Here is a 1,012,119-nt window from a genome sequence, read left to right on the forward strand (position 1 = left end):
TGAAAACATATCTGTAATCAATAAGTCACTAACAAGTTTAATTCTTAATAGGCTCTTCTCTGTGTTGTTTCACATGCAGTTCCATCCCTGCCCATCAGTGCTGTAGAAATATCAGCCAGTCTCGGGGGGTCTGTATGCAGGAACAGGCATAGTTGAAATCTGATTGGGTATAATTTTCTGAAGCCTGTACCTAATAATAACATCACAGCACAGCTCTGTCAGAGACAGGGACATTGAGTATAAACTTTATTGTGAAAACATATCTGTAATCAATAATCATTATTCTTGTCAGTAATCAATTCCTTCTCATCAGTGTAACAAATTTCCTGTCTTGTTTCACATGCAGTTCCATCCCTGCCCATCAGTGCTGTAGAAATATCAGCCAGGCTCGGGGGGGTCTGTATGCAGGAACAGGCATAGTTGAAATCTGCTTGGGTATAATTTTCTGAAGCCTGTACCTAATAATAACATCACAGCACAGCTCTGTCAGAGACAGGGACATTGAGTATAAACCTCTATAAGATATGACAACCTGCAACAATTGGATGTATGAGATGTTTTATTGTTTTTATGTTTCTGTATTTTTCAGGTTCTCTCTTGTTACAATCTCATTGCCCTGCCACATGTTCTATGATTATATGCTCTAACAACTTATCTGTAATCAATAATAATTTTTCTTGTCAGTAGCTCTTCTCATCAGTGTAACAAATTTCCTGTCTTGTTTTGCATGCAGTTCCAAATCCCTACCCATCAGTGCTCAGCCAGGCTCGGGTCTGTATGTAGGATGAGTCAAGATATTTGTTTGAAATCTGCTCTGAAGCCTGTACCTAATAACAGCATCACAGCATAACTCTGTCAGAGATAGGGACATTGAGTATAAATTTAATTGAAAACATATCTGTAATCAATAAGTCAGTAATCAATTCTAACAAGTTTAATTTTCTTCTCATCAGTGTAACAAATTTCCTGTCTTGTTTCACATTTCCAAATCTCTTCACATCAGTGCTCAGCCAGGCTCGGGTCTGTATGCAGGAAGAGGCAAGATATTTGTTTGAAATCTGCTCTGAAGTCTGTACCTCATCACAGCACAGCTCTGTCAGAGATAGGGACATTGAGTATAAATTTAAATATATTCAGAACAAACCTCTATAAGATATGACAACCTGCAACAATCTGGATGTATGAGATGTTTTGTTTCTGTATTTTTCAGGCTCTCTTGTTACAATCTTGTTTCTCTCTGCAACATTGCCATCACTATAATAATATCTGCCACATGTTCTATCTAACAACTTCATAATCGATGCAAAAAAATAAACCTGAAAACATATCTGTAATCAATAATAATCTTGTCAGTAATTAATTCTAACTCATCAGTGTAACAAATTTCCTGTCTTGTTTCACATTTCCAAATCCCTGCCCATCAGTGCTGTAGAAATATCAGCCAGGCTCGGGTCTGTGTGCAGGAAGAGGTAAGATATTTGTTTGAAATCTGCTTGGGTATAATTTTCTGAAGCCTGTACCTAATAATAGCATCACAGCATAGCTCTGATAGAGAAGCAGCCATTATAAATATACATATAATGCAGATATTTGTGAAAACATTGACAGGCAAGACAGTGACCCTGGAGGTAAATCCAGAAGACACTGTTGCTGCTTTATAGCTGCTGCTGATAATCTGATTCTGATATTATCCACCATTGTTCCTATATAAACGTTTCAACATACGTTGATATGTTTTCAAATTTATTTTTTTGCATCGATTATGAAATTGTTAGATAGAACATGTGGCAGATATTATTATAGTGATGGCAATGTTGCAGAGAGAAACAAGATTGTAACAAGAGAGCCTGAAAAATACAGAAACAAAACATCTCATACATCCAGATTGTTGCAGGTTGTCATATCTTATAGAGGTTTGTTCTGAATATAATTAAATTTATACTCAATGTCCCTATCTCTGACAGAGCTGTGCTGTGATGAGGTACAGGCTTCAGAGCAGATTTCAAACAAATATCTTGCCTCTTCCTGCATACAGACCCGAGCCTGGCTGAGCACTGATGTGAAGGGATTTGGAACTGCATGTAAAACAAGAAGGAAATTTGTTACACTGATGAGAAGAAAATTAAACTTTTTAGAATTGATTATTGAGAATTATTGATTATAGATATATGTCCCTATCTCTGACAGAGCTGTGCTGTGATGAGGTACAGACTTCAGAGCAGATTTCAAACAAATATCTTGCCTCTTCCTGCATACAGACCCGAGCCTGGCTGAGCACTGATGTGAAGGGATTTGGAAATGTGAAACAAGACAGGAAATTTGTTACACTGATGAGAAGAAAATTAAACTTGTTAGAATTGATTACTGACTTATTGATTACAGATATGTTTTCAATTAAATTTATACTCAATGTCCCTATCTCTGACAGAGTTATGCTGTGATGCTGTTATTAGGTACAGGCTTCAGAGCAGATTTCAAACAAATATCTTGACTCTTCCTACATACAGACCCGAGCCTGGCTGAGCACTGATGGGTAGGGATTTGGAACTGCATGCAAAACAAGACAGGAAATTTGTTACACTGATGAGAAGAGCTACTGACAAGAAAAATTATTATTGATTACAGATAAGTTGTTAGAGCATATAATCATAGAACATGTGGCAGGGCAATGAGATTGTAACAAGAGAGAACCTGAAAAATACAGAAACATAAAAACAATAAAACATCTCATACATCCAATTGTTGCAGGTTGTCATATCTTATAGAGGTTTATACTCAATGTCCCTGTCTCTGACAGAGCTGTGCTGTGATGTTATTATTAGGTACAGGCTTCAGAAAATTATACCCAAGCAGATTTCAACTATGCCTGTTCCTGCATACAGACCCCCCGAGCCTGGCTGATATTTCTACAGCACTGATGGGCAGGGATGGAACTGCATGTGAAACAAGACAGGAAATTTGTTACACTGATGAGAAGGAATTGATTACTGACAAGAATAATGATTATTGATTACAGATATGTTTTCACAATAAAGTTTATACTCAATGTCCCTGTCTCTGACAGAGCTGTGCTGTGATGTTATTATTAGGTACAGGCTTCAGAAAATTATACCCAAGCAGATTTCAACTATGCCTGTTCCTGCATACAGACCCCCCGAGACTGGCTGATATTTCTACAGCACTGATGGGCAGGGATGGAACTGCATGTGAAACAACACAGAGAAGAGCCTATTAAGAATTAAACTTGTTAGTGACTTATTGATTACAGATATGTTTTCAATTAAGTTTATACTCAATGTCCCTATCTCTGACATAGCTGTGCTGTGATGAGGTACAAGCTTCAGAAAATTAAACCCAAGCAGATTTCAAAATTTTATGTACCACTGCAGGTATCATGCCTCTTCCTGCACACATACCCGAGCCTGGCTGATACTTCTACAGCACTGATGGGCAGGGATGGAACTGCACACATACCCGAGCCTGGCTGATATTTCTACAGCACTGATGGGCAGGGATGGAACTGCATGTGAAGACAGGAATTTTTTTACACTGATGAGAAGAAGAGCCTATTAAGAATTAAACTTGTTAGAATTGATTACTGACAATTATTGATTACAGATATGTTTTCATGCATCGATTATGAAGTTGTTAGCATAGAACATGTGGCAGATATTATTATAGTGATGGTGCAGAGAGAAACAAGATTGTAACAAGAGAGCCTGAAAAATACAGAAATATAAAATCAATAAAACATCTCATACATCCAGATTGTTGCAGGTTGTCATATCTTATAGAGGTTTTGTTCTGAATATAACTATATTTTATTGATTCCTTCTGTATGTTGTAATCTGAAAGCACCCTGTCATCCTCAAGCTGCTTGCATGCAAATATGAGCCTCTGTTGATCGGGAGGGATTCCCTTCTTATCCTGTATTTTCTGCTTTAAAGCAGCAACAGTGTCCTCTGGATTTACCTCCAGGGTCACTGTCTTGCCTGTCAATGTTTTCAAAAATATCTGCATTAATGGCTGCTTCTTTATCAGAGTTATGCTGTGATGTTATTATTAGGTACTGGCTTCAGAAAATTATACCCAAGCAGATTTCAACTATGCCTCTTCCTACATACAGACCTGAGCCTGACTGATATTTCTACAGCACTGATGAGCAGGGATTTGGAACTACATGCAAAACAAGACAGGAGAAGAGCCTATTAAAAATTAAACTTGTTAGAATTGATTACTGTTATTGATTACAGATATGTTTTCAGGTTTAGATTATGAAGTTGTTAGCATAGAACATGTGGCAGATATTATTATAGTGGTGGCAATGTTGCAGAGAGAAACAAGATTGTAACAAGAGAGCCTGAAAAATACAGAAACATAAAATCAATAAAACATCTCATACATCCAGATTATTGCATGCAAATTTCAACTACAAATATCTTGCCTGTTCCTACACACAGACCCGAGCCTCGCTGATATTTCTACAGCACTGATGGGCAGGGATGGAACTGCATGTGAAACAAGACAGGAAATTTGTTACACTGATGAGGAAAAGAGCCTATTAAGAATTAAACTTGTTAGAATTGATTACTGACAATTATTGATTACAAATATGTTTTCATTGAAGTTGTTAGAGCATATAATCACAGAACATGTGGCAGATATTATTATAGTGATGCAGAGAGAAACAAGATTGTAACAAGAGAGCCAGAAAAATATGTCCCTATCTCTGACAGAGCTATGCTGTGATGCTATTATTAGGTACAGGTTTCAGAAAATTATACCCAAGCAGATTTCAAACAAATATCTTGCCTCTTTCCACACATAAACCCGAGCCTGGCTGATATTTCTACAGCACTGATGGACAGGGATTTGGAACTGCATGCAAAACAAGACAGGAAGAGCCTATTAAAAATTAAACTTGTTAGAATTGATTACTGACAAGTTATTGATTACAGATATGTTTTCAGGTTTATGATGTTAGAGCATATAATCATAGAACATGTGGCAGATATTGTTATAGTGATGGCAATATTGCAGAGAGAAACAAGATTGTAACAAGAGAGCCTGAAAAATACAGAATCAATAAAACATCTCATACATCCAGATTGTTGCAGGTTGTGATATCTTATAGAGGTTTGTTCTGAATATTTTATTGATACTCAATGTCCCTATCTCTATCAGAGTTATGCTGTGATGCTATTATTAGGTACAGGCTTCAGAAAATTATACCCAAGCAGATTTCAAACAAATATCTTGCCTCTTCCTGCATACAGACCCGAGCCTGGCTGTGATGGGCAGGGATTTGGAACTGCATGTGAAACAAGACAGGAAATTTATTACACTGATGAGAAGATCCTATACAGCATATAATCATAGAACATGTGGCAGATATTATTATAGTGATGGCAATAGAGAGAAACAAGATTGTTACAAGAGAGCCTGAAAAATAGAGAAACAATAAAACAACTCATACATCCAGATTGTTGCAGGTTGTCATATCTTATAGAGGTTTGTTCTGAATATCGATACCCAATGTCCCTATCTCTATCAGAGTTAAGCTGTGATGCTATTATTAGGTACAGGATTCAGAAAATTATACCCAAGCAGATTTCAAACAAATATCTTGCCCCTTCGTGCATACAGACCCGAGCCTGGCTATGATGGGCAGGGATTTACACTTGCAGCAAATATTTATTTACCTTGATTGCTGTCTCTGCTGAAATAAACAGGGCTGCCTGCTGCGAGTTGATTCCCAACTGCCGGATTCCTGTGCCTGAAATCACACTGAGAGGCTGGACAAAACTCTCCCACAGTTGCATATGTCATGCAAATTATTCTGCCACAGTGCCTCAACAATACAATCATAAGTGCAATCTCTAAATTTTTGCCTTATAAAATACATGACAAGCTCATTCAAATATATATAGTTGGAATATGATACAAACTCTGGATTGAAATCTTCACCACTGTACAAATTCCCATTATCAGTTGTAACAAATTCAATCTTCTTATTTTTAGATATCTTGTTAATAATTTTATTTGAATATTTATAATGTCTCCAATTTAAACTCTGAGATGCAATCATGGGCATCCTATACTCAAAACAATGTTCATAGCAATTGTTGAACCAATAATTGTCAAACAATTTCAACCTTAAATTATAATGGCACCTGTCTGTATAAAAATTAACAAACAATCCGAAAATTCTCTTGTACTTGTTGTATACAAGCCTTTCAAACTTGGTGATAAAATTGAGATAGAGGCATTGGAATGGCCTGTCACTGGCAAGCACCCACTGCATTTCAGTTTCATTTTGCACTGTAAACAGGTCATACTCGGACAGGCCAAAGAATCTAAGCTTTAAATCATCAACAAGTGACTTAGATTTTATGTATTTTGAAATACATCTTCTCTCAAAAAATCCTGAGTCAAGATTATCCATGCAATTAGATAGGATACACACTGCCTTCTATAAGTTAATTGCTTGCTGCTGCTGCTGCCTTGTATTCCTGAGAAACTGCTTATGTGCTCAGAACTTGTTGTACCTGTTAAACAAAAATAAATATTAGAATTTTGTTATGTTTATTATATAAAATTTCTTGGGGTTCAACTCAAAATTCTATGCTTAATAAAAAATATCAGTTGGGTTCAGCAGTGTGTTTTGTATATTTAGTGTGTGTGTGTGTGTATGTGTGTGAATATTTTTGGCTTTGGTATTTATATAAAATTGCTTGGGGTTCAAATCAAAACTCTATACTTAATAAACCTATGACAGGTTGTACAGGATAGCCTACATGCACAAAGATAGAATAAGTATTGATCCACTGAAGCACTGACCTTTCACAATTGCATGTCTGCACAGGCATGTCGTGATGTGCATGGAAAGGCATTGACCTAATGCCATGTGTCATGTATTGATCTTGTATAACAAACTAGGGAAAATATAAACCCTTTGTTCAATATATTAGAAAATTCTATATATTGAATCAAACAAACCTATAATTCAATTTATACAAATCTGCTATATTTAAAAAAAATAAGAGGAGCACTGCAACAACACATCTGTACTCCTCAGCCACTCTCACAATACTAACTGATATGTAATACAAAAAGCTCTTGCATCATAATTTGTTGCACAACATAATGCAAAAGCTCTTGCATCATAATTTGTTGCACAATGCAAAAGCTCTTGCATCATAATTTGATGCATAACATGATGCAAGAGCTTAGTTTTAGGTGTGGGCAAAAAAAATATCAAGAGGGGCATATTTTTAACAAGCTGATGGACAACAATCTGACAGAAGTGCCTTTTGTAAGTGTGGACAAATCAATCTGAGGGGCTCATCATTTCACAGGAACTTCCCGAGGGCATTTTTACAAAAATCTTGGATTAGACGGAGTACCACACTTGAGCAAAAAGCTCATATGGGCATCTTGAGCAAGTTTTAAGTGTAGCCAAATCTGCCTGAGGGGGGTTCATCATTTATCGCGCCAATAGTAGCATCAATTACACTACTGATGCGTATTATAATTTGGGCCTAACATATAGGTTAAATAATGATAACAGCGCTTTAATTTCATTGAATTCTTTTGCAGTTCTCATAATGAACCCAAGTTTTCTATGCGCGTTATTAACAGTCTTTGTGATATGTAACTGAAACGATAATTTATCATCGAACACTACACCAAGATCGTTATTGAGTTTGCCCTGTCTATTTGTGTGTGTGCTATTTCGTAGTTATAGTGTATTGGGGATTGCAATCGGGTTAATGTTACGGCCCTGCATTGCTTATGGTTTAGCTTAACTTTTTTTTTTACACCATGCGTTGAGATTTTCAATATCCTACTGTAATTTAATGGAATCATCTTCATTGTGAATGCTCCTATAGAATTTTAAATCGTCAGCGAGTAAGAGTTTCTCGGAATTTCCAAGCTGTTTTGGTAGGTCGTTAATTAATATTAAATACAAATAGGGACCAAGATTAGAACCTTGAGGTACGCCTGAGCCAGCTACAAATTCATGGGAACAGCAACCTTGAAAATGTGCGTATTGTTTTCTGTTTTTGAAATACGAGCACATTAAATCTATGAGGGAAGAGGAGAAGTTATAAAATGCTAATTTTTTTAAAGAGAATATAATTGTTTACAGTGTCGTTCGCTTTGCAGAAATCTGTGTATGTAACGTCTATCTGACCTCTGTTGTCAAGTTCAGTGGAAATGAAGTTTGTAATTTCTACGAGGTTCGTCACGACTGATCTCTTTGATACGAATCCGTGCTGGTGCGAGGAGAGAATTGGTTTTACGTGAACAAAAAAGGGTTTATAAAGAATCTGTTGTAATAGTTTAGCTGGCGCAGAAAGTATCGCAATCGGTCTGTAGTTTGAAATTTAAGATTTATCTGATGTTTTTGGTATGGGACAAATTTGGAAAAATTTCCATTATCTGGAAATCTCGATGTTTGTATTACAAGGTTGAAGAGTATGTGTAGCGGATATTTTACACTTTCACCACACCCCTTGATTACGTAGGGGGGAGGGATAAGATCAGGCCCTGCCGTCTTTTTAGGTTTAAGGTTCTTTATTGCTTCTTCTACTTCAGCGATTGATATATCCTGTAAATTTAGAGAAGATAGAAGGGCGTCGGTTTCAGACAGAGGGATTGGTGGTGCGTAACAAGATGGTTCCTGTACGTAAACAGAGTGAAAGTGTTTTGCAAACGCTTTGGCAATTAAGTTGTTGTTGTCGAGTTCTTGATTTTCATTACAAATAAGTTGTGCGTATGACGGTCGTTTCTTATTCCTCATGAAGGAACAGAATTGCTTCATGCCCCTGTTTTAACACTAGCTTCAATGCTTTTCAAGTAGTTTGAGTAGTTTTTTAGTCTGGTTCATATATTTTTGAATTTTGCTGCATGCATTTGAGTATTCCTTACATTATGCTTCATTTCACGATGATGTTCTGCTTTTAATGTCAGATCCCTTAATCTGTCGCGTGAACCAACAAGGGTAGTGGCGAGAGGAGGGGGATGAAAAAGGAATGCAATAATCTAACACGGACGTGACGATCTGATAAAAATTTTCAACGGCAATATTAACGTCTGAGCACAATTTTAATTCTTCCCAATCTATCGAAGTAAATTTTTTATACATACTGTTAAAATCAACTTTCCTAAAATTATAGCGTTTCTCGTTTGGTTCCGGATTTTTTGTTTTACAACGTACATGACTTAATTTCAAATATAAAGTAGGGTGATGCTTATCCTCAGAAACGGACAGAGGTTCTTCTTTGGACAATTTTATGTGGTTCAGATTTGTTAGTACTAGGTCAAGCATTTTCCCATAATTATTCCTAATATTATTTTTGGTTTTGTAGACCAGTTAGTTGAAGTAAGTTACATTATGATTAACAGGTTTTATTGTTGTTTGATACTTTGCAATCTGTATCGCGAATTTCCGGAATGTTAAAATCACCAATTATCAGTATCGGACTCCCCGGTGGGCAGTGTATAGTTATACAGTTGAAAAGAGAATCATACCTACTGCGCAGTATCGGAATTAGGAGGTACATAAATTGTACATATATATACGTAACTACCAGAAATGGTTCGATCTTTAACTATTATAATATCAATATTTGGATCATCTATTAAACATTCTAGTTGAATCGCAATAAGTTCCCTTTTGATTCCAATCATTACACCCCCTCCCAGGATTTTGTTAGTTTGCAAAGATTTACGATCGGCTCTGAATACATTGTACCGGTCATCCACGTTTCGGTGCAAATGGCTACATCATAGTTATTGGCGTTTATAGCCACGTAAAAATCTTTAATTTTATTACGTAAGCCACGAACGTTCTGGTAGACAATATCCAATAAGTGTTTTTCTCGGACGTGTGTCATTATTCTGGCAGCCTACAGGGTTTAGAGTGTGTATATTTCTGTTCGGTTTATTTTTGAAACAGGAGTTGAATCGAGGATCTCAACTGTCACTCACTGATAACATCTTACCGGTTTGGATCTCCTGGGCATGGCTACGTTGACCATCTCAGCGGGGGAGGGGAGGTCTCCGAATTCTGCGAAGTTCCATGCAACCGGGGGAAGCAGACGGCTTTTGCGGTAACTGGGGCGACACTAGAACTGCCGTGGCAGGCGGACGAAACTCGAATTCCAGGATTTGCGAGAATCTCGGAACTTGTGTGAATATCGGGAATTATGAGAATCTCGGAGAGCCTACGCGTTACCGACGCACCGAGTTTTGAATTTAACTTGCAAGGTCTTTATATCGTCGAACCTGCAGTGAGTTTTTTTTTATATAGTGTTTGCCGATTTTCCTCGAGTTTGTTTGTTCTTTGGTAGATTTGTATCTTTCAAACATGTTACGTAATGCAGCTTGAAGTCGAGAGTTCTCAACGTTTAAAATTTCCGAAGATCTGGCGAGGTATGTACGATAAAAATTTATATATTTTTTTCTATGTAGAATTAGTTTTCAGAAATTTATCTAACTCTGAAAGTTATTTTTACAACTATGCGTGATACCATTGAACGTACAGTAAAAATAATATCTATTTTGCCTAATTTCATGTTCACCTCGTGCTTGGACGTGTACTAGCTCGAAACAGCCTTTCTTTCTAGTAAAAGTCGAATCTTGCAACAAAATTGAGGGTGGGCTTATGTTTCCGTTATTGTCTAAAAAGAAAGCTGTGTGTACAGTCACGGTACGATGTAATTTTTGAATAAATGCCAAGTGTTTCGTCTGTTTTATCCATAATTGCACCACGTAAAAAAATACAAAAAAAAACTGCCTTGTATATTTCCTCTATCATCGAAAGTTGCATATATTGGCTAATTTTAAATTCTACCATGTATACTTGTGTTTAGTCAAGGCTTGCATGAGATGGTGATAATGAAATTGGTTGTGTGATGCTTTCTGCAAATTATCTTTACACATCTCTCTCTACTTTTGTGCCCAGCTTGCAATGTTGGCTTATGATGCAAGGAGGAACAACTCCCTCATTTTTCAACAAAAATGGAGAGGAAAGATGTTTGTGGGCAAACATATGTATGGTAATCTGGGGGAATTTTTTATGTCTTTGTAATTAAATTAATTATTATTTGTGCTATGTGCTTGACTTTTTAAACTTCAAAACTAATAAACATTTGTTCTTATTTTCAGATTTGCAACTGGTTACCAACAATCAAAATGGAGGATGCAATATCTGCTTCCCTGCTTTTACTCTGAAGTGGCACTTCACAACTGTTCCCAGTTTAGATGCAGCAGTTCAGTTTGAGCCACAACCAAAATATTTCAAGACAAGTGATTTATGTACTAATGACATTCCCCTGACAATGTTTAAAGGAGATCTCAAACTAATGCACATGTGTGATGTCCTGCTTGGCACAATCGAGCGCAGCGGTATATAACTGCAGTGAAACTGTTCCGAAATAAATCTTGCAAGATCCCTGCGTACTTACTTGCTTAACAAAGATGAAAGATTTAAGTGAATAGAAAAAAATATAAATGTCAGTATCAACATTATTAACGATTAGTGAAAATATGTTTTGAAAAAAAAATTGTTTTTCAGTGATTTGATCAGTTTATGGTGAGACAGATTCCTTGCAGTGGGAAAAAAATAGTGTATTCTATTTCTAGTTTTATGCCATACCCCAGTTTTTGTCTAATGCTGCTAAATAATATGAATGTTGTTGGGGGGGATATGTACTACAGGTAAGTTATGTGAAAACAGTCCAGGCAGATAGTGAAGACATTTTTTTGTCCCAAGTGAAAATAAGTAGTTTTCCCAGGTTGTGTAAATGATGTGCTAATGATGTATGATGTTTACCCAGCATTGTGAGGACAATCAGTTTCTACTTAAAATCAATAATTTTGAGCATTTGTGTCTGAAAGCCAGTTGGTATGCCTTGCTTTTTGAAGGACTGTTTAGTTTACGGAGTGACTACTTTCACCCGGTGGTGAAGCTAGCTTTTGAGCAATTTTCACCAAATTTTAAGCTGCATGTCAGGGTGTCTACCAAAATAACAAATCTAAAATTTTTGACCTTATTTTCCTTTTAGCATGTATTTAATCACGCCCTACTTAGGTATGGTTGGAAATTAAGAAAAAGAGATATTTTTATTCAATGAAAAACTTCTACAACAAGGCTGGTTAGGATGAAAACTGAAGCTGTACTTTAACATGAGATTTAGACTTGCTTTAATTATTAGTGCTTCAGACTTCATCCTGGATGGGGAATGGCCACATAACTTTAAAATATTTTTACAAACCTTTACGCATGCAACAATGCAATTCGGTAAAATTTTCAAAGCCGGGAAACTGGTTTCTTCAAATTTACAGGAGAAAATACTTATGTAATTGAGTTTCTGTAGACTTGTGATAGGTCGTACAAGTGTTCTTTCTCATCGGTAAAGTTATTTCACCGTTAATTCATGTTTGTATGCGAGTGCTAATGGAACCTAACCTAACCTCGTAGGCATACCTCGTCCCCGTGATGGTTCGTGTGGCTATCGTGAATTTTTGAGGCTAACGTCAATGGTTTTTGGGTCTAACATCAACCATCCAGGGTAGCCCCAAAAATTCACGATAGGCCCACTAACCATCACGGGGACGAGGTATGCCTACGAGGTTAGGTTAGGTTCCATTAGCACTCATTTTCACAGAAAAATACCTACGAAAGGGGAAAAACAAGGAAGATTAATTAATATTGATTGGTGGACATATGCATGTGCATCATCTACAATCTGGCTTGGCCTGCTAAATGGACATGTGTATTCTTTAATTGTTGATGTGTTTGAAGCTTACAGTGTGCATTTGCTATCATTGTTAGGTTAGGCAGGTCAGGTTTATGGCTATTAGCATTAAAATTACTTCTGTAAATACTTTCCAACGCCTGATCATGTAATTTCTGGTCTTCAGCACTGTATACTATTCTCTCTATCTGGTGACGCACCCACTTTTAATTTAAAATAAATTCTTAGGAGTAAGTTCAGCAACACTTCTTTTGTTTTTAGTTGAACAAATTTCTTTCTGCTGTCATGGGCAACATTATTGTAAAGAAACAAATATATATTTTTTTCTGAAATCGGACTGAATATTTAAGTAGTATCCATCTGCGCCAGTGGCAGTTTTTTTTTCGTGGGTGTTCCTTTATTTGCGTATAATTAAGAACTAATTTGCACGTGTTTTAATTAATTTGTATGTACTTAGAACTAATTTGCACGTATTTAGAATTCATTTGCACGTATGTAGAATACTTTACATTTATGTATTTGCATGTTTATAACTTTTTATGAATATATAATTATTTATTTTATGAAAAATATGTATATAGAAGGTAATTAGAGGTACTAAACGCTATGCATATGGTTTTATATTCATTACTGCAAAGTATGTAATGTATGAAATGTTAATATTAATGTTTATAATATTGAAAATAAGTTTTCTATGGTTTATGAACCGCTATGAACGGTGGTAATGGCTGTAGGTACAGGTCCAATTACGATTGGGGACGGTCCCGGTACGCGAACCCGAGATATGTAATATTATTAATTAGTACTATGCAGTAATTTCATCATGTTATGAAACACGGTGGTGCAACACGCTAGACAGAAGACGGTGAACTCCGCGCTCCGCGCTGAGGGTAGACGAGAAAGGAATTTTGGGGGGAAGTGCGTTCAAGGTCAAATGACGTCACAACGTCAGAACAAAGGAAGAACCCGGTTGACCAATCAGAACCGGTTTTTTCAAGGTTAACCAGTACGCAAGAACAGGGGAAAGCTATGCAATACTGTAGTAAGGCAGGGGAGGGATTCAACCAGACAACAAAGGATGTCTGGAATGCACAGCAATGGTCAAATCTCTGAAGCTATGCGTCGGTTCTAGAATCGGTTTCTGCCGCCAATTAATATTCCGTTCAGGTTTGCCTTCAAGGCACAGGACGCTTTAGCGCAGGTTTTTTTTATCTGTACTATGAAGAAGGCAGAGCTATTAGGGACGGGGCCTACAGTTTTCACCATTTGCTTTTATTACGGGGTAACAAACCTAGGACCCTTTGATTATTGATTTAGGTAGTAAATTTATGTTACTGTGTGCTATTTAATATAACATTGAGTTTATTTTTTTACCAAACTTTGACTTTATGTCAAACATTTTCACAGCTTATCCTTATTTTTACCAAAATAACACTATTTATACTATTCAGGCAACATTTTTTATTAAATTTTGGACTCACAAAGACATTTTTTCAACTTTTAACTTATTATTTTACAACTTTATGTTAATTTTTTTACCAAAATAACACTATTTGTACTATTCAAGCAACATTTTTTATTAAATTTTGGACTCACAAAGACATTTTTTCTACGTTTAACTTATTATTTTACAACTTTATGTTAATTTTTTACCAAAATAACACTATTTGTACTATTCAGGCAACATTTTTTATTAAATTTTGCACTCACAAAAAACATTTTTCAATTTTTAACTTATTATTTTACAACTTTATGTTAATTTTTTTACCAAAATAACACTATTTGTACTATTCAAGCAACATTTTTTATTAAATTTTGGACTCACAAAGACATTTTTTCTACGTTTAACTTATTATTTTACAATTTTATGTTAATTTTTTACCAAAATAACACTATTTGTACTAATCAGGCAACATTTTTTATTAAATTTTGGACTCACAAAGACATTTTTTCAACTTTTAACTTATTATTTTACAACTTTATGTTAATTTTTACCAAAATAACACTATTTGTACTATTCAGGCAACATTTTTTATTAAATTTTGTATTTACAAAGAGATTTTTTCAACTTTTAATTTATTATTTACAAGTTTATGCCTATTTTTTACTCAAATAACACAATTCTATCTGTTCAGGAAAGACTTTTAGTTACATTTTCGACACACAAAGTGTGTGTTCTCAACTTCTATCTGTTTATTTCACAAGTTTAGGCTTATTATTACCAAAATAACACAATTCAATCTGTTCAGGAAAGACTTTTAGTTATATTTTCGACACACAGAGTGTGTGATCTCAATTTCTATCTGTTTATTTCACAAGTTTAGGCTTATTATCACCAAAATAATACAATTCAATCTGTTCAGGAAAGACTTTTAGTCGCATTTTCGACACACTAAGTGTGTGTTCTCAACTTCTATCTGTTTATTAGGCTTATTATTACTCAAATAACACAATTATATCTGTTCAGGAAAGATTTTTAGTTACATTTTCGACACACAAAGTGTGTGTTCTCAACTTTTATTTGTTTATTTTACAAGTTTAGCCTAATATTTACTCAAATGACACTATTTATATTATTCAGGCACCATTTTTATTACATTTTGGACTCTCAAAGACACACACACACACACACACACACACACACACACACAGAGAGAGAGAGAGAGAGAGAGAGAGAGAGAGAGAGAGAGAGAGAGAGAGAGAGAGAGAGATTTTCCAAGTTTACAGGATTATTCTCTAGTTTACTCAAATAACACAATTTAATCCAGTCAAGAAGGATTTGTTATTATATTTTGGATGCACAAAGAGATGTTTTCAACTTTTTTACTGATTTTTTGCAGGGTATGTATTAATTTTTATTTATTTTGTTATGTATCATATATACATTTACAAATTTTTAATTTAGAGTTTAGTATTTTTTTTTTTTTTCAAAAACACTAAAAAAAGTACTTTTAGCTAAAATGTAATCTACAGAATATATTATTATTATTATTATTATTATTATTAGGGTTTACTGATTTCCACTATGCTATTTTTGGTTCTGTATTTCTATATGTATTTATTTAGGGCAGGTTACGCCTGCCACGTAGGAAAGTTTGTTTATTTTAGAGTTTGCTGAGTATTTTGTTACTGCTATACTAGGTAAAGTTTTCTAAATATACCAGATAGAGCTCTATATACTTTTGTTTTTGCTGTTTGGAGATGATGCGATCAGCATCACTCTCCATCTGCTTTTTATTTTATGTACCCAATATTATTTTGAGGCTTAGTGAATTCTAGAGCCTATTTATACAGGAGAGAGGAGAGAGGACTTGAAAATTTTGATCTCAGACAACCCACAACTATTTGTCAGAGTATTTTAAAGGATATTTTATACTTATTATGTGCCACTAGAATATCAAAGCTTGCTTAATTTTTATGTCTGTAACGTATTTATTGTATTTCTAGCTAAGGCTTACTGGATAAAGTACACGAAATGTTTAACATTTCAACTATTTGCTTTTATACGAGGGCAATTTTTTAGTGTAACGAAAATTATGATGTGTCTATGAGGTCTGAAACCCCTTTACCGAGGGTCCATATTTGGACGCTTACTAATATTGTTTTTTCCCCTTACATATAACAATTTAACAATATAATTACAATACGAAGTTAACAGACGGCTTAGGGGCCTAGGTCCACTTTCCAAACTTTTTTCTATGCTAGAAGAATAATTTAGCTTTATAGCCTTTTTCAAGGTATTTTTGAAGTATTACTGGTGTTTTGGGTGCATCAACACTTGGGTTATTTCCATTTGGTTTATTATACGAGGCTACAATTACTATCTGAACACTGAAATCCTCAGATTGAAACTTAAAGCTTAGGCTGTAACTAGGGACTTAGCATGTATATCGACAATTTATAGGACAACACGAACCTTACAAAGGATTATAGGTGACGTACGACCACACGCCAGAGCTTTGTTAATCTGCAAGAAGCAGTTGCAACTAATGCTATGAGGATATAATGTTAATTTTTCATTGTTTCACAAGAATGCTAACTTTTATACAACCAATATTTGCTTTTTCAAGTAACTACATGTACCAGAAGCACACATGCCAACACTAACTAGATTTTGATTTATACTATCTCAGGTGCTAAATGTATCAAGAACACTGATTGTATATATTTTTGAGAATCCAACTATATCAGGATTTTTCTATGTAAGTATATTTTTATTGACTGGCTTATTTAACAGATCAAACAGAAAGACGGCAAAATTCACTAAATGTAGGTGATTGCATGAAAATAACTAGATCAAGGGGTGACCAACAGTGAGCTGAATGTATATATAGAGGGTTGCGCTCTATTATTCTCACCTTCGCTGGATTGGCGAAGGAACGCACTTGTGGGCGGTAGAACCTGAACGGGCTCCACCATGGCATCGGAGACTCGAAGCAGATGTTTTGGAGGATGAACCCAAGTAGGGTCATAGGCGCTACGACCAATTTGGTCATTGCTTTTTATATGAGGAACCAATTTGGCCCACTCCCAAAATTAACTTAGATTGCTTATAACTTATGAAATTTGAAGTCTGCACAAGATCCGATGACAAAATCTAAAATTGTAACAACCCTGGACAGATAGGTTAAAAGCCTAACGCTATACTAACTAAACTATCTGGGCACAAGGTATTCTTTTCTTGAAAAGTTAGTTATGTTAAGAAATATATTGAAACATCTGAGAACACTTTTGGTCTGGTTCGACAGAGAAGGAGACAACATTTCTAAATTTTTACAGACTGGGTGTATTTTTCCACTATAGAGGCCTTCACTATATGTAATTCGAAATGCTAAAGTTCAGCTAGCTTCCAAAATTGAGGTAAAGATTGTGTTTGGCGAGATTAACAAGTTACAATTATATCCAGTTACGGACAAATAAAGCTAAAACTCTTAGATTTACTGTACTAGCCAAGTTTTAGTAACATTTTCTTCACTTTAGTACAAATATCAAAGAAATAGGTATATTTTATTTATAATTTGACAAAATGTACTAGTATTTAATTCACAAAGTTAGGTAAAAAACAGTATTTTTTAAAATATTGTTACTGCCTTCAAATTTTATGTTATTTAGCCACTAACAACTGGTTTACACTGCTTGGCATCCTTTAAATAGGAAAAGAAGGAATTATTTGTTTAGTATTTTTACTACTTTATATTTATTTAAGAAAACAATTCGACAGTTTAACTTAATTTTAACAAATTGTTACTAATTTATATATCAAAGTTATGTTATTTAGAGTGTATGAAGGCGTATAAAGTTAATATTTGTACTTATCAGTTCAACTAACAATTATATTTTACACACAAAAGATAATGTTTACAGTTAAATTACTTGAATCAGAGAATAATATTTTACAGTAATTGAGTCATTCAGCACTAGTCAGTACTTTTATGCATCAGAAAGTTTTCTTAATTTTCTATTACGCATGCTATTTTGGGCTATTCTTAAAATGTATTTCTAGGGCAATCTGGTTTAATTTTCTGCTTATAATGCAAAGTTGACAGTTTTCGCACAATGCATTGTACATTTGTTATATTCTCTACTTACAATCCAAATATTGTGCTTATTTAATGTATAACTAACTAACTCTCTAGCCTTCTTAAACCTGAATGTTTATGCCTGCAGCAACACATGCCTTTCATCTGTCCCTGTCCTGAGCAACATCTATATACTCCTTTCCTTCCTTACCAATTTCCTTTAGGTCCATCTCTACATTATCCCTCCATTTCTGTTTTCGTCTTCCTATTGATCTTTTACCATCAGGTTTCCCAACAAGAATCCTGTATACTCTTCTTTCCTCTCCCATTCGTACCACATGATCTACACACCTAAGTCTTCTTGATTTAATCATTCTAATAATATCTGGACATGAATACAAATTATGTACTTCTAAATTACGTAACCTTCTCCACTCATTTGTCTCCTCATCTGTTTTAGGCCCAAATATTTTCCTAAGGATCTTATTTTCAAATAGTCTCAATTTATGTTCCTTTTTCAATCTAAGGGACCAGGTTTATTTACTGTATTTAACTTTTATTTTTTGTAATTAACAAAAATTAAAAGCTTATACTGTAGTTATTATATCTTTTTCTATCACCTTATTTTGAAATTAATATTATTAGGTATAGTCTTTGATTTATAACTATATTGCTTTTTTATCAATTTATCTAAGAGTACACGCAGACAAACACATGTGTACACACTTTTCTGTAAATAGACAAGCAATCCTTTTTTCAGTAGAAAATTCCAATTACTAAAGTAAGCTACATCATACGTAGTACATAAGAAGAGCAAATTAACATCATCAGCAGTAAACCATCATGCAACTTCTACCTGCTTAAACAACTAAGTGAGTATAATTTATCAGAAAAATGCCTACATTTCAGCCTAATTTACCTCTACATTAATAATACTACCAGAATACTAAAGCTACAAAAGTGAACACTAAGAATAATGTTCAGTATAAAGTATAGGGCATCTTGCAAAGGATTATTACTCCCTACATCTACAAGTTAACAACAATTATTCTAAATACTACGAACTTGGACAAAATATAGTCAAATACACAACACAAGAAGGAAAATAATTACAAGTAAAACAGCAGACACTCAATATCTCAAAACAATCATGTAAAAATATTCTACAACAAACTGCCTCATAACATAAAACTGCTAAGTCCCCACAACATATACAAATACAATCAATAAAAACTACTTGAAATGGGAAAACTGACTACAGTCTCACAGACTTGATGTAAAATAACAGCAAAACTTAGAAGCATGCACAGTCAATAGTGCTCAATTTGCATACAGTTCACATGCAAACTCTCATGAAAATGTTCAAAACAGTCTCCCAGCTCAGTTCTCATCTATACTTGGACAACAAAATCCTGCAACAAATTCTCAGAAATCCTACCTTTCCTACCCTTGCTTAAATAGCTAAAGTGCAATCTTCATACTAAAATATTGAAAAAAGGCATATCTATTTACAGAAAAGTGTGTACACATGTGTTTGTCTGCGTGTACTCTTAGATAAATTGATAAAAAAGCAATATAGTTATAAATCAAAGACTATACCTAATAATATTAATTTCAAAATAAGGTGATAGAAAAAGATATAATAACTACAGTATAAGCTTTTAATTTTTGTTAATTACAAAAAATAAAAGTTAAATACAGTAAATAAACCTGGTCCCTTAGATTGAAAAAGGAACATAAATTGAGACTATTTGAAAATAAGATCCTTAGGAAAATATTTGGGCCTAAAACAGATGAGGAGACAAATGAGTGGAGAAGGTTACGTAATTTAGAAGTACATAATTTGTATTCATGTCCAGATATTATTAGAATGATTAAATCAAGAAGACTTAGGTGTGTAGATCATGTGGTACGAATGGGAGAGGAAAGAAGAGTATACAGGATTCTTGTTGGGAAACCTGATGGTAAAAGATCAATAGGAAGACGAAAACAGAAATGGAGGGATAATGTAGAGATGGACCTAAAGGAAATTGGTAAGGAAGGAAAGGAGTATATAGATGTTGCTCAGGACAGGGACAGATGAAAGGCATGTGTTGCTGCAGGCATAAACATTCAGGTTTAAGAAGGCTAGAGAGTTAGTTAGTTATACATTAAATAAGCACAATATTTGGATTGTAAGTAGAGAATATAACAAATGTACAATGCATTGTGCGAAAACTGTCAACTTTGCATTATAAGCAGAAAATTAAACCAGATTGCCCTAGAAATACATTTTAAGAATAGCCCAAAATAGCATGCGTAATAGAAAATTAAGAAAACTTTCTGATGCATAAAAGTACTGACTAGTGCTGAATGACTCAATTACTGTAAAATATTATTCTCTGATTCAAGTAATTTAACTGTAAACATTATCTTTTGTGTGTAAAATATAATTGTTAGTTGAACTGATAAGTACAAATATTAACTTTATACGCCTTCATACACTCTAAATAACATAACTTTGATATATAAATTAGTAACAATTTGTTAAAATTAAGTTAAACTGTCGAATTGTTTTCTTAAATAAATATAAAGTAGTAAAAATACTAAACAAATAATTCCTTCTTTTCCTATTTAAAGGATGCCAAGCAGTGTAAACCAGTTGTTAGTGGCTAAATAACATAAAATTTGAAGGCAGTAACAATATTTTAAAAAATACTGTTTTTTACCTAACTTTGTGAATTAAATACTAGTACATTTTGTCAAATTATAAATAAAATATACCTATTTCTTTGATATTTGTACTAAAGTGAAGAAAATGTTACTAAAACTTGGCTAGTACAGTAAATCTAAGAGTTTTAGCTTTATTTGTCCGTAACTGGATATAATTGTAACTTGTTAATCTCGCCAAACACAATCTTTACCTCAATTTTGGAAGCTAGCTGAACTTTAGCATTTCGAATTACATATAGTGAAGGCCTCTATAGTGGAAAAATACACCCAGTCTGTAAAAATTTAGAAATGTTGTCTCCTTCTCTGTCGAACCAGACCAAAAGTGTTCTCAGATGTTTCAATATATTTCTTAACATAACTAACTTTTCAAGAAAAGAATACCTTGTGCCCAGATAGTTTAGTTAGTATAGCGTTAGGCTTTTAACCTATCTGTCCAGGGTTGTTACAATTTTAGATTTTGTCATCGGATCTTGTGCAGACTTCAAATTTCATAAGTTATAAGCAATCTAAGTTAATTTTGGGAGTGGGCCAAATTGGTTCCTCATATAAAAAGCAATGACCAAATTGGTCGTAGCGCCTATGACCCTACTTGGGTTCATCCTCCAAAACATCTGCTTCGAGTCTCCGATGCCATGGTGGAGCCCGTTCAGGTTCTACCGCCCACAAGTGCGTTCCTTCGCCAATCCAGCGAAGGTGAGAATAATAGAGCGCAACCCTCTATATATACATTCAGCTCACTGTTGGTCACCCCTTGATCTAGTTATTTTCATGCAATCACCTACATTTAGTGAATTTTGCCGTCTTTCTGTTTGATCTGTTAAATAAGCCAGTCAATAAAAATATACTTACATAGAAAAATCCTGATATAGTTGGATTCTCAAAAATATATACAATCAGTGTTCTTGATACATTTAGCACCTGAGATAGTATAAATCAAAATCTAGTTAGTGTTGGCATGTGTGCTTCTGGTACATGTAGTTACTTGAAAAAGCAAATATTGGTTGTATAAAAGTTAGCATTCTTGTGAAACAATGAAAAATTAACATTATATCCTCATAGCATTAGTTGCAACTGCTTCTTGCAGATTAACAAAGCTCTGGCGTGTGGTCGTACGTCACCTATAATCCTTTGTAAGGTTCGTGTTGTCCTATAAATTGTCGATATACATGCTAAGTCCCTAGTTACAGCCTAAGCTTTAGTTTCAATCTGAGGATTTCAGTGTTCAGATAGTAATTGTAGCCTCGTATAATAAACCAAATGGAAATAACCCAAGTGTTGATGCACCCAAAACACCAGTAATACTTCAAAAATACCTTGAAAAAGGCTATAAAGCTAAATTATTCTTCTAGCATAGAAAAAAGTTTGGAAAGTGGACCTAGGCCCCTAAGCCGTCTGTTAACTTCGTATTGTAATTATATTGTTAAATTGTTATATGTAAGGGGAAAAAACAATATTAGTAAGCGTCCAAATATGGACCCTCGGTAAAGGGGTTTCAGACCTCATAGACACATCATAATTTTCGTTACACTAAAAAATTGCCCTCGTATAAAAGCAAATAGTTGAAATGTTAAACATTTCGTGTACTTTATCCAGTAAGCCTTAGCTAGAAATACAATAAATACGTTACAGACATAAAAATTAAGCAAGCTTTGATATTCTAGTGGCACATAATAAGTATAAAATATCCTTTAAAATACTCTGACAAATAGTTGTGGGTTGTCTGAGATCAAAATTTTCAAGTCCTCTCTCCTCTCTCCTGTATAAATAGGCTCTAGAATTCACTAAGCCTCAAAATAATATTGGGTACATAAAATAAAAAGCAGATGGAGAGTGATGCTGATCGCATCATCTCCAAACAGCAAAAACAAAAGTATATAGAGCTCTATCTGGTATATTTAGAAAACTTTACCTAGTATAGCAGTAACAAAATACTCAGCAAACTCTAAAATAAACAAACTTTCCTACGTGGCAGGCGTAACCTGCCCTAAATAAATACATATAGAAATACAGAACCAAAAATAGCATAGTGGAAATCAGTAAACCCTAATAATAATAATAATAATAATAATAATATATTCTGTAGATTACATTTTAGCTAAAAGTACTTTTTTTAGTGTTTTTGAAAAAAAAAAAAAAATACTAAACTCTAAATTAAAAATTTGTAAATGTATATATGATACATAACAAAATAAATAAAAATTAATACATACCCTGCAAAAAATCAGTAAAAAAGTTGAAAACATCTCTTTGTGCATCCAAAATATAATAACAAATCCTTCTTGACTGGATTAAATTGTGTTATTTGAGTAAACTAGAGAATAATCCTGTAAACTTGGAAAATCTCTCTCTCTCTCTCTCTCTCTCTCTCTCTCTCTCTCTCTCTCTCTCTCTCTCTCTCTCTCTCTCTCTCTCTCTCTCTCTCTGTGTGTGTGTGTGTGTGTGTGTATGTGTGTGTGTGTGTGTCTTTGAGAGTCCAAAATGTAATAAAAATGGTGCCTGAATAATATAAATAGTGTCATTTGAGTAAATATTAGGCTAAACTTGTAAAATAAACAAATAAAAGTTGAGAACACACACTTTGTGTGTCGAAAATGTAACTAAAAATCTTTCCTGAACAGATATAATTGTGTTATTTGAGTAATAATAAGCCTAATAAACAGATAGAAGTTGAGAACACACACTTAGTGTGTCGAAAATGCGACTAAAAGTCTTTCCTGAACAGATTGAATTGTATTATTTTGGTGATAATAAGCCTAAACTTGTGAAATAAACAGATAGAAATTGAGATCACACACTCTGTGTGTCGAAAATATAACTAAAAGTCTTTCCTGAACAGATTGAATTGTGTTATTTTGGTAATAATAAGCCTAAACTTGTGAAATAAACAGATAGAAGTTGAGAACACACACTTTGTGTGTCGAAAATGTAACTAAAAGTCTTTCCTGAACAGATAGAATTGTGTTATTTGAGTAAAAAATAGGCATAAACTTGTAAATAATAAATTAAAAGTTGAAAAAATCTCTTTGTAAATACAAAATTTAATAAAAAATGTTGCCTGAATAGTACAAATAGTGTTATTTTGGTAAAAATTAACATAAAGTTGTAAAATAATAAGTTAAAAGTTGAAAAAATGTCTTTGTGAGTCCAAAATTTAATAAAAAATGTTGCCTGATTAGTACAAATAGTGTTATTTTGGTAAAAAATTAACATAAAATTGTAAAATAATAAGTTAAACGTAGAAAAAATGTCTTTGTGAGTCCAAAATTTAATAAAAAATGTTGCTTGAATAGTACAAATAGTGTTATTTTGGTAAAAAAATTAACATAAAGTTGTAAAATAATAAGTTAAAAATTGAAAAATGTTTTTTGTGAGTGCAAAATTTAATAAAAAATGTTGCCTGAATAGTACAAATAGTGTTATTTTGGTAAAAAATTAACATAAAGTTGTAAAATAATAAGTTAAACGTAGAAAAAATGTCTTTGTGAGTCCAAAATTTAATAAAAAATGTTGCTTGAATAGTACAAATAGTGTTATTTTGGTAAAAAAATTAACATAAAGTTGTAAAATAATAAGTTAAAAGTTGAAAAAATGTCTTTGTGAGTCCAAAATTTAATAAAAAATGTTGCCTGAATAGTATAAATAGTGTTATTTTGGTAAAAATAAGGATAAGCTGTGAAAATGTTTGACATAAAGTCAAAGTTTGGTAAAAAAATAAACTCAATGTTATATTAAATAGCACACAGTAACATAAATTTACTACCTAAATCAATAATCAAAGGGTCCTAGGTTTGTTACCCCGTAATAAAAGCAAATGGTGAAAACTGTAGGCCCCGTCCCTAATAGCTCTGCCTTCTTCATAGTACAGATAAAAAAAACCTGCGCTAAAGCGTCCTGTGCCTTGAAGGCAAACCTGAACGGAATATTAATTGGCGGCAGAAACCGATTCTAGAACCGACGCATAGCTTCAGAGATTTGACCATTGCTGTGCATTCCAGACATCCTTTGTTGTCTGGTTGAATCCCTCCCCTGCCTTACTACAGTATTGCATAGCTTTCCCCTGTTCTTGCGTACTGGTTAACCTTGAAAAAACCGGTTCTGATTGGTCAACCGGGTTCTTCCTTTGTTCTGACGTTGTGACGTCATTTGACCTTGAACGCACTTCCCCCCAAAATTCCTTTCTCGTCTACCCTCAGCGCGGAGCGCGGAGTTCACCGTCTTCTGTCTAGCGTGTTGCACCACCGTGTTTCATAACATGATGAAATTACTGCATAGTACTAATTAATAATATTACATATCTCGGGTTCGCGTACCGGGACCGTCCCCAATCGTAATTGGACCTGTACCTACAGCCATTACCACCGTTCATAGCGGTTCATAAACCATAGAAAACTTATTTTCAATATTATAAACATTAATATTAACATTTCATACATTACATACTTTGCAGTAATGAATATAAAACCATATGCATAGCGTTTAGTACCTCTAATTACCTTCTATATACATATTTTTCATAAAATAAATAATTATATATTCATAAAAAGTTATAAACATGCAAATACATAAATGTAAAGTATTCTACATACGTGCAAATGAATTCTAAATACGTGCAAATTAGTTCTAAGTACATACAAATTAATTAAAACACGTGCAAATTAGTTCTTAATTATACGCAAATAAAGGACCACCCACGAAAAAAAAACTGCCACTGGCGCAGATGGATACTACTTATTTATGCTGGCAACATGCATTCAGTCATGTGTTTGTTGCTTTAAAAAAATGCAAGACACCAATGAAATGATACTTAAAGAATATGGTCACCCAATTTTTTTTATTGACAATGTTCTATGAACATCACCTACAGTACTAATTCATGTTGTAAACATCTTTTTAAAAATCAGTATTCCATGGTCAATTTCCATTTTTTAATATTTTTACCTAATCAGTGGTGGTTGATTCATGATTACTGTTATTGACTTTGTAGGGGAGGCAGATTAATACGAAAGGCAGAATGCCTGGTTAGAGGTTACCGAGGTTCCAGCTTGTTTAGTGGCCTGGACGGTCGGACATATTCTCAGTCTGATAAAGAGCCAGCCAAACTGAACAATACATTTTACAGTGTAGTATGTGGACGAGCCCATGGAGGTAACTGCTAATTAGTAACAGTAAGTTCTTTTCTGAACTGTGTTGACTGCTGGTGTCAAAAAAGCAGTTTTTTTTTGTTTTTTTTGCAACAAAGTGAAATAACAAACTTTGCATGCAAATTGTCACTGGTTCTTATTTTAATTGCTGAAATCCTGTTTTTCATATTTACTTTAATGGTGACATATTAGCAGTAATTATTTCAAATTGAATGGGATTTTTCAAATTCAAAACTTGTAGCAAAAATTGCAGTATAAGCACCTCCACAAGTTGTAATGTAATATCAAGGGTATATTTTTCACAAGGGATGATTATTAGGTCCTGTGTTAAGCAGTGTTTTGTGTGAATTATAATAGCTATGTGTTTCCTTATTTTAAAAATAAAATCGAACTGTTACGTTAACTTGTCTTTTTTTCCCCAGAAGAATAAGTTCTTTATGGATGGATATTGCCGCTCCAATGCCAAAAGCACGAAAGTACTAAATCTTACTTTTGAGATGAAAACATTTTAGTCAATATCCCAGATTATTAATAACTTTTGCATTTGATTAAATGTTGTCATTGGGAAAATATGCACCCACTTGTGACTGTTTATTACACCATGTAAATGTATCAACAAATATTGATGAGAAACTGCACTAGGTTAAATAGTCAAAATTTGCACACTCGTGGTTTTGGCATTGAACGACAATATGTGTTGCGTGTTGCAATATGTTCTGCATGAGGTTAATATATGATATAAGCGATATGTTGATTTTAAGTTGATATGATTATAGGATGGAAATAAAAATGTGCAATACACTTTGCTTCTTATGTTTTGTTCTCTGGCATTGTAGTTCACAATTATGGAATTTTGTTTCATATAATTGCCCCATAAATAACCACAATTTCTAAAAATCTGATGTAGTGATAGCAGTTTTGGTCAACTGAAGAGAAATTGTTATTCGTTTCAAACCAATTGTATAGCATAGAATGTGATAATTGAGAATCAGAGTGGAACCATGATTAATATAATGGCGGAGTAGCTAGGTATACATATTTTCACTTTCTATCCTTCAGCATCAAATATAAAAAAAAATACATGCAGATGGAGGGGGAGTAATTTGGAATTATTTAGGTAGGAATTGCTATTTTTGCTTTGTTGCATTACTGAAGGTCTGTCAGCAAATTAGTTTTCAAAAATTTCTCTTCTTTCAAAAACCTCATTCCAAATTGTGAGAAAATATTTACAATTCCTTCTCGGAAATTCAAGTTCCATCTTTCTGTGGTTTGTTTTCAGTGAAACAGATGAGGGAGAGAAATTTTTGAATAGTACTTTGCTGGCATGTACCAAAGGCCCAGTGCACTTTTTTCACAGCAACATATTTCAAGCGAATCTTAAGGAGCTGCCGTGAGAGAACACCTTAGTGATCAGCATCTATGGTAAAAAAAAATTTCAATTCATGCCATAATGTGTGCTGTGAATAAACTGTAGAGGTGAGTAACATGAAATATCTGTATGAATTCTGTTTTGAAACTGGTACCAACTATGATGTCAATTGCAGTTTCTCTTGCCTTGATTCCAGAAGTACTGCATTGATTTTTGCAAGTGCAGTTGGATGTTCATGTAATTACAGGTATCAGTAGACAAGGGACTGAAACCTATCTTGCCTAATACTTTACAAAATTTTCATTTCCCCCACATTTTATTTGTGAGTGCTTTCATCAAATGCAGTGATTTTCTGTTATGAGCATGTTTCACCTACGTCACAAACTATTGCATTGTCTCTTTGAGAAGCCATTATGGAGGCCACATTCAAGCAAGTGGGCTGGAGATTTGAACCTTATTGATGATGTACTTGGTACAATATTCACATTCTTGAATCCTGAATTCAATGCACTTTTCTGCCATTATAGTAATTATTATTCATTATATATAATGTTGTTCAAACAAGTTCACTATTTTTTCTTACACATGGCACAAAATTGGCCATGAACATGGTGACTGTGCAAATCCTGGCATCACATGAAACCCACCTGTTGAATCCTGTAATTTTTTCATGATAGATTCTGCTAGTTTTTGCAACTAGTATGATCAGAAATTGCATTCTGTTACTAACGTAATGTAATGGAGTCTCAAATGTTTTATTTTACAGTACAGTTCTGCAAACATACAATTTTAGTCTGTACAGTTTGTTGTAGGTTTTTTTTCTACCATGTGTGAAGATACACATACTAAAGTTCAAAACTACGAAATCCATACTCTTGGTTAGGGTTGCCAAATATCCTTTATTGTGCAATTTCGTTTTGTTCCTGTGAATAATTATATATTATTTCAATGTAATATGTAATGTGAATTTAAATGTATGAAATATATCACCTGTGTGTTAGTGTAACTGGTTTTTATGTACCCGTTCTGTGTGCAAAAAGATAAATATGGCAACCCTTACCTTGGTGTATGTGTAAGTATTTTCTTCATCTAGAATATTTCTTGTGCAGAAAAAGAAAATTGAACACATTATGAACAGAATTTTTCGGAGAAATTTAGCTATTTGTTTTTGCCTAAAAATGTATTTTAGGAACTCATTGAAGACAAAGGATTATTCTTATTACTTTTCACGAAATTCTAATTAGTTAATAAAAATTAATTTATTTGTCTACAATATAAAATATTGGCCTATTTCTTCGAACGAAAAAGGCTTTCTTTGCGAAAATGGAAACGCAAGCAGACGATCGGTGGTTCCGAAAGCAAGCAGACGAATGGTGGTTCAGGGATTATGTGCGTTGCCATGGTAACGGCATGACGAAACCATGTGACGTCACGCTCCCGGCGATACTAGCGCTGCAGCGACAGGCGGAAGAAGCACGCTAGCAGACGACAAATGATTTCCACGGGAGGTATAGGAACATTCCCATCTGTAAAACCTATTTCTAATCTGGGGTTCCATGGTTCTGGAGGGTGTTCCACGGGGAAAAGGAGTGGAAAGTAGGTCGATGACCTTCAGCGGATGCACTTGGGGATGGTCCATTTGGTTCGTGAGGAGGAGCAGGTGAATTGTCCTCCAGATCATGTAAGTCGTACTTCTCGTTGTCCACTACTAAATGGCGGAAGCTCAGATGTGCCCTGTGTCCTTGCCTCCGTGCGTCGTGCATGTACGGCAGCAACTTTTCTCTTTCCCGCCGAACCTACGAAGAGTAATCATTGGCAATATTTTGTTTTGTTCCTTTCAAGGCTGTCGTATTTCTGATTATTTCCTCTTTCTTGTTGTACCGTAAAAAACGACACACTATGGGACGGAGGCCTCGTGATCGCTGAACGTTCACACGATGCGCTCTCTGGATATCGACATGATGGCGGGTCGCTTTGTGTTTTTTTTTTCGACGATATCTTTCACCTTTCGTTCCGAACGTTCCAGTCCTCTCTGGCATCTTCCTACACACCACAAAACACGAGGTTCTCTCTCCGTCCTCTGTTCTCCTGATCGTCGATTCTCTGTTCCAACCAGCTTGTGTAATCGCTCAGGTCGTTCACACGCTTTTCCAGAACATCTGCATAGTTTTGCATGTTGTCAACTCTCAGCAATATCTTGTTTAAAGTGTCCCCGAGTTGCCGAATTTTGTTGCTCAAAGCCTTGTTGCTCTCTTGGAATTTAGACTTGAAAACCTGAATCAAAGTTTTCAGCTCTCGTAGATCATCTCCAAGCCCTGGTTTCTGCTCAACACTTCCCACAATGAGTAGAGTTAGCACCACAAAACCATATGCAAGATGCACTTTCTGAAGACCGCAGTTCTGTTTTATTTTCGAAACTTTCGGGCGCGCTGAGGTGAAATACATGCCTATAGCCAGGCGCCACTGAACGGTACCCACACCCATCGTCCCCGGACATTTCAACCAGAGGAGCTCAACAAAAACACGTCCGTCCTCAACGACTTTCACTTTCGAGTTGTATTGTAGTAGTATTTGAATAAATTTACTCTTTCTTTCTTTGAAATGTTATACCAGGTCAATGTGCAGCCTATTAATACGAAAAGATGGGTGTTGATTATTAATATTAACTTGTAATATACAGCGTGAGCACAAAAACACTCCCTGGTTTTGTAAAGGTATAACTTTAATACCAAAAGTAGTATTCTACAGAAATGTTCACAGTAGTTGTAAAAACTCATAAAGTTTTCGTGGTGTTCATTGGAATTACAAATGCTCAATGTGCGCGCCACCTGTTACGCGGGAAACATCGAGACGATAATCCAGCTCCAACCACACATTCTCAAGCGTATCCGGTGTGATGAAGTTGACAGATGTAATGATGCGTTCCTGAAGATGATTCAAGGTTGTGGTTAGCGGAGGAACATAGACCTGGTCCTTCACGAACCCCCAAAGGAAAAAGTCACAAATTGTCATGTCCGGTGATCGTGGGGGCCACTTGCATAGATTTTGATCATGGGGTCCAGCTCGTCCTATCCAACAGTGGGGGAGGTTGTCATTCAGAAAGCTGCGTACAGATTGATGCCAGTGTGGGGGCGCATGTTGTAGAATGTAGTCACCTCTCTCTGCAGCAAGTTGAGGAATTAACCAGTCCCGTAGCATTATTAAGTAGCTTTCACCTGTGATTGTTGGCCCCTCAAAGAAGAACGGACCGTACACTCGACGCTCTGACACTGCACAAAAAACATTCACCTTGGGTGAGTCACGTTACACATCAAGAGTGGCATGCGGATACTCGCTTCCCCAGATCCTAGCATTATGCCTGTTCACTTTTGCACTCAAGTGGAAGGTCGCCTCATCACTAAAAATGATCTTTGTCAGAAAGGTTTCATCGTCCTCCATTAAAGTGTGGATAGTCTGGCAAAACTCAAGTCGCTTTACCTTGTCTTGCGGATATAACTTTTGAACCAATTGCAGCCGGTACGGGTGAAAACGCAAACGCTTCCGTAAAATCTTGCTTACGGTAGTTTGTGACACCTGCAAATGCCTGCTGGCTTGACGTGTTGATTTTCTGGGACTGTGTACAAAGGCTTCTCGCACACGCTCCACAAATTCCTCAGAGATGTACGGTCGGCCAGAATGTTCTTTTCATTGATCACAAATGCATCCTCTCTCAACAAAAGTTTTATGCCACTGCAGAATGGATTTGTGTGTAGGTGGATCAACATTAAACTTCCGTTTAAATGCACGGTGCACTCTCACAACACTGCTTTTTCTAACACGCACCAGCTTCTTTGCTGCGGAGTGAACGCCTTTTTCGATGTTACTGCCCTCTAGCTACCGAATTCACAACTAGCGATTCTGAAAAAGAAAGATATTAAAATATTTTGAGTTAACTGAGCTTTGGATATCAATTTTATCAAAATATTCAAGTAACGATTAATTTTATGACATCTTGAAACCAGGGAGTGATTTTGTGCTCACGCTGTATAATTGAAATTGGGTTTGATTGTAATTTTATTTGCGACAATTGTAGAAGACAAATGAAGAATTGTCGATAGGGTTGATAGGGGATATAACCCCGTTTTTTACCCACTTTTCCTTAGAAATAGCTGGAATACACCAAATCATGGTGAAACTATGTGCTACCAGAGAAGAAGTTATGAACTACGTCAATACTAACTTCTGAAAAAGGTCATATTCTATATTTGGGCATTTATATACCTACACCGCACTTCACACCAGTACAGAAAACCAGGTTTATAAGATAGTAGGATGTTGGTCAAATGACTTTACCTCCTATGTAGGTACCTTGCAACACCCACGATGCAGAATTTCTTAATCAAAAGTCAGGTAATCCATATGCTTAGCCTCCACCTTAGATAATGATATTGCCTATACGCCCAGATTCGCAAGCATTAGCAAATTTCAGCAATAAATAATGACGAAAACCCACCTTCACCATGGAGAGGGTATAATCAATAAGTTGCAATTACTGTGAGTGACTATAGGGAAAGTATGGTTTATACCATGCTGTTAAAGTTTACAGCGCGTTCAACCAAAGCCTTACCGTAGATTAAACCTCCGTTAAAAATAAAAAGTATCCTTGCGCCTTACTTGAAGAAAGTGGATGACAAATTTCCCCAAGGGCTGCAAAGATCGGTTTTCTGGGAAGTATGCTCGGTTGAAGCACCTTTGAACTTGATGACGTATCAGCCAGTATCAGGTGTGGTTTTCCTTCTCACTTCGCCATTCCCCGGGGAGGCATATCTTCATTTGGTCGCCCCTGTCGCCTCTACTAAAGCCGTCCATATATCATGCCTACGCTCTGACGTAGCGGGGAGTGGGGATCCCCAATGATAGAGGAGGGTGGTGGTGTTTTAGGGTAAACAGCGACGCAGATATGAGCCACGAGGAGGCAATATTAAAGTAAATATTTTTGAGAGGAGACCGTTTTTCTAACTTCTCTCCCCCGTGCTGTAGCCTGGAAAAGGTCAATATTGCCACCGTTCTTTTGAATATGAAACATGACGTGCTCTCCCCCATTTCTTTCCAATCGCTAAACCTTCGAATTGTGTGATCTCTGCAGTAGACTCTTTTTAATTCGAACTCCAAGGCGACACGAAATACGTTCGAATTATCCAAGATCTGAATTGATCCACGTTCGAATTAAAGAGAGTCCACTGTACTTAGATTCAAATTGTCCCATTCTCGACGACCACTTTTGGCTTATTACGAATATGAGGATGAGTGATGATCTGATGAAATTGATGAAGGATGAACACCCATGCCAGGGTTCGAACCCAGGACCCTTGGTGTCGTAGCGTCCTGTGTTAACCACTCCAACGCCGAGGTCGGCACATTCTGGATGAGACGAATCAGAATCCAAGGCATAAATAATCATCTCATCATGAAGCACAGGGGAGCTTTCACACTCCAAAATGTGAAAATTATACTTTTATTTACTCTTAAACTAATTTTTCTAGCTACTTCTATTTTACTAATTTTACGTAGCTTTTCTGCCTCATTAGGCTAATCGTGGCGGTAGAGATGTAAGATGATTAGATGAAATTGATGCAGGGGTAGTACACCATGACTCGAATTTTATTTATTGTGAATCCATTACAAGCCGAGGCGAGCATTGAATCATTTTCAAGTGCAATAGTCTCCTTTTTTCTGAAAATGATTACGAACTAATTTTCTTCGTTGAATTCAATAGTGCGTCTTTTCTATAACCAATGTCACTCATTCAATGTTCTCTGTGAAGGTGAGGGGGGAAGGGTGATGGCGAACCTTGCGGATGAGATATCTAAAAGTAACAAAGCAAATCTTCATACGAGGACGCTGAACCACAATTGTCTGGCCGATAATGTTATCTCTTCATTAGTTGCACAGGGCCTCCCCGATAGCGCAGTTGTAGCGTCTTCGCCTTGTAATCAAGGGGTCCCGGGTTCATACTAATTGGAGGCACATAGTGGTTCGGATCCCACTTTAAACTGTAGGTCCAGTCCTGTTTAGCCTTACTGTGCATAAAGTGAACTTATAACACAAACTCAATTAATCATCAGCTACAGCTACATCTAGCCGACGGGTTAGCACATCTCGCTCTGACGCCAAGGGTCCCGGGTTCGAATCCCGCTCGGGCTTGGTCGTTTGTGAATGTCCATTCATCAATTTCATCATTTCATCATTCATCCTCATCTTCGCAAATTAGCCAAGAGGCACAAAACGCGAAGTAAAATAAACTAAATCAATTAATCAATCAATCATCAGCTACAGGCTCAGTTGTTGCACCTGGAACAGCCATTCAGTTGTCACGAGTCAGAGGCATCATATCCGATGCACAGATTGGGTACAACATTTTCCGTTTATTTTTCGTGTAATCCCCAGACACGTAACAGAGGTGTTTACCATCCGGAGGGCGACCATCATGATGGAAGACCTCACCCTTGGGGAAACTTGTGAGGGTGAGGGAGGTTATTTAAAATGAACACCTCTTGGTCAGATGGGGAGGAGAATGAAAACATCCCTTTCTTGCCGGGAATACTTGATTCTACACCCTCCCCATTAATTCTCATTGGGTATAAGCTGACGCGTCAAGTAGGGGAAGCGGGGGCTAGTTGCAACAGGGGTAGGTTGCAACACTGTTAATATCGCCTCAACGTGAAGAGTTGCGAGAACGAACTTGCCCTTCGCGCATGCGCATCTTGTGGAGGAAGAAACGTTCTAGATTGTTGGTGCAAGCGAGCTGATAACAGTTACAGGAAATAAGAATTGTTGTTTTCAGACTAGGTGAGTAAAATTTGAATAATTTATTTTGAAGTGACTGGTGACTAGGACAAGTAACTGTCGTTGACTATGTAGCTATTAATGATACACATGTACTTTCACCTGTAAAAGAATAACACCCATGATTACAATGAGATTCATGTTGAAGACATTTTCGTCCTTTTGTTAAGTAAAGTGGGTGAGGGATAAGTTGCAACAGGTGGAAGGGAGTGGGTACAGTGTATAGAGTGGGACGGGTGGACATATTTCAAGAAATGTGCGAAAGAAGATGCGTTTTATGTCTGTCATCATTGTCTCTCAGATTAAAGAAAGTGTTTCTTTTGTTTGTATACTCCTTTATCTAGCGTACATTTATAAACCACAAATATGCTAAATTTAGGTCTAGGCCTACTTGAAGTTTAAAATATTGTTACAATGTCAGCATATGTTGAACAGTTTCTAACATAACTTCAGATCGTTTTTTGTAGCATTTGATATAAAAATTAAGATTTTTTTGTTCTTACTTTCATTTATGTTTCCAAGTGTTGCAACAAAAGTTAAGTGTTTTAAAATTTTAAATTTCCAATAAAAGGACATGAGTGTCGAGGTTCTCAAATTTTCTGTGCAAGTGGAATGTATCCCGCCTTTCAACTACAAAGTTTCGTGAACGTATGTTGAAAAGCAAAAATTATACAATTTTTTGAAGTTCAAAATTTTAAAAGTGTTGCAACTAGCCCCCGCTTCCCCTACCTGTAGGTGTAAACGTAGCTCCAATCTTGTTCTCCTGATGTCCTTACTTCTATCATTGCGCTTTCTGAACAACATAACCTTGTTGCTTGCATCAACATATGCACACAGCCTGCTCCAATGTTTCCATGTGTGATTTCCCTTTCCATTCCGGCCTACCGCATCGCTTTGAAGGATGATGACTTCTTCTGATCTCTCTCCCATTGAACTGGTCCGGATGCTGCGGTATCATCTTGCAGCTTCTTTCACCATGCGCCTGGGCCCACTATCTGTTTCCCGCTCTTAGGAATTTAATGGCATTCATGTAAGCCGCGTGGAGGTGGGGAAGTTCCCCCCAGATCCTCCAAACACTGACATTTATGGCTCCCTATATAAAAATCTGTTTTTTTAAAGATTCCCTTCGTGAATAAGGAAAAAAGGGAGAGAGAGAGAGGTTGGGTTAAAGATGGGGAGAAGCCGCAAGATTCAAGTTTATGAACGCGAAGAGCTTCATGTTGCCAATGGTCTTTCCAAAAAAAAATGTAAAAAAGAGGTGGGTTACGTTCTCTCCCCCTTTTTCTAATCCCCGCCCCTTTTTTAAAGGGAAAGGAAAAACAATATACAGCGGATGGAGACTTAGATCCGAAAGCTTCTGAGCGCAATAAACTCACATTTCCTTGGATACCTCCCCTTCACGGAATTCCCCTCTGAAGAGGTTTCAAGACAGAGAAAAATGGATGATAAGTGCTTCTTGTACTCAGCTATTAAGGGAATTGGGAGATCATAGTATCGACGCGGTTATGCACTATACCTGAGGACATAATTAGGGTGATAATTTGACGGTGCAAGCCGTTTCTACAGAATACTGAATCTCACGGTGAGACATGCTTCTTCGTCAATATCATTGAGTGCATTCTTGACGGCATTTGCTCAAATGGTACGGTGATTTCTCTAAAACATCGTTTCTCAACCTGTGGACCCACTGCTGGGTTCTGAGTGGGCGTTTGGTGTGTCGATAAGTTGGGCTTGAAAATTATATGTACTGTGTCTTAAAGACCTATTACATTGAAATCATTAAGATATAGTGTTTAGACAATTTTAATTCAACCCATGTTGTACGTAGTCTAAGCTTTACATTTCTGTTATTCGCGTTTTCCTTATCGGCTACAGCCGGATTGCGCACACTTTTCCGGTTTTATCAGTGGTATCTGATAAGCCGTTGACAAGCTGTCACAATGTAGAGGATTGCGCACAAAAAATGAGGCTATGTTGTCAGATGTAAAATGTTCTCAAGCCGTTCTCACTTCTCTTGTGTTTGTGTGTGTGTATGTGGACTTGCACGTGTGTTTGCAGTCATTAACCTAACCTTACCTAACTTTTGAGTTTGAGTAAATTGGTATGGTTTACTATTTTATTTCTAATTTCTCTCTCTCTTCTTGTCTAAAGGAAAAAACAGTTTTGCGCACAGACTTTAAAGCTATCAAAGTGGCAATGTTGGATCAGAATCTGTGCGCAAAACAGGTCAGTGAGATTTGTGCGCAATCCTGGATCTAAAGTGTGCGCAATTCGGTTGCGGCGCTTCTTATCGGCATCTCGCTGATGTTCAATTCAAGGGAATCAGATATATGTCGTTTTCGTTTCGGTCGCGGCAATGAGTTCCTGTGTGTCACGTACATGTCGACTTAAGGTGACGCTTGGTATTTTCATAATTTCACATTGATATTGTGACTGCTTGGATTACAAAGCTAACTGCGTATGAACAAATAGATTGCGGCTGTTTTAAGACTTCACTGGATTTCTTTTAAATTATGTATTTACTTTTCTAGAATGAAGTATGTGTAATTTGTTTAAGGAAGCGTAAGAGAGGGCTTCGATGTTAGCAAACGTATGATTGTAAACTAGCTGCACACATCTACAAGTAATTCTGCCGGCGCCCATGCTTATGGTTCCCATGAAGTGTAATATCCTTCAAGGTGGGTCCTGAACTGAATAAGGTTGAGAACCACTATTCTAAAAGGCACATTTCAGTGTTTCCAACTCTATTTTAATTAGCACAGACGACATTACCCTATAAAAGCACAAAGCGGACTTAAAAAGTAGTGCGAGCTCTGACGCTTATAAACTAATGACACTACTGTGCAATTACATATCAAGAGAAACAAATATAAACTTTTTACATTGTTCAATATAGGTGAAAAATATAATTAAATCCATGTACAAGTTAATGATGATACCAAGTAGGGTTTGGAGGCGAGTTAACGTGCAAGTTTTAATAGTAACTAAGGTTAACAATGCATTTAAAACACACTGAATAAAGCGTAGGTTTGAACAAAGCATAGTTGTAATGGTTTGATTCAAACTTCTCAGTTAATCTCGTTACACGCTTGTACATTTGCATAGCATTGAAACATTCAAAGAAACTTGTATAATACCAAAATGTTAATTGGGAATTTTTATATTTTCTGATGACGTCATAATCATAGTTGAACGATCCTAGTGTATTAACCTGCATGCAATTCACTAATAGAAGTCTGTTAATAATATGTTTTCTCCAGCCCTGGCCCATATCCATGGTAACGGTTGAAGTTTTTGCGTGCGATGACGTGTAACCGGCCAAGTGAATGCATCACTTCAATGTGAAGTCACGTGAAATGACAGAACGACAGTCAGCAGTATGCACATATTAAACACCAGAACAAGAACAATGTCTAGATGAGGATGTGTACTACAGGCTGTGTAAAAGGAAATACGATAGCCACTAACGCCGTCAAACGGTTGGGCGGGAACTTTACGTCACATACCTTGAAGAAGTAATAGGGTCTGAGCTGATTATGTCCTTTCCGATTAGTCCACTCAGAATTAGTTCACTTCATCAAATGATTTACTTAATCTCATTAATTTACATTGTCGAGTTCATTATGTGTGTTCTTTTTTGTTTAGGTTCAACATCTTCTGCGAAGAGAAAATTATGCTAATTTCTTTGTTTTCCTTGTCCTTGTACATCCAAGCTCAAGGAAGTCAGTAATAAGGTGTGTTATATACAGTGTACACCTATAGATTGAATTGTATCTTCTCCAAATATGATGTATCAAGAAACAAACTGCCGGAAAACTAAGTGAGATGAGTGTACAGTGTCTCTCAAAAGTTTTAGGACAACGACATTTTAAACTAGGCAACCCAATTTACACAAGCCGTTGGTGGGTTGTGTGCAGAGTTAGGCTCAATTTCAGGGTTGCCACATGCACAATAGATATTTATAAAATACGCGAAAGAAATATAAACAAGTATTATTGTATAAAATTATTAAAAATATCACTATTATATCGCAAATGACAAAATTCTTTCTGAAAGAAAAAAAAAGGATTTCTAGTATTTCATCGCTGATGAGTCTACAGTAAGGAAAAGAGGTGAGAGGAAACGAAAGGTTACAAAGGAGAGGAGAAAGAGAAAGCGAAAGGAGAAGAGGAAAAGTAGAGGAGAGAAGAAAGATAGGATAGACGAGGAGAGGAGATGTAGTGAGAAGAATGGGAAAAGATTCGAGGGGAGATGAGGAAAAAAGAACAAAGAAGAGAAAAGAGGAGGAAAACGAGAGGAGAGGAGAGGAGGAGACGAGAAGAGGGAAGTGGAGAGTAGAATAAAGGAGAGAAAAAGAGAAGAACGAACAAGGAGAGAATAGTGCAGTGGAGTCGGAAATCTAAGACAGGAAAGGAGATAAGAGGAGTGGAGAAGAGTGGGATGGAGATAAGATGCGAGAAAAGTAGGGAAGGCGATATGAGATAAAAGCAGAACAGAAAGAGGGGAGAGAAGACGGAGAAGGAACTGGAGAGAAGAGGTAGTTACAGAAAATATCGTCTGAGCGTCAAGAATGGATGCGTTGGTCAAATTATCGACATGAAACATTCAAAAACATTTTGAAATATATTGGAGAATATATATGAGATCGGTGCGAAATGCCTTTTGGCTGAGTTAAGAGCAAATTAAAATCTTCCATGTAAGATCTTTGATTTTACCTGCGATTACACCACTAAAAAAATGAACGTAATTTTAAATATTTATAAGAATTATTCAATTTTTCTCCACTTCTCGGTTCGTTGAAATGGAAATTTTGTAATTCAATATTTCCCCTCCCCCCATCGTTAATTCCAAACTGAATCATTCCGTTTCACACGGCGTGGACAATGAGCACAATGGGATATGTCTAAAACTTACGAAAATTTTCTGCCACCGGAAGGGTTTGAACCTACGACCATCAGATTGACAATCCTGAACGGTAGTCACTACCCTACAAGCTTCAGCTCCTTAAACCAGGTAGAAGAACCACTACACCACTCCTTTACCTTCGAATGAAACAACATTTTTTAAAAAGTATTCTGTCCCTCCAATATTGTAAATGTCGTTTGGTATACGTGTAGTTGAACTTTTACTTTATTTTTGATTTGCTTTCTTGTAGTATAACCGATATCTTCGAGAAATAATTTTCGAAGTGATTAAAAACGAGAATATTGGTAGTTGTGAAAATGCGAGTTATTTCTTCTAACTTATTATTGTGATTAGACATTACGTACTAATGGAAAATATCTAGAGGCTTGAATATTACAGGACGATGTTCTTTTCCTGTGATACTGTAACAGACAAAATGCTTGTTTACTGATGCAAGTCTTGTGTCCAGAACAGTCTTATGAAATGTATTTGCTGTTGCGTAAGATAACACGAAATAATTACACCGTGTGCGAACTACCAAATCTGTGCAACGTTATACGTAAACAGTAAACAGGCGGAAAATTTTATTCATAAAATCACTTCACATTTGACAGTGTTAGTCAAGAGAGACTCGTGGGACACGGTGTTAAGGTGCTGGACTAAATCCATCTAATTTTTCTTCCTCGAAGAACAACAATTTCTAAGGAAGAGCAACTTGGTGATCTTTCTTATTTCTTTTAAATCTTACACTTTCCTTTAATTGGGTTAAAAATAAATAACAATATTGCTTGCATTTCTGTCATTGACGTAGACCAGAGAGAGAGACAGACAGACAGACAGATATTACAAAATAGTTCAAATAGTGCGAGCGCCATTAAAAAGTCATGATAATTCTATGTTGTACTTAGAATTATTCATACAATAAAGAACATGTCTAATTGTGAGTTAACAAAAAAAACAATAATAAAGAGACATTTTCGCATCACGATTGCAGTTCGAAAAAGTCGGGACAGGGATTGAAAGTAACGCACTGTCCTGACTAAATCTGTGAATCGGACGTCTGGTAGCCTTGCATCAATGATTATAAAACTAAAACCACCCAATATTGCAGCTTGAAGACTTTTGCGCAAGAAACAGATTCATTTATACAAAAGCAAAATTGAAATTTTTACACATTTCAAAAATCGAAGATGTTATTTTCGTATTTATTTATTTATATGTTCACATTTAAATATTTTAGGGTTCGAGGGGGAGGCATGGCCCACATGGCCCCTCCCCTGGGTACTGACCTTACGTAGACAGTGGAAGAGAAATTTTGGAGAACCTTTCTATTAAATTTAGTATTTACATTCACCTTATGCTCAGATAGGTTATACCGTTTATTGACAATCGTGAACTTTTCGTTTAATAGATAATATTTGGTTTTAAACGACGGGAGAACATTGGTCGAATTTCCTTTCTTGCTCGTTTGAGAGAATATATACTACAATAGCAATCGCGTTCGGAAACCGTGAAAAATATGACTTGGTTTTCAAAGGCAGACAAGCTTGGTAGTCTAGCTTGCTCGCGATCAAAGTGACTCACTCACGCTATTCAAAGCTGCTTCTTATCGCAAACAGTGTGCTTCGATGCACAGTGTCTGCACCCAGCACGTTACAAGTGACCAGAGTCGAATTTTAAAATGAAGGTAGGCACCAGCTCAACATGCAATAGTTTAAGTGATAATTCCTGACAAACAAAAAACCGTATTGAATAATTATTGGGATAGTAATAAGTGTATCCGCTCCTTTTTAACAATGTAAGCTCGAAGACAATCTGTATTCCATTTATTTATATTGGCAACTTGGTCAACCGGAGGTTATTTTATCGCCTTCGATAATCGAATTGTCTGATCGATTATTTTTTGTTTACCCAGGAACATGCCCCATAGGAGATTTCCGAGACCGGGTTACGCTACTCACTCGTAGCTCCCCAATTTCTTCACGATGGAGGGTTGCTACCGGTCCCATACACAGGACGCGAACCCAGAGAGTGAGCATAGGCGGACTCGAATCCATGCCGTCCTGCAGTCGGAGGTCACGGAGGAGGACTTTTCTTATTTTACCTTTGGCTAATCGCGACGATGAGGATGAATAATGAATAGAAACATAAAGAAGGTCACGCACAAAGTAGAGGACGATCTTCAACCTCTTAGGTGACGAGTTCAAGCCCTAAATATGAGGATTTCAACTTTAGACGACCTCAATTTCAAAATTATAAACAAAGTGCCTACTTACACTAAACTTCTCATCAAGGCCAAAATAGTTTGTAACTGTGAAACTACCCCTGAATACAAATTGACATTTTTTTCCATGTGAGTAAGAATTAAATGTGTGGCATACAGAGATAGATGATACCTTTTGAGAAACATTTAACTGTACCCTGTCCCAGCATCTCTGGAGCAAAGCCGTGCATAGCGGAAGAGAAGTGGAGAGAGGGGAGAGTGGATCGAGTGGACAGAGTTAATCAGTGCACGCTGCTGGGCAGGCTGGTAACTGCAGTGGCTTTCCTCCCTCCACGCAATCCCATTCCTCTCACGTGTTCATCGCTGCTCAGATACTTGTTTTCGTTCACCTGCTCCAGACATAAGTGGGACAGAGTGTAGTTCGCATACATGTAGCAAGTAAAGAAACTTATCCCAGAATGAAAATTCCACATAGTTTTAAAACGTTTGTTTAAGCAATGAATAACTGGAAACGAATCACACATAATTCCCTTGCCAAAATCTAGTGGTCGAAAATTAATTTCAAGACATTTCATATCTATTCAATATATTCCAAGTTATAAGGAACTATTTCGTAGATGTTCATGAAACCGTTATAAAATTACAAATAAAATATATTCACAAGCTTAGATATACTAATACGAAGAAAGAAATTCAGAGTTAAATTTCAAATGCATGTGTATAAAGTAATTCTAGAAGTACAGAGCTATATCTGAGTATTTAACTTCTTTTTTGCAGATAACGTTTACAATATTGAGGCGACAGAATAATTAGAAACAGTAGCTCCAAGAAAACAAAGGGCGTAGTGTATTGGTTAGAGTTTTGAAAGCATTACGGTCCCACGTTCGATCCTCCATACTAGATGTTCCTTAAAAAAGAATCCCTTCCATTAAACAAGAGCATGGTAACATTATTTGTGATAGCAGTATATAGTGGCTCCATTGGTCTGCATATGGAATTTATATAAAAAAATAAACAAATAAATGAATTGACACAGTTCAATGCGATATTTTTATATTGATGAAGGAATTGGGAGCATAAAAGTCGAAACATTAATTTGCCTCAAACATCGCTCAGAAGCTCGCAAGTTGAACGCTCATTCACCCCACATTCCACCGGATGCAGAGCCGAGCAACAAGAATTTTCCACTCGGCTCTGCACAGTCAGCAAGGCAACGGCCCTCGCCAGCGGTGAGTGCACCTCCACTGTAAATTTCCATCTGCATCCAGGGATACCCCAGGTGCACAGTGGAGGTGCAAAGTCCACCTACCTATGACTCAAATCCAATGTATAAAACCGCTGGAGACAGTAAATCGATCTCTCACTTCGCTCCAATATCACCACCAAACTGATCGACGAGAAGAGGACGACGGCCTGCTGAGAGATCGCGACAGCACGAGGCGGCAACAAGCGAGAAGTCCATAGCAGTCCGGATTAAGCCAACCGAAGAATCTGCAAGAATAAAACAAGTCGCCGAATTGCCTGCCGTCTCTTATCGTCATCTTCGATCTCTCCAGCGGACACCTGTCACCGTCGCCGACGCCAGAAGCCGAGGGCCAGACCAACAGCAAGGGGTGAGTAGCGTTCAACAACACAGGCTCCCAACAATCCTTCATCAGCCTCCTTAAGGGTAGAGGTGGTTAGCCAAGTCAAACTTAAGACCTACTGTATTTATCTGAGCTACGTCCCGGCGTGACTCGATCCCGTACCTTACCCGACGTCACGCTACATGGTGGAGATAGCCGGCTCCACTCCGTGGATTTCCATAAAATTTTAATTTTTTTTTACGTCACTCAAAACCCCATAATCTAAAATCCCCGCCGCACACAGCAGCAACCCTAGAAATTCTTCTTTTTCGATAATACACTTCGTATTATAAACTCCCCACTTGTAATTTTTTTTTCTTCCGCTCACTATCTTTCATTTCTTGTGAATAAGTGCATAAAAATTCCCCCTCCCTAAATTCGCATGAACGAATCCCAAATTATTCTTCACGAAGAGCTAGACCGTTCTCTTGATCAGATTCTCTCCTTAGCCTCCGCTATTAATTCCCCCGCTCCTTCTCCCCGAATAACCAGATCCAAGGCTCAACATCCCGATTATCCACAGTTTCTAGGTGGTCTAGAAACTCCCAAACGAAAAAAGAAACACCCAGAACCCCAAACCAGTACACCTAAAACTAACACCCCTACCACCATCAATCCTACCACTATCAATCCATCCCCGTCAAGAATGTCCGTAAATATACCCCATGGCTTATACCCCGCCCCCTTCACAGGAAAAAACCCTCAAGAAGTTGAGCAGTTTTTTGAAAAGTTCGACAGTATTGCGGGCGCTTTGGCGTGGGAGGAAAATAAAAAACGCGAAATGTTGCCATTGTTCCTCGCAGACATAGCGCTCACATTTTTGAACGATCTCAAGAAGCAGCCAAACTTCAACACCCTCACCTTTCCGCAAATCAAAAAAGAATTAATTTCATTATTTAAAGGCAGTCACTTAGTCAGCATGCCCATCCAAATTTTATTAGAGACAAAGCAGGAAATTAACCAGCCCATTCATGATTATGTAATTCGCAAGAAAAATCTCGTCCTTCAATTCTTCCCGCAAGCGACGAATCCCCAAATCCTTTCCTATGTTGTGTCGGGACTTCGATCTAAACACATCGCTGCGATAGGAGACAAAGAGTTCACCGACACAAGTTCTCTTATTGCACATCTGCAGAATCAAGAAAGGCAAGACATGCTGATTCAAGCTAGACGCAATGAGGAACAAAGTGAAGCGATGAAACTGATAGATGCCGCTAAGTACATGCATTCCATTTACGCAACAGCCTCCCCTCAGTTTCCCAGCTGTACGCAACCTCAGGTCAGCAACACGCATCCTTTCCCCACACCTCAGCCTGCTTCGTCATTCGTGACGTATTCCCCCCCTACCCCCCTCCCGCAGATCTCTCAAGCTCCATACAACTTTCTTTCGCAGCAACCTTATCAAGTAACAGCAGCTCTCCCGACCAACTCGTGGCAGGTCCAAACCACGCCCACAGCCTCTCCTTCCCTCCCCTCAAGTCAAACTCCAAACACGCAGTCTGCTAGTTCTCCCAGCGCGGCCGTTTCCCAGTCTTGCAACGCAATTTTGCCATCTGGCGGTTCAACAGCGAACCAACTAGATTCAGTCACGAACCAATTGCAAACCTTGACATTAGAAAATAAAGTTGAAGCGTTGTGTCACACTGTCCAGAACCTGGCAGATCAAATACAATCAAATAACAGTAATCAATTTCAGACCCGGCCTACTTTTTACGGCCAGGGGAATGGTAATCGCAGAGGTTCTACTCGCGGCATGAGACGTAATTTCAGATCTCGAGGTGGAAATAACAATTCAGCCGGGGGGCGACAAAATTCACAGTTTTCGCAATGCCAGATCTGTTTCCGTTCAAATCACTCTACCAGGGACTGTTTTTATAACCCAAACAATGAAAACAAGGACGATTTAAACTGAAAAACCGTGTGAATCGATGGGACGGATCCACACGCAAGACAAAATTTGACACAGTTCCTATCCTTGAAAAAAACAACCTATTCTTCATTCAAGCTCATGTAAATAATACCCCCCTAGAAATTATGATTGACAACGCAAGCCAAATTAGTATTTGTCCTCAGCATTTAATTCCACCCAATGCAAAGAAAATTCAAATGCACAGCATTATTAAAGGCGTCACTGGCAACAGACTTCCTATCTCAGAAATTGTAATACTCCCCCTTCACATAGGAAGATATAGGTACTCCCACCCTTTTAGGGTTGTGCAATCCAAAGAATTACCTCCTCTCCTTGGCAATGACTTCTTGAAGACACAAAATTGTGACATTTCACTTAGTACTAACCTGTTAACTCTTAGACGCTTAGGCCATATTCCGAACTATAACCTTCCCACAAAATCACACACCTACACCATCCCTGATGTAATTTTTTCTAAACTACACCCTACTAGCAACCAACACAGTTTAGTAACAATCCCAGAAAATGTAACCCTAAAACCTAGAACCCGAACATATGTTCCAGTTTCCATCACTCCCCCCCTCCCCCACAATATCCTACTCACACCCTCTCAGGAAACACTCCTTACATACAATATCCTCATACCCCATGCTCTCCTTAACACTTCTTCCCCTCTGTTACTAATTCATAACCCCTCAGAGAAACCAGTCACACTCAAATCCAACACCCCACTTGGCCAAGCAACCCCATGTGACATTCTAGTAGACATGACAGACACATCCAACACTGATATGACTACCACGACATACGCATGCACAGAAGACAATACAGACAACACAAGACTGAAGGAAAGTCAGAAAAAATTTGACCCATCTTGCATCAGTATTAACCCTGACTTATCAGAGGCAGACAAACAGAAAATCATACAGTTAGTATTTGATTATGCTGATGTTTTAGCTTGGAAAGGCGATAAACTCACCACAACCCCAATTTATGAGTACGACATTGACATTGGCAACAATCACCCTCCTTATATGAGACAATACCCCATCCCTTTGAATCTTAGAGAGCAAATGAAAATTGAGCTTAACAAGCTCTTACAAGATGGAATCATTCGCAGGTCAGAAGGTAGTCCATTCCGACACCCAGTTCTCTTAGTGCGCAAGCGAGACAATTCGTTCCGCGTGGTGTCTGACCTTCGGGCGCTGAATAAAATTATTCAGCCCTCTTCTCTCCCAACACCTAACATTGATAACATTTTAGCAGACATGGCAGGCAAGAAATATTACACAACCCTTGACCTTAAATCGGCATTTTTTCAGGTAAAATTAACAGAAAGGTCAAAGAAGATGACCTCATTTGCAATTAGTAATTGTGGAAATTACGAGTATGAAGTACTGCCAATGGGATTGAAGACAAGTAGTCAGGTCATGAACAATGTAATGTCTATGGCTCTATCTGGCATAGATAGTTCCGAGATATCAGCATATACGGATGACATAATTTGCTACACAAACTCAGTTGACGCAATGCTACAAGTTTTACATAAAGTCTTTGCTAAATTACGTGCAGCCAATTTGAAACTAGGGCCAAATAAATGTAAATTTTGCTTTGAGGAAATTCCAGTCTTAGGCCATCTCGTGTCACAAAAGGGATTTAAAATTTCTGATCACATCCTGCGTGCAATCAAAGAATTCCCTCCACCTAAATCTAAGAAGAATTTGAAATCTTTCCTAGGCATATGCAATTTCATCAGACGCTATGTACAAGGGTTTGCGGAACCCGCAGAATGTCTGTTCAAATTACTCAAAAAGAAAGTAAACTTTCATTGGCATGAAGAGCATCAGAAAAGCTTTGAGGCATTAAAAGACAAAATTATTTCCGCACCCATTCTTAGACCTTATGACCCAAAGCAGACTTCATGCGTATACATCGACGCGTCATACCAGGGTATGGGCGGTTGTCTTATGCAGAAAGATACTGATGGAATACTGCATCCGATAGTTTTCTGCAGCAGACACCTTACAGACACTGAGAAAAAAGCAGATGTCTTTTCTCTTGAAATTGCAGCAGCCTTTTATGTCCTAAAATCATTCAAATTCTTCTTAATCAACACACCCTTTATAGTTTTCACAGATAACCATGCATTGTCTTACCTTAGAACAACAAAACAGTTGTCCGGGGTCCTTGCTCGAAGATCACTCTTCTTCCAAGAGTTCGACTTTCAAATCCACCATATCCCATCATCACAGAATGGTATTGCTGATGCATTATCGAGGAATCCTGTAGACCCAGCCCCTTCCTTGCCCAACAACACAGCACAAGACACTTCACTTGACACAGACGAGGTGGACATACTAAATCAAGTCTTCATGTTACAATCCGATGACTTTGACATAGGTACGGCACAAAGAGAGGACCCATACTTACAAGCATTAATCAAAATTCATGAAAACCACCCAGATGCCGATCACAAATTAGAGAAAACAGCCTACTCATTTGTTCTTGACAACGGAATCCTTTATAGGAACACTAAATTCTCACCAGGTTATAGAAGACAGTTATGTATTCCCCAAAAACTAAGAAAAGAAGTGTTTCAATTAATTCACTGTAACAAAATGATGGCCGCACATCAAGGTGCTGCTAAAACATACTCCCATCTCTCTTTACGCTACTATTGGCCTAATCTAAAGAAATATGTGTACGCTGCAGTACGCAAATGCACTGAATGTCAAGTAGCAAAAAGAGCTCACGGAGCCGTACAACATACACTGCAAACGAGCCCACCCGCTAGTCATCCCTTTAGCCAAATACATATTGACGTGTGTGGACCACTGACTTCAACCTCTGACACAGGACACAAATATTTTCTATCCGTTGTTGACAATTGTACCAGATTTGCCATAACTACAACCCTCCCCAACCATGATGCCAACTCAATAGCTAACGCCCTTGTCTCGCATGTTTTTCTCATTTTTGGTCTTCCAGAGACGATTATGCTTGACAGGAGCTCCCCCAACTGTAGCAAATTAATACAGGAATTATCCAAAATTACTGGTGTCACATTAAAATTTGTTGATACCGCTGCCCACTTCAGAAATGGTGTAGTCGAATCATCTTTTCACTACTTGAAATCCATCATGAAAACTTATGTGGTACAAAAACAAGGTAAATGGCATGAACTTTTGGCTAGCGCGACCCATGCCCACAATGTAAGTACACATCTTGGCATGAACAACTCCCCCTATTTTTTGCTATTTGGACAACACCCTAGGTTAATTGCAGATGCTGTTCTCCCTACTAATCCCAACACCACTATCCACTCTAATGAACAGAGAATAGAACAACTCCAAGCCGCTCGAGAACTAGCACACAAACATTTAGCAAAGCGATTTGAGCAGCAAAAACAATGTGCCGACAAAAAGACACAACAAACAACCTACTCCCCTGGACAATTAGTGTATATTTTGGACACTACCCCTCATCCCCACGTACCCAAGGCATTTTCCTCCTCCTACAAATTTCACGGGAAAATAATTTCACAAAACGACGCCAATTCCTATTTGGTGGAATACACCGATGGTCGTGGCAAACTGAAAACCGATGCTATCACGATTCACCGTTTGAAACCAAGACACCTTGACTCGGACGAGTCTGTCACTTAAATATTCAATTTTTCCATTTTTCACCGTTGCACAGTCCATTCACACCTTATAAATAATCTTTTCGCACCCACATGTCAATATAATACTTGTATTTTCGCAATTTTTGTTTTCGCAACGTGATTTTTTCACCAAGCCGCACACAAGAACGAGCACATGTAAAAACGGAAGTTCCGCCATTTTGATTCACGTAGTACCCTCTTCTTCCTGTTCCCTCCTCCTCCACACTGTACACATAAAAGAGTCGGGAATTAACTTTAAAGCAAGTTCGAAGACTAAAATAAACTTTTAATATTCCACAAAGTAATAATAATAAAGAAGTAGAAAGTAAAAACGGCCAATCAGGAACGTAGTCTCTCAACTGACTACTGGTTGAGTACGTGAATTTTCCACTCGCGATTTTTTTCTGTCTGCAGCAAGCAGATTGTAAGAAAAAAAAAAAAAACTCGCACAAGTATCTGCGCATGCGCGACCTACCCGTAGACGAATCTCGCACAGCTGACGATTTAGTAATCGCTTCGGCTCGAGCAAATACATCGCGGAGCGCAAAACGTAAACAAATGGTAATAAAATACAAACAAATAAAAATGCAGAAGTTTATATTATAAACTATTCAGTCTCGAGAATCTCTTGCATTACAATTTGTTAATCCTTCTTTTTTTTAATTTTTCATTAGTGATCTTTTACCTTTTTATTTGAGTAGCTTACTCGGAAAACAATTTTTTTTTTCCATCACAAATCTCATGCTTAATACATATTTTTTTTTATGCAAACTCAGTTTTAAAATTGTCTCTTTGTCCCTTTCAGGGTTCACTACCGACAATGGCAGTAATGTTACTACTTTCCCTTTTTTCCCTAATTTTTTCGGTCACCACTGCGACTGAACATGTGAAAATTATCTCGGGAATTTATCTGAAAGAACTACCAGGAACCATCCCTTATCATTATACCATCCCCATCTACTACAATGTGAAATTACAAATGCCTAAACCCCAACACTTCCCATCAACACTACATAATGCCATGTGCAATAAAGGTGAAGAAGATTCCAACCAATGTAAACTTGCGGTCCAACTCCAAAATTTTCATTCACACCTTTTTTCACACCTTTCCCTCTTCACACGACCCACCCCCAACACTTCCGTAGTTAGACAAAAGCGTGCACTCCTTGGCTTTATCAGTAGCATTGCTAACTATTGTTGTGATTTTGCCACTACTAAGCAACTAGAACCCCTATTCCAAAATGCTCATGAAGTAAAACAAACGATATCTAACATTAAATTACAACTGCAAGCTAATCATATTTTCTATCAAAATTTAACTGGTGAAATTCACTCTTTCCAACATCAGATTGAGGATGTTTTTACTGAATATGCTAACCACTCTGATAGTTTGGCTAGAAATCAGGAAGCATTGATTAATAAACTCAAAAATTTAACAATCAAAGATGCACATCAAGCACAGGCATATCTCATCGAATTTATGACCCTAACCTTGCAGCTTAGCCAATTTTTCACCCTTTTTGAATATGAGAATACCATTAGCAATTGTAAACATCATTTTCTCTCTGAACATGTTGTATCTAAAACAACACTGCACCGAGACTTGAAAAAGATTCAAAAAAATATTCTTCCTACTGGATTTGATATAGCGATTCCTCTCACACTTATTGACATGTATTATCAGATACCACTGTCCCAATGCAGAATTTCTGCTGATGCTGTCAATATTGAGTTGAAAGTGCCTATCACTTCCACTCAGAAGAAATATACACTTTATTTAGCAATCCCTGTCCCCTTTTCATATCAAAATTTAACATGCGTAGTGTCACATAATCCATCGTATATCGCCATTGATGATTCTCATAATGTTGTCACTATTAGTGGTACAGACCTTGAAAATTGTCAGGTCCATACACAGAAATTGTGCCTTCTGCCTTCTCACACAGGAAGACACGATGGGCTCAATTTCTGTTTTTCCAAATTGATACAAGCAACAACCGTGGCTGATACGATGAATGGGTGTACCTACACATGTCACGAATCCCACCTCACTGATGTGGTCAAATTAGATTTAAATGTTTATGCAATAATTAATCCTCCTCCTACCATCACCTTTTTTTATGCTAATGGCTCCACTTTACATTATAATCTTACCACTTTTCATGAACCCGGTGCAGTATTGTTACACGTGGCTTGCCGTACAGATGTACTTATCACCCCCGATATCAAAATTCATGCTATCTTTCCTTGCGGTTTCGATCATTCAACAATCCACCGAACCATTCATATCCTTCCTGCTGCCTGGACTAACAATCCCAATTTTCTACTCGACACCCATTATAAAATTTCCCCACTTGTGAATGCAACGGCTCTTTATCATAAACAATGGACATTTCATATCCCTCACCTTAACCTCTCCCAATATAAAGTTCTTGACATCCCTTCTATAACTCCACTTTACAGACATGCGGATTTTCCTATCATTATAATTTTTGTCTGGCTCACATGTCTCACTGTAGGTGTCATATACCAATTTAAACTTCTCCACATTCCCCTTTTCTTATGTTTTACTTCTAAGGCTCGTGCACTTACCCCTCATGACCTTGTAAAATCTCCTGCACATACAACCTCCTATCTCTTCTTAATTTTCATAGCTCTCCTGCTTCTTTGTATTTGCATTACTTACATGTACTTACGTCTAAAACGTCACACTTCTTGCTGTTCATGTTGTCACCGGCGAACCCCATCTCCTCCTAAGACATGTTCCGTCCCTATTATTAGTCCTCCTATTTCCTTAGCTACTATATCTCAACGTCCCGCACATTCCCCACCACCCCCTCCCACTCTTCGTCAACTTACAACTCCCACTCGCTTAGCTCCTCCTCTTCCCACACGTATCACTTTCAATGATGGCTACTGTCTACCCACCCCTGTCATTTCACTTATGTCACCTTCGCCTCCAACCTTTACTCTTCCGCACTTAGGCGAACACCTTTTATTATAACTTCCCCTTCCCTACGCTTGTCGGCTCCCCCTTGCACAACGTCACCATCTGGCCATACTACACTCACGGCGTTTCTCAAGCATCTCTTCGGCAGTTCCGCATAGAGCCAGTCACCCAGCAGTCGGTCAGCGAGGAATCATCATGGCGCAGCAGTCATCCTGGAGCAGCTGTACAAGCAGCCAGCCAGCAGCCATCTATTGCAGACACCATGCAGCCAGCCAACCAGCGGCCATCTATTGCAGACACCATGCAGTCAGCCAACCAGCGGCCATCTATTGCAGACACCATGCAGTCAGCCAACCAGCGGCCATCTATTGCAGACATCATGCAGCCAGCCAGCCAGCAGATATCTTATTTCAGCTCATCATGCAGCCCGCCAGTCGGCCAGTGGACATCATGCAGACACCATGCAGCCAGCCTACCAGCTGACATCTATTGCAGACATCAGCCAGCAGCCAGCCAGCCAGGAGTCTTCCCATCGCAGCAATCATACAGCCAGGCAGCCTGCGCATATTCTATTGCAGACATCCTATTGCAGCCAGCCAGACACCATGCAAACATCATGCAGCCAGCCAGCCAGCAGATATCTTATTTCAGCTCATCATGCAGCCCGCCAGTCGGCCAGTGGACATCATGCAGACACCATGCAGCCAGCCTACCAGCTGACATCTATTGCAGACATCAGCCAGCAGCCAGCCAGCCAGGAGTCTTCCCATCGCAGCAATCATACAGCCAGGCAGCCTGCGCATATTCTATTGCAGACATCCTATTGCAGCCAGCCAGACACCATGCAAACATCATGCAGCCAGCCAGCCAGGAGCCTTCCCATTGCAGCAGACATCATACAGCCTGCCAGCCAGACCCGTGCAGTACCAGCTATACCGACAGCTCCAACTTTTTTTTTTATTTTTATTTTTACACATTATTATATACAGGGTTTTTATTTTTCTTTACTCAATGTACCTTCAATTATTATTTCAAATATACTCTCCATAACCATCTCTACTCTGCTTCGTAACCACTCACAGTGGATACATCTTGGCCAGGGGAATGATGAAGGAATTGGGAGCATAAAAGTCGAAACATTAATTTGCCTCAAACATCGCTCAGAAGCTCGCAAGTTGAACGCTCATTCACCCCACATTCCACCGGATGCAGAGCCGAGCAACAAGAATTTTCCACTCGGCTCTGCACAGTCAGCAAGGCAACGGCCCTCGCCAGCGGTGAGTGCACCTCCACTGTAAATTTCCATCTGCATCCAGGGATACCCCAGGTGCACAGTGGAGGTGCAAAGTCCACCAACCTATGACTCAAATCCAATGTATAAAACCGCTGGAGACAGTAAATCGATCTCTGACTTCGCTCCAATATCACCACCAAACTGATCGACGAGAAGAGGACGACGGCCTGCTGAGAGATCACGACACTACGAGGCGGCAACAAGCGAGAAGTCCACAAGCAGTCCGGATTAAGCCAACCGAAGAATCTGCAAGAATAAAACAAGTCGCCGAATTGCCTGCCGTCTCTTATCGTCATCTTCGATCTCTCTAGCGGACACCTGTCACCGTCGCCGACGCCAGAAGCGGAGGGCCAGACCAACAGCAAGGGGTGAGTAGCGTTCAACAACACAGGCTCCCAACAATCCTTCATCAGCCTCCTTAAGGGTAGAGGTGGTTAGCCAAGTCAAACTTAAGACCTACTGTATTTATCTGAGCTACGTCCCGGCGTGACTCGATCCCGTACCTTACCCGACGTCACGCTACAATATATAAGATCATGAATTATGATACTCTAACGATAATTGTGTACTGCTTCAAAGACATTGACAAATATTAATGAAATAACTATTTATATGTGTGGCAATTCAGGACATGCTAATTTTACCCCTTTTCCCACTTGAGTTCAATGCAAGGATGCAAGGATGTGTAAAAACTTCAATTTTGCTTTTGTATAAATTAATCTGTTTGTTGCGCAAAAGTCTTCAAGCTGCAATATTGGGTGGTTTTAGTTTTATAATCATTGATGCAAGGCTACCAGACGTCCGATTCAGCGATTTTGTCAGGACAGAGCGTTACTTTCAATCCCTGTCCCGACTTTTTCGAACTGCAATCGTGATGCGAAAATGTCTCTTTATTATTTTTTTTTTTTTTGTTAACTCACAATTAGACATGTTCTTTATTGTATGAATAATTCTAAGTACGCAACATAGAATTATCATAACTTTTTAATGGCGCTCGCACTATTTGAACTATTTTGTAATATCTGTCTGTCTGTCTGTCTCTCTCTCTGGTCTACGTCAATGACAGAAATGCAAGCAATATTGTTATTTATTTTTAACCCAATTAAAGGAAAGTGTAAGATTTAAAAGAAATAAGAAAGATCACCAAGTTGCTCTTCCTTAGAAATTGTTGTTCTTCGAGGAAGAAAAATTAGATGGATTTAGTCCAGCACCTTAACACCGTGTCCCACGAGTCTCTCTTGACTAACACTGTCAAATGTGAAGTGATTTTATGAATAAAATTTTCCGCCTGTTTACTGTTTACGTATAACGTTGCACAGATTTGGTAGTTCGCACACGGTGTAATTATTTCGTGTTATCTTACGCAACAGCAAATACATTTCATAAGACTGTTATGGACACAAGACAGTCCTGTGCACTGTACTCCAGTGTGGAGGGGAGGGAGAGAGTGGAGCATGCTCTCTTATAGCCCGAGTTGAACGGAAGAGGAGGAAGGTGCGCGGGGACTTTTCGACGAACGTTCTTTTTCTTGTGGTCGCTCTTATAACTAAGGGGAACTGTGATTGGTCATTCATCTTTTTTATCACTTCTTCATCATCTCAATTGACTTAAATGGCCGGAAGAGCAAAGTAAATTTATCAAATATAAATGCAAACACGTACAGTTTAATAAATAACCAAAATAGAATGGGAAATTAGCAGTTTGTATTTTTATTGCTTTATGTGAATATGTAGGGGAAAACAAGAGGGAATTGTACACCAATGGCTTAAGAAATGGTAGGCGAATTGCCCATCACCATTTTCCTGCAGTCTGTTTTCCCCAATCTGGTGATCACAAATTGAAATAAGCAGAGGACAACATCTGCTTTCCATTATTTAAAACAACACAGGATGTAGAACAAATAAAATGAAAATAGCGATGGACAATTTGCCTACTATTATCTATCTCTTCAAGAATAAAAATACATCTAAATTTAGAACCACACTAAAGAGCTTGCTAATGTAACATTTGTTTTATAGAAGATTATTTGTATCACATTTTCCATTAATGGACATTAACTTTAAAACTTTTTCTTATTATTACGAAATACATTACTTCTTAACTTTCTTAAAGTATTATTGTTTTTACTAATTTAATAGATATAACTAGACTATAGGTTATTTTTCTTGTATTCAAAATTAGACATTAATATTATTGACATATCCCATATCATAGTGAAACTTATACTTGTATGATCAAGTGAATGGAAATCAATAAATTAATCTTTGTAGTTGGCTGTACGCTTTTAAATTTTGTTTTAAATTAATGTTTCAATAAAACTATATTTCTGCCCTGAAGAAAGAAAAGTATTGACGGATTGAAAGTATTCCAGTCAAAATTTATGTGTCTTTACTCTTTACAATTCATTTAACTCCATTACATGCCCGGCCATGAGTAATTATCCTTAGGAGCGCACAATTCCTCCACCTTTCTCCAATTCATATTTCATATGATTGTTAAGGACCACTGCTGCGAGGCTTCATATTGCAAATAATTCACGCTATCTATTATCACGATTAATACTACTATTAATTTTCATTAATTTCTACATAATTCCCACATAGGTATGAGGATGAGTTTAAATAAATATACCTTGTATCATCTAAAACTTAACTTCTGACATGCAAATGAATGATACTATCATTGCTTCAAATGTTCAAGTTATGAAATATCAAATGTTTTGCTTCTTTGCACGGCATAAATATATGATTAGCGGATGAGAATGTGAATATATTTTACATTTTATAACAATTAACAGTTTGTCAGAAACATAAGTGGAATGCAAATATCATCATTTGTTAAAATGAAAACAAACAAACATGGCACAGTGAATTTTTATTTGCTGTGAAATGTATTTAATCAATTCATCGTTCATCCTCATCGTCGAGCGTAAACTAAAGAAGGGGCGTAAGGGATAACCCTTCCACATAGTATACCCAATTCTCAACCTAACGTCCACGGAGTACATATCCTGGACTGCATTTTTCAGACTAACAAGGCTATGGTGTTTGGACCTACGGCTAGTATAATCCTCGTAGGACTGTGTGTGTGCTGTCCCGTGTTTTGTCCTTATGTGATGCACACAAAATTTTAGAATCACTCACTCACTCTAAACTAAAGAAATATCACAGTGTAAAATAACATAACAACACAACTTAAATAGCAAAAATACAACTTTTCTGGATCCCGACCAGTCGGGAAATATCGAATGGTCATTTTAAAACTGTATTAATTCTTGACGTTTTCTACATTGCAAGTGTCTGGAACTTATCGGAAATTGTTAGTTTTCATTCCATAAATGCAAAGACAATCACTTAAGATGAAAATGACGTGTAGAATTTGAGATTTTCAGAGCCTCGGGAAATTTCGTAAATTTCCCGTCCCGAATGTCGGGATTTAAAAAAATTCCCGTTCCGATCAATAATATTCTGTCCCGCATAACAATAAGTACCCATCGATATTTATTTTCAATTTGTCTGAAGCCACAAAATGTAAATGGGTGGAAATGCTCATTTGTGTACTCGACTTCGTGTGTTCAGTTTCTGGCATGGTTTCCCATCTGCATAGTGCAACACTAGCTCTTAGATTTGGAATTCATTTCATGGATAAATTCACCTCTTACCGTCGTTTCGTCATCACGAGTAAACAACGGATTGGCCCAACCTATACTTCTAATAACCTTGGTTTTCTCGTTGTACTGAAATTCGTTAGAAATGTTAATGTTGATTCAAATAATTTATCAAGTTTGTTTTGTATTGGAAAATTTTAAATCATGTCATCATTATAAGATATGACAAAATCATAGGAATACAAGAGTCAAACCGCGAGTATACAAACCGAAAGATTTCTGTCTCTGAATTCATTCTGGTTCATATTTTCCACGCAGGTCCGCACCCATGATTTTTAGGAGGGGGTGGGGGCAGATCCGAAAATGTGGAAAAAAAAGAGTAGATCGGAAATGTTATTGACGTATTAGATGTGAACTTCAATGATATGGTTGAATTGCAGCTTGACGTACAATTATAGAGATGCAATATTATGGTCCAAATTAACGGATGAAAAATCAACTCACCGATATACCCCCTTGACCCGACAATCAGCACTAAAGTCGCTTACAGACAAAGGCTGTCACACGGCGTACAGTTTGGTGCATATTGCTTACATTCGAATGGTACTGTATTTCGCAAAATTAACAATGTCTTCAAATTCCCTTCCATTTTCTTCCACCAGCACAATTCAACAGCCATGGTAATTTTATGTTTAGAATGGGTGTCAGGGCTTGCCCTTTGCGAAGACACCAAAATGTCATGCTCCCTTCAACGTCGTACACCCTATACTTGATTTTGCAGACTAGCGAGGCACTGGCGTCTGGACTCACAGCCAGTGTGTTTGTGTTCTTCTTTCATCTTTTCATCTATTTAATCTCATTACCATTCATCCTCATCTTCGCGATTAGCGAAAGTTGCAGAAAAGCGAAGTAAAATAAACTAATGAATCCATGTTGAGAAATTAATATATTTATAAATTAAAAAATACGTTTTAGTAGTGATTATTATAATGAAAAACATGTCTAAATGTAAGTTAGCCAAAAAACCCGGGACATTTTCGCATCAAGGCTTTAGTTCGAAGAAAGTTAGGACAGGGATTAAAAAGAAATGGGCTGTTCCGATTAAATCAGAACGTAGCCTTCAATCAATGGGAATACAATTAAAATTTCCAAATATTGCAGACTGTCGACTTCTGGAGTCTACCTCTCCCCACAAACAAACCATTCATTTATGCAAGGACAAAATCGAAATTCTTGCAGAATCTGAAATATCGTCAATATTATTTTCATAGGATTTATACAGAGCATTCCCTGACATTCGCTACGAGACTCGGCGGCTATCGGCGCCGGTGAACGGGGTCCGCGGCAGTCGCTAGAGTCGGCTATTAAAATTAGTTTTCATATTGTGTACTAACCTTGACTACAGAAGGTATTGCAAATGATGTCCCTCTGCTGCAACACATTCCTGGCATCTCTGGAGGAAATTGGCATTTACACGTGCAAGTTCGTCTACTGTAATTCTCCCAATTTCTCATACAATACTCTCTTTTAACTCACGGATGGTGTGCGGATTGTCTTTGTATACTTTATTTTTTAGATTTCCTCATTTTTCTTTCCACTTTTATTCAGAACTGACCCTGTTACTCTAAACGTTTTTACGAGGTTTAATATAGTGGTACTATGTGGAATGGGAAAACCAGGAAATTTCGTTGCAAAACGTCGTCACACTTCTCCACAATTCCTCTTTCCGAAGTAACACTCGACAAGATAAATCCTTTGTTGTAATGTAAACTTTTGAGGTGCCATATTAAGCCCTAATCTTCAACACACGGACACGACACAACACAACTTCCGAGGGAAGATTATACTGTCGTCAGTCTGCAAAGTCAACAGAAAGGGAAAGAGAGCGAAGGCAGGGAGAGCGAAAAAAAACAGACTGTAGCGTGTGGTGTAGCGTCAAATCATCGCCGACAAAACATCGCCAACAAAACATCGACGGTACAAAACATCGACGGTACAAAACATCGACAGCACAAAACATCGACAGTACAAAACATCGACAGTACAAAACATCGACAGCACAAAACATCGACAGTACAAAACATCGACAGTACAAAACATCGACGGCAAAAACATCGACGGCAAAAACATCGACATCAAAAACATCGACGGCAAAAACATCGACGGCAAAAAAAATCGACGGTAAAAACATCGACGGTAAAAACATCGACAGCAAAAACTTCGACGGCAAAAACATCGACGGCAAAAACATCGACTTCAAAAACATCGACGGCAAAAACATCGACGGCAAAAACATCGACGGTAAAAACATCGACATCAAAAACATCGACGGTAAAAACATCGACGCCAAAAACATCGACGCCAAAAACATCGACGCCAAAAACATCGACGGCAAAAACATCGACGGTAAAAACATCGACGGTAAAAACATCGACATCAAAAACATCGACATCAAAAACATCGACATCAAAAACATCGACGGTAAAAACATCGACGGCAAAAACATCGACATCAAAAACATCGACGGCAAAACATCGACATCAAAAACATCGACATCAAAAACATCGACGGCAAAAACATCGACATCAAAAACATCGACGGTAAAAACATCGACGCCAAAAACATCGACGGCAAAAACATCGACGCCAAAAACATGGACGGCAAAAACATCGACATCAAAAACATCGACGGTAAAAACATCGACGGCAAAAACATCGACATCAAAAACATCGACGGTAAAAACATCGACATCAAAAACATCGACGGTAAAAACATCGACGGCAAAAACATCGACGGTAAAAACATCGACATCAAAAACATCGACGGCAAAAACATCGACGGTAAAAACATCGACGGTAAAAACATCGACATCAAAAACATCAACGGCAAAAACATCGACGGCAAAACATCGACATCAAAAACATCGACGGTAAAAACATCGACATCAAAAACATCGACGGTAAAAACATCGACGCCAAAAATATCGACGGCAAAAACATCGACATCAAAAACATCGACGGTAAAAACATCGACGGCAAAAACATCGACATCAAAAACATCGACGGTAAAAACATCGACATCAAAAACATCGACGGTAAAAACATCGACGGCAAAACATCGACGGTAAAAACATCGACATCAAAAACATCGACGGCAAAAACATCGACGGTAAAAAACATCGACGGTAAAAACATCGACGGCAAAAAAATCGACGGTAAAAACATCGACGGCAAAACAATCGACGGTAAAAACATCGACGGCAAAAACATCGACGGTAAAAACATCGACGGTAAAAACATCGACGGTAAAAACATCGACGGCAAAAACATCGACGGTAAAAACATCGACGGCAAAAACATCGACGGTAAAAACATCGACGGGAAAAACATCGACGGGAAAAACATCGACGGGAAAATCATTTTTTGACTAAGTTTTCCACACTAATAAATTCATATCTAATCCCGAATATTTTGAGATGGGCTACCCTAAATTATAAAGTGTTTCAGTGAAACGAACAATGTGTAATGAGCCAACTCAAGTTGCGAACTTATAGTGCTACCGTGCTACCAATGTATACTGGTCATTGTTGTAAGAACGGTCCGCGAGGCCGAAACACGCCCTCTCAATAAAGACGTTATTATTATTATTATTATTATTATTATTGATAAAATTACAAAGAATGAGATTGCGCAGTGAACGTGATTGTTTAGTTTCTGGTAAACATTTATCACCTCTCGCCGGCAGCGTTTGTGGTCGGGGGAAAGGGAAAGGAAGGCTCCTCCGTGTCAAACATGAAAAGACCACCGACTATTGTTATTTCTTGTTTATTAGACGCAGGAGACCGAAAGGACCAATATACAACTTGACTTTTCTGTAGTGACCTTCTTTCGGTTCATGCACTGGTACACACCGTGTGCAAGTAATATAACTGCCCCCTTGCAATATTGTCTTGCCCCCTTCCTCTCCAGACATTTTCCCCGGGTGTCGCACGACGAAGCGCCTTCACTGTGTATCAGTACCGCTGTTGTATTTGAATCAAGGTGTCCGAGGTTCGATCGCCGGTGGAGGAAAGTGGCACAGTGGTATGGATTCTTTAAACTATAGGTTCAGTTCCGATTAACCCTTCGTGGGTCACAAGAGAAAAATTATCTTGTTGATCGCCCACGGTGCCAGAGACCGGGCTCTTGATATAAGTTAAATGAAAGGTCTAACACACCAAATCCTCAATTATTACGATTAAATATATATATTGTTTTTTGTTATAAATATATTTGCAAACAATTGATATTGTATAAAACTACGAATTGCATATTTCAGTTTCTAAAAATAAATATACAGGACAAAATAAATAACATTCCAAATACCGAAAATTTCAATGTTACATGTGCACCCATAAAATAATATTAATAATAATAGTTTTAAGTCCTCTTTATGCACAGAGAAGTTAATCGGGACTGGACCCAAAGTTTAAAATAGGATCTGAACCACCATGTGCTTTCACTGGGTATCGAACCCGTGACCCATTGATTACAGGGTAACACTGCGTTTCTTGCAGAGACAATTGGAAAAATTAGTTTCTTTTGCAAATAAAGTAATTGGTGATTGAAAGTATTTTTAAATTTTTCACTGCACTCTTACAAATGTTACAGTGATGGGTATCAATGACCATCTGAATCAAACTGTCAATCTAGTGAGTCATTTTCCCTCAGAATATTCGCTCTTATTCCCTTATGTCCAACTCATCAGGGACGGCGTTCCAGGCGGGCTAGGGGACAAAACATCTCTGGCTCCCTTCTCCCCAAGATTTTTATAGTAGGTTAGACGCATTTCGACCAAAAATAGGAAAAACTAGAAGTTTTCTCACTCAATATTTTCCATTAACAAACTTCCATTTGGCCAATCATAATTCACCAAACTTGCTACAAAAATTGAATCACTATTATTAGGAATAGGTGTAACAGGTGCGAAAATAATTTTTATAAGTAGGAGAACGTTCAACACCTAACGAACCTTTAAGCTTCATTTTCATTAGGGTGACCAGATGTTTGTTGACCAAAAAGAGTATAGTCTATAGGTTGAAGGTGCGCATTCACAAAACATAAAAATAAAACGAAAATAAGGGTGGCTATTTGTTATTCCTTCTATTATAGTCCCTATTAAATAGGCCTACACTCTACAGATTCAAATTACTTATGGGTCTAATGTAATTAGCTAATTACAAATACTTTCTCACCAATGGCACCATCGTTCATACTTCTGGGATGATTTTGCTTTCGTGAGTATGTTTTAAATCGTACTACATTGCTAGTCCAAACTCTTCACAGGTCATGTATTGAATTTCACTTTCATTACTTGTTCTAGTATTGACACCAGGAGTGTACTTTTTCCTCTCGCCAATAAGTTTTAATAACACTGAAGAGTCTTTCACAACCAACATTTGTACCAGGCAGAGTAAACAAGAATTTTATAAGAGGCACAATCAGTGCCGGATCTACAAACATTGCCACCCCTGCAAAATATTACCAAAGGCCCCCTTCTACCTACACGCGTCCAACTCAAAAATTTTAAATGGGAAGGGGGTTAGTTATGTGTTTTCTCACAACTGGAAAATGATAGGTACATTTGTTACAATCACGCAGTCGCAACTTTTTCCTGTTTTAAAGATTGGTTGAAGGAATCTTTACCCCGGGGTGGGTGATCTAAGATCGGAATTGTTCCGGCTTTGCCGCTGCATAAAGCGGCTCTAGGGCCACCCAGCCTCAAATCAAATGGTATGGGGGGGCTAAAGGCGGCTGCAGCATGGTGCTGATCACATATCACCTCCAAGATGGCCGAGATCGATAATATGTGGGGACCTACAACCCCCAATTCCCTAAATGTGCCTTCATGGCACGATGCTATATGCATAGGGAACTTTAACTTTACCTGTAGATATTGTATTCATTTCTGTACCCCTGAGTAACTCTACGTTTATTTTTTACATATGCGAACCCTGTACTATGTCAATGGCTGAGGGCCCCCTAAAAGCTTACTTGTCTCCAGGGCCCCCCCTCACTGCGGGGTCTTGCGGATTGTAGATCCGGCACTGGGCACAATCACTTTTAAATTTGACCCAGCCTGTACTAAATCTTTGCACACTGACCTCCACTTACCCATCATTGTTTCTCCCCCCCCCCCCCAACCTTCAAGATGTTTTTCAACGGTTTTTGAAATTACACAGTAAGTTTCAAAAATATCATTATCATTAAATTCCAATGAATTTGAAATATGTTTTGCTTGTTGATGGAATATGAAAATGACTCTTGAAATTGTTCATAGGAAATTCTTGAGTCAAGGAGTAAATACTTCAGTTTGTTGACATCTTGATATCTTGACATTTTCCGTTCTGTGGATTTTAAGGCATTTTTACGCGTAAGAGTATATTTGGGGATTTTTGCAAGTTGAAAAGAGTATAGAGTATATGAACCTCTAAAAGAGTATAATACTCTTAAAAAGAGTATGTCTGGTCACCCTATTTTCATAGGCGTGCGCACGGGAGGCAAAGGTGGCCGACTGTCTCCCCTAATCATGAGAAATGCAATGTAATCTTATTGCAGTTATAATATTAAACTCTAAAAGAATGTTACCTTTTTTTAAGTCGATACATGTCCAAGCAACTACGGGAGAATGGGTTGCTTGTATTACTTTTTGTATAATTGAACTATTCCACTCCGTTTTCTAGGAAATTTCTTGTAATTACACTCACTCATACTTTATACGTTAGCTGTAAGTTGTGAGCTGTGTAGCTTAATATGGCTGGCGAATAAATGGCTCATACTTGGAAATTAATAAATTATGTGTAGTTGTTTTGAATCTGAACCTGAGAGATTAATTTAAAGTCACATATAATTTAAACAGTGTGATCTTTTTTTAATAATGCAATACATATATAGCTTAATTGCAAGTAGTCCAACAAGGCATGGTATCTTCGAAAGCATCTTAAGAGATGCAGGATAGAAACTTATTCCTTTAAAGATCCTATCTGTAACAAGATGGGCTTGCTGTGCGTAAATATTTGACATCAGGAAATAGTCTCAAATACAAAAGTAACTGAAGTGAAGGCAATAGAAGAGGACTGCTTTCGCAAATGAGAATGGCGGAAGCAGGGGGGGCATTGGCAGTCTAAACTTTTCAGGTTTATTAAAATTTACAAGTCAATGGTAATTTTATTGACCTCTTCGGGCCAGAGGAGCAATTTTTATGATTTCACAAAAGTGACAGTTGTTTCACAAAATAAAAATAATCTTGGACGCTATTTTTATGGCCTAGAAAACTTTTTAATCCTCCCCAAAAAAGTTAAGGCGGCAAGTTCGATTGTGACCCCCTAAAGTTAGATTCCAAGTTACGCCCATGAACGTGGATAGAGAAATTCCTCGTCAAACAAAAAAATAGATAATACGTGGCAAAATTATGTCTAAATGTGGCGGCAATTGGTTTCCAAAACTGGGGGAGGGGGAGGACAAGGACAGTTTACTTCTTTCCCTTGGCACATAAGGTTTAGCATAGTGCGAGAGAAAATGTGGCAAAATGTATGAGATGGTGCAACTGTCCCTCCACGCCCCCATAATCTCCGCCACTAGTTAAATGTGAAAGAACATTTTTCTACTTTGCAGCAAATCATGGGTTACCTTCGTAATGGGATTGGTAACTGGAGGTTGAGTGCTGTATTTATTCCCTCAAATGTAACAGTTATTTAACAAAATAGTCCTGGATATTATTTTTATGGGATGGAACAACTTTTCGATTCTCGATTAGTGCAGTGGCGGCGATTAGGTTGGCATGGGGGTGCAGATGCCCCCCCACCACTTTTTGCCCCTTTTGCCCCCGCATTATGCTAAACCGTATGTACGAAGAGAAAGTAAATTGTTTGTCCCCCCCCCAAAGTTTTGTAACCCAATCGCCTCCACTGCATTTAACTGTTGATGAATAACACAAAGCTTATAAAGTTCGTTAAAGGAAATTTAGAACGTTTCAACCATTGCAAGCAGTTGCTGAAGGGTTCTTATTGCTAATTCCCTTCCATATCACAACAGTAGTGAGCGGCGTAGGATTGTAGCTTTCCGTAGTTCATAAATTCGGAACTTTCTGAACTGAAACGGCCAAATCCAATTAACACATCACTTAGTGTCCTTAATAAAGCTTTCCTTTAATTTAGAAATTAATAAATCATAATTTTAATATTCTCTTCACATGTAGCTCTTCTGCTTTCACATGCTGGAATCGAAATGGCCTACTATGACAGTGCACAAATTATTTTCTGACCTCAGAAATGAGGTTAATATAAATCCAACCAACTAAATACTGCAATACGGTGCAAAAATCAGCACGCTTGGGGAATGTAGGCATACTCCTAAGACTCCGAAGAGCATTAACTTGCCCAAGCGTGCTGACTCTTGCACAAATTGCAGTATTTTATAGTGGAATTCGAGCCACTTAATGAAATGTACCCCCACCAGGGATCGAACACGGGTACACTTGGTTACAAGGCAAAAGTCTTATTGCCAGACAACCTAGGTGTGGAACTCAATTTTAATATTTCTAATTCATAGTTTGTTAACTCCTTGATTTCATAACGTCGTATTTCTCTCTCTCGGAATTTTTAGTGATAAGGATATACGTATACACTGCCTTTCACAGCCGAGGTGGCCGTTGGGCGGCGGCTAGTGCGACGGAAAGTAAGAGCACATCTGCCGGCATTTAAACCCACAACTGTATGCTGACCTTGACATTGGACACGTCCCTGCTTCAGTATCCAGACAGCTGTTGTCCAGTTTGCACGTGTTTGTGAAGTGTTAAATTGTTAACAAGTGTTTTAGATTGTTTTGTTTTAGTTTATGTATTACCAGTTCTTTCTGCAATCTAATAATGCCACGCTATCCGTACAATTTTAAACAAGGAATTTTTATATACGACTCTTACGTCATTACGAATTCTTGTAGTTAAGTGAGAATGCGTATTGCAGCAGAATTACCAGATGTTTCTGTTTCACACAGAGACAGTGATCTGTTACTTGTGATCAAATTTAGGAAAATGGGGTCTGCTCTTGTTAAGGTAAAACGGCACGTGCTTACTGAGGATAAAATAGACAACGTTGGAACATGATTGAAACATACTCCTCAGAAATCTCTCAGACGCCTTGCACAAGAAACAGACATATTTCTAACGTCATCGTGGCGAGTTTTATACCGGAAGCCATATATCAGAAGAATTGAAAGAAAATGTGAAGAAATAAATTGAAGCAATTTCGAAAGAGGAACTGATACGTGTTAATGAAAATTTCTTATAAATATGTGGATGCAGGAGGACATCATTTCAGACACAAGTTCTAGATCCGCCTATGTGTATGGCGACAACCTGTATATTTATGTCTAACACAAACTACTAGCAAAAAATTACAGCTAAATTATTCTCCTTATTTTCTTAAGTTCATATAAGGCTGTGTATTTTTAAAAATAAAACACGTTGTTTGTTAAAAACCCTTAATGCACAATCTACATTTGTGACAACAATTCTAGAAACCCTTCTGGTGTGACTGGTAGAATTGATATCAGTTACAGATAAACTCTGATGTTTGTGAGAGACGATGTTTTGAAGGCTTCTGTCCAGTCGCTGTCACAAGGGGTCTGCTGTGTGAAGATGGGCGGGGGAGGTAAAGCAAATGGGCCCTCAGTCGGTTCGTACCATAGTCATAAAGGAACATTTCTTCCACATCCACAATATAACGAGCATACAACTATCCCGTCTATGAAGTTAAAAGCAGCAGAAGGAAACATGACACTTCGCATTGTTTACGATTCCATTGTTTGAGCTTTGGGGCAAGAATCAGGTGCTAATAATAATATTGTTTTGATGTCAGAAGGTGCGCGTGCAGCCCGAAATTATCGAATCAATGAAAATACCGCTCTTGCACAACAACCATGGCTGATAAGAAATCTAAAAACAAGATCGACCAATGTAGGCATGTTTGGTCGAAACAAAGAAGAGCTGTAGCTTCATGATGCTATTATCATAACACTAAATCCTATTCATGAAGCGAATCAATATATAAATTTCACCTGGGCGAGTTGAAGTTTTAGCACCGCTCTACTTTCCACCCTATTACTCACCCCCATCTTTCTACTCTGCTCCTCCTACTTTCCGCCTTCCTCCAATAATAATAAAACATGACTGCATTATAAATTAACAGTTTTAATGACAAAAAAATAGCGGTTTTTGGTGTCGATGTTTTTGCCGTCGATGTTTTTGGTGTCGATGTTTTTAGCATCGATGTTTTTGCCGTCGATGTTTTTGGCGTCGATGTTTTTGCCGTCGATTCTTTTGGTGTCGGTTTTTGGTGTCGATGTTTTGCTGTCGATGTTTTTGGCGTCGATGTTTTTGGTGTCGATGTTTTTGCCGTCGATGTTTTTACCGTCGATGTTTTTGGCGTCGATGTTTTTGCTGTCGATGCTTTTGCCGTCGATGTTTTTGCCGTCGATGTTTTTGTCGTCGATGTTTTTGGTGTCGATGTTTTGTACTGTCGATGTTTTGTACTGTCGATGTTTTTGGCGTCGATGTTTTTGCTGTCGATGTTTTTGGTGTCGATGTTTTTGCCGTCGATGTTTTTGCCGTCGATGTTTTTGTCATCGATGTTTTTGTCGTCGATGTTTTTGGTGTCGATGTTTTATACTGTCGATGTTTTGTACTGTCGATGTTTTTGCCGTCGAGGTTTTTGCCGTCGATGTTTCTGTCGTCGATGTTTTGGCCGTCGATGTTTTTACCGTCGATGTTTTTGTTGTCGATGTTTTGTACTGTCGATGTTTTGTACTGTCGATGTTTTGTACTGTCGATGTTTTGTACTGTCGATGTTTTGTACTGTCGATGAAATGTAGGCGATGTTTTTGTTGTCGATGTTTTTGCGTCGATGTTTTGACGTATAACCGTAGCGTGTGACTGTCGCGGACCCCGTTCACCGGGAAATACAAACGCTGACGCCGGGCTGTTTGCCGCCGACTCTCGCAGCGAATGACAGGGAATGCTCTGTAGGTTCACATTAAAATATTTCATAGTTTGAGGGGGTCATGACCCCCTTGAACCCTGGGTACGGGCCTGCAATCCCTCTATCCCTCCAAGCTTCGTATCCTAGACGTCCCAAAGAGCTCAATTATCGCGAATATTTTATTCTACGCATATTTCGCACTACAGTCACGTAGTTTCCACTATTACTAAAGAAAATAAACAGTTTAAAACAGACAGCCCCACCTGAAATTTTGAGAATATTTTCAAATTAAAATCCGATAACCATTTTTGTTTCCAACATCTTTTGAAACGAATGTTAAAAATTGTAATTAGGAAATATTTTTTTGTACAGTCAACGGCAAAAATAATGGTAGGCAAATTGTCCACAGCTATTTTCACTACTTTTTTTATTCTACATCCCGTGTTGTTTTAAGGAATGAAACTATGTTGGTTCGAAGCAGGCATTGTTCTCTGCTTATTGAAGTCTTTATTTTAATTCACTGTCATCACATTGTGTAATACAGACCGAATGAAACTGGTGGTGGACAATTCGCCTAATGTTTCTTTCGCCGTTTGGTGTACGTATCCCTTCCCTACCTAGAACGCATCTATGCAGTGATGCAGGGTACTTTAGTATTATACGGATTACCTCATTGCATTGCTCAAGTGATTTATTTCTTTGTGTAATTGTTTAATCGACATTCATTATGATAAGTACCTAACATAATCAAATACAGTGTTCCTATTCTTTTTCTTTTCCAGAAAACAGATGGTCTGAAATCAGGTAGTCCGTATAATGCTAAAGTACCACCTAATCTACCAAGGGAAAGTAAACTGTCCTTGCGCCCCCCCCCACCAGTTTTGGAACCCAATCGCCGCCACTGCAGCTGTGATACAATTCCCTAGTAAACGTCTTGTGATGGTTCCTTGTGAGATGAACTACATGACGATTGATGTATCAATTCCTAAAAGCTGACAGGTTGGTTATCACTACGTCTCCGAAGTTGAGGAAAAATCCATTTTTTCCCTAGTGTCCGAAGACGAGGTCCAACATAATATATGTTCATTTTGGGTCATTGTAGGCCAGAAAAAGGTGGGTTTTATTTGTCCTTTTTTTTGCCCTTTTCGGCGTTTTTTGGCTTATTGGTTCTTTTTTAGGTCTTATGGCTTTTTTTTTGCAACTTCACCTTCTTTCGACTACGTTTTTACTGCCCATTCTCAATTCGAATTATCATCAGTTCATCGCCTCTTAAACATATATTTGAACCATCCCTGAAACCAGAGAAAAAACATTTTTGGACTGAAAGATGAATTTCATTCGTATAGTTTTTTCGCACTGTGTGTTATTAATTAATTAATATTAATTAATTTGGATCACATTTATACATCCTTTTTCCGTTTTAGGTCCTTTTTTGATATTGTTAAGTCTTTTTATAGTTCATTGTTTTTGGCAATTTATAGATCTTCAACTTCCGAGCAATAGTAATAAAAATATTAACAAGTTTGCCCTTAGCTGAATTCCATCCATAAGTAATAGTTTTTCACACTACCATCCATTGCGAAAAATTGTTTCAAATAATTTGTGCATCGACAGTGCACTTTGTAAACGTAATTTGTTATTTCGACTTTGTCAACAATGTACGTTACAGTTTCAGTATTGCCGCTTGCATGTACCGTGCGTTCATTTCGATCTGCAGCCGAGAGATCGGGAGAAGCGTGGCGGGCGGCGCTGACGGAGATGCCGACATTTGCGGCCTGTAATGCCCGCTTATTTTTATGGACATATGCAGACAATTATATAAATATTGCAAAAAACGAGCACTAACCTGTGTTATAACACGCAAAAGTTCTTCTGTAATTCATCCAAGTTCTGCTCTTATATACACAAAAAAATACGCTTTAGAAACGATGTTAAGAGCCACAGATAATAAAACATTTTAATCATAGTTTTGACCAGTAACGTCCTGCTTAAGTTTATATCCTTGAAAGAGTTTTGTGCAGATGGGGATCGTTTGGAGGTTTTGAATGTGCAACACTGTATCAAGATTACGCTGTAAAAGAAACCGTTAAAAGTCAATAGTGTTCGTGAGCTTCCTTGCAATCCGAAATCTCCGAGCTCGAGTTTTTTGTTCCTTCGCGACTAGATGAAGACAGAGTTGTAAATATAGTGGCGAGCAATGTAAACCAAGAGCGTGTTAATTTCGTACTGTGCGCAAGAGTGTTATTCTTGGTTACTTGCAGTTACTTGTTTGTGTTATTGTAGTGTGTATGTGTGACGTGTCAGTGAGACGATTGGAATGACAGCCGCAAGATTCACGTTAGAACAAAGATTTTTTTATGTATGACACGTACCTACGTGAAAACAAACTCGTGTCGAGACGTGTGTAGGTAATTTGTACAGAAATTCCCATGCGTTTCAACTCCACACAGAGATACGGTTAGACATCTTGTCCTTTAAATTACGAGAAACTGTATCGTTAAATTTTAAAACACCTAAGCAAAAACGACGGATTCTAACCGAAGCAAAACTCGATGATATTGGTGCAGCGTTAGAACGTTCTCCAAACAAACCTCTACGCCGTGTTTCACAAGAGGTGGGCGTGTCAAAATCATCGGCACATACAGTCACTAAGCTACTAAAATTAAAACCATACTCTTATAACACAGGTTAGTGCTCGTTTTGCAATATTTATATAAATGTCTGCATATGTCCATAAAAATAAGCGGGCATTTCAGGCCGCAAATGTCGGCATCTCCGTCAGTGCCGCCCGCCACGCTTCTCCCGATCTCTCGGCTGCAGATCGAAATGGACGCACGGTATTATAATAATGCGAATTTGCAAAGGGTGAAGGCGAAGATAGGATGGCTCGGATATCATTCTACTTTTGCGTTTCTAGCCAGCAGTAACGGCGACATCTGGTAGCAAAAAACAAAAACAAAGTAACGTTGCCAAACTGAACACATTGATGTTTCATCTGATTGATTTGTTCCGCTTTCGAGTGCTTTTCCCTTCCTTCATTTACCTCTAATTGAATTTATCGCGTGCAAATACAGTTACCTACCAGTATTCGATGTTTTTTGCTTCGCCATTGCAGTTTTTTTTATCAACTCCCGCCGTTCAGCCATTCTTCTTGTTTGTTTGCACGCCAATGCTCTTCAACTCCCCCTACCCTCCTTTGTTGTGCTCGAATTTTTAACGGGCCTTTTAACTTAATCTGGCATAACAATCCCCCCCTTATCCCTCATTGTTGCTGGATAAGGCTTCAATCCTGTTAATAATGTCAGGTTCCTTGTTAATCACAGTGGTCCACATTACTCATTGTTAACGAAATCTACCGGTAATTATTTATGCTCTAAACAGCATCATTTCATGTAATCAATTGTTTACTACAAAAGCCTCTGCGGATTATTTTTAAAACAACGGACTATTTTACTAAACGTAAACGTTTCATAGAACAAAATATGATGTTTTACATTAAGAACAATGTTCTACAGGGTGTTTACAATTATGTATGAGCAAAATTCCTTTACATTTCCAGGTTTCCCATACCAAGAAACCTAGTCATTAGGGCAATTCATGTATTTAAACATGTGTGTAAGAGAGTCTCCATACTTTATACAAACACTACACTTAGAATCCCCCTTAACTAAGATTTTTTTAAGAATTATCACTTCACACATTAAAAGTAACAATGAGAATTGCAAACTGAACAGATATTAACTTTAGAGTATGTGGCGAGCCCTTATGTAACGCTTGCCACAGATTGACTAATTTTGACTGTAAAAAATCATAAGAATCGTAGCATATATTTTAGTAATGTATGTATTACACCTAATTTCTACCAAACATCACTCAAAAAATTGCAACAAGGAAGTAGTACATTCAAATAATAGATATCTACTTGAAAATAGTCCAAAACATGAACTCTATTACTACAGTATTTAAAATTCCTAATGTAACTACTGGTAATATTCAGTATTTAAAACTGAAATGTAGTTTGAACACAACAAATTAAAAATGTCTTGCTTGCCTCTCTTCTCTTTGTTCAAAAACTTACTATTAGTGCACTGTACTACTACGAAAAATGTTGATTCTTCGAGAAACACTGTAAATTTCCCTGACATTTTCAGGAACAGTAAATTCCCTGAGTTTTCCAGACTGATAGACAACTGTTCTATTTAATGTAGCAAAAGCATATGCACGTTTTCTCCATCAGTTTCTATTTCTCTTCCCTCTGGCTTTCCCCTCTCTCTGTATGTGGGTGTGGCTCAGCTTTTTCATCCTATCTCCCTTAACTAAAGTTGCTACATGTCCCGGATTTTCCGGGACAGTCCCGGAATAGTATCATTTGTCGTGTTGTCCCGGTGCACTAATGTCCCAGAAGCGGATGAGAAAGCAGAAACTATCATGACAATACTTTCATGAATTTCGCTATGTATTGATTACATTCCTATACAAGAATCCATTATGTAAGAAACAAAATAGTTTTCTGAAAATTGTTTAAGTCTTTAATTTTTGTGACTTTCGTTTGCAAAAGCATGTGTTCTAAAATTAACTATAGGGGTGTGTTTTTCAGTTTCCTCCGTGACCATGAAACTCTTCCTAAAAATCGTTATCATTCCAATCCGCCCCCCCTCGCAAGGAAAAAGGCTTTCGGTCATCGCCGTCCCGGGATTTCACTTATGAAATATTGCAACCCTGTCCTCAGTACACTTCCTTCTTACGATGACATGTCAACGTGATCTCAATATCTCTACCTTCGATTTAACCCCCCCCCCCCTTTTACATAGGCGTAACTTAACGGGGGCAAGGGGGACACTTGCCCCCAAAAAACTTTCAGGTTGGTTAAAATTTACAAGTTAAGGATATTTTTGTTAACATCCTAAGACCTGAGGAGCTAAGTAATAAATAATAATATTTATTCGCAAATTATCCTGAACAGAATTCGACTCTGCCCACCAAAAGCTAAGCCTCAAGTTCGTACCTGCCCCCCCAAGTTAAGTTCCGAGTTACGTCCATGCCCCCCCCCCCCTTCGAATGTTTCTACAGTAAGCCTTAGTATTTAGGGGAATATTAAAAATAACAAAATCGTATAAAATATTCCTCCGTCACCACTATTTATTTCAGTCAGCGTCACTTTTAACGACAAAAAAGTACAGACAAAGAAACTCGCATTATTCAACAATTACTAGCCCTGAAACGAAGCACCCTTTTCTAAACTAGAACAACAATGGTCTTACATGCTTGTTAATTGTTGCCATGCATCTCTCCTGAAAGTATGCAACAGTTCTAAGCACATGGAAGTAGTCCCTGTGCTCTGTGCATTCCTGCGTTTGCAAAAGACCGTGAGGGTAACAAACGGCCAGCAGCAAGGACATCCTCTGAAACATAGACTCGCATTCTTAGGTTGCAAATCACCGTAACGAATTAGTACGGACCGTGGCGCACGTGTGGGAGAGATTCACTGGTATTACTGCGCTCAATCTTTAGTAGACGTGCGAGCACACACCGCTCTGCGAAGTAGGGCGTTCCAATCCATTTAGAGTTAAAGGAAAGCACTCCAATCCTTGCAGCGACAGAAAATGGAAGTGGTATTGGTATGTGAAGAGGAACTCGTACTCCTATGTCCATCTTTCTTTGCTTTAAGTACCAAATGTACAGTGGGATCCATAAGTATTACCGTGCAAATTGTCCATCACCATGTTCATGCACTTTATTATATGCAGAAAAAAATTATAAATCTTTTACGCTGCATCTCGAACATAAGGTGGGGCGGTTATCCTTCCACAATGTTATTGTTTTATAAAAACTGTTTTAGGGCTCCATTCGACTATGCTGGTCCCGCTTATGGTGGGGCAAACACAAATCTTCTCAATGCCTTGGATGTACTGCAAAGACGGGCTCTTCGGGTCTGTCTTGGCGTGATGTCATCAAGACCTAACGTGAGCGTTTATCTAGAAACTAACGAACAAGCATTATACCAGCCACGAAAAATTTTAACGATACAATATCTTCGCGAAACATGGTCGAGACATTTCCACCCTTTCAATAAGAGCTTCGCTATTCAAAGACAATGGTATATCGAAAAGGATTTAACTTCTACTCCCATACGTTATATTTTCTTATATTGTTATTTAATTGATCCCGAAGCCTACCACCTCACCTTCACGCACCACTCATCTCTCATCTGACAATTCCTACTGAATCACATGTAGAGATACACTACGATAACCACGGCAGACATGAAAATTATAAAGAATTGTGGCCTAATTTCACTTTTATATACACTGACGGTTCAAAATACAATGATGGAGTTGGTTGTGCATTTTATGTCCCGTCGTACAATGAAATTAAAAAAATTACATTACCACAAGATGCGTCAATATTTTCGGCTGAGTGTTATGCCACATATCAAGCGCTCTTCTACGTTTTAGAACTAAGAATTAACCACTCCCTAATCCTCACTGATGCATTGAGCGTCTTGCAGGCTTTGTCGAGGCTTACAAGTTAACAACACTTGAATGCTTGATTTTCTGCACGATGCAGCATATTCGACAAAAAGGACAGAAAGTGGTTTTCAATTATATTCGGGCGCATAGTAATCAAAATATATACCATGACATAGTAGATGCAAATACAAACAAAAAAGCGAGACCCCAGGACTATGTAACACCTCTTCCATTACCTTATACAGATCTCTTACCCAGAGTAAAATATAAGTTACAAAAACAGTGGGAGGAGTGGTGCAAAATAGAGATACAAAATACCACATCCTATAAGTGGCGGCATGCTCAAGCCAGAAATCACAGACCTTGGTACCAAAACATGAATCTACCTTGGGCAGTGGTTGTTTTTATATTAAGAATGCTTACAGGCCATGTGTTAGTATTTCAACATTTGGCTCGTTTAAAGATTGTAACTTCCTGCCAATGCGGAAAAGCTAATCAAACACTTAATCATTTATTTTTTGAATGCCCCTTAAGACAACACCGAGACTCTTTATGTAAAAACTTACAACATGCACAGGTTCCATTTCCGATATCCTTATCGACATTAATATCTGAACCTCGCACTGCAGTTATTTGGATTCTTTATAGTTTCGCTAGAGAACATAGGTTTACAATATAAACAACCATGATGATCCACATGACAATTTAAATCAATAAGACCTAGAAAGACTGTTATACCATAACAACAGAATGGACTACAACATTGTAACGATTGATAAATTTTGGTAAATTTCTTTATTATTCAAATTACTTTTCGATAGCCCTCGTATAAATTCTTTTGTAGTCTAATCTTTTTGAATGTATATTTTATCCTTGTTAAAATTTGTAACGCAGTTTCTGCCAAGCGGAAAAGAACGCAAAGCAAGTTGAAGCTTGCATTCTTTTTCTTTCTTAACAACAATGGGTTCTTTTTCGTTCGGCGCTGCGTGGTTTTGTAAGTAAGTTTTGCTGTATTGTGTTTCTCGATATGCTGTTTTTCAACGGGGTAATTGTTTAGGCTAAAAATAACTTCCAGTAAGTCCAAATCTTTTGTTCAGGGAAGAGAATTGCGCAATCCCGCGAGTATAAATACGAGCCGTTTCGCTGGCAAAATGATCAGTTGATCAGTATATTCTGGAATCTTTAGGTGATTAAATCGCTTGTCGAGGTCCAGGGCTGGGAGAATACGGGCGTTGTGTGGGGAGTGGCTGGTCAGCTCTCCCTTCCACAATGTCCGAGGTTTTCCGTAAGCCACCTTTCAGGATTTGTGCTGGACAGCATGATCCTTAAAGGGGATTTTGGCAGGCTTATAAATAATTAATTCAAATATAAATATTTAATCTTAATAATTTAAACTTTGAAATTATTCGTACATTTTAAATTCTGTCGGAGTTAGCACTGGTCAGTGTGGCTCCGATGTAAATTCAAATTAAATAAATTATGCTCATCGAAGTTATACATCCTTCTCGTCGAGTTAATTTTTATGCTAAATCATTCTGAATTCTCCTGGTCAGGAGGTTCAATTAATTAAAAGTTTGTTTCTTGTTACTTTAATCCGAGAGCATACCTCTGGTCAGAGGGTGCCTTTTAAATCTCATAGCTTATATATTTTCATGTCCGTTTTAAAGTTTGAGTATCCGGAAATTTAAGGAAAGTTTATTGGTTTCTCTTATTTAGGTTATTATTTGATGTAATTTTGAAACAGTTATAATACAGGTAATGGACAAAATAATATGAACACCAATGCAATTGCAGAAAACTTGTATTAGTAGGGGGTTGGGCCCCCCCTTGCCTGAATGACAGCTTGTATCCTACGTGAGATAGACAAATAAAGGTTCTGTACAGTGTGAACTGGAATACGTACCCACTCCTCGCACAAAACAGTCTCAAGTTCCGAAAGTGTCATTGGAGGTGGAAACCGATTACGCACTTTGGCCTCCAAAATACCCCACAAAGGCTCAATGATGTTAAGATCGGGGGACTGTGGACACCAGATGAGATGTTCTACCTCATCACTGTGCTCGTCAAACCATGCATCAACGCACCTAGCAGTGTGAATAGGGGCGTTATCATCTTGGAAGATGGGGCATGCATCGGGAAACAAAGTCTGAACCATGGGATGGAGGTGGTCACCCAGGATGGTGCAGTACTTCTCTGCGTTGATTCTCCCACGCAGGACGACAAGTGGGCCAACACCATTCCAAGATATAGCCCCCCAAACCATCACAGACCCCCCACCATGTTTCACGGTAGGCACTAAGCAGTCAATATCAAATGCTTCAGCAGGAGTTCTCCACACATAAACACGTCCTGTGGTCTGAAATAATGTGAAAGACGATTCGTCTGACCATATCACGTGTTCCCATTGCTGCTGTGTCCAATTCTTGTGGTCTTGGCCCCACCTTCTTCGTGTCACTGCATTACGTGGAGTCACCAACGGTTTGGGGATGGCAACTCTGCCATGAATGTTCACAGAATGCAGCTCCCTTTGAATGGTTTTCGTTGATACAGGGTCCTGGAGGTGATTGTTCATCTCTGCGGTTATCTGGGACAGTGTTGTCTTGTGCTTTCGAGTCACTATTCGCTTCAACACACGTTGATCCCTGTTTGATAACTTTGTTTTTCGCCCACTATTCTCCTTTGCAGACGTTGTCTTTCCATTTTGTCTGTAGGCTGTCAGAACAGTTGACACTGTGCTCCGTGCTACACCAACAAGTGTAGCTGTTTTTGTCACAGATGCTCCAGCCAGGCGGGCTCCTATGATCATGCCTCTTTTGAAGTCTGAAAGGTCGGACATACCTGCATTTGACGGATAGCTGACTGCTCGCATGCAACTCTCACACCAGCTTCTGATAGACTGATATGTTTGCTTTCATCGCCACTAGATGGTTGAAATCTCTGCTGAGTGTTGTTCCTTTTCCACGACGGCGTATATAGGCCTTTGCAAACCACGGTGTTCATATTATTTTGTCCATTACCTGTAGGTGACCGGTCGAGTATATGTTTTTCTAGAAATTCATTTAATGTAAAAGTCTGTTGTTTTGCTTTTGCAATGTGAGTAGCCAAAAAAGATAGACAGAGTCCCCTATTATGTTAAGGAATTCCACGTGGACATTTGTAATTTGTGGCCGAGATATGTCTTTGATGTTGGGTAGAGAAAGGCTCCCCTTATATTTTGTTATGAATGTTTTTGGAGGTTGACCCTGAAGATGGTGGTTTACCTCATGAGTTCTAGAGAACATAATGCAGATGTGAAAATATGACAAAAGCACGAATAGAAATTTACGGAAAGATGTTATGCAAATTTTTCTTTGGTTTTGGATAATAGTAATTTTGTCGACCTTTAGTTAATAATTTGTCACCCGTTTATTGAAATCAAGTTACGGCTGTGTTAGTTCTATGATGGGATATGGACATGTTATACAAGAGAGTGCTCTCTGGGTTTTATGTTTACTCTATAGCAAGTTTCAGTCTATGTTATGGAAGTCGTTATGATCTAAATTTTATCTCGGCATTGTTGTAGTTTTCCTTTTGATCAGAAGTTTGTATATTTTTTTTTAACATAACTATGTTTGAATTTGTGAATAAGTTGATTAAGGTTTAGACGGAGAACCTTCTCTCATGTTAATTTTGGAAAGTTTATTGGAAATTTGAGATGTAAATAAATTTGTAATCGTTAATGGGTATTTCCTTATAGTAAATTTGGTTTATAAGTACAAATTACTGGCCTCCTCTTGGTTTGATGAGGTGTCCCGCCGTCACTGGTCAGTGAGGCGGAGGCTTTATCAATCCATAAGATGTCAGTTTAGATTATGCTGATTTCGCGCGCGACTCGCATGCGTATCCTCACTGGTCAATGGGATGCAGGTGCGATCACGATGGAAGTTTAAGCGTAAGGAAGGTTACCTTTTTTTAGAGTTAAGGTTCTTGGTTAAGTAAACAAATTATTTTTTTTTTATTAATATTATTCAAAAGCAGACCCTTACCCGAACTTTGGGATGCGGGCTCTCATGCCCCGCAGGAACTGAGAATTAGTCGTGGCATATATTATAACAGAAAGAGAAATGGTAGGCAGCGACGCCCGGTCTTGGTCTTTCGAGGGGACCGGGCCGGTGCGTCGTGTGCTAGGCAACGTGTGCCAACCAAGCTTAACTTTGCAACATCCAATAAGTCATTAGTGATGCGAAGAAAGTGAACGATATTCAACAACAGTTTGGATCATTTATAATAGTAATAATACCTGAACTCAGCAACTTTGGCTAGAAATCTCAAACGCGGTGTGAGCCAAAAAAGAAGAAGAAGCACTTTATTTGACCCAATAAGAGCTTCAAGAATTAAAACAAAACTCAAAACAAGCTTTTGACAACTTCTGCACTAGCATTCATAAAAATACATCGCTTAAAAACACATACGTAAGAGAAAAATTAATGAAAATAGTCATGGACAACTTGCACGGTAATACCCATGGATCCCACTGTACAATCAGTGTGCTGTAAGTGTAATCGGCAGGGAACGTGTTTATATGTATACAAAAATGTTAGCACCATGAAAAAATTCATTCAAGTATAAAGGCCGAATCACACGGAACTGGATATCCAGTTAGTTGGCGTTGAACTGGCTACCTGACCGCTAGAGATGGTTGACTGCCTGGCTGCTTGACTGGTTTTGAGGTATAGGCCATGTTCTAATTGCTACTGGCTTTCCTCGACTGGATTCTGTGGAAGAGCCAATGACAGCAAAGTTTGGCCATGTGAAAATAATCTGTGAATTTGCAATGGGAAGTTTTGTCGGTGGTTTCCGAGTGTTCTTTGTTTCTGTTTAGTTTCTCTATAACAAAAAAGTAGAGATGACGTGCAGTGAATTCGTGTTCAGTTCATTAATATTTAGGTATTTAGGATTTGTACGAGACAAATATGATTACCCGAAAATGAAAATCCTTATTATTACAAGTGTATTAAAGGTTTGATTTTTTTTAATGAATCCTGCGAATATCATATATGAATATGCATACCCAAGTTCATTAAAAAGCTTGTACCATATTTTTTTCGAGCCAATTTCTAGTCCATACTTCTATGTTTTAATAAAAGCACAAAGTAGTATATTGTCCTACAACATCATTCAAATTGCTCATCCATCTTTACAGATTGTCTGCTCTACGCAATGTCTTATGGGAACAAAAGTCTATCGACAAGTAGCAGTACGCGGTAACAAATATCGTGTGAGGCGAAAACTAGCAAATGGGTAGCCAGTCCAGCGCCAACTAGGGCATTCCTACTGGAAATCCACTTTCGATTGTTTCGGGCTTAATTCCCGGTTTTGAAAGCGAACTTGCCAAAAATTCAAGAATGCAAGCAGATGCTTTCTCTACTTGAACCTTACAAATTACCGCCTCTCAACACCCACACACATACACACACAAATATGTTAACATATAAAGGGTCTGTGTGATTCCAACATATCCAAAAATCTAATTCAATTAAATGGTATATATAATTAAAATATTTAACTTAAGATGCGTAGTTTCAATTTAACATTTCGCTTACTCAGTCTCGAAATACATCTACGAACACAAGTCTTAGATGTTAGGGGATATACTATTCTACGAAAAATTATTAATCAACTTCAAGATATCTTATCTTCCAATAATCTTCCGTCCGTCAGATTGTTCTGCAAAGGACACCAAAGTAAACGGAATGAGAGAATTATGCTATATTTTCCACGTAATTTTCTTCTCCACGATAAAAATAAATGCTAAACTGTGGAATACTTTCCTCAGGACATTTGTATAAATTCAGTGGGATTTGGATTAGTAAAAGTTGCAATTTTCACGTCCAGGGAGAAACATTCACGCATAATTCCCGGAATTCATGGAATTCCCGGTGCGTAGACACCCTGTAGATATATATATTTATTTATTTTAATCAAAATATGAAACTAGATATGGATTTGCAATTGAAGAGTACAGGGAAAAACCTGTAGTTTTGTATCGTGTAACTGTACTGACGAGAATCTCGGTAAGTCCTGAGAAATGTGGAGGTTTAAAAATGGTAGACACTGGGAAAATAGTGAGTCTTGAAAGGCTGAATCTGTTCTCGTCATAACAAGAAAATGTGACTTATCAGGTTTTCCCCCTGAACTCTTTAATTGTGAAAAAAAAAAAAATTTCCATTAAGCAAACGGCTGATCTAGCTAAGTAAAGCATGCTTACATGATTTTGATTTGATTTAGTTTATTTAACGTCGCGTTTCTGCCACCTTGGTAAATCAGTAAGATGGAGATGAATGATGATAAAGCGACACAACAAATGCCGTGGGTCAGAGCTTATTAGGCTTATATGAGATCAAATGTAATGCGAATTTCAAATACAAAATGTGCTTTGCTTTTTTGTTACGTAAGCAATTAACTACCAGACTTTCTTTTCTGAAACGTGAATCTCGTCCTGCTGTCCCTAAAGACTGATTTGTGTTGCTGAAACTGCATTTAGTATCGCATGAAGCAATGGCAATATATTTAAAACAATCCTCGTCATATTTTTTGGCTCACATCGCCTTTTTTTGGCGATTTCTAGCCAAAGGTGCCAAGATGTAGTATCATTATGCATGTTCCAACACATTGATACCGTTCGCTGTGTTCAGATAGTCATGTCCTTCATTATAACTTCGTGAATGCAGTTGTCCTTTCTGGTATTACGAGGTCATGTTCTAGTAGATATGTTTACATTGCGATATTGTGTTTTCAGGCGTGTAGCTACATAGAATCCACATGACCGCAGTACGAGGTTTAGAGATTAACGTTGATATGGATACGGGAATAATAAAATAATCAGCGGATATCACGGGGAAAGCTTGAGCTTGCATTCTCTATTGTTGACAAGAATGCTAGAATTACAGATCGATTGTCTATTGTCAACATTTAAAATAAACATAGTACAAATGAACGGAAAACCTTTGTTATTTTAACACAATAGCAAGAGCATGAATATGGAATACGTGATAACACCATTAATGAAAAACTCAATATGCCGACCAAGGCAGTAATTTATTTTATTATAAAACATAAACTAAACGTAACGTTTCAACCTTCTACCAAGGTCTTCTTCAGACTCTGCACCAAGTACAAATGTAACAAGGTACCAAAACAAAACGATATATATACGCAAACATTACTCCCCTCCAGACTATTAGAAAGTTGTTCTGGAACATTCTAGCAGGTGGCTTTCCCTTGTCAACTATACTTTCACCTAAAAGGCTAAACATATTTTCTTCCATCTAGAATGTGGTTGGACTCTTTATCTCACGCTATTTTTCCTTCATTCTTCTTCCTTCTTGTCTCCCCTTTCTCTCTTGTCCTTTCCAATCTTTCTAACACCTTCTTCCATTCTTTGCCCGACCCTGTGGCCGAGTGGTTAGCACATCGCGCTGCGACGCCACGGGTCCCGGGTTCGAATCCCGGTCGGGCTTGGTTGTTTGTGAATGTCCATTCATCAATTTCATCATTTCATCACTCATCCCCATCTTCGCAAATTAGCCAAGAGGCACAAAACGCGAAGTAAAATAAACTAAATCAAATCAAAATCAAATCTTCCATTCTTTGTTTATCTTCAGTCCCCCATTCCAGTTCATTGTGTCTTCTTCACCTTTCTTCTCTATTTCCTTGCCCTCCTTCCATTTTCTCACTAGTATTATCTTCTTCCTTCCTATCTGCTTAGCCTCATCCCTCTCTATATCGTGTCCTGTTTCTCTCGTGTGTTTAGATATCTCATTTTCTCTCTCTCTTAAGTTGTACATCATCCCTATGTTGTTCAACCTGTCTTTCAGCCTCTTTTTCATTTCCCCTATGTACAACCTCTAACATTCTTTACATTTCACTTCGTAGATAATCCCTTACTCTTCCTCTTCTCTGTTTTCCTTTTTCTTGTTTGCATTCTTCGCTATTCTTAAGATGCTTCTCCTTTCATTCCTGTAAGTTTTAATGCCCGCTTTCCTAAGCACTTTGCATATCTTTTGTGTGGTCATCCCCATACTCCTTATTCCAAACCTCCTCTCTTTTTCTTTCTCTTCCTCTTTTTCTTTCTCTTCCAATTCTCCCCTGCCACTTTTCTTCCTTCTTCTGCTTATGTCCAGTCTATTATCCTTCTCATAGTCATTCTTTTCCAGCTGTTTCCATAGGCTATTTATTTTGCCTTCTTTTTCACATTCTTTCGTGCATATTTTCTTGATTCTTGATTCTGATTTCTAATAGTCTGGAGGGGAGTAATGTTTGTGTATATATATCGTCCTGTTCTTGTACCTTGTTACATTTGTACTTGGTGCAAAGTCTGAAGAAGACCTTGCTAGAAGGTTGAAACGTTACGTTTAGTTTATGTTTTATAATAAAATAAATTACTGCCTTGGTCAGGATATTGAGTTTTTCATGGAATACGTGGTGAAGAATATTTGAAAATATGAAAGTACATGTACAAATAACTAACTTTTGGACAAGAAACTGATTGATTGATTGATTTGGTTTACTTCACTTCGCTTTTCTGCCACTTTCATCTCATCGAGAAGATGAGAATGAATTATGATATCGTGAAATTGATGACGGGATACTCATAGAGTACACCCGGGATTCGAACCCGGGACCCTTAGTGTCGTAGCGCGCTCTGCTAAGTTCTACGCCACGCAGAACGACTTGGACACGAAAGTAAACGATAGCAGCCGAACATAATTTAACAGATTCATTGATTTTCAGCCGCCAGTTACAAACTCTTGGGGGATATGTTCATCTTGTGACAAACCACGTCTGATGTAAGCAGAGTTGCTAGATCCCCTAATAACGCACTTTCGTAATTCCAATCCGTCCTTTCAGTTTATTCTCCACATCCTCTCTTGCTACCCTTTCACGTTTATGTACCCCACCCCTTTCCTCTTTTTCTATTCACATGCGGGTTTTTCATCCAGGTCTCATTATCATACGGAGCGAGCCGACTGATCGTTAAACCTCACTCCTGTTTTTTTTAACCGTTCCTACAAATTGCAATGGGAACTATCCTACGGGAACCTCCAATTCAGCACCCGAGGGAACATAAAACAGTCACACAAATTTAATCTACTAAGTAATTTCGGTCTTAGTCTTAGCAAGGGTTTAATAACCTTTAGTTACAAATCCTCCCCCACGTTTAACCTTTTTATGTTGCCTGCTTTACCGGTAGGGTTGCACTGCATGGATTCAAAGCTTTTATAACGATTTTAAAACCACACCTCTCCTACATCCTGAGCCAGGATTGAAAACACAGGACATTTTGCAGTATATATCCCCGATAAAGCAGTGCTATGATTAGGTATTAACTAGTTCATTATATATTTTATCCTGAAATGGTACATAACACTTCAATCTATGTAAATAGAGGTGCTGTAGGTATATTTTCTACGCCCATATATTTACACAACAGCGAAGACATATCGCACGAAAATTCACTTGAATGCTTTACAAAGAATTGTAAACAGACGAATTTGAATAGTGATTTTTCGAAATGAAATATATATTTTTAAAGAGGTAAAGGGTTACTTGGTTCCATTGGAATAATAAATAAATCGGCTACTTATTCTTCCTTTCTATTATTTCTAACTATTTCTCCTTCTCTTATCTTCTTTCTAGTTTTATGTATTTTTTGTTTGGGTATCTCCTTTCCTTCCCATTTCTGTTTAATTTTCTTCTATGATCTCTCCCTCTCGAGCATATGTCATTCATCATTCTTTCTCTCGACGAACTTCTGTTATTCTGTTTTCTTCTCTCCTTCCCTCTCTGTCTCACATCTTTACTTCTCCCTCCCATTCCTCTCTTTCTCTGCCTTCTTTGTTTTCCTTCCTTTATTTGCCACCTCTCTGCCTTGTTTCCTGAATTTACACACTCTTTCCCCTTCTCTCTCTCTCTCTCTCTCTCTCTCTCTCTCTCTCTCTCTCTCTCTCTCTGACTCCCTTCTTTGTTTCCCTCCTTTATCTATCTCTTTCACTCTTTATTTCACTCACTTCCCTGTCTCCCTTCTTTATTCCCTTCCCCTTATCTCTCTTTTCTCTGCCCTGCTCTATTCCATCTCTATTTACGGCATTTTATCTCTAGTTTCTCTGCTTGTTTCTTTACCTCTCTCTCTCTCTCTCTCTCTCTCTCTCTCTCTCTCTCTCTCTCTCTCTCTCTCTCTCTTTTCCTATGTGTCTGTCTCTCTTCTATGTATCCCTCTATTGGTCTCTTCTTTTTCGCTATCTTGATTCTCTATTTCACCCCCTCTCTCTCGATCTCCCTCTGATGTCTCTCTATGTTTCCCTTTATATATTTCTCTCTCTCTCTCTCTCTCTCTCTCCACCATCTGTCTCCCTTCTTTTTCTTGCTCCATTTATCTCTCGCTTTCTCTACCTTCTTCATTATTTCTCTGTGTAGCTCCCTTCTTTGCTCCTCATTTATCTATCGCTTTCTCTGCATTGCCTCTTTACTTCTCTCTTTGTTCCCCTCCAATTATCTCTCGCTTTCTCTGCCATACATCTTTATATCTCTCTCTGTATCTCTCTTCTTTGTTCCCTTGATTTATCTCTCGCTTTATCTGCTTTTCTCTCTGTCTCTCTTTTCTTTATATTTCGCTCTCCTTTCTTCTTTATTTGACTCTTTTGTTTCTCTCTGTGTGTCTGTTCTTCTCACTTCCTTTCGCCCCTTTTTTCTATCGCTTTCTCTGCTTCATTTCTGTCTCTCTCTTTCACTTTCTCTTTTTCTTTTTGTTCCTTTCTCTCCCTCTACGTACGGATCCTATAACTTTCTTCCTCTCTCTTTCTCCACGCATAAACCACCGAAGAACACGATTTTCGGTTTAGGCTTCCTGGGGAAATTTTCAGTGAGTGCCCGTGCTTAAGATCATCTCGCTGCAGAAATAAGATACTTAAGTATACAGCACCAAAGGACACCTTATTAACAGAAAAGTCACGGAATAAGAGCTAAAAGGACACCTTTGCTTAAGATCCAGACTTGTGCTATAGAAGATGGGTTTCTCGCTTACCAGCCCCTTGTCATTTCTCGAAGGATTTTCCCAGAAGAGGCAATTCTCCAAAACCTCTGATTGCGTCACGCCCCTTGTGTGGCTTCCAACGGAGCTAAAAGCAGCATAAAGGACGCCTCCTACGCAACAAAGAGGCAAGAATCCCGCCATTGTTGAGGGACTGAGAATACAGCGCAATACAATGGGGGAAGAAAACAAACAAGCTTCCATATCGAGGTGCAGGAGAATATGGTCTCATTCACAGGAATCAAAAAAGAACCGTCTTCAGAAAATCGGCGATCTTTTCAACGAGCGAGAATGGCTTTGGAAAGGTGTCTCATGAAGCAGGGTTGCCAACCGTACAGAAATTATACGCAGTCGCCAATTTTAGTGTTTCTTCAGCCAATGACGTCCACGCCAGCGGCTAAAGCGAAGATGAGGATGATGGGATGAAATTGATTAAGGGACGCTCATAAAGAATAGCTATGTCCAGGCCGGGTTTCGATCCCAGGAGCCTTGGCATCGAAGCGCAATAATGCAACCACTCCATCAAGGAGGTCGACTCTTCCTATCTCTAAATATACATGTGTTCTCTCATTCGCTTAAATATCTACTTCCCAAAGAATCGAGCAGTGAGACTAAGATGAGGGGGGGGGTGTTTTAGAGGACCTAACGGACTTCAACCTCCCTTCCACGCTATCAGAATATGCACTGGAATCAAACAGCATTTTGTTCGGCATCTCTTGCTGACTTGCAAATGTATCGATATATCGGAATCGACATTCGAAAGATATCGATATAGGCCATAGGTGCCGACTCCATGGGGCTTGGAGGGGCTCGAGCCCCCCAATGTTATCGATGTGGGGGCAGACCCCCCCAAATAATTTTGCTTCAGAGAATCTAATGTATTATTTTGCTTCTCTTGTAAAGTTTACTCTGAATTGTGCCACATGAACTTAACTTTAAATACACATTTTGAATGTTCTAGACCATCAACTTTGGGGGGCTGAGACCACTAAACCATCAACTTTGGGGGGGCTATGACCAGATACAGCAAAATACATGACTTATTACTATATACTAAGTATATAATTATTATGAGTATTGTTAACATTTTTACTAAAAAGAGTTTCAAAAATAAGATGTGCATGAAATAGGAGAGTGGATGGGACGTTCGGGCTACAAATGGCTCTCACATGACATTCAGAATGAGATCATTGATATATTAGGGAGATCTGTTTTGCGCTCCGTGGTAGCAGATATTAAAAGTCGGGAATATTTTGCTATTATGGTTGACGAAACTTGCGACATATCCATCCGTGAACAATTGACATTTTGCATTCGAACTGTAAATGAAAATTTTAATATTTTTTGAGGAATTCATGGGCTTTTACGAGATTCCGAACACTGAGGCCAAAACTTAAGAAAGGGAGGCAGGGAGTCATTCATTAATTTATTTCAGTGATCAGAGCCCCCCCCCCCAATAATTTTGACAAGTCGGCGCCCCTGATATAGGCCTATTGACGAGATATGAACCATCTTAGGGGCACATCATCTTAGCTGGCAACACTAGCAGTCGACAGTTTGTCAACAGACGCATGCAACATGTGCCCAAGGATTGGCCACGCCTTTATATTAAAGAACAAATTATAATTTTGTGCTCACACAAAAGGCGGGAGCTCTAAGCATTTGATTACGCGGGAGCCATTAAAGCCTCCACAAGACCCTCCCTCTAAATACGGGGCTGCTTCTTTGTCACACAAGCCTTCAATTTCTCCACAGTCTACGAAGCAGTCCGCGTAAAACTTTTAACGGAAAGCCTAAATACCTATTCATTACACTTCCAGCCAAGAGATGGCACCACTGTTTCGAAACCCTTCAGAACGGCGACGAAAACCGTAGGAGGAATCTCCCGGGTAATAGCCATCCCGATTTCACCCTGAAAGAAGTGATCTTTTGGAATAAGGTTCGACTGGGAGCCCTAAACCGAAGAATATAGGATTTTAGCTCCACCGAAAGAGAGTTCCCACTAGCAAATCTGGGTAATTCAGACTACAAAGAGCTGACGCGGACCTCCGAGAAACACATCCTATAATCAGAGAACGGCCTGGAGGGAAACTGTCTGGATCAGCGGGAGAATTAACTGGAAAAGGGAAAACCCAATTCTCAGCTCCTTTCTTGACGAACCGCACTCCACCGTGAAGATGTCAATGGCCGCTCTGGCATTAACGCATCAGAGTTAGGTTTCTTTCTCCAATCAGACGTCGCTATCTTCCTCCAAAACACACAGATTCATTCTCCCATAAAAAGAAGAGAATTGCTCATTTGCAGCTGCAATGAGCCATGTCATCTGTGTTTTCTTCGTCTGCCCTCTCCAATACGTGTCTGGGGAAGCTAGACGAGATGGAATTTGCACCAGCGTAATTTCCTAATTCCAGGCTTATTGCGAAGGCAATCAGAAACAGTTAAAACTTAAGAGAAGAAAACTTTCAGTGCTGGATTTGAAAAGTTAGGTAATGCGTCCTGTAAAATAAAACGAGAACAATTGTCTGCGCTTGCAATCTTCGTCAACAACAGCTTGATGTTATTATTTCTACAAAAGTCTCTAACTTGAAACATTTTTACAGGACCCATAGCTCTGTAACCGTTAGAGATGACGTAAAAATTGTAATAATGACAAGATTTTTTTAGTATGTAATACTTAATGAGCCAAAGGAGGATGAGTAGGTGATAGAGTAATGCTCCAACAATTACCTCTACATTCCAGCAGGTCAAACCTCTGTTGCACTACACTAACTTAGCTTAATCATAGCATGTAATAAAGAGTTACATTCTGACACCCTTGGCTTATAAATCAGGCAGTTCTTTGCCGAAGTGTTCACATTAAATCAAATTCCTTCACCATCATATGCCATCGGGCTTGCCCTCACCGTCACGACTCACCCAAGCCATCGCCCTTTCTCATTCTTACAAGTCTTCCTGAGAGTGAGATCTGACCACATGAGTGTCGTCATCCGGATGGTGAACATCTATGGTCTTTCGTCGCCTCTCTTCCTTGCGAAATGCTCCAATTCAAGTACATGCATTCCACGAGACCGGATGTGGTGTACAGCAGGAAGCAAGAGTCCTGCACCAGAATCCCTAAACATCTACAATAATTCAGTGTTCTTCAACTTTTGTTTGAAATGTTATCTCGACATTACACAAAATGGGAAAAACTGACAATCGTTTCTCATAGTTGAAAATGCAGAAACGTTGATCGCTGGTGGGTTATTGCTGGCCAATAGAAAAGTAAGGTACGTAAAGTTTCCAGCACTTTGCACCATGCCATGAAGCATATAAGGGGGATGTAGGGGTAGGGACACGCACATTCTATCGATCTCGGCCAAGTTGGGGGTGATGTGATCAATACCACGCTCCGGCTGCCTTTACCCCCAAGGGTTAACCCCAGGTACCCATTTCATTGAGGCTGAGTGAGCCCCAGGTTCGATTTAATCAAAATTCCGACCTTAGATCACCCACTCCGGGAATCGAACCCGGGTCTCCTGTGTGGCAGTCAGACGCCCTACCGACTTAGCAACGATATAGTTGTCCTTGCAGTACAGAAGCGGGAGAAATAATCAATGACAATCAGCTTAAACGTACTCGCACAAATTCCTATAAAAGCACTGGCAGCGATTAGGCGCAGTTCCCCCCCTCCTTTATGGCCTCTTAATGCTACCCTACCAACAGAAAATTAACTCTTCTTGCATTCCCCCCAGTTTTGGCACCCAATCGCCGCCACTGTTTAAAAACATTACCGAATTTACTTTCTCTATTCGATTTGAGGGGGAAAGAATAGATATCGTGTTAATTTCAGATGGACTTAACATAGGGAACCACCAGAAGGAAGCCCGGGTAGGTGACGTGACTGCTTCCGTCACAGAGACACGCGGACGGCCTTAGAACAGGGAAAGAGTGTCTCAATTAGTACCACCGTCTCTGCAAAATACGCGTCAGTGAGAAGAAATTACGTTGGGAGACTAATTAATTGAAGAAACAACCTCTTTTGTTAAAACTCATTAGTCTAAATTGCTCAGGAAACAGGCTGTGCAATTCTCTAGAATAAGTTTCCTCCTCGTCCGCTTTCAACCTTTCTTCCATTTTTTTCTCTTAATGTGAAAGCTGAAATTAAGGAAGTATTTTTTTCTAGAATGCTGAGAAGAGCTTTGAAATGTTTCTATGGAGATTTCAGACTTGCAGATAATTAAAGGAACATCTTTCTTGTTCCCCTTCTTCCCAGAGGCTGTAACTTTGATTTGCAGGGTGCTTTCGAACTGATCAAGTAATTGGAACGCTGTGCGGCTGGGAATGTCCTGGATCGACTTCATGGTAAGTATATTTCAAACCATTGATGCAACACGTGCGTAGAATGTCTGGAAGTACATAAACCAGCTCTCTGTTCAATTTACAGCTTACGTTCCGGTAGTAAATTAGGTTCGAATTCGAAATAATCCACGGTTGGGTCGTTCTCGCACATTCACCGAGCATATCTTATACACACATTCGGTACGAGACTCTATCTCCGATGCCTGCGCAGCTTTAAGAAGGCTACAGCGCATGTTTGTGCGCATCCTCCATCTGACATCGTATATGACTTCCCATTCGCTGCTTTACGCTCTTCTGCGCAGATTGAGGCTACGGCGCATGCTTCTGCGCATCCTCCATCTGACGTGGCAGAAAAGGCACCTCCCATTCGTCGCTTTACGCTCTTCGGGGTAAGTGAAGGCTACAGCGCATTCTTCTGCGCAACATCTGTGAAGTTTTCAATAAATTCATTAACTTTGGGAAAGCAGGATAACTTATCAGAAGTCAAAACTATTTTACAGCGTTTACAAGTAATGTAAAGGCTGCTTTTGCACAGTAGGACATCTAGTTATCACAATATGTATTCTGAAAGTAAAATAGTAGTATATATTCCATTTTTATTTAAAATTTGAACGCCTTTGGATAGGCAGAACAAATTTTCAGACATTATAAAAATATATACATGGGAATTTTAAGCAAGACCAGAGACAACTATTGTACGCTATTGGATATAAAATTTCAACTTTCAGTTTCTTCACTCTACTTTAATAACCAGTGACGTCACTTTGAGTTGAGTGAGGTTGGTTGGTTCCTTGGTTAACATGGATTTTCTTTTCGTCGTCCTGTCTCTCTCTAAGACACACACACACGCGCCGATCTCTCTTTCTTACTAAATCCTATCTTCATCTGATTATCGCCTTCTACGTTCGTCTGTTCATGCCTTTAGTTATATACACTTTCCTTCATCTGCTTATATGGTTCTCTATCTTTGTCTCTCCCTTTTCTTCTACTGTTTTTGTATCCATTCTTTCTTTTCTCTTCCTCAGTTCCTACCCCTTTCCTTATCTTTCTTTTAATTAGTTCATATTTTTGAGTTCTTCTTTATTCATGTCTTTACCTCCTCCCCTCTTATCCCCTTTCTGCCTGCCTGTTTCTATCCATTCCTGTTTCATTATTTCTCTTTTCTCTAAATCCACCCTTTCTCTGTTTGCTTTTTTCCTGTCTGTTTCTCTTTAACTAACTCTCTAGATCTCTTAAACCCGAAGGTTTATGGCTGCAGCAACACAAGCCTTCCCACTGTCCGTATCCTGGGCAAGATCAATACAATCTTTCCCATCCTTTTCCAGATTTTCTTTAGGTCCATCATAAAGTTATCCCTCCATCTTCGCCTTGGCCTTCCTACAGGTCTCTTACCCATTAGGTATGTTTCTCTTCACGTCCTATTATTCGTTTGCTCAACTAATTTTAAATCTACCTTTCTATTTTTTCTACTATTGTTCCTGTATCATTTTCTATCATTTCTCTTCCTCTCTCTTTCTCCCCTTCCTGTCTTCTCTTTCTTTCCATTTCAAGCATTCTAAATCACGAGTTTGGCATAAGATGCGGATTGTGGCCCTTTTCCGAATTTCAACATATTTCGTGCTTATGAAACGAAAAATACCACGAAATGTTAACATTTATTGTATTTCAGGTTTAAAAAATAAAATGTGCTATATTTACACGTGTATAAGGCGAACGTTTTCCAAAATTGTATTTAAAAAAATATCTACTAGGCGGGTTATACATGGAATAATTCCTCAGCTACATGAAACCACATGTAAATGGTAAATGCTATTCCCCACATACAAGGTGTCTCAAAAGTAATAGCGCAAACTGACACAGGTGAAAGTACACGATAATAGAAGCAAAAAAGTCTCAGTAAACATGGGTCTGCAAACTAGCCGTTTTCGAGATAACTGCGAACGTGTGGTTACAAGCCCCCACTGACTTCATTGGTTGTAAACGTCGTCCTAGTTGGTAAAATGCTAATAATGTGTGCGAATGTGTGGTTAGAAGCAGTCACTCATTGTATTTTGTAAACACCGAGAGCTTTACTCCTTGCGCGTTCCGAGGTTTGCTCTTTGTTTACAAAACAGAACATTTCCGAGAGATGGCGATGCAATCAAACAGACATTTCCGAGAGGTGGTACGGCTTGTAACCCATACATTCGCACACATTATTAGCATTTTACCAACTAGGACGACGTTTACAAACAATGATGTGAGTGGCAGTTTGTAATCACACATTCGCGATTATCTCGAAAACGGCTCGTTTCCAGACCCATGTTTACTGAGACTTCTTTGCTTCTATTATCGTGTACTTTCACCTGTCAGTTTCCGCTATTACTTATGAGACACCCTGTATTTGCACCATCTATCGGATAGGCTTCCATCACCGAGCAAAGCGACTAGGTTCTGGCGGGAGATCGAGTACTCACCTACCGACAAACGGAAGCCGTAACATCGCATTGTCGATCGAGATGTAGTGGAATATAACTTTCTTAAAAATCATTTCCAATGCATGAAACTGTCACGAACAGCCATGTGAAATATCGGGTGGGCTGAAAAGTTCGTAGGCTGACTCATAGATGGCGTTACTAGAATTAAATCCATGTGATTTTTACTTAGTACTAACCTTCAAAAGATACGTGTATAAATTTCACAGCTGCCGGATAATTAGTTCGTGAGATATAGTATTGTGAGTGAAGCAGCTTTTGTTATTGTGAAAAAATGGATAAAAAAGAATTTCGTGTGTTAATAAAGCATTGCTTTTTGGCGAAAAAAAATACTGTTGAAGCCAAGGCTTGGCTTCATAAACATTATTCGGACTCTGCACCAGGAAAATCAACCGTTGAGAAGTGGTTTGCTAAATTTAAACGAGGCGAAATGAGCATCGAAGACGATGCACGCAGTGGACGCCCCAAAGAGGCTGTTACCGACGAAAACATTAAAAAAGTCCACAAAATAATTTTTAATGATCGTAAAGTGAAGTTGAGCGAGATAGCTGAGACTTTAAAAATATCAAAGGAACGTGTTGGACATATTGTGCATGAATATTTGAACATGCGAAAGCTGTGTGCAAAATGGGTGCCGCGCGTGCTCACAATCGATCAAACGCATCAACGTTTTGATGATTCGGAGCAATGTTTAGCGATATTCAACCGTAATAAACACGAATTTTTCCGTCGATATATTACAATGGATGAAACATGGCTCCATAACTACACTCCAGAGTCCAATCGACAGTCAGCCGAGTGGACTGCACGTGATGAACCGAATCCAAAGCGTGGAAAGACGCAACAGTCGGCTGGCAAGGTTATGGCATCAGTATTCTGGGATGCGCATGGTATTATATTCATCGATTACCTCAAAAAGGGCCAGACCATCAACAGCGATTATTACATAGCGTTGTTGGAGCGTTTAAAGGATGAAATCACGAAAAAACGGCCCCATTTGAAGAAGAAAAAAGTGCTGTTTCATCAAGACAATGCACCGTGTCACAAATCAATGAAAACGATGGCAAAATTATATGAATTAGACTACGCATTGCTTCCCCATCCACCATATTCTCCAGATCTAGCCCCCAGTGACTTTCTCCTGTTTGCAGACCTTAAAAGAATGCTCGCTGGAAAGAAATTTAGCACTGATGAAGAGGTAATCGCCGAAACTGAGGCCTATTTTGAGGCTAAAGAGAAATCGTACTATAAAAATGGCATCGAAAAATTGTATGACCGCTATAATCGTTGTATCGCCCTCGAAGGCAACTATATTGAAAAATAAAATCGAATTTTGTCAAAAAAATATTTTTTACTATATTAGCCTACGAACTTTTCAGCCCAACTGTTACAAACTAAAAATACTAGTTTAAAATCACAATGAAGATATAATTTCAGGCATATTTGGAACAAAAATGTATTGAAATGAAAACGCGAATTTTGTGTATAACACCGAAAATTGATTAATTTGGTTTGTTTTAGTTCGCCACTTTTGACTAACCGCGAAGAAGAAGTTGAGTGATATTTGGTAGGCTACGGTCAATAAACAACCGGATTAAAGCCGTCAAGAAGCGAAATAAAGTGAAAGAGCGATGAGACTTACGGGATATGTAGGCCAGGCTGGGGTACGCCACATGTCTGCGAGACGAGTTCCAGACCGCGTCGCTAGGTGGCAGCACTGGCAGGGAAGGGAGGTTGTGTATGTGCATTTTGCCTCCAAGGCGCCAGTCAGTCATTTCAGTGAGGTAAGTCGCGGCGTTCACAGTGCCTGAACCAGATTGCAACCGAACTCGGCATTAGTCATGGTCATAGGCGTAGCTAGAACTTTATATTTGGGTGTGCACAAAGAAAAAAAAATGAGGTCTTGTACCTTTATAATAGCATATTTTGCAACACAATCACTTGGCTCTTTAACTGCACTGATGTTTGTAAAGAAATATAAATTCGCTAAATGACAGTGTTGAAAATTTCTGAATATATGTAGTAGAAAAAATCAAATTGCATAGAAATTACACACACACAAAATGTTCATAAATGTTACAAACAAATACATCAAAATACACATCATCTATAACAAGAGACGTCTGTGAAAAGGTACAATGTTCTTAAACTCATCAATAACTTCATTTACATCAATAGACGAAGCTTTTTTCTGTTCCACAAATAGCAAAAGCAGGGCTTCCGATCTACCCTGCATCTGAGTTGCTCTTAATTTAGTTTTAACTTGGGTAAGCTTGGAGAAAGCTCTCTCTCACACGTGCAGCTTGTGACAGGTATAGAAGAAAAGCGCTGCAGTACAGAGTAGAATGCAGTAAATATCTTCTTTTTCCAATGACATCAAAAAAATCGAAAAACTATAGACATTCGTTTCATCAGCGATAATGCACACGTTTGTACATACCAAGTAATGACATTTTCAACTTTTACAAACTGCCGTTTATTTTCTCTCTTATTGAAATATCTGTATTTAATTCTCTTTGATAAAGCAGCCCATTAGGGTCTGCCTAGGCACACCCGGCACACCCCGTAGCTACGCCTATGGTCATGGTACAGCATACACTATACTCGAAACCGACCCGCCTACTCATACACTTCCGTTCGGAACATGAACTCACCACAATACACATACGCTCGTAAATGTTCCCTGGTGTGTTGCCTTCTGCCGTCAAAAACTGTATCACGGATCGCTGAACCTTCTTTGTGGCACCTGACACTGTGAACGCCATGCCTCACCTCACTGAATGACTGACTGGCGCCTTGGAGGCAAATTACACATACGCAACCACCCTTCCCTGCCAGTGCTGCCACCTAGCGATGCGGTCTAGAACTCGTCTTTCAAACATGTGGCGTACCCCAGCCTGGCCTACATATCCCGTAAGTTTCATCGCTCTGTCACTTAATTAATATCGCTTTTACAATGCATTAATCCAGTTATTTATTGACCGTACCAAATATTACGAAATTGATGAAGGAGCCCTCGCAAAGAACACTTATGCGCAGGCCGGGATTCGAATCCCTGGCGTCGTAGAGCGGTGTGCTAACCACTTCACCATAACGTCAGCATAACAAATCAATTAGCATTACAGTTGCTGAGAATGTTTATACAGGCTGGTGGAAACATGGCAGAGACCGAAGACACATCAAGAGATTTACTGTTTTATAACGAAAGGGCATTAAAACCACAACGACTCTTTTTCAACGCATCATGATTGTCTCTTTTTCCCCTAACAGTCTCCCATCGTGGTATGTCAACTGTTGTTACACAGTGAAAGAACAGTTTCAGCTGTTTCTGTTCTGACGTTTTGTCCAGTTATTGCCGAGTTATAAATGACTGCGTCCCTGCTTCAACAGGAAGCCGTACGCAGCGCTACCAGAAAGTGACAAATAGGGTCGTGTAAGGTTGAACGTTATCCAGTGTTGCCAGATATGTGATATTATCTGTTGTGTTTGGACAGTGCCGTGTATCGTTTCCGTGGCGTTTGCTTATTCTTTAACTTTACGTCCCGGGTTCGAATCCCACCCGGACTTGTTTTATTACGAGTGTACCTTCATCAATTGCATTATATCATCACTCATCCTCAACTTATCGATTAGCGAAAAGTAGCAAACAAAACACGAAGCAAATTAAAGCAAATCAATCAATCAATCTTTAACCTTTCAAACAGGGCTCATTCTCCAGGAGGCCGTCTCATGTGACCAACTCCAGGCACTGGCAACACTGTGTGGGTGAGAATGTGTCGTGGAAGGTTGCTTCGGCTGTCCGAATCCGCAAGTGTGCCGTTACATTATTTCCCGTCCGAGTCGAACTGTTCTACGTGTTCGAATCTCTGTCTTTGCATAGGTTTTATTATGAGTGTCACTTCATAAATTTCATCACATCATCGCTCATCCTCACCTTAGCGATTAACAAAAAGTGGCAAAAATAACGAAGTAAAATAAACGAAATCAATCATTCGAACTGTTCCACAATAGCATAGATGCAGCTTTTCCCTCTAGATCTCAGTCCGAACGCCACTCACAGTTTTCTGGGACGCATGCGTACCATAGGAGGCAGAAGCTAGCCGCTGCCCTAATGTTCTTCATCTATTTACCACTTACATTAAAATGATAGCAGATGGTTTTATTCTTTTTACAGTTCTTTTAAATATAGTATTCGACTTTTAGTTTACTTATTCAATAAATGCTGCTTCTACAATGGTATAGATGCAACAGCATAGCTGCCGAGCGTAGCACTACCTCTCATCGAACTTATCATACCATCAGTGACGTGCATTCGGACTGTAAAGGCTAAAAAACGAAACGAATGATAGCCGCACAGAATCTTAGGAAACATAAGATACATTTTGTAAGTCCGTACTTCCTAACACTACAGTAAATTTTCTCACGTGTAATATTTCGACTATAATGCACAAAACAATAACAACTAATGTGTTAACCTTTTTATTTCAGAAAAATGTCCGCTATAAACTGTCACGAAGAAATTGTGAGCGTCGATTTAACTTATATTCACAAGCATTCCGCGCATCAAAAACAGTTTACCTTGTATTAAATTATCTTTAAGTACCAGAAATTCCAGTACAATTTTTTAACAAAGACCTTCACGTAATGGTTGTAAATATTTTATTACAGTGGAACGTGCCAATGAAAATCATGTTACCAAATAAATTTAATGATATTGAACAGAGGAAACTAAAATGGCAAAGTATATTAATTAAAGTCGCAATTGAAATATTATTATTTGTAGACAATACAGGGAGACAAATCTAATGACAATCAAATACATTTAAAAGAAGAAAGAAAATCACACTTTTCCTTTTAACTTTCTTGAAAAAAAAATAAAGCTGAAATACGATTAAATAACTCACGACATCTTGTGACGGAAAAATTATTCTAAAACATGGAAATAAAACTGCAACAATGATTAAAATTTTAATTTAAAAATTAGGTACTTTCCAGGTTTCCAAAACTATACTGTACATCATGGAAGGAGGAAGCCGTACTGTTCATGTCATGGATTCCTTGCCAGTGGGTGTGTCTGTATGCATGTGCATGTGAAAGGATTCATAATGCTCAATAGTTACTTTCAATTACGCTGGCGTGACGTGTACTGAAAGAGGATTTACATTGCAACATGTTTTCATTTCCTGTGACGATAATTCCATATGAATCACTAGATAATACTCTAAATACCTAAAATATTAAACTGAACATGTACATGCTCAGAGTAGACATGGTATTAAATTACTCTGGCGCCAGTGTAGTTGAAGTCCTGATTCGAACGCCAGTTTGACACAGGTCGAGTGGATGTCGACCGGACGCGTACCTGGTTTCAAGCCAGCACCTGTATTTTCTGAAAAGCGCTGTTGTCAGTGTTTAGACAGCCATTCATTCATTGCGACGTTATAATCTTAAGGTTTCCACATTGCATAAAAAAACAACACAATACAAGATAACGCAATCTCAACCTCACGTTAAGAAATCTAAAAATAAACTGAATTGGGAACATCTCATTTTACTCCACTATTAAAATGAACGCTATTGGCGGGGAAGGTTTTAAGGGAGTATATGGTGGGCTCCTCGCGCGTATCACGGAGGCTGTTTACTACTGTAACAGAGGGAACTGACCTTTCGGAACTTTCTTTGAAGTAAAGTGGAGTTCGAATCAGGACTTTACTATTTCATGTATTTCCAGATAGGGGAGGGAAGTGCCAGTAAAATCTTTTGAAGCACAGATATTTTTCCCCGAGTGCTAAGCATTTACAAGCCCCTCATACCCTTTTAAAGGTTGGTATCACTTATGGCACACCGTATTGAGCACCTTCGTCTACTGACGTCACCATAAATGTTCTCTTAACATAGATAATACATTTTGGTGACGCCCAGAAAAACCTCAGTGTATTTGTGGTGTATTTATGCAAGGAGCCCTAAACTTAACATGCCTAACCTAACAATGAAAGCAATCAGTGATGACGTCAGTAGACCTAGGTGCTCAATACGATGTGCAATAAATAAAACCCTCTGAAAATACTACTGAGACACTGACACACACAGTGTGTTTCACGCGGTACTTAGGTGCGTCTTCACTTCCAGATCAACTTCCGGATTGAAACTACCATAAGATTTTTTACGTCCCCAGTTCGCGAAGGAAGCAAGAGGGATCTGACACGGTACTTAAAAACTCAGTCTTGAATATGGCGACTGCACAAACACAATATACCACTTGACAAGTTTAGATGCTGATAACTGTTGAAAAAAAGGAAAAATAATGTTTTCTCCAACAAAGAATAAGGGAATGAGATCTGCACTGTTGAAAAGGGAGCATGTGTATGTTTTTTTTAAATATTTTTTTTTATTATTATTTTTTTTGTAAATATGAGCACATGTTCCCGTAGCGCAACAGCCCGTGAGGGGCAGGGCCTACCTACAGACTGCCGGACTCGCTACCACCTGACGAGGTGGGAGATTATCCAACAAGTTACGGGATGATGTGTGGTCAGCACGACGAACCCCCAGTGCTTGTAGGTTTCCATGATCGGGTTAAGCTACTCATTCGTAGCTCCCCAATTTCCTCTCGATAGTGGGTGGCCACCGGTCCCATACAAAGGCCGAAATCTTAGGAGAAAAATTCTTAAGACTTTTACAGTATTCCACCCAGTGGCGGCTGGTGGTGTGGCTCTATGGGTGTGCACTTCAGCCTTGGCTATTTATTTGTTTGAGTTTATTTTTTTGATCCACGCATAGAAAAGCAGACACGACCTACAGTTTAAAGTGGGATCCCAATCACTATGTGCCTCCACCGGGTGTGTGGCTGTTGTTATCAAGAATTAATTGAAGTTACTGCTGAATAACTTAATAAGCATATTGCAAAATCATTTTGGAATTAAAGCTACGTGGTTACTGTTACTTTGATGTCATTATATATGTATTAAATAACACATACAATAAACATGTTCTTTAACAGTAACTCTCAAAGTATTTTTAAAATAAGGCTATTATTTCTCTTCATCAAAACCATAAATATATACCATGACCATGATTTACATTGGAGCAAGGTGGAAAGTAGAAGCACCAGGATGGAAAAGACGGGGCAACACCTCGCCCGGATGAAAATTTTATCTGAAGCCGCTACTGCAAACAAGGTAGCCGATCCAAAGACAACATACAGAAAATCAGTTGTAATCTATGTAGCAGTTGTTTATTTCTAATGACCGAGTGACCAAAATAACAAAATCACGCGAAATCAAGAGAATAATAAAGTATGAAAGAAAATAACAGTACTCACTCAGTCCACACTGCCCTGCTTCGTATTTCAGATGTTTTCCCCTTCTGCTGTGTCTGTATTATTACTGCAGTCGCTGCGCGCTTTGTAGCTAACTTCCCTCCAAATATTCAACAACGTTAAATATTACGTTGTGTAGAGTTTTCCCTTTCATCATGAAATCAAACAATTTGCACTGAAATAGGAACGAACTTTTGACAGTGTAACAATTCTTGCAACGCATGAACTGGCACGCAATGAAAACAGCTGACGCCCGCGTTGATCGACTACAGCGCCATAAGGACAGTTTATTAACACCAAGCTGCTGCACTAAGCAAAGGCAATGCAAGTTCGCTCTCAGTTGCCCCCTCCTTCCTCCCCTTCTCTCTTTTGTGCCTGGCATACTCGGAACAACAGTGTGGGCGTAGATACCATAGAAGTGTCCCTTTAAAAAAATATTCCCTCGATTTACGATGATATGTGTGCTGCGTCCACTCCGCCACACGATCTCGAATGGAATGGGATTGCAACACTGCGTGAACACAGCACTGCTGGTGCTCGTCAAGCCCATAATACTGCAAGCTACGGGCGCCAATCCTTCTCTTTCCTTACGTCCTGCAAACAGCAGCATCTATGCGCACTGTCACTTGTGCGAAACGAACGAACCTCAGTCTGCAGTCACTCGTAACACGAAGATATGGTCGCCGATTGGGCGTGGGAACTTTTGATGTTTTGAAGGAGATAGTATTAAGTGAATAAGTATAATAAAAATTATTGCATTCAAGATTTATTTGGGTGTGCACGTGCGAATGTGCGAATAGGCAGAAGCCGCTACTGATGCCACCATTGTATTTTTATATTTTTAAGTTATTGTTCCATAACGTTTCCTATGTTCATTATTTTACAAATATTTGCATAACTTGCAATTTAACTATTTCTTGAAAGCTACTGTATTCAATAATAAAAGTATGCCATATTTAAGAAATTCGACCAAATGCAAAGAGAAAGAATCGTGCACAAGTTTGTAATGGTGTAGCAGCACACCAACAGATGTCTCTGCCTTAGTATATTTCCTCAACGATCTAATCTATGCTAATAAAATCATGCCTTGTGGTTATAAGAGATAAGATATAAAAGAAATTATGGGCTAATAATAGTAGAAATGTTAAAATTCTATTATTTCTACGTTCATATGTAAAAAGTGATCAAGACCCACACTCTATAAATGTAATTTTGTTCATGAGTAACTAATTAGCAATGCAATGTGCTGTAACTGAAAATAGTCTCTCACTAGGTCCTTTCGTCTGCTAATAAGAGTAGCCGTCCGCAAATCTCATATATTTTATTCCTATTATTACCCCTCCCTTATTCTGGAAACAGTTCTTTTCTAATACTTCTAAGTACAGGGTGAGGCAAAAGTCCAGCACCACCCTTTTAATTTGAAAACGGCTTGACGGAAGACGATGAAACTTTGGTTATGGGTAATGGGGCTGGGAGCACACCAGATGAGACCAGTATGCATCATGGCGGCTATCTTGAAAACCGCCATTTTGGAATTACCTCCAGATGAAATGCGAAGGGGTTCATGTGAGTTTTATCAGAAATAAGAATATGCAGTTATTTTTCACCTAACTTTATTTGGTGAGGATATTTTGACAGTTGAAGTTCACATTTGGTATAATGTAATGAGTTGTTATTTATTCGTTCCAGGTGATGTAACAAGGCGCCAACCCTCCAAGAACGGATTGAAATTGTTGTGATAAGTGGGGAGCGCAGTGCCAGGGTCGTCGCAGAGAATTTCAACGCCCAGCATCCAGAGAGATACGACGTCTCACATACCACGGCGTTGCGTGTGTTGCAGAAGTTTAAAGAGACGGGATCCACGCGCGACAGAGAACGTAGTGGATGGCCGAGAACCGCAATCGACGAGGAAGCAGCAACGGCAATCGTGGCATTCTTAGTCAAGAGCCCGAAACGCAGTACGCGACGTTTGGCGTTAGTGCCAGGAGTCAGTCAGAGATCCATACTCTGGGTGTTGCATTCGAACAAGTGGCCCCCGCCTACAAAATTCAAATGCAGCAGGACTCACTCAGTGGCCAGCCAGTTCATCGGACCTTATGCCCCATGACTTTTACGTTTCATCGTCCTCCGTTAAGCCGTTTTCAAATTAAAATGGTGGTGCTGGACTCTTGCCTCACCCTGCAGATGCCGAATAATATGGGTGATAGGCAACATCCCTGTCGTACTCCTCTCCCACGTTTTTACTTCACTCAGTCATATTTTCTGCTACTCTCACTTGAACTTGTTTCATTTAGTTTGCTAAGGGTCTCCTCTCTTTCCACTCTACAACAATCCTTTCCAATATCTACAAGATAGATCCAACTCACTCTATCAAGTTCTTTCTCCAGATCCAGGAACGGTATAAATTCCTTTCCTTTCTCTATGCATCTTTGGTCAATTTTCTGCAGTAATTCAATTGTATCTCTTGTATCTTTTCTGTTCATGAAACCAAGTTGTTGTTCTTCTCCTAATCCTCCATCAACTTACGCGCATAAGCGACTATTAGGTCCTAGTACGAGAATAATTTTCGCTGAACACGATATCTACCGTTCTGTCTGAAGATGGGCTAGAACAGTTGTCATTAAGCCTTTGGGCCAATTGCCTTTCCCATAGATTTAATTACATAAGCGCAAAGTAAAACCACTTTATTTAATCTCTTTTTTGTCTTGTTACACCAACTTCTGCCCATAAACACTAGTAGATACCTTCTCCCGGTCTTCTTTAGAACCCCTGGTTTCAATAAGACCCACTTGACTGCTTGACTGGAACAATGGCAAGGTATTGCCAAAGACCCGGGTTCGAGTGCTGGTCGAGCCTGCATTTTTCGGCTAAATTTATATTAAGAAGACGTTCTTTGCTACCTGTACCTTAGGTACATAGTTATTTGCTTGTGGGTCCCATTTTAAACTGTAGGTCCAGACCTCAGTAGCCTATATGTGCAAAAGAGTGGACTTAGAAAGAAACTGATTAATTTGATTTATTTTACTTCGCTTTTTTGCCAAAGAACAAAACTCAAAGCCACGTTAATTGCTTGAACATCATATTTTCGTTTAGTGTGGTTTTAAGTCGCCTTAAAAATCAGCCCAAGAAGAGGTATTCGTTTTTGCAGGTATTCACTGGCAACGCTGATTGGCGGAAAGAATCACCAGCATCTCTCCGAATGGTTCCTATGTATGAGTATGGCAAAAGGTCTTGTAGGGAAATTTCGAGTGGAGAATCACACGGTGGAGAAAAATTTATTACGCTCTAAACAAGTACAGTTCTGGGTTTTATCGTTCATTACCAGTCTGAAACGCGTATTGGGAAGATTTATCACCTTGTGCCGTTTCGTTAATAAAGGACGCTGGAGTCCAGCACTGCTGCTGGAACGAAGAAAGGGGGCGCTGGAAAAAAAAAAAGCTGTCACTGCATGGAAAAGCGGGGGAACATGGTAGTTCGGGAAGGGTGGAAATAGAAAATAAAGAGAAAATGGGAAGAAGCGATGGCGGAACGGGAAAAGTGAACAAATCAAATCAGTTCTTGTCATGTGACTATATCAGAACCCAGGAGCGTATTTTCTAGGCTAGCTAGGCTATCTGCGAAGCCTGAAGTCTAGAGAATAAAATACAAGAGAAAAGTCGATCAGAAATTGTAAGTAATATTATTCATATCAGTGATGATGATGATGATTCTGGAGTTGGCAACCTCATTTCTTATGAGTTGGTAACCTTATTTCCTATGAGTTGGCAACCTCATTTCCTATGAGTTGGCAACCTCATTTCTTATGAGTTGGCAACCTCATTTCTTTTGAGTTGGCAACCTGATTTCCTATGAGTTGGCAACCTGATTTCCTATGAGTTGGCAACCTGATTTCTTAGGAGTTGGTAAATTTATTTCTATGCCTAGAACCACGTGACATTGTGAGATAGCCCAGATCTGGGACTCAGTATACGCCACTGTCAGAACCAAAGTCAAGGAGGTTTGAACATGCTGAAAAGAATAAGTAAGGATACTGATGGGAAAAGTTCTGACAAGACTATTCAATTTTCGTTTATCGCATTCTTCGAAGCGTGTCGTATTTGCACTGAACGCACGTCCATGGAAATAGGCGGCTGGGTAGAATTGCGCTGGTGCCATATAGGAAAAGTATAGCGAGAGCGGGACAAAAGTCGCTGGTTCAGGCAGTGATGTGCGTCTACGCGTAAACAACGATCGTCTACATTCTACACGTAGACTATTTTATACACGTAGATGACGTAATATATGTAAACAACATGGCGAAAGGTGATAACTTAGCAAAGGGCGCCGTGGAATTAAAAGAAAATTATACTGCGTATCAGTTGCTGATGTGTGAGGAGAACTTTTCATACTCTTTCTTCCAAATTCGAACAATTTCTCATCTAGGAAAAAACATAACATAGGAAATATTCTAGTGTTTTATGGGGAAAAGACTAATTTTGCCTCCCGACTGCCATCTGTTGCTTCTTTTGCATACTATTTATCTTCTTCCATAGTTGATAATAGAAGAGAAGAGAAATTTTGTTGTAAATAGAATTCTTTTCAGTTCGTTAGGAACCAATATAGCTGGAAATGTCACTTTCTTTTCATGAAACCCTTGAAAATTAATTTTAATGCACTTTAGATTGTCTACGTATTCTATGTAAACTACAACCCAATGTAATCTACGCGTAGATTACGTGTAGACAACGCATGTAGACGTAAACCAGTCTACGGCACATCACTGGGTTCAGGCGCATTGTGTAAATAAGTCAACCGGGCTGCGTTGCCTAGTTCGAGCGTCAGACCGACCGATCTCTCTCCGGGGCACTTTCGTGCTATCCGTGACCTTTCGAGCATGCATTACAAAGATCGACTCTACAACGAGATCTTTCATTCTCTTAAACCTCCGAACACATGATCGATTGATTTCCTTTATTCTACTTGGCTTCTTGTGCCACTTTTGTCTAATTTGCGTAGGTGGGGATGCGTGATGATATGATGAAATGGACGAATGGACACTCACAAACATCCATGCCCAGGCTGAGATTCGAACCCGGGACCCCTGGCGTCGTAGCCGGATGTGCTAACCAGTCCGCCACGGGGGCCATCTGGGGTTATGCTCGGACGTGGCAACAGTGCGTAGTTTGCCACCCGCGTAATTGCATGGTCGTGCTTTTAGTGCCATCTGTGTCGAGGTGCAAAAGATTTTCCAGTTAGAGCACATCGCACCAGTTGGTCTCCCTAATCGCACAACGCGAGAACAAACTTGCGTTCTGACGTCATCGTGGAATGCTTTCATTGTTAGGCTAAATGCCTAAGTTGTTAGGTTGCGCTTGTTTGCTTTAGTTATCCTTGCTTATATAATACATTTACAGTGTACTTATGCTAGAGAACCAAACCTAACAGACCTAACCTAAGAACGATAGGCTATCCGCGTCTTACGTCAGAACAAGAAGTTGGTCTAGTGTTGTGCAATAAAGGATAATCTCCCACCAGTACTCATGTACAAAGTCATTCCACAGGTGGAATTCCACCGAAGAACTGAAGAATGCCGGCGCCACGAACATGGGTGGGGATAAATAGCGGGCGAGTTGTTTTCGTTCAATCACACTCAACCTTCAGCCAATGAACGCAGCTGTCATTCTCCTCGTCTACTCCACGTGGAGTCTCAGTCACATGACTGCGGATACGCTGTTGCCGTACTTTGCAACTTCAATGTGAAGACCGTGGGAAGGTGCTTGTGCGCGGAGGGACAAGGTGGCGTAGAGTAGAAGTGTGGCAACACTGTGGGTTGAATGTGATTGTTGCAGCTGGTGGGCGCGCTCCGTTGACTTCAAAGCCAGCCGGTCGTTAACGTAGCTAGCGCGTCGACTTTAGCTTTGGAACAAATGTCCTGTGCAAGTCCTCTTACAAGTTGCACTGTTAAGCTTTTTCAAGGGGCTGTTTACACCCATTTTTTAACTTTAAGGTAACGGTTTTTAGAAAAGAGGATTTTTACCTCTTATACTTTGAGGTGTACAAAATGGCCAGTCGTGCCGAAGCACCTCCAACATTTTAACTCAATCAATTAATTAATGAATTGGCTATACACTGTGGAAATTTGTGTGGCGTCACGCTGTATATGTTTTTTTCTACATTACAGGGGAACTAAACCTGACGCTTTTTAATCTATCTTCTATATATATACATGTACATATGTACATAGGTACCTGGGGGAAACCCTGGGGGGTAAAGGCGGTCAGGGGCGTGATGCTGATCATATCACTCCCACTCACGACCGGATCAAGAAAGTGTGGGGCGTTACCCCCACACCCCCTATATGCCTTCATGGTATGGTGCTATGCACAGGGGAGCACTTTACCTTTTTTATCTATATATATAAAAATGGACGTATGTGTGTGTGTGTGGGTGTGTATACCTGTTTATTCCGGCATAACTCTCGAACGCCTGGAGCAATTTCAATCAAACTTGGTACACATATCACTTGCAATCTGGATAAACGTATTTTGGGGGCAAGACACGCCTGGCACCCCTAGGGGTGGAGTGGGAAGGGGTGACATGTAAAAATAATTAAGATCGACCGATATTAAATTCCGCACAAACAGACATCCGTGAATCAATGCAATCCGCACAACGATAGTGTTTCTCGTGTTGTCTAACATTCAGGCTGTGTCGCGAATGGAATCCATAAGTTTTCGTGACATTCCCAGTGCGGTTAAAATTCAAGTTCCTCACCTATCGGCATGGGAGGGTTGAGAGGGGGCGAAAATTAAGATGCCACAAATGACCTAGATTAGTGTCGAATCCATAGTTTTCGGAGTGGCTAAGCTAATTGGTGACATTCACGATCACATTTAAAATTAGTTACATTTTACACTATAGTTAGAATTCATTATTTTCCTATCTAATACAAGATTGGGATAAATAAATAGCCTGGCAACGCCGGGAAATCAGCTAGTTACAAATAAAAACAAACACTTCCATGCAACGAAATCAATTTAATGCATGTTGAACTGTATCTCAAAGTATTTTAGGAAAATACAGCATGAGTAGCAGCTTAATACTATTTCTTGACAAGGACAGTTCATTTTTTGAATAGCAAACCTGTGACTGGAACCAAACGCACATAACGAGACTTGTTAGTGAATTCATGGGCGTCCACAGGATATTTTCCAGGAAGGGGCAAGCAAGGTATTTTTTTCCAGGGGGCAAACAAGGCATAGTTTTCATGTTCGTGCAATAATTAACGCATATTATTGTGGCTTAAATGAAATTATGGGTGTGAAATATATAATTTTTGGTTGCCTTTCATTTTCTAAGGGGGTCATTGCTCCCTTGCACCCCCCCCCCTTCCGGACGTCCATGAGTGAATTGAATACCAGTAGTCTCATTACACATCACGCTCCATACACTTCAATTGGGTTACAAGTATTAGAATAAATAAATAATATTGTATAATAAAGATTCTCATGAGTATATACCGACTTCAGTTTTGGTTTTGGGACGGTGGTCCACAACAACAGAACATCTTAATAGGGTCCGTGGAAAGATAAAAGGGAATCACTTCGCACTTTTAGGAAAATAGCGAATCAGTATACAATTTTATACCAAATCGCTAATTTTTCCTCCGCCAAAATGTAATGCTCGACCCTACTACATTACAGAAAATCAATTGACCATGTAAGGTCAGACCTGCATATCCCCCCCCCCCAATTTAATATCCAGTCCTCCACCAAAATTTCCATGCCAATATTAGGTTCACTCACTGATGGTATTGAAGAGTTGAATATCGACCTCCTCCAAATAATTTAATCCTTAATCTCCACACCAAAATTCCCACAACAGTCTAAGCGCAATAGTGATACTCAAGATTTGTATATCTCCCAACCTAGTGCTCAATTTCCTTACTTGATTTGGTGTTTTAAGTCCACTTTATGCATAGTAAGGCTAATCGGGACTGGACCTACAGTTTAAAGTGGATTCCGAACCACTATGTGCCTCCACCAGGTATCGAAACTGGTACCCCTTGATTACAAGATGACGACGCTACCACTGCGCCATTGGGACAAAGATTCCCGAACTGTAAACCTAATAAGGAAAATTAGTGAAGATATAAATGTCTATAGTCGAAGCAAAGTTACCAAATTGAAGAAGTTAAAGTGAAAACAGCTCCTCCCTCACTCATAAATACGAGCAATAGATATTTGTTTTCGATTTTATATATTCTACATATCCATAACCTTTGCTTTCTATCGTTATTCATTTAACAAAACGCATGACCAGGCATATTAACTTCAATTTTACATGAAACTGTACGTTTCACAGAGAAATGTGACGACCTAAAAACTACCGATGCAATACAAATGTTAATAGCTGTGTAACCCAATTCTGAAGACATGCGTTACCTCGGATCCTAACTGAATCTGTATATTCAGTCACAACTAGCTTCTGGGCATAACTAAGGATCCTTTTTGTTCATAATTTCTGCTTTGGTTCCGCTGCGAAACCAGGTCGCGCAGCGATCTATCCGCCGGGTGACGTCACACTTTCGTCAGGGACCACGTGATCAGGTATGGCCCCATCCTTCTCCTTCTAATAGTCTTGGGACGAGACAGGTGTTTATAAGTCGAGACATCACCAAAAACGTTCAGACCAGATCAAGAGCCTCATCTCGTCTCGGTACCATTCCTAACAGGAAAAGAACTAGGGTAGGGGTGAAACGAGAAAGAAAAACTACGGTAAAAGAAATAATCAAGAAGTGAGAACGCAAGCAAGAAAAAATTAGATACTAAGTCTGAGGGAAACAAGATAGAAAACTAGAAAAAAATTGATAGCAGCAAATAGGGGATACGATAAAACTAAGAAGGGGATGAATAGAGGCATTTCTTCCCAGGAGAATACGGGACAAACTAGCCTCCTTGTGAGCGCCAGAACGTGAGAACATTTTAAAGATCCCTAAAAAAACAGCTGCTTCCCGTAATGAAGCATTTATAAATAACTGAAATAAACTCTTTAACTTTTACATTCCCCAGAAGAGAAAAGAATGTTAAAAACTCCTCTAAAGATCTACATAATTAACAGAAAAAACGCCCTCTGTTGTTTGTCAGCTCAAAAAGAAACCTCGACAACAATTATTCCAAGTCATTATGGAAGTTCAAGAAACTCCATACCTAGACTCCGAGAAAGATTCAGAGAAGAAAAGAAACTTACAGAAAGATGCAGTCTGCTTTGAAAAAAATCTGCCTAATTTATGCTTACGTATCCGAAGAAAAAAAGACAAGCTTGAACATCAACTTGTTTGTTGTGAGGAAAATGTTGTTGGAAATACAATTCCATACGATAACGAAAAAGGTTGCTGGTTCTTTAGCATTTCGCTATTTTAAAACATACCTTCATTCCATTGTTAGAAGTTGTGTGCATTTTACAACATTGTATCGTTAAAATTTAACAGTTTGGTTAAAATGTAGGTTAGTTTTTTGTACGATAAATTTAAAATATTTTCTTCCATCCGTGCAATGATTGAATAACGCAGCCAGATGTCGGGTAGCCTCTGGCACGACCAATGTTGCCAGTACACCTCATAATTTTAAAAAAAACACAGTTTCCTTATGAATGTTCCACAATTAACCCCATAAATAGTCTCTAAGGTATAAAATGCATAAGCATTTATCGTTATTTTATCAGTTCCATAAATATCCACATACGTACACCATTAATACATATCGAAAATTTTCGCAACCGACTCCACAGCCTAACCTACCTAACCTATTTTTCTTTTCCAGCGAAAAATTTCAAATCTTTTCTACGACAGCAAAACTGTTAAATTTTAACGATAGAATATTGTAAATACTTTTTTATGCCTTTTTATGAATATTCTACCCGCACTGAACGTTCTTTGTAGAGAATAATTTTCTTGTTCAATGATTAAAAATATCAATATAGACAACGTTCATACCCAGTGTCTATCATATGGTTAATGCATTTTGTACAAGAGTTAAGTACGGTCAAACTCTCGGTTGCGTGACTTTTTGGACACCCTATATATTTATAAAAATTGAACCATTAATTAGAGTAACTGAGTAATGACCGTTAATACTTTGAAAACGGTCATGGTTACTTTTACGGTCTTCGATTCCCAAATTTTTACGGTATTCATTTAACGAAAATGTTTACACATGCGCATGTACATATACATTGTTTCAAAAGTAGCAACTCAGTTACTTATTTTGGAAAGAACTTCAGTTCGTTACTTTTAAAAAGTAACTTTATGTCACTTTCACCTAGAGGCCGTCAAACCATAATCCAGTATAGGGCGCCGAAATATGTAGCTACGGGGCTGTTACAGGCATAACTCATATTACTTAGCATAAATTGCAACGAGCCGTTGTTCTTCTTGCTTTTTTCTGACAACCATCTATACCCTGTTCCAGCTAAGTGAGAGCAGGGCCGCGCATATCGGTAGAGGAGGAGGAGGAAAATCGAGTGGTGAAAGCGCAGCGTTGCCAACCGTACGGTCCTGACAGTACATGTACGGATGTACAGTCCAGACCTTAGTCCGTACGCTAAATGCACGCCTTCTCAAAATTTGTTCTTGCAGTTTTATTCCTAATATTTCCCCTAAGAAATTCTTAAACCTACCGTAGGGACCTGGAGACAAAAATACGGTCAGTTTGCCACGTGCGTTCGGTATTGTCCCTTCCAAAAGTTTGCAACGCTGCATAAGAAATCGGATAACTCCCGTCGCCCATTACACAATCCCGTTTCTCTCTCTTTTCATTGGTGGAGCCGTCTCGCGTCACTACTTGCGCAAAGACTTGTACTTGTTCGCCTGGTCTACAGTTAACTGGTACTGAGTTTAATACAGTGCGTTCATTTTGGCCCTGGACCGACATAGCTCGTGAACAGCTTTGAACAACTCTTATAAGACAGGTTGGTACTCGTTATGCAATATAAATATAATTGTCTACATACCAGTGCGAAATAAGCGAGACGTTACGCGACGAAAATGCCGGCATCTGCGCCATGTTACGCGCTATCTCGGCCCAGAGCCAAAACGAACGAACTCTATTAATTAACATTACTTTTCATGTACGTAATTTCGCACACAAGATCGGCATGTTTTCGGGGAGATGTGCCAGGTGTTACGGCCAAACAAACAGTTACTAATTATGATAACAGATGGCGCCATGGGAAAATGAATCAAAAATGTTACAAATTTTTGACACTAGATAAGAAAGAGTGATAAGGAAACTCCAACAACATAAAATGTAATATATTATAAATTGTAGTAAACTCATAAATTATAAATAAGGAACTGAATGAAAAGAAAGACAGGAACTGTAGAGGGTCTTGAATATGAACAATTCAGTACTGATAACATTTGAGTGATGAGGAAACTCCAGCAACATAAAATGTAATATATTATAAAATGTAGAATAATTCAGTATTGATAACATTTGAGTGATGAGGAAACTTCAGCAACATAAAATGTAATATATTATAAGTTGTAGTAAACTCAGAAATTATAAATAAGGAACTGAAGGAAAAGAAAGAAAGGAACTGTTGAGAGTGTTGAATAAGAATAATGCAGTATTGATAACATTTGACAAGTATACTTTTAAAAATTCTGTGCGAACTAGTAGTGTTGCTAGAAATAAAACATCCATTGCAGAAATGAAAATTTGTTTTCTTGATAGGGATAAATAACCCTGAACAATTTCGGAAGTGAAGTGTGATTACTTGTGGTAAAACTACGAATCCTTTCTCTCTCATATAGATAGGTATACACATGACTGATTGTTTGATTGATTGTGTTGGAGGTTTAAGTCCACTTTACACACAGTAAGACTAATCGGGACTGAACCTACAGTTTAAAGTGGGATCCGAACCAATAGGTGCCTCCACCGGGTATCGAACCCGGGACCTTTTGATTACAAGGCGACGACGCTACCACTGCGTACACATGACTGCCGTGTAACGGTTAAAGTTGCTGTGCATGTTCAATATGCGCCATCTTACACAATGGCCTTTACGTGTCTTTAGGTGTCTTAGGTCCGGTGACTGTGGTGGCCATTCAACAACACCTTGAGAGAGTTAGGATTCAGAGATTTCTTTTGTGTGTGCACATACATATGTTACATAGAAATGTGCTCCTAAAGATGCAAGCGGTGACGTCATATCGCAGTACATTGTAGAAACAAAATTCTCTTCCATTTGGGAACTGCTCAGCTCAAAATTTAACAAGAATCGAGTCCAAATGAAGCTTGTGAACTGAAATATGGGTGTTTGGGGAAGTGAAGGAGGAATTGTAACGAGTTTTTGAAGAGGGCTTCAAAGTTTCCTTGTTTTTTCCTCAAATGAGAGGAAAAAAAATAGTATCGCCGAAGGACTTTCAAGGAAGTGTTTTTATTGCTAGAACGACTCTGGAGTTAATTGATATTTTCTTTCCTAATTGTTGAAATTAAAGTTTGGAAAGGGAAGTGCGATTGAAGTCGCTCTCTTACTATTGTTGAGCAGATGTTGAACGCGAGGAAATATTACACCCTGACTCTACTACCACGGAACGTGAGACGCCGAGACAAAACAAAAAAATTGGGGGAGGGGGTGGACAATAGCCAAAGAGTCAAAATTGCTGATCAAAACTTAACTGATCAGAATACAAAAACTCACAAATTTAATTGCAGTCTTTTGATAAATTAACATTTCAAAAGCGAAATTTGACTCTCTCTTTTTTTTAATATTACCTGGCATGGTCTATATCCGTACAGCTAGATGGCACACTTTTCACCTAAATACAAAACTAAAAGTTTGTGTATAGGTAGGGCTGCTTTCATTAATATTATATGCTTTAATTTTCTAATCCAAAACTCGTTGTTAAAATGCATTGTAAATAGACATAATAACATGTAGATGTGGCGACATCAAATTGGTTCCTACAGTGTCTTGCTATTGGAAATGGAAATATTAAATTGATATTATTCTCTACAGGCATTGGAACTAAATGCCTGTAGATATAGGCATTGGACCTAAATGCCTGTAGATGATTTTTCAACAAAAAAAAAGTATATTTTGAAATCCGGATTACTTCATTGAGAAAATGTTTTTCATATCGAAAAATGGAAAATCACAGGAAAAAATATATGTAAGCATAGGTCTAGCATAGTATCTGCAGTAAGTAATCTGCAGCTTCAGATTCAACGGAATATCAAATATCATAACTGTAGAGAGTTTTATTTAGGGGAGAGTTGCCGGAATTGGACCGTTGCCTAACTTGCCTATAGACGAGTATTTGAAACAGGTGAGTTGGCACTACTGGTTGGCGTCAGTGCCGTGTACAAATGACTGAATGGTCAGTCAAATAGAGACGTTCGACGAAGTAGGAGTGCTGTTATTGTGTTTCCATTGTTCGTGTTGCAATTATTGTGCTTCGGATCTTACGCTCTTGTGTAGACTAGGGGTAAATATTAAATGTCCTCTAGAATATTATAAAAGTGCCACTCATTAACCACTAACTACATGTGGTAAAACTATGGTTTAGTTGCGTATGTTCGTGTAGCATCATTTTTATTAACGGGGTATAATTGCCTACGTTGGACCACCACGTGTTTCCCAAATTGGACCGGGGAAAGTATGGTCTGTGGACAGAGATGGAATTGCAAATGGCTATAGCAGCATACAATAATGGGGACTGTGGCTTGAACGGTGTAGTAGAAGGTATGGTTTGTTTAGTTTTACAGCTGACCAAATATTCAACGTAGATGAGTCAGGTTTCACCACAGTCGACAAACGTCCACAAAAGATTGTAGCAAAGAAAGGAAAATCACAGGTAGGTGCTGTTACAAGCAGCGAACGTTGTGTAAATACCACAATGGTGTGTGCAGTGGGTGCTGCAGGTGTCTAGATACCGTAGACATACATACGTACATGCCTTTTGTGAGCGGTCCAAAATAAGCAACCTGTGGTCCAAATTAGGAAACCAGTTGCCTATAATGGACCGATGTCACTACTTTCGCATATGTATCATATTATATTGGTTCCTGCATTTTTTGTTGAAATACATATATGTAGTGAAAGTTAATAGCTTGTGCTTCTGATGCCTACAATTTCGTCCTTTCTCTGTGTTTTGTTTTTGATGCAGAAGCAAAGCAAAATAGTACCAACTGGTCCAATTTCGGCAACTCTCCCGTATTTTTTTCCCCACCAAAACAGTATTTCTGAGGAGTAGTGCGCATTGAAGCGCACAGCGATGTCCGTTGAACCGCGGAAACTGCCGGCTGGCACTGCGACGTAATACTTGTGGTGTAGCCGCTTTCCGCGAACAGCTTTACTCCGCCGAATAAAAATCTGTATAAAATCGGTTTCGCAATGTGAATTCACAATGATAAAGCACTTTAAAAACAGATGCAAAGAGCTGCAAAACAAGACCTGGAAATACGGATGTGCAACCTTTATTCTACCACACAATAATTCAGCCTTAGTACATACAGTGATAAACTGAAAACAGGTGCGGGCGTCCATTAACAAACCGAAACAAGCACAAATAATGCAAACAAACAAGTGTCAAGGTGGAAACGACTGATGATGTTTCCGTACAAAACCAACTCACTGGTTCACAGTGACTTAGTAACGTGTGTGACCTCCACGTGCATTATGAAGTACCCTGACACGTCGAGGCATCCCTGCTATGAGTGCATCAATGGCATCCTGGGAAAGAAGGTCCCATTCCATCTGGGCAATGTGAATGAGGTCCTGCAGTCGTTCTGGACGCTGTGGATGGCGAGAAATGGCAGTTTTCAACATCTTCCACACATGTTCGATGCAGTTCATATCTGGTGACTTAGGGGACCAGTCCATGCGGTGAATATCAGCCTCTCGCAGGAAGTTCGGTACCGGTGTTCTGCGATGTGGGCGTGCACTATCGTCTACCAACACAAATCCATTACCAAACTGGGCGCGAAATGGTTGCTCGAAGGGCCGAAGGACGTCCTCCACATACCTTGGGGTACGACGACCATACATGATGCCTACCCAAAACATGACTCCACCACCTCCAAATGCATGGACTTCCTGCACATGCTGATACTTTCCGCAACGTTGTTTTCGTCTCCAAACCCGTGTTTGTCATGTATCAGGGTGCATTGCTATCCGTTTTTCGTCGCTAAACATCACATGACGCCATTCTTGCAAACCCCATCTGAGATGCTGGAGGGCCCATCTTTGTCTCTCACCTCGATGGCGATTCCGTAGGGGCACACATCGCACAGGCCTGTAGGACCCTAGGTACAGTCATGGAAAAAAGTTCTTCCCCATAAGGCTTTAATAGGAGCAAGTAATGCAGGAGGGTAGGCAACACATATTACACCCTTCGATGATCGGGTGATTTTGCCTGTCTTAACACCGAGAAATGTGTTCCACGCGAAGGTCAACATGACAGGAAAGCAAAGAGGGTCACGTGACTATTGGTTACGTGGAGTGTTGTGCTTCTCCACGTCCCCAGTTCTTGATCCACATTGCAGAAAAAGTAGAGCTGCATGCAATATATGAAAATAGGTTGTTTTCAACTACACGCTTAATTATGATTTTCCCAATTGTAAATCTATCAGACGTGTCTCCCGATTTAGTCGGGACAGTCTTTTACTTTGAATTCCTGTTTGTCATAGGCGTAACTTGACGGGAGCAGAAAGGGCATTTGTAACCCCCCCCCAAAAAATCAGGTTTCTTAAAGCTGCTAAAACAGGAATTAAATACTATGATTTGACGCGTCCAAAAAAAGTATTATATTGAAAGATTTTTCACAAATACGTAGATAGCAATTTAATACTTTGAAAGTGTCTCAGATTTGTTTATTATGTCACATCTTAGTGTGGCACAGGTCTACTACAAAAGTGGAATTTCGTAACAGAAATATGAACCCACTCCTTTTATTTCGTAGCCGATTTCATCTTGAAACTGAAACTAAGAATATTAGTTAACAATGTCATTGGTAAACAATAAAAAAATGTGTTAGACCCAATTCTTTAATACCTTATCATAATCTTTATCGCAATTTTAAATTTTGTTGTAAGTCCACTTTATGAAAAAAAAAAAAAAAAAAGGTAAAGTTCTCACCTGTGCTTAGCGCTACGCCATGAAGGCGTATAGGGGGTGTGGGGGTAACGCCCCACACTTTCTTCATTCGTTCGTGAGTGGGGTGATGTGATCAGCATCACGCCCCTGACCGCCTTTACCCCCAGGGTTTCACCCAGGTACCCATGTCATTCGACGCTGGGTGGGCGCCGGGGCCGCTTCCAACGTTAGAAAAGTTACCGGGCTTGAACCGTCCGGGGATTGAACCCGGGGCCTAAAGCATGGTAGTCAGACGCGTTACCGACTGAGTCACCGGCACAGATAGACTAATCTGAACTGCATACAGTTTAAAGTGGGATCCGAACCACTATGTGCGATCACCTGGTATCGTACCCGAGACCCCTTGATTACAAGGCCTTACCACTACGCCATCAGTGAGGCGCACACAATCTTTCTATTTCGACCTTTTTAAACCTATATGTATCATATAAGAGGTTGTTTTACGTTGCTATGCCTCTATCGATTATATTTAGCCAGTATTCGAGCACATAGCATCAGGTTTCATAGAATATAAGCTTCTCTTCCATGTTTATGGTTTCCTGTCTGCAGTAGAAAAACTGGCAGGTTCCCATAGCTTTTCTTTCAATAGTCTTCCAATGGTTGCATATCATATCACTCAAATTTGATTCATTCGTTTCGAACACAATCCCCGATGGCGCAGTGGGATCGTGGGCGCCTTGTAATTAAGGGATCCCGGGTTTCGATACTCGGTGGAGGAACATAGTGGTTCGGATCCCCCTTTAAACTGTAGGTCCATTCACGATTAGCCTAACAGGACATAAAGTGGACTTAAGACACCAAATCAAGCAACCAACACAATCCCGTTATTGTCCAGATTATCGAATCCAGAGCCTTCGTCGCGAATAACATAAGCAGGAAGACAACGTGAAATAACCGAACAGAAACAGAATCTAAAACCTACATCGGATAGATTGGATTAAGTCGACGATACAGCACGGGTTCTGAAATGAAAAAGAATACGAAAGTTGAAGGACCTCTATACGCACCCACTTTTCCTCCACTCAATGGGGAAGATATCCTTCTAGCTGAGAAGCCTTTACGTAGGAGTGCCCTGAGGGAACTTCAAGGCCACGACGATAAAGTGCAATGACGGGACCAAAACATACGGCAGATAGCTGTGTTCCTCCTTATTTCGTACGCCATTGATAACTGGAACACGTGACCTCGTCTTTGGTAGAGCAGAAGCCTGCTTGCTTGCCACCACCCTTTAGTTCAGTGACCTTCGCCCGTAGTCAGCAAGAGTGAATGACTCACCATATACTTGTCTGTGAGGCTACACAAGAATAGATATTTCGTTAGTGGCTGTAAGTATTGTTCCATCTGCAGTTATATCAGTTAACATTTCAATAGTTTCCTTCCTAATGGTTACGTTAGTGATAAACATGTAAATTAGTTCTCGAGAGTGAACGTTTTATCTATTTGAACGGGGGATTTTTATACAGCCTGCATGTATTATTTTTTCCTGAAACAAGAAGAAATTCGAAGACGCAAAAAGAGTTGTATAAGAGTAGTTAACAAAAGGAAAAAAGAAGAAGAAAACGAAAATGTAAATGCTGAAATAAATTATGGTAGAGATCGAGTGAATAACATTTTGTCATGGGGCCTCCTCGATGGCGTAGTGATAACGTCGTCGCCTTGTAATCAGTGGATCCCGGGTTTGATACACGATGGATTCACATAGTGGTTAGTATCCCACTTTAAACTGAAGGTCGAGTCCAGATTAGCATATCTGTGCACCAAACCAAAACTAAGAAAGAAATTGTCACAGTGTAAGAAAATCTCATATTCAACCAGATACGAAAGAAAAGGGAATAATATATTGCAGGTTGGAGTTCACATCTGTAGCATCTAATCAGCACAATTATGAATCGCAACATATCGTATGAGATCCATTTTTATTATACATGTATGATAATATAAGAGAAGTAGAGGAAAGAGAAAACCAAGCGAAACACGGACGCCTTCTCCAGAATTTCAAATCTCGTTACATAAGGTTCTGGGTTGGAGTCCCGAACAGGCATGACTTTCTTGTTATTGCCCTTTTATCTGCTTCATTTCATCATAATTCATCGTTATGGTTTACCTGCAGGGGAAGAATTATGACAATAATTGCCAATACAAAGCCAATGACAAACAGAACAACTCGATTACGGAGATGCCAAGAAGAAACGAGACTTGACAGTTTCTCCGTCTCTCGGTTTGTCGAACTGAAAATTGCTCTTCCGTTCTCGGTCTCGATTAGTTAAATATAGAAATCGAAAATGTATGTGAATGAATATACATGTATTTTATATATTCCGGTTTTTTAGGAGATTTCGTGAGAGATGAAATAAGTACTCTTCCATCGTATTTATTTTTATAATTTTTATTCCCTGTTCGATGATCGCGACGATAAGGACGAGTGACCATTACATGAAATTGATGACGAAATAGTCAAACACCCCCGACAAGGACGGTACTCAAACCCGGGAACTTTGGCGACGATATCGAATGTCAATCACTTAATGAGCTTGACCACCGAGCCTGCTTAATGTTGTTTCTGTCAGGTAATTCGTAATAACTGTCAATATCCCACATTCACTATCATTTTCTTCATAATTTATCTTATTGTTGTGATTAACCTAAATTCAAAGAATTAGTTGAAAGGCAAACATGCAAGATTGAATGTCTCTGATGTTACTTCGTGCCGAATAATATGACGTGGTATTATGGTATGAATTTATTAATCATATAATATGCCTATTCATTCCATTGATTGATCCCAATTGAGCACACAAAATATGCTATAATGTCCACTCCATGGAGGAGTGGTTAGAATCTCGACTTGGGCGTGGGTGTCCTTGGTAAGTGTCCCTTCATCAATTTAATCATAGCATCACTCATCTTCATCGTCGCTATTTGCCAAAAGTGAAAGAATAGCAAATCTAAATAACAAACATCCAATCAAATCGAACATCTCTACCGATTTAATTCTATACGGTACCGAATTCCCACTTTATTACTGCATCTTAAGTCATTTTACAGCATCTCAATTGTTTTCCGATTCGAAAACATTTGGAATGTTGTTTTGTGCAGTTGATTGTGCATTGTTTCGTTGTTGGGATTGTTTAATTAACGTCGCATTAATTAGTTTTAGACCAATCGTGACGGGGGAAGCAAGAGCACAAAGAAAGCGAAAAAGACAAGGAAGAGACCACGGCTTTCATTAAAGATAGCATCCCGTGAATACAACTCAAGTGACTGCAGAATATTATGAATAAAATTTATTTCGCTTTTTCCTTTTATTTCTGTTTCAGTTATTTTACTTCGCTTTTCTTCTACCACTCGCGTTACTCGTGTCGGTGAGGAAGAATTATAAACTCGTGAAATGGACGATGGTACAAAAAAATATATGCCTCTCCCACGGTTCGAAACTGTCAGTACAAAATATTGTCTTATTTTTAAAATTTACGGGCAAATATGGTTTGTCACGTAGCAATTTTCGCTTATCTCTTTCTCAAGGGGTTCCATTGCCTCTCTGATGTCGTAGTGGTAACGTCTTCGCCATGTAATGAAAGGCTTCCGAATTCAATACCAAATAGAGAGGCATTTGGTTCGGATCCCATTTTAATCTGTAGGTCCAGTGAATGAACTGGACTTAAACAATTAACGTGTGGCATGTGGTCTGTGATGAGAACCATCATTTAAGCGAACCTTCTTGATAATGACTCTAATATCACTTGAAAGAATAGTATTTCCTTACGAGTAGCTCTTGTCAAGAAACCAGTTCCTGAAATTTTCTTCTGGAGGCATCGTAGCACCCAGCTGTTTGTTGTGGCTGGGGCACGAGTCATGTGACTCATGCTATCAAAGCTCAATCCTTCCCGAGAACTCGGAATCACCAGGCAAACTTAAGCGAATATTTTGTTATTTGGGTTGCATAAACAACAGAATTTAAGACGTTACGAAATTCTACGTCCCGTGGCCCAGGTATTTTTTTCTAAGACTGTACATACACTATACAGCCGATCGCGAACTGTTTGGGTCGAGACATGGACGCCAGATGCCCTTACTTCAGGAGCACCTACGTGTCGTTGTGTGGATATACTGGTCCTGCGCGGTGTTGTCAATCTTCGGCGACCACTCCTCCGTCGGTCACACACACCGTTGGTCTCCTTGAACAGTTTCCACATTTTGGATTTTGGATTGATCGATTGATTTGGTGTTTTAAGTCCACTTCGTGCACAGCAAGGCTAATCGGGACTGGACCTACAGTTTTAAAGTGGAATCCGAACCACTTATGCCTCCACCGGGTATGGAACCCGGGACCCCTTGATTACAAGGCGACGACGATACCACTGCGCCATCGGGAGGTCCCCACATTTTGGAGACTGCCCCTTGCGAAACCCCAACAAGGCGCGCTACCTCCGCCTGTGTACGACCTCCTTGCAGCAATGCCACTATTCTGGTTCGATGAAACTGCGAAATGGACATTGTGAAAGATCGTTCATCGTTAGACTCTTTCACTGCTCCGTAGACACCTCTCCTTACCGACTGAGTCAATGGCAAGGGTGCACGGCCAGAAGAAACGAATTGCAGGCAGCGACGTCTGTTGCCTTGTAATGCAACTACACAGGGTATGTATCTTTCTGCTGCCGTTCTCGTGTTTTTGCCAGCATTTGCCACCGCCCCTATTACATCCTTTGCTTAATATAACAATATTCCAAACTTTTTATGAGGAGTGTATATGTAGGACTACCCAATACCAAGAAAAACTTGTTCCGCAAAATTGCTAAAAACTGTTTTATGAGAAATTTTGGAAAACTGAAAATTAATGATTATGTTTAAAACCTTTCTGCCTGCACCATACTAAAATTTCACAACGATCGGAAAACCTGTTTTTTATTTACAATTTTTTTTTGTTCTCACGACGATAGAAAATAGAAGGCATACTTGAAAAAAATGGTTAGCATAGCAACCTAAATTTTGATGTAACTTGTTTTAACGTAGGTCTACTGGTTAATTTTTAATTGGAGTTCAAACTCGAACATTTATAATTTTTAATCCGATAATAGTTCTTGTTATAGTGCAACCACAAACAAAAAAATCTGCGCAGACCCGCCACTCCTGTGCACCGTACTCGCGCGTGGAGAGGAGGGTCAGAGTGGAGCATGTCATCTTATGGTCTGAGCTGAGCGTCGAAGGTTCCTTTCCTCGTGGTCGCTCTATAGGTAATGAATGAATTAATTAATTTAAAAAAAACAACTTTTAAACATTGAGTGATAGAAAACTTTCATTTTTTTGTAAGGAGGCCTCCTCAATTCTGTGTTAGTTAAGAGGCCTATCTCCATATTTTATGATGCGCAAAAATAGCCTGTGTGCTAATGTGTCCGTAATATCAAATCAATCAATAAATCAATTTTCCATCTCACGTTCTACATTTTGGAACAGCGTGTCCAAACTTTTTTTTTTTTTGCATGTAGTGATCTGGCAACCGAAAACACTGAAATAATTATGAATGACGAAATGCAATGAACCGTGGATGTTCTAAATTTAGCACTAGCTTCCTTGCCCTAGGCGATTCCACGAAAATCATTTCACCTTAGTATCCAGAGAAGACACATGGTTTGAAACAGTGTTGCCAATCTTAGCTCTTCCCCCGCGTTGCAAAATTTCGGTTTACCATTTTAAGTGTTGTAAAGTAACTGTTGATAATGTTACTTCTATTGTAAAATAGTAACTCTGTTACTGTTACAGCTACTTACTATTATAAAGTAGCTAGTGGCAGTTAAGATTTCTAAAAAAAACTTACTTCGAAACACTGCTTCCGGATTACATGTAACATCAAATGCCACAACTTATTTTATATAAAATTTTCATGGCTATGCAAACCCTCTTCAATTCTTTAAAAACACCTCAAGGCTTCCATCTCTCAAAATAACTTTCAAAACAGTTTAGGTCAATCAGTTGAAGAGTTAATGAATATGGTTTTACTGTCATAATCATTGGCGTATAGGATTTTTTTCGGGAATGGCTCCAATAGTATAGCTGAATAGTACATAACTGGTTTGTAGGGGGCGGCATACACAATATGATATTTCGTATTTTTAGAACTTTGCAGTCTCAAAACTTTTAAGGGAGGTATACATTTATCGGATTTCCCCGAGTTCTTCACTGCTTTTATTTGAAAATATTTATTTTCGCAAAATTTTCGCGGGACGTAGCCCCATCAGTTTCCCCTCTGCGTACGACAGTTGTCGCTGTTATTGTTATACTTATTGTGTTACATGTGCATGTGTGTTTTATCACGTTATTTTTAATTGTTATTCGTTTACACTGATAATAAAGTTATTTATAAATAAGTGTGTCTAGGATTTTTCAAATACACGGAATGAATGGGACACAAATGCACAGGAACCAAGGCGAAACTTTAATATAAAGAATGCAATTTCCTACAGAGAAGAAAGTTTGGTGAAAGCAGTAGCGACGTCGAGGATGGAGACGGATACGAAACAGAGTAAAATCGCCTTCGCTTCCGTGCAGGAGGGAGTTTCACGAAACACCCGTTGCAAATTTAACTTCCTTAGTTTCCTCGCGAGATGGCGTCCGTGTAGCTGGCAGAGAAATGACCGCATTTGTCTGTGACAAGACTGGAGGAAGTCGGTAGACATTTTGGATTGCTGGTGTCGCCTGATCCCTTGGCGAAAAGGGGGAAGGGTGGCAGAATAGCAGTGGGGGAAGAATGGTTGAGGATTCTAGATATGAAAAGAAATCTCGAGGGAAATTCCTGACACTGTCGGGTACTGATGAATGCAATAGAAAAAATACATGGACAGGATCTCTACAGACAGTGATCATTTTAATAGAGTAGCACCGCTACTTCTTATACAGTGGCATACATAAGTATTACCAAGAGAATGTCGTTGTATGTAATTTATGAAGTACAAATTTCTTTCTGTAAAACAATCGCCACGCCACTATTTAGGATGAGCAAATTGTATGATAAAATTAAACAAAAATCATAAAGTTGATTTCTATCTTAATATTACCGAATAAATAAAGGGTAAGAAAATAAAAACTTCACCAATCATATATTTATCTTTCTGATCCACAGTCTGCATATAATAATAATAATAATAATTGATATTTGTAATTCACATATATTCTTCTTTTGCTGCTGCTATTTCAGTTGATTTCTTATTTAGCGTCGCTTTTCTTCCTATTTAGGCTAATCGCGACGATGAAGGGTGATAATATGCTGAAATTGATGAAGAAACACGGAAAAAAACATCCAGGGACCCCTGGCGTCTTGGTACGATGTGCTAGCCACTCTGCCACTTCGCTCGGCACTATTGTGTTAATATATTAGTATTGTGTAGTATTATATATAATTTAATTATGATTTTGATTTTACATAACTTAATTATAAGCATTTTTGTATCATGTAATGTATATAATAAAAATAATTATATGCGTATAGCCTATGAATAAGTATGACACCGTACAGGTTTATATCGTATTTATATTTCCTTTTTAATTTTACTTATTGTATTGCCACTGTAAATGGAGATTTTTATCTGTCCAATGAAAAAATAAATGTCCATCACCAGACGTATTCTCTTTGTTTTACGCAATGAGAACTACAGGAATAGAAACAAATGACAATCTGTCGATAACATTTGCAAGAGCGTACGCAAGAACAGGATGTAATTAACATCGTAATGTGTCGGCATTTGTTATTTTTTCCTGGCTCCATACAAAGGGAAAATTATATAATTATAAAAATTCAGACCCGGTAATAATATCTGTTCAAAAATGTTATCGGTATGGCAATATTTTTGTATGAAAACAAAATCTGTGAAGAAAGAATGTTCAAATTCGTATAGGGTGATCTCACAGTTACAGCATACAAAATATATGCAGCAATTTGGAAAGAAAAATTAAACTAAATAACAAACAACAAAATTAGGCCAGAACAATGGTGTTTGAAATTGTCGCTCGTAAATAAATGCTATATTTGTACTGAAATAATTAATCGGAAAAATAAAGGAATTTAAATGTTCACTTTATTCATTATTATTGGATTTTCAAAAGGCATATGATCGAGTAAATAAACATAAATTATGGGAAGTGTTAGAACATTATGAAGTGCCAAAAAAAATAGTTCAGGCAATAAGGAGCCTTCATGAAACTGCGTTAGTAAAAATGAAAATAAATCAAGGACTTAGACAAGGATGCGGAATTTCGCCATTATTATTTATCCTGTACCTTGATAAAATAGTTCAGCATTGGAAATCTTTAAAGCCCTCAGGAATATACAGGGTGTTTCTAAAGGTCGTTTACAACGCTTGGGAGGTGATTCCTCACATGAAAACAAGCAAAAAGTGTGAGTTCCATTTTTACGGCTGAGGCTTCGTTTCTGAGATAGGAGCCTCGCAAAAGGTGACAAAGTGAAAGTCACACCTAACTGGGACGAATACTATCACAGATGGAGAGGCGGTTCCAAGGGGAATCGTATGTGCTCAGTCCTGAAGTCACTATGAAAAGTTCACTGCACGCATGCGCAATGGAGTCCTGAAAGGGATTGGGGATTTCCAGCAAGAACAATGCATGGAAAGGGTATGTAACGCAGCAAGAAGGATCGTGACAATGAGAAATGCGTTAAAGACAACACATCCCGACCTCAAACATCAAAACATGAGCACGGAACACAAAATCCGAAAAGTTGAGCACGGTTGCATACCCCAGTTACACGCGAGGAATGATCGAATCATGTCATGTGGCATACGAGAGACACATTACTGCACCAGGAGGAGGAAAAGAAAATGACAATATCAGATGATTGCGACAATGTGTATTTTTACACGCGACAACTACGTAATATCCCCCCCCCCACAAACACAACAAACAACAAATGCTACAATGTCTTACGCAGAGACAGTGCGTGTCACTGTACACCAACTGAAGATGTAACTTTCACCACACAAAAGGGGTGGGGAGCAATACCAAAAGTGTTCTCACTGGCATTTGCCGAGGACGATAATCACAGACGGTATTCAAAATTTCTGCCGTTCACTTCTATGCAGATGACAGTGACGAATCAATGATTGTCGTGTACTAGCAAACAAGCCAGGCGTGTCTGCTACCGTCGCGGCGGCGACGTTGATGCGAGCAACGAGGTCCTCAGCTGATGTGACAGGTGTGTCGTATATGAGGGTTTTCATTTCTCCCCAAAAGAAAAATCGAGAGGGTTAAGATCTAGCGACCTCGGTGACCAAGGCACAGGCTCATCCCTACCAATGAAACTATTGCGAAACACGTCATGCAGGAAATGTACATTACGATCGAAATGAGCTGGTGCCCCATCGTGTTGGTACCACATTTCTTGCCGCAGTGCCAAAGGTACGGTCTCCAACAGTTCAGGCAGAACCTCACTAAGAAATTCATGATACGTGCGACAATTCAGGCGAACAGGGAGAATGTGTGGTCCAATTAAATGATCATGTACTATCCCTCACCACACATTCACTAAAAACCTGTGTTGGTGATGGGCCACATAAAGTGCATGTGGGTTGTCAAAGTCCCAGACATGACTGTTTCCACTATTGAAGACATCCATCCTGGTGAAAATGACTTCATCTGTCCACAATACCTTTGCTCCGAAGTGAGGGTTTGTGTCCAGCTGATGCAACAACCATTGGCAAAACTCCATACGAGGGCGAAAGTCACGAGGTAACAGTTCTTGTACTTTCTGCAGTTTAAAAGGGTGCATTCCTTCCTCTGACAACACTCGTCAAACATTCACATGAGACGTGTTTCGTGCCCGAGCGAGCACGCGCGTACTGGTGTCAGGATGTTCTGCGACCGCTGTTAACACATCTTCTACAAACTGATGTGTCCGTACACTTCGGGGTTTTCCAACTTCTTGCCGCGGTGGTAACACTGACCCTGTTTCACGCAGTCGACTGTCCACTACCTGAAGGAAGGCGTGAGACGGTAAACGTCTATGTGGAAAGCGTTCTTCATAAAGACGCCTTGCCTCACGGCTATTACCACGTGCCTCCCCATACATGAGATGCATGTCTGCTAGCTGCTGGGTCGTAAACACAGCCATCTGTGTAACAGGGAGCTGAAACTGCAAAGTATCGTTTTTATTTAACACTGGCACACTGCACAAATTGGCCGTATCACCGTACGAACACCACAGACCAATTGTTGCGATACTTGACTTGCCCACTCCACAACGTCAACTTCTTTCAATACAACATACTAGTACTCTTCAATGCTTATGACAACCTAGAGCGAACTGCTGATCATATCCCAGCACCTGCAACACGACTGGGACGACTGCCGGAGAGAACCAACCTTTCGAGGTCCTCTCGCGGGTACAGCAGTCATGAAGGTCAAACGTAGATTACGAGAGCCAGACTTGCCTGCGCAGCGCCTCCAAAACTGGTCTCTTTTCGTCACAGTGATCGCATGCGAACACTTGGTATTGCTCCCCACCCCTTTTGTGTGATAAAAGTGACATCTTCAGTTGGTGTACAGTGACACGCACTGTCTGTGCGTAAGACATTGTAGCATTTGTTGTTTGTTGTGTGTGTGTGGGGGGGGGGATATTACGTAGTTGTCGCGTGTAAAAATACACATTGTCGCAATCATCTGATATTGTCATTTTCTTTTCCTCCTCCTGGTGCAGTAATGTGTCTCTCGTATGTCACATGACATGATTCGTTCATTCCTCGCGTGTAACTGGGGTATGCAACCGTGCTCAACTTTTCGGATTTTGTGTTCCGTGCTCATGTTTTGATGTTTGAGGTCGGGATGTGTTGTCTTTAACGCATTTCTCATTGTCACGATCCTTCTTGCTGCGTTACATACCCTTTCCATGCATTGTTCTTGCTGGAAATCCCCAATCCCTTTCAGGACTCCATTGCGCATGCGTGCAGTGAACTTTTCATAGTGACTTCAGGACTGAGCACATACGATTCCCCTTGGAACCGCCTCTCCATCTGTGATAGTATTCGTCCCAGTTAGGTGTGACTTTCACTTTGTCACCTTTTGCGAGGCTCCTATCTCAGAAACGAAGCCTCAGCCGTAAAAATGGAACTCACACTTTTTGCTTGTTTTCATGTGAGGAATCACCTCCCAAGCGTTGTAAACGACCTTTAGAAACACCCTGTATATATATATATATATATATATATATATATATATATATATATATATATATATATATATCGATGGGAATACAATAATACAAACAGCATTATTTGACCACGACCAGATATTAAAGCGAAGTAAATGATAATAAACTGTAAAAAAAACTTCCTAGAGTAAAAATAGAGATAAACGATAAAATAATTGAAGAGGTAACAGACTTGGTATATTTCACAGTTAGACAAAAAGACGATGAGAAAAATTAATAAAATATAATAGATTAAATTAAAATTTGAAATAAAGTTTTGGAGAAAAGAATTTCAAATTAGATAGCACAACAAAATTTCAAAACCGGATCTTCTATATGATAGCGAATGTTGGACTCTTCGTCAACATGATAAAACTAGAATAAGTTGTTAACAAATTAGATTTTTGCTGTCTTTTAAGTGGCGAGACCTTACGAGACAAAATTCGATGCGAAGAAATCCGAAATTAATGAAGCCGAGCAATGGTAAAAGACATTCAATATCAAGAATATTACTTAAAGTTGAATAAACATGTTCTTAGGATGCCAGATAGCCGTTTACCTCGAAAATTATTAAATTACAGGCCAAGAGGAAAAGTAAATTTAGGAAGACCATATCGTCGATGGAACGAACAATTTTTGTAGTCTCAGAGCGGACTTTGCTTACCCAGCCCTGCAAGAGGAAGAACAAAATCTTTTAACTTTTGCAATTCGAACCACCTGTGGAATTCTAAAGAGGAAAATGTATTGTCAAAGAACTTTTTCCCCACGTGCCTCATTTTTATCACAATCTTCTATCTCGAGCGAAGATTATTTTACAAAACCAAAACCTGAAAAATTGGCTGAAATCTCGATGTCAGGAGATTACTTCTGGGGCCTCCTCATCAACGATCTGCAAAAACATCCCCCCTCTCTCTTTCCCATGCACCCCCCCACCTCTACCTTCCAGCAGCTGGAGTTTCCATCCACTGACATCCATTAGGCGTCACATTACACTGGGCACAACACCTGCTACACTCATCAACAAAGTGGTGGCCTGGATTAGCCTGATAACTTCTCGGGCGACCGTTGACTGTGGCGCCAGCGTTCGCCGGGGGAGGGGGAGGTTACGGGCCCATCGTAAGTTCTATGTAATAGAATCAATACTCGCTGATTAGGTAGAATCCTTTTCTTTTCCCCCTCTCTCTGTTTCTCTCTATCTCCATTCCTTCCTCCCTCTATCTATCCTTCTCTCTCTGCGAAGTTCTCTCCTCCCCATTCTCTTTGTTAAACTTGCTTCCTGCCTCTTTCTTTCTCCGTGTGTGTATGTTTTCGTGTTTTTTAATTGTTTTGAGTCCACTTTATGCGCATATAGGCTAATCGGGACTGGACCTACAGTTTAAAGTGGGATCCGAACCACTATGTGCCTCCACCTGGTATCGAACTAGGGTGACCATAATGTTGACCCAAAAACGGGACATCCCAAGGAAATCAGTTTACAGCCCCCCCTGAAAAATCGGTTAGGCCTGATTACAAAATTATTGTTATTACTAATGTATTATTAATTATTATAATATGGCTCACATAATTGATACATCATAGCCAATAAATGAAATAAATACCGTTGTCAAGAGATACTATTATATTCTCGGTATGACTTACATTGTGTTTCTGGTCCCTCCTCATCAACCTTTGATGTTTGTCTTACGCTGAAGTTGAAGTCACAAAAATACTTTATTCTTCACCAATGGTTCATAAAACTCCCACGTATCCTTCATAACGCGAGCTTTGTCCCTCGAGATCGTGTAAAGAAAGATGCAGGAATTTAAAATCTTGTTGCAGGCCCGTATTAAAACTACATATACGCTTCTTGGCCATGGTTCTTCACTGCTCTACAAATCACGAAACACACACAATCTGCGACGCGAGCTTACTCACTCTCTCTCTCTCTCTCTCCCTCCCTCTGCTTCTCTCTTTTCTCTTCCTCTTTCTCTTTCTCTTCCTCTCTCTCCTTTTGCTTCTCTCTTTCTTTCTCTTCGACTCTCTCTCTCCTTCTGCTTCTCTTTCTTTCTCTTCCTCTCTCTCCTTCTGCTTCTCTCTCTTTCTCTCTCTCTCTCCTTCTACTTCTCTCTTTCTTTCTCTTCCTCTCACTCCTTCTGGTTCTATTTCATTCTTTCTTTTCATCTCTCTCCTTCTGCTTCTCTCTCTTTCTCTTCACCTTTCTCTCTCTCTCTCTCTCTCTCTCTCTCTCCTTCTGCTTCTCTCTTTCTTTCTCTTCCTCTCTCTCCTTCTGGTTCTCTTTCTTCCTCTTTCTCTCTCTCCTTCGGTTATACGTCAAAACATCGACAACAAAAACATCGCCTACATTTCATCGACAGCACAAAACATCGACAGTACAAAACATCGACGCCAAAAACATCGACGGCAAAAACATCGACGCCAAAAACATCGACGGCAAAAACATCGACGGCAAAAACATCGACGCCAAAAACATCGACGGCAAAAACATCGACGCCAAAAACATCGACGCCAAAAACATCGACACCAAAAACATCGACAGCAAAAACATCGACGGCACAAAACATCGACGCCAAAAACATCGACGGCACAAAACATCGACAGCAAAAACATCGACGGCACAAAACATCGACGCCAAAAACATCGACGGCACAAAACCGACAGCAAAAACATCGACGCCAAAAACATCGCTCTTTTTTGTCATTAAAGCCGTTAATTTATAATGCAGTCATGTTTTATTATTATTGGAGGAAGGCGGAAAGTAGGAGGAGCAGAGTAGAAAGACTGGGGTGAGTAACAGGATGGAAAGTAGAGGGGCTCTAAAACTCCAACTCGCCCAGGTGAAATTTATATCTTGATTCGCTCCATGAATAGGATTTTGTGTTGTGATAATAGCATCATGAAGCTATAGCTCTTCTTTGTTTCGACCAAATATGCCTACATTCGTCGATCTTTTTTTCAGATTTCTTATCAGCCATGGTTGTTGTGCAAGAGCGGTATTTTAATTGATTCGATAATTTCGCGCTGCACGCGCACCTTCTGACATCAAAACAATATTATTATTAGCACCTGATTCTTGCCTCAAAGCTCAAACAATGCGAAGTGTCATGTTTCCTTCTGCTTTCTAGCAAGCTGCTTTTAACTTCATAGACGGGATAGTTGTATGCTCGTTATATTGTGGATGTGGAAGAAATGTTCTTTTATGACTATGGTACGAACCGACTGAGGGCACCTTTGCTTTTCCTCCCCCGCCCACCTTCACACAGCAGACCCCTTGTGACAGCCACTGGACAGAAGCCTTCAAAACATCGTCTCTCAGAAACATCAGGGTTTATCCGCAACTGATATCAATTCTGCCAGTCACACCAGAAGGGTTTCAAGAATTTTTGTCACAAATGTAGATTGTGCATGAAGTGTTTTTAACAAACAACGTGTTTTATTTTTTAAAAATACACAGCCTTATATGAACTTAAGAAAATAAGTAGAATAATTTAGCTGTAATTTTTTGCTAGTAGTTTGTGTTAGACATAAATATACAGGTTGTCGCCATACACATAGGCGGATCTAGAACTTGTTTCTGAAATAATGTCCTCCTGAATCCACATATTTATAGGAAATTTTCACTAATACGTATCACTTCCTCTTTCGAAATTGCTTCAATTTATTTCTTCATACTTTCTTTCGATTCTTCTGATATATCCGTCGCGCAACAGCCCATGAAGGGCCTAGGCATACCTACCGACTGCCGGTCTCCCTCCCACGCTTTCCTTCGTCACATCTAAGCGTGGAGATCTTCAACCAGTACTGGAATAGTCGGGGGGTCAGCCTGACGTATCCCCAGCCGTAGGTCCCCGTGACCGGATTACGCTCACTCACTCGGAGCTCCCCAATTTCCTCACGATGGTGGGTTGCCACTGGCCCTATACGTAGGCCGAATAAATTCCGACCAGAGCCGGATTCGAACGTATGCCGTCCCGCAGCGAACGATCTCAAGACGAGTGAACGCCTTAACCCGCTCGGCTACGGAGGAGGACCTTCTGATATATGGCTTCCGGTATAAAAGTTTGGCAGCTCGCAACGATGACGTTAGAAATATGTATGTTTCTTGGGCAAGGCATCGGAGAGATTTCTGAGGAGTATGTTTCATTCGTGTTCCAACGTAGTCTAGTTTATCCTCAGTAAGCACATGCCGTTTTATCTTAACAAGAGCAGATACTATTTTCATAAATTTGTTCACAAGTAACAGATCACTCTGTCTGTGTGAAACAGGAACATGTGGAAATTCTGCTGCAAAACGCCTTCTGACTTCCCTACAAGAATTCGTAATGACATAAGAGTCGTATATAAAAATTCGTTGTTTAAAATTGTGCGGATAGCGTGGCATTATTAGACTGCAGAAAGAACTGGCAATACATAAAATAAAACAAAACAATCTAAAACACTTGTTAACAATTTAACACTTCACAAACACGTGCAAACTGGACAACAGCTGTCTGGATACTCAAGCACGGACGTGTCCAATGTCAAGGTCAGCGTACAGTTGTGGGTTTAAATGCCGGCAAATGTGCTCTTACTTTCCGACGCGCTAGCCGCCGCCCAACGGCCACCTCGACCGTGAAAGGCAGTGTATACGTATATCCTTATCACTAAAACTTCCGAGAGAGAGAAATACGACGTTATGAAATCAAGGAGTTAACAAACTATGAATTAGAAATATTAAAATTAAGCTCCACACCCAGGTAGTCTGGCAATAAGACTGTTGCCTTGTAACCAAGTGTACCCGTGTTCGATCCCTGGTGGGGGTACATTTCATTAAGTGGCTCGAATTCCACTATAAAATACTGCCATTTGTGCAAAAGTCAGCACGCTTGGGCAAGTTAATGCTCTTCGGAGTCTTAGGAGTATGCCTACATTCCCCAAGCGCGCTGATTTTTGCACCGTATTGCAATATTTAGTTGGTTGGATTTATATTAACCTCATTTCTGAGGTTAGAAAATAATTTGTGCACTGTCATAGTAGGCCATTTCGATTCCACCATGTGAAAGCAGAAGAGCTACCTGTGAAGAGAATATTAAAATTATGATTTATTAATTTCTAAATTAAGGGAAGGCTTTACTAATTGTTAATTGGATTTGGCTGTTTCAATTCAGAAAGTTGGTGGCTCAGTCGGTAACGCGTCTGACTACCATGCTCAAGGTCCCGGGTTCGATCCCCGGCCGGCTCAAATCCGGGAACTTTTCTAACGTTGGAAGCGGTCCCGGCGCCCACCCAGCGTCGAATAACGTGGGTACCTGGGGGAAACCCTGGGGGGTAAAGGCGGTCAGGGGCGTGATGCTGATCACATCACCCCCACACCCCCTATACGCCTGCATGGCGTGGTGCTAAGCACAGGGGAGCACTTTACTTTACTTTACCTTACCGAATTTAAGAACTACGGAAAGCTGAAACGTTCAAAATTGCCTTTAACGAACTTTATAAGCTTTGTGTTATTCATTAACAGTAGTGGTATTGACTGTACTATAAACTCAGGAAAGTATGAGCTTCTCTCATGCAGATTTGCTATACTTAAAACAAGCTCAACATGCCCATATGAGCTTTTTGCTCAAGTGTGGAACTCTGCCTAATCCAAGATTTTTGTGAAAATGCCCTCGGGAATTTTTCGGAAAGTATGCCCCCCTCAGATTGATTTGTCTATACTTACAAAAGGTACTTCTGTGAGATTGTTGTCCATAATTCTGTCAACTCTTGATATTTTTTTGCCAACACCTAAAACTACGCCAAGATACACCTACCTACACACATATATACACACACACACACACACACACACACACACATATTTATTTCTGGTTTAAGTTCAATTGGATACCAGCTTCAATTTGTTTATCTAATATTAAAACAATGTAATTCTTCTAGAATTGCTCCGTGACTCTCTCATTTCTTACATCATAAACATATGATTTTTCCCCTATGAGAATAACACTACATATGGTGTCATCTGGTAATGCCTCATGGAATTCACAGATAATTTTAATGTTTGTCCTGTCATTCACCACAACCTGTTTTCTTTTTGAAGTGTTGATGACAAACATGGGTCTCCGTGTCTTGAATTCATCTGGTGTGTAATACATGTCAGTATTGCCAGTAGTAGAAAACAGTAAACAAAATTTGCCTGTTTTAGAGATATTTCAAAAAAATAAGCAACAACAACAGAGCCATCTATGTGCAAATGTCTGAACTCGGTGAACACTTGGGAACAAGTCAATTTTTTTCATTATGTCAATATTTTTAACTCTTTTTGCCAGTAATAGGGAAATGGTAGTAAGGATTAGACAAAGTACTTTGGAGCCGAATATGCCTTTCTTAAGACGTCGTATATTACTAAAATATCTTTAATTCACATATTTCTCATACCGCCGTATCTTGTTCTATTAGGCCTCTTTAAGAAAATTAATTAAATTGCACAACAGCAAAAGAGGTACCAATAGGGCAAGCATACAATGATATGGGGATATGTGAATTGTTGGTTTCTTCGATTCAGATAAATGGATTGAATTGAAACTGGGATATTTTGCATTTGTTACATCCAGCTTGTTTGTTGTAATCTATTCATATATAAAATCAAGCACCGAGAGGGTATAAGATCAATACTTGAACAATATGTGCGCATGACGGCCCCAAAGCGGTGGGATCGATACTTGGCACGGGAGTCCTATTGCCTGCATTGAGTCTTATTAGCAAAAGCTCCGGCAGTCTTATTGCCATCGATTAGTTCCAGACAATTCCGCCGCCGCGCCGGGCTGCATGGCGCTGCGGTATGGATTGCATGTACGCTCAGCAGAAAAACGGGATACACTCAGAAGAAAGTACTTCGGCAAAAATGTTAGAGAATAGCTCATGTTTCTGAATGCACCCCCAACACACCCCTACCCACCCCTACCTACCCCCAACCCACCCACCTACCCACATCCATACATATTTACTTCCCGGTCCACTTCTATTGCATCATGTTGTACAATATTAATTGATTAAATGGTTATGACATAATGTGATGATGTGGTGTTTTCTGATTGGTTTAAATAAGCAGTGTTTCTATTGGCTCTGTAAATCTATATAAGCCAGGGCACAGTGCAGATTCTTCACCATTGCTGGATCGGCAGTGGAACCCACAAGTGGGGGATAGAACCTGAACAGGCTCCACCAAAGTATAGGAGACTTGAAGCATATAATTTGGCGGAATAACCCAAGTAAGGTCATAGAGACAATATACACTGATGCAGTAAAAGCCAATTTTTGGCAGGGGGGCCAAAGTGGTTCCTAAATACAAAATCTCAAGAACTAATTGACATAGAGCTATGCAGTTTTTTTGTCTGTACTGAACCCAACTGATCCAGCATAGAGTTTTGATTTGAATCCCAGGAAATTGTATATAAATACCAAAGCCAAAAATATTAAGTGTATACACACATAAACACATACACACACACAAAGCACAGTGCTGAACCCAACTGATATTTTTTATTCAGTATAAAGTTTTGAATTGAATCCCAAGAAATTGTATATAATAAACAACAACAAAAATGCCGAATCAAAAATATTGTAATCAATGCAATAAGAATATATCCAGCCCCAATTGGGCCAAGCACCAAAAGATTTGTAATCCAGACAAATGCAGAACTCCCACAAAAATATGCCCCAAATGCCATAGAAAATACAGCATGCAATACTTCACATATACACATAAAGATACCTGCTCTGCACAGTCATCAATACAACCATCCACATCTGGTCTGAAAAGGAAGCATGAAGCACCTGTTAATGCTGGACCTGCAAAGCAGCTACGCTATGCAGCACCTATCCGTAGCAGTTTTAATGGCCAATTAAGAGATCACTGTTTTAAATCAGAGCCAAGATGTGGTATTAATAATTTTTTGAACAGTGTAAATCCTGATCTGCAGGCAATTCTTAATGCACAAAATGGCTCTTATAAGCTCTCCCTCAAATTGTTTACACAATATAAGAAACCAAATGGCACAAAATTTACACAGCCCCACATAACAGAAACTGTACCGGTATATTCAAATGCAAATTCGGACAGAATAATAAGCAGGTTGATAGATCAATTAAATATCAAACACTCTGAATTTGCGGCAAAAGAGTCTGGATGGAGCCTATGCGGTTCATCACACAAGTTATATGTTAATATTTCTGAATTCAGTCCATTACAAGGATCTACATATTTGCCATTACCTGCAAATATTAAAAACAAAAGAGCCGTGGTTAATATAGAAAATACCGACCAGAAATGTTTTTTGTGGTGTATTTTAGCTGCTTTGTTTCCAGCTTCAAGAAATCCTCAGAGAATAAATTATTACAAACAACATGAACATCTTTTTGACGATGCAATGGAGGGTTTAGAATATCCAATGCTTGTTCAGAATATTGATAAATTTGAAAAAAAGGCCAGGCACATCAATGGCAAACAATTATCTATTAATGTATTTACTTGTTCCACTGGCAATTGCTTGATAGATCCTCTCAGAATCAGTACAATTGATGATGAATCTGCAATTCCGATTGATCTGCTCTTAATTGAAAAGGATGGCACTTATCATTACACTCTGATACATAATCTTCAAGCTTTAGTGAGAACACAACTAGACAAAACTCATACAATATTCAAGTTGTGCAGAAGATGTTTATCTGTATTTTATGGTCAAAAAATGATAAAAGGGGTTCGGGAAGAGAATGCAGAAATTGCTAAAAACAAGTTAATTGAGCATCTGAAATACTGTGGGAACCATAAACCTGTTCATATGGTGATGCCCAATCCAAGTGAAAATTGCAAATTCAAAAAGTTTGAAGCCTTGTTGGAACACCCAGCATATATTGTCTGTGATTTTGAATCGAACCTCAAATCTCTTGCATCCTGCAATCCAGATCCTAAAGAATCTTCAAGTACACCATACCAGCTACATGAACCTTCCAGCTTTTGTTATATAGTTATACGGGATGGTGTAGCTAGTGAGCCACACTTATACATGGGACCAAATGCCATCAAAGAATTTGCACATAGAATAGAAAATGAGTGCCGTGACATAGCATCTAAGATGTTATTAAAATCAAAGCCTATGTTGCCTTTAACAGAGGAACAGATTGAAGATTTCAACAATGCAGAAAAATGCCCGGTATGTGATTGTGAATTTTCAGATACAAATATCAAGATGAAACACCATTCTCATACAGATGGTAAATTCTTAATGGCCCTGTGTAATAGCTGTAATATTAAGATCAAGAGACCAAGATTTGTCCCCATATTTTGCCATGGTGCATCCAATTATGATTTCCATCATCTGATCAGGTACGAGGGGTTTGACAAGCAGAATTTAAATATTTTAGCTGAAAATGATGAAAAATATATATCTATTAGCAAGATAATTAAAGTTGATGGTGTTCCTATTCACATAAGATTTCTTGATTCTTACAGATTTTTATCTGCTAGCCTGGCTACACTGGCCACTCAATTACCTGATGATCAATTGAAAATCACACGTGCTTCGTTTCCAAATCAGGACCTGAAATTAATTAGGCGGAAGGGTGTATATCCATATGACTATGTTACAGATTTTTCTAAATTTGATGAGTGTTCCCTGCCACCACAAGAAGAGTTTTACAGCAAAATCAGAGGATCTGGAATCACTGATGATGATTATCACCATGCCCAATTGATGTGGAACAATTTAAAATGCAAGACATTTCGTGATTATCACATGGCATATTTGAAACTTGATACGACCCTCTTAGCTGATGTAATACAGGTATTCAGAAAATCTTCTATGCAAAATTATAAACTGGACCCAGTGTATTTTTTCAGTGCCCCGAGCCTAGCATGGGCCGCAACGTTTTTGAACACTAACATGCAATTGGATCTGATCCAAGATCAAGATACGTATCTGTTTATGGAGAAATGTATAAGAGGGGGGATGGTGCAATGTTCCCAGAGATATGCCAGAGCAAATAACAAATATATGCCTGATTATGATCCGGCACGGCCATCAAATTATATAACGTATTTAGATGCAAACAGCCTCTATGGTGACGCTATGATGAAAAAACTGCCATATGCAGGGCTTGAATGGGTTGAAAATTTCAATATTAAAGATCTTAAGAATTTTGATGACAGTAAGTATGGGCTGTTCTTAGAAGTTGATCTGACAATTCCTGATGATTTGCACAATAAATTTTCTGATCTGCCCCCAATTCCCGAGGTTCAGTGCTCACCTGGCTCTAAACAGAAGAAGCTCATGATGACACTGGAGCCAAAACAAGGCTATGTCATATATTACAAAAACCTCCAGTTCCTGATGAAACATGGTGTTCAAGTGACCAAAGTTGGCAAAGTCTTAAGGTTCAGGCACTCAGAATGGTTGAAACCATACATTGATACAAACACGGAGCTTCGAACATCTGCAAAGAGCCAATTTGATAAGGGCTTGTTTAAATTGATGGTGAATTCAGTGTATGGCAAAACTATTGAAAATGTCAGAAAACATACCGATGTTAAAATAATTACTGACCCCAGCCTGAGCAAAAAATTGGTTGCAAAGCCCAACTTCAATTATAGAAGAATTTATGATGAGAACATGGCACTTTTCAACATGAAAAAAACAAAGATTAAGTTTGATAAACCTATTTATGTAGGGGCTGCGATATTGGAATTGTCCAAATTACATATGTTAATATTGTATTATGATGTGCTGAAACCTTTTTATGGTGATCGTGTAAAATTATTGTACATGGACACGGATAGTTTTATTCTTGATATTCAAACAGAAGATGTTTATCAAGATATGTCACAGCCTGAATTGTTTCAATACTTTGATACCAGTGAACATACAATAATTCAACCCCACAACAAAAAGGTGCCTGGCAAATTAAAAGATGAGACACTTGGTGATGTTATTGTGAAATTTGCTGGGTTAAGTGCCAAGGTGTACACTTTTGAAACATGTAGTGGCGCTGTTGCCAAAAAGGCCAAGGGCGTTGGCAGAGTTACTGTAGACAAAGATCTTGAATTTGAAGATTATAAAAATTGCATCAAATCCCAGAATTCAATCAGAACATCAGAATCCAGAATTCAGAGTGAGGATCACTTGCTGACTAGCAATATTGTAAGAAAAGTGGCTCTGGACCCACATGATGATAAGAGATGCATTTTATCATGTTGCATACATACTCTACCTTGGGGTCATTGTGATTTGAAAAATGGAAATCAATGCCCAATTACAGAGCATGATTTGAAATAAATAAACATGCCTATGAACTTATTTGGGTTCAAAAAACAGGCTATTATGGAGCTGCCAACACCACAACCCTCTTCTGATATGCTGTCTAAACTGAGTGGCTTGTTAATTATTCATCTGAACAGCATATTTACAGATAATGATGATGAAACAGGCAAAACATTGTACATATTTAACAATAATTTAAATCATTACCAATTACCTGTAGGTGGGCAATTGCAATTTATTACAACCCCTGAGGGTGATGTCAAGATTTCAGTAGGGAGAAATATTTATAGAATTAAGCACTCAAACATGGTTTCTGGCACTGTATATACTGTTTCTGCTGGTGACTGCTTATATATTGAGGTCCCGGGATCATATGACAAGCTTATACCCTTTTTTATAGAATTAAGAATCAGATACTCTATAATAAATAACCATTAAAACAAAAATGCCTAATGATATATTTGGCCATACAAGACATGAAGATCACAGTGATGAGATTCTGATGCTTGATGTCAGAGTCAAGAAATTAAGAAGTGATTTACAAGCTTTACAAACTACACTCAATGCCAGTCTTCAATTAGAAATTACAAATTTGCAATCACAATGCATGGACCCTCTTCTTAAAATTGATTCCGAACTCAAAGTGTTGCTTCAGAAATATACTGATCTGGCAACATTAGATAATTTTCAAAGTTTAGAAGAAGCTGTAGCAGCTCTTCAAGCCAAATTTAAGACCCAGGCTAACAACTCTGAGCAATTGAAACAGCAATTGGAGGAGCAAATAAATAATGTCCAGGCACAGCTCCAAACAATTGTCAAAAGCATAAAATCACAAGAAGATTTTGATCTAGTCATTTCCACTCTAAGGGAACAGATTCAATCACTCCAAATACCTAACCTGGATCCTCTGAACAATGCCATAGCCGAGGTTAAAGAAAAAATTGAGACACTTGAAAATTTTATGAACAATTTGCCATCTTCTGATGCTTTGAATGCAATAACTCGGAGTGTTGCCAACATCAAGCTGCAACTTGAAACATATGAAGATTTTGGAAAAATTCAAAGTACCATAACCCATCTTGAAGGTACAATAGCAGCAGTGCAAAGTGATTTGGCAAATGTACTAGAATCTCGCCTGCCCGGTATTGTAGATACTCTTGTCAGTGTCCAGCACCAGATCACAAAGCTTGGAAACCTCAATACTGAATCTGAGCTATCTCATTTTCATCACTTGATTGATGATATCCAAACAAAACTTGAAATTTTACAACAATCAACACCCACTCAGGCAGATATAGCCCTGCTCCAAAATGCTATGCAAAATGTGGCTGATGCTTCTGAATTAAACAATGTAAAATTGGCACTTGAATCTTTGCAAAATACAGTATCAAATCTTCCTACATCACAGGAACTTAAAAATATTAAGAGGGCAGTGAATAGGATATTGAAATCAGAAGATATCAAGAATATCCAGACAGAGATCAAACATCTCACTCAGACAGTTGCCACTCTACCAACCAATCAACATATTAATGAACTGCATGCCCTGTTTGAGGATATCAGAAGACAGGTCCATGATCTTACTGCTCAAAATTCAAAATTGGCAGTTGTTGAAAATTTGCAACAAATTGTAGCTAATATCAAGCAACAGCTAGGGACCATGGAATCCAATCAAGCAAATGCTCTGTCTGTTTTTGCCACCCAGCTTCAAGAGATTGTGCAACAATACAAGAAACTTATTGTGGACATAAAAATCAAGCCAGGCCATGATGATGTTGTTAGGACCATCAATGAGCACCTTGAATCTGTAACAAGCAGATTGCTTACAGCAGAAAAAGAAATAACAGGCATAATCGAGAATCCAAAACATACAGTAATTCTTGAATTGTACAGCATCCCCAACAAAGAATATGATTCACCATTTACACCAGGTGGCAAAATATATATGCTGTCCCCTGCACAATTTTATTACCAATTTTTTGTTGGGGGCACATTGAGACCAATCAAGATCAAATATTGGCATCAGCCACAGGCACACCACTACCCCACCTTATCAATAACAAATGCTGAGAACAAAGTGAAAATCACCAGTGTAGAGTTAGAGGATTTTACAGACCCCAATACATTAGAAACATCTTATACTGAAGATGATGGCTCTCTGGAATTTCATATACAAATAGGGGACAAATTATATTTAGAAAATCCTGTAGTATCAGCTGCTGAATACCCCATAGTTGCAATATTCTTGTTTACATATTATGTCTAGAGAAATTATTGTTGATGAATTACACAGACAGGCCCGACATAATTTTAAGAGACTCCCAGTAGTCACAAAGGGCATAGATGATTTATGGCAGAGCGACTTGATTGAGTTGTCAAGTGGACAGTTGAAAAACTTAGACAAAATCAACAAGGGCTACAAGTATCTACTCACTGTAATAGATACATTTTCAAAATTTGCCTGGGCTGTGCCACTCAAATCCAAGACTGGGGCATGTGTTACAGAAGCCATCAGGACAATCATCAATCAGAGTGGAAGATCACCGCGCTATTTGCAAACAGATAATGGCAAAGAATTTTATAATTCAGTGTTCCAACAATTTATTAAAAGCCAGGCAATAAAACATTACTCGAGTTACAGTGATCTCAAGGCCTCAATTGTAGAGAGATTCAACAGAACCTTAAAAAATCTTATGTATAAACAATTTACACTTCAAGGTAATTATAAATGGCTTAATATTCTTCCAGAACTTCTACATAAATATAACAATTCTGTCCTTTCCACAATCAACATGAAACCCTCTGAAGTAACTTCATTTGATGAGCAAAAATTGATCAGGACTGTTTATTATCCTAGATACCAGCCAACAACAAGAAGGGCCAAATACAGGGTGGGTGATCAAGTAAGAATCAGCAAATATAAGCACTTATTCAAAAGAGGCTTTACAAGAAACTGGAGTACAGAATTATTTACAGTGGTTCAAGTTAAACCCGGGACCCTTAACACATATATAATAAAAGATCACCGAGGAGAAATTCACAAAGGCAGGTTCTATGAACAAGAGCTCAGCAAAACTAAACAGCCTGACACATATCTCATAGAAAAAATCATCCGCAGAAAAGGCAACAAGTTATTTGTCAAATGGCTGGGTCATCCGGAAAACAGCTGGATCGATGCAGACAAAGTGATAATATGAGCACCTGGGATGTTATAAAGAGGCTGCCAGAACCTGAACAGCAGAATAAGAGAAATGGAAAATTGCTGCCTGAAAATATTAGGTGTCTTATTGTTGGGCCATCTGCTTGTGGTAAAACTACACTAATGGTTGATAATTTTTTATTGGCACCCAACTGGTTAGACTGGAAAAACAGGCACTTGTATGTCTTCTCTAAGAGCTTGGAACAATTAAAATATCAGCAGCTGATGAAGCTATATGATGGATTGGATATTGCCACTTTTGAACCAGATGTTAAGCCACTTCATGAATGTCTCGATAATTCTGTTGTTGTGTTTGATGACATTATATTGGATAATCAAAACAAGGTTAGAAATTTCTTTACACAGGGCCGACACAAAAACATTGATTGCTTCTACCTGGCACAGACTTTTTCTAAAATACCGAAGCAGCTGATCCGAGACAACAGCAATTTTATATGTGTGTTTCATCAAGATCATACCAACCTCAAACACATACATGATGAATATGTAGGTGGGGACTTGAGCTACAATGATTTTTCCAAGTTTTGCAGCAGGTGCTGGAGCCAGGACAGTTATGGGTTTGTCACAATTGATATGACAAGAACACCCAATAGTGGCAAATACAGAAATAAAATCAACGATTTTCTAGACGTTGAGACGTATATAAATAACCATGAAAAGGCCAATCATTGATGATCTTAAATTAAGAGATTATCTTGTAAAAAGATTTAAGGGATGGAAATCAGAGAACCGGGGAATTTATGAAAAACACAAACAAGCAGAACAGCCTGTAATTGATGCTATTAATAATTTAGGTAAGAATATCAAAACTGTTACAGAGCAAAATCAAGATTTGATCACAGAGCTTGTGCCTGTAGCTGCTAGGAACATATTAGATTATCCATTCACCCCACTTTCCAGTATTCATACACCTAGTCCTATTGCTCCTCGAAGAATTGAAGCTACTCAGGATCCTATTGAATTGGGTCTTCTTGCTCAAAAATATTTAACCACACCTAAAGACAACAAAGATGAGGTGTTTGGCCTATATGCTGACACAGAGCTTGATGGTAGCATCATACATAGAATTGGCAATTTCAGAGTAACATTTATGGGAGATGATCTGATTGTTTATTCAGAATCTCGTCTCGGAGAAAAAGGTGCTTTTGTTAAGTACCCCGGAACACCTGGGTTGTGGGAACTGATGACTAGGAAAAGGCCTGGCAGCTATACAGATCAAGATTATGATTATTACAAAGAAATATTAATAAAATCAGATGCTCTATACCAGAACAATGATCCCACACAAAAAAGAGTCAAGTCTAGCAGTGGGGCAAAATACAATAATTTAATCAAGCCCATATGGTCACAGATCAAGACTGGCAGTGGAATCAAACAATACAACACCCTGCCTAAAGAATTTGTGTGGGTTGATGATGTCAGGAAACTTGTAGATAGGTTATTGGTGATAGCTGGGGAGGAAAATGCTGGCAACCACAATTTTTACAATGAAAAAGTTGGAATTATGGACATGATAAGCACAAAATTGTCTAATTTTATAGTGAATGACCCTAAGGGGATTGGATATCTTATAAAAATTATTAATACTCTACCACCTAAATTTTGGAATATTTCTGAGGGTCGGGGCCTGGTTAATGACATTATAAACAAGCTGCCATTTGAACTACACATTCCAGGCTATCAGTATTGTGGTCCCGGTACAAAATTGGACCATAGATTAAACAAAGGGGATCCTGGTGTAAATCCCCTAGATGCTGCTTGTAGAGACCATGACATAGCATACAACACACATTCTGATCTTGACAAGAGACATGTTGCAGACAAGAAATTAGAAGAGGCTGCATTTGGTAGATTTGTAAGCAAAGATGCTTCTTTGAGTGAAAAAATAGCAGCATTGGGAACCACCATAGCTATGAGCACCAAACAAAAACTGGGGTGGGGGTTGTGAACATGTATATAATAAACCTAGGATGAAGGCCAAGGGTGTTATGTATCAAATACCTTATGCAGGTCTCAAATCTCTTAAAACTATTGATAGTCTTTTAACCAAAAAGCAGCGCAAGAAAAAAAGCTCTTGTCTTGCAAAGGGACATGGTATGAAATTGTTGCTTAGTACCCCCCAATTAAAAAAATTACAGCAATCAAGAAAAAAATCACATGTGGGGGGTTTCATATTTACTATCCCTGCCATCTTAGCAGCTTTGGGGGCTGTTGGGAGCTTGGCTGGGGGATCAGCTGCCATAGCAAAAACAGTAATAGATGCCAAGAAGAATAGGGCAGAATTAGATGAGCAGAGGCGCCATAATCTGGCCATGGAGAAAAAAGGTAAAGGTGTTAAGAGAGCCATGAGTAAGTTTAAAAAAAACAAGAGCCGCTTACAAACCAAGATATTGAAGCTTTAATCAAGCCACTGGGCATCAAACATTTTAGGGGTGTGTACATGTCTGATTCTTTGCCAGAGCAACCACTCAACAAAGAGTGTGGCATTGTTAATTTGGATGAGTACAAAAATCAGGGCACTCACTGGATCTGTTATCTTAAATATTTAAACAATAAGGCATTTGTGTTTGATTCATTTGGAGGTGTTCCACCTGAAAATTTAATAAAATATCTAAATTCAGTTAATCTTTATTACAATAATGCCCGTGTTCAAAATTTCAAAGATGTTAATTGCGGACATTTGTGTTTATCTGTTCTTCGATATATGTCACAAATAAATAAACCATCAATTGAAAATTTTCAAAAGGCCCTGTGGTATCTGAAACATCATGGGGGTATTCCATCTCACCAGCCAAAATTCAATATTGAAACTCAAATTGCATGATGATATAGTGTATCCCAAAACAATAGCTCTCAGAGCATTTTATGGCATGTACTTGATACCTAATATTACACACCACAACAACAAAATTGCAGTTGGTGATCAAAATATTGTCATCACTCCAGGGCAATATAATCTGTCCACTCTAAATGCTCAATTACCCAGAGGTGTAGTGTTAAGTCAAAATTCTGTCACTCACAGAGTAGAGATTGTATCTGCTACAGAAACAGTGGATCTGGGTACTATAGGAGAGCTGTTAGGCTTTGAGAACAACACAAAACTTGAAGCAGCCATAAAACACACTGCTATGAATATACCTAAATTCTTAGCCATAGAGACTCTGAATATTCACTGTAATGTGGCCGAGGGTATGATCACCAAATCAAATGGCATAGGCACTCACAAACAAACTGGCATCATTGCAACATTCAAACCTAATTCCGAATTCATGGAGCCAATCATCTACAATCCATCCCCAACATTATATTTTCCTGTGTGCCATAATAGAATAGATTATATTGAATTGATGGTCACTAATGAAAAAGAAGAATTAGTTGATTTTGCTGGAGCCACAACAACTGCTATCATAGAGATTAACATTTAAATAAAAATACATACAATGGAAAATATTGAGAGTTATGAGCTACAATCATTCCCCCCAAACAGGAGGACATTTGCAAATTTAAATCAACCCAACACAGAAATTGAGGTTGATCTTGATGTAGGGGATGGCTTTATACACCCTCACAGAGCAGATCTATACATCAAATTTGATGTTGTAAAGCTCGATGGAACAGATTATCCGGCAAATTCAAATATAAGATTGGTGGACAATTTTGTGCCGCATCTGTTCTCTGAAATTGAGATCAGAAAGCATGGTGTTGTTATAAACAGAATAGATTATCCCGGCATTACCTCCACAGCTTTGGCAACTCTAAAATTATCCAAAACCGAAGCTTCTTACTACAAAATCGGTGGATTTGAGGCTGGTGATAAGATATTATCTAAAAATCATACAGTGCTGTTCCCCATGCGCCTTTTGCCAGGATTCTTCTCGGATTACAAAGATATTATGTGGAAGGGCGGGTTAAGAATCACATTTAGAAGAGCTGCAAATGATAATAATGCTTTGATGAGGTACAGCACATTAAACTCTACAGGGGAAGCTCTGCCTAATACCTTACCAGATGCAGGCAAATGCATTATTCAGACTATGGAGCTAAGAATTCCAGTTGTTGAATATGAGGCCAGTTATGCTCTTAAATACAAAGCAGATATAATAAAAAATCCACAGATTCCTCTGCAATTTTATACATATCAATGTGTACAGAAGCCCGCAACTGGTTCTTATTATGAGTTTGATGCTACAAATTCATTCTCCAGCATACAATACGACATGCCTGATTTTGTGGTGGTATTGTTTCAGACTGGAAGACACAACAATCAGGAAAAAAATTCAAGTAGATTTGATAACTGCAACATCAAGAACATATATCTTAAAAATGGCAGAAATGAGGTATTTCCTAGAGAAAATTACAATTTAGACATGTCCAAGGATGATTTCCTTAAATTATATGAGGCATTTTCGGCTTTCAAACGTGTTACTACTGGCAATACTGACATGTATTACACACCAGATGAATTCAAGACACGGAGACCCATGTTTGTCATCAACACTTCAAAAAGAAAACAGGTTGTGGTGAATGACAGGACAAACATTAAAATTATCTGTGAATTCCATGAGGCATTACCAGATGACACCATATGTAGTGTTATTCTCATAGGGGAAAAATCATATGTTTATGATGTAAGAAATGAGAGAGTCACGGAGCAATTCTAGAAGAATTACATTGTTTTAATATTAGATAAACAAATTGAAGCTGGTATCCAATTGAACTTAAACCGAAAGTAAATATGTATGTGTATGTGTGTGTATATATGTGTGTAGGTAGGTGTATCTTGGCGTAGTTTTAGGTGTTGGCAAAAAAATATCAAGAGTTGACAGAATTATGGACAACAATCTCACAGAAGTACCTTTTGTAAGTATAGACAAATCAATCTGAGGGGGGTCATACTTTCCGAAAAATTCCCGAGGGCATTTTCACAAAAATCTTGGATTAGGCAGAGTTCCACACTTGAGCAAAAAGCTCATATGGGCATGTTGAGCTTGTTTTAAGTATAGCAAATCTGCATGAGAGAAGCTCATACTTTCCTGAGTTTATAGTACAGTCAATACCACTACTATTAACAGTTAAATGCAGTGGAGGCGATTGGGTTACAAAACTTTGGGTGGGGGGGGGCAAGAACAATTTACTTTCTCTTCGTACATACGGTTTAGCATAATGCGGGGGCAAAAGCGGCAAAAAGTGTGTGTGCGGGGGCATCTGCACCCCCGTGCCAACCTAATCGCCGCCACGGCACTAATCGAGAATCAAAAAGTTGTTCCATCCCTTAAAAATAATATCCAGGACTATTTTGTTAAATAACTGTTACATTTGAGGGAATAAATACAGCACTCAACCTCCAGTTACCAATCCAATTACGAAGGTAACCCATGATTTGCTGCAAAGTAGAAAAATGTTCTTTCACATTTAACTAGTGGCGGAGATTATGGGGGCGTGGGGGGACAGTTGCACCATCTCATACATTTTGCCACATTTTATCTCGCACTATGCTAAACCTTATGTACTACCAAGGGAAAGTAAACTGTCCTTGTCCTCTCCCCCCCAGTTTTGGAAACCAATCGCCGCCACATTTGGACATCATTTTGCCAAGAATTATCTATTTTTTGTTTGACGAGGAATTTCTCTATCCAAGTTCATGGGCGTAACTTGGAATCTAACTTTACGGGGGTCACAATCGAACTTGCCGCTTAAGTTTTTTGGAGAGGATTAAAACGTTTTCTAGGCCATAAAAATAGCGTCCAAGATTATTTTTATTTTGTGAAAAAACTGTCACATTTGTGAAATCATAAAAATTGCTCCTCTGGCCCGAAGAGGTCAATAAAAGTACCATTGACTTGTAAATTTTAATAAACCTGAAAATTTTAGACAGCCAATGCCCCCCTTGCTTCCGCCATTCTCATTTGCGAAAGCAGTCCTCTTCTATTGCCTTTACTTCAGTTACTTTTGTGTTTGAGACTATTTCCTGATGTCAAATATTTACAGAAAGAATTTATGACTGTCGTAGCATTCGCACAGCAAGCCCATCTTGTTACAGATAGGATCCTTAAAGGATTAAGTTTCTATCCTGCATCTCTTAAGATGCTTTCGAAGATACCATGCCTTGTTGAACTACTTGCAATTAAGCTATATATGTATTGCATTATTAAAAAAAAAGATCACACTTTTTAAATTATATGTCACTTTAAATTAATCTCTCAAGTTCAGATTCAAAACAACTACACATATATATACACAATATATACTGAGCTTGAGCCTCGAAATCTCTTGGCTACAGTTAAACATGGAGGAGGTGGCGTTATTGTCTGGGGCTGTATGTCAGCCTCAGGTGTTGGAGAACTCGTCTTTATTGAGGAAACTATGGAAAGATTTGTCTATTTGGATATTCTGAAGAACAATTTGCAGCAGAGTATCGATCATTTGGGTCATGGAATGATTTTTACTTCCAGCAGGACAACGACCCTAAACATACAGCTGAGATTGTCAACATTTGGTTGTTATATAATACTCCCCACACACTCAAAACTCCACCTCAGTCCCCCGACCTTAACCCCATTGAACATCTTTGGAGCCATTTGGAAACCAGACTCCGAAAACATGACATAACAAGCAAGAATAGACTGAAAGAGGTCATTTTGCATGAGCGGCACAATATTACATCTGAAATAACCACGCCTCTTGTTCATTCTATGCAAAAGAAACTGACAGCTGTTCTCCATAACAGAGGAATGCATACTAAATTCTGACGACATGGTATTTGTTTCTTTCTTTTCTTCAAAGTGAACTTTTATGTTGGTGTATGAATACTTTTGTCCACCCAAAGAAGAGGGTATTGAGAATGTATTGTATATTATTTTTCTACAAGCAGCATCTCATATTTATTTTTGTTGTCAATATATTGTTTGGTGCATACATGGTACAGCATTAACAGTTTTGGCTTCCTTATTGTTTTCCTAGCTGCTGCAATTCGTCCTTTCGTCCTTTCAGTTCCACTGTATGATTACTTTTGTCCATCACTGTATATTAAGAGCTCGGTCTCTGGCACCGTGAGCGATCAACAATGTAATTAGTCTCGTGTGACCCACGAAGGGTTAATCGGAACTGAACCTATAGTTTAAAGAATCCATACCACTGTGAAACTTTACTCGACCGGGGATCGAACCTCGCACCCCTTGATTCAAATACAACAGCGGTACTGATACACAGTGAAGGCGCTTCGTCGTGCGACACCCGGGGAAAATGTCTGGAGAGGAAGGGGGCAAGACAATATTGCAAGGGGGCAGTTATATTACTTGCAGACGTTGGATATCAGTGCATGAATCGAAAGAAAGTCACTACGGAAAAGTCAAGTTGTATATTGGTCCTTTCGGTCTCCTGCGTCTAATAAACAAAGGAATAACAATAGTAGGTGGGCTTTTCATCTTTCACACAGAGGAGCCTTCCTTTCCCTTCCCCCGACCACAAACGCTGCCGGCGAGAAGTGATAAATGGTTACCAGAAACTAAACAATCACGTTCACTGCGCAATCTCATTGTTTGTAATTTTATCAATAATAATAATAATAATAACGTCTTTATTGAGAGGGCGTGTCTCGGCCTCGCGGACCGTTCTCACAACAATGAACATTATACATTGGTAGCACTATAAGTAGGAAACTTGAGTTCGCTCATTACACATTGTTCGTTTCACTGAAACACTTTATAGGGTAGCCAATCTCAAAATATTCGGGATTAGATCTGAATTCATTAGTGTGGAAAACTTTGTCAAAAACTGATTTTCCCGTCGATGTTTTTGCCGTCGATGTTTTACCGTCGATGTTTTTGATGTCGATGTTTTACCGTCGATGTTTTTGCCGTCGATGTTTTTACCGTCGATGTTTTTGATGTCGATGTTTTACCGTCGATGTTTTTGCCGTCGATGTTTTTGCCGTCGATGTTTTTACCGTCGATATTTTTGCCGTCGATGTTTTTACCGTCGATGTTTTTGCCGTCGATGTTTTTAACGTCGATGTTTTTGATGTCGATGTTTTTGCCGTCGATGTTTTTGCCGTCGATGTTTTTACCGTCGATGTTTTTGCCGTCGATGTTTTTGCTGTCGATGTTTTTACCGTCGATGTTTTTGGTGTCGATGTTTTTGCCGTCGATGTTTTTACCGTCGATGTTTTTGCCGTCGACGTTTTTGATGTCGATGTTTTTGGCGTCGATGTTTTTGGTGTCGATGTTTTTGCTGTCGATGTTTTTACCGTCGATATTTTTGCCGTCGATGTTTTTACCGTCGATGTTTTTACCGTCGATGTTTTTGCCGTCGATGTTTTTGATGTCGATGTTTTTGGCGTCGATGTTTTTGCCGTCGATGTTTTTGCTGTCGATGTTTTTACCGTCGATGTTTTTGGTGTCGATGTTTTTGCCGTCGATGTTTTTACCGTCGATGTTTTTGCCGTCGATGTTTTTACCGTCGATATTTTTGCCGTCGATGTTTTTGCCGTCGATGTTTTTAACGTCGATGTTTTTGATGTCGATGTTTTTGCCGTCGATGTTTTTGCCGTCGATGTTTTTACCGTCGATGTTTTTGCCGTCGATGTTTTTGCTGTCGATGTTTTTACCGTCGATGTTTTTGGTGTCGATGTTTTTGCCGTCGATGTTTTTACCGTCGATGTTTTTGCCGTCGATGTTTTTGCCGTCGATGTTTTTGGCGTCGATGTTTTTGCCGTCGATGTTTTTGCCGTCGATGTTTTTACCGTCGATGTTTTTGCCGTCGATGTTTTTGCCGTCGACGTTTTTGATGTCGATGTTTTTGGCGTCGATGTTTTTGGTGTCGATGTTTTTGCTGTCGATGTTTTTACCGTCGATATTTTTGCCGTCGATGTTTTTACCGTCGATGTTTTTACCGTCGATGTTTTTGCCGTCGATGTTTTTGATGTCGATGTTTTTGGCGTCGATGTTTTTGCCGTCGATGTTTTTGCTGTCGATGTTTTTACCGTCGATGTTTTTGGTGTCGATGTTTTTGCCGTCGATGTTTTTACCGTCGATGTTTTTGCCGTCGATGTTTTTACCGTCGATATTTTTGCCGTCGATGTTTTTGCCGTCGATGTTTTTAACGTCGATGTTTTTGATGTCGATGTTTTTGCCGTCGATGTTTTTGCCGTCGATGTTTTTACCGTCGATGTTTTTGCCGTCGATGTTTTTGCTGTCGATGTTTTTACCGTCGATGTTTTTGGTGTCGATGTTTTTGCCGTCGATGTTTTTACCGTCGATGTTTTTGCCGTCGATGTTTTTGCCGTCGATGTTTTTACCGTCGATGTTTTTGCCGTCGATGTTTTTGCTGTCGATGTTTTTACCGTCGATGTTTTTGGTGTCGATGTTTTTGCCGTCGATGTTTTTACCGTCGATGTTTTTGCCGTCGATGTTTTTGCCGTCGATGTTTTTGGCGTCGATGTTTTTGCCGTCGATGTTTTTGCCGTCGATGTTTTTACCGTCGATGTTTTTGCCGTCGATGTTTTTGGCGTCGATGTTTTTGCCGTCGATGTTTTTACCGTCGATGTTTTTGCCGTCGATGTTTTTACCGTCGATGTTTTTACCGTCGATATTTTTGCCGTCGATGTTTTTGCCGTCGATGTTTTTAACGTCGATGTTTTTGATGTCGATGTTTTTGCCGTCGATGTTTTTGCCGTCGATGTTTTTGCCGTCGATGTTTTTGCCGTCGATGTTTTTACCGTCGATGTTTTTGATGTCGATGTTTTACCGTCGATGTTTTTACCGTCGATATTTTTGCCGTCGATGTTTTTGCCGTCGATGTTTTTGGTGTCGATGTTTTTGCCGTCGATGTTTTTACCGTCGATGTTTTTGATGTCGATGTTTTACCGTCGATGTTTTTACCGTCGATATTTTTGCCGTCGATGTTTTTACCGTCGATGTTTTTGCCGTCGATGTTTTTGGTGTCGATGTTTTTGCCGTCGATGTTTTTACCGTCGATGTTTTTGATGTCGATGTTTTACCGTCGATGTTTTTACCGTCGATATTTTTGCCGTCGATGTTTTTACCGTCGATGTTTTTGCCGTCGATGTTTTTGCCGTCGATGTTTTTACCGTCGATGTTTTTGCCGTCGATGTTTTTGGCGTCGATGTTTTTGCCGTCGATGTTTTTACCGTCGATGTTTTTGCCGTCGATGTTTTTACCGTCGATGTTTTTACCGTCGATATTTTTGCCGTCTATGTTTTTGCCGTCGATGTTTTTAACGTCGATGTTTTTGCCGTCGATGTTTTTGCCGTCGATGTTTTTGCCGTCGATGTTTTTGCCGTCGATGTTTTTACCGTCGATGTTTTTGATGTCGATGTTTTACCGTCGATGTTTTTACCGTCGATATTTTTGCCGTCGATGTTTTTACCGTCGATGTTTTTGCCGTCGATGTTTTTGCCGTCGATGTTTTTGGTGTCGATGTTTTTGCCGTCGATGTTTTTACCGTCGATGTTTTTGATGTCGATGTTTTACCGTCGATGTTTTTACCGACGATATTTTTGCCGTCGATGTTTTTACCGTCGATGTTTTTGCCGTCGATGTTTTTGCCGTCGATGTTTTTACCGTCGATGTTTTTGGCGTCGATGTTTTTGCCGTCGATGTTTTTGCCGTCGATGTTTTTGGCGTCGATGTTTTTGCCGTCGATGTTTTTGCCGTCGATGTTTTTACCGTCGATGTTTTTGATGTCGATGTTTTACCGTCGATGTTTTTACCGTCGATATTTTTGCCGTCGATGTTTTTACCGTCGATGTTTTTGCCGTCGATGTTTTTGCCGTCGATGTTTTTGCCGTCGATGTTTTTGATGTCGATGTTTTTGCCGTCGATGTTTTTGCCGTCGATGTTTTTACCGTCGATGTTTTTGCCGTCGATGTTTTTGCTGTCGATGTTTTTACCGTCGATGTTTTTGGTGTCGATGTTTTTGCCGTCGATGTTTTTACCGTCGATGTTTTTGCCGTCGATGTTTTTGATGTCGATGTTTTTGGCGTCGATGTTTTTGCTGTCGATGTTTTTGCCGTCGATGTTTTTGCCGTCGATGTTTTTACCGTCGATGTTTTTGCCGTCGATGTTTTTGCTGTCGATGTTTTTGCCGTCGATGTTTTTGGCGTCGATGTTTTTGCCGTCGATGTTTTTGCCGTCGATGTTTTTACCGTCGATGTTTTTACCGTCGATGTTTTTGCCGTCGATGTTTTTGGCGTCGATGTTTTTGCCGTCGATGTTTTTGCCGTCGATGTTTTTGATGTCGATGTTTTACCGTCGATGTTTCTGCCGTCGATGTTTTTGCCGTCCATGTTTTTACCGTCGATGTTTTTGCCGTCGATGTTTTTGGTGTCGATGTTTTTACCGTCGATGTTTTACCGTCGATGTTTTTGCCGTCGATGTTTTTGCCGTCGATGTTTTTGCCGTCGATGTTTTTGGTGTCGATGTTTTTGGTGTCGAGGTTTTTACCGTCGATGTTTTACCGTCGATGTTTTACCGTCGATGTTTTTGCCGTCGATGTTTTTACCGTCGATGTTTTTGCCGTCGATGTTTTTGGTGTCGATGTTTTTACCGTCGATGTTTTACCGTCGATGTTTTACCGTCGATGTTTTTGCCGTCGATGTTTTTGCCGTCGATGTTTTTGGTGTCGATGTTTTTGCCGTCGATGCTTTTACCGTCGATGTTTTTGATGTCGATGTTTTACCGTCGATGTTTTTGTCGTCGGTTTTTGCCGTCGATGTTTTTACCGTCGATGTTTTTGCCGTCGATGTTTTTGGTGTCGATGTTTTTGCCGTCGATGCTTTTACCGTCGATGTTTTTGATGTCGATGTTTTTGCCGTCGATGTTTTTGGCGTCGATGTTTTTATCGTCGATGTTTTGTGCCGTCGATGTTTTGTACTGTCGATGTTTTGTGCTGTCGATGTTTTGTGCCGTCGATGTTTTGTTGGCGATGTTTTGTCGGCGATGATTTGACGCTACACCCTCTCCTTCTGCTTCTCTGTTTCTTTCTCTTCCATTTTTTTCCCCTCTCTCTCTCCTTCTGCTTCTCTTCCTCTCTCTTCCTCTTTCGCTCTCCTTCTGCTTCTCTCTTTCTCTTCCTCTCCCTCTTTCGCTCTCCTTCTGCTCCCTCTTTCTCTCTCTCTCCTCCTGCTTCTCTCTTTATTTCATTTTCCCTCTCTCTCTCTCTCTCCTTCTGCTTCTCTTTCTTTCTCTTCCTCTCTCTCTCCTGCTTTTCTATTTCTCTCTCTCTCTCCGTCTGCTTCTCTCTTTCTCTCTTCCTTCTCTCTCTCTCTCTCTTTCCTTCTGCTTCTCTTTTTCTTGCTATTCCTCTTTCTCTCTTTCCTCTCTTTCTTTCTCTTCCTCTCTCCCTCCTTCAGCTTCTTTCTTCCTCTCTCTCTCTCTCTCTTTCACCCTGTGTTTGTGTTTAAGTTACTCTACCCCTTCTCTCTCTTCCTCCCCCCTCCCCCTGGAAGTAGCAGAGAAAGTCTGCCGGAAAATATGAACACAGTTGTGTAGGGATTATCCTGTTGTTTTACAGGAATTGCTTTCACGGTTCCCATTTATCTGCATTAAGCTGTCTTCAGAAAACAGACGAACAATTAGTTAAATAATCTGCGAGAGTATGTACGATGGTTTTTCACGAAGACCAATGAGCGGATTAAGTGGAAAGGCGCAAGAGATGATAAATTACGCATCTTTCTCTTGTCAGGTGGTATAATAAAGTCTATATTCATTAATAACTATTGATTACTTAATTGTAATCAACCTGACTGTTTTCTTGATCACAAAGTCGCCTGGGGTGATCTGAACGCTTTGGAAGCCTTACTCACGATCTCCGGATCGAGTCCTGGCCTGAGTTCCTTTGTGAGTGTTCATTCATCAATTTCATCTAATCATCACACCTCATCATAGTGTTTTCCTAAGCAGGCAAAGGGTAGAAGTAAGCTACAGACATGCGCTAAGAATTCACGGTTGCCACTATTCTAATTTATTTTTTCTGTCCGAAAACATATTAATTTTATAGTACGGTATGGAAATATCATGCCAGCAGAGGGTTTAACTCCTGTTCCTTAAATTAAAATTATTATTAAAGTAGGGTTACAATTAAGCTTACAATTTTCTTTACATTGATTCTGAACTACAAAAACAGCTTTTTGCCCTACATGAATTAATATACAGTTATGCTATTTGTTTATAAGTATACATAAAATGGAATATTATAAATTTATATAATTGAAAAATATAAGAAATAGAATAAAATAAACATTTTTGCAGCTACGTTATATGAAGGAGGCAATGAGGTAGATGAGGCACAGTGTCAGTATTCATAGAATAATGTCCTAATCTGTTGTTTAAATTTGGCCAAATTTCTCTCCTTTCTGCAATTTACGGGTAGTTGATTCCACGCTTTACTTGCCAGAGATGACAGGGATTTTGATCCGTATCTTGCCTTGTTACATTTTGGTACTCGGATACTGTTGGTGTTGTTGGATCGCAGAGTGGAATAATGTATGTTACTAGATATCATTACTTTGTCCTTTAATAAGTGGTGGTGGGTGTTAATTGACTGGTGAATTTTTAGTAGAAATATTTTCGTCTGGATTCCAGCGTGGGTAATTGGAGCTCCTCTCTGCTTTCAGGTGAGGTCGTATGCGCCGTATTTCGTATGCTACGAATAGCCCAATTTTGCATTTTCTCTAGTTTCGTGGTGTTATTTCTATTAATATCATGAAGTACAGAGGAACAGTATTCAAGTAACGGCCTAATAAATGCTTTGTAGAACGCTAATTTGTGGGTAAGGTGTACATATTTGCAGACAAATTGAACTGCTTGATTCTAGGTGCTGCGCGACGCACATTTTTTTAAAATCATGCATATATCAGTCACAGTGGCTACGAAATAATAGAAGCAACGTAAAAACTGCTTGCAATATTAAAATATTATTTTATATCTTAGTCTAATTTATTATTAATTGCACTCAATTTATGTGAATTCTCCGTAAGAATACGAACCCCGAAGTTGTTCAGAAAAAGCTCTGTTTCTGCAGCTTTTTCAGGCCGAAAACCACCGAGCCCAACCGAATGCAGAGGAAGACGCTGCCAGCGGAAAACAATATTGAAACCTTCATATATGTGTTAATACGATGAGGGAGGATGAATAGTTACTACACTATGAACATATTTTAATTGAAATAGATTATTATAACTGTTTAACCGGCATCGGAGTGGTTGTACGCCTCATCCATCTCAAATTACAACACCAGTGTTGACAACTACCAAATTATATTAACACGATACTTACAGTGAGTTGCTGCACAAGAAAATTCAATAAATGGATGATTCTGATAAAACTTGGAGGTTTTGATAAACGCTCTTCTGCCGCAAGAGTTAAATCGTAAGTGCTATCTAACTCGAAATTCTACTTTTTTATTTATGCGACACATTTTTATGCTAGCATTGTGTATTCTCGAAGTGATAGAATGTATCCACGTGCATTGTAATAACCAATACTTCCATAATTTAATTCTTAACCCGCGATCGCTCGCGCTATTAGATAAAATCTAACAATTGCAAAACTTTTGTTATTTCTAGATTGTTACTGGAGGTAACAATGCGTTAAGGCTAAAATGCCTCCTTTCATGTCTCTACTTGTCAACACTGTAGCAAATGTTATTGAAATTGAAAGCGAAACCTTATACTAGCGGCTTTGATCCTAGCCGAGTGCATTGTTAGATTTTTTCTAACATGCGAGTCATCGCGTCACATTTCCAGCGAATGATTGTACAACAGTTTTCCTTTGGGAAATACCGCTTTCATTTATTATTCCGTCTGTGTACAGTGTAGTGGAAAGGTGCATTGGTTCTTCCAATCTGATGATTGTTGTTTTTGGGATTGTGTTATTGAAGAGAATAGCAGTAAAATGTCTGACAAACAAACTAAACAGTACATGATGTGGCTGGAAGAAGAAGACACAGATGATGTGGACATTGGACCTCAAGACACAGGTTGGGAAACCGATACAGACGTCCATCAGAACATGAGGAAGTGCATACCGAGACTGAACAGTCAGTTAGTGATTCTGATGATTCTGTGACAGTTTCAAGACATGTGAATCATGATACGTATCGAGGCAAAGATGGTTCAACAATATGGTTCAAGCAAAAAGCCCCACCAAGTAAAATCGCCAGACAGAATATTGTCACACAGTTACCAGGTGTGATAGGTGGGGCCAAGAATTTAAGTCAATTCTAGACTGTTGGGAACTGTTCTTTCCGGATTCTCTAATCACACGTATTGTCCAATACACAAACGTAAAGCTCAAGGAAATGGCACCTTCCTACTCACGTAATACACAGGACTGCCCTCTAACTGATTTTGAAGAAATTTCAGCATTCCTAGGAGTACTATATCTTGCTGGAGTAAAGAAGTCACAGCACCTAAATACAGATGAGTTGTGGGCCACAGATGGAACTGCACCAGACTTTTTCATCGCGTCAATGAGCAAATTAAGATTTCACACTCTTCTCCAAGTGTTAGGTTTGATGATATCACTACACGAGCACAAAGGAAGCAAGAAGACAACCTATCTCCAATTAGAGAAATATTCGATGACTTTGTTAGTGTCTGCATGAATAGTTACAGGCCAAGTACTTACACTACCATTGATGAGATGTTAGAAGCATTCAAAGGACGATGCAAATTCAGACAATACATTGCAAATAAACCTGCAAAATATGGCATAAAAATATATGCGCTCTGTGATGCTAGAACATTCTACACTCTAAATATGGAAATTTATGCAGGAAAACAACCATCTGGGCCTTACCAAGTTCCCAATGATGCACAAAACGTGGTCTTGCGATTAATACGTCCAATTGACAACAGCGGAAGGAATGTGACCATGGACAATTATTTTACCTACATACCTCTAGCTAATGAACTGTACACCAACCACAGGTTGACAGGTAGGAACTCTTCGATTGAATAAAAGAGAAATTCCACCGGAATTTTTATCTGTCAAGGAAAGGCTTGGAAACAGCAGCATGTTTGCGTTTGGAGAGAAACCATCTAATAATTGTCTCCTCTGCTCTTATGTGCCAAAGAAGAAACAGAAAAAAATGTTATGATGATTTCCACCATGCATAATGACGACGGCATTGATCCTGACTCTGGAGAGGCAAAAAAGCCAGAAGTGATTACTTTCTACAATCTCACAAAAGGAAGAGTGGATGTTGTAGATCGTCTGAAATCTGAATATTCTGTTTCAAGAATAAGCAATCGCTGGCCTCTCACAATATTTTTCAGCCTTCTCAACATTGGAGTAATAAATGCTCAGATAATTTACAAAACAAATACAGGCGACTTGTTGGCTCGTAGAAAATTTGTTACGCAACTTAGTATGATGCTTACAAAACCACATATGATGAGACGAATGCCAGTTCCAAATGTATCACTTCGTCTGAAGGAGAAAATAAAAAGTATTGCAAACATTGAAAGTCTGCCGAAAACTGAGAGAACTCTTGAATCAGAGGAAAAGTCCCGATGTGCCTATTGTCCCAAAAGAAAGAATCGATTCACATATCATTCATGTAGTAAGTGTTCCTCCCCAATATGTAAGGAACATACAGAAACAACTGTTTATGTTTGCCGTGAATGTGCTGCACAAGAAGTTGACTCTGAATCTGATTAGAAACATCCTCAATTATAAAACATTTTGAATTTGAATTTATACCAATAATAAATTGTATTTTAATGTGCTTATTTGCATTAATGTTTTAAATATTCATAAAGAAGAATGCTGTAACAATGTAAAATGATTTCAATGTTTAATAAAACATGTTTGATAAAATATATTTTGCAAATATTAAGTGATAACTGAAAAAAAAAACAAGTTGTTAGAAAAAATCTAACACGCGAGTTATCGCGTGACACATGAAGGCGCGAGCGATCGCGGGTTAATTTATCTTCAATCTAGTTCATTTTTCTTTCCTGCAAGCAATAATTTGTACAGCTAGGTTGGTATCACTTTTCTGTTAGTTTCAGAACCTTGCAGAATAATCTTTCACGTGTAGTGTGTTTGAGAGATTTCTTGCGTTTTGTATGTGTTGTGAATTTACCAAATCGAACATAAAATATTTTCAGTTGTATTCAGGAACTTGTAAGTAATAGTTATAATGTTTCTATCTCAATAAATAATTGTGAAATGATCGGCGAGGGGAAAAACAAATACTTAAAATACTGTTCACGATGATAAACATATTTTCGGTTTTACAATAGTGAGATGTGTCGTCACTGATTCCACTGAAGACATTTTAAAGCACGAGACGATAGCTGTAACATGATGAAGTATACATTATGGAAATATCCGTGTTATCGTATTAATTCTCTCTTCTACATCGTTATGGTGGCACAAAATTACCCTATATGTGAGTCTAATCTGAAGTCTTCGTGTCTGAATAACATCTTTAAAAACTTACTACTACTTTGGTAAACAGAAAATTCCAGCAGTGGGAAGATAATCCTCCCCTTTAACTAGCACCTTTCAAGAAGACTCCATTAGCATTTCACAATCTAATTGCTTACAGAAATACATATCATATTCATGAGTGTGTGTGTAGATATATATGTTTTACGCAATTATGTATCAGAAATCTGTTAACTTTGCAAAGACTTTTGGACTCGGAAAGAACAATGGAGGTTGACAACAAAAGTTATGTTAACAATGCAGCCGTAACTTCAACAGTTATATGAATGCGTAAACAATTCTTACACTACCACTTCAAATAGTTGAACGATTGTCCGCCAGATGGGAAAACCTACTATCGTTACTCTGCTGCCATCTTTTGACAGGAGGTAACACTACGTGTTATCCACATTGGTATATTCTATTGACGGAAATCACATTTTGGATTGTTAGAAATGTCAAAATTCGTGTACGCGGGGGTGATTAGTGGAATTTTTAATCCACCCTTTTAAAGAGGTACTTCTGTGAAATGATCACTCATTGATTATGAAGAAAAGTTTTTATTCTGATCTGATATATCCTCGAGCAAAGGCGCAACCACGAATTTTTGTGTGGGGTGGGGGCAAGTACCAGGATAAACGTACCAATAATAATAATAATAGCAATAATAATAATAATAATTTTAATAACATTAATGCTAATAATAATGTTATATTATATTATTATAACATTATTATTATTATTATTATTATTATTATTATTGATTTGCTTTATTTTACTTCGCTTCTTGTGCCACTTTTGGCTAATTTGCGAAGATGGGGATAAGTGATGATATGATGAAAATGATGAATGGACACTCACAAATATCCATGCCCAAGCCGGGATTCGAACCCGGGACCAACATTATTATTATTATTAGTAGTAGTAGTAGTAGTAATAATATCAAAGACGTTATTATCCTCGTAATATGCAAAAAAGGGGGTAGAAGTTGGAGCTAAAGCATTTGTGTTCTATCAAACGATTTTAATATTTTTTTCAACACGTTCAATTTCACATTAATAATGGAAAACAAGCACACAAACTATTTTTGAAAGACAGAAAATGCTTGATAAATGCGTTCCAAATATAATTTTTTTTACATTAACATGTATAACTTTCATGGAACATGGAGCGACGTGGACACTAAATTGTGTACATATTCAACGTTTCTTTAATAATATTATACATATATAACATATATTATTTAAACACATTACACAACCAATTCATCCATCTCACAATAAACCAACAGCAAAAATTACATAAATTGTCTCTCAAATGTGCAAGCTCCCTTTTCTCCAAACAATTGTTCATGTGTTTAAAACAAAATCAATTAAGACAAGTCTTATTTCTCTGTCTGATAATTTACAATGAATTACAAAGAAGAATGATAAAATGCGAACGAAGCGACGAAGAAAATTTTTGGATCCAATTTATTTGCAGGCTGAAATCAATATTGGTTTAATAGGACGCAAATGATTTCACGGGACGCCAATGCATTCTCTCTTTTACAACTTTTGTGCTTCCCCGATGGTGTAGTGGTAACATCGTCGCTTTGTGATCAAGGCGTCCCGGGTTCGATACCTGGTGGAGACACATGGCACAGTGATTCGGATTCCACTTTAAACTGTCCCGATTAAACTTTCTGTGCGTAATGCGGACTTAAAACCAAAAAATAACCCATCAATCTTACAACTTATTTTCATTTAGATCGTTCGGCGCCCAGGGTCGGCTCCCGCCGCCCCCTAGCTACGGTCCTGAACTTGATAAGACTAAGAAAAGCAGGTATTGCGAGCAAAGCGATTAAGAACATTTTACGATAAGTATTTTTATTTGCATCAAATTTGAAGTTCTGGGCGGTAATTGCCCCCTGCAAGTACACTTGGCCGTCAATGTTTCCCCCTTGCCCCCCTAGAACCCATTTCGTCCAAGGTTGGGGGGGCAATGCCCCCTGCCCCCCAAAGTGGTTGCGCCACTGTCCTCGAGTATTCTAAAACTCTTGGGCACGTTTTCCAGTTCTCAAACTTAGAATACGTAGCTATTAAATTACCTGGCTACATGTTCAAAGTAAATTGCGATTAATGCATTAGAAAGTTGCCTAGCGTAGAATACAGCTTCTATACATTTGCGTAAAAAAATTGTTTTCGTCCGATTTCCGTGGCGGGGTTAGGGCTCAAATCCTGGCTTGGGCACGGCAGTTCTTTGTGAGCGTACCTTCATCAATTTCATCATATCATCACTCATCCTCATCTACGCTATTGGCCGAAGGTGGCAGAAAAGTGAAGTTAAATACACCAAGTCAATCAACTATTTATTTACGTGCGCTTGTAAGTAAATAGCAAGTTGAGAAAATGTGTGGTGCTAAGATTAAATACCCTTGAACCTTAAATTATAAGTATGAACGTTAGTTTGTTTGGTACTATCGGGTGTTCCATTTACAACGCAACCCGGAGTTAGGGATAGGACAACTTTTGAACCGGAAGTTGTACACATAAAATCCTTATACCAAATTGAAGCCTTGTTCATGCATATATTTCTAAACCGGGGAACTCATGAGTGTTCACGCAGTGTTGCCAGATGTACCGGGATGTGTAAATGATTTTTTTTTTACAAAGCATGAAAAATGGCACATAACACACATGTACGGACATGCCGTCGGTAATTTGCAGTTTGGTTAGGTGGACTAGCTCGGCATCTATGGCAGTGAAAAAAGAAATGTTCATTTCTAGCGATAGGCAATCGGATGAGGCGTCTCTAACGGGGAACTAGGAAAATAGTCAGAGGCGTCTTCTGACCGCATGCGGTGCATGCTGCGCATGCGTCAATTGTGGGAAAAAGGACGGCTTGCTCTGCGGCGACATTAATGAGCATTTCTACATTCTAATTTCTTCATATAGGAGAACTATTTATTTTACACGAGAGCACTCAACTAAGCTTATATTACATTTCTTGGATCTGAAGTGAAAAAAAGTAATAATTCTTTTCTCACAATTGACGCATGCGTCACTTCAAATCCAAGAAATATAATATAATCTTAGTTGAGCGCTCTCGTGTAAAATAAATACTTCTCATATATGAAGAAATTAGAATGTAGAAATGCTCATTAAGGCTCCTTCATACATTGACGAAAACGCGCAGTGCAGACGTTCCGTTTTAAACAGATTTTTCAGTTACGAGAAAAGATAAGATCTCGGGGTTTGTTTTCTATCCTTCAGAAAATATGGCTGCGTAATTCCTACAAAGCAGAAATTTTAAAAAAGACCCTGCTTAATAAGTAAATTGGGTATAAAAATGGGAAAAACCGTAATTTTCACATGCAATTATCTCGTTAACCACACAAGCTTATGGAAAACTGTTTGTTGGGGTAATGCAATGTTCATTGTACTTGACATTAACATCATCACTGTAGAAACTCAGTTTTCTTATTTTGAGACTGTTTGAGGAAAACGAAACCCTTGCCAATACGTAAAAGTGTCCCTGCACTGTGGCGACAACTCGTGCAGGTAGTTAGAAGCGTTCTAAACTCCACCCACAGTAGAACGCGGAGGGGTACAACAAAATAGCTCGAAGACAAAACACGATCGCAAGAGACAGGGAAGTGTGCATGCGTCAACTGGACGTGTTCAATTGCAAAATATGGGTGACGGCAGCAAGTGTCTTTGGCGTAAGATGTGGGCTCCGAGAAAATCGTCTGCTGCAGAAACAACAATGAAGTTTCAAGCGCTACAAAATCGCCGGCAAAATAACTACGCAGACGTTCACGTATTGTGCAAGGGTTCAGAATGAAATATAAATAATACCTATCCGTTTACAACATCATCAAATGGGGAAGTATTTATCGCTTTTCATTAGACGTTTACATTGTACGTACGTAAACCAGTAACGTTATTTTGAGTAATTCAATTAAACCGGTCTCCTTGGCAAATATTACGCTATAATACGTAGAAGAAGTTAGCTGGGGGTCCGGACCTCCCCCGAAAGGATTATGAAGTACTAAAATTAAATAATGTAAATATACTCCTTTATCAATTTTTGCATATTCGATGGATAATTTCCTCTGAACGCGTATTGGAGGGAAGGATTATAGCTATAAATATAATACGGCTTTGAAGTATAGCATCCGAAATACTTATCAAGTACAACTATTTTTACTCTGAATATATTGGAAGGCAATGATTAGGATTGACATCATACGGCTTTGAAAGACATAAGGGATTTATTTGGGGCGTCTGGACCCCCTTCCCCAAACGAAAAGATTACCAAGTAATAAAATTATAACAATACTCGTTTAGCATTTGTGAATTTATTGGAAGGCAAGGATTATATTGGGATCGTACGGCTTTGAATGATATTACAAAACAAGGTTTATGCATACTACAACTCATAACGATATGTATACAATATTAATCAGAAACTTCACTGTATCTAACATTTATTTCGTTATGCAATAGTATTCAATTCTTCTTCTATTTGACATTAATTTCTAAACGAGGTAACCTTTGTATGTAACGTATGCACTGTTTGTGGCATAGTTGGAAGTGGATATTTCTGGGAGGCCTACACATAACGTACAGTAACAGATTTCACTTTTGTAAGTGTTTAGAGGCTAATTTCTTCATGAATTTGATCGTATTTATGTATTGCAATGCACAGGAGGCGTTTTGTATAGCAACAGAGAATATGTTTACCTTTGAGACTGATTTTGTCATATAAATTGTTCGTAATGTACTGAAACGCAGGTCACTTTCCAATTATTGTGAGAGTTTCGTTGTCATGTATTTGTTCTTATTGTATTACATAGTGTATCTACGTGCACTGCTGTTCATGAATTTTTAAGAAGCTCATTGTTTGTGTCCGTATATGATTTTTTTGTAGCCCACTAATTTTTTTACCTGTTTGTCAGAATTTTTTTCTTTTCTTGTTATTTGTACTTCAAATAAGCAACAATTGGAATAGTATACAGGGTGGCCAGACTCAATTGGGCACTTTTCGAACATTAGTAACCAATAAATCCAACAGCACACGGAAAAAATTGGAAAGTACATTTTGTTGTCGATAGATGGCTGCATCATACGGTATGCTGTGAACAAGGTTGATCGCTGGATTGGCCGTCGAGGGCCTGTGGAGTGGCCAGCCCGATCACCCGACATCAACCCACCAGACTTTTTCCTTTGGGGTTACCTCAAACACAAGGTGTACGCTAATCCCATTGACAGTGAGCAACATATGCGTGAGGTGATTGTTGCTTTGCGTCTACAAGCCTGTGTTGACTTAGATGGTGCCCAGGTCGACCACTATCTTGAAAATCAATGACATGTGTATGTGATTCCATTTTTGTAACAATTTTGTAGCCATTGAAATTGTTAACATTTGTCAATAAAAATAAAATAAAGGAAAAATAAAAATAACATCTAATCAAAAACTGCCTAATTGAGTCTGGCCCACCCGGTATATATACATAAGAAACTGTTACTTAAGCAAAAAAAAATAAATGTACCTCGAGAAAAACCAGTCTACTCCGTTCCCTGCGGTGTAGATGGCAATGTCTGTTCTCATCATCCCATTCATTACTCTTCACCACGAAATAAACTTTATCTGCAGATAATAATACGGAAAGACTACTAATTCAGTAGCGCACAACTTTGCTCTTCCAGTGTGGGCGTTGTAAAAACAAAGTTGTAAAACTACAATTTTAGCTAACGTGTAGTTAATTGTACATGATCAGAATGATATGTGTATATCTTATGGAACACTGTCCATTCAATGAACCTGTTGTGATCACTGACTGGGCAAACTGAAGAAATGTTTAATTCGTGCTCTGTTTTAAACTAATTAGTGTCACATCCAGCGAAAATATAAACAGTTCATATTATTAGATTACTATTGTTAATAAATGTTATAATAAAAACAATGTATTGCCGGCCCGCGTGGCGGAGTGGTTAGCACATCGCGCTACGACGCCAGGGGTCCCGGGTAGTGTTGCCCACGAGGCGAGACTTTGGCCTGTCATGTCTCGTGGAAGTCTCGTGGAAATGCTGTCTCGTCTCGAAAATATTCGTTTGTCTCATGACACATGGTCAATCTCGTCTCGTCTCGAATTTTTAAAAGCCTGTCCCGTCTCGTCCCGTGGACAACACTAGTCCCGGGTTGGAATCCTGGCCTGGGCATGGTTGTATGTGAGTGTTCATTCATCAATTTCATCATATCATCACTCATCACCATCTTCGCAAATTAGCCAAAAGTGGCACAAAAAGCAAAGTAAAATAAAGCAAATCAATCAATCAATCAAAAAACAATGTATTGTTATTATTACTATAAATACTAAAATCTAAACAATCTTCAAACACCTCGCGACAAAATTCTGCTTAAGCCAATTATAGTTACAATAATTGGAATTTCTATTTAGGAACTGTAGGTACAAAATAGGAATAGTTTTTGGTTTTCCTTTCATTGTTCTTTATGGAAGATTAGAAAAAGAAAGAGAGAGAGAGAGAGAGAGAGAAAGTGCCTTTTCCCCTCCCTGCCTCTCCCACATAATGATATATCCAAGATTCAAGACAGATGAAAGCGCGGCTGTGTTTACTATCTTCCATTTCATAAATGTTTGATAATCTTTTGTCATCAAATTACGGTTTTACTATCCATGAAAAATTCGTTACGTGTTAAAAGAACGATAATTCATGTTTGCTTTCTTCGCTCGCCTGCGCGCCAGATGGTCAACTGCTTCACAACAAAAAAATTTTCGTCCTTCCACCCTTGCAAGCGATTGTTTTGTTTCCCCTCAGGTACCCACCCCACCCCAACTTCTCTCCCGTCAGCCGTGAACAGTAAACAGCGAATGCCTACCTTCAACTATCTCATATGAAGATCCGTTTCCATGTGTAGGTAATCTTTTATACTTTTTTAAAATCATTTCGCCGTTACTTTGACATAACTTGTGTAGGTTCGTCAGGAACTATTTACTGTGTTGGAGCTCTACGAGGCAGTACAAGCTGAGACCCAAGAGAACTGTGAAGACTGCCAATCTCGTGACGTACTCTGTTACGTCAGAGATACGTTATAGAGTAAGTCACACAAAAACCAACCCACATGGCCCTCCTTTTTTTAACTTCTTCCTCAGATTCGACTTTCGTCAAATGTATGAAGGAGCCTTAATGTCGTCGCAGAGCAAGCTGTCCTTTTTCCCACAATTGACGCATGCGCACCATGCGTTCAGGAGACACCTCTGAAAATAGTTGATTTTAGACATTAAGACTGTGCATTGGCAACACTGCTGGTGTTTCAGTGCCACGAAAGGTGTGTTTCGAGACTGTATACGTCATGCAATTACTGAAAACAATAAAAAAGAAACTTGGACATTTTCTTGAAAATAGTGTTACTTACATGCACCTGGCAACAATGCGATAAGTTTGTTTCTTCATCCGAATATGTAATTGCTGTTAATGTTAATGAGAGTAGCTCATTGTGATAAATTCCTGATGCATCGCATGGTTGCCAGGTGCAAGTAAGCAACACTATTTTCATGAAAATGCCCAAGTTTCTATTTTATTGTTTTCAGTAATTGCATGATGTGTACAGTTTCGAAACACACCTTTCGTGGCACTGAAACACCAGCAGTGTTGCCAATGCACAGTATTATTTTCTAAAATGAACTATTTTCCTAGTTCCTTGTTAAAGACACCTTATCCGATTGGCTATCGCTAGAAATGCACTGCCATACATGCCGAGCTAATCCACCTAACCAATCTGCAAATTACCGACGGTATGTCCGTACATGTGTGTTATGTGCCATTTTTCATGATTTGTAAAAAAAATCATTTACACTTCCCGTTACATCTGGCAACACTGCGTAGACACTGCCCGACCCTGTGGCCGAGTGGTTAGCACATCGCGCTGCGACGCCAAGGGTCCCGGGTTCGAATCCCGGTCGGGCTTGGTTGTTTGTGAATGTCCATTCATCAATTTCATCATTTCATCACTCATCCCCATCTTCGCAAATTAGCCAAGAGGCACAAAACGCGAAGTAAAATAAACTAAATCAAATCAAAAAAATAAACTGCGTAGACACTAATGAAATCCAATCATTGTTCCTCGGTTTAAAAATATATGCATGAAACAAGGCTTCAATTTGGTATAAGGATTATACGTGTACCACTTCCGGTTCAAAAGTTGTACTATCCCCAACTCCGGGTTCCGTTGTAAATGGAACACCCGATACTTTTGGAAGGAAGAAATTGGTACATTTTATGACGTCAGTTTCTTGGCGAAAAACGCCCATGAAAATCCGAAGATATTTAAAAGCAAGATGAAAGAAAATCTCTTTGCAATCAATACCTCAGTACGAAAACATATTTGCTCTTGAAACCTAAATAAAAGAAAATTAGGTAAATATTCAATTTATGTAACTTACCCAGCCCTTCTCGGGTGAGTGCCTCATTGCCACTTAAAATAAAAATCACTTTTCTAATAATTCCTTTTTTTATGAACCGGAACTCTCTAACTTCTGTCATATCACACAGTCATAGAAGTGATATCGATCAACGCCCCTGTAAAAGTAATCGTTGCTAAATTTCTAAAAATGTTAAAGTGGCATTATGTGATTTAATACCAATCGAAATGTTGTGTTTACTTAATTTTCTAAAGATGTCGACACTGTTGTTTCTTCTAAAGAAGTGAAATAGTTGAGGCAAAGGGTGGCAGATGCGAGCAAAGCTGAGAGAAATATTAGCAGTTTCAATAGATGTTTTTTTAAGACCTTACATTTTCTATCGTTGAATTCAACTACAACCACCTTTATTTTAAAAGTTGTAGTATATGTAATTCATTAATTTCGGTCCATGGATAAATTTGGATTGTTTATTGTTCTGCAATAGACATTTTACTTTTTTGAGGCATACATCATTTAGATTGTAAATTGTTAAAAAATAATATAAATTTAAATAAGAAAACATAAGGAACGGCATGTAGTCAGCAGAGTCATTGTTCCGTACCTTTAAATGTTCCTTTATAATTAATAAATTAATGTGTTAATGATAGTTATTACATGCTAAGCATACAGCTCACAGAACATGCAATGTTCTCTCTGTTCCAGTCTCTACTGTTGCCAGAACATGCTATGTTTTTATCTTGTAAGGTAAAGGTGAAGTTCTCCGTGCATATTACACCGTGCAATGGAGGCACATTTAGGGAATGTGGGAGTAGGAGCCCACACATTGTAGATCTCGGCCATGTTTGAGGGTGATGTGATCAGCAACACGTTCCGGTCGCCTTTATCCGCCAGGGTTGTCCCCAGGTACCCATTGACTTGAGGTTGGGTGAGCATCAGAGCTGCTTTATGTGAGGACAAGGCCGGGAAGATTCCGATCTTAGATCACCACCCCGGGAATCGAACCCTGGTCTCCCGCGTGGCAGTCAGACACCCTTCCTCCTAGACCGGCTCTTTTTATAAATATATAGCCCACATAGGTAAGAGATGGGCATTCCTCCACTCTCACCATGTAAAGTATCCTCTGGACATGTCAACGTACCATGAAGGCAAAGGGGGTACGTGGACAGCCCCCTCCCCATTTGCTGGTTGCCGCCAGGTGCCCATTTACTTGAGGCTAGATGAACCACAGAGTCGCTTCATGTAGGGACATCCCTGGTAAAATTCCCCGCCTGTAATCACCCAAGCTCGGGAATCGATTGATTGATTTGGTATTTTAAGTCCACTTTATGCACAGTAAGGCTAATCGGGACTGGACCTACAGTCAGGGGCGGCGCGAGAAAATGTTAACCGGGTGAGCAGGATCCATATATTGATATATTAGGGTGAGCAGATATGAAGTACGCGTATATACATATGAATTTCACAAACATGCATTCTCTCTCCCTTTTTCCCTACATAATTATCTCCCGATTTCGTTTGTACGGTATGCGCCAAAATATACAGTACCGAAACTCGCGCACCTCGAACGCGCATGTGCGTTTGTCGATGGGGCATAGCTCCAGCCGCTCGTGTTCTCAGTAGTAAAAAGGAAGTTATAACTCGCTATTAGTGTGTATGTAGTGTTTCTTTCAGGATAAATAAACTCACAGATGACAGCAATGTAATGTTCGTCTTTTAATTTCAGTACTGTATATTTTGGCGCATACTGTATTTCATTCCCAATTTATTTTTGCTAGTGGTGGTATGTTTTCTTATTTATCCTTTACATACCTTTTTTCCTCTGCTTGTATCCCCCTCTCTCTCACTCTCTTTAACACACACACACATATAACACATATGCGAGCGCGCGTAATTCTTTCGTCAAATCTTCTAATCAATTTTCTCATCTGTATTCCTATATCCACTCCACTCTAGAAAAAGGTGGCGAAGCGATTCGATGCCGTCACCTACTAATAAAACACTTGGCGGGTCTTGGCCCTCACAGATGTATTGCTACTCAGCCCCCTGTCATTTCTTATGTCTTCCTGTGTCAGCCTTGGTATACTTTCCCAATTTCTCTCCCCTATAAGTCCCCCTCCCTTTCATTGTATATGTCCGTCCATGATTTCAACTGCTCACTGTGTACTTCTCTTTGTATACGGGATATATTGTCTTACCCCTTTTAGTTAAGAAGAAACTTTCTGCATACTGCTTATTAGGTGAACGTAGCGAATAAAAGCACGATTGTACTGTTTAATTCATGCGAAAATTACAAAACGTATGGAAGAAATTCTTTACCAATGTAAGAGGCAGCGAAAGTTATTAGGTTACAAGAAGTTTTATATTTGTGAAACCAGCGCCGCCCCTCGGAGAGGATCAAAGCTTCGCGCTACGTGGAGGGAAGCCGCCTAGCAGCAAAAGTATTTTAAATGTAATTTTAGCATACCCGGTGGAGGCACATAGAAGTTCGGATTCCTCTTTAAACTGTAGGTCCAGTCCCCATTAGCCTTACTGTGCATGAAGTGGACTTAAGAACTGTAATGTAACTTTAGCGTTTTAGATTTGGGAAGCAAATTATGCCAAAATTCGACATTTACAGTTGCGCAAGTTACAACTGCCCTCCATTATTTTCAAGTATTAACGTCCTTTACAAAACGATTTTTTTCGATAGAAGATAGCGTTGCGTGAACATTATATAGCTATTCAAGGATCGCGACAGAAAACAAGTAAACATCGACAACGGTGAAGATCTTATTCCCCATAATTCAAATGAATTATATTGAATATGTCGTTTTAATATTACGAGGTCCTACACTTTCTTCATCCAGTCGTGAGTGGGAGTGATGTAATCAGAATCAAGCCCCTGACCGCCTTTACCCCCCAGGTACCCATGTCATTCGACGCTGGGTGGGCGCCAACGTTAGAAAAGTTCACGGATTTGAACCGGCCGGGGATCGAACCCGGGACCTTGAGCATGGTAGTCAGACGCGTTACCGACTGAGTCACTACGACCAACTTCTACTTGGATCATTGGGTTTTCCAAATTGATATTATGCATATGAACTTTTCTTTTATTGGAAAAGTTTTAAAACATACAAAAAACGCGCAATTTATGTTCATTCTGCATTAAACTCTACCCCAGCATAAAAATAGAATTTTCACACAAGATATCGCTGAAAAATGGTAAAAATAACGGAATTTGTGCAAAATGAATATCGAGAAATTGACGCTATTACAGAAGCAATCACTTACCGAAGTGCCTCCTCGAAGGCGCCTTGTAATCAAGGGGTCCCGGGTTCGATTCCCGGGTTCCGTTGGAGGCACATAGTGGTTCGGATCCCACTTTAAACTGTAGGTCCAGTCCAGATTAGCCTTACTGTGCATAAAGTGGACTTAAAACACAAAATCAATCCAATCCAACTTACTGAGTAAATCTTCGTCTACCAATGCAGAAGAAGAGATACTCTATAGGAACAATAGAAATATGCACAGCGCTTGGGAAAACAAATATTTTTACATACTATACTGTGAATAGTATTTTACAAAAATTCATCAAATTTGTTCATGGTAACTAGCAATTCTTCTCTTGTTCATAGCACATTAAAACTCTTGGGAAAAGTTTCAATTATCGATTTATGGGGCAAGGCTCTTTCTGCCCCCTCTAAATTCATCAAGAAGTATGCACATTAAACAAAAAAAATATATTGTTGTCAATCTTACCCCTCCCCCTTGCGATGTTTGATATTTGTATGAAGTTGGCATCCTCTGGTTATCGCACTATAGAAATAGGACATACAATAACAAAACGCTACGATAGGGAAGCCTTGTCATGGATCGAAGTTCCTTTTCGTGTCATATGGAAGTAACGCGAATTAGGTGTTTTTATTTACGTGTTTGGTTTTTTTTTTTTTAAGATATTTGTTTTATCTTGTATGATTTTGTACTCCCCATCTCGGAAAACTTGCACCTTGACAATAGTCAGATATTCCACTACTACTCGCAACAGCAGTGAGGAACTTCCTACAGTTGAGTTTAATGTTCATTAAAAATTAAGAGCTCAGTGTGCATACACCAGGTTTGCTACTGTTCGCTATACTTGCTTGCTCGCGCTCCGCCAATAAACGACAGTCTGCCCCCTTACCTGCTGCTGAGGAACCTCGATCTTCCACCTACAAAGGGTCCGGCGAGGAAGAAGCACTCGCTTCCTCCCCGATTTAGCAAATGAACATTTTATGAAATGAAATCAATCGGTAGAAAGCTGGAGGTCACAAATGAAGCTCGAGCCATCGTTCCCAATCGTGAATTTTCTCCAACTTCTTCTTGATTGGTTGATCTATTGTGATTGATTTGATGGGTAAAATTCCCAAATGTTGCTTGACTAAGTAAATAATGGATAAATCAAGTTCGCAACACCAAAATAGCTGCATAAATTGGACATAAAACTACATAATTAGTTGCATTTAACATAGTTTAAGATTTGAAGAAGCAATATTCTTATCCAGGCTGGGAGGACTCCACGAACGTCGAACCACAGATAAACGTATTACAAGTAATATGTTTATCTCTGGACGAACCAATCAGCTTGGTCCACTCAAAAGTGGGTACAGTGTTGCAGCTAAATGTATACAAGTGATACGTTTGTCTGTTTAATTGAACACATTTTCAAAGTCTTTCCTCGGTCTGTTTACCATAACTTCCTACATCTTAAAGAAGCCAGGAGTCGCCACTGAGTCATAGAAGTATTAAGTGGGTCATGTTTCAAGTTTTAAAGAAGATATAAATTTGACAAGCAATATTTAGCAACATATCAACATATTTTCTAACGGTTTTCCTTATCTTACCCAGTAAACTAATATAAATACAAAAAGAGAGAGAGACTCGTTACATGATTATTTATGAGCCTTTCTAGTATCGACAATATTCTTTAAAAAATGTGCATGGAGTCAAGATACCTGTACACTCTTTCTTATTGAAGCATTCATATTTTCGTAAACACGTCTTGAATTTGTTGGGGTGGGCAATCGGGCGGACAGAGAAAATTTTGAGTGGGCGCTTGCCCACCCTCGCCCACCCGTCGCGCCGTCCCTGCCTACAGTTTAAAGTGGGATCCGAACCACTATGTGTGCCATCGGGAGGCCCTCTCGGGAAACGAACCCGGGTCCCCCGTATGGCAGCCACACGTCCTACCAACTTTTATTACTCTTCTAATAATATTACAAGTTACAAAGAAAGTTTAAGTTAGCATGATTTTTCTGTTGTATCCCTTCCGTTAACTCATACACAAACTTGTAGCAATTTAGCATAGTTATTTTTGTTTTGTACAATATTATGTGCATATTTAATATTCTTGTAATATAATACATAGTAAATTGAATTTCTGATGAGCCACTGTAAGGCTTGCCATTTAGTATTTTGGTAGTAGGCTATGGGTGTATTTAAGGGGTGGGTTCAACTGGTCCAAACCCACCCACCCCCAATTTTGGTTCACTAAAATTACTTGTTCTATCCGCTTGTTCATAAAAATTTCTTCGGACATATTTTATTTTCCTAAATTAGAGACGTATAGGACGGGATGTGGATGGGAAGGAAATTTCGTAATTTCACACACCAGATGGGACTGCAAAACAAATGTCTGCAATTACCTGAAAGTTTCGGAATTTCTACGATAAGAAAGTACATTGGGACTGTCAAACCAGTTACCATTTTTTCCCCTTGAGTCTCCTTAAAGAAATTTGGTTTTTAAAAAGCAGTGCAAGAAAACCAGGTAAACATCGTAACATTCTCAAGTTGTTTGGCAGAAGATTGTCAGAAAAGTATCAATACTAAATAACGTGACTTCGTGACTACATACACACACAATATTGTCGGGTCCAGCACCCCCCCCCCCCACCTCGCTCCCCAACAAACTTCCGGTCAGCAGTGCCCTGGATTTTCATGTATGAAATAAACCAACCCTAATCATACCAAAAGTTGAACCCTCCTCCCCTTACGTGAACTATATGTACGCCAGGGTTCGCCAAAGTGGCCCAACCCGAAAATACCCACTTGAAAAAACCCAGTGTTTTTTTTTAATTAACTTTGGTATTTCAATGATTTCTGAAATGAAGGAACGTCATGGATGTGTATATTAATGAAGACAGCATTTTAGATTCTTAGAATGCGATCACGACTGTCATTATAACTCGAGATTAATTTTGCTATCTAAATGAACAACACTTCTAATATTGAAATGAAGTAGAACGAAATATCAGAGCTCAGTACACCAATACAATCGTTTAATCTTTATTAAGAAATTATATAGGCCTATATTAAGCTGTAGATTCTGCAGGTACTTTAGACAAAGATTCCAATATGTATGTTGAACAGCAACGTATTTATGTTTGCTCAATATTGAATACAATCGTTACTGCAGTTTGTATACCAAATAGCATAGAATCACATGATTACTACATTATTACAATAACACAACTATTACGTTCTACGTAACAGTGTATTTGAAAGAAAAAATCTACTATCGGGAATACTATGTATACTATCGCTATTTTATTATGCTTGTGACTGAAGAGAATAGTACACACCTGCAATTGATCTCTTGATGCTTCTGACAAAAGTCGTAATGTATATTATATCGTAATGTATCAATTATTGCAACATCTGCTAATATCAATTCAAACATACAAAGTGTGCTATCCACAGAGGCACAGAGGTAACCAGGAAATCGTAAGAGAAAAAGGATAAAAAATAAACATTTCTATGGTTTAGCAGTTTGTTGAGGTCTGATAGTTGATATACCGGGCAGCGAAGATCTGTGGGTAGGTTGAGCGTCAATTACAAATGTGAATTATATTACATGTATTCATATTTTATTTATAAAAGCTCGACAAAACCCGAAAAAACCCAATTAAACCCGAAAAAACGATAAAACCCACCTGGGCCCATGTGTAGGCTAACGAGTAAGTGACATTTCAGTGAAAATATTGGAACATTTCGAGGCGCACACTTTGGGAACCGCTTGTCTATAGTATCATTTCATTACACATACGTACTACATAAATACGTGTTACTAAATTGTAATCTATAACTTTTACTATTTGTGTCATATTACCATGAACTAAAATATACCACAAAGCTTTGAGGAACTATTAATATTTTTGCCATACCATGTTTCACGCTTTGGGAGTTTGTTGCTCTACTTTCTTCACCTTCTACTGTTGTTCTTCACCTTCTTGATACAAGTTTTTGACTTGCAGGTTTTGTATCGTTCCTAGACGATAAACACATTCTACGATTGATGTTTCAAGCACAAGTCTTTGGTGTAGCTCCCGTGTTCATGGGCAAGGTCAAATGAATTGTGTCCACTATCAGCTGAAGCATTTTTGCTGTGCTATCTGGCTGTTGTACAGTCACGGACCCTTCTGGGTTGTAACGACTCTATTGAAGAAGCACTGAAGCAAGCCATCCATGTCTGACCACCAAGCGCCTTGTGAGTAGGCAACCCAACCAACATTGCAATTCTGCGGCTTGTATACCAGTCACGGGTATACATCTCTGTAAACTGAGTACTGATGCCAAAGACAAATACGAGATGAAGATTGTCGATCGTAATGTCTCGTGTTCTCGACATAGAAAAATACTCGGTCCACGTTACGTTCCATTATTTAATGTTGTTTGGGAACGAACCTGACGAACTGGGTTTATATTTTCGCTCCTTGCATTACAGTAAATTCCATATTTTACAATTATATTAATTCTTTGAACGAAAATAATACCTAGAACAACATCCAACACACGTTCACACCACTCTTGTCACACACATACACGTGGAAACACACAGACACAAAGCAAAGTTTTAACTTCCAAGTCAATGTCCAAATAACAGTAAACGGAGAAGCATGATGTGCGAAACATGGGATATTTCACAGAAAGAATGCGTCTATTTTTGACATACGTGGTTTTTTGTCATCCATTTCCCCTCGCAAAATGAATAGACAATGAAACAATTATCAGAAATTAAGATGCATTTGCTTTTTCAGGTGCTGAGGAAGGAAACAGACTGACTGGAAAAAATAAAAAGTAGTGTTATTGATAGTGTGTTGGTTAGCGTGCAGAGCTTTCATCAGCGTGGTCTGGGTTCGATCCCCACCATGGGCAAATAATTGTATTATTATCTAGCAGTGAACAAGTACAACCTTGGTGACAATGAAGTTCGACCAGAAAGGAATATGCGATGAAATGCACAGAGGCATAGGCGGTGGAATGGGTGACCCGCAGAAGTGACGCATGTGTGTAAGAGGAGGCGTATGAGCAGGCAAGAATCGTGATCCCAGCATGTTGCACCCAAGGTCACGTAAAGAACGAAAATGGGGAACTATACGCGTGACATTGAACTTCGACCAAGCACCAGACCCATACGGAAATTCCAGATAGTGGCGCATTCGACGGAAGCATGACGTCACGGACACGATAAGGGAGTCCGCCGTATATAAGCGCGTGCTGTGCACCGAGGAACCGCAGTGCATCATCACCATAGCCAGGGGCAAACCTATTGACAACACCGTGAGGAGAAGAGTGGTGGAGTTGCAACGTGATGGACTCAGTGAACGGGAAATAGGACGCCAACTGAACTTACCCAAGTCAACCGTCCACTGCATCATCAAACACCACCAAAATACGGGTACTACAGAGCCAGGTAAGGCCCCCGGTCTAAAACGCCTGCTGAGCGTGCGTGACCTACGGATATTTAGGCGCTATATCCAGACCAACAATCATGTTTCTGTGGCCGAATTACGACTGTGGACTCAAGAACGCTTTCACATTGAAGTGTCAACCAGAACCATTCGCCGTTACCTACAGCGATGCGGTTACCGAGTGTACAAGGCGAAACGTAAACCCTTCCTTTCCATGTTGAACAAAGGCAATCGACTACGGTGGGCACGAATGTACCGGGGATGGACATTTCGGCAGTGGAACAGGGTTTTGTGGACGGACGAATCCATTTTCAATGTTGTGTACGGGAAAATACGGAAAACAGTCATTTGTCGGAAGGAGGAACAGAATGAAGCAAAATGTTATGCACGTCGGGTACAGAAACCTGCGTCAGTGATGGTATGGGGATGCATGACGGCATCTGGGGTTGGCCCACTACACGTCTGTGAAGGCATACTGGAGCGGCATCTTCCCACAGTGCGAAGGCATCTGTTCCACAGGCGGCGTCTCATCTTTCAACACGACAATGCCAGGCCTCATACAGCGCGGCTGACAAGAGAATGGTTGACCCGCCATCACGTGCGAACTCTGCCATGGCCACCATCGAGTCCCGACCTCTCGCCCATTGAGAATGTGTGGCGTGTTCTTAAGCGACGTGTGCAACAGAGGGGAACCACGACAGTGGCTGCTCTTATCGCCTGCCTGCAGGAGGAATGGCACCGCATCGATGTGGAATACCTTGAACGACTCGTCCGCAGCATGCCCCGACGCATTGCCACAGTTATTCGCCGACGGGGCGGCGTCACACCATGGTAAACAGGATCCCCTCTAACAGTGGTCGAACTTCAATGTCACGTGTAGATGGACGAAAATGTTTTATTTTGTGTGGACACCATACATTGCTGCGTTGCAGCGGAAATTTATGTTTTCCTTTGTTCCATGTAGCCTGCTGAATAAAATATGTTCAGCATATGCATGTGTTCTCCTTCTTTCACAACGCACTCCTATATTTGTGACTGGTCGAACTTCATTGTCATTAAGGTTGTATATTATATTGTTTTCTAGGCATTTTGATAAAAGGATACACATCAAATTTAATATTTTAATCTTTCCTTTCATTCTTCTAATAGGTTCTCTATCACAAGGGATATAGAGATTCTCTATCTTGGCGAAGGATATCTTCTCAATGGTTCCGTAGCTACTATTCTCCAGCCCCTTCCACCCACTTGTCTTATTTATTTACTTTCTTCATATCTAGTCACGAAATACCATCAATCGAATGAAAACGCACAGATATAGTTAAAACAAGAAACACACCTCGAATCGAAGGTTCCAGGGTCGGGCTCTGGATTTTTTGCGAGGGTGATTATTCTGTGTGTATATTTATCATCTTGGTCCAAAAACATTCCTCACTATTCCCGTGATTAACCTAGGGAGAGACCAAAGCTGCAAACAAAAGTACAGAAAATGCAAGACACACCTGGCTACGCATGTTATACCTTGGGAATGAGCAATCTGAAAATAAACTTTCGTTTTAGTCAACTACTTACAAAAACGTTTCGTGTTCTCGTTTAAAGAGTTGGTATACAGCTACATCGCCCTCGCTAACATTATTTTCTTTCACATATTTTTAAAAGTTGAGAAACCTGTTGATATTACACTAGCACTTGTATTTATAACATAACAACAATTAACGACAATTTATTTGGATTGGATTTCAAAGTTTTAGTAACAGCTTCAACGTCTTTTTTCATGTGTATTATACACTTCCATAGGCTAATTATGATGATGTGAATGTGAATATGACAGTTTGTAAAACTCCAATATAAGAGCACATACAAATTCGGAAGGAAAGTCTTTTAATTGCCTTTTTTGTTTTCTACTACTGCCAACTGCCATACACAACAATAACAATCGAAAAAACAGGCTTTCTTTACATTTTTATGTTTGATTATAACTTTTTACGTACTTTACGCGTAATTCACGTGTCATGTAGCAAACCTATTTACGCGTAATTGCACAACCCTGGTCGGCAGGTACTAACGTTACAAGCCGAACCTCGAGGAGGATTGGTTAGCACATTGTGCTACGACGTCAAGGGCCCTGGGTTCGAACCCCGGCCTGGTCATGGATGTTCTTGCGAGTGCCCCTTCATCAATTTTAGCATATCGGGGGATGAAATATAACTTTGACATTCAAAAATTAAGTCTAAATCTCGTCTAGATTTTACAGAGGCAACCTCAAGAGCCTGAGTGGGCTGTTACGGATCCAAACCCAGTCTGGATTAGTAAATTTTATGATGAAAATACGATGTCCCAAACTGACTGTCCTGATTTAAGATTCTACTGCTTTTCACAGTTGTCGCTGATTTTATACTTTGCAGGTATAGTCCTCGAACTTCTTAAGCGCCCCCTCCCCCAAACAGAACAGGGAGAGAATGGAGAAGTTCCCTTGCTGCCTCGAGCTTCCTCCCTTCTTTTAACTTTCCTGACTTCATTGTTTCCTCCTGTACATGCCGCTGGTAGAGAGATTTCACACCAAGGCGACGAGCGACAATGAGCCAATCAACAGTAACGTTTCACATCGTAGCAGCCTGACAAGTGGCACAAGCCTGCGTTTGATTGGTGAAATCCTCAAGTAACACGTGTCGGCTGTTACAGTTACACAGTGTGAATTCTCTTATAAATATGCATGCCTATATTGCTGACAAATATGCCAAACGCAAAGGAAAGGGCAAACAAAGAAGTCAAAATATATGTAGTCACCGATTTTTATTGGCAATGATCTAGGAAAATCAAGTAATTCATGTAATATTCAAACAAGATTTTTAATGCGGATTACTAGCAAGCCATTTGACTTGGTTTACTGTGTATCTGTATGCCAACATTTCCGAGACTCATTCTAGCATTAAAAGCACTACACATTATCCATTGTCTAGTATTTTTGGCTATACCAGAGTGACTACTCACCGGGATTCTTTGAATTCCAGGAATTACACGTGAATTAGGTATTGGCTCCGGAATTCATGAGTGAATTCTATGTGTTTTTTCCTCCGTCGACGTGAAAAATTGCAACTTTTATTAATCCAAATTAATTCATACAATTACAAATGCCTCGAGACACGTTCTTCACAGTCTAGATTTCATTTTTATCCAGGAAGGATAAGAAAAAAAAAAGCTGCGTGGAAAATAAATCAGAATTCTCTCAAACAGTTTACTTTGTTAGTGTCCTTTGCAGAACAATCTATCTGCCAGGCAGAATATTTTGCAGGATTAGATAAAATGAAGTTGATTACGTAAATTTGAGTTTGGAATTCTTATACAATTAACAATTTTTCGTAGATTAGTATATTCCGTAACATTTGTGACTTGTGTTTGTGTCTAGTCCGAGTATGTGAAATGGCATGTGTAAACTCTACACCTTAAATTGAATATTTTAAATAGTGGCTACTCGACTAAACGTATCTTAAATGGTGCAACAATTAATTCTAGCAAGTCCCTTCATCAATTTCTCTTGTCATCACTATGATTAGCGAAACATGGCAGAGAAGCAAGGTCAAGTAAACCAAATCAATCAAACATGTCTATCTTGTAAGACCCAGTCCATACGAACCATATGTTCTTTTGACTGGATTTACCTAGAACAGAATAGTGAAGAATCCTACCAATCATTGGGACACTTCTAAAGTTATGATGATTATGCAGTGTGGTATTTAAGAAATTTCCAGAGAGGGGGATTTTACTGACTGTCTAGAGACAGCATGAGATAATGCTTTCAGAGATAGATATATATATAGATATATATAGGACCAACTTAACCACTTCCGTTCCCTAAAATTCACCTGGACACACTCCCCCAACCAGATCACCTTCCTGGATGTGGACGTGCACATCGAGGGAGGACACCTGACTACCTCCATCCACATAAAACCCACCAACCACATGCAATACCTACACTTCTCCAGCTCCCACCCGTTCCACACCAAAAAAGCAATTCCATTCTCTCTGGCCCTCAGGGGACAGCGCCTGAACACTTCACCCACCTCCCGCCAGAATTATAACCTCCGCCTACACCAGGCCCTGGTTAACCGTGGATATCCCTCCATCCTGGTCGCCAAGCAAATATCACGAGCTGCCTCACATACCACTACCACCAAGAAACCTGCTGCCACCAACCCACCTGCACTCATCACCCAATATCATCCCCACCTCAACAAAATCAGGCACACACTGCACTCTCTTCTCCCAATCCTCCACAGTGATCCCGAAACCAAAAACATATTTCCCGACAAACCCAGGGTGGTTTTCAAACGCCCCCCTAACCTCCAAAACATCCTGGTCCACAACACTCCTTCACCACACATCCAACACCCCCCTGCCCATAAATGCAACCGACCCAGGTGCAAGACCTGTCCCATCCTCATCACTTCTCACACCCTCCAGGTGCACACGGCCACTGGCAAATTTACCCTCCATCCCAAAGGGACCTGCCATGCCTCAAACCTTATCTACATCCTCACCTGCAACATCTGTGGTGATTTTTACCTGGGGGAAACATCAACGGCCCTCAACCTCCGCATCAATAACCACCGCTCCTCCACCCACAACCTGGACTTCACTGTCGCCGTCCACACCAACCACCACAACATCAGTTTCAACGACTGCTTCCGGGTAGCGATCATCCACCTCCTACCCCAACCAGCCAACACCTCTGTTCGCAAAAGATGGGAGAGGGCCTATATATCGGCCATGAGTGCAACCACTCCACCTGGCCTGAACAAGGCCACCCAGTAATGCCCAACCCTCACCCACCCTCCCAACTCATCCTACACACTCACAGTTTACGACGAGCCTGGTGACGAAACAGTGTTTTTTTCGTTCTACGCACCGCTTCTTCTTCAATGGGGACCTGGCAACTGCAGGACCCCAACTTCCGGTTCCGTCTTCTGTTTCTTCTCACACCGATGATGATATAAATTAGCGAAAATTTTGAATTTTCCTACTGTCCGGTGAGTGTTTCCTTTTACCTTATTTGATTTTTACTTAGCCCTTTTGGCCCTCCTTGCTTTTATCCATTATATATATATATATACACACACACACACACACATATATACACACACACACACACTCTTGTGTGTGTGTGTGTGTGTGCACGCATGTGTGCGCGTATGTTTTTAGCCGCTAGAAGAGAGGGGTTGGGGGGGGGGTATCTCGACAATTTTTGATGGTAAATGGGGTCACTCCACACTTCGTTTCATGTCACTCAACCCAAAAAAAAAAATCTTGATCAAAACACATTTTTAATAATTTCTTTAAAATTGCCATTTAAACTTGTATCTTCACAGACAGAAATGGCCAAGTCCACTTTATGATCTCAACAGCTAATGGGGACTAGGCACACAGTTTTTTAAGTGAAATTTTGACACCCACCCCCAGAAATCTAGTCTGGGACCTAACTTTTGGAGATCTGAATCGAACTTAGGCATAACTTGGGGGAGGGGGGCAGAATCAAAAAAGTTTTATACCCCATGAAAATAGCGCCCAAGACTATTTGGCTATGGTTAAATTTGCGAAATTATATAAATTACTCATTAACTTGCTTCTTTGGTCCCACGAGCTTAACACATTAGTTTGTTATTTCTGAAAATTTGTTGGGCAGGCAAGTTACACCTAATTGGTCTGCGACTCCTTGATTACAAGACAAGACAATAGCGATTACCACTACTGTATATCTATCATTGTGTACGTAATTTCATGATCAATTGTTGTTAGGGAACTGGCCAAGATAATGAATTGTTCAATATCGATTCTTCTGTACTTTTAGTCATGATATTTTATAAATGTGTTTAGCTTGCTGCAAAATTACAAAACTATCAACTTGGCAATGTATGCTGAAACAGAAAAATATTTCCAACAAAGGATACTACATTCTAACTCGCCCATGTGTTTTAATTCACTGATGTGGAAAGATGTGTGCATCTTCATCACTAGATAGAAGAAGCCATTGCCATGTAATTTTCCATTTCTTAAATTTTTCGTGGGCAACCAACAATCAAATGGAACTCACTACTTTAATACTCTAGCCTTCTTGTGTAGATGCACTTGCAAATTTTCAGAACCCATCCTTTGATGAAGACATCCTTCACCGCCGCCAGCTTTATCAGATTTCATTCATTTTAAAGGCAGAGCCCATGATATTGCAGAGTCGAGATCTCGTAATGCTCAATTTTCCCACTAACATTCTAGTTTCACAAAGATATCTAGCTCATTATTCTAAAAAAAGCACATTGCTCTTTAAAAAATGACTTCATAATGGGTTATTGCACTCGGGTAAAAAAATCCATGTAGTCTATCTTTGTGCAATGTGCACTATTGTTCCACTCATACAAATGCAGACATTGTTGTTTGGTAACTCATTTGTAACTTCCACATTCATTGCGGTGGCATTTTCCTGCTAAATTCCGTGGACAAAGAAGGGAAGAGGGTGGTGGTCTTTAACCCTGGCCACTTGTTTGACAGTTCCAGGAAAAGAGCCGTGTTTGAGGCCATATCTGTGTTCACCAAATGGAGAGTCCAGTTGTCTCACAGAAAATGTTGCAATTGAATGGGGAAGTGGGAAAATGTAACTAAATTGCTAATAATTTCTTGTTTCCCTCCTCAAATGTCCTTCCCCCAGGGATAAAATTTATCAAGCAGAGAGGGGGACACAAGTATCGAGAGGGGGTGAATTCCCCCATCCCCCTACAAATACCACACTGTGATTATGTCAACAGAATATTGATGAACATTGAACTGAGGATAAGGATTTCGAATAAGTTTCAATATTATAAAATGTTGTTGTTGTTTTAAGTCCACTTTATGCACAGAAAGGCTAATCAGGACTGGACCTACAGTTAAAAATGGTATCCGAACCATTATGTGCCTCCACCAGGTATCAAACCTGGGACCCCTTGATTACAAGACGATGACGCTACCGCTGTGCAATATTATAAAATGTGTTGTTAGAACTAAAATATTCCTTTTTCAAAGCCCTTCGAATCTTAGTATATTTTGATGAAAGTTGAAGAGAAGTTTGACATCTTGGATTGCTTCAGAGAAATGCACAAAAACATTGCTATTTGAGCCACTGTCATAATTACCCTAACTGTTGCCTACACAATGAACACCTGATTACCACAACAAAGGCCTTGGTCCACAACACATTGTTGATTCCTCTGATCATGGTCCCTCACCGTGGCCATGCAATCTAAGGCATCATGCTTTGGGCTCCGGCTACAAGACCTGTGCAGATTTGAGTCTCCTGGGGGAAGCGTAACAACTTTTCCTAAGATTTTGGCATGTGAATGGGAATGATGGCCACCCACCACATGAGGAAATTGGGGAGCTGTGAATGAGTAGTGTAACCCGGTCATGGAAGCCTACAACAATGACTGGGAGTTTGTTGTGCACACCACACGTCACCCCATAATTGGTTGAATGATCTCCCACCTCGGCAGGTGGGAATGGTAGGCACTGGCCCTAACGGGCTGTTACACCATGGGTTATTATTGTATTATTATTACTCGCACCATGTCAAATGTCACCATAGCTTTTAGACTTTATATAGAAACTCACCTCTTTCATGTTCTTTGTTAGAAAGCTGATTGAAGAATCATCAAGTTCTCTTTATTTTCATTTATAACACCATTAAGCCTTGTTTCCATGATTATGAAAAACTAAATATGCTGACCAAGGCAGTAATTTATTGTATTAAAAACATAAAGTAAACGTAACGTTTCAACCTTCTAGCAAGGTCTTCTTCAGACTCTGTATCAAGTACAAAAGTAACAAAATCAGGGCATTATATATACACAAACATTACTCCCTCCAGACTATTAGAAAGTTGTTCTGGAACTTTCTAGCAGGTGGCTTTCCCTTGTCAACTGTACTTTCACCTAAAAGGCTAAACATATTTACTTCCATATAGAATGTGGTTGGGCTTTATATCTCACACTCTTTTTTTCCTTCATTTTTCTTCCTTCTCCTCTCCTCTTTCTCTCTTGTCCTTTCCACTCTTTCTAACACCTTCTTCCATTCTTTGTTTAACTTCAGTCCCCCATTCCAGTTCATTGTGTCTTCTTCACCTTTCTTCTCTTTTTCCTTGGCATCCTTCCATTTTCTCACTAGTAATCTCTTCTCCCTTCTTATCTGCTTAGCCTCATCCCACTCTATGTCATGTCCTGTTTCTCTCGTGTGTTTAAATATCGCATTTATCTCTCTCTTATGTTGTACATCATCCCTATGTTGTTTCAACCAGTCTTTCAGCCTCTTTTTCGTTTCTCCTATGTACACACTCTGACATTCTTTACATTTTATTTCGTAGATAATCCCTTCCTCTTCTCCGTTTTCCTTTTTCTTGTTTGCATTCTTCGCTATTCTTAAGATGCTTCTCCCTCCCTTCCTGTAAGTTTTAATGCTCACTTTCCTAAGCACTTTGCATACCTTTACTGTGGTCTTCCCCATACTCCTTATTCCAAACCTTCTCTCTTTATCCTTCTCTTCTTCTTTTTCTTTCTATTCCAATTCTCCCCTGCCACTTTTCTTCCTTCTTCTGTTTATGTCCAGTCTATCCTGCTTCTCATAGCCATTCTTTTCCAGCTGTTTCCATAGGCTATTTATTTTGCCTTCTTTTTCCACATTCTTTAGTGCATATTTTCTTTATTCTGTCCTCCATATTCTTTTTAAAATTTCTTTTTGTCACCTCACTTACATAACTTCTTTTGCAGCAGAATACCCCTGCTGCACACTTCTTCTGATGTCAAGCGGTTTCAATTTCTTGTCCTCTCTTCCTTTTCATCAATATATCTAGAAAGCTTAACTTGTCTTCTTCTATTTCAAGAAAATATGCATGAAGGAATGTGAAAAAGAAGGCAAAATAAATAGCCTATGGAAACAGCTGGAAATGAATGGCTATGAGAAGCAGGATAGACTGGACATAAACAGAAGAAGGAAGAAAAGAGGAAGGGGAGAATTGGAAGAGAAAGAAAAAGAGGAAGAGAAAGATAAAGAGAGAAGGTTTGGAATAAGGAGTATGGGGAAGACCACAGAAAAGGTATGCAAAGTGCTTAGGAAAGCGAGCATTAAAACTTACAGGAAGGGAGGGAGAAGCATCTTAAGAATAGCGAAGAATGCAAACAAGAAAAAGGAAAACAGAGAAGAGGAAGGGATTATCTACGAAATAAAATGTAAAGAATGTCAGAGTGTGTACATAGGAGAAACGAAAAAGAGGCTGAAAGACTGGTTGAAACAACATAGGGATGATGTACAACATAAGAGAGAGATAAATGCGATATTTAAACACACGAGAGAAACAGGACATGACATAGAGTGGGATGAGGCTAAGCAGATAAGAAGGGAGAAGAGAATACTAGTGAGAAAATGGAAGGATGCCAAGGAAAAAGAGAAGAAAGTTGAAGAAGACACAATGAACTGGAATGGGGGACTGAAGTTAAACAAAGAATGGAAGAAGGTGTTAGAAAGAGTGGAAAGGACAAGAGAGAAAGAGGAGAGGAGAAGGAAGAAAAATGAAGGAAAAAAAGAGCGTGAGATATAAAGCCCAACCACATTCTATATGGAAGTAATTATGTTTAGCCTTTTAGGTGAAAGTACAGTTGACAAGGGAAAGTCACCTGCTAGAAAGTTCCAGAACAACTTTCTAATAGTCTGGAGGGAGTAATGTTTGTGTATATATAATGCCCTGATTTTGTACCTTGTTACTTTTGTACTTGATACAGAGTCTGAAGAAGACCTTGCTAGAAGGTTGAAACGTTACGTTTACTTTATGTTTTTAATACAATAAATTACTGCCTTGGTCAGCATATTTAGTTTTTTATTTTCATGTTCATATGTTGAAGAATATAACTATAAGCACTAGCCTGAATTTACAACGTGGATGCTCATAACTCCAAACAAGAGAATGACTCACTTTCACTTTAGAAAAGAAACAGAATTAAGTATATCATAAACACTCAAGAGAAACTGCCTAATTTAAACCAATGAATACTCACCATAAAAACAGCTCAAGTTCACTATACTGATATTTTATATGATCTGTTGACAGAATATTTTAATATCAAAAGTCCTGAAGCTTGCCAAAGTTTCTAGAATAACACTTGTACAGATTGATATCAACATATAGCATGTTTTAGGCTACCTAAGTTCATTTGACAAAGATCAACAAAAAATATAGCTACACTTGCACACAGGTGCCAACTTTTGAAAAACAATGTGTGGGCTCAAACACTTGAGTTATAAGTTCACAAAAAATCTCATAAATCATGTATGTATCATGGCATTAATGCAAAAATCTGTCATTTACTGATTTCAATAAGCACCCATTTTGAATCATAAATTTTACAATAATAATAACATGACAAATTATTGGGTGTTTCGAACCCTACAGGCACATGTAAGTTGGCACCACTACACTTGCAAGTTAGTACCATACTTATGGTTCCTTCTTATCAAACTTCAGAAATATTATAGAAAACACTTCATTTTAATATATAAAGTATCTTTATTTGTGGAATGAAATACTTACAGTGCACAGAGTAGACATACAAGAATGGACATTGGAATAGAAGATCAACACTGAACAACAAATCTTCTGGTACAGATAAATTAGAAAAAAAAGGGAGGTCTTATAAATATTTTAAAATAAACAATGTGTGTATTGTTTGTGTAATTAAGAACTACTCTTGACATATTTATATATGTCAATCTTACATGTTTCATTAAACTGCCTCAACAGACACGTGGTTATTCAATATAATATGTTCTCTAATTTAAAGTATGCTGTGCAACAGCCTTGAGCAGACAAGCAGCTTTATTGAGTAACATGATTTCAACAGAGTGACTCCCATCATCACTGTTTTCTGGCTTTCTGGAGAAGCCAAATATTTCTTTGAAGTAGCTGCCTAATAGCCATCAAAATGCTAGATTAACATTGAAATTCGGATGTCACCACCGATGTAATGCATTTTTTTAGAGGGGTTGGAATTGTAAAGTTGAACAGTGGCAGTTACACAATAAATTATTTTGTATATTTAGGTTGGATTTACACCTTTCGCTTTTTTCAAGTTCTTAATATATTTGAAAATTTAGATTTTCTAAAAATTTCTGGAGGTGCTGTAGCCCCATCAGCTCCCCCTCTGCATATGCCAGTGGTTGTCACCATTACTCAAACCCAGTACCTCTTGCACCACACCAAGAAAGGTAACCATTAGGCTATTCGGAAATGTACCATCCTATAAATAGAATTTGACCCACACCATTGCTGTGCAGTCTAAGGTATTAGGCTTTGGGCTCAGGCTATGGGATGCATGCTGGTTCGAGTCTCTTGGGGGAAGCAAAACAACTTTTCTCCTGAGATTTTGGCCAGTGTATCGGACTGGTGGCCCACCCACCATCGTGAGGAAATTGGGGAGCTACGAACGGGTAGCGCAACCAGTCATGGAAACCTGCAACAATGACTGAGGGTCTGCCATGCTGACCACACGTCACCCCATAAGATTGTCCGCCTCTGCTCAGGTATGTGGGAGTGAAACCGGCAAGTTGGTAGGTAGGCCTTGGCCTTCAAAGACTGTTGCACCACGGGTTATTTTATTATAAATAGGATTTATTAATACACATTACATTACATTCATTTTTTTTAATACTCCATACTTGATTTATTTTATGGTTATTGAAACTACACCCATTTCTGATGAATAAAAGAAAACTAATTCTTTTCAGGTTTCAAATGCATTCATGACCAAATACTTAGCACATTCCTAGTTCTTTGCTGAAAATAAAAATAATGTAGAGATATTAATATTTTTTTTAGGATTTTATATAGTTCTATATATAGCAAGTCAATTTTAGAGAAATTCATTCAGCACCGCCTGCAAGTTATTATAGGAATGTCTCAGTACCAGAAGATTACCTTGTTCAGTATAGATCAATAGATAACAAAAAATATATGTACACATTTTGTTGTTCATATCTAGAGGAAACATGAAGAAATGTGAAAACTATAACGTCCTTTTTTCTGAGTATTAGATCATAAAAAATCTGTTTTCATATAAAACATCCATTTTATGTATATATGTACATTAATAACCTTGGTATTTTTATAACAAACTATATGCATGGCATTTTTTTAAAAAAATGAATATTTGTTTGAAAATTTATAATACCTTTTTTTTTTGGTGTTAAAATGAGCAGAACAGTGTATCACGTCACACTTCAAATTATCACCAAGGAAGATTTCAAGACTTCTGCTGCAGTTTTTGTTTCTTTTAATATATATGCACAATTTTGAAAAACATAGCATGCAGTATGATCCGTATATAGCACCAAATATGGAATGCTTAGGTGGCAGTGTCATCAATATATGTTATACTGCTCATAAATAGTGTCGAACGTATGTATCCCTTCCACTTAAACAATTCTCGCTGCAACACAACAAAAATAAATAGCATTATCGTGCTGTGCTGTGTGTGTTTCCGTCATATTCATCATTTACGTACAGATATTTCAAAATCCTCTGTAAAAAAATGTGAAATTGTGATACTTTATCCACTTTGCAATCTTACATGTAAGTGTAAGTTTGTACAAAATGGTTCATTTCACAACAAAGGATAAATTTACATCTAACATGTGATACTGGCCCAAGAGGTGCAATATATATGTTTAGACTTTTATATTATCAGAAATATTAACTAAATTAAGAACTATTGGTGTGCATACTTTAAATTATTATTGCTAAGGATTAAATCATAATATATTAATGACTGTGCACAACTAAACAATACATTTATATTGATGTTATTATGTAAAGGTTTCCGTGCTTTTTTATTTTTGTTTTTTTCTGACAAAAATATTTGTTAGTGCACTACTTTAGTAATGTTCAGTTAATATTTGTTAGAGTATATCACTAAAGCATCTTCGTGGTTATTATTGAAGTGTGCCTTGAAAAACGTACAGGGATGTAGAAAATATTGAAATAAATTCGCTGAGAAAATCACTTTATATTTTTGTATATACTTTACACAAAATTATGTATTAAATGAGCTCTTGTTAACACAAACAGGAAAGTTAAGCATGTTAAATAAATAGAACGGCCCCTGTACCAGATAACAGTCTTACCATGATTCATTGTACCACATAAGAACCAACACAATATGTATAATATAATAACTTATAACTTTATACAAATCGCTGAAATAATGCAAGATAAACTATTGATATACATAAAGATTTGCAGGAAAAGTTTTTTTTTCTCCTTTTCATATATTACAAACTTACAACTTTAGCCGAAGTAGACATTATGTAAGCACCTGCAATATCTACTGCAATAAGATATACATTTTATACACCTTCCTCTTTCACTAAGATAAAAAAAAGCAAGAGGAATATAATATATTTTGATACTAACATTTAAGGTGCCTCGAGTGCACTTTCCTTACATTTTAACAGGAGAACATTCTTTAACTTACAACCATCTTTAACATAATTTCCTTTAATTTACATTAAATCTTAACAACAGCAATTAACATTATAACAAATTTTTTTTATCAGCGTTCCGATTCTTAAGTACAATAGTATCTTTATAAAATGACATTTCTTACTGCTACCAGAATCCTCATGTGCCGTGTACAAACATACGTTTAAGTCACTCTAGCCAATCACACATTCCAAATTCCCACCACCTTCAAAATAAAGCTGTGTATCTTTTTCCCTATAATACATGTGTTTTTTTTTTAATTAACAAGAATCAGTGTCAATTCTTTTTTTCTATACATATGCACCGCCACCACACATTCAACACCCTCGCTTGAACAGCCTAGCAGGTTAACAGACCAACCATCACCCATTAGGATATCAATGGAGCCGATCTGTCATTCGTTTTTGTCTTCTTTAATTTCACAGTTGCAAATGCATTTTCCCTGAAAAATATAAGCAGAACTAGAGAATATCTACATGCATGCTGAAGGGAAATATTATGCTATATACAAATGTTGATCAAAATAATATCGTTCAAGATTTTTCATTTGCCGTAAGTGCTAATTTTTACCCACACTACTTTGTGTCTACGAAGCAGTAAATGATGAAACAGTGTCAGAAATTGCGATGAAGTTAGGAATAAGTGAACGATATTCATGAAACTCAACCATATAGCGAAATAGATATTACAGTAGTTAAAAGAGCAACTAACTAATTAGCATGCATAAGAACATTCATGAACTGGTAGCTACTAACACCTGTTAGTAGTGTATCATGCTGAATTATCAGGCCCGAATATTGAAGCAAGACTACATCCTTTCATAGGGTGTGCAAATACCTCTCCTAGAATTTCGACAGACTACAAATTCTGCCATTATTTATTACACTGTCACTTCCTTCGTAGAAATAGTTCATTTATATTGGACAGATGCATCGATGCCCCAAAGGTCATACCAAGGACCGCACATGTTCCCTGTTCTTTCGGAAATTTGATCGAACCGAGACCCTCTCTCCGGTTTGTAGAGTCGTTCGTGGAGCTTCTCGCCATAGCTGAAGAGACCGTCACCCTCATCGTCGTCACCTAAATTCTGCTGAAGTTTTGCCTGTCGAAGTATCCTGCCTCTTTGCGCCTGAACCTGGTTTGGTATTTTTGCTGGATGCAGTTTCGGATGTGGTGGTGGTTTTGTTTTGGGTTGGTCCTGGAGCTCCATCTGCGATTGCTTGACTTGAATTGGTCTCTCCTTTAGCTGCTGTTCTTTGATCATGGATTGACGTTCTTGTACCTTTGAACCTACTTTCACCAGTCTTGTCCTTGGAAGGTAGTTTCTATCTGGATTTCCGTTCATTCCTTGTTTCTGCTGATTCATTGATCTAGTGTGATCGTTGACAACGATGCAGGATTCTACGTCAGCTAGATTGCTGTCGCTAGATGACCTGTTAGATCTCAGGCTACCATTGCCATTGGTAGCTTTATGACTCTTGGTGCTTCTCTGAGTCGTGGTGTCACCTTTTTGTTTCTCTATCGTGCTATCCTTCTTCATCAACTTGGGCTGTTGACCATCTTGTTCCATAAGCTTTGGGTCAGACACATCCACAAGGGACCTATGCTGCCATAACGACATACCTTCCATTACGATGGACTCCTTCGACCTCTTGAATTTCCATAAAGACTTCGTCCTTTTAAGTACCCCGTGTTTCTCATATGGATACTTCGCATAGCCAAGAGGCATCAGCTCGCTCTGAGCTTGCTGATGCGGTTCTCTGTTGCCATGACGACCCATTGTTGCCAAGTGGTCCACACTGGAGGACTGCCTCGCGGTCAGAGGGTGTCGGTTCAGCGTCATTGTTTCGGAGTTGTTCGCTTGCTTGTCTACGTCATCCCATAGTTCTAGAGCTGACTTGTACAGAAGCCATCCCTTCACGGAGGACATTTTACCAGTATTGTTGGCAGGGTTGGGTGAAGTTCCAGGACTTGAGCTGTTTGTTCTGCACGAGAAAAGCATACTTGTCTTAACAATTTATCCTACAACATAGTTTCTGTTCACCCATCACCGTTCATGCAAATTTCATTGATTGTAAAGTAGTTCCATTGTGTTAAGGTACTGCATATATTTTTACTTACTCCTAGATAGTGTGTTATCCTTTCAATTGTGTCATCTGAAACATTATCAAACTTGTCCCTAATTAATATGACTAATACTGTAAATATGGTGGCAAGCACATTGATATTAATATCTGGAACATCTGTACGAATATTCAAATGTAGAGGGTCAGTGTTTAGAATCAAAGTAAATATGAGAACCACAGTGTAAAAATATAGAAGTAAATATTGTGTTTCACAGTTATTTTTTTTTACTAGAAAAAATATAAGGATTAGTATAAAACTGACATGATTTGTTAACACCCTGGAAAGAAATAAACTTTGAAAATTCTTTTTGATTTTCAATGTTACAACAAGAGATAATGTTCCCTTAGGTATAATGATTTATGCATAGAAATTGAACAAGATAATGAAAACATCAATATATAAAAAACCCTTACTGGGAATGCAATCTATAGTTAATAAACATTCATCAGTGGCATTGAAAGGTATAATGATTATATAAATAAGAAAGACAGATAATATTATTATTATTAACAATACTAAGAAGAAAGTATTAAAATAACATAAGGGTCATTCCATGTCAAGTGAACCAAAATTTGGTCAATTTTGAAAGTGACCATCTCTGATTTTATTCATACTTAGTTGTTATGAAGTACCACCTAAGGTAGGAAAAACTGCAAAATTGCAGTGTATATATATATATATAGTAAAGCTTTTTTTAAAATTATTTTAAAATATATTTGAAATATTAAATTTAATGTTTTAAAAATGTTTAAATGTTTTTAATTTTTTTAACAAATATTTGTTAATAACTTGCCCCCACCCCCCTCAAAAAAAAAGCGAGACCCCAAGTTACGTCCCTTTCCTACATACCCATTATTTCACCATTTGGCCAATTTGGTAAACAACATAGTCCCTTTACAAATGAATTGAATTTACATTGCAATATTCCCGTGCCATATGGTTTTACCTAGTGTATAGTATTTGTTTATACATGTCAAGAACTATGATTCCATTGCAATTCCATAACAAAACTTCTAAGGCTTGATGTTGAAATAGGTTTGTTTCTACATGTATTTTTTAAAAAATTTCAAAATATAGGTTTTTGAAAAATTCGATTTTCAAAAAAAAAAAGTTTGAATGACCTTGACATGAAAAAAAAATCAAAAGTAGTCATTTGATATATCTAATTAAAGCTCATAGCAAAAGCAAAAATTTGATTCGTATCCCAACCTTCTACTTCAATTCTAGCTTGATTTATGACTTTTTTTGTGATTGCATGTGTGCGGAAAATTGTGCTTTCTTCCATATTTCAGAGGGTTCTAACTGGAGAACTACAACAGATAAAAATCTGAAATTTTGCATTTTTTCCTATCTTAGGTAGTAATTGACTTCATGACAATTAAGTATGAATAAAATTACAGATGGTCAGGTGTTTTTCATTGGTTCACTTGACATGGAATTATCCATAAACACAAAATAAATTATTAATTTCCACATACAAGTATCTTTCGACCAAATTATTTTAGTAACAATATGTGCAACACACATATGTTAGTTATTTGCTTGTTTAAAGAAACAAATTTAGATGTTGTTTAATAGAATCATTATTTAAATTAACTTAACAGTTCCGAGATCAACATTTGTGAGATCCTATGCACTTCTTGTATTAAATTTATTAATATAACTTTCTTAGCAAACAGCACTGTAAAAATACTGTCTAATATCTTTCGACATTAGCGTAGGTTAATGTCATTTTCACAATAGCCAGGTGTGTTGTTAATGATGGCACTTTTGAAACTTGCTTTATGGGCAGATTTACATTTGAAAATGTAATGGAAAATATTTGGATTACAAACATGATTATTACATTTTTAGGGGCAGATCCACCAGTATCTTGCCCTATTAGTGCACATTCTGGCATATACCAGGTGCTAACATTGAAACAACTTAATTTACAATCAGTTATTTCTTCCATTGTTTGGAAGCAAGCAGTTACTTGTAACAAGCAGGTACTTTTTTATGATCTAACTAGTTACTTTTTGGAATCAGTAACCGTAACTCAGTTTTTTAAAGCAATGAGTGAGTGAATTTGTAGTTACCTTTCTGTGCACTTCAACCAGTGGCGTGCCCAGGATTTTTGAAAGGGAGAGGTTATGTAATATTTCTTAGTAGTCAGCTCTCATATTGTAATATCTTCCTACCATTGATATTCTTTTTTTTTAGGAATACTAGGCCAAAGGGAGGATTAAAATCCCAACCAACCCCCTGGGGGGTAAAGGCGGTCAGGGGCGTGATGCTGATCACATCACCCCCATTCACGACCGGATCAAGAAAGTGTGGGGCGTTACCCCCACACCCCCTATATGCCTTCATGGTGTGGTGCTATGCACAGGGGAGCAGTTTACTTTTTTTTTTTACCAACTCCCTTGGGCAGACCATTGACTTCAACAATTTAACTTCTATTTATCTACATAAAAATGTATGTATGTATGTATGTATGTATGTATGTGTGTGTTTGTGTTTGTGTTTGTGTTTGTGTTTGTTTGTTTGTTTGTTTGTTTGTTTGTTTGTTTGTTCAGCAATAACTCTCGAACGCCTGGAGCGATTTCAACCAAACGTGGTACACGTATCACTTGCAACCTCGAAAGAAATACCATGAGGATAAGATACCCCCAGCACCCCTAGGGGTGGGGGTTGGAAGGGGTGACATGTAAAATAATCTAGAACCACCGATATTAAATTCCGCACAAACAGACATCTGTGACTCTATGCAATCTGCACAACAAAGTGTTTCTCAGGTTGTCTAACATTCAGGCTGTGTTGCAAATGGAATCCATAGTTTTCGTGACACTCCCAATGGGGTTCAACTCCAAGTTCACCACTTATCGGCATGGGGTGGGAGGGAGGGTGAGAGGGGGTGAAAAATAAAATGACACAAATGACCTAGATTAGTGTCGAATCCATAGTATTCGGAGTCACTAAGCTAATTCGTGACATTCACGATCACATTTAAAATTAGTTACATTTTACACTATACTTGTAGTTAGAATTCATTATTTTCCTGTCTAATACAAGATTGGGATAAATAAATAACCAGGCAATGCTGGGTAATCAGCTAGTAATGAATAAAATTGGTTTGCGAAAAAGAAAATGAAAATGCTATTTTCTGTGTTTGTCACACACTTTTTGGGTGGATTAAAATTTTGATAGAAACCGAAGCTGCATGCTTGTATGGGGTATAGAGCCCCTTTACTGCATATAACCATCTGTTATGATGCGTAGGTAAGCAGCCCTCTGAACCTACTGTTGGAAGAAGCTTGCATGGAAACTGAGTGGTAAGTTGGAAACAAAAAGTCATGTGTTGTTCAAAAAGCAGAGGAAATTGATCCTGGTTTCAATCCCTGGCGGAAGTACACTTTAGAAGCTGTCCTAAGTAGCCAGTTGCGGTGATTAGGGGGGTGAGGGACGGCAGTTGCCCCCGCACTATGATAAACCTTATGTACCAAGGGAAAGTAAACTGTCCTTGCCCCCCCCCCTCACTTTTTGTACATTGCCCCCACGTACCTTGACCCCCCTAGTTTTGGAACCTAATCGCTGCCACTGCGAGTAACCTTTCTGTACATAAAGTGGACTAAAAAAACTAACGAATTGAAAGTTGTGCTGCAACTTGCAAATGAGAAACTGATAATTGTGTGAACCACTGGAGGGAAATATAGGAAATATTGCTTAACATGTGTAACAATGGTAGAATTTTTCGAGGACAAAATGCTAATTTTTCAGAAATAGAAAAGAAATACAAATCAAGATGATTTTTTTTCTTTCATTGTAGGTTTCATTTGATGTACATTTTCTAGCCTCTGATAACAGTGTGCTATTTCTTATATGTATGTAAATAAAGTGACAATGAATTGAGAAATACATTAAATTCACAATGTATTTTGTTTTGTTAGTTTGTCTTGTTTGAATTGTTGTTTTAAGTCCACTTTATGCACAGAAAGGCTAATTGGGTCTAGACCTACAGTTTAAAGTGGTATCTGAACTACTATGTGCCTCCACTGGGTACAATGCATATGCATATTCAGAAATTCAGTTTATAGACAAATTACAAACTTTGAATGCAAGTGCAAGACTGCATCGTGGCATCGACTTGAAAAAAAATTTAGGGTTTTCCAATAAGAACGATATGATTTTACAATGAAATAAAATAAAAACTATTTCAGATACAACCAAATCCTTTATATTATTTTGGACCATAGTTTATTAGATTATGCTTTGAATAACACATCATTTAAGTGTCCACCTCGACTTCGTGCACGCGAGTGAATTTGATGAACCCAATTTTTAATGAATTTGTGCAATGCCTAATGTCACAAATGCAGCGTTCGATGTTCAATCTTAATGCATCAAGGGTTCGTGGTCTGTTTGCATAGACTATATATTTCAAATAACCTCACAAAAAGCAATCTAAAGGAGTTATACGGGTGTAAACCCAAGTTGTCGTTCTTTTAAGCCCTAATTCTTGAGCACGACGAGGAATCGATAAATTTGGAAACTCTGCAATGCTACCTCTTACATAATTTTTGGATAATAACCAAACGTTCTTGAAGCGTGTATTTAGCCATGATGAATTGTCACAGTATATTAAACACAAATGACAACTAGTGACAGTTATAACATTCGAAGCATAGTTGCCAGTTCATTTCAAAATCATATGTGCATGTGCTTGCTCATTCAAGGGCATGGGGTTCACAAGTATATGTACTTTGGTTAAAGCAAAGGCTTTATGTGACAATTTTTTCAAGAATAAGAGTGTTTTGAATTTTCTTGCTACATTTTCATATTTAAACATACCATAAAAATGTATTTTAAATGAATAAATATTAGCTTTATTATAAAGTATTATAGAATTAACTTGTCTTAGCCATTTGCCCACTTGCAGTTTATGTATGAAGCATACTGTACGAGTTATAACTTGTCTAGAATAATGTAACTGTGCAAATAACTTTGTTGCTTTTTAAAATTACTAACAGTAACTGTGTTACTTTCAATGAGTAACTTTTCCAAGTTTGATTTCTTGTGGAAATATGGTAAAGCATTCATGAGACTAAACTTACGCAAAACATATGTCAAATTGATGTTCAACTGAAGCCTCAAGCCCAAAAGATTGTCATGTGGCTGCATATACACTTGACCTTCTAGCAAAATCTATCCTACAATACATCTTTATCTAATTGTCTAACATGTCACCAACTATTCTTAAACTAAAACCTGCAAATTGTCACAGTTTCTATGTCCTCTTACCTTGGACTGTCTTCGTCCGAATAGTCTACCTCTGGCTGAGGGGGTGGATCGTTACTGAACCCGCTGTCATTACTACTGTGGAGGCTCACATTTCCAATCGCCCTCTTCGCATGTCCGGGAGCAAGTAGAGGGGATGTCACAGGTGGCGGCTGTCTTCTGTCTTGAGGGTGAGGTGCTGTGGTGGTTGGTGCTGGCACGGGAGGAGGGGGTGGTGGTTGGTCAGAATCACTCGTAGAAGTCGATGTAGCTTGACGTATCTGGAAGTTACAGGAGAGTTTGGCGTAAGGGTCAAATTAAATTTGTAGACACTAATAGTCATCAAGAGACAAGAGACGTGACAAAAGGCATGCAGAAAGTGGACAAGAGCAGGTTAATATTTGAAGACATCGATGCACAATGATTGATTAGAGTTGTATGTACTTCATACATCATCCATCATAGTACTACTCTGTGACACAACAGCCCTCTGTGGGCCAGGGTCAGCATGATCAGTGGCGTACTCTAAGAACTGGACCTGGTTTACTGCAATAATTCATATTTATTGTATATATTTATTATAGACCCCATTTAGATTAATTAGCTATAATAGAAGTAAAACACCAATTCAGGCAAGCAAGTAGAACAAAATCAAATTTTCCGGCAATTTCTGTTTCCCTTTTTACCTAAATTGGATCTGAATTCCCTTTAACCAAGGGAAATTTGCCTTTGTAGCAATACTCCCTCTGTCAAGTACAGCACAGAAAGCAGGAAGGAACAAGCAGTTTTCACCTGCCAACGCTGTTTGCAGCAGTGGAACTGACCATGAAGGCAGAGTTTATTAAATACCCACTTTCCCACTCTCTCTCTCCAGCTCCCTCGCCTCCCTGTATGCAATCAGGGAGAAACCGGATCATTAGAAGGGTGCAATGGAGAACTATCACTGGTGTAAATAAACCAGTCTTTAAATTCTTTAAATAATTTACTTCAAGTTTTGTATAGAAGACTGTTTTAATAGTTTGCACAATACATAATGAGCAATTACCCATAAAGCTAAATGCATAAAAATATGTGAAAAAAAGTTGGTGTACCAGTGGAAAACACGATAACATGAAGAATATGCCACTGAGTATGACTCCCATTGTCACTGGTTTCTAGCCTTTGAAACCAGAATCTGCTGCTATTACTTTCAATCCTGAAATTTTGGAGCTTCCTCTGTGGATCAAACACAATCCACATAAACAATGAAAAGGTTAGCCACTTAGCTATGCACGAGCAATGTGTCAAATATACTAAAATGAGGATTTCGCATTATACCGAAAGTCTGTGGATGATCCACTGTATAGAACTCGAAAGCATCTAAAAACAATGGATTGTTTTTTTTTTTTTTTTTTAAATTTGCTTCAATGAATTACCATAATCTTTAAATAATCTCTTGCAAAAACCTATTTGCCTATGACCAATTCAATCAATTTTCCATTATGTAGTATTTAATGACAATTTTACTATTTTCAATATGAGCATGAAACCATGCTTACGAATCTATGTACCTTAATAAAATAAACAGGTACACTGATACGTAAGCATGTTTTGTGTGTATATTAATATCTTACCATGTCTAAAGTCTCGTAACATTGAATTCTTTATTTCTATGTAATTATATCAATTTTAAATTTAAATGTATGAACTTAATATTGCTACTTAGTGTGCAAATTTAAATTCTAAAACACATTGATGCATATCATGATATACATGACTTGAAAAAAGATTCTTCATTCATTCAGATATATTTCATAAGAAAGAAAAATATGGTAACAGGTACTCAACAAAAGAAGAAATATAATGAATGTGATATGTAAAGAATTTCCAGTTGGGTGAAGGGGGGATTCCAGTAACATCTTAAAATATCAAGATCAGTGTTTGAGTTGAACAAAGACATTTTACATTTTCCATGTTCAGATAATTTTGACAAATGTTATGATTGACCTGACATAAGTCAATTCAAATGGCATCATTTCAAATGTAATAGAGAGAATGTGCACTTTTTAAGGTATGTTTATCAAAAGCCACATTTCATTTTTATTAAAGAAAAATACAATTTTGTGTGAATATAATTGAGTTACAAACATTTCTACTCTCCTCACAAAGTTTCAGCAAGCCAGTAGAACTTCCTCACCTTAAAATTAAACTCTAATATACTCATAAATTGTATTAACAAGAGGAGGGGGGATGTAAAGGGTGATATATGAGAAGATACCCAAATGTCACTCTCTTTTCCATGTAGTACATACACCCTGTGCTGCATTTTGCAGATTAATGAGGCTCTGACATCTGGATCAAGGGCCAGTATCATCATCTGAGGAGCTCATGTTATGTGCTGCCCATTTGTATTTGTGATTTTCCTTTCATTTACTTCATCCTAGCCCTAGGGCTATTAAAATAGGCTACATAAATAGCTATTTATACTCAACTTTATGATTAGCCAAAAGAGGCAGAAAACCGATGTAAATTAAATGAAATCAGTCAACAATAAAAATAAAGAACATATTTTCAGAGAGAAGGAAATTTCTTTCTCCGGTGCAGAATAAATTTATGAATGCAGAATTAAATGGGAAATTAAATGCATTGGGGTGGGGGAAGGGGCGTTCTCTCTCTCCTCCTTTCAGTTCCAACACTGTGTATATAACTTCCCCAATGAACTACAAATTTACTACCAGAGGTAGGGAAAATTTACCCTCATCTTCTGTATAAATACCATCCTGAATGTAGTACTTGTTAACTGTAACTTAAATGAATTAATTCCTGAAGCATTACTGGCAGTGAATGATAAATGGATTCATGGATGTCCACACGATCTTTTCTGAGTGGATACAAACAAGACTAGCATTACTCCCTCAAAAAAACACTCCTGCAGTTAGAAGTTATCATGTTCCTACAATACCCTATTAATAATAATTCAAATAAATTTCTGTGCCTGAAATGAAATGATATGTATGTAACATATCCTTTGATCATGACAGTCATTTTCTAGGGGAGCCGTGCCCCCTCTCCCTTTTCTCTTAGAACACCTATGAATGGATTCTCTCAGGATATGTTACAGGTCAGTTCCGGATATGCTTCCGAGCTTTCAAGATCTTAATATTTTCAATTATTCAATCACACTTTGGTTGAAGGGACTTCAATTCCTGAATATGAGAGTGACAGTAACTCTAGGAAGCATATCTGGAAATGATCTGATTGATGTACCAAGAAAATCTCTTTCCTTAATTGAAATGTTTTTCATTAATTTGTAAAATCTACATTGGTGTGCATCATGTAATGGCTTGTGAAAACAACAGTACATTTTAAAGAATACTTTTCTCATAACACACTTCAAGCTTATGGTAAAGGTGTGTGAATACAAGCAATGAATCTAATTCGCTATAGTTTTGGCAGTTACTCAACTATAGCATTACTATAATAAGCAGGCAAGCAGGGGCTGTTACCTTATTAATGCCAGTTACTCTCTGAAGCAGGGTGTCGCCAAACATAGTTACGGGACGGACTGGGCTTGTGGCAGGTAGGCTGGAATTACCGAATGATGGTGCACCAAAACTGGAAACTCCGTTCGTAGGTGTGTTGGGTGTCACATCCACGGTGACTATTCGCTGATGGTTGGGAGAACTGAAAAAGAAACCCAAAAGATTTCAGTAAAAATCTACCATCAATACCCAGATAGCACGAAAGCTTGTGGTAGCTTGCTTGTAGCTTGTATCAAACGTGCAGCTTTCTGTGACAAGCTTGCTGTAATTTTGGCATGTGGTAACTATTTGGCTTGATTCAAGCCTAATGCAAGCTTATAGCAAGTCTGGTGAAAGTTTACAGCAAGTTTGCTGCAAGCTTACAGCTTGCCATAATGTGCTTCCAGCAAGCTTGTTCATACATGAAAAGCTTTTTCCAAGCATGAAGCAAACTTACTGTACTATCTGGGTAAATTACTGTGCAAACAATAATGTTAGTAGCATAGATTTATCTTCATAGACATTATAAAAATTACCATTTCCATGAAGTTTGACACTTGAAGATACAGAATAGTTTCAGGACAGGTAGAATGTACCATAGCAATAAGGAAAGCCCCTGTATATGTCTCATGTACTATCTGCCTTCAAGTGGCAGCATCATTATATTTACAACCTGCATGTATAAGTGTGTATTGCAAGAATTGAAATATCAGATAGAGAAGTTAATAATTATAGCAATAGTTTCAGAAGAGAAAAAACAGAAACAAGATAACAGATAACTCATACCTTGGGCCAATATGATAATTTTCTGTACACACATGTATTGAGAAACATTTCCAGTAATGGATCATTGAACAATCTTCATCAAGATGTGATTGGTGTATAATCTCAGATCACATGACATATAACTGAGAGTAAAATGATTTCATAATCAGTTAAACAGTATTCAATTTAGTGTAAGGAATTTGCCGTCCAAGCACGGAAGAAAACCAACTTCCTGATATAACATTTTTCAACTGTTAATCCCATTGAGGTGGAAATTCTAGAGTGGCTGAAGGGAACAGCAAAGTTTTGACGTACTATTAGCTGTGAAGAAACTGGTTATTGGTGGGGAAGATCCATGTGATCTGCTTATAGAGCTGCATGATCCAAGTTGGCTGTCTCATTGGACAATGCGAAAAATAGTAAGGCAAAATTTCAAGTTCAATTTGACAGAGCAAATGACAATACTGTTCAGCTTTCCATCACTCTAACCTTTCTATATGATTAATCCAGAACAATAATGCAATAAGGTCCCACATGGTTATTTAGGTTTGAATAACACGATAAATTTATTGCTAAATTAGTTTCAACTTGAACCAAAATTTAAACATTTACTATCAAAATTACAAGTGTTGTTAGTAGCATTAAGAAAGAATGTAATTAGTTCATAGCAACAATATAAATGCAGGAACTAAACCAAGAAATCATTGTTAGATTATTCCTATTATATTATGAGCCTTTAAAAAAAAAAACATTCACGCAAGAGGTTACACTGTGGAAATCAATTAGATTTGAAAGCAAACGAAAGTCATATAAGAGGAAAACAAAAACAAAAATAAATAAGAAGCAGCTTACAACTCATGCCCAATTACTAAATGTTGTCTTCTCAAACTATCCTGAGATGGTTCGTCTATTTTGTTGGCGATATAGGTAGAAGAGGAACTAAAGAAAGAAACAGGTAAAGAAAAAAATCACATTCTAAAAGCGAGGGTATACCCAGAACAAAGCTGTGTACTAACTAACGACAGACACTTTCTGAAGTAAATCATTTTGATCTTAATTTTTTTATCTTGTAAGCCTTCTACAATGCAGAATTCAGCTTAATGCATTTACGATGATGTCCACTAATTTTATCAGATATTCTAAATTACATAGCCATATGACTCTAAAATACTTTAAAAAACTTCAACTTTGCTTGGTATTAAAATGAATTAAACTTATTATTGCTGAAAATAAATGAACAAAAATATGTAATTATGTATCAAAAAAGCTAGTTGGAAGAAAAGTTATACATTTTCACCCTTCAATCCTGGAAATTAAAAAAGAAACTCTCAGGTTTTTAAAATATTTGTCCCAAAATTCTATGACTTAGAATTCTATGTATCATTACATGAAAGGCAGTAAAATGAACCTACCTACTTGCAGGCTATCCTACATCTTTATTTCACTATGTACGTTATGGCCAGAATTAAATATACTAAAAGTTGGCAACACTGTACATTATTGGTATTTTGTGGAAAGTGAGGAAGCGCAGCTGCAGTGTGACATTGATTATTACAGAGAACAGTTGTAGTGAAAGGCGATACTCAATGGCCTTGAGTGTTTGAGAAAAGCTGTTGTTTTGAAGCAATGTTTCCGCTCATATGGAACTGGCCGTTGAGGCAGGCCACCAGCTGCAACATTGTGTGCTATGTTGGAGGAGATTTCTGGAACTTGTGCTCAAAAGTTCACTGCAAGTGCAGATGTTGACCAATGCATTAATAAAATTATGGTAATGTTTGCAGACCTGGAGGGTCATCATGAAGAATATTTGGTGTTGGATGGATTGTATTTGGAACATGTATGCTGACTGATCTCTCCATGTTCAAATGTTGTGTGTACAGTAACTGTTGTTGTGTTGATACATACAAGTGTTGATTCGGATGTTGTGTTCATTATACGTACTTACAAAATTAAATCAGTGTTGCTACGATTTTTTGATTATGAAATTCAATGACATTTCCATGTTTCCCAGTCCAAAAATGATTTTTTTTCCAGACATGTTTATCATCATAATTTTTTATTTTTAACCTTGTGTTTTTCAATTAAATATATAATTCGTTAACTATCATGAATATTCACTTTTAACATTTTTTTTTTTTTAGCAAATTTCATTCTACACACACAAGAACTTGTAAAAAATCGAAGAGTAAAATGTAAAATTACAATCACCTTCAAATGTATTGAGTGCTACAATCACTTGCATCTAGCCTTCAGGCTAAGGTAACAGAGGTGCCTTCAGTGGCAGTGATTGGGTTCCAAAACTAGGGGGCGCAAGGTGCAAAAAAAAAGTGAGGTGGGACAAGAACCGTTTACTTTCCCTTTGTACATAAGGTTTAGAATAGTGCAGGGGCAAAAGTGGCAAGTGCCCCCCCCCTCGCCCCTCCCCCTAATCGCTGCCACTGGGTACATTATTTCACCATAAGAGTTTTCTACAATAGCCCCGTCTAGTTGGCTGCACTTTTTGACACTTAGTGCAGTGCAGGTGTAACCAGTGTCAGAGTGGTGCAAGGAAATTACTTTCAACCAACTAGACTGAAAGCGGTGTTTAATTTCAGAATATTCAACAAATGCCTGTGCGCTGCTTTAAACAGTCATTTGATTAGTTAGCATGCACCACATGACCATACACCATACATACACGAGTCCAGAAGGTAGTGCAGACAGTAAATACACTACTTGACTCCAAATCAACGAACTAGATGCTTCGATGCAAAGAGAGTCAAATCGAGTCAAAAAGTGCAGCCAACTAGACGGGGCTACTATATAAACAGATCATATTGTCAATGTATTTTAGTTACAGAATCATAAGAATGAAAGAAACAAGTTTCTAAACTGAATCTTTTTTAGGAGTGGAATCAAAAGAACCAAATCCAGAAGTGGAAGTGAACTGCTTGTTCATTTTGCAACTTTTTCTCTTGCAGACCCCAAAATGCACATAAATTCTAGACGATCTGCAAAATTCCCTAACATTTCCCTGATTTTCCCCTGACAAGCCAAATTCCATGACATTTCCCTGTTTTCGAGACACGTACCAACCCTGTAAATACAGCAATACATGTTCTGCATTTCGGTATACTATATTTCTGACCATACAGTATGTCTTTACATGAAACTTTGAGGTATCAATTCTTATCAGAATATCTATTATTATGGCATACATAATAGGGAATGAATCTGGAAGGCATCTGTGATTGTTTATCCCTGTACATCTGAGGATGTAACTCCCAATTTTTCTATCACAGCAGAATCCTGACTTTTGTGTTTCAGAATTTTGCACTTTCTTACTTTAACTTCTTAAGGTTCGGTCGTGTCTACATAACTTGATGGGGGCCTCCCCCATGGCACAGTGGTAGCGTCGTTGCCTTGTCATCAAGGGGTCCCGGGTTCGATACCCGGTGGAGGCACAAGTGGTTCGGATCCCACTTTAAACTGTAGGTCCAGTCCCGATTAGCCTTACTGTGCATAAAGTGGACTTAAAACACCAACTCAAACCAAAATAACTTGATGACAGTGGAGGTGATTATGTACCAAAACTGAGGGGGGGCAAGGCAGACAAGGCTTAGCATTAAGAGGCCATAGGGCAGGGCCAAAAAAAATGGGGCAACTGGCTCCCTCTTGCCCCCTTCCCCCAATCGACTCCACGGCTTGATGGTTTGCTTTTGATGCTTTTTAATGAAGCATGCCACATCAAATATGCATGATTATCTATTGGTGGGATTAAACAACAAACAATAGTTTATACAGGGGCTACCTTCATCAGAAAGTAAGGTGCATTATAAATGTCATTTCACTAGCAAAAACAAGAAATAACATATGCTGCCATCTACGAGGGAGAATCAAATTAAAACCTTAAAAGTCCGACAAAAATTACAGGACAGACTGTACACAGCTCAAATTTACGTGAGGTATCGACTGTTATTTACAAAATGATCTCAAGGGTGCAACACTGATCGTGAGCTTCAAAGAGCCATTTCTGTCATTTTAAAGATTGTGCCTCCTTTACACAGTTGTGCCAGTGAAGAGGAGTTGTTTCTTCCCCTCTGTCAGTCTAAAACTTAAACAGAAATTTCTCGGTAAATGAAAATTCAATATCTCTGTGCATGCTTAGCACACCAGCAAGTTTACTAATGGAGGAGAAAGTTCGACAGTGGCCTCAGATCGCAGGAAGATGGGTGGAAAGTCCTTCGCAGTGGCTCATAAGTGACAGCTGTGTACCCCAAACACTTGTATGTTTTTTTAAGCTATACAGGCACTAACTCAAACTTGGAAATGTAGATCAACCCTACATACAGAAATCTACTAGATAAGACACAAAAACATATTAAAGTTTTTATTTGACTCTCACTCGTAGTAACTGCTTTTGTAATTTGTTTATTTTACATGGTTTTGCTTTCTAGCACTTCAGGTAAATTGCAAAGGTAAGGATGAACTATTTTTGGCAGAGAAAATCAAACAAAACCTATGTTCAGGCTGCAACTTTCTACTGGAACCTTCAGTGGTGAGATAGTGAGTTGATGACTCAATATTCTCAGCCACCAAGGCAAGAGACATGTAGTAGACAAAGTAGAAATCATATCCTGAGGTAGCGCAGCAATTGCTAAATATAGCTTATTCTTCTACTTCATTTTGTTCATAGTTACAATATCTCCCCATACATATTTTACCAGCATTTGAATTCAACATCTTTAAGCTTCTATTTAGTGTCTTACCATTGGCATCAAGAATCTAGTAGTGAATGTTAAACAATTAGTAATAATAATTAATTAATAATCCTATTTTCTAGATACACTGCATTATAGATTTGAATTCAGCTTATATAAATCTGTTTATGCAATCTTACTGACTTTTAAATGGATGGAAATATCATTTTCGAGACTATTTACCCTATAAATGACACATTCACTTAGATTCTGATATGCATAGAATATAAGCATAAAAAACATGTCACCGATATTACTGGCTATTTCTTGTATGCAGATGAATTTTCAATGGTAGCTCTTGCATTATATTAAAACTAAACAAAGGAACATAATGATTAATTAACATGATTCCCATGCTAATTAAAGATTTGATCTTTGTACCACATCTCATTTGCATAAGTATAGAAATTGCTAAACATTTAATTTTATTTTATGGTGTTCTTCATGTACAACTTAAAAAATAAGTCAATTGAAAATAAGCATTCTGGTAAAGTATCTTAAAAGTACAAGATAAATTGAAGAGGTTCAAAATAGCAAAATAACTGTAGGAAGTTTTCAAATAGATGCTAAACATAACACATTTATCAAAGTAATAACTCAAGAATTATGGTGATATGCCTGCATGTGTGTCAAATGTTCTCTAGTAATCAGATCTCAGTACTACATAAATTATTTGGGTAAGTTTGATGTATGCATAATACCTAAAGAAAATTTTTGCTACTAAAAATTGCACCATTTTAAAATACTTGGCAAAAATACTGTTCAAACATTGTTGAAAAGTATTATTTATGGATACCAACCTCACTGTGGACTCATCTTCGCTAATGATTAATTCTGTGTAAGCAAGAGGGAACCAACCAGTCCGCTGGGTTCGTAAGTTTTCTCCAAATTGCCAACCTTTATTCCGTTCACCTAAATTATTGAAAAATAAAATAGTAATAATTAGTGCAATACAATACAATCGGTATAAAGATCAAGAGACATTTGCAAATCTAAATTCTTATAAAGTAAATGTATAAACATAATTTGTGAATTTTAAGGAAATATCAGTAAATTATACCTAGGAGCTGAGGAAACAAAACACTGCATTTGGACATTATTCATCAACTTTTTAAGATTTGAAATTTAATTTTCTGAAATTTTAGGGAGCGAAACCCCCTGTATATCCAGTGGTGTACCAAAGAGGGTGGCAGGTGGGGTCATAATCTCATTTTGGTCCAGTATTCCTAAAAAGAGAATGTCAAAGGCAGAAAAGACGGCAAAAATGAGGGCTGACTACCAAAAAATTATGTGTAAAAACTCCCCCTTTTGAAAATCCTGGGCACACCACTATGTATATCTAAATCCCCGTGATACTAAAAACATACATATATCTTATTGAGAGATCAATGCATGTCTTCACTAACAAGGGAGGTTATCTAAGTGTCCCCCTCCGATTTCCATGAAACTTGGCAGGTGTAGAGAGGGGGCCAAAGGAAGAAATACATGTTTTTTTGTTTCGGCTAAAAAACTGTTTTAGGGGGCAACCTTCCTCAAATATCAAGATGAAGACAAATTGACACGGGGATCTGACCCCTGTGTCCTACTCAGATTTCCATAAAATTTGGCAGGTGTATAGAGGGGCCTAAAGGAAGAAGTACGTGTTTTTGTGTTTCAGCTAAAAAAAACGGTTTTAGGGGGCAACCTCCCACTCAAATGTCAAGATGAGGAGAAATTGAAGTGGGGATCTGACCCCAAAACCACGTAAATATGGCATAGGAAGAAACAGGGGACATAGGGCCCCTCTATACACCTGCCAAATTTCATGGAAATCGGAGGGGGACACAGGGGTCAGATCCCGACATCAATTTGTCCTCATCTTTACATTTGAAGTGGGTTTTGACCCCTAAAACAGTTTTTTTAGCCGAAGCAAAAAAACATACATTTCTTCCTTTTGGCCCCTCTATACACCTGCCAAGTTTCATAGAAATCGGAGGGGACACTTAGATAACCTCGCTTGTAAGTTAAAAGTAAACATTATTCTTATAAAAATATATCTTTGGATCTGTAATCTTATAATATCTCAATGGCACAACAAGTAGGTCTATGTTAAGCTACCCTTGATATATTGTGAGGGATGCACAGGGTCTAATACCGACAACAAAGACTTGCCAAGCTCTAAATTAAGTAGGGAAAATGTGTTTATTCTGTCTGTTAGTTGTTGTATGTCAGATTATACTTATGTAGGTCCATTGTGATGGTCGAGCACTCAAATCTGGCAATGAAGTAGGTTTCCTAATTTGGGTTTATGCATTTCTGACATACTTGAATGAACATTAGATTGTATTGAATTTATCTTCATCAGCTGGTACTAATAACCTTATTATTGCCCCGTAAACTTGCATTTTCTCCATATTTTAATATTACTTGTGTTTTTTTTAGAATAGTTGTCTCTTTATAGATGTTTTTGGCCTAACCAGAAACATAAATACATAGGGTTCGGCACGGAAAAACCAGTCTCATCTCATTTGGTCTGAAACTAAACTTTCTCCTACATTTATGTGCTTAAAAAACAAAAAGAGGTGTAGCTACGAAGGGAGGGGTCACGTGATGTGGCGAGATGGGGAGAGAAGTGGAATGGTTGAAAGTGGAAGAAATAATTTCAGACCAAAAAGTGAGAATGTCTGACAGTATGAGGGGAGCCAGATTTTCGTGCCCAACCCTTTATATGGATGGGATTTATCCAGAATTTTCCACTGGAGGAGGATGGAATGTTGCTTTTAGGGAGTACAAGGTTAAACTTATGCTAGAATGGCCAGAATAGAAGCCGTTCTCAAAAAAATTGATGGTATTGTAACTTTGGTGGATGTCAAGTGTGTGTGTGTGTGTGTGTGTGAATTAATCAAAATATATGAATGTGTATTGTTATGTGTCTATTCTATCAACTCTTGCGGTGTTAGTGTTATTATTATTGTTGTGTTACAAGTGGTAACATGCTTAGCTTGCAAATATATGTGCCCCACTATTAGTAATACTGAAAGTGGTAATTTTCTAGTATCATTGACTGGGTATAAAAAAAGCAGTATATTTGTACAATATTATTTCCTTCAATGTAATTTAAATTAGTATAATAAGAGCACAGAGTCTTATTCAAAATTTAATGTTGAACATTTCAAATGTTTCCTGAATCAAATTTGACACATTTTAAGAGTAAAGGTAAGTACAATGAACGAATCTACAATCTATAAAATTTGAATATTTTTCAAGGGATCAATAGCTCTGGCAAGAGAAACCATTGAGCTTGAAGGGACTATGGAATCAAAGAAAATTGTAGATGTGGGAAAGACCTGAATATCAAGTTTTTGATTTGAGTTCAAAAGAAAGTAAAAATACATTTGAAATCAATGAACAAGGGATACTTAAAGATTGCTCTAACATACTGGGTGAATAGGGTTGCTTAGGTACATACGGTGTGGTGTGTTTCAATAATATGCTTGAGTTTTCTGTAATGACATGTTTTCGAAAAGCGTGGAAGTAATCATATCTCTTGTTTATTCTTGTAAATTATCACTTCATTTGTATGTACTGAGAGACACATGGGGGAAAAATTGTTCCAAAGAGACCAGTAGTATTTGGTCTTTAAGCTTTTTGTAGTTGTTGGTGTTGATGTTGTTGTTTTAAGTTCCAGTAACGTTTAAGTCTACTTTATGCACAGAAAGGCTAACCAGGATTGGACCTAAGTTTAAAGTGGGATCCAAACCACTATTTGCCTTCAAGAACCAAACTCAAGTCAAAGCAACAGTCTTACGGACTATGCCATTGAGAACACTAGGAGTTTGTCACATGATAGAAAATTTCATATATTTCTTAGCAGTAGCTCGACTTGGAACAGGTACTGTTATGAAATTTTTATGGTAACACTATAAACTCTTGTTTCCATGTCAGAAAAACACTAAAGATGCTGACCAAGGCAGTGTTTATCATACACCAAAACACTTTACAAGAACATTTTACAAGTAATCTTTCAACCCTATGTTATTGAATTCCTCAAACTGGTTTGTAGTCTGAGGAAGACCCGGATATAGTGTTGAAACTTTACTTGGAATGTGTTCTTGTAAAGTATTTTAGTGTATCATAAATACTGCCTTGGTCAGGATCTTTAGTATTTTTGTTAATATGTTTCATTTTTAACGGAACAGAATAAGGGTAGTACATACAAATGGAAGAACTGTTTCAACTTAAACAAAGGGTGAAATAATTGGAAAAGTTTGAGAATCATTGTTCTGATACAAACCTAACAATGCTATGATATCTCCTTCAAGAAAGCTAAGTTGATTGTCACCACTGGATAGGTATGCATACATCGCACGTGCAAGCTGCTGTCCTCTGTTACTGGTTTCAGGAACTGCCATAGATTTTGGTCGCGTAGGTGTATCTGGATCTGTAAAATTACACATAAATAACATTAATATACAAGGTGGTACTTGAAGGGGGGGGGGGATGATAACCCTACTGAAAATTCTGTCTACTGTTTTCAGTAGATCAATGGGTGTTTTGAAATATCTACTGTTTTCAGTACATGAACTGTAATGCTCTTCTACTGCTTTTAGTAGTCCGACTGTGTCTACTGTTTTCAGTAGCTGAACTGTACTGCTAATGTTTTCTACTGTTTTTGGTAGTCCAACTGGTTCTCCTATCTTATGTAGTTGAACTGTACTCTTAATGTTTTTAGTAATATAATTGTATAACTAACATCTTTTATTGTGTTCAGTATATTGCTGTCTGAATACAGTACTCTTGTCAGTAATGAAAATTTTCTTATCTATACAGCTAAAAATGCAATGGAAAAATAATATAAACAACTAAAATAAATGTATGGTAAAGCATGTTGAACTTGCTAGTTAGGAATGCATTCACACAACAAAGAAATCAAATATAGAGAACACGTTTTTAAGTATGTAGCTACATTGTGGTTAACGCGCTTGTAGAAAATTGGAAAACATACTCTTTTATACATAAATTAACATAAAGTTCTTCATACATTCACACGAAAACAGCAAAAAATTAGTTTAAACGAAGACCTGACCCTCAATGCTTGAAAAACCAAATCAAGCAAACACAGATGGCTCCTTTCTGCAATTGCATTACACAGATATAATAATAACCATGGAAATTTCATGCTGAAAAAAAAAAAATATGATCATGTATTCAAACTACTAGCTGCTTTAAGGTTGAGTTATTTCTTAAGAGATAATTATAGTAATTTATTCATTAAGATATATCTAACTTCAGTAATATTCATTAGAAGAACAGTAGAAATTCAGTTCATGTACTGTTTTTTCAATTCACTTCCAAATCACTGAAAATATGGTGTCAAGAATTAATTTGTCTATTCCTGGAGTCAATAAATGATTTTATAATATATTGTAGCAAGTATTATGTATAATTATTTACATTGATTTTCAGTACAGTAGCCTTACTGCATAGTACAGTAGTCCTACTGTAGGGTAGAGTAGCTGTACAGTAGATCTACAATAGGATTTCAGTACATTTCACAGTACACAGTAGAAGACATTTGAAAACAGTAGAATTTGTCTATTGAAAACAGAAGAAATTTCCAGCAGGGTGGGTATTCCCTCCTCTGGTTGCTAATTTTTGTCATTTTGGGGATGGGAAACCATATACAAAACATATGTAACATCCTGTTGCGTCAAGAGTAGGTGCTGAAATCCCTTTCCCTACTGGAATATTTTCAAATACAACACTGTTAATATGTATCAACTGTTAGTGTGCTATGCATAGCAACAGTGGGGATCAGTAGCGGCTCGTGCCTAAAATAACAGGTGAAGAAGTACATTTATAGGCAATGAAAAACAAATAGTAAGTGTCAGTGCGCCCTCCACAATTTAAAACATCTTTTTTGTCTTCATCCGTCCATCTGGAAAATGGTGTCTGCAACAAATTACACACTAAGTTATTTACTGGGTTCATTGTACAAACCACAGCTCAACACATGAATACAGCACACGATAGGAAACGCGAAACACACACGCGGAACAAGATCTCACGAGAACGCAACGATTTTGCCACAACCACTGGATGCAATGTTTTCTGTCGACGAGAGAACTGCTGCACCTAGATGGCGACACCCGTTCAATTCCAACGCTAGGTGACGTCACCATTGCCATGACAACCGGCTAAAGTCTTCCGCAACCTGGCGGCGTCTGCTCTTGGTTTGTTTATGCTACGACGAACTCTTCACGTGCGTAGCGCCGAGCGGCGTATTATTTGAGTATTATCGTGTGAGTTCTGCTGGGAAATAGTTTAATTTAACAAGCAAATGAAAAATGTCAATATTAATTTGAAAATTAGGTGCAAACATCTGCACTTGTTGCACTCGGCCAGCCGCCACTGGTGGGGATGTGGTGGGCGGTTGCTCCCCCCCAGACTATTGTCTCAATCTAAGCCTTGTCTACCAAGAAAAAAGTAAACTGTCCTTGCTCCCCGACAAGCACCCAGCTTCCCAATTTTTAAATTTATTTATCATCAATACATAATGGAATAACTATGTATATCTATAAGGGTGAGTCAAATGAAAGGAGTCAGTCTTCCCTTAGGTCAAATGGTTTCGTCCAGTGATTTGGCAATCCATGTGAATGATTCAGTAACCCATAAGGTTGCATTATGGACTGCGAGGTACAGCGTATCCTTCATTATAGTGTATTTTAAAAGATCTGCATGACAATAGACACTCCGTGGTGAATTGTCTCAGGGGGGGGGCCTTGTTGCATGGCAATGCTAGGTCACATACAGCTAATGTCCACACACTAATGAAGTTCAATTTCGAAACCCTGTAGCACCCTTCCTACAGTCCAGACCTTTCACTGCATGACTTTCATGCTTTTTGTAATCGATAGAGGAAGCTGAAAGGTTGTAGATTAACTTCGGATGCTGACGTACAGGAGGCAGTCAAGGAAATTCTAACCCAACTACCAAATGAGCGTGAAATCAGTAGGTTCATTACACAGTCGATCAAATGTTTTATTGCTGGGGGGCCCGTATTTCTGACATATAAATTTGTTTTCCATCTAAACATCGTCTTGGCTTCATTTCAATTGACTCGTGCATGAATAACAGTGGTGCCAAGTTATAGGGGCCCATGAGGCCCGAACCACCCAATAATTTGTCTTATTATTACTATATCGGGTGACAAGAAATAACCCGTACTAATGTTTGTGATCATAAAGTTATTAAACCGAAACAATTGAGCAAAACAACACTGAAGAACAATGACATGGGACCTTAGGAACAAGATGTTCAACTGGTTTCGAAGTGGCCTCCCTGGGCGGCGATACAGAGGTCCAAACGGGCTTTGAAATGTTGGGCAATGGGCCGCAGGTCCTTGGGCGACAATCGGTTCCACTCATGACGCAGCAATTGCTTCAGCGACTCCAAAGTGTGGTGGCGTTTAGCACATACCCTGGCCTCCAAAATCGACCACAGACTGTAGTCCATTGGGTTGAGGTCCGGCGAGTAGGGCGGCCATTCCGTCGATGCGATGAAGTCCGGAAAATGGGTTCTGCACCACGCTTGCGTCATTTTCCCCTGTGGGCCGGAGCGGATATTTGCTGGAATGTCCATTGTGTATCGCCGAAGTGCTGCTGGGCTCACGGAAGGACAACGTTCTCGAGAATGTTGCGGCGGTACACTTCTTGGTTGCTTTTGACCCCTTGATCCACGAAAACCAGGGTCGTCTTGCCGCTTGCGCAAATTCCGCCCCACACCATGACCGACTGCAGATTTTGGCGGTGTTGGACGATGGCTGAGGTACCGGGAGCCTCTGCAGACCAGGTCCTGTTGTTTTGGTGGTTGTGCGCCTGCTCCACGGTGAACAGCTTCTCGTCTGTGAAAAGAATGCGCTACCATTGCTGACCTGCGGCCCGGAACTTCAGAGGGTGGCATCTTTTGAGTCGCAGGCGCTTGATTTCGTCCGTGTGAAGCTGAACTTTTTGGAGCTTGTACGCCTTGAGGTTGAGGTTCTTTTTCGCTATTTGCCGCACCGATTCGCGGTTGATCCCGATCTCACGGGCGACTTTTCTCATGGAGACCCTCGGATTTCGCTGAACTGGCTTTTTGATGATCTTGCGGTTCTGGGACGTGTTGATGGTAGGCTTTCTTCCTCTTCTGGGACGGTCGCCTTCATGGCCGAGCTCCTTGAATCGCCGAACTGCATCTGAGACTGTCATTTTTGGAACACCCAGCAAACGAACAATTTCATATTGACGCTTTCCCTGACGCCACAGTTAAAAAATTGCACTGCGTTTGGTTGACAGTCTGAAACACAAAGACTGTAATCGTTATGAAGCCGAAACAACAAGTACAGTTACAAAAGACTATGGAGAATCCAATAACACAACAATTATTTTGCTACGATACACTACATTCTTGGCAGGATACGCCAAACTTTGTACGGGTTATTTCTTGTCACCCTGTATTTGTTATCGTGATTTGTGTTTGACTGTTAATTGAAATCAGTAAATAATAATCATAATAAACAACAAATTATGTGAAGTAAGGATGCATTCTCAATGTGCATTGCTATTTGTATCATGATGCATGGAATCATGAGGACGATTTATGAGATTTCTTGTGAACTTTTAACTCAAAGTGTTTGAGCCCACCCAATGTTTTTCAAAAGTTGGCACCCCTGATATACAACTGTACTAACTTTCGAACTTTGCAGAATTTTAATGTACACCCTACCTGCTAGTCTGACCTCCCCCTGGTCCCCCTTCTATTTTTTTTTATTGTGTCACTAGTTGCTACTAAGAATGGTAATTTGTTCAAATTTGTAATTAAAATTAAATTACCAGTAGAAATATAATTATTGTATGAAATTTATTGTAACAACATTTACTGTGGTCACTAGCTTAAGCAGGACTTTTTTGGGAGGGGCTGGAAGTGTGAAGATGGACAAAAATAAATAGCTGCGTTCTATGGGGGGGGGGTAGAGGATACACAATGAAATATTTCGTTACCAGTTTTAACCGTCGTTTTAGGTTGTTGAACTACAAAAATGATAATCGGGGGGAATTTTTAAGGAGGATTTGCATTTATCCCGTGTTCCTTACTGCTTCCATTTAGAAAAGTTTATTTTTTAAATATTTCGGAGGGGGGCTGTAGCGTCATCAGCTTCCTCCTTGCGTACATCAGTGTGTGTGGTTGAGAAAGCTGAAGTCATTCATTACCTTTTGGTACGAAAATTCGTTTCTGCTGTCCAAGAAGTTCATTCTACGACCGCCAGAGAGCAGCATTGTATCAGTTGCGTTGCACTGCACTCTAGCGGCCCGTAGCGACACTACGATAAAGTGATTTAGCACCAGCAATGTCTTTCAAAAGAAAACCATACTTTTCCGATTAAAACATACCATGTGGCGATAAATATGGGTCGATCTTTTTTTTCTATCCTTTCCCGAACTAAATGTTTGTAAGTTCTGTAACGCTGCAAAATTTCTTCCCTTTTTCGACTGACAAACACAGCACAATTTAAAACACGCAATCCGTATTGCGAAATTGTAATAATGTGATTGTTCAAATATGCGAATGGCATGATAATGTGTGTATTGATTGATTGATTGATTTGGTGTTTTAAGTCCACTTTATGCACAGTAAGGCTAATCGGGACTGGACCTACAGTTTAAAGTGGGATCCGAAACACTTGTGTCTCCACCAGGTATCGAACCCGGGACCCCTTAATTACAAGGCGACGACGAATGTGTGTATTGAAGCCTTTCAAGAATACAAATAATTTCAAGAAAAAAACATCTGCGAGACAAATTAAACAATACAAGAATTATGCGGTAAGTTTCAAACTTGCATACAACACTACAGAAGACCTCAGCATAAACTGGACGGAAATAATATACAGAAAAAGGTTTAAATCTGGAGAATATATTGGCCAGTGGGCAGAATTGACATCTGACGTACTACATCAGATACAAGACAAGAATTTAGTGGTAATCCTACAGTAAATACGAGAATGACTGTATCATAGTATATATTGGTACACTTTAAACATACAGTTAACCTCAAAGTCGTACTTAAGGGAACAAAAAAGCTAACAGATGAAACACTGACCTTGAGCTAAGGAATGATTGGATGCCGTGAGGTTGAACTCTGATTTGGCCCTGGACAAGGGCATGGACCCTGTGACGTCGTTGATGGACCTAACATCCAGGCAGGAGGCGTCCATGGATTTTGTTTTCCTCAGTTGGGAGTTGATGGAGAGGCGGTCGTCGTCCAGCGCCCTGGGGGTGGCATAGATGTCGTCGTCTTGCCAGAACGTCACTTGCTGCAATGAGAAATAATATGTAAGCTTTGTGGTCAAACGGGAAGATTTTTAAAAAATCACAAAAAATAGAGAGGGCAAATATTAATTATTTTTTTAACATGAATGTACTGTACATGAGTGGAAATTACTAGTGTACCTGAAAAATGTTCATTCTTTTTAATATGGTGTCAGTAAGATGGCGTCCTTGGTTTTGCACACATTTTTCCTGCCTGTCCTCGATGACTATGACCCAGATAAAGAAACACTCTTCCGGCAAGATGGTGCAACTAGCCATACTGCCAGAGTGTCTATGGATGTGCTTAGACTCGCATTTCCTTGTCGTCTCATCAGCAGATTCAGCGATATTCCGTGCCCTGGCCGTTCACCCAACTTGACAGCTCCTGACTTTTATCTTTGGGGTTACCTCAAATCCAAAGTATTCAAGGACAACCCTTCAAGAACCAGAGATGATTTGAAGGAGCGAATTCGGCAAGAGATCCACAACATTCGTTGGAGATGCTATTCCAATGCGTGCAACACCAAGGCCACCATTTTCAAAAACATTTACATGTTTCAGGTACACTAGTAATTTCCACTCATGTACAGTACATTCATGTTCATAAAATAAATAATATTTGCTCTCTCTATTTTTTGTGATTTTTTAAAAATCTTCCCGTTTGACTGCCTCACCCTGTATATTCATAAGCAATTTCACAATACAGATTTGAGAATTTCCTCTCCTTGAAAATCATGACAAGTATTTATGCACAATAACAACAATATATGAAACCGTTCTCCATGGTGCAGTGGTTAACGTACCATCCATCGCTAGTGGAAATACAGGGCTTGAATCGTGATTGAGACATCTACAATAGCTGTTCAATAAATACGGTAACAAGACCTCTTACTCGTATGACAAGTTGCTCTATTTATTGAACACGCCTCGTATTCAGTCAACTCAATTGCTGTAATCATTTCGACCGCTCGTTAACAGCATGAATGCAAAAAAGTCAGGATATCAAAGCTTTCAGAAACTATCCTTATGGATCGGGAATTTTTATAGCAACTCACAACTCTACATACTAGAGTTGGTTTAGTTAGAGATACTGTAAGTCTTTCTATTTCTGCTTGTATTTTTTTTATTCAGCGTCCCTGTTCTGCCACTAATCGCGACGATGGGGATGAGTGATGATTAAACGAAATCGATGAAGGGACTTCCATGGGCAGCCGATATTAAAAAAAAAAACAATACTAGGAATATACAAGCCGCGGTAGCTCAGTCGTTAGTCGGCCCCCATTGGCGGAGTGGTTAGCACATCGCGCTACGACGCCAGGGGTCCCGGGTTCGAATCCCGGCTCGGACATGGATGTTTGTGATTGTCTGTACTGAGAAGTCCTGAAACAGAGATTTGAGTGAATGAAGTGTGATGGGGAAGCTTCCGCTTAAGGGTTTTCCTTTTTTAAAAAAGAAAAAAGGCGTTAGGGCGTCTGACTACCATGCGAGAGACCTGGGTTCGATCCCGGCGGCGGAGAACCGGGACTTTTTCAACCTGTTCAAGCTGCTCCGGCGCCCCCTCAGCGTCATTTAAAGTGGGTACCTGGAGGAAACTCTAGGGGGTAAAGGCGGCCAGGGGTGTGGTGCTGATCACACCACCCTCATCTTCGGTTGTGATCAAGAAAGTGTGGGGCCCTAACCCCACACCCCCTATACGCCTTCATGGCGTGGTGCAAAGCACAGGGGAGCACTTTACTTATTATTTTTTTCTTTTTTCTAGGAATATATTCTAAAGCAACACATATTGTCACATAGAATACATTCATAACCGTTAAAAACCTCTCAAATAGATCATTGGCTTGTGAAATAGGTAGATATGAAGTATAACAGGGAAGCAGAAACATATATAATGAAAATATATAAATCACCAAGAAGAGAATAACGTAAAGAATGGTCTCAAAGAGAAAAAAATGAAAAAGCTTTAAAAGTTTTAAAAATAATAATTTAAAGATTTATTAATTCAATTTGGAATTTGTAGGTAGATTCTGTTACTACGTTAATGGTTATTAAGTTCTCGAATTAATGCGGGCTATTCCCCACAGTACACCCACTTAAGCAGGACACTGGAGTTAACATACTCTATGTGATCAAAAGTATCCGGACACACCGCGAAACGTGTGTTTATCATAGAGGGCGACACAATACTGCCATCTACTGCGTGGAACACATAGTCAGCGAACTCAGTAGTCTGCAAACAGTGTGAGACAGCAGTATGGGATGGTCTGAGGAACTCACAGACTTTCAACGTGATCAGTTGGTTGGGTGCCACTTGTGTAGGAAGTCTGTGTGTGAGATTTCCACCCTCCTAAACATGCCTCTGTCCACTGTTTCCGATGGTATAGTGAAGGGATGTTTACAACTCAAAAGCGTGCAGGCCAACCTCCCATGTTGACCTCCAGAGACCATCGAGTGTTGAAGAGAATCGTACAGCATTATTGTCAATCATCCATCGCCACCATCACACAGGAATTCCGAACTGCATCAAGATCTACTCCAAGCACCATTACTGTTTGGCGCAAGGTGCGGCAACTTGGTTTTCATGGCCGAGCAACTGCCCATAAGTCAAAAATCACACAGACAAATGCCAAACGCCGCCACGTGTGGTGCAAGGAGCGTCGAAACTGGACCATAGAACATTGGAAAACCGTTGTGTGGAGTGATGAATCACAGTTCACAATGTGGCGATCCGATGGTAGGGTGTGGGTGTGGCGAATACCTGGTGAACAACATCTACCAGCCTGTATAGTGCCGACAGTGAAATTCGGAGGTGACGGGGTTACAGTGTGGTCATGTTTCTTCTGGAGGGGGCTTGGCCCCCTTGTTGCTTTACATGGCAATGTCACGGCACAAGCTTACGTTAACATTTTAACAGCTTTCATGCTGCCTACCGTCGAAGACCAGTTCGGGGATGACCATTGTGTCTTTCAACACGACCGAGCACCCGTCCATACTGCAGGGCTTGTGGGGGAGTGGTTTGACGACAACAACGTCCCACTAATGGACTGGCCTGCGCAGAGTCCTGATTTGAATCCCTTAGAACATCTCTGGGATGTTTTGGAATGCCGACTTCGTGCTAGACTACACCTATCCAAATCAATACCTCTTCTTATTTTGGCGATCGGCGAGGAATGGGCTGCCATTCCTCAGGAAACCTTTCGGCACCTGATTCAAAGTATGCCTGTGAGAGTGCTGTCATCAAGGCTAAGGGTGGGCCAACACTGTATTGACTGCCAGTGTTCCCGATGGAGGGTTGCCCAAACAAGTACTTTATTTTCAGGTGGGTGTCCGGATACTTCTGATCACATAGAGTAGGTCAACTGCTACTATTATAGATTACACTACAAGTTGGGTAATTGCAATACGTTTAATAATAAATACCGCAACAACATTGTTAGACAATAAACTTACTCGTAGTCTATTGGTAAACATGCTCTCTACAGCCTCTGGTAGGTACTCCCGCGTCTTCGACACTTCTTGCCATTCGTCTAGATGGCGCTGAAGCATGGAGCTCCCTTGTGTGTGAAAGGCCAAGTAGTGCTTCGCCAATGAGCATTGTCTTTCTAGAACAAACCCGTACCTTCTCCTCTCCTGTGTTATAGCCTGCAAAGAGAAACAAGCATTCATAGGTAAATTGTACCATAGACATGAAATAATACAGACGAACATATTGAATTTTGGCAATCGTTGCGCGTCCTCAGGACAAAACTCACACGTCCACTACTAGATGGCAGCAGTTGTCCCTTTACAGAGCGTGATTTCTTAAGGTTTGGATTGATCACGGCAAGAATCTTACCCAATCGGAACGGTAGGAAATCGGGTGATTCAAAAGATCAGTGCTGCCATCTAGTAGAGGAATCACATCACTTACTATAATTTATTAACTCAAGAGATAGAAGTGTGATAATCTAGTCAAAATAGAAGTACTATAGTGTCAAACTTAAGACCAATTATATCACAGGGTAAGCATAACTACTAGACCATGCAAACTAGATCAATGAAAAGGGATTTATTGTCTCGTTGGACATGGTTTCCGAAGAATCTTTTACTTGACTGTGTTCTACTGAGGACATATGTGTTCACATTGCACCAGGAAAAATCTTGAATGCTTGATTCGCTTTTCTGCCACTTTTGTCTAATCGCCAAGATGAGGATGAGTGATGATGAAATGATGAAGAAATACTCACAAAGAACAGTCATACCCAGGCTAGGATTCGAACACCTGACGTCGTAGCGCGCCTCCGCTACGGATGTTGGCAGTGTGCTGATAAGAGTTTGATGTACAGAGTGTATCAAAAAGGCTGACGAAATGTTACTGTTGGAAAATCCTTTATAGAAAATTAATTATTAGAGAGGGTGGATTAATAAGATTTTTGGAACTTGTTCCTATTATTTAATAATAATAAAAAAATTATAGTTAGTGTTTTACAATTCCCAATTGGTCCCAATTGTGATAGTTATTGAGTGGTGTGTCCCCATGTTATACGTCTGTAAACCAAGTCAATAAACTTTGTATTGTCCACTACTGTCACTTGAACAACACAAGTATACCCTGTCTCAGCTAACTGTGGAGCAAGCCCGCGAATAGCGTCAGAGAAGCGAGTGAAACCTAGTGGCCAGAGAATCAGTACACGCTGCTCGAAGGCTGATAATAGCAGTCAATCCCCCCCCCCCCCACGTGATCATTGGTTGGAGCCGTCTCGCGTCACTACTTGCGCAGACACTTGTTTTCGTTCGCCTTCTCCAGAGTTAGCTGGGACAGAGTATAGTCAAATATAAAGAACGCAAGGCACTATACTCTGTTCCAGGAGTCTGTGGAGCAAGTGAACGAAACGAAGTCTCGACTGATGAACGCGTGAGAGGGATTACATGGAGGAGACAACGCGACCGCATCTACCAGTCGTTTGCAGCAGTGCGCACCGCATTGATCCGCTTACTCGCTTTCTCCCCTTCTCCACCGTTATGCGCGACGTTGCTTACAGACTCATACACACTGTCCAGGGAAGCAAGCGAGCGGAAACAAGTCCTCTGCGCAAGTAATGATTCGAGAGGGCTCGGCCACTGAACGCGTGGGGGGGAAGTGGAGGGAAAAACGCGGCTGCAGCTAGCAGGTCTTGCTCCGCGCACTTGCTTTCTCTCCTCTACCGCTATGGTCCGTCTTGCTCCACAGATTCCCGATACAGAGTGTAGGACGGAATATATACTTCTGGCAGATTCAGACCAAAAGGATTTGGTTGCATTCGGTGGTTGGCGAGTATTTCGACTCCAGTGTGACAGTCCATACTAATCCACTTATCCACGAGGTTTCGTTTGTTCTACCATTTTCTCCCGGTACGTACACCAGTGTAAAAGTTCAACTGAAACCGAATCCGGCTATTTCCTTCATCGTTTGCCAGTCTCTCAGTGTTTCTAAGCAGACGAAGAAAAAGGCCGGAAAAATATGAGAGGACGAAAGAAGGAGAATGCATGAAGCATATGCGTTCTTATTCAGCCATTTGTTTCGCCGGCTACCCTATTTGTCGCTCCGTCTGCCCGGGATAGAGGAGTGGGTCAGGGGGAAGCTCGGCATATACTCCCAGAAGGCCCATCTCAGCAATCCCGAACAGAGGAGAGCAAAAAATCTTCTCTCTCGCGCCAAAGTTATCTGTCTTCTTCCATTCGCTGCAGCTTACAGGGAATACTTTCCAGATCCATCTCTGTCTCTACGTCTCTTCTCTTAGATCCTATCCGCTTTTAATCTGTTTCTTGTTTACCTTTCTTCTATCTCTTGCTTTGATTTTAATTTTTACATATTCTTTCCTCCTCTTTTTCTCTTCTTCTCCTTCTGCGTCTTTCTCTTGGCTACTCTCTCTTTCTCTCTCATAACTCTCTCTCTCTCTCTCTCTCTTACTTTTAAATTTCTCTTACTTTTACATTTCTCTTACTTTTACATTTCTCTTACTTTTATCTATTTCTTACTTTTACATTTCTCTTACTTTTACATTTCTCTTACTTTTACATTTCTCTTACTTTTACATTTCTCTTACTTTTATCTATTTCTTACTTTTATCTATTTCTTACTTTTATCTATTTCTTACTTTTACATTTCTCTTACTTTTATCTATTTCTTACTTTTACATTTCTCTTACTTTTACATTTTTCTTACTTTTACATTTTTCTTACTTTCATCTATTCCTTACTTTTATCTAGTCCTTACTTTTACATTTCTCTTACTTTTACATTTCTCTTACTTTTATCTATTTCTTACTTTTATCACTCTCTCTATCCCTTACTTTTATCTGTCTATCTCTTACTTTTATTTCTCTATTACTTTTCTCTCTCTCTATCTTAGAGGCGGCTTAAAAGCCGGGGGACACTCCCCCCCCTGATTAGGCCCCAAACCTTATTTCTGATTACATAAGCGTGGCTATTTGTTTGAGTTTTCTTAAAATCCACTTTATGCACACAACGCTAATCCGATCTGGACGTACATGGGCGTCCGGAAGGGGGGACAAGGGGGGCCGTGGCCCCCCCTGGAAAATGAAAGTCAACCAAAAATTATATATTTCACACATAAAATTTCATTTTAGCCACAATAATATGTGTTAATTATTGCATGAACACCATAAATTCAAATTAAAGCAATGTTTTCTTAGGGAACAACACTCTTTTGGGAAAAAATGTGACTTGTTTGCCCCCCCTGGAAAAAAATACCTTCCTTGCCCCTCCCTGGAAAAAATCCTGCGGACGTACAGTATAAAGTTGGATCGAAACAACTATAGTATGCCTCCACCGGGTGGGTGCTTGGCTATTTGTGTTAAAAAGAGTTGGATTTATTGCTGGCAAGAATTAATTTAAGTTTCTGATGCATAACATAATAAGTATATTCCGAAATCATGCAGCAATTCAAGCTGAGAGATTACTGTTATTTTGTGGTCATTATGCAGGTATTAAATAAACACATACTTACAAATAGCGTGTTCTTTAACACTTTACGCATTTTAAAAATAAGGCTATTTTTTTCGTTATTGAAACCGTAAATATATAACGTGGCCATGTTTTTTCTATTGGAGAAACGTGGAAAGTAGAAGGAGCAGGGTAGAAAGATGTGGGAGGGAGCAGAGTGGAAATTAGGGGCGCAAAAATCCACCTTGTCCGGGTGAAATATTTTATTCTGATCCGCCCCTGCTCTATCCCTTAAATACGCGACAAAACGTACCCACTTGATGGGACGGCATCAAAAATCATTTACCGAAATTACGATTTTCTCTAGTTTTCCTGATTTCCATCACACTTTATCCAGGCTTTGGACAGTTTCACACTGTTATTGGAATTTCCGCGTTTTGCAACCAACTATTCACAAAGTAATCAAAAGAAAAGAGTTAGCTTCGCTGATTTTAGGGCTTGAGAGAGTATTTCCAGCGATCCAACATAAACTTCCTCCGTTTTTAAGAAGGCCAGAGCGGCACACATGGGTATATAAAAACGGATTTTCTCATTCTCTCGATACTCGACCGAACCTAATCTAAGATATCAAAGTCGTAATGACTACTGAGGTAAAACGAATAACCTAGCTGGGTACTGGATAGCGCACCGTGTTGTAATGTCTGACATGTCAAGTTCAAGCGTTTTCCTTGAAGTGGTACGTTTTCTCGCGGAGTAAATATTTTGAAATTATTAGTGGATCCTTCACAGGTAGCTGTTCATCTGAGTGGTACGTTTCGTCGCGAAAACCAAAGTGGTACGTTTCGTCGGGACACCCTATCCCTTACTTGTAGACAGACAGAAGGGGAGAAATAGAGAAAAAGAAGAAAACAGGTAAATAAAGAAATGTAGAGGAAAATATAGTTAGTACAGGAGCACTGTACGAATTAAAATTTTTGCTTTGGGGGATTCCTACTAAGTGGTGTATTTGTCGTTTCATTTCGGGAGGCAAGTTTTCCTTGCGTATGTATTGTATACGTTACCAGTCAGTCAACTAAACTATTGCCTTGCGGTTCAAAGTGCTTAAAATATTGGTTCTAACTACAGCGCCTTGAATAACGTAGTGTGGAAAACGACCCAAGAAACTGGTTCCCCGAGACGATGACAAGTAGATGGCAGTGCGATCGACACACCGGCTAATTTTGTTATGAAAGTAATGCGGCTTAGTTAGTTTTTGGAATATATTGTGTAGATTTGTTTCTCTAGAAAGGCGGTAAGTGAATTGATGGAAACAGTTATATTTGTGGAGTGATTTGCAGTCACGAAATGGTATTAATTTACACAGAAAAGTAACATAAATACGTTTTATGTGCAACGCAACACGAGCATCAACATATCGCATGTGAGGCTGGACGTCAAACGTTGGATTGTGTACACAAGTTTATTTTTGTATACTAATAAAATTGAAATAGTGTCATGAAGGGGAAAAAATGTTTCGTGGCGTACATATTATGAAGTCATTTTCCCGAAATGCAGATATTCGAAAGAATTTAATTTCATATTCCATGGAGTTGAAATAGCCGATTACGATGTACCTTGTCATCTCTATCAACAAATTGCTTTACATTCGTGTCGATTGGTAAGTAGAACTTTGGTGTTAAGGACTGTGCATTTTTACTCGTGACTTGGCTGTAAAATGTCTACCTTGTACTTGATGAAAATAAACCGCAAATTAATTAATAATAAAATTAATTAATTAATTAATTAAAATAAACGAGTATTGTCTGTGCGAATTTCCATAAAAATAATATTTGTGACAATGACAATATTAATGAACCTTTCAGGATAATGCATACACAATACTAATTCTCGCAGCAATTGTCATGTTACGTGTTACAATCCATACCTATGTTTTCTTCCGTATTGTTAATAAAAAACTCAAGGACAGGTCATGATAGACGGTTCATAATATTCTTTAATATTTTCGCGACTACTGTACCAAATATCATAACAATTTTCTGATGCAAAGAAATGTTACAAAGAAAAGAATCAGACGTTGCAGCAAAAACCCCATTTACTTCCATTATAAGCAGTCGAGCGCTGTACCCCGGTGTCAACACCAGCGCCTCTAGCGGATTTCATTTTCCAGTGGAACCAGCGAGAGAGAGCAAAACCACGCCCTTTTCCACACTACGTTATTCTAGGCGCTGTAGTTCTAACCTAGGTCATAAAATCTTATGATACCATTTACAGGTAATTTACAAACACATTCCAAAGGCTCGTTTACATTAGTCGAGTAAACAGGAGAGTTACTGGGACGAATTACTGGCCTGTCTGCTCGACTCGACCCTTCCATGGCGAGTAGCTGTTTACACACTTTCTACTCGGCTCAGCCAAGTGGAATAGCTGCTGCAGCTGCTTTGGGCTCTTTTGACAGAATGAACCCAACGACGTAGTTGGCGATTGAAAAACAAAGCTCTGAAACTGTTTACACACTTCTTTTTTACGAGAAATGAATTGAATAATACACAAGGACATGTCTAGAAAGAAAACCAACTGCATTGATTTTTCTATTATCAATCGTTCTTGGTTGTGCGTAAAACGGAAATTCTTTATTTTCAATTTTACTTCTCCTACGCCAAACACATCAAGTAACAAACCCTGCACTTATGGCCTCAGTAGTTGTATTGATACTATTATAAACCCGAGAAAGTATGAACCCCTCCTCACTGGATTTGCTATACTTAAAACAAGCTTAACATGAGCATATGAGCTTTTTGTTCAAGTGTAGAATCTTGTCTAATCTAAGATTTTTGTGAAAATGCCCTCGGGAATTTCCTCAGAAAGTATGACCCTCTCAGATTGATTTGTTTATACTTACAAAAGGCACTTCTGTGTGATTGTTATCCATAAAGTTGTTAAAAATATGCCCCTCTTGTGGCCACACTTAAAACTGGCCATCCACACACATATATACACACACACACATACACACATACATATTTATTTCTGGTTTAAGTTCAATTTGTTTATCTAATATTAAAACAATGTAATTCTTCTAGAATTGCTCCGTGACTCTCTCATTTCTTACATCATAAACATATGATTTTTCACCTATGAGAATGACACTACAAATGGTGTCTTCAGGTAAAGCCTCGTGGAATTCACAGATAATTTTAATGTTTGTTCTGTCATTAACCACAACTTGTTTTCTTTTTGAAGTGTTGATTACAAACATGGGTCTCCGTGTTTTGAATTCATCTGGTGAGTAATACATATCAGTACTGCCAGTAGTGACCCTTTTGAAAGCCGAAAAAGCCTCATATAATTTGAGGAAATCATCCTTGGACATGTCTAAATTGTAATTTTCTCTAGGAAAGACCTCATTTCTGCCATTTTTAAGATATATGTTCTTGATGTTGCAGTTATCAAATCTACTTGAATTTTTTTCCTGATTGTTGTGTCTCCCAGTCTGAAACAGTACCACCACAAAATCAGGCATGTCATATTGAATACTGGAGAATGAATTTGTGGCATCAAACTCATAATAAGTACCAGCGGCAGGCTTCTGTACACATTGATATGTGTAAAATTGCAGAGGAATTTGTGGATTTTTTAGGATATCTGCTTTGTATTTAAGAGCGTAACTGGCCTCATATTCAACAACGGGGATTCTTAGCTCCATAGTCTGAATAATGCACTTGCCTGCATCTGGTAGGGTATTAGGCATAGCTTCCCCTGTAGGGTTTAATGTGCTGTACCTCATCAAAGCATTATTATCATTGGCAGCTCTTCTAAATGTAATTCTTAAACCACCCTTCCACATAATATCTTTGTAATCCGAGAAGAATCCTGGCAACAGGCGCATCGGGAACAGCACTGTATGGCTCTTGGTTAATATCTTATCACCAGCTTCAAATCCGCCTATTTTGTAGTAAGAAGCCTCTGTTTTGGATAATTTTAGAGTGGCCAAAGCCGTGGAGGTAATGCCGGGATAATCTATTCTGTTTATAACAACGCCATGCTTTCTGATCTCAATTTCAGAGAACAGATGCGGCACAAAATTGTCTACCAATCTTATATTTGAATTTGCCGGGTAATCTGTTCCATCGAGCTTTACGACATCAAATTTGATGTATAGATCTGCTCTGTGGGGGTGTATAAAGCCATCCCCTACATCAAGATCAACCTCGATTTCTGTGTTGGGTTGATTTAAATTTGCAAATGTCCTCCTGTTTGGAGGGAATGATTGTAGCTCATAACTCTCAATATTTTCCATTGTATGTATTTTTATTTAAATGTTAATCTCTATGATAGCAGTTGTTGTGGCTCCAGCAAAATCAACTAATTCTTCTTTTTCATTAGTGACCATCAATTCAATGTAATCTATTCTATTATGGCACACAGGAAAATATAATGTTGGGGATGGATTGTAGATGATTGGCTCCATAAATTCGGAATTAGGTTTGAATGTTGCAATGATGCCTGTTTGTTTGTGAGTGCCTATGCCATTTGATTTGGTGATCATACCCTCAGCCACATTACAGTGAATATTCAGAGTCTCTATGGCTAAGAATTTGGGTATATTCATAGCAGTGTGTTTGATGGCCGGTTCGAGTTTTGTGTTGTTCTCAAAGCCCAATAGCTCTCCTATAGTACCCAGATCCACTGTTTCTGTAGCAGATACAATCTCTACTCTGTGAGTGACAGAATTTTGACTTAACACTACACCTCTGGGTAATTGAGCATTTAGAGTGGACAGATTATACTGCCCTGGAGTGATGACAATTTTTTGATCCCCTACTGTAATTGTGTTGTTGTGGTGCGTAATATTAGGTATCAAGTACATGCCGTAAAATGCTCTGAGAGCTATTGTTTTGGGATACACTATGTCATCATGTAATTTGAGTTTCAATATTGAATTTTGGCTGGTGAGATGGAATACCCCCATGATGTTTCAGATACCACAAGGCCTCTTGAAAATCTTCAATTGATGGTTTATTTATTTGAGACATATATCTGAGAACAGATAAACACAAATGTCCGCAATTAACATCTTTGAAGTTTTGAACACGGGCATTATTGTAATAAAGATTAGCTGATTTTAGATATTTTACTAAATTTTCAGGTGGAACACCTCCAAATGAATCAAACACAAATGCCTCATTTTTTAAATATTTAAGATAACAGATCCAGTGAGTGCCCTGATTTTTGTACTCATCCAAATTAACAATGCCACACTCTTTGTTGAGTGGTTGTTCCGGTAAAGAATCAGACATGTACACACCCCTAAAATATTTGATGCCCAGTGGCTTGATTAAAGCTTCAATATCTTGGTTTGTAAGCGGCTCTTGTTTTTTTTAAACTTATTCATGGCTCTCTTAACACCTTTGCCTTTTTTCTCCATGGCCAGGTTATGGCGCCTCTGCTCATCTAATTCTGCCCTATTCTTCTTGGCATCTATTACTGTTTTTGCTATGGCAGCTGATCCCCCAGCCAAGCTCCCAACAGCCCCGAGAGCAGCTAAGATGGCCGGGATAGTAAATATGAAACCCCCTACATGTGATTTTTTTCTTGATTGCTGTAATTTTTTTAATTGGGGTGTGCTAAGCAACAATTTCATACCATGTCCCTTTGCAATACAAGAGCTTTTTTTCTTGCGCTGCTTTTTGGTCAAGAGACTGTCAATAGTTTTAAGAGATTTGAGACCTGCATAAGGTATTTGATACATAACACCCTTGGCCTTCATCGTAGGTTTATTATATACATATTCACAGCCCCCACCCCAGTTTTTGTTTGGTGCTCATAGCTATGGTGGTTCCCAATGCTGCTATTTTCTCACTCAAAGAAGCATCTTTGCTTACAAATCTGCCAAATGCAGCCTCTTCTAATTTCTTGTCTGCAACATGTCTCTTGTCTAGATCGGAATGTGTGTTGTATGCTATGTCATGGTCTCTACAAGCAGCATCTAAAGGATTAACACCAGGATCACCTCTGTTTAATCTATGATCCAATTTTGTGCCTGGACCACAATACTGATAGCCTGGAATATGCAGTTCAAATGGCAGCTTGTTTATAATGTCATTAACAAGGCCCCGGCCCTCAGAAATATTCCAAAATTTAGGTGGTAGAGTATTAATAATTTTTATGAGATATCCAATCCCCTTAGGGTCATTCACTATAAAATTAGACAATTTTGTGCTTATCATGTCCATAATTCCAACCTTTTCATTGTAAAAATTGTGGTTGCCAGCATTTTCCTCCCCAGCTATCACCAATAACCTATCTACAAGTTTCCTGACATCATCAACCCAGACAAATTCTTTGGGCAGGGTGTTGTATTGTTTGATTCCACTGCCAGTCTTGATCTGTGACCATATGGGCTTGATTAAATTATTGTATTTTGCCCCACTGCTCGACTTAACTCTTTTTTGTGTAGGATCATTGTTCTGGTACAGAGCATCTGATTTTATTAATATTTCTTTGTAATGTTCATAATCTTGATCTGTATAGCTGCCAGGCCTTTTCCTAGTCATCAGTTCCCATAATCCAGGTGTTCCGGTGTACTTAACAAAAGCACCTTTTTCTCCAAGACGAGATTCTGAATATACAATTATATCATCTCCCATAAATGTTACTCTGAAATTGCCAATTCTATGAATAATGCTGCCATCAAGCTCTGTGTCAGCATATAAGCCAAACACTTCATCTTTGTTGTCTTTAGGTGTGGTTAAATATTTTTGAGCAAGAAGACCCAATTCAATAGGATCCTGACTAGCCTCAATTCTTCTAGGAGCAATAGGACTAGGTGTATGAATACTGGAAAGTGGGGTGAATGGATAATCTAATATGTTCCTTGCAGCTACAGGTACAAGCTCCGTGATCAAATCTTGATTTTGCTCTGTAACAGTTTTGATATTCTTACCTAAATTATTAATAGCATCAATGACAGGCTGTTCTGTTTGTTTGTGTTTTTCATAAATTCCACGGTTCTCTGATTTCCATCCCTTAAATCTTTTTACAAGATAATCTCTTAACTTAAGATCATCAATGACTGGTCGTTTCATGGTTGTTTATTTATGTCTCAACGTCTAGAAAATCGTTGATTTTATTTCTGTATTTGCCAGTATTAGGTGTTCTTGTCATATCAATTGTGACAAACCCATAACTGTCCTGGTTCCAGCACTTGCTGCAAAACTTGGAAAAATCATTGTAGCTCAAGTCCCCACCTACATATTCATCATGTATGTGTTTGAGGTTGGTATGATCTTGATGAAACACACATATAAAATTGCTGTTGTCTCGGATCAGTTGCTTCGGTATTTTAGAAAAAGTCTGTGCCAGGTAGAAGCAGTCAATGTTTTTGTGTCGGCCCTGTGTAAAGAAATTTCTAACCTTGTTTTGATTATCCAGTATAACGTCATCAAACACAACAACAGAATTATCGAGACATTCATCAAGTGGCTTAACATCTGATTCAAAAGTGGCAATATCCAGTCCATCATATAGCTTCATCAGCTGCTGATATTTTAATTGTTCCAAGCTCTTAGAGAAGATATACAAGTGCCTGTTTTTCCAGTCTAACCAGTTGGGTGCCAATAAAAAATTATCAACCATTAGTGTAGTTTTACCACAAGCAGATGGCCCAACAATAAGACATCTAATATTATCAGGCAGCAAGTTGCCATTTCTCTTATTCTGCTGTTCAGGTTCTGGCAGCCTTTTTATAACATCCCAGGTGCTCATATTATCACTTTGTCTGCATCGATCCAGCTGTTTTCCGGATGACCCAGCCATTTGACAAATAACTTGTTGCCTTTTCTGCGGATGATTTTTTCTATGAGATATGTGTCAGGCTGTTTAGTTTTGCTGAGCTCTTGTTCATAGAACCTGCCTTTGAGAATTTCTCCTCTGTGATCTTTTATTATATATGTGTTAAGGGTCCCAGGTTTAACTTGAACCACTGTAAATAATTCGGTGCTCCAGTTTCTCGTAAAGCCTCTTTTGAATAAGTGCTTATATTTGCTGATTCTTACTTGGTCGCCCACCCTGTATTTGGCCCTTCTTGTTGTTGGCTGGTATCTAGGATAATAAACAGTCCTGATCAATTTTTGCTCATCAGATGAAGTTACTTCAGAGGGTTTCATGTTGATTGTGGAATGGACCGAGTTGTTATATTTATGTAGAAGTTCTGGAAGAATATTAATCCATTTATAATTACCTTGAAGTGTAAATTGTTTATACATAAGATTTTTTAAGGTTCTGTTGAATCTCTCTACAATAGAGGCCTTGAGATCACTGTAACTCGAGTAATGTTTTATTGCCTGGCTTTTAATAAATTGTTGAAACACTGAATTATAAAATTCTTTGCCATTATCTGTTTGCAAATAGCGCGGTGATCTTCCTGAATGATTGATGATTGTCCTGAGGGCTTCTGTAACACATGTTCCAGTCTTGGATTTGAGTGGCAAAGCCCAGGCAAATTTCGAAAATGTATCTATGACAGTGAGTAGATACTTGTAGCCCTTGTTGATTTTGTCTAAGTTTTTCAACTGCCCAGTTGACAACTCAATCAAGTCGCTCTGCCATAAATCATCTATGCCCTTTGTGACTACTGGGAGTCTCTTATAATTATGTCTGGCTTGTCTGTGTAATTCATCAACAATAATTTGTCTAGACATAATATGTAAACAAGAATATTGCAACTATGGGGTGTTCAGCAGCTGAGACTGCAGGATTTTCTAAATATAATTTGTCCCCTATTTGTATTTTAAATTCCAGAGAGCCATCATCTTCAGCATAGGCTGTTTCTAATGTATTGGGATCTGTAAAATCCTCTAACTCTACACTGGTGATTTTTGCTTTGTTATCAGCATTAGTTATTGATAAGGTGGGGTAGTGGTGTGCCTGTGGTTGAAGCCAATATTTGATCTTGATTGGTCTCAGTGTGCCCCCAACAAAAAACTGGTAATAAAATTGTGCAGGGGACAGCATATATATTTTGCCACCTGGTGTAAATGGAGAATCATATTCTTTGTTGGGGATGCTGTACAATTCAAGAATTACTGTATGTTTTGGATTCTCGATTATGCCCGTTATTTCTTTTTCTGCTGTGAGCAATCTGCTTGTTACAGATTCAAGGTGCTCATTGATGGTCCTAACAACATCATCATGGCCTGGCTTGATCTTTATGTCCACAGCAAGTCTCTTGTATTGTTGCACAATCTCTTGAAGCTGGGTGGCAAAAACAGACAGAGCATTTGCTTGATTGGATTCCATGGTCCCTAGCTGTTGCTTGATATTAGCTACAATTTGTTGCAAATTTTCAACAACTGCCAATTTTGAATTTTGAGCAGTAAGATCATGGACCTGTCTTCTGATATCCTCAAACAGGGCATGCAATTCATTAATATGTTGATTGGTTGGTAGAGCGGCCACTGTCTGAGTGAGTTGTTTGATCTCTGCCTGGATATTTTTGATATCTTCTGATTTCAATATCCTATTAACTGCTCTCTTAATATTTTTAAGTTCCTGTGATGTAGGCAGATTTGACACTGTATTTTGTAAAAATTCAAGTGCCAATTTCATATTGTGTAATTCAGAAGCATGAGCCACATTTTGCATAGCATTTTGGAGCAGGGCTATATCTGCCTGAGAGGGTGTGGATTGTTGTAAAATTTCAAGTTTTGTTTGGATATCATCGATCAAGTGATGAAAATGAGACAGTTCAGATTCAGTGTTGAGGTTTTCAAGCTTTGTGATTTGTTGCTGGACACTGACAAGGGTATCTACAATCCCGGGCAATCGGGATTCAAGTACATTTGCCAAATCACTTTGCACTGCTGCTATTGTACCCTCAAGATGGGTTATGGAACTTTGAATTTTTCCAAAATCTTCATATGTTTCAAGTTGCAGCTTAATGTTTGCAACACTCCGAGTTATTGCATTCAAAGCATCAGAAGATGGCAAGTTGTTCATAAAATTTTCAAGTGTCTCAATTTTTTCTTTAACCTCGGCTATGGCATTGTGCAGAGGATCCAGATTAGGTATCTGGAGTGACTGAATCTGTTCTTTTAGAGTGGAAATCACTAGATCAAAATCTTCTTGTGATTTTATGCTTTTGACAATTGTTTGGAGCTGTGTCTGGACATTATTTATTTGTTCTTCCAATTGCTGTTTCAATTGCTCAGAGTTGGTGGCCTGGGTCTTAAATTTAGCTTGAAGAGCTGCTACAGCTTCTTCCAAACTTTGAAAATTATCTAATGTGGCCAAATCAGTATATTTCTGAAGCAACAATTTGAGTTCAGAATCAATTTTCAGAAGAGGGTCCATGCATTGTGATTGCAAATTTGTAATTTCTAATTGAAGACTGGCATTGAGTGTGGTTTGTAAAGCTTGTAAATCACTTCTTAATTTCTTGACTCTGACATCAAGCATCAGAATCTCATCACTGTGATCTTCATGTCTTGTATGGCCAAATATATCATTAGGCATTTTGTTTAGTAGTTATTTATTATTGAATATCTGATTCTTAATTCTATAAAAAAGGGTATAAGCTTGTCATATGATCCCGGGACCTCAATATATAAGCAGTCACCAGCAGAAACTGTATATACAGTGCCAGAAACCATGTTTGAGTGCTTTATTCTATAAATATTTCTCCCTATTGAAATTTTAACATCACCCTCAGGGGTTGTAATAAATTGCAATTGCCCACCGACAGGTAATTGGTAATGATTTAAATTATTGTTAAATATGTACAATGTTTTACCTGTTTCATCATCATTATCTGTAAGTATGCTGTTCAGATGAATAATTAACAAGCCACTCAGTTTAGACATTACAGATTGTAAATCAGGAGAGGCTTGCGGTGTTGGCAGGTCCATAATAGCCTGTTTTTTGAACCCAAATAAGTTCATAGGCATGTTTATTTATTTCAAATCATGCTCTGTAATTGGGCATTGATTTCCATTTTTCAAATCACAATGCCCCCAAGGTAAAGTATGTATGTTACATGACAAAATGCATCTCTTATCATCATGTGGGTCCAGAGCCACTTTTGTTACAATATTTGAAGTCAACAAGTGATCCTCACTCTGAATTCTATTTTCTGATGTTCTGATTGAACTCTGTGATTTGATGCAATTTTTGTAATCTTCAAATACAAGCTCTTTTTCAACAGTTACTCTGCCAATGCCCTTGGCCTTTTTGGCAACAGCACCACTACATGTTTCAAAACTGTACATCTTGGCTCTTAACCCAGCAAATGCCACAATAACATCACCAAGTGTCTCATCTTTTAACTTGCCAGGCACCTTTTTGTTGTGGTGTTGTTGAATCTTTGTATGTTCACTGGTATCAAAATATTGAAACAATTCAGGCTGTGACATATCTTGATAAACATCTTCTGTTTGAATAACAAGAATAAAACTATCCGTGTCCATGTACAATAATTTTACACGATCACCATAAAAAGGTTTCAGCACGTCATAATATAATATTAACATATGTAATTTGGACAATTCCAATATCACAGCCCCTACATAAATAGGTTTATCAAACTTGATCTTTGTTTTCATCATGTTGAAAAGTGCCATGTGCTCATTATAAATTCTTCTGTAATTGAAGTTGGGCTTTGCAACCAATTTTTTGCTCCGGCTGGGGTCAGTAATTATTTTAACATCGGTATGTTTCCTGACATTTTCAATTGTTTTGCCATACACCGAATTTACCATCAATTTAAACAAGCCCTTATCAAATTCGCTTTTTGCAGATGTTCGAAGCTCCGTATTTGTATCAATGTATGGTTTCAACCATCTTGAGTGCCTGAACCTCAAAACTTTGCCAACTTTGGTTACTTGAACACCATGTTTCATCAGGAACTGGAGGTTTTTGTAATATATGACATATCCCTGTTTTGGCTCCAGTGTCGTCATGAGCTTCTTCTGTTTAGAGCCAGGTGAGCACTGAACCTCGGGAATTGGGGGCAGATCAGAAAATTTGTTGTGCAAATGATCTGGAAATGTCAGATCAGTCTCTAAGAAGAGGCCATATTCACTGTCATCAAAATTCTGAAGATCTTCAATATTGAAATCTTCGACCCACTCAAGCTCTGCATATGGCAATTTATCCATCATAGCGTGACCATAGAGGTTGTTTGCATCTACATACGTTATATAATTTGATGGCCGTGCTGGATCATAATCAGGCATATACTTGTTATTTGCTCTGGCATATCTCTGGGGACATTGCACCATCCCTCCTCTTATACATTTCTCCATAAACAGATACATATCTTGATCTTGGATCAGATCCAATGGCTTTTTGGTGTTGAAAAACATTGCAGCCCATGCTAGGCCCGGGGCACTGTAAAAATATACTGGATCCAGTCCATAATTTTGCATGGAAGATTTTCTGAATGTCTGTATTACATCAGCTAAGATGGTCACATCAAGTTTCAAATAAGCCATGTGATAATCACGAAATGTCTTGCATTTTAAACTCTTCCACATCAACTGAGCATGGTGATAATCATCATCACTGATTCCAGATCCTCTGATTCTGCTGTAAAACTCTTCTTGTGGTGGCAGGGAACACTCATCAAATTTAGAAGAATCTGAGACATAGTCATATGGATATACACCCTTCCGCCTAATTAATTTCAGGTCCTGATTTGGAAACAATGCACGTGTGATTTTGAATTGATCATCAGATAATTGAGTGGCCAGTGTATCCAGGCTAGCAGGTAAAAATCTGTAAGAATCAAGAAATCTTATGTGAATAGGAACACCATCAACTTTAATTATCTTGCTAATAGATATATATTTTTCATCATTTTCAGCTAAAATATTTAAATTCTGCTTCTCAAACCCCTCGTACCTGATCAGATGATGGAAATCATAATTGGATGCTCCGTGGCAAAATATGGGGATAAATCTTGGTCTCTTGATCTGAATATTACAGCTATTACACAGGGCCATTAAGAATTTACCATCTGTATGAGAATGGTGTTTCACCTTGATATTTGTATCTGAAAATTCAGAATCACATACCGGGCATTTTTCTGCATTGTTGAAATCTTCAATCTGTTCCTCTGTTAAAGGCAACATAGGCTTTGATTTTAATAAATTGTTAGATGCTATGTCACGGCACACATTTTCTATTCTATGTGCAAATATTTTGATGGCATTTGGTCCCTTGTATGAATATTCTTTAATAACAACACCATCCTGTACAACTACATAACAAAAGCTGGAAGGTTCATGTTGCTGGTATGGTGTACTTGATGATTCTTCTGGATCTGGGCTACAGAATGCAATAGGTTTGAGGTTCGATTCGAAATCACAGACAATATATGCTGGGTGTTCCAACAAGGCTTCATACTTTTTGAATTTGCAATTTTCACTTGGATTGGGCATCACCATATGAACAGGTTTATGGTTCCCACAGTATTTCAGATGCTCTTTTAACTTGTTTTTTGCAATTTCTGCATTTTTTTCACGAATCCCATTTACCATTTTTTGACCATCAAATACAGTTAAACATCTTCTGCACAACTTGAATATTGTATTGGATTTGTCTAGTTGTGTTCTCACTAAAGCTTCAAGATTATGTATCAGAGTATAATGGTATGTATCATCTCCTTCAATTAAGAGCAGATCAATTGGAATAGCAGATTCATCATCAATTGTACTAATTCTGAGAGGTGCTATCGGGCAATTGCCAGTAGAACAAATAAAAACATTAATAGATAATTGTTTGCCATTGATGTGCCTGGCCCTTTTTTCAAATTTATCAATATTCTGAACTGACATTGGATATTCTAAACCCTTCATTGCATCGTCAAAAATATGTTCATGCTGTTTGTAATAACTTATTCTCTCAGGATGCCTTGAAACTAGAAACAAAGCAGCTAATATACACCACAGAAAACATTTCTGGTCGGTATTTTCTATATTAACCACGGCTCTTCTGTTTTTAATATTGGCAGGTAAAGGCAGATAAGTGGATCCTTGTAATGGAGTGAATTCAGAAATATTAACATAGAGCTTGTGTGATGAACCGCATAGGCTCCATCCGGACTCTTTTGCCGCAAATTCAGAGTGTTTGATATTTAATTGATCTATCAAATTGCCTATTATTGTGTCTGAATTTGCATTTGAGTATACAGGTACAGTTTCTGTTATGTGGGGCTGTGTAAATTTTGTGCCATTTGGTTTCTTATATTGTACAAACAATTTGAGGGATAGCTTATAAGAGCCATTTTGTGCATTAAGAATTGCCTGCAGATCAGAATTTATACTGTTCAAGAAATTCTTAATGCCGCATCTTAGCTCTGATACAAACTGGTAATCCCTAAGTTGGGCATTAAAACTGCTACGGGTAGGTTCATGGCGTGGCTGTTTTGCTGCTCTGGCATTAAGAGGTGCTTCGTGCCTTCTTTTCAGACCAGATGTAGATGGTTGAGAGGGCAATGCAGAGCAAGTATCTTTATGTTTATATGTGAAATATTCCATGTTGTATTTTCTATTGCATTTGGGGCAAATTTTTGTGGGAGTTCTATATCTATCTGGATTACAAATTTTTTGATGCTTGGCCCAATTGGGGCTGGATATATTCTTATTGCACTGATTACAATATTTTTGATTTGGCATTTTTGCTGTTGTTTATTATATACAATTTCCTGGGTTTCAATTCAAAACTTTATACTGAATAAAAATATCAGTTGGGGTTCAGCACTGTACTTTGTGTGTGTGTATGTATATATGTATGTATACACTTAATATTTTTGGGCTTTGGTATTTATATAAAATTTCTTGGGGTTCAAATCAAAGCTGTATGCTGGATCAGTTGAGTTCAGCACTGTGCTTTGTGTGTGTGTGTATGTGTGTATGTGTATTAATAGTTTTGGCTTTGGTATTTATATACAATTTCTTGGGGTTCAAATTCAAAACTCTATGCTGGATCAGTTGAGTTCAGCACTGTGCTTTGTATGTATATGTATATATGACCTTACTTGGATTATTCCGCCAAATTATATGCTTCAAGTCTCCTATACTTTGGTGGAGCAGTGGGTTCCACTGCCAATCCAGCAATGGTGAAGAATCTGCACTGTACCCTGGCTTTTATAGTTTTACAGAGCCAATAGAAACACTGTAGGGGTATATTCAGAAACATGAGCTATTCTCTAACATTTTTGCCGAAGTACTTTCTTCTGAGTGTATCCCCTTTTTCTGCTGAGCGTACATGCAATCCCGACCGCAGCGCCTCCACGCTTAGGGGAGCGGAATTGTCTGGAACTAATTTGTAAAGGATCGCTGCTCCAAATATTGATCGACACGCCGGTGCTGGGCTCGAAATGAACTGATCGCTGTGCAGAAAGTATCGATCCCACCGCTTTGGGGCCGTCATGCGCACATATTGTTCAAGTATTGATCTTATATTTTCTCGGGGCTTGATTTTATATATGAACAGATTACAACAAATAAATTGAATATAACAAATGCAAAATATCCTAGTTTCTATTCAATCCTTTTATGTGAATTGAAGAAACCAACAATTCACATATCCCCATATCATTGTATGCTTGTCCTATTATTTCACTAATAGGCAATGTTCTCGAAGAGTCCTAATAGGCAATGTTCTCGAAGAGGCCTAATAGAACAAGATACAGCGGTATGAGAAATATGTGAATTGAAAATATTTTAGTAATATACGACGTCTAAGAAAAGGAATATTCAGCTCCAAAGTACTTTGTCTAATGCTTGCTACCATTTCCCTATTACTGGCAAAAGAAGTTAAAAATGTTGACATAATGAAAAAAATGGACTTGTTCCCAAGTATTCACCGAGTTCAGGCATTTGCACATAGATGGGTCTGTTGTCACGGAGCAATTCTAGAAGAATTACATTGTTTTAATATTAGATATGTAAATTGAACCTGGTATCCAAGAACTTAAACCAGAAATAAATATGTATGTGTGTATGTGTGTGTGTGTATATATGTGTGTGTATATGTGTGTGGATGGCCAGTTTTAAGTGTGGCCACAAGAGGGGCATATTTTTAACAAATTTATGGATAACAATCACACAGAAGTGCCTTTTGTAAGTATAAACAAATCAATCTGAGAGGGTCATACTTTCTGAGGAAATTCCCGAGGGCATTTTCACAAAAATCTTAGATTAGACAAGATTCTACACTTGAACAAAAAGCTCATATGCTCATGTTAAGCTTGTTTTAAGTATAGCAAATCCAGTGAGGAGGGGTTCATACTTTCTCGGGTTTATAATAGTATCAATACTACTACTGGCCTCATACGGCCGTATGTTCCTATAATCGACAAAAAATCCATGGACACTCATATTCACTTACAGTTCTACAAACTTTATGTTGTCGGACTTGAACCACCTCCTATTCATGGTTGATTAAAAAGAAGAAGAGAAAGCAAACTAGCAACATTCTATCACAACACAGACGCTACTCTACTCAGAAAGCCTTTTACATTGATCAAGTGGTCTGTCGACTTACACGCGAGTGAAAAAAAAAGAACTATGGGGGAGAAAGCAACTCGGTGGAGTCGCTGTCCAGTACTCTACCCAGTTGTTTACACGAGGAGTAGGTCGCTTTACAATACTCGCTCCAGCTACTCCCCCGTCTACTCGACCAATGTAAACCAGGCTTAAGAAAACCCATACACAAAAAGAGCTATCGAACTACACCGAAAGGTTGACCAAATATCTATTGCCAAGTTCAAACTTAACGCCCAAACTTAACTTAAACCTACCTACGACTTTCTTGTAAAATATCGGCACTATGCCATGAAAACTAAAGTGGAAAACAGCCTGAGGTCGCTCAGTATTAGAGTGTGTCCTCCTTTAATCCACAAGGCTGCATGCTTTCCGGCAGGGAAATCTTTGATGACTGAACCATTAATGGTTCCCAAATCATTTTTCTATCTGTAAGCAATATACAGGGTGTCTCATAAGCAATAGCGCAAGCTGACACAGGTAAAAGTACACGATAATAGAAGCAAAAATGTCTCAGTAAACATGGATCTGCAAACGAGCTTTTTTTTTACTGATCTTATTTGATTACAACGCCACCTCTCGGAAATGTTCCGTTTTGTAAACAAAGACCAACCTCGGAATGCGCAAAAAGTAAAGCACTCTGTGTTTACAAAATGCAATCAGTGACGGCTTCTAACAACACATTTCGCACACATTATTAGCATTTTACCAACTAGGATGACGTTGACGTTTACAAACAATGAAGTCAGTGGCGGCTTGTAACCACACATTTGCAATTATCTCGAAAACGGCTCGTTCGCAGATCAATGTTTACCGAGATTTTTTGCTTCTATTATCGTGTACTTTCACCTGTATCATTTTGCGCTATTACTTTTGAGACACCCTGTATACAGTGTATGTAAAAGTAAAAAAAAAGTAAAGTAAAGTGTTCCCCTGTGCATAGCACCACGCCATGAAGGCGTATAGGGGGTGTGGGGGTAACGCCCCACACTTTCTTGATCCGGTCGTGAGTGGGGGTGATGTGATCAGCATCACGCCCCTGACCGCCTTTACCCCCCAGGGTTTCCCCCAGGTACCCATGTTATTCGACGCTGGGTAGGCGCCGGGCCGCTTCCACCGTTAGAAAAGTTCCCGGATTTGAACCGGCCGGGGATCGAACCCGGGACCTTGAGCATGGTAGTCAGACGCGTTACCGACTGAGCCACCGCGGCCACAGTGTATGTAGCCACATAAACCTTTACAGCGTGTAGAGGTCATGTATTGAACACGCACAGTTTTGTAATTAAATATTGTAATCGACGCAACACAATAGGGGTATATCAGAATTGAAACGAAACAAGAATTTTGAGACTCTTGTTAGCGCCGCATAATTCTCAGTTCTAACCTTCAACATGTTCTGCTTAATGCTTTTAAATAATAATTCGAAATACATATAACTTAAATATAATAATGTTTAAATTATGATTATGTGGAACATCTTTACTTCAGAGTAAGGAACAAACATCTGATAAATGTTGATTGTATGCCCCGCGAATATTGTATGCCCCCAGGCCCCACAACTCCCTATGGCTGGCCCTGAAACAAAGAGAACCGCAAAGAAGAAACCATGATATCAGTTGGAACGCCTGATTTTACCCGTGTCACTGATTGATGCAACGGACACGCACTTGCAAAATGCTCCGGAAACTTACAACGTGAACACGGGACAGAAATGCGAGCATAACATCACCCGGAAAACACTTGTTAAGAAAGCAGACCTGCCACCAGCGGGGAATATACAACCGCGAGAATAACAACCCGAAAGGATAGATGTTTACGCAACGGATACAGCACTTTCAGCAGAAATTACGACCCCCAGAAAAGGGTTAAACAGTTGACAATCCCCCACCCCCCGGACAATTCGGATCCTCATTTTCAGCTCTTTCCCGTTCCTGCGCGTGATCATCGAATCCCAGAACTCCCTCCCGTCCTGATCCCAGCTCGTAATTTCTGGTAGAGCGCCGTAATCCTACACTCATATTGTATGGATTTCCGAAAACAAAATGGCAGAGAGAGAGAGAGAGAGAGATCCGCGCTGCATAGCCCTCTTAAGGACTAGACAAACAATAGCGAGCATCAACCCATCAGCTGAAATTATATCGCTATATCCCCTCCGACACCCCCTTCCTCCAGGCTCGAATTGTTCGCTGTTAATGCATTTGCAAAATCCCCCCTTTCTAATTCCGAGAGCGTAATGCTAAGACTGAAGACTTATGATGGAGATATTTGTGAATTCCAACCCCTTCCCTTGGCTTGACTAATTTTCACCCCACCGTAACCTTATGTTGCCTTACTTAACACCCTGAGATCTCTCTTCACGCTCAGAAGAGCATCGGGAAGATAGAGGACGGGATTAAACCCAGGATACTGCAAACAATCGGCATTTGAGTAACCCCTTCTTGTGCCATCTTTAGAGTCCTCGTCTCCAAGATAACGCCGTAGCAATTACTGCTTTTGTTGGAGTGATAATATTTATTCTCATCAGTTGCAGATCAGAAGCAACTACGTTCAAGAGAGCAGCATCTCAATTTCTGCCGCAGCTCATCTGCTAGGGTTCGATACTCAAGTTGTTCATCTAGTTGGCTTCAAGCAGTTCTTCAGTTCACATTAGTCCATACGGAATTCTCCTGTTTGTGTTGGCATTGTTGTGAGTTCCTCGTATCGGCTACATTAATATCAAGTTCCTCAGTTCGCTTTAGAAATTAGAAATTTTACGTGGTTTGACCAATTTAGATTTTCATTTATGTACAACAGAAAAAGTAGTGGGCCTAATATTGATCCTTGGGGAACTCCATGTTTTAATGTCTTTAGAGTGTATTTTCTTTCCTTTCCTTCTCTTTCGTGGCTATTTTCAAGACATTGCATTCTGTTTGATAAGTATGATTTCATAATTTCAAGCGCATTACCCTTTATCCCATAGTGTTCCATTTTAGAAATTAAAATTTTGTCGTTTACCAAATCAAAGACTTTCGTCAAGTCGTAAAATATCCCTAGAACTATTTTTTTTTATCGTTTGCACCTTGCAAGATGGATTCGATTAATGTATGTGTTGCACTTACCGTGCTTTTCTTTTCAATAAATCCATGTTGCTCATTTGATAATATGATGTGTTTATTAAGGAACTGTAAAAGGCGACGTTTTATTAACTTTTCTAGAATCTTGTTTAGCATATCATATAACGTTGGCGTCCATGCAAAATTCTTCATGTCTCATGAGTTTTACTATAAAGTTCTTCACCTTTCCCGTTGGCAATATAGGATTTCATAGCATCTAAATCATGACTAGCTTAATTCCTGTTGTTCCCTGTAGAACATAAAGTATCAACAAAGCATCTCCACCTGGTCCTACTGACAGCAATTCTCTTCACTGCACTCCAGCTCTTTCCCTCCTCCAATGACTCTTCGCCACGTCTGTCTAGGCCTCCCTCTCTTCCATCTTCCCTGCGGGTTCCAGTCTAGGGCCTCTCTCTCGACAGCCTTATGTTCCTTCCTCAACGTGTGCTCTATCCAATTCCATTCTCGCTGCTTTAACTGTATGGACATCTCTGTTTCTTAAGTCATTCTCCAAAGTTCTTCGTTTTGAATCACTTCTGGCCAAACGATATTCAACATTTTTCTCAGGTAGCGATGGATGAAGGTGTGCAGTTTAGAGGTGCTTGTCTTTGTTACGTTCCATGTCTCAGACCCATATAACAGCACAGACTTAACATTGCTTCGAAAAACACGAAGTTTTGTCCTCATAAGATATTTTCTTGTTTTTTCATACTGTATAGAGCCTCACAAAGGTGCCGTTTGCTTTCTACATACGGTGGGAAACAGCCTCTACAGCCCCCTCCGTCTTTTGCCACCACACTTCCCAGGTAAGTCGTAGCGTTCTACCCTGTAGAACGGGGGATCGAACCAATGGGGAAGTAGCTCATTCCCCAAATAATAACGCTTGCTGCGACAGCCCTAAAAGTGCCAGAGGTGGGGTAAATATCCCAGCATAAGTAATTAAGAGACATAACAGATGTTTTGTCCCAACCCTTCTGACTGAGAACGGCAGGTTACAGGAATAATGAATAACTTACACCGTTCTGTGCGAGTACCCTCTATTCCAGCAGCCTTACTCCTCCCGCGATGACCAACAAAATACCCTTTTCATCTCGATCCTCCTACTTTTGTTTCCTCTCACTCACCTTCCTCTTAAAGGTCGGCGTCCCGGCGCTTCCTGTCAAAATCGAGATTCAAGTTCAGGCAAGTCTTGGCATGATTCTATCGGCACCGCTGTGGTATGTTACGAAGTAAAGCTATCCACATTTTCAATAATCTCTTCACCGATACTAAACGGGTCTGTTTTTGTGGAGTTAATAATCTAAATCATGTTGGAAGTAAAAAGACAAGTTCTCAAGTATCTATAGATGATAGCGTATGCTTTAAATGTATTTATTATATGCAAACAATCTCTGTATGTCTGTCTGCCAGTCTCTCCATGTGAGGGGGGGGGGAGGGGAATAAGAGACCAAAACACTGAGTGTATACAGTTACGGACTGGCACGAGCTTTGATTCCCGCATTCCGAAAATATGGTTTTTGCTTGTTGGCATCCTGTCCCTTCCTCCAGAATTCTCTTCGGTTCACCTCGGGATCAATAACTCTTTGTAGACCTCTCCGCAAAGTGAGAGAGGGAGATAGGAAAGCGAAGCTAATGTGACGTCACTTGAAAACGTGACAAAAATGCAGTGCAAATAGCCCGACCCTTGAGTAAACCCTTTCTCTCCATCCAGCCGAGCCGTCTCGCAAAGAGAATTCCACCCACGACCCTTAACGCAGTTAGGAACCGCGGGTTGACCGCGAAATCAAATTGCTTCGGACCATTTTTTTTTAATATACTGGGATGGTAGAAATCGGACCCCTGCTTCCACGATATTGAAAAAGGGAGGAATTTCATGATAATTTAATTACCTTTGCGGTATCCTGTTTGCTATTGGCTATCGGATCAATTCGGTGCGTAAGAGGTTCCCAACGTCCTCGGTCACCACATCTTGCTATTATTACCATCTCCTGTAACCGAATATGTCCTGGAATGTTCGAAACGTCACAGCCATAGAAATTATCACATGCGGTTCGACATAATATTTTTTAGCTGTCTTCAATGCAAGCACGTGGATATAATCGGATATATTTAACACCTGAACTGTCACGTGTATCAAATTGATATACATGTCTCTTTAGTGTCAATATCAAGTTTCTCAGTTCACTTTAGCGACACTAACAAGTTCCTTGCTTCACTTTAGCGTCACTAACAAGTTCCTTGCTTCACTTTACAGTCACTAACAAATTCTTTGCTTCACTTTAGGACACTAACAAATTCTTTGCTTCACTTTAGCGACACTACCAAGTTCCTTGCTTCACTTTACAGTCACTAACACATTCTTTGCTTCACTTTAGCGACACTACCAAGTTCCTTGCTTCACTTTAGCGACACTAACAAGTTTCTTGCTTCACTTTAGCGACACTAACAAGTTCCTTGCTTCACTTTAGCGACACTACCAAGTTCCTTGCTTCACTTTACAGTCACTAACAAGTTTCTTGCTTCACTTTAGCGACACTAACAAGTTCCTTGCTTCACTTTAGCGACACTACCAAGTTCCTTGCTTCACTTTACAGTCACTAACAAATTCTTTGCTTCACTTTAGGACACTAACAAATTCTTTGCTTCACTTTAGGACACTAACAAATTCTTTGCTTCACTTTAGCGACACTAACAAGTTCCTTGCTTCACTTTAGAGTCACTAACAGGTTCCTTGCTTTACTTCTCCTGTCCTAGACCACGTGAATTAGATAGATACAGAACTTGCAGCAGCGTGTATAGTTCTCATACACAACTCGGCTTCCCCGATGGCGTAGTGGTTACGTCATCACCTTGTAATCAAGGCGTTCCTGATTCGATACTCGGTGGAGGCAAATAGGGGTTCGGATCCCACTTTAAACTGTAGACCCAGTCCCGATTAGTCTTACTATACATAAAGTGAACTTAAAATGACAACTCATTAATCAACCATACACAGCTCCTTTGAAAACAAATGCATGCATGAAACTACATTGTTACTACAGGTCGTGTATAATTGTTAGGCACACGACCTAGGAAAGAAGAATTTTAAAAAGTGTATTACAATGACGGTGTGCATAGAAATTATATTATCCATCAAAATAGGTCTGGCGCCATACAAGAAATTGCAAAATTCGACCTGGCAGTAAAAGTGTTAAGAATATTGAAAGAAAAAGAAGTAAAGTGTTCCCCTGTGCTTCGCAGCACGTCATGAATGCGTATAGGAGGTGTGGAGTTAGGGACCCACACTTTCTTGCTCACGTCCGAAGGTGGGGGTGATGTGATCAGCACCACGCCACTGTGGTTGCTAATTTTTGGCATCTGGGATTTATATATATATATATATATATGCAATTTATACGAGGTCCGTCCAGGAAGTAAATTTCCCTGGCGCCGTCTATAGAAAGAAACAGAATTTCAATGAAAATTTTTATTGGAACAAATATAGTAATTCTTCAGCTATTTTCAACATACTCCCACTGGAATTGAGACAATTGTCGTACCGTTGGTTCTACTTTTGTAACTTTGTGTCGGAACTGGAATAAGAGCCGCCATCTTCAACCGCTACTACGGTGCTACTGTGAGTTGTCGGGGAGTGCTGCATGTTGCATACGATTGCCACGTCATGCATCTCTCACGCTTGCGCACTAACCTCTCGCAACGCATGGCCTGCTATCTGTTGGCAATTCGGGAAACTTACTTTCTGGAACGGCCTCGTACAATTACCCGAAGATTCAAGAGTAGGTGATGGATTTTCTCTTCCCTATAAAAATTTCCAATACCAAACTGGGTCCGACTATTATGGCGATAGATGTTCAAACAGGATTTAAATCCGGGACTCTAGCATACCGTGCCATTGCTCTACCAACTGAGCTAACGAGCCAGTCTTTGTTTTGCGCTACTACGGTTTCACCTGTGTGCAATTTGTCTCATCGAGTCAAGGTGAATTGATTAAATCAGGTTGATTTAGATCGCGATTTAAATAATTCATAGAGTAATGTGCATAAGGATTTTGTAGATACTGAAAGTACATTAATCTCGTAATCATTTAATGGTGTTTATCAGGCTATAAGAAAGGAAAAGAAAGGAAACAAAGTATATATATACTAATGGGGTGAAGCTCATACGAAAGGAAATGTAATATTTAAACTCTAAAAACACTTAAATTAATCTTCATTTAAAATTCAATAATCTTTATAGGCAAAATTAGCAAACATTTTGTGTAGAATAATATACAAAATACTAGTCATGTTAAAAAGTTATTGGTGTCATTATGACATAACTGTAAATAAACAAGCAGCTGATATATTGTAAACTATAATTAAAATATTGCCAAAATTCATCTAAAAAAGACTAAAAAATATTTTGTTACAATTACTCAAAGTATATTCAGTGTGTTTTATTTTCACTGGAAGAAAAGATACTATTATACTTTCATTAACACACTCAACAAACATTTCCATAGTACGTATATTTGCATGTATTTTTTTAAAAAAATTTGCTTTAATCAAACTGTTAAAATACTTTACAGAGACTTTACTACAGAAAGCTTTTCTATATAAAAAACACATCTATATGAATGGTGCCAAAGACCTAGCAAGGAACCTTAAGCGTTTTCTTTTAAATTTAATAACCCGATAAAAATCATAATTTTTTTATCCACCCTGCAGTCAGTGCTACGCACCTGTATCTGTCGCCTTTGAATCTCTGATGACTAGGGCTAGGATTTTGATGCAAATGCATCTTTTTTTTGGTAAGGCAGAAACATTGCATAAGTAGATAGAAACGTGTTTTACACGTAAGTGAATAAATTGGGATGCCCTTGTTAGGGCATTTTTTTGCATTTTTTGACCATTTTTGGAGTAAACGTCATTTTGTAAACTTTTTAAACCGTTTAAGTCATTTTTTTTTACTTTAAAAAGTCATTTTATGCATTTTTCTACATTTTGGTGAAAGAAGGAACATTTTACATGCAAATGTAACCCTTTGAAGGAGAGACGTTCCCCACTCTCGCTCCTTGTCTTCAGCGCAGTTCTGAATGACTGTGTTTGAAGAAACAAAGAAATTCTGTGCAGGATTGTTGACACAAGCTGTTGTGTAACAATTGAGCTCAAACAATGTGATTTCCCCGTCTATCAGTAAATATATTGTCGCCAGACGGATTATTGTTAAGAAACAAGGGGTACAAAGTGTTGTGCTCTGTATCGGACATTTTGTCAATGTCAGGGAAGCAATTTGCACTCTATGGAATTGAAAGTGACTAAGCAGTAAGTGATATTTTTCATTTCAAGTACGCTCCTCTTGTGTCGGTGGAAGTCGAGAGAAATTTTTCCGTGTACAAGATAGGCTCTTTTGTCCGAAAACCGATAATCATTCACTTTTGAAAATTTGCATATGATTTTCGTTGTGTACTACAACTCAGCACTTAAAGTGTAATAGATGACAAAAAATGGCTAGGATTATTTCTATCTTTCACGCAAATTTAGTTGTTTAAGCACAAGTTAAATACATTTCTTCTTAATATCGATTTTTGTTCAACAATGTACAAGATTGAAGTAATTTGTCTTCGTTATAAACTAAATCTTTATTTAATCATTTTTATGTGCAAGGGCAAATATAAATTATTTGATAAAATCAGTTTAGTTATTTCTATATAGTTTAATATTGTAATATTATAGCAAAGTATTTCTTCAATAAAATATCGTTTTCCTATTGGCTGTTTATGTTAGGAGTGGGGGGGACCACGCTACGTGTTTTTGGCCATGTAAAAACTTCCACTTTGGCATTTTTAATTGTTGCCAACCTGAACTTTAGCTTACTATCGCTAATTAACATTGATGTGTTATATAAATTATCAGTTTTTCTTGTGTTATTTTATGTTATGAGTTTGTATTATTGTAAGATAGAACAATGTGTTATGCTGCGCCTCGCGCTTGAGGTAGGGAGTTGAGGTCTTGCTATTAACTGTGAAGGCGGTGCTAAATAAGTTTCTTATCACTGCCTGCGAGCGTGCATGACCCAACAAAATATAATTTTAACTTGTGCGAATCAGTACGTACGCGCGCGATTCGTGATTAAAGATTTCGGACATTTTAATTATAAAGTATTTGAATTTTATTTACTGTCACGTGTCGCAATTCGGTGGTTTCCTTCCTGGAGGAAGGGAGGATCGTCTTAATCCCGATCCCTGGGTGAGAACTGGTGCTCCCAACTGACCAGCCGGAGCAATGAGCGGTGTGTTGCCAATTCGGATCTCCATACCCTGGAGTTACGAGTGGTGGCACTTTGCATTGTTTTTGATATTGTAAAGTCTATTGGCTGTTCGGGGACCAGGAACTGACTTACGGTTAAATTCACGCTCGTTTGTCACTGGAGATGGAAGTTCTGGTGAAACTAAACCTGTATCTTCATGGAACGCCTTATCTGCACGTAGCGATAAGTTGGTCAATCGTTCACCAATATCTTTTATTGTGTCCATTAAGGTCGAGTGTGTTTCGTTGACCGTACTTTGCATTGACGGTGCCTGGTTTCTCCCAGTTGTATGTAAATTACCTGACGATCTGACACGCAAAGGAGATGAAAAATGCAGACTCGACCAAAACTCGAATCCGAGCCGTTGGCATACCGTGTCATTGTCTTACCAACTCGGCTACAGCCTGAGTTTTTGTCGGGGAGACTTTTGTATCATGGAACACTTTTAAAATTATTTTTTTTTTAAATTCTAGGTATTGACTTTTTTTTACGTGAAAAAATACTGGCAATATTTATTCAAGATATCTTTACAACTTCCTGTTTGTATTTTGCTACATTATAGTCATATTAAGGATAAATAAATAAAATATAATGATATGTAAAGTGTTCATGGTATAACATGGTCATGTACAGTCACGGACACTTCTGGGTTGTAGTGAATACATTGACTTTCAATGGAATCATTACAACCCAGCAGTGTCCGTGGCTGTACCATGGAACATGCCTTTTTGTGCCTTGGAACACAGAATGTAGGTTGGAATATGGCTGTAAAATAGCTTAAGTAAAGTTCAAATTTATTTGTCATTATAAACCAGTATTACATATACGAGGGTCGTTTGAAAAGTTCTAAGAATGGCCGACAGATGGCCGCAGTCCTGTGTCGGGAGGCAGGAACAGCAGAGCACGTGCTAGTGTAATGCAAAGTTGAGAAGATTGAGCACCGTGTATGATACAGTAGAATGAAGGCGGCAGAAATGCATGCCAATATGAACATGCTCCATGGTACACGATGTTGTGTGTTCCAAGATACAAGAGGACGCGCATTTCAACAAACATGGCTGCCCAAGCTACAGGTTACAATAAATTACTGAAGTTAGCATACGTATTTACTCACCAGATGATAAGGAATGCGCTATGCATGATGATTGTCACATACACGATTTCGTTTCTTGGTTAGAACACGAACTACAACCAATAAAATATTTACTTTTGGCATCGAGAAATTTGATTCGTCCAGGGAATCCAGACTTTGTAACCAACCAGAACTAATGTCAGCACTATCTATCGACATTCTCTACAACTTAGTTGAGTTTGAGTCCGCTACGTGGCAGCATCAGAACCAGTAAATGTTCCAAGGTACACTATACTCAAGGTACAACCGTCTCCGATACATTTCCTATGTGCACCACATTACAAGGTAAAGTTGATCCATCAGCATTTAGGAAGAACTAAGCACATTCTGTGAAAAGCAGAGAAGTGAAAAAAAAAAGAGTGTTGCTAACCTTTTAGACTAAAATTTATCTAGTGCCATGTGAATCTAGGAATCTCTGTTCATTCTCCTCCGTGGAAGTGAAAAATTCAAAATTTCAGAGCTAAAATACCCTGCGGACTTTATGGGTAACACACTTAAGGGGTGCAAGGCACTTTCTGCCACCCCCCCCCCAATTTACGTAGAGGGATACATATTTACACACATAAAATATTATTTATGCCAACCTTGACCCCCCAAAAAGTATATCTTACGTTTTTGCCTCTAACACACCATTTGCCGACTATGTGTGTTGAACAGAATATTGGCATCACGATGATTACTTTATTTATAAAGAAAATTAATATTTCTTTTCGTTTACATTTATTACAAAATGCTCTATGCTTTTACAGTGTAAACTGCAAAATGTTTGGTAAATATTGATTTTTTGCCTGATTACGAGTAAACACATTTTAATGTACTCTTATGCATAGAAGAACTTAAACACTGCAACCATCTAATTTTTCTCCAATTGGATGACTGGCTAAATTGAACTTCCTGGCTAACCAATAGGGTTGAGAGAGGAAACAAACAGGAAAATAATGACCTAACAGGAAATAATTGCAACACAAATGTTTTTTTGTGCCAGATTGTGCGGAATAGTATAATGAATAATATATTAAAAATTCGCCATCATAATGTTTGGGGAAAATCCGCCATCTTGGAAAATGGCGGCAAAAATTCACCTTAAAAATTAAAAAAAATTATAATATCTCGAAAAGGAGAGTTTCAGCCCAACGACACCCTCTCAGGACGCCACAGAGCTATATTTCAATGCATGATGTCTAATTCGTTGATTGAGCATAACTTAAAACAAAACATGTTTAGGTGTTCACAATTCCCAATTGTCAAAACTTTTAATTATCCGATTAACTTTGTGCGCCTTTTAAATTTTACTTACATCTTTTAGACTTTGTTCGCAGAATCCATCCAACTTTGATTTCTCTTCCTCCAGTATCTGCATGCTCTGCAAAAGAAAAGAAAGATATAAGTTTATTAAATATTCAAACAGCCTGTTTTTATTTTTACCTCTTTATATGTGGTCCTATAATGCTAAAGGTAACAGAAAAACATCCTACATGTGTCAAACATTGCGTAACCCGTAAACATAATATCAGCTTCGTCCGCTAGATGGCAGGATGTAAGTAACAAAATACAAGGTACACGATTTGCAAACAATAAGAAACACACAGTTTTATTTGAGAATCAATTAAGGAAACATAATAAATGTTATAAAATATTAATAATATCTGCATAGCAGTTGTTTGCAAAGAAATGATAGTAGACAGTACAGCTAAATTAATTGTAAAGAAATAATAATTACTGAAAGAATAATTTCGGATGTGAACAATACAAGATACAATCTATGGGCATTATTATGTACGGTTAATCAAATTATTTGAATAATCGAAATACAGGTGATTGCTAGAGAAAATAATATATATGAATAATCGAATGACCTTTTGGAAATTAGTGATTTTGATTATATAATATAAATGATTTTAAAGCGATTATGAATGATGAATGATTTTAAAGAATGTAAAGATTTTAAATGGAATATGAGTTATTTTGAACTAAATTAATCGATTGTGCTTGCGCAAGCGCAGTAATGGAAACTATACGTATAAGGAGCGGCTTGCTGGGATGAAATCATTCGAATGGAAGGTCTCGTACTGACAAGAGCTCTCCGCTTACAACTCAGACAATCTACGGCGCTGTTACATACTCAAACGTGTCCCCTGAGTGCTCGAGGGCGTTTAGTGGCGGGCTACTGATGTCTCCACCGGCGGTTCCAGGTTCGAGCCCAGACATACATGTCGGTGTTCCCCACAGTCGGTAAATCAGTTCCATGTAATCATCCTCGTCGTCACAATTGACCTAAATTCGAAGCAAAACGACGTAAAATAAATAAAGTTACAAGACTCAGTAGGTGTAGTTGTCCCCACTCTTTCCTATTTTTGGCCCCGCACTAAACTGGCTTTGCCCTTCCCCCTCCCAGTGTTTGCACCTAATCATCGCTACTGACAAGGCCCATTGAAAGATCACCGAATACAAGAAGAATAGTAGTGAAAAGCGCTGTTTCTGATCCTTGCTCCAATCTGACATTAGGTTGATTTCTCTCCTTAAATTGCATGGAAAATGAACCTTATGTACAGTCACCTCAGAAAGAAGTCCTGCATCTAATCTGATAATGCTACGCAATATAGTCCTGGCTAGTAAGGAAACATGTCCGAGGCCTCATTTCCACCCACACTGGCCACCTGCTTATCGCTTGAACACGATTCAAATAAGACCTTGAATGATCACGATCAACACAACCAACAGGAGGAGGGGGAGGGGGTGTTTATACCCTGTCCCAGCTAACCGTGGAGCAAGGCCGCGCATAGCGGCAGAGAAGGGGAGAAATCGAGTGGCCAGAGCGAAGCAGTACACGCTGCTGGAAAGGCTGGTAACTGCAGTCTCTTTCCCCCACTCCACGCGATTCCGTCTCTTTCGCGTCTTCATTGGTGGAGCCGTCTCGCGTCACTACTTGCGCAGAGACTTGTTTTCGTTTGCCTGCTCCACGGTTAGCTGAGACAGAGTATAGATTCGCTGAGATTCCCTGAGAAGCATTGACTCCCCCTCGATAGCCGAAGGCATTACGTAGTCGATTTTCAATCGTGCCACCAAAGTTCCCGGGTTCGATTCACGGCCTGCACATGGATGTTTTTTTGTGAAGGTCCCTTAGTCCATCCTGATAGTCGCGTTAGCCAGAAGTGGTAGAAAAGTGACTCTATATAACAAAAAACACAAATCCATTAGTGATGTGGTTGCAGATATTTTCACATATATAAATTTCAATTTGCTTGTGTCCACCCGTGAATGTGTTCTGATTTTATTCATAAGCGCCGGCAACAATACATCAAGTATAACGCATTTTTTTTAAAACCTGAAAACAACTTCATGCAGATATATAATCGCGACTGATCTACAGTTTAATACAGGATCATTTCACTGTAATGCAACCATAGTAGGAAATGAACCGAATATTAACAGCCATTAGAAGACGTGAGTTATGCTTAAGAACAAGCGGGAGGGGTTCCTGTCGAGACTTTTTTTGGTGCTACGTATGAGAAAAGGGTCGGTGGGTATTAAAACCGATTGATTGCTTTTGTTTGCTTTCTTCGCTTTTCTGCCACTTTTGGCTAATCACGAAGATGAGGATGAATGATGAGATATGGTGAAATTGATGAAGGGACACTCCTAAAGAACACCCATTCCCAGGCGGCCGGGAATCGAACCCGGGTCTGTGCTCTGCTCACCACTCCGCCACATAAATCAGCAGTGTGGATCAAGAGTTTGACATGCATTTCGATGAACGCGTGCGTGTCACTCTACCCCCTACCCCACCCCCTCGCACACACACAACACACCACGCTCACGCATTCACACACCTTATAATTTCATATCACGGGGCGGACATCGGTGTTGCAAGCGTACTGACTTGCTCCTTAATACAGGTCATCGAATGTAAGGAAGAAAAAAAAAGCTTCCTTTTTTCATTTGCTCTCGATATCCAGGAGTGTTCGCCTCAAGGACGTCCACATTACAGTAAGGCGATAAGAAAGTGTGTCTGTTGCTCCAATCAATGTTGGCTGTCTTGAGACCTTAACCTTTTGAGTCCCAAAGCCATTTTCACAAGTAAGCCTCACGATCCCGAGCCGATTTTCAGCAAAATGCAGAGTTTCAATTAAATGAGTGTAGATTGGAGACTAATTGCCCTAGAGAGATGAGTGATATACCGTTGTACGCGGAATGAACCAGAGATTCAGACTATTTGAAATTTAAGCAAATTCGGCGTATATATGGAAGGGAAAGGGAGAAATCCCCTGAAAATACTTTTTTTTTAAAAAAATGGGGTTTCGCCCCCCTCCCGCCCCCTCGAAAAGTACATGACAGTGTCAACATGCACATAGAAATTATCGCTGGCATGTAAGAAACAGAAAAATATTTGCATCATTGTCGTATGACCAATGTAACTTGAGTTGTACACCCAAAAGGAATGGTGGACACGCCACTGATTCAAGCTTCAAAATGCAGCGGTACCTTGAAATGACTATAGCTCAGAAACTAAATGCCCTAGAGATATGAAAGATATACCGTTGTACGCAGAATGAATCACAGATTCAGACGATATATAATTTATGCACTTTTGGGGTACATATGGAGGGGAAAGGGGGGAAATCCCCTCAAAAATACTTTTCTTTAAAAAAATTGCGTTTCCCAACACCCCCCCCCCCCCGAAAAAAATGTCAAAATGCACAAAATGCAAAATTTATGCAAATTTGGCGTATATATGGAGGGGGAATGGAGAAAAACCCCAAAAATTATTTTAAAAAATCGTAGAAATGTTTGAAATTTATATTTTCCCTTGAAAAGAGACGCAAAAGGGAAGTCCCTTTTCCCGCCTTTTCACCTCCATTTTCATGAAGAAAAAAAAGGTGTAAGAAACATTTCAGTTAAATACATGTGTTAGGAACAATATAAAAAAATCGAAATTCTAGCCAAAAATAGAAAAGTTATGACGTAAAAACTATGACCTTGACACAGCGTCTCGATCGAGACGCTTGGGACCGTGAGGCTTACTTTTAGATATCTCGATCGAGACGCTTGGGATCCAAAAGGTTAACCGTGGTTTTTCGTTTAGCCGGGGTTCCGTTCGGGAGGGGGAGGGTAAAGGAGTACTTGATGAGGCCAGTGTACCTAGTAGATTTGGACCATACGATTTCACTCACTTAAATCACTCGAAATGTATTCAAATCTATTCGGCAACTGAATGAATCCGTAATCGGATACTCTTTCTTTGCTGTAGCCGATTCGGATCAACCGATTAATTGGTTACAAATCGGCTACGGACAGTTTGAAAGGTTCTTAGAATAATCGATGATTGATAAAAAAGATTGAATATCTCGAAATATTAAAATAATCGAATGAATCGATTATTTTGAATCGATTATGCCCATCACTATTCCAGATTTGACGAAAACAAAGTGCACTGTAGTTAAATTCGGCAACTGAATGAATCCGTAATCGGATACTCTTTCTTTGCTGTAGCCGATTCGGATCAACCGATGAATCGGTTATAAATCGGGTACAGACAGTTTGAAAGATTCTTAGAATAATCGATGATTGATAAAAAGATGAAATATCTCGAAATATTAAAATATTCGAATTAATCGATTATTTGAATCGATTATTCTCATCACTCTTTCAGATTTGTCAAAAACAAAGTGCACTTCGGTTAAATCAAAATGGCACTGAGTTTTCCAGGCTGCTGGTTACTTATAGATGGGCTATATGTGCTTTTAATATGCAAAAAAAAAAATCATGCTATCTTAGTTTAAATAAATGTTGTTTTTCTTTAGAATTATTTTGTTAACACCATTTTTTGATTCGAGGACAAGCCTGGAGATAATGTATCGAGACGAGACTAAGACAAGAACGAAAAAGGCTTTCTCATTCATCTTTCCCAAAATTGATTTTGATTATTCTTTTTTATTTAGCGTCGCTTATCTTCCGATTTTGACTAGTCGCGACAATGAGGATGAGTGATAACGATGAAACTGATGAAGGGACACTCACAAAGAACACCCAAACTCAGCAATGGCGTATCCAGGGGGGTCCGGACCCCCCGCAAATTCCCTTCTTTTTGAAAATACTATTGCAGATTCAGGATACTTTCCGATGAGACACTTGATGGTGCAGGTATGCAAAATTCTCTGTGTGGATAAAGTAAAAAGGTAAAGTGTTCCCCTGTGCATAGCACCATGCCATGAAGGTGTATAGGGGGTGTGGGGGTAACGCCCCACACTTTCTTGGTCCGGTCGTGAGTGAGGGTGATGTGATCAGCATCACGCCCCTGACCGCCTTTACCCCTCAGGGTTTCCCCCAGGAACCCATGTTATTCGACGCTGGGTGGGCGCCGGGTGGGCGCCGGGTTTCTGATCTTCCAAGGAAAGTCTGCAAAGGACATTCACGGTGAGATGTCACAAACACTGGGAGATAAGTGTCCTTCATACAGCACCATAAAAACCTGGAGAGCTCGATTCACGACTGGACATTTCAGCGTCGAAGGCGAGGTTCACAGTGGTCGCCCTTCATCATTGACGGATCCGGCAACATGTGATGCTGTGCATGACATGATTCTTATGGATCGGCGAATACTAGCCAAGAAGATTGCAGAGATAATGAACGTCTCCCGAGAACGTGTAGGGTTCATCATCATGATGTACTGGACATGAGGAAACTTTCTGCCCAATGGGTTCCGAAATGCTTGAACAGTGATCAGTAACTGCAGAGAGTGAAGTCATCGAAGACCATTTTGGCCCGGTTTCGTGCTGGTGAAGAGGATTTTTTGGGCAGATTAGTGACTAAGGATGAAACGTGGCTACATATCTATGATCCCGAGACCAAGGATCAGTCCATGGAATGTCGCCACAAGTGGGTCACCCCCGTCCATCGTGAAACTGAGTTGTGCCTCCGCCATTACTACTTCAAACCTGAAAAATAGAAAGTAGCTATTGCGGGAGGAATATTATTTTTGCACCATAACATACTCATATTACACACTTTCAAATGAGATATGAATCGCGAATGGGAAACGATGGGAAGAGAGAAAAGCCAGGAACTTACAGCACCCCCTCGTACCAAAAACAAATATATTGCATTATGTACCAGACAATAAAAACAAACTATTGTCAGTGTGTGAAACTCGATTTCTAGAAAAACTTCACGTTTTTGTTAAATTTCTTCAACCTTGTCAGTTAAGTAGAGCTGTCCAAGTGAACCATCCCAAACAAGTGATCTTCTAGCCACAGTAACCTCTGCTCTTTTTTTTGCCCAAGAGACGAGACAGAAGTGATTCAGAAACTTCGGGAGATTTCAGATGAAGAGTCCAGCAAAATATTTCAAAATGCTTCTGAAAAGCTTCAACAATTCTGAAATTACGATAAAAAACGAGATAACTTTCCTCGTACATGCCATTGGCCTTGGGGGATGGACACCCCTGTTTGGAAACCCCCAAATTTTATTTCTGGATACGCACCTGCCCATCAGGCCAAGATTCGAATCCGGACCTCCTAGCGTCGTGCGCTATGCTAACCACTCCGCCACGGAGGTCAGTCCAAAATGTGAGTAGTTCATAGGTTGCTTGATGCTCTTCGCCCTGTTTACTCAGATCACAAAAACATCCTACAGATTTTTCAAACGCGTTTCACGCTCACACTACAAAATACTGAGGTTTTATGAAAAACCACCGTCCCGAAGGAAACGCCACTTTATACACAGGCGCAGAGGGTGGAAGGAAAAGGATTTCCCCCTCCCTCGCTATTGTCGTTCGTTTTCCAAGCCTCCTTTGTGCACCCTTGCCGTCCTCACCTCTTATTTTCTTCCCGTTGAGCGCTTTTCCGGGAGAACCTTTCGTCGATTTCCAAGCCCTTTTGTATCGCCTTCTGCCAGTCTGTGAGGCATTGATCCCACGATCTGCTTATTTCCGGTCTCTCTGAGCTCCCTTTTCCGGTTTTGAGAGTGACGGACCTTCCCGGAAAAAAAGGAAAAAACTGAAAAGAAAAAATGGCCTCTAACGCTTCGTGATTTTCCCGACGGAGAATCGAAGACTTATCCTCTCTCCTGTATAGATTTCTCGTTAACAAACCCTGATCCGAGTTTCGTCTTCTTCGTCTGCAACAATGTAAACGGGCAGGTGAGTGAGTAGAGGGGTGGGTGTTGTCATCGTGTTTTCGTTTCGCCACGCAAGCAGCTCCCAGCCCTTAACAACAGGTTGCGGATCAAAATCGTGTACTACATCATCTTTTCTGGATGCTAGAGATGTTGGAACACCCTGCTCTCCCCCCATTATGGATAATTTTCTACAAATGCAGTCTCAATCCTCAATCGGTGGATGTAATTCACTTCAAGATACCTCAAGCATAGAATGAAGGGTTGACAAACAGACGAATCAGATTATGCGAAATATATTTATATTCTGCTGATTGTGCATTCTCGCTGAGACTTGTGGGACAACTGCACAGTTTTCATACCACGTTAAAAAAAAAAAAAACTTAAGTTCTTCTGTTTCTTGTTCTCTTGAAATCTGTTGATTTATTGTGCTGTTTTCTATAAGTTAAAATATTGAATTTATCTTGTATTCGTTCACTCTGACACCTGTTGAACTACTGCACTGTTTTCTATGCTTCGTTTCTTCTGTTACTTGTTCTCTTGAAATCTGTTGAATTATTGTGCTGTTTTCCATAAGTTAAAATATTGAATTTCTTCTGTATTCGTTCACTCTGACACCTGTTGAACTACTGCACTGTTTTTCTATGCTTCGTTTCTTCTGTTATTTGTTCTCTTGAAATCTGTTGAAGCATTGCACTGTTTTCTATACTGCGTTTCTTCTGTTACTTGTTCTAATGAAATATGTTGAACTAGTGCAAATAGTTTATACTCTTGGTTCTTCTCTATAGCATCTGTTGTAGTGTTATGAGTTTCACTACGATCAGTGTTTCACTTTTCTGTTTTCCGTCACACATACGATTCGTTGTATTGGACTGTAGTCCCAGCTTTTCTTCTGTGAATAAATGACTGTGTTTCGTAATTGTAAACTAGACAATCAACTCGGACATTGACACAGGACTTGCCGACTGTCTGCACTGCCACTACGGTGGCTCCTTCACTCCGGTACTTTGCAAGACCTGCAAGAAAGTGCAGAATGAAAAGGAAACTACTCCTCCATGTAACTTGCTTTCCACGTTCCAATTAGCGAAAAAAAATTAGACTTCTGGCGAAGTAGTAGTGACTTGCAAAGCAGTTAATTGAAAATGGTTAACAGCCTTGCGGGGGGGTTTGCGGTCCCTCCGGCAGTGCGCCTCCTCGTCCCCGCTACATGCGCCTCGAGGCTTCCCTGTCTGTGGCAGGTGGTTGCGACGGTTTTAGAGGAATTCTTGTGCGTGGATAATTACCCGTTCTTCGTGTCGGGCCTTTATAAGTTGAGACGAGGGAGAAGACCCCGCAGGAAGAGATGTGTCTCCAAGTCTCTCCTCCTCCCGTGACGAACGCTGTTCCCTCTCACCCCTCCACGCCACTTCAATTGTTACTCCGCAGGTTCTGAAGTTGCAGGAGTGTGCTACAACGCCTCGGAGTTAAGATATTGCCGCAGCAGCCTGTGTTCCCAGCGATAGAGGCGCCTGTAACAAGTTTGTGCGTCAAAGGAAGAAGAAGAAGAAGAGGAGAGAGAGAAGGGAATATGCAAACCGGAAGGACTTACTGCGCCGTGATGAAAGGCTTTCTTCCCGGATTCTTGTCCAATTTTGAAACGCTGCAAGAGATTTTTCTTTACATGTATATATGCCGCTTCCTCTCATTTTGTTTCAGGCTCGTTTCCGCCCCATTCCTTCCCGGAGCTCTGTTAGCATTCCCTCGTGCACTGATGGAAAAAGTTGATTTCATTGATTTCCACTCCTCCTTCCTTTTCTTTTATCCCCCCCTACATCCCCGACCGAAAAGAAAAATTGCCTTTCAGCGTGTTGCTTCATATGTATTGATTTAAATCTGTCACATTCCGAACATATTTTGCTTTGTTCTCTTTTTTTCCAGTTTTTTCTCCTTTTTTTCCAGGGTAATATAAATATCCCTGATGCAGACTCCTTTCATGGAATTCTAAACAAATAAATACCCGTCACTCCTTAGGAGACGGTAAGAAATGGGTCAAACCAATTTATCAAGTTCCTTCTCTGGCATAGATAAACGAATATTAGCTCAATAGATGGCGCCATAAAAGCCATGCCAAACTCTCGTAGCAGCGCTATTAAACAAATATCTTACTGTGCAGTAATGCTCAAAAGTATTTCCAGTTTTTTTACCATTGTACTATATTAATAATAAATTTGCATCTTTAGGGAACAATATATGCGAGCAAAGCTACCAGAATTTCAAAGCTTTCGCATATTTGGTAGCTGCTATGAAATATCAGAAGATATCTCTACGTTATACCAATCACATAAGATAAATGCAGCCCTCTATGCAGCTCATTGTCGAGAGGTTCGATGACTGATGCGGCTATGTTCACGATGATCATTGGGTAAAACCATTGGCCAGAAAAAATAATTTGTTACACATCACCCATTCAGTGACGGCGCCAGCGTGAAACAAGGGGCTAACTAATACCGGCTAAAATGTACTTACTTCATACTTTTAGGGTATAATTTTACATATTTTACAATTTTACATATTTTGCAATCAGAACTCAAGACAAATCAATCAGATGTTGCATTTTGTTCCATCATATACAAAAGTACTTTTAGGAACGAATCTTTTATGGCAAATAAAATGCAATAATTATATTTTTTCTTTTCCTAAGCCATTATTAAGTGGAATAAGTGCTGCCACAACCTTTTTTAAATCCAAAGATTTTGCAAGCAAGGACAGAACAGATAGAGCACTCAACCTCTCGTCAGCAATTAGATTTCTGTTTGTTGCAAGCCACCGTTGAACATTTCAATAACACAAAGCTTATAAAGTTCGTAAAAGGAAATTTTGAATGTTTCAATCATTGCAAGCAGCTGCTGAAGGTCGTTATTTTGGCTTCCGTTCTGCCTCATAGCGTGCCATGACTCTAAACTGTCCAAATCACAACAGAAGGGAGCGTATAAAGATTGTAGCTTTTCATGCTTCAGAAAACTGGCACTAACTTAATAAACTTGGCATCAAATATGTGAAAACACCCTTCAATAGAAACTGTATTAATGATACCATTTTCTCCTCCATGATGAAATATCTTACTTTTCTTGTTCAACGACTGGAATTCAGAACTTAGGGCTAAAAATGGGGAGGATGTGAGAAATATCGTCCACTTAGGACGTGCCACTCTCAAGGAAGAAAAAATATTTTCGCTACAAATCCACCTCCACTACGAGACAAATATATTGACATACAATCAAGGAATATATATGTAGTTGCAACTCTTACACTGGGCATTTTGGTTAGAGAAGTGACTCCTTAAGATTATAATTTTTTTTCTTTTTTTTCAGAATATATTATGCTCTGAATATTGATCAGAATTGGATCAACAGTTTTACGAGATGTGCTTCAAAGATTGATTCCTCTGCACGGAATCGAATTTCGCCACTATGACGGTACTGCAGAATTTTTTTTTGTAGCATCACAAGTCTAGGCCTGCGAAGAATGAAATTGCCCAAGCGTGCTGAATTTTGCATCGTATGCAAAAATATTTACTTGATTGGATTTGTATATTGTATATTGTGGAAAGACTCAAGGGTTAAGGGCACAGAAGCTAATTGGATCGAGACCTACAGCTTATAGTGGAATCCTAGCCACTTAATGATATGTGCCTCCACTGGGGATCGAACCCGGGACCTCTTAATTTCAATGCAGCAGTATTGCTGCTACATAAGCAGGGCGGTGAGGTCCAATTCTAAAATTTCCAATTCTTAACATTTAAGAATTAAATTAGTTACTTTGTGTACTCCTTGATTTCTTAACGTCCTATTTCTCCCTCTTGAATATTTGCAACGATAAGGATAGATATAACGGTGAAAACAATGAGAGAACATCGATAACACTCATACCATTGTCGGTACTCGAATGAGGAACTAACAAACAGAAAAGAACGTTGACGGCTCTTTAGATGTTGAACGTTGTCCTACTTTAAAAAAATCATTTTACATATCTGTTAGATTTATTCAGAAATATAGCAATACAATTTATGGAGCCTAATAATGTACACGTTTAGCTGCAAATGCCAACAATTAAGAACAATCTCACAGCCACTGAATACGTCGTCCACCTACGAGGCAGGTAACAGATTTCGTAGAAAGTTTGGCTTGTACTCATGATTGGCCCATTACGTAGTATCAAATGGTAGCCACTGCTATCCAGGCATATCTGCATCTACCCCCCTCCCCTTGATTTTAGAACACATCGTATTAAAAGTAACTTTGCGATCTAACTGAACTAGAAAATATGCTTGAACATTGTACTTGCCTCAATGGATTTTTAGTAATGGAAAATGTAAACTTAAAACTACAAAAATCTTGGGGGGGGGGGCTACAGGGGTGGGGGTGAGGCTGGTTTTGGGGGCTTCAGTCCCCCACCCTAGCCCCCCCTGTAGCGCCGTTCCGGCACCAATTATAACTGAAGAATCAAATGAGCTTTTAATTTCTGATGCAACGTGTGGTTGCTACTTTGAAATGAAGGGAAGTTAGCAACGGAAATTTTGCTACATATGTGAAGCCTAAATCCAGTACACTTACCTGTACATGTCTGCATCATTCGCCCGAAGAACTCGATAAATTTCCTTGCGTTTCGAAATTTTTTTTTTGTTGACACCAAAATATCAATGCGGAATAACTCAAATTAAAAATCGAAATATTAAAATGAAGAAATATAAAAGTTTGAAGGCGCATCTCAGCAATGTCCTTCCACTTTCGACTCTGCTTCGTACTGGTCTCTTACCACCAGACTTTCCAGCGAGGCTTCTGCACCACTCGTCTTTTCTCTGGCGGGATTCATTGGCCAATCATTGAAGACTTCTTCATTTAATTGTTCTAATATCAGAGGATGAATATACAGCGTGTCCACAAAGTCCTGCTACCATTACAATGAAACATAGCTGCAGCGTGTATGGATGGAAATCGAATATATTCTCGACGTCCTGAGGGCAACTAACGGGGCGCATGTGGAAGTGTTGTAATTGCAAATAAAACTTTGAGAGCTGTAGAACACGTTGCAAAAAACCGCATGTCTTTATCTCTTATAGTTTAGGAGTTAAGTTTCATTGTAACGGTAGCAGGACTTTGTGGACACCCTGTATATTACGCAGTTCAGTACTGAGTGACCTTCTCCTCTTATTTGTTCCATCGCTTTTTAGGTTCAAATATTTTTCTAAGCAAGCCTTGCTATGTAAATTTACACTGCTGCATTGCTGACCATGAAATATACCTTTTTGGGTACGGCCACATATCTCTCTAAAACTTCCAGGGGGACTCTGTACCTCCAGTCTTGAAAGCCGTTCATTAGCAACTCCAGTAAATAAATGCTGATGGGGTGAGCGGTGAGAGTGGAGCCAATTTGAAAAGACGCGAAGAATTTGCTTCGGCTGAAGCTTCAAATTACAGGGATGAATTGCTCTTTTCCCAGTTAGCAATTCACGTGCCCCGGTGGCGGACACCCAGCGCTCTCCTCCCCCCCTCATCTTTACGCACCGCCGACTCCGAACCAACGCAAAACCTGACACAGAATTGATTACTGCGGTCCGACGGTGCCACCACGCAACAATACACCGGGGAGTATCAATGGCATGCAACAACGAGGGGAATTTGTGTGTTCTGCACGCAGTGGGGGGTGAGGGTGCATCCCAAGATATCCGAAGGCGAACACCAAGGACGTGTTTCATAAGAAGCACGCACCTTTGAAATGACACCAGTTGAGAAAGTTATGTTCGAGGCCTGTTCAAAAAATAGTAGCACAATTTTTTTTTCCCACAAGAGCTGCCAAAATATGTTCTCGTTGAGACGAACCCAAAGGAGAGAATAACGCCTTGAAATAACTAAACACAAATAGGTCAATGAGAGAGAGAGAGAGAGAGAGAGAGAGAGAGAGCGAGAGAGAGAGAAAATAAATTATCCAAGCATTTTTAAACAAGCCTCGTACAATAACTTTAGATTGTCTTTAAAAAAAATCTGCCTTTACGAGTAGCGCACTGCTTAGTGTCTTTGCCACGATGAGGCCCGATGATCGATTCGATCCGGGACCACTGACTAACTTCAACAAGCCTATCTGATCTTGCGTTTTGATCAGGCTTTGTTACGGCGCCTAGAAATGTGGGCGTGAAATAGTCGTTACCCACGCTCCTACCCACTCAAATTTTCAGAAATATTTCAAGTAGACAAAATCACACACACAGGTAAACAAAACATGAGAAAAAGAAAAATGCAGACATAAATTGATATAAGGAGATAGAGAAACAATGGAAGAAGGAAGGAGAGAGAGAAATAAAAATGTAGAGAAGAATAGGGAATGCAGGAAGATAGGCAAATATGAAGAGGAAGGAAGAAAGCTAGAAAGAAAAGGTAGAAGATAAAGAGATTGACAAATAAGATTAAGGACGAGTGAGGGAGGGGAAAGGAAAGATGTTTAGAAACAGATGAAGGAGGTAGAGAGAGGGAGAGGATCTTAATAGTCTTGAAAACAGAAATAGGAAAGGAGAGAGAGAGACGGAACGGAAAAGGAGAAGCAGCAAGAGAGAGAGAGAGAGAAGAAGAGGAAAGGTGTAGAAAGAGAGGAAGAGAACCTATATAGTTACGAAAACGGAGCGATTTTACAATACCGGACCCTTCTCCAATTTCGTCCATATTTCGCATACTGGCTAATTTAGAGCTCTTAATCACGAATCTGAAGTTAAAATTTGGCACTCACGTGTGGAACTTGCAAAATAAGGTGGTCAGTGATCGCAACCGACAATGCACAATTGCTCATTATTTTGTCAAGATTTTGCGTTTCGAATACTTAAAGAACGAAATATATATTCCTGATATTACTACGACCCCAAAATTTAACTAAGTTTGCCTAACCTAACCTAACCTAACCTAACCTTGCCGTGCATGGTTCGTGTGGGTTTAAGGCTAATAGCGACCAGGCACCGTGAAAAACTGTCAGTTTCATAGCACCTGAGCGACAAATTTTAACCACAGAATAGTGATCAAGTGTCCTAAATTAGTGAGTATGAAAAATATGAACGAATGCATCCGTATTACTAATATTTACCCAACCAAAATTGACTAAAAAATGGCTTTTTCCAAAGCAAAACTTACTGAAAAATGGACATTACTTCCTTCCTTCAAGACACCATCTTTCTCACATGAACAACTGACGAACTGAAGGCCTCACTTATCGCACAACACTCCATCAACCTTCTTGTGTACTGAACGCAACGTAACGGGTCTCACTTATCGCACAACACTTTAGCAACCCTCTGAACGCAACGTAACGAGTTGCGAACGTCACTTGTTCACAAGAGAAAACATGGCTTCTTCGTTGTTTATGTATCGACAATAACCGTGGTAATTCACAACGCTATTTTACAACTTCTACACGTTAATTTACAATTTCTACACGTCACCAACAAATCTTATCGGCAGATACGTCATCAGGACTCCATAATTAGTGAGTATTAGAATTATTAACGAAATTATGTTCTTTCTTTTGGTATTGTAAAATCACAACCTTCTACACGTTATTTTGAAAGTTCCACACGAGAGCGCCAAATTTTAACTTCAGATTCGTGATTAGGAGCCCTAAATTATTGAGTATGCGAAATATGGACGAAATTGGAGAAGGGTCCGGTATTGTAAAATCATTACCACGAAAACATAAAAAAGGAAGAAATAAATATAAAAGCAGGAGGGAGAGATAAGAAAAAGAAAATGTAAAAATTGATGAAGAAAAGAGAAAGATAATGTTAATATCCGTGATCACTGGAAGAAGGAAGAAGAATAAAGAGAGGGAGAAAGATAATAAATATAAAATAAGAAGGAAAACACAGAGAGAAGTAAAGGAAATTTTGTGTAGCAACAGATGAAGAAACAGAAGAGAGAAAAATCTTAATACCCAAGACCACTGAAAGAAAGTGGAATAATGAAAGAAAGAGTGTGAGATAGAAAGAGAAACAAATATAGAAATGTAGAAGAAAGAATAGAGAGAGAAAGGTGGAAATAGTTGAAGGAAGGAGAAAGAAGGCAATAGCCACTGAAACAGATCCAACTTAATTTTATTTTGTCTAGCCTAAATACATTTCCTGCTAACATAAATGGTGTGCCTAACTATATACTCTATGTCACTAACCTTCAGTTCCTTGTCTAGTGCTACTCCTGTCTTACTACTTCTATTCTTCTTCCTCTGTTTCTTCATCGTTGCCGCAGCTTTACTGTACGTCTCGTATCTCTGCTTGTGTTGGTGCATAAATTTCTTCTGTTCCGACTGAAAAGAGACGATGGTTTATATTAATTAAGAGCGAAATCGGAAAAAAAGTGCAAGGCAGAAAATGGATAATCAAAAATCACATTTCAAGTATAAAAACTTATCTTGGGCCACCTTCTCGTTGCTCCTTATTCTACCCTCTGGTCGCAAAGTCGTGTGCAATATAGCCTATTGTAACCAAATGTAACTACGCGATGGCAAGACATAGATGAATGGGCCTTTTGTAGCATCAGCCTTCGCGGTGTATCCAAGCGAAATCCTAATGCACAGTGAATTCAGACAGTGCAACCAGAAAAAAAGTTGAGAGAATGGCAAAACTAAAAGTAATATGACTGCAAGGTTCTTCACTGATGTTTCGGTGGCAAATCAGAACAATATTCTTCCAGATGTTTACAGCGGTTCCATTATTTAACCACACGTTTTTAGGTGGTCAAAACATTAAAAACTCGGTAAGAAAATGGACCGGGTGAAAAAAAGGTTACCGCTGAAAGAATAAAAGTAGATGAAGAAGATTGGAGAGAGTGAAAGAGAGAATAAGAATTGGAACATCATTCGAAGACGGAGAAGAAGGGAAAGTGTGAGAGAAGCAGAGGACAGGATTGGAACATAGTAGAAGGAGAGTAGTGGATGGGACAGAAAAATATGGAGAGTGTAAGAAGATAAATGATTGGAACATAGTATAAAAAGAAAAGGATGGAGAAGAGTGAAGAGGAGTGTGCGACAAAGAGGCACTGTTGAAGAAGAGTGGAGAGTGTAAGAAGTAAGTAAGAGTTGAAGCATAGTAGACAAGGAAGAAAGAAGAGAGAAAGATAGGGAGTGTAAGAAGAAGAAGAAGACAGATTGAAGCATAGTAGAAAGACAGAAACTCTGGGAAAAGAGAGGAATATGAAGATTGGAGAGTGAGAAAAAGTAAGTAAAGATTGAAACATAGTAGAATGAGAGAAATAGCGGAATAAAGTGGATAGAGTAAGAAGAGGAGAACAGGATTGACAGGATAGGGGAATAGTAGAAAGGGAGAAGTGATGGAAGATTATGGGAATATGAAGAAGGGTGGAAAGTGTGAGAAGAAGCGAGGGTTCGAGAAAAGTGGAAGACCAGAGAAAGATGTAGGAGAATGAAGAGTGTGATAAAAAAGGAGAAGGATTGATAGTTGAAAGAGAGGGTTTGTTGAAGAGCAGATGATGTAAAAGAGTGTGGAGTGTGTGAAGATTGCAAAGATTGGAACATAGTACAAGTGATGGAGAACGGAAGACAGAAGCTTGGTTTCTCTGTTGAGCCACCCAGAGACTGGAAACAGTGTAGGTTGATAACTACGAAGTGTATTAGTAATAAACAATATTTCTGTCCACAATTTATAGGATAGAAAGAATGATATTTTCTGGGTCGACATTTGAGTTTCCTAGCCTTACCTGTTACACTCCCTCCCCCTTGCCAAATCACAAGCTCGATCCTCTTGCGACCCCCGACCATGAAAACTGGTAATCATGCATCACAAGGGTGGATTAAGGTGGAGTCGTTGGGGATGAGGAGGGTTGTTTCAGAGCAGGAAAACTTCTCGAAGGGCTGGAGGTGGAGGTGAATTAGCCAAGCCCTGCACGACAGGCCTCATCACACAACGTGTTAACTTTGCATTTAAATTGGTTCTTTACCGAGGAAATATGGCAGGGAAAGAGGGGGTGGGGTGCCCCCCGGTGTTTGTGGGGGGCGCTTCTCCAAGTCAACGGAAAAGTCGCTCTTGCTTTGGAAAGAGAATAAAGAGAATTCTAAACTAAAGCTCTTTGATCGAGTGGGTAGTTGGGAACTTGATTTCCACCCCCCTCTCCCCCTCCAACATTCTAGAGCTACCTTTACAGGCTATATCAGTGATTCATGGGGGATGGTTGTGCCTCCACCTTGCTAACAGGAATCTCATTACATGGATGTTGTATCCAGGGTTGCCCCTTTAAGGTGGGTTAGGGTGGGTTCTATTCCCCCCCCCCTCGCAGTGAAATAATCTTTTCCACACAAATAGTCTACATGAGGAATTTTCACACCCATATATACACAGATGAAGGTAAATAGAGAAAAATTGCGAAAGAGAAATTGGAAGAAGTCATGGAGAAACACAGGATGAAAGAAGGATATAGAGAAACAGAAGTGAAAAGAAAGCATACGAGAGAGAGAAGGAAGTAGATAAAGATAGAAAGAAAGAAATAGAAAAACAACATTAAGGAAACGAGGAGAAATGAATGTTGAAAAGACATACAGAGAAAAAAGAAGAAGAAGAGAGAGAAAATACAAAGAAAGAAATACATAAAGGGGGAAGGAATACATGAATAAAGAAACAATTAAGAAGGAGCGAGAAAAACTGAAAAGACAGAGATTTAGAGAGAGAGAGATTGACAGGGATATGTAAAGAATGTGATAGTCAAACAGAGGAACAAATAAATAAGAAAGAAAGATAGAAGTAGAGAGATAGTGAAACCCAGGAAGCTATATGAAGAAATTGAGGCAGAGGAAGAGGAAGAAAGACAACTTAACTTCTCGTTAAGTCTCATATTAAATCCAAATAGTTAATCAGGACTTGACCTACGGTTTAAAGTAGAATCTGATCCAGTATGTGCTCTCAGCGGTTATCAAACTCGGGGCCCTTGATTACAAGGTAACGATTTTACCACTACGCTATTGGAGAGGTCCGAGGATAGAGAAACAGAAGAGGAAAGAAAGCAAATGAGAAAGGAATAGAAGTAAATAGGCAGACAAACAAAATTAAGGAAGAGGAAAAGAAAGAACTGAAAGGACAGAGGAACAGGGGAAGAAATAGGGAAAGTAAGAGAGGAAGAAGAAAAGGAAGAAATAGAGAGAGACGATTAGGAAATGGAGAAAGAAAAATAGAAGGAAACAGAAAAACTAAGGAAGGGGGAAAGTAAGTAGGGAGCATATAGATAGATAAACAAGAAGAAACAGAGAGAGATGAGGGAGAAATAGAGGAAGGAAGAGTAATGGAAAGATAACTAGAAATGGAGAAACAGAGTAAGAAATGAAGGAATGTTAGCGACCATGACAACCTAGTTAGATTCTAACTGAAGACATTTCGTCCACCTTTGAACCTCGCCCAACGTAACATTCTTGAGATACCACTTGCTGTGTTTGTTTCTTTCTGGTTGTTGTAGTCGGTTTACAATTTACTACCTTTAACTGTAATTTTCGCCATTCTAGCAGCTATTCGCGAAGAGGTTAGTGTAATGCGGTACGAAATAAGAGACCCCACGTCCTGGAAAAGGTCTGGACGTTTCATAATGATCCCACATCTACATAATCAGTCATCATTACTCATCCTCCCGTCGCGATTAAGCTTGTATGTAGAAAGGCGATGTGCAAATTACAATTCAGGCGGCTTTTCTGCTTCTCCATGAGGATGAATACAGATAAGACATGAACATCTTGGATTACAAAGATTCTGTGGAGCAAGGCTGCACGTAACATTAAAGTAGGGCAGAAAGGGAGTGGATCGAGCAAAGCAGTGCGAGCTGCTGCAAACGGTTGGTAGCTTCATTCGCGTTGCCCCCTCCACGTAATCCATCCCCATCATTGGTAGTCAGTACTTGAGCAGGGGCGATGTTTTCATTTGCTTGCTCCACAGACTCTTGAGAAAGAGTATATCTCTGCACACACATATACAGGGTGATTCAGCAAAAGCGTGCAAAAATGAAACAGGAAATAGGTGGTGCTCCACTGAACAATTTGAGATAGGGCACATATGGTCGGAGAAGCCAGCGTAATGAGATATGGGCTGAAACATGTCGAACTCTAGCATGTACTATGGTCCATAGGAATGACAAATCAGTGACCTGTATGAACATTGCTGACTTACAATGAGTATCAATATTTAGTGACATTGATTTACGCTTATGAGTTACATGCTTGACTTTTGGGAACTAGTTTCATAGCTTTGACAAACCGGTATTAACAACGAACAATTAAGCACCTCACAACAGTCGTTCAAAATGACCACGAGCAAGCAGAATGCAAGCATGACAGCAGTGTACAAGATTTTGCCACACCTTTAAAATATTCACATCACAAGCAGGAACAATCATAACAACTAATTCCATGTCCGAGTCCACTGGGGTCTGAAACAAGTGATTTGTGATATCCCAAGACGAGAAATGGACCAGGTTCAGATCAGGTGACCTCGCAGGCCAGGCAATAGAGCCTCTTCATCCAATCCAGCGAACAGGAGAGGTAGCATCCAGACGGTTGCGGACGCTGAAGTGAGGCGGTGCTTCATATCTCGGTACCCTTGGTTGCCAATCTCAATTTTTTTCAGTGATGGATCACCTATCTCATCTTACATTTTTGCTTGCTTTCACTGAATCAACCTGTATATATATATATATATATATATATATATATATATATATATATATATATAAAGTGGTTCACTAGGTCTCAACTTGGATGTTCGGTACTTCTCATATCTCGTCCACATTCCTACGATGATGAATGAAGAACTGATAAAGTACGGGCAGAAAGGAACATATACACCTTACCCTACAAACTAAAGAGTGTGTAGTTGCCGCTACGAACGCAATTCTGGTCGGCAGAACCTCGGCAACCTCCAACAAAGCGCGTGAACGCACGCATCGGAGAAGGAGCATATTTCTTACATCCTACAGACCGAGTAGAGACACTCCTTTTCCGCTACGGAAGGACAATTTCTTTCCTAGCAAATGAAATCAAGTTACTGGCAAAATCGGGATTTACTGTTCCCGGGGGAGGTGTAATCAGGTTGGCAAAGTGACCAACAGCGCCCGAGGGACGGTGAGATGGCTTCGAAAGATGGATTCAGGGGGTCTCTCTATCAGCGGAGAGCAGGCCTCAAATATGGGGGCGGGAGAGGCACTTCGACTCCGAGAAAGAGAGGGGAAAAAAGAGATGAAAACTGAGAAAGAAAGGAGGCAAAACGCAGAAGTTAACGGTAGAGAGAAGGAGGGAATAGAGAGAAGAAGAGAGGGAGAAAAGAAAGAGCGAAATATAGAGAGAGGGGCAGAAAATATATAGATGAGAAAACGAGAAAGATAGAGAGAGACGGTAAGAGATAAAAAACGAGAATGATGTGGTAGAAAGACATACGGAATGAGATAGAAATTGGGAATAGAGAAAAAGAGAAAGGAAGAGAGAGAGAGAGAGATAGGGTGGATGAAAGAGATTGTTGTCGTCTGTTTGAAGACAACATTATGCACTGAATTACTAATAATTGGGACTGGACCTACAGTTAGAAGTGAAATCCTAACCATTATGTGCCGCCACCGGTGACTGAAACCTGGATCCCTTGATTAAAAGGCGACAGCATTACCACTACCACTACGAAGACCTATAAATGTGGAGGGAAGTCAGAGGAAAAAAGTGAGAAGAGAAAGAAAAATAGGAATATATGTAAATAGAGAAATAAAAAGAGAAAGAAGGAAAGAGAAAGAAAAGAAACGAGAAAAAGTAAATAGAGAGGAGAAAAGAGAAAAAAGAAGCGAGAAAGAAGGGAAGAGAAAACGAAGAAAAGATAAAAGAAAAAGAGAAAGAAGAAAAGAGAAAAAGAAGAGAATACAGAAAGAAGACAATAGATAATAGATATAGAAGAAAAGAGAGAAAGAAGAAAAGATAGAAAGATGAAAATAGATAAAGATATGTAGAGATGAAGAGAGGGAGAGATAGAAATAGAGAGAGAGAGAAATAGGAGAAGAGAAAGAGCAAGGGGTAGAGAGAGATAAAGAGAAATAGAGAGGGAGAGAAATAGGGGAAGAGAAAGAGTAAGGGGTAGAGAGAGATAAAGAGAAATAGAGAAGAGAGAGAAATAGGGGAAGAGGGAGTTAGGGGAGAAAGAGAAATACAGAGAGAACGAGAGAGGAGTGTGAGGGGAGAGAGAGAGAAAAGATGAAGTGGCTCAGGGCAATCCGTAAAGCGAATCTTTCAATGATATATCGGACAAGGAGGAAGATCTTCCACCCCCTTCCCAGCCTCTCCACTGGAACGAATTCCCTTTTCCCCTCTGAGTTGATTTAAGATTTGCTCCACTGCAGAAGCACCTTACGGAAAACTCGTATCGGAACGTTTACTCACAGAAAAAAAATCTCGGACGGACGATTCTGGAATTATTAACATCGCAAAAGCGTTAGGATGAAGAACGATCCTGCTATCGGGAAATATGGCCGAGGGATTTCAAAATTCATAGAGGCAAGAATACGTTCTCAGTGTTCTAGCGTGTTTCCATGCGAGTTATGGAACGTCGCTGTTATATGTCTAAATAGATTTTAGTTTTGCGAAATGAGGATCTTCAAGGATGATGAATGAGTCTACAAACTTGAGTTAGAATGCACCAAGGCTTGCATACGTACTGTATATGCAAGTGCAATTGGGAGCGAACAAAGCGAATGGCTACGTCCGTGGCGTACACAGAATTTTTTTCCGGGATATGCTGCAATTTTTGGTTGATTTGGTGTTTAAAGTCCATTTTATGCACAGTAAGGCTAATCGGGACTGGACCTACAGTTTTAAGTGTGAACCGAACCACTATGAGCCTCCACCGGGTATCGAACCCGGGACCGCTTGATTACAAGGCGACGACGCTATAACTGCGCCATCGGGGAGGCCCTGGTGCCGCAATTGTAAATTTTGATACTTCATAGCTTCGTTTTGGTGGGGGAGGGAGGCGGGATTCACAAAAAAATATTTATTTCATTTGGAACTTTTCACTCTATTAAAATTGTACTAGTAGACGAAAAGGTTAATCGAGAATTTATATTTGAAAAAAAAAAAAAGATTTCGGAAGAGGCTGTAGCCCCTTCTGCTCCCCCTCCCTCTGCGTACGCCAGATCCTAGGCAGATCTGGTCGATTCATTTGCTTTATTTTACTTCGCGTTTCTGCAGCCATGATTAATGGACACTCACAAACAACAACCATGCCCAGGTCAGGATTCGAACCCGGGACGCTGTGATAACCACTCCGCCACGAAGGTCGGCTCGGAGCTGAGTCAATCTGCAGCATTTATGGAAGAGCGCTCTTGCATGCACGTGTACTGCAGAGCGAGCAGCGCTGCTGTAGCGTTGTAATAGGGAGACAGGAGGCTTCGTCAGGCGCGTTCCTGCAGTAGGAAATATCTTGTCATCTGATTCGTATAGCAGTGTAAACATGGTGCAGCATTGAGAGAGTAAGCTCACACCGCACGGCGCACTCGTTCGCCTCCACAAGTGAACGCGAGTTGTCCAAGCCACGGTTATGTCACATGAAGAGGATGGCAGAAGAATGGACACCCTAAGTTTTATCAAAGGATTGATTGATTTCGTTTATTTACGTCACTTTTCTTCCACTTTGGCTAATCAGTACGATGGCGATGAATGGTGATACTGTTACATTGATTGGATTGGATTGATTTAGTACATTTTACTTCGCTATTCCGCCACCTTTGGCTAATCGCGAAGACGAGCATGAGTGACGGTGTGACTAAATTGATGCAGAGACACATCAAAGAAAACCCATGCCCAGGTTGGGATACGAAACAGAGACTCCTGGCGTCGTGGAGCGCTATGCTAACTACATCGCCATAGAGATAAGACAAGATGAAATCAATTGCATGGGACGTTTATGTCATTGTTTGAAGATCATTCAACGGCACTATTAGACTGATGAAGGGACAATCACAATCGCACATTGATTGATTGATTTAGTTTATTTTACTTCGCGTTTTATGCCTCTTGGCTAATTTGCGAAGATGGGGATCAGTGATGAAATTGATGAATGGACATTCACAAACAACCAAGCCCGAGCGGGATTTGTGACTCCAGACGTCAGAGCCTCGTTAGTCTGTCTAATGCAGAACAGGGTGTACCACGTGGAAAAAACGCTGGCATCTGGATGCCTTACACCCTTAATATAATTATTTCTATCTCAGTTATTCTACCTCATCGCGACGATGAGGATAAAGAGAAATGGATGATTGGACAAACACAATGATACCCTTCATGCCCTTGTGCATAACATGGAGGGGGCTACCAAGGGGTTCACTTGACCTCCAGCCCTCTTGCACTCAATTATAGACCCTTCTTTGTGAGAGCCTCCCCGATGGCGTAGTGGTAACGTCGTCGCCTTGTAATCAAGGGATCCCGAGCTCGATGCCCGGTGGAGGCACATGGCACAGTGGTTCGGATCCCACTTTAAACTGTAGGTCCAGTCCCTATTAGCCTTTCTGTGCACAAAGTGGACTTTGAACAACAATTCAATCAAACCTTCGGTGTGACATTACTCCCTGTAGCTAATCAATGAAGCGACGAAGCTGCTGAACTATAGAATACCAATGCTTAATATTTAATTATTTTACTTTATTCTTGAGCTAAAGAGTAATATTTTGTCTGCATTCACTATTTTTATGTTGCCAGACCCTTTGACAGTACACACAAACCAGTAAAAAAAATCAGTCCTGTTACTTTTTGACACTACCTTCGAATTGTGACTGACACAATAGAGTAAGAGAACTCTTATTTTGTTCATTTACAAAATGCGAAAGAGGCACGACCTGTAATTCACTTTAAAAAACAGCACATTCCCTTAAATTTTAAATTACTTGGTGATAAGCGGAACATCGGGTTTATTTTCGCTGAAGAAAGAAAGATGGCGCAATAAAAAAGAGCAAAATATTTTCCAACCCAGCTGCGAACTTCTTCGTAAAGCTTCGTAACGCCACTTCGGTTTTTCTTTATTTTTTAAAGATGAATTTCGGAGAGGCGTTTTCGATCCTTCTCTCGGCCGTTCAATGGCCTCTTAAAACTGAGAAGGTAACGTTCTTACGGCGGTATAAGAGGTATTATGGACCTATTAATCTCCATTACTCACTTCTGTTCCATTTTGCAATCGCGTAAAACACCTGATGCCCTCGCCATATCCAGCGGGGGGAGGAGGGCCTTTGGATTCGGAGAGGCTGAAACGCCCAGAGCTATCTTTTCGGGCTGTTTTGCTGAGGTGGATGCGTTCGTCGCGCTGCACGGAGGTAGTGCACTAAGATGCATTTTAGCTTTCATTTGTCGCTCAGCGTGCGGAATTAGAGTAGAGGTTAGGATTCGATCACTCGGAAGCGCGCGGAGCTGCCGTGTTCAATTCAGTCAGGGTGATTGAAATAGACTAGAATTTCCTATGATTGTCTACACACATTACCAATCTGTCTTTCTCGCTATCTGATCTCTTCTTTTCCCACTCTTCATCCCTACCCCCTCTCTCTCTCTCTTTCATTTTACCTTCTTCCTATCTCTCCCTAAATTCTTCCCCTCTCCAGCCAATACCTCCCTCATTCCCTCTCTCTCCCATTCACTCTCATTCTTTCTCTCTGTCACTTTCATTCATCCTGCCCCTTCATTTTCTTCTTCCCCTCTCTCCGTTACTGTCATTTTTCCTCTCTCCCTGTCACTCTCATTCCTCCTCTCTATCTCTGTCACTCTCATTCCTAGTCTCTATCTCTGTCACTCTCATTCTTCCTCTCTATCTCTGTCACTCCCATTCTTCCTCTCTCTCCCTGTCACTCCCATTCGTCCTCTCTCCCCCTGTCACTCCCATTCGTCCTCTCTATCTCTGTCAATCCCATTCTTCCTCTCTATCTCTGTCACTCCCATTCTTCCTCTCTATCTCTGTCACTCCCATTCTTCCTCTCTATCTCTGTCACTTCCATTCTTCCTCTCTATCTCTGTCACTTCCATTCTTCCTCTCTATCTCTGTCACTCCCATTCTTCCTCTCTATCTCTGTCACTCCCATTCTTCCTCTCTATCTCTGTCACTCCCATTCTTCCTCTCTATCTCTGTCACTCCCATTCTTCCTCTCTATCTCTGTCACTCCCATTCTTCCTCTCTATCTCTGTCACTTCCATTCTTCCTCTCTATCTCTGTCACTCCCACTCTTCCTCTCTCCCTGTCACTTTCAATCTTCTTCTCTCCCTGTCACTCTCATTCTTCCTCTCTCTCTCTCTCTGCCAATCTATCATATTATCCTTTTCTCTCTCTATCAGCCTCTGATTTTCCTTCACCCGTCTCTCTCCTCTCCTGCTGTTTCTCAATGTATGTATTGTTGCATCTCTTTCCTTTCCACTGTCCTTTTTCCTATCTCTGTCACTACTCTGGCCAAGTCTCTCCCCTCTCTCTATGTGTGTGAGTGTGTGTGTGTGTGTACCAAGTGTCAGTCTTTCATTCTCTTTCTTTAATCTCCCCACCCTCTTTCTCAATCTGCATTTCGTTCTCTCCTTAAGACTCCGTTTCTCTTCTTCGTCAATCTCCGTTTCGCTCGCTAACACCTATCCTCAAAGCTACAGAAACCAAACTGCCTATCCCAATTGTCGAACTTGCCACGAAATTATCCAATCACACGAAGCGATCAAATGATTACGAAATAAGTCCCATGCTTTAGGAACGCCTCCTCAGCAAATAGCAATGGAGCTGTTGGAGAAACTTCTACCCTGTATTCGACGCCGTACGAAAGAGGCACCATGCACTAATGCTTCTTCCTCCTCCACTAACGACAATCAACGAACTGCCGAATCAGCTTTCCCCAACGTGACGCCATCAGAAAGCTTTCCGTTAAATTGCCTCCGGCATCCGAACGGAAGATGGAAGTGGGCATCTATGGAGCTGGAATTACGGAAACAGGATCACTTCGAAGGAAAGGACAGTAAGTGAGCGAGCGAGTAATTTCAGCACGGTGGTTAATGAGAAAGTTGTTCGCTTCTGCAAACTAAGAATGCATGAAACTCTGCACACTTCATCTGCGCCAGTGTGGCAAGAATACCGCCGCCATGTTGATTTTGCGCAGCGCCCTGTCACGCCGATGTTCTCAACAATGAAAACATAAAATTGTGTCTAATTGTCTCTTAACTGTTCGGCAAGCTACACTTTACGGTATAACGGCTTGGAAACTAATTTCAAATACCGTAAATGTGTGTAAAACTAGACTACAAAAGAACTTTTGTGTGGAATAGGTACTTTTGGAATACCAATTTGAAAGGTATTAATGTTATACGTAACGTGTTATGATTGGTTGAATTCCATATGTAACACGTTATAATTGGTTGAATTTTGAGCATGAGTTTTCTTTTTTAGTGTTCCCTTCTTCAGTTTCATTATGTCATCACTCATTCTCATCTTCATGATTAGCTAAAAGTGACAGAAAAAACTAAGTTATATAAACCAAATCAATCAATCAATCAATCAATCAATCAGTCGTTTTCTGGTGGAGGTACAGTCACAGGCAATAAAAATGGTACACCTAGATCCTGAAATACTCGCGTTGTGTGTGTCACAAGAAAGATATTCCGCCTTCATAAAAGAATTTTCTATAAGTGTCACGAGTTTTGGACGCACCCTGTCTTTTCAGACACCATAATCAGGGTTAAATCTAATGGGTAGCAACACTGCCTGCTTGGAGGCAGATAGAAAAAAAATTAAGTTCGCAAACAAATGTATCCAAGGGTTGCCATCCTCCGGGGCAGAGAGAGATAATAGTCGACTCCGAAACACCATCGATAGCGGTGCCGAGGCCTGACTGCAGACAAATGACGTCACACAACCTCTGACCGCGTCGAGATTTCCCCCGAGGTGCGCGAAGCTGCTGCGGAAGGAGAAGGGAAAGAAAGTGAAGACAAAAAGCGACGTTAACAAAGCCACGCGAACAGATTGGCCTCGTCTGAACTCCCCGTTGTCAAGACTTCGGCTTTAGAAGCAGCCGTCTGTGATACGACCGAATGCAAACTGAGATTAAGTTACGTGGTCTAAAACTGGAGGAGAGGGAACTGGGAGTAAACTAATAAAGGCTAAAAAATGTACAAAAGAAATAATATACAGGGTGTTGTCGTACAACACAAAGGGTAAACAAATGTACATATGAAAAAGTATACAGGGCGTACTCGTACTGCACAGACAAACATAAACGATTAGTGAACGCCCCCAAGTAAATATATACGGACCTCCCCACGGTGTAGTACCATTGAAGGCACACAGTGGTTCGGATCATACTTCAAACTGTAGGTTCAGTCCCAATTAGACTATCTGTGCATAAAAACAAACAACAAGAAGTACAACAGGACGTGGTTGTGTAACACAGACGAACAAAGGATAAAAAACTAGAGTAATGACGTCGTCGTACAACACAGATAAGCACAAAGAATAAACAAAAGTACACAAGCAAGAAAATATACAGGGCGTCGCCGTACAATACAGACAAACTACCAGAGCGTGTGGAGGACATCAATTGATTGATTCATTGATTTGCTATATTATATTTCGCTTTTCTGTCACTTTTGGCTAATGGCGAAGATGAGGATGAGTGATCATATGATGAAGCAACACTCACAAAGAACACCCATGTAAGTAAATACAGGGCATCATCGTAAAACACAAAGGCTAAACAAACGTGTACATAAAAAAATAAATATACAGGGCGTCAGCGTACAACACAGACAAAGTTTCACTACGTACAGAGGACATCAAGGCAAGAAACTTTTTCTTCGTAACGTTTTGCTGATTTCGAAGTTACCAACCCTCGAAGAACTGCATATTCTAAACTTGATGCTGTTCCCAATATCGCAATGTGGAATCTCTATCACACCCACCCCACATATGTTTTACCTTATATTTATACAAACTCACACATTGAGAGAGAGAAAGAGAGAGAGAGAGAGGGGGGGATGCAACTACGGATTTCAACATAGAGGTATTCCTGGGACCTTTTGTTTCTACCCAAATTAACTCCAATTATTTTCAAATCAGTCAAACAATATGCTGCTGATACTTACTACTGCGCAACGGGTATACAAATGAAAAGTTTACAGTGACATCTGTTGAACAATGCATGAAACTGACCAACGAGCACCTCCTCTTTAAAAAGCTGATAACATCTCCCTGATAAACCGAGCGAAAGGGGTTGGGTGAAGGGGGTGGGGGGTATTTGTAACGGGTTGTCATTTGTAACGAACAGCAGGGACAAAAATCCAATTGATAACGTTGTTTCTTTCTATCTTTTGTGAAACGAAACGCAATCAAGCAGCAATGAACAAAACTAACCTATCAAAACCAATCGGTCGCATATGCGTTTCATCCCAGTCCACTGAAGGTCTTTGCATTGAGCTGTGTTAATCAGCGATCAGCATGGAAAGAATCTCACAATGCAGCATGCACTTTTTTTTTTTGAAAAAATAGCGGATGAAGGGATTTTTATTTGCATATGAAATGGAAAAACCGTCTCTGTATTTCCATAGTTCATGGCTTTGCTTTTGGGTGCATTCAGAGTTTAAAGCGATATCGACCATTCCACACGAATCGCCAATAACAAAATTAATATTGGTTAAATAGAACTCCACGCTACAAGCCCTCTCTCTTTTTCATTGGGTGGTCAGCGCATCTTGTCCCATAGCCGCTGTTTTCTGGTTATCGAGACTGGAGCTAGCTTCTTCTATTCAAGTAGCTCTCCAAATGTCCCCACCATGATCTTGTGAACTCCCACCTGAAAGAATTTCCCAAGAAAGACACATCCAGTCACAGATCCAACGCCCTGAGTTGCAGTTGTGACAGAAGATGAGAAGTAGAATTAAATGTGAAGATAGACTGTGTTTTGTTATCGATTATGTCGTTAATGGAGTTTCTGTAACATGAGGTTATAATAAGTCATGTTGAAATTACCGTTTTTGCCTAAATAATGATTACTAGAAGTTGCAAGCAGTCCATCAATCAAATTGCTATAATTTCATATGCAACCCATCCTTTTCCCCCATCTCAATAGTATTTTTCTATTTGTTTATGTGTACCGTGCAGGTACAGCCGGGCATCGAACCCTGGACGGCTTGGTCCCCAACCGCCTATTGTTCGGCTTCAACCAAGCGGCCCAGGGGGGAAAGAGCTAGCCTGTACGGCCACAGTCATGTTGAAATTACCGTTTTTGCCTAAATAATGATTACTAGAAGTTGCAAGACTGGTGTATGCAGGATGATCCCATTAAATGCTGTGAGCGATCATTGGTTGAAGAAATCACGTCACTTTGCAGGCACTTGAGTGAAATTACAACAAACAGAACGAAATTCTTCACTGAACTGAACAGTCGTACTGTAATGTGGGCCAAATAGCATTAGAATGTATATTGGTCATCGTGTTGTGCTACGGTGACCACAGATGCACCTGAGCAGCTAGAAATAGTTTTAGTAACTTGGAGTAATGTATTGACGTCACCTGCCTGGACCCTAGACTACTCATATTTTTATTCTTGCTATTCTACGCTTACATGAGTTTCGTGGTTTTACCATCCAGTTTTTGTCACGTGGTGCACAGAAAAGTACCATATGAGTTCCACTTGAGTGTCTTCAGACCTGTCCGCACCAATTCACATTTCGCCATTAAAACAACAGTACTGACGTCATAACTCGAAAACTGCTATAGATGCCTATACCTGCTCGTCAGATTCAAGACTGATTTTTTCAAACCATCCGCTTGGCGGCGCTAGTAATCTTCAAAGATCTTTCAAGTAAATTCCTTTATTGAAAATACACCTTAGTAGTTGAAGTTCTTTTGACTTTTCAGAACTTCCAGTATCTAGGTATGCATTATGTAATAACACCTCATGCTTGAGAGAAACACTTCCAGGTTGCATGTTGTGTCCCGACGTCCGCCATCTTGAAACGCATTGGCCGATACCGGACCAGTCCTCAAAGGCATTTAGATGCTTGACAATTTCACTTCAGAAGCTTCAAATTTACGGAACTTTTTATGGTCACAGAATTGGCGACTTTTCCCCTTTTGTTTACTCGTAATACCAATTTGCAGATGAGTTAAGCCCTATCCTTTTTAAACAAAAAAGTAAATCAGAATCTGGTATGCCTAAACTGAAGGACGCAAACTTTCAAAATTATCTCCTTACTTAAGATTTGTGCCTAGTTGGATTGGTATATGATTATATGGAAACAATAGTATTGAAGCAAATCACACAGGGAGATCCATTTCTTGATTAGGGAAAGCGACAGTTTTTTTGAACGGCACTGCAAATTTACATCTCCATTTGCATCCCTGCCCCACAACACCCCTTTCGTTGTCTCGGTTTCTCTTCAGACAATGCAATCTGAGAAATGAAGAATCTGGTGCGTTATTTATGTCCTCCGAAAACAAAATCTTGGAAGAGAAAGAAGCAAAAAAAGATTAAGAATAGAAAAGGCAAAAGAGAATCGAGCCCGAAGCGCAAAAGGTGGCGCCTAGCTTAATTCACAAAGAGGAATTGTGATAAGCTCTTGAGAAAGTATGCTTCTCTCAAATGAGAGTGGTATCATCGGTAATTGGGGTAGGGGGGAGGAATTCTTGAGAAAGTCTTTGTCTTCTTTAGTACAACCACCGTTGGCGTCTATGTAATCTTCAAGAAACCTTTTTCTTGTAAAAGAAGAAAAGCTTGCGGTTTGAGGGAGGGAAGTTTGTACACGATGGCAAAAAGGAGAGGTAAAGAATTGGATGAATTGAATTATTTCAGCTAGGGACGAGTAGGGGGGGGTATTGTTGGCTGTTCCCATTAAGATAGCATGAATTATGTAGCGATTGTCTCATCTTCTCTTATCGAAAAGCAGCGCTTTAATGTATAGTGGGGAACTGCACGATTCTCCAAGAAATATCCATCTTAATTTAATGGGGAAAAGATTTACAGAGATGCACTATGTATGACGGCATTGGGGAGTGATTCTCAAGCCATATGGGCGACGGACAGTGGTGGAAAAAACTAATTCCTCCTTGAGCTCTGATACCAGTGTTCTGACTTGACCTGTCGTAAAATAATATTAGCCCATATGTACAGCCTAAAAGAGAATAGAGTTTAAAACTTCTCCAAAAAGCATTTTAAGACGCGGATTAATTGCTTGTAGTGGAGTTGGATTCGTGCATGCTCACCACCTCACACACACACACACATGCACGCACATACGAGAGACAGAATAAAGATGGAAGGTCAAGAGGGCGATAATGAGAAAGGAAATGAGACAGAGGAGAGGAAAAGAAACAGGTGAAGAATGAGAAAAGAGAATAATACAGAAAAATGAATTGGTGAGAGAGATAAAAGGAATAATTCAGAATAATATAATTAGATTGAAAGTAAAAATAATGAGAATAAGATGAGAGAAAGAGAAGTAAAACATGAGACAACTGATAATACAGAAGAAAGTAATTGGAGAGTATAAAAGAAATAATGAGAATGAGAGGGTAGAAAGAGGGAAAAGAAGGGAAGCATGAGAGAAGTAATAACACAGAATAAAGGAATTGGAGAGAAGACAGAAATAATGAGAATGAGAGAGAAAAGAGGAGAGCAGAGAAAGAGAGAAATAAGTAAAACATGAGAAAAGTGATAATGGAGAAGAATGGAATTGGAGAGAAAAAGAGAAATAACGAGAGAAGAGGGGGATGAAAATGATAGAAAGATAAAGAATGAAAATATAAAGAGGGAGAAAGAGAGAACAAATCAGAAAGAAGAGAATAAAGAGAAACAGGGAGAATAGAGTGAAGATAAAGAAAGCTAGAAAATCTAATAACAACCGAATAGGAATCTAGATGAGAATATTTTCCTCAGTCTTGAGTCTTCCGATACGAAGTTCTCTGCTGACGTCACTGGCCATGTACTTTAATCATTTTATGCTTGAATAGACTAATTGGGACTGAACCTACGCCTTACAGTGGGATCCGAACCACTGTGTAATTAATGTGCGTCCGAGAGTCGAACCTTAGACACCTTAATCACAAGTTCATAGCGTTACTACTATGCCCTCTAGGAAGCAGCAAAAAGAGTTACATGGTTTCAGGTACAATAGAGTTTATTTTATAAAAATGATTAAGCTACACCTTTAAGCCATTACATTATGACCACCTACCTAATGAGCTATCACATTATGTCCCAAGTCCCATGTGCAGCACTGTTGGATGAACCATGTGCTGTCAAACATTATCCCGGACATTACTGTTGTACCTGCGAGCGATTTCTCGCACTGAGGCCCTGCGGTCGCTCCGAACAACGCGCGACAGACTCCGCTAGCCTCTGGCATCAATGAGCCGCTGTCGACACATGGCTGGACGACATATCGTTGTTTGCCCATCGTTGCACCACTTTCAATACTTGGTCACAACAGCGGCAAGAGAGCAGCGAACAAGCCGTGCCGTTTTAGAGATGCTGGTACCAAGGTGCCGTGCCGTTTCAGGGATGCTGGTACCAAGGTGCCGTGCCGTTTTAGAGATGCTGGTACACTTCGCAACATGTTATTTGACCGCCCTGAAAAATTTCAAAGTCCGGAATTCGTAAATTTGGCAGCATAGCGCTTCAGAGCCAACTAAGAGTAGCCAACTTTGCAACATTTCTTCTTCCTGAATGAAAACGCTCGTGAATTTTTTTTTAATTCTTTCACATTCCATAAAGTAAAGACACCCTAAAGCACTAATAAAATACATGAGTAGACAAAAAAATGTTAAGTAGAAATACGAATGTTGAAAATATTTCAAGATTCCTCGCTCTGAATTTGAAAAGAGGTAAATTTATGTGCATTTTGAAACACTGAACAAGTTCTCATCCACTTGGAAAGAATTGCCGTCACATTTGAATGCAAGGAGGCAAATTCATGATGATTTTATACGAAATTTTTATGAAAGATACCTTGCACAACACCAAACGATTCTGCAAAGTGTGTCTTTTCCTTGGTTATTGGCGAAAAATGGTTCGAAACTCCGGCACAAGGTTTCTTCAACTGAGATCAACGTGCTTTACTGAGGTTTTCGTTAGAAATCTCCTGGAGTAGTTGGTTAGATGACAACACTTTTCATTTTTTACTGTTTTCGTCAAGATCGAAACATCGTAGGTTCAAATCCCACCCCTTCCTGATTATGTTTTCTTTTTTATTTACCGAATACGAAGTGTTGTAATAACGTAATATAAGATTATATGATATTACTGTAAATATTTATGCGATGCATACTCAGTGGCGGCGATTGAGTTCCAAAACTGATGGGGCAAGGTGTCAAAACTGGGGGTTTCCCTTGGGAGATAAGGTTTAGCATAGTGGGAGGGCAACTGTTCCTCTACCCCCCCCCCCGTCTAATCGTTGCCACTGTGCATGCCTCAAGTAATATTTCTACTAATGTTCTTAAACTTTCAGTGATTGGCAGGATGTAGGAAAAACTTATCCTTTCATTCAGCTGTCATAAGTTACGTTAACACATACGCGTATTTAAGAACTTATATGTCATTAATATCTGTTCTTAAACAGGATGTTGTAATCAAGGGGTCCCGGGCTCAACACCCGGTGGAGACACGTTGCTTCGGATTCTAGTTTAAAATATAGATCCAGTACCGAATAGTCTGTCTGTGCAGCAAGTAGACTTAAAACAACAATAGAGAAACATATACAAATCAGCGGCGTATACTCTGGGTCATCTAGGTAATAGCAGATGACCCGGCTGTATTTCTTTTTTTTTAAAAAAAAAAATGTATATATATACACATTTCTTCCCAATTTTCTTCCAAACCAATTTCGATGCATACATTTCCTTGCTTCCAGCGCGCGAATACTTCCAATCGTTTGCCGTCGAATGTCCGGGAACCTTTCTCCAGCCGGTGGAATGTCTACAAGGAACCTCACCCTGACGTCATTCCTCCCGCTTCCCTTGCAACCCTTGGCGAGGAGGGAGGAGAAAGGAAAGAGGGGGAGGAAACATTGCTTTTCAGGCGCGGTGATTCCGTGCCCAGGATAAGCTCCTTCTTGTGAGAGTCCACCGGTCGCACTCTCAACCTTCAGAGCCTCTCCATTCCCTCCGCTGAATAGGGAAAACATACCCGGTAGAGTGCGAAGAACAGGAAAACTGAATAACATGGGCAAACCAATTCTACGCTAATTTTCACTTTACATTTGCTTCTGTCTTGCTGATTTCTGTTACTTGAACATAAATTTATCAAAAGGGAAAAACTTAAATATTGAAGATGAAGCAAACTGAATTAAAATTCAAAGCTTAAGAAATTAAAGCACCTATTTGCTGACTCCCCCCAATCCTTGTATTTACAAAAATAGTGATTGTTTCTCCTCTCTAATCTTCAAAAGCAGCGAGAATACTTCTTTCACGGAACTGAATATTTTTTAAAGGGAAAGATATGAAAAATAAATTATATATATTAGTTAATTTAAGTTGCTATATTCCGCCTGTTTAGATTAATAGTGATGAAGATGAACGAATTAAACATAAACGAAAAAAACACATCAGGCACGTAACCAGGTGGAGGACTCGGGGGGGCTGAAACCCCCCCTCCCCGAAATCCTACAAATATCTAATTTAAAAAGTGTATAGTGATAATTAATTTTACTTCATTAGCAGGATTAAACACTTTGCATAATACGTTGTAATAATCTGAGATTCATCTTCAGGACTTCTAACCCCACTGTTTCAACTTTATGTGGCGGCTGCTAATAAGGGATGATCCCCATCCCGAAATAAAATTCTGGCTCTGACCTGCAATGATTCGAACTTTTAAAAACCTGTCATTTCGAGCTCGGAAAGGGATTTTTTTTTATCATTCATAGGGAATTTCTTTCTGAGCCAGGAGCACAACAACAGAAGTTTGGCGCGTGAAACTGAATGCGTGTAGTCGTTGGCTTCGTGTTTATTATTTATTAAGGTGTTAGTGTTTGTCGTGATAGTGCTGTGTTAAAGGGTAATGGATGTGATACAAGATTTGCTGGTGAAACCTTTTGGAACAAGATCTTTTCAGGAGAAGTTGCAAATTGTTAATACAGGTAGGCCAGTGTCATCGCTTGAACTTATTTCTACACACAAAGACAAAAATCGGGAATATGTGAGGCATATTCGCAAGCAAATTATGACAAAACACCATGGTTGACAGGAAGTATAAGTGTTAATAAGCTTTGCATTTTTGTTGGCCGTGCTTACTTTTCGGGGCTGAAAAGAATGTATGGACGCGTGGCTGATACTGTAATCTTTGCAACACTTGTGTCAAACATGAAAAATCCAAAAGTCACATAACTTCCTTTGTTAAGCTGCAATCTTTCGCAAAGACACGTATTGACGTGAACTGGACAAACAGCGTGCTTTAGATGTGGTACGGCACAAGTGATCGGGTCCTGGAGTAAGTTGAATTTTGCACTTAAATTAATATTGCGGGTTTTTATTTCACTAGTGCACGTCTTTCATTTTATATTTCACAGGCTGTTTTTTATAGCTTTATAATACTGTCTTGTTTTATTATTTGAAATTCTACACGTATAGTAAACTGCAATAACGAGAATTAATTGATTGTGATCGTAGCAATAAGACAAATATTCCGACACAATATTCCTAAATCCAATATGGAGCTTGACATAAATTGCACGGAAACTTTTGGAGTTTGAGGATGAAAAGGTCGGAGATTACCCACTCGTTAGAACCAGCATACACCACTGATACAAATAGAATGTTCTTTGCTTGGAAGTTACGAGTGAGTAGCGTAACCCGGTCATAAAAATCTTCTATAACGGCTGAGGGCTCGACGTGCTGACCCCACGTCACCTCATACCAGTTGAAGAACTCACACCTCTAGGTAGAATTGTGGGAAGGAGACTGGCAGTCGGGAGATAGGCCAAGGCCCTATATGCTCGTCAATACTCGTCAGAAATTCAATCAAATTCATTCAGCTGTGCGTCATAAGTTGTGTTAACACACATTATGAGTCAATAATAATAAGTTAAGAAATTGACAAGACGTTTCTGTACTGAAGGTAACTAGAGGTTGTTTTCTTGTAACGTCGTTACTGTGTCCAGCTCGGCATTGTGATTAAAATTACTCTATCTGCATGTTCACTTTCCTCTTACATAAGTTTTCCTTTCGCGAAAACATCGTTCCATAGTTTCCAGTTTCTCAATATATTTTTCTATGAAGTGTTGAATATAATTCTAGCCTGCTTTCCACAAGCTACACAACTTCTTCCTCTCTCTCTCTCTCTCTCTCTCTCTCTCTCTCTCTCTCTCTCTCTCTCTCTCTCTCTCTCAGAGGTGAAATGTAACATAATTTAAGAAGGCCATTGTTGCACAAACGATAAACGAACATGTGTTAAATTCGGTAAGATCAGCAGGTAAGGGAAGCTCGATTTTAGCTGCAAATCAGTGCCTTCGTTACAGGAAAATCCCCAACAAAGCAAGGAAATAACTAATGAATGGTTATGCTTTACGATCTTTAGGGTTAAAAATAGGTGATCTAAATCTTTAAAAGAAAACCGTTTTCCAGATAGAATAGGTGTATGCATGAATAGAAAACAAAAATTAAGATATTGTATTAGCTGTGGAGTTCATTCTGTTGTAGCTTTGTGGCACATCCGGTAAAGGCACCCATTTCCAGTTCCACTTGTGTCTTTGATTAGGGTTCGAGCCTCACTTCATCTGGATATTTTTATTTATATTGAGGCCTGTAAGACAATAATATATGAAAGGTTCCAAATTATTTCTTACACGAGTGTATTTTTTTTTAATTTGTTAGTCCTGAAAAGGACTGTTTGGGAAAATTGAACATTTATTTAATATCTTGTCCAGTAGCCACCTGCATCTATGACATGTCTCAGGCGTCGAGGAACGGATTGCACAAGATGTCGAATATACCTGTGCGAAGTGCACACTTCATTCCAGGCATTGTTGACGTGGTCAAATAGTTCATCACTTCTGCGAGGTGGTGGATCGGGCCAGCTTTCTTTCAAACATCGAACGACCTCGGCCCACATATTTTCAATTGGGTTGATTTCGCATCCCATGGGTGGCAAGTCAATTAGATGTATGTCGTTTCGTTCAGAAAACCAACGCTGAACGATGGCTGAATCATGGATGGAGGAGTGGTCTTGCTGGAAGTCAATATTTCCCTCGGGATACAAAGCTCGCACGCCAGGAACCATAACATGCTCCAAAATGTGCACATACTGTATCCCGTTGAGACGTCCTTCTATGCGGTGTAGGTCACCTCCGCCACCGAGAGATATCCAACCCCAGACAGGCACGCTCACGCGTCCACGCCGACGTGAGTTAGCAAAAAAATGGGGATCAAATCGTTGTCCTTGACGCCGGTAGACCAGAACCGGACCATCATTTGCAGTAGAAAATACTTTCTCGTCTGAGAAGATTACTCTATCCCAAATCCTATCAATATTTTCTTCAGCAAATGCTAGCCTATCAGTTCTGTGTGCATCCGTCAAGACCTCCTTCTTTGCTGCCCTTCGTGCCCGTAAACCAGAAGCAGCCAGCCTCCGCCGAACTGTCTGTGGGCAACCAGGAAAATCGGCCCTTGCCTTGAGTTGAGTGGCTGACTGGAATGGATTGGCTTCACACTCCGCTATCAGCCGATCGTCTTGCACTGATGTCGAAACACGGCCCCAGCTCTCGCGTCTTTTCCGTGATGCCTCACCAGTTTCTTCGTATCGAGCTCACCACCTCCTTGCTGTCCGTGCTGGAACGCCATACTGCTCGCCAGCTAAACCAGGTGACAATCCAGCTCCCTCGATCAAACCGATCACTCTTTCTCTTGTGGATTTGTTGTAGTGCTCCATTCTTCGCGAGGTTGAAGAAAGAAATGTTGCATGCCTCTGTTTAGAGCGTAGTTCAAAGGAAATAAGGTCTTCTATTGGTATAGTTAATCACGTGATGCTGCAGTTGGTTCAAAGACGACTTCCAATTACATTCAGCCATGAAAAGTTTCGTACGAATTCATACCAGAAAAGGATGTCAAGAATAATAAAATAAATTTAACCATTATTTACAATTACATTACTTTCATTTAACAAATAAATAAAGAATAATTATGACAAATGTGCTACAACGAGTGCTCTTTACATCCATGTGTAAAAGTATTTGGTATTACTAAACACGCACACACGTTCGGAACATCTGTAGCGTAGTTGTAACGTTTCAGACAAGCATACATCTTCTTACGTTCATCTTTTCTCTTTGAGGTATTGGTTCAAACCCGGCTCAGCTTTCACGTTTTTTTTTATGTAATACTTAGTAAAGTTTTTGTCACAATTTTTTCGTCCACAAAAAAAACAATAAAAACAATAATTAAACGATCTTCTCCCCAAAACAATAATTGCAACATCATATTTATTCACATAATAAATCTATTCCACTCATAAAATGGATTCCTTAGGGTCTTAATGCAACATCACCGAAACATTCAAGTTTCAATGTTCATGTTGGAAATTGAACAATAAACAGTTTTGGGGACACATTGCTTTATATAAAACCTCATGTTATTATAGAAATATACACAAGAAGTCGAATGAAAGTATGCGTAAGGAATACTCTTGAAACTCTAGAGTTGTAATCATGCGATTTGTTTTCATAGAGTAATCTGTTATATTCAAGGTTAATTATTTCAAATTTTTTGTATTCAGTAAATATCGTACTTCTGTGTTCACTTCAACAGAAAAGAAATTGAGCGGCTAGGATTTGAACCTGTGATCTTTCATTTTAGATAAAAAAAAATACACGTCTTACCAACTGTTCTACAAAGAAATAGACAAAAAGTTTCCTAACATGGTTGCGGCAACAACCACCTGCCAGTGCTCCAAACATTTCTTTGCCACAGATTGTGGATAAGTTCCTCTCTACACAAATGCCCGGTATTTTGCAGTGTATTTTAGCTCAAATTTTGCCTAAACTCATGCGAACTTTGATGAAGAGGATTTACCGGGATATCAACGAGGTTATTTCTGGATAGGCTTCCGAGGTTTCGAGAGCTCTTTTATCTTCAGGGATTGAAGGGATGACGGATAACGTGCTTGTTACTGGCAAGCGTGGTCGTAACTGCGATTCCTCATGCTGCCGAATTTTATTTTCGGAAGGAGTATGGCATCGGACGTAAAATATATATATACTGTTCTTGGATGATCTCTCTGTGTATATCAGGAGGTGGCAGTAATGATGAAGCGTTTAGAATTTTCGGAAACCATTTCAATTATATTACTGAATCACGTGCCACGTGGAATGGCAGAATCAAGTAACGTATAAGCAAGTCTGAGGGTGGCTGTTTTGAATATTGCGAATTTGGTGGAAAGTTCGTTAGATATACTTTCTGTTGAAATAACAGTATTATTTTGTTGAAATTAGACAAGTATTTTGGATATAAAGCAGTGCCGAATTAATGATCATTCTCAAGTTTTGCATTTATTAGATGTCACGTAATATATAAATAGTTATTAGTAGATTTTTATCGCATCGGCCTCGGTCGCAAAAGGTATTTACTTACGTTTATTGGGGATTTATTATTAGATTTAGATGCATTGGAAGATCGAAGTGAGGGGAACAAGAACAGTCATTACTAAATAAACGACATCACATAACCAATCTTAGCGAATTGAATACATTAAACTCTCCCGTTCGTTACAAAAATTCAATACATCAATGTAGTGGATTATTTCCTATTATAATTGTGTGTGTTTGTGTGTTAGTATTTTGAAATAATTAATATTTTAGTTGTGGAGTGAAGAGCGTACACAATACTTATCTTAAATTCCATTACTTGATTGATGATTTGGTTTAATTTACTTCGCCTTTGTGACGTTTTTGGTTCATCGCGAAGATGAGAATGGGTGATGGGATGATGAAATTGATGAAGGAACACTTACAAAGAACACCCATGCCTGACCAGGATTCGAACCCAGGATTAAATACCATTACCTACAGCATCCTGAATGCATATATATTATATGTAAATTAGTCATAATGTGTGTTAACTCAGCTTATGACGAATAGCTAAAATACAAAAAGTTTTAACCTTAAATCCTGGCAAGCAACTGAATAAGCATTAACCTTCTTAGGGAGAAAATGTGCAGAAGAGATATCCCTTGAAGTGTGCATCGGATATTTTACAGTGTTGAAATATCAATCGTCTCTGTTTAGCACACACACACACACACACCACAAAAAAAAAAAAGAGGGTGGGATTTGAACCCGCGACCTTTCAAGTATGTTGAAAAATATGGATACCAGCGTCTAACCAACTGCTCTACGTTAACTTAATGACAACATTCCCTTACAAACACGTAGATGTTTATGATAAAATCGATCTTCCTGTGTTCCAGCATGTTTTCTCCACAAGTCGTGAAATAAATGATTTCTTTTAGATCTGTTCGATATTGTGCAGGGCATTGTAAATAAAATGTCGCATAAACTCCTCAGAAATTTGCCTCTTTCTACTCAAACTTGATGGCGATTTACTCCAGGTGGAGAAAACCCCTGTTCAGTGTTTCAAACCTATGTGATATCAAGTCGAGCACGCAGAATTGTTACAATTTCGCACGATTCTCATTCTTATTCTTATTTCAATTTACTATTTCAGTTTCAATGTGTATTATATTAGCGATTGATAGTTTATAAGTTCATGGAATGTGCGAAATTGGAATCCTTTCACCGCAGCGTTTTTCGTCTAGTTGAATGACGAACTCAAAGTTGGCTACTCTCAGCTGGCGCTGAAGAGCAAAGTTGCTAAGTTTACGATTTTCGGACTTAGAATTCTTTCGGGGCGGTCAAATAAGAAGTTGAGAAGTGTACCAAGGTGCCGTGCCATCACAATTTGACCACTTATCAAACTGGGAGAAGATCAACCGTTTTTCCCATTCTGGTACCGGAGACACTTCTACAGCGATCCTGTAGACCTGCCCAATGTATACCATGCTGCCAGCGTGTCACTCTCCACGCTCCAGGCACATAAACTGTTCTCGGGTCGCGGTGGTCATAATGTAATGGCTCATCGGTGTATCTAATTTTTTCACATATGCATCTACATACAGAGTAAAACTAACGATCATAAAAAAGTTGTTAATATATACGAGGGGCGTTCAAATATTAACGAGTATATTTCTACGCGCAAGATCCTTGTGCAGCTGCCATTGGAACAACCAATAGGATTTCTCAGTAGTCGCGTGTATTCGTTTATATCGACTTCGTTCTTACAGAGGATAGAGAATAGGTGAATCAAAGTAAATAGCGCCAGTGAGCCACAATCACTACCTGTAGTATCTCACGGACAGAAACTATCAATGTACTTCAGAACATCTGCAGTCAGAACATGCACAAATACTTTAATTAAATATTTGCAAAATTGTAATGCTAAACTGGCAGGAATGTGATAACAGAAAACTGAATTAATCTGATGATTTATCTAAGTATATTCTTCTAGAAACATAATCTTACCTGCACAACTTTTGTGTCCTTTTCTAGGTTTGTTTCTAGCGGCACCAGTAGATCTACGTAGAACTTCTTCAGCTGAAAGTAACAAAAAAGAATAAACCAGTCAAATCGGTTGAAAAAGGCTGTATTTTACATTTATAAATAGTGAAGTTCCATTACCAGGTTGCAGACTATTAATCCTATGTTCCTTTAGCTGGGAGCACTGACCCCTTATTTTGCATACTACGAACTTTGCTAGGCAGGGATATATACGAGTACTAAAAACCTATAGCCAAATTTGATTTAATAGTACACCACAATATTGTTGAAATAATGATATGTTATTCGGGTATATTAAAAGTCCCCCCCCTTTCATGTAGCACCATGCCAAGAAGGCACGTTTAGGAGATGTGAGGGTAGGGCCCCTTACAGTCATGATCGCGGCCATTTTGAAAGTGATGTGATCAGCACCACGCTCCTGTTTCCTTTACCCTCCCAGGTTGCCCACACGTACCCATTGTTTTGAGGCTAGGTGAGCTCCAGAGCTGCTTTTAGATCACCCACCCTGCGAATCGAAGCAGGGTCTCCCGCGTGGCAGTCAGACGCCTTACCGACTAGACCACCGCGGCTCGTATTCAGGTATAATAATATATAAAATACTCGTCTCTATTGACAAGGTTAGGTTATGCAACTTTTACATTACACCCAGCACCATGGAAGTTAATTTTCAACTGAAAACACGTGGAGTATATTTCAACACAATATCGTTGATTTGATTATTGTTAACTACAGACTGTCCAAGGAGTCTTTGGGCCGCACATAACGGTAGAGAAGGGGAGAAAGCGAGTAGGTGGATCGAAGCAGTGCGCTTTGCGGTAGCTGCAATCGCTTTGCCCCTCTGTGTAGTACCTTTCCCTCTCACGCGTTCACTGACCGAGCCCCCTCAAATCACTACTTGCACGTCGCTTGCTCCATAGACTCCTGGAACAATGTACAATGTGTTCTGTAGCTTTAAATTTGCGTAATTTCTCTTATCTGCAGATTGAATAATAAACCATACACGAGACTGAAGAGTAGGTCTTCAAATTTATACAACACCTACTGCACGCACTCCACACACACTCTTAAATGCTCAATGTGGGCACGTTTCTTTACACGGACCATATCCAACCGATAGTCGAGTTCTTCCCACATTCTGATCATTGTATCCGGTGTACTGGCTGCAACAGCCAGTACAATCCTGCGTCTCACGACCCGATGGGTGATTACTAGATCTCGGATTTTAGTTTTTAACCTATATTTTTTTCCTTTGCAGGTAAATAAGAAATAAAAAGTTATATCGGCGTTTCATTAAACAACTCACGAAGTTTTATAGTGCCTAAAATAACCTATTTTGCTTGTTAGAACCTATTTTAGGTTTATGTGCCTAAATCAAGCCTTTTTAGGTTATTATATAGTTTTAAAGGTTTTACAGGATTTCTATGTCACACAGAGGCAATTGCTTTGTTTAGTCAGGAAGAAAATCTTGAAACGTGTTTGAAACGTCGAATTCCCTTCCTCCAAGCCCATGGTGATTTTTTTCATAGCTCTAAACAAAGCACTGGTGCCACTGTTACCTGTGTAATCCAAAGTAGTCTGATCTGTGTGGTCTTGCTCACTTTCGCATCATTTCGGTGCTTTGTTGCATTCACGCCTTGCAAACCAACATTTCATAATTGAAGTTTGCACCATTGACTATGTTTTTGTTGAAATATTATTTTCAGAGTTTGACTGTGGATAATACGAAAAAAGATTGTCGCCTAACTATACGGCGAAGAGTGGATTATAATAGCAAATTTCCAATGGTAAGTTCTGCCATGGCCGTAGGGTTAAGCAACACACATAACGTTATGCAAGATATAGGTGTCCCATTTTCATTGCCGGTGACTATACCTAGTCAACATTTTTTCAGGAATTTTGAAATATTTTAAGTTTTTTTGAACCAACTGCAAGATTTTCTGAGCCTAACGTAAGATTTTCAGGACCTATTTTAGGATTTTTAGAACCTATTTAACGGTTTTTAGAACCTATTTTAGGATTTTTGGAGCCTATTTAACGGTTTTTAGAACCTATTTAACGGTTTTTCAAACCTATTTTAGGATTTTTAGAACCTATTTAACGGTTTTTAGAACCTATTTTAGGATTTTTGGAGCCTATTTAACGGTTTTTAGAACATATTTAACGGTTTTTGGAGCCTATTTAACGGTTTTTCGAACTTATTTTAGGATTTTTAGAACCTATTTAACGGTTTTTAGAACCTATTTAACGGTTTTTCGAACCTATTTTAGGATTTTTGGAGCCTATTTAACGGTTTTTCGAACCCATTTTAGGATCTTTGGAGCTTATTTAACGGTTTTTAGAACCTATTTTAGGATTTTTAGAACCTATTTTAGGATTTTTAGAACCTATTTAACGGTTTTTCGAACCTATTTTAGGATTTTTGGAGCCTATTTTAGGAACCTAAAAGCACACTTTTTAGAACCTAAAAATCCGGGGCCTGGTGATTACTTACAGATTCACGTCAAAAAGCCGGCTGAACAGTAACGACTAAATTGCATTTCGCAGACCGCAGTACACAAACATATTTCTCCTGAGGAGTCGCCATCTTGAACACTAGCGCTGTCACGCGGCGGGGTGAAGAAACAACTTTTCGATATTACCAGAGAAAAATTCCACAATTAGTCATACGAACTACTGTACTTATAACTCTGATATTCTTTTATGTACACCCTGTATTGAGTCTCTTGACCAGTCTCGTCTTTGTAGCACAAACTATTTGGTCACAACTAGGAAACGAACCAAAGCACATTCCCGGCGTTAGGAATAACATGGAAACTTAACGAAATGTAATCTCGAACGCCTGTATTTACCCAGCTTCTTCCACTCCCCCGTGTATTCCCCCTTTCCACTTGATGATCCCCCCCTGCCTGAAGATATGATAACTTCTCTGGAGGAAATTCTCAAAATATTTACTTCTTCTCGGCCCCGGGATGTTTGCCGGTTGTAGATTTTCATTTGTTTCGCGAAAGAACTCTGCTCTGCGAGATCTAGGAAGAGAGTGTTGGTTCCCGCCACGACCAGAGTTCCTCTGAGGGAGAACCACGTGACTTCAGCTTTAATGTCCCATACGTGGTGGGTTGTATCCTACAGTAAAAGTAAAGTAAAGTAAGTGCTTTACACCACGCCGTGAAGGCGTATAGGGGGTGTGGAGTTAGGGTCATACACTTTCTTAACCACGGCCGAAGATAGAGGTGATGTGATCAGCACCACGCCCTTGCCCGCCTTTACCCCCCAGAGTTTCCTCCAGGTACCCACTTTATACGACGCTGGCTGGTCGCCAGAGCCGCTTGAACAGGTGGAAAAAATCTCGGTTCTTCCCCGCCGGGGATCGAACCCGGGTCTCTCACATGGTAGTCAGACGCCATAACGACTGAGCTACCGCGGATACAGCTAACAATATTCGTGTTAATAATTGGTACATACCAAAATCTCAATAGTTTAATTTATGATGTAGACAATTCACATTGAATGTTTGAAAGCACTAATCACGAACTTCCGTTGCGAAGTGGTTAGCACAGCGTGCTACGATGCCATGGGTCTCGGGTTGAATCCAGGTCTGGGTGTTCCTTGTGTCACAGCATCAATTCCATCATACTCATCGTCACGATTAGTCAACATTGGCAGAAAAGCTTGCCTCTGGATCAGCATGCTACCTTTTTTGAAACATGACCGCACAAATAAGATCTGTGTATTTTAAAAATACGGTATGCGCCAAAATATACAGTACTGAAACTCGCGCATCTCGAACATGTGGTTGCGTTTGTCGACGGGGCATAGCTCCAGCTGCACTTGTTCGCAGTAGTGAAAAGGAAGTTGTGTTGTGCAGTTGTTGTTGGAAATGGGTCTCTCGACCGAGGAAAAAGTATTCATAGTTGAGCATTATTGCCCTAACCTAACCTAACCTTAGGTTTCCTAACAGTTATGCAACCCAAAAGGCACGATTGTTATTTGGGTTGCATATAGACCAGTCACTATATTGTAACATCGTTACTTTTGTTCATCTTTTCATTTCAGTACTGTATATTTTGGCGCATACTGTACTTAGGTGCATATATTTTTTCAAAATATATCCCTTTGAATTCAATTTATCTGTGTCCCAGGAACGCGCGTTTGCAAGTGATGCTATATTTTACCATTATGCCAAACACAGGGTGCTAGGTGCCAAAGAAGTTAAAATTGTGCTAGGTTTAGCTCCATTATGCTAGGGTTGGCATCACTGTACCAGTTCGACAGGGTCCTATCTTACGGCGCAAAACAAAAGAATGTCGCGTCGCGTCCGATTTCAAGTTTAAAAATTGAGTCGATATCACCCGTTCCGATGTCGTGGTATTTCCATATTTTTGTCCATCCCCTGCATATATTAATGCCAGGGGCACTTATATACCCTCGCACCCTGCTCTTATGGCGACGCAAACGAGATTACACTATAGTTTTCTTGTCAGTATATCCCCACGAGCGCGACTGAGAAAAGACATACGCCCAACGTGGCGAAATAAGTGTTCCACGATTCTTTCGTAGCAGACGCACACAGCCCCTACCCTCGCCCTCCTCAGCAGCGGCCACTCAAGAGTTAAAGTTGATAATGCTGTTTTGAGTTAGTTTCCAGGCGGGGTGAAGGCAGTTACGGCACTTTTTATTGCAATTTTTTTAACGGCCAAATCCCTAATGTCACTTGCCTTAATAACGGTGAAATTTTGAGGTTAGAAAAATCACTAACTTTCGCTTCGAAGTTGGGGGAAGCGGCTTATTCGATGGTGCCACGTTCCCATCTCGACCTCTTCTTATAATCGAATTATAAAGGTTCCTGGAAGCAGACGAGGTTGTGTCTGGAGAATTTCTTTCCTGGAGACCTTGTAAGTGATTCTCTGCCATGGGGGTAATTTCTCTGTTGCGGGGAAAAGAGTTTGGTCTGAGTTTGCTTACGCAATCATCGTACAAAGGGATCCTCGAGTGGGTTAGGCAGTAATCACTGGAAAGGAAGTTTCAGTTTATCTCCACAGATGTCCCCACACTCTTATATACCTCTTGTGTGTATCATTATAAGTTTTGTTATACTCGGTCTCGCGAATCTGTAGAGCGAGGCCGCGCAAAACGGCAGAGAGGGGGAGAAAGCGAGTGGAGCGCTGGTAGCTGCATCCGTGTTTTCTCTCACTTACCCTCTCGCACGTGTATGCGTCGAGCACTCTCGAGTTACTACTTACGCAGAAACTGGTTTTCGTTCGCTTTCTCCAGCCATTCGCGGGACAGAGTGTAGTCGTTATTAGAGTGTAGTTTCTACGATATATCTATCTTAGAAAACAGCGGTGATGGATTGATTTGACTCAATGAAAGCTTGTTATTTAGCGTAGCTTTTCTTCCACTTTCGGCTAATCGTGACGATGAGGATGAGTGATATGATGAAATTGATGAAGGAACCAGGATTCGAACGAGGGACTCCTGGAGTCGTACCGTGCTGTGATAAGATAACTACCCCGCAATGAAGGTCGGCACAGAAGTGATGGGGTTCGATGTGCTAACTAAGAGTCATCCAATGAAAAAGGCAACGTCACATTTCTGCTTCTTTTGGCTAATCGCGGCGATGGAGATGAATCGTGGCGAGGAGAATGAAGGGATAATCACAAATACACGCGGACGACACAAAAGAAATCCAATGGAGTATTATACTGGTATAATTTGCACTTTGACGTATCGTGTTGTGTTTTATTCGGTGTGTTTCGTCGTGTTGTATAATTCGGTGTGTTTCGTCGTGTTGAATCGGTGTGCTTCGTCGTGTTGTGTTGTATTTGGTATGTTTCGTCGCGTTGTATCTGTGTGCTTCGTCGTGTTGTATCGGTGTGCTTCGTTGTGTTTAGTTGTATTTGATATGTTTCGTCGTGTTGTATCACTGTGCTTCGTCGTGTAGTGTTGTATTTGGTACGTTTCGTCGTGTTATATCGGTGTGCTTCGTCGTGTTGTATCGGTGTGCTTCGTCGTGTTGTATCGGTGTGCTTCGTCGTGTTGTATCGGTGTGCTTCGTCGTGTTGTGTTGTATTTGGTATGTTTCGTCGTGTTGTATCACTGTGCTTCGCCGTGTAGTGTTGTATCTGTGCGCTTCGTCGCGTTGTATCTGTGTGCTTCGTTGTGTTTAGTTGTATGTGATATGTTTCGTCGTGTTGTATCACTGTGCTTCGCCGTGTTGTGTTGTATTTGGTACGTTTCATCGTGTTGTATCGGTGTGCTTCGTCGTGTTGTATCGGTGTGCTTCGTCGTGTTGTGTTGTATTTGGTATGTTTCGTCGTGTTGTATCACTGTGCTTCGTCGTGTAGTGTTGTATTTGGTACGTTTCGTCGTGTTATATCGGTGTGCTTCGTCGTGTTGAATCGGTGTGCTTCGTCGTGTTGTATCGGTGTGCTTCGTTGTGTTGTGCTGTATTTGGTATGTTTCGTCGTGTTGTATCTGTGTGCTTCGTCGTGTTGTATCGGTGTACTTCGTTGTGTTGTATCGGTGTGCTTCGTTGTGTTGTATCGGTGTGCTTCGTTGTGTTGTATCGGTGTGCTTCGTTTTGTTGTGTTGTATCACTGTGCTTCGTCGTGTTGTGTTGTATTTGGTACTTTTCGTCGTGTTGTATCGGTGTGCTTCGTCGTGTTGTGTTGTATTTGGTATGTTTCGTCGTGTTGCATCGGTGTGTTTCGTCGTTTTGTATCGGTGTGCTTCGTTGTGTTGTGTTGTTTTTGGTACGTTTCGTCGTGTTGTAGCGGTGTGCTTCGTCGTATTGTGTTGTATTTGGTGTATTTCGTCGTGTATTTTATTCGGTTTGTTTTATCGTGTTATGATTTATTCCGCTCGCCTTGTCACGTTGTGTTGGGACCTGAGTTTTATAGGATATGTTATATATAGTGTTCTGTTAGTTAGGTGTGCAATGTTGGTTGTCCTTTGTAGTTTAATTTGTTGGGCCTATCTTGAATTTGTTTTCTTGCGGTATTGAAAACACAAAAATCACACAGATTCCTGTATTAAGTAATGGGAATTAATGGTTACATGAAGAATTGAATTATTTTATTAGTGGCACTATTCCCAACGTCAAACTCATGGAGGATAGAACCTTACAGTCTGACGTCACAAATCGACCACTCAGGCCTGCTAAGTGAAGAAGGTCATGCTCAGGATACCAAAGGATGAAAGTTCGTATATCCAACCAGTCATAAATAAATTCACACGAAGGGTTGAACGGTAAAGTTACCCAGAGAAAGATTACCTCCAGATTAGGATGGACGGATAAACAGGTTGGGGGGCTTAATTTTAAGTTAAATCATGTGTGCGGAGGAGGAAAAGGGTACTTAGGTGGAAAAAGAAATTGAGAAACTTGGTTCATTTATCGCCAGATATACAGCTCCCGTGCAGGGAATTTTTGATGCCTGCGGGACGGCCACGGGAAACGAGGGGAATTTTAAAGAAGCAGATTTTTCATCCCGTTTTTTCTTTTTTCGCGGATCGAACTTTCGCCCCCGGATGGTGCAGATGAGAGAAACAGCGAGGAAAGTATGAACAAAAGCGAATAATTAACTGAAGGATCGTTAGTAGAAGCAAGAAGGAAGAACATTGAAAGTTTTCATGTTCCGATGAGATTCTTGCTGGAGAGATATCCAATAGTGAAAGATTTTTTTTTTCTTTCGTGCCATGTTGTGTTGGTGAAGTTCTCCGAAAAATTCATACAGTTCTTTTCTCGCTTTCATGTTCTTCCTGGTTTCTCGTAACTCCGAAGTAACAAGAGGGGTGTGTGTAAGTTTTCACTATGCCTGGTCTCAATGGTCTATTGGTTAGCGATTTTCGAATTGATGACACCCCTGGTTTGAAACTGGGAATAAGATGGAAGACTGTTTTGAGGTGAGTGTGTCTTATCTGCTTCATTCATGCAATTATCAATTCTCTCTCTCCTTCCCTTTCTCTCTCTCTCTCTCAAATGTCCCTCCCTGCTTCTATATATTCATATTTCTTTTCATCTTTCTCTATTTCTTTGTCCATTTCTCATTTCCTTCTCTCTATGCCTTTTTCATCCCCTCTTCTCCCTCTGTGTCTATCCTCCAACTCTTTCTCTTCATATTCCTTTATCTCTCTCTCACCTACTTCTTTGTTTCTCGTATATCTTTACATTTCTCTTTATCTTTGTCTCCTTGAGCGTTTCTTTCTCTATATATTCTTTTCTTCTACCTCTCATCTCTCTATGTCCATTTTCATCTCCATCTCCTTATGTTCCGTTATATCTCTCTCTTATTTCCTTCTGATTCTATATCTTTATGTTTCTCTTCTTCTTTGTCTCTTTCCCTAATTCTTTCTCCTTATGTCTTTCTCTTCACCTCTCCCCTCTCAGTGTCTATTTTGATCTCTCACCTACTTCTTTGTTTCTCGTATATCTTTACATTTCTCTTTATCTTTGTCTCCTTGAGCGTTTCTTTCTCTATATATTCTTTTCTTCTACCTCTCATCTCTCTATGTCCATTTTCATCTCCATCTCCTTATGTTCCGTTATATCTCTCTCTTATTTCCTTCTGATTCTATATCTTTATGTTTCTCTTCTTCTTTGTCTCTTTCCCTAATTCTTTCTCCTTATGTCTTTCTCTTCACCTCTCCCCTCTCAGTGTCTATTTTGATCTCTCTCTATTCATCTTCCTTTATGTCTCTCTCTCTTTCTCGGTCTTACATTTATCTTTGTTGTTGTATCTTTATATTTTTCATCATCTGTGTCTCATTCTCCATATCTTTCTCTTTGCGTCTCTCTCCGAGCGTCTATCTTCTATTTCTCACTACTTTTTTCCTATTTCTCTCTCTCTCTCTCTCTCTCTCTCTCTCTCTCTCTCTCTCTCTCTCTCTCTCTCTCTCTCTCTCTCTCTCTCGGCAGTCTGCAGTGCTGGAAAATTATGTGAGCTAACCATAAATAAATGGTTCCACTGATCAGCTATTTTAGTGAAATTCCACAATAAATTAACCTCGAACAAAACAATACGTTTGTTTGGGAATACTCTAACAAATTGAAACTGCGTTTACTGTGCAAGGGTTATACGTTCCATAGGCACTAATCAGAAATTGATTGATTGATTTGCTTTATCTTACTTCTCTTTATGTGCCACTATTGGCTAATTTGTGAAGATGGGAATGAGTGATGAGCTGCAGAAATTGACGAATGAACACTCGTCCAAGCCAGGATTCGAACGCGGGACCTTCGGCGTCGTAGCGCCATGTGCTAACCACTACGCCACGGGGACCAGCTAATCAGAAATTTCCATTTCATTGTTTACAAAATCTATAAAAAGTTGAGACATGAGACTAGCTTTATTTCAATCGACTAACATATAATAGGCCTATCGGCCAATGTGTCTCGTACATACAATAGTGTGTAAGCAATTATTTAATGTGGAAAATGTTTGAACTGTAATACGTTATAATTGATCATCATTCTTTTGTTTGTAAAGATTTTTGTAGGAAAAATGGAAGTTCAGTCATCTTAAAATAAGTATGTAAGTTATGTATTAATTATTTATTACTGTGAATCCCTTCAATGATAATCATCCCCGAGAACCTGCATCCGCGTAAATGAACCTCTGTCTACATACGCTACGTTTAACAGAGAACTGGCTTTTCACGTACTAAATGTGAATCAGAGAACATTTATGTCTTTCGGTCAGCGAATTGCATATTTATAGCTTTGTTTACTCCTAAGATATCAAAGGTTAAACAGATAATGCCTACTCCTAACTTTTTTTTGTATCGGACATAGAAATACGCTGTGCAGACCGTTGTATTTTCAATCGTTGTTCATTACGATACTATTGATGAGGTGGCTTGTTCGAATATGTAAGCAAACAGATACGTTCTTGGAAAGTGGTTCCGTCATTCACCATTAAGTACAGAAAAGCGACGTAAAATAACAAAGTACAGAAAGCTGGTAAAAGTATATATTGCAGTCAAAGGGGATCACACTAATAAATAGTGCATTAAATGCAGGTTCGAATTTACGACGGGGAGGGGCTTGGGGGGTTACAGCCCAGAGCCTCCATCTGAACTTCGTACATGATAACAAAATGTTTCAAGTATATAAAAATATTGCTTCCATAACTTGACCTACACGTCGATTTTTGTTACGTAGCGTAGTTCGGCTAATAGCAACGATGAGGATGAGTGATGATACGGTGAAATTAATGAGGGAACACTCAGAAAGAACACCAACGGCCAGGCCGAGATGACGTGACAAGCCAGAAAATCGTGTGTATTATTTTAGAAAATAATTAAATTTGAGTAAAGTAACACTTATGGAATATTTCAAAAGTTAAAAATGACTCTACTGAAAAATTTACCGGACGTGGCTTGTCATGTTGTTACACCAAGCCCTTCATTTTGAACACCCCTCGTATTTAGCGACTCCTGCATAACAATGATACAGTACAGTGGAAATACTTTAATGCGGTGTACGCAAGGAGGAAAACAGATACTATCAGCCCATCCCCTTTAAAAAAAAACGGGCAAAAGACCAGCAAAATGGAGTTTAATCTCGTTGTAAGCTTAGGGCATATCACAAATTCACCTCACGGATACCCTATCTGGCGTGTAATTGAAAAAACCTACCGTTCTCCACTTAGGAATTCCTTTCAGCTTGCATGACCCTCTTCCGAAATAGGTCATTTTCTTCCTCTCCTCATTCCCGTTACACCTCTTTGTCAATTCACTTGCTTCTCTCCCCATTTTTTCCAGCCAATTAGGGCTTGATTTAATATAAGTTTCCAGGAGAAACATAGCCTTGTTGAACTGACCGAGAAGAAGGAAAAAATAAAGTAGAGATATCAGAATGTACAGCCGATTTAGGGAGTGGCGGATCCAGGAATATTTGTTTAATACTGGTTAACTCGTCATCAGTTATTCACGGTTCTTATTGTCGCAGTATTGTGAGAAATCTCTCTTATATTCCTTTATACTAGCTCAAGAGTTCTAGGAGGAGAGAGAGAGACTGGGGGAAGGTTGGGAGGGGAGAGAGAGAAACAGAGACACTTAGAAATGGCAACCATAATGGGGGTCAGTCAAGAAATTTTAAAATATAAAGTGGAGACCACACCCCGTCACATGCAATGTATTGTGACGCCACTAGATGGCAGTGGCTGCCAAGACATTGAACTGAGGGAAGTGGGAAGTCAGTGCGTGTTTAACAGTCGTGCAGGATGAATGTGACCCGGCATGAAGAGCGTTCTTATGTGAAAGCAGCCGTTCTCCGTGGAAGGAATGCGAGAGAATGTCACGTTGAACTTGTGGAAGCTTTAGAAAGCTCTACCATACCGAACTGCTGCGAGGTGGCCAGCAGCATTCGGGCGTGGAAGAGAAGCAACTGCAACATGCAACGTTAGCATATATCGTGACATTTACAATTTCTTGCCTGACCCGCATTATCGTGGGAAAAAATATTTGCCATGACTTTTGCTGTAACCCTCGTATATATAATATCACGTAGAGAGAGAGACGGGGAGGGAGAGAGAAGAGCAGTTCGAGATAGAGTGAAAGACAGAGGGTGTGAGAAATAAAGAGGGAAGGGGCGAATTGAGATGTGTAGAAACAGAGAGAGGGAAAGACATGAAAGATATGAGGGTAAGGTAGGTAGGGTAAGATAAAGTTATCCCTGTGCGTGTGCACACAATTGCCTTGAATGCATATGGGGTGATGTGAAGGTATAGAACTCCACATATTCTTGATCTCGGCCATAGATGGGATGATGCGATCAGCATCACGCCTGGCCGCCTTTATATCCCAGGGTTGACCCGAGGTACCTCTTTATACGAGGCCGGGTGGGCCTCAGAGCCGCGCAGAAACAACATAGAGATATGCAGAAAGGGACAAACAAAAAGAAATATAGAGAAAGAGAAAGTGATAACCACATAGACAGAGCGAGGGGGAAGAGAGTCAGAAAGGAATACAGATAGAGAAGAGAAAAAGAGGGGAAGAAAGGTAGGTTGAGTTATGTAGAAACAAAAAGAGGGAAACGCACAGAAGGAGAAAGAATCAGTGAAACAGAAAGACACACAGAGAGAGAGAGAGAGAGAGAGGGAGAGAGAAGGGGGGAAGGAAGAGACAGGAAAGATAGAGAGAGAGAGAGAGAGAGAGATAGCCAAGGGGATAGTGTGGAAAGGGCAGATTGAGATAGAGGGAGGGAGCAGAGAGAGACAGAGATAGAGAGAGAGAGAGACAGAGAAAGATACAGAGAGAGAGAGAGAGAGACAGAGAAAGATACAGAGACAGAGAATTTGATTTTGATTTGATTTAGTTTATTTTACTTCGCGTTTTGTGCCTCTTGGCTAATTTGCGAAGATGGGGATGAGTGATGAAATGATGAAATTGATGAATGGACATTCACAAACAACCAAGCCCGACCGGGAATCGAACCCGGGACCCTTGGCGTCGCAGCGCGATGTGCTAACCACTCGGCCACAGGGTCGGGCTCAGAGACAGAGAAAGATACAGAGAAAGATACAGAGACAGAGAAAGATACAGAGAGAGAGACAGAGAAAGATACAGAGAGAGAGAGAGAGAGACAGAGAAAGAGACAGAGAGAGACGGAGAAAGATACAGAGACAGAGAAAGATACAGCGAGAGAGAGAGACAGAGAAAGATACAGAGAGAGAGAGAGAGAGAGAGAGAGAGACAGACAAAGAGTAATAATGGCATAGGGAAAAAGACATAGGGGTGTATAATATAAAGGACATAGAGTGAGTGAGTGAGTGTGTGTGTGTGTGTGTGAGAGAGAGAGAGAGAGAGACAGACAGAGAGAGAGAGAGAGAGAGAGAGACAGAGAGAGAAAGAGTGAGAGACAGACAGAGAGAGAGAGAGAGAGAGACAGAGAGAGAAAGAGTGAGAGACAGACAGAGAGAGAGAGAGAGAGAGAGAGAGAGACAGAGAGAGAAAGAGTGAGAGACAGACAGAGAGAGAGAGAGAGAGAGAGAGAGAGAGAGTGCTGAAGCTTCTATAGGTCTAATGTTAAAAATCTCCTCCGAGTATAAGGAATAACTCAACGTGAAAGCCATTTATGTTCGCCAATACAGTAGCATGAATATGATCGTTTAAAAATGACGCATAGTTTCCTCAAAACCCTTTATAAATCAACCTTTCCCAATACCCTAAAAATAAGACTAGTATAGAAATTCTAACGAAGCAAGTAGAATATAAACATCTTTACATGCTATTTTATGCTACACTTCATGTAGATTGAGTCGAGTTAAGAGGTTATAAGAGCTGATATTACGGCACCCCATAACGCCATTTGGTCGCTACGACAAGCGGAAGAGACTCGGTAAATACGAGGCTTAATGTAGGAAAGTGCGTTCGCTGCATTTTTACATGAGAACCAACGAGGCTTGCTCTCGCATTAACCCTTACATTCGGGACGGACGCACAAATGCAACCTTGACGCGAAATAGCGCGCAAAGTGGGATAAAGTGCGTGTACGCACACGGGGCGAAAATGGCTAATGCTGACTCCCCCCTCCTTCCCCAGGGCCCCATTAGTTGCTCGCTTAATTATGAACCAATCGCCGAAGATACACGTTAATAGGTCACTGTGTGTGATGGGGGCTTAGTATGGCTTCTGTTAGTAGCTTGTTGATGGCGGGTACAAATGCTGATGTGAACTGGGGGAGACGATGAGAAAATATGCTGGATCTACCAGGAATATCGGTGTTTTACTGTATATGCTCGGGTATTTACATTTTCATATTCTCTCTCATTCCATCTATCTCTTCCCTCATTCTTCCATTCACATCTCTCTTCCCCTTTTTTCTCTTCCTCTTTCATTTTCACTTTCCCCTATTCTTCCACTGCCACACCCTCTCTCCTCATTATTTCTCTTCCCCTTTAAATTCACTCCCACTCTCTCCATCCCTCCCCCTTTCCTTCTCTCTCACTCACTCTTCCATTTTCGCTTTCCCCTTTTCTTCCACTGCCACACCCTCTCCTTTCATTTTTTCTCTTCGCCCTTTTAATTCACTCCCACTCTCTCCATCCCTCCCTCTTTTCTTCTTTCTCTCTCACTCACTCCTTTCCCTTCTCTTTCTTTCTCCCCCTTTTTTCTTCCCTCACTTTCTCTACCTTCCCGTCTCTCTCCTATTTCCTCTCCCCTCTTTCTCACCCACTCTTTCTCTGTACCAATTTTTCACTACCACTCTCTTTTACTTTGTCTTTCTTCACGATTTCATTCACTCTCTCTGTCTTTTCCTTCCACTCATTCCCTCTGCGTTTTTATATCTCTCTTCTTCCTTCATACTCGTAATCTCTCCTTTCTTTCTCTCCCTTTGTCCCTCTACTTCTCTTCCTGTCCTACTTTCCCCTCTTTCTTTCCCTCCAACTCTCTCTCCTTCACTTTCACCTTTTCTTTCACTCACTCATTCCTTCTCTTCAAATCTTTCTCTCCGAACCTTTCTTTCCCTCTCCATTTTCTTTCACAATCTCTCTGTCTTCATTTCCCTTTCTCTCGCACTCCATTGTTTTTTCTCTCGCACCATTTCAACCTCTCTATCTTTCTGGTATCGTTGTCCTTGGCAAAATCAATTCAATCTTGACCACCCTTTCCAGATTCCTTGAAGCCCACCTTAATATTGTTAATACTGTTCTTCAACCTTAGTCTTGTATTTCCTACAGGTCTCCTACCATCAAGTGTCTGAAAGAGAATCCTGTGAAATCTGTCTCATATGACCTGTCATCAGAGTCTTCTTGAATTAATTATTCTAATACCATTAGGAACTACTTCTTCACCTCTTTTAGGTGCTAAGGACTATGCTTCATATTTCTTTAGAGCAAGAGGAAACATTGGACAAAATTCTACAGGAAAATTAAAGAGATGATTACAAAGGACGAAATAAGCATAAACCGCACGGTCGAAACTACTCAATAGAATAGTGGCTAAAAGTATCGACTTATAATCAAGCAGTCCCGGGTTTGATTCCTAGTTGATGTACATTGCACAGACGTTCGGATCCCAATTTAAGCTGCCGCCCTCTGTGGCGGAGTCTTTAACACAGCGCGCTACAACGCCAGGGGTGCAGAGTTCGAATCCCGGGGCATGGATGGTTTTTGTGTCCCTTCATCAGTTTCATCATTTCATAACTCATTCTCGTCTTCGCTATTAGCAAAATTGGCACAAAAATTAAGTAAAAAAAAAACATTATCAAAACAAATCACTTTCCTAATTAGCCGAAAGTGGTAGAACAATTAACTAACATAAGTCAAATCAATTAATCAATAAATCAAAATCCACTTTAATCTGTGGTTCCAGTGTATCCCCGATGGCGTAGTGTAGCGTCGTCGCCTTGTAATCAAGGGGTCCCGGGTTCGATACCCAGTGAAGGCACATAGTGGTGCGGATCCCACTTTAAACTGTAGGTCCAATCCCGATTAGCCTTATTGTGCATAAAGTGGACTTAAAACACCAATCCAATCAATCAATGTCGATCCAGTTGTAAGTATAAATGAACATTGGCATAAATCTAACAGAAGGCACACCTCCGTGAAGGATCGGTTACAACGCCAGGGGTCCCGGGTTCGAATACGGGCCAGGGCATTAGTTCTTTATGGGTGTCCCTTAATCATTTTCAGCATCTTTGCGATTAAAAGTGCCAAATGTGGCAGAAAAGCGAAGTAAAATATATCGATCAATCAATCAATCTAACTGAAGGAAACGATGAGGAGTACATGCCATCAACGTAAGGGACGAAAACAGACGGGCCGCACTTATGGCACCAAACTCAAACACCGTCTTGACGTCAGGCTAAATGCTTTCCTTGTTAGGCTAAGTGTACAAGTGATTTGAACCTAAAAAGACAAACCTGACCACGAAAATATTCCGCGTTTTCGTCAGAGGATGAAATAGCAAAGTGGATGTGCAAACCAGTGTAACAAAACCGACGAAATAATAAAGGGAATGCCAGAAAATATTCGCAGCAAGGACGAACAGCAAGGCAGAGTCAGCAGAGGAGATCGAGGGAGAGAATACATGCAAAGAAGAGCAGACGAGTGGACAAGCAGAGGACGTTATAAACAGTTCATTATGGCGACACGGAAACGGCTGTCGTAAGGAATCACCGGCCGCGACAAAGGTGCGGTAACATCTTCCGCCCAGGGTTTTATTAACAGCGAGCCATAAAATTGGGATCCCCGGTCATTTTTCGTGCTCCGACGCCCATAAAAGCTGGCTGTCAAATCACATCACGTCGACGCAAGGGGCGAGAGGACGGAGAAACGATTTTTTAAGCCCGGCGATAGCGGGAACCGTGACAGAAGCACGCGGCCCTCATATAAAGCGAGAGGAAGGTAAAGTTTATATGAGACACTTCGAGATATCGATTACTATGTCAACTCGATCATGGCTTCGTCGTCGTATTTGGTTATGTCTTGGGAGGTTTTCAGAAGCAACTGACGCCGCCCGTCATATATCAGCCCGTCCTTCCCTTTTATTATTAAAGCGAAGGAATGATACGGTGGTAATACGTGCCCAGCTGGAAAAGCTTATAACGCACTTGAGGGGAATATGGCAAGAGTGGGTAATATGGGCAGTGTAGCCTTCCTGCGCATGCCCCGATAACGTCATGCGCGAAAGAGTCATCCATACGTTTGCTGTAGCAAAGTTTATACGGTTGTCGCTAGAGTGCAGCACTAGTTAGGTGTAATCTAAGGGTTCCAATGCTTACCTCGCCCTTTAACGAACTGCAGTTCTTTCTGGATTTAACTATTGTACTGTATTTTTGCTTTTTACGCCATCTTCATATTCAACTAACTTAATGGTGACGATTAGAAAGGGTAATAAATTGTAGAAACACACGGGAAAATTGTCAAAGAAAATTTATACATGTCTTCTGTATAATAGCTCGAACAGGGGTGAAGCAAATTATTAGGTCAAAACCGAAATACACTGATGTGATTTGAGTTTCTTGATTTAATTTCGCTTTTCTGCCTACCTTGACTAATCACGACGAGGAAGTACATTGCAAATTAGTGCACGTGCTTTAAATATAGGTAATATAACACTAAGACGAAATATTATTATTAATCAGCGACATTAAATAGCAAAAAATACAAGTACAAAATGCAATAATAATAATAATAATAGAAATAATAACAATAGTAGTAGTAATAGCAAAAACAAGCACCACCAGACTCTACGAAATTGCGTCCATATTGTGTAAGGGAGTTTTTGCTTTGACCCCCACCCCTTTACCGAAAATCAAGAGAAATCGGCGGCGCTTTATACTGACTCCTCTAACATTTTTCTCCTTCAATTGATTGTCATGTATCACGTTTTTCTTTGTATTATGAGTTAGATGGCATGCTAGTGACATTCCGAATCTATCATTACTTGGACTCAAAATTAGCGGATGGGGTGGAATGAACACGGTAAATATCTGTAAAAATGGAAATGGAATAAGCATGCAGGAAAATCTGTTAACAGGAGGCTGGAGTGAACAAGGAGTAAATTTTGTAAAAAAGGGATGGAATAAACAAGGAGAAGATATGTAAGAGGGAAATGGAATAAACACAAAGTAAAGTTATAAAAAAATGAATGGATCATACTTGGAGAAAATCTGTAAAAGGGGGATGGAATAAGCATGGAGAAAAATCTGCGAAAAGGGGATGCAATTGACATGGATACACACATGTAGAAAGGGAATGGAATGAACATGAAGAAAAATCTGTGATGGAGATGAAATAAACAAGGAGCAAAATATGTAGAAAGGGTAATGGAATAATAAAGGAGAAAATCTGTAAAGGGGGATGGAACACATACGAAGAAACATACGTTGGACTATAAAGACTTAGGGAGAAAGAGAGAAGAGAGGGAAGGAAAGAAAATATAGAAAGAAGAGAGTGGCGGAGAAACGAAGAGTGAAAGAAAAAGAGAGAAATAAATATATAGATAACAGGAATAAAAGGATGAATGGAGAGAGGGGAAAAGGGAAGTAGGAAATTAGAGAGAATAAGGAAGGAAATGAAGAGAGGGAGGGAGGGAGGTGTACTGAGTTAGACGAAGAAAGAAGGAAATAGAGAGAGAGACTGTGAAGTCCTGTGACGTTTTCCCCGTTCCCAGCGCTAGATACTTCCCTCCGCTTTCATTTGCAAGCAGGTGCAGATTATTACACAATATTTTCCAACAAGTGTCAGGATTTTAGCGCCGCTCACCATGTTTGGTTTCCTCGCACGAGACATTATGCCGGATATTAGAGCATGCGCGCCCAGGACGATGCAGAAGATGTTGCACATTTGGCAAATAGATTTTTTAAAAAAAAAACAGAGCTCTCGAAACAGGTTTCAAATTTGGAGAGAAGGTTCTAATACATGTTGAAATTAATGGAAGGAAAGTAGTGGGATATTTAAATTCAAGCAGCAGCAGAAAAATGCTGGTGTAGGAGCCTCGAGTGACGCTATGTGCGAATTAACACATTGACTGCCGTGTGTATGATATGTCATACACATGGCTTCTTGCTTCTGGGCCACGTGTATGCTACTCCATACACAAACAAGAACCTGATTCTTGGCCGCGTGTATGGAAACGCATACACAGTTCAAGCAAAACTATATGACTGTTAAATAGCCGCGGCGTACAGCTAAGATGGGGCAGTAATAAGTTTAATTTCTGTAATGTCTTACAAGAGTAAAAAAATCTACAAAACTTTATTTACGCTTACGTATTCTTTTCACTAGTACAAATGTATTGACAACTAAAAAAGAAGGGTAAATGTGTAAACACATTTTTTTTCTGGTTGGAATTCACAGCAAACGATTATACATTATGGAATACATTGCTAGTACATCATAATTCTTACAAAACGATTCGTTATATAACATTTTTTTGTAAACTTATGTTCCTTGTAGATATATAGATAGATATAAGGATGACATATTTTATACCGAACACTTTGGAAGTTCAATGATTTTTGTTGAAACACTCCCGGTCCCGGCACATAAAAGGATTTTTGGGACATTTGTCAAATACTGTCTTCACCCACCTGGCAAACTTCCTCCCTGTCGAGTCAGAATTTCCACTTCTGCCATAGATTTTGTAGCAGTGTTCACAGCGTCCTTGCTTCTTTCTTCCATTATCCCCTACTTTGTTTATCAAGTGATGAGTTTGAGTTTTTCTGCCTTGTTGCACAGGTAAAGTGAGTTTGCTGTCCAGGAGGTAATTGTTCAGAAAGAATATTTAGGATTACAAGTTTCCTGAATTCATTTATGTGTATGTTACGGAACTGGATGCAGTCACTGTAGAGAATGTAGGCATTCACGAGAGCCGTTCCCCATATAAATTCAATAATAACTTTCTTGTACCATTTTGTAGTCTTTCGCAGAGCATTCCCATATGAAGGACTTGCTAGTAGTGTAACCAATAATTGCGGTAGGCTTTCTAATTTCTGAACCACGTCTTTCTGTTACAGTTACCTCTTCAGCAGAGTGAGCTGTAGATAGGACTAACACATCTCTCTTATCTTACCACTTCAGAATAGTCACACCTTCCTGAGTTTCCATTCCTACAATATCACCTTTCCAAAATTTGTATTGAACAACATCTGCTGGCAAATATTTACGGTTAGACCTAATTGTACTGATCAGATGGGTATTATTGTCAATGGCAAGGTAAGCAAGAGGAACGCTGGTGTAATATTTATCTGTGTAAAGACGCCGGCCTTCACCGAGAAGATCTCTTACAAGCTGCAACATAAGAGTTTCAGGAACTGTCATGTTACCGGCCGTTTATATTTCCAACATAAAGAATAATGTTCCATGTATAGCTCCTGCTGACACACAACTTGAAAACTTTCACTCCGTATTTATTCTTTTTGGAAGGGGTGTACTGCCGAAATGAAAGTCTTCCCCGCCATGGTATCATACTTTCGTCGACACAATTTTTTCCCCTGGTGTGTATATTTCTTGGAATTGTGAAATGAGTTTGTTGGTGATGTTCGTAATTTTATGTAATCTATCATTAGGGACAGCACGTGAATTGTCTGCAAAATGCCACATTCGTAGAAGCAGTTCAAATCTGTTTCTACTCATTATACTTCGGGGAAGAGGAAAATCAAACAAAGCACTAGTGCTCCAGTAGTCTGATAATTTTGGTACTTTGATCGCCAAAAAAATTTAAAACAGCGTGATATTCGGAAAGAACAAGACAAAATGTGGTAACACAAAGTGAATAATTACGTGTATGAGATCATATACACGTGGCATACAACGTCAAATTGAAAACCTACGCCGCGTGTATAGAAATGCATACACACCACAAAAACGTCAACAATGGGCTTAATTTCAATTGTATTGAGATATTATACATACACATTTCATTCACAGTCGGTCAGTACCAAGAAAATCGGATTGGCCCAGAAGAGATACATTTTCAGTTACATGGTGGCAGTCAATGTGTTAAACCCTGCTTTAAAGGGAGGGGTTCCGTCCATTACTGAATTCAGGTGTTAGTAAGAAACGTATATATTTACAAAGATGTATCCACTTTATTCTTCAGGGGAGATAAATGCAAGGTGAAAATAATTAAAATGCGAGAAAATGTAGAATTCTGACGTTTTATAAAATGTTGCATTTATTTGAATCATAAAACTTGAATGTATAATGTGAAAATGTAAAACACGGGAACGTAAAATCGAGGTTACACTGTAGTATTGTTATTAAATGTAACAAAACATTAAATCCACGCATTCTTATTATATTTGCTATTTTTGTTCCAGAAAAAGTTATTTATTTTATGGAACCAATAATTAAATTATATTAATAATTGTTGCATATTTACATATGAATTACCAGAATATTTAACCTCATCACGATTGCGCGCAAGGACTTCAATTCAAATTTGTGATTGCCTTTAGCGGTTGTTCTTTAGAAAGCTGCAATTCTGTGTGGTTCTAGAAGGCATTACTGTGGATTGATTGATTGATTTGTTTCATTTTACTTCGTTTTTTTTACACTTTTGGCTAATTGCGAAGATGGGGATGAGTGATGATATGATGAAATTGATGAATGGACACTCACAAACATCCATGCCCAGGTCAGGATTCGAACCCGGGACCCCTGGCGTCGTAGCGCGATGTGTTAACTACTCCGCCACGGGGGGCCGGTACATTACTGTGGAGTGGCTTGTGTTGGCTGTGGAGAGAGAGATGTTGAGGAGGAGTAATGGGAAGAAGAGGAGAGAGATGTTGAGAAGGAGTAAGGGGAAGAAGAGGAGAGAGATGTTGAGAAGGAGTAAGAAGAAGAAGAAGAGAGATGTTGAGAAGGAGTAAGAAGAAGAAGAGGAGAGAGATGTTGAGAAGGAGTAAGGGGAAGAAGAGGAGAGAGATGTTGAGAAGGAGTAAGGGGACGAAGAGGAGAGAGATGTCGAGAAGGAGTAATGGGAAGAAGAAGAGAGAGATGTTGAGAAGGAGTAAGAGGAAATGGAAGAGGCAAACATAAAAATCGGAGTGAGAGATGATCAAAAAAGAGAGACAAGAGGAGAAAAGAAGGAGAGTAAGGACACAGAGAGAGAAGGAGGGAAAGAGAAAATCAGGCGACGTAGAGAAAGAATGGGGAAGAGGAAGAGAGAGACTCTGGGGAGGGAAAGAAGCAGCTATACAACAAGTGGTAACGCCATGTAACGTTTTATGAACCCAAAAACATTTTAAGTATACGCAACCGAAGTTATTTCTGGCCTGACATAAGCTATTGAATTTAACTATTATATACCGAGGAACCTTCAACGCCAAACCAACACAACCACTCAACGAACTCCAGTCATTTGTTTGTTTCCTTGTTTACCGGCATCATCACGTTTTTTTTTTTTAATGTGATAGAGTTGCAAAACTTTTGTACTTGCCAAGTCTATTAGTGTCTGCGTTCGGATGCTGTCAAAACTTATTCCTCCTTCCTGCGATATTGCATCGGTGTGTGTGAAGACTAATTGCTTGATTGCCACTTTTGGCGAATCGCGAAGATGAGGATGAGTGATGATATGATGAAATTGATGAAGGTACTTTCTAAAAGAACACTCATGTGCCCAGACCGGGATTCGAACCCGGAACTTCTGGCGTCATATCGCGCTGTGCTAACCACTCCGCCACGAAGGTGGGCTAAGTGAGTGTGAAGAGATCAATGCTTTTACATGATAGTTGGGGAGACTATGAGAAAAATAACCAAGAAGTAACTCTGCCGCAGTGCAGTTACTTTCGCAAGCAAACATCTTAACTCACCTCGTAGAAATTTGATGATTTAACCCTGTTAGGCGCGTGGGGTACCATCATTACGAGATTGCAACATTGTCAACTATACCGCACTTGAGTGCGGTATAGTTGTACACTGCGTAACAGGTTTCCCTGATTAATGTAGCAAGCCAGAAGCAATAACCTCCTTTGTCGGCCGTTACTCTCTCAAGCATTCAAAGAATGCTAGGTCAGTATTAAATCAATCCTCCTGGTTGATTGGAATTAAGTTGCTGATCAACTTGGATTAGGGAGCAATAACCAGGTGGTGGAAGAAAGGATAAGTTATTGTGTAACGGCCGACGTGGGGATCTTTTGCTTTGGATCGAAGAACGAGAAAGATCGGGGAGCTTGTGCGAGCCCGTATAGCGCAAGTCTAAGAGTCTTCTCCGAGGAACTATTCATCATCGAATAGACAGGTAACATCCTTCTCTAACCATGTTGATCTAAACTTGAAGGTATAAATCCAAATGCTTAATGTTGTGCCATTTCTAAGTGTGTAAAGTAACCTCTCGCCCATTACCATTAAGTTATCTGCCAAGGGCGAGTGCTCACCAGTGAGGATGAATGAATGAGAAAACTACATCCCCCAAGCATAATGGTTAAGATTCTTGGCTTGATCCCACAAACCTCAAAGTTCATTACGTGGATGGAGATGCTGGAATTTTCATTCATTTCGATTTGAAATAAATGAAAATTAAGAATCTAGAACCAGGATTTCAGTCATATATTTTTTTTTATTTATTTACGCTTGATCAGTTACGCTTAATCAGGACACGAAAGGATGAAACTTATGATGAAAATGTTAAATCATTAACTGTTTACGTACGCATTTGAAATAGAGAATTCATAAGGCAGTACACGTTTTTCCTCGGTGTTTGTTCTAAAACTAGTTGCGTAATGCAGTAGAAAATTGCAGCTGATCTTAGATGAAGATCTAAGAACGTTCAGCATGCATGCGCAGTATAATTCACGAAGTATTCCATACCTTAAAGATAGTTATAGGATTGGGGGTCAGGTGTATCCCACGCGTCTAAGCATGTTACAGAAAATGACGCGTCTAAAAGAGTTTTAAGTAAATCCGAATCACACGGAGTTAGATTTCCAGAAGGAATGCCCTACTTGGCGCTGGACTGGCATCTGCCCGGAAAGGCTGGCTGCTTGACTGATTTTGACGATCAGACCGTGTTCTAATTGCAACTGGCTTTCCCTGCTAGATTCTGTGAAACAGCCAATCAAAGCGGAAGCTTAGCCATGTGAAGATAATCTGTGAGTTTGCCACAGGAAAGATTTTGTCTGTGGTTTGCGAGTGTTGGTAGTTTTTGATCGCTTCTCGAAAAAAGAAAAAGCAAGAGAGCTGAAGTGCATTCGTGTTCAGTTCATTAATATTTAGGTATTTATGCAAAGCGCTGAGATTTGTAGGCGACAAATATGATTAGCCGATAATGAAAATCCTTACTGTTACAAGCATTAGCGGCCGGCGGCAACTATGATGGGTAGTGCCAACGTCATCAACAAAATAGAAAAAAAAACCTCCGGAATGCCCCCTCCTTGTGGTTGCGTAACTGACCAAGATGTTTATCCTTGTTTGGTAACGTGGAAAACAACATGTGTTTAAGTAATAACGTACTAATCCGATTCATCTTCACTCGCTAACCTATCTTTATACACTACAGGACACTTCCCTAAAAATATAACAATTACAAGAGGAAAGGAAAAATAACTCCTATCACCTCCTCCTCCCCCATGCACACGTATTCTAACTGGATGTCGAAAATATCTTTGTTATGAAAAGAAATTGTCGAAATGCCAAAGGAAACTCGCATCATAGGATTTTTTACTTTTATATTTTTAAAAAAGTCTGGATGGCCCTCTTGGTGCATCTTTCTATTATCAAAAATGTTCATTTAACTTTGGGAAAATATTAGGTTCGTTTCTCCAAAAGTAGTCAGAAATTACTTCCCCAACGGGTCTTACAAATCAGTCGTATTTAGCGACTTTTATCTGAAGGTGGCAACTGTGTCAACACTGCGAAAGTTCCCTCGCCGTGCCAAGCGAAGACGGACACGGTTTCGTATGGGCTAACCCCGCCCCCTGCCACTTTGTTCTCGGCTCATGGTGGAAATGTTCCTCGCTGAGACTTCTTCAACACTCTGCACGTGTGTCAACTTGGTTAGGTCCATGGGTTAGGCCAGCTCTTCCGCGGCACGGACTGTTGCTTCGCGAGGGTACGAACGAAACAGGTGGCGATGCAGTGAGGACGTTGGGGCGGTCGTCGCGTCAGCTTGACCGATTGCAAGATTCGAATCTCCTTGTCTGCAAACTATCAATGTATTCATTTAACTTTACTTGGCGACGTATGCGTTTCTTCCGAGGGTAGTGCCATGGCACGGTGGCTCTACCCCTTGAGCCGCCGCTGAAGTGTATTAGTTTATTATTATTGTTTTTATGAATGAATCCTGTATGGATATGTACACCCGAGTTCATTAAAAAGCCTGTTCAGTACACAATGATTACCATATTTTCTCTCGAGCCAATTTCTAGTCCATGCTTTTCTTAATTTTTAATAACAGCAGTAGCTCTTCTCCAACAAGGTTCTTCAAATCGTTCGTCTTGTCTGATCTGCGCAATGCCAAAATATACCGACAAGTAGCGTAACGAGTATCGTGTGAGGTGAAAACTAGCAGCTGAACCATTACCACACAACTAGTCCAAGTCCAGCTGGAAAATCCAGTAGAAGATCTATACTCTGTCCCAGCTAACTGTGGAGCAGGCACACGAAAACAAGTCTGCGCAAGACGGGAGAAGGCTGCACCAATGAACACGTAAGAGGAACGGAATTGCGTGGAGCTGCTTCGCTTTGGCCACTCAATTTCCCTCGCTTCTCTCACGCTATGACCGGCCTTGCTTTACAGTTAGCTGGGACAGGCTATAGCCTCGTGTAGTACAGACATTACTCTCCACAGCTATACAAGCAGTTAGGGGTAATTAAAGCAGCTCTACTTGCAAATGTGGTAGAATCACAGAAAACACCCGAGAATCTTAATCCACTTCTCTCTCCTGGAGAACACTACCATCCGCCACGCTGAACTGTTAATTCCCAAGATAATCAAAACAAACGCCTTTACCGAATCCAACCATTAATAACCACACTGCTTCATAATTACAACATAAATCTTTTACACCTTTTTGGGACTCGCTCGGGCATAAATTCCACGAAAACCACGAAGATTAATCAGCTTTCCCTGATTAATATCTTTCTTCCCGGCATGCTCAGCTGCGGAATATTTCGTATTTGCAAATCAACGCGTTACATAATCCCCCCCCCCTTTCCCTTCTCGTCGTAAGGTTTTAATGGGAATCGCGGATAAGAGTCTGGAAGTGGAGTTCCGCCAATCAGAAACCAGGTTTCATTCGTTTAATTTCTCCCGATCTGTCTCCGATCTTGAAAGTGATGATGCCCGGGCCGAGATGGGAGCATCTGTACGTACAAGAGCTGTGTGCTTTCAGAGCAGAGGTCAAACTTGAAGTTCAGAACTTAGGCGTAGCTAAAGTGTTAACTTTCACGAAGGGGTTCCAAGATGATATCGTGCATACTTCTTTCCCGCATGTCTTTCGATGCTGAACTTGATCTACTTTACTTCGCGTTTCTGCCACTTTTGGCTAATCGCGAAGATGAGGATGGTTGATGAGGGACACTGTTGGAATATCCATGCCCAGGCCGGGATTCGAACCCGCGACGTCGTAGCGCGCTGTGCTAACCATTTCGCTACGGAGGTAGGCTTTTCCCATATGGCCAAAGAATTCATATACTGAGGGGCGGTCTCCACGCTGACGTGGTGATAACGTCGTCGCCTAATAATCAAGAGGTCCCGGATTCGATACCCGGTGGAAGCACATAGTGGTTCGGATCATACGTTAAACTGTAGGTCCAGTCCCAATTAGTCTTTCTGTGCATAAGGTGGACTTCAAGAAGCTTTCAGACCGAAGCGACATGTGTCTCGTGGTTCGTTGGAGTTTACTTTGACGTCCACTTTATGCACAGAAAGGCTAATCGTGACAACCTGCAGTTTAAATGTGATCCGAACCACTTTGTACCCCGCCGGGTATCGAACCCGGGACCTTTCGATTACAAGGCGACGGCGTTGCCTCTAAGCCATCCTGGAGACCAACCCCACAAGTTGCACGTGTCGCTCGGACTGCGTCATTTTCCCAATAGCGTTTCTTGTTCATGTTCGCGCATGCTCTGTGAATGCTTTCTTTCAAGCAGCTTTGGGACCAAGCACAAGAGTGCGTTGGATTGGTGAAATCTTCAAGCGACACGTGTCGCTGGTCACTTCAGTGTGAAACTCCCGTTTCGCTTCGATTTGGAAGTTCCCTGTAACAAACTCAAATTTTGGGATAAAATGCCAAGTGATGAGTAAGGCTTCAGGGGAATTATAACTATTTTCTGTATTTGCAAGACACGTAAATAGGAAATCATACTTACTACCCATTAACAGAACAGAGTGTTTACACCAACGTGGACTGGTCTAAATCAGGTTGCTTTAAATCGCGAATTAAATCAAGAATTAATGTAGGTGATATTTTTTTTAAATCACTGACTTAAATCGCTTGAAATAAATAATTCATAGAATAATGTACATAAGGATTTTGTAGATGCCAGAATCACTTTTAGTGAAACTACATTGTTCTCGTAATAATTTAAAGAAAAGAAGGGAAACAAAATATATATACTGATGGGGTGAAGTTCATACGAAGGGAAATGTATATGTAAACAGCAAACACACTTACACTTCTCTTGATTTAAAATTCAATAATTTTTATAGGCAAAAATAGCGAACATTTTGTGTACAAAAATATACAAAATACTTATCATGTCTATATCATTAAATTGTAAATAAAGATGGCAGCTGATGTTTTTGAAACCATCATTAAAAAAAGTGCCAAAATTCAGCTACAGAGACTATAAAAATATTTTAAGTTACAATTATAGAATACATCCAGAATGTTTTATTTTGACTGGAAGAAAAGTTAGTGAATATATTATAGTTTCATTAACACACACAACATTTTAAGCGCGTTTTTTTAAAATAAAAATTTATTTAAATTTTAAAAATGCGATTTAAATAATAAATCATCAAAAATGATTTTTTTAAATAAAAAATTATGATTTTTATCCACCCTGTCTTAATCGCTAACAATAAAAATGAGGGAGTGTCAACTTACAATGTTCATTTGTTGAGACTGGATCTCCCTGTACACTTCGACTATCTGCATCAGGGCGGAACCTGGAACGAAAATGAGAAACAGAGATAAAATAAGATTTAACGCAGAATCGCAAGACTCTACGTCAGAGGTGCATACTGCGCATGCGTCAATTGTGGGAAAAAGGACAGCTTGCTCTGCGACGACATTAATGAGCATTTCTACATTCTAATTTCTTCATATAGGAGAAGCATTTTATTTTGAACGAGAGCGCTCAACTAAGCTTATATTACATTTCTTGGATCTGAAGTGAAAGAAAGTAATAATTATTTTCCACAGTTGACGCATGCGTCACTTCAGATCCAAGAAATGTAATATAACCTTAGTTGAGCGCTCTCGTGTAAAATAAAAAGCTTCTCCTATATGAAGAAATTAGAATGTATAAATGCTCATGAATGTCGTAGCAGAGCAAGCTGTCCTTTCCCCACAATTGACGCATGCGCAGCATGCACCGCATTCGTTCACGAGACGCCTCTGCTCTACGTCATGGCCAATGCTTGACTGTGTTTTTATTGAACAGACTAGGCAATGATTAACCAATCATACTCATCACACAGACACATTATTTTCATAAAAGATCATAACATTCATAAACAAACCTGGAATGACGATTTTAAATTTCAGTAATAAATTAGTCGGTAATTATTAACTTACGAGTAGCAATCAAAGTAACGTATATATATATATATATATATATATATATATATATATATATATATATATATATCGTCTCTATCGCGTATAGCGACAGGAATATCATTCTGAATATTGGGATAAGAACATAACTTAATACAGCCAATAGTTATGTTAGGTTCTATGAAGGGGAAGGAGAGAAGGAAATAGAGAGAGAAATGAGTGTAGATAGAGGAATAATGTGAAAGAGATAAAAGATAGAGAGAGGGAAGAGAGGCAGATAGAGTCAATATTTGAGACATTGAGAAAACAGAAAGAGAAGAAAATAACAAGAGACACAGAGAGCTAACTAACTCTCTAGCCCTCCGAAGGTTTATGGCTGCAGCAACACAAGCATTCCATCTGTCCCTATGCTGGCCAAGATGAAATCAATCTTTTCCATCCTTACAGATTTCCTTTAGGTCCATCTCAACCGTAACCCTCAGTCTTCGTCTCTGCCTTCCTACAGGTCTCTTACCATCAGGTTTCCCAACAAGAATCCTGTAAACTCTTCTTCCCTCTGCCAATTGTGCCACATAGGCATAGAGAAACAGACAATATAAGAAATAATGATATGAGAGAGAAAAGGAGAGATAGTGAGAATGCAGAAGAAAGAGAAAGAGGTAGTGAGAACAAAAAAGAGAGAGATAAAAATGCGAGATAGTGAGTACCAAGATAGAGAGAAAAAGACAGGATTAAGATAGTGAGACGACAGTGAGAAAGCGAAAGATACAAAATAGAAAAAGCAGAGAGAGGAAGAATAGATAAAAAGAGAGAGATGCAGTAGGCAGAGAGAAAGAAACAAAGGGAGACACAACAAGAAAGCAGAGAGTCAGATACAAAATGACAAGAGTGAGAATGCGGAGAGAACTGGACACGAAGAGAAATAGTGAGAACACAGGAAGAAATAGGCAGATGCAAGAAGAGAACGAGAATAGAGAGAGAAAGAGAGGAAGAGGATAGAGTTAACGAACCTGGTCGAGAGAGTGAGTGACTCATAGAAGCCAACCTTTAACAATTGAGGCAAATCATACCTGATAACATTTTATATTTTCCTCTCCTTTGAAATGCATCCAAAGAAATCCATTGCCAAAAAACCACGATTAGCCTATCTGACCCCGCCCAAAAGGGGGTGGATTTAAACACACAAATAAACGTTGTTCTTGAAAGCAGCACTCCGGCAGCTATTCGCTTGCCTACCTTCTCCATCCACAGAGTTCTCGTCAATTCTGCGCTCGAAGGGAAAGTACAGCAGAGACTTTAAATCGGGTTAAATTATTTAGCAGCGACAGGGAAAACCCACAAAACAGAAGGAGAGAGAAAGTGAGAGAGAGAGAGAGAGTTGGAAGCAAAAAATAGAGGAAGCTTGTTTCGGAGGAAGAATTACCATCAACTCCCGAAGAGACTTTTCAGCTGATCAACTGCGCTGATGTCCCACGGGATCATGTCATTTCTTTCCGGGAACTGTGCTCCTGGCGCGGGAAGAATTATTCAAATGAAGAATCCGGACAGTGTTGCAAACCTACGATATATATGTCGAGCTTTGGTAAAGTTAATCGTGTCTGTCAGATATTTAGAAGAAAGCTTGCTGTTTCGGAATGCATCCCATTCTACAAGGTGTTACATTTTAATAGTTTTCGGCTTGGTGATACAGAGAATTTGAGCAAAACTTCAATTGACAGGAAAATTCTTGGGAAGTAAAACAGCGCTGTGAACCAGTGATGTAATTAAGCGCATAAATCCAAGAAAAAGCATTAAATTTTGCCCCAAGGGCTGAAAAGTATTCTAGTGTTCCTGGCCTGGGAAGAAGAATGTTCGATGAGGGTCGGTTCATCAATTCTATCACATCATCACCCATCCTCATCGTCGCGATTGTCCAAAAGTTGCAGAAAAGCGACGCTAAATCCACTCTGTTCCGGGCCTTGCTCCACATATTCCCGAGTCAGTGTAGGGTAAGACAGGGCTGATTTACTTCGTGTGTTCCTTTATCTCTTTCATCCATACATCCTCATCGCGGCGAATAAGCTAGGAATATAGAATGGGCCTAAAATAAATGAAGAGAGAAATCAGAAGAGAAACTATGTAATGTTTTTTGAATTACTTAAGAGCGCAAGTTTAACAAAACGGGCTTTAAAATTTCTTCAGTTGCCTCACAAAACTAGATTTAAGTTGCAAAAGAGAATCAAGGGGTTTCTAGTTATTCTTACAAAAGTCTACATTATGCTCAGATGGGCTAATAGGGACGAGATATACACTTTTAAGTTAGTTCCGAACCACTGTGCGCTATGTCTTCACTAGGGATCGAACCTGGGTCTCCTTGGTAACAAGATAGGAGCATTACCACAATACAATCGGGAGGTCCTCATTAAGTTTACAAAGCATTCAAGTAAGGTGTATCTGTATCACGTTGTATAGATAACACATACGCGAGAGTTAAACAACGTGATTCTTATTGGTTGCTTCCGCATCGAACACTGACGTAAGCAGCAATACACTACAGCCTAATTGCAGCAAGAAGTTGACTAGCGATTCAAGGCTACAGCCGGCTCCATAATGATGTTCCACTAGTCAACATAGCTCTCATCCAGTCTTACTGCGGGCGCTCTATATTCTGGCAAGGGAAGTGGGTAACGACCAATCCGCAACAGGCTGTAGAACGAGGTGCACGTAGTAGTTCCTCCCCTCGACGTCGTAACTCTCGGCGCCACCGCTGCTGCGTATTCCTCGCTATCCACTTCCCTTTCCAGCATATAGAGCGCCCGCCGTAAGAGTAGAAAATATCTATAGTTGCGCAGAGAACTTGTTTTCCTTCGCCTACTCCAGAGATTTCCGCGACAGAGTGTAGTTTAAAACCATGACAGTTGGCAACACTGCATCTTGAGGGTTTTTTGCAAATGTACGGCAGATGTCGCCTCCGCATTGACTACGACGGTCTCTCAACATTCGACGATTCCTTATCGAGTCGCTAGGCCTGTTCCTTTGGCTTTTTCCTCCTCTGTCGCGAGGCGGCGGTTAAGAGAAGCAGGATGCATCACAGCTAATTTGATTATGGCTTCCTTGGTCTCTTCCAAGAGCATCCCCCCCCCCCTCCTCCCGCTAATCCTGCAACTTCTTCACATCTCCCCTTTTGGGATAGTCTCCGAAGGGTTTCGCTTCGCTTTTCTTACGAGAGAAGATCGTATTAGAGAGGAAAAACTCCGAAATGGCAACTGAAAAGTTTATTGTAGTAAAGAGAAGCTACAATTGGTTTCTTCAGTGCTCTGGAAGTTTTATAGGATATCCAAGAATAATTGGCTAAATTTCAGTTACTTTTTGGTAACTGTAAAAGTGCAAGTTTGTTCTTTTTCAGAAAATGTTATAAGGTATCCGATGGACAAATATTACTCAAACTTTGCTAACTGCAAAAGTGCAATTTTCTTAATTTTCAGGCAGTTTACAGGGTGCCCAAGAATAAATAGGCAAATTTGAGTATTGTTTGTGGTTTCATTTTTCTTCATTTTCAGGCAATTTTATAGGGTGTCCAAGAATGAATCGACAAAATCAACTTTACGTTGGAGAAACCGGAAGAAAACTCCTCCAAGCCAAATATATAAATTTGTCATAGCGAAATCATGATTCTGTTTCCAAGGTGTACTATCGCTTTTAGTATGTTTTCGATAGAAAAACTCAATGGAAGTGGCAACCATAATTCTGTGAGGCATTGCTGCATATAAATACGTAGAATGAAAATTGCCATTTTTCTATGGCACCATTTTGAATTCAACTTTAAAATCTTAAACGGAATTAGGGTTATTTGTCTACTATCATGTACAATATGTCTGGAATGACAAATGAGTGGAGATAAATAAAATATTTCAAGATGGCGAAAGAGTAGCATGACGGATCATAGATGGCGCTATTGTTGTAGATCGCAACAGTAATCAAGTGATTAATTTCACTTGAAGTCTTTTCAGAGGTGTTCGTAAAATAAAATACTTCTAATTCGCTCCTTTATAGGGTTTTATATAGTTTAAGCACTTTAGACAAATAAAACCTGCCAACTCCTCGAAAAGCTACAGCTTGCAAGAATACCCTTCTAAAATTTCCACTCCATTCTCAGTCCTTCACTTGTCCATTCATCCAATTGTCGTCACGTTCACTCTCTCGCCCTCCTCTCATCAAATTGTCACAGCATCTGTGAAAGATAGTGTCACAGCTAATTAGAGACGTAAGAGGAAGGAAAAAAGAGTGGAAAGAAGGTGTGAAGAGCGAGTAGAAGATTGTGGGAGGGGGTAGTTTGGGAACTTTTCTTCATTCCGGTCGCTCTTTGTCACTTCCGGGACCCGCTTCATCCGAGGAGACGCCTTCACATTGTCACCCGGAGTGTCAGGAGGCGGAATGGATGCTTCTCCAGCAATGTGAAAGATTTTTCTTCTCTTCCTCTTTTCCGGAAGGTGGAGGCGGATGCTGGAGACGAGGGGGGTTACGCAGAAGAAGCCAGCTGGTGTGAAAATATTTCCAAGCATTTTTTAAAGTGGGAATTGTAGCTTTCCTGGCGATGTGATTCGAACAAGTGTTCTCGTGCTGCCAGTCAGGTTAATTTGGCGTTAGCATCCACTGCTTTCATCTTCAGTGAATGTTGATTGGAGAACAAGTATAAGATTAAACATGTGTATATGAATCTACCGAGGTTAGACTGTCCTGTGATTGGTTCGCTCTGTATTCTGCCATGACATCCACCAATAAAACACATAGATTAGGAGCGAACCAATCACAGGACAGAATCTAATCTCCAATCAACAAAAGCTGATGAAGAGAGCAATGTATGTGCTCGAAACGTTGGACGCTAGTGCCGAATCAATTTGTCTGGTAACCTGAGAATACTTCTCATTTTTTTAACCTGATGTGGATGTCTCAGAATTTCTTGAGAAAGCTTCTATTTCGTTAGTCGTATTTGGCACTTGTACCAAATCTTTATGAAAACAAACATCGCTACAAGTATAATTACTCTATATAGCAGAGATCCCATTCATAGTGTAAACCAGAAATCCTTGTTGTTTCAATAAATTAATCAAAAGAGCAAAATTAGTAGCAACACATATTTTTAAAATGGCCCAAGGATTTATATTGATAGTTTCGTGATTCGTTAACACTGATCATAATTAAGAAACAATCTCAATGTTCAGACAATAGGCAACCATCATAGGCGTCCGGAAGAGAAGGCAATGGGGTTCACGCTCCCTTGGAAAATGAATGTCAACCTAAAAGCATATATGTCACACATATATATTTTCGTTTTAAGTCACAGTAACTTATGTTTATTATTGTAGGGGCATTAGAGGAACACGATAACTTCAAGCTGGAGAAGTGTTTTTTGAGGGAGTAGGGGAATATATAACTTGTTTGCTGCCCTGGAAAAATACCTTGCTTGCCACTCTCTGGGAAAAAGCACTGCCGACCTTTCAGGCAATGATCATTTAATTGACTACATTCAATAAATATCTCAAGGTTAACACAGCCATTAATTTTCAATTATTAACCATATATGATATAAAACTGGGTTAATTACAAGAACATATATCAGTTACACAGTACACAATTAATACATTTTACAACACACGATAATTATACGAATATGCACTGATATACAACCTAGCCTCTTGGCTACCGTAGTCTTGAAATAACTCGTTGGTAAAAGTAGCCCTTTTACAACGTGCACAAGACGTCACGTGATTATGACGTCATACAAAAAGAAGCAACTGAATAAAAGTGTTGCCAGCTCAGGTCAATCTTTTATTACCTCAACGAAATCGTCACAGACTTCCCAACAGTCATGCCTATCTGGTCAGAATTATTGAACAAATTTGGCATTGGCGAATAATTATTTGTTTGTTGCATTGTTTATACACCAAGGCTTGTTTACCAGTGTCTATTTCGTGTTCATTGCAAAATGTGTGTTAACATAAAGAAAAATGCCGAATGCTTTTTTTTCAGTGATTTACTGTTATTTGTTCGCAAAGAGAGAGTCAAGTGCGAGAGGTTTTGAACTGATTTTCGTAGACTGAATTGGTGTGTTCATATGGCAGACGACAAATTTGATTAAGACAAGTACTGAGGCGACGGGGGAGGGACCTAAACTGTGGCAGGAAGAAGCCAGAGCTAAGATAGGTCGTTAAATATTCATTGAAACTCTACTCTCTTCTTTTTCTAGATCGGCTCCAAAGAGAAAAGCGGAGGTTCTACGCTTGAGTAAAACCCTCAGGCCCAATCGTAAATCTAGAACCCTCTAGTTTGAGTTTTGGCAAAGAGAGGGTGTGACGCCCCTGCCATTCCAATTCACTTCCTTCTCACCAGGACAATTTTGCTTATTCCTTCCGCTTTAAACACAAGCGCACAATATTCATATTGTGCAACAATAATTCTGAGCACAACAATGCATGCAAGGACAGTTTAATAACAGTTTAAACTGTTCAATATTATTTATTAACACTTCATGTTACAAAAGTTCCGAATCAACAAAATGAAAAGCAAAATACAAGCTATTCCCACATAGCAACCTGCACAGGCTATCTTCACATTTCTTCCTTTTCTTCTCAACCTGGCTGGAATTGTAGTTATGTCATTTTAAGAGGGGGTGAGTTTCTCTCCAGTTCTTTACTACTTTCATTTGAAACACTCGATTTTGCAAAATTTCGTGAGGGTTGCAGTCCCATCAGCTCCCCCCGTGCGTACGCCACCTTGACCTCGAGTTTAGTCCTGGGTTCAGATTCCACCATCAGGAAAAACACAATGGTGCAGCTTCCCTTGGAAAAATAGGCTAAAATCCTAGGCAGGAAACAGGAAGAAGATTTACATCCCTCAGGATAAGAGAGCCCCTTCGCTTGCCGCCGCCCAGAAACGCGCTCGTGGGACGCGTGTGGTGCACCTCGCAGGATACAAGTGCTCCTGGCTGGGTTTCCAGTCCCCAGAAGACAGAGAGAGAATGAACATAAGGCTTCACGCTACAAAGAAACTGGCACGTGATTTAATTTTACGGCTGTCGTCACAAAAGAGGAGGCAGGGGGTGGGGGGATTCCACAAGCAGAAGCAGAGCTTGCGTTTTCCACGCTTGTCGCGACACTGTGGACCTTTTCCGGGCTACGCAACCTTGTGCACGATTATGTGCATCTCTTTTCAGTCTCTGTACCCACCCTACCTCTCCCCTCCTTTTCTTAGCGAAACAATGCAGTTTCCACAAATTAGCCGAAACCAACAAACAAAGCAAATGACTTGCAAATTTCTGCCGCTACGTTTCGGAAGATGTGACCGCAAAGGATAACAAGGGACCGGAGGGTTGGCCCTGCAAAGGGTCGGCCCTGCAGAGGACACATGCACAGGTCTTTGTGAATCTCGTTTGCCTAATTTGAAGAAAGACCAAGGCTTCTCATATTCGTTTACTATATTGCGTACGGGATGGTCGGGTCGGGAATGAGCACAATGAACAAGAATGGTAGAATTTCTCTGGTTCCGTTGTGACAATGTAAACACTACATGCACTAATATGTATTTAAAACTCGTATGGGTCTTGAACCTGACATAGTATTGATTTTTAATGACGTCATCTTCTCTGAAGAGGGTTCAGGAAGAATATGAAAGTTGTGCCTGGAATGGGATGACGTTCTTCACTTGTTAAAATACAGTAGAATCCCGATTTTACGTTACCGGATTTTACATTTTCATGTATTAAACATCCATTCTTGAGTCTCAAAGGAGAAACATGTTGATCCCATGAAAAACGTTAAATCGGCGTTCCACTCTATCACGAAAAGGCACCGAAAAGTCAACCTTACTCCCACGTACTATGCCCTGATAAATGCACTGTTACAGTTAGGTAAACGAGGTTCTGGCGCATGTGTCGTCCATATATTTTTGTGATTGCCTTTTCATCCACGTCATCTTACCAGCATTCATTCCGATCGTCGCGATTTCACAAGAGTGACAAAAACCAATTTCAGAGTTAACAGACTGACATTTTGGAAGCAGTTTTATTTATATTTTATGAATAAAATTTTTAATAATTTTACACACACACACACACACGCACACACACACACACACACATATATATATATATATATATATATATATATATATATATATATATAACCAGGATATTTACAAGTAGTCTTTCTTCGTGCATAGCCAAATTTCTTCAAATGTATTCTGCCAGAACTATATGCAAATGAATGAAGGCAACACATTGACACCTATGAATTTCGATTTTCTGAGTCAATGTTAGTGGAACAGTACTTGATGAGGTAGTTTCTTACAGACTAATTTTAGAGTTTAGGAACACATGTATTCTGTATTCGCAATCTAATGATGTTCTTTAAAACAACGTACAGGATATTGCTTCTCACTGATATCTTTTGACCATCAAGGTAGACATTTTTCTGGAATCACTCAACCTGCATCCATTATGTTTTCTGACTCGCACACTCTTTCAGATTTCTTTTCTCTTCCTTCTCTCTCATTCTCCTTTCCAATCTGTCCATTCTTTCTCGCTCACAATCACAGTGGAATCGTTGCTCAGCATTTCGCCCGACTGGGACCGTCTGCAAACGTGAAAACCTAAAAGTCCATCCTCTCATGAGCGCTCGGTCTAACAAGCAAACCGTCCACGAGTTCCTTTGACATTGCCCGACGACCGACCATGTATGCACGCCCGTCAAAGCGCGGGGGCCGCATTGAAACAACTTTATTAATGGCTCCCTGCACTTCCATCCAAACCATCCATTCAGACAGGACTCCATCAAGCTTCCTTCCATCCGACGGGGGGAGAGAACGGTTACGTAAATCATTCGAACAACAATGCTACTCCATCGCCGCATGACAAGGGACGTCAGAAAGTCACCCTAGTGCCTGCAGGCTGCGTCCTGTCGATTCCTTCCCTCGGGAACTCCACATCGCGTTCCCCAGGGCCATTAATCCAAACTACCCCCTCCTTGTTTGTACCTCCCTGATCATCGCGAGGGTTGGAAAACAACCGGGACTGAAGATTCGGCTCGGGGAATCGTTATGTAGAACAAGACTCTTGTGGAATATACTTGTCGGGTGTGGAAGTGGAGGAAGGGCCATTGAATAGGACCGCATGAGAGCTACGAATGTGCAATAACGTTTTATCCACAGCTGAACGTACGGCATGGGAGTGTTTACTTTGGCGATGCTTGATTGATTGATTATTGTACAGTGCCCTCTTTGTAATTCGAACTCCAAGGGGACAAGAAAAAATCGAATTATTTAAAATTCGAATTAACCAAAACACGTATCATTAAATATGATTTCAAGGGGAATAAAATGCTGTTCGAATTACAGAGTAATTCGAATTTTCAAAGTTCCAATTAATGAATAATTCGAATTTTTAAAGTTCGAATTAAAAAGAATCAACACATGGTATATTTTGCCCGTGACAAACAAAATTGAGGGCAAGCCCTAACAAGAAAGAAAAATATGTATCTCACAAACTTCCTCACTCAATTCTTAAAACTAATTCATTCATCCATTACTTAACAGGAACTAAAATCAGTGGCGGCGATTGCGTTCCAAAACTGGGCGAGGGCAAGTACGCTTTATTTTCCCTTGGTACATAAGGTTTAGCATAGTGTGGTGGCTACTGCCCCCACTCGCCTCCCTAATCGCCGCCACTGACTAAAACTACACTGTTTCCAAGGAAAATATCTCCTAGGACTGCTGAGGCTACAAAGTGGCATCATCATACACGAGGGCATAAACATGACAACACGACCCCACAAAGAATTATCCTGGCCGTGGGTCCAGACGACAGAGCGTTGTTGGCCTGCAAAAAGCAGTTACCGGGGTGTACTACGTGACTTTGGAGTGTCTTATACACATGTCACCCCTTAGACCCAGTGATGTGCATCTACGTGTAAACAACAATAGTCTACATTCTACACGTAGACTACTTTATACACGTAGATGACGTAATCTATGTAAACAACATGGCAAAAGGTGATAACTTAGCAAAAGGCGCCGTGGAAGTAAAACAAAATTATACTGCATATCAGTTGCTGATGTGTGAGGAGAACTTTTCATACGCTTCCTTCCAAATTGAACAATTTCTCACCTAGGAAAAGAACCTAACATAGGAAATATTCTAGTGTTTTATGGGGAAAAGACTAATTTTGCCTCGCGACTGCCATCTGTTGTTGTTTTTGCATACTATTTATCTTCTTCCATAGTTGATAGAAGAGAAGAAAAAAATTGTTGTAAATTGGAATCTTTTCAGTTCATTAGGAATCAATATAGTTGAAAATGTCACGTTCTTTTCATGAAATCCTTGAAAATTAATTTTAATGCACTTTAGATTGTCTACGAAGTCTATGTAAACTACAACCCAATGTAATCTACGCGTAGATTACGTGTACACAACGCATGTAGACGTAAATTTATAGTGTACGGCACATCACTGCTTAGACCGCATTTTGGAGACGCTGTTTAGTGTGTGTTCTTGCATATATGTGCTGGAGTGTTAAAGCTGTGTTTAACTCCACAGATACACAGAATAACTCAACTACAAGATCTGCCAATTGTGTGTTCCATTGGGTGTCACGTGGTCAGCTCATCGAGTCTCATCGCCTCTGTTTTCCGTCTTTCTAGGCCAGAGTACACTCACTTATCCTTCCCTCTGTCTCTGGATGCCGATCTCCGTGTTGGAGTAGTTAGAGCAGTGCTCTACGATGATAGGGATCACGGGTTCGAATCCAGGCCAGGCCATGAGCTTTCTTGTAAGTGCCCTTTATCAATTTCATCATATCATCCTCATTGCCGGGTTTAGCCCAAAGTGGCAGAAAAGCGGCGTGAAATAACCTAATTCAATCAATCAATCGATCTGTCTTTGGAATCTGTGGACGAAGGCCGCGCATAATGGTAAAGAAGGGGAAAAAGCGAGAGGTGGAGCAAAGCAGTGAGCGCTGCTACAAACGGCTGGTAGCTGCATCGGCGTTTTCCCGTTTGTGCACCCACTTCCCTCTCATGGCCCTCTCGTGCCAAGACTCGAACCGAGTCCCCGGCATACCGTGTCATTGCACTACCGAGCCAACCCTGTTTTCGCCTGATTTTTCGTCTGTTTCACCTGTGGAGAAATGTTCTCAGTTCTCAAGTCAGTGAACTTTGTTTCCATTTATGTTGCGTTTAATTTTAAGATTCACGGTGCGGAGAATACAACGCGCTTACAGTGCATTTGGCAACACTGCGTTTCTGGGAACCTCTTTTGCTTCGGCCGCGAGCAGCGTTCGGCACTTTCAGACAGGAAAGTAAACGATGTCAGCCGAACACAATTCAATTCTTTGCTGATTCAGCGCTTTTCAGCAGCCAGTTGAAGAATCGATACCGGATCAACAATGACATTTTGGAATTCTCTCCGAGAATCAAACCTGGGACCCATACGAGAACCCTAACCAGTAAATCCGTACCTTCAAAATGGTCCAACCAGGAAAACAGCGTTGGAAAATATGCGTGGATAGAAATCCGAATTGTTCCAGACAACTTTCGGACCCTCCCATGTCTTCAGCTGAGGGTAAAAAAAAGTACGCCTTATCTCCATCACGGACCAATGGTTGTAATTATTTACAGACGGTTAATTTCCCCGCCGCAAATTCACCAACCATTGATCATGGGGGATCAACGCCAGCCAACCAGAAGGAGGGGGAATCCAAGATCTCCTGGTGAGGCTAACTCACATTGTCGGCACGCACCACTCGTCACGTAGGAGAGGAAACTCTCACATATTCCACAACTGTCGGAAATAACGTTCGATGCCTTCTTCATCAATCGAAAGTATTACTGTGGGCAATGCAGATGGTGTGACACTAAAGTTCTAGGAATGGGTTATACGTCAGCTTTCCGCGACCGATTTCTCGGATTTTCCTTCCTTACCAATGACTCACCGATGCGTTATTTCATTATCATTTTACGTCATTAAATAGCTTGAATGTGTGCCTTAAAGTTAAAACAACTGTACGAGTTTAAAGAGGAAGAACCATTTTACGTTTTAATGGTTTCAATTTGAATTTCTGTTTTAAGTTTATGTACACAAAGACTAATCGGGACTGGACCTACAGTTTAAAGTGGGATCCGAACCACCGTGCCTTGTGCCTCCACCGGGTATCGAGGATTCGATGAACAAGGAATCATCTTGTAATAATAACCTGTGACGTAACAGCCCGACTGCCAGCCTCACTCAAACGTGCCAAAGTGGGAGATCATCTAACCAGTTACGGGGTGGCGTGTGGTCAGCACGACAAACCCCCAGTCGTTGTAGGTTTTCTACGACCGGGTTACGCTACTCATTCGTAGCTCCCCAATTTCCTCACGATGGTGGGTTGCCACCAGCCCTATACACAGGCCGAAAATTCCCGGAGACTGAAACCGGGATCGAACCCATATCGTCCAAAGCAAGGTGCCTTAGACCGGACGGCCACGGAGAAGGACTTAAGACAATTATTGCTATTAATATTAATTATTATTATTAAAACTTTTTAATATTTTCCATTTCCACAAGCTTGGATATTGTTACCAATTGTTTTCTATCCTAACATGAGTAGAGCACAGCGTAGGAGTAATTAAACAGATTTCTAATTAAAGCTTCAAACTTATTCTTCATCTTCTAATATATAAAAAAATGCAAGACTAATTTTGGCTTGTAATGACGCTTTGACGAAAAATTGGATGAATTTTGTTTCGATAACGTAAGAACAGCACTCTCAAAATATTTGTAAATGCAACCATGAATTTCAGACATTTTTATGTAAGAAGTCATGCTAGTTGACGTGTATACATATCTGGGATGAATATAACGCTCACCCTCCACCAACATCGTTACAATACAGAGCTCGAACAAGTGAGGGTTAATTCATCCTGCAAGATAAGACTCAGAAGCGACATCACTCCAGAACGTGCCAACAAGATGGCGGGAGGAATCAAACAATCGATTTCGAAAGAGTGACATAGTTTCGATGACCAACATTTGGACCCGTTCGGTCGTAAAGTACGCCGCAACGCGATTAGTACGGCATTTGAAACCGCGCTCTCGGGTTTCCAACACCCTGGATTCTGATCAACTTTCCGAACTTCCAAACCGAGAAAGTACGCGCCTGCGGTTAACGCGATTCCAAGCAAAATTCTCCTTGTTCTAGGTGAGGTTCTTCAGGGATTCCAGATTGGAAGGATAAGCAGGGGGGACTTCTCCCGTTTCTCCCTCATCCATTCCATGAACGTCAGCTAGATAGTCCTCAGGTGCGAGGTCTTCGCCAGATGGTGACGACAGCCAGGATTTAGAAGCGGGAAAATGGAAGGTTCCAATAGTACGGGTTCCGGAATCGGACCGGTCGATATGGTGAGTTTGAGACGATTCGTATACGTTATCCAAGCTTAGTTATGGCGAACGGTATAAAAGAAGTCCTTCTGGATGAGTCGTTCGTTGCTTTATTTGCGGAACGATATAAGCTGAACAAGCTAATCCACCGCACGTCCTTCCGAGATGAATAAGACCAGTAGAAAGCATTATATCCTTTACAGTTCGTTTGAGACTGCCGAAGAAAACACGTTTGCAAAGGTTATATCCATTTTAAAAATTTTCGGACATTTGATTGATTGATTGAGTTGGTGTTATGCACAGTAAGGCTAATCGGGACTGGACCTACAGTTTAAAGTGGGATCCGAACCACTATGTTCCTCGAATCTGGGACCTCTGGGTTACAAGGCGAGGACGCTACGACTGCGCCTACGGGGAGGCTCATATCTTCGGACATGTTCCAAGTAAATGTCATCTCGAAATTGCTTTACAATTACAGGGAAGCGTGTAAACATTTCAATATAATCTAAAATAGTTCAAGGTGGGCTCGGTTGCCGAACTTCGCACGTTTTAATATAATTTAAAGTACTTCAAGGTTGGCTCGGTTGCCGAACTTCACATGTTTCAATATAATCTAAATTAATTCAAGGTTGGCTCGCTTGCCGAACTTCACACGTTTCAATATAATCTACAGTACTTCAAGGTTGGCTCGATTGCCAAACTTCACATGTTTCAATATAATCTAAATTAATTCAAGGTTGGCTCGCTTGCCGAACTTCACACGTTTCAATATAATCTAAATTAATTTAAGGTTGGCTCGGTTGCCGAACTTCACACGTTTCAATATAATCTGGGGCAGTTCCAGGACGGCTCGATTTTCAATGTCTGTTCCGTTCTCGATCTTATCTCAAGTTGCGGATGCCAGCCTCGTTCTCAAGTCGTTTCCCCAGAAAATATTCTTGCATTGTGAGCAAGGAGTGCGTGGGTTCGATTCACGATGGAGGTACATAACAATTCGACTTCAATTTAAACTGAAGATTTAGTTTCGAGTAGCCTATATGTGAATGTGGATTTATACAAACTCTCGTTCTCGGGTGGTCTCGGTTCTAGCCGCGGTGGTCTAGTCGGTAGGGCGTCTGACTGCCATTCGGGATACCCGTGTGTCATTCCCGGGGTGGGGTGACCTAAGGTCTGAATTTGTCCAGCCTTTTCCCTGCATAAAACGGGTCTGGAGTTCACTCATCCTCAAATCAATGGGTACCTGAGAGCAACCTTGGAGAGTAAAGGTGGCCGGAGCCGGATCATTTTCAAAAGGGCCGAGATCGAGAATGTGTGGGTTCCTACCCCATATGCCTTACCTCGTTCTCGGGTTCGTTTGGAAGTCTTGATAGAAAAGTTTCACACTTGTCTCGAATATCGAAGCAATTAATAAGAAAATGTAAAAAAAAAAAGTTGTTGAAAGAAACAAGAGATATAAGCTGTTATACACCAAGAAATCTATAAAGCCTATAGAAGTTTTCACACGCATTTACGTTATGATATACTAAAGACTCGAACGACAGAAGAGACAATGCTGCGAAAGTTGGGTCTGTCTCTATTTAGAAAAACAAGACAGGTCGTGGTCTGGTGTTTGTATCATCCCAAAGTCATGTTATGTCGCATTTCTAATTTGGTTAGTAATTGCAACATCGAAGACTAGTGATGAACACATTGACTGCCACCGTGTAACTGAAAATGTATCTCTTCTGGGCCAATCCGATTTTCTTGTTACTGACCGACTGTGAATGAAATGTGTATGCATAATATCTCAACACAATTTAAATTAAGCCCATTGTTGAGGTTTTTGTGGTGTGTATGCATTTCTATACACGCTGCGTAGGTTTTCAATTTGACGTTGTATGCCACGTGTATATGATTTCATACACGTAATCATTCCCTTTGTGTTACCACATTTTGTCTTGTTCTTTCCGAATATCACGTTGTTTTAAAATTTTGTGGTGAAATGTAGCTCGTAGCTTCTGACAATTGTTATAAAATGATTTTGCAACGGTGTCAACTGTTACGATTTAGCAACAATGGCGTAAAAGTTGCATGTTGTGTTTCTGCCGCAATGATGTTGCAGATAGTGTTTTTTTTCCTCAGTGCTCTTGTGATACATCCCCTTTGACTAAGACCGTCGCCAACACTTGGCAGCGAGAATCATAAGAAGGAGAAGAAAAAGTAGATTCTGTTTATTGTCCTCTGTATTTCGTATGAGAAATGGATGAAGACCAGATTAGACTTTACCTTCAGGGTGATGAAGATTTCAGTGATATGAGTGGTGAAGACCTAAATTACGATTCTGATCTGGACCCTGAGTATTTTCCAAGTGATGCTTCTCATGACGATTCGGCTTCCTTAGGATGGGTGGACTTGGTCAAAGTACGAAAATTATCAGATTACTGGAGCACTAGTGCTTTGTATGATTTTCCTCTTCCCCGAAGTACGTATAATGACTAGAAACAGATTTGAACTGCTTCTACGAATGTGGCATTTTGCAGACAATTCACGTGCTGTCCCTAATGATAGGTTACGTAAAATTACGAACATCACCAACAAACTCATTTCACGATTCCAAGAAATATACACACCTGGGAGAAAAAAATGTGTCGACGAAAGTATGATACCCTGGCGGAAAGACTTTCATTTCGGCAGTACATCCCTTCCAAAATGAGTAAATACGGAGTGAAACTTTTCAAGTTGTGTGCCAGCAGAGGCTATACATGGAACATTATTCTTTATGTTGGAAATATAAACACGTCCGGTAACATGTCAGTTCCTGAAACTGTTGTGTTACAGCTTGTAAGAGATCTTCTCGGTGAAGGCCGGCGCCTTTACACCGATAATTATTACACCAGCGTTCCTCTTGCTTACCTTGCCATTGACAATAATACCCATCTGATCGGTACAATTAGGTCTAACCGTAAATATTTGCCAGCAGATGTTGTTCAAGATAAATTGAGGAAAGGTGATATTGTAGGAATGGAAACTCAGGAAGGTGTGACTATTCTGAAGTGGAAAGATAAGAGAGATGTGTTAGTCCTATCTACAGCTCACTCTGCTGAAGAGGTAACTGTAACAGAAAGACATGGTTCAGAAATTAGAAAGCCTACCGCAATTGTTGATTACAATACTGGCAAGTACTTCATTGACGTAAGTGATCAGTCAAGGATCTGCGAAAGACTACAAAATGGTACAAGAAAGTTATTATTGAATTTATATGGGGAGCGGCTCTCGTGAATGCCTACATTCTCTACAGTGACTGCATCCAGTCCAGTAACATACACATAAATGAATTCAGGGAACGTGTAATCCTAAGTATTCTTTCTGAACAATTACCTCCTGGACAGCAACTCACTTTACCTGTGCAGCAAGGCAGAAAACCTCCAACTCATCAATTGATAGACAAAGTAGGGGATAATGGAAGAAAGAAGCAAGGACGCTGTGTACATTGCTACAAAATCTATGGCAGAAGTGGAAATTCTGACTCGACAGAGAGGAAGTTTGCCAGGTGGGTGAAGACAGTATGTGACAAATGTCCCAAAAATCCTTTTATGTTTAGGGAGTGTTTCAACAAAAATCATCGAACTTCCAAAGTGTTCGGTACAAAATATGTCATCCTTATATCTATATATCTACAAGGAACATAAGTTTACAAAATAAATATTATATAACGAATCGTTTTGTAAGAATTATGATGTACTAGCAATTTACTCCATAATGTATAATCGTTTACTGTGAATTCCAACCAGAAAAAAATGTATTTACACATTTACCCTTCTTTTTTAGTTGTCAATACATTTGTAGTAGTGAAAAGAATACGTAAGCGTAAATAAAGTTTTGAAGATTATTTTACTCTTGTAAGGCATTACAGAAATTAAAATTATTACTGCCCCATCTTAGCTGTACGCCACGGCTATTTAATAGTCATATAGTTTTGCTTGAACTGTGTATACATTTCCATACACGCGGCCAAGAATCAGGTTCTTGTTTGTGTATGGAGTAGCATACACGTGGCCCAGAAGCAAGAAGCCATGTGTATGACATATCATACACATAACAGTCAATGTGTTAAATAAACTTAACGAGACACCCACAAAATTGCCTCATGCACGTCCGATTCAGTACAGCAAGGCCAGCAGTGCTAGCTCACAACATTATCGTGATCAAAATACTTATTCTTTTTATTTATAATTTTTCTATAATTATTTTCTACTATCTCAAAATAATAAATATATAGGCCTCCCCAATCCGTTTGTTTTCGAGATGGAAACCTATAGCACCATCTTGTGTGGACTTGATAAAACACCTGTGTATTTCTCCCAGCACCCTGGGCTTAGGGGAAGCAGGACATTAAAATGTGATACTTGACCTTGAACTGTCTAATAGCAGGCCAGTATCTATGCAGGAATGCCTCCAGATTTCTCAGCAGGGGCTGAAATACAGTCCCAGAACATCAGCAAAGCTTGCTGCTGTACGAGCTACCGCAGTGTTGCAAACTGTACAATAATTATCTACGTAGTATATTCTTGTATTTTTGAATGCTATTGCCAGCCTTGAGACACATCAGCGAAGCATCTTTAGAAATTACAATTAAAAGGTTTGGAGCACAGTAGACACACACAACTATGATTTTTAACACAAGAATAACATATTTGGCATACGGGTGATTGATCGAAATGAAACGTTTGCATACATTTAAAGCAAAATACATTTTTATGAAGAAATTATTTCAAAGGTAGATAAAGACTACTTTCCACCTTCAAATAGCCACCAATACATCATTTTGGGGGAAGAGAGGCCTTAAGGATTTTTTACTTCCATAATTTTCGTAGGACTGCTTCCCCAAGAATAAATGTCACTGCACGCCACTGCTAGTACAGGACTTGAACACAGAATCTACGACGACAAGCCACCAAAGTGACCATGTTACAGTGACATCTCTGTGCTGTAGGCAGTCCCTACCTTTGACCTCACACACGGCTACATCCAAATTCACCATTAAGAGCGACAGAGCGCCCCCCTTCACCCCAAGAAGCACGACAGCTGAATTCAAATACAGTCCCTCAGGGAGGAGGGGGCCGCAGAATAAGCAAAGGAAGCAACTGTAATTGGCTTCCCAGGAATTCCCGAGCGAAGCTGCAACGATAGGAAGACCCAACAAATGCGCTGATTGATTACCAAGTCTGGGGAGAAATAAACGATATCCGAGGAGCACGAGTCTATTGGAGGAATTCATCAAAGTACTACTGACCCGAGGAAGTGGGAGGGGGATGCTGATGTAATGAGTGTTTGCTCATGTCCTTGCCGAGAGAGCTCAACGGTTATCACCAGGAGGAGAAAGTCAAAAGACTTCGAGGCCCTTTTCAGTACTTTTCCTGTCTCGTGCACGTGAAACGAATGCTCCAAAGAGTCTTTTCAGGAAACTTGAGATGGAATGAATTGAAGAAAGATCACTCTCCCATTCAGTCAGAAGATTAGCACATTATACCAAGCCCCTTCTGAAGCCTTCCAGAGCGTGTTCAAATTTAAGACTCCTCACTCTCTTCGGAAATTCTAATTTGAGAAGACAACATTGATTTTAACGGGACAATGTTTATTGACTATCTTTCTACCTACGCCATCTTTGTAACTGATTAGCAGATATTGAATTATGATTTCTTTTTACTTTTAACCATAGTGTTAAGTGTGAAATATCGTTATGCTTTTGTTTATGTTTTATATTGAAATATGAAGTGTTCGTTGTTGAAGTTGTATGTTAAGCGGTGTGCAAGTAAATCTATTATTACATCTTAATGGATGATATTCAGCGAACAACTTCCCCCAGAATTCATTGCGCGAAATCAGGCCCGCTGCCATGATTCCGGCAAGCGTTTCAGAGCGGTTTGTAAACACAATTGATAAGCAGTTGATACAGTGTTTGTAGCAGTGATCAAGCTACAAATGTAACGATTATATACTAAATGTAGGCCTTCGCATTTTGCTTAGTATCGTAACAATGACGAAAGTATCTAAAAAGATATTATTTGCCACAAAACAACACTGAATAAAGGGTTGTAACATCCAAAAGACATGAAGGACTAGGGAGCCTTTTCCTCATTGAAGTAATCGGATCATCCCATAACGTAACGCATTCCCGGTGAAGGCACAGTTTTAACGATACTAGCCTATCGGAGTATAAATTAAAATTTTAAAAAAATCGTGTCGTGTAAACGATAAGTTATAGGTATGTTCCGAAGTGCAAAATTGTGTACTATTATTTTCAAAAGGCAGTAATACATCATTGTCGCTTTTTGTTTGTGTATTGGGACAGATATGCTGAAAAGTGTATACAAATATACTGCGAACGCATTCGCTGGTTCATAAACAACATTTCAACATTTTTTTTCTTGTGAACTTTATTAGAGATCGTACAGCAAACACACGTGTTGCAAAGCACCAGGGTATAAAGGGTAGTATACAATTCATACAACCCTCCATAAACACAGTACTTGCCTTTCAAATACGATTTATATCTCACCCTGGATTCGAAAAATCCCGCTATCTTAGCCACGGACGAAACTGTATGCAGGTATGACGTTCTCTCGCAATTAGTCCATAAACAATGGCATACACAACACACACAACGATTTAATTCACCAAATGGAAACTTCATTTGAAAATCTCGAATTATACGATTAACCTTTAGACCGCGGGGCAAGTTTACGGAAGTAACCAACCCCTGGTTCGCCGAGAGGCTTTTCACCGCGAATTATAAATTTGTTCACTTTTTGGAGAACATCGTAAGAACTCGTGCACTATGAGAGCAATCTACTTCGGATAACTTTTATTTTGCAGCTACAACATCAGAGCATACAACTGTGTACAATTCAAAACGCCGAAACGAGGGGGTGTTTGGGGGGCGGCGCGAATTTCAATTTTTTTAAAAAAAAAACAAAGATCTGGAGTTTGCCCTCTCTTCCCCCGCTATTTTGGGAAAACAACGCGAACTTGAGTCTTCTTTTCAAAGAATGGATGTTTCCCAAGGAATGAAACTTGTTTCATGTTCCTCGGTGCAATACAAGTTTGAAAAATGAGCCAAAATGTGAAACTCTGTTCTTTTTCAAATTCTTATCAAATGAACGTTGAATGCAGCAGACAGGCATTTGTTGAATCTCCTGGACGGTATATGGCCACGTGGTACGTCCTAACGAATCAATTGTACGTTGAATGCAGCAGAGAGGCATATGTTGAATCTTCTGGGCGATGTATGGCCACGTGATACGTGCTAATCAATCAAATGAACGTTGAATGTGGCAGACAAGCATTTGTTGAATCTCCTAACCGGTGTATGGCCACGTGATACGTGCTAATCAATCAAATGAACGTTGAATGCAGCAGACAGACATTTGTTGAATCTCCTGACCGGTGTATGGCCACGTGATACGTGCTAATCAATCAAATGAACGTTGAATGTAGCAGACAAGCTAACTCCCTAGCCTTCTTAAACCCGAAGGTTCATGGCTGCAGCAACACAGGCCTTCCATCTTTCCCTATCTTGAGCAAGTTCTATATACTCTTTTCCATCCCTACCGATTTCCCTTAGGTCCATCTCAACGTTGTCCCTCCATCTTCGTCTTGGCCTTCCTACAGGTCTCTTACCATCAGGTTTCCCAACAAGAATCCTGTAAACTCCTCTTTCTTCTCCCATTCGTGCCACATGGCCTGCCCACCTAAGTCTTCTTGATTTAATTATTCTAATAATATCTGGACATGAATACAAATTATGTAGTTCTAAATTATGTAACCTTCTCCACTCACCTGTCTCCTCATCCCTTTTAGGTCCAAAGATTTTCCTAAGGATCTTATTTTCAAATACTCTCAATTTATGTTCCTCTTTCAATGTAAGGGACCAAGTTTCACATCCATATAATACTACAGGCAAAATTACTGTTTTGTATATTTTAACTTTTAGTTTCTTAGATATTAAACGAGAAGACAAAAGTTTATGAAGAGAGAAGTAACATGCATTTCCTGAATTAAGCCTGCTTTTTTATTTCCTCTTTAATATAATTTTCATTTGTTAATATTACTCCTAAGTATTTGAATTTGGAAACTGGTTCAAACGAGTTGTTATCAATAATTAGATTTTTATTATTACCTAACACTTGGTTTCGGCCTGTAAACATATATTTAGTTTTATCTTTGTTAACTTCCAAACCTCTTTAGCAGTTTTGAAAAATATTTTAGCATTATTCTTAATTGTATTCATATCATCCCCCAGTAAGTGTACATCATCTGCATATGCTAACAGCTGAGTCACACCATTTAATTTTAGACCTTCTTTAGTTTCTTTTACCTTCCTAACAGCATATTCTAAGGCAAAATTAAAGAGCAATGGAGATAATGCATCTCCTTGTTTTAACCCATCATGAATTGTAAATTTGTCAGACATATTAATACCCACACGAATTTTACTTTCTGTTTCACTGGTGCATATTTTTATCATACTAACAAGCTTCTTAGGTATTCCAGACTCTACTAATATCTTATATAATTTATCTCTTTTGACCGAATCATATGCTTTTTTGAAATCAATGAATAGCTGATGAACATTTTGATTATATTCCCATTTTTTTTCAAGTGTCTGTCTGATGTGAAAAATTTGATCTGTAGTTGATCTGTACGTTTAAATCCACATTGATAATCACCTATAATTTCATTAGCATATGGGGTTAGTCTTGTTAAAAGAACGTTAGATAATATTTTATATGTTGTTGAGAGTAGAGAAATTCCACGGTAATTATTGAAGTTCATTTTATCACCTTTTTTAAACACAGGAACAATTATGGATTCTTTCCAATGTTGAGAGATTTCTTCTTTATTCCATATTAAACAAATTAATTTATGAATTTGACATATTAATAAATTTCCACCATATTTAATTAACTCAGCTGGTATTAAATCAATGCCAGGTGCTTTGTTATTCTTTAGCCTTTTAATAGCATCTTTAACTTCAGTCAAGTTAGGTTCTGGAACTAAAGGTTCTGCTGTGTGGACTTCATTTACTTCTGATTTATCTCCTACATGGACATTTAAAAGGTCATTAAAGTAGTTCTTCCATCTATTTAGAATATTGCTTGGGTCAGCTAGAAAATCACCGTCTTTATCTTTTATCAAGTTTACTTTAGGTTGCCACCCCTTTCTAAACTCATTTACACCTTTATATAAATCTCTGATATTTTTATTTTTGCTGTTTGTTTCAATTTCGTTAATTTTGCTTTTCAAGTAATCTCTTTTCTTTACTTCTAAACGTGCGGTTAACTTCTCGCTTTATTCTATTATAATTGTTTAGATTTGTATCATCACAGTTATTTAACCACCTAAGTCTAGAATGATTTCTTATTTCTATTAGATTATGACATTCATTATCAAACCATGGCTTACTTTTTATCGGTTTATGGTATCCTATACTTTCTTTAGCTGCTGATTTTATTGCATTACGTATGTGCTCCCAATTCTTATTTACGTCTGTTTCATTTATATTTTCATCATCATTTAAATCCTGCAAAACATGAAATCTATTTGACAGTTTAATTTGGTAATCTTTCTTAATTCTTTCATCAGTAAACTTTCCTGTATCAAATTTTAGAACTTTTAGTTTTGTTCCTTATGATTTATCACCGAGAGTCTTTCTCTTAATTTAGCAATTAATAAATAATGGTCACTGGCACAGTCAGCACCTCTATGTGTACGAACGTCAATTATACTAGTATGCCTTCTCTTATCAATGAGAATATGATCTATCTGATTATGAGTTTTACCATCTGGAAAAGACCAGGTATATTTATGGATATCTTTATATTTAAAAGTGGTACTTTTCACAATTAAATTCTTTGAGGTTGCAAAAGTAATCAATCTTATACCATCATCATTACTTAATTCATGAAGACTTTCTTTACCAATCGTGGGTTTAAATGTCTCTTCTTTGCCAACCTGTGCATTACAGTCACCTAACAGAATTTTCATATCATACTGAGAAAATTTATCAAAGACCTGTTCTAACTCTGCATAAAAATCATCTTTAGTTTTATCATCTTTATCTTCCGTTGGTGCATGTATGTTTATTAAAATAATTTTACACCACCTACCCTGTAAAACTGCATATGATATCCTATCATCAATAAATTCTACTGTTTTAAGAGCCGAGATAATTCTATTATTTATGAAAAAGCCTGTTCCAAAATTATGATTTTCAGTACCACCATAGAAAAAAGTATAATTTTTATTTGTACAATTCCCTTCTCCTGGCCACCTAACTTCCTGGACAGCTACTACATCTAATTTATACTTAACTATCTCATTAACTGTACACTGAAATGCCCCAGGCCGGTAAAGGCTCAGAACATTCCAGGTGCCTAATTTAATATCCTTATTCCTAACGTAGATCTTATCCTTAGTCCAGGGACCTCCCAAAGAAGTCCCCACCCGGAGATCCGAACGGGGGACTATTTTACCTCCGGAATATTTTACCTTGGGAACATCCATGGCCTTATGTTGCTGTTTCTTGACATTTTTTTTTACAGTGCAGAGTTGTCAGCTCTACGCCTAACCCCCAATATGAATGGAGGAACTACTACACAAGACAAACACAAACACATTAGACAGCACAATTGCTACACAAGATGAACACAAACACATTAGACAGCACAACTACTACACAAGACACACACGAACACATCACAACTATAACACAATATAAACACAAACACACCACAACTACTACACAATATAAACATAAACAAACTACACACCACAACTACTACACAAGACAAACACAAACATACTAGACAGCACAACTACAACAAGTGTATTTATATATATAAAATTATACTTTTTTTAATTTTTCCTAGTGTATCTATTTGGGAATCAACATCGCCCATCACCAGCGTGCTTGATTCTTACGAGGGAGGTCGTAGGTTTGATTCACCACCTAGGCAGGATTTTTTTTTCAGGAGTATATCGTTGACTGTAAAGTTTATCCACCGTGCTAAGAAGTTAACATTGGTCTCTGTATTTCACGAGAGGAAAGGAAATAGTAAGAGAACCAAATTTCATAATTTTTGAAGAGGACCCATCTGAGATATTTAATCCTGAAAACTGTCAAAATTCAATGAACGGCCATGTTTGAGCCCATGCTGTAAAAAAGGGTTGCATTGCTAAGCACTAATTTTATTTTATTTACAGACACCCTGCAGGCAGCTTTACACATGAAAAAAAATCAAGCCTTAGACTAAACCTCTTCATTGAAAGAATCAGGATTAAAAATCCAATTTTTTTTAACTATTGTTACCCCAATTTCCACCATAATTTTCGTACATACGATGCAATTTTAAGCAAAACAAGATTTTTTTTTAGTTTTTTTATTCCTTCTATCTCATTAACTGTACACTGAAATGCCCCAGGCCGGTAAAGGCTCAGAACATTCCAGGTGCCTAATTTAATATCCTTATTCCTAATTTAGATCTTATCCCTAGTCCAGGGACCTCCCAAAGTAGTCCCCACCCGGAGATCCGAACGGGGGACTATTTTACCTCCGGAATATTTTACCTTGGGACCATCCATGGCCTTATATTGCTGTTTCTTGACAAGCATTTATTGAACATCCTGACCGGTGTATGACCATGTGGTACGTGCTAATCAATCATCAAATGAACGTTGAATGCAGCAGACAGGCATTTGTTGAATCTCCTGACCGGTGTATGGCCACGTGATACGTGCTAAACAATCAAATGAACGTTGAATGTGGCAGACAAGCATTTGTTGAATCTCCTGACCGGTGTATGGCCATGAGGTACGTGCTAATCAATCAAATGAACGTTGAATGTAGCAGACATACATTTGTTGAATCTCCTGACCGGTGTATGGCCACGTGGTACGTGCTAATCAATCATCAGATGAACGTTGAATGCAGCAGACAGGCATTTGTTGAATCTCCTGACCGGTGTATGGCCATGTGGTACGTGCTAATCAATCATCAAATGAACGTTGAATGCAGCAGACAGGCATTTGTTGAATCTCCTGACCGGTGTAGGGCCACGTGATACGTGCTAATCAATCAAATGAACGTTGAATGTAGCAGACAGATATTTGTTGAATCTCCTGACCGGTGTATGGCCATGTGGTACGTGCTAATCAATCAAATTAACGTTGAATGCAGCACACAGGCATTTATTGAATCTCCTGACCGGTGTATGGCCATGTGGTACGTGCTAATCAATCATCAAATGAACGTTAAATGCAGCAGACAGCATTTGTTGAACCTCCTGACCGGTGTATGGCCACGTGGTACGTGCTAATCAATCAAATGAACGTTGAATGCAGCAGACAGACATTTGTTGAATCTCCTGACCGGTGTATGGCCACGTGGTACGTGCTAATCAATCAAATGAACGTTGAATGCAGCACACAGGCATTTGTTGAATCTCCTGACCGGTGTATGGCCATGTACGTGCTAATCAATAATCAAATGAACGTTGAATGCAGCATTCCCTGTTCGAGTGCTTCCTACATATGTTTCGAGAGAGCGCCCCTTCTCTGGCCTCCACGAACAAATTTATTATTATTTTCGGTAATGGGGATCGAGCCTACAATAGGTCTGTTATTTTTAGAACAAATCCGCGCTACAACCGATTCTGTAGTATTGAAAGACTCAGACATGGAAATTAACTCAGAATGTAAGAAATTGAACTATTCTGGAAAGAGGTGGTAGGAAAGAAGAAGGAATCAAGAAGAGAAAGAATGGTTAGAAAATTGACTAAGAAAGAACTGCCTACCGAAAGTTCTCTAGAAGTAATAGATAATGTGGAAAAAGTTACATCAGCTTACATGTGGCATGAAATTATCGACCTTCCGCTGTTTAGAAACGTGAGACACAAAATCGAAAACAACTAACAGATATATAAACTGCATTGTAGAAGCGAAAGTCTGAATGGCAACAAAAATATACACTATCTTTATTACCACCACGTTAAGCATTTAAACAGCGAATCATTCAATGCCGGTATGATTAATTATTCAACACCACATCGGCCTTAGGGCCACGTCTCTCGCAAGGGCATCATCTAAGTGCATTAATTACAAGCGTCTCCGAGAAATCTTCCCATCCACTCCGCCTTGTCGGAAAAAAGGGCTCTTAAAAATTACATTGTCGGTAAACACTTTGGGTCCCAAGATATTTGGATTGCAGAAAACCGTTTCTCTGCCGCCGAGCTACATTTCCCGGAGCCTCAAAGCGGATCCGACTAACCCGACAGGATCATTCGTTATTCCATTAAGGGAAGGCTATTTGTTCAGACGGGAGACGAAGAGGTGGACGCTCTCTCTCTCTCTCTCGGTTCGAATGAGAAGACGGAAGATAATTGTGCTCGGAGGTAAATAAGAGTTTCTTTGGCTTCTGTCCGCGGCCAAAGTCGGGATGTCACAGATGGTATCGTCTGACAATAAGGGCACATGCTCACAGGATAATTGTACGGATTCTGCAGTGACCTACAAAATTAGACGGGGGGCAGATTTACTCTGCTGCGACATCGCTGAAATCTCACCTGTTCGCAAACTGCATTTGTTAGGAGAATTACGACTATGTCTTTGCTCCTGGATGACAATGGTACAGTTGCCATTGAAAGGAGAGTTGACGCTTGGACAAGCTAACACTGCATGGAGGACGTTGTCAAGTAACTAACGAATCTGAATATTTTGTACGCTTTGGTTTCCAGTATGTGATACCGATGCATATCTTTTCAGCAGTCCAAGTTTAATTATATTGCCGAACGTTACGTTTAAGTAGAACCTGAAATAGTTCAAGTTCGACTATGTTGTCGAACGTTACGTTTAAGTATAACCTGGAGCAGTTCAACGTCGAACCTCTTGACGAACGTTACGTTTACGTTTAAGCATAACCTGCGTATCAATCCCTATGATTATATGTTTATTTTATTAAGTCTCTCTGAATGCTTCACGTTGACCAGGGCATTCACTTGTTTTTCAATTTCCACCATGCAAACCGCTGACTCTATAACCAGAAGAAACTACCTGTTTCCTGAATGCTCAGGAGGTTTGCATGACACAACACTGTGCATTGATTACATGCCTCAGAGGCTGAGACAACTGAGAGAAACAAGTGAATGCCCTGGTCAACGTAAAGCATTCAGAGAGACTTAATAAAATAAACATATAATCTTAGGGATTGATACGCCTGGAACATTTCAAGGTCGATCCTCTTGCTGAACGTTACTTTTAAGTATAATCTGGAACAGTTCATGGTTAACCCTCTTGCCGAACATTATGTTAAGTATAATCTGGAACAGTTCATGGTTAACCCTCTTGCCGAACATTATGTTAAGTATAACCTGGAACAGTTCATGGTCAACCCTCTTGCCGAACGTTACGTTAAGTACAACCTGGAACAATTCAAGGTCAGGTCTCTTGCCGAACGTTACGTTTAAGTATAACCTGAAGCAGTTCAAGGACGACCCTCTTGTTGAACGTTACGTTTAAGTGTAACCTGAAGCAGTTCTTACCGAAGGTTATGTTAAGTATAACCTAGACCAGTCCCAGATAGCACAGACAGCTTACTGGAAGCATGCAGCAAGCTCGCCACTGCAAGCTGTTAGATTGATGAAAGCTTGCATCCAGCAATCTACTTACCAGAATTGGAAGTTGCAGCAAGATTACGAAGGCAAGCATGATCAAGTTTGCCATAACTAGCTGCATGCTTACAGAATGCTAGAACTAAGCCACATTCTGACTTGCGCCTTTAAGCTAAAATTATTTTTCTCTTCATTGATAGCATAAATATCGCTATAATGCACATCGTACAGCAAAATAAAAAGCAATTGGGGGCCAATCAACAGGGTCAGTAACCAATGTTTGCTTTATTTCATTTTTTAAAAGAAATTTTCCTGCTACCCCTAAAATAGGTAATAGTTATGCTGGATAGTTCAATTCAATCAACTAATTGATCTCTAACTACACACTGGTAACGAATGATCAGGCTGGAAAGTTCATATGAAGTAACCGATTCCTGAGTAAGTGTTTCAGCTGTTTCTTTCGCCGCACATAGCTCCTGTTTGTATAGTCATGAATCAAAATGATTGGTCATGGGAGATGCACTTTTATTCGCTGCATTTTATTTTCTTCTCACCCTTGTGTCTTAATGTCCACATACCTTTCAAAGGGTATTGAAATACAATTTATCACTATATTTCTAATCAAACATATCATTATTTGTGTTATAAAAATTTAAGTTTCCTTTACACATTTTTGGCAATGCCATCTAGCGGCAGCTACAGGAAACATGAACATTCATATTTCACTTTATTATGAGTATATCTATTCTTATATTAATGGGTGTCTCTTTTCAATATTTCTTAAAAAATATATCCACACACGCTAAGTACCACATACTTAGGGTGACCAGACACATACATTCCAAAAAGAGGACAGAGCATGGTGAAAAAGGATGAAAAAGTCATAAAAAAGAGGACAACGCAAAAAAAAATGGCGACTCATTTGCCATTAGTCATAATTTCATTAATAAATAAAGTACCAACACTTTGCTGACATATAATTCTGAAGATTTTTTCAATAATTTGAAATTTCCTCTAGCCTTTAAGCATCGAAAGCAATCTCCTAATCTATTATTTAACACATGACAATCATAAGATATCTATACTTTGAAGCACAGAATTTTACTCTTTTTCTAATTCTTGGATATTAGAATGCAATATCCCCATAAGTGAATGCAAATGTAACAAGTAAACTTCGCTTAAACGTATTTCCAAGAACCTAATTTAAAATTTAGGTAGTTTGGATTGGGTCAAGAAATATGATTTTAATGCCACGAACATTTCTAGTACTCTTCAACAGCAGGGGAAACTGACAGCCACCTCTCACTATACCTCTGGCGGAGGGTCCCAGCCTGTGCATGGGTGTTCTTTGTAAGTGTTCCTTCATCAAAATCATCATATCATCGCTCATCCTCATCTTCGCGATTAGCCAAAAGTGTCAGAAAAGCGAATTAAAATAAATCATATCAATCAACCGAAAAAGGAACAGCTCAGATCACATGTGTTTCATAAGTTTCAGATTGCGAAGCAACGAGTTAGAATAATACGTACTAATGACTAGGGGTGTGCGGACAGAACTTTGTTTCGGGACGGGAAATTGTTTTATGTCCCGACGTTCGGGACGGGAAAAATTCGCAAATTCCCGATGAGGTCAGGAAATTTTCTGGACGGGAAAAACATTTCCAACGCTGTGGGAATCACGAAGTTCACACTTAATTTTGTCGTCAGTTTTTTTTAATAAAAGCTAACAATTTCCGAGAAGTGTCAGACACTTACAACGCTGAAAACATCAAGAATGAACCACTTTGAAAAATTACCATTTGGAAGTTCCGGACTGCTCGGAATCCCGAAAAGTCTGGAAATCATTTCTAGAAGTCGGAATCGCGACGGCAGATTTTTTAAACCGATCCCGGTACCGACTTTTCTGGATCCCACACACCCTTACTAATGACTCACTTGTCGGTCGGGAAAGTGATCGTGTTCAGCTCCTATGCTAGGTGAGCAGCATTGCTCGAATACTTAACGCGCCCCAACTGATATGATGATCGTTATGTGTGGAAACATTCTCTGTGGGGCACATTTGTTACGGTCGATTCTATACTCTTTCCAGAAAAGGAGGACATTTGATGATTTCTAAAAAATCCGCCCGGACGGCGGACAGACACTTAAAAAGTAGGACATGTCTGGATAAAAGTAGAGGACGTCTGGTCACCCTACACATACTTCAAGCTTGCGTCCAACTTGCCATATCAAGCTTGCTCCGACAAGCTACAAGGAAGCTATCGTAAGCTTGCCGCAAGCTTGTGTGCTATCTGGGGTTCATGGTCAAGTCTCTTGCCGAACGTTACGTTTAAGTATAACCTGAAGCAGTTCAAGGTCGACCCTCTTGCCGAACGTTATGTTTAAGCGTAACCTGGAACAGTTCAAGGTCGACCCTCTTGCCGAACGTTACGTTAACTATAACCTGGAACACTTCATGTTCAACGCTCTTGCCGAACGTTACGTTAAGTATAATCTGGAGCAGTTCAAAGCAACATTCACCCCCACGCCAGGGCTCGAACCTAGGACCTCGCCAAGACGCCAGGGGTTTCGGGTTTGAATCCCGGCCTGGGCATGGGCTTTTTTTTGTGAGTGTATTTTCATCAATTTCTTTGTATAATTACTCACCCTCATCTTCTGCCAAAAGTGGCAGAAAAGAGACTCAAAATAAACCGAATCAATCAATCGAAACAAAAACGTTCGATGACAATATCCTGAGGAAACAAATACTTAATTGAAGTAGGTTTGTCTTGTTTGCAGTCACCACTGTTATTCCATACTTCCTAAGGTTTTAGGGCATATTTTGAATATACCCTACAAGAAAATCTCTGAACTGCGCCAATTGTCTCTGCCCTGAAATCTCGGGCATAATAGCCTGTCTCTGCAACTACATTATCTTCGGAAATCTAGCAAAACATTTGGAATATATTTCAATGTCAATATATTTATCAAAGAACATATTTGAAAACTTATTTTCAAAACTAAACTTATTTGTTTTTGTTTTAGTGACTTCCTTCCGAATAGTATTTTAATTAAATCTCTCAACATGTCATTTCGGAGGTGACCCGTATTTGAATATCGGGCATACAAACTTTCCTATCTCTTTTAATAGAAGATTTGAGACGAACAACACCAAAGCTGCTGGGAGTCCAAATTCATATCGGCGATCGTGGATGTGCGACGTTTTCTAACAACGGGAGTATTCTGGTTCCATTTCGACCACCGCTGTGTAGGATTTGCGGCGAATCAACTTTTATCCCTCTTGGTTCGTATCTGTGCCCCCACCGAACCCATGCTTCATCAACAATCCCCACCGAGTCCCATTATTATTCATTGTTCGCCGAGAGGGCGCATCAGAACGCGTAGCGCCAATATTGAAGGGGAGGTTCGGGGAAGCATTATGTTATAATTAAGAGACGAATATTTACCAATTTGATTTCAAAATTCGCTATTTCGATTTTGACTTTGCTTGAGAATGTTCGGATATTAGGGTCTAGTTGAATCTTGTCTCTACTTTCAAATTGAAGTAGTTTTGTCTGTTGGCAGACCAACAACAGCTGAACCTCGTCCAGTCGATTCAAGCCTATATTCCGTATAAAATTAAATCCCGTTTCTAACTATGTGTATATATACATACTCTGCAACAATTAAAGTTAGGTGAAAACAAATGTCACAGTTGTTTTCCTGGTGAAATTCTAGCTCATTTTGATATGTCGCACGACCCTCTTCCCATTTAAATTTCTGAAGTTGAATTCAAGATGGCGGACATCAAGATGGCTGCCGACCATGCGGGTGACGTCAATGTGGTTCCCCCTTGGCCTGATAACGATTGGTTATCGCCATTTTCACGTCCCATGCCGCAGTGGCCTTGTACTGGGGGTGTTAAGTGACTTATTGAGCCACCCTGTACAGTATTTGTGTTGCCAGCTGCAAATATGAAATGTACAAAACTCAAGTTCGATTTAGTTCATAAACGTAATTTGAGAGTTCGTTTCTTGTAATTCCATGATCAACTATCCCATTTAGTACACTCTCTTTATCCTCACCTAGTAAGTAATTGTTTGCTGTCCTTAGCATGTGTATGTAACAATCGTCTTCACTTAATATTTTTATAATTGTTATGTATTCCCACTTATTCTCTCCGCTCTTGTGGATTTTTAAATGCCTATTGCACTCATCTAGTACATTATTATTGTCGTTCGGCTGATCTCGTGTACAATGGAAGGAGATTATGACGGTCGAATGAGTGACAGGTACCCCTGAAAGTTACTTTCAAGTCATTCGGACTCTCCTATAGGAACTCTGCTTGTTATGTTTATATGTTCAGGACGCTCCTATACAACGATCTCTTTCCGATCTTAACATTTTAAGAAGATCATTATCAACGCATGTAAATTATATTTTGATAAATTAAAAACGCTGCAAATATTAAACAAAATTATAAGTTGAAAGGATTGCTAAAATTTAAAGAATAATGGTGATATATTAGTTTTAAATTATGAATAACCAGAAAGACAGAAAGCTAAATTCTCCCCCAGACAGTTGAAAATTACTTGGCAACGAAATCAACAAACTCCTGCTATAAAAGCGAGAAATTTAGACAGAAATATCAAGACATATAGGGTCTTAACCCGTGTGTACTCCGCTCCCAAGTCCCTCCAAGTCTGGGTCTTAACCCGTTGGATGACGACATAGCTGTCTGAGGATCACTTCGGAAACCTGGAAGGGGGAGAGGTCTTAATCTAAGCCCAACCAGGACCCTTCGACTGATAATCACCAGCACAGCCAGTAATAAGGCGACCCAGGGTCTTAACCCAGGTACCTTTTTCTCGCCGCTAACAAGAATTTTGGTCTTTCCACAGGAAACAGCAGCATCAAGGAAATTTACTCAAAGCTACGTTTCTTGTAATCGCGGTATCACATAAAGCTGAGAATTGTGGTCAGAAAAAGCAGCAGCATCATCGTGAAAATTTAACCGATAAATAAAACAATCTCTACGAGGATAGAATAGATAAATTCCGACCTATATCTCTGGCAACGGATCAGGTGTTACCTTAGCCTTTAAGAAAGAGTCCGATACAAAAAGGTAACAATACCTGTGGTGTCCAAAGGAGCCGGACGCGGGTGAGTGACATGCGGAGAATGAAAATAGTGGATACATGATGGCAGTCCTAGCCCACATTAACTTTCTGTAGGGGAGCAGATGTTTACAGTTTTTTAGGACATGGTAAGGATGATGATCGTCGAGTAGCTTCCCGCCAAGCAAACCATCAACATCAATGATCATTACAAAACACCGATACTCCGTCGCCTAATACAGCTGAGAAAGAGGAAAATGGGGACGCCATGACAACGCCAGGCCGCACACGAGGATCCTCAAAACAGGACATTTCCAATCTTTGAGGTTGATTTCTCTTCTGCATATTCGCCTGATCTAATTGCGTCCTACTACGCTGTCTTCAGCGAAATGAAGAAACCTCTCCCCGGACAAAAATGTTCATCTGACGAACTTCAAACTTCTCTCCGCGAGTTTGTTCGGGTTATACCTAAGGCCCTGGCTTACTTTTGCCGTTCGCAAGCTTGCAGATCGCTGGCAACGGTAAGTGGACCTGGATGGTATGTATGTTGAACACGAAACGGCGTAATTTTCTGTTATAATCATCACCACTCTCATTATACAGATGGGCCTCCCGATGGTCTAGTGGTAGCGTCGTCGACTTGTAATTAAGGGGTCCAGGTTCGATACCCGGTGGAGGCACATTGTTACGGTTTTATTTGTTACGGCTTTATTCTTATCCAAAATGTTGAAAACTGCAACGCGGCTCTATTACACATTTGATGTTCCGCCAATCAGCGTTCAGATGCAGAGAGCGTTTAACCTGCATACAAGCAGATGCATGAACTGTCGACTACTGTAACTTGTAAATTATAAATTTTACTCTTTGTGAAACAAGATAAAAGAGAGGAACATATTATAACTTAACTTTTAAAACTGTATAATGATAAATGAACATATGTATAAAAAAATTAAAAGGATGAAACTGTATTATGATATGAAAAATATGTAATCGCCGGAGGTATAAAGGATACTATAGGACACTTCCTGTGTTGAATAGGAAGGAGATTACCTGTGTAGAACACGATATAGGGACTACTCTTCTGTGTTGAATAGGGAGTAGAAAACCTGTGTTGAACAGGTTTTTGCATTAACTGTTCCTGTGTTGAATAGGAAGAAGACAACCTGTGTTGAACGGGTTTAACTTTGCACTTCCTGTGTTGAATAGGAAGGCGACCGCCTGTATAGAACAGGATTTAGAAAACTCTGAACATAAACTTCTTTAATTCCAAACTTCAAAATTGTGGTTTACTCAACAATCCCGTATTATTACGAACTATATAAATTTTTTTTAAACAGTGAAACCCATCTATGGTGTTCGGAGGAACGTAACAACATAGTGGTTTGGATTTCACTTTAAACTGTAAGTCCAGTCCCGATTAGCTTTACAGTGCATAAATTGGACTTAAAACACCAAATCAATCAATCAATCATTATACAGATAAGTTTGAATCAATATTGACTGACCCTCTCTTTTCCTATTCAACTAAAAGCTTAACGTTTAATTGTGGGAAGTTATGAAACGTTGGCATAGTGTATTGAATTGATTGGTTTGGTTTATTTGACTTCGCTTTTCTACCAATTTTAGCTAATCGCGAAGATCAGGAACACGCACAAAAAACACCCAGGCAGGGATTCGAACCGGGATTCATGGCGTTGTAGCGCCCTGTGCTATCCACTCCGACATGGAAGTCAGAATAGGGTATTGAAAAAGCAAGATTGATTAATGGGAGCAAAATATCACGGGCAATATGGCTAACACTCGAACTCCACGTTTCTCTGCAACGTCACAGGCAAGGTGCGCAGATTGATGCGCGGTAGCCTCGTGACGCCTGCGCAGAAGGACGAAAATCGTGTTGTATGAAGATTCTTCATTGTTATCTCAACTCAGGATGTGTGGATGCATGCGCAGTGTTTTGAGAATCCTTTCTTACAATGTTATACGATACACGCTCATAGTACGTGTCAATAAGATACGTATGATTATCGACGACAGAGAAACATACCAATTCCACGTTGTGTCCTCTGGCAGTGTTGTACAGTCATCGACCCGTCAAGTTTCCTTTCAGCCGTAGCAAGAAGGAACACGGAAGATTAGAACCGGAAGTAGAGAGAGAGAGAGAGAAGGAAAAGTGCTGAAATCCACCGAGGGCTATTTTTCCGAACGCGACTAGTATCGGGTTTTCGCAGCGAAGTCGAATTGGCCTTCTGAGCTGGACAAATCCTCCGCAAACTGGAGGTGGTAGAGATTAAAGGAGGCTGAGGGAGAAGATTCGGTTGAAATGGGGAAAGACAATCTCGGGCTGACTTTAACCAGCTCGTGTGCCAAATCCGAAGCCAAAGCTCAGCTTGTAACGTTAGAAAGTTAGTTCGGCTTCTTTCGACCTGTCACAATGAAGTTTGAGTGACACTCTGTGTTTACAAATCTAATTTGTCCGTTTTGTGTTACCAAGGAGATATCGAATGGTTCGTTTGTTGATTTGAACAGATCAAGGAATATTAGTAAAATTGATGTTGATGTTTGACATGTTTCTCGACAGGTCGAATTACACAGCTAAATGTGAGGTATCGACAGGTCGAATTACACAGCTAAATGTGAGGTATCGACAGGTCGAATTACATAGCTAAATGTGAGGTATCGAATGTAAGAGATATATCGATTGTTCGTTTTCGATTGTTTAACTCCAAGGGGCACGCAGGATTTTTTTCTCAGGGACAGAAGTGCTCATGTGGAGTATGCTATTCCTCAGTTAAGAAAATGCTCAAACGCATTCCCAATTAGGATGTTTCACAAGTTGATCCATGCAGGCATCCCACTACTTTTCCTTAAACTGGTAAAGAATCCCCCTAGCCAGGAATTTCCAAATTGAGCACTAAAGGGGGAGGCAGAGTAAGATTTCATATCTTACCCTTCACTCAAAATATGTCATACTTTACCATTAAAAAAAAGAAAAAGAAATAAAACATAAAACTGAAATTGAATTGAAAATACAGAATATATACGATCTCGTATATATGTATGTGTGTGTGTGTGTACGTACAGAACTAATGTATCGAAATAAAATAGAGCTTGCATCTTTCGTGTTGTCATGTCCAAGTAAGCTAGTGTTATCAGTGACACACAGGCAGCGCCTAGCATTAAAGCAATCCTAAAGGACTTACACTGCTGCGGATCAAACTCCCCGATCCTGTGGTCTCACCTGAGTCCCTTTGTTGGGATTTAGGTGGGCTTACCAGCTTCCGGATAAGGTTAAAGGCATGTTCTCGTTTGACTTCTAGAAATGTATGGCGTGGGAGAGGATTGAGTACACACCCAACTCATAGCATCCCTTGACAAGAAACTTGTGGCTAAAGTAACCGCTGTGCCCTACTTGAACGCTTCATAATGGAAATACTTCGACACGTTTAAGCAAATTCGGTTGCTTCTGGTCGAAGCGCTTTCTAAGGTTCAAAGGGAAACCACAACCACAACGCTAACATTTGGTGTTGCTTTGCGACAACTATTGTAACGACCCCGGATCGTCACAAGTAAAGACGGATCCACCTCTAACATTGTTAGCTTCTATGATCAACTCTTGTAACTGTTTAATATAAATATCGTTAGTTCAAGATTGTAACGAACTCGGATCGTCCCAAGTAAAGACAGATCCACCTCTACGTATAATCAACTTTTGTAACTATTTAATGTTAATATAGGTAGTTCAATATTTTCCCGCTGGCTTACGCTAACATCGCCGACCGTATATAAGGGCGAAAGCTTGGCTGGAAAGTTAGTTAGACTCCATCTGCGGGCGAGAGAAGGTGTGCTCCGCTACTGCGAGAGATCAAACACCTAAAGGAGAGGAGTGCCCTCCGCTTATGCGAAAGTCCGAGCACCGAGGAGAATTTCTTCTCCGCTTTCGGGCGAGAGAAAGTGCCCTCCGCTAAGGTGAGAGTCCAAGCACCATAGAGAAGTTAAACTCCACCTTCTAGTGAACGAGATAAAAGGCCCTTATAATATTTAGTTTTGGCTTAATCCCACCTAATAATGGGAAAGTGTCTTGGTTGCTTTGTAAGAAACCGGTTGAAGTAAGAAATGTGTTTTTCCGTTTCCCTGCTTGTATATATGCATAGGATAATTTTAGTAAGATTAATGAGTAAGCTTCTCAGGGTACTTATTATTGTTAACCCTGGGTAGTTTTGTTTTTAAAACGTATATATATATATATATATATATATATATATATATATATATATATATATATATATTATTTTGTTAAGGATGTAATATAAACTTTCATCACCTGTTGAGGTAAAAGCTATTGGGCCCATTTCATCTGAAATCTTTGGAGAAGCTGTTTTAACACCCGATCCCTGAGAACTATGTACTCTCATCTCTCCACTGAAGAGACAGTTAGCATTATGGGTAAATTTATGCACATTACGAAATGTTGTCGTTCTCCGCAACGCGCTCGATTTCTTACCATATTCATTACGCAGCTATCAAAACTTTAAACACACTCTCAGCCTAATCTTTATATTTCCCGTGCACGTTCTGATCCGTTAGTGGTTAGCTAACTTGACAGGCCTCTCAAAGGGTGAGTGTAGTCAGCGCATTGAGTCTCATCAACGCTGTTATCTAGCTTTCTATAATGAAGTCCACTACTACTTCTTTTCTAAGAGCTGCCTAATTGTTCTTACATGCTGGACTAGCACCAACCAACCTTTTTTGATCCGCATTAGATATCAAACATGTGACCCAAAATACGAACCATACCCAAGTTAGTTCATTGCTGCAAGGTTCTTCTAGTTAAAGGATCAATTCCAGTAGATATATATTTCAGTAGCCTCTAAACTGTAGATCCTCTTGAGTAGCCTATTTGTACACAAAAGGGAGGACTTGAACTGACTTTTAACTCTAGCAATGTGTTTCTAAAGCAGCAACGTCTCATTCCTTCCTGTAAGTTTTTCAATGTTATTCACCCTTTTCTTTGCCTTCTCTATTCACCTCCCTTTGCGTAGAGCCGAAAGTAAAAAAAGGTTCGCAGGCGGATTTGAGCAGCTAAATATGGAGAAAAGAACAGACCCCAACGTAAAGAAGCGAGAAACGTTCTTTGTATCCCACAGGAATGCAGGGAGACCAGTTTTGAAAGCCCCGCATTAATTTAGAGGGTCAATTAAGACTTGGATAAAATGAGGGCTAAAGATAAAGGGGAAGAAACAGGAAGAGATGTAAAGAAGGAATGGGGAGAGGGGGTGGTTTTTAAGAACTGGGTGATGGAAATGAGTTATTTAAAGGGGGATGGTTGTTGGGAGAGGTATGGGTTTCGAGTTGCAGCAAGAGAGAATGTTTGTTATGATAATCTTTAACAGTTCATGAGACTCTTTACAATTTGCATGCACAAAATCATATTTCTATGCTTATAACATTGGTTCCATTACCTTGGTGAAATTATGTTAATTATGTTGTAACTGATTTTTGCTTTCCGAAACCAGGAACTATTTAAAATTGCGTTATATCGAAATAATGTAAAGCAGAGGATCACAACGACATCTTCCGTGCATAAAATAATTTTCCAAGTCTGTATCCTATGTAAGTAACTGAAATTCATAACAGTAGCATTTGTGCACATTTATTTAAAATAGTGATAAAACATTTATAGTTTGTTTACAAAATTATTACAAATTCATATTGTTATGCCAATTGAACAGCTTAAAACTTTCATTGAAACAAAGTTTTGGAGAAGAAAGCAATTTCAAAGTTATGTTCGTAGAAACTACTGCCATACACAAATTCCAATTTGCCTTTCTTTTTACTTGTCGACTTTATTCAATAACTGCGATGTTCTACTTGATGGACGTCTGTCACGATGTTGACCCGAGTTCGATTTTTGGGGATGTTGTTTCGTATTGGTGGAATGCTTACGTCAATATTTCTGCACAAGCTGTTATGAGGCTCACTATGATTCATATCAGCGGCTACATGGAGCATTAAGCTAGTCGGAGCGTGGTGCTGGTCACATTCGCTTCGGGAGGGAGGAATTTAGTTATTTTCCTGTATCAGCTTACTCGTGACTTTGAGACCTGACTAACGGTGAGTCCAGGATTCGTACCCACACGTCTCCTCAACATTATAGCGTTGCCAAACTGGACGATGACTTTAGGCACACCCTGTATTTGTTTTAGATGCAAATACGGTAACTTAGGATTCGTTTGGTGTTTACGAAAAAACAAAAATATAAACAAACCGAGAACAAGAAGAGTTTGAAATGTATTGTCTCTTCTCAATCCACTTTAAGACGTTGGTTTTCCTACTCTCATTCTTTGCAACTTGTACACTCTCTTCCTCCCTTCCCCATTCTTGGTTCTTGTTCAATCTCAAAAATAGTCATATACCCTTCTTATCAGGAGCTTTTCATTTTGGTCCTCTCGAAAACGACAAAGTCATAAAAGTGGATCCCTCGCTGCCAACCCAGCCATTGCAGTTTCCAGTTGGAAACGAGGGTGAATTTCATTACACTTCTTCCCCTCCCTTTCCACCCTTCAATCCCCAACTCCGTCTACCCTTGGAATCTTCAGCAAAAACCCAATATTTCGGACAATCTCAAGCCTGCAGAGATGGCGGTGCCAATAAAGCGATAGTGTTTTGTTTTCCCGCTTGTCTAATGCGCGGGAAACGATGAGAGCCCTTCTAGTTTTAAATATTTCACGAGGTTTTAAACATCAGAAGCAGTTAAAGCTGGTCTCGTATTCCGAACCCCCATCCCCCTTGTTCGCGGAGAAGGGAAAAAAAGCAAGGAAGTAATGAAAAAAGGAAAGAAAGGAGGGAAATGGAAAGTGGATTATTTCTTTTTTAAAAAAAAGAAAAATGATCGTTTATATGATGAAACTAGATTTAACTCGAAACGATGATAAAGGAAAATTATTTTCTTGCCAAGATAACGTTGTCATGAATAGCTACTACTGTAGAAAAGGGGATGGTAGAGTCGAATTACTTTCGGAACATCTCCAGCGGACTACGCGAGTCTGTCTAGCGAGCCCAGTGGGCGTGTAGAACCTGTGTAAGGGGCTTAGCGATAGGTTCTGGGTGGAGATGACGTCAGCGGCTCGCTTGGTTAATTGGCTGCTTCGAGAGCTGTGACTCGTTCCGAAGCTTCAAATGCATAACTGCCAAAGATGTTACGGAAATAATCTCCCTCTACGTGAGGATCTACCGATAAATGTCATTTTCTCCCCAGTCTTGATTTTTATGAAGTTCAATGTGCGTTCTCAAAGGACATTTTGCTCTCTGAACCAAGGATGGCCAAATCCGGGTAAAATTGTATCCGAATATCGAATACGTTTCTATCCGTATTTCAAGTATCCGGATATAGGATAGTCTTATGTTCGAATTGCCCGGATTATCCAGATATGCGAACAGCCCTGGTTATCCGGGTATCAGAATTGTCAGGATTATCCAGATATCCGAACAGCCCTGGTTATCCGGGTATCAGAATTGCCCGGATTATCCAGACATCCGAACAGCCCTTGGTTATCCGGGTATCAGAATTGCCCGGATTATCCAGATATGCGAAGAGCCATGGTTAACCGGGTATCAGAATTGCCCGGATTATCTAGATATCCGAACAGCCCTTGGTTATCCGCGTATCAGAATTGCCCGGATTATCCGAATATCCGATATTAGGAATTATCCTAATTATTCAGGTTCTATTCGCATTATCTAAATTGTCCGTATGTTCGAAATATCCGGATTATCCGAATATTGGGATTATCCAAAATATCCGGATATCCAAATGTGTGCATTATCCGGATAGTTTTATCGTTCATCCGTTTAATTGGTATTCACATATTCTTTTATTCGTCTCTTTCGTATTTTACCCCACGGATTTTCTATATACATATCCCTCACTAAATATGTTCTATTCGGACATCTGAATATTCGGATGTATAGATTATCCAGATATATTATCCGGACTTCGGAATTCTAATTCTCTGGATAGTCGGATAATCCGTTGCATCCGAAACGGATATCGGATATTTTGAAATCCGTTATCCGAATTTTCTGACCATCGCAACTTTCAACACGTCTCAAGATGTGGGATTCAATGTGTATTCTACAGTAAGTTTATTGCATCAATAATGTAATGATCGGGTAGTCATTTCGCCACTATGTCGCATTTTGAAATGATGATACAGGGTGTCTGTAACAAAACGTCCAGTTTATAACGACGGTTGCACCATTTTTTATGGCTAATTAACTCTGCAGAGCAAAAGAAAAGAGAGTTTCCAGGACATACTTACGAACTACGCAAGGAATCTGATTAACTCCTACAGGGAACTGATTAGAAGTTTAAACAGATTTACACACATTCCTATTTGCCAAGTGAACAAGACATGATCTAATTGGTAATTTTTTACGTCGCTTTTCCACTTCTTTGAGATAACTGCGGATGAAAAATATATAAATAAAATTGTAATTACATATACGGTATACAATGAATATCTGTAGAGCAGCAGTGGTTCTGTTCGTTCGACAGAGCATCTGATTGGCAAGCGGGAGAATCTGGTTCCAATCCCGGGTTGGGTTATTCCAGGTGGGACCTCTTCAAGCAATATCCGGCCATGGAGCGACTCTGGAGTTCACCCAGCCTCAAACAAATGGGTACCTTGCAAATGCCGGGATTCGAACCCTGGATCTTTGGCGTCGTAACGCGTTGTGGTAACCACTTTGCCGCGGAGGTCGGCCATAGTGCCTTTGCCCTATAGTACAGACGCCAGAGCCTCGTTAGCCTACAAGAAGCATTTGCCGAGCTTAAACTCCATTTATATAACTTGAGACCAAACTGGAGATTCGTCTTATGTACTGTGGTTGCTTGTTGCTCACTCTACGTAGCTAAGCACATCCCCCAGCTCCAGGATTTCAGGCGCGAATATTCCATGACAAGACCACTACGGCAACAACAGGACTCCCGTCGTACGCATCCTCCAGCATCCGACGCCCGTTTCGGTAACCATGGTAACACAACCAGAGAATTAAACCCTGCAAGCCATAAGCATCAGTACGATTAGAGTCAATAGCTCTGTCAGAAAACAACCAGAGAAACTTCTTCTCGGGCGCAGCATCCCTTTGCATCCGTGTGTCTCCAGCTAGCCGCGGCCCCTCCCCTCACTCCATTGTAGCCAACCCCTCGCTCCCTCAACGCCACTCTGTATGTGAACTGCTGGTGTGGGAGTTGGAGAAACCGTCCCTGGCAGGACATCTGGAAATACGGGAAGGATGGAGAATGTTGCCGCCGGATGGGATTGTGCGAAGTGTTTCCAACCTTCAACACCTTAAAATACCCACAAAAACGCAATACTCTCAACGACTTTAAGACAATGTGCAAGAAATGTATTTCAAAAAGTAAGTCGAAGCGACAGGCGATACATGTCGCTTGGGAAAGAGCCAATGAACAGAAACGTTTCACACTGTAGCGATATGTGTTTAAGGGGGAGAGGGACAATTTCCTCTAGGTTTTTCTCGCTGTGGCAGCTGCCGATCACTGTTGCCAACTTCGCTCTTTTGCAGCCACGTCTGGCTCTTTCGTGCACTCGTTTGGCTGTGAACTGTGGCACCCGCCCTCTGCCCACCTTGATGCCACCACTGGCTCCGGCCCATAAAGACCAACTTTTGCCATGAGTGTACATTTGCACGTGACGTGTTATTCACATATAGACTGCGTCACCCACACCCTCTTTCCTCCCCAGCTATTTTTATATATAAGCGCTGTGGCTAAGATGAAGATGACAATATTATAATCCGGGAATCCTTTATTTTCGATTTCATATGAACATCATTGGATTATTGAGATGGGTGATGCCGCCAAATCTAGGCGGTGAAAATTAAGAATAAATTGCCGTCACTTTAAAGCTAACGGTAATATCAGCGCCCAACCCCTCTGACACCTAAAGTTACCCTAGGAGGCACTTTATGCAGCCTTCGTTAATCTAGCTCCTTGAAAGTCATCTTTAGCTCTATTAATGGTGAAATGTAGATCTTTTATGCACATCAGGTTTGGCAACACTGCCAGGATGGCCGTATGAGGCAAGGATGAATGCATTAGGCTTATGGGACCATATTTTATTCGTTCTCTGGGGAATATCAAACATCAAATGAGTAGAAAAGTACATGGATGGAAAAAGGACACGTTGAACTATGTCATAGTAGTAGGAAAAGTCGAAACTCCTATTTGATTAGCCGTAACTTGAAGTTGATTTCCCATAAGGAATACATGGAATTCTGTAAATACTTATTAATCATATATTTCAAACATCGTGCCTAGCATACGAATCAACTTGAAAAACAGTTTCCACCAGAAATTCATACTATCTTGCATACTAAACCCTTTTTTAAATAGCAGTGCCCACTCCGACGATATTGAAATAAATGCACTACTAGTGCGTAATTGTCCCTCCTCCCCTTAAGCAGTTTTTAATAGACATCATGTTTTATTTTCTTGTTAAGAGCCCTGTTCCCAATTTGTTTTTATTAAGGGTTGTATCCCAGTATTGCGTGACGGGGAAAATAGTCTGTGTGTTGACGTACCCATTGTATCGATCGAACATGTACGTTTGCTGTTTGTGGTTTTTAGGGCATTATTGCATTTGTATAGAGCATTTCTTCTGTATTATGCATTAACATCATAGCCTTAGACATCACTTTACCCACCTGCCATTGAGGCAACCCAGACAGCACGTAATCTTGTGTCAAACTTACGATAGCTTAATGTGGCAAGCTGGATGCAAATTCGACGTAAGTACTCTGCAAGTCACTGTTGGCAAGCACTTTTGCTCTGTAGAAAGGCTACTGGTAGCGCCGTTGATCTTATGAACAACATATGTGCCAAGAGAGTCCCCTAAAGTGTAGTGACTAAAGCTGTCGCCTTGTATCCAACAGTCCCGGCTCCCAGGTTCGATCCCCCGGAGATTTTGATCCCGTTTTAAACTTTATGTGTTGTTCCCATTATCCCATGCCGGCAATAAGTGGAATTAATACAAAGAAAGTTCAACCATAGCTGCCAATTATATTGAAAATTCAATTCTAATAGATTCGTACTGTCGTTAGGTGACGAAATTTGTGCAAATGCAACCAGTAAGAATAATGCAAGCTTGCCTAGGCAAGTATGCTGTACGTTTGCTCGGGAAAGTTTGCTCCACGCTTGCACTGGAAAGTTTGCTGCACGCTTGCATGGGAAAGTTTCCTGCAACTTCAACTTTTGATCATTAGATAGCTGGATGCAAACTTGCAGTAAATATTCTGTGCTAGTCGAAACATTTTCTTTTTAGCTTCTTTTCTTGTACATTGGAAACCCTGTCCAGAGAGCACTCTCAAAGTCTGATATCTTAGGAAACCTCTCCAGATTCTCGCTTCCAGAGGAACGTAGGAGTGAGAAAGTGTTCCCGGGACGAGAGTTGTTTATGTATGCTTTCTTTTTCTCCCCTTCTTCTTAACTGGTAAACGATCCTTCCCCCTTCTTTCCACATCCTTCTACAACAGAAAACTAAATTTCTCCCCGCGGTATTGTTGTTATCCGGAGCGTTTCAAGATTGCAGAGTTTGTTCTTGTCTTAAGAATAAGAGAAATTAGTGTTTTTCGCTCCGTCCTTGAGATAATACGGTGGATTTAACTCGGTCTCCAGGCTCATAATTCCAGACGCAGATACATAAAGTGTTTTTGGAAGTGGGACATTAGGAAAGAAAGAGATGAACACGATAGATATAACCTTGGAGAGCATTAAGAGCAAGAAAAGAAGGATTAGAGATGAAAAAGGTGGAAAGGAACAGAAAAATGAACACAAGAGAGCTTCCTCGCTAAAAAGTGGACTCCATTTTATAAATTAGCTTCAGATTCTTCCTACGTCAGTGATAGATTAAAGAAAGTAACCTACCGTTAAGGTTTATTAAAAATAATAATTGTTATTTTCATCAGTTTATCGTTTGTTATATTTCTTCAGGCAATTCCCCTCTGTGTGTGCCAATATTTTAGTGTCAATTTCCATTTTTCATATTTCCATATACATTTCTTTTGTTTTTTATATTTGGACATATTTTCTCTAAATTGATTACAAGGGGACGAATATGTTCGCCACTATAGTAGCGGGGAGGCCCAGTTGTTGGTTGTAATAGTTTAATAAGAACACGAATTTCGATAGACATAATTACTGTATACAGGCCAGGTCTATTACTTTCATGCACACAGCAAAGACAGATATAACAATATTGACATACACTGCCAAAATTACAACTTATTCCATATCACTAATCAAAAAACGGACAAAATATGCACTAATCTTAGATAAACGACAGTTAAATTGTTTTCTTCATTCTTTCCGAACAACACAACACAACATAAATATAATTTGTACATCACAATTGAGGAAACAAACCAAGGAAGTCGACATATATGGATATCACAATTTAACTTCTTCTTTAACAAGTAGTTAACTTTTAACGGATGGTTTCCCAACTAATAATTCAAACTTGGCAGAAAAAATCGCGTCGCTGATAAGAAGCTACAGAGCTGCTACAGATCAACAAATCTGAAATCCATTGCTTTAAGACAGAGAGAGAGAGAGATAGAATAAGGGAGATTTAGCAGGAAAAGAGAAGATCTTGAAATTAATACCAGATGATTCAGAAAGTGGAAAAGAAGAGGCTGAATCTCCCGCTAAGAAGAGCAAGATTAAGAAGTATCCAATCATATCTGAGAAGAAGGACAAGAGACTCACTCCCTCCATCTAGCGAGCAGTAAGATAAACTCGCACGGTTTATTAGCAAGTTCTGTTTCTCTTTTATTGGCATAAGCAGTTTACGACCAACACTTTACATCCTTTCCGGGACGATCTTAGCGAGCCATTACACGAAGACTTCCTTAAAGCGGCGGTTCGTTTTACAACCCTTCTTCCGAGCAAATGAGAGAAAATTGTGCCGAATTTTCAGACTTCTATTTGAGCGGTGAAAAGGTTCGTTTCAATGCCTGCGAACACTTTTCTGGAAGTTCTTCGATGTGATTAACGTCCAAAGAAGGTATATTTCGGAAGCTTTTCTTTGCTATATCCTCCTTTCACGGTTCCTGTATACCGTTAAAAGTATGAAAAGAGGAGGAATGAATGCTGTAAAGAAATATTCATTTAAGTTAAAGTCTCATAGATGTCGCCGCGTTGAATTAGCATATTCTTTAGGTTTGAAGAGGAGAAAGGATTTATAAACTTCCACCACCTGAGGTTGGTTAAGCGAAGTTCCAATACTGCTACTTCTACAATTTAAAGAATTTTTATTTTATGTTTCTGAGCAATAGCAAGTGCTTTGTAATTTCTAACTCGCATTGCTCATTCATTGAGCTGCGATTATGAACTCACTATTCTCTGATCTCTGTTGGGAAATAGTTAAATCAAGTGTCTAGTTAGGGATCGGTTAGTTCATTGAACTGTCTAGCCTAACTATTCCCTATTTTGGGGAGTAGGAAAAAGTTTATTAAGCTCTTGCCTTGACTCATTCTCACCCAACAGGTCGGTAGGTGCCAGGGCTTGCTTCGAGTTGATACCGTCATGGAGATGAGACCTGCTCGAAAAAGATGTATTAAGCTGTTAAAATTAAGCCAATATTAACTACCAGCTTTAACTCTTGGTTAATCCAATGTCATTTGCGCAGGAATGTAACTCATACGAATACAGTGCATGTGTCAAAGCCATACCACTTAATGAAGTTGCTATTTAAAAGTTATGGGACTTTATTGTGGGCTGTGCCGCTACAACCAATACATTCCTGGACAAAATGACACCAGAACTAACAAGCATAACAGGAACTATTTCTCAGACATTGTTTACATTAACTTCGTTCTTACAATGGATGGAGAGTAGTGCGTGGCTGCAGTGAAAGAGGCCAGGATTCGATTCCAGGTGTGGCCAGGTGGTCACCAGCCCGCTCATCAATTTGACTTCATGTCAAATCAGGCAGGAGTTGACCCTCATAGTCACAGATTTTGATGTTATCTGGTATTCAGCTTTGTTTTGCTCCAAAATCGATACCTGTAGAAGGATTTGTCTCAAATACGATTATTACGAATTATATGAGGGCTGTTCAAAATGTCATTTTTTTTTTTTTTTTAGCAAAATGCTCTTTTCAATTAATTATATCTCAGGAACGAATAAATATACAGAAGCGTTCTTGAGCTCGTTGTAAAGAGGTAACACGGTTGCATATTATGAGATGATCAAATGTTGAAACTTTGTAAAATTTGAAAACACTGTTCAAATGTTCAAATTTCAAGTTTGAACAGCTCAAATATTATTTTTGGATATTTTTAACTACCATCCTTCCTCTTCATACTGAGAAAGTTTTATCGAGGTGTTTTCTGATATAAGGGAGAAAAATGAGATTGAAATTTGTATATTGGTTCCACACTTGTGAAGTTTAGTTCTACTGAAATTCAGAACTTTAGTCCTACTGCACACTAGATCCTGCATGCACTTGATTTCTAGGAATATCTATCACCCTAGATCAGTAACAATAAAATTCTCATTGATCTAGACCTCGTTATAACTGAACAGCAGTGACAGCGCTTCTAGTGGCGAATATGGTAAACAGTAACTCTGACTAGAAAATTCAGCACAAAGGAAACTAAAACATGTCGCACTAAAAGCAATCTGAAATCGGAGTAATTTTTCCTGGACATCCTGTATTATAAATCAAAGAACTGAGCGATATATCAGGTCACCCTGATCCATAGCGGAACAATAAATTGCAAAGGCCGTCTACATTGGCGTTTATGCCTTGTTAATGGAGCGATAAAGTTGAACAGCGATGGTAAAATATCATTGTACACGTCACGATAGGAGTAGCGAATTGGAGGAAATATCGCTTAAACATTAGCTCACAAGTGGGACCACTTGAAGTCAATATCGTGATGTTTATTGGCCATAAAGCGGTGCTCCAACAAGCACACACACATTCAACGTGGACATCGGAATCGGTGCATCTCAAGAGATTTATAGATAAAGTGTAACACTCACAGTGGCTAATTCGAGCGCGTAAGAATACCGGGCAGGAGGGAACTATTTGCGAATGCAAGTGTTTGTTAGCGTCCCTGGCAATTAAGCGAAACCGCCGCAGTGTGCGTGGCATGCGTAATTAATCCGCAGAATTTCGTGTGCGTTGGCTACTTACGCAGTTACATTATATTAGATTAATATACAGGGCGTCCAGGAAAAGTTTGCACTAATTTCTGATGGTAATCTTGAAGCAGATTCTTATTAGGTTATTGCAGGTATGCCTTAGTTTATTCATGCTTTCGTCACCTTTATCTTGTTTTATATTCTCCCAATTTTATTTCCCCGCTTTATCGATTAATTTCGTTTATTTTACTTCGATACTCTGCCACTTTGCGCTAATCACAAAGATGAGGATGAGTGATATTATGATAAAAATCATGAAGGGACACTCGCAAAGAACACCCGTGTCCATGTCGGGATTCGAACCAGGGATTTCCGGCGTCGTAGCGCGCTGTGCTAACCACTCCGCCACAGAGATTGGCATATCCACTTTAAAGCTAAGCACTTACTGCTTTATATCGCTCGTTCCGTATATTGTGACTTAGCATCTAATACCTTACCAGGTACTCCATCAATAATAACATGCTACGGAACTTGTACGGAGGACTTGCTGCTTACGAACGTATCCTACACGTTCTGAAGCGAAATATCTTGATTTACAGAATAAACATAAAGCAAGATGGTTTTAACCTCTTTTTTTTTTTTTTTTACCTTAGCACAAAAATTGCGTGGGAAGTTAGTATTTTTGTACGATAAATTTCAGCTCTTTTTGACGTTGATTGAATAACAACTAGATGTCGGACACAACTGGTACTGCCCTCTGACACGACCAAAGTTGCCAGTACACCTCGTAATTTCGAGAAAACATACGTTTTTTTGTGTCATAATTAACCCTAAAGATCGTCTGTAATGCATAAAATTATTGCAAGCGGCTCTATAGCTGTCTTTTATTCACGTTTTTCTTTACTGCGTACAAAAACTCTGTAACTTTCTTGGTTAATGTTTTAAAAATACTACAAAGTTACTACTTATTGCAAGGTTCATGTCTATCGCTTTTTGTACGAAAGTAACGTACTTAAGAAATTTCACTTGCGCGGCTTTTGACACCCTGCAGGTTTATGTTGTTCACGATGCAATATCCTTGGGCTCACGCGACCCGCATAACAGCTTTGCATCGGGTTGCAGAACCTGCAGGATATCTGTCACCGTTCTTGAAAAAACACGTTTCGGCGAGGCGTTGACAAGACGCTACACACGGTGCGACATCTATCGATGAATTTCGTCATTGTAGTGAAGACTCAAGAGTTTCCGTAAGGATCGAGAAGAGGCTTAAATGTGAACTTTCCGTACACCAACTCAGGTCTTAAACCCACTTTAAGGCCCAGTGGCTCCAACCTGTTGCGCTCAGCAGCAACTCCCAAACAAAGTTCCGGAGAGCTGCACGAAACCGCTTAAGCTCGAATGCAATTCTGTAGTTTGATCAACTCGAATTGAATCTGGATTTTAGAGACAGAGTGCATCTCCTCTTCGAAATCCGTGCAAATTAATGGGGAAAATTGCTTCGCCGAAATCGGTCCCCATCCTCCTTTTCCCCTCCCTTAACCCCCCACTCTTCTGCCAAAACCGCACCAATCCAATATTCCCTCCCACTCGCGTCCTTCCCCCTACCATTTTTCTAAAGCCACACGGCCCGTTTCCAAACTGAGCAAAGGGACAGCTATCATGGGATGCTGACCGTTTATGGCACCCGGTGGAATAATCCCAGAACACTCCCGCGTATGAGGTCGCGCGTTGCCATGGTCCAAACTTCTAGAACAACTCGACTTGAAGTCAAATTCGAATAGCAGGTTAGGGGATGTAGCAGAATTATTAATTGTTGCTGCATCATAATCATGATGAAAAACTGACCATTAAAAATGTACTATATCAAAGAATATTTTAAAATCAAATGCATCTTTCAGCATGTTCAATATCTGATGCATCTATGTTTGGTTGAAGCTACAACGTTTATCCACTGTTTTGCATTAACAAATGCATGGACTTTACTTTGTGTGGATAATTAATCCAAATTCTGAAGAGAGAATAACACAGATTTATAAAGCCTGATGTGGTAGAACACTAGAATATACGTAGATGGTACACTTTAATAAACCTTTTACATCTATAAGTGTTAACATTTTATGAAGTACGAGGGCAAATCGAAAAGTCATTGCCCCTATTTTTCAGTCAAAATATTAGTGCAAAGACCAATGTCTATGGTCTATGATTAGTGTGATTGAGAAACCGAGATATACATTCCATGCAATAGGTTTTTCTTGAAACGGTCCAGCGTTAACTCTCGGCTGCTAAGCGGCACGGCGCTGCTGTCAGTTTGCAAAGATGGCTGTAGTACTCAACACGTCCACGTCGTATGAGCAGAGAAGTGTTATTCGTTTTCTATGTAGCCCATCGAGATCCATAGGGAAATGCAGCCGACGTATGGGGACAAGTGTCTCGCTTTGAGAAGTGTGCGATGCAATGGTGGTGCAGTGAGTTCAAAAATGGCCGAGAAAACCTTCATGACAAGGCGGGGCGTCCTCGCTCACAACGGAAAACATTGCTCAGTGTCTTCTGAGATCGCCGAGGACCACTCCTGCTGGATTTCATGCCACGAGGTGACCCCATCAACGCTGACAGCTATTGTGGCACACACTGTCTGCGAGCTGTCAAGGAATTCTCGATGTGGACAATGTGGTTATCCTCCACGATAACGCCAGGCCTCTTATGGCGAACAGGACCATCGACAGACTTCAGTCATTCCAATGGGAGATTCTGGAGCATGCACCGTATAGTCCAGACCTCCTCAGAAATGATTTCCACGTGTTCGGTCCACTGAAGAGGTTCCTGGCAGGACAGAGGTTTATTTTCGACGACGACGCGAAGACCACTGTCCGGCGGTGGTTCCACGATCGACCATCGAATTCTACAACAGTGGCATCTCGAAACTAGTGGTGCGTTAGGACAAATGGCTGATGCGCTGTGGTGCCTTTGTGGAAAAATAGTGCAAGGTACATAGAACAATTCCTATATTTTGATTTCCCTGCATGTTTATTATTTCCACTGAAAAAAAATTGGGGCAAAGAATTTTCGATTTGCCCTCGTACATTAACATACCAGATCTCGCAAACACCCCCAAGAAATTACGAATGAGTAGCAGTTTTGGTACTATTATCGTATGGGGGAAACACCTACGAATCATATATTTCGGACTTCTTTACATTGCTAACGTGTTGCGGAACATTTCTTAAGGCGAAATAATGCATTTCTAACTAAGATAATGTTTATTTTTTCTATTTACGAGTACTTACTGTTACTTGTTGTTTCGAATCTGTAACACATTATAGCCGTGATAGCATACTCGTTTAGGGGGCGTTCTGAGAGTGTTTTGTCGATTTATGCAGTGGTGCAACCTCGTTCACCGGAAAATATCTACTTTCGTGCCCGTATTTGAAATTATGCTAATTCGTCGCATTTACGTGTAGAACTTGTAAAATAACCTTGCGATTTACCACGTTCATTGTCCATACACAGCAATTCGGAACCATCTTTCTTTCACAATTCGTTAATGCTCTTCCTTTACGCACAACACTCTTGCAACCTTGAATATTGATGTCAGACGAGGAATGCCTACGTGGTTAGGTTAGGCCTGTTAGGTTAGGTTCCATTAGCATAAATACAAAGAAAAAATAATATTTTCATTAAGAGACGCGTTACCTTTGTATTGCCTAACATGAAAAAGTTCTCCTGTGACGTCAGAACAAAATGTCGCTAGAGTGTTGTGCGATAAGTGTTAATGCTCTTCCTTTACGCACAACAATCTTGCAACCTTGAATATTGACATCAGACGAGGAATGCCTACGTGGTTAGGTTAGGCCTGTTAGGTTAGGTTCCATTAGCATAAATACAAAGAAAAATTAATATTTTCGCTAAGAAACGCGTTACCTTCTATTGCCTAACATGAAAAAGATTTCCTGTGACGTCTGAACACAATGTTGCTAGAATGTTGTGCGATAAGTGTTAATGCTCTTCCTTTACGCACACCAATCTTGCAACCTTGAATATTGACGTCAGACGAGGAATGCCTACGTGGTTAGGTTAAGCCTGTTAGGTTAGGTTCCATTAGCATAAATACAAAGAAAAATTAATATTTTCGCTAAGAGACGCGTTACCTTTGTATTGCCTAACATGAAAAAGTTCTCCTGTGACGTCAGAACAAAATGTCGCTAGAGTGTTGTGCGATAAGTGTTAATGCTCTTCCTTTACGCACAACAATCTTGCAACCTTGAATATTGACATCAGACGAGGAATGCCTACGTGGTTAGGTTAGGCCTGTTAGGTTAGGTTCCATTAGCATAAATACAAAGAAAAATTAATATTTTCGCTAAGAAACGCGTTACCTTCTATTGCCTAACATGAAAAAGATTTCCTGTGACGTCTGAACACAATGTTGCTAGAATGTTGTGCGATAAGTGTTAATGCTCTTCCTTTACGCACACCAATCTTGCAACCTTGAATATTGACGTCAGACGAGGAATGCCTACGTGGTTAGGTTAGGCCTGTTAGGTTAGGTTCCATTAGCATAAATACAAAGAAAAATTAATATTTTCGCTAAGAGACGCGTTACCTTTGTATTGCCTAACATGAAAAAGTTCTCCTGTGACGTCAGAACAAAATGTCGCTAGAGTGTTGTGCGATAAGTGTTAATGCTCTTCCTTTACGCACAACAATCTTGCAACCTTGAATATTGACATCAGACGAGGAATGCCTACGTGGTTAGGTTAGGCCTGTTAGGTTAGGTTCCATTAGCATAAATACAAAGAAAAATTAATATTTTCGCTAAGAAACGCGTTACCTTCTATTGCCTAACATGAAAAAGATTTCCTGTGACGTCTGAACACAATGTTGCTAGAATGTTGTGCGATAAGTGTTAATGCTCTTCCTTTACGCACACCAATCTTGCAACCTTGAATATTGACGTCAGACGAGGAATGCCTACGTGGTTAGGTTAGGCCTGTTAAGTTAGGTTCCATTAGCATAAATACAAAGAAAAATTAATATTTTCGCTAAGAGACGCGTTACCTTGTATTGCCTAACATGAAAAAGGTCTCTCCTGTGACGTCAGAACACAATGTTGCTACAGTGTTGTGCGATAAGTGACACCCATTCGGGGAAAATGGCTTGTTCCGTGGAGCTGCTGTTCTTATGGTAGGGTTACGTTACGTTAAGAAAACATAGTTTATTTCGTTTTTTTTTTATCGATTTCCATACTTGACCGCCAATTATTACATGCAGATTCGTGATTAGGAGGTCTCAATTAGTGAGTAGGCGAAATTTCATAGCAATTGGACAGTGTTCCGGTATTGTAAACGCGTTCCAAAAAAAATAATTAAAAAACGTGGTTATAGTGAAAACACGGCGAGGCTGAAACACTGGCTACGGGGTTGAATCATCTTAACACACGGAACATTGCACTCTCATTCAGAAAGCAAATGGCGGGAGCAGAAACAGCGTGTCGGACAGAGATTTTCGCAGAAAACAACACGCATTCACATTAAAATGGATCAAATCTATATTCGGGAACTTCCACAACGCTAAAGAAAATGATTTCCGTAAGTACTTTCTCCTGTAAATTTGAAGGAAATTTGAAGGAATCCGTTTCCCTCATACGATAATGTTACCGCAGTTTTCTCTCTGAAAGAACAATGACGAAAACTAACAACAGAAAAGATAAAACTTTTTAAAATTTCCAATTCTTTCCCCTTAATAGAAATTCTGGTAATTGTTTTCTCCATGCTTGCAAAAATGCTGCCATCTTCAGTCGAGGAATGTAAGTACGGTTGTTATTAATTCCTCGGGCTGTAGAAAGTATGCGGCATCTTCTGAAAATGACTTTTCGTAACTAACGGCGGGGAAAAAAAAGAAACTTCAAAGCGAGGAAGAAGTAATAATAGGTAAGAATCCAGATGCTCCTCTTTCCCGTTCCTTGAACATTTCGTTTTTAATAATCCCCCCACTGGGAACATTCAGGTTTTCTGAGCTATTTTTTTTCTTATATTAATAACTTACGGTTTCTGTTGCCAATATTAAAAGTAGATGGCAGTAAAATTCCTTTGTAGAACATTGAGTTTGTCTTCAGAATTCTTACCTGAAATCAAAAGAAACAACGTGATTAACATTTCTGAACAAAAGGGTTGAATTGTTACAAGTCATAAGAATTCAATACGAAAAGGAAATTTTCTTCTGATGCTACAGAGAGTACCAGAAGTTACATTAAATATTTAGCACTGATAATTAGTTTTTACTAGTTTTTTTCTGTTAAGACAGAACGGTTTGTTTAGTGATTACTACTTCGGTATGGTCCCAACACCTCTCACTCGTTTATTTCTTGATTTTTAACATTCGTATTTACCTATTCTGCATTGCGAAATATTCTTCAAGGTGGTATTTTGCTTTTTTAACGAAAAATAATTTGAATTTTTGACGTGAGGAGTAATTATTGTTCTTCTTTTTTCGCTTGCGAAACACACAATATGGTGAGACAGCTTGACTAGCGTGGTAGATAATCAGTGGGTATGCAGTGTTTCCAACCTTCTCAGCCGAAAAATCCCCACGAACCATACACGCGTAGCCCCACAAACCATGCACGGATAGCCCCCAATTCATGAATAGCCCCACGAACCATGCACGGCAAGGTTAGGTTAGGCAAACATAGTTAAAATTGTCATCTTCTTGCAAGACAACGGCGTGGTTGGAAACACTGATAGGGGGTTACGTCATCAAACGTAAGCAACATCTGGTTCATGTAGTGGAAGGAAATGGAAGCAACGGCAATTATTCGTCGGAATGACATTTCTGTTGAAAAATACATGAATTCCCGGTGAAATACATTCCACGATGAAATAAAATACCTCCACGAATTTCTAAATGATACAGAAACTCACTCATTTCCGTAAGTAGTTTCTTCTGTAAAAATGAAGAAATCCGTTGGGACCATATCGAAGTGTTACCGTTCATTGAACTCTCCAGCTTAGCTATTGCCTATTTTGGAGGGAGCAGGAAAAGGTTTATTATCCATTTGCCTTGACTCATCTCACCCAACAGGTCGCTAGGTGCCGGGGCTTGCCCCCGAGTTGATATTTTCCTGAATATGAGGCCTTTGTAGAAAAGGTTTATTTTCCACAAGGAAAGTTTTGTACATGTTGTTGTTTATCACACATGAAATCTTTCTGTAATCATTGTCAATTAATTTAATGTACAAAAACATCAATTTTACAACAATCCACTAATGCCCTTTTAATTGTCTTGACATGCATATTTAATATTGAGAGCTTCTCCTCTCGAGCGAATAACGTTCGAAGTGCAAAACGAGCGGCATACACTCAAAGCTCAGGCACGTATAACCATAGAGGAAAGTCACCAAAACTGACATAGGGCTCCTAAACCGACACACCACTATTTCACAGCCGAGAAGTCCTGACACTTTGCGGTAACAGGGTAAATCTATTCTTTAGGCTTCCAAGATAACGTGCAACCAGTGAAACGAGCGCTGCTGGCGGTTTTCTTTTTGTAGGAAGAGATTTTTGTTTTATGGTGATTTCAATACTTTTGTTTGTCTCTGCATAACACTATATTATTCATACTGGAAGGATGAGTAAATGTTTACATTTCTATCAGGTCATTGTAGATAGAAAAACGATTCCGAACATGTACTTCTTTTAGTGGTGAAGATGTGGTGTTTGTAAATTTTTGAGGTTATTATTATTGATGGCGTCGTTCCCTAAACCGACATACGTCAATAATTGAGTTCTCTAAACCTTTGCGCCAGATGAATATATCCTAGACGCTGATTGCATTTGGTGAAGGACGTTATTCTGAAGATACCAGTGGTGAAGAATCGATAATGTGTATCGTGTGCAATCCTTGGGCTCGTGTGCAATCCGCAGGTGCAGAACATGACCTATACGTCTGTGTTTTCTGTAAATGACTTTCCATTGAGGGCGAAATACAGTCCAAAGAAATTGCATTTGTTTCATGATGATTAAAGGAATTGCTTTATTCTCTAATAGAAACCATTTACATATATATTCGTTTGTGTTGCTTTATAATTGAACCGGTGAGACCAAGAAGGGAAAGATTCCACTTTTTGAACAAAATGGGCTGAATACTTTGAATACATATCAGAGCTAAAATAAAGGTTTTAAAAACAAACTATTTATGGAATACTGTTACTATGGTTATGATGAATAAGTTTGTAATTGTAAGTTTCTTCATCTGGTTTCTTTTTTTGGTTGTTATGAGGGTTCTTTTTTTATAGTAAGGTCGAGTGGAATCTTTCCCTTCTTGGTCTCACCGATTCAATTTAATTCCTAATTTAAACAGGCATGACGGTTTAAGAACCAATTTCCTCAGATGGCATAATTGTGCCTCTTGTGAAAAAAAACTATTTTGTGGAACAAAATATTGTTGTAATATACACTGTTACACAGCTTATGCTTGGACATGGAATTGATGCGTATTCCACTTCAGAAAATTCCTCCTCTACTACGAGTTAAGATCAAGACATAAAATGATATGTCGGATTCAGTGACTTTCCTCTAACTTGGCTGTGGTAGTGGACCCTCAAATATGGATCGTGAAGTAAAAGACACAGTGAAATTGAAACTTAAGTGAACATAGTCATCATCTCCATGTTAAAATGTAGTTTAGTCTATATTACCAATACGCTGATACATGAAAATGAAGGAGATGATTATGGGCTGAAACTGCCATGGCGGACAATTTACATGCATGTGTCTACGATTATTCTCATATCAGAATGATATTCCATTATAAACGCTTAAGGGTGGGAGACTCAAAATAGAACGAGGAAGCGAATGTGGTCCCAAGAAGTACTCTAATATATACGATGCTTTCTAAATTGCTTGAAAAATCTGTACACTTTACAGAACATTGTGGGCCTCTGCTAGAGAAAAATTATGGTTCCTCTTCTCTATATAAATACATAGCAAGGACTTGAACAACCCCCCTCCCTCCCCCCGGGGCTGTGTTTTCAGTGTAACCGATCGTGACACTTGCATATAAGCAGAGAGCTACTTTTTATTGACTGTAGATAGATGAACATGCATAAATGTGTGATTAATAACACATTTATCATTGTCAAGTTTTTTTTTTGTTTCGCATTAAAAAGGGAATCACGACAGCTGGCTGAGTAACATAATAAAAAATGAAGAGCACAGCCGCTTAACGCATCATTTAACACGATGCTTCGTATGCGGGTCTACGCGAGGTGGATGATACAGGAAATTTACCGAAGTTTACCACGCGACAGTGTTGCCAGCTATGATTTTTTATCAGAAAGTTAGGCAAGTCTACGAAAACGCACTGTTGCAAACTCGCTGCACTGATGTGTGCTCATAAAGTCACCTAACCTAAATGACTGTTGTTGGCCGACCTCCGTAGCAAAGTGGCTAGCACAGCGCGCTACGAATGGCCAATCGCTAGGATAAGGATGAGTGATGGTATGATGCAATTGATGAAGGGAAACTCGCAAAAGAACATGTCCAGGCCTGGATTCGAACCGAGACCCAGCGTGCCGTAGTGCTGTTGGCTAACCACTCCGCCAGGCCGTTATTTAAGTTACATCTTGGTAAGAGAGCGACCTCCACATTAGGGAGGTCCATCGCTACATAGGAACACAAGTAAAGGATATAGTGTATGACAGTTTAAAGCTTAACGCCCACTGAAACGCGGGGAAACGCGACAACAGAACTTCTGTTGTCTGCTTCTATTGAAATCAAATGGTTTAACGCCAACTACAGCGAAACTGAAGCGCGGAATTTGCGTGCCAGAAGTCTGCAGGTTTCTAGGGTGGAAATTTTCCGTTGACCGCGCCTCCAAATGCCCTCTCGTGTAATTCCGCGTCTCTTCGTTTAGCTTCGGCAAGCGTCGTGCTCGGCTCGCTGTAGCCTCGGAGGTTCGGGGTGGAGTGTTTCCGGCGTCTCAGTGGGCGATCAGCTTTAGACTATTGAAATACGCCGTGGGAAGCTATAAGGTATGCTATCAGTTATACATGGAAGACGTGCAAGGTTGCATAAGCACCAGGTGCTGATATTCTCTATCTGGCTTAGAAAATTGCATTTCTGGGCGTGTATTGACAAGTGTACGATAAAGATGCAAGAATCGAAGAAGCTGAAATGCAGTAACTGCACCAGTGCTACTGAGGGTGGTCTATCAAGTGACGAGACCAACCCTTGAAAAAGCACCGGCCCTTCTCAGAGCCACGTTACGGCGACTGGTCCTGAACCTCCCCTCTTTCACCCTTCTCCATTTTAGAAGGAATGACGGGGCAGGAGGGGGACATCTCTCCATCATCCTCTCAGTCTTCAACATACCCGGATCTTTCTTCCCCCTTTTTTTCGAGAGGATGACGCCGAGAGGGAAGAGAGGGGTGGGGAGAGGGATAAATGACTCCTACATTGTTCGCTTAAATAGGACCGTAATCCCTTTTAAAAAGCCACTCCGCCGCGCATACTAATGTCCATTTACCAACGCATGTACGAGGAACATTAAGGGGGGGCGGGGGAATGTAAAACGAATTCCAGAAGAGCTGAAGATTTCCCTGGAACTATTTTTTGACAGCACCGCTGCGTTGCTGGAGGAAATATGCACTTAGTGTCTAATAAAATAAATAAGATAGTTAGGAAGCGAGGAATGAAATTTTACACAACTTATATAATATTTTCCAAACATTATTAGAGACACTACACAATACACTGTGACATCACAAATGTACAACAGTAAAAAAAGCTTTACATTGTATCCATTTAGTACAGCTACATCAGTTTTATTTCCTTCCTTGTGTATTCTGCTGATTGTTCTTCTGTGTAGATATTTTATGGAAAACAGGATGTATAAAGTAAGACATAGACAAAAGATGAAAAATAGGAGTAGAACGTACAGTGGGATCCATGAGTATTACCCAGCAAATTGTCCATGACTATTTTCATTAATTTTTCTCTTACATCCTATGTGCTTTGAATTTTTGAAGCTCTTATTGGGTGAAATAAAGTGTACGAACATGGTGATGGGCAATTTGCACGGTAATACTCATGGATCCCACTGTCCACGAAAAATCCCATAGAATACAGCGTAGGAAACTCAATTTAAGTGATTTGAGGTGATCTTTTACATGCTTTTAATATGCTCAAGGTATTATTGTTATTTACAATGGTAATTGCTGATGCTAGGTTAGGTAACGTTAGTTTAAGCAAACGAAAGCAAATCCTCTGCGCAAGTAATGGGTCGAGAGGGCTCGATCAATGAATGGGTGAGAGGGGAAGTGAGTGCATGGAGGGGGAAACGCAGCCGCAACTACCATCAGTTTGCAGCAGCGCGCTGCTTTGTTCCACCCACTCGCTTTCTCCCCTTCTCTGCCGTTACGCTCGGTCTTGCTGCACAGATTCCAGAAAAAGAGTGTAGGTAAAGACATTTCAGTACTCGGAGTCCGTTATGACAAGGAGCTTCCCAGTATAATGCTGACGAACCGGGAATTTTCCTTTCACTCAACCAAAACGACAAGCTGCACGTGTCGCCTCGTTCTGGTGGCTCCGCATGCGCAGTGAATGCCCCCCCCCCCCCCCTCAGAGACTAAGAGGTTCCCACGTTGCTTAGGTGTGAAGGGCTTGCCTTGTCGCACACATCTCAAACACCTTTTTGATAGTCCCGCCCTTCGTCTTCTGACGTGAGCGCCGATTGCTTTCGTTGTTAGATCAGGCATCTTAGGTTTAAGATTCATAGAAAATACACTGCAATTTTTCGTGGTTTGATCAAAAAAGTTCTCTTTTAAGTCAAGAGACTTAAGCCTAACGTAAGGGTCCTGGGTTCGAATCCTGGTCGGGCTTGGTTGTTTGTGAATGTCCATTCATCAATCTCATCATTTCATCACTCATCCCCATCTTCGCAAATTAGCCAAGAGGCACAAAACGCGAAGTAAAATAAACTAAATCAATCAATCAATCATTAAGCTTAACGTGCCTAACCTAACAACGACGTCAGAGACAAAGGGCGGGGCTTGACCAAAAGGTGTGCGAGAAGTGTGCGAAACCGGTGTGAAACCCTCGCATCGCCTTGGTCTGAGAGCTGCTTAAAGTAATACAGCAACGCAAAGACAATCACGATCAATTTAAACTCGCTCTCAACATGTTACGGGTTACGAAAATAGTAACACCAGCTCAACTGCCAGTGGCTATTATCTTTTGCAAATGAGTTATTAATTAATTATAACATACTCGGCTAGTAATTAACGAAAGCCTGCACAGAGCAGAACGGTGTCAAATCGCAAGCAAGACCATCAATTTATTCCAACCATTCTCGAAAAATCCGAGTCCACAGAATAGAGGAAACATTGAAAATTATCCTCCCCCTTCACATACCGAAGGCCAGGCAGATTGATGGGGGCATTTAACAGGACGTCTCTTTTTACGTTAGGATTTTCGACCTTCATTGTTGCGTAGGTGCAAACAAACTCACCCTGTCGCTCATTACCCCCTCCCCTCACCCCCTCCAGAACCTGAAGGGCTCGGAACAATCCAGGTTGGCTGTAACGTGCCCTGGAGGGTGGTGTTAATTTTCACGCCTCGAGAGCGGAAGCTCAAAGCATATTTGGAATTCTCCCTCCACTTCCAGAACTACCCTCATACCCTTCTTTCTATCTGGAGTTCGCAGGCCGCGGGTTCATTTGAAAGCCATCTTCTCCATTGTTGCCCCGCGCTCATTGTTGGGTTTGACTGGATGGTTGGAAATTGCGTCGCGTGGTTGTGCGTGGGAGGAAAAGAAAAAAAGAGCAGGAGATTTTTGTTTTCCGTCGCCTCTAACAAGGTTATCACAGATCTGCTCTTTGCAGCATTCTCAATGTGTAACAGCCTGTATGAACAGGGTTGCCAACTGTGTGAAACAACATTAGCGGTTCTCGTGGTATAGTTGTTTAACAAAAACTGTCAAAAGCTGTGTCAGTGTATTTCATTCGCAGATAAGCTGAGAGTATTTGAAAAAAAAAATCCATAGAAAAATATTTGGATGTAAAAGGGATGAGGTGACCGGTGAGTGGAGAAGGTTACAAAATTTAGAACTGCATAATTTGTATTCACGTCGGGATATTATTAGAATAATTAAAACAAGAAGACTTAGGTTGACAGGCCATATGGAACTAATGTGAGAGGAAATAAGAGATTACGATTCTTGTTGAGAAGCCTGATGGTAAGGGACCTGTACGAAGGCCAAGACGAAGATGGGGGGGATAACTTTGAGATGGACCTAAAGGAAATCGGTAAGGATGGGAAAAATTGGCTTGATCTCGCCCAGGATAGGGACAGATGGAAGGCCTGTGTTGCTGCTGACATAAACCTTCGGGTTTAAGAAGGCTAGAGAGTTAGATTAGTTTGGACTGATGTGGACTGGACCTACGGTTTCGAATGAGTTTCAAATGATTTAATATGCTCATTCGGTTCTCCCTCTTTCACCAGGCTCGGTGGCTGAGCGTTGTCCGATGATCTCACCACGGAAGTTCTGGGTTTGGAGTACAGGTCCGAACTATAAGAAGACGCCGCTGTAATGCTGTGTGATATCCTGTGTATTGTCTACACATGTGCTGAGTGTTCCTTAACAGCCTCAGCTTTTAAATAGATAAAGGAATTTTTTGGTTCTCAGAGACATATATTGATTTTAGCTACGGTAAGGGGCTGGACCCGGTAAAATGTGACGGGTGCAAACAGATTAAGTGCTCACACACCCACAATTTTAATTTCAATCAATCAATGTTTGAGAGGAACCTTTCATTAATGTAACGTAATCATCCTCGTCGTCGCGATGAGTAAAAAATGGCCGTTAAGCGATGTTAAATAATAGAAATCTTTCCTGCCTTCGTCGGTTTTTGTAGCGTCTCCACGTCCTTCCTTCCATGGCCCACGGTCCGAATTTGAATTGCGTTTTTAAGTCCACTTTATGCACAGAAAGGCTTAACCACGAAGTCGGAATGGCGCTGAGACAAGTGTAGCTCTAGAAATTCGAGAGAGGATAGAGATGGCCTTGGACAAAATAGGAACTAGAACGAGACCAAAAACTTCGATTGATTGTTTTACGTCGCTTTCCTGCCACGTTTGGCTAATCGCGACGATGGAAATTAGTGATGATATGAAATTGATGATGGGACACTAATAAATAACACCCATGCCCAAGCCGGGATTCGAACCGGGGACACACATCATCGAGGCGCGGTGTGCTAACCACTACCCCACGGAGGTCGGCAAAAACAGACAACGAGACCAGGACAAAATGTACAAACCAATTATGCCTACAAATTATTTACGTGAATTCTCGTTTCAAAAAGGGCGTTCACTTTACTAACAAGTTTTCAAAACATCTACATTAAGAACTGATGAATAGCAGTATACGAGCTCGTATAGCTTAATAGTTAACTTAATTTTTGAACTGATATAGACAAATATTGTAGAACGTTTTAGAACATGAACAACATACGTTTGAATTAAATTAATTCATTTTTCAATTGTAATTTTGACGATGTTCGCCAAGGTGCTTAGCAGAGCCATCTTTACTTGAGAAAGGAAATCCAATGAATATTTCTTGTGTCGAAATACAAATGTAGCTCGGTATTAAGAGAGTTATGATTTGAAGGTGCAGGACCTTTCCAAAAATATAGCTGTTTTCATACAGATCGTTTGAGATATGTATTTTAGGACATGAAATAAAGTAAAATGAACACACTTTGTTGCACCTTTTCGTGAAATTAGCATACTTATCCCCCTTTTCACCCCTCTTTGATGCTTCAGAACCTTTTCCCTTCCTTTTCTGTCATGTTTTGTTAAAAATTGGGACAGAAAAATATATGATTTTCACCCTTCTTGATCTGTGTAAAATCCTATAGTCTCATTTTGTGGAGCAGAATGAGAACTACAAAATGGTATTGCAGCTTCAATAGTTCTCAAGATAATGCAGCAAAATCCAGGGGTGTCCACAGAGGGGATTTTTAGGGGGTAAGATTTTATACCAATTCTATATATCTTCACACAAAAATGGGGGGGTCGTTTCTTTGATTGACTTGTTATTGATTCTTAGTTAAGGTTATTATGTACAGTTTTTCTACTTTTGGGGGGGATTGCGTCACAGGCCTTGGGAGTATGGGCACCCCTGGCAAAACCTACGAGGGAAAACACAAACTTTAACAAAACCTATTCGGCAGAACAACAGTTCTCTATGCGGTCCGCGCGCATTATATACACAGTTCTCTCTGCGGTCCGCGCGTATTATATACAGAAGGCGCAGAAAAAGGGAGCATTGAATAAAGACATTTATCAGCACCTTTTTTGCACCTTTTTTGAAAACATTTTCAGAACCTTTTCCTCCCTTTGCCGACCATAATTTTGCACCTTAAAATCCTTTCCCTAGTAATAGTATTGAAAGTTGTGCTACGGATTTTGAAAGCAATACAGAGACGGTCAAGAAGATTCTTGAGTATGTATCATCCAACATAAAGACTCGTTTAACTCGCATTAAGCCCCACCAATGAAGTACTCTCATCCTGGTTGTTCGTAACCTTATATAAAATAAGTGGTGAAAATAACTTCTGCTTAGAAACTCATCAGCAAACTGCAAATTGAATTTCTGGTATGTTTATTTGACCAATAGTCATAATCTTGATTTTTCATTAAAATGGCAAAATTCTACTTTCGTGGTAACTTTTGAGCGAGATGGTGCAGACATTATTTTGCTTTGTGTGTTTATATTTGTACGTATAATTGTCTTGCTGCAAATGTGACTTCACTTGTCAACCAGAGAATCTTTTTCTTTCTACAACAATGTCACATAATCACAGTTATATATATCTAACCAACAAGTTAAATTACATACAATATGTTTGTCCCCACGCAAAATCCCTTTCTTGTCTCACGGTCTTTGCCAATTAACTTTGCCAGTAACTTCATAATTTATACACTACGATTGTCTCGGTTTCACAAGTGATTTGTAATTTGATTTTATCTTTGTTATTTAGCGTCGCTTTTCTGCCACTATTGGCTAATCGCTACGATGATGATCGGTGATGAAACGATGAAATTGATGAAGGGACACTCACAAAGAACACCCGTGCTCAGGCCGGAATTCGAACCTAGGACCCATGGTGCTGTAGTAATGTGCGATAATCACTCAGCATCGAAGTTCAGCAATTTCACAACCGACGTGCAGAAAGATGACGATAGAAATTTAAACACACAAAGTAAAACAAAGCTAGAATCATCTCACACAAAAGTTGTCATGAAAGTAAGATTTTGCGATTTTAAAAAAAATGTCACCAACAACATAATCGAGGTTATGACGATTTGTCATACTTAACGTATGTCGCTCATATATGTAGATCAATCACGATGAATATGAAGGCTGAATTGTAGCAAACAGATGACGAAATTAAATCTTGTACATTTCCTGGTCACCCTGTACACACTGGCTACTTCGTACCTCTAGGCAAAAATTTCTCGTCTCTGCGACTGGACCCCATTAGCCCGGGATTCAATCCAAAACTATGATTTCAGACATTGGACCTTAGATTTTTTGGTCAATTTGTTGTTGATCACTCTGTATATCTGCTAAGTACTGTAAGCTCCCTCGACTTCTTCCTATAAACAGCGATGGAGATGCCAGGCTGAAACCAAGGACCTGATACAATTTGATCTCACACGTTCTTCAAATTTTCGGTCAAATATTTGTTGGTCACCCTGTACACACTAGATACTTCTCGCCTCTTCTTGAAGGAAAAGGACGCGCAACACATGTGGCGTGATTAGGTAGGGACACCGAGCAACATAATTCAGGACTTGGCCCCCGACAAGCAATTTAAAAGGTGGAGAGTTTTGTGTGTCTCCAAAGGACGGAGCTTTGTAAATATTTAACGCGGGACTCCTAATTCGGAGAGCAAGTATCAGTAAACGCCACCTGGGCGCGTTGCCTTGGCAACCCGAGAAGATACCTTGGCCTCGAGACCGTAGCACTGACGGGATCTACAGCGGGAGGGTGGAGAAAAAAGGGAAATACCTTGCGTCTCATGCGAGGAAAAAGTTCCAAGACAATGTTGCGAGAGTTAGCCGTGCATTTGCAGCAGGGTCAACGAGTAGAATCTGGGTTGCGGAGGGCAACCATGCACTAAAAGGTAGGGAAATGGGGAGTAAAAAGGCAGAGAAATGGGGAGTAATGGGATAGGGAAATGGGGAGTAATGGAGTAGGGAAAAGGGGAGTAATGGAGTAGGGAAATGGGGAGTAATGGAGTAGGGAAATGGGGAGTAATGGAGTAGGGAAATGGGGAGTAATGGAGTAGGGAAATGGGGAGTAATGGAGTATGGAAATGGGGAGTAATAGGGTAGGGAAATGGGGAGTAATAGGGTAGGGAAATGGGGAGTAATGGAGTAGGGAAATGGGGAGTAATGGAGTAGGGAAATTGCGAGTAATGGAGAAGGGAAATGGGGAGTAATAGGGTAGGGAAAAGGGGAGTAATGGAGTATGGAAATGGGGAGTAATGGAGTAGGGAAATGGGGAGTAATGGAGTAGGGAAATGGGGAGTAATGGAGTAGGGAAATGGGGAGTAATAGGGTAGGGAAATGGGGAGTAATAGGGTAGGGAAATGGGGAGTAATAGGGTAGGGAAATGGGGAGTAATGGAGTAGGGAAATGGGGAGTAATGGAGTAGGGAAATGGGGAGTAATGGAGTAGGGAAATGGGGAGTAATGGAGTAGGGAAATGGGGAGTAATGGAGAAGGGAAATGGGGAGTAAAAAGGCAGAGAAATGGGGAGTAATGGGATAGGGAAATGGGGAGTAATGGAGTAGGGAAAAGGGGAGTAATGGAGTAGGGAAATGGGGAGTAATGGAGTAGGGAAATGGGGAGTAATGGAGTAGGGAAATGGGGAGTAATGGAGTAGGGAAATGGGGAGTAATGGAGTAGGGAAATGGGGAGTAATGGAGTATGGAAATGGGGAGTAATGGAGTAGGGAAATGGGGAGTAATGGAGTATGGAAATGGGGAGTAATAGGGTAGGGAAATGGGGAGTAATAGGGTAGGGAAATGGGGAGTAATAGGGTAGGGAAATTGCGAGTAATAGGGTAGGGAAAAGGGGAGTAATGGAGTATGGAAATGGGGAGTAATGGAGTAGGGAAATGGGGAGTAATGGAGTAGGGAAATGGGGAGTAATAGGGTAGGGAAATGGGGAGTAATGGAGTAGGGAAATGGGGAGTAATGGAGTAGGGAAATGGGGAGTAATGGAGTAGGGAAATGGGGAGTAATGGAGTAGGGAAATGGGGAGTAATGGAGTAGGGAAATGGGGAGTAATGGAGAAGGGAAAAGGGAAGTAATGGAGTAGGGAAATGGGGAGTAATGGAGTAGGGAAATGGTGAGTAATGGAGTAGGGAAATGGGGAGTAATGGAGTAGGGAAATGGGGAGTAATGGAGTAGGGAAATGGGGAATAATAGGGTAGGGGAATGGGGAGTAAGAGGGTAGGGAAATGGGAACTTAATGGTGGTGGAAATAAGAGTAGAGAACTGGGAAATAAAAGGGCAGAAACATGGGAACTACAAGTGTAGAGAATGGGCACTAAATTCAAGGAAAATGCGTACTAAACGTGGAGGAAAATATGTACTAAGAAGTTATGGCAATGGATATAAATCAGAGGGCAGTATGCAGCCAAAGAGGATGGAAATAAGTAATTTAGGAGAGGAGCAATAGGTAATATAGTAGAAGGTATATGGAGCGCTCACATTGAAGGAAAATAAGCACTAGAATTGGGAGGGAAAAGCACTAAAATATGTGTAAAATAACAGCTCCAGAAGATCTTTGGCTTGACGGCTTTAGTATGTTTCGCTTACTGAAAAACCAACAGTGCGCAATTTTTACACCACTTCTTCCACTACAACACAACTGATAAATAAAAAATATGTACGACATTATATGTTCAACTTCACGTAGGAAGTAACAAATGTCTTTTCCCCGATGACGTCACGTCACTTACGTCAGTGGAACAGTCTAATCACACTATAACGCTATACTCTAGCCTAATGCTTTTCCGAGCGAAGAAAAAACTCGCTCACTGAGCAAACAAGATAATAGACGTTATTCCCGGTGCCGCAAACGCAGTTTCAGCCATCATAAAAACAGCCATCGCCAACCACACAATTCAGCAACGACTCCATTACAGGTCCCAACGAAGCAACGCAACTTCCGCTCAAAATGAAGACCTTAATTATTCACACCGCCATGCTTTAACGCCTCGCGCACATAATCACACTATTAGCACCTCTATTATTGAACATATTTAACGGACGCGTGTGGCTGGCATCCCGGGGGACCAATAACATCGCAACCAAAAGCGGTCCTTCATCTGTTTAAAGATATTATGGCGATAAAAGGGAGATCAGCTCACCCGAAGGATGCTATCTCGATGTTCTCTATTTTCCCCGAACGCAATCTACGTTTTGTTGCCAATAGAAACCCTTCTCTTTTCTTCTGTTAAGGCTCAGTAGCGGAGGCTGTAAACTAGCAGAAATCGGATTAGCTCCTGAAGGGGGGGGGGGGGAGAAAGAGGGGGATGATTTGTAACGTTGTGTTTTTTTCATTGTTTTCCTGGACAATGAATCACCGGAAGCATAATGCTTAGTTATGGGGAGTGGAGGAAATCGGCCGTTTTCATTTGGAGATATTAACTTCTCGGACCTGCGTTTAACAGCTCGGGCGCTTTGCGGGGGAAGACAGGATACAGGGAGGTTCTCTCCAGAAGGGAAACTTGTTAAGAATTTAAAACAGATTCGCCAGCGTGGTCAAAACGTTGTGAAGTTTTTTTTGTTTTGATTTTTGAACGATAGCCGGACAACTGAGGGGTCTAGTGAGAGAGGGAGCTATGCCACAAATCTTGAAAATTTTATTTTTTGCCATTTTCAATCTTCTCCTACCATCTGTCAAGTATCATGTGAACTACAACCATGTGGCATAGCTCCCGCTTGTTCTGCAGCAGATTTTCTGAGTTCTTGAATACGTCCTCATCAGCATTTTGAGTGAGGGAAGGAGCTATGCCACTTACTGATGGTGTCTGCAATAGGAGTGGCAGATGTTGTGTTGCAGTAACCGGTGCAAGATTTAACATCAGCCCTGAAGTTAAAACATCTCATGGCAATAATGCCTTATATTCCTCCAGTTTTTCATGGTGTTTACCAAAAACTAAAATCCACAGAAACAATGGACAGTGAAGATCCTCCAGAAGACATATGAAGTTGTCTTTATGTAGATCATATGTAACCCTGTGAACATGATTTACACTCATGCAAAAGTATTTAAGCCTTGTTCAAAGTATTTGATGTGCTAGATTGATTTTTCCACATGGGTATACTACAACAATATACCATACATGTTCATAATAAATGGTATTTATATTGAAATTCATATTTTTCCTTTTGAATAATTTACCTAACAAAATGTTCAGAAAAAAAATTACCCTTTGTTATACAAATTATGACTCAATGCAATGCTTTAGAAAACTCAATTTACAAGGGTTGGATAAAAAGTAATGGCAACACTGCTGTCCCGTGAAAGGGGCGAGTCACAGCGCCACAACCGTTTCGTGGTTGATAAAGGCATGTCAGACGAGGAAGTATAGTGAGTGGGGTGCGATTGTATGTTATTCAGTCAAAAACAGCAGTGCTCTGAAGCAGAGGACGAGAGTGCAAGCGCCCTAACAATATGTTTAGGCAAGAAGAACAACGTCTCTTAGGCAGACGGTCAACGCAGCCTACTACTGCACCTTCTTGCAACACCACCTTCGTCTCGCATTAAGAAGGAAGCGACGGCACGTTCTGGTACGGTGTGCCATCATCCTGCTTGACAATGCAAAGTGTCACACTGCGAACACTGTGACGGCGCTCCTGCATCACTGGTAGTGGGAGGTACTGGAACATCCGCCGTATTCACCGGTATGAGACCGTGTGATTACGACCTTTTTGCCAAAATGAAGGAACCACTGGGCGGGAAGCACTACGACACGCGCGAAGCCAACATACGTGCTATAGGGCGGTCACTGCGGGACATCGACAGAGATGGACGCGCTGACGGTGTACGACGCCTGCCATACGTGTGGCAGAAGGTAGTAGAGATGGGGGGGCGATTACATTGAAGGAATGTAACACGTGCTCCTCTGCCAATACAGTCAAGTAGCAATTATGCCAGTGTTGCCATTACTTTTTATCCAACCCTCGTATTTCAATTTCTTGTCAAAGTGGCATAGCTCCCTCTCTCACTAGACCCCTCACTTGCGATGGCGGACAATTGCGATGAACACAGAAGTGAAAGGACGGGTGGACAATTGCGATGACATTTTACATCGTCTATCAAATTGAAGGGTGACTTAACACTCCGTACAATACCTCTTGCAAGAGAATTATGTGAAATACTGATATTTTCTGCTGGGAATTTGGTTCAATCAAGTTTTTGAACATGAGCTAGAGGCAACAGACACCTTTTGAAGTGGCCCGTTTTCTCATATGTGCGATTACACTTTCCAACCCTCTCGTCGATTTTAATGTCACGCCTCTTCCTTTTCTGACCTTCTAGATTAAGTTCCATCCGCATGTACTTGTTGTTGGTGTCTTCAGCTTGGCTCTTGAGGCAGGCCAGAACTTCATGAAGTTTTGGATGCGGTCTTCCAAGCCACCTTATTATTTTGTTGTTCCAACCTTCTACAGCATTGTTAGTTCTGTGGCTCCTTTGGTTAGGTTAGGTGTAAAATGAACTTCACCGTCAAAATCATCGCAATTATCCGTCATTTTGGCTTCATAGCAATTGCCCGCCATCGCAATTTTCCTAGATTATTTTACACATGGGAGCGATAAAAAAAATTATATTCGGTGAATAACCGCTGGATTGATGTGAAAATGCAAGCAGAGTTGAATAAAAACCGTTTAGACAATATTGTTGATTGATTGATTGGTTGTTTTAAGTCCACTTTATGCACAGTAAGGATAATCGGGACAGAACCTACAGTTTAAAGTGGGATCCGAACCACTTGTGCCTCCACCGGGTATTGAACCCGGGACCCCTTGATTACAAGGCGACGACGATACCACTGCGCCATCGGGGAGGCCCCCAGACAATATTGTATTTGTATTATTGTTATTTAGCACAGTTTTTCTGTTGCTTTTGGCAGATGGGGACAATGAGAATAAGTGATTATTAAAGGCGATGGCGCAGTAGTAATATCGTCTTCTTGTAATCAAGGGGTACCGGGTTTGATTCCAGGTGGAGGTACATGGCGCAGTGCAGACTTTGTACTCTTTAACTATACCATAATAAATGTCTTTTGTTGCTATAAACGGAGTTTTAATGTACTTTCTACTATTCATTTAGGTTATTTCAGTTAATCCGAACTTTCGTTAAACAGGTCAACTTATTTCCCATTAGTCCGGATTAACGAGGTTTTACTGTATATTGTAATATTTATGTATGCATTGTTCTATCGTACCTCACAAAACTTGCATAATCATGTACGCCAATCTCAACATCCTTGCGTGAATCTCCTGCTCAGAATGGTTTTGTGTGTGTGTGTGTGTGTGCGTGTGTGTATGTGTGTGTGTGTGTTTCATATTTTTGTGTCTCTTCTTGATTTTTTAAAATCTTGTATTTCTTTTTGATTTCTTATCTTTGTATGATCTAGTTTATGTACACAAGATGAATGTATAGACGGGGTTAGGTGTGAGTTAGGTGAGAGAACAGCCACAGGCTGAACCTTGTCGTTTAACAGAGAAAATTTGAATTTGAATTTCATCATATCATCACCCTCATCGTCGCGATTATCCAAAAGTAGAAGAAAATCGCAGCTAAATATCACCGGAAACTTCAGTTGCGCGATCGTAAGTCGACCATTTAATTCGCTCGGCTCCTATTTTTCTTCCGATTAAAGTCTTACATGAACTATATTGTCCCCTTTAAAACAGCACTATATTAACTTATAAAAACGTTTTGCTTTCAAAGCTGGGTCATTCCATACAATTTCGACCAACCCGTGTCGCATCACCATTTTTAAAATTATTAATATTTTATCCACTTATTTCTACATCTTTTAAGTGTTCAAAACCGACATTGAATTTTTCTTTCAGGCTTGCGTTTTGATCTGGCAGCCATTTTCAATCAACGCCGTGCGGTGATTTTAGCGTTTTCAGAACTTTAAGAAAATCGCTGTAACTTCTGTTCTGCCAAATGTAATGATTCAAAAATCATTTTCTTCTAAATTAAATACTCTTTCTTTTTTTGCTGCCAGATTAATAGTTTCCATGCTATGCTACAAGAAATCTGAAAGATTTTTTTTCATAATTTCTCATCTTTGGGGCACAAAATAATCATGAAGGGGTTAACCATATTTCTTATGATTACTGTGCGCTGCCGGGTAAGTCCGAAAATTATTAAACATATGAGGTGTCTACAAGCTTCCAGAAATTGAAAATTTTGAAAAATAAAAAAAAATAAAAAAATAAAAAAAATATCACAATCTTGTCAGCAAGATGATAGAACTACATCCTGTGTCGGGAATCTCTGCAGGAGGCGAACGAAAACAAATCTCTGTGCAAGTAGTCACTCCAAAGGGCTCAACCAATGACAGCGTGAAAGGGAAAGTGAATACACGGAGGAGAAAACGCTGCTACAGCCACCAGCAGTTTGCAACAGCGCGTACTGCTTTGTTCTAGCCACTCGCTTCCTTCCACTTCTCTACCGTTCTGCGCGAGCTTGCTCCATAGGTCCCCGAAACAGAATATATATGTAGTACGTAAGCTATCTCGTAGGTAGAAACTAGTCAATTCATCGTCCATTGGGTGGTTACTACATTGCGCTACAAAAGTCACGGCAAGGGAGTTCATTGTGAACGCTCCTTCATCATTTAAGTCCACTTTATGAACATAATAGCTAATCGGGACTGAATCTACAGTTTAAAGTAAGATCCGAACCACTATAGCCATCTACCGGGTATCGAACCAGGACGCTTTGATTACAAGGCGACGATGCTACCACAGCGCAACGGAGATATCCCTGCCCCTTCATCATCCTTATCTTCGCGATTAGCCAAAAGTGGCAGAAAAGCGAAGTTGTGTAAACCAAATCAATCAAGCCAACTGTTTTCACGAAAAAATACATTTTACGATACGGCGTTTCCAGGAAATGAACCAATTGCGCGGTAGATCAATATAAAATGTATTCTGGATATAAATTATGCCTGTCCTATAGTTGAAGTAGTATATGAAATTAGTTTCAGTCTCTCGAAGCAAGATAAAGAAGATGGAGTCGAAGTTAAAACTGCGGTCAGAACTCGAAGGTAAAAAAAACTTCCCTTCAAAAAGACCCTTATTCAAGTCAGGTGAACCGTCCTGAAGCGCATATATCGCGGTTGGAGGGAAGAAATCCTCGATCTCTTCCCAAGACTGATTTTACGAAAGCTTTCTCCTCCTTCTTCTTCTTATGCAGGGGGAAAAAACATCCCTCCAGCTTCTTTTCCTCGAAGATGACACATTCCAAGCCACAAACCCAACCCCCCATTCCAGGCGGATGCTCCTGGAGAGGGATGCAATCAGCCTTGGGGTTCCCGAGGGAAGGGATAGGCACTGAGACACTTCATCTGTTCCCGTTTCCAGTCTTCTCCTTTTGCGGGTTTCTTTTATCTCTTGTGGTCAGTCCATCATTCTCAGATTGTACGGTAAGGGGCAGAAATGGTGGCTTTTAGGTACCCCTAGTAGATAGACAACCCGAATTACACTCAGATATACAGGGTTGCATATTATGCTAGGATGTAATTTTAGACCGACTTTCCGGATTAAGACTGCCACACTTTGAATATGATATTAAGTAAATAAATTGAAAGTAAGGTATGGAATGGGAAGACAAACTCGACAAGTATTATTGATAAACAAATGGTGTGGTACAGTTGTACGTATAATTACTAAATTCAGTACAGCTCAGCGTGTACTCCTCTGGCTGCGTCGAGTATATCTAGTCAGTGGTGAAACGTGACATTTTTACGTAATCCTCGCAAGACTTGCCAAACGCGAGGGTTATTAACCAGGGGGAGGGTGGGTCCATATTTCTCCACGGTAAATGTCAAGTTATTGCCTATACATTGTAAATGCTCACTGCAGTAAAATAGGCCTCACGACTAGAAAAGACAATTTATGCTATCCCATAAGATGAGAATTATGAAATCTGATTACCGGTAATTGGTATTCTTTTTGTAATTAAATATAACAAATTGACATGCACGCATTACAAAATACGTAAATATAAAGGCTACAATATAGCATGTTATTGCATTTTATTTTTGATATCGCTTTTGTGAATTGCCAGTTTTATAGTGTTAATAACATTAGCAATATTGCTAATAACATCAAAAATGAAAACCTGGAATCAAATGCTTTGCAGACCGTACTACATTCATGAGCAATAGGACAAAGCAACAACGGTAGAGATTCGCACAATTCTGCGATGAGCTGGTCCGCCTGACACCATTGCACTCAACAGGAAAACTAGCGGGACGATTGAGCACGGGAGGGTAGAACTGGGTTCTCTCGCGTATTTAGTAGCTGTTTCATGCTGTCGCTTGGCTTATTTCTCAAATATGCGAATATTCTGACTTATTATGTACTTCTCTAAAATATTTAGAACCATAAACAAAAATCCTCAAGAGATGGCGCTGTGTGTATTGCATACGATTTTGTTTTGCGTAGATCTATATAAACAGACTAATGAACACACTTAACATATAAATAATAAACATTCAAATATAGCACAACGAAGGTGGAGCTATTAAAGTATACGGGACAAGGAGCAGAATAGAAAAGAAAACTAATTGAATAAATAAAGACAGAAGGGTTAATATGTAGATATAAAATCGAAGCCAGTAATGTAGATCTGCACTAAAGTCACTAACTTCGGATAAAAAGCTATCTAGAAAATACGGAAAAGAACAAAATACTCGAATGTGGAACGGTTTATCCAGTTAGAATTAAAAGGAATGATCATAGACGAGAGAAATGAAAATAAAGAACACATTGGAAGAAGGCCTCTGAAAGAAAGGATAACGAGGAAAGCGAAAAACGCTTTGGTAAAAATCCAAAAATTAAAAAAAAAAAATCGCATGAAAATCAGAGCCCGCGAAAAGAAGCTCTAAACAGAACAAAAAAGGTAGAAAATGATGTAAACGGAATCTGGATGGTAAAAAACTCATTAAAGTATTATTACCAATCATGTCTAATTCGATATCAATGCTTTTCAGTATTCCAGACTTAAAAGGTAACCGAAAAAACGGGAAAACAAGAACAATGGAAAAGGCGGGAAACGAAACAAAGAAAAAATACAAAAGAAAAGAGATTCATTATTTTTGCGGTTAAAATTTAGGGTTAAAAATGAATAGCACACCTTGTGCATGGAGAATTTAATTAGAAAAAATACACCGGAACAATCAAGCGTGAAACGATTCATGGTGAACAAAAATTGGAAGATAAAAATGGGTGAAAAAATAGTTTTTAAAATTCTCGCAATTCAAATACATAATCAGTGCTATTTGTTATCAGCTGAAGCTCTGATTGAGGTTGTAGAGAGGATGGAAAAATCTGAAACAGATGACTCGACGGAAAATGTTTTAAAAAAAATACAAGGGAGATACTACCCCCTCACTCCAACGCGAGACCTAAATCCGAGCGGCAAAAAAGGGCGGGAACTCGAGGGTATGCACTAAATCAAAAGAGCGAAATGTTTCAGTTTCGAGTTTCGAGAGGGCTCCAGAACGAGAACGAGCGTGGGGCCGGATGAAAAGAGGAGTTGTGAGAGAGGAGTGGGGAGGAGGGAGCCCCCACTTGTTCCCGCGTAGAAAGAGGGGGTGGGAGGATTTGTGACGTTCTATGAATAATTCAAAATTTCCCCCTCTTTTGTTTTGAAGACGTATCTTGTAATGTCCCCACGTGTTACTGATGTCGAGTTCTGGGGATGGAAAAAAAAACAATAACATCGCCTGACAACTTTGTTCTTTTTTAATAATTTCTCCCCTTCCCTAAACGAAAACTGAAAATTCATTTTTAAACAGACGATTCCCATGTGGGAGAGGGGGTGAATTCCCTTACTCGTTCAGGATTTGTGAAAACTGACACTTTTTCTCTTTCTCTACCAGACCTATTGTTTTCGAGACAGCAAACCCCCCACCCCACCAAACGTAAGCTGCATTGCAAAGAAGAGCTATTATTCCAGCGGAACCAGATGTCAATTTAGACTAATTACAATCATGTCTTCAGTATAGATTTGTCCTTTTGTTTACAAATTATCTTGAACAATTTTTATCGGAGTGAATAAATCCGTGCAGAAAAATATTGCTCAATAAAAAACTCATTGAATTCTGAATTTCCTTTGCAGCACGTGTTTCATCGTATTGTGTGGTGGCACGTTGAGAAGTCGACTCATGACCTCGCCAGCTCAGGTTTCAGGTTCGAATCTCTGCCTGGACACGGACGTTTCGTTCTGAATATTAATTCCTTCCACGCGATAAGTCGAAAGTGTTAAAAAAAAAGCTACACTGAATAAGACGAATGCAAAATGATTATCTTTTTACAGCTTATCGCGCTGCGAGGCCAGAGGTGCTGCGTTACAACCGCAGATGTGGAAACGCAAGGTAAAATATTTTACATAGTTTTTACTGTGTCTTTATACAGGGTGTCTCATAAGTAATAGCACAAACTGACACAGGTGAAAGTACTCGATAATAGAAGCAAGAAGGTCTCAGTAAACATGGGTCTGCAAACGAGCCGTTTTCGAGATAATCGCGAAGGTGTGATTACAAGCCGCCACTGACTTCATTGTTTGTAAACGTGGTCCTAGTTGGTAAAATGCTAATAATAAAGTAAGAAAAGTGACTCCCACAGTACGATTAGACTGTGTACTGATTTTATCCATCCAGTTTGATTACAACGCCACCTCGCGGAAATGTTATCTTTTGTAAACAAAGAGCAAACCTCAAACGCGCAGGGCGTAAAGCACTCGGTGTTTACAAAATGCAATCAGTGACAGCTTCTAACCACACATTCACACACGTTATTAGCATTTTACCAACTAGGACGACGTTTACAAACAATGAAGTCAGTGGCGGCTTGTAATCACACCTTCGCAATTATATCGAAAACGGTTCGTTTGCAGACCAATGTTTACCGAGACTTTCTTTGCTTCTATTATCGTGTACTTTCATCTGTGTCAGTTTACGCTATTACTTTTGAGACAGCCTGTATTAATTGCAGCGATAAATTGATAAAATAAGTACGTGAAGATTCGTAATGAAAAAGCCATGATTTACTTAAGGACCAGCTCGTTGGGCTAACCACTATACCACGAAAGTTGGTCTCGAAAGAGGAAAATAAATTAAGGAACAGCAACAATTAAATTATGGTAGAGTCCCTAGAATATGAAAATAAATACTGCGAAGCCTGAGGTTCCAGGTTCTAATCCTAGTCAGACATGGGTGCATCATGCTCTTTGTCCCATTATCCATTTTATCATTTCAGCATACATCCTCATCGTCACAATTAACCCAAGAAGTAAAAAGACGTCGTAAAATAACCAAATGAGAATAAAGGAAGGAAGAGTGAAGTAAAGAAAAATCAAGAAATAAAACAGAATGAAGAAAACAAAATGAGATAATGGAGAAAGAAGAGCTGAGTGAATTGAAGGGAACATCTTCCATAAGAAATATATATATATATATATATATATTGTTATTTTATGCAGCTTAGTGTAACAGTGGCGATGTACAGTCACCGACAATAAAAATGGAATACATAGAACCTGCAACACTCGCTTCCCTGCAAGGAAATATGTGTGTTCTTAACTATATGGCAACGAGTGGATTTTAATATCAAATTTTCAGTGGCAATTTCTGCCACCTCCGTAGAGTTACGCAACACCCATAACACTTGGCTGGGAAGCGATTATTTCAGGATCTAGGTATCCACTTTTTATGGCTGCTGACTGTACTTATTATGATTAGTTGTAATCGATGAATGAAAAGACAATCACAAAGTACACCCGGGTACTTCGGTGGCGGCTGGCGGACGATTCGTGAAATGAAATATCCCCTTGGGATCGCCAGAACAACCGCGAAGGGGATTTAGCGCGAAAGTTAAATTTTCACGGTTGTATGTTTCGCGCATATTCCTTCGGAGTTATTCCATTAGCGTTCAATCCGTTTCTCGCTTACTCTGTTTCGTTCTAATTCCTTTCGCGCTTAATCCGTTTCGCGGTTGTTCCTCTCGCTCTTAATCAGTTTCGCGGTTGTTCCTCTCGCTCTTAATCAGTTTCGCAGTTGTTATTTTTGCGTTTAATCAGTTTCGCGATTGTTCCTTTCGAGCTTGATCTGGTTTTCAAGTTTGGTTTCGCGCTTAATCTGCTTCGCTGTTGTTCATTTCGCGCTTAATCCGTTTCGCGGTTGTTCATTTCGCGCTTAATCCGTTTCGCGGTTGTTCATTTCGCGCTTAATCCGTTTCGCGGTTGTTCATTTCGCGCTTAATCCGTTTCGCGGTTGTTCATTTCGCGCTTAATCCGTTTCGCGGTTGTTCATTTCGCGCTTAATCCGTTTCGCGGTTGTTCATTTCGCGCTTCATCCGTTTCGCGGTTGTTCATTTCGCGCTTAATCCGTTTCGAGGTTGTTCATTTCGCGCTTAATCCGTTTCGAGGTTGTTCATTTCGCGCTTAATCCGTTTTGCGGTTGTTCCTTTCGCGCTTAATCCGTTTCGCGGTTGTTCCTTTCGCGCTTAATCCGTTTCGCGGTTGTTCATTTCGCACTTAATCCGTTTCGCGGTTGTTCATTTCGCGCCTAATCAGTTTCGCGGTTGTTCATTTCGCGCTTAAACCGTTGTTCAAGTTTGGTTTCGCGCTTGATCTGTTTCGCTCTTGTTCTTTCGCGGTAATTCAACCACCCCGCTCCTCGCATTCGGACACGTGCCGAGAAGAGTCACAGCACAGGGATCAGCACAAGAAAGAAACGAAGCGCCGGGAATTATTGCATCCGACGACATCGGATCGCGGAATTGCCCGACAAAATTGTCACGCTCGTTGTTTCTTCCCCTTCCCTCAACTCCCAACTTCCAAATAATTTGAGGCAGAAAAATTCCGCCCTGCGTAGCAATTTCGCTTGCGTATGCGGAGTTATCAAATCTCTCTCGCTCCCGCTTCCATTCGTCACAGCGCCCATCGCCTCTTTCCCCGGCTCCAATCTTCAACGCCCCCTCTCCCCTCTCCTACGCCCCCCGTTCTTCGACACAAGCAACAACATTAGGTCTAGCGGCAAATAGCGGCATCGCAGGCTATGGCCCATTTCTTCCTCGGATGCACGGGTCAGATAACCTACTCGGCCCAATAAATCGTTGCCAGGGGACCTCTGTGCCTTCTGGAAGAGTCTCCGGAACGACGAGGGCTTCATCTTTGATCTCGCCTAGCGACTTGTGACGTCACTGCCAGTGCCAAGTGTTGCCAACTACATTCGATGAAACGGAGTTTTGGAGGATTCTTCATGCTACATGGCAAAACTGTACCGGATTACTATACCCTGTCTCGGTAATCTCTGGAGCAAGCGAACGAAAACAAGTCTCTGTGCATGTAGCGGCGTGAGACGGCTCCACCAATTAACACGCGAGAGGGAAAGGGATTGCGTGAAGGGGGGAGCGACTATAGTTACCCTCCTTTGAGCAATGTGTACTGCTTCGCTCTGCCCACTCGATTTACCGCATTCTTTGCTGCTATGCGCAGCCTTCCTATAGAGATAGCCGGGACAGAGTATAGGCTATATTTGAAGCCCGAAGCAGACGTTCAACGCTCTGCTGCGCAACATGCGGCAACACTGTCGCCGTAAGCTCCACGCTTTACTCTTAACTAGGGATCGTCAAGAGAAAAGTTCTGCCCTTTTAAATCTGACTTACCTTCCTCCTAAACCAACATAAATTACCCTCTTCACAGCAACACATCTTATTCCATAAAAACTCAATATGCTGACCAAGGCAGACATTTATTTAATTTCAAAACATTAACTAAACGTTACATTTCAACCTTCTAGGAAGGTCTTCTTCAAACTCTGTACCAAACACAAATGAAATAAGGTACAAAACAGGAAGATATATATATACACAAAAATCACTCCCCTACAGACACAAGATTATTAGAAAGTTGTTTATCTGGAACATTATTTTTCAGGTGTTCCAGCAGGTGGCCTTCTCCTGTCAACTGTTGTTTCACCTGACAGGCGATTTAGATAAACATTTCCTTTCATCTGGAACGTGGTTGGACTCCTTATCTCACTCTTTTTCCATATCCTTTCTTTCTTCATTCCTCTTCCGTCTTCTCTCCTCCTTCGCTCTTGTCCTTTCCACTTTTTCTAACAACTTCATCCATTCTTTGTTTATCTTCAGTCCCCAACTCAAGTTCATTGTGGCTTCTTCCCCTTTCTTCTTATTTCATTGGCCTCCTTCCATTTTCTCACTAGTATTCTATTCTCCCTTCCTATCTGCTTAGCCTCATCCCACTCTATGTCATGTCCTGTTTCTCAGCGTGCGAATTAGCAGGGTAATGCCAGAGATTTCCCCCATAATATATATCCCGGCAAAAGAAAATTGGACTCAAATCATTAAGTATATACTGCAGCCGTGTGGTTTAAAGGACACCATTCTGCAACTGACGAACCGCGCCGAGTCGAGACAACAGCAGCTGTATTCCACTTAGGTTTTCATGACATAATGCTGCTATTCTACATGTATTAAGATGGTAACAAGATACTTGTAAGTAGATTAGATGGACATTAGGTTTGAACTTGGCAATAGAAACTTGGTCAAAGTTTTGGTATTAATTCTTGGAAAACTCTTTTGTGTGCGAGTCTAGGTTTTTTAGAAATATTATTTATTTATTTATTTATTATTATTATTACTGTTTATATATTAAGTATAAATGTTATCATAAGATTTAATATCCTAGGTTAGAACCTGTGTTATAAGGTACTTGGAATCGCAAGATGATAGTTTAGTTTAATGACTGGTAGCATACAGAAGTTGCAAACCCAAGAAAATAGACCTCCCAAAATGAAGTCACATATACGCCACTAAGTGGTCATCCCCCACCCCAAAGCAAAAAGCTTAATTCGCACAGTTTCCCGAACCCTCTGCATTTCAATGGGATGAAGCTCCGCTCCGCGCGGATAGCTTTCGTTGTTAGGTTAGGCATCTTAGGTTTGAGTTGATGTTTTTAAGTCCACTTTATGCACAGTAAGGCTAATCGAAACTGGACCTACAGTTTAAAGTGAGATCGGAACCACTGTGCCATGTGGCTCTACCGGGTATCGAACACGGGACCTCTTGATTACAAGGCGACGAGGCTACCACTGCGCCATCGGGGAGGCCCAGGCATCTTAGTGCTTTTTGCAATACATACACTTCATTGTTTCGGGTGTTCACCAAAACGGTATTATCTCTGCTGAGAGACCTAAACCAAACAGGGCTAACCTAACAACAAAAAGCATTTAGCCTGATGTCAGACAGACTAAGGGCGGGGCGTGACTAAAAAGATGTTTGAGCACTGTGTCTGTGTAATAACTGAGACCCCAATTGAACATGTGCAGGCGTTTTCATGTCATTCCTCCGCACACCCTGTTTCCTAATCCGAACACACCACAATAGACAATTTCCTACATGAGATAACCCATCCTGGAAATCAAACCATGAGACTCTCATCGTAGTCGAACGCTACATCCAGGGCATCCTCATCCAAATCTATAGACACTCACGGGCGCGCGCACCTCAAGAACTCCATCTCCTTTCCAACAACTCTGTACCGATTTCATACTCAAAACTGAAGAAATTAGTAAAAGCAAGCAAAACGTAATTGATCTTGCCCAGGATAGAAACAGATGGAAGAATTGCGTTGCTGCAGCAATAAACCTTCGGGCTTAGGACTGTCAGAAATTTAGTCAAGCAGCCAGAGTAGTTTATGTTGCCAAAATCTTTGACGAGCCGATTCACAAAGGACATTTTTTCCATTGTCCTTAAAAGAAATGCTGAATTGGCAAGAATTATAGCTCCCATAAAACAATAACGTTTAAAAGGTTTCAGGTCGTCGAGACAGGGAAGAGAGAGAAAGAGAGAGAAATGGAAAGAGGGGCAAAGGAAGGACAGGAGAGGACACGGAAAGGGAGAATAGAAATAGAGAAAGAGAGAGATGGTTTGAGTTTTGTTTCAAGTCTATTTAATGCTAAAATAGGATAATCTGGACTGGAAGTACAGTATAAAGTAGTATCACAACCAGTATGTACATCCATCGTGTATCGAACGAAGAACCCCTTGATTACAAGGCGACGACAATACCACTACGCCATCGAGGAGGTTCAGGGATCGAGAAAGAGAGAGAGAAAAAACAAAGCGAGAGAGAGGAGAGAATAGGAAGATAGAAAAGAGAAATAAGAGAATGGAAGAGACAAAGAGAGAGGAAAGATTAGAAATAGAAAGAGAAGAGAGGGTGGAAAGAGAGAGAAAGTAGAAAAATAGAGAGTAGAATAGGGAGGAGAGGATAGGATGACAGAGAAGGGGAGAGAAAGAGTTGAGAATAGAGACAGAGAGGGAGTAGAAGGAGAGGAGATGGTAAAAAGAGACACAAGTTGAGAGAGAGGAGAGGATAGAAAGATAGAAAAGAGAGAGAGGAGAGAATAGAAATACAGAGAATATACAGATTGAGAATAGAAAGAGAGAATGAAGAGAATACAAGGAGAGAGAGACAGCGAGAGAAGAGAAAATGGAAAGAGAGAAGCAGAGGGAGGATAGGAAGCCAGAAAAGGGAGGGAGAAGAGCATAAAAAGAGACATGAAAGAATAGAAATAGAGAGAAGGAGAGAGAGCGAGAGCGAGTTAGCAACATTGGAGACCCTGGTGTAAAAAAGTTACACCGTCCCACGCACACTTCTCACTGAAGGCAGAAAGAACATCTCCCAGCCATTGCCTTTTTCTTATCGTAGTCCACCAAACAGAGCCATAAGCCGTACAAGCTCCACCCGGAACCCGGAGGACTCCGGGAATGAGTTTTGCCCCGTAAATACAGCGGCACTGTTCTATTTTTCCCCCACTTCTCGTTTATCGCTGTCGGAGAAATTGTACCCAGATCGCAAACGAAGATTTCCAAGAAACTGGCAACCATTCGACTCATCTATAAATGCCCAAGATGGCTGCCAAGCTCGAAGCAATTTGCATTTTACTGCCATCGCAACGGACGCAAAGACTGACGACGGTTAAGAATAAAGTGACGTAATTCATGCAATATGACGTACAAAACGGCAATATCAATGACGTAATCGAGACGACTGGGTATGCAATTTGGCCTGGTGCGGAGCCAAGTTAAGTGTTCTTTCAGCCGTGGGTAAATTTCTACTTAAAATCCATTTCTTGCACGATATAGCTGCGTTTCTGCTTATTGCATAGATACGTGGTCGCCAGGATCTATTTTGCATAGCTTTCACAAGTCTTATTAAGTTCTCGCGAAATCTACATGGTTTTTCTGGTTGAAATTTTGAGGCAACTTTAGGAGAGTTTACGCTCAGTTAAGGAAAGCACAGACACACTGGAAAATATGTTCGTTTTCGTGAACAAGTTAGCCTATGTTGGCTTTAGTATATTAGGCATATCGAAGTTAAAAGAGAACGTACTTTTTCCAAATGATGGTATTTTCACCACCTTCATACGTAAAAACAGTAGTAAGAAACTATTTTTAAATTTGAGTTTTTGTTCTAAGTCCACTTTATGCTAATCGGAACTGGACCTACCGTTTAAACTGGTATCCAAACTACTATGTGCTTCCAGCGGATATCGAACCCAGGACCCCTTGATTATAAGACGACAACGTTACCACTACGCCATCGGAGGGACCCTGCCAGAAACTAGTCTCAACACGCCACTACCGTGGAAACTATCCACCCAACCTCAGTTGCAGAGTGGTTAGCAGGGACGCCAGGGTTCCCGGGTTCGAATCCCGGCTTGGGCACGGGTGTTCTTTGTGTCCCTTCATCAATTTCATTATATGAACACCCATCTTCATCGTTACGATTAGTCAAAAGTGGAGAAAAAGCGACGTAGAATATCCTAATTCAATCAATCAAACTATTGATTTTTAAATATGATAATTATGTATGGGCGAAATAGTTCTCCTTTCACACACACACACACAGACAGACACAAAACATTAAAAAATTGAACTCTCTCGACATAAATTTGTTCATAAATATAAAATTTTGAGAGTAACAGTACGTGAAATTCTCCTTTCGAACAATATCAAACAAATTGTGTCTTTAACAGAACCTACTTTTTAGTTAAGGTATAAGAAACAGACCAAGCTAGCAATTTTGACGAAGTTTGTTCTCTGTAAGCAGAAAAGTTCAACCAAACTACCAATTGTGACTGCAATTTCGTTATTGCAAGCGGAACAATTGACTTGATCTACCAATTGTAAATACTATTTCTTTTTTTATTGTCAGCATATGCATCAAACGAACTACCAGTTGCAACTTCTAATTGATCATTGTTGTTGAAACATCTCAATCGAATTGCGACTAAAATTGGGTTATTATAAGAGGAACACCTGAACAGAACCTCGTCCCGGCTACTATTTGGTTATTGTTATCGGAACACCTCACCTGAAGTACCAATTTCTACTACTATTGCGATTGTAAGTGGGACACGGTAATCTACACTCTGTCTCCGGAATTTCTACAGCAAGGTCGCGCAAAACGCACAGAAGGGAAGGAAGCAAGTGGACGAAGCGAAGCAGTACGCGTTGCTGGTAGCTGCAGAAGCATTTCCCTCCTCACTTCCCGTCTCACTCGTTCAATGGTTGAGCCCGCTCGAGTCAAGACTCGAACCCAGTGCGCGGTGCTGCAACGGCTTGTAAGTGAATATGTGTCCCCCTCCATGCACTCACTTCCCCTCTCGCGATTTCACCTGTTTTGTTTCGCTTGCTGCAGAGATTCGCGGGACAGATTGTAGCTACCAATCGCTATGCCATCGATACCCTGTCCCAGCTGTAGCTCTTTTCAGTTCTTACGGCGGGCGCTCTAGAAGATGGCAGGGGAAGTGGGGAGCGGGGAAACGACCAATTCAGCACGATAAGAAACGTAGCGGCCAGTAGAACGAGTTTTACGTAGTACTTTTTTCGGCCGCGTCGTATCTCTCGGCGCCACTGCTGTTGTCTGGTTGGTCTGTTTCGTAATCCCCGCTCTCCACTTCCCCTGCCAGCTTCTAGAGCGCCCGCCGTAAGAACTGAAAAGAGCTATAACTGTGGAGCAAGACCGGGCATAGCGCCAGAGAAGTGAGAGAAATCTATTGGCCAGAGCAAAGCAGTAAACGCTGGTGGGAAGGCTGGTAACTTCAGTTGCTTTTCCCCACTCCACGCAAATCCGTTCCTCTCACGTGTTCATTGCTGGGGCCATATCACGTCACTACTTGCGCAGAGACTTGTTTTCGTTTGCCTGCTCTACAGTTAACTGGGACGGAGTATAGTGCATTGAACTGTGAAACTATATCTTCCAACTATTTATGAGTTTTAATGCAAGAAAAGACAAAATCGATTTTCCGTGGCTCTTCATACGGTGCAAGTTGCCGCAGCCAGAGGGCTGCATATCGGTCAGAATCGCTTACTAGGCCCGCCTGGCTGGTCGGGCGGGCGAGTAAAACTATATACCTGAGTTTTGACCCGTCAAGCATCGAAAGCCCACGGGTAACTGGAAGGCCTTTCAAGACGAAGCTCGCTTATCTTCAGCGAACGCTCATTCCGGTTTTGCACCGTCTCCAGATACATGAGTCACGCAGTCACCGTTACCAACTTTTAGATTCGAAACTGTTCTAGGAGCACTTAAAATGTTCATCACTTTTATCAATTTGAAATTGCAGACATTTATTCCTTGCTAGAAAACATTTGTATCACTCACACCCAGTGGCGGCGATTGGGTTCCAAAATTAAGGGGCCAAGGTGCAAAAGTGGGGGGGGGGCAAGGACAGTTTAATTTCCCTTGATACATGAGGTTAGTGTGGTGCAAAAGTTTCAAAAAGTCGGGGGGGGGGGGAGAGGCAACTGCACTCTCTCGGCCCCGCCCCTAATTGCCGCCACTGCTGACACCTGTAAAGGAGTACGAACCAAGTTTTGTAAAAAGTGCCATCGTAAATATTTTGGACTTTGTGTTACTGGTGGTTGTTCTACATTATACTTTTGCGGGAGGTAGGGGGTGCTCCCCTATAGCGCAGTGGTAGTGTCGTCGCCTTGTAATCAAGGGGTACCGGGTTCGATACCCGGTGGAGGCACATGGTGGTTCGGATCCCACTTTAAACTGTAGGTCCAGTACCGATTAGCCTTATTGTGCATAAATTGACTAAATAAATGAATCAATCAAACAGATTTTCTCTCTGGTGTAATTTTGCCAATTCTGATATCTACAAATTACTTGTGTACATTATTCTGTAATTTTATTTAAAGTGATTTCAATAAGTGATTTTTTTAAAAATAGAATTCCCCAATTTAAATTTTGATTTAAATCAAACCACCTTGCTTAACAGAAAGCTGGCTTCTGGGTAGCGAATGATACTTTTACATTAGATCTTGTCCTTTCTCGTTCAAGAGTGAGATTACTGAGTCCGGTAAATTTGAGCTGAATCATGCCATTCGACACTACCTTCCAGAAGTTTTTCCTAAGTTTCAATTTTGAGAGAGATGTTCTTTTTTCGTGGTTGTTACTTGAAGAGTAGTTAAAAAAACAGAAGGCCGTACAGGATACAGAGAACACTGGAAGCTAGTGTAGAGCTATCAGGAGAAGAAACTTTGCGAAAAACTTGATTTCAGATTTAAGCACATTCCTGAAACGTAAAACTTTATCAGGATATTCTGAAGATAACTCATCTTCGTGCCCGTTACAGAGGGCAATAGCTGTATCTGAAGTTGTAGGAACGAAGGAAGAACTGCTAATATTATCCATACCCTTCTTCAGTTTAAAACACCCGAAGCATTTAAATGCCCCATACTTTGCTCCGTGGCAGTTTGAGGTGCTTTATCATTAACATATTAAAATCGTGTAGGCTATGCAAGGTCACGAGACAGAAGAAAAGCCAAGACAAAGCGCTTTCTATTCAAGAAAATAATAATTGGATAAAATTGTCCAAGCAATTTTTGCGTTAATGTTTCACATGAGAAATGAGAATTGTTTTGACTTTTTTGGGACCCCTTAGGCTTAGAGCTCCCGCCCGCCTCTGATTTGACGTATTCATTCAAATTATAACGTTAAACTAGAATATAAAGCCAGATAAAAAAATGTTTTACTTTTATTGCCCAAAAAAATTAGCCTTTTCTACAGTGCGATCGAAAAGTCCCCGCACTCATACTTTGAAAATATGCTACGAGGTCAGTAGGCAACATGAGTTGGCAACGTTGTTAGTAGTGACTGGTATGACCTTGAAGAATGCGATAACGTCCCGGGAGAGCTGCACTGCTATTACAGTCAGTGGTGTAAGTCATTATTGTGCAGTCGGTCGACAATGCCTTTTAAGCGAGCGCAGCGAATCGCTTTGTTAGAAGCATATTTTGAGTGTAAGACATACAGAGGTTGTGTGGAGAAATGGAGACGTCTATTCCCTGATGATCCGGTGCCAGGAAAAAGTGCAGTGTATGATCTTGTTCGCCGATTTCGTGAAACAGGCTCAGTGCATGATCGACAACGAAGTGGAAGACCCAAGGTCGTCACACACGAATTCCTAGAGAACGTGAGTCAGCGAATGGTGCAATCTCCAAGAAAATCTATACGACGTTTGTCACAAGAAGTTGGAGTATCATATGGATCCACACAGAAGGCACTGAAAGTAGCCAAGTTTCACCCATATCGTGTGAAAGTCGTCCAGGAGCTGAAAGCGTTAGATAAAGATAAGCGTATCAAGTACTGCCGGTGGTTCCGTGCTTTCACACGCAACAATGTGGCCATTCTCGATAAAACTTTTTTTTACCGACGAAGCATGGTTTCATCTCAGTGGATACATCAACTCACAAAACACCCGAATGTGGGCAACTGTAAACCCACATGCCCTGCATGAAGTACCGCTACATTCTGCAAAGGTCGGTGTCTGGTGTGCCATTTCGCGACGAAGGATTGTTGGACCCCTGTTCTTTGAGGACACAGTGGATGGCGATGTGTACAGGGATTTGATGCAACAATTCGTGGCTATGTTGGGAGAGGATGAGCGTGAATGTTGGTTCCAACAAGATGGGGCAACGTGCCATACTGCAAACGACACAATGGCTATGTTGCGCGAGTTTTTCGGGAACCGCATCATCCCCAAAAATTTGTGGCCCCCTCGTTCCCCCGATCTCACGTCCCCCGATTTCTTTCTTTGGGGGTTCCTGAAAGAAAGAGTATATACACACAACCCTCGCACATTGGATGAACTCCGACAAGCAATTTCTGGCACTATTGCTGCAATTCCAGCGGAAACATTGAGGAAGGTGTCGCGGAACGTGTGTAAGCGTGTAGACATGTGTTTACAGGAACATGGCGGCCATTTTCAACACTTCCTATGAACTGGAAACCAAACACTACTTTGTAATGTCCATAGAGAGTGCAGCATAACCTCCATTGTGTGTTTATGTGATTATGTTCTGTTTGTGTTGCGTTATGTTTGCGTTTTGGAAACTTTTTCCTCATGCGCTTAAAGTTATATGTCATCTTGTTTGTGTTTTACCGACCGTTGCCATTACAGTATACCTCACTTTTGGTTTACATTTATTTTTCTGTGTAGTACAAGGACTAAAGCATTTATATATGTATTCCTTTCGTTCCCATGTGTATTACTTTCTACACAATAAATTCTTAAAAAGTGAGTGCGGGGACTTTTCGATCGCACTGTATCTTTCTCACTTCCATTTATTACGTTTTTCGTATCAACCTCATAGGACGCGAGGCCCCTATATGCGCGAGGCCCAGGGTGGTCGTCCACTTCGCTCACCCCTTGCTACGCCAATGGTTATACAACCTCAAGGCACCTGCGCCTAGCAGAAATTCAAATATTTCCATGCGTAGTGAAATATAATGGCCGTTGGCAACACTGACAGTAGTGCTCGCCGTCTACCTGCAAGAACTACATCGGGTCTCACGGGTCTTCTTAAGACCCGGGTAATAGAAAAGCCTGGCAGGCATCGATGCCTGTGCACAACTGTGACGTGAAGCTCGCTTGTGCGATATCGAACTCCTGGGCTTGACGTGCGTGTTGCATATTATTGTAGGCGCGCCTCCTCGCAGACGGGTTTTTTCCGGGTCTTGTGCAGGTCTCTAGCCGCAGCAACCGCAGCGCATCTTCTGGAACCTCCAAATGCGCTCAGCACAACCGAATCAACACACATGACAGTGTCTAAGAGCGTCACCTCCCTCAGGATTCCAAGACACACTCAGCGCTCCGCTTTGTCAGGAAGCGGTACAGAGGGACCCGCCAGTCGGAAGAGATTAATCCTGGGCCCCGGGAGCGTCAGGATCCAACTTCCTTCGGGAGACCTTATTATCTCGCTGCTTGGCTGAGCATTGCTCTAATAAGGCCCGACGCTGAGAGATGAGTAGATTTAACAAAGGAATCTCTTTCCATTCCTTCCCCTCCCATTCGCAGCCTGGAATGTGCCGCAAACTATAAGTCACCTTTCACGGAGAGATAATGATTCATTACAAGTCTTGGATAATTTGTTCGCAAAAGTTTTCACATTTTCCCATATTCTCTTCACCTGAGTCGTGCCATCAACGAGAGCATATCCCAATTCGTTTCCACAGGCGCCAACGACGGGAGGGACAAGTCAGCTTTTACCTTCAATTGGTCGAATTAGTGTGAGAGTAGTGTTCGTAGTGTGTGTGTGTAAAAATTTGTAATGATTTTCAACATGTTCATATCCTGGAAATGTGAAGCTGATATCGCGTTGCGATCCATGACCTACCATTGATGACGTACCATGTAAGCAAAGAGCCTCTGCATCGGCTTTCCTATAAGAGGGTAAAGGTGCGGGATATTGAACGAATATGGTTATATCGCGTGGAGGTTTTCGACATTCTGATCCTTGGAAAGTCTCGTTTTTCAATATTTCCATTCCTTATGTAACGTCAAAACGGTTTTGCAGCGATTTCATCATGGGGCATCTTGGATTCATGTCACAGGCGCAAGTCTGAAGAATTCGGATGATCGATTCATGTCACAGGCGCACGTCTGATTTTTTTTTCTTTTCCTTCTTATGATTGACTTGTGCAATGGGAACATTTGCAATTGCGATATGTTATTTGTGTGATATATTGGCGGATTGGACATTTCAGACATTGGATTTCATTTATGCGACTTTAGAAATTCGAAATAATTATTTCTTTTTGGCAACTGCAGGCCGTAAAGGGGAGGGTTTTATTTTTTCTAAATGACTTGTGGGATGGGATAATTTGCGACTTCTTATTTTTATGATGGGAAGTGAGTGGAGGGTGGTATTCTGTGGAAAAGGACAACAAGGACTTTCAACGTAGGAGTTACTTCATTTTTGAACTTACAGATTGAACTTCGACCCGCAATTCAGTGCCTGGCCTTGGTAAAAAGAGGTAAGTTACCTTCTTAGGTTTAATTTTAGCCTTCATTTTTCGTAGCTTCATGTGTCAATGCGGAAAACAGTGAGAAATAGTGTTGGGGGCAGGTGACTCCGGCCAATTTCTAACATGCCTTTAAAAGGAACTCTATAGATAAAGGCGGGGCCGCGGTAGCGGTAGGAGGCGGTAAGTCAATTACCTCCGGGGCGGAGCCCGGAATCGGTGGGAAATTTGGACTCAACAATTTCAAACGACAAAATCTCAACTATAAACGGCTGTACAGTCGTAAATACTTCTTTCCGCGCTCCATTTTTTTTTATATTCACAATTAGGATCACATAATCATCATAATGAAAGAAAAAAATCGAGGGTGTAGAATAGGGTACCCGACCCCTTCAGGATACTCAAGCCCTATTTCCGGTTACCAAACACATTATATCTGAAAGCATACCCAAAATGTCAATAGATTCTTTAGGAAACTGAATTAAGTACATTACTATTGCCCCTTACTTCGGCTACATACGAAGCGACCTGACTATCCGTTAATCCGATATAATGAGACTGGAGTACAGAGTCACATGCTTGTTGAGTTACAAGATTAGTGATTTTGGAAACAATCAGGTTGGCAACACTCACGAAAGATCCCCATGCGCTCTGTAAAACATTAAAACGAGGACTGCGCTCTTCCCTTTGCTTGACGAGGGAGCAATAGCAAAGCCTTGAGAGCTCCGGCTTGAATTGGTCCACGAGTCTGGAAGCTACCCCGTGTGAGCATTACTGACAGTGTTTCCAACCGCAAATTCTTATCTATCCCCAGAACAGCACGTTACAGTTTGGTCAAGCTAGCTTCGTAATTACAGTAACGCACAACGTTGCAAAAACGTTGAGAAAAATCTACTCTATGGCGAATTTTATACAGAGTTGGACACACTTGCGAAAAAAGCGACGCGAAGTCTAAAGGTTCGGAATATAATGCGGGGGTTGGTTTCCATTTGTATTTCCATACGTGCCATTCCCAGTTATTTATAGCATCTTGGAAGTCCCTGTTTCAGTTTTCCCACCCCTCACCCCCAGGCAAACCTACCCCACCCTGCAACCACTATCCAAAGAACCCTTCACAGCCAGCGAGAAGACAGGAGAAACTTAGGAAAAAATGGAAGGACGGGAGAGAAGAAATGGGCGATAGAAGTAACGATTTTTTACTCCATACTTCGCCACGAAAGGGTTGCAAGAAAGGGAGAAGGAGGGATGTAAGATGAGAGAAAACGTTTATCTATAGAGGAACTGGGATGAGGGCACTTTCAAGAAGAGAATATCGGAAATGTATGTGTGTATATATAGGCTCCAGTATTTCAGAGATATTGCAGGTTGTTCCAGATACACATCCATCAGAGATAAAATTCTCCTGCATCCAAGATGCTACGATCTCCTCTTTCGCCGACGATGTGCTGTATAGCACCACAACCTGAACAGTATTCCTCTTTCTCTTGAAATAATATCCATAAAAATATAAATAAATAGACGAGCAACGCCCATTCAGCAACGGTTGAGTGTACTCTGAACATAACTCTAACGCCGGTTACTAGATGGCAGCACATGACTTTCTGTTTGTAAGTAAAGTATGAGTTAGGAGGTTTGGTTTTGAGATTATTCATAAACTAATAACTAGTTGACCTAATTTCTAGATTTTTTATGTTAATTTGACAAGCGACAATGTCTGAAGGATAACAATGCATCTTTGTTGCTGTGAGCAATTGAGATTGGCAGTGAGCCATGGTTAAGACCTATCCACACAAATGCTAAACTGGGCATAATATCTTCTGTTTAAAGCATATCTCGATCACAGCTTACATCGGGAATCGAAACAGGAATCTCCTTGATTACAAGGCCACAGAATATAAAGGTTGTCAGTGTGGTCCGATCTAGCTGAACCAAAACTGATTTTCGGTGACATTTTACCAAGTAACAGTGTGGCTTTGTTATTTAGTTGCTACGGCTTTAGACTTCCGTAGACTTTTCATTGGCTTTATCTTATACAGACACGGTATCATTTGTAAATCGCGACGATGAAAATGAGTGATGATATGATGAAACTGATGAAGGAACGCTTACAAAGAACACCCATACACAGCACGGGATTCGAAACCGCGACCCTTGGCGTCCTGCGCTAGCCACGGAGAAACGTGTTTGAGTCGGCCCATGCGCGCACATAAGAGTGTACAGGGGGGCCACTCTAGGACCATGATACAATTCAAGTATAATTCCCGGTTTTCAAGGCAAACTTTCCAAAAATTCAAGGATACAAGCAGATGTTTTCTCTATTTCAAACTTAGGTATTAACGTCTCTCACCAACCACACACAAACACATTCACACAAATATATTAACAATATAAATGGTCTGTGCGATTCCAGTGTATCCAAAAATTCTAATTCAATTCAATTGAGCGGTATATACCGGGTGTCCCGGAAGTCATTCCCTGATTACAAACTTTATTCATATCAGCTATATGCAAGGTAGAGATGTGAAAGTGGTGCCAAAATGTTGGAAAACTAACCAAGTTTTTTTGTTGCAAGTTTGAGTAACGTGGCTGTAGTGTAGCAGTGTCAGTGCCCAGAAAACCGGAAATGTTCACAAATCAGGAAAAAGCTCAGCATGTCCTCTGGTATCACGAGACACGGTCACCAATAACAGTGCAGAGGAACTTTCAAATATACAGAATTCTTTCGTCTAGAATATCTGCCATCAATAAGTTGGTATTTAAAAAATTTAATTTATCTTCATTCCCAAATCCTGTCAAGCCCAAGAAACATTGTATGGAATGATGCCACCCGATGTCAAGAGAATTAATTCCGAATTCCTTGGCACTGACACTGCTACACTACAGCTACATTACTGAAACCTGCAACAAATAAACTAGGTTAGATTTCCAACATTTTGGCACTACTTTCACATCTCTACCTTGCATATAGCGGATATGAATAAAGTTTGTAATCAGGGAAAGACTTCTGGGACACCCGGTTAATCTAATTTAAGGTGAAGAGTTTACATGTGCCAGACTAGAAGTGCATCTATAAACACAAGTCACAAATGTTACGGAATATAGTAATCTACGAAAAATTGTTATTTGTAGAAGAATTTCAAATTTAGCTAATCAATTTAAAGAAATCAACTTCAAGATATTTTATCTTGTAATAATCTTCCGTCTGTCAAATACAATTGTAGCTTGTTCTGCAAAGGACACTAACAAAGCAAACGCATTGAGAGAATTTTATTTGGCTTTTCCCTCCTTGATAAAAATAAAAACTAAACTGTGAAAAACTTGCCTCACTATGTATGCATAAATTCAATGAAATTAGGATACTAAAAAAGTTGAAATTTTTCACGTCTACGGACAAAAATTGAAGCAGAATTCACTCATAATTCCCGGAATTCAAGGAATTCCCGGTGAGTAGCCACCCTGGTGTACAGAGCGAAAAACTTTATTACAAACATCTCTGCACATGTAATATTCCTCGACATGACGAAACCAGCGCCATATTTATATTTTCCACATGGAAACAGACACCAGTAACGCACAAATTAATCACAACGATACGAATTAGACGCAGAAGTTTCGTAACAGCATTAAGCACTGAACCCATCTTCTCCGTACGAAGCTACGATCAGGGCGAGGATGGAGCATTCATCTTGTTTGACTGAGATGGACAGGCGCGATTAATAGCATGTCTCATTGCGCGGGAACGAGTTTGATCCCCGCTTAAACTTTGTTTTAACAAGCCATAACTGCCATCTGTCATGCCGAGGCGAGAGGGTTGTCTTGTCGCCGATGAAAACTTCCCAATTCCCGTAACTAGGTTACAGCGATACAACCGGTCTCGTTACCAAACAGAATCGCTTTGCAATGCAAAACGCGAAAAAAGGTTTGCTTGTAGAGACGGTTGCTTTCAGACGATCGAATTTCCTCTCAGAGAGAGAGAGATCGTTGAAATTAACGCGGATCTAAAAGCTTGAACGTACATTTGGCTTTCAAATACGTTTACAGTAATTTAAAGCCGGTTTCTGATATTTAATATTTTCCCCTGTGACCTTGTTTCGCTGCCAAGAGCCATAGAAAAACGCCCTTTTATACATGTACGCATCCAGACAACAAGATTCACGGTTACCACTGGCAAACGTTTCGTGGTTTAACAACAGAATAAATAAATGTCGGTAGCAACCGTGAATTTGTGATACGTAGCTGCATACGTACAGAATAGATGCTGTTTTCAGAGTGTAAGGTAAAATGTAGAATTATCCTATGCTCACTGCACCTTACCATGAAGACATACGGGATGTGGAGTTAGGGCTCCAGATCACGATGATCTCTGCCATTTGTGGAGGTGATGTGATGAACACCATGCTCTAGCCACCATTATCCCTAAAGTTGCCTGGAGGCTAGGTGTACTCCAGAGTAAAATATATCAACCTTAGATCACTCACCTTGAGAATCCAACCGTGGTCTCCCGCATGCCAATCAGACTCCCTAACGACTAGACAACCGCAGCAAAATTGTTTATCTTGTTACCCTACACTTGTGAAAGAAGTTGGTGTTACATATATACAGGATGAAACGAAAATACGAGTCAAAACTTCAGGAATGGATTCCTCATATGCAAACAACGAAAAAAAAAAAAAAAAAAAAAAAAAAAAAAGGTCCTATCAAAATGGGTAAAGAAAAACATAATTACTGAGTAACAAGACTTTCAAATACTATCGTAGCTTACCCCGAGCCAATTGGGAACTTATTGGTGCATGTTTTAATACTACCAAGACGAACATTCCATGTTTCAGCTGTGAGGGCTTTCAGATGATTGTACGTGGACGATGTAGTGGCTCTGATGCTTACGTTCTCTCTCGTGGAGAGGGGGAGATCTCTTGTGCAATGCCTGAAAACCGTTCAGCAGAGACGTCTCCTGAACGCATGCGGTGCATGCTGCGCATGCGTCAATTGTGGGGAAAAGGACAGCTTGCTCTTCGACGACATTAATGAGCATTTCTACATTCTAATTTCTTCATATAGGAGAAGCATTTATTTTACACGAGAGCGCTCAACTAAGATTATATTACATTTCTTGGATCTGAAGTGACGCATGCGTCAACTGTGGGAAAAGAATTATTACTTTCTTTCACTTCAGATCCAAGAAATGTAATATAAGCGTATTTGCTCTCTGGTCTAAAATAAATACTTCTCCTATATGAAGAAATTAGAATGTAGAAATGCTCATTAATGTCGTCGCAGAGCTAGCTGTCCTTTTCCCACAATTGACGCATGCGCAGCATGCACCGCATGCGTTCAGGAGACGCCTCTGCCGTTCAGCAATAAATTGTAATTAATTCTTGAATATATTATGGATATTTTGCATATTTTCCATAGACTCTAAGAGCTAACATCACATGAACATTTACGAATAATTCTTAAGGAAATGTTCTGGATAGTTTCCAGAGTCTGAATCGAATGATTTAATGAACTCCGCTGTCGATATGGCTAGATACAGATTAGCAACCGCCTCACTCGCTGCAAAAGAAGCATCCTTCTCCTTCTCGGCACACGTCGCTGGAGAAAACGATAAATCCGATCCAACTTTCCCGCCTCTTAAACCAGGCAGAGAATAAGGCCGTGCGAGAGGAAGAAACGCGATACGAAGTTACGAGATTGGAACGAAATTGGGTGAGACGGGGCCGAAGGAAGAGAGGGTTTTGATGGGATTCGATTTCGATTCCTTCGTTAAAGAAGAAACCGGCGTATGATACCCGCACCGCTTCATAACCGCAGCATCCGAACGCCCTCGTGGACCAGCTTCGAGTGTGCGAGAACGATGCTACAGGCGCTGGGAGAATCTTGCCTCCGCTCCTTAGAAGAAAGAGGATTCTCCACGACGTTCTTTCCTCGAGATTCTTCTCTGTGGAGCCGCCTGCTAAACCAATTTCCCCGCTCCGTGCTTTTAAGGTGGCTCTCCTTCCAGAAATGGGCCGTTTCTTAAATGAGTAGCAACCACGAGGATCGTAGATTCCCCGGCTAAGATTAAGAAAAGGAGAAGCGTGAGATGAAGAGGATGGAGAGCGAGATAGAGGAAGAAGGTTAGGTTTAAACGCGGAGAGAAAAGGTGGAGTACCGAATGTATCACTCCGCCGGAAAAGGATTGCGCCTTTGTGAGCATAAAAACAAGTAGAACTACTCTGAAACCGAAAGGAAAACCTTACGCGTGGTGCATACTGTTTCTCGCAGGGGACGTTGAAGCTTTCGCATGGATTGAATGCGATTCTACTGTGGTCTCTGAAAGAGAAACGCACGTTAGAAGTTTAGCAGAACGTTGCTTGTCTTATAGTGCTATAGTTTCTGCCACGTTGCCAATGAGGTAAGATATGATGCACATAGTAGAGGAACTATTTCTCTACGACCTCCAGGCACATATGAATATACTTTTATCGCTTCCCCCCTCAATTATGATAATAACAACAATACAGATGAATGGTGGATCGATATAACAACTAACTAACACACGGCCTCCGTGGTGCAAACCAGAGGTTGTGGATTCGATCCTAAAAGGCATTCACGCTTCATTATGCTTGTTTCTTCATCTGATTCACCATTCATCACTACGCTGCGATTACTCCAGAGAGGTAGAAAGTGATATAAAATTATCACAACTACGAACAAAATGACAAACGTTGTCTGGAATCTGACCAAAGTGTATTGTGCTAATCACAACAAGGCAGAGATCAGAAATCAACTGTAGATGCTCATATAGATATCTTCTGTTCTCTTTGGTATTTCAGTAATTGGGTTGTTCTACAATCAGCCTTCAAACGTCCTGCTACAGTCTTCAATTTTGCCTGTCTTCCTCTCGTCATTTTACTCCATATATCTCTCTTATCTTCTACATATTCACCCTCAAATCCTCTCTATTTACAATCATTCTTTCCCAGTCTCTAATCTTCACAGTCCTTGAATCCCTAACATCGTCCCCATCTACCTCATTGTTGGTCTTCCTCTCTTCCATCTTTTATGTAACTCTTCTCTTCATATTATTCTCTTACGCAAAGAAAAGGTGCTCTCTCGAAACATCTTAAAATTGTAAAAAAAATAGACAATAGATAATCTTTAATTAAGATGGCGTGTTAACGAAAGTATAATTATATGCACTAAGTTGAAATAACAATACTGCCAATAATACTTTGTACTGCACTCTCCGACATTGATCACATCATTCCTTCTTCAGTTTCTCATATATTTGAACTGAAATAAATATTCAAAGATTATAAATCAATACTTGAACGTTATCGAGCAAGCTTCTCATTATCCGGAAAGCTACACTCTGCCCCAGGAGTCTGTGGAGCAATTCGGCGCATAACGGTAGAAGGTGAGAAAGCGAGTGGAAGGAGGAAAGCAGTGCTGCAAACGCCTGGTAGCTGTAGTTGCGTTGCACCCTCTATGCAATCTCACCCCTGACGCGTTCATTGGTCGAGCCATTTCGAGTCACTACTTGCTCCACAGATTCCTGGGGCAGAGTTTATAATTACCCAGCAAGCCCAGGTACTCAACAACCTGTTGGTGAGCATTAGAGACTGAAGATTGCTTAAACCTTCCAGAATAGGCACATAGCTAGGGTAGCCAGTTTAAATTTATCGACTCCCTAACCATGGCCAAAGTTAGGAACAAATAGGACCAAGAATATACACCAGGCTTTCACAAGTATATACGAGTTATACACCTACATACTTGACGCGAACAAACCCAACCTTAATTACAAACTATTTAAGCCGAAAATAATTAAACACCAGTATTTGTATTATTTTAACTGGTTCAAGTCTGAGAGAATCTTGTACGTTTTCCAAATACATCCACGACTTGGTAAAAGCACTGTGTCTGCCATCTAGTGAGAAGAAGCAGAGTTAGTGTTACGGAAGCGCATCGTTTGACGAACACAACCTGTTCCTCTGTTTTCCCTCATGGTTTCGAAGCTCGCTATTGGCGCAACAGGTAGACAAACAAATGCTGATGGTAAACATATTTTTTACAGGCTGCTTTCCATATTCCCCTCCATCCGAAACATCAGAACACAAAAGGGATTGATACATCGTCTCGATGCTTGTAGGCATTGTTGTTGATGCTTTTCAGAACTTGGATCGCAAATTCGATACTCTCTAGGGAGAGCATCTCCGTTCTTATAGCTTACCATTCTCTTGCAGATCGAAGATGTTTCTCTTTCGTCTCCCACTGGGGGAAAAAAACTGGGTTTAAGGTTGGAGCGCGAGCATAGGCAAATCCGATAAAGGAAAAGGGACGCCGAAATAGAATCAGGTTTGATGTGTTTACCCTTCTCCTCTACGCAAACGAAGCAGTGGCTGCAGAAAATGTGAAAATCTCGGGAGGTCACATGGGCAGTGTTGCAAGGTGCTCTCCTTTTTACGTGAAGAAAGACACATTTTATCACTTCTTTCCTTACTCTACACGGTTCATATTATTAACTTTGATGAATTTGCAGAAAATTTTGGATCTTTTCAATTGCTAGTTTTCGAGGTATCGACAGCCGGCCTAGGTGGCAAAGTGGTCATCATCACTCAACCTCATCGTCGCGATTAGCCAAAAGTTGGAGAAAAGCCACTTTAAGTAGCAAAAATCAAATCAAATCGACATATCGACAGGTGAATTTTGTTCGATTGTTACCTCTCAAGGCCGGACAAACCGGCTGAAGTAGTTGGGTGTTCTTTCATTGAGCTGTTATTGGCAGGTCTACCTGTTCACCAAATTTCATCTTTGTCACTATTGCAGTTTCCGAGATATCGATAGTTGTCCGACGGACAGGCAGACGGAAGGGCACGACATCGCACAAGGGTACTTTTAACAGCCTTTGCTGATTGGTAACCTGAATGATCAGATTTGGATTCATGTTGGCCAGGATAGGAAAGAATGGGAAGAGGCCTGTGCTGCTTAGAAGTGTCTAAGGGTTAGTCAGTTAAGATTAACCATTAATAATGTTACTTTCGTTAAGCTAAACAAACCCCTTGGATTAACAGCCCATTGAGGCAAAGGCCTACCAACTGGCCTTTCGTTTGGTGCTCTTTGAGTCCCATCGCCGCTGTTTTCTGACTATCAAGACAGGAGCTGTTCCCTCTTGCTTTCAAATAGCTCTCCAAATGATCTCACGGATTTTGGAGCTCCCACAGAGAATCTAACCCTGGACCATTCGTAACAAAGGGAACTGAGCTAACCATTCAGTTACGCGAAAACTCGTAGTATTTTCATTATTAGTAATAGTTTATAAAATCCTTACAAAATCTACACTAACTTTTCTCCTGTAATGGACATACGTTTTACATAAGCATGCTTTTAAAAAAATAATTCTATCTCAAAGCAGTAGTTAATGCACTTGCCAATGTTCATACGTGGGTCTCCCCGATGGTGTAGTGGTAACGTCGTCGGCTTGTAATCAAGGGGTACGGGTTCGATATCTCGTGGAGGCACATAGTGGGTCGGATCCAACTTTAAACTGTAGGTCCAGTCCCGATTAGCCTTACTGTGCATAAAGGAAACTTAAAACGAAAACTAAAAAAAACGCACTCCAAAGTTCCATTGATCTTTTATATTGTTTACGTTACTTTCATATTCTTCCACTTTTGAATTGCGACGATGAGGATGAGTGATGAAGGGACGCTCACAAAGGACACCCATGCCCAGAACGGGATTCGAACCCTGGAACCCTGGCGTCGTAGCACGCTCTGCTAACCACTCCGCCACGGTTCCGATGTATTTTTCAGTTTCATCAATTTCACAAAATTACCATTCATTGTCGTCGTCGCGATTAGCCAAAAGTGGCAAGGAAGCGGCGCAAAATAAAAAAATATATAACGCTTTGACGTGTCTATCTTACCCCGTGCAACAAACTTCTAGCGGGTAGAAACTCTTGACGTAATCCACCAATCGAAATGCACGGTGCTACAACGACCTGGTGAAATATAGTCGACTAAAACTTCGAGAATGTAATTTCCCGAAGCGCAGCAACCAGCATAGCATCCTTGGCTGGCGGGCTTGCCTAACTCATCCATCCTTCACTTTGCTTCGAGGAAAGTTCTCTCTGATGCAGCGAAATGTGACAAAATTTATGGCGAAGTGTGATAGCTTGTTTGTCGTCTCTTGCGCTTTATTGCTCAAGTCTTGTCCTTGGAAGTTGCATAAAAGATGTTTTTCGCTACGGAACAGTTTTTAAAAAGTTGAAAAAAGATTGCTTCCCCCTTTTTCACTGTTCCTATATGTTTATATTACTGCTTACAGTCGTTGGATATTGTTATGGGTGCATTTCTAGAGAAAAATAGGAAGTTTTCGTAATAACCTATTGAAAAATGCCGCCTCAATGATGTCGACTACGTTGTTTCTAGGTTGGAATCATAGACATGGTATGGATGTGTCTCACAAACTCGATAGAATGTCTCTATGATGCTCTATCAGGGGCCCAATATAACAAGCACATAACACGGCTTCTGACCGATGTTATTCAGGGTCCCAACACAACAAGCACAAAATCGACTGTTTTTGTAATGCTTCTTCAGGGGCCCAAAATAAAAAACATAAACCACGACGCCTCCTCCATGCTCATTCAGGGGCCAACATAATAAGCACGGTGTCTTTGTAATGCTCTATCAACGGCACAACATAATGCGCTGTGTTTTGTTTGTTCTCTCATCAATTTAATCTCTCTTTCTTTCGTTTACGGATATTTACGTCGCTTTTCCAGCCAGGATCCGAACCTAGGACACCTGGTGTCGTTGCACGCTGTGCTAACCACTCTGCCACGGAGGCCGGGTAAGGCTGCATAGTACAGATAGCTTCTGTCAGTAAAGAATGACAAAAGAAACAGAGATACACGTCCTTACAATCTGATGTATTATGTAACGAACCCGTCTCGTCACAAATTAAACGAGTCGCACCTCTATTTTCATGACCATTCTAAGAATATAAGAATTTGAGATTTATCTAAATTTTAAAGATGAGTTCCACCTCTATTTTGGGAAACTTATTTTAGGAATATACTTTTATTAGTTTATTACTTCTCCACCCGTTTTCGCTAGTGTCGCAGACCCTATATAAAAGACAAAGCTTAGCTGGCAAGTTAGACTCCGCCTGCGGGCGAGAGAAGGTGTGCTCCGCTACGGCGAGAGACCAAACACCAAGAAGGGAGTTCCACTCCGCCCTCGGGCGAGAGAAGGTGCGCTCCGCTAACGCGAGAGTCCAAGCACCACAGGTGAGGACTCCGCTTTCGGGCGAGAGGAGGTGCGCTCCGCTCCGGCGAGAGGCTGTAAGCCCATAGTGTAATATTACTCATGAATGACGTATTGAGACTCAATAGACAGGTGACTCCGGAAGGTTATGCCATTGGCTGGGCTTCTGCGCTGGGCGAGCGAGAAGTCTAGCGTGGCAGATCCTTGCCGAATGAGAGAGACTTTGGACGGACTGGACACAGGCTGGACAGGCTGAGTATACTGCATTACCGTCTATCACCCTTTTGGGGCCTGCATGGCCGGTGTAATTTACCTAAAGTTAAGGGAGTTATTTTGAGTTCTTAAAAGAGCAAGAAAAGGAATTTGTTTTTGTTTTAATTTTTAGGTGGCTCTGACTCGTGTAGCCGTTACTTACTGACTGGTGACAATCAAATGGGACGAACTGTACTAGTTTAACGGGGATATAATCCATAAAACTTTCTGTTGAGTTAACTAAATTTGGAAAGTATAAGTAATAATATTATTTGTAATAAAGAATATGTGTTAAAGAATATTAAGTTTAAATTGTATAATTTAAGTACCTAATATATGATCATTACGTTCCACTACGCCGATAAGACAATCCTCGTCGCACTTCTGTAGTATAAAAGGGGAAACAAGAGACGTAGAGGATTATAAGGCCAAGCACTTCAAAGGAGACTCACTTCGCCACATCAGGCGAGAGACCAAGAGTAGTAAGGGCTCCATCTTCGGATGAGAGAAGCTGAGCTCCGTCTCCGGACGAGAGATGAGGTTGGACTCTGTCCACGAGTCAGAGAATCCGCTCAATCTTCGGATGAGAGATGTTACGCTCCGTCTCAGGACGAGAGAAGTGAACTTGGCACAGCCAAGGACACACTCCACCCTCTGGTGAGAGAAGTGACAAATCATCTTTTCTTTACTTCCTCCCCCCCACCATCCTCCAAAATTTATATTATTTTAGGAGATACTTTAGTAACAGGTTTCAATAATGTAAACGTTTGGGTCCCTATGTATCTAGGTAAATTATGAATGGACTGTGTTTATCCTTTGTATTAATTTAAACTCGTTTGTTTAAGTTTTTCTTTCTGAACTTTGTTGTTAAATAAAATTGTATATGTTAAAGTCAATCCTGTGTATCGCTCTGGTCAAGCCTTTGGCGCTACCCTTTCATCTGGCAACATACACCCGAACCCTGAGAACAATTAAGAGTCACATGACACCGCTGGAGGAAAAGGTTAGCATTATGGGTAATCTTGAAACGACGGTAGTGAGAGAGAGATCTAAGTCTATGCCTGTGTATGCCTGCCTCAATTAGGCTGAGGACGACAAAGGAAATTTTAAATTAAATACAGCGTGTTTCGCTTGGAGGGATCTAGAAATAATTGGCAAATTGAAGTGCAAATAATGGTTCATTAACACACCCTTTTACATACCTTGATGTAGAAAACATTCGAGTTTAGGAAAATGGTCAATTCAACTCTATGTGTGCGCCGTGAGTTGCCATGCAGACATCTAAAAGGTCCACATTCTTCCCGTTGTGTCACGTGTCTGTTGCTCTACTGAATAGTGCCAGGCTTGTTCCCACATCACACATTGTCGCGCATGCGCCAGCACGTTTATTCACTATTGGGTGCATAAACGCTGAGAGATTCTGTGTCTTTTAAAATGAAAATCACAACAATATCTTCCTCTGTTTTTAAACGGTGAGCATTTATTTCTCGATCCCTCTAAGCGGAACACGTTGTATATAAAACGTAGCCAGTGCAAAAGCGTTAGGTTTCTCGTGTCCCGTTTTCTTCACCAAGTTTCATCGTTGTATGTCCAACAGTTTTAGAGTTGCTGAACCCGACGTAGTGGTAAATAGACATTAGAATCGCAACCGAATTCTCTTTGCAAGGACGACTGTAACTAGAGGAAAAGTCCCCCAAACCCCTTCTCTTTCTCTCAGCATACGTGGAGCGACACATGGTGCACGGGAAGCGATTCCCCTCCCACTTTCCCCGAGATCAAAATGATCGGAGATGAACGGGCATGAAGGATGAGGCTGCGACTGGAAACGGAAAATGACGTAGACACCAGCTGTGACTTGAAACGAGCGGGGAAAAAAAGAGTAGGGGAGAGTGGAAAACAACGAAAAGAAAAGAATTGCTAAAAAGAGAAAGGAAAAAAGCGAAATCGAATTTTATGTTCGCGTATGCAGCATCGATTCTCCCTAATCGTGTTCAATCTCTCATTGGCTTAATAAAGAAAGAGACGGATAGAAAGGGAAGTAAAAAACAAGGAGAACAAGGGCGGGAAAACGACAATGAAAAGCACCGGGAGCATTTGGCGCGCTTTTGTACACAAGGAACAAAAGAGAGTGAGAGGGTGAAAAGGTAACGTTGAGACAGTTGAAGAAAAGAAGTGACGGCTAAAGAGAAGGAGACGAAATGAGATTCTTTTCTCAAAGAGGATAAGAACTTTAGAGAAAAAAGGAAGGAATATACAATAAAGGGAAAAGAAATCAAACTTAAGAGAAACATGAGTATTTTTTTAACGGTCCCCCTCTCACTTCATGCATATGCACGTCTCTTTCAGGCTTGAGACGTCGGTGTTATCTGAAATTTCTTGCGGATCGGGGACGATGAAATGCGTCTTTAAGTCTTCTTCTTTTGGTACAAGATCTACAAAGGGGAGAGAGAGAGAGAGAACAAAAAAGATGAAATTTGCGAAAGAGCAGGAAAACCAGATGAAAGAGATAGAGATTTTAAAAAAAAGGGGAAGATGTGCCGAAAGAGATAACTCATTTCAATTTAATTTTTTTTAAAGGAACATGATGAATATCTTTATAAGGATGCTGTGAGCATCCCGAACGAGATCTCGTCTTGTTATCGTTTCTATTTCGATACGAGAACATGCTCTTAACGGAAAACGGGGATGTTTCTGTACTTCCGAGGTTGTGCTTGTAACTAACTAACTAACTCTCTAGCATTCTTAAACACGAAGGTTTACGGCTGCAGCAACACAAGCCTTCCATCTGTCCCTATCCTTGGCAACTTCAATCCAATCTTTTTCATTCTTCGTCTTAACCTTCCTACTGGTCTCTTACCATCAGGTTTCCCAACAATAATCCTGTAAACTCTTCTGTCCTCTCCCATTCGTACGACCTAATAATATGTGGACATGAATACAAATGATGCAGTTCTAAATTCCACTTTCTCCACTCACCTGTCTCCTCATCCCTTTTAGATCCAAATATTTTTCTAAGGATTTTGTTTTCAAATACTCCTAATTTATGTTTCTCTTTTAATGTAAGGGACCACGTTTGACATCCATATAATACTACAGGCAAAATTACTGTTTTGCATATTTCAACTTTTAGTTTCTTAGATATTATACGAGAAGATAAAAGTTTATGAAGAGAAAGTAACACGCATTTCCTGAACTATGTTACTAAGATTATTTTTATGCTTTTAGGCTAATCGCGACGATTGGTTGATTGATTTGGTGCTTTAAGTCCACTTTATGCACAGTAACGCTAATCGGTACTGGACCTACAGTTTAAAGTGGGATCCGAACTACTATATGCCTCCACCGGGTATCGAAACCTGGACCCCTTGGTTACAAGGCGCCATCACAAGGGACATTCAGGCCGGGACTAACTTCCATGGGGTGATCGAAAGTCGACATCACTATAAAAAGTCAACTGGACTGTCTAAGGCCGTGAATATTCGCTAATTCTAACTGCTGTAAAAAAAACTATCATGACAATATTAACGGCCACTGTATAATTAAATAAATTAATGTAATTGAAATGGATTTACTGGATTAGTTTTAAGAAAATATTTATGGTACTCACGATAACTAGGATTTTGTTTTGGAAGAGGCTGGAATTGTAAAAGGATGAAAGGACAATCACAAACACACATGGTCACAATCTCATAAACAATTCAACTTGCCATGGGTCCAGACATCAGAGCCTCGCTAATTTGCAAAATGCAGTCCAGGATGTACTACGTGGAAGGGGTGTTGACACTTGGGTGTCCTCAGAAAGGGTTCACCCTTACAAACCGCCATATCAGTTGGAGAAATGCTCTTACAGACTCAGGAGAACATCTCATCTCGAACCAATCACAGAAAAAACTCAGCGCCAGTTCTCTTACAGGAAAACCATATATTGTGATGCATATTCAGCTCAATTAGACAAGTTGAGACCAGCCGGACGCAAACAGAGCTCTCGATTCCCCAAGGTTCGGCGAGGAGGCAGGAAGAAGAAGTCCCCTCACCTCAGGGAAGCTGCATAGATTAAATTATGCAACTTGCTTCTGTCACTCTCAGCTCCGCCTCTGCATTAAGGCTGTTGTTCGGGAGAAGCCCCAAGAGCAGGCGACATCAGGGGGTTAACCAAATCCAATTACCCAAGTTTAAAGCAAGAAGAAATTTCGGTCACCCCGAGTTCGTTATTGAGGTACGGCAGGGGACAAAAGTCCCTCGCTTTCTCCGTAAGGCGTGGAGGGTACGTTCCGGAGCTGGTAAGCTGAGGAACATCTTTGAATAATTATCTGGATGTTAGTGATAATGGTTCTAAATTAGCGTGCAATGTTAATAGAACATTATCCATTGTAGCAGGGAGACAAACTGGTCAAAACTTGTCACTTCGTGGGAACGTCACCGCCATAAGCGGCAAAACTATTTATCTGAAAGAGATCATCATGGAGAGTTAAAAAAAAGTGATGTTGCCAACTTCGCAACCTGGGACAGTGGCCGCCATATTGGATTGAAAATGGCGGCAGGTCAAATACCCTTAGCCTGCTGTTTATCATGACAGAAACGTTACTATGCTACACAGACTTGCAAAACTGGTGTCATTCGAAAGAGAAAACTCCAACGAAGTATAAAATTGCCATTAATTTTAAGTTTTATTGTTACCCGTTGAATATAGAAACAAAAACTTCCAAGATAAATATTTTTCTTGCTCTCGAAATTGTATTTTGTTTCATAACATTGTAAATATCAATCAGATCGAAAATATGGTTACGATAAAAAGTACAGTACAGGTTTTCATGATTATGTTGCAGGTTGTTTGAGGAAGTTATCTTTCTTAGTTCCGAAGTTATGAATCAAAACATATTTGTCGGCGTTGTATTATAACGCAGATTTTTAACCCGGCATTTCAGACTCTCCAGTTCAGTTTACCAAGATATAACGAAGAAGACACATAACCTATTGCCTAATTCTAACACTACATTTCGAGAGAGCAATACTTCCCTCGTATTCAGGTGAAGGATGTAGGGGGTGACCCTTTTCCTGAGACATCCAAATCTCAACCTCTGTTCCACGTAGTACAGCCTGGACTGCAGTTTGCAGGCTAGCGAGGTACTGGCGCCTGGAATCGTAGACAGCAAATTTCTCTGTGGAGCTGGTGTTGTGTCGTCCCTATATGTTTGCCATTGTCCCTTCATCCATCTCATGACCTATCATCACTGGCGTATACAGAGGGGGGCTGTTGGGCTACAGCCCCCTCCGAAATTTTGAGAAAATCAATATTTTCAAAGAAAAGCAGTGAAGAACTGTGGGGAAACTACAGTGGTAAAATTAAAATCTTAAATGACCACCTACTGCCAGTTTTTGGAGTAGAAAGCTCTTAATAAACTAATTATCTTGTTGTGTATACCGTCCCCCATATAATACAACTATCTACTATTCACCTTTACAATTCCAGCTCCTGCCGAAAAAAAAATCCTGCGTACGCCAGTGTCTATCATCCTTATCCAGCATAACTCCTTTACATTTTATAGGGGGCGTAAAGGCTCGGCTGGATATTTGGCACCCGAATGGGCGATTTTTTTAAAAAAATCCTCTCCATTCGAAAAACCGCTGTGATATTCCAAAATATGACAAATTACATGCGTTTACAATTCCATCTAGAGCATTGACGTGAAATTTCATGTAGTTTGCTTTCACTGTTGCCTAGATGATTATGTAAGTCTATTAAACTATTGATAATATCTAGACAACAGTGAAAGAAAACTACACGAAAATTTACATCAATGCTCTAGAAGGAATTCTAAGTGCATGTAATTTGTCATATTTTGGAATATCACAGCGGTTTTTCGAATGGAGAGGATTTTTTAAAAAAATTCGGCCATTCGGGTGCCAAAGGTCCAACCGAGCCTTAAGGGACTTCTGACGCACCCTGTATATTTGTATTCCTTGCACTACAGAGTAACAATTAATTAATGTCAATATCTTAATGTACACCTTGTATGTTGTGGTTAGCACAGCGCTACGGCGTCAGAGGTCTCTGGTTCGAATCCCGACCTGGGCATGGGTGTTCTTTGTAAGTGTCCCTTCAATATTGCAACGACCCAAGTTTTGTGGTAGCAAAAGACTTATTAGTTCTGTTTATGTTCATTTAACCAAATGTTATTCGTTCATTGTATAACACGACATGTATGGTCAAAGTAGATTTCAAGTGTCATCAGTCGTATAGGAGGGTCCGTATGGTCATATGATAATTTTCTGTGCGAGGTTGGCAACTCCGCAAAATTAAGCGAGTTGGTAACGATGGGAAAAGTTAGAGATTTTCTTGCTTCCTTGGAGTGAAGTTATAAAAACAAAGGAAATATGACATGAATGTAAGTTTACGTTTGTGTCATTACGAGTCCTTTTGTGATAATATTGTGACTATTTTATGGCTTAAAACCTGTTGTAAATAGCAGAGCTGGAATTTAATTAAAATATTGGCCTCTGTAAGGTTTGTGCAAACTAAGTATCTTCGTGGAAGTGTCTTTTAAACGTATGGAGTCTGTGTGCTAGTTGCTAGTAAAGCTATTGTTGTTAATAAATTGTTAATTATGTGATATTAAGACTATTACTTAAACCAAGCAAACTCTGGATGTAGATGAGGGCTCATACTACTAGCCGACGTGTAGCCAAAAAATTAGGATCCAGAAAACTACCAGATTCCATCATTCAAAAAGCACACCGAAACATTTGGAAAACAGATTCCGTTCAACCCGGAAGAACCTGTCAATTTACATCTAATTTCACATTCAATCACGAACATTCTACACAGCATGAAAACGGGCGCGCAAGAGACAGGACCGTCGAAAATTGTTCATGTAATTGTAAACGACAAGCTAATAGACAGATAAACGGATTCTGGTGCAAGCCGTGAATGCTAAATTTCTATAACTAGGGGGATAAACACACAACGCCCTAACAACCGATTGCTCTTCCGTTTAATCTATTGGGCAAACAGCAATGCATTACGTAATTGTTTCCACCAATGCAAAAGGGTAGAAAAATATGCTTATATTGTATCCTGCTGCAGGATAACGCTATTGGCTGGTCAGAACCAATCTATCACCATGTTGACAAATCTAAAGTACTGTTTTTCTGGTGTTTTATGAATTAAACACAGTTCTGAGCAGCGTTTTATGCATAAATGTCCAGGTGCAGAACACGAACATACATTATCGTGCAATGTTATTAGACATTTTCCATTGTCTAGTGCTATATATCTATTCCAACACTAGGCTTCGAGAGAGCTCCTCATCTCTCGTCTTCAGGCAAACAAATTTCCTTCTTGCCGCTGGTGAAGGTCGAATCTACGTCAAACCTGTGGTTTTACTTCAGATCCAACAACTCCACGGAGACACCTGGAAAAATGTTATCGGTTGAAGTTTCGTTATGGTTTAAACGGTTATCGGGTAAAATTATAGTCCGGCTGCCTTATCCGAAATCATGGACAGAAGTGCGCATGCGCCAACTGTACTCGTTCAGTGTCAAAATAGGGGTGACGGCAGTAATCACATACATCTGATTACAGGCTGGAAACAATGCGCTTTTGTTTGAAGCAGCGCATAGTCCTGGGACTAGCAAGATGACAGAGATGCACATTAGAGCTTGTTAAGTTTTCATTATTATGTACTTGTAGAGTCATAGTTAGTAAACTTAAACATTGTAATCGTGCGTGGTGCAATGACTCACAATCTTAAAAAATAGTTGTTACAAGTAGAAATATGAAGGAATGCTCGCCGCCATGTTAGTATCACCCCTCTCTACGAAATTCTTGGCTCAAAGTTGACCAATATAAAAATGCTCACATTTCCGGTCTGGTATCTGGCGGTCTGTTGCAGCAATGGCATTTTGGGAAGGCAAGGGTTCCGTGAAAACAGTTTGCTGTGGAAACATCAATGAAGTAACTAGAGATATGTTTCAAATCATGGAAGAGTTCAGAATGAAAATTAAAACAAGCAAATCTATATAAACGAAATATGACAGTGTAGTTTGGCTGGTGCTAGTATTGTCTTCCCTGGCTGGACTGTACCATTTATCTGCAAGGTTTTTCATTTTGTAATGCATGATGCTTCATGCTTAACAAAATTTCTTATGAATAAGTGGTGTTCTTCGCGAGTTTTGTTTTGTTTTAAATAGAACTGCATGAAGTTTTGTATAGAAATGCCCGTTTCTACATACTCCATATTTTCTACTCTCCAAAGAGAGATCGTAAAATATTACCGAAAACAAAAGTGAATCTGATTCACACATAAAAAAACTTATATGAGCATGCATCTACTATCCAGCGATTCTTACCAACAATGGTCCATGCAATATGCCAGCTGAGTATGCACTACGCCAGAAGATATCTTCATGACGTCATGTGCTGCCAAACTGGACTAGGACCTAACTGAAAATACGTTCCTTCAATACTAATTTGTAATCATGTTTACTAACTATTGTGTTAACTTGTTAGTATCGAAAATATATTTTATTGTTACTGTCATTTGCGCATTACAATGGAATATTCTATTAATTTATTACCCATATTATTATTAATGTAAATGAATATATATGGAAATAAAAAGTTGAAAACAGTATCTACCAGACGACAGTGAGATAACCCGGGATAAAGAAAAACAAATGGCCATTTGATTTGATGTCCTGAAATTCTATTGGTCAAGCCTAATCCCACCTCAGTAACTTTCCATTTATAACTTTCAAGGGCGACAAATTAATCTGGAACTAGATTTCTGTGTTAGTTTTTTTTTTTTTTAAAAAAAAAAAAAAAAGCTCAATAAATTGTTGGCCGAAGCTATTTCGGCCTGAAATTCCTGCAAAATAAGAGATAGAAATAAAGGAATATCAATATACTTAAGCTGAAAACAGATCTTGGAACTTTTATTCTGCTTGAGATACCCAAAACGTATTTGTAAATTTATTTGAGGAAATCAACATATTTCTGAGTTCCTATTTGTGTGCATATCTTATAATTGACACAACGTTTCTTTCTCAATATCTATTAAGTCTATACCAAGAACTCTCCTATCTTTGCATGAAGAGATTTCTGCACTTTCTTTCTCCCACATATCCCTAAATATTCCTCTCCGTCCCTTCTTTCCTACCCTCCAGTTCTTACTTACCCCATCGCATACATCAACCCTCGGTAGGGGGAAACGAAGGGCTAAGTTCGACTCCTGCCCTTCAGAGCTCAAGGGTAGTGTTCACTTTTCCATTACGTCCCTTCTCTCAATGTCACGTTATCTTTTCCCAAATCCTCCCTACTCCATTTTTCACTCATTTCTTCCACTCCTTTCTCTCATCTTCTCCCGTGTCGTCTTCCTTGCATCCGCCTCTTTAACTTATTCTCTTCCTCCCCTTCTCCTTTATCGTCCTATTTCACGTGCCGTGTCAATCAAGAAGCAACTCCAACTGGTCCATCTCCTTTGCCTTCTATCGCTCCTTCCAATCCATCCTATCAGTCTTATAAAACTCCTCAGTGCAGAAAAATGCTTAGGGAAAACGCTTTCTACGCTGCTTGTCTGAAGCAGCATCCCTTGCGTGGCAGTGGTGCCAACTATTGCGGCAAGAAAGATCCAGGTGTGTTTTTTGGAACATTTTCAGGCACGTCATGTTTTTCTACAGGGAGTACCGATCAGATGGAGGAAATCTGCATACCTGCACAAAGTGGCTCTTAGGTTTATCCAGCCTCAAATCAACGGAAACATTAAGGAAATTCCTGCCTATATAAAGGTCGACATGAGGCTTGTGGTCTACTTTCAATCTTTCCAATGGAGTTTCCGGGTTCGAGCCCGGCCTAGGGCATGGGTGTCCCTATATCAATTTAATTTAATCATCAGTATCGTCGCGATTAGCTCAAATTGGCAGAAACATGACGTAAAAATAAACAGCAAGAGTCTCCTGCTGATAAAATCATCTTCACTATGGTTGAGATGGGAAATGTGTGGAAATGCCTCCATTCCCCTTATGTGCCTTCGTGGCGCGGTGCAACGTGAAGTCACCTTTCAACTTAGGCATAGACAATTCCTACTAAAACTATTGAAAAAGTATGCACACGTTTTCGATAGTTAAGCAAGGTGGATTTTTGCATAACGTAGCCCCAAGATTCCCAAAAAGTTCTGAGATATAAATTTGTTGATTGGCTAATTGATTTTAAAATTATGGGCACTTCAGCACAAAGGCAATTTGTGCCCATCCACACGATACGGGAATGAGCCATTTAGTTGAAAAATTCGAGAAAATAAATTATGTCAAATTTTTTCTCGCTCTAAAAACAATTCTGTTAGACTTCTTGTGAAAATCAAAAACTAAACGTTGTCCGAGTGTAAAATCTCTATGCAGTCGGGTGTAAGATACCCAAATCTCCCCACCATCTCTTGCACGTAGTACATCCTGAACTGCATTTTGCAGACTAACGAAGCTCTGGGGTCTTGACTTTCAACCAGTATAATTCTCTTGTGTTGTATCCTGTCCAGGGTGGATTGGTTTAAATCAGGTTGATTTAAATCCGGTGATTTTTTTAAAAAATGTATAGAATAACATACATAAGGATTTTCTAGATATCAGAAACACTTTTGAAAGTACATTAATCTCGTAATCATTTAATGGTGATTATTAGGTTCTAAGATAGGAAAATAAAGGAAATAAAATATATGTACTTCTGGTGTGAAGCTCATATGAAAGGAAATGTAAACATAGGATATTTCTTGATTTAAAATTCAATAATTTTATGGGCAAAAATAGCAATCATTTTGTTTAGAAAAATATACAAAATACTCATCATGTTAAACCATAAATAGTGTTAATATCATTAAACTGTAAATAAACATGGCAGCTGATATTTTTCAAACTATCATTTAAAAAAATCCAAAATTCAGCAACAGAGACTACAAAATATTTAAGTTAATATTTTAAGTTACAGTTATAAAGTAAGTACATGCAGAATGTCTTAGTTTCACTGGAAGAAAAGTTATTGAAATTATTATTAGTATCATTAACAAACTCAACAAACATTTCCATAGTAGTTGCAGTAACAGAAAAATGTATGTTTACGTATATTTTTTATTTGCTTTAATCAAACTGTTCTAATATTTTAGAGGGCCATTCATTAAAAAAGGCTTTCTATAAAAACATGCATGGTTTTTAAAAAAAATTAAAAATCGATTTAAATCAAAGAATCGACGAAAATGATTTTTTAAAATAAAAATCATGATTTTTATATACCCTGATCCGGTCCATAGGTATTTTTGTTTGACCCAAAGTGGCAGAGCGCCAAGAATAATAAATCAAAGCAAACAATTTTCATGTTTATTTAAATGCTGAGGGTGTAAAAGGGCATGTAATAACAAATAATATAAGTAATATAATAAGTAATAACAAACCTAGGATAACACAGGACCCCCAGTGGCTGTTGTTGCAGGTGTGAGAGCCTAGATTGATTGATTGATTGATTCACTTGTTTTATTTTACTTCGCCTTTGCGAAGATTGGGATGAGTGATGATATGCTGAAATTGATTAATGGACACTCACAAATATCCATGCCCAGGCCAGGATTCCAACCCGTGACCACTCCACCACGGGGCCGGCGTCAGAGCCTAGTGTACATGAAGGAAGAGTATACCAGGGTGTACTGGTAAGAAGGCCAACCCTCATATTATTATAACCAATATATATACTCAATCCTACCACTCACTGACATAAATGTTCTCCATGAAGGAAGCCCCGAAGGCAAAAAATGCCCGATTACGAACCCCCATGAAATTGTCCCAAAAGACAGAGACAATTTTAAAAAATCGCTCACTTTGCCCTTTTCTAAGGGTAAAAATGCCCTTTTTTGACATTCTTAGCAACCGTTTCCACGGTATTTTTTTGCAGCACACATTGTTCCCTTCAATTCTTAATTGTCTAGCTACATTATATTTCTCACAGATCACACACAGATGAATCAACTCCTGGTTTTGAAAAGGTGCCTTAAACAAGGCTGACATCTACAGGAGTTCCAGTCCAGATACAATTATATATTGATATACTCAATGCGAAAATATCTACATCGTGCTTGTATTAACTAAATGTTTACACGTATTATAACAAACAATTCTTTAGAGTTTGCCGTGATTGTTGTTGACCATGGAAACGGACGTTGCTAGGGAACTGAAACTGCGGTAACTTGAATTTCCGTATTTCAAAATATGAGCGTCATAATTTATTACAGAGGCAAGGTAGGAATTTGCGAAGAATGAAGGAAAACAAGTTTACAAATGTGAAAATGACAAAGGACGTAAATATTGCTTTTTCAACGTCTTGTCGCTGTTGAATTCGTTTATACAAAACATCCAACTATCTTGAAACGGACATTACTTAATCAGTTTATTATTAAGAATATAGACATTTTTTAATATGTTTAATATTTGTACCATATTAGAGTCCGTACATACATAACGTTATGTTCAAAACTTTTCAAATAAGCGAACCACGTCGGCGAGCGAACAAGACTGCGCGAGTCCTTGATATAAATTAGGATTAGATAGGCATTGGTAGAGGAAGTCACTATTTCTGCATGCAAAAAGTACCCTATTGAAAATTCGGGGCATTATCTATGCATGTTGCATTTCACGGTTAGTTGTGTTCATTGGTTGGTTGATTTATTTGTTGTCTTAAGTCCACTTTATGTACAGATAGGCTAATCGGGTCTGGGTCTACAGTATAAAGTGCGACCCGAACTACGTGTGCCTACACCGGAAATCAAACCCGGGACCCCTTGATTACAAGGTTATGAAGTTACCACTACACCATCGGGGAGGCCCTAGTTGTGTTAATGTATTATATTCTTATGTTCATTTCATTTCTTCATTTCCTTATCTTATTTTGTGACATTTGATTATGAATGTATGGGTAGAAGTTCCGCTCCTTGGATCTTTATGTATAACACACTACAAATCAACAAAATAATTAAAGAAATGAATGTTATAGAGGTAACGGTCGAGAGAAAACACACGCGCGGTTTGAAACCTCCAATCGTAGTCAGTCATGTCTCGATATAAGTCTTACGTAGATTTTCTGCACGCAATTTCATCCTGGTGTAAAATGCAGCGAGTTTGATACACTGAAATGGCTCCAGAACGAGGAAGCACTCCACCCGTCTGCTTCTTGATATAGATTCCTTTCGAATCGTGTTCCTATTAATGCTGAAGAACGGTTTTCAATCAAAGTCAGCAAAGGACACTCTTCCATCCCCCCCCCCCACCTTTTTCGCATTCTTTGGTGGCAGAGGCCGATATTTCGAAGCGACGTGGTGCTGCAGGGGTTCTTATCTGTCAGGGTGAAAGAACCCCCCCTCTCTCCCCCACCCGAGTTAGGGAAGAAGAGGTGGATGGATTCGGGAGTCCCATAAATGTTGGTCCAAGTCTCCCACAAATAGGGGTTGATATGCGTACAATCTTGCTCGCTAGGGCGTGACAAGGGGTGTTCTTGTAAGGCGTGTGGACCAATCCACCCCCTGCAATTGACTTTTGCAGCTGCAGAATTGAAAAGGAGCTCAGTTTATGGCCCCAGGGCAAGATTTTGAACGAGCGTGCCCCTTCCCACTAGAGACAGATAGGAAAATAGAATAAAAAATCGATGTGCTATTTACTAAGCCTATGCCAGTTTATCCATAATGATTAAATCAAGAAGGCTTACATGGACAGGCCATGTGGCACGAATGAAAGAAATGTTTACAGGATTCTTGTTGGGAAATCTGATGGTAACGGACCTGTAGGAAGGTCAATACGAAGATTGAGGGATAACGTTGAGATGGACCTCAAGGAAATCGGTAGGGATGGAAAAGATTGGATTGATCTTGCCAAGGATAGGGACAGATGGAAAGCTTGGATTGCTGCAGTCATAAACCTTCGGGTTTATGAAAGCTAGAGAGTTACTTAGTGTGTCAGTTTATAAAAGCGATCAAGCCACGGTGCTACACGCGTAAAGAGCCCAACTCGTATGTGGAAAATACGGGTTCGAGATCCGAGATAATTTCAAGTTGCCGTCCCTTGGAATCAAGGGGTTCCGGGTTAGATACAGTGGAGGAACGCAGTTGTTTCGGATCACTATAAACTATAGGTCCTGTCCGGATTAACCTATAAGTGCATAAAGGAGACTTAGCCTTTTTGATTACCGAGCTCATTTTGCTATGTAACTCTCCGTTTCCCGGGCCATTTTGTTTTAGCAAAATGCAGAGTTTCATTTAGATGACTGTAGATCGGACGCTAATTGCCCTAGACGGACGAATCAAGTACCGTTATACGCGGAATGAACCATAGATTCGGGCTACATACAATTTATGTACATTGAGTGTATATATGGATGCGGTGGGAGGGGAGGGGGATAATTCCAAAATTTCTGAAAAATTCCCCCTCCGCCCCAGGACAACAAAGTACAGGACATTGTCAAAATGCACATGGAAATGATCGCAGGCATGTTTGGAACAAGAAAAAAAATTCACTATTATCATATGAGCAATAGAACACGACTTGTACCGCCCAAACGACATGTCTATGCGCCACTGACTCAATTCCAAAGAAGCCGCCTTTTTCCCGCCATCTCCTTCCTTTTTATGGAAGAACAAGGCGTGCAAGAGTCCTTACGGTGCAGTATATGTGTTAACAATAATATACGAGGTGCATACCAAAAGTACGTGCCGTTTTGTTCTGAAGTCAACATTTCTTATCTTTTCAAGGAAATAACTATGACATCGGAGACTTCCAATCCTTCGTCTTCAAGCAGTGTCAGTTTTGTGTGTAGGTGGCAGTAGTTGAGTGACAGTGCCTGAAGGAGTAAGACGTGTTTCTGATACTGCCTGGGGAAATGGAATTTCCACTTGAAGAGCAACGAGTAATTGTGAAATTCCTTACCGCAGCTGGACGTTGTGCAGCCGATATTCATCGCCAACTGGAGGCCGTGTGTGGTGATAGTGCTCTTGCAGAAAACACTGTTAGGAAGTGGGTGCGTGAGTTCAAAGATGGATGAACGAGTGTGAAAACGAGCAGAGGTCTGGACGTCCGAAAACAGCATCAACTGATGCTAACATTGACCGTGTTGAACATTTTATCATGGAAGATAGGCGTGTCACCATGCAGGAGATTTGTGATACCCTGGGGCTAACAATGAGAACAGTAGAACGAATAATCACCAAAGATTTGTGCCTAAAGGAAGTTTCCTCTCGCTGGGCTCCACGATTGCTTAGTGACGATCAAAAAGATGCTCGCGTTCGATCCAGTGTTGCAAATTTGACACGATTCAGAAGGGAGGGACGCCATTTTTTGGACAGTATTGTGACAATGGATGAAACACAAATTCCATTATTCAATCCAGAAACAAAAAGACAGTCGATGCAGTGGAAACACACGGATTCACCACCCCCGACAAAATTTCGTCAGGTTGCATCAATTGACAAAGTGCTATACGCAATCTTCTGGGATTCCCAGGGAGTGATATTGTCTCATCCAGTTCCCAAAGGTCATACAATTCCAGGCGAGTATTTTCGTAAACTTTTGACTACAGAATTTTTGCCGAAATTGACTATGAAACGACCACAAATGGCTAATGGCAATTTCATTCTCCACATGGACAATGCACCGCCACATCTTGCTAATGTTGTGACCTCATTCTTGGCTGACCACGGTTTTGAACTTCTGACACATCCACCATACTCACCAGATTTAGCCCCGAGTGAGTTCTGGTTGTTCCCAAACCTCAAGAATTCTCTTCGTGGACGCCATTTTGCCAATAGATCATCCCTGGGAAGTGCTGTTTTCCAGTATCTAAAACATACCTCCAAATATGACTATGCCACATGCTACACAAAATGGACTGAGCGATGGCAACTATGTATCAATAAAGAGGGAGAGTTTGTTGAAAAATAAACACAGGTTATTTCATTGTATTTCATTTCTCTTGAAAATTAGAACGAAACGGCACGTACTTTTGGTGTACACCTCGTAAAAGAAGAAGATTCGCAATTCCAGCGAAAAATAGCGACATTATGACGTAAAAACGAGGAACATGATAAGGTATCTTTTAAAAGATAGGTGGGACACCAGGGGTTACAGGAACCTTTTAAAAGATAAAGAAAAGGGTACAAAAAATCAAATCAAATTGGCCTGCCGATGGCGGAGTCATAAGGTCGTCCTCTTGTAATCAATGCATCCCGAGTTCGATATCGGATGGAGCCACATAGTGGTTCGGATCGGACTTTAAACTGAAGATCCGATCTCGATTAGCCTACGTGTGCATAAACTAGACTCAGAACACAAACTCGATCTTAGGTTGGCATTTTGCATCAAAATTCCTGAATAAGCGGATGTGGAGTTCCTCCTATAAACAAATCTGTGGTAGTAGAGTCTAACAAAGCGTGGTGCTAATCACATCATCACCACTCTGGCTAAGCTCGACAATGTGTGCACCTTCATGGCTCGGTGTAATAGACATAGCGCTGACCTCAGTGGGCGAGTGGTTACTGTAACGCGCTACAAAGCCTGAGGTCCGAGGATGTTTGTCCAATCATCCATTTCCTGATCGTCGCGATTAACCCAATACGTAGAAACGCAACGTAAAATAACTGAAATAGAAAGAAAAATAATGCACGGAAGAGAACCATGCCGTTGCCTTCTATTTTCAGTACATTCACGCGTAAAGTACATATCGCTCTGTTCTCGTACAAGCTAATCAATAAAAATGTTCGCAAATTACAAATACTTAAGGTAACACGTAATCTACTTTCCTTTGGTATATTTCTCAAAGATTCTTCATTAGTACATGCATAAAGTAGATCAAAAACCACCTTGCCATCACGAAAAATTCTTGACCAGTTGCTTACGAGTAATATTCTACTGTTGTCATTTTAAGTCGCTTTTCATAGTAGTAGTTCACCTACCATTAGGCACGAGAGAGAAAGAGAGAGAGAGATTAGACAGAAAAAAAGAGTGTAAAAGAGAATACAGAGATAGTATAGAGAATAAAAGTAGAGAGGATAAAAAATAGTAGTAGAGAGAAAGAGAGAGAGAGAATGATAAGGGATAAACAGGGACAGGGAGAGAGAAATAGAGAGTAAATAAAGAGAGAGAGAGAGATTAGACAGAAAAAGAGTGTAAAAGAGAATACAGAGAGAGAGGATAGAGAATAAAAATAGAGAGGGTTAAAAGAAAAATAGTAGTAGGGAGAAAGAGAGAGAGAATGATAAGGGATAAACAGAGATAGGGAGAGAGAAATAGAGGGTAAATAAAGAGAGAGAGAACGATATATAGTGGGGAGGGGAAAAGGGAGGGTAAATAAAGAAAGAGAGAGAGACGGTGAGACAGAGAAAAAGAAAGAGTTAAAGAGATAGTACTAGAGTGAGCAAGATATAGTAGAGAGAAAGTAGGAACAAATATAGTAGAGAGGGAGATAAAGAGTAGAAAGAGCAAGACAAAATCGCACTCTACCAGCAAGTTCGTAATTAAATATTCAACCCCCCCCCCCACCCCCCAAAAAAAAATCAGTACGTTTCACGTACTACGGCAAAGAGTTTGGTGAAGGAAAGTAAAGGTCACGAGACCGGTGCGTTCCAGGCAGCGCAAGGTTTCCAGTCCCACCTCTTGAGGAGCCTTCGATAACTTCAAACACATCCGACACCGCTGTGCAAAACCGGAACCTGTGATTCGGCGAGAGGAAAGGAAGTTCATACTCGCTTAGTTCCGGACTTTGACCGGCTTCTGGTCGCAACGTTTCCGCAATATGACACAGGCATCATCTGGTGGCAGACAAACCAGTTGCTTTGAGGCTGCCACGATCCTGAAAAGCCACACAAAACAATAGAAGCCGGTCGCGCAGTGTTGCCAACGGACATATCTGTAACATCTCCACAATTACAATTTTACCTAGATCATCCGTAACTAAAATGTACATCGTTGCACAAATTAATTTTGTATGCAGGTCCGGTTCTCCTTAGCGAATGGATTCGCATCTATCTCGCCCTTTACTGTGCATATCATTGTCTTCTTTTTTGCTCAACAAAAGGCCCTACGTCTTTACCATTTTGAGTTCTTGCTTTTTTTAAGTATTTAGGCTGTGTCAGAGAGGTGCAAGACCTTACTTGAAGTGAAAATACTTCAAGAATGGTCTCGCATTCCAGGCTCGAAGCCTTGGACTGGAAGCGAATTGCACTTCGCCTGCAGCGCCAAATACGACCAGTAGATAAAACTAAGAACACGCTGTTTCTCCTGTGTTTCACCATAGAAATCAAACAGATTTGTAAAAAAGTTATAATACTTACATCTTCACCCAATAGAACTACAACCAACACCTAGCTGAAGTCGACTTCCATGATTTCAAAGAAGTGAACAACAAGCGAATGAGTATCGTAAACGAGTATACATGATAGAGTACTAATACTATACCCTGTCCCAGCTACCTGTGGAGCAGGCGAACGAGAACAAGTCTCTGCGCAAGTAGTGACGCGAGACGGCTCCACCAAAGAACAGTGAGAGGAACGGGATTGCGTAATGGAGGGAGGGAGGCGACAGGAGTTGCCCGCTTTCCATGCTACGCTCTTTGCCCACTCGATTTCCCTCCCCTTCTCTGCTGCTATGCGCGGCCCTGATCCATAGTTAGCTGGGACAGAGCATAGTTTCTTTCTTAATGACGTAACGATGTTAGTTTTTTATTAATCGCTCCGTGACACCAGCTTCTTTTTTAATTAATAGTTTGGCGATATTAATAATAAGTAGAAATATATATTTTTGTTAATGACGTAGTGATATTAGTGTTTTTATTAATGGCGTAGTGATACTAGCTTTTAGATGTTGTACCATTTCTACTTGTTAGCATGTTGACTGCCACTATAGAAGATTTATTGATTTCCTTTATTTTACTTCGCTTCTTGTGCCACTTTTGGCTAATTTGCGTTGATGAGGATGAGTGATGATATGATGAAATTGATGAATGGGCAATCACAAACATCCATGCCCAGGCCGGGATTCGAACCCGAAACCCTTCGCTGCGTAGCCACTATAGAAGAAAAAAAGCCTGGAGCCACGATGTTTTCTTACATAAATATAATAAAAACGTTGAAAGATATGTTTCTTGATGATTAGATGATAAATTGTTATTTTTAATATTTTATGTGCGCGAGTCATGTGCACGCTTCAGCCACGTGCGTTATATTTGACTCAGCATACTTATTGTTTTTTCAAACATTATTGTTTTTTCTGAGTATTGTTATTGTTTTTTCTGAGCATTGGGTCTTTTGTTGTTTGTAACATGACTCTGCCATATTGTATCGATATCGTTCGAGGACCTGGCCAGCAATAATTCAAGGTCAGTTGTACCGGGTGGCCAGAATTAAATAAAATAGTTCAATTTTCCGCCACCAGGTTGAAATGTGGCGCTGTAGTTTCACTGCTCCAATTGGTTATGGGTTTACCTTTACCTTGCAATCTTGCAACAAACGAGAGATTATTTTCTCGCAACTTCCAGCCACTAACAATGTCTTTCTGATTAATAACTCAGCTAAATCACTTAACGTGATAATATTCATTATTACAGCGCCACATTTCAACCTGGTGGCGGATAATTGAACTATTTTTTTTATATCGCCATCCTCTTGACCATGGTCTGCATAGTGGATTCACCAGATTTCAGAGTTCTACGATGCCTCAAACAGGCTACAGAGGGCTCTGAGTTGGGTAACTTCAATTCTGGCCACTCGGTACAATCTGATAACAGTTCACGATTGAAAAATGTTTCTTTGTTTACTTCTCAGATTTAAGTGTATATTAATGTCACAAATAAACATATAAGACCTTTATGTACATCTATTCATCCATGCATTTTAAATTGTTTGTATTAATTGTAACAATAACAGCACCACTAAATGAGATTTCACGAACCATCTGCAACATTTTGTCCACGAGGCCACTCTTAATGTAAAATGTATGTTATAGCATGGTAGCGTGAGTTGCCGCTGCACCACGAGGCTCCCAAGGTAAAGAGACGTGTGAGATAAATACGCTTCACGAGGTCCCGGGCGTAAAACTAGCGAGAGTTAAATACAAGTCACGTAGCAGCTAACGTGTGACAATTTTTTAGGTGGAGTAATGTGGCTTGACGGCTTCAGGTTCTCTACGCCCGATCCTTATGGTATTTTGAAATAACGTTTCTTGAAAGTTAATTCGATTAAATCAAATATTCCACAACACTACTTAACCTAACCTGATATGCTGGCTGACCAGAGATCACTGTGATATAATCATCACTCTTGAATCACTGGTGAAAAAATTCACGGCCACTAAACTTAGTGGGAAACTATGTGGGTTGGCAACACCTGATGTGCTGGCTAGCCAGAGATCACTGTGATATAATAATCACCTTTGAATCACCAGTGAAAAAACCACGACTACTAGACAACCTAGAATTAGTGGGAAAACAATGAGGGTTGGCAACACTCGACGCAATCGTTCCTAAAACTCTGAGCGACGTCTCCCAACTTGGTCCGGCCAGAAGCGAGTGGCGGCCCGCGAAGAGAGAGATAAAAAAAAAGGAGGGAGAAAAAGAGGCCAGACGAAGTTGGAACAAAACCAAGCGGTACCACACTCCTTAATCAAGCCAGCAGCAGCGACACGAAGCGGTGAAAACAGCAAGCAAAAAGGGGGGATTCCCGGTTCGGTCTCATTGTCAGGACCACGCGCCAGAGGCGTTGAGGTATGCGCTCCCTTACAACACGTTTGCTAGCAGATGGGTCGCGGAAAAATTACGGAAACAAGAAGTTGGGAAGCGATAAATAAATTACGACAGGACGAAGCAATGGAGAAACGTATTAAAAAGGAGCGCACAAAAGGGTAGACGGAAGCAAAACAAGAGAACTGCAGATAATAAACAGAAAAAGTTTTTTTTTTAAATAAAAAAAAGTGAGTGTTTGAGAAGAAATAAAAATCATTGAAAAATAATACGAATGTTATGGAAAAAGAACAGAAAATGGCTTGTCAAAAATATTTTGAAAATAGGAGGGCCACTATTTATATTTTGAGCCTTGGCAACACTGATTGAAGTTAGGCGTGATTTGACGTTTGCACGGAATCGTCTGGCATTATTGACCATAACGTACTTCAAATGTTTTGTCAATAGCTTCATTTGTGTTGTTTATGTTGCCTTGGAGATTGCGCGACAACAATAAAATGGAATTAACTCGAACATTTTCGTACCATGATTTTTTACGATTTTCGACGTGGATTATCAAGACAAGAGTGCATCGATCAACTTACTTCCACATTTGGCGATGAAGCCCCATCCTTTGCCACTGTGAAACGCTGGTATAACGAATTTAATGGCGGCCGCCATTCGCTCACCGACGAGATTCGCGAAGGTCGTCCAAAATCAGTTTTTGTTCAAGAAAACTAATACTGCAAGATCGTCATGTGACATACTGTGAGACTGAGGCAACCATAGGCATTAATTTCACCAGCATATGTAAAATATTACATGATCATTTAGCTGTGAGAAAGGTATGTTCTCGTTGGATCCCACACAATTTGACAAAAACTCAAAAAGACGCTCGCGTCAATTGGTGCAAACAAATGCTCAATAAATACAATCGTGGTGCTTCAAAAGACGTATATAAGATTGTAACAGGTGACGAATCATGGATATATGCATACGAGCCGGAACGTAAACAGCAGTCGACTGTATGGATGTTTCAAGATGAACCCAATCCAACAAAAGTTGTTCGCGCTCGAAGCACATCGAAACAAATGGTCGCCTGTTTTTTCGGGAAAACTGGTCATGTGGCAACTGTGCCTTTAGAGGAACGTAGAACGGTCAACTCTGAATGGTACACAACAATTTCTTTGCCAGAGGTCTTCGGTCAAATACGGAAAACAAACAAACGCCGTCGGATCATTCTTCATCAAGACAATGCCAGCTGTCACGCATCTCGTCTAACAACCGACTTTATGAACAGTCAAAAAATCGAATTGATGGGTCATCCGCCGTGCAGTCCTGATTTGGCACCCAATGACTTCTTCTTGTTCCCGAATGTCAAGAATAAATTGCGTGGACAACGATTTTCGTCGGCGTTGATGCGTTCAAAAACCATATTATGGAGGTGTCTCAAGAAGATTGGAAAAACTGCTTTGACAAATGGTTCGAACGAGTGCAAAAGTGTAGTGACCATAAAGGAGAATACTTCGAAAAACAATAAAGCAGTTTTCAATGCCAAATTCCTGTTTTTTCATTGTTAGGCTCAATATATAAATAGTGACCCTCGTAATACACAAATAATTCAAATTCGAAAGAGGGAAATTTCTCCTGGGAATGAAATAAAAGATGACTAGAAAAGATAACTTAGAAAATAAACTAGACACACTTAAAAGAGTCATGTTTGGCTTGAGTTGGTGTTTTAAGTCCACTTTATGCACAGTAATGCTAATCGGGACTGGACCTACGGTTTAAAGTGGGATCCGAACCACTATCTGCCTCCACCGGGAAGAGAGTCATGTTCTCGTCATCAAAGAGTCGTGATTCGAATCCTGTCCACAATCCTCATCGTCAAGATTTTAGTTAATGAGGTAGAAAAGTGACGTTGATTGAACGAAATACAAGTACTGCAAAGTACACATGAAGGAGAACTTGTAAAGAATTATTGAAACACAGAAAATATTCCGAATATATAACTAGTAAAACAAAAGTAAACTAAAAATATGACCAAAAAACTAAGGATCAACAGAGAGTTATATAGAGAAAATGGACGACTGAAAAGAGATAAAATAAATAGTTTTACATCTTTTGACAACGTAATTGGTTCAAGACTTCACAGAATTGCCGTAAATGACAATGTGCAATTGGCACACGTCTCCATAAAATTCACCTATTGATAATGTACAATTAACCGAAATCTTCACAAATTTGGTCCAGTCGACAATGTACAGCAATAAAAATATGACACCTAGACCCTGAAATATTCGCTTCCCTGCAAGGTGTTATGCGTATTGCCTAACTCTAAGGGAGAAGTAGACTTTAACAGCAAATTTTCAGTGGCAACATCTACCACAGCTGTAGAGTTAAGCAAAAACACATAAAGCCTTGCAGGGAAGCGAGTATTTCAAGATCTAGGGGTCCCACGTTTATTGCCGGTGTGTGTACAATTCATTGAAATCCTCGCAAAATTGCCCCAATTGACGATGTACAATTTACTCAAGTCTTAAAAAAAATGCCCCAATCGAAAACGTAAAATTGACTCAAGTCTTCACAAAATTACCCCAATCGACGATGTACAATTGACTCGAGTCTTCACAAAATTGCTTCAATTGACGATGTATAATTGACTCAAGTCTTCACAAAATTGCCCAATCGACGATGTACAATTGACTCGAGTCTTCAGAAAATTGCTCCAATCGACGATGTACAATTGACTCAAGTCTTTACAAAATTGCCCCAATCGAAAACGTAAAGTTGACTCAAGTCTTCACAAAATTGCTCCAATTGACAATGTACAATTGACTCAAGTCTTCACAAAATTGGCCCAATCGACGATGTACAATTGACTCTAGTCTTCACAAAATTACCCCAATTAACAACGTACAATTTAAGGCAACCTGTAGCCAGATAACGAGAAAGTAAGGAGAGAACGAGAAACAATGATGAACACGTCTGTGTAACATAATAGCTCGCGGAAATGAATCTTATTTCCCCTCTCGGAAGGAGTCACCGCCGTTTCATCCAAAGAGCGTCATTTCCCGCCAAAATGTCTAGTTCCCGCCTGAATGACGTAAGAGGGTAGGGGCTACATTGGATGGGGTAATTTATAAAGCGAAAAGAGAGCGGGCCAATTCAAACAGCCTATAAGACGAAGCGGAAATAATAATATCAGAGTAAATATATCCAAAAAATGCAAATTTTCTGAACTTGCCTACGAGATACGATTTGATCAATTGTCAGACGACCGTTTCAAACCACGATATATATTCGTGTCTGTGCTATGCACCCGTCGTTACACCGGGAGTAGGTTATTTATTATATTATTACATTCCATGTAATTTTCTTTCTCTATTTAGATGAAACGTTGTGCTTATATCACTAATGTATATTCTTCCATTTGCAGTTAATTTTTCTTCTCTGCTACTTCGCTTTTTATTCCAAGCAATGTGACGTTTAATAATTGAAACAAACCCGCCACTAAGTAAGGAAAACCCCCTTTGATATCCCCCGTGTAAGCTGGGAGGTTGTAAAATGGAAGTTGAATATAAAGAGTTCTGGATAATTCGATCCCACTTTTTCTTTAACTTGACTGTACAACTTACCCAAGTCTTCACAAAACTATCATAATTAACAATGTACAATTGACTAGAGTCTTCAAAAATTGTCCCAATTGACAATGTACAATTGACTCAAGTCTTCAAAAATTGTCCCAATTGACAATGTACAATTGACTCGGGTCTTCAAAAATTGCTCCAATTCACAATGTACAATTGACTCAAAGTCTTCAAAAATTGCTGCAATTGACAATGTACAATTGACTCAAAGTCTTCAAAAATTGCTGCAATTGACAATGTACAATTGACTCAAAGTCTTCAAAAATTGCTGCAATTGACAATGTACAATTGACTCAAAGTCTTCAAAAATTGCCCCAATTGACAATGTACAATTGAATTAAAGTCTTCATAAATTGCCACAATTGACAATGTACAATTGACTTAAAGTCTTAAAAAATTGCCACAATTGACAATGTACAATTGACTTAAAGTCTTCAAAAATTGTCACAATTGACAATGTACAATTGACTCAAAGTCTTCAAAAATTGCCCCAATTGACAATGTACAATTGACTCAAAGTCTTCAAAATTTGCCCCAATTGACAATGTACAATTGACTCAGTGTTCAAAAATTGCCCCAATTGACAATGTACAATTGACTCAAGTCTTCAAAAATTGCCACAATTGACTCAAGTCTTCAAAATTTGCCCCAATTGACAATGTACAATTGACTTAAAGTGTTCAAAAATTGCCCCAATTGGCAATGTACAATTGACTCAAAGTCTTCAAAAATTGCCCCAATTGACAATGTACAATTGACTCAAAGTCTTCAAAAATTGCCCCAATTGACAATGTACAATTGACTCAAGTCTTCAAAAATTGCCACAATTGACTCAAGTCTTCAAAAATTGCCTCAATTGACAATGTACAATTGACTCAAGTCTTCAAAAATTGCCCCAATTGACAATGTACAAGGTGACCACAATTAAAGTTGTCGCATCAGAGCCTTATGGAGCCTGTTCGAAGCAACGGATTGCGATGAAACTTGGTAGAGGCGCTATGGAGAACATGGGGAAGTGAATGCTGATTGAAAAATAATTCAAATTTCCACCACCAGATTTAAATTTGACGCTGATATATTGTGCCAAGTGATCAACATCTAGGGAAACGCTTCACGCGACCAATGATCTCACGCTTCCAAAGGACCATTCACGTTATCCATCGCCATCCGTTCATCTATTATATTCTCTGTTACTAATACAATTCTTACAGTTCTTATCGTTACACGGTAGCTGTAATAATTTCCATGACATTCCCAAGACTTGATATTTCTCGTCGCCCTTAAAGCATGCTCCATGCTTCTGGAAAATTTATCGTTATTTTTTCACACTGGCAACTGTAATTCTCGTTTCTCTCTCTATACCAAATGCGTAACGTGGCGAACAGTCCATCTTTCGATGATCACGGCTGCTCTGTCTATTTCCCATAGCAGCTAAAAATTTTGTGGTAGAATATTTCGATATCGTCTATCCAACACACTACATAGCAATCCGAGCTGCGGGGCAACACATGGGCAGTTTTCCTTGCGAGTTGAAAAAGGAATTATTCCAGTTATGGTTATAAGCACCACACTTGTACGAGGGTAGTTTGAAAAGTAAGGTAAACGAGGCAAAGATGGCAGCACCATAATCGAAATCGATGCACGGTCGATAAGTTTGATCCTTCAAACGAGCCCCTACAGAGTTTCAGCCCAGTGCGTTGTCAGCGTTTTGATTATAAAATGATTTCTCCTGGTCTGCAAAATAGCCGTTCACAGCATGAATCACTTCATCGTAATCGGAAAATCGTTGTCCTCCGAGCCATCTTTGAGGTTAGGGAACAATTGGAAGTCATGGGGAGCTAGATCGGGTTAATAGGGTGGATGATCCAACAATTCGGACTTACGTTCATGTATTTTAGCTATAGAAACCATTGACGTGTGAACAGTTGCATTGTCCTGGTGGTTTTGTCTATTATTTTTAAAACGCTTGCACGTTTACCTGCTACGCGTGATCAAACAATAACCTCACAACGGACTAGGCTGAAACCCTGCAAGAGATCGTTTGAAGGAGCAAACTTATCGACCGTGCATCGATTTCGATTATAGTGCTGCAATCTCTACTTCGTTTACCTTACTTTCCAATCTACCCTCGTATGTCCCAGACACACCTACGTACCAGCTAGAAATAAACTAGACAATGGTCACTGTCTAAGTAAGAGTTCGTGCTTGAATAGCAGTATGAGGAAGTTCATGTTTCTGTTATGACCGCCTGACACGTAGGCTATATGTTCTGTGCAAAGTCCCGATCAGTCAGGAAGAGAAATATCATCATGTATTGGAACCTTATCACACGCATCATCTTGCCGCGCGGCTCTCTGAGCAGAATTTCCTGGCCCACAAGCAGTGATGTGCCGTACACTATAAGTTTGCGTCTACATGCGTTGTCTACACGTAATCTACGCGTAGATTACATTGGGTTGTAGTTTACATAGACTACGTAGACAATCTAAAGTACATTAAAATTAATTTGCAAAACTTTCCAGAAAGGAAAGTGGCATTTTCAACTATATTGGTTCCCAAAGAACTGTCAAGAATCCAATTTACGACAAAATTTCTCTTCTCTTTTATCATCAACTATGGAAGAATATAAATAGTATGCAAAAACAACAACAGATGGCAGTTATGAGACAAAATTAGTATTTTTTCCATAAAACACTAGAGTATTTCTTATGTTAGGTTCTTTTCCTAGGTGAGAAATTGTTCGAATTTGGAAGGGAGCGTATGAAAAGTTCTCCTCACACAACTGCAACTGATACGTAATATAATTTTGTTTTACTTCCAAGGCGCCCTTTGCTCAGTTATCACCTTTCGCCATGTTGTTTACATAGATTACGTCATCTGCGTGTATAAAATAGTCTACGTGTAGAATGTAGACTATCGTTGTTTACGCGTAGACGCACAACACTGCCCACAAGGAATCGAGTGGCACCTACGCAGTACTACAATCTGACAGAAGAAAACTCAACACCCTATTACAGGATCATGATGCCGTGCGCCAATCCAATGTATGCTTTCTGTACTGCAAGCTGATATGCGTAATAAGAACAATAGAATAAAGAAAAACCAGACTTATCTCCTAGCTTAAATTAGGATTAGTTAAAGGTACACTACCGCAATTAGAGCACCAACTGAGGCACTTCACAGCATCCTTCAGGAAGTAACATACCTGAAACGAGAAAGAAATTAAGGAATTCATTATCGGCGTCAATATTAAAGAATCTGTAGCATACAAGGTCGTATTTACGGAGGTGGACTGGAACCCCCCCCCCAAAGACTTACCAAAGTACCAGAATTAAATAATAAGAATATACTTGTTTAGCATTTATTGGATAATCTATGGTTATAATTTCCTCTTATTAGAAGGCAAGGATTGGGATCATATGGCTTTGAAGGACAGTACCAAAGATTTTTGCTTGCACACTACTATTTATGATAATTAGGGAACGGATTTTAAGGTGTAGCACCTTTCCAAAAATATAGCTGTTTTCATACCGATCATTTGAGATATGTATTTTAGGACATGCAATCAAGTAAAATGAACACACACTGTTGCACCTTTTCGTGAGATTGACAGATTTATCCCCCCTTCTACCCCTCTTTTGATACTTCATCACCTTTTTCCTTCCTTTTCATGTTTTGTTAAAAAATTGGACAGAAAAATAAATTATTTTCTCTCTTCTTGAGCAGCTACATAAAATCCTGTAGTCTCTTTTTGTGGAGCAGAACGAGAGCTACAAAATGGTATAATATAATCATTACAGCCCCAATAGTTCCCAAGATAATGTAGCAAAACCCGCGAGAAAAAACACAAACTTGAACAAATCCTATTCGGCAGAACCACAGTTCTCTACGCGGTCCGCGCGCATTATATACAGAAGGTACAGAAAAAGAGAGCATTGAATAAAAGCAATTTATCAGCACCATTTCTGCACCTTTTTTGAAAACATTTTCGAAACCTTTCTTTTCCGACCATAATATTGCACCTTAAAATCATTTCCCCAATAAAAATATGCACAAAATAATAATCAGGAACTTTACTTTTCGCCAACTGGATCTAACATCCTTTTTTATTCAATATGTAAACAATCTTCATCTATTTGACATTAATTTCATTGCCAAGGTATTTGTTTTGATACAAGAGTTTCAGCGCCATTCAAATCAAGCTAAATAAAAGTATTAAACGAAACAATTACAAGTAAAAACGCTTTCGCAATCGTTCCGTCCATCTGCTGAAAATAACATTAATGTTCAAACATGCAACGTTACTCCAGGTTAGCCCCAAAACAGAGCGTGGTTAATATCGGATGGCGCATTAACTTCACAGCCCTCGAACGTACCATCGAATATTAAGCGTAATCAATTTAGAACGAGAGGAACCCTCCCTCGCACTATTTGCGCGCTGGACAGGGTGTTTAAATAAAGGCGCGCAGTTGTGAGAGTTAATTACTTGTAGCAAGGGAGGCCGATTGCCCCACGAAATGAAAGTAACTGCTAGGCAGAACGGCAAACACACACGGCGTTCGGTGTTTGCGAGGAAGTTAACTGTGGTCATTGCAAACAGGTTACTAGCAGGGAAGAGGATGTCCACAGCCCGAGGTTCAATGTTGAGGTCACTGGGTGGGGAAAAAGAGGGAGACTTTGCACTGGGATTAATGTAAAAATTCGATCCTAACAATCGTCCTAGCGTGGTGAGTGCGAAGTCACTGTGTTTCATCTGGTTGAATACTGGTTGTGGTATTCTCTATTCAACAGTGGAAAATAGTTAATAGAAGATGCAACTTAAGAGATATGGTTAGCAGAAAGCTGAAATGTGGACACAGAACATGTAAGAACAGTAGAGAGAAACTGTTTTCATCTATTACGCAGTCTTGTACGTCTCCTTACGCTTATCTTCACGTTGAAGATGAATGATGGTTGGGTGAATTTGCTGAAGGGACACTAGACCATCTTACTTTAACTAGCAACTATATCCTGTTCCAGCTAACTGTGGAGCAAGCCGTGTATAGCGTCAGAGAAGCGAGGGAAATAGAGTGGCCACACCGAAGCAGTAGACGGTGCTGGGAAGGCAGTCGCTTCCCCCCACTCCACGCAATTCCGTTCCTCTTACGCGTTCATTGGTGGAGCAGTCTCGCGTCACAACTTGCTTCTTGCTTCTATTATTGTGTATTTTCAACTGTGTCAGTTTGTGGTATTACTTATGATACACCCTGTATATTGACAGAATAGGAATAGTTTCATAAATAGATTAGATAGACGAAGGTACAAAGCAAATGCCATACAACACAAACCCTACAGACGGTTATACTGGCGCCAGAGCCTCGTTTACCTTCAAAAATGCAGAGATGTTGACACTTGAGTGCTTTCGGAGAACATCAAGGCCAGCCATGATGTTCCAAGAAAACCATCCTTTTATATTACCAATGATACGTGATACTCATTTCCTTAACCTCACACGTAAACTTCTCAGTGTTTTCTTAACCCAAAGTTTTTGACTTCTCCAAACTTAAACTCTTGAATGCAATACAAACTTTCTGTTATTCCACCTATTAATATTCACGCGAGGCATGACAGACGGTAACCATGGCAACAGACGCACCTCTCCACCCCACGTTCTGGAAACTTGGGAGTTGAGCAACTTTCGAAAGACAAGAATCTCTTAGCGCGTTGCATTCCGCAACGGAAAAGAGCTAGACCTACCCCAGGAGCCTTTGTACTTTAATGATTTGATGGGACTAGAAAGGTAGGTGGGGAAAGTGAACACCACTCCCCAGGTTGCTAAGGTCTGTTGCATTCCCAACAGAGTCCGAAAAACAGGAAGTTTCCCCTTGAAGCGAAAACCTGGTTTAGAAATGCGCGTGGAATGTGCATCAGTGAACATTAAGGACTGTGTCAAAAGCTTTCTGAAAATCAGGGTGAACTAAACTAGAAAACCGAGATCAAGAGCAAATGAGATGAGAAGTCCCAAATCTAAGCAGAGGCGCATTCATAGAATGCATAATTTAATTAGAAGAGCAAGTTATACGTTCCAATCGCTGACCACCGGTTACAATTACAACTTTCTCCACTAGATGGCAGAGATGTAGTTTGTTCTCCATTACTTCCATGTCCAGAATGTAGCACCAAAGTAGTCATGTTTTTTTTTTCCAATACTGGATTTAATCTCGCAAACAATCCAAAGTGTCCGAAACCGTGCTTTGCAGGCAAACGAGCAGGTGTAGAAAGCAGACATCCTGCCATCTGTTAGAGAACGATGGAAACACTTGCTTCTTGATGCTCAGCAGTTGTGAAGTGCATCTTCAACGTCTATCAATGTGGTGTTCTTAGAATAAATATTATTTTGTGAAAGACTGGAGGACATGTCAAATAACTAATGTAATTCTGAATATTAATGAGGAACTTCATCAGGAAGTAAAACCTCCAGGGAGAAAAGTAAATGCATGATTGATTTTGTTCTTTCACTTCAGTTTTCTGCCAGATGAGGACAAGTGATGATATGATGAAATTGATGATCGCTCATGCCAGAAGCCTGGATTCAAACAATTGTTGTGAATACTAAATCAAAGTTATCAGTACTGCTGATATTTTTGTTTAGAGGATTTCAATTAATTTCTCCCCCTTCCTACAATCTCATGAAAAATCAATTACAGAGTTACATAAACTCGCCCACTTGTTAGTTAATTCGAATTGACCTGAAGATGTTTTTAGCTTGGCAGACTATTATCAATTACAACAAATTGTTTTCATTTGAATATATTTTCCATAAAAGCGCGTGTTAAATTGGAATAAGAATGACAAAATAGTTACGAATAGAGAAAACTGCACTAATTGTGTTCAACCCCTTTGTCCTCGTGATTACTCATAACAAAGAAATACAGGCCACATTGGTTAAATAATATTTGATTCGGCTCCCGTAAACATCTCTTCGCTCATACACAAAGTTATCATTAAGAAAACTGCTGTAGACATTTCGAAATAGTGCTAGTCGCAACATGTGCGACATCATCCGAGTAGCACTTTGCTTAATATCATATTATAGGTATTTCTTTCCTGCTTCGTTGCATCCTTCCTTCGAATACACCTTCTTATCTTACGTCTCTAAAGCTCTGCAAAGTGGTTTTTCCTATATGCTAATTCTCCATTTTTTATTGTTTTCGGCTAACCTTCCAAAATTGCGAGAACGCGGAATAGCGTTTCCCTTTGTTGGCAGCTTATCAACCACCATAGCAACCGGTTGTATACAGCCAACATGGACGCACCCATGCGTGGGACTAGCAGGCGAATTTACCTTCGTATTGTGTGCTAGAAAACGAAAAAACTTCATCAGTAACCGTTCTTCATAGACATTTCCAAAATTTGCCTAAGAAGAATGTGCGTAGAAACGTGTAGTTTGTGTACCAAGTAACTTGATGAGTTGGCCTTTCATGTTATATTGATAATTGTGAAGTACATTCATTTCAGCAGTCACAGGCATGTTCTCTTTCTGTACCATTCAATTTGAATTACCCTGTATATCAAATATTTTTTAAGCACTAAAAATGAGGGTTTTCGCCTTTCCCAAGCATCAGGTTATAACTTGATGCAATTTTGCAGTGGCGTACTCAGGATTTTCGAAAGAGGGGTTTGTATATTAGTCAGCCCTCATATTCCCATCTTTTCCTGCCTTTGTCGACCTTTTTAAAGGAATACCGGGCCACCCAGTAGATGAGCCGACGTACATTTCCCTGAGTCAGCAGAAATTTGACGTGCCTGTTGACCTCGAAGACGTCCGGCAAAGAGTCCCGTGGCGATGTGGAAGGCGGGGGAGGGGAGTAATTGACATGTGATGTTGTTTCTTGGTGTATGCTAACCTAACATTCACCCCCTCACCCCTTGAGCACGCCATTGAATTTATGTATATCGTTTGTAAAGTTAACGCCAAAGTGCATTCGATGATAAACGTGGGTATTTTTTCCCATGGCGAACTGCACTTTAATGCATCAGTTGGTGCACCTTCCTGCATCATTTTCGATGATGCACTTAGACAGTTGGTCTGATTAATTTGCTTTATATTACTTCGCTTTTTATGCCACTTTTGGCTAATTTGCGAAGTTGGGGATGAGTGATGATATGATGAAATGGACAATGATAACACCTTAAAGCCTTGTTTCCATGATAATCAAAAACTCAATATGCTGACCAAGGCAGAAATTTTTTTTATTCTAAAACATAAACTAAACGTTATGCTTCAACCTTCTAGCAAGGTCTTATTCAGACTCAGTACCAAATACAAATTAAATAAGGTACAAAACAGGAAGATATGTACATATATATATATATACACACACACAAATATCACTTCCCTACAGACACAAGATTATTAGAAAGTTGCTTATCTGAAAAATTCCTTTCCAGATGTTCCAGCAGGTGGCCTTCTCCTGTCAACTGTTGTTTCACCTGACATTTAGATAAACATTTCCTTTCATCTGGAACGTGGTTGGACTCCTTATCTCACTCTCTTTTTCCTTATCCTTTCTTTCTTCATTCCTCTTCCTTCTTTTCTCCTTCTTAGCTGTTGTCCTTTCCACACCTTCTAACACATTCTTTTATTCTTTGTTTATCTTCAGTCCCCCATTCCAGTTCATTGTATCTTCTTCCCCTTTCTTCTCTATTTCGTTGGCGTCCCATTTTCTCACTAGCATTCTCTTCTCCCTTCCTATCTGCTTAGCCTCATCCCACTCTATGTCATGTCCTGTTTCTCAGCGTGCGAATTAGCAGGGTAATGCCATGGATTTCGCCCGCTGTGTGCATACATATGGCATTTCTATCTCTCTCTTAAGTCGTACATGTGTTTTAAAATAAAATAAATTTCTGCCTTGGTCAGCATATTGAGTTTATGAAATGGACATTGATAAACATCGAGGCCGGGATTCGAACCCAGGACCCCTGGCGTCGTAGCGCGATGAGCTAACCACTCCGCCTCGGGGCCCGGCTCACAGTTGGTCTGAGTTACAGACTTAATGCATTTTTTGTTTCAGCTGGTGCATTACTTTTATGTGTGTACGCTCCCATGTGTGAGGTTACCATTTGTTCAACCCCAGAAGAGCACCACATGTGGGAAAATATCTGCTGATGTCTGCAGATCCTACCAGGAAATGAAATTACATCTTGGAGAACAGTGGCAACACTGGGGGGGTTGTTCGCATCCCACCCGTCTTCTCTATTTCTTCTCCTCGGTTCTCAACAAAACAGGGTTTTCCTTTTTTCCTCCCTTATTCCCAAACCCCCGCTTCCCATTTCGCGGACCCCGTCTCAGGAGTTTCAAACTTTTGAATGAGATGGAATTGGCAGAAAGAAGAAGTATCACCAAGCAGCCAGCGCCTCCCGTGACGAGGGGGAAATTGATTTATCTCCCGTTATGACTTTAGGTGGGGCCACGGGTTCGACAGCTTCCAAAGCTGGAGATCTTTAACTTGCTGCTCTAGTAAATTTCTTTGAAAATGCGTGGAATTTTTTTTAAAGTACGAGGAAATTTCTTTGAAAATGAGAGGAAATTATTTAAAGTGTGAGTAAAATTCTTTCAAATTGAGAGGAAATTATTTGAAGTACGAGAAAATTTCTTCGAAACTGAGGGTAATTTCTTTAAAATGCGAGGAAATTATTTAAAGTGTGAGTAAATTTATTTGAAAATGAGAGGATTTTCTTTAAAGTAAGAGGAAACTCTCTGAAAATGCGGGGAAATTTTTGAAAGTAAGAGGAAATTTATTTCAAACTAATGGTAATTTCTTTCAAATGCGAGGAAATTCTTTAGAGTATGAGTAAATGTCTTTGAAAATGCGGGCAAATGTTCTAAAGTACGATTAAATTTCTTTGAAACTAAGGGTAATTCCTTTGAAAGGCGAGGAAAGTATTGAGTGTGAGTAAATTTCTTTGAAAACGAGAGGAAAGTTTTGAAAGTAAGAGGAAATCTCTCTGAAAATGCGATAAATGATCGGATGCACAAGGACAATTCGAGAAAGTTTTTAAAGTGCAAGTAATTTTTCTTGAAAATAAGTGATTTTTTGAGGTACAAGAAAATTTTTTTGAAGTGCGAATGAATTTCTTTGGAAATGCGAGGATTCTCTTTAAACAATCACAAGAGGCTGTGCAGGCTTTTGGATGCAAGGGGACGACGCAGCGAGAAATTTACGATCCTGTCAGAATCTTGGTGATGCTGATGGTTGGTGATGCAAGATGTCTTTGGTAGAATCTGCCCTGGATATTAAATCGTAACATACCCCAGCGTTGCGGGTAGAATAATGCCAAGACTTGTCTGAACTTGAATCTCGATCTTGTTAAGGAGAGTGGTTTCGACAGGAAGTGGCGGAACGCCGACCTTAAGGGGAAGGTGAGTGAGAGGAAACAAAACTAGGAGGATCCAGATGAAAAGGGTGTTTTGTTGGTCATCGCGGGAAGAGTAAGACTGCTGGAATAGAGGCTAGGCTACTCGCACCGAACGGGGTAAGTTATTCCTTATCCCTGCCGTTCTCAGTCAGAAGGGTTGGGACAAAACATCTGTTATGTCTCTTAATTACTTATGCTGGGATATTTACCTCACCTCTGGCCCTTTTAGGGCCATCGCAGCAAGGGTTATTATTTGGGGAATGAGCTACTTCCCCATTGGTTCGATCGCCCGTTCTACAGGATAGAACGTTACGAAATCACGAGTAAATTAAAAACCTGAAGTTCTTGTTAGGGCACAGCTGATGTGGCTAAGTGGAGCGCTTGCTTGAACGAAATAGTATTTTCTTTAGGTACATTTGTGAAACAACACCGTATGATGATGATGAGTTTATGAATGCATTTGCACGTATGTTTGTTTTGCACCCTTCTAAGTGAACGACGAAAACCTTATCTAAAATCGTTCCCTTAAAGTTAAAAAAGGAGTGTAAGTTAAATGTGCAAGGTTTTAAAGAGATCTACACAGGAAAAACACAACACATTAAAAAGGTGACGATAGACTAAAAAAATCCACACGGACAGTGGAAGAGACCAGTTCTTCTGATTAAGCTAGAAACGTTTCCTAAAGCACTGTCATCATCTCCCAACATAGATGATAAACAGTTTGGAAGATTCGAGAAGAAATGCCGAACACGTAAAACAGCATTCCAACACTGTATGCAGAATTGCATTTCTTTTGTGCACATTTTTACGTTGCCACAACTGCGGGGTGCGAGTGGCTCGACAGTGTCTCTGTAAACTGTAATGGTATAGTGGGGTTAAGCCACGATCGCGCGAGATGTTTATAAGGAAGCTGCTGAGCGGCGATCGCAACTTCAAGGTTAAAGTGAAAACCCACACTATATATCACAAATACTATTTTTGTGTCGCCCTTCTCGCACGAGAATGCAGGAGTCTACAAGCAAAGTCGACGAGAAGCGCGAGACAAAGCCCTGCAATAAATGTACACCCTATATATATATGTATATAAAGCACACACAAAATTAAGGGTCCGTCAACGAATAGCACTCTGTGCCTTCTCCGTTGAGTTCATTCACACTCTCAATTACAATATCCCACTCTTGCTGTTTTGTCTTGCACCCACGTAAATACTAAATTACCCAGTAGTACCTTGATATAGATCTATGGTCACCGCGTGACGCGTATCTCGTGCGCGTTTTTATTTTGCTGGGGCACAATAGATTTCAAATAAGGTAAAAATTACAATTACTATGTTCAATCATCAACAGCGTATTGCATTGCACTAATATCATGTATTTCATAATTACAATCAACACGTAAAAATAGCCCAATATCAACAAGGTCGACTTAAGTCAAATACTAATTTTACAAGAGACGTGCGTCCACGTCAAAATTCCAATAAACACGTCCTGCGTGTATAAATTTAACCGACTTCAACCATTCATTCCATTAACAATACGTATTCAATTCGTACATTGATCTTTCACTCGACCCATTCAAACATAAAGATTTAACAATTAACGATACACTACAGCTCATGCGTTTACTACAAGCAAGTTTTCTTTTGCATCACGCTGATTTACTTTTACATTAACAATTTTGCATTTTAAACAATATTACCCCCAATTCTCCTGATTCTTAATGCTACCGTGGAAAAAGGTGGAAATGTGCAAAAGGAACAAACGTCCCGAATCAATTAATAAAGGGGAAATGAAGGTTCGTAAATTTTGCTTTTGCGACGAGGACTTCAACTCGACGCCCCTTTTTGACTACCAGGTCAAATCATCAAATACCAGCCTAAGGAACGCATCACAAGATTGGCAATAACTGCTATACTCGTTCGCTGCACAAAAGGTTCACTTGTTATGAATCACTTACAAAAACCAGAATCTTTAGCGACAAAAAAATAGTTTTTTTTTTTTTGAGCCAAAATATCAAGTAAGAATTAATTTGTTCTGTTCCCACCAATTTTAACGTGTAATTATCTTTCGTTAATTCACTTAAGCGTTCAAGGCGTCCAAAAGGTGGCACGCAACAAGGGGAAAAAGGTGGGGAGGAAAACAGAGTGCAACAAAAGTTTTACGCGCAATGCTTATGCTTGATTAAAGGTAATACGACGTGGAACGTCTGCACAAATAAGTTATGTTCATTATCACAGCAGAGAGAATTTACGTACCTACGCCAAACCAACTTTGTCCTCAAAGTCCTTGCAATACCGCTGCCCTATTCATGCCTTTGTCCTCTATGATATTGGCCCATTCCACAAATGGCAAAAAGAAGAAGCTTCCGTCCGTCAATAAGGCACGCTGGGCACGTCTCTCGCTGGCTAAGTTGTGCGAAAGGAGTTTAACCTTCGCGTTCCCGTCGATTCAGAAGTCGTTGAAGCAACTGCCGAGGTGTTTTACGTCCTCAGCGCTTGTACCAAGTCTGCCGCAAGAGGCAGCACTGGTCACTGAGCCATCGAGGACGAACGGCCTCTGATGGCGGAAAATTAAACTAATATTTTACGTGAAATTTTCCCAATATGTAGCGTTTGTGATATGTGGATATAAAAACGTTACAAATTCCCCCAGACTCCCCAAAAAATATATACACACCCCAAAATCCAAAAGGAAACAAAACAAAATACACAGAATAACCTGAACAACATATAAAAACATTGTTGCGATTAATACCAAGTTCTTTCAGGAAGGATCTAGTCCCCCTTAATTGATCCACACTCAAAATTCACAGGCCTAAAACTTTTAGATTACCAATTTTGAAAAATAGTCACTGAAAGGTTCATAATGATGCATATAAGCATATGAAACATGATAAGACGCATGTCGACGACAAAAGCACCTTACACCGTGTTCGCCTCCCGGTCGAACACCTAGATGTAACACTCTGCACGACAAAACTGTAGAGTAACAGCACACATTGCCTCTTTTGCCGTAACCAAGGTAATCCGTACACATGAAGATGGAAGGAAAAAAACTCATAACCATAACACTGTAGAAGGTTGGCGGTTCCATTAAGTTTCAGGTAGCACACACATATCCTCGTAGAGTAAAAACATAGAAAGAAAAAAAAGGAATGCAATCAAAATCGAGATAAAGAAGGAAAGAAGAAGGAAGAAATAGGAAAGTTGAGGAGGAGGTCACTACTGGAAGGAACAAGGAGATAGCATTATTACAACAGTACGGAGAATTAGGAGTTACCATAGGTCATAACAAGTAACAAATTTCATTCGAGAGAGCATGACTTCTCTCGTACATAGAAAACACACCAAAATAACATCAACACACTTAATTCAATATCAATGGTTATACAAGACACGTAGAGATATATATAGGTCCACTATATTATTAACCAAAGATTATATACACATATATATAGATACACCCATATCCAGTAACAAAATGGATTCGACGTCCATCAAATCCAAACAAATGATTTTATGTAAGGTAAACAAAAAGATAAACAAGTTATGTATATCTCGGCCATGCAATGTTGGCAAGTCCTTAAAAAAGGAAATTGATGGCACTAACGCGCGCCCAATCTTGCACGGGGGTAGGAGACTGGGGTAAAACCAAGCCACGTACAAAATCCAAGGTTGAAGGTGACGGTGGAGGTAAAGGGGGCGGCATATATGGAAAAGGTATGGCTGATGTCATTTCGCTGAAAAAAGGTAAAGACCCAAGCACAAAACAACAATATAAAGATGTATGTGTACAAGGGAAAAATATAACCAATCTATCCAATCTATCAAAATATGAATAAAGGGGGGGGCACCAGAGTGAGAAAAGAAAAGGAAATGATTTATTGTTAAAACAAGGAAGGTGAGGGGGTACAAATACAAATGAAAGGAAAATGGTAAAAAACTATTCAAAGTCCCACCAGAACAAGTTATAGCAAGGCTAGTGTTCACGCCCCAAATCAAAATGCCCAAAAGGCACAAGTAGAATTGTGTTGCACTATTAACCACTGTTTAGTATATCACGTATGTCAAATGCGCTACTGGCAAATGTGGGTACCGGAGATCAAATGCTCCGCTGTTAATTTAGTACCACACCTAGTTACAATTTTCACAAAAAAAAAATATTATTGCAAAACAGTAAATATGTTAAAGAAAAAAGGATGAATTGCAAAAAAAATCAATTGACTCAAAGCTGGGGGGGGGGAACAATTGGGGGGGAAAAAATTTTTCAGAAGTTGTACGATAACAATAGTAATGTTGCTACAACGGATCAAATGGAACGATGCTCTGATACCAAATTTTGTAATGGTATAGTGGGGTTAAGCCACGATCGCGCGAGATGTTTATAAGGAAGCTGCTGAGCGGCGATCGCAACTTCAAGGTTAAAGTGAAAACCCACACTATATATCACAAATACTATTTTTGTGTCGCCCTTCTCGCACGAGAATGCAGGAGTCTACAAGCAAAGTCGACGAGAAGCGCGAGACAAAGCCCTGCAATAAATGTACACCCTATATATATATGTATATAAAGCACACACAAAATTAAGGGTCCGTCAACGAATAGCACTCTGTGCCTTCTCCGTTGAGTTCATTCACACTCTCAATTACAATATCCCACTCTTGCTGTTTTGTCTTGCACCCACGTAAATACTAAATTACCCAGTAGTACCTTGATATAGATCTATGGTCACCGCGTGACGCGTATCTCGTGCGCGTTTTTATTTTGCTGGGGCACAATAGATTTCAAATAAGGTAAAAATTACAATTACTATGTTCAATCATCAACAGCGTATTGCATTGCACTAATATCATGTATTTCATAATTACAATCAACACGTAAAAATAGCCCAATATCAACAAGGTCGACTTAAGTCAAATACTAATTTTACAAGAGACGTGCGTCCACGTCAAAATTCCAATAAACACGTCCTGCGTGTATAAATTTAACCGACTTCAACCATTCATTCCATTAACAATACGTATTCAATTCGTACATTGATCTTTCACTCGACCCATTCAAACATAAAGATTTAACAATTAACGATACACTACAGCTCATGCGTTTACTACAAGCAAGTTTTCTTTTGCATCACGCTGATTTACTTTTACATTAACAATTTTGCATTTTAAACAATATTACCCCCAATTCTCCTGATTCTTAATGCTACCGTGGAAAAAGGTGGAAATGTGCAAAAGGAACAAACGTCCCGAATCAATTAATAAAGGGGAAATGAAGGTTCGTAAATTTTGCTTTTGCGACGAGGACTTCAACTCGACGCCCCTTTTTGACTACCAGGTCAAATCATCAAATACCAGCCTAAGGAACGCATCACAAGATTGGCAATAACTGCTATACTCGTTCGCTGCACAAAAGGTTCACTTGTTATGAATCACTTACAAAAACCAGAATCTTTAGCGACAAAAAAATAGTTTTTTTTTTTTTGAGCCAAAATATCAAGTAAGAATTAATTTGTTCTGTTCCCACCAATTTTAACGTGTAATTATCTTTCGTTAATTCACTTAAGCGTTCAAGGCGTCCAAAAGGTGGCACGCAACAAGGGGAAAAAGGTGGGGAGGAAAACAGAGTGCAACAAAAGTTTTACGCGCAATGCTTATGCTTGATTAAAGGTAATACGACGTGGAACGTCTGCACAAATAAGTTATGTTCATTATCACAGCAGAGAGAATTTACGTACCTACGCCAAACCAACTTTGTCCTCAAAGTCCTTGCAATACCGCTGCCCTATTCATGCCTTTGTCCTCTATGATATTGGCCCATTCCACAAATGGCAAAAAGAAGAAGCTTCCGTCCGTCAATAAGGCACGCTGGGCACGTCTCTCGCTGGCTAAGTTGTGCGAAAGGAGTTTAACCTTCGCGTTCCCGTCGATTCAGAAGTCGTTGAAGCAACTGCCGAGGTGTTTTACGTCCTCAGCGCTTGTACCAAGTCTGCCGCAAGAGGCAGCACTGGTCACTGAGCCATCGAGGACGAACGGCCTCTGATGGCGGAAAATTAAACTAATATTTTACGTGAAATTTTCCCAATATGTAGCGTTTGTGATATGTGGATATAAAAACGTTACAAAACAGACACACGCAGTCGCAGGAACTAAGTTAATTTCCCTCAGCTCCTGTAGTCAGCATCATGGGGACTCCAAAGGTCCGCACTGGAACCATCTCAGGTGGGCAAAAGAAAGACTAACCACCGGATATAGGTTTCATCTCGTTTTAATAATGTAATTCAATTTGTGTACATCGGGATAGGGGCTCGAGACTGAGAAACCGGGTAATTGCGGGGTTTTGTATGTGATAACTTCCTAGATATCCGCCTGAGAGGGTTCCTAATTGATTGATTTGTTGTTTTAAGTCCACTTTATGCACAGTAAGGCTAATCAGGACTGGACCTACAGTTTAAAGTGGGATCCGAACCACTATATGCCTCCACCAGGAATCGAACCCGGGACATCTTGATTACAAGGCGACGACGCTACCACTGCGCCATCGGGGAGGCACAAGAGAGCATTCCTAAGAATTTTACTCAATATAGAAAACCTGCGGGGTTTGAGCGACTCAACACTAGGCATCAACCCACGCAGGCGTGGATACCAAGAAACAACTCCTTTTTCAATGAAATTTCGGCGTATTTATACCCGATTTCTGTACTTTCGAACGACTGACTAGCAAGTTATGAAGACAATGAATTTCTTAAATTACATTAAAATATGCAGTTTATACATACGTTGGATTTGATAAATTATCCAAAAGGTATCTGATACATCTTTTTCAGTTAACGAATACTTGTACATCGATAAGTACATATAAAATTAATAACTTTCGCCATTAGTTTCTTACATAAAGGTTAGTACATCAGCATCTTTTAAATTTTAATTGGCGTTCATTCGATTACGTCATAACATTTAGTTTATCGGAGCAATCAACTCTACTCGTTTGGTTATAACATATCTTTTAGTTTTCAACTTGGCACCTTATACAATTTAATTTTTCTTTCTTTCTTTATAAATGATTTAACAAATTTATCAAATTAAGCAAGGCGTAACGGCATTTTGAATGCATTGAATGAAATCGCATTTTCTTTGGATTAATTTTGAAGTAATGCATCAAATGTGTATTTGATTCGGGTGTAGCTTTAAGCACTATATCGATCAAAGTTGCATTTGTTTGGGTACAATTTGAAACAATGCATTGAATGAAATTCCATTAATTTGGGTACATTTTGAAGTAATGCTTGATTGATTGATTTGCTTTATTTTACTTCGCTTTTTGTGCGACTTTTGGCTAATTTTTCGAAGATGGGGATGAGTGATGATATGATGAAATTGATGAATAGACACTCACAAGCATCCATGCCCAGGCCGAGATTCGAACCCGTGACCCCCGGCGTCATAGCGCTGTGTGATAAACACTCGCCACTGGGGCTGGCTTTCTGAAGTAATGCATCGAATGTGCATTTGTTTCGTGTACACTTTGAAGCAATGGACAGAATGGAATAATCCCTTTGTTTGGGTACAATTTGAAGTAATGAACAGAATATGTATTTGATTCAGGTACAGTTTGAAGCACTATACTGATCGAAATTGAATTTACTTCGGGTACAATTTGAAGCAAAACTCAGTTTCTTGAACATGTGAAGCAATATACTGAACCCAAGTTCTGACGTTTAAGGTGCAGGATGATAAAACTATGTAGTTTTTTTTCCGGCACCGGAAACGTCAGGTAGGAAGCATCAACTTTAAAGGGAAAGGCTGGGAACATTAAAGGTAAGAGATCCAGAATGGTCCACGCAGCATCTCTCCCATATCAGAAGCGACCCTAACGTACATTTCTGGTCGATGCATCAGATATTAAATTATTATAATGCCCCAGACTATAATCCCGTGATACGAGTTGGCGGCTTTTGTGATCAAAGCAGCATCGACAGCAAAGGATGCTTATCTGTCAGCATTGTCTCTGTGTCGCGTACCGGAAGCAAAGCTTTGTTCTGGGTTCCGTGCTTTTCCGATCGAGAAATCTGGTACTATAGGGCGTCAATGGATCGTTTGATAGGACGAGGAGGCTGGAAAATTGATGGACTGGCTTCTGCAGCAAGGTTTGTGTTGCAGACAGCAGTTGGAGAAGGAAAGAAAAAGATGAACGAGTCCAGCTGTTAAGATGCGGACGTTGTGTTCGAGATATTGCATGTTCGCATCTTCATGGTGATTCATCAGTGCTTTTCTAGTGACTCTAAACGAATGCTGGGATGGTAACTACAGTGAAGAACATCAACAATGAAACACCACAAATCATCGTATGAGAATCAGAAAAACGTAACTTCAAAAATGCTGTTTTCGGTTCAGATCGACATATCTTCAATTTTAATCCTTAGCAGTAAGGTTGAGTCATGTATCTCCAATTTACTGACTTTGTAAGAGTCAGATATACAGGGTGTATCATAAGTAATAGCGGAAACTGACACAGTTGAAATTACGCGATAATAGAAGCAAAAAAGTCTTAGTAAACATGGATCCGCAAACGAGCCGTTTTCGAGATAATTGCGAATATGTGGTTACAAACCGCCACCGACTTCATTGTTTGTAAACGTCTTCTTGGTTGGTAAAATGCTAATCATGTGTGCGAATGTGTGTTTAGAAGTAGTCAATGATTGCATTTTGTAAACACCGAGTGCTTTGCTCCTTGCGCGTTCCGAAGTTTGCTCTTTTTTTCCATCCTGTTTGATTCCAAAGCCACTTCTCGGAAATGTTCTGTTTTGAAAACAAAGAGCAAACCTCGGAGCAGAGCACTCTGTGTTTACAAAATGCAATCAGTGACGGCTTCTAACCGCACATCCGCGCACATTATTAGCATTTTATCAACTAAGGGTGTCCCATAAAGTGCGCAACTTTTGAATCTGGTGCCATTTTTTATATGTTTTGTTGGCAGCCCTGTTCTTATCATTTCTAGTATCTACTATCACTCCGATTTGATTAGCAGTTGTTGCTTTCTTTATTGTTGCAGGTGTTGCCATGGAGCGGTTCACAAATGAACAGCGCGTTTTGATCGTGAAAACTTATTATCAATATCTTGAAAGTGGGGCCGAGACGGTAAGACGACTTCGCGCGGTTTTCGGAAGAAATGAAGCACCCAACAAAACCTATGGTTTCAACAGGATGGTGCAACATGCCACACCTCACGTGAAACACTCGACATTATCACAGAAAAATTCCCGGGACGAGTGATCTCACTGCGAGGTGACCAGGAGTGGCCTGCCAGGCCCTGCGACCTTACCCCTTGCGACTTTTTTTGTGGGGTTATGTCAAGTCTCAAGTGTACGCTAACAAACCGCGTACCATTCAACAACTGAAGGCAGAAATCATACGCATCATTGCCGACGTCATCGAGCGTGTCAACACATGCCGACCCAGTGGAGGTGGTGATATGACAGACATTGTTTTCCACTATTAAATCGGAGATGTTATTGAATGTAAATATATAAAAATATATGCATTTTCATTGATATGTAACTGTTTTATTACTTTTTTAAAAGTTGCGCACTTTATGGGACACCCTATAGGACAAAGTTTACAAACAATGAAGTTGCAATTATCTCGAAAACGGCTCGTTTGCGGATCCATGTTTACTAAGACTTTTTTGCTTCTATTATCGTCTACTTACACCTGTATCAGTTTGCGCTATTACTTATGATACACCCTGTATTCGTAAGAATACATGATTTCCTCCCTCCTGTAAATTTGAAAAATTGGAGTTCTCACACTACGAAATATTAATTGTTGCCAATTTGTAACAGCTGTAAAGGAATGTTTTTACTATTTTAAAGAAGTAAATTTCTTTTTTTTTTTTTTACGAAGCAAGATACTTATATTTATAATACTTACTGTTTGTGTTAAATTCAAAATTCAAGTTAACAATTTTTACAACATTGAATCATAATTGAAGGGCTCGGGTGTAAAAAATAGTAAGTGATATTTTTAACATTTTTTAGTTACAAATTAAGGTATATGTTAAGAATACCGCAAGTATCTCCGTTTACTTTAAACTTCGGCATACTCACTAATTTTGGCCTCGTAATCACGAATCAGCAGTTAAAAATTGGCGGTCACGTCTAGAAATTGCGAAATAAGCTTGCAATTACCACTATGCAATATCATGGAAACCATGTTTCTCGCATGTGAGAAAATGGCGTCTTGCGCAAAGTTGAAAAATATGTTTACACCACGAACCATTCACGTAAGGTTAGGTTAGGTTAGGCAAGCATAGTAAAAATTAAAGGTAATCGTAAACATAGTTTTGAAACGCTAATCATTGGAAAAAATAGTTGTTTTCTTCATAAATCAATGGTGTTTACTCCGTTCACGGACCCACTTTTTTCGCAATTTCTATACGTGACCGCCAAATTTCAACTGCAGATTCGTGATTACGAGGTCAAAGTTAGTAACTATGCCGAATTTGAAAGAAATTGAAGATACTTCCGGTATTCTGTATTTGCTCCCAAATTAAAATGTCGCATCCTTCAATATTCGAGTGAAATTGACGTGTAATACAATTTGCATTGGACTCGGTGAAGCCCTCTGAAATTGGTGAACACAACAAGAAAATAATTTATCTACAGTATAGCTTCTAATAACATTTTTCCTTAATGTACTCAGAAAAGACCAAGGTAACAGTTTCATACATCGGAGACACATTTCTTCAATTTTACACAAGAAACTACTTACGGAAATGAGTTTTTTCAAGGTTTACAACGTTCGTCTAGGTATTTTCTTTCATCTGGAATATATTTGACCGGGAAATCATGTATTTTTCAAGAGAAATATCTCAGCGACGCACAATTGCCGTTGCTTTCATTTTCTTGCCCTACTACAACCGGATGCTGCGTACGTTTGATGACGTCAGCCCCTGTCAGTGTCTCAACCCCCTTTTTTGTTTTACTATGCTTGCCTAACCCAACCAAACCTAACCTAACCTTATCGGAAATGGTTTGTGGGGCTATCCGTTTATGGTTCGTGGGGCTATCCGTCAGCTACCCGTGCATAATGTATAATTTCCACCTGTGACGAACATGATCGTAGGTATTTTTCGGTGAAGAAGGTTGAAACACTGCATAACCACAACGTGAGTCAAGATGTGCCCACCATACTGTGTGTTCCGGAAGCGAACAATAATAAAAAAAGTACTCGGAATGTGAAAAATTGCGTTTGTTTTCGTGTAAAAAGCATAATGGCACCTTGAACTATGTTCCGCAATACACAATTGGTAAGTAGGAACCATGGGAAACACAAAATATGCGATTTTAATGTGTCTCCGATCTATGAAACTGTTACCAAGACCAAAATGTCACTTACCATATTTTTCACCCCAGCCCATCAATTCATACTTTTTTTACTTTTGCTCAACTCCACCCAAAACTAAAAGGCAAACAAAACAACATCGTAAGAAGCAGCTGGAACAGAGTTTTCAAGATGTACATACAAAGGTCATCACGAAATTAATGCCGCCTCTGCTGTACAAAGGTTTATGTGAATGAGAAACAATTGCAAAGTTTGTATGAAAACAGATACACATGTTGGGCACCTACTCGTATTAAGGTTATTCAAAATATTGTCCTTTGCTTTTTTTTACATTTCCGCCACCGTTCAAGCGAATGCCGAAATCCGTTCTGGAAAAAAGGTCGGAGGTTGTTCTTTGACCCCTGCATTCATAGCAAATGTAATGTCTTCCACGTCCTCGATGGGGCTAAATCAGGACTGTAAGGGGGTTGCGGCATTACTGATTACCCCATTTTGGCGATGCCTTATGACAACCCTCTATTTGCATGAAGTGAATTACAGCTCTTTGTTTTCTCTGCTATTCATGTTGTCTATTTAGTTACCCGCAAACGAAAAATTGTGTGCATTGCTAACATATCGCGTTATATGTGTGTGAAGGTACATTGTAATCCGATAACAATATGAGGAGTTTTTAAGGTGGATACATTAATTTCGGGATGACCTTTGTATATAGTAGGCAAGTCACTATTCTATGACATCATCAGCTTCACGTTAAAGTATTAAATTTGGTTATATTACGTCGCTTTTTATACACTTTTAACTACTCGCCACGATGAGGATTAGTGACGATAAGGTGAAACTGATGTAGGAACACTCACTCGGGATTCGAACCCATGACCCCTGGTACAAATATATGAAGAACGACTAGGGGTTAGTATGTGGGAGTGAGGTTGGCATCGGTAGGTAAGCCCTGGCCCTCAAGGGCTGTTGTGCCACGGGTTATTATTCCACGTCTGAAGTGCCCTCAGAGTAGGCTGCTAACGGCTTGTTCTCCGCAAAGGTAAGAAGATTTCACACTGATAAAACCGAGCAACGTAACAAAGAGACGCACTAACTTTTATTTGATCAAAAGCGATACAGTCCACTCTTTCGCTACAAAGAGAAGAATATCCCGAAAAACGTGCGGTGGAGCCGAGGCGGCAATCCAATGGTTCATTGGTGCTAAACGGAACCACGTGCACCAGTACTAAGAAACATCATAGTCGACCACCAAAGCCTCGGTCACTGGCCTGAAGTCATCGGCTCCGAACAGTACAAAATCAACCAGCAACACCCCGCAGTTGAACCATCCGAACACCATCGCCGGGAGCACCATGCGGTGCTCATCCAATCTCGAGTGGCACAGGATGCACATATCGGCAACGTAGCCAAAGATGCACAGGAGCAGCAACACCATGGTCACTAGCCTCGGGGTCCTGTGGCCGATGAGAAGACAGAGCGCGACCATCACGAAGGCCACCAGCGTTCCTCCAACGAGCTGGTACTTCCAGGTGGCGTTGGTGTCCTTGTCGTACGCGTAGATGGTGGCGCACGTCAGAGCCAGCAAGAACTCTACGCATCTAAAGGTGAAGAGGAGATGTTGCGAGTACATTGCTTTGGGAATTCAACGATCTACACTTCCTCAAGCATGTATCGCTAGCGTTACGAGCTGAACCTATTGTGTTGAAGCTATTGCCACAGTTTCCATGGCAAGGATCCTATTGTTTTGTATGTTGTAACATACTATACTGATCTTTAGAGCCCGGAAGTTCAGGCGTTTATTTTCGTTAAAATAGGCAGGCAAAAAGGCATTTATAATGTGGTAAATAGGCACTAAAAATGAAAAAAAGGCAAAATAAACCGAAAAAAGGCACATTTGGAAGTCGCTTACTTTTATCTATAATTTCTGGCAAAAAGTTAAAATCTAAATTGGAAAGAGCATTTCAATTTTCTCCGTCTTGATTGCACATAACTACAAGGTGCTTTTTAAGTTCTAAACATTCATTGATAGTCGTCTGTCAGAGAGAATGTTTTTCATAATAGAAAATGATCTTTCTACTTCGACAGAAGTTATTGGAGCATACATATAACAAGCTAATGTACCTGGACTCATTTTGGTAACAGCATTTTCACCTTTTAGAATATCACAAATTGTTTTCAATTGTTTCAAGTCCTCATTTGCACTCACTACCCGTTAGCACTTTTCAGCTTAACAACTTTTCAACTTCACTTAACAGCTCACCCCTTTTCTCCTCGCACTTCCATCATCTGCTGCATAGATTCCTCGAAGATTTTCATGGATGCTATAATTGTAATTGTCTCTGGCAATGCACCATAATGTGCAAAAGTAAACTTGAATAGCACAGGAGTTTTTTCACTTCACGAATTGAAGTCGCTTCATTTTCTGCAAGAGCATCGATCACCTCACTGATTTTTTGAAGGTTGTTAGCATAATATATAGCTGCTGATATCCAGGTTCCCTATCTCGTCAAGACTGGTTGCTGAGGTAAACTAAGCTCAATCGCAACTTCCTGAAATTTTCGGGTTCGAGAGGGAGATTTCGGAAATATTTTCTTTGTGTTCGAAATCAACCTCTCCACTTCAGCAGTCAATCATGCACAAGAAAATGTTAACCGAAAGGCAATATCCTAACTCAGATGAAATACTTTTTCCTCACACTTTTCTCCTTCAGCAATGTTGAAACATGCGTGAGTTCAATATTACTTAAATAAGGCGAAAATTATTCACATAATAAACGGAAGAAAAATAAATGCCAACAACGTTTTTTGGGAGAAAAATAATTTATATACACATTTTTTTTAAAAAAAATGTCAAATTTCATTGAAAAAGGCAAAAAAGTCATTATAATTAAAAGTAGGCAGCGGGGTCTCAAATAGGCAAAATAGGCAAAATGAAAAGGCTTCAAAAACATTCGAAACAACATAAGAAACGTATATCCGGAAAATTTTTATCAATATATGCAGTAGATAAAAAGAGGCATTTTGCCAAACTTCCGGGCTCTACTGATCTTCTTCCTAGAGTAACCTTTTGATTACCGAGCCCATTTTGCAGGTAAGCCCCCGGTGACCGGGCCGCTTTTTAGCAAAATGCAGAATTTAATTTAGATGACTGTAGATCGGAGGCTAATTGCCCTAGACAGGCGAATCAAGTACCGATATATACAGAATAGATTCGGACTATACACAATTTATGCACATTGAGTGTATGTATGGATGCGGGGTGAGGGGAGGAGCCGGAAAATTCCAATATTTCTGAAGAAAAAATAGGCCCCTCCCCTCTCTGGACAACAAAGTACAGGACATTGTCAAAATACACATGAAAATGATCACAGGCATGTTCGGAACAAGAAAATAATTGCACTATTATCATATGAGCAACAGAACACGACTTGTATCCTCGAAACGACATGTCTGTACGCCACTGACTCAAGCCTCGGATTTCAGCGAAATGCAAACTTAACTTGAAACGACTGCATATTGGAGGATAACCAGACGGATGAATCAAGCACCGTTATACGCGGAATGGATACATTTCCAGGGACGCGCAACACTGCTTACGCCGACATATATATGTGTTAACCAAACAAATCGCAATTCCAGCGAATAATAGCGACAATATGGCGTGAAAACTACAAACGTTTATAGATACGTGGTCACCTGGGGTGGTGACCAAAAGGGTAAAGAAGAAAATTTTGAATGACTGGTTCGATTTGTGTCGACATCAACTTGTAACAGTTGGAAAATCATACAGATCTTTTGCTGAATTCAAGCCATACAAACCATGGTTTCAACAGATCAGTGGTACCAGAAGTATGTATTAATTAACAGACTGAGATCGAGTCATTTATGTATTACCTAACATTTATTTAGAATTGGAATAAAGAACAATAAGAAATGCGAAAGTGGTTGGGAAAGTGCACACTGAAATGCCTAAAATATAATAGGATGGGATAGGTAAACATTTTTAAGAAAATGTAGCACACAATTGTAAAGGGGAACGTTATATTTTTTAATCTAATGCCTATGATATAGGGGAGAAAGAGGTAAGAATATTTTTAAAGTAAAATAATTATGTATTTTTTATGTATGGACAAAATGTATAATGGACAAAAACCGGCTTAAAATACAGGGCGGCTCAATAAGTTACTTAACACCCTCAGTACAAGGCCACTGCGGCATGGAACGTGAAAATGGCGATGACCAATCGTTGCCTGGCCAAGGGGGAACCACATTGACGTCACCCGCATGGTCGGTAGCCATCTTGATGCCCGCCATCTTGATGCCCGCCATCTTGAATTCAACTTCAGAAATTTAAATGGGAAGGAGGTCGTGCGACATATCAAAATGGGCTAGAATTTCACCAGGAAAACAACTGTGACATTTGTTTTCACCTAACTTTAATTGTTGCAGAGTTAACAATACCACAAAGTTATAACACATGCTCAATATGACGTCCCTCTTGCGCAACACACACATGTAATCGTCTCTCCCATGACCTTACCACATTCTGAAGAACCTCAGGAGTTATTGCAGTACAGGCATCCACAATACGTGTGCGCAAGTGAGCCAGATCCCTGATTTTCGTAGCATACACCATGGCTTTCAGGTGTCCCCAGAGGTAAAAGTCCAATGGTGTCAGGTCAGGTGAGCGTGCAGGCCATTCCACAGACCAATCCAGTGGTGAGGGAATTGTTGATCCAGGTACTGACGGACTATCATCCCATAGTGCGGTGGAGCACCATCTTGCTGGAACCATTCAGGATAGCTCCCATCCTCGGACAGTAAGGATGGTAAGATCTGCTCCCGTAGCAGAAGCAAGTAGCCCTCTGCATTTAAGTTGCCCTCAATGAAAAATGGACCAACAAGTCGGGAACCCCAAGTACCACACCACACCATTAGCTTCCCGCCTCCCGTCACCTTGCTGGGATCTGTCCAATGTGGATTTTCGGGTGACCAGTACCGCAGATTTTGCTTATTCACCTCTCCCGACACATAAAGATTAGCCTCATCACTGAACAGAATCTTGCTACCGACGGCAGGATCACGTTGCAGTTGTGCTATAGCCCACTCACAAAACTGCAAACGCCTGTCTGGATCGTCCTCACTAAGGTGCTGCTGCAGCTGTATCTTATACGGATGCCAGTGGTGGTCACGTACAATCCTTTGAATGGAACCCCTGCTGACACCGCTTCCCAGCGCCAGTCTCCATGTGCTACGGGTTGGGGACTTTGCAAATGATGCCAACACCGCTACAGCAGTACCCTCATCCGTGGCTGTTTTCGGACGTCCATGTCGCGGCTTGTCATCCACAGATCCAGTATCTTGGAACTTTGCCAGCAACTGGCTGACGGCCACATGTGACACCGGTTGTCTTGCAGGATTGCGGTTATTGAAGTCTGCGGCAATGTCACGCGTACTTCTCTCCCCTGACATCAATATGATGGCAATCCGTTCCTCACGTGTTAGTGGCATTTTCGTTCAGATCAGTGAAAAAGGAAATATGCTACTCTTGACACGATCAATTCACATCATCACTCTTTTAAACTTTTATGTAAAGACAAAACACAATCGTAATTCCCATGCCAACCAATACTACAATATATGTACATACCGGTAAGTCAATATCCGGACATTTTCAGTGATTGGTCTAACAATAAATACTACATAATCACATACTAACGATTATTTGAACAATAAACATTTAAGCAAAAATTAAAGGACGTGTCACTCTCCCATGCGGAAATCGCCCTTAAATTTAAAGTTAGGTGAAAACAAATGTCACAGTTGTTTTCCTGGTGAAATTCTAGCCCATTTTGATAAGTCGCACGACCCCCTTCCCATTTAAATTTCTGAAGTTGAATTCAAGATTGCGGACATCAAGATGGCTGCCGACCATGCGGGTGACGTCAATGTGGTTCCCCCTTGGCCTGATAACGATTTGTCATCGCCATTTTCACGTCCCATGCCGCAGTGGCGTTGTACTGGGGGTGTTAAGTGACTTATTGAGCCACCCTGTATATTACAATTATATTACAATAGATCCAAAATAAAAGAATTAATGAGCTGAACAATCAATGCAATGATCGCTTCGGATTAAATTTTCTACAAAGGCACCAGAACCGTACGCTTAAAGATAATTATTGGAAAGTTGGCAGAAGCAATGATCAATTACAGGAAAACTTGATACAAAATACTTCTTAATTCAACCAAATATACCTAAAGAACTTTGATATCAAGATAATAAACTTTCAAGAAACTCTAACAACACTTCTTAGATGCAGACTAACCCTCGCCCCGAAGGACTTATACACTAGGAAGACTGTGACATCCCAATGCTACCAGTGTGATGCAACTGAAGGAACATAAGATCATATAGTAGATATTTTTTTTTAAAAAAAATAGCTGTCTTTTCGGCTTTCTGAAATCCTCCCATAGTCGTAACATCTGCTGTCAGTTTCTTCGGTGGGAGATCGCTCTTCGTGAACCACGTGAGAAGTTAAGGGAACAGGGAAAGCATGATTTAGACGTGCTTGTGCTGTTCTACAAAATCTGCGATGAAGATCATAGAGATAATAGAGAAACTAGAGGAGCAGGTCCCATTAAAAAAGAGCTGCGCATCTTCAGGATATAATTTCAAAGTCCTCTCCTAGATGGCAGGTTTGTCGCAAAGCGTTTAGAGGTAATTTTGCAATTCTGTTGAAAATTATTGTTCCTTACAGTTCTACATCCTGATGCTGAAGGGTTCTGGGATTAGCCTTCTAGATCCTCTGTGGTATAAACCCATGAGTGTGTTGTTTGAAGTGACGTTTGTGGAATCCTTCCTGTGTCTGTCGCACTGCTTTCGTATATGGTGCAGTGTGAGTCAGAGTCGGAACATGCTACTAGTCTGTCAGGGTCCACGATGTTGCAACTGTGTGCGAACCAAACTTTTTAAGGAAGGGGACGATGTCCTCCATTGGTGGATTAAAGTTTAAACAGAAAGAGCACATTTTTCAAGGAAATGTTTTTTTCTTTCTAAGGGTACATGAGGCTGTATTTGGCAATATACATCCTGGTGACCTCATCCGCCACATTGCTATCAATACACAAGGCGTATTATGAATCACCATTCACTATTTCAGATACCGTGTATGGACCCACATTCAAACTTATATTAATAATTACTAAAGATAACTATACTTTTCTAGCCGGTCCCGTGGAAGAGAGATTAGCACATTGCGCTACGACGCCAGGGGTCCTGGGTTCGAATCCTGGCATGGGCATGAACGTTTGTGAGTGTCCATTCATCAATTTCATCATATCGTCACTCACCCTCATCTTCGCAAATTACCCAAAGTGGCACAAAAAGTAAAGTAAAATAAAGCAATCAATACTTTTTTTACTTTAATACAAAAAGATTAAATATTAAAAAAAGCTCACTTCCTTTCATAACTATATTTCCCAAGAGTTCATTCTCGCGTTTCGCTTTCACGAAGTGTTTTTCTTGTTCTACACAAAGTAAATACAAACAATACACACTGAAACAAAGGTGTTTATTCTGTAAGGGCTTATAATTTGAATTTTAGTTTTGAATCCATTTTACGCACAGACAGGCTAAGCCGGACGGGACCTACAGTTTAAAGTGAGATCCGAACCACTGTGTGCCTTCATCGTTGATCCAATCGGGTGACTCTTGATTACAACGCGACGACGTTACAACTACACCAGATACTTTCGTAAAGGTCACCTTTTACACTCCATACATTACAAAGTGACACTACACTCTGTCTCAAGAATCTCTGGAGGAAACAGACGAAAACAAGTCTCTGAGCAAGTAGTGACTCGAAAGATTTCGACCAATGAACACGTGAAAGGGAAATGAATGCATGGAGGGGAAAACGCGTCTACAGCTACCAGCCGGTGCTGCTTTGCTCGGCCTACTCGTTTTCTCCCCTTGTCCCCCCTTTTGCGCAACATTACTCCACAGTTTCCTGAGAGCGGGTATAAGGTGTGTTTATACTTTATCGACAACAACACTCACGTTAAAGAATGCTGCGTGTTTCACCTTAGAAACAACCATGACTATTGTCAGCCGAGCAAGGAAAAAACCTCCCATCTTCGAAGACGAAGACAGAAACAGGCAACTTAATCCCCTCTTTGCGGAAGACAGCTTAAAAAACAATATCTCCTGCTTCCAATTTCCTTCGGCAATATGGGGGGCCATCTCCCCCCTCTAACCCTCTTCTCGGTAAAGCTCAGAATCGGCTACTTAAAAGAATAACGACATTCTCAAAGCACCCCCGCGAGATTTAGTGTAATCGTACCCCCAGTGAACATTAGTCCTAATAGCCTGCCCTCAAGGTACCAGCGCTTTCCACCCCTCCTCGAGATCCTAAATTTTTTAAAACGGCTTTTCAAACGTTCATTGGGACTGCTTATGTGCGTCACGGACAATGAGAACGAAGGGAATTTTTTTTGAAGGAATAAATGGATTAGAATTCAAGAAAAGGGTGGGTGGAGTGAAGCCTTGTGAAATGAAGGTAATGGAATTCTCACGACTCACATTTGCCGGCAAATGTCTCCAATTCTAGAAGCTACGGAGGGGAGGGGAGCAGCTGTGAGAAAAACTAAGGTCGAATCGAACAGTTTAAGTTGTGAATATTGACAAACATTTCGATCCAGGACCGAGAAATAAATACAGAGTGTTCCAAAATGATTGCCCCGGTTTAGACTGTTATTGCTCTTCACAGGTGTCGCTGGTTTTTGAGTTTACTCTGCAGGTAAGTTGATTCCGTCTACAAGTTCCTGTTGTAGTTCCGAATTCGCCGGTAGGAGCGCTGTAGCTGCTGAATCTAAAATAGCGTCGGAACGGGTACGTTCTATGGCTGGCTGTGATAGAATCGAGTTTAAGAGTAATACACCCACGGACATTTATGCGAAATTTAGGCAATGTTCGGGGAAGAGAAAGCTAGATAATACAGAGTTCACGCCACACAGGCCTTTGCACGCAGCCCGAACGACTAATAAAGGAAGGAAAACTAAGATTTCATGTTCGAATGTGTGCTGTGTTAGAAAATAAAATCACCGAAAATTGTGCAGCGAATGTTTGGAAAGCGACACCACATGTGCAGTGTGCACGCATCAACCAGAAACGCTGACCAATGAGTAATGGAAGATTGAATGCCGGTTGGAAATTTGGCATGTCCCTGGAGGTGCCCATGTTGAGTGCGTAAAGTGAAGACTGTATTGCAGTTTAAAACTTTATACCTATGTACATTGTTGTTTAAACTCTGGGTTTGTATCTGTATTCAATATAAAGTTATAAGCATTTGAAATCAGGGAAATCATTTTCGGACACGCTGTACATTTATAAGTAAATCGAAACTAGATACTCAGTTCGAGCCACTTAACAGGAATTTGAGCTATAAATAGACCTCATGCTTAAATATAAGTTTCCACATTGAGGAATTTTAAAGAGTAATATCTATAAGTGTTTAAGGTGATACATATTGTTTGAGGCAAAATGTATAAATTCTAAACAGGGTTAGCACATATGTTCCCGATCTGAAACGTAACGTTGTTGGAATAACCAAAAGGCTTATCTGAAAAATCGCGTAATGGAAGCGTATATCACTGTAAATTAAAGCGTATGTGCGTGACCTGTGCGGCGTCCATGGTTTTATAGCTATCGGCAGAGCTCGTAAAATCCTATAAACTACAGGCGCTATTCAAAATAGCGATTTTTGAGATACGTCGTGCGTTTATTCCAACGATCATAATTACACACGTTTACTAATTCCAGGATAGAAAGATAAACCCAAAAGGTTTTTTGTATGCACTGTTCGCCAGTAGAACCGACGTTAGAGAGCATTGTTTCTATCTAAGACAAAAGAGCATTGTCACGTTCACAAATAAAGGGTGTCTCAAAAAGATTGGACATTTTGGAACTGAGGTTTAGAGAAGAGAATAAATAGTTGCGAGAGATTTAATCATAGAAATTAATAGTGCAGAGGATGCCATTACAGCATTACATACCGCTGAAAAGATGGGCAGGTATACGTCTTGAAGATGGCGTGTAAAAGATTACGACCATTTCTACGCAAACATTCCTGCAGTCGTCGAGGGGCATCCTGTGTAACTCGACGTAACATCTCCACAGGAATCTGTGCGATTTTTCAGTTATAGCAGGTCGAGTCTAAAAGATCCGTGAGAAATTAAACAAGAGACCAACGTGATGAAACATATTCCGTGAAAAATATATTTAAAAACCAAGCAGAAAATTGTCAATCACACCGAGTTAACAGCTGATACATACAGGGTGGCGCAAGAAATGATCCCCATTTTTCTTGTTTTGTTTTTTCACATCTGGGATGAGGAATGACGTCATGTGTCAACAGCAGTTGCAGTGGTCATTGGAAAAGTCGCGTGATGAAATGTGACTGAGGCGTTACCGTGCACATTTCCATACTCCGTGGGCTCCCTCTACCAAAACGATCCACCAACTGCATGAAAAGTTTGGAATAGAAGGAACAGTATTGGAATCGAAGCGCGATCGTCCCAACTTGTGAGTTCGCTTGAGAATATTGAAGCTGTTTTAGTCGCTATGTAGAGGTGTCCCGGCAAATCGGCTAGAAAAGCAGCAACGCAACCAGGGATATCGAGACGCTCTGTTCAACGGGTTCTTAAAAATGATCTCCATATGTATCCGTACAAGATTATCGTGGTGCAAGAACTCACAAATGAACACAAACAGCAGATTGATTGATTGTGTTAAGTCCACTTTATGCACAGTAAGGATAATCGGGACTGGACCTACAGTTTAAAGTGGGATCCGAACAACTTGTGCCTCCACCGGGTCACAAACAGCAGAGAATGGCCTTCATTCATTGGGCTGAGGACAAAACGACGTAACACTGAACAACGTTAGGTGTTCTAACGAAAAGATTTTCCGAAAAAAGACTCAAGATTTAATGAAAGAGAACACGGTTCAAGCTCGCAGTGAAATTACGAAACTCATTTGCCGTAGGGTGATTGGTAACATTGGTGTTCGCTTGAGGTTACCAATAACAACGGTGGTTATATTGAGCATGTATTGCAGTAGTACATTTTCCCAAAGTGTAACCTTTTTTGTGATATAGTAAAACCTCGTTAATCCGGACTAATTGGGGGGGGATAAGTTGACCGGTTTAACGAAAGTCCGGATTAACTGAAATAACCTAACAGTACAAAGTGCATTAAAACTCCGTTTATAGCAACAAAATACGATTATTATGCTGTATTTAAAGGGCATAGGCCTAAATACACTATACAGTACAGTACAGAGTCTGCGGGAAACAGAATTTCATCAGTGGTTGATTTGTATTTTCTTTGGGAATTTTTCTTGTTGACTTCTAGCCACATTTATAACCTTGCATTCTGCTTTTTCTTGTCCTTTGCCTGTCCGGATTAAGCGAAGTCCGGTTTATCGGGGTCCGGATTAACGAGGTTTTACTGTATATATTTCACTGGAAGCTTATTTCTAATACAGTTTTTTATCCAAGAACAAATTGTGGGATTACTCCGTGTGCCACCCTGTATGAATTCAATTGAAACATGTACTAGTGATGTTCTTCCCATTATCCTATAAGTTATTTCATCCACTGTATCAGTTCGTCTACGTCGCCGTCATCGAACTAAGCGGTAAAAAACTAATGCAAAATAACCAAAACACAACTTAAAAAGTCAGTGTTAAATTCGCTGAATGCGTTGGTCTTTTGCTGGAAAAAAGGCTTCAGTTAGACCCTCAGATTCTGGAGAAAACCTTTAGGTCGACCAAACTTGCTGTGGTCATCGTGAGGCCAAGACGTCTCCAAGAAAAAAAACCTTCCCATCAGAACGTCCCCCTTGGTTCCCACCCTCTGTCTTTTAACATGGAAGGAGCACGTCCCCTCCTTTCCATCTCCCATATCCCCGGGAGGAGAATTTGCAGGGGAAAAAGATTCCTCAAAGTTTGCTCCGAAACCGCTACAAGCGCTGAATCTCTGATGTAATGTGATTTCCAGCAGATAGGGATTTGGAAAAGACCCCCCCCCCCAAGAGCTGGTGTCGTCCACGCCTCCTAAGGAGCAGAATCTTACATGGCTGAGAAGTCTGCAAGAAATATCCCATTCATGCCGTATTTTGGAAGTTTTTCTCGCACCGTTCTTTTTCTCTTGGACGAAATCCCATCATTCATAAAGTTTTCTCTCCTTCTTGTCTGCGATAATGGCTGGATTCGAAAGAGATTCTTTCTCGTTCGTTCTCGGAGCGGCTCGATGGTCGTCGTGAATCGATAAGGATTCCGGATCGGGTCCGAGAGAACGTTGATCTTTATTTGGAGAAGCTTACCCTAACAAGCGATGAGGACTTGTGTGGAAGTATGCTCTAATATTGATTAATACTGCAAGGAAATCCAAAAGAAGATTTTGTCTACGAATGAGGTTTCCTAGCCAAACGCCATATATGAAGCTGCTCCAACACGACGTTTCAATGGATAAAGCAAAGGTACTTGTTCAAATGAGAATTTCCTGTACAAACTGTTTGCAGAAGATTACTCGAATAAGATCTACTAATGGATAACTGTGAATAAAACAGTCCTAAGAGAAGATTTTACTGTTCAAAACGTTTACATAAAAGAGTCCTAACATTTTGCTGTTCAAAGAGTTAATATAAAATGTCAGAAAAAGATTTTTCTATTCGAAAACTGCACACGAAACTATCTGTATAAGATTTTAGTGTTTAAAACCTGCATATAAAGTTACCTGAATAAGATTTTACTGCTTGAAAGCTTCTCATAAATAAGGTTTTAATGATCAAAATACCCGTGCAAAAATGCTCGACTAAGTTTTCACTGTTTGAAAACTACATATAAAACTTATGTGGTTCATTTTACTTCACTTTTGGCTAATCGCGAAGATACGGATGCGTGATGATATGATGAAACTGTTACTCACAAAGAACACTCATGCCCAGGCCTGAATTCTTACCCGATGGGCCCTGATGTCGTAGCTATGCTAACTGCTCCAATAAAACTGTATAATACAAGAGGGATGTATGAAGCTGTTCTAATACGATTGGGTATAAAATGCCCAAATATGGAACAAAGAACTGCATGTGAAACTATTCGTATGAAGTTTTACAGTACAAAAATTGTCTATTGAAGCGTATGAATATGATAATGCTATGCAAACGATTTGTAATAGCTCCAAAACAGGGTGGCCACACTAGGACCAAGATAAAATCCAAGAATAATTCCCGGTTTTCAAGGCGAACTTTCCACAAATTCAAGGATACGAGCAGATACATGTTTGCTCTAAACCATTATTTCGTATTACCACAAATATATTAACAATATAAAGGATCTGTGGATTCCAATTTATTCAAAATTGTAATTCCATTAAATTAAACTCAATGTACTGTATTTAAAATATTTAATTTAAGGTTTGGAGTTTACAGGTGCCATTTCACATACTTAGACTCGAAATACAAGCACAAGTTACAAATACTAATCTACGAAAAACTGCTAATTGTATAAAACTTCCAAATCAAATTTACGTAATCAGTTTCAAGATATCTTGTAATAATAATAATCTCCAGTCTTTCAGATAGATTGTTCTGCAAAGGACACCAAACAAAGTAAAAGGATTGAGAAAATTATATTTTCCACGTAGGTTTCCTTTTTTTCATTCCTAGATAAAAACAAAAGCTAAACTGTGAAAAACTAGATTCACTGCAATAATAAATATGTAATTATAAAGTCAATAGTGTTTGGATTAAAAAAGATGCTATTTTCCATGTCTATGGAGAAAAATTGACGCAGAATTTCTGGTGAGTAGCCACACTGTAAAAACATTGATGAACAGAACTATGTTCAGATGATGAATATACCCACGGTAATTATTGAAGTAAAAACTTCAAACCGTAACCTAGATACCAAAACTGCATTTAGTACAGAATGAAGTGACTCCCAGAACTTTTCGAGAGAAGGGTGGACGGACGAATCCAAGTAAGGTTTCTAGCAGACCAGCTTCAATGACAATTTTCATCTATTGCAGTTCGAAAGCCATCAATAGAATTCGGATTGAGGTTATTGCGATGGGCAAATTTTAGATATATAAAGACTTCACTGTGGGCAGTAAACTAAGGCAGATGAGTTACCATTGTACTATTCCCCGTCCTAGTCCTAGTGGAGCTCCGGCAACCAATTCCGGGTTCAATACTCCAAACTCGAGGATCAATTTCGAGAACAAAGCACGTATCTTTGCTTTGCGTACGTGAGATGAAGGATTAGAACGTTGTAGCCTCCTCTCCGTCCCCTCATTTGAGGGTTTAAGTTTCGTCCTCCCGATTTGCACAACAGAGGGAAATCTGCCCATATTACTCTTGCGCTTCCACCCCCCTCCCTCCTTTGTACCCCCCCCCCCCGCAAAGAGCCACCCCTCCCCCTCCCAATCTCCCGACGGAAAACAACCCGCCGCACAAACGCCGGGGCCAATATCAGACAGCGGCCATGCGGAAACTTTGGAAACGGATCGAGTGAATACCTTTTGGGAGCCGAATTTTATCAAGGACGTTCTCCTGGAACGGAGGTAGAATCTCTGATCTTCGACGACGACAAACACAGGGATGCTGTGGAAGGAGGGAAAGGGGTTTTGGGGGAGAAGAGATGGGGCGGAAGATGAAGGAGGAGAAGCACACAGAGTTTGCAAAAGCGAAAAAAAAACTTCAATGCTCGCCGCTCAAAAGAGTACTGCCGTTGGACATTGCTAGCGGACCCAAACCAATTCCATCAAAACCCTCGGAAGTCCAGCCATGCACTGAAATTTCTGGTCCGTTTTTTATATATATATATATATTTATCTTCCGAGCGGAAACCTAGTCAGCAAAATTGCAGAACGTTGCGGACGTTTTTTCCATCTCGAGCCTCCTCGGACAACAAAGAGACATGAAAGAGAAATCTCCGAAAGTATGCGAGTTGATTCCGTGTTCAGAAGTCAAAAGGACGAAGGTAATTTCTTTCTGTTGCAGATTTGGGTCTCCAGTTCCATGGCAATACATTTTAGCACAATTGTTGCGTTATATAACCAATTCTCAAATCAATGTCTGTTAGAAATATGGGTTAAAATATATAAAAGGAAGGTATAAAGTGAAAACTGTCAACAACAAGAACAAAGCTAACACAAATGTCACGAAGGACATTTGATGTTTGTTTTTAACCAACGAGTCACGCACACCTCCTCCACTCGTACGAATTTCTACGAATCACTCAGCTCGGCAGTAGTAAAAATTCACACGAGTCTCACAAGGCTTCGGCAGAAGTACAAATTTATACGAGTCTCACACGGCTTCGGTGGCAACACAAGTCCTCACGAGTCACAGACTGCTTCGGCAGCAGTACGAATTCTCACGAGTCACAGACGGCTTCGGCAGCAGTACCAGTTCTCCCGAATCTCTCGCAGCTTCGGCAGCAGTACGAGTTCTCCCGAATCTCTCGCAGCTTCGGCAGCAGTACGAGTTCTCCCGAATCTCTCACAGCTTCGGCAGCAGTACGAGTTCTCACGAATCTCTCTCAGTTTCGGCAGCAGTGCGAGTTCTCACGAATCTCTCACAGCTTCGGCAGCAGTACGAGTTCTCACGAATCTCTCACAGCTTTGGCAGCAGTACGAGTTCTCACGAATCTCTTACAGCTTCGGCAACAGTACGAGTTCTCACGAACCTCTCACAGCTTCGGCAACAGTACGAGTTCTCACGAACCTCTCACAGCTTCGGCAGCAGTACGAGTTCTCACGAATCTCGCAGAGCTTCCGCAGCAATACGAGTTCTCACGAATCTCTCACAGCTTCGGCAGCAGTAAGAGTTCTCACGAGTCTCGCAGAGCTTCGGCAACAGTAGGAGTTCTCACGAATCAGGTGGCTTCGGCAGTAGAACGAGTTCTCAGGAAACAAACACAGCTTCGGCAGCAGTACGCACGAGTTTTCACACAGCTTCAGCAGCAGTACGAGTTCTCACGAGTCCCACAGAGCTTCGGCAGAAGTAAGAATTCAGACGAGTCGCACACGGCTTCGACAGTAGTGCGAGTTCCCAAGAGTCTCGCAGAACCACGGCAGCAGTGCAAGTATAGTGTTGGCAGAATACATTTGTAGAAATCTTGCTATACCAGAAGAAATACTACTACTTGCAAATTTTCTGCGTTATATTTCTTCATTAAAACTGCTTGTAAAGTGTCATTGTGTTACCACTGGAATCGCTCCAGGACTCATTTTAAAAGAACAGTAAAATTAGCGCAAAATAACATGTTTTCCTTTCTAAAGGCAATGTGGTTATAAAGCAATTAATAAAATGAAAGATAAAATAGACTGTTGTGTAAAGAGTCAATTGCTTTGTAACGAATTGGATATCCAAATAGAGAAAGAAAACTTATTCTGCTGATGGTTTTAAGTAAAACCGCAACACTGAAGAGAGACTGCAAGAACTAACTCTTATACAAGTTTACAACTAGGCTGGAGAATGGTCAGAGCTAAAAGGGGAATGTTGCAGTGTGATGGAGGGAACAACCATCAGTCCCCACACTGTGACGTCTTCCCAGAGTTATTGCGTCATTTCCGTCCCTTCCTGCGGATCAATGGAGGAGTCAAGAGGGCGGCATACCCCCTACGCCCAAAGATAGATGACGTCATCACCTCACTAGTAACTTCGGAGAAGGGAGCTTCGTGAGGAAAGACGAGAAAGGGAGATGAGGATAGGAGGCGGGAACCAAAGCGAGGAAGCATAATGTGATGGAACAAAGGAGGAAGCAGTTTCCGTACGAGAAGACCAAGGACTGTTGTTGACAGAGTGGACGAGAGAAGGTTTACGACTCGAATCATCAGAATGATATCCGAACTGCTTATACGCTCAGCATCAGAAGTGGTCGTAGATACCCAGAGGAAAAAGGTGTTATCCTGAAGACAGGCAACGTCGTGTGCATCGCGTTAGGCTTGGTTGCATAACCCGTAATGATAAAACTAACAGAGCTATGGATCTAAACCTTCAAATGAGGACTAAGTAGATTCTGAAATTGATGAGAAGGTGGAAAATATATACAGGGAGTTCCGGAAATCTTCAATCAAACTGACAGGGTGGATGGAGACCGACCAAAGTACCAATATAAGATGAGGAACCTCGAGAAACTCGTCATTAAAAAGTTTTAAGCCAAAACTAATTGGAGCTGCTTATGACAGTGGGATAAGACTACTGAAAGATCCGGCGTGTAAATTTAGTACTGGCATTACTACCGTGTATCGTAGCACTCTAAGGCGAAAACATTACAGTAGTTGCTCGAAATGGCGGCCCCGAGCGTCGACGACAGCGTCGCAAGAAGCTCTGACATCCCTGGAGTCCTTCTGACAGAAGGAATTCTTGCCTGCAGAGGGTGCAACCCGGCAGTTGCTTTATTCCACTGTCACGGGAAGCTCCATCTAGCTGTGGCTTATAACATTCTAGTGACGCGTTTCCGGACTGGGACTTCTCATCTGAAATTTCAGCGTTCCCGGGTTCGAATCCCAGGCTGGGCATGGATGTTTGTGAGTGTCCATTGATCGATTTCATCATATCACTCATAATAATCTTCGCAAATTGGCCAAAAGTGGCACAAAACGCTTAGTAAAGTAAAGCAAATCGAATCCATCATCTGAAATTGGTACTTGAGTCAGTGTCCATCCACCCTGCCAGTTTGATTCAAGATCACGAAAACACCCTGTGTATATATTGTAAGTACATGCACCGACAGAATTAGAGTGACAAAAACTGGCGTGTACGGTACACACTCTTCCTTACACCCATATGTGTGTGTGTGTGTGTGTGTGTGTGTGTGTGTGTGTGTGTGTGTGTGTGTGTGCGAGAGAGAGAGAGAGAGAGAGAGAGAGAGGGGGAGAGGGAGATTGAATAGCTGTCTTAAGTCCACTTTATGCACAGAGAGGCTAATCGGGACTTGACCTACAGTTTAAAGCGGGATCCGAACCACTATGTGCCTCCACCGGGTATCGAGACTGGGACCTTCGATTACAAGGCGACGACGTTACCACTACGCCATCATGGAGGCCTATGTGTGTACGAGAGAGAGAGAGAGAGAGAGAGAGAGAGAGAATTATCTCCACTGATACGTTCATCTCGTCTTTGTTAGCTTCTTAAAGCGTGAAAATACCAGCTAAAGTTCACCAACCCTCGTAGCGTTACATAATATGAAGTTCGCCGAGGTTGCAGGAAAACTGACTCTCCTCGCATTCTCCGGACGTTGAGCGAGAGGGAGAAAGAGTGCAGGTCAAACACTGCATGACGTTTCGCGTTATTAACACGTGCCATTAATTACTCACCCCCTCAGCGAGAGAGCACACACGCAGCACTGGCACACACACGCTCGCAACCGTTAAACACCCGTCGTCATGGTGATCATCAACTTGCAATCGCCCGGTTGCAGCTTAAAGAGGTGGTCCATCAGGAGGGATGAGAGTCGTAGCACCAGCACTTAAACGTCGCTCACTCATCTCCGGACGAGACCCCGGGGTAACAAACGAGCCTGATGTTTCGCTGGATGAAATCTCTTTAATGAGCTCATGACGACCTGTGCGAGGTCGCTTAGCCATGATGGAAACCTAGTCAAAATGTAGACTGCCCTACGCAAGAGGGAATTACAGATTTAGAAAATATAATTTCTCAGAAGGGAAGTACAAAATTCTCTGCTATACTATATTACTCTAGTAGAGGCGGTTCAAGGTCAAGCTTCTATCCCACACACTGGACTGTTTCTTTACACGTTTCCTCTCAAAACAGTGCCCTGGTTTCAGTGAGCAAAATTTACAATAAAGCTTTTATACTCTGTAATCTGTCGAGGAGCACCAGGCACAGTCGTAGAGAAGGGGAGAAAACGGCAAGGTGGAACAAAACAGTGCGCGCTGCTGCAAAAGGCTGATATCTGCAGCCGCATTTCCTCTCCATGCATTCACTTCCCCTCTCGCGTGTTCATTGGTTCGAGCCCTCACGAGTCACTACAGTACTTGCGCGGAGGACTTGCTTGCGTTCGGCAGCTCCAGATATTCCCTAGACAGAGTATAACTATAGAATTTCATGTGACCAGTATTATCAGTACCACTCTGTTACATAAACATTCTGACAGATGGTACAACAACAATGGAAGAGGGGAGGGAAGATAAGGCAACAATAGTTAGAAGTTGCTGATTCTTAAAGTGGGAAGCAGATGATTGGTTGGTTGAATTGGTGTTTTAAGTCCACTTTATGCACACTAAACTGGACCTACAGTTTAAAGTTGGATCCGAACCACTATGTGCCTCCACCGGGTATCGAACCCGGGAGCCCTTGACTACAAGGCGACGACGCAACGACGCGCCATCGGGGAGGCCAAGGGGAAGCAGAAGAGCATGACCTTTACTCACATGTTAAAAATAAACTTTAACAGAGTAAAGAATGTGTTTAAACACTATGATTTAAGTTATATGTTTCTCACGATAATCCTATATTATTTATAATTACAACTTCACCTATGGCGCTGTAGTAGCAGGGCTCATAGGCACGAGAGTAGGCGAAACGAGAGGAGAAAACAAATGACTGTCCACTTTAGTTCGTCAGTTTGCAGTGGACATTCTTATCTTCGTTAATCTGCATATGATTTACATAATTTTATGCAAAACGATTCTGCTTCAAAATAATAGTAGTTGTCTTCTTATATTATAATCTAATATTTTATTTGGATTATACTGTAGGTCCATATTAGATATCTAACGTTGCATGAGCCTGCACGATGTTGCAGTGTAACGTCGTTGCCTTACAATCAAGGGATTCCGGGTTCGATACCCGCTGGAGGTGCATTGCGGACTTGAAACTAACCGCAGCATCTAAGCTTGCATACTCAACGAGCCGAAATGGTCCAGTCAGTAACGCATATTTCTGCCACGCGAGATGTTGGGAATTTTACCGACGGAACAGCCCTTTGATTTATTTTACCTCGTTCTTCTGCCACTTTTGGCTAATTGGGAAGATGAGGATGAGTGATGATGAGATTGATGAAAGGTCAATCACAAACGCAACCCCGATGGCGCAGTGGTAGCGTCGTTGCCTTGTAATCAAGGTGTTCCGGGTTCGATCCCCGGTGGAGGCATAGGCCTATAATAGTTCGGTCCCGATTAGCCTTACTGTGCATAAAGCGGACTTAAAACACCAAATCAACCAACTAATATTCTGCTTCCCACTTTTATGAATCGGCAACTTCTAAACATCGTTGCCCTCTCTCCCCTCCCCTCTTCCATTGTTGTTGTACCATCTGTCAGAATGTTTATGTAACAGAGTGGTACTGATAATACTGGTCACATGAAATTCTATAGCTATACTCTGTCTAGGGAATATCTGGAGTTGCCGAACGCAAGCAAGTCCTCCGCGCAAGTACTGTAGTGACTCGTGAGGGCTCGAACCAATGAACACGCGAGAGGGGAAGCGAGTGCATGGAGAGGAAACGCGGCTGCAGATACCAGCGTTTTGCAGCAGCGCGCACTGCTTTGTTCCACCTAGTTGCTTTCTCTCCTTCTCTACTGTTGTGCCTGATGCTGCTCGACAGATTACAGAGACAGAGTATAAAATCTTTATTGTAAATTATTGCTCACTGCAACCAGGTCACTGTTTTGGAAGGAAACGTGGAAAGAAACAGTCCAGTCTGCGGGATGGAAGCATGACCTTCACAAGATTCTCGTTGGCCGGCAAGACTGCAGTCACCGAGGTTTGCTACGTGGAGTGATTTTTAGGTGAATTCCAGTAGGTCAGCCCTTACACATATCCAGTTTTTGAGGGAGACGGCATCCGAAGGAGCAAAATATTGCCAAGAAAATTCGTTTTCCTGGGCTTCTTTACAGACCTCGCGCCATGAAAATATGGCTGTCTTTACCTAACCGTAAACACACCTATCACGAGAGATCTTTCCATCCTTCTATCCCGGCAATGCTTTGTTCCCCGGGCGCGATATTAAAGCGCCTCCCTTCCCGGTCGGAATTTCCCAGCTCATTAGGTTAAGCAACATCCCCCGAGCTCATCACGGCGCTTTATTCATACGAGATTGCCTTATTACAATTTCCGCCCCGGCACGAGAGAAAGGAGGAAAGGAAAGCAATAAGATGCGCATTTGCCAAACTCCCATCAGCGAAGGTGAGGTGCTGCTCCTCTGCGCCAAAACAGTGTCATCACTCTTTCCCCTGAGTTCACAAAGGGAGCGGGCGAAATGTCGTCACCGGTTAATGTCACGCGTTGAGGAAAAGAGGAACGTTGAGGGGGGGGGGCTTCTTCAGGGCTTCGTACAAAAATATACATGTTATGCTTTAATCCAAGTTTACCCAAGGGGCTGTTGATTTTTCAACTGTTAACATTTTATAAAAATAATAAAAAATGACATTGTTCCCTAGGGTCTTCCTAATGTTTCTGTATTACTTTTGTTCATAAAAATATAACTAACGTAAATAGAAGGCAAAATGCACTTCTTCCTCTTCTTATGGCGTCACAGTCCACTGATGAACCTTGGCCTCCTCTGTGATTTGTCTCCATCTCCCCATGTCTTTTGATTCGGGATTCCGTCCCTTAGACCAGTTGCTTTCACCACAGCTCTTAAGCCTGGTCCGCCCTTCTTTTGCTAGTTTTCGTCCGCCCCGGTTACCCGGTATACCCTCCATATCTTGAATCGAACCATTAGGAAATCTAAAAGCAGAGGACAAATTCTGAAAGTCCAAGACGTGAATGGAATGGAATAAGTTGCGAATCCTGCTACTTATGCAACCCAACAAACTGTAAAGCTGGTTGGGTTGCATATGGGTAAGGATGATTGTAACAGTCTATAACTTGGATGCAAGCATGCTACTTGTAATAAGAATAATTTTGGTAGGTTTCCAGTTTTCACGTAGCTCTCCATTTGTTCTCACGATGCTGAATCAGCACGGACAATTTAGAGCTACTACCGAGGATCAAACCCGGAACAGAAGGAGAAATAATTCAGCTAAACAAGAGCCATACTTCCAGTGTTACAGAGATTCTGCCGGCCTATGTGCTGGACTGGTAATCTTAACGTGCTATGAGACCAAACGTCCAAGGTTCGAACCCTAAGGTAGAAAAGAATACGTAAATTAACCGAAATAGGAAGAAAGGAATGTAGTAGATGAATAGAAACTAAGCAATAATGATGATAAAAATTCCCTGCGTGGATAGAAGAACTAAACGAAACGGAAGGCAACCCTCACTAGAATTCCCGAATTGGAAATTTAAACCTGTTCAGATTAATAGATTCCAAGCTCCAAGAGCTTATTCATGACGTCTAAGGGAGACAGACAAACCGAGGCCGGCTCTGAAGATATTCTATTTGGAGGACTGGGAGAAATATCTCCATGCAACGTCAACATCGGTCCTAAGATGCGTTTTCAGAGCATTACGTCCCAGCCGCCAGGCTGCTGGCGAACTGAGCGTGGCTGGAAACTTAGATCTGCCTTTCCCGCCTCTCTCTCCTCCCTAATGGGTCTGTTTACACGATATGCATTTGATCAGTCGGAACAGTTCGCGAACTCTCCACGGGGATGCAAAACACCTTTAAGAGATGTTCTGGGTTAAGTGGGAAACTGTGGTAGCAAGTTATCGAGCTTCATAAGATTACATATGTATTGGGAGAGCGCTTGCTGTGGAGTATCCTGTACACCCGTTTCATCTACAGTTGCAAATGGGTTCATATCGCAATTCGCCATTACGTAGTTCTTACTGCCACATACGATTAGACAGCAAACTACCTTCTGCTTCTGAATGCACTCTAAACTGTCTTGCTTAATGCATACGAATCTATCGTACGCGCAGTGGAAGATTCAGGTCCTAGAGGTATACGTAATTGCCATGAGGCAGTTATGCTTTAAGAATGTACGGAAATAACAGTGTCACAGTTAAACCAGGTAATCAGTGTCTATCAGACACTGTTGCTTATATTTTTTTGTCACATACTCCAAACGATACTTCCTGCGAACATGATATGTTTTTACTTTTTTCTCTCTTTTTCTCATTTCACAATATTTGACTATGTTTGATTAAGAAGGTCAGGCGTAAACAAATATTTTCCATTTCACTTACGTAATCGGGCAAGCAGTGTCTGTCGGACACAGTGTACAAACAAAAGTTGTAATATTATTTGAAAATGTATTAACAAATGTTTAATAAAAAATAAAGTATTTAATAAGACATCACATAAATTTATTATTAACGTTAGAATAGAAAACATGAAAAATATATGAGCAAATAAAACAATTACCTCACACTCCCTTCCGGCCTAACATGTTTCATATACTATGCTGCAAAAAAATGCAATTACGATGATGATGATTACAAGAATACAAGAATTATGGACATAACAATGATGATTAGGTTAAATATCATGTTACTCGCTTATTTCCACAGCGATGAAACATAAAAATCTCGCATTGGAAGGGCAAGATCCATTTAAAACAATGCAGTGTCCGACAGACACTGCTTGCCAGGACACGTTACAAAAATAGCTTGCCCGGATAAGGGTTAAGGCGAATATATTTACATAATTTATATCTATAATTTCTATTTCCACATAGATAAATATTTGTTGGTAAACTCGCTGCAAATAAGCTATTGTCTCGTTTCCATTTGCCAGTTTGATTTGTGACCATGGAACAGAACAACCAGTAAATTAAATGGGTCCATCCCCTGTGAAGATAACCAAAATACATAGGTAATTCCGAAATTAATGCGTCGTCTGCAGTAAAAGAAATTATGTGAAGGAGGAACATTTGGAAAGTTTGTGTCAAAATAATGAAGGAGTAGTCCACTTTAACTATAAAGTGTTATTGCTAAAATGTTTAAAAGTTACATCAGAATATAACAATACTTGTTAGTAAAATACAAGAGAGAGTTTTTCACACAATATTAGTACAAAAACAGTTGAAACTTCAAATTTTGCATAAATTTCAGGATAATTGGACTCCGCGAAAGTATCATCGACCTCACGAAAACGCCGGAAACGTATCTGCCGCTATTGGTAAATCAAATCCAACCGATATTTTCTGGTAGCAATGTCACTGATAACGACTAATATCGATACATCGGCATCGACTCAGTCCTACTTTAAACGCAACATATTGCAAATTTACATTTCTTTCAATCCATCATATTTCATAAGAGAGCAGAACATTACAATTAATCAATTTCTAGCTTGCAATTATTTCACTGCCCTAACGGTTCCTTTCAACGGGTCACTTTTTATTAATTGTTCCTAATTTATGCTACACTGAGCTATTTTTGGAGGGTCTATGGGTCTCTACCAAGTTTGTTCTTTATAACCCTAGCAGTTCCGGAAAGTTCGGTGGTAATTGACTCGAACGGACGGACAAATAGTCTCTGAAGAGTGCCATTGTCATGTGTTGCTCATTGAAACCCTATAAAAATGTTCTACCTGTACGTCACTTCTTAGTATTACAGACCAGCTCCATATTGGAGAACATGCAATTTCAGTGTTTCCAACTCCTGAATCGCTGAAAAAAGGCTACCGTCAGAATAAAATAGATCTAACTGCTCCTAGTTCTTTATCTAGGCGACTTCATTGTCCTAGCTTCATTTCCAGAATCTTCCGTCTTCAGTTCTCCTCATATTTTTCTTTACTTTCCAATACGTGATCCCCCTCATCTCGTATTGCCAAGGAAAAAAGCATCTTATTTCAAGTTAGCGAGAGATGCGAGGGGGGTGCATATTAATTCGTCTCCTCGTCTGCTCGATTGCTGCACACATCTCCTTTGTTCTTCCCCAACAGAAGCTATGGAGGATAACAAACCCAGCTGAGCATGAAATTGCATTGAGGCTTCTGCCTTCAACAACATAACGCAAGTCCCTGCATCAATTTATTGCTCCTTTATTCCTCTTACATCTTCCCTGTTATTTTTTTTCATCCTCTTCTCGAAATGTGCTTTTTTATCATTTCTGTAATTTTTGTTTCCTCTTTCCCCTTCCTGGATCCATCTTTCTTTTTTCTGCAAGACGATATTCTTTATAAATATTTATTTAATTCAAGGATTCTTCTTGTCGTTCTCGTAAATTCTGTTTCCTTTTACCGTTCTTTTCATTCGAATGCAATATTACCATAAGAAACAATTATTAACCTTCAGGAACATGGACGTTCCTATAGCTTATTTGTCTGGGGCACAGCACTATATGGCTGTGACTGAAGTTAAGACAGAAAAACTGGAGACCTTCGAAATGTGGTGGTATAGAAGAATATTGAGGATCAAATGGACAGACAGAGTAACATATGAGGGTGTTCTGAGAAGGAATGGTACATGTGATTATCGCTGATATCTGAACAAGACCAGATTAGTTGTGTTGTAGAGCATAAGAAAAGACAAGTGGCCCAATTTGACATACCGCATTGGCCCGAAAATAAGCCGCACATTTTATCCAAATTTCAATTGTGAAAAATTAGGATGCGTCTTATATTCGCGACATTAAAAAATTATGACATTTCGTCAAATCACACGCTGTTAAAAATGTGCTGATTTCTCATTTGAAATAACGGTAATGCAACAATAGCATTGTAGAAACTGGCCGCATTGTAGATACCATAATGTTATCCAACAATAGCATTGTTGTTTCTAACTGGGCATTGTAAAAACTGTCGGCATTCTTGATAACGTACTCTTGGATTTCATTAAGATTGTGTTCGTTCTTCTCTAAGCTTATACGGGTATTCATTTCTACTGAAGTGGATCTACAGGTTTGTCGCCAATATGAACGATCGTGTGGAGACGAAAGCATCATCATGCCTGGGAATAAGGAGTAGTTACGATGCAAGTTTCAAACTTGCAGTTGTTCGTTACGATAAAGCCACAAGCAACAGAGAGACCGGAAGGAAATATAGACTTGACGAATCTAATGTGCGACGTTGGTTTGCTGCTGAGCCGAAACTGCAAAATGCACTTTCAACGAGATCTTTCAGGGAACCAATTTTCTTTTCTTCCCTCGGCTTATATTCGGGTATCATCTTTATATTCTTTTGGCTCCTTCAAATTTTAGGGTGCGGCTTATAATCGGAGGCCGGGCCAATACGGTATTATTATGAACTACAGATCGCGCAAGGAGAGGGAAGGGGTGCGTATGGTTATCAAGGAAGTGAAAACCTGATACAGAACCCTTACTCTTAGCTGTATATTAGACGCGATTGCAAGCTGTTATGTGCGCAATATACACAATGAAACAAGCTCTGATCGTTGCAGGATTTCTTCGGTATTTTGGAAAAAACGTCAACTAATAGTTTTCGAATAGATTAAAAAGCAGCTGTTTTAAGAATTGTTATTGAAGAGTAATACGAATGATAGATGAAGATAGCATTGGTTGGTTAGTTTATTTTATTTTACTTCGGTTTTCTGCCACATTTGGCTAATCGCGGAGATGAGGATGAATGATGATAAGATGAGATGGATGAAGGAACATTTGCGAACATACAGGAACGACACAATAAAATCTCTGCAGAGGATTATCCTGGCTGCAGGTCCACGGCATAGCCTAGTTAGTATGCTAAATGCAGTCCAATGCTACTTCGTGGAAAAGAGGTTGGCATTTGCGTGTTTTCGGAAAGAGGAACCCCTTGCACCCCTAAATGGATAGCGACTTCGGTAACGATCCACAGTTCAAGTAGGAAAAGTCACTTCTAGAAGGACATCATTAGATAATTGTCAAGAAAGCAGTAATTCTTCTTTGGGCCTCCCCAATGGCGCAGTGGTAGCGTTGTCGCTTTGTAATCAAGGGGCCCCGGGTTCGATTCCCGGTGGAGGCACATAGTGGTTCGGATCCCACTTTAAACTATAGGTCCAGTCCCCCAATTACCTTTACTGTGCATAAAGTTGACTCAAAACACCAAATTAATCAATCAAGCCGTAATTCTTCGAACGCTCTATCGCGACCAAAAGAGGGAAGATACAATTTCCTTAAGAATACTTTGCCGATGAATGGAGCCAGTTGCAAGTCTTCTAAAACATTCAGTTGGTGACCTGAGTGATAATAGGCACGTTCCTTTCTTGTCACTCTACTTATACTTGATTTGATCATTTAGCGTCGCTGTTCCTCCACTTCGGGTTAATCGCCACGATAAGGATGAGTCTGATGAAGGGACACTCGCAAAGAGCACCCACGTCCAATCCGAGATTCGAACCCGGGATCCCTGGCGTCGTAGCGCGCTGTCCTAACCACTCCGCCAAGGAGATTGGCCACACTCTATTTATAGTCTATCTTACGAGGCCCACAGCTCCTATGCTTTTTTACACATAGTAGCAGCCATAACGTCTGTAGAATGTATATCTCGATATAGAGTCTATCAAACACACTACATAGAAATCGGAATTTTGCGACAACACTTGCATACTCTCTCTCCTGTAAGAGACGCTCATACTAAGCGATGTCTCTTCAAGGAGGATGCAGGATGGTAGAATATATCCCATGGAGTACGCGACACAAATCACTAAGAATGTAAATTACGAAAGTGACCATGAAATTAGGACATTTGCATAAGATAATAAGTGGAGAAATAGAACAACACCATAATACAAATCTGCACCATCTGGTAAATCTTCCATAAAAATTAACTGAACAGGAAAGCAACACGGAGAAGAAGGAGCATACAAACCAATCTTAAGGTTAAGCAAAGACATTTCCAGAAAATGAGTGTCAGGTTTCTTATATGAAATATTTTTCACAGATGATCATTGAAATTTAAAAAAAATACAGTGTAGCTATTAATTTCTGTTTAGATTTATAATTGGCTTTTCGTTAGATAAAATTATACTGTACAATTCACAGTCTCATTGTTCTTGGCTATGTAACAGGAGTCAAATATCAAGGAGCCTTACAATGATTAGTGCATCTAGAAGTAAGGAGTGGTCTTTTGAGAAGGTACCCAAACGTCAAAATTTCACATACTACACGCCGGTAAATGAAACGTTGGAGGTCAACGAGGTTATTCTGTGAGGACCTACAGTGAGTATTCCTCTGTAAGGCTGTGTGTTGTTCTGTGTTTTGATGCTTATATGAGCTGAGCGTCCTTTTACAGCCTCAGCTTTTAACTAAGTATAGAGCACATTGCGCTACGACGCCAGGGGTACAGGGTTCGAATCCCGGCCTGGGCGGTTGTTAGTGTCCATTCATCAATTCTACCATATCATCACTCATTCTCATCTTCGCAAATTAGCCAAAAAGTGGCACAAAAGGCGAAGTAAAATAAAACAAATCAATCAAACAACTAGGGAAGGAGATTTTATTCCTCAGAGGGATTGTTTGATTGGTTTATGCTAATAGGCATACCCTGTAGGTCACGTGCCCCCTCCCCCCGATGACGTAGAGGTAACGTACTCTCTTTGTAATCAAGAAGTCCTAGGTTCGATACCCGGTGGAGGAACAGTGCACAGTGGTTCGGATCCCACTTCAAACTAGGCCTCCCTGATGGCGCAGTGGTAGCGTCCTCGCCTTGTAATCAAGGGATCCCGGGTTCGATACCCGGTGGAGGCACATAGTGGTTCCGATTCCACTTTGTAACTGTAGGTCCAGTCCCGATTAGCCTTACTGTGTATAAAGTGGTCTTAAAACACTAAATCAACCAAACAACCCACTTTAAACTGTAGGTCCAGTCTCGATTAGTCTTTCTGTGCATAAACCAAGCTCAAACAAACAAATTGTACAGGATAGCGAAAAAGTCAGTTTACCCATAGCTTACACAAATTCAAGTGAGCAAGAAAATCTTACGAAATATATATTTATTTGCATATAATTAGAAATCGAAGGTGTAATTGCTTCTCTGTGCCCCCCCCCCCCCTGTAGGTGCCCTTGGTCGTCAATGTTTGTCTCCTTTCCCCCATACAATTGACTTGTGTCGAAGGTTGCTTCGCTTGCAATACCTTCTTTACTCAGTTTCGTCAAGTTCAGAGCCATAGCTAGGGAACGGCGGGAGTCGCCAAGCGATCTAAAGGGAAAAAAGTTGTTAAACAGAGGATACCGTGGCATCGTGAAATTATTTGCCCTATTAAATCAATATTGTTTTCAATTGCAAAAATTGGATCTAAATAATTTAGCCACAGACTCAACTGTCGACAAAAGAATAACTAGTGCACTGTTGCCAGTATCACACGACAATGTTCTCAACCGTATACCTAAAATAATATTACTTAGCACAATACTATTATCAAAGTGTTTTTGGGGTGAAATGAATTTTGCGCCCCTGGTATAATGTCACGGATGGAAATAGCCCAAGGCTGACGTATCGAAATTTTTCAATTCCAACCATCCACCCATGCATCCAAAAGTAGCCATCCACCTCTCCAATACATGCAAGCTCCACCAGCACAGCTGCAAGATCAGTGTTATCTCAAGCCCCCTAAATTCACCCAGCATCCCTTTCGATAGAGAAATTTCTCATGAAGTCACACGAAACTTTGGTTTAAAAAATTCAACTCCCCCTCAACTTTCCTCCTTTGCACTCCAACAACAACACCTGCTCGAATATTCCCCCAGTCTCTCATTAACCAGTTCGAGAGGGATATTTCCTCCCCCACGAACACAATTATTCAAATCGGAGCCTCCCCCTACCAATCGCGTAATCCCCTCATCAGGACCTTTTCCATGCCACAGCCCCGGTACCATTATCAGCATCCTCAACAAACCGATCAATGGCGCTTAAAGGCATCAACGTTCCTGAAAATTTCTTCAAAGCTTGTGCGAATCCGGTAAGAACGTTTAAGGCGGTGGAATAAATGGAGTATTAATGGTAGAAAGATGCAAGAGGGGAAAAAAGAACTGTACAGAACCTTTACCAACAATAGTCGCAGACTCGAGCTCAAAAGGTTAACAGTGGCTTCTGACGAAAGATATGTAAATGAAATAGAGAAACAAGTTCCATGCGGTAAACGCTGAGCAGCCTGAGGTTGCCGAGTACGATCGCCGCTAATAGATGGCAGCACGGGGAATGTGAAGAAACTAAGCTAAGAAAGTGATGATTGTAAGAAACAAACGTGGCACAAAGAGACAGAAACATGAAGCAAATTCGCAACATAAAGACAAAAGGAAGTGAAGAAATAAGTATATATCCTTGATGCATACCGTCACTACATAGTTCCGCATTTCTTAGTCCTTTTTAGGAAATATTGTTTGTCACGAGTGTCATGGTATACAGTAATACAACGTTGCGACTTATGCAAGAGCTTTTAGCTTTCGTTAAACAGAGTATACATTATGTTTATCAAAAAAAGAAAGAGGGATGGGGAGAAAGAGAAAGAGGGATGGGGAGAAAGAGAAAGAGAAATGAAGAGAGAGAGGGAGAGATGTGTCCTCAAAGAGATGTGGAAGGAAGAAAATAGTCAGAGAATGATAGAGAAAGAGAGAAAGATCCTATATTAGGTTCTCTCAAAGAGAGATGGAGGAGAAAGAAGAAAAAGTGAAACGGGGGAGAGAAAGAGAGGCAAGGAGAGAAAAAGAGAGACAAGAATATAAAAAGAGAGAGACAAGGAGTTAAAAAGGGAGAGACAAGGAGTTAAAAAGGGAGAGACAAAGAGTTAAAAAGAGAGAGACAAGGAGATAATAGGTGAGAGAGAATGAGATAGAAAGAGAGAAGAGAAAAATATAGTGAGGAGAGAAAATAGAGAGACAAGGAGAGAAAAGAGAAGGAGAGAAAAAGAGACAAGAGATAAAAAGAGAGAGAATAAGAGAAATAAGTAAAGACAGACAAATAGAGTGAAAGAGAGAGAGAGTAAAGAAATTAACACTCAAGGACCTAAAATGGAAAAAAGTTCAAGGAATGAACCTCTTCAGTTCCAGAGAGGTGTGGAAACAGGAAAAAAATGGGAGAGGGAGTTATGAAAGTAACGCAACTCTTGAAATCAGAATTTCTTTGATGTTCTTTCATCTTTCTAAATTGCCTCGGAGGCGTCTAGAACGTTCGGTCAGGTGGACTTCAAGGATCATCCGTGGAGACCCTCAGAAACACGCCACTCAATTGGCAGGGGAGAGCTTTCGCAGATGTCCTGCTGAGAACCTACTCTGGAAGAAAGATGTGAAGAAACTAATGGAGAAAAGGGAGGGAGAATTCAGGGGAACCATTTCCCAAGCATTGGTAATCTTTTTCCATAAGCTGGACAAACGTAATTTTCCCAGGTTCTTTCAGGTCTATAGAAAATGCAATCTTCATGCTTTATAGTATTCCGTAGTCGGTTTCTACCTGAAAAGGTCTCTCATAGCTAGGTGTTTCCTGTACGAATTTCATTCTTGTTTTCAGTTTTTTCAGAGAAGACAATGGTGAAGACGTCGATGACCAACATTACGAACTCGGATTCAGATATGTCTTTTGTGGTGTATTACCTACAGGGGTGCATTACGATACTAACACTCTGGTATAGTTTGTGAACAGAGCGAGACAAGTGACAACAATAGCCTGCCTGATGAGACAGCAAATATTATGGAATATTGTCACCAAATTCCGTTCTGTTATAAGTCACTTCCGTTCTCATGCGAAATATTGAAATTACCCGCCGTGCTTCCAATATGGGGCTGTTACCTACCGTGTCAAGATCTGCAGAAAACTTAATCTGTTGTAATTGATGTTATAAGAAAGACATGTATCATACACCAACCTATTGTCAATTAGTTCCTTTATTTCTTGCAAACTTGAACGTATCCGCCATTTTTCAACATGGCGCACTTAGCGAAAGGATGTTCGCCGGTAACTATTTGATATGTTGTTAATAATGTTATAAAGAAGCTAGGGTGGCGCACGAATAGTTTACACATTTAGATTGCAAATTTATTTTTAAATATTACATGTGCATATTATGATATACAGAATAGTCTATCCGTGGAAAGTTTTCTCACTGTATCACATGTTCAGTATGACCCCCGTTTTGCCGAACAACCTATTCAAGGCGGGTGCGCATATTTCTTACAACTCTACGGCACATGTCTTCGTGAATATCACCACACAACTGAACTATCCGACCTCGCATTTCCATAATGTTTGCTGGCTTTAACGGGAAGAGTTTTTCCTTTAAAAACCCCCACAGGAAAAAGTCACAGGGATTTAAATCTGGGCTTGAAGGCGGCCAGAAGAAACTTCCATTGTGTCGATCAGGATGTCGATTGGAAATCACTCTATCACCAAAAACTGTGTTCAAAAAGTCCAACACAACATTGGCGGTGTGAGGGGTAGGTGGGGTGAGGTGAGGTGTGAGGGCTGCGTGTCATGGTAACTCGAACAGCCTCAATGTTTTCTTATTTCACGGTGGCTTCTTCCTCGAACGTACGGCACAAACGAAGAATGGTGTTTCTTGCTGGAACCCATCGTGTTTTGAAATGAGCTCGAAATTTCCGTTGCGTACTTGTAACGCTCTTCGTTTCTGCATACAACAGGACTGTTTTGGCGCGCTGCACTGACTGGCGGGAAATTGATGTGTTTACTAGACCATCCCAGCCAACCCAGCGATAGGCCGCCTACCGGTATTTCCAAGGACTACCGAATGCGCTTGTGTATTGTTCAGCTCCGACCACAGTTTATTTTTTTAAAATATAGATTTGAAATGTGTAAACTGTTCGTGCGCAACCCTGTATGTACCGAATTTCAACTTGTTATGAATTATAGTTCCCTTGTTTCGTGAAAACTTTCATTCTCCGCCATTTTTCAATATGGTGGACTTAGGGTACGGGTGTTATTAATGCTATAAAGATGGTACATAGCAAATTTCAGCTTGTTATGAATTAGTTCCTTTATATTTCCTATTTTGACTGCACTATAATGGAGCAAGCAATATTGTTCTAATACCCACAGAGTGAAGCTTTGAGGAAGTATCGAAAGTGGTTAAGTGCATCACATCAAAATATTTGTTATTTAGTGTCACTCTTCTTCCACGTTAGGCTAATTGAGACGATAAGGACGAGTAATATTATAAAAATGATGAAGGGACACTGAAAAAGAACACCGGGACTCGAACCTCAGACCCCTATAGTCATTAGCTGACTGTGCTAACCACTCCACTACGGAGGACGGTTATTCTTACAATGAATCAATTTTACTGCACTTAATGCATAGATACTATCAATAAGACTATCTATAGATACTACTGGATGTTAGTTACCGAAATGGGGAATTCAAATAGTGAGTATTGTTCTAGTGTAATATCATGAAACAGGTCACTTAATTATATTAATTAAAGGTCAAATTTATTGTGATTATCTATAACCACAGGCATATAATTCCCTGTTTTTTCCTCGCATCTTATCCTTTTACTTATCCTCTGTCTGACTTTCTCCCCAAGTTACTAGTTTTTCTATCCGTATTGATCTATATTTTATGTTCAGATTTTTCTCCATATCCTCTGTCTTTTTTGTCTCTTAATTCATCTATTTCTCTTTCCCCCATCTCTATATCCCATCTTGTCTTTCCTTCTGTGTTCCTCCTCGTCCTCTTTCTATCTTTTCTTACTCTCGATTTCCTCTGCTTTTATCATTTTCTATCCTCAACTCTCTTTCTCTCTGCTATCCACCTGTTCTTCTTCTGCTTTTTCATTCTATTTCTCGCTCTCTATGTCTCTATTATTGTCTTTCTTTCTTTCTCTCTCTTTCACCTAGTATCGTTCTTTTATTTTCATTAACTCTTTCTGCCTCTCGCAGTCTTCATCTATAATCATCATTATCTCTCTTTCCCTCTCTCTCGCCTGTGATATTAATTTTCATTTTCAATTCTTTCATTCTCTCTGTCTTCGCCTATCTCTATCATTATCTTCCTTTCTATTTCTCATGTCCTTGCAATATTTATTTTTCCTTTTCCATTACTTTACTCTCTCTTTCTCCCTCCCTCTGTTTTCATCCATCGCTCATTTTCTCTCTCTCTCTTTTTATCTCCACATTCTTCAGGTGTTTTCTCTCTACATATTCTTCTCTCTCTCTGTTTCCCTAATGAACACCCACGTACTGACATCATAGTAATAGGTCATTTGCTCACTTTCTGTCGATCAATACAGCAACCTTCTGCTTGTCTCGTCGCCAGATCGTTCAAAAATCGACAGCAGCTCAGAACGATTTCCCGTCACACCGGAAGAGAAGCACACAGAGGTCAGGACCAACCATCACCGCTTTCGGTTTTAGAAAAATAACCGGGCATTAGAAGCGAAAGAGTTTCTCCCCCACCCCCATTCATCCCCTTTAGCAACAGAGGGAAAAGAGGAGAAAAATATAAACCCGAAAAAAAAGCGAATAACGAGAAAATACCAGACTCCATTTGCCGTCAATACAACAACCCAGTCACGGGCGCTCCAAACTGAAAGCAATTTCCTGTCTCCGAATGTAGTTCCAGAAAGGAAAGAGCGAAAAAAAAAGTCGCGGGTGCTGTGTTGGGTCGAAGGCTTGGAGGAGAAGCTGAGGTGGACGCGTGATGATGCGTATGCAATTGTGCGTGTGTGTGCGTCTAAAGGGAAAATGTCACGATCTCCGTTTCCCGTGATATCTTCGGCGAGGGAAATCAAGACCGTTATACAAGAGGTTCCTTCAGTTCTCTGTGCACAGCGCTTGGCTTGGGATAGTAATGAGGCAAGCTTGGATCTCTACAATCAGTAAATGTGTACTATACCTAAGGCTCTATCAGAAATATACGAGGGTCATTGAAAAATAAATTACTCAACAATATGTCCACTGTTTATCACTGGTGTCGTGGATTCAGATAATGACTTTATTCTCGCCTGTCGTAGTTGCACAGATTGATGTGTGGCGGCAGCACTGCGCTGACTGTAGCCTGCGCTCTAAAACAATACTTTAACGGAAAGAACAAATACACGTTTCAGGTGAAAGCAATGCTGCTGAGTATCAACGAGAACTTGTGCAAGCTTGTTGTGATGAGGAACTTCAGTATCCAACAGTGGTTAAGTGGATCGCCATGCAGATTCGCCAAGATCGCGAAAGTTCCAGTAACATTAAACTGAGCTTCATGTTGCCTACACAACTACGAGGTCATTTACCTTTGTGACACAATGCCGACGGTAGTTACCGTGAACAATGAGTATTGCAGTTGCTTTCTGGAGAATCGCCTTTGTCCAGCGAGTTGTCGGAAACGACCAACACTTCTGGCGACACATCCGATTGTGCTACACCACAACTCAAGGTGCCATGTTGGAAATTCAGTGGAGCAACTGCTTGAGCGGTGGGATTGGGTGTGCCGAAGCACCCCCCCCTATAGTCTGGATATGAGTTCCGGCAACTATGACTTGCGGAAGCTTCAAGATCCAATACGAGGACATCGCTTCAAGGGCGATGACATAGTGCAGGCCTTAGGGCGGTACTTCAGAGACATACGGAAAAACGATTCCGCTGACGGTGTGAGGAAATTGCCAGTTATTTGGAAACGTGCTATACTCGGCCGGAGACTATTACGAAGGAACTGCAGTAACTTCGTCCTCGACAATTACAAAAGTAGACAGTAATGATCATGTAATCAGTTTTTCTAAATAATCCTTGTAAATAACAAATCGTGTACACTCATAATCACACAGAATGCTCATTGTCTGCGACAGTCTTCTCTCAATGATAAGAGACGAATCTGAAAGGGGTAACTTTAGCTGAAGGCTCTCAAATGCCGACCCCTCTTCCGAGTAGTACGTCGTACATCCCGGGGTACTTTTGCAGACTAACGAGGCTCTGGCGTTTGGACCTACAGCCAGAAAATAATAATTCTCTGTGGAGCCTGTGTTGTGTCGTCCATGTGTGTTTGCGATTGTCCCTTCTTCCATATAATTTCGATTAGTTAGCCACGGGATTACCACGTCACGGTAGTTGCCCAATCTCCTTGCTCGGTAGAGTTATGAGGCTCCCCTTTATGTTGCGTCTACAGTGACCCTTGTCAGGAAGTGATATGGGAAGAATCAAAACATAATTTCCTTACCTTAACTAAAGTTTATTGTCGTTCGAACATTAAAGAACACTCATGGTTATTTAACGTCACAATTGCTACATACACCATCACAACACAAGGAGTCTTTCTCTGTAAAATAGTTTCGTATGATGTGTAAGCGAATCTTTGTCATCAATGTTCTGTCTCATCTCTCTGTTGCCATGGCAACTGACTCAATAACAGAATATATCCACTTCCGGTTTTGCCTCTAGTCGGCATAAAACCAAAAACAATAAATTCAACAAGACTAATAATAACATTAAACAAACAAACAAGTCAAACATATTTCTGTGAAAATAACAAACAAAACATATACATTCTAACAATAAACAAGGTGTAACAGAAATTATATCAAATCTAACTGCTTTAAGTGATATAACAGTGTAACAGGGGCTGTCTACTCTTAGAAAATGTTGTATTCACTAACAGCTTTTGCAAGTCATCCGATAACATGAATCGATAGCAACTCTCCAGTATCAAACTGCATTGAGCAACTGGCTTAATGATACAGTACGAGAAAAGAGAAAACTTACATTCGCATTCAGATCGACTGTCGAAAACCTCGAAGCCAATTGCACAGTTTAGAAACTTCCACTAATGCGTTTCTCTGTGTGAAGAACATAGACATCCCTTCATATTTAGGTCACAATAAGATGCAACACTCCAAAGGTCAAAACACTGAAGGCACGCGTAGATTTGTCGATTTGTTGTTTCAAGCCCATTTTATGCACAGACAGGCTAATCGGGACTGGACCTACGGTTTAAGTGGAATCAGAACCACTATACAATGTGCCTCCATCGGGTATCGATTCCGGGAACCCTTGATTACAAAGCAAATGCGTTAGCGCTACGCCATTGGGGGCGTACATTTGTGTCGGACAAAATAACAAACACAAAAACCATTTATATCACACTTATACAGTAAGCTAGTACGATTTAATCAAGAGGGTGCCGAGAGGAAGGGGCGTAGGGAGGCTTGGGGGTTCAAACTCTTCCCGAAAAATCTTCAAAATATTTCCATACAACGTCCAAGGATTCTGTGGAGAAACTCCGCGCATTATGGTAGAGAAGGGGAGAAAGCGAGTGAGCGGACGAAAGCAGCGCGCGCTGATGCAAATGCCTGGTAGCTGCAGTCGTTTGGCCCCCTCCATGCAATGCCTTTCTCTTTTACGTGCTCAATGGTATGCCTTATTACCAGTAGCGGATCCATGGCGAGGGCGATTGTGACTCCCAACATGTTTTGGATATACAGGGTGGTCCAGAAAGGATTTTTATTCATTTGCAAGTGTAAAAAAAATATTCTGAAACGTTACAGAACTGGTTGTGGTGTCATTTTCTTAAAGTTTGACTAGCGCTGTGGAATAGTACTGAATTCCGCCACAGCTCGCTGTGTGTTTTGGTTTGAAGAAATATAGTGTGCAACTATTGTGAACCGTAACTTCTGTACCCACTATGGGAAAGATACTCCCAGTAGACCTACCATTTACTCTTGGCATCAGCGTTTTGTTCGACATAACAAATCCCCAGGACGTCCGCGTGTTTCAGATGAGGTAAAGCTTTGTTCACAGTCCAGTTTTCCGTGGCAATAGGAGGAATTTGATAACGACATACAATAACAACCATCTATTCCAGCTCTGGAATCCTATTTTTACAAATCAATGCTCTATAGCATAGAAGTCAGCTGAGATTCAGTTTACAGTACTATAAGGGTGGGCACAAAGTCGCTTTCCCCAAAACCAGTATTTCTTCATTTATTGGGGAAAGCGACTTTGTGCCCACCCTGTATGTTGCTTGAAAAAAAAAAACCAGTGCAAATGTAGCTTAGCATTTATTCTTGCTGAGGTAAGGTGCCAGACTGAAATCGCCGTTCCCAACTGTAAACTTTGGGTCCGCCATTGCTTGCAACGCAGGCAATGTTTCAGTGGATCTTAATATGGAACCGCCAATTTGACTGAGCAATCTCGCCAAATCGGGCAGAGATATGACGTCACCGATATTAATATGCAACCGCCAATTTGACTGAGCAATCTCGCCAAATCGGGCAGAGATATGACGTCACCGATATTGATATGGAACCGCCACTTTGACTGAGCAATCTCGCCAAATCGGGCAGAGATATGACGTCACCGATATTAATATGCAACCGCCAATTTGACTGAGCAATCTCGCCAAATCGGGCAGAGATATGGCGTCACCGATATTGACTGAGCAATCTCGCCAAATCGGGCAGAGATATTACGTCACTGATATTAATATGGAACTGCCAGTTTGACTGAGCAATCTCGCCAAATCGGGCAGAGATATGACGTCACCGATATTAATATGCAACCGCCAATTTGACTGAGCAATCTCGCCAAATCAGGCAGAGATATTACGTCACCGATATTAATATGCAACCTCCAGTTTGACTGAGCAATCTCGCCAAATCGGGCAGAGATATGGCGTCACCGATATTGACTGAGCAATCTCGCCAAATCGGGCAGAGATATTACGTCACTGATATTAATATGGAACTGCCAGTTTGACTGAGCAATCTCGCCAAATCGGGCAGAGATATGGCGTCACCGATATTGACTGAGCAATCTCGCCAAATCGGGCAGAGATATGACGTCACCGATATTAATATGCAACCGCCAGTTTGACTGAGCAATCTCGCGAAATCGGGCAGAGATATGACGTCACCGATATTAATATGCAACCGCCAGTTTGACTGAGCAATCTCGCCAAATCGGGCAGAGATATGGCGTCACCGATATTGACTGAGCAATCTCGCCAAATCGGGCAGAGATATTACGTCACTGATATTAATATGGAACTGCCAGTTTGACTGAGCAATCTCGCCAAATCGGGCAGAGATATGACGTCACCGATATTAATATGGAACCGCCAGTTTGACTGAGCAATCTCGCGAAATCGGGCAGAGATATTACGTCACCGATATTAATATGGAACCGCCAGTTTGACTGAGCAATCTCGCCAAATCGTGCAGAGATATGACGTCACCGATATTAATATGGAACCGCCAGTTTGACTGAGCAATCTCGCGAAATCGGGCAGAGATATGACGTCACCGATATTAATATGGAACCGCCAGTTTGACTGAGCAATCTCGCCAAATCGTGCAGAGATATGACGTCACCGATATTAATATGCAACCGCCAGTTTGACTGAGCAATCTCGCCAAATCGGGCAGAGATATGACGTCACCGATACAGTGACGTCAGACATGACGTAAAGCTAGGCTATAGTGTCGCCCTGTATGTTGCTTGAAAAAAAAAAAACCAGTGCAAATGTAGCTTAGCATTTATTCTTGCTGAGGTAAGGTGCCAGACTGAAATCGCCGTTCCCAACTGTAAACTTTGGGTCCGCCATTGCTTGCAACGCAGGCAATGTTTCAGTGGATCTTAATATGGAACCGCCAATTTGACTGAGCAATCTCGCCAAATCGGGCAGAGATATGACGTCACCGATATTAATATGCAACCGCCAATTTGACTGAGCAATCTCGCCAAATCGGGCAGAGATATGACGTCACCGATATTGATATGGAACCGCCACTTTGACTGAGCAATCTCGCCAAATCGGGCAGAGATATGACGTCACCGATATTAATATGCAACCGCCAATTTGACTGAGCAATCTCGCCAAATCGGGCAGAGATATGGCGTCACCGATATTGACTGAGCAATCTCGCCAAATCGGGCAGAGATATTACGTCACTGATATTAATATGGAACTGCCAGTTTGACTGAGCAATCTCGCCAAATCGGGCAGAGATATGACGTCACCGATATTAATATGCAACCGCCAATTTGACTGAGCAATCTCGCCAAATCAGGCAGAGATATTACGTCACCGATATTAATATGCAACCTCCAGTTTGACTGAGCAATCTCGCCAAATCGGGCAGAGATATGGCGTCACCGATATTGACTGAGCAATCTCGCCAAATCGGGCAGAGATATTACGTCACTGATATTAATATGGAACTGCCAGTTTGACTGAGCAATCTCGCCAAATCGGGCAGAGATATGGCGTCACCGATATTGACTGAGCAATCTCGCCAAATCGGGCAGAGATATGACGTCACCGATATTAATATGCAACCGCCAGTTTGACTGAGCAATCTCGCGAAATCGGGCAGAGATATGACGTCACCGATATTAATATGCAACCGCCAGTTTGACTGAGCAATCTCGCCAAATCGGGCAGAGATATGGCGTCACCGATATTGACTGAGCAATCTCGCCAAATCGGGCAGAGATATTACGTCACTGATATTAATATGGAACTGCCAGTTTGACTGAGCAATCTCGCCAAATCGGGCAGAGATATGACGTCACCGATATTAATATGGAACCGCCAGTTTGACTGAGCAATCTCGCGAAATCGGGCAGAGATATTACGTCACCGATATTAATATGGAACCGCCAGTTTGACTGAGCAATCTCGCCAAATCGTGCAGAGATATGACGTCACCGATATTAATATGGAACCGCCAGTTTGACTGAGCAATCTCGCGAAATCGGGCAGAGATATGACGTCACCGATATTAATATGGAACCGCCAGTTTGACTGAGCAATCTCGCCAAATCGTGCAGAGATATGACGTCACCGATATTAATATGCAACCGCCAGTTTGACTGAGCAATCTCGCCAAATCGGGCAGAGATATGACGTCACCGATACAGTGACGTCAGACATGACGTAAAGCTAGGCTATAGTGTCGCCCTTTCTACTATCGGTATAACGAGAACGAGCGTAGAACTCGAAAGATTCCTGTTAGCGTGTCGATTTAATGCGCCGAAAACTAAAACTGCATCCCATGCAGAAATCTACTCCAAACTTCCAAAAGCTCCAGGAAGCAAGCGTTTTAAGTGCTTCCGGGGAGGGGTGGGGGTTATAACAGCCCTTGCGGTGAGGAAATTGCTGGTGTTGCGTTGAACTTGCGTGTCAATCGGTGGAAATTCCGCACGGCTTGTCCCGGTTATTAGATAGCTCTTGAGAAGTTCTCCAGCGTTTCCTCTTAGCAGACGGACGTAATCGAGGGCGGAGAATGAAATTCGCAACACGTACCCCACACCCTCAACCCCCTTTCCTCTCTCGCGCGCCAGAAACTAAAATGAAGTCTGCCGTGAAGCGGGATGCTTGTAGCGTGGAGAAGGACCGCCGGTTCTTGAATTCTTAATGTGCCGGGCCAAAGTTTGCTCGGAGGAGGTTTCAAGTCGGCGTGTGGAAAAGGTTTCGCGACGCTCCTAGCAACAGGTTACTTCACACCGTGGACGGTAGCAGAAATGTACGGTCCTGTACGTATATTACCTCTGGTGGTTTTTCAAATCTTTGAGATTTCACTTCTCTATTATATTCATCTGCAACCACCATTTGAAATTTAACTTAATCTTCTAATATATAAAAATGGATGTATGTGTGTGTGTTTGTTTGTTCCGGCATAACTCTCGAACGCCTGGAGCGATTTCAACCAAACTTGGTACACGTATCACTTGCAATCTGGAAAGAAATACTGTGGGGGTAAGACACCACTGGCACCCCTAGGGGAGGGGGTGGGAAGGGGTTACTTGTAAAAAAAATCGAAAACGACCTATATTAGTGTGGAATCCATAGTTTTCGGGGTCGCTAAGATGAATGGTGACACTCCCAATGCAGTTCAACTTCAAGACACATCTAGAAGGTTGAGGTGGGAAGGGGTTTTCATGTAAAAATAATCGAAAACGACCTATATTAGTGTAGAATCCATAGTTTTCTGGGTCGCTGAGATGAATAGTGACACTCCCAAACCCGTTCAACTCCAAGTTCATTTTACACTATAGTTAGAATTCATTATTTTTCTGTCTAATAGAAGATTTGGATAAAAAAATACCCGGGCAATTAGCTAGTTTAAATATAATTGTACAGCGCCGACCTCTGTGGCGGAGTGGTTAGCAGAGCAGGAAACGACGCCCGGATTCGAATCCCGGCCTGGTCACGAGTGTTCCTTGCGAGTATTCTTTATGTTGTGTGTTAAGCGCTGAGATCGTTCAAACAGTGTACATGAACCGTACAGTTTATAAGACCTTTGGAAACGGAAATATGTTTGAAGTAACAGATTGTGTTTTGTCTTTCATATATGGAATTCGTTGTAAAATGTTTACTGTAATTTGGTGTTAAATAGATAATATAATATTAAGCGCTGCATATCTTTTGAAATCAACTCGACACCTTAAGTGCAATCTTCGAGTGTTTGAATACACAACACTTTGTTAATCAATCCACTGGCGTACACAGGTGGGAGCTGTTGGGCTAGAGCCCCTTTAGAAATATTAAGGAAATCAAAATTTTCAGATGAATGCAGAAAAGAACTCTGGGGAAAACCATCTGCTAACTGCAACTCTCCCCCCCCCCCCCAATGAATATTACCCCCGATTTCCATTTCTGTCTTTGAACAACTTTCAAAACGAAGGTTATAACAGTAATTACAAAATATATTCTGTATCCTTCTAGAACGCAGCCCCCTCCGAAAACCTTTTACGTACGCAATTGATTTCATCATATCAAAACTCGTTCTCACCGTCGCAATTAGCCTAAAGTGGCAGGAAAGCGACCTAATTCGACCAATTAATCAATAATTGTGCAGTATGGAAAAGGTTCATAGAACGCCGTAGATACGTGTGACTGACGTTCATGCATGAGTCATGCAGTACTGATCCTCCAATTGACTCTTGGGCCTTCCTCGATGGCGCAGTGGTAGCGCCGTCGCCTTGGAATGAAGGGGTCCTGGGTTCGATACCAGGTGGAGGCACATAGCTGCTCGGATCCCACTTTAAACTGTAGTTCCAGTCCCGATTTGCCTTTCTGTACCTAAAGTGGACTTAAGCTAAATCGATCATTAAATTGACTCTTAACTCGCCTGGAATGGTTAGATCAGCATACATATTTTTGAGATCGAAGAAGTTTGATTCAGTAATTGGCAGTCTTGCATCGTAAACTATAACTTTCTGAGTTACAAATCACCCTGTATATACCGCCTGTGCACTGTACCGTACAATGAATCATGGTGGGATGGTGTGCTGCACACATAGCCTTGGTTTCTTGGAATTATGTAACTGTGTCACAATGAAGGTTTTAAGAAGTAACCAAATTACCTACAATCCACAATATAAAGATTAAATTCTTGACTATTAATAATTAGTCAAGTTTCACGACTTGGGCTTTCTTTATATATAGGACTCAATAAACAAATGTTTCAAGAGATGAGGAAACCGAACTTACTTCAGACAAATTAAGGGGGGAACCCCCGAAGTAAGCCCGCCTAAAAAGGCATACATTCGAGGGTATGCGCTGTTGTACTGGTGCTTAAGAATACACCAGGACGTCAGTTCCTATGAATTTCAACGGTTCCCCCGACTTTATTTAACTACTACCTGATTAGCCGGCGTTGCCCGGGTGTTTTTAATGAATTCTAACTATAGCGTAAAATGTAGCTAATTTTATTTACAGCTATTTTAAAGTATAAGTATAGTATACAAATTATAAAGTAATATATTTTACAAATTCACTATAATATAAACTTAACAACAATTTATAAACAACATTTTTAGTTCCACCTCCAAGAGCAAGAATAAATAAATCAATCGGCATTGGGAGTGCCACTATTCATCTTAGCGACCCCGAAAATTACGGATTCTACACTAATATCTGTCGTTATCGATTATTTTTTCATGTCACCCCCTTCCCACCCTACCCCAAGGGTGTCAGAGGTTTTTTGGAGTTGAACGGCATTGGGAGTGTCACTATTCATCATAGCGACCCCGAAAACTGTGGATTCCACACTAATGTCGGTCGTTTTCTATTATTTTTACATGTCACCCCCTTCCAACCCCCGACCCCTAGGGGTGCCAGGGGTGTCTTACCCCCACAGCATTTCTTTCCACATTGTAAGTCATATGTGTACCAAGTTTGGTCATCGTGAATGTCACCAATTAGCTTAGAGACTCCAAAAACTATTGATTCGACACTAATCTAGTCATTTTTGACATTTTAATTTTCATCTCCTCTCAACCCCCATCCCGATAGGTGATGAACTTGGAGTTGAATGGCATTAGGAGTGTCACTATTTATCTTAGCGAGCCCGAAAACTATAGATTAGGTACCAGTATATACAGTCGTTTGCGATTGATTTTACATGTCACCCCCACCCCCACCCGTAGGGGTGCCTGGGATGTCTTACCCCTACAGTATTTTCTTTCCAGGTTGCAAGTGATACGTGTTCCAAGTTTGGTTGAAATCACTCCAGGCGTTCGGGAGTTTTATGCCGGAACAAACATATATACATACACAAACACACACATACATACATACATTTTTATATATTAGATTAGATTTATTACATGCGAGATTACATATATAATACATATAATCAAAAGTAAATATTGCATGTCGAGACAGAATGGTGTGTGCAATATATTAGATGAGATGCATTTTGTGTTCTGATTTACAGGTGGCCAGGTTACCCAATTCAGAGCCCTCTGTAGCCTGTTTGAGCTATCGGAGTTCTACGATAGCTCAAATTGGTGAATTTGGTGAATCCACTATGCAGACCATGGGGAAGAGGATGGCGATAAAGAAAATGTTAAATTTTCAGCCACCAGGTTCAAATGTGGCGCTGTACTTCTTTGGTGGGTTGTAATAATGACGTAAACTGCTCCAATATCGGGAACAACAGACTCTATCAGCCACTGCAACAGCCACTTCGGTGACAACTTCTCTGCAATCGGCCGGCGGCCCCTTCCCACCCAGATCTCCAGTCTCTTCAAATTTCTTCATCATCTTTCATAACCCATGCCTTGTAATGGGCGCCTTTCGAAGTCCTTTCGCATGACAATAACCTCGCAGTGCAGCTGCACTATTACTACCATTAGTAGTAGTTGATAAAACAACTTCACCAGCAATGCATGTTCTTTCTTATTTAATGGCATGGTGATCACTTCCGAACTTTTGTTCCGCACTCACGTTAAGTGATTTAGCCGAGTTCTTCATTAGAAAGACATTTGTTAGTGGCTGGAAGTTGCGAGAAAATAATCTCTCGTTTATTGTAAGATTGCAAGGTAAAGGCAAATCCATAACCAATTGGAGCAGTTTACGTCATTAGTACAACCCATCATTGAAGTACAGCGCCACATTTCAACCTGGTGGCGGAAAAGTAAACTATTTTCTTTAAATTTTTTATCGCCACCCTCTTCCCCATGGTCTGCATAGTGGATTCACCAAATTTCAGAGTTCTTCTGGTTCTACGGTGCCTCAAACAGGCTCTGAGTTTGGTAACTTTAATTCTGGCCACCCGGTACATTACATTTATAAAGTTTACAATTACATTTATAATTTTTGCATTAGTGACAATGAAAGTTTGTGAGTGATAACAGTACGCGATTGATTATAGACCAAGACATATATTTCCCACCAACCTCAAAGCGTTATATCGACATCGGTAATATCTAGATAAATCAATTTTAACAATTTTCCAATTTGACCAGTTCCTAAGAGAATGCGATATTCATGTGTTGTTAAGGATTAGTTTTTAGCATTCAAGGCAATTGTAATATTTGTTACTGACTGTTCCATGTTTCTAACTTGCGGCCATCAATTATTGGCATATTCTATGTTGATGTTTAATGCTAATATTTCGGTCAAAATAATGACAATTATATACGTATTTCATTACAGCCAAAACATGCGAACAAATTTAATTGCTGCTCTTTTGCAGAATCTGTTGCAAGGCGACGTCTACATTTAATTTTGGCAAATACAAGCGCAAAAAAGAGAGATATGACACAGACTACCCATCTGAACATTGACATAACCGGGTTTCATTACGTCCGATTTATGAATATTTAAACACGACATTCATCCCTCGGTTAATATGAGAGAAAAGGGGGATGCGTAAATAAAAAAAAGTTAGCTTTGTATATGAAAGGGGAAAGGAAAGCTTTCAATTGATTCATACCCGATGGCTATAATGATGTAAATTCCAGTTCTGGAAAGGCGATGATGAGAAGAACTGCAATACCAGACAGCGTTTGGTCATATGCTAATATTGAACAATAAGGGCTAAAAGTGTTCTCTGTGAGTTTTAATATGTTACATATTGTGCTTTATTACATATAAGGGTGAGGGTAGGAGACGGACGCTTCCAGAAAGTATATATTGCGTACTTTTTGCATGCTGATCTGGCAACTATGGCCAAGTGTACTATTCTGTGCATAGCAACAAGCTATGAAGTTCGTTGTGTATATCTTTTACATAGAACTGTATATCCACATGTGTTAATAAGCTAGTCGGTTTTATTAACAATTTCACCTCTTGATAATATGAATTTCGCCGTCCTGGAAAATATTCCCGACCCTTTAGCTTCAAACTCATTTTCTTAACGCAACAAGCGTTAAATTGGATAAAATTTGAAAATTTACTTCATAGATGGTGCGACAAGTGCACTATTTTTATATATCGCATATTTCTTACTACAGAGTAATTTAGAGTGTCATGTACTGAAACTAGCTAATACTTTTTACGGGCATACAAAAAATATCAATGATAATTCCCTTTCAATTGCGATGCGTATGAAGTACATATGACAGTTTTCACACTCAAATGCATTATTGTTGTTTTGAATAATTTGAATACCATCATGTGCAAGACAAGCATATTTCCTTCGTTTTGCTACCTAGATATGTACTTTTCCAATTTATTATTCGATATTATATCGTACTGAAAGCACGAATGATTTTTCCAATTCAAAATGGCTTAAACTATATTTAAAACCGCAGACAGCAGACTACTTTGTGGCGCGAACTGTACCTGTATAAACTATCCACCCTATAGTCAGGGTTCGAACTTGAAACATCTGACCACTCCGCCACGAAGACAGACCAAGCCGGCATTCAATTTACAAACCCAAGTGTTACTTGAGGAGATTTCCATTATTTCTGTCCATCCACCTTTATACATGCAGCCAGTCCAAGGAGTCTGCAGAGCAAAGCTGGCTGTAAATGTAGAGAAGGAGAGAAAGCGAGTGTGTGGAGCATAGCCATGGGCGCTACTTCAAACGGCTGGTAACTGGGGTCGCCTTGTCCCCCTCCATGCAATCCATTTCAATCTCGTGCGTTCATTTGTCGAGCACTCTCGAGTCACCACTTGCGCAGAGACTTGCTTTCATTCGCTTGCTCCACACACTCCTGGGACAGAGTACCCACGGTAATGACTCTCTACTAAAGCCAAAAATTTCTCGACACACCACTGCAGATACTCATGAGAATTTGGGCGAACATTTCTGGTACAGCATAAAAATGAAATGCCTCCCGCAGTTGAAATACGAGATGGAAATCTATAACAAAGCACGATAAGATCTCCTCCGGAGTTCTTATTGACAGAATCTGAATGGCGCTCCTTCACTGATGCACGGGAGAGCTTCAAAGATACTAATCTGCAATTGAATACACTCGACAAAGGAGTATTGAAAAGCGCAGTCAAAGATAGCATCCCTTTTCTCGTTTTCCTTACATAACCCTCCCCTTCTACCCACCCCTCGGTTCTCAAAGCCCAATTAGGAGAAGTGATTACGTGCGAAATAAGCTGCTCGATTTCCCCATCTTTAAAGTTAATGATGTCCCTTATTACCTTTTACGGGAGGGAAAAAAAGGAAATTCATGAGTGTTTAAATGCTCTTCGGGACGATTCGATATCTCTCTTTAATTCTGTAAGTCGCTGCAAGAAGCGAGGGGGAAGGGGATCCATTCTGCTTTTTTGCGAACTTCCAAACTTTAGTTGTCTTCAATTCCCGCGCGTCGAATAGGCTAAGATGCTCAAAGAGATGAGGATGCCCCCTCATTGTTCTAACCTTCTGAATGCATTCGTTTCTCTCATTAGGATTATATTGGAAGGTAAGTCTTTGTCATCTTGGTGTCTGTATGTCTCTCCGAAGACAGGTTGGAGCTAAGTTCACGGCATTAATCAAAAACTAACATATCCATATTCTGAAGTCTATTAAAATTCTAAATACACTATTACCTTCTCAAATGGGCGTAAGGCCAAAATTCTCTAGAACGTGCTTCAGACGAAAATTCCCGAAATGACCCGAACAAGAGGCCACGCAAAGCTGATTGGCTGCCGAACGTAAAGGCGCGAGAGTTCACGAAAGTGAACGAAGTCTTCTAATTAGAAACACGTATGAGGTGTACAGATATCATCGTTTGAGAACCAGAGGGACGTAACTGCAATTTATAGGAGAGAGGAAATAATGTATTCTTAGTAATATCTCCCCTCTTTCTTCTGGCTCGTACGCGACCGACGAAGCCTCCTGCCAGCTCCCTTCCGCCCCTCGTACAACGCTCCAGTACCGCGGCTCGCCCTGCACTCCACACGTGCATACGAGGAGCGCTCTTTCACAATACAACGGGTTTACGACAGGTTTAGGATTAATGTTAGACAAAAAGGAATCATATCATCGTATTTCTCTTGAAATTCTAGCCCATTTTCCTATATCACATCCCTATCTTCTCAATTAAAATACTGAAATTGAGTCCAAGATGGCGAATTTCAAGATAGCCGCCATTTTGTTCACATCCTTTATCCGCTAACCTCCCTTCCCTGAATCATGTTTAGGTCGGTTATATTTCAGTTTCACCGTCCGTAAATGTTTTAGATAGGTGGTCCGTACTTATGGACCACCCTGTACGTCATACAAGGTGGTCTGCTCTGTGCAGTGTAGCCACCAACCGGTAGTAAATTTACCCTAGCCTCGGTAAAAGATTTCCCTAGGAAGACTGCTCGCTGCTTCCAACAGAGATGCAGAGGGATCTAGCGATATAGAGGCAAACTACGTATTTAGGTATAGGGCAGTGCAAATAAGATGTGTGTGTGAATGCAGTTACATCTAGCGGTGACAGAGAGAACTATTTGAAGTTTTTTTTTTCTGAGACCTACACAAGAGGTTTGTGTTTGTCACAACTTTTTGGGGGGAGGGGTAATTCATGTATATATTTTTCATTGCTCACAACGCCTCCCCAGGGGGACGCGCCCCCCAGTTTGAGAACCCCTGCTGTATGACATCACAGGCTGAGTTGTGATATTTTGCATCCAGACTATTGGAATCGGCGAACAAAGCATTTCCAGGACTTTCCAAAGCTTTTCAAATTATGATTTATCTCTGGAAAAATCCCGCTCCTTGTGTCAGAAGGGTGATAAATCATCTGTTCTTGTCTTTCTCCAGCACCCGCCGACCCCGCCGAGTGTACCAGGGAGATAGGGAGCCGTGTTACATTGTTAAGTCTCTTCCGCACTCCATCTCTTGTTCAAATCGATAGGTTTTTGTTCGCTCGGAGAACAAACCTGTTGAACGAGGGATTATCCCGGAAGACATACGACTATCGCTCTCCAGGTTTTCGACCCCCCTCCCCCCCCCAACCGATCTCTTCGCTGAGGTGCCTGCGCGGAATGTTACTCCCTAGATCCTTGGTCCAGCACGCGAGATGATGGTGAGGATGCTGGGAGCTGAGATCGCGTAATATTCACAAGAGTTCAGACAAAAGCTCGATGTACAGTCATCTGCAATACAAAACAAGACACCCACATCCTGAAATACAAGGTTCCCTGCAATGAGGTATGTGTGTTGCCTAACTCTATGCCATGACTGAGAAGAGAGGGGGGAGTCGAATCTCTCTTCTCCCCCGAGCCGACCTCCGTGGCGTAGTGGTTAGCACAGCGCGCTACGACGACATGATTCGTACATGGATGTTCTCTGTGAGAGTTTCCTCATCAATTTCATCATATCATCACTCATCCTCATGATTAGCCAAAAGTGAAAAAAAAGCGGTGCCAAAAACAAAATTCAAATCAAACGCTTTGCTTCCAGTGTTCGTAAAATTACTTTAAAAGTGACTAGGTTACAGTTACTCGTTTAACAAAGTGAACTCTGTTAACACTGTTAAGCCTTGCTTCAATGCTAATAAAACATTAAAATACTGACAATGGCAGAATTTATTGTATAAAAAATATATACACTAAAAAGGTAACGTTTCCACCCTCTAACAGGGTCTTCTTCAGATTAGATTGATGAAAATTACAAAACATCATCTTTTATATACACACTCCCAGACAGGGTCAATACACAAAACAACATGAAGGCACCAGTCTTTATCTTAGAACATTTCCTGTCAGGAATTCCCGAGTGTGGAATTGACAGGTATCTGGTGAGAGTCTGTGCCTTATATATTCCTCCACTAATGGACCTAGACAGATTCCTTATCTCCTGGACTCCTTCCCTCCTCTCTTCTTTCTTTGTTATTCTTCCTTCTTTCCTCATTCCTTTCTCTCATCGTTTCCGCTCTTTCTAACACTACTCTCCATCCCTTCTTGATTTTTCAGCCCCCCATTCCAGTTCATTACTTTTTCTTCTCCTTTTTTCTCTATTTTCTCCACTTCCTCATTATTCGTCTCTTCTCCCTCCCTATCCTCCTAGTATTTTCCCATTCCATGTCGTGTCCTGTTTCTTGTGTGTGCTTGAATATAGCATTTTTCTTCCTCTTTAATCTTGCCTCATCCTTATGTTGTTTCAACCTGCCTTTCAGTCTCTTTTTTGTTTCCCCTATGTACACACTATCACGTTCCCTGCAGTGAACTTCTCTCTGTTTTCTTCCTTCTTCTCGTTCACTATCCTTCAAATGCTGCGGCCTCCCTTTCTGTATGTTTTCATGCCCGCTTTTCTAAGCACTTTGCTTATCGTCTCTGTGGCTTTCCCCATACTCCTTATACCAACCCACCTCTCTTTTTCCTTCTCTTCCCCGTCTCCTGTTTCTTTAACTTCTTTCTTCCTTCTTGTGCTGTTTACGTTAAGTCTGTCTTCCTTTTCGTACCCATTCTGTTCTAGCTGCTCCCATAGGCTCTCTATTTTGCTCTCTTTTTCTTCTTCTTTCGTGCATATTTTGTTGATTCTGTTTTCCATATTCTTTATAAAATTTATTTTTGTCCTTTCACTCACATAACTTCTTCTGTGACAGAAGACCCCTGCTGCACACTTTTCCTGTTGCCAAGTGCTCTCAATCTTCTTTCCTCTCCTGCTTTTCATCATTATATCTAGGAAACATATCTTCTCTTCCTTTTCTATTTCAAGCTCCAGTAAAATCCCCCGTGGTTCATCTTCTATTTCTTTGACAAATATGTCCAGCTACCTCCTTGTTCCTCTCCATATGCCGAAACGATCGTCCACATATCTGCAGGACAGAATTATTGTGTCCCCTTCTTTTTCGATAATCTTCTTTTCCCACTCGTTCATTACTAATTCTGCTAACACTGGGCTTAAACAATATTCGTCTGAAGAAGACCCTGTTACAGGGTGGAAATGTTAACGTTCTAGTGGATATATATATACAATAAATTCTGCCTGGGTCAGTACTTTAATGTTTTATAAACTCTGTTATACGTACTAACTGATACTAGTAAAGTAACTATAAGTTATTTTCTGCTGGAAATATTCTTGCAAAGTAAACACAATCACTGATCATTAAATGTAATAAAATAAATATATGAATACTTACATCTGTTTGATTTATGTTTCTATACTATATAAGTATTCACATATTTATATTATTAAAACAAATAAACGATTAAATGAGGAATGAGCTTTGCTGAATCATCATTAATTTTGCTACACTCTCTCTATGCATACACTTCCTCTTAAAGAACTATGATTCTGTCTAGCTCGCCCACCACTTTGTAAATGAATCCGCTGAACTCTTCGCGTGCAATTATAAATTACAAACTGCATTAAAGCGTCAATGTTCTAAATTTAGTATGCAACGAAGGATAGCTTATCTGCCTCATGCGATTCCACGAGAATCCTTCCACCTTAGCATCCAGAGAAGACACACATTTGGAAAAACAGTTGCGAAATTTGGCTCTTCCCCACGTTACAAGTAATCAATTTAAGTGTCGTAAAGTAACTGAAAAGTAAGGGTTCATAAAAGTTACCTTTGTAAAAAAGCAAGTCTGTTACAGTTACTGCCACTTACTTATAAAAGTAGCTAGTTACAGTTAGAATTCCTCAAAAGTAACTGTTACTTCGAAACACTGTCTCCTTTCCTGCCTCAGATTTGTTTACAACAGCTATGATAACAGTGTTTTTGTTCCAGATTAGGCATTCTAGGTTCTAGATAACATGCGATATTCTAATGTGCATTTTGAGAATATGTTCATTTCTTAAATATTAGAAATACGATATCTCTAGCATAACAATTCGATCAATAGTTCCTGATCTGGTCTTCAAGGTTGACTTTTCACAAGAAAATAGAAACATTGTACTTTACCATGCAGATCATGTCATATCCAGGAAACACATACCTGCAACGAGAAGAAACCATTATTCAGCAACTCTTAATAAAAAGTACACGTATTACACGTAGTAATGTATGGTATATACGAGCCATGTTTAACCTCAATTGACCATGAAACTTAGCGAGGTCCTTTAAAAGAATTACCGAGGTTTTACGCCCCTTAATACAGGGTGTCCCAAAAGAAACTCTTGATTTAATTGTAAAATAAAACATTTTGCATATATGTTAGTCGGCAAAGTTTATTATTTGAAAGGGTCAAAATTTCCATTAAATGTGGAAGAGGATATCTGACAAATGTCCTCCACGACGCATATGACACACGAATTCTTTTGACAAAATTCTGAGTCAGTTTTTCACATAACTGCGGCTCGATGTCGCCTATAGCTCTTTGAATTTCTGCTTTCAATTTAGGAATCGCTGTTATTTTCGCAGCATAAACTTTGGACTTAAGGAATTCCCAGAGGAAGAAACTAGCACGGTGCGAGGTCGCACAGTTGTTTCATTTGGGGCGCTTCTCCTACAGAAAATGTCAAGTAATTTACTCACAGTAATGGATTTTGACGATCGCCACTCGCTCCTTCGTCGTGTAGCGCTACATATTGACTAACCGCAATGTCTTTACAACAACATGCGACCTCGCAGAACGCTGCCAAGCCTGCGGGGAAAAAATGGCGCACAATTTAAATCCTGCGTTACTTTTGGTGGCACCTTTTATGTAGGCAACCATGGTGACATCTGTGTAAGTCGCGAATGCATACAGCAAAAGGTAAAAGAAGATTACATTAATGTTTTTTCACATACAAAATATACATAACTTATTCGCTGTCTCGGGAATCTCTGGAACGAGCGAACGAAAACAAGTCTTCTGCGAAATGGTGACTCAAGAGGAGGGGGAAAAACGTGGCTGCAGCTACCACCCGTTTGCAGTGGTGCGTACTGATTCGCTCCGCCCACTTAGTCTACCGTTGTGCGCGCCCATGCTCCACAGATTCCCGATACGTTATGTATTTCTCAGGTTTCTTGGTTGTAGGAAAAGCGAGTCTGAAATAACGCCGCGCCCACTTGCAGTGTTGCCTTCAAAGCAGTGTTGCAAACTAAGCACAACCCAAGAGGGAAGAAACGTTGAAGTATTTAATCTGAGATCCTCCGGAGACCCGATGGAGAATCCCGATAACTTTAACACATTGCGGTTACCCCCCCTTCCTAGAGGGGTTACTTCCAGACACAGTTCCTTCTGGGGGGGCATAAAAAGACGATAACAAATGTCAGGGGCGGGGCCTTTGAAGAATGTGGCTAAAACGACCTGACATGTTTTATGGGTGCGTCTGGGACACTTTACGAGCTCGCATTGTTGCGGTGCGGTGCGTTAGCTTAAAAGGTGAAGGACCCTCCGCATTGTTGCCTGCAACTGGTAGACAACAATGTTTCTCATTAACTGATAAGGAGGGGCACTCCCGTATCTCTGGATGCTTTTCCTGTGGGAGATTCGCCCGGGAAGACTTTCGGGGAATGTTTCCTGGTGCTTGCGGCTCCAGAACTAGGTCCAGAGCACCAACGGTAACACCCTAGTTAAAAAATGATAACTTAGAAGCCATATTGATGGATTTTTGTCATTCAGTTGACTCGAAATAACTCGCACATTTACGTTAACATAACATTATTTTTCTTGAATCACTATACGCAAGTTTCATAACCCCTCCGAACAGATACGATAAAGAGATAGCTATTTTTTTTTAATTGTCAAGGTGCTACGAAAGCAGGTCCGGATCAGGGATGGTTTGTAGGTACGGATGATCCAGTTTACTGGAAATAGCATTTAGGTAAATAACCAAATCAATCTTTTTTTTTTTTAGATTATTTTAAACTTTGTTATCGATATTTTGCCCGGAAACACATTTCTGCTTCTACTTATGTCCCCATAATGCCGACTCTAGTTGATTTTCTTTACTCCCACATATAGAATGCTACGACGTCAGGGTTTCCGGTTCGAATCTAGCCTGTCCGTGGGTGTTCCTTTCGAGTGTCCCTTCATCACCTATTTCGTCTTTTCTTTCTGCACGTTTTTCTGAATCACCCTGTGTATACATACATATAGGGTGATTCAGTGATAGCGTGCAAAAATTAAAATAGGTGATGCACCACTGAACAACTTGAGATAGGAAACCTAGGGTCGGATAAGCCATCGTACCGAGATACGGAGAACCGCCTCACTTCAGTGTGGATGTCCGCAACCATCTGCAAGTTACCTTTACTGTTCGCTGGACTGGATGGAGAGGTTCTAGGGCCATCCCTGCCTCACGAGGTCACCCGACCTGAATCTGTTCCATTTTTAGTCTTTGGATATCCAAAATCACTTGCTTATGAAACTCCAGTGGACACGTATATCGAATTAGTTGCCAGGATTGTCACCCGCTTGTGATGTGATTCGTTACACGCCAGGGAAGTTTTAAAGGGTGCGGTAGGATCTCGTACAATGTTGCCATGCCTGAATTCTGGTTGTGCGCCGTTATTTTGAACAACTGTTGTGAAGTACCTAATTGTAGGTTGTTAACACCTGTTTCTCAATGCGTTCACACTAAATTTCCAAATGCCAAGTATGTAACTCATACGCGTAAGCCAATGTCAATACATGTTGCTGCTCATTTTACGATAGCAGTGTCACTACCTGTCTATACATGTAACGTATTTTTCATTCCTATGGGCGAAGGTACATGGTAGAGCTCTATGTGTTTCAGTGGTGTATCACCTATTTCCTGTTTCATTTTTGCACGCTTTCACTGAATCAGCCTATATATATATATATATATATATATATATATATATATATATATATATATATCAACGACTTCGTGAGTATCCCTAAGGTCGTTTGGTTGTTTTTATGGTAATATTCACGCCCGACACAGTTCCTAGTCGTTAAGACGCAACTTTCAACCATCTCCGCTACAAATCAAACACCATTACCCATATTGTGTGGTTGTTTCAGTCCTCCTTGACTTTTATACGCTTCTTTTCCTTCCCGTTTGCAGCTACTATCGGCATAAAAGATCAATGGAGAAGAAAACATGGCGAGGGGGAAAGGAAAGTACAGCCGGTCGCGTTCCGCTGGCTTAATTTGTGGGTCTTCGCTTCGACAACCACGGTGCGGAGGAAAAAAGCCAAATCTAATAAGTGGCACCTTTTGAAGCTACGTAATTCGGTTAGGAGAAAGGTGAACGGGTGGGAAATCTCACGCCTCCGGGAATACTGATGTTCAGAAGAGATCTCTGACTTGCGTCCTCAACATCCGAATGTTATGCATGCAAATGTGAAGCGACACCCAAAAGTTTCCGGACTGGCATAAAGAGGTTCCTCTTTGGGAATATAGATGGCGTCTGTAAAATTGAGACCAAGACTTACTGCCCGAAAACTCGTCTCGTTCGAGGCTTTGGTAAACTATAATGAAGGTATAATATTTTTTTTATTTAAATCGAAAGATAGCTTTACCGTGAGACTTAATCAGATATAACAAGGGTGTGGCTGCTTGAGTAGTGGTAGGTGGATATATGCTGTTTAGATCTGCCTTGATCCTATCGTTAGTGAGTATCGCGATGGATGATATGACAGACACTTCCTATTCAAGACGAGACCTAGAATGAGACAGATACTTTCAACACGACGACAAGAAAGCTACAATGAGGCAGATACTTTCAACACGACGAGACGAAACCTAGAACAAGGCAGATACTTTCAACATGACGAGACGAAACCTAGAACAAGGCATATACTTTCAACATGACGAGACGAAACCTAGAACAAGGCAGATACGTTCAACATGACGAGACGAAACCTAGAACGAGACAGCTACTTTCAACAGGACGAGACGAAACCTAGAACAAGGCAGATACTTTCAACATGACGAGACGAAACCTAGAACAAGGCATATACTTTCAACATGACGAGACGAAACCTAGAACAAGGCAGATACTTTCAACATGACGAGACGAAACCTAGAATGAGACAGATACTTTCAACACGACGAGACGAAACCTAGAATGAGACAGATACTTTCAACACGACGACAAGAAACCTAGAATGAGACAGACACTTTCAACACGACGACAAGAAACCTAGAATGAGACAGTTACTTTCAACACGACGAGACGAAACCTAGAACGAGGCAGATACTTTCAACAGGACGAGACGAAACCTAGAACGAGGCAGATACTTTCAACAGGACGAGACGAAACCTAGAACGAGGCAGATACTTTCAGCACGACGAGAAAAAACCTAGCACGATAAAGATACTTTCAACACAACGAGGCGAAACCTAGAACGAGACAGAAACTTTCAACACAATGAGACGAATCTGTCTTGGTACCATCCTTACTTACGAAACAACTTAAGGTGTTTCTCCTAGTAGGTTCTCGGTAATGCAACATCCAAATGAATATCAAAGAATATGCAATCACAGGTCAATTTTCGACAGTAGGAAGAAAAACTGTCTTCAATCTGACTGTCCATTAAACTACTGGAAACACAAAGTTAGAAATTAGTGGACTGAAAATTCACCAAACATTTTAACATATTTCCTCTTAAATACATTTTTATATGCAGTTTTACGTTTGACCTCCAATAAACTTATTCTCGAGGCTGTAGTATCACATCTTAATAACACGAAACCAAATTTGGCAAATTACAACATGCAAGAAAGTGTTCAAAATAACTTGCACTGTTTTAAAACTTCAGTAAATTCCAACAAGTTATACTTTTGTTGCTTTCCCGCCAAAACATTTGACGTAATTACGTTTGATTGGACGTTGACGTTCGCGTGATCCAAGCAGCCAATCAGCCTTACTTACGCAATGTCCAGGTGCTATCTGATTGGCTCTTCAGTGGGCGCGCGGGCTCTACAGTGGCGGGAAAATGTTATTTCCACGTGACAAGTTGGTACATATCCGTGTGAATGTTATAAGAGTCACATTTACAAGTAAGAATTTTCCCTCATAAATAAACCAGACACATTTCCTGATGCTCTTTCCCCACCGTATTGAATATTAATTAGAAAAGTCGGAAGCATACGGAAATTATATCCTCAGAAATTCAACCTTCTCGATTTTTAAACAGCCGAAATAAGAAAGAGAGAATAAAAAGAATCTTAATGAACTCGTAAAATTAGATCAAAGAACTGGAGCTAAAGAAAATAAGACCGGATTTTGTTAATTGGCTTTTTACAGGGAAAGGGTGCTGTGCGAGTAAAAAAAAAAGCAATTATAACTAAAATTCCGGTTCGAAAAGCCGGAATGGTAAAAGGAAGGTTCAAATTAATTTCTTTAAATGCTGGCTTCATTCTCTTTCGAAATGAAGAGCCCTCTTCGTTAAGGGAAACTTAATACCAGCTACTTTGGGGATGAGTTTTGATTTTTTTCTGGAATTACTTGCTCAGTGCTTTTTTTGAAAGTTAACCCGGTCGTTTATAGAAAGGCTACTAATTAGTGTAAAAAAAAATTGATAAAATTGCGATGTAAAGTTTACGCCGGTGTGTGACAAAAGAGATCAAGTATGAGATTTCTACTATTTGTAAAGTGCTTTGAAGAGCGATTGGGAATGCGAGAAGAGCCATGATAAAATTCTTGTAACAGAGCAAACTTCTGCGTTCTAATACAGGACTGAGTATACAAGACTTATGAAGTGCTTTCGAATGAAACCAGGAACGTAGCTATGTTGATATGTTTTGAGGAACCGAATTTGGACACACACATTATAAATATACAGGGTGTTTCTAAAGGTCGTTTACAACGCTTGGGAGGTGATTCCTCACACGAAAACAAGCAAAAAGTCTAAGTTCCATTTTTACGACTGAGGCTTCGTTTCCGAGATAGGAGCCTCGCAAAAGGTGACAAAGTGAACGTCACACCTGACTGGGACGAATACTATAACAGATAGAGAGGCGGTTCCAAGGGAATCATAAAGGAATCGTATGTGCTCAGTCCGGAAGTCACTATGAAAAGTTCACTGCACGCATGCGCAATGGAGTCCTCAAAGGAATTGGGGATTTCCAGCAAGAACAATACATGGAAAGGGTATGTAACGCAGCAAGAAAGACCGTGACAATGAGAAATGCGTTAAAGACAACACATCCCGACCTCAAACATCAAAACATGAGCACGGAACACAAAATCCGAAAAGTTGAGCACGGTTGCATACCCCAGTTACACGCGAGGAATGAACGAATCATGTCATGTGACATACGAGAGACACATTACTCCACCAGGAGGAGGGAAAGAAAAACACAATATCAGATGATTGCGACAACGTGTATTTTTACACGCGACAACTACGTAATATCCCCCCCCCCCCACACACACAACAAACAACAAATGCTCGAAGGGTTGGTTCTCTCCGGCAGTCGTTCCAGTCGTGTTGCAGGTGCTGGGATATGATCAGCAGTTGTGTTCGTACGGTGATACGGCCAATTTGTGCAGTGGGCCAGTGTTAAACAAAAACAATACTTTGCAGTTCCAGCTCCCTATTACACAGATGGCTGCGTATACGACCCAGCAGCTAGCAGACATGCATCTCATGTATGGGGAGGCACGTGGTAATAGCCGTGAGGCAAGGCGTCTTATGGAGAACGCTTTCCACATAGACGTTTACCGTCTCACACCTTCTTTCAGGTAGTGGACAGTCGACTGCGTGAAACAGGGTCAGTGTTACCACCGCGGCAAGAAGTTGGAAGACCCCGAAGTGTACGCACACATCGGTTTGCAGAAGATGTGTTAACAGCGGTCGCAGAACATCCTGGCACCAGTACGCGAGTGCTCGCTCGGGCACGAAACACGTCTCATGTGAATTTGTGGCGAGTGTTGTCAGAGGAAGGAATGCACCCTTTTAAACTGCAGAAAGTACAAGAACGGTTACCTCGTGACTTTCGCCCTCGTATGGAGTTTTGCCAATGGTTGTTGCATCAGCTGGACACAAACCCTCACTTCGGGGCAAACGTATTGTCGACAGATGAAGCCATTTTCACCAGGATGGATGTCTTCAATAGTAGAAACAGTCATGTATGGGACTTTGACAACCCACATGCACTTTTTGTGGCCCATCACCAGCACAGGTTTTCAGTGAATGTGTGGTGCGGGATAGTACATGATCATTTAATTGGACCATACATTCTCCCTGTTCGCCTGAATGGTCGCACGTATCATGCATTTCTTAGTGAGGTTCTGCCTGAACTGTTGGAGACCGTACCTTTGGCAAGAAATGTGGTACCAACACGATGGTGCACCAGCTCATTTCGATTGTAATGTACGACATTTCCTGCATGACGTGTTTCGCAATAGGTTCATTGGTAGGGATGAGCCTGTGCCTTGGCCACCGAGGTCGCCAGATCTCAACCCTCTCGATTTTTTCTTCTGGGGAGAAATGAAAACCCTCGTATACGACACACCTGTCACATCAGCTGAGGACCTCATTGCTCGCATCAACGTCGCCGCCGCGACGGTAGCAGATACACCTGGCTTGTTTGCTCGTACTCGACAATCCTTGATTCGTCGCTGTCATCTCTGCGTAGAAGTAAACGGCAGACATTTTGAAAACCGTCTGTGATTATTATCCTCGGCAATCTCAGTGAGAACACTCTTGGTATTGCTCCCCACCCCCTTTGTGTGGTGAAAGTGACATCTTCAGTTGGTGTACAGTGACAGGACTGTCTGTGCGTAAGATATTGTAGCATTTGTTGTTTGTTGTGTGTGTGTGGGGGGGGGATATTACGTAGTTGTCGCGTGTAAAAATACACGTTGTCGCAATCATCTGATATTGTGTTTTTCTTTCCCTCCTCCTGGTGGAGTAGTGTGTCTCTCGTATGTCACATGACATGATTCGTTCATTCCTCGCGTGTAACTGGGGTATGCAACCGTGCTCAACTTTTCGGATTTTGTGTTCCGTGCTCATGTTTTGATGTTTGAGGTCGGGATGTGTTGTCTTGAACGCATTTCTCATTGTCACGGTCCTTCTTGCTGCGTTACATACCTTTTCCATGCATTGTTGTTGCTGGAAATCCCCAATTCCTTTGAGGACTCCATTGCGCATGCGTGCAGTGAACTTTTCATAGTGACTTCCGGACTGAGCACATACGATTCCTTTATGATTCCCTTGGAACCGCCTCTCTATCTGTGATAGTATTCGTCCCAGTCAGGTGTGACGTTCACTTTGTCACCTTTTGCGAGGCTCCTATCTCGGAAACGACGCCTCAGTCGTAAAAATGGAACTTAGACTTTTTGTTTGTTTTCGTGTGAGGAATCACCTCCCAAGCGTTGTAAACGACCTTTAGAAACACCCTGTATATATATATATATATATACAGGGGTAGAAAAACAAAAAATAATTCAGGAGCCAGCCCCTAATTATTTAGGAGTCAACGTTTTGTTTATTGTTTTTCTTTTTGAAATACAAGCTAAGAAAGACATGAATCCAACTGAGATAAAGCTACACATTTTTTTAAATATAATCTTAATAACATTTAATTTATTAATTAACACAAGATTGGATTAAAAGTAATTAATTCTTACGCCGGAGTGATCTTCCCAAAGATGGCTCAACCGGTAGTATCATGAATAACTATGCAATAAATTGTAATATGTGGCGGTCTCTGCCATATCGCCGCACATTTTAAAATTCAACTTGCAACAATGAAAAAAAGATAATGGCATGTTTTTGATTCTGATTTAATGATATACGTGATATAGAAAACACACAAGCACTAAAGAACACATACTGAAGTAGTTATTTAGAAAAATGTAATGGTGATTTCCATCAGCGAACGAAATCTTAAAAGATGTAGGCTATGTGTATACATATATTTTCAGAACTAAATTTCAAAATTCAGGCGCCTTGTATCTATCCAGCCGTGCACGTACACACACACACATACATACACACACATATGTGTGTGTAAGAGAGAGAGAGTGCATTAGGATATTTTTTGAAAGAGGAGGAAGAAGTATTGAGAGTGGCAATAGGCAATAGAGAGCTATGTGAAAACAAGAACACTATTGGACGATTCCGATCGACCAAAGGGATACGGAATACCGAACGCAAGAAGCTATGATTCATACTGTGACTTAATCACTGCACTATAAATCACAATCACGACTGTGATTCGGTTGTACAACAAACTGTAATTATTTGTCCTTCACATTATTATTTTTTTCAAAAATCACAAGTAGGAAACACGTATTGAAAAAAAAGGAGAACTATGACCTTAAAGGGTGGGCTGTAGTAATTTGTTTCCTCTAAGTATAAAATATAACCCCAATTACCGCTCTCTTCTGTGCAGGCACTTCAAAGTCTTGTGAAACCTTTCTTCTCTGAACAATACTTGAACAACTAAAGTCAAGGTTGTATCTGCTACAAAATGTTCAAAAATTGCAATCATGTAAAATCACACTTAAAAAGAACTGTGATTATCATGCAGTGATCACAGTTTAATCTATGATTGAAAAATCGCTTAATTACCCATCCTGTGGTTTTTCTTTTCTTGATATGAATTACAGAATAATGAAGAAATAGAAAATAACTAATATGAGATTCGTCGGCGCCAGGACTGATGGGGACATCTACTTGGCAACACTGTAGTCACGTACAGTGTTGCTGAATCGGTTTCGCCTCACTGCTGACGTCGACGTAACAAACATTTCTTAATTCTTCATCCTTCTGTAATTCCGATCAAGAGAAATCTTATTGTACGTTTAAAACAAGCATTTATACGTGGAAAATGTGAGAGTATTAGCTGAGGATACCTCACTGCTAATCCACCTACGAGCAAATTTAAAATTAAATAGAGAGCAAATAGAAATGACAAAAATCGAAACTCCATTTACCAATTTGTATCCAATTCCATCGGATTCACGTCCACCTGGTTTGTATGTTCAGAAATGATCGACAGCTATTTTTCCAATTTCACAATATACGAAACCAAAATGGAGGGTGGGGCTTATGAAATGCTACAGGGAGTTTAGGGAATTGTATGGAACGACTAACCGAATCAACTTCAAAATGGATGAAAACACGAGTTGTCTGCGGTTGTTTCGACTGGAAAATAGATTATTTCTCCACATCGGTGGTGATGTATGAAGTACCGTGCCATGAAGCCCTCTAGAAGTAAATATCTAACTGTTAGGTCACGTCAATACGTGAATGATTTTTGTCCCGAGCTAAGGGATGGGTGCCTAAGAGATTCACCCCTCGCGTACCCGCAAGGCAAATTACATCCATCAAATGAACGTTTCAATTTTCATGCTGCATGATGTTAAATTGCAGATTTCCAAAGTTGCAATTGCAAAGATGGTCATCAAGTAAGAATTTTGGTATGGTGGACACTTTTTCAAAACAGTTTATCTTCGTGAAAATTATATTTTCTTGTAGGAACCATACAGTCAGTATCAAAAGCAGACTTTGAAGCACCCAAACAATATGTAACACAACACTAATTAATTTCTAACCCATGATAACAAATGTTGAGTAAAGGTCTGTTGTGACCCGATTTTCCCCTAGTGACACGGGGTAAACCGGATCAGTGATGGGGTAAATCAAGTCACACAGTTATTTCATTGTTTGCACATACATACTACACAATCTGTTTGCATGCAAAGGCTTTAACGTAATGTTCGTGATGGCTTCTTTTATCACTGTATGACATTTTGCAGAAGTTACAAAGTGATTTTCCTTTTTCCATCTTTCTCTTCGGCCTCCTCTTCTGCTTCACTGATCTAGTTCTCTGCTTATTACCCTGTTTCATCCATTATTAATGTGGAATTAAATTACTGGAAATATTTAGAAGTCTTACATGTTTTGTAGTTCACGAATTATTTATTTCACACTTTTCATTGTAACTATTTTGTCATGTTGGCAATATTACATGTCACCGACAAAGAAGGCAGACCAACCTCAATTAACACTCTTTTCTATGGTTCGTAGAATGATGTGTTCATTTCTCTCTGCATGTGTCAGCATAATTTTGAAACTGGAATGAACTCTTTCCGTTTTGTCTACCAGTTATAAGCGCGTAAATTTTAAACGACCCGAATTTCACCATGACCCGATTTCCCCCGGTCTACCCTATTCAAAATGTCATCAGTGCAGCAAAGATAGCATTGATTGATTTGGTTTATTTTACTTTGCTTTTATGTCACTTTAGGATAATCGTGAAGATGAGGATGAGTGATGATATTGATAAAGGGACACTCACAAAGATGGATTGATTGAAATTATGGGTGCGTTAGCTTTTAGACTATACGACGCACGCTTTTAGAAGCGATATCGGGCGGGGCCACGCAGAGGGTGTGCGTGGCGATCAGCCAGTGGCAGGAGTGCAACGTTGTACAGTTAGGAGACTGCGGCGCGGAAGTTAAACACCGTGTTCTGTATTTTTCTTGCGCGCAAGAAGTTTTCATAAAATTCGCCACATTAAGGTTCATCATAAGATGGGGAAATACATTTTGAACCTGACAGTCCAAGTCCCATGAATTTCCGTCGCCTACAGCTGGAGTTATCGTTCCTTGAAGAAACAAGGAAAACATCACCTTTTATTTCCTTCCGCCTGTTTTCTTTCGTTGCCACCGTGTTGACGCAGCTGAGTTGTTGTGTCTAGGGAAAACTGTGGGTGTTAAATTCGCCTCGATATAAATAATGACCCTTCATTGTTCTGGGCGTTCTCAAACATTGAAAGTCTGGGTCAGTTTGAGTTCAGCGTTTTCGTAGCAAGGCCGGTGTAAAATTATTCGCTTATCGTTCACTCGTGCGCCACAAAGAACAGTTTGTGAAAAGATTTAATACAGCCCTTTCGTGCAATAGTGTGTGTTCCGTGTGTTATTTTTATTTTAAATAATGTCACTCTCAAAACCTATCACCAGTAGTACAGGCACCAAGGGTGCAAAATCTAATCATTAACCTCCAGGAGAGTGACTCGGAAATGAGTGAAACAAGTGACACGGAGACCGAGGAAGACGACGAGAGCGGTGATGAATAAATTCCTTCAAGCTTCTTTCAGGTATGGGTTTCTCGTATATGCTACAGTGATATGATATTATAATCCTGTGTAGAAATATTCACTATATTATTTCACTGTACTCATATATACTGTACATGCATTATCAAAATAATGGACACATCGCGAATTTTCTGTCCTCCCCTTGCGCTAGCAGTTAGTTTGGCAACAGAGCAGTAGCACTGGCTGGGTATTGGCCGAACTCATGTTCCTTCTAAAAGCGTGCGCCGTAAAATTGCACCTGTCACATTACACGAGTTCCAGCCCCTTACCGTAGCTAAAATCCATATCTGTCTCTCAGGACTCTAATATCTTTACCTAGTTAAAAGACGAGGCTGTGAAGGAGCACTCAGTACGTACGTACGCGTATAGGGATAATATACAAGACAACATACAACCCTACAGAGGATTATACTGGCAGTAGGTTCAGGCACCAGAGCCTCGTTTCCTACCTGACTGCAGTTATCGGGTTGTACTACGTGGAAGTGAGGTCGACATTTGAGTACCATCTCAAAAGTCACCCCTTACAGCAAAGAACATTCATACTCAACCCGGATTCCCTGGCGTCGTAGCGCGATGTCATTGCACTACAAATAGCATCCGCTCGTAACTTTTGGCACATGGTGTACTGTAGTAGCCTCATTTCCTTTGGATCCAGTGATTCCTTTCATCCTCCATGTATATTCCCGCTACACATACAGCATTTCTTTGAAAGACTGGCAGTTCTGGGATCTAGAGAACAATAACACTTGGTCGATTTTATTGGATGTCTGGCACAGCCTTCTGAGTAAAATGAATGACATCTCAGACAGAGGAGTTTCCACGATTCCCTTCCGCACAATAGCTTCTGTGCAATCGTGTTTTCAATATAATTTCCGAGCATTGTGCATTTCCATATATATAGGAAATCTTACTAACTTACAGTCGCAGCAGCAGGGAACTTCAGGGGACATGAAGAGAGAGGGTGGAAAATATTCGCAGCTATTTCGTTTCGTCAGGTGGCTGCAGCTTCAATCTTCAGCGGAAAGTTTTAATTCGCCTCTCGCCTACTTTATCTGCCCTTCGTAATAATGTTCCACCTTGTTTCTCCAGTTCTACCTAAACTTCTGTAAAAATCTACCGCAACTTCCTTTGCATTTGTTCATATCAACTCAAATCTGTCTACTTTGACAAACATCTGTTACTCCGCCAAGAACTCCTGCTTGATAATGTTTCTTCACACATTAGTGAATAGCTCCTGTTTTCTTTCTTAATTACTCTAGTCTTTAAAATCTTCTTGGCTGCGTCTGTATACTACTACTTCCTTCACGGACCAAATTTACTTTTACAATTCCCTCTAGTTGTTTTGATTTGAACTTCTATTTCCTTAAAATTATATTCCCTCTCATCTATTCTTCCATTGATCCGTTTCTATACTCACACATCATACCTTTCACTATTTACTATATTTTGACTACACTGTTCCTGCTGTACTTTCATTCATTCTGGTTTCTAGGTTCTTCTAGCTCTCACTCCTATTCTGCCCCTTTTGATCTTTCTCATAATTTCATGTAGTTATTTGTGTTGTATAAAATTGGTAAGATACATTTTACAGTCCAAGGAGAAACTCTAAGATACCACTACTACGAACAGAATTGAAATTGTTATCTGAGTTTCAGGGAGTGCTTTCTGGGAAAAGTGAGCAGTGGCATCTAGTGAACAAACTACACCTAAGAATGTCTCTTATAAATGCATGGGAAAAAGTCTTACTCTGCAAGACAACGCCCGTCAACATACGTCTCGTGTTACTTGCGCGAAAACCTCAAGCGTATCTCACACGGGCGTGTACGCGCACTTGCCTAACAGCAAGATTTGGCTATAAGTACTTTGATTAATATCTTCACATCACTTTAGGGTATGTAAAGTTATCACATCAAGTACCCATAACCATATCCTGATTGCAAGGCATGCGTGTCCAGGAAAAGGGACTTCTCATTTTAATTCTATACCAGTGTTTGCCAAACACCCTCCCTACAGTCCCGATATGGTTACAGAAATTTCCTCTCGTACAAAGGATATGAGAGAAAATGAAATCTACACACTGCTTCGGAAAACAAGCAATGTGTTTGCGACAGAATGGGACGCAATTTTGCGAGGACGGTAAACACTTGCAGTGAATCCACCTAGTGACAGAAAGTGAAAACTTCATTAGCGAGAGCTGAAATTGCCGTGCACCTAAAAAAAAGTGATTCATTATGCTGGGTGATATTAGACGGGAATCGAATCTGACGGCTTCCGCTAATCGTGTTAATGGCCATAATTATGATTTATGCACTGCGTACAGCAACGACCCCTACCCTCCCCTCCCTCCTACCCTCAACAGCCCCAATAGGTTTGCCGAAGGAGAACGGTGGTGGAAACGCAACAAAAAAGAATAGTGCTATTATATGCATATTGGAATGGTCGTCGAGCAGTACTGCAAAATCCACCGTATTCAAGCGGACCGCATATTGGATGCTTTTACGATGCAGTGTTTGAGAGGATTATAGCATGGCCGCTGGGGACACATTAATGAAAACCCGCTGAAATGCCCGATTCTTTCGCTCTTTGTGAATTTTGCGTTATGATGTAATTCACGCGAGGCATTGCCCGTGGGCTGTTTTTGCAAAATGTCCTGGTGTAGAGTCAGTTATTTCCGCAAAGCCCCGAGTTGGCTGCGCGAGTTCAGTTAGCGAGCCTAGTTCGCAAGCAACAGTGTTTGAGATAGGTGATTAGTTGATATGTCAGAAAGCCTTTACGTGATTGAACGCTTCTGGAGTTGCGACTCGCTTTCGAGCTGCAAATATAAAACGGCGGATGCGTTACAAAAGTACGGGCACTCTACCCAAAGCTGCGAATGCCACATTGATCAAATATTTTAATTTCAATATACAAGTATAGGTGATCTAGTCGGTATGGCGTCTGATTGACATGCGGGAGACCAGAGCTCGATTCGCGGGGTGGGTGACATAAGGTCGGAATTTTTTCAGTCTTGTCCCCGCACAAAGCGGCTCTGGGGCTTACCAAGTCCGTGGGGTAAAGGCAGCCGGAGAGTGATGGTGATCGCATCACCTCCAAAACCGGCCGAGATCGAGAATGTGTGGAACCCTATCCCCAATGTGCCTTCATGGCACGGTGCTACATGTTCGGGAATCTTTACCTTCACATTATTATCTGAAATGGAGTGGTTAGCACAGCGCGATAGGACGCCAGATGTCGGGTTCGAATCCCGTCCTGGGAATGGGTGTTCTTTGTGAGTGTTCCTTCATCATATCATCACTAATCTTCACGATTAGCCAAAAGTAGCAGAAAGACGAAGTAAATACCAAAATAATGCACATCCCTTAACTTTTGCTCGTTACTGTACATTCAGACTTGTTCTATTTTCTCCTTTTCCACATCAAAATAACAACCAACGCTGGGAGCCGTGCAGTGCTTGCCCAGCGCTCCTGCCAAACACTGTACATCAGAGGAACCGAAGCGTAATGCGCCTGCTGGCAGCTTTATGTGACGTGTATGACCCCCCCATCTACCACTTTTCGGACCTGAATGACTTTCGAAACCCGGGGACCGGACATGTGTCGAACAAACTGTTACACGTGGCCGGCTTCCGAACCCGAACCGCAACGGAAAAGGGGAGAGATTCCCCCGACTCCTTTTCCCTCTTGACCACGTGACACGCCAAGGGGGTGGGGGGTGTTGATTTACATCACTTTGGCGCTCATTTTAATAGCAGACGCACCGATTGTTGCTAACAGAGCCATCAGTGACTGTGACCGCAGAAATACAACTCTTTCATGGCATTTTTTTGCCCGGATATGACGTCATTACTCAACTGCACACATTATGAATTCGTTCGCAATTACGATCCTTTCTTTTAATATTTCGCCTCATTTTGACACACTAGTATCATAGCAAGTTAACCAGTGGTTGAGTTTGAAATTGTTAGCTAGGGGGTGTTCGTTTGAGTCTTGGGGCTACTTGAAGGGATTCTTGCTTCAGATTTGGAGCTAGCTGAGGGATGCCTGCTTCAGACTTCGAGCTAGCTGGAGGGATGCTTGCTTAATTGACTGATTGATTTTCTGTATTTTACTTCGCCTTTTGTGCCACTTTGGCTAATTTGCGAAGATGGAGATGAGTGATGATATGATGAAATTGTTGAATGGATGGAAACTCACAGACATCCATGCTCAGGCCAGCATTCGAATCCGGAGGGATGTTTTCTTCAGATTTGGAGCTACCTGGTGAGATGCTTGCTTCAGACTTGGAGCTACCTGGTGAGATGCTTGCTTCAGACTTGGAGCTACCTGGTGAGATGCTTGCTTCAGACTTGGAGCTACCTGGTGAGATGCTTGCTTCAGACTTGGAGCTACCTGGTGAGATGCTTGCTTCAGACTTGGAGCTACCTGGTGAGATGCTTGCTTCAGACTTGGAGCTACCTGGTGAGATGCTTGCTTCAGACTTGGAGCTACCTGGTGAGATGCTTGCTTCAGACTTGAAGCTACCTGGTGAGATGCTTGCTTCAGACTTGGAGCTACCTGGTGAGATGCTTGCTTCAGACTTGGAGCTACCTGGTGAGATGCTTGCTTCAGACTTGGAGCTACCTGGTGAGATGCTTGCTTCAGACTTGGAGCTACCTGGTGAGATGCTTGCTTCAGACTTGGAGCTACCTGGTGAGATGCTTGCTTCAGACTTGGAGCTACCTGGTGAGATGCTTGCTTCAGACTTGGAGCTATCTGGTGAGATGCTTGCTTCAGACTTGAAGCTTTCTGGTGAGATGATTGCTTTAGACTTGGCGCTAGCTGGAATGATGTTTGTTTCAGACTTGGAGCTTGTTGGAATGATGTTTGCTTCAGACTTGGAGCTAGCTGGAATGATGTTTGCTTCAGACTTGGAGCTAGCTGGTGGGTTGTTTGCATCAGACTTGACGCTGGCTGGAATGATGTTTGCATCAGACTTGGAGCTAGCTCGGATGATGTTGTTTGCTTCAGGCTTGGAGCTAGCTCGGATGATGTTGTTTGCTTCAGGCTTGGAGCTAGCTCGGATGATGAAGTTTGCTTCAGGCTTGGAGCTAGTTCGGATGATGAAGTTTGCTTCAGGCTTGGAGCTAGTTCGGATGATGAAGTTTGCTTCAGGCTTGGAGCTAGTTCGGATGAAGTTTGCTTCAGGCTTGGAGCTAGCTCGGATGAAGTTTGCTTCAGGCTTGGAGCTAGCTGTTAAGATGTTTGCTTCAGACTTTGGGAGTTAGCTGGAGAGATGTTTGCTTCAGACTTGTAGCTAGCTGCATGAATGTTTGCTTAAGTCTTAAAGCTTGCTGGAGAAGTGTTTGCTGTTACATTCGCAAAGATAGACTGTAACCTTTCCCTGATAGCATAGGGGGAGGTAAAGCCATTGACTGAATCACTCGTGTCGACTGAGATAATTGTGTAGTGTGTGAATGATGTATGTTCTTTCTTCGCGAGTGTTTCATACTTCCATTTTTTGCTACAACTACCCATTGCATAGGTTGCAGAAAACTGCTCGTAACAACACACTTAATACTTATGAAGAGGAAAACTGAATACAAAAGTTACGAAGTACAAACACTAGAAATGTTTAGTGTGTGCTCCATGCTAAATACAGCACAACCAGAGAATCACATTCTTTGAAATCAAAGTGGAAATACTTAAATCGGGTTCTTTAAATTAAATAAAAATGATTTTTTAAATAAAAAGCATGATATTTATCCACCCTGCCTCCAACCTACTTATAGCGTGTTTGATTCAATGTCTATTATGATAGTTACGTTCACAAAGATAGCGTTTAACTTGCTTATACTAGAGCTTGCAAGTGCTACGTAAAATATAAACTTAAAATGTATTGAATTCGCGAATATTTCTGATAGACTAAGAGAAGAACTTAGTAGTTAAATTGACACGTATGTATTAATCCTAGTTCCTTAATTTGCATCACTACCTCGCTAGTGTTATGAGCTTGAGAATAATCGTCCCTTTAATTTATAATACAATATCAGTAAGCTGGTTTTCAACATAATTGGCAAATATAATAAAAAATATTCCTGATATATTTACAGCGCGGTAACCAAATTCTGTTTATTTGTGTTGTTTTCAATTCCCTTATATTAGCAATAAAGCAGTGACCTCTGGAATAGTTAAAAAGACTTAAATTACTACAGCTCGTCAAAGCTAAAGGGAGGCATTCAATACATACGGTGATTCAAAAGTCCCTTAATACAATGTACACTGGGTACAAGTGATCATGATTAAAACAGGTTAGGTCTAGGAGGAATCATATTGGTGTGTTCCAAGCAGACGCCCGCCATATTGAATTCAACTCAATGGGAAGGGGGTGATGTGATGTACCAAATCAGGATAGAATTTAACGAGAGAGGCAATTGTGGGGGCTTTTACGGCGTATCTTAAACCAGTAAGAATTTATTCATGAATGCTTGTACCCAGTTCCTCCTTTTCGAGGTGCCAGCAAAAAAGCATTAAAATGCCTCTGACGCGTCCGAATTGCATCGAAATCATACTGACGTGTAGGGTGGGATGTTCAAGTGGCATTGCACAGGATTTCCATCGGATACGTCCCCGAAAGAGTTGAGTATTATGAATGGTTGTCTCGAATAATTACAGTGTGACGCTATCATGACAATTTGTAACCAGCGTAACTCATTTACATTTTACAGGGATGTTAAGGGACTTTTGAATCACCCTGTACACACTGTCCTTGGAGAGTCTGGGGCAAGCGAACGGAAACAAGTTCTCTCCGCAAGTAGGACTCGACCGATAAACACGTGAGAGAGGAAGTGAGTGCAGCTACCAGCCGTTTGCAGCAGCGCGCACTGCATTCTCCCCTTATCTACAGTTATGCGCAGCCTTGCTCCACAGATCCCCGAGACAGAGTTGTCCTGCTTGGTGTATAATTTCGTCCCAAGCTACGAAATTCATCCAGGAATCAAAAGAGACAGACGAGAGGGGAAAGTGCTTAGGAATGGTGGAGGGAAAAGTTAATGAATAAATTTCCCTCCTTCGGCAAAAATTTGCTTTAATTTATCTTCCGCTCTTCTCAACGACCCCAAACCCCCTCTTTCGGGGAGGTTTCTTTTTTTGTTTCCAGTGCACAGGGAAGGGGAAGGGGGGCATCGGAAACGCAGGCCGAAGGTGGTACAGAGTCCAGTCCGCCAGAATTGTCCAGGACTGTGCAGTGCATTCTCTAGGCTTGCGGTTCGTTCCAGTTGCTGGTTTCCGGCGGCTCCCCCCCCCTCCCCCACTTCCCCCCGCGCCGCCATAATTCACGGCAAATAATGAGTTTCCGACAACGGTGTTATATTTCTCCGTAGCAAGGATTCCCCCTCTCTCCCGTTTCTACGTGTTGTGCGATAGTACGTGCTCGTGATTTAGTGTGTTTAGCAACAACAGGATGCAACTCCCCCAACAACTCAACTGCTGGACATCCATGTGCGTTTAGATTGGCTGAACTCGGAACTATCCACGGGGGATAATCGGGACTGGTCTTACAGTTTTATCTGTGAACATATGTCACTAAAAGAAAACATTAATACAAGTTTTCGTTTTTAGAAAACAGAAAATCAATTCTTCAAACATGACATTAAAAACAGTTTCTCGGTTTTCGAAAACTCTGTTTTTTTTTTGTTTCTGTTTTTGAAAACTGTTTATCGGTTTCTGCTTTATCATTTTTAAGTGTGTGTGTATGTGTAATTGTAATATAAAATTGCAGATTTTAAAGTGGCAGGATGAGGGTCTATATCTATGGCGCCGATTTGAGGGGGTATGGGGGGAAGTTGCCCTCCCCCAACTTTTACCACTCTTTACTCTCGCACTATGACCTCTTAATGACAAGTCTTGTCTACCAAGAAAAAGTAAACTGTCCTTGCCCTTCCCCCCCCCCCCAGAGTATTGGTACGCAATAGCCGATATGGGTGTGTCTGTCTATCTCCCTTTCTCCCTCATATATGTGTGTGTGTGTGTGTGTGTGTGTGTGCATATATTATAGGAGCATCAAAAAGTTTTGCCTCTTGAGGTATAATTTGTTTAATAATGGAAAGATTGAAACATTGAGAATACATATAGTGTGTCGTCTACTCAGAGATACCCTTACACGGACTCGTCTTGTTCTCGCCTCGTCTTTACGCGGACTCGTCTTGTTCTCGCCTCGTCTTTACGCGGACTCGTCTTGTTCTCGCCTCGTCTTTACGCGGACTCGTCTTGTTCTCGCCTCGTCTTTACGCGGACTCGTCTTGTTCTCGCCTCGTCTTTACGCGGACTCGTCTTGTTCTCGCCTCGTCTTTACGCGGACTCGCCTTGTTCTCGCCTCGTCTTTACGCGGACTCGCCTTGTTCTCGCCTCGTCTTTACGCGGACTCGCCTTGTTCTCGCCTCGTCTTTACGCGTACTCGCCTTGTTCTCGCCTCGTCTTTACGCGTACTCGCCTTGTTCTCGCCTCGTCTTTACGCGTACTCGCCTTGTTCTCGCTTCGTCTTTACGCGGACTCGCCTTGTTCTCGCCTCGTCTTTACGCGGACTCGTCTTGTTCTCGCCTCGTCTTTACGCGGACTCGTCTTGTTCTCGCCTCGTCTTTACGCGGACTCGTCTTGTTCTCGCTTCGTCTTTACGCGTACTCGTCTTGTTCTCGCTTCTTCTTTACAGGGGCTCGTCTCATTCTCGACTCAGTTTTACAGAGGCTCGTCTCATTCTCGACTCAGTTTTATAGGGGCTCGTCTCATTCTCACTCAGTTCCACAGGGGCTCGTCTCATTCTCGACTCAGTTTCACAGGGGCTCGTCTCATTCTCCTCTCAATTTTTCAGGGGCTCGTCTCATTCTCGACTCAGTTTCACAGGGGCTCGTCTCATTCTCGACTCAGTTTCACAGGGGCTCGTCTCATTCTCGACTCAGTTTTACACGGGCTCGTCTCATTCTCGACTCAGTTTTACACGGGCTCGTCTCATTCTCGACTCAGTTTTATAGGGGCTAGTCTCATTCTCGCCTCAGTTTTACAGGGGCTCGTCTTATTCTCGCCTATATTTTACAGGGGCTCGTTTTATTCTCGCCTATATTTTACAGGGGCTCGACATATACTCGTCCCGATATAAAAACATGTCTTATTCACGTTCTATTTACAGAGGCATGTCTCGTTCTCGACTCAGTTTTACAGGGGCTCGTGTCATTCTCGCCTCAGTTTTACAGGGGCTCGTCTCATTCTCGCCTCAGTTTTACAGGGGCTCGTCTCATTCTCGACTTAGTTTTACAGGGGCTCGTCTCATTCTCGACTTAGTTTTACAGGGGCTCGTCTCATTCTCGACTAAGTTTTACAGGGGCTCGTCTCATTCTCCTCTCAATTTTTCAGGGGTTCGTCTCATTCTCGACTCAGTTTTACACGGGCTCGTCTCATTCTCGACTCAGTTTTACACGGGCTCGTCTCATTCTCGACTCAGTTTTACACGGGCTCGTCTCATTCTCGACTCAGTTTTACATGGGCTCGTCTCATTCTCGACTCAGTTTTACAAGGGTTCGTCTCATTCTCGACTCAGTTTTACAGGGGCTAGTCTCATTCTCGCCTCAGTTTTACAGGGGTTCGTCTTATTCTCGCCTATATTTTACAGGGGCTCGTTTTATTCTCGCCTATATTTTACAGGGGCTCGACATATACTCGTCCCGATATAAAAAACATGTCTTATTCACGTTTCTATTTACAGAGACATATCTTATTCACGTTTCCATTTTACAGAGGCATGTCTTATTCACGTTTCTATTTACAGAGACATGTCTTATTCACGTTTCCATTTTACAGAGGCATGTCTCGTTCTCGACTCAGTTTTACAGGGGCTCGTCTCGTTCTCGACTCAGTTTTACAGGGGCTCGTCTCATTCTGGCCTCAGTTTTACAGGGGCTAGACATGTACTCGTCTTGATTTACAGAGACATGTTTCTATTAACGTTTCTATTTACAGAGACATGTCTTATTCACCTTTCTATTTTACACAGGCATGTCTCGTTCTCGTCTGGATATTACAAAGCCGTCTCAGTCTCTAAGTGTCCTGTACAAGTCCCAGAAGAGATATTATTCTGCAATTCGTTTCCGTTACGGAATATCTCCTGGAACGTTCCACATGTCTACACATTGCACAGACACGTGTCTGAAACTGATGAAACCCCAATAGAGGGATATTAAAAAAAAAATATGGCTACTAAATAAATAAATGGATAAATTAATATCCGACTCCACTTAATCCAGGGTTTTTTTGGCCACAGAAACGATCAGAATTTTTCGAATTATTCCAGTCGAATGCCAAGCCGCGGTGCTTACATATATGAATGGGGGAATCAGTGGGGACAGACATGTTACTAAGAATTGCATTATGGTCGAAATCCACCTTACGCAACTCTGGAAAAAATCCAGATGATTCGATTCTCCTGATAACCAACCCCGCCTTTCCCCTCCCAACAACCACTCGCTTTGTCTGTGAAGCATAATTCCGGATGCAAATTCGATTTTGAAGAGAGAGAGAGAGTACTTTGCATCTCTGTATCCGAACCTACCTCTCTGTGCCCGCATTTACATATCGAATGCAGGTCTTCTCTCCTCTCTCTCTCTCTCTCATTCTGTGTGTGTGCTTCCTAAACACATCCTCATCCAATCCGACCATTAACGACATAACACGTTAAATACGTGCTTTGGGGATTTACCGACTCGGGGGTTCTGTTGGGGAGCGGGATGGTTTGGTGGTGAAGAGGGGTGTGTGTTTAGATTTGGATTCTCGTTTGCGTAAGAGAGGGTTTGTTGGTGCCGTTAGAGTTGCACCCGGCACATGGCGGAAGGACTGGAAGGGGAAAGGTCCCTCTGTTTGAAGTTCCATGAATTATTCAGATTTATTGACCCTTCCTCGCAGGTTCTCCAGTGTGTCTACACCCTCACCCTCAAGTTTCCTTTCAGGCTGAAACAAATAGCTCAAGAATCCAAAAGGACGTCATCTAGGACCACGTGTGGTGGTGTTTAAATAACACACATCTATGATTGTACTCGCAAGCATTTTAACACCACTGCGGTTTAACCTTGACCAAAATGTTCTGTGGACTTCTTGGGACCCTGTGTCTTACTTTAACAATGTGGACGAGAATCTACATTGGGGTCCTCATGTCACACACACACACAATAAAAAACTCGATAGCCAAACTGAAATCACTTTTTCCATTCAAACATATGCTAAGCAAAGAAACGAAAACTCACCTAGTCAACACACTTGTAATGCCAAAAATTTATTATGCTTCCCCCGTATTTATAAACATCAACAGTGCCCTAAATTACAAGCTACAAAAACTTCAAAACAGTTGCATAAGATTTATACTGAATGTCAAAATAAGAGAACATATTTCCCCGTACTTACAGGAACTTAATTGGTTAAACGTTAAGAATAGGAGAACATTTTTGGCATTGTCGTTATTGTACAGGATCCTGAAGAATAAGGAACCAAGATAATATGATCAAATTGCTCCGTACAGGAAGAGAGGAAAACAAACTAACCTTCTTCAAAATACACAATTCACGATTCCTGTACACAGAAAAACATTCTATGGAAATTCTTTCATAGTCACCGCAATAAAAGAATGGAATGACCTCCTTCACCACTGACCTCAGGGGAGATCCACCCTGCGACACACAAAATAAACCTAAAGAAGCATCTGCTGTCCAAACAATAGTGTCTGGATTTGTCTTTTCTGTAATGAATGGGAATGAGGTATTGGTTTTAGTTTTAGCTGTAATAAATGCATTCTAATTGTGGTTTTAGATTTAACTCTGTACCTTCGGTCCATTAATTGTTTACATTATAAGTATGAATGGTTTATTTTTATTTATTTTATTTTTATTTTCTCTACTGCAACAATGATGTTCAAGAAGTGTAAAGTGTCAAATGTAATATTTTTCTTTGTTATTTTTAAGGGTTTGTTGTAAGAACGGCCCGCGAAGCCGAAACACGCCCTCTCAATAAAGACGATGTAATTATTATTATTATTATTATTATTATTATTATTATTACCGCCAAAATATGGTGGTGTGCATCTCCTGGGTCCACTGTCCGTGCAGTTTTAACATCAATGTTTTCTCCAGTGCACATCTTGACAGTCTTCAGATAGTCAAACAATCTACAGTCAGTAATTTATCCCTGGATATCTGGGAAGCAAATAAAGTTACACAAATGTAATCTGAAGTACCGAATGATATAATTTCATGTCAACAATCGAACCTTTCCATATATGTTTATTGCTCTGAAAGCGCAGCACATACAAATACAGTATACAGGGTTAGCCTAAAGGAAATAGACACTTTCAAAGTTTTACAGAAAGAAGAGTTTTTAAAACAAGGCTGAAATACTTACATGGTTTGAAGAGTACGTCTTGAAGTTTACATTGGTAAGTTACAAGTGTTCTGTGTGTGATCCTTTTGTAACACGACAGATACCAATGCGATAGTCCAGTTGTCCCCAAGCGCGACTTTTCCCCTTGTACAAACAACCAGTTTTCTCAAATGCCTTGCTCCAATCGTAGATGGACTGCCTTGTGGGTGGTTGCCTACCACACCGTGTTCTAAAACGACGCTGCACCATAGTAACAGAATTTGTTTTCTCATATTCAATCACGCAGAAAGCCTTCTCCACCTGGCTAGCGGCCATACTGCTCGTCTTACGTCAAGGGTGCTCACGTGATGCTGACGTCACGAAGACAAATGAAAATCGGAGGTCGTAAACTTGAAGACTTTCTCTATACAACAGTACTAAATGCTTTCTGATTTAACAAACAAATTTCATTTTATAAAACATATAAACTGTCTATTTCCTTTAGGTTAACCCTGTATACTCGTTGCTAGTATAATGGGATATTAGTTACCTAGATCAATCTGTTCGTCTGCCATCAATAAGAGGACCAAAAATGAAAATAATCGACAGTAAGTAACTATTCGAATTTTGTGGATAAAAATGTCGTAAGATATCAGTACTTTTGAAAGCGTTAGTTATCTCTAGGGAGCGGAAGTTGATGAAATGTCATCTTTTTTCTGACATCTCGGACACTATGCCCATTAAATATACACAATATTGCACTTCGTCTAGAACCCAAAAAAGGTAATTTTAATTGCATATTTTTTGCCAATTTTCAGGTTTTAGGTCATTTTCCCTTATTTTCGGCATTTTTTCGTCATTTTTCGCAATATTCGGTGTATTGTTTCGTCATATTTTATCACTTCTTTCATTTTGGTAATATTCTTGAGTCTCTTCACCAAGGTGAACATAGGCCTATATACAAGGTGTCCCACGAACGGCGCAACTGGGAATTAAGAGTGGCGTTACTTTGTAACCGAAACCTGTACATACATCAAATGTTAGCCCTGTCCAAGTAGATATTTTTAAACATAGATACAACAAACGGGGTGCAGTGTTGTTCATGCAGTGTTGCCAAATGTAAGTGAAAATGTAAATTTATTTTTCCACAAAGCATGGAAAATTGCATGTCAAACATTCGTACGGAAATTTGGACGTCAATTTCCACCTTGGGTAGGTGGACTATTTCGCCATCTATAGTGCAGAGAAGAAAACCGATCGTTTTCGCGTATAGCCAATCCTGAAATGCCTCGTAAAGGCGTACCGGTCCAAATGGGTGTTTTAAAAAAAATATGAGGTACAGTGGCAACACTGTTGATGTTTGAAGGCAACAAAAGGTGTGTTTAGTGATGGTCTATGACATGGAAATACTGGAAACAGGAAAAAAAGAAAATGAAAAGATTGCAATTTACAAGCACAGATGCGGGTGATTAATGCATTTTACACTAATTCATTCAGTGTATACGACTTTTTCATTAAATTGTTTAAAAATTATTCGGTTGTTTCCATTGGACATCCTCGTTGCATATTTTGATTGAGTGTGCATGTGGTATCATTTGGTGCCTTTTTTTAAAAAAAACAAGATTGCATTTTGTTTAATTTCCTTCTCATTTCAATTTTTAACCTGAAACTAACAAATTTAATGGTCATTTTGTGCATTTTTACGTCATTTCCCCCATTTTTAGGACATTCTATAGGTCATATAGCTACCTATATTTTTTTAGGTCATCAACTTCCGCTCTCTAGTTATCTCAGTTAAGAAAGGGTCTCCCAGATGGCGCAGTGGTAACGTCGTCGCTTCATGATCAAGGGATCCCGGATTCAATACTCAGTGAAGGCAGACAGCTGTTCGTATCACACTTTAAACTGTATGTCCACTCCCTATTAGCCAATCTCTACATAGAGTGGACCTGAACCAAACTTCAAACAATTGACTATGTAAGAAACCACGAATGCTTTGAGGATAAAATTTGTGTAATGAAATCAGATTTAAATTATACTCACGGACAGTTGGCTGGCAAAATATATAGATTATGATTAATGTCCATGGAGCATATGGTGGTTTTAATTTGTATCATCCAGAAAATAGTCCACGCACCCCAACACATACGCAATATGTCGTGAAAGGAGGACGCGAAGAACAATCTATCCATCACTTCTGTTGTTAGAAGAGAAATTGCCAGATTAGGGCGCTGCACGTAACGAATTTTGACGTTGGAGAAAACTGTGTTTTCTCATATAAGGCGCATTATCAGTAAGCGCCTGTAATTCGAAGGAAATTGGGTGGTTTAAGCGCGCTCAGGGCAGACTGTTCTTGTCTCCCCAACCTATTTTCGGACGCGCCAGTAACGCCATCTTGATGAGAACCACCTGCGTCCGCCCACGTCGCAGGCTGGACCTCCAATTCCCATCGAACTTTGGTTGCGCTTGAGAAAACCCGTAGCGAAATTTCATACGAGGGTCGTATTGGGGATGTACTTGAAAATAAGTTGCGAGCTCCTATTCTGAATGTCAGAAAACAACGGCGATGGGACTCCACGCGTCATGATAACGCAACTTGCAATGCTCTGTGCCTCAATGGGCTGTACGAGTTTTTAGTATTAATTATGTTTAATAGAACATGCCTATGGGTTAGAAAAGTGTTATAAGTAATATAATTCTCAGAGAGATTGGACCGGTGGCGTATTTGCAAAACCGATATGGAAATGGCAACCGTGGGGTGCTTAATGGCAACAGCCAATAGTAATGCGTTTCTTCGATGACGTAAAGGTACATCAGCTACTTTATGCACCATGATGGAATTACTAGGCCCATAAGCCGATTTACAAAACCCACGTGGAAATCACAACTGTGGGTGTGCGTAATGGCTACAAGCAATAGTAGTGTCTTTCTTCAATGACGCAAAGATCCACATCGGCTGCTACATGCACCACGACGGAAATACGAAGCCAGGAAGCGTATTTACAAAACCCACGTGGAAATCGCAACTGTGGGCCTGGCTAATGGCAACAGCCCATAGTAGCGCGTTTCCAATGGTCCATCACCCACATCGGCTGCTACGTGCATCATGAAAGAAATACGAGGCCCAGGAGTGTATTACAAAACCTACATGGGAATCGCAACTGTGGGCGTATCTGATGGCAACAGCCAATAGGAGCGTGACGCAACGGTCCATCAGCTACGTCGGCTGTTGCATCACCCCGAAGAAAGTTAAACTGTGACGCAAGTAGGACTCTTACTTATTAATCATCATACATATGTAGTATAGGAAAATTAATAACAGGATCGAGCCTACCATACCTAAACTAACAAAACTTAAAAAGATTACTAACATCATCATACCTGTGACGACTAACACAACAACATCGGATTAACTCAATAAACATAATCAAAGAGAAGTGTCCAGGATTCGATCCAACGAACGAAGGCCCTTGAAGCTGGAAAAAGGCGGCCTTTCGAGGGGTACAATCTGCTTGGATTTCAACAAAGTTCTGCGCAGGCTCAGGTTAAAAGTCCCTCATTAGAATACAAGCCAAAATTCAACTTAAATTTTGGAACCCGCGCTAAAACAAATCGCTGCTGCCCTTTCTCTGAACAATGTATTCCCTCCCGTGGGGGTGTACAGCGGTGGTTTATTCACCGAGGAATCATAATTCTACATGACGACCGCTCTCGCCTGAATTTGGCAGCTATTTTTCTCTCCCAACCCCTAAATGATCTCTGCAGGGGGAAGGGAAGTGGTCCAAGGGCTGTAATAAACTACAAGTCACGCGCCATTTTCCTGATGTAAATCGATCACATCAGGGTGTTTGATATGCCTACAGGTCTTCTGGAGCTGGAAACAGCCGGGCTCCTTCCAGAGGAGACTGGAAGCTTTGAGAAGACCATCTCTCCGGTTGATGAGGCTTGCCGTACGTGAGATCCCTAGCCACTGATCCTTAAGCCTGGAAATCAAAGAGCGGCCCCTCAGGCCCTGTAGCGTGGAATATAGGGTGTTCTAGGTGTAGGAAATCTCGGTGGTTCGTTACTTGTTTCGACTTGTATGAAATACTAGTGATTTGTTACTGTAGTTGTTTAAAATTTACAGTAAATGTTTATCATTTTTTACTTGTTTCGATTTGTAGAAAGTATCGGTGATTTGTTACTTGTTTCGGTTTGTAGGTAATGTCTGCGACTTGTTACACGTTTCGATTTGTGGGAAATATCCGAGACTTGTAACTTGTTTCTATTTGTAGGAAATATCGGTGATTTGTTGCTTGTTTCGATGTGTAGGAAATAACGGTAATTTGTTACTTGTTTCGACGTGTAGTAAATAGCGGTGATTTGTTACTTGTTTCGTTTTGTGGGAAATATAGGTGATTCGTTATTTGTTTCGATTTGTAGATATATCTGTGATTAATACTTGTTCGATTTGTAGGATATACGTATATGTAATTAATACAAATGTCCTAATGTACATAAAATTTTAGATATTATAGAGATATTTAGTCACTTGTATAAAGTGGTTGCGAAATTTCTTATGCTTTCGGATTCCATTACTACATTTTCAAAAGACACATTTTATTTTTATTATTAAAGTTGATGAGCTGTATCTTTGCGGGTGACGTTGGCTCTTCCACGCAGAGAGAGATAGACTAAGGCAGCCTTTGGTTCGTTCCCTTGCTACTGCGCATTTTGGCTTGGTCCATGTAGTGCACTCAAAATAGGAAAAATAAAGGAACTAATTCATAACAAGCTGAAATTTGGTTTATAGCGTCTTTATAGCATTAAAACAACATACCAAAAGTCACCGGCAATCACCCGTACGCTAAGGCCGCCATATTGAACAATGGTTGACAATGAAACTTTTCACGAAATAAGAGAACTATAATTCATAACGAGCTGAACCACTTCATGCACAGTGAGGCTAACCCGAACTAAGTTAGGTTAGGCTAGGTTAGGTTAACCAACGAATATGGAGGGTTCTGTATATGTACTTAAAGGAGATTTGCTGAAATACTTACGTACATTGGCATATATTACGAAGCTACAATAAGGGTTATCTCTGTAAATGATGTCACTTTGTAATTACTTATGACAAATTGTGCGACACGACACGAAAAACGCCATATTGTATATACATTTTTAAATATGGTGCCATAAATTTACTATTCTACAGAAAAGTAAAAGTTATCTCTGTAGATGTGGATGTCTCTTTTTGTAAATATTTGTATATTTTCTGACTGTATTTGTGGATTATGCTTAGTCATTCTAGTAATATACAAGTTGCTTGTACAGAAGAGTAACCCATGACCCACCCCACCGAATTCCCTTTCTGCGCTCTCAAGAAAGGTGATTAATAAATCTGGATTTGTTTTTATTATTTCTTAGAAATGGCATTTGACTGGCGAGAAAATCACCTGCCACCTGAAACTAGAAGATCAAGGCCCCTGTCACTATGATACCAAATGTTTCACACGATATACAGAATTTAATTTCATGAGGATCTACCAAAAACTGTGATGGAGAATGTAGTTGAATGCAAGCAGGCTTCAGATGTCCCTTGCCAAGGTGTTTCCTGTACGAAGTCCATTCTTGTTTTCAGTGTTTCCAGAGAAGACAATGGTGAAGACGTCGATGGCCAACATGACAACCATGAAAGCGACGAACTTTCTGAATCAGATATGTGTTTGCGGTGTGAATTACTTACAGGTGTTCATTACGATAGTGACAATCTGATTTAGTTTGTGGACAGAACGAGACACGTGATAACAATAGCACGACTAATGAGACGGCAAATATTACAGAATGTTGTCATAGCTTACATACCAAACACATTTGCCAAATTCCATTCTGTTACAAGTCAATTCCATTCTCATGCGAAATATTGAAATTATCCGCCGTGCTTCCAATATGGCGCCGTTTCCTACCGTGTCAATGATCTGCAGAAAACTTAACATGTTGTAATTGATGTTACAAGTGTTTTATGAAAGATATGTATCAAACAGCAAGCAAGCTATTGTTAATTAGTTCTTTATTTATTGAAAACTTGAATTTTTCCGCCATTTCTCAATATGGCGGACTTAGCGGCAGGGTGATCGTCGGGGACTTTTGATATGTTGTTAATAATGCTATAAGGACGTTACATACTAAATTTTGCAAAATTAATAATGTAACCATTAGTGCAAACTTATGCAACCTAAAAGTTATAATAATAGAAATCTAAGTCATTTTCTGTAAGGGATATAAATACAAAAATTCTGATGGCTTTTTTCAAAGTTGAAAACTATCTCTCATATAATTCTAAGAATAATATACACCATTGTACGTATATTCCAAACTGTCGTGCCATCTATGAGTATTTGCCAAAAACAAATACAAAGATTTAGGAATTTAGGATGCTAATTATTTCATAATAATGACAAGTCCGTGCCTCCTTTGTACACTTCTCTTGACATACAGTGGTATATTTTATAAGGTTGCCCCGTTCAAGTATGTGCCACTTTATCTGAACAGGAGTGTACAATTAGGCTGTTACGAGGACACCTTCCCTCTCAGCTAACACATTGTTCTAATTGCTGTCGCAAAAGGCAATGGCATCGCTTTGTGCCCACTTCAGAATTATGCCATTGCCCTTCGCGGATGCAAAACCAGAGGAGCAAAACGGGGAAGGGGAAGGAGCCCCAGCCAACAATAACAGGAACGTGTTGTCTGTTGGAAGTTGGAGCAATGCCCGCCATTAACTTGCCACTATGTCCGTTGTTTGTTTCCGCGTCTGCTTAAGATCTTTGTAATTTAATTTCCTGTGCTGCTACCTAAAGGTGAAGGGGGAAGCGTCTTGTAGTTTTCTGCGTTGCCATTACACTGGCAATGCCAGTGTTGCCAACCTGAAGAAGTTCTCTCTAGGAAATATCAGCAACGTCCTGAGTAGTGACGGAAGTATGAAAATATCAACCAAATTTGGTTCTCACGGAATAATGCAAGGAAAATCACCTTTTAGTCCGCCATCTTGAAACTCTAAATAAACTTTAGATCAAAAGCTCTAAATTTACGGTAGTTATCCTGCTCACAAAATTGGAATGTGGCAAGTATGTGCTGAGATGCGGGTTGAAATGACTCGAAATATTTACGAAATAATGCCAATAATAATAAAGCACGGACAAATATTTTCCTTCGCCCATTTTTCATATTAGAAGGCTTAAATAACAAGACGAACATTTCTTGCCCAAATGTAGAGTTCTTCAACTTTAAACTAATTTTTTCAATCCAAATGAGAATATTTCTTTGCCGTATCACGTTTCACAGAAATTTGTGAGAAATACAAGTATCAGCACTGAATATCCTCAAACACATACTGTGTAAGAAGCATTTTTCATCAATCCTCAAACTCTTTCGACATAAGCCTAAATGCACAGTTCATCGCAGACTCCAAGCGACAGACCCTCGCAAGGAGCTCTTCGGCTCTTGTAAGGGCCACAGACTCAACACAACAGGAACTCTAAGCAACAGACCCTTGCTGGGAGTCCTTTGGTCTTTGAAAGGACCACAGACTCAACACAACAGGGACTCCAAGCGACAGACACTTGCAAGGAGTCCTTCGGTCCTTATAAGGACAACAGATTCAGCACAAGATATATCCAAGCGACAGGTGCAATAAATCACTTGAAGAAGAACGTCAGCGAACCAACCAACAACAATGGAAGTCATGGAAACGAAACGTCACAACAACAATTGGCAAATAATCAGTCAGTCAACCAAATAATGCTGCATTATCGCTTCCTCTTCCTCCCTTTTTAAACCACTCCATCTATATCACAATTCCTACTACCAAACTGTATCCCAGGTAATGCATAAAAATCACTGAGTGTTTCGTTGTCTAGCTCCAAATGCTTTGTATATACACGGCGGCTTTAAAAACGCCCAAAATGGGCAAGCGACTGCAGTTTGCTGTATAATTTCTCCACATTATTATCAATGTAAAACACTCCCGGAATTTGAAATCTCAAAATTTGTATAAAAGATTCAAGTGGTAGCAAATTCATAAACAATGTTCTCCCTTCTCTTGTGTTTATTTAATGTGGAACCTGACTACAATCGCGTTTTGCATTGTTGACAATATGTTTATCATGTAAATGTTTTTGTAGCAATTGTTCTCTCTCTCTCTCTGCCCTACGTGGCAGCATGGGTGGACCTAATGAAGAGACATGTAAAAATATCCCATGGATGTTTGTTTTGGCCTGTTTTGGATACGCTCAATTAACGCCGTGGTGTGCATTGCTCTCTGTTATTCCATTGGTTAGTATCGTGGGTGGGGCGGGGTGGGGTGGTGGTGTAATATTGCCTTGCAGGAAATTCATAAAGTTTTACTCCTATAGGTTTCCGCTGCCACCAAAGTACTGTAAAACAATACTATAACCGTTTGTGAAGTATTACACACTGTAAATGATTTAATCAGTGGCGTAGCAACATATCGCGAGGCCACCATCGGTTCTTTAAATTTGAAATCTGAATGTGAATCGACACAAGGTCTTCAGGGATACGTCAGAAGAGTATCATATTTAAATAATTATAATAAATGACTGACGAAAATGATATTTAGTAATTTTTACTCACTTTAAAAAAAATATTTCTTTGTCTTCTTGGAGCTGAAATCTGAAGCTTTGTAAGAAGGAAGGAAGAACTAATATTATCCATACCCTTCTTGAGTTGAGAACAACACAAACATTTAAAATGCCTCACAGTTGCTTGGTGGCACTTAGAGGTGCTTTATTCCTAACATATTAAAATCGGGAATGTAAGGTCAAGAGAAAGATGAAGGGACAAGAAAAAGAGCTTTTTATTCAAGAAAAGAATAAATGAGTACCCAAATATCCAAGCAAACTATCGTGATTTTTTTAAAAGCGTTTCACATGAGAAATACAATATTTTTTATTTATTTAGGGTCCCCTTAGGCTTTGGCCCCTCCAGCCTGTACGTTACGCTCGTTTTGACGTATTCAAATTATAACGTTTAACCAGAATTTAAAGCCAGATCAAAACAAAATGCTTTAATTTTATTGCACCCAATTTTATCGCATTTTCCATCCTTTTTCTCACATTTTTCGTATAAGGGGACGCGAAGCCCCGGGCAGTCGTTCACTTCGCTCACCCCTTGCTACGGCACTGGATGTAATCATAATAGCTTAGCTTCTAAAACGATATTAATGGTACCCATAACTATAATTTATAATCGATATCTACCTTTATGCATGATATAATATTCAAATTTAAATTATAATGCAGGATAAACCATTCTTAACAGACCAAAAGTACTGTATAAAAAAGTAAGTTTAATAGAAATTAATACCTTTACCAAGTTTTTCCTTGAAGAACAAAACAATTAATTTATTGATACCCGATGACAGGGAGGTTTCTAGTGATATCGTCGTCGCGTTGTAATCAAGGGGTTCCGGGTTCGATACCCGGTGGAGGCACATAGTGGTTCGGATCCCACTTTAAACTGTAGGTCCAATCCTGATTAGCCTTACTTTGCATAAAGTGGGATTTGAAACACCAAATCTATCAATAAATCAATCAAGACAGGGAGGTTTCTGAAAAGTCTGATAAAGATGGCCCCAAAACACGTTACACTCTTCACCTACTCCTCCCCGAAAGATAAATAAACAATGGTTCCTGCTCTATATTGGTTATTTCACGTAGCTCTTCCACCTTCCCTGGTTAATAACGACAATCGGGATGAAATAGGCGATGGAAAAACACACACGCATTCAGTAGCGGCGATTAGGGAGCAGTTGCCCCCCTTTTTGCTACTTTTGCCCCCGCACTATGATAAACCATATGTATAAAGGGAAAGTGAAGTGTCGTTGCCCCCCCTACCAGTTTTGGCACCTTGCCCCCACATTTCGAACCCAATCACCGCCACGGCACGCCTGCTTTAGAACTTCGGAAAGAGTGGAATAAAGTTTCTGGTATAATTTTTCCCGCGAAAACTGTCTGAACTTATAAGTTTGCAACACTGGCAACGTTGACGCCTCTCGTCAGCATCAACGCCATCTATCCGTTGGCACTGTTTCTGCCGTTAACGCTTCCTGCAGAATTAGAGCCATTCTTATTAAAAGTTAATTGCCCGCGCAAGCTTTTCCATGCGAGTGGCTGTTTGCATGTGGAAAAGGCAGTAAGGCCCATGAAAACATCCGGTTTAAGTGTCCTGCGGTGTTGCAATTGGCTTTAAGGTGACAACAGAACAGCCACTTTGGAGACGAGGGGGAGGTTGAGACAGTGAAATTTGGAAGGCAAGGAGGTAGTTGGAACCAAGGAAACGCTACATGTAATAGGGATGGGGGAAGATAGAAGTTGGTAACAAAAGAGTTGAGAGACAACGACACAAAGAAGCAGCTTTAAGCACTGAAGATAAGGTGGAGCTCTAAACAGCTCAAAAATTTTGATGAGTGCACCTCTATAATAAAAGATGTTAAGAAGTAATACGTATACAATACGAAGGAAGAATGCAGGTGAAGACTTCATTGTGCGTTCTGTGTAGACAAGCAACGGAATACTGTATGCAATAATTTACATTAACTTTGTATTGCCTGCATTCGATATCAGGCCCTGCCAAGCACCCGAAAAGCAATGGAACCATATTGTATATATCTTCCGTCATCTGGCGTCTGATTGTGAACCTTAATACACATTGTAGTAATAATCCCACATTGGATTCCTTTTATTCTGGTAGACACAATCAATGACTGAAACAAATGTATCTCAATCACTTTTAAATTTAGAAACAAAATGCATTTGCATACTTTAAATGTACACCCATTCCTTCTAGTGATATTGAACGCAGTTTCAGTGAACATAAATCCGTCTTCAGGGACAGCAGGAGGAGATTCACGTTTCATCGCTTAAAAAGAAAGTTTGGTAATCCATAGTTGCCATATAAACTTAATGCATTTTATTTATCTAGGTGAGCCGCTCGCTTAATGAAAATTGCAATTTTTCATAATTGTAAGTCTATGTTTAATTCCATATTTTGATTATATTAACCAAATATACATTTACATATCTAACACTTTTTGGATACATCTAAATTCGTTCCCTGGTAATGGGGTGTAAGAGGTGCTCCTTCCACGTAGTACACCCAGGACTGCAGACCAACGAGGCTCTGGCGACTGTCCCCATGGCCAGTATTATTCTGTGTTTTGTCCTTATTTGTGTTGAGCGCCCTTTTTAGCCTCAGCTTTTAACCAAGGTAAGGAAGTTTTCGTTTTCAGACACGCTTTTTGTTATGATAAAGGCTGGACCCCGTATAGTGTGACGGGTGCAAAATGGCCTCAGTGCTGACGCACCCAAAAAAATGTAATTCAAATTCCCTGGTAATGACTGCTGGCAGTAAAGGGCTTCTAGCGACACCAGCGCCAATAGTTTATTCGACCACCACATGGATTTAAAAAAAATTGAAATGCGAGCACTACTTGATTCTATTCACTCTGCAAAACTTAAAAGATCGGTCTATAAATGTTAAAGATAAAATACATAAATGATAACAGATTTCAAAATCTATAATCTGAAATTAGGTAACGTTAACAGTTTTAAAGTTTTGATCCATCATGTCTTGGTAATAAATTTGACGCAAGGAATTTGTTGTTGAACAAGTCTTAATAAAAGGTAAGGCTACAAGGTGCACCTTGAAACATATAGTGAATGCATAAGGGAGAATGTGAAGGCAGGTCTCTATGTATTAACAATCGCGGCAATTTTTATGAAGGTGATGTGATCAGCACCACGCTCCAACCACCTTTAACCCACCTTTTTTTAATTAGAGACTGGGCGATCTAAGGTCGGATTTTTCTGGCCTTCTCCCTGCTCAAATCAATGTTTACCTGGGGGCAACCCTGGGGGTAAAGGCGGCCGGAACCTGGTGCTCATCACAACCCCCACATGCCCTAAAATGTGCCTTCATGGCGTGTTGTACTGTATCTTTACTGGGTGAAACACAGAGCCTATCTAGGAATGTTGGCAGATGTTCCACTGCGGGAATCAAACCTTGGTATCCCGCGGGCCAGTCAGACACCCTACCCAGGGGGCCACCGCGGGTAAAGTTCTAACATGATAACTATAATAAATATGTCTGCCGGCCTCCGTGGCGTAGTGGTTAGCACAGCGTGCTAACACACCTGGAGTGCGGGTTCAAATCCAGACCTAGGCTCCTTAAGAGTGCCCCTTCATCACTTTCACCATATCATCATCACTCATCCTTACCGCTGCGATTACTCAAAAGTGGCAGAAAGGCGACGCTATAAAAATCAAATATAGCATGTAAGTTAAATCCTTGCCAAATCCTGGTTTAAGTAAACAAAACTGCTAAACTCCATGCAATAAGCATGCTAACCCTTTCAGGCTTAGGAAAAGAGGCAGAGCATTTGTTTCCAGGTTCTGAAAGTGAATAGCGCCGAGCCGCCTGTCTATCACAAGTGTCAAGACACGCGTGTAAAGTTACACCCAGCGGTATGCTCCATGGTTGCCGAGACGACAAGTAACACATGCACACACGTCATCCTTCATTTCTCCTAAAATGAAGCCGTCGGCATGCTGCAGACAAGAGTCGGCTTCTATGAAGAGTGACGGGCAACAAAAAAATAGAGTTTTTTTTTTTTTTTTTAAATGTTAGCAGAGTCAGATTGAAATTTGGGCGTCTGCCAAATTGTAACCGAAGCTCTGTGTCCAGCGTTTATGACACCCGAAAGCCAGATGAAGGCGCCGCATCACAACAAATAGACGCTAACCCGCTTAATAGATGCAATAAATAGAGGAGCAATTGCAGTAGGAAAAAGTTGAGCGCCCTGGCAATGTACCAGCTTCATCCGCTAGATGTCGGGACAGTTTTCTTTCCGATGTACATACAATTAATCAATCATCAAGATTGCAGAAGACTCAATACCATATTGACTTTTGAGCAATCGAAATATCTGAATATATGACATTACATGTTTGAGGTGCAAGCACCGAAAGAGACCAGGACTACCACCTAGCGGTGGACGTTCAAAGTATACCCTTTGTTACGCATCCATTAACAAATGAAGGGAAATTTTCTAATTCGTTTCTGTATTTTATGTTAACCTTAGCTGAATCAATTTTCATTTATTTATTTATTGAAATTTCCCGTACAGGAGAAGACATTTTAAACCGGAAAGAAACAACAGTAAAGCAGTGCAAGTGTTAAAAAGCACACAAAACAAAATAAACTAAAATAAACAAGCCAAAACAGTACCAAGGTAAACAGATTACTTTCACAATGCATTACTTATGTACATTTTTTTTTCCTAATCTGGTGATAAAAGACGAATGTGACCTGAATATATCTACTTGGTTCGAGATGATGTTGAATTGGCTCGGTAGCCTATGGAATAATGAAAGTTGTATGAATGAGAGTCTTGGAGTTGCAATGTGGAAAATTGGCGTCGACTTTCGGGGGTGAGGCACTTTCTTCCCCCAAAATATTAGTCAAGAGGGGCAGACGCACACATATGCGTATGTATATATATAAGGTGTGAGCCGATACCGATGATTGAATATTGTAATAATTAAAAGTTATTCAAAATATTGATCATAGTTGGTGAATATTACACCCAATTATAAACATTAATTTGCCAAAGCATTGCCTTAAAACATTTTAAAATTAAAAAAATTAATTAAAAATGTAAGAAATGCTTTAAGATAGTCATATATTTTTTTTAAAAAACTCTCAGGATAACAATACTCCGTGAAAGTGTCATGTGGCATTTCTGCACACCCCGCCAAACGTTAGAAAAGTATGGGCTGATGTACGAAGCAAACAAAATCCATGCCCCTGGTATTGTCCGATGCGAATGTCGGTAACTTAAAATATATAGGCTATCGCTTATCAATCTGCGCCCCCACAAAAAAAAAAAAAAATTGAAGTGACGTCACATGCAATATTAAAATCTCAATCTCAGAAATTATAATATAAATAACATGTTGTGAGAAAGGAACTGGAGTAGCCTGAGTTAAAATTATTACAGAAAGAAGTAGCATACGTTCTCAGCAACATGAGAAAATTCAACATCATCCAGTCCCCTCTTTGGTGGGAAAAAATCAGAACGGTTGCTTGTAAATCTTTAAAGAAGCAGCACCAATTCCTCTTTCAGCCAAAAGCTCCGTTGAACAGGAATTCCACGTTTTTTGGCTTTGCCGAAGGTTGCCATCGTTATCAGGAGTTAGATGGAGATTGAAAGAGTATTGTGAGCTCGTTATGTCGAGAGCTCCTCTCAGTCGTTAGTTGTAAGAAGTTCAAAACTGGGAAAAGTAAATATCATGAAAGCCTCTCGTTTTCCAATAATTGGTTTCGGATTTCAATTTCGACGGAATACCTGTAAAGTATATGCAAAGTTTTTTAGACAGCACAACACTGCTACCGCATTACGTATTATTATTATGCCCAAAATGAAGTAGAAATGGGGATCGGTTTGTATAATTAGTTTGTTTTCGACCAGTCTTAAAATTGGAAAATTTTTATCCGGAAATGGCATTAAATGGGTTCTTGTAAAATAACTGGACCTCTCAATACAGATATAAATTATTATTTCATCATACTCTTATCAATATTGCCGCGGTAGCTCAGTCGTTAGGGAGTCTGACCAGCAGGCGAGAAACCCAGGCTCGATCATCGGCGGGGGAGAACCGCGATTTTGTTTTTCACGTGTTCAAGCGGCTCCGGCGCCCACCCAGCGTCGTATAAAGTGGATACCTGGAGGAACTATGGATGGTGAAGGGGCCAGGGGCGTGATGCTGATTACATCACCCCCCACCTTCGGCCGTGATCAAGAAAGTGTGGGGTCCAACACCTTCATGGCGTGGTTCAAAGCACAGGGGAACGCACTTTTCTTTGTATCAATATTAATTACTAGTATGCAGCAGCCGGCATTATTGAGACACATCTGTAGCAAATAAAATTATAAAAATATCTTGTCGGTAAAATGGTTACAAGGTAATTTTTGAAAAAATACTTTTCTTGGTTGGTCTGTTTAGGAAAAAGTGCTATAAATATAAAATTTCGTGTAACGAAATCATATTCAAATGATAATTAGCGGTAATTATTAGACTAATACATAATCCTCATTAACAGTTCGTTAAACCAACAAACCAAGGAATATTACAAATTGTCAAATATTAACGACCTTGGTAAAGCATTTGAAGCCGTTGGTTGCGCGTTTGATTCGTTTTATTTAACTTAGCTTTTCTGACACTTTTGGATGATAGCGACGATGGGGATGGAAGATGATAAGAAGAAATCAATGAAAGTACAATCACAAACACACATGGACAGAACAGAGCACAACACAAGCACCACACATGATTCCGTTGCTTATGTGTTTAGTACATAATGAAATAGCCTATGTCTTGAGGAACACGAGAAAAGCCAACATCAATTTCCTCTTTGGTAGTCTATATGCATGGGAAATATGAACCCTTTTGCTTATAGACTGAAAAAAACAAAACTAAGTTTTGGCCGGTCACATTATACGGGATCCCAGTTCCTTACCGAAGATAAAATCAACATCTGACATCAAGACATAAAATCGCCTTACCATGATTAAAAACTGAGGCTCTCAAAAGGGCACTCAGCATATATACTATGGACAAAACACAACCCTAGAGGATCATCGTTGGCCTGCTGCCAGTGATGTGCATCTACACGTAAACAACGATAGTCTATATTCTGCACGTAGACTATTTATACACGAAGATGACGTAATCTATGTAAACAACACGGCAAAAGGTGATAACTTAGCAAAGGGGGCCGTGGAACTAAAACAAAAATATACTGTGTATCAGTTACTGATGTGTGAGGAGAACTTTTCATACTCTTTCATCTAAATTCGAACAATTTCTCACCTAGGAAAAGAACCTAACATAGGAAATATTCTAGTGCTTTATGGGAAAAAAACTAACCTTGCCTCACGACTGCCATCTGTTGTTTTCTTTGCATACTATTTATCTTCTTCCATAGTTGATGATAGAAGAGAAGATAAATTTTGTGTAAATATGATTCTCTTCAGTTCGATATTAACCAATATAGTTGAAAATGTGGTTTTCCTTTCATGAAAGCCTTGAAAATTATTTCTAAAGTACTTTAGATGTCTACTTAGTCTATGTAAACTACAACCCAATGTAATCTACGCGTAGATTACGTGTAGACAACGCACGTAGACGTAAACTTATAGTGTACGACACATCACTACCTGCAGAACTACAATTACCGGGGTGTACTACACGGAAGTGATGATATATTTTGTGAACATTTTCTAAATGTCACCTCCTTGCTTACAGTTATGTAGGCTGAGTCCGAAAGATCCAAAAGGCAGAACCCGCAGCATGCAGTACGCCACATTGCAGACTTGACTACTAGACTCGTTCGCTTGTTATTCACTTGTATGGAATCATGGACGTAGAATAGGCAGCCAGGTACTGTTTGTGGTTCTTCTATTGTGTGGAAATGTTAAGTATAAGAACTTTTTAAAAGACTTATGTAATTCGTATGGTGAAAAATAAGTGTTTAAGTGCGGGAAAATCAATGTGCTCTTCGTTTTTATCTAATCGTATTAGGCGTTGCAGTCGAAGTGTAATTAGAAATATTTTCGCTTCCAGTCCATGGTTTCAAGACTGAAATGTGACACCATTCTCGAAGTATGATCTCTTCAAGTACGGTCTTGCACCATTCGGACATGGCCATAGTATATCCAGTCAAGGGGGATTTGCCACTAGGCTATCCTAGCAGGCTATAGCCTAGGGGGGCCGCACAGAAATGAAATGCTGAAAAAGCGGAACTGACATATTGAAATTCTTTAATATTGTGATAATAGCAAAATCAAATATGTCAAGTCCTCTTACTTGCTTCTTTCACGAAAGAAGGTAGAAGTAGTTGTTTCTGTCGTTTAAATTTCTTATTGCACCATAGCCCTATTTTCAGTACTGCATTTTAACCGGAGTGCAAGTCGGTGTGTCAGATTGCAAAGGAAGCCGCGCGAGGTCACGTAAAAGTGCTCGAATATAAAAAAAATGTTCCTCGAGAAACGAATGTAAACATTTTGAATGCCAACAATTGAAAGTCAAGTGAAGGAATATTGACGGTTGAAATCAACATCCTTTTCTAGTTTCTCACGTGGCCACTGTTAATCAGATGTTTGTATATCTTAAAGCAGTTCTTCCCAAAGTGTGCGCCGCAACGCCCTGGTTGGCTTACAGGGGCGCCGCTAAATATTTCAATACTATCACTGAAATTCAATCATTGATATTATTGCTCCAAATATGTGCTTATTTAATACTTTTTACACATAAAATGTTTCTGAATTTAAAATATACGATGTGTGTGTGTGTGTTTTAACTTAAGGCAAGCAACCTAACGACACTATCAGAGTGTTGCAAGTATTAGATAGGCGTACATTCTGACTTGGACGCCGCGGATAAAATCTTGAAACACTAAAGGCACCGTGAAACAAAAAGGTTTTGGACCCCTGTCTTAAAGTTTACAAGTGTTAACTAACTAACTAACTCTCTAAGCCTTCTTCAACCTGAAGGTTCATGGCTGCAGCAACACAGGCCTTCCATCTGTCCCTATCCTGAGCACGATCTATAGCCTATACTCTTTTCCATCCCTACCGATTTCCTTTAGGTCCATCTCAACATTACCCCTACATCTTCGTCTTGGTCTTCCTGCTGGTCTCTTACCATCAGGTTTCCCAACAAGAATCCTGTAAACTCTTCTTTCCTCTCCCATTCGTGCCACAAGGCCTGCCCACCTAAGTCTTCTTGATTTAATCATTCTAGTAATATCTGGACATGAATACAAATTATGTAGTTCTAAATTATGTAACCTTCTCCACTCGCCTGTCTCCTCATTCCTTTTAAGCCCAAATAGTTTCCTAAGGATCTTATTTTCAAATACTCTCAAATTATTATTCCTCTTTCAATGTAAGGGACCAAGTTTCGCATCCATATAATATTAAAGGCAAAATTACTGTTTTGTATATTTTAACTTTTAGTTTCTTAGATATTAAACGAGAAGACAAAAGTTTATGAAGAAAAAAGTAGCATGCATTTCCTGAATTAAGCCTGCTTTTTATTTCCTCTTTGTTACAAGTACTTGAATTTGGAAACTGGTTCAAACGAGTTGTCATCAATAATTATTATTATAATTAGATTTTGATTATTACCTAACAGTTGGTTTCGGCCTGAAACATATATTTAGTTTTCTCTTTGCTAACTTCCAAACCATCTTCTTAGGTTCTTTGAAAAATATTTTAGCATTATTCTTAATTGTATTTACATCATTCCCCAGTAAGTCTACATCATCTGCATATGCTAACAACTGAGTCATACCATTTTATTTTAGTCCTTCGTTAGTTTCTTTTACATTCCTAACTGCGTATTCTAAGGCAAAATTAAAGAGCAATGGAGATAATGCATCTCCTTGTTTTAACCCATCGTGAATTGTACAAGTGTTAAAGCATGCAATTAGCGGAAGTGATAACACAACTGTTGTTAATAATATTAATATTGTCGCCAAGGCCCAAAACAAAGGATAGCCTAGGGGACAAAATTTTATAAACCTTTCCCTGTATCCAGTTCCAAATTATTTCCGTATCCGAGTTGGCAACAAGTTCAAAATTACAGTATAAATGCAATTGTAGCCTTTATCTCCGAATATCCACAGCTAGCTCCTGCTACAATGTGTCGGGCGGACACCTGTGACAGCGATTATCGTCTCTCAGCCGTCGGATAACGCAAACCCCCAAACGCTCGGCTTTTGGGCGCAGGTCTCGCAGAAACAGATGAGGTCACATGCTTTGACCCTGACCCCAGCCGCTAAACTGACCTGACCCTGCACACGGTTAAAGCGAGATTCCCCTGATATCGCTGCTCGTGGAGGGAGGGGAAGCTATCGATCCGTGGAAGGTGTACACCGCCCGCAGACCAATTCCATGGCCTTCCCAGCAAGGGGACAGGAGTTGGACGAAAACTTGACGGTGCAATTTCGACCTTGCTTTTCGTAATCGAAACCTATACCCTATCCCAGCTAACTGTGGAGCAAGGCAGCGCATAGCGTCACAGAAGCGAGGAAAATCTATTGTCCAGAGCGAAGCAGTAGACGCTGATGGGAAGGCTGGTAACTTCACTCGCTTTCCCCTACTTCACGCAATTTGTTCCTCACACGTGCTGATTGGTGGAACCGTCTCGCATCACTCGCGCAGAGAGTTGTTATCGTTTGCCTGCTCCATAGTTAGCTGGGACGGAGTATAGGTTTCACATCAGTTTGATTTTGTTTTATTCTCATGCATTGAAGTAAATGATCTTGTTTCCATAGTTTGTCGAGTTCTCTGAAATTAATGTGTCCACGTGAAGGGAATTTGCCACTGGGTTATTTATTTGCTTTATTGCCGGCCTGTGTGACGCAGTGATTTGCACAGCGCGCTACAACGCAAGGGGTTCAGGGTTCGAATCCCGATCTAGGCATGGGTGTTTGTGAGTGTCCCTTCATCAATTTCATTGTATCATCACCCATCCTCACCTTCGCGATTGGCGAAAAGTGGCAGAAAAGCGAAGTAAAATAAACCAAATCAATCGGTCATTTTCTTTAATTTACCTGGGCATTCTAAGAAATGTTGTACAGGGTGGTCCGAAAGTCTTCTCACCCCCTACCGAAAAGTAATAAGAACAATAGAGGAACACTATAATAATATGAAACACATATACTGTAGGGTAGCCCTGGGCTATTTCGACCAAGGGGCTATTCCGATCGACGAAAGAATATTCGATCCTAGCGCATTGTTAATGCTCGGGTTGGCAAACTGCATGGCATCAGTGGAGAAGGAGAACCTACACGGTTGAGATGCGCACGACATTGCTGCTGTTTGTAAATTAATGTGCCTGTAAAAAATTGGTTTTGGAAACAAGGTATGTACTCTGAATGTGCATTTTCGCATAGTTAAACAGATAAGTTTCAGAACGTAAGCTGTACCAGCCACATTATTATTATTAGTAAGTGGGTAACTATATATGTAACAATGGGGCAGGTATATTAGTTGTTAGACATACACGTTCGTGGCGACAAAGTTGTATAGCGCAATGTAGCCAACCAATGAAAGAAATATCGGCTTTTGGGGCTTTTACGATCATTACGATCCTCTTCCACTTCACCATTCCCTGAATTAATCCCATCTCTCACCAAACAGTGGCCGCGGTGGCTCAGTCGGTAACGCATCTGACTACCATGCTAAAGGTCTCGGGTTCGATCCCCGGTCGGTTCAAATCCGGGAACTTTTCTAACGTTGGAAGCGGCCCCGGCGCCCACCCAGCGTCGAATAACATGGGTACCTGGGGAAACCTGGGGGGTAAAGGCGGTCAGGGGCGTGATGCTGATCACAATACCCCCACTCACGACCGGATCAAGAAAGTGTGGGGCGTTACCCCCGCACCCCCTATACGCCTTCATGGCATGGTGCTAAGCACAGGGGAGCACTTTACCTTTTTTACTTTACTTTACTTCTTACCAAACAGTCAGAAAAGACAAAACGATGTAGAAGAAAAGTAGGAGCATACGCCTGTAGGGAAGAAAATGATAGAAACGAAAGCAAATTAAGAATATCGGTAACGATGAAGACAATATCCCTTGCGTTTTTTGCGGTCAGTTGTACTACTCCAACGAAAGTGCTGTTAAAGGTGACTGGATACGAGGTCAACGATGGAACATTTGGTTTCATGAAATACATATGTGACGGGGCTTTGGTAAGATACAGTTCATTTGTGGAAAATGTATCTAGACATGTGATTTTGCAAGTGATCAGAATAGCCCCGTCAATGATCAGAATTACCCCGTAGTTTAGGAAAATCTTGCAATGTGTAGTGTTTCAGTTTTTCCATTTTTACAACTATCAGAAATATAAACATATAATTTTAAATTGTGCACTTTTGTAGCCAAAAGAATGGTGTTTCAGAATAAATTAACAGTTTTGGGAGGAAAAGTTTTTTTCAATTTTTTATGTACTGTTCAATGTGAAATGATCGATATAGCCCCGGTCTACCCTAAATATTTTTAAATGTCTATTTCAGATGGCTGACACGAGCTCCTACAGTTTGGAAGATGGTGTTCATACAGACCTTCTGATGTGTGACGGTGTCAGTGTCAATGAAAGTGAAAGTGAATATACTACAACCAGTACATGTGTTTGATATTATTATATTGTTCCTCTATTGTTCTTATTACTTTTCGGTAGGGGGTGACAAGACTTTCGGACCACCCTGTACTACTCCACGTAATTAATGAAATGAATTAATCTGAAGAAAATTGTTTTTAATTGTATTAATGTTTAAATGTTTGTGAATGCATATAATTTGTATACGGTATCTGACTAACAAAATTTATTAGCGTCTCTAGCCTGTACGCTTCACAGACAAATGAAGACAAACTTTGCTACATTTTCAAAGCTTCACAGACGTAACATATTTTCGATAATGCTTCTTTAAGTATTCAGACTATGTCATCGTGCTCGTTCATTAGCAGAGACCACGAAGAACTTCATAATTCTAGGAATCAGTTCATTATGGCCATTTCAATCCAAAATTCATATCTACACCCTTACATTTCATGTGTGAAATGTCACACACGTAACGCTTGATTCCCCCAATTTCGCTTTTCTGGCACTTTTGTCTAATCGCGAAGATGAAGATGGGTGGTGATAAAATGAGACGAATTAAGGGACAATCACAAACGTATGGACGACTCAACACGTGCCCCACAGAGAATTCTACTGGCTGTGACTCCAGACGCCAGTCCGTAAATTTCAGCCCAGGGTGTATAAGATGACGCATTTACTTGGTTAACGTCCAAGATCTGAAGAGAGCTGCCGCCACGAACGTGGATGGGGATAAACAGCAGGCGAGTTGTTTTCGTCCAATCACACTCAACCCTCGGCCAATGAGTGCAGCTGTCATTCTGCTCGTCTACTCCACGTGGAGTCTCAGTCACATGACTGCGGATACGCTGTGGCCGTACTTTGCAACTTCAATGTGAAGACCGTGGGAAGGTGCTTGTGCGCGGAGTGACAAGGTGGCAAAACTGTGGGTTGAATGTGATTGTTGCAACTGGTGGGCGCGCTCCGTTAACCTCAAAGCCAGCCGGTCGTTAACGTAGCTAGCGTGTCGACTATACTACGTTGAGGGGATGTTGGCATTTGGGTGTCTTGAGAAAGGATCATCCTTTACATCTCAATTTTTCCGCGGTGACGGAAAATGTAGGTCCAATTTAATTTCAAAAGTGGTAATATTTGAAGATTATTAAATTTCAGGGACATTTTACGAATTCAGTAAGGTTAAGTTTTTTAAATGGGAAAATATATATACCCTTTCTTTCCCAAATTAAGCCTATAATGAACCATACTTATTTTCAGTTTGTATTGTTACTACATTCATTCCAGGTTTCCCGTTAGTAACAGACGTAGTATAAAAACATCATATTAATTATTGCCAAGAAAGTATTGTCATTATTTTTATTTTTGACAGAATAACTTACAATTTCAATTTTATGTTTATTTGGAATTTTCCTCACCGGTGATCATGGGTGAGGGGAAGTAATGACAACAAAATTATCCTGTGATCGAAGAATTGGATAAAATTATTGAGTTGAAGGGAATAGTTGGACGGAAGGGGGAAAATTTTGCATCGGAAAAGGGAAATTGTGCTTTCACATTGTTGTAATGTGTGTGAATGATAAATGTGAACTATTTTGGTGCCTCGTAAATTGTCCAACAGTAAACATAATGATTCTACTTCGCAATTCTGTCACTTTGGCTAATCGCGAAGACGAGAATGAGTAATTACTTTGATGAAGGGATAGTATATATATTGTATCTACCAATTTGAGTTGGCAACCCTATCGGAATGAGGGTGCGCATGCGCAGAAATATCCCATGCTTAGGCAGCTGCAAGTCTCGCAATTGGTCTGACATGGAACGTTGGCCGGTTCAGACACGAATCGTGGCGGTAGAAACGTTCATCCGAACGGGTCCCATTCAGGAGACGCAGGAGACACTGCGACGAAGGCCCAATGAGGTTCGCCATCAACCAGTTCCAGAGCGTCACAACATGATACTATGGGTCAGACAATAGAGAGCCAATGGTCTTCAGGTCGAAAAGGAGGCGGATTCTCTGGGCCCTGATGCATCCCACTGCAGTATCTTCTGCGTCTCCTGAATTGAACGCTTCTACTGCCACGTCGTGTCTCAACCGGCCAACGTTCCATGTCAGACTAATTCTAATTGCGAAACATGCAGCTGCCGAAGCATGGGAAACTTCTGCGCATGCGCACCTACATTCCGACAGGGTTGCCAACTCAAATTGGTAGATACAATACGCGCCACCCTGTACTCACAAAGGACACCCATGTTGTCGTGCCTACTTGGGGAGGGGGAGGGCAAGGCACTTTGTGCCCGCCGTAAAAAATCACATAGATGGACAGATATTATATGTATTTACATACATAAAATATTGTTTGTGTCAACCGTCCCCCACCCCAAACTTATTTAAGTTGCCGACTCAGCTGCCAATGGCGGAACTCGAACCGGTGGCCCCTGGCATCGTAGCGCGCTGTGTTAACCACTTATACACGGAGGCCGACATATAATTAGCCTACGAGTGACATTAGTACAGTTAGTCACAGGAACGCAGTAAACATGCAGATTTTTGATGATTGATTGATTGATTTGGTGTTTTGAGTCCACTTTATGCACAGTAAGGCTAATCGGGACTGGACCTACAGTTTAAAGTGGGATCCGAACCACTATGTGCCGACACCGGGTATCGAACTCGGGGCCCCTTGATTACAAGGCGACGCTGGAGATGTTTGATGAGAACTTGCACTAATCACCTACAAAATAAAGACGAACATTTGCACACAGCAGCAACACATTCATCTCCAGGAGTCATACAACGTGTACACCAAGATAAAAGATCGCAATACGCATACGCCTGCACCAGCATGTTATTTCGCCTCGGCGAGGGGAGACTTGAAAATTCGCCAACAAGAACGAATGTGTCACTGGCGAATATTCGAAACATATCCCCTAATGCGGTCGGTGCTTTATATTCCTCTTTCTTGAATCTTTCTCCTCTTCTTTGGAGACGTTCTCTGAATAAGATGCGAGGATGCTTAGGGCACAAGGGGATGCCTTGAGAGGCCGGGACGAAGGGGGTTCATCTGTCGCATGCCCTTCCGGGCCCTTTTTTTTACGAGGTCGACTCCGAAATTATGGTTCTTTTCGTCCTCGGCTCCCTTATTTTAGAACGTCCATATTTCTTGCCAGTATCCCTGTGCTTCACCCTCCCCCCTTTTTTTAATGCTGTGACGTCCGCCGACCCTCGTCGCGAATGCTGACGATGTCTGCTCCCCCCACCTCCTTTCCGACGACATCAAATCCACCGAGAAACCAGGACTGCCCCGGGAAATTCTTACAAAACCTCCACAAATAAAACGTTCACAATGAACTTTTATGAAAGGGCAGGGTCTCGCACCCCCCCCCCCTCTTGGAGGAAAGTTCCTGCTGTCAACTTCTCTGCGGGTTTGTCCTTCTGCATTCCCAAATCTAGTCGTGAGCCGTTGTCGCAAACCTGCTCGCAACGAACTGTTTGACTCAATATAGAAAAACTGGTACTCTTGAGCTCAGTGAATGCACCAATACAATTACCTTCAGCTCAGATGGCACATGCACCTTTTCCAAGAGAACTTTCAGTTCCCAGTCAATTCTTAGTGAACCGCTCGGCTCAATGCACGACCCAACTAGTTCCTGCCGAACAGCTCGGCTCAATGCACGCCCCAACTAGTTCCTGCCGAACCGCTCGCCTCAATGCACGCCCCAATTAGTTCCTGCCGAACCGCTCGGCTCAATGCACGTCCCAACTAGTTCCTGCCGAACCGCTCGTCTCAACGCACGTCCCAACTAGTTCCTGCCGAACCGCTCGTCTCAACGCACGTCCCAACTAGTTCCTGCCGAACCGCTCGTCTCAACGCACGCCCCAACTAGTTCCTGCCGAACCGCTCGTCTCAACGCACGCCCCAACTAGTTCCTGCCGAACCGATCGGCTCAACGCACGCCCCAACTAGTTCCTGCCGAACCGCTCGGCTCAACGCACGCCCCAACTAGTTCCTGCCGAACCGCTCGGCTCAACGCACGTCCCAACTAGTTCCTGCCGAACCGCTCGGCTCAACGCACGTCCCAACTAGTTCCTGCCGAACCGCTCGGCTCAACACACGTCCCAACTAGTTCCTGCCGAACCGCTCGGCTCAATGCACGCCCCAACTAGTTCCTGCCGAACCGCTCGGCTCAATGCACGCCCCAACTAGTTCCTGCCGAACCGCTCGGCTCAATGCACGCCCCAACTAGTTCCTGCCGAACCGCTCGGCTCAATGCACGTCCCAACTAGTTCCTGCCGAACCGCTCGGCTCAATCCACTCCCAACTAGTTCCTGCCGAACCGCTCGGCTCAATGCACGCCCCAACTAGTTTCCGCCCAACCTATTACTTCATTTGGGCCCCTCTATACACCTGCCAAGTTTCATGGAAATCGGAGGGGGACACAGGGGCCAGATCCCCTCTTCAATTTGTCCTCATCTTGACATTTAAGAGGGGGTTGCCCCATAAAACAGTTTTTTAGCCGAAACAAAAAAACACGTATTTCTTCCTTTAGGCCCCTCTATAAACTCGGGTCTCCCGCGTGGTAGTCAGACACCCTACCGTCCAGATTTCAAAACATTTCAGGAGGTTCAATCCATTCATTAAAAAAAGCCAACAGGAAGCCAAAAAAAACTGATCTTTGGAACCGTTCGCGGCGAACGGTTCGCGAACCGAACCGAGGTAAAAATCGTTCATCGCGGCTAGGCAGAGAAGGACAATGGCCGATGTAATATGGACTTCATTATGAGCTAAACGAGTTACACGCAACATGATAGTGTTTCGGGTTAACGTGGTTAGCGTCCCCGCTCCATGGTGCCTGGCAAAACTCGCAAACTTCAATCACCTGGTAATTGGTTCGTCAGCGGCGTCACAGGCACCGTCCAATAGGCGCCCGGGAGGATTAACGGAAATATCAATAGCATTGTGCCGTAAATTCGGATGTTGCCGATCTCATCATGTTCGAACATGCTCAATCGCGGATGGGAAGGAGGGGGGAGGGGATTTCGCAGTCATTCTGGGAATTTGCAACACGTGTTGCAAATCCATTACACGTCGCTAGTGGGTTGTGATGAGGGCTTCATTTTACATTCCAAAGTTTTCCAAAATACTGATTTCAGCGACAGGGAGAGGGGGGGGGGTACTGTTTGTAGCCGCTGGTGTGTTGTAACAGTAGATTCCTCGAGGTGTAAATGGGAATCTTCTTCGTAGAATTTTCAGCGAAAAATGAAGGCTTGACCAAGACTCGAACGCGGGGATCTGACATACGGTGCCATTTCTCTAACACTGAGCTACCGAGCTGGCCTGGCTTCGCCTGATTTTTTGCTGTCGCTGTTTTGCCTGTGTGGGATCGTCTCTGCTAGTGCTACCGCAACGGGATCTGTTGCCTTTGAAACATTGTAGACGTCGACGTTGCCTGGTTCCACCCAGCCTAGATTGATTTGCTTCATTTTACTTCGCTTCTTGTGGCTAATTTGCGAAGATTGGGATGAGTGATGATATGATGAAATTGAAGGACACTCACAAACATCCATGCCCAGGCCAGGATTCGAACCCAGGACCCCTGGCCTCGTAGCGCTATGTTCTAACCACTCCGATACGGAATGAGATGTTAATACTTTAAATTATACTCCATGAGGCCTTAAAAAGATCGCTTCGCGGGCTTGCAGCAGACGGCAATATGGAGGTGTGTCTGCGAGAACCAATCAGGTCCGCGAATGAGCGAGCCCGGTTGCTACAGCTAGCTCCCTGCACCCTTCTGGAAGGGTGTGTGACCTCTGCCTCTTGCTACCTCGGCCTGTTTGTTCGGCTGAGGAGCAGACGACACGAGAGTATCGGCAACAGTGTGCGAGCGACGTCTGCTGTTAGGCCGCGAAGCGCTCTTTCTAAGGGCTCCTACAGTAGGCACACGCAGGAGAGACTAGCAGAGGCGACTCCGCACAGGTAAAACAGCGACAGCGAATCAGGCAAAGCCAGGCCTGCTCGATAGCTCAGTGGTGTCCGCCTCCATTCGGTCAGCGCATCGCGCTATGAAGCGAGGGGTTCCGGGGTTTGAACATGAATGTTTGTGTTTCTCCGTAATGAGAAAACCGAGAATATGGTAAAAATTGATATGCGTGGAAGTTGAGAAAAAGGTGAATGAAAAAAAGGTGATGAGCAATGGCATGGTATGCCAGAGACCCGAGTTCGAGTCCTGGTCGAGCTTGCATTTCTTCGCTGAAAATTCTACGTAGTACATCTCCTGTATGTGCCTAATTTAATGAGTATCTTCGTGTCTCCATCCTGGTAGTCTACGATGGGAGTGACGTCAGAGTTCGAATCCCGGCATTGCCATGGGTGTTCTTCATGAATTTCATCATATGATTACTCCTCCTCATCATCGCGACGAGACAAAGGTGTCAGAAAAATCAATCAGTTAGTCTGAAAACTGGAAACCGACAGAGCTTCCATTTCTCTTAAAACTTTACATTAAAATCACTGGCGTGCGTAGAGGGGCGGCTCCAGCCTGCTCTGAAATTGAGAAAATAAACATTTTAAAATCAAAGCAGTGATGAACTGGGGACAAACCGGTGTGGTAGATGCAATCCCCCTTAAAAATATCCCCCTATTGCCATTTCTGAGAGTGGAAAGTTCTAGATATCCGAAATATTGTGTATGCTGTCCCCCTAGAAAACATCTATGTGTACCTTTACAATTCCAGCCCACACGAAACAATACCTCTGCGTACCACAGCAACGAAAATCTAAATAGTTATCCTGCTATAAAATTCTGTTCTTTGTATTGATGGATTTTTTGATTAAAGCCTGAATCACACGGAACTGGATATAAAGTAGGAATGGTCTAGTTGACGCTGGACTGGCTACCCATTTGCTAGTTTTCGCCTTGTTACACCGTACTTGTCGATAGTCTTTTGTTCCCATAATGGCGGCCGCGTGAGATGTAAATAAACGTATCACTTCACACTTTTAAATGACGATAACTATTCAACCGAGAGGAATATCGCTTCGTATTAAATGGTTTTAGGTAGAGAAGCATGGCGCTGTTTAAATATATACTTTACAACGTTTACTGTGCACTTATGGAAGAATATTTTAGCTTTTTCAATTCTAAACATCGTGCACTCGCCATAGACGGTGTAACTCGACGTGCCTTTCGTGCTGTATGTATTATACATTGTAATTGGAACAGCTAACCGAAATGATCCATGAAATGCTTTGGTGTAAAACTGTAAAATACGATCTGTTATAAGAATTTTGGAAGCATTTACGTAGCATTTATGCTAGCAGAAATGTTAAAGGAAATGCTTTCGTCTTAAGCCAGGTTAAAGGTGGACGAGCAATTTGGAGAATGTTGTAGGAGAATTACTGCTTTGTGCTTTTATTAAAAAAAAAAGTATGGACTAGATATTGGCTCGAAAAAAAATATGGAAATCAATGCGTACCGAACAAGCTTTTTAACTCGGGTTTGCATTATTCATATATGAGATTCGCAGGATTCATTCACAAAAAAAGTCAAACATTTATTAATACACTTGTAATAGAAAGGATTCAGCTAATCATATTTGTCACGTACACATCTCATCGCTTTGCATAAATACCTAAATATTAATGAACTGAACACGAATGCACTGCACGTCATCTCTTTCCTCTTTTTTATCGAGAAGCGGAGAAACTACAAGTCGGAAACCACAGACAAAAAAACCATATACATCAACTTCACATGACCAAACTTTGCTCTGATTGGCTGTTTCACAGAATACAGTCGAGGAAAGCTAGTAGCAATTAGAACATGTCCTATTCCTCAAAACCAATCAAGCAGCCAGCCAAGCAGTCATGATTTCTACCTAGAAAGTCAGTTTAGCGCCAACTAGGACATTCCTACTAGAAATCCAGTTCCGTGTTATAGGGGCTTAATTTGCCTTATTTTACTTCGCTTTTCTGCCACTTTTGGCTAATCGCAAAGATGGGTAACGATAAGATGAAATTGATAAAGCAGAACCGTGCCTAGGCTGGGATTCGAACCCGGGACCTCTGGTGTCGTAGTTTGTTTTCCAAACCAGTCCGCCGACACGGAGGTCGGCTCTGTTGGTTTTTGGAAACGTTTGCTTAAACTCCGTCCCAACTAACTGTGGAAAAGGCAAACGAAAACATTTCTCTGCGCAAGTAGTGACGCGAGACGGCTACACCAATGAACAGTGAGAGATTGCGTGGATGGGGGAATGCGACTGAAGTTACCAGCCTCCCCATCAGCGTCTACTGCTTCTCTCTGGCCAATAGATTTCCCTCGCTTCTCTGACGCTTTGCGCGTCCTTGCTCCACAGTTAGCTTGGACAGGGTATACTTGTTGATGATGCTGTTTTCCAAGAGTAAAACAACGGATGCTGTAGCTTAACCAGAGCCGTTGATCATTATTCGCAGAAATTGATTCTCTGTTCGCCTTAAGCTACGTATCAGAATCCTTTTAACGAGGGAGAGAGGAGATGAACTATTTTCTATGCGGAGTCATGCGTCCGCATTGTCCCTAAATCAATTCTCAAACAAAGCACCTTTCTATTAACGTCGATTTTCTCAAGTCACCCCTCGCCAACTGCTTCGTGTTCCACTTTTATCATTCTTAGTTCTGAAGTGAGTCACTCATATGCATGCAGAGTGAACTATATATGGATTTTCCGCCACCGAATTCTGTATATAAAGGAGGGTTTCATAAGTAATTGAGAGGTTACAAAAATGTATTGCTAGTATTGAACTTACGTTAATGAAACCAGTCCAGAACGAACGAGGAACTCAGTTTTATTTTACACCTACAAATGTTCAATGTGTGCGCTACGGGTGACACGGCACGCTTCAACAAGATAGTCTACTTCTTGCCCTACTCGCATCAACATGGATCTGTCCGCTTCCTTAGGGCTGCGATATCACGCGGCATCGGCGAGATGAACCTGTCTTTCATGAAACCCCACAAAAAGAAGTCACACGGTGCGAGGTCAGGTGATCTTGGGGACCAAAACATTGCACAAAACAGAGTGATATGGGCGATTTGAGTGTCGCCTAGCGGCAGGGATGTGAACTCTCAGCTTAACAAAACATACACGCACAAGCTGTCTGCGTTCCTCGATCATTCTGAACTGGTTTCATTAACGTAAGCTCAATAGTTTACTTGCAATAAATTCTTGTAACCCTTCAATTATTTATGAAACACCCTGTATTCTATCGCGGGAATTTCTGGATTAAGGCCGTGCATAACGGTAGAGAAGGTGAGAAAGCGAGTGGGCTGAGCGAAGCACTACACGCTCCCGCAGACGGCTGGTAGCTGCAGTCGCATACACTCGCATGTATTCATTGGTCCAGCTTTCTCGAGTCACTACGTGTGCAGAGACTTGCTTTCGTTCGCTCGCTCCAGAGCTTCTCGAGACAGATTCTAGTTAATGGAATGCTCCAGAGACAAAGATCTTATTTTCGGCAAAAGGTGAATTCCCGTTTCGCCGAATGTTTTGAATATTTCTCCCACACCGTTGGGAAATTTCAGGAAGAGAAAAATAAAATCAACGAAGGTGCGTTCTTCGGCCCGAACACCTGAAAATTTCGAGAGGAAGGTAATTCTCTTCAAAATATTCGGCGAAACGGGAACTCCCTTTTCGCCGAAAACTTTCATTGTGTGGGAAATTTGATATAATGCTCATGTGGGCCATTAGACGAAATGGATAGACACGAATCTAAATGTTGTTGCTAGTGTATATATTGGGAGCTTTCAGACCGAAGCGACAAGTAACAAGCTAGGTACGACAAGTGGCACAAACTTGGAAACAAAAGCCTAAGAAAAAATGCACCTTTCGTACAGGAGTGACACGACAAGATCCACGTCGCTTCTGGGTTGCCTTCTCAATAGCGAGCATCGTGTCGCCTTGGTCTGGTGGTTACGTATGTGTAGTGAGACAAGGGAATCCGTGTCGCTTGTTACAGGAGACAACTTTTGTTGCAGCAATCAGAAGTCGAATGGTCAGAACTCTCACCTTAGATGCGAGCGGTTTTGGATTCGATCCTAGTTCGAATCCCACCCTGGGCATGTCCTTTCTGAGTGTCCCTTCATCAGTTTGTTTGAATTATAGAAATTCATTTGGTTACGTTTTTTGGTCATCAGCATATACTGCTTCACCCCTCTCATTCGCTTTCTCCCCTTCTCTTTCATTATGCGCGGCCTTGCTTCACAGATTTCCGGGATAGAGTATAGAATTTTTGGTAACTATAAACAAATGTGCACGTTTTCTAAAAAGCATTTGATTCGGTGCACAATCATTTGTCGTCATAAACCAATATTTTATTAGGAGATACTTATTTTGTTTGTTATTCCCAACAAACATTTTCTCTGTGTAGATCGGTGTAATATGAACCTGGATCCACTGAAATAGAAATAGTAAATAGATAAAATACTTACCTATATCGGACGATCCTCCCCATGTCCCCTGCTGAGCTTGCCGTGCCAGCTTCGTGATCGCTTCCACATATAGCTTCGATGCCCCTGCAGCTCCTGGAAATAGAGAATAGAATTATAGTCTACTGTTATATTCATGAGAGTTCCAAGAAGCGATGCCATCCCTAATATTTGCGAAAGCTGTGATTTCGTAACTGATCTAAGAGTATGGTTAAATCGCATCCAGTTTCGGCCTAACTTTTAGGAAGCTTTCAGACCGTCGCGACAGCCGACAAGCTACCTACACGTGTCGCTTCGAAGTGTAACTTCAGTGATAAATGCAGCCTTTCGAAACGCAGCGACACAAAAAAGCGCTTCGGTCCATTGATCGCGCATGCGCGGTGAATGTTTTGCTTTGGACTGCTTCAATGTAAGGGAGCTTTCAGACCGAAGCGACGAGCGGTACGCGACAAGCAACACAGCGATTTCACACTTTAGGAAAACATTCACCGCGCATGCGCGAACAACAAACCGAGAAGCCACGATGCTCGGTATCGAGAAAACAACCTAAGTGACCAGGAACACGCGCAGCTTGTCGTGTCGCTTCGGTTCGAAAGGTTGCATTTGTTACTAAGGGTTCGATTCCAAGCGGCACGTGTAGTTTGTCACTTCTTATGTGTAGCGTGTCGCTTCGGTCTTAAAGGTCCCTTAAGCTGGAGTAGACTGCAGAAAACCACAGAAAAAATGACACCATGTAAAAAAGTGCGTGGTGGTCACCTGACTCCGAGCTACTCTGGCGTACATAACCGTGTTTTATGTACCAATGAAAGGAATCAAAGCATATTGGTCTTTTCGCCCGAATTCGCCAGAAGTGTAGTGCCGTGCGCTTTATACTTGACATCTGTGACAACAGTAGACAATGAAGAGTTTATTTTTTTACTTTACATACGAAGGTAAACCATTGTATGACACATCAAACGAAAACAACCATAACCTGGAGCCTAAAATTGTAATGGAATTCCAAAGCACTGAACACGGTTTTCATTATTAAAAATAGCCTAATATGCAAATGAAGATTTGAGTAGATCAAGGATGCGGGATCCTTTCCTAAATGATATTTAATCATCAATTCATCCTTCGTTCTAACAGTGGTGTAAGGTAGGATCATTCCACGGAGTACACCCAAATGTCAAACTCGCATCCACGTATAGTCGACGCGCTAGCTACGTTAACAACCGGCTGGCTTTGAAGTCCACGGAGCGCGCCCACCAGCTGCAACAATCACATTCAACGCCCAGTTTTGCCACACATCTACTCTACGCAACCTTGTCCCTCCGCGCACAACCACCTTCACATGGTCTCCACATTGAAGTTGCAAAGTACGGTAACAGCGTATCCGCAGTCATGTGACTGACTCCACGTGGAGTAGACGAGCAGAATGACAGCTGCGCCCATTGGCCGAAGATTGAGTTTGATTGGACGTAACGAAGTAAACGCGTGGACTATAGTACACTCTGGACTCCATTTTGCAAACTAACGAGACCCTGGCGTCTCGACCCATGGCAAGTATGATCCTCTATGGGACTATCGTTGCGTGCCGTCCATATCTGTTTGTGATTGTCCCTTCATCTAATTCATGTCATCTTCGCAATTAGCCAAAAGGGGCAGAAATGCGAAATAAAATAAATCAATTCAATCAATCAATTCATTCTAACCACTTGCGTACGGATATTTTTCGGATGGGAGTGGAATCATGAAAGTGGATATGACATAGCTACTTTCTAGGTAGAGGCGGAATAAACTAACAATATCTTTCATTAACAGATTTTTCACGTCCGTTTTAAAGTAGTTGAAGGGCAGACGTGGTAAGGGGGTTTAGTTTTCCTGGGTTTCTACTGTATTGAAGCTCTCCCTGCGTACGCCAGTGATTCTAATAGTCACGATTAGCCAGTAAGGACAGAAAAGCAACGATTACTCCAACAGCCATAGAAGCAGGGCGTAAAATTCAATGCTCCTGTCTCTTCCAGAAACTCGTTAATTCACCCTCTGCAACAATAAAATGTTATCCTTGTTTCCTCAGCCATTTCGATATACTCTGTACATCAAATTCTACCAACTTACTCACGATTTTTTTGATGCAATGTGACCACCACATCGCCAGAATGTCCTTAAGTTTAAAACTTTGCCCGAAACCATATCCGATATGACCGCACGGCGTCAATGTGTAAACAAAACAAAGTTTGTGTAAAATAAACGGAATATGCCATCTGGCGATTCCAAACAAGACACTGCAAACCTAATGTGAACATTTAACGCTGCATGTATGCAACTACGCAGCACATCATTGTTTCCAGTGTACGAGAAGCTAAAGTACGCTTCGTAAACTTTCTCTATATATAGCTATTCTACGTCCTGGGTAAATCCCAACGAGCTTTGGAAACAGTAATGAGTTCTCGATAAGAAATTCTATATCAATTACTCCATATCTCGTACGCAATGTAGGAATTGCTTATGATCTGAACTTATTCTTTCGAGGGCGTGTAAGGGATGACCTTCTGATAAGGCACCCAGTGTCAACGTCACTTCCACGTAGTATATCACAGTAACTGCTTTTTGCAGGCCAGCGAGGCTCTGGCGTTTGGACCTACGACCAGTATAATCCCCTGTAGGGTTGTGCGTGTGTTGTCCCGTGTCTTGTCCTCATATGTGTGAAGTGTTCCTTTACAGCCTTAGATTTTAACCCAGATACAAATATTTTAGTCCTCAGACACTTGTTTACTTAAGTTATGGTAAGACACTGGGCCCCGTATAATGTGACGCGTGCAAAGTAGCCAAAGTGCTGACGCACCCACAGTTTTCAATTCAATCGATCATTCTTTCGGACACCTTATATATTTGCCACTACCAACTTTTCCATATCAGCTGGCAACCATGGGAAAAACAAAGTTTTTATGCAAGAAAGGGTCGCAACGTTTTCCCCTTTCCCTATCTACAGCCACGGCTTCTCTCCCTCAGGATTCCACCCTCACTTTTCCTTTCTTTCCCGAGCTTTGAATTGTAAATTGAACGAACTTTACACCCTGAAACTCCCCAACATTTCAGTCAGCGAAACTAAAGTTTTCATAACGAGCTGACGTATTTAATTATTTCCGAACACTGGCTATTCAGAGACTCCCCCCACCTATTAAATCCCTAAGGGAAATAATCTCTGGCGACTCCGACAATAACACCTTTCGCGAAATCCCATCGTAAGTTAATTCAATGAAAGGATGACCCGAGGTCTCGTACAAGCCTCCAGTCGCCGATTTCAATTGGCAGAAATCTCGGGAATCCTCGGAGAAAAGAGGGATTCCCGGATGTTGACAACAAGGATGTAGCGCCCTATTAATTCAAGCAGAGAAAATTTAGCTTTCGGCAGTGGAGAATTTTAGCTTTCGGTCAAGTATGGCAAAGTATGGACCGCGTAAATGGCAAAGTGTGGACGAAACAACACCGCGAATGGTCAAATATGGACGACACAACTGTGAAAATGGTGAGTGTGGACTGGACAACCGCGTAAATGGCAAAGTGTGGACAGAACAACAGCGTAAACGGCGAAGTGTGGAATGTACAACCGCGAAAATGGCAAAGTGTTGACGGAGCAACAGCACAAGCGGTGAAGTGTGGACGCGACAACAGCGCAAATTGGCAAGTGCGGAAGGAACAACCGTGTGACTGGCCAACTATGGACGAAACAACTGCGAATATGATTAAGCGCCGAGCAAACAACCGCAAAAGAACAATCAAGTTGTTTTAAATTTTACCGATTGGTCCTATTCCTTGTTGCTCAATTTTGAAATCAGAAACTAAGCATCTATCTTCGACGTGTTTCGACTACGTCTATTCCCTGAGGTAGGAGGGAGAAAAAATCCCAAACGGTCGCAGGAGACCTTGGAAAAATACTCCCCTGTAGAGCTGTGAAGCAGATGCGGCAAATTCCACTTTGCCATCTGCACGCGCCAGCTTATCACCGCATTGTGGACAGATTTGGCAACAATGGCCCCTTAGGTCCAGGCTCGGATATCTGCGCTTTCAGGAGCTCAAAAGAGCAAGCGAACTGGCAGGAAAAGACCTTTTGCAGGCGCCATCTGCGTCTACAACGTGGTCGCAGACTTCACCAGTGTTGTCACATGAAGGGAAATTTCCCTTTTTGAAGGGAAATTTGGAGTTAATTTTAAGTGAAAAGGGAAATTCGATTAAATATAGTGAATTTTCAGGGAAATTTTAAGACAGACTCAATGTTAATTATATTAAACATTATAAGAGATTCCAGTTTTGAAAATAAGAATTTTGTTTTAAACAAAATTGTCGTGTACTTTGTTCTGAGAGGAAGGGTGGAATTTGGGTTGGTCCCTGGCTACCTTTTGGGACTGGAGGTTATTGACCATTCACCCTTATGTCCTGGCTTTGGGAGTGGGTGGCTAATTGCAAAGATGGGGATGAGTGATGATATGATAAAATTTATGAATGGACACTCACAAACAGCCATCCCAGGCCGGGATTTGAACCCGGGACCACTGGCGTCGTAGCATTTCAAAGTTAAATTGTTTAACATTGTATACATACATACGAACATGGATCAACGATAATATTTATTATTATTATTAATTCTTTAGATGAAGGGAAAAATGGGCGACAAAGGGAAATTGTGCTTACAGATTGTGGCAACACTGGACTTCAGTAAAGCACTTGAACAGTTGCACTGAAACCGAACGCTCTAAGAGTTTGCCGCGGAAAATATGGAGCCATTGATATGAAAAACCGGGATCGCTATGTTCTTGGAAGAAGTGGAGGATTCATAATCGAATCTCTCTTGAAATGTGGACATGATGGCTCCCCAAGTGTTTCTCTTCAGAGGAGTGAGGAGTAGGCAAATTTCAGACGCAAACCCAAAGAGATGATACCTCCGGTGTCCTTTTACTCAGCTCATAAGTACTCCGTCCTGGTGGACGAGGCAGGTTGTGTGTTCGGCTCATGATTTTGCTCCGGCAGATCAGAGTTGGTATTCCATTGTTTTTTCGCCTATTTGGTGTAATCATTGTCTATTCGCGTCAGCCTTAAATTAGCCTCTTTGGCTAATGAAAACAAAACATTGAGAATGAGTGACATGATGAAATTGATAAGGAGACACTCACAAAGAATACTCATGCCCAGGTCTGGATTCGAACCCGGGGCCCCTGGCGTCGTAGCACGCTGTGCTAACCACTGCACCACGAAGGCCGGCTCATGATAAACGAGCAGACAGTACATTTTGTAATAAAGTGACGAATAAAAACTGCTCTTACTACTTAAAGTATATAACTATCAGACAATAGTGGGGATTAAGGGGGATCTTGCCCGCCCTTCCTCTCCTCACACTTTTTCCCTCCGCTCTATAGCCTCTTAATGCTAAGCCCTGTCTACCACCCCAAGTCTGGTAATCAATCGTCGCCACTGACTGCATAGCGTCCGGCTGCCAGACGGGAGACCCGGGTTCGATTCCTGGCATGGGTGATTTTAGGTGTGAATTTTTACAACAATGCCCCCCTATGAAGCGCCTCCAGAGGTCACCAAGCCTCTGATAAATGGGTGTTTCTAGAGGTAACGAGAGCCGGAGTGTGGTGCTGATCTCATCACTTCAACGAATGTCCGAGATAGTGAATATGCAGGCCATACCTCGACAACCCCCATATGACTCGACGGTTTGATGAATTGACTCGTTGATTGATTTTATGCCCCTCACTCAATATGCAAATACGCCCCTTAACTAGAAAAAATGGAAAACAGGGCATCATCAAGAAAATCAAATATGTTTGTTAAAAACTTCCTAAATCATAGACTACTAATGACAACTAAAACTATACTTTATCTCAGGAAAAACTATCCACACCGTAGTTAATAGCTGAGGCTGTAAAGGGACACTCAGCACACATAAGGACAAACACAGGAGAACAAGATCCCACTGAGAATTATCATGTCGCCAGGGCCTCGTTGACCTGCAAGCAGCAGTAAAACGGGGGTGCACTACTGGGAAGTGAGGTTGACTTTTGGGCGCCTTACCAGAAGGCTTACCTCTTACACCCCATGGATATAACTGGCGGCACGCTTCTCGAACACCTTTCTTGGCCAAGCCCCGCCCAACGTCTTTTGACATCACGATAAATGCTTTGTGACGCCACAAGTCGAAGGGCGGGACTTGACCAAGAAGGTGATCCAGAAGTGTGCTATAAGTGAGACCTACACCCCATATCGCCGGCTGAATGCTGTTTTGTCGTATATCCACTTTTGTCGGGGATGATTTGATTGTGTTCGGTACATGTTAATGCGTCACGTTGTGAAGCGGCATATCTGGTTGTCAGGTGGCTTCAATTATCAACAATAATAAAATGCAAATCTTGTAGTGTATTCCAAATCCACGTGAGTCAATCTTTAGTCAGCTCTACTGTGAGGTTAGTGCAGACGGACATACGACAAAATAGTATTAATCCGGCGATATGTCTCCATGGCACGTTGGAGTGTGTGCAGGGGTAGTTCTTGCGTAACAATTTGTAGAATCTTCGAAATGTACAACGAACTCTAAAATCCCAGACATTTAGCCATTACCTTTCCAGACAGGAAACAGGTTAGAAACATCTAAGGAATGTCTTGTCAGACATTACCGAGCTTCCTTGATCGCCATCGTTCCAAACAGGTGTATACAATCGCAGTCAAGGAAGAGACTACAGGTCTGACTCTGCATTTGTTTAGTAAAATCAATGTGAATAAATGTCTGGGAAGAGAAGAGGACAGAGGGTGCTGAAGTACGAGTTGAAAGTCTAGGAGAAAGCGAGAGGTCTGGACTTCCAGACTTGCACCACACACGGACATCTTGTTTTACCAGTCCGTGGTTCGACACTACGAGGGAGCTTCTGCACACAGTGAGAAACAGGCATTTCCTTTCACCATGGTGATCCAGTCTGTAAGGGTTTAATACTCAAGTGTTGTGTTTTGCCATTAAGTGTGTATTTGTTACCTCTCGCACCTTACCATCAGGCCTATCACTGGTAGCGAGTTGCTCTACAAACTAGGATGAATGATTTGTGAGCTACATCACCCATTGGGACACCTAAAGGTCCCTAGTTCGATCCCCCGTTTCTAGGAGAACGTTTCGCTTTCTTTAACTTTTACTTGCAATTGTTGGGATTGGAGAAACTTTTCGGGAAATTCAGTCCGCAATGCTTCTGAAGTCAAACCAATCAGCAGACAAGGGACTTGACTGAGGTGAACAGACGGCAAAACAGGACTAGATTGCTTCAGCAAAGTTGGAATAACTTCAGAGACACGGGTAGAAGACAAGGGAGGGGATGTGCTGGGCGCCTTACCCAACTCGTCTGAGATTTCATCTGGAAGCTGATGCCTTAATTATTCAGGTGAGCAAGAAACTTCTTCCCCGTCCCCCTTCCTTTCCTTCACGGCATTTAGCAGCCGCTCTCATCCGTTGTCGGGTTGACTTTAATTTTTTCCCCCGTCGACCGTTCTTTCGTCCCGACAAAAGTTTTGTGTTTACTCTATCCATGTTAATGAGTCGAGGATTAAACAGCTGAACAATCTCGGAAAGTCTTCACTGAGTTGGGCTGTTTTTTTACTGTTTCATCTTAGTTTGCGCTTTTTTTTATGTCATCGCCTTCAGGCTTGTTATTGTAACGTGCGAATTCAAGAAACTATATTGCTGACATTCTGCCAGTCTGTTTGCTTCAAATGTATCCAAACTCTTCCTCTTGCAAGGCAAGCATTAATCTTGGCCCCGGACGGTAAATTGGGAGGCTGGCAGTGCCGTATACTGTAAACGGGGCGGTAAATTGAGAGGCTGGCAGTGCCGTATACTATAAACGGGACGGTAAATTGGGAGGCTGGCAGTGCCGTATACTGTAAACGGGACGGTAAATTGGGAGGCTGGCAGTGCCGTATACTGTAAACGGGACGGTAAATTGGGAGGCTGGCAGTGACGTATACTGTAAACGGGGCGGTAAATTGAGATGCTGGCAGTGCCGTATACTGTAAACGGAGCGGTAAATTGAGAGGCTGGCAGTGCCGTATACTGTAAACGGGACGGTAAATTGGGAGGCTGGCAGTGCCGTATACTGTAAACGGGACGGTAAATTGGGAGGCTGGCAGTGACGTATACTGTAAACGGGACGGTAAATTGAGATGCTGGCAGTGCCGTATACTGTAAACGGGACGGTAAATTGGGAGGCTGGCAGTGCCGTATACTGTAAACGGGACGGTAAATTGGGAGGCTGGCAGTGCCGTATACTGTAAACGGGACGGTAAATTGGGAGGCTGGCAGTGACGTATACTGTAAACGGGACGGTAAATTGAGAGGCTGGCAATGCCGTATACTGTAAACGGGACGGGAAATTGGGAGGCTGGCAGTGCCGTATACTGTAAACGAGGACTGTAAATTGAGAGGCTGGCAGTGACGTATACTGTAAACGGGACGGTAAATTGAGAGGCTGGCAGTGCCGTATACTGTAAACGGGACGGTAAATTGGGAGGCTGGCAGTGACGTATACTGTAAACGGGACGGTAAATTGAGAGGCTGGCAGTGCCGTATACTGTAAACGGGACGGTAAATTGAGAGGCTGGCAGTGCCGTATACTGTAAACGGGACGGTAAAATGAGATGCTGGCAGTGCCGTATACTGTAAACGGGACGGTAAATTGAGAGGCTGGCAGTGCCGTATACTGTAAACGGGACGGTAAAATGAGAGGCTGGCAGTGCCGTATACTGTAAACGGGACGGTAAATTGAGAGGCTGGCAGTGCCGTATACTGTAAACGGGACGGTAAATTGAGAGGCTGGCAGTGCCGTATACTGTAAACGGGACGGTAAATTGAGAGGCTGGCAGTGCCGTATACTGTAAACGGGACGGTAATTTGGGAGGCTGGCAGTGCCGTATACTGTAAACGGGACGGTAATTTGGGAGGCTGGCAGTGCCGTATACTGTAAACGGGACGGTAAATTGGGAGGCTGGCAGTGACGTATACTGTAAACGGGACGGTAAATTGGGAGGCTGGCAGTGCCGTATACTGTAAACGGGACGGTAAATTGAGAGGCTGGCAGTGCCGTATACTGTAAACGGGACGGTAAATTGGGAGGCTGGCAGTGACGTATACTGTAAACGGGACGGTAAATTGAGAGGCTGGCAATGCCGTATACTGTAAACGGGACGGGAAATTGAGAGGCTGGCAGTGCCGTATACTGTAAACGGGACTGTAAATTGAGAGGCTGGCAGTACCGTATACTGTAAACGGGACGGTAAATTGAGAGGCTGGCAGTACCGTATACTGTAAACGGGACGGTAAATTGAGAGGCTGGCAGTGACGTATACTGTAAACGGGACGGTAAATTGAGAGGCTGGCAGTGACGTATACTGTAAACGGGGCGGTAAATTGAGATGCTGGCAGTGCCGTATACTGTAAACGGAGCGGTAAATTGAGAGGCTGGCAGTGCCGTATACTGTAAACGGGACGGTAAATTGAGATGCTGGCAGTGACGTATACTGTAAACGGGGCGGTAAATTGAGAGGCTGGCAGTGCCGTATACTGTAAACGGGACGGTAATTTGGGAGGCTGGCAGTGCCGTATACTGTAAACGGGACGGTAATTTGGGAGGCTGGCAGTGCCGTATACTGTAAACGGGACGGTAAATTGGGAGGCTGGCAGTGACGTATACTGTAAACGGGACGGTAAATTGGGAGGCTGGCAGTGCCGTATACTGTAAACGGGACGGTAAATTGAGAGGCTGGCAGTGCCGTATACTGTAAACGGGACGGTAAATTGGGAGGCTGGCAGTGACGTATACTGTAAACGGGACGGTAAATTGAGAGGCTGGCAATGCCGTATACTGTAAACGGGACGGGAAATTGAGAGGCTGGCAGTGCCGTATACTGTAAACGGGACGGTAAATTGAGAGGCTGGCAGTACCGTATACTGTAAACGGGACGGTAAATTGAGAGGCTGGCAGTACCGTATACTGTAAACGGGACGGTAAATTGAGAGGCTGGCAGTGACGTATACTGTAAACGGGACGGTAAATTGAGAGGCTGGCAGTGCCGTATACTGTAAACGGGACGGTAAATTGAGAGGCTGGCAGTGCCGTATACTGTAAACGGGACGGTAAAATGAGAGGCTGGCAGTGCCGTATACTGTAAACGGGACGGTAAATTGAGAGGCTGGCAGTGCCGTATACTGTAAACGGGACGGTAAATTGAGAGGCTGGCAGTGCCGTATACTGTAAACGGGACGGTAAAATGAGAGACTGGCAGTGCCGTATACTGTAAACGGGACGGTAAATTGAGAGGCTGGCAGTGCCGTATACTGTAAACGGGACGGTAAATTGAGAGGCTGGCAGTGCCGTATACTGTAAACGGGACGGTAAATTGAGAGGCTGGCAGTGCCGTATACTGTAAACGGGACGGTAAATTGAGAGGCTGGCAGTGCCGTATACTGTAAACGGGACGGTAAATTGAGAGGCTGGCAGTGCCGTATACTGTAAACGGGACGGTAAAATGAGAGGCTGGCATTGCCGTATACTGTAAACGGGACGGTAAATTGGGAAGCTGGCAGTGCCGTATACTGTAAACGACAATCTATGGGAGATTTCAGATCGAAGCGACACGGGGGTTTCACATCCAAATGACAAGACTGATTCGTCGTATGACAACCAGAGGTACGAAAGCCACCTGCTGGAACACCTGGAAAGGAATGTTCCACATTGTTCGCGACCGTGATCCAACAGGAAGCACTCTTCTTGTTTCGGACGCCGTTTGTAGCATTTCCAGGAAGGTTAATGATGCTGTAGATGGATTAGTGCACACAATAAAGAAACTCAATTATACTTCTATAATATATTCTTTGCCAAAAATACATTCTCTGCAGACAGCCTGCAATTCATCTCATATAGCGTGGCTTCTCTACCCTCACAGACTATTCACATCTTTTAAACTAGGCGCTAGTGTCCAGAGAATATTATGGCGGCCATCTTGGCTCCAAATGTACAAGGTACGGAAAACACATAAACAACTTTCTAATAATCTTGTGTCTGGAGTGAAGTGATATGTGTGTGTGTGTGTGTGTGTGTGTGTGTGTGTGTGTGTATGTATGTATATATATATATATATATATATATATATATATATATATATATATATATATATATATATATTCCTGTTTTGTACATTATTTCATTTGTATTTGGTACAGAGTCTGAAGAAGACGTTGCTACAAGGTTGAAACGTAACATTTAGTTTATGTTTTAAATATAATAAATTCTGTCTTGGTCAGCATACTGAGTTTGTTTTTAGGAGTCAGAATATATTATTTTCTCATAATTTTTCCTCCGGTTCTTACACGACAAATTGATTGATTAATTTGGTTTAGTTTACTTTGCTCTTTCTGCTACTTTTGGCTAATTGCAAAAATAAAGATGAGTGATGATATGATGAGAGTGAATAATGGACACTAACAAAGAACATCTATGCCCAGGCCGGGACTCGAACCAGGCACCACTGGGTTTGTAGGGCGCTGTGCCAACCACTCCGCTACAGGCCAGAAACTACAGTAATAGAATATTCATGACCGTTTTCAATACATAGTCAGCCTAATTAACCTTACTAAGTAATGATTCAGTTTTTGCAAATATTTGCAGGGTGCAAAATCATTGCAAACTATTAGGGAAGAGGAAAGTCTTAATGTAGATATAACATTACACAAACACAAACATTGATTTAGTTGGTGTTTTAAGTCCACTTTATTCACAGTAAGGATAATTGGGACAGGACCTACAGCTTAAAGTGGGATCCACAAACACACGCTCATACCAATATATACCGTTATTCTTTAAATATTTGTAATAGAGCGCTATTCAAAAAGAATGGTACAAAAGTAAGGTTAATTTATTTTTAAGTGAAAAAGAGATACAAAAGCAATTCTGGTGGGAAAGAAGAAAGGAAGGTTGTAAATTTATAGCCTGTGTTTGCAGTTGACATAAAATCCGCTAGAGGCGCTACTTGTTGTTGATAGCTAAAATGGCAACAACGAAGGTAGAGCAAGCATATTGCGTAATGGAATTTGCACGAACAGGGACAGTTGTTACAGTTCAGAGACACTTTCGTGCGAAATTCAAGAAACGACCACCACATAGACACTGCATTACACGCTGGGTGCAGACGTTTGAATCAACTGGATGTCTGTGGACCGGAGCCAGTGATGTTGGAACACGTCTGGCAAGAAATGGATCATCGTTTTGACATCTGCCGTGTTACACAGGGTGCTCATATCCAACATTTGCAATTGCCCAGGTAAATTTACAACCTTCGTTTCTTCTTTCCTATCAGAATTGCTTTTGTATCTCTCTTCACTTAAAAATAAATTAACTTTACTTTTGTACCATTCTTTTTTAACAACCCCGTATTATTAAATAAAATTGATAGATTGATTTGGTTTCATTTATTTCGCTTATCTGCCACTTATGGTATATCGTGAAGATAAGGATTGATAAATTGATGAAGAAACTGAGTTCTCAATTTTCTCTTGAAAGAGAGAGAAAACATTCAACACTAACACTCACAACCACACTACTTTGTGTGTATTCCTTAGTATATACTTGAAGCCATAATTAATTGGTTATCTTTTTTTGTTCCAACAAAAACGCTTCCTCCGGAATTTTTTTGGGAGGGGGATTTTTGAGGTCAAGATTGTTGATGGGGGAGAAATGCCCCCCCCTTCCCCACCAGGATTTCGCACCGTGAATATATTTATGGTGTAGTCAGCTGCGATGTACAACCACTGTCTATCATTAGCTCAGGTGTCATTTTATGCACAGATGTGGACGGGACCTACAGTTGAAAGTGGATCCGAATCTTGGTATTTTCGGAATCGGATAACCCTATTGTAACTGTTTTCACCATATCATCGCGATTTAAAACGCAGATAGTTTTCTCCCAACGAAACCAAAAGCATCCTTCGGTATAACACACCTAAGATTACGCTGGGAAGAAGACTCATCGTTTCACTTTCACTTCTTGCACAATTCTTTTGTACCCTTGAAATTAGACCCTCCTTCTCCGCATCCCAGCACGCATAAACTTTCACATTTCCTTTGTCGTGGGGACTACCAATCCTTCATAATTGCACGGGGCTCTCCTAAACCTAGGTGAGCAAAAAATTAAAGACCGTAATGACCATTCCGCCATTAGAAAACAGGAGAGCGTGTCACGAGCTGTGACCACAGAGATTTTCTTAGTCTTAACCTTTGTCCTCGCAATTCACGATGACTTTCATCACACACACTCGCCCACTGCGGTCCTCCCGCGACATGTAATTTTATCCACCTGGCTGGGAACAGAATTTGATGCAGACAAGCTTGGGTGCCTGCAGGAAATTTTCCAGGTGGGTCAAATTCGAAACGGTGTGTCCTTATGTGTGTTGTGTGATGTCATGTTTTCGTGCCATCAGAAGAAAGGGAGGTTTTGAATTGGAAAGAAATTTGGAGAATAAAAGAGAGGTGGAGAGAGAATGGAAGAACAGAGAAAAAGGAAGGGAGGGAAATAAAGAATCAAGAGAAACAAAGACAAATAAGAGAAGGTGAGAAGCAATGAGAAAGAACGGAGGAAGAGAGAGAGTGGGAGAACGAGACAGAGAGAGGAAGATATATAAAAATTGAGAGAGAGAATCGGAGAAGAGTAATACAAGAAGAGATATAAAACTGGAGATAAATAAAAATATATAAGATTTTAGAGATAGAGAGAGAGAGAACAAGAAGAGGGGGTGAGAGAAGAAAGGAGGAAACAAAGGATAGAGAGAGTGGGAAAAGAGAGAAAGAGAGAGAGAGAGAGGAAGAGACATAAATAATCAAGACAGTGACAGAGAAACAAAGAAAAGAGACAGGAAGACACATAAAAATCGAGAGAGACAGAGAAAGAAAGAAGAGAAGGAATACGAAAATATCAGAATATCGAGAGGAGAGACGGGAAGAGAAACAAAAATCGAGGAAGAGAGAAAGAGACTAGATAATAAATTAAAATTGGAGAGAAATAGATGAGAATAAATTAAAAATAGAGGGATAGAGATAGAGACAAAAAAAATAGGGAAAGAGAATTAATGAGAAATAACAGAAGATCGATAGAAGGAAAGAGAAATGAAGTGAGATGAATAAGGAATCGAGAGAAAGAAAGGTATGGAGAAGACAATAAATAATAAAAGATCGAGAGAGGGAGGGAGAGACGTGAAGGGAAATAAGGAATCGTGAGAGGGGATTAAAGAAGAAAATGAGACAGAAATTTGGAGAAATGCTCAAGATGAGAAATACTAAGAAAAGAAGACATGTTCTTTCATCACGCGGATGCATTCTCTAAGTAAATATCAGTCCAGGAAGTTCCTAGACGTGCTGCGGATTTTCGCTCCATTCGGTACACAGAAGCAGAAACGTTAGCAAATGAAGTTAACGCATAGATTCTACATACACTGTCCACACCAAACAGACAACTTTCGGGAAAGCGAAAGAAAGCTGGCAGCAACAGTGTCACCTGTTAGCAAAGTCTCGCAGGATCACTCAAACGATTGCATCCAGTTTCGTTTCCACCGAAGCGTGTCGCAGTACGGCACAATTTTGACAAATTGGCGTTCGTTCCACCAAGCATGTAAGTCTAATCGATACTCCTACAGGGAAAAGCAAGGGAGACGTCTGCGAAAGATACGTTGTAAATGCAACTGAAGCTTGCAATCACCCAAGTAACGTTAGTATCCCGGAAACCTCTTCCCATCGCAACAAAATTTGTATTATTTCCCCTTCTGGCTTACCTTCAAAGAAGCATGCAGACAAAACAACCTGTCGATGCAAAAAACTAAGAACATTAAACGAATGCGAAGTGAACCATCTCTTATGTGAACTTTGTTACGGATAGATGGCACCACAATTATTGTTGACAATGCGCTCGAGCAGAAAGACTATTGGATAGATAATCGCGCTGCCTTGGGGGAAACGTTTTGAGGCATTTATATTGTACTTTGTAGAACACACTCGTTGCACTGTTTTAAATGTTTACTCTCGTGCTACTCAAAAGAGTTGATGCTTCGTTGCAGACACAAAGAGAACATTTTTACTTATAGTCAGCGGTCATTTATATTAATGAGGTTCTTAGAAGAACCGCATACGGCCCTTGTAAAGGCCATGAAATCAGGAAGGAGTGAATTCTGCACATTTGTTCAGTTCTAGAGTGGGATCAGAAGAAGGTAAGGTTGTAATGGATTGCGAGGTAGAACATGAGGAATCGTCTCCGTGGTATCGTAGATCAAGCTTCAGCTGTGACAAGAGAATAGTGGCATTTACACACAAGCTCTTGAATGTGTGAAAGCCTCTGGTAGTGTGAGAACCAGACTCAGACTTCACCGACAAATCCCAGATGTGGAAAAGGAAATGCAAAAGGGAATATGTGTTCGGCAGTGTAGACCATGTAATGTTGGGATATTCGAAATATTTCCTGGAAACGTTCTGCCTGTAGTCTGGTTTCAACTCTATGCACATCGTACATGTTAAACATGGCTTACAGGAAAAGTACAATCAAGCACCGAGTTAATGTGCACGTCCTTCAGAAAATACTTGGGCACAGGCACCTTAGTAACAAAAACTAATTCGAATCTTGACTATACTCACGTTTGATTTGGTTTATTTACTTCGATTTTATACCACTTTTGGGTAATCAGCAATATTGACTAAAGTCAATGTTATGTGCTATGAACTCGTTATCAAAAAGGAATCAAAACACATATGAACTCTGGCGTACACAGAAGGGTACTAATGGGGCTACGGCTCCTTACGAAATTTTAAGAAAATAAAATGTTCACATGAAAGCAGTAAAGAACTCAGTAAAAACCAGTGCTAAATGGAACCCCCTCATAAAAAGAACCCCATTTATTGTCTTGGAACAACTTTCAAAACGAACATTAAGAATGAGAATTACGAAACATTTCATTGTGTAGCCCACCTAGAACGCAACTATGTAATATCCGCCTTTACAAATCCAGCTCCCTCCGAAATAATCCTGTGTACGCTAGTGCATATAAACCAAAATTACGACGCATTCGTTTAATATTAAGGGTCATTCAACATGTAGGGCAAGGCATAGTACAGCCGCCAGAACTACTTTAGTGAATAGTTTTCTATTTGGAGGAGAACTTCCCGAAAAATTCACCCTCTGCACCCTCAGCTGCAACGTGGAACTTTTTCCAAAGTTTGAACTCTTCATCTTCTTCAAAAATGCCTAAGTGTTTATCATTCATAAAAAGCACATAACATTTCTAAATATAAAAATACTAGTTCACATACTCTGAAAGACAGGATAATTGCATCATTCCAATATTTCAGTCGCGTTTTGCAGTTGCTAACTACGATGTAACCTGGTTTGGATCCAAACTATGAGAATTGCGGATATGTGCTGCATACATTAGTGAGCAATTTCAAAGTATGTAGACCAGAAATTCGCTGCGCAAAATAGTGTAATTATCATACATTGAAAGTTCTCCTCGTGCGTGCTGTGCATATATTAAACGCGTGCGATGATATTGGGATCGGCGGCAGTTTGGAAATTGTTGCTTTGAAGTATACACACACATACGGGTAATTATAATGTATGCAATCCCCATATCTCCAACAGCCACAGTCCAAAAGTTGCCATATGTAACTGGATAACTTCAGGTGTAATATTTCCCTACAAACTCCACGGGTCGACCACAAAGGGGTCGTTACAATAGTTGCATTGTGGAAATTGCTTACGAGGTATGCACTCGGCATCGCAAATATGCAACACCGGATTGCATACATTCAGGGGCAAAAATCTCTCATTTTCGTCCCCTCGGGCTAGCAATTGGAGGTATGTAAAAGTTGACAGATCTCGTACCCTCTACCAAAGAGTTTCGTTGAGTTTTCAACGCCCCGTGTGTGTGCCTAACCCGTTTATTTCATCATCTCTTGTCACGCGAGAGGAATACAATCCCCATCCTCAGGATCCAACTACTCGCGGGCCGGGAAAATAATCAATGTCGACAAAGGGAGGGGGGGGGGGAACCTGAAGGAAAGCGGTGCGCAAACAAGGCTAAATTGGAGAGGACAGCATCAAAATTTAATACAGGCCCCGATTCATATGTTCGTCACATGCTTAAGCGATCAAAGCCAATGTTTTTAACGCGCGGTGATTGATGGGTAATGAGTAATACATGTTTGGATGATCGTGCGCGGATTTTCGGGAGGTTGTATGCAAATTGAATTACCATCGGAATGCCCCATTTATATTTCAAACGAAACAACCCCCGAGTAAACAAAATACACTCCCTTTGATAGAGAGAGAGTTCCTGTCGTTTTGTCGTTCTGCATGGAAAAATAGCGAAATGCTATGAAGGCTCTGTTCCGTACTGGCAAGTCAATTGACAGTGGTTGGTTCCAATTAACGATTATAACAGTTTTCGAACAGAGAAAGTAATCGATATTTTCATTTCCAGTATGTTATAAACAGTGATGTGCCGTAGACTATAAGTTTACGTCTACATGCGTTGTCTACACGTAATCTACGCGTAGATTACATTGGGTTGTAGTTTACATAGACTACGTAGACAATCTAAAGTGCATTAAAATTAATTTTCAAGGGTTTCATGAAAGGAAAGTGACATTTTCAACTGTATCGGTCTCTAACGAAATGAAAAGAATCCTGTTTACAACAAAATTTATCTTCTCTTCTATTATCAACTATGGAAGAAGATAAATAGTATGCAAAAAACAATAACAGATGGCAGTCGTGAGGCAAGAGTGGTATTTTTCCCATAAACACTAGAATATTTCCTATATTAGGTTTCTTCCTAGGTGAGAAATTGTTCGAATTTGGAAGAAAGAGTATGAAAAGTTCCCCTCATACATCAGCAACTGATACGCAGTATAATTTTATTTTAATTCCACGGCGCCCTTTGCTAAGTTATCACCTTTCGCTATGTTGTTTACATAGATTACGTAATCTACGTGTATAAAATAGTCTACGTGTAGAATGTAGACTATCGTTGTTTACGCGTAGACGCACATCACTGGTTATAAGCAATTTCAAATTGCATCATACAATATGTAAAGGAATAGAGAATAAAGTTCCACTCGAAAACAGCTACGCACCCTCACGAATTTAAATCCCACGTCGTCTACTAGATGGTGGTAATGAGGTTTGGTTTGTCACGACGTGTCCTCGCGTTAACTTCAGCAAATATTCCATTCCTAGTCAACTTTAATGCAAGGATAAAACGTGATTTTTGCCTCGACACGATTGGCTCGTAACCAGTGCCACCTAGTAGACGATACGGAAATCGTGTATGAATGTCGCACATCGAATGTTAAATGCAATTTGTTCTACTGAGCCAATTATTGATATTGAAGAAAGTATCTTCATTCAAAACACAACAACCACTGAGCAAATTGATTGTTTGGTTTATTATATTCGCTTTTCTACCACATTTGGCTAATCGCGAAGATGACGGTAAGTGATGATATGATGAAATTGATGAAAGGACGTCCATGGCCAGACTGGGATTTCTGGTGACGTAGCGCGATGTGCTTACCACTACGCCACGAAGATAGACATTGCAAAAAAAAAAAAAGTGTAAAGACTATCGTAATTTCTACGCCAAATTACTCTACAGAGTTGTTTGAATTATTCGTGAATTTGATCTATCGGGTGAACATAAAGTATTATTATCAATCCAATACATCATTACCATGCAATAGATTGATTGATTGATTGATTTGGTGTTTTATCCACTTTATGCACTGTATCGGGACTGGACCTACAGTTTAAAGTGGAATCCGAACCACTATGTGCCTCCACCGGGTATCGAACCCGGGACCCCTTGAATACAAGGTGACGACGCTACCACTGTACCATCGGGGAGGCCCATTCTTGCAATAGAAAGATATAGAGCAGTGTCGTCTCTTGCATACCGTCTGCCAATCAGTCTGGGTATTGGTGTTCATTGTGAGTGTTCCATCAATTTCTTAGTATCTCTCATTTTCGTCTCCTGGATTAGCCAAATGTGGAAGAAAAGCAAAGTTAAATAAAGTAAATGAATCAGTAGGCCTAACTGACTAAAGCTGACCACGCCAGGGCAGGATGCTCACGATGGCAAAATACTCTGCAAAGAACTTCACGCGTACCCTGTGCTTCCCAAATATGCAGACGACATAATAGCAAACGATGCAAGGGAAAAAGATAACTACTTTTCTACACGAACCAAGTTAATTCTAGCGCCAAGAAAGAACTGTCCACCCCTTACAGCAATTTCTAACAGGTGTTCCAGCCATTATTTTTTCACCTTTAATCTATCCAATCCACACTTATACTTCCTTCCACCGCTTTCACCGGCTAGAAGGTGAGAGTAATGGACCTTGAAATTAGCAGAGAGGGAAGAAAAATCCCTCAAGCTTGGGGAGGAAAATATAAAAAATGGCAGAAGAAGGAAGAGGGATTTTTGGGGTGTGGGGGAATTTTTCTTCCCCCTTTCCGCGCGATTGCTTGCAGTGAACCTATCTCCCCACTCCACGATGAAGAGGATGGAAGGATATGACAAACAGCTCAACATTTACCACTTCTCTGGTCCTTTGCTTCTTCTTCTCTTCTTCTTCTTCACTTCTTGTCAATCCAGCGCGCGCCCCCTTCTTTCTTCTTCCTTGGATTCATAAGTCTCCCCCCGTGGTGGCGAATGTGTCCAATAGCCGAGGTTCTTTCGCTCCTTCAATGGCGTTACCAGCCACTTACTCCGAGACTATTACGGGAATTTAATAACTTTGGATGGCGCGATGATAGAGAGCTTGTGATGTTGGATGAGCAGCAACATCAGGCAAATGTTAAGTGGCGGTGTACTTGAAAGTTAGGAATTCGCAAAGAAAATGTCGTTTTTGGCGTAACTGTCTTTCTGGTGGTGCGTTGGAATCCACGCTTTTAACCCCATCCATCTAAGACTGTCCGCCTCATACCTGAAGGCTGTGGGTTTAAGTTCCAAACAGAACTTGATTGTAGGGCCTCCCCTTGTAATCAAGGGGTCCTGGGTTCGATTCCCGGTGGAGGCACATAGTGGTTCGGATCCCACTTTAAACTTTAGGTCCTGATTAGCCATACTGTGCATAACGTGGACTTAAAACAGCAAATTAAAAAAACAAACAAACAAGTTGTTTGATTGATTGTCTCATTTGGTTTATTTTACGTCACTTTTATTCTAATTTTGGCTAATCGCGAAGATGAGAATGAGTGATGATATGATGAAGGGACACTCACAAATAACGTCCATGCCTAGGCCTGGATTCGAACACAGGACCCCTGGCGTCACGAATGTCAGGAGAAGGTCGTACATCTGTAAAAATTATAATGTAAAATACTGGCAAACCAGCATCTCCAACACAATGTAAGTTTGGAAAAACCGCTGAACTAGAGGGACAGGTTCCATTGAATAATGGTTGCGCATCCTCAGGACATGCTTCACAATTCCATTACTAGATGGCAGCAGTATTGACATGACTTGATGTAGCTGCAGAACACACTCTGAGACGAGAAAAGTGACTGTCGGGATAAAATCCTATGACCAATTGATAGAGAATCTGTTTCGTTGTCGAGAATGTTCAACTGAGGAAACATGGATGTTACCTGTTCCCGCATACCAAATCTTACACCTCAGACACGCTCTTCTCTCTCTACAGTGTCAATCTTCCCGCCTTTTTTTGTCCATTCCTCCACCTTTCCAACCAATTTCCCACAGTAATGACTGGACATTTCTTCCAAGAACATTTTTCTCAAAGTTGATGTGAGATTCATAGCTGCACGAGCATACATTTCACAGTGTCTTTAATTTATTCTAAAAAGAATCAAAACAGATAATTAAGCTGCAGCTTGTGTAGCAAGATATTGATGCTGTGATACAAATAGACAAACCAATTAGAGGAGTAAGTCAAATGCGGTAACCGTTGCACAGTCTCAGGGTAAAATTCCCACTTCCACCACTAGATGGCAGCATTGGTATCCTTCTTTTGTTTTGTCCTTTTTTGAAACTATATAACACTAAATGAATTAAAGCAGCAGGTGTTATTCTGGAGTCCCTGGTCTCCCATTGTAGTCGCAATGGCCTGGGACCGCGAATGCCTGAAGACATTTTACAACCTTTTACATGCCAAGTTCGTGGTAAAACGGAGTGTCAACCGATTAAAAAAATAAATATGTTCGACGGCTTGCTACAGGTATAGTATAGCTTACGCGAACATATCTCCGTCGTTTTATTAATATTAGGAAATGTTGATTATGTAGTACTTCATAATGTTAATATGCAATATGAAACCATCATATATTGTTCACTATTATTATTATTTTTTTTACAATAAGCATATGAATATTGCAATAAATTGTATTTAAAATAAATTTGCTAAGCAACTTTATGTAAGTTTTTGATACTCTTTTAGACTTTACGTACTGAGTTTAGTCCTGGGGTTGTTCTCAAGATCAAGATATTTAAAGGAGATCTGTGATAAATAAAAGGTTAAGAACAGCTGATCTAGAGGAACAGGTTCCAATGAAAAATAGCTGCGCATCCTCACGACATGGTTCCCAGTTCCATTACTAGATGACAGCACTATTGGCATAGCTTGATGCAACTCAGAGGTGAGAAAATTGGCGGTATAAAATCTTCGCAACGATTGAAAATTAATCAAGCCAAATAAAAACAAACGTGTCTTCTTAATACAACTCAATCAGGATTCTTCTAGAGTAGCGATTGATAAATCCAAGTTCTTCTCTCGGTTCCCGCTCGGGCTACAGCAACAGAAAGGTCAGGATCCGTAATGGAGGCTTGGAGATAAGAGGAAATCGTTGCTTGGTTGATTTTAGGAAACCTTCCAAGGCAAACATCAACTTCCCCAGGAGGGTTCCTAGGAAGCACATCAACGAACTCTTAATCCTAATTTGAATGTAAATTCTTTAAAGGGGTGGAGCGAGAGGGGGGAGGGAAAAACAACAGAAAGGGGTAAGGTAAGTACATCGAAGAGCAAAAATAAATAACCGGAACCGAATTTCTGGAAACAACGAGTAGGAGGGAAAGAAGTACGAAAAAGAGTTCTGTAGCGAAACTTCATGGGGTAGAAAGAGAGAAGGGGTAGGTTTTTTTAAAAGTAATCAGAAGCTCTGGAGAGAGAGAGAGAGAGAGAGAGAAGGAGCGATCGATACGAAGGATGGAGAAGATGACTCCGGAGAAGGGAGGGAGAGGAGATAAACAAGAAGTTACGAGGGACAACATCCGCGCCGGTATGTGTGGGATGCTGAGGCCTCCTTGACTTAACTTGCCTCCTCCTTTTTCATTTTCTCTCCCCCGTTTCTCTCTATCTTCCTTGTCTTTACCGTCATCCCTTTTATTCGCGCTTTTTATTGCTTTTTCCCCGGCAGAAATTACTTTTGTCTAGAGCACTGTCGGGGGAATTTTTTTCTCTCTCTTTTTGGAAAACACAATGTACAGAATATAATGAACGGATTAGGTTAGTGGTGATAGAGGGAATGGGACAAGGGGGAGACAACCGATGGGGTTCTATTCCTCCTAATCGTTATAATCCCCTGACGTTCCTCTAGGAACCACATTGTTGTTGCCAATACGAATTATTGCTGTAGGGACGTACACAGGAGCCCGAAAGGAGTACTATCATAGTACAATGCAACATGAGGCATACATGCATACAAACACGTATGATTGATATGTCGTAACATACCCTTAGGTATGTGGGATCGAACCGGGTAATGCAGCTCACTGATCATTCATCCTCTATATTGAGCAACTCGCTACTTGTGGTAGGCTTGATGGTAAGGTGTGTTGGGAGAAATGTTTTGTTAAATCGCCAAAAGATGGTGTAAAGTGTTGCCATTTCTAAAAAGAACTGACTGGGAGGACTACAAGTTCATTTCTTTGAGATGATATAAAATAAATATGGAAAATAATTAAGGAAAAAAGGTATTTGCAACAGAAATACTGTGGGCCATCGCTGTTGGCCTTCTTGCTGTACTGAAATGCACGCGCATTGTTTTTCTTCTCTTTTTGGCTATCTAATATTTACTCTCATGTACTCATGGCTATTCTGAAACAGACGTATCGTTGCATGAGTTATTGCTCTCATGTGCTCAAGGCTATTCTGAAACAAGTGTTTCGTTGCAAGGATTATATCATAGTGTTTTCGTAGCTGTTGAACTTCCCATTTGGGGTTGACAGATACATTTCAGTATCCTAGCACTGACCAGTGGCGATTCATATCGCTTTCAGCTCTCACTACAGCATCCTCAGCTCTAGTGTGGAGAAAGGTGAGAGTTATCCGGTGGGGGAAAAGTTGACAAAATCCACAGACCATGACAGGTCAGCATCCCCAGGGAATGGTCCCCCAGGCTGGAATTCTCGTTTGTCTCTTTCGCACGACCGCCACCAGATGACACTGACGCTAATGCTGGTCGAAAGGTTATAACGTCCAAACTTTAGATGTTGGAAGGAGTCCGACCCCCCGAACATCCCCCGCGAGGTTCTCCCTTTCGCCAGGAGTGTAACGTCACCAGGGAAGGAGAGATCGCAGGGAGAAAAAAAGCCGATAGAAGTTGCCGTCAATCTGTATCCAATTTCAAACTTTCGGATGCTGGTTGTCGCTAGACATGTAGACTCTCCCCTTGTTTGGAAGAAGTAGGGGGTGGGGAAGGGAATAATATAAGTTGTGCGAAACTCGTTATTAGTCCCAACATGTTTCTACGGCCGTGTTGACTAGAAAAAAATCCAGCATTCCAATCTTCAAGTAGGCGAGATACTTATTCCAAACATTACATAGGAACTAAGACGCCATTTTTCTCTATCAAAAAGTTTGGGAGCATTACGAGCTTTGACAGAGTCCCGGATTCGGTTCTACGTTTGGGGCACATTTCAGTGCTTGTGATCACGCTTGTTTTGGTGTTCAATTTTTGTCTCGCGCTTAATCCGTTTCGCGGTTGCTCCTTTAGCTGTTATTCCGGTGCTCAATTTTCGTTTCGCGTTTAATCCGTTTCGTGGTTATTCCTCTCGCGCTTATTCCTGTTTTGAATTTTGGTTTCGCGCTTAATCCGTTTCGCGGTTGTTCCTTTCGCGGTTATTCCGGTGTTCAATTTTCGTTTTGCGCTTAATCCCTTTCGCGGTTATTCCCGATCCGGTGTCAGTACATAAAGTGGACCTAAACTTTACGAAAATATTGACTAATAGTATTTAGTAGTGGCCATGCTCTTCTACAGCAGCACTTACAAGATTGCTTTCTCACAGAAATGGGTCCGAAAAATTTCTGCCGCACACAAACATCTGAAAAATATATGTTTACATAGTTTTAAAGTGCATATTATTACTTCGGTATAAAAGTTCGTATTATTTGAGTTGCCACGCGTAAGAATCCGAATAGATAGAGATCCCATTCAAAATAAACAGAACAGATTGGTTCTCCCCAATACGGATACGAGGTGCTCGGGCTCACACGAATAAGGCTTAGAAAAGATAAGGTTCCCAGAACTCGAAATTGTAAAAGCTAAGGTTCTCACGAATAAGGATACTAAAAGATAAGGTTCTCGCGAATAAGGATCCGATAAGATAGGCTAAGGTTCACATGAATAAGAATTAGAAAAGATAAGGTTCTCACGAATAGGAATACTAATTGGAGGTTTCACTAATAAAGCTACTAGAAGATATGATTCTCACGAATAAGGATCCGAAAAGGTAAGATTCCCTCGACTGAAAATTCGAAAAGATACTGTTCTGGCGAATGAGAATCCGAAAACATACGGTTCTCGCGAATAAGGATCCGAGAAGATAAGGTTCACATGAATAAGAATTAGGAAAGAGAAGGTTCACATGAATAAAAATTAGAAGAGATAAGGTTCTCACGGATAAGGGTCCAAGAAGATAAGGTTCACATGAATAAGAAATAGAAAAGATAAGGTTCTCACGAATAGGAATACTAAATGGCAGACGTTTTAACGAACAAGACTACTAAACGATATGATTCTCACGAATAAGGATCCGAGAAGGTAAAGTTATACCGACTGGAAATCCGAAAAGATAAGGTTCTAGCGAATAAGGATCCGAGAAGGTAAAGTTATACCGACTGGAAATGCGAAAAGATAAGGTTCTAGCGAATAAGGATCCGAGAAGATACGGTTCTCGCGAATAAGAATTACGAAAGAGAAGGTTCACATGAATAAAAATTAGAAAAGATAAGGTTCTCACGGATAAGGGTCCAAGAAGATAAGGTTCGCATGAATAAAAACTAGAAAAGAAAATGTTCTCATGTATAAGGGTCTCAAAAGAAAAGGTTCTCACGAATAATGACCCGAAAAAAATATAATTCTTACGACTACGAATCCGGAAAGGTAAGTTCCTCACGTACAAGGATCATAAAAATACGTATGAGGGTGCTTGAACAGGATAAGCACTTGGGTGTTGAAAAGATGATTAAGACTAGAGGACAAAGTAATCCAATAACATTATCTTTTGTAGAATGAGAGAACAAGTAATGAAAGTTTTGGAATATGTTGAATATCCATACCATCATCACAACTTGCCTCTCTTTGTTATATTTGGTCCAAAAGAAAAGATTTCGTTTATTTTTTAGTTTATAATATCAAACAATATATTTTCATCTGTAACATGTATGATTCTTATAGAACTAAAACAAATCATATCGCCATCTATTAGAGGAAATTGAATTAATGTCCTATGTGCAGCTATTTCCAAATGTAACTTACTCATCTAGTTCATTTGCTTAGTCTCTCTATCGTCTGGTAGAGGAAGTAGAAATTATGCCCTGAAACGACCTACATTTCTTGTTAGGTGCATTTCTAAGGCATATTGCCCGTACTAATAAGCATAGGTTTTACGCCACTGTGGTTTCATTCCTTCGTACAAAGTTTCAGGAAAACATGAGGACTGAATGCTCAGGAGAGATCCACCACCTTGTACGCTTCGTTAATTCTCTCCCGCCGCTAGAGGCGCTGCAGTCTGAAGTGCAAGGGAAAACAGCCAACTTCATTAAAGTAATACATAAATTTCCAGGGCCTCTTAATTGTCACACAATACGTGTAATGAATGCCTGATGACGTTCATTGTGCGCGTATGATGAATGTGGAATGGGGGAATATTTTAGCGGCGCTAAGAGCAAATGGGGGCGGGGGGAGGTGTGCCCGGGTTTGTTCTGAGCGCAAACTGTTTCCAGGTTGCCGTTGGGATTCTATTCACACGGAAACATTGGAAACTCCATTTGCGACGCGTCTTATTTTGTCTAACTTGCCTTTTCCGATCTTCAGGGTAGGGGAGGAGGGTTCTGGGGGGGAGGGGTAGATGCGAATGGTTAATGCTCCATCTCCACAGCATCTTGCTACCAGAGTTTCGAATCTCAGACTCAGCTCATCTCTTTGTTTCAGTTCCAACAGAGCAGACGAATGTATGCAATACAGGGTGATTGTCGTAAAGTTCTCTTTTGTTAAATTCTCTGTCCCCTTTACTTATTTTACCTCACCTTTCTTTGCTGCAACACTTATTTCCACACATGGGCGTAACTTGGAACCCATTTTTTGTGGGGGAGGGACAGAATCAAGAAGTTTTCTATCCGATAAAAAAGGACTAGAAATAGGCCTAATAGTCCAAGACTATTTGTTACTGTTAAATTAGAAAAAAAATACTATTTTCTCATTACTTTGCTTCTCAGATCCGTGAAGGTTAACAAAATCATCATTAAGTAATAAATTTTTAAACACTTACATTTCCTTGCACACCTGTACACCCTTAGGCATAACTCTCTCTACTAGATGGCAGTATATGTTCTCTTCCGTATTTTCGTATGTGTTTCATGTATTTTATATATAAGATTTGTTTCTTAACTTAAATAATTAATACACTTAAATTAGAAGCTCAAGATTTCTAGATTGCCTTGTAATCAAGGAGTCCCGGGTTCGATTCCAGGAGGACGCACATATCCAGTCCCGATTAGCCTTACTGTACATAAAGTTGACTTAAACAAGATTTCAATCAGTCAAGATTTCTAGATGCAGGTATGGATCGAGTACTAATAGAAAGGTTTGCTGGAAAATGGCTAACTCAAATAATATAGTTTGTAGGTAAGTATACATGAATAGTGCCATATTCCGACAAAGGATACAGGATGCAGTTCCCCGTTCGCCTAGAAACCATGTTTGAGTTACATCATTCTTTCAGCTAACTCTTCAATTTTGAAGATCATATTTGATCAATGCAGTAAAAACACATCGTGAACTGTATCTTAAATAGTTTTAAGTGGCGAGTTAGCACTTGGTAGGTACTTGCTATCGTACTGGTAAAACCAATACCGTTCTACGGTCAGATTGTAGATGCCGGTTTCCCTGCAGTATGTGTGATTCGCGAGTAAATGTAAAGACCGTAACGTCTCGAAATCCTTTCCACAGGGGGGACTCCGTTAATCAGGCTGTCCGTTACTTAGTTAATTACTGACGTTAGAATGGAGCTCGCGACTGGAGCTGAATTCGGAGGGAGACCTCGTTCAAGGTTCGGGGGTTGGGGTGGAAAGGGATGCGGATTCTGGAAATGAGCAACGCGGGGTCCGGGGGGGGCGATGCCGATCTAATGGTGGACCACAACGGTCCGCTAACGAGAAATTCCATCGTGCGTCGAGGTGAAATGCGCCAATGTACCGAGTGGTTTACTTGTAGAAGGGAAAAAAAGCGGGTTTGTGGGGAGGCTGCTGTGGGGGTTGAGTTGCGCAAGGGGTGGGGGGGGGGCACTGTTGAATCCCCGGCAATAATAGGAATCATGGATCCTTGTAGTTCATCGCAGATGGTACAGTCTCCGATGAACTTCAAGTTTCAGTTGAACCGTTTTCAAGATAAGAACCATAGACTGATGCAAAGGGACAGCAGTCATAATTAAGCATAACTCTCACTTTCTCTACTACATGGCAGTACATGTTCCCTTCCGTATTCTCTTAGGAGTTTCATGCACTTTATGTATGCAATTTGTTTCTTAACTGAATTAATAAATACACTTAAATTAGAAACGCAAGATTTCCAGATGTATGTATGTATCCAGTACGAATAGAAGTGTTTGCTGGGAAGATGTCGTAACTCAAGACAATATAGTTTGTAGGCAAAAATACATCAATAGTGCCATATTCCGATAACTGATGAAGGTTGTAGATAGTCGTTGTGTGAGTTTTTCGGTCTCATCATACCGTATATTGCCTCTTGGTTTTTATTATATGGCCGTGTAGGACAGTGAAAGCGCAACAAAAAAAAAAAGGGTAGGGGGAAATTGGCGATGCATTCTGGTAGTGTCATAGGATCTTCGTTCATAGCTTGGGGACTTGATTCTACATGTGTAGATTGCAGAATCACAGAACAATGCCAGTATTAGTCTACAATCCTACGCACGCATGCAAAAGACAACAGTAATCCTTTCCACGTAAATTGCGACGAGGCGCACAAAAGAACCGGAGGGGAGAGAGCACACCGCATAGCAACCCTCACGCATCGCTAGTACAACCTCAACTTGACTGAAAGATAATAGTTCACTAGTATTTAACATCTGTTTCTGGTCTTTATTCCATTTTGACATTAGGTTCATTTCTCTCGTTAACTGCATGGAAAATGAACCTTATGTACATAATAGATTTGGACCATACGATTTTCTACTCATTCAAATCACTCGATTCGGCAACTGAATGAATCGCCTATACTCTTTCTTTGCTGTAGCCGATTAAGGACAACCGATTAATAGGTTACAATTTGGCTACAGTCGAACAGTTTTAAATGTTCTTCGAGTAATCGATGATTGATAAAAAGTATCGAATATCTCGAATTATTAAAATAATCGAATTAATCGATTATTTTAAATCGATTATGCCCATCACTACTAGAAACCATATTTCCCGAATGTACTTCGAAAGGAACATCTAGATCTCGCAGCTTTCTATGTAATATCCAATTGCTGTGCCCGATCAGAAACGTCTAACAAGTTTGATCTTTTACGCATACAAACATCTTGACGTACAGGAAAGTGCCGTGATGGATATTCTTTAAGAGAAACCAAGAAATTTTAATATGAAGCAATGTGGGTGAATGAAATAGATTAATATACTACAATTGTTATGAAAACCAACAGATCCTTACTCAACAAGAATTAATGTTAAGAGACCGCTTAACCTCGAATAGAACTCATACTCATCAACACTAGAAAAGGAGATTACTAAATAAGAAAAGGAGATTGCTAAATATCTTCCTGTTTGTGAAGAGCAGGCCTTTTTCACTATTTCTGAGATAGTTCTTAAAACAATCCTTAACTTTTTTAATGTGTTGTGTTTGTCCTCTGCAGGTTCATTTACAACCTGCATTTTTACCTTTTCCAGGGGGCTTTTTACCCCCCTTTTTCTAATTTTGAGATAAGGGGATCTTCCCGGCACACACACTGAAGGGTAAAAAATGGCTATGCATGCCGACGCACCTAAAAAAATTAAATCAATCAATCCTAAAAATAGGTACTTCGTAACCTCAAGAGTTAAAAAACGAAAGGAACGCAAAGTTTATGCAATGAAGATTTGTACATATTTTAATAACGACAATATTCAAAGGAAGAAAAATACATAAAGTGCAGATCCAAATATATTGATATATCAAAACATATTTTTAAAACCATAAATATTTATTTTAAATTTATTTGGAAAGACAAACGGGTGGGCATACAATTTTTAGGTCAGGAGTTGCCTATTCAACCCTTTCTGGGCAACATCTCTGTTTCAATTAGTACGGAACTTTTTATAACCAGTAAGTATGGAGACAATGACGTGTGCTGATATAATTCCTTTTATTTCAGGACTAAAGAATCTTATTCCTTGTCTCAAGTTTATGGTGCAAATTCTGATCTCAACATATCTTCATGATAGGTTGAGTTTTAACAAATATGTAGTTTCAGACGGATCATATGAACTTGGTTTTTATGGTGCACAGCAATTCCTCAGATTAACTTGGAACATAGACCGGTTATATAAAGTTTGCTAAGCTAATTTTTTTCTCGAAATGATGTCCGTAGAAAATTAGCTCAAAAAAAGATGCTTGCCGAAACAAAAGGAAAATTCTGACGCTCAGGTTAATAAGAGAGACAAAGCAATATGGAATTTACGGCCGAAGAACAAGGACAAACAAAGAACAAAAACAAAGAGAGAGAAAAACGTATTCATAATTTCGACGTGGCATGGTTCTATAATTTTTTTTCACGCACTCGCGCAAGAGGGGGGGGGGGATGAGAGAAAACAAGATGTGAAAGGCCGTGGTCGAGAGTGGCGCTGGTGTATTACGCGGGAGTTCATTTCATTGGCTGTTGCCCGTCCGGTTGTGTAAACTGGCGGGAGGACTTCAGAACTCAGCCCAAAAACTGTTTTCCGGAGGTTGTAAAATGATGTACAGGCTTATTTCTCCATTGTTTCGACCCCCACCCTCATCATACACCACCATCACTACGTTTTCAGGGAGGGAAAAAAAAAACTCCCCAAATGGCACCATGCCAGACTGGTGTCGGGATCAACTTGGAAATGAGAATCAGAATGCCTACCCCCAATTCACCCCCCCCCCCCAAATCCACGCCCCGACTCTCACTTCTAAACTCAGGGGCAATTTCGAGAGGATGAAAAAAAGGCTAACTCCATTGTCAGGCGTGCACATGGTGTGCTGATTCGAATATGATAGGACGGTCCTTCTATATTGGCAATCGATTAATTCGCATGGGACAGTACTATGCCCAGCCGATGCTCTAGTTTTTATCAGTTTCCCCGCGACATTTATAGGTAATATTACCGTTACAAAAAAGTGACAGTAGATTCCCATTACCGGGAACAATAGTGACCGAGCAACAATCCAGATAATTCTCATTGTTGGTCGCGGTAGCCTGGATCATAATAACACCGCGCCCACCGTGTCCGTTTCAAATATCGTAATTTTCAAAATGAGGCCACTGCAGATAAATGCGCCAATTTAGAAAATTACCTCAACTGGCCAATTTGACGTTGGTTTCAAAGGTGTACACAAGATGGCGCTGCAGTTTTGTTTTAAAGTTTGAGGAGACATTCTCTGGAGAATCCGCTGTCAGGAGCGTTGTTCGTTGTAATTTGTTAAAGTTTAATTTTGTGTCTTTAGACTTCCTAGTTCGTTGGTGGTGTTGTGGAAGTATTTATGTACATGACTGTATTAAACGCAAGGCTTTCAGATATTTTATATTTGTGTAAATATTACTACCGGCTTGTATGATGAAATTAAATTTAGTCATTACAAGGCACCAGTTTTAGAGGTTACAGTAAACTAGAAAATCGGTTAATTTATGAAACTATCCAGCACCAGACTATCTACGGACTATTTTCGTTTCTTGTTTCTACCCGGTTTGGTGTGGGGCAGATCCGGCTGCTAACACTTATCGAAAACGTTTCTAAAAAAATATCATAGCATCAAACAAACTTGCATTCACTTTTTCACAATTCTAATTCTAATAATGCCTATGTTGTTAGGTTAAGAGGCCAGATCTAGGGCTGTTAGCAAGCCGTTTTTCGCGAGGTGTTAGAAACTGGATGTGCCTTTCACTCGACCCTTTAGCCACCGGGTCACTAAGTGCTTGGATTTGCCTAATCATGATGGCTTGCCATAGAGAGGGGGCATGTTCGAAAGGAATAAGTTATTTCTAGGAGGTAATGGACAGTCTTTCATAAAGCGTTTGGACTTAGTGCATTATTTTTTTGTATTTCGATTATTTCAGTATAATAACCACGTTTCACTTGTTGAAGGTTGCCAGGGACATTTATTTTTTGCCGGATGGCATACTGAAAACGATATTATTGTATGTAAATACCATCATGCCAGCAAAATCGTACGCAATGATGACGTCACACGTTTACATTCACGCACAGGTCCCATTATCATATTGTATGTTCTAAAGTATTAATCTTAAGGATTACGTTCAATTTATCCATGTTGGGGAGAGGAAGCATATATCCTTGTGCGACCTCGCACAGTTTGTTCGTAGCGAACTAAAAATTTTGAGCTTTTACGAAAGAAAGATTAATGTCGATGACAACCACGAATTATTGCTGCAAGGTTGCATATATACAGGATAAGGATAGCAGTTTTTCGGTCTTGTAGCAACGAAACAAGGCCCCAACGAAACCAAAAGATATGAAGGAAAGTTCGTTTTGATATCCTACACACTCTGAATGCTTGTGTAGCTCGGGGACACCCTGCGCCCTGGCCACTCCGCTTCAGCGAGGGGTAGCAGAAGCTAAAAGAACCGTGCCATAAACCCACACACACACACATCAAGGACGTATATAGGTGAGGGGTCCAGGAGGTCTGGGCTCCCACGAAAGACTTACCAAGTACTAAATTGAATAATAATATACCTAAAATTAAATTACGAAAATTTACTTGTTGTTTAATCGCGAGTTATTTCCGCTGAACTTATTGGAAGGCAAGGATTACATTCGGATCATACGACTTTGATGACAGTACCAGAGAAGATTTATGCAATATTTATTACTACTTATAATAATATGCATAAAATATTACCAGGAACTTTTTTCTTGTCAATTAGGTCCTTTTTTGATATTCAATAAATATCCAATTCTTTGATCTATTTGACATTAATTTCATTGACAGGGCATTTGTTTCTTTTACAAATTATACATAAGCAACATAATGAATACGAGCTGTTATATCACTATCATTATACCATCTTCTTACCTCAATTCATAATAATAGAAATATAATATTAGTTAATTTGATTATTTTAATTAATACTATTTTAATTGATGCATTATTATTATTATTTTGAGACACTTGTTTCGGACACCCCCCGAAATACATTTCTATATACGTGCCTGACACACACACAGGAAGTTTTAGATACAATACTATTGGCGGGAATAGTTACATCTGTGACAAGTTCGTTGAATGCTTGGCAGAACCAGCTGACGTTCCACCCCCTACGCACTTTGTTCAATTGAGTTACATTGCTCAGTTTATGGCATTTCCACACTTTCAGTTGTTTCCCTCGTCAATTAACCCGTGTTCGGGATAAAGGCTATGAATCTAGTTCCGCAAATGCTTTCGGGATGTTTAATGTAGTGCTACAACCTAAAGCAGAAATTACGCAATCTCAACTGCACTAACGTCGTCGTGCGATCAAGGTGTCCCAAGTTCGATACTGGTTCAAATTCCACTTTAAACTGCACGTTATAGTCCCGATTAGCCTTTCTGTGCATGAAGTAAACTCAAACGAATAACGTAACCTGCAACTCGAGGTTTTGGGGGGGGGGGGGGTGGAGGGGTATAATTCTCAACAAACTAGTCATCCATGCCCACCAATAGCTGGAAATATTTCAGCCTGAAAGCTCAGGAAGCCATGTCGTAAAATTACCCTTCAGAAACCTTCATAATCCAACCCCGAACTTCCTTAAGACATTATTAGAAGCCAGCCTCCCCATCCACAAGGGTGCATTAGCCCCCGCGACCCCCCGCAAGGATCTACGTGTCTAAATGGCTTCAGCATACCGAGTGAGAGGCCTTGTATCTCATTTTATAGTCTTGCATTCGTAACGATAATGGCTTCCAGTTTCCACAATAGATTCTCGGGAAGGGGCGGTGAAGGTCTTTTGTACGTATGCACGCGTCGCCCTCCCCCCGAAAGGACTGACATGTATAGATGGCGTTCTCTTCTTAATGATTATGTTCAATTAATCCAAGAGGGGGAGAGGAAGCATATTGCCTTGCTTTCGAGAGTGTTTTTCCTTCGAACGGGGGGAACAATGGCCTTTCGCGCCCCCCCCCCCTTCCTTTTTTGTCTCGTGCCGAAGTCTGAAGAAGGGACGAGAGAAATAGCCCTTCTTCTCTTGCCCTTCTGGCTGTCTCTTTTTAAACGCGCCGCCCGGCTGTAATTTGATTCCCGCACGCGAAATTGTGAAGAGCTGCTCTGGGACCTCGGATGGTGCGAGTGAATCTTGTACGTCGTGACAGTAGAATCTGCAACGACCGAAGACATTTTTATACTTGCGATGCTCCTGCACCGTTATGCAACCATGCGGAACAGAAAAGGTAAGGGCTTACAAAACCTGCACTGTAGAAATATAGAGTAAAGATTTATTGATTGGCTTTGTGTTTTAAGTGTGGCCGCGGTGGCTCAGTCGGTAACGCGTCTGACTACCATGCTGAAGGTCCCGGGTTCGATCCCCGGCCGGTTCAAATCCGGGAACTTTCCTAACGGTGGAAGCGGCCCCGGCACCCACCCAGCGTCGAATAACATGGGTACCTGGGGGAAACCCTGGGGGGTAAAGGCGGTCAGGGGCGTGATGCTGATCACATCACCCCCACTCATGACCGGATCAAGAAAGTGTGGGGCGTTACCCCTACACCCCCCTATACGCCTTCATGGCGTGGTGCTATGCACAGGGGAACACTTTACCTTTTTTTTTTACTTTTGTGTGTTTTAAGTCCACTTTATGCACAGTAAGGCTAATCGGGACTGGACCTACAGTTTAAAGTGGGATCCGAACCACTATGTGCCGACACCGGGTATCGAACCCGGGACCCCTTGATTACTAGGCGACGACGCTACCATTGCGCCATCAGGGAGGTCCCTATAGACTAAAGGCAAAACATGCCAAATTCTAGCGAATCTGGATAAAAAACGCACTTACCTAAAAAAAAAATCATGTCTTATACCAGACTTTATCGAACAAAATTTAAAATGAATTATCTTTTATTGAGAAAAGTCCACGAAAAATCGCAATTTCATAAACAAAATCAGTGCATGTCAATCAGTTAATAAACGTAATGCACGAAGAATTCCTATTTAATTAGTAAAATGCACCTATTGTAAAGTATAATAAACAATATGCACATATAATTACCATTTCTTAGTAAAATGAACAAATATTCCCATGCAACGAACAAGCTCTCTTCAGAATTCTCATTCAATAAACACAATCCTTGCTGAATTCCCATTTAATAAACAAAGTCTGCGTCGAATTACAATTTGACAAATAAAATTGTAGCAGAATTCCCATCTAATAAACCCAATTCATGTCTATTTAATGTGTAACGTACACGCCAATTCCACATTTAATGAACAAAATACTCGTAGGATCCACCTTTAATCAACAAATACATGCAGAATATACATATATTAACAAAATTCTTGCAGAATACACCATGAAATGACCAATAATCTCACAAAATCTGCATTACGATGAAGAAAATTCTGGAAGAATCCATTTTAATGAACACAGCAAGCATGTTTCAGGAACAGACGTTTATGCAGAATTTAAGTAGAAGTCTCTGAATACACGGAAGAGTATTCCACGATGATATATGTACAGAGTCCACACATATGTGCACATATGTACCTTTAACCTGTATCTTCCCATTAGACGCTCCTGCGGAAGCTGACGCCAGCCCCGTTCTATCTCATCTCTCTGTAGAAACTTCTCCAGCCTCCTCGTGACACAAGAATCAATAAAGTACCTGAGGACACGTGAAGCACAAAAAAAAACTCTCCTAACAATACCCTTCAATTACGAGCTAATTGTTTCCTGCTTGCTTTCACGCGCCGAAGAGAGAGAGAGACAAAAAAAAACACGTGCTTATCACGTCTAACAGAGAATTTTGCACAAACAAACGCCGTTTGCTTGTTTTGTTGTTGGAGGCCTGGAGCTATGGACTCTTAACATTGACGTTGCAATTAAATAGCGTTGGGGCGAAGCAGCTGGATTCCGGAACGGAGATTGTTCTAATTTAGCAAAATGTCCGATGTTTACCGACGTTCCGTTGGGTTTTAAACAAACAAACATGATTTTCAATTCGACTTCCTGCTATACGGAACATTTGCTTTCTTTGCAAAGCACAACAATGATAGTTTCGCGCCAAAAATCCTTGACGTAGGGGGCGAGCACGTGACTCGAGCATCCAATAAGCTCGAAGCTGTCATCCGATTGGTACTCCTGAGGATTTTCGGCGGGAAACGTCAGCCATAAGGAAGACCCAGGTTGGTTTCCCGGTAGGAATTTTTCTAGTGCTGTTCCCTGCTATGGAGCGGCTCTGGGGTTCACCCAGCCTCAACAGGGGAAAATATAGAACTCGACCGGCTTCCCGCCAGTCCGTGCTGGGCAGTGATGTACGTCTACGCGTAAACAACGATAGTCTACATTCTACACGTAGACTATTTTATACACGTAAATTACGTAATCTATGTAAACAACATGGCGAAAGGTGATAACTTAACAAAGGGCGCCGTGAAATTAAAAGAAAATTATAATGCGTATCAGTTGCTGATGTGTGAAGAGAACTTTTCATGCTCTTTCTTCCAAATTCGAACAATTTCTCACCTAGGATAAAAACCTAACATAGGAAATATTCTAGTGTTTTATGGGAAAAGACCATTCTTGCCTCACGACTGCCATCTCTTGTTTTCTTGCATACTATTTATCTTCTTCCATAGTTGATGATAGAAGAGAAGAGAAATTTTGTTCTAAGTAGGATTCTTTTCATTTCGTTAGGAACCAATATAGTTGAATACTATTGAATATGTCACTTTCCCTTCATGAAACCCTTGAAAATTAATTTTAATGCACTTTAATGTAAACTACAACCCAATGTAATCTACGCGTAGATTACGTGTAGACAACGCATGTAGACGCAAACTTATAGTCTACGGCACATCACTGGTGCTGGGTCACATGGACAATGTTGCCAATACACTCGCGTCGTCTCTTCTGCCGCCACATTGAAAGAATTCTTCGCACGGTACTTTTCTCCAGTGGTGAATTCGGGGGATGGCCCGGGGGTAAATTCCCCCGGAAAATGAAAAGTCACCTGCCGAAAATTTAATTAACCTGGCAGAGCATTCGGACAATAACTAAGAAATTTGGCAACCATGTTCACTTTCATTTAACATAAACCGTACTTTTTTTTTTTCATAATAATAAGCACTGTTTCAACTCTTTCTAATTCAAAGTCAAAATAGTGAACGGATATAAATTGTTGTCCGTTTTGATAACTCCTAACTAGTAATATATAACAAAATTTCATTTAATTGAAACTCAACAATGGACGCGTGTAAAGCGGCAGGGATGGTGCAATATACGCTTCTATTGTTGTACCAAATTCCAACTTCTTAAATCGAAACCTCAGAAGTGATAAAACAATTTGCAACAAAAGCGACAAAAATTACTGGAAAATGACGTAAAAGCCAAAAAGGCCGGTAAATAAAAAAAAAAAAAAAAAAAAGGAAAACGTTATCTTGTTCTAACTGAAGGAAATTAGACTACTGTCAGGTTTGGCATTGTCTTCAAGGCCCAGAAAAAATATATAATTTTTCACCAAGTAGTCATCAAAAAGGGTCCACCTCTTACATCCCGTTGCGTGGTGAAGATCACATCACCTCCACAAATGGCCGAGGATGTGAATGTGTGGAGCCCTACCTCCATATTATGCAGCATTGCCTTTACCTATTATCTTTAATTGAAAATAACCTCGGGTTCGGGGGGTGGGGGCAAATGCCCCCATACCTTATGGGTCAGTACGCTACGTATTTGCTGGTAGTCTTTAGCAGCTACAATAGCAGCGTCTCCTGCAGTTCCTCTGAAATTCTCCACCACTGTAACATTGGTGTCCCTTATCGCACAACACTTGAGCAATGTTGCGTTCTGACGTCACGGGAGAATGCTCTTAATGTTAGGCTAAATGCCTAAGTTGTTAGGTTAGGCTAGCTAGGTTTAGTTCTCCTAGCATAAATAATAATTTTTCAGTGTATTTATGCTAAGAGAACCAAACCTAACAACGTAGGCATTCCTCGTCTGACGTCAGAACGAAAGGTTGCTCAAGTGTTGTGCAATGAGAGAGACCTCGTTAAAACAATCACCATTACATGGCGCAGCTTGGAAGTCGCTTGTTTAAGTATCCTTTAACAAACTTCTTCACGGGAATCTCACTCTGACAGCCAAGGAACGGAGTCAATCACACGCTTTGAAACACAATAGCGAGATGCAATGCATCTTTTCCTCGGCTCTATTTTCATTCCAGAGCTGCTCAGGAATCCACGGGTACAGACAACAAACACGTGAGGAACGGTTGAAGGATGGCACGCGAGAGGAAGAAGATCCGGTCTATTCTTGGATCCTCCGGCGACATGTGCAAGGGAAGATGCGTGAAGTCATCAGAAGTAAGAATTTTGGTGTTTGTCTTCCGGAAGGAAATGAGACCTTGAAGAGTTCCTCGGATGGGTTGACTCCCCCTTGTCATAAATGCCTCTTCGCGACAGACATGTGACTTCAGTCGACGTTAGTGGCAGAGTTGCTCGGAATCCTTAGTGAATTAGCAACTTAACGAAACGTCCTAAAGCTCCCCAAGGATACTATCCTGAAGAATCCAGGAATAACTAATATTAACTAATAATCAACAATAACCAATAATAACCACCCCGCAGGAAAGGGCCATGGGGGCACTTGCCCACCCTGAAAATTCTTGGAAAAATTAATGTAATTCGAATGCTGGAATTGTAGCGATATTTTATAAAAAAAGATATTGTTTACAGACTGTAAATTACAGGAACTATTATTATTATTATTATTAAGCAGGGTTACATTTAGGCTTGCGGTCTATTTTACACTGATTGTTGCCACCCTGATGGCGCAGTGGTAGCGTCGTCGCCTTGTCCCGGGTTCGATACCCGGTGGAGGCACATAGCGGTTCGTATCCCACTTTAAACTGTAAGTCTAGTCCCGATTAGCCTTACTGTGCATAAAGTGGACTTACAACACCAACTCAATCAATCAGTTACATTGATTATCTGTATATAGATACACAGAATATGGAAATTACAAATGTATGTAATTAAAAAAACAGTAGTAGTAGTAAGAATAAAAAATAATATAAATAATAATAGCAATAATAATTTTATGACTATGCCCCCCTGAGAAAAATCCCGGGGGCACCCTTGATCCACGATCCTACTGATGATCCATTCCAGATATTTTTTAAAATTTTATTTGCTACATTTTATCCCTCGCCGTGGCCGTAAGGCTTAAAGTGGAAGCTTTGGGCTCGGGTTACCGGACGGCATGGATTGGAGTCTCCTGGGAGAATGAGTAGCGTAACCCGACCATGGAAACATACAACAACGACAGGGGTTCGTCCTGCTGACCACACGTCACCCCGTCACTGGTTGGATGATCTTCCACCTCTCTTAAGAGCGAGTCCGGCAGTCGGTAGGTAGCCACTGGTCCTCACGGGCTGTTACGTCACGGGTTATTATTATCTCGAATCGGATGAAGAGTGGTCTCCCACTGCATGAACGCGACCAACGGAGCCTCCTTCTTAAAAAGCTACAGTACCGCTTCTCGCTCTGCAATGCACGTGCATACGAGAGCGTTCTTCCACAAATACGACGAGTTGCCCAGTCCTGACCTAAATAAGCAGGAAAGCGACGTAAACATTTATAAGAAACGCATTTTCACACATCGACCACTAGCTAGTCTCCAGCCCACTACAATATCAGAGATCCTACGTTTGAATCATGGGTAAGGCATTGCTCACTCATCGATTACATCACTTCGACATTCACCTTCACCCTCGTGGTTAATATAGAGGTAGAAAACCGACGTAAAATAACCAAAACGCAAGACAATACGCTAAATGGCAGTCAATTGTATTAGAAACCTTCACATTTGTATTCATTTTGAAGAAACGTTGCCAAAGTACATACAGGACCATTGGAAAGGAATGTAAGAGTGTGACAGTCATCTTAATGAAGTCCCATCTTGAGTAGGAATGGCCAGATTCAGACACAGGTATCGCGCTGCGACGCCAAGGGTCCCGAGTTCGAATCCCGCTCGGGCTTGGTTGTTTGTGAATGTCCATTCATCAATTTCATCATTTCATCACTCATCCCCACCTTCGCAAATTAGCCAAGAGGCACAAAACGCGAAGTAAAAAAACTAAATCAATCAATCAGACACAGGTACCCTCATCTGGGATCCAGATCCGTGTACCCTCTTCCACGATTCGGATATAGGTACCCTGTGCTACGATCCAGATATGGGTACCCTGTGCTACGATCCGGATATGTGTACCCTGTGCTACGATCCAGATGTGTACCCTGTGCTACGATCAAGATATTTGTACCCTGTGCTACGATCAAGATATTTGTACCCTGTGCTACGATCAAGATATTTGTACCCTGTGCTACGATCAAGATATTTGTACCCTGTGCTACGATCCAGATATTTGTACCCTGTGCTACGATCCAGATATTTGTACCCTGTGCTACGATCCAGATATGGGTACCCTGTGCTACGATCCAGATATGGGTACCCTGTGCTACGATCCAGATATGGGTACCCTGTGCTACGATCCGGATGAAGGTACCCCCTGTGCTACGATCCGGATATTAGTACCCATTTCTACGCTTCGGATCAAGGAACCCGGATCCAAAAATTGTTAGCCATACCTAATGTAGAACCCTTCACCATCATGTTTTCTGTAGGACTGCAACATCTTTACGGAAGCATAGGAGAAAACTTAATGTACTTATCTCGGGACCCTAAAGCAATTTGACCAAAAATAATCTCCGTTTACTCCTAACGAACCAGGAATCACACAGCGTGGTCCTCTTGGCGAAATACCTATTGCACTATACAAGCCCAGGTGGCACATCTACCAAAAATATAGCAATGCATTCCGTAAGGAAAAAGCATCCTTTGGAAGTTTCCATCGCTTCCTCTAGCCTTCGGGGACCAGGCATGGGAAGAATAAATCATAAAAAACGAGCCAAATTGCGGCTTTTAAGAAACTAAGGAACACCGCGGAACTTGTCAAAGCTGAACACGTCGCACCTTTATGGTTTCTAAGTAACTGCAGTTCCGACCCCCTGCCCCCCTCCCTAGCCATGCTTTTTCTTTTCTTCATCTCCGACTTCCCCCCTTTTCTTCCCAGAATCCCGGCCACGTGGACCATAGCAGAGTCTGGAATCGGTGGGTTTTCCCTTCTCAGAATAAACAAAACACTCCTTCCCTTCCCCAAAAATAACACATTTGCTTCCGTTCCTCCCCCCTCTCTGTCCGCAAACCACTTCCGCTATCTGCCCCTTTCCTCGGGAGCCGGAGAAGTGGCTTTAAGATGTCTCAAAGTGGATGAACACTCGCAGGAACAGCCCGCTTGGGAGTGCGGAAGCAAGAAAACAACACTTGTCCCGAAAGGAAAATTGCATTTCTCGGTAGGAAAATGGGTGATAAAAAGTCCCCCCCCCCAACTTATATTTTAATATTTTTCTTTATTGCGTACATTATCTCGTCTCCACTTACCGTTTCCTTAGTCTTCCTTGTTAACAAAATTGTATCGTAGTCGTGCAACGCTCTGAATCGTCCAAAATGTATTTTGTGGCATTAAAAATGTATTTTATGGACTACATGTACGCTCCACCGCAGAACATCCTACTAGAGACGCAAGTTCAATTCGATTAATGCTGCTCGCTTGCAGCGCAAGTGTTCAGCGTCCACCACTAGATGGCAGGATGTGTTATACCAGGCAACTGGAAAGCGACGAATCAGCGATCGGTTCAGTTGTGTTCGGCTGTCGTCGTTTACGTTCGGTCCCAAGAAGCCGAACGCCACTTAGCGGAACCACACAAACGAGAATTTAAGACGCTGCGCGTTATAAAACCTACTGTAAGTACATAATTTCCTACTCATGATTTCAGACGTGAGGGTTGAGGAAGAATCGTATTACAAACGAAAAGCACTAACGAAAAAATGTCTGCTACTTACGTACTAAGTTGCTTCACTACTTTGGTGGAATACTGGACGGAAACTTACCTGAAAAGAAAGAAAACAAATTAAAATACAGAATTTATGAGAAACCGTTCAAATACTGTAAACAGAGTAAATCAAATAGTTCTTGAAATGTTATTGAAATGATAGGGCTATGAAGTCGTTTACTTTCATGCCAGATATCGTAGGCTATATTTCATGCATGACATTGCAGATCCAAAAAAAATAATTATGCACACGTATGGAGAAATCAGGGTTTGAAAGTAGCAGTTCGATGTAAGAGAGAGAGAAGAATGTAACGAAAAGTAACGCTGGTACAAAGTCGAAAGTATGCCACATACAACCTGTCCAGGCCGGGATTCGAACTCAGAACCTTTCGTATTGTACCACGCTGAACAAACCACCCCGCCACAAATGTCGGGAGGTATACCGAGCGGAAAAGAATTTGCCCTTCAATATCTTGAATGACTCTTTATTTGCTACTACAGTAAAACCTCGTTAATCAGGACTAATGGGTGGATTAACATGTTAAAATAAAGATTTTATGAGAAACCGGTCAAATAAGTTGACCGGTTTAACGAAAGTCCGGATTAACTGAAATAAACATAAAAGAACAGTAGAAAGTGCATTAAAACTCCATTTATAGCAACAAAACACGTTTATTATGGTGTATTTAAAGGGCATAGGCCTAAATACACTACAGTACAAAGTCTGCGGGAAACAGAATTTCATCAGTGGTTGACTGCCTTTTCTTTGGGAAGTTCTCTTGTTGACTTCTAGCAACATTTAAAACCTTGCATTCTGTTTATTTTTTCCTTTTGCCTGTCCGGATTAAGCGAAGTCCGGCTCATCGGGGTCCGAATTAACGAGGTTTTACTGTATTGTGCTCTTAAGTCTAGACATACTTTTGGAGCGAGTATTGATCCAACGATTGACTGATTTGGTTTATTTAACTTCGTTTTTCTGCCTCTTTTGGCTAATAGCAAACATGAGCATGAGTGATAATATGATTAAATTCATGAAGGGACACTCACAAACACCACCCTTGTCGGGATTCGAACTCTGAACAAACACCTAGTGTCATAACACGCTGTACTAAACATTCCGCCACGGAAATCGGAATTGGTGCTACGATATCTTCCGCAATTACATAACTAATTCTTTTACATTAGTCCTTGAGTTATAGTATTAAGTTCACTTTATGCACAGAAAGGCTAATCGGGACTGGACCTGCAGTTTAAAGTGAGATCCGAACCACTGTATAACCTGACTTAAACGGGTATCAAACTCGGGACCCTTTGAATACAACAGCGACGTTACCACTATGCTATCGGGGAAGCTATGATCATTTCCCAACAGCCACACGGTTCACATAGATATTACAATAGGGTCCGCCTATGAAAAAGACTAATTTGCTTGATGTTTCCCGACTCTCCCCATGATATGGCTCATCAATAGCGCCCCCAAAGCTGTTAATAGACAACAAATTTGAGCAAATTAAGAGGACCTAGCAGGCAGTCCTTTGTGGCAGTGAGGAGAACGCTTGATTCGATGAACAACCGCCTATGGTCAAGTCCGTTGGCATCATGCAATGTGCACGTGAACGATCAAAACCAGCTTGGAGCCACACACAGCAGAGCGGGAATTCGCATTCGATTATCTGCAATTACGATGTTAGCGCAAATAAAATTATTACACCATATCTACTACACGTTTCATCTGTCCCTCTGTCATTAACCACGAAATTGAGATTGATATTCCAATGCTTCTGTAATGTATACGCTTCATCGATGATTTAAAAGTTATATTTATATGGACATTTTTGTTTATTTTATGTCGCTTTTCTGCCACTTTTCGGCTAATCGCGAAGATAAGTATGCGTGACGATTCTATGACACTCACATACACCCATTCCGAGGCCCGGATTCGAACCCGGTACCCCTGGCGTCGTAGCGGGGTGTTCTAACCACTCCGCCGCGGAGTTCGGCATTATTTGTGGACGTACAGGGTGTTCATAAAGTCCCGCCACCATTACAAAAAACATAACTCTGAAACTACATGCAATAGAACAATTCTGTTGTTTGCAAAATGAGCTACAACTCTCCACGTTTATATGCCAACCATAATTTTTCAACCAGATTTAGTACCCCCTCATTGGTCCAAGGATGTTCTAGGTCTTCTGGCTAGGCATTTCCCTGAAAGGTGGATAGGCCGTGATGGACCTATTCCCTGGCCACCGCGCTCTCCTGATATCACACCCTTTGATTTCTTCTTCTGGGGGTATGTCAAAGATTGTGTTTACCGGACTCCTGTTCCAGATGTTTCTACTCTTCGAAGAAGAATAACGGAGAGATCCTAAGTGTTACTGGTGATATGCTGGGGCGTGTATGGGCAGAAGTGGATTACCGCCTTGATGTTCTGAGAGCAACTAGAGGGGCGCACATTCAGGTGTATGGCATATAAACGTGGAAAGTTGTGGGTAGCTCATTTTGCAATCAACAGCATTGTTCTATTGTATGTATTTTCCGAGCTATGTCTTTTTGTAATTGTACCGGCACTTTATAAACACTCTGTATATCTCATACGAATGAGTCGATGAGGTAATAAATATATGGGTAACCAGGGCAAGAGTGAACATCGGGGCAAGAGTAAACATCGCATTTCCGTAGATTTGGCAACACCGCAAAACAAATGAATAGCGTAAACCGGGAAGTCAACATGGCTACCGAGTGTTAACAGCAGCAGAACGTTCGGCCTGGACTGTGATGCCGAGGAAAGTGGCATAGTGTTGAAAACTCCCACCCGAGCAAAGTTTTTGCGGGTATGTTTTGCATTTGATAGTGTAGTATATACGACAAGTGGAAGGTTGTAAACGTTCGTGCGAAAGGCACCATTCCTAAGTATTATTTGGACATGGTGTAGCTAGAAAGAAAACACGTGCCCAGCCAAGAGCTGGCATCCACGATTGTAAAGGACGACAATTCCGGGGCAAGAGTGAATGGGGTAAGAAGGAACGTTCACTCTTGCCCCTCCTCGAGAGATGTAATCTTGACATGCTTACATAGTAAACACTCCCACCACATTGCAGCCATAAATTACAGCCTTTGAACAGATCTTTCTTTTCTCCTTTTAAAGCAAAGTACAACAAATGTTTGGACTTATGGATGTCAAATCATCCAGGGCGAAAAGTTACTCACTTTGATCTTGCTAAGCTTGTAACAGAAGCTTGTAGCTCAACAGCGACGGGTACAATTGCCTCTGCCGGATTCAAATGTACTAGGATATATCCTTTCAACCCCGACATATTCCAGGATGTCGACTACGTGATCTCCAGCCTTTCAGAGCACCAAGTGGCAGAGCAAGTCCATCACAATGTTCCAGGCACTTCTGTGACAGGAAATAGTGATCCAGAGGCAGCTTGTCGACAAGATGATATCTCAGACGGCCAAGTAACACAACAGGTAGTCCACCAGGAAGGCAATGAACCAGTTCCATCCACTTCAGCGCAAAGTATTTTAGATATTTCTCCACTTCCTCTCTTACAGGCATCCAACACAGGGCGAGGGGAAAAATCAACTGTTCTTACATCGTCACCACATAAAAATATGCTTATAGAAAGAGCAAGGAAACGAAACTGTGCCGGTCGCGCCAAGAGAAGGTCATCATTGGAGCCAGCAGTGCCAGGTGAACAATCCAAGAACATACCTTCGTTTCGTGGATCTGATAATGAGACATCTTCTGTGTAAGCGGACGACACAACACCTCATGCTTCCAACACCAGCCACAATGCACCTTGTCAGTTCTGTGGTGAATTGTTTGCTGAAACTCCCGAAGGTGAAATGTGGGTACGCTGTGCCATTTGCCAGCAATGGTCTCACGAGCAGTGCTCAAACTTTGATCCTGCACAGCCTCTGAATGTGTGCGACTACTGCAAGTGATTTTGTTTGTGTTTCATAGCTACTTTCTGCATCACATTTTCTTTCAAATATATGTTCCAACTACAATATTTGAGCTCTCTGGTGTAATAGTTTTGTATTCCATTAAATGTCTAATGTTTACTTGTGTGTTCCTTCTTTCCGCGTGCCCTGTTTATTCTTACCCCACCCACCGGAGCAAGAGTGAATTTTTGCAGAGTTTGGAAATATTCCCTGTGGCACATTTGTAGTTTGCCTAAGTTCATAAATGTGACATTCCTATGATACTAGAAACTTGTACTTTTCATGTGATACCATTGTCATATCTTTACTCTACGTGTTTCACTTCAAATATGTCTTCCGAAAAAAAATGTTCACTCTTGACCTGGTTACCCATAGGTCAAAGTTCTGTTGTAACTTGGCGGAAAATATTGAATGACACAAATATTGAATGAACGAATGAAAACATTAGTGCATATGTAGTGAAATCAGCTAAAATCGTATCGTATTTTTGTTACGTGTTTCTCTCACGTTTTGGCTAATCTCGACGATGAGGATGATTAATGAGCAGATGAAATTGATGAAGGAGACTCTCAGAAAGAATTGGTCTGTCTCCAGGCACAACCAGTTGCTAACAGTCGCTTAAATGTATTTCTAAGAGCTCTAAATTTGACCCTCCTAATCTACAATTTCGCTTAGTTCTAATAATGCATATATGAATGTTAGGCTAGAAGGTCAATGTTAGACTCTTAGCAAGTGGATGTATCGAGGAGGAACTTGACAACGCGCATGTGTACAGATGAAGTGCAGCTACAATAATGCACACAGTAAAGAAATACATATTTTTTTTAGTGTTACAATTTCTACATAACGCTGAGAAGACAATAACAAAATAAACGTAATATGAACATGAGTAAATGGTCAGTTTCAAAAATCATGAATCAAAATGTCTCTCTAGGAAGAGACAATTGCTTACTTAGTGCATAAAATGTATTAAAATGTATCTAAAATACCGTATTAAACTTATTACAAGAATAAATATTATCTTGAAACTTGAAAATATATTTATAATGTAAGCAATATTTTGTAAAGCTATATTTTCTGCTTGAAGCAAAAGTTTTTGTTCTCAATTTTCTACAAAATCTCTTAAGATATACTCAGGTCAGCCTAGTTTGTCAGAGCAGCGCCATCTGATGCCATGTGGCAGAAGTCGTTCGAATAGTATAACGAACGCAGTAAAACGTTTGTAAATCTCATTTTGTCTACCAAAAAGTATTCTCAACTCACAAATTTTAATATTACCTACCAGTGACCGGCGATTAGGAGGGGAAAGGAGCAATTGCCCCCACCCAAATTTTGCCACTTTTTGCCCCAAATACGGCCTCTTAATGCTAAGGTCTGTCTACCCGTGCATCCCCCCTCCAGTTTTGGTACCCAATCGCCGTTACCGTTACCTACGAAAGTAACACATCCACCCAAGCATGCTTTACTATAGGTCTTTTCAGTTCTTATGGCGGGCGCTCTATAAACTGGCAAGGTAAATGGGGAGCGGGGAAGCCACCAATCCAGCGCGATAAGAAACGCAGCAGCCTGTAGAACGAGGTTCACGTAGTACTTATTTCCGCCACGTCGTATTTCTCGGCGCCACCGCTGTTGTCTGGTTGGTCTGCGGCGAATCCCCCGCTCCCCACTTCCCTAGCTAGCTTCTAGAGCGCCCACCGTAAGAACTGAAAGACATTGAATTTTCGCGATGCGCGAAATCGCGAAATGTGAAAAAATATGCAATTTTGAACATTCTGCACGTAACTACACCCCCAATGATGAAATATGCACGACTTTTTTTCGCGAAGTAATGCTTTTCCACGAAATGAACGCTTTTTCGCGAAATAACCGTGAAATATCATCAAATTAAGTAGAAAACAGGCAAAAATCGGCAATCGAGGTTGTGAACGCAAACTGTCGATTTGTAACGATACGTTTGCCTAAAGTTTCCTACCACTTGCAGCTGAAGAACGTTTTATCTTCGATCACATCAGGAATATGCTACAAATTTGGATTTCCCATGCACAAAATCTCAGTTCGAAACCTTCGCTACCTGTCAAGCTGCATTCCTTTGTTCCCCCGAATGTCTACTCAACTTCCAGTTTCATTGAACTTGCTAGCTGTAGCAGCGATAAGAGTAGTCTGTTCCCGCACATAAAGGGAAACAATGGTGTCATTTGTGTTTAGTCATGAATGAAATTTGTTTATCATCATGTGATTTTCAACATGTGTTTGTGTATGTGCAGTAGGGATTATTTTATTTCTTGGACAGCAAGGATATCCTTTAAATACATACAATTAATAAATCACTTGAGATATGCAATTTAGAAATGAAGTGATTTTGTGTTGATGTTTTCTTTTTGGTTGGACAGTTAAGTACTTGTGTATGTGTACAGTATATAAAAATGAAGTAGTTTATCAATCTTTTGTATGTTGTTTCCTCTCATAATGAAAAAGTGTGTGCAATTTTTTTTCCCACCGCTGGTATATACCGCTGATCTAACATTTTATTTACCGCTCTCCTCAGTTTTTATACGCCAGAAATTTGTCTTTCTACCTATAGCACACAATACTTCTGCAAACTTTCTTCTAAACTAGGGGTTCCCAAACTTTTTCGTTTCACAGCGCCCTTAGTGTTTCAATATTTTTCCGTGGCGCCAAAGTCAGAATGTAGGCCTATCTAACACTTGCAAAGATAAGTTAGTGTGGTTATGTTGCTTGCCTTAAGTTAAAAAAATATCACATATTTGAAATTCAGAAACATTTTATGTGTAAGAGTACTAAATAAGCACATATTTGGAACAATCATATCTAAAACCATGTGTAGACTATTTCAGTGAAAATATTGGCACATTTCACGGCGCCCCTGTAAGCCAGACACGCGGCGCACACTTTGGGAACCACTGTTCAAAACAACAGAACTTCGATAGTGGAGCCCTTATTGCAAGTGACTTGATGCTTTAGACAACGCACCATTATGAATAATTTTGACACATTTCTCTCCGTCTATATAAAAAAATGTATCCGACAGTTGATATGGATGTTCCCGTCAAGGAATTTTTGGGAGGTGCAAGACGGCCCTTTTCTCCTCCCCCAAAAGTTGTCGCTTATAACTTGGTATATTATATGCCAAGGTTTTTAGGAACTTATCTGGCAAAATGTATCTCAATCGAAATATATTACAGCATTTTCTCTGCACTGGCGGCCATTTTTCAACATGGCTGCCGATAGCACATGTTGCATTCATGTACACTTTTATTAACGACAAGCTCTCCAGGAAACTGTGTGTCAAATTTCATTCCTTCTGAATTTCCTCCCCGATAATTTGTCTAATGTATCCGTACTATGAAGTTCGTCGCGCTTTTAAACAAGACTTTGGTAGGTGACGACATCTATCTTCAACTTTATCGTCCCTCAAAGAAAAGAAAAATGATTGGTTGAAACGAGGCATTACATCAATCCCTCGGTAAGCGGAAGCTAGAACAAAAGAAAGAGCACAGATTACAAATTCAGAAACAATCCTATCTTCCCCCACCAGCTTCCCTAGGGGGCATCCCGGCAAAAAGAATTTCGACTTTACCTTCCGAACAAAGCAAAATAATTTTCAAAATCGTTACCCTCGCGAAAGCTCTGCTTCCCTGTAACGAAATAGAGACTGGGAAGGGAGAGAGATGAAGAAGGGGGTAATATATTTTTCCCTCCCGCCATTTCTCCATTTGTTTGGCATTTCCCGCTATAACTTCCTTGTCTTTTTTTCGCCTCCTTGTTTTAATCATCTCCTCAACGGAGACGGCACCTTTCTCCATTTTCCCAGAATTTCCAAAGGAAGAGTGTGAAGGAAGAAGTCGAAACGTGAGACATTAGGTTAGGAAGAGAGGAGAAAAGCGAAACCAAAAAAAGAAGAAAGTAAAAAGAGGAAAAGGCAGACTCTTAATTTACCATTTTTCATCACTGCCAGCAGGAGGGAAAAGAAGGCCGATAATTCTTCCATGGCGCCTTTGTCTTTGGTAAAAATCAGTGTTGCCAGTGCCATAAAAATATGTGGGCAATTTCACTGAGATATTTGGATTCGGCAGACTAAAGTCTGTTCTCATTTAGGTTAAGCAGAGAAAAAATATGTGTTTTTTCTTTGCTTCTCTGCCACAGATAGAAGGTTTGTTTTGCTGGAGAAACAAACCTTTCGGTTTAGATTGACATCCAAACCTCTACTGTGTGGTACTATTGATTGATTGATTTACTTTACTTTTCTGCCGCTTTTGCTTAATCGCGACGAAGGGGACGAGTGATGATATTATGAAATTGATGAAGGTACACTCACAAAGAACGCATATGCCGGGATTCGAACTCGATATCTCTGGCGTCGTAGCGTGTTGTCATAACCACTCCACTACAGAAGTCAGTTTTGCTTTTTTTACGTTGCTTTTCTGCAGCTAAAGGAAGATTTATGATGCTGGGAAAAGAAACCTTTCCGTTCAGAAAGGCCGGAGTTAGTTATTGGGATGATTTAAATCTTTCCACCAGTTCCTGCCACTTCTCTTATTGGGATAAACAGAGAGCGTTTGTACGTCTTGTACGAGTCACTGATCTCTACCCACACTAGGGATTGAATCAGGGACCATGAATGCCCACCGAAAGGGGTAAGTGGATCGCTTTCTGTCTAAGAGTAAGTCAAAGGGCGTTATTCACTATTCCTTTCTTTAATTTGTGCCCTCTTTTCTTCCTTGATTCCCTTATTGCGTCTTCTTTGTAGAGCGCTTTCTCTATTGAATATTATAATATGTTTCTTCCCTATTACTTTTTCTCCTTGATTACTTATTTAACAACTTTCTTCTTGTTACTTGCCCAGTTTTGTTTCCCTCCATCTCAAAACATTCATTAACGTGGGAGTACCAGCAAACTGTCTGCCCGATGGCGCCGAGGTAACTTCTTGTATTCAAGAGGTCCCGGGTTCTATACGCGGTGATTCAGATCCACACTGTATGTATAGTCTCGATTAGCCTATCTGTGCAAAAAGTGGATTCAAGTAACTGAAGACTACCAGTAAACTTGAAATGACAACAGTTTGTATGTAGCTTGAGGAGAAGTTTTGATTTTGACCTCCGTAAGAATTTTTCCGGGTCCGAGTCCATTGATTTACCCAGATTTTGCTAATGTGTTACCCTTCGGTCCCAGCGACCGTTCGACATTTTCTGGATAATCAAAAGTGAGGAATGCCCGCTTCTGTACTGTGAAAGTAAGAACAGTAGTATGTCTTACGCACACCAAGGATAGCTTTTATTATCGGATAAATTGTTATACGTATGAATAATTCATTCTACAACACTCGCATCGCTTGATTTGTGTTCGAGAGGCCAATGCTCAGTAACTACAGGAAGGGAAACAGTTTAGACCAAGCACGGTTTGCAAGATCACAGCATCTATCTTTTCCCATCAATGAAGGGAGAGAAGTTTCGTAATCCAGAGGCAAGATTAGTGCAAATAATTGGGTTAGCACAAAAATGAACAATCCTATATGCAGACGATACAGTTCATTTAATACCGCTGGCACGGATAAATTAATACCGCCTGACGTGTGTGCAACACAGAATACTACAGAGTGCAGCGGGTTCCTATAACTTCAGGGGGAATAGTTCACGCTTCACTCCCAAGCCTTGAGCAGCACACGTGCAGCCATATTTCGCCATGAACATTTATTATGATTCTACCTGGAACCTTGCAGCAAATATGATGTTTCCTTTGTATTGTTATATATTGACTGTTCTGGAAACAATAGGTGCTTCTGATAAAAGAGATTATTGAAAAATATCCTTCAGATCTCATCGTGGATCCAGACTATTTCAGTTTATGGGCGTGTCACAATATTCGAAGAGTTTTATAAGTTTTATATAAGCGCGGCAATGTTATCTGTTCATTATAATTAATGGACAGTACTTATTTTGCAGCACAATATATACACACCAGCGACATGCTCCGATGGCTAAAGAAAGGAACGAAAAACAAGACACACTTAATTTCACACAATTCAACAAACTATAGGTATTTTCTACTCTTACGGTGGCCGGTCCTCATGCTGGCAGACCATTCAGACAACAGCGGTGGCTCAAAGAGTTACGACGCGGCGGGAGGAAGTACTACGTGCACCTCGGCCTACATGCTGCTGAGTTTCTTATCGCGCTGGATTGGTAGCTTCCCCATTCCCCTTGCGAGCATGAGGATCAGCCGCCGTAAGAGTAGAAAAGACCTATAGTTCGTTTTCATTTATACTTTCTCAAACACATTATATTACCATATTTAACTTCCAAATGTTTTTTTAACACATTTTATGAACATGTAAGCTAAGATGGGCTGTTGGGCTAATGTTTAAAATGGGATCTGAACCACTCAAGTGTGCCCCAACAAGGAACTGAACAAGAAACCGTCGACACAAGACGATATCATTAACAGGTACTCTGCGAGACCAATATTTCGTTTTAACTGTGTATTTATCATTGTTTTCTGGCCTCTTTCTTTCAATAGCATTCTTTGAAAACATTTATAGAAGACATGTGCTGAATTCAAGCAAAATGTATGAACACAATTGGAAAAATATACGAGGTGTGATTGAAGAGTATATTGATTGTGGAAATTAGGTGCTGACTTTTAATAAATCGTAATAATTGAAGCTAAAGATTTCTGAATAGTAAAAGTAAAGCTATACGCTGCACACTACAACATGCCATGAAGGTATATTGGATGTGATCACCACCACGTTCCGACCACATTTAAGCCCCCCTTCCTAGGATTTCCCCCAGGTACACATTTACTGAGTGGACTCCAGAGTCACTCTATGAGTGAAAAGTTCCCCATCTGAAATCACCTACCCAGGGTATCGAACTCCGGATTCCAATGCGGCAGTTAGGCGCCCTACCGACTTGACGACCAAGGCTCTGAAGAGACTGACGAAGGTTGATCAATATTTCGAATTTTTAAACCGTCCAACCACCGACACTCATTATGACCGACACTCCATATTCTGAGGCATTCCTGCGCTGCAACGTATTCCTTCCAGTAAACATTTAAGAATTGAGGAAATTCGTGACTGCCATTTTGACCTGTCCAATGCAGTTGTGGTCCATGATCAGGTTACGCTACTCACTCGTAGCTCCCCAATTTCCTCACGATGGTGCGTGGTCCCATACACAGGCCGAAATCTCAGGAGAAAAGTCGTTACGCTTCCCGTCAGGAGAATTGAACCTGTGCGCGTCCCGTAGCCGGAACCCAAAGCATGGCCACAGTTCGGGACCCATCTCTACTCTTGATTTTACAAATTGATTACAATATAATAGTTTGAGAAATAATATATAAAACTAAAAACATTTAAATAATAAAAGAAGGGAGCACACGAGCGTAAAACATAACCAGACATAACAAAATAACTCAATATACAGAAAAGTCAGTAAGTATTGCTAAAACAATTTTACATTTATAAAGGGTTTCCCAGTTTGAGTACAGGTAAGTTGACTCCAGAACATGGTTTCCTAATTCTTATTTCAATTGGCCGAGAGAAAAAGAGTCTCTTCTGCCATGTGGTACGTCGTTCCTTAAAAAAACGTCAGTGTATGGTTGCCTTAATGTGGCCACTAAACTTTACAATCACCCTGCACCAAAAGCTTGACGACTTATATTTCCACACTTGGCAACGCTGATTCGGGCATAAATCCTTTACCCGAACGCCTCGAACTGATCACCATTTCCAGATCTCTCGTCGGGTCTCCCTTTGTACCTTGTTAGCTAAAACAATCCAAAATGGGGGAGAAGGAGGGAGAGAGGAGCTACCAGACACAAAACCATTAATCTCAGCTACTAATTGATGGTAATTAGTAGCTCTGCGCACCGTGGATTGGGAGAATCGAGGGGAGGGAAGGAGGGCGAGACGCAGATCTTCGCGCTGGGCGGTTCCCTAAGAGGAAGGAAGGATTGAAAGCAGTTGTAAAGGTACTCATCCGGACTCTGTAATTAATATGTCATCTTCAGCTCTGTCCCTCCCCTCCGCCTCCACAAAACTAACTCCTCCACTTCTCAGACTCGATGGAACAAGTTTTCAAGACGGGAGCGAGGTGATGTCTCCATGACGTCGTTGGAACAAAAGGTGGATTGGAACGAGAGGATGTCTCGGTGGGTGATACCTGATGATTCGAAAACACTGAGCTTCAAGAAGAACGTTACGTGTTTTTCCACATGTGCTGGAGCTGTACTTGGGCTGCAGGATAGTGATGCTTACCACATCGGCTCCACCAATGGACGAAGCTGTAAACGTGTGGAAAACCTTTGTAATGCCCTCCTGTTGGACACCAGTCGTCACAAAGTGAGTCCGCTGCTCCTTTTGTCGGGAACATGAGAATCTAACACACTAGGGCTTGCTGGGTAAAAACACTACTATATTAAAATATACACTGTTATAGGTTCACGCATGCATATCCATTTATGTATATACATAAGTTTACAAATCTTAGATAATGTGTTGCTTCAGGCTCAACTCTTAAAGCCAAAAAATATGATGACAGCAATTCTCATATTTCCAAAACACTAACCTGTAAGGCACAAGAGCATGCAAAACTAACGTTGTGCAATTCACTCGCATATCGGGAAAGTTTGATTACATAATTAGTTCCTTGTTCTCAATTTATCGGCAAGAAGAAAACTCCAAAACGAAAATATTCTTGAATGCTCACTGTTATGAAGTTCTTGTTGATTCCCCTACCTTCACCTGTTTTCCAACTCAGTTCGTCGTCAAGTAAAAACATTCAGGCTGGTTCAGTCACTTCCTCATGCTATCATAGGACCATAATGGACAAATGCACTCAGTAAGAAGTCAATTAGTAATCACCATGTTGGAACATATCATATATACATAATTGATTGTGATAATAGTACCTGAACTCAGCAACTTTGGCTAGAAACTGCAGCAATACGGGGTGTGAGCCAACCAAATTATGATGACGACGACGACGTCATTCACTTCCTCTGCCAAGATGCAAAAGTGACGTCAACACTAACAGATTATGACGTATTTCAAAATACATGTACAAGTTCCAACAATAACTTTACGAGTCTGTTTATAGTTGCCTGTGATATAATTGAAATAACAAGCACTTTAAAAACTTAACATTTTAAGAATATCAAAACTTAAAAATACTCAGGCACCTTACGTTTTTACTTGACTTTATTTATTGTTTTTCAGTAGTTGTTGATCTCCGTGGTGGAGTGGTTAGCACAGCGATATTCCACGTTCGAATCCCGGGCTGGATGTAGTTGTTCTTTGCAAACGTGCCTTCATCAATTTCATCAATCACCGTTGCGATTAGCCAAAAGTGGCATAAAAGCGACGCTAAGTGACAAAATTACAATTTTTTCAGTGGTGCTGAACAAACTATCAAGGCTTGCTGTAAACTTCGAGATCGAAACGCGGTTTGTGGTTCATAGTCCGCTACAAAGGTTCTCCAAAATGGCGCTTTATTCTTTACCGAAAAGAAGCATCGCGGAATGCCTTTATAACAAGAACTACTTCTGCTTCCTAATGGCAGCACCGTCTCGGCAGTTTGTTTTGAAACTACTGCATTCCGGGGCTCTGGTCTCCGCACACAGAGGAGGGGGGAGGAAGCGGTTTCCTCATTCTGCCGGGGTATATCCCGTTGCCATGGCGATCTCTAAGCACGCATATACACGCACCGAGGGGGTATGCACGTGTGCTCGTCCCATCTTCTCCCTACAGCGTTTGCTTGGGAGCGTCTGGCATGTATGGTAAACCCACCGACGCGTGAAGCACGGACGCATAATGGACGAGGAATATCAATATGTTCTCATCAGACCTCGGTGGTCTCCGCCTCAAAGGTTACAAAGGTTATGAAATTCCATGTCCCTAGATTCTTTGGAAATAATTCTGTCTTTTTTCCCTTTTTTCCAATCTACAATCATTCTCTTGCCTTTGTGTAATATTGTTGTTGTGTAGACACTGTGAATTTCAGTGGAGTGGGGTCTTATCACAGATCAGCACATGTAATTTGGGAGGGCCTGAGAAAGCAACTACGAGGATGTATAATGCCACCATTATATGTATATATATATATACAGGGTGAGTCATAAATATGGCTACACATTTGAAGTAAATTGTACAATCTAGATGGAAATGGTGAATTGTATATTAAACTTTATCATTTCAGATAAAAGTCACGCCCCCGAGCTTACGTCATTAACCAAGATGGCGCTGAACTTGCAGCAGCATGTTACAGTTGCAGCGTGGGCAATTGCATACCACAATGATGCGTGATCTTAACGTGACATTCTTGCCGTCAACTGTGGGAAAGTGGAGAAAACGACTGTTTACATCAAAGTGTTGTTTAGTTTAAGTCAATTGCTGTGCTCACGGCTCTCAATATCATTCTGTTATGCAACTGCCCACGCTGCAACTGTAACTTGCTGCTGCAAGTTCAGCGCCATCTTGGTTAATGACGTAAGCTCGGGGGCGTGACTTATCTGAAATGAGAAAATGAAGTTTCAATTTTAATATACCATTCACCATTTCTATCTACGTAGATTGTACAGTAACACACTACATGTACTTCAAACGTGTAGCCATATTTCTGGATCACCCCATATATAGCCTATATATATATACCGATATCGGTATCGGCGCAGCACTAATGCTAATATAATCAAAATTATTATTAGTTCAGTTAACGTTCAAGACTGGAGTTTCTACAGCGTACTACGTGGAACAGAGGTCAACTTTGGGTAAAGCTAGCGTACCATGAAGACACTATGCCCCTAAATCGAGTATCGAACCAGGGACACCGTTACCACTAAGGCCATCGAATTGATACTTTCTAGACTACATACCACTAGCACTACACATAAATACATGTGTCCGGAATCTTTGAGCTTAACTTTATTCCTGTGCGCACATTTGCTACTTGTGCTCTGCCAACATAGAACACTGAGATATAACAATTAGTGTTTTTCTTCTACTCATTTTATGAAAAAATAATTGCAGTATCTTTCTACTTCGAAATTCAAAACAATCATAACAATTGTACGTAAAGGTGTAACTAGATATTGGTAGTGATTTATTTAAACGGGAGTCCTGCCATTTGACGGAAAGTTTCAAATCAGACATTCTTGTAGAGTTGTTGAAATTTCATCTCATGCTATTTATGATGTTGCCAGAAGACGGGGGTAAAAATCTATACTTTTCAAATGAGCATGTCAAAAATTTTCGACGGCTGGCGGAGTGGTTATACTGTAATTTCCCACCACCTGAATTCTTAAAGGTTGGGGAAGGGGTAACGTTGTGAACGCTCCGCAGAAAAGGGTGGAGAACGGAAAAGTTTAAAGAACTGAAAAGCTACATTCTAGCTTCTTTGAAGAGAAGGGGGTGCAAAGTTTCCTCTCTTCCTTGGCAAGGAATTGCAGAAATTTCAGCAAAACTAGCCGACTGCGTAAAAAAAACCTAAAGAAAAAAATTGTTCAAGAAGTCTTTGGATCTTTCGGAAGCCTCTTGATAAGAATTCCGCACGCAATCTCCCCCCCCCCCGCCCCCCATGACCCCCTCCTTCTGTGCCATACCTTTTCCCATTCCTCACACACGCGCACACTCGCGCACAGTTAAAAAAAATAAGGGTGGAAAAAAGTCTTTGCAAGAATCTCGACTATGCAGTCGGAAGGAGTGGATGTGTGGGTGGAGGGAAGTTTAATCCAAGTGGGGGGGAAAGAGGGGGAGGAACTCTTCTTCGAAAGCCACCTTGATCGCAGATACAGCTAGGGAACCAACGCATAAACTACATCATAGCGCTTCAAAAGCACTTCCTGCTAATTTACAGGCTCCCTTAGCTGCTTAAGGGACTTTCACGCACACACACACACACACACACACACACACACACACACGGGTGTGGCCTTTTAGAGACACCCAAATGTCAGCCTAATTTCCTCGTAGTACACCCTCGACTTCATTTGCGGAATAACGAGGCTCTGGCGCCTCGAGGTGCAGCCACGATAATTGTGCATTTGTGATTCTCCCTTCATCTATCTCATAGTATCACCATTCATCCACATCGTCCCGATCAGCGAAAAGAGCAAGAAAAGCGACGTAAAATAACCTAATTCAATTCAGCACACGCACACATTTTACATCATATTCTTTACACAACTACCCACGTAGAAAATATTCCCAGTCACTCGTCAAATAGATACATATTTACATAATCTACCGACAGTGCAGGTTATACAGGGAGGTTATTTCAGTCGTTCACCGCCAGAGTGACGGCCGTTCCGCGGACTCTTCATGCAACAGGTCCCGGCAAATTGCGTTCAGGAAGTCCGTAACAGAAACTGCTTGTTTTGTAATGTTTCCACTTTTCACAATTACAGTTACAATTACAATTGAAATAAGCACGTACCTTGTCGCACGGATGCAGGAAAAGGTGTCCTCCCAAATACAAATATTTCTGGCACCTTATTTCTGACATCTAATCTTAGATTAGTCATCGCTACTTTATTCTCAGTTGTCGCGACAGCGCCTGCAGCTTATCGGGGGTTGGGTGAGTTGTCAGCCGCGAGAGGGCGCTTCATTCTGCACGTGTCGGCAGTGATGCCAACCGTAGGGACATGTCCCTACGCATAGGGACTTTTCACTAAATTTCGCCTGCGTAGGAACGTAGGGACAGATTTTGCCAAATGAGGGAAAACGTAGGTACTTTTTTCAATCTTGGTAAATTACATTTTATGATTAGTTTATCTGGATACTTTAGCGAGGAGGAGAAAAAAGAACTAACTAACAGATCTCCATCAGAATTTTGGAACATGTTATCGGTTACCAAAAACTTTCAAGGCAAGTTCCTTTTTGAAAACATTTCTACTCTCGCGAAAATAGTGCTAACATTGCCGAATTCTAACGCGGAAACGGAAAGAATATTTTCAATGTTAAGTGATACAAAAACAAAAAAGGGAAATAAAATGGGACCAAAATTGTTAAAGAATGCAGGAAATACAGCATCACCAACCAACATCTATCTCTTCACAGCAGCAGCATGTATGACTTCAAATAACATAATCAACAGTAAACGACTCAACATTATTCATTAGGGGTGTGCTGGATTCTTTACTTTAAAAAGTCGTTAATTCTCGACGTTTTCTGCCTTGTAAGTTTCTGGAACTTATCGAAAGTTGTAAGTTTTTATTCTAGAAATGCAAAAACAATCACTTAAAGTGAAAATGACTTGTAAAATTCGAGATTTCCAGTGCTTCGGGAAATTTCGAACATTTCCCGTCCAGAAAATTTTCCGACTTGGTCGGGAAATTGCAAATTTTTCAGTCCCGAATGTCGGGATTTAAAAAAATTACCGTCCCGATCCCGTCCCGACCCAAAAAATTCTGTCCAGCACACCCCTATTATTCATTAAGGCAAGAATTTACAATACCGGACCCTTCTGTAATTTCTATGCTACGTCTTATACTCACGAAATAATTATTCGTGATTATTTATCTCAAGTTAACATGTTGGGGTGAGGGGGAAAAAATGTTCATTAACGTGTAGAAGTTGTAAAATAAGCTTTTCAATTCTCGCAATGATTCTCCGTATACAAGTATGGTAGCCATATTTGTTGATATGAACAAATTAAAATTAGTTACGCTGTCTACAGCGTTGCCACACTGTTGATTTCATACTTGGAGAGCATGGATCGTGTAAGAATGGCGGAAGAGAACAGTAAAAAAGTTGTTAATGTTGTACAGATTGTTAGGTGGAGTGTGCAGGAGGATGGCTGTGGGCTAATTAATAAACTTATGGATTTCAGTATATTGCCCAAAGAACGTGCTTACATGTGACAGCGACAATCACGATGTAGAAGAACTGATTTGATTACAGGTAAATTTGGCAACAGTACATCAATCATAAAATTGCAGGATACGAAAATGGCGTCTTCGATGATGAACGTTTGCCGTTAAAGTGCTACGAAAATAATATTTTTTATCGGTTCGTAATCACAATTACCGCAAAACCATTCAGGAATAGCCCCACTGACCATTCTCGGTAAGTTTAGGTTAAGTTAGGTTAGGCAAACATAGTTAAAATTTGGGCTCGAAAAAAACATGCACGGGTAGCCCAACAAACCATTGACGGATAGCCCCACGAACCATTCAGGTACGGTTAGGTTAGGTTAGGATAGGCAAACATAGTTAAAATTTGGGGTCGTAGTAATATCAGGAATGTATATTTCGTTTTTTAAGTATTGGAAACACAAAATCTTCCGGTAAATAATAAGCAATCGTGCCGATCGCGGACCACTCAATGTCACTTATTTTGCAATTTCTACACGTGACCCCCCAAATTTTAACTTCAAATTCGTGATTAGGAGGCCTCAATTAGTGAGTATGCGAAATATTACAAAAAATCGGGGAGAGGTCCTGTATTGTAAATTCGCTCCTTCATTAATTGTGGAAGCACCGAGCAGAAAGATTTGGTAAGTAAATGTGTATATTTTATCTTCTGTTTGCATGCTCATGAGGTGATGTTTTTTTTTTAGTCGCTTTACTTGGCGTAGGGACATTTGGTCAGTTGTAGGGACATTGCCGAAAAATGGTTAGCAACACTGTCGGCTACCAGACGTAGTGAGTGTACCGTACCCTCATGTTCACTTCTGTTTGCGTTTATCAGTTACGCGTGTTTTTTATACTGTGTTATTCCTAGTGCTAGTGCTTTATTGTGTGTTAATTGTTATTCATTCATTAGTTATGTCGCAAAACAAATATAATCTTGAACAAAGAGTTTTTATGTACGATAATTACGTGAAAACGAATTCTTGCAGAAAAGTGGTTAGGCAATTACGAGAGACAGGATCTCTTGAACCTAAGAAACGTGTTGTATTGCTGTTGAAGGAGGTCATTTTCAACATATCTTATAACACAGGAGGTTAGTGATCATCATTATTCTTACTTTTAAATATCATTTTACGCTTTCGGTTTGCTTTATGCGCCGGGATGCTGTCTTCCCTTTCTGTCAACTGAGGATAAAGTAGCGATGTCTAATCTAAGATTAGATGTCAGAAATAAGGTGCCGGAAATATTTGTATTTGGGAGGACACCTTTTCCAGCATCCTTGCGACAAGGTACGTGCTTATTTCAATTGTAATTGTAACTGTAATTGTGAAAAGTGGAAACATTACAAAACAAGCGGTTTCTGTTACGGACTTCCTGAACGCAATTTGCCGGGACCTGTTGCATGAAGAGTCCGCGGAACGGCCGTCACTCTGGCGGTGAACGACTGAAATAACCTCCCTGTATATCCATGATGAACAATATTCTATTTGGTAAATGTGACTCACATCCTTGAAACAGAACTAAAGACACAGTTAAAAAAATGTAAAGTTACCCTTTTAACATCACAACTTTCGGTGATGGTATATTGCGGGGGGTTCGAGGTAGGGCTCCACACATTCACAATATCGCACATTATTTGGAGGTAATGTCATCAGCATCCGCTTGCCTTTACCATCCAGACTATATATTTATTGGAAGCTGGGTGAATACATCCAGCGACATTCCAGTCAAACCACCCAGCTCGAGAATGTAACCTGGGTTCCACATTTTGCAGTTTCACCTCGTACCTCTGGATCGGCACTCCAAACACCGCACCTCTGGATCGGCACTCCGAACACCGCACCTCAGGATCGGCACTCCGAACACCGCACCTCAGGATCGGCACTCCGAACATCGCACCTCTGGATCGGCACTCCGAACATCGCACCTCTGGATCGGCACTCCGAACATCGCACCTCTGGATCGGCACTCCGAACATCGCACCTCTGGATCGGCACTCCGAACATCGCACCTCTGGATCGGCACTCCGAACATCGCACCTCTGGATCGGCACTCCGAACATCGCACCTCTGGATCGCCACTCCGAACATCGCACCTCTGGATCGCCACTCCGAACATCGCACCTCTGGATCGCCACTCCGAACATCGCACCTCAGGATCGGCACTCCGAACATCGCACCTCTGGATCAGCACTCCGAACATCACACCTCTGGATCGGCACTCCGAACATCACACCTCTGGATCGGCACTCCGAACATCGTACCTCTGGATCGCCACTCCAAACATCGTACCTCTGGATCGCCACTCCGAACATCGCACCTCTGGATCAGCACTCCGAACATCGCACCTCTGGATCAGCACTCCGAACATCGCACCTCTGGATCGGCACTCCGAACATCGCACCTCTGGATCGGCACTCCGAACATCGTACCTCTGGATCGCCACTCCAAACATCGTACCTCTGGATCGCCACTCCAATACCGTACCTAAGAATCTCCATTCCAATATTGTGCCTAAGAATCGGGACGTAATATCAGTTCCAGGATTCGAATTCCACTAGAATCGCATATTTGGGACTCAAATTCGAACGGCCATCCCTAGTTTCCACTTGCAAGCTACAATTCTAGCACTGAAAGTACCTAACATTGAGAGTTCAGTCTGATCTCACCCGCGTGGCCAATCATTAAAAGATCTTACCTTAAGCCCCTCCATGGAGCAATAGTAACACGCACAAGGACAGGACCATTGTCGGAATGCGGCACTTCAAGTACCCACAATGGTCTCTTCCAAAAGACAATGGCTTTGTGTCTAATCCCCCAGCATTCTACTCTCCAGCGTGTCTCACGGCACTCGGAACCGCAATGCATGTAATAAATCCCATTACTAAGATGCAATTGTCTTAATCTTAGGAGAGACACGGGTATTATAATGACGTTGGCTTTAGTGTCGGGAGGGTTTTGGGGGAAAAGGGATGTACTTGTCCCGCTTACAATGTCTTTCTGTAATTGGTCGAGTAAGGGGTTCTGTGGGCCAGGTAGTATTGTTACTGATAACGTCGACTTAACGCGGTTCCGTGTAGATGAGTGCCGGGCTGGGAATACAAATTCTGGTGTTCTTGCTGTTCCGGGTGAGGGAGGTGGGGCGGGGGGGGGGAGCTTAATGAATTCCATAACGGGGTGCCGTAAATGGAGTTAGAAGCACAGGGCAGCATGTAGCTATGGACTAACTCCAAACGAGACCGAGATCTAGTTTCCGAGACTCTCCGATCGTGGCGCTAGCGTCGCCAAAAAAATGTAGAGCTCGTCAGGCTGTTGGTATAGAATTTAGTAGAAATAATAATAATTAAATTATTTCTATTATAAACTAATTAGACTGATTAATTGTTTTCTTGCTAATCTATTATTACTATTTCATGGAGAAACTTTTCAATTTTAGCCCATTGATTTTTGTTATTTAGTGTTATTTTTATGCCACTTGTTGCTAATCGCGACGACGAGCATGAGTGATGATATGGAGAAGGTACGCTCACTATGAACACCCATGTGCAGGTTAGGGATTCGAACCCGGGACCCCTAGCGTGGTAGCGAGCTGTGTTAATCCTTCCGCAACGGAGGCCAACAGTAAGTACGATTATTTTTTTTTTATGAACGCTCGTATAAAAATATCATTTGTAATCTCATGGATTTATTAATTCTTTGGATTGACTGCTGTATTTTTACTTTGGTTATTGTGTTGGAATACTAAGAAATTGCGGAATAATAAAGTTTCCTCTTCTCTAATTTGAAATTAAAGGTCAAATTTTTGACTCGTTGCTTCAGATGAAATCGTCTGCATCCTACTGTATTTCATTATAATTCAGTCCTTATGAACCAAGGAAGTATAACCTTAATGATATCATGTGCTTTCAATTAAAACAAGCATTGTTAACTGATAGTGGATAACAGGGGACCAAAAAAGGGGGGCTCTGTCCCCACCCTCTCACTGCACTGTTTGGAAAATGGAAATCACAAATAGCAGGAACTATAGGATATTGATTGACTGAACATGCTTAACACAGCGAGCAAGGTGTTGGGTGCCTCAGTGGCGGAGTGGTCAGAGTACCGCGCTACGAAGTCGAAGGTCCCAGGTTCAAATTCTGTTTAAGCCATGGATGTGTCAATGCATTCGTGTCCCCATTCAGTTAATCCTGTTTGCGTTTAAATCCTCAATTTTAGAGGGTGTATCAAAAAGTAACGGGACTACTAATATTATTCTAAGACATTGACTCTCTTTAATGATTTACAAATACAAACCTTCAAAAGTGATTCCAACGTTCAAACCACTTTTTAAAGCAAGTACTGAAGTAGTTCTTTTAACAGTCCGTTCCATTCACTGGCATTCACATACCTTTTCAGTGTATCACAGTAGTATTCTTTACGAACCACAGAATCATGAGCAACCCCAATATGGTCAACCAAAACGGGATAGCCCTACACTGCTGTTCTTAAAAATCTACGCTGGGTACAAGAAACACGTCCAAACCGAATGCCTACCACTCATCAACTGAATAGTTCCGGAACAGCGGCGCTCAAATCGCGACGCCACGCCTCTTTGTAACAACTGGTGAAAGCTAGCGCATGCGCATTTAAACGTAAATCAGTCCCGTTTTTCTTTTAATATGCACTCTCTATTTCTCCAACAATAGAGCTCTCTAGTTGATTGCATCTAATCGGAAATCTACCGCACAAAATTACTAATTGATTCATATCACATCACATCTTTAATGACATTAGCTCGTTCAAGCTGTACATTTAAAAAAGTAGACAGGAAAGAAATAACTGCTGTGAGACTTATTCTTATTTTGCTTTGTCTCTCCTTTCTTTCTCTTGACCTTTTCACGTCTTCCTATCTCTTGACACCAAGCCTTTCGCTACAGAAGGCAGCTCCGGCTTCAACCCTTGTGTTTCTATGAATTCAATTAACAAAGATTGTAAGCAAAAAAAAAGTCCACTTTTATATACCTCTGTAATATTTCTCCTTCTTTGTCCTTTGACTTCGTTTCAGATTAGCTTCTCTTTAACATTCCCTCTTTTCTCTACGACGGTCTCCATTGCACTTCGCGACTGGGAAACAAAAGGTAGAAGGATTTCTAGTTGAACGGCGCCTGGCTGGGAATCAAAGGGGAAGCTGTAAGAAGAGTCCCATTCAGTTTGTGGATGGGACTTGCATTTGTATGGGCTTAAAATGTTTCTTTTCATTGGTTAATCGCCAAATTAATAATGAGGTGAACTGATAACGAGCACAATCACCATAAATGCATTCTGGTATCGCAGAATCCACGGAGGTCAGAAAATGCATGGAGGAAAACTTTTATGGATAATTTACAGGAAGAAAATGTGGGGAAAACTGTTACGTTGCCAGTTTTCTGGTTCAGGAAGGCACAGGTTCTTTAATTAATTTGTATATTTTTTCTCATAAGGTAAAGCTACCCCTATATTTTGCAATATGCCGTGGAGGCATAGAGGTTGATGTGGAAGTGCGGTGCAACACATTTACAATTTCAGTCATTTGTGGAGGTGATGTGGCCAGCACAGCGCTCCGGCCGCCTTTATCAAAGGCTAAGTGGCCACAGAGCCGCCCGAAGTAGGGCTATTGCTGGAAAAAATCCCACCTAAAATCACTCACCCCAGGAATCGAACACAGGTCTCTCGTGTGGCAGTCAGGCTTCATACACACTGGACCGCATACACACAGACAGAGACAGACATATAATCCACCCACACATCCTCCCCCACAGACGCACGTAATATGTTTTTCTTAGTTTTTAAGTCCAATTTATGTACAGATAGACTAATCGAGACTGGACCTACAGTTTAAAATGAGATGAGAACAAGTATGTGTCTCCGCAGGGTACACATGTGTGTGTGTACAATAAAATGTTTTTTGCCTCTTATACAGTGAGTTACTTACAAAATGCAGGTTTAATGAGAAATAAGCATATGTTGGAATATATAGAAAATAAACTACATAGAATGTTGTGTTTTGAAGAAGGTAAGGCAATTTGGATAGTTGTACAATTCCAACGACACAACAGCCCATTTTTGGCCGCCTTGGCTGTCAACCGTCTCTTCATTGCTTCACATGTGGTCACCGCATCGAGTACTGTCCCTAGAGAGTTTCGAGCACGCATAGGCTCTTCACTAGACAAATGAAGGGTGTCCCATAAATCTCGACCTATAGGAGGAAAAACACGTAGAATTACAGAGTGTGTTCAAAGTGTCCATTGTATCGTTTACACAGTTGAAGACTGAATCTCCCCTCCTCCAACGCTGCATCGACAGTCGCCCAGAAATTTGCTGACAAGCGTGCACAGTGCTCTTAATTTTAAACTGGCACACCACGGCTTTCAGGTGTCCCAGCAAAAAAAAAAGCTAGTGGAGTGAGCTCTGGGTTTCTTGAAGGCCACTTCATTCACCCTTAGTTGGGCGCCAATGTGCGGGAAACTGTGTGTTAAGGTAATGTCGAAGCACCAAATTTGGAGGGGTGTTATCTCGTTAAAAACTCCAATGGATCCGGAACTTACGGGACACCCTGTTCTAAAGATAACTGGGAGTTTTCCAAGAAGCTGAGAAACAAAAGGGAAGATAAACGAGGAGAAAACAGAATTTTATTCTACGTTGACCGGAGTTTTCGTCGCATAAATAACGACGCGGAAGCTATGATGAACTGAGAAAAAAGAGTGGGTGTGGGGAGGACGCACATTCTTCAGGACGTATTCCCTTTCCCTTTTTCAACTCATTCTCTCTTGAGAGAAAAATTTCATTATACTTCGAGAACGACGCAACAGAAGAATTATCTTTTTTTTCCCTCTTACCATCTCCGCTTCCTTCGAAGACACTATATTTTAGTCTACTTCATCATCCGAGCCTCCCGCTGAGAAATTTGCTAGTTTTTAATTCTTCGCACCCGCCGTCTCTTTTGCGGTGCTTAATTTTGGTCGAAAGCCGTCTACAACGGTCCACCCTGCAGTGTGCAGGAGATCTGGGCAATTTCACGAAACAACCCCCCGGTAAAATGGATCTCTCTCTCTCTCTCTCTCTCTCTCTCTCTCTCTCTCTCTCTCTCTCTCTCTCTCTCTTTCGCTCGCTCGCTCCTGATATGTACCAGCGCAACTGGCAAAATATATTATCAGTTTCAAACTTAATTAGGGAGACAGAACCCAGGAGGAACGACACAGAAGCAAAAGAGGATGAAAGGGAGAAATGGGAAATTGAGGAGGGGAAAAAACATCATGAATTATCTTATCTCGTAGGCTCGCCTTAACAACAAAAAAATGAAAAATTGTATTATTTTGTAAAAAAAAATAATTTTGCTTTAATAAATCGTCTCTTGGAGCTTTGGTGAAATGAAAAATTGTTGGAATGTGTAAGAGAATATGAAACGAATTAATTCAATGTGCGAGAATTGATAACAAAAGAATGGAAAATAAAATACGTGAGAATGAGGGAAAGATATGTAATTGTAATGAAAGATTACGCACTTCAGAAGACTTAAATTCTATGGCTCTTTAGAAATAATAATAAAATATTAATTTATTTATATAAGAATGTTTTCTTGTGTAAAAGTGTATACCTGTGATTGCACATTTCACTCAGAGCTAATGACATCTATTGGCAATTTGGAAAATTACTTCGACAAAACAATTGAACGGGAACAAATTCATATGCCATAGGTGTTGTTCAATTTCCTCCTTATTTTCAATTGTATAGTTAGTGCGACTTACTTCTCTTTCCAAATTGTAACAGAAACAGAAATAGTACAACAATGACTTCCTGCAGCAAAATTCGCATGAACTAAAATATAATAGTATTATTATTAATTTAAGGAAATTTTATGTCACTGGTGCTATTTGTGAATTGTCTTCGCAGGAAAAAAGCTTGACATAAAAAAACTCTGGTCCCTGAATTAACCTTATGAATTGAAATGTATATTGTGTTATGTGTAAAGTACAAACTTTAGTTCAGCGTAATATCTATGTCCGTTATAATGAATTTAAATGTGGAAGGATATTTGGAAAACCATGTATATCAGCACTAACATTCCTAAGATACACATAAATTATGCATAGTGGTTTAATTTGGAAATATCAGAATTTTATATCAAAAATTCAGAAAAACACTAAGAGTTCTATATACAATGTCATTGTGCCGCACATGGATTTTTTCCGGTAAGCAGCTTGGTTCCAGCCGCTTCAATAGAACGTAGAAATCTCGAATTCAAGGTAGGTTTTCTCCCTGAAGTGTTTTTTTTTGGGGGGGGGGTGGGTTTGAAACAAAATGGAGACATTTCTAAGTAATTTTAATACAGAACCATTGGAAATCGTGCCATGACTAAAAATGTTCTTCCTTACTCTTGTACCAAAATTTCACGATTCCGTATATATCGTCGCTAATGATATGTGAAAACGTGAAATGTGTGTGAAATGTATGATGGCATTTTGACCGTCACTTGAAGTGTAAAATATAATTAGTTTTTGCTTACTCTACGTAATAACTAGCCTACTGATCTAGCTATAATCTTTATTTATATCAATCAGTTTAAACGTTAAGAAATTTTCGCCTTACATTAGAATTCTACACCATCTGTGAGTAATAAAATAGAGTTCTGTGACTTACGAGATGGTGATTCTCGTACTATGAATACTTTGAATATAAGAGAAAGGGAAAGGTAATTTTCAATGCTTTTTCAGACATATTGATAGTAAAGAGAATGGGATAATAGTGAACGAGGTGTACGAAACTTCCGTCAAGTTTCAAGAAGGCTTGATTGGTGCTGCCATCTTCCGTGTACCATTGGTATGTCTCTTGTATCGCCATACAGTAGAAGCTGTTGTTCAGAAGTCAAACAGTTTTTTTTGTGTTTCTTTGATACTTGTTACAAGTAAAAGATACCGGAAGGAGGTTAGTGGTATTTGCTTCAACTTCATTCTAGAATTCATCCATGAATTAAAAAGTAGGAAGTCAGAGGAGTATTTATGTATTCTTGCATTGAATACGGAAGGTTCAAACTTCAGTATTGCTGGATAAAATAAGTGACGAGTTTTAGGGTAATAACGAACAACCGTCATCCTCGTGTTCGCCATTAACTCGCGCTGTTAAATGAAAGCATGTTTATTGATTGACATTAACGATGATGTAAATATATGCATACATATAAACTGTTTTAACTGTTAGTTTTATGTTTTATTGCCAGACAGGGTTTCATTTGGCTTTTATTATCGTTCATATCATCTTGAAGGTTACAAAACTGTTGTTTAGAAATGATACATGGGTTTTCTTGGTCTTTATGTTAAATCGACCTCTTAAGAAGTAACCAAACTTTATACAAAACATAATTTTTATGTAATATCAAATGAGTTCCCCATTACTCCACAATGGGCCTCCCCGATGGCGCAGTGGTAGCGTCGTCGCCTTGTAATCAAGGGGTCACGGGTTCGATACCCGGTGGAAGTACATAGTGGTTCGGATTATACTTTAAACTGATGGTCCAGTCCCGATTAGCCTTACTGTGCACAAAGTGGACTTAAAACTTCAACTCAAACTAAAACATTACCCCACGACACTGGGTAATGGCGAACATTGCCACATTTCATATAATGTAATATTCCTTAACTAGAATTCAAAGTGACATTGTCTGTGAGCAATAAAATAATTCATCACAAAATATTGAATAAGATTGTTGTAAGCCCACTTTATGCTCAGATAGGCTAATCGGGACTGGACCTATAGTTTTAAGGTGGGGTACGAACCTCTTGTGCTTCGCCGGATATCGAACCCGGACCCTTGATTACAAGACGACGACGTTACCATTACGCCATCGGGGAGGCCCAAACTACCGAATGAGTTAAGTATAATTCAAAGCATTTTAGTTGTTAATATGTATGCAACCACGCGGAACAGTTCCCAACTACCAGAAATCAGTTGACGTTTTAATCGCAATGGCTAAAGAGTATGCCTCATCAATAAATAATCAGGTAAATATGCTTGGCCTATCTGAAAAAGTCGAGCAGTCAATTCAATTTGGTTTAAGCAAATTTTTCAATATCGCGCCCAAGTTAAATGTCCCCCCCCCCTCCCCGGATATGACTTGAACATGGCGGAAGAGACTACTTCAAAATCTCGCCTCTCAGTTTACCAGGAAACGCAGAGAACCCTCATTATGTTTGCCTTGCCGCAAGCAGACGGAGGAGCGTCGAAGCACGTACTGCAGACGAGGAATTCCAGAGGTATTACTCAGCCTTTTATACGTAGACACGTGACGCAGGAACTGCTGCAAGTGTCGCTATAAAATCTGCGAGAATGTTCAACAGCGGAGAGAGAAAAAATTACTAATCAGAGGATCACGCACGTGCGGTATATCCTATCGGGAAAAGGAGGGATTACGTAGAGGCAATGCATCACCTGGAAGTGCTTCAAGGAGAAACGGGAACATTTTTTCTTCCTCTTCCTCTCTCTTTCTCCCTGTCTCATACACACACACACTATACATGTGTGTGTGTTTGATGGGGTGTGTGTGTGTGTGTGTGTGTGTGTGTGTGTGTGTGTGTGTGTGTGTGTGTGTGTGTGTGTGTGTGTGTGTGTGTGTATATATATATATATATATATATATATATATATATATATATATATATAAAATAACCAGTGGCTCTACAGCCCTGGAAGAGCCTTGGCCTATCTCCCAACCGCCAGTCTCCTTCCCACAATCCTACCTAGAGGGGTGGAGATTTTCAACCGGGGTCAGCACGTCGAATCCTGAGCCGTTATAGGAGATTTTTATTATCGGGCTACGCTACTCACTTGTAGCTCCGCAATTTCCTCACGATGGTGGGTTGCCAGTATACACAGGCCGAAACCCCAGAGACTGAACCCATATACAGGGTGTCTCAAAAGTAATAGCGCAAACTGACACAGGTGAAAGTACAAGATAATAGAAGCAAAAATGTCTCAATAAACATGGGTCTGCGAACGAGCAGTTTTCGAGATAATTGCGAATGTGTGATTACAAGCCGCCACTGACTTCATTGTTTGCAAACGTCGTCCTAGTTCGTAAAATGCTAATAATGCGTGCGAATGTGTGGGTACAAGCCGTCATTGATTGCATTTTGTAAACACCGAGTGCTTTACTCCTTGCGCGTTCCGAGGTTTGCTCTTTGTTTACAAAACGGAACATTTCCGAGAGGTGGCGTTGTGATCAAACAGGATGGATACAATCAGTACACAGTCTAATCGTGCTGTGGGAGTCACTTTTCTTACTGTATTATTAGCATTTTACCAACTAGCACGACGTTTACAAACAATGAAGTCAGTGGCGGCTTGTAACCACACATTGTCGATTATCTCGAAAACGGCTCGTTTGCAGACCCATGTTTACTGAGACTTTTTTGCTTCTATTATCGTGTGTCAGTTTCCGTTATTACTTATGAGACATCCTATATTGCTATATATAGATATATATACAGGGTGATTCTAAAGGTAGGGTACAAACGATAACCACAGATACCTCCCATGAAATAGAGACGAAAGTGCCCCTTCCACTTTGCCGAGAGATGCCTCTGAGGAGCTAGACAACGCCGAAAACGTGTGAAAATGAACTTCACACCGCTGTACAGCCAGTACCAGTGAAGATAGAAAGGCGGAACAAAAGAAGTCAAAAGGAACACCAAAGTCGCCCATCCGAAAAACACCAGGCGGCAGCTGCGCAACGCATGCGCATGGGGTTCCACAAAGGAAATAGGAGTGTCCCGCAAGACAAGTGAAGGGAAAGGGTAGCGATCGACAACGATAGGGACAAAAGAAGCAATGAAGCATGAATTAACAATTGCACAGCGGGAAATAGTGTCATAGTGTTTGTTTCCCGCTTCTTTTGTCCCTATCGTTGTCGATCGCTACCCTTTCCCTTCACTTGTCTTGCGGGACACTCCTATTTCCTTTGTGGAACCCCATGCGCATGCGTTGCGCAGCTGCCGCCTGGTGTTTTTCGGATGGGCGACTTTGGTGTTCCTTTTGACTTCTTTTGTTCCGCCTTTCTATCTTCACTGGTACTGGCTGTACAGCGGTGTGAAGTTCATTTTCACACGTTTTCGGCGTTGTCTAGCTCCTCAGATGCAGCTCTCGGCAAAGTGGAAGGGGCACTTTCGTCTCTATTTCATGGGAGGTATCTGTGGTTTTCGTTTGTACCCTACCTTTAGAATCACCCTGTATATACAGGGTTGTGCAGAAACAGTTAGACGTTTTAAATATGGCGCCATTAACAACATCTTTTCAGGAGGTGTGGTGAATCACGCATCCCTGCGTAGAGCGGTTTAAAACCTTCAGTCGTCATGCAGCATTGGTCGGAAGAGCATCGAGCGTTTGATGCGGAATGATTTTGAGAAACAATTGCTGCTACTGTAACGCATCGTGTTTTTCAACGACATTTTGATATCGGAGGGAATTGAAAGGTTCCAACACGCCAGACAATTTTGGATTGGATTATACAATTCAGAACTACTGCATCCATTTCCAGCAAGAGTCCTCATGGTCGCTCTCGAACTGTACGAACACGGGAAAATGTGCACCGAGATGCAGAAGCATTTCAGCGTTTACACAGCAAACTCTCGATGCATAACGACTGAAGGCTTTGAATCGCTCTAACCAGGGATGCGTGTTTCACCACGCCACCTACACAAAGATGTCGACATGGCGCTTAATTTAAATCGTCTAATTGTTTCTGCACCACCCTGTATATATTATGGCTGAACCGATATATCGGTATCGGCCGATACGACCGGTGTCGGTATCAGAACGTATCGCTTGAATTTTATTTCCCGATACCAGCCGATAATTTTCCGGCATTCCGGAATATAGATAAATGCTACACGGCACCGGTCTCCTGGAAGTTATTCAAAATTCCAAGTTTTCATTCATTTTGCACCAATATTATGTGGAGAAAACATTATATTGTGAATGCCTAATAGGTAATTCAATATTGTGATATAATTTGAATCTTTTAAAGCAAAACGCTGCTAAATTGATGCTTGCAAATGTAGTGGAATGCTCACCCACTAATATTAGTCAATATTTTGAACAACTTACAATGTCACCAAAGTTTACACTTTAACGCGAAAAGCGCACCGAAATAAGCAATATTAACTGGGGATAACCCTTCCTCTGATCAAAAAGAACTACCTGAAGTGAAGTGCTATTCTGTCATTTGTAGTTTAAATGCTGATAGTTTGATTCAAAAGTGACTGTGACGCTTCGTTTATTGCAGTTTGGCAGAAACATGCTGACACTGTCTAACCTCGTCCTGAAATAGAATTTCCAAGAAGGGAAATTTCGTAGGCACGGGAAAATTTTCAATGAGAAGCACCTGTTGTGTTTCGGAGGGGGAGGCGTGCGTGTGTGTGTGTGTGTGTGTGTGTGTGTGTGTGTGTGTGTATGTGTGTGTGTGTGTGTGTACACAAAACAGTATTTCCAGGTCGCAGAGGGATTTTTTGGCATTGTTAGGGAAATGTGATGTGCATGATTGTGTTCAAAGATTTGGGTGTTATCATTCAATAAACATTTCATATTTAGTCTGATGAGATGAAATAGTTTTCCAAATGGAAGAAATTTGGTCATTTCTCATAAAGGAAAGCTATTTTTTTTTTTGTTATTAAAACTAAAGTTTGTCACAATTTTCTAGAACCAACACAATGTGAAAATCTTAAGTAAAAACCGTAAAAATGCATGTCAAAATAACACCGAATTTTGCCCTACATCGCGAAAAATAACACCAAATTGCAGTATAAAATAACATCGAAATTTATGGAAAATAAAACAAAAACTTTACGTTCATATATATATATATGACTTAACCCACGTATATATATACATATACGTGGGTTAAGTCATAACTCATGGCAAACTAATTTTTTTTTTCTCGCGAACAGGAGACAATACGAAAGATCTAAGATATACGTTTGAAAGTGTATGGAATGTACTTTCGAAAGAAGCCACCAGATGGTGTATGTAAACAACGGTGGGATAGTAGGCATGTACGCAAGTTCAAGTGGTTAGTGACAGCGTTAGAAGATTTATCCTACACGACAACGCGACTGCTCACAGGGCGGACATTGTACGGCGTCGCTTACAGCGGTGGGGATGGAAGGTTCTTCCACAACCACCTTATTCTCCTGATCTAAGTTCATGTGACTACGATCTCATCCCCAAAGTGAAGAAGCCATTGCGTAGGAAACGGTTTGCCAACATAGAAGAGATCGTAACAGTATTTCGGCGAGAGGTGACGCACGATAACGCTGCACATGCAGCGGATGGTATTCAGCGCCTGCCCCATCGCTGGCAACGAACAGTGGATAACCTAGGTGAATACTTTGAAGGTTGTTAAACAGTGTAGTCTTGTGTACTTGTTGTTCATGACATAATAAGACACTGTTGTCCAATGTCCTGTGTTCTGCATCTTCCCTACGAGAGTCTCCTGCATCCAGACTTCATCTGGTGGCTTCATTCGAAGGTATATCCCATACACTTTCAAACGTATATCTTAAGATTTTTCGTGTTGTTCCCTGTCCGCGAGAAAGAAAATAATTGCCGTGACTTATGACTTAACCCTCGTATATTAGCTAAGCTACACATTGCAGAATTCCCTGAAGACATGGGTATGATGTGAAGGCAGGGAACCACACATTCTCAGTCTCGGCCATTTACGGAGGTAATGTGATCAGCACCACTCTCCAGCTCCCTTTACCCCCCGGGGTGCTACAGGTACGCATTTATAGAGGCTGGGTGAGAGTCATTCCATGCAGAGATATTGCTTGAGAATTTCCTACACGAAATTACCCACACAGGGAATCGAACCCGGGTCTCCTGCGTAAAATCGGACTCCCTACCGACTGGGTTATATTGGATCTTTCTTTATGTGTTCCTCTTTCATATTCTCTCTCATTTCTATCACCTCCCTTATTGTCTCTTTCCTGTCTTCTCAATCTCTATTTATCTTTTAATCTGACCAATCCCGAACAAGACAAGTTATTCTGGTATCGGTACCACCTATAATATAATGCATTTATACTCTAACATTGAATTAATTACACGTTGCAATGCACAATTAATTGGAACTATAATGTTATTTTCCTCACATACGTGGGTGTTACATACATTTTAGTTTGTTGCTAAAGTTATGTAAGAAACTCTCTCTAAATCAGTTTAGATTTCAACTGATCATATAACATTATAAAGAAGACTAGTAGGTAGAATGAGTGTGCTCCCAGTTTGTTCATGCTCTTCATTCATGATGTTATAGATAAAAGAAATGTTAAGTGTAACATCAATGTTTAATGCTGTTAGCATTTATTTCAGGACACAAATACACGTTCTGTATTTTCTCTTTTTCTTTTAGCTCAATTGCTTCGGTTTATTGTTCGTGTAAACTTTGCAGTGTGGTCCAAAAGAAACTCGCTCGCTGGTAGAAACGAGCAATATGGAAACTAGCACCATCTATTGGCGGGTTTGCAAAGCATTTTCCTGTTTCGTTACACGTTAAGTGTGACGGGCACGGTTCCAAAGGGAAATATCCTGTTTGGTTTTGTTTCTGCGGCGGCGGGGTTCATTGGAAACCGGAGTCTCTGTTGTGAAACATGGAGGTCCCGGAAATTGCAGCCCTCGTAAATCACGCCGGGCAATTCTTCATTGCGGAAGACCGGTTTACCACTAATCCAGCACCGCTCTTTGTTCGAAGTGATATCGGTTCACCAGAAAGGCAATATGCTATGATCACAGGTTTCGCGATGAAACCGTTGTGACTGTTCGACGGTGCTCTGTGGATGTCGACCGAAAAAACACCAACAGTTCCCCCCTCCGGGAAAACAACAGCGCGCCACCTGGTTTCGAAAAGTAATTAGAACTAATTTTCCGAGGAGTCGACCCCGTCGTTTACACGTTGGGGTGGAAGGGGTTGCGGGGGTGAAACCTGTCAACATTTAGGTTTCAAGTATCAATTCATTATCGATAGACATGTCGGCGGTGCAATGTATTCCTAGGGGTTGAGTAATCTGCAGTGTAGGAAGTGCGAAGGGCGTAGCTTGAGGGTTCGACCCCCTCTTTCAAAATTTAATTGCTCTCTTTGGTACGCTGTTTCAGTACCGTCATGGTCTTGTAATCAGGGGATCCGGGCTTCGATTCCCTATTGGGCACATTCAGTATTTCAGCTTCCAGTATCGATTAGCCTATTTGTGCATAAAGTGGGCATCAGCGTGGCTAGATGCTTACAGTATCGAAATACAACATTTGCTTTAATTTCTCTGGAAGAAATAAGATTGAACCGTCTGCCTCCTGCTTATATTTAGAGATAAAAAAATGTTAAAACTAAATTATTATATGTTTTAGTGAAAGAGAGTTTACTAGTGTTTTATTATATTTCTCTATGCTTTCAAAATAAGTATTGTTAATTTAAAGTAGATATTGCGGGAAGGAAAAATGTTCTCTATTAGACAATTCATTGATTTATTCGAGTCAAGAATCGAACCATTCAATACCCTTTGTCGAATCACAAAATACAACATCTTTGAAATTTCGTGGATGTAAAGACGTACCAAGTAAAAGTTTCTGTATAAGGGAACATTTAATTCATTGATCTATCAGTCTGCCTGGCAGTAGGCGTCAAACAATGCATAGCAGCAATCGATATTATACTCGACTCAAAGCTAACCAATAAATAAATGTTATATTTTTGTGGAATGAAATTCCGATAAAGTAATTATTAATTTTCTCGGTTTATCTATTTAGAAAACTACGAGAAAAACATATAAAATGTATAACAAAATATGATTGGATATTTTCTTATTTATACTATTTAAAAGAAAATTATTTCCAAGCTTTTTATGTCCTTAATGAAGATTCTGCTTTACTTGTTAATCACGAATCATTCACAAGATGTTGAAATAATAGTACATCAATAACCTGAATGAGATACCTAATTGGCAAGTCGAACTCATAAGCTTAATATTGGTAGCTTTTGGGAAGATTCGGGACTTTTCGTGTGATGTAATTGAATGCTGTCACATACTTAGAAAAATGGCAATTCAAAAGTGTCTTTTTAAAAATTAATCCACTGTGTGCAGCATTTTTTTCAAATTTTGAATTATTTTCCTTAACAGTGCAATAATGGTCAGGAAAGCACTAGGTAACTTATCTTCACTATTCCCCCGAAAACAGAGGCGTTGGCGCCTTTTCCCTATCGTTCTATTGGTTGCTTACACGCCTCTGAAATGACTGGTCGTCCTTTGGCGGTACCCAGTACCTCGCGCGGGAACGTTTCATATCTCAAATCACAGCACGCCAGCCATGAATTTGAGGGAAAAAAGAAGACTAAAACCACGGTACGTTCTTCGGAATGCAAATTATTTATATGCAGAAACCATTGCAGTACCCATACGAAATGTCGAGAGTTGTCAAAATAACGATATTGAAAAGTGACAACATTCGTTTCCCTTATTTGAGTCAGTATGTATTTTCTTACGTATACCTCGTAAGAGTACGGGAAACAAATTGGGATTTGAACATTTTAAAAATATTTTGTAAGTTTTTTCGAGGTGTGTTTTCTACATTTGATTGCTTTTTCTGCGAGTCAGTAAGATTTTGAGAGAGAGTTTTGGAACAAGTACTTCCTTTCTACGCCCATATAAGTTGTACGATTTCAATTCGATTTGAAAAATACGTTGAAAATTTTTGAAAAATATGTTGAACATTTTTGGAAAATACTTTGATAATTTTGGGAATGGCGAGTTCATTTTTTAGTGCCTTCATTATATGGCAAAGTTTTAATTACTTTTAAATAATATCTTTGTGCATTTGCTTCAAGAGTCTAAGCTTGTAATTAATTCTATTAAACTCTTTCATTTTTTTCTTTTCTTTTAATAGCTGATAATAATGTCCGAAATGGACATGTTTGCGATCATGTATATTTCGCCTGGTTTCCGGTAAGTGCTAGTGTAATTCAACCTCGATTTGCATCAATAATTCACGTAAATAACGTTGGTTTTGATGAGGTGCAATGAGGACGCGGATGGCTGAGGGTTAAGGCTTGTCACGGGCTGCTAATTTAATAAATAACTAATTAACTCAATTAACTCAACTGAACTGAGCTTAGCAACGCAACAACGAAGAATCTCTCGCCTCACCTGCTGGGCGAATTAAACATTACATGAAATATAATACGGTCAGGATAAGTGCCTAACAGTCGGAGTTACCGAGAATAAACCTAGGAGGATTTGATTTTAAATACCTGAAATGACGTTACATAATACTACGGTGTTTCTGAATATACACATATATTAAAGCACAGATAAATACACATTACATCTTGCCCTCTTTCACTCGATCTCACATTCATTCTCTCATTCTATGGCATATTGCGACAATATGACAAATACAAAGGTTAGATTATTTGCTACTTTGACCATACTCTTGCTATGTCTTGGCTACATTGCCTTTTACTATTTATCGTTTAGGATTTTACGTATAAAGTGAATAATTGTTCTTCGTGCGAACCCTTTTTATCTTTTCTGAAGGTATAATTATATTCAATGAACTATTCTTTGCTGTTACATAAACTCTCATCTTAAACATTGATTACTCCGCCGGAAAACAGATGTCTAGGGTTGCCATAGCACTGATTTAAGTTAAGCAATGATTTGATTCACGCAGATTCGCGGTAGATAGTCGTCGTCTTTCTCACACACGCACATGATTGGATCTTACCTTAGCTGCATTCCCTCTGACCTGGGTTGGGTGAAAGTGGTCCTATAGTTTTGGAAGGCCTCCACGCTCCATTGTTGCACCTCGCGGTTATCCTGGCTTCACTCGTTCACTGTCGACTCCATACGACAACTTGCGCAATAATAGGTCAGTTCTTCGCGGTCACTCGTAAGTACAGATACGTGACTTGGGCGATGAGACGAACATACGCGATGAGCCATTCGCGGTTTCACATGAATATCAAATATTATTAACTTTCACTACTTTGGACGTTGTTTCGGACGATTGACACGGGTGGACGTGTCTGGCGTTATTCTCACATAACCACACGTATGTGCACGGATGCGTTGACGGCAAGGGGAGGAGGATCCCCTGGTTCTATTCTGCTCTACTCCATGGCTCTGAAACACTCACTCGAAGAAAAACAAATCCAGACCTCGAGTCTGCTTGCAACTCGCAGCTCGGTCGTGCGTAGCTCACACTCCGGTGGCGATTGTAGGCAAAACTGTGTAAAACTGTTCCAAATCATCCCTTTTATTCCAGATTTGAACGTAGTGACGCTGTACCCTCTATGATCAGGTGCTTGTTTATTGTTTCTGGTGCTTTGACCGTTGTCCTCCTATCCTGGCCAATGCTCACTCAGGTCCTTAACCCCTGGCAGCAGCCCCTCGCGCAGAGATTAGGCTAACTCTTCCTCTTTTGTATTCAGTCACGAAAAGCAGGAACAACTCGGTAGGGTAGCTTCTCCCTGTCAATTCAGCGATGAATCTTTAATAAATCATAACTCCCGTATTTCTGTTCTGATTAGGCTCAAGTCTTGGAATCAGTACTTTCATGATGTGTTCTTCCGCTGGTTGAAATCTCATCCAATTCGGTCCATTGGTTTAGAAGTTGCATTTTTCTTGATATTCCCATAAGAATGCATGTAAATCCGAATTCGGGCGAAAAACGGTGGTTGAGCAAGCTAGTGCTGGCTAAGGCAGTTCGCTAGACACCTGTATTCGCGACGGATATTAATATTACCAATTGCAATTAATTCATACTAACGGGCAATTAGATTAATTACTTGTCACTCAATATTTGACCGTTATAGGCTTTGCAAGGAAAAATCAGCGCACGGGTCAAAAGATGTTGGAGCGTAACCGCGATATGCTCCATGCGTAATAATCTCGAAACCTTATCCATATTCCAACTATTATAATTATGCTATTACTTACTCAAATATGCGCAAACTACCTTTAATTATAATTAAAGGTAGTTTGCGCATATTTGAGTAATTAATAGCATAATTATAATAGTTGGAATATGGATAAGGTTTCGAGATTATTACGCATGGAGCATATCGCGGTTACGCTCCAACATCTTTTGACCACGTGCGCTGATTTTTGTAATATCAGCAATATTACTGTTCTTGTTTTCACACAAATTTTCATCTAATTCCAACTTCGACCGACATCCCATTTGGGCACGACATTCAGACTACAAACTTGTCGGGTCATGTGACATACTAACAGATTATCTAGTTCCTGAAATATGAACAGCAGAACAGAAGAGACAGGGGGACAAACAAGCAACGATCTGATTAGTATACAATGAAATCCGCTCCACGCACTCTGAAATTTCCACCAAAACTTTTCAACCCTGGGTTCCATATGTGCGTTAAGCTCCGCTGCATGTGACTGCGTAAACGATTTTAAACCCCTCGGATCCGACGCGCTGTTGGGCTTAGTGCAAGGGAAAAGTTACTAAAGCACGCTTCTCCCTGTCATCATTTTGAAATGCAGATTTGAACTTTCAAAAGTTTTTTTTTTTCATGGCTCCGAACACCCATTGCTTGCAGATGCGAAAGGCTAACTTGTACGTGGTTCGGATGTAACAACTGTGGCAACTCTCGCAAACTGAAATCCAGATCCTTCAACACCACACAAACGGTGTGGATCTCTACACTTTGTGTCCATATTTTCATTTTGCTTTTTCGGAATTAGTTCTCTTCACCGACTCTAGGTGTCAGCGCATTCATCAAAGCCGCAAGAACTGTGTTTGAAGCTCTCGTACACTGTATGCTTACTAGAACCACGACGCGTACAATTCGCTTTCTAAACCATACTGAAACGAGTGGAAGAACATCTCGACAGGTTTCGAATGTTCTGATCACGTTCCTCTCTCGACAGGTTTCGAAGTGCCTGGTCACGTTTTCGTTTCGATAGGTCACGAAGGGTCTGGGCACGTTCTTCTCTCGACAGGTTTCGAAGCGCCTGGACACTTTCTCCTCTCGACAGGTATCGAAGGGTCTGATCACGATCTTCTCTCGACAGGTTTCGAAGCGCCTGGACACTTTCTTCTCTCGACAGGTATCGAAGGGTCTGATCACGATCTTCTCTCGACAGGTTTCGAAGCGCCTGGACACTTTCTCCTCTCGACAGGTATCGAAGGGTCTGATCACGATCTTCTCTCGACAGGTTTCGAAGCACCTGGACACTTTCTCCTCTCGATAGGTATCGAAGGGTCTGATCACGATCTTCTCTCGACAGGTTTCGAAGCGCCTGGACACTTTCTCCTCTCGACAGGTATCGAAGGGTCTGATCACGATCTTCTCTCGACAGGTTTCGAAGCGCCTGGACACTTTCTCCTCTCGACAGGTATCGAAGGGTCTGATCACGATCTTCTCTCGACAGGTTTCGAAGCGCCTGGACACTTTCTCCTCTCGACAGGTATCGAAGGGTCTGATCACGATCTTCTCTCGACAGGTTTCGAAGCGCCTGGACACTTTCTCCTCTCGACAGGTATCCAAGGGTCCGATCACGATCTTCTCTCGACAGGTTTAGAAGCGCCTGGACACATTCTCCTCTCGACAGGTATCGAAGGGTCTGATCACGATCTTCTCTCGACAGGTTTCGATGCGCCTGGACACTTTCTCCTCTCGACAGGTATCGAAGGGTCTGATCACGATCTTCTCTCGACAGGTTTCGAAGCACCTGGACACTTTCTCCTCTCGACAGGTATAGAAGGGTCTGATCACGATCTTCTCTCGACAGGTTTCGAAGCGCCTGGACACATTCTCCTCTCGACAGGTCTGGTCACGTTCTCGTTTCGACAAGCCCAAATATTTACAAGGTAGTTTCTGAAGAGTATTGTCCAATTGTCCAATTTTCCAATTTTGTGATGAATGTTAAATTTAGAACAAAACGTGATCAAATCTTGGGCCCTTGTAAAACTTTTTTGGAGGTGTTGAGAAAATTTTGAGGGGTGTTAGGAGTGTGCGGATAAATCACTGGATTTCGGTACCATCGCTATCAGTAACTCTTTTTTTTCAACCAAGTTTGTAACTTCCAGTCTAAATATCTCCACACCAGTCGTGTCCAATTTCACCCCAGATACTCAGCTTAAGTGTACAAAGTATGAGACAGCAGAAATCGCCTAACGATGGCCAATGAATGCTGTTCCCCATTGTACCGTGCGCTTTAAGCTCCCCTCTCCTTTCGAAGAGCCCCTAAAACGAAATCTGGCGCGACCGTTAGGCCTAACCTGGCCGAGGTTCATTGAACACCACGCGTCTCGTCCACTCATTAAAGCAGGATCTCGTAACTTTTTCGCTAAGCGTTGCGGAAACTATTTTGAGTTCCTTTTTTTTCCTCTCTCGCCGTGGAGGGAAAAAAGCATGTACGTGAGGGGTACACTGTGGCAGAGTTTTAAATTTCCCCTCTCCACTTCTCCCCAAAATGCCCTCATCACTGTCAACTCTCCCGACCACTTTCGGCAGCAGTGTCTTTCCCCGAAAACACCTATCTACTCCAGCTGATGCTTCCTTTCCCCTCCAGCGTCGCGGAAGTGTCGCATTGACAAACAGTGGTCAACGCTGCCACAAATCATGGTTGCCAGGGGTGCAAATATTTACCCGAGTTTGCGAAAAAAAATCTGACTCTCTTCAGATGCCCAGCAGGCTCAAAAATTTATCCACATGCCTCCAACATCCACCGACAATTTTAGGGGTGTAAGGGGTGATCCTTTCCCATTTGACAGACTAGCGTGGCTGTGGCGCGTGGACTCGCAAGTATGGGACTCGTTGTGTCGTCCATATAATCCTTCTGCTACGAATAAGTGTCCATACCCCCATGCCTCTTCCTGATGAAACCACAGCGCGTACCACGGTTGACAGTCGAACCTCTTCTTGGGTGCCAGCAGCGAGCCCTCATCTGGGTACGGTCACTGCATCGCCCAGTGGCGTGTACATAGGGGTAGAGGTCAAAGGTTAAAAAAGAAAGGAGCTGGACTGAATCTTTCGCAACCCTCCGAAACACGCTCAAGGTAGCAAGGGAAGGACATCCACGGACGTCCTCCTCTCCCTGTCCTGTTTTAGGAAGAGGGAGCTTGGTGGCAACACGCTTGGCAACTCCGAAATAGCCTCCCTTTGTTCAAATTCCACTTAAAAATGCCTGTGACTGTACATTACCGTGCATTAATTTAATCATCACTGTGGTTAACTATATTGTCTCGGGAATCTGTGGGGCAAGATCGCGCATAACGATAGAGAAGGGGAGAAAGCGAGTGGGCGGCGTAAGTGAGTGTGTGGCTGCTGCAAATGCACAGGCGCGTTCTCGCCTCCACGCACTCACTCTCCCTCTTAACCTCCCCCATCTACTTCTCTTTCTCTCTCTCTCTCTCTCTAGTTTGGTTTTTCTATCTATACCATCCTCTGCTACTTTCTATCATCCATCTCTCTAGTTCGTTTTTTCTATCTAATCTCTCTCTCTCTCTCTCTCTCTAGTTTGGCTTTCCTATCTATACCCTCCTCTGCTATTTTTTCTTTTCCATCTCTCTCTCTGTATATTTATAATCTGTTCCTTTCCAGTTTTGCCCTTAAAACAGGGCTACCGGACTTGACGCCCCACCCCAGACAAATTCATCGGCCGAACCCTCTCGAGTGACTACTTGCGCAGAGAACTTGTTTTCGTTCACTTGCTCCAGAGATTCCAGGAACAGAGTGTAGGAGGAGCAATTTAAAAAATTTGTTTCGTTGCCCGTGTGTAGAAACATGATAAAAAATATTTGCCTCCTGGCAACCCTGTGCGGAGGATTCGCAACAATAATCCACTTGAGTAAACAGGCCCGCAACTAGTTCCCGGCTCTGGATGCTGAGTAGTCATTAGAGAGGAACATACCCAACGGACAGCTGCAGAGAGAGAGAGAGAGAGAGAGAGAGAGAGAGAGAGAGAGAGAGAGAGAGAGAGAGAGAGAGAGAAGAGACAGTTGACGGCGTGAATTACCGCGTATGCAAATGCGAAAGACGTTCCACCCGGACCTTTTATGCGTACCGCCAGCTTATAACGCCATCCTGTGATTTCCTCCTCCCTCTTTGGTGGAATCAGGCTGTCCGCAACTCGCAATCTTGTTAATACTGGGAGGAGGGTGGGAGAAGAGCAAACACGTGATCGTTTATCTCGATGATGCGACAGGGATGCGACGCGGCAAAACAAGATACCAGCGGCAATTAGTACGGCCGTTTGCTACTTGGATGCGCCACAGAGCTTGCCCGGGAACGGATTTTTCTGCAACAGTGTTTCATCTCTTCTTCACCAACTCTGCATATTCTCTTTCTGCTCCTCGATCTTTCTCTATTTCCTCTCTCTTTTCTCATTTCCCCATACATCTATATATTCCAATCTACCCCTTCCCCAATATCTCTCTCTCCCACTGCTATCCCTACTGTGCTTCAACTATGTTTCTAATTCTTTCCATATCTGTCCTTTTTCTTCTCAACTTCTTCCTATTTCCCCTCTTTTTCTCATGCCATCTCTACCCTTTTCCTCTCACTATCTCTTCTCATCTAACTCTCTTTTTCCATCTACTTCTAACTTCCTCTTGACTCTGCGTCTCCCACTTTCCCGTGTTTCCCTTCTATCACTTCATCACCTTCCCTTCAGTTTCCCCTATTTATTTCCGTCCTTTCTAGCTCTGACATCTCCCCTACATCCCATTCTATTTTCATGTTCCCTTTCCCTTTCATTTTTTGTGCATCTACATTTCTTCCCACATGCATCTGGCTCTCGTCTACTCTGTGTTTTCTTATCTATTCCATGGCTTCCATCTCTCTCATATTTCCCCTTCTACACTTTTATTTCTTCCCATATCTACCCCTGACAATCCTATCACCCTCTACTTGTTCACTTCTTTCATTCTCTCTCTTTCTATCTCGGTTTCCGTCTTAATCTCCCCCTATCTACTTCTCTCTCTCTCTAGTTCGTTTTTTCTATCTATACCATCCTCTGCTATTTTCTCTTATCCATCTCTTACTCTCTCTGTATATTTCTATTCCAGTGTTTCTTTCCATCTTTATCTTTCCGCCAGTTTTGCACTTAAAACAGGGCTGCCGGACTTGACCCCTCTCAGACAAATTTCTCGAACGGGAACAAATGTGGTTACCAACAATTGCTAACTTCAAAATTCTCGTATTGTAAAGTACAATCTATGTATTACGAATATTTGAGGTACAACTGCAATGTAATCGTTTTGTTATACTACATCCCAGGAATCTGTAAAGTAACGCCGCGTATAACGATATACATAGAATTGGTAGAAAGTGAGCGCGCGGAGCAAGATAGTTCGCCCTACTGCAAAGGGCTGATAGCTTCAGCCACGTTTACCCCTCCACTTCCCCTCTCACGCGTTCATTGGTCGAACCCTCGAGTCACTACTTGCGCAGAGCCTTGTTTTCGTTCGCTTGCTCCACTGACGCCTTGGACAGAGTATAGTTCTGTGGACACACATGCCAATTCGAACATCTACCACTACTACAAACTCATTCCCTAGAAATTGAAATCGTATATATGGTTCTATTCAAGTACACATTCTCTGTGTTCCAATCTTTCCCTATCTCCCGCTTCCCTCAAGATAGATAGGACTTTCTTCCTACTTTTCAGATATCAGTCAATCGACATCTTTCGGATTAAAACTGACGTCATTTCGGCAACCAATAACAGCAGACCTTCACTAACTGACTCGCCTATATCCACACAACTTGGATATCCGATCAATTAAGAAATTTCACATCCAAGTTTGGCGTCACTCCGCACATGTCAGTTTCCTAGAGCTTGCATACATCATTCGCATTCATCATTTGCGTGAAGCTTATGAGACTCCAAAATGCGATACAAATCGAGGAGACAAAAAAGTTACGAGACAATAATTGTTTTCAGGGTGCAATAACGGCGACGTCATCACATAAAATAGATATGATGCAGAACGTTAATTGGTCGGCCAAAGATTGATGAGAACATTGGGCTAATCGACCACGGAGCTGTGTGCTCGCAACCGAACAGGGGCGGTGGAGGGAGGGGGTTAAATCGAGTGTGGAAATAGGGCGGTTATATGGCTATTTTTAATTACTCTCGTTCTCGTAACGCATCCATTGTAGAATTACACCCGAAACGATGCATTGTAATAAAGACCGCCAATTTATTCAAGCATTACAATGCTCTTGTGTGAAATTAAATATTCGGTGTCAACGAAATTAACTATTATCTCACGTAGAAGGTTGTTCTGTAATGATACGAGATTGTGCAAAAGCCGACCTCTTAGTTCGAGTGGTTAGCACAGCGCGCAACAACGCCAGGATATCCGAGTTCGAAACATGGACTGGGCATGATTGGTGTCCTTTCGTCAATTTATGATATCACTCATCCTCATCGTCGCGACGAGCAAAAGTGGAAGAAAAACAACGCTATTTTTTACTACAAATACAGACAGCATTGCCTATTACTTGGATTTGTGCTCAAACACCGCATAGTTTTTGTCACACGCAACATATCTGCAATATTTATGTGATTATAAAACTAAAATATTAGAACACTTATTTGTTTCTCTGAACGAGTTGTTGATTAGCAAATATTTACGCTAGCAAATTAAGTGACAGCTCGAATCGAAAGCTATGCAATGTAGTGGACAATATTGGGTTTTCACCGTGCGGATGCTCAACGCCTGCCGAACGTGTCTTGTCTCTCTAGACACAAATTGACTCTATGGCCAATATTATATAAAGAGAGAGTTTTCATCAGAATTCAGCTCTGTCTGGAATCTGACAGAAAAGTGGCTTTATTAATTCCACTTTCTCCTTAGAAACGGGAGTGACAGACAAGGGAGAGAAAAGAAAATTCAAGATTCTTCCCAGCCTGATCTCTCTAGAAGGAAGATGCGAGGTTAAGGTGTTCCTCCTCGCAACAGAACGAGAGGAAACATTGAAAATGTTGCTATGGTTACACTCATTTTTCGTCTTTTTTTACCTTACCTTTTTTTTTCCTCGGGGAAAGTTGTAGAACTTTATGCAGCTTCCGGGTGCATATAAACGAAGAATGGGCAACTTTTTTCTTTCTTTCTGGGGAAGAGGGTGGCGTCTTACCTGAAGGATGATTAACATTGTGGCGGTCAATTTGACCGTACCTGTTCTAGAGTTTCTGTTCTTGGGTTTTAATCACATCCTAGCCAATAGAGCGTCCTCAGTCTCAAGTAGATTGCTTGTTAAGTCTACAGGGTGAGGCAAAAGTCCAGCACCACCCTCTTAATTTGAAAACGGCTTGACGGAGAACGTTGAAACTTCGAATATGGGTAATGGGGGTGGGGGTACAGCAGACGGGGCCAGTATGCATCATGGCGGCCATCTTGAAAGCCGCCATTTTGGAATTACCTCCAGATTTTCAAATAGGAAGGGGATCATGTAGCACGTCATTTAAGATGTGAGTTTTCTCAGAAATAAGAATATGCAGTTATTTTCCCCCAAACTTTATTTGGTGAGGATATTGTGACAGTTAAAGTTCACTTTTGGTGTATTGTAAGGGTTGTTACTTATTCGTTCCAGGTGATGTAACATGGCGCTAACCCTCCAAGAACGCATATAAATTGTTGTGATAAGTAGGGAGTGCAGTGCCAGGGTCGTCGCAAAGGATTTCAACGCCAGGCATCCAGAGAGAGACGGCATCTCACATACCACAGTGTTAGGTGTGTAGCAGAAGTTGAAAAAGGCGAGATCCGTGCACGAGAGAGAACATAGTGAACGGCCGAGGACTGCTACCGACGAGGAAGCAGCAACAGTAACGGCCTGGTCAAAGCAAACTATTGTAGGTGGCAGCATCCCTGTTGTGTCCCCACGCTTTTGATCGGCAATTGTTCTGCCATTTAAATGCATGGGGAATTTAATGCCGAACGTGCTGCTATTACATTAAATTGCAAGTTTAATATCATCTTAACCACAGAAATGATGTCTGAACATGATAGTTGAATAATCAGTGCTGTAAATGTAATCTTTTTGAAAAGACGATCGTCAACAACAGAAAATATATCAGAAATCAAAAAAGCACTTTTTTACGTGACTTGCATTTTTCACAATTTAAGTGATATATTGTTGTGAATCCGGTAAAGAATAATGCATAATAATTCGCCATGACTGTACTTTTATTTTTATAGTTGTTTGTTTTTAATAACTTACCTTTTTACACGCGATATCATACTTTTCCACGTAGCTAGTAAATGTGGCCCTTTGTTATATACACACACATTTATCGTCAAGAATATTTATTACAAAAAATATGTTTTCTTTTGTTTCATGTCTGGCAACCTCTAGGGATATCTATTTACAGGAATTATAATTTTAAAATTGTTGTTACCAAGAAAAAGAAGGACGAAAATACTAGGGGAGAATATCTGCTTAACAATGAAAACATACGTTAATATTAAATTATCGGATAGGGAATAATATCAGTCATAGTGTATAATAATATGTATCATGCGTTTACACACATAATACATTTTTCTTTATAATTTTGGGAGTTTCTTCGATTCCTACCCACCGTTGAATTACACATGCTCACAACCAGGGAAAAAAGCAATGGATAGTGTAAAAATCTAAATTTTTGTATTAGTGACTCATGGCAGCTAGAGACCACACAAATCACGGCAAGTTTAGTGTTCTTTGTGCATAAACGTACTATACTTAGCTCGTTTTCGCAATCATTCCGTTGCACTTTAATATATTAATTCCTAGGTTCAAGAGAATGTAATTTTCGGAAAACGTATGACTGGCTATATAATCTTAAAGCTTCACTAAACAATTTTTATTATCGAAATACACGAAAAATTCCTACCTTCATTGAAAATAATGTTTGAATTGCCATCCCATCGTGCTCCAATGTAAAGCTTAGGGCAACCAAATGACGAACGAAATTATTTAGGGACACAACAGGGGTGGCGCCGCCACCGGAAAAGTTTGGAAATGAACAGCCCCATTGTGGCATCCTTGGTCAAGACCCCGAAACACAGTACCCAACGTTTGGCGTCAGTGTCAAAAGTCAGAGATCTACACTCCGGGTTGCATTCGAACATGTGGCACCTCCTACAAAATCGCCTTAGTATGCTATCCAACAGAAAATAACTTACAGTGGCAACCATGAATTTGAGGTTGCACATATACAGGATAGAAAATGTTGTATATTGATGACTCGTAGGGGGGAAACTAGACCATAACAAGCAAAACGTTGCGAAAGTGTTGTCTTCAGATATCTTCTACACGCTACGAAAGTGCATTGTACAGTAAACGGCAAAATTGTCCTCAGCTATTTTCATTCTTCTTCATTCCATATCATGTGTTGTTCCAATAAGAAATGCAATTCTTATTGCAATGCAATGCAAAGCACACTTTGTCCTCTACTTGTTGACATTTTCATTTCAATCAATGAATGTGGAAAAAACTGTGATGGGAACTTCCCTACTTACTTTTGCCGTTGGGTGTACGTGACACCCTTTGTGTGTAATGAACTGAACATTGCACTCCACGAAATCCAAACATTGCAGCTACTCTACGCTCACGAACAAGCCGGGACACGACACCAGAACCTTTGGTAGCGATTCATGAGACCACTGAAGGCTCTAGTGGCTAGGATATGGTTGAAACCCTTGAACAGGTACGGTCAAATTGACCGCCACAATGTTAATCATTCTTCAGGTAAGAACCTCCTCTCCAGAACGAAAGAAAAAGTTGCCCATTCTTCGTTTATATGCACCCGGAAGCTGCATAAAGTTCTACAACTTTCCCTGAGGAAAATAAAGGGAAGGGAAAAAATAAAGACGAAAAATGAGTGTAACCATAGCAACATTTTCAATGTTTCCTCTCGCTCTGTTGCGAGGAGGAACACCTTAACCTCGCATCTTCCTTCTAGAGAGATCAGACTGGAAAGAATCTTGAATTCTATTTTCTGTCCCTTGGCTGTCACTCCCGTTTCTAAGGAGAAAGTGGAATTAATAAAGCCACTTTTCTGTCATTCCAGACTGAGAGCTGAATTCTGATGAAAACTCTCTCTTTATATAATATTGGCCATAGAATCAATTTGTTTCTAGAGAGAGAAATCATGTTCGGCAGGCGTTGAGCATCCGCACGGTGTAAACCCAATATCGTCCACTAGATGGCATATCTTTCGAGTCAAGCTGTCACTTAATTTGCTAGCGTTAATATTTGCTAGTCAACAACTCGTGCACAGAAACAAATAAGTGTTCTAATATTTATTTTACTACAAATACAGACAGAACTGCCAATTACTAGAATTTATGCTCAGACACTGCGTAATTCTTGTCACACGCAACATATCTGCAATATTTATGTAATAATAAAGCTACATTCCCGAAACCCTAAAAATTGTGCATTAAATTCCTATCTTCCCATAGACATAATATTTAATAGCAACCTGTTTTAATAATAACAATAACTAGATTTAATAACCTACTCAAAGTTGAATAACTACCACTCTTTGTCTATGTACATGGTCTTATCACCTCTCCCCATTCAAAAACATGAAAAGGAACAAAATAATATAAATATATGTACATATAACTGTAATACCGCTATTACACTTCACTTTAAAGTAATCTTAATAAAATTAATACGGTGATAGAAGTTTTTGGCAAGTCTAAGCAACCAGAGCGTGGTGTTGATTGGTCGTGATCGAGAATAGTTAGAATTCGCATTCCACTATGAGGATCTAGCCGAGCTGCGTGGTGGTGTGGTTAGCAAAGTGCTACGTCAAGGATCCTAGGTTCGAATCCTGGACTTCGTATGGGTGTTCTATGTGAGTATTTATCCATCAATTGCATCACATCATCACTCATTCTGAACCTCCCGAAGGCGTAGTTGTAACATTGTCGCCTTGTAGTTAAGGGGTTTTGGGTTCGATACCCGGTGGAGGCTCATGATAGTTCGGATTAAACTGTAGGTCCAGTCCCAATTAGCTGATCTGTGAATAAAGTGGACTTAAAACAGAAACTCAAATAAAAATACTCATGACACATCCTCATCGTCGCGATTAGGCCGAAAGTGGCAGAAAAGCGACGCTAAATCACAAAAATTAAACAACTATGAGGGTGCATTTTCCTTTGAAAAATGATAAAAGTTGCCAACGCCCCAATTTTGGGAAGAACTGTAGGTCCAGTGTGCGAAGTGTTTTATGTTCCTAACATGGCATCATCTTATGTCGATAAGGGTGCGGTTGATGTGTGCAAAAAGTGGCGCATCTCACTGGATAATGGTCTCCAATCTTAGTGCGTAAAGTGCGTGTGGGTATCCTTGCTGAACGCAGCTTCCACGCACACCGACGCAATTCTACGCGCAGTTCTGCTTGCCTTTGTCCTTGACGGAAATGGTTTACGACGTCGCTACATCATGGCCCTCGGGGACATAGATATTCCAAAACGGTTCCCGCGTTTTCGCGTAGCTCGGGTCCTGCTTGGTAGACCCCCTTTACTTACCACGTCTCCGGCCTCAGCAAAGCTCCTCTGAGCTATAACGTGTCTCATAAAACTGACGAGGAGGCGCTCGGATACGGATGAGCCGAATTATAAAACAAGTTAATGCTCGGAACTCTTCGGGTAAGGGTGGTACTTAAAAAAAATAAAAAATAAAAAATAAAAAAAAATAAAAAAAAAACACACACACACACATTGGTATTTGCAGGGTTCAGTACAGTTCAGACAAAAGATATAATTACAAAATTTCTATAGTTTACAATTCAATAACATCATAATATTCCCCCATTTAATTATAATTGTTTCTATTCGTTTCTGAACCATGCCATATTTTCTTCTCTTATATTATTTGATATGTTATTAATAAGGCTCGAAGTTGAAGACCTATAAAAAGACCTAAAAATATAAAAAAGGACCTTAAAACGGAAAAAAGGACGTATAAATGTGATCCAAATTAATAAATAACTTCAGTTTTAATTATATATTTAATGTATATGGTCGTATACATCGTGCTGAAAGCTTCAAAACAAGAGGAAGTTGCAGTTACAGCACGACCTTCCAGACAAGTTACGTTAAAGGACCTTGTACCGTACCTGCTTCAGTCGTCCAAAAATGTTTTTCTCTCGTTTCAGGGATGGTTCAAATCTATAATATATATATATATATATATATATATATTATATATATATATATATATATATATATATATATATATATATATTCTTTACTGCAGAAAGGATGTTTAAGAGGTGATGGTGATGATCTGATGATGATTCGAATTCAGAATGGGCAGTAAAAACATAGTCGAAACAAGGTGAAGTTGCAAAAAAAAGCCGTTAAGACCTTAAAAAAGGCTAAAAAAGAACCAATAAGCCAAAAAACGCCGAAAAAGGTACAAAAAGGACAAGAAAACACCTTTTTCTGGCCTACAATGACCCAAAATGAACATATATTATGTTGGACCTCGTCTTCGGACACTAGGAAAAAAAAAAAGGATATTTCCTCAACTTTCGAGCCCTAGTTATTAAGTATTTTGACTGCCATCTGTTGGGATCCTTCTTGAACTAATGCTTGTCTGGTGAAGTATGGCTTTAGGAGCTGTTTATTTCGGGTGTTATATGTATGTTCTATTGAGCTTCGTGGCGTAATATTTTTTTCTCGCATATAGTGGCATTTCATATAGTACAGTGAAGGAAAGGGTTAATATTTTGTATTTCTTAAACAACATTTTGCACGATTCACTAGTCTTTATTCCCGAAATAATCCAAATGGCTTGCTTGTTTTCTAAATGCTTCTAAACTTGCCGGCGAGTTCCCCCAGAATTCTAATGCATAATTTATTAGTGAATGAAACATTGCATAATATACCTGAATTTGTATTAAGTGTTTGTTTCCATGTCCTCAGTGCAAATATATTTATAATTTAGTATTTTACGAGAGTCATCCAGAATAAAAAGGAATACATGAACGACAAAAGGAATGTGCAAAAAAATTACGGCACAGGAACTACGTACCTTACTCTGCTTGTCCACATATTCGCCACACCCATTCAAGCACTTATCAGAGCGTGATATCAGTTTGCTGATACCGTCATTGTACTCGGTTGCAGCCAATGTTTTTAAACATGTAGTGACAGTGACAGTGTGCTCCTCAGTCAGCAGTCGAGGGACCCACCTGGCAGAGATTTTCTTGTACCGAATGTGTACTGTAATGATTTCGTGAAGAAGAGAACGTGAAATTGCAGGAAAATGTTCATGTCTAACGTTTAACGTGAAACGTCAGTCAGCCTGAATTGCTTCACGCCCCTGTAGGTGGAGTGTGCTGTGTGTCACAGTCCAATGTTCCTTCTTTCCAGAAAGCACTGTGCCACGGCTGATGATGGTGTCAACAAATTTGTACAACGCTATGGAAAATCCTTGTATAAATTTAGGGCGAATATGTGGAAAAGTAGAGTAAGGGGTATGTAGTTTCTGTAGCATGCAGTTTTTGTGTTTTATAACCAAACCTTCCTTTTCTTTCTGGATGACCCTCGTAACAAGTTTTTCTACGTGGTTTGACCAATTTAGAGTTTCATTTATAGTTACTCCTACAAATTTTGTTTCGCTAACTAATTGTACTGGAAGATGACTATTCCTTACTATATCTTTAGTTTTACTGTTTTGATCCTTTGAAACTTGTCGAGATCGGCTCGAGAAAGAGACGAAACCAAAATCGCTTCGCACTCTACTCACAAGAAACAAAATGCATAAAATCTATTTGATGCACTAGAGTATGTTTTTCTCTGCCTTCGCCAAGAACCTGGTTTACAGTTTTATGTATTTTTGATTATCGTATATACAAGGGTTGGATAAAAAGTAATGGCAACACTGGTATAATTGGTACTTGACTGTATTGGCAGAGGAGCACGTGTTACATTCCTTCAAAGTAATCGCCCCTCATCTCTACGACTTTCTGTCACACGTATGGAAGGCGTCGTACACCGTCAGCGCGTCCATCTCTGTCGATGTCCCGCAGTGACCGCCCTATAGCAAGTATGATGGCTTCGCGCGTGTCGTAGTGCTTCCCGCCCAGTGGTTCCTTCATTTTGACAAAACGGTCGTAATCACACGGTCTCATACCGGTGAATACGGCGGATGTTCCAGTAACTCCCACTACCAGTTATGCAGGAGCGCCGTCACATTGTTCGCAGTGTGACACCTTGCATTGTCAAGCAGGATGATGGGACACCTTGCCGTCGCTTCCTTCTTAATGCGAGACGAAGGTGGTGTTGCAAGAAGGTGCAGAAGTAGGCTGCGTTGACCGTCTGCCTGAGAGACGTTGTTCTTCTTGCCTAAACATATTGTTAGGGCGCTTGCACTCTCGTCCTCTGCTTCAGAGCACTGCTGTTTTTGACTGAATAACATACAATCGCTCCCACTCACTATACTTTCTCGTCTGACATTCCTTTATCAGCCACGAAACGCGTGTGGCGCTGTGACTCACCCCTTTCACGGGACAGCAGTGTTGCCATTACTTTTTATCCAACCCTTGTAAATATAAGGCCAAAGTGCATGGTATGATGCAAGTTGGTATTTCTTTCTATGTCGAGTTGTATTTCATGAATCAATCGATGCATTTTTTTTAATGTTCATTCCTGCATCTCTAAAGATGACGAACTTAATTAAATACTTGGTCTGTTCTACAGATTGTATGCATTTTTTCGATTCAACTGATGCATGTATCATTCTCCTTGAACAGGCAGGAAAGCCAGTTGCGTGTTTCAGATCCAGTTTATCTCTCGACTCGAATCAACTTTCTCGATCTAGCTTAATCTTGACGAGGTTCTCGATACTGTTTCGTTATTGCAGATCGTATCTCGACATCGAACTCAGGACGAAAGGTCTGTAGCCAATGCCTCTGCGGATCAGGTTATTGGACATACCTGACGCGATGCACCCTGTCAATCCAAACCGAGAACGGTCCAAATATCCCAGCTTCCAAACAGAAGAAAAAAAACAGTGTTGGCAGAAACAACAGATCCCTTCAACTAGCACTTCCGTTAATTACATTGCTGCCAGCCAGGCTCATCCGGCATTAAAACTCCCGAAATGGGCAGAGATGGTGGAAAAGGCATCAACGTTCCATCTCCACCCGCACCACACTTGCAAAGAGAACGAGAGGGGAGATTTTTACGGGGATGATATATTGTTTTCTCTTTCCTCTTTTCGAGAAATGAATCTGTGTTGCCACGCCGATGAAGTTGTAAGGCGGCAACTTGTTTTAACAAAAATGTTCAAGTGTTGATGTTGCTCCTCTTCTGTCGATCTTGCAAAGATAGTTTTGCAACCCACTGTAACGTGAACCAATCAGGTATCAACCTCGGATCAGTAAAGGGTGATTACACATTTCTGACACCCATTTTCAATTGTCCAAATTACAATAAGCGTTGAACAATTCAAATGGTCAAATTATTTTTATTCCTTTCAGTGAGCAATGAACGTATATATACACTCATTCATATAATTTACAAATGGGAGTTTTATAATAGTGCTTAAAGAAATTAAAAAGAAAACTATGTGCTTCATTAAAGAACTTTTGACGACTAATTGAATTTAGTTATACTAATACTATAAAACTTAATTATTTCTTATCCCTCTCAATTCATGGTACTTCCTTTGGTACTATACAACTGCAGGGGAGCTACCTGGTATCCAATACAGGAAATAAAGCATGATCTGGTAGGATTTGACCAAGTTGAAACGGCCGTCACTGGATGTATACCGCATTTGTTACAACCTGTCATGTTTCCCGCGCTAGCGATCGCTCGACAGTTTCGGTACCAATGAGAAACGAGGAAAAAGTCGTCTTCTGGGCAGCGAGGAGCGAACGGAAGCCTGAAGAGAGGCATTACCCAGACGCTGTTGCCACGTTGCGGTCTAACTCCCACGTGTTTTGTTTGTGTCTGCAAGAAGCTTGCTTTGTAAGTGTGGTGTTGAATTTGTGCATTCCCGCGTATCTTATGCGTAACCTGACATCGGCTTCCCCAACGCGAGGTTTCTGCTAGAAATACCCACGATCGGCAAGCGCGGGAAATGTGACACGATGTAAAGTCGACGCGCTAGCTACGTTAACGACCGGCTGGCTTTGAAGTCGACGGAGCGCGCCCACCAGCTCCAACAATGTGACTGAGACTCCGCGTGAAGTAGACGAGCACAATGACAGCTGCGTCCATTGGCTGAGGGTTCAGTGTGATTGGACGAAAACAACTCGCCCGCTATTTATCCCCACCCACGTTTGTGGCGGCCGTTTCCTTTGTTCTTCGACGTTAACGATGTAAACGCGTGGACTATACCAAACGCGGTTTAGTGGCGCAAAGATGTGTAATTATGGGAAACAGATAAGTTCAGTTTATGCTCTTCTGGTGCGAATCTTATCCTGCCATAACGTAGGACTGTGCAACCACTTCTAAATGCAACCTGCTCGTCTAATTCCATTACGTATACTATGCTGCCATCTAGTAGAGGAAGTGGAATTTACGAGCCGAGACTGTGGAAAGACTACTACAAGTAACTTGTTCTTCTAATTCCTTTTACACATTCATTGGGACAAGCGATCCACGGTGAAATGAAGTGATTGGTGTATCATGGAACCTTATCAGTGCGATAAGAAATATTGAGATCTGGTTCCAGTAGAACGGTCCAATCCGACGTTCGATGTAAATTCTGATAGAGAATTTTCCAGGTTGTTTCCAGGGATGTCCCTTCTGAGGACACCAAAATGTCAAGCTCTCTTTCACGTAGTACACCCTGGACTAAATTCTGAGACTAGCGAGGCTCTGGCGTCTGGACTCCCAGCCAATATAATCCTCTCCGAGGCTCGTGTTGTGTCATTAATATTTGTTTATGACTGTCCATTCATCCTTATCTTCGTGATTTGCCAAATGTGGCACAAAATGCAACTAAAATAAATCAAATCAATGAAGGTTTATCCAATCCGTGAGTAACAGAAGCTGACTTTGTAATGTTTGCGGTTATTTAAAGGTCCCACGTTTCTTAGAAGACAACTAGTAGACAGGAGCTAGAGATATGCATCATTGCGAAGATAAGGTAATAAAAAAGCAGTTAACTGGTGCATGTCAAGGACGATTACGTCACCAGACCGAATAAATGTGATTGTATTCGTAGTTGCTGCCACCTAAACATTTACAGGACGTGAAGTCTGTGCAAATTTATCTTTCCTTTGCTGAAATAATATCCTCTCTAGATAAAGTTTGAAAGCCATCCAATCTTACGAAACCACCAGACAATTTATACGATGAGAGAGTGCAAGGTTTATCACTCTAGTACGAATTTTAAGCTGTAATCTAGTAGAGAACGCTGAACATACGCTCACAGGCTGCGCAACCATTTCCAAATGCAACCTGCTCGTCCAATTCCATTACTTACACCATGCTGCCATCTAGTAGTGGAAGTGGAAATTTACGCGCGAGACCGTGCAACTATTACCACATGCAACTTGTCCTTCTAATTCCTTTTACACAGTCAATGGGACAAGAGATCCACTGAACGCTAGGCTGGGAACTCACACAAAAGCTCCCACTTTGCAACACTGTCCACCCGTGCATCCAGCGTGACCATTAGGTTAATTTGAACTTATTTGGAGAGCGATCACATTACGGTGAATCAACAGTTTAAATTTCCAACCTGGTTGGAGAGACGTCGGATTAAAAAAAAAAAAAAAAGAGGCATGTTATTTCATGTTGGTGTACCCCTCTTCACCTCCCTTTCGGAATGTATTTAATTTACACACAGCGCCGAGCAGGTACATCATGCCCGAAGTGTGCGTGAGGATGGAACGCTGGAATTTGCCACATCCAGTTCTACGTACGTATCTTTTTGGTTAAATGCATTTATTTTTCGGATGTAACTAAAGCGAAACAAACGCAATGAGCGCGTATATTACGCTCAATTTCCGGTATGGACCGCTCTTATCATTCCCCAACTTCACCCCCCCCCCTCACCACGCACGGAACCACCCCTTGTGGTCAGTCTATCTCGTATAAATATCTCCCAGCTGTATTTGCGAGGTTCAATGTACGGCCTCCGGTTCATATGAGAATGAACGAATGTTGCTTCTCCCTCATGTATCTGGCTTGGTAATATTTGTTGTTTCGCATTGCATGTTGCCTGCGTTGTAGGCTAAATTATAGAAAGTGCATGGAGCATGGCGTTACTGGTACTAATGGTGTACAAATTTTCGTTGTCTGTCTGTACCTACGCTTGATTACCTACTCCGTGAATTCGGACACCTCGAGAGCATAGAAACATATAGCCCCTATCACACGGAACTGGATTTCTAGTAGGAATGCCCTAGTTGGCGCTGAACTGACTTTCTAGGTAGAAATCATGGCCGCCTGGCTGACTGCTTGACTGATTTTGAGGAATAGGACATGTTCTAATTGCTATAACTTTCTTCGACTAGATTCTGTGGAACAGCCAATCAGAGCAAAGTTTGGCCGTGTGAAGATAATCTGTGAGTTTGCAAAGTAGCGTTTTTTGTCTGTGGTTTCCGAGTGCATACAGCACGAAAGGCACGTGGAGTTACACCGTCTATGCTGAGTGCACGGTGTTTACAATTGAAAAAGCTAAAATATTCTTCCATACGTGTACAGTAAACGTTGTAAAGTATGTCTTTTATCAGCGCCATTCTTCTCTACCTAAAACTATTTAATACGAAGCGATATTCCTCTCGGTTGAATAGTAATCGTATTTTAAAAGTGTGAAGTGATACGTTGTTTACATCTCGCGCGGCCGCCATTATGGGAACTAAAGTCGCTCCGGCTAGAGTTTGGACTTGAGGAACCCCAGACTTTTCGTCTCCACTTGTGCTAGTGTGAAAGGAGGGAAAGCGGTGTTGCCAAACGTCTTTTTTTGTCCAGTCGTACAGGACATCTTTTCCTGTCAACATGCACCCTTCGCTCGCTCGCTCGCATTTCAGGCAGAGTCAGGGAGGCGGAGACCCACGCATTCGCTTGCTACACCGCGGCAACCGACTTCGCCGTGCTTGGCCTTTTTGGGGGTGGACTCTCTCGAGTGTGGGAGGGGGGGGGGGGGGGCGATGAGCCGAAAACTCGGAATTATTGCGAAGGGTTAGAATTCTATCTAGGGTGTTGTGGAGACTGTTCGTATGAACATCTGCACTGCAATCAAGGTTTAGGGTCCAGTTACTTCTCGTGGCATATTTCGTTTTGCTCGCCAGTTAAAATTGCACGTCGAGTTCCGATTACTCAATATTATCCATCCTTTATAGTTTATATTAATTTCATTATTGTCTACACAGCGATATCAAATAGTGAATTGTAAATTGATTGGAAGTGCACTTTTTTCTTTTTTTTTACCAGTTATGATAAATCAAATGTCAAAAACCATATTAATCAACCGTTCAATGTACAAGGTACATTTTCTGAATGACTATAATTTCATCACATAATGAATAACCAAACATAATGTAAAGTCCCGTACTACACATGTATGCTTTATTAAGAAAAAAGCTTAATCCTAAGCTGTTTCTGGCAATGTAGTTTCGTGCATGAACATTGTAAAAGTATGCATATTTGTTTGTAAAACACACTACCACGCATTCTGAAATTATTCTTTGCACGGTACGTTCGTACAAGTGGTGAGGATACTGTCTAACAGTGTACTTGTCCTTTTTACCATTTATGATAAATCAAATATAAAATATCGTATTGTATTATATATATATATTTTTCTTTGAAAAATATTTGTACGAAACAAAAACACAACCATTCACAAACGTCCCTTGTATTAGTCACTATTTTGAACAGCTTTTAATTAATACGCGTCATTTTCAAACAAGGGTATCGGTGAGATAGGAAAGAGAATCAGCATGGGTGTGGATATCCGTTCAACTCTAATAATTATGAAATGTTTTATTACTTATTCCGCCCCACGGGAAAAAATGCAGCTTTGTAACATCCACATTTACAATTCCAACCCTCCGAAATAAAATCCTGCTTACTCCAGTGGTAGGCCTACTATAGCATGTTATGATGCGTCTGTCTCCATTAAGCGGGACTTTTTCTTCCCCGATGGACATCACGGACGTTCTGATAATTCCCAGAGCAGCTGCTGTTCTCCCAATCACTTTTTTTAAACGGAATCAAGGGGCCATTATTATCTCTTTCATTTTCAAAATAAACTCGCACTGCACATACTAATTCACGAGTCTGGCCACGCAGAGGAATACCACGCCCGACAACTTTTTTTTCTTCCGATTTCGCCGGTGTATTCGCGTTAGGCTCATCATCTTTCAGTATAAAAGTCACAGATACGAAAAAAAAGCACAAACAAACCGCACAATAACGCCGAACTTTTGCTGTCAGGCATACACTTGGCAACGCAGAATACCACGAGAAGTCCCCCTCACCACGGCAACTGGTCAAAGCCGATTGGTTCAGCGGTTCACGTGACCCTCCCTAACTTTCGACAGAAAAGACAAACATAGAATTTCCAAGTCCAAACTTTGGGCGGAAGAATTTTAAAGACTATCGACAAGTACGGTGTAACAAATACCGTGTGAGGCGAAAATTAGCAAATGGGTAGCCAGTCCAGAGTTAACTAGAGCATTCCTACTGGATATCCAGTTCCGTGTGATTCAGGCTTAAGATACAACTATACCCTGTACCAGGAGGAGGGAAATCGTGTGGTGGAAGCGCAGTGTTGCCAATCCTACGGTCCAGACCTTAGTCCGTACTCTAAATGCACGGCTTGTCAAAATTTGCACTTTCTGTTTTATACCTAATATTTCCCTAAGAAATGTTTAAACCAAGCGTAGGGAACTGGAGACAAACAAAAATACGGTCCGTTTGTCATGTGCGTACGGTATTATCGCTTTCAAAAGTTTGCAACGCTGTTGAACGAAGCAGGGAAATCAGATAACTTCAGTCGTCCATTACGCAATCCCGTTTCTCTCACTGTTCACTGGTGGAGCCATCTCGTGTCACTACTTACGCAGAGACTTGTTCTCGCTCGGCCTGGTCTACAGTTAGCTGGTACAGGGTTTATGAATCGGAGGTATCTAATCGGGAATTCGGACATATGCAGTGTACATCATTTGCTGTCTCTAAGGCACCTATTGGTGACAGTCCTTTAGAAGCCTGTGCAAATACGGGAGTGGGTACGAGGGCTGGTGGAAAAGTTTCTGCAATCAATATGAAAAAAGACATGTGAAATTCTGGAAATGGCTTTACTCTTTTTCAAAGTATTTACCCTTAAGATCGATACACTTTTGCATGCGCTCAAACCAATTTTGAAAGAATTTTTCCCACTCTGAAGCTGATACCTCAGAAACCGCTGTTCGGAATGCGTCAATAGCTGCTTCAGGCGACACAAATTGCTCATCACGAATCTTATTTTTCATGTGTGGGAACAAAAAGAAGTCATTAGATAATAAATCAGGTGAGTACGGACAATGAGTCATTATTTCGACATTTTTACTGGACAAAATATCAACAGTTTGGTGTGCTGGGTGGGAACTGGCGTTCTCGTGGTGAAAAATAATGCGACGATTTGCGTTTGTTTTATGCAAATCATTGATGACCTCTGGCAAACAAATTGTTGTATACCACTCAGCATTTACAGTCCTTCGATCTTCTAAAGCTATTGTTGCCACATGTCCGGTATATCCGAAAACACAAGCATTCATTTGCTTGGCAGCACTCCTCGAACGAACAACCTTTGTTTGTTTCGGCTTACTTTGAAACACCCAAACAGTGGATTGCTGTTTTAGTTTCGGGTTCGTATGAATAGATCCAAGTTTCGTCCCCTGTAACGATGTAGTACACCAAATTTGACTTGCCTCAGTTGAATTTTTTGAGCATTTCCTTACACCAATTTACACGAGCCTGTTTTTGAGCTTCGGTCAAGTTGTCTGGGATCCAACAGCTTGAAAGTTTCCGTACGTTCAGATGACCATGCAAACTCGTATGTATTGCTTTCATGTCAATGTTCAAGGATGCCTGAATCTCACGGTATGTCACAAGCCGATCTCTCTGAATCATTTCACGCACAGCATCAACATTACTGGCAACAACAGACGTGGATGGACGACCTTCACGAAATTCATCACTGAGAAATGTGCGACCATGCTGGAATTCGGAAAACCAATTGTACACAATCCTATTGGATGGTGCTTCATCCCCAAAAGCCAAATGAGGTCGCTCGATGCATTGTTTCGGTGTACATTTGAAATCATAAAAAATCATTGCCCAAAGTGTTCACTCGAAATTTCCATTTCTCACATGAAACTTCTTCTTGCAAACTTCTGTGAAAAATAAACGAATAGGCTTAAACAAACACTCAACGACAATTTAAACATAAAAAACGGTATATTCTTCCGATTTTTATAATAGCGGAACACTAGCGCCACTATTGGTGGTAGTTTGCAGACACTTTTCCAGCAACCCTCGTATACGTCCACTATAGGCTCATCACGACTGGACCTCCAATTTAAAGAGGGTTCGGACGACTACTACGTTTTCCCACTCGGTAATGAACCAGGAACGCCTTCATTGATAGATTTGGTTTATTTTACTTCCCTTTACTGCCACTTTAGGCTAATCGCGAAGTTGAGGATGAGGGATGATATGATGATTGATTGAATTTGAAATTATGGGTGCGTCAGCACTTAGGCTAATTTGCACCCGTCTTATTATATGGGGTTCAGCCCCATTTTAACTAATATAACATAAATATAATGTCGGTGGTTTAAAATATTCTTACCTTGGTTAAAAGCTGAGGCTCTAAAGGAGCACTCGGCACACACAAGGACAACACACAAAGTCCCACAGACGATTATACTGGCCGTATGTCAAGACGCCAGAGCCTCGTTAGTCTGCAAAAGCAGTCCAGAGTGTACTACGTAGAAGTGAGGTTGCTAATTGGGTGTACTACGTGGAAGAGTGAACCCTTACACCCCTGATGATATGATGAAATTGATGAAGGGACACTCACAAAGAACATCCATACCTAGGACCCGAACCCGGGACTCTTGACACATTAGCGCGATGTGCAAACCACTCCATCACGGAGGCCGGGCGGGGACCCCTTGATTACAAGGCGACGAAGTTCCCCACTGAGGTCCGAAGTACAGGGCTGGAACTTGTAAAGAATATTTGACAGCAGCGCCACGTGACCGGTAGCAAAGGCACGGATTGAGAGAATGAGGCTCCAGATTTTTACGAAAACACTTCAAAAACCGGGGAAGGCCACCGGAAACTGGGGTTGCATGTGAGAGGAGACGCCGGAAAGTCCTTTTGCCTCTCCAGGCGCACGGAAAAGCCCTCCCCCACCCCGGACGGCGCAACGAATAAATTAACTCGCCCGTGACTCGAGCTTCCATAACGACCAAAGGGGACTCCCCACGGAGCGAGCAGCGCCTGGAACGTGAGAGTTTCTCCAGCAACTGAAGGGGAATCCCCTTCCTCCCTTTGTAGCTTTGAGTGGCGGGGTACGAAGATATATACAGCGAATTGGGGTGTGGGGGGGAAGGGGTCCGCCAGTAAACCATTCACCCACACCCGTTCAGAGAAGCCGCTTCCCAAGCAAGAGAACAGATTCGCGACCTTCTTACAAGGGAGAAATAAGGATACTGTTTGTATCCTGCTGGGTTATGCAACCTTGAATGCAAATGAGCAATGCTGTTTGCATAGATGCGGTTCGTTGGAGTTATTTTTCCGCCTGGTGACTGTACAGATAAAACTCATTCGCTTCAATGCGTTACACAATGAAGCGAAAATAGCATTTCGAAGCAGTTTATGCTAAACACTAAAGATGGCTAAAAATAACAAATCTTGAGCAGTGTTGCAATCTCTATTGCTGAAGCACTTCCAGACATTAGGACAAAAAAAATCTACTTCTCTCTAGCGATGGTCGCAGAGACTAACGTTACAGTTTAGAAAGGAAAACTCGTTAAGACAAAACCAGAACGAGGGAGTCTCGTCTGGTTCGAGAGTTTAGTAAATTATTGATTGAGTTGGTGTTTTAAGTCCACTTTATGCACAGTAAGGCCAATTGGGACTGGAGCTACAGTTAAGGTGGGATCCGAATCACTATCGAACCCGTGACCCCTTGATTACAAGGAGACGACGCTGCAACTGCGCCATCTGGGAGACCTATTTTAGTAAATGAGAATAAATCCTATTACTTAGAGACGTAATGTACACAAACTTAAGTTTTATCTACAATTTCAAGGTTCCAGACGAGACTGAGACGATAACGAAACTTTTGCGTAGATATCTAGATGATACCGGGAAAGCCATTTGCAAGTCGATACGATATCGAGAACAAGATAGTATTTTTCATTGAGAGAGAAGACAATTTAAAACCCCGTCTCGGGACGATCACAACTTTTCTCAACTTCGCATGGCATTACTTGATTTAATATGATTTGCTTTTGTTATTTGTCGTCGCTTTTCCGTTACTTTTGACTAACTGCGACGATGAGTGATGATATGATGAAATTGATGAAGGGTCACTGACAAGGATCACCCATGCATAGAACTGGTTTCGAACCTGAGACGCCTGGCGCCGTAGTACGCTCTGCTAACCATTCGCCTCTGAGATTAGCAAATATCATGCCGAAATAACGTCACTCTACTTTCGATCCTGAATAATATGCATTCTCAGTGATAAAGAACAAAGTTACTCACAGAGGTATTCGAGGAAGAATGTTGTGCCCTTAAAGGTTCGCGGGATAGGTGGATACAAGAATAAAGTTTAATATCAACCATGGAATATGAATGAATATTGCTGTGTGCATTACTTTGATATTTATTGAAAACATGCTGTTTTAATTTCATTGGTTATTATGCTTCATGTCAGTTCAAAGAGACTGCCTTTAGGTCTGCATATTGGTTCTGCTGTTTACTTCACGATTCTATAAACAGAGATTGTGTGCCTGAAAATGTCAGTTTCAGAGAGATAGGCAATGTAATACTAAGGGAAAGGACCCGATTATCGTCCTCTCTCCCAATACCGTCCTCCATGGTATTGGCGTTGTAACGTGCTGCCAACTATGGAAAACAGGCAGAACTATTTGAACGTGGCCTGTTTAGTATGCAGTGAGACAACAAAGGTTGCTGTGTGCACGCTAGCGATTGTGTTGTGGAAAATAAGTGTTTTGTCCAATCCATTTGTCTCTGAACACAAAATTGAGCTCTTAAAATGGCCACCCCGAAGTCCAGATCTGACATCTTGTGATAATGCGCTATGGAGGCACATCAAACAGAGAGTCGCCCATAATCGTTATCAGACAACTGAGGAACTTCAAGAAGCTGTTCGCAGTGCATGTGCTTCCCTCACGCCAGCCATGTCATGGAGGATTTCACATCGCACCTGGAGGTGAATAATAGGTACTGTGCCATGAAAATGGCGGTGTGCACACAGATCCTCTGGAGTAAATGGTGGTCATTCGTCTGATTTAATGGTATACCATCCTCTCATCATACGCATGCTGTTAAAATAACATTTTGGAGGTTTGTCTACAATTCAAAGGGGGGTAATGGGACTTTTGGTACACCCTGTATAATATTCTACTGAATCGTGTTGTTTTCCATTTTTGCACTTAGCTTTTTCAACTGATTTTTTTGTGTTTTAAAAAAAGGGGCGATATTCGGGTCCTTTCCCTTACCAATTTTGCAATTTTCAGCAAAATATTTTGTGAATATTTTAAGTTAATGGTTTTAGGGCCTCCCCGATGGCGCAGTGGTAGCATCTTCTCCTTGTAATCAAGGGGTCCCGGGTTCGATACCCGGTGGAGGCACAAGTGGTTCGGATTCCACTTTAAACTGTAGGTCCAGTCCCGATTAGCCTTACTGTGCATAAAGTGGACTTAAAACAACAAATCAATCAATCAATGAATCAAGTTAATGGTTTTATGTAATTTTTGCTTTCATTGAATTTATTGAAAGGAAGGTGAAGGTGATCATTTCCGCGTTCATTAGATTTCTTACTATATTCTCCATCCAACGCAGGATCGAAGTTATTGTAAACAAAACCATGTAATTTATCAGAAATTGTCCCTTTCAGGTGTTATTTTGCCCAGGAATACAGTTGTTTTACAGTTCATAAAGGCCCCACGTCATCAATATAACAGATACATTGAATGTTGATGTGAATTTATTACATCGACTATATTCTTGCGCGCAAGATTACTTCACAGCTGCCACTGGGACGAAACAATAGTAATTCTAGGAAGTCACGTGTATTTGTTTCACTTTCATTTCGTACCGACAGAGGGTCAGAGAGAAGTAAAATTCGTTTTGAGCCCACGATACCAGTAGTGACAAGAGGCTGCAACACCATGTTCGACCGGGAATCTAACCCGAGACACCTTGATTACTAACCACAACGCCATGAGGAGAGCAGCGTTGGTTTCCGCAACTTAATCTTACCGGATGTGGACTCGACACCGCAAATTGCATCTCGCATTGGAGAAACACCGCACCGACGTAAATAATGCACCATTGTCTGCATAGAAAGCTAGCAATGACTTACAATCACAAGCTACCGGGGTGACAATGAGCAAAAAACATCGGACAAAGAAACCGCTTGTTTTGTAACGATTGAGTGAAAGCTGATGATTAAAAAGGACTTCTTTCTGAATCGACTTTCTATCCATCTTCCTCGCGATAGATTACGTCGGTCTTTTTCCTTTTCTAAGACGTGTCGTTGATAGTTCTTACAGAAAAGTAGGAAGCAATCATGCGAGAGGATTGATATTTAAATTGACATCGAATTGATTGTAAGAGAAAGCTTCTTTGGTACGTGAGATTTTCATTGGCACGTCTCTCACTGGCGTTTGTCACTTCGGAACAGTCGTTGCGAATTCAATTAGCCATTCCAGCAATACCGTGTCAATCTTTTCCCCCTAGCTTTTTGTAACAGTTTCTAGTTCTCATTCTGTATTTAGGTCATTTCAGCACACTTTTCTATCTCTCAGGGTCAATTAATTAACCTAAAGATGAGTTATCAATTGATGATATACAGGGTGGGCCACAGGAAATAGTACAATATCACGTGGCAACCCTTCAGACAGGAAAGTGCGGCGGCGCCACCTGTCGTGCCCAAGCGGAATTTAAATGTCTGCCATTTAGTTCTCCATCAGTCACCGTTCACTGCAGTTCTGTATTCAGGCTGTGAAGGCCAACATGCCTGAGAAGAGCTTCACAGCCAGTGGCGGAGATTAAGGGGAGCAGTTGCCCCCCCTCCCCCACATACACACACTTTTTGAAACTTTTGCCCTCGCACTGTGCTAAACCTTATTACCAAGGGGAAGTAAACTGTCCTTGCCCCCCACCCATCAGTTTTGGAACCCAATCGCCGCCACTGTCTACAGCACATGGTTCCAACAAGATGGGGCTATAGCACACACAGCCCGTACCACAATTGCTATACTCAGTCCCGAGAATCTCTCGAGTCTCTGCGCAAATATTGACTCGAAATGGTTCGACCAATGAACACGTGAGAGGGGACGGGATTGCGTGGAGAGGAAACGTAACTGAGCTACCAGTTATTTGCAGCAGCGTGTACTGCTTCGCTCCGCTCACTCGCTTTCCCGCCTTCTCTTAGAAGATGTCCTGTGGCCGGATAGGTCTCCAGACCTGACAGCCCCAGACATTTTTCTTTGACGATTCTGAAACACATTTTTTTTTTACAGACTTCAGAATATTGGCGAGTAGAAGGCCGCAAACCAAGAAGAAATTCAGGTCATTCTCCAGAGAATGATTCAGGTCGTCATGAGAAGCGTCATCGACGCCGATGGAGGTTATTTATTTACATTGTATTATGTTAAAAGTATAGACATGATGTTGGGCGTTGGTGTTTGTGTATAGGCAAAGTATTTGGAGTAGCCTATCCATAATCACAATATGTCTGTATTGCACAACCAACAATACATTTTGTGTACTGTACCTACTCTATATTTTTATTACAGTAAAACCTCGTTAATCTGGAGCCCGACAAGCCAGACTTTGCTTAATCCGGACAGGCAACAACAAAAAAAAAGAATGCAAGGTTTTAAATGTGGCTAGAAGTCAACAAGAGAACTTCCCAAACAACAGGCAGTCAACCACTGATGAAATTCTGCTTCCCACAGACTTTGTACTGTACCTACAGCGTATTTAAGCCTATGCCCTTTACATACACCATAAAAAACTTGTTTTGTTGCTATAAACGAGCTTTAGTGCTCTTTCTACTGTTCTTTTAGGTTATTTCAGTTAATCCCGACTTTCATTACGCCGGTCAACTTATCCCCCCCCCTCCGGATTAACGAGGATGTACTGTATTTGCATTTTCTTTTGTACTTTTTCACATGGCCCACCATGTAGATCAGTGGTTCCCAACCTTTGTGAGGCCGTGGCCCGGTAAATTCATTTTATAAAAGTCGATGAACGGATCTCAACAACCTTATCGTTTGATTAATTAATTTGATTCTCGCTACTTCGTATCGCCTTGCTTCCACTTTTGGTTAATCGCGACGATGAGAATGAGTGATGATATAATGAAATTGATGAAGGGATACTCACAAAGAACACCCATGACCAGACGAACACTCGAACACATTAATCGTAAGTGCCTTTCTAATTGTTTAAACTGTGTACATCAACATGCACCTTCGAAATTAAATATTAATAAATAAATTATGGCATAATCATAAAGATTTACAGTTGCATTATGTCTAGGTTTGTTGACTAATGTAAAATTAAGTTCAAAACGTGTGATAACCACTGGGTCTAATGAAGTCCTGGAGCTTCTTCAGGCTAACGCCATTAAGTTCATTTGGTAAGTACTGATTTTCACTCGCACGTTGCTTTTGAATGAAGTATAATTCCAATTAATACTAATTTGAAAATCTATGGATGCCAGTGGCGGGGTCAGTTTTCGCCACGCTTGTCCCCACACTATGCTAAACCTTATCTGCAAAGGGAAATATACTGTCTTTGCCCCTCCAGTTTTGGCACCTTGCTCCCCCCCCCCCCCGGGCCGGGTTTGGAACCGAATCGCCGCCACTGTGATGATACTTTAAACACGTATTCGCCAATATAAAATCGGTTAGATCGGGAAAATTTAGCATAATGATACAACTCTGCACACATAGAATAGCAATGTTCTTCAACTTTATCAGAACATCTTTCACTCTGGGTACGAACATCGTATATACTGTACCATTTCAAAAGTTGGATAATAATAAACCTTTTTCGAGCAAGGCCTCATCTCCAGGAAAGTATCAACACTCGGGGCAAGCCACGGCACCTACTAACCTGTTGGGTGAGATGAGTCAAAGCAAATGGATAATAAACCCTTTCCTGCTCCCACAAAAATAGGCAACAGTTAGGCTGGAGAGTTCAGTGAACAAACCGATCTCTGACTACGAACATCGTTTGAACTGTAACCAGTGATGTGCGTCTACGCGTAAACAAGGATAGTCTACATTCTACACGTAGACTATTTTATACACGTAGATTACGTAATCTATGTAAACAACATAGCGAAAGGTGATAACTTAGCAAAGGGCGCCGTGGAATTAAAATAAAATTGTACTGCATATCAGTTGCTGATGTATGAGGGGAACTTTTCATACTCTTTCTTCCAAATTCGAACAATTTCTCACCTAGGAAGAAACCTAATATAGGAAATATTCTAGTGTTTATGGGAAAAATACCACTCTTGCCTCACGACTGCCATCTGTTATTGTTTTTTGCATACTGTTCATCTTCTTCCATAGTTGATGATAGAAGAGAAGAGAAATTTTGTTGTAAACAGGATTCTTTTCATTTCGTTAGGAACCGATACAGTTGAAAATGTCATTTTCCTTTCGTGCAACCCTTGAAAATTAATTTTAATGCACTTTAGATTGTCTACGTAGTCTATGTAAACTACAACCCAATGTAATCTACGCGTAGATTAAGTGTAGACAACGCATGTAGACGTAAACGTATATTCTACGGCACATCACTGACTGTAACACATCAAAATCTGTGATTAAGCAGTTTGTATATAAAGTCTCTACCTTAAATAGTTTGTATATTAAGTCTCTACATTAAATATTACGTAGGTTATGCATAATATGTATGTACACACAATATAGATCATTATACCTCATACTACTTGATGCATTCATTACAGGTAACGTAACAGCGTTAAATCAAAATAAAATTTTCAGCAAATGTTTATAACAGAGACTTAATGCCTTTGTAAATATAAATCTGTAAACTCCGCCATCTATACTCAATATTGTAATTAACATTTCACAGGTATACTTACAGTACTTACGAAATCAAATTACTGCAGCACAGGATGAAGAAATTCATTTTGGAAGAGCTGACCAGGTGGATTGTAGCGAGTGGTACGTTAGGGAGGCTGAAGTCTAAGGCATCATGCACACTGGGCGCCATTCAAAGCTTTTGTTTTTAGACAACGAAGTCTGAATATGCGACGGAAGCACGCATGTATAGTTTCCAAGCATCGTCAAAATTTACTGCACAAATCCTGGAGATGTGCATTTAGATCGCAAAATCTGTGACATTCTGAAAGCATTACGTGATCATAAATTACACAAGTTTGCAAACCAAGGTTACTCACGTGTACTCACAGGCCCAGGGATCTCTATATTTTATATTTGAAAATACTTCTGTAGCAACTTAGTGTAAAGATTGAAGATGTACGAGGAATGTCCATAAAATAAGCTCCGTTTACAAATTTTGCCGCAGCAGCGCTGCGGTCACCATGGTGAGCATGCGCTCTGAGTTCGTTGATTCTTTGGCAAGGCACGGACGCCATTTTCAGGCATTCGAACAGCGTTTACGAATCGTGAAAGATAATTTTAATTAAGAAATATTGTTGTCTTCATGAAGCTTTAAAGGTCTGTTGAAAGGAGAGTGATCTGTTTAGAGTTCTAGAGAAAAGGTAGCAAGCAGTAACTGATGACTTCTTAAAATAAGTAACTGTAAGTTATTTACTTTTTGAACCAACTCAGTTACTTCTAAAATGTGACTTTCCGAATACTCCTTTCTATTTTCAACATTTATTATTAGAACCCAAAAAACCTTTTCGCAGCAACTAAATACGGAACAATATTTACTGAAAGAACACAAATATTTGCGCTCGGAATTTAAAAACTAATTCTCATGAAGTGTTCCCTCCATTTTTCTTGCAGTTTAATTTTTTTTAACTCTTTTTATTTTGGAGGGGCCGCTTACCCCTTTGCCTCCCAGGAAAAACTTTCCGCCCCTAAATCTCTTGCAATAAGTATCTGTCGGAATGTTGAAGGGAGATTTGACGTGTGCCAACAGCGTAAACTGGTGCTTCTGTTTGCTTATTAACTGTCCACGCGACAGGCTCAGCAATTTTTCTCTTCCCGAGCCCCTTTCCCCTCTGGGGGTTGGGAAGAGGGTTCCGCTTGCGTTTCCTACCATGTGTCAGCTGGAGCAAGACAAACAGTTCGCTAATTAACCTAGGAGGCTGCAAATTATACCCGATGACCACTAGAGCAAACAAGCAGTGTCGGAGGTTGTGCTACGTGCAGTGGAGGGTGCGTAGGGGTGTGTAAATGCGTGTTGCTGGATGGATATACGACGCTAGGCGGTTCGGACTGTCGGTGAACCTCACCATAAATACCGTGGGATTTTGTCCTACGGTTCGATTACATGTACACAAGGGACCCTGTAGGTATCTTAAATCATGTTTGATCTTTGCTCACGGCACCAGGGTGCGTAAAGACTATGTGCGTGCGTGGAATCTGATCTGAAACTTGTTTGTAATTTATATTGCGTGCAAAAATAAACTATAGTCCTTTTTAATTTTCTTTCTTTGAAGGTAAAGTACAGCGAATAATCTTACCATCCGTTTCGATGAAATCGTTCTATTATAGCAACAGCTTACTGCATTCTATAGCTTGCTAGAGTAAGATTATTTCCATAACATCCCTGACTGTTGTGCATTTGCAGCTTGGGAGCGAGTCACAACTTCCAAAGCAGCCAATCAAGAAGCGAGCTACTGAAGTCATTCCAACCCGGCACCAATCGCGGACCCTGTTCCTCACGCTCCTCGCTGTCTGTAGGTTCACTAGCTAGACTCGCGCAGTCAGCCAGAGCTGTTCCGAAAGTAATCTGACTCTACCACTTGTACCTGGATTCGCCGTTTTACTGACACTCAATACTGTCACACAGTAAAGTTAAAACTATTCAAGAAAACTTCACAATAAAAGTCTAGATCTAGCAAATAAGTACACTTTCAATCCAACAGGCGTGCCGCGTACAATGTGTTTGTTGATGTGTAAGCCCAGATCGCATAGTTTCAACAATCGCTGCAACGTACTCCCAACACTCATGGGGGGAAGGAATGGTAGAAGGCGCTTGTTCTTTCTTTCCTCTAAGCTGCACCAAATAGACAATTGTTGAATGTTTTGTTCAGGGAAAATACAATCCTACAAAATATTTGATATCTTGTCAAGAACAAAGATGTTTTTGAAAAAGGTGTAAAAAAAGGAATGTAGGCTGAAAAAACTAGTCAATGAAGGGACCAACAAGGAAAATGTTTCAAACAAGGAAAAAAAAGGGATAAAAAGGGATGTCAAAACCGTATAATCTAGTTGGTGGAAGATAACTATCAACACTATTGTTATTTATTCCATGATCCGAGTTGAAAAATAAAAAAGGACTTATCTTTATAATACGGTCTCCAGTGATATCGGAGCACTCACTCCATGTGGCATCATCAATGGCAAGTATAAGTAGTTTCATAACTGAATATACCTACAATAGCATTATATTTTACGCCTGACTTAACATCGAAAATGAGAAGGAATAGGCAACCTGACATGATACCGAGAACGAGGGGGAATAGGCAAAGTGACACGATATCGAGAACGAGCCAGCCTCCGTGACAAGAGTTGTTAACACAGCGCGCTACGACGCAAGAGGCCCCGGTTCGAATCCCGGTCAGGGCATGTGTTCTTTGTGAGTGTATCTTCGTCAATTTCATCATATCATTACTCAGGCTAATCTTCGCGATTAGTCACAATGTGCAGAAATGCGAAGTAAAACGAACCTACTCAAAATCAAATTAAAGATACCGGGAACAAGGGAGAATAGGCAGTGACACGAGACCGAGAAGGGAATAGGCAATCTGACACGAGGATGAGAGGGGAATAGGCAATCTGACAAGGGGACGAGAGGGGAATAGGAAACCTGACAAGGGGACGAGAGGGGATAGGCAAAATGACACGATACCGAGAGTGGAATAGGCAACGTTACACGAGGACACTGGATAGGCAACGTGACAAGGGAACGAGAGGGGGATAGGCAACCTTACACAAGGACGAGAGGGGAATAGGCAACGTGACAAGGGGACGAGAAGGGGATAGGCAAAATGACACGAAAACGAGAGGGGAATAGGCAACGTGACAAGGGGACGAGAGGGGGATAGGCAAAATGACACGAGGACGAGAGGGGGGGATAGGCAACGTGACGCGATAACGAGAGGGGGGATAGGCAACGTGACGCGATAACGAGAGGGGATAGGCAACGTGACGCGATGACGAGAGGGGGATAGGCAACGTGACGCGATAACGAGAAGGGATAGGCAACGTGACGCGATAACGAGAGGGGGATAGGCAACGTGACGCGATAACGAGAGGGGGATAGGCAACTTGACGCAAGAACGAGAGGGGGTAGGCAACCTGACGCGAAGACGAGAGGGGGATAGGCAACGTGACAAGATGACGAGAGGGGAATAGGCAACGTTACACGAGGACGATAGGGGGATAGGCAACGTGACACGAAGACGAGAGAGGAATAGGCAACCTGGCACTAGACCGAGAGAAGAATAGACAATCTGACACGAGACCGAGAGTGGAATAAGCAACCTGACACGAGGACGAGAGGGGAATAGGCAACCTGACACGAGGACGAGAGGGGTATAGGCAACCTGACACGAGGACGAAAAGAGGGATTGGTAACCTGACACCTTACGAGCCAGATTTCTTCACTCTTGACACGAAACTACCAAGTCCCAGAATAACCCGCAGTTACAAGACGATTACGCTTTGAGGGATCTTCGATTTCCGGTGAGTACTGAACTTCCGCTTGCCAACATTTTCAACATTCCGGTGTTTCAAACAAACAAAAAAAAAAGACTGCTTGAAAAGATTATGTATTTTCGGGCATGGTATCGGGCAATTCCCCACCCAACTGTTAAGTTTCGAAAACTAATTACCGCCGCATAAAGTGACGAGGAAGACGGCTATTATTAACCGTTAAAATAACACTAATTACGCAAGCTATCGGCATCTACGGACACATTCGGGCATAAATTAGAAACTTCTCCAGCCGAAGGGCAGGCGCGCCTCCGCTCCTCCGGCCGGAGGACAAATGGAAAAATAATGAGGCAATTTACGCAAATGCAATTTTTTTTTAAGAAGAGGGGAAGAGAGAGGGACAGAACTAATGCGATTTTCATCCTGGGAAGGTCAGAGACAAAAAGAACCGCTCGGAATTAAAACTGTGACCGCTTTACAAAGGAGCTTAAGCCGTCATGGCGGTGAGGCGACGGGCTGGAATTAAATTTCTGGACTGCTTCGTGTTAAGGTGGGACGACGGTCTGCCTGGGTGCGGTGGATAGGGTTGTCGCCTCGTGATCAAGTGTCTCGTGTAGGGTTGGTAAGAAGACAACGTTCGAGACGAAGCCAAGTTGACGGGCTGCAAAAAAAAATATTGATTTGGTTTAGTTTACCTCGCTTTTCTGCCACTTTTGACTAATCGCGAAGATGAGATGAGTAATGAAAGTGATGATTGGTTGGTTTATTTGGTGTTTTAAGTCCACTTTATGCACAGTAAGGCTAATCGGGACTGGACCTACAGTTTAAAGTGGGATTCGAACCACTGTGTACCTCCACCGGGTATCGAACCCGGGTGCTGATTACAAGGCTTCGTGTCATACCATTAATACGTTGCCAAGTAAACTAAGAGTGCATTTTTTATCACCACTTGTAAGTTTAGACCCACCCGTTACTTACATGTGATTGTTATTTGGGACAAACTTTTTTTTAAAACGAACCACTTATTTGTTATCTATCAGAAAACGCTGAAATAAGTGCCATACAATGAGTTGTTTTCTCTCAATTTGTATTTTTATGCGGAAAACTGTAATAAAAAAAAGCAATAAAAATTCGATTATCTCGAAAACTACTAATTTTCGGACGGGCTATCATATGGTCAAATTTATTGCAAATTGCCTCTACTTTCAGGCAATACATCTAATTACAGGTCACCCTGTATTCATGGCATTATGCGGCAAAAGACAAAAATGGATGAAAATAGAGGGATATAAATAGTAGCAAAACAAACTCTCCGGGGACTGTGTTTATCTATGCACCGGATACACGTGTAATAGTTTGCAACTGTGCACAGGACTGTATATTCGCTGCTGATTCATGATTAAGTTGTCACTTAGGTTGTAAGTGTTTTAACAATATGAACTTCGTATACTTCCGTTATCAGCACCAAAATACCACAATGCATGTATCATCACGAATGGATATACAGACCTGTAGATATCAAACTTGCAACGAGATTTGCAAATATTTGATATGTAGCTGGGCCTAAACAGCCAGATATAAACTGTGAGTTCAATAGAATTTATTGTTGATGATTATATTTGACATGTAGCCAAGAGACAAAATTCGATATTGCCACATCATTTTGAATACATTGTTTTTCTACCATTGGTTCACTTCCCCCTTCCCCTGGGTTGACTGCCGGTCTTCTGGCTGGTAGGCCGTGTTACCCTAGATGTTCGGTCTACTAGACGCGTTCCTATCTTCCTTTTACAGCTCATAATGTGGTTGGTAATCTTGTCATTTTCCCCAAAATTTGCTTGTTCCTTGCAACACTGCCACAAGCTGTTTTGCCGCAGGAAATGAAGTCACAGAAGCGATCAAATGTTGTGCTGGGTTGCCAGCATTCAGGCGGCAAAACGGGCTTTTTTCTGAACGAGTGTAGCGCCGAAACGACGCATCAACGAAAAAAATGTTACTGAGAAAAGTTGTTTGTTTCGACGTTCTCTAAAAGCTTCTGTGGTCCGTGGGCGCCATTAAAATGACACCTTTTTATATGTATGTATGTATGAATACACACAGACACACAAGATGAGGAACGTATATTGTAGGCTAGCTCGGCTGCGAAACCAGAAATCTAGAGAGTAAAATGCGAAAGACAATTTGATTAGAAATAGTGAATAAAATTGTTCATTTCAGTAAGAAGGTAGTGGAAATTCTGGAGACGGGCGCGAGACGAGCAAAATGTGTGTATCCAACCACTTATACAAGGACCTAGCCCCCTAATTTCGTCCATATTCTAGGACCATGTGACGTAGAGAGACAGTGCATATCTTAGAATATGCATGACGAAAGGACACAGACTAAGAACACACATGTCCAGACCAGAATTCGAACCCGGGACCCCTGGCGAAAGTTATAAAAATAACGGTTATCAGTATTAATGATAACAGGACAATGCATGGAAAGGAAATTTTCAAATGGTGTAACGAAACGAATGCAAGAAAATGCTGCTTCCAGAGATTCCTCATTCAAATGTAGGTCATATACTAATAATTCAAATGCATAATAGTACATCTGGTAGTGGTTTTTGCGCAATTCAGATACGAAATCTTCAATTTCATAATATATGAATAAGCATAGGTCCTACCTCTCAATGAACAATTCATTTTCATGCATAGTTACAGCGGTTGAACTCACCTGGAAAGAAAAGAAAAAAATCAGTCGTTTAAAAATTGGAGAAAAATAAATGCACGACATCTATCATTAGACATGACTACTAGCTAAGACTCTAACGGGAAATCTTCTACTAAGTTTAGAGAAAATTTCATTGCTAATATTTAATAGATAAGTATAGGTTATTGAATAATGAATATCCTAGAGGCCATAAAATGAAACGTTAATGGCGCAAAATCAACTATATTTAGCTAACATGTTTATGTTGCCATTGTACTGTGTCCTACTATAGTACCAACAATAATGGATAATTCACAACATACATACATACATATATATATATATATATATATTATGTGTGTGTGTGTGTGTGTGTGTTGTGTGTGTGTGTGTGTGTGTGAGTGTGTGTATGAAATACATACGTATATAACAACAGCCATTGAAACACTCCATGGACGCTTGTGTGTTGAGGTAGGGCCCCACACATTCACAATCTCGGCTAATGGTGTAGGTGATGTGATCAGCACAACGCTCCTCCCTCCTTTACCCCCAGAGTTGCCCCTGCGTACTTATTAACAGTCCGGCTGCCTTAGCCGAAACCGTGGAGAGAAGTGCGCATGCGCCAACTGGGCTTGTTCAGTGTCAAAATAGGAGTGACGGCAGAAATCACAGACCTCTAATTACAGACTGAACACGATGAGCTTTTGTTTGAAGCCGTGCATAGTCCAGGGGCACATTAGAGCTTGTTAAGTTTTCATTTTTGTGAAGAATTTACGTATTTGTACTCACTTGTGGAGTGTAATATTTGAGAGTTATATACATCATCTTAGTAAACTTCAAAATTGCAATCTTGTGTGGTGCAATGACCCACAATCTTCAAAATAGTTGTTACAAGTAGAAATATGAAGGAATATTCGTCGCCATGATAGCATCCCCTTCTCTACGAAATCTTTGGCTTGAAGTTGACCAATATAAAAATGCTTACGTTTCCGGTCTGGTATCTGGGGGGTCTGTGGCAGCAATGACATTTTGGGAAGCTAAGGCTTCCGTGAAAATCGTTTGCTGTGGAAACATAATGTAGTAAGTAGAGATATGTTTCAAATTATGGAAAGGGTTCAGAATGAAAATAAACACAAACAAATCTATATAAACGTAATATCACAGTGTAGTTTGGCTGGTGCTTCTACCTGCTTCCCCTCTCGCGTTTGGAATATACCTTTCCAGCTAGTTTTGTCTTCCCTGGTTGGACTGTATTAGAGTTACTCCATGGAGGGGCATTGCTTGAAAACTTCCCACCTGGATTCACTAATCTCTGATATCGCAGACAGCCAGATGCAATACGTACGTACATAAATACAGACACACTGTACATGTATATTCATATATTCACATAGGGTGTAGGGAGTGGCCTTTTCGGAAAGCACTCAAATATTCATTTTTTTAAAGACATCGCACTACAGGCAAATGCCCATTTACAATGTCTTGTTTTATCACATTGTTTGTTACACAGATTATGCAATCAATAGAATCGATAAGGTACAATAATATAATAATATGCGTTAATGTAATATAAAAATTAATATGGAAGAGTAATATGAAAAAGGAATAGAAAGTAGCAACCTGACAACTGACCTTACTCAGGATATGACAAGAATAGTAACAGAGAAAAACAAAACAACAAAGGAAAAACATATGAGCCACGTATTACAAATAAATGATTAGGTACAGAAATAATGATAGTAACTAGGAAAAACTGGTCCTTAGCATTAATTTCTTCACGTGAACAAACCAAGTATGTACATAGAAAATGACTGAACTGCTAAATCAATCTCTTTTCCACGTAGTTCAATGCATTTTGCAGACTAACGAAGCTTTGGCGCCTGAACTCACAATCCTCTGTGGAACTTGTGTTCTTGTCTTGTCACTCTTCCTCTCTGTCATTCTCTTGCGTCTATAACTCCTTTCTCTCGTCTTTTATCTTTCCATTTCTATCCCTCTTCCTTCTGTTTTGTTCTATGTGCTACACCTCTTTCCGTTTTTCACATCTTCTAGTTTTATTTTATTCTCTTTTTTTACTTTCTGAAGGCACTAAGTCTCATCTTTATCTTCGCGACTGGGGCCTCCACCATGCCGCAGTGGCAGCGTCGTCCCCTTGTAATTTAGGGGTCCCATGTTCGATACCCGGTGGAGGAACATAGTGGCTCGGATCCTACTTCAAACTGTACGTCCAGTCCCAATTAGCCTTACTGTGCATAAAGTGGACTTAAAATACCAAATCAATTAATTATCTTCACGATTAGCCAAAAATGATAAAATATCAAAAGTAAAGTTAAACAAAGCGACATAAACACAGAATATCTCTCCTTTTAGCTTCCTCTTTTTCTTTTCTCACTATTTATTACTACTACTCAGTGCCATTGTTTCTTCAGCATCGCGGTTCACCTCAATCCAGCATTGCTTTAGTTCATTCCTTGTCGCTACGATTGATCATACAATTCACCATTCCTATAACCGCTAGTTGTAGTTTGGCATACAGGTATTATGGCCCTCTGTTCTCGCTGCTTCGTTCCCCTTACGGAGAAAAACCACGGGAACAAATAAGAAAGTCAGTGTTGAAGAACTACGAGGGGCCCATCAAGTCAATTAGCGACTTTTGAGTTTATAAAATAAAAGAACAAATTTCAAGGGGTGGAAACTGTTTTTATTTTTCGACGTACTCCCCTGCTACACTTATTCCATCGTTGAACTAATGCCTGGAAAGCATCGGCATAGAAAAAATTGTCAGTACGTTTGAACCATTGTAGGACAGCCTGCTTCGCTTTGTCATCACTGCTGACCTGCGAAGAATTATTTCAGGGGTCCAAACAGGTGGAAATCACTTGGCGCTAAGTCCGGACTGTAAAGGGGATGTGGCAATAATTCCGAGCCGATTTCCTGGAATGTTTGCATAGTGCGTTGAGCGGCATGAGGTCTTGCATTGTCCTGCAGAAACAGAACACCCTTCGTGATCAAACCAGGCAGTTTCTTCCTCAGAAACACTAACTTTTCAGAATAGCAAAATGTCATGAATTATTGTGTTTACTGTTCCTGCCGAATGATTAGCAATTTCACGACAGGCAATGCGACGATTGTCAATGATAGGCTGAACCATGCGCTGAATATTTCCAGGAATGACTGCTGTGGGCTGGGAACCACCACGACAGATGTACGGCCGTCTTGGAAGCGCTTGCACCATTCAAATGTCTTACTGCGCCCGAGTGTTTCATCACCGTACCGTGCTTGCAGTCTTCTGTAAATTTCAGCTGGTTCTATGCCCTCCGTCACTAAAAACTTCATCACCACACGCTGTTCCGTGTTCACGTTCACACTGTTGTCCGCCATCTTGAATACTGGTCTATGGACTGGCGTGTGCAATGAGCACCGCCTACCAGTAACAGGACACAGCTGCCAGTTCCTACGGCATGCACTACCTCCACCCTGGGATTTGTTTTAAAACCTGTAAAAAAAAAGTCACGGATTGACTTGAACACCCCTCGTATTAAGAAACCCCTTCAAGCCTTGCAACCAATACCAACCATTACGTAGCCTATTGTAGGCAGTCGTTGCAGGACTGCTACTCAGGCAGTTTATTCAGCCTGTTTTGGAAAGCTTACTGCGATCAGAGACTCTCGGATCCTAATTCTCAGTAATTGCGGTCATTTGTGTGTCCTCGTTTCTTGGTTATGAAATACGCTAAACAAACATACTTGAGGCGATATAAAGTTTGGTCTTTGCAAAACGTTCATTGTGCCTAATTCGAAGTATCTGGCCGTTCTTTCCCAATCCCTCGTCCTCTCTCTTTTTCTCTTATTGGCTGTACCTCCCTCCTTCTCATCTTCTATCATTATTTCTCTTTCTTTTGCTTACTCTCTCTCTTTGTTTTGTCTTACGTATGAGGCTATATCTCTATACATTTCTCATCTTGTACCATTCCCTATTTCTCTCTCTAACTTACTCTATACCATTCTCTTTCTCCCTCTCTCTCTCTCGCTTTCTATTAGTTTTTCTCTCATGGATTATACTTATCTCGTTTTCCTCATCTTGTGTCGTTTCTTCTTTGTCTATTATTACTCTCTCTCTCTCTCCACCTCCCTGTGTGAATATATATCATATTGACTATACATTCACCCTGTTCCACGTTTTCTATCATTCTTTATCTTCCTCTCCCTGCTTTTTCCTACTCTTTCACATCTTCCCTTATTCTCGTCTTCTTCCCCCCCCCTCTCTCTCTACCTTCCTCTTATACAGTGCGTTCGAAAAGTCCCCGCACACATACTTTAAAAAGAAGCTACTAAGGCAAGCCTGCCAGGAGGGATTGGTATGACCTTGAAGAACGAGTTTATATTATATTTAGAGCAGTGCCTCTGTTACAGTCCTCGGTGTGAGAAATACAATCACAGTTTGTCAACAATGCCTTTTAAGCACATCGCCCACTGAGACGTGGAGAAATGCGGAAACAGAACTTCCGTTGTCTACTTCTATTGAAATGAAATGGTGTAACGCCCACTACAGGGAAACACGCGGAAACAAAGCACGGAATTTCCGGTGCCAGAAGTCTGCAGGTTATCTTAAAGGTTATAGACCCACTGAGACGCCGGAAACGCGTCAGTTGCGTTAAGCTTTACGCGCACACAGCGAATCGCTACGTTGGAACCATATTTTGAGTATGTCATCTGAAAGATGTGTGGAGAAATGGAGAAGTCTATTTCCCGATGGTCCGGCACCAGGTAAAACCGCAATGGATGGTTGTTTCAAATTTAGTATAAATATTCTTCTTGTGTATTTCAACGTGCGGAAAGTGGATTGCCGCGTTGTCAGTGTGTTACCGACATCACAGATTGCAGTATTACTCACATTTAGTTTACGAATTATTTTTTGTGTATTTCAAGATATAGTTAACACGTGCATGCATTCATTACGTTAACAAGTTCAATCTATATATACCGGGTGTTCCAAAAGCCCCGGAACGGTCACATATCGTGAGAAATACACATCGAATTGGAAAACGAAAAAATACGTGTGTAATAAGTGAAAGAAAGCTATTCAATGATATCACACTTTATTCCCCACCCCCGCCCCCTGAGTGTGGGGCGGGGGGCAACTGTGGAATTTTAAATGGAAACCCCCCTTTTGTATTGTAGAATCGGAAAGAGGACTTCATTCCGAGTCCAACAAGATATCAACCATCCTCCTAGCTCAATTAGGAACGGAGATATGGCGATTTTAAATCTCCATGTGATCCGTAGACACACACACACACACACACACACACCCATATACTGTATTGAAAGGTCTTGACGTGCAGATTCCGAATCTGCAATCGCTTTCATTCTAGCTCAATTAGGGGCAGAGATACGTCCCTTTGATATATATATATATTTTTTTTTTGCCATATCTCCGTTCGTAATTGAGCTAGTAGGATCGTTGATAGTTCGTTGGACTCGGAATGAAGTCCTCTTTCCGCTTCTACAATACAAAAGGGGGTTTCCATTTAAAATTCCACAGTTGTCTCCCGTCCCACACCCAGGGGGTGGGGTGGGGAATCAAGTGTGATATCATTGAATAGCTTTCTTTCACTTATTAAACACGTATTTTTTCGTTTTCCGATTCGATGTGTATTTCTCACGATATGTGACCGTTCCGGGACTTTTGGACTACCCGGTATAAAAATGGATGTATGTGTGTTTATGTGTATATATGTGTGTTTGTTTGTTCCGGCATAACTCTCGAACGCCTGGAGCGGTTTCAACCAAACTTGGTACACGTATGGCTTACGATCTGGAAATAAATACTGTGTGGGTAAGACACCCCTAGCACCCCTAAGGGTGGGGGTAGGAGGGGGTGACATGTAAAAATAATAAAAAACGATCGATATTAGTGTGGAATCCATAGTTTCCGGGATTTCTAAGATGAATAGTGACACTCAACTCCCAAGTTAATTTTCTGTCTAATAGAAGATTTGGATAAATAAATACCCGGGCAATGAGCTAGTAAATAACAAGCAAGTAATTCTCAAACTTTGAGTGCGGAGACTTTTCGAACGCACTGTATTTAGCGTCTCTTCTTATGATTCGTTTCCACGTACGAAAACATGTACTTAATAACTTCATAGTTCTTTGTTAAGTATTTGTTAGGTACTTGACAAGAAAATAATCATTAAAGAAAAAGTGACGTCATATTGTCTTGACGTGAACCACACGTCATTGGTCCAATAGGAAAATTTCCGAGTGAAGGTTGAAGATTAAATCAATTGCTTCGTTTGGGGTTTTTTACCTTGCTTTTCTGGCACGTTTGAATAATAGTGGCGATTAGTGTGAATGGTGATGAGATGCGATGCAGGTTGTTTCGTGACTCGAAACAAATACTCCGTAGAGAATAATAATGGCTGCACAGGCACCAGAGCCTCGTTTGCGTGCAAGAATGCAGTTTTAAGGGTGTGCTAGGAGGAAGATAGGTTAATTTTTGAGTGCCTCCGAAGCACCCAAAGGGTTAAATCATCAAATCAAAGAGATACTCATGCCAGACCTAGCATTCTAACCCATTCGAAGCACGTCACTCTAACCACTTCGCCACGGATATTGGCTGGCGTTCACTGGTCTCCAAAACACTTGACCGTGGAAACGATCATCCTCTAAACGCTCCAAAAAGGAACATCATAAGAAAACTGAAGCATCTCTAGATTGGGCGGAAAACCTCATCTCAGCTCTTCCAGATCCGTAGAAGAGAACAATAAAGCTTCGTCTTTCGCTGGCTGATTGGCCAAATTCTCGTGTCTCGCTCACCGGGCCCTTTCTCACTTCAGTGCTTGGCTGCACCGGCGGAACGCCTTCCTTCAACTTGTTGCTTCTCAAGGACGCCCTTCCGTTACGCTCCGGGAAGGAGCGACTTCCGCTAATAAGCCTTGCACTGCAATTAGGCGTGACGAGGCAGCGTCTTCTCTCGAGGGATATCAGGTACAACTATATCTCAATGTATGCTAGTCCTGATGGATTTATTGGGGAAGAGGTCTCTGTTGTAAATTCGCCTCTGAACTCCAGTGTTTATATGATGAGGGTGAAGAGAGAAGCGATGTAAGGAAAGCGTACGAGAGACAGGTGGACAAGCAATGAAGCGATGGAGACAGAGAAAGAGTGAGAGGAAAACGTTCCGAAAAAGAGAAGGGACGGACACACGCAAGAAAGAGGGGGAGAAGAGGGGTAAAAGAAAAATTGCTTGATTGATTGATTTGGTGTTTTAAGTCCACTTTGTGCACAGTAAGGCTAATCGGGACTGGGCCTACAGTTTAATGTGGGATCCGAACCATTATGTGCCTCCATCGGGTATCGAACCCGGGTCCTGGTAAAAGAAAAAGTCAGAGAAAAGGAAGGAAGTGTAAGAAAGATGTGAGAGAGAATTGAAGAAGCAGAAAAGACAAAGAAGCATATAGGAAGAGAGGGCAGAAAGGGATAGAACGGTAAAAAGGAACAAGAGACAGGGGGGAAAGGTCGGTCAGAAGAAGAGGACAAAAGAAAGAAGAGGACGAGAGCGTGGAATGTCTGTCGGTGCAGGTATGAGTCTCGAAAGGAAGAAGAGGCCGAAAGTAAAGAGATAAGAAGAGAAAGAAAATAAAGATGCGACAGAGATAAAGAGGAGACAGATAGGAAGAAGAAACCGGAATGAAGAAGAAGCCAGAAGGAATAAGAGGTCGAATATAAAAAGACAGGAAGGCAGAGAAGTCAAAAGGAAGAAGAGGCCTCAAGGAAAGTGGGGTAGAGGAAGAAGTGGCAAGAAAGAAGAAGAGAAAGGAAGAAGAAACCGAAAGGAAGAGGGAAGCGAAAGGCAAACTAGGTCGAAAGCAAGGAACGGGCCGAAAGGAAGAAGAGGCGGAATTGGAAAAAGGGTCAAAATGAAGACGAAGCAAATAGGAAGAAGCAGAAAGAAAAAGTTCGAAAAGAGAAAGGAAAGAGAGAAGGAGAGAGAAAATCAGAAAGAAAAGTGATGAAGAAAATATATTGTTGGAAAAGTTAGGAAATAATAATAATAAAGAAAAGAGAGACTCAGGCACAGAAAATAGAAAGAGTCAGAAAAGGAAGGGACACAGAAAGAGAAAGGAAAAAAATAATAATTTCGCATCGACACATCATTAACATCATTTCTCGATTACCCTTGGCACGCATAAAGTGAGCGAGCTCTTGCACTACAAGGACATCACATATAAACTTGAAATCGATATTATTACATTTCATAGAAGTAAGCTCGAACATTTCCAGAAGCTTAACGAGCGATCATGATCGTGCGCATGTGTGTGTCACCTCAAGGCGATAATTTCAAAGAATATTAAACCATATCATCAAATTGCATCAAGGCCTTGCTTCAAATGAACGACCAACCCGAATGTGTTAACCTTGCCACTTGAATAGATGCCAATAACTGAAGCTACCTGTTTTAGCCGACGCGACAGGTGCAGCTCACGCACAATAACGCAGGGAAACGCAGACCACCTTGAGCCTATCAAGGCGAACTGGCTCTCGTTCGACATGGGTGTTGCCCATACCGCTAAGCACGTACGTTAATATCTTACAAATTCCCTTCTCTCGCGAGCGGGCGCGAAACATTGAACCAGATTGATCCGTCACGAATTCCATCTATCACAGGTACACATCCTTGAGCGGTTATGACGTTTCTGCTCGTCGCAAGGAGCCAATTGATGAAGTCGTGAATCTGTGGAAGTTGTTGAAATGGTAACGTGCTTTAACCGTCAAAGATTTCCCGCTACTCTTACTTCTGAATAATATTTCTAACGGCATTTATCTTATTTACAACTATGTGCTACCGAAAGGAAAAATAGAGCAAAAGAAAAAGAAGGCAGAAAGCAAGGAAAGACCGAGAAGTAAAAGGCGAAAAGAAGGAAATGTCGAAAGGTAGAAGACGAAAGGAAATAGAAGCCTTGGTGTTTTAAGTCCACTTTATGCACAGTAAGGCTAATCGGGACTGGGCATACAGTTTAAAGTTGGATCCGAACCACTATGTGCCTCCAGCGGGAATCGAACCCGGTACGCCTTGATTACAAGGCGATGACGCTACCAGGAAATAGAGCCGAAAGAAAAGAGAGGCGAAACGAAGACTGTTAAAGGGGACAAGGGCCGAAGGGAGGAAGAGGGGGCGAAAGAAAAATGAGTCGAAAGGGAAAATAAGGCGAGAGGAAGAAGAGGTCAAAAGAAAGAAAGGGCCGAAAGGAATAAGACAAAGGGAAGAAGAAGGCAACAGAAGATGGAGACAGAAAAGAGATAGGTGAAAGACAAAAAGAAGAAATTATGGTGAAAAACGAAGGAAGAAGGAAGAGAATTTACAGAACATTGAAATAATATTTATTGATTTAATTTAATTACTTTACTTCGTTTTCTGCCACTTTTGGCTAATCGCGACGATTGGGATGAATAGTGATAAGCTGGTGTAAATGAAGGGACAGTTACAAACACATATCGACGACTCAGCAGAAGCCCCCACAGGGAAAAATACTGGCCGGGGATCCAGGCGCCGGAGCCTCGTCGGCCTGCAAGACTGGAGTTACTGGGATGTATTATGCGAATATGTGGTTGGCTTTTCGGTGCCTTCCATAAAGATGTAAGACGATGAACTTAAGAGAGAGGATGAGAAGGGAGAGGTAGACGGGTAAGATACAAGGGGAAAAGAAGAAAAGAAAAACAAAGTAAAAGATAATGATGAAGCAGTCAGAAAATGAAGAGAATATAACTAGTGAAGGGAACAGAGAAAAAGAGTTTATTAATAGAAACAGAAAAGAGAGTAGTAAAAGAAAAAGAGAGGAAGAAAGTCCAATGAATAGAGGGACGAGAGATTGCAGAAACTTGATAGAATAAAGAACGAGACACATAGGGGGGAATGAGAGAGAGAGAAAAGAGGCGGATAGAAAAGTGGCGATAAGAGAATGAATACAGAAGAAGAGTGAGTTGAAGGATAGAAACAGAAAGAAAGAAGTAGAGAGAGGAAAAAGGAGGAATAAAAGCTAAGAAAAAATAGAAGAGGGATTGCAGAAAATTTAAGGAATAAAGACAGACAGTAGACAACAAACGACGAGATAAAATGTGGAAATGAGAGAAAGAGTAAGAGGGTAGAGGCAGAGAGAAAAATGGGGAGAAAATAAGTAAGGAATAGGAAACAGAAAAAAGAGGGCTGAGTGTTAGAAACAGAAAAGAGAGAAGTAAAAGAGAAATGAAGAAAATATTGCAGAAAATTGAAAGAATACGGATAAACAGGAGACAAACAAAGAGTAAAGCAGTAAGGGTGATGAGAGACAGAGAATAAAGATAAGATGAAGGTAAAGAAGAGGAAGACAACGAAATAAGAAGGGAAGATTGGCGGTGAAGAGAGAGAGAAATGAAGGGAAAAGGGTGAAAAGAGATACACAGGGAAAGAGAGGATGCGAAATAAAATAAATGAAGGGGAGAGAGAGAAGATGGGGAAAGCGAAAGAGAAGAGGAATGCCCTCATGCCAGCCACCAGGTGTATATATCGATTTATCAAATCGCATTTGCAGCTGCAATAATCCGGCATGACGAGCACTGCAGCATGTCGCTCGCAGGCAATGGCTTTCTCTATTTATCGGAGAACATCTCTGGAAGCCGAGACAATCTCGCAAGCACCGTTGCAAGCGTGCTTCCGAGGGTTCCTAACCCACTTTTACTTGCGGTCCGCGGAGGTTCGTCGTCATGGAAACAAAGGGTACGCCCTCGGATCTCAAGGACTGAAGTTTGATGTCCCCCGGGCAAGAATCGTCGTCTCAGCAATGGGCAGAATCCAACGCCTCCGCGTGCGGGTAAATCTTTAACGCGTTGCCCAACGGAAAGGAGAAAATGTTGCGTGGGTCAAGGGTCACCTTATGGAGAGGTGCACACCCTTACAAGGGGCGTACCTTTTGCGTGGTGTTGATTCGATTCTTGCTATGCCCTACTCAACTGGGTTTCTTGTTTTTTCCACGCACATTCCTTCACGTGGACAAGTCATTGTTCACGTGTTCATTGTTCCGCCTCGCCCTACAAAGTTTGTTTTTGTTTCATTGTCTGACTCGCCAAAGCTCGGCTAGGTATTTTGGTGTTTGTTGATTTTATTGCCTTAAGTCAACTTTATGCACAGGTAGGCTAATCCGGACTGGACTACAGTTTAAAGTAGGATCCGAACCGCTGTGCAATGATCCTGCACCGGGTATCGAACCCGGGATTCCTTGATTACCACTACGCCATCGGGAAGGCCCCTTTGGCATTTGTCTGATACAATGTTTGGAACATAGGACTCGCCCTACTGAAAATTATCAAGGTTGATTTCAATTTAATAAAAAGAAAAAAAAACACTCTTTTGATAGTGATTGTCAATAACGCTGATTGGGTGTCTTTGACTCCGCTATTCTGCTACTTTTAGCTAATCGCGAAGATGAAGATGAGTGATGAAACTGATTAAGATACAAAGCACAAACATACCCAGAACGGAATTCGAACTCTGGACTCGCGTTGTGTTAACCACTACGCCACGGAGGTTGGTGCGACAATGTTGGGTTGAGATTTCGTTCTAAGTCCACTTTTTGCACAGTAAGGCAAGTCGGGTTTGGACCTACAGCTTACAGTGGACTCAAGAGCACTATCTGCCTCCGCCTGGTATCGAACCGGGGAACCCAATGCGGCGACGTTATCACTACGCTATCGGGGAGGCCCAACATTGTTCTTGAAAGAAGGGTGTAAAAGTTAATAACAAGACAGAATGACTATGTAGCAGAATTTTGACGGACCTCTATCGGAAAACAGACGAATTATTACCACACAACGAACATGAGGAGGAAAAGCATTGCTCTCGACCTACGAGAACTTTTATGTCAATATCGCTTGCCGATAATATGTTATTGCACTGACGACAGAATGTCCTCCAATGAGACGAGATGCAATGTAATATTTTTCTGTATGGCAATCAAATATAAGGAATTTTAAATCATTTTGAGTGCTGTTTTGGAACTTTTACTTACTTACTTAATCCGTCTTCTTCTACCTTGCGGTGTATAGGTTTTGCAGAAGGATTGCCATCTGTCACTGTCTTGCACTAGATCTTGCACTTCTTTCCAGTCGCTGCCCCTTAGTTCCACAGCTCTCTTTACAACATCTTCCCACACTTTTCTAGATGTTCCTCTTGGTTTGTCCCCTGCATTTTCACTTCGTAGACCGCTTTGGCTAAGTGCATTCCAGCCATTCTCTTCACGTGACCAAACCATCTTAGTTGGCTCTGTTCTACTTTCTCTAGTAAGGGAGAAACTCTCAAACTATTTATTATAGTTTGATTCCTCATTCGATCTCTTCTTGTCTTTCCTTCTAACTTTTACGCTCTATATATACTCTGTATCGGTTATCTCTTGAGCAGGCGAAAGAAAACTAATCTCTGCGCAAGTTGTGACGCGAGGCCGTTGCACCAAATAACGCAAGAGGGAACGGTATTGCGCGAAGGGGGGGAGGGGGGCGACTGCAGTCACCACCATTCGAGGACCGTGTACAGCTTCGATCTGCCCACTCGATCCCCTCCCCCTTTCTCTGCCGATATGGGCGGCCTTGCTCCAAAGATAACTGGGATAGGGTATAGTTTTGAATTTCCAAGAAATTGCTGTTTTTCAATACAGCGTGTAAGCCCATAGTGTACGATAGTTTATTGGTGACGTATGGAAGACGCAATATACTGGGTGAGTCTTTTAAAAGAGGCCCCGTGGAAAATGCGCTCCTTGCATGTAGGCAACCTTGGTACACCGAAGAGAAGAGCGGGTTAGAGAACAGTCCAGGATATCGGTGCCAAGCATATTCGACATGACATGACATATCCTGGACTGTTCTCTGCCCCGCTCTTCTCTTCGGTGTACCAGGGTTGCCTACAAGCAAGGAGCACATTTTCCACGGGTCCTCTTTTAAAACACTCACCCAGTACATGTGACTAAGGTAGGGTATGCCATTGGCTAGGCTTCTGCGCTGGGTGAGCGAGGAGTTTGGCGTGGCAGATTCTTGCCGACTGGGGGACACGTAGGACTAACGGGACACAGGCTGAGTATACTGTATATCCGTTTATCACCCTTTTTGTGCCTGCATGGCCTGGTGTAATTTGCCTAACGTTTATATAGTTATGTGTACCTCTTGAAAATGCTAAAGAGGATATTTAATTTTTAAGGGTAGATTGTTCCTGGTCATGTAGGCTGTTGGGGTTTTGGGCGGGGTTGCAGTGGACTCGTATAGCCGTTACGTACTGACTTTTGACAATTTAATTGGACGGACTGATACAATTTAATGGGGAGATTATACACCTTGTAAAATGTTGTTCTTAGGTGTTTTGATGGGTTATGAATGAACCATGTGATACACATATAAATTTGGAAAGTATATTTACTGAATTGATTTGTTAATAAATATTATGGTTGAATGAATATTAAGTTTACATTAAATAGTTTAATTACCTACTAAAAGATAATTAACTTCCACTGCGCCGATCATATAATCCACGTCTCACTTCTTTATTATTTATAAAGGGGAAATAAGAGACGTATAGGATTATAAGCGCTAGGGCACCGAGTCATGTGTTTGAGCCACGATTTTTCGCAATTTTTTTCGACGATGTATTTTTTTGCGTATTGAGACCAAAACGTAGCTATAATCCCTCTCCATGCTTTCATGGCGACGGGAAATCAAACAATAAAGAAGTTCCTCTGTCATGCAGTTACGAAACAGCTTCCCTTCACCGAAATCCCAGGTGTATTTTCCACGCTGCAAATCATTCAGAATGTTACGTAATTGGTATAAACAGATTGCGCTCTCTCTCTCTCTCTCTCTCTCTCTCTCTCTCTCTCTCTCTCTCTCTCTCTCTCTCTCTCTCTCCATCTGGCATTCTGCGAGACTAGATCCTTTCATCTTGACCCTTCAATTCATTCGAAACCTACGGACTTTTGCCCACTTCACCTCTTCCGAGAGGGCGTGCACATTTTCTCTTTCTTTCAAGCTTTGCCCACTTCAACTGAATGGCGGGTACATCGTGCTGGCGGGAAATTGACCGAAGAGAAATCGTTGATGTACGCTCCTTTCTTATTTGCCCTGGTCATCTCAATTCTGAATCATCAAGTGGATTCGATACAATGGAGGTAAACCTACCTGACGAAGATGCCCACCCATCGTTGTGCTACACCATTGTTCATTGATCATCATCATGTCCACAGCATTGTTACGTAAATCGATATTTTGCACAACTGTTGAGCACTTAAACGCCGATCTCTTCCCTGCATTCTCTCTTGTGGTTGAAAAACTGGAAGGGTTGCAAATTGGATTTCAATTTTCCTTGTTAATGGGAGAGGAAAGAAGAGTTTACAGGATTCTTGTTGGGAAGCCTGATGGTAAGAGACCAGTAGGTAGATCAAGACGAAGATGGAGGGATAATGTTGAGATGGACCTAAAGGAAATTGGTATGGATGGAAAAGAGTATATAGATCTTGCTCAGGATTGGGACAGATGGAAGGCCTGTGTTGCTGCAGCCATGAAGCTTCGGGTTTAAGAAGGCTAGAGAGTTAGTTAGTTGTTAATGGCGGTTGTGCAGTAGATAGGTTGATTGATTTGGTTCAATTTACATCGCCTTTCTGCCACTTTTTGGCTAATCGCGAAGATGAGGATGAGTGATGATATGATGAGGGACTGAATTGAATTGCACAGAGAGGCTAATCGGGACTGGACCTACATTTGAACCACTGAGCCATGTGCCTCCACCTGGTATCGAACCCGGGACCCCTTGATTACAAGGCGACGATATTAACATTGATGAAGTGACACTTACAAAGAACACCCACGCTTAGGCTGGGATTCGAACCAGGGACCCCTGCTGCGCAATAGAGTTGGACGATTAACAGTAGCCCCATTTAGTTAGCTGCACTTTCTCAAACTACACTCTGTCTAGGGAAATCTTTGGAGGAAGGGAACGAAAACAAGCAAGAGACGGCTCGACCAATAAACGCGGGAGAGGGGAAGTGAGTGCATGAAAGGGAAAAAGTGACTGCAGCTACCAGCTCTTACGCGGACTCGCCTCCTCCCCGTCTCTACCGTTATGCGCAGACCAGTGCCAGGCTGGTGCAAGGAAAGTGCGTTCGTTCAAGCAGACGCTGAATGCAAGAATAGAGGTGCTCAAATTGGTTAGTTAGAGTGGTTAGTACGTACCACGTGACCAAGCAACCACACGGTACACCGCTTTAGAACATAGTGTACTTGGTATCAGCCCCCGTTTGCACTATGTCACACCTAATTAACGAAGTATAAGACTCAGTGTTGCACTTTGTAATCAACTTATAGACTCCTGAGTGCAAACAGAGTCAAACAGATGGCGCTGGTGTATAAACTGTGGTTCCCGACCCTCGGAAGCTAGTAGGGCAGAAAAATCAAAACAATGACTTCAAAAAAGTATTATTATCTAATATATAAAAATGGATGTGTGTGTGTGTGTGTATGTTTGTTCCGGCATAACTCTCGAACGCCTGGAGCGATTTCAACCATACTTGGTACACGTATCACTTGCAATCTCGAAAGAAATACTGTGTAAGACATCTCTGGCACCCCTAGCGGAGGGGGTGGGAGAGGTGACATTTAAAAATAATCGAAAACGACCGATATTAGTGTCGAATCCATACTTTGCGGGGTCGTTAAGATGAATATTGACACTCCTAATACCGTTCCACGTCAAGTTCATCACCTATCGGGATGGGGGTGTGAGGGGGTGAAAATTAAAATGTCAAAAATGACCAACATTAGTGTCGAATCCATAGTTTCTGGCGTCGCTAAGCTAATTGGTGACATTCACGATCACCAAACTTGGTACACATATGACTTACAATGTGGAAAGAAATACTGTGGGGGTAAGACACCCCTGACACCCCTAGCAGTGGGGGTGGGAAGGGGTGACATGTAAAAATAAACGAAAACGACCGATGTTAGTGTAGAATCCACAGTTTTCGGGATCGCTAAGATGAATAGTGACACTCCCAATGCCGTTAAACTCCAAGACACCCATGGCACCCCTAGGGGTGGGGGTGGGAAGGGGGTGACAAGTAAAAATAATCGAAAACGACCGATATTAATTGTGGAATCCATAGTTTTCGAGGTCGCTAAGATGAATAGTGACACTCCCAATCCCGTTCAACTCCAAGTTCATTTTACACTATAGTTAGAATTCAATGTATTCCTGTCTAATAGAAGATTGGTATATATAAATACCCGCGCAACGCCAGGCAATTAGCTGGTCTTATATAAAGATGGGAACTACATATTCGTAGTATATTCAGAACCATAAACAAACGCCGTTACGAGAATTTTTCCCCTCTTCAATTCGGAGCTGCATGGAAACTGAGTTATGATGTAATTTTCAACCGCGTTTTCCGAATCGACGGCCATTTTTTCAAAATGGCGACCAAACGATCAGATGATCAAATTTGAAACTGACGTTTTCAGATTCAGCATTTCATCTTTGGTAAAATTAATGGATGGATTTATCTATCTATCCTGCAATACCAAATTGCAAGATTTACCGAGTATTTAAATTGAGATGTCACCGTTTTGAAAAACGGCCACAATATCTCTGTATCTGGCAGCATTGGAATTCGGGTTGAAATCGCATGTTTAATGTAAACCTGCATGTGTACAACGTGGCTTCATAAGTTTCTATTTTTATTCTTCTAGCTGTTTCTTTATGGGTTTCTCTTACTTTCTCTCTCTTATTCTGTTTATCCTTCTCTTTTCATACTCCATTTCTCTGTATCATTTATATATTTGCTGTTTCTTTCCTTCTTATATTTCTGTATAGATATCTTTCTCACTCCCTCTCCCTCCTCCTGCACCTCTGCGTGTGTGTGTATGTGTCTTTATCCTGCTTTTCTAGCTACTAATTTCTGTCACTTTTCTTCCTGCTCTCTATTTCTATCATTCTTCTTATTTCGCTTTCTCTTCCTCTATTTCTCCAGAGATATCTCTCTCTTTTGTATACTGTTTATCTACCTATATACATATCTGTTTGCCATTTCCTCCTCTGTTTTGCTATATCCTTCTTTATTTCTTCCCATTTCTTTCTCTCTTCCTTTCTTCGTTCTTCAATTTTACATTTTCTTCTAGACATATTTATCTTTCTTATGCTGTTTACTATCTACACAGCTCTATTCTCCTCCGTTTCTCTATGTCTGTCTTTTTTTCTCTCTGCAGTTTCTCTACGTCTTTCTTCATTTTGCTTTCTTCCATTCTAAATTTATTTTTCTCTGCAGTCGCCTTTCTATCTTTTTATATTTCTCTCTCTCTCGCTTTTCCTTCTGCTGTTGCTCTAGGCCTTTCCTCCTTCTTATTTAATTTTATTTCTTCCTCTGATTTTCTACCATTTTATCTCTATTTCTGTCATTTCTTTCCTTCTTCTTTCTTCTACACTTTTATCTCTCCCTATGCCTCTTCATTTGTGGAAATCTTACTATTTTGGTGAGTAGGTTAAGGCAATTTCACGATGGGTTAAAGGTGTAGAATAGCGACAAAAAATAACAAAATATGCAAGTACTATCCGGGCAGGACATACTATGATGCTTTGGCAAATTCTTGTGCAAGTCCACTTCATGTTCAGATAAGCTATCTACGGACTGCAGCTACAGTTCAAATTGGGTTCGAACCTGATCCTCTCTGATGACGAGGCGACACTGTGAGCCACTACGCTATCAGGAAGACCTTGAAAGCGTCTCCACTGCAAAGCAAATGCGGAAGATAGATGGAAAGGCATGTATGTCGACAATGAAACTTTCTGAAAGCACTTTTTTTTTGGTGGGGGGGAGGTTAAGACACATCAGCGAGAACAAAACAACCGCGAACAATGCATCTTCCTTCCTAGCAAACCAGAAGCCACTAGCTATGCCCCCAAGTGCGTCGAAACAAATGCAAATGCATTATATCCACTTGGGCATTCCTGAAGTTTCGCCCCCGCCTCAAGAATACAATTGGTTTTGAAGTATGGACCTTTGTTCACCAGGATTTGTAAACTAACTCACTGGAATTCTGGGCTTTGTTCCGAGTTCTCAATACGTTCCACAGAACTGAAAAAACATAAATCAAATTGGTAACGAACAAGTCTTTTGTGTAACAAGAATGGAATTTTTTTTAAACAATGTTGTTTCCAACGTTACTGCCCCATTAAAATTCTTCTTGCTTCAGTCACTTCCGTTCTCTGACTGTGTCATTTTTAACTTCTCTTTCAGTTTCCTGGTGTTCGAATTTGACTGCCATATAGAACCGCAACATTTAAGTATGTACTGTTGTAAAGAAATCTTGTACAGTAAACCCTCGATTCTACGATCTTTCACGGTTCCCGGGAAAAGAAGTCTGTATTGAAATTTGGACCGATTTTGATACAATGAGACGCAAAAATTGCGTTTAATTTGTATTTAGGCGTTTTTTGAACGGCTCGTGTCAAAATTACACGTTATATTAATTAAAAACTAATTTATTTTGATAGGTAGACCTCATCTGCTTGTTATTGGAATATACATTCTATTCAGTTAAATAATTTCAGGAATTAAATTATTTTATAAAATAAATTTAGATTGCATTCACTATATAATATTGTACTTTTACAACAATAGTCCACTATTTTATAAGAACTTAGGTATAATTTGTTATGTTGATTTTACATTGTATTATACAATTGTCATACTATTATAAGAAATAGTGCCCAATTGATGTATATACTGCATGTATATATACAGGTGTATTACGAGCCATGTCAACATAATGTATTTTGTAATGTATAGGGTGTTCCGTATAGGACGGCGAATTAGAAAATTAAAGAAAAATAAGGAAAATATCATGAAAATAGTTATATTTCACATATATGTAAGCAGTAACATCTCCCATTTACGTATGAAAGACAATGTCAGGCACGTGTCCACCCCTACTGAGTGTGCATGCATTAATATGCTCCACAAAATTATTGATAACCCTCTCGCAGATGTCTGTCCCGATGCCTCCAATCACCCGTATGATTTCCGCCTTCAGTTCCAAAAGGGTTCGTGGTTTGTTGGCGTACACCTGTGATTTCACAAACCCCCGTAAGAAGAAATCACAGGGTGTAAGATCACACTCCACATGCCACAACCCACACCACACAGTCGTTCTCAGCGGATGGATGGATTTCACGCTCCTGGATTATTCGAGAATTTTCGGAAGGAAACCACAACAAACGAGTCAAAACAATTGAGGCTACATAATTCGGCATGGCAACAGATGCCAACATTGGTAAGGACAGGTCTGCCAACCTCGAAACAAAAAATAGCACTCGATTCAAATTCGCGTCCTATATGGAACACCCTTTATATGCACCAATGCCCCTGAGAGGTACTTTTGGTGTGAAAAGTTCACAATAAACTCAAATGATACCAGATACGCCCAACGATGACCTCAAAATTTTAAGAAATCCGGAGGGTAGAAACACGTGCTTAGCTGCAAGTCACTAATATACGGACTACTTGTTCTACTCTGACTATTGCTCTACCAGGGAGAGAAGAAAACATCGGCGCCTTCGTGGAATTTTCAAACCTGAGAGAGCGTGGGTGATGCAATCAACTGTTTGCTGTGGAAGCGTGCATTTTTTCCCTTAATTTTTGTTGCCTCTAATGGCACTTCAAATAGACAGCTGTTCACAATGAGGACACCAAATCAAGATTAGAAAAGCTTTGGATGTGCTACGGACGGTCGGAGGAACGGATCAACCCCAGGAGCTGTTCCCGCCAAGCACGTCCAAGGCGAACGAGATGAGAAGGTTCCTGTGGGAAGATATCTCCCGCTCCGCTGGGCATCGGGAGCTTCGTCACGCGCGATCAGCCTTATTCAGATGGGCTCCTCTCCGGGTTTAGTTTCCCCTGTTCAATTACAACGCTGGGAAACACGAAGGGAAATGCTACGTCCGCTGTAAGCTTCGAATGCGCACGAAACAATAATCCTCTGTGTGGCTGGAATCGCGAGGGATGGTATCGACAAGAGAGGGTACGAGATTTGGTAGTCTCGGTCTCGAGTTGAAAATGCCTGTCTCATTCTCGGTCTCGAGTAGTAAATGCCGGTCTCGTTCTCGGTCTTGTCTCTACAACTGTCGGAAGTGTTTGGTCTCGTTATCATCCCGAGTTTTAAAATAACTTCTCGATCACATCCGTAGGTACCACAGCATGCCAAAAGATGGCGCTGATGTATGTCATAAATCACGTCTATTATGCATTGGGAATTACTTGCCCAATCTGGAAAGAGAGTTCGGTTTAAGTTTGAATATAATTAGAGTCTGTGTATAAGTATTCCATTTTGTTCACAGAAATGTCGCAAGGTGCCCTGTATTTGAATATCGTTGAACTGGCGGAAGCATTGATGAATGGAGGCGCAATAGAAGTGTGAGAGCGGAGTCAGAATCTGGAAGGTAAGTTGCAGACTTCCGTGGATGAGTTGTTAGCACAGCGTGCTACGCCACCAGAGGTCCCGGGTTAGCACAGCGTGCTACGCCGCCAGGGGTCCTGGGTTAGCACAGCGTGCTACGCCGCCAGGGGTCCTGGGTTAGCACAGCGTGCTACGCCGCCAGGGGTCCCGGGTTAGCACAGGGTGCTACGCCGCCAGGGATCCTGGGTTAGCACAGCGTGCTACGCCACCAGGGGTCTGGGATTCGAATCCCGGCCTGGGCATTCATTCCGAGTGTTCCTTCATCAATTTCGTCACATCATCCCTCATCTTCACGATTAGTCTTAAGTGTCAGCAGAGTGAAGCAAAATAAACCAAACTAGGAAGGTAAGTTCAAGGCGCTGAAGACTGGAACAGCATTTCCTACAGCTTGCGCAGAGAGGTTCTATCGTGGACCACAATTGGTCTTCGTGTAGTAAAATCTACTGTATATAATTTCTCACTTTATTCCCCACACATCTCTCAGCCTGCACGCAACATGAAAGAAATAGGTTTAATATCAACTTTCAAAACCTATAATATCTCACTGGAGACTGAGTGGAGAAAATTTTGCAATTTTTATTCATGCACTGTTACCCTTCGGCAAAGAACACCAAATCTGAAAAATACAGCGCACACAGATCGTGTCCCGACTGCAAACAGGCCTGGTCTGTCCTCAATTTCATCTCGTTCTGAACATGCCCGCAATTCTCATCAGTCTCCCTGCCTGGAATGTTATTGCTCTTCTTTCCTACGGGAAAGAATCTCATTGCATTTATGCAAGCTACACAATTCGTGGCAGCTGAGCCTTTGCATTGGTGGCCTTTGCTTTAGGAAGAAAATTTACTCCTTTCCCATTACATAAACCGATGTAGAGTTTGGTATCGAAGAAGCAATATGCATCGAGAGTTATCCTATATGTATGCAGCCTCGTGACGCAATTTCATGGTTGCCACTGTTACTTGTGTCTTGTCGTTGTTGAACTTGTTTTTAAGTACACCTTATGAGCAGATAGGCTAATCGTGACTGGACCTACAGTTTATAGTGGGATCTGAAATACTGTGCAATGTGCCTCTACCGGGTATCGAACCCAGGATCCCTTGCTCCCATCGGGGAGCCTTCATTTTTAGTCAAATCATTCGATGAGAGAGCCGCGGTGGTCTAGCCGTTAGGGCGTGTCACTGCCAAGCGGGAGACCCGGGTTCGATTCCCGGGGGTGGGTGATCTAAGGTCGGAATTTTTCTGGCCTTCTCCCCGCATAAAACAGATCTGGGGCTCACCCAGCCTTAAATCAATGGGTACCTTGGGACAACCGTGGGGGAGGGTAAAGGCAGCCGGAGCATGGTGCTGATCACATAACCTCTAGATCGAGAATGTGTGGGGCCCTATCCTTACAACACCTAAATGTGCCTTCATGGCACGGTGTTAGATGCACGGGGAACTTTACATTTTTACATTTACATCATTGAATAAGGGATTCATACGTTCTATCTACGAGTCTGCACCACCATAGTGGGTCCACTACTGAGATTTGTCATATCGCATGTTAGTGTTATCTAGAAAAATGTTCCTTCCCGACAGAAAAATTAGTGTTGTTTACGCGCACTTTGCTTTTACAATGAATGAAGAATGGGTGGATATTAATGATCGTAAAGCTCGCGACCAGATCTGCATCATCTCGAAGTGGGTCCACGGCATCAAAACAAGAAACTCAAGAGTCACAGAACAATAAGGAATGTGGAACAGGACCTGGTAAAGGCAGACGGATAAGATCTGTAAAAGGAAGAAAGGAGAACTTGTAATACGCCGCAGACACTTAGAGAGAGAGACCTTGCTGCGGGCTAAGGGGCGTATCCGAGCTCTTTTGCTACGTGCTTCCTGGCTGGCGGAAACCTGTTACCTTCTATCTTGGATGCCCAGACTCTCTTGAAGGATCATAGTTCAACTGCACCAGCGCCCACAGTGGCGTAGCCTCCCGGATAGCGTAGTGGTTAATGCTATCGCCTTGTAATCGAGGCGTCAGAACCTCGATTTTCCGCGGGAGCACGTTCATAGAGATTCAGATGCCACTTTAAACTGTAGCCCCTGTCCAGATTCAAAGAGTGCAGTGCCCCCTCCTTATTTGAGTTCAACGTATAGGTTTGATTTTTTTTGTTTTAAGTCCTCTTTATACACAGAAAGGCTAATAGGGACTCAGCGTATAGTTTTAACTGCGATCCGAACGAATCACTATGTGCCTCCACCGGGTATCGTACCCGGGACCCATTGATTACAAGGCGAAAACTTTTCTTTAAGAACAATGTCAAATGAAGTAAAAGTCAAATGTGGACTGCATATCAAAATGGCATAACCCCACCTTTACACTTATAAGCCCCCTTATGGAACATACCTGAACAGTATCAGGTCCAATATAATCTAACATTTTATATTACATCATGGGTATCTACTAATAATTACATTATTATTAATTTTAAAAACTTGCCAAGAAATCAACGTAAACTTACGTTGAATTAAACTCTAAAAGTGTTTAATTAAAAAAAAAAAAAAAACAACTAGGATTGTTTATGTAAATTTGCAAGTGTACTCGTATTCAACATTCGTTACATGAAAATTCTCGAACACAAAAATTATTCGATGATACAACCTGCATATATCCACGAATATGACGGTAGTTGACAGTTGAAGTTTCTTGAATTTCATGTTGAAGTGCCGTTTCCTTGACTTCCATCTGTTTTAAAGTTGTGGTAGTGGCGTAGTGCGATGAATTGTCTTCTGTTACCTCTGCAACTGTCGCTCGAGGTTCGGTCTGCAATGGCAGTTCAATTGTGAACTGAATGTTGTGGTCCTAAAAAGGGCCGACAGAATTTTGATCCTCAAAAGGGCCGAAATAAATGTTGGTCCTAAAAGGGCCGTTTTGCTATGACATTTCGTGTTACATCTGAGTTGTTGCTTGTTGTCTGTTTAGAATGCTTCTGTGATGAACTCGATGAGTGTCTGAAGGATGGTAATGGCTTTGTCTGAATCGTTCTTTGTCTTTTGGATCTTGTCTTTCGCATTCTTGATGAGCGTTCTTAATCTCTTGTCTTGCAATATTGTCAGGATCCAGTTGATGATCTATTTTGTCTCTTCTTGTTCTTCATTAAGAGTCTGAAATTTCTGGCTATAATTCATGGTAGTCGGTGGTATGTTCTTCGCTGGTGGCTTCTCTTGTGGTAGATTGGCTGGTAGTTGTTTCTCGTGTTCCTTCCCTTCGTCTGGCTTTGGTTTTGGTATCATCTGATGTACTGATTGGAACATTTTACAGCCCCTGTAGTTGGCCGGATGGTCTCCTCCACAACTGCAACATTTTGCAGGGAGTCTTCGGTCTTTCTTTTGGCATTCTTCCGTGAAATGATTGTTTGCACATTTCACGCATCTTGGTTGAATGACTGTATGCAATTCCCGGACTTTTCTATGTTTGTCTTAAGTCCAATTTCCAGATTTTACAGGAGGATTTGTTCAAAATTCGGAATACACCAATACAATTAAAAATATTTTAATTCTTTTCATTAAACATATTTAACATGCATTAAATCGTTAATGTTTTAGTGACGTGCACAATTAAGTAAAAGAAAATTCCTTTACTGCAACGATAAAAATAGATAAAGTGACAATGTCCGCCATCTACTGACAAAAAAATAATATTATGCAAAAAAATTATCAAAGTCCAATTTACGAGTATGTTTAGATAGGTCAATTTGATACTGGACCTATAGTTTAAAATAGGATACGAAATGTACACTTTGCGTGGAGAGTTTCAAGCGTACCACATAGTTACGATAACTGTATTAATCTCGGGAGCCGATCGAACACGATCTCATCTAATGTTGTGGCTTGGTTAATTAGCTTGTTTGCAGAAGGGCTTAAGCAGGTTGCTAGCCGTGCAGGATACTCTGTGGGTACGAGCCGCGTGTGAGATGAGGGACAGCATGAATAACAGGATGATAATAGTTTGCTGTGGTAATAACACAATCGCAAACGTGTTCGTGAATTCACCCTCTGTGAAAGAGTGGAGACCAAGCTATTCTCGCGTTGCTACGAGACAGCTAAGGCAGTATGGGAGCAAATGGAAGGTTCTTGAAATAATTTGTATGAGGATATGAAGAACAGGACTGCGTTTAAAAATACGAGACCAGGTACTTCGAGACTTGTCGAGGCGAGCACGAGACCAGGTACTTCGGGACTTGTCGAGGCGAGCACGAGACCAGGTACTTCGGGACTTGTCGAGGCGAGCACGAGACCAGGTACTTCGGGACTTGTCGAGGCGAGCACGAGACCAGGTACTTCGGGACTTGTCGAGGCGAGCACGAGACCAGGTACTTCGGGACTTGTCGAGGCGAGCACGAGACCAGGTACTTCGAGACTTGTCGAGGCGAGAACGAGACCAGGTACTTCGAGACTTGTCGAGGCGAGAACGAGACCAGGTACTTCGAGACTTGTCGAGGCGAGCACGAGACCAGGTACTTCGAGACTTGTCGAGGCGAGCACGAGACCAGGTACTTCGAGACTTGTCGAGGCGAGCACGAGACCAGGTACTTCGAGACTTGTCGAGGCGAGAACGAGACCAGGTGCTTCGAGACTTGTCGAGGCGAGCACGAGACCAGTGCTTCGAGACTTGTCGAGGCGAGCACGAGACCAGGTGCTTCGAGACTTGTCGAGGCGAGAACGAGACCAGGTGCTTCGATACTTGTCGAGGCGAGCACGAGACCAGGTGCTTCGAGACTTGTCGAGGCGAGAACGAGACCAGGTGCTTCGAGACTTGTCGAGGCGAGAACGAGACCAGGTGCTTCGAGACTTGTCGAGGCGAGAACGAGACCAGATCCGGCAAGGTTAGTCGGGGAGAGAATGATACTGTCCACCCAAATTTGTGTCACCATAAACGGTAAAAGTATATGAATTCTTAATGCGCAACAAATTAGGCGTATCCATTAAAGTGGTAATAAAATTCCTTGAGTTTCGAAAGGCACATAACTGTAATGGAGATAGTGTCGTTAAGTATAATATTGTCTTAATTTGAAATACATTTTATTGCAATCCTGTCAGCACCAAGGCGGTATTGTTTAATAGGAACAACCGTGACAATAAAAACTGTTTTATTTGAAATTAATAACAGCGGCTTAACCGATGCAATAAAAACAAGTTTTATTCGAATATAAAGAGCACAGAAATAATAAAAAATACTCTCATTAAGGATTAAATACTCTCATTAAGGATAGTTTCTATTTAATGGCCGCCACAGTTTCAGATTGAGGCAAAGAGTAATAAAAAAAAAATATGTTCAAGATTGCACAGTCCGAAGACACGTGGTGTGGAGATGTGATGCACACTTTCTCAATCTCTGCCATGGTGAATGTGATGTGATCAGCACCATGCTCCGTTCGGTTTTATCCGCTCCCAGGTACTCATTGTTGAGAGGCTGAGTAAGCACCAGGGGGCTATTGTTTTGAGAAACACCACCTGCTTCTCTAACTATGTGGCTGTTTCAGAACATCTTATTTTCTCCTTGCATTATTTCATCTTTAGAGCTCCCCTGTAGCGCCATATTTCGAAGGCTTCCAATATTTTCAAATGAATGCAATAAAGAACTCGAGAATTGATTGGTTGATTTGCTTTATTTTACTTCACTTCTTGTGCCACTTTTGGCTAGTTTGCGAAGATGGGGATAAGTGATGATATGATGAATTGACACTCACAAACAGCCACGCCCAGGCTGGGATTCGAACTCGGTACCCCTGGCATCGCAGCGCGATGTGCTAACCGCTCTACCACGGTGGGCGGCAGAACTCGAGAAAGACAAGTGGAAATGCAAAGTTCCCTTAATGTGACCCCCGATTACTATTTTGTCATTCAACAACTGTAAAAATTAAAGTTAAAAATTGTAATTGCTAATTATTTCAGTGGGTAGCTCGCCCTTCACCCCCACAGAACACAGCTATGTAATATTCACCTATACAATTGCAGCCACCTCCGAAAAGAATCTCCGTATGCTAGTGCCCACAAGGTAGCAAAATTCCTCTACTTTAGCGATTCTACTATGCCCTATCATTATGATTGGTGTTAGAGGCTGAAGTTCCCCACTGCATACAATTTTATTTGTCTTCTTCACATCTGCGTCATCGTCGCTTGGTTAGTGCGATGTCGTCAGCACAGTAGTGCCGTGTCGTCAGCACACTAGTGCCGTGTCGTCAGCACACTAGTGCCGTGTCGTCCGCACACTAGTGCCGTGTCGTCCGCACAGTAGTGCCGTGTCGTCTGCATAGTAGTGTTGTGTCGTCTGCATATCGGTGAATAATAATTTCATATCCTTAGACTTTAACTCTAACATTCAATTTCTCTTTTACTACACTTCAGTCATTGCTTCCTCGATGCATAAATTCCTAATAATCATACATGACGAAGGACATCTTTGTCTGCCTTCCCATCCCATAAAACAACAAATCAAGCTGCAATTCGAAACCATGTTTCCAATGTAGGTAACGCACGGAACAACATAAATCACACACACACAAGGCGACGAGCGTTAAGTGGGTTAACAGCATAGGAGGAAGACGAGTGCCAGACATGAGATGTGATCTACGCCCCCCTGTACCGTTAGGATCACAGATGCAACACGTGCTTGTGCCTAAAAGGGAGAACCCGTTTCGTAGTCGCAAAAGAACAAAAAAACAACGCCGTGAGAGACCTTAAACGCTGGCCTTGAAACGTGCCTGCAATGCATTCGCAGTTGTTTCGGCAAAACTTCTGAAAAAAATAAGAAAAGGGGCAGGAAATAAAACTGCTGGAAACGGATACGGAATTCAAGTTCTCAAACCTGACGTAATACTGAGAACTGGTTTTCGCTTAATGCGTCTGGTGTTTGAAATAGGCGATACCTGAATAATTTCCTGGCTTAATTGATTTGCTGGAGCTACGTAGCGTGACTTTTATTCTTATTCCAAGGCAATTCTTGTTCGCATATTTACGGTTATGCTGTCTTCTGCGGTTTCTGTAAAGGTTTCTTTGCATCAGAGGTGTTACCAGAGAGTTTTGTTCGGATGGGTTCACCCTTACTCTCAGTTTTTCACTCTTGCTGCGTTTCTCTATCCCTCTCTCTCATTTCTTACTGTTTCTCTATTTTCTTTCCATCTTTCTTTCCTTTCTGAGTTTCTCTATTTCTTGTCAATTCTGTTTCTTCCTTTCTCTTTCTTACCACTTATCCCCTTGATCTATTTCTCTCTCTCTCTCTAACCTGTCTCTGTTTCACTATTTCCTTTCTGTCTCTTCTTCTCATTCTGTTTGTTTCCACATCTTCTATTCCTCCATTTCTCTCTCTCTCTCTCTCTCTCTCTCTCTCTCTTTCTCTCTATCATTTCTGTGTTTCACTACTTCCTTTCTGTTTCTTCTTCTCATTCTGTTTCTTTACACATCTTCCCTTCCTCCATCTCTCTCTCTCTCTCTCGCTCTCTTTCCTTTCTGTGTTTCTCTATTTCTTGTCAATTCTGTTTCTTCCTTTCTCTTTCTTACCACTTATTCCCTTGATCTATTTCTCTCTCTCTCTATCTCTCTCTCTCTCTCTCTCTCTAACCTGTCTCTGTTTCACTATTTCCTTTCTGTCTCTTCTTCTCATTCTGTTTGCTTCCACATCTTCTATTCCTCCATTTCTCTCTCTCTCTATTATTTCTATGTTTCACTACTTCGTTTCTGTTTCTTCTTCTCATTCTGTTTCTATACACATCTTCCCTTCCTCCATATATCTCTCTCTCTCTCTCTCTCTCTCTCTCTCTCTCTCTCTCTCTCTCTCTCTCTTCCTTTTCTGTGTTTCTCTATTTCTTGTCAATTCTGTATCTTCATTTCTCTTTCTTACCACTTATCCCCATCCTCTAATTCTCTCTCTCTAACCTGTCTGTTTCACTATTTCCTTTCTGTCTCTTCCTCTCATTCTGTTTCTTTCCACATCTTCCCTTCCTGCATTTCTCGCTCTATCCTTTCTTTGTTTCTCTACTTCTTCTCAGTTTCATTCCTTCCACTTCTCTCATTCCTCTATTTCTGTCTCTTTCTTTCTCTGTTTATATTTCTCTATACGTGTTCCTATCTTTAATTATCTCTTTCTTACACCTTTGACCCCTCTATTATTTTGTTGCCATCTTGCTTCCTCTTTTCGCTCATTCCATCTACCTTCGCTTCTTTTCTTACTTCCTCTATTTGTCTATCTCTATCAGTTTCTGTCTGATAAGTATCTTTATTCCTGTGTGTGTTTCCGTCATTCTTCCTCAGCTGCAGATAATTCCATAATTCTTCCTCATTTAAGCTATTTGCATAAGCAGGGAGGTGGAATTTGAATAAGATGGGTTACAGCACACCCTTGCCCACAAGATGGCGACGACCCCTTTTCCATACATCACCTCTCCCTTTGATCTCTATCAATTAAACAAATCCTTGAGTCCTTGATGGACTATATCTTTCAGAGAAAGTATTTCTTATGTTAAAAAGGCCTATACTCCAATGGGACACGAACTCAGAACTAGTATGGAATACGATCATATGGAATAAAAAAACACTTGTTATTTCATCACTAAATAAATACAATTACTGGAGAAAAACTGGAACAAACAGATTGACAAAGGCACATTTCGAAATTGCCTTTCTCTATATTCTATAGTTAACTGTATTTTGGAAAGGTGCTACTTTTGTCCGTGTTTGTCTAACCTTTTATTTACAGTACAGAAAAACCTCGTTAATCCGGACTAATGGAAGGATAAGTTGACCGGTTTAACTGAAATAACCTAAAAGAACAGTAGAAAGTGCCTTAAATCTCAGTTTATAGCAAGAAAACACGTTTGTTATGGTGTATTTAAAGGGCATAGGCCTAAATACACTATACAGTACAGTACAAAGTCTGCGGGAAACAGAATTTCATCAGTGGTTGACTGCCTTTCCTTTGGGAAGTTCTCTTGTTGACTTCTAGCCATACTTAAAAACCTTGCATTCTGCTTTCCTTTGCCTTTTGCCTGTCCGGATGAAGCAAAGTCCGCCTTATCGGGGTCCGGATTAACGACGTTTTACTGTATTATTGTTATTATTGTTATTATGGATGTGTATTTATTTTGCTTGGAAAATTAATAATTATTAAGAGCAGAAAAGTTACACGCTAAATCTCGATACAAGAAAATAAAACTTCTCAGAGTACTACTCTATTTACGTCTGTAAGGAAGGCCTCTCCGATGGCGTAGTGGATACGTCGTCGCCTTGTAATCATGGGATCCCGGGTTCGATACCCAATGGAGGAACTTACTGGTCCGGATCAAACTTTAAGCTGTAGGTCCAGTCCCGATTAGCCTTTCTGTGCATAAAGTAATCTTAAAACAAAAATTCAAAGTTCTGCAAGGACAGCAAATGGTCTTTATTTTTTCATCTAATCATAATTCAAGTGATTAACATAAGAAGGTATAAAAGTGACGTCAAATAGTAAAGGGGGGGGGGGAAATGCACAATACATTCCACACACAGGATTGAGGAATCTCCGCACCATCGTCCATTCGAGGGTTCCGCCGTTGTCAAGCCAAAACAGAAACAGAGTTCTTTAACCACCATAGTAGCTGTGACCGAAATGGGAATCGTACGCGAAAACAGAAGTAATTTACTTGCGGATTAAAGCTTGTGCCCGGGAATTCTCCCCCGGATCAGGGGCGCAACCCCTGTTAACAGTGTAAGCAAATCCGCGCTTTTTATTTTATAGAACAACGTCCTCGTGTCTCCATCCACACACGCAGAGTGTATCCTTCAAAACAAGCCCCCTTCCCACGGCGCCCGGACGAAAACTCAATTTTCAAATTCCACCTGACAACTTTACGACGCCATCCAGAAGCGGAGATTTTGGTCCAGTTATTCACGCTTCAGCCTAAAAATAAAGCAGGAACGGCCAGAAATGGCACTGGGGTTACAAAAAATAAAAGGCGGATGAATGTGTGGACGAATGTGGAATAGCTTCGCATAAACTCTCCCGTAATTATGTTAGCTGGTTTTTGTTAAACTGACAAAGGTTATGTTCCATTTGGGAGCTGTACCTCTCCTGGGTCGCAGTCCGGTTTGATACGCTACCTGGACGCGCTTTAATACCTAAATAAATTAGGGAGAACACAGATGTGCCATTACCTTCTGTTTCACCTGCATTCAACTCATTCAATGCAGATGTTACTCTTGGTCATCCGGTTCAAGTTACCCAAGGGATTGAACTCAAGCGCGGCAACTGAAATGAAATGGATGAAGTACTTCTAAAAGTCAATGAAGAATGTGTAGTGAACAAAGGAAACTAGAATATTTTATGCGGATCGTAAATGGGAAAATGTTGAATATCGGCGGTCCTATCAATTTTGAAAAAAAAAAATTATAGTGTTGACGGCGTATCTGGACTCGCTCTGCATGGTTGTTATCCAGTGGCCAAAATAATATAAAATGTTTAACACATTGTTCAATCCAATATCATGCTCGTGATATTATATTGTAGTCTATTCTGAGCAAATCCCATGAATTGCTCCTGGTGGTATGAAGATAGCATAGTTCGTCAACCAAGAACTAGCAAAATAGAAGCCTTCTCCGAAAGTTACTTCAACTACCTTTCGGAATTCGAAAATAAGCGTGATGTTCTTCACAAATATTTAATTATGTGTATCATTGCGAATTATTCGAAAGATTAATAACCTATAACGTCACACAATTCGCAAGTTTCTTATTTCTTATTATTACCTTATGCCCAGCCTTAGCTTAACATTACAAAGATAATCAAAAGCTTACCACATTGACAAAGATGAGAGAGACAACGATGTCATAAGACCGAAAAACCGGCGCTGTGGGAGCCAATGCCCTACAATATTTAACAAAAGAGCAGCAAATATGTAATTGGCAACACACTCCTGTTTTCTTTACTTGCCCGGAATTCATTCGACAAGAATCACCTATACTAAGCAACTATGGGTAGAATTGAGCACAATTTTTTCTGCGCTTTTTGCGAGGCTGCATCCTGCACCGCCAGCGATCATTACACAATCAAAAGTAAAACACATCGAACGAAAGAACACTACCTAAAATTGTATTAAAAACATGTACTTACCATGTAGTGCCTTGAGATACGCCTTGCCCGCATTAATAAGTTGTCTGGCTCCGGGATTAAATTTGTCCAGAATGTTCTGAAAAGAAAAAGGGGAGAGATTATTAACTTAACGGATATTCCAGCAAAAAACACTGCCGCAAGAAGCAATTTGTCAAATCTTGAAGGAATATTCTTTTACGCGTCAAGAGAGACAACTAGGATCTATAAAAGGGAAGAAAAGTAGCAAAAAAAGAGGCAAGATTCCGTATGCTTAGCGCTTTCAACGCGTCCTAACTGCTGTGCTGCCATCTTTTGACTCTTTCTGCACTGGTTTTCTTCACGCTCTCCGGGATCCCAGTTTATCAAATCAAACAACAGAGGCACCAACAGAAATAACTATCCATTACTTCAGCATCGCTGCTCTTGACAAGGGAAGAGCGATGAACTAACATTCGTCATCCAACACGTCACAAGAGTAAAGCAAACATCAGTGTGTAAATATTCCCTCCCCTATAATTTTTTATTCCCTTGCTTTCTCACAGCTTTACTCCATCCTTTTATAGGGGGAGATGATGATCTATAAAAGGTCATTGTCAACTATTTGGAAGAGAGAAAATTGACTTTATACAAATACTGAAAACATAAGTATAGGCTTTAAATCTTGTTTAGTTCCAACCTTACGCCAACCGTATTACTACTGATGGGTTAACCGCAACTAGAGAAGGGATGAATGACTTGTGATTGAAATGGATGAAAATTCCCACCTACAAAGAGCTTTAAATTGAACATACATTTTCCATATGTGTCTCAAAGTCAAGCATAAAGAAACTCGTTGTCTTGAAAACATATCATGAGGATATGCATTTATAGTTAGTTCACCAATCATTAAAAGAATTGAATCAAATCGGAATTTCAGTGACGTTTCCAGGACTTTCGAGGGTTTTTTTTAGTTCACTTTATCCACATTTGGATTAATCGGACTGGACCTACAGTTTAGGCTGGGTTCTGAACGACTGTGCAATATGTCTCCACCTGGTATCGAACCCAGAATTCCTTGATTACAAGACGAGGTGAGGTTCCAGGACTTTAGAAAAGGGGGAATATGTGGTATAGTGGGGTTATATATTACTTTTTCATAGGCAATCTATTTTTAACATTTCTTTTTTAGAATTCTCCATTTTTTACTATACGAATGTAGGGCCAAAGCGGTGTTCTGACCCACATCAACCATCCCCCTTGAGCATGCCACTGTCATCGTCACATCGCCTCTTGTCATTAGTGTACATGGTACGCTAAGTAACCTATTTTTGCATCATTTCCTTAAATAAAACTATTCCTAACTCGTTCGTTATTTTACGTCGCGTATCTACGTTACTAGGTTAATCGTGACGATGAAAATGTATAACGAAATCGTAAGGGACAAACACAATTCTTGCATTACCCAATTCGAACATCGGACTGCGACTACGTCACAAAAGTCAGTGGAGTTCCTCAATTGTCATTAACAATTAGTTTCTGTTCTACTGCAAATGGCAAAGAATACACAATAAAGAAAGTCAGGGAATTTAGACTAATCTTTGCGCATTGCTACCGGCACACGACAATAACCTTAGTTAGCCCAAGGGAGGATGTTAGTTCGGGTCATAGCCCCCACCTCTGTCTGGCATTCCTTTAAAAAATTAAGGTCAAATGCAGGAAACTGTAACAAAATATAAATAGAGATTAAGTTCCCCGTGCACTTTCCACCATGCCATGAAGGCACATATAGGCACCCATTCTCGATCTCGGTCATTCTTTGGAAATGATGTGGTCAACACCACACTCCGCCCACCTCCCGCCTCAAAGGATTGACCCAGGTAAAGTCGACGCGCTAGCTACGTTAACGACCGGCTGGCTTTGAAGTCCACGGAGCGCGCTCAACAGCTGCAACAATCACATTCAACCCACACTGTTGCCACATATCTACTCTCCGCCACCTTGTCCCTCCGCCTTCCCACGGTCTCCACATTGAAGTTGCAAAGTAAGGCAACATCGTATCCGCAGTCATGTGACTGAGACTCCACGTGGAGTAGACGAGCAGAATGACAGCTGCGCCCATTGGCTGAAGGTTGAGTGATATTGGAGGAAAAGAACTCGCCCGCTGTTTATCCCCACCCACGTTCGTGGTGGCGGCTCTCTTCACATCTTGGACGTTAACCAAATAAACGCGTCATCTATACCAATTTATTTGGGGATGTGTGAACCCCAGAGCCGCCTTACGCAGGGATAAGGCAGGAGAAATTCCGACCTCAGATCACCCACTTCGAAAATCGAACCCAGGTCTCTCGCGTGGCAGACATTCTACCGACCAGACCACTGCTATAGCAGGAAGAGCTTCCCGTCATTACGACCACAACCCCTGGTCACGTCACTGACTAACTCACTCTCTAGCCTTCTTGAACCCGAAGGTTCATGGCTGCAGCAACAAAGGCCTTCTGATGTGCCCCTGTCCTGGGCAAGATCAATCCAATCTTTGCCAGCCTTAACGATTTCCTTTAGATCCATCTTCGTCTTGGCCTTCCTACAGGTCTCTTACCATCAGGTTTCCCAACAAGAATCCTGTAAAACTCTTCTTCCTCTCCCATTCGTGCCACATGGCCTGCCCACCTAAGCCTTCTTGATTTAATCATTCTAATAATATCTGAACATGAATACAAATTATGCAGTTCTTAATTATGTAACCTTCTCCACTCTGTCTCCTCATCCCAATTAAGCGAAAATATTTCCCTAAGGATTTTATTTTCATATACTCTTAATTTATGTTCCTGACCAAGTTTCATATCCATCACGCCACTGAATCCGCGTAAAATCGTAGCCAATTTCAGGAGAGCAAAAGAATTGAGGTAATAAAAAATATAGACAAAAACAGCTCAGTGAATGGAAGATATCAAACTAAGCAAGGAATCACGTTTGAACCGAGTGAAGAAACTGTGCACTTGAATAATGTGACATAACGGAACACTCATCTCCGCTCCATTTGGGATCTTCTTGTGTGTTCCTCGGAACACAAGTGTTCCTTACGACTGACTGATTCCCAATCGCCATGTCCGCAATTTTTTTCTCAGCAAGCAACAATCGCAGACAAGAAAACACAAAAAAAGGATGGAGCACTTTTACTAAAAGACTCCTTCCTCCCCTTCTTAAAAAAATCTCTCCAGTTAAACGACCCAGTGACCGAGGGATCCAGTCTACCTTATCCACAGAAGCCTTCAGATGAAAGAGGATGCATTAAACGCTGTTTCCCCGCCGCAAGATTCGTGACGCCAGTCAAATACTCTTCCCTCTTTTCTTTTCTAAATCCATAATTCGTCTAACCTAGAATTAATGATGCCTACCTTCTGGACCGTGTCTGCATACCACTCACGGAGTAAATGATCCCGACATTTCTGCACGGCATGCAGTCCGGATTTCAATACAGCAACAAAAAACCAGGCCCAATAAACAACTAGTGCCTCGCTCTTTCATTTGTTGCCTACTTTATGTTTAAGAAGAGAAGCGCTTTGTATTTTTCCACGGTCGACGCTGTCTGGACGTGGATGAGCAAAAAAAGTTACTGGTTATTATCTGGAGAGCATATACTATTCACCCCACAGAGATGGTACTTGCCCCTCCAGTCCTCACCTGGAATATGAAAGAACTGTTGAATTGGTTTCTTTCATCCCGGCCTCCGTGGCTAGCTTGACGTGCTACCAAGCCAGAGGTGCCAGGTTCGAACCTTGGCCAGGGATGGATGTGTATCGTTGTGTTGTCTCGTCGCCATATTCACCACTTCATATTCCATCCACATGCTCGCGATTAACCCAAGATACTGAAAGGCGACGAAATAAGTAACCACAAATAGAGTGGTTAATTTATTACTTGTACTTGCATCACCTCCATTTTTGTTTGCTGTCTTTCTTTCCCTCGATTTTCACCTTCTTCTTGCTTACTCTCTCTCTGTTTCTATCTCTCTCCCTCTCTCTTTCTTCCTCTCTCCCCTCCCTCTTTCTCTCTCTCTCTCTCTCTCTCTCTCTCTCTCTCTCTCTCTCTCTCTCTCTCTCTCTCTCTCTGCCCTCTCTGTGTATCTCCCTTCCTATCTGTTTCCTTGTCTTCCACTCCCTCTCTTTTCTTATTTCTCTCTCTCAAGTTATTTACTTAGTTCTTTTTACCGTTTTTCATATATTTCTTCTTTGTTCTCTCTCCCCCTCCTCTCTCTCTTCCTCCCTGTTTCTTTCACTCACTTTTATATTTGTTTCCTTCTCTCACTCCATTTCTCTCTATATTTCGTTCCTTTATTCCAATTTTTCTCTGCTCTCTTTTAAAACATTTCTAGTCTACAATGCCTCGTAAACATGACGTCACACAATTTTTAGTCTAGGTACTCCTAGTCCACTTCAGAACACAACGTCTTGATTTTGATCAAGTAATCCGAACCACTGTGCAGGGTGCATCCAATCGAAATGAAACACGGGAACCCTTGATTACAAGATGACAACGTTACCATTACGCCATCGGGTTGTGAGAATTAATAAATAATCAATATTGATCAATATGGTGATGCAATTTAGATGTTCATCCAACGTTCCATCAATCCATAATTCAATTTCTTGATTAGTTATTGATTGAAATTTGGTAAGATTTTATCAGGTACACTTTAAGCTCTTCTAGATCAACTGGGCCAACAGAATACAAACAATTTTTGACCCAACAGGGAATCTAACCCGGATCCACTGCTCTCCATGTGACATACATGTGTGATGTCACATGGAGAAAAGAAACGTAAAAGAAAGAGACACTTATTTTGTAATGAAGTTTCTCAGTCAAGTTGAAGTCCAGATTAAAACGCCACTTAACTTCAAAGAAAGTTCCGAAAGACAGTTTCCCTCTGACAACCATGTGCCAGCCCAGAAAATCCTCCCCACAGATCTTTCCCACCAATAAGAGTCCATTTTAAGAACTGACAGTGCTTGTCAAGTCCACGTGGAGTAAGTACAATGTTGCCAATTCAGTTTCTTTAGAGATTTCATAACGTGAGGTTGGGGTTGTCTTTGCTAGATTGTGTTATTGTGTTGTTCTATTTTCTTTATTTTTTTTTTCACAATGTGGAGAATAGAGTCCTGCATCCAGGCCCTTTTGCTCGATCGTCTAAAAGTTCGCACGGATGACGCCAGATGGCTTACGGAATGGACAGTTCTTCGCTGGAGCAAATAACGCTCGAAAATTCAAACGACCGATATACGCTCGAAACCCAGTAGTACACGTAGTTTTTCTGTGGTAGTTGGCTCTCAAATATGGATCGTGAATTGAAAGATGCAGTGAAATTGAAACTGAAGTGAACATATACTCTGTTCCAGCTAACTGTAGAGCAGGCAAACGACATAAAGTCTCTGCGCAAGTAGTTGATACGATCCATATTTTTATGTGACGTCACCAGTAGAAAATATGTCACTAATATATTTATTTTTGTGAAAGAAAGCGTAACTTCTTTGTTATTATATGTAATAATGCACCTTGTTTGTAATGTATATCTTTTGTTTATTGTTTATTGTATTTTATGCTACATTATGGGTAATTTAATGTATCTTCATATTTGCCAGAGTGCACTATACGAATTTGTATTTCTAAACATGTATAGATGTCAGTTTTGTTGGTAGCATCTTTTTGTAAATAGTGAGTGATTCATCTGTGTTCTCGAAATAGTATAAAAGCGAGGATATCGCGTAAGAAATATCACACTTTCGCCACGGATCGACGAAGGTTTTAAACTTAAAAAGAACTCCTCGGTGTTGTGCATACATCCTGGTATGGTAGTTCGGGGCGCAAGCTAGGCCTATGTGATCATAGGTACGCCGATAGCCATGCATTGATGCTATGCACAATACTGCAACCATTCTACGTTAAATAATAAAGCTAGCCTAAGGATTAATTTGGAAATAAAAGGCTAAAGAGCAAATATTGGCCCAGTTATGATCATTGCATATCTCTTGGTGTGGTAGTTCGGGGCGCAAGCTAGGTCTATGTGATCATAGGCTTGCCGATAGCCACGCATTGAGTTTATGCGTTTTAGTTGAGTCAATTCATCGACAAAGCGAAATCCTCGACTTCGTCTCAAGTATAGTTGCATTATAATTGCCATAAATAAAGAGTAAAACCTTTCAGTTTATTTACTGCAGCAATGTGGTGTTATTTCTCTGTGCTGTGAATATTGTCTCTGCCTAACACTATCCCTGTACTTGAGAGGAGTCTGTGTACTTCACCGAGTCTTATCGTTCACCACTGATTATTATTAAGTTATTATTAATAAATATAATAATACGTTTAATAGTATAAAAATACAGACATTGACTGGAACGTATCATAGTGACGGGAAACGGCTCCACCAATGAACACGTGAGAGGAACGAAATTGCGTGGAGTGGGGGAAAGCGACTGAAGTTACCAGCCTTCCCATCAGCGTCTACTGCTTCTCTCTGGCCAATAGATTTCCCTCGCTTCTCTGACGCTATACGCTGCCTTGCTCCACAGTTAGCTGGGACAGGGTATAGCCATTATACACCGATGAGCCATTACATTATGACCACCTACCTAATACTGTGTGGGACCAGCGGCCACTCGGCGAGGCATAGATTCAACGAGGTGGCCGAAGATATCCTGGGGTATCACATGCCACAAGCACAACCGCAGATCCTCTAGTTGGCATACAGTGCGGGGAGGTGGTGATGTAGCACGAAGCCGCTTTTCCAAGTAGAACAACAAATGTTGAATGAGGTTCATATCGGAGCTAATTGGGGGTCACTGTATTAAAGCAAATTCACCGTCACGTTCCTCGAACCAGTCCTTCACAATCCCGGGAGTGTGGCCTGGCGCATTGTCTTGTCGGAAGTGGCCGTCACCATCAGGGAACACTGTTGACATGAACGGATGGACTTGGTTCCCAGTAACGTCCAGATACCGGAGAGCCATCAGGGATTGGTGTACCGGAATAGTGGGCTCCAGTGTGTCCCATGAAAACATCGACCAGACCATCACACCTCCTCCACCGGCGTTCGAATCAGGACTTCAGCTATACCGAATGAATCATTTTGTCTTGAACGCTCCCGAAGTTTCAATCAGATCGAGCAAAACCCAAATTAGCAATCAGCAAACAGATTCTGAATAAGCAGAGTCGAATACTGACAAACTTTATTTAATGATGGCAACACTGATGATCAAAGCTAGAAACCTCCCCTCCCCTTTCTTCTCCTCAACAAGAAATGCAGACAGCAGGATCCTGGCTGGAAATGGCTACATTGGGAGAAAGTTTCTTCAAGTTTTATCCTCCCCAACCCCCCAGACCCCACTGGGTCCCCGCATCCGAGGCATCCAATCCAAGTTGTTCTTCCTAATTCGACATCACCCGAAGGCAATACTTTGCCATTTCGCCCTGATTCCTCCTCCCTCTCTCATCCTACATCCCTTCTCCGGAACTTTCTTGGGTTTGATATCAAATGGCTTGATCTTTAAGAGGAGAGTCGAAATTCTAACCCCCTCCCCTCTGCCCAGATAAACCTCTCTGGAGCAATTTTTCAGTGACAGTATACTCGGAGTGGAAGATCAGTTCTTTAAGAGGTTTTACTTGTCGCCTTAAGATGCAGGCATTATAAGCCTACGACTGTTAACGTGGGAGGCTCAGGCCATAGCTGGAATCTCTGGAATCTCCAGAAATTCTTGGTTTACCAGATTCTTATGGGGGTAAATTCCAGTATGTCACGATTCCCGAAAACGGTTCTGCTCAGTATTAGAACTAATCGAAAAAGTAATTGGTGCCTTCTCAAATGTTAGCAGGATAGAAATTTTAGAGTGCCTTAAACTAATATTGTCGTACCAATGGCAAAACTATATGATCTAAGCAACAGTTATAATTAAATATACACTTTACAATGATAGCATTTATACAAATATAAAACCTTTTTTTCCTCACAAAAAGTTTGGAATATTGTTTAGTTAGGCACAAAAGTTTGGAATATTGTTTAGTTAGGCACAAAAGTATGGAATATTGTTATGTTAGGCACAAAAGTTTGGAATATTGTTATGTTAGGCACAAAAGTTTGGAATATTGTTATGTTAGGCACAAAAGTTTGGAATATTGTTATGTTAGGCACAAAAGTTTGGAATATTGTTATATTAGGCACAAAAGTTTGGAATATTGTTATGTTAGGCACAAAAGTTTAGAATGTTGTTATGTTAGGCACAAAAGTTTGGAATGGTGTTATGTTAGGCACAAAAGTTTGTAATGTTGTTATGTTAGGCACAAAAGTTTGTAATGTTGTTATGTTAGGCACAAAAGTTTGTAATGTTGTTATGTTAGGCACAAAAGTTTGTAATGTTGTTATGTTAGGCACAAAAGTTTGGAATATTGTTATATATATTAGGCACAAAAGTTTGGAATATTGTTATATATATTAGGCACAAAAGTTTGGAATATTGTTATATATATTAGGCACAAAAGTTTGGAATATTGTTATATTAGGCACAAAAGTTTAGAACATTGCTATATTAGGCACAAAAGTTTGGAATATTGTTATATTAGGCAATAGGTAACAGGCACGATGGCATATGTTGGCGAAAACTCGAGAACGTCCAGCAGACAGACAGATATCATATTTTGTTGAATTCGAAGACCTTTCCTATCACCTATTACCTAATATAACAAGAGTCCAAACTTTTTGTGAGGAGTGTAAAATGTTCTTATACATTCCTGGTTTTGGCGACGATATCATAATAAATTACACGCAGTTTTATATTTTTTGACGCTTGGAAGGTATTTTTTTGAGGGAAAATATATTTTCTTCTACCACACATGTTATTGAACGATCATAAAAGAAAGACATCAGAGTGACAAGCTACACTGAGAAACGGCTGAGCAACCTCAGGCCATAATTCCAATGTCGTCTACTAGCTGGCATCATGGTTTCCTTTCGATACTTTCAAGTACAGCATGTCTATCAAAAATAACATCCGGACTAGTTAAGAACCAATGTTAACATTACCGGCCATTTCAAAATGAGGTTAATAATGGTGCAGAGATCGAGTCCACAATTTAAAAATCGACACGAGAACGAGGCAGACGACTGTAAAATCGAGACAACGCCGAGACTTACTGTCTCAGGATGTCATTTCATTCGAGAATGTTAAGTATATTAAAATTTCGCCAAATTCAATATTCGTGAGCATGTTACTTGTACAGTATGCCCACACGACAACATTTTTGATGCAGGTGTTCAGAGCGGACTTCATAGCTATAACACTCAACAGGAAAATAAGGCTGGTTTTGTCACTGACACTCTTATCTTTGTTTCAAAACTATAATGAGACTAAATTTGGAGCTGAATCTTCGCTTGAAAGTTTCAATCAGGGTTCCTTACGGTCTAGAACACATTTACGCTTGCCGATTTTCTCTCCTGGACCGGAATTCAATTTATTTAAAATTCCTGGACCTTCAACAACCCTGGTTTCAAGTGCACAGCCAGACATCAACAAACTGTGTCAGGCTATGCAGGCACATCCTTCTCACTAGAAAACTCTGAGGATTTTCAACAAAAACTCCAAAATTGTGCTTGACAGTTTGTTTACAAACTTATTTTTGTTGTTTACGTTTTCAATAATTCTGAAAATATATGAAAATTGAAGTTTGTTATATACTTCTTACCATACATGTATTTCACATTTTTATTTTTGTAACTAATCATAAAGATTGTTAACGTAGTAACACCCAATAAAATAATAAATGTAGGATTCTAATGTTTATTTGTTTACCATCTTTCCACATACAGACGGAATGTCATTTTGCTCTATTACGGATACACGCCTCGAACATATAAAAAACGCCCAACCAATCAGGCAGCGAAAAAAATTACGCAAAATCCACTATTCAGAGAAAATCTCTAGTGGGGGTTCATTAGACGTTTAGTTAAGACTAAAGGTACAATGAGATAAAAGTTTGAGAAGCACCGAGTTATATCAAGTTCATTTTGTGCAGAAATGGTCTGAACTGTGACACTGTTGATGAATGTCGTAGTCTTTTTGTCTTGAACTACTCTCCCGTTCGTCAGGAGACCCAATAGACTTGCTCCAGCTGATTGGTTGGTTGTTGTTTAAGTCCACTTTGTGCACAGTAAGGCTAATCGGGACAGGACCTACAGTTTTCAAAGTGGCATTCGAACTACTATGTGCCTCAACCAGGTATCGAACCCGGGACCCCTTGACTACATTACAAGGCGAAGACGCTACCACTGCGCCATCGGAGAGGCTTGCACCAGCTGACCATGACGAAAAAGGTACTCAACGCGCATCGAACCGTTGCATATAATGCTCTTACAACAGCCAAAACTTACGGATCTGATGGCCATGCGAATAGCCAAGCCTCGCTTTCCTTCCTGAGGGATATTTCTCAAGAGATCTCGAGCACAGGACGTCTTCGGAGAAGGAAGATCAAGAGCATGTCGGGATCATTCGGGCGTAGAAATCGGGCTACACAAACACACCAGGGAATTGTCTGGGTGAAGTCGGGAAGAAAAATACAAGAACCTTTTTTTGAAAAACAGTAGATACGTTCGTGATTTTTTGTTGGGACTGGATGGATTGGAAGTTTTTGCTCTTGAGGTTGAAAAGTAGAACGAACGGTCCACATGTTTCTTCTGATGTTACTCTTTATCATCCAGTTGAAGGATGCCTCATTGTTTCCTGTGTGTACCAACATGCAAGTATGGTGGCCAAGCGAATTAAGTGGTCGACTTTCGGTCTCGCCATCGAAATAACCGGGTTCGAAACCCATCCTGGGCATGGATGTTCCTTCATCAATTTCGCCTGATCTTCTTCGTCGCGATTAGGATCAGAACAATGTGTATCAGCGCCCTCTTAAAGAGTAGAGTCAGATTCCTATACACCTATAGCCTACAGGGTGATACATTAAAGTGTGTTTTTTAACGTATTGCTGATAAGCTAGTAACTCAGGATCTATCTAGATGTCCCATTTTTATTGAAGGTGACTGTGCCTCCAACGGGTATCGAACCCGAAACCCCTTGAATACAAGGCTATACTATCGGGGAGGCCCCACCAAAAGAAGTTAATATTTGTTTATGAGGGGCATGTTTTACATTATTACAGTGCCGCTTCAGTAATCATTATAAGATCCCGGTTTCAAGTTCGCGACTAAGCACTGGTGATTGTTGTGACTGTCCTTTCATCAATATCATCTAATCATCACTCATTGCCGCGATTATCCAAAAGCGATGTGAACTTTTCAAATAAAAACTTGGTTCTTTCGTTCCAATGACTTTGCATATCTTACAATAATCTGAAAGGTGGAAGTATATACTTTGTAATTACACTTTTAAATATCCGCCAACATCTTCCCTTAATCCCATGCTATCTCTTGACGCCTGTGACGTCACCGCCACATCTTCAGGGTACGCGCCCATCTTAGATCCTTCAAGCTAAGGCTCTGACAAGATGGGTTCAGTGTCACTGAGCTAACAGCTTTTTCATTCCATAAGACTGTAGTAGACAAGAATTTAAGTTCTTGTATGCTGGGGTGATTTACAGCGTGGAGAAAAAGTACGGAGTGAGATGTTAACCTTCGAGGAACTTCGCCAACATCACTTCATTCTCCAGAATGTTCTACAAGGCGAAGCAGAAGAGACAGCCCAAAGCAAGAATGCATAATCTTCATAGAACATGGAGATCATGCACGACACTGTGCTAGAATCCCGAAGGAGCCTTAAGGCTAAAGCTTTATCGGGAAGAACAGGAATGTGGGGAATGCCAAGACAGGATGTTCAACAAGAGAGGAACTCAGAATATATTGACGTTCCAAAAGGTAGTGGTTCAAATCCCGACCTAAATCAGGGGGGGGGGGGAGGAACAAGGAAACAGCTCGCTTCGTTGCACTACTTGAACGAGACCTTTATGCGCTTCATTAAATGCCCAAATACATCCAACGCAGTTACAAGAAAACGCATCAAATGTAATTTGTGCACTCAAATGTATGAAAAGATGAAACCGTGTTGGTCTCATGTGTTGTTGTTGATCGAAATGTCTTATCAGATGAATCTTAAATGCACCAAGGGACAAAAAATGTAACGTTTCGAGGTCCTTCGAGATTCGTGGAGACGAGAATGCGACCAGGCCCTTCGAGACACGATCATGCCCTTCGAGACTCGTGGAGACGAGAACGTGGCCAGGCCCTTCGAGACTCGTGGAGACGAGAACGTGGCCAGGCCCTTGGCCCTTCGAGACTCGTGGAGACCGAGAACGTGGCCAGGCCCTTCGAGACTAGTGGAGACGAGAACGTGGCCAGGCCCTTCGAGACTCGTGGAGACGAGAACGTGGCCAGGCCCTTCGAGACTCGTGGAGACGAGAACGTGACCAGACCTTCTGAGACTCGTCGAGATTTGGTTTCAAAGAGAATACTTCACAAAGTTCCCATTGGTGTTCTTTCTCTACATGCTGTGAACTTTTGTGTTATGATTTAAATTTCCTAAAATATTTTTATATCCCCAAGACACACACACACGGGTATGTAAATAAAAAAGGTACTCAATAATCCAATGAAATTAAATTAATATGAAGGAAATGATCAAGAGAGACAACGGCAGACGAGTTCCCCCCCTCCATTCCAAAAAAAACGAGGAGCGTAAGAGGGGTCCTGGCAGGGTGTCAATCAATGCCCGCAAAACGTCTCAGCAGCGCCCGCAGCTCATGCCATGGTGGAAACACGTGACACATGATACAATTACACGCTCCTCCGCACAGCGACTGTTCACACATGGCCGCCCTGACCCATTCAATTACCACGACACGTAGATCCAGCTCGTATATTACCACGCCGCAAACGCAAGAATTGGCTGTGAATGACAACTCCCTTTTTCTTTTTTTTTTTTTACAATGGAAAGACACGGGTAATTAAAAACGAGAGTTATTTTTTCTGTAAGGGTAATATCATAACAGGAGAGATTTGGCTGAAGGTTTTAAGCTTTGGGGATGGGTGTCTGCACGGGGTCATACGATTCCATGCACATAATACCTCCATTATAGCTGTTGTTCAGCTTAATGCAAGGCTGTTTTGTAAACGAGGAAACCTCATGTACGTATATACCAGTCACTAAGTTTCAATAACATTGTACAGCCACAACATTACTGGCACAATTTTGAATCCTATTGTCTCTTCACTACTTTACTGCAAGGTTCTGGTATCCCTTCTACGTTAATAAAATACAGATTCCTATATTCCTTTACACTGTAGACAGAGATTTATATCGCATCAGATTTCAACTTGTAGGGATACTGTGGAGTTACAATATTGTGGGACAGAGTCTGGAATTAGATAAAGTTTGGGACATTAGAATTTGAAGATACGCGATATCGGAACGGATGATTCCGGACTTACGGAACGCCGGGACGGTGGATTCCGGAATTACGGAACGCCGGGACGGTGGATTCCGGAATTACGAAACGCCGGGACGGTGGATTCCGAACTTACGGAAAGCCGGGACGGTGGATTCCGGACTTACGGAAAGCCGGGACGGTGGATTCCGGACTTACGGAAAGCCGGGACGGTGGATTCCGGACTTACGGAAAGCCGGGACGGTGGATTCCGGACTTACGGAAAGCCGGGACGGTGGATTCCGGACTTACGGAAAGCCGGGACGGTGGATTCCGGACTTACGGAACGCCGGGACGGTGGATTCCGGACTTACGGAACGCCGGGACGGTGGATTCCGGACTTACGGAACGCCGGGACGGTGGATTCCGGACTTACGGAATGCCGGGACGGTGGATTCCGGGCTTACGGAATGTTGCGACATTAGAAATTAAATAGTTACATTCGATTCTTGAATTGTGTATAGTAGGCATATTAGAATTTAAAGTTACATAAAGTAGGGGTAGGTAGGTAAACGTAGATATATTAGTGTCATGAGTAGGAGAAAATATAAATAATAATCTTAAGTTACTTGACTGAAATGTAATGAAGTAAGAAGGCGGAATGCAAAAATATTAGTTTGTAATAATGGAACGATTATAAGTTGCAGAAAATAACACGTTAGTTCTGAACGATAGCGACAAGAAACTTGTTTGCGTAAAGGTTAGTAAAGTAAGTTAGGCTGCACTGCCGAAGGGTTAAAAACATTCAACCATTAAAAGCAGGGCGATGGCATCAAAGAGAGACTAACCATTCTTCCTGGTCTGAGCACCGCCGCGTAGAAACCTCCAGCTCGGAGATATATTAGCATTGCGGCGAGTGTGCGTGCGGAAGCCGTTTCAAGACGACCTTCCCCTAACCTCTCATCAGTTGCAGACGCGGACTTTTAAACCGTGGTCACACAGCGACCGTGCATAGCTCTGCGGCCGGTGTTCCAGTCCACGGCTGAAAACTTCCTACTGAGGCTTCCCCCTAACAAAGGCAGGCCGCTACGGAAGACGGATCAGGAAGCCCGTGGAATGTTGTAATCATGGGGATCCTGATGAATCCCTGTTGCTTGAGGTATGTGTGGGGGGCCAGTCTGCGTATCGCTGAAGCGAAGACCTGCGACGCACTGCGTCTTACAAGGGAGGTTATCTAAGTGTCCCCCTCCGATTTCCATGAAACTTGGCAGGTGTATAGAGGGTCCCAAAGGAAGACATAGGTGTTTTTTTTGCTTCGGATAAAAAACTGTTTTAGGGGGCAAAACCCGCCTCAAACGTCAAGATGAGGACAAATTGATGTGGGGATCTGACCCCTGTGTCCCACTCCGATTTCCATGAAATTTGGTAGGTGTATAGAGAGGCCCAAAGGAAGAAGTAAATGTTTTGGTGTTTCAGCTAAAAAACGGTTTTAGGGGGCAACCACCCCACGCTCAAATGTCAAGATGAGGAGAAATTGAAGTGGGGATCTGACCCCGAAACCACGTAAATATGGCATAGGAAGAAACAGGGGGCATAGGGTCTCTCTATACACCTGCCAAATTTCATGGAAATCGGAGGGGGACACAGGGGTCAGATCCCCACATCAATTTGTCCTCATCTTGACGTTTGAGGCGGATTTTGCCCCCTAAAACAGTTTTTTATCCGAAGCAAAAAAAACACCTATGTCTTCCTTTGGGCCCCTCTATACACCTGCCAACTTTCATGAAAATCAGAGGGGGACACAGGGGTCAAATGCCCACTTCAATTTGTCCTCGTTTTGACATTTGAGGGGTGTTTTGCCCCCTAAAACAGTTTTTTAGCTGAAACAAAAAAAAACACGTATTTCTTCCTTTGGGCCCCTCTATACACCTGCCAAGTTTCATGCAAATCGGAGGGGGACACTTAATTAACCTCCCTTGTTAGTCATAAATTTAGTGGAACTTAAGTTGGACTGGTGTAATTTCTTTGGATGTGAGTGTATGTATTTGAAGCACAAAGGTTATCTTGAACTCGTGCTTGTCCCGCGGTGCTCAGAACACCGTATGTAACATTCTTAATACCAACCAACTAAATATAAAGTTTCATTTCATATAGCAACACTTTTTAAATAAAAATAAATAGTAATTAAACCTTGATTATTATTATTTATTATATTTATTATTCTATTTTCACTAATATAACTATTTTGATATATTACAGAAACGTTATCAAGGGGGCACGGAGGGGCACTGGCCCTCAGAACTTCAATGTGCCCTCCCTCCCGAATTCTTATGTTGCTTTAGGATTTAAAGAAAACTCAATTTTGCCTTTAGATATCTGTTTTGATTCAATGATTTGGTTTATTTTACTTCGCTTCTCTGCCAATTTTGGCTTATCGCGAAAATGATATGATGAGATTGATGATGGGACATTCATACACACCACCCACGTCCAGGCCGGGATTCGAATCAGGAACCCCTGGCGTCTTAGCGGGATGTGCTAACCACTCCGCCGCGGAGGCTGGCAAGTTTTAGGTATTGTACTTGCAGAGATTTAGAGTAAGTTAAATATAAACGTAATAATGTGTTCCTTGCAAGTATATTCGAAAAATTAGTCAACGCTCGATTTTTTTTTCGTGAAGTTTGACTTGTGACTCCACACTTCGCTGGTTATGTTATATACAGCTTGTTGAAATCTTTGAAATGACCTCTTGTTGATCATATACATGTACATAATATTAATACAGTAAAACCTCGTTAATCCGAACCCCGATAAGCCGGATTTCGTTTAATCCGGACAGGCAAAAGAAAGGAAAAAAAAGCAGATGCAAGGTTTTAAATGTGGCTAGAAGTCAACAACTTCCACAGCAAGAGTTTCGAGTGATGCAAAGCCAGGTCCGTCGGACACATCATCATAATATGGGCATCGCGTATGTTCGTACTGCATTGTATCTACAGTATTGCTTTACATTTTACTGTACAGTAGTGTATTTAGCCCTATGCCCTTTAAATACAACATAATAAACGTGTTTTGTTGCTATAAACGGAGTCTTGATGCACTTTCTACTGTCTTTTAGGTTATTTCAGTTAATCCGGACTTTCGTTAAACCGGTCAACTTATCCCCCATTAGTCCGGATTATCGAGGTTTTACTGTATATATATATATATATATGTGTGTGTGTGTGTGTACATACTTAATACGGCACAAATTATGCATATTGTGTAATGATTTATATTAATATAGAGAGAAAACAAAGATGTGTATGATTTTGTGTTTTAAATCCACTTTTATGAGCAAATAGGCTAATCAGGACTGGACCTACAGTGTAAATGGGATCCAAACCATCATGTGCTTTCACCGGGTATCGAACTCCGTACCCTTTGGTTACAAGAGAACGACGTTTCCATTACGTCATCAGCCCGACCCTGTGGCCGAGTGATGTCGACCTCCGTGGCGAAGTGGTTAGCATAGCGCGCTACAACGCCAGGGGTTCCGGGTTCGAGTCCCGGGTAAGGCATGGGTATTTGTGATTGTCTGTCCTGAAAAAGTCCTGAAATAGAAATGTGAATGAAATGATATGAGTGAATGTGATGGGGGAAGCTTCCAATTAGGGGGTTTTCCTTTAAAAAAAAAAAGTTGTTAGCACATCGCGCTGCGACGCCAAGGGTCCCGGGTTCGAATCCCGGTCGGGCTTGGTTGTTTGTGAATCTCCATTCATCACTTTCATCATTTCATCACTCATCCCCATCTTCGCAAATTAGCCAAGAGGCAGAAAACGCGAAGTAAAATAAACTAAATCCATCCATCAAACCATCACGTCATCAGGGATTCATAATATATGTGTGTGTGTGTGTGTGTGTGTGGTGTGTGTGTGTGTGTGTGTGTGTGTGTGTGTGTGTGTGTGTGTGTGTGTGTGTGCGCGCCTGCTCAAATTGTTCAGTGGTGCATCACTTGTTTCCTTTTGGCACGTTTTTACTGAATCACCCTGTATATACCACCCAAATGCAAACTGTATAATATATGTACTTAATATTGTAAACCCACAAAGCAAAAACGTTCCTGCAGCACTGCATACAAGCGTACGTGAAGCGAACTTTGGCGTATGTATACACCCACATGCACCCACGCCCGCTGAATATGCACTAAGTGTACAGACTCAGTATGTCATTTTCTTTCGTCTCCAGGCTACTGCCGGAACGTGAAGGTAACAGAGCGATGACGGGGCTACGAACACCCACTTCCCTGCAAAAGAAGGCCTGGAAAAAAGAAACACGAAACGGATCTCCCATCCAGGAATAATTGAGACGTGATTACCTTCAGGCGCAGCCTGGATTCTTACCCTCTCCCCCGATAACCGCCGTAAGGAAAAAAAAAAAGGACAAAGTCACGACGATGACGTCAGCGCCGTTGATCACAACATGCATGTAGGTGTGTGGGAAAAGCTCGTCCCGAGGCGTATGTAATGAAGTTTTTTCTAAACGTGTGTAGGGGGAAGGATTGCATAAAGGTTACATACTTGTCCGTTGTTCGCGAGCAAAAGGTTAACGCCCACCTTTACATATGGCAGATTCTCAACAAGCATTTCCCAAGCGTTTCATCTGTGTATTGAAAGTTTCTGAAAAGGCATGCTGGGTTCGAATCCCGTCAAAGATATGGAGCCTTCGATTGAGTTTCTTTCCTCGTCCACTTCTGCGAAACAATTATTTTTCTTATGTTATTTAGGATCGCTTTTCTTCCACTTTTGTCTAATCGCGACGATGAGGATGAGTGATGATATGATGAAATTGATGAAGGGACACTCACAAAGAACACCCATTTCCAGACTGTGCTAACCACTTCACCACCGAGGTCGGCTAAACACCACCCATACTCATCATCTAAATCATAGAAAATAGTGGCGTTTAAGTATCCAAATACAAACAAAACCAACAATGTGTAAAGGGTATCCTGGAACCATGTAGGGCACTCTGGAAACCTCATTCCCGCTAACGGGGATCTGGCGCCTGAACTCACAGCCAGCAGAGTTCTTATTGGCTTATTGTCGCCTCACATATGTTATCTATAAACCATATCGTCGATCTATTTCTCTTGCATGCAAATCTGTTTGAATATTCAGATCGATTTCTAACGAAAAGAATACATGGAAAAAAATTTATCTTCCGCCATCTTGAAATTTGTTGACCGATTGCATTCAAATTCAATATCGGATCCGTCTCTGAAGTAATCTAAGAAGCATAAGAATTGAAGCTCAAAATCTCTCAAATTCATACCATATCTTCGAGTTAGATGCCGTCGCACAGTTACAGTAATATGTGGAGATGCACCATCATGAATAAACCACAACAGTGGTGGATCGTAGCAATACATTCATACATTCCCAATTATCTCTCATGAACGGTTCATATGGGGACCCATGCTTACAGACTTTTTCCTTTTACTCTCGCAGTTTGGACCATAAATTATGAATCCTTCTGTATATTTCTAGATCCTCTGCTAAATCCTTCGCTTTCTGATCTCATTTCAAGGCAAGGTCAGTGAATTTCCCCATGCACAGTGTACTGTGCCATGAAGGTATATAGAGGAATGTTCAGGTACGGTCCGAAACATTCTCGACCACGGCCATTTCTGGATGTGATGTGATCAGCACTACGATCCATCCATATCTATCCTCCAGGTAGCCATTCATTTGAGGCTGGGTCAAGGCCGATGACTTCCAAAAATCGAACCCGGTTCTTCATGGCAGTCGCACACCGTACCGATTCAACCACCGCGGCCCCACACTTCTATGTCCTCCAAAAAACTTTTCAACCACCATTTCCTCATTTCTATCCTTACATATTATATGTATATAAGTGTGTGTGTGTGTGTGTGTGTGTGTACACATACCGCGTACATACAAACACATATCATATTAATAACATTTGCAGATTTGGCGGAGTGGTTAACACTATTCATGTTCTACGTAGACGTCTCGATGTAGTGGTGCATCAAGGGAGGGGGGGGTACTTCTAAAACTTTCTCCAAATTCACATTACCATTGCTTTATTATACTTTCATTAAATAATAATACTCATAATTAATTAGTTGAATTACTACTAATAATACTACTAATATAAAGTACTAGAAGTCTACATAAATATAGTATTTATGAAAGCAATAGAACAAAATTTCTTTCTAGTCATTCGATTTTTATCAAATTCTGGGAGCATTTTTTTTTTTTGTTTCTTTGTTACGAAATAATTGTCTAGTTAACGAGGCGAGACATTTTAAGCGTGAAGAAAATCCATAAAAACAAGAACATATATTTAAATAAATTAAAATAATCAAAGTATGGAACTCATCCAAGGAGCTGCAGTGGCCTGGTCGGTAGGGCGTCTGACAACCACGCGGGAGATCAGGGTTACATTCCCGGAATTGGTTGGAAATTTTTCCGGCTCTGTCCCCAATAATTCACATCTGGATTGTCTTGCTGTTCTTACCAACAAAGCATTTTTAAATAATTAGGCTCATTGTCGTTTGAATTCAGAAATTCAAACGTGCCGTGCCGCGGTAAACAATAGGAAGGCGGACTGGTGACTGTGTATTCTTGTCCGCCTAGCCTTTGTCTATACATTAGCCGCTTACAACGAACCAAGAATTTTCTTTAGTCAATGCTCGTTGTTCAAACAAAAGGATACATGTTCATTGAACATTCTTACAGCTGAGATACAAAACAACTTTTTTTTCTCTTTCAAATCATAGTTATCCTCATATTTTATTTTCAAGGCATTCGCTCTGAAAGACGGGTGTGCTTGGATTGCTGTGCTTTTCTCCGTACTGTATGGGAATAATAATTTAAATTATAATAATTATTATTAGTAGTAGTAGTACTAGTAGTAGTAATATTGTCGCAGATCTTTGACTGTGATAAATTGGCCATTTTAATTTTTTTCACAGCATATTTCATAACCTTTCAAAAGCTCAAGGGGGTTTAAACCCCATACCCCCCCTTGCGTACGTCACTGAGTGGTAATGTAGTCGCGTCTTGTAATCAAAGGCCCCGGGTTCAGTATCCGCTGGAGACACATGGCACAGAGGGTCTACTTTAAACTGTAGGTCCAGCCTGATTAGCCTATCTGTGAACAAAGTAGACTTAAACGTAATGTTGTACTCCTCAAGATTGGTGCTTATAACCATAAGATACCCGCAATCGTGTATCCCTTTGAAAAACACACTACCATTAGCAAGAGAATGCTTGTAAACACACAAATTAGCACACGGATTCCGGTAGATCTTGCACCATATGGTAAACCAACGACAGATCTCCGCCGACACGGTTCAGATCCTCGCGTTACCGGTTTCGTGCACGTGACGTAACCATTGAATGAGGATCGGCCGTGGAGAGGCAACGGCCTCAGGCTCCAGAGAGAGAGAGGCAAAGATCAGCTGGAGAAGGACTACTGGCCCAGTTCTCAATAACCAACCGCATCGTGGCTGAGTACGTGTCTGGTCTTTCTTCTGGAAGAGGGGCAGTTGACCCACCGAGCTAACCATCCGTGAAGAATCAAGCAAGGATTGAAAGTCTTTCATTCTGCAGCTGAAGAAACCGTGGACCACATTCTGCAAAGAATCCCAGATGCTTGTGCAGCCGCAAGTGTGTGCTCAAATGGGCATGCTCAAACGTAGAATGTGGCGGTCTGCGGTTCGTGTCAGGAGTTGGTCAATGCTTACTTTTGTATTCAGGTACCTTCTCAGCTCTATAGTTGACTGGCTGATTTAGTTCATTATGCCATGCGATTTTGCTTTAATGACATGGTAACAGACGTAACGTGGTTGCTACTGTTTTGGCGGACTTATTTGCTCCACCGATTCCCTAACAAACACAAAGAGCACCCATGCAGCAGGCCTTGATTCGAACCCGAGAACTTCCGATGGCGAGATCGAAAGTCGAACACTTAACCCGTTGCTACTTGATTATCAACTTTTATGTACTTTCACGCAAATCATTGTGGATTTTAGTGTCAATCTGAACCCCTTACAACAAATGTTTTACAAGTTCTGCAATACATTTTAAATTATTTGTCGCCATGTGCCGCATTTGTAATTTAGAAATTGGATACGGTGTTTTAAGTTTCTCTTAATTACGGTGAAAATACTGTAGAATGAACTTACGGTGAAACATACGTAGATTTTATGGTGAAATCCCCGTAAAGTTACGGCGGCGTGGATAGGATTCGAACCACCGAGCCCCTATTGGAGATCATTAAATAAAAGAGCGACACTCTTTAACAACAAATAACACAAAGCAAAAACAGCTGATAAGAGATTTGGAAAACTACAATTGGAAGACACCTGTATTTGGACATTAGCGAAAAGACACCGCAGACAGGATATCCGATTCCACAGCTCAAACTGAATGGGTGTGGTGTGCGTTTCAAAATCTAGTTTCAAAAAGAGGGTGGGGAATGGAAGAAGAAGACATTGTGTGGGCAGTCGGCATATTTTTCTTATCTATTGGTTGACACATTCCTTCTACCTATGATATTTACTTAACAGCCTTATTTAACGAGAGAATTTACAAACGACCAACGATTAGAGAAAGAGCAAATATAGGAAAGTGTAAAAAAACCAAAGATGGGAAATTAATGTAATCAATAACAGGGAAAGTAAGAGAAGAACGAATGCAAAAAATCAAGCGGGAAGACCTAGAGATGAGAAAATGAAGACGTAAAATTAAATATAAAAGATTTAAGGAAGAACCTAGAAGTAATAAAACGAAAAACAGACAAATAAACGGAGTACGTAGAGATTAAAAGAATGAAGAAAGAAAGATTTAACGGAAACAAACGAGATGAAGAACGGAAGATATAACGTAGGACTTAGAAATGAGAAAATGAATGAAATGATTTAACGGAGGGCATAGAAATATGAAAATGAATGAAGGTCCGACCAGGGATTTAGAAATAAGATAATAAGAGAAATCAGAAGATGAAGAAAGAAAGATTTAACGGAGGACTCCGAAATTAAAAGAATAAGTGGTTTAACGGAGGACATAGAAATCAGAAAATGGAGGAGGAAAGATTTAACAGAAGACTCAGAAATTAGAAGAATGAGAGGTTTGACGGAGGACATAGAAATGAGAAAATGAACAGAAGACCCAGAAATTAGAGAAATGAATGATAAAAGGTTTAACAGAGTACATAGAAAAAAACACAATGAAAAAACAGGAACCTGTAAACTGATAAATAAGAAAAATGAAAAGCAGTAAGAAAATATACGAAGAACCGATTATTATCGAATAGGGAACGGTAAGGGGACATGTCTCTTCTTTGCTGCTTACCAATGATTTTCTTCATCGTTCGCTTTGTCGAGATGAAGGCCTTGTTTCATTTCGGAATAAAGAATTCTTCGCAGCCGAAATCCAGACAATATTTCTCACGCGAGTAGAGAGAGACTACATTTCCATTTGTCAAAAAAAAGCCCCGTTCACACGTTTTCTATGTTATTGCTTTTTTTTTCTTTCAGTTGTCACGCATTCCCACATTCGTTGTGTTTTGCTGGGCGAGGAAAGTTTTCATGTAATAAATCAGGGCTAACGGAAGAATTTAAGGAACAATGGCCCAATGCTAATCGAAGGGGAGTTCTCCGGATGGGTCGCAATGAATATTGCATGCGGCACGAACGGAAACGCTGCAGGAGTTCAAGTCGTTTCTTTATCTTTCGCGATGACACAAGTATCCGTGCAGTAAAGTCTGGGGATGCAGATTCGAATCCTGGACATGCATGGGCTTTCATTTATCGCTTACCCCGGGTCTCTCGTTTCTACATCCGTCACTCCTTCCATCTACGTCTTTTCTATCTCTCTCTCTCTCTCTCCATTTCATCTGTGTGTGTGTGTGTGTGTGTGTGTGCTTGTGAAAGTGCTGGTACTTCTCAGTTCATTCTCTCTTTACTAAAATGTTTTTAATTGATCCTCTCTCTTTCAGTTTCGGTTTTCTTGGATCCCCCCTCATGTTTTTTTCTCTCTCTCAATTTTCTGTTTTCTCTATCTTTCTATCATTCTCTCTTTCCATGTTTCCTTCTCCTTTCTCTCACTCTCTCTGGTTCTTTCTATCTTTATTTCTCATCCATTCTTCTCTGTCTTGTCGCCTATAATCTCTCTCTCTTCCGTCTTCTCTGTCTCTCTCTGATTTCTGTCTCCTCTCCCTCTCTCTCTTTCTCTCTCATTTATGTCTTCTCTCTGTTTCCCTCTTCTTTTTCTGTTTCTGTATCACTCTCTCTCTTTCTCCTTTCCCTGTCTCGTCTCTCTCTGACTCTCTCCTGTCTCCTCTCTCACTATCTTCTTCACCCTTTCTCCTCTGTCTCCCTCTCCCCTATCTCTTTCAATCTTCTATTAATCGCTCTCTTTCGCCATTTCCTTCTCTTCTCTCTCTATTCTTCTCTTACTTCCCGCTCATTTTATCCAAATCTGTCCACTCTTTCTTTAACTTACTCCATCCGTTCTCTTCCTTCTTTCTCTTCCATTACCTGTTTACATTTTCACAATATATTGTCGATTCCTTCATTTGTTCTCTTTTCTTTACTATATTTCCCTTTCTCTCTCTCCATTGTTTTTCACTTTACAAAAAATGTTTTCAATCTTTTCCCACCTCCCTCTCTTACATTATTTATCTCTCTCTGTCTTTACTATATACATTCAGCGCCTCTTTCTTTCTCTCTTTACATCCCCCCTTTCTATACCCATTTGCTGCCAGCTACGCGATCCGACAGAGAGCCTCCGTCTGCTGCATAATTGATGGAAACGCCCGTCGTTAAAACTTAGCACAGCCTCGATTATTCCCATCAACTGGCAATTTGGGAACTTCTGCTTGACCGGACGTTTAAGACACGGAAGGCTTCGGGAAGGGCGAAAACCGCACATTCGGGCGATCGCCGTGACAGAATGCAATTATGGTGCGAGTACGAAGGGCTATGGAGCCCAAGATCTCCAGGCGTTTCGCTTTTGTGCGTGTATTCGAGTACTCTTGGACACCTTCAGAGTAGCAGAAGGCCACGTAGAAGTTAACTCAACTGGTTACTCGCTGTAGACACACAAGCTACGGGTCCGCAGGAAAGGTATGGAATAACAACAATGAAGGTGCTGGAGATGAAGCATTTGTTTAAATACGTAGGTGTTCCTTCTATTTAACGTCACTCTTCTGCCACTCTTGGCTAATCGGACGTCTCTCTGTCTTTTCTCTTTGTCTATTGCTAATTTCTTGTCTTCTCTCCGTCTCTCTCTTTATCTCTTCCCACTATTCTCTTTCTTCATCTGCTAGAGTCTACCTATATCTATGTACGCTATCTACCTTTACTTCTCCATCTCCCTCTCTTGTCCTTTCTTCTTTCTTGATTCTTACCTCCTTTTCTCTTCTTTCTTGATTCTTGCCTCTTTCTTTTCTCCTTCTTTGTTCTAATCTTTGTGTTTCTTTCTTGATTCTCATTATTTTTTCTTTCCTCTTTCTTATCTTTTTTCTTCCAGTTTCTTTTTTCCTGTTTCGTTTTGTCTCCTTTTTCTTTCCTGTTTCTTATCTTCTCTCCTTTTTTCTTTCCTGCTTCTAATCTACTTCACGTTAAGCGTCCCGTGTTCGAATACCGGCCTGGAAATTGGTGTTCCTTGTGAGTGTCCGCTCATCAATTTCATCATAACTTATCCTCAATCGTCGCGATTAGCGAAAAGTGGCGGAAAAGCGACACTAAATTTAAAAAATCTAATCTAATCAGCTAAACGAAATACTGATCGGTAATCTTCAGCGTTGTTTCCTACATGTATCTACCTAGCTCCCCTTTACCCTATATATTCTTTCCGTCGAAATAGTCTCGTCTTTCTCGACAAAAGAGAAAGAGATGAGATAGACAGAAAGAGGACAATGGATGGAGAAGAAAAAGAGAGTGCCTGTATCTAAATTTCTATTTTATCAAAATCTGCACGAATTTTCCTGGCACCGTCCCTGCTGCCACATCATATTTTCACCCGACCAAGCTTTTTAGCTGAAAAATCTGAACATCGTGCATCAAACCAGCAAGTCTCGACTACGAAAAAAAATTGCAGGACCATAATAATACAAATGATGACTAGTGCGTGACAGGCTAAAATAATGAACGCCATCTCATGCCCTTGGACTCCTTCCTCCACATTATTATTTCAATTACAACCGACCGAAATGGGGGTACTAAGTAGCCATAAAAAGAGGCAAAATACAGACAGAAAAGATGAAGTAGCATCGCACAGGCAGATGACTGGTAGGGAAGTCTAGGAGGGGGGGGGGGGAGATTGTAACGTTACTTGTAAGAAAAAGTGGAATACAACTCTCCACTCCTCGGATCGACACGCCTAACCCATAAAAAAACTCATCCTTTACTTCTTCCTTCTGCAGCGACGTGGAAAAAAAGAGCAGATGCATGGCCTTGACCCGTCCGTGCAGTCACGTCGACGACGACAACCTACTTCTGCAGGCGGCAATGCGACGAAAGGGACCAACCTGCCGGATACAATGGCTTTTGTCGCCTCATCAGGGTTGCCAGGTGCTTCCTTGTTCGCGCTCATCTCTTGATTGATGCTTTCACATTTCCATCCGTAAACTCAGTGCTGAGCCGGGATAAAAGTACAAGGCGGTGGTTAGCTGCGACGCCTGGGGTCCCGGCCTGGGTGTTCCATGTGAGTATTCATCAATTTCATCATACCGGTTGGCCAGAATTAAAGTTACCCAACTCAGAGCACTCTGTAGCCTGTTCGAGGAATCGTAGAACTCTGAAATTTGGTGAATCTACTGTGCAGACCATGGGGAAGAGGATGGCGATAAAAATAGTTAACTTTTCCGCCACCAGGTTGAAATATGGCGCTGTACTTCCATGATGGGTTGTACAAATAATCACGTTAAGTGATATAGCTGAGTTATTAATTATAAATACATTTGTTAGTGGCTGGAAGTTGAGAAAAAATAATCTCTCGTTTATTGCAAGATTGCAAGGTAAAGGCAAATCCATAACCAATTGGAGTTGTTTACGTCATTATTACAACCCATCATGGAAGTACAGCGCCACATTTCAACCTGGTGGCGGAAAATTGAATTATTTTTTATCGCCATCCTCTTCCCAATGGTCTGCATAGTGGATTCACCAAATTTTAGAGCTCTACGATGCCTCAAAAAGGCTACAGAGGGCTCTGAGTTGGGTAACTATAATTCTGGCCACCCGGTATAAACACTCAACTTCATCTTCGCGATTAGCCAAAAGTGGCAGAAAAGCGAAGTAAAATAAACCATATCAATTAATAAACTCCGTGGCCCAAGAAGTTTTCAAAACCAAGGCCCCGTAGGCGATGCGTTCTCAACTCAAGTCCCACTGCACTGCCGCTGATTTCTGACTTTCGAGACTGTAGGTTGCTGTTATTGTTTTGCCGGTCTCCGTGGCGGAATAGTCACCATAGCGCGTTCTACGCCAAGGGTCTCGGGTTGGAATCCCGGCATAGGTGTTTGTGAGCGTTCCTTCATCAATATCATCATCGTCACTAGTCCTCTTCTTCGCGATTAGCCAAACGTGGTATACAAGCGAAGTAAAATAAAGCAATCAATCAAGTTGTAGCTCTCCAATTGTCATCTCGATACTGGATCAGCACAGATATTTTGGATATACCCGAGCCTAGAAATACTAGCACCAAATGTGAGTGCGCTATCCGTTGGACTACAAGTAAAAGATAAAGTTCCCCGTGCACTTTGCGCTATGCCATGAGGCATATAGCTACGGGGGACGTGGAGGTAAGGCGCCATCTATCGATCACGGTCATATTGGAGGTGATGTAATTAGCACCACGCTCCGGCCGCCTTTACCCCATAAGGTTGCCCCCAGGTACCCATTTAATTGAAGCTGGATGAGACCAAGAGTCGCTGTGTGGAGGACAAAGTCGGAAAAATTCCGACACTCTGAGAATCCAACCCGCGTGGCAGTCAGACACCATACCGACCAGACCACCGCGACTCCTACTAGGCTACAAGAAGTCCTATTATACACATAGTAGATTATTTTAAAATGGGGCAGGTGCTTTTCAGCGAGGAAGTCCCTGAAGGAGAAGTCCGGTCACTGTCTCATGTTAAGTGTTTCAAGGAGCATAGGGTCCTCCAAGGAGCCCACCACTTGAGGTGAGCTGGTGTCGAACACCACTTTCTCCTCCCCAGCGATCATCCAAGGTGACTGCAATAGGGACAACATCCTACGGCGAACGTCTGACACAGATACGCTGTTTGCTCAGGAGAGGAGGAGGAAATGTTCAAGACGACTTAAGTTTGAATTACGACGGGCAAACACGGCCAGCCACTCCAAAAGTTTTTCCTTCTTTCTATTTGCTTTCGTTCTTGGCGAATTTTTTCAATTTTTCAACAAATCTTCCGACATTTTGGCTTGGGCTTTACCCGACTTTTGTCGGAAAAAAAAGTACATTAAGTAGGAAGATTCGACAGCAATGCGAGGTGCGATCAATAAATTCGGGGAATGGGATATTCTTGTTTAGTTCGCCAAACAGCCACTTGAAGCTGATGATTCAAAATGTGCCGATATCGACATTATTTTCCAAGAAGAACGTAGTTATTAAGATGAAAATCAATCGTGATTGACATCTATGTATAGCTCATATAAATATATGTATGTTTATTACACAGCGGCGCCATCTATACGCATACGGTTAAGTTACATCCTATCCATTTCTCCATGTCAATTTATTTCAAGTGTTTGTAGTTCAGGGTGTCCGCAAATGGAAATCAACAAAGGGAAAATACTATTTGAACTCAATATCACTTCCTCCAGTGTCCATACTTTCCCCTGATGTCAGCATTATTCGCATACTCATGCAACGATACCGTATTAATCTACTTTTTGGAAAACAATGGCGCGCAATTGCCCAATTTCTCGATACTATCAATTGTGTATGGTGTGAGACTTTTCTGATACCCTGTATAGTCCAGCTACCTTTACCATCGACTTATCTGCACAAGTGAGCACAAATTTCTTATTATTTATTTGTTTACGTGATTTCCAAATACTCAGGAAACTCTCGGTTTCTTTGTTCGTAGACATTACTCAGACTCAGTCTCTCTCTCTCTTCCTTCATAGTGAAGGATTTTCTTATACTGTCAAGCAGGGTGTATGAAAATCATTATTTTTATTTTTTAAAAAAATAATTTTTGATGATGTAAATATACTTAGAGCCTAATAAACACCATTAAATGATTACGAGATGAATGTACTTTCACCAAAAGTATTTCTTATATCTACAAAATCCTTATGTACATTATTCTATAAAATATTTTTTTCAAATGATTTAAATCAACTTGATTTAAGTCAATCCAACTTGCTGTCAAGGCTCCAGCTATGTTCTTATTAATTGTTCAAATGCTATATCGTATCCATTCGATTCGCACTATGTGTGTATCGATCCAGTCTTCCCATAGGTAGCTGATGTCATTCTGGCATGAATCAGCTTTGTCACTTCACAATACATAGTAATTGTAACCGAGTTGGTGTTTTAAGTCCACTTTATGTACAGTAAGGCTAATCGGGTCTGGACCTACAGTTTAAAGTGGGATCCGAACCACTATGTGCCTCCACCGGGGACTTCACAATACAAATAACTGCATTAGTGCCACGGCAATTTATAGATGGCGTGGTTTACTGCTGAGAAAAAGAATCATATATATGGTTTGCTCTTATGGGCTTAAAGGAATATAAGTATTTTATCACGGCTCGGTAAATAAGTGTTACTGTGCACTAAACATTGGAATGTACTGGTAATCATTACAAGAGGAATTTCGCAGTACTCATTCTAATTCACTAGGAATGACAGTACGAAGTTTTTATAAATTCAAACTAAGGAATGGTGATGAATGAAGATCTAAAACTCTGGTGAGAGGACAAAAAATGAATGTTCTATGCAAGATTCTTAAAAATAATCAAATCCTCATTAAAAATAGAAAAATGTAGCGAATAATAAAATATGAACTTAAAAAAAATACAGTAAAACCTCGTTAATCCGAAACCAGATAAGTCTGACTTCGCTTAATCCGGACAGCCAAAAGCAAAAAAAATATTTTAAAAAAGCAGAATGCAAGGTTTTAATGTGGGTAGAAGTCAACAAGAGAATTTCCCAAAGGAAAGGCAGTCAACCCCTGATGAAATTCTGTTTCCCGCAGAATTTGTACTGTACTCTATAGTGTATTTAGGCCTATGTCCTTTAAATGCACCATAATAAACGTGTTTTGTTGCTATAAACGGAGTTTTAATGCACTTTCTACTGTTCTTTTAGGACATTCCGGACTTTTGTTAAACCGGTCAACTTATTCCCCCATTAGTCCGGATTAACGAGGTTGTACTGTATATTGAAAGAACAAAATATGTAAAATGTGAGAAATGACAAAAAATAGAAAGGTAAAGCTCCATCTGCACATTACTGTTATTGAATTTTAATCCCACTTTATGCACAGATAGGCAAATCGGGACTGGGCGTGCAGTTTAAAGTGCTACTAGCAGGTATCGAACTGTGATCCATTGATCATAAGGCGACGACGTTACCCTCCGCACACTAGAACACGCTGTGAAGGACTGTTGAGGTAGTGTTCTACACATTCACGATCTCGACCATTTGTGGAGGTGATGTGATCAGCACCACGCTACCCTGATTATTGTCTCAAGGTATATGTTAGAGGCTGGGTGAACCCAAGAGCCGTTCGAGGAACACTGCTGGAAAATGTCCTACCTGGAATCGAACCCAGGTCTTCCGCGTGATAGTTAAACTCCCAACCACAGCAGTTCTTTACGGAATAATTATAAAAACTTACATTAGGCACCAAAAGAGGAACATAGCACTTCAGTGCACCAAATGGGGAAGAATGAATAAAAGAAATAGGCTTGAATGAAGATAGATATCGCTGTTGGTGATGTTTGAAATTTTATTTTTAAGCCCACTTTATGGAAAAGAAAATTCTAACCAAGAGTGGATCTATAGATTCAAGTGGGATTCGAACTACATGTGCCCAGGGTGGGTAAAAAGCATGATTTTTATTTTAAATAATAATTTTTAATGACTTTTTTTATTTAAATCGATTTTTTAATTTAAAAAAAACTTAAAATTTGGTACCATACCATACATGTAGATATGTTATTTTTTTATAGAAAAGCTTTTTGTAGTAAATGGACCTGTAAAATTTTTGAACACTTTGATTACAGCAATATATATATATATATATATATATATATCTGTATGTGTAAATATACATTTTTCTGTTTCTGATACTGCATAGCTAAATGAATCTACTATGGAAATGTTTGTTGAGTGTGTTAATGAAACTATAATAATTTCAGCAACTTTTCTTCCATTGAAAATAAAACACTCTGCATGTACTCTATAATTGTAACTTGAAATATTTTTTAAATTATTTGCAGCTGAATTTTGTATTTCTTTTTACTTGTAGTTTGCAAAATATCACCTGTCGTGTTTGTTTACAGTTTAATAATAATTACACTATTTTACGGTTTAACATTATTAGTATTTTGAATATTTGTCTACACAAAATATTTCCTATTTTTGCCTACATAGAGTATTGAATTTTAAATCAAGATAAATTTCCTTTCTTAGAGCCTAATAAACACCATTAATTGATTACGAGATTAATGGACTTCATCAAAATTAATTCTGATATTTAAAAAAATCCTTATGTATATTATTCTACAAATATATTTATAGTGATTTAAATCAACCTGTCGCCTTGCTTGTGCCTTTACGGGGTATTGAACCCGGGGCCCCTTGATCACAAGGCGACGATATTACCACTATGCAATCAGCAAGGCCTAAATCTGGAAATACGGGATGATCCCTTGAGATGTCAGAAATGTCAACCGTTGTTTACATCAGTTAATGTTCGTATCTCCGAGAGAGTTTCAGCCGCGTGGCAATAGCGTGCGTGCATGGTAGGCAAAGATGGTGGTCATGCCGCAACAGCACGCACAATGTGTCTGATATTCACATGGATCACCTTGTATGTCTCTTACAGCCAGCTCGAAATAACATACGCAATTACGCTACCATAAATAATTCCAACATATTTATTTATTTACCGAACTCCACACTAAATCAAAGCAAGTCACTGGAATAGCTATATAATACTTTCTCTCTAAGATACTTCAACATCCAAAATTTTCTTTTCACCGCATCGTTTTCAATTCTTCGTTATTAGCAAGTTAGTATCTCCTATCATCTTCTCCTCAAAAGTTTCTTCTGGTTTCTGAACTTCATCCTCCCGGTAATCGAAGAAGTTAATGAGCAAATTTATGGCTAATATTATCAGCGCCGAATGCTAGGACGAAATTGGATATATACGAGGTCGTTTCAAAAAGTAATACCGAAGCTTGGCAAAAATTAAAAGGTGCGTATGCTGATTAGCACATGACGTAGCTACTTCCGCCCTGATTGAATAGAACTTGCTCCCTTATTTCATGCTCTTGTGACAGACTTGCTTTGGAAATAGCAACACAAGCTTTATTGGCACCTTTAAAGGTAATTCATATAGTTTTCTTCCTTGTAAACCGTAAACCGATGACTGGAGAAATGACTGTCTAAGATTATGACCGTTTTTTTTAAGTATTATTGCATAATTACCCTAATTAATGTAATTTTAATGATGAAGATCTTTAAAATATAGTTATGGTTTACTTAACTGCAATTTGTAATCATTTTCTATCATTATGTTTCATAAAATATGATTTTTTTTTAAAAAAACACGGTTGCATCAAGTTTTCGTGAACCGACAGGTAAACTGTTAAATTTTAACGGTAGAACATTGTGCATTTTACTGTAATTTCTAACAGCGTAGGAATATATCGGTTTCAAGTTGAATCATCTTATTGGTAAAGTTTTTTTTTTAATCGGATCCAATGAGAATCGTTGCTGTAAGTGACTGATTTCATTTCTGCCACCTTTCACTAATCGCAAAAATTAGGATAAGTAATGATTTGATGAAACTACCATGCTCGGGCCCGGATTCGAACCCGGGACTCTTGGCGTCGCAGCGCGATGTGCTAACAACTCCACCCTGCAGGTAGCCTCTACTGTAACAACTTTACCACTAAGAATATTATATAAATTATTATTATTATTATTATTATTATTATTATTATTATTATGCTAGGGACATCTCAATCCTAATATCTCTCAAAAAGGCCAGAGGTTTAATAGCTGAACTTGCGTAAAGCTACCAAATGAACTTATAATGATGTATAAGATTGTAGGATCTATTGCATAATTTAATATTCATGTATTCAATTTTGTATCTCCTATTTTGACATAGTGATGTACTTGGTTGCCATACCGTGCTTATAACTTAAATAAATATTATTATTCTTATACATAATACATAATTTAGAACTGCCTTATTTGTATTCATGTTCAGATATTATTAGAATGATTAAATCAAGAAGACTTAGGTGGACAGGCCATGTGGCACGAATAGGAGAGGAAAGAAGAGTTTACAGGATTATTGTTGGGAAACCTGATGGTAAGAGACCTGTGGGAAGGCCAAGACGAAGATGGATCTAAAGGAAATCGTTAATGCAGGCAAAGATTGGATTGACCTTGCCCAGGATAGGAACAGATGGAAGCCTTGTGTTGCTGCAGCCATATACTATCGGGTTTAATAAGGCTAGAGAGTTAGTTAGTTATTATTATGTAAAACAATCAATTAATGTGGCCACAAGGCACTTTGCCAATATACCTGACGGTTCTATAAGCTAGAACCCAATGGAATTCAGGACACACTGTCACTAATCTTAAAGCCAATGACAAATAAACAGGATCTGATGATGTCCTGCTGAATCCGTCCGCTTAAACAAAAGCCCTTTCTCCAGATGTAGGGTAAGTATGACCATTCTTCAAGCAGTTGGAGACAGGGCATCCTTATACCTATGTTCTGGAACTGACAGCACACGAGTTTCTCTAATGCAATATTATTTGTGTTGTAAGAATCTGCACCGAATCTTAGTGATGAAGCCGGAGGTACTGGGACCGAAACCAGCACACAGCTTCGTTCCTATCGTTGAGCACGGGTAAGTTGATTTTGTTCTACATGACACAGATTGATTGATTGAATTATATTTTACTCCGCTTTTCTGCCACTTTTGGCTAATCGAGACGATGTGTGGTGATATGGAATTCATGAAGGGACTCTCACAAATAATACCCAGGCCGGATTCGAACCGGGAATCCTTTGCGTTGCAGCACGCTGTGCTAATCAATCGGCCACGGAGGTCGGCGTGGTACAGGTAAATCAAACATCTACCAGAAGGAAAGGCTTTCGAATGCGGGACCTGGTTGCCAATGGGAACGTGTATAGACTCTTAAGACGCCGCTGGACTTTGGGCCGACGCAAGCGAAGCTGTTTTCGGCAATTCCTTCTACGGGTAAAGGGCCAAATTCTCCTTGCACATTGCACCGTGTCATAGAGGGAATGATGTGGAGATAGGGCCCGACCCATTCTCGATCATTTTTTTTGGAGGTGATGTGATCAGGACCATGCTCCGGTCGCATTTACCTCTCCCCCGAGAAATTATTCTTGTCTCCAGAATCATCGTTATATATATATATTAAAACAGGGCCCAAGTTCCTTTCGTTTTATAGTGATTTCATAATGTTACGAATGCATTTTTTTTATGGTTCGGTTTCGATTTATGTCTGTTAACACATACTGCAAGGTTTTAGCGATTACTTACTGCTTGTTTCCTTGACTCTCGTTTTTCACTTCCATATACTTCTATACAGGGTGTCTCAAAAGTAATAGCGCAAACGGACACAGGTGAAAGTACACGATAATAGAAGCAAAAAAGTCTCAGTAAACATGGGTCTGCAAACGAGCCGTTTTCGAGATAATCGCGAATGTGTGACTTCAGTGTTTTTAAACGTCGTCCTAGTTGGTAAAATACCAATAATACAGTATGAAAAATCAGGAGATCTCATTGCTTTTATTGAACATTCTACTTACTTTAACAAGGAATACAGCACTATTATACTAGTACGTATGTTCTAAGTTACAATTACTGTACACTCGTACCTCTTAAAGGAGGTGTTCAAAGTGTCGTCCTTCCATCTGGATGCAATACTGTACGCGATTCCGCATTGAGGTTCGAATTATTTCGAACACCCCCGGTTCATTTCGGAATTGGTCACAAACATGTACAATTCTTTGTTCCAGTTCTTCAACCGTGTCAACGGGAGTGTGGTACACCACACATTCGCACACATTATAAGCATTTTACCAACTAGGACGACGTTTACAAACAATGAAGTCAGTGGCGGCTTGTAATCGCACATTCGCGATTATCTCGAAAACGGCTCGTTTGCGGACCCATGTTTACTGATACTTTTTTACTTCTATTATCGTGTACTTTCACCTGTGTCAGTTTGCGCAATTACTTATGACACACCCTGTATAATTCTTGCCGCCAAAATGTTCGAATATTTTGTTCAATACATGCTTTCGTAGTTGAATTAAGTGGTAGTTGTCTGTGTAATGCGCCAAAGCGTGCCAAATGGGGAGTTTTTGCGCAAAGTGCTTCCAACAGCTTATTTTACCCATAAACTGGACTTTTTCGAGATGAAAACTTCGCTGATTTGTTTCAGGAAGGTTCAATTACTTCTGTATTCATTCCCACTATTCTACAATACTTGCTGTCGTATCTATCAATGGAGAATGCCTTGTCCATGGGGAGCACACATGCTTGCGTAAGGTAATTTCTAAGTTGTTTTTTTACCAACATACATAACTTTTTCGAAATACAAACAGTGATCATTGCTTTAAGGAAAGTTCAAATTTCGTGTGACAATGTGCCAAAATTCTACGATAATTAGTATTTCTGCTAGGAGAATTTGAAAAGATCATAAAAGAATCGGAACCGTTATATAAAACAGGATCAAAGCATTACATGGGAACTCCCTTACACACTAACTCAACTCAACAAAATTTTATTGGACTCACAGCTTTACATGTCGCTGTTTATGCACAGAATACACTCCCATACACACCAACAGAATTGGGAACAATTAAGGTTAGTCAATAACAGTTTTTTTTAGGAAATCACAGAATTACGTGATCATGAAAAATGACGTCACTTCACTTAAAACTGACGGCCAAACGCCGAAATATGCATGGGCGTTACGAAATTACATCACCTTACTATCGGTACAATGTTTTCGGTGGGAGGACAGGGCTAAAGGTGGAAACGTTTGCTCGTAACTGTACAAAGGTAATTGAGACGCTCGCTTTCTTCCCGATGTCAAATTGCCACCCAGCGTCATCATCGCCTTGTTCATTAAGTTAATTACTGGCTGAGATCATGTAACAGGTTAACGACCTGCTTCATTAATAGGAGTGTTCATTACTTTCCCGTCGTTCGCACCACACACACACTCGACGCTCGTTTAAAGAAGAGAAGCAATTGTCCGTTCGCAAAGTATGTGTTTACCTTATACTCACAATGCTGCAGCTTCCGGTGTCCACCGCAAAGAGAAATTGGTGCTAATTGTCACGTGGCAAAAAGAAAAGAAAGTTGCTTTCACCTTCAAGTGTGTGCCGCGCCGATCTCGGCTGTGAAGTGGAGGGAATGTGCATCTTAGAATGTGGTTTCGAGCACGGGCAATGATGAGGTTGAGCCAACGTAGCCATTTATAAGAAGCTGGGTGAACGCCAGAGCCGTTCCATGCATGGACGTTGCTGGACAAATTGACACCTGAAATCATTCACGCCGGGAGTCGAACCAGGATCTCCCGAGTAGCTGTCAGGCACCTCACCGACTAGAGTGTCCTCCCGATTCGCCTTATATCCTGTTCCGCCTTATTGCGTATTCACCTCCCCAAATAGAATTTCAAATGATTTATATGACAAAACTTTCTAAGGCGAAACGGGACATCCCATTTCGCCTTACACACAAAACATTTCCCACCTGGGAATAGTATCGACTTGAAGGGTAATTCATAATGGGAGCACAGAGCTTGTCATGTTGTGCCTACCTTGGCTCCCATTATCCTGTCGGTTAGCTGCGACGCCAAGGGTCCCGGGTTCGAATCCCGCTCGGACTTGGTTGTTTATGAATGTCCATTCATCAATTTCATCATTTCATCACTCATCCTCATCTTCGCAAATTAGCCAAGAGGCACAAAACGCGAAGTAAAATAAACTCAATCATTCAATCAATCCTGTTGGTTAGGATAGGTTAATAATAATAATGACCCTTCATGTCGATAATATTCCCTGGTGGGAAATGTTTTGTGTGTAAGGCGAAACAGGTTAAGGCGAAATTGGATGTCCCGTTTCGCCTTAGAAAGTTAGTGTCACATAAATCGCGCGAAATTGTACTGGGGGAAGTGAAACCGCAATAAGGCGAAACGGGCCGTAATCCCGACTGGGCACCGCCACTCTCTGAAAATATTACTAGAAGAAATTATTATGAATACACATTGGTAAGCAATGCTACGTATGTGAGAGGGTAGACAAATTCACATAGTTCTTCTTGGATAACCTAATAGCACACGACACCTGTAGGAAGGCCAAGACGAAAGTGGAAGGACGGTCATAAGGTACAGTCACAGGCAAAAAAAATGGGACACCTAGATCCTGAAATACTCGCCTCCGTGGAAGGTGTTAAGTGTGTTGCCTAACTCCATGGCGGTGGTAGAAGTTGCCATTGACACTTTACTATTAAAATTCACTTATCACTAGACGTCGGATTTTAGGATTTTAACCTATTTTCTCCTTTACAGGTATGTCAGAAATAATAAGTTATGACAGCGTTTCGATAAAAAAACGCAACGACTGATGAAGTTTTATAGTGCCTAAAAAAAACTATTTTGCTTGTTAGAACCTATTTTATGTTTGTGCGCCTAAATGAAGCCTTATTTTTAGGTTTTTATATATTTTTAAAGGTTTTACAGGATTTTTATGTCGCACAGAGGCATTTGCTTCCTTTGGTCACGAAAGAATTCATTGACGAAGTGTTTGTAACGTACTCTCTGTCGATTTCCCTTCCTTCAAGTCCATGGTGATTTTTCAAAGCTCTAAACAAAGCAAAATGTCTGGAGCCACTGTTACCTGTACGATCGAAAGTGGTCTGATCTGTGTGGTCTTGCTCACTTTTCGCATCACTTCGGTGCTTTGTGGCGTCCACGCCTTGCAAACTAACATTTCAGCAGTGATGTTTGCACCACTGACTATGTTTTGTTGAAATAGATTTTCAGTATATACGTTTTCACAGACAAAATTGCAGAGTTTGACTGTGGATAATGTGAAAAAATATTTTTGCCTAACTATACGGCGAAGAGTGGATTTTAATAGCAAATTTCCAATGGTAAGTTCTGCCATGGCCGTAGGGTTAGGCAACACGCATAACGTTATGCAAGATATAGGTGTCCCATTTTCATTGCCGGTGACTATACCTAATCAACATTTTTCAGGAATTTTGAACTATTTTAAGTTTTTTTTTTAACCAACTGGAAGATTTTTTGAGCCTAACTAAGATTATTAGGATTTTTAGAACCTATTTTGATGTTTTTCGAACCTATTTTAGGATTTTTAGCCTATTTTAGGGTTTTTAGAACCTATTTTAGGATTTTTAAAGCCTATTTTAGGGGTTTTAGAGCCTATTTTAGGATTTTTAGAGCCTATTTTTTATTTTTAGAGCCTATTTTAGGTTTTTAGAGCCTATTTTTGGATTTTAGAGCCTATTTTTGGAACCTAAAAGCACACTTTTTAGAACCTAAAAATCCGAGGTCTACTTATCACCATTGCAGGGAAGCTAATATTTCAGGATCTAGAAGTCAATTTTTGCCGGTGACTGTACACATGAAGAAACACAATGCTTATTCCGAAGAAGAAACTTCGGGCTAAGGATTGTCTAAGTATTAGTCAAGCCAGCCAATGAATGATAGAGAAGTTAGAACGTCCTGCTTCGGCGAACTTTCGATTTCCAGGCAACTGGTGCACGAAATAGATTGACACCACATTTCGTTCCAGTATTGCCGTAGCACAGCATGTCAACCGGACAGTTTGACACAAAGAACAAAATAGCTGAAATGCCAGACCTAATCGAACCTCCATTTTTAACCTCGCAAACGGTAGCCAATACAATGCAGTTACGGATTTAACGACCAACCGATGCGCTTTTCGGTCGTTAGGCGATGTCGTTAAGCAACGAAACAATGCGACATTCCTGTCGACTATTTTACATGGAGATTGAAGTTCAGTGCAAAGTGTATGGTAGTGTAACGTAGCCACGCAAAAGGTTTTTCCTGAACCACTGATGACTCAACCGATGGTCTTTGTGTGAAGTCAATGGCGCATACGATGATCCATACGATGATTCTGCTCGACAATATGAACTCAGCCACAAAAGTAAAGGACAGGGAGGTGCATATTGTTTTCAACGTTGCATTCTTCTTTTCGCATTTCGTTCCAAGCTCTTTCTGTCCTTTACAAGTTAGTCTTATTGAGAAGTTAAAGGTTTACACATACAGCAAAGAGGATTACGCAACTGTGAAGAAACTGGCGTTCAACCCAGAAAGCATTGGTGTGGCTCTTCAACATGAGCCCATTAGGAAGCGAGGGGGAGGGGGGAGGGAAGAAGTTAATAGAACAAGATCTGATTTGTTGCGTTGCGACAAGGTTACAGATGGATTGCAACGCCGAGAAAACGTTCGGACTTAGCCGTGCTGCGCAGGGAATGTTGCGCCAGCACACAATCCTGCGCGAGCATCCACCATACAGGCCAGATCTAGCTTTATGCATATTGAAGAAAGCGCACTGAGCTCCTCAAACAGTATTTATAGAATACAAGAGCAACTGCTTCCCTGATATAAAGCTGCTAGTTTCTCGTTCACGGCAAAAGGGTAAACACACAATAAGATTATGTTTATCACTTACGGACACAAAAGGCTGGATTGGTCGCCATGATGAAATTACAGTTGGAGGCTTACCTGTAAAAATAAAGGAAACTTATTAGAATCCAACATTTATAGAAACTTACTGTAGTGTGTTAGAAAATTTCATGTGAAATTTCAACCAACAATTCAAGCAGTTAAAAGAAAATGCCAAGCAAACTTAATTCAATGTACACCCTCTCGCTAACCAGTAATCACTGGTATAGTAATTTTTATTTTATACTTAATAATAAATTTCTATGTGAAAGATTGGTTGATTTACTATTTTACTTCCATTTTGTGCCACTTTTGGCTAATTTGCGAATATGGGGATGAGTGATGATATGATGAAATTGATGAATGGACACTCGCAAACATCCATGCCCAGGCCGGGATTCGAACCCTTGATCCCTGGCCTATGTCACAGAGGTCGTGATGGGAAAGTACACAAGCTCTAAAAGTTACACATAGAAAAGTAAGCATATTAACAAAATCAAAAAGTTCTAGGAAGCAGTAGCCTATAGCTAATGTCGAAAGAAACATTAGATACTGGATACGCATTAAAATGGAGCTGTTTCATGAATATTATTAATATGATATTAGTCGATTCGCCAAATGCATGAAGTACGTCATAGACTTTCTGACAAACGAAATTTAATTTAATTTAAAATCTCAAAATAAAGTTAGCACATACTGAGAGCAGTTGAATAAGGCTTCATTGATGCTGGTTATATATTACATAGCGTATTAAATATTAGTCACATTCAACTTTCTGTACGAGAGAACTGTTTGCCATACCTTTAGCCATGAGAAGAATGCAATTAAGACGAATAAAATAACAATATGCATTCATAGTAAACTAGTCGTATTGATTGACGATGCAAGGAAACTCATAAATGCAAGGAAATGCATTAAATTTAATTTGAATACAAAGAGAATTTCATTCCGTCCCTTGCCACTTGTCGTGTCGTTTTCAGCTGATGCATTAAAAATACATCTCTCAGAAGTTTTGATCCACGACAAACCAAAAAATAAGCATTTATACGGACAGTATATTTAAGTGCATATATTAAATTTGATGCATTTTTCTCTTATGTGTGTGAAGACAGCATAAATATGTAAAAAGAGATTACAGGTACCAATGAATCAAAAACACAAGTCTATCTAAAGTAGTTACCAAAAAACATTACAATGTGTTTTACTGTGACATAGGCATTAAATATGTATTAAAATAATAATATACACGCACACTCTTAGAAAAAATACAAATCAAAATAAGATATTTCTGTAAATATATATATACAGCGTGTAACAAAAGTCCGGGAACACTTTAAAGAATTTATTATAGCCAAACGAGTAGCATTGCAAAGTAACAAAGTACATCATTTCAAAGAGCAAAGTTGTAAGTTTTTTTCAACAACACTCACTTTACAAACACTCCATGTGGGAATCATGTGTGACTCGACAAATGTCAACGCGATAATCAAACTCTTCCCACACACGGCGCAACATGTCTTCTGAGACTGTGGCTGTTACTTGTTCAATTCTCCTTTTGAGTTCCACAACATCACGTGGAAGAGGAGGGACATATACATGGTCCTTTACATAACCTCATAAAAGAAATCATCAGTTGCACTCTTTGTTTTGTCAAATTCTAGAACCCAGAAAGCTTTCTCAACTGCAGAAAGCGCCATCTTGATTATGACACCACCTAGCGACGATATATGGAACTACACGTAAAACCTGCAATGAGGAAAAAACTTACAACTTTACTCTTTGAAATGATGTACTTTGTTACTTTGTAATGCTACTCGTTTCGCTACAATTATTTTTTAAAGTGTTCCCGGACTTTTGTTACACGCTGTATTATATAAATTTGAATAATATCCGAATATATAAATTTTATCAGCTTTGTGAAAATGGAATTATATTTCCGGTACTTCGTATCGTGATGGAGGGTGAACCACCTAGCGTACTCTGTCATGCAGGAGGTCCAGATTGGAATAAATTAATTATGTACCCTACAAGCCTATGCGATATACAATAGGCAACAGTGACGGCGATTGGGGGTGCGAGGGGGAGCAGTTGTCCCACACCCCACCAAGGGAAAGTAAACTGTTCTTCCCCCTAGTTGTGGCACCTTGTCCCCCCTTTCCCCCAGTTTTGGAACCAAGTCGCCGCCACTGGTAGGCAAACATCAGTCACCACTGTTGCTAGATTAGCACGAAGACAAAGCACTACTTACACTTTATCGATAAACCCAACAAAAGTGAATAGAAAAACACTCCTTCCACAAAGTTCAGTCCGTTCATGCCCTGTAATCCTCCCCGGCTTGAGAATTAGGGTTGACGAATCCCTAGAAAGGGCTTCGGAAACAAGGGTTGAGACCTTTCCCAATCCTCTACACTCTGCAGGCTTCAATTAGAGAAGTCTTTTAATTTGGTTTTAAAAAAGGAGTTCTTTGGAAGACCCGCCGAGAGAAACGTTGCGCTACGGAAGCATTAGTTTTAATAGCACAGGCATGCATATAGTCATGCACTACGAGATATAACGAGGTCAAACTCAGTGTAGATGTGGTTTGAATCCAGAGTTGTTGATTCACGCATCGTTCCGGATTGGAAACCCAAGGTTTTTTTCTCTTGTCCTGTGCTCTTTCTGCTAGAACTGTGCTTGGAAGCATTTGTGTATTCCCATGGCTTTAGTCGTGGGAGTCAGTTATATATAAACACACTCACGCTCTATGGTTTGCGAGATTTTAAAATCGAGGAACCTGACAGGGCATCTATTTTGAGAAAACGCTTACTTGTGATGTACGTAGTTTTATAGCCATCTATTAGTTCCAGAATATTTGTTGAAATTTCATAACGAGCTGGGCTTCCGCACTTCTGGTAGATATTATAAACTACTGCATTTGTGCTGCCACCTACAATGCTTAATGAGAACTAATTCACACACTGTGCGAAATTTTCCGCTATTCGGGGAACTTTCCAAAATTCACTGAAAACTATAACAGGGTGGTGTTATTTCTTCATTTCCTGAAAGGTTTCGTTCAAATCGACATTCAAGCAGCACCGTGCCAAGAATAAAGGAACTGAAAAGTGTCGTTCAAATCAACATTCAAGCAATGCGGGAAGAAAATAGGGAGGGAATGAAAAGATTCGTTCAAATCGACATTCCAACACTGAGACAAGAAAAAGCTGGACTGAAAAGTTCCGTTCAATTCGACATTCAAGCACTGAGAATATAAACAAGCTCTCCGTTTACAAATGCACAACCTGCTTTCCTGGCAGACGCCTCATTAAAATCCAATCGTGACCTGCGACTTTGATTGTGACCCCCCAGTTTCCCCTACTGTTCTTTTAAATACTTCGAACGCATCCCGCTCACGTTGAGGTGACCGCTTGCATTTCCCGCGGACTGTTTATTTACAGAGGCCCGAGCATTCTTTTCCCCCCTCCCTCCCCCAATCCTAACCACGCCGCGCAGTGTACTGGTTAGATGAAAGGACGGGCGTGAGAGGTTTTTCAATTGCCGACCTGGCAGCCTCTTTACATCTGCATCGGTGGGATGAGGACGCATGCACACAAACAAGCGTGTTATTCTGTTGGCGTAAACAGGTAAAAGAAATTGTCAGACGATGAATTCTAGGGCAAATTTCTCAAGAGGTATCGCCACAATCTGTTCCCTCTTCAACTTGTTCCAAAAAATAAGCTTGTAATATCTACGCGTCTACAACCTATGGCCTCCAATGCCATAGTGGTAACGTTGTTGCATTGTAATCAAGGGGTGCCTCCATGGTTCGACGAACCTTAAACTGTATGCCCACTCCCAATTAGTCTATCTGTGCATAACGTGTACTTAACCTCCCCCCAAAAAATAAATAACCTTTGGCTTCTATGCTTATTTAGCAGGTGGTTCAATTCTTCACACATCTTCATCTTCATCAACCCACATCCAATCTCTCTCTCTCTAGAGAGAGAGAGAGAGAGAGAGAGAAAGGATGACTTCTTCTTAAAGCCTCCCCCCTTTAACGCAAATTAATTTGAGCAGACAAAAGTTGACGAAAAACAAATTGTAACATATTTAAGTATCCAGTTCTTAGCAGGAAATACTATTTCGACATGATCCACCGTCTAGTGTTTTTAACTCTACTTATTCTAACACTATGTTTCGAGAGAGAACTCTTCTCTCGTCTCCAGATGAACACATTTATTTTTGCCAGTGCTGGGAATTGAACCTACAACAGACCCGTCATCTAACTACAAATCCGGTGCTACTCCACGGTATTGTAAAAGTGTACATAAATCATACCTAGTACACATACAGAAAATACTCTTATGTAAATATTGTACATTACTATACATATCACCAAATAACCAAAACTCATGAACCTAAAACCTGGCCGGTCTACATAAAAGTAACTAATAAATATATGTACTTAAATAGGATCGAGTAATGATCTCATATCACTAAGTGTCAAATGGAGGACCGTCATATAGGTGGAAATAGCAGGTAGTATGGAAAGTGGTACAAAAAGAGGACAGGACATGAAAAGAGCAGGCTGGTATGAGAACAGGAGAAGACTTGAACACTGAGTCAGTCGTATGGAATAACAGCAGACGAAGAGACTGAAGAAAAGAGGGCAACAATTGTTACATAGTATAACGGGAAGAATGGTTGGAGAAGATAAGAAGTGTGAAGAATGTAAGTAGAAGAAGGCATTCATTGGAGCACAGCAGAAAGGGAGAAGTGGTGGAAGAACAGACCAAGATGAAGAACAGCAGAGATTGTGAAAAGAAGAGAGCAAGGATAAAGTAAGAAGTGGTTGGAGAACAGAAGCAATGTGGTGTGTAAGTTGAAGAAGGCAGTCATTGGAACATAGCAGAAAGAGAGGGCGGTAAAAACAGATGAAGATCGAGGAAAGTGGAAACTCTGAGAAGAGGGCAATATTTGGAACATAGTAGAAAGAGAGGTGAGGTTAAAAAACAGAGGAATATGAAATGGAGAATTAGAAAAGGAAGAATGGTGGAAGAGCAGACGAAGGTAGAAGGAGGGAGATGACTGAAAAACAGAGGAATATGAAGAAGTGTGAACAGTGTGATTAGATGAAGGCAGTAATGGAATGCTGGAAGAACAGGCTAGATGAAGAAAAGTGGAGACAGAGAAAAAGAGGAGAATGGTTGTAACTTAGTAGAAGGAGAGAAGTGGTTGAAGAGTAGAGGAACTGTGAAGATTGATGAGAAAAGAGCAATGCTTGAAACGTAGCAGATAGAGAGGACTGGTAGAGAAAGATGGAAAATATTTCTGTCAACCCAGTAGAGCCTCGAAACAGTAAAGGATGCCTAGTTGTCTCAGACACAGTCTAAATGTAAGAGTTTGCGAGAATTAATCTAACGCTCGGGGCATAATTCTTAGGGGTAAACGTTGGAGAAAAACGGTGTCGTATTACTCTATTGCATTGCTATCCGCATGCACATCGCGTGGCTTTTCGAGAATGGCGGAGACGTCGTGAGCTGCAGAAAGCATACATTTGCAGACTGTCAGCGCTTTTGTTTCAGAGTCACTATGACAGCGGCACTTAGCTGGATCTAATCGCTGATTCTATCTCGGGAGGCGTTCACCGGAAGTGCATTACAGGTGTGTAATTGCGCCACCGGAACCATCCGTCGCGAATACGACTTAGCAACGACGCGATAGCATCGGCTTAATACACGGTGGGCCTTCTGAGGCAAATCTGATTAGGCGTTTCCACGGCGGTGCCCGGTCGGGAATTAACGATAGCTTCGCCAGCAATGTCGTTGCTCATAGCGATCTGGTCCGCGATTAGGACGCCAAGTGAAAGCTGAACAGGGAGGATGTCTTGTGTGGTGTTTTAATGCATTGCTTAATCATTTCCTTTGTTGTGCCGCCGGCATCCTCCCCGCTTCACAGATATTCGAACATGGAAAAATCTTCCCAAGGGGGGTGGGGGGGAGATATTTAAAAGGTGAGAATGGTATCGAGAAAAGAAGAAAAAAAATTGTTCAGGTTATTAACTTGCCTGGTGGGTCGAGAAGAAAAGTGTTCCCAAAGATATACAAATAATAAATTCATTTATTTTTATTACTTTATAATGGTTATTATTTGTGAAAGTTGGCCTCCCAGTCCCTGGTTTAATTCCGGCCCTCTGGATTACTACCCTTGTATTATCCTTTCAATCTCTGCTTCCACCTCACCCTGTGTGCCAAAGGAGCAGATTATATTTGCGAAAGGGAGGTTTCACATAATTTATATTTTTAGTCCCTGGTTCGTTACACATGTTCAGAAAAATGAATAAACAACTTGTTTAAAATGGGCAGTACTGTAGTTCTTGGAGTTAATTCATCAAATCATCACATTTCAAGTAGGATTATATTGGTTTATTATACGTTGTTATATATATACATATTCACATAGCGTTTCCATGCGTGCCTTGCATAGACCAAATTAACAAAACTTTAAAATCAACAAAATTGAGCACCTATGGCTTACACCATCGGCACTTCCTTTACCGCAGAGTTAGCCAAAATATTCAAAGCTTTTTCTAAAAAGGGACTTGGGACAGCAACAGGGGTTGGCTTACACCAAATGCTACATTATTATATTAAGTCTATCCACCAAAAGGGGACTAAACTCGAGGAGATGTTCCTCGTCGTCGAATCGATGGGGAAGCACTGTTTTTTTTTCTAAAGCCAAACTGGCCTTTTTTATAATCAGGGTAAACTTCCGTGAACGTGGACCCCGTAGTACAGAAAAATTCCACTGTAACGGTCTTTTGAAAGACAGCTAGCTCCCCCAACCGGGGGACCGACCATTACATATTGTAGATGATATTTTTTATTGATACTATTTCTACTATTATTCAAGTTGTATCAGGGCCTCCCAGATGGTGTAGTGGTAACGTCGCAACCTTGTAATCAAAGGGTCCCAGGTTCAATACCCGTTGGAGGCACATGGTGGTTCGGTTTTTGATTGATTGATTGATTGATTTGGTATTTAAGTGAACTTTATGCACATGAAGGCTAATTCGGACTGGACCTACAGTTAAAGTGGGATCGGAACCACAGTATCGAACCTGGGGCTCCTTGATTACAAGGCGACGACGCTACCACTGCGCAATCGGGGAGGCCACCACGGTGGTTCGGATCTCAATTTAAACTGTAGGTCCACTCCCGATTAGCCTTAATGTGCATAAAGTGCGCTTAAAAGAACAAATCAAACTAATAAAGTTGTGACAATAGCCTAACGTTCCCCACACCCCCCTTCTTGCAAAACAAATCTGGTGACGTCCATGGGTTGGAAGCACATGGAGAAGATGCACAGTGGTTCAGATAACACTTAAAACTGTAGGTCCAGTCCCACTTGACCTATCCGAGCACAAAATGGACAACTTTAGTATTTTCATCATCGTGTTTGTCTCATCAATTTCATCAAATCATCGCTATACATCACCGCGATTAACCCAAGAGGTAGAAAAGCGTCGTAAGATAGAAATCATATTTCCTCTTGTAGTGATCTGAAGATAGACAAAGCTTTACAAAGATCTATAATCCTTGTCCTCTTGCTGTATCGTATAAATACTACTACTGTAATATTAGTGTCTGTAACTCGTAGCCATTCACGGGGAAAATGAAAGTGAAGTTGGGAGCTGATAGGAACGAACGATAGTACATTTTTTTCCACCAGCGGCAACTCTTTTATTTTATTATTCTTCTTCCTTTTTTGTGGAAGGAAAATGGCCCGTCAACACGTGTCGCAAAAGAAAACTAACGGCTCGCAGGATGCTGGTCGTCATGGCAACCACGTCACCTTCAATCTACGGGAAGATTTGCTCATCCAGGAAACGTTATTAAAGACAACTCCCTCCCTCCTCTTTCTCTCTCTCTCTCTCTCTCTACCTCTCTCTCCTTTCATCTTCGAAGCGGCGGCCGATATTGTCTCGGCTGCAACGAATTGTGGAGATTGGAGTCGATAGGTTTTTGTTTAGATAAATAGTCGCTTCTCTACGGTGACGCTTGTTGCTTCTGTCGCCCGGAAGAAAAGTGCACAGAGAACGGAACCCGTGTCGAAAACCAGTGTAGCCAACTTACAAACTAGTGTACTGGCCCTGGTAACTTCACACTGTCTCAGGAATATGTGGCGCAAGGCCGCGCATATCGGTAGAGAAGGGGAGAAAGCGAGTAGGAGGAGCAAAGCAGTGCGCGCTGCTGCTAGCTGCAATCGCTTTCCCTCTCACACTATCATTGCTCAACCCTCTCGGGTTCTACTCGTTCGTTTGCTCCAGAGATTCCCGAGGCAAACTGTAAGGAAAGTGCGTTGCCTGACCTCGCTAGTCTCTTGGCCTGTGGCAGAAAAGTATTTTTTGAAAATGCCTCTATTTTAGGGGAAAAGTTACTAATTCCAAATTCTGTAAAATTACATATATTTATACTCTCTCTCGGGACTCTATGGAGCAAGCGAACGAAAACTAATCCTCTGCGTAAGTAGGAGTCGAGAGGGCTGGACCAACGAAAGCGTGAGAGGCGAAAACGTGGCTGCAGTTATACTCGACACGGTACAACCGGCTGGCTACGTTAACAACCGGCTGGCTTTGAAGTCAACGGAGCGCGCCCACCAGCTGCAACAATCACATTCAACCCACAGTGTTGCCACACATCTACTCTACGCCACCTTGTCCCTCGGCGCACAAGCACCTTCCCACGGTCTCCACATTAAAGTTGCAAAGTACGGCAACAGCGTATCCGCAGTCATGTGACTGAGACTCCACGTGAAGTAGACGAGCAGAGCTGCGCCCATTGGCTGAAGGTTGAGTGTGATTGGACGAAAACAACTCGCCCGCTGTTTATCCACACCCACGCTTGTGGCGGCGGATTTCTGTTCTTGGACGTTAACCAAGTAAACGCGTGGACTTTACCAGCCGTTATCAGCAGCGCGCCGTGCTGTGTTCCGCCCACTCGCTTTCTCCCCTTCTCTGCCGTTATGCGTAACCTATTTTCTATCACAGAAAACTAGAGAACAGCGAGAGCAAACCACGCGAGGATACAGTTAACTTCCCTGAAAAAAATCTAAATAAATGTAATTTATCAGAATTGGGTAAGTCATAGCGGTTTTTCGAATTCTCGAAAACGACTTTTGGCGTCGATTTGCATATTTTGAAACAAGACCCGAAAGGAAACCATCGAAACAGTAACGCGGTTTCGTGTACGCACATTGAATACGCACTCAACGCGTTCTCAACATAAAACGCACCGTATCCAGTCTCTCGTTCCCCGGCAAACCTGATCAATTTGTCATTAATATCCCCTAATTAGATTGACCTGCGTCGTTCCGCAATTTTCGCTATCGACCACATCAGAGGGCAAAAATTTATCATTCCAGGTAATATTTTGGTTGATTAAATTTTGTTGTGTGGATTGTCCTCGATTACTGATGAAACATAATAGCTGTCAGCGTAAAAACAAAAACTGCAATCCGTCAATAACAAAAGAATGTTAACGATTTTTCTCTTATGACAAATGCAGGGTGTCTCAAAAGTGGATGCCCAGAGGAGCATGTTTCATTTGGTAATGGCTGAGCACCTTTAGGACATAGTTAACACGTCCTCTACTAGATGGCAGTGTGTGGCGTTTTAGTGTTTGCAAATAAAGCCTGTTATTTTCCTCACATTCAAACGAGGAAGTAATCAGTAATTAGTTGCAAGTTTACCCATGTTCTTTATATTTAGAGATTCAGATTATTATGGTTACAAACTTTTGACACAGTAAGCATATTTTAATAAGATCCCTGAATGAAAACTAAGGAATTTGGAAATATTCTCAACTCAATCAAGAATTCTTCATACATTAAATCTTGCATTAAGTTCCAGTACATTTCTTCTCGTTCATAACTTCATTTGATTGTCTATATTTCAATTCCTTTAAATAAACCTACTATCGTACTACTTTACCAATCCTATCACTTCAATCCCTTCACTATTATTACTACCTTCAATACTACTTCCCTTCTTGTCATGTCATGATACTCTTCAATTATTTTCGATTCTATTTCATTCATTCCAACTCCTTGTCTATTTTTTACCATTCTCCTCAATTTCATTCTCAGCTGCTTCCAATTTGTTTCTCTCCAATACTTTCATTGCCTTCATTTTCTTGTTTCAATTGAACAGTCACGAACACTTTTTGGTTGTAATGATATAATTGACTTTGAATATGATTGTTACAACCCAGAAGTGTCCGTGACTATACCTGATCGAACTGATCTGATTTTCCCTTTACTCATTGGTACTTCCACGAGTTCACTGCACGCTACATAGCTATCCTTATTCTTCCTCTTTTCAAGTCTAAATCTTCCTTCTTCACCTTGTTCATTCATCTAGAGCTTCCTTCATTAATCATTTTGGATTATTTTCTTTCTTATTACATGCTTCTTGATTGGGCATTTTGTTCCTCAAATTTAAATTTGTAGCTCACGGAGTACATTCTCAACTCTCTATCTTCTAATCTCTATAAAGTATATTTCTCTATTCTCCATCTATAGACTATGTTCATCTTTCCTTCGCTCTTTGTGTTTCTCTCTTTATTTTTCATTATTTTCGTTATTTATCTCTCCTCTCTCACTTTCTATGTCATTCGATAATTTTCTTTCGTTCTCTAATTAATCCATATATATTATTATCTTTCCTTCCTTCTTTGAATTTCTCTTTACTTTCTTTCTTTCCCTCTCCTATCTTAATTTCTCTTTCATTCCATCAGTTTCAATCTCCATCAATCTATCTGTGTGTTTATCTTCCTCTCGCTCTTTGTATTTCTCTGTTTTCATTCTTTCTTTGGCCCCGACCCTGTGTCCGAGTGGTTAGCACATCGCGCTGCAACGCCAAGGGTCCCGGGTTCGAATCCCGGTCGGGCTTGGTTGTTTGTGAATGTCCATTCATCAATTTCATCATTTCATCACTCATCCCCATCTTCGCAAATTAGCCAAGAGGCACAAAACGCGAAGTAAAATAAACTAAATCAAATCAATCATTCTTTCTTTTATTTATTTCTCTCTCCTCTCTCAATTTCTCTATCATTCTATCTGTTTCTTTCAACCTTTAATTATCTCATTTTCTCTCATTTTTTTTGTCGCTTTCATTCATTCTACTTCTTATTCATTTTCTTTCTCTCCGTTTCTCTCAATATCTATCATTCTGTTTTTGTATTAATCTGTCCATTTCTCTAACTCTCCTCTCTTTTTTCATTCCCAATCCCTCTCTCATTGTGTATCTCATCTTCTCTCTCTCCTTTTTTCTTAATTTCACATTCTCTCTGTCTTTTCGTCTTTCCTTGATTCAACATTATCTCTCTTTTCTCGTCTTTCTTCTTAATTCCACACACACACACACACACACACACACACACATACGCTCTCTCTCTCTCTCTCTCTCTCTCTCTCTCTCTCTCTCTTCTTTTAGTCTTTCTCCTTAATTCTCTCTCTCTCTCTCTCTCTCTCTCTCTCTCTCTCTCTCTCTCTCTCTCTCTCTTTTACTCTTCCTTTCTGTGTTTTCCTCCACCCACACGCACGAGCCCATCCCTTCAGACAAGGGTCTCCGAGCACATTCTGGCGATGCTGCATCTTGTCTTCCTCCCCCTCCCTCCTCCCTTCACACTTTCATCTCAGGAAACTAACCAGATGAGGAGAAAGAACCTGTTCCTCCTTTTCTTTCTCAATACCTTCCTTCCTTCCGCCTCGAACAGGGCTGGCCAATTTCTGTAAGAGTCCTCTCCATGCACTGCGGTCTCCACTTTTGTACAATAACCATCAATTTCACTGAAGGAAATTACGCCTTGCAATGCGCGCTGGGAAAAATCGGTTTCCTGCTCCCAATTTTTTTTTCCTTTTTTTCCTCTCGGTTTCTTGTGTTTTCGGTCAAGTCTCCGAGAAATATAATACCAGTAAAAATAAGTAACTAGCCTTCTGGTATGTCAAAACTTGAAGGTTTTATTGCCACAAAAAACGTAGACATCTTCCATAGATTCTTACTGCAAGAAGCGTGCGGTAAATCCCCCAATGTATCCAAGGTTTTCTTCACTGGGACCATGCCACTCATGAAGATCTTGAAGCAAAAACACATTCACCAAAAGTTTTTCATCTCTCCTTTATTATTATTATTGCGCTCTCTCTCTCTCTAAGGATTCAAACGATACGAGACTTGGCACTATCTCGGTATTGTCTCGAGTTACAATAGTTATATTTTAATACAGGGGGATTCATATAAAACTAACACATTTCATTCTCGTTTTATTTAAACAATAATACATGGTAATTCTCCGTGATAGTTTCAGATGACGCGGAATATCTTGGCGATTCATAGATCCTCAAGAGAGTGCACAGCTGTACACGATTTGGTAGCTTTCGTCACCATATTGCCTAGGTTGTTGTGAAGATGCAGTACACGACGAAATGAAATTTTTCATACACTTTGTTGAGCAATTGAATAACATAGATCTGCATCAAGACTATTTTTAACTTGATGGCGCCACGTGCCATACATCAAATGAGTCCTTGGTGCCTGATCCAAGGTTTCTTTGAGGCCCTAATAATTTTCTGGAACTTATGTCCACTGAAGTGGCCTGATTTGACAACCCTAGACTTGTTTCTGTGTAGGTGCCTTAAGAAAAACTGTACATTATGCGCCCTAGGACACTGGAAGAATTGAAGGAGAACATTACCTGTGATTGTCACGAGCCGGCATTAAATGCTAAATCAGCAAAGACCAGCCAACTCCCTTGTGACGAGAGGTCGCCGGGGGAGTCAAAAGTTAGTGGCCAAGAGAGTCGGAAGCCAGTAACCCTTAGTGTTTGCAACGTAGAGTGGGCCCGAGCGGAGTTTTGGTCCGTGCCCAACTTAGAGGCCCTCCGCGGGCCAACACCGCAGGAATATCAACAGGTACAGTGATGTCAACTGGTCCTTCTATTATTATCAGTGTTTAATTAATTACCTCTTGATCCGGCTCCGGTGTGAACGTCCCCCTCGTTAAGTGAATCCTAAATAAATATTGGTAAGGCGCAAGATCATAAATTTTTCAGCCCCCTCACTTATAAATACAACCTCTCGCAGCCAAGCAGTTTAAGCCGGCGAAAGACCTAAATCGCAACGTAATGACAACAGCATACGTCAACGAATGGCAAGACACATGGAACCACCTGTCCAGAGGAAGGGGGGACATTCTCAGCATGTAATGTATCTATGCTACATTTCAGATTTAATGACTTGTTGCCAGCTTGATTCAAGTTCACATACATTGTAACGAAATGTCTTGTCAGTTTTATATGAATCACCCTGTATAAAAAAACAACATACCCAGCGCAAATCTTCTCAGCGCATAGAAGTCATTAATGTAAACAACTTTTCTTTGTTCTTTAAAAGTGTTTGACACTTCATTTCGATACTACGGAGGCTCTCAAGAAACGTATTTTGAATTTGTATTTTCCTTATATCGTATTTCCGTCAATTTTGGCGAATAGCGGCGGTGAGGGTGAGTGATGGTTAGATGAAATTGATGAAGGGACACTCACAATGAACAACCATGGCCAAAGCAGGAATCGAACCCGCTAAACGTCAGTGGCAAGTCCGAAAGTCGACCACCTACAGCGCTCGGTCACAGAGTAGGTTCTCTCGAGAAACGGATATTTATCCTGAATATATGCAACCACGCAGCGCAGGTTCACAACTGCCACTAATGAATTTAGTTAGTAATTACTGTAAACAAAATACTCGTATATGACCCGTCTACAAATAATCATGTAGGTCCCCTTGGTATAGATGAAGAAGTCGTAGCGTAATTATGGTTTAAGTAATTATTTTCAATACTGCAGCAAAGTCTTGAAGGAGATAGTAAGCCTCGCTCTCGTCTGGATTTTAAAGAAGCCCGTCTGGTTCTCGGTCTCGTCAAGTCTCGAAGGACCTGGCCACGTTCTCGTCACGTTTACGTGATATTAGTAAGGAGTGGATATTTAGGTAAAAACGTTTCTTTTTCTTGCTTCAGAAGTCAGTTATACTCGGTAGGAGTGACGACCACACGGCTGCAAGGTAATCCTTATTTCACATAAAAATGCATAATTTTACCTTTAGCACATAAAACGCACATTTCTATGGAAAGGTCATAAAATATACATATTTTAGGCAAAATAAAGTTTCCGAATTCTTTGTTTAAACGCATATTTTGGAGTTAAAGCATAAAATAGACGAAATACTTTGCGATACTTCAAGGTTTATTGATAGATGGATGTTTACAAAACGATTTGGAGTTTCTGTCTGCAAGTCTAAACTTTTTGTGTGACGTGATAGAAACTTCCACAGAACTGCTTTGCGAAATAGTGGACATTAGTGCGGCTGTAAGGAAAGAAACTATCTATCAGGGACACGCTTGCAGGTACTTGAGACAAATTCCGAAGTCTGTTCGAATAAAACACAAGGAACCAAAAGCTGTGTAACGTTGCACTGTTCTGGAGAGTAAACGTGTAAAATATAGTGTAAGTGTGCATGACATCTTCCATTTCTTGTTCATTGTAATCAGCAGAATGTAAGTAACGTTCTGCTGTCACTGGTGAGTATTTGTTTGCTTAACAGAATTTTGAATGAAAATATTTTTGACCTTTTGACCACTGTTTTTTTTTAACACAAAAAATTAATATTTTAAGGTTTTGCAGAACCTAAAAATCAGTTCGCTAGTTATTAGAGATCCGATTTTCGGTTACGAGATTTTCGAAACACCCTATACTTTATCGACTTGCATGGATTAACCCAGTCAAAGCGTGAAGTGCCAAGTCATAATTTAACAAGGTCCCCGATGCTGTGCGTATATTGTACAACCTAGCACTGGATGTCACGGTACTGTAAGCTAGCGTAGCTCATGCAGCCTCACCGTTTGGTGCAGCTGATAACGACTAAAATAAACCAGAAAAGAATACTTCCTTCTGACATTATAGCAAACGCACTCCCCGCTACGTGGCATCACTTTCACCGGGCTCATCCTTGATACTCTCGGCGTGTCTGAAATTTCAGCGGTTTCTCCTCGGAGTCTGACGTCGCGGTGGGTGTCGGGATTTGCCGATCACCTTTCACCGTGCGAGATGCCGTTTGACCTTATGACCTCCTCCTCCTCTTGGCGGTTGAAGGCCTTTTGTGGGCCAGGCCACGCGTCGCGGCTTTCACGTGGCTAATAACAATAATCGCCAACCAAGGTTTGACATATTGCCAAAAATTCCTTGCGTGTTTCCACACCTTTCTTTTTTTAACTAGTGTTACGTAACTGAAAATAAAAGTGATGTGCTACAGGCAATGATGATGCATTACAATGCTGTAAAGAGTGATGAGTGATAAGCAATGCTGATGCTTTGCATTGCTGTGCAAAGAGTGATACGTTACAGGCAATGATGATGCATTACAATGCTGTAAAGAGTGATGAGTGATAGGCAAGGCTGATGCTTTGCATTGCTGTGCAAAGAGTGATACGTTACATGCAATGCTCAGACTTTGCAAAGTTGTAAAGAGTGATGTGTGATAGGCAATGCTGATGCTTTGCATTGCTGTGCAAAGAGTGATACGTTACATGCAATGCTCAGACTTTGCAAAGTTGTAAAGAGTGATGTGTGATAGGCAATGCTGATGCTTTACAATGCTGTAAAAAGAGTAATGTGGTGTGTACAAGCGATGTTGATACTTTGCAAAGCTAAGGAAATGGAGTGATGATTGACTAATCCATTTGGTTTATTTTACTTCGCATTTCTGCCATTTTGGGCTAGTCGCGAGGAAGAGGATGAGTGATGATATGATGAAATTGATGAAGGTACACTACCAAAGAACACCCATTCCCAGGCCGGGATTCGAACCAGAGACCTCTGGCATCGTAGTGCGCCACGGAAGCCTGCAAACGGAGTGATGAGAACAAGGAAATAATGATACTTTACAATACGGTAAAGAGTGATGTGTAGCAGGCAATATTGTTACTTAGCAATCCCGTAAATAGAGTGATACTTTACAATGCTGCAAAAAGTGACATACTATAGACAATGGTAATATCATACTATATAATATAATATTGTAATACTTTACAATACTGTAAAAAGGTATGTGCTACAGGCAATGTTGATAGTTTACAATGATGTAATGAAAAAAAATGGTGTGTTACAGGAAATGGAGATACATAACAACACTGAAAAACAAGGAATAATGTGGTACAGGCAATATTTCATTGATACTTTAAAATAGTGTAAAGCAAGAGTAGTGCGTTACGCACAATAATGATATATGAAAATGATGCAGGCGAATCCCATTACTGATTTATGCACAATCCCCAAACACACCTTCCAAACTTTTACATTTATCTTGCAGAGTGAATAGGTTTCGACGCCTCAAGCAGCATACAATCCTTCAAATTGACCTCTGCCATGCTACGATGTGTAGTAAGTAAAGCCTTAGGATTTTCGCATGCGATTTTGTATAGTTTAAGTCCTGATTCGAATCCCAGTTCGGTATCGTTGACACAGTTTGAACCAGAACTTCAACTTTACCTACAGCTGTGTCATTTTGGTTATATGCGTGCACTACCACATCATTTCTCACGGATAAGATTACGTCATCAGGACGCAACACGCCAATTGGGCGGCGCGAAGGTACATTTCGCATCAACCCTTGTGAACTTCATGGTCGGCTCTCTCCAAATTCTTTCGGGAAACACCGCCTTTGGACGACCGCCAGTGGAGAGGCTGAGAGAGATGGAGAGAGTCTCTCTGCCTTCATCTCGTGGATATTGGACTCTGCCCTTTCACGATGGACACTCGGAGCGCATCCTCCGTCGACTTGGTGACCCAAAATTGCAGCGTGGTCGGGATTCTCTGCATTGTTTTCCTTAACAACTTTAATCATCCTGGACTCGTCTTTCACGATCCTGTCTGCCCGAGATGCTTTCTCCGGGGGAGGAAAGAATATAATTTCGTGGGAAGGAGGAGGGGGTTTGGAGGCAGAACGGAGCGGCGACGAAGCAGGGTTGTCTCGCAGGAGCATGCTGTGCGGTGCGGAGGTCAAGAAAATGCATTAGGGAGGTTAGTTGATGACGAAATTAATACAGTCAAGGGGAAGAACAGGTCAAAAGAGGAAAACAGAAATAAAAAAGAGAGTAATGTTGTAGAAGTAGGTAAGAGGGTGTTGACCGTCCACTGGAAACGCCTCTTGAAGTTGAAACTTCGCTCTTTTTCCTTCGCTCTTAGTCCCTTTCGATTTAAGTCCTTTCGAGCTTATTCCATATCGCTCTTAAACCTATCGAGTTTATTCCCTTCGCGTTTATACCATTCTCACTTAATGCGTTTCGCATTTAATCCTTTCGCGCTTATTCCTTTCGCATTTAATCCTGTGTCATGTTTCGCGGTTATGTCCTTTCGCGGTTATTCAATTCCACCACCCCGCGAATTTTTTTCTAGAGGGGATATCCTCGCATTCCCCCCCCCCACCAATTCGAGCACTGAATGAAAGGCCACAATCATCAAGCAATCGCGTGGCACAACAATATCCATACAAGGTATGCAAATTGAAGTGCTTCGGTAGGTTCATTTTTATTTTTTTTCATATCCCAACGACTTATCAATGTACAGTCACGGACACTGCCGGCTTGTAACGATTCCATTGAAAGTCAATGTATTCATTACAAGCCGGCAGTGTCCGTGACTGTACCAGTATTCTGATATTTCGATGCTAGATGTTACCTTTCGCTTAAATTTTCAAGAATCCAACACCAGGTTTGTGGAAAGCTTGTTAGTGCAATTTAGTCTTGCCCCCCCCCCTTGCCCCCCTCCTAATTACACGTTAGTTTACAAAGATTTTATTACCAAAATGTAGCTCAAGAATGAGTTAAAATTGTTGGACTCGTCGGCATACGTGGCAATTTTTTACAGCTTTCAGCCTATAAGAGGAAAAAATCTCATCTAAAATCATTACCCCATAGTTTACAAGGGTGTAAAAAGTCTCCTCATTGATTAATAGAAATTAAAATTATGGATGCGTAACACTATACGGGGCCCGTCACCGTAGCTAAAATCAAAGTGTGTCTCTAGGTACTAATATCTCCTTACGCAGGTTAAAAGATGAGGCTTTAAAGGGACATCAGCACATATAAGGACTAGACACAAGACAAGACACAGCCTACAGGATTATACTGATTAGGTCCAGACGCCACAGCCTCGCTGGCCTGCAAGACTGCAGATACCAGGGTGCACTATGTGCAAATGAGGTTGAATTTTTGGTGACGCCTCAAAAGTACACCCCTTACACCAGGGTTGTTCAAGGTCCAGGAATCCATAAATTCTAATGGGTTCCTCTGCAGGACCGGAACCTTCTTTCTGGCACGATTTAAATTCGGTCCAAGTTGCGTATTGTTTCATTGAAAAAAAGGTCCATGGACCGTATTTAAATTGATCCGGAAAAAAGTTCCTGGACCGTATTTAAATTGAGCCGGAAAAAGGTTCCTGGACCGAATTGAAATACAGATAAAAAGGTTCTTTACGGTCCAGAATCCATTTACGCTTGCTGATTATATTTCCTTAAAAATCCTTTACCTTTAACAACCCTGCCTTACACACCTTAATGTCCGAAAATATATTGACATTTAGTCTATGCAGGAATTATAAAATATCCGCAGAATTTGGAACGATCACAACCTAGGCAAAATAGGTGTTTCGTTCACTCTCTTAAAACGCTTCTATTATCCCTCAAAATTAATGGCAAGAAAAATCCTCAAATGCACGTAGCAGCTATAACAATTTCAGGTAAAGAATGTTTAAGTTTTAACCAGTTATCAGGATCACAAATTTGGAAACTTAGCCCCCATGGCCCTACTTCTTTATTGTATTAAAATTCTAGCGTAAGTGAAACCTGTATCTCGCTAGATCTATTCATAGAACATTGTTCGAAGCTAAGAATTCACCATAATGTTTCCGCAATTTGCAAAATAACCAACAGAATTGCTAAACGGAAATGGTCGCATACCCTCAGCACATCCTTTGCACTTCCTCTACTATATGGCAGGCATTGCCATCTAGTAGAGGAAGTACGAGTTATGCCCTGAGGGTGCGCAACCATTTTCAAATGTACGTTTCCCCTCTACTCACTTTACGTATACCGTGGGCTAATGGAATAAAGAGCTGTACGTGTCATTGTCCGGAATGTTAAGTATGAACTCGGATATACACCAAACAAAATTACTTCCAATTACTAAGAACAAACTGCTATGCATAAGCAATGCATTTCCTTTCTTGAGAATTGTCTTTCATCGTAAAATGTAATGAAAAGTATGAACCTAGCAAACGGAACGAACGATGGCATTATGGGAACTTTAGAAAAGCAAATGGAGGCCATTGTTCACACAGTGAGAGTGTGTTCTTGTAAATCCGGTTTTATATTAAATGTTCGCAGCATATGGCTGTCAAGTAGTTGCTACTGCATATTTCTCACCTTGGTTGCCAACCTCCAAGAATTAGCACCAAAAGAGTATAAAAAGTACTAAGAAACACGGCACTTAAAGTATTGTTGGTTTGAGGGGGGAGGTGGATCTGCCTCCACGAACGAATCATAAACACAATTACAACTTGAACCACTAAGCTATTCCGGAGAGTACATAAGGTTCAAGGGAGTGCACGCTCACCTGTAAGTTCTAGGAAAATGTAACGGAGTGGATGGATATAAGACAGACTTAAGAGCTTACACAGCTACACAGGTCAGTGTAAATCTCATCTAGGTACACTCCCGATCGCATAATATGGCACAAAGGGTTAAACTGTTTGTTTGCCACTTTATCTGAACAGCAGTGTACATACAAATTCTAGGTTTGCAATGACTTCAATGGCTTCACTAACAGGACCCTCGACTATAGATGAGGCTTATTTTTATGCACTTTACCACATCTTAACGGCAAATTTAAGAGATTCTAATGCTTTCTTTTAGCGACATGAACCCAGCTTTTGGTAAGCAATTTATAGGATTTATTCCTAATTTCCCTCTGCCGGTTTCAGGGTTCCCTGGTTCGAATCCCTCCCAGGTATGGTTCTCTGCGAGTGCCCCTTCATCAATTTTATCACATCACTCATCCTCCTCTTCGCGATTAGCCTAAAGTGGCAGAAAAGCGAAGTAAAATAAACCAAATTAATCAATCAATCATATCAACCTCTGTCAGTGTAAAATTTAGAACTTCTCAATGGTTATCCATATTTGGAAGCTTTAGACCTTATTTCAAGCATTTAAATGTATAATTTAGAGGTTTTAGTGCAAACGTAGCACAGTTTAGTGTCTATTTCAGCTGTACCAATTTTATGAATTTCAGTTCTGAAGGTTTCTGTGCAAATTTCCACTGGAAACAAAAACGAAAGTTAAGTTGGCAACACTTTCACTTGCCCTTTTCAAAAAGGGGTACACTGCACCTTCAAGTGTGTGGGTGTAACATTACGGCAGGAAACGATGACAAAAATAAGTTTAATGTCCATGGGAACGAAGAGGCGTCCTTACACACACACTAGGGGCTGACAGGGATCATGGAAACAACAATAGGAAAGTCTTCAACAATGTTCACGTGGGGCATGGCGGGTAAGGAACTAATAATGAGACGAGGTTCATGGAGTGTTGCATAAACATCAGGTCGGAGGCCACACCCTTGCAAGAACTTTCCCTGAACATCGGTGAGATTGCCCTTGCTCTTCTGACTTACCCTTGAAACGATTCCACAACGTAACAGTTCCTACAATTTCGCCTAGTTCTAATAATGCATATGTTGTTAGGTTAGGAGGGTCAGGTTTAAAGCTTTCAGCAGTTAGTTTTAGTGACTGTTAGCAGGTGGATGTGCCCCGCACCAAACCCAGCCAAGTAGTCACTGCGTCAGGCCCCTGTATATTATTGCATGGTATTTAGAGGTGTATACATAAAATATCCTGACCCAACGACTCACATTAAACTTCATAACTGCATATTTTCGATACGTAAGCAATTGTCAAGTAACTCCTGTTTTCGAATTTGAGAATTAACTTGAAAGTTACTGGATTTTGATCAATCTAAATGTTAGGTAATTACTGCCATCTAGTAGGTGAGGTTAGAATTACAGCCTGAGGGTTTGCAGCGGTTTCCAGATGCAACATGTTCCTCAACATTCCTAGTTTTATTTCTATTGTATTTCCTAGAACGCTTATTGGTTCAAAGTCTGCACGGTTTTACAGAGATAAAAAAACTCTTATTTTTCAGTCTTGAAAATGTTCTACATAGAAAAAAATTATAATTTTCTTAAATATACGAGGGTCGTTTGAAAAGTTTAGACCAGTAGATAAAGTGTTCTCTTATAATTGTGCATTATCAAAGAAATCTCAGTGTTTCCTTTATCACAGCAGCTCAACGTTTAAGCAAATCTTGTATCCCTATCAGTGAACATTCATTGTTCATGCATCTGATACTAGTCGCCTCATCGAAAAAAAACATGTGTTTTACACACTGATAAACTGCATTCTTGCAAGCCAATGAGGCTCTGGCACCTGGACCCACACCCAGTGCTCTATGTAGCTGTGTGTTGCCCTTGTCTTTCTTAACTCATTCGTGTGCTGAGTACCATTTACTAGGCTCAGCTTTATAAAGGGTGTCCCAACAAGAACGCTGAATTTAATAACGTGATTTTTTCCCCATGAAATTGCACATATTTCTACATCATTACAAAAAGTGCATGTTGCTATTTAACCCTCGAGTACTCGCGTGGCATCCCGTAACACGGATACTCGCGCGGGTGACAGTTGTCACCCATAAGGTATTTTATTTATTTCGAAAAGACTAATTATAGTATGGTGGATTTTTTGTTTTATTATATTTACAATCTATTCTAGTGACACTGAAAAGTGGTTTTTGTATTATTTTTGTATCAAACAGGTGTTGTAAGAAAAAATTACCAAATCGTTCTTTAACAAAATTTTGCATGGAAAAAATATATTAAACTTTAGGCTACCATAACTTTTTTTAATGCAGGGTAACACTGTAAAATTCCTTGCTCATCTGAAAGACAGCTTTATTGGGAATCCATAAACATATATATTAACATATTTTTGGCTAATATTACAAGGCAAAAGAAATCGCTAAAGTGTACCCTGCATTTTACATATAGAAAGAGTATAGTCACAACAATGTTTGTTGCTCGTAATATTATTTTTACGCATGTTGTAGGTTGAAAATTTCAATGTAATAACTAGGCCTATAATGTCCTTATTTTGTTTCACATTTTGGATATCAAGATTGAAATGAATGTTTAACTACATAAATATATTTGTACATAAGAATACTAAGAAGTCAGCAATATTTTACAGTTGCAATGTTTGTATTACCTTAGTCCCATTCCAAGCCTTGAGTACAAACAATTGATGAATGATCATTACAGATATGACGGTCACATTTTTCATAATGTTTTCTGGTCGTTTTGTCTCTCGCCCTCCCACACAGATAGCAGTGACCTCTACTGTTACCTTGTTGTCTGCGCTCAGGCTGAAGAGTTTCTTCGATTACAAGAAGGGCCTTTCCTCTTCTCTTCAGATGTACAGGGATGAAAGAAAGCTGGATTAGACTCTCAATAAGAGGTTTTATGAGTTCCAAAGCCAAACTTTTCAGGAATTCTCGTCTTGCAGGTGGTTTAGCTGCATCATTGTTGAACTTGTAAATGATTGAGGCCTTGACCACAAGTTTTGCCCCACAAGTTCTAGGACTTCTCTGATAGGCGCAAGCCGATCAATTTCTTTTCGCTGCTGACGATCTCTGATGTCATCAAAACGAAGACATTGCATGAGAAAATGAAATCTATTCTCACTCATGGCAAGATAACAGACTTCCACACCAGTCCCTGCAGAGTTGTCCCGCACCTTCTTAGTTGTTTTCCTGTCACTCCCCAAACAGCCGGTTAGTAGCAAAATGCCTATGAAAGCACGAATTTCAATAAACATTCGTGTGTTTGGGGTCCATGTCTCGGCTAAAATGCTCCTTTATATGGTCAATATAAATGTTGGTTGATGAAGCTATAGTTCCAATAGCGTTAAAAGTACAAAGCAATCAAGTGCACTGCGTGCTTCCTTGCCCTGTCCAGTTGGTCCTGGGAGCCTCAAAATAATGTTGTCAGCTCTGGTTCGTACATTTCTGGGCTGAGGGGATAGTTCTTCCACTTCATTACATTTTTAAACTGGTCTCTTACCATGCATAAATTTGCAAATGGGATGTCCTCTTCATCAGTGGATTCTTCTTCCGCATTTGGCGCCAGGTCATTTTCGGCATTTTTCACTTGGTCCTTTTGTGGCTCACCTTCTTCTTCGGTGTCAAAGAGATCGTCCTGGACAACTAAATGGTCATCTCCACCATCGTCACTATCATTTTCCACAACATCGTCCTCATCGGAACTCTCACCAAGCAATACGTCCAAAATAGGAGAGCTATTACAGAGTCGTGGACGCTTTGGTGCATTCATAACGCCGTTAATCGCGCGGGGGACAAGTGTCACCCAACTGACTTTCAAGCGCAATAACACGGGCGACTCCTCACTACAACATACAAACGCACACTAGTCAGGCAGCTGGAAATGTAGGCGGAAGGTACTGAAGCCCCTACCACTCCCCTCCTTCACACTACTTGGCGGTAACGAAAACAAAGGGGCTGGGTGACAATGGTCACCCGCGCGAGTACTGGAGGGTTAAGTATGAAAAACAATATATGTCATATGTGCCCCACGACTTGCTCTGCATGTAGTCACTCTATCGATGAAATTTCTGACACAGACTTGTTCCTCGATTTGGCCGATGACATGTCCAATTTCCTCCTCAAGTTCTGATAGGGTTTGGGGATTGTTTTCATAAACCTGGGATTTCACATGCCGCCAAAGGAAGAAGTCGCAGGGTGTCAGGTCAGATGACCTCGCTGGCCAGTTCTGGTCTCCATTGCGCGAAAGGAAATTTGTCGTGCAGCAAGGCAATCGTCTCGTGGGAGGTGTGGCAGGTAGCGCCTTCCTGCTGGAACCACAAGTGTTCAATATGCACACCATTCAAATAAGAACAATGCCGCCAATCCAACAACAAGAGAATGGCACAATTCAAGTTCTGCGTTCTTGTTATGCCATCCTTAATTAATGGCGTAGGGATTTCAGTTCCTCGATGCGTTTCACTTTCTTCTTAATAATTCAACAAACAACAACAAAATTAAGTATGAATAGTCTGGAGTTTCTCTGAGTACTTTCAATTCATCAACAGCAAACTATAAATCCTGACCCAATAGGACAAAAATCAAAATCTGGAAAAGTTTACTTTATTTCGTCAGTTCAGGACCGATTTTGCTGTAGAGTTATCAAGTTTCCGGAAACATAACTTAAAAGTTGACGACACGCAAAGCTGCCAGCAGTTTAGCACGGATTTGGGCTAAAAAGCCATCGTGCTGCGCCGTCTACCTGCCCGTGGCTATCAATCACCACCAAGCCACACCATCCGTCATCCCGGAGCGCCTACAATCGTTCATATCCGCTGCATTGTACCGCGGAGGCCAACATCAAGCAACACGCGAGGGGTTAATGCGGTTGGTTAATGAACGATTTGGGAAAACGGCTTCAAGCTCGGCGCGTTAGATTGATGACATGGCCGTTAAGCGCATTCCAGCTGGATTGTGCTCTCATTGGTTGGTTAGGTTGAGCTTAACCGTCCGTTTAAAGTTACGGGGGTTAGCCGAAATGAGGTAGTACGTGTTTCACTTGGGTGGCGTAATGAAGGAAAGTTTCATAGATATTTCCTTTCTTACACGCGTCATTACTGGAACTGCAGTTGAAAGTGAGAAGGCCTCCTTGATGGCGCAGTGGTAACGTTGTCGCTTTGTAATCATGGTGTCCTTGGTTCGATACTCTGTGGAGGCATGTAGTGGTTCAGATCGCACTATAAACTGTAGGTCCAAACCTAATTAGCCTATCTGTACATAAAAGTGGACTTCAAACTAAAACGTAGACAAATCCTGTCTTGACAATTCTATGATATGAGCTAGAAGAAAACTAGGATTCTAGACAAGCACGTTGTATCTTAGAATTATTACACAACCTCAGAGCAGTGGCGGCGATTGGGTGCCTAAACTGGGGGTGGGCAGACAGTTTACTTCCCCTCGTAGATAAGGTTTAGCATAGAGCGGGGGCAAAAGTGGCAAAAAGTGGGGGTAAAATGCCCCCTCTCGGCCCCCTAATCGCCGCCACTGCCTCCGAGTATAATTCAAACTCTCTCTACCAGATGGCACGATAGACTAGCAAAAACAATGGAGGAATAGAGGTGCAAGTTCTATTTGAAAACAGCTGCATGCTTTCAGGGTATAATTCCAAGAACCTCTACTAGATGGCAGCAATTTGGGATTATCTAAAATCCCGTCACTCGCTTGGGTTTCTCGCACTGAATGAACTATCAAGGAAGTTAAAAAATGCAGCCACAAAGTTCTATATTAGCCATTAGTACAGAAACGTTGAAGGACCAGACAAATGCAAGACACACTTGTTGTTTTTGTTGACGCAGTTGTGTTGTTTTCCTTTGTTTCTTCATATTATACTGTTTTATAAATTGATCAACATAAGCGACTCGATGGATTTTCATCGACAACTATGTTGCATCCAAGTTATAAGTGAAAAGCAATAGATAACTTCAGCATATAGTACGGTTGAAGTCATAATCTAGACCAAAAAATCTCTTAAATTCCCGGATAAGATACAATTATAATTCAGATTCTTATCCATAACGCATATGAATAGATTAAAAACTTCCAAATGATGCTCGGTCCATGTATATCCTTTAGCGATATCGAATGGAAATCCTTTAACGGAATTATATATATATATATATATAGATAGATAGATAGATAGATATCCAAGAAGCATCCCGCCTATTAGATATTCGTGGATATTTCTCTGTTATCCAGAACTTCCGGCAAGAATACCCTAGAGGCATTTGTGTACTTCACTAAAGGTAACATTTCGGCAATATCCTGGCTTGACTAACCATTGAAAGACATAAAAATGGCCACCGGATTTGTGTGAATCCATGAACTCAGAACCACGTAAACTGTATCCTTTGTGGACCAATGGGCATCATTTGCAATGATATTAAAATATCGACCATCGTTCCCTGATCATGTTTCCATGTAGAGCAGTGTTTGTAATCGATGAAACTGTGAAGGCGAAATAGAGCATTATGGGTAATCCAAAATCAAAGCCCGTACCTAGCTAGTAAGCGTCTACGTTAGAGCGACGACAGAGATTCCCCAAAGCGTGCTTCATTACTAGCTCTTATGCCTCCTTTGAGGATATAAATATGATCAAATATGCATGCGATTACAGGGGGAACTGCAAACGATGTGTGGCCCCAACCTCGCAACATCAACGCGCCCTGGGAGAACTTTGATTTTGCGATGCGTTATAGAGGTGCGTTCCCCTAGCTCTTGAAATACAGGGTGTCTATAAAGTACTCATCTGGTATGCTGTTACATCATACCATGGTACTGTAGAAGCGAAAACGCTGTATTCAAGATACTTTGTACAGCACAAATAAGTGAAAATGAAGAAACCGTTCCTATGTATACAGGGTGAGTCAAAAGTCCTGAGGCTCATACTGATTCGGATCCCACTTTGAACTGTAGGTCCAGTTCAGATTAGCCTATCATTGCATAAAGTTGACTCAAAACAAAAAAAAACTAAAATCAAAAGTCCTGTCTCATGTGACAATTCTGTTATTTGTGTAGGGCTGCATAGCTAAAAATTGCAAGAAGGGAAAGTTGTTCGAAATATACAGGGTGTTTCCGTGACCTTGATTCAAACTGACAGTGTGGAAGGAGACTGACCCAAGTACCAATAAGAGATAAGGTGCCCCGGTCTGGAAACGCGTCGTTGAAAAGTTATAAAGCAAAACTAACTGGAGCTCCCTGACAGTGAAATAAGAAGACAAAGAGCTATAAAATTATTTAATGACTTTATACACATACGTACGCGTGTGTTTGTGCGCGCATATGTGAGTGGAGCATGTTTTCTTCGGACGAAACGCACCAGTATCCTTGTAGGTGCTTGTACACGAACACACACACACCTGAACACCTTTATTAAAGCTTTGCGTAACACACACGTATTTTCTTTTTTTAAAAAAGATAAACTCCTTTCAAACGACACTGTTTTTCAGCATTCATCATAGTCATAATCATCATTCACGATTGCAGCAAGTCTTCTCTGACGCCAAAGGAAAAAAGGAAAAACGTTAGCACCTACTCGTAAACAACCTGCAAAATGCCTCGGATGGTCCATTACGGGATGAGAGGAGAGAATTCGCATCCAGGTATTGTTGCGAGAGGTGACTTTGTAAATAGATTTATGGCTGTCGCTCCACGCAGACATGGCGCCTCTTTGTCCGGCTGATAACTCTGTTACTCCAAAGTAATAACTCTGGCTACATTGTTTCTCCTGCATTGTCGACTGAGAGCGGGAGAAAGCGTATTGTTGTCACGTTTCTCTTCCCCCCTCCACAACGACCCTTTTCTCCTCGGCAAGCTCTTAAAATTGAACATCTCTCTAATTGCAATAACTTTCCAGCGCCTTGACAATAGTTTCCGTCGCTTCCTCCTCTGTACAGTTTATCTTCGCTTGTTTGTTTTCATATTGCTTTTTGTTAGAAGCTGCAGGTTAACAAGGCTGTGGCGATTGTGGATTGCTTTGATCTATCTCTTGGCGTCCTCTTGCTGCCTTTTACTTGACTGACCATTGGAGGCCGGATGTTAGGAAAAATGCCTTTTCTGTTACAGATATCATAAAATGACTTAATATAAGTTCAAATCAGGGTGTTAGGGGACGTGCACGTGTAGCTGAAAAAAAAATTGCCAAATCTGCTATCGAGACTTTTCACTTTTTATAGATCACACTACTGTGAGAATCATTGTGGAAAATACCACTAGGTACATAGAAATAATACGGAGAATTCGTAAGGGAAAGAGATGCCAAATTGATCCAAGAAGATAAAGTTTAGAAGACAAAACAAGTTTATCGGACATAATATGTGATGTAGATACAGAGATTGTGAAAATTCATAGCTACTGGAACGTCAATTTTGTCAATGGTAAATGTTCATTAAAAACGACAAGTATTTTTTATTTTAATTGGAAATTGCTAAATTTAGACAAATATCTGAGTGTATACTCAACAAAAAAATCATTTTTGTATTTCTAATTCCACTTTCCTTATTGTTATCATTTGATTTAACTATTGCACGAAAATATTATGTAATTATAAAAATTCAATATCTTTCATTATTTTTATTGAAATTAATTAATACCATTTTATGTTCAAAAACTGAGTTGTTCAAAATAGTCAATTTAATCACATAAAAGTTCTCTTTGGTGCATGCACCTTACTTTATTACAAATAATATTTCGTATTTGGGAGTCAAATTTACCCCCACGCGCCTACTTAAGGTGATGAAAGAAGCGCGCCTGGTTAAGGGTTAAACTCTACGTCCAGTCCCAATTAGCATTTCTGTACATAAAGTGGATTCAAAAAGAAACCCAAAACAACACACGCACACACACACGCGTGCATACATTCCATACACGCACGTACACCTTTACTACATGCCTTGCGCAACACATATCTCCCGTACGATGACACTTGAGCTCGCTGAAACCACTCCTGCTGTCTCTGCCCTCCATTCATATCCATTAGCCGAACACAGAGTTATAATTGGTACCTTCATTACCACCTGACACTGACCACTCCGTGTTGTCCCGTCTTTGCGCGAGCAGTGGTCGCCATGTCGTATTTTGATCCATAGCTTCATTGTCCACGCATGCACAGACGGAGATCTGCACTGCAAATTGCCAGACATCATCCTGGATCCAAGTATGAAACATCCCTCTCCAAACGTTAAGGTTGCATCTCCAAATGTAGCCTGGTTGGAGTCAGGCTTACGACCCCAATTGCTCTTCAACATGTTGAAAAGTCCCAACCTCATCGGAACGGTACTTCACTTCAAAGAAAGTTCCGAAAGGTTGGTTTCCCACCTGACAACCATATGTCAAGTCCACTTGGAACCCAGTGAATCCTCCCCTCAAACCTTTCCCACCAATAGCGTCCGTTTTAGGAACTGACAGCTCTTGTCAAGTCCACGTGGAGTAAATGCGATGTTGCCAATTCAGTTTCTATAGAGATTTCTTAACGTGAGATTGCGATTGCGTTATCTTTGCTAGGTTGTGTTACTGTGGTGTGCTATTTTCTCTATATACAACTCGCTGATTACCAGGCGTTTCCCGGGTATTTATTTATCCCAATCTTGTATTAGACAGGAAAATAATGACTTCTAACTATAATGTATGATGAACTTGAATTGAACCGCATTGGGAGTGTCACGAAAACTATGGATTACATTTGCAACACAGCCTGAATGTTAGACAACCCGAGAAACACTATCGTTGTGCGGATTGCATAGAGTCACGGATGTCTGTCTGTGCCGAATTTAATATCGGTGGCATTCGATTATTTTTACATGTTACCCCTTCCCACCCCACCCCTAGGGGTGCCAGGGGTGTCTTACCCCCACAGTATTTATTTCCAGGTTGCAAGTGATACGTGTACCAAGTTTTGTTGAAATCGCTCCAAGAGTTCGAGTGTTATTGCTGAACAAACATACACTTATACATACATACATATATACATACACATACATACATACATTTTTATATATATATAGAGATGTGGAGACCTTGGGAGTGTAACGTCGTCGCAGTTCGTGTTAAACACTGCAGGTGAAAGTGTGACAACAGCACTTCTCAGAAAAACAGGTGCTGGGAGAAACCAGATACGCGTCCGGTCAGGTTCCTCTCGAGCTACATGTCAAAGATACCGAACTGGCGTTCCAATGAGGACTTAAACCATACACGGGTACCGGATTTCCATTGCGGATCTGGGTACCGAATTTTCCATCACGGTTCCGGGTACCGAATTTTCCATCACGGTTCCGGGTACCGAATTTTCCATCACGGTTCCGGGTACCGAATTTTCATTCACGGGTCCGGGTACCGAATGTTCAATTTGGGTTCTGAGTACCCGATTTTCCATTACGGTTCTGAGTACAGGAATTTCCATTACGGTTCTGAGTACAGGAATTTCCATTACGGTTCTGAGTACAGGAATTTCCATTACGGTTCTGGACACAGGAATTTCCATTACGGTTCTGGACACAGGAATTTCCATTACGGTTCTGGGTACAGGAATTTCCATTACGGTTCTGGGTACCTGATTTTATGTACCGGACCCCGGTTCTGGGTACCAGATTTTCTGTTCCGGATCTGGATACCTGACTTTCCATTCTGGCTCCTGTAACTCGATATTGAGAGGGGCTGGGGTGGTGGGATCGACCCTGGTGGAAAAGGCAATTCACCTAGATCGAGAATGTGAAGAGCCGTACCTCCAAATCCCCATATTCAGCTAGATGCCACATGCGATTTAAAACCAAAAAAAGCTACATTTTTGTTTAAAATACGTTTTTACTGTTACGTATATATAAGGGTTTTCCAATAAGAATGATATGATTTTGAAATGAACTGGCAATTATGCTTCAAATGTTATAACTGTCACTAGTTGTCATTTGTGTTTAGTATACTGTGACAATTCATCATGGCTAAATACACGCTTCAGAACGTTTGGTTATTATCCAAAACTTTTATGAAAATAAACGTTCTATTGAACTTGAAACGGATCATAATTTTGGGCAAGATGATATCTTCTCAGATGAAGCTCATTTCTGGTTAAGTGGATAAGATCCAGATATTAAACGGCAAATTTTTAGATGATCACCCAGGACACTTTACGTACGTGGGGGCGGGGGGAAGTAGCACAAGTGACTATACCATATGCTCACTCGATATGTTGAGAGATCAGGAATTTGAGTGCATGCGAAAACGCAATCCCATCACAAGCCTCTTGAAATCTCCTTCCAGCAAAAAATAAATGGGAAGGCAGATCTCACTAACAGTAATAGGAAACTCAAGACAGACGGGGTAAAAATATACGTAAATACATATGGACAAAGGAGGGGGAGGAACGATACGCGGGATTTATGAAGGATGACATAACAAAAATGATATGTGAACGCATGTGCGCAGCCTTAGACAAATCCAATATAGACGAAGCTGTCCAGTTAGGCTACCCTATCTTTGAACGTGCAGGAAAAAGCATGGTACAGGTCTGTAAAGACAGGGTTGTACAATGGGAAGTGCAAAGAAATGAAAAAGAAACTAGATCACGCGTTGAAGGCGCATGGAAACCAGAAATAACTATATATCGAGTAGAAGGGCTTACAATAACACTTTAACGGAGGAAAAGGAGAAATGGCAACAGGGAAATTTCGAAGATATAAAAAGGCCGTAGCAGAAAAAAACACAGCATTGTGGGACATATTACGTAAATTACGGGGCCAAAAGAGCATCTGGGCGCATATTTAACCCTACATATGGGAAGCACATTGTCGCCGTGCCGTCGGGGAGGAAGGGGGGGGGGGGTCACCATACTTAGAAGTCACGCGGCAAAGATACTTTTTAGGAGATTTCGTTCCGATTCTCGACGAAGATATAGGGATCGATGACATAAAAATAGCGATAAGGAAACTAAAAAAGGGGAAAGCGACAGGACTTGACTCTATTGGGGCAGAATTTTTCAAAGCCAGCGAAAGAGATATTTACATGGTGGAAGCACAAAGCAAATTAATGGATAAGATTTTTAAAGAGCGGTACTTCCGGAAGGATTGGGCAAGTTCGATAATCTGTCGTATTTATAAAGGTAAAGGGGACAGAAACGATGAAAACAATTTCGGGAGCATTTCTTTATTACCTATATGGAGTAAAATTTACACACATATCTTAAACCGCAGGATTCAGAAATATTCGACAAAATCTCACCACTACAAGCGGGCTTCAGGAAAGGGCACAGCACAGTTGACAATATATTCATACTACAATCACTCGTACAGATGAAAATGAAACTGAAGCGGGGGAAATTATACACATGCTTCATAGATTTCGAAAAAGCATTCGACAAAGTTCATAGGGAAATTCTATGGGGGAAATTGCAAGAGAAGGGAATGTCTGCGCGTATGATCAGAGCACTACAAGCGACATATGCGAGGGTAGAATTCGGAGTAAGATGCGAAGGAAACCAAGTCTCAGAACTACAGCCCTCGCTTAGGGGACTCAAACAAGGATGCATCCTGTCACCAGTCCTATTCTCACTGTTCATATATTAGGTAGAACATGAGATTAGAATGGACCAGAATTCAATCCCATATATAGGAGTGCAAAGTATACCAGTCCTTATGTATGCAGACCACATAGTCATCTTGTCCGAGACAATAGAGGGTTTACAAAGGGGCATAGATAATATATACGAGGGGTGCAACAACTATAAAATGAAAGTAAACATTAAACAATAAAAAAATTATGGCTTTCAAAAATGGCTATATGTTTAGCGGACAGGAAACATGAACATACGGGGGGGGGGGGGAGATTTAATAGAGCGGGTTAAAAACTTCACATACCTGGGGGCAACACTTTCCATGACAGGGAGCTGGGCACACTACATAAGAGCAAGAAAGACTAAAACAAAATATGCAATAGAACAAGTCATAAGGACAATAAATAAGGCACCTCAAATGCCTTTCCCGGTCATTCAAAACCTCTATTCATCAACAGTATTAGGAACATTAAATTATGAAGTAGAACTGTGGGGATTAAAGGGGGACAACACAATAACCGGCACAAAAACAGAATTCTATAAGAGGGTAATGGGCGTAAGCAGAGGTACGGTCAACTGTGGGATCCTCAAGGAATTGGGCCTGAACAGAGACACGGTACAAGTACGGATGAGAGTTGTTAAATATTGGATACGATCATCATTAGAGGGCCAAACTACGCTGAGGGGACAATGCTTAGAAATACAGACAAGGGAGGAAAACGTTCACAACTGGGGTTGGGAAGTGAAGAATATCTTATACAATAGCAAAATAGGTTGGGTATTGGAAGAGGGAGGAAAGGGGGGGGGCATTTCAACAGAAAACCAAATCAGAGACAGATTACTGGACATAGACAGAAAAGAAATAACAGAAGACTGCCAAACGAAGTCCTCAATCAGGGAACAGTTAAGAGTAAGAGAATGGGGGAAAGCGAAATATATTAATGTTGTGAGAAAAAAGGAAAGAGGGGCGCTGGCATGGTTCAGACTAGGGGGTGGAAACAATTAAGGAAGATAAACGAAGAAGGGGAAACGATATGTTCTATGTGCCATGGAGACGAGCATATCCTCCTGAACTGTCCATCTACACGTGACCTAAAAGACAAGTTTCTGAAAAACTTAACAGGGAGGGAGGTGATAGAAGTGGTAAACGATAGAATAAAGACAACAGAAGCGGGGCAACAAGTGGGGAAATACCTGGGGGAAATAAGAGAACGGCGGGGGGAAAACTTGCTACGCCCCTTGTGGGTACGTACTTAAATGTTATTTACCACGGCTACAGATATCTTAATCTCAGGGGGATAGGTTCTTTGTTTGAGAATTCCAAATAAGAAAGCGTTTTATAGCCAAGAGGATATAGTAAAATGCGGATCTATATTCTGAGAACTTGACAAAATACAGAGAAAATATATGTATATGTATAATCGAAAAGGCTTCTTCTTCTTTTAAATGGCTTCTTCTTCTTTTAATATGGAAAAAGCTTCTTCTTCTTTTAAAAGGCTTCTTCTTCTTTTAATATGTAAAAAGCTTCTTCTTCTTTTAAAAGGCTTCTTCTTCTTTTAAAAGGCTTCTTCTTCTTCTAATATGGAAAAAGCTTCTTCTTCTTTTATTATGAAAATGGCTTCTTCTTCTTTTAATATGGAAATGGCTTCTTCTTGTTTTTCTTTGAATTTCTTCTTCTTTTATTAAAGCGTAATCTTATTTATGTGCTCGCTTTCCCCCCCGCTTCTTTGTCAAACAATACAAGCTATACTTGTAGAAAGAGTAGGGTCGACTAAACTGACAATAGCGCCACCTCCTATTTGACGACCAAAGGGGAATAACCAGGATCGCTAATAACGAGCGCTGCCAATGGCCCAGTGCGACTAATAAAAAGCGCAACCGAAAAGTGCTTCGGGGCGTCTAATTTGACACAGCGCCACCGGGGAACGGACAAATGCAAAAGCTGACGATGTTCTCCTCGTCAGAGAATCAAAAAGAAATTGAGATATATATCTGAATTCGTTCGTTTACTTAATAACTTTCCTAAACGTTTCGTATGCGACAATGTTCTTAATTATTTTAATTTACTATATACAACATTATATTTACTTCTTCTATAGTATTTAGACTCTTCTTTTATATATTTTTCAATTTACTATAATATATATAATCCCTCTTCTCCGCTCCAAGTTTTTACAATTTGCTCTGCTCCTCTTTATATGGCGTGCTGCCATCTCTCGTCGATTCCGAGAAACCATTCCTCCTTGCACCTTTCATTGTGTCATCGAAACTGGCACGTGACACAATATCCCCCTCCTTGAGGATGAAAAATTTATATATTGGAAAGTTCATTTGTAAATTTATAAATTTTTCCCTCGTTCTATGTGACTTCTCTTATTGTCTCTATTATTCATTAACTAAGCTCTTTTTTACTTCCTCCGTGCAGTTGTATCTCCTGATATTCTCCAGGTTCTCCCTTCTCTCTATATTTGTTTCTGTATGCTTTACTACCGCTGTGTTCCGAAATAAATTCGTGACCTCGTATGGCCCTTCATATATGAAAAATAATTTCTTGATTGCTTTCTCTGATGCTTTGCTCATTGGGTGTGTTTTGCAAAATACTAAGTCTCCCCTTTTTAATTTTATTTTTATACCATTTTCTGCTTTCCTGTTAATTTTCTTCATTCTCTTAATGTATATGTCTAGTAATACTTCCTTAGCCTCTTCTTTGGATATTACTTCCCTCGGCCAATCAAATTCCTTGAAGATTCCGGGTTCTTCCATATATCCCAGAAACAATTCAGCTGCACTCTTCTTTGTTTCCTCCGATATAGAGTTATTTATCCATCTTATGGCTCTGTTAACTGCTGTAGACCACTTCGTATGATTGTCATGACATAACATTCTTAGAATTCTTACTATTTCCCCGTTATATCTCTCTATCGGGTTCGAACTTGGATGATACCTAGTAACGTTTATCATCTTAATTCCTTTAAACTTCATGTAATCCTTAAAGTATTCCGATACAAATTGTGTACCATTATCCGTTAGAATTTTTAATGGAACTCCATAGTGTTTGACAAATCCTTCTTCTAAATATTTTACTATTTCCTTTGCTGTAGCCTTCTTGAGGTTATAACATATTACAAACTTACTGCACACGTCGACGCATGTGAGAATATATGTAAATCCTCGCGATCTTGGGAGAGGTCCAATCAGATCAATAGATATCATATCTAGAGGATTTTTTGCAGTTACGTGTAACTCTTCTCTTTCCATTTTCAATTTTGAAGGTTTAGTTTTTATACATAACATGCAATTTCTTACATGATCCACCACGTCTCTCTTCATACATTTCCAGAAGAAAAATCTCCGGGCAAGCCTCAATGTTTTATCAATCCCGAAATGTCCAGACTTCTCATGCACTTCTGCGAGTACTTTTTTAATTAGTGCTCCAGGTACGCATAGTTGCACTTGGTTGGATTTCTCTATGCTTACTCTAAAAATCATTCCTTCCTTAATTACATATTTTCCTTCTATCTTCGCTCTTCTCATTTTCTTTTCGTTTTCATTTCTATCTCCATTCAAGACATTTAAGATGCCGCTTAATTCTTCGTCTTTCTTCATGCTTTCTATCCATTCTTGTCTGGATATGTTCCCGAGTTCTTCATCCATGATGGCGTTTATGGATAACTTCAGCACTTCCTCTGGTTCCTGCATCATATGTAAAGGGGATCTACTTAAGGCATCTGCAATTTTATTGTCCTTTCCTTTAATGTCCACTATTTCAAAACTGTATTCCTGGAGAAGTAATGCCCATCTTGTCAAGCGAGGATTCCATTGCCTTGCAGAGTTTAACCATATAAGACTCTTATGGTCACAAAGAATTTTAAATTTTCTTCCTTTCAAGTAAACCGCAAACTTTTCAATGCCGAATATGATGGCCAAACATTCCAGTTCGCTAATGGTATACGCCCTTTCAAACGCTTTCAGTGCACGACTCGCATATTGAATTACAACATCTTCTCCATCCTCGGTTTTCTGGAAGAGATAGGCCCCTAGACCTATATTCGATGCGTCTGTTCCTATGATGAAAAGTCTTTTAAAATCTGGCTGGCCTATAGCTGGACTAGATGTCAGGTCTTCTTTTAATACATCAAAAGCATTTTCCTCCTCTTGTGCCCATTTCCATTTCACATCCTTTCTCAAAAGATCGTATAAAGGCTTGGCTTTTGAAGCGAAATTCCTAATAAATTTGCTCCTCCAATTGCATATCCCTAGGAATCTTTGCAATTGCTTCCTGGTTGTAGGCTTTGGAAAACATTTTATAGCCTCATTTTTATCGCTACAAAGTCTTACGTTTCCTCCAGACACTATATGCCCGAGGAACTTGATTTCTTTCTTTGCAAACGAACATTTTTCTAACTTAACAGTAAGTCCTGCTTCTTTCAATTTACATAAAACCCAGTCTATTTTGCTTATATGATCCATCCAGTCCTTTGAATGTATACACATATCATCTACATATATTGCTAACCATGACTTTGTTTCTAGACCAAATATTCTGTTTAACGCTGTTGTAAACGCCGACACCGATGAATTTAATCCGTAAGGTAGTCTTTTAAATTGCAATAACCTGGACCCATACCTAAATGCTGTGTATTTTCTAGACTTTTCTTCAATCTCCACCTGGAAGTATCCTAGCGTTAAATCAAAAGATGTGAAGTACTTACTTCCCGCAAATGAATGCAATAACTCATTAATTTTTTCAACTTGATTTCGGGGTAGTAATACATGCTTATTTAGCTCTCTCAGGTCCAAAACAGGTCTCACGCCTCCGTTTGGTTTATCCACTACGTGCATGGGGCTTATGTGAATACTATTCGAATCTTCTATGATATCCCAGTCCAGCCATTTCTGTAGTTCTTCTTCAACAGCTTTCCTCTTGATGAACGGTATAGAATATTGCCTAGATACTATGGGCTGATTTGTGTCTACCTCTATTTCATATGAATACACATTCGTAAGTCCAGGTCGTTGGCTAAATAAGTTCCTATGTTTGACAAGTACATTTCTCAATTCTCTTCTCTCGTTTTCCGAGATTTCTATGCATTCGCTCACTTTATCTTGTATTTCTTTAACGGACGCCACATATTCATTTTCTTTTCTCTTTATTTCTCTATGTTTATCTTCGTCGTATTCACTTTCTTTATACATAACGTCCCTTTTGTTAACCACAAGACCTTGTTTTCGAACACACATTTCTTTTGCCGACTCGTCACATATTGTCTCCATAGGAATATCAAGTCTACACGACTCTTCCAATTCCACATTTAGCCTTCTCTCTTTGACATGAATGTGCCCATCATACTTTTCTAGGAAAGATACTCCTAAAATAATCTCACACCGTAATCCTTTCACCACTAAGAAATTTACTGAGAAATTTTCACCTTGAATATTCATCATGATTTTTATCGATCCCTGTATCTTGTATTCATCCTTGCCGGCTGCCATGACCAATCTAATCCTGTCTTTCTCGCATGTATCTAATCTAGCTTGCGGGTACTTCTCTCTTATTTTCTTCCAGCATTCGTAACTCATGACTTCCACTACGCTTCCACAATCTACCAAACATTTAACTTCCAGTTCTATTATTTTAGCGTTAACATAAAACGTCCTTCCAGGTTTTAGTCTTCCAAAGTCTGGTTCTCCTACTAAACATAATTCTAGACTATCGCTGAGTTTCTCTATTGTTTCTCCCCTCATTCCATGTTCCTTTTCATTAGCTCTCACACCTGGGGATTGCTGCAAGAGCATTACATGTTTGACGCTCGATTACTTTGGGCGTTCTCCAAATGTTCTCCTCCGTGCGATCTTTCTTCGAACCTTCTTCCATCAGTACAATAGCTTCTTGTTAGCTCCATTGCCTCGTTTCTCTCTTCGTCCTGAGATATATTTCTTCTCTCAGTTTCATCATTGGATGCTCGTCTATTCTGCTGTCTTTCTTCTCTTTCCTCTCTCCATCTAGGACTTCTCCTTCTGCCATATCTCTGGAATCTATTTCTGCCTCTATATGTCCTATCATATCCCTGGTATCTTCCATCTCCAACAAACTCTTGATTCCTGACGTGATCGTTCCTATTTCTCAAGTTAGTTCCTCTTCCTCTATCCTGGTCCTGACCTCTCAAATCCAGATTTCTAACCTCGAGCTCTTGTCTTCGGAACTTTTGCCTGTTGCTATTATCTTCGTCATCATAACGTCTCTTTGAATAAGGTCGACCATCCCTGTCATTCCTCTCTCTATCCCAAGAGTTTTGAGTTTTCTTCAGCATATCTTCTGTCCTTAGGTATTCTATTAAGTCATCCACTTTCTTTATTTTCACCGCTGCTATGGCTCTTTGGATTCTTATTGGTAGCGTTTGGATTACTTGTTTCACTAATTCCTCTTCACTGCATCCTTCTTTCAAATTCTTAAAGCTTCTCAAGGTTTCCCATGTACGTTCCTCCAGACTTTCAATTTTCGACCAGTCGATGTGTTTTCGTTTTAGGGCTTCCAATTGCCTTTCCTTGATGTCTTTGCTACAATAGTAATCTAAAAACTTTCTACTGAATTCTCGAAAGTCTTTGAATTTGTGTTGGTTTAATTGGTACCACCCGGCTGCTGACTGTTCGAAACACGTGTCAATGAGACTAAGAGTCATGTGATCTGGGATTCTCATTAAACGTATGTTCGTGGTAAGCTCCTTCAGGAATTTCCTTGGGCATTTCTCTGATATATTTCCATTAAATTTAGGCATATGCTGTAATTCCTGTGGTCTAGGTATCCTTGATTTATATCTTTCACAGCCTTTGTATTCTTCTTCTAGCGTATCTAAAAATTTCTCATTGTTGCTACTTTCTTCACTACTCTTCCATTTTCTCTTTCTCCTTTCGTAAGATATTTTCCCATAATCTTTTTTCCTTTCTTCTTCCGTTGTAGACTCATCGCTAGAGCTTTCTTCTTTTATCTCTTTCTTGATATAAGTCTCTTCCTCGCTGCATCGAAAACTGGGTCTAGCGTTCCTTTCTTTTACTGATATATTCCCTAGTCTTCTTTCCACTTCTTCCATTCTCTTCTCTGTCTTATCCATCCTGGATACTGTTCCGTTTATTTTTCTATCCATTTCCTTTTCTCTCTTATCTACTGCAATTATTTTGGCTCGATTTTCTCCAATCTCCCTTTCTATACTCAGAGTTTTTTCTTGAGCTTCTTGAAGTCCACGCGAGTTTTCTTCTCTGAGTTTTAGAACTTCCCTTTCGATTCTATTATTCATTTCCAAACTTCTATCTTCTATCAGGAGCTTAGCTTCCTCTATCTTGCTTTCGTTTTCTTCTATTCTTGAAACGGCTAATTCTATTTGAGATTTACTTTCGACCAGCTTTCTCTCCAAATATTCGTTTCTTTGTTTATTTTCCTCTCTGAGATTCGAAACCTCCTCTTCTATTCTTCTATTTGTATCTAAACTTGTACTCTCGATTAACAACGTTGTTTCTTCTATCTTGCTTTCCAGCGACTTTCTATTTCCTTCACACGTTTCATTCAATCTCAAGAACATCTCGTGGGTTTCGGACCTCGAAGCTTCCAATTTCCTGCTGTTTTCCTCGAGCCTTTCTTCCATCTTTTTATTACTTTCTTCTAACTTTCTAGTATTCTCTTTTAATTCTCTACTACTTTCATCTATCTTTTCTTCGAGTCTTCTATTATTCTCTTTTGCTTCTCTGCTATTCTCATCTATCTTCTCTTCAAACTTTCTTTCTAATCTTCTGCTATTCTCATCTATCTTTTCTTCTATCTTCATTGATAACTTCTGGAGCATTTCTATCAAGTTCATCTCTTCCGTCTTATTTTGTTTTTCCTTCATTTTTTCTTCTTCTTTTTCTCTTTTCTTCTCTTCTTTTTCTTTTGTCCTTCCTTCCTTGCAATTTTTGCATACGTAATCTCCTCTTTCACTTATTCCTATGTACTTTTCTCTTCTTATCTTCTCGCATAGCCAATGTTTCATTTCTTTGCATGAGGTGCATAGGATGGTTTCTTCATTATTTCCCTCTCTTCCACAGCAGTTTAATATTTCCTTTCTGTCTTCCATATCCTCCATTATAGTTTCTCTGTTCTCGCCTTCAATTTTATTTACTTCCTCCATTTTGGCTTTCTTTCTCTTTGCTTTCTTTTTCACAATTCTGCTAGCCGCAACGTTGGTCGCCACTAATGCTACGCCCCTTGTGGGTACGTACTTAAATGTTATTTACCACGGCTACAGATATCTTAATCTCAGGGGGATAGGTTCTTTGTTTGAGAATTCCAAATAAGAAAGCGTTTTATAGCCAAGAGGATATAGTAAAATGCGGATCTATATTCTGAGAACTTGACAAAATACAGAGAAAATATATGTATATGTATAATCGAAAAGGCTTCTTCTTCTTTTAAATGGCTTCTTCTTCTTTTAATATGGAAAAAGCTTCTTCTTCTTTTAAAAGGCTTCTTCTTCTTTTAATATGTAAAAAGCTTCTTCTTCTTTTAAAAGGCTTCTTCTTCTTTTAAAAGGCTTCTTCTTCTTCTAATATGGAAAAAGCTTCTTCTTCTTTTATTATGAAAATGGCTTCTTCTTCTTTTAATATGGAAATGGCTTCTTCTTGTTTTTCTTTGAATTTCTTCTTCTTTTATTAAAGCGTAATCTTATTTATGTGCTCGCTTTCCCCCCCGCTTCTTTGTCAAACAATACAAGCTATACTTGTAGAAAGAGTAGGGTCGACTAAACTGACAATAGCGCCACCTCCTATTTGACGACCAAAGGGGAATAACCAGGATCGCTAATAACGAGCGCTGCCAATGGCCCAGTGCGACTAATAAAAAGCGCAACCGAAAAGTGCTTCGGGGCGTCTAATTTGACACAGCGCCACCGGGGAACGGACAAATGCAAAAGCTGACGATGTTCTCCTCGTCAGAGAATCAAAAAGAAATTGAGATATATATCTGAATTCGTTCGTTTACTTAATAACTTTCCTAAACGTTTCGTATGCGACAATGTTCTTAATTATTTTAATTTACTATATACAACATTATATTTACTTCTTCTATAGTATTTAGACTCTTCTTTTATATATTTTTCAATTTACTATAATATATATAATCCCTCTTCTCCGCTCCAAGTTTTTACAATTTGCTCTGCTCCTCTTTATATGGCGTGCTGCCATCTCTCGTCGATTCCGAGAAACCATTCCTCCTTGCACCTTTCATTGTGTCATCGAAACTGGCACGTGACAAACTATTAGAGAAGACAGCGAAATTAGTGATCATGCTCAAACCGAGCCATCTTTATAGTGTATCGTAAAGTGTGAACACCCCATATCACATAAAGAAGAGGGGAGAATGAAAGTGTGAAAGGCAGCCCAAGAAATAGTGCAAGGGGGAGTTTGGGTGGGAAGTGAAAGATTGGAATAGAGGCATATAGAGACTGGACACCAAAAGAACCAGACACATAAGTTTATTTGATTGCTAAACTATACTTATTATGTCTAATTTTCTTATTTTCTAATTTTAGTTATCTGATCAACTACTAAGAGTATCTGTAAGGAGGTTACAATATTAATACATGACTGTAAGGAAAGAGTAACAAGGTGGCTACAAACAAGCAGAAATGAAATTCCCTGACTTTTCCAGGTTTTCCAGGACAAAATTTACATTTTTCCCTGACAATTACAAACTAAACTAAATCGATGTTTTTGCAAATGAAAATAATAAACTCATACAGATCCACGTATGGTTTTGTTAAGTACCAATATTATCGTCTATGAAACTGACTTAATTTCTCTATTCTCTATGATTTGAATTCAAACTGCAAAATAGTGAATTTGGAAAATTATTACAATTCACAAGCTAGGGAAGGATTACGGAATTTTGTCATACGCAGTAAGTTTAAAATAAAATACTTGATTATTTTTAAAGTTACGACTAAATGAGATAAGAATGAAGAGTGATTGAGTAAGAAATACAATTTGTAATTTATCAGTCTCCTTATACATTCTCGGTATTATATGTTGATATTTCCACTGAGGTTTGGAACCCTCTGCTTGCAAGAACCATGAGTGCGGACTCATTTTTCAATGCATAAAGCTACTTCTCTCTTCTCTGTAAAGCAAACAACTTAACTCTTACATACAAGTGAAACAATTGAATCGAACAAAATAAAGTGTCATATTTCCTTACATTATTAATGAGATTTCTGCTTCAGTACAGAATATCCAAGTGAAGTACTGTGAAACTGACAACATGCAGTTATACCATTAATGCTGACGAAAAGGGTATGTAGGTATTAGAAATGTAACGCAAGGAATTTATAGAATTGCACTGTATAGGTACCTGATTTAGCTAATCACACATTAAAACAGGAACACTAACAATAAAAGCTTCTGAAAGTTCATATACGAGGGGCATCCTGAAAAAATCTCCAATGGTACGCAGCACTAGTGGTCGGAGAGCGACACACACACATGCAGGCAGGAGGAAGTGGCATGTAGCTGTAATCTGGTACAGTTGCAATGCAGCCATTTTAGGACAGTTCTAGGTTAAAGATTGCAGCTCTCATACAATCTCCCACCGACTGCGATGTAGCCTACATTGCACGCTCAGAATTTGGAACAGAGCCACCAGCAATCGTGTGAGGTGTGAAGACAGGACGTCGTGAGTGATAGTATGGTCAGACGATGGTGCAGACAATTCACGGAAGGCCAATCGAATGTGCACAACCACATACAGCTGAATACACGCGGGCCCTTTGCATCACTTCAGGTGAGAGATCTTGGACCACTCCCTGTACAGCCCTGGCCTTGAATGTACCGACTTTCGTATCTTTGTTTAACTGAAGAGGTTTCTGGCAGGGCAAGGATTTGACAGCTACACTGCGGTAGAGATAGTTCCAGTCTTCGCTGTCAGACACATATACCATGGGCATATAAAATTTAGTGCGATGCTACGATAAATGGTGGTGATTACGCCGAAAATTAGGTTAGGACTCACTGTTACTAATGCAATAAATTACAACTGATATTCTTGTTTTATTTATGCCTAATCAGTAGGGACCTTGATATATTGTTATTTTTTTTCAAATTGGTGTATTATCTTATTTTTTATTTTTTACTATACTGTGTCATTTTTTCCAAAATTCACATTTTCATTTTAGCGCATTTTCTGGCAAATTATACCTTCATGGTGTTTTTAAACTACTGTTTCAAATTGTAATTCACATGGCTTACGCCTCTTCGTGAGAGTTTGATGTCTTGAAAGTTATTTTGGGAAAGTTATTTTTCATAACCCTTTTTTAATTTTAAGGTAAGGATTTTAGATAATGGAATTTTCCTCGTATATACTGAAGGGTGCATAATGACCATAAGTGGCGACGCACCCAAAAAATTTAAATCAATCAATCTCACGTGACAGATACCGATATATTATGGCACCAAAAATTGGCATTATCTTTTCTTGACTTGTTAGTGTTACGTTTCCCAAAATTCGCATTTTTGTTTTAGAACATTTATCTGCCAAATATACCGAAACTTAATATTTCACTGTGCTTTTAAACTATTATTTTAAATTGTAGATCACATGGTCTACGTATTTTCGTGACAGTTGGAACAGATTTTTGAGGAAGTAAAAGTAAAGTGCTCCCCTGCACTTTTCCATGAAGGTGTATAGGGGTGTGGAGTTGGGGCACCACACTTTCTTCATCATGGCTGAGGTGCGGGTGATGTGATCTGCACCACGCTCCTGGCTACCTTTATCCCTCAAAGTTTCCACAAGGTACCAGCTTCATATGATGCTGGGTGGGCGCCGGAGTACTTTGAATAGGTTGAAAACATCCCGGTTCTCCCCCGCAGGGCATCGATCCCGGGTCTCTCGCATAGTAGTCAGACGCCCTAACGACTGAGCTCCATTATTACTCGCTCGACAAATGCCAATGGTGCGCACTTAGCTTGGTAATTCAAAACATATCTCGTGCGACAAATACAAAGATGTGGCTCCCGTGTGACGGTAGATACGCACTCGATCTCCTGTTAGAACCCTGCCACTTTGCTCTGTGATGCAAATTGTTTTGATAGAAGTTGAATAAATCGTGGGAAATAAATGATTTAATTTGGCTGTCGGAATTATTCCATGTACGTGTAACTCTATAGTTTAATCTTGAGTAAAATGCTGGAAAACTTGTATGTTCTACGTACACAAACATGGCCTAGGAAAGACAAGAATGTTATATTTCATGGAATTTTTCATTGTTTTAGGACATTTCTTTAAAAAAAATAGCTAAAAATGCCAGCAATTCGCATTTTATGCCAAATTCGAATTATTTCGATATTTCGAACAGGCGAAAAATTTGTCCAGACATCACTGCACATTCCTAAACATAACTTCGCAGCAATTACCATTTTTCACGGTTTCCGAATTTGTTAAAAATCAATGTCCCTACTAATTGGAAATTAATTTCTGGCCACCCCTCATATAAATCAGTAGATGGAAAGTGAAAATTTAGCAGGGCTGGCAGAGAAAAGTCAATTCTTGAAGAAATTAGATTTGCTTTTATGATTGAATGATTCGAGTAAATATGATATTAAAATATTTACGTATTTATTATTAGTATTTTATTTCATAATATTGGACATTAACCTTACTCAGTGAGAGATTAATGACCATTTCTCACGAGTGGCGTTAATTTCATTGCAATACTAGTGTTGCAGTAAATTTGAGGTTGGGAGCATGCACTTGTCAATTTTCATAATGTTCACCATAGCAGATTTATGTTTCACTTTTTCGTGATAATATTCAATATATATCCCGTTTGGTTGGATTCTTCTTGATATCTAAGAATAGTGCAATGTCATTGTAAACGTATGTTAACTTGTGCGAAACCAGTAATACGTCAGGATGATGAAAGAAAACCTTCGTAAGCACTGCTACATTAAATAAGGTGAAGTGAGAATAAAATTAAAACAGCATATTTTTCAGTCTAAATCTCTTCTTGTTTATGCATGTGATTTTTGTTGGATGTTGCAGTCCATGGAATTTCTGTCGCATGTTGTAGTGAGATACTTTGTCGGGTGGCGATATTCGACAAAAATCGTATGTATCAATGGAACCTATTTGTTTCCATGTTCCTTCAGTTTGCTCAACAAAATGCCTTACTACGACGTCCGACAACTATCGGACGGCGCCACCCACTCCCATCCCATCCATGTATTGACAGTTCTGTCCCCTTACTACTCCCATACGGACAAGAAAAAATAATAATTCAATGCATTTTCCACGTAATATTTAGAGGCTTAACCTTTACTCCCACGATGATACCATATGGTAATATGGTGCTGAATACGAAATGAATGTGCTTTTTGGACCTTCATACTGTTATGTTTGGGTGGAAACTCTGACACAGGTCTGGAGCAAGCCTGGGAAATTCATAGTGATGACCAACCTCCCCCCTCTCCTCAATCCATGCCACATTTCCGAACAGAGTTTCACATTTTGGTTCATTATTCAACTTGTACGACACCAGAAACATGAAACATGTTGCAATCTCTTTGGAAACATCCATTCTTTGAAGAGAATACCAAGGTTTGCGCCTTCTCCCCAAAATAGTGGGAGAAGAGGAGGCAAACTCCAGATTTTTATGTTGTTTTTTTCATTGAAATTCGGTGGTCGCGTCCCCAAACCCCCCTTCCTCGGTTAGCATTCAGTTGCATGCTCTGATGTTTTAGCTGAAAAACAAAACTTATCCGAAGTAGATTGCTCCCATAGTGCCAGAGTTATAACAATTTTCCTCCAAAAATGCAAATAACTATTTTTCGTAAAAAAATATAATCACATTTTGGCTTATTATTCAACTTGTATGGCACCCAAAAACATGAAACATGTTTCATTCTATTGAGAAATGTCAATTCTTTGAAAGAATACTAAAGTTCGCGCCTTCTTCCCAAATAGTGGGAGAAAAGGGGGCAAACTCCAGATTTTTATGTTTTTTTCATTGAAATTCGGGGGTCACGCCCCCAAAACCCCCTTCCCCGGTTCGGCGTTCTGAATTGTACACGGTTGCATGCTCTGATGTTTTAGCTGAAAAACAAAACTTATCCGAAGTACATTGCTCCTTTAGTGCCAGAGTTATAACACTTTTCTAAGCAATATGCAAATTACCTATTTTTCGTAAAATACAGGACAGAGTTTCACATTTTGGTTTATTATTCAACTTGTATGGCACCCAAGAATTTGAAACATGTTTCATTCTCTTTGAAAGCGTCCACTCTTTGAGGGGAATACTAAGGTTTGCGCCTTCTCCCCAAAATAGCGGGAGAAAAGAGGGCAAACTACAGATTTTTGTTTTTTCTTTCATTGAAATTCGGGGGTCACGCCCTCCAAGCCCCCTTCTTTGATCCGTCGTTCTGAACTGTACACGGTTGCATGCTCCGATGTTTTATCTGCAAAACAAAAGTTATCCGAAGTAGATTGCTTCCATAGTGCCCGAGTTATAACAATATTCCTCCAAAGAGTGTTCAAATTTAAAATTCCCGCCGAGAAGCCCGGGCGAGAGAAATCTCTCTCTCTCTCTCTCTCTCTCTCTCCTCCTCCTGCCATCACTGGTTTCTGCCGGCGTGGTTGTGTTGCGCATAAAAGGGGTCTAAAAGTTGAGCCCGAAACTTACGAACGAGATTTCCTGTTCCCGTGCAGAGTTCCATAACGATATCTTTAAATAAATAAACAAAAAAAAATTTAAAAGTCAATGAAGACGAAATTCCCTGACATTTCCCTGACTTTTTTTCACACCTCAAATTCCCTGACTTTTCCCGGTTTTCCAGGTTTTCCAGGTCTGTCGCCACCCTGGAGTAAGTGTGAGTAAAGTAAAATTTATGTAGTGCGTACAGCTCGCACAAGGAAAATAAATAAATATCATATCAAACAAACAAAACTGTCGTTTTTGGTGTGAAAACAATCCACAAGAGATTCACGTGAAGCCCTTGCATCATCAAAAGGTCACTGTATGGTGTGGTTTATGGTATGGTAGCATCATCGGACCATTTCTTTTTCCAAAACAAGGTAGGAGATGCAGTTACAGTGACTGATGAGCGGTACCGATTGATGTTAACAGATTTGTTGTGGCCAAATTTAGATGAAATTGATTTGGAGGACAAATGGTTCCAACAAGACGGCGCCACATGTCACACTGCTAATGCCACTATCGCCGTATTGCAAGAACAGTTTGGTGAAAGGATAATTTCAAGAAATGCAACTGTTGTGATTTAACTCCTTTAGATTGCTTTTTGTGGGGTTATTTGAAATCTATAGTCTATGCAAACAGACCACGGACCCTTGATGCATTAAGATTGAACATCGAACGCTGCATTCGTGACATTAGGCCCGAGTTATTGCACAAAGTCATCGAAAATTGGGTTCATCGAATTCACTCGTGTGCAAGAAGTCTAGGTGGACACTTAAATGACGTGTTATTCAAAACATAATGTAATAAACTATGCTTCAAAATAATATAAAAAGTTCGGTTATATCTGAAATAGATTTTATTTTATTTCATTGTAAAATCATATCGTTCTTATTGGAAAACCCTATATAATACGTACGATGAGAACAGGTCAGATGATATGCAGAAAATGTAAAAACCCTCTTTATGCAGATAACAGACATAGCAGGGCATATTGGATAGAGAAGGGGGGATTGCATGCCTTTGAGTGCGTCCGTACATAGGCAGTGTTTACCCACATGTGTAGAGCAGGGAATTCGTCGGAAGAAAAAGGGCCCGCGGGGGAGAGCAGGCGAACACAGGAAAGGAAAAGGGGGGCTACGGGGGCAGAGAGAGGTTGAAAGGCGAACTTTCCAATAAAAATAAACAGATCCAGGAGGTAACTCTCGCAGCAGCTTGACTGCGGTCGGACCACCCTCCCATGTGGAGGCTACTTGGGAAAACCGCACGAGATTTACGATGTAAACACACACTCACGCAAGCACCAAGTGGAGGCACAACAGGGTGCCCCGAAATGAAATGGTCCGTCTTTTTTCGGGGAAGAAGTGTTGATTATTTTTTTTCTGAGAACTGCGAAACATTACATGATTCGTGTTCGTGAATGTTTTATACATACGTTGAGGCAGTGGCGTGCCCAGAAATTTTTAGTGGGGGTTACAGCTTAGATTTCTTAGTACTTGCAAGCTTGTAGCGTGCCTATGCAGTCCCGACGCTGATAAAAACTATAATTGTATTCCTTTTACTGAACTTTTTTTTTTCTGCTCAACGTTTCTGACCAAATTTCATATCTTGGCAGGTTTTTTTTCTAATTTTTGAATATTTTAAAGCAAAACTCTGGTAGAATGGAATATTCACCCACTAACAATAATCAATACTTTGAACAACTTTTAAATGTTACAATTTTCAAGCTTCGGTATCAGTATGGGTTCAAAATGGTGTCGACTCACCAATATATACGAGAGAAAAATATATACAATTTGAATTTTATATTATTTGAAGGGAATATCCCCCCCCCCAAAAAAAATGTTGATGGGACGACCTATGCCATTATTCTTCCCTCGTGGGCACCCCTTAATTCCAGACTTTGATGTCACCAATGTGTAGGGGAAAGGTGTACAGTACAGGACACCCTAAGTTTATTGCCAATAACTAGAAAATGAATACGCGGAATATTAGTTGAAAACAAGAGTAATGCCAGCTTTAGACGGAAGCATTTCGTTTAAGATTTTTGCTAGCGTAAATGCTTCCAAAAATCTTATTTCAGATAGTACTTTACACTGAAGTATTTCATGTAACTTTTCGGCTAGCTTTTGCGATTATAATGTATAATATATTGTAACGACCCTGCGTGGTCGCCATATTATATTTTGTTAAGAAGAATGCATGCTATATGTCCCTGCGAGGCGTACGCTTTTAGTTTAAATGTGTTAACGGATCCACCTCTACGATAATTAGTTTCGCTTATTATTTGACCCTGCGTGGTCGCTGTATTCTGTAAATGCTAACGGATCCACCTCTATGTTTATTAGTTTCGCTTATTATTAGACCCTGCGTGGTTGCTGTATTCAGAAAATGTTATCAATACACTGTTCAACTCGTTGTTTAGAATTACAGAGTCCTGCGAGGCTCATTATTAATTGTATTGTCTGAATGCGCACAGTTTTAGTTTATATTAACACGTGCATCTAGTGATTTTCCCATTAGTGTTTTCTTAATGTCACTTCTCGGATGTTTCTCAGTACGAAGGTTGCAATATGTAAAAAAATGAGTTAGCAACGCGTACTTGTAGTTAAAATTTTCACCACCCATGCGCCACCGCGACTATAAAACCCAGCGCAGCGAGACCGGAGCTCAGTTGGCTCCCTGATGTCAACAGGCAAACATCCAGGGTTAACTGGCCTCTCAGCCTGAGAACTAGAAGCCATCCCAGAAGGAAGGACGGAGAAAGAAGAAAGAAGAAGAAGAGCCTAGCAGCAACCTACCTACCTGGTCCGCTCGCTTAGGCTGATAGGTGCCCAGGTTCTACCTGCCCGGCTTGTCTGGGAGCACCCGGACCTTCCTTTTCTAACCTGCCGTCCCTTCATAGGAGACACCGGTTGGCTTGCCAACTCCCAGCTAACGCCGGGGTGTCGCGGCATCCTTTAATCCTTTTACCCTGCGCCCGTTATTCGGGAGTACCGATTGGTTTCGGCCAATTCCCGGCTGTGGTTGGGGTACTACGCACAACCTACTCTCTTTTACAGGGGAACCCGTGACGTCAGCGGCGACCAAGGCCCTAAATAAAATTAGGTCCCCATACTCCCCCTGGCGCCTCACAGCGAGGAATAAATTGGATGTTCCCTGCCCCCCTTATCTCTTCGAGACCAAAGGTGGTACAAGTAAATGCACGCGCGTGGTAAGGGTTTCAGGTAAAGACACGTGTGTAAGTGTGCAAACGGACACCCTTGTGTTGAGACTATAATAAACATATATAAATACATATATACTAAGCTGGTATAGTCATTCCTTACACCCAGCAAGCCCTAAGATATTTCTGAGTCCATGTTCTGCGGCTGACAAAAAGTTAGCGCATATGGGTAGACTTTTGCCGTCCTACTAATTAAAGTGTTTAGAGTGTGGTAATTGTGTGTAAGTGTGTGACGGACGTTGCAAAAGTTTTTGGCGCCCAACGTGGGGCCCGACAGAACTGTGCAATTAAGTGAAGCCAACCGAACCGTGCATTAAAAGGACTGTCCAGTGAAAGTGAAAGTGTGGACTGTATTAAACATGGATCAAGAATTTACTGGTATGAACCTGAGAAGTAGAGGGAGGAAGACCTTGGATTCAGAGTCTGGATATGGTTGCTGTGAAGAACTGGGAGAAGAGGCAGCACATTTCCAGTGTTGCCAGTGCCAGCGCCAAATTCACTGGAGCTGTGATGGAAAAGATGTGGCAACCTTCCCCGCTGTAGGAGTTAAATGCCAGACGTGTGAATCTGCTCCGCAGACTCAAGTAGCGGAGACCGCAATACAAGAACCAAGTCCGCCGACCAATCCTCCATCAGACCATTGGTTATTGGAATGGCTGACGAAAGATAGGGAAGACAGAAAGAAGGAGAGACTTGAAGAAGAAACACGCCGAGAGAAAGAGAGACTTGAAGAAGAAACACGCCGAGAGAAAGAGAGACTTGAAGACGAAGAGCGCAGAAGGAAAGAGAAACAGGAGGAAGAGAAAGTGCGCAAAAGAGAGGCAGTTCAGGCTGAAAAGCTGAGAAAAAAGGAACTGATAGAACTTAGATCCCTAATAGAGTTTCATGAAGAGAAAAGGGAGCTTGAGAAACGAGAGATTGAAGAGAAAAGAGAGCTAGAGAAACGAGAAATTGAAGAGAAGAGAGAGCTAGAAAGGAGAGAAATTGAAGAGAAGAGAGAGCTAGAAAGAAGAGAAATTGAAGAGAAAAGGGAAAAAGACTTTGAAACTCTCCGAGCTTTAATTGAGAGCCTAGAGGAAATAAGAAAGAAAGAAAAAGAGGAAGAAGAAGCCAAAAGACAAAGAGAAAAAGAGGAAGAAGAGAAGCGTAGGAATGAACTGCAAGCCCTCTTTGCCCAGCAGAGGACTGACATAGAAGGTCTTAAGACCGGAGTAGAAAGTATCCAACTTACTTCTCAGGTAGAGATAGCAAAGGTTGAGGAGAGAGTAAAAGAGGTACTTCAGGAAAGACTGGAACCATTATCTCAGTGGCGCGGACAAGTAGAGATTACAGTGGAGTCCATTGAGAAAGCTGTCCAAAACTTGGGTGACAAGACCGAATCCATCGAGAAAGTCGTGCAGGAACAGAAGGAAGTGATGGAGTCAATGACCTCAACTCTGCGGAAGGACGTAGAGCAGGCAACTGAAGAGAAGGTGAATTCTCTTAGGGTAGAGACAAGGAAGCTCGAAGTATCTCTGCGAAGAGAAATGCAAGATCAGACAGGAACATTTGTCCAGAGGGTAAGTGAACTTCAGATTCAGTTCCAAAGATTGAATGTTCAGCCAGAACCCACTCCAGATGTTCATTCCAGCCCTTTTACTCCGGATAGAGATCTGAATCCGGATGCTACTCCTTATGAGCCGCCCAGGTTAGCTGAGAAACCTCCATTCGCTGTCAACAGAATGAAGGCTGACGGAAGAAAGAGGCCTCGATACGATGATACTTCAGATGGATCGCCACCTAGAAGAAGGCCAGATTTTAAGATGCCTAGAATGGCGGATATCGCCCACATTCCTAAATTTAAAGGCGACATTGAGGCTCAGTCAGCTGAAAAATATCTTCGGGAGCTCAACGTCAGCTTTGAACTTATGCAGGTACCCGAACATTATAGGCTAGAGTTGCTTCCTAGAGTCTTCACTGATAAAGCTGAACACTGGCTTGCAGGAAATATTAATAGTTTCGTGAATTATGCTGACTTTTGCGCCAGGTTCAAAGAAGAATTCGCTTCTGAGAAGGCTAGACAACGGCAGCTAACAGCTGTGAGAAACAGGAGATATTCCAGACTTGTCCACGAAAGTATGGAGAGCTTTGCCTGGAGCGTTTATGCGGCCTATAGAAACCTGAGTGATAACTTTAATGAGGGAGAAGTACTTAATTTGATCATCGGACAACTTCCTTATAGAATGCGAAACCTTTGTTTAGCACATGCGCCTAGAACGGTAGATGACCTAACTCATTTCCTGAAGGATTTTGAAATCTACGATGAGCCAGATGCATGGAGGAACAAAGATGAACCGAAGGGAAAAGAACAGAATCCCTCAAGAAACTATAAAGTCCGGAACATAGAAACGAGGTCAGAAGGTAATTATCAGCGCCCTCAACGTTTCACTAATGAAAGAGGAGGCAGGCGTGATTTTAGAAGAAACTCTTTCCGACCTTACCAAAACCAAAGACGTAGATCTCCTGACCCAAGAAGGATCCGTGAAGGTAGAAGTAGCACTAGTCCTCCGAGACGACGATTCATGGCTGAGCAGAATGAGATTCGCGGACCTCCATCTCCTAGACAAAACATAACATCGGAGCAGGAGGAGGCCGTAGAAACAGCGCGGGAGTTTCATCAAAATCAAAGGTCCCAGTCTAGTCAGACAAACTAGGACCTTGTCTAAATGCTTCGTTCCTGTTTAGGCAAGGGACTTCGATGGAGCGGCCCAAATTAATAGATAAAGATGTCCAAGAGTTACTAGTAAATTTCCAGCTAACAGAAACTGAAGAGACCATTTTACAAAAGGAATTGAAGTCTGCAAGGGAATCCAAGATTAGATACAGATCTCCAGTAGTGCAAGCTAAATTAATGGACATTACAGTGACCTGTGTGATTGATACTGGAAGTGAATGCTCGATCTTTAATTATTCAATCTGGACTAAGTTAGTTGATAAGATACCTGGCATACAGATCCAGAAAGTTCCAGAGGTGCGATTGGTAGATTTCTCTGGAAGTCATAAGAAGCGTGTCATCGGAAGTAGACGTGTGGGACTGGAGATCGGAATTGTGGAATATATTGTTACAGATCTTCTTTTAGTCATGAAATTCATCGAGCAGCACGATGTAGAGATGCGATTCAGAAGAAGCTCAGTGAAGTTATTTTTCGGGAGAACTCCTGATCATGAGGAAGGGAATCCTCTGAATATTGAAGCAGTGCGGTACATCCACATGGCCCAGGAAGAGGATGTTGAGATGTATAAATCCGCGGACCTACGACGGAAAGTAGAGTCAGTAGATATTTTGACTGGTTCCCAAACACAGGAGTCGAGAAGTGTGCTGGACTGTACTCTGAAGACAATCCCTGAGAAGCTCGTGCCAGTGAAGGAAGATAAGTGTGAGATGTTGCAGTGTACCGAAACTGTTCATTACCCGCCGTATTCTGTGCCACTTTTCCTGATGGAAGTTCTGGAGAATGAACTATATCTGTGGACGACTTGGAACATTATCCGACCATCACGGTATCTATTTGTGAGTGTATTGGTTATCAGCTGGCTAGTTACTTTGTTCTACATTCTGTGTCAGATATTACAATGTATTGTTCTTGGGTCATTAATCCATGTATTCATGCCTAACGAAGTCCTTGATCATTTCAACTGGCCTATCAACGAAGTAGACCCGCAAATCTCCAACTGGAATCAAAAGCTGTTTCTAGCCAAGTCCAAAGAGCGCACTAGAAATATCAAACGAAAATTTAAGACTAAAGGCCATGCGCTCGAGCTGCACGAAGACGACTTGGTTCTTGTTCGAAATCATAAGCTTAGTTCGAGGAAGAATAAAACAATAGCTAAGCTCTTCGTAGTGTATATTGGACCTTATTTAGCCACTGACCTTCGGAACAACACTGCAATGTTAGTTCACCCCAGGACCAGGCAACCCATCGACCGAGTCAACTTCGACAACCTTCGCCTCTACAGATGTTCATCGGAGCGAAGAAGAGAAGTGGTAGGGGAAGAAGATGACCTAGTGACTAATGTGTAGGAGAAACAGACTCTTATTATTTTCTATTGAATTTGAAATCAACGTTTCATGAAAATTTTTCATAAATTGTAAGATTTAAATTTCTTCAAAATTTTCGCCCGAGGAAGGGGCGTATGTAACGACCCTGCGTGGTCGCCATATTATATTTTGTTAAGAAGAATGCATGCTATATGTCCCTGCGAGGCGTACGCTTTTAGTTTAAATGTGTTAACGGATCCACCTCTACGATAATTAGTTTCGCTCATTATTTGACCCTGCGTGGTCGCTGTATTCTGTAAATGCTAACGGATCCACCTCTATGTTTATTAGTTTCGCTTATTATTAGACCCTGCGTGGTTGCTGTATTCAGAAAATGTTATCAATACACTGTTCAACTCGTTGTTTAGAATTACAGAGTCCTGCGAGGCTCATTATTAATTGTATTGTCTGAATGCGCACAGTTTTAGTTTATATTAACACGTGCATCTAGTGATTTTCCCATTAGTGTTTTCTTAATGTCACTTCTCGGATGTTTCTCAGTACGAAGGTTGCAATATGTAAAAAAATGAGTTAGCAACGCGTACTTGTAGTTAAAATTTTCACCACCCATGCGCCACCGCGACTATAAAACCCAGCGCAGCGAGACCGGAGCTCAGTTGGCTCCCTGATGTCAACAGGCAAACATCCAGGGTTAACTGGCCTCTCAGCCTGAGAACTAGAAGCCATCCCAGAAGGAAGGACGGAGAAAGAAGAAAGAAGAAGAAGAGCCTAGCAGCAACCTACCTACCTGGTCCGCTCGCTTAGGCTGATAGGTGCCCAGGTTCTACCTGCCCGGCTTGTCTGGGAGCACCCGGACCTTCCTTTTCTAACCTGCCGTCCCTTCATAGGAGACACCGGTTGGCTTGCCAACTCCCAGCTAACGCCGGGGTGTCGCGGCATCCTTTAATCCTTTTACCCTGCGCCCGTTATTCGGGAGTACCGATTGGTTTCGGCCAATTCCCGGCTGTGGTTGGGGTACTACGCACAACCTACTCTCTTTTACAGGGGAACCCGTGACGTCAGCGGCGACCAAGGCCCTAAATAAAATTAGGTCCCCATACTCCCCCTGGCGCCTCACAGCGAGGAATAAATTGGATGTTCCCTGCCCCCCTTATCTCTTCGAGACCAAAGGTGGTACAAGTAAATGCACGCGCGTGGTAAGGGTTTCAGGTAAAGACACGTGTGTAAGTGTGCAAACGGACACCCTTGTGTTGAGACTATAATAAACATATATAAATACATATATACTAAGCTGGTATAGTCATTCCTTACACCCAGCAAGCCCTAAGATATTTCTGAGTCCATGTTCTGCGGCTGACAAAAAGTTAGCGCATATGGGTAGACTTTTGCCGTCCTACTAATTAAAGTGTTTAGAGTGTGGTAATTGTGTGTAAGTGTGTGACGGACGTTGCAATATACAGCATGAAAGGCACGTCGAGTTACACCATATATGGCGAGAGCGCGGTGTTTACAATTGAAAAAACTAAAATATTATTCCATACGTGCACAGTAAACGTTGTAAAGTATGTATTTAAGCAGCGCCATTGTTTTGTACCTAATAACGTTTCATACGAAACGTTATTCCTCTCGGTTGAATAGTTATCGGCTTTTAAAAATGTGAAGTGATACATTGTTTACATCTCACGCGGCCGCCATTAGACCTGCACTGGTGACGTAGAGGTCGCTTCTGATTGGTTATGCTACGAAAAATGCTTCAGAAATAGGACGGGTTCTATCCTTGAGAAATGCCATAAGATTTTTCACTTTACATGTAGCACTTGGGTCATGGCATGAATGTTAAGACAAATGCTTTGGTCTAAGGCGGGCCTAAGGTACTTGAAGACATTCTTTATTAAGAACAGAGAATCATTGCTGAAAATGGAAACGAAAGTACAAGTGAGATTACAAACAAACAAACAAAAAAGGTAAAATTTGAAGAAGAACATTACAAAAATATTTGGACCTAAACGGAATGAGGAGACAGATCAGTAGAGAACGTTGCGTAATTTAGAACTCCTTAATATGTACGTATGTGCAAATATTGTTAGAATGATTAAATCAAGAAAACTTAAGTGGGCAGGTCATGTGTCACGAATGGGAGAGGAAGGAAGAGTTTAGAGGATTGTTGGAAAACCTGATGGTAAGAGACCTGTAGGAAGACCAAGACTAAGATGGATAGATAACGTTTAGATGGACCTAAAGGAAATCGATAAGGATGGATAACATTTGATTGAACTTGCACAGGGTAGGGACAGATGGAAGGCTTGTGTTGCTGCAGCCATAAACCTTCGGTTTTAAGAAGAGTAGAGGTTTGTAAGTTTGAAGAAAAACAAAAATCGTCGTGCAGTACAGGGCAGACTCGCATAAGAAGCCATTGCTCTCTTTTGCGCACCCTGAGCACACCACTGCTAACACATTTGCGCCCTGTATATATGCGTGCGTCTGCTTGTGTGCAACGAGAAAGATCTGCAAAAGGAAATGCAGCATGAAGGGACAGCGTCACGTGACGAGTTCTTGCCCGAGATTTGAACCTTCCTGTTCCGCGAACCGGCCCCCTCCTCTATCTGAGCGGAGCAGGCCTCTACCCAAATCCCCGAAGATGAATGGGGGGAGATAAAATGAAGCCGAGTGTGTCGGATGCTGCGGAAACAGAGACAAGGTAAAATCCCGGTTGTCTAGAGAGAGGCAGATATCCACCAATAGGAATGCGCCGTGTTGGAGCGAGTTGGGGATGCGTTTCGCCATACGGTGCATATCGGTAAATCGTTCCTCGCGGATAAAATTTTGTTTGACGATAGCAAAAATCATCTTGCTGTAGTTCGTTCTTTCCAGGCAAAAACCTTCTGCTATTTTCTCCACGTTAATATTTCCTGACCCCAACAGTTCTCACGGCTGTAGCAATGCACTGGCGCCAACTTTTATGGGTCTCTGCGGCTCGAGCCCACCTAATAATTTTCATATTATTATATTTATTGTAGAAATAAAGCCCCAGCGCTTAAAGAATGTTTCATCATCATACAGGGTGTGGCATTAAAATGGGCTTTTTTAAATGCAATGAAACTAATACTATGTTGTTGTTTCTTAATACAAACAGATCAATTACATCCTTACACATTGCCTATTGCGAATTATGTACAGTCACGTTATTGGTTTGAAAATTACGCTCTGGAGGTGACCACCATTTAGTAGTTTACGCTGGAACAGCTCAACTAAACTGAAAACTACAGGTTAAAAAGGTTCAACACTCCTGGGCCTGCGTGACGGTTTCTGCTCAATGTACTTCCCGTAGCTTCGAAGTACTTCACCCACATCCTGGTTGCATTGGCTGATGGAATAAGATCGTGTCTCCCGAGATTAAAATAAAGTCAATGTTCTCATCTCGCAGAGGCAACAGTGTCACCATTTCTTACAAAACGCCCTCACAGCTACAGCACGTTGAGCTCCGCTTCAGCGATCCTGGCTGTAAATAGCGTACATTGCTGTTGCAAATGACAATAAGTGTTGCCAACACCACTACAGAAACTCTCTCAACGAAAATTAAAATAACCCATTTTTATGCCACACCCTGTATATCTAAAAACCCTCACAAATTAATTACTATGTTATCCAAGTATTATGTAATAATTTGTTACATGTGCAATACGCTACTTTTCAGTGTCCTATACACGATCCGTGATGGAACGAGCTTATAACCAACATGAAAAACCATAGGCACTAAAAACTCTCAAAATAGGCAGCTAAACAGCACCAGAAAATACAAAGTAAGCAATAAACTTGCTGACCATTGACATGTTTTACATAATTTTCCGGATTAAGCACTCAACAAGCCGTTATCTTCCAAGTAGGTGCGAATGTAAGAGTTCAGCGCTCCCCAATGTTTTCCAAAAGTTCTCGCCACTGAATACACAGGTCGTTTCTAAGTCCATACACTATTTTGAGTTAGCGTAAAATTTACAATATTCTACATTCTGTCCCGGGAGTCTCTGGAGCAAGCGAACGAAAGCAAGTCTCTGCGCAAGTAGTGACTCGAGAGGGTTAGAACAACGAACACGTGAGAGAGGAAGTGAGTGAATGAAGAGGAAAACGTGGTTGCTGAAGCGCAATGCTTTGTTCCGCCCACTCGATTTCTCCCCTTCTCTACGGTTATTCGCGGCGTTGCTCAAAAGATTCCTGGGACGTATACTCTATCCCAGGAATCTCCGCGCATATCGGTGGAGAAGGGGAGAAACCGAGTGTAATCCCGTTCCCTCACGTGTACTTTGGTCGATCCCTCTCGATCCACCACTTACGCATATAATTGCTTTCGTTCACTCCACATTTATTTATATTTCTCCAATTACAATAGGCTTACATATATTTTAAACAATTAAAAAATTACAATTTCAACAACAAAAAACAAAAAATAAGAAAGAGAGCAAAACTACAATAATCATTTTGTAAAGAATACTAACACAAATTTTATAGAGAACATAAAAATTATATTTACAGAGGTAGAACAAGATACATATCTATATACAGACATTCATAACTATGCACATGTATATACTCATATATAAACAAATATACACACATACAGGCATAATTGTATTTACAAACAAACCCATGTACATAGAAAACATCTACAGATCATGACGTTCTTCGAAGGACAGACAGGAACTGCTTGTATATTATCAGAAAATAAAGTAACGTCACCGAATTTGGCGGCCATGTTTAAAAATGGCTACCAATTTTTATACAGTAAAAGAAAAGGTGTTAGCGCCTCTATTCACCACGAAACAAAATTGAAATAAATATGTATGCCAATAAATTGACTGTCACTTACATGACAACAAGAAGGTTCTAGCTCCGCCATCTTGCTGAATAACAGTACGTTCTTACCTGAAAGATAGAAATAACTCATTAGAGACCTACAGTTGAATTAACTAAACATGCAAGATATTACAAAAATACATTTTTAAGTTATTGTTATTTGAATTTGCGTTATCATAGTGCTCCCAAGAGAAATAAAATACTCCTTACGTTAAACACGGTAACTACAAAAGTGCTGCATCGAGGCTTTTTTGCTCCATCGTCTAATAGTTCGCACGGATGACGCTAGATGGCTTACGGAATCGACAGTTTCTTCGCTCGAGCGAATAACGCTCGAGCATTCAAACGATCGGTATACGATCGAAGCCCAGTAGTTCACGTAGAACCGTAATTTGTCTGTGGTAGTGGGCCTACAAATATGGATCGTGAAGTGAAAGACGAAGTGAAATTGAAACTAAAGTGAACATAGTCATCTCCTCCATGTCAAAATGTAATTTAGTCTATCTTACCAATACATAGCAATATATGAAATTGAATAGATGATTATGGGCTGATCTACCAGCACGAATTTTACACATATATTTGTACGATTGTCACATTGAAATGATATTTGATATTGTATACATTGGAGCGAATCACACTCGATCCTGGGAGATTCGATTGAGTTTGAGCGAGCGAAAGTGGTCCAAGTCTAGTAACTACAAATGCGTCACTTACTTAAATTTACAAGTTCTTCATGCTCGCTTGATCAAAATCATCTCACAGTCACGACTAACCGAAGAACGGTAAAGTGACGGCGACCAAACCCAACTCACTCTCTGCCGTCAGTCTTTGGAGGTAGACCTAAATTAGCATTGTTATTAATTAACTTGTTTCGCTAAAATTGCTCAAGCACCAGACTAATGACTGACTTCACAAAAAAAAAAGCAACCGGAGCGGGGGAGCAATAAGGAAGCAGGCCCCTTGAAGGTCACGTGTTACGCGAGGCAACAACAACAACTTGTTGCGCTTTCGGGGACGGGTTCTTAATTAATTTAGAAATTAAGGTCGGTTGTCAACGAGAAAAGTGGAGGTTGGAATCGTAAGGAATGCTGCAAAAGAGATACTCGGACAAGTTCTAAAATTCAGAGCAAAAAGACATAAAAGGAAGATTGGCCTGGTTCAGACTTGGGGGATCGACGCAATTCAAGGCCGGACGAGTTGGACATGACGAGGTAAGAGGTACACTTCCAATCATGGTATTGCCATATGCTATGTTTCAGTTCTTTAGGCATAGGTTTCGCAAAGGTTACCGCTGTTTCCTTGTGATCAAGGTGTCCCGGGTGCGATTCCTGACGGGTGTGCCGCGTGTTTCCATACATAGATTTTAAAAAATAGGATCGTCAGGTCGAAATGAGGCCTCAAAAGCGGTTTCAATTAGACTACATCAAAACAGGCAACTATTTTTCAAAGGGAGAACAAATCCTAAAAATATTATGCCTCATCACATGAAAACCAACAGGGAGAGTCGAATGGTGACATTTTGAAATTTCGTAGTGACTCTCTAGAGTCTAGAGGGTGCAGTTGGAAGTATCTCGAAAATTTTCAATGGGATAGAGGATCGAGTAACCTTTGTTGGATAGGTATCCTAATATGAAGAAAAATTTTAGAGGACACATCTTTATGTGGGCCACTCTACTTTGAGGACATGCAAACAGTTCAAAAAATACCATCTGGATGTAAGGGGTACCTCTCGAAATGCACCAAAATGTCAAACTCTCTTCCACGTAGTACATCCTGGACTGTATTCTTGCAGACTAACGAGGCTTTGACGTCTGGACTAAGAGCATGTGTTAAGTCCTACCCATGTGTGTTTTGTGATTGTACTTTAATCAATCTTATCTTATTACTTTTCACCCCCATCTTCGCGATTAGTCAAATGTGCATGAAAAGCAAAGTAAAAGAAAAACAAATAAAAAATCAAAGAAAATGTCATCATCCATCTGAATTGACAATATACCACAATCGCTCGATGTTGAGGGCATGCAGAGCAATTTAGAAAATGACATCATCTGACTAAAAAGACAATAGACCATACTTTATCTGGGTCCATGAAATGCAAAACAATTTAGAAAATGCAATCATCCAACTAACATGACAATGGACCATAATCACCCTGAGTCGAGGACATGCAAGACAATTTAGAAAATGCCATCATCCAACTGAAATGACAATAGACCATAATCACCCTGAGTCGAGGACATGCGAAACAATTTAGAAAATGCAATCATCCAACTGAAATGACAATAGACCAAAATCACCCTGAGTCGAGGACATGCAAAACAATTTAGAAAATGCCATCATCCAACTGAAATGACAATAGACCATAATCAACCTAAGCCGAGGATATGCAAGACAATTTAGAAAATGCCATCATCCAACTGAAATGACAATAGACCATAATCACCTTGAGTCGAGGACATGCAAAACTATTTAGAAAATGTCATTATCCAACTAAAATGACAATAGACCATAATCACCCTGAGTCGAGGACATGCAAAACAATTTAGAAAATGCAATCATCCAACTGAAATGACAATAGACCATAATCACCCTGAGTCGAGGACATGCAAAACAATTTAGAAAATGCCATCATCCAACTGAAATGACAATAGACCATAATCACTCTGAGTCAAGGACATGCAAAACAATTTAGAAAATGCAATCATCCAACTGAAATGACAATAGACCATAATCACCCTGAGTAGAGGACATGCGAAACAATTTAGAAAATGCCATCATCCAACTGAAATGACAATAGACAATAATCACCTTGAGTCGAGGACATGCAAAACAATTTAGAAAATGCCATCATGCAACTAAAATGACAATAGACCACAATCACTCTGCCTCGAAGGCATGCACAGAAAACAATTCTGTCTACGAGGTAATTCGACGTCGATACCTGCAGAAGCACAGAGTACAGTAAAACAAGCTCTTCGCATTGCGATGGGGCCTCATAAACCAGGCTTGTAACAAATTTACAACGTCATCAAACCCCAGCAACAGATCATGGAGGCAAAGAGCAACAAAGTTCATCTTACGCGAAACAGTTTATGAAGTTCGATTCCGGGTCAGAAGGAATAATAAAAAGCGCCTGCATTAGCATCAACCTCAGCAAATCCCATAATCCCTCTCTCCCCTGCACAGCCTCAATTGTTACGTCAGAAAGTAAACAAGGGAGTCTCTTTACAACCCCCTCCTTTTTTTCCTTTACATTCCTCACGCACTCCTTTTTTTATTGGGCTTTTATTGCTGGTCATTTCTAGCTCTATACCCAAACCAAACTGTTTTCTAGCCCTGTAAAGAACCCCCCTCTTTTTAGTTTCCCCCTTCCTCTCCCTCCCCTGTCTTCGAAGGGAGGGACTTTTCTCTCTTCCTTGTTTTTCAACATTTTCCCCTTCGCTTTTACGTTTCCTCATTCCCCTTTCTCGAAGTTCTTCTTAGTGCTCCGTGTTCGACTATTCCTCTGAGCGACACTGTTGCCATCTATTGAGAAGAAAATGTAATCATTAGGCACGATACCAAGACCGACAACGAATTTCAGGATCCATGAATAGATTTTTCAGTACAATAGCCAGCAAAAGAAAGTGAACTGCTGTTTTTATCGTATGTAACCCACCTCACAGCAAGTGCTGATGTGTTGCATATACTCTCAGGAGTACACGTTCTACATTTCTTAAACCTCGATGTGGGTGTGTCACTCTGGACTGCATTTTACATACTATCGAGTTTCTGGCGCCCGGACTCACAGCCAGTATAAATCCTCTGTGGGACTCTTGTCCTGTCCTGTGTTTGCGACTGTCCTTTCATCAGTTTCATCTCATCACGTTTTATACTCATCTTCGCGATTAGCCAAAAGTGGAAGAAAAGCGGAATGTACTAAATCGATAAATTTATTAAATCTCTATGATCAATAAGAGACCACGGAAGTGCATTTTACACTGGAACTCCTTCAAATAATGATGATCGAAACGGGTATTGCTATAACATCAAAGTTCGAATATATTAGTTTCTTGGTAAAACTACGTGCCTTATGTACTCAAAAGCAGCATTTTTCGTAATTTTGGTATTTCTGAATTTTCGACACTTTAATTTAACGAACTGTTTGGTACTTCTACGTTAAGAAATTTCTTTTCGGCATTTAGACGTTCCCCAAATTTATTTGTTTCACTTTCCATCACAAGAATTTCCTTCTGACACTTGAACGTCATGACTTTTTTTTCAGACAATTCGGTTTGCTCGCTTCTACCTTACTGAAATATTTGTGCACTTCGACTTTACAGAACTTTCTCGACTTTACATTATAGAACTTTTCGTCAGTTTCGACGTTGCATGTTTTTCGTGCGTTTCGACGTTACAAATTTTTTCGTTCATTTCGGTGTTACATAATTTTTTCGAGCCATTAGACGGTTCATATTTTTCCATGCATTTAGATGTTATTTTTTTTCGTGCACTTGGACATCACAGAACTTTTCGTGCATTTCGACGTTGAGGAATATTCGGTACTTTTAGGTTTCGGAATTTCGACTTTTCAGTTTCCTATTGTTCAATATGGATATACTAAAAGTCATACTCCCAGTAGTTTGGATCGTCTGTATTAATCGGTATGTAATGAATACTGATATAATAGGTCAAACAGAACAGGGATAGGGGATTCTCAAGCCATCACATTTTAATAGAAAACGAGGAGAGAGGAATTTCTTGCTGCCCCTCCAAGAAAGTACATAACCTATCCTGACACCCTATCAGTTTATACTAGGTTAACGCCCTGAGACATCAGAGGTCCTAGGTGCAAATTGTAACAAAGACATTGTTTGAGAAAATATGGTTTTCTCCTATCCTATTCTTATGCAAACTAAATTTTCGTATTGTACATTTTGTAATATAATGTAAAATTTAAGAACTTTCATTGAGATGATTTGCGCTAAATGTATCATCGTATAAATGTTATTCGTTCTTTTAAAAATAATTAAACTATGAGGATTCAGTTGATACTTTGTTTTTTTTTTACTGTACAAGAATTAACAAAACTGTCTCGAAATTAGAATTACGCCTTCTTGTATATGCGACATGTTAAAACGTACTGTAAATCTGGCAGCATACGATAGTTCTCGTTGTGTGTTTAAAATGGATATCACCAGGCTCCAATAAAGTCTCACAAAGCTGCAACACTGTTGACCAGCTTGGGCAAGGACCAGCAATAAAAGCCTGCAGAGGAAACGAGAAGAAAGAACAATAGGATGGATGGACAATGGACCACCGCCATCTCCCCAGCATCCAGAGACATCTAGTTGTTATTCCCTTCAACTTCTGAGCCCTTTCTCTCCCTCCCTCCCTTAGCTTCATCCCTTCTGATCCGCCAAAATGGCAGGGGACGCAAAATAGTGTCTCCGGGGATGATTTTCATCCTTGCACTTTGACTGAATTGCATACAGATTCTTTAAGATCAATCTTCGGAATTGAGGGGTCAGGGTGGTGGAGGAGGGGGGATTTTTCTTTTTATAAAACGAAGCTTCATGTAGGTATTTCAGCAGTGTTAAATTTCTAAGAAAGTCCAGATGCTTGGCTCTTGTGATTGCGTGAATAGTTTGAACAGTAACTAGCAGTGTCAAAAAATGCCTTATTAAAATCCAAATTTGGTTTGAGGTGATGTTTTAAGTCCACTTTGTGAACAGTAAGGCTAATCGGGACAGGACCACAGTTTAAAGTGGAATCCGAACTACTATGTGCCTCCACCGGGTATCGAACCCGGGACCCCTTAAATCCAAATTTGGCTAATACAAACTGAGAACAAGCAATACTAGCATTTGAGAACCTTTCATAGTCAGCTGTAAGAGCTGACTATGAAACAGTTCTCAAAAATCAGATATGAGCTGGCGGTAAGTTACGACGGTTCAATATCAGCTGTAAAGACTAACTATATGAGATACGAGGCAACAGGTTCATATGTGAGACGTGACCGTATGTTTAGGATTCAACGTCAGATGTAAGTATTAGATATACAGGTTTTAAGATCAAGACTAGAGACATAAGGGCTGACTATGCTGTGTAAGGTCTCATAAACCATTGATTCTCAAACTTTTCTTCTCATTGTACCGTTTAGTCGTAACTAAACGCCTAATGTACCCCCACCATATGTTTTCTCCGAATAGTGGGTTTTGGGGATTTTTTTGGTGGGGCTGTCTGATTGGTGGATCGCTTTTATATGTTGAAGGCGTGTATCAGCAATAGAGCAAAATTGTATTCGGGCTGTATGTGGGAAAATGGTAAACGAATAAACAGTAGAATCCTACGTTTATTATTTTATTGGGTGTTCCTACGTTTACGATCTTTATGATTAGTAGAATAGAAATGTGAAATACACGTATGATAAGAAGTATACAAAAAAACTTTAATTTTCATATATTTTTCAGTTATATTTAGAAAAAAAGAAACAAACTGTGATAAGTACCCACTTATTGTATCATTTTAAGTGTTTAATATGTTAATTGTCTATGATGACGTAATTTGTTTTGTTCAATTGGGTAGTCTGTTATGGTTATGGACTAACCTTAAAACATTTGATTGTGGGGTTGTGAGGTGAGAGATATTATGAATGTTGCTGGATAATGGAAGTGATTTTGGAAATGTGAATGTGTTAATTTGTGTAGTCAAGAACAATTATGATCTTAATACAATTTTGTTTCTAATAAGGAGTTTAATTGCGAGTGCAAGTGTAATATATTAACATTAACTGACATCTAAATATATTTTTGGTGCGCGAGAGTTAGTAAGGTTTACGTTAACATATCCTTATCTGATTTCCCACTACCTGAGGGCTTCAAAGTAGACTGATAAGTCTCATGCTCGCCGTTGAGGAATAAAAGTAAGTTGATCCATTGAGAATAATCCGGGGAACGTAACAACCGTCAAGCACAATTTTGGAGTTGTTATTGTAAATCCTCGGATTTTCTAGTGAGAAGGATATGTCTGCATAGCCTGACACAATTTCTTGATGTCTGGTTGTGCACTTGACATTTACAAGCGGAGATTCAGCTCCAAATTTAGTCTATTGTAGATTTCGAACGAGTACTTTATTTCCAAACATATGAAACAAAGATAAGTGTGTCAGTGACAAAATCAGCCTTATTTTCCTGTTGAGTGTTAAAGTCTGAAACAATAAAGTCTGCTCTACACACCTGCAGCAAAAATGTTGTGTGGGTATTCTCGACATATCTCTTCCGAGCTGATCGCGTACCTTCTTCAAGTCGATCATGTACTCCTGGGGGTACGCGTACCACAGTTTGAGAACAACTGCCATAAACCATATGTCAGAGCTGGCCATAAAAACCGAGTGATAATTACTATCGACTATGTAAGTAAGGATGGGAGTGCATCAAGTGTTGCAAACTCGGAACAAACCCGTAGTACGACTTCCTAAAAAAAATCGGTTCTTTAATTAATGGGTGCCGAAGAGGAACAGGGTTTGTTGCGGTGGAAAAGTAGGAACGGTAAAAAGTGCAACATTTTCGCGGAATAAGTGCACTTACGCTGACACGGTGCTGCACAGGACAACGGTACACACTCCGCTTACCCCCACGATATGAATTTCTGCTTCGGTGACCTCGAAGCAACGTCGGCTGAGAAAAGGGAGGGAGGAATGCCTACAGGAAGCAGGTTTCACTTGAAGTCACGTGACCCGTACTCACTTTCCCTTGACCATACACACGTGTGTTCCGTGTGAATATTCATGCACAATACTGCACCGGAGTCTGAAATTGTTATTATGTTGCAAGGTCTTTGAAGGGGAAAAAATTAGTCTCACATTAAAAGGTGTGGCTTAACATGGAAATTCTTCTCACATAAAAATGTAATGGTGGAGAATTTTTGATCGGGATTTTCTGTTTAAGTAAATGAAGCGGAGTTATTTTGTGAATGCTTCGCTCGTTGTTACGTAATTCTGTCGCAACCTGTTGCCGTGTGGGTTTTGTCACATGCGCTTGGGGCAAGAAGAGAAAGTATATACCAAGGTGTGGTTGAAGTCAACGGTTCTCTTAACGTTGTACAAGACGGAGTTTGTAATACAAAGTCATCTCAGTAGAACAGGGGCCAACTGGCGAGCCCGCTAACAGATGACATTTTTGGTAGTAAAAAATTAATAATATTCCTTCCTCATAAGTAATTTATCATAAGAAAAAATACAATTTATGGCAACAGAAAATAACGTATATTTTGTTTTTGTATTTTGCATTGTAATTAATGTCAAGTAAGCCTAATGCATATTATTTAGCTGCGTGAGTCGCTGCGTCATGAAACTTACCATATTTCACAATTTAAAGTCCATATTCAATTTCATATTTACATAATTAACGCTATTTATTACTCATAAATCCGTTCAATGGTTATTTCTTTTTTTAAAAAAAAAATCACACGATTATGCAGTCGTTTTTTGTAGATATAGCTATAAAATATTTTCTTACAGGCTTAATCATAGACGCGTAAATTTGCCAATGTGCTAGACGGCTTTCAGACCGAAGCGCCACGTGTCACTTGCTAACGAACGTACAGAAATAAATGCAATCGGAGTGACAAGACAAGCTGCACATGTCGCTCTGCCTGGTCCGTTCTCTCAGTAGTGTACATCGTGTCGCCTCGGTCTGTTGGTGAATGTTTTCATATAAACTACAGGTACCCGTGTCGCTTGTTGCTTCGGTCTGAAAGCTTCCTAAGAGATTTCATAAGGCGTGTAAGTGTTTGAGCTTCAAGATACGTTTGGCTTAAGTTAAGAAAGGTACTGAAAGAAAAATCAAACACACTTATCCATTGTCTGCATCACGATTTTTTCTGTCTCCTCTCCATCACGGAAGCAATAGTTGTAAACAATTTTCAAACTGGGGGGGGGGGGGGTAAGTAGATTTTGAATGGTATGCGGGTAAATTTATAAAGAAATGGGGTCTTAAAGGGCTGTTGGGACAATAGCAACACTGGAAAAAATAGAAGGGAGCAAAGGGATCAAGTTGGTTGTCAGAGGCACGCAAAAAAATCTCACGAGTTCGAAACTTATGGTAATGAAACGCCGATCCAAACCAATTTCCGCCGCGCCCCGTGGCGGAGTGGTTAACACAGCGCGCTACGACGTCAGGGGTCCTGGGTTCGAATCACAGCCTGGGCATGGTGTGTGTCCCTTCATCAATTTCATATCATCAATGGCCTGATATTCGCGATTAACCAAAAAGTGGCTGAAAAGCGACGTAATAATAACCTCATTCAATCAATCAAACCATTTTCCCTGTAAACTGTAGGCAGCTCCTTTCCTGGGTGGGGGTGGGGAGGTTGTGACTCGCCCTAGCCCTCCACTTGGTCTATGCCCGTTTCACCTTATGACCACACAGAAATCGGCTTATCTCCAGTGATCAATTTAAGGTGAAATGGAAAGTTCCTTTTCGCCTTTTCCCGCTTCACCTTAAAACCGGAGAGAGGGAGGGATATTGCAGAGATGAATTTTGCGGATTAATTAAACACCGAGTAGAATCAAACATAAATACAGGGTGAGTCAAAAGTCAGGTTCCATAGGACGTTTCTGACTTTTTTGTTTTGATTTGTTGTTTTAAGTCCACTTTGTGCACAGTAAGGCTAATCGGGACTGGACCTACAGTTTATAGTGGGATCCGAACCACTGTGTGCCTCCACCGGGTATCGAACCCGGGACCCATAGATTACAAGGCAACGACGCTACCACTGCGTTTCTGACTGAAGGAAGATTCTGACAAAAGACGAAAGGTTGGAGGTAATTTTCCTAAGTGGCCAACGCGGTCTCCAGACCTGACACCAAAGATTATTTTTTTTCCTTTGGGGTCATTTAAAGGTAAACTTACTCAGTTAAGATTCACAACATTCAGCATCTGAAGGAACGGATTGTGCAATGTACAGACATGATTGTGCCGGACGTTCTGCAAAAGGTTCTGTAGAATCTAAACGTCGCTTGCAAAAATGTATTGATGTTTCAGATGCACACATTGAAGTAATATGTACTGTAAATACCTACGTAACCTTACTTTTGACTCACCCTGTATAATATAGACGTAATCTTCACTTCATACTGGTAAACAAGATTCACAGGTATGTGCGCACAGGTGGATGAATATGTTTAGAAACGAAAATATCCCTGGCATGATTTTTTTCCTCTCTCAGGTTCTAAGGCGAACCCATTTTACCTTAAAGTGATCACTGGAGATAAACCGGTTTCTTTTCGCTGATAAGGCATGAAATAGGCGAAACGGGAGAACACGCTCCACCTTTAACGTCGCTAGGGTAGTGCGTGGATAAAGCACGGCACATAACGGTACCTTTAGTCTGCGATATCAGTCGAAGGAGCTTCAGAAGTGGAGCGTGCGTGCGAGCGGCTGTGCGTGCGGGAGAAGGTGGGTGTGCGTGAGCCCTAAACATCTGTTGCCATTAGCAATTGAAATTGATTGTTTAAGACCGGCTGTTGTTACGCGGCACGAAATATCACACCTGCCCGCTGCGATGCATTGAATTGTGCGAGGGAGTTCACACGAAGGTCAAAGAGCCATTTCAAAAAGAGCAGTGTTGCCAATTGATGAAATGGTAGTGGTCAGGAAGAAGGGGAGGAGTGCAAATCCTAAACTCGGAACGATCATATAGGTCTACGATATTGGTACTAAACTGTAGAATTCGTTTAAACTCAAAATATCGAATGCACTGTTTCTTCAAAGATCACTTTATGCACTGATAGGCTCATCGGGACTGCACGTGTGGGGTCTGAACCAGTGTGCAGTGTGACTGTACCGAGTATCGAACCCGGGACCGCTTTATCACCACCGAATACACTCAAAGAGTTCCAATGTTTTTGTTCTTTGTATCAAGTCCACTTTATGCACAGAAATGCTAATCGGGATTGGACGTACAATTTAAAGTGGGGTCCGAACCACTATGTGCCTCTAACGGGTATCGAACTCATTATCACTTGGTTACAAATACGATTGATTAATTTGGCTTGTTTTAATTCCCTTTTTTCTACATTTGGTCAATTGATTGATTGAGTTGGTGTTTTAAGTCCACTTAACGCACAGTAAGGCTAATCGGGACTGGACCTACAGTTTAAAGTAGGATCCGAATCACTGTGTGACTCAACTGGGTATTGTACCCGAGACCCCTTGATCACAAGGCTGCTCAATAACGAAGATGAGGATGAGTGATGAATGATGAAATTGATGAAGAGATATTCACGAAGAACACCCATGCCCAGGCCGCGATTCGAACCCTGGCGTTGTGCTAACCACTCTGACAAGGAGGTCGGCTATCCGTTGATTACAGGGTTACGACATATCCACTATGCCATGGGGGGAGGGGACACACTCTAAACTTGACTTCGAGATATGTATACATTTATCCAATTGACTGAATTTTCATATTGGTTCGCTAGTTCCAGTGGCGAAAGCCGAAAAAATTTAGATGGGGACAAGGGGGGGGGGGGTAGGGTGAGAGTAGTAAACATTATCAGAAATTGGAAAGTGAAGAGAATGTATTGTCATAATGATGCATTTTCTACAATCTAAGGAACAGTCGATTTTCTAAGGGGGCGTGTCTCCCTACATCCTAACGTCGACACTGGCTAGACCACAATAATAGACGTGGAAGAACCATCTACCGCAAGAAGCCGAAAATAATCCGCAAAGAAAACTGCAATATTTTAATCTACATCCCCCATATATATAGGCACAAGTCCTCTAGGTTGGCAACACTGTTTCAAACACACCTTATTATTGGAAGTGGGGGAGGAGCGTAAGAGTGAGAATGAGTTTGTCTCGGTAAAACAATTGCACATTGACTGCCTCACTCGTATTAACATTTCAATTCCTAGCTACACGCTTGGTCAGTTGCGAGTGTGTTTTTTTTCTGTTTTTTTTTTATCTCGATGGAATCTTGCAACCTTGCTTTTATTACCCGCTTGAAACGTGCGTGAGACCTCTTTGGTTCGTGCTTTCCACCACCTTTCCATCGTTGCTGAGAGTGGTTAGCGCAAAGCGGGCAACATTCAAAAGTGTTTATTTACAAGTTGCGACACGGACGGTTGCCTTAGCACATTCCCATTCATTTCTCGGAAGTGAGTTTGCAAGAATTCGCAAATCAAAGTATTACGTCGCTAATAAACGCAGGCTCGATAAGAATTAATTCTTTGAATATTAGCACACACGCAAAGGTGAATCAGATAGCGGATTCAGTGGATCAACGTAGGAGTGCTATGTGAAGAACCCATTTGAAAACTGAAGAAAATTGCTTTCATAGCAATGGCCCAAAAACCTATAAGCCAGTGTTTCTCAAACGCCGGGCCGCGATGGGTTCTCCGGAAGATTGCGACCTGCAGCCCAAGCTGGTAACCACCTGGAAAGATGGTCTTTCTCGCCAGTGAGAAATCAAAGCCGCTGAGAGGGGACCGTCACCCTTGCAGCCAAGAAATTTAAATTACAAACGTGGGGCCGTTCTCGAGTTAGGGCTAGAAGGGTGAAGCGACTGACTTGGCAGTCCGAGCTAGCAGCTCGATCGGGTTTCCAGTGCGATAACAGAAAAGGCTTTCCTGACGGTGGTGATGAGCAGAGTATTATTAGCTAATGTGAAATTGACGGTGTTGAAAAAATATTTCAAATCTTTGATACTACCACTAGTAGTAGTAGTAATAATAATAATAATAATAATAATAATAATAATAATAATAATTTCAGACTTTGACGTGACCAATGTGTAGGGGGAAGTCTTACAGTACAGGACACAAACTGTATTTTATTTTTGAATGGCAGAAAATGAGTGATAAATGCATTCCGAAGATAATTATTTTTGTACATCTAACATGTATAACTTTCAAGTCCAACATATGTTTTACACATATTCAATATAGAGCGACACAAAATAAGAAAATACATATGCAACATGCTAACACTAAGTTGCGTACATATTCAAAGTTTATGCAATACATATATACAACACATATTATTTAAATACATTATATTACAGAAAAGAACTACATTGCGAGCGAAACGAGTAAGAAAATTTTCAAAGCCAATTTTTGCAATTGAAAACAATATCGATTTAATAGGGCGCAAATAAATTTAATTCCACTGGATTCCATGGCATTTTCTACAACGTTTTTATCAATTAGCTCGGCATCCATGGCCGACTCCCGCCACCCCGTGGCTACGGCTCTGAATTTGACGAGACTGAGAAAATAATGTATTGCTAGCGAAGCGAGCAAAAACATTTTACGAAATGTATTCTTATGTGTACGCGTATAGAACTTGAAATCGAAGAGGGCAATTGCTCCTCTGTGCCCCCCGTGCAGGTTCCCTTGGCTGCAAATGTTTCCCCCCCCCCTTAGAATTGACTTCCGTCGAAGGTTGGAGGGGCAATGCCCCTTCCCCCCTGTAGTTGCGCCACTGGTGATGAGTGATCAAACGATCTAACAGGTGGTGCGTTACTTCCCGAATTCACATTTGGAGGTTGACAGACTAGCACCACGGCCAATTTAGTTTGCAGAGCAATTTTCATTAACAAATGCACTGAAGTGGAAATATTCTGATTGAATGGAGTTTTTGGATGTCCGAAATGGAACATGCCAATGAACACTTAACGAAATTAATTTGATGATACTGGCCAGAGGAGACTAAAATATGCAATTACATCCATTACATACAACTAATTTAAACCAATTTCATATTCCACAACAAGACTAGACATAATCAAACTAATATTCTCTATGATTATGACATGATTTATTTATCTATATATATATAAAAATGGATGTATGTGTGTATATATGTAGGTATGTTTGTTCCGGCATAACTCTCGAACTCCTGGTGCAATTTCAACCAACTTGGTACACACATAACTCACAAACTGGAAAGCAATACTGTGGGGGTAAGACACCCCTGGCACCCGTAGGGGTGGGGGGTGGAAAGGGGGTGACATGTAAAAATAATCGAAAACGAGCGATATTAGTGTGGAATCCATAGTTTTCGGGGTCGCAAAGGTGAATAGTGACACTCCCAATGCCGTTCAACTCCATCACCTATCGGCATGGGGAGTGAGAGGGGGTGAAAAATAAAATGTAAAAAATGACCTACATTAATGTCGAATTCATAGTTTTCGGAGTCGCTAAGCTAATTGGTGACGTGCACGATGACCTTTGAGAGAGAGAGAGAGACTTGACAGGGGCAGTCAGTGTATTAAGTACTGCGGAGTGGATTTAAGATCGCCATGTTTCTCCCACGGACAACTTTAATAGAAGATTGGGATAAATAAATACCCGGCAACGCCGGCTAATCACCTAGTTAATATTAAATTTCAAGGGTACATATTAAATAACGTATAATGTTTTTTTTTTAAAAAATAACAATCTATTTACGAGTAAAATTGTTGGGATCGGGAAATCGACTTTTAGAAAACTAATTTACCGGGCTACAGGCTCACGACGGTTGAGCCAACCCAGTGAATATCTGTAATTGAATCAAATATGGTCCCCTGTCCTCAAGCATTAAAACGAGTAGTGCAAGGAGAAAAAATTAGTACAAGTGTTCCTGTTGGTTAACGCACCAGATTTGGAGTAAAGTCACAGGTCTGTCGTAGGTTCCCCATCATCGGAAAAAGATATTGGCTTACCTGAATACGAAAGAAGAGGTTTTCTCTCCACGAATAAGTATAGTTAAGCCTAGCTTACCCAAGGAGGGGGGTTGCCAGGTCCACCACCTCTGGTTTTCCCATATTTCATCGTTAATATTTTTATAAAAAAACTGAAAATAATTTGCATTGCTCCCTAGGGTGTTACCAATGTTTTTGTATTACCTTTGTTCATAAAATCATAAAGGTAACATACATAAGAGGCAAAATTCACATGGTGGGTACTGTCGGTGTTTCTACTTAGGATGTGTGTTGAGATACTACACTCATGCCTGTAATGGTGTAGGTGGTTGGCAATGATGGTAATTTTTGTAATTATTATAATTACTATACAACTGCAAGATACATAAATAAAAAAGCATTTATAGTCATTCAATATACAATTGCGATATTATGCTGCACGTTTAGTCAATGGACACTCGTGCAATAATTGTTTATTAATTTTATTAATAATGGTAATTTTGGAAATAATTATAATTATTATATAACTGCACCTATATAGGTGGGTTTCATGTGATGTCAGGATTCGCACCGACACCATGTTTGCGGCGGAGTTGCTTGTCGTCTGCAAGGAAATACCCACCACACCTGCGCCAACTGTACGTTTGTTAGTACTGTGCAAAATTTCGGTAACATTGCTTAAAATTAATGACAATGTTGTGCAATCTGGAAATAGCGGTAATATCTCACATTATTTTGAAGCTCTTTGATCAGTCGACAGAGAAAGATATGAAGAAAAAGCGAAGTTTTGCGGTGTAGATCCATATCAACTGTACGATAACGAAATGAAAAGGGGCCTATACCTTTGGCCAACTGTAGTTCACATGCGTTTATTTACTTGACCAAGCTACCTGGAATCAATTTATTTTTGTATTTATTAGTGGTACGGATTCTGCTTCAAATATTTACATCCAGTACAGATTAATTGTAAATTCCAAGGCTCAGCCATTATCGCCTGTTTCCTTTTAAGGTCTTTTACAAGCGCTGATCGAATAACAATAACAGTTTGTGTTAACGATCTAACAATTATCAAGATGAATTTAACATTGAATGTTATCATTTTTATCGTCAAACTTATGGAAAGTATCAGCACTTTTCTTCCAAAATCAAGGAAACACTATTGTAAGTATGATTAAACACACCAGTTCGATCCATTTGTACTAAAAGTCACAGAGAAATGTGACACATGAAATTACCCGAGAGGAAATGTTCGCTGCACACTCTGTAATGTTTGCTTTGTTCATTGATGTTGGCACTATTTAATCTCGCCAAATAGACGACACTACATCTTCTGATCAACAATTATAGAGTCCCGTGCCGTGAAGCGCACCTTCTGTTATTTCTCCGAAAATTCAATAATAAACGTGAGTTTCTCTAAACAACAGAATACTACACAGTACCATCGTAAACGAGGTTGAAAACTCCCTCCCGCCCGCTTGAATTCCGTATGTTTACAATAAGAACCGGCCTCAATCATGGCTGCTAGATCCCACAATGCAACAGTTTGTGACGTAGGTGAAACACACCTATAAGCAACAAAGGAAACAGTGTTTCGATAACAAAATGGATTCTTACCTCTTCAGGTAAGTAAGTACGTTGTACGGCACAGGCAAGCTAGGGTTAAAAGCACTAGGCAATGGATAATGTCCAATAAATAATGGATGCTAATGTTTGACGTTGTTGGATTTTTTGACAACCAAGCATGGAAATAAAGGAAGTCGCAACAGGAGGGAACCCGAAGAGAAACAAATTACTTCACTTCACGAGTACTTCGCGAGTTGGTGGTCTCTCTCTTGTTTGTTACGACTGTAGTTAGAGAGTGTGTGAATGGGGGTAGGGAGGGTTTTGGGGGTTCAATCCCCCCTCCTCGTCCACGACATAACTTCGAAATACTAATAATGAGGATGGAAAATTGATTTGGTTTATTTTACTTCTTTTTTCTGTCACTTTTGGCTAATCGCAAAGATGAGGATGAGTGATGATATGATGAAGGGATACTCACAAAGAACACCCATGCCGGGATTCGGACCCGGGACACTTGGCGTCGTAGCGCGCTTTGATAGCCACTCCCGCTACAGAGGTCGGTGAGGATGGAAAAGCAACCTTCCTTCTGCCACTTCTGTTCCACAAGTTGTGTGCGTGCAAACGCCAGAGCTTCCCTAATCTTTGAAAAACACAATTCGCAAGGTGAGAGAGCCAATGGATTCCACCTGGATGTACGAGCTTTTGGGTTGGCAGAAATAAGACACACCTTTTATCTTTTAGGTTGCAAAATATCCCATTGTGGTGTCGAAAATTGTCCACAAGGTTTTTTTGGGATCACTGGTGATGTCGACATATGATAGCCCACTGAAAAGCTCATTGGACCGGGAAGTTTGGAGCTCGGCTGAGGGCAGATGCTTCAACAATCAATGGACAACAATGAGTGAGCAGCTGCGGAACGAATAAGGAAGTCCGTCGGTCTAGAAGTGGGTGTCTGCTGTGAACAAAGCCTGTGATTTAGGCTTGTGAACCTCCACGTGTTTTGGGATTGTGCTTATCCTGAAATTGCGGCTTGAGCGAATAAGAACCAGCTGAGATGGCGCATACCTAGCATAGAGTAAAGTAACGTAGAGGCTTCACTCGGATTTTTGGCGCCATAAATGCAAGGCAACGTCGTACCCACTACGCCAGTGTGTATGTGAATTTTATCTTTCTGGGTATGGAGGTATGTATGCATGCATGTATATGTGTGTGTGTGAGAGAGAGACTGTGTGTGTGTGTGTGTTTAAATATGTTTTCGATGACATGACACACAGTTCTCAATTCTGAAAAATAACATTTACGTAACCTTGTACAACCAATGTTTTATATGTTCTTTTTTTAGTTTTTATCGGGACTGGACCTACAGTTTAAAGTGAGATCCGAACCACTATGTGTCTACAGCTGATATCAAGACCAGAACACCTTGATTACAAGAGGTGGGAAGGGGTTGAAACAACGACGAGATCAAACCAGAGCTGGAGAGGACGGAGAATTTGGATTCCGCCCTTTCGAAAATCTCCTATAAAGAAATGGGAAGGGGAAGATATGCAATAATGTCTTGTAGCTCTTTATGAGCTTTGGCCTGCAATCTTTTTCTTGCCTCAATTTCATCTATAATCTCTCTTTCTCATAGTAGAAACAGAAGGTAATGATAAAGAAGAAGACCTAGATAGGAAGGGCATAATTTGTTTTCCTTATTTTACGCCCCCCACTATGTCACAGAAGAAAGAAAAAGGAAAAACATTATGTTTATCTTCACGCTAGTTTTAACAGGTTTTATAAGTATGTGCAATTGATTGATTGATTTGCTTTACTTTGACACTTTTGGCTAATCACAAAGATGAGGATGAATGATAATAAGATAAAATTCATGAAAGGGAATCCGAAACCTACATGGAGAGGACACAACACACGCCCCATTACATGAAAACGTTAAGAAATATTAATAAAAAAGATATATAATTTATGAGTATATTGGCTGTGAATCCAGACGCCAGAGCCTCGTTAGTCTGTAAAATACAGTCCAGGGTGTACTACGTGAAAGACAGGTTGGCATTTAAGTAATATGTACAACACAGGAACACATAAGCACTATTCTTCATTCCATCGGTTTGCACGCATTTTAAACCGCTTTAACGTCCTTATAACGTTGTCCAAGAGCACAGATCGAGTGTGGTAACTAATACTTCAATGCAGTATATAATAGGTTCAAGGTGGTTTTATGCTTTTGGCTAGAGATGTAATGTAGACAAAATAAAATTTTCATCTTGTAAAAACGAGATTATTTGCAGCATCTTGCGCACGGCGCCGGGGGGTGCCAAGGGGTACTTGCGCAGCCCTTAATTTTCTTCCGCATCCCCTTCAGCACCCCTTTTCGAAACCTATGTTCAACTGGAAACATTAACTCTTACAGTGTCACATTATGCCATGCCGTCACATTGGGCACCGAATGTTAGGTACTGAAGTGAGACCGCTGTTCTTGCCTCCCCCTGGGAAAATTCTACGGTCGTTCATGTACGTCATTGATGTCCCTTGAAGAAGCTCTTCCTTTCAAATTTCAAAACATGTAGTTGGTATGCTAAAATCAAGCAAAAATCAAGCAAGTTGCTAGTATTCTTCAGTTTCATTGGCATATTATCATAGATGCCTACTAAGAGTTCATTAGTATTTCATTCAATGGCTAAAACATGGATTCATGTTTCATTTTTTGTTTATTTTCAACATCGCACCCCCAAAATTTCATTCCGCGCCCTCTCAGCATCCCTAGATGATTAAGGCCGGCTTTAGACGAAAGCATTTCCTTTAGAATTTTTGCTAGCATAAATGCTATGTAAAAGCTTCCAAAGATCTTATAGCAGATAGTTCTTTACTAGTACTTTAGCATTTCATGTAACATTTCGGCTAGCTTTTGCGATTACAATGTATAACATATACAGCATGAAAGGCACGTCGAGTTACACCATATATGGCGAGAACGCGGTGTTTACAATTGAAAAACTAAAATATTCTTCCATACGTGCACAGCAAACGTTGTAAAGTATATATTTAATCAGTGCCATGCTTCTCTACCTGAAACCATTTAATACGAAGCGTAATTCCTCTCGGTTCAATAATTATCGTGTTCCAAAAATGTGAAGTGATACGTTGTTTACATCTCACGCGGCCGCCATTACAACTGCGCTCGTGAACTAGAGGTCGCTTCTGATTGGTTATGCTACGAAACAGGCTACGGAAATAGGACGGATCCTATCCTTGAGAAATGCCATGAAATATGCCATGGCATCTGAAATGCCATTAGATTTTTCACTTGTTACGGTAGCATTTTGGTCATGGCGTAAATGTTAAGAAAATTGCTAAGGAAAATGCTTTCGTCTAAAGCGGGTGTAATCCTGGCGCCGCCGCTGCTTGCGCCTGTGAAATTATTAATTGAGAGGGGTCAGAGGCGTGCCCAAACGGAGAGGGGGGTTCGTGGGGGTCATAACTCCCTTTTGGCTCAATATTTAAAAAAAAGAACGTTAAAGGATGGCAAAATAACGACTACTAAAAAGTGTGCAAAACCCCCTTTTTTTAAATCATGGGCACGCCACTGAGGGGGTTAGAAATAATACAATTCAGAGAAAAGGATTTTAGGGCACAGTGTAACCTTATAACCACTGCTTCTGCGCCATGGGCTTTCGTAATATATTCAATCCCATTTAGTACCCCTGTTCCTATTTAGGAAAATTTGAAAAACAATCTTAAAAAAATATTATTCCATTAGGGAATTTTACACTAAATTTAGGTCGAGTCTTTATATGTGCATGTCCCGGACGTGCAAGGTATAGTGAAAGAATATTGAATAGAGTTCTCTGTCCCGGGAATTCTGGAGCGAGCGAAGGAAAGCATGTCTGTAATGACTCGAGAGGGCTTCACCAATGAATGCGCGAGAGAGAATTGAGTTCAGCTACCCGCTGTTTTCAGCAGCGCGCACTGCTCTGCTCCGCCAACTCGCTCTCTCCACTTCTCTTCCGTTATGCGCGGCCTTGCTCCACAGATTCCAGGACCAGTATAATTATCACTAGGGAAAACGGGTTTTAAGGTGCAAAATTATGGTCGAGAAAGAGGAAAAAAGGTTCTGAAAATGTTTTCAAAAAGGTGCAAAAAAAAAAAAAAAAGTGTTCATAATATGCCATTATTCAGGTCTAAACCAGTTACATTAATATTCTTTATTCAACACTGTAGCAAATAACATAATTAGTAATAATTACATAAGTATCCAGTATTTAGGAAGCAAACATGGCATTTACTGTGTTTCAATCAACTTGTTATACTGAATTACGATCAACACTGACGCTTTGAGCTCAGCAACTTAGATTATATCTTTGGAACTACTGGGGCTGTAATGATTATATTTTACCATTTTATAGCTCTCGTTCTGCTCTACAAAATGAGACCATAGGATTTTATGTAGCTGCTCAAGAAGAGTGAAAATAATTTATTTTTGTAGCAAATTTTTTAATAAAACATGAAAGAAAAGGATGGAAAAAGGGCAGAAATGTGCTAATCTGACGAAAAGGTGCAACGAAGTGTGTTCATTTTACTTGATATCATTGTCACGGTATCTAGTGACATGTAAAACGCAGTTCGATAAAAATTATTTTTTGTTTATTGATTCATTATATGCACCAACTTGAAAGTGTGAGGTTGTTTATTTTTGTGAATAAACTTGTATCCGAGCCAGACGTCGGGAGTTGAAAGATGGGGTTTTTCTTGAGTGACAGCCGCCGCTTAGAACATGACATATTTGCACCAACGCGGAGATAAGGAAAGATTATTTTCGTCGCTACCAGGCTTGAGTCGCAGCGGGCGGGCTAACCCATGTTCACGGATGACCAGGAAAACCAGCTGGAGCTCAAGCTTGCAAGGATCGACGACGCGCACTTGACCGCGTTTCAAGACAATGGAGAGAGGTCATTTCCATCCCTCTGAAACAGAAGCCAAGCGACTTGAGCGTCCTTTTCAACGGTAGAATTCGAATCTCTTATATATAGGCAGTACTCTGATTCCAGACACAGTTTTTACCCGGATTTCACAGAGAGAGCATCTCCGCGCTACACTCTCGCGTGATCATAGTTTTGTGTCCGTGGACTTTGTTTCCTTACGTACCGTGAGCGAATTGCAGATAGAGTTACCAGTGTGCGCCTTATTTTGGTGAAGATTACGCGGTGATTTGTTTTTGCCAAGCGTGGACTACATAATGATGGAGGGCTAAAGAAGATAGAGAAGGGGGTCGTCGCTCCCCCTGACGCCTGCAACGACGCAGAAGCCAGCCAGACGACGCCAAAACCAAACACTGCCCAAAGCCCGTTACCAGAGAGAGAGAGAGAAGGACGTTTTCCAGCTCGACGTTCCAACTGAAGCCCGCTACCAGAGAGAGATGATTGCAGATCGACGTCCAATTGATGCCCGACACTAGAGATATCCCGACCGGCGCGTGACCACGTACACCCGACGCTAGTGACAAGAGGAAAGCCCGAAGTACTAAGGAGGTGCAAGTACAAAAGATCGTCGCAATTATTCTTCGTCGCGATCGACCTTGGAGGACTATTTCGCCACAAAGGAACCGTGTGCAAGTCCCGCGTCCAGGAGAGATGAATGACCACGCCATGTAGCAGAGTCTGGTACAGTATACTTCAGAGGGTCTCATGTCCATGTAAACGTGCGTCGTCAGTATCAACACCGTACAGTTAACGCCGAAGTCTCACTTATTTGCAAAGTTACTCAGGAAAACCTAAACCTAACCCCGCGTCTGATAATTTTTGGTATTGTTATAAAAAAGACTTATTTCATGTTCAGATGTGCTAATTTAATTGTCTGCATTCAGGATTAGAAGCTCCATTTCATTTCTTTAATATTTAGTGTAAATTGTCAAAGTGTGCTCCATTTCTTGTGTAACCGACCGCCCCGTCGCGCCATTTAATTTGTCAATAGTCGACTGATGAGTCCTTTTTAATTGCGGAAAGCGTAGTTGTTTTTATTGCAAGGTCGTGTGCGTGAAATAGTATTATTCGTTGCATAGTGGTTTTTAAGGTAATTTTTGCTCGCGCCGATGATTGATTAGTGTATTCCGGCAGCTGGAGCCAATTAAGTTTTTGCATCACCATGTAATTGAGTAGTTGTTCTCATTGGACGAGAGAGGCTTGTGGGTAATACCCCCGTCCGAGGAACTTGTATAATGTCGTACTTACGACTCGATGCATACGTTCATTCGAACGAAAGATTTAACCACGTCGACCCAATTGTCTTAGTTAACCGCTTTCCGAGGGCTGGCACTTAAGTTAATTTAAAAGAGCACAGGAGCTAGCAGACATGTGCCCTAAATTCACATAAAGGTTTAAAAATTAAAAGGAATGGTATGTTAATGAGATCCATGATTTGTATCCATACTTCACATGTAAAAATACCTCGTGTGTGTGAAAGAGAGATAGAGTGAATGATGTGAGAGTTTGAGGAGGCTTTGTAAACAGTTGTTTATTTGCAATATTTTTTTGTCGTTACAATATATATTCACTTTTCTACCGTTCGTCAGTGTTGTTATTTGACGTTTTTCAGGTACCAGATATTATGCTATTAGTGTTTTCTGATTGTTCGAATCTACATATCAAAGGTAAACTAAACAGTGTAACATTTCAAGGTATTAATCTCCGCCTTGCAATAGTATGACAATAAACGACCGTCTCAGTACCGAACTTGATAACTGGACCGTGAGTCACGACCGGTTTCCCGTACACATAACGACGTTTGGCCCCGCGCCGGGGTATGATTGACACGTCATTTCGGGGACCGTGAGTGCACTCGTTACATCATGTCCTAAAAGAATACGTATCTCAAACGATCCGTATGAAAGGTTCTGCACCTTAAAATCCGTTCCCTAATCACAAATCAAATATCCTAAAACACTCAAATTTATGATCAAAAAACCTTGGAACCAACCGGATTTTGCCAACAATGTCTGCACCGAACTCCCTCCCCTCCAAATCTACAAAACGGAAGAGGCATTAAGAATTAACAGGTAAATCGACAAAATAAAAACTCATTATTATTCCTCGCGTTCGATCCAAGACCGATCACCCATTAAATAATTTTCATGCCTCGCCACACTTCTTTTGTTTGCGCTTACAAAAAGAAACACCAGAGGGGAGTGCCAGCGCCACAAAGTCTCTTGTAAACCGGCCATAAAGAAAAGGCGGCGTTCCGCCATCTTTAATGAAGGGATAATTACTTCTTGAAGTTTCTTAATAAGAATTCCGGCTGTCTTTTGTAGATGTAGCCGGAGTTTTATACCTCCACTTCCGGTTTTCCCCTTCCCCTGCAAGGTAGCCCTTCTTTAGCTTGTTTAGCGGAACTTGGCTCGAAACAGCTGGTGTGAATATTTAGCCCTTGAGTCAGGTTGGGTTAAAAGGGGGGAGATTTGGAATTTTGATTAAGGCGGATTCTGTATGTAGGTTAAGACAAAAGAGGCGAGGGTAGCCGGGAGCTGAGAGGGGTAGTTTACCCTTTCAGAGGTGGTGTAATTCGTCTTCCGTCACTTGTGAAAATGGGACCTTAAAGGCCGATAGTTTGGGCCTGAGAACGTATCTGCATTGCAAAGTAGAGGAAATTGTGTGTACGCAGCGCTCTACAAGATTTTGGGATAGCAGGGCGTTGGGAACTTTTTAAGAGGAAATGCTTAGTGGATTATATATTTAGGCCACGCTTATGGAAAATTTGAAGGAGTTTCGTTGTGATTTTGTTTAACGTTTGTATCATCATTTTGTAATGTATACCTGTAACCAGATCCTTCTAGCAATTATCACAATTTCAATATCAGTAGGCTACAAGCATTCACAAGTCTCACTAAGCTCTACAGAACTAAAGTTTGTGTAAAACTTATTTTCAATTATTCTTTGTAATCTTCTTTCTTCCTTGTAAAACGTCACTTTCAATAATATGTATTGTTCCTTAATGATTAATCATTCTGTAAATATAATATTTATAATAGGTTCCCATAATCAGAAAAAAGCATGAATTGCACCAGATCATACGCGGAATTATACCCTGTCCCAGCTAACTGTAGAGCAGGGCCGCGCATATCGGCAGAAGAGGAGGAGGAAAATCGAGTGGTGAAAGCGCAGCGTTGCCAACCGTACGGTCCAGACCATAGTCCACACTAAATACACGGCTTGTCAAAATTTGCTCTTCCAGTTTTATCCCTAATATTTCCCTAAGAAATTCTGAAACCAATCGTACGAACCTGAACACAAAAATACAGTCCCTTTGCCATGTGCGTTCTGTATTATCCTTTTCAAAAGTTTGCATCGCTGCATAGGAAATCGGGTAACTCCCGTTGCCCATTACACAATCCCGTTTCTCTCACTGTTCATTGGTGGAGCCGTCTCGCGTCACTACTTGCGCAGAGGCTTGTTCTCGTTCGCCTGGCCTACAGTTAGCTGGTACGGAGTTTAGAACCCAGGGCTTAGAGGGGCGGGCAACGTTGTACTTCCCATGAAAGAGAATCCACTGCGAAGGAGAAATAGCCCTTTAAAAGGCCGCATTTTCTTTAAAATAAATAAAATAGATATGTACTGGGATTGGTAACAGGCAAGTCAAAATAGACAATATTCAAATATTCTGCTTCTTATAATCTTCGGAACTAGCCTAGATCAAACCTACAACAGAATTTAATTTTCAACCTGTGAGGAGGAAGTGGGAAGTAGTTCTGAGAAAATGCCTTGCCTGTAAAAAATATCTGCCAGGGAACCTGTATTCGATTCTCGATATCAAAATTCACCAGGATCTGTGAGGGCAATTTGGGGGCTCCTTGGAAAGATGATGGGATGAGCTTTGGTCTAGCAAGCCAAGGAAATACGGCGACAGGGGATCGATGCAATGACCACTTATTGCAGAACGGTAAAATCGCATCAAACAGCGTCTGATCGGCAAATGGCTGCAGCGCTAGGAAGTCCACCGGTAGTTACATTTTTTTAATTGTTTTGTTGATTTTGCGTCTTCTTTCTGCCATTTTTTAGCTTATAGGAACGACGAGGGTGAAGGATGAGTAGATGAAGTTGATGAAGGGACCACCCATCCACAACCCGAGACTCGAACCCGCAACATATGGCGGTGAAATGGCGAGTCGATCATTCATCGCGCTCAGTCACCGAAGTGGCACATATTATTACCATTTTCTACAATTCACTAAACGTACATGTTGATATTTTTACTTTAATTACGGGAACTCCCCGATGGCGTGGTGGTAACGTCGCCGCCAAAGGAGAGAGTGCTAACGTGAAATAGCTATACGTAACAATTTAAGCTTACAGCTTATAGCAAGGAAATTCCATATTATCGCACTAGTTTCCATAATCACGGTTTTCTGAAGCTCTAAATGTCCCCTTCCTCACACATGATTGCTAATGTCACATCTGACGCCTCACATGAAGCTCAGTGTGTCATTGCAAGGCGCCTTGCTTGCAGAAGTGTTTCCATCTTGAGTGAGAAAATCTCTCTAAAGATGAAATCAATAAGTATTGTGGAAATTTTGAAATTATGACAAGAAATTGTATTTGGCTGCTTTGCTCGAACATATATGAAGTTCTTCAGATAAGTAGGAGTTTTAAAGAAGCTTAGAGGTATTCTTAGTTCATCTGAGGTACATTCTGTTTTCAATTTTAATGGCGCTGAAAGATAGACTCACTGAAGTACATGGTCCTTTCTTATCAACTTTAGGTAGATTACAAGAGCCTCCATGGAGCATCCAGTACGCCCGTGGAGCATCCAGTACCCTCGTGGAGCATCCATTACGCCCGGTGGAGCATCCATTACGCCCGTGGAGCATCCACTCGTGGAGCATTCAGTACCCTCGTGGAGCATCCAATTCCTCCGGTGAAACATCCAGCACGGCCGGTGGAGCATCCAGCACGGCCGGTGGAGCATCCAGCACGCCCGGTGGAGCATCCAGCACGCCCGGTGGAGAATCCAGCACGGCCGGTAGAGAATCCAGCACGGCCGGTAGAGAATCCAGCACGGCCGTGGAGCATCCAGTACGCCCGGTGAAGCATCCAGTACGCCCGGTGAAGCATCCAGTACGCCCGGTGAAGCATCCAGTACGCCCGGTGGAGCATTCAGTACCATCACGAAACGGGGTCATCCTCAGGAAACATCCAGTACACTCTTGGAGTAGTTAGCACTGAGGTATTTTCGGAGATCAATTTCGTAAAAGAAGCACAAAACTAAAAAAATCATAGCAGTAGAATAAAAGGAGTAGAAGTCCTTGAAGAACAGGAAACCTGAAGCCATAGAAAGGGGGCAAAGTACCCAGAAATGCTAAAAGTTAGAGAATACTCAAGTCGAGAAAAATCACCTCCCACCATTCCCGTTACGACAGAAATAACAGCCAGGACTGCGAAACTGCAGCACAGCCTATGAAGTTACACAGCCAAAGTTTTCCTCGCGCTATTACCAGGAACGTTTATTACGAAATCCCAGGAGACAAGTTGGAGCTTTTTTTTCAACAGCGGCTCGTTCAATTGCCATACATGGCTACAGTTGGAGAACTTTTTTGTGATATGTACCAAAGAGGTGATTGGGAGAGGCATCAATTTTGAGTGCTCTCCTTTCCTTGCAATAGGAGGTGAATTTCACAGGGATTCGTATCCCCACTTTCCTCTCCAACCCCCTTCCTATCTAGAGGCACCGGTTGGGAATATGGACACGTGCCAAATTGTTTGTTTTTGAAAATTTCGACACTGCTTTTCCCTTCTTCGGTGGCTTCAGCTCTTCAAGGAAATCACTGCATTTCCGCAATCAGAAGAAGTTAGTGTTTTTCTTTTCTCTGCTCTCAAAACGCCATGAATTCCTAATGCATTCCCTCTCGTGGCTCTATGAAGAGATGGAATGGAGACGGGGAGAGAGAAAAGAAGAGGCGAGAGGGGAAAGAGATCAATTTTTGTATAATTTCGTTGCTTTCTTGCCTTTTAAGCGAATCATGATAATGAGCATAAGTGAAGATTAGTTGTTGTGTTGAAAGGACACTCGCAGAAACACTCATGTCCAGACAAAGATATGAGTCTAGAATCTTCGGTAACGAGATCGTAACTCGATATCCAATCTTGTTCAGCCATCGGAGCAGTTAGAAGAGTGAATATATAGAGATGAGAGAGAGAGTAGAGATAGAAATAAGAGTAAGAAGAAAAATAATGAAAGAAGAGATAAGAGATAGAAATAAGAGTAAGAAGAAAAATAATGAAAGAAGAGATAAGAGATAGAAATAAGAGTAAGAAGAAAAATAATGAAAGAAGAGATAAGAGATAGAAATAAGAGTAAGAAGGAAATGAGTAAAAGGAGAGATAGAAATAAGAGTAAGATGAAAAAGAGTGAAAGGAGAGATAAGAGATAGAAATAAGAGTAAGAAGGAAAAGAGTGAAAGGAGAGATAAGAGATAGAAATAAGAGTAAGAAGAAAAAGAGTGAAAGTAGAGATAAGATATAGAAATAAGAGTAAGAAGGAAAAGAGTGAAAGGAGAGATAAGAGATACAAATAAGAGTAAGAAGGAAAAGAGTGAAAGGAGAGAGAAGAGATAGAAATAAGAGTAAGAAGAAAAAGAGTGAAAGGAGAGATAAGAGATAGAAATAAGAGTAAGAAGATAAAGAGTGAAAGGAGAGATAGAAATAAGAGTAAGAAGGAAAAGAGTGAAAGGAGAGATAGAAATAAGAGTAAGATGAAAAAGAGTGAAAGTAGAGATAAGAGATAGAAATAAGAGTAAGAAGGAAAAGAGTAAAAGGAGAGATAGAAATAAGAGTAAGATGAAAAAGAGTGAAAGGAGAGATAGAAATAAGAGTAAGAAGGAAAAGAGTGAAAGGAGAGATAAGAGATAGAAATAAGAGTAAGAAGAAAAAGAGTGAAAGTAGAGATAAGATATAGAAATAAGAGTAAGAAGGAAAAGAGTGAAAGGAGAGATAAGAGATACAAATAAGAGTAAAAAGGAAAAGAGTGAAAGGAGAGAGAAGAGATAGAAATAAGAGTAAGAAGATAAAGAGTGAAAGGAGAGATAAGAGATAGAAATAAGAGTAAGAAGGAAAAGAGTGAAAGGAGAGATAGAAATAAGAGTAAGAAGAAAAAGAGTGAAAGGAGAGATAAGAGATAGAAATAAGAGTAAGAAGGAAAAGAGTGAAAGGAGAGATAAGAGAGAAGAGATAGAAATAAGAGTAAGAAGATAAAGAGTGAAAGGAGAGATAAGAGATAGAAATAAGAGTAAGAAGGAAAAGAGTGAAAGGAGAGATAGGATTTGATTTTTTTGATTTAGTTTATTTTACTTCGCATTTTGTGCCTCTTGGCTAATTTGCGAAGATGGGGATGAGTGATGAAATGATGAAATTGATGAATGGACATTCACAAGCAACCAAACCCGACCGGGATTCGAACCCGGGACCCTTGGCGTCGCAGCGCGATGTGCTAACCACTCGGCCACAGGGTTGGGCTGGAGAGATAGGAGATAGAAATAAGAGTAAGAAGAAAAAGGGTGAAAGGAGAGATAATAGATAGAAATAAGAGTAAGAAGGAAAAGAGTGAAAGAAGAGACAAGAGATAGAAATAAGAGTAAGAAGGAAAAGGGTGAAAGGAGAGATAAGAGATAGAAATAAGAGTAAGAAGGAAAAGAGTGAAAGGAGAGATAATAGATAGAAATAAGAGTAAGAAGGAAAGGGGTGAAAGGAGAGATAAGAGATAGAAATAAGAGTAAGAAGGAAAAGAGTGAAAGGAGAGACAAGAGATAGAAATAAGAGTAAGAAGGAAAAGAGTGAAAGGAGAGACAAGAGAAAGAAATAAGAGTAAGAAGAAAGAGTGAAAGAAGATATAGAAATAAGAGATGGTAGAGAATAAAAGAAGAGAGAAGGTAGAAAAAGAATGAGATAAAGAAAGAAAGAAAGATGGTAGAAAACGGAATGAGAGAAAAATAAAGAAAAGAGAAGGTAGGATAAGATAGAGGAAGAAAAGATGGGTAGAGAAAGAGATAATAGTGCGGCGCGTGGAAATGTGTGTGGGCGCACATGCAAATCAAACGAATATTTGGAAATTCTTGCAGCATTTACTTTAAACAGGAAACAGTCTCGATCGCTCTGAGCTTCTGCTCACCCCCGTCCTGCACTTTCGACCATGCCAGGAGCAAAACTACAGGAGGACGAACGGTAAAAAGGGACAAGGGATGGGAAACACACCCCATTCCGGAATTTACCTGCAACGTTAAAGAGAAACCATGACTCGGCTATAGTTACTAGCCAATAAACAGCTTACAATGATTGTTAACACATTAAGCCATAATGTCCCACACAATTGAATGGCGCTTTCTAAATTCCGTCTTACTGCTTTACACAACTAAAATGCACTTAATATGTTAATTAATGTTATGGGAGGACATTAAGGATAAAGTAAGTATTCATTGAATATATATAGGTAATTATCAAGGTAAGGTCTCTGTATATTATGAGCTTATCACTGCATGAAACCTTAAAAAAATATCAGCGTTTAAAGAGTATTCAGCTATAAACGCGGCCTAGTTTTAGTGTCATAAGAATGTTTGTGTTTTACAATATGTAAGGTTGTTTATGCCATGTCGGGTGAAGTAAAACGCCTCGTTTCATTTCATATAACTATGAAAAGATCCGAAAGTGTGTTGTTTTAATATGAACTATTATCTTTTGAGCATTAAGTATTGTTATAGCTATTAAGAAATGTCGTAAATGCGCAGCCATATCATGAAAGAAAGGTTATGTCACGGTGAAGGCAATGGCGGAGATGTTGACTTTATGGAAGGGGGTGCGTCCTCCTCCAGGGCTGAGTCGAGTTTCATCCAAGCGTTGCCCATGAATCGAACCTAGGACCTCCTGGCTTCGTAATGGCTCACATCAAATTACCCCGAGTCTCTTAGCTACTTCCTAAATTTGGAAATACATCACCAGGTACGAAAGGTGGATTGAATTTTTGTTATGGTAAAGTATTTTTTTTCACGAAAACTTGTAGATGTAAAAATAGATAACTGGGAGAGCAACAGAAGTTTGAAGTAATAAGTCCACTTTATGCACAGATAGGATAATCGGGACTGAACCACCAGCTTAAAGTGGGATCCGAACCACTGCGTGCCTCCACCGGATATCGAAACGGGGATCCCTTCATCCCACGACTACGACGTTACCATTACGCCATCGGGGAGGCCAATAGAAAATTATGTCGCATTACATTTCTGTCTGAAGGAAAACTTAATTAAGAAAATATGCACAGAGGAAAAAGTTTCTTGTAACCAAATGTTTGTCGGAATAGGTGACAAGCAAGGGATTTTTCACCAAAACCATATTATTTGAGTAATTGTAGAATTACCAAATAATTTTGTTAAAATTAGCGAATTTAGTAAAGGCTACCAGAATATTTGGTTTTCGTGTACCAAAAAAAGGTAACTAAACGTGTTTTGTTAAGTGAATCAAATAGCTACGTCATTTTCTCTACAACATCTTGACATTTGGGTATAAGTCCATTCAAGTTGATTGCTATCTCAGATAGCTCGGTCGTTAATTTTCGTCACTTTAAACTACTATCTGGAAAATATATGTTATTACTGTTTACTCAATCGTAGCTACTTTTAAGAAAGTTCGATTTATTTTTGACAAGAATTAGTTGAATATACTGCTGCATAATATAATAAGTATTCTCCAAAATCATGAAGCAATTTAAGTTAAGAAATTACTGTTATTTTGATGTCATTATGTAGGTATTATAAACACATACCTACAATAAACGTGTTCCTTGAGGAAGGTGGAAAGTAAAAGGACCAGGATAGAAAGTTGGAGGAGGGGGGTGTGTGTGCGAGGAATCCACTTCATTCAGGTGAGAATTTCATCTTGAGCCGCTCTTCGGAAACCCCTTCGTTAGCTGTTTCTAACACTCGCAATGCATTTACCTACACACATGAAAGCACCCACCCAACTTCTTATTTTTCATCGTGTACATAATGTAACCTGGGTGAGATGTCAAACTTAAGGATTTTGTGTAGTGTAACGGGAAGACAAAGGGGTGTAGAGATACAACAAAATTTGAAGGGTTGTCAAAAATTAATGTCCCCATTTTCTTACTGATAACAGTTTATTCAACATACACGATATTCACACTCACCAAAGGTACATGTTTCAGCTACATATGTCATTTCTCTTCAAATTTTCATCGCTGAACGAGGGCATGTTTGATTCATACTCTCTCCCGTGACGCATGCCATATGTCTGTATATTTTACCTTGTGCCAGAATAAGTATTTGTATTCATCTCCTTCTTTTTGAATAACAATGTAGATGGAGGAGAGAATTGTTGTAAGCTTCGAAAGTGGAAGTGATTGGAGAACATAGGGATTCTTGATCACGCGTAAGAGATCCTTAAAACCATTTCTATGTACAGGGCTTTAACACCATGTAAAGAGTAAACTATTTATTAACAGAAGAACTGTGCATATAAATCTGGAATGGAGTAGGTACATACATGTGATTGTTGTGGTTAAGACCGGGTGTGGTCTAACTTGTCAAAAGCAGACAAATACCCTCAGTGTGGGACAAGAGATGCCAAAATCCTCGTTAATGATAAAGAAGTGAATAAAGCCTGAAGTGAATATGTTATGTTATGTTGTTGATGTTTTGTACTGTCGATATTTTGTCGACCATGACAGTCTTCCATGGTCAGGCAGAGCGACTTAAATAAAATAGGCGCCTGGGCAGAATTGCGCTGTTGCCACATATGGGCAAAGCAAAGCGAGAGCGGGACAAAAGCCGCTGGTTCCGGCGCACTGTGTGGCAACGTCAACCGGGCTGCGGTGCCTAGTTCGAGCGTCAGACCGGCCTCTCCCCGTACAATTGGTCATTCCTGACTTTTCGAGCAAAAATTGTCAGTTTGTATCACACAGATTACAAAAAGCAACTTTACAATGAGATCTTTCTTTCTCTTAAACCTTAAATCACACGGGGTTTTGTTCAGACGTGGCAACATCGCGGAATTTCATGGTCGTGCGCTTAGATTATGCTACGCGTACGTTTAGTTACTGCTTCCAAGGCCAATCAGTCAACCAAAGTTTGTCTTTGTAAGTCTGGTAGTTTCAGGGATATGAATAGTTGTAATGGGTGAATGGGCAGGCAGGCAGACGGACACAACCATCGCATAGAATAGTGCTTTTCCAGCCTTCACTGTTTAGTACCCTAAACTAAACATGTATTTAGAACATGAACAACTTTAAAAATAAACTTTACGAGTAATTGAAATAGAATTTCAGAATGGGAAGGGAATGGATCACTCCCCTAAGAAGTACGCTGAAAAAGTCTGTAAATAGGAGGATAGTGAAATATATATATATATATATATATATATATATATATATATATATATATATATATATTTGTTTTTTATTTTATTCTCATGTCAATCTACATATTAAATTTCCTAATTCAGAGTAAGGGTCAGAAGGAACCTCTACTCTTCCAAAAATCACAGTATTTTGTTCGCAAATAAAGTCAATATTCAATAGTTTCAACAAATCTAAGTTACAACTATCTCAATGAGATGTACTCGGGAAATTGGCATTTCTAGTAAATTATTATTTGAAAGCTTAAAAATTTAAAACTTTAGTAAATGTATTTTAGATAATATGTGTATTCTTATATATTGGATTAAAAAAATTCATCTTAGTTTAAGAATAATTGTGGACTAATGTTTTCAATACAATTTTACAGATGTGCTGGCATCTCTGTATTAATGTGTAATCTAATTTCACCGAATTCTTATGGAATAAGTCAATGTGGTGGGAGGCATTAGTTTTGGCTATTAGCAAGGGCGCCTGGAAGAGGAGCTAGAGGGAGCGCTTGCCCCCTCCCCAACCCACCCCTTATATACCTTAAAATTACTAATGTAATTCGAATGGTGAAATTGTAGTAATATTTTGTTAGAAATAATATTATTTTAAGTGATTCACAAGCTGTAAATTACAGCAATTAACTGCAATGTCCAACAAAATAACGAGAGAACATCTTTACCACAGACATTATACTCTGTTCCGGCAAGCGAACGAAAACAAGTCTCTGCGCAAGTACTGACGCGAGACGGCTCCACCAATGAACACGTGAGATGGAATGGGATTCCGTGGAGGGGGGAAAGCGACTGCAGTTCCCAGCTTTCGCAGCAAGGTGTAATGCTTCGCTCTCCTTACTTAATGCCCCCCCCCCCCTTCTCTGCAGCTATGCGCGGCCTCGCTCCAGAGATAGACGGGACAGAGTATGGAATCATGTTGACTGGGAAGGGAAATGTTATAATTCCGACGTTCGAGACTGAAAAAAGTAGCCATTTCCCGACGAGGTGAAAATCTCCAATTCTGCACACTGTCTCTCCCTCTGAAGCAGGGTTCTTTACGGTGCAGGAACTCTGCTGTAGGACCGGAACCTTTTTTCTCGCACAATTTAAATTCGGTCCAAGTTGCGTATTGTTTCATTGATAAAAGGTGCAACTGTCCCCAGTGTGAAGCAGTTTGTTGCAATAATTAAAAAAAGTAACTTTTCAAAATTCACTTAACACATCAGTATATTAATCTTTTAGTCACCATAGTAGTGAATAACAAACAAAATAACATCAACATTGAAATAGAGTAGCAGAATAAAATTTTCTTCATTCTTTTCAGATTATGCACAAAACTAAATAACAAAATATAATTGCAAAAATTGTCTTTGAATTAAAGAACTGTTGCAATAGCCTTCTCCTCTGGTTGAAAACCTTGACATCATACTTTGATGTAGAAAATATATTCTTCAAAACTCAACATCTTCAATGTATCTTGTTCATTACTTTTACTACCTCATTGACAGCAACCTCATTCCTTTCACATCTTCTTTACAGCCATCTTCAGTAGAGTTCTTCTTTACTGTAATCTCTTCATTATTATTATTTCATAACCATCTTATATCTATTTAAAGGGTTATATTCTTCACGAGTGCACTTCTTCCCTTTGAAGCTATATGTGCAAATGAAGTCCTTCATTATAATGGTATTCCATATTACATTCATTTTATCCTACATTACATATATTCCTTCTTATCATTCTTCCAGCGAGACAATTTGTATTCTTTCTTCTTGGCGCTTTCCGCTTTTATTTGTGTCGAACACTTGTCTTTGATACATTGAAATAAGTCAGACAGTTCTGAGAGGAGAAGCCAAACATAAGTTCTTCCATAAAAGACAATATGATGATCAACAGAACCTAAATAAACAGAACAAATAAAATAAATGCATGCTGTTTTACACACGATGATAAGAAACAATGAGCTTCCTTGTAAACAGCGATGATCAACTCACTGTTCAAATAAACTCGCCTAACCTTTCAGATGAAACAGGATTATCCGTTTTAGCATCCGAGTAATTTATTTATCGAATTACGAGAATTATTACAAACACTGTCACTATTCTGATTAGTATTACAATTAAGTGTATACTGGCCCCTAATATAAGATGATTGTTTATCAACATTTGCATTTCTTCTAACACCAGAACTTCCATTATTATTATATCTGGATTGATAATCTTCACGTCTGAAGTTAGAATCATTCACATTATTATTAGTTCTTTCAGACCTTACAAACTGCCTTCTTGAGGGATTGCGTTCAAATCTTCTGGGAGACGGGCGACGATTTACATTGATTCCTGCGTTTTCAGTCTGCGTTGTAGAATCATAAGAATTCCGCTCAACATTTACTTCCCTGACGAAGTATTTTGGTCTGTCGAAACTCCTCTTCTTATTAGCCCTGTCATCAGAATCTGTATTATCACCGGGCAAAGATAAACTTTTATTCTTATCATTCGAATATAAATCAATAGTCCTTAATTTCTGCGTCAGTTGCTTAAGATCTGTAATGTTATGGCAGCCCACATTCTTTGAAATTGACTCAGGTATCTGTTTCAAAATCATCTCTATTACTTCAACTTTGTTTGGAGTTTCCACAAGGTTACAATAAGCAGAGTACGTTATTAAAGCGTATGCTTCCAATGACAAACCTGAAGCTGGATTGTATTTTCTAGATCGTAACAATGTCAACTGACTTTCTAATAACTCATTACAAGCAAATTGATCTAGAAATTTATGTACAAAGTCCTCATAAGAAGTGAAATTCTTCTTTTCACTGTTGAACCAGTAAGCGTCTACATCATAAAAACACTTACGAATTATACATAATTTATACTTGGAAGGAACACCAATTAAGTTTAACATTGTAGTTAGTTGTTCGATAATTCTCTAGCAGACTGTTTTGAAACATCTCCAAAACGTGGCAATTGACCGAGTTCACTAACTCGTGAAAACCTATTAGAGCATGTATCATACTGATTATAAGAATTCCATGTACAATCATTATACATCCGGTTATAGGTACAGTTTGTTCTAGTACAAGGACTATGATTTACATTTAAGTCATCAGAAAACTGATCATGGATCAAGGAATGACATGTACTTTGACGTTGGCAACCACATAATGAAGTTTCAAGACCTGTGAAATTGTCTTTATTATCAAGCAACATAAGATCTAGAAGGTATGGAATTTCTGTTAGATGTAGAATAAATTTGCTTTCATGTGTCTGTAGCACATAAAGAACTAGGTGCAATATTTTCAATATCACAAGTATGTACGCGCTTATTATCATACAGTAAAAAGCTGTTCAACGAATAGCATGAATGGTTATTTAGTGAACATGTACAATGGATTTTGTCAACAGTAGGATTGCTATTAGTAAATTCAGTATTATCCTGGACCCAACTGAAACGCTTTAAATATGAATAGGTTCTACACTGTCTAGAACTCATTTACGTTTGCTGATTTTCTCTCCCAATCCGGGATTGAATTTATTTACAATTCCTGGACCAGGGTTGACCGATTAAAGGTTGCCTTCTAAAAATGTCCGCGAGTACGTTTTACATTGGAATGTCACACTGCGATTGTAGAAAGCGTGGCATAAGTAATAAATAATAACGCTGTTGTTCTCTCGTGGGCCAAGTTCAAAAACGCCCTTGTCGAAGAGTTACTGTACATAAAGCAATGGACTATATTAGCGTGGCATCACATTGAGTTCAAACAAACCCGTCACATGTTGCTCCGGCATCCGATCCAGGAACCGCAGCCAATAGGAGCCGTCGATGAGTTAACGTCAGGCTGCTGTGTTCCCAGCAGATATCACAACAGCGACGGATAGTGTTGCTACAACCAAGTGAAGGAACACGCACGAGAGAATGGAGCTACATGGAGAGGGGTAACGTGACTGCAGCGTTTGCGTTTCACCCAATTCTACCTTGTACCTCAGATTCTAGAGACGGACAGCACCTGGATTAGTCTTTCATGCTCATAAGTGGATAATTGTTTATCGTCAGGTCCGTATTCGATCCAAGTTCAGTATTGTTTCATTTTAATACGGAACTTGAACCCTATTTAAACTGATTCGGAAAAAAATGTTCCTGGACCGTTTTGAAATTGAACCTGGAATATAGGTTCCCGGACCGAATTTAAATTGGTTGGGAAAAAGGGTTCCTGGACCGTATTTAAACTGATCAGGAAAAAGTTTCCTGGACCGTATTTAAGTTTCATTCAGAAAAAGGGTTCCTGGACCGTATTTAAACTGATCAGGAAAAAGGTTCCTGGACCGTATTTAAACTGATCAGGAAAAAGGTCCCTGGACCGTATTTAAACTGATCAGGAAAAAGGTTCCCGGACCGTTAAACTGATCAGGAAAAAGGTCCCTGGACCGTATTTAAACTGATCAGGAAAAAGGTCCCTGGACCGTATTTAAACTGATCAGGAAAAAGGTCCCTGGACCGAATTGAAATACTTTACAAATAAAAAAGGTTCTTTACGGTCCAGAACCCATTTACGCTTGCTGATTTTCTCTCCTGGACCGGAATTCAATTTATTTAAAATTCCTGGACCTTTAGTTAGTTGATTGATTGGTTTGATTTTACTTCGCGTTTTGTGCCTCTTTGCTAATTTGCAAAGATGGGGATGAAATTGATGAATGGGCATTCACAAACAACCATGCCCGAGCGGGATTCGAACCCGGGACCCCTGGAATCGCAGCGCGATGTGCTAACCACTCAGCCACAGGGTCCGGCTCCTGGAACAACCCTGCTCTGCATTTCTAGAAATACAAACTGTTAACTTCAAGAAATTTGAGACATTTATAGAGCAGAAATAGCAAGAATCACTTTTAAATACCGTTCTTTGGAATTTCTCTAATACCCGTCAATTTGAATTGAGGTACATGAACCCAATATGGCCTACCTAAGGTTTGCGATTGTTTCTAACGGTGTACAAAGTCAGAAAGCAGGCCCGTAGCCAGGATTTTATTTCGGGGGGGGGTCATCCCTTATCAGCACAGGCGTTGCCAGAAATATTTGTAGAGGGGGGAAGGCAACTAATAATACTTGATTGTTAGATTTAATAATGACAATAATTATTACCACGGTTATAACTGTCATTTTACAATAATAACAATTATACGTTATTAAAAATAAATCAATTTTAATCCAAACGTATTATTATTATTATCATATATCATATCATATGATCCACCGTATGAGTGAATATCCAACACAAGTGTTGCCCATATATTATTATTGTAAAATAGTAACAACAACAATAAAAGTGAAATATAAGCTTCTGAACCGAAAGGCGAGATTCGAAATCTTAACTCTCCCCCTCCCTAGAAAAAAATCCTGCAGGCGTCCCTGGCCATTACTCGACAGGAAATTGTGTCGCGAGGATGCTAGTTTCTTAGAAACTTAATATTTTTAAGCTTGAATTTCATGAAATCCATTAAATAGAGTCCCTGAAGCAATACGGAAGCCAAGAAAAGACGAACAGAGCAATATGTTGCTGTTATTTTTGCTCAAATGGAAAACGCCTAATTTAAAGTTTTGATTACTATTGTGCGAGTCAAGAAGATAGATTTGATATCATAGTTTCTGAAAATGAGAAACATTTAAACGCTGGCTACATCAAAATGGAAAATACGTTGCTGAAATACACACGAACACAAACCATTCACCACCTCTTTTAGTACATGTAAATCTCTCCCCAAACTTCTCCAATCTGTTCCCGACACCCATAATGCATTTAGTTATTTATACACATGTTAGTACACAAGATGGAAGGCACCCACCCATCTCCCATCATATGTACAGGGTGTTTCCGTGACCAAGAAACATACATTCAAGGGTGACGGAGAGGGACTAGAGGAGGGATCGCCAAATCGTCGATCGCGAGCTACTGGTAGCTCGCGGGGTCATTTCCAGTATCTCGTGAGGGGTTTGGCTAGAATAGGATGTTGATAAGAGCGGCAATATATGAGTGAAACTTTGGTAGAAACATCTGCTTTTGCAGATAGATGAACCTCTGGACAACTCGTTCCAATATCTGTGACAACCTATTCATCCAACCTAACAAATATTGTGCATGAAAATTGAAAATGAGTTCCACCCGCTCTTTACTCAATCGTAGTAAGAAAGTTCGATTTATTTTTGACAAGAATTAGTTGAATATACTGCTGCATAATATAATAAGTATTGTCCAAAATCATGAAGCATTTTAAGTTAAGAAATTACTGTTATTTTGATGTCATTATGTAGGTATTATAAACACACACCTACAATATACGTGGAAATAGAAGGACCAGGGCAGAAAGTTCGGGGAGGGGGTGCGAAGAATCCACTTCATTCAGGTGAGAATTTAATCTTGAACCGCCCTTCGGAAACCCCTTCGTTATCCCCTTCGTTGCAAGACGACAGGGTTTCACTACGCCATCTAGTAGAGGAAGTATGAATTATGTCCTTCGGGTTCGCAGCTATTTTTCAATGCCACTTACACTTCTAGTTCATGTGTGTATTCTATGGCAAGTTGCTGTTGGACAAAAGCTGAGTTTGTCTACATACGTAGAACCGTTACAACCTCTCGTTATTCGTTGACGGGTGACTTTGGCTAACGACAAGCCTGCAAGAGCATGGGGAAGTCTGCCCTAGTTCCGAGAAAAGACGACGTCCCAGCAGATATGGCAGCCACTGACATTGCAAAACAAGTGAAAACGAAACCCCGTGGGAACTGCAATATGGGAATAATAATAATTTCGAAATGTTATGCGGCAGCTTATAAGTATTTCCTCAATCTAATAAATTGAAATGGCCAGAATGTGAATGAGAGAAAGTAATGTGTTGCGGCAAAATGAAAAGACATGCTTGGTGGTTGACATCAATTTCCACGCCGCGGGTAGCACCGCTGGATGTTTTGGTAAATGGTTCTCAGTTTTGCATCTCGGATCGCGTCCAATGAACAGACATCTTAATGTGTCCAGGTTTAACGGGACATGAACCTATGGAGATAGGGGATGTGTCCAAGCCGAATTAAGAAAAACGCACAAAATAGATGTGATCAAAAAAATCTGATTTCATTTTTTAATATAGTGTCCTTCTCTATTAACACACTCTTCCCATTTGGATGGCAAGCTCTTAATTCCAGTGTTGTAGAAGGATTCATCCCGAAACTCAAAAAAAGGAGTTCCCCACACACTTGATTATGTTGGCGTCGTCTTATCGCTGCCCCTTTAACTCGAAATCCAAATGTCGAAGCACATAGAAAAATCACTGGAGATCAGGTCCGGTCAATAAGTGGGGTGACTGATTATTCTGAACCCACGTGCGAATGAGATAGTAGAATACAAAAAAATAAGTATGTGTGAGGGTGATAACATTATTCTAGCACAACGCGACATGTCTATGGCATTCTAAATTCGGCTTTGACACTCCTCGTACATTAAACAATAAAGGTACACAACTTTCCGTGCCTTGTGCAATATTTAGAAGGCAGTCTTGTCATTCTGAGAACCACTACACCACGGAAGTTGGTAGGCAACTACTACTTTATCTTAAACCGCCCCATTTTTCCAAATCTAGTTCTTCATCCTTCCTCACATATTCCATCAACAATGCTTCACTCACGTATTTTATCAATTCAACTCTCAGACATACAGTTACAAGCCCCCAAGGGTCCTTGGTTCGAACCCCCCCCCCTCCCCGGTGGAAGAACACTACATACTAGTTCTGACCACACTTTAAACTGTAGGTCTAGTGCCAATTAGCCTATATCTTAGTATAAAAGTGGGCTCCCAAACAAACAAAAACGTCTCCCGGATATCTTGTGACAACTTATTTTCTTTAATTCAGCTTTATCTACAGATTCGGTTGAATCTTTGATGCTTCCGAAGTTTAAATAATTATTTTTGTGGCTGATTATAAGTCTCTGATGCCCTCGAATCAGTTTTCTTTCCATCCCTTCATTCTATTTAATTCTATGTAAGTTAGTCACATGCTTGCATAACTGACAGGCAAAACTGATATGTGGATAGAGGTCCTCATCAACTTAAGAATTATGTAGCTTCTTTTCAAACCTACAGAACTGTTATATCAAGATGTATTTACCTCGGTATTGTAGTGATTATTGTGATTGCTTCTTATAAAAATAAATTGTTATTTTGGATACCATATGGCTATTTGAAGATGACAAGTACATAAAAATTGCGATGAAATAAGGAAATCGACACATCAAATTGCCCATGTCTTTTCTGGTACTTCAATGTAGACCTTATTAAAAAAAATGATTTGTGTGATGCTGGAGGAAGCAACGCGAAGAAGATGGTTTTATTTGTTTATTTATAGATTACTTTCATACCCAGGTTTGAATTTAAATATGTGTAGGTCCGGAACTGTCATCAAGAACTCCCACCCCCTCTACACAGTTTCAATTAGAACTTTTTGGTTAAGTTATGTAAGATAGTTATATTTCTATATTTTTACCACATTCCAAGTATCTATTTTTTTTTCATTATGTTGCACTTTTCAAAGCATTTTTACCCCAGTACAGGTGCGGATGTCAGCCCTCACGCCCCTCCCCCAAAATCCTGATCTAATCTTCATTGTACCTCACATAATTTTGTGCCTCCCACAAAAATCCTCGTAAGTGTACTGGCTGCTTATAATCATATAAGTGTTCATTGGACCACCGTTTTTGTTACAAGAGTTCTGGTAATTCGTTTCGATTTACAATGACAAAGTTAATGAAGTTGAAAAAAATTTTAATTAATTTCATTCAACGTAATATTTTTCTCAACTTTCCTAAACTTATTTAATAGATCAATGTTTCAACAAAAGACAGTAAAGCTTTTCTGGGGTAATAATATGTGAACATTTCTAGTGTATATAATATTCACAAGTAAAATATACATGGAATGGTCATCAGAATACACTGATATATTGAACATCATTCATATTTTCCATAGTGTAATATTTGTTGAATTTGATTGGGTGGGCAATCGGGTGGGCACAGTTTTTTTTGTCGCCGTCCCTGTGGGAGATTCACTTTTATTCACTACACTACATTTTATTCTCTATATTGTAGCTTTTATGTTCAAACATCTATCGAATGGTGTTAAAGCACAATTTTTCACTATGATTACAATCAAATGTATCATTATTTGTTGTACAAAAACTTTGTTCCTTCTAAACATTTTTGGCAGTACCATCTAGCGGCCGTTGCAGGAAACATCAGTATAAAGTATGTATATCCTGAGCTTTCTTCCACAACACATGGAAACCCGCTTCGAGTAATTATCTATCTACACGAGTTTCAATTTTCGACAATATTAACGCGAATTCGAACGCTTTCATACTACACTCGGACAATTGTTATTTCAAATTCGAACGCACCCTCACGCACATATAGTAAATTTAACCAAACGTTTTGTTTCTCTTTACTTACATATGTATGATTTTGTTTACGAGTACCATATTTCGTCGGACCAATTTTTTTGGTATTCTTAAACAAAATACTTTAGTAATTCCAAACAACATTTGGTAATCGGAAACAAAAAGCATAGAAAAGCCCAGAAGTGTCCATGGGTGTACTATCTCTAATATATACATGTAGTGTCAAGAAAATAGAAATCTCTTTTCCAAATCAGCGCCATTGGACAAGCTCTATTTCCTTCCGTTAACTCGGCCCGAGCCCAATAGTTCTGTGCCTGGGGCAGGAAGACAACATTGTCTACACACCGCATCAAAAAAAAAAAAAACGCGAGGAAGTTCCGAGATTAACACAGAAAGAAAACTTATGGCGTGACAAGTCTTTAACGAAAGGGAAACAGAATAAATTCATTGTCTTCTTGTTTTTCTTCTTCTTTTTCGTCCGGGAATTTCACCTCACCATGCTCCAGCAGCGACCTGGAACGTACTGGAGAAGACAGCATTGTTGCTGGGGATCACTTCCTGGCAAGCAAGTAAATTGGATGTAAGCTTTCACAAGATTCTGCGAAGCCCCTTCCCGTCTTTTCACTTGTATCGCGGTGGAGATTAATTATCGGATGTAGAGCTTCTGTGCTACAGTTATTAGAAAGTTATCGCTGCGTCCAGTTTATGTACTGGAATAGGAGCTGGAAGCCCAGTCTATTTCTCTGCGCTTTTTGACACTCTGTACTCGCGCTTCTACAGTCCAGCAGAATTAACTTGAGAGAAATGGCTCTGTGAGTGATGCAACTGCGCTCGAATTGGCTAGAGCGGGAAGTCCCCCGCTCTAGCCAATTCGAGCGCAGTTGCATCACTCACAGAGCGGCCATTTCTCTCAAGTTAATTCTGCTGGACTGTAGTTGGTTACGCGGTGCAACACCGACTCGTCTACTTCGTTGATTTGGTTAATTGAGTTCGTGTTCAAAGCAGTGTTGCCACAATATGAGGGCACAATTTCCCTTTCCTAGGGGCAAAATTTCCCTTTTTGGACTAATTTTCCCCTTCACCTAAGCTAGTCATACAATAATAATAAGTATTATTAGTGGTAGTAGCAGTAGCTGTAATTATTATTATTATTAGTGTTGGTGGTGGAAGCAGTAGTAGTAGTAGTATTTCCGTTGGTCCATGTCCGTGTGAATAAAAAATGTTAAATTCTTCACATACATGTCACTTTCATCGGTTCCTGAGCAGATGTCCCAGGTGTGGATCCTGGTCAGGAATCCATTTAATCGTTAATCCTTATCGTTACTATTATCCGAAGGTGCAGAAAAGCGATGTACTGAACAGAAATATAAATAGATGCAGGCTATATTCAAGGGAGCAGAAAAAAGAACAGAAAAAAATGAAAATGTGAATATGAAACTGGAACGTAACATAAACTCTAATAATGTAGTCAGATGTCTTAAAATTTCCCTGAAATTGTGGTATTTTTAATCGAAATTCCCTTTTCCCTAAAATTTTGGTCCGAATTTCCCTGCAAAAGGGAAATTTCTCTTCATGTGGCAACACTGGTTCAAAGTCCACTTTATGCACACTAAGGCTAATCGGGACTGGACCTACAGTTTAAAGTGGGATCCGAACCACTATGTGCCTCCACCGGGTATCAAACCCGGGACCCCTCGATTACAAGTCAATGACACAACCAGTGCGCCATCGGGGAGGCCCTCGTAGATTTGGTGTCTGCACCGTTTGCACTACGTTCAGGAGCGGTGTAGCGTGTGGTGTATGATCACGTGGTCCGTGCTAACTAATCAAATGAACGTTTAAAGCAGCAGACGGGCATTTGTTGAATCTTCTGAACTTCAACACTGCTTATCGTCAATTTGGTTAAACGTCATTTTCTTGCACCAGCCTGACACACGTCCGACCCTGTGGCCGAGTGGTTAGCTCATCGCGCTGCGACGCCAAGGGTCCAGGGTTCGAATCCCGGTCGGGCTTGGTTGTTTGTGAATGTCCATTCATCACTTTCATCATTTCATCACTCATCCCCATCTTCGCAAATTAGCCAAGAGGCACAAAACGCGAAGTAAAATAAACTAAATCAAATCAAATCAGTCTGACACACGTGCAGTACACCTAGTGTCAGCGAACTAGAGTGAGCGTCAAATCTCCTGCACATGGCGATAGCCAATAGCAGCGCACTGCAACGGTGCCATGTCCGAGCGCCAGGTACACGATTTAGTAGCGAGGTGAAACAGGTTCTGAAATTAGCAACGCCGCACGTCCGTGATTCGCTGGTGCTGTTCAGCCGTTCAAGGCCATATGCAAGAGGTTTGACGCGCACTATAGACAGGGCTGTATTTCGGCTGGAATAAGAGCTACTGGAATCAGTGGTGCCAACTACAAACGTTTTTCTGGGGGGAAGGGGGAGATGCATAATCTTATATGTACGTCGAGTATTGATTGATTAATATTATGGTACTTCAGCACATAGGCTGCCCCTCAACTTAAGCAAAATTAAGGGCATTCCTCTAACAAGAAAACAAAAAAACTTCCCTGTTCAATTTTTTAAATTAATTCATTCATTCATTGCTTCACACGATATAAAACCATACTGTCTATGAGGACTAAAATACCCTTAGCTTGTGAAGCGTAGGCACAGACGCCAGATCCTCGTTGGCCTAATATTACAGTTAGCGTTACCCCGTATATCGAATAAATTAGAATACACAGCCTAATGGTTAATACTCTTGTCTTTGGTTCGATCGGTCCGGGGTTCGATCCCACCTGGGAGCTGAAAACTGTTGGTGACCTAGCATCAAGAAGACAATTCTGATCTCGAAAGGCAGAAAACAGCGGCGATGGGACTCCATACGCTACGGGTCACCCAACGAAAATACTCTTAGCAAGTATTGGCCGTAAAAGGACTCGCGTCACGGAGTTTAGTTTATTGTGCACGCACACACGCACATACAGGGTGTCTGTGTACAACACAGACAAATGCAAAACAAACGTTTGTAAGTAAATTATACAGGGTGTTGCCGTACAACACAGACAAACTTTTCTTAGTACAGTTTTGCTCGTTAACGCCTACTTTCGACGCTACGAGTGCTCGAAAACTTATACTGAAATGGTAAGAGCCAAGGCGTCCCGGGTTCGATACTCGGTGGAGGCACATAGTGGTTTGGATCCTATCCTAAATTATAGGCCCGGTTCAGACTAGCCTATCTGTGCATGAAGTGGACTTAAAAACAAGCTCAAAGCACAACCAAAGACCTAATCACAGGGAACTGGATTTCCAAGGAATGCCCTAGTTGACGTTGCACTGGCTACCTGGCTGCCAGGCTGTTTTTGTTCGCTGATCGATTAAAGCAAAAATAAGAGATATGATGATGCATTCGGGTTCACTAATATTTACGAATTTATCGAAAGTGGGGAGATTTGCACACGATAAAGCCGATAATAAAAATCAGTATTACCAGTGTGTGAAATGTTTGACACGTGTACTTGAACGGAAATACTTTTATATGAATAAATCCTGCGAATCTCATGTATGAATATGCGTACCCAAGTTCATTAAAAAGCTTGTTCAGTACGCATTGATTACCATATTGTCTTTGGAGCCAATCTCTTGCTCACACTTGTATTTTAATTTTTAATAGGAGGAGAGGAGCTATTCTCCTGCAACGTTCTTCAAATCGCTTGTCCAAGCTTGTATGCTCTGAGCAACGTCCTGTGGGAACGAAAATATACCGACGAGTATGGTAACAAGCAGAAGCGTATATTCTAGGCTAGCGAGGCTATCTGCGAAGACTGAAGTCTAGAGAATAAAATACAGGAGAAAAATCGATCAGAAATTGTAAATAGAATTATTCATATCAGTGAGATGATGATGCTGGATCTGGAGTTGGCAACCTGATTTCCTATGAGTTGGCAACCTGATTTCCTATGACTTGGAAACCTGATTTCCTATGAGTTGGCAACCTGATTTCCTATGACTTGGAAACCTGATTTCCTATGAGTTGGCAACCTGATTTCCTATGACTTGGCAACCTGATTTCCTATGACTTGGCAACCTGATTTCCTATGACTTGGCAACCTGATTTCCTATGACTTGGCAACCTGATTTACTACGAGTTGGCAACCTGATTTACTACGAGTTGGCAACCTGATTTCCTACGAGTTATAAAACCTGATTTCCTATGAGTTATAAAACCTGATTTCCTATGAGTTATAAAACCTGATTTCCTATGAGTTGGCAACCTGATTTCCTATGAGTTGGCAACCTGATTTCTTATGAGTTGGCAACCTGATTTCTATCCATAGCCTAGGAACACGTGACATAGTGAGATAGCCCAGATCTTGGACTCAGTATACGCCACTGGTAACAAGTATCATGTGAGGCGAAAACTAGCAGGTGAGCCAGTTACACACAACTAGTCCAAGTCGAACTGGGAAATCCAGCAGGATCCAGCCTCTTGTGATTCAGGCAAAGAATGTCACGTCACAATAGTTATAGTTCTTGGTTTTATCCTGAAATGAACAGAGCGAATATGACTTAGCGGCTTGGAGTTCCAGCATAGGCGTAACTTGGCGGGGGTAAGGGGGGGCACTTGCCCCTTCAAAATTTTCAGGTTTATGTAAATTTACAAGTTAATAACACATTTTAGGAATGTGCGGGATGGTAAATTTTTAAAATCCCAACTTTCGGGATGGGAAAAATTCCCCATTTCCAGAATCAGTCAAAAATATTGAGGGCCGGGAAATGTTCCAAATTTCTCTAATAAAAACTGCCATTCCCAAGAAACTTCATACATTTATAGTGGACACACCATCAAGAATTAACCACATTTAAACACTATCATTTGGAATTTCCAGGCTGGCTGGGATCCTGAGAAGTCTGGAAATCAATTCCCGAATTCTAGATCTGGACGGGAATTTTCTTTCCTGATCCTGGTACTGATTTTACAGGATCCTACACAGCCCTAGTACTTTTCTTATCCTCCTGGAACCTGAGGAGCAACGTAATAAGTAGGGGCCGGAAGTTGATGACCTAAAAAAAATATAGGTATATGGCCTATAGAATGTCCTAAAAAATGGTTGAAAATGACGTTAAAAATGCAAGAAATGACCATTAAATTTGTTAGTTTCAGGTTAAAAATTGAAATGAAAAGGAAATTAAACAAAATGCAATCTTGCTTTAAAAAAAAAACGACATAACAGACTGTCACCAGTTCAGCATTTCCTTTGCTCGTAAATTGCAATCTTGCGATATATATATAGGCCTATGTTCTCCTTGGTGAAAACACTCAAGAATATTACCAAAATGAAAGAAGTGACAAAATATAACGAAACAATACACCGAATATTGCGAAAAATGACGGGAAAATACCGAAAATCGGGGAAAATGACCTAAAACCTAAAAAATGCAAAAAAATGCACTTAATTACCTTTTTTGGGTTCTAGACGAAGTGTAATATTGTGTATATTTAATGGGCATCGTGTCCGAGATGTCAGAAAAAAGATGACATATCATCAACTTCCGCTCCCAAGTAATGAGTAATTTTGATGATTTTGCAAATGTAACAGTCCAAAAATAGTCCTGGATGATATTTTTATGGGCTTCAACTCTTTAATTCTGCCCCCCCCTCCACAAGTTAAGATCGAAGTTCGATTCTGCCCCCCCCCCCTCCCCCCAAAGTTAGGTTTCAAGTTACGCCTATGAGTTCCAGTACCTGTGGAGGGTTCCAGTAACTACGGCGGTCGACCATTTAGACTCATCGGGAGATTTTTCACGGGCTTCCTTTGTTGCGAAGCACTGAATGGAGCCATGCTCCAAAAAGAACGGCGTTTCCTGCCATGAATAAATTTCAAGAAGGAGAAGAGGGGAGGTAGAGAAGGAGAGAGAGAGAGAAATGGAAAGTGTGATTGCTTTCCACGGAGGCAATCCGCACGCAGCATCTCCGCCGGTCCCGACTTCCGACCGGGGTTATATGACCGCTTAATTTTCCGCTTCATCGGGGGTGAAAGTCCAAGGAGACTGGGGGGAAGGCAAGGGGGGGGAATCGGAATTGAGAAATCTCCAATTTTTCAAGCGTCTATTAAAATTGGAGAAATGGCGGGGGTCAATAATTGTACCATCTCTCATTTCCTTTAACTTTCTTTTCGGCCACCTCCCCTAAGTGGCGAACCGGAGCATCTTGCACTTCCGGTACCTTCTGTTACGTCACCGGCAATAAATGTGATAAGGGAGGGGAATATTTTATGAGGTGCCAGTCCCAATACTCCTAAATGCGCATTGCCTTTCATAATTACCAAGAAGTCGTCACCCTTCTGTTCTTTCGGCCTCGAAACTTGGTAAACGCACTGGCTTGTCCCGAAAAATATTTCCTCTCGCTTCAACAACTACCGGCCGTTGATAACTATAATTCATACTAGAGCATTCAGTTAAATCTGCGGGTGATTTGCTTTCTCTGCTATAGAGATATCTATGATAGAAAATAGGCTTATGGTACCAAATTGTAATATGGATATCTATGCGTAGAAGTTTCAAATTCTTCAAAAGTGCAGTGTATACAGTTTCTCCAATAATCACTTGATTTCATTTGTTATGTATCGTCGCCTTTCTGTCACCTTTGGCTAATTGTGACGATGAGGATGCGTCACAAAGAACACCCATGCACCAGGGCTGGATTCGAACCCGGGGCCCCTCCGAAAAGTATTACGTAGTCGGGATTCTTAAAAACTTTTCGATGATTAACTTTTTTTAGTACGTAGAAACTAATAAGGAGTAGACTTACTACATAATTTTTAATTATTCTTTGCTATTACCAGGGCTCCAGCGTAGCCTATTGGTTAGCCTTCTCGCCTTTAAAAAGAGTGATCCCGGGTTCGATTCCCGGTGACAGACCTCGAAACGTCTGTATTCATGAGAACAATTGAGGAGCTACTTGAATAGAAAAAATCCAACTCCGATTATAACACCATTAAGCCTTGTTTCCATTATATAAAAATTCAATATGCTGACCAAGGCAGTAATTTGGAGCTCCGATCTCGGAAGCCAGACAACAGCGACGATGGGACTCGAATCTTTCATGGAGTTTAGTTTATTATTAAGTTACCTATGCCTCTATTTCTTATTCCCATTATTTTACGTTACTCTTCTGCCTCGTCGGTTAATCGCGACGATGAAGATGAATGCTGAACAGGTGAAATGGATAATGGGACATGAACAATGATAGACTCATGCCTTAACAAGAGTTGGAACCTGGGAACTAGGATTTTTAGGACGTAACTGTTACTACTATTACTACTGTTAGGAAAATCTAGGGGTGTGGGACATGAAACAGATGCTAGGGAAGCACCCCACTCTTGCAACACCTCAGGGTACCCTCTATGCTCTTGGTGTTGTGTCATCGGACACAACGGCAGAAAGGGCCTCCCCGATGGTGCAGTGGTAACATAATCGCCCTGTAATCAAGGGACCTCGGGTTCGATACCCGGTGGAAGAAGATAGTTCGGATCCCACTTTAAACTATAGGTCCAGTCCCAATTAGCGAATCTGTGCAAAAAAAGAGGAATTGACTTTAAAAAACTCATAACGGCAGGAAAACGATAAAATGCAAATATGGTAATATCCCAGAAGGGATGGCAACACTGCGTTCGTCTTCTACAATTCTCCTGCTTTAAGAAACTGTAATTCTTACGTGCAGAGTGGCAATATTACTACTGTTGAGTGGAAATTTGGGGGCGAGCATGAAATACACCCTAGGGAGGCACCCCATGTTTCGCACCACTTCAGTGCACTGTCTATACTCTTGGCGTCATCCCGTGATCGGACACATCGGCAGAAAAACAATAAAATGCAAATATAGTAACATCTCAGAGGGGATGGCAACACTGCACTCGTCTTCTACAATTCTCCTGCTTTAAGAAACTGTAATTCTTCCGCGCCGTTCGAGTTGCCTTCGCTTGGCCGAAATCCAGCAGCACCAGAATTGGAGAATGTCTAATGGTGCATTCGTGTCCGAATTGGTAAGATCGCCCGATGGAAACGTGGGAGGGAACGGGGGGGACTTGGAAGCAGAAGAAAGGGAGGGGAGGGAGGTATTGGAAGTCGTCGAAAGTAGGAGCACATTTCAAAAAGAGAATGCGGTTTACGATTGTCGACTTTTCTTCCGTCTCTTCCCTTTTCCTCGTAAGCGTTAATCTCCGCAATTGCAAAGGGGTCAGAGGACGACATCTTTCGTCCCGGTTCTCCTCTTTTCTTCGGTTCTGGTAAAACGGCAGAAACTTCGGAACAGCCATGGTTTAATTTCCTTCGGAATTAAGTCTTTCCACCCTCTGGACGCTCAATGGCTTCGGTGAAAGGTGGAGAAAGTGAGGAAATTTTATTCCGCTCGATTTCTATAAATTTCACTTTCTTTTTTTCGAAAAAAATGGCAAAAACAAGGGAAGTGTAATTTGAATTCATTACTATTACGTGATCCTTGGAATTTGCTAAGAAGAAATGGTCATGTTTGTACAGGACATTCGACTGAAAATTAGCACATTTGTTTCAACTGAACAAAGTAGTGCGTATGGAGTTAAAATCGGGAAGAAAAGGCTCTTAATAACTCAAATGAATTCAAATGAATGATTGATTGAATGGTTTATTATTTTACTTCACATTTCTGCCACTTTTGGCTAATTGTGAAGATGAGTGATGAAATTGATGAAGGGACACTCCAAAAGAACTTCCCGACCTTGGTTCGAACCCAGGACTCCTGTCATTATCGAGTTGGGATAACCACTCCGCCACAGAGATCTCCGTAAACTTTTAATGACTTTATCATTATATTTCTTAAAAGGTTAAAACTGTAGTAATAAAATATTTCCTTCTAAGAAAGTTGAATGTAAATATTGGCTTGATTACAAATTCATAAGAACATTTGTTTCTCAAATCTTATAGTAATAAGACTCGAATAGGTTCCCGCCAAGCCTCTGATAAATAGGTACCTGTGGGCAACGGTGGATGATAAAGGCGGACGGAGCGTAGTGCTAATCACATCACTAAGAATTTGCGGGACCCCTGCACTCCCATCCTCCCGTTTGCCAGCACAGCATGATCAAATGTGCAGAGTTTGCTTTACAGTTACCGAGCTGTAGTGGTCCTTCCGGGGACCCGGGTTCGATTCCCTGGTGGGTGATCTCAGGTTAGAATTTTTCCGGCAATGTCCGTGCATTTAGCGGCTCTGGGGTTCACCTAGGTCCAACCTCCAATCAAGCACTTGTTTGAATCAAGTGTTCTGATTAGTACCCATGTACCATTCGAAATTACATAGTAAATGTCGCTTCATCTTATTTTAAATCCGAGCGCAGTAGTTTTCCAGCAACAATTTAAAATGGGCAGTATTTTACCGCAACACCATGTATAATTAATTGACTTGTAAACCTGACTGGTTGTATATTGAAGTGACCTTGTCATGTACACGATCTTCCAGGCTGAAGTGTATTCTGACATTTGCCCGAGGAGACAGACGAAAATACAATTAACACTTAGGCTGTCTAAATACAGGGTGTCTACAAAAGGTCAGCAAATTTTAATCGTGGATAAAAAAGAAACGACTAAAGATACAACGAAACTAATAGCAAATATCATGTATGGATAGATGATCTCAAAAAGTTTATGCTTTAAGTTTTACTTGTGCATGTGCTTTGTTAGTCGTATTGAGAATATCAAGACGAAAGTTGATTTCTTGCCAGGTTCGGGTCAGCATGCCAACATCCCCTATTTTATCCACGATTTAAATGTGTCAGACTTTTTGTAGACACACTATTATATTTTTACGTACTCGATTCACTATTCACAGGATATAAACACTCAAAACGAGTTGTTGAAATGGTGCTGAACTTGTGCCAAGGCATGGCCGTAAAGTGCCTTGTACACGATCAAATTAATCGTGTACAGTCGGAGAAAGAATTACCTGGGCCACGGGACCTAGAATTTCGTAACGTCTTAAAGCCTGTTGTTTATGCAACCCAAATAACAAATTATTCGCTTAAGTTTGTCTGGTGGATCTGAGTTCTCTGGAAGGATTGAGCATTGATAGCATGAGCCACATGACTCATGCCCCAGCAACAACAAACAACAGCTGTGTGCTACGTGGCCTCAAGAAGAACATTTCAGCAACTGGTTTCTTAACAAGATCTACTCCTAAGAAAATATTTTTCGAGTGATACTAGTCATTGTCAAGAAGGTTCACTGAAATGATGGTTCTCATCACAGGCCACATGCCACACGCTAATTGTTTAAGTCCAGGTTATGCACTGGACCTACAGATTAAAGTGGGATCCGAACCAAATGTTCCTCTATCTGGTATTGAATTCGGAAGCCTTTGATTACATGTCGAAGACGTTACCACTACGCTATCGGAGAGGCAATGGAACGCCTTGAGAAAGAGACGAGTGAAACCATATTTGGCGTAAATTTTAAAAATAAGACAATATTTTGTGGTCACAGTTTCGAACCGTGGGAGAGGCATATATATTTTTTGTCCCATCGTCCATTTCACGAGTTTATAATTCTTCCTCACCGACACGATTAACGCCAGTGGGAGAAGAAAAGCGAAGTAAAATAACTGAAACAGAAATAAAAGGAAAAAGCGAAACAAATTTTATCCATAATATTCTGCAGTCACTTCAGTCGTGTTCAAGGAATCCTACCTTTAAAGAGAGCCGCCCGACCATGTGGCCGAGTGGTTAGCACATCGCACTGCGACGCCAAGGGTCCCGGGTTCGAATCCCGGTCGGGCTTGGTTGTTTGTGAATGTCCATTCATCAATTTCATCATTTCATCACTCATCCCCATCTTCGCAAATTAGCCAAGAGGCACAAAACGCGAAGTAAAATAAACTAAATCAATTTAAAGAGAGCCGTGGTCTCTAACTTGTCTTTTCCCCTTCCTTTGTGCTCTCGATTCCCTCTGTCACGATTGGTCTAAAACTAATTAATGCGACGTTATCTAAACAATCCAAACAACGAAACAATGCACAATCAACTGCTCAACATTCAATTTTTTTTCGAATCGGAAAACAATTGAGATGCAGTAAAATGAAGCAAGAAGCAGTAATAAACTGGGAATTTGGTACGGTATAGAATTAAATCGGAGAAGATGTTCCATTTGATTGGATTTTTGTTATTTAGTGTCGCTATTCTTTCACTTTTGGCAAATAGCGACGATGAAGATGAGTAGTGAGTGATGATATGATGCCATTGATTAACGGACACTCACCAAAAACACCCATGACCAAGCCGAGATTCGAACCAGGGGCCCATGATGTCGTATCGCGCTGTGCTAACCACTCCGCCACGGAGGTTGGTTAGGAGTGGACATTATACCATATTTTGTGTGCGCAATTGGGATCAATCAATGGAATGACTAGGCATATTATATTATTAATATATTCATATCATAATATCACGTCATATTATTCGGCACGAAGGAACATCATAGACATTCAATCTTGCATTATTGCCTTTCAACTATTTCTTCGACTTCAGGTTAATAACATCAATATCATAAATTATGAAACAAATGATAATGAATGTGGGATATTGACAGTTATTTCGAATTACCTGACACAAGCAACATTAAGAAGACTCGGTGGGCAAGCTCATTAAGTGGTCAACCTTCGATCTCGTCACCAAAGTTCCCGGATTTGAGTATCGTCCTTGTCACAGGTGTTTGAGTATTTCGTCATTAATTTCATGTAATAGTCACTCGTCCGCGACTAGAAAGAAAAGTGATGTTACGTAACAAAACTAATAAAAATAAACATGATCGAAGAGTACTTATTTCATCTCTCACGAAATCTCCTATAAAACCGGAATATATGAAATATATGTATCTTCACATACTTTTTCGATTTCTATATTTAACTATCCGAGACCGAGAACGGGAGAGCAATTTTCAATTCGAGAAACCGAGAGACGGAGACACTGTAAAGTCTTGTTTCTTTCTTGATATCTCCCTAATTGAGTTGTTGTTCTGTCCGTTATTGGCTTCGTATTGGCAATTATTGTCATTATTCCTCCCCTGTAGGTAAACCATAATGACGATTTATGATGAAATACAGTAGAGCAGATAAAAGGGCAAGAACAAGAGAGTCATGCGTGCCCGGGATTCAACCCGGAACCTTGCGTAACGAGATTTGAAATTCTGGAGAAGGTATCTGTGTTTCGCTTGGCTTTCTCTTTCCTCAACTTCTGTTATTTTATCATGCACGTATAATTAAAATGGATCTGAGAAAATACGTTGCGATCCATAATTTGTGTTGGTTAGATGCTATAAATGTGAACTCCAACATAGAATAAATTATTCCCTTTTGTATGTGGTTGAACATGAAATTTTCTTACACTGTGACAATTTCATTTTTTAGTTTTTCTGCACAGATAAACTAATCTGGACTGGACCTTCAGTTTAAAATGACATACGAACTACTACGTGCATCCACCGTGTATCGAACCCGGGATCCCTTGATTATCAGGTGACGACGTTATCATTACGCCATCGAATAATATTATTCACTCGATCTATACAATAATTTATTTAAACATTTACATTTTCGTTTTCTTTTTTGTTAACTACTCTTCTACGACTCTTTTTTTATCTTGGAATTTCTTCTTGTTTCAGGAAAAAAATAATACATGCAGGCTGTATACCCCCTCCCCCATACAAATAGATAGAAAGCTGAAAGCTCACTCTCGAGAACTAATTTATAAATAACGTAACCATTTGGAAACAATTCGAACGTTAACTGATATAACTGCAGATGAAACAATACTAACGAAATATCTATTCTTGTATAAGCTCATAGGCAACAGGTATCTGGTGAGTCATTCACTCTTGCTAACTACGAGCGAAGGTCACGGAACCAAAGGGTGGCAAACAGGCGTCTGCTCTATGAAACTAGGGTTAGCAGACGAGGCCCGTGTTCCTGTTATCAATGACGTACGAAATAAGGAGGAACACAGCTTTCATATCAAACTAGACCTGTGTTTTGGTCCCGTCATTGCATGTAAAACACTTTCTCGTCGTGGCCTTGAAGGCCTACGTAAAGGTTTCTCTGCAAGAAAGATATCATACAATTGAGGGGAGGAAAAGTGTGTGTGTGTATCGAGGTCCTTCAACTTTCGTATTCTTCTTCATTTCAGAACGCGTGCTGTATCGTCGATTCAATCCAATCTAGCCGTTCTAGGTTCTTTTTCTGTTCGGTAATTTCACATTGTCTTCCTGCTTATGTTATTCGCGACGAAGCTTCTGGTTTCGATAATCTGGACGATAACGGGATTGTGTTGGTTGGTTGATTTTGTGTCTTAAGTCCACTTTATGCACAGTAAGACTAATCGGGAATGCACCTACAGTTTAAAGTGGTATCCGAACCACTATGTGCCTACACATTACTTTGCTGCTAGATATTTGCATGCTAAGATGAAGGAAATGCTACATTTTCAGTGTATGGAATTAAGATTTATTTCTGATACGAAGAATCTGAGAATAGAGTAGTGAGAAAAGTATCACCTCACATGTTTGAATTATAGCCCCCCCCCCACCCCCACACACACAGGATATCGGCCGTGGTTTTTATATCGAAATATAACATGGATGAATTGTGTCAAGAAAAACTGGAGCCTATTCACATCCCTACGGAACTTGGAAGAAAGTTCACATAGAAATTAGAAAGTTCTGTTCCGACAAAATCAGGACGTATAGTAAATGAAAAAGCAAAGTGCTACCTTGTGCTTTGTACCAAGTCATGAAGGCGTGTAGGGGTTGCGGAGTTAGGGTCCCACACTTTTTTGTTACGGCCGAAGGTGGGGATAATGTGATCAGCACCACGCCCCTGGCCGCCTTTACCCCCCCCCCCCAAGGTTCCTAGAGGTACCCACTTTACACGACGCTGGGTGGGCGCCGGAGCCACTTGAACAGGTGGACAAAATTCCAATTCTCCCCAGTCGGAGATCGAACTCAGATCTCTCGCATAGTAATCAAACTCCCTAACGACCGAGCTACCGCGGCACATATAGTATAGTAGCCTTTGTAATTAAGGCAAGAATTATTTTAACGTTCCGTTCAACGGTTTTAGGGGAATCATTTTCGGACATAGGCTACAACTCTTGTCGGTTCTGCGACCTGGCTTGAGAAAAGGCGATTTTATGACGAACAACATTCCACTTGATGTCACGTGACTTTCCTACATTTCCTGTGTCTGTTGGCTATTGCATGAAAGACGAGTTGCTTCTTGAGACAGACAGAATCACCCGATCACCTAAAGGTGCAATGTGTGTTGCCTACCTTTCCGGCATTATTTACTGCCATTAAAGTCTTATGGGGAAGAACTTTTTTCCACCACTGTACAACTCGTTGAATTGAACGCCATTGAAAGTCGTTGAACAGCGTTCCTAGTGGAAATTTTGAATGGTCTGAAATTGCTCACGTACAAGATCAAAGAAAAATTGGACAAGTTCACATTTGACCAAAAGGTGGCAGTGTGTACGGCATGGAAAGAAATTAATAGACTAGCGATTGGCCGTAACAAAGATAATTTTTTTTCAAAGGAAGAAGTAGGACATATTAGAAACTCGAAAAAAGTGTGATGTTGAATTTTCTCGAGTCCGCTTTATCATTTCCTTTAACATTTTTGCTAGAATAAATGCTAAGTAAGTGCTTCAAAAAAGTAGTACTACGGTACGTACTTTCATTTCCTGCCTGTGCACGAAAGCACTTCATGGAACATTTAGGCACAGAATTTCGGTTAACTGTTGTAATTACAATGTATAATACATACAGCACGAAAGGCACATGAAGTTACACCATGTATGGTGAGTTCACGATGTTTACAATTGAAAAAAACCAAAATATTCTTCCATGCGTGTAAAGTATGCATTTAAGCAGCGCCATTCTTTTGTGCCTAAAACCATTTAATATGAAACTTTATTCCTCTCGGTTGAATAGTTATCGTCTTTTAAAAATGTGAAGTGATACATTGTTTACATCTCAAGCGGCCGCCATTACATCTGCATTCGTGGCCTAGAGGTCGCTTTTGGTTAATCGATCTGATTGGTCGACAGTCAGGCTTGGATCGCCTTAATTAGAACCATTCTTAAATATAAATTCTTTGATCGAACCTTGGATTCAATGAGAAAAATGGCGGTCTCTGACGTCATTTCCTTTTTAGCGTTCAATTCAAGGACTTGTTCGTGATTTATGTGATCGTATACAAGGCGCTTAAGGCTTGTGTCTTCCTTTACCCCCATAATGTGCAACTTGGGACAAGCACCCTCGCAATTCTTGTATACACACCAGCGACGACCACTTAGGCGTGGCTTGCTTGGCGAAAGCCTAGGACATTACGAGAGGTTTTCGGTGTTCAAAGGCTCACGATTCTGGCGTTCATCTTGCAAGAACGAGATGCAGTGTAAAATTAAAGTTTCAAGCAGTCAGAAGCTCGAATGTTTGGCACATTTTCAAAGCAGACCGAAAATCGCAATCGCCATTCGCTTGAGATTCTTCTAATAGCTGGATTTGATTTGGTAAAGGTTAGAATATATCAAGAGAGATAGAGAACCAAGTCACATTCTTAAACTGCTGCGCATCCATCCGTTGTCTCCATCGTCCTCCGCTAGATGTCAGGTCGTTTTCTTTTCAGATTTCGTCATATGTCTGTAGATTTCTCACTCGCGCGTTCAGGGAGTATAGGAGACCTTATGCAAGAAGCGTTTGCCAGAGTTTCTCTATTCCTAGCTGTGCATGCTATGCAGAAAATATAAACGCGTTTACTCCAAAATCCAAGGTATTTCAAAACATATCAATCTATTTGAGAACAGTAGAACGTCTACCATGATATGTTTTAGTTTTTGTCTTAAGTCCAATTTATGCACAGATAAGCTAATCGTGACTGGACCTACAGTTTAAAGTGGGATCCGCATCACTATGTGCCTCCACCGGGAATCGAACCGGGGATATCTAGATTGCAAGGCGACGGCGTTACCACTACGCAATCGGAGAGGCTACCATGATATGTACAGTAAAACTTCTCAATAACGGACAGGCCTGGGGGGGGGGATAAATGTCCGTTATTAAGAAGTGTTCGCTATTCAGAAAAAAGTGTAGAATGTTACACAATAGGACAAGCATATTACAGTACGTACTTTACGAACATAATTTTTATTTTCCTACATTCAAGGAACAAAATTCTCTACTACATACGGTGAATTTAACTTTACTAAAGTATCCCTACATACATTACAAATTTCAAAAAATAAAATGTAGTAATCGTAGTGTAATCCTTTGTTAAATTACTGCATTCAAAATGACACACTTCTCAAGATAACCACAAAGAATACTGTCTACTGTCTGCACTTTTAAAAAGAAATACTTTCGGTGTAACATGGAACAATGCGCGATAGTTCGAAATACTGGCCATTGTTGGGTCGAATTCCAGGAATTCCGACCGTTTTATTTCAGGCTGTCCGTTATTAAGAAGTTTTACTTGCGTTGGGGAGGTAGTTTTCAGTGTCCGCGTCCGTTATTAAGAATGTCCGTTATTGAGAAGTAATATTGCCATTGAACCCCATGTATTCTGCCGGGGAATTTAAAAATGTCAAGTTTTACTGTATGCGCTTCTGTGTGTGCTCTTCATTTTTTATGATGCTATACATCCTGGTTCGGATCCCATTTTAAACTGTAGGTCCAGTCCAGACTAACCTATCTGAGCATAAAGTGGATTTGAACTTTGAGAAGCGGACAAAAATTCAGTGCGTACGATCTGGTTTGACTTTAACTTCTTTTTTTACTTGACTTTTCAGCTAGTCTTGGCCAATTACGAAAATTAAGATGAGCGTTGATGTGATGAAATTGATAACGGGACACATCCAAACTCCATGGTGGAGTGGTAAGCAAAGCGAGCTAGGACACCAGGGGTGCTAGGTATCATAGTGCGCTGTGCTAACAACTCCCGTCACGACAGTTCCAACACTACAGCGTTAACTGAGCACTCTATTATTTATGTGCACACTAAAGTCCTCGTACTCAAGAGTATAAAATTAGAGGTCCAATCCTAGAGCTCACGTTTACGTTACCGTGCCTGAGAGACTCACTTCCGCACTTTTCAAACAACCCTCGTATATACAAAATCCAGACAGATGGATGGGAAAACTGTTTAAGTCGATTGCTACTGTAAAAGCATTGGAGAAACTAAGTTTGAACGGATTCTACGAGCAACAAATCCTAGCGGAGACAGTCTCAAGTTTCAGCGGATAACTTATACAGAAATGCGCGCTCAGGCCATGCGGAAACTTCCCAAGTTATGCCGAGGAAATGGCGCGAGAAGGAGAAGAAGCAGCAGCGTCAGAATAATGAAAATGCGAGGAAGGAAGAAGAACGGTGACACAAGCGGGGGATGTTTGCAAACTTTGTCCATTTTCACGTGGAGGGATCAGCTCAATATATCAAGCGGTTCCTAGAGCAAACGAAGCGGAACCGCGTGTGCGAGTCTTCGAGCATCTACGGGCTGGCCAGCGGAGATGGAGCCACGGTCAGGTTCGGGTTTTGGTTTGAAGTTGTAGGAACTCGGTACCGGAAGCGAGTTCTGTTGAGCTCTGCGTCAATTCAAAGGCATCGTAAGACATTTTCGGGAAAGGTCAGGTCGTTGATATAAAAGGGAATGTTATTACTATAATAAATATTAAAAGTTAATAACTATATTATTATAATCTATTATAACTATAATTTTGGAGCAAAACTATTATTAATATTAAAAGGTTTCGGGTTCGATCCCGTGGAGGGACACAGTGATTCGGATTCGACTTTAAACTATAGATTCACTCCCGATTAGCCTATCAGCAAAAAGTGGACTTTAAAATCTCAATCTCACATTATTTATATTAATACGCTCCTCAAGAAAAGTTTGGAATATTGTTATATTAGACAATACGTGATAGGCAAGATCTTGGAATTCAACAACTCATGGTATCTGTCTGCTGGACGTAACATGGGTAACTGGGGGAAACCCTGGGGGGTAAAGGCGGTCAGGGGCGTGGTGCTGATCACATCACCCTCACTCACGACCGGATCAAGAAAGTGTGGGGCGTTACCCCCCACACCCCCTATACGCCTTCATGGCGTGGTGCTATGCACAGGGGAGTACTTTACCTTTTTTATATGCCACCCTGGCTATCGCCTACTGCCCAATTGTCGTCGCCTTGTAATCAAGGGGTCCCGGGTTCGATTCCCGGTGGAGGCACATAGTGGTTCGGATTCCACTTTAAACTGTAGTTCAGTCCCGATTACCTTTACTGTGCATCAAGTAGACTTAAAACATCAACCAATCAAAACCTATCGCCTAATATAACAATATTCCACACTTTTTGTGAGGAGTATAAGAATTTGGAAGGTGACTACGTAGATAAGTCTTAATTAGCACAACATAACATAAATTCTTATAATCGATACATTAGATTAGTGAATATTCAGTGGGCATTTTTTTTACCAGTTAATATATATTGAAATGCACGGTTAGGTTTTGCCCCCCCCCCCCCCCCGGGGCAGGAAACTAACTGGATTCAACACTGCCTCAGCCAAAGGCGCAACCGAGCCTTAAACATTTCAGTCAGGCGCCACTGCGGGAAGTTGCTATGGGTGACCGTTACCCGAATACACTATGCACGGAACACGCTGACAGTGACACGGACGTGAAGGCAGGCGCCATCTTCGTACGGTCTTCTCAGAAGGAAGGATCCGATAGCGAGTAGGAAGTGAATGGGGGACGGTTACGGCAGTCGCATCCGTAAAATGCGACGATAAACTGATCGCCTATCAGCCGGCTATGTATGGTGGTCAACGTTTACAGTTCGCTGGCTGGCATGCAACAATATCCGCATAGCCAATGCCCGTTGCTGGCTGCAAGACCTTTTCAAGTAATCGTAGTGTGTTGCTAATTAATGTCTAGCAATCGACTTTATCGTTCGTAGAATCAAGCTGACAACGCGCTTTGATGACAGGGATGGCACGATTCCTGGCATGCGCACGGAGGTTCTTTGTGAGTGTCGCTTCATCAATTTCATCATATCATCACTCATCCTCATCTTCGCGATTAGCCAAAAGCAGTAAAGGGAAGTAAAATAAACGAAACCGATCAATGAAGGCTCGCAGATTGACGAAAAGGCGTTTCTTTTTAGTTGGCGTAACTACACTTAAGTACACCAAAATACATTTTTCACTCGTTTAAGCCGAGGTAGCTCAGTCGTTAGGGCGTCTGACTACCATTCGAGAGACCCGGGTTCGATCCCCGGCGGGGGAGAACCGGGATTTTTTCCACCTGTTCAAGCGGCTCCGGCGCCCAGCCAGCATCGTGTGAAGTGGGTACCTGGAGGAAATTCTGGGGGGTAAAGGCGGTCAAGGGTGTGGTACTGATCACATCACCCCCACCTTCGGCCGTAGTGGGGCCCTAACTTCACAACCCCTATACGCCTACATGGCGTCGTGCAAAGCACAGGGAAGCACTTTACCTTTTTACTCTTTTTAAAGCACTTTAGGCCCCAAAATAACGAAGTACCAACAGTCGAAGTAGGCAATTTCAGGAACAACAGAATTGACTTAAGGGGGTGCAGCAGAACCTACATTCTGTCTGTGAAGCAACGACGCGCATAACGGTAGAGAAGTGGAGAAAGCGAGTAAGTGGACAGAGCAAAGCAGTGCGCGCTGCTACGAATGGCTGGTAGCTGCAGCCGCGTTACGCTCTCTACACACTCATGTTTCCTCTCACGCGTTCATTGGTTAAAACCATATGCAAAGTCTTTGAGAGTAAATAGAGAAATGTTTAGTTAGTTTGCCACCAGATGGCTCTGATTTGGAAAAAGGGCCTTGGCTAAGAAATACCAGAGGTCGGAGGAAAGCAAGCCTCGTGTAGGAACTTCACTTCCCACTGATTAGCTGAGGTTTAAAGCACGTTAAGTTGAGTTTGAGTGTAAAAAGGGACATACTCGGAATGGAACAAAGTCCAGGGAGTAGCTGTTTTTGTAATGGTTTTGTATATTAAGTTGTTTTATGTAGTGTATTTAGTTGGCCTATTTTAGTTAGAGCACAGCACACTTTGTTCTATTCTGAGGTCTTTTGGGGGAAACGTGAATATTAAAATTGGATATTAAATTGAAATTTCTATATTCCCTTTTCGTTATTTAAAGGAAGTCTTAGTTGGAAATACACCTTTATGTAAAAATGTAATTGTATAATTTAATTTCTGTAAAATTGTTTCTTGGTTACTTATTGAATTTACATTTAGGTTTATATTCTTATTATCATCATTTATGTAGTCTCAAGCCCTTCAGGTATGTTGTTTAATAAACCTCTTTACTATCAAACCTTTTATGTATAATTCCTCTAAACCTACAATTTTGCGGCTTAAGCTTTCCACTGTCCTTTTTAATGAATATTTCTGCTAGGTTAATACACCAACTTTAGTTGTAAGCCTTGTGTCCTAATAAAAGACAATATTTCTTGTATAAATAATTCTAATGAACGTGCAATAAGAAGCTGGTCATATGGTCGAGCTCTTTTAAGTCACACATTGCACAGAAACTTGTTTTCGTTCGCATGCTCCATTCCCGGCGAAAGGCATTTTTTGCAATTCTGGTTATGGCAACACTGGACAAGATTCGAGCTCTAATAACTAGCAAGTGTATGATCTCTATGCTACTTTAAAGCAGAATAAACCCACAGACACCCTTTCCACTATAACTGAACAAGCAAGAATCCATACCCTAGCAGACTGCAATCAACCACGTGTAGGAGCGCAGCGAGTGAGCGGACAGGCATGACCGCTTAGTTTTCCTGTCCTTACGCAACCGAGGCGCTGGAAGGGAACTTGTTGCACTTCTTGTTCACGCTCCACACGAAAAGCTGATTAGGAACTCCTATTACTTTGATGGTACGGTATATATTGGTGTTGCATAATGGCACGTTCTTCGCACCGGTAATATAACAGGGAAGAGCGTCCAGAGAAAGCTTAAAATCACTTTGTTCCCATAGGAATCGAACCTTAGACCACTTGATTACAACGGATGCTACTTACTTTGCTTTATTTTAAAAGTATCACGTTACAAGTTACTTTGGTTTGCTTCCAAAAGTAACGTGTTAAAAATTACATTGGTTTCCTTCCAAAAGTAACGTATTACAACTTACTTTGCTTATCTTCCACAATAACGCATTACAAATTGCTTACGTTTTGCTTCCCAAGGTAACACATTGTAAGTTACTTTGCTGTTCATTCAAAAGTATTACGTTAAAAGTTACTTTTCTTTGCTTCTAATAGTAACGTGTTACACATTACTTTGGTTTGTTCCCAAAATAACGCGTTAAAAGTTTCTTTTCTTTAAAAAGTTACAAGTTATTTGACTTTTTTCCAAAATAACGTGTTACAAGTTACTTTTCTTTCAAAAAGTAGCGTGTTAGAGTTACTTTCGATTCCTTCAAAAAAATAGCGTGTAACAAGTTAATTTCCTTTCGTTCCAAAAGTAAAACGTTACAAGTTACTCTGATTTCTTTCCAAAACGTAACTCGTTGCCAGTTACTAAAAAAAGATTCTCAAATATTTTGTTGATAACCTTTCTGTAAATTTTTGTTCGCCGAAAATAGTTCTCCTGAAGAATTTGGTACTGAAGGGGAGATGGGGGGTGTGCTGCCTTTTGGAAGGAGTGGGTCTTGAACTGTTGGAGGGGTGGTCATAGTAACTTCCGTATAAACGTAGTGAAGGTTTCTTCACGTCAGTATCGCAGACAAAGCTCATTACAAACAGCTAACTTGCACAGTGTTCCGTTCGTCTGGCTGGCAACGAAACATTCGTGCGGAAGGTGATAACAAAAATTAACATGCTCGTTGTGTGCAAGCGATCATACGAGCATTCCCGAGTAGCAAATCAATGTACCAGACTCCTGCACGGCATTGCTCCACCTCATTAAATTCGAGTCACATTCCGAAGCGAGGAAAAGGGGTCCTCGTTATTTAAAAAAATCATAATAGGGAATGGGGCTCCACCCAGAGTAGTTCGGAGGACAATGCATGACCAAGGACCCCGTTAGTCTGCATAACAATGCAAGGAGCGAGATCGTAAAGCACGGAAATGCAGGTGTGTTGGCATTTCATTGTTGGACCTGGCGGTCTTGGGATGAGGGGCGAAGGAGGTGACACTGGTGACAGTGAACTTTCACTAGCAGCGATCCAAGGTGAGATGCTTTCTTCCTTTCTCTCTTCGATACTTCTCAGGGTAGAGCCAGTGAGTAAGTAACAACCCCCTAAAAGTTCATAGACTCGCCCGATTGCTTCCAGATTTATGCTTTAAACAAAATACAGGGTGTCCCAAAATTATTACCCCGATTTCAGGCTGTTACGGCTTTTCAGAGTTGTATATGATTTATTTTTTTCGTTTTCCTCTCCGGGTAAGTTGGTGCTGTTTTCAAAGTTTTCGTGTTCCAGTTCCGAATCCGCCGCTCCGAGCGCTGTAGGTGCTGAATCTGAAATGGCACCGGTACAGGAGACTGGCTGAGACGCAATCACCAAAAATGGTTCAACGAATGTTTCGAACGCGGTATCGAAAAGATCCACCAGATGATAAATTGATAAAGTCTTGGATTCAGTTGCAAGTGTCATTTCCCAATATTCACTGTAGAGTTATAAGCCGTTTAAATCAGTGTAATTATTTTGGGACACGCTGTGCATAAGTGTGTATGTGTGTGTGTGTGTGTGTGTGTGTGTGTGTATGTGTATTTATTGATTCGGGTTATAAATGAATACAGTCACCTCGGTGGTCGAGCACATTGAGTACTGGACTCATGATCTCGTCACTGACGGTCCCAGGTTCGAATCCTGTCATAAGCATGGGTGCTTCTTATGAGTGTCCTTATGCACAGATAGGTTAATTATGACGGGAGTAGACCTTCAGTTTAAAGTAGAATCCGAACCAGTACATGCCTCCACCGGGTATCGAAAACAAACAACTAACGTTTAACAACACATACTTAGAGGAAGTAATTATGAAAAGTCACATTTGATTTCAACAAGGACTTAACAACCGATGAACTCCCAGCAGCCAAATGGTTACGGCTGTCGCCTCGGACACGAGGTTGTTGAGTTGGCCTAGCTGTGGATTTACTTGAAAAGACCCGGTCTAAAAAAAACAAAAAACAGCGGCGATGATACTAGATTTCATGACCACGGGTCATCCAAAAGGGTAACCCTTTCTAGACACCCAAATGTCAACCTAGTGCACTCTGGACTGCAGACTAGCGAGGGTCTGGCGCCTTGACTTGCAGCCAGTTAAACCTCTGTAGGAATGTGTGTTTGTGATTGTCCTTTCCACCATCTCATCCTGTCATCATTCATCCTCATTAGCCGAAAGTAGCAGAAAGGCGAAATAAAATTAATCAATAACTGATTTGAAGACCTTGGGCCCTCAAGGAACTATATCGAAAGAAAGTGTCTCTTAAGAGCCTTTATAATTTTAAAGTTATTTAGTACGAACTTTAGAGACTGAATGGGTTAAGATAACAGTTATCTTTCTGCCGGTCGAAACCAATACATAGTAATTTCTGGTTGATTTTCAGTGATAACGACAGATCAAAAGAACTGGTACGCCTTGGCCATGTGGCTACCTAATGTCTCCTTCCTTCGACCACTTGTGATCTCTCTCTCTCTCTTTCTCCTTCTCTCTCTCTCCTTCTCCTTCTCTCTCTCTCTCTCTCTCTCTCTCTCTCTTTCTCTCTCTCTGTAATGAATGTATTGCCTGAGAGTTTTGCAAGGTTAGCAGAGACTGGCATCAAAATTAATATGTGCTTGTCCATGGTCACAGACTGGAGACCCTGAGCTCAGAAAAGAACGTCAGCTGGAATGCATGTCTTGGGCCGTCAGAGAAAATGGCTCACTTCCAAAGAGGCGAGGAATTCCGTAACACAATGTATCTGGTAAGATGACTTAATCAAGACTTACAAAGCTGTGATGTAAATCTGCTATAGCTCTGTATTTGATATCCAGAATTGGATGAGTTTTAGATATCCAATTTTGGACAAGACCTACCTCAGTATTGGATATCCAGAATTGGATGATTTTTAGATATCCAGTTCTGCACAAGATCTAGCTCAGTATTGGATATGCAGAATTGGATGAGTTTTAGATATCCAGTTCTGGAGAAAATCTAGCTCAGTATTGGATATGCAGAATTGGATGAGTTTTAGATATCCAGTTCTGGACAAAATCTAGCTCAGTATTGGATGAGTTTTAGATACCTAGTTTTGGACAAGATCTAGTTCTATATTGGATATATAGAATTGGATGACTTTTAGATATCCAATTTTGGATTAGATCTGGCAACGTATAGGATATTCAAAATGGGTTGAGTTTCCGATATCACGTTCTGGATATCCCACGGACGTACAATGAATATCCAGATTTGGATATCCCTAACTGGATATCTAATGTATATCCATAATATCCATGGATCCGATCTAGACATTGTTGTTATCCAATGGATATCCCTTCAATATTTGTGCTGTATGGTTAATAGACCTAGGAACATACAATTTTGTAAGGTAAAGTCTAGGGGAGCCAATAAATGATGCATTGATGAGTGATGGGGAAAACAGGACAGGACTCTACATCAGTTTCTGACCAGGGTTCGAACCTGGTATTTTGGTCTCGTAGCGCGTTAAATTGACCACTCCACGCGAAGAACGGAGCGTGTGTGTGTTGCAGACAACTTTTCATGTTAATGACAATACAGGTTACTTGAATTAGGTTATTTTACATCGCATTTCTACCACGTTTTGCTAATCGCCACTCACAAAATACTCGTACAGATGGACAGCACTTAACGCGAGCCGCACGCACTGACCGTGGGTCTAGGCGCCAGACCCTCGTTGCCCTGCAAGACTGCACTTTACCGGGGTGTACTACGTGGAACTGAGGTTAATTTTTGGTTGCCCTCGAAAAGGAACTAGGACGTGACTTAAGAACGTCTTTATTCACAGATCAAGACTTTAAGTGATATGTCAAAAAAATCGTTGTTCAAGCCCACAATATGCTCAGATAGGCTAAACAGGACTGGGCCTACAGTTTAAAGTGGATCACAACCACTGTGCAATCAACGTGCCAACGTCGGGAATCGAACCTGGTACCGCTTGATTAAAAGACAAAAGCGTTACCAGTAACCTTCGGTGAGGCTCTTTTGGGTGCTATGGTTTACCTAATATTACTTCGCAAGACACAAGTGACACTTCATAGTAATAATACGAACAAACGACAATATTTCGCGTGCATAAGTTGACTTAATAAAACTCAAGAAAGCCAGAAGGTTTGAGCACATTTTAAAATAGACTTTGTAACGTCCTTGGTCATTCTGAATTAACAGCTTTGGAGCGAGTCGCAATGCCATTGAGCCTCCAATAACTTCCATCGATTCCAATCACGTGGCTCACGTCATAACACAACACCTATCCGGTACATATCCCTAGCGTTCTTAGGCTCGCTAACTAGTCTCTCGCAGACAGCCAGAGGCTTTGTGGGAATAACCTGGCTCTACTATTGCAGCCATTGCAAACAACTGTTAACAATATAAGTCTTCTGACAAAACAATATTGTGCGCACGGCATAGAGCACAAAAAGGGGGTATTATCCCAACAACGGGTTATCAGGTGAGAAAAAAAGAACAATGTAATTTTCCATCACCCTTTCTCCCAGGCAAAGAAACATATTTAAATTGCAGGCAGCGTTGCCAGATTGTGCTAAGAAAGCTCCGAAATATCTTGATTGAGTGAGAGGAAATATAAAATTCCACGGTGTTAAGGACTGAGAATTTTTTTCCGTGTTAACTTTAAATTTGCATTTCAGCTGTCTTGACTAAAAGCATAGACCTTGAGACTGCATTCAGTTCGTCATTGGCTGCAACATAACGGTTTTAATATTTCTGATCGAACTTGAATCTATATGGAAATGATTTGTTAATATCCTGTCGATTCAAAAATATACATCGGCGCATCCAAACTCTTCTCCAGAGTAAGAAGACAAACAACCCTAAAACATTTTTTTCATTTTTGTTATTTAGCGTTGCTTTTCTGCCACTTTTGGCTAATCGCGACGGCGAAGATGAATGATGAAATTGATGGACATTCACAAAGAACACTCATGTTTTGGTCGGGTTTCGAATCTCGGACCCCTGGCGTCGTAGTGCGCTGTGCTAACCATTCAGCCACGGCTATGGCATTCTTCAATATTTAAAAATTTCAGAATGTCTATTTTTTAGTTACAGCCAGAAGAAAAATTACAATTTTAATGTTGGAGCAAGAAATGCCTTCAAATGAGCAGTAAAAATCATTGAAGAGGGATTAAGACTTTTGACATCATACCCAATTTTTGACAACTAATTTTCCACGGATCAAATGCCCAGTTGCCCCCGCTGGATAAGCCTATATATCTGTCTCACCGTTCTTAACACTATTATTCTGATAAAATCAGTGAACGGGTATTGATGGAGTTCACTGCTACACTGTTTGAAGTTAACGTAAAGATTACAGGATTGCATCATTCCATTTTAACAATATGCCTGTTAATTTACAAGAATGGGGATAAACCGTTCCTCTTTCTAAATTGAATATTGTATCGTGCATAATTTTTTGAACTGTTGTTTTAAGTCCACTTTATGCACAGATAGGTTAATCGGAAATGGGCCTACAGTTTAAAGTGGAATCGGAACCACCGGGTATCGAACCCCAGACCCCTTGATTGCAACGCGACGACATTACCACTACGCCATCGGGGAGGCGTTTATCGTGCATAAAGATACATACCTAGGTATAATCATTATAAATTGCAGCTGTTTGCGCCGGCTGTGTGTGTCACTTCTCCATCTTCTTTACCCAGGCCGGGTCCCAGGTTCGAATATCGGACTGTTTTCATTTTTATTATTGATTTGCTTTATTTTACTTCGTTTCTTGTACCACTTTTGGCTAATTTGTGAGGATATGATGAAATTGATGAATGGACACTCACAAACATCCATGCCCAGGCGAGGATTCGAACCTGGCGTCGTAGCGCGACGGGGCCGGCGAATATCGGGCTGGACACGGGTGTCGTTCGCGAGTGTCCTTCATCGATTTCATCATATCTAATCACTCATCCTCATCGTCGCAATTAGCCAAAATATAGAAAGGCGACGCTAGGTAACAAATCAACTTTTTACAGTGCAGAACAACGCACATGTAAAGAAAACTGTCTGTTTGTAATGCGCACAAAAAAATGTACGACCTTGATATGAGTAATGATCATTATTATCAAACGTGCCATCTATATTGTCCTTCAGGCGAAAGCGTGAATTCTGCCTTCTTGGGTCAAGCTTGGGAAACACCTCATCCCCCCCCCCTTCCATCCGCAACGCGAAGATCATCAGACGGATAATAACGGTTGAGATGAAGCGATAGGAGAAACCCTCAGACAGGAAGCTGCAGACAATGTTACGTACTGGCACACGCCAAGCGTTGCCGAACGGTATTGAGATCTCCCGTACAGTGTGTGCAGTAGGTGCCCGGTTGGATTGAATTGAATATGGGTCTCGTTAAACGTTTATCTCTTATCTAAGCAACGGGATTGTCTTGTAGAGAGATGTTCCTGCTTATTCTGAAGAAACAATTACCTGACTTTCCTACGTTCTCCAGGCAATTTAGCCGACCACCGTGGCAGAGTGGTTAGTGCAGTGCGCTACGACGCCAAAGTTACCGGGTTCAAATCCCAGCCTGGGCATGTCCTTTGCATGTCCCTTCATAAATTTAATCATCCTCATCTTCGCGACTAGTCAAAATAAATGCATTTCTGAAGGTTCGTTTACAAGCGTCGCTTCGGTTCGAAAGCTGCTATTTAAGGGAGCTTTCAGACCTAAACGACTGGCGACACGTGTTGTTTAGAAGCGAGCCCTCAGTAATCCATGCAGCCTTTGGAACCGAGGAATCACGACAACCTGGTCCTTTCGCATGTCCCCTGCGTGTCGCCCGGACTGGGCCGTTTTCTCAGTGCCTTGCATCGTGTCGCCTCGGTCTGTTGTTCGCGCATGCGCCGTGAATGCTTGAAAAAGCTAAACGCCCATTGCGACGCGGAGAACTTCTGTTGTCTGCTTCTAGTAAAATCAAATGGTGTAACGTCCACTACAGGGAAACGCGCGGAACCAAAGCGCGGAATTTCCATGCCAGAAGTCTGAAGGTTATCTGCAGTGAACTCCATTGAGACGCCGGAAACGAGTCTATTGCATTCTGTTGCCGCGTTTCTCTGCGTCTCAGTGGGCGTCAAGCCTTATAGAGTGAAGGAGCCTGTGTCGATGTGAAACCTAACTATCGTTTGTCGCCTGTCACTTCGGTCTGAAGTCTCCCTAAGAAAATAAGCTTATTCAATATTGCTCAAAATAAATGTACCGAAAACAGGAAGGTACTACAAAAATAGTTTCATATACAACGTGGCGCAAAAGTCATCACCTGATTTTCTTAGCCTATAGCTTGGGTCTTAAATTAAACAAAGTAGGTTTTTGCGGTAAGTTGTAAGTTTCATGTCCTCAATTTTTAAAGATAGCATCCAATAAATGACCACCATTGGCGCAAATTTGGGCTTTGAAAGAATTGGAAAGAATCTGTGGGGAAATGTTTTCAATTTCATGCTGAATATTATCCTTTAGTTGCTGTAACGTCTCTGGCTTATTCACATAAACGAATGACTTCAAATATCCCCAAAGGAAAAAATCTGGAGCGGTCAAATCGGGGGACCTGGCCGGCCATGGCAAATCAACAAAACGGGATATTACTCTGCCCGGAAAAGTGTCACGCAAAAGAGCTAATGTTTCGCGGGCTGTATGTGGGGTATACTTATTCATTTTCGCTCACAATAAATTTCGTGGGTATCTTCTATTTAACTGACAAAACACTACTGGTATAAACAACAAGATATCAAAATAAAGGTCAGTTCAAATAGGATGATGACTTTTGCGCCACCTGTTAGAATCTCTCCATCAAGAAAAAGTTTAATTTAATTTCATTCGTAAACCCTGGCAAGTACAAAACAAAAGCGTTATTTTCCGTGACATTTACAGGATTTCCAATGTTTCTAAAGACGCTTCTGGAATTCTCCAGCCTGGAAACCACACTATCCATTAGTACCTGGAATCTGAACCGTACGAAATCACGTTCATCTCCAAGGAAACAAGCTAGGAGGTTTAAATAATTTAGCCGAGAAAAAAAAGGGTCACTCAACAATGCTCACTGCTCCCATTTATGCCGACAATAAATTTCTATCGCCAACAATGAAGTCGACGCATTATGGCAGTGCGAATATAATAACCAGTCTGTTAATGATGGTCGCACACATCCGTTACGACTCGAAGGTCGCCAGACCGTTAGGACAGAAGGGAAAATGCTGTTGTACAAAGACAATTAATTGCGCGGAATGGGAGCGAGCGGCAATAAAAGTTAAAAGGAATTACGTAAAAACGTGAACAAGAGGCTGAGGGGTAGGTAACACTTGAACTGACTGGATAGGCTACTTTTATTGTTTGTCGCTTTGTCGGAAACTTTGCACACTGCTGTGGCTGGTCCAGACTTGATGTGACTAGAATTGGGAAAGTTGCGCGGAAAAAGTAGTTTTCGTCAGACCACGAACAGTGGGTATATGACAAAATGAATTAATCTGAAAATGTATTAGTGTTCATAATTGCATCAAGGTTTAAATGTCTGTGAATGCATGTAATTTACATATTTTACCAACAAAAATAATTAGCATCTGTAGCCTTTAAACTTCACAAATGAAGTCGAATTTTGCTACATTATTTCAGCGCAACACATGTTACTTTCGTAACATCTCTGTGTGTTCTGCATTTGCAGCTTGGGAGCGAGTCAAAAGGTCCGAAGCCTCCAATCAAGAAGCGAGCCGCTGACGTCATCTCAACCCAGCACCTATCGCTAACTCTCCCGCTCACGCTCTACACTGTTGGTAGGCTCGCTTGGTGGACTCGCACAGGAAGCTGGAGATGTTTTGAAAGTAATCGGACTATAACACATTCGGCTATGTCATCACACTCAAGTTTTATTTTTTTATTAATATTGGTAGCAGATACCAGTAAGTACTTCACAATTCTTCATAATGAAATTATTTTGTGTGTGAGATGTCACACACCGTCGTGATGTGCTGTAGACTATAAATTTACGTCTACATGCGTTATCTACACGAAGATTACATTGGCTTATAGTTTATATAGTCTACTGTAGACAATGCAAACAACAGGGAAGAAAGAAATCCCAGTGGTCTTTGAAAGCGAAAGTATTTTTTTCTTCAAACATGTCGAAAATCTGTGCCTTTAAATAACTTATGACCATCTGACGTAATCAAAGTTATCGAATTGTCATTAACGAGGTGAAAAGGGACTACCGGAAGAAAAACAAATGACAGCCATAGTCAAAACTGACATTATTTTTTACACCGACCAAAGGGAACGCTAATTTTTTTTGTCTTATTACTGCATAGGAAAGTGCATGTGTCTTTAAAGCAGATTTTTCCACGTGTGAAATAGTGGAAATACCGTAGAAGTAAAACAAATCTTGCCATTCTACGGACATCGCATTTTTTTGGGTATGTCGCGACAAGTCTATTTTGCAGTTCAATTACTGGACAGTGGAATACTTCACGCTCTCTATGTCCACCTGCTGATGCTGGTTGCTGCTTCTAGATTCTAGAACGATGCGCGTTCCTTGAACGGAGGACGGCGAGCACCATGTTGTCTACGTTGATTACGTAGATTACAGTTCACATAGAATACACGTAGAATGTAGACACGCACATCACTGCACACACGTAACGCTCCAATGCCCCAAAGCGTTTACGTAGCTGTAGCACACAGAAGTAATGGGTTAAAGTTACTTTACACTAAAACGACGCGTTAAAGTTACATTACACCAAAGCGCCGCGTTAACGTTACATTACACCAAAGCGACGCGTTAACGTTATTTTACACCAAAGCGACGCGTTACTTTGTACCAAATCGACATGTTAACGTACTTTACACAGAAGCGACGCGTTAATGTTACTTTTTAAAGCAATGCTTTAACGCTACTTCACACAGAATTACTTATTAACGTTACTTTGCACAAGAAGTGGTATATTACCGTTAATGTTACTTTGAAACTCTGTTGCGTTAATTTATTATAACAATCCGGTGGGGGCGTTTGTTTCTATGTGCTTGTTCCTTCATAAATTTTATCTCAGTACCATTCACCTCATCGTTGCAATCAGCAAGAAGCGCTAGAGGAGCGACGTGGAATAAGAAAAAAACAGCATGTCATCTCGGAACTGTTCACAGTTGGCAACACTGCAATCACGTATTACGCCTATCTCTAAGATCATCCAGGGATACAGTACGGACGGTGCTGCAGGGAACACGCAAATGGCGCTACGAAGCGAAACAGTGAAAGCACAGGAGAACTGAGGCAGCAACCTCATTACGAGAAGGGGAAGTTCCTTAATAGAAAACATCAAGAGCGGAGTCAACGACATCACTCAAGGAAAAAGGGAAAATATAATTACGGCTAACTGTCTCACTTACGTCACTTCGCTTCTGCAGTCTCCTGGAAATGACAACAATGGAGATTGTTGAGGAATTCTGCAGGAAAATGGCATGGGTCACAGAAGAAGCAACAGTTAAATGCAAGCGCTTAAATGTATCAGCAAATAGGAAGTGTAGTTCTGAAAAAGGACATCAGGTGGCAGCTCACCTAACGAATTTCAAAGCTGTTATATTTCGTGAAATATACAAAAGAAAATTGAGGGATTCAAGTCAAAAGGCGTGAAATATTATATTACTTAATCACTGTTTGTACATAGTCTCCTAAATTAGAAAATTTACCGAAATAAGTCATATGAATTATCAAGATCCTCATGTAGTGTTCTTTTCTGACTGTATATATTTATCTATCCCCATTAGTAATTCGGTCTAGTAGCAGACCGGGCAGCTGTATTTAATACGGTAATAAGGTTACTTACAGTTGACCATCTGAATATTGGACCCAATTCCGGGAAATTGGAAAGGTTAGAATGGGTTCCTACAGGGGCAGGGATAATGGCACGGACTGCGCTATCAAAATTTGGGTAGATTTCTTTCCATGAAAATAATGTATAATTCAATAAGTATTATGTAAAGAGTTAATTTACTTCAGTCACTTTTGCTACTAGGTGCAACATATTTAAACCGTTAGATGAAGAAAAGGGAAAATTTAGGGGGTGCAAGCAAATAAAGTTTTCAGTAAAGCTGAAAAAAGTGGCTTTCAGAAATGGGACAGTAGTAAACACGTTGTCTTAATTAAGTATTATTCTATGGGGATTATGACATGATCTGGGGTGGGGGGAAGCGCCATTGACGGATAGTAAGGTCTCTCATATCTACATACTCTATCGAAAGAGTTCTGCACGGGAGGATACTGAGAAGATTATATGTGCCTACAACGTTGCCTATTTTTTAGCTTAATTTTTTTTGTTATTTTTTCCGCGTGCCTGTAAGTGAGCAGGTAATATCTTCTATAAAAAGGAAATTCAACGCTATATATCGTCTCTTATATTTCAATATCTCTATATACTAGGTTTAGCCATTAATCACTACCCTGATCAGTTGTGGTAAAACTGTGTGTCATTATCTCTAACGTAGTTGAAAGTATAAAGCTGGTACCTTTTTTCCACCCTGAGTATTTTATTAACGTTCGTACAAGTGGACAAAATTCTCTTTTTTCTGTGTGAAGCATCCCGTTAAACGCAAACATATACAAACTGAAAACACTCAACCAAAAACAATCCGTCGATTTATCCCCTCTTTTTTTCTTTAACCACCGCACCAACAGGGGGAATTGAGAGAAACGCTTCACTTCCTCGGAACCAAACAATAAAAAATGGCGCGAGCGAGTGTGTGTTAGGAACAGCTACCCGAGCACGAGCCTAATTCGTAGTGTCTGCCGGTGCGTTTTAAATACAAAAGGAGATCAATGAGATAAGCCTATACAGACAATCAGCTCAAGTGGAGGAAAATCGTCCGACTCGTTGCTCTTTGTGACCGCAGGAGGGCGCCTATATCGAATTATTTTCCCAGCAACGGAGAGGAGTGTGTACCACAGACCACGCGGCGGCAGTGTTGCCAGTTCAGCATCCATCATATTATCGGTTCACCGTCTGCCGCTCTTGGTATTTGTTATTTCAAGTCCTTCTCTACAAACAAGGGTAAGCATGAAAGATGAACTGGTGTAAGAGAAACGGGATTTGAATCAAAACTCCTTGGTTTTGGTGGCACAAATGTTTTGATAATTTGTGAGGACCATACTGGAGTTCCGTCGTTGTATAAATACATATCGAAGACAGATACTTTTTATTTCGTTTATTTTACTTCGCTTCTCAGCCACTTTTGGCTAATCGCGAAGACGAGGATGAGTAATGACATGTTGAAATTCTGCACAGGCCAGAATTCAAACCCGGCACCCCTGGAGTCGTAGTACGTTGTGCCTATCACTCTGCGACGGAGGTCGACTTGGTCCATGGTTCGATACCCGTTGAAGGCACATTGTGGTTCGGATCCTACGTTAAACTGTAGGTCCAGTCCCAAAAAGTGGACTTAAAGCACAAACTAAAACGGAGGTCGGCTCGAAGTCAGGTACGACAACCACTTGTGGAATACAAAGCATAATTTCTGTTAAGCGCGCGACATACAAGCCGTAACTAGCGTCCAATATTTCAGTCTCTACGATTCAACCTACAAGAACTATTTTGGGGCGAGAGAAAAATCTAGAAAAAGATACATAAAACTCCCACAAACCATGTAATGGCAGCAAGGAAGTATAAACTGAATTTAAATGGACACTTTATGTTATAAATGCGTTGGCAATCGAAACTATTTTGCTACGAAATGTTAATACAGTAAATAATAAACGCACACACTTAGATTCATGCAAGAGGATATTAGAAAGACTGTGAAAGTTGTATTAAGGACATTTTCGCATTAAAACAATAAAGTTAATACTTTTGAATAGTCAAGTTGAAATATGGAATTCTGCTGTACATTCCCACAGAAAGTCTCTCTCCACGTTATGATATTTTGACACAAAATCGCAGTCTCTATTTAGAAGCATTTGAAATTAACAGACGACTATTTTTTGCAATTTGCTTATATTTCCCTCTTTTCTCCTTTAATTTACGAACGACCCTCGTATATTAAATTTGAGTTTCATCAGCAAGTAAGGAAGAAAAAAAGAGTTAAGCACATCGTAACAGGATTTTCAGTGGGAAAAAATCTTTCATCGTGCATTTACTTATCATTTTGCTTACAGTCTGTTTGTTTTTATGCTGACATTTGCAAGACTGTTATTTACGATTAAAAGCGCATAATACTATTTTCACAAGCAAGAGCCATTCCCTTCCCTCGTAGAGCTCTAATTGTAATTTATTCTGCATTAAGCAGGGCCATGAAGGAGGGTAAAAATGGCAAAGTGTGTTAACAACAGCCGAGCTGTTGGGCTGGCAGTTAGGCCGCACGAACCTTGCACCTGCATATCTTTATGCGCTCGCTTAAGTCACTCCCGATAAAAGGAGTCTTTACGTCACGGATTCATTGTTACGTCACTTCCTCTTGGATCACATCAAGATGATTGTGGTGAATAATGGTTTAAGTTTTGGGGATGCACCTCTTTTAAGGTTGGGGCTGTGGAGGGTATGCTTGAATCACACGAGGCTAGTTTTCTCGCTGGATTTACCAGTTGGAGTTGTGTAGTACTTGCTCTCCTGCTAGATTTCGCCTCACACGTTACCCGTTACCGTACTATATAGTCTGCCCCGGGAGCCTCTGGAGCGAGCGAACTAAAGCAAGTCTCTGCGCAAAGCGAGGACTCGACCAATGAATACGTGCGAGGGAACTGGATTGCGTGAAGGGGGAAAAGAGACTGCAGTTACCAGCCTTTGAAGCAGCGGGCACTGCTTCGCTCCACCCACTCGCTTTCTCCCCTTCGCTACGCAGCGCGTCAACGTTACTTTAAGTAAAGCAGTGCGTTACAGTAAAGCAACGCGCCAACGTTACTTTATTGTAAAGCATCATGTTATAATAAAGCAGCGCGTTAATGTTACATTACACCAAAGCCACGCATTAACCTTACTTGACACCAAAGACACACCTTACTTTACACTAAAGCAAAGCGTTATGTTTCTTTCCATTAAATAAATGCAACGCTACTTCATACAGAATTACTAATTAACGTTACTTTACACTAAAATATCACCTTTCCGTTACCGTTACTTTGCACAGACAGGCATATGCTGCGAAATCAAATTACTTGGAAATGATAACTACTTATTGCGCACCCTATTTATTTCATTTTCTGATTAAGGTACAGAAGATCTGGCCTTGTTTACGTATTCTACACTCGACTTTGACACACACGTACACAAGTAGTACTTTCCAAAATCATGAAGCAATTTAAGTTAAGAAATTACTCTTATTTTGATGTCATTATGTACGTATTATAAACACATACCTACATTATACGTCGAAAGTAGTAGAACCAGGGCAGAAAGTTGGGGGAGGGGGTTGAATCCACTTCATTCAGGTGAGAATTTCATCTTGACCCGCCCCTCGGAAACCCCTTTGTTATCCCCTTCGTTACAAGACGACAGGGTTCCACTACGCCATCTAGTAGAGGAAGTATGAATTATGTCCTTCGGGTTCGCAGCTATTTTTCAATGCCACTTACACTTCTAGTTCATGTGTGTATTCTACGGCAAGTTGCTGTTGGACAAAAGCCGAGTTTGTCTACATACGTAGAACCGTTACAACCTCTCGTTATTCGTTAACGGGTGACTTTGGCATGGCAGCCACTGACATTGCAAAACAAGTGAAAACGAAACACCGTGGGAACTGCAATATAATAATAATAATAATAATAATAATAATAATAATAATAATAGTTTATTTTTATTTTATGGGAATAATAATAATTTCGAAATGTTATGCGGCAGCTTATAAGTATTTCCTCAATCTAATAAATTGAAATGGTCAGAATGTGAATGAGAGAAAGTAATGTGTTGCGGCAAAATGAAAAGGCATGCTTGGTGGTTGACATCCATTTCCACGCCGCGGGTAGCCCTGCTGGATGTTTTGGTAAATGGTTCTCAGTTTTTTTTCACGTCTCGATTCATTTATTTATTTTTTGAAAACGGTATGTATTTATACGGAAAATTCCATAGTACAGCACTTTTACCAATATACTTTTAATCAAATGTCACAAAATTAAAGGAGAAAATGAACAAATAAAATGAACGAAATAAAATAGGCTACAAGATGTTTGACAAGATGAAAAAAGATGAAAAAAGATAAAAAATGTGAAAAGTAGTATAAAATTAATCTAATGTTTAGGTCATATGTTAAGAAACAGAAAACCCAAACAAAATAGTTATACTCTGTTATAATACCTGGTGACGTTATACAGAGTTGTTAGATTATGTAAGGTAAGGTAAAGGACAAAGGTACCCCTGTGCCATGAAGGCAATTGGGATGATGTTGAGGTAGAGCTCCACATATTCTTGATTCCGGCCATGGTTGGGATGATGTGATCAGCATCACACCCGGACGCCTTTACCCCCCAGGGTTGCCCTCAGGTACCCATTGATTTAGTAAAAATTATTTCTTCCCTTTATATTTATTCATTACTGATACTGTTATATAATTTCGAACCAAATATATTGGTATTTTTGGTCTGTTTTCATAAGAATGCTGCCGATCTCCGTGGTGGAGGGGTTAGCACAGCGCGCTACGACGCCAGGGTCCTGGGTTCGAATCCCGGCGGTGCTTGGGTGTTCTTTGTGAGTGTCCCTTCATCAATATCATCATATCATCACCCATCCTATCTTCACGATTAGCCAAACGTCCCAGAAAAAGAAGCCCAATCAATGAATCGATTTCAAGGACACATGTCTCATTCTTCGTCTCGTTAAGGTAGGTCGCGTCCTCGTTTAGACTATTTAAACTAAGACTTAGTTTCTTTGTGGGCCTGCTTCAGCCAGAGATAAGCAAAGAAAAATATTCGGAAGGACCGGTAATTTCACTACCGCTGGCAACCCTGAAGCGAAATTCTGTGCTAATTGACAGTTCGCATCGTAAATCTGAGCGATTAGATGCCACGTGGATCGCGTGATGCTCTTCCGTCGATTGATGGATGCCTCCCTTGGAGCTGATTATATTGTAGAATAACGCCTTCCCACCCGCAGATGGTGGATCCATCCCCTACATGGGGTTGAAGAGGAAAGGGTGCTTGTCGGATGTGCTCATCATGTTAGCTTGTCACGACGCAAGCGTTAGGAAATTTTCAAATATCCGGCACAACTGTCATGAAGCGTCTCTTCAGGCGTTTTACCCAAAATTGTCAATCCGGAGGTGAAGGTGAGGTCTGTGAACTTAGCCGGCCACTTATACAGAAAATTAACCACATTTTGACTATCGTTAGTGCAACGTTAGGGCTGGTTTCTGCCGTAAAGAGTTTCGTTTGTGCTGCTATACTTTTGGAAGAAGGGCCGTTTCGAGCGTGAAGATAGCCTGCTCCATGTTGGAATGTTGTTCCAAAAGAAATACGTAGCAGAACTAATAAAATTCTTCTTTTTATCCACGTTTTTCAACATATTCCTAAACCTTCGAGTTGGGAGAAATTTAGATAAAAGAGTTTCAGTTCATTTCATGCCCAGATAGCTAATCAGGACTGGACGTAAAGTTTACAATGGGATCTAAACCACTGTGCTATGGGTTTCCTCTTTATTACAAAGCAACAACGTTAGCCACTACCCTATCGATTTACTCCTGTTCCATCGCTTCTCGAAAAGTGGGCGTGGTTTGTCCCGATCCATCGCTCCTGATAACGAAAGTGGTTTCTCAGGGTCAGGTGTTCCCGATCAATCGCTCCTGATAACGAAAAGTGGTTTCTCAGGGTCAGGTGTTCCCGATCCATCGCTCCTGATAACGAAAGTGGTTTCTCAGGGTCAGGTGTTCCCGATCCATCGCTCCTGATAACGAAAGCGGTTTCTCAGGGTCAGGTGTTCCCGATCCATCGCTCATGATAACGAAAGTGGTTTCTCAGGGTCAGGTGTTCCCGATCCATCGCTCCTGATAACGGAAGTGGTTTCTCAGGGTCAGGTGTTCCCGATCCATCGCTCCTGATAACGAAAGTGGTTTCTCAGGGTCAGGTGTACCCGATCCATCGCTCCTGATAACGAAAGTGGTTTCTCAGGGTCAGGTGTTCCCGATCAATCGCTCCTGATAACTGAAGTGGTTTCTCAGGGTCAGGTGTTCCCGATCCATCGCTCCTGATAACGAAAGTGGTTTCTCAGGGTCAGGTGTACCCGATCCATCGCTCCTGATAACGAAAGTGGTTTCTCAGGGTCAGGTGTTCCCGATCCATCGCTCCTGATAACGGAAGTGGTTTCTCAGGGTCAGGTGTTCCCGATCCATCGCTCCTGATAACGAAAGTGGTTTCTCAGGGTCAGGTGTTCCAGATCCATCGCTCCTGATAACGGAAGTGGTTTCTCAGGGTCAGGTGTTCCCGATCCATCGCTCCTGATAACGAAAGTGGTTTCTCAGGGGCAGGTGTTCCCGATCCATCGCTCCTGATAACGGAAGTAGTTTCTCAGGGTCAGGTGTTCCCGATCCATCGCTCCTGATAACGAAAGTGGTTTCTCAGGGTCAGGTGTTCCCGATCCATCGCTCCTGATAATGAAAGCGTTTTTTTCGGATCAGGGTGTTCCCGATCCATCGCTTCCGAAAAAAAGGAAATGAACACTCTCAGAATGTATATAAAAATCTGTGCCACACGCCCAAACAAAACTAACAAACGTTGTTACACACATGAATATGTAAAAAGAAGTAAATAAACAATTGAGCATTTCACAATAATAAATGCAAATAATAAACGAGAACTGAACTAACCTAACCTCAAAAGAAAACATACTCATAGTGGTCATATTGCTATTGTTATTATTGTTGTTATAATCATTATCATTATTATTATTAAACCAGTAAACCGGAAAGAATGTCACACACATATACACACGCGCGTCAAGATTACTTACTTCATTGCTTTCAACGAGAACAGAATCTTGCAACACACGACACCACACAGCGATACTAAAATTTTCGTCTAAAGGAAGTCTGCATACACACACACACACACACGGAAGGGGGAGAGGGGCGATGGATAGGGAATACCTGACCCGGAAAAAACACTTTCGTTATCAGGAGCGATGGATCGGGACAAACCACGCCCACTTTTCGAGAAGCGATGGAACTTGAAGACACCACCCTATCGGGAATCCCAGGGAGAAATGTAAAGAGTGTAAATGTAAATCTAGAGCCAAAATGATTAGAAGTGGAAAAGTTTGGGTGAGCATCACGAAATATTTGGAGAATTTTTAGAAGTGTTCAAAGCATGAATACAGGGTGATTATAAAGTCCCGATCCATTTTTTGCGAAACACGTGAACCAATAGAACGAAGCCTTTATCATGCTGTCCAATATGTTCATTACAATATAGTAAACTTTACTTCACACTGGCGTCAACCTATATGGGCCTGTGGGGCCTAAGCCCACCCAATAATTTGTTGTATTAATATTATTATATAATTGTTATCGTGATTGGTGGTGGATTGCTTATTGAAAATAATAAATAACAGATTTTTAAATAGTAAGTATTTTTATTATCTTTGTGTATAGTCACTAGAAGGTCTTAATAGTACGACGAAGCTTTCATTTCACGGTCGCAATTGGTATTCACAAAAACTGCAATAGAAAGTTCCTACACGTAAATGAAACACAGCCTCTGGACTTTACACTAAACATACACATTTCAAAATAGTTCTTATGTCTCCATTGTGTTATTTTGAGCATTCAGTAGTATATATACTATCTGGAGTCGTATCAATATTATGAGAAATAATAACAAGGGAAGATTTATGAAATTTTTGAGAACTTAAAACTCAAGTTTTTGAGCCCACCCATGATACCTACAGGGGTGGTTATTTTGCATAAACGACATTACTTCATATAAATGTGCCCTATAATGAGCGATGTGTTCCGTAAGTAGATCTGTTCATACAAGTTTAACTTGGTTTTCGAGAAGTTAAACTCTGCTCAATTTCAGTACGATTTTTCAAACTTCCTGGGCTAGTTTCTGCATGTACCAGCACTTAAATGAATGCAGGAACTTTGGACGTGTTGTAGCAATTAAAAGTAGTGGAAGTCATGAAGGGGAAATGGGGGAGGAACAGTAAAAAGCTGTGGTAGTTTCCGCATCGTTGCTTCACCTCGCCGTTATCAACTAAGTCACACTCCAAGAGCTAGACCTGCTTCTGCCATACTCCTTGCAGTTTTTTCTCCTGCTGGTACTCACCCATCTGTCATTTGCTTCCACGTTACCTAGATCTCCAACGTATAGAGCAAGCTTCGTCGTGGAATAATCGTAAAAGGAATTACCTACAGTAGCGTCCCCAGGACTTTCATAAAGTTTTTAAAATTTATACGGGTTGTTTCATAAGTTCTTGCCACACTGGCATCAACATGGGCCTGTCGATAGTGTCCATCACTGCAATGATACGCTTCCTTAGGGCTGCGATGTCAGGCGGCATTGGTGAGACGAATATCCTGTCTTTGATGAAACCCCACAAAAAGAAGTCACACGGCGTAAAGTCCGGTGATCTTTAGGGCCGAAACATTGCACAAGACATTGCGAGTGATATGGGTGATTTGAGTGTCGCCTAGCGGCAGGGATATGAACTCTCAGCTTTAACAAAACACACACGCACAAACTGTTTGCGTTCCTGTCGTGTTGATCCGTGCCGTGTCACCCGTGGTGCATACATTGAACATTTGTAGGTGTTAAAAAAACTGAGTTTCTCGTTCGTTCTGGGCTGGTTTCATTAACGTAAGTTCAATAATTTACTTCGAATAATTTTTTGTAGCCCATCAATTATTTATGAAACACCCGGTATAATGATCACATACCTTACAGCAGTTTCTCTCTCTCATCACACTTGGTACATACCTGCAAAAGAAAAAATATTCATATTTAGCCTCTTTTGTTACAGGTTTGGTTCGAGATAATAAATTCTTAGAATCAAAAATGAAACACGCCACACGTAGATTTACAAAATACAATTTTCGAAGCTTTTTTTATTTACCACTTGCATAAACCTTTGGCTTATAACTTTGTAACTAAAGGTAAAGAAAAGGTAAGTCCCCGTGCATAAAGCACCGTGTCATGAAGGCACATTTAGGGAATATGAGGGTAGTAGTACGTAGGTCCCCACACATTCTCGAGCTGGGCCATTTTGAAGGTGATTTGATTAGCACGACGCTCCGGCCGCCTTTACCCCCAAGGCACACATTGATTCGAGGCCGGGCGAGCCCCACAGCCGCTTTATGCGGAGACAAGGCCGGAAGGAATTCCAGCCCGTAAATCGAACCCGGGTCTCCCGCGTGGCAGTCAGACGTCCTACCAACTAGATCACCGCGGCTACCAGATGATTGTAACAAAATACGGATAATGCATACTATCATTTTTTTTTTAGAACTCAACTAATTTGAAGAGGTTTTTCACCGATGAGTGAAGCCACGGTGGTCCAGTCAGTAAGGCGCTGACTGCTACGCGGGAGACCAGAGTTCGATCCCCAAGATGGGTGACCTAAAGGTAGGAATTTTCCCCGCAGTGGAGTGGCTCTGGGGTTCACATGGCCTCTAAGAAATTGGTACCTGTGGACAATCCTGGACGGTAAAGGCGCCTGGAGCGTGGTGCTCATCACATCAACTCCTCATCGTGAATATTTGGGGCCCTATCAGCACATCCCTTCCGTTAGCAAGGGTAACTACTTTTTACTTTGCTTCCCTCTGAGAGGGATCACTTAAAGATTATAGTTTCCATTTTGTAAAGTTTGGAGAATTTCCATGTCAGTCTTTGTTATTGATGTCGCTTTTCTATACCTCCAGTTTTTATCAGAAGAATGGGGATGTTTGAAGATCAGAAGACAAACTTGTATAGGGTCTTCCAGATGGCATTGTGATAATGTCGTCACCTTAAGTTATGATAAATAACTACAATAAAGTAACAGGTTTCAGAAATAGAATTTTCGTCATGACCGCCATTTTGATGACGTCACTACAGACAAACAAGGGATTAAAAACTTGGGAGTCTGGGCATTTTTGGTTCAGGAATGAATGTAGTATCCCGCACCCCAAAGGGCATGTTCTCCGCCGGAAGTGAAATATTTTCCGGCAATTCGACCTCACTAATGGTGGTTCGGATCTACTTTAAACTGTAGGTCCGGTTCCGATTAACCTATCTGTGCATGAAGTGGGCTAAAAATAAAAACTCAACATTCAACTACATTCAAATGTGCCTTCATGGCACGGTGCTATATGCGTGGGGAACTTTACATTTACATTTGAATTGCCGTTTTTTTAAGTCCACTTTATGCATAGAAAGGCTAATAGGTACTGGACCTACAGTTTAAAGTGGGACCCGAACCACTGCGCAGTGTGCTTCCGCCGGGTATCGAACCAGGGACATCCAACTACAAACTTATATAGATGTTTAGCCAGGATTTGCATGTGGTACCCTTGGTGCGAGGCGACACACAAGGCCGGCAAAGAGGTTTGAGAAGAGCTGTTCTACATTAACAGACGAACGAGTCAATCTCGTTGACGTGTTGAGGATGCAGAGCATCGTAAGAAGAAAGCCGCCTGTGGAATCCTTAGCATCATCATCTCCCACGATGATGTCTCCTGAACACCCACTTTCACTCAGACACGCCAACCGGGTCCCACGTCCTCCTTGGCTGTTCGGAGACAAAGTACAAGGATAATCGAGTGGCATCATTTGACACGAAGCTTACATTTGCTAGTGTATACTTTGAGCTTGCTTTTTTTTTTAACGAATTCCGATTTACTTGAGGCAGGTTAGACTGTATATAGCAGCCGAATGCTGCCGCCCCCATAGAGTTGGGGTGCAAGAGGTGGCCCTCTCCAAAGCCACCAAAACATCCCTTCTACGTCGTACACCCTGAACTGCATTCTTGCAGACCAGCGAGGATCTGAGGTCTGGACACACGGCCAGATAATCTGTGTCTCGTGTTTTGTCATTCCTATATGTTTGTGTTGTTCCTTCATCCCTGTCGTCATTCATTCTCATCTTCACGATTAGCCAAAAGTAGCAGAAAAGCGAAGCGAAGCAAACTAAATCAATCAATCAAACCCATAGCATAGTGGTTAATGCCCTGTAATCACGAATTACTTCTTGGTTTCGACTATTGCAAGCGGAAAGGAGGGAGCTTAGTGGTTCGGATCAACTTTGACCCTTTTATTTGCAGGTCAAACTCACATGGGCTCATGTAATCGGAACTCTATATCTGGGACATCTATAATCTCCTGTTTCTTAGCACTAGAAGAGTGGGACTAACGATGAAGCGGGTGTTCCTAGCACTAGAGACAGGTATGGATGAAGCAAGAGTTATTAGCACTAGAAGAAAAGGACTAAGAATGAAGCAAGAATTATTATTAGCACTAGAAGAGAGAGATTTGGATTGAAGTAAGAAATCTTATCACTAGAAGGCAAGGATTAAGGACGAAGAAAGAATTCTTAACATTATAATTAGTGTTGCTCACGGGACGGGACATGTCCCGTCTCGTCTCGTGTCTCGTCTCGTTTTCGAGACGAGACACGAGACGGGACAAGCCTTTTGAAATTCGAGACGGGACGAGACGGAATGCCTTTCTCGTCTCGTTTTCGAGACGAGACACGAGACGGGACGGGACGGCTTTTCAAAAGTCTCGTCTCGTCTCGAATGTCTCGAAAAAATAAAAGCAAAATATTTAATCAGTTGCAAATACTTGTTTGCTTGGAATAAAGTATTTCAATTAGAAACGTTCATAAGCGTGTATTAAGTCAAAAGAAAACTATTCTAGAGAGAGTAATGAATGAATTGAATATCTAAATTTATTTTCAATACTCTTTCGAAACACAGCGTTACTCCACAATTTTTTCGAATTTATTCCAGGTTAATAACTTTATGTTACGATAGTACTCCAGATACTAATACAATTCTGAATAACATCAAGTAAAAGGGCAGGTAGAGAAGGTGGAAGGAGGGGCCAAAACATCGTGGAGTGTCTGAGTCCGAGATTTATCTTGTAAAAATAGTCTCAGCTCTATAGGTTGGAAAGATAAACGGACCGACGGATAGGGTTTATTATTATTATTATTATTTAATTTTTACATCAAAGGGTGTACAGAAGTGAATGTTATTAGGATGTAGGAAAAACATTGTAGGAAACATGGCAGTACAAATTGATAAGGAGTTGTTGGGAAAGTTATTAAGGAGTTCAAGATATTAGCAAGACTAAGAGAAGGAGATAATTAGGTACAAATAATCTTGCATTATTCCACTCCGAGCAACTGAGAGCTAAAGAGGAGAAAATACGGGAAATATGGAAATAACTAATTTGGTGATTTTAGTGTTTACAGGGAACCATGACAAGATTTTACCACATGATTATTTGCACGGGTTGCGAAATTATTAGAATGTTATGGAAATTTCGGAAATGTCTTTGTTCAGAAAATTCTTGTTGTTTCCCTCAGGCAATCTACAGGTGGTTGGATTGGATTTCTTTACGTCCGTTTGAAGATTATTTCCAATGCTTTTTTTTATTTATTTCTTTCTTACTTAAGGAGAATACTATTCCTTGGATTGTAATAACGAAATACCAAGGCTGATATAGAATAGATTTCAAATGAAGAAGTGCACAAAGTTCTGTATAATCGTCGTAGAAGGAAACGTTGTTCTACGAGGGTACTCCCCGATGGTACAGTGCTAGCGTCGTCGCCTTGTAATCAAGGGGTCTCGGGTTTGATACCCGGTGAAGGCACATAGTGATTTGAATCCCACTTTAAACTGTGGTTCCAGTCCCGATTAGCCTTTCTGTAAATCAGATGAAGGAATGTTGTAGCTGTTATTTTTATTCTATGAATTTATCCTTCAAAACAAATTTCACAAAGTAGTTTTATTAAATTTTAGAGGGAAGCTGACAGCAATGTCAGGGTGGTGGGAGCCTCTTTGTGGCCAGGGTGTATTCCGAGACTATTTTTCGCCGTTCCCCACTGACAGAGGTTTCGCTTTGAACAATGGACACCGTTGCTTCAGGGGGCAAACACCAAACATAGGGGCGAGGTTGACCTGCAGTAGCGGGTAAGTGCCATAAATCCAGGCCTGAAGTAGGAATGAAGGTTGATGCAAGGGAGGGGCAATAAAAATTCTGTAATTTGGTTTGCTTGCTGACGAAGTTTTGCAGGAAAAACTGAAAAGAAAAACGGCAGACTTTGAATGAAAGAGGGACAGTGAAAACAAGTTCTTTGTATTATTCGCCGACACACAAGCTTCCACTTCGAAGGTGAGGCTATCAGCAGCGAAGTTATTAGAGGGTTGGAAGCAGTGACGACGCCAGAGGGGGGCAAGGGGACGCCCCATGTCAGACACTTCCCCCCTCCCCTGGTGGCCCCCAACTGAAGTTAATTAAATATCGTATAATAAGAGAGTTCATTTATAAGAATATGACAATTTTCACCTTTTCAAAGTGGTGTATGCTGCATGATATCAGTTTCCTGCTTATAATACCAACTTGATTAACAAATATTAATTTGTTTAGTATATATATAGCTATGTACATGTGACTTTCGTCCAAGATTCGAGCGCCGACCTGGGCATAGATGATTTCTCATTCATTTATGTCCTGTAATAGCCGAGATTAACCTAAGTTTTAACCAGTCTTAAGAACTGGGAAAAAATGTTGAATGTGGATGGTTTTAAAACATCACGAATATTTTGAGGACCGCAAGTCATCATCTGTAGTACGGACAAATTATTCTAATCGTGGTCATTAGTGACAACGCTAATTAGTAAAAGACATTCAAAGTTGATTCAAGATTTGGTTGGTTGGTTGATTTGATGTTTTACGTCCACTTTATGCACAGTAAGGCTAATCGGGACTGGACCTACAGTTTAAAATGCCTCCACTGGGTATCGAACCCGGGACCAAAGGTGATCGAAGAAAAACCGACACTACATGTCAGTTGTTGTGGATTCATCGCGGTTTCTTACTATTCAGGGACTTGAATTTCGAGATGATGAGTCTGAGGAGACCTTAACAAAGGGAATATCTTCGATACTCTTGAAGTTAATGAGGCGATATTATTTGGAAATGTATTGAACGTGAACCTTAAAATGCAAATTACACTTAAAATTCGATTCAAAACATATTGCGGGCAGGTAAAAGAACGCTTATTATGATTTGCCACTCTTCAATCATTGGATGCAGATTCGCTCTTTCTCGTACATATCAAAATCGAAGAACTTCTTCCCACGAACTCCATAGGTGCCTGTAATTGTGTAGCACAGACATACGTTGGAATGGTAGAGTATGAGTAAGTAATGCCAGGGTCAGAATATTTCTTGAATTATGAGATAACTGAAACCTTTGTCTGATTTTTTATCCTGTGATAACATTTCCCTGAAAGGTGAAACACAAATTTTGCCCAAAACTCTTCAGCGTTACGAAGATGGTTGTCCTTAAAATCTTTGAAAAGGCTTGCTCGAAACAGGATGCTGGATGCAGACTGCCTCATTTGGCTGTTCTTGCCATTGAGAAGAAATGTTAAGTCCTGGACGTACCAAAGGTGGGCAATGTGTTCTCCAAAGCACGTAGAGCAGAATTCTCCTACAGGAGAATTGCACTTCACTAAGTGCCTCACATTGTTTCTAATACTTAAGAAGACTAATTTCTTCCAACGTAACGTTTATTTTCCAAGAAAATTAAACTCTTCGAAGCATTTTTTCGTCATTTATATTATTATCTTATAACTTAAATATTTATAACAGACGTCAAGAAAGACGATGAATTATAAAATTATCAATGTCTTCCAATACTGAAATAGGCCACTAGAGACAACGCAACTTTACAATAAAAAGGAATTAATGCCTTTATTAAAACGAATCATGTGGATATAAACTCGTAATCAAGAAGTAAATTTAGGCAGTAAACGTCCACTCTAAATAAAAGACAAACACAAAACACCATACATGAATATAATAATAATTATAATAATAATAATTGTAATAATAATTATTATTATTATAAGTATTATTATATATGTATATATATGTGTAGTGTTTTCGGGCATGTTAATGTGACTGCCCCCTTACAATATTTTGTTGCCAGCCTTCCGCCCCCCCCCCCCAGTCACATTTCCCTGGCGCCGTCACTGGTTGGAAGTAAATTGATTAGGACGAGGAAAGTAACATTAGCTGTTGACAGTGTTGCACCAAAGGACGTGATATGTGCTACTGTTTGTATAAATGATAGGAAATTTAAGCAAAAAATTATAATTGTTAAGACTTGATAGTTGTTTCCTTCATTTCATCGTGGTAAGAGGTTTTCTGAGACAAGAGTGGGATTATTTTACAGACACATGAGAAATGGTGGTTGTTTAAAGATAGAGACGTATTTTGCACATTTTTTAAAAGTTCAGATAAAACGAGAATTTAGCCTTACTGTTATGAAAAGAAATAACGCAGTACAGGAAAATAATAACTCTGCACATTTCTCGCACCTGGTAGGATGCAACACACATTCGCAAGGTATTGCAGGGAGTCTATGAACGAGGATGAAGACGGATATGTGAAATTTGACTTACCTGCCGGTGAATTAGTGGATTCGAATATTCTTAAGGTTGATATATTTTTTTTTTAAGTCCACTTGATTCACAAATAGGCTAAATCACGAACCGACCTACAGTTTAATGTGCGATCCGATCCACTTTTTGACTCCATTGGGTATCGAACGCAAGTACCGTTCATTACAAGACCTCAACTTAATTACTACGCCATCGGGGAGGCACCCAATTTACACAAATATGTTGATTCCAATAACACGTTATATGCATAATCTGATAATGATGGACTTTTGGTGCATCTAAACATATTTTTTTCAACTATAGCATGTCTAAAAGAATCATTCAAGTTGGGATTTTTATAACTTCAGGAGGCACGGCTCTGTAAATATGCGATATGAACTAAATGCAGGTTTGCCTTCCATACGTGGTGGTTTTGTCACGTTTCTTTCTTTCGTGAAACATACACTTTTGCAGGTACGGCTTCTTTTATCCTCCTGGGGCCTTGCTCTAGCTAAACAAGAAAATATATTTGTTTAGCATAATCGAGGGTTACTTATTCCTGCCGAACTTACTAGAAAAGAAGATTCCATTGGGATCATACGGCTTTGAATGACAGTATCAATGAAGATTTATGATGTACACTACTACTTATAATAATGAGCATAAAATATTAATCAGGAACTTTATTTTTCGTCAACTGGATGTAACATCCTTTTTTGTTATTCAGCAAATATTCAATTTATCACCTTTTTTGACATTAATTTTCTTGCCAGGACAGCTGTTTTTATGCAAATTTTGGCGATCTTAAATACACGTAAGCTAGATATTAGCTAATATTCGTGCTGTTATATTACTATTCTTCTACCATCTTTGTAACATTTCATGTAATAAAAATAATAGAATTAATTAATTTACATATTCAAGTGAATAGACCTATGAATTATATTAATGTATTAATTTAAACATTTGCTTAATTGTTGTCGTTAATGTTATTATTTTTTCTGAACACTTGGCTCGGACACCTTCCCCGACATATATTTCTAGATGCGTGGCTACCGAAGGATAAATTAGATCAAGCGGTGGTGGTACCGGACTTAGAGGCTAAAGGGAAAACAAAGAAGTATGTGCGTCATAAGTTGAGCATAAGAAACAGCACAATATCACAAAGAAACACTTTTTGAAACTTATGTCATAGAAGATGTTTAACAATATTAAGAACAATAAATGCTTTCTATTTGTAATATACTAGGCTAAGTTTTGAAATTTTAAATAGTCTTTTGTGTTCGTACTACACATTTAAAAACTTTTTTGTTGCTCCCAGCGCCAAGCTTAGAATTTAAAGAAAAAATGTACATTTTCATAGTGCATGGAAGTTCGACATTCAGAAAGAAAGAAGGTCTAGTGGAATACATTTGAAGACTTCCAAAAGGTATAGCAGTAATGAAAAAAGAGCACTCACTTATGTACGATGGATAGACAGTTGTATGGAAGCGAGAAAAAACACATGGTAGATTTCATAAGATACCTAGCAATCAGTAACCAACAAACTGCATTTTTAATATTAATGTCCTCATGATTAACGAACCTTATTTATTCTCACCACGCAATGGGTAAAATATTTGGAGCTTTATCCCACTTTCTGGAAAAATATCTCGTCTTTCTGCTACTTTTGACTTTTGTTGGCATGATATCCCGGATCACTTTTACGAGACGAGACGAGACAAAACGAGACGGGACGAGACGAGACAGAACCCTTCGAGACGGGACACGAGACGGGACAAACGAATATTTTCGAGACGAGACACGAGACGAGACAGCATTTTCACGAGACGGGACGGGACAGACCAGAGTCTCGTCTCGTCTCGTGGGCAACACTAATTATAATAGGGTGACTGAGAATGAAGCAAGAGTTTATAGCACTAGAAGAGAAGGACTAAGACTGAAGCAAGAGTTCCTAGTATTAGAAAAGAAGGACTAAGAATGAAGCAAGAGTTCTTAGCACTAGAAAAGGACTAAGAATGAAGCAAAAATTCTTGACACTAAAAGCGAAGGACTAAGAATAAGGCAAGAGTTCTTAGCACTATAAGAGAGGAACTGAGAATGAAGAACTAAAAGAAAGGGAATAAGAACAAAGCAGGAGATCTGAGCATAAAAGAGGGGGACTAAAACTGAGACAGGCGTGCTTAGCAAGAGCAGAGAACCTGGTTTGTCTCCATATGCGTGCGCACGGGAGGGGCAAGGGGGCAATTGCTCCCCCTAATCCCGGACGTTCGCAGATTTTTTCACGAAGTGACGAGCAAAGTATTTTTCCATGGGGCATATTACCCCTATAATAGTTATTTAAAATTATCTCATTCCTGCATCCGCATTACATAATAATTAATGTAAATTACTATGACTGAAATCAAATTACACATGTGAAATATATACTTTTAGGCTGACATTAGTTTTCGAAGGGGGAGGTTTGGTCATCGTTGCTCCCCCTTCCAGACATTCATGCCCCTGTATTATTATACTTTCACCTAGAATTTTAGCGTAGAGGAATCTTATCGCTGTCGTTAAACGATATTAGCTCTTAAAGAAAATTAAGTATTGTATTTTCAAGCCGATCAAAGTTCAAAGCAACTACGGGGAATAGAGGTGCAGTGGCGCAACCACAGGGGTGTATTCCCCCACCCCCAACCTTGGACGGAAATCAATTCTAGGGGAAGAAACATTGAAGTAAAAGAAAGGACGACTAGTAGAATCTAAGAGTAGCAGGACAAAAGGTACTCTAGATGGAATTAGTGTTTACGTCTTTCTTGCATTATTTCTTCCAGACGGCCAGAAGCACCTGCAGAGGGGCAATTGTCCCCTCGACTTATAGTATTATAAACATAAAAATACATTTCGTAAAATTTTCTTCTTCGCTTCGCTTGCAATATTTAGTTTTCTTACAGACTTGACAAGTTCAGAGCCGTAGCTAGGGGGCAGCGGGAGTTGTCCCTGGGCGCCGAACAATCTGAATGAGAAAAATTCTAAAAGAGAATGCCATGGCATCCCATGTTTTTTTTAGCGCCCTATTAAATCAATACCGTTTTCAATCTGCAAAAAATTGGATCGAAAAATTTTCTTGCTCGCTTCGCTCGCGCTTTGTTTTCTGTAATGCATTGTAAATTGCCAGAGAGAGAAGTAAGAACAACTAAGTACTTCAGGCAATTGCTGCTATATCACTTTGGTTTGGAGGAAAAGGAGGGCGCACATTTCAGAGACGGTTTATATCATTTTTGCTGTTGGTTTGTTATGGGGAATATGAATTAATTATGTAATGTATTTAAATAATATATATATATACACACACACACATACACACACACATACACATTTATGCACACACACACGCACACATACCCATCAATGCAATAAAACTACGTAAAACATTGAGAAAAAATGAGGTTTTTCTTTCCCGACTGAACTTTCAAGGCTTTTGCCCCCTTTATCAGAGAGTCTGCGCACGCCTGTGTTTGGCTTCTCCAATCAGATCATTTCCACCCAGCCAGCTATTCTCTCAATGTTTGCCAGGAAACTACACTTCCACTGGTTGGAAAAAAAGAAATCTGCTTGTGAAGCAGTCGCTACGTACCGTCTTTGAGAGTTAGCAGCTCACGGCTATGCTAAATAAACTCTCCTCGCTGACTTAGGCGGAACAAAGCATGGACCGAATGAAGCACGTAAAGCCTTCCTCCCCCCCATCACGTGATGTTTCCGCTGAAAATCGAAGAGCTTGGAAACTGTTACGAGAGGTGGAGTGGAAAAAAGTTACTGGTCTATTTTTCCCCTCAGTGACCGTTGGTGTTTCCGAGTCCAGGCTTTTTTTTCCTCACTTCGCTGTTTCCGCTAATGAATACAGTCTCATGAAATTAAAGCAGGTCCCTCGTTTATCTCTTGGCGACCTCCGTTGCACAGAACCCTGGACCATCAACTTCCTTCTTTTACAGCTTTGCTGACAATGTTGCTTAGAGAGGAAGTTGCCATTTAAAGTTGCATCAATCAAGTTACAGTAGAAATCATTGCAAGGATTTAGTAAATAAACTCATTTTGGTCAGCTTCAATAAAAGGGAAGTTTTTGAACCATTATAATCAGTGTCTGCAACGTGACTCGCACACGTGTGTCCATTAGGTGTCTTCCTAAGAACACGTGCAGGTGAAAACCACCTTGGTTTTTCATACACTACAATGTACGTGTATAAAAACCAAAGTCTGACGCACTTAACCCCAAGCTGAGATTGATCGGTAAAAAAGGTAAAGTTCCCCGTGCATAAAGCACCGTGCCATGAAGGCATATTTATGGGATGTTGGGGTAGGACCCCCCACACATTCTCGATCTCGGCCATTTTGGAAGCTATGTGATCAGTAACACGCTCCGGTCGCCTTCACCCTCAAAGCTGGCCCCAGGTACCCATTGAATTGAGGCTGTGTGAGCCCCAGAACCGCTTTATGTGCGGGTAAAAATTCCGAACTTAGATTCTCCACCCTGGTAATCGTCCCGGGTCTCCCGCATGGCAGTCAGACGCCCTACCGACTATAACACCGCTAGGATAAAGTATCAATAGAAATATCCTCAGTTCCTGTTGGATGTCTTGAAAAACAGAGCTAGGCTTTTGTTGATAAGATAAAAATACATGGGCCAATCTCCTCAGTCCGTATAGGCTGTCTTGAGTAACATACCAAGACGCTTGGTGAAAATCTAAAAATACCAGTTGCAAGGCTCTCAGTCTTTATACTATCATTGATAAGAAAGACACCAGTGGCAAGATCCTCAGTACTCATTTTCTGTATGAGTAACAAAGATAAATTATTATTGGTAAGGAAAAATACCAGTGGCAAGACCCTCAGTCTTTATTTGCTGTCATGAGTAACGAGCTTTATCAGAAAAGTTCCAGGACTGATTTTTTTATTCTTTACAAGAAATTATTATTTCTACACAAGAAATGGGTGTTATTCAGTCACCTGATATGTGTTCTGAATAGAAATGGCCTTGGAAGTGTTCCCATGTAAATACACTAGGTGGCAGGGCTGTGCTTAGCAGCCCACTGTTTGACTTGTTGGCGCATTTAGTTGGAAGTTACACAAGTGTCGGGATGGACGTGCATTCCGAGCAGAGAGTTACCATTAAGCTTTGTGTTAAGCTGGGAAACCCGTAGTGAAACATGGAATATGATACAGCAAGCATTTGGTGACAAGGCATTATCGAGAAGCCGTATCTTTGAATGGCACAAAAGGTTTCGGAAGGGCAGAGATTCAGTGCAAGATGATCCAAAGACAATGTTGATCCCATTTTTTCATGCTAAAGGTTTGGTGTACCATGAATATCTGCCTGAAGGACAAACGACAAACAAAAACCTTTATATTGACGTCCTGAAACATTTGCATCAACCAATTCTGCGGCGCCGTCCTGATTTGTGGGCATCTGGGCAGTGGTTCTTATTCCACGACAATGCAAGGCCACATACTGCTTTATCAGTCCAGGAATATCTGGCCAAGCATCGTATCTCTGCTCTACCACATCCCCCATACCCGACCAGTTACCGTGGTTATTTTTTGTCTCCCCGTGTGCAAACACCGCTGAAAGGGAAGCGTCATGAAGATATTGGTAGCAATCCAAACGGTTTTGTGACTGATGTGCTGAGAAGCATCATAGATGAAGCTTTCCCTGCTTGCTTCCATGGCCTCCAGAAACGGTGGCAGCTATGTATAGATAGCCGAGGGGACTATTTTGACAAAACCTAGGACCATTAGTTCCTAAGTTGAATAAATTATTTTTTACGAGCTCAGTCCTGGAATTTTTCTGACAAAGGTTGTATTATTGCTGGCGAAAATGCCAGTGACAAGATCCTCAGTACTCATTTACTGACTTGAGTAACAGAGATAAACTATCACTGATAAGAAAAAAGCCAGTGGCAAGATCCTCAGTCCTTATTTGATTTGCTGTCATGACTAACTGAGCTAAAATATTATTGCTGGCGAAAATGCCAGTGACAAGATCCTCAAGTACTCATTTGCTGACTTAACAGAGATAAACTATCACTGATAAGAAAAAAGCCAGTGGCAAGATCCTCAGTCCTTATTTGCTGTCATGAGTAACTGAGCTAAAATATTATTTCTGGCGAAAATGCCAGTGACAAGATCCTCAAGTACTCATTTGCTGACTTGAGTAACAGAGATAAACTATCACTGATAAGAAAAAAGCCAGTGTCAGGTTCTCAGCTCTTACTTGCTGCCTTGAGTAACCAGCCCTTGTTGATAACAAAAATATCAGTGGCAAAATTCTCAGTTCTTATTTGCTGTCTCAAGAAGCGGTGCTAAACTATGGTAAGAAAATATCAGTGGCAACATTCTGTCTTCATTTGCTGTATGAGTAAAAGGGCTAGGCTCTTGTTCATAAACTAAAAACCATTTGCAAGATTCTCAGTCTTTATTTTCTGTCTTGAGTAACAGAATCCTTATTAATACAAACGTAGAGAGACAGGATTCTCAACTCGGATATCTCCTCTTGACAAAACTTTGTGAAATCGTGTTTCAGGTCCACTTTATGGCCAAGGCTAGCCATACGGTTTAAAGTTCAATACGAACTACTGTGCAGCGTGCCTCCGGGGATCAAACCCGGGACGCCTTGGTTTGAAGGCGGTAGTCATGGAGTGCAGTCAATATTGATAAGAATATCTTACTCAAGATCTTCAGTCCTGTCTTGAATGGCATAATCTGTGTGTAATTGTAAGATGGACAATCAGTGCAACTTTTTGGAGGTCAGAGCTAAGTCAGTATTGGCAATACAAGTGTGGAGAGACGTGACTGAGTCCACAAGGGTCTTGCTATCCCAACTAGAGGAGTACTGATAACACTGTCAGGAATTTCTGTTTGATGAAGAAGTTACAAAATAAGATTCTAACCAATTGAAGGCCACACTGGCTGTTGTCGGACCACTGCATGTCCAACGCATCAGGCCTGTGTTGACATGTTGTTAAGCGTGTATCGCAATTTGCTCAACTCTCTCCGGCTCGCCAGCAAAATCGGGTCACCAAGAAGAGGAGCCACTAAACTGGAATAAGCAAAGGCTGTAAAATAGTTTCATTATTTACACCTTTTACAGCACGTAAAAGTAGGTTTACAGTGCTTTTATGCTGATGATCTTAAGAGAGTCTCAAATTTGACGCAAGGCTTAACTCGACTTTTTCTTATGTTTACCGAATGCTGTACATACAGCAGAGACACCTTAAGTTCTCTTGAACAAGCGTGCTTCAGTGGTTTCTTGGTTTCACTAATTTCCTTTTGGAGAATCAGTGTTGTTATTTCAAGCTCTGATAAGTCTCCCAAATGGGTCATAAAAAGATTTCTGGTGATGTCCCTAAGGTTGATGAGACGACATCAAAGCCCCGACTGAAAGTGTCAATTTCAGTTTGAGGCAACAATATTTTTTTTTAAAAAAAAATGGAATTTCATGCCATATGATAGGATCTTAATTACATTTAAAAGGAAGTAAAGGATTGAAGGCATACAAACTCGTACGGAAAAGAAGAAGCTAAAAGACAACATTGTCTTCTGTCAGGCAGCACTATCATGACAAATCGCCACAACCTTTATTGCTGCCGCGACATGTCATTTCGGCAAGAAAGATGCCCCTTCCTGATATGTTTTACTCAATTTGTCTTCCCATTTTTCCTCTTTACGCTCTTCTCTTTTCTTGAGGGAGGAAAATAAAAAGGTTGCCTGTGTATTCCCCTTCCCCCAACTCGTCTGAGTAAGGGAACGTGGGTCTTTGGAAGCCAAAGAACAAGAGAATGTCGATACTGTCGCTTCAGGGTACCAATATGTCTGCCCTGAAAGAGTTACTGCAGACTCTCCACCCAATGGTTTCTCAGAAATTCTCTCACGCTAGAGGAAAATTCTCCCCCCTTTTTTGGTAAAAGAATCTCTCGACCCTTTAAGCGGCATCCTAAAATGTTATGCAGTAAGGTATACATGCAGTGTAATGCGGGTTGCTCGTACGTGAGGATGGAGATGAGACAACTTGGGCAGTAACTGTACAGTCACGGACAATAAAAATGGGACACCTAGATCCTGAAACACTCGCTTCCCTGCCAGACGTTGTGTGTGTTGCCTAACTCTACGGCGATAAGTGGATTTTAATAACAGATTTTCAATGGCAATTTATACCACCGCCGTACAGTTAGGCAACACACTTAACACCTTGCAGGAAAGCATTTCAGGATCTAGGTGCCCAATTTTCATTGCCGCTGATCGCATTTGCTCTTTGTACCTTCTGTGGATAGTAACCTGCCTTACCTCGACCTGTTACTTGATTTCGTTACTTCCCCAGGCAAATCAGATGCATTACACTTTTAATAACTAACAAAACGGTTCCATCGAATTAAAGACATTGAATAACTACCATATTCTTTATCATGGATATTAGGGAAAAACTCAGTTATTTTGTGTTGAATGATGGTCAAGAAGTTCAGTTTAAAAATATATAAAAAGACTATTTCGTTGATTTGGTATATACAAAAGAATTACATAAGAAATAATCTCCACATAAAAAATGACATGATCCTCTTTAATTAAAACACTTAGATTCTCATCTGAAATATATATATATATATATATATATATATATATATATATATATATATATAAGAGAGGTTCGTACGTTGGCCTAGACCATCAGTACTATTTCAAAAATGTATCAAGCATGACACTTGTATACATGACATGGTTCTCTAATTCCCTCCTTTTCGTGTTTGTTCTATAAATTGCCACAACTAATTATGCGCTTTCTTAAAATTATATAAAAACAAAACTGTTATGATTCTTTTTCCACCCTGTCACAGCCACTTTAATCCCAGATTAAATAAAAACCTGACACCTTGACAGTGTTGAATCTACAATCTTGAGCACATAATTTCGCGCAACAAGGTACTTGGTTTTCACCAACGGATAGACATATACTTGAAATTAAACGCGTCCTTTAATCACCTCGGAAACGACGTTTCTCTAAGAACAATAACAAATGTCCACCGAAGACTAAACGTTGGCATGACACCAAACTAGTGGACTTATCTATGCATTTCCATGAAATAAATGGTTGAACCGTGGCCGCTAGCCCTTGAGACTAGCCACAGCCACTTACCAGCACCGAGAGAACCTTCCAAAGGTCTCCCCTTGCCCAAAAAACGAAAGAATGTCAACCCCCGTTACTCAATCGGTTCCCTTATATAGGTGATTCGAAAAAGCTAGTAAACTGGACGTTTCCACCCCCTTCAGGTTTGAAAGGACAAGATTTTAAAACTACCCGCCTTCTACACGCTAGCTTTCACCGTCACGTAGGCCATCTCTACAGCAGGTTACATTTGAAACTGCATAAAAAAATTATAGCTGTCACTAAAAAAAAATATTAAACATTCATCAAAAAAGTAATAAAAAAAGGATCATGTAGTGATTACACTTGTTAGTGGAGAAAAACTATTTCATATGAAAATAACTCCAACAACGATATATTTGCTTCCACTATATGTAATTTTCCTTTTTCAAAAAATCCCCATCCCATCTCTTTGGGTAAAGTCACCCATCTTGCAAAATGGTGGAAAAGGAAAGGTTTTCCATAAATTACTTGGAAATCGTCGGCCTGACCCACAAATACATTCATGATCACTATTGGCAGAAGCAGTGGGAGGAAAATATTGTCCAGCAAGGAAAATAATTAGAACGCAAATTGTTTTTGTCCTATAGATTGTGTGAAATGGTACGGCAAATTATACGATTTTTTTTACTGCGTCCTTTCATACTGTATTTCTCTAATGCGCAGTTTCATTATTTGCACCGTAACTTTCGAAATCATTGACTGGATCCTGCGTAACGTTGTCGTGTACTTCAGCTTATAGTTGACGTTGAAAATCATATAATTTTTGAACTGAAAGAAGCATTGTACTACATAAATCAAAACTGGAAAAAATACTTTATTCATAATTTGAAAGATTATGAAACACAGGCGCAATAGACCTGTAGGGTGTGTAGTCAGTCCCATCTAGGTATCCTTGCATTTTATCAGAAAAATCATTTGCTGTTTGTTGTTGATCTTCAAGATTCTCAAAAAGCTTACTGGCTCTATGAAAGAATTCGGTCCTTATGCCGTCTGGAGACCCTCTCACTGATTTCTGCTTCTTGAATATTCCAAAGCAGTTTTCTTCACAAGGAGAAGAAAACTCCTTTGGGATATCTTTCCCAGCACTGACATTTGTTGAAGAAATTGAATGATAAACAGCATATGGACATGTAAATGTAAACTAATGGCTGACAAACCTTGATGATTCGGACTTCAGCCTATCGAGGAATTGTGAACGCTCTTTCTCTACAAAATATGCACATCCCCTGATTTCTCTTACGGAACATACTTTATCACTTGGAAATGTATGTTTTTGTCCTTTTTTCACACATAACATTCATTTCTTGTTACAAAATATATTTTCAACAGCCTGAATGAATACTTTGACCAGTTTGAGTATTTACAGAAACACATCTTGCAGTAGCAGCACTGGAAATTCTTTAGACACACTTATCAGTCAGTACCACATTTTACTTCCTATTATTCAATAAATCATTGCAGAAAGTACGTACATGGAACGTCCTTAAGCTGAACATGACTTCACCCTTTCAGTACTAACTCGACCATCTACTGGAACCAAACCTCCTGTTGGAATGTTTGATCTATCACCGCCGCTTGCGCGCAAGGATTTTTCTCTTATTGTAGTCGAAACCCGAACGAAAGGTCATTGCATCAGGTGCTTGCCAGCTTGGGCTGCAAGTCGCTCCACCCTTCGAAGAGCAAATCTTCTACTTTGAAGAAAAATTGTAAAAATATAACATGAACTTCTACTTTGGAAATTCTAAAATTTTGACATGAAATTCCCTCACTTTGAAGTGAATTTCCGTCACTTGGTTGAGAGTTTCTCTGCTTGGAGCGTAATTGCAATACTTAGTGGGAAATTATCCTGTACTGAAGAAAATTTGCGAGAACCTAAATCGTTTCTATCTTCGCAGGGTGGATTTGGTCGCGATCGAACAAGAAAAATTGTAAAAATATAACATGAACTTCTACTTTGGAAATTCTAAAATTTTGACATGAAATTCCCTCACTTTGAAGTGAATTTCCGTCACTTGGTTGAGAGTTTCTCTGCTTGGAGCGTAATTGCAATACTTAGTGGGAAATTATCCTGTACTGAAGAAAATTTGCGAGAACCTAAATCGTTTCTATCTTCGCAGGGTGGATTTGGTCGCGATCGAACAAGAATTCCCAGAATCCAACCCTCTCCCTCGCTCCTCCCCCAATTGAGAAATCCAGGATCATAGGGATGGGAGGAAGTCGTGGGAATATCAGAAACATTGACGGTCTTGCATTCACTCAGTACAAATGCTTGTGGTACACTAATTAAAGTGCCGTTATCAAAGGGGGTTTACAGGGATCCATACATACCCCCAGGGCTGAACGTTGGTTCCTCTGTGTCGTAGTTATTGGATGCCAATAAAATACCTTTCCCCCTGCTGTCTGGGAAGGACGGGCCCCTTCCCTCTTACCGCCTTACCTTTGGATTGGCTGACGTCACGGGACTCAAAGGGTGGAGGTCAGGGTAGGAGGAGAGTCGGAGGAAATTAATCGTCAGTTTATGCGGTGATGTATTGGTTACGGTAGCTGTCTCTCCAAAGCGGCTCATTCCTCGTTCATCGACTGAGATGGTAAATCCGTTTGATGCTCGTGGAAATATCTGTTCCAGAGTGAAGTTGTGGGAATTACCTCAACTGCAGTTAAAGAGACGGGTTGTCGCGTTTGGTAAAGTCCCAGGTTAAGTTTATACTGTGTGGCTTATGACGGCAGTGTTGCCAGAAGCTGTAGGACACCTAAAATGCACACACAACGGGGCAAAGTGTACCCAAACTTTTTCTCGAGCATGCCATTCTTCCGATTTTCTACCAAACACTTGACGGTAGACCTTGGTTGTCATTTTAACCCCCCCCCCAAAATCGCGGAAAGTATAACAAACTAATTCATCATTGAAATATGAAATGTATAAGGATTCTCAGTATGTACAGTCACGGACACTTCTGGGTTGGAGCGATTGCATTGAAAGTTAATGGGGATCATTACAATCCGGAAGTGTCCCTGACTGTACACATACAATTAGTTGCACATCCATTACTAACACCTTCCTTGCTGCCAAAAATAATCTTACTTGGGGGACGGGGTTGAAGGATGAAAAAGTAAGGTGCCATAATGTACTCCTAATTAGAGATGGACTACTCTTCCTTTTACCTCAAAAAAACCTCTCTCTCTCCACTATATTCAGCAATATTTGTGCAAATCTTGCAAAGAACATTTTATCTGCCAAGTTCTTAGTGGATGAATTAAGATGTAACAGTCCGGAATACCATAATTTGGGTGGTTCCGCTAAAGGTTAAGAGGGCGGAGAGACCGATAACCATTCCCCAGAGATATCTACAACTAGAAATGAATTTTCAAATAATTAACGTAAGAGTAAATAGCGATTAACCGATAGACTTCTAGAATTAAGTGATTACCTTCATAACATCTAGAAATAAATGATCGCCCTCATGGTATCTAAAATTAAGATATCGTCATCGCCCTCGTGTCTAGAATTTAGTTATCACCCTCAAAGCGTTTATAACGAAGGGATGGGCCTCCCAGCGTCTAGAATTAAGTGATAGTGTCCAGATTAAGTGATCGCCTTCACAGCATCTAGAATGAAGTAATATCCAACACAGCGTCTAAAGTTCAAATCACCAACCCTGAGACCTTCTGTAAACAAAACCACGTGCATGCAGAAAGCATTGCAAACTCATAGATGTAAAATAATCCACACGAAAATCCCGCGTTGTTACAGGATTCGTACGGCCAATTTGTAGTATGGGATACGCTGCCGCAAATGACGTCTCACTTTAAACCCAATGTTCTTTCTTTTGTGCTTATTGCTTCACCTTTATGGTTAACTCTTTGCACCAGTAATCATTTCCCATAAATTTGGCTTCTTTCTTGCATGCGAATTGAATATAGTACTTTACTTGCATTTTTTTAGACAAAATGATATAACATGGTAATGTATATTTCTAAGATTTGATATAGATAGGAGTGTATTTGAAATTTGTTTGTAGATTTTATGTAAATTGTATCTTACGTAAATAAAATATATAATGGGCATAAACAGCCATATGCAATGCTGTAAGTCCAATAAATATATTGATGATGATGATCAAAACAAGACAAAGAAAGTTCGTAAATTTATTGCGGTTGGAAACTTTGACAAGCATCCTAATAACGATTTTTGTTCCGCCAAATGTAGTGCACTTTGTAAAATAACTTGGTGACATAGCAAGGAAAGATAAGTGGGAACATTTTGTAGAAATATGCATTGTAACTTTCAATGAGCTTAGAGATTTGTGTACATTATGATATTTTATAACATTGGTTATTTTCTAAAAATAATCATGTGAACAGCAAGGAAGTAGTGCCACTTTCAACATAGCGAGATCTATGCGTGCTGGAAGGTCTCCGTGTTCAGCGATACATCGAATCGGTGAGACGGTTTGTTTACAGAAGGTCTCAGGGTTGGTGATTTACACTTTAGAATTAAGTAAACGCCCTCTTACCGTCTAGAATTAAGTGACATCCCTTATGGAGTCTAGAATTAAGTGGTAGCTCACATGGCGTCTAGAAGTAAGAGATCGCACTCATGGCGTCTAGAAGTAAGAGATCGCACCCATGGCGTCTAGAAGTAAGAGATCGCACTCATGGCGTCTAGAAGTAAGAGATCGCACTCATGGCGTCTAGAAGTAAGAGATCGCACCCATGGCGTCTAGAAGTACGAGATCGCACCCATGGCGTCTAGAAGTACGAGATCGCACCCATGGCGTCTAGAAGTACGAGATCGCACCCATGGCGTCTAGAAGTAAGAGATCGCACCCATGGCGTCTAGAAGTAAGAGATCGCACCCATGGCGTCTAGAAGTAAGAGATCGCACTCATGGCGTCTAGAAGTAAGAGATCGCACTCATGGCGTCTAGAAGTAAGAGATCGCACTCATGGCGTCTAGAAGTAAGAGATCGCACTCATGGCGTCTAGATTTTTTTTTTAATTTAAATTTTTGGGTGCGTCAGCACTAAGGCTATTTTGCACCCGTCACATTATACGGGGTCCAGCCCCTTATCGTTACAAATCACAACTCTAACGTTGCAGAACTAAAATCATAAAATATTAAAATGTTCTGACTTTCGTTAAAAGCTGAGGCTGTAAAGGAGCACTCAGCACACATAAGGACAAAAGAACAGGACAATACAAACAAAATTATACTGGCCATGGGGCCAGTCGCCAGAGCCTCGTTAGTCTTCAGTCCAGGGTGTACTAACGTGGAAGTGAGGTTGACATTTGGGTGTACTACGTGGAAGGTCACCCCTTACACCCCATAGCGTCTAGAAGTACGAGATCGCACTCATGGCGTCTATAAGTACGAGATCGCACTCATGGCGTCTAGAAGTAAGAGATCGCACTTATGGCGTCAAGAAGTAAGAGATCGCACTTATGGCGTCAAGAAGTAAGAGATAATTCCCATAAGATGACGTGAAACAAGAATGCACGGAGAAGATAGTCGCTTTCGACTGTACAGTTGGAAAGAAGATCCGTACCAGCTAAATGTACCTGAAGAGGATTTTAAAACGAACCTACCAAAAATCCTGTCATAATGACTGTTATCTTCTGAAGACGAAAAAGCGTGCCTGACTTTCGGAACACCCTGTGCAACTTCAGGAATGCAATTAGCAATGTCCTCCATTCACACTCTCCAACCTTTTTCCCCCGAGCGTCTTTCAGGTGCCTCGACATCCTCTGTGTTACTTTCACTTTCGCACAGAGGATAAAAAAAAAGAGAGGAACATGGTCTTTTTCTTCTTCCTAAGACATGATGCGGTCACGAAATAGATTCATTCCCTGCCTCATGCATGAGTTGCTTCAACTCTTGAGGATTCTCGAAAACGATTACACAGTACCAGGATCGAGATTGCATCTCGTAGTAGACACTAGACCGAGAATGAAAAGATTTTTACTGTTAAATTTTATTTGGAAACAAGAAATCTAACTATGATTGGTTATGCATAACTAAAGTTTATTTCGTATGCATTTTACTTCGCTTTTGTGACACGTTTGACAAATGGCCGAGGGTCTCACTTATAGCACACCCGATTGAGCTCCCTTGTCAACCGACATTGTTACGTTAGATTTATTAGGTTTAGTTCCTCTTAGCATAATGCACTGCAATATTTCGGGTTTTAACAAAAAGGTATTATTTATGCTAAGAGAACTACACCTAACCTAACAATAAGAACATTTATCGTGACGTCCGTTGACGAAGGAGCTGAATCGAGTGTGCGATGAGACCCGATGAATGATATTGATAAAGGTAAAACTACCTCCTTCTGGATTGATTTGTTTTACATCGCTCTTCTGCCCCTTTTGGCTAATTGCGACGATGAGGGTGGATGGTGATGAGATGGATAAAGGGACAATCACGAACGTATAGAGCCACTTCACGCAGAGATATTGCTGGAAAAATTTACATCTGAAATCACCCATGATCATCGATCAACGCGCTTATGATAGATTTAGGAAAGTCTTTAACTAGGATTAGTTTTATAAATAGGATTAAACTTGGGTTAATTTTAAAGAAAACAGAACACTGATTAAGTCGTCATTAACGAGGACTGTGATTAGGGTTAGTTTAAACAGATTTTAATGAGGGTTATTTTTTTTAAGAAACAGAAAAATTATTTCTTACGGTCTTAACATTAACGAGGATTGTGTATGGGTTAGATTAAACCGAAAACAGAACAATGAGTACTTATGTTAATAGCATTAATGAGGATTGTGACTAAGGTTAATTTTAACCCAGACTTTAACTAAGGTTATTTTTAACCAAGACTTTAACTAAGGTTAAAGTTCAGAGATTTGTTTGCCACAAGCATACTGATTACTTATGGTCGTAACATTAACGAAGATTTTAACTAGCGTTAGTCTTTCAGCAAGATTTTAACGGGTTATTTTAAAAACAGAATAATGATTAACAATGGTTAAGTCTTATTATAAACTAGGATTGTGACTAGGGTTACTTTTAACCACGATTTTGACTAGGGTTATTTTTAAAGAAAACTGAACAATAATTGCTTACAGTCTTAACATTAACGAGGATTCTAACTAGGATTAGTTTATAACTCTGGATATTTTTAAAGAAAACCGAGCAACGATTACTTATGGATTTAACATTAACAAGGATTGTGACTACGGTTAGTTTTAACTAGGGTTATTTTTAAGGAAAACAAAACTTACGGTATTAACAATAACGAAGATTGTGACTAAGGTTAATTTTAACAGAGATTTTAACTGAGGTTAAAGTTCAGAGATTTATTTGCCACGAACATACTTGAAACGCTGGCAGAAATGAGCACGGTTAGTATGCAATGTCGAAGGTCAAAGATTAACGCCTGGGAAACCCATGTAAGTGAATGCACGTACCGCTACTTGTGCTGCATGAGTTAATGATCGTAACTGGCGGAGTGTTACGGGTAGCTATTTGAAGATACTGCCCGTTTTCCCGGGGGCCTTTCACTTATCGCGTGTGTAAAAGTGTTGCGTCGTTTCGCGAATTAACTAACCGAGGGTTTCGCAACTTCCAGCAAAACGCCTACGATGCCTACGGGGAACATTATTACCAGTGGCGGACTACCGTGTGGGAGCTAATCGTGAAGTAATGAGCGAGAAGCATGCATGCTTTTGTGTTGGGGGGGGGGGGGGGGATTGTGCTGGTCAGGTGGGACACGAGCTTGAATTAGAAAACTGTACGATCTCAGTAGGGATTTTGTTCTTGTTTAATAATATTATTGCTGCTTTTGGTATTTCACAGTCTTGTAATATTTTTGTTCCCGATGGTACATGTGGAATTCTGTTGTTTTTTGTGTACGGTTCCTGAAGAGTGAGGATGTCAATGTTCTTTCTTTTTTAAATTTCGAAAGTTTCTTGAGTTTTGCTCCCTTAAGGTTAGCATTGTAGAACGCTGATTTTGCCGTTCGAAGTAATGAATTACTTGTAAAGTTACAAGTAACAGTTACTTTCATCCAGTAACAGTAACTATTTGTTTGTAAGTGCACTTTTATGCTCAGATAGGCTAATTGGGATTGGACCTGTAGTTTAAAGTGGGACTCCGACCACTGTGCAATGTGCCTCCACCGGGTATCGAACCCAGGACCCCTTGTTTACAAGGCGACGTCATTACCACTACGCAATCGGAAAGGTCAAGCCTGGGATTCGAACCCGGTACACCTGACGTCATACCGTTGTGCTAACCACTACGCCGTGGTAAATCGATGAACCAACGAAGAATTTAACTTTTGTATTTTGCCGACCTCCGTGGATGAGTGGTTAACACAGGGCGCTAAGAAGCCAGCGGCCCCTGGTTCGAATCCCGGCATGTCCATTGTGTGCTCGTTGTGAGTGGTCATTACTTGCATGATATCCTCATCGTCGCGATTAGCCAATAGTGGAAGAAAAGCGACGCTAAATGACAAAAATCAAATCATGATCTATTGCCGGGACGATATGATTGATCAGAAATGCCATATATCTTTTTATAAAATTATGTGGGGGGCACTTGCTCGTATCTTTTTGGGGGGGAGGCACCCTGTAAAACCGCCCATGCACCATTGAAGTACCGTTTACGTAATCAAATACGTACACAAAAGCCCATGTTAAATTGCATTACGTTACCGCATTATACTCTTCATTTTAACACCTCTGGTCGTTTTGACATTGTTTATTCATTTGCATAGGCAGCTGCTCTGCTGGGAGTTTTTCATGAGTTACGTAGGAAACCGATATTTTTAAAACACGAACGCGTTGTTTAGAAACTTTTCCGTTTGTGACGCAATCATGAGAAATTGTTTGCGGTGCTTTTTTTTTTTATCATCCCCACCTTCATTTCCACGGCGAGTTATTAGATCGTGTCAATATGCTTTCAATTATTCCGCCTCCGTATTTAGGATTGGAATGTTTTATTGCTTTCTTTCCCTCTGCAGCGAATGTGTAGATGGGAAGCGAATGAGATTGCAAAATGTCACTGATTTTTCTGGGTAAAGTATTCGCAATGTGGGTCGTTGGTCGCTTTTTATATTTTTCTAAATTTCCTACCACTTTTTTGGTGGTTATGCAGACCTGAATCCCACATAAAAGTAGTGTAAATTGTTTTTACACAAAAAAATATCAGTTCAGGTCTGTTTCTTGATATGACGTAACAATAACTAAGAAAAAAAGATTTGTTGTTATTGCATTGCTTTGGAATCTGATCAATAGCCCCAAACGCGTCTTTCAGTTTTATAGATTTTGTATCTCTTTTCTACTTCTCTAGGCTATTAATTACTATACAAATACATGACTTTTCACTTAAAATCGCAAGCTCAAATGTGAAAACCTGCATTTAGTCTTTATTTGAGCAGTGTCTGTTGCCCACTCCGATGGCGTAGTGGTAACGTCGACGCTTTTTAAAGAAAGAGTTCCGGGTTCGAGACTCGGTGTAGGTCGAGTCCCGATTTGCCTGTCTGTGCATGAAGTGGTCTTAAAACTCAAACTCATCGAGTGTCAGTATCCTTACTCTATGGTATTGCTCCACGGCAAAGGAATCGTACTAGGTTGTGTGAAACAGAAGTTTCTCTGTGTGTGTGCTTGTACTCATTTTCCTTCTCATTCTATCTTTCCCTAACTCCATCTCTCTCTTCTCTCTCTCTCTCGTTCTACTTTCTTTTTAACTCTGTTATCCTATTTTCTTATCTGACTCTTATATTGCCTTTTCTGTCACTCTCTCTCTCTTTCTTTCTACGACTCTCACTCCCTCTCCCTTTCTCTCTCTCTTTCTGCGACTCTCCCTCTCTCTCTCTCTTTCCCCCTCTCTTTCTACGACTCTCTCTCTCTCTCTCTTTCTACGACTCTCTCCTCTCTCTCTCTCTATCTTTCCACGACTCTCTCCTCTCTCCCTTTCTCTCTATATCTTTCTACGACTCTCCCTCTCTCCCTTTTTCTCTCTCCCTCTCTCCCTTTTTCTCTCTCCCTCTCTCCCTTTTTCTCTCTCTCCCTCTCTCATTCTACGACTCTCTCTCTCATTCTACAACTGTCTCTCTCGCTCTTTCTTTGTACGACTCTCTCTCTCTCTCTCTTTATTTTTCCCTTTCATCCTACCATTGTCTTTCGTTTCAATGTTTCTATTTACTCTTTCCCTGTCTTTCTATGCCTTTATCGTTTCCTCCCTCTTTCTCATCTCTCTATGCATCTTTTCTTTCTCTGATTTGCTTAAGTTTCATTTCTAGAACCTTGCATTGTGAAGAATTGGAAGTTTGATACATGTGAACTGTATTTATTTTATTAGCAGTGCACATAATGACGATGCATGTGCGCTGAAGCCTGCCCGTTGGTCGAGCGCTTCTAGTAATGGTCCACTACGATCTAGCCACCGGGTTCGAGTCCTGTCCTGGATGTTCTTTTTGAGTTTCTTCATCAATTTCATCTAAACTCATGGCCACGATATTTGGCGGGTGGCAGAAGTTCGCGCTGTTGCCACATCGGACCACAACCCCGTGTGTTCGAAGGTTTAAGATAATGAAAGATTTCGTTGTAGAGTGGGTCTTTATAATCAATGTAATACAAACTGACGGTATTTGCTCGAAAGGTCAGGAGTGACACAAAGTGCCCCGGAGAGAGGTCGGTCTGACGCTCGAACTAGGCAACGCAGCACAGTTGACGTTGCCACACAGTGCGCGGGAACCAGCGACTTTTGTCCCGCTCTCGTTTTGCTTTTCCCGTATGTGGCACCAGCGCAATTCTGCCCAGCCGCCTATTTTCATTGAAGAACGTTTAGTCGCCATTCATTCTCATAGCCACAATTAGCAAAAAAGTTTCAGAAAGCGATGCTAAATTACAGAAATACGCGAATATGTGCATTCGCGTTGAACCAGTGGTGGCGATAGGGAGTCCTGACGTGGTAGTTGCCCCCCCCCCCCCGGTACTTCTTGCCACATTTTGCCCCCACACTATCGCCTGTTAATGCTAAGCCTTGTCTACCAAACGAAAGTAAACAATTCTTGCTCCCCATCAATTTTTGATACCTGGGGCCTACTGCGTTGAACACAACAAAGTATGATTTTACAGTATTATAAAGGTTACAAGTACTGAAACATCTCGAGTTGAAGTTACATTTTATCGCGTTGAACTATAAACATCCTTGAAGTGTTTAGTGACTTTTGGAGACTTCACGAGGTGTGTAGAAAAAACAACCAAGTTGGTAACACAAGGTCCGGGTGTTGCATGGAAGTGTATATTACTGCCCGTGTCAGCAGAAAGAAACAAACGCTTATCAGCAGAACGTGGCGGTCGGTACCAGGTAGGAATGTACACATCCGCAGAATCATTTGCGCTCAAAAAGTAACTCTTTCCATACCATTCTTTTATGAACTGCTTCACTAAGAATTCTCGGTACCAGAAGGTTAAGGGTATCGAAAATATTTATAATGCTAAGCTTAGCACATTGGCATTGATATCACAATCTACGAGTACATTTCAATTATAGCGTAGCGCAGTGGTTCACAAAGTGTGGGGCGCCGTGGTTGGCTTACAAGGCCGCCGAAATGTTTTAATATTTTCACTGAAATGACACTTATTCCAAATATGTGCTTATTTAGTACTTTTTGGACATAAAATGTTTCTGATTTTGAAATATGTGTTCATTTTCTAACTTACGGCAAGACACCTAACCACACTAACCGAGATCTGCAAGTGTTAGATAGGCTTACTTTGTGACTTGGGTGCCACGGGAAAATCTTGAACATTAAGAGCACCGTGAAACGAAACGTTTTGGAACCTCTGGTGTAGCGGATAACGATGTCGCCTTGTAATCAGTAGTTTCCGGGTTCGATTCACTTCTCAGTGATTCATATTCAACTTGAAACTATAGGTCTGTACCCGATTGGGCAGCATTATGTATGTCGGCACTGGTGGCTATATGCACTCTTCGGGTTCGAATCCTAGGCTGGGAATGGGTGTTCTTTGTGAGTGTTCCATCAATTTCATCACATCATCACTCCATCTATAAGATTATCAAAAAGTGCCAGAAAAAAGAAAAAAATGAACCAAATAAATGAATCAACCCGTGACGGTGCCAGGAGATAAATGAGTGGGAAAATAGGAATATTTTCAGGACAATAAAATGCATGTTTGTGCCTGAAGAGAATTCGATTTGGGGAGGGGGACACGTTGGATGTTCGGAGAGAGATGTTCGTCCTCCTTCCCCCGCCGATGGGACAGTCACAATACGGTAAATTTTACAACTGATCCAAAAATAAATGTTGTTTTTGCTTGGATTTTTCAAAATCAGTTTTTATAGTGACTTTCTTATTGCGGTTCTCAAACCCCGATTTTGTCGCCCTCCGTGGCGGAGTGTTGATCACAGCGCGCTACGACACCAAGGGTTCCGGGTTCCAATCCCGGCTGTGTTCTTTGTGAGCCCTTCATTAATTTTCTCATCATCACTCATCCTCATCGTTGCGATTAGCCAAAAGTGACACAAAAGCGACGATAAATAACAAAAATTCAAATAAATTAATTCAAAACCAGAATTTCTAGTTTCAAAGGAATTGAGTTTCGTGAAATTCGAAAACCGGAAATGGCAACAGCACCAGGTCGAACCAAGGATCACTGTCTTCGCATCGTGCTACTCTAGCCATTTCGCCCAGGAGCTTGGCGTGAAGATATGAAAACGGGTATATAAACGACAAGCAGCCTTTCTTTCTCTAAAAAAATATAACCAAACGGAAACAAGTTATTACGGCATACTCTTGGGGGCAAATTTTTAATTGCGGCCTGGTGATTTATCATCGTTCTTTCAGGGATTGGTGAGAATTCATCTGACGTAACAATCAGTTGGGAATAAGCATGGGAGATAAGTGGAGGAAGGAAGTATTTGTTGCTGGATTTCCTAGAGTCAAAAAAAAGGGGCGTACTAGATATTACTAGCTGGAGCATTTTAATCAAGATGTCATCAGCCCCTAACTCACTACGCTTCTTGGGGGAGGGTCCTGCCTTCCATCTGTCCATACTGGAAATTGGCAGCCTGACGTAAACGCGAAGCGAGGCGTCTCGACTCGATGCGTCTCGTCAGCGTCATCTCCAGCGGAAATCTTTTATCCAGAACAGTAGCGTGGCGAAAGAAAGCGGAAAATAAAATACAAAATATAACGGGCCTCCCGATGGCGCAGTGGTAGCGTCGCCACCTTGTAATCAAGGGGCCCCAGGTTCGATACCCGGTGGAGGCACATAGTGGTTCGGATCCCACTTTAAACTGTAGGTCCAATCCCGATTAGCCTTACTGTATATAAAGTGGACTTAAAACACCAAATCAAACCAAAAGCCAAAGCCAAAATATAGCTTTCTAAAAGGGGAAGGCTCAAAGAATATATAACACTGTGGCGCATTCGAACCCACTACCTACGGTGATTACCAAGATAAGCGAGTATATAATGTTTCATGCTTGAATTACAAGATTGTTTCTTTACCGATGACCTTTCAAATATATTGTGAATGTCTCTTCACAGAGGTCCGTCACGTTTCAATCTTGGTTTTTAAAGCCAGCCAGGCTCTCGTCTCGAGACCAGACCAAGACTTAACACCGCACGTCTCGGTACCATCAATGTACACTGTCCAACAGATAAAAAACGTGTCAGTGGCAACACTGAATGCGCACTGTGAGGTTGCATACACACAGGATAACATTTCCAGTTTTCGAGAGGCCAGTAATATAGTAACGAGACCTCAAAACCAAATACTTTATGAATTGATCGATTGATTGAGTTGGTGTTTTAAGTCCACTATATGCACAGTAAGGTTAATCGGAACTGGGCCTACAGTTTAAAGTGGAATCCAAACCACTATGTGCCTCCAAAATACCTTGCTTATTGGTTTATCGCTGTTATACGGTGACATCCCGTGTATGTGTGTTTTTTCTTGACATCCAGCGTTTGTATGGGAGCCTTTGACTTTTCCACTGCATTCAGTTGAACAGTCAAAATCATCCTTTTTCTCTCTCTGTTGGTTCCGTACTGTGAAAACTAATGTACTTCGCGTGAGAACAGGATTTGGGTGGTTTAAGCGGAAATTGATCATTCAGGAATACCCTCCACCCTCCCAATGGAGCACCACACATGCACGCAAACACCCATTTACCACGCAGAGACTGGCCGTCGACTGTCACTCCGGAACAATATCGATGCTGGTGATGAGACGCAAATGAAATTTCCATCTCCCTCCTGCAAAAGCCGTGTCATTTCACTCTTTTGATCAGATCAAAGGACACTTCCCATGGAGCTCTAAGTACGCCATGGGCCGACCTCCGTAGCGCGGTGGTTAGCACATCGTATATCACAGAGGTCCCCAGTTCAAATCAAGGCCTTGTCAAGGGTGTTCTTTGTGAATTTATCATTTATAACAGTGGTTCTTAACTGTGGTACGCGTATCCCGAAGGGTGCATGAACGACTTTAAGGAAATACGCGATCAGCTCGGAAGAAAAATGTCGAGAATATCCACACAACAATATTTTTGCTGCGGGTGTGTAGAGCAGACTTCATTGTTTCAGATTTCATAGCTTTAACACTCAACGGGAAAATAAGACTGATTTTGTCACTGACATTCTTATCTTTGATTCATGTTTCGAAATAAAATACTCCTTCGAAATCAATAATAGACTTAATTTGGAGCTGAATCTTCGCTTGAAAGTTTCAAGTGCACAACCAGACATCAGAAACTGTGTCAGGCTATGCAGGCACATCCTTCTCACTAGAAACTGAGGATTTACAATAAAAACACCAAAATTGTGCTTGGCATTTTATTTACAAACTTCTTTTTGTTCTTTACTATTTTCAAAAACTCTGGAAAAAATATATCAAAATTAAAGTTTTTTTTAATATACTTCTTTGCATGCATGTGTTTCACATGTAACTAATTATAAAGATTGTAAACGTAGGAACACCCAATAAAATAATAAACGTAGGATCCTAATGTTTATTTCATTACAATTTTTCCACATACAGCCTGAATGCCATTTTGCTCTATTGCAGATTCACGCCTCAAACATATCAAAACGCCCCACCAATCAGGCAACCAAAAAAAAATCCCCAAAGCCCACTCTTAGGAGAAAACCTATGGTGAGGAAATGATCATGGCAGAAAAGCGAAGTGAAATTAGCCAAATTAATCCCATTGCCCCATATTAAACAATAGGAACTACCCCCCCCCCCAAGTTAGCTCTAAGGCTCAATACCCTCCCCCTTCCCAAAATATAGCCATATCCACTTCCATCTGAATAAGTTTCTTAACCCAATTGTGCTCACGAAGAAAGTACATGAATGAAAAAATAAAGGGAGCGATCCCCGTCAATATATACCCTGCAGTAAAACTTCTGTACTTTATCCATTCTCAGCTTATACGTGAGTAGAGGAACAAGCAGACACCCCCGACCCCACAAGCGGAAAGTTTCTCGCTCCGGATAGATCTACCTGCTCGCGACCTCTCCTGCCCCCCGGGTGCAACTGGTAACAACCGGCCGTCCCTTAACCTGTATACCAGCCAAAGACATTCTATAGCACGCCCAACAGCGTTATGCGACATCTCGCCTGGCATACGTGGTACTTCATATGGATGATGCCTAGATTAGAAAGCGGCTTTCTATCCGCATAGAGATATGGAAAATTGAGCTGGAGCGCTCGGCATGAATGTTGAACAGCAATACGCGCAGTATCCTCAATTTTACGATTCCACGTGACCGGAATTTCTAAGACATTGTATATCTCCGCCGCCCCCTTTGTACGGAATAAATTGGGCAGTGGTTAATCTTTCTAATGAGTGCGCCATCTTTAGGCCTGTTTATAATATAGTAAGGATTACATCCCGTTGCCTCTCCATCTCGTCACCGAAGTTCCCGGGTTTGACTCCCGACACGAACGATATTTGTGAGTGTTCCTGCACCAATTTCATATCATCTCTCATCCTCATTGTCGCTATTATCCAAAAGAGACAGAAAAGCGACGTTAAATTGCAAAAATACAAACACAGATCCAAACAAGAAGGATTAGAACAATCCTCCCTATCATTATTTAATTTTCCTACTTAATAAGTCCTTCGGGGGGGCCGGACCCCCTAAATACGTCCTTCCTGTCCATCAAAGCCGTGTGATTCCAATATAATCCTTGCCGTCCAGTAAGTTCAGTGGAAATTATACAACAAAGGCTAAACGTATATATTTTTCATTATTTAATTTTATAACTTGATAAGCGTTTCGGGAGGGGGGTCCGGACCCCCTGGAACGCATAAATACGCCCTTGCATACAGGGTGTCCCGCACCGTGGTCTACGGCGCAAGCTTTAGGCTCCGGCTACGGGAAGCGCGCAGGTTCGAGTCTCCTGGGTGAAGTGTAATAACTTTTCTCTGAGAATTATGCCTGTGCCCGCCCACCCACCGTCGTAAGGAAATTGGGGAGCCGTAACCCGCCCACGAAACCTACAACAACGACCATGTGTTTGTCATGATAACCACACGTCGCACCTTAACTGGCTCGTTGATCTCCCACCTCTGGTGGAAGTGAGGCCGGCAGTAGGTACGTAGTCGCTGGCCCTGAAAGGCTATTAAGGGCTGTTATTGACTGATTGCAATTAAAATTGTGGTCGCGTTAGCACTCAGGCTATTTGCACCCGTCACATTACACGGAGCCCTTACCTTAACTAAATCAATACCTGTATCTGAGGACTGAAATATCACCCAGGTTAAAAACTGAGCCTGTAATAGGACACTCAGCACATACAAGGACAAAACACAGCTCTGCAACGTAGGTCCAGGTGTCGGATCCTCGTTGCCCTGCAAGACTGCAGTTACAGGAGTGTACTAGGTGGAAGTGAGGTTGATATTTTGGTGCCTTCTCTAAAGGTCACCCTTTACACCCGGAGAATATTGTTTCTGAAAAGGGCACAATCTTTTATGGGCACGCTGTAATGTTGATACTATGAGGGGAAAAGTAGCAGGGAACACACAGAATTACCAATAAGTAAACTGCTGTTCTGAGACTTTCTCTAGTTTCAGTTGAAGACATGAGGCGAGTACCGGATGGTAAATTCCTCGGTTCTTTCGTTTCCTCTGAGTGCAACAAACCCGGTTTCCGGTTGCAAGAGGAAGACGCTTTCACGCCGCATCCTAGACCCTACACACACGCCCACATTACATATTTCAAAGCGAATCCTGCCTTATTAATACACGCTTCCTTGATTCTTTGAATTCTGCTGCATATGCACCCACGTGATAATATCCCTTACGTAGCAGCGTATGTACAGAGTGAATGAGAACCTTTGCTAATGATTCGTCAAGTAGTTCTGTAAAGCAGTGCTCGAAGTGAGGGGGAATGCGGGGGAGGATGGTATCCTCGAAGCTAGCAAAATTTTTGCTAGCTCCCTCACTGCTACCATCTTAAAACGTTAAGAGTTTCCTCCAAGCTAGCAATTCCATTTGAGGCGCTGCTGTAAAGGCTCTGCATTGGCGTGCATTTATTTACTATCATATCAGGTGTCAAGGGGACAATATTGATTAGTATGTTTTGCGGGAAGTCCACTTCTATGAGTATTGTAGTTGTGAACTCATATATGGACAATGGAGCTCATAGAGAGGTTCATTTGTTTCTTACTTATACTTCTCTTCTCTTTTATTTGGGTCTCTTATCTTAATTTGGCTTGCTTAAAGGTTTCATCCCCTTCTCTTTCTTGTAATTTTCTCTCTTCTCCACTATCTTTTCCTTTATATTCTCCCCCGCCGACTGTTAATTTTCTTCTTAGGTCTCTCTCTCTCTCTCTCTCTCTCCTTCTGATTCAGGCTTCTTTATATCCCTTTTGTTCTCTCTTACACTCTCCTCACACTTTATTACTCTTTCCTTTTACTCTCTTTCGCCACTTCTCTCCATTCATTTTGTTTAATTCCTCTCTTTCTCGCTGTAGATTCTTTATCTTCTCTTTATTTTTCTCTCATCTTTCCTTCTATTCTCTTTCCCCCCTCTCTCTCTTTTCTCTCTCTCTCTCTCTCTCTCTCATTATATATATATATATATCCCTCTATCCTTCTATCTCTCTGTCGCTTCTTTATTTATCTTCTCTTTAGTTTTCTCTCCCTATTTCCATCTTTCTCTCTGACTCCCGTTCCTTTCATTTCTCATGTGTTCTCTCCTGCACAGAAAGTAATACAATACCACAATGCAACTCCCAAGAAAAGCCTTTCAGCTTTGAATAACGTTTAAGATGGAGGACACTTCTCGATTTGAAGTGAAGAGCAAAGAAACTCGAGGAGACTTTGGAAAGCCCTTGACATTCCACGTTTCAACGGTTATCCTGGAAATTCTTCACCTCAATGATGTCCACAAACCATTAAGGTACTCCTCTCATATCCACAGTTAATGTATTTGCTCCGAGCGAACCTATGTTAACGACAGGTTCTTGAAGATCGAATTGCTTATGGTAGTGGGAAGTGGCTCTCGACGCCAGTAAAGCTCGAGCGGATGAAGTAGGTCAGTGATGTATACTGTGTCAATAATATTGTCTCCATTGTGTCAAGTGGGTGTGCACCAAATCGTACCGCGATTCTAGGCTTGATCGGGCGATAACTGTTAATACAAGTGGATTAGATCAGTGTTTCTAAACCGCCGGGCCGCGAGAGGTTCTCTTGAAGTTTGCGAATTGCAGCCCAAGCTGGCAAGTACCTGTAAAGATGCCCTTTCGTTTGAGGTTCACCAGCGACAAAGAGTAAATTCTTTCTTGCAGATGCAATTGATGAAGGGATGGGGGGGGGGGGGGAGCTCTCACCCTTGCAGCCTACAAATTTGAATTACAACCGTGAGGTCGTTCTCGAGTTAGGGCCGGAAGTGTGAAGCGACTTGCAGCTAGATCTGGCAACCACCTGGAAGGATGACCTTTTGGTCTGGTTTTCACTGCCATAACAGAAAATGCTTTAGTGAATGTAGTGGCGGGCTGTCAGATGATCTAACCGGGGGTGCGCGTTGTTTTCCGTCTACAAATTTTGGGGTTGATGGACGGACACCCCTGTCAATTTAGTTTGCACAGCAATATTCACTAACAAATATATTTAAGTGGAAATATTCTGATTAATCAGAACATGCCAATGCAAATCAACACTTACCAAATCAATTTAATCATACTGACCAGAGGATACTATAATATTGCATTAGAGCCGGTCGTTGTCGACTAATTTAAACCTAGACACAGTGGCGGCGATTGGGTTCAAAAACTTGGGAGGGGGGGAAGGACAGTTACTTTCCCTTGGTAAATAAGGTTTACCATAGTGTGGGAGCAATAGTGACAAAAAGTGATGGCGGGCAACTGCCCCCACCTCATCGTCGACCCTGCCTAGACATAATAACCTATGATGACGCCATAATTTATTTATTAATATTAATTGATTGATTGATTTAGTTTATTTTACTTCGCGTTTTGTGCCTCTTGGCTAATTTGCGAAGATGGGGATGAGTGATGAAATTTATGAAAGGACATTCACAAACAACCAAGCCCGAGCGGGATTCGAACCCGGGACCCTTGGCGTCGCAGCGCGATATTTTAACCACTCGGCCACAGGGTCCGGCTTATTAATATTAAATTTATATATATAACTGAAAGCTATTTACGAGTAAAATTGTTGGTATCGAGGTAACGAATTTGCCGTGTTGGTGGCTCACGAAGGTAGAGAACCACTGGATTAGGTAATACACTTACACTGACCAGTGGTGGAGTTGGCGTAGGGCAACCTAGACAACCCGACGTATTTGTGAGCTCTCCGAATGCACGTGTGGAGTGCTGACTAAGCAGCGGTACTGTCAAGTTGTAACAGAGGCCGGAAAGAGGAGAGTTAGCTGGGCAGAAGGCTCCGTTGGTCGCGTTCGTGTAGTGGGAAACCTCTCATCATCCGATTCGAAAGTGGCAGTGCGGTGTGGCATTGTAATCATGGCTGAAGAAACAGGAAGCGGTTTAGTGAAAAGATGGCATCTATCCCAGCAGTTACTTCTCAACGCAAGCGTCTCCTCTGCTGCTTACTGGCCTTGAGTTGCAGTGTGCAGGCGGGATGCTCGCATTGTAAGGAGCGCTCACTTATCTCCGCGAGTGCACACTAAACACGCAGCCATGAAAATAGGCAGCTTGGAATATTGCGCTGGTGCCACATATGGGAAAAGCAAAGCGAGAGCGGGACAAAAGTCGCTGGTTTCTGCACAGTGTGTGGCAAAGTCAACCGGACTGCGTCGTCTAGTTTAAGCGTCTTGGACACTTAAAGAGTCCCATTCGATACAGAGCTGGTGATCTTGTGAATTGAAAATTCGATACAGGCCAGAGAAATGGCCACCCGCCTAATTTCATGGTCGTGAGTTTAGTTACTCAATTCTGGGGTAGAGGACTCGATAGTGTCGGAGTTAGGTTCCTTATACAAGTACAGAGTTGTTCGGATCCAGTCCCGATCAGCCCATCTGAGCATGAAGTGCATTTAAAACAAAGTTTGCCAAACCCTTCCAAAATGAGTATCCACGTATTGGCCTCTTACCATCAGGCTTCCGACAAGAACTCTATAAACTTTTCTATCCTCTCCCACCATGCGTGTTACATGAACTCCTTTACGAGGTTTTCTTGATTTAATTCTAATAATATCAAGGGATAAATGTAGATTATGCAGTTCAACCTTCTCCACTCTTGAATTAAAAATACGGCCAACGTTACTTCCGGCCTCCAATAGCATTCGAGAGCGGGCAGATTTCAGGAAAATGCTCGTCTGATTGGCTGTTTCGAGCGCCTGGCCTTATCCCCGGCCTCCAATAGCATCACAGCGTGGGAAGATAACAAGAGCATGCTCATCTGATTGGTTCTTACAAGCGAATGGCGTTATGCCCTGCCTTCAATAGCAAAAGAGTTCGGGAAGATTTCGAGAACATGCTCGTCTGATAGGCTATTTTGAGCGCCTGCTGTGACACGTAGGAAAGACAACCAATCACGTCGACTACTTCCTCCAGTGGCGTAACAGCCAAGTTGAAAGAGGAGGATTTATGCCAGAAACTACAACTGCTTTGATACGCAAATATATCCACAAATGTATATGACTTGCTTTATGTGCATCTGAGGCTAGCAGGACATTCCATGTCGTTCCGTTCGCTGCGTTGGGCAGTAACTTCTTTGACGCCCTCGTATAATTACTGCACAAACTTTATATGGCTAAATTAAATCTTAAAGTTGAGATGCAACATAAAACCAGATTAACGTAATTAGAACGTAAGGAACGTGAATAGCTCGCACGTTACTCCAATGAGAAGAGAATTTTCAATTTCAGAAATTGCATGTTTTGCAGTTTCTATCCGGGAATGAAGGAGGAAAAGAAACGAAGGAGAAAAATCAATTTAATTCAATTCCGGAAAGTTCCAAAACGTGCAAGAATACGGAATAAGGCAGTAGAAGAACACGAACGAAAGTTACTTCTTCTTCCTGTTTTTTTTTTACTTAATCAACTAATGAAATTGACTCAACAGGCTTGAGTTCGTGAACTTCTTGCAACTCATCTTTTAGCCCGGCGACTCGGACTCTCATTCCTCAGCTAGCAATAACCTCTCTCTCTCTCTCTCTCTCTCTCTCTCTCTCTCTCTTTCTCCCAGAGTAATGACTTCTACTTTCCTGAGCAGCTCTTAATCAAGAACGTCTCTCATTAACTAGGCTTAACGAATTGAATAAAGTCACCTTGACGAAAAGAGATGTCTGCTAAACAGCGGCGACACCAAGAAGGGGGTAAAGGGGCTCGCTCCTCCCTCCCACTACAATCAGTATTGATATGTTTGGCTAATTTTACGTCGCTTTTCTGCCGCTCTTGGCTAATCACGACGATGAGGATGAATGATAATATCATGAAATTGATTAAGGGACACTTACAAAGAACACCCATGCCCAGCATGGACGTATTTTGGTGGTGGGTCCAGGGATCGGGACGCCCCCTCCCCGAAAAACTTACCAAGTACTAAAATTTAATAATGAAAACAGTCATTGTGATTTGATTTGCTTTATTTTACCTCGCTTTTTGTGCCACTCTTGGCTGATTTGCGAAGATGGGGATGAGTGATGATATGATGAAATTGATGAATGGACACACACAAACATCCATGCCCAGGCCAGGATTCGAACCCGGGACCCCTCATAGTCATTGTATCTTAGGCATGTACAGGAGATATACTACGTAGGAAACACAGGTAAAACAGCGATAGCGTAAAATCAGGTGACGCCAGGACGGCTCGGTAGCTCAGTGATGTCGACCTCCGTGGCGGAGTGGTTAGCACAGCGCGCTACAAGGCCAGGGGTTCCGGGTTCGAGTCCTGGTCGAGCCTGAATTTTTCGCTGAACATTTCTACGAAAACATACTTGTATAGAATTTGTTGCGTACTCGAGGGATTTTTATTTCCGCCGAACTTATTGGAAGGCAAGAATTATATTGGGATCATGCGGCTTGAAGGATAGTACCAAAGAAGATTTATACACACAACTACTTATTAGCTTCGTCTAGTTCGCATCACTTTTAGACACTACATATAGTGTAGATGTATCCCGTTGTCAGGCTGATGCAGGAAATGACGTTCGACCAAGTAGACGAATAGCAGTGTTCAAGTTCAGAAGATTCAACAAATGCCTGCCTGCTGCTTTATACGTTTATTTGATTTGTTAGCACGCACCACACGATCATACTACACAAATTACACTGCTCCAAAACGTAGTGCAAATGGTGCAGACACCAAATACACTACTTGACACCAAATCAACTAAGTGGACGAGTTGGTGTTGCACCGTGTAACCAACTATACGCAAGGGTGCTATTAAAGTGCATAATGCATAAATCAAGAACTTTACTTTTCGTCAACTGTATCTAACATCCTTTTTTGCTATTCAATAAATATTCAATTCTTTATCGGTTTGACAATAATTTCCTTGCGAAGGCACTTGTTTTTATACTTTTTTTTTGGCGATCTGAACAATACGTAAGATAGATAATGAATACGTGTTGTTATATCTGTGTTCTTATGTAGTCTTGTTACCTATTCCTGTAATAATGACAATACAATATTAATTAATATTATGATTAATATAACTTTAATTAAATATAATTATTTCAATGTAAACATTATTATTACTATCTGAGACTTGGTTCGAACCATCCCCGAAACATAGTTCTAGATACGTGCCTGATGCTCAGGCCGGGATTCGAACCCGGGAAGAAGGATAATGTCGAATTACCATTGTAAAGTAAATGCCCGCAAATGGTGGTATTTGACATGCTTTTGTTCACTGTAACAGTCCATGTCTGCAAACTCTTATCTCTCCAGCACCAGCTTGTTGCATTTGCCCACACAAAGGACGTGTGACTATGGCCAAGCTGCTAGCTTATCGCAACAAGGATCTGTGCTTCCGGGACAGCTGTGGTGCGCCCGGTATTGCCCTTACAAGCTCGGCTCGTGTTTCGTTGCACAGGCAAATAAAAAGGACAGGAGGCTGAAGTCTTTAACTTACCTTATTAAGTCCTCCCGTTTATTTGGTGACTGGGAAGGGGGACAGACAGGCGTCGGAAGTTATTATTATTATTAAAGTAGGGTTACAATTAAGCTTACAATTTTCTTTACATTCATTCTGAACTACAAAAACAGCTTTTTGCCCTACATGAATTAATATACAGTTATGCTATTTGTTTATAAGTATACATAAAATGGAATATTATAAATTTATATAATTGAAAAATATAAGAAATAGAATAAAATAAACATTTTTGCAGCTACGTTATATGAAGGAGGCAATGAGGTAGATGAGGCACAGTGTCAGTATTCATAGATTGTCCTAATCTCTTGTTTAAATTTGGCCAAATTTCTCTCCTTTCTGCAATTTACAGGCAGTTGATTCCATGCTTTACTTGCCAGAGATGACAGGGATTCTGATCCGTATCTTGACTTGTTACATTTTGGTACTCGGATACTGTTGGTGTTGTTGGATCGCAGATTGGGATAATGTATGTTACTAGATATCATTACTTTGTCCTTTAAAAAGTGGTGGTGCGTGTTAATTGCCTGGTGATTTTTTAGTAGAAATGCATATTTTCGTCTGGATTCCAGCGTGGGTAATTGGAGCTCTACTCTGCTTGCACGTGAGGTCGTAATAATATTATACTATTATTCACTGACAATATGATATTATCATTACTATATATCCTTGGAAAAAGACTTACACATCCGCCTGACGAGTTGATGTCGAGTTCAACTGTTTGTATTAGATTTTACATTTCATGCAGTAAATATATTGATCCATAGTTATTTTGTTATTAACTTTTCCAAGCTTCCTAAATGAAAAGCTTTTAATTTGAGGGGTGACTTCATTGTTGTCTATAAATCTGTGATGGAAAATAGGCTTACGTAGCCACGAAACTATTGCGAACATTTAGACAACAGCTAAAGCAAACCATACAGTAGCGTACGCAGGATTTCATCAAGGGGGGTGTTATCTCGAAAACTTTCTACAAATTCACATTACCATTGTTTTATTATACTTTAATTAATTAATAATAATAATAAATTAATTAATAATTCTTATAATTAATTAATTAGTTTAATTACTACTAATGCAGCTGCTATTTATGAAAGAAATAGAACAAAATTACAATTCTTTTGTTTCAAAATAATTGCCTAGTCAACGGTTATTTGTATATGATAAGTGAGACATTTTAAGTGTGAAGAAAATCCATAAAAACAAGCAAATATATTAAATTTATTGAAATAATCGAAATATGAAACTCATTCAAGGAGCCGCGCTGGTCTAGTCTGACAACTTCGTGGGATATCCGGGTTCGATTCCCGGAATTGGTTGGAATTTATCCAGCCTTGTCTCCGCACCCAGCCTATGGGTATCTGAGAGCAACCTTGGGGGATGAAGGCTGCCGGAGCATGGTGCTGATCACATCACCTGCAAAATAGTTCGAGATCAAGAATCTTTGGGGCCCACCACACCACTATGTGTGACTTCATGGCACGGTGCTATATACACGGGGGAATTTACATTACCTTTACCTATGGAACTCACCCAGGGTGATGATGAAGCGCGAGAATACATGTTGCTAAATTCCACTGAGTCTATGTTTTCGTTGTAAAGTAAGTTTATAGACATTCCAACACATTTATCCCTTCTAGGTGATTCACAAAAGACTTCTTCGACATTATTTAATGATGTGGATGTAGACTCAGCATCACTTGAGAGTTCACAAGGGGATGTGAAATCAGTACCGGGAAGAACGTTTGCAATAAGGACGAAGCAAGGAATTTTCACAATTCTCGCAAGAGTCACTGCGCGACTTTTTGCAAAAGAAAATTGCAAAATTGAACTTTGCGGCCGCTTAGATTGTGTTTGGAATGTTGTGTTTTTCTTCATGCTGCATGGGAATAATAATCCAAATTATTATTATTATTATTATTATTATTATTATTATTATTATTATTATTATTATTATTATTATTATTATTATTATTACTGTCGCAGATCTTTGACTGTGATAAATTAGCCATTTTTAATTTTTTCTACAGCATTTTCCATAATATTTCAAGAGCTCAAGGGGGGGGTTTAAACCCGGTAACCCCCCCTTGCGTACGCCACTGAAACCATATGAGGATTCGCCTGAATGCTCTAGACGGAATTCTAAGCAGTAATTGTAATTTTGCAGAATTTGGACTGTCATATCAGTTTTTCAAGAGGATTTTGATGGAGGCCAAAGGTGGCGTGGTGGAGAATGCTGTCACTTTGTGATCAAGCGGTTCCAGGTTCGTCGAAGCATATTTCCACGTGCTTTGGATATCACTTTTAAACTCAGAGACCGTCACGTATCTGACTATATAAATGGATTTGAAACAAACTTGACACGTACTTTTTGACGGAACAAAAAGTCTCAGTGTGTAAAGTGGTATGAGATGCCTGAAGTACACAAGCCTCCGTAATGGAAGCATACAAATGTGTACCACTTTGTCGTGGACCTCCGTGGGGGAGCGGTTAGCTACGCGCTACGACGCCAGGCGTCCTGGCCAGCATGGGCGTCGCCAGAAATTTTTGCAGGGAGTCGGGCAAATGATAAAAGTTGAAAAGTAGATAAATCCTATTATTACCACGGTTATAAATGTTATTAAAAAACTAACAAAAATAAATTTTATTGAAAATAATAATAATGGTTAATATTATTATTATTATGTAAATGGGGAGACTCGATCCACGAAACGAGTGAATAAAAGCACAATTATATTCCATTATTTCTTTTGCATTTTATGTAGTTAGTATCTGAATGCATTTTGATATTTACCTTTGCACGTCTCGTTCAAGAAAAGACTTTAAATGTTAGTTGTTTTTTTATATAAAGTGTGTTGTGTGACCTCTCACGTACAACTGTAATTATTAGAATTTTGAAATCTGTGAAACCATTTGTTCTTTGGATGAAATGGTAGAATATAAACCTTGTTCCTGTATTTTTCACTCAATGTTTTCGACCCAATGCATTTTTACTTTGATTATCCTGTTCGAATGGTAACTAAATGAACTTTATTTCTGTTCTTAACAATAAGAGTATCAAACTTTGGACTTTCTTGTATCTTTAAATGAACGATGTCAATTTCCAGGGGGGAGTCCACAGACCCGTTCGACCCCCCTTCCCTACGCCCATGCTGGGCAGGGTTGATAAAGGTCTGGGAAGCCAATAATTTTAATAGGTTCTATTGGATTCAGCAACAAGACCGTAACCTTTTTACTCGCACGATTTAAATTGGGCCCAAGTTGCATACCGTTTCATTGAAAGAAAGGTTCCTGTACCGTATTTAAATTGGTCCTGAAAAAAGTTTCCTGGACGTCCTGGACCGAATTAAAATAGTTTACATATAAAAAAGGTTATTTACGGTTTAGAACCCATTAACGCTTGCTGATTTTCTCTCCTGGACCGGAATTGAATTTATTTAAAATTCCTGGACCTTTAACAAGCCTTGGTCGTGGGTTCGAATACCGGCCTGGGCATGTATGTTCTTTATGAGTGTCCCTCGATCAATTTCATGATATCATCGTTCATCCTAGCCTCCCGTCGTCGCCTTGTAATTAAGGGGTCCCTGGTTCGATACCCACTTTAAACTGTAGGTCCAGTCCCGATTAGCCTTACTGGGGGGGGGGGCAAAGGCCTTGATGAAAGTTCAGTCGCGAAAGAAAAACTTCATTTTATTTCACTGTTTTAGTTTCATTGCATTGATGGGTATATGTGTGTGTGTGTGTGTATATATATATATATATATATATATATATATATATATATATATATATATATATATATATATGTGTGTGTGTGTGTGTGTGTGTGTGTGTGTGTGTGTATATATATATATATATATATATATATATATATATATATATATATAGCAACATAGAGGCACCTTAACGAATGAATAAATTGTCTTTGTAATGTACTGCGCTCCTTTTCCTCCAAACTATTGTGTTCATGCATTTAAGATAAAACTGTTTAGCAGCTAGAGTCTGATGTACTTAGTAGTTATAAATTCTCTTTCTAGTAATTTACAATGCATCACAGAAAACAATGAAATTGCGAGCGAAACAAGCATGAAATTTTTTAGATCCAAATTTTTGCAAACTGAAAACAATATTGATTTAATATGGCACAAAAAATTTCATGGGACGCTAAGGCATTCTCTTTACAATTTTGTTTAACTGAAATCGTTCTGCGCCCAGGGCGGACGCCTGCCGTCCCCTAGCTATGGGTCTGAACTTACAAGACTGTAAGAAAAGCAGATACTGCGAGCGAATTTTATGATATGTATTTTTATTTGTATAACATTTGATATCGAGGGGGGCTATTGCCCCTTCGTGCCCCCTGCAGGTGCTCTTGGCCGACTGGAAGAAATAATGCAAGAAAGCCGTGAAAACATTTTGTCCTGCTACTCTTAGATTCTACTAGTCTTGCTTTCTTTTACCTCAATCTTTGCCCCCCTTGTATTGATTTCTGTGCAAGGTTGGGAAGGGGCAATGCCAATTGCATCCTTTTGGTTACGCCACTGCAACCCCCTGCCCCGTGGTTGCTTTGAACTTTAATCAGCTTGAAAATACTTGATTTTCTTTAAGCGTATAATATCGTTTAATAGCGGCGATAAGATTCCTCTACACTACATTTCTAGGTGAAAGTATAATAATGTAGGGACATGGAAGGGGGCAAGGATGGCCACACCTTCCCCTTAGAAATGTGAACCTAAAAGTATATATTTCCCACGTATAATTTGATTTCAGTAATAGTAATTTACATTAATGCGATAATTTCAAAGTCAAGAGTGTTTTTTTTTTTCAGGGGCCAACACTATTATTGTGGTAATATACCCCATGAGAAAATACCTTGCTTGTCCTTCCGTGGAAAAAATCTGTGGATGTCCATGATTAACCCCCCCGTGCGCACGCTTATGTCGTTCATCCTCATCTTTGAGATTAGCCAAAAGTGAAAAAAACAACAGAAAATAACCTCATTCAAGCAATCAGTTAAAAAAAAACTCTCTAACCCCATCCGCCGAAGTGAAATCATAGTTACGCCCCTGGTCAACAGTAATCAAGGCCATAAAATATAAGCCACGACTGTCAGGAAGAAGCAAGCGAGCTTCTGTTGTTAAATTATTGTTGCTCCATGGAACTTCGTGCCTGTTACAAAGCGAGGCATTTGACGATCGACCCAATTCTACTTCCCACGTTGTATATTTATCGGTCGGAAGAAAAGCACAGGGCGGAAAGATTTTGTCTCTAACTTTCAACGCAAGGGTCTGGTGGTAACGGTGTGTTTCAGAAGCACTCACTCCTTTTACTTCTTATTCAAAGTGCTGTAGATCACATCAAGATTTGGTGTCTTGGACAATACATCCAACTTGCTTCAAAACTCATAACTAAATCTATTGCAGAAACCTAACTACAAAAATTAGTCCTACTCCATGTAAATAACAAAATGAAATAACATGGCAATTATTATTGTTTTTACATGCATTAAGGTTTAAATCTTTGTGAATGCATATAATTTGCACATTTCACCAATAAAAGTTTCTAGCATCAGCAACCTATATGCTTCACAGACAAATGAAGTCAAATTTTGCTGCATTTCTAAAGCGTCACACACGTAACGCACTTTTGTTAATGCTTTTCATGCATTCAGCCTATGCCAACATACTCAAGTTTTTTTATTTGTTAGCAGACACAACAAAGTACTTCATAATTCTATGAAATCAGTTCATTAAGAATATTTTAATCCAATCTCGTGTCTAGAACCTTAAATTGTGTGTGTAAAATGTCGCACACATAACGTTGGAATGCCCCTTCTGCACATTCTTCATTGCATAATTAACGTAAATGTATAATGTAACGCAAAGATATCGCATTGTAAAAACATAAATCCAACTATTCTCCATACAATCTAACAACGAAGTTTATGTGAACAAGAGCACGTGGCTTCCCTTCCTATGTGTTACTTTGCCCATGAATATATTGATCGCAGCTGTACAGTTCATAATATAAAGCCGCACAACTTCAGTCTAGCACCTACATTGAGTGGTATGGCTATATCACACGCACTATATTCTCACGCGGAAGATTTCTGCAAGGCTGTCATTGAAGTACCAATAGCATTTTTTACAAGGCATGTATATTTGTTCACACTGAATCCGTTCTCACAGCGGACAAAGAATAGCTTCATATGACATAAACAATCGACGATATAACATTCATTTACAATAATAAATTAAACATAAATCCTAAAGTATATTTTTATTATTAGCCATTCCATTGAACCTTGATGAATTTCACCCGGTTTGATACACTTCATCATGGTATATGAAAAAAATAATATTCCTTATATTTCTTAAATTTTTGAAAATGCAGATTTTTGTAAATTTCGTCTGTTTAAAAATTGTGGAGATTTGTTTTCCTACCAAAAAAAGGTCATGTTGCATTTCAAAAGACAGATTCTTGTTCAAGATTTAATATAGTTGCAAAGTCAGGTTTCTAAACGAAAAACATCTGAGTCAATTAATTTTGGTCATTTATTTAATTATTAGAAAACTCAGAAATGGATTCACGAAAATATTTAAATTTAAATTTTCTTACCTGGTGAAGAGATACGTGTATACTAAGAATTACCGAGATCTAAGTCATGAAAATCGGATATTGTTTTCCTAGTTGAATTCAAGTGGAACGGCTCTAACAGGACTGGACATAATGATATCCTAAATTGTAAAATGAGTTCTCACGGGAAACACAACCAGAACCCCTTGATTACGGAGCCGTTTTGATTATAATAAACAATATCAGTTCTTATCAAGAGAATTTTAACCGAAGAAAAATTCATTTGTAAAGCTTAGCTGACGTCTCGATAGTGACTAAACAAGTTTCACACGTGTCCCAAAAGGTTTGTACGGACCTCCATAGCATAGTGGTTAGCACAGCGCGCAACGACGCCAGGAGTCCTGGATTGATTGATTTTTGCTTATTTTACTTCGCTTTTCTGCCACTTTTGCATAATCGCGAAGATGAAGATGGATGATGATACGAAGAAATGGATGAATGGACACTCGCACAGAACACACATGCCCAGGTCTGGATTTGGACCCGGGGGCCCTGGCATCGTAGCACGCTTTGCTAACCACTCTGCCATGGAAATCGGCAGAGGGTCCCGGATTAAGTGTTCTGTAGCTTCACAATTTCATCATATTATCACTCATCCTCATCGTTGCGATTAGTCAAAAGTGGCAGAAAAGCGACGCTATATAATAATAATCAAATTAAAAAAGCTTGTTTCAAGTCCACCTATGAAGATAAAGCAGCTCCCAAGCGTCTCATTGTTTAAAGTCCACATATAGACACAAAACAAATCTTACGTGTGTTTCAAGAAGTTTAAGTCCACTTTATACGTAAACAGGCTCATCGGGACTGGACCTACAGTTTAAAGATGGATCCGAACCAATCTGCGATGTGCCTTCGCCGAGGTTCAAACACAGGACCAGTTGATTACAAGCGACATGGGGAGACACGTTTACGTATCTCATTCTGGATATCGTCTCGAGAACGCCTCGCTGATCGAAGTCTCACACCAGGCTCGATAAGGTTCCCTTATTGGGGAAACTTGCTCACACAGCAAGACGGTTATCCTCTTATTATGCAAACCAGGAAGAATTAAATCGAACGTATGGAAAAGAAAAAAGAACCTACGCAAGTTCACATCCCACGATTCAATTACTTTCGTCGCTCGACCATTAAGTAGACCTGTCGCTGCTGCCGAAGCGTAATGTGTGAAATTTTAAAAGTGCTGTTCGACTGCGGCTGTACGAAGCATTATATCGGATTAAGCATTTGCTTGCCCAACACAGGCTTCGATCCCAGATATAACCCCCGCCACACTAGGATAGTATTGAGATAAGAGTAGACTCGGTGGCGTACCCAAGGGGGCGGAGGGGTCATAATCCCCCCTTTGGGCCAGTATTACTAAATAAAGGATGTCGTATGCAGGAAAGGATGGCAAAACTAGGACTGACCACCATACGCGTCGCCTGATAATGTTCGCATGAGCACGTGAACACCCATGTATATGTCGTAAATTACGTACATATTAAATGCCACACACACATACGTATATATATTCCTAAAAATACTATGTTTGATGTACGAATATACGTATACACAAAATTTACTCTGACACGACTTCTTTCACGTCTGATAACTTTTGTAGATAGTTGGTAACACTGACTCTCACGGTGTTCCGCGGAGGGCGTTGAACACAATTGCTGTGCGTGTTACATAGAGCTGACAGCTAAGGGGCTGTTGGCCACTATATCCCGAAGATGTTCACTTCGCTGTGCGAACACTGATGCAAGCGACAATACTTCTTATATTTGGCACCAGAGCGCAGCATATAGCTACAAGGCATGTCTTGTATTACTTCAAATATAGCGTGATTTTGGGGGGAAATTGTTGAAAATAAATTGAACTGTTATTCTCGCTTTTTCAATTGAATATGAAGTTACAAAGGAGAGGAGTAAATCTGCATTCAGTACAAAAACATTACTGAACACTCGTATGCGAACCACACGCGACGCCACTCCTGACCACTAAAACATTATACGTAATCTACCAGTTTCGAAAATCCTGAGCACGCCACTGATTACAGTGAGAAAATCTAGGACTCGTCACGAGTGGCAAGTTTTTGACTCGTCACCGATCTCGTCTCAATTTATAATTAATTCATTGATTACTTTAGGTTATTTTACGTCGCTTTTCTGTCGCTTTTAATAATAGCGACAATGACAATGAGTGATGATATGAAATTGATGAAAGGACACTCACAAAGAACACCAATGACCAGGACGGGACGCTGTGCTAACCACTCCGCCACGGAGATTTGTAAATATGCCTTGTTATCGTGTAGAGCCACGCAATAATTAGTGAAAGCAACATATGCAGTATGGCATTGCATAAAATTTCAGAGCATCAATATTTTTTTTTCAGTTTGACGTTTCGTTCAGACACCGCCGGTAATGACTTACTTTGCACTTACTGTTCAACAAAATATACGATTGGTTTGCTTTATTCTACTTCGCTTTTCGTGCCACTTTTTGGCTAATTTGCGAAGATGGGGATGAGTGATGATATGCAGTTGATGAATAGACACTGACAAACATTCACGCCCAGGCCGGGATTCGAACCCGGGACCCCTGGCGTCGTAGCGCGATGTGCTAACCACTCTGCCATGAAGGTCGGCGGAACAAAATATATAATTAGGTAGATAACCGTTTGGTATGTCCCAAGAAGTCGGCGAGAAAGAAAAATTGGATTACGTAACCTTTTCCATATGATTCAATCACGGACACTTCTGGATTGTAACAACTCCATTGACTTTCAATGAGATCATTACAACCCAGGGTGATTCCTAAACGTTGGATTGTTGAAAGAACTTTTGCTTGGCTTTCCAATTTTAGACGCTTGAGAAACTCAACAAATACAAAAAAAATAGATGGGGTAAAATTTGCAAAATGTAGCTAGTATAATTTAGATTTACCTCAAAAATGCCAATTATGCTGGCTTCAAACAAGGCTGAGTGGTGACTTGTTCTACATCTTCAACTTTTTCGAGCTTGCAATTTTTCTTTTAGATGAAGTCAAATCGCTGCAAGTGAGCTAAAAATGGAAAAAAAAAGTGTCCGTGACTGTACAAAGTCTCCAACGGGACTAAGCGCCTCGCTCTCGTCTTACAGAAACGTCTCTCGTCTCGTTACCAGTGGCGTATACTGGCTTAAGAACCTGGGCTAACGCACCATATCATAGTATTCGAATGGACAAAAATTTCCTTATCGGAGTGTTTTTGTTTCTTTAACTCATTTGGGGTGGCGGATTGAAGTGATGTGACTTTGTGATTAAAAATATATACCTCATAAATAAAACATGGAAATGTACACTCTCAGTAAGGAAAGGATTTCAAGAATTTCATTCTTATTTGCATAAATAAGAGGCCCATATTGTGAAATAGTACGTAGGTTTATATACAAGAATGAAAAACTTTCAACCTACCTATTTTCACGATTTTAAGTTCTGGTACTCTTAGTTGGCGCAGTGGTAACGTCGTTGCCTTGAAACTAAGGGGTCCCGGGTTCGATACATGGTGGTTTAGATACCACTTTAACTGTAGATCCGATCCCCATTAGCTTATCTGTGCATAAAGTGGACATAGAAGAAAAATCCACAACGATTTGGAGCTTATCGTCATTCGTAAGCCGAATAGACAGCTTGTTATTTATGTCCCTCATTTCAGTTCACTACACAACACAGAACATATCATTCACAAAAATACAATGCACTCACTACTGTATTCACAAGCTGCCTCTAAATAAATTCCACGCACCAAGACCACTCGACGCGATCTAGACTAGAACTGGTACTTGTCATTTCGGTAATTTTTAGATGCACTCATAAATTCATTCCCGCTTAGCCAACAATTTTCTACTCCCCACTGTATCTCTAGTTGTTTGAAGGTCAACGACCTCGTTTTCAACTCCTCTGCAAGCGTTCAATCTTGCCCCTGCCATATGACACACTTTCCCCTTGCCTGTGATAATTTGGCTTCAAAATTCCCCATTCCTGGTAAAATTACATGCTGGGAAAAATTGGTTTGCAACATTAACCCAGACTGTTGAAGAAGTTCGGAGGGTTTTCCCCAGCCATATGCAACCCTGTTCTCTTTCCTGCAACAGTTTGGCTCCACAATTCCCCGATCCTGGGGAAATTACATGCTGGGAAAAATTGGTTTGCAACATTGATCGGGGCCCTGTCAAGCTTTCCCGTCACCCCCGTGGAGTTGCCCGCCGGCACTGGGCCAGCCGTCTCGCGAATTCAAAGAAAGTGGGCAATGTTTCCAACTACTCTAAGAAATCAGGTTCATCTTCTTATTGAAATGAACATTTTTATGCACATTTTCTGTATTTTATTCACTGAGCCTGGGCTTCGCAGATAGCCTAGATAGCCCCAAACATACGCCTCTGCTCTTTACCATTCCTAACCAACAAAATGTCTTACCAATATCTCAATCTTAAGTCACAGTTCCACAAATATAATTTCTAGTATCTTATATCTTTAATTCAGGATGGATGATGATGTTGTGGAGAGAGGAGCAGAAAGAATGCCAATTCCTAGATCAAGGACTAAAACCCGAAACCTTCGTTGACAAGATTGTGATTTGTCTCGACGCTCTCAGTCAGCGAGACGCTGGACAAGTTATGGCACACCGTATAAAGGCCATTAATTGGATTTTTGCTTAAGTTATAAAATGATATAAATCATAAATGAATCTGTTATTTAATATGTTTACTTCCTTAAGAAACTGGTCAATATTTAAGGCTTATCCAGTAATGATGGTAAAGCTTAAAATGGGATGAATGGGACTTCAACCACAATACATTGAAATGGGGCGTAACCCCGGGATCGAACTTGCGAGTCTCTAGATTACTGGACGATATCGACTAGCTCATCGTGAAGGTGAGAAAACTAGGCGAACTATTTGCGAATCTCTTATGCGGGATTCCTTATTTTCCGCCACTTCAATAACAATACCTGCAGTCAGGGGTGTCCACAGGGGGGGGGGGCGGTTCATGACGCGCCTGCGTCATGGGAATATTTGGGGGGACAAAATGTTATAGTGTAGCTACTAACTCTATATATCTTTACACAAAAAGGGGATCGTTTCGTTTGATTAATTTGTTATTATTCTTTTTTGTTATGGATATTATGTACATATTTTCTACCTACCCGTAGGTTATCGCTGCGATGGGGTTGAAATGAAACACAACCTCTTATGCCTTTAGAATTGGTTTGGAAAGGGGAGATGGGACGTGCTGTTCGTATTAATATAAGGTTAGTCAGTAAACACATGAACGTTATCCTTGCTTTTTCTTTCTTTACTCTTTCAATTTCAACTGCAATAAAAGGTTTCGAATTTCATGCGCCTGTTGATTGTTGGTTTCTCAGCTTACGTATTTTGAAAATATAATATTTTAAAAATGAAATTAAACAAAAATCAATTACTGCATGTTTATCCAAACCATATTTGTGTGTGTGTGGAGGGGGGCTTATGATGAACAATTCTTTTGGCGGATTTTGATTAACGACTTTGGGGGGGATGCGTTCACGGGCTTGGGGGGGAAGGGCACCCCTGCCTACAGTCGACATTAGCCTGATGATCCGTAATTCTCCATAACAATAAAAATCGTCTCTGAATAATAGTGAATATTTACATTTTTGTTTCTGACGTTGAACTATGTCGCAGTGGTTTGTGCTATCGCCTTGCAATCGAGAGTTTCAAAGTTTGATTTTCAGTGGGAGCACATTTCAGGGGTTTAGATACGAATTTAGACTGTAGGACCAGTCCCGATGTGCAGCATAAGTTCATCTATCACGTTATTCAACCGTCGCAACCGAATTGCGCACACTTTAGATGCAGGATTGAGCACAAATCTCACTGACCTGTTTTGCGCACAGATTTTGATCCAACGTTGGCACTTTGATAGCTTTAAATTCTGTGCGCAAAACTGTTTTTTTTCTTTACACAAGAAGAGAGAGAGAGAAACTAGAAATAAAATAGTAAATCTCTTAAGGATTAAAAAAAATATATAATTTGACCAGTAAATGTAGCAAGTCAAGATAGGTTAGGTTAGGCTAAACACAGCAAAAACACGTGTAAGTCCACAAACACACAAACAAACACAACAGAAGTGAGAACGGCTTGAGAACATTTTACATCTGACAACATCACCTTATTTTTTGTGCGCAATCCTGTACATTGTAACAGCTTGTCAACGGCTTATCAGATACCACTGATAAAACCGGAAAAGTGTGCGCAATCCGGCTGTAGTCTATTCAAAGTTATATTGCTTTATTTCCGAAAAAGAACATCTATTTAAACAAAATTATGAAATCATTCAATGTTCCAATAATACGTCGGTTGAACGCAAACTGAGTTTATAAATTAATCTAGCCTGCCACCTCACGAAGTTGAAAAGAACTGTTGAAGGACACTTTATCCTCAGATAGGCTAATTGGGATTGTACCTACAGTTTAAAGTGGGATTTGAATCAACGTATATCCATCGGGAATCGAATTCTATGTCAGTTAAACATCGATTATACTGAAAGTACTCATTCTATTTGTCTTATTTTACGAAGTTTTTCTGCCACTTTTGACTAAACACTACGATGAGATAAACGATTAATGAAATTCATTAAGGAGCACTCACACAGAACATCTCATATAGGGCTATACTTCAAATTCTCATTTTTAACAAAAAGCTCATAGATTTCTGTCTTTTTCTTTGCTGTAGCTACCTACACTCGGAGAACTAAATGCATCATATAGATTTATGCACCAGAATGCATCTATTGATGCATTAAAGTGTGTTCTATGGCTTCTTCAAAGAATCAGATTCACATTTGATGCATTTGGGTACATTTTTGTATGTCGTGAAAGAAACACCAAAGTGCATCACTTGATTCAAGTGAGGATTTCCCTCAGTCGAGATGCACTTCAATGCATCAGTTGATGCGTTTTGATGCATCTTGATTTGTCCGAGCTACATAAACTCCATAGCTCAAACCAAATGTTTAAGTGCATCATCCAAAAAGATGCAGGAAGGTGCATCAAGGAACATAAACTGGTGCATTGAAGTGCATCTCGACTGAGAAAAATCCTCACTTGAATCAAATGATACACTTTGGTGTCTCTTTCACGACATACAAAAATGCACCCAAATGAATCAAATGTGAATCTGATTCTTTGAAGAATCAATAGATTCATTCTGGTACATCAATCGATATGATGTATTTAGTTCTCTGGGTGTAGGTTGTTTGCGCAATTGCACAATCTTTCTTCAGTGTCAGCTTGATGAATAAATCACAGATTTTCTGTCATTGAAAGGTACAAAGCTTAGTTCATTTGCTTGTATTCATGTGTTACAAATAGAGGTTCAAAATCTCATTCGGCATATTTCCGATTGTCAGCTAATATATTGCCGATTATCGACCTTAAAGGATTACCTCTAGTTTAATGTTTTCTGGTTGTAAATCATTCATTCGATTATCACCCCATTTTATGTAATCTACACGCGCATCGTTCACATCAATTTTTACGAGCACACGAACGACTTTTGAACATGAACATATACTTTGGTACGACCTGTGAACACCATTGTAGACGTACATTTATTGATTTTCACTATATCAATCTGATGTTTCTGATGTGTTTTATTAAACAAATTACATTGGGTCCATTCTACCGATCACAAATCACAGATTTTGTCGATAAGGTAGGTGTGTTCTTCACAGTTAGAATAGAGTCCTCTATGAAGTATTTGACGTAAAAGTTTTAATAAATTTGCGTACAAACCCATACAGATCCTATTATACAGAAAATTATCTTTCCAGCTGGTCAATTTCGTCTATGCTTGACGATAAACTGGTTTTGGAAGGAGATATTCAACTTTTTTGTCTTGATCTTGCGTTCAAGGGTATATTTCTTTCAACAAAGTTGCCCTTGAACATGTTTAAAGGCTAAATCTGGAGTGGTTCTGCTACACTTCCATGGTATGCAAGTTTCTCGTGACATTTGGTAACTACTACACCAGAAATTAAATCCTAGGACGCTTGTATATTCAAAGTTGAATCATTAAAGGTGTGCACTGTACACTGCTGAATATGGCAACTTATGCTGTTTTAAAAACAACATTAAAAATTAATGGATATTTTCATGCTCTGAAAATCTTTGCTGCCTGCACTGCGTCAGACTAATAACGAACATTACTTGGATTTTCGAATCGACACACTAAGTCACACAGGTTGATATTTGGCGTTGTATTTTCATTTTGTTAACACAATTGTAACGAATGAAAATGGCTTTTATGTTAAAATTTAATTATTCGACATCAGAATCAATGAGTAAAGTTTACAAATTTATACAAAGTACATGCAGGTCACTAGCTAATGTGCCTGTGGAAGTATGTTTAAAAGACTGTATATCGTGCAAGGGATTCCTCAGACATATACTGCGTACACAATACACATACCCGAAGGTCCATATAAATGTAAAACTCACTTAATTCAATTTCCCAAGAATAGTATGGAGTTCAAATTCTATTGTACTTACTCTGTTTCAGTTATTTGTCGTCACTTTAAATAATCGCGAAAATTATGACGAACTGGTGGTATACTCGATGAGATAACAGTTGTCATACTTTACAAATAATTCTAAGTTAGGACCCTTTAGTATAGTTGCACTATATCAAATACAATCTTGATAAAAATAACGTTCGCCATGTCCACGTCACACACACACAGCCTAATCATGATGAGCTTTACTGAAATACATCGAACTCTGAACACACGTTATATTCAATCTGTCTGCGAGATCCACAAAACGTTGTGGCAGAACGTACACATAGTTTACATACGTATACAAAGTTTGCAGTTTTCACGCCCTTATACGTACAGTTAAGTGAACCACAACGAAGGGGGCACATGAATATGAATGGTAAAAGTCACAAGAATTTTTGTTTTGTCCGGGATTCGAACCAGTGCTTTGTTGACGGGCAAACCATGTAAGAACGATATGCTTAAATGGCAAATTGAATATGAGTGATTTCCCGTAACTATTGTAAGTGTTATGTGTGTTTTTACATCGGATATGATTACGAATTTAGACCAGCTGTAATTTCGAGGTCAAATGTCAATTTTCTTTATTTTCTTAAAAAAAAACAACTTTAAAACAAACTATTAATATTCCTTACCTTATATATTCCGTCGACAAGTTTAGTTATTTCGTCACTCTCCATGTTGTTTTGTCCAATCAAATGCTCCAAGAATTATCGTCACAATTTGCCACACAACGTTAGTAACCCATTACTACACCACAAGAACAAATTTGTCGTAAAATTATAGTGCAGTTACGACATACACGGTTAAAATACACAAAACACTGAAACATCAAATGCACGCGCGGTATTCTCCTTTCGATCGAGTTAACTTGACCTTTTATCCGAACCTGGTCAAAGGTGAAACATCCCCTATTCTCATAGGTATGTCTGCAACGTTGTAAGGTAGGTAGTTATCGGGAATACACATCAATATATTCACTGGTAGCACTGGGTTCATAAAAATGTACCACTACACACCATTACACTGCTTGTATTGCTTCGAAGTTGCACACGGATTATCGTCGATTGTCTGTCAGATCGTCCGACGAGTTTACGACAGCGCACGTTGTCCTTGCACACGATACGTCGAACACAATCCCACCAGCTGGGGATACAACCGAGTGCCGACTGACTACTAGTTTCTTGAGCGCGGGCGGCAAGCAGACGACACGTTTGGCGGGCGACTGGGAGAATGGTTGCCAGGACACGTTAGAAAAATTACCAGGCTCGAGAAAAGTGTTTCACACGGTAAGGACACACCACCATTGCACCGACAAGCTACACAAATTCCAGAACTTACGTCTGTTACTTGTTTTAAGTTTATGTCGCTCTCGTCACTGAATTCCACCAAGTCTAATGCCGGGATGGTACCTTTAGCACAGCTCACGAACGTTTTCTTGTTATTTCTTGTCACTTTTGCCAACCTTCATCATTCCTTATATAACCCTCAGTGAAAAATAACACGAAATTCAAAACTAAATTTAAACAGACACACATCACTACGACGTCAGACGTCCCCGGTTCGAATCCACACTGGTCATGGCTGTTCTCTGTGCGTTTATCTTCATCTACCTCATCATATCATCACTCATCCTCTTCATCGGTCACGATTAGCCAAACGTTGTAGAATAGCAACGCTAAATAACAAAAAGAAAAAAACATACGCACACCACTTATGCTATGAATTCTCCTATCCATTCTTTCAATCTCTCTTACAAATTTTCTAATTCAATTTACTTCTTTTTAGTACTTCATAGATGGTTACAACTTATTTTGGTACGACGTATCTTCAATAACTTATTTTGGGTATTCTCCTTCACATCGTAATAGCCTACGCATCTTAACTAACTATAAATAATCTGACGATGTGTACAAATTTGTCATGACGACGTACATATCTATATGTGACGGTAACTATCTGATTATTAAAAACACGTCATGTATGAAAATCTTAACGCAATGAACGCTTCATTTCACGAACATGCGATATGATAAAAATAAAACAATAATGCGAAATATTATACAACATTGTTAACCGTAACGGCGATTGGGTGCCAAAACTGGGCAAGGACAGTTTACTATTTCTTGGAAAATAAGGCTTAACATTAAGAGGCCATAATGCGGGGGCAAAAGTGGCAAAAAGTGGGAGGCAACTGCCCCCCCCCCCTAATGGCCGCCACTGATTGTTAGCGATGTACTGGCTATTACAAATTATAGAATGTTTTTAGTTGAAATCAAATATTGTAAAGATATTGGGAGGGATCTTTTTCCCCGGCATGTTGCTAATTTTATCTAAAAACAAAACTTCTTATCAAACATAAAGGATAAACTACAAACCAGCTTCACTTCACATGAAATTACCTCGTAAGTACGTACCTTACCAGTTACGCCCAATCTAGCCACGAGAGTAAATCAGAACAACGCAAAATTACACGGCCACTGCCAACCCTGCGCTTAACTTCTGAGTCGGGTGCTGATTGGCAGCCGCTCTCTCGTGCTCTCCTGCGACGTTGCCAAGTCGTCTCCCGTAGTATTGCCGCGTGCCTCTCCTCCCGGCAAACCGTAATTCAAGAACCGCCAATAAATCGCGTAGGAATCAACCGATAAATCCAAATTGTAATTTCTTTTAATTCCGTAGGATTTACTTCGCTTCTCGTGCCGTTAATCAATCCCGTAGAGCATCGAAGGGAGCCATAGCGAGTGAGCAGAAAAAGACGAGCTTCCCGAACGAGGGAATGGACAAAAAAAAAGTATATTTAAGCGTCGTTTCGTCCGGCTCGTGATATGGGACGTTACTTGTATTAAGTCTAGAGTAAGCAGATCGAACGCCACCTAAAGCAATATTCATTCATTGGTAATGATTCTCTTCAATAGAGCTTGAAGTTTCTTGTGGAATCTACACTTTAAATTCCAGCATATTTAGTCCATTTTTATTATTGTTATTTCACATTGTCTTTTGTACCTTTAGCGTTAATCGCGACGATGAAGATGAATTGATTAAACGGTGAGAGGAGAGACACAGTGCATACATCCATGATTGACAAGGTATTGCTTTGAGTTTCTCTTTTAAGTCCACTTTATGCACAGATATGCTAATCGGGACTCGACCTACGGTTTCAAGTGGAGCCCGAAACACTATGTGACTCCACCGGGTATCGAACAAGCCCCCCCCTTGATTACAACGACGACGTTAACACTACACAATTGGGGAGACCACGTACATGTCAAGGGTTCGGGGCCTCCCCGATGGCGCAGTGATTGTGTCATCGCCTTGTAATCAAGGGGTCCCGGGTTCGATACCCGGTGGAGGCACAACTGGCTCGGATCCCACTTTAAACTGTAGGTCCAGTCCCGATTAGCCTTACTGTGCATAAAGTGGACTTAAAACACCAAATCAGTCAATCATTACAAGGTTTCGAACCTGTGATCTCTGGCTTCCTAGCGTCTTACGCGTCATTGAGGCTGACGACATATTTAATAGCATAAAACCTTAATATATCGACAAATTGCGCTAACAGGACACTAATAGAAATTTTTATTTTACATACACGTATGTTCTACTGTCACGGATACTTCTGGGTTACAACGATAACATTGACTTTGATATCATAGATCACTGATATCATAAATTCGTTACAATCCAGAAGTGTCCTTGTACTTGTGTCCTTAAGACTCATGACAGCTTATTCTTTAATATGTTAGGATTTGAATTGGATTGATTTAGTGTGCCATCGGGGAGGCCTGTGTTGTTAGGATTTGTGAGGGATGTTATGGAAGGGGGGGGGGTCACTCCATGATTTTGCTGCTGGAAATGTAAAGGCGATTTGAAAAGTTTGAAGAGCTCAGGTTTCGCTGGCTCTCCTTGTATCATACTAGTTCCCTCAACCCCGTAGCTAGATATTGCGTTGCAAGATTGTGCGTTGGCGCCCCCTCCCTACCAAGCATCAACATCTTATGTGCGTCCTTCGATATTTTCTTCTTATGCCATGGCTTGTGATATTTACTACCTACATATTTTGAAATTAGGAAACAAGAAAGAAATCGTTAAAATGTTAAATATTATATTTAAAGATTCGTAGTTTGCATTTTTTTATTTTAAAAAAGTTTAGCGTATTTAAATATGATTCAGTTACGTCTTAGTGCCTGAAGAACATCTTGAAAAACGTACTATTACTACCACTTTGGGAAACAGAAAATTCCAGTAGTGTGTTACCAAGATAAAATCCTACATGTAAAGAAGGAAAAAGGATATGAACAATAATTTAAATAAATAATACAGCATGCAGCATCTTCTTAATAGAAATTTAGTAATTTAAAGTTATTATACTATACTTAAAAAAATAATATCGTTATAAACTATGAATTACACAAAATAATGGACGTCCGGAAGGGGGGGGCAAGGGGGGCCGAGGTTCCGCCCGCCTGAAAAATGAATGTCCACCTGAAAATTATATATTTCACACATAGTTTCATTAAAGCCACAGTAATTTATGTTAATTATTATAAATACGTTGAAGGAACATGATAATTTCAGACTGAAATAGTGTTTTTTGAGGGGGCATCACTATGGGGGAAAATATGCCTCCTTTGCCTCCCCTGGAAAAAAATAACTTGCTTGCCCCTCCCTGGAAAAATTCCTGCGGACGTCCATGCACAAAATTGTAAGTAAAATGTACATTTCTAAAAACAGGCTGATATCCCAGAAAACAATAATTAGTAAAATATAATTTACTTGGTTTCAATAAAGCAAAACCATTTCCTAACTATGTACCAAACACAATTGAAAAATCATTCCTATCCATTAATCGTTCCAAGTCATCAAAGAATCCTCTGCCGAAAAGTATGCGGCCTTGTGGACTACAGGACACCATTCTGAAACTAACCAACCTCGCCGAGCCGAGAAGGAAAAGAGTTCATCTCAATCTAACAGCCTGTTTTCCACATAAGTTTTCATGGTACAGTGCTGATATTTTACACGTATTAAGGTGTTCACAAGAAACTTGCAAGTTTGAACTTGGCAATAGATAATAATAATAGATATAATTGGTCAGGTTTTTAGTGTTACTAGTTCGATAGCTCTTTTGTGCATGAGTTTGTGTGTTTCTAAATTCCATGTAAATGTTATCATAAGATTTAGTGACTCACGTTAGAACCAATTTTCTCACTTACTTAGAACCACAAAGCAACAGTTTAGTTTGATGACTGGTAACATGTACAAATTTTCATACCCATAAAAACAGAACATTCAAAATGATATCACATATACGCCACTGAGTGGCAACCCCGCACCCCACCCCACCCAAAACAAAAGGCTTAATTCGCACAGTGAGTAAACAAACTATCTTTAAAGTAACTCAAAGTGCAACAGGGCCTCCCCGATGGCGCAGTGGTAGCGTCGTCGCCTTGTAATCGAGGGGTCCAGGGTTCGATACCCGGTGTATATTCATATAGTTGTTCGGATCCCGCTTTAAACTGTAGGTCCAGTCACAAGTATCCTTACTGTGCATAAAGTGGACAGTTCGGCTGCCTTAAATAGTCTTGTTAGCCTGCTGTGAAATTAGGTTTCACTGGTTTATATTGCGCGGAATCGTTTCGGGCAAAGTGCACGTAGGTTGTCCAAGCGGTGCGAGAAGAAACTTTCGCCCCATTTGTCACCGAGGGAGAAATGCCGGAAGTTCTGGCAGCGGGACAGTTCATTCGCTCTTGTCCTTGGACTGGCTACAAGTCTCCAGCTGGATCGGTTATTGTTTTCGCATGCTGCTTTGCTCTGCGCGAGCCAAAAAAGTGTGAGGCATGTTCCAGTGATTGGGTTTCATTTTTTGAAAAGTCACATCTACGGTTGAAAAATTACTATTACTCTTTTTAAAAAATAGAGGCGATTCGTGTTCCTTCGAAAATATAATCACTCATTCTCATCAGGCAAAAGTGGCATAAAAAGCGAAGTAAAATCAAATCAAATCAATTGTTTTCTTTCTCTTTCATATCTCATACGAGAATATCTTATTTTCTATCCACTGTCTCTTTACACGCCCTCCTTATCTTCTCTCTCTGTCTCTCTCCACCTTCTGTATCCCTCTCTATACATCCTGGCCTCCCCGATGGTGCAGTGGCAGCGTCGTCGCCTTGTAATCAAGGGGTCCTGGGTTCGATACCCGGAGGAGGCACATAGTGGTTCGGATCCCACTTTAAGCTGTAGGTCCAGTCCCAATTAGCCTTACTGTACATAAAGGGGTCTTAAAACATCAACTCAATCCTCTCTATACGTCTTTCTCTCATTTCTATTTTACGTCGCTTTTCTGCTTTCTTAAGCTAAACGCGGCAATGGATGAATGATAATTTGATTAAATTGGTAAAGCGACACTTGCACAGGAACTTCCATTTCCTGGCCAGTACTCGAACCCGGAACCTTTAATGGCGAGATTGCTAGTCGAGCATTGAACACGTTCCGCAAGCGAGTCAGTACATATTACTTATGTTTTTCATTATCTTTTTTCTATATTTTCTTCTATTACTATTTTATTTTCCCTTGCTCTCCGTGTTTCTCCTTGGTTTATCGTCCATCCCTATGCTCTCTCTCTCTCTCTCTCTCTCTCTCCCCAACTTCTGTATTTCTCTACATTATGTCTCTTCCTCTCTATATCATCTTTTCATTCACTCCGCTTTCTTTCTCTCTCTCTTAATTTCTGTCTTCTTCCCCTCTTCATAATTCTCTCTTCTTCCTCTTTCTCTCCAAACCCCCTGTTTCTGTTTCTGTACGTGTATGTCATTCCTGGTTTTTCATTGATCTCTACTTTCTGGTACTCTCTCTCTCTCTCTCTCTCTCTCTCTCTCTCTCTCTCTCTCTCATGATCCTGATTTTCTATCGCTCTTCCACTTCCTACCCACCTCTCTATTTCAATTGTGTTCAGTGTGCGAATTAACGGGGGAATGCCGGGGCTTCCCCACCATAAACAATTTTATCCCCGCCAAAATAAACTTATTTTTATCCCTGCCAGGGATGTTTCATCCCCCTTAAAAATTTGTATACCACGCAAAAATCCACCCTCTGAAGTGAAAGCACAAACACGCCACTGACTGGCATTCTACCCCCAAAGCAATTTGCTTAATTCGCACAGTGATTGTGTTTGTTTGTTTCTTTAACCTCTCTATGCATCAATCTTCTCCCTTTCCATTTTTCTCCTATCTTTCTTTTCTGTCTCTCTTTCACTCTTTACCTTTCCACCTCGCTCCTCCCCCCCTACGTGCGTGTTTCTTTGTGTTTATCACCCATCTCTAGCTTCTGTTCCTCTCTCTCCTCTCTCTTCCATGCTCTCTTTATCTCTGTTTCGCCATCTCCCTCTCAGCGTGGAATTAAACTCAGAATTAAACTCTTGGCAGAAACTTGCACGAAAAATACACCTCCCCTCAAATATTTCCTCCACAGTCACCCTCCCAACAAAGATAGCATTCCTTGCAGATGGGCATGGCGCTCAGCTAAAACCCATAGAAAGCCGTTATTTGTCACAGAGACGCGGGGCATTTTTCAACAAAATTATAAATTAAGATGCTCGGAATTCCACCCACGTAGTGCATTCCGTTTGAGTACGACGGGGGCAGACGGACTTGGTTCCTGACCGTGCAAGAAGGGTAAGTAATTTCCGCGCCGGAAACAAGAAAGCAAACAATATGTCTTCCTCTCCCGTCTGAGAAAAGTCTTATTTTTCCGGCCGACACAATTGGCTGGGGCTGATTTCGTCGCCATGGGTGCACGGAGGCGGGAAATTAAGGAGAACAAAGGCGACTAGCAGCGCCGCGCTGCGGTGATAATTGGAGTTAATTCCTGGAGTAATTAAGCGAGCGAGGCACGATATAAATACCTGGCGTCGTCAAGGTAGTCTGGAAACTAGACTGACGCTTGTTTTGTTCAAACTTGGACACAAAGGAGGAAAAGCAGCATGGCAAGAAATGAGGTAGAAGTTTTAGTGTGTCTGAACGGGTTTCCCGCCAAAAGAAAATTGCATGCGAAGTTTAGACAGTGAAGAAAGAAACGCTATTGGCGTTGAAGGAACCACGTGACCTGTTAACTGGCTGCAAGATAGAACCTGCCTCTCATATTGCAAGACAGTTATAGCGACAACTGTCTATATGGATAACTATTGTTATGCGCAGCTGCTTGTAACAGTTACATTATTTGATAATTGAAGCAGATCACCGAATAACGCTGTATGGCACTTTTGGGAATGTGCTGCGTTACCAGTGGAAACGGATTCGGCCCTGGGGCTACAGGCTACAAGCTGGCCAGTCATAAGGTCGGACGTTGCTCAAAGATTGATATTGTGTTTGCATAAGGTTTTATGCTTTTTCTACTGTAGTCCAGCAACATACAACAGGTTTTATCCGTTTTTCTCGCATTCACTGAAATGTACCATACCGCGTTATTCGTTGGAATGCTTCAATTCTAACTGTAGGTAGCCACTTTTAAAAGTAAGTAGCTGAAACTGTAACACAGATATGTACTTTTTTGCAATAGAAGTAACCTTACGAATATTTACTTAATTGTTAACTTTAATATTTTTAAATGGGGAAGAACTAAATTTTCCAATTCTGTTTCCAACTATTTGTCTTCTCTGGATGCTAAGGTGAAATGATTTTAACGAAAAGAATCGCCTACGGCAAGAAAGCTAGGCGACTCCACAGCTGTTTTTTATCAATGTTTGTGTTTACTGGTTACTTTTTTTACTGGTAACTTTTTCCGAACACTGAACATTCATGTAAAGCATGATTTTGTTTAATGTTTAAACATATCCATACCGACAAAGTTAATACCCAATGTACATAAGTTTCATTTCGCTATCCCTTTTTGTACAAACGTTACGTGCGTACAAAGTCTAGGTTGTGTGACTTCTCGGACACCCTGTAGTTAATTATCAGTCTGTGTAATTTGTTTGCAAAAAAATACAAGCAGGAAAGTTTGATTGATTGATTTGGATTTATTTTACATCGCTTCTACCACTTCTGACTAATCGGGAAGATAAGGATGATATGATGAAGGGACAGTCACAAAGAACATTCATGCCCAGGCTGGGATTCGAACCCTTGACCCTGTTGTCGTAGCGCTCTGTTCCAACCACTCCACGACGGAGGTCGGTGTCAGGAGAAAGTAACTGAAAAAGTAACTCACAGTAAGTTCTCAAGTACCAGTAACTGTACATGAGCTACTTTCTAAAACGAGTAACTGTAGCAGTTACTTTTTAAGAGAAACGTTCCGAACACTGTTGTTATAACTGTAAAAAATCTCTATATATAAAAATGTTGAGTTGTTGATTTAAGTCCACTTTATGCACAGTAAGGCTAATCGGGACTGGACCTACAGTTTAAAGTGGGATCCGAACCACTTGTGCCTCCAACGGGTATCGAACCCGGGACCCCTTGATTACAAGGCAATGACGCTACCACTGCGCCATGGGGGGAGTCCCTCTATATATAAAAATGGATGTATGTGTGCATATGTGTGTGTTTGTTTGTTCAGCAATAACTCTCGAACGCCTGGAGCGATTTCAACCAAACTTGGTACGCGTATCACTTGCGTGGTGGTAATGCACCCCTGGAACCCCTAGGGGTGGTGGTGGGAAGGGGTGACGTAAAAATAATCGAGAACCACCGATATTAAATTCCGCACAAATAGACATCCGTGATTCTATGCAATCCGCACAACGATAGTGTTTCTCGGGTTGTCTAACATTCAGGCTGTGTTGCGAATGGAATCCATAGTTATCGTGACACTACCAATGCGGTTCAACTCCAAGTTCATCACCTATCGGCATGGGGGGTGAGAGGGGGTGAAAAATAAAATGCCACAAATGACCTAGATTAGTGTCGAATCCATAGTTTTTGAAGTCGCTAAGCTAATTGGTGACACTCACGATCACATTTAAAATTAGTTACATTTTACACTATAGTTAGAATTCATTATTTTCCTGTGCAATACAAGATTGGGATAAATTGATTACCCGGGCAACGCCTGGTAATCAGCTAGTTACAAATAAATGTCTGATACAGGAAGAGTGTGTTCTACCGAAACGTTACGTCAAACAGAGGTCTATTTCCTCATACATTTCCTCATATATTTCCTAAACTAAAAGAATACACTTATGAAATGTAGTTGCTGTTGCGTAAGGTAACACGAAATAATTGCACCGTTTGCGAACTACCAAACGTTAGACGTAAACAGGCGAAAAATTTTATTCATAAAATCACTTCATATTTGACAGTATTAGTCAAGAGAGACTCGTGGGACACTGTGTTAAGGTGCTGGAGTAAATACTTCTTATTTTTCTTCCTCGATGAAGAACAATTTTTAAACTAGAGTAACAGTCGTTCTGCTCTTTTTTATTTCTTTTAAATTCTTCCACATTCCTTTCATTCATTCGGTTAAAAATAAATAATAATATTGCTTGCATTTCTGTCATTGACATAGACCAGGCCCATACGTAGGATTTCTTTGAGGGAGGGCCCAGACCCAAATATATATATATATACATAAGAGAGAGGGGCTGTTGCGCAAAGGATTATTATTATTATATAAGAGAGAGAGAGAGAGAGAGAGAGACAGATATTACAAAATAGTTCAAATAGTGCGAGCGCCATTGAAAAGTCATGATAGTTCTATGTTTAGAAAATAATATATTTATAAATTAAATGTTGCGTACTAGGAATTATTATTACAATAAAGAACATGTCTAATTGTGTGTTAAGAATAAAGAGACATTCTCGCATCACGATTGCAGTTCGAAAAAGTCGGGACAGGGATTGAAAGTAACGCACTGTCTGACTAAATCGCTGAATCGGACGTCTGGTAGCCTTGCATCAATGATTATAAAACTAAAACTACCCAATATTGCAGCCTGAAGACTTTTGCGCAAAGAACAGATTCATTTATGTAAGAACAAAATTGAAATTTTTACACATTTCTAATATCGACGATGTTATTTTCGTAGTTATTGATAGGTTCACATTTAAATATTTTTTCAGGGTTCGAGGGGGGCATGGCCCACATGCCCCCCCCCCCCTGGGTACTGGCCTGACGTAGACAGTGGGAGAGAAATTTTGGAGAATCTTTCTATTAACTTTATTATTTACATCCACCTTATGCTCAGATAGGTTTATTGACAATCGTGAACTTTTCGTTTAATATTTGGTTTTAAACGACGGGAGAATATTGGTCAAATTTCCTTTCGTGCTCTTTTGAGAGAATATATACTTCTACAATAGCAATCGCGTTCGGAAACGGTGAAAGAAAAATGACTTGGTTTTCAAAGGCAGACAAGCTTGGTAACGTAGCTTGCTGGCGTTCAAAGTGACTCACTCACGCTATTCAAGGCCGCTTCTTAACGCAAAACGCACCCAGCAAGTTACAAGTGACCAGAGTCGAATTTGAAAGAGAATCTGAAGAATGATAGATTTCATCAGAGTCATAATTTCTGACAACCAAGAAACCTTATTCAATAAGTATTGGGATAGTAATACGTGTATCCGCTCCTTTTTAACAAAGCAAGCTCGAAGACAATCTCTAGGGCCTCCCCGATGGCGCAGTGGTAGCGTCGTCGCCTTGTAATCAAGGGGTCCCGGGTTCGATTCCCGGTGGAGGCACATAGTGGTTCGGATCCCACTTTAAACTGTAGGTCCAGTCCCGATTAGCCTTACTGTGCATAAAGTGGACTTAAAACAACAAATCAAATCAAAAATCGAAGACAATCTGTATTCCATTTGTTTATATTGGCAAATTGGTCAAGCGGAGGTTGTTATAAGGAACTATTTCGTAGATGTTCATGTAACCGTTATAAAATTACAAATAAAGTATATTCACAAGCTTAGATATACTAACAACGAAGAAATAAATCCAGAGTTAAATTTCAAATGCATGTGTATAGAGTAACAGGTGACGGAGGAACAGTGTGGGAGGGAGACCACCAGTCGGTAGGTAAGCCAAGGCCCTCATCGGGCTGTAGAGCTATGGGTTAAATTTAAATTAAATGTGTATAGAGTAATTCTAGAAGTACAGAGCTATATCAGAGTATTGAACTTCTTTTTGCAGGATAACGTTTACAATATTCACGCGACAGAATAATTAAGAACTCCAAGGGAAACAAGCCTCTAGATATTTTCCATTAATAATGTCTAATCACAATAATAAGTTAGAAGAAATAACTCGCATTTTCACAACAACCAATATTCTAGTTTTTCTTCATAACTTCGAAAATTATTTCTCGAAGATATCTGCTATACTACAAGAAAGCAATTCAAAATTAAAGTAAAAGGTCAACTACATGTATACCCAACGAAATTTACAATATTGGAGGGACAGAATACTTAAAAATTGTTGTTCCAATCGAAGGTAAGTGCGTGGTGTAGTGGTTAGAGTTCTCAATTGGGCTGTCAGCGGCCACAGGTTCGATCCTCCACACTAGGTGTTCTTTTTTTTATTCTCCTTTTATTATAAACAAGAGCATGGTAACATTATTTGTAATAGCAGTGTATAGTAGCTACATTGTTCTGCATATGGAATTTATAAAAAATAAACAAATAAATGAATTGACACACATTAAAAGGGATATTTTCATGTATAAGATCGTGAATTATGATACTCTAACGATAATTGTGTACTGCTTCAAAGACATTGACAAATATTAATGAAATAACTATTTATGTTTGTGGCAATTCAGGACATACTAATTTTACCCCTTTCCCACACGAGTTCAATGGAAGTATACTTCCGCAAATATCGATTGAAAAGTTTTCATCATGTGCAATTCTCCATTAAATGTTTTCGCCGAGTCGTACTACATTCGTTTTCTTTGTTACAAACAAGTATTGTTTGCACATTACATGTAGGAGGAGAGTTGCATCTACATTTCACATTGGTCAGCTCCTTCTACTTACTTCTAGGAGCGAAAGCTTGTAGGGTAGTGTTTACCGTCCAGGACTGTCAATCTGATGGTCGTAGGTTCAAACCCTTCCGGTGGCAGAAAATTTTCGTAAGTTTTAGACCTATCCCATTGTGTTAATTGTCCACGCCGTGTGAAACGGAATGATTCAGTTTGGAATTAACGATGGGGGGAGGGGAAATATTGAATTACAAAATCTCCATTTCAACGAACCGAGAAGTGGACAAAAATTGGATAATTCTTATAAATATTCAAATTACGTTCATGTTTTTAGTGGTATAATCGCAGGTAAAATCAAAGATCTTACATGGAAGATTTTACCTTGCTCTGAACTAAGCCAAAAGGCATTTCGAACCGATCTAATACATTTCAAAATGTTATTGAATGTTTCATGTCGATAATTTGACCAATGCATCAATTCTTGACGCTGATACGATATTTTCTGCAACTACCTCTTCTCTTCAGTCCCTTCTGTTCTTCTCTTCTCTTTCTCCTCTCACCTCATTCTGCTCGCTCTGCTTTTATCTCATATCGCCTTCCCTACTTTTCTCGCATCTTATCTCCATCCCACTCATCTCCACCTCGTATCTCCTCTCCTGTCTTAGATTTCCGACTCCACTGCACTCTTCCCCTCTTCTTTTCGTTCTTCTCTTTTTCTCTCCTTTACTTTACTCTCCACTCTCCTCTTCTTTTCGTTCTTCTCTTTCTCTCTCCTTTACTTTACTCTCCACTCTCCTCTTCTCGTCTCCTCATTACATCTCTTCTCCTCGTCTATCCTTTCTTTCTTCTCTCTTCTACTTTTCCTCTTCTCCTTTCGCTATCTCTTTTTCCTCTCCTTTGTCACCTTTCGTTTTCTCTCACGTCTTTGTTTTTATTTCTTTCGCGTATTTTTAAATATCTATTGTGCATGTGGCAACTCTGAAATTGAGCCTAACTCTACACGCAACCCACCAACGCCTTGTGTAAATTGGGTTGCCTAGTTTAAAATGTCGTTGTCCTAAAACTTTTGAGAGACACTGTACAATCGGTTGGTAATTATGGTAATTTTTGTAATTATTATAATTACTATGTAACCACCTATAAACACAAAAATAATTGATGTTCTTTTCTTTAGGTTTAATGAATGATAAAATATGTGTGTGACACTCGTGCAATGATTGGTTCTTGTTTTTATTAATAATGGTAATTCTTGTAATTATTATAATTAGTATATAAATGCACTTCATCTATATAAACGACAAGCGAAGGAGTCATTCAATAACAAAATGATTCTTTGAATTTTAGTAATTTTAGTGATAAAAAAATTATGAGTCTTCCCTCAGGTTTGTACGTCACGGGTAAACTAGGGTTAAAAATTGCTTCTAAAAATTAAAAACTACGCAAACCGAACCGAATCTTGTAACGAACCAGTCTCGTCACAATTTGTACGAGTCGTACCTCTATTTTTGTGACCTTTCTGATAAAAATATGTTATGAGAAATGTATCAATTTAAAAACAGGTTACACCTCTAATTTGGTAAACTTACTTAACATTTAATGTAAGAATATACTTTTAATAGTATATATTTCTTCCACTTGCTTATGCTAGCGTCGCCGACCCAATATAAAGGCGAGAGCGGGGCTAGCATCTCAGTTTGACTCCGTCTGCGGACGAGAGAAGTAGGGCTCTGCCTACGGGCAAGAGGTAAACTCCTCCTAACAGGAGAGAGAAAAGGATATCCCACTCCACCTTCTGGTGAGAGAAATTTACTCCACTTTAGTGTGAGAGGACCCACTCCGCTTTCGGGCGAGAGATATTTAGGTAACCAGACCTTTTTCTTTCATAAAACCCCGTCATCTCGATGTTGGGAAATTCGCGTCTTAGAATCTATTCCTTAGTTTTTGGCCTGTTACTCCGACATGGAAACAAAGCCGTTTCCAATGGTTACTCTAATCTTTCTCTCTTAGATGCTTTGTTTATAAACCCTTTGTGATTGTTTTCTAACAAGAGTACTAGGTATCATATACAAAGTTGTATGGGTTTCTTTAAGGGGTAAAAGTTTTTATAGTTCAACTACAAAAGGCCGTAACTATATAGAGAGGCCCAAATATGAATATATATCTGTATCTGTGAAACTATAAGTTGTCTGTATAAAACTACTGTAAAAGTTCAGTTCTTGCTTAAGTTGGTGATGAAATAAACCTTTATATGTTTAGTTAATTTTGAGTTGTCAATGAACTTAACTGGTCAACCACGTCATTGCCCACTAAGTGCTCGTTTTCTTTTCCCGAACCCTGAGTAAAATGGAGTCTCATGCCTCCGCTGGAGAAAAAGGTTAGCATTATGGGTAGACTTGAAACACTTAGCTAACTAAACTATTCGTCATTGTCCCCCGAAGGACGTTTCAATCTGTTTCCCGAACTTCAGTCTCTGCATATGAGAGCAGTCTCATTTATTTTACGTGTTTTCATCGTGTTCTTATGAGTTTCTATGGTAACGTAAAGGTACCCTGTACATGTGCACATAGCTATGCCATGAAAGCATATAGAGTGATGTAGAGTTAGAGATCCACATATTCTTGCTCTCGGTCATAGTTGGGATGATGTGATCAGCATCACGCCCTCTACCAACTGAACTACCGCGGCTCATTTCTATGAATTCTTTTTTTAAAAAATAGGGTGTGAATTCTCGATCACCCTGTACATCAAGCAAAGTAATTTCATTGAACTATTGTACATAAAAGAACACTAAACAAGACTAAAAAAAAGTGATAATTAAAAAAAAAGGCGATCTACATAGCACGGTCCATCGCTTTGATGAACCGACAGGTTAATTGCATTGCAATGACGCAAAACAAGATGGCCGCTTTAATTACGTCACCCGACGACACTGCGAGAGGGCGTAAAGTGTTTTTAGGGGGGTGGGTGCCCCAGTCAGCTGTACGTGGCGCGCTCCCCATGCAACCTTGAGTAATGAAGTAGAGGTTTTGGTGGTCGCTGCGAGCGAAAATCTCGTAATGAGATTGTCAGTTGTTTTGACAGCCGGCTTGTGGGTACGTGACCAGACAAACTGATACACACGTCGCCTCCTGATCGCTTCGGCTGGGATCGCACGTTATCTTGTCGGAGCGATTTTTCTAGTGTTTCTCCCATTACGTTCTTCTATCTAAATATGGTCCGACAGCCAACATCATCGCTAAAGAGCCTTTTATTTACGAGAATAGACTCGCCTCGCTTAGTGAAGCCGAAACGTGACTCTTCTGTACAGCGATTTTGCCCAAGGTGCAGTTCGACATTGGACAACAGTGCTGTGTAAAGAATCGAATTGTGGAACTACAATTGATTGTTTGATTTTGTGTTTTAAGTCCACTTTATGCACAGTAAGGCTAATCGGGACTGGACCTACAGTTTAAGGTGGAATCCGAACCACTATGTGCCTCCACCGGATATCGAACCCGTGACTCCTTGATTACAAGGCGACGACGCTACCACTCCGCCATCAGGGAGGCCCTACCTACTCCTTTTCAGACTACAATGGAACTGCATAATCAGGTGTCTCTCTTATCGCACAACGCTAGGACAACCTTGTGTTCTGACGTCACTGGGAAATCCTTTTAAGGCTAGACTAATGCCTAAGTTGTTAGGATCAGTTGGTTAGGTTGAGTTGTTTTAGCATATGTAATACATTTGCACTGTATTTATGCTAAGATAACCAAACCAAACAGACCTAACCTAAGAACGTAGTCATTCCTCGTCTGACGTCAGAACACAAGGTTGTCCTAGCGTTGTGCGATAAGGGAGACCCCTCACAGCTGTCCCTATGGAGGGGCAAGATGGTCACTTGCCATATGCCCTTCACCAGATAAAAATAATTGTTTGTGTACAGTTTATTACGAGTTTATTATACAACTTATGATTTTTCCTGACTTCACGGATTGTTTTGACATACTTAAAAATATCCAACATTACCGAAATCATATTCTAAAAAAAAAATACTACATAAAAATCGTGTACAAATATTCCAATCAGCCCCGCAGAAGACCCGTATAATTACCACGATCTAGATGCAGAGGCGTAGGAACGGACGAGCTACATACAATACCCCCTAAATCATCGTTTCTCAACCTATGGGGCGCGACCCACTGCTCGGAAACGTTTGGTGGGTCGCGAAGTCGGGCCCGAAAATTTATTTACTGTCTTAGAAACCTATTACATTTAAATAAGTAATATATGTTGTTTTAACAATTTAAATTCAACCCGTGTTGTACGTATTCTAAACTATACATTCCTGTTATTCACAGGGAGGCATTGACTGCTAAAACTATGCCGAGTGGTTAAGAAACTGTTTTCAACCTTGCGGTTAAAATCGTAAACTTTATCAAAGCTCGTTAAATTCAAGACTTTTTCTGTGCTGTGAACATAAGCATCTTCTGCTTCTGAGAATTGTGCACTTAGATTTACGACTTACGTTAACCACCATTGAACATAACATACCCCAGCTTATGGGGGGGGGGAGGGAAAGGAAGCCCCAACCGTCGTTCAGCGAGAAAAAAAAATATGTTTTCAATTTCAGCATGTGTGTTTAGTTAGATGTTAGACTAGAGTAAATTAGTATTTTCAATTACATATTTACTTTTCTAGAATGAAGCATGTGTAATTTGTTTAAGCAATCGTAAAAGGGTACTTCTTAAAGTACTCGATGATGGCAAAAGTATGATTATAAACTGGGTGCACACCCCTACAAGTAATTCTGCCGGCGCCCATGCTCATGGGTTCCATGAAGTGTAATATCCTTCAAGGATGCTCCCGGACTGAAAAGGGTTGAGGACCACTGCCCTAAATCCTTTGATTCGTATTGTACTCCCTTAAATAATTTGACAAGCGCCAAATGATGCCGATCAAATAATCTTGTTTTCCAATAGATAAAACCACAGTTGCGTGTCCGAGGAGTAGTGGATGTTATAACCTCCCTTAGGCTAAGCATTTCTATTCTGTTTGCATTATCCAAGAAATCGTGCTCTACTCTGAAAATCATGGTCCTCGTGTTTAAATCGTGGTAGCTCTAATTAACTTACCAAGCTAATGGTTGAAATAGTCTGTGAAACAACAGAAGCGAATCCACGAATTTGTTCCTTCTGTTTGCAGGAATTTGATCACGGTTTAATTGAAACATTTCTTTCCTTCTTCAGTAAACATCGCATTGTTTTGTTTTTTTCTTCTTTTCGTTCTTGACAGCAGGCAAATGAAGAGAGAAAATACACTTCGACAGGAAGAAGACGAGAGTAAACAAAAAACTCTTCATCACTGAGTGGAACAACAGCTTAAAATCAGGATAGCGATCAGCGTTGCCGCTAAAAGTATGACCCTCGAGGGCAATTAAATATATCGAAGAAAATGAGGCAAATATGGAACTATAATGTTTAATACAGTTGAGACTGCTTTGTACGTAACTCAGTTCTGCGTAATTCTGTTCATTTGTAAATTACTGTAGGTCCCGAGGAAATACGAATTTAAAATCGTTTTAATTAAACCATCTTTGTACACTTCTGTTCACAAAATATTGCACACTCGTTTGAGTTGAAGTTCAGCTTCTTGGCCGGAGGTACAGCCGAAGTAAGTGTTGCTTTTCTTCCATTTTCGGCTACTCGCAACGATGAAGAGAGACTCAAAAAGAACACCCATGATCAGGCCAAATTCGAACCCGGGGCCCTCGCATTCTAGCGAATTGTGATAACTACTTCGTCACGAACGTCAAAAACGCGTTTCTTTTTCAAATAAATTTCAGGAATATCTCACATTTACATTACTTTGATTGTAAACGTGGAAATTCCAGTTAATTAATATTTACGCTGCAATCTTTCCGTTAGCAGTTTTCTTTGAGTCTGAGAGACACATATGCATATGGTTAAATTGATTGATAGTAAGGAATACTGCTGCTTTCCGAACACTTACTTCGGCTGTACTTCCGGCCACGAAGCTGGACTTCAACTCAAACGAGTGTGCCACTTTTTGTGAACAGAAGTGTACGTAATGCATTTATACGTAATTCGGTGTTGTACGTACTAATTTTCACAAAATACAGTTGATTTGTACGTAACCAAGCTACAACAATGTCAGTGAAGTGACAGTTGCTACTGGTCGGCCATGGAGAACACCAAGAGGAAAAGTTTACACGCTTGACCAGAAAGTAAAATTTATGCGGGAAGTGGATGCTAATCCACATAAAACTAAAGCTGGAATAGCGGCAGATTTAGGCATCACTTATACCCACATTGCACAGTCATTAGTAAAAAAAAATGCTATTTTACACGATTTCTTCAAAACTGTTCACTAATAAAGTAGCAAATGAAATGTATTTAAGAATCAAACTTAGATTCGTTAATTTACCACTTTATGACAGAAATAACCTGTATTACGTATATCTAGCTCCCCAAAATAGATACAATTACAGTATTTTAATAATGATATGACATGGTATCTAAATCTGATTTGTAAGTAATTCTCAGTTACACGTATTATTTTCTCTTCACCTTGACATACGTATAACTCAGGTTCAACTGTATTCTGACTCTGCTATTGTGCACGCGAATCCGAAATTCATACCAACTGCAAAAAATGTAAATGATGAAGATCTGTAACCCTTTTGGCGCGGAGAACGTTTGTCTACGTCCCTATAGTGCACAAATCTCGGATAACGTAGATATACACGTACGATATATATATATATATATATATATATATATATATATATATATATATATAGGATAAAAGCAAGGGCTAAATAAAAATAAAGGAGAAAGGAAACACTCACCAGACAGTGGAAAAATTAGAATTTTTGCTAACTTTGTAGCATCTTCGGTGCGAGAAGAAAGAGACGGGAAGTTGGGGCCCTTCAAGTTCCGTCTCTTCCTTCTCACACCGAAGATGCTACAAAGTTAGCAAAAATTCTAATTTTTCCACTGTCTTGTGAGTGTTTCCTTTCTCCTTCATATATATATACACACACACAGAGTGTTTCAAAAGTCGCGCAACCCAAACTTTGAAAATTTATATCATGAAAACCGTAAGAGATATTTACACCGGGTTTGCTGCATTATAAAACCTCATCGGTATTCAATTTACGAATCACGATCATCATAAAAATACTTTTACTCATATATTTGAGCGGGATCCAATCATATATTTTTCAATGCTTAACATTATCAATTTATTCCATACAGAAAATTAAATAAATTAATAACTGGGGGGGAGGCAGCGTTAAAATTTTTCCTTTCCAAAAATGCATTTTTGAGTGAGAAAACTATGTAAGAAATTATCGGAGAGTCATAATTAGACGTCTCATGAGTGATGCCATGCCAATCTGTCGTTTGCAACAAATAATGATCATGTACAGCATTTGATGGATTTATTACTGGCGATTTTATGGGTTGAGTGAAAAAATGCCATTTTTGGGACATATCTCCATAGCTGGCAACATTAGCAGGTCTAAATTTTGTCACCAGACGCGCCTAAGTATTGTCCATACATTTACGTTAAAAATCAAAATCATAATTTTGGGTCGAAATTTGACTTTCAAGTGAAAATTTCTCCGCACCTGGCAACCCTGCCATTCCAACACAGCTGACGGGAGCTTGGTAAGGGCAAGTCATAAATGCGGCTAGTACACGTCTACTCTTTTATTATTATTACAATTTGGACATTAAGTGTTCCGATTAAATCAGTAAACCAATCATGTACGCTATCACTGGGTAAATAAATTTATGTTATCATTTATCTCAATAAAAGCAATTACAATATTTTAGAAAAACATTGTCCATTTGCTGAACATCTTAACAATATGTGGGTACATTTTTTGGTGTTTAATATTGTTGATTCTTGTCAAGTGGGGCGGCCCCGGTGGTGGAGTGGTTAGCAGAATGCGCTACGACGCCAGGGGTCCCGGGTTCGATTCCTGACCTGGGCACGGATGTTTTTTCACCAATTTCATCATATCATCACTCATCCCCATCTTTGCAAATTAGTCAAAAGTGACACAAAGAGCGAAGTAAAATTAAGCAAATCAATCCATCAATCAAATGTTGTCAAGTCTGTAAACAGAAACAGCCTGGCAACATGTGTCACAGTATAACAAACTCCAAGTTTTTTCGCATGAGGATTTTCAGCGGACCACGTTTTCCTGCTTTGGCTGTTAGCCAGTGGCGGCGATTGGGTTCCAAAACCGGGGGGGCAAGGTGACAAAACTGGGAGGGGCAAAGACAGTACATTTCCCTTCGTATATAAGATTTAGCATAGTGCGGGAGCAAAAGTGGCGAAAACTGGTGGGCAACTGCCCCCTCGCCGCAACTGCTCTTAGCATAACCATTCAAACGGAACCAAGCTTCATCAGTGAAACAAAACGAAATAAAGAATTATGATGAGAGATCGATACCACCTGCAGTACTTCAAGCGTTTATCCTTACCAAGGTTCCGCAGTTCTTGGACAGCGCCAACACGATATGGTTTTAGGGTAGTTTTCTTCACAGCCCTATAAGCACTGGAAAGGGACAAGTCTGCTTGGGACGCAAGTTTCTTCAAGCTTTTGGTTGCAAATTGTTCCAGACATGTACGCACATCCCCAGCTGCCGCAGGGGTTGAAACCTTCGTATTTTGTCACATACACTTCCGCTTTACCAAAATCGACGCACTAGTCATTAAACAGTTGCTTTGTGAGGTAGAGCAGAATCAGGGTATTTTCCCAGGAAAACTTCTTGCACATGAGTGTAACAATGAGTAGTAAAATACTCTTCAACAATGAACGCGCGCTGCTCCAATGAATACGCCATGCTGAATCAACCAGGCACGCAGTAGCGAAGAAAATTCAGGGTAGCCAGGGGCAGCCTAGGATTCTCTCAAGAGTCCAATTTCGGTACAAAATCATGATTTAAGATTTTTCACGTAAATGTATGGGCAATACTTAGGCGCATGTTGCGTGCGTCTGGTGACAAAATTTCGACCTGCTAGTGTTGCCAGCTACGGAGATATGTCCCAAAAATGGCACTTTTTCACTCAACCCATAAAATCGCCAGTCATAAATCCATCAAATGCTGTACATGATCATTATTTGTTGCAGACGACAGATTGGCATGGCATAATCACTCATGAGACGTCTAATTATGACTCTCCGATAATTTCTTACATAGTTTTCTCACTCAAAAGTGCATTTCTGGAAAAAATTTAACTCTGCCTTCCGCCAGTTATTAATTTATTTAATTTTCTGTATGGAATAAATTGATAATGTTAAGAATTGGAAAATATCTGAATGGATGACGTTTTATAATGCAGCAAACCTGGTGTAAATATTTCTTACGGTTTTCACGATATTCATTTTCAAAGTTTGGGTTGCGTGACTTTTGAAACACTCTGTATATATGGAAACGAGTGTGTGTTTCTACTTTCACTTCTCGCCGTCCTATTACCAGTGTTGTTCCGGATTCAGACTGAAAATTCCCTTACGATTGCCCCAAAATTCCCTATCCAACGTTTAAATTTCTGTGTTGTTCGATTCCCTTGACAAGAGTTCAAAACTGGGATCTTCGGCTTAGTAGTGTGTTACATTCACTCCCCCGCCTCCAGTGGTGGACGTAGTATACAGATTTAACCTATATTGGCTTCCATAAAAGACGTGTTTGTACGTATGATACTGAATAAGACCAATGGGGGGTAGCGTTTTTTTTTCTGTCTGTATGCGTGATAAAGCTAAGTTAAAAAGAACAAGAAAAATACGGATAAATTGACGAAAGGAAGTTACAAGCATAAAAATTAGAGATTTATTGGAATCTGTCCAAAGTACAGAATGCCGGGATGATACCCGTCTAGCAGTTTATAGGCTAAAGGCAGTCGGAGCACAATGCTAATCACATCACCTCCATTGTGATCATGAATATTCATGGTACGGTGCTCTAAACATGCCATCAAGAAATAAAGCAATTAAACATCAAGATTCTAGATTTCAACGTCTTAGGACGATCCAAATTATAGGCTGTAAAAATCGGGCAAAAAAATTATGGTCACCCTGTTTATAATCTTAACCTCTGGTAGAATTAGTGTAGGTGAATTAGTCCCCCCCCTTTTCTCCTTATCTCGAGCACAAGGCCGACCGGGAGTTGGCTAAAAAGCGGCGAGGCAGTCAGTATCCGTCTTCTTGCCCCCTTCTGGAACAAAGAAACTCGAAGGAGGGGGGGGGGGTTAATGATACAGGTGACTTGGACAGGCCATGAATTACTTCCGCTCTGTCATGTTCATTCATCTTTATTATATTTCGACTTTACGTCATGTACAGGCGATCGTAATTTCGGAGGTTTTGTGGACCCGTGGTCCTGACGCTTTTCGGTACGGCGTGGGTTCCACGATCATTTGTATTTGCATTTTTGGTTACGTCACTTCACTACCAGGGGAATTGCCAACGGGTTGGCAAAGATGGGCTTTAGCTCACCTGAAAGGGCCTCAGCCCACCTCTCTTGCCCCCTCTTATAATAGGCTTACACGAGAACATTTCAGAATCATTTAGAGTATAAAGGGAATAGCGAACGTTTGTGTGTGGGTGAGAGAGAGAGAGAGAGAGAGAGAGAGAGAGAGAGAGAGAGAGAGAATGTCAGAAATGGTAAGAAAGAAAAATAGGAAAAGGAGAAGATGGAAATATTATATTCTATCCCGGTATCTCTTGAGCAAGCTAACGAAAACAAGTCTCCGCTTAAGTAGTGACTCCAGAGGAGTCGACCAATGAACGCATGAGAGGGGAAGTGACTCCACGAAGAGGAAAATGCGGCTGCAGCTACCATCTGTTACCAGCAGGGCGTACTGCTTCGCTCCGCCCACTCGCCTTTTCCCCTTCTCTACCGTTATGCGCGGCCTTGCTCCACAGATTCCCGAGACAGAGTATAGATATATTTTACGTCACTTTGCGGACACTTTTGATTAATCGCGGCGATGGAGATGAATGATGATAAGATGAAGCGGACGAAGGGACAATCACAAACATTACTGTTTTGTCTCTTTTGTCGTTATATTTTCCCCACCTTTTCTCTCTCTCTCTCTCTCTCTCTCTCTCTCTCTCTCTCTCTCTCTCTCTCTCTCTCTCTGCCTGTGTTGGGAGGATGGATGCCTCTCTTCAATATTTATCTTCCTTTCTCTCCTATTACTCTATCTTGTTTCTTTATGTCTTTTCTCTTTTGTTTCTTTCTTTATTTTATTCTCCTTTTACTTGTTTCTTTCTCTGTCTCTCGCTTCTTGATTATTATCTCCTCCCTTCTTTCTCTTCCTTCTTTGTATCTGTACCTAGCTTCTTTCGTTCCTCTTCCTTTCTCTATCGTTTCTTTCACATCTCTTCTGTCTCCCTCAATACGTTTTCCTGATGTCACTAGAACAGGACGTCCATATAGGGTAACTTAAGTGAATATGGGTAAAAACAATCGAACAATGTAAATATTTCAAATAGTTTCTATACATTTTTAAATTGTCGGGAATATAGTAATAATGGGATCCCTGAACTATAATTGTCAGTAATAAATATTCATTTAAGTTATCTTTTGACCACAGCTTTTAGACTATTACTCTGCATGACCCTATTCACCCATAAGAGTTTTGTGTGAAGTAGGTCACATTTGAGGGTGAAACGGGTCAGTTACCTAACATTGAAATATGCAATATTAGCGTTTAATTAGCAATACAAACCTTATGTTCAAAGTGTAGGAACTTATCTTTTAATCGCACATCTTCCACAAATAACTTTTTCTTCCTTGTACACCTACAAATTCCTCGTGATATCTCTCTTCAGATATTCCTTGCCACTGTGCACAATCATCCTGATTCTCAGCGTTGTATTTCGCATTACAGAACCAACAAACAGTATTGTCTCTTTCATCACTGACTTCTTCAGACTCTTAACATGTCGATGATGATGATGAGAGAGTGCGGGGCCTTGTCAAATGTATTTTTATGGCTAGAAGTGTTCTTTTATTGAAACTTTCTCCTCAACTTCGTTTTCACTTGGACGTCTTGGATGTTTTAGGAGATGCTTTGTGCTTCTTTCTGGGGTGGTATTGTGGTGGTGAGTAGTATCCGAATACGCCAGTGGCTGTCGCTGCATGGGTGGTCTTTAATTTGCACGTACTTAGAACTAATTTGCACGGGTTTTAATTAATTTGCGCGTACTTAGAATTCATTTGCAAGTACTTAGAATATTTTACATTTATGTATTTGCATGTTTATAACTTTTTATGAATATATAATTATTTATTTTATGAAAAATATGTATATAGAAGGTAATTAGAGGTACTAAACGCTATGCATATGGTTTTATATTCATTACTGCAAAGTATGTAATGTATAAATCGATAATAATTAATGTTTATAATATTGAAAATAAGTTTTTATGGTTTATGAACCGCTATGAACGGTGGTAATGGTACGAAAGAAGACGGTCCCGGTACTCGAACCCGCGATATGTAACGGTAATAAATGGTTTTAGTGTACAATGTATATAATAATGTATGTTATTGTAATAATGTATGTTATTAAAGACGATGGTCTCAGACGCCAGACAGAATACTGTCTCCGAATCTCGACTCGGCTGTGAAGGTAGACAGAGAGAATGAATTAATATTCCGCGCAGGTAGAGGAGAAAGGAATTTGGGGAGTGTGCGTTCAAGGTCAAATGACGTCAGAACGTCAGAACAAAGAACGATCCTGATTGACCAATCAGAGAACGCGTCGGTAGGTTTTCAGAACCGGTTTTTTTTTCAAGGTTAACCAGTACGCAAGAACAGGGGAAAGCTATGCAATACTGTAGGGCAGGGGAGGGGTTGAACCAGACAACAAAGGATGTCTGGAAATGCGCAGCAAGGGTCAAATTTTTTGAAACTGTGCGTCGCTTGCATGCTAGAATATGTTTCCGTCTAAGTAGGCCAAGGTTATCGAGAACACTAGAACAAAGGATGATGGGAAGAAGTTCAAGGTGAACTAGAACGCAAGAACAAAGAAAGCGTCGGTTTATATTTCAACCAATCAGAAAACGCGTTGATTTTATTTCAACCAATCAGAGAAGGCGTCAGTTTTGTTTATGAGGTATAAAAAAGCGCGTAAAAGCGAGAAGATGTTAGTTTGAGAAGTATTTCTGAACCATTGTGTCAGAAAAGATATCAACTTGTGATTATTGTCTGAGATTTGAAGACAAAGAACTCAAAAGAAGCTATAATTAAGGTAAGTGAATTGTTACATATATGTAGTGTGTTTTTTAAATAATATGTAATTTAAATATTGAACCGAAGCAAGAAACAAATATGTGTAATATGAACAAGTACTACAACTATTTTTCTATTTTTTACAGGTGATTCTATTTTCTGTGTGCGTGCGACTGGAAGGAACTGTTAGTGAAAGATGGCGTCTACAAGCTCCACAAACGAGGCTAACCACACTGCGGTGAGTACTTCGGATGAAATTATATGTAATTTTCATTCTGGAAAGTATACTTCCCCACTAGAACTCGTTAATGCATACTATGATATGTGTGACAGAGTTGTGTTCCACGACGATATCCCTTCTTGTGATCCGACTTTTTTCTGCGAGACAGTGCAAACAGCAATGTGTCAATTAGGGGTGGGGGCAAGTCAGTTTTCTATTGTGGATGAAAGAGAAAGATATTTTAGACGATTTGGAATGCTAGGGCGGGAGGTATCCATTGAAATACCTAATCAGGTTGTGGGGGACCCTGAATATTTGGTTGGGTCCATGTTTCAATTTCTAATGAAAAAGATTTTTTTTGATGTGTCACCGGACAGTCAGGTTGGTTTGATTATTTTCGGTAATGAAACCAATAAGGATATTTATATCCCTTGGCGCAGCCTTTCGGCTTTAAATCCCAAGATTATTCAACACTATGTAACCAAAGTGCTGAACAGCAATGAATCCTTTTTTGTAGATAACTCTTTGAAATGCATGGCGCATATTGTCGAACCCAAGCGCGGTAGAGGGAAGAAAAAGTATCCCCTTTACAGGAAGTATGTCCCTTTACTATCAATAAACAATTCTAACCAGAGACAGACTGCTTTTACTATTATGACTAACGATGACAATTTATGCTTGCCACGCGCTATTGTATTTGCCCAAGCCAAAATTGACAAGAATACTAAGAAAGTCGACTCGTTTCGAAGATACGATAATAAGCTGAAAGAAGCGGCTATGCGGTTATGTCATGAAGCACGCGTTGATCCAACCAATGGATGCACTGTAGAGGACATTGTTAAATTTCAGAATCATTTGGGACCAGAGTACCAAATTGTAGTGTTTTCAATGAAAGAGGGGGAAAGGGAGTATGAAGTTATCCGGTCAACACCGTTCGCCCCCAAACAGATTAATTTACTGTATCACGATCAACATTTTGATATAGTCAATTCTGTCCCCAAACTTCTTGTGAAAAATTATTACTGCCCCAAATGTCAAGTCGGGTTCGCTCACAAGTATCAACATACTGAATGCACGAGATATTGTTCATTGTGTGAATACAGTCATGATGGCAATGAAGCCACTAACACTATTCCCAGAAAATGCACTATATGTAACAGGAAGTTTCTGTCCCCGGAATGTTATGATAATCATTTGCGCACAGAAGGGCGAAAATCAAGTGTTTGCCAATCTATTCACCAATGTAACGTATGTTACAAAGTAGTGAACAAAAGAAATCGCAAAACACCACACAAATGCGATGAATTTTTTTGTAAAAGCTGTAATGCTTTCGTAGAACCAGCACACAAATGCTATATTCAGCCTGTTAAGCCCGAACCAAGTGCAAAGTTTCTTTATATTTTCTATGATTTTGAGTGTATGCTGGTAGAAAGAGAAAATGACCAGAAACACGAAGTCAATCTGGCTGTTGCTAAGCAAGCCTGTCATGTCTGTAAAGACACGGATGCTGATTTCTGCGAGATGTCCGGTCCTCGTGTCCATATTTTCCCCAATATTCAAGAATTTATGCAATATATACAAACTCCGAGGGAAGGGTTTGATAAAATTGTGTGTATTGCACAAATGCAGGACGATATGATTCTCGTTTTGTTTTAAATTATCTGATTACTAAAGAGAATATTACCCCATCTGTAATTATGCAGGGTAGGAAAATAATAGAGATGTCTATTACCAAGAAAATAGTGTTCAGGGACTCCTTGAATTTCATGCTTATGAAATTGAAAGATCTACCTGCAAGTCTGGGACTAGCGGAAGATTTGCAGAAAGGCGATTTTCCATATTTGTTTTCAACCCCTGCAAATCAGAATTATGTAGGTCCATTCCCTGATATTCAATATTATGATATAGATTCCAAGTCCCCCAAAGAAAGAGAAGAGATGCTAAAATGGCATGAGGAAACTGTCCAAGCAGGGAAAATTTTTGATTTTCAAAAAGAGTTGCGTGAATACTGTATTAAAGATGTGGAAATTCTTGCTGCTGCATGTATTAAATTTTCTAATCTGATCGAAGATCTGAGTGGAATACAGTGCTTTGTTCGCTGCGCGACTCTTGCGTCGTTAGCGTCTTTGATATTTAGAAGTAAATATCTTAAAGAAAACACTCTTATTAAAGTTCCGCCATTTGGATTTCGGGAACAAGACCAACAGTCTCTAATTGCCTTAAAGTGGTTAAAGTGGGTAGAAAATACTGAAAAAATCACTCTAAGACACGCAGGGAATCTCGGGGAGGCTAAAATAGGACGTTATAAGTTGGACGGGTTCCATGAAGAAAGCAAAACTGTTTATAGTTTCCAAGGTTGCTACTACCATGCTTGCCCGATTTGTCTTCCTGAAAACAGAGATAAGCCTCTTAACGAGACTGGCGAGACACTAGACCATAGGTACGAACGTACTGTTACCCGTAAAGAAATATTAGAGCAAATGGGGTACAAGGTTGTAGAAAAATGGGAATGTGAATTCAATGAGGAAATTAAAAAAGATCCAGAATTACGCAAATTCATTGCTGAGAATTGTTATTCCCTGAATAACCCACTTATCCCAAAACAAGCTTTTAATGGGGGACGCACTGAACTTTTCAGGGCAGTTTATGAAAAACAAGAGAATGAAAATACGAGCATGAAACTGCTAGATGTAGTTTCCTTTTACCCTGCAATGATGAAGCAAAGAAAAATGCCTACAGGGAAACCAGTGATTTACACGTCAGAGTTTCCTACCTTGGATAATGTGTTTGGGGTTGTAAAATGTGATATTCTTCCCCCTAAAGATTTATATTTACCAGTACTGGGCATGTCGTGCAATAACAACTTAATGTTTGCTTTATGCAGAACTTGTGCACAAAGCGAGAATCAAGAACAATGTACACACGCAGATAAAGAAAGATACTTACATGGCACCTGGGTATCGGAAGAACTGAAACTGGCTGTAAAAAAAAAGGGTACAAAATACTCAAAATATATGAAATTTGGGATTTTCCTTCGGCTCACCAGAATGATAATGTGTTCAAAGACTATGTAGACACATTTCTTAGACTGAAACAACAGTCTTCAGGATATCCTTCCGCTGCAGTTCAGAAAATGACAAAGACAAGTATATTCAAGATTATTCGATCATGAGGGAATCCAACTTGTAAAAGATGAAATTGCACCTAACCCTGGACTTCGTTTTATTTCCAAAATTCTGCTAAATTCAATCTATGGAAAATTCGCCCAAAATCCTTTAAAACTAAGTCTATTTTTGTAAATACAGAACAGAAATTCCATGATATAGTGTTTAATCCACAGTACGAAATCAGTAATGTTGTTCCTATTTCCGAATCTTGTTTATTAGTGAATTATATTGATCTGGAAAGCAAAAATGAACCGTTAGTACTCTCAAATGTACTTGTCTCTGCGTTTATTACTGCTTATGGAAGAATGCACTTATATTCTTTTATGGGCAAAGTCGAGGAAAGTATTCACACTACGTGGATACGGACTCTGTGTTCTATGTAGAAAGAAACCATGAAAATCTTATTCCTACAGGCTCATTTCTTGGTGAAATGACGGATGAGATTAAGAGCCCTACCAAATTACATGCTTTTTGGGTGGTGGTCCCCAAAAACTATGCATATAAAATGGTGAACAAACATGATCCTCAGGATGAGAAACATGTTATTAAAGTAAGAGGTATTACCATGAATTACAGAACTCGACTCCAGATTAATTTTGATTATTTTAAGCAACTGGTCAAAGGGGAAATTGAAAAGCGAGTTGTTGAGAACCCACGAAAAATTAAACGAAAAGCCAATTTTGAAATTGTTTCTGAATCTGAGCAGAAAACACACCAAGCAGTCCACACAAAACGAAGAAAAATTGAAAATTTTGAGACAGTGCCATATGGAATCTAAATAAAAAACTAGTGTTTTGTTTTATTTTTTATTGTTCTTTAGAGCCCTAAGGCCATCTGAAGTGCCTCAATTTGACGGGATATCCATGGGCACTCCCCGTTGACGCGCCGCCTGGCGCAGACACTACATCTCTCTTCTCTGCGCCTCCGGCGCGACAGGGGAGGGGACACCGGGCGAAGGCGGTGAGCGGTTCTGAGGTGGTCCATGAGGGCCTTCTTCCCCCTGAACCCAACCTCCCAGCAGATATCACATTCCCTCTTTATTTCATCCTGAAAAGAAAAGATAAAATTAATTTGTGGTATATATTTGGGCCATTGTGTGTCTGCGCTTCAAGCAGAGAACGTGTGTTGTTCAACATGGAATTGCGTTTTACACACCCGTTTGCAATGATGGTTTGTGGGCCCTCACAAAGTGGAAAAACCACTTTTGTGGATAAGCTTCTATTTTATAAACATAAAATGTTTACACAAGTTCCAAAAACAGTAATATGGGCGTATGGTGCGGTTCCTCCCAGATTAAAATTAAGCCAAAATACAAATATTCAGTTTATTGAAGGAATCTCTGATGTAGCAAATATGAATATTGAAACTCCTGGATTAATTGTCATTGATGATCTAATGAATGAAAGCAGCAAAGATTCAGCAGTCGCAGATATATTTACGAAATATTCTCATCACAAAAATATAAGTGTTATTTTTATAGTACAAAATTTATTTCACAAAGGTGCTAAAATGAGAGACATAAGCCTCAACTCACACTATCTTGTGATATTCAAAAATCCACGTGACAAACACCAAATATACCATTTAGCACGACAATTCAAACCTGACAATAGTAAAAGCTTCCAAAACACTTTTACTATTGTCAGGTTTGAATTGTCGTGCTAAATGGTATATTTGGTGTTTGTCACGTGGATTTTTGAATATCACAAGATAGTGTGAGTTGAGGCTTATGTCTCTCATTTTAGCACCTTTGTGAAATAAATTTTGTACTATAAAAATAACACTTATATTTTTGTGATGAGAATATTTCGTAAATATATCTGCGACTGCTGAATCTTTGCTGCTTTCATTCATTAGATCATCAATGACAATTAATCCAGGAGTTTCAATATTCATATTTGCTACATCAGAGATTCCTTCAATAAACTGAATATTTGTATTTTGGCTTAATTTTAATCTGGGAGGAACCGCACCATACGCCCATATTACTGTTTTTGGAACTTGTGTAAACATTTTATGTTTATAAAATAGAAGCTTATCCACAAAAGTGGTTTTTCCACTTTGTGAGGGCCCACAAACCATCATTGCAAACGGGTGTGTAAAACGCAATTCCATGTTGAACAACACACGTTCTCTGCTTGAAGCGCAGACACACAATGGCCCAAATATATACCACAAATTAATTTTATCTTTTCTTTTCAGGATGAAATAAAGAGGGAATGTGATATCTGCTGGGAGGTTGGGTTCAGGGGGAAGAAGGCCCTCATGGACCACCTCAGAACCGCTCACCGCCTTCGCCCGGTGTCCCCTCCCCTGTCGCGCCGGAGGCGCAGAGAAGAGAGATGTAGTGTCTGCGCCAGGCGGCGCGTCAACGGGGAGTGCCCATGGATATCCCGTCAAATTGAGGCACTTCAGATGGCCTTAGGGCTCTAAAGAACAATAAAAAATAAAACAAAACACTAGTTTTTTATTTAGATTCCATATGGCACTGTCTCAAAATTTTCAATTTTTCTTCGTTTTGTGTGGACTGCTTGGTGTGTTTTCTGCTCAGATTCAGAAACAATTTCAAAATTGGCTTTTCGTTTAATTTTTCGTGGGTTCTCAACAACTCGCTTTTCAATTTCCCCTTTGACCAGTTGCTTAAAATAATCAAAATTAATCTGGAGTCGAGTTCTGTAATTCATGGTAATACCTCTTACTTTAATAACATGTTTCTCATCCTGAGGATCATGTTTGTTCACCATTTTATATGCATAGTTTTTGGGACCACCACCCAAAAAGCATGTAATTTGGTAGGGCTCTTTAATCTCATCCGTCATTTCACCAAGAAATGAGCCTGTAGGAATAAGATTTTCATGGTTTCTTTCTACATAGAACACAGAGTCCGTATCCACGTAGTGAATACTTTCCTCGACTTTGCCCATAAAAGAATATAAGTGCATTCTTCCATAAGCAGTAATAAACGCAGAGACAAGTACATTTGAGAGTACTAACGGTTCATTTTTGCTTTCCAGATCAATATAATTCACTAATAAACAAGATTCGGAAATAGGAACAACATTACTGATTTCGTACTGTGGATTAAACACTATATCATGGAATTTCTGTTCTGTATTTACAAAAATAGACTTAGTTTTTAAAGGATTTTGGGCGAATTTTCCATAGATTGAATTTAGCAGAATTTTGGAAATAAAACGAAGTCCAGGGTTAGGTGCAATTTCATCTTTTACAAGTTGGATTCCCTCATGATCGAAATAATCTTGAATATACTTGTCTTTGTCATTTTCTGAACTGCAGCCGGAAGGATATCCTGAAGACTGTTGTTTCAGTCTAAGAAATGTGTCTACATAGTCTTTGAACACATTATCATTCTGGTGAGCCGAAGGAAAATCCCAAATTTCATATATTTTGAGTATTTTGTACCCTTTTTTTACAGCCAGTTTCAGTTCTTCCGATACCCAGGTGCCATGTAAGTATCTTTCTTTATCTGCGTGTGTACATTGTTCTTGATTCTCGCTTTGTGCACAAGTTCTGCATAAAGCAAACATTAATTTGTTATTGCACGACATGCCCAGTACTGGTAAATATAAATCTTTAGGGGGAAGAATATCACATTTTACAACCCCAAACACATTATCCAAGGTAGGAAACTCTGACGTGTAAATCACTGGTTTCCCTGTAGGCATTTTTCTTTGCTTCATCATTGCAGGGTAAAGGGAAACTACATCTAGCAGTTTCATGCTCGTATTTTCATTCTCTTGTTTTTCATAAACTGCCCTGAAAAGTTCAGTGCGTCCCCCATTAAAAGCTTGTTTTGGGATAAGTGGGTTATTCAGGGAATAACAATTCTCAGCAATGAATTTGCGTAATTCTGGATCTTTTTTAATTTCCTCATTGAATTCACATTCCCATTTTTCTATAACCTTGTACCCCATTTGCTCTAATATTTCTTTACGGGTAACAGTACGTTCGTACCTATGGTCTAGTGTCTCGCCAGTCTCGTTAAGAGGCTTATCTCTGTTTTCAGGAAGACAAATCGGGCAAGCATGGTAGTAGCAACCTTGGAAACTATAAACAGTTTTGCTTTCTTCATGGAACCCGTCCAACTTATAACGTCCTATTTTAGCCTCCCCGAGATTCCCTGCGTGTCTTAGAGTGATTTTTTCAGTATTTTCTACCCACTTTAACCACTTTAAGGCAATTAGAGACTGTTGGTCTTGTTCCCGAAATCCAAATGGCGGAACTTTAATAAGAGTGTTTTCTTTAAGATATTTACTTCTAAATATCAAAGACGCTAACGACGCAAGAGTCGCGCAGCGAACAAAGCACTGTATTCCACTCAGATCTTCGATCAGATTAGAAAATTTAATACATGCAGCAGCAAGAATTTCCACATCTTTAATACAGTATTCACGCAACTCTTTTTGAAAATCAAAAATTTTCCCTGCTTGGACAGTTTCCTCATGCCATTTTAGCATCTCTTCTCTTTCTTTGGGGGACTTGGAATCTATATCATAATATTGAATATCAGGGAATGGACCTACATAATTCTGATTTGCAGGGGTTGAAAACAAATATGGAAAATCGCCTTTCTGCAAATCTTCCGCTAGTCCCAGACTTGCAGGTAGATCTTTCAATTTCATAAGCATGAAATTCAAGGAGTCCCTGAACACTATTTTCTTGGTAATAGACATCTCTATTATTTTCCTACCCTGCATAATTACAGATGGGGTAATATTCTCTTTAGTAATCAGATAATTTAAAACAAAACGAGAATCATATCGTCCTGCATTTGTGCAATACACACAATTTTATCAAACCCTTCCCTCGGAGTTTGTATATATTGCATAAATTCTTGAATATTGGGGAAAATATGGACACGAGGACCGGACATCTCGCAGAAATCAGCATCCGTGTCTTTACAGACATGACAGGCTTGCTTAGCAACAGCCAGATTGACTTCGTGTTTCTGGTCATTTTCTCTTTCTACCAGCATACACTCAAAATCATAGAAAATATAAAGAAACTTTGCACTTGGTTCGGGCTTAACAGGCTGAATATAGCATTTGTGTGCTGGTTCTACGAAAGCATTACAGCTTTTACAAAAAAATTCATCGCATTTGTGTGGTGTTTTGCGATTTCTTTTGTTCACTACTTTGTAACATACGTTACATTGGTGAATAGATTGGCAAACACTTGATTTTCGCCCTTCTGTGCGCAAATGATTATCATAACATTCCGGGGACAGAAACTTCCTGTTACATATAGTGCATTTTCTGGGAATAGTGTTAGTGGCTTCATTGCCATCATGACTGTATTCACACAATGAACAATATCTCGTGCATTCAGTATGTTGATACTTGTGAGCGAACCCGACTTGACATTTGGGGCAGTAATAATTTTTCACAAGAAGTTTGGGGACAGAATTGACTATATCAAAATGTTGATCGTGATACAGTAAATTAATCTGTTTGGGGGCGAACGGTGTTGACCGGATAACTTCATACTCCCTTTCCCCCTCTTTCATTGAAAACACTACAATTTGGTACTCTGGTCCCAAATGATTCTGAAATTTAACAATGTCCTCTACAGTGCATCCATTGGTTGGATCAACGCGTGCTTCATGACATAACCGCATAGCCGCTTCTTTCAGCTTATTATCGTATCTTCGAAACGAGTCGACTTTCTTAGTATTCTTGTCAATTTTGGCTTGGGCAAATACAATAGCGCGTGGCAAGCATAAATTGTCATCGTTAGTCATAATAGTAAAAGCAGTCTGTCTCTGGTTAGAATTGTTTATTGATAGTAAAGGGACATACTTCCTGTAAAGGGGATACTTTTTCTTCCCTCTACCGCGCTTGGGTTCGACAATATGCGCCATGCATTTCAAAGAGTTATCTACAAAAAAGGATTCATTGCTGTTCAGCACTTTGGTTACATAGTGTTGAATAATCTTGGGATTTAAAGCCGAAAGGCTGCGCCAAGGGATATAAATATCCTTATTGGTTTCATTACCGAAAATAATCAAACCAACCTGACTGTCCGGTGACACATCAAAAAAAATCTTTTTCATTAGAAATTGAAACATGGACCCAACCAAATATTCAGGGTCCCCCACAACCTGATTAGGTATTTCAATGGATACCTCCCGCCCTAGCATTCCAAATCGTCTAAAATATCTTTCTCTTTCATCCACAATAGAAAACTGACTTGCCCCCACCCCTAATTGACACATTGCTGTTTGCACTGTCTCGCAGAAAAAAGTCGGATCACAAGAAGGGATATCGTCGTGGAACACAACTCTGTCACACATATCATAGTATGCATTAACGAGTTCTAGTGGGGAAGTATACTTTCCAGAATGAAAATTACATATAATTTCATCCGAAGTACTCACCGCAGTGTGGTTAGCCTCGTTTGTGGAGCTTGTAGACGCCATCTTTCACTAACAGTTCCTTCCAGTCGCACGCACACAGAAAATAGAATCACCTGTAAAAAATAGAAAAATAGTTGTAGTACTTGTTCATATTACACATATTTGTTTCTTGCTTCGGTTCAATATTTAAATTACATATTATTTAAAAAACACACTACATATATGTAACAATTCACTTACCTTAATTATAGCTTCTTTTGAGTTCTTTGTCTTCAAATCTCAGACAATAATCACAAGTTGATATCTTTTCTGACACAATGGTTCAGAAATACTTCTCAAACTAACATCTTCTCGCTTTTACGCGCTTTTTTATACCTCATAAACAAAACTGACGCCTTCTCTGATTGGTTGAAATAAAATCAACGCGTTTTCTGATTGGTTGAAATATAAACCGACGCTTTCTTTGTTCTTGCGTTCTAGTTCACCTTGAACTTCTTCCCATCATCCTTTGTTCTAGTGTTCTCGATAACCTTGGCCTACTTAGACGGAAACATATTCTAGCATGCAAGCGACGCACAGTTTCAAAAAATTTGACCCTTGCTGCGCATTTCCAGACATCCTTTGTTGTCTGGTTCAATCCCTCCCCTGCCCTACAGTATTGCATAGCTTTCCCCTGTTCTTGCGTACTGGTTAACCTTGAAAAAAAAAACCGGTTCTGAAAACCTACCGACGCGTTCTCTGATTGGTCAATCAGGATCGTTCTTTGTTCTGACGTTCTGACGTCATTTGACCTTGAACGCACACTCCCCAAATTCCTTTCTCCTCTACCTGCGCGGAATATTAATTCATTCTCTCTGTCTACCTTCACAGCCGAGTCGAGATTCGGAGACAGTATTCTGTCTGGCGTCTGAGACCATCGTCTTTAATAACATACATTATTACAATAACATACATTATTATATACATTGTACACTAAAACCATTTATTACCGTTACATATCGCGGGTTCGAGTACCGGGACCGTCTTCTTTCGTACCATTACCACCGTTCATAGCGGTTCATAAACCATAAAAACTTATTTTCAATATTATAAACATTAATTATTATCGATTTATACATTACATACTTTGCAGTAATGAATATAAAACCATATGCATAGCGTTTAGTACCTCTAATTACCTTCTATATACATATTTTTCATAAAATAAATAATTATATATTCATAAAAAGTTATAAACATGCAAATACATAAATGTAAAATATTCTAAGTACTTGCAAATGAATTCTAAGTACGCGCAAATTAATTAAAACCCGTGCAAATTAGTTCTAAGTACGTGCAAATTAAAGACCACCCATGCAGCGACAGCCACTGGCGTATTCGGATACTACTGTGGTGCCTTCTTTTACTGGAGACGGCAGCAGATCATGGAACGTATTTGATGTCGACAGATCAGAAGAATTAGAAAAAGAGGCTCAGAGCAACGAGCAGTATTCTCTTCTACCTGTTCTGGCAGTATTGTACATAGGTGTTTGGGCATCTGTGGTTGTGGAAAGCATAGAATTATGTTCCGACAGACTTTGTTTATTCAGAGAATAAACACCTGTACAACGGAAACCTCTTTCTGCAATCGCTTGAGTTGCTGCCGTAAGCCATGATGCTTTGAATATATTTCCAAACGTGAATTTATTTTTCTCACACCCCTCGTAGAAATAATAGGATTTTAAGGACTTGAAAAACGAACGATCCAAAGGCTGCAGTCGATGTGATCCGTAGTTTGGTTAACATATGATCCGTATGTCGTTCTTCTCACAAACCTTCATTGCGTTTAGGCTCTTGTGTAACGCATGGCCATCCAAAACAAGCAAACAGGATCCATGAACGCGGTGAGTCTGAAAGTGTCGAAGCCAAAAAAGGATGACATCTTCATTGATCCACTCAGAATCAGTTAGGCTATAGTAATCAACAATTCATTGGAGAAACTGTCGGAAATTGGGGATGGTATTTCTTTCCTTTAAAAGTTACCATTGATGGAATATAGCCACCTGCAGTGTTGACCCTATTCACCCGATTTCAGTGACCCTAATCACCCCACAAACCGCAACATTTTTCTGTTCATCAGTTGTATACACCGTAGCGACGACATAAACGGCGCTATATCTCATAACCTCTTCTACGACAACCAAATACCATGTTACGCACAAATGGTATTTGAAATATCGCATATAGTACAGTAAAACACTAACAAATACACATTTCCATTTTTACACAGTCTTATACCTCTACTTGCCTTTAACACGAGCATTTTCTGTAATTTTTAGCAATTCCAAATGCACTACTTCTTGGTAGTTTCTACTGTCAACAGATTCTAGATGTTCCAAACTCAAAAGTGACTCTAATCAGACTGTGACTCGATTCACCCTAACTTACTCCATCACAATTAAGGACATCTTTCGATCTGACGTTCCTTGGAAACGTTTCTCTGTGTGCTCACGAAGCATAATTTTGGAGGGGCACAATGGAACTTGGACCTTAACTTTGGGCGGGGGACATAATCGAACTTGTAGCTCAAATTTGGCAGCGAGCAGAACAGAATAATTTTCAATCCCATAAAAATAGTGTTCACGATTATTTGCTAAATGACTGTTACATTTGCGAAATCACAAATATTACTTTTCTTTCCTGTGCCTCTCAGGTCTCAGGAGGTTAACAAAAGTCAATTTTATAAGGCAATTGCTCCCCTTGCCCCCCGCCAAGTAACACTTCTGCGCGCACGAGCACAGCGTTTTTCGATCGTTTTTCACGATACAAATAAATTACGATTAGAAAATGGAGTCAATTAATGCATTCAGAAGTCGTTCAAGGGATTTCTTCTTTAGTAGAGTAATACCCAAATAAGTGGCTTGCATACGTTACTATATCCACATAGTATACGGATAAAATCAATATTCTGTCTTGGAGATAAATGGGGATACGTTTATATCGGTTTACATGAAAGGAAAACATTCAGAATAATTTCGGAACTGTGATGGAAAGGACATGACCATGAAGGGTGTCATTTTCAGTGACCATCTGACACCCACTTTTATAGGAGAGCTGGACCAAATGTAGGGGTTTATGACACCCCCTAACCCCTTCCTGGACACGCCACTGCATGTGTGAATTTCCTAAGACCGGCTATAGACGAAAGCATTTCCTTTAACATTTCTGCTAGCATAAATTCTACGTAAATGCTTCAAAAAATTTCATAGCAGACAGTACACGGAAGCTTTCATGTAACTTTTCAGTTAGCTTTTGCGATTACAATGCAAAACGTATACAGCACGAAAGGCACGTTGAGTTACACCATCTATGCTGAGTCAACGGTGTTTACAATTGAAACAACTAAAAATATTCTTCCATACGTGTACATTAAACGTAGTAAAGTATGTATTTAAGCAATGCTTATTCGGAAAAGCAAATACCGTTTACCTGTTATGGAAATACTTAAAAACGCGATACCGAGAGATGCAGTGACATCAAGATGAAATCATTGTAACTTCCACAGAGTTAGCAATAGGGTCAAGTGCCCATATTTCGGATACTTAATTTCAAATTAGATTTTCAGTACCTAAATGTAAACAAAATAAGCCATAAATGTGTTGATAAACATTGAACATATATTTATTAATGTTTCTGAAAGTTATATTAACATTTATAAGAAATACTTGGTATATTTTATGAAACAAAGAATTGTATGCATATTTTTAGTCTGACAAAAAGGTTGCCTAATGTCGGATAGGGTATTTTCTAATTTCGGATAGGGTTACTAATGAGTATTTGGAAAGGGTGCACAATTTCGGATAGTCGAAATTAGGTACCCGTGTAGCATCCGAAATTAGGAAACCCAGTCGCATATTCAATATGGCGATTCTGTGCGTTGCCCCTCTGAAATAATGTGACTGAAACTACGTAATAAATGTTTGCTGAATCTCTCAAGATTATATAAAATTTAGACAGAAGTGAGTAAATACTAAACTTCCAGTTGTAGGCCTTAAGTTTGGATGGTGAAATATTACATCAAAACTTCGGAAAAGTCAGAAATATCAGCCACACACTAAAGAAACATTGCTGAAGGTCACGCACAAGGGTGAAACTTTGGGACGAAGTAGCGTGTTAGTTGACACTATCTACACTTCGGCGCTGCTGTTCTAAGGTGGAAATTTCTTGGTATCCGAAATTAGGAACCTATCCGAAATATGGGCACTTGACCCTATATTGCCTCAGCTCACTCGTTTGGAAAGTTAGACACACCTGGATCGGTAACTTGACAACAGTCGATATGGGCAGCAAATGGAAATGAAATTATCAACACCCCAGGTGTGTCATTCTCACGGCAGTGGAATGGGTAGTTCGATAATATACAACAATTCCTCTGCACAATTTGCTGCATGTTAAGATAATTTCAAACCTTTCATTGAAACAAGGACTAGAATCGTTTGAATATTACCACCAACAAAAGAATTTGCAAACCAATAATGGTATAATTAAACGAAACATTTGTTGGTTAAACTCACGGAAGTGTTCAACAATTACATACAGCCATCGAAATTTTCGTAAAAAATACCTTTACCAGACTGGAGATTCAAACCTTGAAGCCAAACCATGACGCCTTAACCCTTAACCGGGCAACCAGTGTCTATCAGACACTTGCTTATATTTTTTGTCACATACTCCAAACGAAACTTCCTGCGAACATGATTTTTTTTTTACTTTGTTTGTTTCTCTCTCTTTCCCATTTCACAATATTTGACTTTGTTTGATAAAGGTGGTCATGCTTAACAAAATATTTTCCATTTCGGGCAAGCAGTGTCTGTCGGACACAATGTACAAACAAAAGTTGTAATATTACTTTAATAAGTATTAACAAATGATTAATAAGAAATAAAGTATTTAATAAGACATCACATAAATATATTATTAACGCTAAAATAGAAAAATGAAAAATATATCAGCAAATAAAACAATTTCCTCACATTACCTTCCGTCCTAACATGTTTCATATACTATGCTGCAAAAAATGCAATTACAATGATGAAGAATACAAAAATACCAGAAAAATGGATATAACAATGATGATTAGGTTAAACAACATGTTACTCGCTTGTTTCCACAGCGATGAAACATAGAAATTTCGCATTAGAAGGGCAAGATCTATTTAAAACAATGCAGTGTCCGACAGACACTGCTTGCCGGGACACGTTACAAAAATAGCTTGCCCTTAAACCGCATGGCCACGGTACGAGACAAATGGACCTCTCCGGTGAAGGTCTCCAGTACCTGCATACTAGCAAAGGAAAGTTCTAAGACTGACACAAACAATATTGCTATTCGGAAAGACAAATACCGTTTACCTGCCATAGAAATGATTAAGAACGCAATACCGAGAGGGTAATATGCAGTGACACCAAGCAGAAATCATTGTAACCTCCTCAGATTTAGCAATATATTCCCTCAACTCACTACGTTTAGAAAGTTAGAAACACCTGGATCGGTAACTTGGGAACAGTCGATGAGGGGGACCAAATGGAAATGAAATTATTAACTCCACAGGTGCGTCATGCTCAGGGCAGTGGAATGGGAAACTAGTTAGTTCAAAAACATGCAACAATTCCTCTGCACATTTTCTTCGTGTTAACAGTTTGTCAAACCTTTTAAAGAATAAAACATTACAATCGATTGAATATTACAAGCAACAAACTATCTAGAAAAAAAATACTTTTACCAGAATGGAAATTCGAACCATCGTGTGTCTTGCAGCACGTACAAAACCATGACGCCTTATATCGCATAGCCACAGTACGAGACAATTTGAACTATCCGGTGAACTTCCGTACTAGCAGGATAAAGTTCTAAGCGTGACACACAAAAAAGGCCATTTCGCAAAACAAACGCCGTTTACCTGGCATTGAAATAATTACAAACGCGATATCGAGAAGATACTATGCATTTCTATCAAGCAGAAATCATTTATACCACCACAGAGTTACCAAGTTAGCCTGAGATCACTACGTTTAAAAAGTTAAACAGACCTGGATCGGTAACTTGACAACAGTCGATGTGGGGAGTCAAATGAAAATGAAATTATCAACTTCCAGGTGTCTCATGCTCACAGCAGTGGAATGAAAACTAGTTAGCTCAACAGCATGAAACAATTCCTCTGCAGATTTTGCTTCGGCTTAAGAGATTTTCAAATAGTTCAAAGAATAAAACATTAAAAAATTCGATTGAATATTACAAGCAACAAAATATTTAGAAAACCAATAATGCTATCATTTTACTAGACGATTTGTTACGTAAACTCACGGAAATGTCCAACAATTATATACAGCCCACGAACATTTCGTAAAAAATACCATCTTTATCTACCTGGCGATCCGAACAAGTGTGTGTCTTCTAACCTGTTTCCAAGGCATGACACCTTAAAAAGCATGGCCAGTGTACGAGATCAAGTGTGCTGTCCGGTGAGGGAATATAATACTTCCGTACTAGCATGATAAAGTTCTAAGCGCGACACACAAGAAAGGGAATTTCGCAAAAGCAAACACCGTTTACCTGCCACTGAAATAATTAAGAACGCGATATCGAGAGGGTTATATGCAGTAACATCAAGCAGAAAATAATGAAATATCCACAGAGGTAGTCAGATATTCCCTCAGCTCACTACGTCTAGAAAATTAGACACACCTGGATCGGTAAATGACAACAGTCGATGTGGGGAGTCAAATGAAAATGAAATTATCAACTTCCAGGTGTCTCATGCTCACAGCAGTGGAATGAAAACTAGTTAGCTCAACAGCATGAAACAATTCCTCTGCAGATTTTGCTTCGGCTTAAGAGATTTTCAAATAGTTCAAAGAATAAAACATTAAAAAATTCGATTGAATATTACAAGCAACAAAATATTTAGAAAACCAATAATGCTATCATTTTACTAGACGATTTGTTACGTAAACTCACGGAAATGTCCAACAATTATATACAGCCCACGAACATTTCGTAAAAAATACCATCTTTATCTACCTGGCGATCCGAACAAGTGTGTGTCTTCTAACCTGTTTCCAAGGCATGACACCTTAAAAAGCATGGCCAGTGTACGAGATCAAGTGTGCTGTCCGGTGAGGGAATATAATACTTCCGTACTAGCATGATAAAGTTCTAAGCGCGACACACAAGAAAGGGAATTTCGCAAAAGCAAACACCGTTTACCTGCCACTGAAATAATTAAGAACGCGATATCGAGAGGGTTATATGCAGTAACATCAAGCAGAAAATAATGAAATATCCACAGAGGTAGTCAGATATTCCCTCAGCTCACTACGTCTAGAAAATTAGACACACCTGGATCGGTAAATGACAACAGTCGATGTGGGGAGTCAAATGAAAATGAAATTATCAACTTCCAGGTGTCTCATGCTCGCAGCAGTGGAATGAAAACTAGTTAGTTCAACAGCATGAAACAATTCCTCTGCAGATTTTGCTTCGGCTTAAGAGATTTTCAAATAGTTCAAAGAATAAAACATTAAAAAATTCGATTGAATATTACAAGCAACAAAATATTTAGAAAACCAATAATGCTATCATTTTACTAGACGATTTGTTACGTAAACTCACGGAAATGTCCAACAATTATATACAGCCCACGAACATTTCGTAAAAAATACCATCTTTATCTACCTGGCGATCCGAACAAGTGTGTGTCTTCTAACCTGTTTCCAAGGCATGACACCTTAAAAAGCATGGCCAGTGTACGAGATCAAGTGTGCTGTCCGGTGAGGGACTATAATACTTCCGTACTAGCATGATAAAGTTCTAAGCGCGACACACAAGAAAGGGAATTTCGCAAAAGCAAACACCGTTTACCTGCCACTGAAATAATTAAGAACGCGATATCGAGAGGGTTATATGCAGTAACATCAAGCAGAAAATAATGAAATATCCACAGAGGTAGTCAGATATTCCCTCAGCTCACTACGTCTAGAAAATTAGACACACCTGGATCGGTAAATGACAACAGTCGATGTGGGGAGTCAAATGAAAATGAAATTATCAACTTCCAGGTGTCTCATGCTCACAGCAGTGGAATGAAAACTAGTTAGTTCAACAGCATGAAACAATTCCTCTGCAGATTTTGCTTCGGCTTAAGAGATTTTCAAATAGTTCAAAGAATAAAACATTAAAAAATTCGATTGAATATTACAAGCAACAAAATATTTAGAAAACCAATAATGCTATCATTTTACTAGACGATTTGTTACGTAAACTCACGGAAATGTCCAACAATTATATACAGCCCACGAACATTTCGTAAAAAATACCATCTTTATCTACCTGGCGATCCGAACAAGTGTGTGTCTTCTAACCTGTTTCCAAGGCATGACACCTTAAAAAGCATGGCCAGTGTACGAGATCAAGTGTGCTGTCCGGTGAGGGACTATAATACTTCCGTACTAGCATGATAAAGTTCTAAGCGCGACACACAAGAAAGGGAATTTCGCAAAAGCAAACACCGTTTACCTGCCACTGAAATAATTAAGAACGCGATATCGAGAGGGTTATATGCAGTAACATCAAGCAGAAAATAATGAAATATCCACAGAGGTAGTCAGATATTCCCTCAGCTCACTACGTCTAGAAAATTAGACACACCTGGATCGGTAAATGACAACAGTCGATGTGGGGAGCAAATGGAAATGAAATTATGAACTCCCCAGGTATCTCATTCTCACGGCAGTGGAAAGGGAAATTAGTTAGTTTGACAATCTGCAACAATTATTCTGCACATCTTGCTGCATGTTAAAAGAATCTCAAACCTTTTGTGAGTGTCCATTCATCAATTTCATCATATCGTCACTCATCACCATATTTGATTAATTTTGATTGATTGAGTTTGTGTTTGAAGTACACTTTATGCACAGTAAGGCTAATCGGGACTGGACCTACAGTTTAAAGTGGGATCCGAACCACTATGTGCCTCCACCGGGTATCGAACCCGGGAACCCTTGATCACAAGGCGACGATTCTACCGCTGCGCCATCGGGGAGGCCTCCCGGATATTTGCAACTTAGCCAAAAGTGTCACAAGAAGCGAAGTAAAATAAAGCAAATCAATCAATCGAACATAGGGTCTCCGGTTTCAGAGAGCAATACCTATGCAAAGCACTCGGTCATGAAGACCCTCAAAATTGAAATAATAAGTGGAACAAAAATACTGATATTAGAGTATTTTAAGAGTTTAGGCAGATTAACAGTTCACGTCAACCTACAACAATTTCACCTGTATTGTGTGATATATGGTTCTGCCCTAATATAATTGAACGTGCTCTTACGATAATAGTTACACATTTCCGTCTTGCAACACACAACCTCGACTCGGCACGATATGTGCATTTCCTTGCCCCTTTTCTGTATTCTTTTCTATTTAGGATATATTATGTTGCCCTTTTGCCTCTTGGTTAATCCGTGGCGATGAGAATGATTGACCAATTGGTAAGATGGATGTGATGGGGCAAACATGCCTTAATCATGGTTCGAACTTAAGACCTCTGTCTTCAAAGCACGTTACAATCTGCCACGTGTGTCTTTTCATCTCCAGTCACCATTAATTTCAAGAGGTAGAAAACGACGTTACTCAAACAAATTGTCTAAATAATTTCCATGACCATAAACATTTGTTGCACTTGTTGAGAGAAATCCATACCCTCGTATTGTTATAAGTAAACGTCGACCTAGTTGATATCCCAGGGTGTCCACAGGATTTACGACTGGACGCTTACTAAAGTAATAGAAATATGCATCCCCATTTCCATTAATCGTTCACTCTTCGTATATTTTGAGGTCAGCTAATTCGAACATACGACCCTAAGACAGCTACACACTGCCAAGAAAACTGCAGTGTCAAGAAATTAATAACTGTATATTTATATATTTTATTTTTGGTAATGGAATATTTTCCCCTTCAGCTTCTTATTTATGTTTGATTTGGTTTATTTTACTTCGCTTTTCTGCCACTTTTGGCTAAACGCCACGATGAGGATGAGGGATGAAATGATTAAATTGATGAAGGGACAGTCACAATGAACACCGAATGAACACAATGCCAAGGCGGTGTTTAAGCAAGCTGTGTTAACCACTCTACCACGGAGGGCGGAATCCTTTTTAGTTAGGAGAAATCGTTCCTTGACAGCGAAGTAAGAATAGTTAATATGCATCACGTCAGAGTTATAATCTTTTAAATTTCTAACAATCAATTGGGATTTACTCTTAACCATTCTTTTGCCTACATAAAAACTTCCACACAGTTAAGATCGTTTACACTAAGGACAACAGCGTTAAAGTCTATGCTTTAAGGAATGATTAAGCACACTATGATGACGAAAATTATACTTGTAATTCACATGACAATAGTGATGCATTACATCGGTGAAACATTAATTTTCGACCAGGAAGAAATATTAAAAAACGCAGGGACACAATGATCAATTTATTTATTTATTTTACTTCGCTTTTCTTCCACTTTTGAGTAATCACATAGATAAGGATGAAAGGTGTGTTAAGACGAAATTTGTGAAAGGCAATCACAAACGTAGAAGACAGCCCAAACTCCACAGACCATTATACTGGCCTTGTGTCTAGACGCCAGATCCTCGTTGGTCTGCAAAATATACTCCATTGCAGCGGCGTATACTCTGGGTCATCTAGGTAATCGCAGATGACCCGGCTGTATTTCATTTTTTTTTTAAAAAAATGTATATACATTTCTTCGCAATATTCTTCGAAACCAATTTCGATGCATACATTTCTTTGCTTCCAGCGCGCAAATGCACCGTTCCCTCCGCTGAACTAGGGAAAATATACCCGGTAGAATGCGAAGAACAGGAAAATTGAATAACATGGGCAAACTAATTCTACGCTAATTTTCATTTTAAATTTGCTTCTGTATTGCTGATTTCTTTTACTTGAACATAATTTTTTCAAAAGGAAAAAGCTTAAATATTGAAGATGAAGCAAACTAAATTTAAATTCAAAGCTTAAGCAATTAAAGCACCTATATGCTGACTCCCCCATTCTTGTATTTACACAAATAGTGATTGTTTCTTCTCTCTAATCTTCTAAAGCAGCGTGAATACTTCTTTCACGGAACTGAATATTTTTAAAAGGGAAAGATATCAGAAATAAATTATATATATATATTAGTTAATTTAAGTTGCTATATTCCGCCTCCTTAGATTAATAGTGATGAAGATGAACGAATTAAACATAAAAAAAAACACATCAGACTCGGGGGGCTGAAACCCCCTCCCCGAAATCCTACAAATATCTAATTTAAAAAGTGTATAGTGGTAATTAATTTTACTTCATTAGCAGGATTAAACACCTTGCATAATACGTTGTAATAATCTGAGATTCATCTTCAGGACTTCTAACCCCACTGTTTCAACTTTATGTGGCAGCTGATAATAAGGGATGATCCCCACCCCGAAATAAAATTCTGGCTCTGGCCTGCAATGATTCGAACTTTTAAACCTGTGATTTTTTTAATCATTCATAGGGAATTTCATTCTGAGCCAGGAACACAACAACAGAAGTTTGGCGCGTGAAACTGAATGCGTGTAGTCGTTGGCTTTGTGCTGTGCTTCGTGTTTATTATTTATTTAGGTGTTAGTGTTTGTCGTGATAGTGCTGTGTTAAAGGATAATGGATGTGATACAAGATTTGCTGGTGAAACCTTTTGGAACCGTAATCTAAACAATCTTTGCAACGCTTGTGCCAAACAAGAAAAATCCAAAAGTCACATAACTTCCTTTGTTAAGCTGCAATCTTTCGCACAGACACGTATTGACGTGCAACTGGACAAACAGCGTGCTTTGGATGTGGTACGGCACAAATAATCGGGTCCTGCAGTAAGCTGAATTTTGCATTTAAATTAATATTGCGGGTTTTTATTTCACTAGTGCACGTCTTTCATTTTATATTTCACAGGTTGTTTTTTATAGCTTTATAATACTGTCTTGTTTTATTATTTGAAATTCTACACGTATATTAAACTGCAATAACGAGAATTAATTGATTGTGGTCGTAGCAATAAGACAAACATTCCGACACAATATTCCTAAATCCAATATGGATCTTGACATAAATTGCACGGAAACTCTTGGAGTTTGAGGATCAAGGGTCGGAGATTACCCACTCGTTAGAAGCAGCATACGCCACTGCTCCATTGTCACAATGACGTAAGCATTCGTAGAATAAATTTGTATATCATTCTCCCGCCTGCCCTCAAGAAACGTGAGCTAAACTAGTGCGCATTCTGTGATATGTTCATTACTTCTCAGGAACCACTCGTGGCCTTCAACTAGTTTATCCTGAAAAAAAAAACTGCGGTTTAGGATGTTAACAGATACTTCAGGGACAATATCCAAAGAATACTGTCACATACGCAGAATCCAAAACATTTCTATTTTCTCATTTCTACTAGAACCCTGGCGAAAAAAAGGCGACTGGAACGTGGTGCTGATCGTATCACCTCCAAAATGGCCGAGCTCGAGAATATGCGGTGCCCTACTACCACATTCGCTAAATGTGCCTTCATGGTACGTTGCTATACGCATGAGGAACTTTACCTAACCTTTATTACTACTACCTACTCATGCCAGGAATTTTGATATTTTTTATACTTTATTTATTTGTCCATTGCTAACCTGGTTCATTCCCAGCCATAACAGCAATTAGTCGATGCAATAAAAATACGCCAAACTTAAAAAGAAACGAGTGTCGGTGTGCGCGCGCGCACGTACACACACATACACAGAGAGGGGCGGGGGGTAGGAACACGAAAATCTTCCACAAACTGCCCAGATCATGCCTGACAAGACTCCAACAGAAAGCTTTCCGGAAACAAGTTCACGTGCGCATAAGGTAGTGATGGCCTTGTCTGCAACTCCCTTCCCCCACTTTCTTATCCAATACAGGAGTAATAAAGTGCTTACAACTAGCTTCCAATCTAACTAAGAGAAGGGAGACCTTTTTTTTAAAGTTCGCCATGTACTACTTAGAAATTTTCAGCGAAAAATGCAAGCTCGACCAGGACTCGAACCCGGGCCGGCTCGGTAGCTCAGTGGAAGTCAACCTCCATGCCGGAGTGGTTAGCACAGCAAGCTACAACGCCAGGGGTTCCGGGTTCGTGTCCCGGGTAAGGCATGGGTATTTGTGTATGTCCAGATGATAAGAAATGAAAATTGAGTAAAACCGAGAAATGAAACACTGTGAATAAAGGTGAAAAACGGGGAATGTTAATTTCATTAAAAAAAGTGGATACAGCAATGGTATGGTATGCCAGAGACCCGGGGTCGAGTCCTGGTCGAGCCTGCATTTGTCGCTGAAAATATCTACAAAATATGTCATTTCGCAAAAGCAAACACCGCTTACGTGCCATTGAAATATTTAAGAACACGATACCGACAGGGTAATATGTAGTGACATCAAGCAGAAGTCATTGAAACCTCCACAGAGGTAGCAAGATATTCCCTCAGCTCACTACTTGTAGAAAGTTAAATACACCTGGATCGGTAAATGACAACAGTCGATGTGGGGAGCAAATGGAAATGAAGTAACAACTCCTCAGGTGTCACATGCTCATGGCAGTGGAATGAGAAACTAGTTAGTTCAACAACATGCAACAATTCCTCTACACGTCTTGCTTCGTGCTAAGAGAATTTCAAACCTTTCAAAAAATAAAACATTGCAAACGATTGGATATTACAGCCAACAAAATATTTAAAAACCCTTAATAGTATCATCAAGCTAAATAATTTTTTACGTAAAATCACTAAAATGTTTACAAATTACGTACACTCCTGGAAATTCTCGTAAAAAAATTCACATTGCCGGCCTGGAGATTCAAACTAGCGTGTGTTTTGTAGCCCCTCCCTAAAACATGACGCCTTAAGCTGCATGGCCACAGTACGAGACGAATGAACCTGTCCGGTGAAGGCCTTTAATACCTGCTTACTAGCAAAGAAAAGTTCTAAGCGTGATACACAAAATAGGACATTTCGCAAAAGCAAACAACGTTTACGTGCCATTGAAAAAATTAAGAACGCGATACCGAGAGAGTTATACGCAGTAACATCAAGCAGAAATCAATGAAACTTCCACAGAGGTAGCCAGATATTCCCTCAGCTCAATACGTTTAGAAATTTAGACACACCTGGATCGCTAAATGACAACAGTCGATGTGGAAGCAAATTGAAATGAAATTGTCGACTCCCCAGGTGTCTAATGCTCAGGGCAGTGGAATGGGAAACTAGTTAGTTCAACAACATGCAACAATTCCTCTGCACGTCTTGCTTCAGGCTAAGAGATTTTCAAACCTTTCAAAAAATATAACATTACACTCGATTGAATATTACAAACAACAAAATATTTAAAAACCATTAATACTATCATTAAGCTAAATGATTTGTAACGTAAACAAAAGTGTTATACGCAGTAACATCAAGCAGAAATCAATGAAACCTCCACAGAGTTAGCAAGATATTCCCTCAGCTCACTACGTTTGGAAAGTTAGACACACCTGGATCGGTAAATGACAACAGTCGATGTGGGGAGCAAACGAAAATGAAATTATGAACTCCCCAGGTATCTCATGCTCACGGCAGCGGAATGGGAAACTAGCTAGTTCGACAATCTGTAACAATTCCTCTGCACATCTTGCTGAATGTTAAAGATAATTTCAGAACTTTCAATGAAACAATTAGATTCGTCTGAATATAAACACCAAAAATTTTAAAAAAACATTCTGCTACCCAATACATTAAACTAAATGATTTGTTACGTAAACTCAC

At 40.3% G+C, this 1,012,119-nt stretch overlaps 2 protein-coding genes across 4 annotated transcripts in view; both read right to left on the bottom strand.

Moving 5' to 3' along the window:
• Window positions 1-187,957: 187,957 nt before the first annotated feature.
• Window positions 187,958-962,475, bottom strand: IRSp53 (Insulin receptor substrate 53 kDa). 3 transcript variants are annotated; one of them, XM_083125426.1, is made up of 15 exons: window positions 961,951-962,475; window positions 724,981-725,056; window positions 576,779-576,871; window positions 320,040-320,101; window positions 292,502-292,573; window positions 266,150-266,284; window positions 251,154-251,219; window positions 219,327-219,518; window positions 215,671-215,884; window positions 209,828-209,974; window positions 206,355-206,466; window positions 201,668-201,754; window positions 200,036-200,213; window positions 196,575-196,831; window positions 187,958-189,609 (listed from the first exon to the last, which is right to left on the bottom strand). In XM_083125426.1, the coding sequence occupies exons 1-15, from the start codon at window positions 961,993-961,995 to the stop codon at window positions 189,537-189,539; spliced, it is 1,809 nt and encodes a 602-aa protein (XP_082981552.1). In that variant the 5' UTR covers window positions 961,996-962,475; the 3' UTR covers window positions 187,958-189,536. The 3 variants fall into 3 exon arrangements, with proteins under 3 accessions (XP_082981552.1, XP_082981550.1, XP_082981551.1); XM_083125424.1 differs by having other exon boundaries at window positions 187,958-191,152; XM_083125425.1 differs by lacking the exon at window positions 201,668-201,754 and having other exon boundaries at window positions 187,958-191,152.
• A 29,203-nt stretch (window positions 962,476-991,678) lies between these two features.
• Window positions 991,679-1,012,119, bottom strand: part of LOC145990506 (uncharacterized) — a 48,919-nt gene continuing 28,478 nt past the window's right edge. Inside the window, exon 3 of the mRNA XM_083126203.1 lies at window positions 991,679-991,909. Within this exon, the coding sequence (XP_082982329.1) occupies window positions 991,679-991,909 (231 nt within the window). The remainder of the gene's footprint in view (window positions 991,910-1,012,119) is intronic.

The sequence above is a fragment of the Lepisma saccharinum genome, chromosome 7 (genome assembly GCF_977018435.1).
Source record: "Lepisma saccharinum chromosome 7, izLepSacc3.1, whole genome shotgun sequence".
NCBI classification, from domain to species: domain Eukaryota; kingdom Metazoa; phylum Arthropoda; class Insecta; order Zygentoma; family Lepismatidae; genus Lepisma; species Lepisma saccharinum.

Bases quoted from the DNA above. Each gene is read 5' to 3' on its own strand.
- IRSp53 (XM_083125424.1), bottom strand. From the start codon at position 961,995: ATGGAGAGTGACGAAATAACTAAACTTGTCGACGGAATATATAAG. The intron at 320,102-576,778 runs GTAAGTATTTTA...TTTTCGTTCCAG, and splicing joins GGGAGGATCGTCCGATATAG to GTTCCGCCCTGATGCAGATA. The intron at 196,832-200,035 runs GTAACAGCCCCT...TGTAACTTCCAG, and splicing joins GAGTAACTGGCATTAATAAG to ATACGTCAAGCTACATCGAC.